Below are 1,153,433 nucleotides of genomic sequence, written 5' to 3'. Positions count from 1 at the left end.
ACTGATGGAACTGGACCCGCCCATGCCGCAGCAGTTGTCACCTATGACATCACTGTATGGGTGTCCAGAGGTGGACGCATACCCTTCTGGGCATTTTCCGGGGGATGTTTCCACCAGAGCGCAGGCCGGATGGCAGGGTATGATCAGAAGTCTGATGTCCCCATCAGCCACAGCTTCCGGTCCATCACAGCATCCATGCTCCTGCCTCCCCTCCCACTGTCATGCACCTTATATGTTGATGGTCTGTCACTTTGGAGGAGGGAGGGATGTTATAAAAGTTATAAAAGTCAAGTGCCAGCATGCCAGTCCGGAATGATGAAGAAGTGATGGCTGTGGAAAGATGTCAGCCAATCACACACTGACCGAGCCCTCTCCAGGATGACAGTGCAACAGCAGCGGCCCTTATGTGGAGCCCCACGATGGTGAAGCCCAATTCAATAGCAGCTGTGAGACTAGCAACTTGGAGAGAAGCATCAACACAGGTTACTTCGCTTGAAATCTCTAATATAATTTCATATGTTGCCCTTTGCTTGCGACACATCTGTGTACTTGCGAAAGTTAAGTATTGTAACTGTTCATTTTGTAATAAAATTCATTAAAATGATTTGTTTGAATGTTTGTCTAGCAAACCTAGTAAGCAGGCCTCCTTCACACTACATATTTGATGATGAGCATGGAGACCACACACACACACACACACACACACACACACACACACACAAACACACACACACACACACACACACACACACACACCAGTGCACCTCCTCCAGTATTCTGATGACGCTGCTTTCCTCACCTTCTACCCTACGCTCTAGAAGTCCCAATGACCCCTCCAAATATGCTTTGATCAGTTTACCTCCTGGTATAGCCACTGGCTCCTCAAAATCAATCTCTTCGAAACCAAAGCAGTAATTATATGATGAACCGCCCAAACCTTTTACCTCCATGACTTCCACCTTACCATTTACAATTGTCCTATCTTGTTAACTAACACACTAAAATATCTTTGACTAACTGCGATTGGCAACTAAAATGGAAACCCCACATAAAAACCATCCAACAGAAAGCCCATAATAGACTAAAACTACTAACAGGCCAAACTTGGGAATTACAACAACCCACTGTTCTCCACATCTACAAAACCCTGACCTGACCCACCCTCTTCTATGCAAATGTTGCATGAATCTCCACCCCACGAAAGGTCTTTAAGTTCCTCCAAGTCCTTGTACCATGTACATCATCTCACCTTCCATATCTGTCTACCTTCCCCCATATGGATCCTCTACCATCTAATCAAATTCTCACCCCTTCTCACACACATCGAATGACTGTATTTCTTACATTATCCACAAACTAGATTCCAATAAACCTATTACCTCCCCTCTGATCACTAAGTCCTGCAAGTCCTCACAAACACGTTCCTCTGTCCTTACCCCTACATACATTCCATATCCCATCCCAGTGCAACTTCAACCAACTCCCCCTCCCAGATCATGAGATCTGCCCTGGTATTTATCCCTCCTACCAACTTCAATTCTTCCCATCTATCCCATCCCACATCAGGGCTCATCTCTCCTTTTCCCTCTCTATACATCCATCCCTACTCCTTTCCTCTTAAAATCAGTACCCTATCCATACATAACACTATCCCGCACTGACTGTCTTTCCTACTACATGTTTTTAATGTTCACATCAACTCCTACCCATCATCTCTATAGTTTTCCTAAATAACAGACCCCTATTTATCTTTTTACCCACACCTCTCAACCCTATGTAACATATTCTCTCCTCCCACAGTAATTCTCACTGAGTGCAGATCCTTCCAATTTTAAGTGGAAGTGCAGTGCTCCACTGTTTTTTGCAGAAGAATATCTCACAATGCAACTATTTTTTAATCTGTGTGTATTTTTTATCTTTTTTGCTGTCCTCCTTTAATCTTTTTAATTTAAAAATGAGAAATAGTCTCATATATGTTCTCATCTTTGTTATATTTTTAAGAATGCTCTTGGCTGAAGAGCAGAGTTTAATACCTCTGACAGCCCAACGCCCACACATATGGGCAGAGGAGGATGAAATAACAATAAAGAAAAAAAATTAGAAAAAGGCTACAGGAAGGTTTTCTGCACTAGAAACATATGGATATCAAATCAGGGAAGGTAAAACCAGTACTCCTATTGGGGAAGATTGAAAAGAAAAATACAAGAATGAGTGTTTTAAGATTGAAGAAATAAAGAAGATCGTTCCCAAAAGACAGACTCCCATACAACTCCCCACTCAAGATTCACTTCCTCATGAGTACTTGACTATGATACAGGAGGACAAAGAGTGGTCAAAATGCCCTACAGAAAAGACTCATCATGGTTTCACTCATAGAGGCCCTGAAAATGGATAGCCACTAGAGATTGGGCAACCACATGTCACTCATCAGTGTTAATCAGTCTTGGAATCATGAGTCTGTAAGTCAATGGTCACTCACACATCTCATCACTGTGAAACATATGTATTGGATTACAAGTAAGACTGTACTTAATGTGTTATGGTATATATTAAATACCTTATATGACCAAATCTCCCCTATAAAAAGAGATATGAAACCCAACCATTGTTCATAAAAGGAATGGAAAAGGTACAAAATCCCTCCTATAGGACATGGAACACTACTTTTTCATACATTGAAATTGAGCTCAGAATTATCCATACATATCAAAATGGGTGTACAGTGAGGGGGTGTGCACACATGCACTACTGTCTGTATTCAAAAAAATTTCACAGACAGTATCCACATACTAAATGCACCTACAAAATTATATCATTGTAAGACACACAGATAAGGATTTGTTTTTAAATTTTTCTTGTATATTGTCCCAACATGTGAATTCTGAAAGGGCTGTTCCCCAGTCTGCAGAATTTCCTACTGGATAACTGAGTGCAACATCTATTTTCTTAGACTCCTCCCACTTCTTTGACAGAGATCAAGAGAATGCCCTTAAAAATATGTAAGATCAATGTCACCATCTGGCTAAATTTTGGAAATTGTTTTGACCAATCCATTCCACTACTGATTTGCAATTCGTTTATTATCAAAATAGATAACCCAACGTTAGATACAGTCATCTTGTTTCTAAGTTCCTGCTTTGTATTTTCGAATTGCTCCTTAATTTTTGAATTTCATTATGGTGGTCAACAGCATCATCAATGGTAGCACTAGTAGTGTCTACTTTCCCTCGCACTCTTTGTTCTATTAATGCCTGCTGGATTTTCAGCAATGTCAACAAGTTTTTTGTTTAGTTCTAGTATTTCTACCCTGCTTTGTGTATCTGAAATAAGATTATTAATAGTTTCAAAACTATTAATTGATGATTCATTTAGTTGCTTCATCTTATCATTTATGCCTTTAAATTGTTCCTCCATTTCTTCCTGAATCTAATCACAGTGCTTAATTATATTTGTTTCAAACGCCTTTGGTAAGTTGGTTAAGGATTCCTCTATTTTAGAAATTTTATTGACTTTAGCTGCTATATCATCTAATTGCAGCACTTACTCCTCTTGAGATTGGAGCGTAATACTGTTGTGTGTCACATCTAATTTATCTACTTTGGTCTTACTTGTTGTCATATTGTTAGACATTTTGTCTATTTTTTTAATTTCTCTAATATTTCTGCTAAAATATTGTTATTCGTACTTCAAGTAGTGACTGGCATACAGATAACTAAACATCATGACACTCAATAGTACTTCCCTATTGTAATAAACATGATCACACCATTACACAGTCTTAGGAAAATGTTTTGCATGTGTGTCATGATGTCACAGTGCAGCACAGTGCAGTGTTTGACTGCTGCCAATGCTGTCGGAAATAACAGCTGCATTTGTAGGCTCCCAAACAGCATGCCAAAATCTTCCATTTTGTCACCATAATGATTCTTTGACATTTTATATTTTTCAATTACTTCATAAAATTTCTTCTTATTTTCTGTTGATGCTCTCAAATTTTAGCCTCTCATCCACGTTTTTCACTTTGGGTGCCAAATGAAGTGAGACAATGTGGGATTCACTTGTTATGTGTTATTACTAAGTTCTTACTCCTTAACTGGTCTATCATCCCAATGCTGTTCATAATAGATGTTACCTTATTCAATCTTGATGGTCACCTTGTTTATTTTCATGAAGCTGTAGACCTGATACTCAGTTCCATTAATTATATCATGGACTTCTTCACCACATGCAGAGGATCAGATGCTGTAAGAGGGCTTGCAATTGTGTCAACTTACTACAAAATGATGTAAATGTGTTTGAAAGAAGTCTTCTGTATTTTGTTGCTCAAATAAACCATTGTGCAGCTGGGTGAACAGATCTCACATTAACTCGAGCAACATATATGGAGTGAATCTTATGACATCACCTCGAAGAGCACATCAAGTCAAGTTGCAGATCAGACTTAAAACATTTCAGTTTTCTTGGGCACTGACGTTGTAGAAAATGCCCCTTTCTCTCCAACTCACACTACCAAAGCATAAGTGACCCCTCACAGCAGGCAGAGGTGCTCAAACGTCATCGATCTTTGCCAATGTCCTGTGACCAGACTTCATTCATCATTTCTGCATGTATCAACATACATCATGCACAGTTCCGTATTCGCTATCTATAAATTATCTAAAATATGTTTTCTACTTCCGCAAGGATCTTTTATTGGCCTAAGACAATGGTAGTGGAACATGTTATTCTGGAGAATCTCATGTTAAACTTCAGAACCTTATTTAGACTTTATTTCACTTGAATTTATTGTCCAGATTATGATTTTGGTTGTTCTGTTTACACTGATGTAATTAGTTTTCATTAGAGCACTCATAATTTGAAAATATAATTAGTAGAATTTACTCATTTTCAAATATTTTACATGTTACTGGAGTAAACATTTAAATATAAAGCTAAGAGTCAGGTCATGGTATTTACACCAGGGACACATTGTTACTTATAACATGAAAATTAAATATGCAGGAACATTTTAACCAATGATTTGTGACAACTTAGTATGACACTAATGAGTGAGAACTTTGTCACTTAAGTATGATTCCTACACATTTTTATGGAGCAGTATGCTTTCTTCTTAAACCTCTCTGGTAAAACAGTTTTGAATGTACTGTGGAGAACAGAATGGGCAGCTTTTGTAAGTCTGTTGAAAAGTCTTATACTTAGATACCTGTAGCTGTTGTTCACCTTAGGGAGCCTGCTATAGGTTATATCACTTGACAGTCCAGTTCTTGTGCTGTGTTCACGTACAGACATCCTCAAGTTAAAATTATTTAAATTTTCTTTAACAGTGAGAAGGCAACTAGACATATAGAGGCTCGGGACTGTCATAATACTGAGTTCTTTGAAGTTATCTTTACAAGATTCTCTTGGAGTAAGTGCTACTATATACCTAATAGCCTTTTTCCCCACAAACAAACTTTTTTTGAGCTGAGAAAGTCACCGCATAGAAGAGTTTCACAGATAAAGTGTGAGTGGAAAAATGTAAACTATGCACACACTAAGAGGGTTTTGCTTATGTTATTCCTCAGTTTGTACAACAGATAAATCACTCAAGACAGTTTGGAGCATAAGACTTCAAAGTTGTGCAGAGACTGGCAACTTGCCTTAAGTGTTCATAAATGTAAAATTGTGCACTTCGCAGAATGAAAAAAAATGTAGTATCCTTTGACCATAATATCAATGAGTCACTTGGAATCAGCCAACTCATACAAATACCTTGTTGTTACACTTTGTAGGGATATGAAATGGAATGATCACGTAGGTTCAGTCATAGGTAAGTCAGGTGGCAGACTTCAGTTTATTGGTAGAATACTTGGAAAGTGCAAGGAGATCGGTTACAAATCAGACGGGTGACCACTTCCAGAATATTGCTCAAGTTTGTGGGACCCATACGAAATAGGACTAATTTCAGATATTGAAAGTATATAGAGAAGGGGCAGCATAAATGGTTACAGGTTTGTTTAACCCTTGGGAGAGTGTCACATAGATAATGAAGTTACTGAACTAGAAGACTCTTGAGAAGCTAAATGTAAACTATCCCAAGGAAGTCTATTAACAAGTTTCAAGAACTAGCTATAAATAATTACTTTACTAATACACTACAACTCTCTACATATCACTCACACAGGGATTGTGAGGATAAGATTAGAATAATCACTGTATGCATAGCGGCATTCAATAAACATTCCTCCCCTGCTCCTTACACAAATGGTACAGGAAGAAACCCTAATAACTGGTACAACAGGACATAACATCTGCCATGCACCGCATGGTGGTTTGCAAAGTATAGATGTAGATGTAATGAATTTGATCTTTGGTTTTTTTATGGTTATCATGAGCTCTCTGTTGCTTAGGTATGCTCAGTAAGGTGAAAATCAATCTCTCCAACTCCTCAGTACTGGAGCTTTTTTGGTAAGTATACTGTGGGAGACAGTATCAAATGCTTTTCGCAGATCCCAAGGAGTTGCACGTGTTGTTTTCTTACTCTCAAAAGAATAATATATTTTTGTGATCATGGTCTCAACTGCTTTTACAGTGGAATGATGAGACATCTGAAACCTAATTCTTTGTTCTTACAAGGGGAGTGGTGTACTGATACAGGTATTAGTTCTGGCTTAGAAGGGAACCTCCCCATCGCAGCCCCTTCAGATTCGGTTATAAGTTGGCACAGTGGATAGGCCTCGAAAAACTAAACACAGATCAATCGAGAAAACAGGAAGAAGTTGTGTGGAACTATGAAAAAAAAATAAGCAAAATATACAAACTGAGTAGCCCATGTGCAACATAGGAGACATTAAGGATAATATGATCACCAGAGGTCCTTGGTTCAAGTCTTCCCTCTAGTGAAAAATTTAATTTTTTATTTTCAGACAATTATTTTGCGAAGTTGCACAGGTAGACAGAGCAGTATTGTTTATGTGATCGTGTGTTAGTTATCAAGGTTCAGGTACTCACGCATATTCAACTTCGCTCCAAAGTTCCAGGACATGTTATTTGCTTGGACATATGCAGGATTTGATGGTCTACACATGGAAAAAATTGAAAATGTTAAAAACATATGTTTTGACAGAGCACAGGGAAAACTGTCTGACTGTGAAACTGTTACATTCATTTGTTGCAGTTTATGTGACAAACTCTTATGTTTTCATCACTTTTTTGGGAGGGATTATCACATCCACAAGAAAACCTAAATCGGGCAAGGTAGAAGAATCGTTTTACCCATTCGCCAAGTGTACAGTTTAGGTGGACCGACAACATATTCCTGTAATGTGATGCACATTCAATCTCCAGTGTCATATAGAATATATCAGATGTGTTTACCTGTAGAGGAATTGGTTGACCTATGATCTTGCGATCAAATGTTTTCGGTTCCCATTAGATAGGCGCGTCCTTTCGTGTACTAATCACACGGTTTTGCGGTGCGGTCGCAAATCACAGACACTAAACTTATTACAGTGAACAGAGACGTCAATGAGCGAATGGGCAGATCATAACTTTGCGAAAATAAAGAAAGTAAACTTTTCACTCGAGGGAGGACTTGAACCAAAGACCTCTAGTTCCGCAGCTGCTCACGCTAACATACTTGCTTGGTCTGGTCAACTTTTTCCGTATTTTTCTTATTCGGTGGTCTTTCTTTGGTATTTAACGTTACCAACACAATTTCTTTCTTTCTCGCCCTTCCTTCCGTGTTTTATTCCTTCTTATGATTACTATTCTAACTTTAGTTATTTAATTTCCCTACCCACCAGTTACCCACTATGTACCCTAATCCTATACCATATTATTTACATTCATTCCGGAAACATGCATTTACCGTAGCCAAACTGCAATCCCACATACTTTTCCTCCGTTCCTGCTTAACCTTTGGAATTACCCCTAAAGGACTTACCTTAAAAGTTCCCATCTCTGGGTGCAATTCCTCCTTCCACCAATCTCTCCTGGACTTCCAGAACCTTCAATCCTTAGCCCTTACCCAACTTGTCCTGAACCTCTACACTACTTCATGTAACCACCACCCCCAACAGCTCCTATCTCTCTTCAAAGTCCTCCACCTCTCAAACCCTTGCTTGGAGAACACACTCAGGAACATCATCCTAGAAGCCAGCCGCAAACTTGAGTCCCATGCCACACACCACCTGAAAAAACTATCCACAGTGCTAGTGCAACACCTAAGAAGTGGGGTCCCTCTCCCTATCCCTCACAAACACCAACCACAACAGAACCGTCAACAAACCCCCCTCATAGCCAACAAACCTAGCCTAGCCACCCTACTCAATCTCCCCATCCCAGCACATACCCCACACAGACCAAATCTCAACTATAACCACAGTCAAATGCCACATATCACCAACTCCAATTCAGTTCTAAACCTCTCATCCAGATCCCTCTCTCCTCAAGAGACATCTGTTCTATCAAAAGGCTTAACCTTTAGCCCCACACCTAAATTCAACCACACTGCCCTGGTTAAAGATCTCCTCTTTTTCACCCGGAACCTCAACTGGAAATATCACTTCACCATCCAAACACAGCCCCCAAATACTAGACCCAGTGTTGAACCGTGTTTAGAACAGTTCCGACCACCTTCTCAAAGGGATCCTCCTCCCCTCCCCCAAAACCATCCCTTGCAGCGTTTCAGGAATTCCTCACATCCAGTGTTGCCTCCCAGTCCTTCTTGAAGAACATTCCGACAACCCCCAACATCACCCCAGCTGAATCCCGTGCCATTAAGCAGCTGAAAACAGACCGCTCTATTGTAATCCTTCCGGCGGATAAAGGCTCCACAACTGTGGTACTTGACCGTGTGGAGTATGTGGCAGAAGGACTGCGTCAACTCTCCGACACCTCAACCTACAAAGCTGTTACCCAGGATCCCATTCCCTCCATTCAGACTGAGCTGCAGAAAATCCTAAAAATCCAAGGTCCCTCACAAGGCCTCACAATGGCTTCCATAGACTTACTCACTCCACCTGAGCCACGTACCCCTACCTTCTACCTATTACCCAAAATCCACAAAGAGAACCATCCTGGCCGTCCCATTGTAGCAGGCTTCAAAGCCCCAACAGAACGTATCTCAGCTCTGGTAGACCAACACCTCCAACCTATCACCTGCAGACTCCCATCCTACATCAAGGACACAAACCACTTCCTAGAACGCCTCAAATCCATTCCCACTCCTCTCCCACCTGAAACCTTTCTTGTCACCATAGATGCTACATCCCTTTACACAAACATCCCACACACCCATGGTCTCTCTGCCCTTGAGCACTACCTCTCCCAACGCCCACCTGAAGATCTTCCAAAAACCTCGTTCCTTATCACACTTATCAACTTCATCCTCACCCATAATTACTTCACTTTTGAAGGCCAGACCTACAAACAAATCAGGGGAACTGCCATGGGAACCAGGATGGCTCCATCCTATGCCAACCTCTTCATGGGCCACATGGAGGAGGCTTTCCTGAAGACCCAACAGCTGCTTCCCCTGGCCTGGTATAGGTTTATAGATGACATCTTTGTGGTCTGGACTCATGGTGAAGAAACACTCCTTAATTTTCTCCATAACCTCAACTCCTTTTCGAATCTGAATTTCACCTGGTCCTTCTCCAAAACCAAAGCCACCTTCCTGGATGTTGACCTTCATCTTGTTGAAGCTCACATCCACACCTCTGTCCATATCAAACCCACCAACAAACAACAGTACCTTCACTTTGATAGCTGCCATCCATTCCACATCAAACGCTCCCTTTCCTACAGCCTAGGTATTCGTGGCAAACGTATCTGCTCCAGTGACGAATCCCTTAACAATTACACCAATAACCTGACCAGTGCTTTCCTCTCCCGCAACTATCCTGCAGACCTTGTCCACAAACAGATCTCCCGAGCAATACATTCCTCCCCGTCCAACAACAATATTCCTACCCTCAGACCACACAGAAGCATCCCCCTTGTCACCCAATATTATCCTGGCCTCGAATACATCAATAAATTACTCCGCCAGGGATATGACTTTCTCAAGTCAACCCCTGAAATGAGATCATCCCTTGACAAAATTCTCCCCACACCACCCAGAGTTGCCTTTCGTCGTCCCCCTAACCTCCGTAACATCCTTGTTAAACCCTGCAATATTCCCAGACTACCTTCTCTACCCAGCGGTTCCTACCCCTGTAACCGACCCCGCTGCAAAACCTGCCCCATGCATCCCCCCACAACCACCTACTCCAGCCCCGCTACTAGGAAAACATACACAATTCAAGGCAGGGCCACGTGTGAGACTACACGTCATTTATCAGCTGACATGCCTGCACTGCACAGCCTTTTACATCGGTATGACAACAACTAAACTGGCTGAGCGCATTAACGGACACAGACGAACTGTCCGCCTAGGAGATGTCCAATACCCAGTAGCGGAGCATGCCCTCCAGCATAATTCTAGGGACCTAGGAACCTGCTACACTGTATGTGCCATTTGGCTTCTCCCACCCAACACCAGTCCCTCTGAACTGCGGAGATGGGAACTTGCACTCCAGCACATCCTTTCATCCCGCCATCCCCCTGGACTAAACCCACGTTAAACAACCTCACTCCCACTTACTTTTCAGTCTTCTCCTCTTTCCCTTTCCTCTTTAGCCATTCATGCATCTTTCCATCCTACATCTTTATACTATACACCTCTTTACTTCTGTATGCATCCTCTTTGGTTTGAAGCTGGCACAGTACCTGCAGTAGAATATCTTTGGCTTCCCTCTGACAACCATGCCTCCATCCTTGCTACCTTCCCTGTTTTCCTTTCCCTGTTGCTTCATAACCTGGGTTGTGAGTAACTAAATCCACTTTCCCTTCTTCCCTTTCTTTCCCCTCTCTCCTCCCTGATGAAGGAACATTTATTCCGAAAGCTAGGAGCTTAAATTTTCGGTTGTTTTTTTGTGTTTCTATCGGCTGTACTGAGCTAAGTACTGGCCAGCCCCTCTATCTCTTTGTTAGTAATTGTTTCACATCTTTATATGAGATTTTCCATTAATTAGTCTAATATAAGATTAAACAGCCAATTGGTTGCACAAAAACATAAGGTACATTGACCTAGGTTTCAGCACCTACTAGGGGTGTCATCATCACACTGAACAGTTGCTAAATCATAAAAATACACTGCTAAGAAGCAGTAGTCAGGGTTTGCAGCACCTCCAAATTCTGACTATTGCTTTTCAGAAATGTAATTTCACAATTTAGCAAACTGTTCATTCTGATGAAGACACCTGTAGCAGGTGTCGAAACCTAGGTCAACGTGTACATAACAAGATTTATGTGCAATCGGTTGGCTGTTTAATCTTATGTTGAAACAAATATACAGTTGCTGAATTACAGCCATGTTCAAAACAGTAATAATAAGTGTATCTTTTAGAGCAGTTCTGCAGTTCAAAATGTAGTGACATGCACTTTCTTCAGCAAATACTATCTTACACTCATTTAAACGTTCAGCTTCAAGGAGAGCAGACCACTTAAAAAAAAGAGACCATTGAGAGACTACAAGAATCATATCAGGAATGCTACATTTGGTGCCTTATAGGAACTGACTCCACCTGGCACAATGACAACTCGCGTGCGTGAGGACTGATAAGACACTGGAACAATTAAAAAGAATTGCACTGGTGGGGACAGTGTACTACTTATTTACAGTGGTGAAGTGACTCTTGAACAATGAAGTATATTTTATGTGGGACAAAGAGACTAAAATTATGTGCAGACTTCAAACAAGAAAATGTATGGACAAATTTTGGGATAGTGCAAATTATATTGAATGAAATAAGGCAAGAAGTGGAGACCATTACAGAGAGGACTTCGACAAATGGTAGGACAAGACTTTCTGACAACACCATCATCTTGAGCAGCAGCCAATCAGCACAAAGTCCAGCAGTAGACAAACCAGTCTGCCACAGAACTACAACCTAGCTGGCATGGGATTTGTGGGCAGAAGCAGTAAGCAGATGGCAGCTACAAGCTGCAACAGTAACAGATTTCAACAGTATTAGTGACTGGCACTGCAACAATTTGAAGGTAAAGTGTTTTGTCAGTGAATGTGAGTAACTGTTTGCCAAAATGAGTGACAAGGAAAGAAAAATCAGTGTATTTGACAGTGAGACACAGGTAGTAAACGGTGGGAGTGAGCCTGGTGGTATTATGCTTAAAGATACAAATGAGAAACTAAAATTTGTAAGTTAATATAAAGTAGCTGCTAAAAGTGAACTTGACAGTGGGGTAAAATTGGAGGAATTTTTATGGACAAAATGTCAAGGGCTTCACCCATTGCTCTCTGTAATGTGAATGGGGAAGCAGAGAGTTTGGAGTTGTTGAAACAAATTAACATTAAACAGGAGTTGTGTGAGGAGAGTACCAACATTCGGGGCAGAAAAATGACAATTTTCAGTCGATAATGACGTAGTTTGTGAAAGACTTGCATTCAAAAGTAGGCAAAAGGTGGACTGACATTAATGGTTTAAGAGAAGAAATGAACAAAAACAGCAGTGACATTACAAAAGACACAGGTAGTTTTAAACCAGAACTGAAACATAAATATTATACTAATTTAACATTAGATTTGGGCAAACAAATAGAAAACAAATTATGAAAGGCAACTAAATGATAGATATAAAAATAAAGACTTCTAGCAAAGGCTGTGAAGCTCATAGAATTATAAAATGAAGATGGGAGCTGTTGCTGGTTACTGTCAGAAATCTCTGGTAGCATCCAAAAAATCTTGTTCTAAAAGTAAGGACAATGTGGAAGCTCAAATTGTACAAACCAAGACATATCTAGACAATAAAATAGGAACAGTAGAAAGAAAAATTGAAAAGAAGTGATTACTAGTGGAAAGAAAAGGGATGAGGACAATGAAAGTGTAGATTCTAAGTTAAATTAAAAAGAATGTTAGTGAAGTTCAAAATGTAAAATAAAGTGTTTGTACTGAATCTAAATAAGATTCTTTTATTAGTTGTGAAAAGTTTAGCAATTTTGAACCAACTTCTTTTCATTGTTGGGCAGTTGAAGTTGCAGGCTCATGTAATTGATGGGAAGAGTTAACACAATTATTTTTCGAGGAGTATTGGTCTAACGATGGGCAGCAACGGATTTTGTGAATTTTGGGATGGTGATAGGTATGATCCAACAAGAATTTGTAGATGGGACAAACTTATCCCATCACTCAGTGACGATTTTTTTTTTCCGACTTTGGCCAATCATGATTTCAGGAGGAAATGCAAATGAAAGGAATCCTGAAAATTAAAGGTACCAAGAGAGTTTTAACAATATCAACTAGCTGCCTTAACAGCTTTGTATACAATTATGCCAACTGTTAATCTGGATGGTAAATTGGCTGGAAAGCTATTTATTGTGCTGCAAGAAGTTGGAACTGCTCTGACCCCTACAATTCTTTCTCATGTGCATGATCTTGCAAGGGCAATAAGGAATATTTACGTCACAGAATGAAAGAGTGGGAAAATGGGCATAAGAGAACTATGACTACGATAGGAGCACTGCATTGGGCCAATAGCTCGTCAAAATAATTTTCTTTTGTACCATTCCTGATCTAAATATAAAAATCACATTTATGTAGAGCAAACTACCCCTCCTGAAAAGTGTGTGACATTGCAATTCATACCACCTGGAACCTCCAGAAAAGTTCAGCCTCTGGATGTTGGTTTTTTTCCATGCCTATAAATCATTATCACACTATCTACAGCTATGCCTTAAAGGATAGGCAGTTTCACATTAATCTCCAAGACGAACTATTTCATATTCCATCAATTCTCATCACCCAGTTACACAAATATGACTATATGCATTCTTTAAGAATGGACACTTAGCTTAATGTCCTGCACAGTAACTCCAAAGGAGTTCACCTTTAAACATCGAAGACGACCATTTTGTGAAGTATAATACAACTATCCCTCAGAAGACAGATCTTTGCACCTCCCAGACATTTTCTTTCGCCCTCCTGATGCACGACAGCTAATATTTCCTCGGTCATAATTGTTTACACAACACTTCCAAATGAGTCTTACTAAAGCCTCAACTTGCGATCTCACACTCAAGGGGTTCCTTGTGATGTTTTCAACCAATCACTGCAATTTATTGCATATTTTTACATTAATTTGTTTATCAGTATTTCCAATACTGTCAGCTCCCAATCTAATCATTTGTAACAACTACTGTACTAAACCAATTCACTACCGAAAATATTCATCACTGCACAGGTGCTCCCTTGGTATATGGCAAACACCAGTTTAAATGAAAACTTTTCAATTCAGAAGTTTCCACTGTGTACTAACATATTAGTTTGTAAGCATAAGTTGGTATCGTTTTAAATTTGTTGAGAAATATCCTTAAATTATTATCAGGGGCCTTCTATATCACTTTCACCAAAACTACATTTCAGTAAAAGCAAGCAGTGGCACATGGCTCTCCATTTCCTTGATGAAATATTTAGGCATAGAAGGCAAATTCATCCTACAAAAGTTTCAGAAGAAATAGGCTACAGTGTTTTCCTTGAAACATTCTCTACTCACTCTTCACTTCAAATGGATTTCAGAAAGCAATACGTAATGGCAAAGTTATAACCTATTCTTAATTTACTGTCTCCCTTGGAATATAAGCTTTCATGGCTATTACTGACATCACTTAAAACTTCTGGGCTGGTAGGCTGTGGTTGATGTGTAAAACTTGCTTAACGTTCTCTCTCTGACCGCGGGAGACACCTTCAGAAGTAAGGTGGCAAACAGCAAGCATAACTCAAGGGAGCACCGAATATTTGGGCACTGTAGAGGGCACCACAGTCAACATGTCAGCTACAAGATCTCTGGTAATGCCAAATTTCTCAATTGCAAGTAATTGATTATTTTCATGCTGCACTGCTGACATCCAAATTTTATCTGATTAAACAACACCTTCCTGTTTCAATTATTACAGCGTTACTGGGAAAAGATCTTGCAAGAACAGGACCAGTGATAACTGAAGAGAATCTTTCAACATGACAGAAGTGCAACTCTTCCACAAATTGCTGCATATTTCAATGCCGGGTGATCAAGTGTGACATCAAGTGAAACATCATCGATATGAGCTTTCAGAGCCATAGGCCCATTCGTGTAGCCTTGATGACTGCAAGACACAAAACTTTACACCTCACCTAGGCCCATCAACAGCGACAAAGGACTGCTGACTGGAAACGTGTTGCCCTTGCCTGGTCAGACAAATCTCAAACTGTATCGAGATACAGAGACAACCTAAAAATCCAGACCTTGCATGTCAGCAAGGGGCTGCTCAAGCTGGTGGAGGCTCTGAAATGGTGTGGGGCATGTACATTTGGAGTGATGTGAGACCCTTGACACATCTAGCTACAACTGACAGGTGACACGTAAGCATCCTGTCTGATCACTTGCATCCATTCATGTCCATTGCGCATTCCTAAAGACTTGGGCAATTCCTGCAGGACAATGCGGCACCACACTCATCCAGAATTGCTACAGAGTGGCTCCAGGGACACTCTTCCGAGTTTAAACACATCCACTGGCCACAAAACTCAAGACATTAACATTATTGAGCATATATAGGATGCCTCGCAACGTGCTGTTCAGAAGAGAGCTCCATCCCCTTGTACTCTTATGGATTTATGGTGTCAACTCCCTCCAGCACTACTTCAGACATTAGTCAAGTCCGTACCCTGTTGTGTTGTGGCACTTCATGCTTGCGGGCACCCTACACGGTATTAGGTAGGTGTACCAGTTTCATTGGCTCTTCAGTATATAAACTTACAGCGCAGTCACATTTCTCACTGCTAGTGAAGTCAATAAACAAAAGAAATCAAGATGGCTACTTTATAAGGTACAAATCATTCATACTAGCTATGGGAAGAAATTTTAGATTTGCAAAGCACTGGGTCCTAAATTAAGGTAGCAGAAGAAGAATTAGTTCACTACATAAACACTAATAATAGCAAACTCAACAACTTCAGATCAGCCTCATTTTGTACATAATTTGCTGTGTAAACAATCCATCACAAATACTCTGAAAAATGTGGATGTATAACTGAGAAATAATTTATAGTACTCATCCCTTCACCTGGGTGTATTATATCGCAAAAAATTCAGGACAGAGCTTAATGGCACAGCAAACACTTTGCATTCTATACCAAACTGATTTTTCCACTTTCACTACTATTCACAAAAGGTTGGCCCAACAGTGCATAAAATGATCAGCAACCTGTGTACTGATTTCATATAATCACATTGAAATAGTAAATTAATAGATACTATTGGTTTGCAACCTTACTCTGAACACCATCAACTTTAGTTTCTGAGCCTTCCAATGGCAAAACTGGTGTCACTGGATTTCTTCACTATGTCTGAAGTGGAAACAAATTTTAACATTTATTTTAGTATGAAATTTCTAACAAACATCTTCTAGTCAGTTTCTTGTAACTTCTGTTTACATATCATGACCATAATTGGTTTAAGAAAATATGACAAAATGCAGGAAATTTATCCTGCTGAACTGAGGAAATCAAAGTATGCCTATACTGAAACAGCCCAAGTAAAATCTTTCTGTACACAGTAAGAGCCCCAGAACATTAGTGACAATCTGTTGCTTTTTTAAAAAACTGGACAATGATATAATCAAATTCTTGTGTCCCAACAAGCACTCAGTCTTCTTCAAACTGCTCAGACAGCAGAAACATTTGTGATCAACTTACCTCTCATTTATACAGAAGTAAGTTGCAAAGCTATGAATGTCCACAAAATGTCAAAGTCAATATTCTGCAGACTATGTAACTATCAAACTGAGTGAGAAAAAAGAATTAAAGTGGAGGGACACCTTAAATCAGAGAAGCACTGGTCAGAAAAAACTGCTACTCCTCTATAGAAACAATCTGTTTGTAGCTTTGAACCAAAACGAGAAAACATCATTTTGAAAAACTGTTGAATTTACTGCAAACGCCAACAGTCCAGTCAAAATGCTTGCTAATCACCACTTTCTTTTAGTCAATTTCTGGCACATAGTACAAGGTATTAAATATGTACATCTAATTACCTACAAAAAAATTAGATGTGTACATCACCAAAAATTGATGCTAAATTTTCCAGTTCCAACAATTGCAGGTAAAGGCAAAGTATGTTTCAAACAATGAGGTACAAAGAAATCTACAAAGAACAACTTATTACTGTATAAGGCACATTACAGCAACGCAACCCATCTTACTGACAGTAACTTAACAATTTGGTATCAGACAGCTTTTTTTGCAATTACGCAGCTGATCAGGCTACAAAGAGGGTCCTAGAATGCTTCATATTATTTGGAGCAGGTATGAAGTTATATTTGTGTCAAATCTTGAAGAAATACGACTTGTTTCAGAAATAAGGAGAAAAATACAAAAACTTGAACACTATTTGTCTGTCAATACATCAGTGTTTAACTGACACAAAGCATAGTTAAATGCAGTATTGGCCCTACCTTCCATCATATATATACATACACAGCATATTGTAATGATTTTATTGGACAACACACCCTAGCTTTCCTGAAATGTTAGTCTTTTCACAAAATCTATCAACATTGTTAAAACCACAGTGTATGTAGTATCCAAATTGCAATGGAACTAATTATTTCTCTGAATAAATCAATTACAAAACGTGTTAGAACTGAATGAGATTTTTCATTCTGCAACAGAGTGTGCACTCATATGAAACTTCCTGGCAGATTGAAACTGTGCCGGACCAAGACTCAGGACCTTTGCCTTTCACAGGCAAGTGCTCTACCAACTCAGTTACCCAAGCTCGAATCAAGACCTGTCCTAAACTTCAAGTTTGGAAGGTAGGAGATGGGGTACTGGCAGAACTGAAGATATGAGGACAGGTCGTGAGTCATGCTTGGGTAGCTCAGATGTACAGTACTTGCCCGCAAAAGTCAAACGTCCTGAGTTCGAGTCTCGGTCCGGCACACAGTTTTAATCTGCCAGGAAGTTTTGTACTGCGTTAGAACTGAACTAATGTTCCACTGTACCACCAAGAGATACAAATTAAAGTTTTTTTTTTCTCAAAGGGGGAGATTCAGTGCCTAAACCAGAATTTGAGAAAACTTCTGTCAACAGCTAAAATTTGTAATATGTCTGCGTCTTGCTGCAGATTCAAGTATCAGTGTATAAAAGGCACCTAATAACCAGACATGTGCTCCCCTCTATATGTGGACAGGTATTTCTAAAACAAAACAGCTGAAATGGAGGGAAAGATAGGACATAACTACATTAATGTTCTGGATGAAACCATAAACGTTTTAGAAATTCATTTTATTGGATAACATTACAATCTATGATCTAGGTCTTTCTTTCTTTTCTTTATACAAGGCCAGAAGTGACACATTGGCAACTTTCACAACCTTGAATCGAACACCTGTAATAAAAGAAAACAATACATCATTTTTAAATTTATGACATAATTAAGTACATACAGAAATACACTAAAAGTGTACCACCTTGCCAACTTTATTTTTATCAGCAGAGCCAAGTGGTCTATTCAAAGCTACGCAGTATTTTTTGAATAAAAATGAAGGAAATCAATATCAGAATTTGCACCTAAGAAATTTCCTGTAGATTCAGTTTTCATTTAAACCCAAAAGTGAGACGATTCTTGTGGGTGGGGAACATGTCAAAAAGTATATTATAAAACATCTTAATAGAAAATTCACTACCATGATCATTTGTCATGATATTGTCAAAATAGGTGAATGGAAGTTATGTACTTTTAATAAATTTACGAAACACAAAATACCTAATCCAGACTTGACTTTTTAAACTGTTCATACTTTCAAAAGTGATCACCTTAACTGTTAACACATTTATCCCACTGAGACAAGATGATCGCCGACTTCATAGAACATGTTTGCAGTTGCCCAAGGACTCATGACTGCACTCTGTGTGCACCTTTTAGTCCAATGCAAATCAAAGGGCACATATCTTCCAAAACAGCTCCAAAAATATGAATATCGCAAGGGCAGAGATCAGATTTGTATGGAGGACGTGCAAGGGTTTACCAGCAAACTTATGTAGGGAACTCTAAACAACCTTGGCAAAATATGTGTGGGCCCACAGAGTGGGAAAAATTAACAGTTAATGTAATTATTTTTAATTAAACAGTTTATTCTTTCCCATCTGGCTTATCTAATGGCCCCTTGCAGTTAAGTGGAAACTTTCAGACTTTTCAGACAAGAATTTAAGACCAACAAATGGTTAACTCCAACTTACCAGGAATGTCACCAACAGCATGACCTTTACGGCCAAAACCAGCTACCAACACTTCATCGTTCTCCTCAATGTAGTTCAAGCAACCATCTCGAGGAACAAATGCTGTTATCTTCTTTCCATTCTTAATAAGTTGTACTCTTACACACTTTCGAATGGCAGAGTTGGGCTGCTTAGCTTCCACACCACTATAAAAAAAATAATTCCATAAAAATTTGCAAAAACAGAAAAATTTTAAGGATAGCAAGTTTGCAATTCCCACAAGGCAAGATGCAACATCTCGAGTTCCAACATATTGGTGGAAGAGCTAACATACATTTATTGAAGTCTCTGGTGCACAGTACTCTGTGATATTCCACTAAGTTAAAAAATGAGTCGTGCTTCACAAGTGGTACATGTGGAAGACAGACGACATTTGGCTGAGTATGGTAAATTGAACATTTAAGTGAAGCCAGCTTATGTGTTGTCTATTGGTTATGTTTCTGTGTCAGTAATAATTAGACCTGTCATTTTATTGTCTTGTTAACTTGAATTATAGCCAACAGTCTATTAGTGAGGATAATGAGAGCAATCATTAAAAAGTTTTAAAGCCTTACTGGGATATCAAGCACCTAATATTAGTAAATCACCAGTATGGTAAACAGGTAAAGCATATGCCTGATTTAATTGGCATACAAATTAATGTACACACATTAGTAAATGCCATTTGCATAAGAAACAACCAAAGTTACAAAATCAAAGGAAGTTGAATGACTTCGACCACTAGTCACTGCCAAAATTGTTTAATGCAATTGTACTAGTGTGAGACGTTCATTGTTAAAATGTGTGTGATTAACTGAAATCTTTATGACAATTTAGCCCAAGAACATATGAGGTGTACCTCAACTTGTCTTGTGTTCTGCTCCAGGCAGTTTGTTATTGTTTTCAGGTGATATGATATAGTAACTAATGAGAATCACTCCATCTTATAATCTTGATTACCACAAATACCTGATTTTTCCCTCCCAAGTCAAGTCACAATTCGAAAGGCTGTAGTTTGGTTAAGACTCAATAGTTCTGCTTAAATCGCCGTGAATGAGAAACTACTGACTTGCTAATCACAGTAAATTACGAATAAGCAATATGATCAGCTAACCACATCCAATTGATTCATGATTAATGTTCATTTACCTTCATTCGACAAGACAAGTGTTACCAATAACACCACACAACAGAAAACTCTGTACACTCCATGAGTGCAGTTTTCTAACAAATTAAATGCAGAAATACTTTTACTTGCTGAGATTGGTGCAATCTGAAATCAGCCAATAATGCCCTGTGTGATTAATGTACTCCCACTGTCTTAATATACCAACAGGTTGTCAGTCGAAATGGTTCACGCCAGAGGAAATAATTTCAAGATCCTTCAATACTCTGTATTTGGGATCTTGCCCCATGTAGCATGAAGACGTTTGTGGGCTGGAAAACTTTACTGCCATATGAAAGTTCACTGACATATCAAATCAATAAGAAACTAATTCAAGACAAAAATTACAAATATTTCTAAACACAAAGTGCGAAAAGATTTTTGAACTAGAGAGTGATGCTGGACAATCCCTGAAGTCATGGGTTTTGGTGGAGATGGTCAGCTTGTTTCCAATAATGGATCCTGTACTTAAAATTAAATAACTGACATTTAAAAGTAGAATGGTAGGCAGTTTGGCATCATGCGGCCACACTACCATCCTCACTGTGCTTACTTTTGCCAGTATTGCAAGGAAAGCACTATGCATAGGGAAGAGGAAAGTAGCCAGCAATGCAAAGATCTGCTGCTCAAGTCAATCAAAATGCTAGTTTGAGCTGCAAACATTTACTGGTTGTTGTCACTTAACTAGACAAACTTTCCTCTTATCTCACAATCACCCTGTCCGTGTTAAATACACTTAACATACATGCAATCCTTGAGATTCCACATCAGGGCACTGTGGGCAGAATTTAAGTATACATTGTGGCATGCCAACATAATCCCTCTGTGCGGCAAATGTTTTACACAGTGCTCAACGTTCTCTCACAAGACTATCAACTTCAAATGCCGAGCTGATGGGGCCATCCAGCACCTACAACATATGCTCACATGGATTTTAAGATTACAATCAACAAAAATAAATCGCACAAAAATCATGAATGGCAGTTTTCGCATATCATACCGAAAATAAGCTACAGATCACCATGTTCATATATATCGGACACTTCTCGTGCATTCAGCAGTTTCTCCAATCCACGGTAGCTATTTCTCAAAGTGAGAACAAGCCATCATTTACGGGAACAAGAAGAGATAAATACGGTAAACTATTTTACTGAAATAAACATCACTTGTACTTACACTTTTTCCAACACAATTCCTTTCGCGTGGGACGCACCACCAAATGGGTTGGCCTTCCATCTAGTACCAAGATGAGCTTTCTTATAATCGTTATCTGCCCACCTCTGTTCTCGCCTGTGATTTACATGCTTGCGAGCAGTACGAAGACCCCGAGGTTTACCTGCACAATAAATGTTAAATTATATACACGAAATCAGAAACAAACAACTCCGACGAATACAGCCACGTGGTTGAATCAGTGCAACAATTACATCTGTTTTCCTATAATCAAGCAAGAAAATATTTTCCACGTCGATCACAACTGAAATAAAATACGTTTTCGCTGTAAAACAATATAAAAATAAAACATATACAATACATACCCATTCTCTCAACTAGAACAGACCCACAACTCCGGAGGCAAGGAACTGAAAGATAGAAAATCAAAGAGAGTGCAAAACGCTACTTGGACCTCCTAAGATCTTTGGTAGAGTACTGCTACACCAAAGAGTTAACAACATTCCATGCACAAAGTCAGTGCACATCGCACACAAATACGTTGAGTACAAACGTGAAATTAGGAAAGTTGAGCAAAATTCTCCATAAGTGCACAGACAAATCGTGGAGTGTGGACAAAAGACTGCCGCAAGAATGGTGCACAAAACGCGTTTGAGTCAATTATGGTATAGTATAGTTTTCCTTATTCTTGCGTACACAGTGAAATCTAAAATGGTTGATTCGCGCCAGTGCTTCAAGGTGCCCATTACTGAGTTTGTTGAAATAATGGGAGTCAAGCATCATTGTGGAAAGTTAGGACCAAGGATGACAGCAATCGAGATAAGAAAGTGGTTGCTTATTATTCTTTAATAAAGAATATAAGAGACATTGATACTACGACCAACAAAGAAACTTAAATTTTTAAAAAAATCATTGCAGACTTCACTAAAATCATTACTGACTCGATGCTGTCTTTTGCCATAATCTTTCATGGCACTGTAGATAAAATAAAAGTATCTGCACTGGGGGAAAGTCCACTCAAATTACTATGTTGAGTTTACAAAGTTAAAAAATGTTGTCATCTCATTGCTGCACCATTATCTCATCCTTTTAACGGTTCTTTTCAAACTGGACAAATCAAGAAAACTAAAAAGAACAAAGTGGCTAATTTCAGGCCCAGTGCTCTACTATCTATATTCTGAAATATCGTAGAAAAGATTTTTGGAGATATCCTCGTAAAGTTCAGATTACTATCTATAGTACAACATGGTTTCAGGAAGGGCTGATCAACTGATACAGCAATGTTTAAACTTTTAAGTAAAATGATTCAAAAACTACATGGAACATCAACGGAATATGTTTACATCTGTCTAACGTTTTTGATATTATAGATATGCTAAACTATTGCTTAAGCCTGACAACATCAAGAAATCTATCATGAGAATTAAAGGAACATTCAACAACAGAATGAAATCAGGAGTAAGCAGATGAAACCAATTGATGAAGTATGTAACCACAGTTTCAACAATTTTATATTATTCATCCCACGAAGCCTTTAAATATGGAGTGGCATAAGGCTCAGCAGAATGACCTCTTCTATTTCTATTGTATATTGATCACTACAACAAATTCTGTAAGAGCATGATTCAGTTTGGTGACAATGCTAGTGTGCTAGTTAATGGGAAAGAAGTGGAAGGACTACAATCAAGTTATCTCATGGTTATTTCAAACTGTAAAGCAATTAACAAGTTTCTCTGCAAAGGCAATAAACTGCAACTGACTATTCATATTCTACTCTAGCAATGAATGTAGCCATGTGGACCGTTACAAATGACACTTAAGAAGAACATCGAATGTCACTCAATAACACTAAGAATGTAGATAGTGTCATATTTAACCTAAAGAAACATGTGAAGCATTGAATGACTGTCACTGCAACACACTACCCAAATTGGTACAGCAAGCCCCCCCCCCTCCCCCCTCGATCAGACCTCGCCTTGTTACAAGGTATATTTGCTTGATCCAGTCTCACTAGGTGAGATCTGCAGTATTATAAAACAAAAACCAAATTCTCATGTGGTTTTGATAGCATATCTGATAATCTGTCCACAGAGGTCTATCAAAACACTAAAATGTGCATACTTTGCACATTAACACTCATATTAGATTTCATATTGGGTCATCTCAGATCAAAAAATGTTCTGTATGTAAAGAACAGAACAGTGTAAGGCACGTGGGAGCTTTACATGCCCAAATGACGAAAAACAAAGGGACACAAAGATACAGAGAAAGTAAAAAACTTCAAGAATTTCTATGTAGCAAAATAATTAATTGATGAGTAAAATAAAATGAGTGTTCTTTAACTGTTTTTACAGGAGTTCATTACTTATGAAGATAAAATCAAAGAAGAAATATAGGTTCCAATAACTGTGGTACAATAGCTGTTCACTATGTTTTATTTCAAGAAATAATAGCAATGGTAGTTTAGTGAAGCATTTCTTTTGAGGTGCTGATAATTTATGAATCACTAAGTTTCATCTGAATGCAAACGCTCCCAAATTTACGAGCATTCAGTTATGTAAGCAACAAGCCATTCTCTAGAGATTGCATCACAATGATATAGGATTTTTCATCATAATACAATGAATTGCTCAACATATAAAGTCAGAATACATGAAGTCTAGTTGCATAAAGACATATACAGTTGCATAAAGACATTATACAGTGAAATATGTGGATTAATCTGTCAATGATTGATTCTATACACAGTGATAAGGATTTATCATCATAATAAAATGAAGGACAGCTCAAAATATACAGACAGAATATATAAAGTTTATTTGCATAAAACATTACAATCATACAGCGGATTATGAATTAATCTGTCAGACAGGGAATTCTATAAAATAATAGACTTATTTATACTTGTACTCTTTAAATGTTCGTCACAACAGCAGTGCATTTAATGATACGAAATTATCTGAATAACGAGTAATTATCCAAGCTTATGAATAACATGACATCTGTAAAACTGGCAGCAATGTTTTAGTTACTTTAATACGAGCATTTAGAAACAATCCTTTACACCACTTACACAGGCAGTACCTAAAGTGCTATAACAAGTGCTTTACAACATTTTTAGGACCTTTTCTTATCTTGCTGTAAAGGCAGATTGCTTGTGATTCTTGAGTTTCTCCCAGCGTATTTGATAATCAAAATATCCACGGGTGTACTGCCGGTCTATAGTGTCCAATGGGCCGGCACGGAGATCCGTATGCTATGGCTGCTCAGGGGGAACTGGGTTCGGTCGCGGCGGCGGCCATAGCGTACGGATCTCCGTGCCGGTACGTTCACAGGAGCTCAGTCCGTCAGTTCACCTGATGATGGCGACATGTTTCATCGCCGAAATATTGTGCCAGTTGGACACTATAGACCGGTAGTACACCCGTGGATATTTTGACTATCAAATACGCCGGGAGAAACTCAAGAATAACATCATACACCTTTACGGGGAGGAGATGTATCGCAGCATGAAGAAATATGAAAAGTTGCGCCACCGTAGATGTCGTTTGCTAAGTACTCTTGCCTTTCTAAAGAGATGTCGTTCCGAGAATGTTGTTCCAAATTTTGCTAAGATTATGCATCACATCGATTCTGCAGCAGCTAAGACAATCAAGAAATGAGCCAGCCTCGCATTGGTACGTGAGAGAGTGCAATTCACCCGCCGGAGCCTTGAGTTTATCTCACAGGAATTACTCAAATTACATTTGCAACTGGCTACTAAGTTCACTTCTTTTTCCTGTGATTGGATTGATGGTGTCACCTGGGTGTCATCTGATTCCGCCCATAAGAAGGCTACGGGACGTCAAACAGCTAAGTTCTCACGTCTCTCTGCAAGTTCCGTGCAAGACTGTCACCAATTTGAGTGGCATGGTGTTGAGTGATGATGCGCTCTCTGTTTTGCAGAAAGGTCTCAACTTCGCTCCCACCCCCAAGTTCACTCCAGTCGCAGAAATTGTTAGTGCTGTTGAACAGGTTGCAGCTCGACTTCCGCCAAAATCAGCCGAGGAAATACATCGTGAAACTTGTCGTGCGTTGACGAAATCCAAGCCGATGAAGTCAAATATCAGCAGTAAAGAGAGGGTGGCCATTCGTGATCTGAGGGAACGCTCTGAAATTGTTGTCTTACCGGCTGGCAAAGGCAATGCTACAGTTGTTGTCTCCCATAAGGACTACACAGATAAGATGCAGAGCCTGCTAAATGACGATTCCTACCGGAAGATCAGCGTTGACCCTACAAAGAAGGTGGAGAACAAGACGAGGGTTCTTCTCAAGGACGCAGATTTACCGGAGGGTGACGCTAAGAAATTGTTACCCCAAGGTCCGGTACCGCCTAGACTATATGGACACCCGACGGTTCACAAAGAGGGGATACCATTACGCCCCATTGTCAGCAACATCAGGGTACCTACATATTTGTTGGCCAAATACCTGACGGGAATATTAAGTCCTTATGTGGGTAAATGCCCTCATCACATCCGTAATTCAGTGGATTTTGTTAAACGCCTTGATAGCTTCAGGTTGAATGAGTCAGATATCATGGTGAGTTTTGACGTCGTTTCCTTGTTTACGAGGGTACCCCTGCGAGAGTTGCTAGAATTGATTAGTCAGAAGTTTGACAAGAATACCACTAAACTTTTTAGGCCTGTCTTGACTTCCACGTATTTTCTTTTTAATGGAGAATACTACGAACAAACGGAGGGAGTCGCCATGGGTAGCCCACTCTCACCAGTGGTAGCGAATTTGTACATGGAGAACTTCGAGGAGTAAGCCCTGTCGTCATCCGAATGGAAACCTACTTGCTTTTTCCGTTACGTGGACGACACGTTCGTCATCTGGCCACATGGTATGGATAAACTCCTTGACTTCCTTACACATCTAAACTCCATACACCCCAACATCAAATTCACTTTGGAGACTGAAACGGAGGGTAAATTACCTTTCCTTGACGTCTTGGTCAGGAGAAGGGCTGTCGGCACCCTAGGTCATGGGGTGTATCGGAAGACAACACACACTGATCTGTATTTGCACGCAGACAGCTGCCACCACCCTTCATAGAGGAATGGGGTACTTAAAACTTTAGTACATAGGGCGCGCACTATCTCTGATGCAGAGAGGGCTGTCGGCACCCTAGGTCATGGGGTGTATCGGAAGACAACACACACTGATCTGTATTTGCACGCAGACAGCTGCCACCACCCTTCACAGAGGAATGGGGTACTTAAAACTTTAGTACATAGGGCGCGCACTATCTCTGATGCAGAGAGTCTACCCCAGGAATTGGTACATCTGAGAACTGTATTTCGAAAAATGGGTACTCAGAGTGGCAGATCCAACGTGATCTCCGCCCATCCACTGCAGCACAACCTGTTGAGATGGATGAAGTCACGAGGGACGAGGTAGGCACTGCATTTATTCCATACACAGGCGCACTCTCGGGGAAAATCGCCCGCATTCTGAAGAAACACCGGGTCGGAACTGTGTTTTGTCCTCCGAATAAAACTCGTGCACTGGTGGGAAGCGCCAAAGATGACCGCGGTTTGAGGAAGGCCGGCTTGTACCAGATTCCGTGTCAATGTGGCAAGTCGTATATTGGTCAGACGATGCGTACCGTCGAGGATCGATGCCGTGAACACCAGAGGCACACTCGACTGATGAATCCGAGCAAGTCGGCGGTCGCTGAACATTGTTTGTCGGAAAATCACGCTATGGAGTATGACCGCACGAGGATTTCTGGTACAGACGTCGAGATACTGGGACAGCGTTGTTAGAGAGGCCATCGAAGTTCGCACCAATGACGACCTCATAAACCGTGACTGTGGCTATAATCTTAGCAAGGCTTGGGAACCAGCGATTGGGTTAATCAAGAGTAAATCGAGCAAACGCATAGTTGTGACGACCACGGCGGACAGAGCCATCACACCGACGTCATCTCAGACGCCGTCGCAATCTGTTCCACCGCGCTACCGTGGCGCGGGGCGCGGACGGCGGAGGGAGCGCGCCGCGGGCGGAGGGTATTTAAATCGGCCGCCGCCGCGACCGAACCCAGTTCCCCCTGAGCAGCCATAGCGTACGGATCTCCGTGCAGGCACGTTCACAGGAGCTCAGTCCGTCAGTTCACCTGATGATGGCGACATGTTTCATCGCCGAAATATTGTGCCAGTTGGACACTATGGACCGGCAGTACACCCGTGGATATTTTGATTAGCACATTGTATATTTACTGTAAGTGAATCATTAGCCAAGACTCACTGCCAGAGGTTGGATTAAACAAACTTTGCCCACATTACTTGCCCCACATACGAAAATGCTCTTTGTGAAATCCAAGAAAAACCACAGACAGGGCCTTCAAACCTCTGATATCAATAAATATTGCAGGAAAGTCTGGTACTTCTGCACAGTCAGCGCATTTTTTAAAGTTTTAGTATGAATGGTTCAAATGGCTCTGAGGACTATTGGACTTAGCATCTGTGGTCATCAGTCCCCTAGAACTTAGAACTACTTAAACCTAACTAACCTAAGGACATCACACACATCCAAGCCCGAGGCAGGATTCGAACCTGCGAGCATAGCGGTCGCGCGGTTCCAGGCTGGAGCACCTAGAACCGCACGGCCACAACGGCCGGCCTCAGCGTTTTGTGCCAACGTTCAAGCATGCCATTGCTGGCTAGATGATAACTGGTCGTTTTGTGATGAACATAGCCACATAACTTTGCCAACTGTGTGAACAAATCTGACTTGAACTGTCAGCTCCTATCGATGGTGGTACGGAGTGGACAGCCGTATCTCTGCATCCAGGTTGATATGAAGGCGGTGGCTAGTCCTTCCCTGGAGATGTCCATAGGTATGGTTTGAGGCGATCGCGTGTATCTGTCAATCATTATGAATATGTACTGCTGGCGATCCTATGGAGGAAGTGGTCCTACCACATCAAGATGAAGGTGGGCAAAGCATGAAGAAGTGTCTGGGGGATGAATGTGGCGAGTGATTTTGCAAATTTGGCAACGCTGTCAAGTTCTCGTCCATTTGCGGAAGTCTCTTTCTATCCCTGGCCACATGAACCTTTGAGACACTAGCTTGAATGTCAACCGGACTCCTGGGTGGCAACGATTATGTAAGCACTCGAATACTGGCCTGCAAAATGCAACAGGCACAAATGGGAGTGATCTGCCATGTGACACTTCACAGTGCAATTCGCCAGGAGTGTCGACTTGCTGAAACTTGAGTGCTGCAGTGTCGTCATGAAATATGATGTGCATTCGGAATGTTCTTGTTGCTCCCTGGCAAGCGCCATGATGTCCACAGGCTGTGAGACACTGGCCACTCTAGAGAGGCAGTCAGCAACCACATTAGTGGTGCCTGATATGTGGTGGATGTCTGTACTAAACTGGCTAATAAATTCCTATTGGCTGTACTGTCGTGGAGAGCAGGTGTTGCTGTTTTTCGTGAAGCCATATGTTAAAGGCTTGTGGTCAGTGTATATCACAAACTCTCGTGCCTCAACCTGTGGTCGAAAGTACTTGATTGCTTGATATATGACTAAAAGTTCCTGATCATATGTGCTCCATCTTTGTTGTGCAGGTGACAACTTCTACGAGAAATAAGCCAGCGGCTGCCAGGTATTGCCCACCCATTGTTGGAGAGCTGCACCAATGGCTAACTGACTGGCACCCACCACTAATGCCAGTGGAGCTTCAACTTGAGATGCGCCAGCAGTGCTGCTTGTTCTAGGCTCTTTTTGATTACTTCGAAAGCTGCATTCATCTTTTCAGTCCACTGCACAGGAGAACTGCTCTTAACCTTGGGACAAGCCAGTGCTCCATTCAATGGCGCCTGTTGTTTAGCAGTGCGAGGTAAATGATGGCAGTAAAAACTGAGCATTCCTATGTATCTGCGTAGCTCTTTTATTGTAAATGGCTTGGGTAATTGCAATATGGCTTCAACCTTCTCAGTGAGTGGTAATGAGTCTGATGAAGATATTCAATGACCCAGGAAATCGACTTGATGTTGGCCAAACACACATTTAGCTGTGTTTAACTCCATGCCATACTTCTCTAAAAGCTCAAAAATTTCTCTCAGGTGCTAGCGATGTTGCACCTTGGATGATGAATACACTAACACATCGTCCAGATAGGCAAAACAAAAGTTCAACCCATGCAAGATAGAATCGATGAACCTCTGCCAGGTTTGAGCAGCATTACGCAGACCAAAGGTCATAAACGTGCTTTCATACAACCCAAATGGCGCAATAATAGAGGTCTTTGGAATGTCCTCTGTCCCCACAGGAATCTGGGTATACGCTTTTGCGCAGTCAACAACACTGAATACAGTGGTTCCATGCAGAGCTTGGCTATAGTCTTTTAGTAGTGACAGTGAGTAGCGATCAGGCACGGTCTGTGAGTTGAGTGCTCTGTAATCGCCACACGGGCGCCAGACTCTTCCCTTTTTGGGTACTAAATGTAGTGCAGATGACCGTGGACTACTTGAGGGTCGGATGACACTTTCTCGTAACATCATGTCGAGTTTTGTTTTAGCAATGGCGGGGCATCCTGGAGCCAGTCGTCTCGGCCATCAAAACACAGGCAGTTTTTATGTGGTGGACCATATCGCGCAAAACTTGCTGTGGCGCGCCTGGAGGCCTCGTTAAGGTCGGGAACTCATGCAGCAGCGAGTGATACTCCTCGTCTGCAACATGTATAACCTTGATGTTGTATGTTCTGGCATCACGATGGTACCCAGTGGGTTGGAAGTCTGGTAACATTGTCTATTAGGCAGGAACTCGCTACATCTGGTAGGAGCTGATAGTGAGCTAATAAATCAGCACCGATTATTGTTTTGGTCATGTATCCTACAGTGAAGTCCATTGTGAATTGACAGTGGATCTCCAAATCCAATTCTTCATGCCGTGTGCCATACATCGCAATTGCTGAATTATTTGCGGCAGACAATCTAAATGTAGTGGGTGGCCTGCAACAGTGCAGTGACGCTCTGGGCAGGATACTAAGGTCGGACCCTGTGTGTATTAAATACTTCTGACCTGACACCCTTTCAGTAATGAATAGGCGACAGGATGAAGTTGAGCAGTCAGTGGCGCCTACGTCCAACTGCCATATGCATTTGGGTAGGCACTTGGGCTAGTGCACTTTTTAGCCTGCTCACCAAATCGTCTGTGGTACCAACAAGTGGTCGGACCAGCATCTGATACAGACTGAGTCGAGGAACGGCTCCTAGATCGTTTGTGGCTACGTATTCTATAGCGACTAGGACCTTCTTGTGACAACAGTGTGCCAATCTGTACGTTCAGTGCATCAATTTGGCGGGCAAAGCATCGTAATCTGCGCGTGAAAACGGAAGGGCCACGGACGCGACACTACCAGACATTGTCGCAGCATTAACCTGTTAGTCCGGAACAAAGGCATGTTGGATCAGTCAGCCAGTTCCGCAACAACGTCCAGGGACATCTCTGCCTTTACGTGTGGCGGCAGATAGCTGCTCCATGGTGTATGCAGAAGATTGTCGGGCACTATTCCGATGTCCACCTTGCTGCGGAGGTGACGCAGGTACTGAGACGCTTTTCTGTCACCTATATCTTCCTGAGTCAGCACTTGTCTGATATGGTATTCCTGCGATGCTGCAAATCTACAAGTAAGCTCAGTCTTTAATCTTTCGTATGCATTCTCGGTTGGTGGTGCCTTGATTATATCTTGAACTTTGGAAGCGTAGTGTTGCTCAATCTGACTCACTATTAATGCAAACTTAGTCGCATCTTCTGTAATTCCGGAGTAGCAAAAGCTGGCCTCAACCTGCGCGAACCGTAGAACTGGATTATGTGGTCAAAATGGCGGGAGGCCAACAGCTAGTCTCGATAGTGCAGGCAATTCCATTCTGTAATCAATCTTGGCGCGGGACCTGTTTTCTCCGAGCGAATCACGTCGGGGTCACAACTGACAGGTATATTTTAGTCGTGTAGAACTACTCGTACTTAATAAATATTCAAACACGCACTGGGAATATACTTGAACGGTTTATCATTTGGTATTACAGAAAAAGAAGCACAGTTGCTTTAGGTAACTTGTAAAGTAACAAAACCAGTAACCAAGGGACTGAATAAACATAGAAACAAAAGTTATAACCCCAAGGAGTAGGCAACAACATATTAAGCGCTCCACGCGGCGGATTCAAACTTGGTGGTTTACGCCATTCATTTGTTGTCGTGCACTAAATTCGCGACACAACTGTATCTGTGAATGGCGCGAACGGAACTAACGTGTGGGGACACAGCAGTCGACGTGAGGAGCGGTCGCGACAAACACATCTTGGAAATATGTAGATGAATAACAAAATTCTTGCCGATGGCAGTACGTGATCATAGTGCTACTATACAATGTGGAACTTAGCCCTCTATCATTTGCCTTCCGAAAACTTTATACGACGATAATTCACTATCTGATATTTAATATCAATAAATTGTATCTTTTATAGAAATTGGCACTGTGCTAGTGTGTTGGAAACACATTTATTTATAGAACATAAATTATAACGTGGTTATAATATAAAAAAATGGTTGAAATGGCTCTGAGCACTATGGGACTTAAAATCTGTGGTCATCAGTCCCCTAGAACTTAGAACTACTTAAACCTAACTAACCTAAGGACATCACACACATCCATGCCCGAGGCAGGATTCGAATCTGCGACCGTAGCAGTCGCGCGGTACCGGACTCAGCGCCTAGAACCGCTAGACCACCGCGGCCGGCGGTTATAATATAAAACACTCCAAATACGAGCTTGACTAAATCCAATATGGACTCTGCGAGATGCTTCAGTCAATATATATCTTTGAAAGGAGCACAGCCACTGTACCTCTCGTAACATATACGCAAATAAAGGAACTTTCACTACTGTCATACTGTGTCAGCTGACACTAAAGCCAGGTTCATACGCGTGGCGAAAGTATCACCACAGCTATGGTATACTGCAGTTGCATGTGTGAATTCACAGTTTGGTGGCGCAGCTTAAGAAACGCAACTTTTGTCACGCCACAAAAGTTCAACTAGATTGTATTGCCTGGTGGAAGTACACTCCTGGAAATGGAAAAAAGAACACATTGACACCGGTGTGTCAGACCCACCATACTTGCTCCGGACACTACGAGAGGGCTGTACAAGCAATGATCACACGCACGGCACAGCGGACACACCAGGAACCGCGGTGTTGGCCGTCGAATGGCGCTAGCTGCGCAGCATTTATGCATCGCCGCCGTCAGTGTCAGCCAGTTTGCCGTGGCATACGGAGCTCCATCGCAGTCTTTAACACTGGTAGCATGCCGCGACAGCGTGGACGTGAACCGTATGTGCAGTTGAGGGACTTTGAGCGAGGGCGTATGGTGGGCATGCGGGAGGCCGGGTGGACGTACCGCCGAATTGCTCAACACGTGGGGCGTGAGGTCTCCACAGTACATCGATGTTGTCGCCAGTGGTCGGCGGAAGGTGCACGTGCCCGTCGACCTGGGACCGGACCGCAGCGACGCACGGATGCACGCCAAGACCGTAGGATCCTACGCAGTGCCATAGGGGACCGCACCGCCACTTCCCAGCAAATTAGGGACACTGTTGCTCCTGGGGTATCGGCGAGGACCATTCGCAACCGTCTCCATGAAGCTGGGCTACGGTCCCGCACACCGTTAGGCCGTCTTCCGTTCACGCCCCAACATCGTGCAGCCCACCTCCAGTGGTGTCGCGACAGGCGTGAATGGAGTGATGAATGGAGACGTGTCGTCTTCAGCGATGAGAGTCGCTTCTGCCTTGGTGCCAATGATGGTCGTATGCGTGTTTGGCGCCGTGCAGGTGAGCGCCACAATCAGGACTGCATACGACCAAGGCACACAGGGCCAACACCTGGCATCATGGTGTGGGGAGCGATCTCCTACACTGGCCGTACACCTCTGGTGATCGTCGAGGGGACACTGAATAGTGCACGGTACATCCAAACCGTCATCGAACCCATCGTTCTACCATTCCTAGACCGGCAAGGGAACTTGCTGTTCCAACAGGACAATGCACATCTGCATGTATCCCGTGCCACCCAACGTGCTCTAGAAGGTGTAAGTCAACTACCCTGGCCAGCAAGATCTCCAGATCTGTCCCCCATTGAGCATGTTTGGGACTGGATGAAGCGTCGTCTCACGCTGTCTGCACGTCCAGCACGGACGCTGGTCCAACTGAGGCGCCAGGTGGAAATGGCATGGCAAGCCGTTCCACAGGACTATATCCAGCATCTCTACGATCGTCTCCATGGGAGAATAGCAGCCTGCATTGCTGTGAAAGGTGGATATACACTGTACTAGTGCCGACATTGTGCATGCTCTGTTGCCTGTGTCTATGTGCCTGTGGTTCTGTCAGTGTGATCATGTGATGTATCTGACCCCAGGAATGTGTCAATAAAGTTTCCCCTTCCTGGGACAATGATTTCACAGTGTTCTTATTTCAATTTCCAGGAGTGTATTTCGAAACATGAGCATTTGTCACAGTTATTGTGGTGTAATTGCGACTGTACGTCGATTTAAGACTGAAAATCACTATATTACAAGAGTGTTGTGAAGAGCCCAATAGTTGTAAGTGTAAAATGTCCAGAAATTCAAATATCCATGTGTCCTAGGTTTAAATCCACACCAGTTGGAGCCCACTTGCTAACGTAAATTTAGAACCTAAGACATGTACAGGGGTTGGTCCAAAAGTAAGGTTCCCAAAGATCTCCAGCCACACGGGGAGGTGCTAGGCTAAATCCATTGACACCAATGTGCGTGGCAGTTCCCCAGTCTCGATTCCGTCTGGATGCTCTTCGCTGCGCCGTTCAGTATAGTCTCAGCAGCTGCACGCGATGGAGGTGCCCATTTTTGATCCTGCCAAGTACGAAATTTGATGTGCAATTCGGTTTTTGCGCGTGAAATGGACTCCATCTGTGTATATTCATCGTCAGTTCACACAAGTGTATGGCGACAAGTATATGTTCATTCAACACGTCCGAAAATGGCGGGGGAGGCTAGTGCTTCGCAGAAGGATGCCCATGATGAAGAATGGAGTGGAAGACCTCCAGTTTTAGAGGCAGTTATCAAGATGTACCAATGCAAAATGCTTCAAAACAGGAGGGTACCATCCGGGAACTTGTTTCTTGGATTCCTGGGAGGTCTTATGGTACAGTTAAAAGAGCTTTGACGGAAAATTTGGGGTATCGCAAGTGTTGCTCTCAATGAGTACCATTGCCAATTTCTCCAAAAGTGACAAGAAGATAAAGAAGGAGTTTTGGGCTTCATTGTTACGGAAAACGAAATGTGGGTGTTTCATTTCACTCTCGAAACGAAAGAAAAATCCAGACAATGGCGTCACTCATGATCACCACTCACAAAGATGTTCCGACAAACTCCTTCTGCTGTAAAAGTCATGACCACTGTGTTTTGGTATCATAAGGGGATACTGGTGATTGATTTCATGGGACCTGGGATAACAATCAACTCAGATACTTATTGTGAAACACTACGAAAACTAAGGCAAGCTATCCAAAACCAACAGAGAGGACGACTGACAGAAGGTGTAACGTTAGTTCATGGTAAGGCCTGACCTCACGTCTGCTTCCCAACCCAGGAACTCCTGACAAACTTTGGTTGGACTGTCATGCCCCAACCACCTTACAGTCCGGACCTCACGCCTAATGATTATCACTTGTTCCATGCCAACGCTTCCAGAGCGATGATGAAGTCAAATAAGAGGTGAAACGCTCCCTCAGTGGGTTAGCAGCGGAGTTCTAGGACATGGGGTTACAGAAGCTGGAACACCATCTAAAAAAATGCATAGAAAACGGTGACAATTATGTAGAAAAATAGAGCTAAGTAAAACTTTATATGAGAATAAACAATGTTTTCATATTTTTTAAAAATGAAGGGAACCTTACTCGTGGATCAAGCCTCATATTAAGTTTCAAATGTTGAGATGTTCAAAAAATCGACTTTTGTTAGTTTAAAATGGGGGGGGGGGAAATTAAAAAATTTACAAGTGCTAAGATTGAAATGATAGAATATTTAAAAAATTCACCTGTGTATGTTTAAAATGGGATGAAACTCAAAAACCTCACAAGTCCAAATTTTAAAATGGCGAGAAATTAAAAAATCCACCTACCCAGAATTGAAATTGGCTGGAAGCCCACTAGTGCAACCTTCATGTTTGACAGAACTAGATCACTATGTTTAAAACTGTATGGCGCACTGGTGGTTTGTCAAATGATTATTATTGCCATGCATGTGTGTAGTAGGACAGAATAGGAATATGCGGAGATATACACGTGTGTTTTATTTGTTTAAACATTTGCCATTCACACCACCCAGCTCGCAGAATTCAGAAGGACTCTGCATATGCCGCTGTCGTCAGGCTCAGAAAGATTACAGTGCACGGTGTTATGTCCTACCATTACAACACCATATTCGTAACTACATATGAGTAGTGGTATGGTGAGGTCCCACTCACTATCCCCTCCAACACACCCAGGTCATGTGGTCCAGCATACCCAGCTGCTTTTTCCTGCATGGTACATATTGGAGTTGAGGGTGTTTGTCTTGCTATGCCACAGCACGCAGGTTAGAATTTGGGCAGATGCCTATCGCTATGGGCAGAGGTGATGCTTTGAAACACACTTCTAAGGCTACACGAATTTACACTTAACCTCGCTCTAATTTTAGAAATGGATAGCATCCTACTGTGCTAGAGGAATGCAGTGTTATGGTATTACATAGCTGACTCAGACTGCTTGGTTGTTTGCAGGCATTAATTCAGTTTCAGCCAGTTGCTACAAGCTAAATAAAATACATTTATTTGACGATTCGATACCACAAGTAATGCAAAATACGTTTTTCTCAACCAATTTCATTTTAGAAAATCCGACATTTGTTGTGGGACATCGAGGATAACTTCCGCTGCAGCCCTTATTGTTTTGTAAAGTTCCAATGGTGGCACCACTATACAGAGCCTTCAAAATGGCGTCTGTAACGGAGGAGCATTCTAAGCAAATAGCTGCCATTGAGTTTTGTAAATATTCATAGGTATTAGCAGAATCTCTGTGGAGACCTGGCAGTGTACAAAAGCACGCTAAGTTGTTGGGCGAGGTGTCTGTCGTCGTTGCAACGATGTCATACCAACCTGCCCGATCTCTGGCATGCCGATTGCCCACCCAAAGCTGTGACTCTCGTAATGTTGGAACATGCAGACACTGTCATTTGAGGTAACTGGCAGATCACAATCGAACACCTCACTGCTCAACTGGACGTTTTTGTTGGTAGTGCCAACCAGTGTCGTAGCGTGAGGGGAGACTTTGAGACTTAGTCTCCCCTGTAATCGTGCTTAAAAAAGATGCAATAGTAATTCATAACAAAAATATAAACAGCTTTGTACTAAGAGCACTAAATGTGCAAAGACATCAGTTCTGTAGCCCGCGCTGCCGCACCCTGAGTATTGGTGTATATGCTTGCTTGACACTCGACTGCTCTCAGTCTCTGCCTCCCTTACCTTACCTTGCAGTGTGCACCTGAGCGTTCTCGGCTCCCCTCTACTTCCCCTCTTCCACGAAGGCCGGTGCGCTGCACTTGCTAGCAGGTATCGAGACTAGTCTCTGCAGCTTCTATCCTGGCTTTTAACACGGAAGTGAACAGTCACACAGTTTGTGTTCACAGTCATTCTTGGGTGATTTTAGTGCATATTTTCGTTGTCTCGCCAACATGAGTGAGCCAGCAACTGTACACATTATAGAATTTTTTATTATAAATACCTTTTTCTACATTAACGTACGAAAAATAGTGTGAATTGGAGGACAAACGACCTACTCCTATACTCAGTTTAGTTTTAAGTGAAGCCAAACAAAAACGCTCTTTTCAGGCACCCTGGTATGTAAAGTATGCTTGGCTGACTGCGAATCCAGTTAATAACAGATTATATTGTTATATAAGTCTGCTGTCCTACCCCCATGAACCATGGACCTTGCCGTTGGTGGGGAGGCTTGCGTGCCTCAGTGATACATATAGCCATACCGTAGGTGCAACCACAATGGAGGGGTATGTGTTGAGAGGCCAGACAAATGTGTGGTTCCTGAAGAGGGGCAGCAGTCTTTTCAGTAGTTGCAGGGGCAACAGTCTAGATGATTGACTGATCTGGCCTTGTAACAATAACCAAAACGGCCTTGCTGTGCAGGTACTGCGAACAGCTGAAAGTAAGGGGAAACTGCGTCCGTAACTTTTCCCGAGGGCATGCAGCTTTACTGTATGGTTAAATGATGATGGCGTCCTCTTGGGTATAACATTCTGGAGGTGAAATAGTCCCCCATTTGCATTTCCGAGCAGGGACTACTCAAGAGGACGTCGTTATCAGGAGAAAGAAAACTGGCGTTCTACGGATCGGAGCGTGAAATGTCATATCCCCTAATCGGGCATGTAGGTTAGAAAATTTAAAAAGGGAAATGGATAGGTTAAATTTAGATACAGTGGAAATTAGTGAAGTTCGGTGGCAGGAGGAACAAGACTTCTGGTCAGGTGAATACAGGGTTATAAATACAAAATCAAATAGGGATAATGCAGGGGTAAGTTGAATAATGAATAAAAAATTGGAGTGAGGGTAAGCTACTACAAACAGCATAGTGATCGTATTATAGTGGCCAAGATGGACATGAAGCCCATGCCTACTACAGTAGCACAAGTTTATATGCCAACTAGTTCTGCAGATAACGAAGAAATTGAAGAAATGTAAGATGAGACAAAAGAAATTATCCAGGTAGTGAAGGGAGACGAAAATTTAATAGTCATGGGTGACCGGAATTCGACAGTAGGAAAAGGGAGAGAAGGGAACGTAGTAGGTGAATATGGATCGGGGGGAAGAAATGAAAGAGGAAGCCGTCTGGTAGAATTTTGCACAGAGCATAACTTAATCATAGCTAATACTTGGTTCAAGAATGATAAAAGAAGGCTGTATACATGGAAGAATCCTGGAGATACTAAAAGGTATCAGATTATATAATGGTAAGACAGAGATTTAGGAATCAGGTTTTAAATTGTAAGACATTTACAGGGGCAGATGTGGACTCTGACCACAATCTATTGGTTATGAACTGTAGATTAAAACTGAAGAAACTGCAAAAAGGTGGGAATTTAAGGAGATGGGACCTGGATAAACTGATTAAACCAGAGGTTGTGCAGAGTTTCAGGGAGAGCATAAGGGAACAATTGACAGGAATGGGGGAAAGAAATACAGTAGAAGAAGAATGGGTAGCTCTGAGGGATGAAGTAGTGAAGGGAGCAGAGGATCACGTAGGTAAAAAGACGAGGGCTAGTAGAAATCCTTGGGCAACAGAAGAAATATTTAATTTAATTGATGAAAGGAGAAAATGTAAAAATGAAGTAAATGAAGCAGGCAAAAAGGAATACAAACGTCTCAAAAATGAGATCGACAGGAAGTGCAAAATGGCTAAGCAGGGATGGCTAGAGGACAAATGTAAGGATGTAGAAGCTTATCTTACAGGAAAATTAAAGTGACCTTTGGAGAAAAGAGAACCACTTGCATGAATATCAAGAGCTCAGATGGAAACCCAGTTCTAAGCAAGGAAGGGAAAGCAGAAAGGTGGAAGGGGTATATAGAGGGTCTATACAAGGATGATTTACTTGAAGACAATATTATGGAAATGGAAGAGTATGTAGATGATGATGAAATGGGAGATATGATACTGCGTGAAGAGTTTGACAATGCACTGAAAGACCTGAGTCGAAAGAAAGCTCTGGGAGTAGACAACATTCCATTAGAACTAGACTACTGACAGCCTTGGGAGAGCCAGTCCTGACAAAACTCTACCATCTGGTGAGCAAATACTAACGCGAATTCTTTACAGACGAATGGAAAAACTGGTAGAAGCCGACCTCGGGGAAGATCAATTTGGATTTCATAGAAATATCGGAGCACGTGAGGCAATACTGACCCTACGAATTATCTTAGAAGTTAGATTGAGCAAAGGCAAACCTACTTTTATAGCATTTGTAGATTTAGAGTAAGCTTTTGACAATATTGACTGGAATACTCTCTTTCAAACTCTGAAGGTGGCAGGGGTAAAATACAGGTAGCGAAAGGCTGTTTACAATTTGTGCAGAAACCAAATGGCAGTTATGAGGGTCGAGGAGCAGGAAAGGGAAGCAGTGGTAGGGAATGGAGTGAGACAGGGTTGTAGCCTGTCCCTGATGTTATTCATTCTCTATATTGAGCAAGCAGCGAAGGAAACAAAAGAAAAATTCGGAGTAGGTAGTAAAATCCATGGAGAAGAAATAAAAACGTTGTGGTTCGCCGATGACATCGTAATTCTGTCAGAGGCAGCAAAGGACTTGAAAGAGCAGTTGAATGGAATGGATAGTGTCTTCAAAGGAGGATATAAGATGAACATTAACAAAAGCAAAACGAGGATAATGGAATGTAGTCGAATTAACTTGGGTGATGCTAAGGGAATTAGATTAGGAAATGAGACACTTGAATTAGTAAAGGAGTTTTGCTATTTGGGGAGCAAAATAACTGATGATGGTCAAAGTAGAGAGGATATAAAATGTAGACTGGCAATGGCAAGGAAAGCGTTTCTGAAGGATAGAAATTTGTTAACATCGAGTATCGATTTAAGTGCCAGGAAGTCGTTTCTGAAAGTATTTGTATGGAGTGTAGCCCTGTATGAAAGTGAATCATGGACGATAAATAGTTTGGACAAGAAGAGAATAGAAGCTTTCGAAATGTGGTGCTACAGAAGAATCTTGGAGATTAGATGGGTAGATCACATAATTAATGTGGAAGTATTGAATAGGATTGGGGAGAAGAGAAGTTTGTAGCACAACTTGACCAGAAGAAGGGACCGGTTGGTAGGACGTGTTCTGAGGAATCAAGGGATCACCAATTTAGTATTGGAGGGCAGCATAGAGGGTAAAAATCGTAGAGGGAGACCAAGAGATGACTACACTAAGCAGATTCAGAAGGATGTAGGTTGCAGTAGGTACTGGGAGATGAAGAAACTTGCACAGAGTAGAGTAGTACGGAGAGCAGCATCAAACCAGTCTCAGGACTGAAGACCACAATAACAACATGTCTTCTGTTTGGTGGTGAAAAGGAATGATGCAATGAGGGCAGTTTTACAATAAAGAACTTTGTCAGGAAACCACAAAAACATCAGACATCAAAAAGTCACCTGCAGAACAAAGAATCATTTCAGTTATTGGGCAAAAGTAGAATTGAGCACGGCCTTTCTGAAGCCGCAGGTCTGACAGCAATAAAATAAAATGAACAAGTTGCATCCAGCAGGAGAGTATTGGCTCGTCTTATTCAGGCAATTGTATTTCTTTGTAAAGAAGAACTAGCCTTTCGCGGCCATCGAGAAGACGAATCCTCCAGCAACAAAGGTAACTATCTGGAACTGTTAGCTCAAGGAGAGCAGTTAATCTGAGACCATCTCGTATCATCCTCTACCTTTAAAGGAACGTCACCAGATATACAGAATGATGTAATAGAAATAATAACTCTGGCAATTAATGAGAAAATAAAATCTGAAATTCAGACCTGCAATTTCATTTCGATTCAGGCTGATGAAACATTAGACGTATCATGTAAGAGTCAAATGAGTATAATATTCAGGTACTGAATTGAGGAAAGATTCGTTGGGTTTTACAATGTTTCTGGAGATAAAACTGTTGAAGGTTTGTCAAACATTGTTCATGCAGTATTGAAAGAGTGGAAAGTTGAAGTAAAAGTGGTTAGTCAAACATATGATGGCGTTTCAGTAATGGCGGGCAGAGAAAGAGGACTACAACAAATGGTGTAGCAGTTCTGTCCCTATGCGCTGTTTCTTCATTGTTACGCACACCAACTAAATGTGGTACTGTTACATGCCTCCAAAATCATAAGACAAGTACGCATGTTTGTAAGTGATCTTACTGCATTCCATTCGTTTTTCAGCAAATCATCAAAACGAACTGTATTACTAACAGACAGGATTTAAACTGCCACATGCAAGCAACACTCGCTAGAACTTTCGTTCCAGGACAGTTTCAACATCTAGTCATTTCCCAGGACTATATAGTGTTTTTAATTATATATTTGATGATACAGACTCTCAGTGGGACCCAGAATCTTTGAGCTGTGATTTGGTAATGAAACGACGGATGGATGATCCGACGTTTGTCTACTTGCTTTGTTTCTACAGAGGGTGCTTTGTTTATGTTGATCATCTCTTTAATGTTATACAGTCAATATCTGTCAGTACAACTGCTTGCCACGACGAAATAAGAACTGTTTTGAGAAACTTACGACAATTAAGAACGGGAACATTTGTTGATGAACGCATTAAATGCAGCTTGTGTTTGATTGGCAACTTATCGTTCTGTGACATTCAAAAGACATCTCTCAGGTCACTAACTGAACGAGATACTGGATTTGCAAAATTGTTCAGACATCAAGAAGGTTTCAAGACTTTCCCCAAATTCAGTTTGTTGAACTTTCGTACGATAAGTGTTTCCCAAACTACAAAAAAAAAAAAAAAATCCCAAAGTTGAAACTGCTTCAGTTATTAGAACGGTACCCTTTTTTCAAACAATAACAAGTTGAAAATGAACTGTGTAGCATATACGCTGATGAGAAAAAACAATTATCTCCAAGAATCCTCTTAAAGTACATTGTCAACAATGATTCAGATTCCGTTTATGAAGAAACAACGAAGTTCCTGCACTTGTTTTTGACACTACCCACAACTACAGCAAGTAGTGAACGAAGCATGAGTACTTTTAAACGAGTGAAGAATTATTTAAGGAATTCAATGTCCAACATCTAGTTGTCGTGTTTGAGCACGTTAGCAATAGAAAAGTCACTAAATGGGGAGCTATCCAGTGATCAGATTTTTGTAGACCGAGTTATAGACTTATTTGTGGAAAGAAAAGACAGGCGCATTGCACTTGTGTACAAGAAAATGTAAGTGCTTCTTCTACAAATTTGTCATCGTTTCTTTAACAAGTTAGTTATTATTATTATTTGTGGCGGTGGTAGTTGTAGTGGTAGTAGTAGTAGTAGTTGTTGTTTTATTTGATGCGTTTTGTGTCATTTGTTTAAATTTAAATTATTGTTTATTGTACTATTTTGTCTCCCTATAATAGCTGCAGTCTCCCCAACCTTTCCAACCACGCTACGCCACTGGTGCCAACACACTCATCCACCAATTGGGGTACTCAGAGGTGTGCGCCCGCTGAGTTCCTCGCCGCTTAACTGTACACCAGTTGGGGTACTCAAAGGTGTGCGCCCGCTGAGTTCCTCGCCGCTTAACTGTACACCATAACAAAGGACCATCTGTGTGGAATTACTTGGGCATTACAAAGCTGATTGTGACAATTCTCTGCCGAACATCATCATAGGCCATGAAACTTGGGGTAATCGCAACAAACTGCGAACAAAACGGCAATACATGGAGTAGCACTACACCATCTCACTCCCAAAGAAAAAATTCAAGGCCACACCCTTCGCTGATAAAGGCGTGGTGACAGTCTTCCGGATCTCTGAAGGGATTATTCTGTTTGATGTCCTCCCCTATATTGCAATGATCAAGTCTGAAGTGTCTCTTGCCACCGATATGAAACTGAAGGAACGACTTCAGCTTGTCCACCACCACAAAAATGCAGATTAACGTCTCCTTCTCTATGGCAATACAAGCCTCACACAAGTCTGTGCACACAAGAGGAACCCACAAAACTTCATTGGCCCATTCTTCTTTATCGACCCTATAGCCTGGATCTTGCACTTTCCGATTTCCATCTGTTTGGCCCAATGAAGAATGCACTCCAAGGGAAGCTGTAAGTGGACGGTAAGAGGCTATTGTAGCAGCAAGACGGCTCCAACGTCGACTGCTAGTGTGGTACCATGCAGGCAGCCAGGTCCTGTAAAGTCGTCGCATTGGTGGAGATTATGTTGAAAAATAGGTTTTTGTAGCCAAAAGAATAGGGAATAATATGGCGTATTGGAATCCTGAATAAAACCGACCTTCTTTCAGAAAAAAGTGTTGAATTGCGTATTGAGTGCCCAATGTATATTAGAGAGCTGTTAAATGCAGTATAGTTTTGCTTCTTTAACATAGTTTCGGCCACTTTTCAATGTCCTCATTCAAAAAATCTACTAAAATTTAAGAACATAAAAGATTCTATTGGGATTTGTGATGGAGACAGAAAGAATTTTAATTACATGCTTCTTATTTCCTGCATTGCTAAGACAATCAGCATCCCCATTCTGTGGCATCCAGTTTGGCAATATGTGATTCTGTAGCCTAGCACTTCGCACTCAGCTATTTCATACATCTCATGTGACCAGCAGCATCTCATGTTGGCTGCAGGAGAACAGACTCTAACCACTCTTCCAGAAGATACTCAGCAATTTTTGATGATACGTCTACAGCACTCACTGAAGCAGTTTGGAATGTGGGCACAAAGTAGCCATCATCTGCACCAGCTATTAATAAATGCAGCATCACAGTTTTCACAAATGTCAGTCACACGATTGATGTTATAGGTGCCATTGTTCTAGGGACCGAATCGACCAGACTCCAGTCTGATCCATGAACAATGATGGTTTGTGCAGCTTGAGACACAGGCAAGGATTGCATTTTTGACGGTTCCAAGCAATGGTTGCACTAAGTGCATACATGTGTACTGTGCTTGAAGAAACCCTGTATACTGCAAAATACGTCTCACTTATTTTTGCAGAATTTAGCACTTACCACCACCATCAGTCATGACAGTTCGCAACAAATGGAATAAAAATCCACTAAATAACATGCTACAATCACATTTAATGTCCACATTGGCTACTACATTCACAGCAGAGAGCTGAGAACACTATGGAATGCTCATTGGCTGTCAGAGAATGTGTGCCGTAAATGTACAGAACAAGCTGAAACTCGACCGCCAGTTTTTGAGATTCCAACTGTAGTGTCAGTGCGGTCATGGCACGCCACATATTTAACTAACACAAATTTTGCTGCAGGTTGGCTTTGATGGGACAGAAAATTGACAGTACTCATGGAGAGCAACATAGCATTTGTTGACAGGACACACTTCCGTGGTGAATAAATGGCTTGTAAAGTCCACTCTTGAAACTACAAACGTTTTTCATAATCAAATTGATCGACTCCATGTGGGACTTCTGTTTGATGGCCAAGTGTGTTCTTAAGAAGCTTACATGGGAGAGTCAGATGTTAAACTTCCAGGACTGTTTCACGAACACACAAGATCTAATTTTCATCTATCTATTTGGACATGATAATGAAAGAATGTTGCACATAAGTCCTTGTTAGGTCATTGTTGATGATATTGCTACATCTCAAATTTGTCACAAATCGTAGAATCTACCTTGTAATGAGTAGTATTTTCCAATAAGAGCTGTACGTTGTAAAGTCGAAGACCATTTCCATAGAGCTTATGACAAGCACTTGATGATGTACCTTTTGCATCTCTGAAAGTCTCAAGAATGGTGCTGTCTTCTGAGGTTGAACATCATGAGAACCTTTGAGCCATGAAGATACCTCTCACTGTAAGGAATAAGAACAAAGGTACTTTACAGATAGTCATGTGGGTAGATCAGTGAGATTGTCTTGCTTGGGACAGTGGAAGCAATGAGATAGAAAGGTGCTGTTTGTGACTTCAGTCAGTGAACTACTTTTTACTTATCTTCATTTTCTCTTTTTGTTGTTGGCTGCAGTTATTGCATCTAGGGGTACATTCTTGTGACTGAAATTTTGATTTATAACATTGTGGGTTCCTGATGACTAAATAACTGATGAAGATTTGCCTGTACTATTCTTGAATTTTATTCTTTGTCACATTTTTCAATACCACACCGTCTTTACAATTTCCAGTTCTATCACACCACAAATTACATTATTAGTGACACAATGAAAAACACGTCTGATTCCATCAGAGGCATGCCCACCACCACTTACATTCTGTGGTACTTCCACTATTCCAAAGAGTTTAAAAAGCAAAAGAGTTTACAAACTTTCTTGGCAAAAGAAGAATGATCACCAAGATATAACATTATTTTATAAATGAATCCAGAAATAAATTTAATAATTATAGTTAGATTGTGCAATTAATAATAGAAATTTTAAGTGCGACAGAAATTTTGTAATTTCAAGTATTTCTGAAAGAAGAATAATTTTAACCATACACACAGAGTGTAACAAATTTATTTCTTTTTATAAATTTTAGTCTGAAATTTAATAAATCGTATACCAAATCAAATGAAATTCTTTCAGTCAAACATCTGGAATGTTCACCTATACAAAAATCGATAGTATAACTGGTATTGATTATTACTATTAAAAAAAGGCAATGTTATAAAAGGGTGTCTCATTACAATATCTGCCTCATAAAATTTGGAAACAGTGAGTTTACAATATTTTGTGCCTGGCTATAAGGTTTGCCAAACATTGCAAAATATGATGCCCAAGATTGCATAGGTGTATAGAAGTTTTGACACATAACATATTACAGAAAGTATAAGAAAAATATCTACTATACAAATCATAATCTATAGATATAGATATTGAGATACATTCAGATTTTCAGATCGGTGGAACGTAATGTCACAAGGCAAATAATACAAGGTCAGAACTACAACATTACACCACTAAACTACAGAAATAAATACAGAGACAATGTAAATTACTATAATTATAAATTGTAAGTTAACATCCATACTATCAAGCCTTCAGAAGAGAAGAGAAAAACTTCAGAGCTTAAGTCTACGATGAGTGGGCCCAGTTGAAAAACTCACAACTATGGGTACAGACCAGAAGAATATACTCAATCATGAGCAGGAATATAATACAAAATCAATTAGTCACATAAACCAGAGTATTCAAGGATATGTTTACTCATAAAAAAAATAATGGAAAAATATTAGGAACTGAGTTTATAATGTGGGGACCGACCCATGAATCCAAACCACACCAGGTGTAAACCAGCAAAAAATTTTGACGCAACAAAATGAATAAAGCTCATAATCATATCAATAAGCATGAGTCTGTTCACAAATCAAGTTCCAATCAGATACAGTATTGCAATATACAGCATTAACACATGTAAAGAGTCATAGTTAGCTTTGAATGAAGACACAATCCAGTAGCTTGAGAACCAAAATCAGAGCATGAAAGCAGACAAGCTTGCATCTTGTTATATTGTCCATACTAGTGAATGTTTTCCACACTATTTGCCAGTTGTCCATACCAACTAACCTACATACTCAAAGATTCATTTACTAATGATTAAAAAAAATACATACTATTTAAAGTTAAATAATGTATTGGAAAGTCAGTCCCCCTACTTGAAAAAAGTGCACTTATGCTGAATTACTGTGTCTTTAGCAGTCTTGGCTAACAATTCTCAAATATCAGTCACAACACAGATCCAGTCAACAGATACTCGAGTACGTTATCCGGCACCCAAGATCTCTTGCAAGTTGATAGGTGAAGCAGGGTACAGCCATACAGCAGTGTGAGGAGTGCACCCGCCAACATTTTTCAGCTTCCTCCTCAGGGTTCTCATCACACTCTCCGACAGATAGGTAACTTCCTGTCTAGCAATCACATAAAATCCTGGAACATTTTTTTATGTACTAAATATGCATTTCAATACCTTCTTCACATCATACAAGATATGCTCTCCTTAGTCGTTTATCAAAGGCGATTATTTGGGATTTATGTCAGGTGCAATTAAAAAGTGTTCACGTATGAAACATTAGGAAACAGAGTTAAATGCAATAAAAAAATGGACTTTGAAGGTATTACACACGGATATGCTGAGATACTATTTTTAATTTTTTTCTTTTCAGTACAAATTGTGAATATTGTCCAATTTGAAAATGTAAAAAGATCTACTCATTTAGTCTCATCTCATACATGTATCAAATTCTAAAGCACAACTCTATCACAGAACACAACTATATAGTGTATCATAGATTTTTAACATCACATCATCTCACATACTAAATTAATGACAAACAAAACACAATTATATGGTCTTAAAAATCTACAGATAGATTTAAACTCAGTCAATAGATAAGATAAAACTCTAGAAATCACATCATCTTACATACTAAATTCATGACAATGAAAAAAGAACAAACAAACGAAAATTGGATATTTATGGATTGTGTCTATATGCTCTCAGTTCAGTGATATTGTATAATCCAAACAATGTCTTACATTTTGGATACTCAAGTCTGTATGCATTAGGATGTGGATTTTCAAGAATTTTGAATAGCCCAATATAAATATCAAAAAATTTCTTTATCTCAGATATCAACACTTAGATTTCTCTTTGGCTTTCACCATCATAAGATCTCCTACTTCAGATTTAGAAAATCTACCTTTACCATCATATCTCTGCTTTCTGCTATCCCCCTGTTTTATCATCCTCCTCCTAACAAAGTCTTCCCTCTCTTGTGGTGACAGAATTTTACATAGTGGAAACTCAACTTTTTCAGAAATAAACTTAGCTGGTCTGTGATTAAACATGATCTCAAATGGTGAAAAACATGTTGAAGAATGTTGTAAGCTCCTCATATGATCCTCAAAATCACTGACATAATCTATCCAACTGCGATGACTCTTATAACAGTACATTCTAAACAGTCTTCCAATCTCTCTCATATATATTTCTGTAGGAATACCCACCCGAGGAAAATATGTGTTTTCAAACTTGGAGATGATTTGCTTACTGGTAGTTTTCTTTAGGGAAAACAACTTTATGAACTTCGAAAAAGCATCAACCACCATTCTTAGTGTTAGGTAAGGGTCCATAAACAAACACAGATACAAGATCTAGGTTACTATTAGGCAGTATGTTTTGCATTTAGCCTCTACTTTTTTTTTTTTTTTTTGTCACAGTTGGCAATCTTCTTCTTGATTCTTCTTCTTATGTTATAAAAATAGATGTTTTCCTGGATCTTTTGTGTGCATTTGCTTGACCCACAATGACTAAGACTTTCATGTGTGTAAGTAATTAAAGTATCAATACACTGTTCCGGCAAACATAATTTCCATTCCTCTGAGTCAGTCTTATGTCTCCTGAATAAAATACCTTATAATACTGTTCTGTCTTTTCTGCTCCTTTCTTCCCCTACATGCTTTTAAGCAATTTCCAGTTTTGATCATGATTTTGATACCTATGGATGTCTTTGCAAATATTCATGATCACTTTTTCCTCTTTCACACCTCTCTAGTACATAAGTTTAAACTCTTTTGTCCCTTCTTCAAAGTTGTTGGATGATTCACTTCCTAAAGGTAGCCTAGAAAAAGCATCAGCAACTACATTGTCTGTGCCCTTAATGCATCTGATTCCATAATTGAACTGCTGTAAAAACAAGGCCTATCAGTAATTCTGTTATGGTATAGCTTATACACCTGAAAAACTTCTCAATTACAGTGTATGTCTTTTCATGTTTCTGCAATACCCTACTAGCAAATGCAAGAGATCTATGTTCAATAACACCATCAACTTCAACCTCCACCCAAACCAACATCACCACTGTTTGTCATAATACAAAAAGGAAGAGACAAATCTTGTCTGAACAATATCTGACTTTGACACAACTGTGCTTTCATCTCATTGAAAGCATCCTGACACTCCTGATTCCAGTCCAGTCGTCTTCAAAAGTTCACGCAACCATGGAGCATTCAAAGTTTGGCTGCTACAAAATTTTCTATAAAATCCAATTAACCCCAAAAATGATTTAAGCTGTTTTTTGTTGTGAGGAGTAGGAAAATTAGCAATAGCATCAGGTTTCTCTTTATTGGGTACAATTCGTTTTTCCGATATAACATGTCCCAAAAATTTAACTTCTTCTGCACCAGATTTACAGTTACCTATTCTCAAAGTCATACCTCCTAATTCTAATTTTGGAAACCCATCTCTTAACAGATCCAAATGTTGTTCCTAAGTCTTTTCAGTGGGCAGAATGTCATCAACATATGCAATTAATTTTGATCTCACTTGACTTCCTACGACAGAACCCAGAGCTCGTATACAAAAATGTTACATACTTTTTAGAATTAATTTCAAGTGGGATCTGGTGAAATCCAGAAGTAAAATCGAAACTACTCATGTGTTTTACATTATCAAATTTGTATAACAGCTCTCCATGCTCTCAGGATGGTCATTCTCTCTGATAAGAAATTTATTAAGCTGTCTAGAGTCCAAAACAATTCTCATTCCATCATTTCTCTTACTTACCACAACTAAAGGATTATTGTAATCACTCCTACTTCTCTCAATTACACCCCATGTTTCCATTTTCTGAATTTCTTTCTCTACATCTTTCCTTTTTGAAAATTGTATATTATATGGCTTGAGAAAGAAAGATTGATGATCTTTAAGGTAAGGTAAGCACTGATAGTCTTTCACTTTCCCTGGATTTTCACTAAACACATCTCTAAACTCCAATAACAAATTCATAAGTTGTTCCTTTTGTATGCCATTAAGAGTCGTAACTTCCCGTACTTTAGAATCTACTACACTTTCAAAACCCTGATCCTCAGTCTCATAAAAATCTATATCTTCATCAAACACCTGGTACTCACCTTGCGTCACAATGTTTTGCAAGTAGTTACAATTTTTCCCACAGTTTAAAATACAGAAATTAGTTTTGTGTATTACTTTTAGATTCGTTCCCCTCAGGGGCTCAGCAATCATTTGCTGAGTACGGGCCTGGTGACCCCGGGGTCCCTCAGCTGGGGACTGGTAAGTGCCACCAGTCCTCTGTCACCGTAAGCGCTGAGCATGCTTCAGCGACCACCGTGAGGTGCAGCGGTGGAATGTTGTATGTTTCAAAGAATGGCATTCTTGGCTTCACCTCCTGGACTGTACACACCTCTATAAAAAAATAGCCAATCTCGGATGTGCTGTGTGCTGATTTGGTGGATGGCTGTTGAGGTATAACAGTCTCTAGTGGGCAACCTCTTGGGCACCTCTGCCCACAGTTGTATAAAGCTTGCTCAGGCATGCAGGCCTCTGCCTGGGTCGATGGTTGTTTCCATTGTGTCTCATGTGATTCCAATGGAACAGTCTCATCAAACTACCCCTCCTATCGGGATGGGTGTACTGTCAGGCAGTACCTACACCGACTCCTCAAAGAGAGCTCGGTTGGTCAGTCCTCCCGAAAAGAAGTCTAAGAATCATAGTAACAGGGCATTCATGTGCCCCAACACTTTAATTGTAATCAAGTGAACAGGGGTAACCTTTGCGAAGATCTCCCCTTTCTATATTCGCAAGGCATTAGAAGATATTGCTGGGTCTCTGAAAACTGTCAAACAACAGTTTTAGTTTGAACTGCTAATTACAGCCAAATATCTAAGCTTCTGGGATGTAAGGCCTTAGGTGAATACCCAGTTGAGACGGAGTTGCATAACACTCTTAACTTTAGTAAGGGTGTGGTTACATGCACCTATATAATGGAAGTGGACCCTGCAGAGCTACACGAAGAATGGAAAAATATGGGTGTCATGGAAGTGCAGAATTATATGAAGAGAGTCAATGGCAAAATGGAAAAATTGGCAACATTTATTCTAACGTGTTGTACTCCAGAATTACTTGAACATATCCTTGCAGTCTATATTCGTCTTAGGGTTTGCTCGTTTCTTCCTAACCCAATGCGGTGCTACAAATGTCAGAGATTTGGCCATACCACTATGGGATGTAATGGTAAAGCTAAGTGTGGCAATTGTGGAGGCTCAGCTTACAAGTCAGGCAATTCTTGTACACTTCTTCCGAAATGTGTAAACTGCTCTGGAGATCACCCAGTGTGGAGCAGAAAGTGTGAGGTTTACAACGAGGAAAGGAAAATTCAGGAGTTGAAAGTAGAGAGACGTATACCCTATGGTGAAGCTAAAAAAGCTTTCAAAGCTATGCAACCACCAGTTTTTGCTACTTCTTTTGTATCAGCCCTTAAGACACCAATCGTTATGTGTGATGCCTCCACACAAACTTCGACCACAGAATCAAGTTTGAGCGCATGCAGTTGTCGATGTACCTGTGGGGGAAACGCTCCACTTGAAACTGATGTTGATCAGAAGCTGTCAGCAATAGACTTACTACCTAAGCCACAAACCACTACCCAACATCAGAAGCCAACTAAGCCACCCCAGCAACCCAGGCAACCACCTCCTCCCGTCAGTAAAGAAAAACGTCCTTCGAAAAATAGTTCCAAATCCAAGAAAGTCATAGTTACACCTTCAGATCAGCGAGCTCTCTCCATTTCAGATGGGGACTATGCTCTTGAGGATATGGACTTCCAATTGCAGGAACTGGAGATCAAAGAATTGGCTAATGTCCCCCTGACCTCCCCAGTAAATCACCATCTCCGACAGAGAAAGAAAAGAAGATTCATTGCTAACAAATGGCTTCCGCAGGGAATTCTGTGTTGCAGTGGAATTTGAATGGATGTCACCCACATTTGGAAGAATTGCAGCTACTGGTCTGGGAGAAACCTTTCTGCATCTGCTTACAAGAAACATATCTTAAAGTCCCCAAAACCGCTGCATTACAGGGTTACCTCACTTACAGGAAGAGTGATACTACTGGAGACAGGATGAAAGGTGGAGTGGTTATTTTCCTTGATGATGGATGCTAATCCTCTTCTATCCCTCTTACCATGACCATTGCTGTGAAAGTTCTCACACCCTTCATTATCACAGTGTGTTCTTTGTACTTGCCACTTAATGATGCTTTGGATGCACATGCACTGGCAGAACTCTTCTGGACACTCCCACACCCATTCCTCCTTGTGAGGGACTTCAATGCACGCAATGTGCTGTGGGGCTCAGCTACCACTTGTTCCAGGGTTGGATGATCAAACGACTCGACCACTCTGAGAATATCTGCCTTTTGAACGTGGGCCAGATGGCTCACTTTTCCACAGCTAAAGGGTATTTTCAGCCATTGAGCTTTACTTTTGTTCTCCAGCTATTGCTGACTCAGTTCAGTGGGAAGTGGCCCCAGATTTACATTCTAGTACCCACTTCCCAATGTGGATCCATGTGCCAACTAGGACTGTCGCCAACAGGAGACCACGTAGATGGATGATACAAAGGCGAATTGGTTACAGTACAGTCAACAGGCTATTTTTGAACAAAAGGATAGTGCACAGGAGGTGGTGACTCATATCACTTGTGAGATCCAATGGGCTGCTGCAGAGTCCATCCCCAGGTCTAGTAACCACCTCAGATGAGAGCCTGTACTTTGGTGGAATGACAAATGTTGAATGACAATCAGGGCCAGATGAACAGCTTTGTGGAACTTCAAACACTGTCCAACTACAGACAACCTTCATGCCTTCAGGTCTGCGAGAGCACATGCGAGGTGAGTGATAAAAGAACAGAAGAGGACTTCCTGGAGGGAATTCGCAACTTCCTTTAATCGTCCCACGTCCACTGCGCAAGTTTGGGAATCAATAAGACAGATTTTAGGCAAGGGTAGTACACATTCCCTTATGGCCTTGTCAAATAATGGGGTCTTGGTGGACACACCAGGAGACATGGCTCAGGTTTTAGCTGAACACTTCTTTACTGTTACTACATCATGCAGACAAGCTCCCACTGCAGAGATGAGGAAGCTCAATTTCTTCTCACATAATGAGAAGTCTATAACCTTCTGTTCTCCATGTGGGATCTGGAATCAGCTTTGCTGCAGCCAGAGGCACTGCTCCAGAACCTGATGAGATCCATTATGCCATGCGTCATCATCTTTGCCCTGAAGCGAAAGGACATCTCCTCTCTTGTTTCAATCAGATGTGGTTTGATGGACAGTACCCCATGACTTGAAAGGAAGCAATATTAACTCCATTCTGAAAACCAGTCAAGGACCATAGCACCCTAACAGTCATTGGAGTGTCGCCCTTACCAGTTGTATGAGTAATACTCTTGAACGCTTGGTAAACCGCCACCTCGTCTGGCAGCTCGAATCCTGAGGTCGCCTGAGTCGCTGCCATTGCAGCTTCAGGTGGTACTATTCCATCCTTGACAACAATTCTACTGGAGATGGTGATACGGGAGTCCTTACACCGAAACCATTTGTTTTGTATGTTTTTTGACCTCAAAAATGCATGTGACACTACTTGGAGATATAACATCCTTCGCCAACTTCATGAATGGGGACTACGTGGATGCCTGCTGCTTTTGATCCAATCCTTTCTCAAGGACCAGCACTTTCATTATCGCATTGGCGAAACCATGTCTGATTCCTATGTTCAGGAGAATGGTGTGCCCCAGGGCAGTGTCCTCAGCATCACATTGTTTGGCATCGCTGTCAATGGCATTTCGTCTGCAATCAGGAGACCTGTCAAATGCTCTTTGTTTGTGGATGACTTTGCAATCTGCTACTCTTCCTCTGATCTTAAAACGACAATGAGGGAGCCTCAGCTGACCATTAAGAGACTGGAAACCTGGTCCTGGACAACTGGTTTTCGGTTCTCACCAGAGAAGACTACATGTGTCAATTTTAACCAAGCTAGTTGGAGTTTTAACCAAGTGCTCACAGTGGGGGAGAATATTTTACATTTTCAAGACACTCTGCGCTTTTTGGGTTTATTATTTGACTCAAAATTAACTTGGCTCCAACACCTGAAAGACCTATAAAAAAAGGGCTTCTACTCACTGGATATTTTGAAATGCCTTAGCGGAAAAACATGGTGAGCTGATAGGTCCCACCTCCTTTAGTTTTGTAGGGCATTTGTTTGATCACACTTAGATTATGGCAGCATGGTGTAGGATCAGCCCATCCTTCCTACTTCAGGATGTTAGATGCTATCCACCATGGGGCCATTCAGATATCAACTGGAGCCTTTTGGACCAGCCCAGTTCCGAGTCTGTGTGCATAGGCTGGTGAACCAACATTCTGGATTTGGCAATGTATCCTTTTGGCTTGACAGGCGCTGAAAGCCTCGGCATCACTTCAGTCATTGGCATTTAGTTTAGTGGTCCAACCCACCTCTGAACGACTGTTCAGAAATCGGCCCCTAGTGAGCAAGCCATTTGGTATACGTGTTCAAGGATCTGGATCTCTCAGGCATCAAAATACACACCCAGGGATGGAATGCATTGCTGCCTTGGTGTTGTCTTAGGCCCACAGTGATTTTCAGCTTGACAATATACAAGTAAACTTTTACTCCAGATTTTGTTTCTACAACTTTGTTTTCTTCTATTTTAAGTATGCACCACAGTTATCATTATTGATACAGAGGAGAATGTTCTCAATTGTTCTGGTGTTTTCGCTGATAGGGTTCTTAAAGTGCATCTTCCAAAACAATTTACAAATTATGGCACTCTGATGGCAATGGAGAGGGTTCACAGACATCACCCTACAAGGTTTCTTGTCTGTTCCAACACTCTTAGTGCATTGCAAGCACTTCACCAAATCTATCCAGTAGACCCACTGATTGAGCTCGCCCATGATTCCTTACAGTGGCTCCAACATCATGGCAAGGAGGTGATCTTCTGCTGGGTAACTGGCCGCAGTGGGATACAGGGCCGACAATGCCGCCAAGGAAGCATGTTGGGATAGTGCTGTCCATCAATGTCCCATCCCGCTGCATGCTATCATCTCATTTTTGACAGATGTATCAGGCGTCAGTCAAAGACTGAATGGTTGCAGGTGACAGACAACAAAGTGCGGTCACTCAAATCGACTACAAAGGTTTGGCAGACTTCATGTCAGCCTCGCCACTGGAAGGAGGTTCTGCTAACCAGGCTGCGCTTCGGGCATGACCCTTTAACTCATGGCTTCCTCCTCCAGCAGGAGGATCCACCACTCTCTGATGTTTGCGGCATGCCACTTTCAGTTCATCATGTTGTGGCTATGTGTGTCCTCTATACTGATATTAGAGCAACCCTCAGTCTCGCTGGAGATCTACCCACTATCCTTGCAGATACTAATACCAGTGTGACACAGGTGGTGAAATTATTTTGTGAACTGTAAGGCCTCATCTCTAAATTGGTGGGAAAGGGTGGCAGACTTTAATCTCTGCAGGGGGGGGGGGGAGGGGGGGGGAGGGGGGGCGGCGGGAGCCTTCGCCCCCACCTACGAGATTTGCATGCTGACTTTTCGTCAGGGCACTGATGACCATGATGTCGAGCACCCCCTCAACCCAAATAATCACATCATATCACAAACAATTCTTTAGAATTCCATCCAAAACAAGCCTCAACTTTCACTACCCAATCTATACTGAGAATTATATTTTCTTCCAGACTAGGGATCAGAAAGCATCTGTGTTCAAAGGTTTTGCCTTCTATTTGAATGTTGAAAGTACCTGAGGTTTTACCAATTTCCTTTGCTTACCTGTAGCTCCTCTTATCTTTACATCTAAAATGGACATTTCCACAAAATTCTCACTATATTTAATCTTGTCCCTAAATTGTTCAGATATACCACAAACTGGGCTGCCTCTACCCATCAAACAGTTCCCTCCCACTGATCAATTGTAATCTTAATCTTAATGTATGGACATCCAAAATCTGAATCATCATCTTGTAAGTAGGCTGTTTAGGTTTTCTTATTGGTAACGCCACGTAGCGCTCTGTATGAAAATCGCTGGCTGTGCTGTGTGCAGTCTGTGGCTGGTTTGCATTGTTGTCTGCCATTGTAGTGTTGGGCAGCGGCAGCTGGATGCTAACAGCGCGTAGCGTTGCGCAGTTGGAGGTGAGCTGCCAGCAGTGGTGGACGTGGGGAGAGAGATGGCGGAGTTTTGAAATGTGTAAGAATGGATGTCATGAGCTTCTATATATATTATGACTACTAAGGTAAATACATTGTTTGTTCTCTATTAAAATCTTTCATTCGCTAACTATGCCTATCAGTAGTTAGTGCCTTCTCTAGTTTGAATCTTTTATTTATCTGGCAGTAGTGGCGCTCGCTGTATTGCAGTAGTTTGAGTAACGAAGATTTTTGCGAGGTAAGTGATTTGTGAAACATATAGGTTAATGTTAGTCAGGGCCATTCTCTTGTAGTGATTACTGAAAGTCAGATTGCATTGCGCTAAAAAAATATTGTATGTCAGTCTAAGCACAGTCTTGTATAATTTTTCCAAGGGGACGTTTCAATCTCTGTTATTAGACACTTCATGCAAAAGATCACTTTCAATTTCATCAAATGCTACCTCCACACTGTTTTTACAGGGTTTAACAACTTTACTAGTGCCATAGGATTACTTTGATTACTCATGTCGTCAGGTAAAGATTGAATACACTGAATGGGTTCCATAGCACAACTAACATCATTTATTACAGAAGGAACACAAAATCTATTACTGTCAAGATTACATTTCCTACTTAGATCTTCTTTCACTTCATTCCACTAATTTTGATACAAATTTTGACTAACCACAGCTAACTTATTCCAGAATGCATGTTTATCTATTTTGTCATCAATTTGGTCCGAAACAAATTTCAAAAAAGTTTTCACCTTTATTCTCTAGGCTTACAGATAACTCACTTTTACTGTTTGGATCATTACGCTGCATGACATTAATGAAAAACTGCTTTGACTGGACTGGCATTCCATGACTCTCACTTACATCATCTTAAACATCAATTACCTTATCTGTATTCACAAGTAACTCTGAAATTTCATTATTTTTAAATTCCACAAATACCTGATACTCATCATCATCAACAACAACATATTCTTCCAAAATTACTTTATCAACAACATGATTAACAACACAAGTCTCATCATCATCAAAGTCACACACCTCACCTACCTACATTCATTTGGAATAATCTACCAGTGTCAGACTTAACAACCTCAGTCATTTCATTGCTCTTATTCACATCTACATAAAAAATAACATCTGATGTAGGCCAAATACAGTCATCACCGGTTTTACATACATCAATAACACTGTTTTCTGATCAAGAGAAGAATCCTTAGTTCACACTATATCAAAATTCTCATTACTCTCATATTCTGGTTTGCGACAGTATCTACATTATTGTAATTAAACACAGTATTCCAAAACTTTTGATCAAAACACAAACAAGAAATCTGATGTTCCTTCTTTCCAACTTCAGATACCTGTGCCACATTATTAATATTGTTGTTCTTATATAAATACAACTGTAAATTGCTGGTCCGGTACTTGCTCTGTTTCCTTGCCACAAAACTGTGGACCTCCATTGAGGCAGACCACCATTTCCCGAATAGTTGCCTCTATGATTATTTTTCCTACTAAGTTGCCCATAGTTATCCCTGTTATTCCTGTTCTGCTGATGTTCAAAGTTTCTGTCTCTATTACCATTTTGACCCTGATAGAAGCTACCACTATCTCTGTTTCAGTAGTTATTACCACTGTAATCTCTGTCATTATGATTGTTATGATAATGCTTCTTCTACTGCCCTGTCTAGCCTGTCAACATATCATAAAAATTGTTCAAGGCAATCGTCAGGTCCGTGTACTAAATCCCACTGCTACCTCTCTGGTAATCTCCTTTTTAGAGCATCAGTCAATGTCATTTCGTCAAATGGTTTGTCAAGATGTGTTAATTTCCTAAGTTGATTCTTACAAAACTCTTTCAGGGTATCATCCCTATTCCTATAATTTGGACCATTCAGAAATTCACTTTTAATTCTTCCTTGTTCAGCATCTGACCAAAATTTATTTAAAAAACTTTTTTTGAATCTTTGATATGTTTCCCATTGACTTAAATTTAGATTTATCCAAAACAGAGATTCACCTTCAAGACATCTTTTAACAAATTTAATCTTTTGATCATCACTCATGCCTGACACAAAACTATCTCTACAGTGGCGTAGAAAATCCACTGGATGTAAATTGTCTGATGGAAAACTTTTGATTGGAATGTTGGACCACGCAGTACCGTTGTTTGAATACAGATTGTTGTGAAAGCAATTTTCCTGAGCTACTGAAATTTTTTGAGCAAAAACGTTTAAATTAGTTATCACACTGTTCCCAACATTTAAAATTTTTTGATCTAAACTACTAAAGTTCTGTTCCATTTTTTCCTCTATCGCCTTCAGTTGTGACTCTGACATCATTAACATTCTTCTACTGATTTTCAGATTGTACAACTAACTTCTTCCAAAACAATAAATTTATTTTCTAATACATTGACTTTTTCATTCACACATCCATCTGACAACCCATTTTTTAGCTCCAAAACCTGGTCTCTAAGTTGGTCTATTTGGTATTGTACTCTGTCCATTTTATCATTGTTTTTGGTTTGTATTTCCATTAACTGACCTTTGACTGCTCTAAATTTGCTATTATTATCTATTTTTATTTCTGTTAATTGATCATTAACTGCACTCAATTTTGCTAAAATCAACTGCATAGCATAAGTTTTAAATGTTTATTTGCTGACTACACTTTCACTTGATTCAAACATGTCTAGGCTATGTCCCACAGTTTTCACTTTATGGGAACGGGATTGGTAATCGTGATATAGTAAACTTAATTCAAATATATGTCATAGCTCATATATATTTACACTTGACACTACCTCCATACAGAATGAAGTATAACAAAGAACTGACTAAAGTAAAGTTAAGGGGCAAAGATAAGGAGGTTGAAGAGGCTGCCTAACTGCATCATCACGCAGCATGACGTGGGAGCAGACGGAGAGTGCGGTGGGAATGTAAGTCTTGGGCAGTGAGTGACTGATGGGCGGGTGTAAACACGTTTGTTGAAAATGCGTGCACATCCAGCTAATGAAGTCTGGTGAGGGGGAAGATCCTCACTAACGTGAGGAAGAATAAGTTCCCCCAGTAGGACTGGATTATCACTGAAAACAAATTGGGATATAGTCCCCTGTAGATCAGGTTTATAGGTCTAGCATAGATCAAGTAGCACCCATGGAGGAGCTTCCAACCAGAGACAATCATGGCATCAAAGGGCCGTCTCGAGGGTGCGGTACCATCTCTCCACCAACCCACTGCTTTGTGGGTGATAGGCACTAGTGTGTATTTTTTTAATACTGCAGATATTGCAGGGGTGGTGGTAAAGGAGGATTCAAACTGTCGATCCTGATCAGTGGCGATAGTGGTTAGGCACCTGAAACGAGTGATCCACAAGCCAATGACAGTCTTGGCTACCGTCTTGGCAGAAATGTTAGGGAGAGGGACCCAGTGAGACAAACGATCGATAGTTGATAAGATATATCTGTGGCCCTCTGAAGGAGGAAGAGGTCCGATTAGATCAATATGCTAGTCGAAGAATCACACCACACCTCATCAGAAATGCCAGGAAATTTAGCCTTTGTGAAAACAAGTGATGTTTGTGGGTCTCATAGGAGAACTTGAGTATCTTCATCAGAAGATTGGAGGGGGGCCAGATCAGAAAGATCAACAATGCGGGAAACAGCACTGATCTACAAGAAGAAATCTGCAGTGACGTTATCTGCACCCTTGATGTAACGGACGTCTGTTGTGAATTGAGAAACCAGGTCAAAGTGGTGATAACGTCGAGGGGGTGGGTCCTAAGGTGGGTTGCAGAATGCTTCTGCCAGTGGTTTGTGATTGGAGAGGACGAAAAACGAACGTCCCTTGACGTCGGGGTGGAAATGTTTCATTGCCTTGTGAACAGCAAGGAGTTCTTGAATGCAGAATATTTTCTCTGAGCCGTAGATAATTTCTTGGAGAAGAAATGAAGGGGAGAAAACATGTCACCCTTACAGTGTTGCAACACTGCCCCCACCGTGATATCACTGGCATCTGCAGTGATAAATAACTCAGCTGAGGGGTTGGGTTGGGCGAGTGTCACAGCGTGAGCTAAAGAAGTCTTCAGAGCCGTGAAGGCCTCTAGCATTGGAGCAGTCCAAGAGATGGGTTTGATACCGGAAGTTTGTTTGCCTGATAGCGCGTCCATCAAGGGTGCATGCACAGTGACGGTGGATTGCAGATGGTGACGATAGTAATTGATCGTGCTGAGGAAATGGTGTAGCTCTTTGTAAGTAGCTGGGGGCAGCAGAGACGTCTTATATATGTATATGTATGGATGGATATGTGTGTGTGTGTGTGAGTACATACCTATCCTTTTTTCCCCCTAAGGTAAGTCTTTCCGCTCCCGGGATTGGGATGGCTCCTTACCCTCTCCCTTAAAACCCACATCCTTTCATCTTTCCTTCTCTTTCCCTCTTTCCTGACGAAGCAACCGCTGGTTACGAAAGCTCGTAATTTTGTGTGTGTGTTTGTGTGTTATTTTATTGTGCTTGTCTACCGGCGCTTTCCTGCTTGGTAAGTCTTGGAATCTTTGTTTTTAATATATTTTTCCCATGTGGAAGTTTCTTTCTATTTTATGTAGCTCATATATATTTACACTTGACACTGCGCCCGTAGAGAATTAAGTATATCGAAGAACTTAATACAGTAAAGTTAAGATGGAGGCTCGACAGAGCACTTAGAGTTCACAGATATTAAGTTTCATGGTCGATACAAACTATCGATGCCACAACTTTATCACTACAACCCTCGTCCCTATTCATTTTCCTAACAGCTACACAAGTCTGTCAAAAAAAAGAGGTATGTACTTATCTCTTTTCTTATTGATGTCCATCGTTGTAGATGTAAAATCCTCTTTCAATTCATCCAGTCCATCATTGTTGATATTATCTTGTCACTGTTGATCCAACTTTGTTGGGCATATCTCAGGTCTACTTTTGTCGAGTGAATGAAGTTCATGTACATAATAACTGCAGATACACAAGTAATAGTCCTCTCTTCTTCTGTAACAGACAAAACCTAGTTATCAGTTAACAGATCATGGCTGACGCCCACACTTGTAATCTTACCCTCCCACACATCACTATTAAAATTTTCTGTTTTTGTACAAGTTTTGAAAGCTTTGTGAGGCATAAGGTATACAAAAGAAAAACTTTTTACTAATCTTCATTTTCTCTTGTTGTTGTTGGCCGCAGTTATTGTGTCTAGGGGTACATTCTTGTGGCTGAAATTTTGATTTATAACATTGTGTGTTCCTGATAACTAAATAACTGATGAAGATTTGCTTGTATTATTCTTGAATTTTATTGTTTGTCACATTTTTGAATATCACACAGTCTTTACAATTTCCACTTCAATCGTATCACAAATTACATTAATAGTGACACAATCAAAAAAAACATCTGATTCCATCAGAGGCATGCCCACCACTACTTACATTTTGTGATTCTCACACTATTCCAAAGAGCTTACAAAGCAAAAGAGTTTACAAACTTTCTTGAAAAAATAAGAATGATCACCAAGATATAACATTAGTTTATAAATGAATGAAGAAATTAGTTTAATAAGTAGGGTTAGATTTTGCAGTTAACAATAGGAATTGTAAGCGTTCCAGAAGGGCAAGTTCCCATCTCCGGAGTTCTGACAGGTTGGTGTTAGTGGGAAGTATCCAGATAACCTGGACGGTGTAACACTGTGCCAAGATGTGCTGGCCGTGCACCAAGGCATGTGTAGCCACAATGTGATCCTCATTACCAACAAACACTGTCTGCCTGTGTCCATTCATGCGAATGGACAGTTTGTTGCTGGTCATTCCCACATAGATAGCTTCACAGTGTAGGCAGGTCAGTTGGTAAATCATGTGGGTGCTTTCACATGTGGCTCTGCCTTTGATCGTGTACACCTTCCAGGTTACAGGACTGGAGTAGGTTGTGGTGGAAGGGTGCATGGGACAGGTTTTACACCGGGAGCGATTACAAGGGTAGGAGCCAGAGGGTAGGGAAGGTGGTTTGGGATTTCATAGGGATGAACTAAGAGGTTACATCTACATCTACATCTACATGACTACTCTGCAATTCACATTTAAGTGCTTGGCAGAGGGTTCATCGAACCACAATCATACTATCTCTCTACTATTCCACTCCCGAACAGCGAGCGGGAAAAACGAACACCTAAACCTTTCTGTTCGAGCTCTGATTTCTCTTATTTTATTTTGATGATTATTCCTACCTATGTAGGTTGGGCTCAACAAAATATTTTCGCATTCGGAAGAGAAAGTTGGTGACTGAAATTTCGTAAAAAGGTCTCGCCGCGACGAAAAACGTCTATGCTGTAATGACTTCCATCCCAACTCATGTATCATATCTGCCACACTCTCTCCCCTATAACGTGATAATACAAAACGAGCTGCCCTTTTTTGCACCCTTTCGATGTCCTCCGTCAATCCCACCTGGTAAGGATCCCACACTGCGCAGCAATATTCTAACAGAGGACGAACGAGTGTAGTGTAAGCTGTCTCTTTAGTGGACTTGTTGCATCTTCTAAGTGTCCTGCCAATGAAACGCAACCTTTGGCTTGCCTTCCCGACAATATTATCTATGTGGTCCTTCCAACTGAAGTTGTTCGTATTTTTAACACCCAGGTACTTAGTTGAATTGACAGCCTTGAGAATTGTACTATTTATCGAGTAATCGAATTCCAAGGGATTTCTTTTGGAACTCATGTGGAAGGTTAGGTGGACGGCGGAAAGACACTCTTGGTGGAGTGGGGAGGATTTCATGAAGGATGGATCTCATTTCAGGCCAGGATCTGAGGAAGTCGTATCCCTGCTGGAGAGCCACATTCAGAGTCTGATCCAGTCCCGGAAAGTATCCTGTCACAAGTGGGGCACTTTTGGGGTTGACCATGGTACTTGATCATCGGGAGTAAGTGGCTGAGGGACTGTGTGAGCTTTCAGACAACACTACATACAAAGTTTGCCAAGGTAATCCCATTCCTGATGTCCAGGTGGAGCTTCAAGGAATCCTCACAACCTTAGGCCCCCTACAAAACCTTTCACCTGACTCAGTCAACCTGATGACCCCACACACACCCTGCACCCCTACCTTCTTCCTAAAATTCACAAACCCAATCATCCCGGCCGCTCCATTGTAGCTGGTTACCAAGCCCCCACAGAACATATCTCTGCCTACGTAGATCAACACTTTCAACCCATTACATGCAGTCTCCCATCCTTCATCAAAGACACCAACCACTTTCTCGGACGCTTGGAATCCTTATCGAGTCTGTTACCCCCGGAAACCATCCTTGTAACCATTGATGCCACTTCCTTATACACAAATATTCCACACATCCTGGGCCTCGCTGCAATGGAGCACTTCCTTTCACGCCGATCACCTGCCACCCTACCTAAAACCTCTTTCCTCATTACCTTAGCCAGCTTCATCCTGGCCCACAACTTCTTCACTTTCAAAGGCCAGACATACCAACAATTAAAGGGAACAGCCATGGGTACCAGGATGGCCCCCTCATACACCAACCTATTCATGGGTCGCTTAGAGGAAGCCTTCCTGGTTACCCAGGCCTGCCAACCAAAAGCTTGGTACAGATTTATTGATGACATCTTCATGATCTGGACTCACAGTGACGAAGAACTCCAGAATTTCCTCTCCAACCTCAACTCCTTTGGTTCCATCAGATTCACCTGGTCCTACTCCAAATCCCATGCCACTTTCCTAGACGTTGACCTCCAACTGTCCAATGGCCAGCTTCACACGTACCTCCACATCAAACCCACCAACAAGCAACAGTACCTCCATTATGACAGCTGCCATCCATTCCACATCAAACGGTCCTTTCCCTACAGCCTAGGTTTTCGTGGCAAACGAAGCTGCTCCAGTCTGGAATCCCTGAACCATTACACCAACAACCTGAAAACAGCTTTCGCATCCCGCAACTACCCTCCCAACCTGGTACAGAAGCAAATAACCAGAGCCACTTTCTCATCTCCTCAAACACAGAACCTCCCATAGAAGAACCCCAAAAGTGCCCCACTTGTGACAGGATACTTTCCGGGACTGGGTCAGACTCTGAATGTGACTCTCCAGCAGGGATACGACTTCCTCAAATCCTGCCCTGAAATGAGATCCATCCTTCATGAAATCCTCCCCACTCCACCAAGAGTGTCTTTCCGCTATCCACCTAACCTTCATAACCTCTTAGTTCATCCCTATGAAATCCCCAAACCACCTTCCCTACCCTCTGGCTCCTACCCTTGTAATCGCCCCCGGTATAAAACCTGTCCCATGCACCCTTGCACCACCACCTACTCCTGTCCTGTAACCTGGAAGATGTACACGATCAAAGGCAGAGCCACATGTGAAAGCACCCACATGATTTACCAACTGACCTGCCTACACTGTGAAGCTTTCTATGTGGGAATGACCAGCAACAAACTGTCCATTCGCATGAATGGACACAGGCAGACAGTGTTTGTTGGTAATGAGGATCACCCTGTGGCTACACATGCCTTGGTGCATAGCCAGCACATCTTGGCACAGTGTTACACCGTCCGGATTATCTGAATACTTCCCACTAACACCAACCTGTCAGAACTCCGGAGATGGGAACTTGCCCTTCCGTACATCCTCTCTTCTCGTGAACCGCCAGGCCCCAATCTCCGCTAATTTCAATTTGCCGCTGCTCATACCTCACCTGTCTTTCAACAACATCTTTGCCTCTGTACTTCCGCCTTGACTGGCATCTCTGCCCAAACTCTTTGCCTTTACAAATGTCTGTTTTTGTCTGTGTATGTGCAGATGGATATGTGTGTGTGTGTGAGTGTATACCTGTCCTTTTTTCCCCATAAGGTAAGTCTCTGCTCCCGGGATTGGAATGACTCCTCACCCTCTCCCTTAAAACCCACACCCTTTTGTGTTTCCCTCTCCTTCCCTCTTTCCTGATGAAGCAATCTTAGGTTGTGAAAGCTCCAATTTTGTGTGTATGTTTGTGTTTGTTTGTGTGTCTATCAACCTGCCAGCACTTTCGTTTGATAAGTCACATCATCTTTGTTTTTAGATATGTAAATAGTTTTAGTCATGGCAGAGTAGCCTTTGTATGGTGAAGTCTTGTCCTGCTACATACTACATAGTTCAGTCACATTAATTTGATCACCGCCTGTGTTCAATGTCAACGTGCAATAACCACACACATATGGCATGTGACAGCGCTAGTAGTGGAGGATATACAAAGTATGTCGGGGACATGGAAAACAGTGTAGTCATTGTCATAATGTAGAAATGGAGGAATTTATGTGATGTTCATATGGACATGATCATTGGCTTTTGGGTGAAGGATGGAAGCACTTTTGTAACAGTTAAGTTTGTAAACTATTCGCATGACACTAAGCATGGCAAAATGGTCCTATCTGAAACCAGCACTGAGGTAGCTGTGGTACACCACAGGCCATAGATGATAGGGGTTAATGATGGCTGTGGACATGTTTCCAGCTGATAGATGTGCAACTGATGAGTAACTGATGACCCAGATGAACCAAGGGCTACTAACAGGGCCTCCTCAACGACCGTTCAACAAATGTTGGTGCATGAGTGCCTCCACAGCAGGTGCCTGATTTTTGCACCCATACTAACTGATGGAAAATGGCAACAAAGGCTGGAATTTGCACACCAATACCGCAAGTGGATGCCCACTGAGTGGTGACAGATGGTCTTTGCAGATGAATCACATGTTATATGGTCCATTAGGCAGATGCCCTTTGACTTGTATGGCCCTGCAAGAATCGTGAAAGGGTCCAGGCCAGAGGACAGTGCATTATGGTCTGGAGAATGTTTTCATGGCATCACCTGGATGATCTTGTCATTCTTGAAGGCACACTGGATCAACACAAGTGTGCATCTATCCTTTGGTACCATGTCCAACCCTACAAGAAGTTTCTTTTTGCCTCAGCATGATGGCATATACCAACAGGACAATGGAACACATCACACAATTTGTGCATGGTTTTAAGAGCACCAGGATGAGTTTACCATATTCCCCTGGTCACCAAACTCCCCAGATTTAAACCAGATCAGAAATCTGCGGGACCACTTCGATGAGACTGTTCACACCATGGATCCTCAGCCAAGAAACCTAGTTCAGCTGGCCCTGGTGCTAGAGTCAGCATGGCTTTACATCCCTCTCCATACTCTCTAGAATCTCACTGGCAGTCTTTCTACCTGTCTGTGCTGCAAAATGTGATTATTCAGGCTGCTGACAGTTGGTCACATTAATGTGACTAGACCATGTGGATGAACAGAAATAAGAGTCATGGTTTTGTGACTGAAAGTAATTGATGGTGCATATGTCTATTTGGAAGCGCCACCGAAGACATGTAGATCAGTGGTACAAATCCATGGAGAGATGTTTTTCTCACAGAAAACCTTGACGTCTGAACACAGAGCCACAAGTGATGCATGTTCTTGAAACACAAAGTCTCTTTCCACATGACCCAAAACTATTTCTGGAAATTTCATCCATCTCTGGAAACATAACCACCCATTAGCAGCTAACTGTCATCATATCCAAACATTATAGATATGAGAGTAATTGTCATACATGTTGTTGAATGGAACCTTGGACATGTAAGCCTTACATAAGGCTGAAAAAATTTTATAGTGATGTCTGTGAAAAATAAATGGATGCTGTTTTTTTGTGGAAAAATCAGACTCAGCGTGTAGAGCTACTGCCTTCATGACTTAAATGTGCCCAACATGATGGCATAGGATTATCAGTACATGAAGCATACTAGCTGACTGATGCTATAGTGGATTCTTCTTCTATGTTTCCAAAGGTAAGTGGTGTAACATGTTTGCACAATTCCTGTAAATTGCAGACATCCAGTAGCATCCCAGACATAGTCTGATAAGACAAATTTGGTGATGTTGTCAGCGTGGATCCATTAACAAGACTGCTACGGATTAATACACTCATCAGTGTGAGTTAGCATTTTGTCTTCAATGATTTTGATGTAGATGGTACACTAAACTCAAATTGCCCTTCCTTCGAAGAGAAAACACTCTAGCATTTAGTCAAAATTTGCAGTTGTTTATTACTTTAAGTGATTCTTCACATAAATTGCAATGAAAGGCCAAGTGTTTGTATGAGTTGCTTGAAGCATGCCAGATGGGACAGAAAAATGGTGTAGTTCAGTTCTTTGTTTAACAGACTGTTGAAATTAGTGAATTTTGTCACAGTCATTGAATTTAGTGTCACAATCAGAGAATGAATTGACTGAATTGTGTGTCAAAGTCAGTGAATCTTTGTGTCAAATCTGCTCTCCCTATCATTGAACTCATACATTGAAGAACCAAATATAGTTATTCGCCTGGTTTTAAAATCCGCACACAACATTTACAGCAACGTGTCACAGACCACTTACATAAAAGGATTCCTGCATCACTATGTGTTTTGTGTTGTGCGTATGACATCAGACATTTCCACAAGGTTGCTAAATCATTTCTAACATAAGCAGCTCAGAGTGACAAGGAATAGTTGCATCAGTCTGCTAGAGATGCATCTGTAAGCATGGTATAGCCATAGGATGTTTCCACAGTATTTCTAAATCATTTCCTTCAACAAAGGCACTTCTGTGGGAAGTCCTTGCTGGCCAAGCTTGTGGCAGTATGATGGTGTGTGATGGGAGATGAGCAGTGAAATGGCTGCACATGTGGTCTTGGAGAAACTCTACAAGTCTGCTAGTTTGTGAGATTTCGAAATATTCCAAGTGCAGCTGGACTTTAAATAATTATTTTCAACAAGTTAGAAATTATGTGAGATCAGAGGGACTTTATTTTATGAAGGCTACTCATAAATATTTTGGATGACATTCAGAATTTAAATATTTTATGTGAAGCACATCATATTACATTTCAGAAGCTTCTGTTCTCTTCTTGTCTGGACTGTTTATTGTCTACATTCCACTTCCTTACAGGGTTGCACTCCAGACAAATATCTTCAGAAAATACTTCCTAATACTTAAGTCTATATTTCATGTTAACAAATTTCTCTTCTTAAGAAAGACTTTTCTTGCCATTGTTTTGATTTTGTTGTTGTTTATCTTATATACTACTTTCAAGGCACTGTTCGTTACATCCAGTTGCTCTTCCAAGTCCTTTGCTGTCTCTGACAGAACTACAATATCATTGGCAAACTTCAAAGTTTTTATTTCTTCTCCCTGAACTTAAATTCCTTCGCCAGTTTATTCTTTACTTTCCTTCACTGCTTGCTCAGCATACATTGGCGATAGGCTACAAACCTGTCTCACAACCTTCTCAACCACTGTATCTCTTTAATGCCCCTTTATTTTTATAACTTGTGTAGTTTCTATACAAGTTATATACAACTTTTCTCCATCTGCTCTCCCATCCATTGTCAGCTTTCATGACTGGAGCTGCTAGATCTCAATCAAGTAGCTCCTCAATTGGCCTCAAAGGGCTGAGTGCACCCTCACTAACAATGCTTAGCAGATCCAAACAGTCACCTATCCAAGCATTAGCCAAGCCCACCAGTACTTAACTTCAGTGATATGATGGAAACTGGTGTTACCACTGTAGCAAGGCCATTGGCATATAACCTCTCACATATTTTGCTCCTGCTACCTTCAGAATTTCAAACAGTGCATTCCAGTCAACATTGTTTAAAGCTTTCTCCAAATCTACAAAATTTGTTAATGGAGACTTGCCTTTCCTTAACCTACATTCTAAAATAAGTCAAAGGGTCAGTATTGTCTTGTGTGTTTCTACATATCTCTGGGATCCAATCTGATCACTCCTGAGGCCAGCTTCTACCAGGTTTTCCATTCTTCTTTAAATAATTCATGTTAGTATTTAGCATCAATGACTCATTAAACTTAAGGCCGCGTGGGGTAGCCATGTGGTCTAAGGCGCCTTGTCACAGTCTGTGTGGCTGCCCCCCTCGTAGGTTCGAGTCCTCCCTCGGGCATGGGTGTGTGTATTGCCCTTAGCATAAGTTAGATTAAGTAGTGTGTAAGCTTAGGCACTGATGACCTCAGCAGTTTGGTCCTGTAAGACCTTACCACAAATTTCCAAATTTGCTAAACTTTAGTTCAGTGATATTCACACCTGTCAGCACTTGCTTTCTTTGGAATTGGGATTATTACATTCTTCTTTGTCTGTTTCATGCGTCTTGCATACCTGGTGTAATAGTTTTGTTTTGACTGGCTCTCCAAATGATATCAGTAGTTCTGAAGAATGCAGCCTATTCCAGGGGCCTTGTTTTGAGTTAGGTCTTTCAGTGCCCTCTCAAATTCCTCTCTCACTTTCATGTCTCCTGTCTTAACTTCGTCTATGTCTTATTTCTCTTTCTATAATATTGCCTTCAAGTACATTTCTCTTGTATATCCCTTCTATATACGCCTTTCACCTTTCAGCTTTCCCTTCTTTTCTTAGTACTGGTTTTCCATATAAGCTCTTGATATTCATACAACTGCTTTTCCTTTCTCCAAATGTGTCTTCAGCTTTCCTATAGGTGGTATCTATTTTCACCCTATGTATAGGGGTCGTTCGTTTAGTCATTCCTGCTTAGCCATTCTGCATTTCTGTCAATCTCATTTTCTAGATATGTGAGTACTGCTGCACCTGCTTCAGCTGCTGGATTATACTATTTTCTCCTTTCATCAGACAGATTCAGTATATTCTGTGATATCTAAGGATTTCAACTACACCTTCTCTTTTTACCTATTTAATACTCTGCTGAATTCACTATTTCATCTCTCAAAGCTATCCATTCATCTTCTACTGTATTCCTTTCCCCTATTTCAGTCAGCTGTTGCCTGATGCTCCCTCCCTCTCAACAGCCTCTGGTTCTTTCAACATATTCAAATCCCATCTCCTTAATGTCATACCTTTTTGCAATTTCATCAGTTTCGATCTACTGTTCATAACCAATAACTTATGGCTGGAGTCCACATCAGTCTCTGGAAATGCCTTCTGACTTAAAATCTGGCTCCAAAACCGCTGTGTTACCATTACATATTCAATCTGAAACATCCAGTGTACAACTTTCTTTGCTGATTCTCTGGCCAAGTGTTAGCAATGATTTAATTATGGTCTGTGCAAATACTATTTCATTCCCATTCCCCAGACCATATTCAGCTTCTATTTTCCCTTTTCTTTTCATATAGTTGAATTCCAGACACTCATCACAATTAAATTTTCCTGTAACTTAACTAACTGAATAATATCTTTTATCTTATCACAAATTTCTTCAGTCTCTTCATCATCTGTGTAGCCAATTGGCATACAAACTTGTTCAGCTGTGGTGGGTGTTGGCTTTGTGTCTATATAATCCATTCACTATGCTGTTCCTATTTTGTTATTCATTATTAGATCTAATCCTGCACTACCCCTATTTGATTTTGTATTGATAATCCTGTACTCAACTGACCAGTAGTCCTGTTTGTCCTCCCACCACACTTCACTTCTCACTTAAAGTCTCTGGCCTACTTTCTGAATAAAGGGAACTAACCTTCCATGCTCCAACCCATAGACTGCCAGTTTTGTTCTTCCTAATGATGATACACTCCTGAATAGTCCCCACCCAGAGACCCCAGTGGGGGACTGGAATATTTTACCCAACATGATACCATCACATTTAACCTTACAGTAGAGCTGCAGGCCCTTAGGAAAAATAACAGTTGTAGTTTTCCCTTTCTTCCAGCTGTTTGCAGTACCAGCACAGCAAGATCAGTTAGTTGATGTTTCATGGACAGATCAGTCAATCATCTGGCCTGCCTGCCCCTCCAGCTACTGGTACCCCTCTTCTTAACATTAGGCTGCAGATATTTTTCTAATGTCACAAACAAGAACAGAACAATTGTGCATCATGATTTTTTGCCCTTGAACCATGGACCTTGCCGTTGGTGGGGAGGCTTGCGTTCCTCAGCGCTACACATAGCTGTACCGTAGGTACAACCACAATGGAGGGGTATCTGTTGAGAGGCCAGACAAATGTGTGGTTCCTGAAGAGGGGGCAGCAGCCTTTTCAGTAGTTGCAAGGGCAACAGTGTGGATGATTGACTGATCTGGCCTCGTAACAATAACCAAAACCGCCTTGCTGTGCTGGTACTGCGAAGGGCTGAAAGCAAGGGGAAACTACGGATGTAAATTTTCCTGAGGGCATGCAGCTTTACTATATGATTAAATGATGATGGCGTCCTCTTGGGTAAAAAATTCCGGAGTAAAATAGTCCCACTTTCGGATCTCCGGGCGGGGACTACTCAAGAGGATGTCGTTATCAGGAGGAAAAAAACTGGCGTTCTACGGATGGAGCGTGGAATGTCAGATCCCTTAATCGGGCAGGTAGGTTAGAAAATTTAAAAAGGGAAATGGATAGGTTAAAGTTAGATATAGTGGGAATTAGTAAAGTTCGGTGGCAGGAAGAACAAGACTTCTGGTCAGGTGACTACAGGGCTATAAACACAAAATCATATAGGGGTAATGCAGGAGAAGGTTTAATAATGAATAGGAAAATAGGAATGCGTGTAAGCTACTACAAACAGTATAGTGAACGCATTATTGTGGCCAAGATAGATACGAAGCCCACACCTACTACAGTAGTACAAGTTTATATGCTGACTAGCTCTGCAGATGACGAAGAAATTGAAGAAATGTATGATGAAATAAAAGAAATTATTCAGATAGTGAAGGGAAATGAAAATTTAATAGTCATGGGTGACTGGAATTCGAGGGAAGGAAATGGGAGAGAAGGAAACGTAGTAGGTGATTATGGATTGGGGCTAAGAAATGAAAGAGGAAGCCGCATGGTAGAATTTTGCACAGAGCACAACGTAATCATAGCTAACACTTGGTTTAAGAATCATGAAAGAAGGTTGTATACATGGAAGAACCCTGGAGATACTAAAAGGTATCAGATAGATTATATAATGGTAAGACAGAGATTTAGGAACCAGGTTTTAAATTGTAAGACATTTACAGGGGCAGATGTGGACTCTGACCACAATCTATTGGTTATGAACTGTAGATTAAAACTGAAGAAACTGCAAAAAGGTGGGAATTTAAGGAGATGGGACCTGGATAAACTGAAAGAACCAGAGGTTGTACAGAGTTTCAGGGAGAGCATAAGGGAACAATTGACAGGAATGGGGGAAAGAAATACAGTAGAAGAAGAATGGGTAGCTTTGAGGGATGAAGTAGTGAAGGCAGCAGAGGATCAAGTAGGTAAAAAGATGAGGGCTAGTAGAAATCCTTGTGTGACAGAAGATATATTGAATTTAATTGATGAAAGGAGAAAATATAAAAATGCAATAAATGAAGCAGGCAAAAAGGAATACAAACGTCTCAAAAATTATATCGACAGGAAGTGCAAAATGGCTAAGCAGAGATGGCTAGACGACAAATGTAGGGATGTAGAGGCTTATCTCACTAGGGGTAAGATAGATACTGCCTACAGGAAAATTAAGGAGACCCTTGGAGATAAGAGAACCACTTGTATGAACATCAAGACCTCAGATGGAAACCCAGTTCTAAGCAAAGAAGGGAAAGCAGAAAGGTGGAAGGAGTATACAGAGGGTCTATGCAAGGGCAATGTGCTTGAGGACAATGTTATGGAAATGGAAGAGGATGTAGATGAAGATGAAATGGGAGATACGATACTGCGTGAACAGTTTGACAGAGCACTGAAAGACCTGAGTCGAAACATGGCCCCCGGAGTAGACAACATTCCATTAGAACTACTGGCGGCCTTGGGAGAGCCATTCCTGACAAAACTCTACCATCTGGTGAGCAAGATGTATAAAACAGGTGAAATACCCTCAGACTTCAAGAAGAATATAATAATTCCAATCCCAAAGAAAGCAGGTGTTGACAGATGTGAAAATTACCGAACAATCAGTTTAATAAGCCACAGCTGCAAAATACTAACACGAATTCTTTAAAGATGAATGGAAAAACTAGTAGAAGCCGACCTCGGGGACGACCAGTTTGGATTTCGTAGAAATACTGGAACACGTGAGGGAATACTGACCTTACGACTTGTCTGAGAAGAAAGATTAAGGAAAGACAAACCTACGTTTCTAGCATTTGTAGACTTAGAGAAAGCTTTTGACAATGTTGACTGGAGTACTCTCTTTCAAATTCTAAAGGAGGCAGGGGTAAAATACAGAGAGCAAAAGGCTATTTACAATTTGTACAGAAACCAGATGGCAGTTATAAGAGTCGAGGGACATGAAAGGGAAGCAGTGGTTGGAAAGGGAGTAAGACAGGGTTGTAGCCTGTCCCCGATGTTATTCAATCTGTATATTGAGCAACCAGTAAAGGAAACAAAAGAAAAATTTGGAGTAGGTATTAAAATCCATGGAGAAGAAATAAAAACTTTGAGGTTCGCCGATGACATTGTAATTCTGTCAGAGACAGCAAAGGACTTGGAAGAGCAGTTGAATGGAATGGACAGTGTCTTGAGAGGAGTATATAAGATGAACATAAACAAAAGCAAAACAAGGATAATGGAATGTAGTCGAATTAACTTGGGTGATGCTGAGGGAATTAGATTAGGAAATGAGACACTTAAAGTAGTAAAGGAGTTTTGCTATTTGGGGAGCAAAATAACTGATGATGGTTGAAGTAGAGAGGATATAAAATGTAGACTGGCAACGGCAAGGAAAGCGTTTCTGAAGAAGAGAAATTTGTTAACATCGAGTATAGATTTAAGTGTCAGGAAGCCTTTTCTGAAAGTATTGTATGGAATCTAGCCATGTATGGAAGTGAAACATGGACGATAAATAGTTTGGACAAGAAGAGAATAGAAGCTTTCGAAATGTGGTGCTACAGAAGAATGCTGAAGATTAGATGAGTAGATCACATAACTAATGAGGAAGTATTGAATAGGATTGGGGAGAAGAGAAGTCTGTGGCACAACTTGACCAGAAGAAGGGATCGGTTGGTAGGACATGTTCTGAGGCATCAAGGGATCACCAATTTAGTATTGGAGGGCAGCGTGGAGGGTAAAAATCGTAGAGGGAGACCAAGAGAAGAATACACTAAGCAGATTCAGAAGGATGTAGTTTGCAGTAGGTACTGGCAGATGAAGAACCTTGCACAGGATAGAGTAGCATGGAGAGCTGCATCAAACCAGTCTCAGGACTGAAGACCACAACAATGATTTTTTGCTATAACTTTCGAGTAAGTAGCTAGAGATATATTCACATAAGGCTGATACAGTCTCATCACTTCCTTCACAGACTCAAGAAACAGATTTGGTTCTTTGTCTTTTAGTGTGTCTACTAACATTATATTAGAATTCGAACAAAGCAAATAGGGGACAGTTGCTGCAAATGTACTACAAGTATATACTGATGACATTGCATCAAGTCTTAGGACAGTATGCATTATTCAGGGAAAAACTTCATCAGCTAAATGCAACAAAAAGAGTGGGCAGGTACTCCATAATGCATACAGCAGTGTGTGGGTCATTCTGATATAATTTCACTTTAATAGGGGGGCAGTGTGTTACAATCTTGCTTTGACATGCAGCATTTTATTAAAGTTTTTGCTTTAACATGGGGTAATTTGTTACAGTTTCACTGCAACAGGGGCATTTTTTTTACAGTTTTGCTGGAGCACATTGATGTATGGGCCAAGTGTCATGAAGTTGCCACTGTGTGACTAATTAAGCTGGCACTGTCAGCAGAATATGACAAACATTTTATACTGAAAAATGAAGTTATTACTCTAGCACAGAGACAGTATAATGTTTATGTGACTTTGAAAGATAGTTCAATGTGAGTAGTTGAAGGCATGGCAACATTCTTTTCCTGCCTACACAAATGAGTATTACTAGTGTACAGTGTGCTATTACATTGAAGTTTTATGCAGTTATCATTGCATGACAGCATAAGTCAGTCATCAACAAATGCACTTTAATTTGGAAGTTAGGTAAGTAGTAGTGCCATGTGGGGTCTTATAATGCTGTACAACAAACAATAGAAAATCCAGGATGGAATACAGCAATATTGTGAAAAGAATAGTTGTTACTCACCATGCAAGGTCTACTCAAAAAATTCCGGAAAATTCATAATTTCGCACCAATGGTATGTTAGAGTGAAATGCAGATGGCCTCCCTGCACACACACCTGTGTTTAATGTGTAACTCATGGAAGTTTCGTTGTTGTAGTTATGGTTCAATGGTGTCTTGAGTAGAACGCGATGTTACACAGTTTGCAAATTTTATGATGGCAGAGCTAGAGGTGCAACATATGCATTAAATTTTACATGAAACTCAAGAAAACATTTACAGAGACACACGAAATGATGCAGAGAGCCTATGGTGATGAGTGCTTAAGCCAGTGTTGTGAATGGTTCACATGGTTTAAAAATGGCTGGACAGCAGTTTAAGTTGGTTGTTCAGAATGCCCATCGATGGCTACCGATGATGCTTGTGTCAGGAATGACAATGAAATTGTGACTGTCTGAGAGATTTCAGTTGGATCAGGTCATGAACTGCTGACATCTTGGAATGCACCGAGTTGCCATCAAGTTCATCCCATGGTTCATGAGTCAAGACCAGAAAGATGTTTGCTTTGCAATCTGTGACGAGATTTTGGGTCGCATGAGTGAGAGACCTGGCCCCTGTGTACCTTTCTTTACTTCCAAAGTTGAAAACCCTGTTGAAAGGACAAAGATTTGCAATAATAGACGAGCTAAAAGAAAATTTGCAGATGGTGCTTCACGCAATCCAACAAGACTGATTCTGGAAGTGGAAATGGCGTAGGGGGTGGTGTACAATTGTCGAGAAGAGTATTTGCACAATAAGTAAAAGGTAAGTGTAGAAAAATTTTGTGGTCAAAGTTCAGAATTTTTTCAACAGACCTCATACAGTGGAGATGCTGAATCACAGATAGGCACAACAAAAAGGTTTTCAGAAAATGCATTTTTGGCCAACATGGCCTTCATCAAAAATAGACAATGTTCACACACACTCATGCAAATGGAACTCACACATACATGACCATAGTATCTAGCTGCTGAGGCCAGACTGTGGACAGCAGCACATGTTAGGAGAGGTAACTGGATGATGGGGCTAAAGGGGTCACTGGGATGGGGACGGAGAGGGACAGAAGGGTAGGGGTGGGGGATGTTAAAGTACTGCTTTTGGGAGTGTACAGGAGTGAGGTTGAGAGAAGGTAGGGCAGCTACGTGCAGCCAGGAGGTTATACAGAGGGCTGGGGAGGGGGAGGGGGGCAGGTAGTGGAAAAGGAGAGATGTAAGAAGACTGAGGGTGTGTTGGTGAAGTAGAGGGCACTGTAGTACTGGAATGGGAATAGGGAAGATGTTTGATGTGTAAGGACAATGACTAATGAAGGTTGAGGCCAGAAGGTGTTAGTGGGAAGGATCCAGATGGCACAAGTTGTAAGGCAGTCATTGAAATGAAGAACATCGTGTTAGGTGGCATGCTCAGCAGCGAGGTGGTCTAGCTGTTTCTTGGCCACAGTATGATGGTGGCCATTCATGCAATCAGACAGCTTGTTGGTTCTCATGCCCACATACAATACAGCACAGTGGTTGCAGCTCCTTCCCTGTTTCCATTCCAACACTAAGCAGCCCTCTACCCCCCCAATGCATCCACTGTCTTTTTAATTCTCTCCTTTTCCACTACCTCCTCCCCCCCTACCACACTTCATCTAACCTCCCACCTGATGCCTGTATGCTACCACATGCAGTACTTTACCATTCCCCACCACTACCCTGCTACCCCTCCACTTCCCGCCACAGCCTCCTCTTTTCTCCCCACCACCTGGCTGCATCTCCCATCATGTGCTTCTGCTGGCAGTCTCGCCCATGTAGCCAGAAAGTGTGGTCTTGTGTGTGTGAGTTACATTTGCATGAATGTGTGTTTGTGTATGTTGTCTATTTTTGATGAAAGCACACTTTCTGACAGTCTTTTTGTCATGCCTTTCTGTGGCCCAGCATTTCTGCTATATAATGAGTAGAAACTATCCTTTTCATAATGTTACACAACTATATCCTGCAGACACTTATTTAAATAGCTAGATATCTTCACTATAGCCTCACAATATATATGATGATGTAAATAAAGTAGAAAGAAACTTCCACATGGGAAAAATATATTAAAAACAAAGATTCCAAGACTTACCAAGCGGGAAAGCGCCGGCAGACCGGCACAATGAACAAAACACACAAACACACACACAGAATTACTAGCTTTCGCAACGGATGGTTGCTTCTTCAGGAAGGAGAGGGAAAGACGAAAGGATGTGGGTTTTAAGGGAGAGGGTAAGGAGTCATTCCAATCCCGGGAGCGGAAAGACTTCCCTTAGGGGAAAAAAAAGGACAGGTGTACACTCGCACACACACACACACACACACACACACACACACACACACACACACACACACACACACACATATCCATCTGCACATACACAGGCACAAGCAGACATATATGACTCTTTGCCTTTAAATATGTCTGCTTGTGTCTGTGTATGTGCGGATGGATATGTGTGTGTGTGTGTGTGTGTGTGTGTGTGTGTGTGTGTGTGTGTGTGTGTGCGCGAGTGTACACCTGTCCTTTTTTTTCCCCTAAGGGAAGTCTTTCCGCTCCCGGGATTGGAATGACTCCTTACCCTCTCCCTTAAAACCCACATCCTTTCGTCTTTCCCTCTCCTTCCTGAAGAAGCAACCATCGGTTGCAAAAGCTAGTAATTCTGTGTGTGTGTTTATGTATTTTGTTCATGTGTCTGTCTGCCGGCGCTTTCCCGCTTGGTAAGTCTTGGAATCTTTGTTTTTAATATATTTTTCCCATGTGGAAGTTTCTTTCTATTTTATATATATATATATATATATATATATATATATATATATATATATATATATATATATATATATATATATCTGTGTGTGTGTGTGTGTGTGCGTGTTTGTGTGTGTGTGTGCGAGTGTACACCAGTCCTTTTTTTCCCCTAAGGGAAGTCTTTCCGCTCCCGGGATTGGAATGACTCCTTACCCTCTCCCTTAAAACCCACATCCTTTCGTCTTTCCCTCTCCTTCCTGAAGAAGCAACCATCCGTTGCGAAAACTAGTAATTCTGTGTGTGTGTTTGTGTGTTTTGTTAATGTGCCTGTCTGCCGGCGCTTTCCCGCTTGGTAAGTCTTGGAATCTTTGTTTTTGATATATTTTTCCCATGTGGAAGTTTCTTTCTATTTTATATATATATATATATATATATATATATATATTTCTGCAGACATATGTCTGCTTGTGTCTGTGTATGTGCGGATGGATATGTGAGTGTGTGTGTGTGCGCGAGTGTACACCTGTCCTTTTTTTCCCCTAAGGGAAGTCTTTCCGCTCCCGGGATTGGAATGACTCCTTACCCTCTCCCTTAAAACCCACATCCTTTCGTCTTTCCCTCTCCTTCGTGAAGAAGCAACCATCGGTTGCGAAAGCTAGTAATTCAGTGTGTGTGTGTGTGTGTGTGTGTGTGTGTGTGTGTTTTGTTCATGTGCCTGTCTGCCGGCGCTTTCCCGCTTGGTAAGTCTTGGAAACTTTGTTTTTGATATATAAAATAGAAAGAAACTTCCACATGGAAAAAATATATTAAAAACAAAGATTCCAAGACTTACCAAGCGGGAAAGCGCCGGCAGACAGGCACATGAACAAAACACACAAACACACACACAGAATTACGAGCTTTCGCAACTGGCAGTTGCTTCGTCAGGAAAGAGTGAAGGAGAGGGAAAAATGAAAGGATGTGGGTTTTAAGGGAGAGGGTAAGGAGTCATTCCAATCCCGGGAGCGGAAAGACTTCCCTTAGGGGAAAAAAAGGACAGGTGTACACTCGCACACACACACACACACACATATCCATCCGCACATCCACAGACACAAGCAGACGTATTTAAAGGCAAAGAGTAAGGGCAGAGATGTCAGTCGAGGTGGAAGTACAGAGGCAAAGAAGTTGTTGAAAGACAGGTGAGGTATGAGCGGCGGCAACTTGAAATTAGCGGAGGTTGAGGCCTGGCGGATATCGAGAAGAGAGGATATACTGAAGGGCGAGTTCCCATCTCCGGAGTTCGGATAGGTTGGTGTTGGTGGGAAGTATCCAGATAACTCGGACGGTGTAACACTGTGCCAAGATGTGCTGGCCATGCATCAAGGCATGTTTAGCCACAGGGTGATCCTCATTACCAACAAACACTGTCTGCCTGTGTCCATTCATGCGAATGGACAGTTTGTTGCTGGTCATTCCCACATAGAAAGCGTCACAGTGCAGGCAGGTCAGGTGGTAAATCACGTGGGTGCTTTCACATGTGGCTCTCCCTTTGATCGTGTACACCTTCCGGGTTACAGGACTGGAGTAGGTGGTGGTGGGAGGGTGCATAGGACAGGTTTTACACCGGGGGCGGTTGCAAGGGTAGGAGCCAGAGGGTAGGGAAGGTGGTTTGGGGATTTCATAGGGATGAACCAAGAGGTTACGAAGGTTAGGTGGACGGCGGAAAGACACTCTTGGTGGAGTGGGGAGGATTTCATGAAGGATGGATCTCATTTCGGGGCTGGATTTTAGGAAGTCGTATCCCTGCTGGAGAGCCACATTCAAGGTCTGATCCAGTCCCGGGAAGTATTCTGTCACAAGTGGGGCACTTTTGGGGTTCTTCTGTGAGAGGTTCTGGGTTTGAGGGGATGAGGAAGTGGCTCTGGTTATCTGCTTCTGTACCAGGTTGGGAGGGTAGTTGCGGGATGCGAAAGCTGTTTTCAGGTTGTTGGTGTAATGGTCGAGGGATTCAAGACTGGAGCAGATTCGTTTGCCACGAAGGCCTAGGCTGTAGGGAAGGGACCGTTTGATATGGAATGGGTGGCAGCTGTCATAATGGAGGTACTGTTGCTTGTTGGTGGGTTTGATGTGGACGGATGTGTGCAGCTGGCCATTGGACAGATGGAGGTCAACGTCTAGGAAAGTGGCATGGGATTTGGAGTAGGACCAGGTGAATCTGATGGAACCAAAGGAGTTGAGGTTGGAGAGGAAATTCTGGAGTTGTTCTTCACTGTGAGTCCAGATCATGAAGATGTCATCAATAAATCTGTACCAAACTTTGGGTTGGCAGGCTTGGGTAACCAAGAAGGCTTCCTCTAAGCGACCCATAAATAGGTTGGCATACGAGGGGGCCATCCTGGTACCCATGGCTGTTCCCTTTAATTGTTGGTATGTCTGGCCTTCAAAAGTGAAGAAGTTGTGGGTCAGGATGAAGCTGGCTAAGGTGACGAGGAAAGAGGTTTTAGGTAGGGTGGCAGGTGATCGGCGTGAAAGGAAGTGCTCCATTGCAGCGAGGCCCTGGACGTGCGGGATATTCGTGTATAGGGAAGTGGCATCAATGGTTACAAGGATGGTTTCCGGGGGTAACAGACTGGGTACGGATTCCAGGCGTTCGAGAAAGTGGTTGGTGTCTTTGATGAAGGATGGGAGACTGCATGTAATGGGTTGAAGGTGTTGATCTACGTAGGCAGAGATACGTTCTGTGGGGGCTTGGTAACCAGCTACAATGGGGCGGCCAGGATGTTTGGGTTTGTGAATTTTAGGAAGTAGGTAGAAGGTAGGAGTGGGAGGTGTCGGTGGGGTGAGGAGTTTGATGGAGTCAGGTGAAAGGTTTTGTAGGGGGCCTAAGGTTGTGAGGATTCCTTGAAGCTCCGCCTGGACATCAGGAATGGGATTACCTCGGCAAACTTTGTATGTAGAGTTGTCTGAAAGCTGACGCAGTCCCTCAGCCACATACTCCCGACGATCAAGTACCACGGTCGTGGAACCCTTGTCAGCCGGAAGAATGATGATGGATCGGTCAGCTTTCAGATCACAGATAGCCTGGGATTCGGCTGTGGTGATGTTGGGAGTAGGATTAAGGTTTTTCAAGAAAGATTGAGAGGCAAGGCTGGAAGTGAGAAATTCCTGGAAGGTTTGGAGAGGGGATTTTGAGGAAGAGGAGGTGGGTCCCGCTGTGATGGAGGACGGAACTGTTGCAGGCAGGGTTCAATTTGGATAGAGTCTTGGGGAATTGGATCATTAGGAGTGGGATATCCATATCAAACGGTCCCTTCCCTACAGCCTAGGCCTTCATGGCAAACGAATCTGCTCCAGTCCTGAATCCCTCGACCATTACACCAACAACCTGAAAACAGCTTTCGCATCCCGCAACTACCCTCCCAACCTGGTACAGAAGCAGATAACCAGAGCCACTTCCTCATCCCCTCAAACCCAGAACCTCTCACAGAAGAACCCCAAAAGTGCCCCACTTGTGACAGAATACTTCCCGGGACTGGATCAGAGCTTGAATGTGGCTCTCCAGCAGGGATACGACTTCCTAAAATCCTGCCCCGAAATGAGATCCATCCTTCATGAAATCCTCCCCACTCCACCAAGAGTGTCTTTCTGCCGTCCACCTAACCTTCGTAACCTCTTGGTTCATCCCTATGAAATCCCCAAACCACCTTCCCTACCCTCTGGCTCCTACCCTTGCAACCGCCCCCGGTGTAAAACCTGTCCTATGCACCCTCCCACCACCACCTACTCCAGTCCTGTAACCTGGAAGGTGTACACGATCAAAGGGAGAGCCACATGTGAAAGCACCCACGTGATTTACCAACTGACCTGCCTGCACTGTGACGCTTTCTATGTGGGAATGACCAGCAACAAACTGTCCATTCGCATGAATGGACACAGGCAGACAGTGTTTGTTGGTAATGAGGATCACCCTGTGGCTAAACATGCCTTGATGCATGGCCAGCACATCTTGGCACAGTGTTACACCGTCCGAGTTATCTGGATACTTCCCACCAACACCAACCTATCCGAACTCCGGAGATGGGAACTCGCCCTTCAGTATATCCTCTCTTCTCGATATCCGCCAGGCCTCAACCTCCGCTAATTTCAAGTTGCCGCCGCTCATACCTCACCTGTCTTTCAACAACTTCTTTGCCTCTGTACTTCCGCCTCGACTGACATCTCTGCCCTTACTCTTTGCCTTTAAATATGTCTGCTTGTGTCTGTGGATGTGCGGATGGATATGTGTGTGTGTGTGTGTGCGAGTGTACACCTGTCCTTTTTTTCCCCTAAGGGAAGTCTTTCCGCTCCCGGGATTGGAATGACTCCTTACCCTCTCCCTTAAAACCCACATCCTTTCATTTTTCCCTCTCCTTCCCTCTTTCCTGATGAAGCAACTGCCAGTTGCGAAAGCTCGTAATTCTGTGTGTGTGTTTGTGTGTTTTGTTCATGTGCCTGTCTGCCGGCGCTTTCCCGCTTGGTAAGTCTTGGAATCTTTGTTTTTAATATATATATATATATATATATATATATATATATTCACTTATGAACTTTGTTATTAACAGTCCGAACGAATTCAAAAGTAATAGCAGTGTACATGGCTACAACACTAGGAGAAAGGATGATCTTCACTACTCAAGGTTAAATCTAACTTTGGCTCAGAAGGGGGCAAATTATGCTGCCACAAAAGTCTTTGGTCACTTACCTAATAGCATCAAAAGTCTGACAGATAGCCATATAGCATTTAAAAGGAAGTTAAAAGATTTTCTTAATGGCAACTCCTTCTACTCATTAGATGAATTTTGGATATAGTAAGTGGGTAATTTCCCAGCCTCCAAAAAAAAAAAAAATTGTGTGTTATGTAACATTTTGTCTAATGTAATATCTTGTATAGACACCTTTTATTAACCTGACACTTTCCACATCATTACGAAGTGTCGTATTTATGACCTATGGAACAAGTACTAATCTAATCTCTAATCTATTTATTAAGTATTTTGATGAGTACTATATGAAACTGTAACTGTATACATATATGGTCATGAAATGAAAGATCTTGGAGATAGATATTCCAGTATAAATTCTTGCAGTTGGTCATGAAATGAAAGATCTTGGAGATAGATTTTCCAGTATAGATTCTTGCAGTTGTATCCAATAGTTGGCCATTATTGGACATAATGCTATCACATTCACGCAGTGGTGGGACGAGTCTACAACATATCTGGTTGTCAAGAGAATATGATTCCCAGTGAATTAGTTAGTTGAAATTCTAAGAAAAATAAGCATAGGCTATAGGGAAATATTGGTAATAAACAACATGTAGAAGAATCTGTACAATATCATAAGAAGGTAAGTCCAAGGGAGATGTGCTCAAACTGTGATATTCCAGGCAGTTGTTTCATCAGAACACTCATTTTATCGGCAGCCAGTTCTGCTTCGCATGGTATGGTCACAATGGTTTTAGATGCATTCCTTTTGGTATAACACTGTAATCCCTGTGTAGTAGAGATAGTATCTCTGCCTTGACACCATCTCTCACAGACATGAACTTGGAGAACACATAGATAGCTGTTTAATGCACCTCACATATTTCCTTCTCTAACATGATAGACCCTTCACTAATTTTTCATAACAATTGTAATGGGACAAACAAGGTACATCAACTGAATATTACAGTACCACATATTAGTATACAACCTGATACCAAATGTCTCACATCTCTACATATTTTAATACACATATTGCCACAATCTATCTTCATTTACATCAACATCTATACTCTGCAGACCACCGTGAGTCTGCAGAGGGTACACCTTACTGTACCAGTTACTATGGTTTCTTGCCATTCCTCTCATGTATGAACCACAGGAAGAAAGATTGTTTGAATGCCTCTGCGTGTGCAGTAATTATTCTAGTCCTATCCTCATGATACCTATGTAAACGATACATAGGGAACTGTAGTTTATTCCTAGTGCTGTCATTTAAAACTGATTCTTGAAACTTTGTTAGTAGACTTTCTTTGGATAGTTTACATCCATCTTCAAGAGTCTTCTAGTTCAGTTACTTGAGTATCTCTGTGACACTCACCCACAGATCAAACAAACCTGTGACCATTAATGCTGCCATTCAATATCCCTGTTAATCCTCTTTGGTGTGGGTCCCATACACTTGAACAATAGACTAGAACTGGTCACAGAAGTGATTTGTAAGCAGTCTCTTTGAACTTTCCCGGTATTCTACCAATAAGCCAATGTCTGCCACCTGCTTTATCCATGACTGAACCTATGTGATCATTTCATTTTGTATCCCTACAAAGTGTTACACCCAGGTATTTGTATGAGTTGGCTGATTCCTACAGTGAGTTGTTGATGCTATAGTCATAGGATATTACATTTTTTCATTTTGTGAAGAGCACAAATTTTACATTTCTGAACGTTTAAAGCGACTTTAGCAGTTTGCCTACTTTGTTTCTTTGTATGTTGTCCTCAGTGTCAACGTACTGGCTGAAAAAATAGATTGTGGACATGCAGTACTGTCTTCTGTAAGTGCTGCACAGTTGTGTTTCGGTCTTTTACTTTCACTTTTCACCTCCCCCCCCCCCCCCTGCCCAATAATACACAGTTATGCAGGGTGCGTCAAAAAAATGTATACACACTTTGAACTGTCATAGACAAAATATCTGTGAGAAAGTAATGATATGTTTCTTCAACAGGTGGCAGCAGTGGCAAGGAAGTAACTGCAACATGGCGGATATGCATTAGAGCTTTGAAGCAAGGAAGCAGAAAATTAAGTGGTACTGGAAGTTTCAGAATGTAGCTGCGGTTTGAAGACAGTGGAGAAGTGAGTATGGTACAGAACCACCTTCAAATTTAACAATTACACATCTACGAGACAAATTCAAAATTCATGGATCAGTGTGTGATGTGCATAAAGGTCGATCAGGGTGACCTCGTACAGCTACAAGTGATGATTCCACAAATGCGGTCTGGGAACTGTTTGAGCGTTCGCCTAAAAAAATCTTCAAGGCAAGCGGCACATGAGAGTAATGTAAGTGATAGTAGTGTGCTATGCATTCTGAAGAAAGGCAAGTTTTGTGTGTACGTTCCAAGGCTGGTGCAACAGCTAAGTGATGACGGTCCAGATCGAAGGTTAGAATTTTGTGAATGGGTTCAGGAGATGGTTAGACTTGAACCGGGATTTATAGTTAGCATAATTTGGTCGGATGAAGCCCAATTCAAACTCAATGGAACTGTCAATAGGCACAATTGTGTGTACTGGGCTGAAGGTAATCCTCACATTACAGTTGAAAAGGCTGTGAATTTGCCTGGTGTAAATGTGTGGTGTGGTTTGTCTGCAAGGGGACTCATTGGGCCTTTCCGCTTTGAAGGTACTGTTACTGGAGAAACGTACCTAACAATGCTTGCTGACTCTATATTCCCTGCCATTCGTGCATTGTATGGTAATTATGAGTTTTATTTCCAACAAGATGGCACACCGCCGCACTATCATAGGGACGTATGAGCATACCTGGATCACAATGTGCCAGGCCAGTGGATAGGACGCAGGGGTCCAATCGAGTTTCCTGCATGCTCTCCAGACCTTACGCCGCTGGATTTCTTCTTATGGGGCACAGTAAAAGATGAGGTGTACAAACGTAAACCATGCAAACTGTATACACTTTGGAGTGAGATTCAGGTGGTGTGCGCAGAAATCTCATTGGACACTTTGGTACAATGTACAGGATCAGTGGTGACTCATACTCAGAAATGTATTGATGCTGAAGGCCACCAGTTTGAACATCAATCACATTTGCAATGTGCGTTTATTTTTCCAATTGGACTTAAAGCTTTCCATTTCCAGAAATTACCATTGTAGAACGGGAAATAAATTTTTTATGACGCTTCAAAGTGCGTATACATTTTTTTGACACACTCTGTATACGGCCGGTGCACTATTGTTCTAACTTCCTATAAGCCTCATTAATAGTTAGGCGGTGAATCATCCACCTACTGCTACAATAGTTTACTGTTGAACATCTATGAGAAGTAAAAGCCTAACCACAAAGTTCACAGTTATTGAAGAATAGAAAAGTACGTTTCAAGCAGACACTGTCACTGTCTTAACACATGGCCTATTTGTGTGACACTTATTACACTGTTAAGTTGATGCATTGTTGTCATTCTAACCAACACATGTTCATCATCTGAAACTCGGCCATGGACTGACTTACTCATGACGAAAAATCACCTCCTTATATAATATCAAAATAATAGGTGTTGAAACCTCATATTGTTTGAAGTTTAATTTACAGAAATTGCAATTAAAACTTAACTCATTAAATTAAGTGCATACATTGAGAAATTCCATCTTTTTAACAGTTTCTTCTACTACAAGATTTAGGCCAAATTATTTGTTTAAATAGTGAAATTAACAAATATAGTTATGCAAATAATACTTTTGACAAAACTGTTAATTACTTTGGAATTAATTAAGAGCTGGCTTTGCTAACATGTTTTCAAATAGAGCCAAACCGATAGTTAAAGATTACTAGCATTTTGTCTTCCAGATGTTTCAATTAGTTCAGAATTTATATTTGTTTATACGCCAACAACAGAATTTAAGTTACGAAACAGTTACTGATTTTGCTCTATAATAAATGATACTAACTAAGAATAGTCAAAATAAATTGGAAAATCAATTACGTACATGAAACTAAGCACAAAATTAGATCTGGTGTTATATTCTTTGAAACTGAGGGCCAACATTTCTCTTTTCTGAAAATGCAGGTTATATTCTCGTATGTTAATGATAATCAGTTAAAAGTGAAAAAATGAATTTTAAGGAGGCACATGGCAAAACTAGAAGGGAAGTAAAAAATATCCAAGCTTGTTTTGTCACACAATCTTTGCACCACTTTAAAATCTTATCAAGATCTGACTGAATATTTATGCAGCTTCTTTCAGGCAGTGCTTCATTTCACATAACTCCTTCATCTGTAAAAAACTGAAGGTTACTACACTACTAGAAATTGAAATAAGAACACCATGAATTCATTGTCCCAGGAAGGGGAAATTTTATTGACACATTCCTGGGGTCAGATACATCACATGATCACACTGACAGAACCACAGGCACATAGACACAGGCAACAGAGCATGCACAATGTGGGCACTAGTACAGTGTATATCCACCTTTCGCAGCAATGCAGGCTGCTATTCTCCCATGGAGACGATCGTAGAGATGCTGGATGTAGTCCTGTGGAACGGCTTGCCATGCCATTTCCACCTGGCGCCTCAGTTGGACCAGCGTTCGTGCTGGATGTGCAGACCGCGTGAGACGACGCTTTATCCAGTCCCAAACATGCTCAATGGGGGACAGATCTGGAGATCTTGCTGGCCAGGGTAGTTGACTTACACCTTCTAGAGCACGTTGGATGGCACGGGATACATGCGGACGTGCATTGTCCTGTTGGAACAGCAAGTTCCCTTGCCGGTCTAGGAATGGTAGAACGATGGGTTCGATGACGGTTTGGATGTACCGTGCACTATTCAGTGTCCCCTCGATGATCACCAGAGGTGTACGGCCAGTGTAGGAGATCGCCCCCCACACCATGATGCCGGGTGTTGGCCCTGTGTGCCTCGGTCGTATGCAGTCCTGATTGTGGCGCTCACCTGCACGGCACCAAACACGCATACGACCATCATTGGCACCAAGGCAGAAGCGACTCTCATCGCTGAAGACGACACGTCTCCATTCGTCCCTCCATTCTTGCCTGTTGCGACACCACTGGAGGCGGGCTGCACGATGTTGGGGCATGAGCGGAAGACGGCCTAACGGTGTGCGGGACCGTAGCCCAGCTTCATGCAGACGGTTGCGAATGGTCCTTGCTGATACCCCAGGAGCAACAGTGTCCCTAATTTGCTGGGAAGTGGCGGTGCGGTCCCCTACAGCACTGCGTAGGATCCTACGGTCTTGGCGTAGCTAGCGCCATTCGACGGCCAACACCATGGTTCCTGGTGTGTCCGCTGTGTCGTGCGTGTGATCATTGCTTGTACAGCCCTCTCGCAGTGTCCGGAGCAAGTCCATTTCCAGGAGTGTATTAATATTGTCTGCAAAGTCATTGATATACAACATAAGTAGCAAGTGTCTCGAATGAAAAACAGCCCACAGTTGCATTAAATACGTTTATTTTAAACCTTGCCCATGGCTTTTGCTATAATAATATAGCCTTCCTAAGAAGCCCTAAAAGGTGATCAAAATAATGTCTAGACCAGGAATACAATCTATACATTAACTTCAAAAATTACATATGTGATAACATATTACTTACATAAGGTTTTAAGAATGAAAAACATCTTAGACCAGCGACTGCATCAAGATCAATAAAATAAAATATCTTCAACACATGTAAGCCTGTATCGATCATAAGTAAAATTACATATGGCATTGTATGTCCTCCACCACTACATCTTTTATACTATGCTCACAGTCAACAATGTTCTATACCCTGCAGCGCCATGTGTGGTGCTCACCACAGTGAGCTACATTGCACAATTGTTCAGGAAACTAGTTGATATCTATGATAAAATGTTAATAACAAGCCTACAAGTGAAACTGAAGGACCATATACGTATTAATATGACTGTACAACAGTTAAAATACTGTTGCATACAATCATTAAAGTGGTCAGACATTAACAAATTCATATAACAAAGTTTGCATCACTATTTAAAGCATCATTCAGAAATGGGGCTATTATATGCAAATATAACTCCAGCTTACATTATATGCTCTAACAGCTTATAGGGCTAATTCTCCCAGCTGACCTGGGTCATTGAACATAGCCACACTACTAAATGATTGACGATAGTTCTACGAATAGCAGTCTAGTGCATAAGTGCGGTAGCATGGCACAAGACAGTGAAAGGCACATTCACATAACTGTCTCAACACAAACTACTGTTAACATAATAACAGCTCATGGCTCTTTATGATAATTTCCTACTGGACTATTGTCCTGAAACAGTAGTTTTTCTCAAATAATCATATAATAATATGGTTCAATCGAGACACCACTAGTGCCCATCTCCTATGTCCAATAGGGGCTGAAAACTTTCAAGGAAGCTGGAACTTTTCAAATAATATTGATCATTCAGTAAATTCCTATTGTCACACATTTCGTGCTTATATATCTGCACCTCCTCCAGTGAATCTAATTTCGTACCCTTGGCTTCTTTACACAATAGCTGAATGTCATTAACAGGTTGGGGCATATGTCCTTCCTCAATGTTGTTTGGCAAACATTGACCCATTCTTATTTGCACCCAACCTCAACAGCATATGTTCTTTATATCTTATGGATATAGATCGACCTGTCTGCACTATGTATTACGCTGAGCAATCAATACATTTCATTTTATAAACTCCTGATTGCAATAGCTTATTATAATTGTTGTTGCTAAAACATACAAAATTCCATTTTATGCTATTGTTTATGGAACACACATTGCATTTTATACAATATGTTACCTAGAAATGGAATAGCTATTAATCTCTTATGTTCATCCCTGTTGCTCATGGACTGTGTCAACATGGAAACTCTTTTTCTCGTTTTGTGCTCAATTATATCATCAAATATGTTGGGGTTATAACCATTATTACTGGCAATCTCTTTTCAGGTACACAATTCTTTTTGAAAGTTAGCCTGGGTAAGAGGTAAATTTACTGCCCAGTGTACTCAAATTGAAAAAAGCCATTTGTAGCACCCACGGATGTGATGACCCATTGGGAATGATGCAATCTGTAAACGTAGACTTTCAATAAATATTAAACTCCATCCCATCATTGACAACCGATAAAGTCAAATCCAAATAATTAATCTCTCTAGTTCCATTGCGAATTTCATTTTTTCATGTATCGAAATGAAATGAGTATGTAACTGCTCCAGCTTCTTATGGGACCCATCTACCACAAACAACAAATTGTGAACATATCGTGCATAGAATGTAATGATATCTTTAACATTCGTAATGATGTTGAAAAAACTGATTTCATTTGAATTGATAAAAATGTTGGCCATGAGACCAGCAAGCGGGCAACCCGTGGCTAGGCCATACGGTTGCTCATAAATCTTCCCACTAAATTTAGAATGATTGTACTTGAGCATTACACGTAGAAGCATCATCATCTCAGTGGTTTCCTGCAGTGTTATTTTTTTATGATACCATAGTAGATTAAAAGTGATGAAATTGCAAAAAGGTGGGAATTTAAGGAGATGGGACCTGGATAAACTGATTATACCAGAGGTTGTATAGAGTTTCAGGGAGTGCATAAGGCAACAATTGACAAGAATGGGGGAAAGAAATACAGTAGAAGAAGAATGGGTAGCTTTGAGGGATGAAGTAGTGAAGGCAGCAGAAGATAAAGTAGGTAAAAATACGAGGGCTAGAAGAAATCCTTGGTTAACAGAAGAGATATTGAATGTAATTGATGAAAGGAGAAAACGTAAAAATGCAGTAAATGAAGCAGGCAAAAAGGAATGCAAACATCTCAAAAATGAGATCAACAGGAAGTGCAAAATGGCTAAGCAGGGATGGCTAGAGGACAAATGTAAGGATGTAGAGGCTTATCTTACAGGAAAATTAAAGTGACCTTTGGAGAAAAGAGAACCACTTGTATGAATATCAAGAGCTCAGTTGGAAACCCAGTTCTAAGCAAGGAAGAGAAAGCGGAAAGGTGGAAGGAGTATATAGAGGGTCTATACAAGGGTGATGTACTTGAAGACAGTATTATGGAAATGGAAGAGGATGTAGATGAAGATGAAATGGGAGATATGATACTGCGTGAAGAGCTTGACAATGCACTGAAAGACCTGAGTCGAAAGAAAGCTCCGGGAGTAGACAACATTCCATTAGAACTAGACTACTGACAGCCTTGGGAGAGCCAGTCCTGACAAAACTGTAACATCTGGTGAGCAAGATGTATGAGTCAGGCGAAATACCCTCAGACTTCAAGAAGAATCTAATAATTCCAATCCCAAAGAAAGCAGGTGTTGACAGATGTGAAAATTACTGAACTATCAGTTTAATAAGTCATGACCGCAAAATACTTACGTGAATTGTTTACAGCTGAATGGAAAAACTGGTAGAAGCCGACCACGGGGAAGATCAGTTTGGATTCCGTAGAAATATCGGAACACGTGAGGCAATACTGACCCTACGACTTATCTTAGAAGTTAGATTGAGGAAAGTTAAACCTTCTTTTCTAGCATTTGTAGACTTAAAGACAGCTTTTGACAATATTAACTGGAATACTCTCTTTCAAATTCTGAAGGTGGCAGGGGTAAAATACAGGGAGCGAAAGGCTATTTACAATTTGTACAGAAACCAGATGGCAGTTATGAGGGTCGAGGAGCAGGAAAGGGACGCAGTGGTACGGAAGGGAGTGAGATAGGGTTGTAGTCTGTCCCTGATGTTATTCAATCTCTATATTGAGCAAGCAGCGAAGGAAACAAAAGAAAAATTCGGAGTAGGTATTAAAATCCATGGAGAAGAAATAAAAACGTTGAGGTTCGCCAATGACATTGTAATTCTGTCACAGACAGCAAAGGACTTGGAAGAGCAGTTGAATGGAATGCAAAAGCAAAACAAGGATAATGGGATGTAGTCGAATTAAGTCGGGTGATGCCGTGGGTATTAGGTTAGGAAACGAGACACTTAAAGTAGTAAAGGAGTCTTGCTATTTAGGGAGCAAAATAACTGATGATGGTTGGAGTAGAGAGAATATAAAATGTAGACTGGCAATGGCAATGAAAGCGTTTCTGAAGAAGAAAAATTTGTCAACATTGAGTAATGATTTAAGTGTCACGAAGTCTTATTTGTATGGAGTGTAGCCATGTATGGAAGTGAAACATCGATGATAAATTGTTTAGACAAGAAGAGAATAGAAGCTTTTGAAGTATGGTGCTACAGAAGAATGCTGAAGATTAGATGGGTAGATCACATAACTAATGAGGAGGTATTGAATAGAATTGGGGAGAAGAGGAGTTTGTGGCACAACTTGACTAGAAGAAGAGATCGGTTGGTAAGACATGTCCTGAGGCATCAAGGGATCACCAATTTAGTACGGAAGGGCAGGATGGAGGGTAAAAATCGCAGATGGAGACCAAGAGATGAATACACTAAGCAGACTCAGAAGGATGTAGGCTGCAGTAGGTACTGGGAGATGAAGAGGCTCGCACAGGATAGAGTAGCATGAAGAGCTACGTCAAATCAGTCTCAGGACTGAAGACCACAACAACAATAACAACAACAACAACAACTATAGGTTTCATTCCATTATATTGAGTGTGATGTCAACTGGGACATTGGAATATATATTAACTATGTTGAACAACACTAACTTTGTCATAGACGAGCATGAGATAATTTTAAGCCTCTCAATTAACACACAGGAGTTTTTTTTATCGTGTAATCATGTTCAAACACATACATTTCCTTTAAATTATTTTGCAAAAAACCAGCTAATTTGTGATGAGCACTATGGGATCTGTTGACAATCGGATGAATCAGATGGTCCTTTTTATGAACTTTAAATTGTCTACGTAACTTAGGTGGCTTCAGATTCATGTTAATTAATGTCTTCTTTTTGTATTCGCCTATAAAGCATTTTGTGTTACTAAGAGCATCCCTGATGCCTTTTTGCAAACTATTCTTGGGGTATACCTCAAATTGTACAATGTTATTCGCATTGAATAATTGCTTGGTCTTGTCGATGTACTCGTTAACATATGCTGCAATAACTGAGTTTCCCTTCCTTGGTGATAATGACCTCATGTTGCTTCAACTTCATATTAATGCACCTTATAATCCTATATTCTTCATTATTTTTGCTAACCTTCTTATGTTCTTTTTCTATTAATTTTGAACATTCACGTGCAATACACACAGTTCCTATAGTGCTCATCATAAATTCGCTGGTTTCCTGCAAAATAAGTTAAAGGAAGTATATGCGTTTGAACATGTTTACTCAATAAAAAACTCCTTTTAGTTAGTTGAGAGGCTTAAAACTATCAAAGTTAGTGTTGTTCAACATAATTAATTTATATTCCAATATCCCAGTTGACATCATGCTCGATATCATAGAATGAAACCTATGGTATCATAAAAATTAACACTGCAGGAAACCACTGAGATGATGATCCTTCTACGTACAATGCTCAAGTACAATTATTTTGAATTTAATGGGAAAATTTATGAGCAACCGTATGGCCTGGCCATGGGTTGCCCGCTTGCTGGGCTTATGGCCAACATTTTTATCAATGCAAAAGAAATCAGTTTTTTCAACATCATTACGAATGTTAAGGATATCATTACATTCTATGCACGATATGTTCACAATTTGTTGTTTGTGGTAGATGGGTCCCATAAGAAGCTGGAGCAGTTACATACTCATTTCATTTCGATACATGAAAAAATGAAATTCGCAATGGAACTAGAGAGATTAATTATTTGGATTTGACTTTATCGGTTGTCAATGATGGGATGGAGTTTAATATTTATTGAAAGTCTACGTTTACAGATTGCATCATTCCCAATGGGTCATCACATCCGTGGGTGCTACAAATGGCTTTTTTCAATTTGAGTACACTGGGCAGTAAATTTACCTCTTACCCAGGCTAACTTTCAAAAAGAATTGTGTACCCGAAAAGAGATTGCCAGTAATAATGGTTATAACCCCAACATATTTGATGATATAATTGAGCACAAAACGAGAAAAAGAGTTTCCATGTTGACACAGTCCATGAGCAACAGGGATGAACATAAGAGATTAATAGCTATTCCATTTCTAGGTAACATATTGTATAAAATGCAATGTGTGTTCCATAAACAATAGCATAAAATGGAATTTTGTATGTTTTAGCAACAACAATTATAATAAGCTATTGCAATCAGGAGTTTATAAAATGAAATGTATTGATTGCTCAGCGTATTACATAGTGCAGACAGGTCGATCTATATCCATAAGATATAAAGAACATATGCTGTTGAGGTTGGGTGAAAATAAGAATGGGTCAATGTTTGCCAAACAACATTGAGGAAGGACATATGCCCCAACCTGTTAATGACATTCAGCTATTGTGTAAAGAAGCCAAGGGTACGAAATTAGATTCACTGGAGGAGGTGCAGATATATAAGCACGGAATGTGTGACAATAGGAATTTACTGAATGATCAATATTATTTGAAAAGTTCCAGCTTCCTTGAAAGTTTTCAGCCCCTATTGGACATAGGAGATGGGCACTTGTGGTGACTCGATTGTACCGTATTATTATATGATTATTCAAGATAAACTACTGTTTTAGGACAATAGTCCAGTAGGAAATTGTCATTAAGAGCCATGAGCTGTTATTATGTTAACTGTAGCTTGTGTTTAGATAGTTATGTTAATGTGCCTTTCATTGTCTTGTGCCATGTTACCACACTTATAGTTCAAATGGCTCTGAGCACTATGGGACTCAACTGCTGTGGTTATTAGTCACTTAGAACTACTTAAACCTAACTAACCTAAGGACATCACACACATCCATGCTCGAGGTAGGATTCGAAACTGCGACCGTAGCAGTAGCACGGTTCCGGACTGCGCGCCTAGAACCGCGAGACCACCACAGCCTACCACACTTATGCACTAGACTGTTATTTGTAGAACTATCATCAATCATTTAGTGATGTGGCTACAACAACTAAGGTCAGCTGGTAAAATTAGCTCTACAAGCTGTTAGAGCGTATAATGTAAGTTGGAGTTATATTTGCATATAATAGCTCAGTTTCTGAATGACGCTTTAAGTAGTGATGCAAATTTTGTTATATGAATTTGTTAATGTCTGGCCACGTTAATGATTGTATACAATAGCATTTCAACTGTTGGACAGTTCTATTAATAAGTATATGGTCCTTCAGTTTCACTTGTAGGCTTGTTATTAACATGTTTCCTGAACAATGGTGCAATGTAGCTCACTGTGGTGAGTGCCCCCCCATGGCGAGCAGGGTATAGCACATTGTTGACTGTGCACATAGTATAACAGATTTAGTGGTGGAGGACAAACGATGCCATATGTAATTTTACTTATGATCGAAACAGGCTTATGTCTGTTGAAGTTATTTTATTTTATTGATCTTGACGCAGCTGTTGGTCTAAGACATTTTTCATTTTTAAAAGCTTATTTAAGTAATATGTTATCACATATGCAATTTTTGAAGATTATGTATTGATTGTATTACTGGTCTATATGTTATTTTGATCACTTCTTTGGACTTCTTAGGAAGGCTATATTATTATAACAAAAGCCATGGTCAAGGTGTAAAATAAATATAATTAGTGCAACTGTGGGCTGTTTTTCATTCGAGACAATTGCGTAATGGTTGCTGGTGTTGCTGCCATGATGAAAATAGTAAACAGCAAGGGTCCCAACACACTTCCCTGGGGCACACATGAAGTTACTTCTACATCTGATGATGGCTCTCCATCCAAGATAAGATGCTGTGCCCTCCCTACCAAAAAGTTCTCAATCCAGATACAAATTTCACTTGATACCCCCATATGATTGTACTTTTGACAAAAAGTGTAGGTGTGGTACTGAGTCAATTGCTTTTCGGAAATCAAGGAATACTGCATATATCTGGTTGCCTCGATCCAAAGCTTTCAGCATGTTATGTGAGAAAAGCACAAGTTGGGTTTCACATGGTTGAAGTTTCCATAATCCATGGTGGCTGGCAAACTGAAGAGGTCTTTCTGTTCAAGATATCTTATGTTTGTTTGAGTTCAGAATGTTTTGAGATTATACAACAGATCAGTTTCAAGGATATTGGATGGAAGTTTTGTGGATCACTTCTACTACCCTTCTAGTAGATGGGTGACCTGCGCTTTTTTTAAAGAACTGGGCACGGTTTTTTGTTACAGAGATCTATGAGAGATTATAGTTAGAAGAGGTTCTGATTCAGCCATAGATTCATTATATGATCTGATAGGGATTCCATTGGGTCCTGGAGCTTTGTTTAGTTTTAATGATTTTAGCTGTTTCTGACACCAATACTTGTTTTGTTCATCTTTTCGGTATGAGAATTAAATTGTGGCAATTCTCGTGGGCTTTTCTTTGTAAAGGAACATTTGAAAATGGAGTTCAGTATCTCAGCTTTTGCTTTCCTTCCATCAGTTCAGTTTGTCTCATTTATTAAGGACTGAACACTAACTTTGGTGCCACTAACAGGTTTTATATATGACCATGATTTCTTCGGGTTTTGTAAAATATCATTTGACAATAACCTCCTATGGTAGTCACTAAAGGCATGACGCATTGCTCTCTTGACAGCCAAACATGTTTCATTCAGCATCTCTTTATCTATAACCCTACACTTTGTTCTACACCTTTTATGCAGCCACCTCTGTTTCTTTAGAAATTTCTTTACAGGACTGTATATCATGGAGGTTCCCTCCCGTTACGAACTGTTCTACTGGGTGTATAATTATTCGTGCATGGTCAGCTATTCTTTTAAGCTTAAGCCATCATTCCTCTACATGCTCCTGCCCTGTGTTGAAAATTTTAAGTTCCTCATTGAGATATGATGTTATTGATGTTTTATCTAGTTTACTGAACATATGTATCTTTCTGCTTGTTTTAGTTGTCCTTTGTACTTTGGTAATCATTGTTGGCACAACTTTGTCATGGTCAGTGACACCACTTTTAATGTGAACATCCTCAAAGAGGTCACATTGTTTGTTGCCATTAGAGCCAATATTTCCAACATAAGGGAATTCCTATGTATCTGTTCTAGGTAGTTTCCAAAGAAAGTGTTTAGTAATGTTTCACAGGGTCTTACCACCAAAAGAACTGTAATTTTCCCAGTTAATTGTTGGATGATTAAAGTCTCCACTGATTGTTACATTATGATTGGGGAACTTGCATGCAAGTGAACTAAGGAATTCTCTAAAGTTTTTGGTTACATCAGAAGGTGAGTCTGGTGGGTGACAGAAGAATCCAATTATTATTTTATCGCCACCCCTGATACCAAGACTTGCCCAAACAATCTCACATGTAGCTTCAATTTCTATCTCATTGGATCTGCATTTCTTGTCTGCTGTGCCAAATATACCATCTTCATTTCCCATTAGCCTATCCTTTTGATATACACTTAAATTTTCCCCAAAAATCTTACTGCTATCAATTCCGGGTTTCAACCAGCTTTCTGTATTTAGCAAGTTTCACTGCCATGAGTGCTTCAAACTCTGGCACTTTGTTGAGAATGCTTCAGTAATTTACCATTAGGATTTTAATATTCTCACCTGTGGGAGGCATTTCTATCGATCTTACACTGATCCTTCTAGGTTTCCTACAGCTATTGTTACCTGGATAGGATGAAGAGTAGCCTGATCTAAAAAACCTCTGTGTGCACCTCACACAAAGTCAGCTACCTGAGTAGCAGCCTCTGATGTGTAGTACACACCTGACCCATTTAGGGCGACCCTAAAATTCTCATCCCTATGGCACAAGTCCAGGAAGTCACAGCCTAGCTTGTCACAGAACCCTCAAAGTCTCTGGTTCAGTACTTCCACTTGACTCAGAAACTAAGTGCTAAGGTCAGTTCTGAGGACAGTGCTGCAAATTGTGAGCTTTGATGAAACTCCATGTGCAAGGCCATTCTTCTCAACTTACTCTGCCAGTCACTGGAATGACCCAAATATGGCCTCGGAGCTCAGATGACATGTATCACTTATTCCAAGGTGCACCACAAGCTGCAGTTGGTTCCACTCTGTTCGCTCAATGACAGCTGGAATAACCTCTTCAGCATGTTGAATGAGACACCCCAGGCATACACACTAAGTGCACCTGGTGTTTTTCTCTCCCTTGCTGCACCATCATTCCATGTATGTTTGAACTGCCTATGATTAATAAACCACTACCCTTTTGCATTTGCCTCCTCATGATACCAAACAAAACAGCATTCCCCAAAACAGATGAAGTGTGTCCCACTGGCTCAGTTTCAGTTTCAGTGACAGACTGCACTTCAAATGGGTCCGTTAGGAGGATCAGTACAATGCCCTGAGTCCTCCTGGGTCCCCATCCACACTGTACAGGAAGCCTAGATCTACCGCTGACATGTCACTTGCAGTCAAGTGTATGAGTAATGACAGATCCTGTACTTTCTGTAGAAGAGACAGAATCCATAGGAGAGGACAGTACTTGAGGTATCTCTGGTACTGGTACTGGTACAGGTACATGATTATCAGGAGCTTTTCCAACACACCAATTTTCAACAGCTGCCAATTGTTTGACAGTAGTCAGGACGAATTCCATCTTCTTACGAACATCAACAAACTCATCCCATGTTGAAGAACAGCATTCACAGGGGAGCTGCATTTTGGCTGTCACAGTGTATTAAGGGGACATTGTATGTCCTATGCTGCCAATGTTAAATTATCGACTTTTGTGACCCATCATCTTGGAAACTTTTTAAGGCATCAACTTACAATTTTCCATATTTATTGAATGCACTTTTATAGATACACTGAACTAGAATTATTACTAAAATTGTATTGTTGGGCATGTTATCTCTCTTCTCTCTTCTCTCTCTGTCTCTGTCTCTCTCTCTCTCTCTCTCTCTCTCTCTCTCTCTCTCTCTCTATTTTTTTTCGCAAACTCTCAATTTTTTGACAGAGTTCTGTAAATAAGTGAACATAATAATTATTCTAGTTCCGTATGTGTTGAATCTCACACTTGGCATGCTGTGAAAATTTAATGTCTCTACCAGGTACTTTTTTTTTTTAGAAAATAGATCATTTATTGCAAACTAATGTAGTTCAGAGATATTGAGTTTTACAACTTTTTTATTATAAATTCTTATACAGACTTACATTTCTCTGTCTTTTATGTACTAGAGTTGCCCTGGCTCATAGTCTGTCTCTTCTTCAGTGTCACAACAGCCCATTGCTTGCCCCCTCCGTTTCTTGTTTCTTTCTTGCTTCTTTTGTCATTTGCTGAGCAGCTAACTCTGCTTCACGTATACGAAGCTCATCCAGTCCCGACAGTCCTTTAGCTGTGTTCTGTCCAAATCTTTCCCCATAACTTCTCCAGAACCTTAAGTTCCCACCATTCAAAGTTATTACAACATCAGACACTGCTAACTTTAGACCCATAAGGCCAACAAATACATTTTTAGGCACACAACACTGTACAACATTATTGAAGAACTCATTCACATTCTGGGTCTTCCCATGTAAACACTTCTTTAGTAGCTCAGGATTTGGCAAATCTCTGTAAATACATTTGATTGCGTCCATTACTGCCAAAGGAAGAGAATGTTTATGTGTAAATTCATGCAAGGTGCCAGAAAATTCAGCTTGACTATATTTACACCATGTGTTTGGTGGAGGTGGAAACAAAGCATGACACGGCTTTTCATCAGTTGACATTCGATGAAAGAAAGTGCTCCACACAGTTCTTTTCATCTTCTCTAAATTGTCACAGTTGTCTCTAATGGCCTTCCCATAATATTCTTGTAATTCATCAATTACTTTGTCCATTATTCTTCCAGCACATTTTATTGTCTTGCCATCAGACAGACAGGACTGACTTGTTTATTTGTAATGCCAACTTCTGAGACATAGCAGTAGGCATAAGACAAAGAAATTCACAGCATTCTAGACTGTGTGGTTCCCAACATATGACTGCTCAAGTGTGGCAGTATATGTGTAGCCGTGAAAATTGACAGTCACATGTCATCATTCAAAATATTACTTGAAGGTCTCACAGTTGTCTGATTTTAATGTATTATATACCAAAATGTTCATGAAATTCCAAAGTACATTATGGAGTAGAAAACAGAAAATGTCAAATTTCAACGAATTTCACGTACATTGTCCACTTTAAAAGCAGTGAACAAACAACTTTACATTAAGCCCACTGATTATCTTTTAATCTATTGAGATAAAAAGTTGCTAATCCCCCATAAAAATTGAAGCTAATACACAAATGTGATTTCTATTGAGGCAACACAGATACCTATGGTAAAAATTACTTGTTTCCTAAAACATTTTGAGATTAATTATAGTTGTTGCCAAACTCAAAAACAGGTTAAGATAAATGCAGATAATATATAGAGCTGTTCCTCTGTAATGGAAAACTATATGTAACACAATATGTTAGTTAGAATCTCTGCTACAGTAATCAAATCTCAAATGTCGATTTACTACAAATTGCTCACTGATTATGCAAAGGACAATGGTAGCCTCCAAAAATCCTCAAAAATGCACATTTATTTGCATTAATATACAATGAAATTTGGGGGTGTTGTATTCTTTGGTGGAAATGTGAACCACAAATATTGATTTGCTACGAAACAGGTTATGTATCTAAACACTCATACCAATAGCTTCACAAAAATATAGTTTTGTAAGCATCTTAACATTCTCAGAAATAACCATTTTGCACTGTATGGTAGAATGCAATGTTATTAACACCTGTGAAGCCTCGAGTAGCCAATCAAGTAACAGAGAACTATTCAAAAAGTAATTTCTTGAAACAAATTGTAAACAAACAGCAAAGATAATACCAAGCAATATATTTGGAACAAAATCTGAAATAAGAAGGAAACCATTTTTATACATTTTGTATTATTGGATCTGACTTAAATTTCTTTTTTGTATGAAATCCAAGACAATCATTATTATGAGTTAGTTTGGTATTTACTCCATGTAAAACCACAATAATAGAAACTTTTAATTACAAGGTTACGAAATATATTGCAAATAGATTTCATAATTTCATATTTTACCAAAATCTGTTCACTTCATAAAAAACCAACTGAATGAGGACATCTAGAATTCACAAAACGTTACCCAAAAAAATCAATTTGTAATTAAAAATAAAATCTGTATTTTATATTTTGCATTATTGTATCAGATATAAAAGATTATTTTGCACAGTAAATTATGAAATCAACAATTACAACCACTATGTATCAATTTTGGAGTTTATTTAATGTAAAACTACTGCTGCAATAAGTTTTGTAATTAACTTTTTTAATTGTGAGTCATGTATTAGGCAATTTCAATAACTACTGTTTAGGTTACTTGACTGTTAAAAGGATGTATACAGGATGGGGGAAATAAAATTTACCCCTGAAGTACACAAACATAAACTGCCTGCTCTCACTGCAAGAATGGAATTCCACTCAAAAATTGGAGTATATATGAGTGATGCGTACAAGGTGTCTGGAGGTGGAAGGTTACATCCATGAGTGTCACAGAACAAACAGCTGGTCTTTAATGGCTCTGAGCACAATGGGACTCAACTGCTGTGGTCATTAGTCCCCTAGAACTTAGAACTACTTAAACCTAACTAACCTAAGGACATCACACACATCCATGCCCGAGGCAGGATTCGAACCTGCGACCGTACAGTCTCACGGCTCCGGACTGCGTGCCTAGAACCGCGAGACCACCGCGGCCGGCAGATGATGTTTAAGGGGGCAAGGGACTGGACTTGTGAAAAATGCAGACATTTTGTACATTAATAGTGGAGAAGACTCCAAAAATATGGACACTCTTGAAGTTGCAGTTGGTAGCTGTCAACAAATACTACATTGCTCCCTTTATTCATGCTACTGCCCATACTGTTCAGCTAGAATGGTTCTCAGATGCAATTACAATAAATTTCTGTCACATCAAAGAATGCTTATGGTGGAAATCAGAGTTAGCTAAAGAATAGTCCTGTCATCTAACAACAATGTGTGTGGCCAAAATAGTCCTCATGCAATAACTGTTCCAGAATTTGCACTGCTCTCCAAGAAACACACTTCACTGATAATCATTCCCTAACTCTTTGAGTATGTTCTTGCATTTAATTTGTCAGTTAAAGTGCCCTTACGTGGCACTACAACTTTTCCTTTGAGTACTGTAACATTATTAAATGCCTTCATTGACAAGTACCTATAACAAATAGTTCAGAAGCTCATTCACAGAAATATTAGGTTGGTGCATAAGTTCATAGTGTTTTTGTTTTGAATGTTGGTATTCCGGTTGCTACGGGTTTAGTTATTGGTTTTCATTTTCTGTTTGTTTGTAGTTCACTGTTGCTATTTAGGTTTACTAATTGCCATTTTGTGCTGCTGTAAATGCTAGAAAATGGTGTGACAAGTGGAGAATTTGAAACAGTCTTCTGTCTGAGTTCAGCAGAGGGGCAACAGAAACATTTGTGCCATGTATGGGGTTAATGCTGTTGGACAAAGCATAGAAGAAACTGGTTTTCTCATTTTAAGGACTGTTTTGTCTTAAGTCATAAGTACCAATGACCTTTCTCTAGTGGTAACACCGGTTCCCGTCAGATCACTGAAGTTAAGCACTCTTGGCTTGGCTAGCACTCAGCTGACAGGTTGTCTGGATCTGTTGAGCACTGTTGGCAAGTGGGTGCACTCAGCCCTTGTGAGGCTCACAGCTACTTGATTGAGAAGTAGCAGCTCCGGTCACGAAAACTGACAACAGAGTGCTGACCACATACCTCTCCATATTGGCATCCAGTGATGCCTGTCAGCTGAGGAGGCATGGTGGTTGGTCAGTACCAATGGTCCTTCTGAGTCATGTTCAGATGGATAGTTTAGATTTTGACATCCGTGATTTTCCATGTTCAGGAAGACCTTCGTGGTTCAATGAAGATTGTTTGGATGCATTAGTCCAGTATGTTCCATATCATTGTAGTTGAGAACTGGCAAATGTGTTGAACTGTGATAATTCCACCATAATGTGACATTTGCCTGCAATGGGGAAGGTTCAAAAATGGGATGTATGGATACCGCAAGCTCCAAGGCAAAATTATAAAAGTTAGTGGGTGGCCATATGTGCACATCTGCTTGCTTGTCATCAATTGGCTCATGAACAACAGTGAGCATTGCTATCTTGCATCATTACTGGTGATGAGAACTGGTGTTTTTATCCCAACAACTCCCAGTACAAATGCCTGTGCACATTTACAAAAGATAATGTTGTGCATGTGGTGGAACAGCAACAATGTGGTGTACTATGAATTGCTTCTGGGATTTGTAACCATCACTGCTAACATTTATTGTCAACAACTGAGACATCTTGCAGACGTAGTCCAAGACTAAGGACTAGGAAGCTTACACTTAGTGTTGCCACTACTCGATAATGCTTGCCTATGTTCTGCTAGACTGACAAGAAACACTATACAGAAGTTGAGTTGGGAAGTCATTCCTTACCCACCTTATTCACCTCATCTTGTGCCCTCAGATTTTCACCTTTTCTGCTCTCTATCAAACAATATTCAAGAAGCTTCCATTCCAGATGAAAATGCACTCTGAACATGTCTCAACAGGTTCTTGGGCTCATAACCACAAATAACCCTCATACATGGGAGTTGTCCTTCATTTCCTTAATGCTCCTGGTCTCAGTTTCCACTAGCCCTCTCTTCTAGGAACCCAACCACATAATCACACCCTCTTTCCTGCAATCTGTCTTTTCTCTCTTATGCTCCCACCCCACAACCCCCTCCCAATCCACTTCTCCAGACCACTGCACCTCTACGGGTGCTGTGTTGCATTCCTATCCTATGGACCTATTACCTCTCCCTGCTGCTTTCCTATCCCTTGCACCCTCTTGGCCCTCACAGCTCTCAGCCATCATTCCCCATACATTCCTCCTGCTCCCACCTCTTTTCTCCCCTTATCCACACCATCCGACATTAACCCTCAACCCAATCAAGCTGCAGAACTGCAGTCCTGGCAGTATATTCATCTGACACAATGTAGCTATACAGGTGAGTGTTTATGTGCATATGTGTGTATGAGTAAATATATTCTAGCTTTAGGAACTATTTGTCCAAAATATAGCAAGGTTTCCAATCTTGTTTATGTGCCTGATGAGAACTCATCGCCTCTATTGTTTGGTGAGGTGCTACCTTTATTCCTAAATTATTTAGGAAGACACCAATAAATGAAGTACATACAAGAATCACTAAACAGAACACAGTGTACCATAGACACTGCAGACAGAAACTTTAAACATTGTTAAATTTCTGTAATGTATTATTGTGCTGTGACTCCTCTACACAAAAAGTGTTTGCTTGACATATACAGAAAATGTAATCATGTGTAACATTCATAAATGTAGATATTGCAAGAGTATATTTCAACAAGTAAATACAGTGTACAAGGTGACTCCAGGTCACAAATGCAAGAAATTTTGATTATTTAAATTTTACAAAGAGGCTGCATTTTTCATCCATCATCTTTCAGGTGATGTGACAACAATCAAGTGGTTCATGCCATAATGTTGTTGTTGCGGTCTTTAGTCCCGAGACTGGTTTGATGAAGATCTCCATACCACTCTGTCCTGTGCAAGCTTCTTCATCGCCCAGTACTTACTGCAACCTACAGTCTTCTGAATCTGCTTAGTGTATTCATCTCTTGGTTTCCCTCTACAATTTTTACCCTCCACGCTGCCCTCCAGTGCTAAATTTGTGATCCCTTGATGCCTCAGAACATGTCCTATCAACCAGTCCCTTCTTCTTGTCAAGTTGTGCCACATACTCCTCTTCTCCCCAATCCTATTCAATACTTCCTCATTAGTTATGTGATCTACCCATCTAATCTTCAGCATTCTTCTGTAGCATCACATTTTGAAAGCTTCTATTCTCTTCTTGTCCAAACTATTTATCGTCCATGTTTCACTTCCATACGTGGCTGCACTCCATACAAATATTTTCAGAAACGACTTCCTGACACTTAAATCTATACTCGATGTTAACAAATTTCTCTTCTTCAGAAACGCTTTCCTTGCCATTGCCAGTATACATTTTATATCCTCTCTACTTCAACCTTCATCAGCTATTTTTCTCCCCAAATAGCAAAACTCCTTTACTACTTTAAGTGTCTCATTTCCTAATCTAATTCCCTAAGCATCACCCAAGTTAATTCGACTACATTCCATTATCCTTGTTTTGCTTTTGTTGATGTTCATCTTATATCCCCCTTTCAAGACACTGTCCATTCCGTTCAACTGCTCTTCCAAGTCCTTTGCTGTCTCTGACAGAATTACAATGTCATCGGCAAACTGCCAGCAAAGATACTTGCCAATCAAATCACATTTGGGGATCATCTGCCTCGTGGGACAGAAATCACTTAGAGCTGCAACTGATAAATGCCTCTCTCCTCTTTTCTGATCTGCCAACTATAGATATGCTGAATGGCTTAGTTCCTTTAATTTAGTAACCTTCCCTTCTCCTCCAAGATGAGGTTGAGGTACTGAAGTTATCTTTTGACATCCTCCTTCCAATCCCCACCAGGTAATCCCCATGAGCAAATAAACTGATACTGTTTACTTTTCTAAATATGAGTACAACATATTAATTACATGTCTATATAGCTTTCCAATCCTAATTACATCATTGAGGGGTTGTACAAATTATGTCAGAAGTGGAACGCTTAATTCACCCCATTTTTGGCTATGAGGTGCCACATACAAATTAATAAGCTACGAGCAGGTGCTTGAAACCATTGTGAGGTGCTGTCCGGCTCTATGGCTCTATGCTGTGATCTGATGGATGTGTGCATAGTGCAGTCAGTCTCAGCTGCCTTTTGCACTCTACTCAGAGCCACTGCCGCCGCCACCACTGCAGATGTGCAAGTCCATCTGACATCGCCCATCATCTCTGCCACCTTCATACAAGGCCACATCATGGATACAATGACAGAGCACCATCCCCATACCAGGCACCAGTGCTGTGTCACTGACTGACACTGCCATGCCATTTGTCAATCAACACACGTAATTTTTGAAAATAATTATCACAGTATAGATTGCAAGGCATATTCATTCAGAGGTGGCCACTTTTGATCATCACATGATCATCTTCAGACCTACATCTATTATGATCGATAATGGCTGTATATGGAGCATGAACTACTTAATGACGATGGTCAACAAGTAACTATGGCGAGCAGTTGACTATCGTCATTCAGGAGTTCCTGCTCCATACACAGCCATTGTCTGTCAAAATCGATGTAAGTCGAAGATGATCATGTGATGATTGAAACTGGTCATCTTTGAAGAAATTTACCTTGCAATCTAGACTGTTGTAACTATATTCAGATTATATAATCAGATCACTGATATCTCCAACAATGTTTTCAAAAATAATTAACATTTGATGTTGAAGACTTTTTGTTTGTTTTGATGTGTGTGGTTTAAAGGGATGCCCACCACCAGGTTACAGGGACTGCTGAAGATGGATCAAGAAATGCAAGCAAGGTTAGATCAGATCTGGATAGTGAAGGAAGACCTGAAAAGGTACCTTAATGGGGCACTAATGAATTCATTGCTGCAAAGCAGCACTGTGTCCACAGCTACTCTCGCTTTCCCATTTTCGAAGTTGCCACAGCTGGTTTCATCCCAGCCTGTAACTGATGTTGCAGTATGTTCACTGGTTACCACCTTCATGGGTAAACCAGGCAAAAATGGCTACACTTTCATGAAAAAGTTAACAGATGCAAGGAAACTGCCCACATGGGATGATGAAGTGTTGAAAGGGGATGGTAATCTGAAGATGCAAAGACAGACTCATTCTTATGTAAATTCTGTGGAAGGGCTGAGAAATACCAAGGCATCTGACAGCCTTGCAAAAGGGCTGTTGGACAGATATGGGAATAAGCAAAACATAAGCTACTGTAGGGACAAACTTTGCATGCTACACCAAAGGAGAAGATTTAGAGCACTCTGTTGACTTTCAACACTGTTACTGCAAGTTTGCGTCAAATATAATGCTCTATTGCAATCTAGCATTACCCTCTGGAAGGATTTTTTGAAGTTCGACCATGTGTTAACCTAATGGGCAAAGGGTATCAAACATTCCTATGGTAAGTAATAGAAAGACGAAGTTTTGGAGATAATGAAAGTAATAAAATGCTTACAAATGAAATAATCGATGGTAATTAGGCATAACACTTTGAAACATTAAATTTAAAGAAAAATGAACATGGACTGCTAAAGTGACTCGTTAATGCTCCTTTTAAATAGCACAATGGATACAAACAACTAATGAACGAACTAATTAGTGTTTAGCAGTAGATAGCTTTTACATAAACCAGGAAACATAGAGAACTAAATAATACTTCACTCACAGTAATAAAAGTTACTATTGCAATCATTAATTGATTCAGTACTAATTCACTATTAAGATTTTACTAAAGATACACTGGACCAAAACTGGGCATGGAAAGAGTTCTGATTTCAGTTAACACATACATACCACAAATGAAATTAAATAATCCTGCACCTATACTTATTATGTCTTCATTTTTAGCAATGTCACAGATTTCTTTTAATAGCAACAAAAAAAAAATTTCTTTCAATTTGAGAATAGATTCCTGTGGGGATCCATTAACTGTTACTTTGTCTATGTGCAAACTCTGTAATTATTTCGGACACCAACTGCATTTTAATAACATTAAATTTTTAGCCCCACTTGCAGCAATTTCTGCTTTAATGCTTTAACACAAGTTAGTCAAATATTAAGCTCAACCAATTTCAGAAAATAGTTCATAATACTAATCAATGCACGTTACTTTTCACCATTTCCAATATATGTGCCTTCCTTACCACCTGTGAAGCAGGTAGCTTTGATAACGACGTTCAGATATTTTAGCACTGAACTTTAGCACCTTCTACATCTACATCTACATCTACAGCCATACTCCGCAAGCCTGTCGATGTGTGGCGGAGGGTACCCTGAGTACCTCTATCAGTTCTCCCTTCTATTCCAGTCTCATATTGTACGTGGAAAGAAGGATTATCAGTATGCTTCTGTGTGGGCTCTAATCTCTCTGATTTTATCCTCATGGTCTCTTCGCGAGATATACGTAGGAGGGAGCAATATACTGCTTGAGTCTTCGGTGAAGGTATGTTCTCGAAACTTTAACAAAAGCCCGTACCGAGCTACTGAGCGTCTCTCCTGCAGAGTCTTCCACTGGAGTTTATCTATCATCTCCGTAACGCTTTCGCGATTACTAATTGATCCTGTAATGAAGCGCGCAGCTCTCTGTTGGATCTTCTCTATCTCTTCTATCAACACTATCTGGTGGGGATCCCACACTGCTGAGCAGTATTCAAGCAGTGGGCGAACAAGCGTATTGTAACCTACTTCCTTTGTTGTCGGATTGCATTTCCTTAGGATTCTTCCAATGAATCTCAGTCTGGCATCTGCTTTACCGACGATCAACTTTATATGATCATTCCATTTTAAATCACTCCTAATGCGTACTCCCAGATAATTTATGGAATGAACTGCTTCCAGTTGCTGACCTGCTATTTTGTAGCTAAATGATAAGGGACCTATCTTTCTATGTATTCGCATTACATTACACTTGTCTACATTGAGATTCAATTGCCATTCCGTGCACCATGCGTCAATTCGCTGCAGATCCTCCTGCATTTCAGTACAATTTTCCATTGTTGCAACCTCTCGATACACCACAGCATCATCTGCAAAAAGCCTCAGTGAACTTCCGATGTCATCCACCAGGTCATTTATGTATATTGTGAATAGCAACGGTCCTATGACACTTCCCTGCGGCACACCTGAAATCACTCTTACTTCGGAAGACTTCTCTCCATTGAAAATGACATGCTGCGTTCTGTTATCTAGGAACTCCTCAATCCAATCACACAATTGATCTGATAGTCCGTATGCTCTTACTTTGTTCATTAAACGACTGTGGGGAACTGTGTCAAACGCCTTGCGGAAGTCAAGAAACACGGCATCTACCTGTGAACCCGTGTCTAAGGCCCTCTGAGTCTCGTGGACGAATAGCGCGAGCTGGGTTTCACACGACCGTCTTTTTCGAAACCCATGCTGATTCCTACAGAGTAGATTTCTAGTCTCCAGAAAAGACATTATACTCGAACATAATATGTGTTCCAAAATTCTACAACTGATCGACGTTAGAGATGTAGGTCTATAGTTCTGCACGTCTGTTCGACGTCCCTTCTTGAAAACGAGGATGACCTGTGCCCTTTTCCAATCCTTTGGAACGCTTCGCTCTTCTAGCGACCTACGGTACACCACTGCAAGAAGGGGGGCAAGTTCCTTCACGTACTCTGTGTAAAATCGAACTGGTATCCCATCAGGACCAGCGGCCTTTCCTCTTTTGAGCGATTTTAATTGTTTCTCTATCCCTCTGTCGTCTATTTCGATATCAACCATTTTGTCAACTGTGCGACAATCTAGAGAAGGAAGCACAGTGCAGTCTTCCTCTGTGAAACAGCTTTGGAAGAAGACATTTAGTATTTTGGCCTTTAGTCTGTCATCTTCTGTTTCAGTACCATTTTGGTCACAGAGTGTCTGGACATTTTGTTTTGATCCACCTACCGCTTTGACATAGGACCAAAATTTCTTAGTATTTTCTGCCAAGTCAGTACATAGAACTTTACTTTCAAATTCATTGAAAGCCTCTCGCATAGCCCTCCTCACACTACATTTCGCTTCGCGTAACTTTTGTTTGTCTGCAAGGCTTTGGCTATGTTTATGTTTGCTGTGAAGTTCCCTTTGCTTCCGCAGCAGTTTTCTAACTCGGTTGTTGTACCACGGTGGCTCTTTCCCATCTTTTACGATCTTGCTTGGCACATACTCATCTAACGCATATTGTACGATGGTTTTGAACTTCGTCCACTGATGCTCAACACTATCTGTACTTGAGACAAAACTTTTGCGTTGTTCGGGTCTGTTTGTCACCAGAAGGTCTAATATGTTATCGCCATGAGTCGGTTCTCTGTTTAACTGCTCAAGGTAGTTTTCAGATAAAGCACTTAAAAATATTTCACTGGATTCTTTGTCCCTGCCACCCGTTATGAACATTTGAGTCTCCCAGTCTATATCCGGCAAATTAAAATCTCCACCCGGAACTATAACATGGTGGGGAAATCTACTCGAAATATTTTCCAAATTATTCCTCAGGTGCTGAGCCACAACAGTTGCTAAGCCCGGGGGCCTATAGAGACATCCAATTACCATGTCTGAGCCTGCTTTAACCGTGACCTTCACCCAAATCATTTCACAATTCGAATCTCCGTCAATTTTCTTCGATACTATTGCACTTCTTATCGCTATAAACAAGCCTCCCCCTTCACTGTCCAGCCTGTCTCTGCGGTATACATTCCAATATGAGTTTAGGATTTCATTACTGTTTACATGTGGTTTCAGCCAACTTTCTGTCCCTAGTACTATATGGGCATTGTGACCGTTTATTAATGAGAGCAGTTCTGGGACCTTTCTATAGACGCTCCTGCAGTTTACTATTAGCACATTAATATTGTTATTCCCTGTTGGATTTTGCCTACTCCTGCCTTGCCACGTCTCAGGAGGCGTCTTGTCGGGCCTAGGGAGGGAATTCTCCAACCTAAAAAAAACCATGTGTACTCCACACGTACTCCACTACCCTCGTAGCCACTTCCGGCGTGTAGTGCACGTCTGACCTATTCATGGGGATCCTACATTTCTCCAACCGATAGCGGAGGTCGAGAAATTTGCACCCCAGCTCTCCGCAGAATTGTCTGAGCCTCTGGTTTAAGCCTTCCACTCGGCTCCAAACCGGAGGACCGCGATCGGTTCTGGGAACGATATTACAAATACCTCTGATTGCACCCCGCGAGCGAGGCTTTCCGCCTTCACTAACTCCGCCAACCACCTGTACGAACTGAGGATGACCTCTGAACCCAGACGGCAGGAGTCATTGGTGCCGACATGAGCAACAATTTGCAGTCGGGTGCACCCAGTGCTCTCTATCGCCGGAGGCAGGGCCTTCTCCACATCTCGGATGAGACCCCCTGGTAAGCAGACAGAGTGAACACTGGCCTTCTTCTCCGACCTTTCCGCTATTTCCCTAAGGGGCTCCATCACCCGCCTAACATTGGAGCTCCCAATAACTAATAAACCCCTCCCCCCGTGTGCCTGCTCACACCTTGTTGAAGGAGCAGGCACATGTCCACTCACAGGCAGAGTGGGCGATGCCACACGGCCAGCCTCCACATTGGCCCTCCGCCTCGTGTGCCGCGAATGCCGCTGAACCCGCCACACCCCTTGGGGAGAGGGTGGCCTAACTGCGCCCGGTACCCGCAAAGATGTCTCGACAGCAGGGACAGTGGGTGAAGCATGTAACACCTGGGGTGTACCTTGAGACGCACCAGACTCCCCACTGCCGCTACACTCCGAGGCAGCAGCCTGAAGACGGCTGACCGCGGCCATCAACACGCTCAGCTGTTCGCAAAGAGTGGCCAGCTCCTCCTGCGTCCGTACACAGCAGTCACACATCCTATCCATCCTAAGGAATCAATTTACTGAAGAGACTTAATCAACTTTTAACGAGACTGCTAATTCACTAAAGGCGGCAGATTATTGACTAAACTGTGATTGCTAACCACTTCTTGTAGAAAACAATGAAAATAGCACTACCTGTCTCTGGACTGTATTGAAAACAAACACTAGCACTACTGGCACTATGACTGACTAAACGGACTCTCTCTGACTGTATTCAAAACAAACACGAAATCTATGGAACACTATTACTAGCACTCGACAATTAAAGCTTCCTAAAAGTAAAAACACACGGAAGAAGAAGTGACAAGTAAGAAAAATACTGTTAATACTTAAATTAAGGTAGCTCGCTGCACAGCAGACATGAAGCAGACGGCGGTTAGGGCGACAAACAAACCATTATTTTTTTCAGAAACAGGATGCTTGGTTATATGTACATTAAGAACAGGACCCTGCATTTGTTAGCGATTAGGCCCAATTTTAAGGTGCAAACACAGTTTTATGTCATTGGCATTATTATTCAAAAAAAAAACACTCACATCAATATACTGGTCCAAACTGTTACACATATCTGAATTCCTGCAGTCGGTGGAGCAGAGGCGCAATAATGGTGGCAAGCATGTGGTCCCATGCTCTTTGAGTTGAATGCTCTTTCTAAATTCTTCTTTGCAATGTGTTTCCTTCATTTCAGACATATTCCATGATAACAAGAGCACCACGTTGTTGTTGTTGTGGTCTTCAGTCCTGAGACTGGTTTGATGCAGCTCTCCATGATACTCTATCCTGTGCAAGCTTCTTCATCTCCCAGTACTGGCTGCAACCTACATCCTTCTGAATCTGCTTAGTGTATTCACCTCTTGGTCTCTCTCTCTGATTTTTACCCTCCACGCTGCGCTCCAATGCTAAATTAGTGATCCCTTGATGCTTCAAATCATGTCCTACCAACCGGTCCCTTCTTTTTGTCAAGTTGTGCCACAAACTCCTCTTCTCACCAATTCTATTCAATACCTTCTCATAAGTTATGTGATCTACCCGTCTAATCTTCAGTTATTGTCCATGTTTCACTTCCATACATGGCTACACTCCATACAAATACTTTCAGAAACGAATTCCTGACACTTAAATCTATACACAATGTTAACAAATTTCTCTTCTTCAGAAACACTTTCCTTGCCATTGCCAGTCTACATTTTATATCCTCTCTACTTCGACCATCATCATTTATTTTACTCCCTAAATAGCAAAACTTCTTTACTACTTTAAGTGTCTCATTTCCTAATCTAATTCCCTCAGCATCACCCAATTTAATTTGACTACATTCCATTATCCTCATTTTGCTTTTGTTGATGTTCATCTTATCTCCTCCTTTTAAGACACTGTCCATTCCGTTCAACTGCTCTTCCAAGTCCTTTGCTGTCTCTGGCAGAATTACAATGTCATCGGCGAACCTCAAAGTTTTTATTTCTTCTCCGTGAATTTTAATACCTACTCCAAATTTTTCTTTCGTTTCCTTTACTGCTTGCTCAATATACAGAATGAATAACATCGGGGAGAGGCTACAAACCTGTCTCACTCCCTTCCCAACCACTGCTTCCCTTTCATGTCCCTCGACTCTTATAACTGCCATCTGGTTTCTGTACAAATTGTAAATAGCCTTACGCTCCCTGTATTTTACCCCTGCCACCTTTAGAATTTGAAAGAGAGTATTCCAGTCAACACTGTCAAAAGATTTCTCTAAGTCTACAAATGCTAGAAACGTAGGTTTGCCTTTTCTTAATCTTTCTTCTAAGATAAGTCGTAAGGTCAGTATTGCCTCACGTGTTCCAGTATTTCTACGGAATCCAAACTGATCTTCCGCAAGGTCCGCTTCTACCAGTTTTTCCATTCGTCTGTAAAGAATTCATGTTAGTATTTTGCAGCTGTGACTTATTAAACTGATAGTTCGGTAATTTTCACATCTGTCAACACCTGCTTTCTTTGGGATTGGAATTATTATATTCTTCTTGAAGTCTGAGGGTATTTCGCATGTCTCATAAATCTTGCTCACCAGATGGTAGAGTTTTGTCATGACTGGCTCTCCCAAGGCTGTCAGTAGTTCTAATCGAATGTTGTCTACTCCCGGGGCCTTGTTTAGACTCAGGTCTTTCAGTGCTCTGTCAAACTCTTTCCGCAGTATTGTATCTCCTATTTCATCTTCATCTGCATCCTCTTCCATTTCCAGTACATCGCCCTTGTATAAACCTTCTACATACTCCTTCCACCTTTCCGCCTTCCCTTCTTTGCTTAGAATTGGGTTTCCATCTGAGCTCTTGATATTCATACAAGTGGCTCTCTTTTCTCCAAAGGTCTCTTTAATTTTCCTGTAGGCAGTATCTATCTTACCCCTAGTGAGATGAGCCTCTACATCCTTACATTTGTCCTCTAGCCATCCCTGCTTAGCCATTTTGCACTTCCTGTCGATCTAATTTTTGAGACGTTTGTATTCATTTTTGCCTGTTTCATTTACTACATTTTTATATTTTCTCCTTTCATCAATTACTTTAAATATTTCTTCTGTTACCCACGGATTTCTATTAGCCCTCGTCTTTTTACCTACTTTATCTTCTGCTGTCTTCACTACTTCATCCCTCAGAGATACCCATTCTTCTTCTACTGTATTTCTTTCCTCCATTCCTGTCAATTGTTCCCTTATGATCTCCCTGAAACTCTCTACAACCTCTGGTTCTTTCAGTTTATCCAGGTCCCATCTCCTTAAATTAGCACCTTTTTGTAGTTTCTTCAGTTTTAATCTACAGTTCATAACCAATAGATTGTGGTAAGATTCCACATCTGCCCCTGGAAATGTCTTACAATTTAAAACCTGATTCCTAAATCTCTGTCTTACCATTATATAATCTGATACCTTTTAGTATCTCCAGGATTCTTCCATGTATACAGCCTTCTTTTATCATTCTTGAACCAAGTATTAGCTATGATTAAGTTATGCTCTGTGCAAAATTCTACCAGACGGCTTCCTCTTTCATTTCTTCCCCCCAATCCACATTCACCTACTATGTTTCCTTCTCTCCTTTTTCCTACTGACAAATTCCAGTCACCTATGACTATTAAATTTTCATCTCCCTTCACTACCTGAATAATTTCTTTTATCTCATCATAGATTTCCTCAATTTCTACATCATCTGCAGAGCTAGTTGGCATATAAACTTGTACTACTGTAGTAGGCATGGGCTTTGTGTCTATCTTGGCCACAATAATGCGTTCACTATGCTGTTTGTAGTAGCTTACCCGCACTCCTATTTTTTTATTCATTATTAAACCTACTCCTGCATTACCCCTGTTTGATTTTGTATTTATAACCCTGTATTCACCTGACCAAAAGTCTTGTTCCTCCTGCCACCGAACTTCACTAATTCCTACTATACCTAACTTTAACTTATCCATTTCCCTTTTTAAATTTTCTAACCTACCTGCCCGATTAAGGGATCTGACATTCCACGCTCCGATCCGTAGAACGCCAGTTTTCTTTCTCCTGATAACGACGTCCTCTTGGGTAGTCCCCGCCCGGAGATCCGAGTGGGGGACTATTTTACCTCCGGAATATTTTACCCAAGAGGACGACATCATCATTTAATCATACAGTAAAGCTGCATGCCCTCGGGAAAGATTACGGCTGTAGTTTCCCCTTGCTTTCAGCCGTTTGCAGTACCAGCACAGCAAGGCCGTTTTGGTTAATGTTACAAGGCCAGATCAGTCAATCATCCAGACTGTTGCCCCTGCAACTACTGAAAAGGCTGCTGCCCCTCTTCAGGAACCACACGTTTGTCTGGCCTCTCAACAGATACCCCTCTGTTGTGGTTGCACCTACGGTACGGCCATCTGTATCGCTGAGGCATGCAAGCTTCCCCACCAACGGCAAGGTCCATGGTTCATGGGAGGGGGGAAGAGCACCATACGCCAGTCAAAACCACATCCGAGGCAATTTCAACATAAATTGGCTTCCAAATGACTCACTTGGTACCAGTGTTGTTAACAGTACAATGTCAAGCCGCTGAGAGCATAGTGTGCTCTCTCTCTCTTGCTGCCTAGATTGACCTTTTCCCACGCGTCAAGCCCCGTCCATAGTGGAAGGGGTTCCCTATGTCTTTTAAGTTAAATCATACAATTTCCGTAAGTATGAACCAGTATTCAGATTACAAATTTTCTTTCATAAACATGAATAATTTACAAAATTTCATTAATTTTAAATATCTTTTAAGATTTTTTATTACCTATATTACACATATCAAATTTCCTTTCACAACTCCATGAACTTAATCAGTAAAGAACAACTACTTCGTACTTACACACACATAATTACATTGTATAAACTACTTACAATCAATACTGGTATTATAGACTGATTAAGGGCCATGTCATGTCGTACATATGTACTAGGTGAAATTAATGAAAGAAATGAGGTACTACTGAGTGAATCAGAAGCCCATTGTGTAGATATATTCATTTGTAGGATTGACCCTCAGGTAGGTGCTGAGGTGAAGTGTGCTCCACAGAGCACACTAAAAGAGGTTGTACAACTTGTGTTTCTATGCAAGGAGTCCCAACATTTCATCCACTTTTCCACAAGGGTATAAAGTCCACTAAATGCACATTCATTGGGGATGTTCACTGCCATGTTGCAAACACCCAGGTTACAAGGCAGCTGAGCATTTAGCACTAGCATGTGCGTGTTGCGGAAATAGTGGACATGAGAAAGCAAATTATCAGTCTTTACTGAATCAATTGGTTGACCACACAGGTTACAGCCATGATCAAAGAAATGTGAAAGGGACTGGTTCTGCCACTGCCCCTAGTTCCCCTTCTGCAAAGCAAATCCAGTAAGAGAGGTAGGACCTGCTCAGGTGACAAACTTAACTATCCAAGATAAAATCAGCAGTAGCCAATCTACCTTTACCTATGATCAGGTGCACAAATAAGTGTTTTGTCCTTTAAATCTGCTCACAGGCAAGAATTAAAACTACCACTTTGTAGACTCGATGGATTGGGAAAAAGGTAATTTACCTAATAGGTTTTCAAAATGTGGAACTGCAAATAGAAGGAAGTAAGAACTAGTTCGCAGTTGAAGTGGTATGGAAGCATGACCACAATTCTGATGACATTTTAGCCAACAATTCCCTGCTCCATTTCCAAGACATAATTAACTTCTGAACATAAGAAATCTAAATTGGGGGACATGTCCACCATTTTGACTGTTTTTCCACTACAAAGACCCAACGAGTCCAGAATGAATGGTTAAGTTATGACAACCCACTAAACCATGTACCATAATGTTGAAGATAAACAAAACTCAGAAAATGTTGGTTGGTACTTGGAAAATCATTTAGATAGAGATACATTAAAAGAAGTTTTATACAATAAACAGACACATGTGAAGAGCAGTTTATGTTGAATCAGTGTGACAGAAGAGGGTACATTTTTACCACTGACAATAGATAATTTTGGAAGCAGAGATATTAAGATTCCCTGCAGTACAATACACACCACAGTGTATGAGTAAATAGTGATGAGATACCAAGAAAATGAACAGGCTGAAAGAACTGTTTACATACACTTCACCTCATTAATGTCACATGTAAAAGCAGAAACTGAAAAGAAACATCAAGACCTGTGGAAGGCAGATCAGGAAGTACTGTATCCTGATGTAGCTGAATTTGTGTTTGAAGAAAAGAAAAAGCTTCTGGCAACCTCCTTAACCTACCATGAGATCTCTACAGGTGATGCTACACCTATAGTCAAGAAACAATATCACTTACTGTATCACTTGCAGCCTACAGTAGAGACAACTATTTCAGATTTGCTAGGAGCAGGATTACTAAAATTTTTTTTTAGTCCCATAGTGATAGTCCCAAAGAAAACCAATTATGGGGAAAATGCTTTCTGCATTTGTGTGGGCATGAGAGCAATCAATGTCATGGAATCAGATACTTATTCCCTACCGAGGACTGATAACACTTAGCATCTCCCTGGCAAATGCAAATTCTTCACAGCCTTAGATACTCACTCTGGATACTATCGAAGTCCTATAGCTCAAAAAGATCAGAAAATTCAGCTTTTGTTGTCCCTCCCCCCCCCCCCCCCCCCCAAGACATTATGATTATCCAAGCATGCCTTTTTGCCTTTGAAACACCACTGCTACAATTCAACATTTTGATGGCGTACTTTTACGAGTTTTAAAGCTGACCATGTGTTTAGTATACTTGGATGACATAACTATATTTTAAATTATGATGAGATAATGTGCGGAATGACTGAGAAATATGCTAACTTGTTTTAGTGACACTAATCTAAATTTGAAGTTAGAATAGTACAGTTTTGCACAATCACAAGTGCACCATCTGAGCCAGATAATTTCGGCAAATGGTGTAAGACCAGTTACACAGTTAGGGTGCAATGGACAATATTCCAGTGCTGAGGAATGTTAAGGAATTGCAATAATTTCCCAGATTAACAACTTATTATTGTTGCTTTGGGGAGAACTGTGCAACCACCACAAAACTCTCACAAAATTATTGGAGAAAGGAATTCCTTTTGTCTGGACAGTGGATTGCCAGAATGTTTGTTAAAATACAAAAAAAGTCTTACAAGGTCATCTGTCTTGGCTTATCCAGTTTGTGCACTACCTTTCATCTTTTTGTGTGATGCTAGCAATGTAGCCATTGGCTGCATTTTTTATCAAACTCTCAAGACGGTGAAAAAATGCCAAATGGTTATGCATAACATCAGCTGAATTAAGCTGAGAAAAGCTATAACACCACAGATAAGGAACTTCTGACACTTGCTTTTGGCACTTATTACTTTCAGTATTACCTATACAGAGGATAGTTCACAAAAATTATGGATCATGCAGCTTTACAATGGCTTTTGGATTTAAAAGGTTCCAGCAGGAGACTTGTTAGATGGGCTTTAAACCACAGTGAATATGACTACATAGTCAGACTCAAGCCTGGCAAGGTGAATCAGAATACAGGTATCTTAGGTAGGAACCCCCATGAACCATGGACTTTGCCGTTGGTGGGGAGGCTTGCATGCCTCAACGAGACAGATGGCCATACCGCAGGTGCAACCACAATGGAGGGGTATGTGTTGAGAGGTCAGACAAACGTGTGGTTCCTGAAGAGGGGCAGCAGCCTTTTCAGTAGTTGCAGGGGTAACAGTCTGGATGATTGTCTGATCTGGCCTTGCAACACTAACCAAAACAGCCTTGCTGTGCAGGTACTGCGAACAGCTGAAAGCAAGGGGAAACTACAGCCATAATTTTTCCCGAGGGCATGCAGCTTTACTGTATGGTTAAATGACGATGGCGTCCTCTTGGGTAAAATATTCCGGAGGTAAAATAGTCCCCCATTCAGATCTCCAGGCGGGAACTACTCAAGAAGACTTCGTTATCAGGAGAAAGAAAATGCGTTCTATGGATTGGAGCGTGGAATGTCAGATCCCTTAATTGGGCAGATAGGTTAGAAAATTTAAAAAGGGAAATGGATAGGTTGAAGTTAGATATAGTGGGAATTTGTGAAGTTCAGTGGCAGGAGGAACAACACGTTTGGTCAGGTGAATACAGGGTTATAAATACAAAATCAAATAGGGGTAATGCAGGAGTAGGTTTAATAATGAATAAAAAAATAGGAGTGCGGGTAAGCTACTACCAACATCATAGTGAACGTATTATTGTGGCCAAGGTAGATACGAAGCCCATGCCTACTACAGTAGTACAAGTTTATATGACAACTAGCTCTGCAGATGATGAAGAAATTGATAAAATGAATGATGAGATAAAAGAAATTATTCACATAGTGAAGGGAGACGAAAATTTAATAGTCATGGGTGACTGGAATTCGAGAGTAGGAAAAGGGAGAGAAGGAAACATAGTGGGTGAATATGGATTGGGGGAGAGAAGTGAAAGAGGAAGCCACTTGGCAGAATTTTGCACAAAGCATAACTTAATTATAGCTAACACTTGGTTTAAGAATCATAAAAGAAGGTTGTATACATGCAAGACTGCTGGAAATTCTAGAAGGTATCAGATTATATAATGGTAAGACAGAGATTTAGGAATCAGGTTTTAAATTGTAAGACATTTCCAGGGGCAGATGTGGACTCTGACCACAATCTATTGGTTATGAACTGTAGATTAAAACTGAAGAAACTACAAAAAGGTGCTAATTTAAGGAGATGGGAACTGGATAAACTGAAAGAATCAGAGGTTGTACAGAGTTTTAGGGAGATCATAAGGGAACAATTGACAGGAATGGGGGAAAGAAATACAGTAGAAGAAGAATGGGTAGCTGTGAGGGATGAAGTAGTGAAGGCATCAGAGGATCAAGTAGGTAAAAAACCAGGGCTAGTAGAAATCCTTGGGTAACAGAAGAAATATTGAATTTAATTGATGAAAGGAGAAAATATAAAAATGCAATAAATGAAGCGGACAAAAGGGAACACAAACGACTCAAAAATGAGATCGACAGGAAGTGCAAAATGGCTAAGCAGGGATGGCTAGAGGACAAATTTAAGAATGTAGTGGCTTATCTCACTAGGGGTAAGATAGATATTGCCTACAGGAAATTTAAAGAGACCTTTGGAGAAAAGAGAGCCATTTGTATGAATATCAAGAGCTCAGATGGAAACCCAGTTCTATGCAAAGAAGGGAAAGCAGAATGGTTGAAGGAGTATACAGAGGGTCTATACGAGGGCAATGTACTTGAGGACAATATTATGGAAATGGAAGGGGATGTAGATGAAGATGAAATGGGAGATACGATATTGCGTGAAGAGTTTGACAGAGCACTGAAAGACCTGAGTCAAAACAAGGCTCCGGGAGTAGACAACATTCCATTGGAACTACTGGTGGCCTTGGGAGAGCCAGTCCTGACAAAACTCTACCATCTGGTGAGCAAGATGTATGAGACAGGCGAAATGCCCTCAGACTACAAGAAGAGTATAGTAATTCCAATCCCAAAGAAAGCAGGTGTTGACAGATGTGAAAATTACCGAACTATCAGTTTAATAAGTCACAGTTGCAAAATACTAACGCGAATTCTTTACAGACAAATGGAAAAACTGGTAGAAGCTGACCTCAGCGAAGATCACTTTGGATTCTGCAGAAATGTTGGAACACGTGAGGCAATACTGTCCCTACGACTTACCTTAGAAAATAGATTAAGGAAAGGCAAACCTACATTTCTGGCATTTGAAGACTTTGAGAAGGCTTTTGACAATGTTGACTAGAATACTCTCTTTCAAATTCTAAAGGTGGCAGGGTAAAATACAGGGAGCAAAAGGCTATTTACAATTTGTACAGAAACCAGATGGCAGTTATGAGAGTCGCGGGACATGAAAGGGAAGCAGTGGTAGGGAAGGGAGTGAGACAGGTTTGTAGCCTGTCCCCGATGTTATTCAATCTCTATATTGAGCAAGCAGCGAAGGAAACAAAAGATAAATTTGGAGTAGGTATTAAAATCCATGGAGAAGAAATAAAAACTTTGAGGTTCGCCGATGACATTGTAATTCTGTCACAGACAGCAAAGGACTTGGAAGAGCAGTTGAACAAAGTGGACAGTGTCTTGAAAGGAGGGTATAAGATGAACATCAACAAAAGCAAAATGAGGATAAAGGAATGTAGTCAAATTAAGTCAGGTGATGCTGATGGAATTAGATTAGGAAATGAGACATTAAAGTAGTAAAGGACTTTCGCTATTTGGGGAGCAAAATAACTGACGATGTTCGAAGTAGAGAGGATATAAAATGTAGACTGGCAATGGCAAGGAAAGCGTTTCTGAAGAAGAGAAATTTGTTAACATCGAGTATAGATTAAAGTGTCAGGAAGTCGTTTCTGAAAGAATTTGTATGGAGTGTAGCCATGTATGGAAGTGAAATATGGATGATAAATAGTTTGGACAAGAAGAGAATAGAAGCTTTCGAAATGTGGTGCTACAGAAGAATGCTGAAGATTAGATGGGTAGATCACATAACTAATGAGGATGTAGTGAATAGAATTGGGGAGAAGAGGAGTATGTGGCACAACTTGACAAGAAGAAGGGACTGGTTGGTAGGACATGTTCTGAGGCATCAAGGGATCATAAATTTAGCATTGGAGGGCAGCGTGGAGGGTAAATATTGTAGAAGGAATCCAAGAGATGAATACACTAAGCAGATTCAGAAGGATGTATGTTTCAGTAAGTACTGGGAGATGAAGAGATTAGATTAGATTAGATTAGATTAGATTAATACTTGTTCCATAGATCATGAATACGACACTTCGTAATGATGTGGAACGTGTCAGGTTAATAAAAGATGTCTGTACAAGAAATTACATTACACAAAATATTGCATGACACTAATGATTAAGTTTTTTTTTTTTTTTTTTTTTTTTTTTTTACTTACTTACTTTATATCTAAAAATTCAGCCAATGAGTAGAAGGAGTTGTCATCTAGAAATTCTTTTAATTTATTTTTAAATGTTAGTTGGCTATCTGTCAGGCTTTTGATGCTGTTTGGTAGGTGCCCAAAGACTTTTGTGGCAGCATAATTTACCCCTTTCTGTGCCAAAGTCAGATTTAACCCTGCATAGTGAAGATCATCCTTTCTCCTGGTGTTATAGGTATGCACACTGCTATTACTTTTGAATTGGGTTGGATTATTATCAACAAATTTCATAAGGGAATATATATACTGTGAGGTTACTGTGAGGATCCCTAGATCCTTAAATAGATGTCTGCAGGATGACCGTGGGTGGGCTCCAGCAATTATTCTGATTACACGTTTTTGTGCAATGAATACTTTTCTACTCAACGATGAATTACCCCAGAATATGATGCCATACGAAAGCAGTGAATGAAAGTAGGCATAGTAAGCTAATTTACTGAGATTCTTATCACCAAAATTTGCAATAACCCTAATAGCATACGTAGCTGAACTCAGACGTTTCAGCAGACCATCAATGTGTTGCTTCCAGTTTAACCTCTCATCAATGGACACACCTAAAAATTTTGAAAATTCTACCTTAGCTACAGACTTCTGTTCAAATTCTATATTTATTACTGGAGTTTTGCCATTTACTGTACGGAACTGTATATACTGTGTTTTATCAAAATTTAAAGAGAGTCCGTTTGCTGAGAACCACTTAATAATTTTGTGAAAAACATCATTTACAATTACATCACTTAGTTCTTGGTTTTTGGATGTTATTACTATACTTGTATCATCAGCAAAAAGAACTAACTTTGCATCTTCATCAATGTGGAATGGTAAGTCATTAATGTATATCAAGAACAGTAAAGGACCTAAGACCGAACCCTGTGGGACCCCGTGCTTGATAGCACCCCAGTTTGAGGAATCAGCTGTTTTAACATTACACGAACCACTTATTTCAACTTTCTGCATTCTTCCAGTTAAGTATGAATTAAACCATTTGTGCACTGCCCCACTCAAACCATAATGATTTAGCTTATCTAAAAGAATTCCATGATTTACACAATCAAAGGCCTTTGAGAGATCACAAAAAATACCAATGGGTGATGTCCGGTTATTCAGAGCATTTAATATTTGATCAGTGAAAGCATATATAGCATTTTCTGTTGAAAAGCCTTTCTGAAAACCAAACTGACATTTTGTTAGTACTTTATTTTTACAAATATGGGAGGCTACTCTTGAATACATTACTTTCTCAAAAATTTTTGATAGAGCTGTCAGAAGAGAGATTGGGCGGTAGTTGTTGACATCCGACATATCCCCCTTTTTATGCAATGGTTTTACAATGGCATATTTCAGTCTATCAGGGAAAACACCCTGCTCCAAAGAGCTATTACATACGTGGCTGAGAATTCTACTTATCTGTGGGGAACAAGCTTTAAGTACTTTGCTGGAAATGCCATCAATTCCGTAAGAGCTTTTACTTTTCAGTGAGTTTATTATTTTACTGATTTCAGAGGGAGAGGTTGGTGGAATTACAGCTGTTTCAAACTGTGCAGGTATGGCCTCTTCTATTAATAGCCTTGCCTCTTCTAGTGAAGATCTAGATCCTATTTTCTCCACAACATTTAAAAAATGATTATTCAAAATATTTTCAATTTCTGATTGTTTGTTAGTGCACTTGTCATTCAATTTTATTGCACTAAAGTCTTCCTGTGCTCTTGGTTGCCCTGTTTCCCTTTCAATAATATTCCAAATTGCTTTAATTTTATTATCAGAGTTACTGATCTCAGACATGATACACATGCTTCTGGACTTTTTAATAACTTTTCTTAGTACCGCACAATAGTTTTTATAATATTGAACAATTTCGGGGTCAGTACTCCATCTTGCTGTTAGATACAGTTCTCTTTTGCGGTTGCAAGATATTCTTATTCCTTTAGTTAGCCAAGGTTTTTTATATGTTTTCTTGGAATTATGTTTAACTATTTTCTTGGGAAAACAATTTTCAAATACCCTTAAAAATGTATTGTGAAATAAGTTATATTTCAAGTTTGCATCGGGTTCCTTATACACTTCATCCCAGTCTAGCTGCTGTAGGCTTTCCCTAAAGTTTGCAATATTTATATTGTTAATTGAACGCACTGCTTTGAAAGTCTGATTTATTATACTGCATGGAGCTATGTCATGTACTGTAACAAGCTGTGCACTATGATCTGAAAGACCATTCTCAACAGGATACGCATTTATGTCCTTAAACTTATCTTGGTCTATAAAAAAGTTATCTATCAATGTACTGCTGTTCTTTGTTATCCGAGTAGGAAAATCAATGACGGAGCTCAAATTGAAAGAACTGAGTAATACTAAAAGGTCATTCTTCCTATTACACTCTTTCAGGGAATAGAGTAGGATAGAGTAGGATAGAGTAGCATGAAGAACTGCATCAAACCAGTTGCAGGACTGAACACAACAACATTAGCAACAACAGGTAGGAAAATTAAGATCCTGTAAGTAGGCAATATGCTTAAAAAAAAAAGACATAAGAATTCGATGCTGGGTGTAAGAAATAGGCTATCGCCCCAGATTTTATTAAAAGAGACTGTTTTATGTAAGAAAACACCTCTTGAAAAATATTGACAGTAGTGCACCACTGTCACTATAGCATACAGTGTGTGTCATAATGGAAAAAAATGCTGTGCAAGGGTGCATGACAGGCCATTATAGGTTGATGTAACGAAAGAAACATGTAGAAGAATACATTCAAAATTGTCTCATGTGCATTAAGAGAGCACAAGGATGAAGACCAAATACAGCTCTACAGACTTTGCCTGGGCAGTAGGACTTTTTGAAATTGTAGCACTTGATATTATCAGATTGTTCCCCATAATGGCCCAAATTATGCCAAGGTCTTTCATCTATCGTTGACCATTTATCTCACTATCTTATTATGACACAATTGAAGACATAACCACTGAGACAGTTGTGAAAGCATTCATCACTCACTTTATACTGTCATTTGGAAGTCTAGAGGCTTTTATAAAAGACCAAGGGACAAACCCTATGTTCAGTCTTGTAATACAGGTAGCCATTTGCTTAAAATAATGAAGTAGAGAACTATGCCGTTTCACCCAAGGGTAATGGCAGGGTTGGACACATTCAAAAATAGTTGTTAAAATAATGTCTTACTTCTTCCTTTGAGGCTGTTTATGGCTGCAAAACGCACTCCCCAATCAAGATCAAGAAGTTGCCACCTGCAATAAATTACAGAAATGTGAAGCACATGGCTAAAAGATCAAAGCAGAACAATGTAGCTGTGACATGGGAGCAACAGATCCACAATCACAAGAATGCTAGGATGCTGCTTTATCAACTAGAAGTTTACATGATGTTACAACAAACTGCCTTGAAACTGGGCAGAACTAAGAAATTTACTTGCATCTGTGCTGCACCATTTCAGATATTGCATTTCATGTCACCTTTCAATGCCGAATTACAGTTCCCAGATCGGAAGATTATAGTTCATTTTAATCACATCACCATTTAAAGATAGCCTGTCGAGTATCCAGTGGAACTTGGAAAGAATCATTTGCCACAAAAGCCAATAAGCACTAAAACTGTTAAACAGTGACCAGCAAGTTCCCATCACTATCTTCATGTTCTGCCTCTCCATACAATTTAAATCTTACACGAGAGGTGTTAGTCTTTTCTATGTCAAAATATTGTTTAGCCACATTGATGGTTCTGCTGTGTGTTTTCGCCCCATCATACCCCTGATTAAGTAGAATATTTTCCTTAAGTGTTGCACTTTTGCCATGTTTGTAAAGTTGTGTCTGTGCCTTATAGGTTTTCAAGCATGTTAGTTTGATATTACTGCTGCCTGGGCAGAACTACTTCCACAACGGATTGTTGCTATGAGCAATAGGCTCCAGTTGTGGACATCTGGTCTCTGCTATATGATGCCAGCCATACAGCTGTTGTCTTTTCTCTGCTGAGCACCATTCTGTGCTGTAATGTGGTTGTTATACATCAGTTTCATATGACTAGCAGGTGCCTGTCCTACTAATGGATCACTACTTTTGCATTTGTATGTTACACACCCCCGTTATTCCAAAATTAATCAATATACCCTTTTCAGCCTAGTTTTGCTCTTATTTATTCCTATATATTTTATTGTCTGCTCCTAGTATTGAATGGTTTTGTCATATGCTTGCATTATTTTGTTATTTTGAGGCACTGTCAGTTCATAGATTTGATCGTTGTCTGGTGTAGCTAAGTTACATTCAAAGTTTAAGAAATTTGAAAACTTGCATTATGAAAGTGCAGATCACAAGCCATTACTGTGGACAAGGCTGCTGTGTTGTTTTCAAGGAATATGCAGAAGTAAGACCCATTCTCCACTGAACTGAACCACCTATTGTTCAACTGCCATTGAATAAGTGCTACCCAGCACCACTGCAATCACCTAGTCTCCATGTAGGCATGGGCGACAATTCAGCATCTTCTGTAGACTCCATTTCTCCTTTGAATATCCTGAATACAATTTGTCTCATGTATAACAAATTTGACTGATGCCCAACTGATACTTGTATTAACACACCATTCATTCCATCATATAAGAATCAGCTAGTTATACACTACCCTGTACCATTCAGGTTTCACTTTTTGGTTCCATTCAGAATTTCACTCAACACACATACCAAATAATGGTACATAATAGCAGACTACTATTCAAAACATTCCGTTGCGATATCCTGAGACCTCACTTTGGTTCTCTGCACAATTGGAACAAACTTCGAATGCCGCTATCAAATCATTCCCGATATTCATTCTGAATTGTGTTCTCTCTCAATATGCATCCTGTCTCAACGGTTCTAGATGATACAGAGAATGCTGATTTGTTCACGTCCTTGTATTAACTGATGGCACATCAGTAGCAACAACCACTATATAGAGAATTGCCCCTATTATGGCATTCAGCCAATGCAATATTTTACTTAAAGTAACTGTTCCTGCAATTACTTGAGTCTGCTCACTATTCTGATATGGAGCATGACTATATATTGCTGTTTCATGGGCAAGTTATGTAGTAGAATACATATGGTCACTCCAATGGTGAAGTCTTTTGGCCAAGTTTCAGTGCAAAAGGTGATGACAGTTATTTTTCTACTGTCACGAAATGTAAACCCACCAAGTATTGTTTTCTTTAATTATAACTGCTTACTTCTACGATTGTTTCAGACAACAGTCTTTCATTATTACACTTATTTGTTCATTTGATGTTTTATTGTCATGAATTATGTTTATAACATTTCTATTCAATTTAATTAAACCTAATTACCCATGTTTTGAGATCACAAAAATTTGGGTTGAACCATCACCTTTCAGTAAACTATTTATTATTTGTTTATAAGGCACATCAACTTAGTGTGAAGTGTCATGTTTTGTAGTTGTTTTGTACTTGTGTTAGGTAAATGTATTTAATTTCATTTGTCATCCTAATTGCTTAGAAAGATTTAATTAAGTATATGACTAGGTGCTTTCCACACATTAAGGTATTTTCCATATAAAACTTTTCTGTGGTCAATTTAATGTTTACATCACTTAGAGGATGTAATTAGTGGTGCTAGCAAACTTGAAATAAATTTTACTTTCATTGCATCAGTCTTCCCTGATTACAGTTAGATTAACTGCTGCACTTCAAAATTCTTTTCCATGACTTCAGTCAGTCTTATTGTCAGGTTGGCAACCAATTGGTACCAGCCTGGTGGTTACCCCGACACCGTAAGGACAAGAGACACAGTTAACATGCCTCATTAATAAATAAATAAATAAACAAACAAACTCTGTCTGATAAGGAGGCTTTTCAGTGTCATGTGGCCCCTATGCTATTATGAATTACACTGCACCCATTAACTCCTCTTATAAGAGAAGTCAATCATTCAGTTCCTTTATTCATCATTGAAATCGACCTGTAAACCTGTATTTATTGTTTTTATTGTATGTTCTAATCCACATCATATGAGTTATTTTCGTTGTTTGAAGCCCTTAAAGCTTTCTTTGAAACCCACGTCAGTTATCTCGGTAACAGAGCCACCATCACAGTCCTGTGTTGCCAACTTCAGTCACTGCATGATGATGTACTAACTCTACACACATTTCAAGATCTGAATTGTAAATGAAATTATAATACTGAATTGTTAAATGAAAATCAAATAGTTACCACTAGATTTAAGGCCCTACCATGATTTATAAATTCACACATGGTGAATTCTTTCAGGGAGAGGAGAGGTATACATGGTGCCTCCAGGCCCAAATGTAATTTTTATTATTTAAATTTTACAAAGAGGCTGACTTTTTCATCTGTTGGTCACATTTCAGCAACAACAATACACCACTTCATGCCAGTGTAGGCTGAATCATCATCAGCAAAGTTGGTTTGCCAATCAAATCATGTCACAGAACCATCTGCTTGGGTAATCAATTGCTCTCGAAGCCGCAACTGAAAAACTCTCTCTCTCTCTCTCTCTCTCTCTCTTTCTCTTTCTTTCTGCCCCCCCCCCCCCCCCCCCCCCTTTCCTGGGCTGGCACCTTGAGCAGATAGTACAAGCTGTAATTCCTTTACTTTGACGTTTTCCCTTCTCTTCTGATGTGGGTCTGGGACTACTGAAGTTATCTTCTCTAATTCCCCTGGAAATCCTCTCCATTTAACCCCCATGAGGAAAGAAACATATGGTTTATTTTTTTTAAAATATGAATGCCATACATTAATTGTAAGCCCACAATGTTTTCCTATCATGACTACAACCCCAAGGAGGTGCACAATGGTGACAGAAAATTCAGGTACCTATACAAGGATAAAATACTATTTGCTGAAGAGATGAGTACTTGCCAGTTTTTTATTCCTCTTTTTTTTTCAATAAGTAGTTTTCAAAAGGAAACTGTACACCATCTTCTGCTTCTGCTATATTTCCCACTGCCTTTAGAAACATTGACGACATGATTGTAAAATGATTACCTACATATACAGTTGAAGCAAATATTCGACAGTCAACAAAACTATATTTAAATGTACCCTTGATAAATTATTGTAGTGTAGTGTAAATTCCAGAGCCACTTGGCCTTCCACTGTCTCAAACACACAATATTTTAGATGTGAGTGGGAAAAGGGAGCCCTATCTACTGCGCGTCACCTGTCGGTGTGTGCAGGCTCGAAATTTATCTTGAGAAGACTGTAGACACAGCAGTCGAACAGCACCGACAAGTACTTATCGGTTGGTCCGTGGAAGTCGTAATGAAAGCGCACAGCAGAACCAAGGAACTTCTGTGTTATTCCATGCTGTTTTGTAACTGTGACTATTATTAGTGATGAAACAACAGTTGAGTGGAAGAAGATTTTTAGTGACTTTTAACGTGAACTTGCTAGAGGCAAGACAGGTGTATGATTTCTGCATAACAGAGTCGTGGTTAGCAAGCCAATGCTGTTGTATATGTAACTGTGTTTCTAACATTTGGACACAAGAGGAGACTTACTTAACACTATTTATTCATGTGGAGAGTGAGATTTGTAAAAGTTTGTTGTTTAAATATATGTCATTAAGTGAAGCAAAAGAAACTGTGTATGTCTACTTATTTCTATAAGCAGAAAGAGTCTTGAGAAATTCCTGTTCCCAGAATATACTGCAGAGAAGTCGTCCAAAGCATTAGGACATGGTGACCAGTGAAAAAGGACTCGAAAAACAGGAATTCTAAGACCAAAAATGAGAAAAGTGGATGTTGGATGTTGTATGTTGCCATAGCAACTAAATCAAACATGATAAAGAATTTGATCTGAGACTTCGGGATATGTCTGAGTCTTAAAAAGAGAAAAAAAATGAACTGAGAAATAGTGAAGAAGATGCCAGTGTGTTTCTCTAGGAATACGCCGAGATCACTTTGACTAAGAAGATCTGGTGCGTGGAGTGGATAGCTCTCCCACACATCGAGGGGACGCAGATGCAGAAACCAACATCTGACGTCGCTGGCACCAGTTGCTGTTCACTGGTGCTGATTACAGATCCGCACATTGACACAGCCAAAATTCTAAGCCAGATGAGTGTAAAACAGAACTTTATTGTTTGAATACAATGTGGTATAAACTGATGCATGAACTATATTAGTGTAGTTATTATACTTAATTTTTAAATGCTCACAAGGTCCAGAGCAGGTAAAAATATGAATAACGAACAGCAAGTTGGGGAAATTTAAGAACCAGTCACAGCTATGAGAGTTACAAAAGAAGGACCTGACTGGCCTGAGTTAGTAAATGTAATTAAAACTCAATTAAAAGTGACTAAGTGAAGAATTAGGGATGATGAGTTCTCGATTAGATGATCAAAGTAAAACTTTAAATACTAAGTTAGATGACCCAAGTCAGCAGTCAAATGCTCAGAACGAAACTCTAGGGAAAGAAATTCTAGTTTAAATGCTCAGAGTGAAGTTCTAAATAACCAGAATGAAACCTTGAATAGTCAAGCAACAAATCTAGGTTTGTTAAATGCCAAAGTTGACACACAGAGCAAATAAATCAATTTACGTGAAGGCATGGATGTTTTAAAGACTGTATTTGACACCTTAAATAGTAAAGTAGAAAATTTGAAATTAGATTTAAAGAAGGAATTGACTGATTCTTTAAACGTTCATGTAAATTAAATGTTTACTGACTTCAATCAATAAAAGAAGGATATTTTTCAGAAGCTGACAAAAAGATTAGAACTGAATATTGAGGAGAAATGTAATAGTGTATAATTAGAGATTAATGAAAAGTTAGGATCATTGGAGGATGTAGGTAACGCTAAGTTTAATGCTGTAAAGAAGGGATGGTATACTTTAAAAAGAGAGTTGATAAGCATAACGAATTAATGCCTGTGATTCAATAGCAAATTAGAGGTGTAAGTACATGAGTAGACAGTGTAGAAAGAAGCTTCAAAGAGAAGATAGCAAGCTCTGATATTATAAATGTATGTAGTTTGGAGGAACCATTTGAACAAATTATATATCAAGAAGTTACCGAGGGAATAAACTCCGGAAACATTTCGACTATTGCTTCTTCCAAAATTAATGATACCAGCAAGGTTATAGATGACTTTGGGGAAGAATTCAAACTTATCCAGGATAGAGTAGGATATAGAATAAATTCACCTAATGTGGTGTTGACTAGTGAAGTGGTGATTGTTTTGCAGCGGGGAGACTTTCAAAAAAGATTTAAAGAGAATTACTGGTTTGCCAGTGCACAAGATCCATGGGACCCGGGCAGCGTCATATTCCCCAGGGATGTTAACATTCTGAGTTAATGTGCGGAGTGGCGACCATCTGATCCTGAGTTGTTTTCAGTGTATCTTCCAAAATAGTTTTTCTGCACCAAACTCCTTGCAAATCAAACTACACTCCTGGAAATTGAAATAAGAACACCATGAATTCATTGTCCCAGGAAAGGGAAACTTTATTGACACATTCCTGGGGTCAGATACATCACATGATCACACTGACAGAACCACGGGCACATAGCCACAGGCAACAGAGCATGCACAATGTCGGCACTAGTACATTGTATATCCACCTTTCGCAGCAATGCAGGCTGCTATTCTCCCATGGAGATGATCGTAGAGATGCTGGATGTAGTCCTGTGGAACAGCTTGCCATGCCATTTCCACCTGGCGCCTCAGTTGGACCAGCGTTCGTGCTGGACGTGCAGACCGCGTGAGACGACGCTTCATCCAGTCCCAAACATGCTCAATGGGGGACAGATCCGGAGATCTTGCTGGCCAGGGTAGTTGACTTACACCTTCTAGAGCACGTTGGGTGGCACGGGATACATGCGGATGTGCATTGTCCTGTTGGAACAGCAAGTTCCCTTGCCGGTCTAGGAATGGTATAACGATGAGTTCGATGACGGTTTGGATGTACCGTGCACTATTCAGTGTCCCCTTGACGATCACCAGAGGTGTACGGCCAGTGTAGGAGATCGCTCCCCACACCATGATGCCGGGTGTTGGCCCTGTGTGCCTCGGTCGTATGCAGTCCTGATTGTGGCGCTCACCTGCACGGCGCCAAACACGCATACGACCATCATTGGCACCAAGGCAGAAGCGACTCTCATCGCTGAAGACGACATCTCCATTCGTCCCTCCATTCACGCCTGTCGCGACACCACTGGAGGCGGGCTGCACGATGTTGGGGCGTGAGCGGAAGACGGCCTAACGGTGTGGGGACCGTAGCCCAGCTTCATGGAGACGGTTGCGAATGGTCCTCGCCGATACCCCAGGAGCAACAGTGTCCCTAATTTGCTGGGAAGTGGCGGTGCGGTCCCCTATGGCACTGCGTAGGATCCTACGGTCTTGGCATGCATCCGTGCATCGCTGCGGCCCGGTCCCAGGTTGATGGGCACGTGCACCTTCCGCCGACCACTGGCGACAACATCGATGTACTGTGGAGACCTCACGCCCCACGTGTTGAGCAATTCGGCGATACGTCCACCCGGCCTCCCGCATGCCCACTATACGCCCTCGCTCAAAGTCCGTCAACTCCACATACGGTTCACGTCCACGCTGTCGCGGCATGCTACCAGTGTTAAAGACTGTGATGGAGCTCCGTATGCCATGGCAAACTGGCTGACACTGACGGCGGCGGTGCACAAATGCTGCGCAGCTAGGCCATTCGACGGCCAATACTGCGGTTCCTGGTGTGTCCGCTGTGCCGTGCGTGTGATCATTGCTTGTACAGCCCTCTCGCAGTGTCCGGAGCAAGTATGGTGGGTCTGACACACCGGTATCAATGTGTTCTTTTTTCCATTTCCAGGAGTGTATTTTGTCATCATTTTGAAAATCTTAAATTATCCTGTAATCTTTACTTGGAAAACTGGGTATGACTATAAAACAAATACCGATTTAGACGAAATAAACGGAATAAGAATATTATGTTTGCAAAAAATATAATGTGAGGAACTGAACGACTATTATACCAATATAATTTTCTAATTTGTATAGGATATTTTACACCTTTGTGATGTAAATGAGAGGGTTTGTATCAATTTTGAAAGGGATGGGTATTGTAAAGCATGATTTACACCAACCAATACGTCTTGGCTAACGCAAGACACACATAACACCTTTCAGACAACCTCGCAAACAAGTGCGACTGATTCTTCACCATTTGCCATTCCAATAAGGTTTAAGATTTCCTTTGGGGACTCTCACTTAAACACCTGCGAGGTAGGGATCCTGGGGAACAGAGGATGGGAAGGGTCTTTGGGACTATCTTCTTTCTCTTCTTCTGTCTTAACAATCATTTCTATTTATTTCCTTTCTTACTTCTTATAAGAGGACCTATCTATTTTTTCCCTCTTTCCATATTCACATACTTCTATTGCGTAAGTCCTGCCTCCTTTCCGTAGTTTCCAATAACCTACATCTAATCTTCCAACAAGAAGGCCAAAGAATCTCACTACATGAACACACATCTGCATACACACAACATTACATTTATACACAAACATTAAAATTACAGACTAGAAACTGTGGTGATGTGAGAACTGCCAGATATTGTAGGGGAAAGAGTGTATGTACTTGGGGAAACATACTTCTGTCACGATACTGTCCCCTTCTCCTAGGATCAGTACCTATACCTTGCATGTGGGTTGACCTTTGAGAGCACTTCCACTTTCTGTTCTGGTAGGTACACCCCTTCATAAAACATTCCTATTTTTCAGGCCCACAGGTCATCCTATCTCCATGTAGGTACGCCTGCCCTATTTACTTAGCAAATGCCGGGTACACCCCCCTAATCCTTTCTGAGTAGGCCTCATGGTTCATGACCCTAGTATACATTTCTATGTATACTATAATTAAGTATTTTCTGGTAAAGCTATGAATCTATTTTACACTTCACATTCACTTTTATAATACATCATTTAATCCCTGGAGTCCTCTACTTCTCAACTCCTGTACCCTTAGTACATGATAGGTCTACCTATAAGTAAAGTCTCACTATCCTCTTGTTCATCAATTTATTAGAATATTTGCTACACTTACTTTTCTTAAATAAGCATCATGATTAACTCCAATCTTGCTTGCATTCTCTTTCATTACTTATGCCTCCTCCTTATGTACACTCAATGGAGAATCATCATAGTTCTTATACATACCAGAACGGAAAGGCGAAGTGTTCTCAAAGGTCAACCCACATGCAAGGATAGGTACTGGTCCTGGGAAAAGGGGACAGTATTGTGACAGAAGCCACACATTTTATAGGGATTATTCTGATAAGTTTGAATTCTATGCACAACTAGCACTATTACATTTTATGGAAGTTTACAAGAGTCAAAAAACACTTTCATTTTGCCCAGAGTTCCTCCAAACTACACAAAAATACTACAATTAGTACACATTTAGGAAACATAGCAGAAAGGTGAGAACAGAAAGGAAATTACTCATGCGTCAAACTACTGAAATTTATGACTGAAAAGAAATGTATACTGTTGAAATGTGGATTTTTATTATGTGTGATATTAATGTACCTAATGATTGTATAAAATATCGCGTGTTCAATCTGAGGGGGGGAGGGGGGGGTTATGTAGTACTGGGAGAATTTCGGCACAAATTCTAGAACCACTCGACCTTTCACTGTCTCGAACACACGATATTTTAGATGTGAGTGGGAGAAAGGAACCCTATCTACTGTGTGTCACCTCTCTCTCTCTCTCTCTCTCTCTCTCTCTCTCTCTCTCTCTCTCTCTCTCTCTCTCTCTCTCTGTGTGTGTGTGTGTGTGTGTGTGTGTGTGTGTGTGTGTCTGTGTAGGTTTAAAGTTTATCGTGAGAAGACTGTAGCCATGGCGGTCTAACGGCACCAACAAGTACTTGTCGGTCGGTCCATGGAACTCGTAATGAAAGCGCACGGCAGAGCTCTCTTGTAACTGTGACTATTGTTAGTGATGAAAGAACAATTGACTGGAAAAAGATTTTTGGTAATTTTTCACTTTAACTTGCTAGAGGCAAGACAGGTGTATGATTTCTGTATAATAGAGTCGGGGTTAGCAGGCCAACTCTGTTTTATATGTAACTGTATTTGTAACGTTTGGGCATGCAAGGAGACTTTCATGTGAAGAGTGAGATTTGTAAAAGTCTGATCTTTAAATATGTCATTTAGTAAAGCAAAAGAAACTGTGTGCATCTATTTATTTCTATAAGTAGAAAGAGTTCTGTTCCCAGTAATATACTACAGAGAAGAACAGAAAGGGAGTTTGCAGCAGCAGGCTAACCAGCTAGGAAAGTCGGCCGACCATCTAAAGTAAGTCATATTGTTAAAGAAGTTGAAGTTTGCACACATACTACACCACTCCAAGTCGTCCAAAACGTTAAATTATTAAAGAGAAATACATAGCTTTATCCATGCCGGTTCTTGTTTAACTATTTAATTCATAACACAGGTTTAGGGAGTTGCTACACATTTTATGTTGTTTTATTAATTATAGTTGTTTCTTAGATCATTTATATGTAATGGTTAACAAGTACTAGCTTCCAGCTAAAACTTTGATTACCTTTTCCCCTTGGTATATTCTGCACACTATTTGGAACAATATGTGAGATACCAAAAGTTTCAATTTCATTAATATTTTTTTTCAGTTTCATAGTTTTTCAGTAACATGAAGACATGACCATCATTACGTATCTTATATTGACTTGGATTTTTTTCAACTGGCCAATTTTGAAATGTAGAAATAAATTAACAAAGATTATATTTTGTAAACCGAAATATTTATTATGAAAGAATATAATATGGTACAGACTCTACATATAAAACAACTTCTAAAATTTTACTGATATGTACAATTGTTTTTGTGTGTTAATTGTTAAGTACAAAATTGCAAACTATGTACCAGTAATCAGTCTGTTACCGTTTCAAAATGCACATTAATTTTGTTTCTGCACCCATCATAATCACAGTTAAAGACTCAATATCCATTCATCATATAGCTTTACTCAATATATGGCACAGTCAAATCATTTATTTTTGCTGAAAATATGATATGTATTATTTTTAAAAAGGACACTCTTATTAAAAATTACAAGAATATATCCAAATACGAGCTGTAAACAGAATATGAATGGCATATATTACATTTTAAGTTCTTTGGGATTTCCATAGTTAAATAATGTATGAATAAAATACAGTTTGAAATTGCCTTTGCCAGTAAAATTATACCAAACATACTTTTCGTTAATATAAATGCAAGAGAAATGATCACACATTTTAACATTTATAAATGCGTAATACTTCTAGACAGCAATACAACCAAATGAGATAATGCCACCATATCTGAACTGTAACCCTTTGGCTCAACACAAAATTGATTGAAATGGAAGACAAAATTTGTAGCAATCAAACAATTGGTTCTGTTTCACGACAAAGCCATTCCCATGCTTCGTGGTGACCCATCTTCTTCAACAGGGGACCAACTTTTTCACGACACTGCTTATGGTAGTCATTTAGGTAGGCCACCTAGGACAAATTTAAAAATAAATATTCCTTATAAAATTAGACATATTCCATATACATTTCCATTGTCTATAAATTCCTGTGCGTTTAAATAATTTTTCACAGGAAGTGTAAACTAATCTTGTAAAAAATTATTTTCTTATGTGGCTACTGCTTAGAAAAACTTCTATTACTTCTCTTCAAATTTCATGCAAATTTATTGCCCAATGGCATAACTTAGAAATACAATCTAAGACAAAGAAAATGACACCATGTAGGAATTATCCTAATGGGGTGGAAATCGGTTGACAACATGTACATGCTCAAAGAAACAAATGATTACAATTTCAGAAAAATTTGACGATTCATTCAAGAGAAAGAGCTACAGAAACTGAGCAAATCAATAACACTTTGGTCCATCTCTGGTCCTTATGCAAGCAGCTATTCAGCTGGGCATTGATTAACACAGTTGTTGGATAAACTACTGACATATCGTGCCTAATTCTGTCCAAAAGTTTGCGCTGGTTGGATGGCCCTGGCCATAAAGCTCCAAACGTTCTCAACTGGGGAGAGATCTAGTGACCTTACTGGCCAAGATAGTGTTTGTCAAACACGAAGACAAGCAGTAGAAACTCTCACCTTGTGTGGGAGGGCATTATCTTGCTGAAATGTGAGCCCACGATGACTGGCAATGAAGGCATACCACTGTGCTGTAAGGGCCCTGTGGATGACAACCAAAGATGACCTGCTACGAAATGAACGGCAGCCCAGACCATCACACATGGTTGTCACGCCATATGGCAGACTTCTCACGACTGTCTGGGACATCTCCAGAAACAACTTTGCTGGTGATCGAGGCTCAATTCGAAGTGGAACTCATCACTTAAGACAATTCTACTCAAGTAAACGAGATTCCAGGCTGAAGACCTGTCTGGAGACAACCCAGACAGCAACTTGACTGTCACCTGCCATACAGCTTGACTACTACGAGTCATGGCCCATGTTGCAGTATCTTTTCATAGGAGGACCCCTTTGGTTGTCATCTGCAGCACCCATACAGCACAGCATTACGTTGACAATATTCTATGCCCTGTTTTGTTGCCCTCCATGGCTAGCTTACATTTCAGCAAGATAATGCTCACCCACACATGGTGAGAGTTTCTACTGTTTGTTTTCATGCTTGCCAAACCTTACCTTGGCCCACAAAGGTCACCAGATCTCTCTCCATCTGAGAACATTTGGAGCATTATTGGCACCCCTTACCAACCAGCTTGCAATTTTGATGCAACAACTGGACAGAATTTTGCACAGTATCCATCAGGACAACATTCAACAACTATCAACCAACGCCACTTCAAATAACTGCTTGCATAGGAGCCAGATGTTGACCAATGCATTATAGAGTTGCTCAATTTGTGAAGTTCTGGGTTGAATAAACCATAAAAATTTGCTCAAATTGTAATCCTTTGTTTGTCTGTTCATGTACATCATGTCTACCATTTTCCATCCCATTCAGTTTCCTTTGTGGTGCACCATTGTTTTTTTTTTTTTTTTTTTTTTTTGGTCCTAGAGTGTACTGTAGAGAACAGTTCAGGAATGCGAAATGTGAAATTTAATCGATGTGCCGTGACAACTGAAAATTTGTGCCAGACCAAGACTTGAACCCATATTTCATCACAACATATTCATATTCATTACATATGTGCTCCCAAAGTTGCTATTAGCATATATTCTGTGGAATATAGTAGTAGTGTCGGAAAATCTACATCTACATCTACATCCATACTCCACAAGCCACCTGACGGTGTGTGGCGGAGGGTACCCTGAGTACCTCTATCGGTTCTCCCTTCTATTCCAGTCTCATATTGTACGTGGAAAGAAGGATTGTCGGTATGCTTCTGTGTGGGCTCTAATCTCTCTGATTTTATCCTCATGGTCTCTTCGCGAGATATACGTAGGAGGGAGCAATATACTGCTTGACTCTTCGGTGAAGGTATGTTCTCGAAACTTTAACAAAAGCCCGTACCGAGATACTGAGCGTCTCTCCTGCAGAGTCTTCCACTGGAGTTTATCTATCATCTCCGTAACGCTTTCGCAATTACTAAATGATCCTGTAACGAAGCGCGCTGCTCTCCGTTGGATCCTCTCTATCTCTTCTATCAACCCTACCTGGTGCAGATCCCACACTGCTGAGCAATATTCAAGCATTGGGCGAACAAGCGTACTGTAACCTACTTCCTTTGTTGTCAGATTGCATTTCCTTAGGATTCTTCCAATGAATCTTAGTCTGGCATCTGCTTTACCGATGATCAACTTTATATGATCATTCCATTTTAAATCACTCCTAATGAGTACTCCCAGATAATTTATGGAATTAACTGCTTCCAGTTGCTGACCTGCTATTTTGTAGCTAAATGATAAGGGACCTATCTTTCTATGTATTCGCATCACATTACACTTGTCTATATTGAGATTCAATTGGCATTCCGTGCACCATGCGTCAATTCGCTGCAGATCCTCCTGCATTTCAGTACAATTTTCCATTGTTGGAAACTCTTGATACACCACAGCATCATCTGCAAAAAGCCTCAGTGAACTTCCGATGTCATCCACCAGGTCATTTATGTATATTGTGAATAGCAACGGTCCTATGACACTCCCCTGCGGCACACCTGAAATCACTCTTACTTCGGAAGACTTCTCTCCATTGAGAATGACATGCTGCGTTCTGTTATCTAGGAACTCCTCAATCCAATCACACAATTGATCTGATAGTCCGTATGCTCTTACTTTGTTCATTAAATGACTGTGGGGAACTGTGTCAAACGCCTTGCGGAAGTCAAGAAACACGGCATCTACCTGTGAACCCGTGTCTAAGGCCCTCTGAGTCTCGTGGACGAATAGCGCGAGCTGGGTTTCACACGACCGTCTTTTTCGAAACCCATGCTGATTCCTACAGAGTAGATTTTTAGTCTCTAGAAAAGACATTATACTCGAACATAATACATGTTCCAAAATTCTACAACTGATCGACGTCAGAGATATAGGTCTATAGTTCTGCACATCTGTTCGACGTCCCTTCTTGAAAACAGGGATGACCTGTGCCCTTTTCCAATCCTTTGGAACACTTCGCTCTTCTAGAGACCTACGGTACACCGCTGCAAGAAGGGGGGCAAGTTCCTTCGCGTACTCTGTGTAAAATTGAACTGGTATTCCATCAGGACCAGCGGTAGGAACATAGGTAGGAACATTAATTATCATTAAAGTTTGAGGCTAGCCTGGAATCACGCTAATGAAAGTTTGAGGCTAGCCTGGAATCACGTTCAGATAGCCTAACAGTTAAAGCAACTGCTTGCAGAAATCAGGAAATCTGGTTTCAAGTCCCAAAATGGCATAAATTTTCAATTGTCAGAACATTTTCATACTCTACATTATCAAAATATATGAAAGTTTTCTTCGAGCAATTTCAGATGCAGGCACACATAATAAAGAAACTTGCTGAACACAAGAAATGTAAAAATGCTTTAATAAAAAATGCAGAAGCAGAGCATAAATCACTTGCTTCAGCAAAATACCTAAAACTTCTCTCGATTTCAAACTCATTAGATCATATCTTTACTGTAAGAAGTGTTGGTCTTCTGCAATTTATGCGCAGGTTCTTGCTGGGTATGGATCTCATTTTAAATCACCATCCATTCATTCGTTCACTGTTTTCTGTAGACTCTATCAAGAAGATTAACCTTCCAGGATGTGGACGGAGTCACAGTACATTAACATTAGGGGTAGACATTGTAGAAGCTTTATATATAAACAGTATTAATAATAAACTATCACTAAACTGCTTAATGCTATTCACACTTATCCCACATAAATTTAATTGAGTAAATTAGTAAGAAATCTATTTTGAAAAAAGCTTCTGCTTCCTCAGTTTTACTTTACAGCTTCTGTTTTCCTGCTACTAATAGCTTAATATTTACTTGATTAAAGTGGTATTTTCCGAAGAAAATATTTTACCTCTATACGTACTGACAATTCTACTTATAATATTGCCATGTAGCTAACACAACTTTTCAATCCGTGATTCTAGATACTCAGAAAATTTGTCGAAAAAGTGGCTAATAAGATTTTTTGTTTTATATTACATGGGAGCTAGTTGAATATCTTAACACAAGAGTATGCAAATCCATTCTCAACTCTGGATAAGAAGGGGAAGTTAACGTGAAAATTTGTCTCTCTTGTAATGTGATTGTGTACATCACAGTAGAATTGATATTCATCTTTATTTATTAACAGCAACAAAAATCATTAAGGAGGAAATCCATTAGGAAGTGAGTGTAAGATTCCTGAGGTCATTAAAATGTTTCACCAAGGTTTAAGGTTATTTATCTGACAAAATAGTTTTGCTGCACACTTCTGCTGAACAGCACTTCAGTTACCTGAAAGGGCGAACACGCAAGCCGAATAAAATGTACTTATTAACATACTAAACCTTTCGTCTTAAAGTTTTAATAATAGTGACCTACCTCCTTATCAGCCAGCATTTCACGTACCAGCATTTTCGTCTGTATTGGGACTAAAGTTACTGTTTCAAATGTGAGGAATTTGTGATCTTTAAATTTATATGGCACATTTGCTGGAACTATTCTGCAAATATTCTCCAAGCGAATTCCAAATTTTCCATCTTCATAGAAACCTGGTTCTAGTGGAAGAAACAATACAAAGAGGTACAATTAACAACCACAAATGTAACACTGAATAAAACAGAATATAAACTAACATACTAATTGAAACGTAGAACTTGATACTTTATTTTCAAGCTACAAGAATCATTTTAACACAGTTATTGTACTGGTGCTAACAGCTATTTATTCCAGGCAACAAAGAATTCATTAAACAACTGGACTGTTCTTGGATTACAATCAGTATTATATATTTAGAAGTAACTTCCCTTCAAACCCGAAACATTTTTTATTCTAGAATTAATAGGCAACTGTACATCATACAGAAACATAGGTTTTACAGATGTAAGAGTAAAAATATGACACAGGACAGAACGCACTATGCATTCCTAATGTCCTAAAAGTGAATACACCCAACAATGGAGAAAGATAGAAAGATCCCAAATCCAAGTACAGACCAGATAAACTGAAGATCTGATGTGTAAAGCTAAATCACACAATAGCAAATCCAAGATGGAATAAAGACAATATTATGGAAAGGAGATATTGCTACTCACAATGTAGTAGAAATGCCGAGTCTCAGACAGGAACAACAGTCATTTTGTTGTGCCTGTATGTGACCGGACATTTCCACTATATGGTGAGTAGCAAGTTCTAACATCTAAAGCTAATTTTTTGCTTTCTATTGTATGTCTGTCACTTTTTCACATTTCACATTGCTGACGAAGAAGACTATATGACTAATTCAACTCTGTTTGCTGGCACCATTTGCAATCAGTTACATCAAAATTATGTTTCAATTACATTCATGTACCCCTTTGAGACTAAATTGTTAGTATCTACCCCAGTACTTCACAGGGCACTTCAGATTTCAGGCTGTTAAGCATTAAATCTGAAACATGTTCATGATGAACTCACAACTCTTAAAAGCCTCTCCTAACATATGTTTTAGCAAAATTGAAATGGAAAGAAAATTGGCAGCATACATCTCATTAAAAAGGGGTTACAATATTAGGAAAGCCTGTCTGCAAACTCTAAGGGACATATCTACTGTAAGTAGGAATCTATAATTTTCCTAATGTTGCTGATATTCCAACTTAGAGTTTACATTGATTCGAAAAGTAGTAAAATTACTTGCTTAGAATCTGAGGTTTCATCAAGCAAAGTGAGAGGTAATGTCAGGCAAAAATGAAAATATTTGAGGGCGCACACGTACCTATATGACTAAGAATCTTTGCACAAGGAAGAGAGAGCATCACAGACTGGGACTGAAAATCATTTTATAGAAATAAATTCTCCCTACCCGTAAGCATTCTCATCCTGTATGGGTGTATAATATTTTAAGTGACTTTCCTACTTAATCTCCATATAATGTAATGCAGATGCCAGGATTGGATCTTGGAAAAGGAAATTAACAATATCCAACCACATTATCCTCAGTGATACATTAGAGTATTATACCTTATCAGCTTCCCCCTACTAGGAGTGTGGTATTTATGGGAGGTACATGGCAAATTCTAGCACCCGATTCAAGCACGACACCATAGCATGCAGCAGTGACAGAAATTCTGACCACACAGTAATTAACTCTTGAATTACAGGTTTTACCAATGGCAGCACTATGTGTGAAGGACAGAATGTCAGTGCCCCTATCAGCCACAGAGGTTTGTAGCAATGACAGCCATATCCACTTTGTCCTAAGTAGTATACATTGGTACTTCATCTTGTGAGGTACCTTGCTAATGCACCTTCTCAGTGATTACGTAGTCAGCATAGTTGTCTTCACGAGCTCATCATGCCCTAAGTTGTCACTAATGCCGTAAGTTGTCACTATCTACAATACCCAGACAGAGATTCACTCTATTAGTGGAGCAACCTTTCATGAGCCCTTTCCAATACCATACATCAAACTTTTGTGCAACACGCCCCAGAACACGTCCACCTCATCACCACCATTCCTTCTATCACCCAAGTGCCAACCAGGAATGTGATGCCATCTTTCGGAGTAGAACATGCAGACAAGGAATGGATGCAACATTCAGCTGCCATTTTCCCTTGTACAGCGACACAAGCCATATGCACCCCTATATTGTATCTGTGAACCTTTGTTTCTCTCACAGTTAACTATTACAGTCAATATCAGCAAGTCCACTTAGGAGCAGGCTATTTTTAAGTCATTTCAAAATTTATTTTTGTATAATATTTATTAAACTTTGTATTTGAACAAAACCTATTAAATTAATGTTGCAAGACATGGCAACTAGAAAAAGGTAGAAATGAACTCCTGTGAACTTGTAACCCCAACATTTAGGCATAAAATCTTTTAATGGTCCCCTGTGTTACAGTTGTTAATAGGACATTAACTATCACCATGGTGCCACAAGGCACTTCACAGAACCAGTGCATTGATGACAAACATATACACCACAATATAGGCAATACAAACTGTGATTTTATCATGTTTCAGGACAACGGTAGATGCAAAATTGTGGAACAGTTATTGACACATTCCATCATCTTGCTGATTCAGCAGACGCTGCAGCTGCAGCAGTCTTAACACTTATGGTGAGAGATGGAGAGCTTCAAATAATTGCTGGCCCAGAAGATCACCACAGCTCACTCTCAGCCCAAACTCATTGACTGAATTATTTCCATCAGTTTTTATGGAATTCAAGCAAACATCTTAGTGGGAAACCATTTTTTTTATCTGATCAGTATTTGAAGTATCCTACTGAAAAGGTCATTTTTCCCTTCACGATATTACTTAACTGGATTATACTCAAAGGGAAAGCTGCCTCAGTGTTTTGAGCAATAATGCCATGTAATAGCTGTGTGCTACATTTTTCTGAAAACTAAGAAAGGCAATCAATCCTACATTTAGCTGGCTACTGAGTTCAAGGCTTATAACATTTCAGACTGTGTAATAGATACTTCTATACTGAATCAGGTAGTACAACACTGTGTGTCAAATTTTGCACTAGATGTTTGTGTGCTCAAATGTGGCCATGTAAAACCCATACATTAAGTAATAATCAGTGGGCTACTATCTTTGATGCCTTTACAAACTAACTGCAACAATGTTTGTTTTTATTTTATAGTGCAAAAACAACTGGGGTCATATGCGCCCAAGTCAAAACTAGAGAACACGAAGACAGGGAGGAGTTAAAAAAAATCCCAATTGACATAAGATAAACACAGGGATGTGGAGAAAGGGCTACAAAAGACACAGTACAGAAACACAGGTCCAAAACTAAAAGTTAAATGGTCTTCACCATATTGCGTTGATGGATAAAAAGTAAAATGCGGTCAACAGCCTGTGCATCATTTGCTAAAACGACCAGTAACTCAGACGGCAAGCCCAAGTGCGAACGTAAGCTGTTAAAAAATGGGCATTCTGACAGGAATGTGGCGGACAGTTAAAACTTGGGTGCAATGTGTACAAAGTGGTGGGGCAGTGCCACTTATCAAATGACGATGGCTAAAAAGGCAGTGCCCAATACGCAACCAAGTTAAAATGATTTCCTCCTGGTGGGAGGGCTGAGAGGAAATCGTCCAAGCCGCTGGGAGAGGCTTAATAATCTGGAGCTTATTCCCATGAAGGGAAGACCAATGGCGATGCCAAAGGGACACCACCTTCTGACATACGGCAACACAGAGATCACGGGTGGGAATATAGGAACTAGTGGGCTGAGGTACAAGGGCTCCAGTCTTGGCAACAGCATCAGCAGCCTCATTTCCTGGTAGACCGACATGACCAGGAACTACATAAACATCACAGTTGCTCCACCAAGAGTGAGCAAGAGACAGTTATCCTGGGCCTGTTGCACTAATGGATGGGCGGTGTACAGCACACAGACTTTGAAGGGCACAGAGAGAGTCAGGGCAGAGGACACAACTGAAATGTCCGTGTTGCCGGATATGCTCCGTGGCCTGATACAGGGCGAATAGCTCAGCTGTAAATACTGAACAGTGTGCTGGAAGCCGAAACTAAAAGACATGGATTCCAATGACAAAGGCATACCCGACACCACGGGTCAGTTCGAGTGCCATCAGTGTACACAAATGTACTACTGCGAAGTTCCATGCGAAGGTTGTGAAACTGAGGGTGATAGAGCGAGGCTGGAGTAGTGTCCTTAGGAATGGAATGAAGACCAAGGTTAACACAGGCCACCGCACGAAGCAAAGGTGGTGAAGGGTTCACACCCACTGGGAAAGTTGCAGGTAGTGTGAAGTTAAGCTGCTGGAGCAAGTGATGAAAGTGGACTCCAGGAGGGATGCGACCCATACTGGCGATCAAAGGCATCCTCGAAGGAGACGGCATAGGATGGGTTGCCACAGCGGTAGGACAGGGGTAGTTCAGCAGCTTCAGCACACAGACTCTGAACTGAACTGGGCTAGTGTAAAAGGCACCAGTGGCCAAACGGATGCCACGATGGTGGGTAGTGTTGAGATGGCATATGAGAGAGGGATGTGCAGACACACAAACAAATCGTCAATAGTCTAGTTTTGAACAGACAAGGGGCCAGTACAGACAGAGGAGTGTGGCTCGATCTGCACCCCAGGAAGTACCATTGAGGACACACAGGACATTGAGGGACCACATACAAGAGGCTGCCAGGTACAACACATGGGATGACCAAGAGATTTTCCTATTTAGCATGAGCTCCAGGAATTTCATAGTTTCAACGAACGGAAGAGCAACAGGCCCAACATGCAAAGACGATGGGAGAAACCAATTGCGCTGCCAAAAATTGATACACACAGTTTTGTCAGTGGAAAAATGAAAGCCACTGTCGATGCTCCAGGAGTAAAGACAATCAAGACATCACTGAAGATGCTGCTCTGTGAGACAGGTTCATAAAGAACTGCAATAGATGACAAAATTGTCAATGATAAGGGAGCCAGAGATGCCCGGCATGAGACAGGACATTATAGGGTTAATGGCGACAGAAAAGAGGATGACACTCAGGATGGAACTCTGAGGCGCAATGGTTTCCTGGATAAAGGAGTCCAAAAAGGCAGAACTCACACCCAGCTCAAAAACTCAGTCTTTTAAAAATTCCTGAAGGAAACTGGGCAGGTGGCTATGAAAGTGCCACGTGTATAGAGTACGGAGGATACCAGTTCTCCAGCAGGTGTTGTAGGCCTTCTCCAAATTGAAAAACAAGGCCCCAGTCTGGGATTTCCACAGAAAGCCATTCATGACAAGGGCGGACAAAGTAACAAGATGGTCAGCTGCAGAGTGCCACACTCAAAATCCACATTGTGCAGTCGTTAGTAAATTGTGAGACTCGAGCCACCGTACCAGCCAAGCATGAATCATCTGTCCCATCACCTTGAAAACACAGCTGGTGAGAGAGGGGGGGCAGTAGCTAGAAGAAAGGTTTTTGTCCTTACCGGGCTTAGGAATTGGTACGACGGTGGCTTCACGCCAACATCCAGCAAATGTGTCCTCTGCCCAGATGTGGTTGTATGTATTAAGCAGAGAGTTCTTCCTGGAAGAAAAAGGTGTTGCAACATCTGAATGTGGACAGCATCTGGCCCTGGGGTGGAGGATCGGGATGAACTGAGAGCATGATCTAGCTCCCTCATAGTAAAGGCGGCACTGTAGCACTCATGATTCTGAGAAGAGAAAGGTATCACCTGAGCCTCCTCCACTCATTTCCAATGGAGGGAGGCAGGATGATAGTGGGAAGAGCTCGAAATTTCTGCAAAATGGTGGCCCAATGTGTTGGAGATAGCAACAGGGTCGACGATGACATTGTCTGCTACTGTCAGACCAGAAATTGGCAAATGGATCTTCATCCCAGAGAGCCATCGGAAGTTGGCCCACACGACAGAGGATGGGGTGGAACTGTTAAAAGAAGTAGTGAATGAAATCCAGCTAGCGTTTTTGCTATCCCGAAGAATGTGATGACATTTTGCACACATCTGTTTATAATGAATGCATGAATGCAGTTTACCACTGTAGGATGACAGTTAAAAATGGGGAGAGCATGTCTCCGTGCGAATTGCATCACAGCATGCCTTAGTTCACCAAGGGACTGGGACACAATGCGATAAACAGGAAGTGCGAGGAATGGAAAGTTCTGCAGCTGTAAGGACAGCGTTTGTGAGATATTCCACGTGGTAATCACAACTGGGGAATCTTGTTCTTCAAAGGTCACCACGGAGGAGTACAGCTACCAGTCAGCCTTAGTAAGATGCCATTTGGGTGTGCACACAGGTACTTGAGAATTACAAGTAGTCTCCAAAAGCAAAGTGCCATTCCATAAATGAGAGCAGGATTTCACAAGGCTGACAATGGAATCAACACCTTTCTGAATAATAAACGGATTTACCATTACAAAGGACTGATCGTCTTCAGTACGTGAAACCATGAGGAACCTACACACCCACCTTAGGTGATTGTTCACACCTCAGGTCACATCTCCCAAATACCTGAGAGAGGGGGCAATTGGCAATTTGGAAATGTAGCAGCTCCCTGGGCCTGGCCTGTATCAGGGAGTATGTGTGGACTCTACCCGTCAACCCAGAGAATTGTGCTTTACCCAGACATTTGTAACACGTTAGACGTGTGGGCCGGCTGTCAGGAGCACACAGAGGGAGAAGAAGAAAAAGAACAACTTTTTTTTGGCACAAAACTGCTATGGTCATAAGCATCCATTCTGTGGAAGGATAAAAAGCCGAATGGGAAATCAGCAGCAATGGGAGCAAAACTCAAAAAGGAGAGAAACTAAAAACAGGAGGACATCTTTAAAAAACTACCACTGAAGGGGGGGGGGGGGTTGTTTTCCTCAAAAAAGAGCTTCAAATGAGCGATGTCATCTCACTGACACTGATAAGCACGTGTCATCTGCTAAAATGGAAGATATAACTAATTAATGGAAAATCTCATATAAAGATGTGAAACAATTACTAACAAAGAGATAGAGGGGCTGGCCAGTACTTACCTCAGCTCAGTACAGCCGATAGAAACACAAAAAACAACCGAAAATTTAAGTTCCTAGCTTTCGGAATAAATGTTCCTTCATCGGGGAGGAGAGAGGGGAAAGAAAGGGAAGAAGGGAAAGTGGATTTAGTTACTCACAACCCAGGTTATGAAGCAACAGGGAAAGGAAAACAGGGAAGGTAGCAAGGATGGAGGCATGGTGATGGAAGATATATCAGGCGACAGCTGTAAACGGGCGCGTGGCAGATTAAAATAGGGGCACTAAGTAAGAGGTGTCTCACTGTCCATGGTTGAGAGCAGTGGAGACAAAGCGGGGGAGGATCATCACTTAAAAGAAGTCAATGGCTTAAAAGACAGTGCCCTATCCTGAGTCTAGTTAAAATTACCTCCTCCCGACGAGGTGGTCAAGAGGAAGAGGTCAAAGCACAGGGAAGGGGATTCATGTCCCATAATTAGAAGTATAGACCAATGTGCGTGCCATAAAAGAGTAACATGACAACATAAAACATTCTGCAGATCGGCTAAGGGAACCATCCAAACAGTGGGCCGAGGAAGAGAGACTGCAGCCTTGGCCGCTATATCGGCTACCTGGTTTCCGTGGATACTAACGTGCCTTGCAATCCAGAGGAATGCTAGAGAGACACGCCCCCCCCCCCCCCCCCCAAGTGGAGGAAGTGGAGGCAATTAGAATTATATACTAATACCTTCAGCTGCTGATGGGCGTTGATATATATTAACGGGGACAGGTGAAAATGTGTGCTCCAATTGGGACTCGAACCCGGGATTTCTGGCTTATATGGCAGATCCACCGAGGGCACAGAGGAGAGTTTATGGCAGATCCACCGAGGGCACAGAGGAGAGTTCGACTGCAGAGACTATCTCGCACACGCTTCCCACAAATGGAGGCAGTCCTGAATCCAGTAGACCAGAGGGTAGACAGGATAAAGAGCTTGTAGGATAAGGCGAGAGCTGAGAGAATCCGAGCATATAATATACTGTAGCCGCTTATGGTGACAGATGTATTGGACAGCCTGGGAAGACCAGCACAGCTTTCTGCCAAACGTAAGTTCCAAGAATTTATTGAGACATCAGTGAACAGAAGGTCGACAGGGCCTAAATGTAGGAAAGGCAGAGGAAACTCCGTATGATGCCAAAAATTTACACAGGCTGTCTTACTGGGAGAAAATCTGAAGCTAGTTTCGATGCTCCATGAGTGGAGGCAATTAAGACATCCTTGAAGACATCATTCAAGAAGGCTGGTCCATTGAGAGCCTTAGTAGATCGCAAAATCATCGACAAAGAGGGAGCCCAAGACATTGGGAAGGAGACAATCCATAATTGGATTTATAGCGATGGCAAGGAGTACAAGGAGGCACCGGGGCAAAGGGGAGGTATGAGGTATTTAACATTCCGCAGCTGTAAGAATAACTTCCATAACATAAGTGACCTGACTGTCGATGCAGTGAAAGTGACATCAACTGTTGCTAGACAGGAGTAAAGTGTCCAATCAGCTTGGGGAAAACTTCCAGTGTCTTGGGTGCACAGATGGCAGTTGTGGCTGTAATCAAAGGACACATGGAAAATGGACACTTGAGTGGGTATCAGCAACAGCGAACCATTCAAAGCGTTGAGCTAGCTGAACAGTACCAACAAAGGTCCAAATGAAATTTGATGTGGAGGCAGACAAAAATGTATGTTCCCCAGTGTTGATGCAAGCAAGATCTGCTTGGTGGAAGAGGTCAATAATAGAGCGCCTCGTGGACAAGGACTTGGAGATCTCCAAAATGAATGGTGGGCACTGAAGTCCCCAACCAGCAAATAGGCGGGGTGGGAGCTGACCAAGGAGATGAAGGAGATTGGCTCTTTCCATGTGTGTGGATGATGGAATGTATACGGTACAAAGAGAGATGGTGTATCCAGAAAGGGAAAGACGGACAGTGACAGCTTGGAAGGAAATGTTTAAGGGGATTGAGTGATAATAGACAGTATTAAGGAGAAGAATCATAAGTCCCATGTGTGCCGGAGTGCCAGCAACAGAAGGGAGATCAAACTGGACTGATTGGAAATGGGGGGAAAAGCGATCATGGGGTCGTAGCTTTGTTTCCTGAAGACAGAAAATGACCGGGGTGTAGGATCATACGAGGATTGACAATTCATCCCGACTGGCCTGAATTCTATGGATATTCCAATGGATAAGTCACATAGGGTGGACACAAAAGGGAAGAATCTCAACATGGTTGCTGTCAACAACTGCTGAGAGCCAGCAGCCGACAGCATGGTATGGCATTCAGCCAAAGGCAGAAGATCCTGATCCATAGGTTGTTCAGGGGCAGGTCTTGCTGCCAGCGATCGGCCGGTTCATCGGCTGCCAGCAGTGCATCTTGGTGACATGGAAGACGGCCGAGGGCAGTTACCGCTGGGTGGTGCTGTAGATGAGACACGCAATGGAAGGAGAGGAACTGTTTCTTAAGAGCCTTCTTGGAAGCAGGATGTTGAGATAGAGGATTCGATGGTTGTAAAGTCAGAGTATGTAAACAATTTTCATGATTCGGCTCTTTTTTGAAAGTCTGGGGCCCTTGATTTAGCAGGAGCCGATAAAGAGTGAGCCTTAGAGTGAGCTGGTGATAGTGGGGAGGGTGAACGGGTGATCCAATTACTGTGGCACTAAAGGTGAGATTGCAAGTCTGCGTGGCTACCTCCTCAGTAGGCTGAGGAGGTGCAAGGACAGTGCTACATTTACCTGCTGGTGGCACAGTGGGCTATCGACTGGTGAATAACTTACAAGCAGCAAATGTAGACACCTTTTCCTTCACTCAGATTTCCTGAATAATTCGTTCATCTTTGAAAATAGGGCACTCTCAGGAAGCAGTGTGGTTGCCCATACAGTTTATGCAATGAGGGAATGGAGGTGGAGACACACCCTCATGGGCATCCCTGCCACATGCAACGTATTTGGCTGGATTGGAACACGACTGGTTGGTGGTATTAAACTGTTGACACTGATAGCAACGTATAGGGTTGGGGATGTAAGGGCAAACTGAAATTATCTCATATTCCACTTTAATGTGTCATGGAAGTTGAACTCTGCCAAACGTCAGGAAGAGAGTATGGGTCGGTAACAAGTCCTTGTCAACCCTTTCTACGACTATGTAAAACCTTTATGCCCTGGTCAGTTAGGTAGTTTTGAAAGTCCTTGCTGGCCAATCTGTCGATTGACCGTGTATAAACCACCCCGTGTGATGAATTTAAAGAGTGGTGTGCTTCCACCCGGACAAGGAAGGTGTGTAGCATCATAGTTTCCAGCTATTTTTGTGCCTGGAGGGCACTGACTGTTTCTAACAACAAGGTGCCAATTCATAATCAGGAACAAGACTTTACAGGACCTGCAATTGTGTCAACACCTTTCTGAATAATGAAAGGGTTGACTGTGTAGAAGTTTTGACTTATGTCAGACCGAGAAACAACTAGGAACCTTGGCACTGAAGGAAGAATTGTCTGTGGCTGAGACTCATCTAGCTTTCTCTTGTGGGCAGAAGTTGTAGACGTAGAGGAAACCATTGCGAAAGTATCCCCCATGATTATTGGCGTCTCCGATGATGTGCTCCTCATGGGGGCCCCTCGCTGAGGGCACTACTGCCTTAGGTGATTGTCCACACCTAAGGTAACACCACCTGAGAAACGGACAGAGGGACCAATCGGCACGTTTGGAAGGTACCAGATCGGGTAATCACCCAACTCTGGGAATGACCTTTACCAGGGGATACATGTGTGTCCTACCTGTCTACCCAGGGCAAGGAATTACGCATTACCCCATCACCGGCTATGTGTGGGAATGCATGGGTCGGCCTTCAGACACACACAAAGGGAGGAAAGGAAGGAACAAAGAAAAGGAAAGAAGAGAGGTCTCAAACGCCGCAGTGGAGACGAGGGTAAAGAGAAGAAGGAAGGAAATGAGAAGGACAAAGGGAGGACAGAGACTTTCTAGCATAGAGAGCAAAGAAGAGAAGTGTAATGTGCTGCAAATACATAGAAAGATCCTTTATCATTTAGCTAAAATTTAGCAGGTCAGCAACTGGAAGCAATTAATTCCATAAATTATCTGGGAGTAGGCATTAGGAGTGATTTAAAATGGAATGACCATATAAAATAAATTGTCTGTAAAGCAGATGCACAGACAGATTCATTGGAAAAATCTGAAGGAAATGCAGTCCGAAAACAAAGGAAGTAGGTTACAATATGCTTGTTCGCCCACTGCTTGAATACTGCTAACCAGTGTGGGATCTGTACCAGATAGTGTTGACAGAAGAGATAGAGAAGATGCAACGGACAGCAGTGCGCTTCGTTACAGGATCATTTAGTAATCACGACAGTGTTACGGAGATGATAGATAAACTCCAATGGAAGACTCTGCAAGAGAGATGCTCAGTAGCTCGGTATGGGCTTTTGTTGAAGGTTTGAGAACATACTTTCACCGAGAAATCAAGCAGTATATTGCTCCCTCCGACGTATGTCTCGCGAAGAGACCATGAAGATAAAATCAGAGATTAGAGCCGACACAGAGGCGTACCGACAATCTTTCTTTCCACGAACAATACGAGCCTGAAATAGAAGGGAGAACCGATAGAGGTACTTAAGGTACCCCGCACCACACACTTTCAGGTGGCTTCTGGAGTATGGATGTAGATGTAGATGTAGAACTATGTCTTACAGTTACAAGCGACTGTCTCCGGATGTAGGCACCAAACATCCTCGCAAAGAGTGGGAGAAGAGGAAGGGAAGAGGTGTGGGGAGGGGAGGGGAGGGGATGGGATGGGATGGGAGGGGACGGGAGGGGGGAAGGATGGAGGATGGGGAAGGATAAGGAAAAGGAAGGTATGCAGCCTGGAAAGGAAAAAAAGCTGCACTAGCTCAGGGTCCCGTGCTCGCCATGCATCCACAGAAGAGTTGTGAACCCCCTGGATGTGGAATCTCAAATACTGTAGTGGAGGAAAGAGAGGAGAAGGGAAACAAAGAAAGGAAAAGGGAATGAGAAACCGTGGTGAGACTGTTCTTATGTCTGCTAGAGACAATGTGGAACATTCCCACTAACACGCCAGACATGCTCCCCAAGAGGGGGAAAAAGAATAGCAAGAGGATAGAAATGCAGCACGGAAGGGAAAAAATGCTGCAAAGACTGGGGCCCCATGGTAGCCAAGCATGAACCCGCCAAAGAGTGGGAAGTCCCCCGCGTGAAGGAGAGGCAACAATGTTTGTGGTATGTAAAGATAATACTTCATTTACTTCGACAATGACCACACTTGTGTAAACGCCGAAAAGCCATCTAAACTATTCATGATTATGAACTGATCCATAACCTGATGAAACACTTTTCTTGGAAATTTACATATTTATAAAAGGTCCTTACCTTTTGAAAATTTATAGCTCAGTGTTGGTAGATAAATTTAAAATTCAAGTTTATTATGTAAACTCTAGTGATGTTATGGTGTGCACAATATTATGGCTTACACTGCAGTGTGCATGAAGTTGATAATTATGGAGCAAGAACCTTAAGTAAATCCAGGGTACTGTTGAAATGGACGGCCAACTTTTTCATTTATTACACCTGAACACCTGATCCCATTTTCTCCTTAACTGCAAAGCTGAGACTACAGGCCTGCAGAAGATAACTGCACAGTATTTACATCTATGAAACCTTCAAGAACAAAGCTAAGTGCAAAAAAAAAATTGGAATTGGCACAGCTGAACTTAAGTCAGGCTTGAGGGCTCATGCCAATTCCAGCCAAGATTTCAAGTAAAGACCACAGGCCACAGCAAAAAATGCAAAATTTGTTTGATAAAAACCAGGATGTGTCATATCATGTGAAGATATGATTAGACATCGTTCTATGTTGTGTACTTCCAAATAAATAAGTTTGCTGAGAAGCACTAACACTTCTTAGTCTTCAGCTAAATGACATTCTGGAACAAGTTCACATGCATTAAGTTATTTAAAAAGCATATTGTGAAATGAATAACTCCTGATATGTAGCCCAAATTAAAACTGTGTGTCGACGTAACTGCATGGCAGGTTCTCTTCAAAAGGCTTCCTCAATATCGATGGGACAGTAAACCCAATCTTCCTTCTTTCAAAAAGTTTCACACTTCAAATCAAGGGCAGAATTCTGTACACATCACTTGTCACACACAGAATAAGTGAATATTGGACTCATAATGTAGTGTGAAGTGTGGCAGGCTGGGCCATCTCACGTAAGTATGTCCTAACAAGAGCAGAAAACACATAAACGAGGCTGTACAAAGTAATCAACATTAGGGAAGATACTGTGACAAGACAAACCATCTGTTTATCACCTTGTGTATTCAAAGCCATTAAATTAAGTTCTTAGTAATTACAAGCACATCAGTGACTCATCAATTCAGAAAATTATACTTTCTCACAGTACCACTCCACTGATGGGTTTTGGGGCAGATGACCTTCAGGTTAACAGTTTGTTCACAACTGAAGCACAATATAAACTGGCCATGTATCCAATCACATTAATAATTGTGGATCAGCAAAGAGCTCTGGTCAGCCTCTCTGAGGCAAACATAGTTGGGTGCTCCAAACTGTGCCTCCTTACTGGACTGCACTACCCCACTATCAAGTTATAAAACGGCCATAGGGACTACTGATGGCGTTTTTGGTACAATATGGAAGAGATAAGATGATTGCAACATTTGTCACTTTAATCCCTTCATTTCTGGAACCATGAAAATGGCATCTCTTTTCAATACAATCTGTTTACAGGTGTGGTTACTGTTACTGCATTCTTAAGTAACTTTACATAATGGTATATGAGTCTACACTTGCAGTTCTTTCTGATTGTAACACAATGAAAAATTTCATCATATAGAGATGGGTGTCCATGGGTAATATCTCACTTTTCTTTCAGAAAGAGGTTTTCAAACTTCTTGAGCTAACAGCTCCCTTGACCTAACTATAAACACCTGTGGCTCCTTTTGCACTTGACATCATACTCCCGAATGTGGGGTAAATAAACTTAGGTTAAAAAAACGAAAAGACAAGTTATTTCTTGTTTAACTATTGACATAACACATTTTAATCAACTTTTAATGTTATTACATCTTATTCTTGCTACAAAATCAGTGGTAACGATGAGCTTGGTTCTTCCCCATCAGTTATTCTAATATCTGAACAAGTTTGGAAACTGCAATTAACATCTGTTTCTCCTCATCCATTCATGATCTCTATTTTGTGTTGTTGACTGCCAGTGCTGAAAAATCTCTCTCAAATAACTAGGATGTTACAAACTATCAAATGGATATTCCTGTTTCAAGCTCCAAAACTCCAGTAGTGATACAAACTTACTTCAATTTCAATGTGGAGTCTGAAAAAATATTGATAAATTGTTCTTATCCTTCAGCGGCAAGTCTTGATAAAAGTTCTGTACTGAAACAATCCTTTGGTATAGTTGTGTTGATCAACTACTTCTGGAAAGTACTTCGGGAAGGAATCACTGGGTTTACTAAAATGATTCATGAGCACAGACTTAACTTCTTCACCCAACTGAAAGTCAGTGTTTTCTAAAACTGTGTGAAGGGCATGGTAAATGTAATGTGTACCCTTATCATCCAGCTTTTTCTTTCACAATATTAGTTTCTTTCTGAAGGCTGAAATCTTGCCAGACAGTAGTAGACTGTTGGTCTCATTACATTGAATGAATGCATTCAATGAATTACGTTTTTCAACGTCACAAAGGTATGGCATCTCCACAAACAATCACTGTCTATGAACTTCTTAGAACTTTGAATGTTTCTCATTAACAAAGTACTACTAAAGTTCTTTTCCTGAGTTCATACACACTTTTTGAGACACTATCATGTGAAAGTCAGTGAGAGTTATTGTCATACATTAGGGAAATATGTTTAACCTGCTTATCAACATACATTCATTGCAAACCTCTCAACTCAAGTGGCAGAATCTTAATGATGTTTACAGCTTTGATAACTGGTAATCTGATGTAACGGCCAGCTATACTATGACCCACCTGTTCACATGTACACACAATTTTCCAATTCATGTTTTTCCTTTCATAAAAGAGTGTAGTACTTCAAAGTTTTTGCTTTTGTTCCAAGAGTTAGTTCCCTGCAGCAAAGGTCTTCATGAAATCTGTAGTTATGTATGAACAGCATTTAACAAATTAGTTGTGAATCGTTCTAGTTGTCTGCAGTTTCAACCATATGATCCATTAATGACATCAGCCATATTGAGTATTTGATGACTAACAGTGTTGTCTGATAAAGGCACATTTGCTAGTTGTTCAGCATTTGACTCTGTTATCTAGTAAATACCATTTCCATAGAAGCTGGTAAAATAAGGTTTTTTGGTATGGTGTGTGGTTTCTGGTGTTTTGTTACATGGTAAACGATTTTATAAGATGAAAACACAGCCTTTGTGGGAATTGTAGGTTGTTTACTGAAAGTTGTTTTAAGTTGTGGGGAAATCAGGTTCACAATCTGTTTGTCAAACTATCATGATTTGATTCCAAATTTAGTTTCATGTTATCAGAAAGCAGACTTTGATACAAATGACACACTGCGGTCATTTCTCATTTCAAACAGTAGTACATCTAAAAGTCAAATTCAAGTAGCTGTCATCATACTTCCAGCATATTTATCTATTCCTGTCGTTAGAACTGCACAATACATTTGAAAAACATATTTTGTGCTTAAATAGAAAAATTTGTTCATGCTGACAGAGAAACACAAATCCCAGAAGACAAGTGACAATTATTAAAAACTATCTGCATACAATGAAACCAATCTTCAAACTGATTGTTACAGAATAAAAACAAATGGCTCATATAGTACAACTGGACTGCCATGTACCACACTATCACAGTAACAACACTTGCTTGCCAGCCAATTAGATATCACTACTGGTGCACATATGGTTCTGAAAGCAAATAAATTAAATTATTATTTTTACGAAACTACTGAAACTACTGCAAAGCTGCAACACCCCTGGGAGGTGCGATCAAGTTTGAAAATGCCTGGTCTAGGATGTTACTAGCAGCTGAAGTAAAATGCACTTTTCAATTTCAGTTGTAACCTGTTTGTCTGTAATGTTTCAAATGAAACAAAATGTTTCTCCTTTTAATATAACGTGAAAATTAATTGTCTAGGTAGTCTGGAATTTCCCTGTAATCTGTTTGAGATAATGCTGAATTACTGCCAGAGCGCTAGCTACCCCAAACAGGAACCGGAGCTGTTGACATAAGTCACAGGAGACTAAGTGTTGCTTTAACTATTTGTTAAAATGGCAGCTGCAAATATCCCCCTGACAAGTTTGTCTTCAAATACCTTCAGCCTGCTGATTTTCAAAGGTTCGTTAACTCTACACTACCCTGGTGGACACTAAAAGCCCAAGTTAATCCATAATAGATAGTCTTGGATACTGTGACCACCCTTTCAAAATGAGACAAGATTCGGAGTCCCCAATACCAATTACCGCTGATTCTGATTCTATACAGAACACTTGTGATATTTAAAAGTAACAAAGATGATGAGCAGTATATCAAGCAACTAAGAGAGATGGAAATTTTTACCAAACAGTAATGGACTCACCAAATTACAGCCCTCACAAACAATAGTACTATGAGTGAGGACTGAGTAACAGCATCAGCATCCTCAACAGCCCAACACCACATAACAATTCTGGCCTTGTCCACTTTATGCCAAGAAGTCCTCACAGTTACTTTATCTACAGGCTACTTTGCCAATGCTGTTTTCTGACTAAGTGCTGAGTTTGGCAGGCTGTCTGATCCCACTGTGCCCAGAGTCATCACCGAAGATGACATCCAGTTGGACATCCACTCTGCTAGTCATGCAGCTATTGTGAAAATTTTGCTTCAATGAGCCAATGAGCCCTCAGCACTACTGGACATTGGACTTCCCCGTACTATATCATCGACGAGGTCTGCAAGTCCCTCTAGTCGTCACTGTCTCTTCTGCCACCCCCTCACCCTTTCTCCCACAAGGGCCAACCAGGAAGGTAACATCTTTTTACAGGGGACCGTGCTGACAATGGACATGGCATATGCTATTACCATTTTTCCTTTCACAGGAACACCATCCATATATATTGTGTTTACATTGTCTTTGAACTTTTGTTATCCTTATGGATTAAGAAATGCTTTAGTTTGTTGCAGCAGTACTCTTCAACGCCAAAATACCTTTTACTTCACTTGTAATTTTTATCTGTGATGCGACACAATAAGGCCCTGGAAATTATTTCGACAACATCTTTTCATTTCAAACTTTTCCCTCATTACTTAAAACTAACGTAACATGACACAGCATAGTTTTTTATTGCAGGAGAGGCAGCAAAATATACATCAATAAGTAAGAGGCAAGAGGTACCCAAGCTACTTACCATTCGATAGAAACATTCCCTCTTGCAAGCCTGGATCTTCAGGATAAATTCGCCAAGAGATGCCCATAGGTCCCTCATGAACATTGAGAAATGACCCAATACCATGACCTGTTCCATGTAAATAGTCTAATCCAACATCCCACAGATATTTTCTCGCTAATGTATCCAAGCAGTTCCCCTAAAAGAGTGAAATAAATATTGCTATTAGCACAAATCAACTTCATCAGTATCAAACTGGTTTAGATTCACCAAAAGTTTGCTTATATTGTATGGCCATGTAATGATCTAGTATGAAAAACACAGGTTACAGCCACTTTTGCATGCACTTCCTTGGGTGTGATCTGTGGTATGCTAACACTTCAATATAATTCTTACAGTTGTCACATTATGAGTGGAAGCATGTGACACAATTACTTGCTTGTGTCATGACTGGACAGGAAGGATGAGGTTCATGTACAGGTTCACATACTTAATTGACATAAATATTTCTTTGACTGACTTTATTACTGCAATGTAACACTGTCATGCCACACTCAAAGTGTTCCCAGAGTTGGTTGGGATCCTTTATCTGGAGCTGAGTGGAGGGCCTCAACCAAAGACATTGTTGATTGACAGTCTTGGATGCAGATTTATGGACCTGCGTTATTGGTTGGGGATTTGTTGGACTCCTTAGACAGGTCAGGGATGTGCTACGCAAACAAAGCAACTACACAGGGAGTAGACTACTTATGGTGTGCAAATGGGCTGCTTCTTGGTTAGGCAGTAGTTTGAGTTGTTCTAATGAACACACGCTAGCTGATAAGCAGGTAGTGAAGTGAGACTGCACTCAGAGTAAAGAGCCTGAATGTCAAAATTTTGTCAGTAAATTGCTGAAGTATTTGTAACAAAGTTCCTGAGTTTACTGCACTCCAGGAAAGTTCTCAAGCTTAAATTACTCTTGGGACCAGGAGCTGGCTGAAACTGAAGTAGAAAAGCTCTGAAATATCTAGGGAGTCATGGAATGTATATATATTGGAAAGGAAGACTGATTCCACAGAAGGGGGAAGTATTCAGTGCTATCAACAAAAATATTGTCGCTATTGAGGTCAAATTTGAGTGTGACAGTGATGTTGTTGGGTCGTGTATAACATGCCTAGGCAAAACTATGTTGATTGTTGGATGTTTTTACTGGCAGCCCAATTCCACTGTGACAGTTACAGAGTCACTCAATAAAAGTCTACAGTCAGTATTACATAAATACTGAGATCATGTAATACTAGTTGGGGACTACTTTAACCTACCAAATGTAGACTGGGACATCTGTGGATTCATTGGAGGGTGTAAAAGTCTTGCAAAGTACTTCTGAACTCTTTTCCGAAAACAGTCTTAAGAAGCTAATTCAGTAACTCCCATGCAATGATCTTGTAGCTACAAACAGGCCATACCTTATCGACAGTGTCAGTATACAGGTGGGGATTAGTGATCATGACATAGTGCATATGGTGGCAAAAGTTAATAAATCAGTCAAGAAGGCTAGGAGGGAGTTTCTGCAAGAAAGAGCAGGTAATCAGTTGCGAGCACTCACTCAGACAATGAACTGACATTACTTAGTTGCAGTAAGATAGGCAGAGATGAATCACGGGAAAAGTTTACACAGACTGTAAAACACAGTCCAAAAGAGAACACACAACTGACTACATGCAAAGTTTAGTGCATTTGTGAAAAGATCTATGCAAGAAGCATAGAATTACTACCACCTCATACCTTAACACAAGATCTAGCTGAGAACCCGAGAAAATTCTGGTCCTATGTAAGATCACTAAGAGAATCCAAGGCTTCCATCCAGTCATTCGTTGACCAGTCTGTTGGGGCAGTTGAATGTAGAAATACAATGGACAAAGTTTTAAACTTTGTGTTTAAGAAATCACTCATGCAGGAGACCCTCACAAACATACTTGTCATTTGACCATCAAGTAGACTCCCATACAGATGACATAATAATAAGCATCCCGGCCTTAGTCAAACAACTGAAAGAGTTGAAAATAAATCACCAGGTCCAGCTGAAATCCCAATTCAGTTTCACAAAGAGTACTCTCCAGTATTGGCCCTTACTTAGCTTCCTTTTATAGTGAATCTCTTGCCCAATATCAAGTCCCAAATGTCTGGAAAAAGACAAGTCATTTAAATTGGTTTGCTGTAGAATTCTTGAACATGTTCAGAGTTCCAATTTAATACATTTCCTTACAACTGAGAAGTTTATGTCCAAGAATCATCACAGTTTCAGAAAGTATCACTCAAGTGAAACTCAGCTTGCCTTTTTCTTACGATATACAGTGAATTATGGCTGAATAGCAACAAGCAGATTCCATATCCTGTATTTCTGAAAAGCATTTGTCACTGTGCCCCACTGCAGACTTGATGAGGGTACGGGCATATGGAATAGGTTCCCAGATATATGAGCGCCTCAACCAGAACCCAGTATGTCATGTGCTTTTCTGGGCAGTAATTGTCCATCAGAGACAAGGGTATCATCAGGCACTGCCACAGGCAAATGTGAAAGAACCACCAGAGAGGGTGATCAGCAATCTGCGATTGTTCGGTTATTTGCTAATAATGTTGTGATGTATGGGAAGGTGCCATCATTGTGTGACTGTAAGAGGATAAGAGATGACTAAGACAAAAGTTTGTCTGGTGAATGGCAGCTAGCTCTAAATGCAGAAAATATAAGTTAATGTGAATGAGTAGGATACAAACCCTTTTGGCACAGCATTAGTAGTGTCCTGCTTGACACAATCTCATTGTATAAATACTTGAGCATAACATTGCACAGAGTTATGAAATGTAATTTGTATGTGATGATCCTGGTAGGGAACGTGAGTGGCTGACTTCAGTTTATTGGGAGAATTTTGGGAGAGTGTGGTTCATCTGTAAAGGAGACTGCATACAGGACACTAGTGAGACATATTCTTGAGTACTGCTTGAATGTTTGGGATCTGCACCAGACTGGATTAAAAGAAGACAATGAAGCAATTCAGAGGTGGGCTGCTAGCTCTGTTACCAATCGGTTCAAACATCTTCTGGAGATGCTTCAGGAATTGAAATGGGATTGCCTGGACAAAAAGGTTATGTTCTTTTCAAGGAACAGTAATGAGAAAATTTAGAGAACCTGCATTTGAAGCTGACTGCAGAATGATTCTACCGCTTCCAATATATATTTCGTGTAAGACCACAAAGATATAAGAAATTAGGACTCATACAGAGGCATAAGGACAGTCATTTTTCCCTTGCACTGTGTGTGACTGTAACAGGAAAGGAAATTGACTAGTAACGGTATGGAGTACCTTCTGTTATGCACTGTATGATGGCTTGCGGAATAGGTATGTACATGTAGAAAATTAAAGATTTACAAAAATGCAGCAGTTTCAAAAACTCCACTAAAAGTAAAAATGTAGAAAAGTGCAGCACAGCATAATAACCTCTACTAAAAGTGTTAATGTACATTTTATCAGGAGACTCGCAGCAGTATTACGAGTTTCAGCAGTCATCCCAATTATCACATCTCTTCACAGTAACATATGAAGAGAAGCCATTGACATGCTTCAACAGAATCCCAACATACAATTTCTGACAAAAATCGAGAAGAATCGTGTGGTTCCTTTGTGCTTACTGAACAGTATAGATCATGAGATGGGACAACTGAGCACACTGTGTTAATAAATCTCACCAACACAGACAGGTACCTGAATTCCACATTCCACCATTTCCAATCCAGAATCTACTGTGTATCAAACATTGACCAGAGTACTCTTTGGATCTGCAATACAAATGACAGCTGACCTACACAAGCAATATCCCATACCTACTGCTGTGTCCAAAAGCACAGGCACCACACATTAATATAATTGATTCACCTCGATGGGCAATGAATCAACTAGCTTCAGAGCAGATGCATAATTATGTCTACCTCCTGCACAAATCTCAAATTAATGAAGATTAAGGTCATTGATAGGGGCTGTGGATAGGTGACGCTAGGTGAAAATGTGGGTCGGATGAGACGTGTGCCAAGACAGTCTGTGCTATTGTGATAAACACTGCATTTAGCTGCATCCATGTGGCGCATTGGTTAACACAACTGCCTAGTAGCGGGAGGTCCCTGGCTCGAGTCCTGGTCTGGCATTCGTTTTCACTCGTCAATGCTGATTCTGCATGCATACAGTCTTGATGCAGTTGATATCAACAGCCCTTCCTTCCCTCCCCTCCCCTCCCTCTTTTCCCTTTTCCCTTCCATTCCCTCCTACTATCGACATAACACTGTACTTACTACTCCTCAGTCCCCTTCAATTTCACTTGGTCATGACCTCCACTTCTCTGATGGCTCCACAGTATGCATCAAGCCTACCAACGCCAACAATTCCTTCACTCTGACAGTGTCTAAAAAACCCTTCACCGCCACTCTTGTATATTCCACTAACAGTTCTCTGGTGTTGTACACTTCACTTAACCTAACCTAACCCCCATGTTGTCAATACCCATGCCACACATGCAAGTCAGATCCATGGGATAAATCCCTCCTCACCCACAACCAACCCAGGATAGACCATCTGAACCACACTGTATACTACAGTTTAACTGCTTATACTATGGTTAAACTGCTTATCATCATTCAGTGAAATAAGGGAATATTCTCTCCAAAATACTGAAATATTCTTATGCAGCCCCTACATCATATCTCTTGTCTCTTGGATCATATGCATGTAAAGACAAGTGCAACACCTGTTTTGTCGTCCACTCAGCATGTCCCACTCCAGTAATCACCGATATAAGCCCACCACACAAAATATGAGTCACCCCCTTAAAAGAACACAAGTCACTTTGGAGTGCTGCAGATGGTGTAAAATTGATACCAGGCAGTCATGTCACCCTCCACTGCTGACTAAATGCATGCGTGTATCAGCCAGCTGTATGGTTAAGGCAGAAAGATGCTTCAACATGGAGACATGACAGAATGGCAAAATTAGAGCCTTAGTGTTTGAGCATGACCATGAAAACACAACACAAATGAAGTTGTTCAATTTATTGGCATATTAATGTGGACTGTCCAATGTGCCTACAACGAATGGTTACCACTCACAGTCACACATGGTGTAAGAAAAGTGAGCATAAAGGAACTCTTACAACAGGGACCTGTTTCATGTCTTTTCCATGACAACTGATTTGCAATCTGCCAGGAACTGCTGGCCATCAGTAAATACAGCCACATGTCCACCAGTTTCTGAGTAACATTTCAAAGGGCACTGCATGCAACGGACATTTGGAGTTAGGTACTTTGCAAAAGGCCATTGCTCACAGTGGCACATAAAGCAAAACATCTTCAAAGGGCCAAACAGCACAGGAGAAGGATGTAGCTGACTGGGGGCATGTAGTGTGGTCTGATGAGTTGTAATTTTGTCTTGTTTCAAATGATGCAATGTAATGAATGCACTATTGTATGTTGTGGCACTTTACCTGCACTGTGTGGAGGGTCCAGTTCAGGATGGCAATGGTTCTATGATTTTTTTTATTTTTTTATCATACCATGAAATGGATATACTCATTCAGGTTACTGTGCACATGAATCATTATCTTTATTTTGAAATTCTCAGCAAATCAAGAGTATACATCATTACAAAAGTACACTGTGGACTATGCACGGTGGAAAGATCACTGAATTTTCTCCTGAACATTATATTATTTTAACTGATATTTTACTGAAGTTTTAATTACCTTTATTTTAGTTGGGAACACACTTGTCCCCATGAAAAACTGTCCCTTGAAAACACGAGTAAAACATTCCTTTTCAAACTGAGTAGGGGTTCCAAAATGAATTGTTCTAGTAACATCAGTAGTACCGTCCCTGAAAAAAGAAATGCAAAAAAATAGATAAAAATGTATCTTTATGTTGCTGACTCTTATTATGTAATCCAAAGCTAGTTTCAGTTAATTGCATTACACCATAACCACCCAAACTGAGTTCTTTGAAAGCAGCAGTTCAATATTTTCTCACAGAGAAGGAATAATCTGTCATATAATCAAAATTTGTGACAATGGCAATCCGGCAACAGCAAAATTTCTGATCACAAGTTATGGGACTTACTTTATAGACACAGGGCTTAAGGCTATCCATTAAGGGTAGCATCTTTGACAACCAATCCAAAGGTCCTAGGTTCAACCTTAGCCACTGCCTAGATTTTGAATTAAAATTCAAACTGCCTCTAATGGTGGAAGAATGAACAAAAAATTCTGAAGAATTCTACTAGCTTCTCACTTGGATCTCTGGGTGAGGACAGCCTATGAAGTTATCAGGAAGAGATGCATAAGGTATGAATCAGTGTGGAATGTTAGGAGACAATGACGTAAGGGAAAACCAAGAATCAGAAGAGAGAATGAACAGGACAAAGTTAGATTCAGAAGGGATAAGTGAAGTGAAATGGGAAGAAGACAGAATTCTGGTCAAATGACTAACATGATGATAACGGCAGTATCGGTATGTGGTGTAAAGCTTTGGTTTGATCGCCATGGAAACATTTCCAACAAGGATAGGAGACCATGCTACAACAGCAATTGATAATTTATTTCTAAATCCAACTTTTTTTCATGAAATAGATGTGGGCCTCATATGAATCACAATGGTCAAATTGCAGCAATAATGCCATCAACCAGATTGAATTAAGAATGGGAAGGTAACATTTTACTTAATCGTAAATCATAAAAAGAATATGATGAAGGGCACACAATAGATTAAACAATTAATTCTTTCCTAAAAATATTCTTACAGCATTATGAATCCTTTACTATGGGACAGGGAAAATTACAGTAGAAGCCAAGAAAAAGGGGGTTCAAAGTATCTTTTGGCAAGAAGAGAGAGCTTTATTTAATGCCAGTGACTAAATATTCAAGGCTTAAAAATGTCCTACAGGCAGTACTGCAAAATTCTTCACTGTGTCATCAAAAAGACAAAATTTCATGACAAAAATGAGGCCAGTTTGGTATTTTATTAGGAATAAAAAAATAAACCTGGAAAGGCAAATTATATGCAGTTTCCTTAAATCATTGCCCACTACACTCAACGAATTCTTGCTGACAGCAGCAATTCAAAACACAGGGGGACAAAATGAAAGCAAATCCATTTCATTCACTTAGACAAACAATGCATGCTCTACCAGCAACATCAGTTTTCCAATCAACTGTCAAAGAGATCATAAAAAATCATTAAGTCACTAAAATGCCATCTCTCTTCTGGTGATACCTAAGTATCAGTCTTGTTCCGATTTTATAATGCATTCTTTGAGTTACCTTCGTAATCTGTCAAGGTGTATATTCTAAAAGATTTATGTATACAATAGTAGGATTCATTTATAAGAATGATGTTCAGTAAGTAATTTCTGTTTACATTTCTGCATTCTTTTTTCTTATTTATTTTGTTTCAGGCTAACTAAGAACCACATCAAGATAACTATTACTTTCTTCCTTCATCCTTCTACAAAACTTTCATTTTCTCAGAATGAGGTGTTTTCACCTCATCTGACCACTTTGCTCCAGTTTTTCTTTGTCTCCTGTGCAATCTGCATTTTTTCTAAGTCCTTTTTTTGTCTTGCCTTCCCATCCATTCCCTTTGTTTACATCATGTAGATGAATGTGTGGATCTCCTTTGTTAATCTTTCTTCATTCCCTCTAGATGTCCATGGAGTGTAACATGTGTTGCACCAATCTCATCTGTTATTTTAGGGAAGAACAAGTGTATTTCCATACTTGGCCTCAAACTGCCATTTTTGTTCTCAACTGGAGTTAATATTTTTTGCAAGGTTCTTCTTTCTTGTCTAACTCTTCGATGCCATTCTGCATCCAGATAAAAGCAACCTCTCTGACTCAGGGGACTTCTGGTTTTACAACTGTATTATGCCTTAATTTAACATCTTCAGGAAGACATTTTTAATATACAGATTTCTCATTTTCATGTACACTCTCATTTTCTCAATGCAGATTTTAATTGCTTTTTTTCACTTTTTATGTTTATATTTTTACCCAGATATTTAAAGCTGAATGTTTTGTTTTTGTTGCCATACTTTGTTTTTAAAATTCTTGCTGAATTACTTTCACTGACCACATATTCAGTCTTTTCAAAAGAAATTTGCAGACCTGCCTCTTCAGCTGCCTTTTTCTTCAGTAGTTCTAGTACTTGCTTTGCATTCTCTAGGTTCCATCTATTATTACAGATTGTCTGTAAAAGCCAAGCAATTTATTGGATCTTTCAATCTGCCGCACTTTATTTAGTTATTCACATTCTGTTTTTCTTCCCCTATTTTCCATTCTTTTATAACCTTTCCAGAACACAATTTAATAATAAAGGTGACAAAAAGTCTCCTTGCTTGACTCCTGATGCAATCTGAAATGGACTGGATGTTGTCAAAAGAAATTTAATTTTAAATACTGTGTGTGTAAAATAGTGTTTAGTTATTTCCAGAGTTTTCCCATCTACTGCAAAGTCCTTCACGGTTTCGAGGAGAGAGTCTGTCTTTCAAAACTAGACATGATTGTCTTATTTGGGAGTTCTGCGATAATTCATTAAATAAAATATGGCGTTTCAGTCTTCGGTCGCTATTCTTTATGTTCTGTACGGACAAGTTACTCTGTAACTACAACATATGATCTGAAGATGGGCAGCTAGCCCGAAACCGGTAATTGATTGAAAATAAAGAATAGCAATCAAAGACTGAAACACCATATTTTATTTTAGAGAATCTGTCTATTGAATCATATGCCTTTAAAACCAATCTTTGATATTTTTGTACATCTAATTTTTTGCTAATTGTAAATCATGCTTAATATTTTCCAGTTTGTTTAGTTAACAAAGGATTTAATTAGTTCAGAGTGGCTTTCAATAAGATTTTGTATTCTAAGGGTGTAAATAAAATTACTCTGTAATTGTTGATAAGCATCTACTCCCCATTTTTATGAAGTGGGCGAATTAAGGCAATCTTCCAGTTTTCTGGGATTGTTTTCGTGTCCCAGATCTTAAAAAGTTTTCCCTCTTCTAATTTTTACATCTACACTTTTAAGTGATAAAATGATGTTCAATAAAAGGTACACGTTGGTAACACTAAATAAAAAGATTAAGGTAATCAAGCCGAATGAGAATGACAAACTCTCTGAGCGCGAAATAATGGTGCACTTCAAATGCGATGAAAAAAAAATTTGTGATACTTTTGGAAAAACGATAAGATACAGGATGAATGGATTAAAGAAAACAGGCAAATCAAAAGAATGGCAAAGAAGATAAAGCAAAAAGGTTAACTTTGTCTGGACGCATATTGCAGTGTGAGGCTCCAAAAGTCGCTAAAGAGCTTGGAACTGTGGAGTTTAAGGTATCCACAGGATAGCACCTCCTCATGTGGGATGCAGTGTGTGGGGAAGCTAAGGATGTTGGTTGGTTTGTTGGTTTAAAAGAGGGGGGAAGGGACCAAACTACTAGGTCACTGGTCCCTTGTTCCTAATAAAACAATGTCACAAGAGTGAGAATATAACAGACAAGACATACAACACAAAACAGAAAGAAAGGAGATACCACAAGAACAAAGGAAAGGCATCTAGCACTAAAAGGAACAAAAGGGCAAGAAACAGTTAGAAGAGAGTAAAACAAGGAAGCAGATTACAGTGGCTGGCCGACCACGAAAATAAAAAAGAAAAGCCAGCCAGCCACCCTGCAACACATTAAAACCTCCACCCTAAAAGCAATAGGGTGGAGGACATCGAGGGACAAAAGATGTGCGCTACAACTCAGATTGAATGATAAAACCCACCCTCGCGGATGAAACGTAAAACCAAATCAGCGATGAGGTGTTGTCTGCTAAAATCAATGATAAAGAGTCCGACAACCGAAGATAAAGTCACAGGGCAGCCAAAGAAGGACAGAGAAGAATAATATGAGCCACTGTCAACAGGGCACTGCACCGACACTCACGCAGGTCGTCACGGTGCAGGAGGTACCTGTGGGTCACCCAGACACAAGCAAAGCAGAGCCTGAAGAGAACCACGGAGCCCCTGCATAAGGCCCTCATCGAGGACTTCCACACATTCATGGTCCCCTTAATGGCTCACAGTTTGTTGTGTGTACTGAGATTTTGCCATTCCGTCTCCCAGAGCTGAAAAACCTTGCAGTGTAAAAACGAACGCAGGTCAGTTGCGGGAATGCCCATCTCCAGTAGTGGTTTCCATGTAGCCTGTTTGAGCAGCCTGTCAGCAAGTTAATTTCCTGAGATTCCGACATGGCCAGGGGTCCAGACAAGCACCACTTAATGACTAGACCGTTCCAGGGTATTGATGGATTCCTGGATGGACACTACCAAAGGATGATGAGGGTAGCACTGGTCGATAGTTTTCAGGCTGCTCAAAGAGTCAGTACATAAAAAGAGAAGACTGACCAGGGCATGAACAGAGACACTGAAGTGCACCAGAAATAGCCACCAGCTCTGCAGTGAATACACTGCATCCATTGGGTAAGGAATGCTGTTCAATATGGCCGCCGCGAACACAGACAAAGCCAACGGGACCATCAGCCATCGAGCCATCGGTGTAAATCACTTCAGAGCTCCGGAACAAGTGAAGAATTGAGAGGAAGTGACAGTGGAGAGCCACAGGGTTAACGGAGTCCTTAGTACCATGTGAAAGGTCCAGACAAAACTGCGGCTGAGGTGTACATGAATGGACCACAAGTCGAGGTGGTGAAGAGAAGGACTCCAGCTCGCACAGAAGGGACCGCACGCGAACCGCAGTCATTAGTTGGTTGGTTGGGTGTGGGATTGAAGGGACCAGACTGCTAAGGTCATCGGTCCCTTGTTCCACGATAAAATCACACGAAATAAAAACTGTCAGTCGTTAAAAACGGAGAACTGAGACAAGGGACGACACAATACAAGAAAGACAGACAAAGACCAGACAAACGGAACTAAAATCACACCGAGTGTGAAGGTGGTTGGCTGACCATGAAAATAAGGAAAAGCCAACCACCAAATGACATTAAAACCCACAGTTTAAAACCACAGGCCAAAGGCCCAAGTCAATACAGGAAATAAAAGGACAAACACTCAAATCATACGATAAAAACCCCCTGCCCGAATAAAACTCAACACGAGGTCCGCCATAGCAACGTCATCACATAAAAGGGCAGGGAGGGTATCAGGCAGCGCAAACGTCTGCCTGAGTCCTGTTAAAAGTGGGCAGTCCACCAAAATGTGGACCACCGTCAGAGCTGCCCCGCAGCGACATAGCGGTGGGTCCTCCCGGCGCAACAAATGGCCGTGCGTCAGCCACGTGTGGCCAACGCGCAGCCGGCAGAGGACGACAGGGTCCTTCCGAGAGGCCCGCATGGAGGAGCGCCACACACCGGTCGTCTCCTTCACCGCCCGAAGTTTGTTGGGTGTGGGCAGGGTGCGCCACTCGTCACCCCAGGCACCAAGCACTTTCTGGCGCAAAAGCGACAGGAGATCACACTCCATAAGGCCGAGTTCCAGAGCCGGTGAACTGACTGCCTGTTTAGCCAGCGTGTCAACCCGCTCATTGCCCAGGATGCCGACATGACCTGGGGTCCAAACAAAGACCACGGAGCGGCCGCAACGGGCAAGAGCATGGAGCGACTCGTGGATGGCCATCACCAGACGGGAACGAGGAAAGCACTGGTCAAGAGCTCGTAAACCACTCAGGGAGTCACTACAGATAACAAAGGACTCACCTGAGCGGGAGCGGATATACTCTAGGGCGCGATAGATGGCAACCAACTCGGCAGTGTATACACCGTTCCCGGGTGCCAGCGACCGTTGCTCACAATGATCCTCTAGAGTAAGAGCGTAACCAGTGCGACCAGAGACCATCGAACCGTCGGTATAGGCCACGGCAGATCCGGGAAACTCGGCAAGGAGAGAAACAAAGCGGCGGCGGAGGGCCGGAGGAGGGACCGAGTCTTTCGGACCCCGTGCCAAATCCAGCCGAATGCATGGTCGGTGCACACACCAAGGGGGCAGACGGAGATTGGCCCGAAAAACAGGCGGGAGAGGAAAAAACTCAATCCCACACAGTAGAGCCCAGATTCGAACCGCGATCGTACACCCTGACCGGGGCCGCCTGTCTAGAAGATGGACGATCGAGTGCGGGAACAGGAGACGGTAGTTGGGATGCCCTGGCAAGCTACAAACGTGGGCAGCATAAGCGGCCAGAAGTCGGTCGCGCCGGATCCACAATGGAGAACACCAGCCTCCACAAGTAAGCTGTCAACAGGGCTTGTCCGAAATGCTCCTGTGGCGAGTCGGATCCCGCAGTGATGGATGGGATCCAGCAATTGCAATGCTGATGGTGATGCCGAACCATAAGCCACACACCCATAATCAAGGCGGGACTGGATCAGCGCTTGATACAGCCGGAGAAGGGTGGACCGATCGGCACCCCATCCGGTGTGGCTAAGGCAACGGAGAGCGTTTAAATGCCGCCAGCATGTTTGTTTAAGCTGCCTAATATGAGGCAGCCAAGTCAACCGGGCATCAAATACCAGTCCCAAGAACCGATGCGTCTCTACCACAGCAAGAGGTTCACCGTCAAGGTAAAGGCGTGGCTCAGGGTGAACCGTGCGACGCCGGCAGAAATGCATAACGCAGGTCTTAGCGGCCGAAAACTGGAAGCCGTGCGCTACAGCCCACGACTGCGCCTTGCGGATAGCGCCCTGCAGCTGGCGCTCAGCAACTGCAATGCCAGCGGAGCTGTAGTAGAGGCAGAAGTCGTCTGCATACAACGAAGCTGCGGACGGACAGATCCCACCGCCTCAGCGAGCCCATTGATCGCAATTAAAAACAGGGAGACACTGAGGACAGACCCCTGTGGGACCCCGTTCTCCTGGACCCGGGAGGAACTATGGGACGCAGCAACTTGCACGCGGAAGGAATGAGATGTCAGAAAATTCTGAATAAAAATCGGGACCGGGCCCCTAAGACCCCACCCATGAAGTGTGGCCAGGATGTGATATCGCCAAGTCGTATCGTACACCTTCCGCATGTCGAAGAAGACAGCAACCAGATGTTGGCGGCGTGCAAAGGCTGTACGGACGGCAGACTCTAGGGAGACCAGATTATCGACGGCAGAGCGGCCTTTACGGAACCCACCCTGAGACGGAGCCAGAAGGCCTCGAGACTCGAGGAGCCAACTCAACCTCCGGCTCACCATACGTTCTAGCAACTTGCAAAGAACGTTGGTGAGGCTTATGGGGCGGTAGCTGTCCACCTCCAGCGGGTTCTTGCCAGGTTTCAACACGGGGAGGACGATGCTTTCTCGCCATTGAGACGGGAACACACCCTCAACCCAGATGCGGTTGAAAACATCTAGGAGGCGTCGCTGGCAATTCACAGAGAGGTGTTTCAGCATCTGGCTGTGGATGCGGTCTGGCCCAGGAGCCGTATCAGGGCAAGCAGATAGTGCACTCTGGAATTCCCAGTCGCTGAAAGGAGCATTGAACGACTCCGCGTGGCGCGTGTGAAAGGAAAGCCTCCAACTTTCCAACCGCTCTTTCCGGGAGCAGAAGGCCAGTGGGTAATTCGTAGATGCAGAACACTGAGCAAAATGCGCTGCTAACTGGTCCGCAATCGTGTCGGAGTCAGGACACACCACTCCATTCAGCGAAAGCCCAGGGATAGAGACAGGCAGCCGATAGCCATGGAGTCGCCTAATCTTAGCCCAAACCTGCGATGCAGAGGTACGGACGCCAATGGTGGAAACATACCGTTCCCAGCACTCCTGCTTCCGTTGGCGAATAAGGCGTCGGGCACGGGCACGGGCACGGAGCTGTTTAAAAACGATGAGGTTCTCCAAGGACGGGTGCCGCTTATGGCGTTGAAGAGCCCGCCGGCGATCTCTAATCGCCTCTGCGATCTCGGGCGCCCACTAAGGCACAGTCCTCCGCCGAGGGGACCCGGATGAACAGGGAATCGCAGATGCCGCCACAGAAACGATGCCGGTGGTGACCGACTGAACCACCGCATCAATGGTGTCATGGGAAGGAGGTGCGATAGTGGCAAGAGAGGAGAACAAGCCCCAATCAGCCTTATTCAGAGCCCATCTGGAGGGGCGTTCAGAAGAGTGACGCTGTGGTAGTGACAGAAAGATGGGGAAATGGTCACTATCACATAAGTCGTCATGGACACTCCAGTGGATGGATGGTGAAAGTCCGGGGCTGCAGATAGAAAGGTCGATGGCCGAAAATGTGCCATGGACTACGCTGAAATGTGTCGGCTCTCCCGTGTTTAAGAGGCAGAGGTCAAGCTGCGAGAGAAGAGTCTCGACATCTCTACCCCCACAGGGGGTTATGGGCGTTAAGGTCGCCCAGTAACACAAAAGGAGGAGGCAGTTGTGCTATCAATGCAACCAACACATGACGCGAGACATCACCATCTGGCGGAAGATACAAACTGCAGACAGTAATAGGCTGAGGCGTCCACATCCTTACAGCGACAGCCTCTAAAGGTGTGTGAAGAGGTACACATTCGCTGTAGACAGAGTTAAGGATGTAGACGCAGACTCCACCAGATACCCTCTCATAAGCTGCCCGGTTCTTGTAATAACCCCGATACCCACGTAGGGCAGGGGTCCGCATTGCCGGAAACCAAGTTTCCTGTAGGGCAATGCAGAGGAAATGGTGACTGCTGATGAGTTGGCGAAGCTCAGCAAGGTGGTGGAAAAAAGCGCTGCAGTTCCACTGGAGTATCGCTTTGTCCATGTCCGAAAAAGGCGTGAAGGGGCCGAGGAGGCAGATCACGCCACTGGGTCACCTGCTGCCACCGATGGAGGACCAGTACAATCTGCTTCCATGGTGTCTGAGGGTCCGGCGAGATCCAGGTCCTCAGCGGACACCCGGATCTCCACCTTATCCTCTGACGCAGAGCCTTTAGGGAGCAGTGGGGTGGATGCCACCGCGTGTTCCTTGGCCTTAGAGGTCTTCTTCTTCGTCTTGTCTCTCTGGTCCTTGGGTTTCATTGGCTGGGAGGGCTCCAGCGAGTCAGTCTCCGGGACGGAGGATGAGCGGGAAGCCCTGCGACCAGCCGCTGGTCTGCTTTTCTTCCATTGGCTGACGACACCCTTCCCAGAGGCGGAAACCTGGGAAGGAAGGGACCCTTTCCGTGCTATTCGAGCCGGGGAAGTTTGAGGCTACCCCAGCTTAGAAGTGGGGACAGATGTCCCCGATGGTTGGGGGGTTGCTGCTCCTGAGGCAGGCAGTGCAGGAGCAGCAGGGAGTGAAGTGCCCCCCACCACCAAGGGGGCAGGTGTAGCATTCCGGCTCTGAGAGGTGGCAGTCTGAGGGAGAGCTAATGGGGCCATAACAGTAGTAGCCGCGGCGTAAGAGGCAGTCATTCGAACAGGATGGAGGCGTTCGAACTTCTGCCTGGCCTCAGTGTATGTCAGGCGGTCCAGGGTCTTATACTCCATGATTTTGCGCTCTTTCTGGAAGATCCTGCAGTCCGGCGAGCAAGGCGAGTGGTGCTCTCCGCAGTTTACACAGATGGGAGGCGGAGCACATGGAGTATTGGGATGTGATGGGCGTCCACAATCTCGACATGTGAGGCTGGAAGTACAGCGGGAAGACATATGCCCGAACTTCCAGCACTTAAAGCACCGCATCGGGGGAGGGATATATGGCTTGACGTCACAACGATAGACCATCACCTTGAACTTCTCAGGTAAAGTATCACCCTCGAAGGCCAAGATGAAGGCACCGGTGGCAACCTGCTTATCCCTTGAACCACGATGTACACGCCGGATGAAGTGAACACCTCGCCGCTCTAAATTGGCGCGAAGCTCGTCATCGGACTGCAATAGAAGGTCCCGATGGAATATTATGCCCTGGACCATATTAAGACTCTTATGGGGCGTGATTGTAACCGGAACATCCCCCAGCTTGTTACAATCGAGTAACCGGCGGGACTGGGCGGAGGACGCCGATTTGATCAAAACCGAGCCCGAGCGCATTTTGGACAAGCCCTCCACCTCCCCAAACTTATCCTCTAAGTGCTCGACGAAGAACTGAGGCTTCATGGATGTAAAGGATTCACCATCAGCTCTCGTACACACCAGGTAGCGGGGCGAGTATGGTTCGTTGGCATCCTTAGTCTTTCGTTCCTCCCATGGTGTAGCCAGGGAGGGGAACGATTTGGGGTCATATGTAGTTGCGTTGTATTGAGCTCTGGAACGCTTAGAGACTGCTGGTGGCTGGCCGCCAGCAAGAGATGATGTACCACGCTTCATTGCGGGTCATCCGCCCTGATGCGACCTACTCCGACCAAGGGCCCTCCCCACGGGCGCCACCCAGCCTCAGCAACGACCACCTGGCAGGATGGCCATTGCCGGGAGTCCCAATGCCCCAAGGAGATAGGCATCTACTCCTTGGCATACGTGGGGAGTTAACGGCGCTGGCATCAGCAGAGCGATCCCTGTGTAGTCAGGGAGCTACAACCAACAGGGTACATGGCGGCCCCACCACAACGGACTGGCTACCGTGCTGGATTTCAGGTGATGTAGTCCAATATCGTCATTGGCGCATAAAGCGACACAGCATAGCAGACTGCAATAAACTGCACCCAAGAACAAATCCACGCCCAAGAGATGGTAGGTGAGTGGGACTGCTAAGCGATGACGACAAACCTGGCTAGAGATGGTAATGCATGATGGACACATCGCTCCTTGTAAGGCGCCCTTCCCCAATCGGCTCGCTCTTTGGAAAATTTAGAAGGATGGAGGTCAAACCCGTTAGGGGACCATCTCACAAGGCCAAAACGTTTGAGACTCCTTTTAGTCGCCTCTTACGACAGGCAGGAATACCGTGGGCCTATTCTTACCCCCGAACCCACAGGGGGGCCGCAGTCATTAGCCCTGACCTGGGCCGTCGATGCGGGAGATGGACAGCTCCGGGCAGGAAAAGGAGATGGTAATTAGGATGCTCAGGAGAACTACGAATGTGTGCTACGTAACTGGCGAGCAGTTGTGCGCATCTGATTTGCAATGGAGGGACCCCAGCCTCCAGAAGTACACTGGTCACCGGACTCTTCCTAAAAGCTCCTGTCACTAGTCGAACCCCGCAGTGGTGCACAGGGTACAGTAAATGCAATGCTGAGGGCACTGCCGAACCACAAACCACACTCCCATAGTCAATTTGGGATTGGACAAGGGCTCTGTAGATCTGCAGCAGCATAGAGCTATCTGCACCCCAATTTGTGTTGCTTGCTCAGGCAACAGAGGGCATTGACGTGCTACCAGCACTGCCAAATGAGGAAGCCAAGTCAATCAAAAACCAGTCCTAAGAATCGATATGTCTCCACTAAGTGAGTGGATCATGAAGAAGATAAAGTTCTGGGTCCGGGTGAACGGTATGAGGCTGACAGAAATGCATGATGCACAACTTTGTGACTGAAAACTGGTAACCACTATGAAGCCACTGTGTAATGTTGTTATTAAAAGTTACTTGGTGGAAACAGAAGTTGCGCGAAAAAGTAAAATGCAAACCATAATTTCCATAGTGAGGCAGACAACAACAACGTACTTGCTAGAGCCAACTTTCACTTCTGATCAAGCTACGGATGTTCCAGAAAGTGTAGCAAGAGGATGGAGGACAATACTGTACAAACTAAATGCGAATTATGACCCAAAAGATGAGTTCAGTGCCAATGAAACAAGACTGTTTTATTGCACACTGCCTTCAAAATCTCTAGCTATTCAAGGTAGAAATTGCACCTGCAGAAGAATGCAAGGAAAGACTCACTGTAGAGCTGTGTGGAAACATGTTATGGGAAATGGAGAAGCCACTGGTGATCAGAAAGGAGGCAAAACCATGTTTTTAAAAACATGACAGTTAGCTTCTAGTCACATGGTGGAGCAATAAACAGACATGGTTGGTGAGTGGTCTTATGGAAGAATGGCTGAGCTCTTCCAATGTCAAAACAAAAATACGAAATTACCAAGTTTTCCTAGACAATGCGACCTACAATCCGAAAGTCAAGTTATCAAATGTGAAACCAACTGGATTCCTGCCCAGTTCAACCAACCTGCCATGGACCAAGGGGTTATTTACACAGCCAAGTCACATTAGAAGCACATATTGAAGCAATCTCTCATTCTCAGTGCTGAAGAAGCTAAAAGTGCACTTGCATAGTCAGTTTCCATCTTGGATGCAGTAAAGTGGATTGGCTTGTCAGTATGGGAAATAAAGCCCAAAACTGTTACCAAGTGCTTCAACAAAGTGGGGTTTGGAGGTCAAGAACAAGACATTTCTGATGGCAATCAAAACTCAAGAAAATGCAGCAGCAATTGCTGAATTATTAAAATACAAAACATTTCATATAGCGCAAATGACTGTATTCGAAGTGATGACTTTCTTTCAACTCAGTCCACTTTTACTTCAGCTACAGGTTTAATCCAAATCTCCAACACAGAAGATGATCAGGAAGAAACAAAGGAAGAAAAAAAGGAGCAACATGATACCCTTAGAAAAATTAATAGACCTGAAGAAGCTATGCATAAACAATGTTGTGCAATTTGCAGCACACACAAATTTTCCCAAGTTGTTGGAACTTAAAATAGTGCGCAGAAAAAATAATTTTGAACAGGAAATTCAAACAGGTTTCCTTCCTTGACATGTTGCAAAAATGTGAAATTCAAAGCAAACAAATGCAGTAATAATATGTATATATGTACGACAAACAAATTTAGAGTAAAAATTCTGTATTATCTATCAGTTAGTGTAATAGTTTAGTGTTTTACTGTACAATGTACAGTAAATGAACATCTACTGCGCAAGAGTGTGAATACATACATAATTATAAGTTTATAATTTTGTGCATGATATCTGAAAATTTTATGTAGCCTAGTAAGTTGTATGTAATCCCGTAACCTGTCCAATCTGGAAAGATATTTTAGCCCCATGTGATTTGATTTTGAACAAGTTTTACTATATTTGATAATTTGTTGTAGGAAAGATCTTGTAAAGCGTAAATGATATAGGATTAAAGGAGACCACTCACTGAAGAGTGGAAGCATTGATTTGTCAATAGGCACATAGATGAGCTCATCAAAAGGATAACACTGAAAGTTAGAAAGTTTGCTTTCTTTTATGTGTGGGTGCCTATCGACAACTCAACACTTTCGCTTAATGGTGAGTGGTCCTCTTTAATCTTAAGTTTCAACTCAGAAAGCTGTTACAAGCTCAGCATGCCGAACTGTTTGCAAGTACCCAAGCAAATGTCAGTTCGTGAGACATTATCAAATCACTGCCTCAGATCGCAGTCACTCTGATGTTTTGTGGAGCTTGTAGTGCAGAAGAGTTGTGCCACTGTTTTCTTCATTTAACAGTAAGGCCCATAGCCTTTTTAATTTCAATATTACTATTTTTTGTTGAAGTTAATTCTGTTCTTTTGAACTTCTATGGCTCCTCTTTGCATCTTAGCATTGTAATGATTGGATCTTGATAAAACCATAGCATCTGAGAAATGACTTTTTGGTCGTTCCCGATCCTATTGCATGATCTGCTACAGCTGATTTGTGTGTGTTGCCTGGATGACAACTGCTCATTTTCCTTAAGGTGGATGTTAATGCTTCTTTTGGTGGTTTTTATGTACATTTGATTGCATGCAATCTTATATACTCCTGCTGTGGCAAGTGACAGGTATAAGTTCTTTGCAAAATTCAAATATTTGTACACTTTCTTGTTGGTTCAACCACTGTGACAATACCATGTCATCCGAGTGCTCTGCTGATGCTATCTATTTTTGAAAGATCAAGTTCATCCCCCAAGGAATGTGGCTCACAGATTCTTTTAAGCTAGTCCATCAATTTTTTGGTCACTTTCCTTTTCTACCTGGGATGGTGATTGGAATTTCTGTGAAAACATCTGTCTCTGTGAGTGGGCTTTCTGTAGACTTTGTGCCCCAAAGTTCCACCGTGTTTTGGAAGCACCTGTACAATCCAAAAATGAAATTGGGCCTCCTTTCTCTTATCCATAGCTACTATCTGGCTGCTATGAAGATAACATACAATAGTCAATTTACTGAATATCAGAATTTTACATTGCTATGCTTACCATGAAAATTGTGGTAAGAACAAACTGAGAGGTAGATATGGCATATCTTTACAACACACAGCACCCTGTTAATTGATATGCTCTGGAATTTCCAAGTATGTCCCTGAAGAGGTTTATTTCACAATAGCGAGAAAATTCCATAGCTGGAATCTTGTTCTGCAGAACCTACATCTCTTCAAATTTTCAAACTGTCCTTATCTTTTCCCCATATGATTGACTAGTTTAAAAACCTACTTTGATTTTGTTTCATTTATTTCTTCTTTCTGTCAGTAATATATCTCATTTTTATATTAAAAATTCTCTCTCTTTCTTTTCTTACTACTGCCTCATTATTGTGCTTTGTTTGAGACAAACTACAACATTTCAAGCTAACAGTGTTAATTGCTTTCTTATGGAAAACTGTTCATATATCTACACATGTAACATATTTTCTGTACACAAATATCACCAAAAAAACTATTACAGCATCTACCACTTGTTAAATTACACACATGATAAAGCCAAAATATAGTTTTATCAAATAAAACCAACATTAGCAAGGAAAATAAAAATTTAATGATAGTTAAGTGGCTATACTGTGACTTAATTCTGTAGTAATACTTGAATTTGATCACTCAAAAGAGAAGGAAGAACAGAACGAGAATGATAAGAATTTTAAGTATACAGTTTTCAAAGACAAAGAGCCAGAAAACAATTATTTTTGTCACATGAAACTTCCTGGCAAGTAAAACAATTCTATAAAAAGTTGATCTATAATGAAGCTGAAGATTAACCTCACTTGTACTGTCCACCAGAATCACACAGGTACAGTTCATCAACAGTTAAGAGTCTGTCACTTTCTGGTGAAGGTGTGTAGTGAATAATGGCTCCATTTGGACCAGACGATGAAATTGTTTCAAAACTTGGGCCAACAAAATTCTCTTGTTCCCTGAAAAATAGATATCTAGTAATTATATTCACATATTATCAAAACAAAAAAGAAACAAAAACTCTTTTGCTAGTGTAACATACCTTCTAAATTCTTCAAGTCTGCTAGCTCCAGACACTTCAGATACCGTGCCCTTCACTACCTCTTTCTCCAGCCATGCAAAATAGCAACAAAGTGCTGCAGCATCTCTTATGTGAGCATTAATCATACCTGCACAAGCAGCATCTCAAAATCAGAATCAAACAGGCTCATCAAACATACAAACTTAAAGCGCTATGACAATAGATTTAGCTAACATTATTTTCAATACATTTTTTCAGGTGATGTTTAGACAGTTCTCTCTTCACTAATTGGGCACATTTAACGGAGAATATGGATAATGTTAATTCACAAAGCTTTTTCTCCTCATGGAACATCCAAAGTTCTACAAAAAAACACTACCTTTGGTACAATTAATCAATTTCATCCATGGAGCACAGTAACACACAACAGAAAACAGCATTCACACTAGCTTTCTAGCGCTACCTCTTTTTCCAGCAATAGTACACGCACACGCACACACACACACAACCACCCAAATGCACACTCCCATAGCCACAGCAAGACTAATTGTTAGTTCTGCCTTGGCCACTGGTGTGAGTATCATAAATTCTCAGAAAAGTCTGAGACAGTCTTCTTTTCCATAACAAAAATTTCAAAGTTTGGCTCCTCAAATTGATCCCATATGTTTTATTTGTTAAGCAGTCATATTGCATTGAATATATATTTTTCTTGGTCCACATTGGTAAGTGGTTTTGTAGTATATGCAATAACTTGCCAGTTTCTTGCTCTGCTTATCTCCCAGGATTCCATAGCTGCCACTTTCAGATTGACTCATTATGACACTGCCCCTTCTACCACATCAGCTTGAAACTAATGGTAAATTAATTAATTTAACATCTTTAGTCTTTTACTTTTGTTCTTATGAGAAAAACACAACAGGTGTCATAACCATATTTCCCAGGAACTTTGTTCAGTGTGAAGGGGAGTCGAAATAAACAAAAACATGTTTTGCTCATCTGTAGATACACGATGATTTCTGAGAAAAAGATCATCCAAGTTTTTGACATAATTTAAAGGTCTTTTAACGGTCGATAAACTCAAGCACAGCTGGAGATACAGTGGCTAGCATCATGGCCTCTCACTTTTGCACCCCATGTTCGAAACCTGATAAATGCTTATATTTAATTTTTTTCATTTATCTACTCATGTCCGTAGATGATTACTATATGAATGTTTCTTATCAAGTTAGGGGATACAAGGGTGTTATATTAATTGCAAAATTACAACTGCGTTTCACAATAAGTGTCATACATTTATTATATAATGTATGTGTGCATCGTATTTTCATGAGTTACTATCTATTTAAATTCTCATATCAGTGTATTTCATCATCATCATCATCATTATCATCATCATCATCATCATCATCATCATCTTCGATTATTCCCATTTAAAGAGAGTGTTTGAACTTTAATTCCTTTATGATGATTGTTTATGTTTTTTCTGAGCCCAAATTTTCTTCATGTGTTCACTGTGTTGTTTCGCTCCGCTGTGCATTTGCATCTGGTCTCTTCTGTGTTGTGTCAAATTCATGTTTTTTTTTGATGATGTTCCTGAATTCAGTTCTATTTTCTGCATTGTTTACTGTTATGTGTGCTTATCTGAGGTCGTCTTCAACTTCTTTTATCTATTCATATATCACTTCTTAATTCTTATATTGTATTTTCATGTTTATTCCTCAGGAAAATTTTGATACTGATGATTGTCAGGATGGCCAAATATGGGATTTAGAGGGGGGATTGAAAGGTTTTCCTGCTGACAAAACTAGTGACACTTTAGATAAGCTGTATATCAATAAAGTAATTTTTGTATGTTCTTGGAGATGGCAAGAATTACATTGGATTGTTCTACTGTTTTGTACTTTGTTAGAATTTGGCTCTTTGGTTGTAACAGAGTTTGTGGAAATCAGAACTGTTTTCCCTACATTAATTTGTGGATGGTTTGCAATTTGCTGTTCCTTTTCCACATTAATGGATTTAAAAACTAGGTCCCACAAGCCACAAAGCAACTTGAATTGGCTTAGTCACTGTTCTTGAGGAGCAGATCGAACATACATAATCCAGTTTTATAAAGCTATTGTGTGACCCAGGTTAGATGTTGAGTGTACAATGTGAAGCTCTACGAGTTTATGTATGTGAAGATATTGATCCTACTCACTATTAGAGAATTAAATTAACCACATGTAACTATAAGACTAGATCCATACCCAGTATCTGAGTTGTGGATTGCAGGTGCCTCTTTCCATTTACATGGAGCTCTTAATGGTGCATTAGTCATATATATTCTTAGCTGTTCCTGAACCACTGACATTCCAGACCACTGTTCACTCTGCTATAAATGAGTGAGCAGTGAAGCCATTTGTGATATATGAGGGGGGATCCAAAAGACACCGGATTGTTGTCATAAAAAATTTATTGATGAACCTTTTTACAAAATTACTTCAGTCACATTCAAAATACTCTCCATTACATGCGATGAACTTGTCAAGTCTCTTTTCCCACTGTTGGAAGCATGTTTGGAACTCTTAAAGTTTGATATTGTCCAGTGTCCTTTGCAAAGCTGTTTTTGCCGCCTCCACAGTCATAACGCTCACCTTTTAGCGTTTTTTTGATTTGTGGAAATAGGAAAAAGTCGCACGGGGCTAGGTCCGGTGAATACTGAGCATGGGGAACAACAGACCACCTTTTAGATACCAAATAGTGGGTCACTCATAAGGCCGTGTGTGCTGGAGCGTTGTCATGATGCAGAAACCAGTCACCTGATTGCCAATGTTCTGGACATTTCCTCCTCATATCCTCTTGCAGATGCCTTAAAACATCCAAGTAAAAGTGCTGGTTAACAGTCTGGCCAGGGGGTACGAATTCCCGATGCACAATTACACGAACATCAAAAAAGCCAATGATCATTGTCTTCACATTTGACCTCAATTGCCTTGCCTTTTTTTGGTCTGGGAGAGTTGGGAGTCCTCCACTGGCTTGACGCTTGCTCGGTTTCTGGGTCATACCTGTAACACCAACTCTCATCCCCTGTAATGGCTTTGTTCAAGAACTTTGGATCACGTGCAATCTCCGTTTTCAAGTCCCGACACACGTTCATGTGGATGGTTTTTTGCTCCTGTGTGAGAAGGCGCGGAACAAATTTAGCAGTGTCTCATGTGCAAATCCTCACTCAAAATCCGCTGGTACGAGCTCCAACCGATTCCTGTCTCTGCTGAAATTTGGTCGATCGTTTGTAGACGATCCTCGTTGATCTTTTGGCTGACCTTTACAATGTTCTCCTCATTTTGCGATGTTGAAGGGCGTCCAGAATGAGCTTGGTCTTCAACACACATCTCACCACGTTTAAAACGCCCAAACCACTCTAAAACCTGTGTGCGGCTCATAGCGCCCTCCTGGAAAGCTTCCTGAAGCATTTTGTGTCTCTGTTGCAGTTTTTTAAAGCAGGAAACAAAATTTCACACACACTGTTCTTTTAAAGTTGCCATAACAACTTCGCAGAGGTAACCCGCCAACAGTCAGAGAAACACAATACCACACTTACACCTTCAGCTCTACACTGACACCGTCTGCACAGCTGTTTCATGAAGGTCTCTACTAACACCAGCTAGTGTGAGAACCCTGCACTGCGTCAACGAGTGGCAATGCCCTCGGAGTCTGGTTTCTTTTGAGTCCCCCCCTCATATACATAGACTGATGTGGAACAAATCTCAGTCCTAACACAAGGCTGGAGATGATTCCCACCCTGTTCATTGAAGAGGTTCACGGTTGTTCTAGATGTTGTGCAAAATGAACAGTATTCCTTAACTCATTTTTAACATAATATTTCGCAAAAATTTTAAATGAGTGCCACACTATTTATTTAAAAATATAATGTAATTCAACAATGGAAAATCCAGGATGGAAGGTAGCAACATTATGAAATGGATAGCTGCAACTCACCATATGCCGAGTCACAGATAGGCATAGTCTTTCTGATGTGCTTATCTGCAACTCAGCATCTCTGCTGTATAATGTAATTGAATAGATGAAAACATCTCCTCACCCAGTGGTGGCAAGAAAACACACATATAAAATGTGTTACAGTGTGCAAGGTTTCCAGTGGCTCCTCCTCCTGGCAGAAAAGTTGAAGGGGAAGAAAGAGGTGTGAAGAAAAGTGCTAGTGAGGTTTACGGAAAGTGGTAGCATTTGGAAAAGTCACTGAGAAGCCTAGATCAGAGGAGAACTACTATGAGGGATAAGAAGGAAAGACTGATTGTTTATGCCCTTATTTGTCATTCACAAGCAAACAGAATAAAACACAAACATGCTTAGCTTAACCAATGAGGAGAACACAGCAGGTGCCATAACCCAATTTCCCGAAACTTTGCTCAGTGGAACAGGAGACAAAATAAGCAGACACGTCTCAGCTTATATGTAGATACTCGACTGTTTCTGAGAATACAATGGTCACAGTTTTCGTGGCATTTTACATCCTCTGAGTGAGTAACTGCTTCATACAAAGTGGCCGCGTTGTGGCTAGCATCAGTGCCGCGCTGTGGCTAGCATCAGTGCTTTACATTTTCGTGCCCTGTGTTCGAAACCTGATTATTGTTTTTTTGTTTATCTACCCATGTCCACAGAATGTTTTCCTGTGTATATAGAAATAATGTTGTCCTTGTTAATCCACTAATAGTATGTCTGGTGAATGAATTGGCTAGAGTTGTGTAAATTCTGGCACATTTTCATAGCCCTAGTACCCTTATGGTTATCAGTTCGTCAGTTAATAAGGTATGCAACAATTTTGTTTCATTTCCTCTTCAGTTCACTTAACAGTGTGATGTTCTCCCTCATGCAAAAGACTGATGAGTTCACATCGAAAAAAATGTGTGCTGGGACACTGCAGATGAAACTGATAATCCAATTGCAACTTTTTTGTAGTGTAACTGCCCTGAATGTGTCATATATGAAATATACTTTTGGCTTTCGTCTCCCAAATAAACATGAAAAAGTCAATTCCTGATGTTAAAATGTTTCCTGGGTATCTCACTCCTTGTTTCTTCTTTTGTTGACAGTTTCTGGATGTCTGCAGCACTTGTCTTCATACTGTTTTCTTCTTGCAAAACTTTCTTAAGTGCAGCCCTCTATGTAAGATCCTTATTACCCCGAATGAAAAGCTTAGCCTAAAATGCTTTTGTAAAAACAATCATGAAATATTCCTTGTATCCATTCTTTGGAATTTCCATAGCATTGCACAAAATCACACATATGATCACAACCAGAGCCACACTCTCTTGGTGATATTTGATGTGCGAGACAAACTAACTGATGTAATGCTCTGTCAATTTAACTGGAAACATTAGTGGACCCAAATTAATTCTTTGCACTACCACAACTTTAAAAGTGGTCAATATGAGGGTCACAAACCTTGCTTTGACCTGCGAAACACACTCCAAATTCAGTAATTAAAAGCCCTGTAGCAATCCAACTACTTTCTGAAAGATTCTAACAGCTGATCACTGGACTGGGATATGTACACTGCTTCAAGTTCCTGCACTGCCTCCAACTGGCTTCTAACCATTTCTGCCAATAATCTTCATATCACAACATTGCAAGTGTTGCGGATTAGCTAGCACGGACTTGTTCCGTAAAACGAGCAACCTCAGAGCAGAGCATGGAGTCGTTAGCTAGCTTTTCTTTCTAAGTACCAAATAACGTCAAACACAACATTATTTTACTCCTTTGAAAGGGCTGATTTTTTGCTATTAATTTTTTTTAATGTTTCATCAGTTCATGTTCATAAATATGCACAGTATGGATTTTTCCTTGTAGATGTATTCTGAATAATCATCATCATCAATATGGTCATCGCATCTCCCAATTTAAATGTCTGAATCATTCTTACACTCTGAGTGCAGAAGGAAGAAAACTACGAATATTTCAGACATAAAAATAAGCTAAAATAACACATGTTAATCAAAAGGTATCATGATTATAAACTAATGCTAAGTTTATTCTGCATGCACTAAATTAGTATGAGAGTATTCTACAAATAAAAGAATGTTAATTATTGTTCTTCAACCAGTATCAGAGGTGAAAGCAATTACTCAATGCTAATGTTTGTAATACTAAAACCTTTTTCTATTGTGATCAGCCATTATACTTCTGTAATGAGAACTCTATATCTTCTTAGCAAGTATAATTACTCTATTTCACATTAACCTCTGAATGTGTGTGCTTATTTGCACACTGAAATGTGTGGTACAGCAATAAAACATGAACTACATATGCAAACATTAATTTTGAGATGATTTTATTTAGCAAAATCTCACAAATCCATTCATATTTGCTTGAAAAATCAAAATATTTTGAGGATTTTACTGTGAGCAGTACACAGTTTCTTGTTTCTACTCTCTTTACACACATGTTTGTTGGACCAGAAGAGTTTATCGTAAACGGTGGAACAGTTCATGTTAGAAAATGTGGATATCATCATCACCACCACCACCACCACCACCACCACCACCACCACCACCATCAAGAACAACAACAACATTGCAGAAGACAACTCATGTTTAAGTATCAGCTGTACTGCAGAACCTAGCCAGACAGCACATGAACAACAAAATATTCAGTTAAGTACACAAAAAGCAGCACCACACCAGAGGGGAGGGGGGGGGGGGGGGAGGGGGGGAGGGAGAGGGGGGGGGGGGGGAGAGAGAGAGAGAGAGAGAGAGAGAGAGAGAGAGAGAGAGAGAGAGAGAGAGAGAGAGAGAGAGAGAGAGAGAGAGAGAATTATCTAAATGGGATGGAAATCTGTAGATAAAATGTACATATATGAGCAAACAAATGATCACAATTGCAGACAAATAGGAAGATACATTCAAGAGAAAGAGCTTCCCATTTTGGGAAGTCAATAACATACTTGTCAATCTCTGGTCCTTATACAAGCAGTTATTTGGCTTGGCACTGGTAAGTGTTGTCGGATGTTTTCTTGGTGGATATCAAGCCAGATTCTATCTAGTTAGCAAGTTAGATCATCAAAATCCTGAGCTTGTTGGAGGGCCCTGCCTATAATGCTCCACACATTCTCAACTGGGGGGAGATAGGGTGACCTTGCTGACCATTGTAGTGTTTGGCAAGCATGAAGACAAGCATCAGAAACTCACTCTGTTAGTGGGCGGGTGTTAGCTTTCTGAAACACAAGCCCAGGATGGTTTGCCATGAAGGGCAACAAAAAGGGGTGTAAAATATCAAAGTACTGTTGTATTGTAAGGGTGCCACTGATGACAACCAAAGGGGTCCTGCTATGAAATTAATAACACCTCAGATCATCACTCCTGATTGTCAGGTCACATGGCAGGTGACAGGTTGGTACCCTACCATTATCCAGGGCATCTCCAGAAATGTCTTCGTTGATCACCAGGACTCAGTTTGAAGTGGATTGTACTCCTGTCAATGGGACTCCTGGCTGAATATGCCCCACACCAAAAACAGGTTTGTTGGTGTACAGGGATCAATGTAGTCAGTGCAAGGGGCACTGTGAGCTCAGACCCCCTTTCTGTGAGCTGCCTATTGATGGTCCTTGTGGTCAATGAAGCATCAGTTGTATGTCAGATTGATGAAGGGCTGCGAGTGCTTCTCTGAATATTGCTCGGTCCTAATGTTGTCATCTCACCAGGTTGACCATTTCCTTCTTGAGGCTGTGTTCAGATATGGTTCACCCATTCCGGTGAACATAATTGAATAGTGGCATCACTGCTATTCAAATCTACTGATTCACCAATTACTCCAACTGGTTTCTTTGATCCCAACTACACATCCTCTACTACAAATGCTGACATCTGCTTATATTGTCAACACACCCTATCTGTAAGCCACACGTAAGTGCAACTGAACACACAGAATGAAATTCGCAAACACTCTGTGCCCTGGTATTGACATATTTACTATACTTGCCAGCTGTGTGGTGAGACTGCACTGTGGCATCACACTTTTATCCACTGGCCATCAAAACTTACAGTTTTGCATTTTCCGTCAATACCTGTACAAATATCAATTTGTGTAACTCCTTCATGGTGCATCTTTTTTCTTCCCTGTCAGAGTGTACAACGATGAACTACCACCACCAAATAAATAAATAAATAAATAAATAAATAAATAAATAAATAAAGTGTGAGTATGACTCAGCTGACCATACCATAAATCCCTTGTCAGCACTCTAATAGAACTCTGACTTCAGCAGAAAATATGTAAGCTCATTAAACTGACACACTAACACAATCTCTAAAGTAAAATTCATGGGGGAAATCTCAGAATGCTTTGAGATCCAAACTGGTGTAAGACAAGGAGACGGACTATCTCCAATTCTGTTCAATATAATTTTGGACAAGGTCATAAGGGAATGGGAAAGTGAGCTTAGAAACAAACCGTGGCCTATGGAAACCAGTGAAGATTTGAAGGAAAACTGAAGTCACCTGCCTAACCTTCGCTGATGACCTTGCAGTTTTGAGAGACAATGAACAACATGCACTATATCAAATAGAAATACTAAAAGAAGGTCGGCTTGCAAATTTATTTGGAGAAAACGGAATTTATGTGCACACTCTTAAACATACAGAATTTCACCGCAAAATATGGACAGATAAACAGAGTTCCAAATTTTAAATACCTGGGGGAAATTTTGGAACCCATTGGACAAGTTAAAAAAAAAATAAAAAATTATCTCACGAAACTCGAGCACAGAAACTGAAGAGAGCCTATGGTCCAACACACCAACTTTACAACAAAAAGTGCATGTCCATGCATGCAAAAATCAGGCACTACAGCTCTGTCATTAAATCCGAGGTGCTATACACAGCAGAAACCTTGTCCCTCCATAACAAGATGCTACTATAAAATCTACAAAAAGAAGAACGAGAAGATCATTAGGAAAATCTTTGTACCAAGAAAAACTGAAGCTGGATATAGACTGCAAACCAACAAAACTACAGAGAACATTTCAAATATTGCTGCTGACATTAGAAAAAGATGCCTTAAATTCTATGGACACATACACAGACTCCTTCAGTATAGACTCACACACCATATATTCACAGGCACTGAAAATCTTAAAAGGTACATTATGGGCCGAACAAGTACAAAGAGACCTTACTGATGCTCAACTCGCCATTCTGGACACTGCAGACTATAACATCTACAGAAGCAAAATAGACAAGTGGGAAGTCCAGCCAGAGACAAAAGCCAAAAAGACTGGTACAAAGTGGACAGATGAAAGAAAGCCATGAGCAAGAAAATGAAGGTCTAATGGAAAAACTGCAGGAAGAACTGTAGAAGCTTCACATTATCCACAAAGGGTCTATTATGTGTATAGTAATAATAATAACGTAGTTGTGCAACATCACTGAATTGTTTCCTTTATTGTTACCTGAAGTCTCAGAAACCAAACCAGCCTGTTGATAGTTAAGTGGCCAAACCAAAACTGCTATGCATACATTATGTTTGGTGTGTAAACAAAAGTTTTGTATACAAATGTTTCCAAAGTAATACATACAACTTTGTCAAATGGCATGAATAAATGGTGAAGAGATTCACACCACGTTATGTGTTGTGATTGGAGGAGTGCATGGCATAGATTTCAGCCATGTCATAAGTGTGTGTGTGTGTGTGTGTGTGTGTGTGTGTGTGTGTGTGTGTGTGTGTCAACTCCAACCATAACTGCAATTGCTCCACAGGACAAGTTTGAGGCAGTTTGCATAAATATTTATCATCTCATTATTTCTATATACTTTCTCTTTGTCCGAGTAGACAACTAGACAATAATTCCTCAAGCTATACTATTTCAAACACAATATTATAAAACTGCAAGCACAATGGTAATGTGCAGAGTAAATAAAGTATGGAAGTACCTTGTATTTCAACATTATTCTTGATAGCTTTCATGAGTGCAATAGGTGTTGCTTCTGATATACGTTTCTTATCAGGAATAAGAGATGTGAGAGCATAACTTGCACCAGCACTTATCCAGACCTTTCCCTCCTGCTCTGAAATCTGAAAAAGAACCACTTAATGATCACTAAATATTTTAAGAAAAAACCTCATTACTGATAACTGAATCATTAATAATTAATATCTTAAACACACTATAAAATTAATTTTAATGAGTACATTTATTTTTATCAAAATTTTTTGCTGCCCCCTGCCCCTCCCACCTCTAACCCCCCACAACCACCCACCACACTTAAATGATTGTATGTCCTCCTTGGATGAACCATACTGCATCATTTATTTCCCAGTTTATCAATCTCATCTTCATCACTGTCATTGTACCACCCATTTGTCATTTACTGTTAAATAATGGCCTCCATCAGACTTGCTGAATCACTGTATTAAGTCATATACATTCACCACATGTTTTCTAAAATCAGTCAGTCATTTTCCAGTATGTTGGCTCCTCTATCGTTTCTTATCTCTTACAATCCTATGGAGTACTTCATTGGCAGATTGTCCACCTGCCTGCCTCGCTATAAATCCCGTCCACCTCACTTTCATTACATTTTGTTGTTTGTTGTGGTCTTCAGTCCAAAGACTGGTATGATGCAACTCTCCATGCTACTCTATCCTGCGCAAGCCTCTTAATCTCCGAGTAAGTACCGCAACCTACATCCTTCTGAAACAGCTTAGTATATTCATCTCTTGGTCTTCCTCTAGGATTTTTACCCTGCATGCTTCCCTCCAATACTAAATTGGTGACCCCTTGATGCTTCACAACGTGTCCTACCAATCGATCCCTTCTTCTAGTAACTGTGCCACAAATTCCTCTTCTCCCCAATTCTATTCAGTACCTCATCATTAGTTACGTGATCTACCCACCTAATCTTCAGCATTCTTCTGTAGCAACCACATTTCAATTCTCTTCTTGTCTTAATTATTTATCGTCCATGTTTCACTTCAATACATGGCTACACTCCAAACAAGTACTTACAGGAAAGCCTTTCTGACACTTTCCTTGCCTTCACCAGTCTACATTTTACATCCTCTCTACTTCAATCATCATCAGTTTTTTTATTGGCCAAATAGCAAAACACATCTACTACTTTAATTGTCTCATTTCCTAAACCGATTCCCTCAGCATCACCTGATTTAATTCAACTACATCCCATTATCCTCATTTTGCTTTTGTTGCTGTTCATCTTATATCCTCCTTTCAGGGCACTGTACATTCCGTTCAACTGCTCATCCAAGTCCTTCACTGTCTGACAGAATTACAGTGTCATCAGCAAAACTCAACATTTTTATTTCTTCTCCCTGGATTTTAATTCCTACTCCAAATTTTTGTTTGTTTCCTTTACTACTTGTTCAATATACAGATCTAATAACATCAGGGATAGGCTACAACCCTGTCTCACTCTTTTCTCAACCACTGCTTCCCTTCTGTGCCCCTCAACTCTTATAATTGCAATCCGATTCCTGTACAAATTGTAAATCGCCTTTCACTCCCTATATTTTACCCTGCCCCTTCAGAAGTTGAAAGAGTATTCCAGCCAAAATTGTCAAAAGCTTTCTCTAAGTCTATAAATGCTATAAACATAGGTTTGTCTTTCCTTAATATCTCTTCTAAGACAAGTTGTAGGGTCAGTATTGCCTCCTGTGTTCCTACTTTTCTACGGAATCGAAACTGATCTTCCCCTCAGGTTAGCTTCTAACAGCTTTTCCACTCGTCTGTATAGAATTCGTGTTCATATTTTGCAACCATGACTTATTAAACTGATAGTTCAGTAATTCACACACCTGTCTGCACATGCTTCTTTGGAATTTGAATTGTTATATTCTTCTTGAAGTCTAAGGGTATTTCCCCTGTCTCATACATCTTGCACACCAGGTGGAAGAGTTATAGTCATAACTATTGAGTCTTCCATTTCAGCTCATTCTCTTATCAATATATTTCGTTTCCTGTTTCTCCTTTTAATTCTAAACATCTATCTCTCCATTTCTCACTGAGAGATTCTCAGTTTTTTGCACTGCAAGACCATGTAACACTGCCATTTGTCCATTTCAGACATAACGGAAGTTTGTTTTTGAGAACTATTTAGTTTACCACGAACACTCCAAGGCCACATTTAGTCTTCTGCTAATTTCTTCTGCTGTATGTCCAGTTATCTTCAAATGTCCTATCAAAAAACCTCATCAACTTGCTTAATGACTGTTGTTAATTTTTACAATTCTGTTTTCAATGTACATTTTCTTAGCCTTATGAACATCAATTTTCAAGCCTAATTCACATCCTTTAAATCACTTTTTAATTTTACCAACAACAATAACAAACAGTTCTATGATGTCAGCAAAATGAAGGTGGTTCAGGTACATTCATTTAACATATATTTCTTTTTCACAGTTTTAAGGACCAGAAACCATCCTATATGGCTGCTGAAGAAAGTTTTGGACACATGGAATCGTCTTGACTGACTGCTTTCATCTGTCAGGTACTCACTACACTGATGATGTTTAAAGTAGACTGTGCATATTTTTTGGTGAACCAAAACAGGATGAAGCAATGCCTTGTTTCTAAAGAGCTCTTTGTATAGATTTTATGAAAACTGAGTCAAAAGTTCTCAAAATCTGTGAATCCCAGAGGATTCCTGTGCTCTGTTATGTAACTATTACAAAATACTCTGACACACAACTTATCATACATTTCTTAATGTGTTCTCTGTTGAAGTTTCTAAGTATAAGTTTCTAAGTATGAGTCCATCCTCTCAGCTTCAAGCCCCCTGTTATTAGTTACTGCATCACAAGACCTTGTTTTGATTTTCAGTCTTTAGACTAGTTTGATGCCAGTTCCTATTTCTCCCTACCATGTTTACACACATAACCTACATAGTACCCAATTAACCATTTGTGAATTTCCTGGATTTTTATAACAAATTTTCAATTAACTTGTTTTGATATGGGCTTCACATAGACCACTTTTTTCCCTACTCTTCCAAATCTCTTCAAGCAGCTCACTTTTTTTAAACATTTTTCTATAGCATTAAATTTCACACAACTTGATACCCTATTTTGATTTACAATCATGCCTAAAATGGCTTGCTGCAGACATACATTTTATGGAAGATTCAACTATTTTAAAGGAAGCACAATATACCTGGTGCAAGTAATACCACAAAATATCATGCCTGTCATCCATAAAATGTTATTATAATCTATTTAATATTGGTAATACTATTCCATCAATTATGAAACTTTAACTGTGGGAATCCATCAACTATCTTACTTACTGTTGAATATCTTACACATGTTCCTGACTCAGCACACAATTTCTTTTGTACCTACTCATGAAACATATGTGGATGAAGTATTTGTACAGCTTTACCTGTCACTGTAAGGAACAATTATATAATCACTGGCATACACCAATGTGTTACAAATGTTACTGTAGTACAAAAACCTATCTTTATAGAAGCATAAACACATGGTGCATACTGAATAAATGAAGGGATGATTTAGGTTGTTGATTTATGTACAGGTTATACACTATTCTATGGGGGAGAACTAATTTTCGATACTCAAGCACAGAGTCAACTGTGTATACACACTACCTTGACATATGATAAATAATCGTGCAAAAAAACACAAAGCATCCATAAAATGCATATAGAATCTATAATCCCTGTGATATAAACATGCTGTGTCTCAGTCAAGTACACACACACACACACACACACACACACACACACACACACACACACACACACAGAGTGTCTACTGTCTCTTGCCACCGATGGAGTGGTTGGGTTAAGGAGACCGGGGGGGGGGGGGGGGGGGGGGAAGGTTATGGGAACACAGACGTTACTGCAGGTTAAGTTTCCTCCTGTGCAATTATAAAAAAAGGTGGTGTTGGTAGGAAGGATCTAGATGGTGCAGGCTGTGGCTGGTGAGAGGATAGTTTGTGCGATATTCCTAAATTCAAGGCACGACGAGAGGTAGCAAAAGCCTATTGGAGAATGTGATATCCAACATTCTCGTACCCTCTGGTCTCAACCTTCATTAATACAAGTCCTTCAATTTCCTATCCCCTTCCATTGCTCCCACTCCAGCACTACACAACATTCTATTCCACCATCACATCCACAGAATGTTTTTCCCTATTCTACTTCTCTCCTTTTTCAGCCCCCCCCCCCCCAACTCCCCCCACCCCTCCCCCACCTCTCGGGCTCCAGCTTTTTAAGCTCTTGCCTGCACCTACTCTGACTCCACCACGTCCCCAGAATGCTACCACAAGCAGCAGTATACCATCCTCCACTCATACCCTGCTAACCCTCCCCCTTCCTACCACAGCCTCCTCCTCACCACCACCACCACCACCACCACCACCACCACCACCACCACCACCCAGATAGCTTCTCCCATCATATGCAGCTGCTGGCAATGTGGCCTCAAGTGGTCAGAAACAGTGTTCTGTGGTCTGTGTGTGTAAGCTATACTATCATGACTGTGTGTGTTGTCTACTTTAGAAGGAGGCCTTTTGGCCAAAATGTCACATGTTTAGCAGTCTTTTTGTTGTGTGTCTGGAACTCAACATCTCTTCTATATGGTGAGTAGCAATATGTTGTTGTTGTGGTCTTCAGTCCTGAGACTGGTTTGATGCAGCTGTCCATGCTACTCTATCCTGTGCAAGCTTCTTCATTTCCCAGTACCTACTGCAACCTACATCCTTCTGAATCTGCTTAGTGCATTCATCTCTTGGTCTCCCTCTACGATTTTTACCCTCCACACTGCCCTCCAATGCTAATTGGTGATCCCTTGATGCCTCAGAACATGTCCTACCAACCAGTCCCTCCTTCTTGTCAAGTTGTGCCATATACTCCTCTTCTCCCCAGTTCTATTCAATACCTCCTCATTAGTTATGTGATCTACCCATCTAATCTTCAGCATTCTTCTGTAGCACCACATTTCGAAAGCTTCTATTCTCTTCGTGTCCAAACTATTTATCGTCCATGTTCACTTCCATACATGGCTACACTCCATACAAATACTTTCATAAATGACTTCCTGACACTTACATCTATACTCGATGTTAACAAATTTCTCTTCTTCAGAAACACTTTCCTTGCCATTGCCAGTCTACATTTTATATCCTTTCTACTTTGACCATCATCAGTTATTTTGTTCCCCAAATAGCAAAACTCCTTTACTACTTTAAGTGTCTCATTTCCTAATCTAATTCCCTCTGCGTCACCCGATTTAATTCGACTACATTCCATTATCCTCGTTTTGCTTTTGTTTATGTTCATCTTATATCCTCCTTTTCAGACACTGTCCATTCCATTCAACTGCTCTTCCAAGTCCTTTGCTGTCTCTGACAGAATTACAATGTCATCGGCGAACCTCAAAGTTTTTATTTCTTCTCCATGGATTTTAATACCTACTCCGAATTTTTCTTTTGTTTCCTTTACTGCTTGCTCAATATACAGGTATCCAAGTAAAGCTTTACTAGACACATTTTGATTTCAACTTCCCCGTAAAACCCCTAAAATTACAACACATCCTATAAAAATATACCAACAGAAATAATTACTCATATTCCATGAGCTAATATCAGATTTTGATAATTATAATTATCACTGCTAAGGTTTTGTAACTGACTAATTATAGTACACTACAAAAAAATATGGGAAAGGCAGCAACTCACCTACAGCAATTCAATGCATGGAGAACAGAAACACATAACAGAAAACAACATTCTTACTACTCTTTGAACATTAGCTCTTTTTCTAGCAATAGTAGTACTGCCGTCAGTGGGGAGGCTCGCACGTCTTAGCAATACAGATAGCCATACCGTAGGTGCAACCACAATGGAGAGGTATCTGCTGAGAAGCCAGACAAATGTGTGGGTCCTGGGAGGAGCAGCAGCCTTTTCAGTAGCTGCGGAGCAACAGTCTGGATGATTGACTGATCTGGCCTTGTAACATCACCCAAAACGGTCTTGCTGTGCTGGTACTGTGAACAGCTGAAAGGAATGGGAAACTACAGCCGTATTTTTTTTTTTTTTTTTCCAAGGCATGCAGGTCTATTGTATGGTTAAAATGATGATGGAATTCTCTTCGGTAAAATATTCAGGAGACAAAATAGTCTCCCATTTGGATCTTCAAGTGGGGACTACTCAAGAGGATGTCATCATCAGGGGAAACAAAACTGGCATTCTACGGATTGGAGTGTAGAATGTTAGATTCCTTAATCGGTCAGGTAGGTCAGAAAATTTAAAAACAGTAATGGAGAGGTTGCGGTTGTATGTAGTAGGGATTAGTGAAGTTCAGTGACAGGAGAACAGGACTTCTGATCAGGTGAATACAGGGTTATAAATACACACACAGTCAAATAGGCGTATCACAGGACTGGGTTTAGTAATGGATAACAAAACAGAAATGCGGGTAAGCAACTATGAACAGCATAGTGAATGTTTTATTGTAGTCAAAACAGACAAGAAGACCATGCCTACCACTGTAGTACAAGTTCATATGCAAACTAGCTCCACTGAAGATAAAGAGACAGAAGAAATGTATGACAAAATAAAAGAAATTATTCAGATAGTTAAAGGAGATGAAAATGTAATTGAGATGGTGGGACTGGAATTCATAGTAGGAAAAGGAAGGAAAAATAGAAGATGCATATGGACTCGGGGAGAGGAATGAAAGAGGAATCCGACTGGTAGAGTTCTGCATAGAACATAAATTAATCATAGCTAACACATGGTTTAAGAATCATGAAAGAAGGTTGTATACTTGGAAGAGGCCTGGAGACACTGGAAGGTTTCAGATTTATATAATGGTAAGACAGATATTTAGGAACTCTGACCACAATTTGTTATTTTTGAACTGTAGATTAAAACTGAAGAAATTGCAACAAGATAGGAAATTAAGGAGATAGTACCTGGATAAGCTGAAAGAAGTGCAGGTTGCCAAAAGTTTCAAAGTGATCATTAAACAATGATTGACTACTACAGGGGAAAGGATTACAGAAGAAGATAAATGGGTAGTTTTACGAGATGAAATAGTAAAGGCAGCAGAGGATCAAATAGGTAAAAAGACAAGGCCTAGTGGAAATTCTTGGTTAACACAAAAGATATTGAATTTAATTGATGAAAGGAGAAAATATAAAAATACAGCAAATGAAACAAGTGAATACAAATGTTTAAAAAGTGAGATTGACAGCAAGAGAAAAACAGTGAAGCAGGAATTGTTAGAGGACAATGTAATGATTTAGAAACATATTTCACTAGGGAAAAAGTAGATACTGCCTACAGGAAAATTAAAGAGGCCTTTGTAAAAAAGAGAAGCAGCTGAATGAACATCGAGAGCTCAGATGGAAAACCAGTCCTAAGCAAAGAAGGGAAAGCTGAAAGGTGGAAGGAGTACACAGAGGGTCCATACAAGGGAGATACACTTGCAGACAATATTATAGAAAGGTAAGTGGATGTAGATGGAGATGAAATGGGAGATATGATCCTGTGAGAAGAATTTGATGGGGCTCTCTAAGATCTAAGTCAAAACAAGGCTCCATTCCATCAGAACTACTGATGCTCTTGGGAGAGCCAGTCATGACAAAACTCTTCCACCTGGTGGGCAAGATGTACGAGACAAGCAAAATACCATCCTACATCCAGAATAATGTTATAAGTTCAAAAAAAGCAGTTGCTGACAAGTGTCAAACTTCTTGAACTATCACTTTAATAAGTCATGGCTGCATGATACTAATACAAATACTTTACAGATGAATGGAAAATCTGGTAGAATCTGACCTCTGAGAAGATCGGTTTGGATTCCCAGAGAAATTTAGGAACATGCGAGGCAACATCGACCCTATGACATATCTTAGAAGACTGGTTGACTTAGAGAAAGCTTTTGAAATTGTTGACTGGAATACTTGCTTTTAAATTATGAAGGTAGCAGAGATAAAATACAGGAAGCGAAAGGTTATTTACAACTTGTACAGAAACAAGATGGCAGTTATAAGAGTCAAGGGGCAGGAAAGGGACACTGTGGTTGAGAAGGGAGTGTGAAACAGGAACAGGATTGTAGTCTATCCCTAATGACATTCATCTTGTACATTGAACAAACAGTAAAGGAAATCAAAGAAACATTTTGAGTAAGAATTAAAGTTCAGGGAAAAAGAAATAAAAACGTTGAGGTTTTCTGATGACAGTGTGATTCTGTCAGAGACAGCAAAGGACTTAGGAGGGCAGATGAATGGAATGGACATAATGTTTATCTTTATCCAAGATGAACATCAACAAAAGCAAAACAAGGTTATCGAATTAAATCAGGTGACACTAAGGGAATTAGATTAGGAAATGAGGCACGTAAAGTAGTATGTGAGTTTTGCTATTTGGGCAGCAAGAAAACAACTGATGATGGCTGAAGTAGAGAGGATATAAAATGTAGACTGGCAATGGCAAGAAAAGCATTTCAAAGAACAGAAATTTGATAACATCGAATACAGATTTAAGTGTTAGGAAGTCTTTTCTGAAAGTATATGTATGGAGCGTAGCCACATACGGAAGTGAAACATGGATGATGAACAGACAGAAACACAATAGAAGCTTTTGAAATATGGTGCTACGGAAGAATGTTGAAGATTAGAAGGGTAGATGAGGAGGTACTGAACAGAATTGGAATGACAAGAAATTTGTGGCACATCTTGACCAAAAGAAGGGATCGGTTGAATAGGACACGTGCTGAGACGTCAAGGGAAGACCTGTTTTGTATTGGAGGCAAGTGAATGAGGGGTAAAAAAAAAATGTAGAGGGAGCTCAAGAGATGAATACAGTAAGCAGATTCAGAAGGATGTAGGTTGCAGTACTTATTTGGAAATGAAGTGGCTTGCACAGGATAGAGCAGCATGGAGAGCTGCATCAAACCAGTCATTGGACTAAAGACCACAACAACAACAGTACACACATAACCACACAGACACCCAAACACATGCTCCTGTGGCCATAGCAAGACTAACTGGGTGTCTGTGTCAATGTGCACTACTGCTAGAAAAAGATCTAGTGTGAATACTTTTCCATTATGTGTTTCTGTGCTTTATGGATCAACCCATTATACGTGAGAGGCTGCCTTTCCTTATTTTACATGTTGCACCATCCAAGAATTTCCTTTACTGTTATATAATATTTTATAATGACATCTTTGGTAAGTAGATGGCAATTTGTGTAGTATGCACAGCACACACTGCATGTACAGAATCAGGTAGTCTCATGCATTTCTCCATTGTTATATAAATTGGCAGTTGATGACCACATTGACTGAAATTGGAAACAAAGTGTTAATAATTCAGCAGCTTCTGATGGTTTATTGTAACATCCACTTGATATTTACAAGTTGTTGTGCACTACCTGTGTCAGCTATTATGAACTTATGGTCTTCAGCACTGCAGAAGCCAGATGTGGGTACGGTGCAGTAGTCCTCCCATGCCAATGAAAATCTCTGTACATATTAAAACCACCGACAATGCCTCACTCACCTTCATATGGGCAAGAACTTGTCGATTTAGGCTCAACAGTTAAAGGCCCTTTCCAAATGGCTAAGAAAAGATGATAGCTAGCTACTTCGCAACACAGTGCGAGGCTTAAAGATTATACAGCCTGCACACAATGCAACCTATGTGCATTCCACACGAGTTTTGTGTGACTATGCAAGCTGTGTAGCATGTTTATCATTAGGCCAGATAGGGTCAGTCATCTTCAACTTCCACCAAGCTCTGCCTCAACTCTTAAGCGACACCAGGCAAATTGGGTACAGGCCTGCAGTCCTCTAGAACACACTACCCTCCCCATCTCTGCCATATGTTCATAATGCAACTGAAGCACCCACTGATCATACCAAAAGAGCACTTGCCACATTCCTATCAACAAGATCCACAGCTGGAACAACCAAACCACAACCTAAAATTAAAAATATTTTATCCCTGCTTTAGAGGCTTCAGGTGGATAACCTCTACAATGGCATGATTGAGTTGACGTGGTGGGTTGTTGTCAGAATGACTGGTGGAATCGCTGTCTTGGGAGTGTGCTGATGATGGCGGGTGTGACAGAGCTGATGCAACAGGTGGCCAGTGGCCTGTTTGACACGAACAGCTCAGCAGGACAGCTGATGTGTGGAGTCCGCAGCAGTACATCTACCATCTGGGAACGGGTCTGCAGCTCAAGCATGGTCTGCCAAAGGTGTGATAACTTGACACGATTCTTGAAATGGAAAGACAGTCCTCAGCAGTGATGTCTGCTCTTGCAAGTGGGGCTGTACAGCATCAGTATTCCCACCCAGAGATAGGTGGTTAAGCGGTTGCACTGGCTTTGTCTGGAGTGAGCCCGACGGTCGCCTACCAGTTAGAATGTGCCAGGTCCATCGTGGTGGACTTAGAACCAGCAGTAGGCCCATAGTTGGAGGAGGCCAAGTCTCATAGTAGCTGCTCAAAAAATTGTGTCACCTTGTTGCCCATAGAAGACCTCCCCTCATAGATGGTATTGCCAGAATGACATCCCTTTGCAGACTGATATCTCTTTGGCTAAAAATGATGGGTACCCATTTTGCTGAAATGCTGCTTCTGACCATGTACACCAAAACAAGCCCTTAGCTTGGATGTGTAGTAACAAGCCTGTTCACACTGTAGTCGCTCTGTCTTTCTGCTGTATTGACATTATCAAGTTGTTGGTCCCTTGCTCAGCCACTACGTGGTCATCAACTGCTGGCATTGGTGCATCTGATGTAGTGCTGTTTTGGTTGGCTCTGCACTTTCCGGCTTCCATGGCCTTCTGCAACAGCTGTGGCATTGTCACTATTTTACTCAGTAGAGCCAAAAAATACTGACGGCACAACACTGCAGAGTATGATCCTTATACCACTATTCCTACAAAAACCCATAGCTCCAAGGGTCATATCCCTTTGAAAAATCTAGGTAGAATACCTGTTGCCTGCAGCTGCTTTCTTCTCTTATTAAAGAACTGTTTCTACTGCGTGCTGTGTCCCATTAGAAGCAGAGCTGTTTTTAAAAGAAGCCGTGTGGTTTGTTAATTCTGCTGCATATGCTGGGCTGTTTTCTATGTTGGTACTCTAAGGCACCAACAGTCCACACAAATGAACAGTCACCACAAACTATACACTGACAAGTATGGAGCATGTACCTCAGTACAAAACTGTCAGTAACAACTGCTTCAAAGGCTATTTCATCTTCATTCTTATCACAACAACATTTATAATTGCATATGTGGGGGCTGTCCCTCAAAGACATTATACACGCATGCAATCATCCTAGGCTCTGTCTCCAATAGTTCCTGCCCTCTACGTATCACTATTCCTTCCCATTCTCCTCAAACTAGCTTTGTTCTATACAGTGCATCTTCCTCCTCATTTCTCGCTACTCCATCACTTTCTTTCTTTGATTATATCTCTGTCACTGTTATTACCACTCTTTTTACTCCCCTCCCCTGAAACCGTTATTCCCCACTGCCACACCATGACTCCACAGATAGATAGATAGATAGATAGAAAGTGTGATAGATATCTGATGTACAATCGTGCATTATTTTTAGTGGTATATATGTTAGTCAAGTTTTCCTCTGTAAAGTAACAGTTTGTCCCCACATCTAACACAACTATTTAGTAAAATAAAGCTACTAATTATAACATTAATAATATTACAAAAAGGATTGACTGCTACTCATTGTAAAGTTGACTATGAGTTGCAGACAGACACAACGACAAGACTGTTACACAAAGAACAGCGCGTGGGCACACACAGATTCACACAAGCAAGGACACCTTGTGCACACATGTCTACTACCACTGGCAGCTCTGATTGCAATGCTACTGTTGTGGAAATAGTTTGGGGGAGGGGGGAATATCTGGTGGGGCATGCAGGGCTAAATGGCGGCCTGACAAAACTGCCAGAAGTGGTGCAGGAAAAACAAGAAGTGGTGCAGGAAAAACAAGAAGTGGTGCAGGAAAAACAAGAAGTGGTGCAGGAAAAACAAGAAGTGGTGCAGGAAAAACAAGAAGTGGTGCAGGAAAAACAAGAAGTGGTGCAGGAAAAACAAGAAGGGGCGAGAGGGGGGAGAGGGGGGAGAGGGGGGAGAGGGGGGAGAGGGGGGAGAGGGGGGAGAGGGGGGAGATGGGGGAGAGGGGGGAGAGGGGGGAGAGGGGGGAGAGGGGGGAGAGGGGGGGGAGGGGGGGAGGGGGGAGAGGGGGGAGAGGGGGGAGAGGGGGGGAGAGGGGGGAGAGGGGGGGAGAGGGGGGGAGAGGGGGGGAGAGAGGGGGAGAGAGGGGGAGAGAGGGGGAGAGAGGGGGAGAGAGGGGGAGAGAGGGGGAGAGAGGGGGAGAGAGGGGGAGAGAGGGGGAGAGAGGGGGAGAGAGGGGAGTAAAGGGCTACTGGCGGTAGCAGTCATTTGCATAAGGTACACTGTTTGTGTGTGTGTGTGTGTGTGTGTGTGTGTGTGTGTGTGTGTGTGTGTGTGTGTGTGTGTGTTTGTGTGTGTTTTCTTTTCTGAAGAGGGCTTTAGCTGAAAGCTATAGTGTGTAACAGTTTTTTCATTGTGCCTGTCTGCAACTCAATGGGTCATCTTTACAGTGATTAACAGTCTATCATATTGTTTATAGCTACTAAATAAACCTTTTTCCTAAAAATAATGCAAATAATAATGACAGAACAAATTAACTATATCACAGTTTTAGAATTACTCTTTCAGTTGTACAAAAATGTGCTGTAAATACTTTGTTTGTAATTATTCATTTAACAAAGGAGACCATACAAAATTAATGCTAAGTCATTCAACAAGGAAATGGGTTACCTGTCCTGCAGGGAAAACAAGTTGTAAATATTCTTTACTTTAAAACTGTTTGCCTGACTAGACATAAATCCCAATATTTGCCTTTCTGAAATATTTGATCCAGTTTCACTAAAGAATAAATCTAATGCTTTGTATTTATTCAGCTAAAATTACCAATTTACAAGGTTAAGCACAGTGGGGAGAGTGAATTAGAATTCCTTTCCTAAGGAAAGATAGGGCAATAACAGTTTCTCCTTTGCTTCTAATACACACCATTCTGAGATAACTGACCAACTATCTTTCACTCCACAGCAATAGTTAAATTAAAATGTTTGTTTTCATAAATGCTGCTATCTGGGCAACAAATATTTGATTGGCTGCACCACAGCTGTCAAAACTACAGTATTTCACTGTTCCTTTACATACAACCAGTTTCAGGCTTTACACTCGTTCTCATGTACAATACCAGAACAGGAGATGTGTTCAGTATTTCGCAACTACGCACTTATCAGAACAGCACACAAATATTACAAATTCATACAGGTGATGGAATGTGGCATTACACATATGACTTGGAAGCCAAGCAAAAGTGAAGTTGTCGAAAAAAGCTTCACCGTCATTACAGAGGAAAACAAAACAAGTGAGGATCAACATGAAAATAATGTTGGTTTGTATTTCGACATGAAGGGAATAGTCTAAAAATTATGGCATGCACTGTGATGATCAAAAGCTATGCCAGCCCATCTGGAACTACTTTAGGTCAGGAAATTCACATTTAGGCCACTCACATGATACATGCCCATATGACCTTCCTGTTCTCTAGAATGAAAAGCAGCATAAAAGGGAATTTCCGGAACACACAACAGGTGAAACATTTTGTTAGACAAAAAACACAGTATTTATGAAAGCAAGCACTCCAACTTAACTTATTGTTCCATATAGAGGATAGTTGGTCAGTTGTCATGAGGCAATGTGTAGGAACGACACTCAGCAAGAGGAGAACCTGTCAGTACCACTCCTCTGCCCACAGGAAAGCAATTATCAATCTGTTGCACTTAATGATACACTCTAACAAAGCACAATAAATGATAAGTACCTGCTCAGTAAGTACATCCTGTATTTTTTCATATGGGTGGATCGTGATGCACAGATCTTCCTGGTTAAAATGTTGCCGCACAGATGGTGTCAGCTTACATTCATCCATGAAGAGGTGCACACTGTGCATCGTGACAAGAGCATACGAGAAGAACACTGGATTATACGCAATATCTGAGCCACGAAGATTTAACAGCCCTGTCAAAAAGAACAGAAACATGGATGTGAATGTTGATGACTTACTCAATGTTGTAAAATGTTACTAGGCACTAACATTACATAATGATGGAAACCTAAAAAAAGTGAAACCTAAAAATGGAAATTAATATTTAGGCACTCATCTTTTCCCAAAAATAATTATTTTTCACAATTTCCTATACTTCCATTTACTATGAAGCAAGAACTTAAAAAATTGGAAAAGTGAGAGAACAGTATTTTGAAAGCAATATGCCTGTCAGCCCTGCACAGTCTGTACTGAAATACAATTTAATCATACTGAATACTTGGAAAGCTGATGAAAGAAATCACAAGACTGAAGATAAATTGTGTTAAAGTAGGTAGCATCTCACATTTGATGAGATGGGAGCATTGTCAAAGCTAAATGAAAATAGGAAAGGGAAATTCCATAGAAGAAAGGAGGAGATGACAGGGGAGTAGAGCGAAGGGAAGATTATGAAGTTGTTTTTGTACCTTCGGATCACTCTCAGTTGACTTCAAGGCTATGAATCTGACAACACAGACTATTGGGAGATCATGATCTCCTCCTAAGAATATGCTGCTTATATACTTCTTGAGAATGCAGTCTCTCCCTCTCCCTCATTCTCATTCTCCCCCCCCCCCCCACCCCCCTTCCCCTCCTTTCTCATTCTTTTTTCAAAAATGCCCTCCTCTGAGGGGCTGTGAGACAGTTAAAAGGTTGCTGGGCTTGACTCCATACAATATGGCATATTGCAAGCATTGTAAGGTCAGATTGCACATTATTTGACAATCCCTTAAACAAATGCTTACTGCAATAGAGAATCCCAAAAGCCATGGGAACTAGTACAGTGTGTCATACTAAACCGAGGTAGTGATTAAGACTTCACACTGGCAATGCCCTACAGGAGAGATTGCTTCCCAAAAAAACTAAGAGTTAACAGAACTGAAAGTATTCTACATTATAACAGTTATAGAGTGCACTGACAAAAATATTTTGATGTACTGCTTCCTCTCTCACTGCAAGCTAGATTGCTGTACCTTTTAGGAACTGCATTAATGTTTATAACAAAAGCTCACACATCTTTAGTTACACTATACATAATTCTTCACTTGACCAAGCAGAAAATTTCATCATTCAGGATTTTCAAAGAAGGAATAAAATGAGTGGCTTTTGTAGCACAAAGATGAGGGAAAACTAAATAAATATGCTGGAAAGTGATGGCAACATTGTGTAACATGCACACAGCTGGGCATGTTGTTTAGCATTTGTGCTAAATGATATTACTTAAGATTATGATTTTGAAGTCCACATACATTATAACAAGAATCAGTAATTATGCTCCGAGTGGATTCCACACTACAATCTGAGAGTCCAGGATTTGGTCTTGGTGGTTCTATGTATATTTTTCCCCTCTCTGGCACTTGACCGAATTGAAATCCCACACTGCATTGTGTACATTAAAAATCTACCATTATAAATGCTAGGTGCCTGCAAAGCTGGGCAGGTGTGCCACTTTTTGTGTCATGAGCCATGGTGTACAGAGACTACTTTTCAGGACAGTTGCAACATTTTGGTAGCACAAAACTCATTGGTTGTACATCCAAAGATTTACAGCATTAACAAGACACGGGGGGAAGAATAGATAAAGAGATCACCAAGGTCTTTTGTTGTTTATCTTAATATCTATGATTTGATCTTTATCATTGCAAAGATCTATAATAAAAAACACATGTAAAAGCAATTGGAGTCATCTGCCAAGATCTTTTCGATAAGAAAGGAAAGAAGCACACACAGTTTCAAGGTATACTTTTGTCCCTTAAGATTGAAAACTCCCCTACAGGTGGATACCTGTACAACAATCTATGAGCTAGGCATCAGAATGTAATGAAATAATTGTATTAAATAGAACACTATGGCATTTAATTTTGTATCCAATGCAAAAATACATTCACATAAACTATCGCACAATTGAGAATTTTGGATGTGAACTGCTTAAGAATGAGTCTTCAAGAGAACAGTGAATAGAAACTACATTCAACAAAATAAAGTGGAATTTTAAAAGTGTTTACATCATGTAAAAACTGAATACTGTGTTCAATAGTCACAAGAGGAGGAATATTCGGAAAAGGTCAGGAGATATCAGTATGAAAAAATTCCAGTTAGGTTACATCATGGCCACACAGATTTCAAAATCAGAAATGAGAACAGCGAGAAATTTATCAGAATTGGAACTCACGAAGTAAATGAAGCTGAGAAATTCTGCTACGCAGGCAACAAAATAACCCAAGATGAATGAAGCAATGACAAAGCAATCTAGCACTGTCAAAAAGAGCATTCCTGGTGAAAAAAGTGTACTAGTACCAAACATAGGCCTTAATTTGAGGAAGAAATTCCTGAGAATGTATGTATGGAGCACAGAATTGTGTAGTAGTGAAACATGGACTGTGGGAAAACAAACGGAAGAGAATTGAAGCATTGAAATATGGTTCTACAGAGGAATGTTGAAAATAAAGTGGACGGGTAATGTAAGGAATGAAGAGGTTCTTCGCAGAAAACGCTGAGGAAAGGAACACATGGAAAACACTGACAAGAAGAAGGGACCGGATGATGGGACGTTTGTAAAGACATCAAGAAATAACTTCCAAGGTACCAGCAGGAGCTGCAGAAGGTAAAAAATGTAGGGGAAGACAGATATCAAAAAAATGTGGAGGAGGATTTTCACAGGCTGAAGTAAAGCTTAGTATATATTAATGAGGTGAAAAGAAAGAAATAACCACTTCTTTTAGGAAATACAATAACTACCACAACAAAATACAAGGTGCCAAGTAAGTAGACACAGTGGTTATAGGACTTTAATCATTTTTTTGAGGAACAGAATTCAAGTCTCCACCCAGCCTTCCAAACTCAGCCATTTCTGGGATTTCCTAAATCTATCAAGGCAAATGCCAGGATGGTTCCTCTTAATTTCCTCACCAATCCCTGTCCCACCACACTTGAGCTCTGCCTTTGGTAACCACATGATCGACAGGATGTTCACCTAATCTTCCTTTCCTCATGGCATAGTGTACTAGTTGTTGGCATGGTTTTTGGAAATACAATGAGCTCCTTTGAGCAACACGCAAAAAAATTCTTGATATAAAAAATATAGTGGTGAACACCAATCTACATATTTCCAACTGACATTGCAAGCTGATTAATTATAGGCTCTATGTGAGGAAATTTAGAAAGCAATAAAATTTGAAGATCATATTTATGAGCCAATGGGGAAACAACAGGAAAAGGAGGGAAATACAGCAATCTTATTGGAGAAACTGGGAAAGAGGAAATGAATGAGAAAAAGAAAGGATTGTCACTTTCCAAGATCTTTCAGTTAAGTTATTGCAAACATGCTCCAAAAAAAGGAAGATATACCTGAAAAAATCATTGTGCCAACAAAACTTAAGAAACCACACATTGCCAAAGAAAGCATATCAGGAAACAAACTATTAGTGATGAAAATAAATTTTAAAAAGGGAACAAATAAGAAGCTACAATTTCCCTAGATACTTACAACTAATTTTGAATTTTTATTGTAATTTTGAGATGCTATTTACAATTTTTTTGTATCAGTTGCCAGAAACATTTTTTTCTACTCTGGAGTAAAGGAGATCAGCCAGCAAAAAGAAAAAACATTGAGTCATTGACGGGCACGCATAAATAGCCTCCACTGTTCCTACATTATTTACATTCCAGCAGAACTTCCCTACAAAATTATTTTAAGTTAATCATTTTATTGTTTCATAAAACTGCATTAATATATCTGACCATTATTACTTACATGCTACTTCATCTAGGGCTGTCACAACTAATAATGTAGCACCTTTCTCTGCTAGCATTGTTCGCACTTCCTCCACCTTTGTTTTTGATGTCTTCCCTGAAAAAATTAGAGGCTGGTTTATTAATTATAATGGAAACACAGGATGAGGCATTAAGAAAATATTACAATCAGTAACATCATTACATTGTTGAGGTGAATGGGAAATCAACTTGTGACATTCAAAAATTGCTATCTATAAAAATAATGGAAAGAGTCCAGATAATATCTCAGTATATACTTGAGGAATTGAGTGGTCAACAGATGAATAAATAAGATTGAAAATAATGCTGCAGAAGATCCCTCGATTCCAAAACTTAGAGATGGCGACTTCATTTACTTTTATGTGTGTATATCAGCAGTAACTGTGCCTCCCGAAAATAAGAACTGACAAGCCTATCTGCCTTTTAGTGATGTTAATAGATTTATACATGTAACTGTACTTTTTAAACAGTTCAAAAAGTAAAAAATATGGAAAAATAAGGAAGGGCGACAGTTCACTTATAGTTGATGAATGTGTGATGGATAGACACACAGCTCACATTCCTAACTAGACTTACGGCTATGGTTCTTTTTTAGGGTAAGTACTCACTCACTCTCTCTCTCTCTCTCTCCCCCCCCCCCCCCCTGCCCCTCTTGCACACAAGCACACTCCCCCCCCCCACACACAAGAGCACTCATGGAACTGCACTTGCCTGTTGCTGCAACAACAATGGCTGTTTATGTGTATTTCTTCAGTCTGACAATAGAGGAAGGGAGGGCGGAAGGGGGAAGGGAGTTAGGATGAGTATGCAGAAACTCGACAGCAGCCAGATGTATGGGCTGGGTAGGTAATTGGAGATATGAGACAGGTGGAAAAAGTGGCTCTGAATGCAAGATGATGCTGTTTATTGTCTAGTAGAGTAATCAAAACCAATTGCAAAAAAAAAAAAATTAAGACAAGATATCCATGTAGTGTGAAAATTGGTAATTGACCCTAAATAATGAAAGTGAGCGGTCAGCCACATGAGTGCTAAAAAGAATCTGTTAAACTTCAGTTACATGATAAAATCAATCAAATTTAAAGGCCATAAATTCAACTAAATACCTAGAAATTACAATTATGAACAACTTAAACTTGAAAGAAACAGAAAATGTGAGGAAGGCAAATCAAAGATTGCAGTTTTTGGAGGAACTCTTAGAAGACTGAAGAGATCTTTTACAGAGACTGCATGCACTGTGCTTGTCTGTCCTCTTTCGCAGTACTGCTGCATGTGTGCATCCTTGCCGGATAGGGGTAACAGAGTCCATAAAGAAAGTTCAAGAAGAGCAGCATGTTTAGTATTATTGAGAAATAGGTGGGAGAGTGTCACACACACAATACAGTACAGGGTGTTTCAAAATGAATATATGGGTTTTAGGGTTTTGTAGCACATATTACATTCACCTTACAATTATAAATAATACATCAAATGAAAGAGACACATAAACAGTTTTTCTTACAATTATTCAGTGTGAACACCGATCACACATTGAGTCGATATGCGAGTTGTTCTGAAACCTTGAGCAATGTGTCAGGAGTAGCTCTCGCAATAACACTGTTTCTAAAGTCGGGTAGATCAGCTGGTATCAGACACACATACATATGATCGCATCAGATCATGTGTGAATGTGGTCATGCATAAAATGCTGTATCAACTGGCCCCTTGCACCCAATCCACCAGTCGGTTACAACAACATTTAACCAGTCGCGTATTGAGTTATGCCAATGAGGCGGCACGCCATCTTGCTCCCAAATAAAGATGTGTTGTTCAGCTTCTTCCCATTGAGGCATGGGCCATAGATGTAGCACATCAAGATAAGAAACATCAGTTACAGTTGATTCACCGAAAAAGAAAGGTCCATTAACTCCCCGCGGGGATATTTCTTGGGGCTAAGTGTGAAAGACTGGCACTTGTTCAACATGTTTTTCAGTCACTCTTTGTCACTTCATACTCTTCCCATTGCACACAAGTATACAAACAAAATTCTGAATTGCTCTTTCATTTGGTGAATTATTCACAATTGTAAGTTGTACGTAATAAACGCTACAATGCTTTTAAACCTGCTTTTGCATTTTGAAACACCCTGTATTTGCAGTAGACATCATTAAAACAACGTACTTTCTCACTGCGGGGAGGGGGGGGGGGGGAAGGGGGGGGGGGGCGGCACCGAGCCTCTTCCCACGAAAACTTCAATCACCAACTTTCTCCTCCGAATCCAAAAGTATTTTGTTGACACTGGCCTACACAGGGAGAAATGATCATCATAATAAAATAAGGGAAATCAGAGCTCACAAAGAAAGTTATAAGTGTTCTTTTCCTTGCTAGAGTGAAATAACAGAATGGGGTGAAGGTGGTTCAATGAACTGTCTGCTAGGTACTTAAGTGTGATTTGCAGAGTAGCCATGTAGAGTTAGATGAAGTAACAAAATGAAGACTGCAAAGTTAACATTCATGAGAGAGAGAGAGAGAGAGAGAGAGAGAGAGAGAGAGAGAGAGAGAGAGAGAGAGAGAGAGAGAGAGAGAGAGAGAGAGAGAGAGAGAGAGAGGGGGGGGGGGGGGGGGGGGTGGAGCGAGGCAGGCAGGGTATGGGAGTGCAGGATAGGGGACAGGAGCAGGGGGGGGGGAGGGGGGGGGGGAGTAAAAGCAAGCACATGGTTTCAGTATAATAGTAAAAGTATAATAAAATTTACTAATGCTTAGCACTCTGTATCTAGTTCTTTTTACTGAAATCAGTCCAGCAATAAATTTTGTTGGTGTCTGTACTGCCCATGTGATATTTAATCTGTAATTGATTTACTGTAATTTTCAAATTTAATGGAACGCCAAGAGATTTGGTTCTGTTCATTCTGATACAGTGCCTCCATTTATTCATTCTCTTAGCGGCCCAATATGATCAAGCAGGTCAAGTCACTCAAAAATTGGCGACTTTTACAGAAACTCAAAAGTTAATGCCAGCTTCAATGTGACATGCTTTTAATAACCTCCACAATGAAACTGTGTATCTAAACCTGGCAGAAAATCTAAAGACATTCTGGTTGTAAGTGGTAAGACAATACCTTCACTGTGCAATTGCAATGGCAACATTCCCGACTACAGTGCCACTGAAGCGGCATTACTAAACACCGTTTTCCAAAATTCCTTCACCAAAGAAGACAAAATAAATTGTCCAGAATTCAGATCAAGAATAGCTCCCAATATGAACAAGTAGATACCCTCAGTGCAGCAAAGCAACTTATATAATTTAATCAAGGCAAGTCTTCTGGACCAGGCTGTATACCACTTGGTTCCTTTCAGAATACGCTGATGTAATATCTCCATATTCAGGAACCATACACAACCACTTGCTCAGAGAAAGATCTGTACTTAAGGACTGAAAAATTGCACAGATCATACAAATATACAACAACAAATGAAATAAAAGTAATCCACTGAATTAAGGATCCATATCACTGATGTCTATTTGCTGACAGATTTTATAACATATAGTGTGTTCAAACATTACGAATTTGCTCTAAGAAAATGATATACTGATACACAGTCAGCACAGATTCAGAAAATATTGTTCCAGAATGCTTTTGACACTATTCCTCACAAGCGGCTCCTAATCCCATAACATGCTTATGGAGTACTGTCACAGCTGTGCAGTTGGATTTGTGATTTCCTGTCACAAAGATCAAAGTTCATAGTAACAGAAAGTCAATGAGTAAAAAAAGGTGGTGTCTGGAGTTCGCTGGGGAAGTGTTATAGGCCTAGGATGTTCAAAATCTACATACATTAATTTTTGCTTCTCATCCCATCCGGTAAGTCTCCCCTGACCCGGTATTCTCTGTGACTTTTCTGAACTATACTCCGTTTCCTCAACCCCTTTACTGCTTTTCCTTCACCCCACTACTTTCTCTCCCAACTCTTCTGCCGGACAGAGGAGCCACTAGATCCGAAAGCATGCGTAATTTAAACCTTTTTATGTGCCAGTTCTCCTGTCGCCGCTTTGTGAGTAGATTTTATTATCTATCCAATTACAAATGTCTGCTTGTGTCTGTGTATGTGCGGATGGATGTGTATGTGTGCGCGCGCAAGTGTATACCTGTCCTTTTTTCCCCCTAAGGTAAGTCTTTCCGTTCCCGGGATTTGAATGACTCCTTACCCTCTCCCTTAAAACCCACATCCTTTCGTCTTTCCTTCTCCTTTCCTCTTTCCTGAAGAAGCAACCGTTGGTTGCGAAAGCTTGAATTTTGTGTGTATGTCTATTGACCTGCCAGCACTTTTGTTTGGTAAGTCACATCATCTTTGTTTTTAGTTATATTTTTCCCATGTGGAATGTTTCCCTCAATTATATTATATAATCTACATAAATGATTTTGGAGACAATTTGAGCAATTCTCTCAGATTGTTTGCCAATAATGCTGTCATTTACTGTCTAGTAAAGTCATCCGATGATCAAAACCAATTGAAGGGCCACACGGGAAGAACAGTTATAGCCTCACTCACCTTAATTTTCAGTATTAAGTTTTTGAAGCTTAAAGTTGAACAAATAACTTAAAAAGAGAGATAAATATAAATTTCTTAAGCTTTGTACATTGTAATACATCATTTATTACATATTCAAAAATAAAAAATAAAACGCTTAACAGATGAAACATGAAAAGGTAATTGCAAAACAAAATCACACCAGGACCTTTATCAGTTTTTGTCAGTAGTGGAGCGTAATCAGTTGGTGGGTCGTCTACATACTTGGTATCATGATCCTTTCCTTCTTCCACATCAAAGGCAGGGCTCACTGAATTGTAGAATACTTGAGAATCAGTACTGGTAATGAACTGTTTTAAGTGTAGAAGATCTTTCAAATTTATGGGTTTAAGGGGCGGTTTTCCATTGTAAAGTCCTCTCAGTAGGTTTGGGTAAATTTGTTTGTTAAGACATTCTTGATTTCTTATTTACTGTGCCTCAATTCACAACAAAAACAGCTTTCAAATAGCTTCTAAAGTTGTTTTCCTTGTGAAGTGCGAATTTTGCCTCCTTTTGGCCAAACTTTGAGGTTCTAACTAGCCATGCAAGCATAGGGCATTTAACATAAAGCCCAAATAAAAAGTCTGTCCAAGATTCAAATTCGATGTCTGTAGCATAACTGATGACAGTGAAAGGTGGTGGTTTGAGTCTGCTATTTCTGGTGACTTCCCTCTAGGCGTCGGGTGAAAATTAGTAGATAATGTAAGAAAATTATCCAAAGAATCTGTAGCCGTATCGTTAAAAATTTTCTTTTGTGCATGAATTACATTGTTTCATACCAACCTATGCATATTCAGTTTTCCTGATAGTTTCTGAATGAAGTGGTTTCAAAGTATTTGGGACAGTTTTTATTTCTTCAGTGAAAGTGTGGTTCAACCTGTCTGGGAATGTGAACTTCAGTAACACAAAACATTGTGCATCAGAAAATAATCATCATTATGCCAAATAACCATAGTATAAGTTATTAAAAGAAAGAAAGCAACAAACAATGAGGGATGTAATCCTCCATGCTTAAAAATCAGAGTGATAGAAATAGTTTACAACCAATAGCCCCCATCACTGCAGAAGTATTATTTATTGTTTAGACTAATAACCTTCTTCAGCCTGAAGTAGTGATGGAAGTTATACAGAAATTCTGATAAGCACATTTGGCAAGGTTATGTTGTCACTCAAGTACAGCAGCCCCACCATGTGACTATTCAGTCAAGAGGTTCATGGCATCTGACTGAGTGAGTGAGTGAGTGAGTGAGAGAAGAGAAGAGAAGAGAAGAGAAGAGAAGAGAAGAGAAGAGAAGAGAAGAGAAGAGAAGAGAAGAGAAGAGAAGAGAAGAGAAGAGAAGAGAAGAGAAGAGAAGAGAAAAGAGAAAAGAGAGAAGAGAGAGAGAGAGAGAGAGAGAAGAGAGAAGAGAGAAGAGAGACTTCCTAGATCCTAGAAATTGTCATTGCCATCAGCAATATTTTTAGTTAGGAAATTGTCAGTTTTCTGTAATTAACAACCCAGACTCACCTACATCTACATGATTGATTACTATGCAACCCACATTTAATTGCTTGGCAGAGGGTTTTCCGAATCTCTTCCGACTATTTATGTAATGCCCCACTCAAATAGCACACTGGAGAAATGAACACTTAAGCTTTCCATGCAAGCCCCCGATTTCTCTTATTTCATTATGCTGGTCATTTTTCCCAATAAAGGTGTAAGATTTTGTACTGATAAGATTCACATCCTTGTCTCCCTCCATATGTCTTGTATAGGGAAAACTACTTTTACAGTTGCAAATCATTTCAGTGAATGAACTGTGTAGTGAAGAGAACACATCACCACGAGTTTCCTGTTCTGGCATACATACATGAGTCGCAGAAAAGAATGATGTTTACTGTTGGGCTGACATTCTCAAAGAAGTGTCTAAGCATAGTGCAAATATCACCTGCCCTTTCCGGGTGACACTTTCATCACACTGGTAAAATACTGAGGTTGAGTCTGACAATACGTGTGGTTTAAAAGAAGGTTTTATCAAACGAAAATCAAAATAAGGTTTTATCTATGCAACGCTTTTGGAACTAGTGGCTCCTCCTCCTCCTCCTCCTCCTGGCAGTAGGGTTGAAGAGGAAGGAAAAGCGGTGAAGGAAAATGACTGGAGAGGTTTAGGGAAAGGCATAAAGTTCAGAAAAATCACCCAGAACCCCAGGCCAGGGGAGACTTACCGAATGTGATGGGAAGACAAGACTTTCCTTCTCATCGCATGTGGCAACTTTCCCCTGACCCTGGGTTCTAGGTGACTTTTCCGAACTCTTCCACTTTTCCTAAACCTTTTCAGTCCTTCTCCTTCACTCTTCTTCTCCATGTGCCCGAAGAAGAAGCTACTGTCTTCAAAAGCTTGCACAAGTAAAACCTGTTTTTAATATGTGTGCTCTCTTGCCACTGCTTGGAGAGTAAAGTTTTTATCTAGTCAATTACACTATATTGTCAAAAATTGATTATTTTTGTTGTTAAATATGCGTGTATTGAAAGATATGAAACAGCTGACAACAATATTACAAGTAAAATGTGGTTATGTAATGAGTAGGCAGATTTTTTGAAATAGTAATTGCCTCAATTTCTTCATGTTTTTGGGATTCTTTATGACTATTTCTTTTGACTGAATAAAACTTTGTACACGTCTTTTCAAGGATATTCAAAAGAAGTAGCTATTTTTCTATGTTACAAGTATGGTTGGGATTGATGTTAGTCTGACTGATTATAACATTTAAATAGCATTTATGGTCAATATTCTCACTTTTTTTGTAATTAAAGCTTAAAAAATCACTAAATATCAAGATCTGGTCACATGATCGAAAACGCTCTGTTATTGGCTCATGCTGATGCTCTGGTGACATCACAGAGTAGGAGTTATACGAAGCTGTACATGCCTTATAGGAGCATTAACCAAAGTTATGAGGTATTTACATGCTTTTAATGCGAACACCTTAGCTATTTAGTGAAGGAAAATGCAATTAAAACTTCTAAGTTAACAACAGGAAGGAATTTTGTGAATGCTGATAGTGGAAGCGCTGCGAAAGTTGATGTGTTTATGCTCCACCCATTTAGGGCGGTGATATGTGCTATGTCGGACATTCTTTTCCCTGTTCCCTGAAACATCATTAAACTCGCTTAAAATGAACTAATTTTAAAACTTTTGAAAATGGGTCTGTATTTTATAACTAGATTCTTGACTATCAGTCACGAGCTACAACTCAAAGCACAAAAAAATTAGTCTCGGTAAAACATAGTGCTGATTTTCTGTGGGGTGTAGAAGGCACTCAGCAGTGACACAGAATATATCAGGCGTTCCACACCACAAAGGACAGTGCATTTGACTTTAGTAAAAGAGGGCATATGTTCGAATTCTGGAAGAGTCAAATATTTTTTAAAGTTCTACATGAAATACGGAAATAGCATTAGCAAGAACTGATTGTAGCAGTTGTTCCGGTTGCGGGATATATTATATACAGCTATCATTAGTTTTAGTCTGAGAAATGGACAACAGAGGATAAATGCATTTATTTTGCGAACATACAAGTCAGTTTTTTTGGAAAGCATTGCTAGTGGTGAAGATATAACCATACGTCCACAGTACAACAAAACATAGGATGACGAAGTTATACAAAAAGATATAAAGTGTGTACAAAATGCGGGTGACACAAATGTAACCGCTCTGATGTTTGTGAGCGTAAACTAAAGTTAGCGTCTGAAGCAGACTTACTTCACCTTTATGTCAGATGATGACAGCAAGGAGATAACACAGTTTCTAATATAGTAAAAAGTGTGTGGTCACATTAACTAGAAAATATCTTTTTGAATGTGACGTGTGTAAACAGCAGTTGCAAATTTAAGTGCATGTAAACAGCAAGGAAAGCACAGTAATATTCTGTTTCTGATCGGTGTGGCAAAGTTTTATAATTGTTACTTGGTTTTCATATGAGAGGACTGTTGAGTTGTTCTACAAATAAGTTAAACTGTTCTTTCGAGTTAGATTCGAACCAGTGATCTAGGAACATCGTCTTATGAAATTCAACGCTTTACCGCTCTAACAACAGAGCAACCAAATAATTGAGGTGCAGTTATGTAAAACAACACTTATCACTAGGAGTTTTAATTTTGTTAAATGACACTATCCTTCATTGTAACAGTGAAAGAACATATCTCGAAGATAAGTTAATGTTAACGACACAGTGAAACACATTTTTAATTAAGTTAGTGAACTTGTGTGTTGATGTGGTGGTAATTTGCTGGTACAGTGCAACCACATTTCATGTATCTTCTCATGTTCTGGAACACCCAAAAACAACTTTTCAGGAGTTTTTGCAGATGTATTTTTACAGTGTGGTACTGCACATGACATGCAACCCATTTTCTGGACAAAACAAGACATAACTCTGAATTAGCATTATCAAAGAAGGAGCAGCAAGCTAGCAAGCCAGTGACATCACATGACTAATGGAGTGCTTTAGCAAGCGTTCAAATTATTAGAATTTCATTTCCATTTTTATAAAGAAATTCAAGATGAAAAAAAGCATGTTAGGAACATAAAATGACTTACTCATTTAAGACAAATGCCCTATTGAAGTTTCCATCAAAAGTGTCCTGGAAAGTTGTCAAAACAACAGTGTGCTCCTTGTGAGAATCATTGTACATTGTAGTTTGGCTTGAACAAGCCCTTCAGATAAGTACCCTGTTGACGCATCCTTTAAAGAAGAGAACGATCTGCATGGAGGGGAGCAAATGGACCTTGATCTTCCTTGCCTTCTGGCACACAGACTGATAGTTCTTCATGGTTAGCCCCCATTGTTTCCCTGTTACAACTCGGGGATTATGATCTTCCATGCCTCAATCGTATCACATTTGCCTACTGTCTGTCATTAGCTACAGTTACCATGGCGGAAAAATGGACTTTCATTGTTCTTCCCCATGGCGCTTGAATTGCAAAATGATTGGGACAAGATATATGTACGATGCAAAAAGTAGCATTTGACTCTAAGCAGTAAAAAGTGAGAGGTCATCCACATGAGTATTAAAAGGAATCTGGATATTTTCTGTTACAAGGAAAAAACAAATTTAAAGACTGTCATTTCAGCTAATCAGGTAGGGACAACAATTACTAACAAGTTAAACTGGAACAATCACATGTTGTGAAGAAAGTAAACAAATGATTGCATTTCATTAACAGAACACTTAAGATGTTCAGATCTACTAAAAGGACTACCCACCTTGCACATGTCTGTTGTCTTCTGAAGTTCTGCTGTGCACTATTGGATCCTTACTGTATAGGAATGATGGACAACATCAAAACAATATTATGAGAAGGAAAGCTGCCACTCACCACACAGCAAAGGTGCTGAGTTGCAGACAGGCTCAACAAAAAGAGACTCACTATCATAGCTTTTGGCCATTTTGGCCATTAAGGCCTTCATCACCAAATGCAAACGCAACTCACACACACAATTGTGTCTCAGTCAACTGAAACCACACTGCCAGTTTGTGTGTGTGTGTGTGTGTGGGGGGGGGGGGGGGGGGGGGGGCACTTCTCATAATATTGTTACATTCCATCTGCGATTTTCCATTGTTGGAAACATAAGAAAGTTCATAGAACAGCTCATTTTATTTTACTCGAAAAAAGGAAGTGTGTAATGAATATGATATGCAGTTGGGGCAGTAATCACTAAAACAAAAGCATTTCTTGTTGCAATGAGATCTTTTCATGAAATTTCAATCACCACTTTTCCCTCCAAATGAGAAAATATTTTGTTAACTCCCACCTTCACAGGGAGAAATGACCACCATAATAAACTACGAGAAATCAGAGCTTGCATGAAAAGATTTAAGCGTGTATTTTTTCAGTGTGGTATCAGAGTGGAGCATTACTGAAAAAGTCTTAAGTGATTTGGACAACCCTCTGTCAAGTACTGAAGTGTGAGTAACAGAGTGATCGTGTAGATGTAAATGATAAATGAAACTGGGTTGTTAATTACAAAAAACTGATAATTTTCTAACTGAAAATATTAATGATAACAACAAAGATTTCGAGTTTAGCCCCCCCCCCCCCTTCTCTCTCTCTCTCTCTCTCTCTCTCTCTCTCTCTCTCTCTCTCTCTCTCTCTCTCTCTCCCTCCCCCCCCCCCCCTCTCTCTCCCTCCCCTCCCGTAATAGGGAACCAACCTCTTGACTGAACAGTCACATGGTGGGGTTGCTGTACATGAGTGACAAATGTGCGTATCAGAATTTCTGTATAATTTTCAACACTGAAAGTGGCAAACTGAAGAAAGGTATTAGTCTAAACAATAAATAACACTTCTGCAGTGACAGGGCTGTCACTTGTAAATTATTTCGATCACTCTGCTTTTTAAGCACAGACGATTACATTCCTTGTCATTGTTTGTTTCTTCGTTTCTTTCAATAATGATTATTTTCTGATGCATAATGATTGGTGTTACCCAAGTTCACACACCCAGATAGATTGAACTACACTTTCACTGAAGAAATAAAAACTGGCTCAAATACTCTGAAATCAATTCTTTCATAAACTATCAAGCAGAACTGAACATGCACATTTTGGTATGAAAGTTGTAATTCATGCACAACTGAGAATGTGTAAGGATACAGCTGCAGATCCTTTGGATAATGTTGTGATATGATGATCTAATTTCCACTTGCACATCTAAACAGTATTGTGATTTTTGTTAGACATTCACTTGAGCAATGCTATCGGGTATTAGGAGTCATTTTGGATAGTTTTTAAGGATCTTTTCGTTGTTAACATTACTTTGTCATTAAATACCAAAAACATTTTTGGGACAGTCGCATTCCAGAAGAAGCAGTACTCCACAGCGAAATTTGTCATGCATGTGTAATTACGAGGTTTGTACCAAAAGTAAGGTACCCAATAAGCTACAGCCTCGAGGGAAGGCGCTAGGCTAAATCCGACGGCAGTGACGTGAGCAGTGGTTCCCCCACTCTCGAGCCCGCCCATTCGCGATTCGCTATGTCACTCAATGTTGGCTTGGCAGCCATCAAGATGGAAGCATTGATCACTGCTCCTGCCAAGTGAAGTTACCGCTCGGGAGATTCATTGGCAACTGACTAAGGTTTGAAGTGGAGAGAGCATGCCAGCTCAGCACACCCGCAAATGGTGCAGGGCTTTTGCTGAGGGTCACATGGAAGTTCATGATGATAATGAATGGAGTGGAAGACTACTGGTTTCGGATGTGATTGTCCAGAGGATCAACAGTGAGCTACTCAAAGATCAGAGGGTCACTGTCCGTAAACTTGTTGAACACATTCCTGAAGCTTCCCATGGCACAGTTCTGAAAGAACTTTTTAACAGAAATGTTGGGTTATCACAAGGTGTTGATCGCTGGGTCCTCCGGATGCTCACTGGCGGACACAAGGAGCAACGTCTCGACTGTGCTCGCAAGTTTTTTCAACAATGTGATGAGGGAGGTAACAAGGAAAAGTCATTGACCCTACTGTCACGGGAGATGACAAGTGGGTGTTCCATTACACCCCTGACACAAAACAACAAACTCAGTGGTGTCACTCCGGTTCACTCCCACCAAAGAAATTCAGACAAATGCAGTCAGCAGGAAAGGTTATAGAGACTGTGTTTTGGGATCGATTTCATGTGACCTGGGATGAATAAACTCAACAGATATTGCAAAACATTGACCAAACTCTGGCAAGCCATCCAGAATCACCAGATAGGATGACTGACGGGAGGGAGTAGTGCTTTTTCGCAACAACGCTCGACCCCACACTGCTCGTCAAACACAGGAGCTTTTAAAGAAATTTGGGTGGACTGTTATGCCCCATCCCCCGTACAGCCCAGACTTAGCCCCCAGAGATTATCACCTCTTCCCGAAGCTAAAGGAACACTTAGGTGGAAAACGCTTCAAGAGCGATGATGAAGTCCAAGCAGAGGTCACACACTTCCTCAACAGGTTGGCAGGAGACTACTTCGACTTAGGAATACAAAAGCTGGAGCACCGTCTTCAAACGTGTGTGTAAAAAAAAAAAGCTGTGTTGAAAAATAGGCAAAAGTGTAAGCTTTTCAAGGACGTATAAATTAATAACAATAAAGAATGTTTCTATTTGTAAAAAATACGGGAAACTTACTTTTGGTACAACCCTCTTATTAAACCTGTACGGAACAACATTCATAATTAATGGTGGCACAAAGGAAGATACAGTGAGCTGAAGACAAGTGAAAATAATATAACTCCTACATTCGTATTTCACATATTTCATAGATCTCTTCTTCCAAATAAATAAACCATTAATTTTAAGATTTTCGTTTCTTAATTAAGTCTACAAGTATTTAAAGTTGCAATATTATTGCTCATTATTAAAAAGTAAGAAGTATCAGATAAGTTTCACATTCCGTACATGTAAAATTTCATATTGGGAAAATATGACCTGTCTCAGAAACAAGATGGCAGGTCATTTGTAAAGGACACATATAAAAATAAAATTTAAAAAAAGTTTGAAAATGTTACACCTACATCCGCAAGGCACATGACAGTGTGTGGTGGAGGATACTTCTGGTACCACTAACTGATCCCACCTTCCTGTACCACTGGAGAATGGTGCATGGGAAGAATGATTATTGGTAAGCTTCTGTATTAGCTCTAATTTCTCGAATTTTCTCATTATGGTCATTTTGCAAGATACACCTCTGAAAAAGTAATATGTCGTCCGATTCTTCCTGGAAAGTATTCTCTTGAATTTTCAATAATAAACCTCTCCTTGATGCACAACGCCTCTCTCGTAGCGTCTGCCTCTGGAGTTTGTTGAGCATCTCCATAATTCTCTCGCGTCCACTAAATGATCCTGTGACAAAAAGTGTCAAGTCTTCATTGGATCTTCTCTCTCTCTTCTATCAGTTCTTCCTGGTAAAAGTCCCAGACTGATGAACAATAATCAAGAACTGACCAAATAAGCACCTTGTAAGCCACTTTTTTAATGGATGAGTTCCATTTCCTTAAGATTCTTCTTCTGAATCTCAGTCTGGAATCTGCATTCTTAGTATTTGTTTAATGTGGTCGTTCCACGTAAGGCTGCTCTGGATAGTTACTCCTAGATATTACATGGCAGATATTGTTTCCAGCAGTTTGTTGTCAAAAGTGTAGTTGTAAGTTGTATAATAGTGGATTTCTTTTCCTATGTATGCACAATATTTTACATTTATTTACATTCATGGTCAACTGCCAGAGCCTGCATCATTCATCAATCTTCTGTAGGTTATTCTAAAAATTGATACTGTCTTCTGGCATTGTTACTCTTTTATAGACAACTGTATCATCTGTGAACAGTTTTATGGTGCTTCTGATGCTTTCTGTACATTGTAAAAAGTAACGGTCCTATCAAACTTCCTTGGGGTATTGCATTAGTACCTTTACATCTGACAATTTTGCTCATTTAGAGCAATGTGTTTAGTTCTGTCTGCAATGAAGCCTCTAATCCTGTCACAAATCTGGTCCAATAATTGGTAAGCTTACATTTTTTCACTTAACAGTAGGAGAGTGATAGTGTCACAGGCCTTCCTGAAGTCAAGGAATATGGCATCAGAGTGAGTGTCATCTACAGTGCAACGCATCTCATGGAGCAACAAAGTGTGCTGAATTCGGCAAGATCTCTATTTGAGAAATCCACAATGACTTTTATAGAGAAGATATGTTATGCTGTTCCCTTGTTATTTAACATTGAAGTTCACCAATCAATTCATCACATGAGCAAATTTAAGCAGCCTGCCAGGAACACTGTCACCAAATGCGTTCTTCGTTTAGCTTCCTCAAATCAAACAAACATAGCTTCCGCTCACTTAGCTTAAATTTATCACTTCCGAAAAAGGCACATTTTAACTGGGAATGATCATTTGAACAATTGCACAAACCTACAAATGTCTGTTCGTTACTGCATTTTAGCATGTGCTTGTGCTTGAATTTGTAGACAATTACCCAATTGGCTAACTTCAGTGATAAATAACTTGGAAACAGCACAATGTACGATATTTTTTCTTAATTATTTCTCAGAACAACCTCCCCTGCAACAACCTAACAAGATTTTCAGGCTGCTTCTGGCCACCCTGCATAAATATACATACTAGTAAACACATAGTTGATATGGATCTTTAGATGATGTTCTCAAACAACCCCCTCCCCTTTCCCCTCAAATTTTTCTTCTTTTCTCCGATCCTGGCCACCTCTTCTTCCAACGCATAAAAAAAATAATAAAAATCATTCTGTCATTCAGTTATTAATGCTTTTTGCTGTAAGTATTTCCCATGGTGACTTATTTGTCATTTGTAACTGTTGCAAATATCTGAATTCCTACAAACAATAATATCTGTTAATCATTAGAAAACAAACCTGCATCTCACAAGTACTGTTGGTTATTTACTGTGTCTGCAGAGTGCTGTTACCTGTGTACACAAGTGGTAAAGGTTCCACAATGCCTTTAGGTGGAGCAGGTCGGTCGTCCCAGATGAGATCAATCAAGTTGGTGGCAACAGGCACAAGACTGTGACCTGCTGCCTCTAGCTGCGTCTGAAGTGGTTTCCATGCACTGTAGGATATAAGTTTGGGATCAACTCCCACACGAGATCCTGCTGGCAGTGCCTTTGACAGCCATGCCCCTTGTGTTGGTGTTGTTGGTATTCCTAGAACAGATAAACTTAGTTTTCATTTTAATTTGTAAATACTAATAGAATTAACTTGATTCGAGCAAAGTTACACATACACACTGTATTTAATGCTTGAAGGAAAAGAAAGAAAAAACTGCATAATGTGTCGTATATGCAGTGCTGGGCACCTGCATACTCAACCATGCCTGTTCTGGCATGACTCCTGCGATCTGTGGGTTACCGATCCTGGGCCCACATGTGCTCCTCCTCCATAGAGATTTTGTGTGTCTCACTAGTATATCGTACATTTGGAAGTGGTGCTGTCATTACAAATATGTTTAAAGGCTGAATGCTAGCAGGCGGCACCAGAGACCACCACGATCATTCACACACATCACACATAGCAACTACAATGGCACTGTTATCATGGACTAGCTTGCATCTACGGGTCCTTCTGAAGCAGAAGGAAGATTACCATTCCTGGACATCATGGTCAAAAGAAGAGCGGATGGCACCCTGGGGCACAGGGTATACAGGAAGAAAACGCACACCGACCTGTATCTGCAAGCGGATAGCTGCCACCACCCTGTGCAGAGGAATGGGGAGCTAAAAACACTGGTGAACAGGACGTGCACCACCTCTTACGCAGAGTGTCTGCCCCAAGAGCTGGAACAACTCAAAACTGTAGTCTTGAAAAATGAGTAGGTGGAATGGCAGTTCACCCTTGCTCTCCATCCCACCTCTACAGTACAGCATGTGGAGACGGAAGAAGTCACGGAGAAAGAGACAGCAACTGCCTATACACCGTATACTGGTGCACTATCGGGGAACATAGGAAGAATACTGAGGAAACACTGAGTAGGAACTGTCTTTTGCCCACCAAATAAAACAGCGAGCATTAATGGGAAGTGTCAACGATGATCTCGGTTTGCGGAAGGTCGGAATTTACCAGATACTGTGTCAATGTGCGAAGACTTATATCGGACAGACAGTGCGCACCATCGAAGATTGCTGCTGAGAACATCCGAAGCACACTCGACTTGGGTACCCCAACAAGTCAGCGATTGCAGAGCACTGTTTGTCCGAAAATAACGAAATGGACTACCAACATACCAGGGTCCTGGCACAGACGCATTAGAACCTGCATTGAGTCTAATTAAAAAGACGCTCAGCAAAGGAAACAAATGGGCAACTAGGGCATATCAGGCAATTACACCGACTCCACCACAGACGCTGATGCCAGCGTCTCACCGACCGCTGATGCACAGGTGCGGACTGTGGAGAGAACACCTTGCGAGGGGAGGGGATTTAAGACAGGTGCCCACCATCAGGAGCTCAGTTCATCAGTGCACTTGACGATGGCCACATGTCTGAATGCCGAAATATTGTGCCCGTTGGACACTATGGACCGGCAGTACACTCGTGGACTGTTCAAGCAAGAACATAATTATTGAATTTGTAGACTTCACCACATGCAACAGCTGACATGTGAAGACAGACTGTACAATGGAGTATAGGTAGGCAATGCTGGATTAGCACGAAGACTGGACTCAAATTATTTAATAACATCTTCTGGATTGAGAAGGCCATATTCCATGCGGGAGATTTTGTCATTCAACACAACTGCCATCATTGAGCAGAACAGTATTGTGGTAGTACAGTGGAGAAGATGCGGTCTCACCCAAAAGTGACCCATCTGTACATATACTACACTCCTCTCCCTGTAAAAAATTAGGGCCCCACCAAGAATGAGTTTGGCAGCACCAGGGTGGCTGACACAGACACAAAGTGCAATGGGTCATCATTCATAGAGGACAGTCAGGCCGTCATGGTGGGAGTTTGGAATAAAACTTCCAAAAGAGCTTCTCTGAAAGTACCGAACAAAACAGTTGGTGACCAGCTGTGGGTGGCCAGAGCCAGCAGCTGTCCAGAGCAGTGCAGGGTGATGACCTTTGGGACACTAGGGAAACAGTGGAATCACTGGTGGTGTGAGCAGGAAGGTATGACTGCAACAAATGTTATTGTGTCGTTTATCCCGCTTGATGCAATGAACGCAGAACACTACCAGCAGATGCTTAAAAATTATGTTTGGACCTGAGTATCTGTGTGGGATAACAATGAACACATGTTTGTACAAGACAGTGCACCACACCACTTAGCAAATATTGTGTGTGCATTGTTGGATGAAATATTTCGAGGGCATTGCCTGGGAAGCAAGGACCTCATAAGTGGCCTGAAGAAAACTAGACCTGACACCATGCAACTTCTTTTGATGGCTAGGCAAAATGATGTACCAGACGAAACCTCACACACTGGAAGAACTGGAAGCATGGATTTGGGACATTATCCACAATATGCCATGCAACTTCATACAAAGGACTGTTTGAGGTGATTGGTTGACATCACACACACCTACATTGAAGTTTAAAGTATGCATCCACATTCTTATACAACAATGTATGCATGATATTAATTTCAATAAATCAGCATTCTAAATGTAGAATTTATTTGCCTTTTTCAATACCTAGTTACTTTTCAGACATCCAGAATGTGAAGGGTGTCTAGAGTCAAGCACATTTTCTCTATTATTTCAGCAGACATTTGCAATTTTATTTTTACCATTTGTAGATGGTGTCACTCTATGCAAATACAGCTCCTCATATGATTTTACTAATGTACATGCAAGAAATATAATGTCAATAAAAAATGATAAATGAAATGTGAAATATACATATGACCTAATAAAATCTGCTATACAGTTTGTTAGAGGGCAGACACCATCATCCCAGGTAAACCGTTTTTATTCATACATTCTTACTATCAAGGATATTTATTGTGCTTCTCCTTATCAACTCCGTTCCCACTTAATGCAAGCATATGGTCCCAGTTGGACCATTGAGTGCGCCAACAATTCCTACAAATTATATTTCTTTTCCTTCAGAATTTGTGCTATGGATCTCTTGAACCCCAAAAGCAATAATGATACCAATATTCTTTTATCAGCAATATTACATTCTCTTCAGACCACTCCTTCACTCATGTGACCATATCGACGCAAAATTACAAAAGATAGCAAATGAAAGCTTTCTGTACTGCTACTGCCAAGATGGAGAGGATGCAAACTTTCATCGATAATTCACCATAAGTGTGACAGCCAACTGCTTTATCAAATAAGTACATGAAATTCCAGTTTAGACAAGATTTTGTTTGTACTGAGAAACAAATCAACATTATCAGTTAACAGAAGGTGTTTTGGGAAATATGTGATAGGCAGTATTTGTCTGCAGCAACTATATTTACAAATTGCAAAAACAAAATTGTAGATACTTGTCTCACCACAAGAGAAAATGTGCTTGGTGGCTTAGAAGACACACCTGCCATTCACATTTGAAAGAAGTAACAAACTGGAAATATGATCACTGCAAGCGTAGTACACGAACTGGATGTATGGATTGAAACAATGTAGATTTTTCTTTTCTCTTTTTTTTCTTCTGAATTGTCCCACAATTATTTGATCTACTTATACTGCATAGAAAACACACACACCTCCAATGCCCACACTGGACTCAGTCAGTGAAGCGTGTTGGGATCAGCAAGTGGCCTGTCATTACAGCCAGCAGGAGACATCACCCTGGGCAGAGTGTGGTGGTCATGTGAGGCAATGTCGTCAGCACTTCAGCAATATAAAGCTGACACAGGTCGCACTTGAGCAGTATCATGCTGACTCAGGTCCCAATGCGGGGCAGTATGCAACACCTGAGTAACCATCCATGCCGATTGATATAAATGTGCAGTTCAGTGTGGGGTACATCATGACAAGAAGAATACAACTGTGGACGCCAAGACAGATTACAGCAGCTCACAGTGGCAAAGTATGCCTGCAAAGGTGATGAAAGACAGCAACAATTTTCCCACATAGGTAATGATGGCTGCGCGGGTAGCTGGTCCAGGTACAAACTATGGACCCCCAGTACAGGTGGCCAGCAGTGGATGAAAGTAGTCAGAAGGTGGCCCACCAATTGGCAGACACACAGTCAGCAGCATTCAGACTTAGTGCAAACAGCAAAACCCGCAGCTCAAGCAGACTGTCTGGTGGTGACAGCAGCTTGTTGACCCCATTTCTAGTCAGACTGGCACAGACCTTGCTAACCTTCAGTTTGCAGCTAAATCAGCGCATATTCAAGTTTTACCTGTGCTGAGTGGAAAAATAACCTACACTTCAGCCACCTGTTCATTCTCTTTCTGTCCTATATCTCTATATCTAATGCAAAACATTGAAAATTTTGTAATAAAAATTAATCACCCAGTTGCTTAGGAACTCAGAAAAATCAATAATGAGTCACAATTGTCTGTAAATTACAATATTATTATTATTATTATTATTATTTCTTTCCTTTCTCAGACGTTGTCTAGTTAAAAATGGAAAGTGACGTGTACCTTGATCAAGCGTGACTTCCTTTTAACTGTACGGAATATGTTACATTGCATTTAGGAACTTTCGGGTAATCGCACATGTATCAATAATTACAGATTTCTTTAGTTATATATACTGCATAGTCTATATACTGATATATGTCTGCTTGTGTCTGTGTATGTGCGGATGGATATGTGTGTGTGTGCGCGAGTGTACACCTGTCTTTTTTTTCCCCTAAGGGAAGTCTTTCCGCTCCCGGGATTGGAATGACTCCTTACCCTCTCCCTTAAAACCCACATCCTTTCGTCTTTCCCTCTCCTTCCTGAAGAAGCAACCATCGGTTGCGAAAGCTAGTAATTCTGTGTGTGTGTTTGTGTGTTTTGTTCATGTGCCTGTCTGCCGGCGCTTTCCCGCTTGGTAAGTCTTGGAATCTTTGTTTTTAATATATTTTTCCCATGTGGAAGTTTCTTTCTATTTTTATTTATAGTTTGGATGTAGCTGTATTGCGTTGATGTACTGGTGGATATTGTGTGGCATGACTCCTGTAGTTGATAATATAATTGTTATAATATCAACTTTATCCTGATGCCACATGTCCTTGACTTCCCCAGCCAGTTGGATGTATTTTTCAATTTTTTCTCCTGTTTTCTTCTGCATATTTGTTGTATTTGGTATGGATATTTTGATTAGTTGTGTTGATTTCTTCTTTTTATTGGTGAGAATGATGTCAGTTTTGTTATGTGGTGGTGTTTTATCTGTTATAATGGTTCTGTTCCACTATAATTGGTATTCATCATTCTCCAGTACATTTTGTGGTGCATACTTGTATGTGGGAACATGTTCTTTTATTAGTTTATGGCAAGTAGTTGATGTGTTATTTTGCTACATTGTCATGTCTTCTGGGGTCTTCCGTATTTGCTAGTATGGTACATGCGCTTGTAATGTGATCTATTGTTTCTATTTGTTGTTTGCAAAGTCTGCATTTATCTGTTGTGGTAGTGGGATCTTTAGTAATATGCTTGCTGTAATATCTGGTGTTTATTTTTTGATACTGTATTGCAAATCATGAATCCTTCCATCTCACTGTATATATTGCCTTTTCTTAGCCATGTGTTGGATGCATCTTGATCGATGTGTGGCTGTGTTAGATGATACGGGTGTTTCCCATGTAGTGTTTTCTTTTTCCAATTTACTTTCTTCGTATCTGTTGATGTTATGTGATCTAAAGAGTTGTAGAAGTGGTTATGAAATTGCAGTGGTGTAGCCAATGTATTTATATGAGTGATTGCTTTGTGTATTTTGCTAGTTTCTGCTAGTTGTTAAAGAATTTTCTTAAATTGTCTACCTGTCCATAATGTAGGTTTTTTATGCCGACAAATCCCCTTCCTCCTTCCTTTCTGCTTAATGTGAATCTTTATGTTGCTGAATGTATGTGATGTCTTTTATATTTGTGGCATTGTGGTTGTGTAAGTGTATTGAGTGCTTCTAGGTCTGTGTTGCTCCATTTCACTACTCCAAATGAGTAGGTCAATATTGGTATTGTCTTGTTTCTTGCTGTCAGTTATGTTTTCAGTATTTTTGTTAGTCTTTGTCTATATTTTCTTTTAGTTCTTCTTTAATATTTGTATTATCTATTCCTATTTTTTGTCTGTATCCTAGCTATGTATAGGCGTCTGTTTTTTCCATCGCTTCTATGCAGTCGCTGTGGTTATCCAATATGTAATCATCTTGTTTAGTGTGTTTTCCCTTGACTATGCTATTTGTCTTACATTTGTCTGTTCCAAAAGGCATATTTATATCATTGCTGAATACTTCTGTTATCTTTAGTAATTGGTTGAGTTGTTGATTTGTTGCAGCCAGTAGTTTTAGATCATCCATGTATAGCAAATGTGTGATTTTGCGTTGGTATGTTCCAGTAATATAGTATCCATAATTTGTATTATTTAGCATGTTGGATAGTGGGTTCAGAGCAAGGCAAAACCAGAAAGGACTGAATGAGTCTCCTTGGTATATTCCACGCATAATCTGTTTTGGCTGTGATGTGATATTATTTAAATTTGTTTGGATATTAAGTGTGGTTTTCCAATTTTTCATTACTAGGTTTTATTAACTGTATCAATTTAGGATCTACTTTGTATATTTCCAATATTTGTAGTAACCATGAGTGTGGTACACTATCAAAGGCTTTTTGGTAATCAATGTATGCGAAGTGTAGCGACCTTTGTTTAGTTTTAGCTTGATATGTCACCTCTGCATCTATTATCAGTTGCTCTTTACATCCTCGTGCTCCTTTGCAACAGCCTTTTTGTTCTTCATTTATAATTATATATACATACTGTGTCGTATGTGTCATTAATTTCTGTGTAGTGACTGAAGCTAATATTTTGTATTTTGTTGGTAGGCATGTTATGGGGCGATATTTAGCTAGGTTTGCTGTGTCTGCTTGATCTTTAGGTTTCAGATAAGTTATTCCATGTGTAAGTAGATCAGGGAATGTGTATGGGTCTGCAATGTAACTGTTAAATAATTTATATTAAAAACAAAGAATCCAAGACTTACCTAGCGGGAAAGCACCGGTAGACAGGCATAATAAAATAACACACACACACACACACACACACACACACACACAAAATTACGAGCTTTCGCAACCGGCGGTTGCTTCATCAGGAAAGAGGGAAGGAAAAGGAAAGATGAAAGGATGTGGGTTTTAAGGGAGAGGGTAAGAAGTCATTCCAATCCCGGGAGCAGAAAGACTTACCTTAGGGGGGAAAAAAAAGGATAGGTGTATACTTGCGCGCGCACGCGCACACAATACAGACACAAGCAGACGTATTTAAAGGCATAGAGTTTGGGCAGAGATGTCAGTTGAGGGGGAAGTGCAGAGGCAAAGATAATGTTGAATGACAGGTGAGGTATGAGTGGCGACAACTTGAAATTAGCAGATATTGAGGTCTGGTGGATAACGAGAAGGGAGGATATATTGAAAGGCAAGTTCCCATCTCCGGAGTTCGGATAGGTTGGTGTTGGTGGGAAGTATCCAGATAACCCAGACAGTGTAACACTGTGCCAAGATGTGCTGGCCGTGCACCAAGGCATGTTTAGCCACAGGGTGATCCTCATTATCAACAAACACTGTCTGCCTGTGTCCATTCATGCGAATGAATGGAGTCAGGATGAAGCTGGCTAAGGTGATGAGGAAAGAGGTTTTAGGTAGGGTGGCAGGTGATCGGCGTGAAAGGAAGTGCTCCATTGCAGCGAGGCCCTGGACGTGCGGGATATTTGTGTATAGGGAAGTGGCATCAATGGTTACAAGGATGGTTTTTGGGGGTAACAGACTGGGTAAGGATTCCAGGCGTTCGAGAAAGTGGTTGGTGTCTTTGACGAAGGATGGGAGACTGCATGTAATGGGTTGAAGGTGTTGATCTACGTAGGCAGAGATACATTCTGTGGGGGCTTGGTAACCAGCTACAATGGGGCGGCCGGGATGTTTGGGTTTGTGAATTTTAGAAAGTTCATAGAAGGTAGGAGTGCGAGGTGTCAGTGGGGTCAGGAGTTTGATGGAGTCAGGTGAAAGGTTTTGTAGGGAGCCTAACGTTCTGAGGAGTCCTTGAAGCTCCGCCTGGACATCAGGAATGGGATTACCTTGGCAAACTTTGTATGTAGAGTTGTCTGAAAGGTGACACAGTCCCTCAGCCACATACTCCCGACGATCAAGTACCACGGTCGTGGAACCCTTGTCAGCCGGAAGAATGATGATGGATCGGTCAGCTTTCAGATCACGGATAGCCTGAGCTTCGGCTGTGGTGATGGGAGTAGGATTAAGGTGTTTCAAGAAAGATTGGGAAGCACGGCTGGAAGTGACCTGCCTACACTGTGACACTTTCTATGTGGGAAAGATCCGGAAACAAACTGTCCATTCGCATGAATGGACACAGGCAGACAGTGTTTGTTGGTAATGAGGATCACCCTGTGGCTAAACATGCCTTGGTGCACGGCCAGCACATCTTGGCACAGTGTTACACCGTCCGGGTTATCTGGATACTTCCCACCAACACCGACCTATCCGAACTCCGGAGATGGGAACTTGCCCTTCAATATATCCTGTCTTCTCGTTATCCACCAGGCCTCAATCTCCGCTAATTTCAAGTTGCCGCCACTCATACCTCACCTGTCATTCAACATCATCTTTGCCTCTGCACTTCCGCCTCGACTGACATCTCTGCTTGTATATATATATATATCTGTGTGTGTGTGTGTGTGTGTGTGTGTGTGTGTGGGCGCGCACGCGCTCGCTTGCATATACCTATCCTTTTTTCCCCCTAAGGTAAGTCTTCCCGCTCCTGGGATTGGAATGACTCCTTACCCTCTCCCTTAAAACCCACATCCTTTCATCTTTCCTTTACCTTCCCTCTTTCCTGACGAAGCAACTGCCAGTTGCGAAAGCTCGTAATTTGTGTGTGTGTGTGTGTGTGTGTGTGTGTGTGTGTGTGTGTGTGTGTGTGTGTGTGTGTGTTATTTTATTGTGCCTGTCTACGGGCCCTTTCTCACTTGCTAAGTCTTGGATTCTTTGTTTTTAATATATTTTTTCCCATGTTGAAGTTTCTTTCTATTTTATTTACATCATTAATTTGAACCAAACAATTACGTTTGTTATTGTCTCTGTTTCATTTCGAAACCTTTTCTATCATCTTACTTTCTCTTTTTGTTTGAATAAGTAGTTTCACATTGTATTCATCTTCCCTTTTTCCATAATCTACCATACATTTTATCCTGCCTAATTATACTCAATTATACGTAATTTACTTCCAAACCATAACCTAAAAACTTTGAACGCTTTCAACATTACCGCTGCTATAAAATTCACTGTTCCAAGTTTACAAACATTTCGTGTAAACTCTTGAATACTATTTGACAGCTTCAGTTCCCTTCACCCATTAAACAACCATCTCATTTATTTCCAACAACTTTCGTTTTATTTCCATTCCCGTTTTTCCCACTTAACCGATCATTTTTTAGCAGCTTCTCACAGGTTTAAACATTATTATTTTTTCGTCAAACAATTGCTAGCCTCATTTTCATAATCTGCCAGTACATAACCAGTCCTTTGAATACATTTACACGCAGTTTTTTCGAAATTTTTCCTGAATTTACCCACTCCTTAACGTGTTTTGGAGACAACACAACTACCTAACCTTTGCACCCATTGTTTGTTCAACAACCTAAGTTCAGCACAGGATCAACATAGCTCATCTCAAACCAACACTTTTTCGACTTTTTTCACACCTTTATCTCTCCATATACCCTTTCCACCTTCTAATATCATGTCAACCTCACAACATCCCTACAATGACCCCATTAAATTTTATTTACATTCCCTCCGCAAACATGCCTTCACCCTAGCCAGATTACACTCCCATATTTTACACTCCTGGAAATGGAAAAAAGAACACATTGACACCCGTGTGTCAGACCCACCATACTTGCTCCGGACACTGCGAGAGGGCTGTACAAGCAATGATCAGATGCACGGCACAGCGGACACACCTGGAAGCGCGGTGTAGGCCGTCGAATGGCGCTAGCTGCGCAGCATTTGTGCACCGCCACCGTCAGTGTCAGCCAGTTTGCCGTGGCATATGGAGCTCCAGCGCAGTCTTTAACACTGGTAGCATGCCACGACAGCGTGGACGTGAACCGTATGTGCAGTTGACGGACTTTGAGCGAGGGCGTATAGTGGGCATGTGGGAGGCCGGGTGGACGTGCCGCCGAATTGCTCAACACGTGGGGCGCGAGGTCTCCACAGTACATCGATGTTATCGCCAGTGGTCGGCGGAAGGTGCACGTGCCCGTCGACCTGGGACCGGACCGCAGCGACGCACGGATGCACACCAAGACCGTAGGATCGTAAACAGTACCGTAGGGGACCGCACCGCCACTTCCCAGCAAATTAGGAACACTGTTGTTCCCGGGGTATCAGCGAGGACCATTCGCAACCGTCTCCATGAAGCTGGGCTACGGTCCCGCACACCGTTAGGCCGTCTTCCGCTCACGCCCCAACATCGTGCAGCCCGCCTCCAGTGGTGTCGCGACAGGCGTGAATGGAGGGACGAATGGAGACGTGTCGTCTTCAGCAATGAGAGTCGCTTCTGCCTTGGTGCCAATGATGGTCGTATGCGTGTTTGGCGCCGTGCAGGTGAGCGCCACAATCAGGACTGCATACGACCGAGGCACACAGGGCCAACACCCGGCATCATGGTGTGGGGAGCGATCTCCTACACTGGCCGTACACTTCTGGTGATCGTCGAGGGGACACTGAATAGTGCACGTTACATCCAAACCGTCATCGAACCCATCGTTCTACCATTCCTAGACCGGCAAGGGAACTTGCTGTTCCAACAGGACAATGCACGTCCGCATGTATCCCGTGTCACCCAATGTGCTCTAGAAGGTGTAAGTCAACTACCCTGGCCAGCAAGATCTCCGGATCTGTCCCCCATTGAGCATGTTTGGGACTGGATGAAGCGTCGTCTCACGCGGTCTGCACGTCCAGCACGAACGCTGGTCCAACTGAGGCGCCAGGTGGAAATGGCATGGCAAGCCGTTCCACAGGAATACATCCAGCATCTCTACAATCGTCTCCATGGGAGAATAGCAGCCTGCATTGCTGCGAAAGGTGGATATACACTGTACTAGTGCCGACATTGTGCATGCTCTGTTGCCTATGTCTATGTGCCTGTGGTTCGGTTAGTGTGATCATGTGATGTATCTGACCCCAGGAATGTGTCAATAAAGTTTCCCCTTCCTGGGACAATGAATTCATGGTGTTCTTATTTCAATTTCCAGGAGTGTATTTACTCAGGCTCGTCTGACATTTGGCATTACCCCCAAAGGCCTCACATTTAAAGTTCCCATCTCTGGCTGTAGCCCTTCCTTCCATCAGTCCTTATACCAGTTCCAAACTGCACAATCCATAGCCCTCACCCGCCTAATCCTTCACCTATACATCGACTCGGCCAATGAACACACCCGTCAACTCCTATCCCAAATCGAAGTCCTCAATCTCTCCTCTCCCACATCCACACCGGCTGTTCATAGCATCCTCCTACAAGACAACCGCAAATTAGAACAGCATGCCACCCTCTACCTAAAAAAAAAAATAAAAAAACAAACTATCCAATCTCCTGGTTTCCCACATCCGGAAAGGCAACTCACTCACCCTCAACAACCTTTCCAACAAACCTCAACCTCCTCTCATTGCACACAAACCCAGTCTCTACCATCTACTCAATCTCCCACTTCCAGCTCCACTCCCCCCAACACCTCAAAATTCTAGTCAACACAATCTGGAACCACAACACCCCAATTAAGTAGTTAACCTTTCCTCCAAACCTCTCTCCCAATCCGAAACCTCTGTCCTATCCAAAGGCCTCACCTTCATCCCCACTCCCAGATTCAACCAAACTGCCCTTGTCAAAGATTTACTGTCCTACACTCGTAGTCTCTGCTGGAAATATCACTTTGCCACGAAGAAAAATAATCCTGATCACACTCCTAATGATCCAACTCCCCAAGACACTATCCAAATTGAGCCCTGCCTGGAACAGTTACGTCCTCCATCACAGCAGGACCCACCTCCTCTTCCTCAAAATCACCCTCTCCAAACCTTCCAGGAATTTCTCACTTCCAGCCTTGCCTCTCAATCTTTCTTGAAAAACCTTAATCCTACTCCCAACATCACCACAGCAGAAGCCAAGGCTATCCGTGATCTGAAAGCTGACAGATCCATCATCATTCTTCCGGCTGACAAGGGTTCCACGACCGTGGTACTTGATCGTTGGGAGTATGTGGCTGAGGGACTGCGTCACCTTTCAGACAACTCTACATACAAAGTTTGCCAAGGTAATCCCATTCCTGATGTCCAGGCGGAGCTTCAAGGAATCCTCAGAACCTTAGGCCCCCTACAAAACCTTTCACCTGACTCCATCAAACTCCTGACCCCACCGACACCTCGCACTCCTACCTTCTACCAACTTCCTAAAATTCACAAACCCAAACATCCCGGCCGCCCCATTGTAGCTGGTTACCAAGCCCCCACAGAACATATCTCTGCCTACGTAGATCAACACCTTCAACCCTTACATGCAGTCTCCCATCCTTTATCAAAGACACCAACCACTTTCTCGAACGCCTGGAATCCTTACCCAGTCTGTTACCCCCGAAAACCATCCTTGAAACCATTGATGCCACTTCCCTATACACAAATATCCCGCACGTCCAGGGCCTAGCAGCAATGTAGCACTTCCTTTCACGCCGATCACCTGCCACCCTACCTACAACCTCTTTCCTCATCACCTTAGCCAGCTTCATCCTGACCCACAACTACTTCACTTTTGAAGGCCAGACATACCAACAATTAAAGGGAACAGCCATGGGTACCAGGATGGCCCCCTCGTATGCCAACCTATTAATGGGTCGCTTAGAGGAAGCCTTCTTGGTTACCCAAGCCTGCCAACCCAAAGTTTGGTACAGATTTATTGAGGACATCTTCATGACAGATTTATTGAGGACATCTTCATGATCTGGACTCACAGTGAAGAACAACTCCAGAATTTCCTCTCCAACCTCAACTCCTTTGGTTCCATCAGATTCACCTGGTCCTACTCCAAATCCCATGCCACTTTCCTTGACGTTGACCTCCATCTGTCCAATGGCCAGCTTCACTCATCCGTCCACATCAAACCCACCAACAAGCAACAGTACCTCCATTATGACAGCTGCCACCCATTTCATATCAAACAGTCCCTTCCCTACAGCCTAGGCCTTCGTGGCAAACGAATCTGCTCCAGTCCTGAATCCCTGAACCATTACACCAACCACTTCCCGGGATTGGATCAGACTCTGAATGTGGCTCTCCAGCAGGGATACGACTTCCTACAATCCTGCCCCGAAATGAGATCCATCCTTCATGAAATCCTCCCCACTCCACTAAGAGTGTCTTTCCGCCGTCCACCTAACTTTCGGAACCTCTTGGTTCATCCCTATGAAATCCCCAAACCACCTTCCCTACCCTCTGGCTCCTACCCTTGTAACCGCCCCCGGTGTAAAACCTGTCCTATGCACCCTCCCACCACCACCTACTCCAGTCCTGTAACCCAGAAGGTGTACACGATCAAAGGCAGAGCCACGTGTGAAAGCACACACGTGATTTACCAACTGACCTGCCTACACTGTGATGCTTTCTATGTGGGAATGACCAGCAACAAACTGTCCATTCGCATGAATGGACACAGGCAGACAGTGTTTGTTGGTAATGAGGATCACCCTGTGGCTAAACATGCCTTGGTGCACGGCCAGCACATCTTGGCACAGTGTTACACCGTCCGGGTTATCTGGATACTTCCCACCAACACCAACCCATCCGAACTCCGGAGATGGGAACTTGCCCTTCAATATATCCTGTCTTCTCATTATCCACCAGGCCTCAATCTCCGCTAATTTCAAGTTGCCGCCACTCATACCTCACCTGTCATTCAACATCATCTTTGCCTCTGCACTTCCCCCTCAACTGACATCTCTGCCCAAAGTCTTTGCCTTTAAATATGTCTGCTTGTATATATATATATATATATATATATATATATATATATATATATATATATATATATATATATATCTGTGTGTGTGTGCGCTCGAGTGTATACCTATTCTTTTTTCCCCCTAAGGTAAGTCTTTCCGCTCCCGGGATTGGAATGACTCCTTACCCTCTCCCTTAAAACCCACATCCTTTCATCTTTCCTTTTCCTTCCCTCTTTCCTGACAAAGCAACCGCTGGTTGCGAAAGCTCGTAATTTTTTGTGTGTGTTTGTGTGTTATTTTATTGTGCCTGTCTACCGGCGCTTTCCCGCTTGGTAAGTCTTGGATTCTTTGTTTTTAATATATTTTTACCAATGTGGAAGTTTCTTTCTATTTTATTTACATCATTAATTTGAACCAAATCATTACGTTTGTTAAATAATTTAGTTAGATGTGAACTTCTTTAGCCAGAAATTTGCTATTTTATCTTTTCCAGGGGCTTTCCAATTGTGCAGAGAATTAATTGCTCGGGTGACTTCATGTTGCAAAATTATCACTTCAGGCATTTGTGGTATCATCTTGTATGCGTCTGTTTCTGCTTGTATCCACCATGCATGCCTGTTATGCTGTACCGGGTTTGACCACATGTTGCTCCAGAAGTATTCCATGTCTGTTATGTTTGGTGGATTGTCTATTTTAATGTGGGTGTTATCTATTGTCTGATAAAATTTCTTTTGGTTTGTGTTGAATGTCTCGTTTTGTTGCCATCTATTTTCACTTTTTTTTGTAGCTTCTAAGTTGTTTGGCCAATGCTTGTAATTTCTGCTTCTTTTCGTCTAATTGCTCTATCGCTTCTTGTTGTTTACCTAACCCTTTTCGTTTTTTGTCTGATATTTCATTTCTTATAAATTGTGTTAGCTGTCCGATGTCTTTTCTCAGTTTTTCTATTCTGATCTGTAGCCTGTGTTGCCATGCTGGTTTTGTGGGTTTCTTCTGTGTGTTGGTTGGTTCTGATCTCTGCCTAGTGTGAATATTTAGTGTAGTGAGTGCATTATTATTATTATTATTATTATTATTATTATTATTATTATTATTATTAACTAATGCAACAATGGAAACTCCAGGTAGGAATATCAACAATGCAGAAAAGGTGGATTGCTACTTACTGTAAAGCTGACACATTAAGTTGCAGACAGGCACAATTAAGAAACTTACACTTAAGCTTTCGGCCTCAGTCTGTGTCAGAAAAAGGTGTCGTCGTGTGAATGAATGGTATGCATTTCTCTTTTTCTGATGAATGCTCTGACCAAAATCTTATGTGCAAATGTCTTAATTGTGCTTGTCTACAACTTAACATGTCATCTTCATGGTAAGTAGTAATCTCTCTTTTCCTACATTGTTAATAACTATTGTATTTATATTAAAACCAAATTAAATCAAACGTGCTTTTGTTAACGGGCACCACCCAACACTTTACTGATCTTATAGTGTTTTTCTCTTCCTCGTCATCAGCACTACTGCTACCCTTTCATACCTCATCGTCATTCACATACTCTCCTGTCTCGCCTCCTCTCCTCCATCGATTTTTGTCATACGCATATTTAGGTTTTTAATAGTTATTCTGAACTTGTTTAGCTCATTTCTGGATATATTGTTTGTAACTATATTCAGTAACTGGAATGTGTCAGCATTCCCAATTAGATGCATCATTTCACCTTGAGGGGTTCAGGTCTCCTAGCTTCCACTTCGAGTGTGCATGTGAACATCATAGGCTCAGCGGTTCGCGAAACATCACAGACACAAAATGCTGACAGTCCCTTTCCTACTCTAATGTACATATTGGGAGTGAGGGCTGTGTCCTGTCAAAGTGAACCATACCTCTGTTTGGAACAATATAGTTCATTTGTAGTCCCTCTCTGATGTTTGGGAGGAGACTATACCCAGTGTCCTGTATTTCCACTGTACCAATCCCACAGCAATTCATGAACTTCCAGTTTTGGAGAGCTAACTTGTTAGATATCCTGGAACCTGTAATTACTCATACTCCATCTACAAGGGTGGTTTGAAAAGTTATTGGAATGGAATAGAAAAAAGTACATCACTGAAACTTCTTTCATTTTTCAATGTAGTCTCCTTGTAGATTAATGCACTTGGCCCAACGATGTTCCAGGGCCTTGATCCAATTTCGAAAATGAGTTTTCTCCATGCCTGCAAAATAGTTCTCAACTCTGGCTATCAATTTTTCATTTGAAGTGAATCTCCATCCATCAAGAAAAATTTTCAGTTCTGGGAAGAGGTGGAAGTCTGACAGAGACATATCAAGTGAATAAGGTCAGTGTGGCAACAATATTCATACCTTAGTTTGTGTAGTTTTGCCATGCCGATGGCACATATGTACAGGCGGGCGTCAAGAGTCGCAACGCCCATCCTGCAGGTAATTTTTTTCATTTCTAATTCTTCAGTTAAAATGTGATATACTCTTTCAGATGTAATCTGGGAAGCATCAGGAATTTCACGCACTTTCAATTGGTGATCCTCCATGACCATTCTGTGCACTTCTGCAATGATTTCTGGATTAGTGACACATCTGGCCGACCTTTGCACGGATCATCATATAAGCTCTCCTGACCAAATTTAAATTAATTTGTACACTTGGCAACAGCTGAATATTAAGGAGCAGAGTCCCCCAGTATATTATGGAAATCTGGAATGAATGTCCTTTGCTTTCATGCCTTTCTTTATGAAGTACTTAATCACTGCTCAAATCTTGATTTTTTCCCCTCTTGGCAAATCACTACACGGGAACAACAACAGAGCCACGCCACCGCCACAACTCTCTTCCAAGAGCACTGACATGGCATGTGTTTAGAGGCAACAGTCCAATGAATATCACGTGAACAACTTGTTGCGCTAGTACTGACCTCTTGTGGTGATTTCGAGAACTTTTAAAACCACCCTCGTAGGTTATCTCACCACAACCAATATGCTGCAGCAAGATATTGTAGTGGGATATCAGCAGGACATATTCCCAGAATGATGAGAAGAGCTTCTGTCAGTGTAGTACTATGTTCTTCCATCATCATTAGGAGGACTCCTCACTGTGTATGTCTTTGGGTGGCTGTGTCATACAAGGTGGAGCCAATGAGCCCAAGACTAAGTTCACAATGACAATCAGTATTGCACTGTGTTACAATTTTACAGCCTCCAGGGCTTTATTGGCAGTTCCAGCACTGGCAATTCTGTGCACAATTTCAGTAGCCTTTAGGCATACTGTATCTACATGAATGCAGGAGTTTCTTCTGCCATCAAGGAAAAGTTCTGAATATCTGCATGCAGTGCATCTAGTAATTGGCTGTTATTTAACCTAAAGACTGGATTCCTCTTTAGCGACAATTTGCCCTTAAATAGCATGTGTGTAATTTTATTTTCAGCTATTGTTAATCTGTTGTTCATGCATCTTCCAAATGGTTTGCATTTTCTTTGAGCTTACACCTGTATTCTCCAGAGATCACCACCAAGATGTCATCCGCACACATCACAACTCTATTTGTTTCATTAGTCCAATCCAGCAGTTCCAGCAGTGGCTTGATTATTAGGTACCAAACATCTGCCCACATATCAAGCCTTGTGGACAGCCCTTTGCAATCTTCTTTATTAGCTTCTGCTGCCATGCAGGTCGTTCAACTGTGCAACCCTTACAGCAGTCCACAATTTTAGGACCTGAAAACAACTTAGGCACTATAACATCACAGGCCACCATAAACTGTCGAATGCACCTGCAATGCCCCAATGAATCAGCATGGTTTTAGGAAGCATCGCTTGTGTGAATCTCAGCTTGCCCTTTTCTCACATGACACACTGCAAACTGTGGATGAAGAGGATAGACATATTGCATATTTCTAGATTTCCAGAAAGCATCTGGCATGGTGCCCCATTGCAGGCTGTCAAAGGTATGGCATATGGAATAAGCTCACAGATGTGTGAACAGCTCAAAGACTCCTTAAGTAACAGAACCCAGTATGTTGTCCTTGATGGTGAGATCAGAGAGAACGGTATCATTAGGAGTGCCCCACGACAGTGTGATAGTACGCTTTTGTTCTATACATAAATAATCTGGTGGGCACGGTGGGCAGCAGTCTTCTGCTGTTTCTACATCTACATCTACATCCATACTCCGCAAGCCACTTGAGGGTGTGTGGAGGAGGGTACTATTCCAGTCTCGTATTGTTCGTGGAAAGAAGGATTGCCGGTATGCTTCTGTGTGGGCTATAATCTCTCTGATTTTATCCTCATGGTCTCTTTGCGAGATATACGTAGGAGGGAGCAATATACTGCTTGACCCTTCGGTGAAGGTATGTTCTCGAAACTTTAACAAAAGCCCGTACAGAGCTACTGAGCATCTCTCCTGCAGAGTCTTCCACCGGAGTTTATCTATCATCTCCATAACGCTTTCATGATTACTAAATGATCCTGTAACGTAGCGCACTGCTCTCCTTTGGATATTCTCTCTCTATCTCTTATATCAACCCTATCTGGTACGGATCCCACACTGCTGAGCAGTATACAAGCAGTGGGCGAACAAGCGTACTGTAACCTACTTCCTTTGTTTTCGGATTGCATTTCCTTAGGATTCTTCCAATGAATCTCAGTCTGGCATCTGCTTTACCAAAGATTAACTTTACATGACCATTCCATTTTAAATCACTCCTAATGCGTACTCCCGGATAATTTATGGAATTAACTGCTTCCTGTTGCTGACCTGCTATTTTGTAGCTAAATGATAAGGGATCTATCTTTCTATGTACTCGCAGCACATTACACTTTTCTACATTAAGATTCAATTGCCATTCCCTGCACCATGCGTCAATTCGCTGCAGATCATCCTGCATTTCAGTACAATTTTCCATTGTTACAACCTCTCGATATACCACAGCATCATCCACATAAAGCCTCAGTGAACTTCCGATGTCATCCACAAGGTCATTTATGTATATTGTGGTTAGCAACAGGGAAATCACTCTTACTTCGGAAGACTTCTCTCCATTGAAAATGACATGCTGAGTTCTGTTATCTAGGAACTCCTCAATCCAATCACACAATTGATCTGATAGTCCGTATGCTCTTACTTTGTTCATTAAACGACTGTGGGGAACTGTGTCATACGCCTTGTGGGGAACTGTGTCATACGCCTTGCGGAAGTGAAGAAACACGGCATCTACCTGGGAACCTGTGTGTATGGCCCTCCGAGTCTTGTGGACGAATAATGCGAGATGGGTTTCACACGACCATCTTTTTTAAAACCCATGCTGATTCCTACAGAGTAGATTTCTAGTCTCCAGAAAAGACATTATACTCGAACATAATACGTGTTCCAAAATTCTACAACTGATCGACGTTAGCGATATGTTTGCTGACAATGCCATAGTGCATGACAAGGTGTTGACATTGAGTGACGGTAGAAAGATACAAGATGACAGACAAAAATTTCCAGTTGGTGCGATGAATGTGGAAAAATGTAAGTTAGTGCGTACGAATAGGAAGATAAAATCTGTCAGATACTGTATTGCTAGCATCCAGCTTGACACAGTCAAGTTGTTTAAATATCTGGGCGTAACACTGCAAAGCGATATGAGATGGAACAAACACGTAAGAAATGTTGGTCGACTTTGCTTTATTTATAGAAGTTTAGGGAAGAGTAGTTCACCTGTAAAGGAAACCACGTATAGGACACTGGAGTAACCTCTTCCTGAGTACTGCTAGAGTTTGGGAATCGTACAAGTCACATTGAAGGACGGGCTGCTAGATTCATTACTGGTAGGTTCGAAAAACACATAAGTGTTATGAAGATGCCTCTGGGAATCCCTGGAGGCAATGCAATGTTCTTTTTGAGAAACACAGATGAGAAAGTTAAGAGAACCAGCATTTGAAGCAGATTGCACAACAATTCTACTGCCACACACTACTGTGTGTAAGAACCAGAAAGATAAGATACAAGAAATTAGGGCTCATATGGAGGCATATAGACAGTCATTTTTCCCTCGCTCTATTTGTACGTGGAAAATGAAAGGAAATGATTAGTAGTGGTACAGGGTTCCCTCCATACGGTAGCTTGTGGAGTATCTATGTAGATCTAGATAATTGCAGCACAGTATTTACTGTTTGCCTGCCTATGATATGAAAACATTGGTTAAGGGTGTCATCTGTCGATCTATCTCTATGGAAACCTAACTGAAATGTGCTGAAAACCTGAAGTGCTCTGTGTTTTTGAAGACATTTGCAGAGTAGCTGCTCCTTACCTTTTGCTAACGTACTTACTGGACATATAGATGTACAGCTCTTCGTTTCTGAGGGATCTTTATTGAGGCCTCCTTTACGATAACTACACAAGCAGATTTATAAGTCTTCAGTACCCTACCCTATCTCAATGCCTTGTTCAACAGATGTGTTAAGAATGGCACTATGACTGGGGCTACTTTTTGTATCTCTTAACAGATACCACCTCAACCTGGTGCCTTACCACATTTAAGATTTGCTACCACTATTGCTACTTCTTCCTGAGCAAACGGGAAGAGGACATCATTGTTAGTATATTTATAGTTCATCTGGTCATGGTGCATTGATTGATGGGTCTTGTCTGTATTTGGAGTCATCTGGAAAAAGGGCATTCAGTTAATATTTGCCAGAGTTCTTCCAGACATTTGTCACTGTTCCGTCATTCTTGAGAAGGGAGGACTGAATGGTGGAGGCTTTTAATTTGTCAGTTAGAAGCTTGTTTGGCAGATCCCACAAGTCTTACTACACTTGTTCATTCGAAAACTGCTTCCAGTTCTCCTTCCTAGTGTCTTGAATCTTGTCTCTATATGTTTATTCCAGATGTCGATTATTATTTAGCCTTCTACCTCTTTCGCCACTCCCTACTGAGTGCTGATAATTCCTCCTCGCATTATGAACTTTTCTGCACAACTCTGTCAGTTCCCTACTCGCAGGTGTCTTAGGACTAGTTGTATATCGTCATTTGTCTGGAGCTCAGTAAAAGCACACACATGGAGATCTATACTTGCAGGTAAATGGTCTAGACTGAAAGAAGCTATTTCAGCAATAAGTGTATTCCAATTGGTACTCTTCAAATCCCAGCCTTCTGGTTTCATTATTTCTAAAGTTTTCAGTTACTCTTCTGATTTTACAATGAAAAGGATACACTGCTACTCATCATATAGTGAAGATGTTAAAGTCACAGACGAGTAGAACAAAAAGACTGCTAAAGAAGCAAGTTTTGCCAAAAAGACATTCTGAACTAAACACACACACACACACACACACACACACACACACACACACACACACACACACACACACACACACAGAGAGAGAGAGAGAGAGAGAGAGAGAGAGAGAGAAGGCCAGATTGTGAGGAACAGTACATCATGGGAGAAGCAATCTGGGTTCTTGGTGGTGTGGGTAAGTAGTAGGCTGGGGTGGGGAGGCATAGTAGGGTAGGGGTGGAGGATGGTAAAGAACTGCTTGTGGGAGCATACAGGGATGAAGAGGGCAGACATCTCAAGGTACAGTTGGGAGATTAGAAGGATGGTGGAGGGGGTGATGGGGGTGGGGGGGGTGATGGGGGTGGAGGGGGGGTGATTGGGGTGGAGGGGGGGGTGATTGGGGTGGAGGGGGGGTGATTGGGGTGGAGGGGGGGGTGATTGGGGTGGAGGGGGGGGGTGATTGGGGTGGAGGGGGGGGGTGATTGGGGCAGAAAAGGAAAGAAGTGAAAAGACTAAGTGCATTGGTGGAACAGAAGGCAGTGTAGTGCTTAAGTGGGAACATGGAAGGTGATAGGTGGGTGAAGGAGAGTGCCTAACAAAGGTTGAGGCCAGGAGGGTTTCGGGAATGTACGATATTGCAAGGAGAGTTCCCACGTCTGCAATTCGGAAACGCCGGTGTTGGCAGGAAGGATTCAGATGACACAGGCTGTGAAGCAGTCACTGAAATAAAGAAAGCAATGTGTTGTGCAGCGTGCTCAGCAACTGGGTGATCCAGCTGTTTCTTGGTCATTGTTTGTTAGTGAGCATTAATGCAGAGAGACAGCTTGTTGGTTGTCATGCCACACAGAATACAGCACAGTGGTTGCAGCTTAGCTTGTAAATCACATGACTGCTTTTACAGATAGCACTCCCTTTGATGGGATAGGTGATGCTTGTGCCCATACTGGAATAGATAGCGCTGGAGGATATATGATACATGGAGTTGGAAGAAGGTGTTGTGTAGATATGGATGACGATATTGTGTAGATTTGGTGGGTGGTGGTATACAACTGTGGGAGAGGTAGGAAGGCTAGGGAGTAGGACATTCCTAATTTCAGGGCACGACGAGAGGTAATCAAAACCCTGACACAGAATGTGATTCAGTTGCTCCGCTCCACAGTAATACTGAGTCATGAGGGACATACCTCACTGTGGCTGGATGGTTGGATTTTAAGGGGTGGTGGGTGAGTAGAGAGATAAGGCATGGGAGATCAGATGGCCGTGGGTGGTTAGGCTGTATGATGGAGACTTTTTGGTATGGAATGGGTGACCAGAAGGGAAATTGCAGGTGTGGAATCCATCGGGCATTGGAAAGGTAGTGTTCAACCTCCTTCCTGGTCACCACAACTGACTACATCTTCACCCGCAATTACATCTCCTTTGAAGACATCACCTACAAACAAATCCAGGTGTGGCAATGGACACCTGCATGGCACCATCCTATGCCAACCTTTTCATGGGTCATCTAGAGGAGTCATTCCTAGCCACCCAGAATCCCAAACTGCTTAGCTGGTTCAGATTCACTAATATCTTCATGATCTGGACTGAGGGTGAGGACACCCAATCCACATTTCTGCAGAACCTCAACACATTCTCCCCCATTCACTTCAGCTGATCCTCCTCAACCCAAAAGGCCACCTTTATTGGTGTTGGCCACCTTAATGACAGCTACATCAGTACCTCTGTCCAGATCAAAACTATGAACATCCAGCAGTATTTTCACTTTGACAGCTGCCAACCATTCCGTACCAAGGAGCCCTTCCACAAAGCCTAACCACCCACAGCTATAGCGTATGTAGTGACAAGCAGACCCTCTCTAAAATATACAAAGGGAATCACGAGGCCTTCACAGACTGAAATTATCTTCCTAAATGTCTACAGAAACAGATCTCCTGTGCCTTATCTCTCCACTCGCCAACCACCTGCCAAAGCCCTACCGTCCCGGCACAGAGGAGCATTCCCTTCATGACTCAATACCACCCAGGTCTGGAGCAACTGAATCATATTGTCAGTCAGGGTTTCAGCTACCTCTTGTCACCCCCTAAAATTTGGAATACCCTACTCACTATCCTTCCCTGCCCCCCTCCCCCAGTGGTATTCTGCCACCGACCAAACCCACACAATACATACCCTCATCCATCCCTGCTCAGCTCCTGCTCCCAACCCCTTGCCTCATGGCCCATATCCCTGTAGTAAACCCATATGCAAGATCTGTCCATGCATCTTCCCATCACCACCACCAAGGCCAGTCCAGTCACAAGAATCACCTACCCCGTTAATGGCAGGGATACCTGTGAAAGCAGTCACATGATCTATCAGGTAAGCTGCAACCAATGTGCTATGCTGAATGTGGGCATGACAATCAACAAGACTTCTGGTTGCAAGTACCGTCACTGACAAGCTACGGCCAAGAAACACCTGGACCACCTAATTGCTGAACATGCTGCCCAACATGGTATTCACTTCAAATACTGTTTCACAGCCTCTGCCATGTGAATCCTTCCTACCAACACTAGCTTTTCTGAATTGTGCAGCTGGGAACTCTTCCTGCAATAAACCCCACATTTCCATAACCTTCCTTGCCTCAGCCTTCCTTAATCACTGTCCTTCACTCAACTATCTCCTTCCCTGTTCACACTCTAGCACTACACAGCCAATGCATCCACATCTTTTTACATCACCCCTTTCAACCCCCACCCCATCTCACCTCCTGATTGCATCTAACTGCCCCAACCTCTCCTCACCTAATCCCTGTATGTTCCCACAAGCAGCACTTTACCATCCCTCATTTGCTATACCCCCCTCCCCACCCCAGCCTCCTCCCTATCCCCACCACCCAGACTGCTTCTCCCATCCTGCTAAGCTGTTGCTCACAATCTGGCCTTGGCAGTCAGAGACAGTGATTTTATTTGTTTGTTTGTGTGTGTGTGTGTGTGTGTGTGTGTGTGTGTGTGTGTGTGTGAACAGCTCCACTATCTAGTGAATAGAAATCTATGATTTCATAATATTATCATTATTCAATCCTTGATTTTCCATGGTTTGATTTTGCTATGACAGTACAGTCACTAGTGGTTATATGTTGTTTAAACTCCCAAGATAAAATGTTATTAGCCAATGCCCGATTTTGCAGGGCAGTGTATATTGGTCTCTGCACCAGTACTATTTGCAAAATTTGCTAGTCTACCCTTCTTTATTGACCACTACAGGTCTAGGTCTTGGACCAACTCTTGCAGCATTACTCCCCATTAATTTTTCTTTCCCCTAGGCCAAAGAACTGACTGTTTTCGCCTCAGCCCCTATTACGTGATATTCATCAGACTGTACAGTATTGCAACTCTTGATTTGTCAAGTTATGGATCATTTACATGGGTATGCTGCAGTTTTAGGCAGGTAATAAACACTTGCACTGAGGAATATACATCTCTACTGTCATAGCACACTCATCACATAACTGTGTGACTTAAGTAAAGATGACTGCTGCCTTGGCATTGTGATGCCTAACTGTTGTGGTCATGAGTGTCAGTAAGTGGAGAAGTCTCCCATTCCTCACATATGGTTCACGAACTAGCATGACACTGACAACCAATTCCACTAGGATCTTGGTAGGTAAGGTTCTAGGCCAGGTGCACTTTCGTTTATTTATCTGACCCAGACACCAAATGTTTTGTCACAATCACATGGTAGTCCCAGTTACAGTAACCATGAAGTGAAAATGTGGTCCTTAGATGTCAAAAGTTGTACCTTCCATTATCACACCACTGCTTTGCAGCTACAGTTGTACCGCACTCCTTGGTCAACCTTTCTGGCAACAACTACGTCAGCACAGCACAGCACAGCACAGGAGCTACTGTTTCCTTGCTGAATTGCCAAAAGTATGCTCATCTGCAATCCCCTGCATTGGCCCCAACCTCCCGTGCATTGCTCACATAAGATGACTTTGTTCCACTTTGGGGTCAATTCAAAATCACGGCTGTCTACAAAAAGGTCACATGACAACTCTGTTGTCGATAGTTACTCAAGCAACAACATTTTCGGTCTGCCACGGTTCCTTTCCAGGAGCTCAATCTCCTGGTGTTTGGACACAGGCCCCATCTCTGCTGGGTAACATCCAATCCAGTCTCCTTAAGGATGTCCGTTAAACTGTAACTATTACCTCCATGAAGTTGTGGTGGCTAAACCTGTAAAACTAACACTTTGACCACACCCTTGGTAGAGTCCAAGAAACCCAATGGCTTCTTTCAGCTATGCTGAGACCTGAAATCAACAATCAATGGCCAGGCACATGGGGAACCTTACCCCATATCATATCCAGAGGACCTACTTGTCGTTTATTGCAGGAAGAGTTCCCGGCTACACAATTCAAAAAAGCTAGTATCGGTAGGAAGGATCCAGATGGCATAGGCTGTGAAACACTCATTGAAGTGAATACCATGTTGGGCAGCATGTTCAGCAATTAAGCGGTCCAGGTGTTTCTTGGTCATAGCTTGTCAGTGAGGGTACTATCTAGCAGAAGACTTGTTGATTGTCATGCCCACGTTCAACATAGCACATTGGTTGTAGCTTAGCTGATAGATCACATGACTGCTGTCACAGGTATCCCTGTCATTAATGGGGTAGGTGATGCTGGTGACTACGCATCATCTTCGGCTTATACAAGTATAAGCGCTTGCTTTTTGGGATCTAGTATGCTCTGGCAATCTTCCAGAGATATCTGGAACAGGCAATCATTTCATTATTGCTTTCACAAACAATCTTGATGACTTAGCTGTCATTAGAGCTACATGTCAGGACTACCTGCACAACCTTTGCACCTGCCTTGCTACATTGCATGACACAGGGCTGAAGTGCTGGTTACACAAAGACCAGTCTTTTCAGAAGCAAGCTGAGCACCTGGGACACTTGTTCAGCACAGAAGGGGTCCAGACCTCTGATCACAATATTGCAGCTATTGATATGTCTCTGCCTCAAAAACTTTAAGCTGCATGATTTTTTGAGAAGGTGGGTTATGATTCTAAGCTCCTCACACAAGTGGCCCATTTTATACATCTGTTTAACCATTTGTGAAAGAACAGTGTTCAGTATAGTTGGACAGTTGCCTGTGAGCATGCTTTCACACAGCTGAAGCCCTTGCACTCATCACCTTGCCTTATACCCTTTTCCCCATCAGACCCTCGGTTTTGGCTGCAGGTGCTTCTCTGTGTGATATTGGTACATTTCTGGTGTGTAGGAACAATGACAAAACTGAGCAACCAATTGCCTAGGTGTTGAAAATGCTGACACTCACTCAAAAGAATTATTTACAGATAGGAAAAGAAGTCTTAGTGATTATTTTTGTGATTAAAAAATTCCATATTTACCTATTGGGAACTAAGTTTACACTCATTACAGACCACAAACCGCTGGTGGCACTATTAGGGCCACGTTCCCGCCTTCCACAATGGACAGCACAATGGCTCCATCATTGGGCACTTTCCCCTCAGCTTCTATACTGGTACCATTAAATACAGGCTCACAGCACAACACAACACACAAGTGCTGACACACTTTCTCCCATTCCCAGCATTGTCACATTCTGGCCACAATAGTAAGTATATGAAACTCTTCACAAAAAACTCATTTAATTACCCTCTCCCCTTCCCTCCAAGTGCATCATCCACATCCCACACCCTCAACTATACTCCTGAATATACACAAGACTCTAGTAATATATCTAAAAACAAAGTTGATGTGACTTACCAAACAAAAGCGCTGGCAGGTCGATAGATACACATACATACATACACACAAAATTCAAGCTTTCGCAACCAACGGTTGCTTCTTCAGGAAAGAGGGAAGGAGAGGGAAAGACGAAAGGATGTGGGTTTTAAGGGAGAGGGTAAAGAGTCATTCCAATCCCGGGAGCGGAAAGACTTACCTTAAGGGGAAAAAAGGACAGGCGCGCACGCGCACACGCACACGCACATCCATCCGCACATCAGATGGATGTGTGTGTGTGTGTGTTTGTGTGTGTGTGTGTGTGTGTGTGTGTGTGTGTGTGTGTGTGTGTGTCCTTTTTTCCCCTTAAGGTAAGTCTTTCCGCACCTGGGATTAGAATGATTCCTTACCCTCTCCCTTAAAACCCACATCCTTTCGTCTTTCCCTCTCCTTCCCTCTTTCCTGCACAAGCAACCGTTGGTTGCGAGAGCTTGAATTTTGTGTGTATGTTTGTGTTTGTTTGTGTATCTATCGACCTACCAGCGCTTTTGTTTGGTAAGTCACATCAACTTTGTTTTTAGATATATTTTTCCCACGTGGAATGTTTCCCTCTATTGTATTCAAGACTCTAGTAACATCATCTGATATCATTTATCATCTTAACAACACAAATACAGTTAAAAATAGAACATCTTAGTATAGTCCCCTATTTCCATGGCCTCAATGAATACGGATTTTCACTTGAGATTTTTGTGAGTGCTTTTGATTTTCTATTCTTCTTCTTACCCCTCCCTCCTCCTTAAGGAGGCAATGAACTCAGCGCACATTAAATTTGATGAAGGCTCCTCCTGGCAGAAACTGATACTGCCTGTCTAAAGTGGGTAGTATTTATATGAACTCAGTACATCATCGTTTCTGAAACAGTTGCACTTCTCTCCTAAGTCACAACAGAACTGAGACACAAGGCATGGCCATTGGACAACTGTGACATCACTGCCCCAGCCTTTTCGTTCTGTCAGCAACTTCACAGACCCGACTGTGGCATGGAAATGTAGCAATTTCACCTTACAGATATGATTTCTGCGATATCAGCATAATCCACTTACAGCAGGGCCGACCAAACACCCCACAGTGTGCAGACGTGCGGAAGTGCTGCAGATGTGCGCACGTGTGTGACAGTGAGCGATAGCGACATCTGTTATTAGACATGTGTCCTAAATAAACGGTGGTGACTCCACTTCCCTTTTTATATGGTACAAGCAAGAGTGCAACATACCCAGTCTCGTTTACTCTTGGTGACCGTAACCTAAACAGAGGTACTGAGAAATGGCAGGTACTGTAGCAAAGAACAGGAGGTCTATGTCCTCAGTCATTTAAAAACGACTTGGAACTGCAATTCTCATTTGTAGCCGTTGGCGAAAACTCAGTGTTTGCTGTGCCGCCGAATAATAGGCAGCCAGTGTAAGTTTTCAATTGAAAGACACTACAATACGTATCACAATGACGAGTGTAGTGTACTCAACAGTGAAGAATGGCAAGCAAAATTAAATGTCCTTAAGAAAATGGATGACACACAACTTTATTTTACTGTACGTCAAAGTAACTGATATTTCTTGAACTCTTAGTTTCTTGTGTTACATTTATGTCTATTTTACTGTATGCTGTACAATGTACTGTTTTCAGTTTTTCACAATGACAACCACACTAAACCTTCACTGCGATCAAGTTTTAAAATCGCATTAAGAATTGCACAATCTGGGAAACCCTTTTTCAAAGGGGAGTTTGTGAAAGGGTGTCCGATTGATGCTGCAGAACTTGTGTGTCCCATGAACATTAGCAGTTTTCAAGAAATCAGTCTATCCAAACAAACAGTGAAAAGACGTATCAGTGCTATGGCCGGCAATGTGCACATTCAGCTAATAAATAAGGCTCAAGACTTTGTTGCTTTCTCTGTTGCGCTCGATGAAGCAACAGATCTTACAGATACAGCCCAGGTTGTGATATACATACGAGGTGTCGATAACGCACTTTGTGTAACAGAGGACATTTTGGACTTAGTACGTTTGAAAGAGACTACTACAGGTGCGGACTTACTCCAAGTTGTCGAGCAAGCGATTGATGGTGTTGGTATGGACTGGAATCGGTTAGTCTCATTGACCACAGATGGAGCACCATCAATGCAAGGCCATCAGAGAGGACTCTTAGCATGGACACGCAAGAAGCTAGGACACACAAACAAAACGTTGTATGGAATTCACTGCATTCTGCATCGAGAGGCGCTTTGTGTACAATCAGTAATGTCAACAAACATCGTGCACATTATTGTGCATACTGTAAACTATAAACTATCTGAAGACACGTGGGCTTACACATCGCCAGTTTCAGCAGTTCTTTGAGGAATTAGGAACGGAGTACAGCGACATACCTTACTATACCTAAGTACGCTGGCTCAGTCAAGGTAAAATGCTGAAAATATTTTTTGATTTACGTTTGGTCACAGTAACATTCTTACATGAGAGGGGAAAAGTGAACCTATGTTGGAAGACCCTTGTTGGATATCAGACCTTGCATTTCTCGTGGACATTACGTCTCACATGAACAGCCTGAACGTCAGTTTGCAAGGTGAAAATAATTTAATTTCTGACATGTTGGAAAAAGTAAATGACTTTCAAAGGAAGCTTGCACTTTGGGAGAGTCAGCTATTGACACAAAACACTGCACAATTCCTGACTTTTGGACTGGTCCATCAAAGTGCTAGATTTCAAGAATAAGTGTCAATAATTGTAAAAATTAAGGAACAATTTCGAGCACGATTTGCAGATGTTACGAGTTTGTCTCCTGTCATTCACCTCTTTGCTCGACTGTTCTTGTTGTCAGTTGAAGATGCTCCGAATGATCTACAGATGGAACTGATCGACCTACAGTGCAATACAAGACTGAAGGACAAGTTCTTTGCAGCGCAAAGTACAAAAGAGTTCTACGAAAATTATTCACAACAAGAATTTCCACGCCTGCACCGAGAAGCCGCAAGCGTTATGTCCATGTTCAGGATGACATATGTTTGAGAGAGATTTTTCTCGGGGATGAAAATGAATAAATCAAGGTTTAGATCAAGCATAAGTGATGAAAATCTTCGAAACTGCTTGCGTTTGTCAATGAGCCGTGCTTTTGTGCCCGATATTAACTATATCATTTCTCATGACCAGCGATAAACATGTTTGGATTTATTCCTTTCATAATTAAAAATTATTGTTTTACTAACTGTGCATTATTGCCTCATTCTGCTCCATGTTACATTATTATCAGGAAAATTGGTCATTAAACCAATAGTTCCATTGTATGCTTACATTTAGGATTTTTTTTTTTATGTGTGAAGGGCTACGCTCAGCTGAAGTCGATGAAACATAACATTCATCTAATTGTCGGTTATTATGCAGATTTCAGATGGAACTGATGAAAGATATAGTAATAATGGTATTGAAATAACAGGTGATCATTGAGAGATCTGTGGTTATCATTCCATTCAAAGGTCAGTGAGACAGAAATTGTGTGGGTGTAACTGAGGGCACCGAGGATTAGTTATAGGAAACCTTGCATTAGTTTAATGTTATTGGAAATCATGAATAAGGTTAGTTGGAATTGATAAGTGCTCTCTTTCTTAAATACTAGATCAAAAACATTACACGTATTTTCATGCAGTCAGTCAAGCTGCCTTAATAAAAACCCAAGGTTGTTAACTGTATTACTTGTCTTACTGGGTTAAACTGCTAACACAAAAATAAATGTCTCAATGAGTAGACTGTGACCGTATTTTAAATGTTTAATATGTGAAATACCTTCCTATGGTTGGCCTGCAAGCTGTGGAAAGAGAACTAGAATGCGCTGGTACAGAGTATCCCAGCAAGTGGATAAAACAACATCTGTAGAAACATGCACTACATGAACGTTGACGGCTGCGGCGTGCACACTGTGACCCGGAAGTTGCACAAGTGCACGAGCACCGCACGCGTGCAGAATTTCTGGCCAGCCGTGGCTTACAGTGTCTTACGCAAAAACACCTAACTGGCCTCTGTACTGCAGTTTCTTGTATCATTCTGCTGTAACGTTTTCCACTAAGTCAATCAAGGCATTGTTCTGCTGGAACAGGTAAAGCTTTCTAATTACTGCCAATTATTAATAATCCCATCACAATGTGTATCTCTTACACTAAACTTCTTATCTGAACAATGAATATTTGAAAGATTCTGAACAAAATGCCAGCACAAGTTGCAATTTTTGTTTTAAAAACCCTGACTGGTTGTAGCCCCCCTCCCCCAAAGGACAATTTCACATCCTGGCACATACCACTGGATAATGGCCTTTGAGAGCAAAACTGGTTGTGGTATCTAAGTCAAACAGGAAAGTGCTTGCATTTTATTCAAAATCAATAAAACAGTTGAAGAATCCATATGCCAAACAAGCAATTTTTTAATGTGTTCATATCGTCCAGTTATCCAGTAAACATTGCGTATAAACAAATTACTCTCAGGATATCTTGGCTAATTCAATAATCTTAACATCCCACCTAAGCCTCAAGTAAAGCGTAGTAGTTCACCTGTAATATACCACCTAATTGTGTACATAGTGGTTGCGATTATTTAATGTTAAATCATCAAATGGTAGTCACCACTCAAATTGTTAGCATCATGCTTATGCTATTTTCAGAAATGTGACATGTCACTGTAGCATACCTTCCTTCATAAGTGTCCAGTTATCATCCATTTGCTTTGTTGCTTGGAGAAAATAACGTCCATCTGTCCACAAACAAGCCTGTGTTTCTGTAATAACAGCAGTCCCAGCCGATCCAGTAAACCCTGATATAAATGCTCTTCTTTTATCACATTCTGCAAGGTATTCACTCTGTAATAAAGAGTTAAACATGTATCAGCCTTAAAATCAAGGACAAAAAAATTCATTGTATATACTACACTAATTGCTTATATGAATCAAAGCTAAGATCAACACCACACTTTCAGGACAATTCATTCATTTCTGAAGTTGGGTTACGAAGGTGGAAGGGTACCACATGCTCCTGAATAACAAATGACAAGCTATTCAGAATCAAAAGCTCAAAGAATGCAAATACTCATTGTAGAAGTATGAATTGTGTACTACAGAACAAATGTACTTATCCACAATCGTCATTTACCAATGAAAAAACACAAAAGCGAAAAATGTCATTTTAACAGTTGTGCATGTGTCATACTTTCTCATCTGTATGTAAAAAGTTTTTAAATAAAAAAACTTTATACAGATTAGAATCTCGCAAGAAGGAAAAATCCTTGTTTTATATTTACAAGAAACTTTGTTAAAAGTCAGGCATTTTACATCAGCTACACAATCGAAACCTTTAGATGCACTCTTAATTTAATACTTTCAGAGCTGTAGTCAATTTCCAATTTGTAAAGAACAATAAAGGCCATTACGTCAAGAAGAGGCTTAATTATGAGTTACTATGGAAGTGGGAGAGCTGAAGAATGGTATAAATATGGCTGTCATCTCTAACTCGGCAATCACTCTTTTGTTAAATCATCTAACACATTGTTTTCCCACTCTTCCAGCAGTTCCTTTATGCCTGTGAGTATCAAGCTTCTGTATGAGAAATAACATTGCTACAACTGAGAACATTCTGCAATTCCATGTCTACTATGTAGCTGGAATGCACGTCCAGTTTTTGAATGTATCAAGCTTGATGTCATGTACCTACCTCCACCAAATGTGTGCAATTTCTGAAGAAATTAATAAACTTCAGCATATCTACCATTAATAGCATTCCTGTACATACATAACACTACAATCATCCATTTTCATAAGCAGCTATGGAAATGAAAGTTTATTCTAGGAAAGTGATGTAGCACAGTTCTGACATGGCAAATGGCACAGAGAATATAACTTAACAACTGGTTAGCATCACATCATAAATGCCACCAATATTCCTTGTATGCTGCAGTTGCAGATTTTTGTACAGGTTTCCCCTATCCTTGCTTCTTCTTCTTCTTCTTCTTTAGTGTTCAACCCTGAGGTTGGTTTGCAGCAGAGCGCCATTCCTCTCTTCTGTCTGCTTTCCTCTTCATTTCCACATGTGTGTTACATCCAACGTCATTCATGATCTGTTGCATGTATGATATCCTTGGTCGCCCCCGCCGATTCCTTCCCTCAATAACTCCTTCTGCTATTGTTCCAATGATATTGTTGTGTCGTAGGATGTGCCCCACAAGTTTGTCTCTTCTTGTTTGGATGTGCCTCCACAGAGATCTGGTTTCCTGTACTCTTCTAAGCACCTCTTCATTTGTTACTTTGTCTGTCCAGCTGATCTTCATCATCCTTCTATAGCACCACATCTCCAGGGCCTCTAGCCATCTTCTCTCTGCTCTTCCAACTGTCCAAGTTTCACATCCATATAGGGCCACACTCCAAACGAAACCTTTCATGATGCGTTTCCTTATTTTCAGACTGATGTTGTTGCTGGTGAGTAAGTTCCTTCTCCGATTAAATGCAATTTTGGCCTTTTGTATTCTGGTCGCAATTTCTTTCCGGCTTCTACCATTCCTTGTGATTTTGCTTCCCAGGTAAGTAAATTCCTGTATCACTTCCAGCTCCTCTCTTCCAATTCTAATTCTCAGAGGTTCATATTCTGCTCCTGTACTGCATACCATCACTTTAGTCTTTTTCTTGTTTATTCTCATTCCATACTGATTGTATAGAATTTTTTCCGTTGTTCTGAGGACTTCCTCTAGATCTTCTTCTGTCTCCGTGACTATAGCAATATCATCTGCATAACGTACCATGTCTATCTTCTGCCCATTAATTTTGATCCCCACCTCAGTAGTTTCTCGAACTTGGTCTATAGCTTCCTGGATGTAAGCATTGAATATAAGAGGAGAGAGAGCACATCCTTGTCTTACCCCTTTTCTAATATTTGCTTGTTGTTCCTGGTGACAGTTCCTAATCACTGCCACCTCATTCTTATAGAAACTGAGTATCACGCGGATGTCTTTGTACTTTATTCCAATTTTCCTCAGCACTCTGAACATCTCTTGCCAGATAACGTTATCAAATGCCTTTTCCATGTCTATAAAACAAGAGGAAATGGATTACAGCAGATATTATTGAGCTTATAGAAAACAGAAGATTATACAAAAATGCAACTGAGGAACAAGGAAAAGCTGAATACAGAAGACTAAGGAATTTAGTTAATAGAGAAGCTAGGAAAGCAAAAGAAAATTTTCTTGGAGAAATGTGCAGGAAAGTAGAAGAAAATATGCAATATCAGCAGTAAACCATGTCAGTATCCTTGCTATCTGGTATATAAAACTAAAATCCTCGATTCCTAAGACACACATCACTCAACTGCTACACAGAAGATTGCTTGTTGATGCACACTCAGAATTTGCAGGAACACAGGACCGGCAATGCTGGTCATCACCCAGCTCATTTACTGAAGTGCTCACAATTTGCACCACCAGGAGTTGCATGTAGCTTAGGGTACGATAACTACAGATGTACTAACCCTTTCCTTTCTATGGCACAAAGTAATAAACTTGGAATAACTGCATAAAAATTATGACACCTTCCTTTCTAATGCAAGATGCCACAAAATGGAGGACTGTTAAGCAATGCCCTAGTTTGGGGCACTGAACCATCTGGCACCAATGCACCAAAACAACACCCTAAGCAGTGAGGTTCTGTCACTGTGGTGACCACACACTAAGAAGTAAAAAGACTTATTAAGAAGGCAACACTGCTTGTTCAGGAACCTGATGGAGCAGGAGCAACTAGCCACTGAAGAGTGAAGTTGCGTAATATTACACCTCTGCCTAGACTTTTGAAGCTCAAGGTGCTAAACACCATGACCATGTAGAACACAGACAGCATTAATATTTTTTGTTAGTACACACAGGACAACCCCTCTAAATGAGAAATGCCCACTGACAATGTCCACACACACGCCTTTATCTGCTGCAACCATCCTCTGCACTTTGATGAGAGGGAACATTTTAACTTTGCAGATCCAGACACCAATAGCCCAGGCACAGCCTTAACAACCATCATATGGTCCTTGCTAAGACAGTAATATCTTCCTTGAATCACATGTAGCTGCCTACATAGTGCCCTTGCGCACTCAATGCTGCTAAACAGTAGCCAATTCAGTCCTTTGCTTCAAAATAGTAATTCAAACATCCATACCAACATATTAAAGATTTTCCAACGGAAGAGTGGAGATGCAGTATAAGTACCTGATCCACCATGGTATGAATGGAACAACCACCCAAGTTAAACAGTACATACGCAACAGTGATAAAATTCAGAGAGATTAGAGTACATTTAGAAGAGAATTTCCTATCTCGGAAGCAAATTTAGCCAGGATAAATGAAGCATAGATGCTATCAGAAATAGATATATATGGAGAATGCTTTCCTCAGCAAAAGAGCCCTATCTGTATCAGCTAATGATAAGAAAATAAGGAAGGAATTCTTGAAAGTGTGTGTCTGGAGCTTAGCAGTATATGGAAGTGAAGCATGAACCATCATAAACACAGAAAAGAAACTAGAAAAATAAAATGTGACATTACTGGAGAATAGTAAGAATTAAGTGGCAGGTAGGTCAATGGCCTTGCCACAGTGATAACACCAGTTCCCGTCAGACCACTGAAGCTGAGTGCTGTCAGGCTGGGCTAGCACTTGGATATGTGACCATCTGGTCTGCAGAGTGCTGTTGGCAAGCAGGGTGCATTCAGCCCTTGTGAGGCCACTTGAGGAGCTACTTAACTGGAAAGTAGCAGCTCCAGTCATGAAAACTGACAATGACCGGAAGACCAGTGTGATGCCCACATGTCTCTCAACATCCACATCCAGTGATGCCTGTGGGCTGAGGATGACACGCCAGTCTGTTGGTAACATTGGGCCTTCATAACCTGTTCGAATGGAGTTTAGTTAAAGTGGCCTGATTGGCTATGAAATGAAGAGGTGAGAGAACGGCCAAAGTAACTTATCTGATCATGTGATTGGATTCATTTTGTTTGTGTGCGCAAATAAAGTCATTTTAATTAGTAATAAGTGAAATATTTAAGGAGATTTTTGGTCTTTATATATGCAATACCATTCTATTTAGCTGATTAACTAAAGACTTTGTATATATATTAAAAACAGAGATTCCAAGAGTTACCAAACGGGAAAGCGCTGGTAGACAGACACAATAAAATAACACACAAACACACACACAAAATTTCTAGCTTTCGCAACCAACGATTGCTTCTTCAGGAAAGAGGGAAGGAGAGGGAAAGACGAAAGGATGTGGGTTTTAAGGGAGAGGGTAAGGAGTCATTCCAATCCCGGGAGCGGAAAGACTTACATAAGGGGGAAAAAAGGATAGGTGTATTCGCGCACGCACGCACTCACATCCCGGCCACCCCATTGTAGCTGGTTACCAAGCACCCATAGAACGTATCTCTGCCTATGTAGATCAACACCTTCAACCCATTACATGCAGTCTCCCATCCTTCGTCAAAGACACCAACCACTTTCTCGAACTCCTGGAATCCTTACCCAGTCTGTTACCCCCGGAAACCATCCTTGTAACCATTGATGCCACTTCCCTATACACAAATATCCCGCACGTCCAGGGCCTCGCTGAGATGGAGCACTTCCTTTCACGCTGATCACCTGCCACCCTACCTAAAACCTCTTTCCTCATCACCTTAGCCAGCTTCATCCTGACCCACAACTACTTCACTTTTGAAGGCCAGACATACCAACAATTAAAGGGAACAGCCATGGGTACCAGGATGGCCCCCTCGTATGCCAACCTATTTATGGGTCGCTTAGAGGAAGCCTTCTTGGTTACCCAAGCCTGCCAACCCAAAGTTTGGTACAGATTTATTGAGGACATCTTCATGATCTGGACTCACAGTGAAGAACAACTCCAGAATTTCCTCACCAACCTCAACTCCTTTGGTTCCATCAGATTCACCTGGTCCTACTCGAAATACCATGCCACATTCCTTGACGTTGACCTCCATCTGTCCAATGGCCAGCTTCACTCATCCGTCCACATCAAACCCACCAACAAGCAACAGTACCTCCATTATGACAGCTGCCACCCATTCCATATCAAACAGTCCCTTCCCTACAGCCTAGGCCTTCGTGGCAAACGAATCTGCTCCAGTCCTGAATCCCTGAACCATTACGCCAACAACCTGAAAACAGCTTTCGCATCCCGCAACTACCCTCCCGACCTGGTACAGAAGCAAATAACCAGAGCCACTTCCTCATCCCCTCAAACACAGAACCTCTCACAGAAGAACCACAAACGTGCCCCACTTGTGACAGGATATTTCCAGGACTGAATCAGACTCTGAATGTGGCTCTCCAGCAGGGATACGACTTCCTCAAATCCTGCCCTAAAATGAGATCCATCCTTCATGAAATCCTCCCAACTCCACCAGGAGTGTCTTTCCGCCGCCCACCTAACCTTCGTAACCTCTTGGTTCATCCCTATTAAATCCCCAAACCACCTTCCCTACCCTCTGGCTCCTACCCTTGTAACCGCCCCCGGTGTAAAACCTGTCCTACGCACCCTCCCACCACCACCTACTCCAGTCCTGCAACCCGGAAGGTGTACACGATCAAAGGCAAGGCCACGTGTGAAAGCACCCACATGATTTACCAACTGACCTGCCTACACTGTGATGCTTTCTATGTGGGAATGACCAGCAACAAACTGTCCATTCACATGAATGGACACGGGCAGACAGTGTTTGTTGGTAATGAGGATCACCCTGTGGCTAAACATGCCTTGGTGCACTGCCAGCACATCTTGGCACAGTGTTACACCATCCAGGTTATCAGGATACTTCCCACTAACACCAACCTGTCAGAACTCCGGAGATGGGAACTTGCCGTACAGTATATCCTCTCTTCTCATTATCTGCCAGGCCTCAATCTCCGCTAATTTCAAGTTGCCGCCGCTCAAACCTTACCTGTCATTCAACAACATCTTTGCCTCTGTACTTCCGCCTCGACTGACATCTCTGCCCAAACTCTTTGCCTTTACAAATGTCTGCTTGTGTCTGTGTATATGCGGATGGATGTGTGTGTGTGTGTGTGTGTGTGTGTGTGTGTGTGTGTGTACCTGTCCTTTTTTTCCCTTAAGGTAAGTCTTTCCACTCCCGGGATTGGAATGACTCCTTACCATCTCCCTTAAAACCCACATCCTTTCGTCTTTCCCTCTCCTTACCTCTTTCCTGAAGAAGCAACCGTTGGTTGTGAAAGCTTGAATTTTGTGTGTATGTTTGTGTATCTATCGACCTGCCTGCGCTTTTGTTTGGTAAGTCACAACTTTGTTTTTAGATATATTTTTCCCACATGGAATGTTTCCCTGTATTATATATAAATGGATTGAATTTCACATTCCAAATACGTGCAAGTAGGCATAAATTTCACTGTCCAGAGATCAATAAATTTCCATACAATTGTGTTTTATTTGCTTTATTTGTCTTGTGACATAATTTTCCACTTAATATGCTATATAACTTAAAAGTTGACTGTAATGTAAAGGGCATTAGTTTTATTAGTTGGCCCAGGTTTCCGTATTGTTTATAAACTAACATGGGCATGAAGTGTGTTAAGCTACTGAAATATATATATATATTAAAAACAAAGATTCCAAGACTTACCAAGCGGGAAAGCGCCAGCAGACAGGCACATGAACAAAACACACACACAGAATTACGAGCTTTCGCAACTGGCAGTTGCTTCGTCAGGAAAGAGGGAAGGAGAGGGAAAAATGAAAGGATGTGGGTTTTAAGGGAGAGGGTAAGGAGTCATTCCAATCCCGGGAGCGGAAAGACTTCCCTTAGGGGAAAAAAAGGACAGGTGTACACTCGCACACACCTGTCCTTTTTTTCCCCTAAGGGAAGTCTTTCCGCTCCCGGGATTGGAATGACTCCTTACCCTCTCCCTTAAAACCCACATCCTTTCATTTTTCCCTCTCCTTCCCTCTTTCCTGACGAAGCAACTGCCAGTTGCGAAAGCTCGTAATTCTGTGTGTGTGTTTGTGTGTTTTGTTCATGTGCCTGTCTGCCGGCGCTTTCCCGCTTGGTAAGTCTTGGAATCTTTGTTTTTAATATATTTTTCCCATGTGGAAGTTTCTTTCTATATATATATATATATATATATATATATATATATGAGGCAGCAATGTAAATGATAAATTTGAATTTCAAAATGCTGTTTTCAAATTTTATTTGCTAATTTCTCTTGTGTGTGTGTGTGTGTGTGTGTGTTTGAGGTTTACGGGCGCTAAACAGCGTGGTCATCAGCGCCCAAGCGCATAGAAACAGGAACACAGGCGGTGAAGGGACGAAGACGGACGCCGAACAAGGAGAACGGCTAAAAGACACAGGCCTGACGCAGTTCCAAATGCGCACATACAGAGGCAAAACAAGAGGAGAAGCAACACACTAAAAAAGGAAAGGAAACACAAGGAAAAGAGAACAGATACCGAAGTGAAACAAGGAGGTAATCGTGACTGGCGGACCTCTTACCTAAAAACTGGGTGAGCCAGTCACCCAGCAGCACATTAAAACCTTCTCCCTAAAATCCGAGGCAACAGATTGGACAGGACACAAAACCGTAAAACCTTAACCACAGTCGCTGCGTCGTCTTGCAAAATAGAGGGCAAATCCGGTGGCAAGGAAACCACCGCCCTCTGGTCAGAGAATAAAAGACAGTCAAGTAAAATGTGGCGGACAGTAATCTGGACGCCACAAGCACTGCAGATTGGGGGGTCCTCCCGCCGGAGTAAAAAACCATGCGTGAAGGGACTATGTCCAATGCGGAGGCGAGTGAGGAGAACCTCATCCCGCCTGTATGACTGGTAGGACGTACGCCATGGTCGCGTAGTGGCCTTTACCAGACGCAGCTTATTGTCAGAAACTGCCAACCACTCCTCTTCCCATTGATGCATAACACGAAAACGCAAAAGGGAGGTTACAGCATGGAGGGGGACGGCACATTCAACAACGTGAGGGAGGGAACATGCATCTTTGGCAGCCACATCCGCCAGTTCGTTTCCCCTAATACCCACGTGCCCCGGCACCCAGCAGAAAGAAACCTCCTTCCCCTGCCGTTGCAGGTGGAATAGGGCATCATGGATGTTCTGGACTACCGTATCCGCTGGGTACAAGTGTTGAATGGTCTTAAGGGCACTCAGGGAGTCAGAACAGATGAGGAACTTAATACTGGGAACACATCTCATCTGCTCCAATGCCCGCAATATTGCAAACAATTCGGCATCGAGGATGGTAAACACCGCAGGAAGCCGTAACTTGACGACTCGATCAGGGAAAACAACAGCACAACCAACAGTGTCCCCCTGTTTAGAGCCATCTGTGAATACAGGTACATGGTCCGGATGCTGGTTTAAAATATCGTAAAATAAGGAGGTAAAAACAAACGCCGGAGTGCAGTTCCTCCGGTTCTCCGACAAGTCTAAAAGGATGCTGGGCCTCTGGAGCAACCAAGGAGGCAGGCGAGTAAAACCTTGTCGTTGGGGGGCCACACGCTCCACACCAAGGGACTCAAGCAAATGCTTGGCACGAATCCCAAATGGTTTTGTTGCCCTGGGACGACTGGAAAAGAGACGTTCCATAGGCGGTCGGGCAACGGTAGGGTACGCAGGAGAGGTAGGACAGGCAAGGAAATGACACACCTGTCGCACCATGAGGAGTTTCCGCCGGATGGCGAGCGGCGGTTCCCCTGCCTCAGCACACAGGCTGGGGATGGGACTGGTACGGAAGGCACCAGTGGCCAGCCTGATACCCTCATGGTGTACTGCGTCAAGGATCTTCAGATACGAAGGCCTTGCTGACCCATACACGGTGCAAGCATAGTCAAGACGCGATCGGACGAAAGCCCTATAAAACTGCAGCAGACGCGCCCGATCTGCTCCCCAGGACCGATGGCTCAGACACTTCAAAATATTCAGTGCCTTCAGGGCCCGCACCTTGAGGTCTTTAAGGTGAGGCAACCACGACAACTTGGAATCAAAAGTGAGGCCCAGGAACCTCACAGTGTCTCTAAAAGGAAGAACGGTGTCCCTCAGACGCAATTCAGGGGAGGGAAAAAGACGCCGAGAACGATTAAAATGAACACACACAGATTTGTCTGCAGAAAAGGTAAAACCCGTCTTTGCAGTCCATGCCTCTAAGCGCTTTATCGTAAGCTGTAACTGCCGACTAGCACTGACAAGACTGGAGGAAGAACAGAAAACAGCAAAATCGTCCACAAACAAGGAGCATTGGGCAGGACTCCGGATAGTGGACGTGATACTGTTAATAGCAACGGCAAAGAGGGTGACACTTAAAACGCTGCCCTGAGGAACACCATTCTCCTGCACGTACAAATCCGATAGCACATTACCAACCCGATACCGAAAGAGGCGGTGAGAAAGAAAGGACCGAATGAAGATGGGGAGACGGCCACAAAAGCCCCACTCATGGAGTTGATTGAGGATAAAGCGGCGCCAAGTAGTGTCATACGCCTTATTAATGTCAAAGAAGACCCCTAGACAATGCTGGTTACGTAGAAAGGCCTGCTGGATGGCGGCCTCAAGCAGGGTCAAGTTGTCTATAGTGGAACGACATCTCCGAAAGCCACACTGAGAGGGGCTAAGGAGCTGCCTGGTCTCGAGCAGCCAAACCAGGCGGCGGTTGACCATGCGTTCCAACGTCTTCCCAACACAGCTCGTCAAGGCAATACTCCGATAACTACTGGGATGCGTTCGGTCCTTCCCTGGTTTGAGGAGGGGAATCAAAATTGCCTCCCTCCAGGAGTCAGGGTACGTGCCAGATAACCATATCATATTGAAACAGTTCAGGAGAACTTCCTTGGATGGCAGCGACAGGTGCCGCAGCATGCTGTACCGGATTTGATCATGACCAGGCGCAGTATCATGAGCCACAGACAGCGCAGAATCCAGTTCCCACATTGTGAAGGGGCAGTTATAGGGTTCAGAATTTAGAGACCGGAAGTCCAAGTGACCCCTTTCGACGGCAGTGCGGTAGCGGCAGAAATCTGGATCACAGTTAATAGTGGCGGTAGATTCCGCAAAATGCATGGCCAATGTCTGGGCAATGTCTCTCGGCGCCGTGAGGAGACATCCCTGATGCAGCAATGCCGTGACAGGTAGCTGGCTGAGTTTCCCGGAAATCCTCCTGATGGCTTCCCATACTTTCGTAGAACTAGTGGAGCGAGAGATGGAATTCAAGAACGATTGCCAGGACCGTCGTTTGCTCTCTTTAATCACTCGCCGCGCTCTGGCCCTTGCCACCCGAAAGGCCGCAAGATTGTCAGCTGAGGGACGGCACTTGAAGCGGCGCAGTGCTGCACGGCGGGCGCGGATGGCTGAGTGGCACTCAGTGGTCCACCAAGGGACAGGACGCCTCTTGGGATGACCGTGGGATGGACAATTCAGCAGCATGAGAGATCACGGCTGCAACATGGTCTACCCATTCGTGGACGCTGGCACGGTGTTCCAAAACAGCCAGTTGGCTGAAAAGTGTCCAGTCAGCTCTGCAAAGGTGCCACCGGGGCGGCACTGGTAATGCCACAGCCTCATCCAGGAGGCGAATCCAGAGGGGGAAGTGGTCACTAGAATGGAAGTCAGCTGCAGCCTCCCACAGAGCAGAATCCGCGAGTGCTGGAGAGCAAAAGGAAAGGTCAATAGCCGATGACGATCCGGAAGCAGTAGAGAAATGAGTGGGAGCACCAGAGTTGAGGAGGCACAGTTCTTCAGACATCATGACGCTTTCCAGAATGCGACCCCTGGGGCAAGTAGTCGGAGAGCCCCATAAGACATTATGAGCGTTGAAGTCCCCCAGAAGAAGAAATGGGCGAGGGAGTTGGCTAATAAGGTCCGTGAGAGCCTCAGAGTCTATCGCATCCGGAGGTGGTAAATAAACAGAACAGACTGTGAGCCTCCGACCCACAAGAATGTCAACTGCAACTGCTTGCAAGTCGGTGACGAGAGGGAGCTCAGATGAGGGGTGCACATCACGGACAAAAACCGCAACACCACCCTTTGCCCTTTGCCCCGTCAGATCATCTTTTCGATATGCGGTATAGCCGCGTAAAGAAGGAGAATCAGTGGCCCGAAAATGTGTCTCTTGGATACATAAGCACAAGGGGCACTCTCGTATAAGGAGTTGTAATTCGGCCACATGCGTCCTGAAACCATTCAGGTTCCACTGTAATATGGGAGCCAGTGATCAGGGTGGCTGAACTTTCACCCTGCCTCTGTGCTTTGGAAGAGAGACCGTACTGGCCGGAGATTTATTCCTGGGGCGAGAAGATCGCCCCCGGTCGACATCAATGTCCATAAGATCCGATGACGACCCACGGGAGATGTCAGACAGTACAATGGCATCATCATCGGACCGACGCTGACTAGTCTCCTCAGGTGGCAGAACCTTCATCTTCTGAGGCTTTGTCTTGGGGGGCTTGGAATGCAGAGCCTTGTCAACAGTTGGAGGTTGACTCGCCTGGGCAGAAGGCGCCATATGGGGGGAGGCTGGAAGTACCTCAATGTCAGCAACCACGGCCTTGTCCGATGTAGCGGGGAGAGCCGCAGATTGCAAAACAACCGCAGCAGCACAAGTGCACTGGCAAGCGCAGGTTTTAGTGCTAACACTAGCAACCTCCGTTTGTGTAGCAACAGTGGCCAGTTGTACCGGTTTTTTGAGAGCGGAAGCGAAAGATGTGGAAAACACAGGAGGTTGCATGGCCTTAAAGATCTTCTTGGCCTCACCATAGGGGATGCGCTTAGATGTTTTAATCTCCTGTACCTTCCGCTCTTCGAGATAGATGGGGCAGATCCGGCTCCAGACAGGGTGACTCCCAGAGCAATTCACGCACTTCACAGGCGATGAACAATCGGCTCCGTCATGGGCAGGCTGACCACATTTACCACACGTGGCTATCCCATTGCACCCCAACGTAGTATGCCCAAAGCGCTGACATTTAAAACAGCGCATTGGATTGGGGAAATATGGCCGTACGGACAAACGTAAGAACCCCGCTTTAACATGCTCCGGGAGTCTCGGGCAACTGAATGTGAGAATAAACGAGTCAGATTTGACGAGGTCCCCATTGACTCGTTTCATAATGTGCTGCACGTCAACAATTCCTTCGTCAGCCCACTCAGATTTTAGCACGTCTATGGGGATATCCACCAAGTCCCTACACGTCACAACACCCTTACTATAGTTCAAAGTGGAGTGGAGCTCGGTCTCGACAGCGTACTCTCCTAGACAATTTGCTTTCCGAAGGGCAGCGACTTGACGGGAACTAGAAGTTTCAACTAACAGAGTCCCATTGCGCAGTCGCTTTACAGATTTCAGTGTTCCTGCAATTCCCTCAAGACCCTTGTGGATGTAAAAGGGAGAAACCCTCTCAAAGCTACCCTCCTTCCTTTTAATAATCAAAAACACATTCTGATTATCAGCATGTGCTCCGTTACTACATTCTGTTAAACCTCTAGCAACACCAGGCGCTGGAGGGCTCGCAGCGCGTAGCCGCTTTTTCGATTGGGTGTGTTTTCCTACCAGCGGCCCACCCAAGCCACTGGTAGGGGGAAATGTAGAGGTCGAAGGGTCCATTGTGGTCCCACGAGCAGCTAGGGAACTAAAAGTCCGCTCAGACAGAGCCCCGCGTGCCTGAGTAAGCCTTATACAACTGGGGTGCGGCAGGTGCCCCAGAGGTTGCCCGCTTGCGACTGTTCCACCCCAACAGCCATGCATCTTCTAGGCGCGGAGCACACCGAAAGATTGAGGGGTTTTTATAGAGGTTGGCCTTCCTCACAATCCAGGCGGTCAAGCCAAGATTACCATTCCCCGCAGCACACAACATTTCACCGCCGCGCCGTACGGTGGTCGCTGAAGCATGTCCGGGGGTTACGGTGACAGGACACTGGCGGCGCAGACCAGTCCCCAGCTCAGGACCCCGGGGTCGCCAAGCCCGTACTCAGCAAGTGAATGCTGAGCCCCTGGGGGCGCTAATTTCTCTTAATTCTAGTAGTAGTTAAAGACAAAAAGATTAGCATGTAATTAGAAAACATGGAAGCCAGCCTCAAACCAGTCAAAAAACTGATGACATTAAAAAAGTGGCTCTTAATTTCTCTTCTGAACATAATAAAGAATAGGAATGGCAAATAATACTGTCAGTGGTTAACTTTTACAATAGGCCATATAGTGGCTTGTGCCATACAAATCTAGCTGCCCACAGCTTCTCAAGAAATAGTCATCACTTGCTTTCTTTCTTGTTCGAAGGATTATATGCAATTCTATATAAATAACCCCAAAATTTCTTCCTTGAAGCCTACAAATTGTACAAAACATTAACATCAATGGAAACATTTAAATCAAAGAAATAAATTCAGTAACATAGTTAAAGACTCTCCGTACCTTTTATATAACATGAATTATTTAAATTATGAAAGAAGAAAAGGTAACAACTTGTTATATATTTGAGGCTTTGCCTTAGTGTTGGGCACATAAAGAAGACCAAGAATCTTACCAGCTTATGAACAAATACTTTATCAGAACTAACAGAATACACACACACACACACACACACACACACACACACACACACACACACACACACCTGTATCGTCTCAGTTGACTGCAAAGTGCTGGCACTGCATCTCGACTATGGTGGGAGATTGAGTCAGGTGGAGCAGGAATTGAGAAAGGAGGTGAGTAGTGGGGAGGGGAGAATTGGGGAAGGGTGGCTAGTGCCCAGGAGGGAGAGACAGCAAAGTATAGGAATGTGGCACTGGTGAACTAGTTCTGGTGCAAAGACAAGGAAGTTATGCATGCACAGCACACAGTAATGAAGAGGATGGTTTGGAAGGGGAAGACAGAATACAGGAAGAGGGAGACTGTATAGGAGGTGTGAATTTAAGATGAGAGAGGTTAAAGCCATGGGATGATGGCAGAGGTGGGTGTGAGCCAGGGGCTAGCAGTAGTCTTCTAAAGAAGGACTTGTCTAAAAGCTAGTAACATTCTGCTTTATTTATGAGCTTATCAGTGACGCCATGTGTCAACTTTATGATGAATTGTTATCTTTACTTCTTCCACTATTACTGCTTATCATCATCACATGGGTTATTAAAGTTATTTATGAAAAATAATCTCTCCAGCAGTTAAGCTTCTTCAATTTACAGTCTCCTCTTTCTCCCTAATTTACAGTCTCCTCTTTCTCCTTATTTCTTTCTGCTCCACATTTTCCTTTATAGGATGTATTTATCAATCCATTTACTCACCAAAGTGTTGTTTACTCTGTCAATATTCCTTCGAGACATTCCTAAAAACGTAACTTTTGTATGTTTTTGTATTTTCATTTTACTTTTCAACAATAATAGCATTTCCCCTATCATCTTTAGATACTCTGGTAAACCATTCACCATTCCATACATTACCATGAAGTAAACTCAATGGAGTTAGTTATCATAAAAATGAAATTTCTATTTGTTCATTATTAAAGAGCCTTTAGAAGGGTTGTCGTGGCTGCATTTCTTTCATAAATTGAAATGTTGCTCAGTTAAGATTTTAATGTTCCTTTTTGCATTCCCTGGCTTGCTAAGTAAACATTTCTTTATTATCAGTAAGATCCAATCAACAAACTGTACTCTTAGTACCCAACTTTCAGTTTCATTACTTATCAGCATTAAAACTACAGCTTCCTTTCAGCCACTAAATCTCTCTAACTTTGCCCCTATGTCTATTTTTCACAGATGTATCTAATAGTACAATGTCATTAGTAAGCCCTTACAAGATACACACCTGATGGGCATCATCAGATGGGACGACATATCCCTGAATAGGCTCAGGAACATATTTCAGATTTTTAAAGAGACTCCTTAACTTCACTAGGTTGTTCACATGTTTCATATGAGCCATGTTCTGATCCCCACTGTAAATGGACAAAAAAAAATTATTAATGTTTGGAAACAAGGAATTTAAAAAAAAACATTATTCAATTATGTGAATCTTTATTTTAAAACATTTCACTCTTAGTACAGGTACTGTTTCATCATTAAAATAGCGACATCAACATATTAATTTTCCTATAAACAACAGTTATTCTCAAAGAATGAAACTAAAAAAGAAATGAGATTTAATGTTTACTGCCCCATTGAAGTCAAGGCCAATACAGATAGTATGGGTGTGGAGTTGAGAAGGGAAGCTATAGATACAGCTTTTTTGAAGCAACCATTCTACACTCCTGGAAATGGAAAAAAGAACACATTGACACCGGTGTCAGACCCACCATACTTGCTCCGGACACTGCGAGAGGGCTGTACAAGCAATGATCAGACGCACGACACAGCGGACACACCAGGAACCGCGGTGTTGGCCGTTGAATGGCGCTAGCTGCGCAGCATTTGTGCACCGCCCCCGTCAGTGTCAGCCAGTTTGCCGTGGCATACGGAGCTCCATCGCAGTCTTTAACACTGGTTGCATGCCGTGACAGCGTGGACGTGAACCGTATGTGCAGTTGACGGACTTTGAGGGAGGGCGTATAGTGGGCATGCGGGAGGCCAGGTGGACGTACCGCCGAATTGCTCAACACGTGGGGCGTGAGGTCTCCACAGTACATCGATGTTGTCGCCAGTGGTCGGCGGAAGGTGCAAGTGCCCGTCGACCTGGGACCAGACCGCAGCGACGCACGGATGCACGCCAAGACCGTAGGATCCTAAACAGTGCCGTAGGGGACCGCACCGCCACTTCCCAGCAAATTAGGGACACTGTTGCTCCTGGGGTATCGGCAAGGACCATTTGCAACCGTCTCCATGAAGCTGGGCTACGGTCCTGCACACCGTTAGGCCGTCTTCCGCTCACGCCCCAACATCGTGCAGCCCACCTCCAGTGGTGTCGCGACAGGCGTGAATGGAGGGACGAATGGAGACGTGTCGTCTTCAGCAATGAGAGTCGCTTCTGCCTTGGTGCCAATGATGGTCATATGCGTGTTTGGCGCCGTGCATGTGAGCGCCACAATCAGGACTGCATATGACCGAGGCACACAGGGCCAACACCCGGCATCATGGTGTGGGGAGCGATCTCTTACACTGGCCATACACCTCTGGTGATCGTTGAGGGGACACTGAATAGTGCATGGTACATCCAAACCATCATCGAACCCATCGTTCTACCATTCCTAGACCGACAAGGGAAGTTGCTGTTCCAACAGGACAATGCACGTCCGCATGTATCCCGTGCCACCCAACGTGCTCTAGAAGGTGTAAGTCAACTACCCTGGCCAGCAAGATCTCCGGATCTGTCCCCCATTGAGCATGTTTGGGACTGGATGAAGTGTCGTCTCACACGGTCTGCACGTCCAGCACGAACGCTGGTCCTACTGAGGTGCCAAGTGGAAATGGCATGGCAGGCCGTTCCACAGGACTAAATCCAGCATCTCTACGATCGTCTCCATGGGAGAATAGCAGCCTGCATTGCTGCATAAGGTGGATATACACTGTACTAGTGCCGACATTCTGCATGCTCTGTTGCCTGTGTCTATGTGCCTGTGGTTCTGTCAGTGTGATCATGTGATGTATCTGACCCCAGAAATGTGTCAATAAAGTTTCCCCTTCCTGGGACAATGAATTCACGGTGTTCTTATTTCAATTTCCAGGAGTGTATATTAGATGTGGAATGATTTATGGAAGCCATGAAGAACTTGAAGCAGAACAGCTATATGGAGAATATGAATTCACTATGCAATTCTACTTTTGATGAGCCCCACACATTTTTGGGTATTATAACACACACCTATCGTAGAAAAAGCACACATATCATATTTGTAAGACAGACATTATAAAAGTTTATTTACTGAATCTGATGTCAGCATGCATGGACTGTGATACCCTATGGCAAATATATTCCGCTCTGATTCATCTGCATCTTCAGCACGGTACTGATATAGTTGGGCCACCAGCAGTCTACATAGCTTTGACAGGCTTTTTAGACTAAAAAGGGGGGAGGGGGCGGCAGCAATAAGTGTGGTATTTTAGGCAAACAAGAGAGCCTTGTAGAGAAATTTTCAGAAAATTTAAAATACTTATACCACTTACTCTGTGTACATCCGATAGGCAGTCATGTTAGTGAAACTAAATCCAGAACATAACCTGATGAACAGTAATGTACATAACTACAACAGACAGGCAACTGCAAACTTTCACAGAATTAAAAGTAATAAAAAGACTGCAGACTGTAGACCACGCGCAATAGCAACAATTTTTTTCACGAGTCTACCATCTGGTCTCAAGGTAGCTAAATTAAATACCTTAAAAATGTAAAACCTCCTGGTAAAACTGTTAATGTATACAGACATAAGTTTGTTTTTGTAACAAAAAACTGATAATTTTGGATCGCCACTTTTTATGCCAATGTATGCATTTATATTTCAGTGGTAAGAGAAGTACAGTTAGTGCAACCTTGTCTCTCAGTGTATATGTGAACTACATCCATGACAATGTCTGAAAACTGATTTTTATATGGACAGCAATTCAATAAATACCAGTAAATAAGTTCAATATGCAAGGATCAGCCAAATGAAAACGAGACTTGCAGAAAAAGTAGGTAAACTTTTTATTATTTCAAAAATAATCATTATAACTTAATATACACTGAAGAGCCAAACAAACTAGTACACACGCCTAATATCGTGTAGGGACCCTGCGAGCATGCAGAAGTGCCGCAACATGACGTTGCATGGACTCTACTAATGTCTGAAGTAGTGCTGGAGGGAACTGACACCATGAATCCTGCAGGTTTGTCCATAAATCCATAAGAATAGAAGGGGAAGGAGATTACATTCGAGTTCATAGACATATCATGGCACTGCACTGAACAGATATTTGAATGTTGTGCAGGAGAATTATTGTTGTTTATAGGTCCCCTAACTCTGGCTTCAGAGCATTTCTGTTCAAGCTAGAGAGTGTTCTTGATTCACTTTGTAGGAAGTACCAGAAATTAGTTATATGTGGTGACTTCAATATAAATTTTGTATATGATGGTGCAAGAAAAAGGATGTTGGTAGATCTCACAAATTCATATGATCTGATGCAGACAGTGCTTTTTCCCAACTAGGGTACAGAGAAACAGTAGCACAGCCATAGGCAATATTTTTATTCATTCTTCATTACTAGATGGGCATTCTGTTAGTAAAACGTTGAATGGCCTTTCAGACCATGATGCACAAGTTTTAACACAAACGCTTTAGTACTCAAACAAATGTCACATTTGATTACAAACTATGTAGGAAAGTTAATCCAACAGCAATAGAGTTTTTTAAACCTTGTCAAGGAACAAGCGTGGCAGGATGTTTATATTGCCAATAACATAGATGATAAATAGAAGGCTTTCCTTAACACATTTCTCATGCTCTTTGAGAGTTGCTTTCAATTAGAACGTTCTAAGCATGGTACTAGCAGTAATAGGCGGCCCGGGTGGCTGACTAGTGGGATAAGGATACCATGTAGAACACAGTGGGAATTATATCAAAATGTTACAAGTAGTCACAATCAATCTACAGTAGCCCATTAGAAACAGTATTGTAAGGTGCTTAAAAAATGTTATCAGGAAGGCAAATAGAATAGCTAATTCACAGGATAAAATTAAAACCATATGGTCAGTTGTGAAGAAAGTGTATGGTCAGCAGCACAAGCTCGACAATATAACGTCAGTTCGTAGTAAAAATATTTCTGTTACTGATAAATCAGCTATATGGAATATTTAACAATCATTTTCTGAGCATTGCTGGTGAATTAAATAAAAATTTAGTTTCTATAGGGGATCATAACTCTCTTGACAAATGCCTTTCCAAGATGATGTCTGAAACACTCCTCTGATACAGACAAGAGGGAGATTGAGTCAATAATTAAATCACTGAAGACTAAGGACACTCATGGTTAAGATGGGGTGCCTACCAGAATATTAAAGTACTGTACTGCAGATGTTAGCACTGTATTTAGCCAATTTGTAATTTTTTCGTTTAGGAATGGTCATTTTCCTGCACGATTAAAGTGCTCAGTAGTAACGCCGCTTTATAAAAATGGAGAAAGGGATAAAGTAGATCATTTTAGACCTATTTCCAGGCCATCAGTGTTTACTAAAGATAATGAAAAACCAGAGTATGTAAGGATAATTGATCATTTTATATCACAAGATTTACTATCAAATGTACAGTTCGGCTTTAGAAGTCATTTAACAACTGAAAATGCTATATTATCTTTTCTCTCTGATGTACTGGATGGGTTAAACAAAAGGTTTTGAATGCTAGGCATATTTTTTTATTTAACTAAGGCATCTGATTGTGTTGATCACAAAGTAATGTTCCAGAAGTTGGACCATTACGGAATACAGGAAGTAGCTCACAATTGGTTCACCTCTTACTTTAGCAACAGACAGCAAAAGGTCATTATTCACAATGTTGATAACGGCTGTGATGTGAGGTCTGAGTGGGGTACGTCAAGTGGGGGGTGCCAAAGGGATCAGTGTTGGGGGTCACTCCTGTTCCTTATTCATATAAATGATATTCCCTCTAGTATTACGGGTAATGCTAAAAGAATTATGCTTGCTGATGACACTAGCTCGGTTTCAAATAGTGCCACATGACCTAAGTTCATGGCTTGTAGAAAATTAACGCTAAATCACAGTAAGACTCAGTTTTTCGTTTCTAACACACAATTCAACAAAACCTGACATTTTAATTTCACAGAATAGGCATATGATAAGTTAAAAAAAAAGGGTTCAAATGGCTGAGCACTATGGGACTTAACTTCTGAGGTCAACAGTTCCCTAGAACTTAGAACTACTTAAACCTAACTAATCTAAGAACATCACACACATCCATGCCCGAGGCAGAATTCGAACCTGTGACCATAGCGGTCACGCGGTTCCAGACTGTAGCGCCGAGACAGTTCGGCCACCCCAATTAGTGAAACTGAGCAGTTCAAATTTCTACGTGTTCAGGTATATAGTAAGCTGTTGTGGAAAGCCCACATTCAGGATCTTGTTCAAAGACTTAATGCTGCCATTTTTACTATTCGAACAGTATCTGGTGCGAGTGATCGTTCGACATGAAAATTAGTTTACTTTGCTTATTTTCATTCGCTTATGTCATATCGTATTACATTTTGGGGTAACCCTTCCCATTCTAAAAGGATATTTTTCGGCTCAGAAATGGTTGGTTCAGGCAATAAGTTGTGTGAGTTAAGCTTCCTGTCGGCCCCTGTTCATGAGTCTGGGTATTTTGACACTGGACTCTAAATATATATGATGTAAATAAAACAAAAAGAAACTTCCACATGGGAAAAATATATAAAAAACAAAGATTCCAAGACTTACCAAGCGGGAAAGCGCTGGTAGACAGGCACAATAAATAAAACACACACACAGAATTTCTACTGAGGATTCCTTGAAGCTCCGCCTGGACATCAGGAATGGTGGTGGTGGTGGTTAGTGTTTAACGTCCCGTCGACAACGAGATCATTAGAGACGGAGCGCAAGCTCAGGTTATGGAAGGATTGGGAAGGAAATCGGTCGTGCCCTTTCAAAAGAACCATCCCGGCATTTGCCTGAAACGATTTAGGGAAATCACGGAAAACCTAAATCAGGATGGCCGGAGACGGGATTGAACCGTTGTCCTCCCGAATGCGAGTCCAGTGTGCTAACCACTGTGCTACCTCGCTCGGTCATCAGGAATGGGATTACCTTGGCAAACTTTGTATGTAGAGTTGTCTGAAAGCTGACGCAGTCCCTCAGCCACATACTCCCGACGATCAAGTACCACGGTCGTGGAACCCTTGTCAGCCGGATGAATGATGGATCTGTCAGCTTTCAGATCACGGATAGCCTGGGCTTCGGCTGTGTTGGTGTTGGGAGTAGGATTAAGGTTTTTCAAGAAAGATTGAGAGGCAAGGCTGGAAGTGAGAGATTCCTGGAAGGTTTGGAGAGGGTGATTTTGAGGAAGAGGAGGTGGGTCCCGCTGTGATGGAGGACGGAACTGTTCCACGCAGGGTTCAATTTGGATAGTGTCTTGGGGAGTTGAATCATTAGGAGTGGGATCAGGATTATTTTTCTTCGTGGCAAAGTGATATTTCCAGCAGAGACTACGAGTGTAGGACAGTAAATCTTTGACAAGGGCAGTTTGATTGAACCTGGGAGTGGGGCTGAAGGTGAGGCCTTTTGAATAGGACAGAGGTTTCAGATTGGGAGAGAGGTTTGGAGGAAAGGTTAACTACTTAATTGGGGTGTTGTGGTTCCAGATTGTGTTGACTAGAATTTTGAGGTGTTGGGGGGAGTGGAGCTGGAAGTGGGAGATTGAGTAGATGGTAGAGACTGGGTTTGTGTGCAATGAGAGGAGGTTGAGGTTTGTTGGAAAGGTTGTTGAGGGTGAGTGAGTTGCCTTTCCGGATGTGGGAAACCAGGAGATTGGATAGTTTGTTTTTTTATTTTTTTTTTTAGGTAGAGGGTGGCATGCTGTTCTAATTTGCGGTTGTCTTGTAGGAGGATGCTATGAACAGCCGGTGTGGATGTGGGAGAGGAGAGATTGAGGACTTCGATTTGGGATAGGAGTTGACGGGTGTGTTCATTGGCCGAGTCGATGTATAGGTGAAGGATTAGGCGGGTGAGGGCTATGGATTGTGCAGTTTGGAACTGGTATAAGGACTGATGAAAGGAAGGGTTACAGCCAGAGATGGGAACTTTAAATGTGAGGCCTTTGGGGGTAATGCCAAATGTCAGACGAGCCTGAGTAAATAAAATATGGGAGCATAATCTGGCTAGGGTGAAGGCATGTTTGCGGAGGGAATGTAAATAAAATTTAATGGGGTCGTTGTAGGGATGTTGTGAGATTGACATGGTATTGGAAGGTGGAAAGGGTAATATGAGGTTAAAGTGAAAATAAATAGAAATATAATAGGGAGAGATAAAGGTGTGAAAAAAGTCGAAATTCTGTGTGTGTGTTTTATTTATTGTGCCTGTCTACCGGCGCTTTCCCACTTGGTAAGTCTTGGAATCTTTGTTTTTAATATATATTAATTCCTTACTGTAAATTCTTGTTAACAATACTAGCTTATTACCAAGAATAAGCAGCTTTCACTCAGTTAACTCTTGGCAGAAATCAAACATGCATCGTGCAGAAAGATGTGCACTATATTGCTGCATCCATTTTCAATAATCTACCACTCTAATTCAAAAATCTTAGCAGTAATTCACACGCTTTCAAATCTAAACTGATGAGTTTCCTCGTGGGTCACTCCTCCCATTCTGTCGAGGATTTCCCTGAAAAATTAAGGTGATTCTTGTTGTATAGTTGATTGTATTTACTTAAACTTATGGACTGACTTTTTTTGGGTTTATAAACATTTATTTTTATCTGTTATTACTTTTATGTTGTAATTTCATGTATTGTCGAGTTCCATGACCTTGGAGCTTTGCTCCTCAATTTGGTCCTATGGAACTTGACGTGTAAATAAAATAAAATCTCTTCTGAACAGCATGTCATCCCAGAGACACTCAATAATGTTCATGTTTGGGGAGTTTGTTGGCCAGCAGAAGTGTTTAAACACAGAAGATTGTTCCTGGAGCCACTCTGCAGCAATTCTGGATGTGTGGGGTATCATACTGTCCTGTTGGAATTGCACGTTGAACTGCATAATGGACATGGAGGCAGGTGATCAGACAGGATGTTTACATAATGTGTCGCCTGTCAGTCGTATCTAGACATATCAGTGGTCCCATATCACTCCAACTGCACATGCCCCACACTGTTACAAAGTTTATGATTAGATATTTTACGAGATTCCTGATATTCACCCTATTTGCTTGACCAAAAGTCTTGTTCCTCCTACCACCAAACTTCACTAATTCCCACTATATCTAACTTTAACCTATCCATTTCCCTTTTTAAATTTTCTAACCTACCTGCCCGATTAAGGGATCTGACATTCCACGCTCCGATCCGTAAAACGCCAGTTTTCTTTCGCCTGATAATGGCGTCCTCTTAAGTAGTCCCTGCCCGGAGATCCGAATGGGGGACTATTTTACCCCAGAGGATGCCAACATCATTTAATCGTACAGTAAAGCTGCATGCCCTCAGGAAAAATTACGGCTGTAGTTTCCCCTCACTTTCAGCCGTTCGCAGTACCAGAACAGCAAGGTCATTTTGGTTAGTGTTACAAGGCCAGATGAGTCAATCATCCAGACTGTTGCCCCTACAACTACTGAAAAGGCTGCTGCCCCTCTTCAGGAACCACACATTTGTCTGGCCTCTCAACAGATACTCCTCCATTGTGGTTGAACCTACAGTACGACTATCTGTATCGTTGAGGCACGCAACCCTCCACACCAACGGCAAGGTCCATGGTTCATGGGGGGAGGCTAAGCAGGGATGGCTAGAGGACAAATGTAAGGATGTAGAGGCTTATCTCACTATGGGGTAAAATAGATACTGCTTACAGGAAAATTAAAGAGACCTTTGGAGAAAGGAGAACCACTTGCATGAATATCAACAGCTTTGATGAAAACCCAGTCCTAAGCAAAGAAGGGAAAGCAGAAAGGTGGTAGGAGTATATAGAGAGTCTATACAAGGTTGACATTCTTGAGGACAATATTATGGAAATGGAAGAGGGTGAAAATGAAATGGGATTTATGATACTGCGTAAAAAGTTTGACAGAGCACAGAAAAACATGAGTCGAAACAAGGCCCCCGGAGTAGATAACATTCCATTAGAACTACTGACGGCCTTGGGAGAGCCAGTCCTGACAAAACTCTACCATCTGGTGAGCAAGATGTATGATACATGCGAAATACCCTCAGACTTCAAGAAGAATATCATAATTCCAATCCCAAAGAAAGCAGGCATTGACAGATGTGAAAATTACAGAACTATCAGTTTAATAAGTCACAGATGCAATATACTAACGCGAATTCTTTACAGACGAATGGAAAAACTAATAGAAGCCGACCTCGGGGAAGATCAGTTTGGATTCCGTAGAAATGTTGGAACACGTGAGGCAATACTGACCCTACGACTTATCTTAGAAGAAAGATTAAGGAAAGGCAAACCTACGTTTCTATCATTTGTAGACTTAGAGAAAGCTCTTGACAATGTTTATTGGAATACTCTCTTTCAAATTCTGAAGGTGGCAGGGGTAAAATACAGGGAGCGAAAGGCTATTTACAATGTGTACAGAAACCAGATGGCAGTTATAAGAGTCGAGGGGTTTGAATGGGAAGCAGTGGTTGGGGAGGGAGTGAGACAGGGTTGTAGCCTATCCTCGATGTTATTCAATGTGTATATTGGGCAAGCAATAAAGGAAACAAAAGAAAATCTCGGAGTAGGTATCGAAATCCATGGAGAAGAAACAAAAACTTTTGAGGTTTGCTGATAATATTGTAATTCTGTCGGAGACAGCAAAGGACTTGGAACAGCAGCTGAAAGGAATGGACAGTGTCTTGAAAGGAGGGTATAAGATGAACATCAACAAAAGCAAAACGAGCATAATGGAATGTAGTCGAATTAAGTTGGGTGATGCTGAGGCAATTAGATTAGGAAATGAGACACTTAAAGTAGTAAAGGAGTTTTGCTATTTGGGGGGGGGGGGGGGGGGGGTTGGAGGGAAGTTTGGGTGGTAAAAATCATAGAGGGAGACCAAAATATGTATACAATAAGATGATCCAGAAAGATGTAGGTTGCAGTAGTTATTCAGAGATGAACCAGCTCGCAAAAGATAGAGTAAGCTAATATGGACACCTGCATCAAACTAAACTAGCCTTCAGACTCAAGACTAGAACGTCTTTGGAATGTACAGCAAAAGGTACCTCGGGACATTTGACCACATAACGTATCACATTCCCAAGAGGTTAGTGTGAGCAAGACTCGGGCGCTGATGCAGCAATAGTGAATAGGCTCTGACACTCATGTTGAACATTTGTAATAGTTTTCTATGTTTATGCTTGACAGAACATGAAGTTTTAATCTTACTCAAAAGACAGCAGGGGTGGGGGAGGGAAGGAGGCAGGAAAGGGAACACTAATCATGTTTTCATTCATAGCTAAATCAACTGTATTGCACTAGCAATCACAAGCATTTGATAGTGAAACATTTTTTCTCTATATGTCCTGTTTTAGGAAGAAATTGGGCTGCCATAACAGAGCTTATTTCATTTTCCAGAGAAGTCACATTCTGGGACACCATAGACAGGCATATTTTCTCTCATGGTTCACTATCCGATTCACTACTTCAATTTGTTACTACCCTGTGCAGAATTCCTTCAGTAATAGTCAGCTAGCATGGCTTTAATACCATAGTACAAGATTAAAATTTAGAATCCTGTCAACATTAAAAAAAGTTCTTATAAATGCAGTACTAATTTCGATAATACACAGAGAGGAATCAGGTCAAATCCTTTTCATGGGATGCCTCCTAGGATTTGCCTTGAGGAAATTCAGAAAAGCTACGGTAAACCCAAATATTTATGTATGGAGGAAAATTTGAACTCCATTTCAACTGAATACAAGTCTAGCAACAATCTTAAACTATGCATCGCATTGTTCAGTGTCCTCTATACTAGTTGCTTTTGAACAGAGATATACAGGGATACACATACAAAAAGGGAAGAGACATCTTTGCTACCTATCATTTGTTAATCATATTTTCATTCTAAATGATTAGGTAATGGCTATCACAGGTGATTATCTCTTATATTATGCCAATTTGTATAGTAGTATTAATCACCGAAGGAATTTGTTGACATTAATGTTACAATTTCCAAATTCTAATTTTTTAAGCTTCCAATAATTCAACTATGAGTACAGCTAGTGATGTTTAATACATAAAATTTGTGGCAAAGAAAATCACAAATAATGAATAAAAAACAAAGTTTTTAAGGACAATGGATATGATTATTCTGTGTCTTGAACTAGAGTTCTAGAATACAGATACCAAACAAATCTGTTTATAAAGCAAACAATTGAAGACTTATCTGGTAACCACTTGATCATCAAATCTGTACATAAATGTTGTACTTAATTCACAGGGTAGGACTGTTTCCTCTGAAAAGTTCATCAATTAAAGGCTATCATACATTTGGTTTCTGTTTTGAGAGAAGTGAAAACAATAGAAGAGCCCCACAAAATGTTTTAGAATGCACAGAAAAGTAAGGTTAGCTCATTTCATCAAAGTATTACAGGACTGAGTAATACAGCAGAAGAGCTTCTTATCTGTCTGGAAAATTTTATTGCTCTGAAAAGACAGCCATCCTTTGCCCATCCGAGCACCACACAACCACAGGATTACATAAGTTAAACATAAAGTAAGGCGTTTGATTGTGTTGCTCACAAAATACTGCTTCAGAAGTTGGACCAGGAGTAGCTCACAATTGGTTCACCTCTTACCTTAGCATACAGACAACAAAAGGTCATTATTCACAATGTTGAGAATGGCTGTGATGTGGGGGTCTGAGTGGGGTACAGTCAAGTGGAGGGTACCCCAGGGATCACTGTTGGGGCCTATCCTGTTCCTTTTTTATATAAGTGATACGCCCTCTAGTATTATGGATAACGGTAAAATATTTCTGTTTGCCGATGACACCAGCTTGGTAGTAAAGGATGTGTGCAACATCGGCTCGGTTTCAAATAGTGCAATACATGACCTAAGTTCATGGCTTGTAGAAAATATACTAACATTAAATCACAATAAGACTCAGTTTTTACAGTTTCTAACACAAAATTCAACAAAACCTGACATTTTAATTTCACAGAATGGGCATATGATTAGTGAAACTGAACAGTTCAAATTTCTAGGTGTTCAGATAGAAAGTAAACTGTCATGGAAAGCCCACATTCAGGATCTTGCTCAAAGACTTAATGCTGCCATTTTTACTATTTGAATGGTATCTGAAGTAAGCGATAGTTCGACACATAAATTAATCTACTTTGCTTATTTTCATTCGCTTATGCCGCATGATATGTGTTGGGGTAACTCTTCCCATTCTAAATGGATATTTTTGGCTCAGAAATGAGTGGTTCAGGCAATAAGTGCTGTAAGTTCATGAACCTCTTGACAACCCCTGTTCACAAGTCTGGGTATTTTGACATTGGCCTCTCAAAATATATATATATACACACACCTTACTGTCATTTCTTGTTAATAATATAAGCAGCTTTCACTCAGCAAAAATAAAAATAAAATAGTTCACTTTTAATTGTAATTGTATATAGATCCCCACTGGGAAATTTTGAAGTATTTATGAGAAATCTGGATTCCTTACTGTACTGTGTCAGACAGCATCAAGCAGTTAATAGTCTTTAATGACTTAAATTTTCTAAATGATTTTGATAGGAAAAATAATCTGGAACCTGCAATTTGCTCTCAGTAATTAATAACTATTTACCCAGTAACAAATGCTCTCTCTGATCATGATGCACAGTTAGTTAGGATAACTAACACAGTGCCTCACAGTATGGATACACCTCAGTGGAAGTCAGAATAATTAATGATTCCAGGACAAATATGTTTAAGAATAGTTTACAGAGACAGCTTGGGATGAAATTGATAATGAACCAAATGCTAATAAAATTTAATATATTCCATGATAAATTCATATCATTATCTGAAAATATCAATCTGCATAAGGTAATAATAAAGGACACTTATCAGCCTTGTATGAAACCATGGATCACTAGAAGGATTAAAGTATTTTGTGAAAGGAAAGGGAAGTTTATCTTTTGGCAAGAACAAGCAGGGATCCTGCAGCAGCTGCATGGTATAAAATTACTCAAAGTTATTAAGAAAGAGTATAAAAAAGAATATACACATATCAGGAACCTGTAATTTCAGTGACAGACTTAAGGCTATATGAAATGTAGGAAAATGACCAGCCACAGAACAGGATAACGCCGCTACTGAACTGAAGAGTTATAAGTGATGAGTCACAGGTAGCAAATGTACTTTATAATCATTTCTTAAATATAGCAGAAAGCATAGGGACAAATAGTTTAAGAAAATAATCACAGCACTATATTGAAAAAGTAACTCTCATAAATCATAAATCATATAGATATATCAGCAACTTCTTCGCAAATTAAAAAAATTATACACACTTTCAAAAATAAAAGCTCATCTTGTTTCGATGGTTTTTCCAATGGAGTACTAAATGTTTGTTCCCATATAAGCAGCCTAGTCTTATCTGAAATGAGTCATACACCACTAAATCAAGGAATTTTTCCAGAGACAAATATACCATTGTTAAACCACTCTTCGAGAAAGGTAAAAGAGATGTCAATAACTACTGACCTCTTCCACTGCTGTCATTTTCCAAAATTTTTGAGATGATGTATTCTAGACTAGTATATCATGTTAGTAACAATAACATCCTCAGCAAATCACAGTTTGGGCTTCAGAAGCATTGCTCTACTGACACCATTTAAATGTTCACTCAATAGATTTTACAATCATTAAATACTAAGACAGCACCAGACTATTTTCTGTGAGCTGCTTAAAGCATTTGACTGTGTGAACAACAGTATTCTCCTAAATAAATTGAAGTTTTATGGGACATATGGTATAGTCAACAAATGGATAATGTCTTATCTAACCAGAATAATGGAGAAAGTTGTACATAGTAATTCAACCAATACAGTCTGGGGACATAATTCTAACTGGGGAAAAATCACACATGGAGTTCTCAAAGACTCATTCTTAGGTCTATTATTGTTCCTTATGTATGTAAATAATCTTACATCTAATTAGTTCTTTTTGCAGATGACACCAGTATTGTAATCAGGCCAATCATACACACTGAAACAGAAGAATGGCAAACAAAGTTCTTAAACATATCATTGACTGGTTTTCTGTGTATGGTCTCACCCTCAATTTTAAAGAGAGAGATCACATTCAGTTTGCACATCTTGTGGTACAACACCAGTAATAAGTGTAGCACATGGGAAGGAAATAATAAATAGGGTGGAAACTTCAAATCTCTTTATCAGAATTTAAACTGGAAAATAGCACATTCTGGAACTGCTAACACAATGTAGCTCAGCCATATTTACACTTAGAAGCATTGCAAATCTTGGGGAGAGAGAAATCAGTGAGATGACATATGCATTTTTACATATTTTCATTCAATAGTGTCATATGGAATAACATTATGGGCTAACTCATCTTTAAGAAAGAAAGCTTTCATTGCACAAAAACATGCTCATCCATGATCATATTGCAGACACCTGTTTAAGGAGTTGGGCATTCTGACTACTGCTTCACAGTATATTTAGTCCCTCACGAAGTTAGTTGTAAATAATCCACTACAGTTCAAAAGGAAAAATGAGATACATAATTACAATATCTGAAGGGAAAATGACATTCAATACTCCGCATTAAGGTTGTCTTTAGCACAAAAGGGGTGAACATTGCTGTAACAAAAATTTTTGATCACTTACCCAGCAAAGTAAAAATTGAAAACAAACTGAGAAATTTCTCCTTGACTACCATCTCATAGAAAAATTTCTACTACTGTAATTTGTAAAATGTACTGTTCCGGTCTTACTAACTCATATCATCTGTCTATCTTTCTGGGGAAAAGAAAATGAGGAAAAATGTTAGATATCTTCAGAATGTAACCATATGTACCAATTAGTTTGTGGGGTGAATGTAAAACAATTTATTCCAAGTCATTACAACCGATGGTGGTAAATGAGCCAAGTAACATGAAACAACTAGCCTAACTAATCTACAACAGTTAGACACGCTCTGCTCTAGAGTTATCAGTCTAGCAGTCAATGTAATCTAAGATGTCAAAGCGTCGCCGCACTTGATTGTGCCGTTATTTTTTATCTGGAAAATTAAAGGGTACGCTTTTCCCGAATTTGATTCTATATGACAATGACAAGTCATTGCTTTTGAAATTCATGTTCCAAAAATTTTCTTAGACTACATGATGAAGTTTTATGTTAGTACTGATCGAATTTGACATTTCAGGCCTGTCAGCGTTAAGTCTCTGTTTTTACCTTCCCATTTTTCTTGAGCTGATTTCAGTTGTGAGAAACAGTTTAAATAATAAACCTTCTGCTACGCATGCACATGCACTGTACTTTGTAATCAGGTGACGATAACTCCAAGATCAAAGACCATATTACATGGTAGTGTTCTTATCGGCCTCGTTTGTTATCCTAAGCTGTTCCAGATTACCCTTCAGTCGTATACATTACCATACACACGGCAAATTACCGGCAGCACTTCACGTGTTTCAACAATTCCAATCGATTACTATTAGATATCGATCTTTACCTGCAGCTATCGATAGACGTATATAGCAAACTTAACGTTATCGGAATGCAAAGCAACACGGTGTTGGAATGTAGTAATTAGTAAACGTCTGTATGAGAAAGTTCTAAGCTAGAATTTGTTTGTCTCTGTGGTTGCGCCTGATGGTGGCAGTTATACCAATTTATGTATCAGTAAAAATTGACTGAAGCAGTAGAAATTATTTTATAAAAATAACGCTGTAAGATGTTAATTGTAGGGCTGGTGTAACAAACTTGCCTCAAAAAAATTACAGTCGAAGCACCAAGAGAGCAATTACCTTACGCAACCGACCCCAGGCTGACAGTAAATATACGAAAATCCTAATTCCACTAGTTGTCCTTAGAGAGTGTTGCCGTTGTGGTCTTCAGTACGAAGACTAATTTCAGGCAGCGCTCCATGCCAATCTAATCCGTGCAAACTTCATCTGAACATGTTTCGGTATTCATTCCTTGCCCCCCCCCCCCCCCACTCCTCCTCCTCTTAGCCCCCACAGTTCCTTCCAATACTTAAATGATAATTCTTCTTTGCCTTAAAAAGTGCCCAGTCAATTGGTCCTGTCCTTAGGCCAAGTTTATTTTTGCCACAATTTGGTTCTGAACAACCCATTAGGTAAGCAGTCTTCCAATCCAATCTTCAGCGTGCATCTGTAACACCACATTTCAAAAGTTTCTATTATCTTGTCTGAACAAATTAGCATCTATGCGTCATATCTGTACAAGGCTACACTCCAGAAAAATACTTTCATAAAATCTTTCCTAACACTTAAATTTATATTTGAAGTTATATTCTCTCTAATCCAGCCATCATCAATTGTTTTGCAGTCTAAATGGCAAAACTCATCAACTACTTTTATTTTCTCTCTCCCCAACAAAATTCCCTCAGCAGAGCACAACCTCAAAGTTTTTATTTCTTCTCCCTGAACTTTTAACTCTTTCTCCAATTTTTTTTTTTCCTTTATTGCTCAGTAAATGTGCATATTAAATAACATGGGGAACACACTACCACTGTGTCTCATTCCCTTTTTAACTATTGCTTCCCTTTCATGTTCTTCAACTCTTATAACAGCAGTCTGGTTTTTATACAAGCTGTACATACCTTCTGCACCCTGAATTTTATCCCTGCTGCCTTTAGAATTTCAAAGAGTGTATTCCAGTCAAAACTGCCAAAATCTTTCTCTTAAGTCTACAGATGCTGTAAACATAGGTATGTCTTTCTTGAACCTATCTGTAAGATTAGCTGTAGGGTCAGTATTGACTTGTGTGTTCCTACATTTCTGTGGAATATAAACAGGTCTTTGCAAATGTCATCTTCCCTACCAGTTTTTCCATTCTTCTATAAAAAATTCATGTCAGTATTTTGCAACCACGACTTATTAAATTGATATTTATGTAGTAAATAAAATAGAAAGAAACTTCCACATGGGAAAAATATATTAAAAACAAAGATTCCAAGACTTACCAAGCGGGAAAGCGCCGGCAGACAGGCACATGAACAAAACACACAAACACACACACAGAATTACGAGCTTTCGCAACTGGCAGTTGCTTCGTCAGGAAAGAGGGAAGGAGAGGGAAAAATGAAAGGATGTGGGTTTTAAGGGAGAGGGTAAGGAGTCATTCCAATCCTGGGAGCGGAAAGACTTCCCTTAGGGGAAAAAAAGGACAGGTGTACACTCGCACACACACACACACACACACACACACACATATCCATCCGCACATACACAGACACAAGCAGACATATTTAAAGGCAAAGAGTTAGGGCAGAGATGTCAGTCGAGGCGGAAGTACAGAGGCAAAGAAGTTGTTGAAAGACAGGTGAGGTATGAGCGGCGGCAACTTGAAATTAGCGGAGGTTGAGGCCTGGCGGATATCGAGAAGAGAGGATATACGGAAGGGCGAGTTCCCATCTCCGGAGTTCGGATAGGTTGGTGTTGGTGGGAAGTATCCAGATAACTCGGACGGTGTAACACTGTGCCAAGATGTGCTGGCCGTGCATCAAGGCATGTTTAGCCACAGGGTGATCCTCATTACCAACAAACACTGTCTGCCTGTGTCCATTCATGCGAATGGACAGTTTGTTGCTGGTCATTCCCACATAGAAAGCGTCACAGTGCAGGCAGGTCAGTTGGTAAATCATGTGGGTGCTTTCACATGTGGCTCTCCCTTTGATCGTGTACACCTTCCGGGTTACAGGACTGGAGTAGGTGGTGGTGGGAGGGTGCATAGGACAGGTTTATGTAGTATTCACACCTGTTAGCACCAGCTTTTTTTATAAGTGGGGTTAGTACATTCTTCTTGAAGCCTGAGAGTATTTCACGTCTCATACATCTTGGCCCCCAGACGGAATAGTTACACAGGATCTTGGACTGTTAGCAAGACAGCCTCCACCATCTCTCCCCTCCCCTCCTCCCCCCACCAAGTGAAGAAGGAATGTAGTATCTGTAACTACTCTCTGACCGGACAGCACCTTCACGCACACATGCATCCCATAGCTGGACTAGTCTTGGGCATTGTCCACATCCTGCCCTGGCATCTGTGTATCAGCTATGACCACAACAATTTTCTGGGTAGTAAGCTAGTACAACAACAATAATAACAATGTAGCATGCTATCGCTGAGATCTCAGGACACCACCACTGCAGGCACTACTCTCCTTGACAGGCGGTGTTCCAATTGACGTGAGGAGGCACAGCCAGTGAGGGACTATTCCCTTCTGCTAGTCACATGCATGAAAAGAGTAAGTTACCATTGAGAGTTACACCGGGCAATTGCAGTGAGCACTCCATGGCTCCTCATTTGGAGCAACTGTTGACTGGTGACGACCTCCAATGATCTAATGATATCCTTCTTTTGGCTGACACTGACTTGCAAATCTAGGCCTCAGACTAAGCGTCACTATCAGGGCTCCATCACACACCTTCAGCTCATTTACCAGCCTGGAGATATCTCCTCTTGTAATTCCTTAAATGGTTACTTGCTAAGTGCTATGTTTTCTTGTGATCTACCTAGCCTGTACAGTTACTTGACAGTTTTATTTCTTCCTCTAACTGTATCCAGAATAGGTGTGTTACTACTTCAAGTCTACTTGATTGCTGTTTTATTTGTATGTACCAAATCTTGGCACATAACTGGTTATGTCATTACTGGCTCTCTAAAGTGTATCAGTAATTCTCAGGGAATGTAGTCTAATCCAGTGGCCTTGTTTCGACTTAGGTCTTTCAGTGCTCTGTCAAACTCTCCTCATAGTGTCATGTCTCCCATCTCATCTTTATCTACTTCCTTTTCCATTCCTGTAATATTGCATTCAAGTTCGTTTCCCACGTAGAACCCCTCTATATATTCCTTCTACCTTTCACCTTACCCTTCTTTGCTTAGTATCAGCTTGCTGTCTGAGATCTGGATATTCATGCAGTTGCTTCTCTTTCATCCAAAGGTCTCTTTAATCTTCCTGTAGGTGCAATCTAGCCTTCCCCTAGTTCACATACTTCTATAGCTTCTGCTTAGTCATTTTGCAGTTTTTGCCTATCTCATTTTTTAGACACTGTTGTGAAAGGGAAAGTCGCTACTCACCATATAGCAGAGATGCTGAGTCACTTATAGGCACAACAAAAAAGACTGTCACAAATATAGCTTTCGGCCAGTAAGGCCTTTGTCAAAACTAGATGAAAAAAACACACATACACACTTACACAAATGCAACTTATTCACACATGACTGCAGTCTCAGGCAACTGAGACCACACTACGAGCAGCAGCACCAGAGCATGATGGAAGTGGCGACTGGATGGGGGGTAAGGAAGAGGCTGGGGTGGGGAGGGGGAGGGATAGTAGGATAGGGGTGGCAGACAGTGACATGGTGTTGGGGAGTGCACAGTGACGAGGTGGAAAGAGGGTAGGGCAGATACGTGCAGCCGGGCAGTTAGACGGTTGGGCAGTGGAGAGGAGGGGGGGACAGTGGAAAAGGAGAGTAGTAAAAAGAGTGGCTGCAATGGAGGAATATTGCCTGTGTAATACTGAAATGGGAACAGAAAGGCTGGATGGGTGAGGACAATGACTAAAAAAGTTGAGCCAGGAGGGTTACAGGGGTGTAGGGATATATTGCAGGGAGAGTTCCCACCTGCACAATTCAGAAAAGCTGATGTTGGTAAGAAGGATCCATGTGGCACAGGCTATGAATCAATCATTGAAATGATTGATGACATGTCTGGCAGCAGGCTCAGCAACAGGGTGGTCCACTTGCTTCTTGGTGACAGTTTGTCTGTGGCCATTCATAGGGACAGACAGTTTGTTGGTTGTCATGCCTACATATAATGCAGCACAGTGATTGCAGTTTAGCTTGTAGATCACATGACTGGTTTCACAGGTAGTCCTGCTTTTGATGGGATAGGTGATGTTTGTGACTGGACTGGTGTAGGTGGTGGTGGGAGGATGTATAGGACAGGTCTTGCATCTAGGTCTGTTACAAGGGTATAAGCCATGAGGTAAGGGTTTGGGAGCAGGGTTTGTGTAGAGATGAATGAGTATATCGCCTGTACCCATTGGCCAGATGAAGACGAGGCAATGGGCTGTGCGTTCTTGCCATACGCGGGTCCTCCGACATCCTAGATCGCGAGAAGTCTCAAGAAACATAAAGTGAAGACCGTTTTCCATGTAGCAAGAAAAATCAAAGACCATCTTGGTTCAACCAAGGATTCACTGGGTCTGACGGCACCAGGTGTGTACAAGATTGGATGCGAATGTGGGATGCAATATATAGGACAGATGCAGCGTTGCCTCTCACAGCGCCGCAGTGAACACATTAGACATGTACACTTGGGTCAGACCAACAAATCTGCTGTGGCAGAACATATTATTGATGAGAAGCATACCTTCGATTTTGAGGAAGCAAAGGAAATATACAGTACAAACTGATTTTGGGACTCAGTAATCAAAGACTCCATATAAATACGGTTACATGACAACCTAATCAACTGCAACAGTGGCTAACATCTCAGCACCGCCTGGGAGGCTGCAATCAGGAAAATCAGAGAAGAATGTTCCATTCCACCAAGGGCCGCGGACAGAGCAGACAGAGACGGACGCCGGGACTCGAACCCCGTGCGCGGGTCCCCCCCCCCACCACCTGCTGATCTAGGTGCATCGGGAAATTCCGCAGGCCCATGATTGGCTGACCACAGGAAGTGGAGAGTGGTCTAGCAGAGATATAGGCCAGCGACTGATGATATTCCGACACTTCGCCTGAAGATGATAGTGACGCATTCCATCAAAACATTGCTACGAGATGACGATGCTACTTGGCTGACAACCTGTGAAGACTTCATAAATGTCTGGGGTGCTTCCTACTCATGAGAAAAGCTGCATAGGTTTTTGGGGGTCATAAATTTCTACAGAAACCAATGGTCACGTGCCACTGAGGCTTTGCTACAACTCACCCAGGCATTGCACAGCAAGAATACATCTAGTAAACAATGTCTCAACTGGACACCACAAATATAGGCAGTCTTTGACAAAATAAAAGATGATCTGTTACATTGCATGACTTTCACCCATCGATTGCCCGATGCCAGCCCCGGATCTACGATATTTCTGAACTGAGGCAAAAACTTCTATTGTTTAATATAGGACATCAAAAAATTAAAAAAATAGATTTTTCAAAATAAGTTCATTTTGTAGGGCACTTCTTTCTAAATAGTTTGATATATATAAAACATATATGTTCTAGAAAATGTAAGACATGTTTTTTGGTCTTAAGTGTGCCAAAGTGCAGTGTCTCTTCATACAGTGTTCTATTGCACATCACTGTATTTTGCTCTGGGGAATTCAAACACATATACTTTTAATGGAAGCCATCAAACCTGTATTCAGGACAGTGGAAATTAAAATGTTCTGTGGTGCCTCTCCTGCTCTCAGTTGGCTGGTTTGACATCCTAACCTCCACAAAAAAAACTTACAATTAATAGTGGGTGAGACTGTTTGTAAGCAGGAAAATAAGAACGTTTTAGAAAATTTGTGCTCTTTGTTGCCTATTAGCTAATAACTCTCTTTTGTGTGATATAAAATTAAATATAGGAAATATAAAACCATTAAAGACAAGAGACAAGCAAGACAGTACACATTTCTTCAGTCCTTAGGTTCCAACATTTGTTCTTTCTAATCTTGTTACATCTTTATATGACGTGCTTTCTTTTCTGTGAAGGAATCTATTACCTCATCACACTTCTTCAAACCTTTGCTTCATGAAAAATCAAGATGTCATTGTTTAATATTGAAAAAGCTGTTAATACAAATAGTACCCAATACTGGTGTGGTTTCTTGGTTTGATTACATTTATTTTGTCACTGTCTGTTAGATAAAACAAAATAGGCCTTTCTAAAATTGCAGCAATTGTAACACACGCCAAATAAGCAAGACTGTTTTGGCACAAATGGTCATTTTTATCTGTCTCATTTACATAAATAACACAACAGAACATAAGTCATGAGCAACACTGCCAAATGCCTATTAGGCCTACTACAAGCAAAAATTTACATGTTAGGAAATCATTTCACATTTCATCCCTACTCTTCAGTTTCTCAAAAATGATATACACTCCTGGAAATGGAAAAAAGAACACATTGACACCGGTGTGTCAGACCCACCATACTTGCTCCGGACACTGTGAGAGGGCTGTACAAGCAATGATCACACGCACGGCACAGCCGACACACCAGGAACCGCGGTGTTGGCCGTCGAATGGCGCTAGCTGCGCAGCATTTGTGCACCGCCACTGTCAGTGTCAGCCAGTTTGCCGTGGCATACGGAACTCCATCGCAGTCTTTAACACTGGTAGCATGCCGCGACAGCGTGGATGTGAACCGTATGTGCAGTTGACGGACTTTGAGGGAGGGCGTATAGTGGGCATGCGGGAGGCCGGGTGGACGTACCGCCGAATTGCTCAACACGTGGGGCGCGAGGTCTCCACAGTACATCGATGTTATCGCCAGTGGTCGGCGGAAGGTGCACGTGCCCGTCGACCTGGGACCGGACCGCAGCGACGCACGGATGCACGCCAAGACCATAGGATCCTACGCAGTGCCACAGGGGACTGCACCGCCACTTCCCAGCAAATTAGGGACACTGTTGCTCCTGGGGTATCGGCGAGGACCATTCGCAACCGTCTCCATGAAGCTGGGCTACGGTCCCGCACACCGTTAGGCCGTCTTCCGCTCACGCCCCAACATCGTGATGCCCGCCTCCAGTGGTGTCGCGACAGGCGTGAATGGAGTGATGAATGGAGACGTGTCGTCTTCAGCGATGAGAGTCGCTTCTGCCTTGGTGCCAATGATGGTCGTATGCGTGTTTGGCGCCGTGCAGGTGAGCGCCACAATCAGGACTGCATACAACCAAGGCACACAGGGCCAACACCTGGCATCATGGTGTGGGGAGCGATCTCCTACACTGGCCGTACACCTCTGGTGATCGTCGAGGGGACACTGAATAGTGCACGGTACATCCAAACCGTCATCGAACCCATCGTTCTAGCATTCCTAGACCGGCAAGGGAACTTGCTGTTCCAACAGGACAGTGCACGTCCGCATGTATCCCGTGCCACCCAACGTGCTCTAAAAGATGTAAGTCAACTACCCTGGCCAGCAAGATCTTCAGATCTGTCCCCCATTGAGCATGTTTGGGACTGGATGAAGCGTCATCTCACGCGGTCTGCACGTCCAGCATGAACACTGGTCCAACTGAGGCGCCAGGTGGAAATGGCATGGCAAGCCGTTCCACAGGACTATATCCAGCATCTCTACGATCGTCTCCATGGGAGAATAGCAGCCTGCATTGCTGCGAAAGGTGGATATACACTGTACTAGTGCCGACATTGTGCATGCTCTGTTGCCTGTGTCTATGTGCCTGTGGTTCTGTCAGTGTGATCATGTGATGTATGTGACCCCAGGAATGTGTCAATAAAGTTTCACCTTCCTGGGACAATGAATTCACGGTGTTCTTATTTCAATTTCCTGGAGTGTAGAAAAGTAGTAGTATGAAATTTTTGTGTAAGTTTGGAATTGTCTTATTCTTCCATATAATTTGGGTGATGTCCCTGTTTCTTCTCCTGCCTCATTCTAACAAACAATCTTGTCATAACTAATTCTGTAACTATTCCTGCCATTGCCAAAGCTTATTCTGCAAGAATCACCATTTTAGCTATCTTGCAATTATTCTCCAGTTAGGCATTATTATGTGTTTGTACAATGCATTTTCCATGCTGTTTGGAGAATTGAACTTGAGCGGTTGCTAACCAGAGACTGTACAACTTGTCCTTTGTAGTGTAGCAGGCTGGCAAAAATTTTCTGTCAAAATTTCATTTTCTTGGATACACTGAGAAGATAATAAGTAATCTTTCTTATCTGTTATTCCTGTTCGCCATTTATTTCGATTCTGGTAGTTTGACTCTATGGACTTTGCTAATAATTATAACACTGATCATTTGCTCACCCAATCAACGACATAAACAAACAGCAACTGGCATTCACCCGTTTGGGTTCATTCAGCTCAGGTCATATAGCCCAACCCCCTTTTGTCTGCAGGAAGAAGTTTTTTATTTCGAGATGTGATGGGGATTTCCCTAGCACAGATATCACATACAATATGCATGTATTCAAAAACCAACTTATCATTTGTTAAGAAATCAACTTAGAATGTGTTCAAAAATGTTCAGAAACCAACAGGGATATGTTTCAAAATCATACGAATAATTGACAGACCAACATATGCTGGATGCTAGGCACTTTGTAAAACAATGTTGATTTCTTCAAGAATATGAACTTGGCGTCCCCTGAAATTTCCACCTAGGCCTGGGGCAGAAATCCTGGTTTGCCCCAGGCCTGCCTGATGCACATCTAATTCTCTCGTCTGATGCTAGCAGTCATGCGATCAGGGCTACTTAACAGCAAGATATCGGTGGAATCACTGAACCGCTCATTTTTTCTCATGCTAATGTACTTACTCCCAGAAAAAATCATCTACATTTGACCATGAACAACTAGCCATAAATAAAGCAGCTCGTCATTTTCAAGATACAGTTGAGGTGAGACCCCTTACCATACATACAGACCATTGCCCTTTGGCAGATACATTCCACAACCTGTCAGCAGTTACTGCACCCAGGAGATTTTGTAGCACAGTTGACTACTGATGTGCAATACATTAAAGGTGCTGATAATTTTGTGGTGGACTATCTTTCCCATATTGCAGCTACCTCCTCCCAGCTGGACTTCTATAGAATTGCAGATGCATGAGTGACAGATCTCCACAATTTGTTTAACAAAACAGACACTGTACTCCAATTGCAAACAATGCATGCTACCTGTAACAACCAAACGAGTTTGGTGTGACATTTCAAATGGATGGGTCCAACCAGTTGTCCCAGAGCCACATTGCTGGTCAATTTTTGACCTTCACCACAACCTTGCACATCCAGGTGTGTGCCCTACTGTATGCCTTATCCTGTAATGGTTTGTCTGGCCTAACATTAAAAGAGATTGTGCCATGTGGGACAGGACTTGCATTCCATGCCAGCAGGCAAAAACTGGCTCCTTCGAATAGCCCCCTTTTGTAAATTTCTGATTCCAAAGGGGTGGTTCCAGCATGTACACATTGACATTGTAGGTTCACCATTACATTCTGGTTACCATTACATTCTGTCAATGTTAGATCGTGTGACATGATGGGTGGAGGCGACACCCATTTCTGAAATATCAGCACAGACAGTAGCAAAAACTTTTATCAACAGTTGGATTGCCAGATTTGACTACCCAGCCTCCTTAACGTCAGACCAGGGTTGGTGGTTTGAATTCCAACTGTTCAGTGACTTATGCCTGCTATGTGGATGCCACCAGTTCCACACAACAGCTCGTCAGCCCCAATCCAATGGCCTTATGGAACAGTGGCATTGGTGATGGAACTATGAAAGCTGCTCTGATGTGCCACTCAGAATTGTGGATGAAGGTCCTTCCAAGGGCTCTGCTGAGCATTTACGCTGCACATTAAGGTGACCTCACTCTACCCACTGAATTTGTAGCAAATGAAATAGTCCCAACAGACCAGAACTTACCCCCATCCCATCACATGATACAAAGAATTTTTTTTTTCATGAAGATAAAGCCACATATTCTCATGTGATGTTACATACAAATGCAGTGAAACATACTCTACAACTGCCATTTACAGGACCACACCAACTGTTGAAACATGATACAGACACTTTTGTTATCAAAATTGCTGGAAAACAAACAACAGTGTCGGTGAAGTGGCTGAAACTGCCGTGGGCTTCAGCAGACCTGTCACAATAGACACTCCCTAGCCCACTGCCTCCTATGTAACCTTTAGTTAATTTCCAAGTGCATGTGTGTCTCCTCGATTTTCTGCCTGATGACATATCCATCACATTGTGCAATACTGTCCTCATGATTACTGCTACCTACATAGACAAGCAGTCAGGTGCAAGCACTGTCACACACAGTTTTGTGGACACCACTCATGTCTCACCAGAAGTTGACGTGGCAGCACTCACATCCCGTTTTTCAGCAGACGGGACACTCACTGTCCCCGCCCCGTCTTACACTGCCACAGGCTCTGCAATGCCTCCTGTGGATGCAACAATGCAAGGCAACACTGCCAACATGCCTCCCTCTTCACATACGACCACTGAGCCAGCAACAGTTAAAGATGCCACTGAGACTACAGTGTTATCTGCTAACAATGCCAGCACTGCCGACTTTGCACTTTGGATGTGCCCTGCACCCCCCCCCCCCCCCCCCCCCCCTCCTCTGCACACCTTGCTGATTATAATGTGTATTCCACTGCATCTCCGCCATCACACAGCTACGTACATCACTTCTGACAGACAATGCCCCATCGCAGCCTCTCCTCGTGTGCTCTGTGCTACGGAGGGGGTCAGGGGGGGGGGGGGGGGTGAGACGGGAGGTGGAGGGTTTCTGTGGTGGTGTGACATTACTGATTCAGTAAAAGAAGGATTGTGCCCCATGAGGCAGTGAAGAGATAGTATGCCCTGTATGCTCAATAAACTGTATGGAAATCATATCTCTATGCTGTACCATAGCTACTTTATTTAAGATTCATTCAACATCAACAATTCAACAAGTTTGTTGTTACCAGATAATGTAATCAGTAACAGTGGCTGGTAACAGTAAACTTGTCATTTCATTCGATATCAATAACAGTCACAGCAAAGTGCACCTTCAAAAAAATCAACAATTCAATTTTTATTATCTTATTGATGACAGAATGTACTCCTGAGTAACAGCCTTAGCCTGTGCCTGTATGGTAAAATACATTTCCTGACTTCAGCTTAAAGTGATTCTCTTTCTATCTTCACAGCTCTGATAACCTGCTGAAATCCCATTTGCTATTATTCAGCTTACTTTCCCATTCCAGTAGACTAGCTTCAGTCCTAAGAATCCTGCAGTTTATACACTCCTGGAAATGGAAAAAAGAACACATTGACACCGGTGTGTCAGACCCACCATACTTGCTCCGGACACTGCGAGAGGGCTGTACAAGCAATGATCACACCCACGGCACAGCGGACACACCAGGAACCGCGGTGTTGGCCGTCGAATGGCGCTAGCTGCGCAGCATTTGTGCACCGCCGCTGTCAGTGTCAGCCAGTTTGCCGTGGCATACGGAGCTCCATCGCAGTCTTTAACACTGGTAGCATGCCGCGACAGCGTGGACGTAAACTGTATGTGCAGTTGACGGACTTTGAGCGAGGGCGTATAGTGGGCATGCGGGAGGCCGGGTGGACGTACCGCCGAATTGCTCAACACGTGGGGCGTGAGGTCTCCACAGTACATCGATGTTGTCGCCAGTGGTCGGCGGAAGGTGCACGTGCCCGTCGACCTGGGACCGGACCGCAGCGACGCACGGATGCACGCCAAGACCGTAGGATCCTAAACAGTGCCGTAGGGGACCGCACCGCCACTTCCCAGCAAATTAGGGACACTGTTGCTCCTGGGGTATCGGCGAGGACCATTCGCAACCGTCTCCATGAAGCTGGGCTACGGTCCCGCACACCGTTAGGCCGTCTTCCGCTCACGCCCCAACATCGTTTAGCCCGCCTCCAGTGGTGTTGCGACAGGCATGAATGGAGGAACGAATGGAGACATGTCGTCTTCAGCGATGAGAGTCGCTTCTGCCTTGGTGCCAATGATGGTCGTATGCGTGTTTGGCGCCGTGCAGGTGAGCGCCACAATCAGGACTGCATACAACCGAGGCACACAGGGCCAACACCCGGCATCATGTTGTGGGGAGCGATCTCCTACACTGGCCGTACACCTCTGGTGATCGTCGAGGGGACACTGAATAGTGCACGGTACATCCAAACCGTCATAGAACACATCGTTCTACCATTCCTAGACCGGCAAGGGAACTTGCTGTTCCAACAGGACAATGCCTGTCCGCATGTATCCCGTGCCACCCAACTTGCTCTCGTAGGTGTAAGTCAACTACCCTGGCCAGCAAGATCTCCGAATCTGTCCCCCATTGAGCATGTTTGGGACTGGATGAAGCGTCGTCTCATGCGATCTGCACGTCCAGCATGAACGCTGGTCCAACTGAGGCGCCAGGTGGAAATGGCATGGCAAGCCGTTCCACAGGACTATATCCAGCATCTCTACGATCGTCTCCATGGGAGAATAGCAGCCTGCATTGCTGCGAAAGGTGGATATACACTGTACTAGTGCCGACATTGTGTATGCTCTGTTGCCTGTGTCTATGTGCCTGTGGTTCTGTCAGTGTGATCATGTGATGTATCTGACCCCAGGAATGTGTCAATAAAGTTTCCCCTTCCTGGGACAATGAATTCACGGTGTTCTTAATTCAATTTCCAGGAGTGTAGTTCCTATACAGAGTGTGATAGAAGTTGTCAAGTATTTGTGAATTATGATATTTTGTTTCATCCACATTTTGTGTAGTGGGATGTAGATCTAGAATTACTTGAATGTGCCAAATGTTATGAATACACCGCCTGAGTCTGCTTGATCCACTTCTTTCAATATGCTTTAACCCTAGCTGAGATACCTACCTCCCAGGAACTTTAAAATAGCAATTGGCCTCCAACAGTTCTGCCAACTGTCCATTAGGCTGCCAGGTCTGAAAAAATTTGGTGTGACACATGTCCAGTGACAAATCTCAACAGTACAGCTTATAGGTGTTTCTGTTGAGGATGGACATCTATGTGACAGTTCATATGCTGAACATGTGGCGATGAAAGGCTACCCATTAATAGTTAGTATCAGTCAGATAGTTGGTTTTAAACTGCAGAAAGTAATGCGATCTCTGTGGAAGATTGCTGGTTGCAGGCATCTGTTCTCCACAGTGTCTGCAGTGAAAGTCAGATATGTGTTTATGTCTGCTTGTGTTGCTGTCATACAGGGCTATGTTGTGAATGGTTAAGAGAGCCCAAAATGTGTGTGTGTGTGGGGGGGGGGGGGGGGGCATTGTGAGTCATGCTTTGTCTGTGCTGGGACCTGTCTAGATTGGGAAGTCAAACCAGTGATTATCAGATGCTAATGTAGCTCTCAGCTTGAAATTTCTTTTTACTTTTTTTTCTGTCATTAAAACATGTGCCACTATCCTGTTCCTTTCTTCTGTCAGTATTTATCATATGTTCTTTGCTTTGCCAGCTCTATGGTCATCATCATCAGTGTTCTACCTAAAGGCAGGTTTTCACATGGTAGTTCTCCAGGCTGCCTGGTCTTCTGCCATCCTCTTCAGGTCTGCATTATTTCCTCTTCCCTTTATGTTGTCTATCATCTTGTATCTCCTTCTTCCTCTCAGTCTTCTCCCACAAACCAATCCTTCCAAAGCATCTACTAGCAAGCACTCACTTCTCAATGAATATCCCATCCAGTTCTTTTTCCTTTCTCTTACAATCTTCAGCAGACATCTTCTCTCACCAACCCTTTCCAATACTATTTCATCAATCACTCTTTCCATCCAGCTTATTCTCCAGCTTATTCTTTCCATTCTCCTCCATATCCACATCTCAAATGCTTCTAACCTTTTTTCATCCTCTCATCTCAGTGTCCATGTTTCTGCCCCATATAGTGCCACACTCCAGACAAAACATTTGCCAAGCCTTTTCCTTAGTCCTTTATCTAATTTGCCACATAAGAGTCTCCTCTTTCTGTTGAATGCCTCCTTCGCTATGGCAATTCAAGTTTTCACCTCCTGGTGACATCTCAAGTCTTTAGTTATTGTGCTTCCAAGATATTCAAATTCACTTACTTGGCTAATGGTAGATTGTCCTATTATAATATTGGACAGTCTGCATCTTGTACTGATGACCATACTCTTTGCTTTTGCTATGTTTATTTGCATCCCATATTCCACACAAGCTTCATTCAGATCTTTGAGCATGTTATTCACTGTCCACTCACTTTCTGCCACTAATACCCTGTCATCAGCAAATCTTATACGTTCTATTCTCTTTCCACCAATACATATTCCTCTTTTCCCATCTAAACTTTTTGCAACAATCTCTTCAAGGTATACGTTAAACAACAGTGGAGAAAGGCAACAACCTTGTCTAACACCTCGTCCAATGCTGCTTCCTTCTGACATTTCATTTCCAATCCTTATCCTTACTTTCTGGTGTAAATATAGATTTTGTGTCAGTCATCTCTCTTTCCAATCTACTCCTTTCCTCTTCAAGATATCCATCAGCTTGCTCCATTGAACTCTGTCAAAAACCTTTTCTAAATCTATAAAAACAGCAAAGGTTTCTCTACTCTTTTCCATACATCTCTCCCCTATATTTCTTAGCAGGCCAATAGCATCTCTTGTTCCTTTTCCTCTTCTAAATCCGAACTGCTCCTGTGCAATCCCTCTATCCAGCTTGCCATATAACCTTCTATTCAACACTCTCAGCAAGTCTTTAGCTGCATGAGAAATTAGACTGATGGTCCGGTGCTCTTCACATTTTTTGGTGTTTCTCTTTTTCTCTGTTGGTATCATAACTGTTGCAGCGAAGTCTTCAGGCCATTCCCCTTTGTCATAATCCCGTTGCAGAGGTAAACTATTTCTTTTCTTGCCTTGTTTCCCAGATTCTTCAACAGTTCTGCTGGCAAATTATCTATTCCACATGCCTTCCTATTCTTCATCTCCTTCAGCACCTTTTCTACTTCTGCTTCCAAGATGGTAAATTCCTTTCCATCTTCCAGCACATATTGCTCCTTTTCAACCTTAATTTCGCTTTGCGTTTCATCCCCCTTATACAGATATTCAATATATTCTTGCCATCTGTTGAAAAACTCCTGTGGTTCTTCTACTGGAGTACCATCCACTCTTTCTGTTTCCATGTTATTCCTCTTTCTTTTATGTTCAAAAACTATCTCTATTCATCATTTCATACTTTCCTTCTCTCTCCATTTTCTCTATTTCATCGCATTTCTGTTTCATCCATTTTTCTCTTGCTTCTTCAGTTTCTCTTAATTCATTATTCAGTTTCCTGTACCTCTTTTTGCCTTCTTCAGTTTCTACACTTTTCCACTTTCTGCACTCTTCCATCTTTTTCAACATGTTTTCTGTTATCCATTCTTTCCTGGTGCTTTGGGATACTCTAATTCCTACTACTTCTTTGGCAGAGTCCATGAGTCCTTCCCTCATTTTTATCCACTTGTCATTAACACTTGCATCAACACTACCTCCTTGCCATTTTTCCATAAATCTGTTCTCCAAATCTGATGCCTTTCCTACCTCTTTGAGTCTCTCTATGTTTAGTCTTTCCTTTGCTTTACTTCTCCAGACTTTTTTCAACTTCACTTGTATTTCTCCCATCACTAGGTTGTGGTCTGAATTTATATCTGCTCCTGGATAAGCTTTAGCATTTTTCAAACAGTTCCTAAACCTTTTTTGTATCAGGATGTAGTTCAGCTGATATCTTTCCCTATTCAAATTTGATATCCATATGTAATGTCTCCCTTTGTGGTGTTCAAATAATGTGTTACCCACTGCTAATGAATTTTCTTCACATAAACTAATTAGTCATTCACCTCTCTCATTTCTTATTCCTAATCCAAATTTTCCTACTGTATCTTCAGCTCTTCCTTCACCCACCACTGCATTCCAGTCCCCATGATGATAATGCAGGCATTTCTATTTTCTTTCTCGGTGAGTTCTTGTATTTTCTCATACTATTCTTCTACTTACTCATTTCTGTTCTGATTGGTTGGCATATATACCTGTACTAATACCAAATCTTTTGAACTACCCTTCAGTTGTATCATCGTCAGTCTTCCATCAATATATTGTACCTTCATTACCTTATTTTTCAACTTTCTCCCTATCAATATTCCTACTCCGTTTTCACCACTCTTGATTTCCCCTGAGTAAAAGAGTTTATAATATCCACTTTCTATCTCCCCATTCTCTCCCCATCTCATTTCACACAGACTGAGGGCATCTAATCTGTTCCTTTTCATCTCCTGTTTTGCATTCTCTAGCTTTCCTGCTTGCAGAAGTGTACTCACATTCCATGTTCCAATCCATATCTTTCCTCCTTTCACTGTCCCTTTCTTTCTTGCAAATATGTCTACTCTCAATGTGTTCCCCTCATGGAGATCTGAATGAGGGGAAGTTTTAACTCCGGAATCTTTCACATGGAGAGACATACCATGTACTGCTTGGGAATGTAATGTGGTAGTTTCCCATTACTTTCCACATAGGAAGTAGGATGCCCAGCCTAAAGTCAGCTGCTCACCATGAGTCAGACGCTGTCTGTAGCTGCCCCTCTGGGTGATCTTCCTCATTCCTTACCTTACCAGGTGCCTCTTCCGCCAGCTCCACCATACCAAAGCCCATCTTCTCCGCCTTCGCTGCCGTTGAGCTCTATGGTGATCTTCCTCATTCCTTACCTTACCAGCCCTCTTAATTTTCATCATCTCAGACCCTTCAATTCTCTTCTTTTCTGCTTTTCCTGCAGTCCATGATTCACTACCGTACAATGCCAAGCTCCAAACATACATCATTAGAAATTTCTTCCACAAATTGAGACTTATGTTAGATACTAGCAGACTTCTTCTGGCAGAATGCCCTCTTTGCTTGTGCTGATCTGGTTTTTATATCCTCCTTGCTTCATCTGTCATGTGTTGTTAGGCTTCCTAGGTAGCAGAATTCCTTAACTTCATCTGTTTCATGGTTACCAATTTTGATCATAGGTACAAGACAGGTAAATGTGAAGAAACCTTGTGTAACAGTAGAAGTCTTCAAATGGAAGAAGGAAGTACAAAAAAGTTCAGGGAAATTTAGGAATACAATACTTAGGATTGAAATAAATGGGAAATGCAAAGAAGACAACCAAAAAGCCTATAGGAAAAATGTGAAAAAATCAAAAAAGAACTGGTCATTTGAAGGATTGATTCAGCAAGTAGAAAAGTCAAAGTAGTCTGAAATTAAAAGCAAGGGCATCAACGTGAAGAGTGCAATGGGAATTCTACTGTTAAGAGTGGAAGAGACAGTGGATAGCTGAAAAGAGTACAATGAAGACCTCTATGAGGGGGAAGACATGATTGAGGAAGAACCAGGAGTTGATATAGAAGAAATTGGGAATCCAGTGTTAATAGAGCTCTGGAAGACTCGTGTTCAAATGAAGTACAAGGGATAGATAACATTCCTTCGAAATTTCTGAAATTATTGGGGGGTAGTGGCAAACAAGTGGCTATTTAGGTTGATGGTAGAATCAATCAGTCAGGAGACATGCTGTCAGATTTTCAGAAAAATATCATCCACAAAATCCCACAGATACCTATGGTATACACATGTGAGAAGGATCGTGCACTCAGTGTAACAGCTCATGCAACCTAGTTGCTGACAAGGATGATTTACAGAAGAAAGGAAAAGAAAATTGAGGATCTGTTAGGTGATGATCAGGTTGGCTTTTGGAAAGATAAGAGAATCAGAGAGGAGTTTCTGATGTTGTGTGTTAATGGAAGTAAGACTAATGAAAAATCAAGAGAGTTTCATAGGATTTGTCAACCTGAAAAAAGCATTTGACAATGTAAAATGGTGGAAGATGTACAAAATTCGGAGAAAATTAGGAGTAAGATGGATGATATACAATATGTAGAAGAACCAAGAATGAAGTGCTTGGATTAAAAAGGGTATAAACAATACCTAACAGAGAAAATATATAATTTTGTAAACCATTACACTAGAAAACTTACCAGTACGTTGGATAATTGGCTCATAACAGGCAATGAACGCTCAAAAAAACAAAGCAGAACATGTTAAAGGGGTCCAAATTAACTCACAAGGAAGGATGAAACCCAAGGAAAGAATGAATAACACAAAAATGGGCCAAAACAAATTAGATAAATGGCTGGGGAGAAACACACACCAAGGGACAGGTAGACATTTTTTAGAGTAGCTGAGGGTGCCACAGGGGAATGTGTTACAGAAGAAACTTATACATACACTTTAAAAGTCGTTCACCAAAATGTACAGTCCCTACCAAACAAACTTGATGAAATAAATGTACTTCTTAGGAATGAGTGGAAGGAGGTATCAGTTTTATGTTTTTGTGAGCACTGGCTAGAGAAGGAACATTTACAGTATTCAAACATAACCGGTTTCACTCTGGCAAACTACTTTTGCAGATCAATATCAAAGCTTGGAGGAAGCTGCATTTATGTAAAAGAAAACATAGACTATAAGTCTTTCACTTAGGAAGTGAAAAACACTTTGAAGCCTCAGCTATTGAAATAACATCAGGAAAAACTATAATAATGTGTGTTTACAGATCACCAACAGCAATGTAAACATTTTCTTTAAAAAACTTGACCTTGCACTAGGGAAACTTAAAAATACTTGCAAAACTATAGTTCTGTGTGGCGATTTTAATATTGACCTCTTAACACACAGCCACCAAAGAGAAAAATTCCTTAATATTATTCAAGAATATAACCTGTACACTAAAATAAACTCCCCTACACACATAACAAAAACTAGTGCTACACTTATTGATCTGATCTTTGTAAACACTGACATGCACACCTCAGAAAACTTTAATACCGGCTACAGTGACCACAATGCACAGCTACTTGCCGTATGCAGAAGTGTTGATTTGTCTAGGAATTGAAGTGTTATCTACAAGAGAAAATTCAGCATGCAAAATATTGAGCACTTCAAACATATGCTAATTACCCACTCATGGAATAAAATCTACAACAGTTACAACACAGATGAAAAGCTGGATAATTTCATGGAAATGTACAGACATTGTTTCGAAATTGCATTTCCAATAAAAGAAAATAATTTGTAAAGGCTCCAGCAAACCCAAAACTTGGATTACATCAGGGATCAAAGTATCATGTAGAAGAAAAGGAGAACTTTTTGCACTATCAAAAACAGATAGCAACCCTGAATTTCCTCATTACTTCAAAAAATACAAGTTAACTCTTAGTCATGTAATAAGGGAAGCAAAATTAAGGGGAAATGACAAACTTATTATGGAATCATCAAACAAAGCTAAGACAATGTGGAATATGGTACAGAGACTTACTGGAAAGGTGGAAACACACAAAAATATGGTATTGTCACAGGCGGGCAGCAAGATCACTGATCCAAAATTAATTGCTAACCACTTCAATTCTTACTGCACCAATATTGCTCGTGAGTTAGCGAAGGAACAAATGGGAAAAACATCAAACAAAATATTACAGGAAATTTCTGGAAATAGTGTAACAAATACATCCATGTTCCTCCGACCAATAAGTAGGGAAGAACTGTTAAACAGCATAAAGTCATTAAAAAATAAATATTCAGCGACAGTCGACGATGTGCCAGACTATATTATAAAAGTATCAGCTGAACAGATAGTTGCACCACTGCTAGATATATGCAATTCTTCACTATCAAGTGGTATTTTCGCACAACAGTTAAAAACTGCAAAAGTTGTACCCCTTTACAAAAAGGGCGATCAGCAGCAGATGGTCAACTATAGGCCTGTGTCACTCCTATCAGTTTTTCCAAAATCATTGAAAAACTAGTTCTGCTACAACTAACTGATTTCTTTAACAACAACAAAATATGATTTCAGGATGTCAGCATGGCTTCAGGCCTCAGTGCAGTACTGAAACAGCCACTTTTAGCCTCATAAATCGTATTTTAAATTCAGTGGATAATCACAAAGATGTTTCAGGGATTTTCCTGGATTTAACAAAAGCATTTGATCTAATAGGCCATGAAATTCTCCTAAGAAAGTTAGAGTGGTATGGTGTAAGAGACCTGCCACACGAGAGGCTGAAATACTTCCTAGAAAACCGCTCTCAGATAACAGAGGTAAAACACATGGGGAAAAATGAACTCCAAGCTTATCAATCGAAATCTTGCACATTAACCCATGGTGTACCATAAGGCTCAATTTTAGGTCCCTTTCTCTTCCTAATTTTAATAAACGACTTCCCCCTACACGTTCAACACTCCGAACCAGTGCTATTTGCAGATGACACAAGCATATTAATTGGAGGTGAAAATGAAATGGCTCTAAGTTTAAATGCTAAAGTCACAAGTGAAAATGTCACAGAGTGGTTTATGAGGAATAAATTACTGATAAACCCTCAAAAAACAGTTGTCTTACACTACCATACACAACAAAATAAAAACCCATTAAAACCAAACATGTCCATGGAAAACCAAAGAATTAACAGTGTCACTGAAACAAAATTTCTTGGCATCTACTTACAAGACAATCGTAAATGGAATTCCCACATCACTTCATTAAATTCTAAACTATCCAAAATGACTTATGCGATGAGGAATATATGGAACAACACAAGTCCTGAAACAGTTAGAGCAGTGTATTATGCTTGCATACATTCCCTATTGAGATATGGCATCATATTCTGGGGAAATTCTCCTCATAGCATAACCACATTCCGGAAACAAAAAAAGATTGTGAGGATAATGAAAAATGCTAACAGCCGAAAATCATGCAAACCATTCTTTAAAAACTGGGGATTCTACCCCTACCATGTATCTATATACTAAAAGTTGTAATGGTCCTAAAAAAAGCATGCTAAAAATGGAAATATATTTATTCAAAATAAATCTGTACATGAACACCATACAAGGGCAAATAGTGACATACACAGACATCATTGTTATACCACACTGTGCAAGAAAGGTGTATATCACTCAGGTTCACATTTGTTTAACAAGCTGCCAAGTAACCTAAAGGCCATAAACAAAATCCATAGCTTTAAAAAATCTGTAACGTCATATCTCTTGGAAAACTGTTTTTACTCAGTAACACAGTATCTGGAAAAATAATTTAATTTTGGTTGTAACAATATAGAAATGTAATGAAACAATATAGCAATATAAAAATGTAACAATTTATAAATTTAATGTATACAACCAATGTAACAGTGTATTAATGTAATGTCATTTTGTCCAACATCTAAGGTATGGTATATGTACCACAAAGATTCAGGACGTAAATAAATAAAATAAATAAATAAAAAAGGCAGGTATATAATCTTTTTTCCCCTACTGTTCAATACATACACTGCAGAAGCAATGATGGAAATAAATGAAAGGTTCAGGAGTGGGTTAAAATTCAGGCTAAAAAGATAGCAAGGATGAGATCTGAGATTTGCTGATGACATTTCTATCCTTACTGAATGAGGAAAAAAATTACAGGACATGTTGAGTGGAATTAATAAAATTCAGAATATGGATTGAGATTAAACTAAAGAAAGACAAAAGCAATGAAGGAGAGCAGAAATGAGACTAGTGATAAAATTAACATCAGAACTCGGGACAACAAATTAGGCAAAGTTAAGGATTCTGCTAGCTTGAAAGCAAAATAAAACATGATGGAAAATACAAAGAGTACATAAGAAGCAGATTAGTGCATGCAAAGATGGAATTCTTGGCCAACAGAACTCCATTTGTATCTAATGCTGGCCTCAACCTGAGGAAGAGATTTCTGAGAATAAACATTTGAAGAAAAGCTTTTTTGAGGAAGTGAATCACTCACTGTGGGAAAACCAGTTGTTTTGCCTTTTCCATATGCTGCACCAGTCCTTTCAAGGACCATTTCTTTCCAAATTTGTTCACATTGTTCCTGTGGCCATTTTGTCTTACCTAACCTACACTTCCTATTTATTTCATTCATAGGTGACTTACATTGCTGTATTCCTGTCATTACTTGAACATTTTTGTGCTTCCTTCTTCCATTGACCAATTGATATATTTTTTATGTTATCCAAGGTTTCTTCACAGTTACCTTCCTTGTACCTAAATTTATCTGTCAAACTTCTGTGACTGTGCTGTTTAAAGATTTTTAGTCCTCCTCAACTTTAATGCAAATTTTGGTTATTCAGTATCACAGAACCATCATCCTTAGATGACTTCAAACATATTTTATTTCTTCTTGATACTTCAGTATCACATTTCCTTCCACCTAGATTCTTCCAAATGATTCTCCTCAGTTTCCAACTTTTTTTCATGTAGATATTTCAGATGATACTCTTAAACTTCACACTACTCTTCGTCATTACAAAATTGTGATCTGAGTTTGTCTGTCTCTGGGTGTGTCTTACAGTCCAATATCTGATTTTGGGATCTCTGTCTGACCATAATGTGATCAATGTCCCATGTCTACTGGCCTGTTCCAAGTATACCTTCTCCTCTCGTGGTTTTTGAATAGTGCATTAACTGTCAACAGATGTAATTTATTGCAGAACTCAATTAGTCTTTCTCCTCTTTCATTTCTACCATGAGCAAATATTCTCTTATAACTGCATCCTTTATTCCTTTGCTACTACAGTGTTCAGTTACCCATAATTATTAGATTTTCATATCCCTTCACATACTGAATAGATACAATACTCTCACATACTTTCTTTATCTCTTCATCTTCTGCTTGTGATGTTGGCATCTCTGAAATATTGTTTTTGGTGTTGGTTTGCTGTTAATTCTAATGAGAATGATCCTATCACAGTAATTCACTCCCTGCTCTACCTTCCTGTCCCTGTTACACCATTCCCTGCTGCTGCTGCTGCTGCTGTTATCTTTTATTCATCTGACCACCAGAAAGCCTTATTTTCTTTCCATTTCACTATAGCTAGACGGAGCTTTTGCATTTCCCTTTTCAGATTTTCTAACTTCCCTACCATATCCAGACTTCTGACATTCCATGTTCTCACTTGTAGAATGTTAACCTTTTGTTGCAATTATTATTATTATTATTATTATTATTATTATTATTATTATTATTATTATTTAAAGTCTCCTGACTGGTTTCATGCAGGCCACCACAAATTCCTCTCCTGTGCCAGCCTCTTCATCTCAGAGTAGCACCACTTGCAACCTATGTCCTTAATTGTTTGCTGGATGTATTCCAGGCTTTGTCTTCCTCTACAGCTTTTACCCTCTGTAGCTCTCTCTAGTACCATGGAAGTTATTCCAAGATGTCTTAATAGATGTCCTACCAATCTTGTATCTTCTTCTTGTCCGTGTTTCTGATATATACCTTTCCTCGCCAATTCTCTAGAGAGCCTTATCAGGTCATCTAATTTTCAACATACTACTGTAACACCATATCTCAAATGCTTGTATTCTCTTCTGTTCCAGTTTGAGTCCATGTTTCACTACCATACATCGCTATGCTCGAAACATACATTCTCAGAAATTTCTTCCTCAAATTAAGACCTATGTTTGATACTGGCAGACTTCTCTTGGGCAGGAGTGCCCTTTTTGCCAGTGCTAGTGTGCTTTTGATGTTCTCCTTGCTCTGTCCATCACTGGTTGTTTTGCTGCCTTGATAGCAGAATTCCTTAACTTCTTCTCCTTCTTGACCATTAATCCTGATGTTATGTTTCTTGCTGTTCTCATTTCTGCTACTTGTCGTTGCGTTTGTCTTTCTTCAGATTTACTCTCAATCCATATTCTGTACTCACTAGGCTGTTCATTCAATTCAGCACATACTTTAATTATACCTCACTTTCTCTGAGGATAGCAGCGTCATCATTGAATCTTATCATTGATATCCTTCCATTTCTAATTTTAATTCTGGTCTTGAACCTTTCTTTTATTTCTGCCATTGCTTCTTTGATCTATAGATTGAACAGTAGGGATAAAAGGCGACATCCCTGTCTTACATCCTTCTTATCCAAGCACTTTGTTCTTGGTCTTCCAGTCTTATTATTCCTTCTTGGTTCTTGCACATACTGTGTATTACCTGTCTTTCCCTATATCTTACCCCTATATCTTACCCCTATTTTTCTCAGAATTTCAAACATCTGAATGGGTCTTAGTTTTTCTTTAATCTTGCTTCAGTTATCAACTACAATATCAGGATTGCCTCTCTGGTGCCTTTACCTTTCCTACAGCCAAACTAACTGTTATCTAACACCACCTCAATTTTCTTCTCATGGTTATGTACCTCCAAAGCAGATTCGAATGGTGGACTAACCTGCAATATTTTGCCAATGGAGACACCATTATGACACTTTTTTTATTACAGGTCACGTGTCCTATAGATACACATTATACATTTCTAATGCAGTGGTTTCCATTGCCTTCTGCATCCTCAAGCCACTGATCATTGCTGATTCTTCTGCCTTTTGCATACAGTTTCCTACTCTAAGAGCTAAAGGTTGCTCTTAAGCTCTGTTGACTTCTCCACTCACTTTCACAATGCCAATTACATAATAAGGGCGACTCCATATACCAGAAGTCTTTGGCAGCATGCTCATGAGTTTTATTCATAATTTAAGCAGTGGTTGGGATTGAACCTGGAAACCAGGATTTCTTTACCTGGAAATCATTCGATAGTGTCACCTGGTGGTGTAAGCGTCTTACAAAAAGTTATTTTGTTATATGAAATTCTTTGTACTTGCAAATCCAGTATAGCTTTTTTTGGTGTCCTGTAAGTGTCACCTACAAATGTTGAGCACTTTTATGTAAAGTAGTGTAAAGTGTACTTGTGTTGGATGGGAGACAATTTTGAGTGTTGTTTATAAGTCACAAAGTATAAAAATGTGTCAAAGTGTATAAATAAAGTGTCACAATTTTATTGATCTACAGAATTGACTTTATATAACCAGCACAACCTGCTGTAACAAGGAAAAGAAGGGAACCAGCTGAAAAATGCTTCTGTCAGAGCACAAAAACACAAGACTCTGACAGAAAAGCGGGGAACCAGTTGCCTCAATCCTCATTACACTTTCTTCACCAAAAATTTTGGCATGTGAACATGTTTGTGAGTGAGAGAAAGATATGAAGACAGAAAGAGAGAGAGAGAGAGAGAGAGAGGGAGAGAGAGAGAGAGAGAGAGAGAGAGAGAGAGAGAGAGAGAGAGAGAGAGAGAGAGAGAGAGAGAGAGAGAGAGGGGGGGGGGGGGGGGGGAGGAGGAGGAGGAGGAAATGTCAGTGGGAGAAAGACATCTGTAGACAGTGGCAGTGAGCCACAGAACAGTGCTCTATGAAAAGGATCCACATTATACAGGTTTAAAATTAGCCAATGCACTGCCTATTGCAGTTATGACCCTTCCTGAAATGAAGTTTAATTTTCAGCTAAAAAAATTCCTGTTACAAAATTCCTTTTACACAGTATCATATTTACACGCAGAATAAGAATTGCTTTGAAAAAATAGATAAATAGTGTTAAGCAAACCATTTTACTTGTAATCTCATCATTTTGTTAACCACTGATGTATTCAGAAGAATGTATTTTGTGTTATGTATCAAGAACTGTAACCTGTTTTTGTACATTTGCAATGAGTTCATTCAATGCCAAATAAAGTGTTATTATTATTCTTTCCTTTCTCAGACGTTATGTCTGGTCAAAAAATGGAAAGTGACGCAGACCTTGACCGAGCGTGACTTCCTTTTAACTGTATGGTATATGTTACATTGCATTTAGGAACTTTCGGGTAATTGAACATTATCAATAATTACAGATTTCTGTAGTTGTATATATACGTTTGGATGTATCTGTATTGCATTGATGTACTGGTGGATATTGTGTGGTATGACTCCTGTAGTTGATAGTATAATTGGTGTAATGTCAACTTTATCTCGATGCCACATGTCCTTGACTTCCTCAGCCAGTTGGTTGTATTTTTCTATATATTTGTTGTTTTGGGTATGGATATTTCGATTAGTTATGTTAATTTCTTCTTTTTATTGGTGAGTATTATGTCAGGTTTGTTATGTGGTGTTGTTTTATCTGTTATAATGGTTCTGTTCCAGTATAATTTATATTCATCATTCTCCAGTACATTTTGTGGTGCATACTTGTATGTGGGAACGTGTAGTTTTATAAGTTTATGTAGTAAGGCAAGCTGTTGATGTATTATTTTTGCTACATTGTCATGTCTTCTGGGGTATTCTGTATTTGCTGGTATTGTACATCCGCTTGTGATGTGATCTACCATTTCTTTATGTCGTTTGCAAAGTCTGCATTTATCTGTTGTGGTATTGGGATCTTTAATAATATGCTTGCTGCAATATCTGGTGTTGATTGTTTGATCCTGTATTGCAATCATGAATCCTTCCGTCTCACTGTATATATTGCCTTTTCTTAGCCATGCGTTGGATGTGTCTTGATCGATGTGTGGCTGTGTTAGATGATATGAGTGCTTGCCATGTAGTGTTTTCTTATTCCAATTTACTTTCTTCATATCTGTTGATGTTATGTGATCTAAAGGGCTGTAGAACTGGTTATGAAATTGCAGTGGTGTAGCCGATGTATTTATATGAGTGATTGCTTTGTGTATTTTGCTAGTTTCTGCTCGTTCTATAAAGAATTTTCTTAAATTGTCTATCTGTCCATAATGTAGTTTTTTTTATGTCGATAAATCCCCTTCCTCCTTCCTTTCTGCTTAATGTGAATCTTTCTGTTGCTGAATGTATGTGATGTCTTCTATATTTGTGGAATTGTGGTCGTGTAAGTGTATTGAGTGCTTCTAGGTCTGTGTTGCTCCATTTCACTACTCCAAATGAGTAGGTCAATATTGGTATTGTCTTATTTCTTGCTGTCAGTTATGTTTTCAATATTTTTGTTAGTCTTTGTCTATATTTTCTTTTAGTTCTTCTTTAATATTTGTATTATCTATTCCTATTTTTTGCCTGTATCCTAGCTATGTATAGGCGTCTGTTTTTTCCATCGCTTCTATGCAGTCGCTGTGGTTATCCAATATGTAATCATCTTGTTTAGTGTGTTTCCCCTTGACTATGCCATTTTTCTTACATTTGTCTGTTCCAAAAGCCATATTTATATCATTGCTGAATACTTCTGTTATCTTTAGTAATTGGTTGAGTTGTTGATTTGTTGCTGCCAGTAGTTTTAGATCATCCATGTATAGTAAATGTGATTTTGTGTGGGTATGTTCCAGTAATATTGTATCCATAATTTGTATTATTTAGCATGTTGGACAGTGGGTTCAGAGCAAGACAGAACCAGAAAGGATTTAATGAGTCTCCTTGGTATATTCCATGCTTAATCTGTTTTGGCTGTGATGTGATATTATTTGAATTTGTTTGGATATTAAGTGTGGTTTCCCAATTTTTCATTACTATGTTTAGGAACTGTATCAATGTAGGATCTACTTTGTATATTTCCAATATTTGTAGTAACCATGAGTGTGGTACACTATCAAAAGCTTTTTGGTAATCAATGTATGCGTAGTGTAGCAACCTTTGTTTAGTTTTAGCTTGATATGTCACCTCTGCATCTATTATCAGTTGCTCTTTACATCCTCGGGCTCCTTTGCAACAGCCTTTTTGTTCTTCATTTATAATTTTGTTCTGTGTTGTATATGTCATTAATTTCTGTGTAGTGCCTGAAGTTAATATTTTGTATATTGTTGGTAGGCATGTTATGGGGTGATATTTAGCTGGGTTTGCTGTGTCTGCTTGATATTTAGGCTTCAGATAAGTTATTCCATGTGTAAGTGTATCAAGGAATGTGTATGGATCTGCAATGTAACTGTTAAATAATTTAGTTAAATGTGAATGTGTTGAGGTGAACTTCTTTAGCCAGAAATTTGCTATTTTATCTTTTCCAGAGGCTTTCCAATTGTGTGTAGAATTAATTGCTCGGGTGATTTCATGTTGCAAAATTATCACTTCAGGCATTTGTGGTCTCATCTTGTATGCATCTGTTTCTGCTTGTATCCACCATGCATGCCTGTTATGCTGTACTGGGTTCGACCATATGTTGCTCCAGAAGTGTTCCATGTCTGTTATGTTTGGTGGCTTGTCTATTTTAATGTGTGTGTTATCTATTGTCTGGTAAAATTTCTTTTGGTTTGTGTTGAGTGTCTGGTTTTGTTGCCTTCTATTTTCACCTTTTTTTTGTATCTTCTAAGTCGTTTGGCCAATGCTTGTAATTTCTGCTTCATTTCATCTAATAGCTCTATCGCTTCTTGTTGTGAGATTTTACCTAACCTTTTTTGTTTTTTGTCTGACATTTCATTTCTTATAAATTGTGTTAGCTGCCCGATGTCTTTTCTCAGTTTTCTATTCTGATCTGTAGCCTGTGTTGCCATGCTGGTTTTGTGCTTGTTCTGGTGGCTGTCAGAAGATTTTGTTTTCCTCTGATTGTTTAATTGTTGCATGTTGTTCTTTGTTTGTTTGCTCTGGGATGTTTGAGTACATTACTGTATTTTCTTCTTCTTTTGACTGCACATTATTTTGTTCTAGTATTTTTTGTACTTGTTGTTTGATGTTTTCTAATTCTGACTGTGATATCCTGTTATTTTTTATTATTACACGGATCTGATCAGCCAGTCATTGTTCTCTTAAAAATTTTAATTCTGGGTATGTGGTAATAAATGTCGTGTATACTTGTATCTGTATCCAGTTGTGTTGGTTCCTAAGTTTGTTGCTTGGTAATAACAGAACTTGAGGTGTCGGTTAACTTCATCTGACCATCTCATCCTACATCTACATCTACATCTACATGACTACTCTGCAATTCACATTTAAGTGCTTGGCAGAGGGTTCATCGAACCACAATCATACTATCTCTCTACTATTAAACTCCCGAACAGCGAGCGGGAAAAACGAACACCTAAACCTTTCTGTTCGAGCTCTGATTTCTCTTATTTTATTTTGATGATCATTCCTACCTATGTAGGTTGGGCTCAACAAAATATTTTCGCATTCGGAAGAGAAAGTTGGTGACTGAAATTTCGTAAAAAGGTCTCGCCGCGACGAAAAACGTCTATGCTGTAATGACTTCCATCCCAACTCGTGTATCATATCTGCCACACTCTCTCCCCTATAACGCGATAATACAAAACGAGCTGCCCTTCTTTGCACCCTCTCGATGTCCTCCGTCAATCCCACCTGGTAAGGATCCCACACCGCGCAGCAATATTCTAACAGAGGACGAACGAGTGTAGTGTAAGCTGTCTCTTTAGTGGACTTGTTGCATCTTCTAAGTGTCCTGCCAATGAAACGCAACCTTTGGCTCGCCTTCCCGACAATATTATCTATGTGGTCCTTCCAACTGAAGTTGTTTGTAATTTTAACACCCAAGTACTTAGTTGAATTGACAGCCTTGAGAATTGTACTATTTATCGAGTAATCGAATTCCAACGGATTTCTTTTGGAACTCATGTGGATCATCTCACACTTTTCGTTATTTAGCGTCAACTGCCACCTGACACACCATACAGCAATCTTTTCTAAATCGCTTTGCAGCTGATACTGGTCTTCGGATGACCTTACTAGACGGTAAATTACAGCATCATCTGCGAACAGTCTAAGAGAACTGCTCAGATTGTCACCCAGGTCATTTATATAGATCAGGAACAGTAGAGGTCCCAGGACGCTTCCCTGGGGAACACCTGATATCACTTCAGTTTTACTCGATGATTTGCCGTCTATTACTACGAACTGCGACCTTCCTGACAGGAAATCACGAATCCAGTCGCACAACTGAGACGATACCCCATAGCTCCGCAGCTTGATTAGAAGTCGCTTGTGAGGAACGGTGTCAAAAGCTTTCCGGAAATCTAGAAATACGGAATCAACTTGAGATCCCCTGTCGATAGCGGCCATTACTTCGTGCGAATAAAGAGCTAGCTGCGTTGCACAAGAGCGATGTTTTCTGAAGCCATGCTGATTACGTGTCAATAGATCGTTCCCTTCGAGGTGATTCATAATGTTTGAATACAGTATATGCTCCAAAACCCTACTGCAAACCGACGTCAATGATATAGGTCTGTAGTTAAATGGATTACTCCTACTACCCTTCTTGAACACTGGTGCGACCTGCGCAATTTTCCAATCTGTAGGTACAGATCTATCGGTGAGCGAGCGGTTGTATATGAGTGCTAAGTAGGGAGCTATAGTATCAGCGTAATCTGAAAGGAACCTAATCGGTATACAATCTGGACCTGAAGACTTGCCCGTATCAAGCGATTTGAGTTGCTTCGCAACCCCTAAGGTATCTACTTCTAAGAAACTCATGCTAGCAGATGTTCGTGTTTCAAATTCTGGAATATTCCATTCGTCTTCCCTGGTGAAGGAATTTCGGAAAACTGCGTTCAATAACTCCGCTTTAGCGGCGCAGTCGTCGATAACAGTACCATCGGCACTGCGCAGCGAAGGTATTGACTGCGTCTTGCCGCTTGTGTACTTTACATACGACCAGAATTTCTTCGGATTTTCTACCTCTGTCTTTGTTTTCCTTCTAGAGTGGTTGCAGGAAGCATATCCTGCAAAACACCTCTATTTGGATTTAAATCATTTTCCGTGTGGCTAGCAATGTTGTTACCATTGTGGATGGGCATAGGGTTCAAGCGTCATCCCCGAACATGACAGCGCTTGTCCAAGGCATCATCAGTTCTGTCCTGAACCAACTAATCACACTAAAATGGGGGCTAGCCCTATTAGTGGTTTGTTCTTTTCGTCGCCCTTTACGACTGGCAGAACATACCGGAGGCCTATTCTTTTCCTGGGCCTCCACAGTTTTTTTTTATTATTATTTTTTTCCTTTCTCAGATGTTATTATTATTATCAGACATTATTATTATTATTATTATTATTATTATTATTATAAGCAGTCCACTACTGGGAATAATTGGCAATTGTATTTAAACGTTTTTTCTACACCTGGAATATGATCATTCCATGGATTTAGAGTAAGTATAACAATTAAAACATTTTGCCATTCAAGTGCAAAAACTGTAAGTAGCTCCTTAATACACTGTGGGAGAGGGGTATTGGCAGTGTGGCAGCAGAATAGAGATACAGCATAGAGAGAAATTTTCCACACTATTTATGAGGAAGCACATATACATAAAAAATGTGGGTTTTGCGAGTGCAGAGTGTACTAATTCCCATTGCCTCGCTGGGCACAGATCCTCATTTGCAGCGGCCCTCCCCCCTATTGCAGAGCAAGTGAGGAGAGGCTGCAGCAGGGCATCATATGTCTGAAGTGATGTAGGCACCTGTGTGATGGTGGATGGGATGGAAGACACTCCATACTCAGCGAGGTGTGCTGGGGGCACAGGACATGCCCAAAGTGGCTGCATTAGCAGATACAGAAGTAGTCTTGATGGTTTCTTTAATTGTTGCTGGCTTGACAGTGCTGTTTTAAGAGGGAGACATGTTGGCAGCATTCCCTTGCATTGTTGCATCCACAGGAGATGCTGTGGGGCCAGCAGCCATGTAAATCAGGGAGGCATGTGTATCGTCTGCCGATAAACGGGAGGTGAGTCCTGCGATGTCAAGCTGTGGTGGGACAGGAGTGGTGTGCATAAAAGCTGTGTGTGACAGTTCTTGCACCTGACCACCTGTCCATGTAAGTCATAATAATGAGGTCAGTATCACACAACATGAGGATATGTCATCATCTAGAAAATCAGGGAGATTCACAAGCACTTGGAAATTGACTAACAAACTGTTTTCTTTTCTTATCAAAGGTGTTTTTATCGCATTTCACCACCCGGTATGAACCTGTAAATGGTGGCTGTAGGTAGGGTTTCACTGTGTCTGTAGGTAGCATCAAATGAGAACACGTGGCCATATCTTTATGAATAAAAATTCAGTGTGTCATGTGATGGGAGGTGTTGCCACACACAAGTTTTGTATATGTGTTTGTGCACATGCACAACTAAGTCTGGTGAGTCCTGGTCTGTGAGGACTGTTTTGTGTGCTACGAATTCAGTGGATAGAGTGAGAGGCTCACTGTATAGTACTCTCGTGAGCAGTGCATCCAGGTCAGCTCTATGTACAGTGCGAATACCTGGGGGAAACCCATGGAAGGGCCTTCACCCAATATTCCAAGTGGCACATGAGAGCAGCTTTCATCGTCTGATGCCACCACTACAGGAGGTCATTGGCCTGGGTGTGGTAGGCGGTTGTGTGGAATCAGTGGCATCCACATATATGGTATAAGTCATTGAAGAGTTTGGATTCAAACTGCCAAACTCTGGTCTGACGTTAATGAGACCGGGCAGCCAAATCTGGTAATCCAGATGTTGATGAAAGTTTTTCAAAAATGGTTCAAATGGCTCTAAGCACCATGGGACTTAACATCTGAAGTATCAGTCCCCTAAACTTAGAACTACTTAAACCTAACTAACCTAAGGACATCATACACATCCATGCTAGAGGCAGGATTCGAACCTGCATCTGTAGCAGCCGCGTGTGGTTCCAGACTGAAGTGCCTGGAACTGCTCAACCACAGCAGCTGGCTGAAAGTTTTTGCAACTGGCTCTGCTGATACATCAAAAATGGGTGTGGTCTCCACCCATTGTATCACGTGACCTTTCATTGACAGAATGTAACAGTAACCATGTGATTCAGGGAGTGAACCTACGATCTCAGTGTGGACATGCTGGGCATGGGATGCAAGTCCTGGTCTACATCACACAATCCTTCTTATTGTTAGGCCAGACAAACTGTTCCGTGATGAGGTGTACAGTAGGGTGCATGCCCAAATGTGCCAGTTTACAACAAAAGTCAAAAATTGTCATGCAATACAGCTCTGGCATCATTGGTCAGACCTGTCCATTTGCAACAAGACATCAAACTTGTTTGGTCATGTTGGTTAGTGGGTGTTTTTAGGAACTAATTTAATTTGGTAGGCCCAAACACTGTCTGATACCTTACTATCACAGCTCACAAAGGTTCGTCCATCGCAGCTTTAGCCACTTTAAGTTTGTCGAGAGCTAGACGACAGGGATGGTGATGGACAGGGGGACTTCATGTGGTTGTAATGTGGCGGACCGTACCACCCCGCATATCGCAGATTGTATGTGGTCTAATGGGGGAACATGGAGTGAGTCCACGAAGTAGGTTGCGATGTGATTAACTGTCACTGTTAATGTCATATGACATTGTCTCAGGAATGCACTCAAGTGGGGGTTGTGATGCTTCACTAAACTGAGAAGTGTCCATTGTAGTGACATAATGGTAGTGATGTGTTGAGATGATGAAGGTAATCAAGATGCAGTTGAGCTGCATGTAGTGATGTGCATGCATCCATGATTTGTCTCCATAGTTGTCCATTGGTGAGGCATGTGACCTCATTGTCATGATGCATTGATGAGTACTCAGCTGCCTTTAAGTGTTGCTGGTTGTTAAGTGCTTTACTTTGTAGCTTCTGGTCAAGTGGTATATAGAGTAGTGGCAGCATGACTGAAGGCATGGCAGCATTGGCAGGTAGCATATTGCTGAACACAACATGGATTGACTGATGGTCATCCCATCATAACAGGAAGGCTTGATTTAAATCCAGCAGTAGTTGGTAGTGCCAGAAGAAGTTGGCACCCACGACTGGTTCAACTGTCTCTGCATCTAGGAATTTCCAAGGTATTTGCGTATCTGTGCCAAGGTTAAGTGTGATGAGTACATTTCCTTCAACTGTGATTATAGTGTAATTGGCCACGCACACTTGCAGCAGTGAAGGTAACAAGAAAGCAGATGGTAGAATGATCACATTGGTCCCAATGTCAATAAGGAAATATGTGTGCAGACACCTGTAATGGACTCTTACTCAGGGACCATCTGTCCATTGAAATGCTGCATTGGAGCTGTTTTGCTACAGTGTCTTGTTAATGAAGAGCGGCCTGGTGCACCTACATCACGCCACCATACTAGTTTGGTAGGTGCAGGGTTGTCTCCAGCACTGTGTGTCCTGCCCAAATCTGGTGTGAAACGAGCAATAACATTGGGTGTTGGGCACGGTATCAGGTGATGTTCTTGGTGGGCACGGCTTTTATTTATACACAGAGTTGGGATGGTGGCCATATGGAATGGTGACAGTCTTGGCTGTTACAGTAGGCATCTGTAATCCGACAGAGCCATGAAAGGTGTTTGCTGTGGTAGAAGCAGGGGCACAGCCCAGTCTGGATTGGTGCAGCCATCATCAGGTGGTCTGGAGCTGAATGGAGTGCCAGGGCAGCTCAGCCAATATAATGCAAAATTGATTTCAGTGCATCCTACCAGACATTGACTGCAGTGTAGTGTTGTTTGTTTGTTGTTGATTAGAATGTGGCATTATGATAAGGCCTACATTCTGTCAGCAAGTCGATGTTTAAACTCCAGCGGTGTCTTCTAAAGTGCTAGCATCATTGTTTAGATAGTCTGTGGCAGTTTTAGGTGCCAAAGTGTCCATAGCATGGGTTCATGCAGGAGTGTTGGATCAATTAGAGCTCGCAGATGGTGCCAGAGTGAAGATGGCATGCTATGTATCAAAGTAGTCTCATTGATGATGACATGTAGCTGCTGATCAGGCATAGATGTTAGTCACTGTAGCAGTAGTGTCTTGGCAGTTTCGTATTTTTGAGAAGCCAGAACAGGCAAAAGCTAGTCACTAAGAAGGTCTGTACTGTCTCTGAGGTGGTTAAGAAGAGTAACAAAATTCTTGCCATCCCCAATGGTGCCACTGGCTGACATCAAACACTCACCAAGGGCAAACCACAGTACAGGAGAATCTGTGTGGAACAGCAATATTTTGGACAGTGGTGAATGGTATGATGGCCATCAGTGGTTTGATTGTAAGGCTCCAACATGAGAAGGGCATGGCACAGCATGGGAGACACAGGGCCAGCCAGGGTGGCCGAGCAGTTCTAGGAGCTACATTCTGGAATTTCACATCAAACGGTCCCTTCCCTACAGCCTAGGTCTTCGTGGCAAACGAATCTGCTCCAGGCCGGAATCCCTGAACCATTACACCAACAACCTGAAAACAGCTTTTGCATCCCGCAACTACCTTCCTGCCCTGAGCCACTTCCTCATCCCCTCGAACCCAGAACCTCCCACAGAAGAACCCCAAAAATTTGTTTAGGCACTGAATCCATATCGGACCTCAGTTTTACATATGTAATGAAGTAATTTTATTTTTCAGTGTAACAAAAGGTTTATTGGACTATAGTCTTTATCACAAAAAATTGTGTCCAGTAGCTTATAATTTCATTCCTCTCTTCTCTATCTCATTAGTGGTTGATATGGATTCAGTGCCTAAACAACCATGAACAAAAAGTAATAACAAATATTTTTCAGTGGCCTATATAATAACAGGAATTGCTTTTAATATATATATATATATATATATATATATATATATATATATATATATATATATTGTGTTTTATTCATTGTGCCTATCTACCGGCGCTTTCCCGCTTGGTAAGTCATGGAATCTTTGTTTTTAATATATTTTTCCCATGTGGAAGTTTCTTTCTAAGAGGGAAAGCGCCGGTAGACAGGCACAATTAAATAACACATAAACACACACACACAAAATTTCGAGCTTTCGCAACTGGCGAATGCTTTGTCAGAAAAGAGGGAAGGAAAAGGAAAGATGAAAGGATGTGGGTTTTAAGGGAGAGGGTAAGGAGTCATTCCAATCCCGGGAGCGGAAAGACTTACCTTCCTTACCCTCTCCTTTAAAAGCCACATCCTTTCATCTTTCCTTTTCCTTCCCTCTTTCCTGACGAAGCAGCTGCCCGTTGCTAATGCTCGAAATTTTGTGTGTGTGTGTTTGTGTGTTATTTTATTGTGCCTGTCTACTGGCGCTTTCCAGACTTACCAAGCGGGAAAGCGCCAGTAGACAGGCAAAATGTCTACTTGTGTCTGTGTGTGCAGATGGATATGTGTGTGTGTGTGTGTGTGTGTGTGTGTGTGTGTGTGTGTGTGTGTGTGTGTGTGTGCGAGTGTACACCTGTCCTTTTTTCCCCCTAAGGTAAGTCTTTCCGCTTCCGGGATTGGAATGACTCCTTACCCTCTCCCTTAAAACCCACATCCTTTCGTCTTTCCCTCTACACACACACACACACACACACACACACACACACACACACACACACACACACACATCCATGTCTGCTTGTGTCTGTGTATATATGGATGGGTATGTGTGTATGTGTGTGTGTGTGTGTGTGTGTGTGTGTGTTGTGTATTATTTTATTGTGCCTGCCTACCGGCGCTTTCCCGCTTGGTAAGTCTTGGAATCTTTGTTTTTAATATATTTTTCCCATGTGGAAGTTTCTTTCTATATATATATAATCTGTTACCGCCGGAAACCATCCTTGTAACCATTGATGCCACTTTCTTATACACAAATATTCCGCACGTCCAGGGCCTCGCTGAGATGGAGCACTTCCTTTCACGCCGATCACCTGCCACCCTACCTAAAACCTCTTTCCTCATTACCTTAGCCAGCTTCATCCTGACCCACAACTTCTTCACTTTTGAAGACCACATACTAACAATTAAAGGGAACAGCCATGGTTACTAGGATGGCCCCCTCGTACGCCAACCTATTCATGGGTCACTCAGAGGAAGCCTTCTTGGTTACCCAGGCCTGCCAACCCAAACTTTGGTACAGATTTATTGATGACATTTTCATGATCTGGACTCACAGTGAAGATGAACTCCAGAATTTCCTCTCCAACCTCAACTGGACTGTACACATGCAGCACATTGTACACAAGTGCATGTTTGGACACTGTGGTCATCTCAGTTGTAAGCCATCATTTGAGCTAGTCCTGTGTGTTAAATAAAACTATTTCTTTGTAACATTTTTCCTTACCCCAGATGTTAGCAACCATTTCTCTCAGCTTTCACTGAAACTGTCCATGACGCACTGCAAAGGAAAACTGGATTCATAGTGTTGCAAGAATATTTTTAGGAAAGAATTAAATTTTTCAACTTCTATGTGCCTTTCGTGAACTACTTCCCATTTTCCACCATTAATTTCCTTCCGGATATCACCACTAAGTCAGGTTTTAGAGTTCTGTAAAAATGCACTTTTCCCTTCTTAGCTAAACCTGGCTGATGCTTCACATATGGCCTAGACTGAAGCTCTCAACAAACATGGATGTCCTTCCCAAGTTTTATAGGTAAGCATATATAATGTACAGGCTTTTGCTGAAGGGTTAAAGGGGAATGAAGTGGGGTGAAGAAAAGGGACTTGAGACATCTAGGAAAAGGGGTAGATTTTGAAAAAGTCACCCAGAACCGCAGGTCAGGGGAGACTTAATGGACGGGATGAGAAGTATCCCCTGACCCGTCCCCTGACCCATGTTTCTGGGTGACTACCAAAATCTACCCTTTTTCTAGACCTCTCCAGTCCTTTTCCTTCCTTCCCCATCAACCCTTCTGCCTGAAGAAGGAGCCTCTAGCTCCGAAAGCTTACCTGATTATAACCTTCTTTTATGTGTGTTCTGCCACTGTTTGGTGAGAAGATTTGTTACCTATTCAGTTACATTATATTGTCAAAAATTGATTGTTCTCATTGTTATATTAGGCTTTTGCTGTAGTATGTCTGCAGTGGGATTTGAAACACAAAATGCATCCCAGGTCACTTGAAGTATTTGAATATTGGAGACAATTTGCAATTTTTCACCCCGATTTTGGCAGAGCTAAAGAGAACAGGAGATAGCAGGAAAGAAAATGAGTGAACAATAACAGAAATAAAACTCACCATTTTTATTTAAATGAAATCACTAATTTTCAGTTATTAACACCATCATATATTTTTCTGGCAAGATATCAATTTTAAGGTCCTTGAAACCAGACCGACTTCGTAACTACATACAATTTAAAAATAATTCATTACATATTACAGAAGAAATATATTAGAAATGTAGGAATCAGCATTTGTTACATTTTAGTATAAAAGTACAGCTACACCAGCAGAAACAACTGATAACCTCTTACCAGACTTTTTACAATGAAATTACAAAGAATGTATACAATTGCATTGTCAGAGTCATAAAATAGATACAATTTATGATACTGTGGCAGAACAGCAAATGATTTAACTGCCAGCTCAGTCTTAACATCTCGAGATACTCGATCATCATGCAGCACGATTGTGCAGTATATATCCACCAAGCTCCCTGCTTGATGAGGTGCAACTGGGTGCCATAAAGAGAGAAAATTACACTCTCACTTAAACCCTTGTCTCTGGTTCATGAAGAGTATCAACAGATGTTGCAGTTCCTAATGTCAAGGAAGACAAGGGAGCTCCAGGGCATGCCCCAGTTGCTGCCATCTCCGTACGCAATTCCTCTCGTACTTTGCAAAGGATACGTCGAACATCACGATTCTGAGCTGGTGCCACACGTAGAGCATCCTGTACATCCTCTAATGCCTCATCGAGAAGCCTGAAACGTAAATCCAAATTACTGTAGCAGCATGCATATTCATTGAATCAGCTACAATACATATTATGAATTATTTATAAAATTGAAAATCGGAACACCACAACAATAATTGAAGGGCAATGTTCAGATAAGATACATGAAAAAAAGAGGTTACCATTACTAGAGATAGAAATTTAGCTTTTAGTGATAATTAGCAATGTGCTGCTATAGTCTCTACCCCATGTTATGTTCAATAAGGCTGATTTGAAAGTTAAGTGCCTCAGATCTTCCATTGCAATACAGTCATAATTCACTACTTTTTGTGTAAGAAAAGTAATAGCTTGTCTTACCACATACAGTGCAATAATTAAGTGAACTGGAGAAACCAAATTTGATCTAGAACGTGGCTGTTAGCAGCAGCTGTGAGTGAGTTTCCAATAACAAAATTGTATAGCCAATCAGTTACCAATTTTTATTCACTTTTTGATATGACCAAGTTTTGGTGCCACTAAGGGGATTTTCTTCATTTTGTAAAACATTCTGTAAAAGATGTTATTTCCATCACAAGCTGAGGTACTCAAGTCTGTAAGTGACTTGACTGCATCAGCTCATGATGGATGTAACATGTTTCGTGTGATATAATCCAAGTAACTTTTTGTTCTTTTGAACAAGATACCTTTCATGGCATTAAAGCCTGGGCCAAGTCTAAAAATAAATTAAAAAACTGGCAACTGTTGGCTACATACTTTATTAATTGAAAAAGTCATAGTATGGTCAAAAAAGATTCTTTGAAATTCAAAAGGGATTCTGCAGTGAAAATGAGAGAAGGCAAAAACAGAAGATTGACAATGTTGAAATGGGGGGGAGGGGGGGGAGGGAATGAGTCCCCAAGGAGCTCATTTCAAGGAACACACACCCTCCATCAGACATAAGCAAATGAGCTTAAGTGAATCCTCAATTTAGAAATGTTGTCCATGAATGTGTTTGTTTGCCACAGCTGAACTGCGCTCTGCCGTCCGACAATGGCTTCATATTTATTGTTAATATTACAGTAAAACTTGCTCAAAACTGAATCAAATGGGACTAAAATAATTTTCCAAATTGAACAAGTTTCCATATTACACAAAATTCACTAGGCTACATAAAATTTGTCAAGTATCATGCATGAAATTATAAATTTATAATTATGCAGGTATTTATGTGCTTTCACTCCTGCACAATAGATGTTCATTAACTGTATATTGTACAATAGAACATCAGACTACTACACTAACTGATAAATCATATGGCATGTCTATATTTTTACACTAACTTTAAAATTTTTAATGGTTATACATACACAAATTTTATTCCTGTGTTTATTTGCTTTAATTTTCACTTTTTTCGCCACGTCATGGAAGAGAGTGTAAGCTTAGGGACTGATGACCATAGCAGCTAAGTCCCATAAGATTTCACACACATTTGAACATTTTCTTCTGTTAGATTACTCAACATCCACACCTTTTTATTGCTTTGCCATGTGAATTGAAGCTTACTGACATCTATGTTTCAGAAACAATGCAGTTTTCCCACCTTACCAGTCACCAGTGGCTTCCCTGTTTCACTTAACATGATTCCACACAGAGTACAGTCTTTCCTTACACATTTTTTCTGCCAGTGCACTGTTCACTTCGAATTCCTAGATTTTGAAGGCATCACGCAATAAAACAGTCCTGCTTTATTGACACTGAACACACATTTCAGGTCATCATTCACAAGTAGGTTGTACGATATTGTCTTCCATTCTGTTGCTACACTTTCCTACACACCCTTAGCTTCCCCACACATTTCATTCCGCTTGATGCCGCAGCCAGCTTTGAAAATATCCAGCCATCATGTGGATGCCTCTCAAACTCCATATTTCCAAGCTCTTCAGTGACTTCCAGAGCCTCAGTCTGTAACATGGATCCAGACAAAAGTAAGTTTTTTGCCCACACACTTACGAACCATTCCCACACTATCTCATTAATTTCTTTATTTCCCGTCTTCTTTGACTTCCTTTTATTTTCTCATTCCCTTTCATCCATTCATCTTGTATCTTATAGTTGCTTATTAAAGTATTGTAAATTTGTGTTTTAATGTATTTGAAACAAAGCATTATTTCACACAGAGAGTTTGTTCTTCTCGCTCACCTGAATTACCTTAATCTTTTCATTTAGTGTTAGTGAGTTGTACTTTTTATTTGACATCATTTTCTCACTTAATGTTCTACTAGTCAATTGAAACTGGCAGAAAATAATGCAGGTAGTGCATTTCTTTGGAATTCTTGACCTTGCTGTGTAAACCACTGCTTAACGGAACAACATCCAAATCTTTCACTGAGCACAGCAGTGTGTTCATAGGTGTGCAAAAATGTTTCAGGACAAACCTGCTAACATCAATAATAATGGAAAATGAGAAATGCTGACTAACAGAGTGCCCACGAATGAACTATTTCCTTTGAAGTACTGACACTGAGCATAACTGTTCATTGTTGCACAGAGCAACATAGTTTGACATCCAGTCCTACATCACTGTGTTGCGCCAAACCTCTTTTCTTGTTTTAGTGCTGCTTAATAGCATTGTCATAGCTGTACAATCTTTGTGTTAAAAGTAGTATCATCATAGGGTCATGAATAACTAATGTATACTGTAGCACTGTATAAACTGTATTCTGCATTATACAATGAATTATTAATCTGCATTCTGTTTCTGCATTAGGCACGTTCCGCTTTACACAAAAAATAGCAGATAAAAGTGTATTGAATGTTTTAGCACTGAAATACTCATGCAGTTTGGATAGTTCTATGAATTATACATGGTCTGCTTTGATCAAGTTGTACCACACTAAATAATTTTTCATTACAGTATTTTCACTGGACGTTGCAACTAAAGCTGACACAAAAAAGCAAATGCATCAATTTGCAGAACTGGCCATAGAGTGTACTGCTATTTAATCATAACTTTTACAAGGTGTACAACTTTGCTTCCGCCGTTTGCCGATAGATGGCGACAACAGTAAGTAGCGGTTAAAAGAAACAGATCACAGACGTCAGGCAGTTAGGTTGGACCTCAGTCAGCACAACCTCATTCAAACATTAGTCGATTTGTGTCTGCATCATAAAATTGTTATTGATTGAAAATATCAGTTTACAAGCCAAACCCTTGTCATTTGCGGGAGGTATTACTGTTTTGTTTCAATATGAAGAAGACAGCGGCCGAGTCTCATCGAATGCTCTCAAGTACATATGGTAAGGATGCTGTTAGTGAAAGAACATGTCACGAGTGGTTTCAATGCTTCAAAAATGGTGATTTTAACGTTGTAGACTGGCATAGTGGTGGAAGAGAGAATGTTTTGCAAGATGCAGAATTGGAGACATTGCTGTGTGGAGCCTTGCGTCAAACTCAAGAAGAATTGGCACAATTAGTGGGAGTGACACAGCAAGCCATTTAAAAATGCGTCAAGGCTATGGGCATGATTCAGAAAGAAGTAACTTGGGGTCCTGTGTGAGCTGAAAGCCAAGAGACATTGAACGGGGTTTGTGTGTTTGTGAACAGTTACTTCAGAGGCAAAAACGGAAGGAATTTCTGCAATGCATTGTGACTGGGGACAAAAAATGGGTTCGTTACGATAACCCTAAATGCAAAAAGTCTTGGGAATATCCCGGTCATGCCTCCACGTCGAATATTCACGGATCCAAGATCATGCTCTGCATTTGGTAGGACCAGCTAGCTGTCTTGTACTATGAGGTGTTAAAACCAAGTGAAACAATCACAGGTACTTGTTATCGAATGCAATACATGCATTTGAACAGAGCATTAATAGACAAACGGCCATAGTACAGTGAGAGGCATGATAAAGTGATTTTGCAACATGACAACACTCGACCCCACATTGGAAAAGAGGTTAAAATGTACTTGGAAACGTTAAAATGGGAAGTCCTATTCCACACGCTCTATTTTCCAGACATTGCTCCTTCTGACTATCACCTGGTTAGATCAATGGCGCATGGCCTGGCTGACCAACACTTCTGATCTCATGAAGAAGTCACAAATTGGATTGATTCATGGATTCCTTCAAAAGATGAACAATTTTTTCGATATGGGATTTGTACACTGCCTGAAATATGGGAGAAAGTAGTGGCCAGCGATGGAAAATACTTTGAATGACACATGTGTAACCAATTTGTTTCATTAAAGCCTCAAATGTTGGGGGAAAAAACGGTGGAAGCAAAGTTGTACACCTTGTATATTCATTTACATATTTACAAAATGTAGTTTCCTGTTTACCTCAGTTCTATTCTGGCTTTGGCTCTGGCATAAAATGCTTCAAATGAGTCAGGTTTCATCTTCAAAACTTGGTTGGCTAGTTCTACTGCTTCAGTATTTTCCTAAAAATAAAATAAAAGTGACATTACATTACAAAAACAAATGCTTAAAGCAGAAATGAAAATAGTTTGTATTCACAAGTTACAGTAAAATGTTTAGGGACAGAGAAAGGTAAATTTTTTTATTGATTGCAGTACACAAACTATGAAAAAAATGTGTATGCTGTAAAGTGTTTAACTTACATTCATTTTTCTTTTGCATCGTGACAGGTTGAGTAGAAAGTTTATCCGTAACTGTTCAAATGTGGCAATATGTTCTCCTAAATCCTCTGTGGGGAATTTCTTCAGTGCGTAATGATACCTATGAGCAGCTTCTTTCAGACGGTTCTTTCTATAAAGAACATTGCCATCTTCCAGCAATTTGTTCAACAAGATCAGCCTGAAAAAGAATAATACTTATTATGGAACAGAAGAAATCTACTCAAGTTTTATATCCATATCATTTACCAGATACATTACTTATTTACAAACACATAAAGAAGTGCATATGCTAAACATCATACATTAAACTTTTGTAAATTGTGCTTTTAATGCTACATTAATAAAATTTTCATGTGACTACCAGATTCTTCAAAATTCATCCTGTTTAATGCAATGTTTAACTTACAGGAGATGCAAGATAGATACAAAGCTAATAAACATATTTTGCTTTGCCTTATCCAGAAGAGACAGGTGATGGTTAATAACTTCATCAGTGTGTGCCCGTTACTGTGAGTTCACATGTGGTTCACAATTCAGAATAACTTGTATTGCACAGCAACAAAACTATTCATTCAGCAGGTAATGAGCATTTCAAATGGATGATTGATAAGGAAAAGGATAAATAAAAAAGCATGAGGTACAAGTGTTGGTGGCAAGTAACATTTGTTCCAAACCAGGAATCACAAGTGGCACAAAGTATAGTAAAAGAAATGAAATAACAATAGGCTAAAGATCAAGATTAAAATTTCATTGTCTTTTCTGAAAGACTTTTCTTCCAACACATACATTTTACCTGTTATTTTTTCTAACCCTTCATTGTGAAACAGGTATTGATTAAAAGTTTTGAAAGCTAAAAATTCTCACATTTGTATCAATATATTTTGTACGCTTATGCCACTCTAGGTAATTCTGTTAACTGTTGGTAAGCAGGCATTTCTCTTGTCTGTCTACATCTACATCCATACCCTACAACTACTTTAAAGAACATGACAGATTAGAGTTTCTTCCTGTATTACTTGCACATAAAGCATGGGAAGTATGTCTGTTTAAATTCCTCTTTGTCTGTCTTATTAGTCTAATTTTGTCTTTGCTATACTACAGAAGTAACAGGGCCACAGAATTTTCCCAGATTCTTCTCTTAATACTGATTCTTGAAATTTGATAAGTAGGCTTTCACTGGGTAGCTGACATCTATTTTCAAGTCCGTGCTATATCAGTTTACTTCTAAATTTGCTGATGGCTCTCCATCCAAGAGAAAATGTTGCAGCTTCCCTATAAAGAAATCCTGAATGCAGTCACTAATTTCATTTGGTACCAAATATGAACATAGTTTTATTAATAACCACTGTTGTGCTACTGAGTCAAATGCTTTTCAGAAGTCAAAAAATGCTGCATCCATCTGAGTGTCATGATCCATGACTTCCAAGATGTCATGCAAGAAAAGTGTGAGTTGGGTTTCACATGACTTATGTTTCTAGAATCCATACTAGTGGGCATGGAGGAGGGTATTATGTTGGAAATATCTCATTACATTTGCTCAGAATACATTTTAAGATTTTGCACCAGATGAATGCCAATGACATTGCACGGTAGTTTTCTGGATCTCTTATTTTTTTTTTTTTCTAAAACTCTTGAAGACAGGTGTAGTTTTTTTGTTTGAGGAATCTGTCATGGTTAATATGATGGAGGGCTAACTCATCCCCTTTTTAAGGGGTGAAGGACTAAATCCTCTCAAAATTATATACAGAAAGTGAAGAGGTTCCATCAGCCTCTGCAGCTTTGTTCAGTTTTTTACAATACAAGCACTTTCTCAATGTCACTAGTTCTAATATCTACACTGGAGTGCTGAAGAAACTGGTATAGGCATGCGTATTCAAATACAGGGATATGTAAACACGTAGAAACCGGCACTGTGGTCAGTAATGCTTGTATAAGACAAGTGTCTGATGCACTTGTTAGATCGGTTACTGCTGCTAAATGGCAGGTTATCGAGTTTTAAGTGAGTTTTAACATGGATTTATAGTCAGCACATGAGTGATGGGACACAGCATCTCTGAGGTAGCAATGAAGTGAGGATTTTCCTGTACGACCATTTCATGAGTGTACCACGAATATCAGGAATCCCGGTAAAACATCAAATCTACGACATCACATTGGCCAGAAAAAGATCCTGCAAGAATGGGACCAACGATGACTGAAGAGAATCATTCAATGGGACAGAAGTGTAACCCTTCTGCGAACTGCTGCAGATTTCAATGCTGAGCCATCAACAAGCATTGGCGTGTGAACAATTCAATGAAACATCATCAATATGGGCTTTTGGAGCCAAATGCACACTTGTGTACCCTCGATGGCTGCAGGGCACAAAGCTTTACGCCTTGCCTGGGCCCATCAACACCAACTTTGGACTGTTGATGACTGGAAATATGTTGCCTGGTCAGACGAGTCTCTTTTCAAATTGTATCGAGCGGATGGACGTGTACAGGTATGGAGACAACCTCATGAATCCTTGGACCCTCTACATCAGCAGACAACTGTTTAAGCTGGTGGAGGCTCTGTAATGGTGTGGGGTGTGTGCAGTTGGAGTTATATGGGATCCCTGATACATCTAGATACGACTCTGACAGGTGACAAGTACGTAAGCATCCTGTCTGATCACTTGTATCCATTCATGTCCATGATGACAGACTTTGGAAATTCCAGCAGGACAATGCAACACTCCACACATCCAGAATTTCTAGGGAGTGGCTCCAGGAACACTCTTCTGAGTTTAAATACTTCCACTGGCCACCAAACTCCCCAGACATGAACATTATTGAGCATATCTGGGACTGCCTAGCAACATGCTGTTCTGAAGAGATCTCGACCCCCACATACTCTTACAGATTTATGGACAGTCCTGCAGGATTCATGGTGTCAGTTCCCTCTAGCAATACTTCAGACATTAGTTGAGTCCATGCCATATTGTGTTGCGGCACTTGTCTGTGCTTGTAGGAGCCCTACACACGATGTTAGGCAGTTGTACCAGTCTCCTGGGCTCTTCAATGTATATCACTCATCCTTGCAGTACTCCAAGAATTAACTAGAGCATTATTCCTTTATCTTACTTTGTAAAGGAAATTTTTTAAATGAAATTAAACATTTCTGGTTTTGCTCTGATACCTTCAATTTTGTTTCTTTATCATTCATGAGTGTCTGGGCACTGTCCTATCCCCTGTTTAACTTATATATTGGAGCACACACTGTTTCTTTAGCAGGTTTTTTATAGAGACTGTTCACCATGGAGAGCCGTCATGAAATGTTCTACTACATACATATGGTTCCTTACTGTGATATCTGTAACCCAAGAGGGACTTTGTAGTATCACACTTTTTATCATGTAGCACAAATGTTTATGCATTACCAAGCAAGTGATTTATATGGACCAAAGACTCATTATGACTGCAAGAGACAGCTTATCTCTGACTTGCAATATAAAGACTCTGTGGATATAGTGTGGAACATTAAACATACAATGGAACTGTAATTAGCAGCATTGTTGTAAGCTGCCATCTTGAATATGGAATGAAATTTGATTAATAGTGGTAACATTTCATCTCATACAGGAGGATGATGTATACTGGAATATAGCTAGGAAAATCATTTATGGAAAATTAGAATTTCATGTACATTCAGTTCTTTGATTATTTCAACTTCTGCCTTAGCTGTGGCTCGGAAAAATATTTGGCATTTCATAACTCATAGGGAGCTTTGTATTCTGGGAAATCGTTAGAGCCTGCATCACTGCCGTTTATGCTCTATTTTCAAACATTAAATTCTGGACTTTATCAAAAGTGATACACAACTTGGACACTGATTCCCATGCTGCAGAGTGAGTACATCATACACCTAAGACAGCTTCCCCATGGTGTACAACTGTGCCTCTGGTTAGTTTAAGAATTTTCAGAGTCAATGATTGCCAGAATTCTGCAAAGTGACAGATTTTATTCCAGGTTCTAACTTTGATGACAAGAGTCAGAGAGAGCACGATTATTAACTGTACCTTCTAATCATTTTGTTTTATAGACTTAAGGTTTCAAAATAATAACAAAATTTCTATCTGGAAGAGTGGGAGATAGTTGTGTAAAACTTTAGGGGAAGAAACTTCTCTCGCCCAAAAGTTTCCATTCAAGTAACGACATATTAGTCTGCCATAATAATTTAATTTCATTTTCAAGAGGGGAGGGAAGTTGAAACTTCTCATTTCCATCTTCTCAAGATGTCAATGTATACATTAAACAAGAAGCTTTTACTCATGTCTATGTTCACATATAGTTAATTTTGTTATGATGAATGATCGTACATAAGTAAGCTATTGTACATGCAGTAACATCAGCTGCTCTCACATGTCTGCCTGTTCAGGTAAGCATAGCGCAATGCATAAGATGCACCCTCCTACCCCACCAACTATCCCAGAATACAATGACATGGCACACATACAGTGTTACTGCTGAGCAGTGCATGCAGACAGGCATGGACAGGTGAATGGATCTATGCATTGTGCTACGTAAGTAGTTATACATTATAGTTTGTATGTTATGCAACAAATGTAATACAACCTCTGACAATAAAGTTTGGTGAATAGTCCTGTAACACTAACATAGATGAAATATGATCTACAGTTTCCTTACTGTCCTTTGAAATAGTCACCTCCCATAACTATGCACCACTGAGCTCTGCGATACATGTCCCTGAAAACTTTGCACAAAGGCTTCCTTTGGGATGATGTTCAAAAGCCATGTCACATTTTGTTGGATATCAGGAATATTGTCAAATCTCTTTCCTTTCAAAGCGAGTTTGGGTCAAGGGGACACGAAGAAGTCTGGAGGATTGAGATCTGGCGAGTATGTTGGATGTTCAAGTTGCACCATCTCCTTTTTTGCCAGGAACTGTTTGATGATATTGGTTGTGCGTAGGCAAGAGTTGTCATGTACAAAAAACCAGGAACCTTGTTGTATGTACTGGGGTCGTACCGTATATAGACATTGCATGAAACAGGTCAAAATTTCAATGTACTGTGCAGCGTTCAACATCGTTCCCTCAGGTAGAAATACCTTGTGGATAATGCCTTGACTATCAAAAAAGGTGATGAGCATTGTTTTGATTTTTCAGCTCTGACCTTTTTCTGATGACCTTTTTCTGATGACATGATGTCAGAGAACGCCATTCCACGCTTTGCCGTTCCATTTCATGGTTGTACTGGAGAAACCAGGTTTCATCCTCAATGGCAATACAGTTCAGGAAATTGGGTGTTGCATCCACTATTTTTACAAAATCCTGTGAATCCTCTAAACATGCCTGCTTCTGATTGTCAGTCAAGTGCTGTGGCACAAGACAACAACACATTTTCCTCTTCCCTAACTCCTGGGTAAGGATCTGTCACACGACTTCAATGTTCATCTGCAGCTCATCCGCTATCATGCATAAAGTTAATCAATGATCATTCGTGATTAATGTCCTCACTTTCTCAATGTTTTTGTCACTGACGGTGGTCATCGGTCATCTGCTATGAGAACTGTCAGAAACACTTTCCTGTCATGGCTTTGTTCATTTATGGAAAAAAAATGTGTTCAGTCCCCGACTTCACACTTTTAACTGTCTTTTTTTATCCACTTAATAAAGTAGCCTGTGTTCCTTCTCAGGGTTCAAGCTATCTCTGTACCAAATTTCATCAAAATCAGTTCAGCAGTAGTTGTGAAAATGTAACAGAGATACTTCCACATGTATTGTATTACAGAACTAGCTGTCACCCACTGGTTCACTTGCATATCATTTGTTTTTTTATAATGAATGATGAAGCGTAAGCAAGCTTGTAATTTAATGATACGTCTGCGTGTATAGTGGTGCAGACATGTATGTGTAACAAAAGGTATGCAGTGCTGGTATGTAGGCGCATAATGAACGTATTTCTATTATTTTGTTGCTTGGAAAACCTGAAAGCCTGCATTATATTTTCTAATTACATTTATGTTATCCCTCGATTCATTACATTCATGCAGAAGTAGAGTTTTTAAGAGTTTGTCTGGCTCATCTGGTAATAGATGTGAGGTTTTGCCAGCTGAGCAACACATACCAATCATTTCTCCCTTCCGTTTTAATGCATTATGGTGCCTACATTTTTTATCCACTCCCTATCATGACTAATTCATGGTAAACATAGTCAGTTAATAGATCATAATCAAATGCAGCCTCACCAATAGCCTCCAAGTTCCACATGTAATGGTACGATTCTCTGTTTTTCATACAGTCGTTATTTAAATAACTCTGCAATTGTGAATCTTCAAGTGTCTTGGTAGTTGTAAGAGACATGTGACACTCAGCATCTAAAATGACAGGCTTGTGACTGCTCGAATGTCTCTATAGCTGTTAAAGCCACCTGATATTCTGTATCCAAGTTCCAGCAGACATGAGATTGTGCTGAGGTCTGTTGGATTCAAGTAACATTCACAACTTGAGCTCTCTTAGAACTATGCACTAAATCAGACATGTTTGCATGGCTTATAGTAACAGTTTTAAATATAGTTCTCAAGCTTACTGTCCAGTTTTAATGTTACATCTCCACCAAAACTCTCCATCTGTGCTAGGTGGTGTAGGAACTCAATACCATAAAGCACATGCACAGTCATGGAATAATCTATAGACACTAAGAGTCACCATTCGTTGTCCCAGTGTTGTCTGCTTACCACCCATGTATACCATATTTACAGATGTAAATAATACTCAGAAAGATACAGTTTTCTAAAGTAGGTATGACATGTACGTAAGCATCCTGTCTGACTTCATGCATCCATTCATGTCCATTGTGCATTCTGACAGACTTGGGCAATTCCAGCAGGGCAATGTGACACCACAAATGTCCAGAATTGCTAGAGAGCGGCTCCAGGAATACTCTTCTAAGTTTGAACACTTCTGCTGACTACCAAACTCCCCAGACACAAACATTATTGAGCCTATCTGAGATGCCTTGCAGCGTGCTGTTCACAGGAGACCTCCACCCCCTTGTACTGTTACAGGTTTAGAGACAGCCCAGCAGGATTCGTGGTGTCAAATTTCTCTAGTACTACTTCAGACATTAGTCAATTTGTGGGTGCTCACTGGGGCCCTATACGTTATTAGGCAAGGTTCAAGCTAACTACATACCAAATACCATCGGAATTGGTTCAGTGATAGAATCATAAAAATGTAACAGAATGGGTAACTTTCACAATCAATAATACTGGTATTAGAATGGTATGGATTAAACACATTGAAGATTGAATAAGCAGTGTGCTGATTACACTGAATCATATTACATAGAACATATATTTCAACAAATATGATTAAGTTCGAAAGTGAAAGAGTAAATAGCTTTTTCAAATAGTAAATATTTTTCCTTAATTTGCATAATGTTCTTCAAATCAATTAAAATCTTGTATATGCACTCTGTAAAGTAGCCTGTCTTCTTCATCAGGGTTCAAGCTATCTCATGCCAAATTTAATCGATGTCAAATTAGTGAAAGCGTAACAGACAGAGTTACTTTTGCATTTACAATGTTAACATGGAATTATGGATTAAACACATTGAGGATTGTATAAGCATTGTATTCTGACTTTTACACATGGCTGCACTCACGTATCAGTAAAATGAAATGAAATATGTATGGCCTTAGTGCCCAGGAAACCCTGGTTGGGATGTTTGGGAGCTTGGTGCAAATCCTTTTATTTGACTCCATTTTGATGACATGCACATCAGTTATGATAAAATGATGATGAGGAAAACACACATCCACAAGTGAGCAGGAAAAAAAAAGCTGACCTCAGCAGGAACTGAATGGGGCAATCTATCATCATTAAGTCTACTATGTAACCACATGACCATAGCTATTTGCGCAAATGAATGTGCTGCAAAGAAATTCTAAGTGACACCTGACACTCAGTGGCTTAAACTGATGGGTTTGTGACTGACATTAGTAAGGAAGTATTGATTAATCATGAAGAGGATTATATAAGCATCATATTCATTGTGTTGAATTGTATTGTGTACAATAAACCAAATAATAAAATCATTTTCACAGATGTGATAAAGTGCAGAAGTCAAAGAGTAAATAGCTTTTTCAAAGAGTAATTATAGTTCCATATTTGGTGTTATATTCTTAAAATCAGTACATATGTTGTATTACATACTTTCTAAAGTAGTCTATGTTTTTCCTCAATGTTCAAGCTATTTCCATACAAAATTTTATCAAAATTTTTTCAGACAGAGTTACTTTCATATTAATAATATTAGTATGGACAGAAAGATAGATTGAACATATTGAAGATTGTATAAGCATTGTATTCATTATGTTAAATTGTATTGTGTAAAACATAACAATCAATAAAAGCACTATCACAAGTATGATAAAATTCAAAAGTCAAAGAATGAATAGCTTTTTCAAAGAGTAAATAATTTCTGTAATTCGTGTAATATTCACAAATGAATATATCTTTTACTATGCACTTTCTTAAGTTGCCTATTTCCATAGTAAATTTCATCCACATCAGTTCAACAGTTTAGTGATGACAAGATAACAGACAAACACACTTTCATATTTATAAAACTTTAAATTGTGATCTCCTTTTTTCCATGAACCAGTTTTGATGAAATAGTCTATGCATTGTCCCAACCTACGCTCAAGTCACCCATGAAAACCTCATGAAATTTATCTAATGGTTTTGGAAATTAGTGTTTTCAGACAGACAGACAAAATGGTTTTACAGTTTCATCATTACTATAGATCACTTTCTTAAAGTGGGGCCCACGGACCACGGGGGGTTTGTGGTAACTAGCCAGGGGGGTCTGCGATGCCTAAAACTTGAAATGTGCGGTAAGAAGATGTAATTCACAGCTGTTATGCAAGAAGTATTTTTGCAGCTACTAAAAAGAAAGCAATTAGAAACTACACCTAAGTTTGTACATTTAAATGTTTCCCTACTTTACTAAATTTCTGCCCTGGAGCTGGTCAACCATTATATAGGACTACTTCAAGCAAGAGAAATTCTTTCTTTGTTAGGGCATTTTTTACAGGTTCGAAGACAGGCCTAAAGGCTTGAGTGAAACCTTTAGTATCAGGAATAATGTACTCATTGCTTCATACATAGAGAAGCTTTAGCAGTGAGAAAAATGCCTTTGGATTTGAAATGTGTACTGAATGAAGTTACAAAACTTGTTAATTTCCTCACACCATGGTCCCTAAACGCCTGTCTTTTCACAGTTTTATGTGAAGAAATTGGCAGTGAACACACTCAACTTTCTCACATACTGAACTGCACTGTTAGTCAGCCTACAACCTGGTAATTGTTAGATTGAAGACCCTTTCACTAATGGTGAAATCTCTCTGAAACAGGACAAGAACAGCTATTTGAACAATCCTGCAATACTTAATGTAAAAATGTTTTCAAGGAAAATGAACTTTGAAGCTAATGGTTGCATGTGTGTTGTGAGTATTAAGATTTGTGTAAAGAGGCATTGCAACATTTGATGCCTTCCTCTACCACTTAGTTACTTGACCAGCCCTTTCCCACTCTTTGCAGTACTAAAACCTTAAAGCAAAATTGTCTTAATGTGGAATCAGACCTAATATTGACGGTGACAGAATTTATTCCAGATTTTACTGGAATTGTGGAAAAACACAAAGAACTTCATTCTTCACATTAATGACTCCCACATTGTACAGCATTGTTTATCAAGTGGATTTCTTAAAAAAAGTAAGACACTGATTTCCAGTTACTGTAATTATTGTATGGTGTATTACTGTATTTTCTGTATTACTATATTGTCACCCCATTAATTTACTGTATTTTCTATTGAAATTTTGTTCACTCGACAACAATCACATATCTTCAGAATAAATTAGTTATCACATTATTTTTCTTTATATATTTGTCAGTAGCAATTCTAATTAACAATTTTTTTAAATACCATGCAAACTTTCAGACTGCTTTGCAAGGGGGTCTGCAGATCACTTTCTGAATAAGTAGGGGGTCAGTGTTATTGGAAAGTATGAGAACCACTGTTACAGATGTCAGTGAGAAACTGCCCTCTTGTCTGACTGCCTGATTCACAGCTATCATATCTGAAATTCTTGCATCTGTTCCAATCATCATTTTAGTGTCTGTGTACACATCTTTCAGGATGTTTATGATGTGTTTAAGATAACCTAGTTTCTCTAGTATGCTCCACTGTATTGGCCTATTTACACAACTGAGGCATTTACAAAATCTATAAAGGCTTTATGCATTTTTATATTAAATTCATATCTTTTTCTGTGAATTGTTTTATAATGAATACACGAATTGTGCATTATCTTCCCTTCCTCAAACCACTCTGTTCTTCTAAAAGGAGTGTTTCACCTATAGCCTTTAGTCTCTTGCCAATCATTCTAGCATATATCTTACATGCTGTCTCTATCAAATTTATCCCTCTCTATTTATGACAGTTATTCAGTTTCCATTTTTTTAATATTTTTTTTTTTAAGGAGGGATGACTGTACTTCACAATGTGCTTGGTATATGCTCATTCTTCCAGCACACATTAAACAGACAAAGCATTTTTAATTTTAGTGAAGTACCACCATGTTTTATGAGCTCAGCATTTAGCCCATTCTTCCTGGTCACCTTCCTATTTTTCATTCTTGCCACAACTTCATGAACTTCTTTATATGTCAAAAGATCACATTCACATTTGTGACATCCTCTACTGATGCTCCTGTTTTTCAATGTACCATAATCTCTTATAATATCTTTCCCTATATTTTTCTGTTATTGACTTCATATTGGCTGTATCCTTGTCTGTCTTATTAAGACGTTTCATTATTTTATATGCTAGTGTTTGTCTGCTGCGTACCCATCCTGAACATTACTAACAAACCTAGAGCTTAATCTTTAGCTTAACTTACAACTCTTTTTGCTATGTTTCACTTTGTATTACATTTATCTTCATTGCTATCCACTTTTGTTTGTAAATATAATACACATCATGAGCTTTCTTTTTCTTCTCTGGCTGATGCTATTTTGTTATTCAATATTCTCAGACCTCTCTTCTTTCTCAGCTTACACTTTTTACCAAGTGCTTCAAGTGCAGTAATGTGAATGAAACAGCTAATCCTTGCTCATGCTTTTTTAATATTTTCATTGGTTATTTGACTTTGGAAATAAGTGCTTAGCCTAATGCAATAAATACCCTAATTTCTTGATCTTGTAGTGAGTATGCAACAAATACCCTAATTTCTTGATCTTGTTGTGAGTATACTTTATACAGTTCTACATTTCCTCTCTTAATTTTATGAATCAGCTTGGCACCAGCGGGAAATGATTAGGATTTATGTAGCTGTCATGAAACACCAACGTCCTGTATCAGTTTACTGAGTCTGCTATTGGTAATGCCATAATATTTTACTGGCCTTCACCACAAGCACTCCAAGTGAACTTACAAATCTCTTTCTTTTTCAAAATTATGTTAGCAACTGTTAGATTGTTGCTGGTCGCAAAATGTATTAGGTTTTCTTCATTGTTATTGATACGCCATTCTCCTTTACGACCCATAACGTTCAGTGCTGGGTTATTTCCTATTCTTGTATTAAGGTCTCCCATTATGGTAATATGATCTGTGTTGTTAAACTTGTACAGCTCTCTCTGAAAGATTTCAAAAAGCCCTTCTGTTTCATCATCTTTTCCTTCCTGAGGCCATATACTCTTATAATTGTTAGATGACTTCTGTCTCCAGTAAATCCATCTATAATCATTTTTTGACTTAGATAAATATAACTTTATATTACTTAGCTTTATATATCTGCCACCACTGCCACTGCTTCACCAGCTTGTTTATTTGTTTCAAGACTGCTATATGTCACTGTGCATCCTTCAAACTTTCTTGTACCCTTTAGGTTCTTCTTGGCTTGTTAGTATGCACTTTCCTATCCTTAAACATCTTAAACAGTTCTGTTTCCTTCATACCCAGACCTGTTACATCCCAAATTGCTAGCTTAAGACATCCCTTTATTCAAAAACTCTCATCCTTGTTATAGCTTGGTGGTTTGTGTCGAGCTCCAACAGCGATTGTAATCCTTTCTAGATTGCCAGTGATTTAGTGTCCCCTGGCCATGTTACATACATACTCTTCTTTCTGTTATTTCATTATCTCATCCCCTTTCTTTTCATTTGTTTTCTCTCTCTTTTTTACCTTTTCACTTCATTTCAACTCCCATGCTCACAACAGGCCCACTTGTTTGTTAATACTGTTACTTCCCTTCTTTGCCTTTCAAGACTATCATCTATATAGTTTGTCTTCATGTCCTTTGGCATACCTCATATTCTGCTCGCCATTTAACTTGCTTATCTCTACACAACATTAGGAGAATAACATCAATAGTTCATCAATTTAATAGATCTAGAAAGGGACACCGTCTAGTTAGTGAGTTCCAATGAAGCCATGCCCCTCTACTTTCAACTAAAATGTAAATGGTTAACATATTATCTTACAGTTACCATAACATCTATTCTTAACTATTTGAATAACTTATGAATCATATCTATTTTATTTACTCTGTTTTTAACACACTTTGACATTTATTTGTAGGATTTCTTAAAGCCTCATCAAGTATTAAATTATCACCAATACTTTTAGAGAGAGAGAGAGAGAGAGAGAGAGAGAGAGAGAGAGAGAGAGAGAGAGAGTGTGTGTGTTTGTGTGAACAAAAGAAGCACAAAGTTACTTACAATATCTCTGGCTTGCCAGCTGCCATTGCCCATGTTGCTGGTCCCAGTTTTGCCCCCTTCCTCAGAAAACAGTGAACCACTTGTGTATTTCGACATCCAACTGCTCTATCCAATGGGCGCATTCCATTGATGTCAACATGTTCTATTATTGCTCCTTTTTCCATCAACAGCTGCAACAGAGAATAGTTTACAATATAAACAAATTTATCAAGTACAAAAGATAGAATCTCATAAATAGCATGGAGAGGGGCCATCCAAAAAAGAGGATTCAGTAACAACTGTAGAAAGCTGCCAGACTTTGTGATTTACAGTTCACTAAACATTCCTTGCAAATGACATTTACTCTCTGTCTTTCCACTCATTTCCAATGAATGATTTTTATAATTTATAAAAACTGATTCCTTCTTTCAAGTGCTGCTTCTGGTAGAAAGATAGAAAATTAGCTTATAGAAACTGAAAATTTGACAATCATTTTCTTACCATCAGAATCATTTATATGACTACCTACCTGTTTCAAATAATGACAATATTAACCTACTTACATTCATTTCAGTTTTTAATAAAAAAATTCAATAGACAGTGAGTGAGGAAGTAAGTGGCACTGGTTAAGACCAAAAGTGATAAAGGAAGACACACGGACAGAAAAGACATGATTAAGGTTGCTAAGGGAATAGAGAAATGTGGAAAATGGAGTACACAGACAAGGTATAAGTTTTTACGGTGAGAGAGTAAATTGTAAACCGTCTTTTGCACACCGGGACTCTTCTTGCATATTTCTTCGTTCAGTTGGTTCAGATCTGCATAGTATTCCCCAGTTATAGTTCTACCCTTTGCAAAAAGAATCCCTTTTACATATAACTTTCATGTTATATGAAATCAAGTCGCCTTTTATTGGTGTATGTGTGCAGCTCCCACTCATTGTTCGATTGCTGTTTTTATTTCTTGTGTGATATGAAAGACCCACATTACAGAACACTAAATCAGTTGGTTTCTTTTTTTAAACGGTCAAGAAAACAAATGAAGAATCTCTTTTTCACATAAAACATTCAGCAAATGTAGCTCTCATCTTGTACAAATCTGTCTCATAGCTCATCAGATGTGGAAAATTTCTTGTTATACGCCTATGGCATTATCTGTTTCATCCACCTTCAATTATTAATTCTTGCAATAACACATTTAGTGCTTTTTAACAGCAGTTTCATGAAGTGCTTCATTTCAATCACCTTTAAGAGCACAAAGTATTTTAGCGATCCCTTTCTCAATTTTGAGCATTGTTGCAGAACATATGTCAACATTTCTTTGATTTCAATGCAACATCTGTACCAGGAAGAGAAATTTTCATCTTTTCCTCATAAATGTACCAATAGCATACAGTGTAAATTATTTCATGGTGGGTTTTATGTAGCACACATTATCTGATGCAAGGATATCAAGCAGATGTCTCACAGTAAATATCAGGTATGACAAGAGCAGTTTTAGAGCCTGATAGATATTTGCAAAGGTTTTAAGATCTTGATGGGTTCTGGGGAATATGGAGGAAAACAAATAATCTGGATTAAAAGAAAGATGTTTACTTAGCAACCCTCCTTTCATGTAATACTCTGCTAATGGCTTATTAAATTATAAATCTGGCTGTTGATCAAACCCTTCTTCAATTCTTCATAAGATACTTTCACTTGGGTTCACTTTCAAAATCAAGAACCTAAACTGGTAACATTAAATGGACTTTGAGTCAAATACAATATGATGTATTAGTGGTAATAAGGAGAGATACTCAGAAACAATAATACATATTAACATACCTGAACAAGACCTGCACTTCCCTGGAAGGCAGCCAGATCAAGTGGTGTGCGTCCTGTCTTATCAGCATGGTTGACAGCAGCTCCTCGGTCTAGTAAGCATTGTGCTGCCTGTATTCTACCACGTAAGCATGCCCAACTTAGTGCAGTTAGGCCCTCACGGTCCTGCTTCAGGAGACAGGCACCTAGAAGACCAACATAAACAAAACACTCATTGCTACACTACTTACATACTCATTCATTTAGATTATGTTCTGTATATTCTATCATGAAGGAGAATCTTCAGGAATGTGGAACTATTAAAATATAGACTGAAAAGGAAATGAGATATCAGAAAATGATTATCCAATGAACTGTGGATGAAGCCCAACCAACAGGCATTAAATGCATTGATCAAAAGTGATAGTACATTGAGAATGGATAGTTTCTAGCTGAAATCTAGATCTGCCAATAAAAAACTTAAAAAGGATGACTGATAGCTCAAATCCATTATTTGCAAGTAAATATAACAGTGGCTGAGTGCTACAGCCTTCTGAATGGAAGGCAACCTGATGAGAAACTGATTATGTACACTGTATTAATAACTGGTAACAAACTGCTGTAGTACCCTGACATTAGAACAGACATTAATTCTGATTGTTTCTTTTTTGTCCTGTTTTGCATTCCATATATGAAAATATAAATTAAGGAACTATGTTACCGAACTCAAAACCCAATCATCATATTCATCTATTATTAACCATATCACGCGTTCCCAAAACATAAAGGTTGCCCAAAACCTAACTTCAGATGAAAAAATTCCAGGTACTGTTCGTAGACAAACATAAACACTATCAAATCTTTTGGTATTGATGAGATTGATAAAATGTATGATGAAATAAAAGAAATTATTCAGATAGTGAAGGGAGACGAAAATTTAATAGTCATGGGTGACTGGCATTCGACAGTAGGAAAAGGAAGAGAAGGAAACATAGGAGGTCAATATGGATTGGGAGTAAGAAATGAAAGAGGAAGCCACCTGGTAGAATTTTGCACAGAGCATAACTTAATCATAGCTAACACTTGGTTCAAGAATCATAAAAGAAGGTTGTATACATGGAAGAAACCTGGAGGTACTAGAATTTGTCAGATAAATTATATAAGACAGAGATTTAGGAACCAGGTTTTAAATTGTAAGAGATTTCCAGGGGCAGATGTGGACTTGGAACACAATCTATTGGTTATGAACTGTAGATTAAAACTGAAGAAACTGCAAAAAGAGAATTTAAGGAGATGGGACCTGGATAAACTGACTAAACCAGAGGTTATACAGTGTTTCAGGGAGAGCATAAGGGAACAATTGACAGGAATGGGGGAAAGAAATAAAGTAGAAGAAGAATGGGTAGCTTTGAGGGATGAAGTAGTAAAGGCAGCAGAGGATCAAGTAGGTAAAAGGATCAGGGCTAATAGAAATCCTTGGGTAACAGTAGAAATATTGAATTTAATTGATGAAAGGAGAAAATATAAAAATGCAGTAAATGAAGCAGGCAAAAAGGAATACAAACATCTCAAAAATGAGATTGACAGGAAGTGTAAAATAGGCTAAGCAGGGATGGCTAGAGGACAAATGTAAGGATGCAGAGGCATGTATCACTAGGGGTAAGATAGATACTGCCTACAGGAAAATTAAAGAGACCTTTCTCTTTCTCAAAAGAGAACCACTTGTATGAATATCAAGAGCTCAGATGGAAACCCATTTCTAAGCAAAGAGGGGAAAGCAGAAAGGTGGAAGGAGTATATAGAGGGTCTATACAGGGGCAATGTACTTGAGGACAATATTATGGAAGTGGAAGAGGATGTAGATGAAGATGAAATGGGAGATATGATACTGCGTGAAGAGTTTGACAGAGCACTGAAAGACCTAAGTCGAAACAAGGCCCTGGGAGTAGACAACATTCCATTAGAACTACTGACAGCCTTGGGAAAGCCAGATCTAAAAAAACTTTACCATCTAGTGAGCAAGATGTATGAGGCAGGCGAAATACCCTCAGACATCAAGAAGAATATAATAATTCCAATCCCAAAGAAAGCAGGTGTTAAAAGATGTGAAAATTACCAAACTATCAGTTTAATAAGTTACGGCTGCAAAATACTAACACGAATTCTTTACAGACAAATGGAAAAACTGGTAGAAGCCGACCTCAGGGAATATCAGTTTGGATTCCATAAAAATATTGGAACATGTGAGGCAATACTGACCCTACGACTTATCTTAGAAGATAGATTAAGGAAAGGCAAACCTATATTTCTAGCATTTGTAGAATTAGAGAAAGCTTTTGACAACACTGACTAGAATACTCTCTTTCAAATTCTGAAGGTAGAAGGGGTAAAATACAGGGAGCAAAAGGCTATTTACAACTTGCGCAGAAGCCAGATGGCAGTTATAAGAGTCGAGGGGCATGAAAGGGAAGCAGTGGTTGGGAAGGGAGTGAGACAGGGTTGTAGCCTATCCCCAATGTTATTCAATCTGTATATGGAGCAGGCAGTGAAGGAAACAAAAGAAAATTTCGGAGTAGGTATTAAAATCCATGGAGAAGAAATAAAAACTTTGACGTTCGGCGATGACATTGTTATTCTGTCAGAGACAGCAAAGGACTTGGAAGAGCAGCTGAACGGAATGGACAGTGTCTTGAAAGGAGGCTATAAGATGAACATCAACAAAAGCAAAACGAGGATAATGGAATGTAGTTGAATTAAATCGGGTGATGCTGAGGGAATTAGATTCGGAAGACGCTTAAAGTACTGAATGAGTTTTGCTATTTGGGGAGCAAAATAACTGATGATGGTCGAAGTAGAGAAGACATAAAATGTAGACTGGCAATGGCATGGAAAGCGTTTCTGAAGAAGAGAAATTTGTTAACATCGAGTATAGATTTAAGTGTCAGGAAGTCGTTTCTGAAAGTATTTGTATGGAGTGTAGCAATGTATGGAAGTGAAACATGGACGATAAATAGTTTAGACAAGAAGAGAATAGAAGCTTTCGAAATGTGATGCTACAGAAGAATGCTGAAGATTAGATGGGTAGGTTACATAACTAATAAGGAGGTATTGACTAGAATTGGGAAGAAGAGAAATTCGTGGCACAACTTGACTAGAAGAAGTAATTGGTTGGTTGGACATATTCTGAGGACTCAAGGTATCACCAATTTAGTACTGGAGGGCAGCGTGGAGGGTAAAAATCATAGAGGGAGACCAAGAGGTGAATACACTAAGCAGATTCAGAAGGATGTAGGTTGCAGTAGGTACTGGGAGATGAAGAAGCTTGCACAGGATAGAGTAGCATGGAGCAACAAAAACAACAACATATTTTGGTTCTGTTTATGTCATACGTCACGGAGGAAAGAGGGATAAGCTGGGGGAAGACTGCAGAGGAAGGGCAGATCACTCAGAGTACCAGGTTAAGATGGCCTGATCTGTTGTTAAGAGACAAAAGGGAGGGGGTCAGAGTGGGGGGGGGGGGGGGGGGGAGCATCAGAGTAGGAGATCAAGGATAGTACATTGATAGTGGGACTGGTACAATTCTTACTAACTAATTAATCCAAAATTGAGGAATTTTTTCTATTTTTATGTATGTCTATCATTAGTACTTTGAATCTTACCACCTTTAGAAGATATCTAATGGCACACCATTATGTTTCCTCGTAATTTTACAATTATCTGAAATTAGCTTTCTGTTTGGCACAATTTTCAGAATGTATTACTATCAAGACTTCAGATTAAATTGTTCTCGCAACACAGGGTTATTTTTTAAGATGACTCGTGGGAAAAACCATTGTTCCTAATCAGAGAACTGAAGTTTGGTAACTTTTGGATTCATACCTCTGTCAAGAAGCAGTTCAATCAGACAAACATGACCCTCAGCAGCAGCAACCAGTAATGGTGTCCGGCCAGCAGGATCACACTGCTCCAGTGGTGCATGGTGCTGCAGCAAACGCTCAGCAACTGCCCAATGGCCCTCCTTCACTGCCACCAACAGTGGGCTAAGCTCCTGTTGAAAGCATCAATCAGAAAATGTCAACAAATGCTTCGTATGCAGTTCTCCTAAATGAAATGTGGAAATGATAAAGAATCACATAAAATAATAAAAACTTCACACAATATGTATGAACGAAAAGAGGTAAAACTTGCATTGGTAATTTTCATGTCTGGTCCATCTTTGCACAACAGCTAGATACAGAAGAATTTGTTCAGAAATTTTAATACAAGATGAATGATGAAAACTATGATAGTGGAATGGGAAGAAAAATTGAGCTCTCCTATTCTTGAAATTGTATTCTTTACTTTAGCTTCCATAGAAGATAATAACTTTGCAAATATTAAATTAGATCAGCAATCATGCACCGTTACTTTTCTTACATTTCATATGATGCATTTCAGCTGCAAGATAAGCACCAAAAATTCACCAAGGAGTAACAGTAATTTACGTTTTAACTTGGTCGTGTTAGTTAACACCTTGATGCTTAAGGGTCAAGTTTGTTCAGTAGCCTGACTGCCACAGTGCATTGCAAATTGAGAGCTTGCAGTCATGAATTACTTAGCGTGTCACTGGCACTTGGCTCCAGGTGATGAAACTACAAGTACATTAACATACCTATCTTTTATGAATCTTCATTGGTTTATATTATTTTATGGTAATGGAAATTCTAGCAGAATGTAAATAATTTAAGAGCAAAAGTATCAACTCACTGAATAAGAGAGGCATTTGTATTATTATATCGTTTTTATCAAAAGAAAAACATGTTCCCCGCAGTTTCCTTTTCTTTATCAATCTATCTCATTAATCATTAATAAGTCTTTTTTAACTTGTAATCAATCTGCGGCTTGATTCCCCTTGCTGCACATTTTCATCAACTGATCTCAATGCAATTACAGTCATTAATGTCTGCCCGAATGCTGGAGTTTGGATGGGTAGATTACATAACTAATAAGGAGGTATTGGGGAAAAGAGGAGTTTGTGGCACAACTTGACTAGAAGAAGGGATCGGTTCGTAGGACATGTTCTGAGGATCAAGGGATCATCAATTTAGTATTGGAGGGCAGCATGGAGGGTAAAAATCGTAGAGGGAGACCAAGAGATGAATACACTAAGCAGATTCAGAAGGATGTAGGTTGCAGTAGGTACTGGGAGATGAAGCAGCTTGCACAGGATAGAGTGGCATGGAGAGCTGCATCAAACCAGTCTCTGGCCTGAAGACCACCACAACAACAACAACAACAACAACAAATGTCTGCTCTGCTCTGACAATCCCAGGCAATCTCAGAAAAGGATCAGTGATTTCTCTTTTCAGTTGAATGAGCTGCTCAATCCAATTATTAACCTCAATTATTTACAATATCAACTTATTAAACATAATATACTACAGTTATACATTGCCACAGGGACCACTGACTCATAGCCTCAATGAACTGAATACTCCTTGCTCACCTCACTCTCACTACCTATAACTACTGGGTAAAACTTAAAACAGTAAGAAAAGAGCACTTCTGAAAGCATCTACAATTTACTAATTTGTGTATAAACATTGTTTAGTTGAGTCCTTCTTATTCTGGGGTCTGAGGCCAGCCTGTGCCACCATGTTTTGCAAACCTACCCTTCTTTTCTCCATGAGAAAGGAACTAATAGTTCTGTAAACTAGAAACACTCTTTTAATTTTTAAATGTGTTCAATCAGCAGTACTGGAATTTTGTCTCCTGGCCAATGGTTCTGCCAGTGTGTATCTCATAGTTTTCCCAAATAAATATTCCTTTTGATATAATTTATTAATATTAGATTTATTAAGTTAGAGGAAGAATTGTGATAAAAGTACGATCACCACAAAACTAACCAAAAAACGAAAGCACAAGGTGAATGTCTATCTAAAACACTTGCAGAAGGTACCCTACTGTATGAAATACTTAACTCTTCAGCACTCTGCTATTTTTCTGCACAGTTTCTTTCACACACAACTGTTAGTTGTGAAATCTCACTTTTAAGGCCTAAGATTTAATGTTTTGTATCAAAAACGAAAGATATAAAACTGAAAATAAGCTTCCTTCAGGAGGCATAACTCCACCCTGTCTAATCTCTCCCATCCTATCCCCATTTTTCCTTGAAGCATGAACTAATACTCCTCCAACCTAAGATTCGACGTATATTTTTAAGTGACACATTGTCATTATTGCTCTTTCTATAAGTAGCACTTGTTACAAGATTTGAACTGTTATTGAAGAAGACGATGTGGAAATAAACTTCACAAAAAGTGAGGTAATGAAAATCAGTAGGGAAAATTGAAAAAAAGAAGTAAGTTGTAATGGAAAAGCCATTAAAGAAGTAGTTGCATTCAGATATCTAGGAAGTAAGCAAACCAAGGAAGGAAATATTGCGGAAGAAATTTCGGAGAGGATACAAAGTTGCCCAAGATTTTATTATTGTATATCAGACGTGTTTTGGAGTTGTAAAATACTTGCCAAAGCAAAGATCATGATATACAAATCATGTTATCTACCAGTTTTGATCTATGGATCAGAATGTTGTAACTGGACAAAGGCAGATATGAGAAGAATACAAGCAACAGAGATGCACTTTTTATGAGGGATCCTGGGTAAGATGAGAAAGGCCAGGACAAGAAACATGCTTCAGATAAATCCCCTAAAAGAACTATGGAGAGAAATAGGCTGAAATAGTTTGGCCATGTTAAAATAATGGGAAAAGAAAGACTAGCAAGAAGAGCTTTGGAACTGCCAGAGTCTAGAGGAAAACCAATAGGAAGACTAGGAACGAGATGGAGAAACTCGTTGAAGGGTGATGTGAATTGAAGAGGATTGTAGTGGAATGAAATGCTGAATGATAGGAGGGGAAAAAAAGAGGTGACTGAAAGATGCTCTGCGAATGACCTGCATCAGAAGAAATGTTTCAGGAAAAGAAAGAAGATCCCAATGTCCAATCCATATCTTGAAGCCATGACATAATGCATGTAAACAAAGTTTTCAGTTTTTTTTTTTTTATTTTGACAACACAATAAAGCACATATATTGTCCCAAATGACTCCCATTATTGATGATCTTAAAAAATTATGTATATTTAGTGAACTTTGCTACAGTCAAGGGGGATAAAAATTTACATTAAAAAAGTCAACTTTTTTTTTACCTTGTTGTTAACTGCAGATATACTGGCACCTCTTGCTATAAGAACAGTGCACACAGAATGGCAGCCATTAGCTGCTGCTACTGTGAGAGCTGTCTCCCCAGTCAGTGAATCTGGAGTATCTGCATTTACTTCTGGCATGTCCAACAGGTTCTCTACAATCTGATAAAATACATAATGTTACATGACAAGAAACAAAATTAACCATGCACAGTAACTGATATCTTAATGTTTAGATGGCAGTGTATTAAAATATGCAGATTATGCAGTCATTCTTCATATACTTTCCAATTTATTAAAATAGTTACAACAAATACTTCAGTGGAATCTACAGCAAAGAATAGTATTGCACAAAACTGACATCTCTGACTATCATTGCTTAATCCTTAATGCGAAAACATCGGTCTCTCAGTTCCATCATTCATTTTAAACATCGAGTGTGGTAGCACTGCAAACCACTGTGGTCTTTCTTTTTTAGTATCTTTTACTGAAACATGCTGCATATAAAGCAACATTCAACAATCAGCATGACTTTGTCAATCTAGTAATAAAGTATATTATTAGAAGTGACTACGAAACTGGGTGCCTGATCACATGTTTCGCATTACATGTCATAATTGGCAAAGTCCAATACATCACATGTTTCTAATTACTACATATTTGCTTTCAACTGCTGTTTCAGATTTCCTTATTTTAAATCACTTTATTACATGTATGAATTTATGTTACTTATTAGCTACAGCATGCAGTGACTTTGTAAGAGGAGTGAGATGTCTGCAGTTGCACCAAATTTTGAAGCTTGAATACAACAGCAGTTATATGATATAGGTGAAGGGGAAAGTGGGAATGATGACAACATTTTTTATGATTCTGATGCTGATTCTGTGGTAGCTGATGGTCACCATAGAGCATAGGGTGCTACTTTTGAAGAAAATCCATTTTTTTTAAGGAAAGCCTGTTGAGACCAGTACCACAGGTAATTACTCACAGAAAACACAGTACTTTTGTGGCAAGGATAATTTCAAGTAGGAACATTCAGACACTGTTAGAGCAAGAACTATGTCTCTGCATGACATTTTGAAAGGAGGAATACTTGGATTCAGTGCAATTGGATTTTGGCACAAATGCTTACCAAATATCAAATATTGGAGAATTTAATGTATGACATGTTAGAGGCATACCAACTGACAGGAAGGAAAAGAGGAAAACATGTACGAAGTACTCATCCTAAACGACTGCACATATGCATGTGGCATTGACCGGTACTAACTACATATCTCCGCCATTGCAAGTTCTTTGACTATGTATCCTAATGGCCCATGCCATCTTGCTTGTTCAGCTGGCTGTACGATTTGTTGTAATGTGGACATCTGTATGAAATATACCAGTTCTTACAGAAATGAATGTGTTTCTTTGGGCTACAACCCAACAGAAATCCCACAGTGATGACGCTGACATTCCTCGAGTTCTCCCCCTCGCTATCTCCTCCCCCTACCCCTTCCAGTGGTACTGCAAACTGATGTCCCATGCAAATTTGTGGAGGATGTCACCATCCTCATCGATGACAACCACATCTCATCCTGCTGCAAAAAAACTCGCCCCAACCAACTTGGGACCTGGTTCATCAGTCGATCGCCGCCTCCTACCCATTCTCACACGGGGAAAACCACACGCTCCTCTGAGCTATGGAAACCCGCACATGGAGGGTTACAGTTCGAATGCTGCCAGCTGATCACATGGGGGACACACTCCCTCCCCACACCACTCCATCCTCATGCACAGGCCGACACCTCCTCTGCCCACACCATCTACAGGAGTTCCACGTCAACCTCCAAGTGTGATCCCTGACACAACATCTTCCAGAGGTGTACATTCCCATCACATTACTGGGATCTCCTTCAATGCCAGACATGTCCCCCTTCCTCTACATTCAAACCATGCTCCATATTGCAGAGCAACACTTACTAAATTTGTAAGTGTTCTAAACTTAATATAATTAATTTTATTTTGAATAATATCATTGGCATGTCACAATTATTTATTGGTACTCCTGTATTTCCTTTGGAATAGTTAGTTTCTCTTGAGTCCTGTATATATTACACATTCTTAATATGTGAAACAAAAATGTTCTGTTAACTGAATGTGCTGTTGTTTAGCAGATATTTTATTTATATTGTATCTTTTATTTATGAAAGATATTTTTCAACCGTGTACAATCTGACACATTCCATATCATAAATATATTACTTATCCTTAACATGTGAAACACAATTTTCTCTTAATTGATTGTGCTGTTGTTTAGTTGATTTTTATTTACATTGTATCTTTTTATACAAGTTATATTTGAACTATGTAGAATTTGACATGTTCCATATCCTTGCAACTCACTTGCTACCAGGATCTATGGAACATAAAATGAAATAAAAATAAATAAATAAAAAAATCTGCTTGGGAAATCCCATTAGCTCTTGTAATTTCAATCTAAATTCAAAAGATTGTCTGACCACACTGGGCCATGGTTTTCCTTGCTACTGTCTACCAATGGCCCTTGAAATATTTCAGTATGTGGCCCTACATAGTCACCATTTCTAATTTCCATGTGGAGAGTTAATCTGTATTTCAGTATGTGGCCTTACATAGTCATCATTTCTAATTTTCATGAGGAGGGTTAATCTGATTTGGTAAAACATGCCAGAACTGAGTAATCATGCCATCTCGGGTGGACAAAATGATATTACTCTTATAGTAAGAGTACTCACCTCAACATGCCCCTGAGCAGCAGCAGCTACAAGGGCTTGCTGTGCTGCTTCCCCTAGCGGGACTTCATCCCCACGACTGTGTAGAACCCAGTCACAAGACAGAAGATGTGAAACAATATCATGACAACCATGACGTGCAGCATGCACCAAAGGGCATCGTCCTGCAGTGTCAGCACGCCCTGGTCCTGCTCCTGCCGCAGTTAACAGCTGTACAACCTCCAGATGACCTCTTGTAGAAGCCAGAGAGAGTGCTGTTCTTCCCTAAGAGATAACAAATTATGTGTAAGTTCACAACAACTGCATGGTAATACAAACTAGCACAACATATGTTAGTCTTCTGACCAAAATGCCCTGTGGTATGTTTCAGAGTTCTTTTGAGAAAAGCTCTGCTGCTTTAAACCTGTTTTCCCCCAAATGCAAATAATACAAAGTCTTGTATTCCCTAATGAGCTTCACATATAAATATTAATTTGTCTCTATAGTATGTTAAGTCCCATAGGGTGTTTGGTGTTCCTTTTTGACTACCAGAAACCAACAATAAGTAACACTATACATTAAAACACATATTCTTTCTCTTTGGTGGTGACTGGAAGAGTGGAGTAAGGCATAGGTGGAGAATGGCAAGTAATGGAAGTGAAATGAAACACAGATATTGAGGCAGTAATCTGCAGGTAGATGGTGAAGGAGACTGGGGGGGGGGGGGGGGGGGGGGTCGAGGCTACAAAAATGCTGCATTATTATATCAAAATTGTATGCCATTTCCCATTGAAATATTACCTGACTGTTTGTGAGATCAGGATCTGCACCAAATTCAAGAAGAAGACTGACCATTGAGATTGCACCCTCATGAGCATATAGACACAGAGCTGGTGCATTACCAAGGAATTCTGTCACATAGTTAGGGTCTGCACCCGCAAGAAGCAGCAGTCGTGATACCTGAAATGAACACAGTTAAATATTTCATTTGGATTACATAGCCTCCGTTTAGTTGAAAATTTCATTAGTATGCTGTTCCTTAATACTTTTTCTGAATGAAACTATAACTCTATACATCTGTGTGAGTAGCCTATAATGATGCCACAGGAAGGCATAAGATGTTCTTGCCATAACAAAATAATTTGGATTTTCAGTTCTTACCTTTACATTTGGACTGTAGATATTGCGCATACAGCACAGAGCAGCTGAAACATCAGACGAGCTTACAGCCACCCAGTGTGCCTGGAGATCTCTTGATGAATAACGGTGCAATGTCATATTTTTATACAAGTGTGCCTTCAGCACATGATGGCCCAGTTCGAGTGTTTTTTCTGGATCTAACGGTGCCTGAACTCTTGACAGACGGAATGCAATTCCTGCATGCCCCATTCTAAGGTCAACCACAAACTTGGAGCTCTCACACTCATCACGGCGAACCAACCATTCCCGGAAAGAAGGATGGAAAAACATGTACGTGTTGTCCAGACGTTTCACCAGGAATCCTGATAACAACTGTGGAAATAATAAATAAGCATTATGCACTGTGATTGAATGTTTTGACTACTTATCAGGTTTTCACAAATTATTTAAGAAACATAACTAATTCTATTTAATTTGAGTGGAAATATGTAATTAAAATATATCAGACAAACAAAGTGGGAAAGAAAACATTAAGGTTTCCAGAATAGCCTAAAAGTCCAAAAAAGGACAATTTTCATAGCTGTGATTCTTATTTTAGCTGGCGACAACTTAACTGGAATTTAAATGTATAAAGGCTTTCAATAATTTTGCATTATAAGAGTTTTATAGATGGACAACCATACATGAGTCATCACATCCACAAATCTAAATCTTACACACAATTTATGTTCCAAAAAGTTCATATCCAATGTTAATTATGTACATGAATCACCTCTACAGTATTATTTTGACAATGAAAATGACACTATTGTAAATAACTTAAACTAACAGCTATACAACATAATATGATGTAAATATGGAACATGACATTTTTGGCTAATTTATTGTAAACTGAATTACCTTGAACCTCTGGTGGAACTCATCCCATGGCAGGAACTCTTCAGTGTAAAGTGCGTTAACAGAATAGTAAATCTCTAAAAGAGTCAGAGGATAAAGGGCAGCGAGGCATACACTAAGTATTGGAGCAACTTTCTCAAAAGACCGAAGTGTTGGGAAGCGAAGATTAAAATGCAACAAGAATATTTGTGCCAGGGATACCGGCAGCACCTGCAACAATAATTATGACATTTCATAAAATTAGCATGCTGATTTTTATTTTCGAAAGCAACTCAAGTTAGTTAAATAACACAATAGAAGGATAAAGTTAAAATTCAAGTGACTAATAAGATTTTCAACAAGTAAACATCATTCAGTGTAGAGATAGCCCTAACCTCAAATTTTATAGTTTGCAAATTTTCTATTATTTTCCATTATCATATTATACAAAAGTATACAAAAACTACCTAGTACTAGAGATGTCAAAAATATATAGCAGTGTTTATTTTTCTTGCTTTCTCTCCCCACTCCTTAAATTTATAAATTTACACCTAGCATCCTTCAGGATTCAAGATGAAACATGTTTTTGCTTCCCTCCAGTGGCTGCACCCATATTTTCATTTTCTTCCTCCTATTTTCAACTTTCTCCTAACAAAGCAGAAGTAAGGGGCTGAAAGCTAAACAATGAATCAAAATTCCATTTTTTCTAATACACATAACAGTGCTCATTTTAACAACTGTGAATAACAATAATATGATACAGTAAATTAATGTTTAAACATATGGGATTCCCTCAAAGGACTAATTTCAACCAAAACATAATATGATGCTGCTGGCAACTTTCACAATTAACTCATTCTGAAACTATTGGCCAAGACACCATAATATAATAATAAAAAGAAATCCATTAAGCAAGTATCTGGAGAGCTATGGTTTGTTTATATATTTAATTGTGATTTTACATTCACATTAAAGAACTGTATATTGACACTATAGAAAGACTATAGTCAAGACCAGACATTACCTTATAGCCTGATGACTTCACAACCAAGTGGCCCCTCTCAAGCAGATCAAGTGTAAGTTTAGCAAAAAGAAAGGAACCACGACTCAAAGAGAGGAGGTGCTGAGCAAATCGGAACTGAGAGCCTCCTACACTACCACCATCAAGCTTTCCAGAAGTTGAAGCTACATTGCTCTGGATACTTGGACTGTTACTAAGTCGAAAGTTTATGTAATCCAGGAGATCTTTCTGCAAATTCTCATTCCTGTCAACTTTATCCAGGCTGAAATATAGAATAGTGATATAATTTTTTAACAAAGTTCGCAAGATCACACCTTAACCAATATCATTTCAAAATTTACTTTATATATGAAAGAAGTTAAGCATTTCCTTTTATTAAAATTTGTTTAATCACAGTAGATTTCATGGATCATAGTAAAATAGAGATACAACAAACTACTTAACAAGCAACACAACAATATTGACATAATAATAATACATACCTAATAACACGAAATGGCAATTGTGCTACAGCTTCTTGAAGCTGAGTGCGAACAGTCACAACCAGCTTCAGCCACGGTGGGAAGTCAGCGCAACGACGTGCAAGAAAAGAAGCTAGTGTGTCGCCATGGTCTGGCCTGTGGTACTCAGCCTCACACAGTGCATCAACTAATACTAGGCAGCTCTCACCAGTGAGCTTTCCTGCACGACGTAAGCACCCAAGTGGTTCGAGTACACCACGGCACAGGGCCACGTCTGGGTTTGCTATACATTCTTTCAGCGAAACTGCACCCTGTTTCACAAAATAAAAGCTTTTACATACTTGTGCAATGTGTCTAGTTTTCTCAGAAGTTCAGTTAAACAGAAAAAAAACTTTAATGTTAGAATTAAAAAAGTACATCCTATGTTACTTGGCACGAATAAACTTATATATGAACAATTAATAATTTTTATTTGTGTATTGACTCTTCATCTAGTCTGACACTACAGTTATTCTTGTAACATCCTCCTAAATGCTGCAGTTTGCTCACAACAAAACAACAGTAATAACATTAAGTGATAAAGTCACCTTGTAGGCTATTTAAGATAGATCATATTAAAAATTTCTGCATGCTAATCATATACAGATGAGCAGATCATAATAATAAGACATCTAGTTTAATAACCATAATGCATATATAATCCTTTTAGACCACATGAACTGTCATTATCAACATAAAACATTTTCTTAGAACAGGAATAGTTACCCAGAATAAATATTTTTATCAATTTTTCAAATTCATTCTAGCTATCTGTTAGGAATTTTATATCAGTAGGTCAGGGACAAAATATTTCAATATGTGTTATTCACCTCTTTTTGACCTACATCTACATTTAAACTCTGCAAACCACCATGAGCTGCATGGCAGATGGTACGTCTCATTGTATCAGCTATCAGCTTTTCTTCATGTTCGATTTACATATGGAGTGTGGGAAGAATGATTGCTTGAAGGCTTCTATATGTGTGTAGTAATTACCCTAATTTTATACCCATGATCCCTATGTGAGTTCAAGAGTCTTTCAGTTCAGTTCCTTCAGTGTCTCTGTGATGCTCTGCCATGGATCAAACAAACATGTGACCATTCGTGCTGACCTTCTCTGTACACATTCGACACCTCCTGTTAGTCCTATTTGGTACATTAGAGCAATATTCTAGAACTGGTTACACAAGTAATTTGTAAGCAATCTTCTTTGCAGATCAATTGCACTTCCCAAGTATTCTACTAATAAACCAAAGTCTGCCACGTGCTTTACCCACAAATGAGCCTATATGATCATTTCATTTAATATCCCTACAAAATGTTAAACCCAGTTATTTGTACGAGTTGGCTGATTCCAATGGTGACTCATTGATGTTATAGTCATAGGATGCTAGATTTTTCATTTTGTAAAGTGCACAATTTTATATTTCCAAACATTTAAGGTAAGTTTCAATCTTTGCACCACTTTGAAATCTTATCAAGATCTGACTGAATATTTATGCAGCTTCTTTCAGACAGTACTTCATCATAGATAACTGCTTCATCTGCAAAAAGTCTGAGGTTGCTACTAATATTGTGCATCTTCATATTTTTGTGGAGCGAAGACTGATCCATAACATTTCAGGTGTGTAGCAGCCACACAAATTCGACTTCTTTTTTTAATATTTCAGCTGAATACCATCCACCCAACTTCTGAAGATGGCTGGGCAGTATTTAGCCAAAATATTAGAAGAAGAAGTCAAATTTATGTGGCTGCATGCCTGAAATGTTATGGAGCACTATTAATATTATCTGCAAAGTCATTGATATATGACGTGAATAGCAAGGGTCCCAACACACTTCCCTGGGGCATGCCTGAAGTTACTTCTACATCTGAAGATGACTGTCCATCCAAGACAATATGCTGCGTCCTCCCTATCTAAAAGTGCTCAGTCCAGTCATGAATTTTACTTGACACTCCATATGATCGTACTTTTGACAATAAGCGTACATTTGCTACTGAGTCAAATTCTTTTTGGAAATAAAGAAATACTCCATCTACTTGACTACCTTGATCCAAAGCTTTTAGTATGTCAAGTGAGAAAAGTGCGAGTTGGGTTTCACATGATCAATGTTTTCAGAATCTGTGCTGATTGGCATTGGGGAGGATGATCTAAGTTTCTGCAACAAATTGCTGGACAGTAGTCTTGTGGATCACCTCTATTACACTTCTTGTAGATGGGTGTGACTTGTGCTTTGTTCCGAAGAACTAGACACGGCTTTTTGTTTGAAGGATCTATGATAGATTATAGTTAGAAGAGGTTATAGGATCTGATAGGGTTTCCATCACGCCGTGGAGCATTGTTCAATTTCAGTGATTTCAGCTGTTTCTCAACACCACTTACTTATTTCATTCTTCTTTTCAGTGGTATGAGGATAAAATTGGGGTCATTCCTGGATTTTCCTTTGTAAGGGAATATTTGAAAATGGAGTTTGTTGCAGTCCGGTTCCTTTTGTTTTTTACCTGCATCTACCTGTGAACTCATTGCTGCATATTGGCAGTAGGAAAGCCGAGCAGAAACCCACCATACTGCAACTCTCACCAGAGTGCATACAATGTAACTGTTCTAAGAAACATAATAAAGGTCTTAATTTTGAATCAAAGGTGTACATACCGGCAAAACTTCAGTATATTCTGAACCTTGATAATATACACATTCACTGCCAAGCCCGTGCTAATCTTAACACAGTCATGTATAAATCCTTTTGTTCATGTTACCAAGTTAACGCTAACATATTTCCTGAAATCTGAACAGCTACAAAGCATGGATTGTTCTTAAATGAAAGTGTTTGCCATACTATTAAGTTTATCGGTGTCTAAAGCACTCAAGTTTTTAGTCATCTATCTGCCCAGTATGCGATGCAGAATTACTGCCTTTTTTCATACACAAAATTACTTAAAAAAATCCATACTTTCTAAAAAAAAAAAAAAAACGCTGGAATAAACATGCCTTCAAATTAAAACACTATTGAAGCATGTAGCATAACTAAAACTGACAAATTATAACTTCCTTCAAAGCTCATACTACAGACGACCGTACCATTGAAAGGCTGGACTCCGACTACTTAGACTGCTGTAAGCATTCTCTGTCTCCAAGGGAAAAGATGCATGAAGAGTACTCTATTCTGATTGGTCAGTTTTCTTTAAGGCCAATAGAAAAACGTTATTCTCCCGCATTAGTCCTCACTTTTCATATTTAACCAGTCAACAAATAACAGACTTTCGAACTGTACTTTTTCCCAAAATAAATATTTAACATTCTGATATTTTGTTTATACTTTATGTTATCAACTATTTTCATTTGCTCTCAAATTAGCTTTCCTTTTACCATAAACTTATTTAGCATATCATGATACAAAATTTCCTGTCATACAATGTTCATTAGTAGAACAATGACCTACATATCTACTTTAGACCACATTCAAGCATCATTCAAGCTACTAAAAGCATATACAAAACTTACACAAACATAAATAAACAAAAAATCCTTCAAGAAATAAACAGAACAATTCACAAAAACATTCTCTAGACCTGTTTCTTCAATGTCTCTGTGCACTACCGTCCTCTAGCAGATGAAAATTAGAACTACATACTCGACTGAACCCACTTCAGATCATCTGCCACTGTGCATGCATGAGTCATTCTCCTGATACACAGGCCCTATACAGGAGCTATATAAGGTGCCATGCCTCAGAGTTTCAACTTTTGCTTTGGTACCCTCAGTTTCATTTCCTGTCTTATTTGCTAGGGATTGGACACTACCTTTGGTGCCACTAAAAGGCTTCACATATAACGAGAATTTCTTTGAGTTTTGTGAAATGATATTTGACAATACTCTGCTAGGTAGTCACTACAGGCCTCCAGTGTTGCTCTCTTGACAGCCAAATGCGTCTCGTTCAGCATCTCTTTATCTATAGTCCTACCGTTTGTTTTACACCTATTATGCAGTAATCTCTATTTCTTTAGAAGTTTCTTTGCAGTGACTGTATACCATGGAGGTTCCTCCCTTTATGAACTGTTATAATGGGTATGTATCTATCAATTATTCTTTTAAACTTGAGCCTTAGATCCTCTACATGCTCCTGTCTTGTGCTCAAAGTTTCAAGTTCGTCACTGAGGTGTAAAACTACTTTTTTTTTTTAATCTAGTTTACTGAACAGATACATATTTATGCTTGTTTTAGTTGTCCTCTGTACTTTGGTTATCATTGTTGTCACAACACCATCATGGTCACTGATACCAGTTTCAATGTGCATACCCTCAAAGAGGTCAAGTCTGCTTGTAGCCATTAGATCCAATATATTTTCATCATGAGTGCAATTCTTAACTATCTGTTCCTAGGCAGTTTTCAGAGAAGGCATTCAGTAATGTTCCACAGGATGTCTTATCATGCCCACCACTAACAAAACTATAATTTTTCCAATTAATTGTCAGATGATTAAAGTCTCCACCAATGATTACAGTATTGTTGGGGAACTTACATACAAGTGAACTGAGGTGTTCTCTAAAGTTTTTGGTTACCTCAGGAGATAAGAATGGAGGATGACAAGGATCCAGTTATTATTTTATGCCCAACCCTGATACTGAGTCTTGCTCAAACAATCTCGCATGCAGCTTCAATTTCTATCTCTATGGATTTGAGTTTCATATCCACTGTGACAAATACACCACCTCCATTTTCCACTTGCCTATCCTTTCAATGTACAATCAAATTTACCCCAAAAATCTCACTGCCAGAAATTTCAGGTTTCAACCATCTTTCTGTACCTAGTTTTACATAAGCTTCACTGCTTTTCAGGAGCACTTCAAACTCTGATACTTTATTGTGTATGCTTTGGCAGTTAACTATTAGGATTTTAATATTCTCAACTGTGGGAGGAATTTCTTTCGTTCTTAGACTGATACTTCTGGGTTTCCTACAGCTAGCATTATCTGGATTGAATTGAGAGTTGTCTAATCTAAAAATGCCTTGTGTGCACCCCACACACAGTCAGCTATCTGAGTAGCAGCCTCTGAGTAGTAGCGCACAATTTACTCACTTGGGGGTACCGTACAGTTCTCAACCCTGTGGCACAAGTCCAGTAAGTTGCAGCACAGCTTGTTAGAGAATCTTCAAAGTCTCTGGTTCAATACTTCCACTCTACACAGAACCAAAGGGCCACTATCAGTTCTGGGAACAACACTGCAAATTGTGAGCTTTGTTGAAACTCCATGTATAAGGCTGATCTTCTCAATCTTCTCTGCCAGTCACTAGAATGACCCAAGCATGATCTCGGAGCCCAGCCAACAGCCATCATTTGCTACAATGTGTACCACAATCTGCAGTTGGTTGCACCACTCCAAGGCACATACACTGAGTGCATCTGGTATTCTTTCCTATCCCTTGCTGCTGATTTTTATTGACATGTATACTGAATGAAGTCATCATGTAATGACTTGCAAACATCATATTATATACAAGGTTAATACATACCATATTTGTGTACAAAGGTTTTGTACATCTCATATTTATCTATGTAGGTCAGCTAATATCATAATTTAAATAAAAATAAGTTTTTGACAAGGCATGGACTGTAAATTTCTTCTGTGCTTATTTGCAAATTATATACCTGCTTATAACTTACAATTTTTACTGCCAACCATGGGTTAATTAATATCTGACAGCTAATTTTAGTGCTTTTTTTACTGTTTGTAAAAAATGTATGTCCTATAATAGCTTGTAGATTTTGCTATCATGTATAATTTGGTTTCATACTCTGGTGCAGATAATTCAAAAATTAGAATTCTTTCAGTGAATATAGACATTTAGTTACAAGAAAAGATACCAATTTTGTTTTAAATGCATCCCCAGTATGTTCACTTGTGGATTCTGGCAATTTGGTGGATCACCTTCCTAACCTAATTAATTAAGAATGATAAAGGTTCATTTTTCTCTTCTAATATTGCAGTTAGGGACACATTAATACTTTAAAAGTTTGATGGATTATTTATGAGAGATTTTGTGAGAGAATGTACATATTGTGAATGTGTTGGTAAATAGCGTAACTGATTTCATAGATATCAACAGGATTTTGTGGATAAGCATGCTTCACTGTACTGAAAACTTTATTTCTTAAAGATGAGTTACTTCTGGTCACAATTCCCTAGCACAGGACTGAAAGAAAATACACAAAATATATTAGTTCATTCTTTTGTTTCTCTTGGAGATTATGAAGTGTATGAAGTATAACTGCAACTGAAGTGAGTTGTTTAAAATACTCTAGAATGTGTCTTTTTCAATTTAAATTTTTGTCTTTGGAAATTCTGTCTCAGTTATTACATCTTGACACGTACTAAGTGTATCACTGGTATTGTATCCTTTGATATATGGAACTCAAAATACTGCCAGTGGACCATTCACAAATTTCTTTGAAAATATTACTTCCAAGTTGTTCTGCTGCTGTACTGGGATTGATTAAAGTCATCCGCAAAAAGAACTAATCCTGTTGAGTCTCTTAGGCTTCGTATGTGTGTATCAGTTTGCTGTTGCCTGCCATTTAGACCTTACTCCTGTGTTTATAATGGTGTTTTATCATCAAGATGGATATTTAATCTATAAAAAGTGAATTAAAAGTCATTGATACTCTGCAGAAGTAACAATTCCCATGTGGAAGTTTCTTTCTATTTTATTTATAACAATGTAATTTGTAAGACAAGACACTAGTAAAACCCTGACTTGTGTTATAAGTCATTGATAACTGCAAGAAGAGATAAAATAATAAAATTCACCTGTAGATGTGGTTCACTGAGAAGGTACTCTCTGTAAGCAGACAGTTGTGGGGCCTGACACAGCTGTGCAGCAAGAGAGTGGATAAAGTCTGGCACAAGGCAGGTGTTGTTATTATCCGCCTTAAAGAGAAAGGCATTCAAAAATTAGTTGATCCATTAATGTTTACAAATTTGCAAAGACTAGCAGATAAATTATATACAAATCATAAAAACTTACTATCGATCTATAGTAGATGAAGCTGTATATAATAACTAACCTTAGAGGAAACACAAGTGTCAATAGTTCCTATTATGGACAACAGACCAGAGTTTTCTGATGAAAATGTATATAAACTGAATTTTGCATTTATTTGAACTTCACATTAATTATACTGAAGCAAATGATACAGTTGTGGCATAAAATATGAATATAAATAAATAATATGTTAATAAATACTGTATAAATAAACAAGACATATATGAGAACATACATAAATATTTATTATACCTGGCAAAAGTGATATGCAACAACATGGGATGCCAAGTGGCTAATCCTCTCTGAGACTAGATTTATTTGACAGTAAATGCTCTGAGAGCCCTGTGGCCTGTCTTTTCCATTGCAGACATATGGATCTGAAAACAAAGGAGGTTAATTATATTATACAGATTATAACATACAGATACTACCCAACTGCAAGTTCTCTCTCTCTCTCTCTCTCTCTCTCTCTCTCTCTCTCTCACACACACACACACACACAAACACACACACACACACACACAGACAGAACCACTATAATATTTAGCACTAAATTAATCGTTTTTGCTCCACCTTGAGTTTCTCTGTGTCAAGAGTGACATAAAGAATGGTTCACACTTTTTTGCCTCTTTGCCAGGATTATCTATACACTCCTTCTTTTCACAGGTGACAATCAATTTTTATCTTCTCTCTTCCTTCTTGTTCCACACTAGTCTCATCATAATCATTGATTTTTCTCATGTTAACTTTATACAGCATTCCCTCCATTCAAAACAGTGAAAAAAGACTGGCAGTAACGTCAAATGAATGTGCTCAATTTTCTTTGTTTACTACTCATTATCTCACTTACAAGGGCAAAAAAGCATCACCAATACAATGATGTTATATGAGTTATGTACCAGATATTTAATTCTGAATATAACAACAGAAATGTATAAAGAAACTGAGAATATCATAGATACAATGATAAAGTGGAAGATTACATTTTATAAGCACTTGAAAAGAATGGATAACAAAAAGCTGACAAACAAAATAAATTTCTTTGGCAAAAACCCAAATTTCATGTTTAAAAAAATCTAGATAGAAAACAGACTTTAGAGAAAAGGTACAAAATGTCATGGGTTTCCAGAAAAAGATGCACAGGAAGAGAGAAGAGACTTGTACAGAAAAAAGAAGAGAACAGCAATGGCAAGAGTGAAGAAGTATTGGGGGAAAAAAGGAAAAGTTATGATGTCATAAGCCAGTTGTCCTACATCCTGGAGGATCTATTGGAATGAAAAGTACATCTTGTTTAATCTAATATTGTTTCACTTGGTCCTGAGCTGGTCAAATTTGAAGATAATAATGATGATGATGATAATAGTAACAATAATGACGGCAATGATAACAATAATAAGGAAGGAAGGAAGGAAGAAAGATTAGCGTCTCACATTCCACGACAATGAGGTCATTAGAGACACATAAGAAAATAGAAATGAGTAAACACTAAACAATAAACCACAAGAATTCTACATTGCATACTTATTTTACATATCGATTAAATTCTTAGAAAAATCGAGAAGATTTTATTATTTATTAATGCAAATAAATAAGTTTTCTCCATTTTGCAGACAAATACAAAACACAATAACTACTTCTGTATGGCATTAAGTTAGACAACACATGAATCAAGAACCATCATTTTATAAGAGAACACAGAAAATTAATATATTACCTTGTTGGTAAGCTGGATCCCTTCGACGGCCAAAGCAGCTGTACTCTACAAGCTGCAAAATTAATGCTGTTTTACCAGTACCTGGATTACCAGAAACTATGACACCAGGACTGCTAGAAGCCAAAGCATCTTCCATCTCACGGATCAACCAATGGCGACCAAGGAACAACGGATCAGGTTCTTGTAATGGAACTTCGAAGAACAAAGGTTTCAGAGTTAACTGTGGTGTGCGATACTGTGCAAACCGAACTGAAATAAGAGAATAAATTGAAAATAACACTGCCATTTTTATAAGTTGTATTTATCCTTATAGCAAGACAAATTTGAGTTTGCCATTTTTCTATATTAGTCTCCCCATCTACAAAGTTACTACGATTGAAAAATACTTCCCACATTTCGAGTTAATCTACTACAGTGTGGAAGCTCCTTCTTGTATTACAAATATGTTATAGTAACAATAGAGCAAAAACTTAATTTTACAGCCTTGCTTACCTTTAGGATCTATTGGACCTTTGACAGATCCTGTTCTGGCTGACCTACGTATGGAGGCTCGCCTGTTTTTGAACACATTCAGTTCTTCAACCTGGCCTGGCTGAGAGGCTGTAACAGATCAGTGTTGTACATAACCAACAATATTCAATATTGTAATATTTAGATCAATAGACTAAAACTTGGATCTCTGTTTCAACATACTTGTCACAGAATGCCTCCTACTGACAGGACTTGAGGAACAATTGCTCTGGCCAGAGACAGACATAAGTGAAGTAATACTGTCTGATGATGGGTCCTTCAGTGTCCTCGAATGGCTGTGGACATCTGCTTCTGAAGAACCTGAAATTATTTATGTTGTTCATAAAGTAGCTGCTTGCTTTGATACACACAATAATACTTGCTGATCAGATGATGCAGAAGAATGTCTGAAATTATGCCATTACAAAGTGTTTGTGTGTGTGTGTGTGTGTGTAAAGTCATTATGTCATGTGACTGTGATGGCCTCAGGGCTTGAAGTAACTGTGTGCATGATTGGTAACACATGCAATATTGTTGCTTTTTATCACAGACAGCTTGTGGCAACCCAATGCAGGTGAGTCATTCATAAGTAAAATGAAACAGTACTATATTAACGGATACATGGCGCATGGAATGGGATGAAACCCTAATAACTGGTACAATAGTATGTACCCTCTGCCATGCACCTCAGGTGGTTTGCAGAGTATAGATGTAGATGTAGACATAACTTCACTTCCAGCTAATTTTATCCATGTAACAATGCTTCACTTGCGGTGAGGTAGCAGAAAGTTATTTTTTACTGTAATTGGTTACATGAACTAACTTACTTTATGTTGCAGTCTGTTTACCTTTTAATCTATGTGAGTTAATGGAAAGGGTATTCATGTCTGTTATATAAGTCCACTCAAGTTTTTGTATGTGGTCCTTAACAGTATTATGATTGGCCTTTTATTTTAATAAACAACAATAAATACACCAGTGAAAATGATTTTTATGTTCTGATTTAAGAAACAAATGGTATAAAATTAGCTTATTAACTTCAAGAAGTTGCAATGACTAGGACAGACTACACAACTCAGGAACATTTATCACAACTCATCCAAGGGTCATCCAATAGCTAGACAGGTGGGAGAAAAAAGAACTAGTATGTGTTTACTTCAAAGAATATCCATTCTCATACTGGATCAGGAAACACTAAAAGAGACTGTAAAAAATCAGTTACAAATTCTACAACAACCTGTAGGTTATTTGTACACCTAGCTAATTATTATTAAAAGAATTTCATTGGTATTTTCTGTCACATGTCCATGCAACACGAGGGGAAGATAGCTTACCTAGCAAGGCTACAAGTTTTACTTGAAATATCCATCCGCTGCTCACAACTCTGGCTTTAATACTCATTATGGGACAAATTTCCTACAGTTGTGTAGTTTGTACTTTGACTTTGTACTGTCATTTCGAAATGATTCCTCCATTTCAAATATTATTTTAGAGTTTTCAGATCAATATAAGTGCAAAGTGAACCATTATTTCATACGACTAAGTAACAAATAACTGAGGCAGAATCCAACTTTTTAAGAAATGATAAAATACAGTTCTCTTGTAACACAGTAAAAGGCTTATTGCAAAGTTCTCATATCCACAAAACAAATAATTTTATTTTCTTGACCTACCTGTCAAAGTTGACACTGGACTTGTGTTACTAGAGGCAAGGGTGTTGGCCTCTAGTGACGCAAGTGATGAGAAGGATGTGCTGGCACGGCCAGCTGAACTTGGACGGGACTGTGGCTGCGTGTGGCCGCTGGACTGTTGCGCACGTCGACGTGCACTTTCTCCCAGCAACAGGCCCAGTCGCACATACAGATCATTCTGTGATGAGGATGAAGCAGGGGGCTTCTTGCAGCTGGATACAGGACGCACAGTTCCACCCTCATCATCTGTGCAATAATTCAGCACAGTCAAACTCAGGAGCATTAAAAAAGTAAAACTTCAATCATCCAATATCTGTCAGAGACAATGTTCTTGGAAATTGTACACTAATACAAAAAAAATGACACACCATGAATAAATTATCAGAATGTGATGTACTTGTACAGACAAACAAATGATTACAATTCCAGAAAAATTGGATGATTTGTTTAAGAGAAAGAGCTTCACAAATTGAGCAAGTCAATGTTGTGTTAGACCACATTATCACCCTCATGCAAGCATTTATGCAACTTTGCATTGATTGATAGAGTTGTTGGATGTCCTCCTGAGGGATATCATGCCATATTCTGTCCAACTGTTGATTTCTTTCTTTTTTTTTTTTTTTTTTTTTTTTTTTTTTTTTTTTTTTTTTTTTTTTTTTTTGTCATCAGTCTACTGACTGACTTGATGCGGCCCACCACGAATTCCTTTCCTGTGATAACCTCTTCATCTCAGAGTAGCACTTGCAACCTACGTCCTCAATTATTTGCTTGACGTATTCCAATCTCTGTCTTCCTCTACAGTTTTTGCTCTCTAGAGCTCCCTCTAGTACCATGGAAGTCATTCCCTCATGTCTTAGCAGATGTCCTATCATCCTGTCCCTTCTCCTTATCAGTGTTTTCCACATATTCCTGTTGATTTAGATTGTCAAAAACCTGAGCTGGTTGGCGGCCCTGCCCGTGTCGTTCCCATAGTTCTTAATTGGGTAATGATTCAGTGATCTTGTTGGCCAATGTAGGGTTTGGCAAGTGTGAAGAAAAGCAGTAGAAACTTTCACTGTGTATGAGCAGACATTATCTTGCTGAAATGTAAGCCCAGAATGGCTTGTCATGAAGGGCAATGAAATAGGGTGTAGTATATCATTGACATACTGCTGTACAGTAAGGGTGCTGTGGAGGAGTCCTGCTATGGAAAGAAGTGGCACCCCAGACCATTACTTCAAACTGTCAAACTGTATGGTGGGTGACAGTCCAGGGTGTCTCCAGTCAAGTCTTCACTGGTCATTGGGATTCAGTTCATGTGAGACTCAGCACTGAAGACAATTCCATACCAGTTGATGAGATTCCAGGCTGAAGTCAAGTCTGAAGACACTCCAGACAGCAGTGGGATAACATCCTGACTGTCGCCATTTGCAGCACTCTTACAGCACAGCAGTACAGGGACGATATTCTATGCCCCTTTTTGTTGCATCCAGAGTTTACATTTCAGCAAGATAATGCGCACCCTCATATGGTGAGAGTTTCTAGTCTTCGTGCTTGCCAAACACTACCGTGACCAGCAAAGTCACTGGATTTCTCCCCAACTTAGAATGTTTGGAGCACTGTGGGCACGGCCGTCCAACCATGACAGGATTTAGATGATCAAAGGCACCAATTCGACAGAATTTGGCATGATATCCCTCAGAAGAACATCCAACAACAATATAAATTAATGCCAAGCTGAATAAATGCTTGCAAAAGAACTAGAGGCAGATCAACACGTTACTGACTTGCTCGATTTGTGAAGCTCTTTCTCTTCAATAAATCATCCAGTTTTTCTGGAACTGTACTCATTTGTTTGTCTGTACATGGACATCACGTCTACCAATTTCAGTCCTATTCAGATGATTTCTTTGCGATGCATCTTTTTTTCCCCTTAGAGAGTCTATGTGATAATTGGTCAGTTTTTTTTATACAAGTGAGTTACAATCCAAAGAGTTTTATTACAGAAGAATTTGTCTAGTAGGACCTTCACAGAACTTAATCCAAAATATTTTATGATCATACACTCCTGGAAATGGAAAAAAGAACACATTGACACCGGTGTGTCAGACCCACCATACTTGCTCCGGACACTGCGAAAGGGCTGTACAAGCAATGATCACACGCACGGCACAGCGGACACACCAGGAACCGCGGTGTTGGCCGTCGAATGGCGCTAGCTGCGCAGCATTTGTGCACCGCCGCTGTCAGTGTCAGCCAGTTTGACGTGACATACGGAGCTCCATCGCAGTCTTTAACACTGGTAGCATGCTGCGACAGCGTGGACGTGAACCGTATGTGCAGTTGACGGACTTTAAGCGAGGGCGTATCGTGGGCATGTGGGAGGCCGGGTGGACGTATCGCTGAATTGCTCAACACGTGGGGCGTGAGGTCTCCACAGTACATCGATGTTGTCGCCAGTGGTCGGCGGAAGGTGCACGTGCCCATCAACCTGGGACTGGACCGCAGCGACGCACGGATGCACGCCAAGACTGTAGGATCCTACACAGTGCCGTAGGGGACCGCACCGACACTTCCCAGCAAATTAGGGACACTGTTGCTCCTGGGGTATCGGCGAGGACCATTCGCAACCGTCTCCATGAAGCTGGGCTACGGTCCAGCACCCCGTTAGGCCGTCTTTCGCTCACGCCCCAACATCGTGCAGCCTGCCTCCAGTGGTGTCGCGACAGGCGTGAATGGAGGGACGAATGGAGACGTGTCGTCTTCAGCGATGAGAGTCGCTTCTGCCTTGGTGCCAATGATGGTCGTATGCGTGTTTGGCGCCGTGCAGGTGAGCGCCACAATCAGGACTGCATACGACCGAGGCACACAGGGCCAACACCCGGCATCATGGTGTGGGGAGCGATCTCCTACACTGGCCATACACCTCTGGTGATCGTCGAGGGGACACTGAATAGTGCACGGTACATCCAAAACGTCATCGAACCCATCGTTCTACCATTCCTACCAAGGGAACTTGCTGTTCCAACAGGACAATGCACATCCACATGTATCCCGTGCCACCCAATGTGCTCTAGAAGGTGTAAGTCAACTACCCTGGCCAGCAATATCTCCGGATCTGTCCCCCATTGAGCATGTTTGGGACTGGATGAAGCGTCGTCTCACGCGGTCTGCTCGTCCAGCACGAACGCTGGTCCAACTGAGGTGCCAGGTGAGAATGGCATGGCAAGCCGTTCCACAGGACTACATCCAGCATCTCTACGATCATCTCCATGGGAGAATAGCAGCCTGCATTGCTGCGAAAGGTGGATATACACTGTACTAGTGCCGACATTGTGCATGCTCTGTTGCCTGTGTCTATGTGCCTGTGGTTCTGTCAGTGTGATCATGTGATGTATCTGACCCCAGGAATGTGTCAATAAAGTTTCCCCTTCCTGGGACAATGAATTCACTGTGTTCTTATTTCAATTTCCAGGAGTGTATTTAATGATGGCTTGATTCTACCATATTAGCAATGGTAAATTTTCATTTAAATACATCTATTTGCAGAAAGAACACTCCTTTATACGAATATGAGCCCAAGGAGACCACTTAAAATCAACTGATGAAGTAGTGCTGGATCTTTCATTTGCACGACATACTTGCCCTCACTTCTGATATTAAAGGTATGGGTGTGTGGCACAAGTGGGGCAGGGTCATGCAGAAAGATACAGTATCATCTTATTTTGGTATGTTAATTTTTCCCATAAGTAGTCATGGTACTGCTGTGATTACATCTTCCAGGATTAAAAAAATCATCCTATTCAATAAAATTAGCAAACTAATCCTGTAATATAGAAACATTTACGGTCCTGTTATGGCCAAAATTTAGTGTTAAACTGAGTAAAATGAGTAGGTATAAGATCACAACAGGAGAATAGTTTATCATCTGTAACTGAATACAGATATGACTGTAACTACAGAAATAAATAATGGCCTCGCTACAGTCCTCACTAAAAGCCTTAATCTCTTCCATCAACTTCAGATTACATTTCATCAGTCTGCTTGAGATGCATGTTACTAACACTAGTGCAATTTTTTAAATTAAAAAATTCTACTCAATTCATGAATAAACATACTAGCAAGCTTATTTTATAAAATTTCCTCTTGCCATACAAATAAATTACTTTTTACATCAAGATATGTTACAAAGTTATACAAGTATATTTGCATTTTTTATACACACCACATGTAGTCCAACTACAAAAAACTATGCTAATAGTTGCAAGCCTGGTGAATTTGATTATTAAAGTAGCAACTGGGTTAGTATAAGCAATTCTATTATTTTCTTGCACATCAAGAGGAATAGTTAGATTTATTAAATATGAAACCAGTGTAGTAGAAAATACCTCTTCAAATGTTAAATATCAGTCTGTCACATGCTTGTGCCACAATCCACAATTTATGTACAATAATGCAATTGTGACGTTAATTATGTGCAACCAAAGTGAAATTTCATTTGTAACCAAACATTTGTTCTGAACACATAAAGTGGGGTGGGGAGGGGGCGTTGTGAATTTTACAAAACTCCACATGGCTGGTAGTCTTTAAAAGACTACTGTGGAAAGAAATTATCGCATGACCTAAGAAGTACTGAAGGGGAAAATAATTGAAAATAATTGCTGCTATAAGTAATAGTCTCATTTATTTTGCAGAGAAAATAGATATGTGAAAAACAACACTTGATTTTCCATGTAGTACAAACACAACAATCTCACTGTCATAAATGTCATGAGACAACATTTTTATCGACGTAGAAACTAGGTTCAATTTTGAGAATAAACACATGCTAATACGAAACACACAATTTCTTTCTTTTTGTGTCATGATGCATACCACCCTGTTAAGAATGATTCAAAGATACAAGTAGCTCTCTTAATTTTGATAATAATAGAGGGAGGAAATTCCCACAGCCATTGAAAACAAAGAGGATAGGAAAACAATACTGTATTTTAAAAAATCCCAGTGATAAAGCAGAGTGAAAGAGGTAACGCAAATACGTAAACCAAAAGAGGGAAATGCAAATACATAAACAAAAAGAATGGGAAACATGGACACACCATCACCAACAGATTAATGGCAGGGGAATGAGGCTGAACATAGAAACTATAATAAACAGTCAGTCACTGTAAGCAAAAGGATGGGAAGAGACAAACAGAAGAGAAAAAAGCCAAGAGATATTGATTGTTACTGTATGCTGCAGTGTAAGAGATGTATTTACATTTATTTTATTTGTTCAATGTATTAATTTATTACAATAAACAGTTTCTTCTTTTCTTGATGACCCACTGGCTATGAAGTAAACACAACTGAATAGTGCATCCAACCCCTCATCAATGACATTAGTAACACAATACACTAACAGAGTACTAGATGGAACAAATAAATCTAACAACACAGCACACAAAAAACAACAAACTATTCAATTCCATTCAAAACTTAGATATACAGATTAGCAGAGTACAAACAGATATATGCACAAATAACTGCAAGCAGGTTTGATTAAACAGACATGCAGTTCACAAGGACCTTGGACAGACTCAGCCAGCATATTGAGTCCAGCACTGCTCCCTCCAACAGACCACAGAGACTTAATCTTGTTGAAGACGTAGCTTGGCCAATACCGGCCTTCTGTTGACGCTGTCATACTTGCTAGAAGTGAAAATGGAACTTAGCTAATTTCTGAACTTCATAATAATTTTCTTAAGTGAGGCTGTGTAATGCTCCTTACAGTCATCAATAAAATTTAGTGATTTCTGTGACAGTAATCAAAATGTCCCATATAAAATTAAAAGAATGTAGTAAGCATAAAACTTCTTAAGGTATTGCCATACGTAAGCTATTTGTTTGATGTTTCACTCTCTCTTTGTGTGTCTTTCTTTCTCCTCTCTTCTGGTTGGCATGAGGTACCTCATGAGGTAATGTTATGAATTTCAACTAACCTGAAAGTGCTGCACTATCTGGAGGATGGGGTGATCCACCAGGAGTTGTGCCACCTGTCCGCTGCCCCCAAGCACTACGCAAAGACTTTGGACTCAGAAAAAATCGTCTCCGGCTCTGTGGTGGTGTAGGACAGCCTAAAAAGTGTTGAGTTCTTCTTGAGTACTTAATAAAAAGTATGCACATCATCCAACATAAATATTTCCCTGTGTCATAAGTAACTGAATAAGATTGCACATATGGTTTACTGTTAGGAACACTAGTCATTTCTCCCAAAGACAACAGGCTTTAAGGAGCATTATAGGGGAGGCAAAAAATTAAGGCCTGACATGATATGCCAGGCTCATTCATTCAACATGTTAGATTGATTTTTTTACACAAAAATGCTAAACATTTTTGTTGAGTTCTTTACAAGGCAAATTTGGATTGCACTACTGATACTGCCAGGTTTCGGAAGAACTGAAATAAGCTGTATGATGCAAGCATCTTGGGCTACCCTCAAATGGTGTCATTATACTAAACCACCACATGTAGCCCACATGGTCGCAAATAACACTGGCCATAGTTGCATGACTAGAGTGGCAGTGACCACTCATTTCACTTTACAGCCCTGACTTGGCATACACTGAATTTTGTCATTCCCCATATATGAATTACTTGTTGGTAGGTTTACATTTTCAAACTGATACTGATGCTCAGACCAACAGGAGACGAGTGTTGGAAGAGGGCATGATTCCAGAAATTTCTATAGAATTTTCTAATAAAATAATAAGGTTGAAAGCCTCAGGGTATGTAGAAAAGTTATACAGATAATATGACATGCAAAGTTTTCATGAACATATTACAAAATAAAAGTAGTACAAAGTGGGAAACATATATTGCATGACAGTCACACCAGTTAAGTTTATGAATCTGTCACAACTAAAGTCTTTTAAAAACATGATCTCTAGAATAAAACTACAGTAAAACAATAAGACATAACAGGTGTAGCAGGGATATGTACATAGTAGGATAGACAGATAGCCAGTAGCAGACATGATAGCCAATAGCAGACATCTATGTAGACAAAATATAATGAAATAAAACCTATGGCTTCTGGCCATGTAGACTTGCTATGCATCCACTGTCTGATTGAAAACAATATAGCCTGATTAAAACTACTCATTAGTTGACTCTCTGTGTCTTGAAACTGATGTCTTATAACAGAGCTCTCAATGTCAGATGCAAACTCCCCATTACTGCCAAGTATTTCCACAAAGTGTCAGTCCACCTGCAAAGTTCAAGGAAAGCATAACAGCTAGTGCTTGGTACCCTGCAACCTATTTGGCTACCACTGTTTGCAACAGACAACAGCACAGTCTACCCAACAAGTAATGTTAACTAACTATGCCTTAGAACTAGATGTGTTCTCATTTGTCAAACAGAGAGTCGGGTTGCAAGTATTGATTTTAAAATTAGATATTTGTGGAGGCTGCTGAAAGACAAAGGGTACCAAGTACAATTAAGTGTCTTATGCTTTGAAAGGGGAGAACTAAAAGATTCAGAGGCTAAACTGTAAATGAGATGATTAAGTCATGACCTCAAGAGCTTAAAGAATCATAACAGTAGTTACCAGTAATAGTATGGAAAATAATGGGAAGAAATGGATAAATGATGGGGAAATGAATACTCAATAGAAGGGTGGGCTGAAAAGAGTAGAATACTGAATGAAAAGAGAGGAATAACATAGTGAAAGCGGCAAAAGACCAGATTTAAAAAATGCTAGGAATGCATGAAAGAACAACATAAATAGCACTGTGATATAAGGAACTAAACTAGTAGAGAAAGTTCAGTGGAAATCAAATGAAAGTGAAAGAGATTAGAATTAAACAGCAACAATGATGAGAAAACATTATGACATAAAGAAATAGAAAATTGGATTGTCAAATAGTAGAAACCAATTAACTGAAAAAAGTACCATGAAACTGCAACACATAAAAACTCATAGAGGATAGCAAAGAGTGACAATATGGAAGATCCCTGAACCAGAAGTTCATTCATCAAGAAAGGAAGAGGACATATTCAGAGTGAACATAACTATTCAAGGCATAAATATGAAAATCATCCAGAAAGTAAGTGATATAAGAGGGAAAACATTACAGAAATGCCTGAAAGAAACTATTATCCATGGTAATCCTGGACATAAATTTGACTTTTGCCCAAAAGACAGCAATCGTGAATCACAAACAAACACAGAAAAATGTATTCATCCTCATTTCTCATAATTTTGACAAAGAGGGCTTAAGAAATCTTTATTTAATCTGATATTTTCTATTTAGTACATTGGTGAAAGAGAGGGAAAAAATGAAATGTGATAAGATGAGCAGCAGGCAGTACATTCATCATGCTTTCATTAAATAATGCCATTATATGGGCTAGTGTAGGTATAAGCAGGATCCACTAGACACAGATACATTCCTGCCCAACACAATTAAAGGCCTTAATTCCTTTTGTTTCTGAAATTGTATGTCATGTGACAATGATAAATGGATTCCCTGAGAACAGAGTCAGAGATTACTAATTTACTATTTTAAGTTTATATATTACAGACATTCTGATCATGAGGCGATCTGCAGACTGTAAAATTTGAAGAAATACTTAAGTGTCAAGACTGCATTTAAATATTTATTTTTAATTGATGACTAGTTTCAATAGTAATTTTCTGTCATCATGGATCTCACCTTTTTCAAATTTACGTTGCGTATTTCGACAATGTTGAAAATTTAACTAGTTTGGAAATGGAATTTTTACCAGCAGGTAGATCACCGCAAATCAGCATGTCATTAATAAAAATACTACTTACATTCATGTTGCCATGCAACTTTTGCTTATTACTAGTGTCCACACACATGCTCGACTGGATCTGTACTCTCCAGCACCAGATGAGCATGTGTGTGGTGCATGTAATCAGTGAAAGTTGCATTATCCACAGGAAATGAATGTGGTTTGGATGTTGTCCAAATGTACATATAAATTTATGGGAAACCATTTCAAGAAAAGGGAACATACAAATACAAAGTACTACAACTTTATACACATCTATGCTTACAGTATTATAAATGCAAAGTCTGTTTTCCACAGGGCTTTACTTTTGTCCTCACTAAGCAGCAAGTCCTCATACACACTACAAAAATTCAGTAAAGATTTTACATTGCACAAGAGTTCTCTGTTAGATATGCAAATATAAAAGAAGCTTAGGGGCGAAAGACAGTATTTTAAGTTTTGACTTAATATAAACATAATCAAAAATATTTATATGTTCTGCATTGACATTCACTGATTAGAAACACTGTTCAAGCCAATTTTTTTTAAAAGTGTGCTACAAATTTGTTCTCATCTTCTAATTTTCTGATGTTGACTGGTAGTCTGTTGTAAAGTTTTGACCACCTTGTTCTTTTTGGTTGCCAAGTATGGAGTGTTCTGTTATTTCAGGTACTATAATTATCGAAGGAGGGGTTTGCCTAAAAACTTGGAAGGTAGGCCTTGACATATTTGTGTGTACAATATTTTAAGCGATTTGAACATGGAATTGCAGTGTTTCTGTGGATGCCTCTGTGTTATTCAGATAGACCTCCTCTATGACAAGAAAATTTGTTTTTGGTAGCAAGTGCAGGAACTCCAATATATTATTCCCTATATTGCAACAAACTGAAAATAGCCAAGATATGCCATCCTGGCACCCACTGAGGAACAAATAGTTGCAATAATTTTAAGAGCAAAACAGACTGAATTGGGTTTCTGCACAAGTTTAATTACATGGTCATTAAACTTCAACATAAGTCCCAAGTAATTTTGTAGATGTTAATCTGTCTATGGATTTGTAGCCCCACATCAGATCATGATTTACATTTTGACTTGTTGTCCCAAACTGCATATACACTATGTGATCAAAAGTATCTGGTCACCCCCAAAGACAAACGAAATTCATATTAGGTGCATTGTGATGACACCTACTGCCAGGTACTCCATATCAGTGACCTCAGTAGTCATTAGGTATCTTGAGAGAGCAGACTGGGGTGCTCCGTGGAGCTCAAGGACTTCGAATATAGTCAGTTGATTGGGTGTCACTTGTGTCATACTTCTGAACACAAGATTTCCACATTCCTAAACATCCCTAGGTCCACTGTTTATGATGTGATAGTGAAGTGGAAATGTGAAGGGACACATACGGCACAAAAGCGTACAGGCTGACCTCGTCTGTTGACTGACAGAGACCACCGGCAGTTGAAGACGGTTGTAATGTGTAATAGACAGATATCTATCCAGACCATTCCACAGGAACTCCAGACTGCATCAGGATCCACTACAAGTAATATGACAGTTATGTGGGAGGTGAGAAAACTTGGATTTGATGGTCGTATGACTGCTCATAAGCCACATATCACGCCGGTAAATGCAAAATGATGTCTTGCTTGGTGTAAGGAATGTTAACATTGGACGACTGAACAGTGGAAAAACATTGTGTGCAGTGACGAATCACGGTACACAATGTGGCGATCCGATGGCAGGACGCGAATGCCTGGGGAACGTCATCTGCCAGCCTGTGTAGGGCCAAGAGTAAAATTTGGAGGTGGTGGTGTTACGGTGTGGTCACGCTTTTCATGGAGGGGGCTTGCATCCCTTGTTGTTTTGCACGGCACTATCACAGCATAGGCCTACATTGATGTTTTAAGCACCTTCTTGCTTCCCACTGTTGAAGAGGTATTCGAGGGTGGCGAGTGCATCTTCCAACACGATTGAGCAACTGTTCATAATGCACGACCTGTGGTGGAGTGATTACATGACAATAAGATCCCTGAAATGGACTGGCCTGCACAGAGTCCTGACCTGAATCCTATAGAACATCTTTGGAATGTTTTGAAACACTGACTTTTTGCTAGGCCTCACCGAGTGAAATCGATATCTTTCCTCAGTACAACACTCCGTGAAGAATGGGCTGCCACTCCCCGAGAAACCTTCCAGCACCTGACTGAACGTATGCCTGAGAGAATGGAAGCTGTCATCAAGGCTAAGGGTGGGCCAACACCATATTGAATTCCAGCATTACCGATGCAGGGTGCCATGAACTTGTAAGTCATTTTCAGCCAGGTGTCCGGATACTATTGATCATATGGTGTAATTTGTTTTATTTGCATTGAACCAAGAGTGAACATACTTTAGGACTTGATCAGTAGCTATTTGCAATATTTGCTTTGGTGTACTTATTATCACACTAGTAACATCTGCGAGTAGTATAGCATTGGCTGCACTATGTGAAGTGTGAATGTCATTTATGTAGACAAACTAACAGTTGACTCATTTACTCAAAAGAAGCAGCAAACTATGATACATACTTTGAGTCATGATGCCAGCACCATCTGCTGGTGTTGCTCCAGCCCGCCTTTGTGTAGGTCTGGATTTCGGAAGCCTACTAGGAGACGGCCAGTCCTGTGCTTGCTGCTGTTGTTGATGCTGCCGAGTCTGAAACAAGCCATATAATTCAAAACTATAAATTTAAGGAAAAACTTCCAGAAGTAAAAATGATGACTTCAGTTGTGTTTAACAGACTTACAGTATGTATCATGGAGTATAGTTCATATTTTTAGCAGGATAGGTTACCTTTTAAAGCTACAACACACTGACATTTCTTTTAAAAATGTTTTTTTTTTACTTACCTGGGAAACATTGAGCATATGTTCAACATGGAGTCATATTACCCAAATGAAAATGGAAAAATTTGTCATGAATGTTCACGCTGTCATTGAACTCTACCACATAGGGCAATCACACACTAAAAGGGGGTAATGACAAATACAAATGTGTCTGTAGACTAGTGCACATAAAACTACAGAAGGTTCAAATGGCTCTGAGCACTATGGGACTTAACATCTGTGGTCATCAGTCCCCTAGAACTTAGAACTACTTGAACCTAACTAACCTAAGTACATCACACAAATCCATGCAGGCCCAAGGCAGGATTCGAACCTGCAACTGTAGCAGTCACACAGTTATAGACTGAAGCACCTAGAACCGCACGGCCACATCGGCCGGCAACTACAGAAGGAATGAAGAGCATGATTGAGAGTTGCATGTAATATAATTGAAACTGAGTAAACAGGATAACCAATACATGAGATGATTGAATCTATAAGAAAGTGTATTAAGACTGCTCTGAGGATAACTAGAAATCTTAGCCATAATTGACTTGTCATCGTGGCTAAACCAGAAGTAACTGGTTTAAAATATTAACTGCTAATCTTCAGAACTCAGCCAGCTCAGAGAAGAAAGATGGCAACATATGCCTCCAGATTTATTTATGTCAATGCCGTGGGTTCAATACCATACCTCCGCAGAGTGACTGTTAGTACTTAAGGCACTATTGTTGTCTAGTTTAATGAATAATGAGATTAAACTCAATTAACCCTCCCACCCAATGATGCTATTGAAGATAAGCAGGCTACATGCCTGCACAACATTTCACACTTATTCTTCCTCTCAACAATACAATGCACTTGAATTGACGACAGTTATCCACAATACACTTCATCAGTTGGTAAGAGAAATTGAATGGCAAGCCATTTCTAGAAGGACTTCTTACATGACAGTAATGTGTCAAACTTAAGAATGAATGTGGCACTTTAAATGACATAGTGTAATTGTTAGGTATTTTGAGCTTACATAATAAATGTTCAGAGGAGGTTGTGAGATAATTGTGATTGCCTCTACAGCAATATGAGCATATTATACACAGAAAAGTGAATTCAGTTCTAATAAAAAAGTGTGATAACTGTAGATGTGATAACCATACAAGAATGTGTGATAACCATACATTTCATCTGAGTTAAACTATGAGGTGTAAAAACAAAATGTAACTAAAAGCAACATGAATAAATAAATTGGAAGTGCTAGAGGATGAGGAAGAAGCACATTTATGGCCAAGACTTGATGATAATGTCTAGGGATGTCGACAACGTCAGTAGCCACATGGGGGGGGATTATACTTCAACCGGAAAGTATCCAGGGAGGTAGAAGTAAAAACACTACAATCGTATGAAAAGACAGAAAATGAGATGATATCATTCCAGATTAGTAATGGTGGTGATCAAAGAAGTTGACTCATTAAGTGGAGTAAGGAAGCCAGAAAATTTGAAACACAGCTCAACACCAAACCCAAGTGAATCTCTATTTTGTATAAAAAAAAAAAAAAAAAAAAAAAAGTAAATCAAGAGGCCTAAGTCAGATACCTATGCATCTGTTAAAGAGAAGAGAAGACAGTCCTACACAAGAAAATAATTTAACATATCTGTGAATGACATTATTTGGAAAAGTGAGGTACAACAAATGCGAATGACAAACTGTCTTCTACAGGATGAATTCCACAGATGCCAAGTCACTACTATCATTTAACAATTACTACATCACTGAGCTAAACACCACAGAAGAATCACAATGGAAAGTGAGATGATAACTTTGTGAAGGCATTAGGTTGGTGCCTTAAAAACTGTGTGTTCAGCTGTCACCCAAGTACAAATGGAAAAATAGAGTCATTATGACAAATAAGAAACAAGGTTTAAAAAGAATGATGCTATTTAGTACTTGTACTCTGTTGCAGGGTTAAAATGTAGTCTACTGCAATAAGTCTGAGAAAAAAGGTTCAGAAGTGGGATTGACATTCTGGGTGAAAGGATATCAGCAGTGATAAGATGTGTTGATAACATTATATTCCAAGTAAAAATGAGGAAAAATGCAAGAACAGTTGAGCAAGAACATATTAAGGTTGGCGAGTGAGCTGAAGTAAGGCGAAAATCTTGAGGAATCACAGAAATGAGTTTATCAATAAATTTAACATTAAAATTTGGGACTACATGGTCAACAACAATACTACAAGAAGAAAACTACATATTAGGAAAAAACAAGGACATAAGAAGCACACTATCACAGACAAAGACAGCATTCCACTATCACAGACAAAGACAGCATTCCTCACAAAAAAAAAAAAAACTTTGCTATAGTCTAAATGGCTAGAGAAGATCCCTGACAGTTAAAGTGGGTATGGCATGGCTGCTTTGTTTGTCTCCCACAACCAGTCACTTAACACAACTTCTCTATGGCATTCCTGCAAGGCTGTCAGGGATCTTCTGCCACATAATGTACAATCTCAAATGTGGACCTTAACTTTAGGGGACTGCTGACCTAGTAGTTTGGCCTCTTTAATCATCCAACCAGCCAACCTTAACTATAGAAAGAAATTTCTAAGAGTGCACATCTGGAACATAGCATTCCATGGCCATGGATCATGGGCTGTGAGAAAATTGGGAAAGAAGAGAATGAAAGCATTTCAGACATAGAGTTATGGAAGGACTCTGAAAATTAAGTATGCTGATAAAGTAAGAAATGAGGAGGTACTCTGCAGAATCAGCCAGGAATGCAATATGTATAAAATATGTGTAAAACAGGATGAGAGAATATGCATTAAGACAGCAAGAAATAACTTCAGTTTTACTACACGGAGTAATGGCAGCAAAAACTGTAGAAGATAGAGATTGGAATATACCCAACAAATATTTGAGGATTTTCTGTGTAATTGCTACTTAAAGATGAAGAGGTTGGCAGGCTGCATCAAATCAGTCAGAAGAATGACTAGAAAAAAGTCTTAGTAAGTAGAAGGAATGCCAGCTGAAATGTTGTTATTGTGCTTACCTGCATATAGGTAGTAAAGTGTCCATTGGTCTTGACCTGAGGCCTTGAGTGGGGAGTGGCATAAATACTGGACGGACTGGCATCTGTATCCACTCCCTGCTCCTCAGATAATGCCTTCTTGTTGCTTGGCTGCATTACTGGAAAATTACAGAATGGGGATATACCTCTCTTTCAAAGAACTAAACTTGAGTTCACGGATACAGCTCAACACAAGTGATAATCAGAACTAAAGAGTGACTTCATATAAAGATTACAATTAACTTACACCACTCATTCTTTGTTTGGTAAATCAAAAGAACAAAAGAATAAAATGCCAGAACATTCAAGTCATGTTCATACGTACTTCATCTGAACTTTAATTCTCCATACACAACAAAACTAGTTTTCTTTTTACAGACTTTTAGGTAGAAGCACGGTTCTAACAACTGCATTGCAAAATATAATGGAACAATGTGATTACATATGGAAGAACATCACTTGATTATACACACTTTTTGGTTACTGGATGACTCAAAAACATAAATTGTTATTTTACAGCAAATTAAAGGTAAGAAATATATCCCATTAGAGTGACATCTGGGTCAATTTGAATGTAAGTGACATGTGAATAATTATAAGTAAAGTATTTTGACTGTTAAAATTTGCTGTAATTTTAACATCAAAAGTTCTGCATAAACTTTCTACACTTTTGCCACAGGGTTGAGAACTGTAGTGTGCCCTTAAATGCTCTACATATCAGAGGTTGACTTAATTCTTGTGCTACTGGAAATATGATATAGGTTTTAGTGTAAGTGGCATTTAGAAATAATTGAAATCAGTAAAAGTGAATAAAACTCTGGACCCAATGGAACTCATAATTATATGAGTAGAATTTGCATCTCAATTAGCCCCACTTTCAATCATAATAAACCATACATCCATGGAACAACCTCCAAAGTGTGTCTGACCCCACATCATACCACTTGCTAACAGATGTACCATGATATGAAAAATCAAATGAAATTTTTGAGACTGGATTGATGATTTCTTGGCATGGGGGATACACAATGTTATCTAGGATGGAGAGTCACTGACAGATGTAGAACTAATTTCAGACATAGTTCGCCCGGCAAGCCGCGCGGTCTAACGCACTGCTTCCCAAGCAGGAGGGCGTGCCAGGAACCTTCACAAATCCACCTAGTGAATTAGTGTCGAGGTTCAGTGTGCCGGCCAGCATGTGGATGGTTTTTAGGTGGTTTTCCATCTGACACAGCAAATGAGGGCTGGTTCCCCTTATTCCGACTCAGTTACACTATGTCGGTGATTGCTCTGCGAACACATTCTCCACATAAGCGTACACCATAATTACTCTACCACACAAACATTTGGGGTACTCTCATCTGGTATGAGACGTTCCCGGAGGGGAGTGCGAGGGAGGGGGTTCCACTGCGGGCCAAACCGCACAATAACCCTGGGTTTGGTGTGGGGTGGCGGTGGGGTGGGTGGACTGCTGTGGCCTGTTGTGAGGTTGTGAAGCACTGAGCGCTATGGCAGGACGAAGCCTCTCCATCGTTTCTAGGTCCCCAGTTCAACACACAATACACAACTTTAAACACATCCCTGGAAATTTTTTTGGGATCCTTGCTCTTCAGGGTGTATATTAACAACCTGAAAGACACCATTAACAGTAACCTCAGAGTTTTTGCTTAATCTATAATGCTTTATCTATAATGAGGTCTTTTCTCCTCTCTTTTCCCTAGTGCAAATCTCATTCAATATGGAGTCCACTTTTTCAGGATTTGGCAAATTTAATTTCATTATTTAGCTTTCTGGCTGCATGCTCTTCCTGATACCCCAGTCACCAAGCTAATCTATAGGTAGTGAAGTTGTATACCATCTGTCTGTGAATCATGGAAACTTTGTTCTGTGTGTTATCATGTTTTATTGTTTGTGTATTGCATTCTCCATGGTGGAATTTGGAGACTAGACTACCCTTTGTCTTAACAAGCTTGGGAACCTACCTAAAAACCACATCGCTATTGTAGCAGTCCATGCTCTTTAATCTACTGCCTGGACTCATTCCAGGTCTAGCTCACCTTCCTGTCTCACAGGCTAACATGATGTGCATTACACTATACAAGCATATATTTATCTATAATGAAATACTACTTTCCAAAAAAGAAAAAAAGCCGAATGTGTGTGTCCTATCAGATCTCACAAGGATTTCAAAGTGGTGCAGGGTTGCGAACTTGCATTAAATGACCAGAAATGTAAAACTCTGCTCTTCACAAAATACAGAGAAATAGTGTCCTTCAACTACAATCTCAATGAACCATAACTGAAATCAGTCAATTTAAAAAATACATGAGTGTAGCATTTTCTGGTGATACTGATTCATTCATCATGTTCCATAAATCCAATCAAGAAGGAGAAACTTCAGGAATGTGGAATGAGTCAGTGTATACATTAACAAAATGGGATGATCACATACATATAATTGCAGGTGCGACAAGTGGCAGATTTCTGTTCATTGGTAGGTTAATGGAGACAAAACATTTGTGCATCCCATCCTAAATATGACTGATAATTAAATCGAAACCCTTAGCTACCGACAGGTGGATTTGATATACATGAATGGGGACAGCTGAAAGCATGTGCCCAGCACACATTGCGGGGCACATATTTTCATTATGGTGACTCTGCACCTTCGATTAGAACAATTTATACATGGTTTCAAAATTTTAGGAGTGGCCATAGGGGCACAAGTGATGCTGATCGTTCTGACGGTCTGTGGGGGTTAGGACTCGAGAAATCATTGATAAAAACCATGATATGGTGATGGATGACAAAAGAATTAAGGTGCATGAGATTGCTAGTGCTCTGGGGATCTCGAATGAATGGGTACATAATATTTTGCATAACTATTTGGGCATGAGAAAGATACCCACACGATGGGTTCCGCGATTGCTCACGCTTGAACAAAAATTGAATGGTCTGAAGTGTTGCAAGGATGGTGTGCAGCTGTTCAGGCAGAATCCGTAGGACTTTAAGCGTCGTTTCGTCACTGTGGATGAAACATGGATACATTACTATACTCCTGAGACCAAAACACAACTTTGTTCTGTGTGTTATCGTGTTTTACTGTTTGTGTATTGCATTCTCCATAGTGGAAGTTGGAGGCTAGACTACCCTTTGCCTTAACAAGAATAGAACAATAGGTTACCAAGGGAGAATCAGCACCAAAAAAGGCAAAGACCATTCCTTCGGACGGAAAGGGTATGGTGGCTGTCTACTGGGATTCGCAAAGGATAATCGTCATCGAATATCTGGAAAAGGGTAAAACTATTAGAGGTGCATATTATTCATCGATATTGGACCGTTTGAAAACCGAGCTGCAAGAAAAACTCCGGCTATTGGACCACAAAAAAGTCCTTTCCATCACGACAATGCACCAGCACACACCTCAGCTGTAGTGGTGGCAAAATTAATGGAAATAGGATTCCAACTAGTTTCACATCCCCCCTATTCTCCAGACTTGGCTCCACCGGACTACTATTTGTTCCCCAATTTGAAAAAAATGTCTGGCGGGACAAATATTTTATTCGCAAGAGGAGGTGATTGCAGCAACAAATAGCTAATTTGCAGACTTGGACAATTCCTATTATTCGGAAAGGATCAATAAATTAGAACAGCGTTGCACGAAGTGTATATGTCTAAAAGGAGACTATGTCGAAAAATTAGAACGGTTTACCCCAAACACGTAAGTAATTTTATTTTTGCACGGATTTTTCAAACGCCCCTCGCATTTCCGGCAGTATTTCATCTCCTACCTTCCAAACGCCGATAGATCTTGAACGTAAACGGTGACGTGTCTAATTGGTCAGATGAGGAATATCGTTGCTGTAGTACAAATGCGAGCTTCCTCGCACAGATTCGCTCCCGCTGGAAAGACAATGGCAGCCATTCGTGACGGGAGAAGCGGTCGGCGCGGCCTCTAGAGAACGCGCTAGATTGCAGGTGGAGGAGCACTGGCGGCAATGACACTGACCTTCCTGGGCGGCGGCGCACAGCGGGCACGCCTCGTTCCGGAACATGCAGGAGTAGCAGCGCTCATGGCCGCAGTTGTCGATCAGCTTCCTCTTCTTGCCCTTGTCGAACGGCATGTTGCAGCTGGGGCACGTGCCTCCCGACGACTCGCTCTCTAGGAGCTTGCGGATCGCCGCGAGATCTGCAAAACCAAAACGGAACACCTGTTACCACCGTGATCCCAGACGGTCGAGTTATCATGCACTGTCTCCGCTACAAACACAAAGTGTAAAAATAGATATCAAGCTGAATTCTCACTGTAGATGAGGCCTTCACTTCCGTCTACAGATTTCAAAAATGCAGATTTTGTTTATTCCGGAATGCAGACATTAGGTAATATATAAGTTCCACTTACTGAACTGTATACCGTGGTCAAGACCTGCGTGCCGTGACTGAAGTCGCACTGGGTATCTTTAAGGGTAGATAGCTACATGAGTGTCGGAACACAGCCCTGAACATGATCAGGTCAGATCCAAGCAAAACGTCAGCGAACGGGCTGCAAACCCTTTAGTACTCGGTCTACCAGCCCGGTAAGTATATTTACAATTTATACCGGGTGATCAAAAAGTCAGTATAAATTTGAAAACTTAATAAACCACGGAATAATGTAGATAGACAGGTAAAAATTGACACACATGCTTGGAATGACATGGGGTTTCATTAGAACAAAAAAAAGTATTACTAGACGCGTGAAAGATCTCTTGCGCGCGTCGTTTGGTGATGACCGTGTGCTCAGCCGCCACTTTCGTCATACTTGGCCTCCCAGGTCCCCAGACCTCAGTGCGATTATTGGCTTTGGAGTTACGTAAGTCGCAAGTGTATCGCGATCGACCGACATCTCTATAGGGATGCTGAAAGACAACATCCGACGCCAATGCCTCACCATAAATCCGGACATGCTTTACAGTGCTGTTCACAACATTATTCCTCGACTACAGCTATTATTGGGGAATGGTGGTGGATATATTGAGCATTTCCTGTAAAGAACATCATCTTTGCTTTGTCTTAGTCTGTTATGCTAATTATTGCTATTCTGACCAGATGAAGCGCCATCTGTCGGACATTTTTTCAATCTTTGTATTTATTGGTTGTAATAAAGCCCCATGTCATTCCAAGCATGTGTGTCAATTTGTACCTCTCTGTCTACATTATTCCGTGATTTATTCAGTTTTCAAATTTATACTGACTTTTTGATCTCCCGTTACTATATAAAACTCAAGCGACCTGGTACGGAAATTACACAGAGCTTTCAATATTTCTCAAATTAGTAGGAAGAGAACAGACAAAAATCTCGTAGTTGTTGACCGATGTTTCGTTACGTAATGAGAGAAAGGCTCGCTCTTAGATTCTAATCGGCTTAGATGGCGGATTAACGATCCAGTGGTCTGGTAAACCTGCCACTCTTGAGTGTGGTTTTTTGGCGATTTTCCAAGCTCATTTAGGCGAAATGTTCGGGTGTTCCCCATCTTCTCCTCACAAAATATGACAAACAAACAGTTAAATTACAGCAGGACATGAAACAAAGTTCACAAGACTTACAGACAATTGGAGCAGGCGCTTCCCCTACCGTACGTTAACTATGCCGATAGGAACGGCATCTGGGCCACAGATCTAAATAAAAACAAATTTGCAAAATCATGAAAAATAGCGGACCCCGAGCGGGATAAGTGCTTGGAATGAGAGGGACGAAGAAAGACTCGTTCTTCTTCCTGAAACCTAAGAATTCCAAACTCTTTATGGATATGCATAATGCTTTAAAAAAGTTTTGCTTTGTCCGAAACAACACGTTTTTTCTTGTTCCTTTGGTTAGTCATACATGTCTTGTCATCTTCTGCTGATCTCATTTATATTTCTAGAAACTATAACTTTTCCGTCGGCACAACACGTTTATTTTTACATATTTTCATATATCCTTTCCGTACAAGTACTACAAAATTTGGCTGGATTTCTTTTTTAAGGCTTAAATATTAACATGTGTGTCTATTCTGTTGTCAGTGGCCACCTGAAGGTGCATCATTACAAGAGGAGTGATATTTTACGTACCATATTTGACCCAAAGAAAGAGGCAAAAGCTTCACACTCTAGTAAGACAGATTCCACTCTAGTAAAACAGGTTCTTTCACTGAGGCAGTGCAATGGGACAGTAAAAACAAGAACCGCGACTGGCCAAGTTGACCAGCGTCGGAGGAATTTTCGCCTAGTATGTGTTGCGATCAATGTCACTACTTACTTATACAAGAAACTTCTCATTGATTTCACGAGACTGGATGGAACCCATTACACCTCTCCCATTACAGAAAGTCCGGGATGTTCCTGGTAAAATCGAACCCAGGATCAGCACAGTGTAACACAAGCTATACTGGCATGCTTTATATTTTTCTATACTTAGTTCCTAAGTGGTGACTGTGCAAAAAATAATCATCCTTACCACCTTGTCTCACTCGTGATAGCTACAGTAGCACTTCTCAGCCTTGGACCTAGCATATTTTAAGCCGCTGGCGATTTTATTCCAAACAATCGCTGTTTCCTGTTTCGATTGTTAACAAGAGAGCGGGAAACTTCTAAAAGACTCAAAGGTAAAATCACATTACGTTTTCAAACAGTTGCTTGTAGTTGTTACTGTACTCGTATTTCGTACATATTAATCTACATATTCAAATATTGGCTAGAAAACGCCTGTTGATCCTCCCGAACAAAAAACTAATTCTTTGTCGCGAAATAAATACTATAAAATAGAACGTCCTTTAAGTGAATATGCACACAAATGGTAAGTAACTGATGTTATCATATATAATTATTTTTCTCATTATTCATTGGTAAGAATATTTAACACTCCATATCGCACGATGGCAAAAAAAAAAAAAAAATAAAAATAAAAACATAAACTGAGGAGGTTTATTCAGTGCTTTTCCCAAAGAGAACATGTATTTCATTGTTATGCTGAAAAAAAGCTTTTATCACTTTAAGAGTGAAGGAAACCAAAGAAAAAGTAAAAATAAGTTATATTTTATTTTTATGAGCAAAAGTCTGTTGTGGAAGTGTCCTTCAGTCTCTCCAAGATTGATGTAATGAAGCATAAACCAAATCACTATAGTTGTACGTCGGTTCCCAAAGATGTATGATGTCGGGTCACTTATCTTGATTGCAAAATATTTGAACTTAGTGCGAAAAATTAAGCATTAGCGTGGTCGCTGATTTCCTTTAAGATTGTTGTAGTTTGTGAGCACATACAGGCAAATTACAGTGTAGATAACTTTTTCCTCAAGAAGTGTTATGCTTCGGTATATGAAAAGCTTGTGCTCGACAATGCTTTGAATGCCTTCCTCCCCGTCGTCGTACACCACTGTACATAACAAATCTATACACAAACGTTCAACTCTACGGCGATAATCATGCGGCACTAGAATAACAAAACCTGTAGCTCCTATATATTGTCGTACAGGTGCCTACCTTTCTAGACCCTCATGTTGGTCAAACACTCGTCGAAGCTGCCAGTCATGAAGGCAGGTGTATTTAGAAGCAGCTTGTACACTGGTAATAGAGTAATTTGCAAGTCCTGTGTTCATTACGCTCGTGCTGCTTGCGTTGACAACACCGACCACTTGTTTACTTATGCCAGTCGCGAACAAGTCACGGTGGTTAATTATCTGCCGACCGCGATGCTGTTTTCCAGAGAGTCATTCCAATAATTACTAATCTTCATTGCGCTATACACGCTCACTGCAAATAATAACTGTGATTTACTGTTTACAAATGCAACCTAAAGCTTAAACGTGTTGGTTTCATGCGATATTGGCACCTTGCCCTCGTTTGGTTGGAAAGATTGTTCTCGGTACATCGAACTATATAGAAAATCACCGGAATTCTCGTATTGAATCTAATATTTTGAAACTCTGCTCAAAAATCATGTTGTAAACGGGGATCATGTTAGTATTTGGGCATTACGAATAGTCAGTGCTAAAGGGTGAAACCGTGGTTGAATAACTCTGTTTTTCGTGTTAAGTTGCCCGTTTTCAAGGGCTACAAGCAGATAGAGGCATATTATGCAGACACCGGCAACAAGTCAGCTACTTTCTGTTTTTATTGTGCATTACGAATGAACAGTTGTTAAGTTTTTTAATTTGTTACTGTTACTATAAGCTGCTTCCTCTTTTATTATTTCAAAGAAATTGTAGACGAAGCTTTTCTTTTACAGTAAATGAAGCATTGTACTTCACTGTTACGTCACTTCGGAAAAATATCTCCTGACAAGGGTCGGTTGCATTCTACAGCCGGTCGTGGTGGCCGAGCGGTTCTAGGCGCTTCAGTCCGGAACCATGCGGATGCTACGGTCGCAGGTTCGAATCCTAATATATCGGATGCCTGGCAACGAGAGCGGGAAATTCCCGTACATACCAGGTGGGTGCAATTCTTAACACATTGCACGTACACGCGTACCTTAAGCCATGACGCATGCCAACAGTAACATCATTGTCTGAGCAGTGCTCTACCAATGTAATGTGTCTGATGTTCGATTCTGTCGGCATTGTTATTAAAATAGAACCGAATACTCTCCCCATTTTCTGAAATTGCACAACATTTCAAAATAACGCAAATTGTACATATAAAAGTTACTTCTTTTTTTAAGAAAGATTTATTTAAAAGCGAACAATTTTAGCACTGTTGCTACGGCTAACTGATACTTCGGTGTTTTTGCTCGGTTATTAACGAAAAATAAAAAAAACTCCTGTTACACTACTGGCCATTAAATTTGCTACACCATGAAGATGACGTGATACAGACGCGAAATTTAACCGACAGGAAGAAGATGCAGTAATATGCAAATAATTAGCTTTTCGGAGCATTCACACAAGGTTAGCGTCGTTGGCGACGTCTACAACGTGCTGACATCAGGAAAGTTTCCAACCGATTTCTCATACACAAACAGCAGTTGACCAGCATTGCCTGGTAAAACGTTGTTGTGATGCCTCGTGTAAGGAGGAGAAATGCGTACCATCAGGTTTCCGACGTTGATAAAGGTCGGATTGTAGCCTATCGCGATTGCGGTTTATCGTATCGCGACAGTGCTGCTCGCGTTGGCCGAGATCCAATAACTGTTAGCAGAATAAGGTATCCGTGGGTTCAGGAGGGTAATACGGAACGCCGTGCTGCATCCCAACGGCCTCGTATCACTCGCAGTAGAGATGACAGGCATCTTATTCGCATCACTGTAAAGGATCGTGCAGCCACGTCTCGACCCCTGAGTCAACAGATGGGGACGTTTGCAAGATAACAACCATTTGCACGAACAGTTCAACGACGTTTGCAGCAGCATGGACTATGAGCTCGGAGACCATGACTGCGGTTACCCTTGACGCTGCATCACAGACAGGAGCGCCTGCGATGGTGTACTCAACGACGAACCTGGGTGCACGAATGGCAAGACGTCACTTTATCGGATGAATCCAGGTTCTGTTTACAGAATCATGATGGTCGCATCCGTGTTTGGCGACATCGCGGTGAACGCACGTTGGAAGCGTGTATTTGTCATCGCCATACTGGCGTACCACCCGGCGTGATGGTATGGGGTGCTATTGGTTACACGTCTTTGTCACCTCTTGTTCGCACTAACGGCACTTTGGACAGTAGACGTTACATTTCATATGTGTTACGAACCGTGGCTCTACCTTTCATTCGATCCCTGTGAAACCCTACATTTCAGCAGGATAATGCACGATCGCATGTTGCAGGTCCTGTACGGGACTTTCTGGATACAGGAAATGTTCGACTGCTGCCCTGGCCAGCACATTCTCCAGATCTCTCACCAATTGAAAACGTCTGGTCAATGGTGGCCGAGCAACTGGCTCGTCACGATACGCCAGTCACTACTCTTGATGAACTGTGGTATAGTGTTGAAGCTCCATGGGCAGCTGTATCTGTACACGCCATCCAAGCTCTGTTTGACACAATGGCCAGGCGTATCAAGGCCGTTATTACGGCCAGAGGTGGTTGTTCTGGGTACTGATTTCTCAGGATCTTTGCACCCAAATTGCATGAAAATGCAATCACATGTCGGTTCTAGTATAATATATTTGTCCAATGACTACCCGTTTATGACCTGTATTTCTTCTTGGTGTAGCAATTTTAATGGCCAATAGTGTATAACCGAGATCACATAAATACCGGAAAATACGGGTTAATTGGAACTAAAATACAGGTATCGGTTTTAACCGGCCGGTTTTTCCCATCCCCAGGCTGCAGCGCAGTGGAGGCAGTACAGGGAGCTACGAGGAGACTGTCAGGTAGCGGTCGGGCGTCCGGCGCGCCAGTCCGGTCCATTACCATTGTAAAACACGGGCCAGACCGGGTGTCGTTTAACATGTAGATGAGTGAGGAGAGCGCTGCGCGGCTACAACTCTTTACAGTCGCAGAGGCGCCGTGAAACTACCGGCCAGTCGCTGGCCGCGTGTTATTCACACACGGCGGCCGCGGCGAGCTGCGAGACGCCGGTGGCTTTGTCGTGTCGTCGCGGTTGTCACCGAGGCACGGAATGCCGGTTGCGGGCGCTCTCGCCGCCTGATTTACAAGCGTTTTGTGGCCTGCGACCGGCCCCGTTCGAGGGGCATTTCCGTTCGAGGGGCATTTCTAGCCGCACGGTAGCACAAACAGTTGGCTTGAGATCAGCGGCCTACGCGACTGGCATTGCGCATGTTTTCACAGGAAAGGTGTCTTCATTATGACCCCTTCCTATTTCTATTTCACTTTGGCTCTGTCTCTCCGTCTGTCTTGTCGCTTTCTCTTCTTACTACTTTGATACGGCCCCCTTTACTGTATTAAACTCTTCATCTTCTTACTACTTTGATACGGTCCCCTTTACTGTATTAAACTCTTCATCTCAAAACCCAAGGTTTTGAGATGAAGAATGTGCCTTCCAAGCAGAGCTGAGTTTCTTTTGGCGGAAAACTAGAGTATCGCAGATATTCAAAGCCGCTTGCAGAATGTCTACAGAGACTTGGCAGTGAACAAAAGCACAGTGAGTCATTGCGAGAGGCGTCTGTCATCATCACAGAAAGGCCGCACAAACCTATCCGATCTCCCGCGTGCCTGCCGGTCGCGCACATGTGCGACTTTTGCATTGCTGGAACGTGCGGACACTCATTCGAGGCGATCGACGGATCACAGACACCTCACTGCTCAACTGGACGTCTTTGTTGGCAGTGCTGACACACTCGTCCACCAGCTGGGGTACTCCATGTTGTAATCCCGGCTAGGTTACTCGCAGCCTAACAGAACAGCAACGAAGGACCATTTAAACGGAATTGCTTGCACATTATGAGGCTGATATCGAGACAATTTTCACTCGAACGTCGCACAGGGGATAAAACATGGGTTCAATTACTTCGAACCGGAAACAAAACGGCAGTTGATGGAGTGGCGCCACGCCATCTCTTCTTCTTATGACTTCCATCTGTTTGGTCCAATCACCATCAGAGTAGTAACATGCGGGCACATAGGACCTCCCTGTAAGGCAGCGTAAGAACGTCGGACTGAGTGGAGACTACGTTGAAAAAAAAAATTGTAACCAAAAGAGTGGGGAATAATATGATGTAATTGAATCTTCAATAAAGCCAACCTGCTTTCGGAAAAAAATATATTGCGTTACTTACTGAACGTCCCCCATAGTTTTTAGTGGTTTCCCACATACGCTTAGATGAACAGCGGGCTGGTACCTATGTCTCGTCTCATTTGCACGAATCGCGAACGTTTAGAATACGTTCTCACGCGTTTACGTGGTAGAATATTAGACAGTTGAAGCACACAATTTCGGCCTCGCAGTGGGACCACCTTCAAGTTGGTGTACCCACATTGGAAAGCATTTCCGGCCGTATGACGTCGTTTGCCCCCTAGCCTGTCACGGAAGATTATGGTCCGGCACAAGGTAAGATCACTAGGGAATGGAGGATCCGGTGTAATTCTGAGTTGGTGAGATGTACAAAAGTCCAAATATTGCAGGCCTGGTGAGAACCGAACGGCTCGTAAGGTGACCGCATGTCTCTCGGATGGATAAACGCCGTTGGCCTTTGAAATCCATGAATTTTACTCCCTGCGGAAGACCACTACGCAGACAAAAAAAAAAAAAAAAAAAAAAAAAAAAAAAAAAAAAAAAAAAAAAAAAAAAAATAAAAAAAAGGTAGAGTGATTGAAGATCAGAAGAACTTGCTGCAGATTGGCATAGAGAATGATTGGCGGCAGGAAGCAAGAAATCGAATCCAGTGGAAGAGGAGCCTTGTAGACGCGGTCCTCTGGGCCTGACAACGTAAAGAAAATATCTTCTCAGGGACCGTTTCTTGCGTCCTGTCCCCATGTAGTAAAATCACCCTACACAGCTATTTCGCGTAATTTTATAAGTAATTTAGGTGATAGGTAATATGGCCGAGCGGTTCTAAGAGCTACAGCCTGGAACCGCGCGACCGCTACGGTCACAGGTTTGAATCCTGCCTCGGGCATGAATGTGTGTGATGTCCTTAGGTTTAAGTAGTTCTAAGTTCTAGGGGACTGATGACCTCAGACGTTAAGTCCCATAGTGCTCAGAGCCATTTGAGCCATTTGTAGGTAATAATTAATGGTTTTGTTTTTCTCCATTCTAGTTCCAGGAAATAAAAAACATGATCTAGGTGGTTCTGATCGTAAATTTCCACTTTATTTATCCAGAATTGAATTTATATATCTTCAGTTCACATACCTTCTTGTCGGTGCTTTGAAGTATAATCCAGATGAAGCCGATTACAGTAAGAGAGATGTTTATTGGTCTAATTCCACTACACCACACTTCGGCGCTTACTTAACGGCCGGTACTCTGGTAGGTGACATCATGTTTCCAGCAAGCGGTAAATGCTGCCGGGAAAGCAACTCAGAGTAAAACTTTACAACTACTTTCTTTTGCCCCCGAGATTCCTGGCGGTTAAAACTGTGAGGCTATCTCGTACCGAGGTAGTGGTAAATCTCAGTGTCCTGGTATCCACTATCAGAGCGCCGGCGTGTTGGAACGATAATAAATAACCACGGTTATCGTGGAAAGAAGCTAAAGACGCACTTACGTCTTAATGAACGGTTAACGGCTGGGCACTGCATGCAACCCGTCATTATAGTTCCGCTTACGGTCTGCTTCCATACCGTATGGAGGCGGCTCGGCTATAGATCACGATAAAGACCACCCACCGACTGGCTGCCACATCCAGGCGCTAATGTAATCTGGCCCAGCGACCACGCACGCGCCCACCATCAATTTGGCGTCTCCACTACCGGCAATCTTCCGCCGATCTTGACCGGACGTGGCAGAATTTTCCAGTTTTTCATGTAATTGTCCGCTAATTTCGCGCGCATGTGCACTCGCCAACCAACAGTCCGCGGAATTACCTTCGGGCACAAGGGCTGGCGAGAAGTAAGTCTACTACAGCTTATTTTCCAATATTGGCGATTTTCATAGACTCAAATGTAATGCATTTGCATGCGCGCTTATTATTAATAAAAATTACGAAAGCCCTGTGCTGAAAAACATGACCTCTCTGTCACAAATTGTACACACCTTCACTGAAGTTCCCAATAATTCGAATGACATTTGACTAGGAAGCATCTCGTAGCAAATCAGGTAAGGAAAGACATTTTCTGCTTCAGAAATTACCGAGTAAGGCTTGGAGAGATAGTCACAAAATATTCTGTAGGCATGTCGTCGTTTAAATTACAGAACTCTAAGTCTTACTGTTAAAAAGACATCCATTGCATAGCACTGTTTCCGGTCGGAGTGGCCGAGCGGTTCTAGGCGCTACAGTCTGGAACCGCGCGACCGCTACGCTCGCAGGTTCGAATCCTGCCTCGGGCATGGATGTGTGTGATGTCCTTAGGTTAGTTAAGTTTAAGTAGTTCTAAGTTCTAGGGGACTGATGACCTCGGATGTTGAGTCCCATAGTGCTCAGAGCCATTTGAACCATTCACCGTCTACAGGGAATTTCAAACCTTCTGGGTCAAGTTGAAACAGTTGATAGCGGGTCCACGACCGATTGCGTGGAAAGGGAACTTAACGGAAAACAGTGACAAGAAGAATGGACAGGATGACGCGGCATGTGTTTAGACAGGGGTCTCCAAATTACGGCCCGCGTTAGCTGGCCAAATATTGTGGTGGTACCTATATTGCCAGCAATTGAGTTTCGACTCCTATCGCGACTAATACACCGCGACATTGGCTCTGCTACTCGCTACAAGACTACATAACTAAACCGCTTGAAATAACAATGCGTTGACACACTCTACCTCTATTACGTCTTGCAGTAATAGTGTTGCTAACAATGACCTTGAGATTTCGTTAACTTTGCAGGACGCTTTCGTGAAGAATGTGCAGTGACGTACTTTTTTGTCGGTGAAATTCGCCAGAATAAAATACGCCAGAATTTCGGTCAGGTACGCCCACCAATCAAAATTATGTAATTATATAAAAACCGTAGTTCGTTTCAGTGCTAGCTATTCCCACAACCTTTGATTTTTGCGATTTCATCTTTCCTTTAGCCTTACATTACGGTGATCGTAGAATGCTAGGTTGCTTTAATCCCACTAGGTAGATCTTGGCCCTTATGACTTCCTGGAGGAGTCAATGTGGCCCGCGGACTAAAAAGTTTGGAGACCCCTGTGTTAAGAGATCAAGGAGTAACTTCCACGGTTCTAGAAAGAGCTATAGAGGTTAAAAAATGTAAGGGAAGACTGTGACTGAAAGTTGAGAACATAAGGCGTACGTGATGACCTGAGGTGAAGGGGCTCGCATAGGAGAGGAATTCAGGCGGTCCACCATGGTTTCAATTTAGTCAGAAGACTGATGAGCACAAAAAATGTAAAGCAGCTGTCCCTTTTGATCCAGGAGATGTTGGTATTGACCTTAGCTCGGCTGTGATCGCTCGTGTGTGGGGACGCTACGCTGACAGTAAGAAATCTGGGATGGTGAACACAGGAGAGCGCGGTGAGAACAAGTGGCCGTGAGGCTGCTCAGTTCGCCGGTGATTGACGGCAGGGCTGGTGGTGGCGACGCGTGACAGCGGGGGTACAGGAAAGCAGGCGGGAGCGTGGCCCTGATCCTCCGGTCGCAAACTGCCGACCGTCCATCAGCGGCGGACGCCTCTACTGTGCGGCTGAACCGCGCGACCCGAGCAGCGCTGATGAAAGTCGGCGCCTGCGCCTGCGCCGGCGCTTGCGTCGTCCCACTTAGCAGCCAGGGCCGTCACGTAGCCGGCCTGGCGCCCCTTTCACCGCCACACCGGGACCATCTCAGTCACGCGCCTCCCTGCCGCGCTGCAGCCTCCGGAAGCTGCGGGACACGCCGAGCAGCAGCTTTGCCCCCTCTAGGAGACCTGCTCCACTACTCATACAATGAAGGCTTTCACGACCGGATGGTATTGTTGTTGATAATTCTTCCGGGTTATATGGCCGTGGTCCATGGAATTCTTCTATTCCTAACGTTTCGTCCAATACTACGTTGGACAACCTCAGAGGTATGGCCGAGCGGTTCTAGGCGCTACAGTCTGCAACCGCGGGACCGCTACGGTCGCAGGTTCGAATCCTGTCTCTGGCATGGATGTGTGTGATGTCCTTACGTTAGTTAGGTTTAAGTAGTTCTAAGTACTAGGGGACTGATGACCTCATAAGTTAAGTCTCGTAGTGCTGCGAGCCATTTGAACCATTTAAATTAATCGCTGTTTACCTTATACAACTATGTTGTCTAAAAATCTTTGATTTTTAAAGTGCACTGTCCTTCAGCACGACTTTTGGTTCCAGAAGTAGGTACTGCAATGTTTTGGTAGAAGACTGAAAGATTTCATTAAAGGAAATTTGAAATAATAATATAGTTTTTATTTTTTTTTCCTTCATCAGCATAGACCTGTTTACGCCATCAATTCCTGCTTCAGGTATGTCTCGAGATAGTACGAAACTCATGGCAAGAATGGAGGACCACTTCCGCTTCCATTCTTCTTAAGGAAATTTTTTGCCTCGAATTTGGTTGAGTTTCAAAGACTTGGGAATCTTTTGTACGCTTCATCAAGCATGATTCCGAACTCATATGCAACAGCTTCCCAACTATCCTTTTTCATACTGCGATCTTTGTAGACATTATTGTCGACGTCCGGTAGCACTGGTCGTAGATGAGTCACATTTATAAAAATTATAGTTTTCTAGTTTGTCCACTGCTTCATTGCTATACACAAGAAGCTCACGATAACGAACCACGAAACAAACACTACGTACGCGCAGACTTTAACAAAATCGGAACGATATTGTTTTCGCTCAGACACGTGACTGCAGCGTTGCCGATGAGAGAAGCAGGAAATACGTGTGAGAGCACCCTTGGTGGACTGCACACAATCCCTTGGCAATATGTCGACAACTACCTGCAACATCAGCAATACTGCCGATCCACACCGCAACTGCCGTCTATTGCAGTCCCGTCGACAACGAGGTCATTAGAGACGGAGCGCAAGCTCGGGTTAGGGACGGATTGGGAAGGAAATCGGCCGTGCCCTTTCAAAGGAACCATCCCGGCATTTGCCTGAAACGATGTAGGGAAATCACGGAAAACCTAAATCAGGATGGCCGGAGACGGGATTGAACCGTCGTCCTCCCGAATGCGAGTCCAGTGTGCTAACCACTGCGCCACCTCGCTCGGTGTGTGTGTGTGTGTGTGTGTGTGTGTGTGTGTGTGTGTGTGTGTGTGTGTGCGCGTGCGTGTGTGTGTGTGTGAGTGTGAGAGAGAGAGAGAGAGAGAGGGAGAGAGAGAGAGAGAGAGAGAGTGAATGAGTTATTGTTGGTCATACTTTCCCTTCCCCCAATTTCTGAGCCATGAACTACACAAAGCTACTCTTTCAGCTTAATAAAGCGGATTGACAATCGTTTTTACGGCGCGCCAGCAGCACTGTGTGTTGTTTTAAGACGCTGTGCCACAAGCATCACTGCCTCACAAACACAAAATCAGGAACTGCAAGCAACAGAAAATGTACACGACTCTCAAACAAATGACATGGCAAATTTTCCCACCACGTCACAAAATTCATTGCATGGCTTTCGATCAGGTACTCTTCTCTTCCTTGCGTACACTGTCAGTATCCGCCATGTGCGGATGGATTCCAAAAAGTGAAACAGCACCAAGAAAGGGCGAGATTTTACATATCCTTGATTTCTGAATACATGCTTACAGTCTATTAAGTAAGATCGTGGTCGGATTAATCAATAGAGAAACTTATTTGACAGCAAACTAAAGCATATACATACGTATGAACAAAGGAAAAATGAAATTAGTATTAATAATAAGTTGAGTCACCCACAGCGTTGATAATTGCTTGGCACCTCCGAAGCATGTTTGGCACCTCCGAAGCATGTTTGAAACCAAGTGCCGGCCTCTGTGGCCGAGCGGTTCTAGGCGCTTCAGTCCAGACCCGCGCTGTTGCTACAGTCGCAGGTTCGAATCCTACCTCAGGCACGGATGTGTGTGATGTCCTTAGGTTAGTTAGGTTTAAGTAGTTCTAAGTCTAGGGGACTGATGACCTCAGATGTTAAATCCCAAAGTGCTTAGAGCCTTTTGAACCATTTGAAACCAAGTTTTCCGCGTATTCACTTGGAAGAGACCTCCAAATGCGTCGAATTTGCGTTGACAGCTGTTTCAAAGTGAATATCTTTTGATATACCAGGTAAGACGATACATTTTCAGTAGGATTAGCGTCAGGCGTCTGTGAGGGGCCAATCCAGTAAGTGCACACCTTTCTTCTTTTTTCCAATCGCTGCAAAATCTGCTGCGGCGCTTCGGATCATTGGCCTCCTGCAGCATCCTACCTTTATTTTTGTCGATGAACCAACGTTTGGCAGTCGGCATCAAATATCTTTGATAAACGCGACGCGTAAGCGGCACTTATGTCTGTTCTTGTGTATCTGTCACGAATTCACAATAAACTAATGCATTATGGACAAGGTTCCCTTTGTCGGGTTATGAAAGAACTAAGGTGATATCTAACTGCGTGTAATGCCGATCACACTCTTACTAAAGAGACAGTACGCTCGCAACACGCAGAGGATTTATTAAGAAATGGTTTGCGACGTTAAAAGAATTAGAAGCTTACGGTTGTATCCTCGTCGCTCATCTGGCGAAGAAAAACCATTTAAGCGGGCTGTTTTCTTAAGGCGCGCCGCTTGCATACGGATAGCCCCCTTTGTGACACCTGGTTTAACAACTTTTTAACGAATGTAAATCATCCATTCAGCGTCGCGTACCGACGAGATCAAAAACGACGAGTGGGCTACAAATTAGGAAGCTATCAGGGACAGTAATCCTGTGGCGGGTGGCGCGGACGGCCGGTAGTCGCGGGCAAATCAAATGAAGATGAAGTGCCCGGCGGGGCGTGGGTAGCAACCGGGGTAGCCAGCCGGGTTCTAATTTGATGTAATGTGTGGCGCCGGCAACCTGCCTTCGTGGGCGTCTTTACGCGCCCAACGCGGGACCTGTTGCCCGCGCCGGCCAGCTGTTCGCTAACAAGCGCGCCGCCAGCTATTTCGCACTAACGCCCGGCTCACACTCCGGGGACAGCGACGGAGCGCAGCCGTGTAGGAATGAAAGTGGATCAACAAGTCCCAGTACTACACTACTGCCCATTAAAACTGGTACACCAAGAAGAAATGCATATGATAAACCGGTATTCATTGGACAAATATATTATACTAGAACTGACATGTGATTGCATTCTCACGCAATTTCGGTGCATAGATCCTTAGACATCAGTACCCAGAACAACCACCTCTGGCCGTAATAACGGCCTTGATACGCCTGGTCAATTGAGTCAAACAGAGCTTGGATGACGTGTACAGGTACAGCTGCCCATGGAGCTTCAACACGATACCACAGTTCATCAAGAGTAGTGACTGGCGTATTGTGATGAGCCGACTTGCCCGGCCACCATTGACCAGACGTTTTCAATTGGTGAGATATCCGGAGAATGTGCTGGCCAGAGCAGCAGTCGAACATTTTCTGTATCCACAAAGGACCGTACAGAACCTGCAACATGCGATCGTGCATTATCCTGCTAAAATGTAGGGTTTCGCAGGGATCGAATGAAGGGTAGCGCCACGGGTCGTAACACATCTGAAATGTAACGTCCACTGTCCAAAGTGCCGTCAATGCGAACAAGAGGTGACCGAGACGTCTAACCAATGGCACGCCATACCATCACGCCGGGTAATACGCGAGTATCGCGATGACGAATACATGCTTCCAATGTGCGTTCACTGCGATGTCGCCAAACACGGATGCGACCATCATGATGCTGTAAACAGAACCTGGATTCGTCTGAAAAGATGACGTTTTGCCATTCGTGCACCCAGGTTCGTCGTTGAGTACACCATTGCAGGCGCTCCCGTCTATGATGCAGCGTCAAGGGTAACCGCAGCCATGGTCTCCGAACTGATAGCCCAAGCTGCTGCAAACGTCGTCGAACTGTTCGTGCAGATGGTTGTTGTCTTGCAAACGTCCCCATCTGTTGACTCAGGGGTCGAGACGTGGCTGCACGATCCTTTACAGTGATGCGGATAAGATGCCTGTCATCTCGACTGCTAGTGATACGAGGCCGTTAGGATGCAGCACGGCGTACCGTATTACCCTCCTGAACCCACCGATTCCATATTCTGCTAACAGTCATTGGATCTCGACCAACGCGAACAGCAATGTCGCCATACGATAAACCGCAATCGCGATAGGCTTCAATCCGACCTTTATCAAAGTCGGAAACGTGATGGTACGCATTTCTCCACCTTACACGAGGCATCACAACAACGTTTCACCAAACAACGCCGGTCAACTGCTGTTTGTGCATGAGAAATCGGTTGGAAACTTTCCTCATGTCAGCACGTTGTAGGTGTCGCCACCGGCGCCAACCTTGTGTGAATGCTCTGAAAAGCTAATTATTTGCATATCACAGCATCTTCTTCCTGTCGGTTAAATTTCGCGTCTGTAGCAAGCCATCTTTGTAGAGTATCAATTTTAATAGCAAGTAGTTTACAAAAAATTCAACAGCGCTGTCGCGTCCTATATCACTAAAATCTTCTTTTTCGAGCTACCGAATACCGTGAAAAAAATATCGTTCCATTTATTTACATAAGTACCTCTTGCATACCTCAGGACATAATGAAATTACGAGTGTTAAATAAACAGGAAGTTCTCGCCCATTTGAGGCTCGTCACGTATCAGACACTGGTTTGGATACTTCGAACCGTTTAAGAAGGATTTGGTGTGTGTCTGTTATATAGGATACTGCGCAGCCAACCGGAATTTCAGTTCTCGTGATAATCTACGCTTTATATCGACAAGAACAAAAAATAAATAAAATCTACACATACTTTGTGGCCGCCGCTACACAGCTCGACAGCAGTACAGCTAGCGAATTAGCGCATGACTCGTTTGACTTGGCACCTGTGTCGCTGTTGGAACGTGACATAAATTGGCAGGGCGAACAAGGGTACAAATACAGGACAAACGCGCCTGCTATGCCAACCATGTTTGTTTGAGACTCTTGGCAGACCTCGTTTATTATATGGCAAGACTACATCAAAATATATGTGCTTGCTGTCTGGCAACGGGCGTGCTCCCGAGCATTCCGATGCCCGCTCCATACTCTGGCAAAGGCTGAAACAGCTCGTTAAGGTAGTCCAAGGCTGGTTTCCTTTCTGCTGCGAGGTGCTCTGGACAGCCGTATTTCGTGTAATGGCCCCAGTCGCGTGAGCCGGCGTCACAGCCGTCCTACGCACGCCCGACTCTATTAACAGCATTCCTTTCTGGCCGGTCTCACGACACATTACCTGCACACGCTTGTCAGGATCGGAAAGTAGTGTCAATTGAAGGCAACAGTGATAAATTTAGCAAAGGCCGAAGTGCACTGCAAGAGCCTTATTGTAGTTCATTGTCATTTCAGAAACGTGGCTATGGTCAGTTTTATTACAAGTCTGTGTTTGCAGTAAGGTTATGGAGTGAATATAACGGAGAACTAGAACTATGTTCTCAATGACGCATAACTTATTCTAACTGGAATAACGACAGATTATCGTAACGAGGGTTGTAGCTAATATAAGTCTGTATGCTTTCGCGAACAGTGTCAGTTTGAATATAATCACTTTGTACAACAGGAAGCGTCATTGTACGACATTAAAACGACAAAAATGCAGACGTTCCGACTGACATTGCAGCGGCTCTCTTCAGGGCGATTAACTGCTGTTCGAGAATAGTAATACAGAGAGTAGGTGCAGCATATTGTACATAATGTCTATTAGGTTACCCAGGAAAACCCACGTTTATATGGGTTGCTAATGATCCAGCTGTCATTATCACATGTAATTGTACTTGAGAGCCGGCCGCCGTGGCCAAGCGGTTCTAGGCGCTTCAGTCTGGAACCGCGTGACCACTACGGTCGCAGGTTCGAATCCTTCCTCGGGCATGGATGTGTGTGATGTCATTAGGTTAGTTAGGTTTAATTAGTTCTAACCTGTCATTAGGTTAGTTAGTTTTAATTAGTTCTAAGTTGTAGGAGACTGATGACCTCAGATGTTAAGTTTCATAGTGCTCAGAGCCATTTGAACCATTTCCTACTTGAGGCTGGCTCAGTAAGTAAGGTAACACGAGCTCTCACGAGTGTATAAATTCCATGTTTAGAATCCAGATAGAAGAAACGAGCAAATACCGCCGGTTGGTGGAGTTATGTACCGTAGTTTCAAGACTGCAGTATTGACGGATACATGGCTGGCGATTGTTGTGTCTCCAGTTGTAATTCATCGCCATCCAGTGCAAGTTTACAAATCGAGTGTGATGTCACGAAAACAAGGTGTGGTTTTGGTGGCAGGAACCTGATAAAGACAGGATGTATGTGTTGAGCAAAAGTCTAAGGCGACTTTTTCTGAAAACTATCATATAATTTTATACACAATATGTTATATTGCAAGCTAAAATTCACTCCATACTCATATTTTCGATGTTACAATCAACAAGTACTATCTCTGAATGTACAGTAAAAATTATTTTTTTAAGAAACATTTGAAATTAGGAATTATTTGGCACCTTTATTCATGAAATGATAATCGAAACTAATGGAAATTCATTGGTCAAGGAAAAATGGTATACCCTTTGGAATATTGTTATTTTCGCGTGCCTGTGATGTGATCGGACGTATTTTTGTATTTTGGGCAAACTATGTAATTTCGGCTTTGTTAATGTGAAAAATCAGAAGACTGTATTGTATACTAAGATGTGACAAAATATGTTAACGTAACAACAAAAATTCTGCAACAACAATCTTCAAATTTATTTAGACCAATACAACCATGAGGACCTAAAATCTGAGAATTTCATCTTCAAGAATCAGACCCCTAAACAAGAAGAACTGGATCCAGCTCTACCGAAAAGTCAAGTAAATTAGAAAGTATATTGTAATCTTCAGTCCTCTCAAATTTTTAATAAAAGACTTCCACTGCACCAACGTCCAGCGCCGATAGTTAGATGCCCATTTCAGCCGTAGTTACCGACGTCGTGGTGTTAACACTGGCTCATGCATGGGTCCGGCAGTGTGTGTTCAGACACATCTGTAACTTGTCCAGCTTTAAAGTCTGATGCCAGTCCCGCCGCAGTTCGCCGCCTGTCGTGTTTTACCAGTCTGCCCAGCCTACGACGTCCGACATCTGTAATGAGGAATGGCCGTCCATCGCCACGAAGTCTGGACATGATTTCACATTGGTTTCGCCACGTGTTGAAAACACGCACCACAGCACTCCTGGAACACCCGACAAATGCGCGGTTTCCGAAATGCTCTTGCCGAGCCGAGCGTCAGAGCCATCACAATCTGCCCTCGGTCAAACTCAGATAGATCGCGCATCTTCCCCATTCTACAGACGAACAGCACACTAACCGATACCACATGCACCGAACGTGTGTCTGATAGCGGTCATTCCTCGCCAGGTGACGCTGCTATCGCCTGGACGGTTTTATGTCGATAGTAGGTCGGTGGCTTTGACCATAAATATAATAGACTGGCCCTGACGTCACTTTCGTGGCTCCAACATCTCTGGGCTAAAGTCACGTGAATGTTGGCAAAACATGGTTGCTTCGTGTTGCGCTTATGGCTGTACTCATCGTTTTGTCGGGGGAAATGGCATTACATTTCACGCGTTAGTGTTTCTATGATAGTGCAGATGCGTTTATTGAAATCTACTGAAGTGGCTTTTATGTGTTTTTTACACTTGAAATAGAGTATCACGTAAATTGAAGTATTGAAAGTGATGCCTGTAAAGTCAGACTCATATTACATTTTCGAAGGTATTTGTGATAATTCGGTTACATAAGTAAGTATAATTGTTTCTCGTTCCTACTCATAGGTTCCCTGAGGATGAAAACCGAAGGCAGCTTTGGATACAGGCCCTTAAACGGAAAAACTTTAAGCCATCTGCACATACGCTCCTTTACTCGAAGCACTTCGCGGAGAAGTGTTTTGATAGGTTAGTTATTATTTACAATGTATATTTATAATTTATATTTACAGTGTCTGTCATTTTTAAACCTAGGCTCCGAAGTTATTTTCTGAAACTTCGAAGTCTCACCTTTCATCTAGAATATCATTTTTTAAAACGGATAGTTTAAACTTTTGTAAAAGTAGTGGGAACTGAACCTTTGAAGTGTACCTAAAATTGATACTTTAATATGGACCTGCTCCTAAAGTCGACAATTTTGGCACATAATTCCCATATCCCATTTTCTTTTGTGACTAGAGCTCAAAACGCGGCTAATCCAATGTTTAAAGTTTTGACACGAGCCCACTCTTACTGTTTAAAAGAATTTTAACGACATTTTACTTCAATTGATAGTTTATAGTAATTTCGTCCCGCTGCCCACCAGAGTGGCGTTCGATGTATTTGTTAGATTCTTTAAATGGTACTGTGAACAAATCCAGTTCAAATGTAGTTCTGGCATAATTTTTCGCAAATAAAAATGTAATTTTTGTTGGAAGCGTTTGGCAGTCAATTGAGAAATGTGGGTAAAATACGATACAAACATAGGATGGCAGTCTGCTGATTTGAAATCCCGCCACGTTTTGCCAACAGTCACGTGGTTTATGTTGGAGCCACACCAGCCCTATAGCTTCTGCACATCAATGCCAGTCTACTGGTATCAACGGTCGAAGATCGGTGGTCATAATGTTCTGGCTGGTCGGTGTGGGTTAGTGTTGCACGCTCCAGGGGAAATAGCATCAAACGCTGGCCGTACAACTCTACATAGGCCACAGCGCGAGGTTGCTAGCGACGACGGAGGTGGCGCTTGCTTACCCTACTCCTTCTAGCTTCTCCTTCCTGCACCCATCTCTGAAACGGTTAAGGAAAATGTGAACATATAATAACAGTGGAGCGAGAAGTATTTCTGTATTACCTAGAACAACGTGCGGATGGTGTTCGCATAAATTAACAGTGAGCTGTGAGGCGTGGTGATGTCCTTCACTGGATTTGTGAGAATGAGAGGATTCATATGTTGGCAGACGAGTCGGTTGCCGCGAACTGAGCGTAAGCCTGGGTTACCCAACGTATGGCAATATTTGCGCTCAGAAACCCAGCTCGAGCCGGAACGTGGACACGTCGCCTGATGGCACAGTAGAGCGACGTGTTCACATTAGTCACTGGCGCGAGTACAAGCAGAGGGGCGCGTCGCAAAAAAAAGGTGAGTGAGCAAGAGGCCGCGCGAGGCGGATCGTAAAAGCCGACGGCGCTCGTTAAAAGTCTTATCGCCAGGCACCCTCGTCCTTCAGCGTGCAGACAGCTGCGGGCTCGGCACACCTACATGGCGACCTGAATGGCACGAGTCGGCTTCTAGTGTCAGAACTAACATAGCCGGCCCGCACGACTCATTCATCATACATCCAATAGTACTATCAGAGGAAGAACTACAATTAATGATGGAGATAATTATGAAAGTGGGAAAAGAGTATGGAATGTGTTTTGTTGTCGAAAGATCGCGGATCCACGCCAAAGTCGGCTACGCGCTTCGATACCACAGACATTACCGACGCTGCAATCCGCAACGATGAATAGGAGAAACGCTCCTGAAGAGCGTACATGGATATTTAGCTGCCTTTTGCCAAAATTGCGAGAACATTCAGAAAATTTTATATTTCAACGGGATGGAGCAACATCGCATTCGCACTTGCATTTAAAAGCATTTCATAACAATGAGATGCCTCACCGATGGATCAGCTATACGGACCTCCCATCGCACCACTGGCATACAAGATTGCCTGAACTCACGCCGTGTGATTTGTTTTTGTGGGGCTTTGTGAAAGAGCCCATCAATGTGTCCCACCCACCACAACAGTACTACGTCACTGGTTAAAGCCGAGGAGTGGTATCGAAAGATCAAGTTGACTTAATCTGTCGTTCCACCTACCTAATTGCTACACCGCATAGCAACCGTTTTATTATTTGCACTGAGACATTACGTGCATTAGAGCTATATTACTAGAGAGCACAAAATGATGGTGACACGATTTAAAATTAATTAACGATGAAAATATGAACAAAATGGGGTCCATAGCCTTGGTTACGTTTGATACAACACAAAGCTCTGCAATAATTCCTTCGCGAATAGCTATAAACATCATAATGTAGCAAAAGTCAGTTTTGATTATTTGACGGAGAAAACCGTCGAATTAAGTTCTCATTGCTCGTATTCACCTAATTTATTGTTTACCGACTTTTTTCGTTGCTAATTGTCAAATAAAAACTTCGTGGACAGCGAATTTCATCCATTTCCTTCCATAATCAATGTTCAAATCGAGCTATGATTCCGTCGACGGAACGTTCAATGACGAAACTGTCTACTTTCGTTGAATTGTGAATAACTGTGTGTTTTTCTAAGTGGTAACTTGGTATTTATAGAGAACCAATCAACAAGTTTAGCGAAAAAAAGATTACGTTTATATCTGGTGATGTATATCTGGTGTAGTTCATTATAGTGCCTGCATCGTCAGCAAAAATATTTCTGCAGCATATAAAAAAAGTGGCTATAAAATAGCGGGGCTATTGCAGTAAAACATTTTATTTAAAAAGAACATATTTAGTTATTGTTACCCTCAATAGATGCCCTTTCTCTAACCCCACAACCGTTCCATGAGAATTTTCCACTGATGGAAACAGTGCTGAAAGTCTTCCTCCGTGAGCTCCTTGATGACGCGGGTCGCTTTTTCTTTCACTCCTTCAGCAGACTGAAATCTTGTTATTTTTAATGGAAACCTGACCACGGGAAATAGATAAGCACAAGGTGCTATGTCAGGCGAGTAAGACCACAGGGTTGCTGTACTTCGTTAGAAACCTCGTAACGGACAAAGCAGTATGAATCTGTGCATTCTCTTGGTGCAGAACCCATGACTTGGTCTTCTACAATTAGGTTCTTTAGGTTCTTTCCTTATTTTCTCACGGAGTTGAGATGGAGCCTCAAGGTAGTGATGTTAATTTTAGCAGTTTGACCTTCAAGAACTCAGTGAAGATACACAGTTCCATGAATATCGAAAAGAACAATCACCGTCACTCTGAATCTTGATTTACACATTCGAGCTTTTTTCACTCTCGGTGAAGCTGGATCTTTCCACTACATGAGCTAGCGTTTAGTTTCTGCATCATAAGTTTAAAACCATGATTCGTTACATGTTGTCACTCTTTCCAAGAAATCATGAACATTTTCAACGGTATTCAAAGCGTCAGTGCAAACAGTTTCGGGAGCTTCTTCTTGTTCGATCGTGAAAATTTTCGGCTACTTGTCGCACACACTTTTCCCATGTTAAATTCGTTATGAGAAATTTACTTATGAGAAATTTACCTTGCGCTTTCTTTGTCAGTTGCTACAGTTCAGAAATCGATCGAATATTCAATCAGCGGTCAGATCGAAGTAGATTACCTACTTTTCGATATTTTAATTCTTTTTTTATGTTGAGGTGCGCCGGACGCGGTGGCCGAGCTGTTCTAGGCGCTTCAGTCCGGAACCGCGCGACTGCTATGTCGCAGGTTCGAATCCTGCCTCGGGCATGGAGGTGTGTGATGTCCTTAGGTTAGTTAGATTTAAGTAGCTCTACGTTCTAGGGGACTGATGACCTCAGATGTTAAGTGCCATAGTGCTCAGAGCCATTTGAACCATTTTTTTTAAGTGTGCTCTGGGCGTGAGTCGTTTTCAGCGTCTGTCATTCTTCTAGGAAACGCCTAAGACCACTCAAAAACTCGCTTATGTGATAATAGTCTTCGCGACACTGTTTTTTTTAAACAAAAGATAGGCTTCAGTTGCAATTTTTCCAAGTTTCATGTAGAACTTGACGACAATTCGTTGCTGTATTAATACTCTAAGACAAACGCAAGTCACGGCCACAATGATTTGTGTACAGATACCAGATATGCCGCAGTCGACTGACATGGCTTCACGATTCACAGCTATTTGTCGTTCATCTTTGGCGCACGAGTACTTACTCTGCGATAGCATCAGTTCCGCCACTTTATAGCCACACCTCGAATAATTGCGAGTGCTGTTCGTAAAGTAATGTCCGATCGGTCGCGAAATCAAAACCGCATTGACAATCAAAAAGTTTTTATTCGCAACAGTTACGTTCCAGCTACCTCTATAATTAGTCGCCCCTCCGACTTAGACATTTCTCGTGGCGTTGTACAAACGTTCCAGCGCCCTCGTCGCAGAGAGCAGCCGCCTGTGCTTTCCGCCAATTCTCTACGCTGGTCTGCCTTTGGTTGTTTGTGCCGAAATGTTGTCTTCGTAGCCAGCGAGTCATGTGAGCAGAAATGAACGACGGAGGGAGCCAATTAAGGGCTGTATTGTGGGTGAACAATCTGGTGCTATCGAAAACGCTGCAGAAGCGTCTTCATTGCCCCTGCAGAATGCGGCTGAAAATTGTCTTGAAGAAATAAATGCATTACATTTATGTTATGTGGACTGCATAGCTTCAGGTGAAATCTGTCACCAGATCCACATACTTGGCGGGAGACACTGTTGTTTTAGGACAGTGGTTTCCATTTCGCGCCTCTCCGAATACACCTCGTATTTTACAAGAATAGGACCGGCTCCCAATACTGAGTTCTAGGACACATCATTTGTCTGACCCATACGCAAAGAAAATGATAATGGCATTGAAACAGAGGATGACATGCGTAAAGCTGAAATACTAAACACCTTTTTCCAAAGCTGTTTCATAGAGGAAGACCGCACTGCAGTTCCTTCTCTAAATCCTCGCACGAACGAAAAAATGACTGACATCAAAATAAGTGTCCAAGGGGAAAAAAGAAACAGAGGAAAGTCCACTGGAACTGACGGGATACCAATTCGATTCTACTCAGAGTACTCGAAAGAACTTGCCCCCCTTCTAACAGCCGTGTGCCGCAAGTCTCTTGAGGAACGGAAGGTTCCAAATGATCGGAAAAGAGCACAGGTAGTTCCAGTTTTCAAGAAGGGTCTGCGAGCAGATGCACAAAATTATAGGCCTATATCTGACATCCGTCTGTTGTAGAATTTTAGAACTTGTTTTTTATTCGCGCATCATGTCATTTCTGGAAACCCAGAATTTACTCTGTAGGAATCAACATGGATTCCGGGTAAAGCGATCGTGTGAGACCCAACTCGCTTTATTTGTTCATGTGACCCAGAAAATATTAGATACAGGCTCCCAGGTAGATGCCATTTTCCTTGACTTCCGGAGAGCGTTTGATACAGTTCCGCACTGTCGCCTGATAAGCAAAGTAAGAGCGTACGGAATATCAGACCAGCTCTGTGGCTGGATTGAAGAGTTTTTAGCAAACAGAACACATCATGTTGTTCTCAATGGAGAGACGTCTACAGACGTTAAAGTAACCTTTGGCGTGCCACAGAGGAGTGTTATGGGACCATTACTTTTCACAAAATATACACTTCTGGAAATTGAAATAAGAACACCGTGAATTCATTGTCCCAGGAAGGGGAAACTTTATTGACACATTCCTGGGGTCAGATACATCACATGATCACACTGACAGAACCACAGGCACATAGACACAGGCAACAGAGCATGCACAATGTCGGCACTAATACAGTGTATATCCACCTTTCGCAGCAATGCAGGGTGCTATTCTCCCATGGAGACGATCGTAGAGATGCTGGATATAGTCCTGTGGAACGTCTTGCCATGCCATTTCCACCTGGCGCCTCAGTTGGACCAGTGTTCATGCTGGACGTGCAGACCGCGTGAGATGACGCTTCATCCAGTCCCAAACATGCTCAATGGGGGACAGATCCGAAGATCTTGCTGGCCAGGATAGTTGACTTACACCTTTTAGAGCACGTTGGGTGGCACGGGATACATGCGGACGTGCACTGTCCTGTTGGAACAGCAAGTTCCCTTGCCGGTCTAGGAATGGTAGAACGATGGGTTCGATGACGGTTTGGATGTACCGTGCACTATTCAGTGTCCCCTCAACGATCACCAGAGGTGTACGGCCAGTGTAGGAGATCGCTCCCCACACCATGATGCCGGGTGTTGGCCCTGTGTGCCTCGGTCGTATGCAGTCCTGATTGTGGCGCTCACCTGCACGGCGCCAAACACGCATACGACCATCATTGGCACCAAGGCAGAAGCGACTCTCATCGCTGAAGACGACACGTCTCCATTCGTCCCTCCATTCACGCCTGTCGCGACACCACTGGAGGCGGGCTGCACGATGTTGGGACATGAGCGGAAGACGGCCTAACGGTGTGCGGGACCGTAGCCCAGCTTCATGGAGACGGTTGCGAATGGTCCTCGCCGATACCCCAGGAGCAACAGTGTCCCTAATTTGCTGGGAAGTGGCGGTGCGGTCCCCTACGGCACTGCGTAGGATCCTACGGTCTTGGCGTGCATCCGTGCGTCGCTGCGGTCCGGTCCCAGGTCGACGGGCACGTGCACCTTCCGCCGACCACTGGCGACAACATCGATGTACTGTGGAGACCTCACGCCCCACGTGTTGAGCAATTCGGCGGTACGTCCACCCGGCCTCCCGCATGCCCACTATACGCTCTGGCTCAAAGTCCGTCAACTGCACATACGGTTCACGTCCACGCTGTCGCGGCATGCTACCAGTGTTGAAGACTGCGATGGAGCTCCGTATACCACGGCAAACTGGCTGACACTGACGGTGGCGGTGCACAAATGCTGCGCAGCTAGCGCCATTCGACGGCCAACACCGCGGTTCCTGGTGTGTCCGCTGTGCCGTGCGTGTGATCATTGCTTGTACAGCCCTTTCGCAGTGTCCGGAGCAAGTATGGTGGGTCTGACACACCGGTGTCAATGTGTTCTTTTTTCCATTTCCAGGAGTGTAGAAATGATCTAGTAGATAGTGTCGGAAGTTCCATGCGGCTTTTCGCGGATGATGTTGTAGTATACAGAGAAGTTGCAGCATTAGGAAATTGCAGCAAATGCAGGAAGATCTGCAGCGGATAGGCACTTGGTGCAGTGAGTGGTAACCGACCCTTCACATAGATAAATGTAATATATTGCGAATACATATAGGTTGGTTGGTTTTGGGGAAAGAGACCAAACTACGAGGTCATCGGTCTCATCGGATTGGGGAAGAACGGGGAAGTAATTCGGCCGTGCCCGGCATTTGCCTGGAGCGATTTAGGGAAATCACGGAAAACCGAAATTAGGATGGCCGGAGGCGGGATTGAACCGTCGTCCTCCCGAATGCGAGTCCAGTGTGCTAACCACGGCGCCATCTCGCTCGGTCGAATACATATAAAGAAGGATCTTTTATTGTATGATTATATGATAGCAGAACAAACACTGGTAGCAGTTACTTCTGTAAAATATCTGGGCGTATGCGTACGGAACGATTTGAAGTGGAATGATCATATAAAATTAATTGTTGGTAAGGCGGGTGCCAGGTTGAGATTCATTGAGAGAGTACTTAGAAAATGTAGTCCAGCAACAAAGGAGGTGGCTTACAAAACACTTGTTCGACCTATATTTGAGTATTGCTCATCAGTGTGGGATCCGTACCAGGTCGGGTTGACGGAGGAGATAGAGAAGATCCAAAGAAGAGCGGCGCGTTTCGTCAGAGGGTTATTTGGTAAGCGTTACGGAGATGTTTAGCAAACGCAAGTGGCAGACTGCAAGAGAGGCGCTCTGCATCGCGGTGTAGCTTGCTGTCCAGGTTTCGAGAGGGTGAGTTTCTGGATGAGGTATCGAATATATTGCTTCCCCCTACTTACACCTCCCGAGGAGATCACGAATGTAAAATTAGAGAGATTCGAGTGCGCACGGAGTCTTTCCGGCAGTCGTTCTTCCCGCGAACTATATGCGACTGGAACATGAAAGGGAGATAATGACAGTGGCACGTAAAGTGCCCTCCGTCACACACCGTTGGGTGGCTTGCGGAGTATAAATGTAGATGTAGATGTAAAACAGATAGACCACGCCGTGGTTCTTCATACGTGAGGGATAAGAGTCGTCCATAAAGAAATTAACAGTGCGTGTTAGAAGGTTCTTCATTAGTAATTTTTCTGACGGCCCGTGACTGTCATTTACGAGAGAGACCGAGCAAGCAAGTCGTAGAGTCACGAGACAGGCAGGGAGAGAATGGCGCTGAAATGCGAGCGTGGTCGACGAAAGAGGCAAGTGAGCGACTCGCCGGACTTCGCCCACGTGCTGTTTAACCGGCGTCGGCCTCCGCAGCAACAGGCCCGGTTCCCATTCACATTTCTGTGGGAAACTAAAAACGAAAAAGTAGGAGCTGCAGCACTCGCCGAGTGCGCGTGCGGCGCGAGCTGTTGCTTTTTCAGGCGACGGGCGCTGCAGGGCTAGGGCGCCACGCGCGGAATGTGACACCATCATGCGTTGAGCGGGGCAGATTAGCCGCGTATCGCGACGGGGCCGGTTGCACTTCGCAATTGCCCGCTTTAATAGATCCGGCTGGCTGGCGGACAGCAGGTTATCTGGAGCACAGCCGAGGAATCCACTTAGCCAGTCCGGTCGGCCGATAGCCGTGCACCCATTACGACGCCCGGGATCGCCGGTCGCTGTCCCCCTGCCGCAATTACACGTCGCGCGGCGCCAAGCACCCTCCGCCCATCACCGCCCCTTCTCCCTGCGCGCCAGTGCAAGCGCGACCGGTTCCTTCACCGCCGCAGAGAGAAGCTTGCAGTGCGCTCACTCAGCTTCCATTACCCGCGCTCGAGCATTAGGGGAAGCGCGGCGAAAAAATTACAAAAATACAGAAGAGAGCGAGGTAGAGGGGCGAGAAGGCTGACGCCTGTTTTACGAGATTCCGGCTGGGCGCGGAATCCAGAAAAGCTATTTATATCTCGTCCACCGGTCGGGCGGCCGGTTACGAAATTGGGCGCTGCAGGTAGCTGCGAGCAGGTTCGTGACACTGCTGTCCGCTGTCAGAAGTGCCAGGTGGTCAGCTGGCGGTCCGGTCTCGACAGATGGGAAGATCCGGCGTGACAGGAGGTCGCCGGTGCAACGCAACGGGCAACTGCTCGCCGGACACAACACCGTTGTTTATCACCCTACACTTGCGGGACCTTAGCACGACAGTTAGTCTACACGTTCGCAGACATTAGAATCTAGACCAACGAACGAATATCAACTGCTTCGTTGGCCGAAATTTGCTTAGTACCGGGTGATCAGAAAGTCAGTATAAATTTGAAAACGCAATAAACCACGGAATAATGTAGATAGAGAGGTAAAAATTGACACACATGCTTGGAATGACATGGGGTTTTATTAGAACAAAAAAAAGTTCATAAAATGTCCGACAGATGCGCGTCGTTTGGTGATGATCGTGTGCTCAGCCACCACTTTCGTCATGCTTGGCCTCCCAGGTCTCCAGACCTCAGTCTGTGCGATTATTGGCCTTGGGGTTATCTGAAGTTGCAAGTGTATCGTGATCGACCGACATCTCTAGGGATGCTGAAAGACAGCATCCGTCGCCAATGCCTCCGCATAACTCCGGACATGCTTTACAGTGCTGTTCACTATATTATTCCTCGACTACAACTGTTGTTGAGGAATGATGGTGGACCTATTGAGCATTTCCTTTAAAGAACATCATCTTTTCTTTGTCTTACATTGTTATGCTAATTATTGCTATTCTGATCAGATGAAGCGTCATCTGTCGGACGTTTTTGAACTTTGGTATTTTTTTGGTTCTATTAAAAGCCCATATCATTCCAAGCATGTGTGTCAATTTGTACCTCTCTATCTACATTATTCCATGATTTATTCAGTTTTCAAATTTATACCGACTTTTTGATCACCCGGCATGTACGGGAGGCCAATCGGAGTCAACGAAGCGATTGGCCTTGGTTGAACGAAGCGATTGGCTTTGGTTGCTGTTCGGTTCAAAAATGGTTCAAATGTCTCTCAGCACTGTGGGACTTTACTTCTTTGGTCATCAGTCCCCTAGAACTTAGAACTAATTAAACCCAACTAACCTAAGGACATCATACACATCCATGCCCGAGACAGGATTCGAACCTGGGGCCGTAGCGGTCTCGCGGTTCCAGACTGTAGCGCCTAGAACCGCATGGCCACTGCGGCCGGCGGCTGTTCGGACTGCCGGCGTTAATATCAAAGTGTTCGCGACCAACTGGGCTTGGAACTCACCTCCTGGTGTGGACGCCGGGTATAATATTCGTTGGTTCATTAGCGATTTGCTGTGTCTGTTTTACGGGTAGAGCCGGCATAGGTGGCCGAGCGGTTCTAGGCGCTACAGTATAGAACCGTGCGACCGCTACGGTCGCAGGTTCGAATCCTGCCTCGGGCATGGATGTGTGTGATGTCCTCAGGTTGGTTAGGTTTAAGTAGAACGCCTGTGCCTCAGGACGTCCGCTAGCAGCGCATGTCGGGTGTTTCAGGCGTCAACTTCACGTCTCAATATCTCGGGATGTAATGGGAATATTGAAATGCAATCAACGCCATTGTGTATGTGCTTTGTCATGTTATGGATTTCTGAAGAAAAAGTATAGGAGGTCCATTTAAAAAAAACTTAAGTTTGTGTTAAAAAACACATATGCTTTCGTTTTAGAATGTTTCCAAATATGTACATTCATGGGCCCCGGCCCCACATTGATACCGGTGAAAGTCGTTTTTCAATAGCTGTTATTGTTCCAGAGATATTGTGGGTGGACAAGATAGCTGGGACATCCTGTATACTGAATTACTTTTTTGGCCATACGAATACAGGGAGCTTTCCGTAGGACGCACCACACTCCATTAATTCAACGGGACGCGTCAAGATACAGCGACCTCTCTGTAGATGTGGCATTAACTCCTAAGTGCCAATGTTCCGAGAATGGTTGCAAGACCAGAAACGAAATTGAACGTCTGATATGTAGGACGGTAGAATGAGGCCGTCATTTTACAGCTCAGTTTACGAGGTGCTACGTGCTTGCAACGCAAACAGCTCAACGCAAACAAGTTTCTCGTTCACAGTATCCTACTACGCCCACTGCCGACTGCGTGCGGATGTGGCAATGATAATAATGTTATGTAGCAATACTGCTCTCTGTAGTCTCTTTTCAGTAGCTGGGGCTGTCTGACAGCTACAGGGTAATAAATCACAGACCAGTTCGCTGCGGAACGTCATTTGCGAAGAGCGCTGTCTGGAGCCTGCAGCCTCGAGAACACCAAGGATAAATAGAATGAAGAAGACTAGCGGCGGCCATAATGTATGCATGCATGAGGCTCGCGAAGAGACTCTCTGGATCCAATACAGCAGGTGACAGAGTAGTCTGGTCGCAGTCTGCCTTGTATGATGTAGGGCAGCCGGCCGAGTGAGTTTAAGCGGAGATTTAACTGCGCAGTAGACTTCGAAAATTCAACGATGTCGAACAAGATCTTTGCGTCAACTCTTGGGTGGCAACTTGCCCACTTCCTGTGCTACAGTGAACAAAAAGTATATGGTCTGACCAGATTACCTCTCCATGTGGCTGGGATGTAGTTCAGCCTACACACAAAATGTACATGATAAATAGAGATGCTAATCTAAATAATGTTAACACTCTGCAACCGAAGGCACTAACCGTTACTTGTTCGGTGGCGCTCGGCTCAAAGGTAGCTGGTTCGAATCCCGGCAATGGAAAAAATCATCGCTTGCATTTGGCCGACATCAATAGAAAACTTGTGGCAAGGTGCCGGCCGAGGTGTCCGAGCGGTTCTAGGGGCTTCAGTCTGGAACTGCGCGACTGCTGCAGTCACAGGTTCGAATCCTGCCTCTGGTATGGATGTGTGTGATGTCCTTAGGTTAGTTAGGTTTAAGTAGTTCTAAATTCTAGGGGACTGATGACCTCAGATGTTAAGTCCAATAGTGCTCAGAGCCATTTGAACCATTTTTTTTGTGGCAAGGTCTCTTCCTAAGGACTTGAAAGTAGTACACGTCACACCAATATTCAAGAAAGGAAATAGGAGTAACCCATTAAATTAAAGACCCATATCAAAAAAAATGTTCAAATGTGTGTGAAATCTTATGGGACTTAACGTCTAAGGTCATCAGTCCCTAAGCTTACACACTACTTAACCTAAATTATCCTAAGGACAAACACACACACCCATGCCCGAGGGAAGACTCGAACCTCCGCCGGGACCAGCCGCACAGTCCATGACTGCAGCGCCCTAGACCGCTCGGCTAATCCCTCGCGGCTAGGCCCATATCGCTGACCTCAATTTGCAGTAGGAGTTTGGAGCATATACTGAAGTCGAACATTATGAATCACGTTGAAGAAAATGACTTATTGATACATAACCAACATGGATTCAGAAAATATCGTTCTTGTGTAACACAGCTAGCTCTTTATTTCCATGAAGTAATGAGTGCTGTCGACAAGGGATCTCAGATCAATTCCATATCCCTAGATTTCCAGAAGACTTTTGATACCGTTCCTCACAAGCGACTATTAATCAAATTGCTTGCTTACAGAGTATCGCCTCAGTTGTGTGACTGGATTCGTGATTTCCTCTCAGAGACGTCACAGTTCGTAGTGATCGATGGTAAATCATCGAGTAGAACAGAAGTGATATCTGGCGTTCTGCAAGGTAGCGTTATAGGCCCTCTGCTGTTCCTGATTAACATAAATGATCTAGGTGATAATCTGAGCAGCCCCCTTAGATTGTTTGCAGATGACGCTGTAATTTACCGTCAGTAAAATCATCAGACGATCAATTCCAATTACAAAATGATCTAGAGAGAATTCCTGTATGGCGAGAAAAGTGGCAATTGACACTAAACAAGAAAAAGTGCGACGTCATCCACATGGGTACTAAAAGAAATTCTTTAAACTTTGGGTATACGATAAATCGCACAAATCTAGAGGTTGTCAATTCGACTAAATACCTAGGAATTATAATAACGAGCAACTTAAATTGGAAAAGCCACATAGATAATATTGTGGGGACGGCGAAACAAAGACTGCGCTTTGTTGGCAGAACACTTAGAAGATGCGACCAACCCGCTAAAGACACAGCCTACATTACACTTGTCCGTCCTCTGCTGGAATATTGCTTACCAGGTAGGGTTGACGGAGGGCATCGAAAAAGTGCAAAGAAGGGCAGCTCGTTTCGTGTTATCGCCCAATAGGGATGAGAGTGTCACTGATATATGATACGCGAGTTGGGGTGGCAGTCACTGAAACAAAGCCGGTTTTCTTTGCGGCGATATCTATTTAAGAAATTTCAATGATCAACATTCTCTTCCAAATGCGAAAATATTTTGTTTACACCCACCAATGTAGGGAGAAATGATCATCATAATAAAATAAGAGAAATCAGAGCTCGAACGGAAAGATTTAGGTGTTCCTTTTTCCCACGCGCCATTCGAGAGTGGAATGGTAGAGTAGTATGAAAATGGTTCGATGAACCGTCTACCATCCACTTAAGTGTGTTTTGCAGAGTAACCATGTAGATGTAGATATTTTTGATTTATTTTCAAGGTACAAGTACGCAGTCCTGGCTCACATTGGAATTCCCTCTCCAAATTACCGTAGCTCGCAACCGGTCCTTTCTTCTCGTCAAGTTGTGCCACAAACTCCTCTTCTCCCCAATTCTATTCAATACCTCCTCATTGGTTATCGTGCGGTAATTCGTTTTCTGCTTTTCAAGGGAAATAACGCTGCAACGAGCCACACTGAGTTAAAGGAACTGTATGGAAACAATCCACCATCATATTACACAGAGGTTAGTCGTCGCAGACATTTCCAGTGTGTTCACTTGGGGCGTTCAATAACTTATGCAACACTTTTTTTTCGGGGCCAATTTCGATTGAAAAAATGCGGAATTTGATGTGGGACATCGTGGAATATTCCCGCTTCAGTTCCTATAGTTTCATCAAGTTCCGATAGGTGGCAGCGTGGGGAACTCAGCCTTCAAAATGTCTGTAACGGATATGCGTTCCAGGCAGGAAGCTATCACTGAGTTTCTTTAGGCGGAAAACCAGAGAGCACCGCAGATATTCATAGGCGCCTGCAGAATATCTACGGAGACCTGGCAGTGAACAAAAGCACGGTGAGTCGTTCGGAGAGGCGTCTGCCATCTTCGCAACAAAGTCGCGTAAACCTGTCCGATCTCCCGCGTGTCGCCTGGCTGCGCACAGTAGTCACTCCTTCTGTGCTGGAACGTGTGGACACTCTCATTTGAGGTGATCGATGGATCACAATCAAGCATCTCGCTGCACACCTGGACACCTCTGTAGATAGTGCTGACACTGTCTTCCACCTGTTGCGGTACTCAAAGGCGTGTGCCAGCTGGGAGTGTTGCCACCCTACAGAAGACCATAAAGAGCAACGAATGAATTGCTTGCGCGTTACGGAGCTGACCGTGAAAATTTTTTGTCGAACAGTACGTGGATGATAGAGCAGTTATTAAGACAGCAAGACATTGGCTCAACGTCGACCGGCAGAGAGGTACCATACGGGCATACACACCCTCGCAGTAAGATGGCGCAAGCCAGCCGCACTGAACGGAGTTGATTTTGAAAAATAGGATTTTGTAGCCAAAAGAGTGGGGAATAGTGTGGTGTACTGGAATCCTGAATAGGACTAACCTGGTTCAAAAATGGTTCGGAGCACTATGGGACTTAACATCTGAGGTCATCAGTCCCCAAGGTCTTAGAACTACTTAAACCTAACTAACCTAAGGACATGACACACATCCATGCTCGAGGTAGGATTCGAACCTGCGTCCGTAGCAGTCACACGGTTCCGGACTGAAGCGCCTAGAACCGCTCAGCCACGACTAACCTCGGTTCAGAAAAAAAAAGTGTTGCTTTACTCTTGGATGCATCTTATACGAGCAGAAAATTAAACAAAAAATATGAACAGTTCTAAAAATGTCGTACATATAGGAGGCACGCTACGATTTTCAATAGCTGTTGAGCTTATGCAGGCGTACTTGATAAATGATTTCCAAGGACCAAGGGATGCACTCAGTGTAACGGACATTAGAACCGAACAGGAAATAAATGATACTTTGTTGCAAATTTGTAGTGTTATTCTCTGTTCGGCGTTCATAAGATTTTATTATTTTGAGAGTAGCAGCAAGTCTGAAAGAACTGACGCAGCACGGACAAAAGGGCAACCGATGCAAGCTCATCCTCTAGATCCCCTTTTCAACACCCATACTAGGAGGCACAAGAGACAGTAAAACCAACGCTACTCGTAAATGAACGCCCCGGAAACGTGCCGATTGTGTCCTTGGCTTTCCGCTCCAGCGGTGGCCTGCGCAGCTCGTTTGCATGGCGTCCGTTTCGTCATCAGCTTCGCTCTCCTCTCACCACACGCTCGCATCTGTTTACTGCCAACATCCTGCTGCACCGTTACGGTTAGATGAATGGATGTCGGCGAAAGTGGCTGTGCATTCACGCTCATTCCTCGTATAGCTGCTATCGCACTGATGCGAAGATCAAGGTTTCTGCTTGTAGCTAGTTTATTTCAACCTTGCGATTGTCTTTGGGGAGCGTACTAACGCGATCGAGTGAGATGAAGTTTAATGTTAGCGGTTTGAATATATGAGGAGAAAAATATCGCGAAATAATGTTAGCTCTGATAACTACTAAGCCCGTATTCGGGATTAATGTAAAATAAGATGCGGTGGTAACATGTCAGTTGTATCGAATGCCATTCCGATATCAACTCTGATATTGCTTTCATGTCATCATTTATCAGTTTCTTAATATACAATCAGTACACAGGGAGATTCAGCTATTCCTGCCGCTGTCGTTTCCTACAACCTGTAAGATTATGGCTGACCGTCAATAACCACGCACGAGAATTTTGTATTCTCTCGCTTCCTACGCGCTAACTATATGTGCTACAGAAAAATAAGAACTGGACCTATTCTGTAGGAAATTTAATGTAATAAAATTTTGTACTGGAGGCCACAGTTTCCGAGTTATTCGAGAAAAACATACAAAACTTACTTTCAAACGCACTTCCAGCCCCACATTCATCCCTCACCAGTCAAGATTTCTAGTATTTTTTTTTTTTTTTTTTTTTTTTTTTTTGTGGCGCACCATTCTACCACTGTACAAAAATTCCTGACTATGCGAACTGTTTCCAATATTCGACCTTTTTTATCTCCATTGGCTAGGCTCCTACGCCACCAGCATAGTCTGCTATCGCGTCAACAATATTGATTTAAGTGCTCCTGGGGATAATGGAAGAAAAACAACTCCCGTAAACATTACGCTATAACTAATTACGTTGACAACTGAATCCAAACTTCATCCTTACAAGCGCAGCAGTTTCGTAGTCAGAAGGTCTGACGGATACAATGATGTTCCTATTTATTTTATGCTGTTAAAATTCACACAATTTGTAGGTAAAATTAATAGAAACGATGTTACAATTTGTAGGTGCTCGAGAATAACATTGCGGGTTGCATAAATCGGCAGCGGTAGGGGCACCTGAATCACCGTTTATTATAGCGATCATTTTTGAAGATCATGTCACAATCGCCGTGCTTTTCTGTAAAACAGAAATAACAATAATGTCAGTCAGTAAACCTAAAGTTGTGGTAAACGAAATGGTTTGAAACTGAGTTCAATGACTTCTCCGTTGCTTCTCGGTAGAATGTTGTATTAATTACGGATAAAAACGTACGACACATATGTAATTTTCTAAAATATTTATTATTTATCTAATCAGTTTTCAGCTGTTACGTCATCATAATGTGTATCTAAAATATTTATTACTTATCTAATCAGTTTTCGGGAGTTATGTCACCATAATGTATAAAGATAAATATCTATGGCTGTAAATTTTGTTAGACTGAAGATTTTAATCTTGGTGAATCCAAAGAGTCTCTCAGTTGGCTATCAAAGATGAGAATTATTAAATATCGCTTTACGAATAAAGGGAGAAAAATTATTTCGATAAAATGTGAAGTAGAACTATTTAGCCTGTATAAAGTATAAGACACATCGAGTAGATGAACCACATAATAAAAGTTTTATGGTGTAGAACATTAGGCACTTGCAGTCACTACATAAAATTGCTTGGAATTATCTATCCCTTTCAATATAAATCTCTTTACTTATTTACTTATTTACTTTATCAGTTCTATATGTGATGGTTCAAATTTTCGTACTGATTCGTCTTTTAGAAATCATCTCTAGCTTTACTTACGTATATTGGAAGTCAGCATCTTTTCGACGTGACATGAAAGATTTTGTGACTGTTGCTTCCATCGACTAATTCTACAAAGCCTTACCACTGCTCGTCTTAACTTTAACAGTTTTTAGGAAAGACTTTTGAAGCAACGTCAAAATACTTATTTTTTGACAACTAGTTTCATTTAAAAGACGATATTTCAATTACTGCTAATTAATTAAAATATCGATAAAGACAAATTGATAACTTTTATAATACTTTGTCAACACAAAATCCAATTTCAGTTTTATAATTCTCTGATCAAACGAAACCGTTTGATACAAATCACGACAAACTTCTATTTGATACTTATTTCGGCATGTTTCTAGCCCTTTCCACCAAGTTTTAGCCCAATTCAAATAGTGCATTATAAATACGATTTGGAAGCGACCAGAACCGATAATATGTGAGGACTCACATATCGATACACTGAATTAGTATAATTAACCATCAATATAACTTTAATTTACATCAGACTCAATCTGAATCGTAAGACAGGTCGTAATTCTGACGTAGGGTTTGTTTGACATCATTGGAATGACGTCACACGCCACAAGAACAAAAGCGGCAGCTTCAGGTAGAGGGGAGCACTTGGCACTTGGGCCGTTGTGACAGTATCGACACTAAATCGACGAGACGTCCTGACTGCTACAAATGTGCACATGTTTCCAACATGGCGCCATATCGTTTTTGCCTAGGGTGAAAGAGACGACAATGAGGTAGCGAGATATTTCTTTGCAACTATCTCGTATTATTGTTTATGTACAGAAAAATAATAAACAACTATATTCGAAGTTTTTGTTAGTTATTTAGAATGTTCATAACATCACACGTGAAGCTGTGATCCACAAACCATGGGCAAGATCATTATGTATGTTCGTTTGGGAGTCTATGTTATTAGTAGGGGCTCGAATGAATGCCATTAAAAATAAACAATCATAGGTAGATTTTTTTTTTTTTGAGTCATCAGTCTTCTTCTGACTGGTTTGATTCGGCCAGCCACAAATTGCTCTCTTGTGCCAACCTCTTCATCTCAGAGTAGCACTTGCAACACACGTCCTCAGTTATTTGCTGGATGTATTCCAATATCTGTCTTCCTCTAAAGTTTTTACCCTGTGCTGCTCCCTCTAGTAGCATGGCGGTTATTCCGTCATGTCTTAAGAGACGTCCTATCATACTGCCCATTCTTCTTGTCAGTGTTTTCCATATATTTCTTTACTCGCCGATTCTGCGGAGAATCTCCACATTGATTACCTTACCAGTCCAACTAATTCTCAACATTCTTCTGTTGCACCACATCTCAAATGCTTCGATTCTCTTCTGTTCCGGTTTTCTCACAATCCATGTTTCACCATCACACACTACTGTGCTCCAAACATACATTTGCAGAAATTTCTTCCTCAAATTAAGGCTAATGTTTGGTACTAGTATGCTTCTCTTGGCTAGGAATGCTCTTTTTACCATGTCCTTACTGCTACGACCGTCATTGGTTATTTTGCTACCTAGGTAGCAGAATTCCTTAACTTTATCTACTTCGTGATCACCAGTTCTGACGTTAAGTTTCTCGCTATTCTCATTTTCGCTACTTCTCATTACTTTTGTCTTTCTTCTATTTACTACAACGTTCTGTACTCATTAGACTGTTCATTCGATTCAGCAAATCCTGTAATTCTTCGTCACCTTCACCGAGGATAACTATGTCAACAGTGAATCTATCGCTGATATCCTTTTACCTTGACTTTTAATTCCAGCCTTGAACTTTCCTTTTATTTCCGACATTATTTGTTCAGTTTATAGGTTGAAGAGGAGGGACGAAAGACTACACCCTGTCTTACTCCCTTTTTAATCTGAACACTTCCTTCTTGGTACTCCACTCTTATTATTCGCTCTTGGCTGTTGTACCCTTTGTACATTGCCCGTCTTTCCGTGTAGCTTACCTCTGATTCGAACATCTTGAACCATTGTCGACATATCTTATGAAAGTGTCTCGATTTTTCTTTAGTCTTTCTTCCGTTATTAACAGCGACGTCAGAATTACCTCTCCTTTGCTAAAGCCTCAGTAGGCGTGTACAAAACGAGCGACAGCCCTGAATGTTTCTAAAAACACCATGCAGCGCGTTCCAAAATACTGGAATGTGTGCTGTTAACCCGACCGGCGAATTCTAAACGGGCCTATCGCACCAGCTCGTTCTCGGCGTCAAATGCAGCTGTCGGCCCTCTTGCAGGCACTCACGCACAATCCTCATGCCCAGCAGGCGTTAACGCGGCGTGGGTGGAGAGTACATCCATCAGACGCGCATGCGTCCCGGGCACATGCGGGCAGCGCCTGGGTCGGGCGCCGTAAATCCCAGTCCCCACAGCGCTCGTGACTCAAACGCCCACGCAGCACGCACTCCATCACACGCACGCACGCGTGTCGTTACTCTCACGCGGCCGGTATAGGCGGCCCCGTAATCCGGTAGCCGGCACACTCGGGGCCGTCCTATTCGTTATTAATGACGCGCTGCAGGCCAGTAACAGATGTGTCGAAAGTCTCTTTCTTTCTTGCCCGGTGCTTGTCACAAGCGAAATCGTTAATCCACGAGGCACGTGTTTTGATCTGAGGACGAGCTTCGTGATAGTATTGTACCTGGTTCTTAAAAGTGGCTTTCACTTTTGCCCAAAACAGGTGACTGCGAAAAACCGTAGCTTCCACGTAATACATGCTCCATTCGCCGTAATTCCAGTGCGACTCTCTCCTGCAGCCATCCGCCCCCTCCTCCCCCAAAGAATACTCCCACCTCTACTCTCTCACACTCTCCGATAATTCGTCAAGTAAGAGAAACGAGGCCCTCAAAGCAGTAGGCGAGTTTTACTAACCGAGTAGCAAAATAACTGACCGTAGCCGAAGAAGAGGGTGTGTAGAATGCTGGATGGGAACGCCAAGGAAAAAAAAAAAAAAAAAAAAAAAAAAAAAAAAAAAAAAAAAACTGAAGAAGAGGAACCTGTCAACATAGAATATAAATTTCATTATCAGGAAGTCTTTTCTGAAAGTATTTGTCTTCCGTGTATGGAAGTGAAACATGGACGATCAGTTCAGAAAACTGAGGTCATATGTCCCCTAGAACTTAGGACTACTTAAACCTAACTAACCTAAGGACATCTCACACATCGATGCCCGAGGCAGGATTCGAAGCTGCGACGGTAGCAGTGGCGCGGTTCCAGACTGCAGCGCCTAGAACCGCTCGGCCACTGTGGCCGCCGCATAAAACAGAATGAAATTTTCATTCCGCAGCGGAGAGTGCGCTGATATGAAACTTCCTGGCACATTAAAACTGTGTGTCGGACCGGTCCGGCACACAGTTTTAATCTGCCAGGAAGTTTGCATCAAACAGGTTTTCGGATTGAAGCCTGCAATGACAAGAGAGCTTAACTGCCCAACTACTGTTATTTAGGCTGGACAAGGCCGTTTTGCTTATGATCGAAAAAGAAAAAAAAAGAAAAAAAAATCAGCCTACTGCTGTTTCATCACGGCGCTACACTGCGCTCGTTGATGTGTATACGGAAATAAAGCTATCGTCAACTCTGTTTGACCTAAACACTTTAGTGATTTACGAAGCCTGATTCTGAATGAAATTTTCACTCTGCAGCGGAGTGTGCGCTGGTATGAAATTTCCTGAACGGTTAAAAATGTGCCGGACAGAGACTAGAACTCGGCCTGGGTGAAATATTGCTTTGGCTTAACTTGCAAGAAATTGGAATTCAGAAAAATATAGTATCATTTTAAAAGTATTATTTCTTTCTCTCATTTCCACTTTCTTTCGAAAAGTCAGTCTCACTGGGTTATTTTATTGAACAGTTTTTCCTTTCTTGTTTTGCTTCACTCAGTTTCCTGTGTTTTGCCAGTTCTTGTGCCAGATGTGTCGTTGGCAGGAGGTATACTCAGTCTGTGCATGGGCAACTTTTCGTGGCTGCAGTGTTCTCTGCAGCCGGTGGTCCTCCACTACACTACAAAAGCGCTCTCTGATTCATGTCTTCATCCTCCACTGTCGTAATATTTCATATGTCAATTTCAAGAACAACACACTAGACAAATACTGTATTTACTGAAACAATCGTCTGTCAATAACTGTTATATCAGAAATGAATTATTGTTAAAACATGCAGTAATCTGGCTGATGGTTACTGAAATTTCATTAAGCACCAGACGCCGATGTGTTAAATACTCCTCCACACTATATACGCCCAACTGAATTAGGTTTCTGCTAGGGATTTATAGGAAGAGTCTGATAAATATCACTCTAGGTTGTGTGCACTGGGTGTACAGTCGTCTTAGACTATGTTTGTCATCGAAATATTGTGCAAAATAGAAACAACAGCTCGGCAGCGCACACGTTAACCACGCCGACAAAACATGATAGATGACGCATTACTCTTAACAGGCAATACTAGGAGAACACGACACCGTTCAGAGTGGACCACACCTGACTGCTCGGCCAGCGACCCTATCTAAGGCATATCTCTGCGTCATCGCCAGGGCGAGTTCTTATGAAAGCCCCTACCGACGACTTCTCAGAAGTAATTCTGGCGTCGGACCGCCTTCTTATAAAGTCTCGGGCTGACTCCGTGAAACATACCAAACGAGATCCATCACGCACTTTGAGGAATGCTGATAGGATTTTTTTGCCGTGCCACAGTGATATCGTCGTCCGAAAACGCAGTGACGTATAATACGTCTCTTGAATCTTTAATTAGCAGCAATATCCCTTCGATGCCACTGGAATCAGGTCAGGAATGAGACGGGCATCTCGTCCAGTCACGTAGCATAAGAATGTCAGAGAAACTGATTGACTACAAAAACTTACGCAAAAAAGTCACATATTTTGAAAAAATCGGCCATATGCGAGTAGAACTTGAGGACTGAGGGTTCTGTACAAACTTAATTATGTGTACAGACATGTCAACCACGCCGGGAACCTATAATCTCGACGAATTTTACCTGTTATCGGAATTGATACTGACAAGAGGCCGGCAGTGGAAATTCGAAGACTTTCGAGAATGTTTGATTTTAAATTTAACCCTAGACAACAAATGACAAAAGAAAAAAAATTCGTTTAATTTAACTATGAATTAATATTTTTCTGATGTTTTTCCTTTACTTGTACTGTGAAATCTTGCTTCTTGCCAAATTTCATCATTTTAGGCCAACGGGAAGTTCAAATGGTTCAAATGGTTCAAATGTCTCAGAGCACTGTGGGACTTAACTTCTGATGTCATCAGTGCCCTAGAACTTAGAACTACTTAAACCTAACCAACCTAAGGACATCACACACATCCATGCCCGTGGCAGGATTCGAACCTGCGACCGTAACTGTGGCGCGGTTCCAGACTGTAGTGCCTAGAACCGCTCGGCCACTTCGGCCGGCCCAACAAAAAGTACTCTACAGGTTATAATGAGTGAGTTTGCGAATAATAAAATATCTGACATTAATGGCCGTATCTTCTGATTGTATTGACTTAGAAGCTTCAGATATTTATACCGCCAAGGGCCATAAATCTTTGTACGTGACATAAGTTGCAACTTGATACATCTACTCGTTCCTACGAAAATGGATTTTAACAAACAGACAAAAAGACAGACGGATAACAAAGTTATCTTATAAGATGTGTGTGTGTGTGTGTGTGTGTGTGTGTGTGTGTGTGTGTGTGTGTGTGTGTGTGTGGGTCGTGGGAGTATCGACAAATCGTCAGATTTCATGTTCGAGACACGTCAGACCGTTAGACATGGTACACTGGCGAATGTAGGGAGAGCTTATCGTGCAGCACCAGTTGATATTTGCCAAACTTTGTGGAGATATTCATCAGATAACAAGTAAATGAACTTTTATTCCATTCCGAACTAATTTCCGTCATCAACCCTTAAAGAATCATACGAAGTGACTGGTGCCATAAATCTACAATTAATCTTGTAATTCGTCCACACGCTTTATCATCATCTCATTCCAGGGATTAGGTGTTGTAGCCACCTGTTCCGATGTCTGTCATCCAATCATTCATCCATATCTTACGAGATCAACGTAGTTCTCTCTTTCCAGTCGGCCGATAATTTATTATCTTTTCTGGCAATCTGTTTTCTGTCATTCTATCAACATGATCCTTCCATTTCATTATATTATATTCTATGCTGTTATTAACTGAAAAGATTCTTAAATCTTATCTTATTTTTTCGTTCTTTATTTTATCTATTTTATTACGGCCTCTTACATATTGAAACTGTCGTTCCACTATTGTTATTTTGTAATAAAACCTGGCATAGTTCAAATAAAGTAGTCACTTTTTTGTGTATATATAATAGTTAAATTCCTTCAGGTGGCTTCAGTTGTCTAACATAAGTATGATTCCAATAATGCCGTTTGTTGGATGCAGAAGTTCCGCTGTTCACCGTGTCTGTCTCAATTTGGGTGTTTCTAATACCATTTTTCTTTCTGGATGTGCTTGCTTGCTGCTACTTGATATAAAAAGTAATACGAAAAACTCATAAGTTCATCATTCACTTTCGATTTATTTCACAGGGAAGTACAACTTTGTTCCACGACTGCGTCTCAACCGACCACAGCCGACTCTACCAGTGACAAAAGAATGACTCCAGCTTCAAAGATATTCCAAACGACACCCAAACTTCCGCTTGTAATAAGTCTCTTTGATATTGTTCGTCATATCCACCAATATCAATCAATATATTGCAGTTTTTAAACATAATAGTAAATTAACATAAAAAATAAGTAGATTATAATTTATAAAAATTCCGACAAAAATATAAGAGGAAAACATTCACCACTTCGCCCACTAAATTCGGTATCGATAACTTCAGTTGAAAATAATACATCTCCCAGATCCATTACAATATCTTATTTTCATATCTGCTGCTGTTTACGTGAGGTTTTTTTTTTTTTTTTTTTTTTTTTTTTTTTTTTTTTTTTTTTACTGTCCATGATTCTAAACCACATACAAGAGTAGGTACAGCCATAACTTTGTAGAATTTGTGTTTATTTTCTTGATTTTCTTCCCAGTGTTCTTCCAGTTTTTCCGCAGATAGCGTGATATGTACACTCCTGGAAATTGAAATAAGAACACCGTGAATTCATTGTCCCAGGAAGGGGAAACTTTATTGACACATTCCTGGGGTCAGATACATCACATGATCACACTGACAGAACCACAGGCACATAGACACAGGCAACAGAGCATGCACAATGTCGGCACTAGTACAGTGTATATCCACCTTTCGCAGCAATGCAGGCTGCTATTCTCCCATGGAGACGATCGTAGAGATGCTGGATGTAGTCCTGTGGAACGGCTTGCCATGCCATTTCCACCTGGCGCCTCAGTTGGACCAGCGTTCGTGCTGGACGTGCAGACCGCGTGAGACGACGCTTCACCCAGTCCCAAAAATGCTCAATGGGGACAGATCCGGAGATCTTGCTGGCCAGGGTAGTTGACTTACACCTTCTAGAGCACGTTGGGTGGCACGGGATACATGCGGACGTGCATTGTCCTGTTGGAACAGCAAGTTCCCTTGCCGGTCTAGGAATGGTAGAACGATGGGTTCGATGACGGTTTGGATGTACCGTGCACTATTCAGTGTCCCCTCGACGGTCACCAGAGGTGTACGGCCAGTGTAGGAGATCGCTCCCCACACCATGATGCCGGGTGTTGGCCCTGTGTGCCTCGGTCGTATGCAGTCCTGATTGTGGCGCTCACCTGCACGGCGCCAAACACGCATACGACCATCATTGGCACCAAGGCAGAAGCGACTCTCATCGCTGAAGACGACACGTCTCCATTCGTCCCTCCATTCACGGCTGTCGCGACACCACTGGAGGCGGGCTGCACGATGTTGGGGCGTGAGCGGAAGACGGCCTAACGGTGTGCGGGACCGTGGCCCAGCTTCATGGAGACGGCTGCGAATGGTCCTCGCCGTTACCCCAGGAGCAACAGTGTCCCTAATTTGCTGGGAAGTGGCGGTGCGGTCCCCTACGGCACTGCGTAGGATCCTACGGTCTTGGCGTGCATCCGTGCGTCGCTGCGGTCCGGTCCCAGGTCGACTGGCACGTGCACCTTCCGCCGACCACTGGCGACAACATCGATGTACTGTGGAGACCTCACGCCCCACGTGTTGAGCAATTCGGCGGTACGTTCACCCGGCCTCCCGCATGCCCACTATACGCCCTCGCTCAAAGTCCGTCAACTGCACATACGGTTCACGTCCACGCTGTCGCGGCATGCTACCAGTGTTAAAGACTGCCATGGAGCTCCGTATGCCACGGCAAACTGGCTGACACTGACGGCGGCGGTGCACAAATGCTGCGCAGCTAGCGCCATTCGACGGCCAACACCGCGGTTCCTGGTGTGTCCGCTGTGCCGTGCGTGTGATCATTGCTTGTACAACCCTCTCGCAGTGTGCGGAGCAAGTATGGTGGGTCTGACACACCGGTGTCAATGTGTTCTTTTTTCCATTTCCAGGAGTGTATTAACCTTATTCTCATAGTCTTTGTCATGGTTAAAACTAATATCATATCCTAGATAATCTAAGTGCGATATTTGTCCTAGAATTTTCTTAGTTTTTATTATTTTTTATCTCTGTGGGTTTTTTCCTTTGATAGTCATTATCACCGTCCTATTTGCAGATCTAGGTAATTGAAGTGGGTATTTTCCTTGGAAAACCATTATCATCGTCTTCTTTGCAGATGTAGGTAAGTTGTAATATATCGCGTTTCGCTCAGTCTATATATCGTTTCCTGTAAAATTATCTGGTCATGTCCACCCTCGGTAGCTGAGTGGTCAGCGCGACAACATGTCAATCCTAAGGGCCCGGGTTTGATTCCCGGCTCGGTCGGAGATTTTCTCCGCTCTGGGACTGGACGTTGTGTTGTCCTGACCATCATCATTTCATCCCCATCGACGCGCAAATCGCCGAAGTGACGTCAAATCGAAAGACTTGCACCCCACGAACGGTCTACCCGACGGGAGGCCGTAGTCACACGACATCGTCGTCATCTGGTCATAAGCTTATAACAGAGTATTTAATGGTACGCTGGTTCCTATTTTAATTCTTAAGTGTATTTCATCTTTCCACTTCATAACTAGGTCGTCAGTATATAAATTAAATAAAGTGGGAGACAAACTGCAGTTTAGTCAAACGCCTTGATTTATTAAAATTTCATTTGACATTTTCGAAGCTGAACTTATAATTATTTTTGTATTTACGTGTAAACTCTTTGTGGTAGTCTACTAATAAGTTGTTTAGGAAACCTATTTCCAATATTTTTCACCAAATGGGTCCGTTTACCTTGTCAAAGGCTTCCTCATAATCAATAAATGGTAAATGCTTTTCTAAGTGAAATTCCCAGCGTTTTTCAATAATTTGTCTTCCTGTAGATATACTACCATTACGCCAACGTCCCTTTCCAAAACCCAATTGTTGTTCTGAAACTATGGTTCAAATGGCTCTGAGCACTATGGGAATTAACATCTGAGGTCATCAGTCTCGTAGAACTTAGAACTACTTAAACCTAACTAACCTAAGGACATCACACACATCCATGCCCGCACGGTCGCACGGTTCCAGACTGAAATTATGGCATCAGCGATATTTTTAATGTTTGATTCAGAATTTTTCCATAATGTTTATATCCTGAATTTAGTCAACTTTTTCCTCTATAATTTCCTATGTCTTTACCATTACTTTTTTTTAAAATATAGAAATACAAATAACTTCAGCTGTTTTCCATTCTTCAAGTGCTAAACAGTTCTTCCAACACATAAAAAAATGAAGGAAGCAAAAACTCTAAAATGGTTCCTCCGTATTTGATTACTTCAGCAGTAATGTGATCTAGGCGAGTATCTTTTCTATTTTTTGTTACATTTACGGCTTTTAATGGTTTTATACCTATTTAATGAACAGAGTTATTATCAGTTTTTGTAGAATAACTTTTTCAAACATACAGTAATAATGTGGTTCCTGAGGAAGAAAGCTGGCAGCTGTCTTTTGTACCGCATCGTAACTTAAACTCGAATTTTTGCCACATTCTTACATTTGCCACCGGAACAATCTTCAAGGTGCACATAAGTTTCACGCTGCCAGCACCTCTCTCCATCCATTCTTTCTCAGCCACTAAGATGGGGAACTGTTTGAATTTTTTGTTGCAAATACAGTGGCAGAGCATGGACCACCGAAACAACGATTCTTCTGCATAGCAAAAGGTTCATTCTGGGGAATACGGAGTACCTGCAGAGGTATTGGAACAACTGTCTTGTCGAAAACGAGGCCGGCATTTTACCGCTTCACCAACGCAGCGTGGTCCCCGGAAATCCACTTAGAGACCGACTTTTTTTTTGTATGGATAGTGGGGGAGCAGAGTAAATTAAACCGCAGGTGGACTGGTCTGCGCTGCCCACGGTGTCTGTGCCTTTCGCAATGCTGACATATCTTTACGACTCGGGCTTCGCGCAGTATTTCCGCGTCCCGGAGCCGTTGCACAGGGGAAAGTGATCCCGCGCCGCACGTGGGAGAGGCCGGTCCACGCACGTGTGGGAGCCGGCGAGCGAGCGCCCGCATGAATGGCCGCCCCTCCCCTCACCCCCTCCAGAGCGGCGGCCACCTCCCCTTCCCCCGCGGCGGCGTCGGCGTCACACCCAGCAGATGGAGGCCTGGTATTTCACGCCCGGCTTCCCCCGACACCTATCTATCGCTCCCGGTGTTTCTCCGACCCGCGCCTTATGTGGATATGTCAGGGGCACTGCTCTGACTCGGTCGCTCCCCGCCACGGCTCTTGCGCCAGTACTGCGTACTTGGCCCGAGCACGATAACGTGTACCGTCTCGCAGTGCGACCTTGCGCACGAAGAACTTTTTCATCCATTTTTTTTCAATTTTTTTTCGGATCATCCGAACCAAAGCTACTTGGTAATCAATGAGTCAGTAACATTTAGAGAATGCCGACTAGGAAATGTATTAAAAAAGAAGCTAATGATTTACTAAAACGCCGGCCGAGGTGGCCGAGTTGTTTTAGGCTCTACAGTCTGGAACTGCGCGGCCGCTACGGTCGCAGGTTCGAATCCTGCCTCGGGCATGGATGTGTGTGATGTCCTTAGGTTAGTTAGATTTAAGTAGTTGTAATTTCTAGGGGACTGATGACCTTAGAAGTTAAGTCCCGTAGTGCTCAGAGCCATTTGAGCCATTTAATAAAACATGGAAACGGACTATAAGAGAGTATGCGAATGCTTCTACATCTACATCCATATTTAGCAAGCCACCTGACGGTGTGTGGCGGAGGGTGCTTTGAGTACCTCTGTCGGTTCTCCCTTCTTTTGCAGTCTCGTATTTTTCATGTAAAGAAAGATTGTCGGTATGCCTCTGCGTGGGCTCTAATCTCTCTGATTTTATCCTCATGGTCTCTTCGCGAGATATACGTAGGAGGGAGCAATATACCGCTTGACTCCTCGGTGAAGGTATGTTCTCGAAACTTCAACAAAAGCCCGTACCGAGCTACTGAGCGTCTCTCCTGCAGTCTTCCACTGGAGTTTCGCGATTACTAAACGATCCTGTAACGAAGCGCGCTGGTCTCCGTTGGATCTTCTCTATCTCTTCTATCAACCCTATCTGGTACGGATCCCACACTGGTAAGCAATATTCAAGCAGTGGTAGAACAAGTGTACTGTAATCTACTTCCTTTGTTTTCGGATTGCATTTCCTTAGGGTTCTTCCAATGAATCTCAGTATGGCATCTGCTTTACATCACAGAGAAAAGTTCTGAACTACTGCGAGGAACTCCTGTACACAATAAAAGGAGTGCGCCACAAGAAAACCTTTCAACTTAAAGAGTTCAGTATTTTACATTTATCACTCTTTTTAGAGTTCCTGTAAAAACGGAATCGTTACAGCATCGCTTTGTCGTCCATCTGTCAGCCTGTCTATTCAGCCCTTGTTTTCTCAGGAACTGGGAAATATGTCAAGTTCAAATTTATACTGGCGGTATAAAAAGTTTTAGCTTCTAAGACAGTGCAGTCAGAATTACGGCCACTTATGCCACATATTTTGATATCGCAGACTCACTCAATAAAACCTATAGGGCACTTACCACTGACATATAATTATGAAATTTGACAAGAAGCGAGATTCCACAGTAAAAGTAAATTAAAAAGGTATGACAATTGATAAATTGTAATTCTATCACATACAAAATATCTTCTTACCATTACAACATTCATCACCGTCAAAAGCATATTAGACGAACATAATTGCATGATAACATAAAATGTAAGATGTAGTCATGTTTCAGTACGTAAACAAAAAATTTTTTATTATGTCTTTTATATGTACATATATTAAGTCCCCTGCTCACTTCTTTTTGTATGTCCAGGCTAGTCTGAGAAACTACTGTACAGATTTTGATACGGTTTTGGAATCCCGGGACCGATATCTTGCCAGAATCCATATCGAAAACAGGCAAAAATCTAAATTTGCACGGAACACTCAGCGCATGAATCCTACACAAATTTGGCCAACTTTAAAAAAAAAAAAAGAAAAAAAAATTGCTGCAGGTTTATGGAAATGAAACCAGCTAAACAGTGCACTCGTTTCTGTACAAAGCTTGGGGAAAAGTTATCCAAATGTACATCGTTTTCCCCTCTAGCGTTCATTGAATTAATGTTGCAGTTTCTCCTTAATGAACTTATATTCTTATTCTTCCTATTCCGGCACTATAGCCCTTGAAGGGCCCAGGGCTTGAACACCTGTCTCCTCCATTCATCTCTCGGCATCGCCAGCTTTCTCCAGTTCTCTACTCAGATCTGTCTCAACATCATCCAGCCATCGTAATACTGATCTCCCCACTGAGTGGCTATCCTTTGGCTATGCAGTTATCGCCTTCTTTGGTAATCGTTGTCCTTCCATTCTTCGCATATGCCACAACACTGTAACAAATGGCTCTGAGCACTATGGGACTTAACATCTGAGGTCATCAGTCTCCTAGAACTTAGAACTACTTAAACCTAACTAACCCTAAGGACATCACACACATCCATGCCCGAGACAGGATTCGACTCTGCGACCGTAGTGGTCACGCGGTTCCAGACTGCAGCGCCTAGAACCGCTTGGCGACACCGGCCGGCAACATTGTAACCTTCGTGCGTTTACACCTACGGTGATTGGTGTATTCTTGTACAGTTGATACACTATTGCATTCGTCTCAATGCTCCAAGCAACACTATCGCATACTGCCCCAGATATCTTCCGCAATACTTAACGCTCGCATGCATCAATGTCTCAGACCTTCACATACCAACAGGTTTTGTAATTGTTTTGTAAACCACCATCTTCAACTACCTTGATATGTGAAGTCTATATTGTCAACAACAAATCCGATGATGGAATATATGTACAGGGACGGTAGAGTTAGAATTTCGACACACCTGAACAACGACCTGTACGAAGTTCGCGAATTGAAACCGCAGAGATGTCTGAGCGGTTTTTTCTGGGCTATAAATATTCTTGGCGAGTCCGGAGAAGTGCCCCAGAATATGAAACCGTAAGAGATAACAGAATGGAAGTCAGCAAAGTAAACAAGCCATCGTGTTGCAGTGTCAGAGACAGAGGAGATTATTCTTACAGTGAGAACAGGAGCGTTTAGTATTTGTGCAAGATCTTGAACGCTATGCCTTCTAGAAAGCTTATCATATATCCGCAGTCCTAAGTCTTTAAAATTTACGATTATCTTGGCTCAATACGATATCACTTTTACTTTGCGGGTTAGAAAGTTTGATGATACCGACTAGCTGAATCATATGCATTACGTTTCTCGTCGTTAACTGTAACACTTTTCTCACCTAGGAAGAGAAAGTTTTGCTTATTTTGATGCCTTTTTTAGAAACGATTTTCGGGTGAGAGTCGGATGTCGTTGTGAAATTCCTGCAATGTTTCATGGGTCCGACTGACTGATATCTTCATATGCGACGAACGCACTGCTGAGCTACAGAAAAGGTTTGAGTCATCTGTCATGTTGAGTGGAAAATCATTTATATGGATCAAGAAGAGCAACTGAACCAGACTGGAACAGCGTACGATTACGAGGAAGATGCCGGAACGTTCTCATCTGCCATGTAATGTAAATTTTTCGGAGCATCTAATATTGTGCAGAGGGCCGATCGAGGTTTGTTTACGTTCTCTCCTCAATACGGAGAAAGTAAAGGTCGAATGGCGTTGTCGATTGTGAGAACTACTCTGACTCACCAGAGATCAAGGACGATGCAGAGCAGGCACCAACCCTACTAACACCTTTGATCTTGCCTTCTCCTGTTGCTCTCCAGTTGTGCCTCAGTCTGAAGAAGCAGAAACGAAGAACCCCAAGGGATTAACCGAAATGTCATTTTTATTTAGTTATTCCACCCTTCTCCCACAGTATTCGGAGGTTAAAATCAATTTCTGGTCTTTTTCTTATTCAATCTGACTTTGTGCTCGGTCTCCAATGATTTCAATGTTGATGGAATCCCAAACTTCCGTTCCTTTTTTTTCTTTCTTTGCGCGCAATTGGACCTTCCATTGCCGAAGTATGCGTCAGCACCATCATCAAGCATTCAACACACATCGCTGGATGATGACCTCTTCAACAATTTTACATGCATTATCGGAACAAAAGCATCCGGACACCTGTTTGCAAAGAGAAATTCTCCACTAGATGTCACGAGAGGCGGAACCGTCAGTATGAAAGGAAGCGGGGAGTTTTGTCAACGGAGTAACAGCAGAATGGGTTGGTCAGGAGAGCTCAATGACTCCGAAACAGGTGAAGTCACTGGATGAGTGTCAATTTCTGTTCTTTTTTTTTATTCAGTCTGGCCTTGTGCTCGGTCTCTAATGATTTCGATGCTGACGGAATCCCAACCTTCCGTGGAACAGGAAATTACCCATCCTCTGTAAGGGCATGAACCGCATCCACAACTACTTAAGTCAAGGAAGAGTTTCCTTAGGACATCAAAGAAACTTAGAACCACTGCTGAAAAAGCTAGGTTGAGCTACGACCTACCTTCCCCCTGGTTGGAAAAGAGTTGTTGAAGCTTTACCTCCAGGCCATGACGGGATGTGGACAACTTGGAAATGCCTGAATAGACTGAGATCCGGAGTTGGAAGATTAAAAGGTAACTTGACAAAATGAGAATACACTGATCCAAATGATATTCGGTGTGACTGTGGAGAAGAACAGGCAGTGCGGCACATGCTTCAGTGGCGATTGTGCCCAGTCTCCTGTACAGAAGATAACCTTTAACAAGCAACAGAAAATGCACTGGAAGTGGCCAAGTTTTGGTCAGTAATTTAGTCATAACTGTGTAAAATTTATGTACGTGTACCTGTGTGCTTGTGACACGAGAATAATAATAACTGGATGTCACCTAAGTAAAATGTCCATTACGTACATTTCAATCCTACGTATCCCCAAATAGACTGTTGGTGATGTAACTGTGAAGTGAAAACGTGAAGGAACAAGTACAGCTAAACAATGACCAGGTAGATATCATGTGCTGTCTAGCATTGCACAGGGTGGTCGTAAGAAAATCGCGTGAAATCGACCGAGTGAATCACTCGTAAGTTCCAAAACGCTACCAGCAGTCCAGCTAATACAACGACTGCACTTAGGGAGTTAAAAACACTGGGGTACAATGATCGAGGAGCTCCTTATAAGCCACACATTTCTATAGGCAAAGTTAAGCAACGCTTGAGATGATGTAAAGGGCGATACCACTTCACAGTGGATAACTGGAAGCGAGTGATTTGAAGTGACGAATCACGCTATAGCCCCTGGCAATCCGGTGGAAGCGATTGGGTTTGGCGAATGCCTCGAGAACGTCACCTACCATCATGTGTAGTGCCTACAGTGATGCACGGAGTAGGTGGTGTTACGATATGTGGGTGTTTTTCGTGGTTGGGGTGTGGTATCCTTATCGTGCTTATGAAAACACTAAATGCGGGATGATAGGAACATTTTTCAGCACTGAGTACGTTATAGGAACAGTTGTATCAGCATGACAACATAATGGTTTGTGGGCAATAACTCTCCTGAAATGGACTGACTTGCCCAGAGTTCCGAGCTGAACCCAGTGGAATACCATTGGTATAAACTAGAACGTCGACTTCGCTTTCTCTAGACGCAGGCAGACGGGGTACGCAAATTCCGTCCAAGGTGTCAGGAAGGGCACGTGATCAGCAACTGTCACTAACATTGCCAAAACACATCGAATTTCGCGGATCCCGTAGGGGAAAGTGAAAAGACAAGGAAGAAGAAGAAGAAGAACAAGAACAAGAAGAGGAGGAAGAAGGAGGAGGAGGAGCGTATCTTACGAAGAAGTTTAGGAAAACTGATTCATGAATTTTACGAAGCAAATCGATAAACAATGTTTTTCTGTCCAGACAAGAATATTACACCTAAACTTTGACCAAGGAACTACCAAAGAAAGTGGCGCGATGAGGAGGAAACAGGAAGTACCAGGTTTTAAATATTCACCCATCCGTCTTCATTTCGATTTTTGGTGTTTGTCTAAATATCGAATGTGAGCTCTATTAATTCACAAGGCCACAGCTGATTCACCAGCCATTTCTTAGCTACCGTCGCTACTGACCTCATCGACTGGACATTCAGTATGAGCTGTTCTTCGGAACCTTCTCGGACACTTACTAGAATGGTAGACGGAAATGGTATCGCGACTTGTCGGAGTACCGGTTAAGGAGACGCTCAGCTGTCGCGGAGAGTTTTGGGGAGCTAAACAAACAAGGCCCCAGGCCGTAACGTCACAGCTGAGGCGGTGGGCGGCGCGGGCCTGAGAAAGGTCTCCCCAGGAGCCGCCGGTGGGCTGACTCACCCAGACATGTCCAATAAACGTCACGGCGCGATTATACATTACACGCTCGCCTGCTTAGCATTCACTTCCTCCTGCAAAGTGCGGTGCATTATGCTAATAATTTGCCTTCACTCACGGCGTGCGCAGCACTCTATTCACGACCTTTCGGTTCGGGCCAGCATGCTAGAACCTCTGAACTCTTTCGATAACAGATCTACTGCCTTTAAATGTCTGCAGATACTGCCTCCCATTTCGACTTGGTAGACCAAGTGCATTTACTTTTCATCTGATCGACATGATCTCATCTTTTCCTGGGAGAACTTCTACCCTGCAAACCTTTCTAAAGTCCAACTGGTTTTTGCGCTTTACTTCCAGTTTATGTCTTTTTTTCGTTTTACATGAATATCGCAGTATTGCACTACAGTGTCGAGGCAAATTTTTTCATCTTCAACATGAATAAATCCCACTTCCTGCCACACGACTTGTCGGGGTTCTGATCTACAATTGCTGTGAAATGAGTTCGGCCACGTAATTTATTCGGACATGCTCCAACGATCGTTGCGAGACTCTGATCTCGCCGATGGCTACTTCGAGCCTTCTAAACGCACGACAGGGAGAGTGTAGAACTATAGATACTGTAGGTACTAGTAAGCAGCGTCGTTTCTATTGCTGTGATTATATGCTTACACTGTAAGGAACAGATAGCGCATAGTAGCTATCAGGTCCTGTCCAAATCTTAAAAAAATGATTTAATATTTGGAAAACTTATTTCGACTGTTGGGGCGAAAAGTTGACAGTTTCGGTTGCTGGGAGAGCTGACAGTGATTGATGTCGGAAACGTCGACTGTCGCGAAACTTGACACTGTCAGGTCTTGAGAAATTTGGCAGTATTTGGCAGTGTTTGGCGTCGCGAAATTCGACAGTATCAGATACCAGGAAAATCGACAAGGTCTAGTGTGGGGGCCGGCCGGGGTGACCGAGCGGGTCTAGGCGCTTCTGGGAAAGCTAGTCCATTTGAGGGATATTATCGTCCACAAACCATTGCGTCACAGTTGCTGCTTTATGACAGGGTTCTTTGTCATGCTGATAAAATCGTCGTCTCCGAATTGTTCCTCTTCTGTACACAGTACACAGTGCTGCAGTAAGTGCTCGAATCCTGTCTCGGGCATGGATGTGTGCGATGTCCATAGGTTAGTTCTAGGGGATTGACGACCTCAGATGTTAAGTCCCATAGTGCTCAGAGCCATTTGAACCATCTAGTGTTGGGAAAGTCGACAGTATCTGGTGTTGGGAAGGTTGGCAGTGTCTGCTTTCGGGAAACTCGACACTGTCTGATGTTGGGAAATTTGACAGCGTCTGGAGTCGCGAAATTCTACAGTACCACGTATCACGGTCTAGTATTGGGGAAGTCGACAGTATCTGGTGTTGGGAAACTTGGCAGTGTTTGGTACTGGAAAAGTCGACAGTGTCGGTGGTTGGACAGTCGACAGTGTCCATGGTTGGATATGTCGATAGTGTCTGGAGTCGGGAAAGTCCACAGTATTACGTGTAGGTTAAGTCGGCAATGTCTAATATTGAGAACGCCAACAGTGGTTGGTGTTGTGAAAGCCGACAGTGTTGGGAAGGTCGAATTGTTTGGTGTTGGCCCGAATCGTCAGTCTGGGCCGAAGAGCCAACCTTAGCTTGGGTTCCCCACCAGCAGGTACATCACAATTTATGGCTTTTTCTATTTGTCAGACATACTAAAGCATCTAATCAGAGTGCGGGATTTTCTTGTACAACTACAGCAGACTCTCTAACTTTCGTCTAACCGTGTAGTCGGCCTTAGCAGCTAGTCAGTCGTGACTGTCAGGAAGAAGGCCCGGCGGCCCCTCGAGAGCGATGACGTGCGGCGCAGCGGGGCGCACGTCTCGTCTCGTCGGCGGCCACCTGCGCCCGTCGCGGCTGGCCGGGCCCGGCGGGGCGGCGGTGGCAGCGGCGGCCGTGTGGGCAGCGCGTGGGCCGCGGCGGCGGGTGGGCGGCGCAGGCGTGGGCTCCCGCGCAAGGACGCGGGGTCGCCCGTGCTCTGCCCGGCGCAGCGCGGCCCGGAGCAGGCGGCGGCGTTTCCGTTCCGCGCGTCTGCCGGCCGCCAGCCCGGGCTCCGCGTATGCAAATGCTGCCTTCCTTTGTTTCACTGGCCGCCTCCGCGCTCCTCCGACCGCTCTGCCAGCGCTTTCTTCGAACACTCCCCTCTGCCAACTGGCACGGTAGGGTCTCGAAGGAGGTGCCCCACCATTTGAACCTTATTGCCGGGCCAGTTTTTAAATATTTTTGGCAGATTTCTCGTTGTTCGAGACCCAGGTGCGTCGAACCTAGACACTTCATTCGTATTAAAAGGATCATACGTGTTTCACTGAAAAAGAAAGGCCATACTGTAGTTCCTCCTCATTCCACTCGATAGGATGGAGGTGGGCTGTGGTCACAATGGACTCGCATTTGTGAGGACTGGGGCTCTCATCCTCGTCTGCCCATATATATTTACACTACTGGCCATTAAAATTGCTACACCACGAAGATGGCTTGCTACAGACGCGAAATTTAACCGACAGGAAGAAGATGCAGTGATATGCAAATGATTAGCTTTTCAGAACATTCACACAAGGTTGGCGCCTGTGGCGACACCTACAACGTGCTGACATGAGGAAAGCTTCCAACCGATTTCTCATACACAAACAGCAGTTGACCGGCGTTGCCTGGTGAAACGTTGTTGTGATGCCTGCTGTAAGGTGGAGAAATGCGTACCATCACGTTTCCGACTTTGATAAAGGTCGCATTGCGGTTTATCGCATCGCGACGTTCGTCGAGATCCAGTGGAATCGGTGGGTTCAGGAGGGTAATACGGAACGCCGTGCTAGATCCCAACGGCCTCGTATCACTAGCAGTCGAAATGACAGGTATCTTATCTGCACGGCTGTAACGGATCGTGCAACCACGTCTCGATCCCTGAGTCGACAGATGGGGACGTCTGCAATACAAAAACCATCTGCACGAACAGTTCGACGACGTTTGCACCAGCATGGACTATCAGATCGGAGACTATGGCTGCGGTTACCCTTGACTCTGCATCACAGACAGGAGCGTCTGCAATGGTGTACTCAACGACGAACCTGGGTGCACGAATGGCAAATCGTCATTTTTTCGGATGAATGCAGGTTTTGTTTACAGCATCATGATGGTCGCATCCGTGTTTGGCGACATCGCGGTGAACGCACATTGGAAGCGTGTATTTTGTCTTCGCCATACTGGCGTATAACCCAGCGTGATGATATGGGGTGCCATTGTGCCAACTGTCGCACGTCTCGATCACCTCTTGTTCGCATTGACGACAGTTCGAACAGTGGACGTTACATTACAGATGTGTTACGACCTGTGGCTCTATCCTTCATTCGATCCCTGCAAAACCCTACATTTCAGCAGGATAATGCACGACCGCATGTTGCAGATCCTGTACGGGTCTTTCTTTCTTGATACAGGAAATGTTCGACTGCTGCCTGGCCAGCACATTCTCCAGATCTCTCACCAATTGAAAACGTCTGATAAATGGTGCCCGAGCAGCTGGCTCGTCACAATACGCCGGTCACTCTCTTGATGAACTGTGGAATCGTGTTGAAGCTGCATGGGCAGCTGTACCTGTACACGCCATCCAAGCTCTGTTTGACTCAATGCCCAGGCGTATACAGGCCGTTATTACGGCCAGAGGTGGTTGTTCTGGGTACTGATTTCTCAGGATCTATGCACCGAAATTGCGTGCAAATATAATAACATGTCAGTTCTAGTATAATATATTTGTCCAATGAATACCCGTTTATTACCGGCATTTCTTCTTGGTGTAACAATTTTAATGGCCAGTAGTATAGATTCCCTTAGAGTTCTCTGAATCTGTTAACTTAGTGAAAATTATGGGATTGGGTTCTGAATGTGTTTCTGTACATCTGTGACAACAACAGAAGGTTATTATTTTACTGACATCTTTATTATTATGTCTTATTTAGATTTCTAAGAACCTTCAAGTTGTTGAAGACGAAGTGAAAGAGCATTGTGGAAACATAAGCTGCAAGAGATTTGGGTATAATGTTCAAGTAGCTCCTCTTAATCCAAACATTTCTACGCAAAGCCACGCTTGAGATGATGTAAAGTGCGACGCCACAGGGCAGTGGAAGAAGGGAAACGAGTTGGCGTGATGAATCACGCTGTACCCTGTAGCAATCAAAATGGCTCTAAGCACTATGAGACTTATCTGAGGTTGTCAGTCCCCTAGAACTTAGAAATACTTAAACCTAACTAACCTAAGGAGATCACACACATCCATGCCCGAGGCAGGGTTCGGACATGCGATCGTAGCAACTGCGCGTTTCCGGACTGAAGGGCTTAGAACTGCTAGGTCGATCAGAAAAGAAATTATAATTGGTTTATCACAAACCTACCGATCTGTTTCTCGTAACGGAAGCGCACGGGTGGCCGTAAGTACTTGACACGTGAGCGAACCATTATTCGTCATATTTAACCAAAATTATCTCCTGTTGGAAACAGTGATAGTTTTGGAGTGGATGAAAATGTGATGTATTCTTACGATTGAACTCGCGTAATGTATTCACCTAATTCCAGTAAAGATAAAATAGTCTCCCGAATGTCGAAATTTCAGTAACATCGTCAGAAAATGCGTTTTCGTAAATTGTCGGTAATCGTCTTAATAATTTGCCTCTTAGAAAAGTAAAATCGAAACGTAGTGCAACTCTTCCAGATCACACTTATGCCAGTTCCATATTTGTGCATTGAACAGTTTGTCCGTTTGAAGTGTTGGAAATTTGTGGTAATTTGACGATTTGTCGATACTCCCACGACCCACAAATAACACACACACACACACACACACACACACATGCCCATGGGAAGATTCGTAGTTCCGACGGGGGGAGCCGCGGGATGAAATGTAAAATCATGTGTGTGTTCTGTGCCGGACACAGCAGACGACGCACAAGAGAACCTCACCAAGGAGTGGGGGTAGTGCGAAAGAACTCTCTCGTCAGAGAACGTGCTTCGAGTTTTTTATTCATACGAAATCTAGGACTTTATCAGAAAATGTTCTTTTGCTCGGAGAATGCTCTCTTTTTTAGTCATATGACCCATTGATGGTAGAGGCTGGCTCACATTGACTCAGCCGCCACAATATACCATATCACGCTGTCTGAAGTTACAAAAAAATGAATAAATAAATAAAATAAAAAGTAAAAAATTAAAAAACCAGAGCCAAAGTCTCGAACTCGAATATTCTAACGCTAAATTCTATTCACTCCACCACTACCTAAGATTGAACGAAGAAAATTGTAGAACATGTGATTGCAGCCTTTTCACATTAAGTTTCTTTGATGCTTATTTTCCACCAAAAATATGAACCGAACGAAATTTGTTACAGATATTTTTTACTGTTTACACGCAAGAAATCGTGCTGTGGCGTTCTCCCGCTAATTTTGGTTCACTCTGTAAAGCTCATAAATGGAAACAACATATATTACCATCTCGAATTGGGTAGTATGAAAAATCAGTCACCACTTATTAAGCTTCCCCGAGGTGCGGTTAACAAAGCTCACTTGAGTGTTCAGAGACATAGAAACTCCCAATGTTTTGTAGTAGCCATCAGTAGCGAAGGAGAGCTGTTGTCGTCGTTTTCCGTTGGGAGACAGCATCGAGTTGGTGGGAGATTCTCGCCAAATCTGGTCAGCTATTGCGTCTGCCTCTAGGCCCTACGGGGATATCGTGTGAGGTCCGGAATGCATTACTTAGGCGTCTACCTCCGCAATCTGACTCACTCGCTGTGGCACTTCAGTTTGCTTCACGGGAGGCTGTACTCTGCCGGGAGAGAATACGCTCTTAATGTGCGCCCCTAGTCACATCGGTCATCACACAGCTCACTCGACATAGGTATAAGATATTCATGAAGAGAAGTTTCTGACACTCGTGAAAATATCTCACCCTATAAGGGTCTGTAATCTAAAGTCAGCCGCGCGGGATTAGCCGAGCGGTCTTGGCGCTGCAGTCACGGACTGTGCGGCTGGTCCCGGCGGAGGTTCGAGTCCTCCCTCGGGCATGGGTGAGTGTGTTTGTCCTATGTTACCATGGAAGTGTGTAAGCTTAGGGACTGATGACCTTAGCACTTAAGTCCCACATTTGAGGATTTTTTGAATCTAAAGTCAACTGCTCGGTCTGCTTCATTATTTGACAGATCTGCTGTTGCTTTCCGGGTTTGTTGTTGCTGTAAAAGCTGGTATTTTTATTGTATGTTACAAAGGTAGGGGCCACTTCCGTGAGGCTTTTTTTAAGATCATTCTTGTGACTGATTTGATGCAACCCGCCAGAATTCCTCTCCAGTGCCAACCTCTTCATCTCACAGTAGCACTTGCAACCTACGTTCTGAGTTACAGTATATGCCGGATGTTGAATGTATTCCAATCTCTGTCTTTCTCTTCAATTTTTACCCTCTACAGTTTCCTCTGGTACCATGGAAGTTATTCGTGACGTCTTAACAGATGTCTTACCATCCTGTCCCATCTACTTGTCAGCGTTTTCCGTATATTCCTTTCCTCGTCAATTCTGCGGAGAACTCTCACATTCCTTACTTTATCAATCCACCTAATTTTCAACTCTCGTCTTTAGCACCATATTTCAAATGCCTCAATTCTCTTCCGTTCCGTTTTCCCCACAGTGGTTGGCCAGGTAAGCCCCTTTCTGCTAATACTAATTTACTTTTTATATCTTCCTCATTCGGTCCATCATGAGTTACCTAGCTAGCAGAGTCCCTTAACTCCGTCTACCGCGTGATCCCCAAGTCTGTTGTTAAGTTTCTCGCTGTTCTCATTACTATCGTTTCTCTTCGATTTACTCTCAATTCATATTCTGAACTCATTGGACTGTTCATTTCACTCAACACACGCAACACTTCTTCTTCGCTTTCACAGAGGACAGCAATGCCATCAGCGAATATTATCATCGATATCCTTTCACCTTCAATTTAACTCCCACTCTTGAACCTGTAATATCTCTTTATATTCGATGAATTATTCTGATACAATTCTACCATTGAATGACGTTTACTAATTTTCTATCTTCATAGTCGAAGAATCCATGCGCAAAGTAGTTTCATACAATAGCTACGTCATGAGCGCATAATTATTCTTGGTTGTACTCTCTTTCTGGTGATTGTTAGAAAAAAACTTCCGAGATTGTCTTCGTGCCGATTAGCCTGAGCTTGGTTTGAAGAATTGTAATCTGAATATTGAGATTTATGACAAAAGATAACTGAGACGAAATTGCACGATTAAAAGGGAAATATACATATATATTGCTCCTTCATACAAAAGATGTGTATTTGACATTTAAGAATTAATGATATTCATCGATATATTGCGTAGTTGTTAATAAGAAAGGAACTTCCGAAAGACTGGATATGAACCTGCATTTAATAATCCAAGACCTCCATCACTTCTTCGGAAGGTTAAACTTCATCAAAGCCAAATATCCGCTTGATCTGAGGTTTCCCGACTGATTACATAACGCTCCCAAAATTACGAGGCATTTTATTTGTGTAGTTTAGCAGACTGCCGCAAAGCACGAGCCTGATTTCATTCTAACAAGTAAAATTTCTGAATCATTTTGAGTGACTGAGCTATGACTGTGTTTCATATTATGAATGACTGATTGCTCCAACGAATTGAGAACTACATAATTACATAGATAGGAGGAAAAATTACAGACCTTTCTCTTATTTCTGTCATTGCTTCTTCGATGTATAGACTGAACCGTAGGGGTGAAAGACTACTTTCCTGTCTTAAACCCTTCTCAAAATACAGAAGTCGTATTTAGGAGATCTGTGACTCAATTCCCCTTCTGGCTATCCAAGTTTCCCCGACTTTCCTGAATCGCTTAAAGTAAATGCAAGCTTTCTAGCTTCGAAAAGGATACGGACGTTTTCTTCTCTATTCGTCCCCATTTCGTGCTTCTGCTCCAACGACACTGTCGTCGACGCACGGTTAGTCTCAGTCTTTCTTCCTACTAATGATCTACTCGTCGTTAAACAGTAATCTCCCTTCTACTTGTACTGTGCGCGCGTCATTGAGTGAGATTGTATTCACATTTAGTGTATCCATTGTTCGCAGCTTTTTGTTTTCCTTAACGTTTCTCGGTAGGGAAGCCGCCACGTCAGCTGCTAAGTTTGCGTTCGCAGAATCCAGGACAGCAAACACGAAGGCGCCGGCTCGAGGGACATTTGTCAATACACGGGAAAGCACGTCAAGGTGTGTGGGAAGTGGCACGGCGGACGAGCCCAGTGCTGTACGGGAAGTGCTTCACGGGGTAAGCGGCTGTCGTCGCGTCGACGCACTGTGGAGAAAGGCGGCGCCGTGGGATGGCCCGTTTCCCGGTTGACGGCTGAAATGGAAGGGAACCGCAAACACTTGCAACCCGTTTGACATGTGGACATACAATAACTTGTGTAGGTTTGTGAGCGTGACGGGAGACGCCAGGTTTAGGCAATGGATTCCTGTTCGAATGGATCGGGGATCAAAGACCCGTTTTGCTACACCTGGTGTCTGGGGTTCCCCAAGGGAATGTTACACGGTTTAGGAAACGACCAGAGCAAAATGTTTCAAATGGCTCTGAGCACTTGTGGTTTAACTTCTAAGGTCATCGGTTGCCTAGAACTTAGAACTAATTAAACCTAACTAACCTAAGGACATCACACACATTCATGCCCGAGGCAAGATTCGAACCTGCGACCGTAGCGGTCGCCCGGTTCCAGACTGTAGCGCCTAGAACCGCACGGCCACTCCGGCCGGCCGACCTGAGCAGCCCTCTTAAATTTTTGCATATCATGCTGTCGTTTACCGTCAAGTAAACTCGTCAGATGACCAAAACGAATTATAAAATGATTTACACATGTCATCCACAGCCGGCCGGTGTGGTCGTGCGGTTCTAAGCGCTTCAGTCGGGAACCGCGTGACCGCTAAGCTCGCAGGTTACAATCCTGCCTGGGACATGGATGTGTGTGATGTCCTTAGGTTAGTTAGGTTTAAGTAGTTCTAAGTTCTAGGGGACTGCTGACCTCAGATGTTAAGTGCCATAGTGCTCAGTGCCATTTGAACCATTTTGTCATCGACATAGTGCGAGAAGTAGCAACAGACCATGATGAACAAAAAGTGTCAGGTTCTCCACGTGAGTACTAAAAAAAATCCATTAAATTTCAGTTACAGTATAAATTATACAAATTTAAAATCTGTCGATTCAACTAAATACATAAAGATTACAAAAAAATGGTTCAAATGGCTCTGAGCACTATGGGACTTAACTTCTAAGGTCATCAGTCGCCTAGAACTTAGAACTACTTAAACGTAACTAACCTAAGGACATCACACACAACTATGCCCGAGGCAGCGGTCGCGCGGTTCCAGACTGTACGCCTAGAACCGCTCGGACTCCCCGGCCGGCCATAAGGATTACAATTACGAACAATTGAGACTAGAACCATCATACAGAAAATGTTGCGGGGAAGGCGATCAAAAGACTGCGTTTCACTGGTGGAACACTTAGAAAATGCAACAAATCTATTAAATGGACCGCCTACACAACGCTTATGGGTCCTCTTCTGGAATATTTCTGCGCAGTATGCGATGCTTACCAAATAGAATTGACAGAAGATACTCTTAAAGTTCGAAGAAGGGCTGCTCGTTTTATCTCCACCACCACCACCACCACCTCCTCCTCCTCCTCCTAATCCTCCTCCTTCTTCTTCTTTAATCTAGGTATTAAGCGAAGTAATCTGTTAGGGTAACCAATACTGCCGGGGCTTCCAACTCTTATTCCTTTAGGAGTAGATTGTCACACTCCATTCTTTCTAAGTGTTCACTCCGTGTTTTTCTATAATCTAGGATTTTATCATTTAGACCAAAAAAATTTAGTTCTTCTCTAATACCTCGATTCCTTAGTGCAACCTTTAACTCGTCTCAGGAATTTCATTTCTTGTGTCTGAATACGGCTTTCCTGCTCTTTGATAATCCCCGAGGTGTCGCTTCCACAGAGTAGTGTGTGGACTGCAACTGTTTCGTAGAATCTGAGTATCTTTCCTAGGCCGGCCGGAGTGGCCGTGCGGTTCTAGGCGCTACAGTCTGGAGCCGATCGACCGCTACGGTCGCAGGATCGAATCCTGCCTCGGGCATGGATGTGTGTGATGTCCTTAAGGTAGTTAGGTTTAATTAGTTTCAAGTTCTAGGCGACTGCTGACCTTAGAAGTTAAGTTGCATAGTGCTCAGAGCCATTTGAACCATTTCTTTCCTTGTTTTGTTCTCAAGGTTTCTGCTAGTTGTTCCACATACCCGGTTAAATGCCGCTGAGCAATCCCTTTACTCACATGGAATTTCCGGTGCTGCGTCGGATACGATGGGTTTCTTCGGCAAACTGCATAAGAAGTAGTACAATGCGAAGGTAGTTCATTTGTGAAGCTAAACACCGAGAAACAGCGAGAGGACTATCATTGGATACTATGAACAAGTACGGAGAGCAGCACAGGACACATTAATAAAATGATCTGCGCAGGAGAGAAAAGTGGATGGGCAAACACCACGAGAACGGCTAATGAAACAGTAGCCAGACACACTGAATAAAGATACGCGTATTGTAGACCTAGAGCCACAGAACTCAATGGATCAAAACAAGGGTCAAGTGATGATTCACAAAGTTCATGTTAAGAAGATGAGGAACCCATCAACTATTTCGTGATTATATATATATAGTACAAGTCGAATTATCTTTTTCTAGGTCCGATGGCCGCAGTGTTCGAGCGGTTCTAGGGTCTTCAGTGCGGAACCGCGCGACTGCTACGGTCGCAGGTTCGAATCCTGCCTCGGGCATGGATGTGTGTGATGTCCTTAGGTTAGTTAGGTTTAAGTAGTTCCAAGTTCTAGGGGACTGATGACCTCAGATGTTAAGTCCCATAGTGCTCAGAGCCATTTGAACCATTTTTTTTTCTAGGTCCACCGTCACGTGATAAATGAGGACTGCTTTATTGAGTTTTAGGAGCTTATTTTCTGTTTGTAGACGAAAGGAATATTTTGCAACACTGATAAAGTGCTAAACGATAATATCCTCATTTATGTAGATCTTTAATATAGTACAGAGTGTCGTGGAAAATGAACAGTTCATTGGGAAACTTATGGTTTTGGTGCCACTGCTTGTGATAAACTACGCTGTTGGCAACGACTGGTATTCTGTTTTGAGCGTGACTGATCAGCCTGCGAGGTCGCAGAATGTATGACGCATGCGTCATCCAGGCGGGCCCACGTCTCTGGACCAGAGTTGGAGCACGGCCTTGGAAGGCACGCGGGCGCACAGGCGCGATGGAACCTGCCTGCCTGTCTGCTGGCCACAAAACACACACACACACACACTGGCAGAGAGGCGGGATTCAAACTAGAATTCAACGGGGACACAGGTTCTGGGCTGGCGGTTTATATTTTCAAACAGGCAATGTTCGCTACATGCCACGTCACCGGCAGTTACTCTGGTTGGCCCTTAAGTTGACATTCAGTGCTTCCCACTGAGGAATGTGTGTACGGTTTCGTAATCCTTGGCGCCCCACTTCACAAAGTATGATTTCATAATCTGAGATTACATAAGAATTTTAATAATCACAAGGATATTTTTTTTTTTTTTTTGCTGGCGCCTGTATAGGGATACTACAACCAGAGCTACTATAGTGATGGCTAAAACCAAACTGCAATGAAAAAGACATTTAACAATTCTTTTTTCCAATTTCATTCAACATTTCCAAATCAACTAAAAACGTCTTTCAGATTCTATACTTCTCTGATGATAACTACATTATTACAACTGGGAGGGGCAGTTTTGTTTCATCAGACCTTGCAATGGTGAGCTTATCGCGATTAATGCAAACGAAGATGTTATAGTTTGTGTCTTGCGCTTCGCCACATGCTCGTGTGTAAGCTGTCCCAGATTTTTTGAAGGACCGATGTTATTGTTTGTTACCCACTTCCCTGACTGTGGCTCTACTTCTTCGTAAGGACAGGCGCAGCTGCAACTGCGCAAATGTCTACTTTCTCAGCAGCCGTTTCCCTTAACGTCGCAATGTATCTTTACGCAGCAAAGGCTTTTGGTGGTGATTACTGCTTCCGCTGTGAAAATGCTTCGGAGAGTACACGCTGATTTGATGCCTGCTAATACGATAATGATTTTTTTCATTACTGAGTAAGCATAGTGAAGATATGGAGCGATGATTGTCAGCTATGCTGTAAGAGTTGTGATATCGGGTGCAAGCATCAGATTAAAATTCTTTAGCTTCGGACGATGGTTTTGGGTCATATTCGTATCACATCTTTCGATATCAATGAGTCGCTGAAATCGGCAATGAAAAGATTTCTGTGTAAGCAGCGGTAAATTTGTTTTTACTAAAATCTTTATCGTAGACTGTGGTGGCTACTATAGTGTCATGGTAAAAGTCTCTAGGTCGGGAATTCGTTCTTCGATTTTTTTTTTTTTTTCCTGCTGGCAGTTAACGTGTCTTTCACCTGTCTTAGTCCCTCGAGTAGGTCGAAAAGTTGTTGCACTGCAACGCGAATTCCACGTTCAACGAATGCCAGAACGGTCCTTTAAAAAACAATAATTTACTGCGCCTTCCCCGTCCGTCGAGCTTGTGCTCCATTTTTGTTGATCTCGTCGCAGGTAAAACACTACTCTTTCTGTGTTCAAATTAAACAGTGGGATCCTCTCATAGTACCTAAGTGAGCCGACTCTCGTGTTAGTGGTATTCAACTGCTCCGACATATTAAAGCCTGGAAATCCGATCAACATTTCGAACTGACCAGAATCATTTACAAAAACCGCAGGAATCCCAAAATCACGATAATCGGACGAGGATTTCTGCCATGTTCACTTCGAAAGCCCCATTTCGCTGTTTCGTCGAACTGCAGATTTCGTGTGCTGTGAAAAATTATTTAAGCGTTTTTAATTATTACTGTTTCCTTCATTGCGTCGATATGAACTTAGAAAAATCAAGAGAGACATGTAATGATTGGACTAAGCTCAGAGAAAAGGTTGTAATGAAATTTATACTGTGTGTGTTACTCAAAGAGGTGGGCAGTATTTCTTTAAATTAACTCTATGAAGTTATTGGTGTGTGCACGAGTATGTGGGTAGGGGGGGGGGGGGGCGAGGGAGGTAAATGCTGACAGCCCCGTGTCATCCGCTTTGAGTCCGTTAGGGCCAGAGGTGAGTCGTGACATCCTTGGTTTTTTTATTCGTCTATCTTTCCAGCTGCTGTCACAAAGATGAATGGAAAAAAAAACCGGGAAGGTAGTGGGACTCCCGCGCAAATATGTCTGGCTGCGAGGGCGTTTTTATGTCTAATTGAAATTTCTCTAGCGGCGATCGTGATTAATGCGGGCTGACGACAGGTAGCTTAGCTTTCTAGCACTGCGACAACAAAAAGAGGTAACCTCATTCTCCAACGAGCGAAATGGTACACAAGGACCCGCATATGGGACGATTTCAATTGCTGTCTGGCCCTCGCGATTTCAGCTTTCTTTCGTGTCGGAGTAATTACAGACGTATGCCGCAACGATATCTTCAGTTAGTACAAAGTCGATTTTTTTTTCGACAAACAAACTGAAGACGGGGTTAAACCCTTATGGACCACAAGGACCCGCATATGGGACGATTTCAAATGCTGTCTTGCCCTTCACGATTTCAGTTTTCTTTCCTGTCGGAGTAATTGCAGACGTATGCCGGAATGATATCTTCAGTTAGTACAAAGACGATTTATTTCGACAAACAAACTGAAGACGGGGTTAAACCCATATGGATAAAAGCAAAGGGAAACTAGAGTTTATGAACAATGGCAAATATTATGATTAAAGATATTCCTTAAGTTGTAAGTAGGACATTTTATATCCTACGTGGAATTTGAAAGCTGCATCGGGGTTTCAATAAGAAATGGGATTTCTAGCAAGAATGGTGTTCTGTATCAAAACCTAACACCAGTAAATAAAACTTACTTTCTGTCTCTCGTCCTTTAAACCAAAAATCTCCATTAGCCAGTCTAAAGGCGATATCGGGTTTCTACGCATACGATTACAGCTTTAAAGTTCATGATAGACGGTACTACATGCGTCAAGTATTGCAATTTTTCTTTTCCATTAATGGATGGAGCTCATGAAAAATGAATGCTTACATGCTTCTCCGTACGCTGTTACTAGTCTAACTTAAAAAAAAACAGTGTTTTAGCGAGGTTTTTAGAGTCATTTCTGTTTTCCCAGCAACTGTTGCGTTCTCGTTTTGTGTTTATCAGCCTATGCCCTTATTTGTATACGCTTTATGTATCCAACTATGTTCATAATAAGAATAAACCTTAAGTAAACATTACACAATGTGTTCTTCCGCGTTTGCTTGAATCTCATTGGATTTCGTTTCACGTGGAGCGGAAGCCACGCTGTGTCCAGTAAAGTCAAGTACGATCATAAGGATAAGTTTTATGCTGTGTTACACACACGCATACTGAGCGATAATGCGGGACAACAGCTTTACCAGCGCATTAAAGTTGGACAGCACTGGCCAGCCAGCTGGTCCAACTAACCTGCGATGATATGAGCAGTTACAGTTCACACATAAAAAGAGATGAGCAAAGAAACAATATAGCTTCGAATGTCATTTAATTTTAAAGAGAATGAAATAATATTCGGCAAGACTGCAGCACTTCCTTACGCTTCTTAGTTGACCAGACGAAAAGCACAAAAAGCTCTCGTTCTCACCTAACGTAGTATTCTACTTACAAACAAGGATGATGAAAATTGTAGGCTAAACTCAGGATAATTTTAATTTCACCGTACTGTTAAGTACTGAAGCCACTGAAGATACTAATTACAATCAGTCATCTGGTGATCTCTAAGCTCCTTCCTTGTCCGACTCCGAGATATACATTTCAATTCTGGAACTGTCGTACGTTGATAACAAATCGACCAACTACAGAATCCACGAAGACACCCAGGCGCCGCATTTTCCCCTCTTCTTTCATGACAGGCCGTTCTATATCCCGCCAGCGTTCGACAGTGACTTGCGAAAAAGCTTTTGCGTTAGTTACAGTACGTCTGGCAGCTTGGCAATCTTGTTATTTCTCTGGCCAAAGCCCTTAAATTAGCTTCAGATCAGTTCGCTTGGGTTCATATTCTATGGTACAGTGGCAAATGTAAAAATGCAGCATTTGTATGATATGCTTGATTCTGTGAAAATGATAGTTTTTCCTGCTTCTACGACACTTATCACACGGGTTCCTGTGAGACTACATCTGTGGTATAAAACAATGGACATAGTCCAAATAAAGAGTATTTGGTTTTTGACTTTTGCACAAAAAAAATTAACATGTTATGTTTCCCTAATATAAGCAACCTTTATTAACAATGTTTCATAAAATATCGATAGTTAAAAATTTATATCTGTACTGAAAACAGGAATTTCGCGTGAAATATGTAATTATAAAGAAGAAGACGTGCATTATTTCTAAAAAATGCTGATGAATTTTACAATTACGAGATTTAAGTATTTCAAATTGAACGAATAAACAAATCACTATGGCGAGACTTGAACCACCGATCTACAAACTACACAAGATTATCATTCTACTATGCTACCGATTCCTCTATAAGCTTTTCCTTTCTTTTTTCTTTTTTATATCAGAGTTTGTTTTTCAGCTGCATCAAATACAGTCCATCGGAAAACTTCAAAGACGATTTTTTTCTGTAAATTTATGAAAATCATTGAGAACAACATATTTTTCGGCACTTTTAACCGCGTTCCAAACGCTTGTTTCACTACGAAACAGGAAGCAGCGCCAGCCATTTTCATACTGCGTATTAACGACGCGACAATCAGAGCACAACAGTACAGAGACTGTGACTGTACACGATTTTTGATATAAAAACTACATAGCTACAGCGTGATCAAGAAAAACGTTGATGGCTGTTAATACATGAGAATATCTTAAAGTTTCATTTAACGTAACTTAGTAATCATATATCTAACACATAAGTAGGACCTACTTCCCCGGGCGTAACAACACCAGTGTACGTGTGCTACGGCTTCTGACTAATCATGGCGTTTGTGTCTCTTTACATCAGGTTTATTCTTATGATGATAAGAGTAAGTCCGACCTCACATGAACCTCACACATCTTTTCTGTGCTGGTAAAGCAGGTGTTGAAGGGAACGCGATTACGTGTGTCGTTCCTTCGACTATAAGTAACATTTCAGAGAAAGGCAATATAAAAATGGCGCCAGTTCCTTGTATCCCTAAACAAGAGCTATTACTTCAGACATACTCAAACTAACCCTCGGAACTGAAATATACTTAGCACAGTCCTAGTGATTGTGTAGAATTTGGGAAAAAAGAGCGATGCATGCATGATGAGATAGACTGTTGACACAATATATTTCTTTAAAGTTTTCTTCTTTACAAAAGAAACAAGTTGAAAGCAAGGCTGCTGAATATACTACGCTCTGTAATATTATTTAATCGAATTGCGTTCCCACGGCGATGTAGATCGATGTCTCGAAATGAGGAAGCACGAACTAGCTGCGCCACGTCGTTCACATATATTCTAGCCCACAAGTTTTTATAGTTGGTAATCTTGCGTCTGTGACAAACAATAAAAAATCAGTCTTTTTCTTCGGCAGCTCCCTACAGCTCTCAAACGATTCATAAGTGACATTTACAAAGTGCTGAAAGCGCTTTTTTAATTTATGAGTAGTTTAAAACATACATTATTATCAGGTTGACATCTGGGCATATTATAAAAAAATGTGTGTGTGTGTGTGTGTGTGTGTGTGTGTGTGTGTGTGTGTGTGTGTGTGTGTGTGTGTGTGTTTGTGTTTTTTTTCCACATCTCCTCCTAAACCACTGGAACGATTTCAACCAAACTTTGTACACATATCCCTTAGTCTCAGGCGACAGTCGCTGTCGAGTTAAGAAACACCTACCTATCATAGTTCAGAATATATGTCATAATTAGAGAGATAAGTGGAAAAACTGTCGCACCATGAATGGCGTATAAATTTATTACACCTGTGGTACTAACTCTACTGACAATCAATTTCGTAGACAGTATCCATACATGCTGCTAAATGCACGTACAAAATTAAACCATGGTACCACATACAGTTCACGAGATGTGACGTCATCAACAACTGAGATGGTTGCAAAATTGCCGCATTGTGCGTGACACTTCAATTTATTACTTCTTTACTACTAATTCTACTCGCAACACATTTTGCAGTCAGTATCCTCATATGCCTCTGAATGTGCCTACAAAATTATATCACTGTATGACACATAGTTCTGGAGATATGAAGTCATAAACTCTGAGAAGCATGAAAAACTGCTGCATTTTGTATACACTTCTAGTACATTTATTCTTTACTACTAAGACACTCCTACAGTCGCGTAAAGGAAATCCCAGAGACCTGGAGCTTTTAGCTGCGAAGCACAAACGGCTGTAGGTGAAAATAATAGTCTTCTGCAAAACTATGATGAGGTGTAGCCGCAAAGATGTTTGCAAAATCACGTTGCAGACACGCGAAGCAGCTGTACTTATACATTTGTACATTATGCACATTTCTTTGTACGACTGTTTCATAATTTCAAAGGTGTTTCCACAAATACATTAAACCGAAACTTTTTAGGTATTACACTACAAACGTAGTCCTTTTTTTCGCATCTAATAGAAAATTGGAAATATTAACATCCGGGGAATGCCGGGTTTGTCAGCTAGTAATAATATAAATATGGCATAGAAACGCAGTTCTTTGACATCAGAAATTCAAGAAGACATAAGACGTTCCTGTCTGGAGCATCATGGCTCTACAAATACTTGACAAGATCGATATCAAATGTGAAACTGAAGTATTAGTAGAGTATTGAAACTCAGTCCAATGCTGTCATGTATCGCTTGCATAGCTTATGTCAAAAAATGTCCATTACAGGTTATATTTCTAATTCGAAGAATAATCATGATGATTTAACTATCGCGTCGAAAAGACACAGTTAACGTAGGTATTTTATTTTGTTTGTTTGTTTTAAGGTAAATGGTTTCAGTCGTGGTACACACTGAAATCGCCACTGCACACTACCATAGCATGCCCATAGATGAGCTAGAACAAAAAGTCGCAGCTCATTGATGAAGTGGAGTATCGTTCGGTACTATGTTTCCGGAAGTAGGGGAAATGTTGGAGCTTTGTCAGTACAATTCAGACGGCTCAAGATGTTCTGTACAACAAATAGTGGTACCAGCAAGTGATGTATCATACGCGCAGGAGGCAGTAAGAAGGACAGAATGCTCCAAACGCTTGGGTGTCCGTGTTGATGGAAACATTAACTGGGAGAAGCGTGTTATTGAACTTCTCAAACATTTAAGTACAGCTATTTTTGTTCTTAATATAACGGGTAATCTTGGAAACAAACGTATAAAACTCTGATACATTTTGAAAATTTCCATTCAACAATGTCGTAAATGATAATTTCTGGGGTAGCTCACCACTTAGAAAGAAATGACGGATTGCAAAAAAGCGTGCAGTAAGAATAATATGTGGTGTTCGCCCACGGGCGTCAATTAGATACATCTTCAAGGTGTTGGGCATTTTAACTGCGCTACTTGTGATATTAAATTTCGTCATAAGCAATCCATCACAATTTGAGAACAACAGAGATGTACCTACATTCCCACGAGACTGCAGGGAAAAATGTATTTTATTATCCACTGTTAAAGCTGACAGTTGCTCGGAGAGGAGTTCAATAGGAAGCAATGAAAACTTCTAATCATTTGCCCAGTGACATAAAATGTCTGACAGGCAGCGCAGCAAGATCCATATACGATTTAAAACAACTTCTCCTAGTTTTCAAGTGTGGTTGCATGAATAGGAAGAAAATGATGTGTTCATTAATGTTAACACTAATCATGTATACATATACTGTAAACTGACTCGTTCCACGTCGTTACGTTAAAATAATCTTTCAAATGATCTATGGAACATGTAACTACACTACTGGCCACTAAAATTGCTACACCGAGAAGAAACGCAGATGATAAACGGGTATTCATTGGACAAATATATTATACTAGAAGTGACATGTGATCACATTTTCACGCATTTTGGGTGCATAGATCCTGAGAAATCAGTACCCAGAACAAACACCTCTGGCCGTAATAACGGCCTTGATACGCCTGGTCAATTGAGTCAAACAGAGCTTGGATGGCGTGCACAGGTACAGCTGCCCATGCAGCTTCAACACGATACCACAGTTCATCAAGAGTAGTGACTGGCGTATTGTGATGAGCCGACTTGCCCGGCCACCATTGACCAGACGTTTTCAGTTGGTGAGATATCCGGAGAATGTGCTGGCCAGAGCAGCAGTCGAACATTTTCTGTATCCACAAAGGACCGTACAGAATCTGCAATATGCGATCGTGCATTATCCTGCTGAAATGTCGGGTTTCTCAGGGATCGAATGAAGGGTAGCGCCACGGGTCGTAACACATCTGAAATGTAACGTCCACTGTCCAAAGTGTCGTCAATGCGAACAAGAGGTGACCGAGACGCGTAACCAAAGGCACCCCATACCATGGCGCCGGGTAATACGCGAGTATCGCGATGACGAATACATGCTTCCAACGTGCGTTCACTGCGGTGTCGCCAAACACGGATGCGACCATCATGATGCTGTAAACAGAACCTGGATTCATCTGAAAAGATGACGTTTTGCCATTCGTGCACCAAGGTTCGTCGTTCAGTACACCATTGCAGGCGCTCCAGTCTATGATGCAGCGTCAAGGGTAACCGCAGCCATGGTCTCCGAGCTGATAGCCCAAGCTGCTGCAAACGTCGTCGAACTGTTCGTGCAGATGGTTGTTGTCTAGCAAACGTCCCCATCTGTTGACTCAGGGAGCGAGACGTGGCTGCATGATTCGTTACAGCGATGCTGATAAGATGCCTGTCATCTCGACTGCTAGTGATACGAGGCCGTTGGGATCCAGCACGGCGTTCCGTATTACTCTCCTGAACCCACCGATTCCTTATTCTGCTAACAGGTATTGGATCTCGACCAACGCGAGCAGAAATGTCGCTATACGATAAACCGCAATCGCGATAGGCTACAATCCGACCTTTATCAACGCCGGAAGCGTGATGGTACGCATTTCTTCTCCTTACACGAGGCATCTCAACAACGTTTCACCGGGCAATGCTGGTCAACTGCTGTTTGTGTATGAGAAATAGGTTGGAAACTTCCCTCATTTCAGCACGTTGTCGATGTCGCCAACGGCGCCAACCTTGTGTGAATGCTCTGAAAAGCTAATCATTTGCATATCACAACATCTTCTTCCTGTCGGTTAAATTTCGCGTCTGTAGCACGTCATCTTCATGGTGTAGCAATTTTAATGGCCAGTAGTGTAACTAATTAAGAAGCTAAAGAATTCATATTATCCGCATTACCGAACGATGCTCCACTTCATCAATGCGGTGCAACTTTTTGTTCGTGCTTGCCTATCGTTATACTACGTTACCGTGAAGCAGCGAGTTCAGTGTGTACCACGACTCAAGACAGATACTTCCAAACAAAAAAATTAACTACCTAACTGTGATGTTCATACTTGATAATTCGTATTTCACGAGTGTCCGTGTACTATGTGGATGGTTATATATAATTGAGAACAGTTGAAAATAATCGATTATTGATGCAGCGGCTTTTTACGGTTGGGAGCTGCCACGGACAGAGTGCGTAACGTACTGTTGGCCGGCTGTTTTCTCCGCGAATGTCGCGGAGATGGCTCGAAGTACCTCGGCAAACATCCCATAACCGCCGGCGGACACGAAGCGTGTGACATCACCGCCGAGATTGCGTTGCACTCAACGGCCGCTGCGACCAACTGGCGAATCTCGGCCTGAGGACAAAAAGCACGCGTCTTCTTGTGTCGCCCGAGTCGGCGCCTCCCACGCATCCTGCTGGCCTGACACGCCACGTGGCGGGGCGAGGAACGATGCGGCCTCGTCAACACTGAGTCCAGTAATGTCCCAGTAATACAGAAAGTATGTAACTCAGTAATACGGAAATTGTGCCACAAATGAAGTAGAAAGGATCATAAAAAAGACATTGTTCTACACTGTAGCGCAATGTACATCACTACGGACATCTGGAGCATGCTAACATAATGTGCCGAACCGGGAATCAAAATCAGTCCAGCGCCTTTCTCAGTGAGTGCGCTGAACATTGTGCGCTCTCAGTGGGCATCAAGGGCAGACTGAATGTCACTATTTCCTCTCCTGTCGAGGAAACGGGACGGCATCTGTGGTTACGAAGTATCGTGATCAACGGCAAGTTGAAGCTCTGAGATGGTTAAACATCTACGGAGTGTGCTTTCGGAGCGATTTGAAGCCATGTAAAACTGTATGTCGAAAAAGCAGTTGCACCACTCAAAGGCTCCTTTCTTCTTCTTCTTCTTCTTCTTCTTCTTCTTCTTCTTCCACCCCGTATCTTCGCGGGGTCGACATGATAATTTATTGATTTGACAATGTTAGTGGTAGAGGGCGGATGCCTTTCCTGTCGCGAGGGAATCTGTGCACCCCATCTCTCTGCGTCTAGTGTTATCCCACGTGAAAGTGCACTAACGTTTTATTAATAGTGATTAAAATTCTTCTGGGTATTGTACCACGTCACTGCTAAAAACTAACAACAATAGTAAACTAAAACCGAAGTTTCGGTCGAATTGCAGCGGCCTTCGTCAGGGCACGACTGGTTTTTGCATGGGGATAGGTGCTACTATTTATTACAGACTATCCATGTCTGACGTCACTGTTGTAAAACTTTTAATTGGCCTACTAATATGATTGGCTAGTCATGACGTTAGGGAAGATGGAAGGAAAGAGGCTATTCGTGGATGTCCATTTCGTCGACGATTTGGAACCACTAGGACATACAGTTTTCAGCCACTCATCATTTCATGTGACATATTTGAAGGCAAATTCGCATTTTTCCTAGGCACAATTCCACATCTCGAAACTCCCATGAATTCATAAAGCCTGAAAGCAACGGCCTTGCCGCAGTGGTAACACCGGTTCTCGTCAGATCACCGAAGTTAAGCGATGTCGGGCTGGGGTAGCACTTAGATGGGTGACCATCCGGTCTGCCGCGCGCTCGTGGCAAGCGGGGTGCACTCAGCCCTTGTGAGGCAAACTGAGGAGCTACTTGATTGAGAAGTAGCGGCTTCGGTCTCGGAAACTGACGTACGGCCGGGAGAGCGATGTGCTGACCACATACCCCTCCATATCCGCATCCAGTGACGCCTATGGTCTGAGGATGACACGGCGGCCGGTCGGTACCCATGGACCTTCGGGAGGAGTTCAGTTTTAGTTTAGTTCATGATGTCTGAAACTAATGATAGCTGTAAACAACAAGGGAAAGCTCTAGTAATATCTCAAATTTAGGTAGCATTACACTTACTGTCAGTCTTAATGATTCCCTTAATTCGTAGAAGTAACTCAGTGCACCATTAGATGTCTCTGTCTTGCAACACCATCGGTAGTTCCATACAAAAGGCACTGGCACTTTAAAAAAATCGTGGTAAACCGATGGTTTCAGGCATGCTACACATAGAATTCATCCGCCATCCGGGCTCAGTCCGGGTTGGTCGAACCTCCCCGAATCCAGGGAGCAGCATTCTAAGGCGCACGGCTACCCGCGTTCGTTCACTGAAATATTTCTAAGGAAACTTAATCTAACTTCGTAAGATCCAGCTTACAACAATCTCGTTCGACCGATTCTTGAGTACTGCCCGTGCGTCTGAGACCCTCAACAGACAAGTCTAGTAGAGGAGATAGGGAAGATACAAAGAAGACAGACATGGTTCGTTACTGGTCCGTTTAGTAAATGCTGCAAGGGTAGCATTGTGCATAAGACTGTGTTATTTCTGCAAACATACTTCTAAGGAGAATCAGACAGTATAATACTTCCTCCTACTCTCATCCCATAAAATGCCCACGACGGTAAAATCAGAAAAACTCTCGAATTCATACGCAGGCTTACCCACAGCCGTCGTAACCGCGCTTTATTCGCCGCTAATGGAACAGGGCCAATACACATCCTAAGGAGCATACATGTGTGCGAGAAGAGTTTAGTAAGTAGCACACTCTCTGAGAAAGGCAGGGATTTGGATCTGAGAACCGATTTCACATTCAGTTTTAACCTGTCAAAATGTTGTGAGTGAAATATGTTATGCGTTGAGAGTCAAGAGTTTTCAGTGTGGTTGATGAATGTCAAGCCGGGTTAATGATTCCAGTTTATGCGCAAAAAGATACAGTATTCAGATACAGGGCGCTAGACAGCAGCGAATCCTTCGTACTAATGTCATATTTTCAACAGACCCAACACAAAAAACATCGCATTATGGGAAGGTGAGATTCTCTAAACCGGCACTTTCCGTTGGCGCCGTGTGTCTCTGCTGTCAGGTCCGCGAAAAGCGATGACCACAGCTGCGTACGTTTACATTACGTAAATACCGCTGCAGCGTCGAGCGCTCAGGGACAATGGCTTCTTCTGCGGATATCAGGAACGGCACACACACACACACACACACACACACACACACACACACACACACACACACGGGGGGGGGGGGGGGCAGGGGGGAATGAAGGAGGAGGGAGAGGAAGAAGAAGTGACAGTGTGTGTGTGTGAGAGAGAGAGAGAGAGAGAGAGAGAGAGAGAGAGAGAGAGAGTATTCAGTTAGTCAGGTCATTGCTTTTTAGGTTTATAGCCCAGAGTACTCAGACTGTTATTAGACAGGTTTCGAAAAAGCAAAGGTAAACCCTGACACAGTATCAGCTACGGACAGTAACTTATTTGAGAACAATTTTGTTGAGCTCAACGATAGCAACACTACTTCATTCTACGAGAAGTAGCTTGAAATTTAAACTACATTGAAGTGCTAAAGAAACTGGAACAGGCATGCGTATTCAAATACATAGATATGTAAACAGGCAGAATACGGCACTGCGCTTGTCAACACCTACATAAGACAACAAGTGTCAGGCACAGTTGTTAAATCGGTTACTGCTGCTACAGTGGTAGGTTATCAAAATTTAAATGAGTCTGGACGTGGTGTTATAATCGGCACACGGGCGATGGGGATACAGCATCTCGGAGGTAGCGATGAAGTGGGATTTTTTTCGTACGACCATTTCACGAATGTGCCACGAATATCAGGAATCCAGTAAAACATTAAATCTCGGATATCGCTCCGGCCGGAAAAAGATCCTGCAAGAACGTGACCAACGACGATTGAAGAGACTCCGCAGATAGCTGCAGATTTCATTGCTGGACCACCAACAAGCGTCATCGTGCAAACCACTGACGAAACATCATCGATATGGGTTTTCGGAGGCGAAGGCCCACTCGTATACCCTTGATGACTGCACGAGACAAAGTTCTACGCCTTGCCTGGGCCCGTCAACACCGACATTGAACTGTTGATAGCTGCAAACATGTTGCCTGGTCGGAGGAGTCTCGTTTCAAATTGTATCGAGCGGATGGACGTGTACGGATATGGAGATAACCTCATGAATCCATGAACCCTGAAAGTCAGCAGGGGACTGTTCAAGCTGGTTTGGGGCGTGTTGTAGCGATATGGGACTCCTGACGCGTGTAGATAAGATTCTGACAGGTGTAACGTACGTAAGCATCCTGTCTGATCACATGCATCCATACATGTCCATTGTGCATTATGACGAACTCGGGCCATTCCAGATGGACAACCCAACACCTCACACGTCCAGAATTGCTTGGGAGTGACTCCAGACTCCCAAAATAACATCCTTTGAAGACATTTTTCAGTTTCGGAAAAGAAAAAAGTCGCAAGGACTGAGAGCAGGTGAACAGAGTGTTGTGGAAAAACAGGAATGCCTTTTAAGGTCCAAAATTCTGTAATGTAAGTGTCAGTGTGACAGGGGTTGTCATGACGCAGCATCGACTTGTCTGCAATGTCCGGTCTCATTCGATTCACCCTTTTCCTGAGCCTTTCAAGGACATCTTCGTGAAACGTTTGTTTGACAGTTTATTCAGGAGGAAGGATGTCACAAGAACAGACACACGTTCGACGTTTATGTCGGTTTTTGACGTTGAAGGTCTCCCTGAGCAAGGTTCATCTTCAATGTGTTCTCGTCCATCCAAACATTATTTGTATAAAGATGTGCTCGTGGTAAGGAATGTTCCCCATAGGCATGTTTCAACTTGTCAAAGGTAACACTCGCGGATTCATCTATTTTAACACAAAACCTGATGGCATAACGTTGCTCTAAATTCCGCTGTTCCATTTTCGTTAACACACACACACACACACACACACACACACACACACACAAAACACAACTTCACTGATGGTGCTCTAAAAAATCACGTGACTGCTGTACGGAGCTGAAACTCGGAATCAGCATCTGTAAGAGATGCTAGTCTACACAAGTAGGAAAACACAGCGTTGCCAAATCGCTCGCAGTGTTGTTAATCTTATCACTGTTCTCACAAGACTCGTACGTCTGCTCAGCTGTCACTGTATATGATTTCCACTCGAAGACCCCAGGTTCGGTATCCCGACACTGTGAAGCACTCTTCTCCTGTTAGAGAACTGGGACGGGGTCCATTAAGAAATATGAGGACAAATAGGGACTTTTATTTACAATTCCAATGCAAGACTGATTACGCGTGCAAGATGACGTCTCCAAGCGGATTATGGGATAAGGCTATCTGAAGACGACTGAGACGCCGAATCAGGTAATAGCTTCATAAATCATACGTGATCGTGACTGATAATGAAGTCAGAACTGGAAAGCTGCTCAGAGAAGTATCCTTCCCCAGTTGCCAAACAGCCATTGATGGCCAGGAGTGTCGTATTATATCGAAAAGTTCCTTCAGTACTGACATACAGTAACGCCTACAGCCAAAGAAGGAAGCAGCACCGTAGAGAGACTGGATTGTCCCGGGCTACTGATCGTGGCGTAAATAAGTTTAGGCAATAAACAGCATAACAGGAACTGGAGTGGTCCATCACACATCCCACATCACACCAGTATATAGTGATATCGTTCATCCATGGCGCTCTTCCCTTGCTATGAATCTCAATTTGAGTCACGAAACCGAAAATAAAAAGTAGTTTCTCATTTCAGGCTCATCAGGGCAGTGCGGCTTTACGAGCACTCAACGGGACGCTGATGCAGAAAATGTTTCTGTTAGCCGTTCCCTAACAATACGGCCGACTTTATTAGCAGCACTGATGCAGTAATTATCTGCGATATGTTCTTCAACCTTGGTTCCAAAAGAAAACATCAACAAAAGATTGCCGTCAGAGTTTATGAAACGGAACGGGAAGCTGTGAGGCTAAAATTAGATTACTGAACAAGTTGATTCGACAGTACGTTTTAAAAGTTCGGGTTCTTTTGCTACGCTGCAGAGTAGAATTTTATCGTCTGCCGTCTCGTACTTTACATAGAAAATGAACAGCGCCCTCGTTTACCGTCGAAGGGATACTAACGAACTTGCAGACTTTTTCAACAGCGCAACAAAAAGCCGCCACCACCGTTGCACCTCTTACTCTCTTAATTACTTTCGAGGAAACTTGAGCAGTTGCCGAGGTCTTGACTTCTCTGCCCCGCAGGCTGAATTCTTTCGTGAGACACTTCTTGCGTCTAAGACGACTGCCGTTTATTCAATGTTCCCTATCTTTCTTTGTGTCGCAGGGAACTTGTGCAACGCGAGTAAACTTCTGTTTTGCACGGCAAGTCAGATTCTACGAAGCGGTGGGAAGGTGGACAGTACGTGTCAAGCAAGTTGTCGAGTTTACTAAGTTTTGAGTCATAAACATATACTGAAAAAAGTACTAGGCTTCCATATTTTTTGTTCATATTTGTCATGATATAGACTGAGAGCATCAGCGAGCATATAACGTTACACTAGAACGTTTATTTCAGTCAGTGGCCACATAAAATGTTTACTAGCTACACCGGTTTCGACTGCCCAGTCGTTATCAGAAACTCATAAATACCGGGTGATCAATAAGTCAGTATAAATTTGAAAACCGAATAAATCACGGAATAATGTAGACAGAGAGGTACAAATTGATACACTTGCTTGGAATGACACGGGGTTTTATTAGAACCAAAAAAATACGAAGCTCAAAAAATGTCCGACAGATGGCGCTTCATCTGATCAGAATAGCAATAATTAGCATAACAAAGTAAGACAAACCAAAGATGATGTTCTTTACAGTAAATGCTCAACAGTTCCATCATCATTCCTTAACAATAGCTGTAGTCGAGGAATAATGTTGTGAACATCACTGTAAACCATGTACAGGATTATGGTGAGGCATTGGCGTCGGATGTTGTCTTTCAGCATACCTAGAGATGTCGGTCGATCACGATACACTTGCGACTTCAGGTAACCCCAAAGCCAACACTCGCACAGACTGAGGTCTGGAGACCATGGAGGCCAAGCATGACGAAAGTGGCGGCTGAGCCCACGATCATCACCATACGACTCGCGCAAGAGATCTTCACGGGTTTAGCAATACTTTTTTTTGTTCTAATAAAAACCCATGTCATTCCAAGCATGTGTGTCAATTTTTACCTCTCTATCTACATTATTCTGGGGTTTATTAAGTTTTCAAATTTATACTGACTTTTTGATCACCCAGTATTTAATATTTCTTGACAGATGAATGGGTGAAACCATGCTAGGAGTAAACATTTCATTGATGCTCCTACTTTCGAACCTCAATGAAATGTTTTGTCACAGCCATCAGTCATGAGGTACGAGGGCCATTTGGAAAGTAAGGTCCCATGGGTAGCGAAGTGGAAACCACAGTGAAAATCAAAAATACTTTATTTGCAACAGTTTGCTACTCCTTCCAGCTTTCTCTATATATACAGTCGCTGCTCCAACGCAGTCATTTGACGTAGTTTTGTATCAACTTTCCAATACACTCGTCATACAAGGCAGCCACCTGTGCTTTCCGCCACTTCTCTGTTCATAGCCAGCAGTTCATGTGAGCAGAGATGAACTTCAGAGAGAGACAAGTCCTGGCTGCACGGTGGGTGATCAAACACTTCCCGTAGAAAACGCTGCAAGGTCGTCCTCATCGTCCCTGCTGTGCGTGACCGAGAATTGTCATGAAGAAGGAAATTCATGACAGGTACGTTATGTTGGGTTGCGCGACTTGATGCGATCGACAGCCGTACTAGAGACACTGACTAACTCATCTGTGCAAAGCGTCATCGGAATTTCTGTCGTTTCCATTTCGCTACATATCGGACCTTACTTACCAAATAGCCCTCGTGAGGATTATTGTTAATAATTACTCAGTCGAAACTTTGTAAGTGGGCCACTACATATAATTCTCTTGTGCCAGTCTCTTCCGTGTTGATTACTACTCAAAGACAATACCCCTAGACCACACCTACACAGGAATGGTGTAGCCACTAAACGACTTACAGGGGATGGACAAAATATAGAGACACCAATAATACAACGGGTTACTGATGCCTAACAAGGTGGAAAGAAAACCGCTGTGATTCTAAACTGCTTCCAGTCGCCTTGGAAAGAATAACCACCGCTGCTTTATTGTTTTGAAGGGAATCCTACACCATTCCTCTCGCAAAATAATGGCATGTTCAGGCCACTATGATGGAGTTGGATAGCAATGACGCACTCTTCTTTCCAAAATAGATGTCGAAGGCTCAATAATACTGCGATCTGGTAACTGTGGTGGCCACAAATCAATCCTGAACGATGAAAACTGTGTGAATAGGCCGGCCGCTGTGGTCGAGCGGTTCTAAGCGCTTCAGTACGGAACCCCCTGCTGCTAAGGTTGCAGGTTCGAATCCTGCCTCGGGCATGGATGTGTGTGATGTCTTTAGGTTAGTTAGGATTAAGTAGTTCTAAGTCTAGGGGACTGATGACCTTAGATGTTAAGTCCCTTAGTGCTTGGAGCCATTTGGATTTTTTTGTGTGAATAGGGTCCATGCCGTCTTGGAGCACGCATGGGGAACAAACACTGAAGCATAGTATGGACCTGATCAGCCACAAGGGTCACATACTCCTTGGCAGTAAAGCGCCCTCGCAGAATACCCATGGGATCCACGGAATACCACGGTATGGCTGCCCAAATCATCACCAACTCGTTCAGAAGTTGGAAACAAATGACATTCTTGCACTGCTCCTTGTCCGCCGCTGACGTGACTGCTAATCAACTCGCCAGCACAAAGTCTGGCGACATTACATCCGGCGCTGAACTTCAGCGTTCTCCGACGCGGCAACAGCGCTTTCTCCCCGCATGGCAGCTGTCTCTAATTGAATTGCTCATTAGTGGGCGTCTCTGCGCAATTCAATTATGTCTAATTATGCGACTGGATTGATGGTCCTTAACCGTAGCACTCGGTGTGCAGATGGGAATGCAGGTATCAGGGAGGTTACCCAGCGGTAATGCAGTAGCACAGCTGTTCTGTTATTCACATTGTGCGTTAATAACTTCGCCCGTAATGCCGGCGCCAGGAAATAATTGTTCGCAGGAGACGCTGTAATTTATCTGCAATGCAAGGTTGCGAAGCGCACAGCGTGTAGAAAACAACACGTAGTCGGCGGATGGTCTTCATCTGTTTCCAAAAATAACCAGTGAGACACAATGATGTTACATTCATTGCTTACTACATCAAAGCTCACTCTTTTCCGTCATTTCCACCAAGCGGCCGGTAACGACCGTTTGGAGAGGGAGTAGAGTGAGTGGCAGCGCCAAGTATGCGGCGGTGAGGACAAGCGAATGACACTGATGGACGAAAGAAACTTAAATTTATCTACAAAAGACGACACTGCCAAACGTCCTATGACAAGGACGTTGACAGCTGCTATGAGGTAACATTATTCCAATAAGGTGTAACTACTTATGTCAACAAAAAACGAAGTAGCAAATTGTGACCATTAGATTTGATCTCAAAATACTCAGTTCAGGGTAATCTGCCATTTTTATAATTCTGACTCTGTAAAAGCGGAAATGTGAAGAGTTGTCATCGAAATAGGGAGAAAGGCAAAAAAAAAAAGGAAAAAAAGAATGAAACGTTCCCGCCATCCTGTGGATAAAAACACTACCAGGCTCAGCTAGAAAGCTCATTGCTGGTTGTTAATACGAATGTTAACAGTAAAAATAACTGAAACACTGAATTCATATAACCATTAAAATGCTTAATGTCTATTTAACAGCTATAGTAATGTGTCCTAAGAACCCATCACCTAATCCCTTCAAACTAAATATCGATTTTTTGTAACTTTCAGGAGATACGCTGTTTTACAAAGGCCCTGTGACCTGGTATTCCTGTAGCTACTGATGTCCCGGTGCTCAGAGTCTTTGTTGAACTATTCAAAGATGACGAATATGACTGCTCTCTGCAGCTACCGACCACAGAGAGTCTGCTACATCATCCACGCCGGCCGAAGTGGCCGTGCGGTTATAGGCGCTACAGTCTGGAGCCTCGTGACCGCTACGGTCGCAGGTTCGAATCCTGCCTCGGGCATGGATGTGTGTGAAGTCCTCAGGTTAGTTAGGTTTAAGTAGTTCTAAGTTCTAGGGGACTGATGTCCACAGCAGTTCAGTCCCATAGTGCTCAGAGCCATTTGAACCATTTGAACATCATCCACGCTACTGAAAGTTTTTCAGGCGCAATGCCGGTTTCATTCTCTGACTATAACCACCGAGTCATCAAGAATTTTTTTGTGTCGTATCTGTGGCCCCATTGTTTCAGAATGCCTCAGAAGTCTCACAGTGGCGCGATGCCCGCATCCGACACAGCATAGTCACCAGAGTCATTAGGAGACACTTCTTCTGAAATATCCGTCAAGAACTCGGTACCTGACGACTGACTCTGTCCCTTCAATAAGATAAAAACAGTTATTTGTCTGTTCTTTCGCACGCTTTTGGCTACTGAGATCATCTGCAATGCCCCTACTTGGTCACGACTCATAAGATAGGCTACTTCTCACAGCAGGTTCGTGCCTGTAACAGAAGAGGAATCACTTATACACACATGACGAGCAACCAAAAATAGTCACACTACGCGTTGCTAAGGAATGCTAGACTATTCGCGTTGTTCCAATTTCTTCGGTCCAGATTTTTTTTAAAGAAGCTTCAGCATTCAACAATGTTGGGTGTTATGTCAGGCTGTAGCAAACACCAAAGAGTGGTATGCAAGGCTCTACTAATAGATACTGTGACGTATCGTTCCCAGCCGTGTCCTTGGGCTCATCCTGTGGCTACTGTGAACGCCAGAGCGGGTTTCCGATAGACCTGGGAAGGTAGCCTTGTCCAACCTGTCCTGGGTCAGGCTCTCCGTAATCCTTCTAAATGGGTTTGATCGGACCATACTTGACTGGCTTAAGGGATTGTGGCTTTCATGACGGCGGGTGTTTTCCAGCAGCTTCTGGAAAGAATTTAGGAGTCCCAGCAGGACGAGGCACCTTCCAGAAACGAGCTTCTAGCGCTAGCAGGAAATGGCCATTGGGACATCTTCGTTATGCTTCTGAGACAGACTCACTGAAAGGCGTGGATGTTAAAACAATTTGGTGCAGTGGTTTTGGAGCTCTAAGAAAGTCAGGAATGGGCCGGTAGCTATCGTGGAGCGTGGGAGCCAGTTATGTGCCCACTGAGGCGTGAGTGGCGCTTCACTAATTCAGAGAGATAGCCAACAGTGCTAATGGGATGTAGGACGCACGTATTGTGCCCTCCGGGACGGAGTTGGTACTTCTAAATTTATTTCTGATGTACGAGGGGTGTGTAATAAGTAATGAAACACAGTTTTTCTGAAAGCAGGTTGGTTTTATTCAGGATACCGATACATCATATTAATCCCCATTCTCTTGGCTACCCACAGTCTTACGCCACCGTCCTAGGAGGGCCTGTATACCAGTATGGTACTATTTGACTGGTCGACGTTGGAGCCAATGTCTTGCTGCATCAGTAACATCCCTGCTTCCGTGGAGTGCATCCTTCGTTGGGTAAAACAGATGGAACTCGGAAGGTGCGAGATCCGGGCTGTAGGACGGATGAGGAAGAACAGTCCAAAGAAGTTTTGTAAGCTCCTCTCGGGTGGGCAGAATTTTGTGACGTCTTGCGTTATCATCAAGAAGGAGAAATTCGTTTGCATTTTTGTGGCGACGAACACGTTGAAATAGTTTCTTCAATTTCCTGAGGGTAGCACAAAACCTTCGAAGTTGATCGTAGTACCATGAGGGAGGACATCACACAGACAAACGCTTCGGCCAATGGTTCACCGTGATTTTACTTGTTGGCAGGTGTCCGTACACACTCTGCAAGCGCCTATAAACATCTGTGATGCTCTGGTTTTCCACAAAAAGAAACCCAGAGACAGCTCTTTGCTTGGGACACACCTTCGTTACAGACGACGTTTTGAAAATTATGTATAGCACTGCCACCTATAGGTACTTCAAGAAACTATAGGGGCTGAAGTGGAAATATTCCACGATGTCCTACAATAAATGGCCTAACCGGCCGAGAAACAACTATGTTTTTTTACTTATTTAACGCTCTCTGTAACTAAGCAGACATCTTTAGTGATCAACAAAGCTATTTTCCCAATACAGGAAGCCTCCAAACACTCAAAGTATATTCCCGCGGGTGTGCGCAGAAATTTGATTGATCAATTCTGTTACTCCGGGCGATTGGTGCAATATAGTGAGCGAACGTGAGGGTAGCACAAAACCTTCGAAGTTGATCTAGGTGCTTCAGTCTGGAACGGCGCGACAGCTAAGGTCGCAGGTTCGAATCCTGCTTCGGACATGGATGTGTGTGATGTCCTTAGGTCAGTTAGGTTTAAGTAGTTCTAAGTTCTAGGGGACTGATGACCTTAGAAGTTAAGTCACATAGAGCTCAGAGTCATTTGAACCATTTTTTGGGACTAGCACACCTGGAATAAAACACATTATATCCCGGGGACATGACTAACAAGACAACGCGGCAGTGGGAGTTTTGTATTTTACATTTATGGGTGTGAAGTTCATAATTCAAATTTCAACTGGCGAAAGCAGTTCGATGGACGTAGCAAAAAAAATTCGAGAAAATCGACATCGAAGATTCCTGAAGGTTATTGATACTCTGCATTAAGAACAATTTTTTGACACGTGGCTTGACACTGTGGAAGTGCTTGACAGCTAAGTGGGCGGTCCGGATTCGATTCTTGGACTACGCAAATTTTTGAACAGAGCGTCTACGAGATTTTTTCTGAAATTTACAGTACATAAAAATTAAACAAAATTAATTTGTAATATTCTTGTTAAAGTTAAACGGTCTACATCAACAGAAAGTGGATTCGGCATTGTTAGAGGAGGGACTGTCTATTGAAGAAAGGAATAGAAGGAATGGTGGAGGGAAAAAGGGGAAGAGGAACTAGAAGACATCAAATGCTGGACAATATCAGAGAAGGCAAATATTCAGAAATGAAAAGACTGGCAATGGACAGACAAAAGTGGAAGAGGCTTAACCCATGACACGACCTGCCGTAAGGCAGAATACCATACATACATATACATATCAACAATATTTTATAAAAGATCGGTAATTAAGAATTTACATTCGCAATGGAAACTTTTTTTAATGGTCTGTAATTAGAAATAAGAAAACGAACACTTTTCATAAAAATAACAATTAGACGTGTTAATTAGCATATATTTGCTGAATTTTATATTTAAATGACATAAGTATTTTAATTAAATGAAAAAAACGGAAAAGTAATGACCAAAATGACTCGAGCCAGCGATTACCTGTCTCGAGCGCTATATTGTTTTCATCTGATGTATTTTACGCGTCACTGAAAAGCTCTTAGAATAAGCACCTTTTTTAAAAAAAATTGCATTACCTGAGAATCGAACCCAGCCCACCAACATGGTAGGTAAGCATTTCACCCCAAAGTCACATCACTTATCGAAAAATCGGGCTTACCTTACGGTAGTAAGGGAGGTAGGAAAATTTCAAAATGGACTAACTCGAGAACTTTTGAGAGATGCGTCGAATCGCTTTAGAAAACTGATATTTGAATTCTGAACTGCACGTACTACACACATAAAAAAATAGCAAAATCCGTTTGATTTGTGGTCGCCTTGAAAGCCACGGCCTGAACAGTTGCTCCCAGAATGATTTTTTTTTCTGCAGCGGAGTGTGGGCTGATTTGAAACTTCCTGGGAGATTAAAACTGTGTGTCGAACTGGTACGCGGAGGTCCCAGGTTCGAGTCTCGGCAGTCTGTGAGTGGTACAGGAGTACTGACAATTTAAACCTGTCACGCGGGTGACAGCGAGACTGGAGACCCTTCTTTAGACTAATTTAATACCGGAGAAATACAAGCGATGAATCCGGGTCCATCGATAAACGTTACCGAGTGTAAATCTACAAACAGTAGGTCGGGTACTTTGTCTTGCATGCCGTACATCGCTGCAAGGGATGTCATCCACCCAACGGTTTTCCGAATTTGCTCAACATGTGTACTATCGTACTACATACTAGATGTGACCACTCTTCTTACTACGCTGAATTTCTCAACCGTTTTTTTAACTCGCGCATTTCGTTTCACAAGGAAACATCGCCAACTTCAACTCACAATTTAAGGAGAAGGAAGCACACTTGCAAGATATCAGCCCCAGCAATCGACCCCGCTCAAGAAACTTGGGCCATAATTCTGATTATGCAGTTATGACCTTTTCAGAGTATAGCTTTGAAACTTTCGCGCGCACCGGTTGTTTGTCACTCGCTCCGCCCCACTGGAGCCGCTTAATGCCGGGGCGCGAAGTACTGTACAGTGAAGTGGATAACAGGTTTGTGAAACACTGCTGTGACATTAGTAACATACTTTGTTTATTATCTCTAAGTGCGCGGTTTATAACATGTTGCGTTTTTCACAAATGCAATGTAAATGGATGAATGACTGAGTGTGTCATTAAAGAAGTAGCGTAGCGCTATTTAATCATTAACATCGTTTTTGTGCGTTATTTTGTTTCGGTTTTAAAACTGGAACTGTTGAAGTGAAGTGCGTCTCGAGGGGACGCGCTATCGACAAGACATGCACTGTGTTTGAAACCAGCCCCAGGAGATCGATCAGACGAGCTGCACAACAGATGGGAATCAACCGGGAGAGACTGCGACAAGTTGTTGTTGAAGACTTGCATCTCTTCCCATACAAAACTCAAACCCTTCAGCCATTAAGCCCCAGGGCCAAGGAACAGCGGCTGTATGTCGCCAACACTATTGTCCACAGAACTGACGAACACGACTGTTATATGATTATGGTTTGGTTTAGTGGCGAAGCCCACTTTCATTTGGTTGGGCTTTCGTCAATAAGCGAAATTGGCGCATTTCGCTATCGAGAAGTCTCTTCACCCTCAACGAGTGAATGTGTGACGTGCCGCGTCCAGTCACTGAATAATCGGTGCGATATTCCTCAATGGCACGGTGACTACCGAACGGTACGTGAAGATTTTGGTAAATGATTTCATCCCCAATATCCTAAGTGACCCTGATTTCGACAAGACGTGGTTCTTGCAAGACGGAGCTCGACCCCATCGAAGCAGAAAAGTGTTTTATGTGCTGGAGAAGCACTCTAGGGACAGCATTCTGGCTCTGGGGTACTCAGAGGCCACTGGCATGGGCTTCGATTGGCCGCCATGTTCTCTGGATCTGAACACATACGACTCCTTTTTGTGGAGCTATGTTAAGGTGTACAGCAATAACCCCAAAACCATTGCTGAGCTGGAAACAGCCATTCAGAAGGTTATCGACATCATCGATGTTCCGACAGTTCAGCGTGTCAAGCAGAATTTCGCTGTTCGCATGCCCCATATTATTGCCAATGATTAATGACGGCAAGCATATCAAACATGTCATAATCTAAATCCGAATATCTGTAGTGTGTGCAATATTTCTGGCTTAGTCAGCCATCATATTAGGCTGCAACAAGCTGTTCCCACAGCAGTGGAGATGCAAGAAGTACACTCCTGGAAATGGAAAAAAGAACACATTGACACCGGTGTGTCAGACCCACCATACTTGCTCCGGACACTGCGATAGGGCTGTACAAGCAATGATCACACGCACGGCACAGCGGACACACCAGGAACCGCGGTGTTGGCCGTCGAATGGCGCTAGCTGCGCAGCATTTGTGCACCGCCGCCGTCAGTGTAAGCCAGTTTGCCGTGGTACACGGAGCTCCATCGCAGTCTTTAACACTGGTAGCATGCCGCGACAGCGTGGACGTGAACCGTATGTGCAGCTGACGGACTTTGAGCGAGGGCGTATAGTGGGCATGCGGGAGGCCGGGTGGACGTACCGCCGAATTGCTCAACACGTGGGGCGTGAGGTCTCCACAGTACATCGATGTTGTCGCCAGTGGTCGGCGGAAGGTGCACGTGCCCTTCGACCTGGGACCGGACCGCAGCGACGCACGGATGCACGCCAAGACCGTAGGATCCTACGCAGTGCCGTAGGGGACCGCACAGCCACTTCCCAGCAAATTAGGGACACTGTTGCTCCTGGGGTATCGGCGAGGACCATTCGCAACAGTCTCCATGAAGCTGGGCTACGGTCCCGCACACCGTTAGGCCGTCTGCATACGACCGAGGCACACAGGGCCAACACCCGGCATCACGGTGTGGGGAGCGATCTCCTACACTGGCCGTACACCTCTGGTGATCGTCGAGGGGACACTGAATAGTGCACGGTACATCCAAACCGTCATCGAACCCATCGTTCTACCATTCCTAGACCGGCAAGGGAACTTGCTGTTCCAACAGGACAATGCACGTCCGCATGTATCCCGTGCCACCCAACGTGCTCTAGAAAGTGTAAGTCAACTACCCTGGCCAGCAAGATCTCCGGATCTGTCCCGCATTGAGCATGTTTGGGACTGGATGAAGCGTCGTCTCACGCGGTCTGCACGTCCAACACGAACGCTGGTCTAACTGAGGCGCCAGGTGGAAATGGCATGGCAAGCCGTTCCACAGGACTACATCCAGCATCTCTACGATCGTCTCCATGGGAGAATAGCAGCCTGCATTGTTGCGAAAGGTGGATATACACTGTACTAGTACCGACATTGTGCATGCTCTGTTGCCTGTGTCTATGTGCCTGTGGTTCTGTCAGTGTGATCATGTGATGTATCTGACCCAGGAATGTGTCAATAAAGTTTCCCCTTCCTGGGACAATGAATTCACGGTGTTCTTATTTCAATTTCCAGGAGTGTATATAGATGAGGAAATGTGGTGTGCGGTACCTGTGACAGATGTTAGATTCGGTACCATTCCCGTGAGAAAGACCGCCTGCATAATGCTACTGCTCTGTGATTGGCTGCTGAGTTCGGAACAAGGGCGCCAAAACGTTATAGTTATTATTATTATTAGTTAATTTACTCATTGGAATGACTTCACCTTTTAATATAAATATCTTTCAACAGCTGACTATCAGTCAGTCATTTTAGAATTATTAAAAACAATTTAAATCAAAAACAAAAGACTGACGAAATTGCAGACGAAGCACTTCGGAAGCGCTCGGGTCACGCCTTTTCTGGTATGGCCCGCGAAGTCTTTTCGGGCTGATCGTCACTCTGGATTAGGCAGTCGAGAAGGACAGACATGTTGTATGTCGTAGTAAGCGTTTCCAATTTTTAATTAAGTTTCTGTTCGTCACTCTGGATTAGGCAGTCGATATGTACAGTCATGTTGTCTGTGGCAGGATGTGTTTGCCAGTATTCAGTATTAAAAGATTCACTCCGGTAGTCATGAGGCACAGACACGTGCCACAAATAGTATAAAAACACATTTTCGTAAACATTGTGTTTGATCATGTACTTTGCTGTATCAGAAGGTGTTGTGTTGAGATCATGTAGTCTTCTCGTGTGGCATCTCATAGAAGTGATACATTATTTCAGAACAGAACCTCGCTAAAAGTCAGTTTCAGCCTCAAGATACAGAACCTATGACCTGCGTGTAGTTTTCTGCGCTGACGATATCAACAGGTTAGTGAAATGTAACAGGACCTTCGTATTCCACACAGTGCAGTGGAAACAACCAGGCGCCTCACGTGTACTGCATGCACAGAACAAATGTGCTCAGTGACACGCCATCTGCAGAAATGAAGAGGAGGTAAAGGAGGATGATGGTTATTAACACCAACAGTCAATTCATTCTTACTTTCTTGCTGTATGACGTTTATATGTTGAATAAATTCAAAGGTAAATTCTATAGGTGGCAAGGGTACAATACAGGGAGCAAAAGGCTGTATACAATTTGTACAGAAACCAGATGGCAGTTATAAGAGTCGAGCGACATGAAAGGGAAGCAGTTGTTGGGAAGGGAGTAAGACAGGGTTGTAGCCTCTCCCCGATGTTATTCAATCTGTATATTGAGCAAGCAGTAAAGGAAACAAAAGAAAAATTCGGAGTAGGTATTAAAATCCATGGTGAAGAAATAAAAATGTTGAGGTTCGCCGATGACATTGTAATTCTGTCAGAGACAGCAAAGGACTTGGAAGACCAGTTGAACGGAATGGACAGTGTGTTGAAAGGAGGATATAAGATGAACATCTACAAAAGCAAAACGAGGATAATGGAATGTAGTCGAATTAAGACGGGTGATGCTGAGGGAATTACATTAGGAAATGAGACACTTAAAGTAGTAAAGGAGTTTTGCTATTTGGGGAGCAAAATATCTGATGATGGTCGAAGTAGAGAGGATATAAAATGTAGACTGACAATGGCAAGGAAAGCGTTTCTGAAGAAGAGGAATTTGTTAATGTCGAGTATAAATTTAAGTGTCAGGAAGTCATTTCTGAAAGTATTTGTATGGAGTGCAGCCATGTATGGAAGAGAAACATGGACGATAAATAGTTTAGACAAGAATGGAAGCTTTCGAAATGTGGTGCTACAGAAGAATGCTGAAGATTAGATGGGTAGATCACATAACTAATAAGGAAGTATTGAATAGGATTGGGGAGAAGAGGAGTTTGTGGCAAAACTTGACCAGAAGAAGGGATGGTTGGTAGGACATGTTCTGAGGCATCAAGGGATCACCAATTTAGTATTGGAGGGCAGCGTGGAGGGTAAAAATCGTAGAGGGAGACCAAGAGATGAATAAACTAAGCAGATTCAGAAGGATGTAGGTTGCAGTAGGTACTGGGAGATGAAGAAGCTTGCACAGGATAGAGTAGCATGGAGAGCTGCATCAAACCAGTCTCTGGACTGAAGACCACAACAACAACAACAAAGTGTGTGCACACTTTGCAACCTAATTTACATTTTTTTCATATAGTTAAATAATTGTCACCCTGTGCCTGTTAGAAAGAAACCAATAAAGCTCTAGCGGCTGAAGGTAGGCAAGGGATGTCGTAGCGGTTGCCTAACCCTCGGGTACTACAGCATCCGCCGCGCGAGGCTGATTGGGTGTCGATATTTCTAAAGGCACATTTAAAACGTGCTCAACAAACGTGCGTGGAATGCACCGAGAGTGTTACCGAACTTCGTAATATCGAAATTGTGGCCCAAGTTTTCGAGCGGAGACGATTGCTGGGACTGATATCATGCCTGAAAAATGAGGTGAAGTTAGTGATGTTCCCTTGTCAGTGCGTAACACAATCGTGAGAAAGATGTGCAGAATCGGGAACCTGCAGGTGTTATGCTTGCCTTACCAGCGTGGGGTCTTGTGCGGTACAGCGAAAGCTCCGAGGGCGGAAGAAAGATACGGTTCAATACTTGACGCTATGAACTCGCAGAATGTGAAGCAACACTGGAAGCTGATACCGCAGTTCCAGACGGTGTTCTCCATTAGCGTGCCTTGCGCGCCGCCCTCACTTGCTGGGAGCGGGCCCCGGAGCACGCGAGCGCTGCAGCGGCAGGGGCGTGGCCCGCCAGACAGCACCTGCTGCTCGCCAGCGCCGCCCACGCCTTCCGCCGCCCCAGACGGCCGGGCGCCCGCCGCCCACGGCCGCGCGTCTGCACGCACCGCGCCTGATTTACGTCACCACCTGTCGTTTTGGTCCACTTTTACTGCGCCGTCGGCTGCTCTCCGCAGATTACAAATGTTCACAAACCCGCTCCATATATCCAGGCTGAAGACGCAGCAGGAAATCGTTTACCAGTCTTGGGTAGCAAAACGCACTCAGCGAGGTCTTAATTGACTGCCGTATAACTGAAGTCTATCGTGTAATAACGTATTATATCGTTCTTTAGTCACATATATACAAATTTCACGAACGTTAGATAAGATCCCCTCTCAAGACCTACATCAGCATATTTGCATACCGCGTAACGTAGACAACCCTGTAGAACATAAACGGCTCAAGAAGTCAAAAAAAAAGGTCTTCCACACTGAGAGTACACACAGAATCAGATACGCTATCTGATCTTTAGTATCCCCTTTATAATACCGAGTAGACCATTAGAGAAGGTTGCAGTAGAGCTTTGGTCAGGAGATCTCAGCCACTTAGAACGTGGACTAGTCAACGGATGTCATCTCAGTAACAAATCCATCATGTCATTTCAGCCTTTATAAATCCGCCCAAGTCGACTGTTGGTTGTTTTGACAACATTCCGACAGTATGAAGACGGATGGAAAACAAACACAAATCTGACAGCAGCGGATGTGCTCCGCCTGATGTATTTGACGCCACTGGGCCATGGTGATTAAGTTATGGCTTTTGTTTTAGCGTATTTAGTGTTTCGGGGGAGTTTCTTTTCTGTGACTTGATCCCCATGTTTTCTATGGCCACATGGCAATGTGCATACGTAGGGACTTCTCTTGAAATATAATTTTGCCGAAACTAGTAATCAGGATATGTGTTAACTGCGATGTAGGCAATAAAATGTCTATTTTGGAAGCTTTTTTACTTGGCAGAAGTACAGTTAGGCATTCCATTTGCCCATGAGACGAATCGCCGCCCTGTTGGAAAATTTACAAGGGATGGAGATATGGTTCAAATGGCTCTGAGTACTATGGGACTCAACATTTGAGGTCATCGGTCCCCTATAACTTAGAACAACTTAAATCTAACTAACCTAAGGACATCACACACAGCCATGTCCGAGGCAGGATTCGAACCTGCGACCGTAGCGGTTGCGCGGCTCCAGACTGTGGCGCCTAGAATCTCTCGACCATCCCAGCCGGTGGATGGAGATAATCCTTGTAATTATCAACAATGAAGAAATGAAATACTAACAGATTTTCTCTCTGTAGTTGAATATCTGCGAAATCTAGAAGTCATTCACAACAAATATAATTTCATTCCAGTGTGGCAAAGTCTACATTGGTCATCTCACACGCACAATACATGAAAGGTATGGAGGTCTGCGGAACATGAACGCCATACTCGCCTCTCGCAGCCCAGTCAGTCAATTATAGCCTACTGCGGATTATTCTCCCACGAAAATCTTGGCCTCGACGAGATCCTTCGGGGATTAAATTATTAATAAATCTGTGGAAATGTGTTTCGCGGAAGATCTCATTAACTTGGAAGCGGTTTTCAACTTGATATGATGTCAGACTAGGTGATCTCTGTAATATATACAGAAAGCCAAAATTTTACGCCAAATAAGGCATCTAACGACGGTTAATTTTATTATTCTGACCACTCAATTTTAACTCAACAAGCTCGCAAGTGGAGAGAGTGCGGGCATTCTGCACGCCTCATGTAGCCAATATTCGACAGACTAAAACTGATTGTCGGACGCAGACTCGAACTCGGTATCTGGTAGACCACTTGCCCGCGAATGGAAAAAGATCCGAGTTCGAATCTCAGTCCAGCACGCAGTTTTAATTTGCCAGTAGGTTTTATACCACAGTACACTCCACTGCAGAGTCAAAATTTCATTCTGGAAATATTCGACAAATGGCAGTAAACTTGGTAGAGGGCGGTGATGCAGCCGTAACCGAAGCGCTTGCACCATCGCACCAATTTTGGGAATATGGTTCAAAAGGCTCTGAGCACTATGGGACATAACTGCTGAGGTCATCAGTCTCCTAGAACTTAGAACTACTTAAACCTAACTAACCTAAGGACATCACACACATCCATGCCCTAGGCAGGATTCGAACCTGCGACCGTAGCGGTCGCGCCGTTCCAGACTGTAGCGCCTAGAACCGCTCGGCTATTATCGTAGCGATGTGCACCAGCAGTGTTCAGAGTAACATACACCAGGATGAACGGTTATCAGTCGCAACGTCGCAGCAAAATAACGTCTTCCGGCTGCAACTCCGGAACCTCATGAAATATTCATTGCGCCAGGAAAACCTCAATAATCATGTACCGATCTAGTTTTTATCGTCTATTCTTAGAAATCCTTATATCCCAAGAACATTGAGGGCCCCAATGAGAGAGCGGTTCTAGGCGCTACAGTCTGGAACCGCGCGACCGCTGCGGTCGCAGGTTCGAATCCTGCCTCGGGCATGGATGTGTGTGATGTCCTTAGGTTAGTTAGGTTTAAGTACTTCTGGGTTCTAGGGGACTGATGACCTCAGAAGTTAAGCCCCATAGTGCTCAGAGTCATTTGAACCATTTTTAGAGAGTGGGCTTGTCTGATGGCGTCATGGAAGAAGGAACAGGAGACGACAGGGAGGCGATAGGGCATCCGGCGTTAGAATCAGAATTTAAAACAGCTCTTGACGACTTAAGATAAAAAAAAGGCAGAAAATAGATAACATTCCATTGGAACTTCTGAAATCATTGGGAGAAATGGCAACAAAATGACTGTTCATGTTAGTGTGTAGATTGCGAGAGACTGGCGGTATACCACCAGACTTTCGGACAAACGTCATTCACACAATTCCGAAGGCTGCAAGAACCGACAAGTGCGTGAATTACCGCACAATCACCTTAACAGTGCATGCATCCACGTAGCTGACAAGAATGATATACAGCATAGACAGCGGAAAAACCGGAACAGGAATGAATCGAAGCATTTAAGAAGTGGTACTACAGATGAACACTAAAAATTAGGTGGGCTGATAAGTTAAGGCATGAGAATATCCTCCGCGGAATCGGCGAGGTGAGGAATATATGGGAAACACTGACAAGAAGAAGGGACATAATGATAGGGCGTCTGTTAAGACATCAGGGAACAACTTCCATGGTATTAGAGAGAGCTGTAGAACGTAGAAAATTTAGAGGAAGGCAAAGACTGGGATACATCCAGCAAATACACTAGTGGCCATTAAAATTGCTACACCAAGAAGAAATGCAGATGATAAACGGGTATTCACTGGACAAATATTTTCACGTAATTTGTGTGCATAGATTCTGAGAAATCAGTACCCAGAACAACCACCTGTGGCCGTAATATCGGCCTTGATACGCCTGTCCATTGGGTCGCACAGACCTTGGATGGCGTGTACAGGTACAGCTGCCCATGCAGCTTCAACACGATACCACAGTTCATCAAGAGTAGAGACTGGCGTATTGTGACGAGGCATTTGCTCTGCCACAATCGACCAGAAGTGTTCAATTGGTGAGAGATCTGGAGAATGTGCTGGCCAAGATCTCAGACGAACATTTTCTGTATCCAGAAAGGCCCGTACAGGACCTGCAACATGCGGTCGTGCATTATCCTGCTGAAATGTAGGGTTTCGCAGGGACTGAGTTAGGGGTAGAGCCACGGATCGTAACACATCTGAAATGTAACGTCCACTGTAGAAAAATGCCGTCAATGCGAACAAGAGGTGACCGGGACGTGTAACCAATGGCACCCCATACCATCACGTCGGGTGATACGCCACTATGGCGATGACGAATACACGCTTTCAAAGTGCGTTCACCGCGATGTCGCCAAACACGGATGCGACCATCATCATGCTGTAAGCAGAAACTGGATTCATCCGAAAAAATGACGTTTTGCCATTCGTGCACCCAGATTCGTCGTTGAGTACACCATCGCAAGCGCTCCTGTCTGTGATGCAGCGTCAAGGGTAACCGTAGCCACGGCCTCCGAGCTGATAGTCCATGCAGCTGCAAACGTCGTGGAACTGTTCGTGCAGATGGTTGGTGTCTTGCAAAAGGCCCCATCTGTTGACTCAGGGGTCGAGACGTGGCTGCACGATCCGTTACAGCCAAGCAGATGCCTGTCATCTCGACTGCTAGTGATACGAGGCCGTTGGGATCTAGCACGGCGTTCCGTATTACCCTCCTGAACCCACCGATTCCATATTCTGCTATCAGTCATTGGATCTCGACCAACGCGAGTAACAATTCGCGATACGATAAACCACAATCGCGATAGGCTACAATCCGACCTTTATCAAAGACGGAAACGTGATGGTACGCATTTCTCCTCCTTACAGAAGTCACCACAACAACGTGATGCCAGGTAACGCAGGTTAACTGCTGTTTGTGTACGAGAAATCGGCTGGAAACTTTCCTCATGTGAGCACGTTGTAGATGTCCCCACCGGCGCCAACCTTGTGTGTAAGCTCTGAAAAACTAATCATTTGCATATCACAGCGTCTGTAGCACCTCATCTTCTTGGTGTACCAATTTTAATGGCCAGTAGTGTAATTGAGGACGTAGCTTGCAAATGCTACTCGAAGGTGAAAAGTTTGGCACAGGAGTGGAATTCGCGGTGGGCCGCATCCAGCCAGTCACCACACACACACACACACACACACACACACATACACACACACAAAAACTACAATTTCTGTATCGATTGTCTCTGTTTAGAGGACACGCTATGTTCTAGACACACAGAGAACGTAACACTGCCTGCTGTCCAGTGTACTTATTTCCGTCAGCTGCTTCCCACTTGTCTGCGCTTCTCCCTCAAGGCCCGTGAACTGTGCAGTATATTCTTGTGCCCCCACAGCGCAGGGCGTGCCATCATATATATAGTCCTTTATACTTATTACCGCCTGCTGTAAAAGGTATGTGCGAGACAGGTGAGGAGATCGTCGCGGCCCCGCAGACGGACGCCTTGTGGAAGACGCGGCGGCCTCCGGTAAAAAGCGGCAGGAAACGCGTGTGCGTGGCTGCCGGGCTGCCCTGGGCGGCGACCAAACATGGCAGCGCCACGGCCACCCGGCCGGCCGCTCTGCGCCAGTGACCTCCAAGCGGCGACAGCCTCCGGACGGCTCCCACGGCTGCCCGAGAACTCGTCTTGCGATTCGCAACTACTCCCAAGCGCGCAAGTCTCTGCCGTAGCGAGACGTGGACGCCTGTTAGCGAACTGCGGACAACGGCAGCGAGGTGAAAAGATCCCCGCCCTCTTCTGAAAGCGTTTGTCCCCACCATTTATCTAGTGGGTGACAATTATTGAAAAAAATTGTTCAAATGGCTCTGAGCACTATTGGAATTAACATCTGAGGTAATCAGTCCCCTAGAAATTAGGACTGCTTAAACCTAATTAACCTAAGGACATCACACACATCCATGCCCGAGGCAGGATTCGAACTTGCGACCGTAGCAGTCGCGCGGTTCCGACTGCAGCGCCTAGAACCGCTCGGCCACTGTGGCCGGTAACTGTCTTTCATTTTTGATGTTTCTGTAGGGTCACCAACCAGCGCTCGGTACGTGCCGAATGTAGTTACACCCGTCCTTTGGCCGTTATTGCAACAGGGAGATAATGTGTTGTTCCAACAGGATAATGCTTGTCCACGCATTACCCGTGAAACTTAAAGTGATGTGCAAGACGTGCAGCAACTTCCCTGGCCAGTACTTTTCTCCAGTCGACCACGTGTGGGATACGATGGGACGAGAAGTGACTCATGCTACTCGTGAACCAACAACTCTTGCAGAAGTAAATGCAAAGATAAAGCAGGTGTGGAAGGACAGTATTGGCTATCTGCAGCATCGAGTGGATGAGAGTCAACGCCTGCATTGCATCACGCATTAATATGGGTATTTTAGCATGGGTCCATAACTGATATCTCAGAACCCCTTGTGCTATTTTTCTATAAACGCAATTATTACATGTACTCCATAACTACTGTTGCAACAATCTTAAGTAAACTCGAAACCTCTAAAAGGGTGTATTAATGTTTTTCTGACACTGTATCTCAAGTCTTACTTATAGGCAAATCATTCCATAAAACATCTGACCTTTTCTTCTCTCAAAACATTTTATTTAGAGTCAGCTGTGACCCTCCACACTAAAGTCATGCTACTCCCAGTCTACAGGTGGCAGATTTAAATCTATCACTAAGGCATGGTGGGGCATTTCCAAGCTTTCTATGAAGCGTTCCAATACTTCGATACTTAATGTGACTGAATAACTAAAACTTACGTGTAGGCGCAGGCCTCCTATTAAAATACAGGAACTTTGTTACATCACATTTTGTTCATGGATAAAAGGCTAGGAAATAGTGAAGAATTAGATTATCTGAACTGATAGCGATACCCTCGAGTCAATGTGTTCGGCTGTCCAAACGACTCACAGAAATGATCAACCCGATAGTTTGTTTATATAGTACGTTAGCAGTCGTAGTACTATTATAGGTGGCAGGGTTTTGGCTATGTTTGACTTTTGACACGAGAACATGCCTCATCCAATCACTTATAAGGTCTACAGTTTATAACAGAGTACAAAACACTGAATTTTCACATACATAATCTCAGTTGGATGTTAACTACCAGCCGGCCGCTATGGTCGAACGGTTCTAGGCTCTTGAGTCCGGAACCGTCCGACTGCTACGATCGCTGGTTCGAATCCTGCTTCGAGCATGGATATGTGTGATGTCCCTAGCTTAGTTAGGTTCCAGTAGTTCTAAGTTCTAGGGGATTGATGACCTCAGATGTTAAGTCCCATAGTGCTCAAAGTCATTTGAATTTTTTTGTTAACTACCAGAAAAATTCATGGACTGTCCAAGAACCAACTTTGGACCACTTATATCTACACAGACAACAATTAAAGTCCTTTTGCATTACGAAACGATGGACAAGTTGATTACATGGTAACTGTGTTCATATCTTGTTACCATTCGGTCCGGTCACTTTCCACGTACGGAACTAAGAGTCCTGATTGCTCAAAGTCCTCCATCTCGCCCACTAGTGCGAAACTAGAGCGCGGAACAGGACTCTCTGGCGACCTTGCGCCGTCCGTGCCTCGGCGGCTGCAGCAGGCTAGGGGAGGAGAGAACAGCGACGTGTGTGTGTGCAGGGAGTCGCGAGGTCACGGCGACAGTGAAGGCGGTGTCGCTTGGCACGCTGCCCTGCCCGCTGCAGCGGCGCGACTTCCGCGACGCCGACACCACCGACGCTGACGTCAGCGCCGCATTCCCGCTGACGGCGGGGTCGCGCGACGCCTCGGAACGTTCCGCGCACCGCCCGCCAGCGGATCGACTCGCTCCGATCTGCCTCCAGGCGACGGGCTGTGGCCGTGTTTCTTCACTTCGGGAAGACTGTTGTACACCGTTGCACAGGAAACAGAATACAGTGCTAGCTAAAAGTCCTTGGACACCTTCTTATATTGGAAGATTAAAGGGCAAATAGAAATGTGATGATGGGAGCATAGGTTTGACGTGAGGCCGCAACTTTTGGAGTGAATGTCATTCATGGCCGCCATCTTGAATCCGCCCTTTTGGATTCAAGTCATTTTTTTTTAATTGGGAAAGAGGGGGGGGTGTATGACACATCAAATAACACTCGCTTGAGCTATGGAATTGAGTGGTGTAATTTGTTTTTGTCTATCCTGTACAGTTTTAGAGGTTATTAATGTTCAAAGTTGGGAAATTACCTTCATACCGACTGCTACAACACATGTTCTACTTGTTGTCCATGTCGTGCTATGGGGACATCTTAAGCAGATAGTGTATGCTGATCTGAGACACCTGGAGGAACGTATACAACACGCCTATGACCTAATTGCAGGATACACCCTCCTCTGTCTGCAGTGAGAGTGGTTACGGCGACTACAGTTGTGCATTGCACGGGATGGACAACAAGTAGAACATGTGTTGTGGCAGTCGGTACGAAGGTAATTTCCCAACTTTGAACATTAATAACCTCTAAACTGCACAAGATAGACAAAAACAAATTACACCACTAAATTCCAGAGCTCAAGCGAGTGTTATTTGAAGTGTCATACACCCCCTTTCCCATTAAAAAAAAAGACTTGAATTCCAAATGGCGGATTTCAAGATGGTGACATGAATGACATTCACCCCAAAAGTTGCGGCCCCACATCAAACCTACGTTCCCATCACATTTCAATTTTCCCTTCAATCTTCCAAATTATGGTGTCCAAGGACTTTTGTCTTGCCCTGTATTTGCATTCGGAATATCCGAAAAGATGTGCAATCAGGCGAAAGACTTCCTAACATTGGGTGGCGTTGTCCACCACAAGGTAATGCGACAGGTTGGTTCAAATGGCTCTGAGCACTATGGGACTTAACATCTATGGTCATCAGTCCCCTAGAACTTAGAACTACTTAAACCTAACTAACCGAAGGATAGTACACAACACCCAGTCATCACGAGGCAGAGAAAATCCCTGACCCCGCCGGGAATCGAACCCGGGAACCCGGGCGTGGGTAGCGAGAACGCTACCGCACGACCACGAGCTGCGGACAATGCGACAGGGCTACTACTTTTCATGATATGTATAAATGGCCGGCAGATTGACATTCCTGGATACTTGGAATGGTTCGGGGGTAATGGAGTGACTATTTGACATCCCTAGTACACAACAGATAGGCATAGTCAAATAATGTAACATGTAGAGGGTTTCATCTGCACCTTCCACTTTATTAATGCTTTGTTATCGAAAAAAGAGACAACGGAATCAGAAGATCACTCTTTTTCTCTCTTACAATTACTGTTGACCAACAGGCCGACTTAGGTTAATTGGAAGAATTTTAGGTTCAAATGGTTAAAAATGGCTCTAAGCACTATGGGACTTAACATCTGAGGTCATCAGTCCCCTAGACTTAGAACTAATTAAACCTAACTAACCTAAGGACATCACGCACAGCCATGCCCGAGGCAGGATTCGAACCTGCGACCGTAGCAGCAGCGCGGTTCCGGACTGAAGCGCCTAGAACCGCTCGGCCACCACGGCCGGCGAAGAATTTTAGGAAAGAGTGGTTCACCTGTAATGGAGACCGCGTATAGGACGCTTGTGTGATCTATTCTTGATTTCTGCTCGAGTGTCTGGTATCCGTACCAGGTCGGATTGAAGGAAGACATCAAAGCAGTTTAGAGGAGAGCTGCTAGATTTGTTAACAGTAGGCTCGAACAAAGCGTAAGTGTTACGGAGATGCTTCGGGAACTCAAATGGGAATCCTTGGAGGGAAGGCGGCGTTCTTTTCGAGAAACACTATTAAGAAAATTTAGAGAACCGGCACTCGAAGAAGCCCGCTTCTCGTGGTCGTGTGGTAGCGTTCTCGCTCCCCGCTCCCGGGTTCGATTCCCGGCGGGGTCAGGGATTTTCTCTGCCTCGTGATGGCTGGGTGTTGTGTGTTGTCCTTAGGTTAGTTAGGTTTAAGTAGTTCTAAGTTCTAGGGGACTAATGACCATTGATGTTAAGTCCCATAGTGATCAGAGCCACTTGAACCTTTTTTTTTTTTTTGTACTCGAAGCTGACTGCTGAACGATTCTTCTCCCGCCAACATACATCGCGAGTAATGATCACGAAGATACGAGAATTTAGGGCTTGCCCTATTTGCAAGTGGAACAGGAGGGGAAATGACAAGTAATGGTGCCTTGCGGAATATCTATGTAGACGTATCAAGTAACAACTTCAATGTTTTTTTTCTTTGTCGTTTCCTATTTTCTCTTCCTTTTTTCTATCCATGTTGTCCTTAATTTCTTAATTTTTCTGTCTTGAAAGAGTTCTAAATTTAGTGTTTTATTCTTAAAAACATTTTTTTTTGCTTTTTATTTCTTGATATTGCCTCTTATTTATGCAGTCGAGGCTATTTGTGACTTCGACTTGCAAAAATACAGGAAACAGTTGTGTCTCTAGTCTCCGATATATTCGGTTCACGTGCCTAAAGAAAATTAAGCTTCACTTTGCCATTACCTCCGTTATTTTCTGTGAATTTTGGTGTATCTCTTTGTCATTTTTCAACTATATACTCGTATTCTTTGTATTGAACCCACTGTTTTCCAAATAATCAGTCTTTCTTTATTTTATTAATGTATACAGTGCTTTTAAGTGGAAGTATTTAACAGTGTTTGCAGAAAGTGTTTACGACATTGACTACTACTTAGGACACTAACTATGTTGCTGTTTCCTAGATGGTAGTGCCCGTCTGCCTAACATTGGCCAGCGACGGTAACTCACCTCTTCAGGAAGCGATAAGTGGCGGAATAACACAGATGTTCTGTGTACGTAACGTTGAGTAGGACGGATCCCACATTTGTAAAGTAAAAGTAGCTACTGTTTAGTGATCAGCACAGTCTCTTGAGAAGGGCCTTCCATGTAGCAATTAATGGAATAAAAAATGTTCGCAAACGGCGCAACTGTCAACAGGGAGATGACGTTGTTTTGGGAATTGTTAAGAAATGCAGAGAGAATAACAGAAATCACTATGTGTTGTAGGCAGAGATGATATTCGAACACACTGTCCATCACACCTCCCTTGTTATCTACAAGGCGTGTAGCACGTCACTACCTATTTTTAATGTGATAACAGATCATAAATGAACTGCGTACCAGTTTCATAAGTGAAATGGACTGACGGCTTATCGTTCGCTACTTTTTGTTGCAATTGAACAAAAGGACAGTACAATTGTACTGAAGGGGGATCAATAATAAGTACTACCAGGTACGAAGCGTTGCAATCCATTAAACAACTGCCACTGTCCATTGATGAAGACTGCTTCGGACACCTCGGCTGAATCAGCGGATTGCACGAGATCTTTCGACTGTTTTTGTTTTACGTTTATATGCTATTCAGTGGGACCCACTGATTTATTTTTTCTGGAACACTTTAAAAATGAAGCGCTAGGGAGACAACTGGCTATATCAAGGAAAATAAATTTTCATGCATTCCTTTGGTGAGGATGTAAGCTACTAAAACGTGTCTTGAGAGAAAAATGGCCGAAACAAATTGTTCTAAATTCTAGGGTTGCTCACCAGCCTCACATGGAGAGTCTAGGGGAATATTTTGTTGTTCGTCAGTCCGACTGTAAAAACTATTTTCCTCACAGGAATGGGTAGAGGTATCAAGCTGAATTTATGCCACATACTAAGGTCCATGTTGGCGTTGCAGTGTAAGAAACTGAAGCTTCTATGTTTAAAAAAATGGTTCTAATGGCTCTGATCACTACAGGACTTTACGTCTGAGGTCCTCAGTCCCCTAGAACTTAGAACTACTTAAACCTAACTAACCTAAGGACATCACACACATCCATGCCCGGTGTAGGATTCGAACCTGCGACCGTAGCGTTCTATGTTAAAGCAATCAAAAGATACGGCCATTTACTCGTATGTCACATACACTCCTGGAAATTGAAATAAGAACACCGTGAATTCATTGTCCCAGGAAGGGGAAACTTTATTGACACATTCCTGGAGTCAGATACATCACATGATCACACTGACAGAACCACAGGCACATAGACACAGGCAACAGAGCATGCACAATGTCGGCACTAGTACAGTGTATATCCACCTTTCGCAGCAATGCAGGCTGCTATTCTCCCATGGAGACGATCGTAGAGATGCTGGATGTAGTCCTGTGGAACGGCTTGCCATGCCATTTCCACCTGGCGCCTCAGTTGGACCAGCGTTCGTGCTGGACGTGCAGACCGCGTGAGACGACGCTTCATCCAGTCCCAAACATGCTCAATGGGGGACAGATCCGGAGATCTTGCTGGCCACGGTAGTTGACTTACACCTTCTAGAGCACGTTGGGTGGCACGGGATAGATGCGGACGTGCATTGTCCTGTTGGAACAGCAAGTTCCCTTGCCGGTATAGGAATGGAAGAACGATGGGTTCGAGGACGGTTTGGATGTACCGTGCACTATTCAGTGTCCCCTCGACGATCACCAGATGTGTACGGCCAGTGTAGGAGATCGCTCCCCACACCATGATGCCGGGTGTTGGCCCTGTGTGCCTCGGTCGTATGCAGTCCTGATTGTGGCGCTCACCTGGACGGCGCCAAACACGCATACGACCATCATTGGCACCAAGGCAGAAGCGACTCTCATCGCTGAAGACGACACGTCTCCATTCGTCCCTCCATTCACGCCTGTCGCGACACCACTGGAGGCGGGCAGCACGATGTTGGGGCGTGAGCGGAAGACGGCCTAACGGTGTGCGGGACCGTAGCCCAGCTTCATGGAGACGGTTGCGAATGGTCCTCGCCGATACCCCAGGAGCAACAGTGTCCCTAATTTGCTGGGAAGTGGCGGTGCGGTCCCCTACGGCACTGCGTAGGATCCTATGGTCTTGGCGTGCATCCGTGCGTCGCTTCGGTCCGGTCCCAGGTCGACGGGCACGTGCACCTTCCGCCGACCACTGGCGACAACATTGATGTACAGTGGAGACCTCACGCCCCACGTGTTGAGCAATTCGGTGGTACGTCCACCCGGCCTCCCGCATGCCCACTATACGCCCTCGCTCAAAATCCGTCAACTGCACATACGGTTCACGTCCACGCTGTCGCGGCATGCTACCAGTGTTAAAGACTGCGATGGAGCTCCGTATGCCGCGGCAAACTGGCTGACACTGACGGCGGCGGTGCAGAAATGCTCCGCAGCTAGCGCCATTCGACGGCCAACGCCGCGATTCCTGGTGTGTCCGCTGTGCCGTGCGTGTGATCATTGCTTGTACAGCCGTCTCGCAGTGTCCGGAGCAAGTATGGTGGGTCTGACACACCGGTGTCAATGTGTTCTTTTTTCCATTTCCAGTAGTGTATTTTGATAGTCGAAAACTCATCCATCAACACGTATATAGCCAGCCGATGTGGCCGAGCGGTTCTAGGCGCTTCGGTTTGGAACCACGCGACCGCTACGGTCGCAGGCTCGAATCCTAACTCGGGCATGGATGTGTGTGATGTCCTTAGGTTAGTTCGGTTTAAGTAGTTCTAGGTTCTAGGGGACTGATGACCTCAGATTTTAAGTCCCATAGTGCTCAGAACCATTGGAACCATTTTTTTCAACACGTATAGACTATTTCACGTTGACCTAGAATCACGAAATTTGGTGGGATGGTTGGTTTCGCAGTATTAGTAAATGAAAGAATCCGGAAATTGTTAATTAGTAATTATATCACATACCAAAATATTTTTTATCATACGTTATCCGATTTCGAACTTAAAATTACAACAGTCTCGTAAGTCTAGGAAATTCCAGGAGCGATATGTTGCCAGTCTCAATGTTGACAACAGGCAAAAAATCATATAGGTTTTCGATTCCCGGCATAGTTGAACTGTCTATATACATACGTAAGTTTATACGAAACCCTCAGTATGTGAGTCCTGTTCGCACCTCGCCATTTCTTTCTTTTATTGGACATACAGGCATTTCGAGAGGAGATCGTTTAGAGAGCTGCAGCTTCGGTACAATTCATTTCAACGACTGTATTGCACAAACAGAGACTCTCGTAACAAACGTGCATATCGAAAGCTAAGGGCTATAAAACCATTTCGTATTGCCTCTTCCCATTTGCCGTGGATATTTTTACTAGCGGCAGAGGTACCGGCAGTACACGCAGTCACGTCCCGAGCTGTGCACACGGAGCTGACGCGGCTGCGAAACAGCGCCGGATAACGCTTCGTCACGTATCAGCCAGTCATCCTCGGGCCGGTGCTATTAATTCTTCGGAGTAGTGAACAGCTGGACCACACGCCTCGCAACCGATGTCTAATATTAACCTCTCTCGTCTGACTCCAGGAAGACGCAAACCGGCGCGCCCGTTATTTGCACGTGGCTCTGTGATGGCCGTGGGAAGTTTAAGACCTTATAGCGCGGTCGCAATCACCAATCCCCTCATCCGCGGAGCAAACAGACTCGAGAAGAGGTGTAAGCAGCACTCCACTCAAGGCAGCAAGTGGATACTCGCTGTGAGACCGTCTTCCTTTCTCAACAGCGAACGGCTGGATGATTACATTTGCAACTGCTGTCCAGCTGGGTGAGAAGACTTCTGGCTCACATTTGATCCACTGGCCTGTTTACTAAGCTGGTCAGACACAGTGGTACAATAATCCACGCTATAGGGTATTTGTGTTTATCGATTACACACAAAAAAGGTTGTGGTAAGACCTAAAATAGTCAGTTAGGGACACACGCGATCCGTAATATTTCACTATAAAATAATTTGCCTTGACTGCCATATAAAGAAACAGTTGCAAGCCGGTTTTAGTTACTTAACAACGATCTACAGATCTATGAAATGTGCCGAGTGAAGTTGTGCAGTGGTCAGCACATTGGACTCGCATTCGGAAGGACGGCTGTTCAAACTCGCGTCTGGCCATCCTGATTTAGGTTTTCCATGATTCCTTAAATCGCTTCAGGCAAATGCCGGGATGGTTTCTTTGAAAGGGCACGGCCAATTTCCTTCCCATTCTTCACTAATTCGATGGGACCGAAGACCTCGCTATTTGGTTCCCTCCCCCAAATCAACCAACCAACCAACCAATCTATGAAACGTAACGGAAAATGGTTATCAGTAAAGTAAATCACTTTAGTCAGAGCTCAAAAATAATAACAAAAATAAGACAGGATAATATATCGTAGCTGGTAATTCAACTCGTATCATAAAGCACGTTGTGAGTTGTACACAAGAAGAGTGCGTTGCAAACAGCAAATTGTCAAGGTGCTCAAAAGATGCCCATTGCACTACCAGCATTAAAGGCAGCCACCACAACACTGGACGCTATGCTTCCCTATGCGCCACCAGCAATGGATAGAGCTGTTTTTAATTTCGATAATATCTATACGAGGAGTGTTTTAAAAAGTAAGTACCGTTTTGTAAAATGTCCGTTGAAGCTCTGCTCTCGTCCTATTGCCCATGCTCGGAAAGCATCTTCAAATATGCTTTCGCTCGCATGACCGTGGAGGAGGAGATAAGTATTTAACGTCCCGTCAACAACGTGGTCAATCGAGACGGAGCACAAGCTGCGATTTGGGAAGGATGTGGAAGGAAATCGACCATGCCCTTTCAAAGGAACTGTTCCGGCATTCGCCGGAAGCGATTTCGGAAAATACGGGAAACCTTGATGGCCGGACAAGGGGCTGTATTGTCGTCCTTCCAAATGCGAGTCCAGGGCACTAAACAGTGCGCTACCCTGCTCGGTCTTCTACTTCAAGCTCTTTGCCTTCCATATTTTGCTGGGTGGTACTAGCGACCAAAATAAGAAAAGTATGTCCAGTAAACTTTGGCTCTAAAGTGCATACCTTATGAGCTATTAGCAATTGTTCATCTTAGCTACTGTGAAACTAATCTCTTCTACTGAACAAAACCGCATAACTCTTAAGGCATCTATTTTAGAGCCCATACTGACTTGACAGTTTCTCAGCCGGCCGGTGTAGACGAGCGGTTCTAGGCGCTTCAGTCTGGGACCGCGCGACCGCTACGGTCGCAGGTTCCAATCCTGCCTCGGGCATGGATGTATGTGACGTCTTTAGGTTAGTTAGATTTAAATAGTTCTAAGTTCTAGGGGACTGATGACTTCAGATGTTAAGTCCCATAGTGCTCAGAGGCATTTGAATCTTTTTTTTCAGTTTCTCCTTTTTTGAACCATACTATCACCTCCCAAAATATGGAAAGCAAAGAGCATGCAGTAAAAGAGATTTGTTTCACAGTATCGAAGATGAAGAAGCGCTCATAGCTATTAAGGTGAGCACTTGAGAGCCCCTGTTTACTAGACATTTTTGCTTCGAATGATCGAAAAAAATGGCTCTGAGCACTATGGGACTTAACATCTATGGTCATCAGTCCCCTAGAACTTAGAACTACTTCAACCTAACTAACCTAAGGACATCACACAACACCCAGTCATCACGAGGCAGAGAAAATCCCTGACCCCGCCTGGAATCGAATCCAGGAACCCGGGCGCGGGAAGCCAGAACGCTACCGCACGACCACGAGCTGCGGACAAACCAGTATAGACTTGCGTATTCGAACAGAGAGATTTGTAAACAGCAGAATACGGCGGTACGGTCTGCAACACCTATATAAGTCAACAAGTCTCTGGCGCAGTTGTTAGGTCGGTTACTTTTGCTACAATGGCAGGTTATCACTATATAAGTAAGTCTGAACGTGGTGTTATAGTTGGCGCACGAGCGACGGGACACAGCATTTCCGAGGCAGCGGTGAAGTGTTGTTTTTCCGTACGACTATTTCAAGAGTACCGTGAATATCAGGAATCAGGTAAAACATCAAATCTCTGACATCGCTACGGACGGAATAAAGATCTTGCAAGAAGAGAATCGTTCAACGTGACAGAAGTGCAACCTTTCCGCAAATTGCTGCAGATTTCAGTGGTGGGCCATGAACAGGTGTCAGGGTGCCAACTAATTCAACAAAACAACATCGTTGTTTTCGGAGCCGAAGGCACGCTCGTGCACTCGTGACACAAAGCTTTATGCCTCGCCTGGGACTGTCAACACCGACACTGGACTGTTGATGACTGGAAACATGTTGCCTCATCAGACGAGTCTCGTTTCGAATGGTATCTATCGGATGGACGTGTACGGGTCTAGAGACAACCTCATAAAACCATTGACCCTAGATGTTCAAAATGGCTCTGAGCACTATGGGACTTAACTTCTGAGGTCATCAGTCCCCTGGAACTGAGAACCACTTAAATCTAACTAATCTAAGGACATCACACACATCCATGCCCGGGGCAGGATTCGAACCTGCGACCGTAGCGGTCACTCGGTTCCAGATTGTAGCTCCTAGAACCGCTCGGCCCCTCCGGCCAGCCTGGCGCCAGTGTTTTCATTCTTAGTTCAAAGTTACAGCTTTTTGTAAAATTAATTCGACTAGGCCGAGGGTGTACGATATTTCGGCAGAAGGCCCGTTTCTGCTGAACGCCTCCTGTGATGCGCGAGAGACGTCGCAACCCGCGCGCCAGCTCCCGGCGTGGGGCAATCAGCGCTTTATTTTCATGCAGCCAGCGCCTCAGGTCCATTCGTGGGTTTTAATGTGAGCAAGGGAGAGTGGGCGGCGAGCGGAACCCGGACAGGACAGCGGAGCTGCGGCGGGTGGGTGGCTCGCACTTTACGACCCGTCCCCGCGGCGGCGGAACAAATCTCGCCTCCAGGCGACGACCAACGCGTCGCGCAACTCACACAGAGTCCGGCGGAAGGGCGTCGAACGGTAACTAATGGAAATGCTGCTCTGCCGTTCACATCCATTCAGTAATACTTTTTTTTTTCTTTGGAGTGGAATATACGAGCATCTGAGAATAGTAGGGTAAGATATTAGTCATCCCCAGAAGAAGCACACATATCGCTCTGAAGCGCTTCAAATGGTGTAGAATTGGTAGCAGACGGTCGTGTAAGTAGCGGTAGTGCAGCGGTGTATATATGCCAGATAGTGTTATGGAATTAGTGCAGTAAGATGGTCCGACTAGCAGATCAGAAGAAGTGGCAGGAAGGAGCTATCGTGTTTGGACATGCCCATGGCCACATCGTGAATGGCATTGCCCGATTTGTTGGCGGATAAACACCGACTGTCCAACGTGTCTACGAGGGGCGTTCAGTAAGTAACGCAACACGTTTTTTTTCTTTACCAGTTCCAGCAGATGTGGCCGAGCGGTTCTAGACACTTCAGTCCGGTTCGAATCCTACCTCGGGCACGGATGTGTGTGACGTCCTTAGGTTACTTAGGTAAGTAGATCTAGGGGACTGATGACCTCAGATGTTAAGTCCCATAGTGCTCAGAGCCATTTGAACCATCTCGGACAATTCTGGTTGAAAAAATGAAGACAAGGCGGAGTATTCCTGCTTCAACGCCTACAGTTCCAGCAAGTTCCGATAGGTGGTGGCGGTGTACGTAGCTACAAAATATCGTTTATAACGGAGGCGCGCTCGAAGCAGAACAGTCACTGAGTTTCATTTGCCGGAAAACCAGAACATCACAGGTATCATAGGTGATTGCAGAATGTCAGACATGGTGGTGAACAAGAGCACGGGGAGTCGTTGGCCGAGGCGTCTGTCATCATTGCAGCAAAGTCACGCAAACGTGTCCGATTTCCCGCGTGCCGCCGGCCACTGTGGCTCTGAGCACTAGGGGACTTAACTTTTGAGGTCATCAGTACCCTAGAATTTAGAACTACGTAAACCTAACTAACCTAAGGACATCACAAATATCCATGCCCGAGGCAGGATTCAAACCTGCGACCGTAGCGATCGCGCGGCTCCAGACTGTAGCGCCTAGAACCGCTCGGCTAACCCGGCCGGCTGCCGGCCACTGTGACCGAGCGGTTCTAGGCCCTTCAGTCCGGAACCGCGCTGCTGTTACGGTCGCAGATTCGAATCCTGCCTCGGACATGGATGTGTGTGACGTCCTTAGGTTTAAGTAGTTCTAAGTCTAGGAGACTGATGACCTCAGATGTTAAGTCTCATAGTGCTTAGAGCCATTTGAACTATTTATCCCGCGTGCCGGCCCCTTGCACACGGCTGTGACTCCTACAGTATTAGAACGTGCGGACACTCTCATTCGAGGTGATCGATGGATTACAATCAAACACCTCGCTGCTCAACTGGACGTCTCTGTTGGCAATGCTGACAAATTAGTCCACAATTTAGGGTACTCAAAGGTGTGTGTGGCCGCTGGTTCCTCGCCGCCTAACAGAAGACCATAAAGTGCAACCAAGGACCATCTATGCAGAATTGCTTGCACGCTACGAGTCTGATGCGACTATTTTTGTCAGACATCGTCACACGAGATGAAACAGGGTTTCATCTCTTCGAACAGGAAACAAAATGGCAATCCATGAAGTGGCGCCACACTACCTCTCCGAAGGAAATGTTCAAAGCCACACCCTCAGCCAGTGAAATCATGGCGACCGTCTTCTGCGACACTGAAAGGGGGGGAGGGGGGGAGGAACGTACCTTGGTGAAGCCGTGGGTTTTACGATGACACGATAAAAGCATTCAAGAAAACTTGTTACGTGAGCTTATAGTGAAGGACGTCAAGTCGTACATCAATTACTTAAGAATGGGAGAGCATACATTTCTGTATGTGCTCAGTGAAGTGTATCCTCATATCACAAAGCACAAATTTCACTTTAGAACTGCTATATCTGCAGAAGACAGGCTCACTGTAACACTCCGATTCCTTGCTACAGGAGACAGTTAGGTTAGGTTAGGACAGGTCTCCAAACTTCTTAATCTATTTTTGTATTCATGGAGCCTCACGTTGTGAAGCGCCTCATCAGCTTCACACATCTTTTTTCATTTTGTAGTTGTCGGTACACACGAATTGTATTTACCAGCAATGTTTATAAAAACACTACAGGTGACAAAACGCTGCAACGATGCTAGCACTCCACGTGGTAACATGTCACATTGCAGTGAACAGAAGACAAGTGACTTCTTTGATCAAATCTTCAGCTAGGCCCTAAATCTGATCAAATATTTGACGACATTTGACAAAGTTCCCTATTACACCATCAAGTTTCTTTGACAAAGATATTGGACAAGTGATAGTGTAATACCGGTCTAAGTGCAGTCAACTGTTCTCCATAAATTCCATCTTAGTCTGGTGGCTACACCTAAAGAAAATTCAGTACTTGGGCCTTACATAAGTTGCTTTTCTATTTGTTTCTATCTAACGCACTGGATGACCTCACGGTTCTAAGCTTTAGGAAACAGCGTGGTAGCATCCAGAATGTTAACTTCAGACAGCCAGAATGTTAACTTCAGACAGCCAGAACGTTAACTTCAGAGAGTCCTGTATGGCAAGTACGATGTAGTCAGGGTGATAAATAAATGCTGGTGGGTTCTGTGTGACATCCATGAACTTCCTCATCACAGCGGGGGACATGGGGCCCTGGGAGTAGCATCCGCCGGCAAAGTAGCGGCGTGCACTTGCCAGGATGGCGATCGCATCGTCTGCTGTGCAAATACGGGAGGGTGATGAAGAGAGCCGGTATGGTGAGCGTGAGAACGCAGCGGACACCCGGCTGCAGGCTCCGTGGGAAACGCACGTGGGCAGCGGTCAGCGCTGGAAGCCTCCAGCATCTCGCGCTAGGCCCGCCCGGTCCGGCCTCCGCGGATGGACACGGAGGAAATCCGGGCGACATCCATCAACGTGGAAACAGATCTCATTCTGACCGCAATTTAGGGTTAGAATGTACGTGTCAAAAACAAACAAAGTACAATATATGGTCGAACTTTCCTGACATTACCACCGAACGCGTTTTGCGTGATGTCCGTTTGGGCACCCGAGGACGTATGAGCTTAGCCACTGGCGTGAACATGATAGACGTTTTCTCTGTCAAAATATGAGGAGGTCTGGGCCTGAGCACGAGAATGTCAAGATGTCTGGGGCTACACGTATGGTCAGTCCTGCAGACATATTGTGCGACAAATGTGTTAAGAATGGCTGCGTCCACTGTCTGAGATGCTACAGTAAAGCCGAGACGTCAGAGAAGACCTAAACCAAATTTTCGCTCTAGTAGGCCTGAGAAATTTGCTGATACAGATGACGAATTATGAAATGTACAACATTGAACTATTGTTATCCGTATATTATGAAAAATCATTTGGTTGCGAGAGTAGAAGTAAACTATGGGAAACAACGTAAATTTAGAGTGTGTTCCAAATATTTTATTAAAATGATTTAAATCCCGTATATGAATAAGCCAGTAAAAATTGAGAATCGGCAAACCAATTGCAAGGACAAAGTGGTCGTAAATCTGGGACTAAAATAAAGTTCCCCAGTATGGTCATTACCTTGGTACTTTGTCTTTTATAAAATGGTCATTACCATTTAAGACACACTTAGTCGTGGTCACGTAGGAGTATAAAAGTCACTGTCAAATAACCATAAAATTGTGAATGTAATTTTAAATTCCATTTTATTTGTAGATGACCAGTGTTTGTGCAGCTATCCATAAGATGACCTGCGATTGGCTACCGATAAGCTGGAAAATACAGTCAAAATTTTAGTCTGAAAGATATCTGTAGGAAAACCAAGGCTATATGTTTCCAAGGCAAAATCATATTTCAGGTCTAACATAGCTATAAATGGTTAAACTGTATACGGACTAGTTTTTTCATAAACTTAGGATATAATTTGTCTTACTACGAGTGAACGGAGATTAACAATCAAACAAAAAAATAAAAAGATGTATGGTACAATTAACAGGACATTAAAGGGGAAAACCACAAATTAACACCATTAAGTAATATAAGGTGGTGCCAGCCAGAGTGTTAAGATTAGCGGCGAAACCTCAGCGATGACCAAGTGGCTCCGACGTGCGATTTTTCAGATGTGTCACAGTCAACAAACTCGTGGACAAAGAAAGAAATGATTATATGCGAAAGGAACTGAACATTTTCAAATGGAATAAACAATAAAAAATGGAAAGAAAACATTTGAAATAACGGATAATACCAGAATTTCAAAGGCCTTGTTGGAGTAAAACCAACTGTATGGAATAAAGAAGGAACAGGCAGCAGCTCTAATCCTTGGCTACGAACGAGTCTCACCCACTGCAGAGAATTTTGTTGCAGCTGAGAAACATGAGTGGCGTAGCGGTCCCTTGTGAAGCGATTACATTCGGTTTTCTTGATGAAGATGCTGCCAAAAAGGCACTGAGCACAAGAATAAATGCGCGGTATCGCATAGCGGCCATTCGTCTATGCGGCAGAGGTGGAAGGGTTTGCGATGAGTCAGAGCACATGAAGTGGCACTCAGAAAAGTATGTGACGACGCGGCATGTGTCTGGTGAAAGGCAATTACTCGAGATGTTGCGCTGATAGTGAAATTCGGTGAAGATCTGATGTAACTTACCCCGGTTTGGACTCAGGCCGTTAGTATTGGTAAACAGGAGACGTCATTATTCAAATACTCTCGCCACAATAGCCTGCACAGTACAGCAAGGCGCCTTCTCTCAAGTTCGAGAAGTTGTTTGCCAATTGACAGTAGGATCTTAGTCACCAATGATGATTCCATAACAATGAATACAGGCGCCCATTCACAGCTGCTTTGTGATACGTCTAAACAATATACGTGACAGTGGAATGCGGCACTGTACTGACGCCGTCTGCTGCAGAAAGGCTGCTCATTTATTGACGTCTCTGTTTTATTTGCATGCACATCTAGATAAGAGTGTGAAATTAGTGTCTCATTCACATTTATGGTTCCTTGGACCACCGTGACTTAATTTTGTGCCCCCGGTTGGTCTGTATCTTTTCAATCCAATACGTCCTTAATTACAGAACTGACTTTTTTCTGCGTTTCTTTTCGAGTTTCATCTTAACCAGACGTTAATTTGAAAATTTACCAACGCAAAATCAAAGTGATCGAATTATCGAGGATACAAGCTAGGCTTACAAAAGTTTACAGAAAACAAAGGAACACACACACACACACACACACACACACACACACACACACACACACACATACACACACACTCGGACGCGCGCAAAAGAACACTGTGTCTCATGATCACTACACGATTCCTGCTGAACAGAAAGTGTCGCACTGCGTAGTACTGTACCATTAGTGGAGCTGACGGATAAATGATTCATATGGTTTGATGGCACGACGAACCGCCACGACTTCCTTTCCTGCGCCAACCCAAAATGGCTCTGAGCACTATGGGACTTCACTTCTGAGGTCATCAGTCCCCTAGAACTTAGAACTATTTAAACCTAACTAACCTGTTCCAGACTGTAGCGCCTAGAACCGCTCGGCCACTTCGGCCGGCGTGCCAACCTCGCCTCAGAGCATACCCAACATCGTCAATTACTTGTTCGATGTATCCAATGCTCTGTCTTCCCGTACAGTTTTTACCATCTACCACTCTCTCAAGTACCATGAAAGTTATTCCCTGACGTCCTATCCTACTGCCTTTTTTCTTGTCAATGTTTTCCACTTCTTCATAGTCACTAGCAATGTCATCAGCGATTCTTCTCACTGATATCCTTTCACCTTGAATGTTAATCCCACTCTTGAATTTTTCTTTCAATTCCGTCATTGCTTCTTCGAAATATAAATTGAACGGCTGGGGTGAAAGACTGCATCCCTTTCTTACATCCTTTATAATTCGAATACTTCGTTCTTGGTTTTCCATTCTTATTTGTATCTCTTGCTTCCCGTATATACTGTATATTATCCCCCTTACTCTATAACGTACACCTGTTTTCCTGAGAAAACCCTGGCATACGTGGACAATATATAAAAATGTTTTCGAAAGAGATACAGTAACATGAAAAATGTGTGGATCTGTTAGAAGCGTCAAATTACATAAGATAGACAAACGAAGAATTACGAGTGCAATTGCTAAGGACAGTTATATAAACGGGAGTTGCAGTAGCCGGTTATGGAAAAATCTTGTAGCCACACAAACAGCAAATCCCTCTTGTCGTATATGGAACGAAATGGAAAAATAGGTTACATTGCAAAGATGGTGCTTTACAAAACGGTGTCCATGTTGCGCTGAGAAAAAGTAGTAAGTTTAGTTTTTCTAGTTATCATTCGTTCCACTGATTTGATGATTCCTTTAATCTCTCGCTGTTTTGTGTCGCTCTTTTCATCTCTACGCATTTGCTACACCTGGAGTCCTCACTAATCTGTTTTTATACATTCTAATGTTGTGTATTCAACAATTTTCCTATCTCTCTTCCTTACAGTGAAAGTCGCTCTAACTTGTTCATTTTAGGCAGTTTTCCATTGACTATTCCGAACTTATTCGTCCTCGTACTTCTAAAATAAATTTTTTCATTGTCCACTCAATTTCTAACATTCTTTTCTTAATCATTCCAAATGTTTCTTTTTGATTTTTCTCTGGTTTCCCATAATTCACATTAGACTGCCATATTATTTTGTGATAGAAACATAAAATTTTCGAAACTTTCTTCCCACATGTCCCGCCAATGCTTGAGAGCTGAAGACGTATTTTCTTGAACAAGGCTGTTTTCGTCCATCGTAATCCGCTTTTGGTGTCTATCTTGTGTGACCTTTTTTGTATAATCTAGCGTCTCAGTACAATTCTTATAGTTTCTTGCCCAGCTTTGTTAAATATGCTGTCATTCTTCTGTCTCTGTTCATCGCTGGCGCTTATGCTTTGTTTGTCGATAATTGTCAGTCCTAAGTATTCCATCCATTATATACCATATTTGCTCGGGGAACAGTGACAAAGCTGTCGAGAGTAAATATATTTAACTCTGAATGGCGTTGTAACTCCCTCGAATCTTTCTCTCAGGCGCGTGGCACGCCATTCACCACTCTTCCTTGCCAAGGTCTCATCGGCTAGTCAGAACGCTTAAATTACCAGCCATAAATGCCAGGAGGGTATGGAAAACAGCGGGAGCTTGCCAGGTGCCCCGAGAGGAATGTTCGAAGCAAGGCTGACGAGTTGACTATGACGATAAGCGCTAAGGAAAGACGCACCAAGGCCGCCTACTGCGGAAGGAGTCCAGAAACATAGAGATTGGGACTGATAGCTATTTTATCACCGTGTCCTTAAATGAGGCCGACAAGCACACGCCGATCAATGACCGTCTCTGTTCTGTACGAGTTGCATTCCGTAACTCACTGGCTTTTTCAGGCGACAGAGTGTGACCTTTTATTGTGAAACTGACTTTCTCTGCCTTTCATCAGCTACGTGGAGCCGTCGTCAAAAAGGGGTGTGGCTGCCATTTCGTATTAGGATGTTATCTAAAACAAATCTATTTGAACGTTGTAGTCCTTGAATTGAGTTATGGCTCAATAAAGCATTGGACATACGAGGTAAATAAACATTATAGTAGTCGGAGATCTCTTATCATTCAGTGCAGTAACCTTGTAGGTACAAGTTACTGCACTGCTCGAGATATGAGAATGTTTGTTAATAATACAGTGGCGAAAGAAAGAGCTGTAGTATGCAGGTGCGCGTTGTAAATGCTATTAAATAAGTAGCGGCGTATGAACTTTTTGAAGAATATTGGGGCAATTATTTAACACCTAATTTAGTTTAAGAATGAAGCAAAAGCAAAACCTGCGTGGATAGCCGAGAGTTTTAAAACGGCGGGGTGTGTCGGCCGCGGATCGAATCCGCCTGGTGGTATAACAAGGTGTGTCGGTATAAAATTAGTAAAAAACGAGTCACGATCGCACAGCTATTACGAATATATAACTGATTACTTAATAACAGTTGCTATGGAAACAGCATCCTCGTAATGCCATTTGTTCCCTCCAGAGATCCTCCAGAGATCGTTCTGGTTAAGCTATCACGGTGGCTCATTATCTAATGTCCATAAAACTAGTTTTAACGGTTACGGCGTCCATAGGATGCAAAAATTCCTGTTTTTTTTTTTTTAGCTATTTACAGTTAATTTTATGTACATTTTTTTAAAAAACTGGCGTTCCAATCTTAACATATGACATGTACATCACTTCCCATTGGCTGACGTTGACGTTATGCGCCTCATCCGCGTCATCTTCCACTCTGTTTAACCCGTGGCTGCTCAGCAATCAGCAGCAGAGTTTTGCGACTGGGGTGTGCATAGCTTCTCCAACCGTCATCATCTTCAGCTGGGTGAGTGACGATACATCATTTTAACGTATATCTCTTTCAATGTTTTCCGATTTCCCTATGTAAATCAGCACTTTTTTAACTTTACAGTACGTTATCTGAAGATGGCCTACAACTAGAGGCTGAAGCCGGTAAAATTGTGCGATCAAGACTGTTTTTAACTAATTTCACTTTAATAACAGAGCCTGTTCCCAATAATATTATCTTATGAAGGTCGTTGTGCCGGCTAACAAGGACGTGATTTTTAGGCGGCTTCCCAAATCCTGTACGCAGATCGTGGTCTCGCGGTAGCTTTCTCGCTTCCCGGGCACGGGGTCCCGGGTTCGATTCCCGGCGGTGTCAGGGATTCACCTGCCTCGAGATGAGCGGGTATTGTTGTGTCATCTGCATCATCATCATCATCCATCCCCATTACGGTCGGAGGAAGCCAATGGCAAAACACCGCCGCTAGGACCTTGCCTAGTACAGCGGTGCGGGTCTCCCGCATCGTCTACTACGCTCTGTCAAGAAGTATGGGACTTCATCATCATCATCCCAAATCCTACTGGATGAATATCGGAATAATATCCAAATCCCGCCTGTTACACGATTCGCAAACATTTAGAAAACTTCCGCTCATTTTCACATGGATAACACTACACGCAGAGTGTTTGGGGGTGCACGTACACTCCTGGAAATGGAAAAAAGAACACATTGACACCGGTGTGTCAGACCCACCATACTTGCTCCGGACACTGCGAGAGGGCTGTACAAGGAATGATCACACGCACGGCACAGCGGACACACCAGGAACCGCGGTGTTGGCCGTCGAATGGCGCTAGCTGCGCAGCATTTGTGCACCGCCGCTGTCAGTGTCAACCAGTTTGCCGTGGCATACGGAGCTCCATCGCAGTCTTTAACACTGGTAGCATGCCGCGACAGCGTGGACGTGAACCGTATGTGCAGTTGACGGACTTTGAGCGAGGGCGTATAGTGGGCATGCGGGAGGATGCGGGAGGCCGGGTGGAAGTACCGCCGAATTGCTCAACACGTGGGGCGTGAGGTCTCCACAGTACATCGATGTTGTCGCCAGTGGTCGGCGGAAGGTGCACGTGCCCGTCGACCTGGGACCGGACTGCAGTGACGCACGGATGCACGCCAAGACCGTAGGATCCTACGCAGTGCCGTAGGGGACCGCACCGCCACTTCCCAGCAAATTAGAGACACTGTTGCTCCTGGGGTATCGGCGAGGACCATTCGCAACCGACTCCATGAAGCTGGGCTACGGTCCCACACACCGTTAGGCCGTCTTCCGCTCACGCCCCAACATCGTGCAGCCCGCCTATAGCAGTGTCGCGACAGGCGTGAATGGAGGGACGAATGGAGACGTGTCGTCTTCAGCGATGAGAGTCGCTTCTGCCTTGGTGCCAATGATGGTCGAATGCGTGTTTGGCGCCGTGCAGGTGAGCGCCACAGTCAGGACTGCATACGACCGAGGCACACAGGGCCAACACCCGGCATCATGGTGTGGGGAGCGATCTCCTACACTGGCCGTACACCTCTGGTGATCGTCGAGGGGACACTGAATAGTGCACGGTACATCCAAACCGTCATCGAACCCATCGTTCTACCATTCCTAGACCGGCAAGGGAACTTGCTGTTCCAACAGAACAATGCATGTCCGCATGTATCCCGTGCCACCCAACGTGCTCTAGAAGGTGTAAGTCAACTACCCTGGCCAGCAAGATCTCCGGATCTGTCCCCCATTGAGCATGTTTTTGGACTGGATGAAGCGTCGTCTCACGCGGTCTGTACGTCCAGCACGAACGCTGGTCCAACTGAGGCGCCAGGTGGAAATGGCATGGCAAGCCGTTCCACAGGACTGCATCCAGCATCTCTACGATCGTCTCCATGGGAGAATAGCAGCCTGCATTGCTGCGAAAGGTGGATATACACTGTACTAGTGCCGACATTGTGCATGCTCTGTTGCCTGTGTCTATGTGCCTGTGGTTCTGTCAGTGTGATCATGTGATGTATCTGACCCCAGGAATGTGTCAATCAAGTTTCCCCTTCCTGGAACAATGAATTCACTGTGTTCTTATTTCAATTTCCAGGAGTGTATTCCGTCCCTGGGTTATCGGGATGACGACTGGGTGGACTTTCGGCCACTCCTTGAATTTCTGTTGGTCCGTCATTGACAGGGGACATCGGTTGGTAAAGAAAATGTCAATGAAAGCCACCAAAAGTCGTGTATCTTAAGATGTTATTTTATATTATTTTGAGGCCACCAGTTTCAGGCCCCATACACCTGTCTCCAAATAAACGAAAATATGTATAGCCATAAATCACTGGATGTCGTTAACTCAATAGTTATACTAGTGCCTCATTCGAACTGCTAAAGTTGCTATCAAGTCTTCGAATGAAGCACTAGCGTAACGATTCAATTCATAGCTCTATTCAATTTATAGCTCTATATGACATTTTCGTTTATTTGGAGGGATGCATATGGGGACTGAACACGGCGCAGTGCAATGCTAAAACTGGTTAAAATAACATCTTAAGTTACACGGCTGTTGGTGAATGTCACTGACATTGACAATTACTCCTTAAATTAGCCATGCCATATCCGTCAATAAACATGCCGATCCTGCGCAAATGCGGTATAAATGGACAAGAAAAATAAGAAGAATGAAGTCAAAGATAGCCATTTGTACTACGTTACATAACCGGAATACAATGATGCTACAAATTGGAAACTGAGACGCCGTACAGGAAGATTAACGCGGCCTATGGAAACGTCATTGGATTTAGATGACAAAGCAGCTTGTGTAAAATACGCTTCACTTCTTCGGTGACTCGTTGGATCTAAAGATTTAATGTGAGATATTTATAAAATTTGTGACACGTAGTTTTTGAGTACTGCTGGCGTCTGTGGAGTGCCTTGAATAAGAACTTAATGAAACGCAGACGTTACTCATTCGAATTTACATACCTTATTTGACCACGTCGTTCTCAAGTTTTCTTTAAACTTGTAAAGGAACAGATAAAATAAGATAAGTGTTTTACGGAATATAAGAGGTAGCGAAGGGCATCTCACATGGAATTCAAACCCCCATACGACAACACAGATTTAAGATTCCTCGTTTTACCTAAAACACTTCGAACGAACACCTGCACGATATTTTCGAAAAAGGCAGCAGCCGATTCCTACTCCATTTTCTCCACTGAAGCGGCAGAGAAACTGGTATAGGCAGTCGTATTCAAATACAGAGATCTGTGAACGTGCAGAATACGGCGCTGCCGTCGCCAACGCCTATATAAGACGACAAGTGTCTGGTGCAACTGTTAGTTCGGTTACTCCTACTACAATGGCAGGTTAACAAGATCTATTTGAGTTTCGATGTGGTGTTACAGTCGGCGCACAAGAGATGGGACACAGGATCTCCGAGGTAGAGATGAAGTGAGGATCTTTCCGTACGACCATTTCATGAGTATATCGTGAATATCAGGAAGCCAGTAAAACTTAAAATCTGCGACATCGCTGCGGCCGGAAAAAGATGCTACAAGAAAGGGACCAACGACGACTGAAGAGCATCGTTCAACGTAATAGAAGGGCAACATTTCCGCAAACTGCTGCAGATTTCAATGCTGGACCATCAACAAGTGTCAGCGTGCGAATCATTCATCGAAACATCATCGATATTGGCTTTCGGAGCCGAATGCGCACGCATGTATCCTCGATGACTGCACGACACAAAGCTTTACGCCTCACCTGGACCCGTCAACACCGACATTACACTGTCGATGACTAGAAACATGTTACCTGGTCGGACGAGTCTTGTTTCAAATTGTATCGAGCGGATGGACTTGTACGGGTATGGAGACGTCAGGAATCCATGGATCCTACATATCAGCATGGGAATGTTCAAGTTGAGCCGGCCGAAGTGGCCGAGCAGTTCTAGGCGCTACAGTCTGGAACCGCGCGACCGCTACGGTCGCAGGTTCGAATCTTGTCTCGGGCATGGATGTGTGTGATGTCCTTAGGTTAGTTAGGTTTAAGTAGTTCTAAGTTCTATGGGACTGATGACCTCGGAAGTTTAGTCCCATAGTGCTCAGAGCCATTTGAACCATTTGTTCAAGTTGGTGGAGTCTCTGTAATGGTGTGGGACATATGCAGTCGATACGTCGAGATACGTCTCTGACAGGTGACACGTACGTAAGCATCCTGTCGGATCACCTGCATCCATTCATGCCCATTGTGCATTCCGACGGACTTGGGCAATGTGACACCTCACATGTACATAATTGCTACAGAGTGGCTACAGGAACACTCTTCTCAGTTTACACTTCCTCTGGCCACCAAACTCCCCAGACATGAACATTGTTGACCATATCTGCAATGCCTTGCAACATGCTGTTCAGAAGGGATCTCCACCCCGTCGTACTCTTACTGATGTATGGGCAACCCTGCAGGATTCATGGTGTCAGTTCTCTCCAGCACTACTTCAGACATTAGTCGAGTCCATGCCACGTCATGTTCTCGGCACTTCTACGAGGTCGCGGGGCCCTACACGATATTAGGCGGGTGTACCAGTTTCTTTGTCTCTTTAGTGTATTTGTCCTTGCTGGAGATCCGCTCCCAATGACCTCGACTTTGACTCGACGCTACGTTCTGTACTTGGTGCCCTACTGAATGGGAAACACAGACTTCTCTTTATTTTTAATTTCATTGTGGAGTAACTTTGGGCGGCACATACAGCGTGAGGGTGAGCTGTTGACGCCGCAGCCTCGCTAGGACTGCCGGTCCCGCCAAGTGCGGGCCGCGTCGCTGAGCAACGCGTGAAGACGAAGACGACTCGCCGTGACGCAACGGGCGCGAGGATCCGCCCGACACGCGACACCGCCTCTTGCGTCGGCTGCAAAGCGATACTTCCGCCGTCGCCACACACGGCCTGTTTACAAAACCCTTTTTTCTGCCCCTACTCCTCTCCTTGTCCTCTCCTGCTGAAACGTGCTCAAATATTCGTGCCATATAATCATTTTTGGAGTAGTGATTAGAAGATTAGGAGGCCAATCCAGTATGACTCTTTTAAGTAAACGCCACGACTCGTAGGTAACATTTTTTTAAAGACGGCATGTTTATTACCTTTGACGTGCATCTTATATTTCACTGATCACACACTCGACATGTTTCATAACAATTGTCAGATACCCTCGATTTACAAACACTCAGTTCTCGGTTATCGGTAACTTACAGGAACAAAAAAACAGTATCCAGAATGAGATTTTCACTCTGCAGCGGAGTGTGCGCTGATATGAAACTTCCTGGCAGATTAAAACTGTGTGCCCTACCGAGACTCGAACTAGGGACCTTTGCTTTTCGCTGGCAAGAGCACTTGCCCGCGAAACGCAAAGGTCCCGAGTTCGAGTCTCGGGCGGACACACAGTTTTAATCTGCCAGGAAGTTTCAAAAAAACAGTAGTTGTGTAATCACATTTAAGAATGTGTGTATTTAAAAAATATGTGTTATTGGAACAGAACTATCAACATTGAAACTCTACAATATGTACGAGTAGGCACTTCTGTGCCATTTGGCTCTGGTCTTGATGCTTTCATGTTTCATGAATCGTAACATTATTATTATCAATATCTAGCGACATAAATGGTATAATACTATAACAATGTTTATCCTAATTTTAGTTACTGTCGACAGCTACGGTACGCATTTTCCTTAGAAAAAACTGTATATTTTGTTACAACATACATGCTAGACAGTGTAATGTTTAGTTTGAGACTTCCAAAAGGTCTGTGATCATTTGATTTCGGCAATTATTGTCAACTAGCAGTTGGCATTATGATGTTCAACGAGTATGTGGTTGATCTATAGCTTATCAATGGCTCTGAGCACTATGGGACTTAACATCTCAGGTCATCAGTCCCCTAGAACTACTTAAACCTAAGGACATCACACACATCCATGCCCGAGGCAGGATTCGAACCGGCGACCGTAGCAGTCGCGCGGTTCCGGACTGAGCGCCTAGAACCGCGAGATATAGCTTATCACTGTTGATATGTTGCATATGAGTAATAAATGCGCATAGTATTAACGAATACATTTCAGCCTTTATAATTACTGTAATTATTTTACGTAAAATTTCCAGAGATTTAATGTTGGCGGTTCCAGTAATGATGCATATTATCAGTAAGTGTGTTCTGAGATTTGCGGTTCCCAAGATGTCCGCACTCATCAGCAAACATAAATATATTACATGCGATTTCAGGTTTTCTAGGCGAATTTCATTGACGAAATCTTTTGGTTTTATCAGTTGAGGTGCTGTTACATCGTTTCGACGAGTTCCCTACTCCTCATCTTCAGGCGAAGTCACGCTTGAGTTGGAAACTCGTCGAAACATTGAGACTTGACGCTAGGGCTCGACTCATAACCCGAGAAGATTTTACCAACAGATAAGTTTTTTCTTCCACGCAAGTTTGCAGTCAGAGAAGAGTATCTGTATCTCATTTTTATTTTTTGTTTTGGAAAGGATGTCTGTTGGTAATAAAATGTTCCTGCGTGTTAACAACAAACCATACGTTGCAGCTTCAAGACAATAAAGATGTCGTCTTTTAAAAAAAAAATTCTAGTAAGTCATCTAGAAAAAGATATCTTTCGCTTAAGTAAAGTGGAATAAAACCTTCGAAATACAGAGAACACAAAGAACGAAGTACAGGGGCAGACTAAAAATTTACAATATCTACAAAACTCACGTGGGAGAACGACGCGAGCATCTCGCAGTGTAAGGTTTTAGGACAGCGTGTTTCTTGTTACAGTACACTTCAGAGGAACTTATGACAAACTACTGCACACAGTTCGCGTATAGGAAAACGAGGCAAAGACGAAATCAGAGAACTGTCATTGAGAAGAGTCTTGGGTCTTGATTAACATAAAGTAGGATGGGGATCGTAAAATAAGTTAAAGTATTTCGTCGTTTCGGAACAACATTACACACTTCGCGAATGTACGGAAGACATCAGAAACGTACAAAGAAAGGGTCTTTTTCTTTCAACAGAAGAGCTTTGCTCGTCTGAAATACTGACAATGAATTGTGACAAATGATCCCGAATGTGGTTGTCTTCAAGTCAGTATTCTGAAAGTTTCTGATCTGTCTCTTTCCTGTGAAATGATTAATCATGGAAAGGAATTGCGTACGTTTCACTGATTTCGCTGATATGTTACTTTTCTAAGTGAACTTGTGTCTTCTGCATTTGTTGAAATGCCATGTACATCAATCCACTAAGGCTCCAATCATTCATCAAAAAATTAAATGTATTTGAGCATCACCAGTGTCTAGTTTCAGCATTGGTAGCCCTTGTCAAGTGATAAAAGGTAGCAAACACGTCAGTCGTTTATGTACCGAGCAAGGTGGCACAGTGACTAACACACTGGACTCGTCGTATTCTGGAGGACTACGGTTGAAACCCACGTCCGGCCATGCAGATTCAGGTTTTCCGTGATTTCCCTAAATCAGTCCAGGCAAATGCCGGGATGGTTCTTTTAAAAGGGGGACGGCCGATTTCCTCCTCCAATTTTGACACCATCCTAGCTTGTGCTCTGTCTCTAATGACCTCGATGTCGACGGGACTCTAAACCCAATATTCCTTCCTTCCTTCTGTCAATTGTTTATAATAGCAAGCAGGACACGATATATTGTACGGTTATGTGAGCCTCACTGCCCCCATTTTTAACTGATTTGTGCCTGATGTTCTTCTGAGAAGCTCAGTAATGTATGTAAATACCGTAAATGTAAACGTAATTCAAAAAGTACTTGAAGTGAAGTGAAGTTCAGCTGGACAGCAGCAAACTCTTTAGCGCACAATCTCCGTAACGATAGCAGTTGTGCATCTTTGAGTATGGACTCTTAAAAAAAAAAGACAATTGATTTAAAAAATAAAATAAAAGAGGACTGTTAATCTGTATCTTGTGGAAAGAGGGCGTGTTGCTAGGGCGTTGCTCAGAACGTATTGTTGCATTTAATGAAAATTGCTGTTTCAGTGATAAAACCGAGTAAAGTATGTGTAATAGTTGCCAAAAATTTATGTACACAAATTTTCTGGAAGTGAAGAATAGGAATATCTTGCTTTTGGAAAAGGAGGTGAACTTTATTGTCGTCGCCGGCTATCAATCGACAGATGGTGAAAGTGTACAAAGTTCACTAAAATACAGGAAAGGAAATGCATTCTCTACAGTTTTCATTCAATACGTAACAACCTACCATAATTTCTTAACTGAAGTAATTGGGTTCTGTTCTTGTATAATAGTATGGTGCTGAACTCCACTGATCTTCTTTTCTCACGAAAAGCAGACTGCTGTTTGATCTTATTTACTTACGACAGTGGTCCCTTAGGTATGAAAAGGTACGAAAACTTGGGCTCAAAGCTATCCGCAATACGGCCAAGTAACTAACAGACTCGTATTTTAAACCTTAAAGAACAATAACTTCGAAACTTCCTGGCAGATTAAAGCTGTGTGCCCGACCGAGACTCGAACTCGGGACCTTTACCTTTCGCGGGCAAGTGCTCTGCCATCTGAGCTACCGAAGCACGACTCGCGCCCGGTACTCACAGCTTTACTTCTGCCAGTATCCGTCTCCTACCTTCCTTCTGGGAACAATAACTTCCTCCAAATTATAATACGTCACCAACTGGTGCAGAAGCTGATCATTCAAGGAGGCAGCAACCAAAATTCAGGTACCAGTTTCGACTTGAAGTAAGAATCACAATCAAAAATCTCTCTCTCTCTCTCTCTCTCTCTCTCTCTCTCTCTCCAAACACATATATAAATATTCATATTATTAAGATAAAAGTTATTTGATAATATGTTCAAGCTCGCATCGATGCAGGCAAATATCGCAGAAGTGACAGCTTTCATTTTCCTATTAATGTGCAACGTTCGTGTACATGAATACGTAAGCGTCGTAGGAAGACGTGATGCCAGCTGCCCTGTCAAGCAGCTGCAATGGATTACCTTATGCATTGGGAATGAGTGTTCTGGAGAATGTCGCAACGCATATGACAAAGAGTCTGAGTGTGTACTGACTGTTATGGCTGTGCCTCGCCTTGAGGCATTGCACAGTTGCATTTCGTTCGGTAGTCTCGCTGGAAGTCTGTGGTTAGCAAGAAGAAGAACGTTGATTCCGCAGTCGACCCGGCTGTTAGGGAAACAACGCAACACGGTACGGCGGGGAGTGGCCTTCAAAAGCGGCGCAGAGTGGAGAACAAAGGTTAGAGGATAATTGTGGTAGCAGTGCAGTTGCGGAAATCAAAGGCTAGATCTGCGGAATGTGGGCCGTGCCGCACGGCTGCAGTATCGTAAGCGTTCGCAGCCGCGGCTAGCGGACGAGTGTCCAAGGACGCGGGCTGGAGAGCCTGGAGGAGACGCGCTGGAGCAACAGGTAGCGCCGGCTGCAGCAGACCGCTCACTGCGCGGTGCATCGAGGCGACGCGTCCCTGGCTGCATCAGACGCGCTGGAGCAACAGGTAGCGCCGGCTGCAGCAGACCGCTCAGTGCGCGGTGCATCGAGGCGACGCGTCCCTGGCTGCATCAGCCGCGTCGTTGTTTACTTTGTAACGTTCTCGAGACCCTCCATTCCCATGATACAACGCAAACTGAGTAGCGAGTCAGCGTCACCTTAGCGTCACCTCGACATCTTTACGATGTGTGGATCTGCACAATACACATGGAAGACCAACAAAGACTGTATTAATGTATGACTTTTACTGCTTGGAGTTCAACCTTTACGTCAAAGTAGGAATAATAGAAACAAAAGGAAGGTTCTGAAGTGCATTAAAATTCGGCGTGAAAGGTTATCAGTGATAGGATTCGCTGGTGACATTCCTATCGTCAGTGAATGTGACGAAGCTTTTGGGTGGAATAGGCAGTCTAGTAGCGTAGGACATGGAATGAGAGAAAACCAAAGAAAGACGATAATAACAAGCAGCGAAAATGGGATTAGTGATAAACTTCACACACGAAAACCACCTCACGTAGTACACGAAATGGAGGAAGATGGACATGTAAGCCGAAAATCGGTTAACACAATTAAAGTAATACTGTAGAACAAAAGCAAACTAGGGCTTTTCATTTATTATGATGTTGGTCTACCAGGAACCGACGGAAGATTCAGTTATGAAGGAATTCTGATATTTTGGAAGCTTAATCACCAATGACGGACGAAGCATCCCATATTTGGAGGGTTCTGATTTGAACCGTCGCCCTCGGAAAATACTGACTACAGTGTAACAGATACAGATCGCAAAACAGTGCAGCTACAATAGACCAATTAAAATTTAGGGCTAAAGACTTGATGTGTTATGTACCTTGGTAGGAAGACATGTTGTGTACAGGTGGTGCCCACCGTGCGTATTTGTATGAGGCACGATTCAATACACCCAAGAGCCGCTGATAAGTAAATCTTTCCGGAATGAATTTTCACTCTGCAGCGGAGTGTGCGCTGATCTGCCGCGAAGTTTAAAATAAATATGACCATCTGATCTTTTCGCGTATCATAACAACCATCCTGCGTCATTGCCATCAGCAGCAACTGCGTTGTACAGTCACAAGCATAAGGCAATGACATAATTTATTAATCTTGGTACACTATCGAAATAAACTTAGAGCCTTCTCTGTGTGGAGTGCATTCTGCATGACATAGGCGTTGACGTGAGTGATGCGGGATAGGTTTTGTTTTCTTTGATGCTACACTGAGAACGTTGCTATACAGGCCGTTGTAAATAGTTTTATAATTTTTATAATTCCTGAAGATGATCAGATGATCGAAACCGAAAATAAATAAACATTTATTTTTCAGCAGTTCTTGGTGGTTCTAAAGATGAGTTTTTTCCAAGGAGTAAGACGTGCTTGAGCCGGCCGTTGTGGCCGAGCGGTTCTAGGCGCTTCAGTCGGGAACCGCGCTGCTGCTGCGGCCACAGGTTCGAATCCTGCCTCGGGCATGGATGTGTGTGATGTCCTTAGGTCAGTTAGAATTAAGTAGTTCTAAGTCTAGGGGACTGATGACCTCAGATGTCAAGTCCCATAGTGCTCAGAGGCTCTTCCCCCCCCCCCCCCCCCCCGTCCTCCCCCTTTGAAGACCTGCTTGGCTGCCAGAAAGCAGAAGTAGCGATGTATCGACACTGACCACCAGATCTTTCATCTACGTTCTATGCTCTCCACAACAATTTATGGTTGCAGGACACAACATACTGCTGACAATGAAATTTGGATCACGAAAATGTCTTCTACCAACGGGACTCGAAGCAGGTTGCCTGCAGTCCAGCGACACAACGCAGGCGTGCTTCAGCGGTCGCAGTCACACTGAAGCGACAACACAAGGTGGAGTTATAGGCAATGTCGAGGCACTTCGCCAGAGACAGCACACCTAGCAGAACCAGCCACTGTGGGACACCGGTACCAAGCTATCTGGGTGCCACCTCACTCGTCTGGTCCCTATGCAAAGTGCCGGACACGCCCGCTACTGCGCTCTCCCCCCATTTTACAGCCACTTACGAAATTCCTGCGTCGTAATTACTTGCAGTGGCCGCTGTGGTAACATGGGAACAAAAAAGGAGCCTCAGAGTCTCCCGCTTACAACCGCGTCTGCTACGAGCAGCTAGCTGCGCCCTCCATCACCAGGCAGGAACGTAGATTAGTCACTGGATGTCGCCTGAGTAGCAAATCAGTTACGGACACGAAAGACAGAAGTAACAACTTCAACAGTCAAGATCGCTAATGATAATTTTAGTTACGATGACCAGTTTCGGCAAATCTAAGGATCCATCATAGGATATTATATCAGCACATAAGATCTGATGATGGCTACTCAGAGTTGCGGAAGCCGGTCATCATAACTGTAGTTATAATTTCAGTATCTAATGTTACTCTAGATCGACTCCTAATGATGTCAAGCATATTCAAATTTATCCGGCACATTTCAACCCTTCTAAAGCTGCCAAGTCGACCTTTGGTGAGGTGATTGTTAATTGGAAACGCGAAGGAACGACCACGTCTGAACCAAGACCAGACAGAACTCATATACTGAAGGACACAGACCATCCAGCACTGTGGAGGGAGATTATTAAAAAAAAAAAAAATCAGCGGAAGGTTTCCTCTTGAGTTCGAAAGCGTTATAAGCAGTCCAACTGTCATAAAGACTGTGGCGTGATAAATCACGCTATACGCCACGGTAACCCAATGGAAGGGTGTGGTTTTGGTGAATTCCTGGAGAACGTTACTTGCCATCATATATACGAAGATTGGGTTGGGTTATTTGGAGGAAGAGACCAAACAGCGAGGTCATCGGTCTCATCGGATTAAGGACTAAGGGGGAAGGAAGTCGGCCGTGCCCTTTCAGAGGAACCATCCCGACATTTGCCTGGAGCGATTTAGGGAAATGACGGAAAACCTAAATCAGGATGGCTGGACGCGGGATTGAACCGTCGTCCTCCCGAATGCGAGTCCATTGTGCTAACCACTGCTCCACCTCGCTCGATATACGAGGGCTCCCAGAACGTAATGCACCGCGTTTTATTTCTCAGCCGAAAACAACGCTACGAATGCGAAATGTTACATATATATTATTTGAAGTCTCCTGGGTAAGCGCGTCAAATTTCCGTCACTCCCGACAGGTAGCGAGCTGCAGGACACTTTCAAAACGGCGTCTGTAGGTGATGTACGTTACAAGCAACATACCGTCATTGAATTTCTCATTACAGAGAAAGAAACTATGGGGAATATTCACAAATGCTTGTGCAAAGTCTATGGAGCATCTGATGTCGACAGGAGTGCAGTTAATCGATGGGCACGGAGGGTGAGGTCATCAGAAGGCGGTTCGGCGGAGATCCACGATTTGCAGCGGTCGGGAAGACCATCCACGGCTGTCACACTTGACATGTTGTAGCGAGCTGCTGATGTCATTCTGTAGGACAGAAGCATTACGACTCGGCAGTCGGCGCTGCATCAGTCAACCAGCAAAGGAAGTGTGCATGCAATTATACGCAAGTTGGTTCCCGCGGTGTCTGACGGTGGATCACAAGAATGAGGTTTTCACTCTGCAGCGGAGTGTGCGCCGATATGAAACTTTCTGGCAGATTAAAACTGCTTGCCGGACCGAGACTCGAACTCGGGACCTTTGCATTTCGCGGGCAAGTGCTCTACCATCTGAGCTCCCAAGCAGACTCACGACCCGCCGTCACAGCTTCAATTCTGCCAGTACTTCGTCTCCTACCTTCCAAACTTCACAGAAGCTCTTCTGTGAAGTTTCCATAGAATTTGCGAAGACAAGATTAGACTAATTAGGGCGCGCAATCACCTTTTGCGCGTTTCATGTGCTGACCGAACGGAAAGAAGTCTTAACATATGACACAATAAGAAATACCCTCGTATGAACTTCATAGTGATCTATAAAGTGGATGTCAATTGAAGCGTACGGGTCAGGAGTCTGGGCTCACAGGCTCAAGAGGGTTATGCCTGCCATGTCCGCAAGAAGAGCGCGGCGAAATATGCTCCTGCGACCAGTAGGGGCATATAGAACAACTCCAGGGGGAGCACTAACAGTATTAATGGGGCTTTGTCCTCTCGACATAAAGGTCGGGGAACAGGCGGCATGGTATTGGGTTAAAAAGAAAAACAGGGACAAAATAATTGAATTAATGGGGATTCATGTGGGAAACAAACTAGAAATCAGACCTAGGGGGGAGGAGCTTTGGCAGGAACAGTAGGATAATGAAGATACAGGTCGCAGAATATACGAATTACTGCCCAACATCAGGGAGCGACTACAGTTAAAACACTTCAAGCCTTCAAGAGAAGTGCTGTACTTTTTTACGGGACATACCTATGCCGGTTCGGGAAACGGGCTACACCAACGTGTGACTCACCAGGCACCCCCGACCATGTGGTGCATGAGTGCCACCTCTTCGACGATGTAGCGGCACAATTACAACAACAGTTACCAAACCATGACGCGTATCACCTGCTCAGACAAGAGGACCACTTCCAAATCCTGAACAAGCAACCTAATGAAATATCACACAAAGTTATAAAGGAATTTTTACGGAACAATCACCAATAGATCATATCTGATCACCGACTCCGTGCACCTGCCCTGTTCCGCCGAGGCGTTGACTTCGCCAGCCGCTTCAAGGCTGGGATTCGCTACGTCTGGAATTAGGGGAAGGGTGCACCTTTTTACCCGATTCTGACACTCATCGGACTTGACATAGGATTTAGTATTAGGTTAGATGTAGGATAAGCTAGGGTAGCAACAATAGAGTAGTACTGCAGCGATCAACTATTCTGGGCCAGCCCGGTGCCAGGGCGTGCTCACCGGGATTAGAAAAAGAGTAGACATAGCAAATATTGGTAACCTTAGGACATTGCAGTAGTGCCCATAGTGGAAAGCTGCAGTAGTAATAATTGTATTAGTATCAAGTAGAGCCTACTAATGTGTTAGGTGGTGGGTTGCATATGTACCATGTATTGAAGAATACAGAATTGTGACCTTGCCAGTGACTGTGACCTTGTTGCTGGCCGGAGTGGCCAAGCGGTTCTAGGCGCTGCAGTCTGGAACCGCGCGACCGCTACGTTCGCAGTTTCGAATCCTGCCGCGGGCATGGATGTGTGTGATGTCCTTAGGTTAGTTAGGTTTAACTAGTTCTAAGTTCTAGGGGACTGATGACCTCAGAAGTTAAGTCCCATAGTGCTCCAGACATTTGTGACCTTGTGCTGAAGTGCCATTGCACTGCTGTAACCGATGCGAATAAAGTCTTTCTTACTTACCGCAAAGCTCTGGTGGAGTAAATCGAAAAAAAAAAGAGTGCAAAATTCGGCAATATTATGTCAAAGTACGAGTACACATGAGATATATGTTTCAGCGTGTGAGTCGGTTGTAATAGCCGTCTGCTCTGCGCGACCCCTTTAGCTACACCGCGTATTACGCAGGTGCGGACCAGCTGGCTGCACCCCGCGTTGCATCGGCTGCACTGCTGCAGCTGCAACGGCGGCTGCAACTGATAGAAACGCGCCGAGTCACGGCACTGCCGGCCGCCGCTGCCGCTGCAACGATAGCCGCCTGGCTTTTTCCCGCGCGGCCCCCTGCGGCCGGTGGCAAAGTCAATTAGCCGCTACACGAACAATTCCCAGAGCTATTTGACGTCCTGCCGGCGCGAATATGCGCTCGCTTTGTTCGACCTAACCATTCGTCTCTGTCGTAATTCCGTCGCTTCAGTACGGCCGTAACCAATCTCGTCGTGGTCCGACGCGCTGGCGTGTCTCTCGATGTTGCTATTCTGTGCCCTGTCAGCCAATTTCCTTTTGCTGCCTGGCGCCTGGAGAACTTTGTGGTCATGCATCCGACGTTATGTTTTGCGAAAGCACAGTCATCAGTTTTTGCATGTCAAACTATAAACAGAATTCGGTGACATGTTCCATCGTAGTCTGACAAGTAATAGCAACTACTCGTATTTCATCTATTAGAAACACCGTTGCAAGTACTGCAACTGCTAGTCTGGATTTAAAAAAAATATTGTAGCAAGATTTTTAGTGCCCATGGCGCTTTTATATTGGGGGTGGTCACGGAATTATGTTGCGTCTTGAATGTGCCTGACATGCTGGCTATGTGCTACGTTCTGATGTGGAAAATTGATATACCTTTCACTGTATATTACTTGACACATCAATTAGAAAAACTTGACTTGATCACGTCACGCAAAATACAACTCTGTGAATATTTTCTACACAGAACCGTCTAGATCGCTTATTAAAATTTCTTAATTTTTTTAGGTTTTGGGCGACTGCTATCATCAATATCAAAAAGCAAGACCCTATACATCATCAATATCAAAAAGCTAGACCTTATACAAGAAGGCCAGTACTAAAATCGATATCTAGTTCTCAAAGGCATTAGGTATAGTTTTCAGTACTGACACAGAACTTACTTTTGGTTCAAATGGCTCTGAGCACTATGGGAGTTAACATCTGAGGTCATCAGTCTCCTAGAACTTAGAACCACTTAAACCTAACTAAACTAAGGACATCACATACATCCATGCCCGCAGCAGGATTCGAACCTGCGACCGTAGCGGTCGCGCGGTGCCAGACTGAAACACCTAGAACCGCTCGACCATACCAGTCGGCGTACTTTTTTTAGGTCTAAGCTTTTTCATACCTGACGATGGAACAACCGAAACCTCGAATTAAATAAATAAATTTCAACAAGCGATCCAGACGGTTTAATTCAGATAATATTCTCCAGGATCGCGGACTCGTGCTGGAAATTCGTTTCCTATATTAAGAAGTATGTGAAAATCGGAATAAAATAATTTCACTTACAGACACTATAAGACAGACACTGTCAGTTTCTTACATAAACAAAGTCATTAGAAAAAAACTCTCGAAGTCAGTCAATAGACATTACTTTCACTCTGTCTCTTACGGAAGCCCATTTCCTCGTAGCAACCAACGGCAGTAAGAGAGTTAGTGGCGTCAAGGAGAAACGCACCTGCATCGAGTGGGAAAGTTACGAACTCATATATCATGCCTCTGAAAGTTTTCTTTATGCGGACGCGGTTGGTGGAGCATGTATCATTGGATTATGTCTTGTTTTAGTTACTTCGACTGCAGGAGAACTTTAGAGAGGAGTGAATTTACCAAGAGAGTTGGAAAACGAAGTAATGCAAAAGTCAACTCATGTAATATGTCGAATAGATGACCCTGAACATTAAAATGTTATTGAACAAGTGATTGAATTCTTGTAGGCCTAGATACACAAGCGGATTGCGATGATCGGGTGTACACCTATAAATTCACCGAGGAAATGTATTCAATCATAAGGCCCCAATGCACAGGTCTGTAATGTAAAATCTTCTAGGTCGTTGCGCAGCATCATAAACTCTACATTTCAGCCACAGAGTTCGTCTTCAGGAATACTTAAGTTGAGGGAGAGTTCCCATTGTGCCTCAAATAACCGACACCATTGCAATTTCGAAAGTCTGCCAGAGACGTGAATCTTAAAGGCATCCGAAATCTGAGGGAGTAGTTGTACAGACATTTTGAGAAAAGGCAAACGAAATCCAAGGGAGTAATTGTACAGACATTTTGAGAATGGCGAGGAAATGAATATGAGGGACTAGGTAAGAATGATGACATCATAGAGGCGTTTTTTAAGGCAACCGTCTTTCAACTGGTTTGGTGCCGTGTTCCATCTTTTCCTCTGCTATGCTAATCTATTCGTATGTACAAAACTACTACACGCGACATCCCGGATAACCTTTTCTGCGTATTCCAGTCTTTGTCTGCCATTACTGTTTTTCTCCTTTAATGCTTCTTCTAGCGCCATGTTTATTTCTGGATGTCCCACTAACCTGTCCCTTTTCCTGAAAAAGGTTTCCCTTGGGCTCCATTATTCTTCTTCTCAGTGCTCCTTCATTTCGTATCAGTGTGCATACGACACCCTGTGGAGACACTGCTGATCTTAATAAAGCAGTGCTGTGGAAGCAGAGATAAGTAAATTATTGGCAGAGATTGCGAGCCTTAGCAGCCGGTTATAGATACCTTCTCGCGGCCATCAGAGAATTGGCTGCTGATTTGCTAACGTTTGTGACGTCATAAGGAAAGCAGAAAGTCTGTAACAGCGCTGCCTCGTGACTAGGCCTGAAAGCAGCTCTTAAGCTGTTCTCTTAGATTCCTATTCAACCACATATTCGGAAACCGCAACATATTCAGAAATAACCATCCAAACATTTGGGTCTTGCAGCACTTCAAGTGGTACTCTTTTCTGTTCCTGCCTAAACACACCCTCGGAAAGAAACATCCAAATACGAGGATGTGCTGAAAAGTAATTTCTCCTAATTTTTAATGTGAAAACTCTTGCAGCTTTTTGAAATAAAGCGAACTTTGTTACCATTCTTCATCTTTACTGTTCATGTCTGCATAATTATATCTCAACACAGTCACCCTGGAGACGAACGCATTTCTCCCAACGAGAGACCAGTTTGTTGATACTGTCACTGCAGAATGTTTGACTTTGTGGATGGAACCACACCCCTACCTCTGCTTGCAACGCTTCATCACCATCAAAGCGAAGCCCTCGAAGAAATTCTTTATGTTTTGAAAATAAGATGAAAATAGGATTAGGCCAAGTAGAGACCGTATGGAGGTGATAGTGAACTCAAGGCTTCCGATTGTTGGTGGTTTAGTTTGTTTTGTTTTGGGGGAAGAGACCAGACAGCGATGTCATCGATCTCATAGGATTAGTGAACGAAGTCAGCCGTGCTCTTTCAAAGGAACCATCCCGGCATTTGCCTGGAGCGATGTAGGGAAATCACGGAAAACCTAAATCAGGATGGCCGGACGCGGGATTGCACCGTCGTCTTCATGAATGCAAGTCCAGTGTGCTAACCACTGCGCCGCCTCGCTCGGTTTTCCGATTGTTGCAGATGTCGCAGCGCTCGTGTGTGGACTGGTATTGTCATGCTGAAGCAGAGGGTGCTCCATGTGTGGACGAACTCTTCGCATTCGAAATTCGATTGCAGCACACTGGTTCTGAGGCAACCGACATAGCTACATTAAACACCGCGATGTTACACGCTACAACTCGGAGTCCTCTAGAGGCACAGGATTGCAACATGCGTCAGTGAAGATGGGAAGGCGACCGAGTAATACGCAAGTAATAACACCTCAACCGATACTGAGAACAGAATAAATAATTCGGAGGCATTACCTTTTAGCACACCCTGGTACTTGTCACAAGCCACACTACGGCTGTCGTTGTTGCTCGTTACCTCGCAGTAAATTCATCTCTTTTAATCAGATTGAAGTTATAAAATCGAGAAGACTCATTCCTGAGAGATTGCGACCTTATATGTATATAGCATCGAAAATTGCAGATCATATTTGCAGTACATCAATAAAAAAGTCTCAGAATATATTACAAATGCGACTATGTCAGCATAAAGTAGGATGCGAACATACATCCATCGGCTCTTTGAATCAATGCCTCTTTTCATTACGTCAAGGTGAATTTACGCAACTTCAAGCAACACCTTTCTAACGATGTCCTGATGGCTTTTTTTACTGTCGGTATGTCATTAACTGGCGTAATTATAATAAATTATACCAGGAGTGACATGTTTGTGATAAATCTTCAGTGGGCTATTGCCTTGTAACGGTACACTGTCGTAACACAAAGACTTGTAAAACTAACGTAGGCTACGGCAGGCTATCAATAGTAAGCGGGGATTACGGTAGTTTTCCTTGTAAATTTGGTCAGTTAAGACCGTGCCTGCGCTACCTGAACGTTTGATGCGTTGCATACCTATCGGGCTGTACCTCATAAAGATCGCTTTCTTTACATAAGTAATAGCGTGGTATGTGACAGTATACTCTTGATAGAGTGCCCTAGAAACTGGAAGAGGTGTACCGTATAGAAGCTGAGTGAGGATATATAATGGGCCGTGTTAACCTACGGAACATTTTCGTTCTACGTAGTTAACTTCCTGTTTGTCAATTAAAACATTCTGAAAAAGGTATTATTAGGTAAATGTTGATTTATAATGTGAAACAGAGTTATGTTGTAGCAAAAATAAAAAAAAATACAATTTATGATACAGCGCGAGAAAACACAGTATCTAAAAAAACAAAATAAAAAATATATCCCTAAGCACAAATATACCAAACATCGCTTCAAAACTTAATGGAGCTTACCTAAATCATGTTTTTGTTATACATACACAACTTTCACATTTATCCACAATAACAGGAAACGCTTGCCTTTGATCATGATGAAAAACTTTCTATTGAGCACAAAATAACAACAATAATAAAAGAGATTTTTTTATGTGTATACATGTAAAGTGTACTTATATCAAAAGTAATTGCATTGCTTACACATAAAAGTGCAGAAATTACGAGATCAATTAATTTTATTAGTTATAAAATGCAGTCAGCCGGGGTGGCCGAGCGGTTCTAGGCGCTACAGTCTGTAACCGCGCAACCGCTACGGTCGCAGGTTCGAATCCTGCCTCGGGCATGGATGTGTGTGATGTCCTTAGGTTAGTTAGATTGAAGTAGTTCTAAGTTCTAGGGGATTGATGACCTCAGTAGTTAAGTCCCATAGTGCTCGGAGCCATTTGAACCATATAAAATGCAATTTATTTCCTGTAAGGATATTAAACACACAAGGGACTAACACTGAACGATGTGCAAAACAAACAAGAAAGAAACACAGAGAACTCGTCGTTCCCCAGTTCTCTCTTACACAGACCGGCCAAAACATTATGACCACCGACCTACTATCGTCCAGGTGACAGTATCGTCATCTGGCGAGGAATGACTGCTCGTCAGACACACGCTCGGTGCATGAAGTATCAGTGAATGTGCTGTCCGTGTGTGGAACGGGGAAGGCGCACGCTCTGTCTGAGTTGGACCGAGGGCATACTGTGATGGCTCGGAAGGTCGGCACGAGCATTTTGTAAACTGCACTACTTGTCGGGTGTTCGAGGAGTGCTGTTGTGTGTGTCTTCAACATGTAGCGATACCAAGGTGAAACCACATACAGAGGTCGCAAGGCTGGGCGGCCACCCCCAATTACAGATGTCGGATGTCGTAGACTGGTGAGAGTGGTAAAACAGGACAGGTGGCGAACTGTCGAAGAACCAGCATCAGACTATAATGCTGGGCAGAGTAAACGTATGTGTCTCAACACAGTGCACCGAACACTCCTAACAATGGGCCTCCACTGACGACGACCCATGCGTGTGCCTATGTTAACAACACGACATCGATAACTACGGCTGAAGTGGCCACGTGACCTTCGGCACTGGTCGTTGGCGCAGTGGCAGAGTGCTGCTTGGTCTGGTGAAATCCGATACATTCTTCATCATGCCGATGGGAGGGCGCGAATCCGTCTTCTTGCAGGGGAACAGCTCCTTGACACCTGTACTGCAGGACGGGGACTACCTGGCAGCGGTTTCTTTATGCCCTGGGGAACCATTCATATGGGCAATCATGGGTCCCGTGGAGCTCGAGCAAGGCACCATGGTGGCCAGAGAGTATCGTGCACCAGATGCACACCATGTACACTCCTTCACGACGATCATGTTTTCCGACGGCAGTAGCATTTTTCAACAAAATAATGCGCCACGTCACAAGTCCAGCAGTATGACGGAGTGGTGCGAGGAAGACAGTGGCGAGTTCCAGTTGATGTGCTGGCCGCCAATGCCCCAGATGTGAACCCGATAGAACACATCTGGGATGTGACTGAATGTGGCGCAGAGTTCATCGCCCCCTTCCCGGAACTTCCGAGAATTAAGGTGACCTGTGTGTGCAGATGTGCCAATGGTCTTTCCGCAGTGGTAACAATGGTTCCCGTCAGATCACCGAAGTTAAGCGCTGTCGGGCTGGGCTAGCACTTGGATGGGTGACCATCCGGTCTGCCGAGCGCGGGGTGCACTCAGCTCTTGTGAGGCAAACTGAGGAGCTACTTGATTGAGAAATAGCGGCTCCGGTCTCGGAAACTGACATACGGCAGGGAGAGCGGTGTGCTGACCACATGCCTATCCATATACGCATCCAGTGACGCCTGTGGGCTGAGGATGACACGGCTGCCAGTCAGTACCTTTGGGTCTTCATGACCTGTGTGGGAGGAGTTTAGTTTAGTGTGTGCAGATGTGGTGTCAGCGCCCTCGCGGCGACCTTCTAAGGCATCGTTGCTTCTATGCCACGAAGCGTCGCCACTGATGGTGCTAAAGGTGTACATACCGTCTGTTAGGTATGTGGTCATAATGTATTGGCTGAATGTATTTTTGTTTCTATCCCTACCAATGCTACCTGTAATCCTACCATATACTACGTCATTTATGTACTGTACCAAAACTACCGAACCGCAGTTTTGGCAGGGCGCAGAACACTACATAACACACAGAACATGTTTTTTGCTCGCGTATCATGACATTTCTGGAAGCCCAGAACCTACTCTGTAGGAATCAACATGGATTCCGCAAACAGCGATCTTGTGAGCCCCAACTCGCTTTATTTGTTCTTGAGACCCAGAAAATATTAGATACAGACTCCCAGGTAGATGCCATTTTCCTTGACATCCGGAAGGCGTTCGATACAGTTCCGCACTGTCGCCTGATAAACGAAGTAAGAGCCTACGGAATATCAGACTAGATGTGTGGCTGGATTGAAGAGTTTTTAGCAAACAGAACACAGCATGTTGTTCTCAATGGAGAGACGTCTACAGACGTTAAAGTAAGCTCTGGCGTGCCACAGGGGAGTGTTATGGGACCATTGCTTTTCACAATATTTATAAATGACCTAGTAGATAGTGTCGGAAGTTCCATGCAGCTCTTCGCGGATGGTGCTGTAGTATACAGAGAAGTTGCAGCATTAGAAAATTGCAGCGAAATGCAGGAAGATCTGCAGCGGATAGGCACTTGGTGCAGGGAGTGGCAACTGGCCCTTCACATAGATAAATGTAATATATTGCGAATACATATAGGTTGGTTGGTTTTGGGGGAAGAGACCAAACTACGAGGTCATCGGTCTCATCGGATTGGGGAAGGACGGGGAAGGAATTCGGCCGTGCCCTTTGAAAGGAACCATCCCGTCATTTGCCTGGAGCGATTTAGGGAAATCACGAAAAACCGAAATCAGGATGGCCGGACGCGGAATTGAACCGTCGTCCTCCCGAATGCGAATTCAGTGTGCTAACCACGGTGCCATCTCGCTCGGTCGAATACATATAAAGAAGGATCTTTTATTGTATGATTATTTACTTCTGTAAAATATCTGGGAGTAAGCGTACGGAACGATTTGAAGTGGAATGATCATACAAAATTAATTGTTGGTAAGGCGGGTACCAGGTTGAGATTCATTGGGAGAGTACTTAGAAAATGTAGTCCAGCAACAAAGGAGGTGGCTTACAAAACACTCATTCGACCTATATTTGAGTATTTCTCATCAGTGTGGGATCCGTACCAGGTCGGGTTGACGGAGAAGATAGAGAAGATCCAAAGAAGAGCGGCGCGTTTCGTCACAGGGTTATTTGGTAAGCATGTTAGCGTTACGGAGATGTTTAGCAAACTCAAGTGGCAGACTCTGCAAGAGAGGCGCTCTGCATCGCGGTGTAGCTTGCTGTTCAGGTTTCGAGAGGGTGCGTTTCTGGATGAGGTATCGAATATATTGCTTCCCCCTTCTTATACCTCCCGAGTAGACCACAAATGTAAAATTAGAGAGATTCGAACGCCACGGAGGCTTTGCGGCAGTCGTTCTACCCGCGAACCCTACGCGACTGGAACAGGAAAGGGAGGTAACGGCAGTGGCACGTAAAGTGCCCTCCGCCACACACCACTGGGTGGCTTGCGGAGTATAATGTAGATGTATATGTAATACAAATACACTGAAATACGATGGAATTCAATACGGCGCCCGAATGCTATCCAGTTTCGCGGTCGCATCGGGTTGCAATACGGCGTCATGAACGTTAGCCGATCAGAAAACCCAGTTACCTGGTACCCTGGAGATTTAGTAGTTGCAGACAGCCCTTTTCCGTTTGGTCGCAGTTCCGTGCACTTGAGAGCGCTCTCGATACGCCCAGTAGCTGCCTTGCGTTCCCATCGGCGACTATAACGGCACAGCGGCGCCGCAGCTGCCGTTCCGACGCGGATCTGCGCTCGGCTAGCTCAGCGCCGCGTGTTGCGGTGCCGATCAGCCCGCCAGAACAATGGACCGTAAACAGACGTCGGCTGGTACTGCGCGCGGGTCAGCGTCTCGTAAACAAAGCGTCTGATCGCCACGTCCCGTGACCTCACCCCCGTCTGCACCCGGGTCGTTTCTTCAGTTCATTTCGTACTTGCCGTCGAGGTCTGTCACGCGAGACGACGTCGCCCGTGTCAGGGAGGTCCTACATTCACCTTTACATCTACGTTTACACTCCTTCGTTCGGAGGTAGACGAGGGACGTGTTTACGGCTCGTACGTGACTTTGTAGCTGGCTAAATAACACCGCTGCAGGACGAGCGCGGTTGCTGCATTCAAACTGAAACATGTGTAGTATTTTACGACATCCTGGACACACATGTATACGCAGCTCAGCAGACAGATTCCGTCTTCCTGCTTTTCCGAGAAGCGTTTGACACTGTCTCAAAGCGTCAACTGTTAACCGACCGTATCGAGTGTCTTCACAAGTACATGATTGGCTTGAGAAATAAATGGTGATTATAGCTAAAGCTAAACTTTCAAAACGGTGTCGAAATAACACCACTCGTCAGAATGACGTTAAATTGCAGTCGAATATTATGGGAGAAGGGGGAACACGTATGGCGGAAGAAAAAGAAATAGTTACAAAATGTAGCAAAAGATGGCGCGACGAGCCCACTACTGTGTCGATGCCGACTGGCAGCCTTTCCGAGTACACAGCGTGTAACAAAAATATGCCGAGAAGTTGTAGAGGATGTCTAGAGGAATAAATAGAGGATAGGAAAACGCGTACCAATAGGCCATTCCTTCAGCAGCGAGCATCAGCTGTAGGAAAATACAGAGACGGCAAAGGAGTCAGCCACGCAGCTCCTGTTTGCTGCCAGAGGGGTTGCCTAGCGGCAGGCGTTCCTTTCTCCAACTTTGACATACTGTAGCGTCACTGGACGTTTTCAGATCTGAGCTCTTCTGCAAACTGTTTGCGAGCCCTCTAAGTTTGTCAGTTTATTACTTGTTTTCTTTTCTTTTCTTTCTCTTTTTTTTTTTTTAGTGTGACACATTCCTCTTCGATGTAGTTTTAGTGCTAACTCTGGCCTGAAACTAGAGTTGCGCTCTATAAAAACTACGATTCAGTTGTTATGGTACACTACATAAATGACGTAGTAAATGGTAGAATTACCAGTAATGTTGGCAGCAAAGAAAAATAAATGGGCCGGCCGCGGTGGCCGAGCGGTTCTAGGCGTTTCAGTCCGGAACCGCGCTATTGCTACGGTCGCAGGTTCGAAACGTGCCTTGGGCATGGATGTGTGTGATGTCCTTAGGTTAGTTAGGTTTAAGTAGTTCTAAGTTCTAGGGGACTGATAACCTCAGATGTTAAGTCCCATAGTGCTCAGAGCCAAAAATAAATGAATGTATAACAGTGAAACTGGGAGCCGATGACTTCTTTGCATTTTTGTTTGGCTGTTTGTTTTGCACAGAATTAGAACTGCACATCACTTAACGTTAGTTCATTACGTATTTTATATCCATACAAAGCTTAAATTGTTATTTACAAGTAATAATAATGAGCTGATAGCGTATCTTCAGTGGTTTTAAGTAACCAAAGCAATCGAAGCGCAGTTAACATGCACGAACGTAAGCATCTACATATAATTATTACTGTTATTTTCTACCCAACAGAACGTTCTTCGTCGTAATCAAGCTGATATTACTGATAAAAGCGAACATTGCTTCTAAGTAACAGACACATGTTTTATATAAGTTCGACGAAGTACTAAAGCAATGTTTGATATATTTTTCTTTTGCGTTTTACTTTTTATTTAGTTTTACGTTTTTGCTGAGGAAACAGCGCTTTCTAGCACTATATGATAAATCTGTATTGTTTTCTTTATTTTTACTACAACAGCCCTCTCTTTCACGTCACAAATCAACAATTTTAGAATAAAACCTGGATTAAACATTGACAATTCCAATTTTCCTATAAATATTGCTTATTCTTAAACAACAGGCAGAAATGTAACATGTAGAACAAAAATACTCAGTAGGTTACCCAGCCCTTTACCGTATAAACTATGTGATCACAAGTATCCAGACACCTGACTGAAAATGACTTAAAAGTTCGTGGCGCCCTCCATCTGTAATATTGGAATTCAACATGGCGTTGGTCCGCCCTTAGTCGTGATGACAGCTTCCACTCTCGCAGGCATACGTTCAGTCAGGTGCTGGAAGGTTTCTGGGGAGTGGCAGCCCATTCTTCACGGAGTGCTGCCCTGAGGAGAGGAGTCGATGTCGGTCGGGGAGGCCTGGCACGAACTCGGCGTTCCACAACATCCCAAAGGTGTTCTATAGGATTCCGGTCAGGACTCCGTGCAGGCCACTTCATTACAGGGATGATATTGTCGTGTAACCATTCCGCCACAGTCCGTGCACTATGAACAGATGCTCGATCGTGTTGAAAGATGCAGTCGCCATCCTCGAATTGCTGGTCAACAGTGGGAAGCAAGAAGTTGTTTAAAACATCAGTGTAGGCCTGTGCTGTGATAGTGCCACACAAACCAACAAGGGGTGCAAGTTCCCTCCATTAAAAACACGACCACACCATAACACCACCGCCTCCGAATTTTACTGCTGGCACCACACACGCTGGCAGATGACGTGCACCGTGTATTCGAAATCGGATCGCTACATTGTGTACCTTGATTCGTTACTGCAAACAGCGTTTTCCCACTGTTCAATCGTTTAATGTTTACGCTCCTTACACCAAGCAAGGCATGGTTTGGCATTTACCGGCGCGATATGTGGCTTACGAACAGTCGCTCGACAATGAAATCCAAGTTTTCTCACTTCCCGCCTAAATGACGTAGTACATGCAGTGGATCCTGATGCAGTTTGAAATTCCTGTGTGATGGTCTGGATAGATATCTGCCTATTATACATTAAGAATCTCTTCAACTGTCGGCGGTCTCTGTCAGTCAACAGACGAGGTCGGTCTGTACGCTTTTGTGCTGTATGTGTCCCTTCACGTTTCCACTTCAGTATGACACCGGAAACTGTGGACCTAGGGATGTTTAGGAGTGTGGAAATCTAGCGTACAGGCGTATGACACAAGTGACATCCAATCACCTGACCACGTTCGAAGTCTGTGAGCTCCGTGGAACACCCCATTCTGCTCCCTCACGATGTCTAATGACTACTGAGGTCCCTGACATGGAGTACCTGACAGTATGTGGCTGCACATTGCACCTAACATGAAAAACTATGTTTTTGGGGGTGTCCGGATACTTTTGATCACAGAGTGTATACCAAGGTCCATTTTATAGACAGTTCACCGCTCCTGTCTTTTCCTACTAGCTCTGGTCAGTTAAGGTCATACGTGCATTACCTGTACATTCCGAGTGTTACATACCTATCAGGCATTACTTCATAATAATCGCAAGCGTGTCTTACTTGGGTCCCCTAAAAGCTACTTAGCCTACGCTTACTTACGGGCATCTACAGTAGTTTTACAACCCTACCTGGAACCAGTATATGTTGAGATATGGACCATTTTACTTCTGAGGAATGATGTTTAGTATCTGTTGATGTAGGCATTTGAGACAGAATTTACAAGACATTGTGTAGTAAATTACAACAATATGTCTGTGTGGGCAGATGCAGATCCACGAGCAAACATGGACGTGAAGCATTAGCATAGCTTCAGTATCAGTGTACTGGCAGGAACTGCCAATGTTACACTCATGAGTCCATCCATTTCTCGAAACATTAAAAAGTGCTCTGTGTGTGAACTGCTCTATTTAAGAGTTTTGTAAGTATACTGCTCGAATTCTGCCTTATTTTTGTTTTCATCCGTTTTTCGTACTTTCTCGCATTTAATGGAAAATTCCATGTTAGCACTTTTTGACAGTGCTGCTTTTCAACTCCATTACATTTTGTCACGGAATAAGTATCTAATTCTGCTTTCAATGGTGTTGTTAATTGCCACGCATTTCACAGTGGCTTGCAGAGTATGGATGTAGATGCAGATGAGTCTGCTTTGTAAAACTGGCGACTAGTGCATTCTTCCTTCTAAATTATAAAATGTGACAGGAGTTACGGAAATGTTATCACACGCTATTAGCAGATGCTTCAAACACTACATTTTAGTAGAAATCAATGAAAATTTCGGCAGTCTCCATTAAGTGCGTGAATATGGAAAACGGATGGGAACAAAAATACCGCAGAATACGAGCAGTATACTTCAGTGCATTTAAATAGAGGAATTCACACACGGATTCGTAGGCAGTTGCAAATAGACATGAGTCACAGGATACCAAGGGATGAAACCAGTTTCGCTTTTCTATGAAACAAAAACAAATATGGAATCATTTCCCTATCCAATATTACGAATGAGAGCAAAAATTATGCAGAATTCGAGCAAAATATTTACATTGCAATTCAAAGAGTGGAGTACACAGAAGGAGGTCGTCATCAGGAACATAGTTTCCACTTGATAATAGCCACACGGTCGAAATTGCAATTGTTAGGATTTTCAGGTAACTATACTTTAGGCAGGTATTACACTATAGAATTTCTTTGTCAAAGATTTCATCAAAGATGTGATCAAATATTCCGTCAAATATGTTTGGCAAAGATCTTTGACGTAGCGTCAAAGTTCAATATGGCTGACAACAACAACTTTTTATTAACCGCAGCAGTTGCATGTACCACTATTGCACTGTGTGCACATGCGGAAGAGAAGCGGGGGAAAAAAAGGAAACACTCCTGGGTGAAGCCGTGGGTTTTACGACGACACGATAAAAGCATTCAACAAAACTTATTACGTAAGCTTATAGTGGTGAACGTCAAGTCGTACATCAATAACTTAAGAATTAATGAGCATACAGTTCTGTATGTGCTCAATGAAGTGTATCGTCATATCACAGAGCACAATGTTCACTTAAGAACTGCTACATCTGCAGAAGACAGGCTCACTGTAACACTCTGATTCCTTGCTACAGGAGAGGGTAAGATTAGGTTAGGCTAGGTCTACAATCTTCATAATTTATTTTTGTATCAGCGTGCCTCACGTTGTAAAGCGCCTCATCAGCTTCATACATCTCTATTAATTTTGTATTGTCAGCACACACCAATTGTATTTACAGGCAATGTTTATAAAAACACTACAGACGACAGAATGCAGCGATGCTAGCGCTCCATGTGGTAACATGTCACATTGCAGTGAACAGAAGACAAGCGACTTCTTTCATCAAATCTACAGCGAGGCCCTAGATTACACCATCAAATATCTTTCAAAAAGATATTGGACAAAGATATTTGACAAAGAAATTTGATAGTGTAATACCGGCCTTACCACTAGGCGACCAGATACTCTCATAAAGTACAAATGAAAAATAACATCTAGTGCTCGTATTTCGCATAGCAAGAATACAAAGTATCGCTCCATATTTTCCCGAATTCGAAGTTCACTGCCAGGCCACACGGAGCGCTGCTGCCGGTCTGTTGTTTCCGTATCGTAACAAGGGCCTTGCACTCTGATATTTTCGCGTTCTGTGCAGTTACTGTCCTAGCGAGCAGCAGTACGACTGCGCGTGCGCCGAGTTGGGATCAGCGTTCGGCAGTATTCGGCGCCGCTCGGTCGCCCTCGGGTGATTACACGGCCGACCGGTGGTAACGAGGAAGCGTCCCGCGTCCGCAATTATCCGTGCTGCAGGCAGCGGCGCCTCCAGACAGCCGTCTTCGTGTCTGGTCGCCGACTGCCAGCGCGCCCCGCTTCGCTCGTCTGTTGGAGGCGCCAAACGGGACTCGCGGGCAATCATGCAAATGGCGAACGCCGCGGGGACGATTAAAAAACGCGCGTCCGAAAACAAGACGCCGGGCAAGTCAAAAAAAAAAAAAAAAAAAGAAAACGAGGGAGAGAGAGATACATACAGGTCTTGCCGTGACGGCTGGAGCCGTATCACAAATTTTACAGCTCGCGCGCACTCTCGCAAGAGCTGGCCGTCTTTCGTTTTTTTCTTCAGTGTGTACATATACCGTCCCGTATCGAGCTACTAAAAGCAAACGCTGTAAGCAACAGTCGATACAACATGCTTTACTTTTATGGCGCACTTAGTATTTCTTAATTACTTTTAACTTCTTGTTTTGTTTTTTTTATTTATTTTGCGCTCCCTTTCGTTACAAGGAATGGATATGGCAGCCGATGAAGCCTACCTTGCGCGTTCCTTTGCGTCTGCAGTGCTGCTTTACGTGGGACGGCTGTTCCACTTACCTGAAACAGAAAGAAAAAAATATTAAGAACATGTACTAGGAGGCACCACGTATCTCAACGTCATACAAAACTGATAAATGTGATACGGAATCGAGAAGCTGCTCCCATCCAAGCAGCAGATACAAAAGAAATCCCACGTCGCAATCCGCCTTGAGCTGTGCAGTTAACGCAGAATGTACTAGCGACCCGAAAAAACTTCGGTCTGATATGAACGACGCGCAACGGAGTTAAACGTTCGTGACGTGGAAGAAGTTCAGAACACTGACCGTTCTATGTTTTTATTTATTCTCTTGTAAGATCGTAATTATCCACGTTATATATTAGTGATTTAGCAGATAAAAATAAATGAGCAAACTCATTCTTTTGCGGATGACATGCTTCATGGCACTAAAGAAATATTTCGTAAGTGACTGATTGCAGAGAGCCCCATTTACATTCAGTTAATATACAGTCCCGTTGTTCAACAGCATCCATAATGCGTAAGCTTAACGAATACCTCTCAATGCGCTTTTACTGCTCTTCGTGTACTGTCGAAACGTAGAATAATAACGGACCACACATGGAATCGATAGGATATGATACTGCAGTGCCTCCGTTGTTTGGACACGCATCCATGTGCGAAGGAATATTGCATCGCTTTTCTTAATGACACAGGCACTGCAGTATTGTATTTACCCGCTATACCAGGCAGCGACTTCCATTTAAAATGTCCTGCCCTGTACGGGAATTACACAACGTGTGTACGGGTACATGTCGTGCGCAGGAATGATGACGTATGGAAGATTTGGTCTGGCCAAGTATCGTGCACGGATAGCCTAAGCGACTAGAGAGACCTCTCGCGTAAAGCGGTTAATCTGGGTTCGTGTCCTGGCCCGGTACAAATTTTCATTGTCCTCATTCCCCGATGGTTGTTGTATTCGGAACAACAAATACATTTCATGTACAGATGGTACCAGTCATTCATGGATGTACCTGCTGGTGTATGGAGACATGGCATACACTTCGTTGTAGGAAAGCACTACTGCAGCCTATACTATCCAAATGTGTAGGGCTCCTACGAGGAAGGACTATGGATCATATTCAAAGACGGGCTGCGCGAATGCCTACAGCAACGTTTGTCTCGTAGCGTTATAGAACTTCAGCTCCTAGACTCCATAGAGAAAGTAATATCTCGAAAATAGCTACTTAGAGAATACTCGTTTCAAGTTTTCGGCAAGAAAGTCCTGAATACTCTTCGGCTCCGTAAGTACGTACTACTATTGCACAGAACGGGAGATGTTTGTGCAACAGCACTGGCGGAGACATTCAAGCAATTGATCTTATCGTGTTAAACTTGTAAATGGAAAAGAAGTGTACCTTAACAACTTGTTCCATAGAAAGAGCTCCTAACAATGCACATTGCTAGGGTATGTATGCAGCTGGAAAGTCACAACGGTGAAATGTGGCTGCTGGTATTTATGCTGACGACAGAACAAAATTACTTCAGGCCGCAGCTAAATTGTGTCAGCCGCAGACTGCGTTGCGAAAAGTGTGTAGTCGTTGATGCAGAATTATGGTGCTCTTGGCACTGTTCATTAGTGGTGGTGTAAGTGGGAAGTAAGATTAGTGTTCAAAATCACGTAAATCTCGAAACCACTACAGACGGAATGCTACTTCAGATGGCAAGGATGTTAGACCTAATCAGCCTGAACATGCTGAACGTGGTACGCCACCATTCAAATAAAATGGCTTTCGGAGAGTGCAGGTAACCTGTGCTATTTTGAAAGGAAGGGGAGTTTAACTGCTCTTGTTCTGATAGCAGCTCCAGAGCTGTGACGGAAGCAAACTGCAAAATTACATCCCGCTTTTGCAGACAGTCTAAATGTAAGAGCGCACATGTACGCCATGTATTGCCCCAAATGTCAGCGTTGGACCACCGTGTGGATTAAATACTTAGGTACAGATGGTTTAATGTGATCAGTATGTAACTCAGCTGTTTAGTGATATAATCCTTATGGCACAGCCGCTCTCAGCCTGAAACCGATCGTCACCAGGTTATGCACAAATCTGGAAATTGAACGCTACAGTCTACTCTTAATAAGAGGCGAAAAATCCAAATAACATAATACGTATTTAAGTAGCAATAATAACCCATTAACACTGTGTAAGATACATTGTGTTTTAAAACGCATGAAAAGCGTACTTACAATCCTAAGGTTATTAAATATTTTACATACTGTGATCGATGGCTTGATACTTCAATTCTTTGGGCGAAGCTGACCCACATGAATGATACAAGTGTGCCAGAATGGAAATCAAACGCTGCTCTCTACCTTATCACGACCAGCAAGGAACCTTTTGAAGTATGTAGCAAGGAATGCTCGGATTGCTCCACTACCCGCGAAGGGCACAAAACCGGTTTCGATTCTCAGCTCCGCTCCAAATTTTAACCTCAGGACACAGGCTCCCACGTCTTTTATTAGTCTCCATAAAAGACTCAATTGTATATAATACCTCGTCACCCTGATGTGGCATTGGCAAAACTGTCTGAAATGTTGGAATATTTCACACCTAGTCACACACCAAAAAGATTTTTCCTCAAAATATTTTAATGTAATGGGTGGATAAATCAGAGGGTAATGCGCAGAAACTTCCACAAGGGTGTGGTAATTTCAGGTGTATCGAAGACCGCGGGATCCACAGAGCTATCCAAATTACGTTAGTATTATAAATTACTGACGATGTTAACTACAACTGCAGTGTAGTTTGACCTTGCTAAAGAAAATTCTAACCACGTCTACGTAACAACCTCAATAATAAATTTCAAGTGGACAAAACGCTGTAAATAGGAGTCAGAATTATGAATACGGTGAAGAGAGCGAAGACATAGAGTGCTAAAGTATGTCCCGAATATTACGCTTAATGTAGCTTCATTGAGAATAATTCGCAGACCTCTGACTTGTTCGACTTTAAAACACATGGGGAGGGTATCCATCACACAGGAATGTCTTTTACAGCTCTGGAATTTCACCCTTTTTTAAACAAATAGATGTTCGAGTACTAGAGATCTATATAATTTATAGGAACCCTTTAATAGTTGTCAAAAAAGTGCAATGTTAGACAAAGATACTTCAATCATTCAGTTACCGTAGGTTTCTGTATTTGACAGTACGACAAACCTTCAAAAACCTGTATTGTTGCTTGGGAACAAAATTATAGTGTTTACTGCAAGAGATGAAAGGCTGTGAAATGTGACACATTCTACAGGCTGGTGCACAACTACTGTAGAAGCCAAAATAGAAGAATCGGTGCGTTCATACCAGGAAAATTTATAACAGAGATTCCCTTTCTCTCCATTGTGGCTTGTGTCCGTTGGAGAAGCCGTCAAAAGCTGCCACGAATGAGTGTGTACACACGTGACACTGCTTTCTCAGTACACGGTACAGCCTGTGTGCAGAAAGCTGCGGCTACTGCTAACATAAACTGTGCTTCCCCTCCACCACAATGTCGTGATGCTACCCCGTTCAACCTACTCCTCAAGATGCACCCACGGTGAATTGTTGGTTTCATCATTAAGAATCGTGTTTTCTATGGCTCTTCCCAGTCAGTACAATCGAACGCCGGAATACATCTACATCTACATGGATATCCTGAAAATCACATTTAAGTGCCTGGCAGAGGGTTCATCGAACCACCTTCACAATTCTCTATTATTCCAATCCCGTATAGCGCGCGGAAAGAATGAACACCTACATCTTTCCGTACGAGCTCTGCTTTCCCTTATTTTATCGTGGTGATCGTTTCTCCGTATGTAGGTCGGTGACAACAAAATACTTTCGCATTCGGAGGAGAAAGTTGGTGATTGGGATTTCCTGAGAAGCTTCCGTCGCAACGAAAAACGCCTTCCTTTTAATGATCTCCAGTCCAAATCCTGCATCATTTCAGTGACACTTTCTCCCATATTTCGTGATAATACAAAACGTGCTGCCCTTCTTTGAACTTTTTTCGATGTACTCGGTCCGTCCTATTTGGCAAGGATCCCACACCGCTCACCAGTATTCTAAAAGAGGAGGGCCAACAGTAGTGTAGGCAGTCTGCTTAATAGCTCTGTTACATTTTCTAAGTGTCCTGCCAATAAAACGCAGTCTTTGGTTAGCCTTCCCCACAAAATTTTCTGTGTGTTTCTTCCAATTTAAGTTCTTCGTAATTGTAATACCTAGGTATTTAGCTGAATTTACGGCCTTTATTGTAACCGAAGTTCAACGGTATCCTTTTAGCACTTATGTGAATGACCTCACACTTTTCGTTATTTAGGGTCAACGGCCAATTTTCGCACCATTCAGAATACTTCTCGACACAAATGTATGTCTGATTCTTACGCGTATTATTGTAAGCCTAGGGAGCTTCTCTTGTTTCTGTCTGCGGGATTCTGAACCGAAGCAATAAAATTTTCACAGCTTCCTCTCCTACCTACTCCTCTTCCTCCAAGACACACACACACACACACACACACACAGACACACACACACACACACACACACACACACAAACACACACACGTGCATGCAGTGTTATCGAGTCTGCTAAAAGAAACCAGAAGTACACTCTCAACGAAATCTCAGCATGGCGCTGATGCAAGATAAAAGTAGAAAAAAAAAAAAATTGTACCTTCGGATTGCTTGCCGCCTGTCTCTTCAGAATGCGGGATAGGTGCCTCAGCGGGAGGCCTTAGGGTATTAAAGAGCCTCTTCGGCTGTCCACACATAGCCTGAGTATTATGCGGCTTTCACGTTATTACTTTGTACGTACTGTACGTCCGAGGTTAATGCGCAATACACCAACTACAACGAAACGACTGGTCTTCGACGAGAATTCTTTCTGTGAAAGGTCAACAGAATACTACGGTTGACGTTGAACATCTGCTGTACAATGAAGCGTTAAACGTTGCTGTTGTTTGGTATTCTTAGGAAAGCATCAGAAACTCTTAATACTACTGGATTATGTTGTAATGTAAGGGTAGCGTGCAGCGTGCCCAACGTAGTGTTACAGGAGTATTACTGTTCGTGATTACCTGGGTGATAACTTTTGTGGGTATGCCACACTCTGGAAAGAGTGGGGTCGAATTAAGGAATATGCCTACGGTCATAGATTCACAGGGGCCAACTGGACTGAACTCAAGAAAACTTGAAAACGCATTTTCTGTCAAGTCATTTTCAGCAAAGCTTCCAGCACATCTGCGGAGGTTTTCATACAGACGTTAACGTTCCAGTTCTAATGTCACCACCAGCCTGAACTCACATCTACTTGATTTTTGTCTGGACTAATGGTCAACATTGTCCAAGAAACAAATTAAAAATAGTTCCATTACACTGATTCTGGCCAAGGTTTTCGTAAGATTTCCCTTGATGTCCTAGAACTGGTAAACCTTTCCCATTTTTTTCCAAATTGTGATCCCATCAGCCCCACTACCATCTCCTTTCGTATTTGACTGAAAAGGACCGCAAGGCAGCACTGGGCCGTATCTAGAAGAGCGCGCCCTGCTACTTGGAGGAAGAAAAAAGTTTGAGTAGAACTCTCTTGGAAGAGTATTTTAGACGATGCCTCAATATGTCTTTGGCTGCAAACCGTATTTTATGGTCCAAGACACTTGCTATCTCCAAAGACTATGTTGCTGTGCTCATGCTAAGCCCTGATAGCAAGCCACGTTCTGTTTTATCTGCTTTGGCACAAGGAGTTACAGGTGCGTACCACGAGAACATATGCTTGTTCTTGATGGTATGGGTACTAATATATGTTATCCGGCAGTGACGCACTGAATCAACAACTCGGCTTTTGCGGTGAGGTCTTTCTATAATGATGCTGCAGCTGGAGGGACATTGTCAACGTCAGTGTCCAAATCGTCGTAGTCTTGGCACATCCTTGAGTCAGTGATATGTAAAAAGTCTAATGATTGCAAGACTTTGGACGAATGGTACACACGCCTGGTTCCGATGATACTGCAGCGATCAAAGGCACTGACAGATAGTGCTTTGCCCATCTTGTGCTCGTCTGTCGCGCAGACGATGGGTACAATACTGAATTATCCCGTGGTCGTGAGTCGTACAGAACTGTTTCCTTCACCGAGAGACCGAGTCAGTTATCTCCTGATATCCACTGGAAAACTCAGTGAGCCGGGTTAGGGGAGCGATAAAAAATCTTGCTTACTAGGAACAGTGTACTGCAATACCGAATGCAGCACAACATGGACTGACTCGAGAGTTAAACAGTAGGATTGTTATGAGAAATAAACCCACACACCAAACAACACTGCACAATTGTGATTGTTAATATAACAACGATACCGGCGCCCATCGCTGAGTTCGGTGGTGCACACAAGTACTACGTCAATCAATGTGGGTCAGTGGTTCGAATCCTGCCTTCAACATTACTTCGGCGTAGAAAGTATGATGTCATGCAGTTTCTGATCACAAGCTTTTGAACCGATGTCCGGGCCCAGATCTTAAATCTCTCCGCATTCTCTAACAGAATGATCTCATCTGAGACCATTCGTTGTGATCCGTCCATGGAATGGGAAAATTATAAAATGCAGCGGCCACCGCCCCCTTTTGAGCTATCCACAGAAATAGCATCAGGCTGCGTCCTCTTCCTTCCCTTCCGTCGTCACAACGCGAAACGTCCCTACGTGTAACACTTAAGCGTGACAAGCTAGTACCATTAAACAGTTACACGTAAGACATGACAGGGTTGCCAACAGGACGAAGCGATTCGAATTCTACTCTTTGTTATAATCAATATTCGATAAAGCAGTGCTCGTTTACTACCTATCCTATGCTTGTACTGTGCCTTTGCCAAGGTCGCGATCGAATACACGGAACTCTGTATTCAAACTGAGTTTATGCTGCATGTGGAGTAGCTTTGCTGTTGTCGGGGCTTTAAACACAAAATATCCTCGAAAGCTAGGTGGCTGTAGAGCTTATAATCAATCGAGTACAATCTGTCAGTGAGATACTGATATCAAACCGCGCGTTTTACCAAGAAGCTGTAAAATTTTGCGGCATCATTTCCACTTCACTGTCGAGTTGCACAGGAAAGGTAGGTACCCTTTCTCGCTGACAGGCAGTTCCCATTGCGCAACTCTAATGAAGCTGCGCGACAGAGCTCGTCTTAGATAATCCTATCGATAATCTAGAGTAGCGCCAGCCACAATGATGACTCATGCTTGTCAGTTCATCTTACATAACGTGTAACGAAAATACACCACAGATAGCGGGTTATCCAGTTTGGGGAATCGGACTGCTAGCCAGAAAAATCATGCAGTATGGACTGCTTACGTCATGTAATGTCTTTACTGCAAAGTTTTTACGGCATGGAAAAAGCTGAGGGTTCTTTGTAGCTATTTATCAACACGAAGAGAAGATTTCGACAGGTCACAAACAAGAACACCGCCTTTGAAAGTTGACGTCACACCGGGAGATGATATTCATGAAGCGTAACCTACGTTTACAAGAGTCGATTTGCGAGCTGTCACTTTTGGGTGACAGCCTCTTCGCCAAGATTCGTCACAGGAGACTGTTATTGCCACTGCTTGCTCCTCGTTCTAATTACATAATCCAAATGGACAACTGAGGTAATAGAATCCTCTTATAATAGAAATATATAAGGAACTACTGGTCTCATTGTTAGTCGTGTAACCACTACAATCAGACAGCCTTCTTTGTTTAATGTGGAAGTTTGCTTTGTCGTGATTAGAATCAGCGCTCGCAGGGTCTAATCTAGCGATTCATGAGGAATAAACTACTGCTGACTGCGTAATTTATTATTAATTACTTGGTCACTGGAAGGACCAGCAGAAAAGAGGGGTGGGGGGGGGGGATGTATGAGATTATTGCTACAGCATTATCGACGGTGTTTACTGAAGGAAGCAAGTATAGGTTACGAGACTGTCAAAAGACATGAAAAAAAGAAACCTTTGTTCCTTCAGTTCTGTTGAGTTCTTCATCGTTTGGTTTTCGTGAAACAAAATTACGTTTACCTGTAAAGTGATTTGGTAATTCACCAGTCTCACAATAACCTCATTTTTTTAGAAATGGAAAGTTTTATAACGATGTAAAGAAGGTGCTATAGAACCCGACATTCTAGAGAATAAGATAATCATCATAACAGACGTAAGAAGCTTTTCGTACAGATTAAAAGTACTCACACAAAGATCTGCAACGTGTTTGGGCATTAAAAAGATTAATACTTTGGACAACTAAACTTCCATAATATCTATTGATATATAAAAATGTTTTTGACAACGGTACAACGGTTCATGTACAATACTTTCGAAAAAAGGAAAACATTGTGCTGGGTGTAACCATACTAGCAGATGAACGATTAAATTCGACATTGCTTCAATCTATCATGGTGTAATTTCGATTTAGTCTTTATTTAGCAGTACTACCTAATTTACATAGTCTACTCTGTATCAAGCGCACAGTAGATGGGATACACGTCGGTGCTAAATAGTATAAAACAGAACTAACGCGTTACACGTAGTTAGGCACAGTACGGTAGTAATTGTGGTTTCCATAAACCAAACATTGTGATGAGTAACTACATCTCACAGTTTCCTAATTCTCGTATATAACACTAAAAATAAACACAAATTAAATGCTGTGGCTAGAGAATTTGTGAATAACCACTCACTCTTTATGCATTTTAAGTCTAGTAATAGAAGGGATACACGTTAGAATAGTTATACAGGCCATATATGTGACAAAATGAACAATCAGCAAGAGAAGCCGCCAAAGAGGAGATAAATACTTCGACTGTATGCAGCGATTTTTTGTTCGACATCACATGTCTACGTCGACATCCACAATTCTCAGCCCATCAATTAGGGTGTGTTTGATGGAGGGACCTCCATCCACTCTTCATGCTTTATTTAGGGGCATTGACTTTCACACTACTTTCCATAAACGCTTGATAACTGAGATCAACCAAGTAGACCACACCGGACATTGCAAATATTACCACATCTATGGTCAACGGAACGATAACGAATCAATGTGCTTGTTCCAAAATACGAATCTTTCGAAGAGATACATACCGTGCAATGCAGCTGAGTAAGGAGTTAGTCCTAGGGATAGGAAATAAATAAGACTTTTCTTACCTTCACTTCTCATCAGACAAGTTAACTCCGGCAAAGAATTTGTGCATACAGTGCCTAGACACTGATTATCATTCACATTCCTGAAAGACCTTACGCAACCATAAATCGTAAGACGAGATGGATAGCGCAGCACATCCAAGGATACCTGCGTCAGCGGTGGGCGTGAACTTTAGACTTCTGGGCATAGTATGTGTGTTCTCTTCTAGGAGCAGCGAAGCGTCATTGTCGGCTGTATTACAGATACGCATCGCAATGCACTGTACGGACTTCCGCAACTGTGTACATTACGGTCTCGTAACAGAGGCTGAGCACTGCCAGGAAGCTTTGCAGTGTGCTAACAATTAATTTCCGCTGCACTTCTTTTGTCTGCACGGCGCCGGCAGCCAGTGGAAACGAGCAAGCGCGTATCTCCGGGAATCCCTTCCTGGTCTCTACAATAGTTATACGATACATACGTTAGTTTCTACCAGCTGTATCGCAAGAGTTGAAATAGTGGTTCGCCAGGCAAAAAGCGCCATGGCAAGCATTGTCAGTAACTGAAATCCTAGAAGTGCACGTAGATAAGTATTGCGACAGGCATCGTCCTATTCTTAACTTATCAGGACAGTTGTCTAGAATGCGAGTACAAGATGTTATTGACATATATCAGAGTGTACGAACTGCCAGACAGGGAAGCTTTGTATAACTGAGTGGGCGAACGCATGCATCGTCTGCACGGGACGCGGCGACCGTTAACAGTTAACTTCAAGACAAACTGCTGCTGCTGGCGTGTTATTTCCTTTTTTATTACTTATACACACAGCCAATGGATTGCAGTAAACACAGCATATTCAGCTTAGCGTCTGACAGTGGCGATGAGCATTAAACATGTTGTCATCAGCGCGATTAATATCTGAAGATGCTCTCGTTGGCAAAGTGTAATTAGTAATAGAAAAGAGCAAATAACACGCGATCTTTGGCGTTTTGTCATTACATTATTTTTTTATATAAATGGATCCGGCAATGGAAGTGAGATGATACCACTCCCTGGACGATACGGTAAATGAATGAAATGAATTTTTGACTTAAGAAAAAAGAGAATGTAAGCTCATGTAGTGATCACTAAGTATGCTGATACAGACGGAGAGAGTTGGTGCAGTATTAGGAAAGAACTAGGATCCTAATCCTTAGCGCGTTACCCTGCTATCGCTTTCTCATAATTTTCGAGATACACTCGAGGCGAATTTCAGAATGGTTTGATAACACCACGTCCTTTTATTTCTCTTTTTCCCTTTCGAGTAAGCTTGTCATCTGGCTCTAGTAATGCCGACGTCGACTAGACGCTATGTTCTTCACGGTCAGTTCTTTGTAGTACTACCACAGAACTATCAATAGCTCTCATATTCAATTACACATCACTTCACATGGGTTACAGGAAAATCGGAACAGTAGCTTACCATATCAAGAATTCGCCGATGAAGATGCCTGTACAGTAACAGAAGATAAACAACAGACTGAGGCGGTAGGTAAGGGAATCCCTGCGCTTAGACCTAAGAGAGTCATGACTTATGGTAGCCTCGTAACTTGCACGAAAATAGCATTAAAGAAATCTTCATCTGAAACACTGTAGTAGTATGTTGGTCTGTCGTTACACAGCTTTCGCCGATGCACAAAACAATAACAAGGTGCCATTCTGGTTTTAGCTCTCCCACCTGCTTCCTTAACCATCCCTCCCTCTCTCCCCCCCCCCCCCCTCAGTCTCTCTACCTCCGTCTAAAACAAACAAACACGCACACAAACACACACACACACACACACACACACACACACACATACGCACGCACGCGCGCACACACACACACACACACACACACACACACACACACACACAGAGAGAGAGAGAGAGAGAGAGCCGACCGCTGTGACCGAGCGGTACTAGGCGCTTCAGTTAGGAACCATCGGGCTACTACGGTCGCAGGTTCGATTCCTGCCTCGAGCATGGATGTGTGTGGTGTCCTTAGGCTAGCTAGGTTTAATTAGTTCTAAGTCTAGAGGACTGATGACCTCAGATGTTAAGTCGCATAGTGCTTAGAGCCATGTGAACCATGTGAATCCCCCCTCCCCCCCCCCCCCCCCCACACACACACACCAAAAAGTCTAGATAAATGAGAACACACAGTACGGAAGACAGGTAAGATATGAGATGAGATGGGCAGTAAAATAAAGCTTAACGCATGGCAGCCGTAATGGAGTCTAAACCCACGCCAGAGTGTTAATCATTCTGCTATCTCAATCTATTATTCACACACGCACTAGAAACGCACGGCGGTCTCTGGAGAAGGCGAAATAAAAACACAAACAAACGCCTTGAATAAAGAGACACACGTGGAATTTTGAATAGCTGACTGATAAATTTGGAGTACTGGTACAAAACATTGTGCGGGTGTCAGTCCTAACTGATTCCACGAAACCGTGGGGCTACTGTGTTGAACGTATCCTTGCCCCTGCGCATTTGGCATTCCCGCCAGACAAGCCGTTCACCGTTAAGTCTCCCTTTCGATACCCGACAAGCCTAGTCGTATACGTGAGGAATATTCAATAATGGATGCACATGCACATAACGCGATCATAGTGGAGCGTCGTTAATGTTTGCTCCGTATCCAGGTCTAGGTTTTGCAGTTGAGTATATGAGTAACAACGGCACTTCACAGTTAACGCCAGAATGTGGTGAGAGAGAGGTTCCGTACCGAGGACGCTGATGCTGAGCCCGGAGGCGGGCCGCCGCAGGGACGACGTGTTGCTCATGTCTCGGCGCACATATCCCGCCGCACACGCGGCACCGCGCTCACGTACTCCACAAACACACGCCACACACGAGATGACGCTCGCCCGCGCGTCGCCGCAGCACTGAGAGCGACCGCGTCACTGCCTCCCTACCTGTCATACCGGCTCCGCCCACCTGCCGCCTGGGGTGCGCTCTCGCGGCACCGACCGCAACTAGCGCACGCGGGACCGAACAGGTAGCCGACGCGGCGGTGGCAGCTCAGCTAGCCGCCGGCTAAACTAAACACTCGCACCGCCATCTCCACGACTGCCGTCTCCGTGTCGACCGCTGTCTCCTCCGCCCGGAGGCCCCGAGGTTTATATGCGCCGCTGGTCCAAACGAACGACGAGGGAGAGCCGTTTAACAGTTTCTTGTGTAATAAGCTTTCCCAGCACTGATACACAGTCTAGCAGTCTTACTATACCCGAGTGAAATACCGATGCAAAAAGTGGTTGGGAAGGCTGGAGATGAAACATTGATCTTTTTGCAACCAAAGCACTGGAAGAGATGATTGGCGGTAAAATCTTCTGACAAACTTCTCCAGTACTCGATGTTTCGACCACTCTTGATGGGGTCTTCTTCAAGGGTCTTAAGGGTCTTATGATGGCTCTTCTAACAAAACCACCACTTGCAAAGTAGATTAGAAATCAGATTAATAATGTTGCTCACGGAGCATATGTTCGCTTTATCGGGCAACAACAAAGTTATTGACTGTGGATGCTATCGTCAGAATGGAAATAATGAAGTCGCTGTACAAAAGTCAATAATTTTGGCACTTGTCTTGGATTCCCACGTAGGTTTCGTCGAAGTTGTTATGGCTCATCTTGTTGATTCTAGCGTGATTCCACTTTGACTGCTAGAAGGTCCAGATCTGTATATTTGAAGACCTAACAAATGCGTTTTTCAGGAAATTCTTAATAATGTTCAGATGTTCAGATGTGTGTGAAATCTTATGGGACTCAACTGCTAAAGTCATCAGTCCCTAAGCTTACACACTACTTAACCTAAATTGTCCTAAGGACAAACACACACATCCATGCCTGAGGGAGGACTGGAACCTCCGCCGTGTCTTAATAATCAAACTATCCCAGATAAGGAACAATGGTATGGTAGAAATAATTCTTGACATGGTATTCACGATCCACATTTTTATTAAACTTCTTGTAAATTCACATATACTTCTTCTTAACTGTCACATAATCAAGAAAACAGTTTTGTATCAATCTTCATATATTTAATTTCCACTTTAACCAAACACAAGACTTGACTGTTCTTTTACAAAGCGAAATAACAACTTAACTTCTGCAAAGTGAAACAAAGACTGCCCTGTGCGCATTCGCTCCAAAACGGTTACAAGCAAGTCAAATATTATGACAGTCTCACAGCAATGAATACACACAAGAACCATATCACTGTAATACATCGATACATTGGAGTACCTATACATTAATAAAACAAAATGTGAATATTGTCACAAAAATATGTCTGTTACTTCGCAGAAAAGTAATACGATATTACTTGTATCGAGAACTGGGGTTGGAGTGCCGTAATGGTCACGTAAATACAGACCCATTACACCCCGAATGGCTGAACACCGGGGAACACCATTATAGTCCTGAAGAAAATCCCAAGAGGCCACCAAACGACTAGTATTGGTGCATTTTGAAAAGGAATATTAACTGCTACGACTACAGACTTATCAATATCATAATGACACACTGATAAGTCAAGGCACTGTGACCAACACACACCGCAAAATGAAGTGCTCGTGGCGTTACGGGCAGGTACTTGGGAAGGAAAATCTGTAAGTGAAGCAGAGATGAATGGGGAATTATTGTTTGCTACTGTTTTGAGAATATACGGTGAAACAATGAGTAGGCGACAAGGTGTTGGATGTCCACCCCTCATCAGAGAATGTGAATTTCGGAAGCAGGATAGTCGACGATTCGTGACAGAAATGACGACAATCACCGATACAACAACAAATGTTACGGAGCACGCCGGTCACCGCACATTGCTCGACATGAGAAGCTCAACAGGGGACCTCTGCCTCATATCAACGACATCACCAATTGCAATTGTGTCGGACATGTCATAATTGAGTTGGACCGTAGATCAATGGAAACGTATCGCCTGGTAGGACACACCGTCAAGCTGGCAAAGCGATGCTCGAAACACGCACCACACCACGGACGGGCACCGGCAGGAGCAAGTACACAGCTGGCCATTAAAATTGCTACACGAAGAAGAAATGCAGATGTTAAACGGGTATTCATTGGACAAATATATTATACTAGAACTGACATGTGTTTACGTTTTCACGCAATTTACATGCATAGATCCTGAGAAATCAGTACCCAGAACAACCACCTCTGGTCGTAATTACGGCCTTGCTACGCGTGGGAATTGAGTCAAACAGAGCTTGGATGGCGTGTACAGGTACAGCTGCCTATGCAGCTTCAACACGATACCACAGTTCATCAAGAGTAGTGACTGGCGTATTGTGACGAGCCAGTTGCTCGGCCACCCTTGACCAGACGTTTTCAATTAATGAGAGATCTGGAGAATGTGCCGGCCAGGGCAGCAGTCGAACATTCTCTGTATCCAGAAAGGCCCGTACAGGACCTGCAACATGCGGTAGTGCATTATCCTGCTGAAATGTAGGGTTTCGCAGGGATCGAATGAAAGGTAGAGCCTCGGGTCGTAACACATCTGTAATGCAACGTCCACTGTTCAAATTGCCGTCAGTGCGAACAAGAGGTGACCGAGACGTGTAACCAATGGCACCCCATACCATCACGCCGGGTGAAACGTCAGTATGGCGATGACGAATACACGCTTCCAATGTGCGTTCACCGCGATGTCGCCAAACACGGATGCGACCATCATGATGCTGTAAACAGAACCTGGATTCATCCGAAAAAATGACGTTTTGCCATTCGTGCACTCAGAATCGTCGATGAGTAAACCATCTCAGGCGCTCCTGTCTGTGATGCAGCGTCAAGGGTAACCGCTGGAACTGATAGTCCATGCTGCTGCAAGCGTCGTCGAACTGTTTGTGCAGATGGTTGTTGTCTTGTAAACGTCCCGATCTGTTTACTCAGGGATGGAGAGGTAGCTGCGCGATCCGTTACAGCCATGCGGATAAGATGCCTGTCATCTCGACTGCTAGTGATACGAGGCCGTTGGGATCCAGCACGGCGTTCCGTATTACCCTCGTGAACCCACCGATTCCATACTCTGCTAACAGTCATTGGATCTCGACCAACGCGAGCAGCAATCTCGCGATACGATAAACGGCAATCACGATAAGCTACAATCCGACCTTTATCAAAATCGGAAACGTGATGGTACGTATTTCTCCTACTTACACGAGACATCAAAACAGCGTTTCACAAGGCAACGTCGGTCAACTACTGTTTGTGTATGAGAAATCGGTTGGAAACTTTCCTGATGTCAGCACGCTGTAGGTGTCGCCACCGGCGCCAACCTTGTGTTAATGCTCTGAAAAGCTAATGATTTGCATATCACAGCATCTTCTTCCTGTCGGTTAAATTTCGCGTCTGTAGCACGTCATTTGCGTGGTGAAGCAATTTTAATGGCCGGTAGTGTATTACGCTATGCGGTACATTCACCTGGGCTTCCATTGGATTTGTCATGTTTCACGGCTATGGTTCTCCCAGCAGAATAACGGCCAACATCACAAGGCCATAAGCGCACTATAGTGATTTGGAAAATATCATAGTGAAGTCACGTTGGTGTATTTACCACCAAATTCACCTGATATGAACCTTATGGAAAGCATCCTGGATACTAGCGGGTGGCAGCTCCACGCACACAAACCATCGTGAATTGCTAAGGCCTTGTCTAATCCATACCACCCACTTCGTTCCAAAGGTGATCATAATGCTTTGGCTTCTCAGTGAAGATGTCTGGAGCCAGGCTGCATCCACTGTATTTCCCGTGCTTTTACGGCAGGAAATACCGCAAGACCCCATAAAGAGCAAGTGAACAGTTACTGTCTGCACACGTCAACACCCGTCCTAATTTCTCCTATTCTTATGATCGCTAAAGGAGATACAGAGGTTCGACAAAATTATGGAAACACTGCGACAAATGCATGCTTGAACACAAATTGATTTCTAGTCAAGCCTGCATGTTGTGCTGTTGTATTTGACCATGAATAGCACCTGTACAATGTCCTCAGTACGTTGTAAGTGTCGGTCGTGGACACAGCAGTGTTCTGTGAAGCTGTGAGTGTATTAAATCTGGACTACGGAGCAATGAAAGAAAGTAATCTGGTCGGATGAGTCTTGTTTCGCTGGTTGTAACTTCTAGGCGAGTTTACGTCCCAAGAGAGCAACATGGCGGTTGGTTGATTGTTGATTTGGGCAACCACATCGTGGTATTCCATGGGCATCCACGGTGGCTGTGCAAGGTCTCATTACTGCCACGGATTACGTGACCATTCTGGCCGATGAGGTTTATCCCACGATGCAATGTTTGTCACAAACAGTGATTCTGTATTCCACGACGACAGAGCCCTTTTCACGAAACTCGCTTCGTCCAGGACTGGCTCTATGAGTAGGAGGATGATTTGTCGCACCTCCCCTGTCCACCAAAATCGCCAGATCTCAAAACTATTAAATATTTGTGGTGTACCTTGGACAGATGGGTACGTGGTCGCTATTCACCTGTATCGTCGTTACCTCAACCTGCCACTCTTTTGCAGGAAGAATGGTGGAAGATTCTCTTGAAAACCGTACAAAATCTGTATTTACCCATTCCGAGGCGGCTAGAAGCTGTTTTGAGAGCTGACAGGTTTCCTACACTATTAAAAAAAAGCACCCCGTCTTGAGGCCAGGAGGGGCCTACCGGGACCATCCGACCGCCGTGTCATCCTCAGTGGAGGATGCAGATAGGAGGAGCGTGGGGTCAGCATACCGCTCTCCCGGCCGATAAGACGGTATACTCGGCCGAAGCCGCTACTATTCGGTCGAGTACCTGCTCAATTCGCATCACGAGGCTGAGCGCACACCGAAAAATGGCAACAGCGCATGGCGGCCTGGATGGTCACCCATCCAAGTGCCGACTACGCCCGACAAAGCTTAACTGCGGTGATCTCACGGCAACCGGTGTATCCACTGCGGCAAGGCCGTTGCCTTCCTACACTATTAGGCATCGTAAAATGTTTTTGGTGTTTCCATATTTTTGTCCAATCCCTATATACGATACAGGCAGCAGAATATAAGTATTCGTCAAACAACGCTTTCCTAAATTTGGCTAACAAGGTTTCCCGAGGACAAAGTCGCCTGACTAATATTCTCCGTTACACTTTCATACGACCTATACCGAAGCGTTACAACCTCAGCAGCGCCATGCCTGCGATCTTGCCTGCTTGATCAATGCTTCAAACGTCGCAATAGTCTTTTTGAACAGGTCGCACTTTCCCAGAGCCCTTTCACAATTCTAAGTCTTCCGTTCGTTTCTCTTAATACTGATTTCGCCATTTTCTACCACTCCACATCGCTTAAAACGAGGAGATAGTCACAAAGATTTAGTTATCATGTCGATAAAATAAAATGCGAATTTGGTGAAAGTTGAAGAAAATCCTTGTAGACGCAAAAAAAAAAAAAAAAAAATGTTCAGATGTATGTGAAATCTTATGGGACTTAACTGCCAAGGTCATCAGACCCTAAGCTTACACACTACCCAACCTAAATTATCCTAAGGACAAACACACACACACGCATACCCGAGGTAGGACTCGAACCTCCGCCGGGACCAACCGCACAGTCCGTGACTGCAGCGCCTTAGACCTGATGCAAAAGGCTCCGATTTTGTGCACAACTTGATAGAAGATGATCGGCGTTCGAGTTCCGGTGACACGCATTCATGGGTGGTACGCTCAATTTCGCAAGAATATCTAGCAATGAAAAAAATGTTTTGTCAATGGATTCCGCACAGTTTGACCGCAGCACAAAAATAGGCTGGTGTCAGCTAGTGGTAGGAAATGGTCAAAAAATTAGACCGAGGAAATGCAAAATCCGAATACAACATCACAGCAGGAGTCGAAACGAGCCTAAAAACAAGCAGCAATGAATCTGATGAAAAGAAACGGAATAGTTCGTTCGCGAAGCGCTTACAAGAAAATCATGTTTTTTTTCCTTTTGTAGCAGTTGTTCTTCTCGCGACCACTGCATTAGAGGATCGTAGAACAGTTAATTCCGAATGGTATTCAAAAAAAAAAATTGTTTGTCGCAAGTCATCGATGAGGTAACCACATATTTCGTCACCATGACCATGCCACTTGTAAGGCAACGTGTCAGACAACAGAATTCATATCTGTTTTGTAGTTTCAAAACGTGTTCTTCTTGCTGAAATATAATATTTATTTACGTCCCAGAAGCGTTACGCCCTTTATTCTTTATCCTGACGATGCAAATCACAAATCGCTCCAAACAACTATGACGAAGAAAACATCGACTTAACCTCTCATACTATTGACTCGATTTATTGTGTAAAAAAGCTCTATTTAATCCCTTATGACAAACAAAAAAATGCAAGGACAGTGATTTTCATCATCTCAAGAAGTTAGTAAAAATGTAAATGTCGTGTGACTAGGGCCTCCCGTCGGGTAGACCGTTCACCGGGTACAGGTCTTTCAATTTGACGCCACTTCGGCGACTTGCGCGTCGATGGGAATGAAATGATGATGATTAGGATAACACAACTCCCAGTCCTTGAGCGGAGAAAATCTCCGACCAAGCCGGGAATTGCACCCAGGCCCATAGGATTGACGTTGCGTCGCGCTGACTCCTCAGCTACCAGTGGTGGACAAGATGTTAGTCAAAACTCTCAAAACCATTTTTTGAAGATAAGGACATCAGAGCGGAAAAAAATTTCCAGATTTGGTTAGAATGTCAGAAAAAATGGGCAAATTTTAAAGACGAATATTTCGAGAAAAAGATATAACGTGATTGTTCAGGTTCTCCCGGCGTGTTGTATGTCGAAATATCTTACAGGTGAACTGCCGGTTGCAAGTTTCCAACTCAGCATTTCAGTTCAGGTCGCCAGCGCACCTGATGACGGCGACGTGCTCGCCTGCCGAAATATTATGCTCGTTGGACACTGTCATCCGGCCGTTCATATGTGAACTACTTCGTCAAAAATAAAAACAATTTGTACGAAAAATTGTTTTTCTTTCAACATTTTTGTAAAAAATTATCTAATACCAATCACCAAAGCTATTTAATCTTTTTATAATCAGAGGAGAAATGAAAGTGTTAGGAAGATAACTCGTGATGAAATCTTACGAGAAAAATTTGAAGAAAAAAATATTGAAATGGAACGGATGCCTGAAACGAAAAATCATAGGCCAAGGTGGTGGCTAATGGACAACAGGCTAGAAGTAGCGGAAGAAAGCACTGAGAACAGAGAAGACTGGGCCAGAATAGAGCCCAGAGACCTTGCCGTTGAAGGTAGACGTTAGAAACGTATCAATATCGATACTATACAACAAAATACCATCTCTTCGGGTGTTAGCAGTGATTATTGAGTAACACATGTTGTTATGCCACGTGTTGACGATCCACTTCCGTTAATGAGGTCTCCCGGTAACGTATGAGTATTTGCTGTTCTCGCGAGCGCAGATAAAGGGTGCGGCAGTAAAAACGTCACGCCCACCAACGGAGCGCGGGACATCAATTTCCCATGGTTATCTCTGAAATACGAGCAGCACATTACGCATGACGCCGAGTCCCGTAATAACGTTGCTCCAGCGAGCAGTAACACAGTGCGTCGTGGTCGCGACTGCCGGCGCGATCTCACTCATTCCTGAATAGCCTCAACCCGCCATACGTGCGTGTCATGCTGGCTGCGTTCTGCGATTACCAGGGGCCTGTTGGCGAATTCGCACTGATACGGTTCTTACATTACGTTAGGTCAGTTCAGCCAATGGAGAGACGTTTTAGGGATGCGGATAAAAGTCAAGAATCAATTTCTTTATTACATTTTAGAACCTCGTGGCACACACTTAATTTTATTACTATTATTTTTCTTAAAGGGCTCAGTTAATTTTGAGTACGTTGCGCAGTTAATCGTCAATTTAAGTTGACCAGAGAATAACACACACATTTTTAAAAAATTCTTTACTGTACGCAGTATGCCTAGTCTGTGTAATGTCAATTTCATTACGTGGAATGCAACGACATGGCTTAACACAGTGGAATATTTAAATGCGAACATTTTAGATTAGCGTTGATATTGTCTGTTATGACTATCAGTTTGAAAATACAAATTACTGCAAGGAGTTACAATTATGGTTTTTCCACAAGAAGTTCCTGAGGAATACATTTGCATCGTTGAACAGACTTATTTCAATTAATGAGGGATACATGATTTGTATGTGGGACTTTTTATGGGCAGCTTGTGAAACTGTCTGGCAACAGAAGACAAGAAACTGAAATAATTTTCTTTGTCGGTTCTCTCTAGGCCCTCAAAAGGTCATGCTATTCTGACCCTTTGCATTTGCACTTACACCTTCCGAAGGCGACTGTCAGCCGTACTTTTTTGCAATGATAGGAGGTGTTCTTGCCATGTTTGCACACACACAAATGAAACTGCAGTACCGTCTTCAGTCACCTCGTCGTCGCTGGATTTAAAACTCAAGCTTTCGTCTTTCAACCATTGGAATCGCTGAGAGCAATGCTAAGAGCAGAAGGAGGTGTTAAGAGCCCTATGTCCCACAAGAAAATGTAGTAATTTGAGACAAAACAGGTCATATGATTAGGACATGGGACGCGTAGACGGATATGTGGCAATATATTGGCCGTGGCAGTCTTTGAAGGAATCTGCCAGGTGAGATGGCGAAGCTACGAAACACGTGAATAACAGGGAACGGACGGGGCTTTGAACGCAATTCCTCTACGTAATGACCACCTCAGTCGGTGAATACACTGGTAGACACAGAAACACGTTCTTTCTGTCACGTCATTGGAGCTTCCGTGGCGAAGTCCCGCCTCGGCTCTTAGCGGTTTGCTGCGCGCGAGATAAAGTAGGCGGCTATTTTTATTGGTGGACACGAATTACCCCTCCGCGCTGTTACACCATTAAATAAGTCTAAAAATGGGCACCTGCCTCGCTTCTAAGCACGGCACAGAGTTAAAAATGTCACTACTGCTACATTTCTAATAAATGCCTTGTACCAATGTAACTACTTTCAGAGAGGTTTCGAGATCCGATCACTAGTCTGGGAGATATAGCGTGATATAACAGTACATACATCTTCTACAGCTGACTCCTATCAACTGCCACTGCTGACTTCCACATAAACAAAAACGGGAAAGAAGATAATAATTCAAAGTCAACGTGTAAAAGACACACAGAAGCACCACGCTTCACGTTTCTACAGAAACAAATGCAATGTACTGTTGGTGGTGTCATGAGAGATACCGCAGCTGTAAACATTTTTAAAAATATTTATTGTAACAGCCTCAACTGCAATTAGTCGCACATGATAACTAGTTTCGATCACTTAATAATCATCCTCAAATCTGATCAATCACGAGTAGTGAAAAGTCAAATTTCTTATGACTGTTCTTTTTGAAGAAATCTGATTTCTCACAAGTGGCGAATAATAAGATCTGAAGTTGATAATTAACGGGTTGAACTAGTTATCTTGTTTCACTAATCGTCACTGAGACTGTTCCAATACATATTTAAAGCAATAAAAAAAGTAACGTATTGCCCTCAAGTAAATCTATCGAGTCAGTCACTTTTATAAAGCACCACAGCCAGCTTGTTAATGTCTCCACGCAGTACTACGAGGCATCTTCCTAAAGAGCACACGAGTACTCGCCAAATCGCCGAGAAAACCGGAAGAATTAGCGGAGTTCTTTGCCCGCACAAATGCACTTGCTGAAGAACTCATGAGTCACCGATGAAGTTTCTCTCCCGAAAATATACTCATCGACCACCCCCATTTGTACTCCCGGGCGTGTTACAGCCTCCACTCCCTCATAGTCTACAATGACCTTCTTACACTCCCGACTGCTGCCCATGGACCTGATTTCATTCATCTGTCAAATCGCCCCACGAAATTGTTTCAGTATCCATGCCCCTGACAGGGGTCAGCAGGGGTGATTTGTATGTTCTGAGACATCTCGCGGTCTTATCATAAATGTAACCTACGTTCACCTTTTGGCAATTGTCCTACCACACAAACAGCTCCAATATCCTAGGACAGTACAAGGTGAAACGTCCCCTTAGAACAATTGTACATGACTGTGCTTAAACTGACACATAATAACTTTTAGCGCAACGTAATCTGACTTTTAAAAATCCCTACGAAAGAATGGCCCTGACTAACACTAACCTATACCTTTCACAAATCGCTTACCTCACCAAAAATCTTCGTTACTCGAACTACTGCAATACAGCGAGCGCCACTACCGCCAGCTAAATAAAAGATGCAAACTACGGAAGGCACTAATTACTGATAGGCATAGTTAGCGAATGAAAGATTTTAATAGAGAACAAACTATTTATTTACATTAATAGTCATAATACACTCCTGGAAATGGAAAAAAGAACACATTGACACCGGTGTGTCAGACCCACCATACTTGCTCCGGACACTGCGAGAGGGCTGTACAAGCAATGATCACATGCACGGCACAGCGGACACACCAGGAACCGCGGTGTTGGCCGTCGAATGGCGCTAGCTGCGCAGCATTTGTGCACCGCCGCCGTCAGTGTCAGCCAGTTTGCCGTGGCATACGGAGCTCCAGCGCAGTCTTTTACACTGGTAGCATGCCGCGACAGCGTGGACGTGAACCGTATGTGCAGTTGACGGACTTTGAGCGAGGGCGTATAGTGGGCATGCGGGAGGTCGGGTGGACGTACCGCCGAATTGCTCAACACGTGGGGCGTGAGGTCTCCACAGTACATCGATGTTGCCGCCAGTGGTCGGCGGAAGGTGCACGTGCCCGTCGACCTGGGACCGGACCGCAGCGACGCACGGATGCACGCCAAGACCGTAGGATCCTACGCAGTGCCGTAGGGGACCGCACCGCCACTTCCCAGCAAATTAGGGACACTGTTGCTCCTGGGGTATCGGCGAGGACCATTCGCAACCGTCTCCATGAAGCTGGGCTACGGTCCCGCACACCGTTAGGCCGTCTTCCGCTCACGCCCCAACATCGTGCAGCCCGCCTCCAGTGGTGTCGCGACAGGCGTGAATGGAGGGACGAATGGAGACGTGTCGTCTTCAGCGATGAGAGTCGCTTCTGCCTTGGTGCCAATGATGGTCGTATGCGTGTTTGGCGCCGTGCAGGTGAGCGCCACAATTAGGACTGCATACGACCGAGACACACAGGGCCAACACCCGGCATCATGGTGTGGGGAGCGATCTCCTACACTGGCTGTACACCTCTGGTGATCGTCGAGGGGACACTGAATAGTGCACGGTACATCCAGACCGTCATCGAACCCATCGTTCTACCATTCCTAGACCGGCAAGGGAACTTGCTGTTCCAACAGGACAATGCACGTCCGCATGTATCCCGTGCCACCCAACGTGCTCTAGAAGGTGTAAGTCAACTACCCTGGCCAGCAAGATCTCCGGATCTGTCCCGCATTGAGCATGTTTGGGACTGGATGAAGCGTCGTCTCACGCGGTCTGCACGTCCAGCACGAACGCTGGTCCAACTGAGGCGCCAGGTGGAATTGGCATGGCAAGCCGTTCCACAGGACTACATCCAGCATCTCTACGATCGTCTACATGGGAGAACAGCAGCCTGCATTGCTGCGAAAGGTGGATATACACTGTACTAGTGCCGACATTGTGCATGCTCTGTTGCCTGTGTCTATGTGCCTGTGGTTCTGTCAGTGTGATCATGTGATGTATCTGACCCCAGGAATGTGTCAATAAAGTTTCCCCTTCCTGGGACAATGAATTCACGGTGTTCTTATTTCAATTTCCAGGAGTGTATATATATAGGTGGATATACACTGTACTAGTGCCGACATTGTGCATGCTCTGTTGCCTGTGTCTATGTGCCTGTGGTTCTGTCAGTGTGATCATGTGATGTATCTGACCCCAGGAATGTGTCAATAAAGTTTCCCCTTCCTGGGACAATGAATTCACGGTGTTCTTATTTCAATTTCCAGGAGTGTATATATATATATCAGTTCATGACATCCATTCTTAAAAATTTCAAAACTCCGCCATCTCTCTTCCCACATCCACCACTGCTGGCGGCTCACCTCCAACTGCGCAACGCTACGCGCCGCTAACAGCCAACTGCCCAACGCTACAATGGCGAGCATTATAACATTGCCAACCAGCCACAGACTGCACACAGCACAGCCAGTGATTTTCATACAGAGCGCTATGTGGCGTTACCAATAAGAAAACCTAAACAGTCTACTTACAAAGGTAATGTGACATCGCAACATTACCCAACTGCCAAGCCTTTTTCTTTGTCATAAGGTCCTTGGTTAGGCCCGTGGCACGTGTAATTTTCATACGTGTCAACTGATTGAAGTAAAGCGATATGTTTAAAAAAAAAAAAACAGTTTTTTTTAACTTACCGCATTCTGTTCTGCTTACATCATAAACAATGTTGGATAGGGATGTAGGGATGTAAATAAATCCTCTAGCCAAAAGCATTTCTATTTAATCATAAGGAGGGGTAATATCTCAAATTCTGCTCGCAGTTGTGTCTTGGAGGATGTGCAGGTATAAGCAGGTATTGCGAAACTTCACGTCAACCGGTAGAGAGTTGTGAAAATTACACATTCCGGGGATCAAACCAACAAGCCGAAAAGTAAAAATATGTTTGGCAATTCGGTAATCTTGTGACGTCAGATATTCTTGGACTATCTTATAATATTTTAGCTGATTGCAACCTGGGACAACTGATGAAAGGTGAAAGTAGGTTAGGCTGTGTCAGAACATGAAATGCAGATATTTTCAACTCTCCTGTTAATAGTATTTCTCAGCAAAGTTCCCCTTCCTGCCTACGCTTTTCTAAAGTTTACTTTCAACAGAAAAAGGAAAACATCCAGGAATTCGTTTGCTTTTAAGCATAGGAGATCCTGCCCTCCAACCCATTTAGGATTACAATAAATGGTCTAAGGGGCCTCTGGCTAAGGAGTACGGACGCACCCACAAAACTGCAGCGCTCACCTAGATAACCAAAAAATGATTGATTAGAATTCTGTACCCGCTCATGAACACAACAGCGAACTCTTTTAAGCTTCTCGCATTACTAACCTTATAAATGCGAAGGTGTTTGTCAAATTTTCGAGACTGAACAGCTGAACTGATTTCGATGTAATTTGGCATTGAGGTAGCTTGAAACATGAAGAAGAACATAGGCTACTTTAGAAAGGAAAGTGCGAAATAGAGAGTGGGACGTCTTTTTTGCACCAGTAAACATAAACCATGTTTGTTGTTGTTGTGGTTTTCAATCCAGAGACTGGTTTGTGCAGCTCTCCGTGCTACTCCTCCATGCTGCTCTATCCTGTGCAAGCCTCTTCATCTCCGAATAATTACTGCAACCCACATCCTTCTGAATTTGCTTAGTGTATTCATCTCTCGGTATCTCTCTACGGTTTGTACCCTCCGCACTTCCCTTCAATACTAAACTGGTGATCCCTTGATGCCTCGGAACGTGTCCTACCAACCGATCCCTCCTCCTAGTCAAGTTGCGCCACAGATTCCTCTTCTCTCCAGTTCTGTTCAGTACCTCCTCGTTAGTACCTCCACCCATCTTATCTTCAGCATTCTTCCGTAGCACACTTTCAAAAGCTTCTATTCTCTTGTTACCTAAACAGTGCCGTCTATGTTTCACTTCCATATATGGCTACACTCCATACAAATACTTCCATAAAAGAGTTCCTGACATTTAAATCTATACTCGATGTTAACAAATTTCTCTTCTTCAGAAACGCTTTTCTTGCCATAGCCAGTCTACATTTTATATCCTTTCTACTTCGACCATCATCAGTCATTTTGCCCCTCAAATAGCAAAACTAATTTACTACTTTCAGTGTCTCATTTCCTGATCTAATTCCTTCAGCATCACCTGATTGATTTCGACTACATTCCATTATCCTCGTTTTGCTTTTGTTGATGTTCATCTTACATCCTCCTTTCAAGACACTGTCCATTCCGTTCAGCTGCTCTTTCAGTCCTTTGTTGTCTCTGACAGAATTACAACATTATTAAATTTGTTGTGTGATACACGAGTTGTATAATGTATAGCTACTTCAACAGCACGAGGCACATAGATGCGCACTACACCCACGCGACTCTACGTGCACCGCTCGGTAACGACAATGTGGCTGCTGCGTTTTCATGCTATGAAACGATTGGGGTCGGAGGGGGGGGGGGGGGGGCTTCACGAGGTATGCTTACCCGAACGGCCAGACACTGAGGGCAGCTAAATGTATGTCACGGAGCATCATTCACTCCTGACGACATAAGCCAAATTCTTAAGAAGTCACCTCTGTAACAAAAGCCCATTAACTGCCTTCCACCCCTGCTACAGTCGCAAGCAGATTCCTCGTTTTCGTGAACTCCAAGCCGCTGCACGAAGATTGTTTCATCAACCAGACTAAGAAGCAGAAATGCAGGAATTTCCTGCACCCGCTTGTAGGTGCTCCAATCTGCCAGGACTTCTTAAAAGTTCCTTTCGTACGGGTGCTGGGGAATACGTGCGGCTGTGGGGAAGCCGCTAGCTCATAAGCCAGCTTAGCAGGTGCCGACTGCAACCCACACAAGGATTACAGAAAGTCTGCCGCATCATCTCCGGACTGGAAAAAGGCACATTCCCCGAGTTACTGGAAACTGGCTTTGGCGTTCACAATAGACAAAGGTAGAGCACATGGCAGCGGCCAGGAATGATACGTTACAATTGAGCTGCAAGGCTCAGCGAACTGGTGATTTTGAGTACAAAGGCAGACGGGTGAAGGTAGCGCCACGCTCCAGCAGCTGCTGTAGGCGTGGAACAAAAGACGCGGCGCACAGCAGAGGACACAGAAAATGAGGCTGTTGCCGAGTGCAATTTGCGCAGTAGCTGCGCCCATCTCGCCGCTAGAACCCGCGGGAAAAAAGCTCGTGGCATTTGTCTGGCGGTGGAATGCTCCGAGCGCGCGCTGCGGCGGCTAGGAGAATTAGCGTTGTGACGGCGTGTCAGCGCCTAATGGCTCAGCCGCACAGCGCTCTCGTGGGAAGATATGAGCAGCGCCTTAGGGGCCGACAGAAGCCACTGACGTCTTCTGTGAACCACGCGCGTATATTTCGCTCGCATAGTTTGCAAAGGAATTCCTGTTGTCACGGTCGCCGTACCTGCTGCTGAAATGCCGGCCAGCATCGCACACATACCCCGCGCTCGATAAATAACTAAAGTAGACAGATTAAACAGCAGGTGTGCAGAAGAGGCGGACTGTAGGAGAGAGGTATTGGTGAACTTGGTGAACATACAGCTGTGAGTCGTGACTGGAAGCTCTGTCGGTAACAGAAAGGTGTCAGGTTCGGGTCTCGGTTCAGCACACAGTTTTAACCTCCTGGAAATTACCGCATACTCCCCCCTCTTCATTTCGCGTATTAGGCGAATTGTCTATTCGGTACTTCGTCTTTTGTACGCTGTTCCTACATTTCTTCTTCCCGTGCTTTTGTAAATTACTGAGAGACTTTGCCAGGAGTCCTTCTGCACTCATGAAGTTAGAATATATGAAAACAGCGGACCCATAAGACGGAATAACAGCTAGGAAAGATAGAGATACCCGGTTCCAATCTACATACGTATATACTCCGCTAGCCACCAAGCGGTGTGTGGAGGAGGGTACAATTCGCGCCCAAGTCGTATCGCCCCCCCCCCCCCCCCCCCCTCTGTTCCAATAGCGGATCGCGCGAGGGAAAAACGACTGTCTAAACGCCTCAGTACGAGCTCTTATTTCCCGTATCTTTGAATGATATCATTACGCGATTTGAAAGTTAGTGGTAATAATATATGCTCTACATCCTCAGTGAAGATTGGATTTCCGAATTTAGTGAGCAGCCCCTTCTATTTAGCGCGTCGCCTATCTGCAAGTGTGTCCCACTTCAAACTTTCTATGAGATTTGTAACGCTCTCGCGATGGCTAAATTTACCAGTCACGAATCTTTCCGCTCTTTTTTGGACCTTCTCAATCTCTTGAATCAGACCCAACCGGTAAGGGTCCCACACAGACGAACAATACTCCCAGACTGGACGAACTAACGTATTGTAAGCTATTTCCCTTGTTGAAGGACTGCATCGCTTCTGGATTTTACCAATAAACCGCAATCTAGAGTTCGTCTTAGCTGTTACTTGTGTAATCTGATCATTCCATTTGAGATCATTTGGAATAGTCACACCCAGATACTTGACTGATGTTATCGCTTCCAAAGACTGATCATTTATTTTGTACTCATACATTAACGGAGATTTTCGCCTTGTTATACGCAGTAGATTACACTTACTAATATTGAGAGATAACTGCCAGTCATGACACCACGCATTTATTTTCTGCAAATCCTCATCGATTTGTTCACAACTTTCGTGTGATACTACTTTCCTGTAGACAACAGCATCATCGGCAAACAGTCTAAGGCCGCTGTCAATACCATCAATCAGATCGTTTATGTAAATCGTAAAAAGCAGAGGACCTATTACACTGCACTGGGGCACACCTGAAGTTACTCTTGTTTCTGTGGAAGTTACCCCGTTTACGACGACACACTGCTCCATGTCTGTTAGAAAGCTTTCTATTCAACAGCATATATCATTGGATAGACCGTAAGCGTGCACTTTTTGTAGCAAGCGACATTGTGGAACTGAGTCGAACGCCTTTCGAAAGTCGAGAAATATGGCATCAACCTAAGAGCCGGTATCTAGAGCCTGTTGTATATCAAGAGGGCCTGCTGTGTCTCGCATGACCGCTGTTTCCTAAAACCGTGCTGGTTTCTGCAGATGAGCTTCTCAGAATCTAGAAAGGTCATTATGTCTGAACACTAAATATGTTCCATGATTCTACAAGAAATCGATGTCAGTGAAATTGTCCGGTAATTATTTTCTACCGTTTTTATAGATTGCTATGACCTGGGCCTTCTTCCAGTCTTGTGGAACTTTCCGCCGCTCCAATGATCTCTGATAGATGACGGATAAGAACGGTGCTATATTTGTTGCATAGTCAACATAAAATCTGTGTTGCACAGATCGTTTTCACATCTAGAATTAGTGCTACGAAGCGCAACTCGTCCACTCGGGTGAGAATTCAACAGAAAAAAACTGAGATCTCGAAATTCGATGTGTCAGGAAATTTTTCTCAATGGGAAAGAAAGACACGCTGTTCCATTTTAAAAATATCTCGTCCACGTAGTTTGCGCAGTATTGCTCTTAACTCTTTCATCAGTGATGTACACAAAAAAGAGATCGTCATTCTCTTATAAACTCATGCCTAACAGGATACCCACACTATAGGCATAATCCGAATCCGTGCTGCATTTTGCTGTCGTCATCAGGGCGTAATAGAGAGCTACACTGTACTAGACAGTTATAGGTGTGTGTGCTACTGCATCGCCTTCCATGTCATCATCGAATGATGAGACGGGATTCTGCCGTCTGTCAGTATACGTAGCGCTGTAGCAACACAGGATCACGTAAGTCTGCAGGTTTTCACAGTCGTTGACATTGGAGGGTAAGTCTACGTTGTTAGGCCGCGTCGTGTTCAGTTTGTTCTTACACAGTCGACATTTCGGCCCATCTGCTCGAATCTTCTGGTCGGTAGTGCAGATGAACAGCTAACCAGCAAAGGCAAAGGCATCGAAAAGTCGGTTGAGTAAGAAGGAATTGAACATGGCGCGGCCTAACAACCTAGATTTTACCTTCAAGACTGAATCGGTTAATACATCAGTACATCGTTAGTCTTATACAGATTACCTGCGAAAACGGTCGAACTGTTCGAAAATTTTACTCGTTGCGTAAGTCCCCCATTTGAAAGACTTTCACTGAGTGCAGCATTGATCACGGAATTATTTGAAGAATGGAACGTAAATTGCCATATTTACAGAAACGCGTTTTCAGTGCTATTGTGTTCTCGGCGCTCCCTGGCATGTCCCTAGACGTGTTCCACGCCTCAAATCATGGAGAAAATGTTTAAAATATTCATTTGTAGAGAGTTGTATGGTCTTTGTGTCAAGCATTGCTTCGCTCTGGATTTGCAAGTGCCATTCCAATGCGTACAACTGACTTCTTTCATTTTAAGCTGTTGGAACAATGTTGTCAATGTAGGTGTGTAAGATCGTCAAATGCAGTGTGATCAAAGTGTCTCGCATTCATCCACCTCAAATCTCTATTAAAAATTCTTACTCTGAAACAGAAGAATGGAAAAATGTCACTGTATTCAAAAGAGGACAGACGCAGATGTGTGCCACGGCATACTTCATCTAAAAGATCCTGCACGTTTATCATATACAAACGGCACTCGAAGTTTTATAGTCAACTTTGGAACATTTGATTCCAAGACTGGGCTTCTGTAAGATACAGAACTCAGTAGTGCCTCTCTATTAAAGGCAGCTGGAACAAAAAGTTTCTTATTGGAGCTTAGCACGAGTTGTTAGTTCTCAATAAATTATTCGTTTTGTAATTTGTCTCCTTGTTTTCTGCAGTGGTGAGGTTCGTCGGATAGCAATTGACTACTGAAATTACGCTGCCGTCAATTTTCTCTAGTAAGCGTCGACGGAAGAGCATAGCGTGCGCTCATTTTTCGCTTGTTGTGCATCCACCTACAGTACCTTGTATCGGTGTACTGACTCTGAACGCAACAGAGAAAGTTTCATTTAATCAAGCTGTATTATAACACGTTACAAAGGCGCCTATAATTTTAAAAACCCTGCTCCCCGCTGCGGTCGAAAGGCCAGCGTCCATTGCGTCATTTATTAGCGAATGAACCACTTTCGCTGGCTGCAACATTGCGTGCCGTGTCGCGTCACAAGGCGAGCCCGCCTTTCGCCTTTCGATTTCTGTAAGACGTTGTCTCCTCTCGCAGACCGCAAGCGCTTTACGCTCGGCTAACCGCAGACCGCCCGCGGCCAAATCTTCCGTGCGCGCCCGTGAGCCTGCCGTGTTGCAACGCGCAAAAAATTAACAAGTTGCCTGAAAGCAGGGGGATGATTCATAGCCATCTGATCGGAAAAGGCGCTCTCGAGGAAAGTCAGAGAATACAATCAGACACACTGCAAGACAGATAGGAAGGCGGAGCAAAATAGAACGTCGTTCCCTCACTGGTGCATTGAAAGCTGGAGGCAGCTATTTTCGTCTCTTTTTCCAAGTTTTACTTATGGTCGAGAGAAAGGTTGAAGACTGAAAAGGCAGCTCACCGGCTGACGAAAAGAAAAAGGAAGATTAATTTGGCCCGTCGCCGACTTGGTCGTTACAAATGGACCACATACCAAGTTGACTGGGATACGTACGGGAATGTCCGCGAGTTCTTTGAAGGATAAAGGAAGGCAGCGTTGATTGTGATCTAACGACCCGTCGACGACGGATCATTGTAGGCGAAGTACAATCTCTAATTGAGTCGGAGACGGGAAAGAACTGGTCCTTTTCGTAGGAGCCATTTCGGCATTTGCGTTAAATTACTGCGGAAAACCACAGAAATCCTAAATATGAAATGGCCGGATGTGGATATGAACCACCTACCTCCCGAATGCGGATATAGTGTTCCGACCACTGTCCCACCACGTCTCTGAAACAACTATTTCTAGTGTTCCTCTAAATTAATTAAAGACAGCAAAGGGAAACATCACTCAGGATGGCCAGATGGAGGAAAGAATCTCGTTGACCCCAAACTAGTTCCTTAGAAACTGCGAAACTCCGTTTAGTATAACGTCAACAACTGAATGAGTGACAGCGGATGTATCTACGTCTGGGTAGAAGATAACGTTTCTTATTGTGACGTAATGTCAACAGTGCCCTTGTGAATTATATCGTACAAAAATAGGTAACTTCCTTTAAAGACTGTGCCTAACGTATTTAAATCATGTAACAGGCAGCAGTTTGTGAAACAGTGAAGCAGTCTTTTCCACTATTATTTTAAAGATCGGATAACAGCAGCCAGAATTCCACACGGTGAATTAAAACTTCTGCACCGGATGTTAGAGTAATTTTACTAAACCCCCACTGCTGCTTTCGCATCAATATAGACGCATCTTCAGGTGACAGGCTTTTTAAACACTTATGCGACATCAAAGTGATTTAATCATGGACTATCGTTTTTAGAGTACTATCTGTTTCTATTTTGACTATGAACGATGGAACTTGGCCCCAAGTAATCACTTTACCGCGCCATGGCTGTTTAAATAACTGATCACCTCTAGATGCATCTCTATTGATGTGAAACAGGCAGTGACTTTTTAACAAATTTACTTTAACAGCCAGCGTGGAACATTTTATTTATCTTCTCCCCTATTATTCAACCTATATCGCGAGGTAGCAACGAAGGAAATGAAAGACAGGTTATGAGATGTACAATTTCAAAGTGAAAAGAAATCAATACAATTCGCTAATGAACAAACAATGTGAATCAAAATTATACCAAAGAAAAGACGAAAATATTGAGAATAAGTATAAATGAGATTAGTGACAAAATTAGCATCAAATTGGAGGACCAAGTGGTAGATGAAGTGAAGGCATGCTGTTGCCTTGGTAGCAAAATTACGCCTAACGGAAGAAGTGAGGACGACAGAAGAAGAAGATTAGCACAGAAAAATAGGGCATTCCTCGCTAAAGGACATCTACATGTATCAAACATATGCCTTAATTTAAGTAAGAAATTTCTGAGACTGTCGATCTTGGGAGTACATCACTTGCATGTAAATGATTCATGCACTAGGAAAAACACGGAAGGGAAACCAATTGTGTGGGGTGTGGCGCTAGAGAAGGCTTCTGAAAAGTGGACTGATAAGAACTGATGAGTTTCTCAAAGAATCTACGAGGAGATGAATAAGTGGTAAACATTTACTGGAATGGCAGCACGTGTTAAGAGATCAGGGGGTAACTCCCATAGTATTAGAGAGAACTGAAGAGAGTAAAAAACTGTAGTGGAAGGCAGAGATTGGAATACATTCGGCAAAAAACTGGAGACGTTGGGTGCTAGTGATACTCTGAAATGAAGAGGTTAACTGTGATGTATCGATCAAGCTGTTCAGAACGATGATGACGAAAAAAAGACTTTCTACCGAATTTCGAAGCTAGCACGTATTGTCTGTTTTTTGCATCTTACTAACTGACAACTCTCTTTCTCCTCAGCTTGCATCGCTGGTGCTCATTTTTCCCTCTTTTCCTTGGCGGTGCTGAACACCTACATGGCTGGTTCAGGTTTTCAAAATGTATTTCGTCCATTTTGGTCTTCGGCCCTGGTACGCTTATACTTCGTATTTGTACCTCCGTCATTATTTCTGTGTTCCTTTTCCTGTCTCTTCCTGTATAATCTCTCTAAAAGTCTGAAGGAGCCTTCGATAAGGCGACGTCCCTGAGTTGTCGATGCGAGATAATTAAACGTGTGCGACTGAACAAGTAAGATTATGAGAAGGAAACGATCAAGGTGTTATTGAAGAAACATTTCCGCTATGAGCTGTTCGGAACAACGACACTAAGAAAACAAAGAACGAACACATAGGCGATACAACAAAAAGCACATCTCGTTTTGTACGTTCATCTGAGAAGAATGACAGAAGAAAAGCAGATTTCAGTATCGTGAAGTTGGGGCCCCTAGACTGAAAGACGAACTGGAAGAGCAGTAACAACTAGCACAGGGAGCGTCAAACACAGTCCCCCACTCGAAAGAGAATTTTGACTTGATAGATTATGGAAATTGTGAACGCTAATGTAACCAGCTAAATGAAACAGAAACGCAGTCAATATTAACAGTCGGATCCCCATGGATCGATTACCTTGTCTTACCGCTCAGTTACTACGTTCGACAGAGGATTTTTTCCCTTTATTGTTATTTTAATGCCTTGTACAAAAGGTAGGCCGGCAGGGGCCTATCGACGCCGCTCTTCGGTTCAGAAAACGATAAAACAGGTAACACGTAGACAGATATACAGAAAATATGAATATGAAACAAAGGGTGAAACACATAATGATAAAAACGAAGACGTTCGAACTGAAGACACTGAATTGCATAAGAAAGTGCAAACGTACACGAAGGCACACTGAGTACACTGTCGAACGGCGGAGGACACTGAAGAGACACAATTGCACTGTAACGGAGAAACACTGCACAGAAAACACTGACGATGATCTTCGACGGACTGCACACACTATTACACGAAGAAAAGGGGGGGAGCTGCCACAGGGCTGCGACAGAGGAAGCACGATTAGAATTTTAACGTCCCGTCGACTTCAAGGTCATCAGAGACGGCGCTCTCTCTTAGCTACAGGAGGATGAGAGGAGAAATCAACGTTGGCCTTACTACGAGGGGCATTCGATACTTAATGCAACACATTTTTCTCTCTCGGGCAATTTCGGCTGAAAAAATACGGAATTTTTTGTGGGACTTCGTGGAATAGTTTCATGAAGTTCCGACAGGTGGCGGCGCTATACACAGGCTCCAAAATGGCGTCTGTAACGGAGGAACCAGAGAGCTGGCATTGAGTTTGTTCGATGGGAAACCAGAGTATCGCAGATATTTATAGGCCCTTGCAGAATGTCTACGGAGACCTGACAGTGAACAAAAGCACCGGTAGGCGAGGCGCCTTTCATCATCGCGACACAGTCGCACAAACCTGAAGTGTATTGTGCTATTCTCAAGAAATAGATGAAACGACTTCATCGTATTCGTCGTCCTTCATGACAACGCAAAGCCTCACACAGTTGTGCGCACAGAGAGAAGTTCACAAAAACTCATTGGACTTCTCTTCCTCATTCAACCTAGAGCCAAGATCTCGTACCTTCCGATTGCTATCTGTTTCGCCCAAAGAAGGATGCACTCTGCAGTAAGCAGTGCGTGGATGACGGGACGATTACTGATGCAGTAAGACGTTGGTTACGACATCGACCAGTAGAGTGGTACCATACGTGCACACAGGTGTCCCCCCCCCCCCACCCCCCCCCCCACCCCCCCCCCCCACCCTCTTCCCCATCCCAGTAAGAAGGCATAAAGTCGTCGCGTTGAACGAAGATTATGTTGAAAAATAAGATTTTTTAGGCAAAAGAGTGGAAAATAATTCGTGTACTGGAATCCGAAATGAAACCAACGGCCGACGTTCGGGGAGGCAGGATTTAGGGAAATCATAGAGTACCTAAATCTGGATGGCTGGACGAAAATCTAACGAATCTCTCCCAACACGAGTCCAAGATCTTAACACCAATTTGTGTGGTCTGACTTAGTGATTGACAGTATAGATGGCAGTACTTACGAGGAATAACATATGTCTAGCATTGTTTGTGTCGTGTTTGTTTAGGCACGAGGCGATGAGTGCTGCGTCATTACAGAGCCTCAACCAAGAAGAAGGAGAAGAAGAAAAACATTGATTTTGAAGCCTATGTGATAAATGTGGCGCAGCTCCAAAAGAGAATATTTCTTTCGTTAGCTGTCCACTGGGCGCTCAGTTTATAACAGCGAGCGAAGACATACCTGTTGCGGCATATAAAGGGTGATTCCCAACATGCGCCTCCGTGAACGGGAAGTGGCATCAAAAAGCTGAGCGATAGACGCAGCGGCGGGTCGGCCTTCACCTCGTGAATGAATCAGATCCACTTTAAATTCCATTCGGGAGCCCGCATACACAGAAAAAAACACAGAGGGTCTGTGTGCTGTGGCAGTCGTGTTTGCGGCGGTTCAGCGTCTCGCTGATAGCGCTATCAGAATACACAAAACGTCCCACTCGCTGATAGCCAGTAACTGCGGGGTGAGGAAAGCCAGCACGATGCTCTTGCCACAGCAAGGAAGTCAAGGAAGCATCTTCTCCTTCTATTTAAAGAATTAATTGCATTCCTGCCAGTTCAAGGATTGTTTTGTGCTGTTTCACAGATCGAACCTCATTCACTCTTCTTTCTCCGCTACATCCACCTCCTCGTTCTTGGAGATCACTGATCAAACTACTTTCTTAGAAGGACAAGTTCTCGGATATCACGCTGAATAAGTGTCAAATTGGTACGATATTTCGATGTCAATCTAAGACTCGATCATCAGATGCTCTCGTGCAGACCAGTACACCGGAATGGACTCCCGTCTCGCTTTCATAAGTAAGTCTCTTACGTCAAGTATATTCACCGTTCCACACGGAATTCAGCAACTTGCCCTACAGGTAGCAGAGCGCGAATATGCGTAGACAGACAAATCCTCTGCGCTTTGGCAAATGCAGGTGACAGTTTCTACTCTCCTTTCAAGTCTTTGTGTGAATCGGCTCATCTTTATACTTACATTTTAATAACTACCTTGAAAAGAGTGCAAGCAGACTCTTGACATGCAGCTTAACAGAGTCGGTCCTGATTCCATACCAAAAACTGACTCAAACAATCAGAGAAAGGCAAGCTTTCGCCCAGAACAAAATTGCACAATGACGAAATGATGAAGAGAACAGATTTTACTTATTGAAATGGGTTTCATACAAAGCTTAAATTTTATCGTTAGCTTAAAAACATCTTTTGAATAGCAATTCTTGCAATGAAAGCTTGCCATTATATACTTTCTTTTCTTTAAATAATTTTTGGTCGTTCGTCTATCAGTTAGGATATTTGAGACACTAAGTTACCTTTTTTTTCAAATTTTGTAATAGCAGCGTAACAGCATTCTTCAGCCCCGCATGGCTAAACTCCTTCACTACGGCTTACTGATGTGTGGCGCGAAGTGGCCAAGAGAAAATCACAGCTCTATTGCTAGTTGAAAAGTTTGTGTAAAGGCGAGTTTCCGAGTTCGGATGTTGTGCAAGTAGAAGTTTCACAGCTCGTATGACCTGCAGCTGTCCTCTCACTTGAATACATGTTTGTGGAAGAGAACCAAAGGCACAACGGTGGCATCAGTGCTGTATGGAGGATAGAGAAGCAGTTAAAAACCTCAGGGTGAATTTCCACTGTGTATCAGAGCGTGCGCTGATATATTTCCCGTCAGATTAAACCCGTGTACCGGACTGGGACTCGAACCCAGGGCTTTTGCCTTTCGCAGGCAAGTGCTCCCAACTGAGATGCCCGAGCTCGACTCACGACCCGAGAGATGAGGTACTGGCGTGTACGTGGGTGGCTCAGCAGGCAGAGCATTTGTATTCGAAAGGCGAAAGTCCCAAGTTTGAGTCCTGGTACAGCAAATAGTTTTAATCTGCGAGGAAGTTTCAAGTTAAAAGCTACTAAACATCGAAAATGTATTGAGGACTGCTATGTGAAAGAACCAAGTAAATCAAATTTAAAAAATACTGTTCTTATAATGCGGACTCATGTTAGGGGGCTAGTGGGTGTCAACCCGAAGATTTGGGACCAATCGTTAGTTGGTGCTATGAGTTGAACTCCTACATAAAACCCAGATCGCGAGGATGTAAAATCACAGCTCACAGGACGCTATGAAAATGTGTATGCTAGGGTGCTGATATTAAATCATTATAATTTCGATAACAACCTTTGAAACAATGTTAGAAAAAAAAAGATTGCTTCGGTACAGTCAAAATTATTAGGAGGGAAGGAAGATTAGAATCTAACGTCCCGTCAAAGTGTAGGTCTTTAGAGGAAGAGGAAAAAATTAGCGTTTACGTCCCGTCGACAACGAGGTCGTTAGAGACGGAGCACAAGCTCGGATTAGGGAAAGATGGAATTTCAAACACTATACAGGGAGTTCAAAGAAGAAGAATTTGCTTTTTACGAACATTTTAGAAACTCAAAGCACCAAGTTTTTTTCATTTGTTGCGTCAAATTGCATCCAGAATTCCTAAAACGAAAACGGTATTACGAGCTGTCATCACATCCAATGAAAAATTGGTTTGTTTAAGTTTAGTTGCCGTCCAGGCGCAGATTTTTATGCAATAGTCACATCTCCCTCAATACCTTTCCCTTCAAGATTTATAGACTTCCTTTACATCTATATTTGGCTTTTAATGGTTCAAGTTCCTTATTTGTACTGGAGTTATCTGTGAAACCACATAAATATTGACCACTGATGCTTGAAAAACGGTTTCACACATAATTCAGAGAGCTACTAAACAATAAATAAGCCTGCCACAGACAAATATTTAAACAAACAACTCTAATATATTACTTGATGTATGTTTGACAAAAAACGCGTTTTGTCACTTTTGCAGTGTCTGAAGGTTTCAGACCATTTATTTATGAAACATTACAAATTCCTGACAACGTACAATTAAATTCCACTGACTAATCAATCTGATTCTAGCCACTGTACATTTTGGCTCCAAGTTGCAGCAATATTTCAGGGCATTTCAATGTAAAATATTAAATATCATACGCATAGGAATAAAAATCCACCTTATAAATGAAGTACAGGGTAAGTAATTTAGTACGATGTCGTACAGTTGAGACTGGTGCCTCACTGCTTCCATTAATCTTTCGTCAATCATCACAAATTTATAAATTTTAGCAAATGGAATAATGAAACGAAACAATTTACAACAAATAACATAAAAAACGGACAAGTAACTGACGTCAATCACGAAAACCACGATGAAATGAAATTTGGGGATGGTCTCATGGACGTGTATCATGGATCTTCGGGGGTCACGTGGTTAACAACGGACGGATGATGTCAGCCCTCAAAACTTTCTTCCCGAGAAATCTTGACGGTGCAGTGACGTGACGTGGCATGATTGGACAGCCAGCGTGGATGCCGATATATGAAACGCATTGCAGAATGTTTTGACGTGACATGACGTGATGTCACGGTCAGTGTGAACTGACTTTTTATCTCCAAGAGTTTCCAGATTCGATGTTTTTCCAGCTTCCTTTTATTTCTCGAACGTTTCCTTGTCAGTCTTCACAACAGTGCGTTTGTTTACGTTCAGAGCTGCAGTATTTCAGTCGATCACATTGTTGACAGAGAACAACGGGTCACCATTAAGCTCTTCAGTCTCAAACTAGGCACGTAATGCGCGAACCTTTTCCCCCGACTGGCCTCGTACAGCTATCCCCTAGCCAAGAGAACGACGTGGAGCTTTTCCACTCATATAACTTTCGACGAACTTTTTCCTGAAATGTTTCAGTAACACGCAACAAATAATAGTAGCATCAAATAAAATAAAAACTTCTGCAACAGCAAAAAGAAACAGTATGCAAAACAATAGGGTTCAACGATCGTACAGGATAGCAAGATGCCTGAAAGTGAAACAGTGCAAGCGGTAAGTCTTCTGGTGCTGGGGTGAAAGTTTGGCAAATCTGGGTGTTCGCTGTAGCTACTGGTATCGTGTTGTTGGCGGAATGCGGTCTGCTACTTTCGTCGTAGCTGTTAATCCTGAAGTAATTTAGAACAGACTATAGGTTACAATTCCGCGCCCGGTCACCTATGTTCAAGTATGCGTCAGTTCCCCTTAATCGCTTAAGGCAAGTGCCACAAACGGCCGATTTCATTACCCAGTGCGAGCACGTGCTCTGTACTAATGACCTCGTCGTCGACAACATTCTGAACCCGAGGCATCACAGCTTATTTTTGTGTAGGAAGGAAGGGAAACGACACCCATGGCCGGCGCCGGACCGGGCCGTCTCGCGGCGGCCACGTCGCCTGACGGCTTCCCCGCGGGGAGAGTCGTGTCACTGAGGTAGCGGTTTGTTCCCGGCGACCATTACCCCGCCTCCATAAAACGGCCGGCACTTGTTTATAGCGCACAACTGGGTCACTCGTGCATGAACGCGGCACCGCGCCGCACCGCGGTTTCTTGCGCCTATGCGGTCGCCCGATTACCGCACCACAGCAGTGTACGGTATACTATAGTACACGAGCCGGCCTGGCACGCGTGGTCCGGAGAAAACCACCGAGACCGTCGCGAAAGAACACTTCGTGCAGGGGACCTCCCACCTGCGTGCGTCAAGGAATTACGGAGATACTGTGAAGAGATGTAAACTTTATAGCGACTTTGTCAGAAGGAAGGGAAGTTGCACTTAGCGTCCCTTGGACGTGGAAGTAATTAGATGCAGAATTCTAGCTTCAATTAAGAAAGGCCAAATTCGTTTAGACTGAAGGGATTTGAAGAAAAAATGAAAAAAAAAACAGTGAAATTTTTTGTGAATTTTTTGCCCAAAAAATAATAAATAAAACATTAGACAACCATTTGTCACGTCCCTGAATGATACCTGAAGTCATGTACAGCAAATGAGGTGTAGTTGTATACATCGAAATGATCAGCAACCAGTTACATGAAAGATATTTTATTTCCTTATCCGGTTTCAGGCACTTAGTGCCCTTCTTCAGAAGGTTATAACTATCGCGTCATTTGCAAGCGTCAAAAGCAAGAATCATGCAGCTTATTACGGTGGCCATGTGGTTCATAGTGCCCGCACAAAATTTGTACAACGAAGCCCAACAACGAGTGCAAACACCAATGCCAGAACTGGAAATCATCAACTAATGACAGGAGTAGCTTGAGGTTAGTTATAACCTTCTAAAGAAGGGCACTAAGTGCCTGGAACAGGTTAAAGAAATAAAATTTATTTTACGCAACTGGTTGCTGATTATTTCGACATATCCGCTGTTTTATTTTTTCCTTTTAAACAAATCATTTCACAAAAAAATTTGACAGTATTGCATTCTTTTATTTTCTTGTTTTGTTCAGAAAGCATGAAATGCAATATATTTAAATATGGAAGAGCAACTGACCGCCAAGCTGAACCAAGAGGTTACCAACAGTATATTCTCAACGACTGTTCAGCAAACGCTGCTGGTCCATGCACCCACGTGACTGCTCTCCATAGGCGACGAAGGCTGGAATTTGCGCGCCAGGCTCCCAGGTAGATGCCAGTTTCCTTGACTTCCGGAAGGCGTTCGATACAGTTCCTCACTGTCGCCTGATAAACAAAGTAAGAGCCTACGGAATATCAGACCAGCTGTGTGGCTGGATTGAAGAGTTTTTAGCAAACAGAACACAGCATGTTGTTCTCAACGGAGAGACGCCTACAGACGTTAGAGTGACCTCTGGCGTGCCACAGGTGAGTGTAATGGGACCATTGCTTTTCACAGTACATATAAATGACCTAGTAGATAGTGTCGGAAGTTCCATGCGGCTTTTCGCGGACGATGCTGTAGTATACAGAGAAGTTGCAGCATTAGAAAATTGCAGCGAAATGCAAGAAGATCTGCAGCGGATAGGCACTTGGTGCAGGGAGTGGCAACTGACCCTTAACATAGACAAATGTAATGTACTGCGAATACATAGAAAGCAGGATCCTTTATTGTATGATTATATGATAGTGAAACAAACACTGGTAGCAGCTACTTCTGTAAAATATCTGGGAGTATGCCTACGGAACGTTTTGAAGTGGAACGATCATATAAATTAATTGTTGGTTATGCGGGTTCCAGGTTGAGATTCATTGGGAGAGAATTCAGAAAATGTAGTCCAGCAACAAAGGAGGTGGCTTACAAAACACTCGTTCGGCCAATACTTGACTATTGCTCATCAGTGTGGGATCCATACCAGGTCCAGTTGACAGAGGAGATAGAGGAGAACCAAAGAAGAGTGGCCCGTTTCGTCACAGGGTTATTTGGTAAGCGTGATAGAGTTACGGAGATGTTTAACAAACTCAAGTGGCAGGCTCTGCAAGAGAGGAACTCTGCATCGCGGTGTAGCTTACTGTCCAGGTTTCGAGAGGGTGCGTTTCTGGATGAGGTATCGAATATATAACTTCACCCTACTTATACCTCCCGAGTAGGTCACGAATGTAAAATTAGAGAGATTCGAGCGCGCACGGAGGCTTTCCGGCAGTCGTTCTCCCCGCGAACCATACGCGACTGGACCAGGAAAGGGAGTAAATGACAGTGGCACGTAAAGTGCCGTCGGCTACACACCGTTGGGTGACTTGCGGAGTATAAATGCAGATGTAGATGTAGATGCACGGCAACTGGACCTCCACTGAGTGACGGCATGTGGCCTTTTCAGATGAGTGAAGTTTTATAGGCCTACTCCAACGGAGAGATGGCCTTTGGCGTGTACGGCGTGAAACATCTGAAAGCACACAACTGCAACCGAGAGTGAGCGTCATGGTCTGGAGAATGTTTCTGCGGCATTTTCTGTATGAACTCGTCATTCTGGCAGACGCAATGGATTGACACAACTATTCAGCTATCCTTGGGGACCACGTCTACCCCTACAAGCAATTTCTTTTTCACGATGGAATCTATCAACAGGACTATGCAACGTGTCATACTGATCGCAGTAAACGTGCGTGGTTCGCGGAGCAGCAGGGAACGTATACCATACTCCCCTGCCTATAAAGCTCACCGGACGTACACCGAGCGAGGTGGCGCAGTGGCTAGCACACTGGACTCGTATTCAGGAGGATGACTGTTCCGTGATTTCCCTAAATCACTCCAGACAAATGCCGGGATGGTTCCTTTGAAAGGGCACGGCCGGCTACCTTCCCCGTCCATTCCTAATGCAATGAGACCGATGACCTCTCTGTCTGGTCTCCTTCCCCAAACAATCCTCCCCCCCCCCCCCCCCAACCCTGGATATAAACCCAATCGAGAATCTGTGGCACCATCTCGATCGGGCTGTTCGCGCCATAGAGCCTAAACCGATAAACATAGCGGAGTTGCCCACGGGAGCTGAGTCTGCATTGGTGCAGATCCCTGCAGGTACCTTCCAGAACCTGCAAGTCTCGCAGAGGCCCGCGCTCTAGGAAGTGGTTATCCAGCTGTTTAATATTAATAATATTAATATGACTGGACAGCGTAGCTTTCCTGCAAATAATTTATCCGCATCTGGAGTCAAATTTGTAGTCAGCTACCTTTTTCCGTAGGTACTGCTGATTTTCTGATTTATGAACAGGAGGGTGTGATGGTGAGTGGAAAGACATCACGAATCGCTGCATTCTCACAGGGATGGGTCGGGAACAGCTTTGCAAACCACGGACAGCAGTGCCGGGGCGCCTCTGTGCCGTGTTAGCGTGAGCACCACTCTGTTGTGCGTGCAGAGGCCGGCAGCAACGTAGGAAGAGAAGAAGAAGAAGAAGAAGAAGAAGAAGCAGAGAGGCTCGGCGGACACGAACTAGGCAGCCGGGCTCTGGTACCGCAGACGCTATCGCGACCAGATCCAGAGCGAGCCTCGGGTCACCACACACGCGATGCCGTGTCGAGAGGGGCGGCGTCTTTCCGGGTACATCGGGTCGTCGTACCCCACAGAGGCTGCGACGGCCGACCGCGTCGTCCTACGCTCCACCTGCCGCGTCCTTTTGTTTCCCTGTACTGTTCACTGCATTCCTCCCCGTACAGTACGAGACTGAATCTCGGCTCACTGCTGCTTTTTGTCATCACCACCGTCCACTACAACCAACGCCTTGTTGCTTCGCCTCTCACCGTCTCCGTCAATTCGGTTGTAACTGCCGCAGTTCATTTTACTGATCACATGATGCGGTGTGGATGTCTTGCGCCTAATTATTTATTTTCTTCCAAGTATTTTCTTTTGATATATGTTATTTATGAAGTCGTTAAACCGAACTGGCTGGCTAATTAACGCAGTTTTCCTTTTCTGTTCGCCAGTACTCAACCACTTTTATCGTTCAACTCTTTTACTACTTGACTTTTTTTTCAGCCCGTGCTGTTTTTATGTCTCTCCGTCAAATCAACATCATTCCTTTCTAAGTTCGTCCTTTGCTCTGTCTCCAGTGAACACTCTTCACAGACGTTCTAAATAAATTTATTGATAAATTTCTTTTTTGCTTCTATAGTAAGGTGCTCTTCATCAGTAAAAAAAACCTTTATCGCCGGCCGGAGTGGCCGAGCGGTTCTAGGCGCTGCAGTCTGGAACCGCCCGACCGCTGCGGCCGCAGGTTCGAATCCTGCCTCGGGCATGGATGTGTGTGATGTCCTTAGGTTAGTTAGGTTTAAGTAGTTCTAAGTTCGAGGGGACTGATGACCTCAGAAATTAAGTCCCATAGTGCTCAGAGCCATCTGAACCATTCTGAACCAAACCTTTATCAGTCAACAAGAATTTCATCATCAGCAGTACTTCTCTCTTTACATCCATCAGACTTCTAATATCTATTATTGTCAAGCTATGCAACCTAAGAGATGGAATTCTTTTACTCGCTTTAGAACTACATTCGTTACCTTAATTTTTGTTCTCAACTGATTCGCCAATTCATCATAGTTTTGTTTTTGTTTCTCACTGTCTTTAGCTTATTGTTAACTAGGGCATCTGTCTAAATCCTCTCATCACATATATTTCAGTTTCTTTCCTAAATCCGGTAATATTGCAATATCATTAACAAATCTAATGCAGTGTTCTTGTTTATCAAAATTATTTTTTTTTCTTTTGATTTGTTGGTATTGCACTTAACCAGGCGGGAAGGCGTAGCGCTGCCCGCCCTCTTTTATTTCTAGCTTCTTTCTTAAAGCCCTTAACGACTATTCCTTTTTTTGTGTGTGTGCTGAGAAGAAGTTATCTTACCAGAGGTTACCAGTTTTGTTCAGGTCTGTAAACAGTTCTCTTCTAGTCCCCTAGAGTAATTTAAAATATAATGATACCTGCAATTAAAAAATGACAACGCTATATTTAAAATACAAAGACATTCGCAAATATGCTTCCGGTGGAGGTTCGAGTCCTCTCTTGGGCATGCGTGTGTGTGTTTGTCCTTAGGATAATTTAGGTTAAGTAGTGTGTAAGCGTAGGGGCTGATGACCTTAGCAGTTAAGCCCCATAAGATTTCACACTCACATTCGCAATTAAGTGCCCTTCATCGCTGTGGCAACCTATATCAGTAACCCAAAGCTCAATATGTGTGGATGCACATATTCTTGTCCTTGGCACCACTATCCAGACACAGTGAAACGTCCCCTTTGAAAAATTATACAAGATTGTGCTTAAACTGACACACAATATTTTTGGCGCAACGCAATCTGACTTCCAAAAATCCCTACTGCTATTTTACTGTGATGAATGATCAGGACTGTCTATATGGACTGTGAGAAAATTTTAGCTTTTGAACAACATTGTATCAATAAGTGTGTGCATTTGATTTCTTTGAAATTGTAATCATAATTATGAAAAAAAATTTTCAAATTGGACACTGCCCAAAACAATTTGTAAATTTTTTTGTGGGGAGCATGGGGGGCTATGTAAGTAGGCTGTTTAGGTTTTTTTTATTGGTAACGCCGCCGCCACGTAGCGCTCTGTATGAAAAATCACTAGCTGTGCCGTGTGCAGTCTGTGGCTGGTTTGCATTGTTGTCTGCCATTGTAGTGTTGGGCAGCGGCAGCTGGATGCTAACAGCGCGTAGCGCTGCGCAGTTGGAGGTGAGCCGCCAGCAGTGGTGGACGTGGGGAGAGAGATGGCGGAGTTTTGAAATTTGTAAGACTGGATGTCATGAACTGCTATGTATATTATGACTACTAAGGTAAATACATTGTTTGTTCTCTATTAAAATCTTTCATTTGCTAACTGTGCCTATCAGTAGTTAGTGACTTCCGTAGTTTGAATCTTTTAGTTAGCTGGCAGTAGTGGCGCTCGCTGTATTGCAGTGGTTCGAGTATCGAAGATTTTTGTGAGGTAAGTGATTTGTGAAAGGTATAGGTTAATGTTAGTCAGGGCCATTCTCTTGTAGGGATTACTGAAAGTCAGACTGCGTTGCGCTAAAAAAATACTGTGTGTCAGTTTAAGCACAGTCTTGTACAATTTTTTAAAGGGACGTTTCAACCGGTCTAGGACGGGCGGGTCATGTGCTAATAGGGGCAGAAAGATAGAGCTTCCAAGCCCGAGTTTTTTTATGGAGGCGCTGGATAAGTTCTACTCATTGCCATCCTTCAAATTATGGTAGCATTTCGACTACAGACCTAAGGAGAAAATTGACCAGAGATTTTACATTTTGTAAAATAATAAAGAAAAAAATTTCTTGAAGGAACCACTTTTTTATTATAGAATTTGTCTATTTTACACCGCTAAAACTATGGCAGAATCTTCTTCTCCTTATCTTCCCAGAACTTCTTTATGCGTTCGTTGACGGCGTGCCTCCAAGATTTGGAAATACACACCATACAAGCAGAGGAAGCAGCAGAAAGAGATATATTCAGAAGTAAATTATTAAAATTAGGATTCAAAGGCAGAAGGTTTAGGAGAACAGGTGGGAAATGATGTGCAGAAATAAAAATGAGGTACGGCGAAAATAAAGAATATTAGAAGAAAAGAGCTAATGACTAGGAACTGAAATTGCACGTGTCCCGTACTTGTCCATAACAGTAGGGAAATAACGTACATTCCTCAGCGCAGCTTAACAATGGAGGTTGCTTCATATGGACGAGCCTTTCGACGGCAAAATCGAAAAATACGAGTCGTAACCTCAGAGGTGCTCTCGTAAGAAGGCCGCGAGCGTCGAACAAAACGCAGAAGTGTGAACGGCGCCCATGAATGGTAAGAAGTTAACTGGTCGGGTGCGGGGCGAAGGTAATGTACGACCCCGTGTGTTTCCGTTTCAATTAACCCGTCGGCGGCGCGAGAGCTTTACGAGGGGCACATATCAGACGAACGGGCGCGCACGGCACGTTGCACAGCGGAGGGCGTCCAAAAAGGAACACACGCCGGTGCCGGCCGTGAGACAATGCGCGTGCAGTCCGCCACCTGCAGGGACACACACCTCAAGGTCCAAAGCTGAGGGCCCGGTGCGTGCTGAGGGGTGGAATGGGGGACATTATGTCTGCCGAGGACGGCCGAGCGATGGAGAAGTGCGATTACCGCGATTCTATTACCCGCTCTGGCGGGCGAGCGGAAGCCGCATTATGAGGAGCGTAAATCACTCCGCAGCCGTTCACCTGTTCGTTAGCCTTTACTGGAGCGTGCGCGCTGGAAGACGCAGCCGCGTCTCGCACTGGGCGTCTGTTCCGCTCCCTGTCCCCTTATGCCGTTCTCACGCGGTACGATTTCCTCAAAAGCACACCAAACGTATACTACTGGCCATTAAAATTGCTACACCAAGACTAAATGCAGATGATAAACCGGTATTCAATGGACAAATATATTATACTAGAACTGACATATGATTACATTTTTCCGCAATTTGGGTGCATAGATCCTGAGAAATCAGTACCCAGAACAAACACCTCTGGCCGTAATAACGGCCTTGATACGCCTGGGCGTTAAGTCAAACAGAGCTTGGATGGCGTGTACAGGTACAGCTGCCCATGCAGCTTCAACACGATACCACAGTTCATCAAGAGTAGTGACTGGGGTATTGTGACGAGCCAGTTGCTCGGCCACCACTGATCAGACGTTTTCAATTGGGTGAGATCTAGAGAATGTGCTGGCCAGGGCAGCAGTCTAACTTTTAACATTATACAAACAATACTACTCCTTCACCGCATCTAAATGGCTCAAATGGCTCTGAGCACTATGGGGCTTAACATCTGAGGTCATCAATCCCCTAGAACTACTTAAACCTAACTAACCTAAGGACATCACACACATCCATGCCCGAGGCAGGATTCGAACCTGCGACCGTAGCTGTCGCGCTGTTCCAGACTGCAGTGCCTAGAACCGCTCGGCCACAACGGCCGGCTCACCGCATCTACTGAAGCACTCATTTGCTCCATTGTCCATATAATAGTTTTGTCGTTCTGTCTATGGTATACGGTGATCTGAACTACGAGGAAATCAAGCAGTGATACAGACAACCATCTTGCAGTAAATGGGGCTTCGTTCTCTGGCACATTCACAACATCGAGGAAACTCATTCCTGAATGGAGACTACCATTATTTACACATATAATACGATATTCCGGACTATATTTCTATTAAATTAATAATTTATAATCTTTTAGAATATATGACGCTGAATTTGAAACAAATGTAAAAAAGCTGAATGCGAATGAGCAACTTCCCGTTTCAGAGTGAAAAAATCTCTATTCGCTACACACCAGCGTTTGCACTAAAAAAAATTTATTGTGTTCAGTGGATTACAACGTTGTACAAATGCTGATGTATAACTTAACCATTATCAACAAATCCTTCAGACTAAATTAAGCAAACAATTAATTGACACATGTTATTTGAGTCTATGTCCTTGAGCTTAGGATATTATAAAGGCTTTAGACTCCGATGTATCGATGTGTAATTATCTGACACTTCATTATAACAAAAGCGATGCGTTTGTGATATAACTTCAACGCCCTGGTGCCTTCGAACGTTATACTTTCACAAAAGGTGCATGTGGAAAGCGCCAAGCAGGCAGCCGTGGCCGAGCGGTTTAGGCGCTTCAGTCCGGAAACGCGCTGCTGCTACGGTCGCAGGTTTGAATCCTGCCTCGGGGATGGATGTGTGTGGTGTCCTTAGGTTAGTTAGGTTTAAGTCGTTCTAACTCTAGGGGACTGATGACCTGAAATGTTAAGTCCCATAGTGCTTACAACTATTTGAAACATTTGAAAGCGCCAAATGCGGAAAGCTTTTATCCAACGACATGTTCTTTTCCGTCTTAGAAAAAGAATCGTAGATTTTCGATTCTGAATGTGCCGGCGCTTTGAAATAGTATATATTATTAGTAGGCAAGTTATAATACAAAAATCGCTAAATACTGGTTTCATCTACTATCGATGTAATCCAGAATAGTGTTTCTTAATTTCTGCTTGCGATGTAGAGAACGGTCTTGTCTCGTGGGACATTTTCACCTCCACGCAGTAAAAATCTAACGCCTCTGCTTCTGCCATTCTGGCTTTGAATGGTCTGTAACATGATAATCCACACTGCAAAGTCACAAACCTCGTGCAGTTACACGTTCGTTCTCACGGCCCGAGTGCAGGCAGCGTCTTTAGCGACGGACAGAGGTGCGCGCCAGTGTTTCCACTACCAGGACTACTGGTGATGGCAGCTCTCCGAGACGTAAATCAACGGAGGATGGGAGGAGCAGCCGCACACCCACCGACACAAAAACAAAATAAATGAAATTCAAAAAAAAAACAACAATGAAATTTCCTCGACGCCTGAGCAGCGAAAGGTAATGGGGGAGGAATCTCTCTTGCCTTCTGGTAAGAGGGCTCGAGATATTTTCTTCTTGCTAGCGACGCATTCGGAATGCAGTTGCAGAAAACGATTAGAGCTAACTGCGGCTGTGCCTCACTGTAATTGTTCTCCGCGGAGTATACGTACGTCGAAATGGCTGCGTTTTTCCGTAACAAAGGAGAAGGCCGAGCAAGGAAAACAACTAAGCTGAATGCTTGGCACTATCACAACGTAACATTAAACTCTAATTAGAGAGCAAAATTAATGAACAGCAGTTTGAAGACAGCATTAACAGCAGTTCAGAACTGTGCGAAGGAGCAAACGGGGAGCAAAGTGTCTGCAAAATAAAACAATTCATTAAGGTTAACGGAGCCTAAAATTTTTCTAGTGAAAACATAAGTCAAATTAAAATAGGTATGAGCGGTAACTTGACGTAAAACAAGTCTGAAGTCTAAAGGATGGCTACTGGAAATAGGCCTAGTTAACTTGATTTAGGATAAAGGAATTTCTGGGAATTAGCTTAATAGAAATCCATATCTTGTGGCACATTTGCAACAAAAACACTTGTCTTTCGCGGACAGATCCTTAACGACTGTACGGCTCCCTGGATATGTCACGGAAATCGAACGCTCCGCACTGGACTACCATGTAACGGTCAACATTCCGTTGAAGACTATAACTTTCATCGCGAAAAGAGCTCCTGCGCTGTAGTTAAGCTATTTTTCTGTCTACGTCGTTCATTTCAGGAGTGTTAGTCCAGCTAAGAAAGGCTTTTGTGCAAATTTTGGAAAGCAGGAGAGCGGGTGTTAAACCGTATCAGTGTAGGTCAGCTGGTAATATTAATGATGATTCTCTTCAAGCTTAATGATTCCATCGCAATTACATATTCACCTATTATCGCAAAGGCAACGTGTGGCCATGGCAGGAGTATTTCATGTACCACCTTCATTTACTCACTGGCCTGTCCAGTTACAGTTGCTGTGTAGGAAGGACGAACGTTGTTAAGTGTCCGTGTGAGATCAAATTTCTAATTTTACCTCCAGACTCACTTCATAAGATACAGAGAGTTAGAGGTTGATAAGTGATACCTTAATATATACCTACTTCAGTTTGTTATTTGTTTTTTCTCTGCATCTAACAGTCTTCCTGCAAACACATCACATAATTACGAAGTGCACTATGCCTGTCAGTATAGAATTCACGTTTTGCGTCCACGTGTCCGTACTCCAACACCTAACCTGCTGCCTAGAGAAACATAATCCGCGATGTTGTTCAGTCCGTACAGTGAGAAATCAATAAGGGAAAACAAAGAAAAATTCGGAGTAGGGGTTGGGTTGTTTGGGGAAGATACCAAACAGAGAGGGCATCGGTCCCATTAGATTAGGGTAGGATGGGGAAGGAAGTCGGCCGTGCCCTTTCAAAGGTACAATACCGGCATTTGCCTGAAGCGATTTAGGGAAATCACGGAAAACCTAAATCAGAATGACAGGACACGAAAAATAATCATTAAGGCTCACTTGTACCTGGAGGAATTAACCAACCTAAAAACATACTATTTGTAATAACTGTAATTATTACTCTACAGATGAAGTAAATACTGACGTAGGGCTGTTCAGCATACTGTCCTCAGTCATCAATAGAAATGTCTGCATTTATATCCCTAACAACCTGTATGGGTAGAAGGAAGCAATATGTTTATTGACTGTTGTCTGTCTGCTTGTTTGAACACACTTCTCCGGAACTACTGGACGAATTTTCAAGGGGTTTTCGCAGGTAACTTGAGCATAGCTTGGACACCGTATAGGCTTTATTTCATCAAAATCGAACTACGGGGAAGAAAGATATCATGATTTAAAGTTTTAACTAAAACCGTCGTATTTGCTTCTCTGTTTGAACATGCTAATCTCCAAAGCTACGAGATGAATTTTCATGGGATTTTCACAGGTAACATGAACACAGCTTGCGGCGCAGTACAGAATTTATTTCATCAGTATCGGATCACGAAAAAAAAAAAAGATACAGTAACTGAAAGTACTATCCACACTAATATTATTGTAGGAATTGCGTAACGCACACGATGTTCATGATGCGTAATGACCGTCAACGCTACCGATTCACAATATTTATTTATACACGTTATACGGTTAGATACAATTTACACCTGGCGTCTCGGAACACACTGCCCAAGGTCCAGAGATCCCGTTTTTGCAGCCATATTCTTGGGGACGGAAGTCCATAGATGTTGTGTCCCCACATTATATATGCGAAAGTAACTGTGTCCCCTAAAGTTTTCCCGACCAACCTGCTGAACCAATTTCGATGAAACCTGGTATGGAAATACCCTGAACCTAGGGGAAAACATAAGAAACTTTAGAAACTGCGTAGCACAATATAATGACTGATTTGAAGAATATTACGCGAGCTATGGAAAAATATTTACTCTTTGAAAAAGCTATTTACTCTTTGACTTTTCATCTTTATCCAATTGGCTGAAAATTTCTTTTAATAATTCTTTTCATTTGATTTGAATTTTGAACTGGCTTGGTTGCGAGAAGCAACATGAATTTGGTTCTGTTTCATAATCGTTCTAAAAAAGTGGAAACTGATTAAATCTTGAACTTTACTATTAATCTCTTTAATTAAACAAAGTGGTGCCTGTGTGTTAACGATCTGCCTAATAATGCTGTTCGTGAAATGGTCCCGGTGCGTTGATAATTTTCGTAGCAAACTAATCCTGAAGTGAAAATATCTTAACTTGTAATGTAATTGCTTGTAAAAGGTTGCTTGCCGCTCTATGTACGCCAGCTGCAAATTTTTGCTAGCTAAAGTTGCTGAGAGCTTTGTTCATTGCTCCAGATAACAAGTATACATCATTGAGTGAGACACTCCTTTAAATAAAAATGACATGAATCGATGTTGTGGACTATGCTCTTAGGAGAAATATTTCTTTAACAAACCGTTTCTTAAATTATCCGATATATTATTACTTGTACGCAATTCATGTTAAAACACTCATTAATACTGAGAAAGGGCAACGTAGATACCAGACTTTTACTCTCACAAATGTTAGACAAATCATTAATAAACATGAAAAGTAATACCTTACAGCGAAAATTACTCAGTCTTTAATAAAGAATTTGCAGTTCCCTGATGTGGATGTCTCATTCAACGATGGATCCTAACTATTTGTGATTGCAGAGCCAATAAAAAAAAGAGATATGTAGTGCCTTCATTCCTCTTCATACTTTTTTCATTCTAAATCACTTCTCTGTTTCACAACATTCAAACACAAGTGATTTTACTTAAACACAGATGTACTTAACTTTACTTCTGCATTGCTACGAGTCCTCTGCTCGGCGTCTATCTCACTGCTGATGTAACGATAGAACTCACGAGCTCCTCGCTGTCAAGCAGCGACGACAGAAACAAGCACATCTTCGAGCGACACAGCTGCTCTGACCAAAGACTACGCGCGAATAATAAGCGATGCAAAATTATCGCTTAGCGTCTGAGACATCGAAAGTATGTACAAATTCTATAAATGTAACTAACAGACTCCCAATAGACCTGTTTCATGAGGGAAATGCTTTTATTGGTTAACGTGGGCCATGTGATTCGATTCAAAGCAATGAATAAAATGCTTATACACTCTTCATGGAGTTCAATCCATATTTCGAAACTGCTTGTTGCATAATGTACACATTGTATAACATATAGCTACTTCAATAGCACGAACCATAGCTGCGCTGCCCGTGCACACACTGCTCGGTAGCGACACTGCGCATGTGGACGCATTGTGCGATGGCAGAGCTTGGGAAAGGAGAGATTGGGGCGCCAATTACGAGCTATGCTTACCAGAACAGGCAGACAGGTGAGGTCAGCTGTTTTTCTTACACCCACTGTGGCTTACTCACTCATTACCACTCCCAATAATAAAGCTTCAGATGTGATAGCGCGGTTAACAGCTCTCCTCCCGAATAGGCCACGAAGGCCCAAAGGTGCTCACCGGCCGCCGTGTCATCCTCAGATCATAGGCGTCACTGGATGCGGATACGGAGGGGCATGTGGTCAGCACACCGTATGTCAGTTTCCGAGACAGGAGCCACTACTTCTCAATTAAGTAGCTCCTCAGTTTGCCTCACAAGTGCTGAGTGTACCCCGCTTGCCAACAGCGCTCGGCAGACCGGGTGGTCACCCCTCCAAGTGCTAGCCCAGCCCGATAGCTCTTAACTTCGGTGATCTGACGGGAACGGGTGTTACCACTGCGGCCATTGGAGGCTAACAGCTAGTCTTGGAATATTTTTAAAAAATTGATGTGGTGAAGCACATAATTTTCGCTGGTTCGTCTTGAAAATAGCTAAATGGCCTAAATTGCTATACCATATTTTATCAATACAGTAAAAACTGGATTAACCGTCGTTCTTTAAACCGTCAGTTTCTGTTAACCGTCACTGCTGTAAGAGCATAATAATACTGTAATAACAGAATGCTCTAAGGTGCAGTGACGCGTTCGCTTTGTTTATTTACTCTATTTTTATGACCTTCAGTTCATGTGCTAACACCTCCCCCTTTTCTTGTCTTTGTCTCACTTGTGAGTCAACAATCACCACTGGATCGATTTCCAGTTGTGGAGAGAAGACTGTAATTGTCGCAGTGTATCTAGCGGGCTGCGCCGTGTTACGTGTTTTTCACTTGAATAAGCTTTATTGACTAATATTTTACACTACCCTATTTAGTGCAGGTGTATGTGATACAGTGACTTGATAAAATGTCTGAAAAACGTAAACGTGTTGTTTTAGGACTGAATCAAAAACTTGAAATTATAAAACGCGTAAGAAAGGGCGAAACTGCGACAAGTGTAGCGCTGATTTATGGTATTGGAAGAACAACAGTTAACGATATAAAACGTGATGCTGATAAAATAGAACAACATGTGTCAACAATGCAGAGCATGGATGGAGATGTGCGAACAAGAAAGACAATGAAACCTGCAAAATATGATGAACTGGACACTGCAATGTACCGATGGTTTATACAAGCAAGAAGTCAGGGGATTCCACTTTCAGGGCCTATAATAATGGCCAAGGCTGTTGAAATGAACAACAAACGTATTTTACAACTTTTGTAGCTACTGTACGGATGTTTTTATCATGTAATAAATAGTTTTATTTGCTATTTCAATCGTGTTTAATTTTTTTTCGCTCCGAAATATTATTATATTACTGTGAGAGTGATGTGTGTCTATACATAAAATAATTGATTGAGGTTATGTTTTGGAGGTATTCAGGGTTTTTGTTATCCGTCTGTTCGCTCAACCGTCACGACCACGGTACCGAAGATGACGGTTAATCGAGTTTCCGCTGTAATTTCAACCCCAAAGTCTTTCAGATAAAAAGGTCTGTTCTTCAATTAGTTCGAGCTGTAAGGAGGATGGGAGACCGGGCAGCGCGGCGTGGGAGGGGTGGGGAGGGAGGGAGGGAGGGAGGGAGAGAGGGAGGGAGAAAGAGAGAGAGAGAGAGAGAGAGAGAGAGAGAGAGAGAGAGAGTTAGTGTGAGGGGGAGAGGGGACAATATGTGCTACCTGTTACGGAACCAGACCACCAATTTATGTGTATAACACTAGTAGGAAATTTAGAGGCGAGAGGTTCCCATCTTAACGGCAACAGACGTAGCATCAGCAGCTGGCGAGGCGACGATTGGTGTCGCGTCGGACACGCTGGAGGAATCCGGACGGGCGTGGCGCAGTAGTCGTTCTCGTGAATGGCGTTTCCGTGTAAGCGAACGGCTCCATCCGCGCCGCGCTTAACGACGTCCGGATGGGACGCACAGTAGCAGTGCCGGGACGACGCCGTCTGGAGGCCGCGCCCCGAAAACTACGGGCGGACACGCCCTGCGCGTCGTTTCCATCGCCTCACAAAATAAACTGCGCCACGGGGGCCGGCGAGATAAAAAAAAAGCGACGAGGAAAAAACGTGACATGATATATCGGTTTTCATTTCCATATCGTGGACGTTACAGGTTGCTCACTCAATCTCAGATGCGACAAAAAAATAATAATAACCATAGGGAGGAGGGGGAGGGGTGCGACTCCATCAGAAACAATAACGAAGGTGTGTCTGGGGGAGAGGACGGGAGAGGGACGGAGGTGCGTGAGGAGTTGTAGGTGGCTGTAATTGGCGCCATGTGGGGCGCCTCCGGACCCTAGCAGGTAGTGGGTGGTGGTTGGGAGGGGGCGGGGGGAGAAGGAGGGGGAGGTTGGGTAGGATACGGAGCACGCCGCGGGGAGTCTCCGAATCGTGACGCCTCCCTAGGCGCAGAGCTGCGTGGGTGGACGCGGATGACGTGCCGAGGAGCGTGTAAAGATCGAGGGCGCATTTACACCCTCTTGTCGGCTACCATACAAGTCGGCAGCTGCGTCACGCTTGCCTAATTCAACAGGCAGGACGTTCTCCACAACACCCCGGAGAATACCCGTATCTGCATCTACACTGAGGTGCCAAAAGTCGTGGGATAGCAAGATAGCGATATCCATATACACAGATGGCGGTAGCAACGCCTGTGTAAAACGGCAATGCATAGCCTGAGCTGTCATTTGTACTCAGGTTCGTGTGGAAATCTTTCCGAGACACGACAGGAATTAAGAGACTTCCAACTCGGAATGGTACACTACTGTCCATTAAAATTGCTACACCAATAAGAAATGCAGATGATAAACGGGTATTCATTGGACAAATATATTATACTAGAACTGACATGTGATTGCATTTTCATGCAATTTGGGTGCAAAGATGCTGAGAAATCAGTACCCAGAACAACCACCTCCGACCGTAATAACGGCCTTGATAAGTCTGGTCATTGAGTCAAACGATGGATGGCTTGTGCAGGTACAGCTGCTAATGCAGCATCAACACGATACCACAGTTCATCAAGAGTAGTGACTGGCGTATTGTGACGAGCCAGTTGCTCGGCCACCATTGACCAGACGTTTTCAATTGGTGAGAGATCTGGAGAATGTGCTCGCCAGGGCAGCAGTCTGTATCCAGAAAGGCCCGTACAGGACCTGCAACATGCGGTCGTGCGTTATCCTGCTGAAATGTAGGGTTTCGCAGGGATCGAATGAAGGGTAGAGCCACGGGTCGTAACACATGAAACGTCCAATGTTCAAAGTGCAGTCAATGCGAACAAGAGGTGACCGAGACGTGTAACCAATGACACGCCATACCATCACGCCGGGCGATACCCAGTATGGCGCTGACGAATACACGCTTCCAACGTGCGTTCACCGCGATGTCGCCAAACACGGACGCGACCATCATGATGCTGTAAACAGACATTGGATTAATCCGAAAAAATGACGTTTTGCCATTCGACCACCCAGGTTCGTGGTTGAGTACACCATCGCAGGCGCTCCTGTCTGTGATGCAGTGTCAAGAGTAACCGCAGCCATGTTCTCCAAGCTGATAGTCCATGCTGCTGCAAACGTCGTCGAACTGTTCGTACACATGGTTGTCGTCTTGCAAACGTCCCCATCTGTTGACTCAGGGGTCGAGACGTGTCTGCACGATCCATTACAGACATGCGGATAAGATGCCTGTTATCTCGACTGTTAGTGATACGAGGCCGTTGGGACCCAGCACGGCGTTCCGTATAACCCTCCTGAACCCACCGATTCCATGTTCTGCTAACAGTCATTGGATCTCGACCACCGCGAGCAGCAATGTTGCGATGCGATAAACCGCAATCGCGATATACTACAATCCGACCTTTATCAAAGTCGGAAACGTGATGGTACGCATTTCTCCTCCTTACACGAGGCATCACAACAACGTTTCACAGGCAACGCCGCCCAACTGCTGTTTGTGTATGAGAAATCGGTTGGAAACTTTCCTCATGTCAGCACGTTGTAGGTGTCGCCACCAGCGCCACCATTGTGTGAATGCACTGAAAAACTAATCATTTGCATATCACAGCATCTTCTTCCTGTCGGTTAAATTTCGCGTCTGTAGGACTTCATCTTCGTGTTGTAGCAATTTTAATGGCCAGTAGTGTAGTTCGAGCTAGAGGTATGGGATATTCCATTTTCGAAATCGTTAGGTAATTCAATATTCCGAGATCCACAGTGTCAACAGTATGCCGAGAATACCAAATTAAAAGCATAATCTCTCACCAGGGACAACGTGGTGGCCGACTACCTTCGCTTGACGACCGACAGCAGCCGCATTTGCACAGAGTTGTCAGTACTGACAGACAAGCAACATGGTGCGGAATAACCGCAGAAATCGATGTGGGACTTACGATGAAAGTATCTTTCAGGACAGTGCGTCGAAATTTGGGGTTAATGGGCTATGGCAACAGACGACCGCAGCGAGTCCCTTTGCGAAGACCACATCACTTGCTGCGCCTTTCCTGCCACATTGGTTGGACCTTAGGCGACTGGAATACCGTGGTCTGGTCAGACGAGACCTGATTTCAGTTGGCGAGAGCTGATGGTACGCTCTGAGTGTGGCGCAGATCCCACCAAGCCGTGCACCCAAGTCAACAATCACTCCGCAAGCTGGTGATGGCTCCATAACGTTGTAGGCTGTGTTTCTATGGAATGGACTGGGTCCTCTGGTCCAACTGAACTGATAATTGGCTGGAAATGGTTATGTTCTCCTAGATGGAGACCATTTGCAAACATTCATTTACTTTATGTTCCCAAACAACGACGGATTTTTTATGAATGGCAATGCTAAATGGTACCAGGTCACAGTTGTTCGTGAAAGGTTTGTAGAAGATTCTGGACAATGCGAGCGAGTGATTTGGCCACCCAGATTGTTCGACGTGAGCTCCATCGCACATTTATAGAACATACTAGAGGCGTCAGCTGGTGCACAAAATTCTGCACTGGTAACACTTTCCCAATAGTGGAAGACTATAGAGACGGCATGGCGACTGGTTGAGTCCATGGCATGACTAGCTGTTGCACCACAACGGGCAAAAGGAGGTCCGACACGAGATTAGAAGGAATCGCATAAGATCTGTCACCTCAGTGTGCAACGGAAACCACTGTGAAGTGCACGACAGACGGTACTGAATACTATAACCATATGTTGGGGTTTGTCCTGTCACGATGGCATGCGGAGCGCGAGGTAAATTACTGACTAAATGACTCTGCACGTGATCTAATAGTCCTGCCGTGCCTTCGCGGTCGCTAATGACCAATTCGTAGGGGACAGAAGTATATATATTTAGATCCTTCACTTAAACTGGTTCTTGAAACTTTGTAAGCAGGTTTTCGTGGTATAATTGGGGTCTACCTTCTAGCATCTGCCTTATCTGGTTTCTCGGCATTCCGCGACACGCCCCAAGCAAACCCGTTACAAACAGTGCTACGTATCTCCGAATGCGTTTAATATCCCCTGTTATCTGCGTCCAAACAGAGGGAATCCCTGCGAAATAGTGCAAGATGGTATCTTTTATTGTAGCAGATGTTAATTTTTCTTCCCTTTACAGTCAGTAATGGTATGTGCGGAGTATAACTGCTTGTACGCCTACGTGACAGCTGTTATTTGCACGATTTCTTCTGGACGGATACATAGGAATGCATACGAAAGATAAGTAAATCAGATGTAGTCTTTCGCCCCTACTGGTCAATCGAAAGAATAATTAGGGAGATAAAAGGAAGATTCAAATGCGGGATTACAATTCAGAGTGAAAAGATCTCAGTAGTAAGATTCGCTAATGACACTGCTATCCCCATTGAAAGAGAACAAGAATTACAGGATCTGTTGAATGGAATGTGCAGTCTAATTGGTACAGAACATGGGTCGAGAGTAAATCGAAGAAAGACCAAAGTAATGAGAAGTAGCAGAAATGAGAACATCGGGAAACTTAACATCAGAATTGGCGATCACGAAGTAGACGAAGTTAAGGAATTCTGCTTCCCAGGCAGCAAAATAACCCATGATGGACGGAGCGAGGACGACATAAAAAGTTGACCAGCACTGGCAGAAAGGGCATTCAAGGCTAAGAGAAGTCTACCAGTATCAAACATACGCCTGTACTTGGAGAATAAATTTCCCGGAATGCACCTTTGGAGTACAGCATCGTATGGTAGTGAAAAGTGGATTGCGGGAAAATCATCTGAGAATGAGTGCTACAGAAGAATATTGCAAAATTAGGCGGACTGATAAAGTAAGGAAAGAGGAGGTCCTCCGGACACTCGGTGAGTAAAGAAATGTATGGGAAACACTGACAAGAAGGAGGGGCAAGATGATACGACAATTGTTAAGACATAAGGCAATAACTTCCATGGTACCAGAGGGAGCTGTAGAGAGTAAAAACTGTAGAGGAAAAGGGAGACTGGAAACATCCCGCAAATAATTGAAGAGGTAGGTTACGAGTGTTACTCTGAGATGAAGAGATTGATACAGGAGAAGAATTCATGGTGGGCCGTGTCAAACAAGTCAGAAAATTGATAACGCAAAAAAATCATATACAAATACCTGGGAATATCAATAACAAGTAACGGAGAAAAGGATTGGTTCGGCTTGGGGCAGCAACGAAACATCTTAATAGTATACTGTGAAGTTGTAGCTAAGAGTATTAATACATAAAACAACAGAAATTACGCCAACACCTGTCCGTAACTGGCTTACACGTTAGAAACATTTATGTTAGTAGACACCGTCTTAGCCGGCAGTTGTGCCCGAGCGGTTCTAGGCGCTTCAGTCCAGGACCGCGCTGCTGCTGCGGCCGCAGGTTCGAATCCCACCTCGGGCATGGATGTGTGTGATGTCCTTAGGTTAGTTAGGTTTAAGTAGTTCTGAGTCTGGGGCTGATGACCACTGATGTTAAGTCCCATAGTGCTAAGAGTCACTTGAAACATTTTTTTAAAAAAAAACTTCATTTTCTGTATTATTCGAACGCGTTTCAGTGCGCCATTTTCAAGGACTAAATTGATGTTTTCTGGGCGTACATTTGTAACAGTGATTAACATTCTCACATTTCAAATTATTTCAGACGCGTGTAACAGTTTTATCGATCGCCTTATTGAAAGAAATAAGGTTGAGATGCCCTTATATATCTTCGCCTCTCTCCTTATGTTTAGTGGACAGCATTATTTCTTTGTAAAGATCAGGGCCTAAGGCTTTCTTTCATAGTGAAGCGTTATGATGTAATTCTAATTATTAAATTCAGCTTTGCGAGACTGCAAGTACTGACTGCAAAGCATTCTAAGAATCTCTGAGTGTTATATCGGTTTCACATGTTATGCACCACAATTTTATTTTATTTTATATTATGCCACGTGCTTTCGTAGCCGTAAATGGTTGAGTGTTTCATGATTAATACCAACTGCCGGAATAGTACAAATTTTTGATACACCCTTCTCGTTATGCTTCGCGCCTAGCGTGATCTCATTATCTGAAAATTTTGTTGCAACTCCACTATTTTATTACATCTTCATCATCGCTACTTTCGGGAGTTAGGCGTGAAGCTTCGTGTTCCTTGGTCAACCAATCATGGCAGCTCGCCTTGTATCTTCCCAGACTTCTTTTTCGGTGTGGTACATATTTCATAGCTTGGAGTGCCAATCGCAATTCTGACATTTTTTTCCTCGTCGTCCCTCCATTTAATTCAATTTCATCTGTTATATTGTTTCTTGGTTCAGCCGCTTTCTTAATTTTTATATTTTTTATATTTTATGAAATTTTATCCACCCTTAATTTCTGCATTTTTTTCAAATTTTATGTAATTTTTTACATTCTTTAATAACCCTTAGCACTCTTATTTGAGGTGCAGGCGTATCTCCTATCCTACCTAGGAGAGCATATATAGGAAGTTTATACTACTTTGTCGATCTCAGCACTATGCCGGCCGTTGGAGACGTGCGGTTCTAGGCGCTCCAGTCTGGAACCGCGCTGCTGCTACGGTCGCAGGTTCGAATCCTGCCTCGGGCATGGCTGTGTGTGATGTCCTTAGGTTAGTTAGGTTTAAGTAGTTCTAAGTCTAGGGAACTGATGAACTTAGATGTTAAGCGCCATAGTGCTTAGAGCCATTTAGTACTTTGCATCTAGATTTGCTTATTCAGCTATTTGGCAGCGATGGACACGTTGAACGTTTAGTCTGTCCACGGACGCTTCAGAAAGAGAATATGCCAGGCAGTATTCGTGCGCAACTATTGAGATAACTTTTTTCCAAAGTCTGGCTGAGAGTAGTGATGGGAAAAACTGAGGAAGAAAGGGCCATCGAAAGCAGAACCGCGTCGGAATTCAAGAACGCAGGGAGCCGGCAGGAGCGCACCAGTTTGCCCTTGGGAAGCTGGTTAAGGTCGGCGGCATCGCGTGCGTGTTGTGTTACCCGCGAAGCTCGCCGCGTCTGGCCCACAGAGAGAAGCCATTCATCTCGGCTCGTGACGCAGAACCTGAGGAAACACGAGTACAGGCCTCCTCCTGAAAGACTTCTAGAGTTACTGCGGCGCCAGCGGCTCGAGCCCTTTCGCTGGCCGCGAGAACAACCGACCACGCCGCCAGGGGTACAGCGTCAGGTGCGCGTCGCGTGCTGCACGTACCGAGTATCTGGCTTTGCGTCTCATGTACAAAACGTGGAAACCCTGGCCACATTAGATGTAATGCAGGGTTTAATGCCTCGTAGGCTACAACGTCAGTTAGAGACGGAAGAGTAATTTAGTTATAGCGAGGCCGTGAACAAAGCACTACAGTATTGACATCGAGTCAATATAGGGAAATAACACAGTGGTTAGCTGGCAGAGACTCTTCGGAGGCGGTCAAACAAGTCTGAAAGATGAAGAAAAAAGTTGGAGACCATTTTTCAGTGTTCTTTTTCAATCCCTGGCTGCAAATTTATATATAAAAGAAACTTCCTCGTTTTGGGCTTCCACGTCAAGTTGTTGTTCTTTGATGTCACCAGCCATGTGGTGGACTAAAACTGAAACTGGGCATAAATTGGGAAAAATGAAATCAGGTTGTCAACATTTCAGGCGATCGTCGACTGTCGTGGCATGGCGACTTGAGCTTCAGCTTCGCTCCTCTAGGGTAGCGTACCGCGCTTCGAGTCGACAGTAGTGGTGGCGTCTACATTGATATTAGATGTAAGTGTAGAGAATGTTTCGAATATGCCTAAACTGTAAATGCAAATGTGGGGAAAATTGCCTGAATGACTTTCCATTTTTACAAGGAGGGAGAACTGTATGTGAGAAGTATGCTTGACGTGCAAGCAAGTGTGTGTGTGAAATCTTATAGGACTTAACTGCTAGGATCATCAGTCCCTAAGCTAACACACTACTTAACCTAAATTATCCTAAGGACAAACACACACCCACGCCCGAGGGAGGACTCGAACCTCCGCCGGGACCAGCCGCTCAGTCCATGCCTGCAACGCCTTAGCTCGCTCGGTTAATCCCGCGCGGCTGCAAGTCTCAGATATAAATAAAATGTGGGAGAAAGCAATGTGTGCAGAGCCTGCAACTTTGCGTCCTGCTCCCACGCACGACTGCTGTCTTCTATACAGCTCATTATTAGTCTCATTTTAAGTTAATTTACTTAAAAGTGTTCCCTCTCTATATCACAAGGTGGGAGATCAGATATTATGGATCATGTCAATAGCAAAACACACAAAAAATAAAACAAAAGAAACACGAGGCACATCACGAAGAATCGCTAGTTCTTCCCGCAAACCTGAAGTGAATGTGACCTGAAGAAAGCAGCAGTTGATGCAGCGTATGCATTTTATACCGTGAACTATCATCAGAGTTTTAGGTCGATGGATTGTGCGAAAAAATTGGTTGCAAAGGCTTTCGATGACTGCAAGGAAAAAATGGTTCAAATGGCTCTAAGCACTATGGGAATTAACGTCAGAGGTCATCAGTCCCCTAGAACTTAGAACTACTTAAACCTAACTAACCTAAGGACATCACACACATCCATGCCCGAGGCAGCATTCGAACCTGCGACCGTAACATTCGCGCGGCTCCATCGGCTGGCATGACTGCAACACTACAAGGAATTTTTCTTGCGCTAGCACAAAAAGTAAAGCCAATACTCAGCAATGTCTTAACCCCTGAGTGCCCAGATCAGTTAAAAGTTCATTTGGACGGGGTTACTTTTCTTAGTATTACTACTGATGCAAGCAACCATGAAAATAAACTTTTTCTTGTAGTTATACACTTTAGGGTGGAGGGGGGGGGGGGGGAGGGAGGGAGCTAGCGAGGAAGGTAGGCATGCAGACTAAACGTACTGGGATGCAAAATTCTCCGAATGAAATGTCGGACAGTGTAGTCAAGTATAACCGGAATTACTTCAGAAACACAAAAGGGGTTGCATTTGGGGGGATAATGTCAATGCCGTTTATGGCGCTCTAGAACGATCTGGCTCCAACAACGTGTTCAGTAAAATGAAGAAACGCTTAGGGGACAACATTTTAGGAAGAAGCTGTTCATGCCATGTTATACACAATTCTCGCAGAAAAGCTTCAGACATTATGAAGATGAACGCAGAGGTTTTTGTGCAGTAACTATTCCCTCGTTTTTCAATTTATACTGTGAGACCACAGCTTGAGAACGGCTAATAGGTTGTCAGGCGAATTAACGGCACGCGAGTTAGTAATATCCCTGGTGTACTCCCAAAACATGATGGGCTATTCTATTTGTTGAGAAAACTTCGAAAAACACGTCATTGTCTTGTCTGTTTAAATAAATCTACCTGATGATGGAAAGATAATCCTGTGAAACGTACTGTGAGAAGGTCGGTAAAAGTTGTTAGTTACAGTTATTTTGCTGACCGGAGTGGCCGAGCGGTTCTAGGCGCTACAGTCTGGAACCACGCTGCCGCTACGGTCGCAGGTTCGAATCCTACCTCGAGCATGGATGTTTGTGATGTCCTTAGGTTAGTTAGGTTTAAGTAATTCTAAGTTCTATGGGACTGATGACCTCAGAAGTTAAGTCCCATAGTGCTCAGAGCCATTTGAACCATTTGGGTAGTTATTTGTACGTTTAACTGGCACATCATAATGTTATGTCATGTTCCCAAGTACTAGCAAAGCAAATGATCATGGAGTGAGTACACAATCATTACGAACTTTTGGGAATCATTCTCTCTCGATCACTCAGTAACTTTTATTTGTTACATTATTTGGTCCTGTAATTCTGAAACGACGACGTCATGTGAAGAATGCGAGAACCATTTCCTAAGATGTAGCGTTTTTTTAAAGATTTTGCAGCAACTACACTCCTTGAACGCAAATTAAATGTTCTTTCGGCCCACGCGTGCAACATCCGCGCAGAATGAAACCTAGATTGTTCAGTGTCAATATGCGGTTAAACCCGTGCCGAATTCAACTCTGCTCGAAATCTTACACAAATACAATGGCTAGACGAGACGTCACCCTACTGGGTAATATATTGCTTTCGTAATTTTACTTATAGTACGTCCAGTCTTCAACTCTCTGTCTATCATCTCTTCAACTCTCTTTCTCTATCTTGCGTACCACAAAAAAAAGTTTACCTGCAACGTGGATAGAGTACGTGGCTGGCCCAGCTCTCCGAAGCAGTCGGGCTTTTCCCGTTAGCCGCAGGTGTGTAGGCGGTGGCAGGGCAACAAAACGGCGGTTGGGCCTTCTGTGGTCTGTTGTCCGTGTCAGGGGGAGCTCTCCTCTCCCTGCCAGCTGCTAATCCAGCACATTCACCCTATCAGCACGTCTTCGCCGTGGCAACAACAGCGGACGGCCGTTGTCAAGGTGACAATAACAGGGCAAGCCATAAAGTTTTAATTATCATCTCGAAAAAAAATCAAGCTGTGACCATGAACCTTGGGGACGGCATTGGTCCTTCTCCACATATTCACCCCTCGGCGCGACACGTCTTTTGCATCGGTGTATGTCATGGCGGAGATCTTGGTTAGATAAGTCTGCATTTTGGCTGCTCGAAAATCACTTCGTCTTGTGGAAATCCTTGCCACTGACAGATGTTTGTTAATCGCAAGAAAGGTGAAGGAATCACTGGATGTCATGTCACGAGAATACGGGAGGGGAGACAAAACTTTATATCCCAAAGACGCAATACTCGTATCTGAGACTGTGTTCTGCGCACAATGTGATAAGGCGTTGTGAAAACATCCTCACGGACAATTCCCAGTGACTTCGTCAGAAGATTTCGATCTTTTGTTTCTGTGATCGTTTGTCCCTGACGCACATAATCTGTTGGCATTACACCACGGCAGTCTCAAAAGAAACAGCATTGCCTTGCCCGATGAAGATTGGGTCTTCGCGTAACAAGGAGATGGTGAATCCGAATGTTTCTCCGAATGTTTCCATTTCACGCCCTGCTCCTTTTTCTTGGGATCATAATGAGGCTCTCAGTTATCGTCCATGGAGTTAGGAAGTTTAAGAAGTCATCTGGATTGGACCGACACAGCTGCAACGTTTCCTTTGTTGCCATGGTTCGGCGGTCTAATGGGCGTAGGTTTACAATATTTCCAAAGGAAGAAAAAACGGGGATGAATTACAAACAGTATTTATGTGAACCACTATGCCTTACTTGTTTACGAAAGCATATTTCTCGCTTCCTCGAACCTTCTTAAGCAACTGTTTCTTGGATTTGGTGGTATCATAGCACTGACAACAAGTGAGATCTTTGTAGTTCTGACAGTCAACGAATTCTTTAGACACTCAACAAAAAATCGATTTACGTTACCAGTGTAATGTATATTCAACAAGCAAAATGCCCTTTGCACAGCTGTGTTATGCACAGGGACTGAAAAAAAATATTGCACGATTTTCGAATGTTCTGAATATTCTTGTCCAGAACAAATGTTCATGAAGCCACATCAGATTCAGTTTCCTTTAAACAGGTTTATCTGGTTTCCGATGTGAGCTGTTCACTTACAAATATTTTAGACAATTTACTTCATCAATCAGTTCACTGTCATCCACAAGATCATTTCCAGTTAATTCATCGTATTAGCTCATCAATTCGCTAATGTAATCACTTTAAACAGAACGCAAAGCATCCATACCTTTTCTGAACACATGAACAAGCTGATCATTATCTCATTAAGAGATGCCACCTCTTACGTTTAAGGGAACGAAGTTATTTTTAGCTCTGGCTTGCAGACTTGACACGGAATCATCCAGGAAACTTCCATCACAGCCTTTCCCCTTCGATTCGCGATATTTGCTTGTGCAGGTAACAGGAGACACGATAAAGAAATCACAGGTATCCTTGAGATAGGGAATTTTCCAGGAAATGCCTAATTGTAAAGGGCATATTATTTTCAGGCATGAAGTAAGATTTAAGAGCCTCGTACATTTGCAAAATTCCTTCCTATTATGAGAAAGTATTCTCTTATTTACAGTTCCTACAAAATTCCATCAACGTCAAATCCGGTCTGAGGTGCAAGATTAATTTTGCATTATTTCAGTTCCACATGAGAAAACTATCAAAATTTTACTGACCCATAAATTTATTTTGATATGAGTAACATTTTCTGCTGTGGCAGGGAAGAGAAGGGAACCAGCGGAAAAATGCTCCTATCAAATATATTCTCGTTTTTTTTTTCTTTTGCTGAGAGAGAAGGAAACAGTGGCAGTGGGGAAGAGACGGAAAAGTACATACTGGAAAATAATAGACTGTGGTTGTGTTGTAGAAAGACCAAAGGAGACAGCGGAAGTGTGTGAGAGAGAGGGACACAGTGGCAATGGAACATACTGTAGTTGACAACGACATAACAATGTTAGGAAAAGAGTGAAGGAGACTTTGCCAGTGGGAGAGGAATAAAGAGAAGGAGAAAGCGGAAATGGGTCAGAGAGATCTCCGTGATCTTCAGCCTTCAACTCTTGTGTAAGCTGAATCTTGTACGAATGCATTTTCAGATCTTTTGAAAGGATTTCGTGCAGTGAACTTGGCGATAAACTCAATTGTTGAGCTCGTCGGCTAATCTTTTCCTGTGGCTTACGGTCACACTGTGACGCACGACAGCAGTTTTTTTCTTGTGTTCGAACAGAAAGAGGTCGTCCTGTTTCCTTATCGTATGAAACAGAACCCGTGGTCTCAAACTTCCGGGTCAGCTTCCGAACTGATGATTCAGTGGAGCAGCATTACGTCCGAGTGCCACACGCAGTCAACGAACTGTTGACGCGGGACTTTCACTGCTTTGTAATAACATTTTATCGCTTGGATACTTTGCTCAGCTGCCACCTGCTCCATGACGAAAATACGAGGGTGAGTCAAATGAAAACCTTAAATATTTTTTAAAATATTGTGTGTTGTCCAGAAGCGTTACAAAGCCGTACACTTTTCAACATAATCTCTCCCACGCTCAATGCAATTCTTCCAGCGCTTGCAAAGTGCATAATTTCCTTTAGAAAAAAATTCTTTTGGTAGTCCGCGCAAACACTCATGCAGCGCGTGGAGTAACTCTTCATAAGAACGGAACTTCTTTCCTCCCATTGCGTCTTTGAGTGGTCCAAACATATGGAAATCACTTGGGTTAAGGTATAGTGAGTATGGTGGATGAGGAAGACACTCAAAATGCAGATGTGTGATAGTTGCAACTGTTGTACGGGCAGTGTGGGTCATTGCAAACGGACACCTGCTGACAGCAATCCACGTAGCTTTGATTTGATTGCAAGCCGCAGATGGTTTTTTAGGAGATGTGTGTATGATGCACTGGTGACATGGTCCCTCTAGGCATGTAATGCTCCAAAATGATGCCTTTTTCGTCCCAAAAGAGAGTCAGCATAACCTTCCCTGTAGATGGTTCTGTTCGAAACTTCTTTGGTTTTGGTGATGAGGAATGGCGCCATTCCTTGTTCGCTCTCTTCGTTTCCGGTTGGTGGAAGTGAACCCAGGTTTCGTCCCCAGCAACGATTCTTGCAAGGAAGCCATCACCTTCTCGTTCAAAGCACCGAAGAAGTTCTTCACGAGCATCAACTCGTCGTTCTCTCATTTCAGGAGTCAGCTGCCGTGGCACCCATTTTGCAGACACTTTGTGAAACCGGAGAACATCATGCACAATGTGGTGTACTGACCCATGACTAATGTGCAAACATGCTGTAGTGTCATTCAGTGTCACCTGGCGGTTTTCCTTCAGTATGGCTTCAACTACTGCAATGTTCTGTGGAGACAAACTCGTTATGCCTGACCTGGAGGGGGAGCATCTTATACTGAAGTCACACCATTTGCGAACTTCCTAATCCATTGCTGCTGTGACAAATATGCATCATCGTACTGAACCTTCATTCGTCGATTAATGTCAAAAGGTTTCACACCTTCACTACGCAAAAACGGAATAACAGAACGCTGTTCTTCCCTGGTGGAAGTTGCAAGTGGGGCGGCAATCTTTATACTGACACCGCGAAGGTATGTGTGCATCTGCACTATGCTGCCTCCTACAGGCCATTCTGCACACTGTTTGTAGCACGCTTATCAACTTACAGGATAACGGCGCGAAATTTCGATTTGTTATTACAAATTTGAGGTTGTCATTTGACTCACCCTCGTAAATATCAAACAACAATGCTCACCACACGAAAACTATCAGGCAACTAATGGGAAAGATCGTAGAAAACAAACACGAAAAAACGACGGCTGACGACCGTAATATGGGGAAATGGCGTAAAATTCAAACTCGCCCTTATTTCCCAGACACACTTGCAGTTGTTGTCGTATCACGAATACAATGCAACTGTCAACCCAACAAAAATGGAGAGATTTTTGAAGAGGAGCGCGATGCAGTCACAACCGTATTCGGTAACATCACTGACGGATCGACGCATATGGAAAGTGCGTTGCTCGGACGAGAGCATAAAGGCGCCACCAGACAGGACAATGAGGCAAACGCGTCTGACCCCCTCGCTCCGCGCTAAGATTCGGCCGGGTCTAGAGCGAGCCGTGCGCCATGCAGGGGCTGGTCCTCGCCGTATTTGGCGGTACTTTATGGGCAGGCTGCGGGGGCCACGGCGGCGCGGAGGTGTGTCGCGAGGCGCCGACCAGCAAGAAGCTCAAGTGGACTTGCCGAGGTGCACGTGCGTTGCTCAGAGGACGAGAGAGGCGGGGGCGGGGGGAATCAACCGACCCGCGGGCGGAGGAGGTTTTGTGCGCGGGCGCCAAACCGGAACGCGACGCCCCGACAAAGAGACGCCGCCGCAGAAGAAAGCGCCGGCCCGTAGCGCCGCGCAGGCAGCGCCCGTGACTCAGCTTACGGGACCGCGTGTCTCTCTATTCTCCTGTGACCTACCGAAGGGAGTAGTGCTGCCGATACGTGAGCCTGGTCTCAAGAAGACTGGAGCTTATCAGTGGTATTACAAGGCACTGCGCAGCACTTCAAGACAAGATCCTGTCGCAACTGTAGCGCCACGGAACAGACTACAGCAGAAGAAGCATCTCCAGCTCAATTACCAAGAGGCCGACCTCTGTGGCCGAGAGGTTCTAGGCGCTTCAGTTCGGCATCACGCGGCTGCTACGGTCGCAGGTTCGAATCCTGCCTCGGGCATGGACGTGTGTGATGTCCTTAAGTTAGTTAGGTTTACGTAGTTCTAAGTCTAGGGGACTGATGACCTCAGATGTTAAGTCCCATAGTGCTTAGAGCCATTTTTTTCACTTACGATGAGGCTAAACCATAACAATTGTCCAAGTCATCGGTTACCACCCTGGTCTTTGTGATTGTGTGTATACAGGGTGTAGCGGATGTAAATGTAGATATATAGGACCATGTACGAACATCAGTATATACGCCATTTGAAGCCATTTACACTGAAAAGCCAAAGGAACTGTCACACCTGCCTAATATCGTGTAGGAAACCCGCGAGGACGCAGAAGTGCCGCAACACGATATATCATGGACTTCACTAATGTGTGACGTAGTGCTGGGATGATCTCACATCATGAATCCTGCAGGGCTGTCCATAAATCCGTACGACGGGGTGGAGCTCTCTTCTGAACAGCATTTTGCAAGGCATTCCAGACACGCTCAATAGTGTTCATGTCTGGTAAGTTTCGTGGCCAGTGAATGTGTTTAAACTCTGGAGCAATTCTGGACGTGTGAAGTCTCGCATTGTACTGATGGAATTGCCCGAGTCCGTCGGAATGCACAACGAATATTAATGGACGCAGTCATCAGACAGGATGCTTACGTACGTGACACCTGCCAGAGTCGTATCTAGACGTATCTGAGGACCCATATCATTCCAACTGCACACGCCCTAAACCATTACAGAACCTCCACCGGCTTGAACAGTCCCCTGCTGACATGCAGAGTCCATGGATTCATGAGGTTGTTTCAAAACCCGTACACGTCCATCCTCTTGATACAATTTCAAATAAGACTCATCCGACCAGGCAACGTGTTTCCAGTTATCAACAGTCCAATGTCGGTGTTTACGGACCAAGACGGAGCCTAAAGCTTTGTTTCTTGCAGTCGTAAATGATACACGAGTGGGCTTTTGGCTCCCAAAACCCATATCGATGACGTTTCGTCGAATGGTTCGCACGCTGAAACTTGTTGATGACCCAGCATTGAAATCTGCAGCAATTTTCAGCAATTTGAGGAAATGTTGCACATCTGTCACGTTGAACGATTCTCCTCAGTCGTCGCTGGTCTCGTTCTTGCAGGATCTTTTTCCGGCCGCAGCGATGTCGGAGATTTGATGTTTTACCGGATCCATGATATTTACGGTACACTCGTGAAATGATCGTACGGTAAAATCCCCACTTCATCGCCATCTCGGAGATGCTGTGTGCCATCGCTCGTGCGCCGGCTATAACATCACGTTCAAACTCACTTAAATCTTGATAAACTGCCATTGCAGCAGCAGTAACCGAGCTAACAACTGCGCCAGACACTTGTTGTCTTATATAGGTGTTGCACACCGCAGCGCTGTATTCTGTCTGTTTATATATCATTGCATTTGAATACGCATGGCTATACCAGTTTCTTTGGCGTTTCAATGTAGTTTGTCAGAGTCTGAACAGACTCTTGTTTGACAGTGAACCTCCAATCTTTAAATAACCAGTTAATTTTTCATGACGGCCATTTCTCAGAATCAGCATGGAATGGTCTGTATTGTGAAGATTCCTGCGAAGTACTGCAGTTTTTCTGCAAGTGACACTAGATTTCATCTGAATGACAGGCCTCTACTGTTATATGTTCATCATTTATATAGCTTCCACTGGGAGATGTAAAGACAAATGCCGCACAGATTAAATTACACTCCGTCTACTGCGTGACTCGAATCAGGAACTCTTCGGTCACCGTCATTTCGCGTTAGCCAGCTCCAAAAACCGGACCGGAGACAGCACGTCTGGGAAGCTGCGTTTCAGGGATCGCCACAGGAGCAAAGGGAGAAGAAAAATGCTCGTAAAACGGACGGCTGTACCAGCAACAGAAAGAAAAGAAATTACTGGATAAAAAAGGAAGAGAGCGGACGGTGAAGAGCTGTGAGAAACGAGAGACACAAAGGACTGCGCCACCGCACATGTAATTACGTTTAGCCGCCCATAATAACAATAATAATAATAACAAAACAACAACAACAAAAGTGAGGAATACAGCGCAACGCCCGAAATTAGTCTTCTGACCAGTGCGTTTCAGCTGGGTTTTTTTCCGACGTTTCTGCGAAGCGGAGAAAGGATAGAGAGAGAAGAAGGCGACGATAATGGCGTTACCATTTCCAAATTAATGTCACCATAAAAGCATCAGAAACAAAAAAAAAATGTTTTCTGTAATACATGTTATAACCTTCCCGTTATCAGCAGGAGAGTTTAGCCCGTGAGGAGTGCCAAAGTTTTTCATCAAACTGGTAGTCTGCGGTGAAGTCAGTCAGCGTTCATTTTTCACGTGATTTCCGTTGGACGTTTTATGTGAATGACAAGTTAACTTTTACTTCAGCGTCGGAGGCGAAAATATGTAGATGATTATTAACATCATCGCAAATTGTCAGAGCCGATAAATGATGAACACGTGCGGTTGACGGCCTGGCGCAAGCCATTCTGTAATTGGCGCTATTTGGGATTCTTGCGTGACTGGCGTCTTAATTGTAATTACTTCGTGTAGGTGACTATAATTAGTGCATATATAGTGCAGTTTAATGTTTGTGTTGTTAATGCTGTAGATGGTGATGATGGTGACGACGACGACGACGATGATGATGATGATGATGATGATGATGATGATGATGATGACAAAAATGGAAAGGAGAGGGTAAAGTCCTGTGCGGGGTCAAAGCCAACTTTTTCGCAGTAGCACCAAAGGGTTAGACGAGCCTAACATCTCTACCCAATGGATGAACTCGTACTGCTTGGGCAACGTTGGAGTGACTGTGAAAGTCCTGTTGGTCACTTCAACCTGCTGTAATGGATGTAATGTATGTTAACTTTTATATATATAGCAGAGAGTACATATGTACATATGCTACATTAACAAGTATCAACACTGTGGGGTTTAACCCCATACCACCAATAGGACTGAGGAGATGTGTGCAAAAACGTGTTTTTTCAGCCCCTGGCATTGTGGCTGGACTGAACAACGCTCAGGTCATGTAAGTAAACTACAAGCATGCCAAAACAACCTGCTCTGCATGGTAGCCTAAGTGGCAGGGGCAACAAAATGTTTTCTGTAGGCTGCCTAGCATGATAGATGTATTGTGTTGGAGTTGTATCGGCCTGCTTTATGGACCTGCTTTGCGTTGTAGGCCTATACGTCACGGGCAAACGAATGATTTTCATACCCCTGATGTGTCGCGTGCCCTGCATGACAGGTGTGTTGTGTGAATAGTATCGGCTTGCGTTATTGAACTGTATTGCAAGGGCTACATATGCTGATGTGTATGCTGGGGACAGGTTGAGATGGATAGAGGAAGAGATGGTAAGAGTGAGGGGGAGAAGAAAATGGACAGATAGAGGGGGACAGGGGAAACTGTATGGGTCACTGTAAGATAAATCTTCGCCACATTTTACATCTGCTGAGTGTAGTACCCGAGATCACCAAAGTGCAAGTCTAAACCTGTAGTTCCTTTCATGATAATCATGGCGACACTGTGATTCATCTTTGTGATCGTTCCTGAAATCAGATGAAACGGTAAATGCTGAGTTTTAAAATCTTTCATGGCAAATTATGATTTAAACATCTAAATCAGCCAACAGAAAGTCATGTTGCTTAACTATCATACAAGAACAATAACACTCAGTGTACCATATTCATCTAATCGCCCGACAAGCGACTACCAGGAGTCTCTATTTTCACCACTTCTTTAGACACAAAAATGTGTTAAAAGTGATTCACATTGCATAACATCTTTAAAAACATCTTGTTGTATTTATCTACTAGTGTATTGTAAGGACGACTTCAGTATTGATTTGTGACATATCCGTCAATAATATTTCCTTATAAAGTGATATTGCAGTCAGTAATTTCGCTATGAAATTCAACATGTTAAGGTAAAATCTAAGATATATAACATAATTTGTTACCTAGTAAACCTAATGAAGAACGAAAAATACATTTATTAAACGAAATAAAAATGTAAAATTAAAAACAATTTTTTAAAGTCTTCTGGCTGGTTTAATGTGAGCCGCCACGAATTGAAAAATGGCTCTGAGCACTATGGGACTTAACGTCTGAGGTCATCAGTCCCCTAGAACTTCCTACGTAAGCCTAACTAACCTAAGGACATCACATACATCCATGCCCGAGGCAGGATTCGAACCTGCGACCGTAGCAGTCGCGCAGTTCCAGACTGAAGCGCCTAGAACCGCTCGGCCACCACGGCCGGCCACGAATTCCTCCATGTGCCAACCTCTTCATCTCAGAGTAGAACTTTCAACACACATTGTCAATTATCTGCTGGATGTATTCCGATTTCTGTCTTCCTCTACCGTATTTACCCTCTACGGCTCCCTCTAATACCATGAAAATTATTCCCTGATGTGGCCGATTCTCTAGAGACCCTCCTGATTCCTTAGTTTTTCAGTCCATCTAATCTTCAACGTTTGTCTCTAGCATCACATTTCAAATGCTACGATTCTCTTCTGTTCCGGTTTTGTCACCATCCATGTTTCACTAGCATACAATGCTGTGCTCCAAACGTACATTCTCAGAAATTTCCTCCTCAAATCAAGGTTCATGTTTGGTACTAATAGACTTCTCTTGCCCAAGAATACCCTTTTTCTTAGTGCTAGACTGCCTTTTATGTCCTCCATACTCCGTCCGTCATGGGTTATTTTGCTGCCTAGGTAGCAAAATTCCTTAACTTCATCTACTTCGTGACCATCAATCCTAATGTTAAGTTTATCACTGTTCACATTTCTGCTACTTCCCCTTACTTTCGTCTTTCTTCGATTTACTCTCTATTCACATTCTGCTCTTTGTTCACTTTCACTAAGGACAGCAATGTCAGCAGAGAATCTTATGATTGATATCATTTCATTTTTAATTTTAACTCGACATTTTAACTTTTCTTTTATTTCCGTCGTTTCGTCTTCGATGTATAGAGTGAACAGTAGGGTGAAGGACAACATCCCTGTCTTACAGCCTTTTTAATCCGAGCGCTTCGTTCTTGATCTTCTACTCTTAGTACAGCCTCTTGTACACCTTGTATATTACCCGTCTTTCTCTTTAGATTACCCCTACTTTCCTCAGAATTTCGAATATCTTGCGCTATTTCACACTGTCGAACGCTTTTCCCACATCGACAAATCCTATGAACGTGTCTTGATTTTTCTTTAGTCTTGCTTCCATTATCAACCGAAACGTCAGGATTGCCTCTGTGGTGCCTTTACCTTTGCTAAAGCTAAACTGATTGATCGTCATCTAACGGATCCTTAATTTTGTTTTCCTTCATTCTGTATGGTGGTCTTGTCAGCAGCTTGTACGCATGAGCTGTTAAGCGATAATTCTCGCACGTGTAAGCTCATGCTGTCTTTGGAATTATGAGGGTGATATTTTTCTGAAAGTCAAAAGGTATATTTCCAGACTCATACATTCTATGCACCAATGAGAATATTCGTTTTGTTCCCACTTACCTCAATAATTTTAGAAATTCTGATGGAATGTTATCTATTACTTCTGCCTTATTTTATCTTACGTCTCCCAAAGCTCTTTCAAATTTTGATTCTAATGCCGGATCCACTATCTCTTTTATATCGACTCCTGTTTCTTTTTCTAACATACCAGACAAATCTTCCCCTTATAGAGGCCTTCAGTGTACTCTTTCATTTATCCACCTTCTCTTCTGCATTTAATGTTATGCACTCTTAATGTTACTACTCGTGCTTTTAATTTCACCAAAGGTTTTTTTCTTTTTTTTAATTTTCCTATATGCTGAGTCAATCCTTCCGATTGTCATTTTTTTCGGTTTCTTCACATTCTTCATTCAGCCATTTCGTCTTAGCTTCCGTGCACTTCCTATATATTCCATTCTTCAGCGACTTGTATTTCTGTATGCCTGAGTTTCCCTGAACATTTCTGCACTTCCCTCTTTCATAGACCAGCTTAAGCACATCTTCTGATACCCGTGGTTTCTTCGCAGTTGCATTCTTTGTACCGATGTATTTCTTTCCAATTTATGTGATTACCGTTTGAGAGATGGCCATTCTTCTTCAATTTAACTGCCTACTGAGCTATTCGTTATCACATTATCCATAGCCTCCGAGAACTTCAACGGTATCTCTTCATTCCTTAGTACCTCCATATCCCACTTCTTTGCGTTTTGATTCTTCTCGACTAGTCTCTTAAGCTTCACCCTATTCTTCATCACTACTAAATTATATCTCCTCCTGGGTACTCTTTACAATACAGTATCTGATTTCGGAACCTCTGCCTGACCATGCTGTAATCTAACTGAAATTTTCCCTTATCTCCCGGCCTTTCCCAAGTATACGTCCTTCTCTTGTGATTCTTGAACAGAGTATTCGCTATCGCTAACTGAAGTTTATTGTAGAACTCAGTCTCTCTCCTCTCTCATTCCTAGTACCAAGACCATATTCTCCAGTTCTCGCTATTGCTTTTCACAACACGAGAGGCGTATCTCGAAATGCTCAGAATCACTTCGCAGAAGGCGTGCATTCTAAAATCAGTCAGTTCGTGCCGTCTGTTGGCAGCTCCGCCTTGCGGTTGGTAGCATTGTTGTGTGGGAAGCCCACTGTCTGCAGTTGATCTCCTTTAGCGGTTAACATCAGGACGTCGTGCGGCTTCTGACTAATGCTGAGGTAACACTGTGTTGCGCAATCTGTGCCGTTTGCACTCTGTTGTCACCGTACACAGTATTTTCGCACAAAGTCGTGCGACAAACGTCGGAAATCTTCAGCTGTGGAGAAACCCAACTGTCAGGCGGCATCACGAACATTTTACGACGTGAAAGTACGACATATTTATGTTGAAAAGCTAAACTTCTGCACGGCTGTTTAATTTACCCTTCTCTCTACCTGACACACTAGGTATTTATCTTCTTACTTTAATTTGCATGTTATACGCGTTGAGCCAGGTGTCCGATTGTGTAAGTATCATATCTGATACTTCCGGTGTTGATAGTGCTATTTCTATGAGAAAATACGAAGCTGTGCTTGGGAATCCGACTTAATCACATATGTGACAGGATGAGCACATTTCACCTGAGAAACGGGCAAATCGGATCCACTAACAGCAAACCTCATAAGAGTAGGTGTTATTCAAAGGAACATTTGGGTTGATCACGGATCTGCTTAATCCTGGTATACCATTGGGAGGTCCTTTCATTTCACATTAAAAAAAACCTAAAAGTGCAAGTAGGACTCGCGCAACAAGGATTCCATACAAATTTGATTATGTGTACTTGTATCAACTGTGCTCGAAATTCGTCCAGTTGCGTCAGTGGACTTCAGCTGTGATAGCATATGTCATGTGTCTTAAAAGTGTTTGAAATTTTAGCAGCAGAACTGATCCGTCACAAATACTGCATTGCAGCTTTCGAAATGTGGTGCTACAGAAGAATGCTGAGGATTAAATAGGTAGATCACGTAGCTAAGGGGGAGATACTGAATAGAATTGGGAGAAGAGGAATATGTGGCACAACTGAATAGAAGAAGGAATCAAAAATGCCTCGGAGCACTATGAGACTTGACTGCTGTGTTCATCAGTCCCCTAGAACTTAGAATTACGTAAATCTAACTAACCTAAGGACATCACACACACCCATGCCCGAGGCAGAATTCGAACCTGCGACCGTAGCGGTCGCGCGGTTCCAGACTGAAGCGCCTAGAACCGCTCGGCCACTCCGGCCGGCGAAGAAGAAGGAATTGATTGATAGGACAAGTTCTGAGGCATCAAAGAATTACCAACTTTGTACTGGAGTGAAGCGTGGAGGGTAAAAATCGTACAGGGAGACCAAGCGATGAATACGCTAAGAAGATTCAGAAGGATGTATGATGCAATAGTTACTCGGAGATGATGAAGCTCTCGCAGGATAGAGTAGCATGGAGAGCTGCATCAAACCAGTCTCTGGGCTGAATACCACAACAACAACAGCTACGTGTATTCTTGAAATAATTATTTGATTTGTTTTTAATCGTACGATCATTTGAAGAGAGTCTTTGATACATTGCGCTGAAAAATAAATTTTGTGTTATTGGTTGCAAATTAACTTTCCGCTTATGACGATACAATGCCAACGCCGTTGTGTAGCGTAAAGTCACTTCAGTCGCGAAATGATTTGTATAAAAAAATCTTCACAGTAAATTCATCAAACCAAAATAACAGTTATCAAAATTATTTGGATTTATGTTCAGCGCACATTTAATTGTATCTTTCAGAACGACAGTAGAATTATCGTTATCAACATCTCCATTATTCCTGTTTCTTTCTCTACGCAACAACTGTGTGTCTATAGCTCTTCGTCTTTCAGTCCGACAAGTTAATATTCTTCTGCGAGGCATAGCCTAAAACAAACATAGTTCCCTCTTAATAAGAGAAGTTGTGACTACTCCAAAAGAAGATACTGAAAATTAGAAACACTCTGAATTTTGCGGTGACGGCCACATTAAGTGAAAGATGGCCCTAATAAACAACGTTTGTTGTCCCCGACGGCTTCGTTACGACTTTGCGTTTTCTACTGTTGACAATACCAACGACGTAGCAGGTGCGGCACTGCAGCTGTCCGGTATACGTGTGTTACTGCAAATGAACTGTCTGCAACATTTAAACATCAACGTCCTAGAATGCAACTTCACGAAACGTTGTTACTTTCGTGCGTCCTTTCTACCGTAGTCCCTGATCGTTACGGGTGGTAGAAGTTGGAGCAATGTCAGAGACAATGGAAAACTTTTCTCATATGTGTGTGTGTCTACTTCCTCTCCTAACGCTATGTATACACACGATTTTTTTTTCTTTTGTGCACATCTGCTGCAAAGTTCCTTTCGAACTGCATAAGTTTCATTAGTCTCCTTAAATAGTTAATTTTAAAAATTGGAACTTCAATTTTCGATGCTCACGTGTTAATGTTATGATCGCTAAATAAAGCAAATGCATTATCATTATGAACGTCGTCATTCCTATTACTTATCCTAGACAAAAAATTGTGTCTGTCTAGCTGTGCGTCTTTCACTCTGGCCCATTAGCATTCTCCTCCTAGGCATACCTAAAACAAATATAGCTCCCGCATAATAAGGTCGTAGTTATTTAAAATGGAGCAATTAAAAATTAGGACCTTGCTTCTAATTTTCTGGTAAAGGCAGGAAATGACCACACAGTTACTCTTACAGAAAAGTAATTGAAGTAAGGACGCCAATACACAACGTTATTTACAGACTTCGTTACTACGATAAGTTGATTTTCACTATTGACAACATTATCGACGTAGCAGTAGTCGCATTTTAGTTTCCCGTTAGACATGTTTTACTGCAAATGAACCATGTAAACATGAAAGCCCCTAGAATGCGATTTCACGAAATGATGTTACTTTCATGTGTCAGTTCTATCACAGCACATGATCGATGTACAGCGCAGAAGTTGGTAGCTCTTAAATTTTCGATGTTCAGGCATTGGAGATTTTAATGCGTGATAGAGAATGTGACATCAGTGTTGTGAATGTCAAAGCTTCTACTTCCTTTTACCACTCTTAGTCGCTACACACACACACACACACACACACACACACACACACACACAAAATGGCTCAAATGGCTCCGAGCACTATGGGACTTAACTTCTGAGGTCATCAGTCCCCTAGAACTTAGAACTACTTAAACCTAAGTAACCTAAGGACATAACACACAACAATGCTCGAGGCAGGATTCGAACCTGCGACCGTAGCGGTCGCGCGGTTCCAGACTGCAGCGCCTAGAACCGCTTGGCCACACACACACACACACACACGTTATTTTTTCTTTGCGTACATGCATGGAAAGTACCTTTCAAATTTTATATATCATTGGCCTCCTTGTACAATTAATATTAAAAATCGGTACTTCAGTTAACGTGTTCAGGTATTAAGATTACGACAGGACAGATAATCGATCCCGGGAATCCAGAATTTCGACGATTATTGCCTGTTATCGATAATGGCAAGGTATGAAAGAATGGGAGGTAAATAGCCATATCATTTGACTGCATTTATGTGGAAGCTTAAATTTTTTACACCACCAAGGCACAGTGAACTTAAGTATCTGTTGTTAATTTCAACTTGATGCGATGCCCCTGCAAAAATAGGGTCTCAGCAGTCGGACAGACAGATGGACGGACAAGAAAGAGATGCTATAATTGTTCCGTTCTTACCGACTGAGTGTTAGTATGACGAGAACCTTTCTTTGGCTTGCGTAAATGACCATCCCATTGCTGCCCTGAAATGGTTTATCTCAGTAAGCATGGGAATTTGACCCAAAGATCCTCTAGCTACCATCAAACCTTTTGTTTAGAATACAAAAAGTTATGAGAGTTCGTCATTTCAAGTGTCACGAAGACCATTTCTTGGGAAACCATTACACTGGACGGCTATAAATTGGAGATGAGCTCTCGGAACTAATTGAGTCGTAAATAAATGGGTTTAACGGTGGCTGGGTAAGTTAGTTGAAAAGCAAGGGGAAGGCAAGGGCATACCAATAGGTGCTTGCCTATTAGGGCACAGCAGGGTTTAACACAATCTTCTTCAACTAACATGACTATGAAAAATAAAATGTACTTCTATTTCAGAAAGTAATAACCGTCATTTCCTGCCCACAAAATGTAGTGTTGTTTCGAGGTGTGACAATATTGTCAGGGTTCAACGATATTTTTTCTCAGTGATATTGAAGGTGTGCTCTTGTTTGCAATTACGACATCGTTCTGGAAGAAATAGTTGCTTTCACTGATTTTGTAAAATTGTTTACATCAGCTCTTGCATTTGAGTTGGGTTCTAGCACACCTGCCTCACACTACGCTATAAGGAACTTCCAAAGGAAGACATAAAATATTTTCGATTTTGTATGAGCTTCAGGAAGTCTGTAAGACGTCGTGGTCTCCTGACCTTCATTGCTTACGTATTTCGCCCTCACAATCACATTCCGCACATCAAGATGCTTAATTCGAACACAAACTCGATAAGATAAAGCCAATGTTGTATCAATTCATGTAAACGATATGCAAATAACAAGTAAATCGCAAGTGCGCACCGTGGTTGAAATACTCGAGGCTGGCGTACACACACACATTCAAGACACGACGGTCACAAAAGCTTTTAGTTCGGGAGAGGCAAATCGCACGTCAGGAGGCCGGTCCCTTCAGAGGACGAGTCAACCTATCTGCGTCGGCCGGCGACCGCCCATAGAGTAGACAGCGTTTGCCTGAGTGAAAGGGAGAACGACCCCATGTTCGGCTTAAACTCAAATTCCGCTACATTGTGTGTGAGCGCCCAGCCTATGCATTCTTCACAAACATAGCACGCAGTTTCAGAGGTTTTCACAGGGAGACAGCAAAAGCCAAACGCAGATGCTACAGACTTAGGGATTGGGCGCCTTAAACGAAATGTCATCTTCCCGTTTTAGAAGAGCAATGCTGATTGGCAGACGATATTCCTGACGCCTTGAGCTGAAGGAATAATGGAAGAGACCGAACGATATACCCCTTCACGTCTGGCATGGAGAGGAACCGTTCCATTGTCGCTCTTGGAGCGAGAACACGTAACGAGAGCGTGTGCGCTCGTACGTGTACTCAAAGAGCGAAGAACAAGTCTCTCCTCAGTACTTCACTGGGAGAGCACCTCTGCCGAGAGCGAATCAGAGTGCGACTCTATATTGAGTCCTTGCGATTAAGCGTTGTTTACTGTGTTGGCCGCCACACTTATTGTGCGGTATCAACGGACAGAGTTATAGTTAAACGCCTGCGAGCGAATTTTTGAGTGGCATCGTGGTGGACTGGTTATCTGACCGGTGTACCACGCCAATAGTTAGAGTAGGGGCGAATAGGAATCCTTGACATCATCAAGGCATAGGGAGAGTTTGATTGGCCAAGGTCAATCCAGATAGAACGAGAGTTATCTTATTTGTCAGCAGCGAGCGGCGCAGACAGCAGTCATCGCAGCTTACGGTATTGTGCGCTACAGCTCTTGCGAGCCCCATATTTCCTCCACAACAGTACACTTCACTGCATTTCATACGCAGCAATATTGTAACGGATAATTATTCAAGTTGAGTAGGCGCGGCTCTCAGCCATTCTGCCAAGTCGATAACAATCTTAAATTTGTATAGAAATTTCATTAGAGAATCCTATCCTTAAGAGGTAACTTCACATTCCGAAAAGAAACCGGAAATAACTTTTTCAGTTCATAACTAAAGGTGCCATTGTGATTCCTCAGAATTTTTGCAAAAAAAAAAAAAATAATAATTTTCGTTAGTTTCATGTTTTTCTTACACTAACTAGCACTACTCCAGTACCCAAGTATCCCACTAGTTACGTAGGAAATTTTGTGAATTTTTGTGTCATTTCCTTACAGCGGACGACTCCAGAAGATATTTAGAGCTGAAAGTTTTTCAGGCATTTTTCTTTAGAACGTTAGGGGCGTCTGTCTGACTTCTGTAGCAGCGTGGGGGTGGAAATCGCATCTTGCAGGAGACACAGGGTAAAGGGTACATCTCAGATTAATCCGTTGCGCAGAATGACAGAATAGCATTCGTTCACCTCAGAAGACGAATGGCAAAACAGTGTCACGCAGGACAATTGGCGGGCGAAATTGTGTTCCGCACCCTGTTATGATGAATCACGTGATGCAAAGTGCTCTTACTCGGTGGCTGGCTGTCCCGTCCCGCTATATACGGCAGGTTGGCGGGTACCTGAGTCAGTTGGCCGGTGGGCTGCAACGGCGGCTGGCGGTGACGGAAGAGGAACTGCCAGTCAGCGGTTACACTGGGGGGCAGGCCGTTGGGCGCTGACTCACGCCGCCTACAGGCTGAGTGCCGCGCGGGAAACTCGCAGCCGGACTTTTGTTACAGCAACGGCTGAGCCAGAAACCGCTCTCTCTGTAGAAGATCGTCACGCGGAGACCATTAACTGTCGCCTACGTTCTCTGACGATCGTGGTAACGTAGCTCAGTGTGTAAACTGGAAAGGCATTCTGTGAACACGGGCAAACAAAAAATTCAGGAATTTACTAAAGTGTCAAACATGCTGTTGTTAGACCAATTGATTAATAACAACGTTCGCAACGCTGTTGAGGTCATGGAGGCACATGGCCCAGTTCCCGATAACGCTCCAAGGCGCATTCTTTGTTCAATGACATACGTCAACTCATTGAACGTATGATGCAACCGAAATGTGGTTGGTTACCGTTCATTCTAATGGCAATCGCGTGTGTACAGAGCAGCTGTCCCCAACAGACGACAGTTAATCTATCGCGCAACACCCTACAGGATGAAGTGGAATGATCATATAAAATTAATTGTTGGTACGGCGGGTGCCAGGCTGAGATTTATTGGGAGAGTCCTTAGAAAATGTAGACCATCAACAAAGGAGGTGGCTTACAATACACTCGTTAGACCTATACTTGAGTGTGACATCCGTACCACGTCGGGTTGACTGAGGAGATAGAGAAGATCCAAAGAAGAGCGGCGCGTTTCGTCACAGGGTTATTTGGTAAGCGGAGATGTTAAGCAAACTCAAGTGCAGACTCTGGAAGAAAGGCGCTCTGCATCGCGGTGTAGCTTGCTGTCCAGGTTTCGAGAGGGTGTGTTTTCTGGATGAGGTATCGAATATATTGCTTCCCCCTACTTATACCTCTCGAGGATATCACGAGTGTAAAATTAGAGAAATTTGAGCGCGCGCGGAGGCTTTCCGGCAGTCGTTCTTCCCGCGATCCATACGCGACTGGAACAGGAAAGGGATGTAATGACAGTGGCACGTAAAGTACCCTCCTCCACACACCGATGGGTGGCTTGCGGAGTGTAAATGTAGATGTAGATGTAGATGTTTGGGCTGCAGTCGAGAACGAGACAGAGGAAGGGGAGGAGAAGGTCACTCTGGTAGCTTGTTTCTTGCATTTGCGAATGCATCCACGACGTGGTGGGAGACAAGCTTTAGGTTGCTGGTTCACGCCGCCAACCATTGGGAAATGCACATCAGTAGCGGATAAAAAGGACACTTAAGCGGTTTCAGCTGTGTTGGCAACAGTTCGTATTTAATGCGTAACGCCCTCGTTTGTGATGTCTATTTGCCAACCATCACTTACGCTTATCAAAGAACGTGATGACTCATTGAACATTTCCAAACAAACGGCGAGGAACTGGGGTGCACTCAATGACGTAATGTATTATGGATATTTTTCTGTATTCTGGGTCGTTACAATGTGACGAGCTTAACAACTATTAAAAAAAAACAAAACGAAACTTTTTGGATACTTATTTAGGCGCAACTTCTTATTAACAGTTATATTACACTACGGTCGCAGGTTCAATTCCTGCCTCCGGCATGGATGTGTGTGATGTCCTTAGGTTAGTTAGGTTTAAGTAGTTCTAAGTTCTAGGGGACTGATGACCTTAGAAGTTAAGTCCCATAGTGCTCACAGCTATTTGAACCATTTTTTTTTTAGAAGAGTCTACTATCAAAATACCGTGTTCCCAGTGCTTGATTTGTGACGATACGCACCAGAACGCCGTACCAATACCTCTGACGATCGGGCGGTTCCAGACTGTAGCGCCTAGAACCGCTCGGCCACCCCGGTCGGTAGACTCTTCTCATGTTCATGAACTAACATAGGGTATGATTTACAAGTGGCAACATATTCCTCAAGATGACATTCGCAGGATGTTTGGTTCGGTGCTACAACGAATTCAAGTGAGCATTCGTGCCCTCGTGGGTCTCACTCTGGAGCGATGTTGTAGTACATGTTCTTAATGGATTGAAAGGTGGTAGTGGTAATTACTGTGGGCCCCAACTACTGATGTCAGCAAACCGAGGTGGCCGAGCGGTTCTAGGCTCTACAGTCTGGAACCGCGCGACCGCTACGGTCGCAGGTTCGAATCCTGCCTCGGGCATGGATGTGTGTGATGTCCTTAGGTAAGTTAGGCTTAAGTAGACTAGGGGACTAATGATCTTAGAAGTTAAGTCCCATAGTGCTCAGAGCCATTTGAACCATTCTGCTGAGTTCATAGCTCCTTAGGCTTACACAGTACTTAATCTAACTTAAACTAACTTACGCTAAGAACAGCACACACATATGCCCGAGGGAGGTCACAAACCTCCGACGGGCGGAGCAGCGCGAACCGTGACAAGGCGCCCCAGTCCGCGCGGCTACCCCACGTGGAAATGGAGTGAAAGGTTAGTTGTTTAATATTCGTAACGTGTTGAACACGCCCACTACATTAGATACGTGTCGGGCAGATGCTGCATGGTGTACGCTTGACTTGCTCTCTGGACATCGCTGCAGCTGCAGATCTAGCGCTCAAACAAAGCGTCAGCAGAGTACCCGCTGGGAAAACACTTCGTGCCACGGAGGACTCGCCGCCTGGCGATTGTTATTGGCGGCGCAAAGTACACCTGTCCGCTGCGTGGTGCGTGGGAGCAGCGCTAAGACAGGTGTAGCGGCCGTGTAAACAACGGAGTGAGCGCCCCTCCGCGCCGGCAGCCGGCGCTACGCGGGGCCGGCAGCCCGGCTGCGCCGCCGCCTGCCTTATAAGGCCGTGACGCCGTCTGGCGGCCGCGCCGTAATTAATACAGGTCCTCACGCTCGGGGCCGCTTTTTCTGGCGGCAGAAGCCGCAGCGGCTCCTCAGGAAGTTATTATTCAGGTACCGTCCGGCCGAGTTCTGGCCGCCTCCACAAATGGAAGCGCTCCCGAGGCAATATGGAGGTAATACCTACTCGAGGAGCTAAGGAAACACGGGGGTCACTCGGTGCCCGGTGCGATTACATGTAAACGAGGATTTCGTAATACGTCTTATTGAATTACTATAAGTGGAAAATGCCCCCTCAATATCCAATAACGCTCGTTACTATCTTAGAAGTGTTGATATTCTCACCGCATTCGTTCGCCACAACGTCCTCGGAACAAAAAAGTAAATGACAGGGATAATCGTTCAGAAACACGAGATTCAAAACTGTGACACAAGGTCACTTCATATCTGTGGTGTGCGTACTGCAAGACCTTCAGTACACACACCATCAGATTATTTGACTTGTCACTCTAACGAAGTAGGCGAGTGTCAGCAATACGTCTCGTGGTCTTATCGTGGCGTGTTTATCTTCTGCCGTTAGGTCAGACGATAGAAATGCCACATGCACGCTTAGAGTAGCAGATTGACAGTGACCAACTTTAAACAGAACTTGATTAATTTTCACACACATTTATTAAAATAATAACAAGCATAAAAATTACTTAACTTGGTTCTGGATGCTATTTACAATTAATAATCTGAAGTTCCTTTGGTATTGGTACGTTAATCTTATTCTCACATATATCGCTGATGCTTGACAAAAGTGTCTATACATTTATCTTCATGGCTATGTATGGTAGTCTCATTAGGCGCAGACAGAAACTTGACTATATACTGGTACAGACAAATGTAGAACTCCTACAGACTGGTACAAACTAATGCAGACTTGTACAGACTAGTGCAGACAAATGCAGATGACTAATCGGAGGTCTGTACACTCGTTATAATACCTCGCGTGTTCATGTATCACTGCGCGAGTGTGATCCGAGAGGGGAAAAGGTTCTACGTTAGCAGCAATCTCATTGGCTGCGTTACATATTAATACGCGGATCGGCGGAAGCAGAATTTGGTCCGTCTCTATGGTAGCACCATCTCGTAGTGCGGAGACGGACGAGCGCTGCGCCTGTGCTGTTGTGCTTAGCGGGGCGCGCTCTAGTGGGAAAGTTGTCTACTCACTGACTACGCGTAACTATGTACACAAAAATATCCACAGAAACAAACGAGTTAAAAAAAATCGTGTTCCGAGGGCCTCCCGTCGGGTAGACCGCTCGCCTGCTGCAAGTCTTTCGATTTGACACCACTTCGGCGACTTGCGCGTCGATGGGGACAACACAACACCCAGTTCCTGAGCGGATAAAATCTCCGACCCAGCCAGGAATCGAACGCGGGCCCTTAGGATTGACGGTCTGTCGTGCTGACCACTTTTTTTTTCTTTTTTCCCCCCGTTGTTGATCGTTGTGTTTGGTCGTTGCGGAAGTGACTTGACACCCGTTCAAGTTCGTTTGTTGATCCTTCCACTCAGTTTTTTTTATTACAGAGGCCAACCGGCTCTCTGACCGAACACGCTGAGCTACCCTGCCGGCACCACTCAGCTACCGGGGATCGACAACAAACGACTTGATTACACACTACCGAAACTCGCCGAGTATCTTTCAACGAGCGACATCTCCTGCGCCTTCTTGCTTGTTACGTATAGACTGATTTAAATTAATTAGTTGGCACCTGACGTTTAAGATCCAAAGCGCTCGTCTCTCTGTGGTGACAGAATATCACTTTTAAGTCCCTACCTCCTAAAATAGTCACATGAACATATGAAATCTGCGTACGGTATAGGCCTGTGTGATGCCTCTAAGCTTGCCAAAAACGTTTTTATTTTTTAAAAATTAGCGCCAGAGTCACATACATCTTTTTGAATTGGCTGAATTTTTATTGCCCGTGAAACAGTTCTAAGGATATCATGTCATATATCCAAGTTCACTTTTCTTCTTTACTGATTTTCGAACTACTCATCTCGGCGAAGGATCTTTCTGAAGTTGCGTGTCGCATTGCATTTGATATATGTAAACTTCGAAAGAATGCGATTTCTTTGTAATTTAACTCGTAACATGAATGAAATTTAAAGTCTACGTCTTCTACAAAAACCAAGTAAACATTCTGTTTGTTTGGTACATATCGATATATATCGTTCTAGTACCTCCCCGCTACGGCTCTCTTTTAACTACTTTCATCATACGTTATAACCCACGCGAAACTACACGTTACAAGAATCTCATACTGCAACGGTTCACTAACAGCCGATAGTTACAATTCTTTGCTCAGTGGAAATGACAACACACTGGAAGCGGGGAAACCCAGACTCTAATTGGTGTGGTGAGAACAGCCCAGCCCCCTCGCTGTCCATGCCAACTATTTCCAACAGGAGTGTATTCCTACGCAAAATTGTTGGCGGGGCGGCATTGTACAACTGGAACCACGGAAAAAGTCCGCTTCCGGCACTAATGATCACCATATCGCGCGTGCTTAGCGCTATAAACGATTGACAATCTCCTCTCTCGTCAAAGAAAACGTAACTTCTATTGAACGATAGTCCTAAATACTTAAAACATACCCCAAAACAACTTCTGTTTTAGGACTACCGATGCTGAAAATGATCTAGTTCCTTCGGACGCTAAGAACCCATTTTTTACTCTCCTCGAAGGTGCACCCGCCACTCCTTTATTCCTCAACTTTCAAGCAAATCCAGTAATTCACAGATATATTATCGATGTACTTACTACCTGTAATCTCTTACGCTTCTCGGCTTGCACCGAGTCATAGTCAGAGTTTGGTTGGAGTCCAAACAGCGAGCAACACCTGAGGAAGTTACTCCAATACCGTGTAAAGAAAATAGTACCCCGGCCGCAGAACCAAAAGCTAGTAAACAAATACAGCATATCTGCCACAAATGAAAGGTTTTTATTAATACGTTTTAGAATGTGTCTATTTGATCTTCAGGCCTATACACATAACACAATATACACACAAGTATATATGAGAGCTCCCTCTTCAAGTAATATTTCACCAGTGGTACATGTGCTGCATTGATAGTATATTAACAGTGATAAACTGCTGGCGCGACGCGTTACACCTTAGATTACCCTTTTAGTATCAACACTCTAACTACCAGCCGATTTACACTTGTTACTGCCTCACCTGTTACGAAATGCCACCCACTGTATGGCGATGTGTTCTTACAGAACCCCCTCCTACTACAAATTACCACTGAGTATTCTCAAAAATTCGCCGAGGTCATAAGAAAACTTCATACGATCTACAAGACCGAAAAAGCTGTCGAACGAATACTTAGTGCATATTGGAAACCACTCCCCAGAAATAAATGTAATTGACTTAAGGTAATTCATCTCAAGTGCCAATCGATACACCGATTGCTTCATGTAGTACAGATAAACCACCGAAAAGTCTCCTACTCGTCGCAAGTCCATTGTCCAAGTAAAAAATCCGGTCACGTAGTTTAGTGCCATGAAAACACATCCTAAAGATGCGAAAACAATATTTTACAACTGAAGCATTACATGGAACACGGATTTAAAACCTGAAATATGTCTTCCTGTGAACTGACTGGCTAAACACAGAGACTGAAGGTAATTGAAGTTACCAACGCAAAATGCAATGCGCAGAGTTAATGTGTTATAGAATAACAGACGTGCTGCCGGGGAACCACTGAGCTTAGCAATTTTACGTGTGCGCTACTTTTCATGTTATTACGAGGTTGCCTTTAAAACCGCAGCTCGGAAAGATCGTGTACTGATGTGATAGGTAGGCGTAATAGGTTTGCCGTGCGGTTTTTCCTGCTAGTCTAGGCGAATGAAGGAGCGGCTCTCAAGACTATGTACAATCGAAAGCACTACGCGCCATATGTCGATTGAATCTCTATCGCGGAGATACCGAGGACACTGATGTAATTAGATAGCCTCACGTTAGTAGCAGCCGATGAAACATAACGGTACTAAGATCTGTGAAATTCTTCTTTGGTGTCGAACATCCTTTCCAAACAATAAAAATTCACATCAGACTTCATTGACACGAAAACGAAAACTAAAATGATTTCAGATTTCGGAAACTAATGAAATAGAAAGGGGAAGTGATTCATACAGGAATCTCTATTCATATAACGCAAAACATAATATGCTTCCGTGTGTGTTTATCGTGATTTCACTACATTACACAGATGCACAATGCCTGTTGTTAACTGCGGAGCATCTAGCAATCAAATTAAAACGTCTTCGCCACTAATTGTGTGCCTACTACTGCAAAAAAACTACAGAAAGATACGATGTTTTAAGAGGGAAAAAAAGGAACCAGTTTCTGTGAACAGTTAAAATGAAGCTTTAGTGGACCAATGAAAGCGGCAGTCAACAGCCTGGACTGACTGCTCATGACCTGTGTTGAGGCACTACTTATTACCGGAAGACACTGACTTTATTGCTTCCTGATTCCTGAAGGATCCTCTATCGCAGGCTGTATGTTTTCCTAGATGACACTCATACGTGAGATAGGAACTTCCACAAACGAAGTACAATGAAAAGCTGCTAATTCTATTTCTACGTTCTGCACACAAGAAGAAGGTAATGCAAGCCATATTAATACTTGGTTTCTTTCGTCTGTCATTCAGTGATCGTAGGTACAGAAAAGAAATTGAAGCGCTCACGATAACACTCCTATTCTCTTTTCCAAACTTAATCGAGTCAGGAAATTTGAATACTTTGCAAGTAAGGTATCTAAACATACATTCTAGGAAGTTTTTCTTTGCAACCCTCTTTTGACTGGTTTGCTACAGCCCTCCATGACTTCCTCTGCTGTGCCAACTTCTTCATCTCATAGTAGCACCTTCACCCAACTTCCTCAATTATTTCTTGAATTTTCTGAAATCTCAGTCTTCCCCTAAATGTTTCTTCTGTTTCACACTTTAGTGCCATTCCCAGATGTCTTAAGAAATGTCTTATCGTCCTGCGCCTTATGTAGTCAGTGTTTTCCACATATTCCTAACATTGCTAACTTTTCTGCAGACAAACTCCTGACTTTTACCATCCTACCTAATTACTAACGTCTTTGTCTATCACCATGCTTCAAACGCTTCGATCCTCTACATTTCCGTTTTCCCACACTCCTTGATTCACTTCATTACAATGCTGTTTTCCAAACACACTTTCTCAGAAATTTCTTCCTCAAATTAAAAGATATGTTTTATACATACTAACGGCACTTTTCTGAAATCAGTTACGGGGTACTAAGTGAGGTAGTGCAGTGTAAAAGGACACTAGACGAATATTTGGCAAGATGGTGGTTCAAGTCTCCGTCCGGCCATCCAGATTTAGGTTTTCCGTGACTTCCCTAAATCGCTTAAAGCGAATGCTGAGATATGATAAATCAATCAAATCTAAAAGCGTTAAGTTCAACTAAATATCTAGGAATTATAATTACGAAAGACTTAAATTGGAAAGAACACATAGAAAATGTTGGGGGAAGGCATATCAAAGACTGTGTTTTATTGGCAGAACACTTAGAAAATGTAAGAGATCTACTAAAGAGACTGCCTACACTACGCTTGTCCGTCCTTTTTTCGCAGTACTAGTGCGCGATGTGGGACCCTCACCAGATGGAATTATCGGAGTACATAGAGAAAATTGAAAAAAAAAAAAAGAGCAGATCTTCTTGTATTACCGCGAAATAGGGGAGAGCGTGTCACTGTTATGATACGGGATTTGGGGTCAACATCATTGAAAGAAAGGCATTTTTCGTTGCGGTGGTAGCTTTTCACGAAATTTCAGTCACCAACTTGCTCCTCCGAATGCAAAAATATGTCGTTGACGTCGACATACATAGACAGAAATGATCATCATCAACGACATACATAGACAGAAATGATCATCATAATAAAATAAGGGAAACCAGATCTCGAACGGAAAGATACAGGTGTTCGTTTTCTCCGCGCGCTGTTCGAGATTGGATTAATGGAGAATTATTGTGAAGGTGGTTCGATGAACCCTCTGCCAGACACTGATTTGCAGAGTATCCATGTAGATGTAGATGTACAGGACGCGGCCCTTTCATTCCACGCACTCTCCCAATATGAACGTGTGATCACTCTGTGATGACCTAAACTTCAACGAGCTGTTAAACACTAATCTTCCTTCGTCTTTGTTCTGGCTGCATGATACACAGAGCACCAAACAAGAGTTGAAGTCTAGCCACAGCGACTCCGGATATGGACCGTTATCGCTGAGCTATATAGGTTAGGGTGAGTACACGGCTCACCATTTCAGGAGCGCGTAAAAGTTAATGCTCCCATTGTGAGAGCCACATAGTATCGCCCACAGCGCGAGCTGCATCGGCAGGTGCTGCACCGCCTCCGTCTGGCACCTCCGCTGCAACAGGCGCACACTGAAATGCAGCACACACTGTCAGCTGCACCAGCTGTTAACGCTGTATTTATTTGCTTACTCGTAAGAGTCTTGAAAAATGTATTATTTTGAGGCGAAAGGTATGGTACAGTTATTGCTGAAAGAACAATAGGAAAAAGGGGGAAACTGAAAGAAAAAAATTAGAATTATATATTAATACCTTCAGCTGCTGACGAGCGTTGATATATATATCAACGGTGACAGGTGAAAATGTGTGCCCCGGCTGGGACTCGAACCCGGGATCTCCTGCTTACATGGCAGATGCTCTATCCATGTTTTAATTTTGGTATTGTTCGTTGCGTTTGGTCTGGGCTGGCGTCACAGGACATCCGTTCAAGGAGATCGTTGATTTCTTTACTGTGTTTTTTTTATTACAGAGGGCGAGCAGTCAGTTCTCTGACAGAATACGCTGAGCTACCCTGCCGGCATCTGAGCCACCGAGGGCACATAGGATAGTTCGAGTGCAGGGACTATCTCGCGCACAACTCCCGCGAGACCCACATTCTCACCTTATATGTCCACACGCTACATTGGTAGAGTCCCTACCCAACACACTCATTACTCGTGGAAGACGTTCTTACCAAGTCCCGTAAGAGTTCGGGGAATATATATATATACATCCGCACAGAAGAAGGAGGTCATGGCCGGTATTCCCAGAAAACATGTGAGCAATTGCTGTAAACAACCGTTAAGATTTCCCCACAAAGCTGAAGTACCTGTACGGGAAAGGAAAACTCTATGCTCACAATACACAAGAAATGACGAAAACAATGTATCACACCACACAATGTCTCGGTCATGCTTGCACTTGTCGTGAGTAGTTTGTGCTCTTGATGGTGCAAAACTGAAGCCACAAAGACGCTATTTGGTCCTTGCTTTGGAGGGTAGAAAACTCGGTCGCTTTGACACACATCATACACGTACACACTGCAGTCTCGAGGATTTTGAATGTACAAAAGTATATTGTATAAATGCTCCGTCAATGATTTCAAGGTAGAAGCATCGTACGTCCTAAACCAGAATAGGATTGAATAAGAGTAACTACACTGCTATCTTAATTCATCATGAAATTAAACCATGGCGGAGGTTCGAGTCCTCCCTCGGGCATGGGTGTGTGTGTTTGTACTTACGATAATTTAGGTTAAGTAGTGTATAAGCTTAGGGACTGATGACCCTGGCAGTTAAAGTCCCATAAGATTTCACACACATTTGAACTTGTTTTTTTAAACAATGGCAGTATTTACAGATGCCCCGAAGGCGCAGGCTTCTTGTTATTGTTGAAAAACCATCAATATTATTCTATTACGAGCCGATTTCCAGCTGATTAGGTCATCATGTGATAATAACTGACTAGCATCCACAAGAAACAATATGCTACTAAACCAAACCTTGGAAACTACGAATTACAAACACACATAACCTTTGATCGTAAAATTAGGTAGCAAATTTTAAATCTTGTGCTAATTATTCGTGTATCAAACATGTTACGGTAGTTAGTGGCTTAGCGCGGTACAAATACATGGAATATGCGTTGGGAAAAGTTGTCAGGGTTCGAGAGACAAAGTTTAGTACAAGTATCACTTTGGGTCAAATGCATGCAAATTGACACAGATTTTTTTTTTATGAAGACACAACTTGCTACATGTTATGCATAAAGGTGGTAAACTAACGGCGGTGTCACGTTATATCGAAGTATGCAGGTAGCGTGAATGTAGAACCAGGGAAGTGGTGACAGTATAATATAGTACAGAAAAAGAGAGACACAAAATGGCTGTAAGCACTATGGGACTTAACATCTGAAGTCATCAGTCCCCTAGACTTAGAACTACTTAAACTTAACCAACCTAAGGACATTACACACATCCATGCCCGAAGGCCGCCCGCCGTGCCCGAGTGATTATAGGTGCTTCAGTCCGGAACAACGCGGCTGCTACGGTAGCAGGTTCCAATTCTGCCTCGGGCATGGCTGTGTGCGATGTCCTTAGGTTAGTTATGTTTAAGTAGTTCTAAGTCTAGGGGACTGATGACCTCAGGTATTAAGTCCCATGGTACTTAGAGCCATTTGAATCTTGCCCGAGACAGGATTCGAACTTACGATCGCGTCGGCAGCGAGGATCCCAGCTGAAGTGCCTAGAACCTCACGGCTACAGCGGCCGGCACAAGAGACACAGATTATGTCAGCAAAAATAAATGAAGCCCCAAACGAAGACAGTAAATAACGTTTTCTAGCTAATGCAATGACTAAAGGTTTTGGGTGTTGGTAATATATTTAGTTTCCATATTTTAGTTTCTCGCATACTAGTATCTCCTTTGGATGCCAGTGAGTTGTTGCCAGATGAAGGCCTAATATGGCAAAATTCGATTCGTAACATGCAATTAGTAGTGAAATAAAATACAATTTATATCCTATTTAAACGTGATATTTTTTCCACAAAGATGTGGCTGAAGAATCCGTTAGTAACTTACAGCTTCTCCACAAACTGTAAGCGGGTCAGACCAATTATGATCCAATTATCTGCTAAGTTAAACGCATAAAAGATGGACTGCATGGACAAAGTCAGAATCTGATTGATTCCTGCAGATTACAATATCTTCGGCCTCGAAAGATTCGCGAGGTGTCGTGTTGAATTAAAAGAAAATCGTAAGTGGAGAAAGATACAAGGAAGAGAATGCTGTCAGACTATCTACTTCTTATGACAGTGTTAACCTTCACTTTACGACCTCTCTTATGGCAAGTGACATACGTTTTAAGCGTTATATTTCTACTGGGATTCTGCATTGCAGGTAAGGAGGCAAACCAAGAAGAGAATACAGCTCTGATCTGTGGTTTTACCTATGACTACGATTAAACGTAGGCTAGGTTTCAACTCGTTGCTCCTTCAATGCCACGAAGTGGAGCTTACTGATCATTACAATAGGATGTTCTCCGAGCCACAGTGCAAGCGCTTCCCACGATGAAGGATCTGCTGCATCGTGGACCGTTGTCACGTCTGTCCCACATGAGTTCATCGTCGCGTTTGGTAATATAATGCTAAACCGAAGAAACGCGTTTTCGGCGAACTACTTTCGTATTTCTGTAGCGCGCACTTAATAAAAGTTAATTTTTATTTTCGTGGTACCCCATCATAAGTCTGAAATTCTGCGACAAACTTTCAGTGTGTGATTCCTTGGCGTAGCGATCTCTGTGACCGCTGTTCTGAAGCACGCGGAAGAAATGAGTGAGAGGCCTCGGGCTGGCGTGACCGGAAAACAGCCATCATTAGGCGACCCTTCTGCGAGCAAATTCTCTGGATTCTGTAGCGGAGTCCGGAAGGTAAGACGATTTTTAAAAGACTTCGCTAAATGACTAATGACAGCCTTTCTCCTTCATGGTGTAGTTTTCGCGCGACCGATGTAACTTCGTGTTAGGATCTCGTGATTATTTTGTTTCTAAAGCTACGAGACTGTCAAAACGGCGCTGGTACTTAACTTTTCCTCATCCAATTGACTTCGGTTCACGGTTAAAAAAAATGCAACTGAGTATGAACTATCGCAGCTTTGAACCGCGGTCCTCAAGAATATGAACGCAGTCTTAACCAACGTCATGAAAGAAGAGGAAAGGAGAGGAGAAGAGAGGACAGGGGAAGATACATGTCGAATCGAGACGTCGCGAGACAGAAGGGCGTACTCAACGCCATGCAGGCTCTGAACGGCCCCACGTGACTAGCGCTTGAGAGGATAAACATGTTGTTGGTGATCGCAATGCTATTTAGCTTCTACCAGAAAATGGGCTTGTTTGTACCAAGGCAAGCAAGTGTCTAAAACACTACAAACTGTCAGTACAGCGATCATTGTTATAATATCCTTTGATGCAGTAGCAAAGGGAGGCGCACTCGAAAGGTCATGATCATTGGCTTTTGGACCAAGGATGGAAGCATTTTCGAAATGGGTAAGTTTATAAAATGTTCGCGTGCCGCTATGGTTAAAGGATACCGAGCATGGCAAAATGGCGCTATCCAAAATCGGCCCCAAGGCAACTGTGGTTCACCACAGGGGTGAACGACAGCTGCGGGAATGTGTAGAGGGGAACAGACGAGCAATTGTTGCGCAACTGACCGCCCAGACGAACGGAGGGACTGTCAACACTGTTTAGCTATGGACCTCATCAGCAGGCGAATGGTTCATGCACCCATATTGCCATCCATCGACAACGAAGGCTGGAATCTGCAACTCAGTGCCTCAACTGGACGTCTACTGAATGGCGACAGTTGGCTTTTTCAGTGTAGTTTCATCCGTCATCATATAGACGGTCGTTGGCGTATACTGTGTGAATCTTCTGAAAGCAAATACAGAGGTAGGGTTTTGGTCTGGCGAATGCTTTCGCGGCACTTCATGGGGTGATCTCATCAGTCTGGGAGGCACGACGGCTGAACACAAGTATACAACTCTCCTTGAGAACCATTTCTACCCCTACAGGCAGTTTCTTTTGCCTCGACACAATGGCATCTACCAGCAAGACAAGCAACGTGTCACACAGCTCGCAGTGTACGTGAGTGGTTCGAAGAGCTCCAGTGTGAGTTTACTGTACGAATCTGGCCTCCAGACTCCCAGGATTTAACCGAATCGAGAATCTGTGGGGCCACCTCGACCGGGTTATTCCTGGACCCTCGACCGAGAAACCTACGGCAGCTGGCCACTGCACTGGAATCGGCATGGCTGTAAATCCCTAATGGTACCTTCCAGAACCTCGTTGACCTCTTTCCGCACGTCTAACAGCGGTATGCACTGCAAAATGTGGCTATTCAGGCTTCTGTCAGGTTGTCACATTAATATGACTGGACAGTGTAATACACCTATGTGCAGATCCTACGAGGTGAACGCACGTTGAAGATTCCTTTTTTCATCGTCGTACAGGTCCAGATAATGACGTGATGGTATGAGGTGCCGCTCAATATAGGTACACGACATGATCATCTCTTTCCCACAAAGGCGGCAAGTTGACAGTAGGCCGTGCATTTATGATGCGATGTTCTATGACAGTGCACACATCTTGGAGATCTGTGTGACTTTATTAGTTAACACGGTAACTCAAAACATATTGCCCGTCGTGTTCTGACCTGTCTCCGACTGCTGACCTAGCCATCACATTCTCCAGATCTGTCACCCACTGAAAAAACCTAGTCGTGAGTTGCCACGAGACAGACACGGCAACACTCGCTTGCAACTACGATTGATGAACTTTGGCACAGAATTGTGGCAGAAGAAATGACGTACCTGCATCTGTCATCCGAGCTCAGTTCGGCCCGGTGTGCAGCTAGCTGAGAGCCGCAGTTGGTGCTACAGGTGACAACTATTCTATCGCTTGCGCCTTTGTCCCCCATTTTGCGCGGGGTCGGCGTGGTTAAACCGGATTTGGCATGTTAATGTGAAGGGGAGGCTCGATGCCCTTCCTGCCGCCACCCCATACCCACCGGGACGGAGTCAGAGTACGAGATCTGTCTGCGTCCAGTGTAAATCATGGAAAAGTGTGGATGTGGTGCAAATGTCTGTGAGTCGTGTAACTGGGACGGGACGTGGGGAACAGCCCGGTATTCACCTAGAGAGATGTGGAAAACCGCCGAAAAACCACATCCAGGCTGGCCGGCACACCTGTCCTCGTCGTTAATCCGGCGGGCGGATTCGATCCGGGACCGGCGCGCCTGTCCGAATCCAGGAAGCACCGCATTAGCACTCTCGGCCAGGGTGCGATTTGTGTTTTTACAATGGGGGTTGGGGGGATGTCTTAGGGGGTTGGTATAATTTCATATGTTACTAGCTGGACCGTGGCGTTACCCATGGTTAAACAGTTATTTATAAATAGATGTTAATGCCGAAACTCACTATTCACTATCAGAAAAGCCATACCTTGTTATATCTTTAAAAGTGCGTTATAGGTAAAGCACTATCAGAAAAGCCATCCCTTGTTATATCTTTAAAAGTGCGTTATAGGTAAAGCTTATTTACAAAATCATCTACGTACAGGTATACGACGGGAATTCAAAAAGGAAAGGCACATTTCTGAAAAGCTGTATTTCTGATGATAGAAAACTGAAACGTACGTTATTTTTCTACGTAACCTCCCTGGACTTCAATGCAGTTTTCCCGACGTTTTACGAGGTGTTTTTTTTATTTCATCAGAAAATACGTTTTTCGGTTGAATCTGTAACCAATTTTGCACCGCAACAATGACGTCTTCATCACATTCAAATCTTCTTCCCTATAGTGCTTCCGTTAAGGGTCCAAACATGTGAAAAACGCTTGGAGCCAGCACCTCGAGTCTCAACTCCTTTATTGCGTCGGCTGTCCGTTTGGCAGAATGTGGGCGAGCATTATCTTGTTGCAGGATGACACCTCTTCACAGTTTTCCACGACGTTTGGATCTGATGGCTGGTTTTAATTTCGGTCGCAACACATCACACCCACCATACAATACAGACCTGGCTCTAAAGCCACGTTAACGCTGGGGCGACGCCTTGCAACATTGTGGCATGCTACGGAAATGTGGTGTAGCATGCTGCAACAGGCAACATCTTGCGCCGTATGTTGCATGCGGCAGGTTAATTTATACCAAAGCAACAGAATTTGTGCCAAACGTGTGTCGGTCTTGCAGTATAAAGGATGGTAAAGTATCGCAGCGGCGGCCTACTTGTTACTTGCACATGCAGCTAACAACGGAAATGAAAACCAAAGGAAAAGAAAACGATGGTAGAAGAGAAGAGTATTTGAAGAAGATCCTCGAAGTAGTATCCTAGGAACTAGAAGCAGACGAAGGTGTGTTATTTAGTAGTGCGTGCTTTCGTCCCAGGCGCGTTACTCCGCGCCATACCGTTGCCAAAAGGTGGCCTAACGGTAAATGTTCGCACCGGTACCGGGCCGGTCTCCACCCTGTGTCAGGGCCCGGGGTGGGAATTTCAGCCCCCAGCTCACCCAACTCTGCGGTACGACTGCTGCGGTATGACTGCTAAACTACTTCCCTCACAAGCTCGCAAGTAAACGGACGACGCACCTTAGACGAAAGCAACAATGACAAAATGAGAATGATGATTTAGTTCTAAATGTTTTGAAATGCTTAACTACTACATAACAATTTTTCAAAATTAATAAGCAAACTCATGAATAGTATTAATAGTAAGATTGTATTAAAAACTTTCAGAGTTCGGCTCCACAAATTTAAATTATATGTAAAGTTTTACTCCAGTGCGTGGGAAATAAACATCCCAGGTTGGGATGCATGAACTAAAACCAGAGGAAGGGATGGTCTGATGCAGAGGGGGGGGGGGGGGAATCCACCCCCATGCCCCCCTGCAAATCGCACACTGCTCTCGGCTAACGACAGGTGACAACTCTGTGAGCTAAATTTCGCACTCAGTATACCCCACACCACCTACAAGTTTAACCTTGTTTTGTTTCTGCTATACCGTATACGCACAATAAGAAAACTTCCGTTATTTGCTGTCCTTCCTGGTGTTGTAATTTTATTGGCCTGTAGTGTACCTCGCTGGAGGTCATCAAGGAGACCAAGTTTCGCGGAGTCCCTCACAGTAAGAGGCGGCGGCACGTCACACCCGCTGTCCTTGTCCGCGACCGCAAGCGCATCTCTGTCCTGGCCGCTGCGCTGCGCTGCCCCCTGTTGTTCCCGCGGACCGCCCCAGACTCGCTCCGGTCCGCCCACACGCCGTAGCAGCTCGCCGCGTGTGACGTCACCGGCCGCTGCCTGCCTTATACAAACACGGCGGGCCTCTGGCCCCGGGCGGCTGAATCCAGCGACCAATTATTCCGCCTACACCGCCGGTTCCGTGTGCCCAGGAACGCCCAGCGAATAACGAGAATCAATACGTGCGCCCGTCCGCGCCGCGCTGCAACGCAAATAAGTCGAAGGCAAAAATAAAAGAAAGGAGGAGAGAAAAAAAAATGACGAGCTGCACGTCAGTCACTGGGCTTAACGGTAACGCAGCTGGAGGAGGGGTCAGGCGGAGAGATGATAAATGTGCAGAGCGCTCAGGCGATAGAAATTATGCCAGCCTCTAAATCAAGGCGCGCGGCAAATAGAGGGAGATTATTTCCACGGAAATTTGCAACGCTAGTTTCTCAGCCTAATTATGACACTGTATATTGGCGCCGCGGATGAGAAATGTGCTGGATTTTGCGAACTGATTTTGCAGGTAAGAGAAACATCGGAGAGGTTATTTGTGAAAGATCTAAGTTTAGCGAGAGTTCTCTAACGAGCAACAATACATCTCTCAGTACGTATGCTGTTTCCTTTCATTTCGCAGTAATGGTGTCGGGTAAATTCGACTTGAAAAAAAAATGGTTCAAATGGCTCTGAGCACCATGGGACTTAACATCCAAGGTCATCAGTTCCCTAGAACTTAGAACTTCCTAAATCTAACTAACCTAAGGACATCAAACACATCCATGCCGGAGGCAGGATTCGAACCTGCGACTGCAGCGGTCGCGCGGTTAACGACTGAAGCACCTAAAACCGCTCGGCCACAATGGCCGGCTTCGACACGAATGCGTGAGATCTGGAGAGTGTACCTCATTACCATCTTCATGGGATTCCTGCAAGATTTACTTTTATTAACCGCTCGGGGGAGAAATACACCCGCTAATATTCGCAGGGAGATGCGTCTTCTGATCTATTTAATACTAATTAACGACCCTACCTACAGCATAGTCGTCACAGGTGGAACACAATTCGACGAATGCCACAGAAGTAATCTGCTGTGACCTCGTTGACAGAAAAAGGTAAACAGGACGAGCCGTGAACATTCAATGTTCTATCTAATAATGCGACGTAATCTCTGTCTCCAACAGACCACGAAACTGATGGTTGCCCGAGCTCAGTTTGGTAAGAATGAGAAAAGAACACAGCCGTGTAATTAAAGGAACAATCCCAGTATTCAAGTCATTTAGGATGAAGTACAAAGGCTGAATGAAGCTGTATCCACTCAGCCCAACTAAGAGGAACGCTAGACGGTATCAATTACTGAAACCGCGTTTTCTTCATTGCAGTTCAAACACGATGACAGCTCCTATACTACACCGTAATCTCATTTAAGTTCAAATGGCTCTGAGCACTATGGGACTTAACTTCTGAGGTCATCAGTCCCCTAGATCTTAGAACTACTTAAACCTAACTAACCTGAGGACACCACACACATCCATGCCCGAGGCAAGATTCAAACCTGCGACCGAAGCCGTGGCGCGGTTTCAGACTGCAGCGCCTAGAACCGCTCGGCCACTCCGGCCGGCCTCATTTAAGTCTGCTAAATAATTATCACGAGAGCTTTCACTGTTCAGCTGTGTTCTGTTATTCACTAGACATCATTTGTATGTTCCTGTTGACTCTTAGGCTGCCTTTAAGAATTTTTACCCTTCTGGAAATCTCCCGCACGCATCTGAAACGACGGTGGCATAATAAATGAAACTGTAATTATAAATCATTTAAACTATGCCTTAGACTGGCTTTTTCTGACGGGACGGTATACGGCTCTGACAGTTGACCGCTAGAAGAAATTCCGAGTTTGGCTTGGCATCGTAATGTACACGTCAACGAATGGCCTACTGGTGGAAACAGCCGAATAGCCATTTCATGTCCGATGTCTTAATTTCAGTTCGAAACTGTTATTAAAACGAAAACAGAATGAGATTTTCACTCTGCAGCGGAGTGTGCGCTGATATGAAACTTCCTGGCAGATTAAAACTGTGTGCCCGACCGAGACTCGAACTCGGGACCTTTGCCTTTCGCGGGCAAGTGCTCTACCAACTGAGCTACCGAAGCACGACTCACGCCCGGTACTCACAGCTTTTACTTCTGCCAGTATCCGTCTCCTACCTTCCAAACTTTACAGAAGCTCTTCTGCGAACCAGAAGGTTCGCAGAAGAGCTTCTGTAAAGTTTGGAAGGTAGGAGACGGATACTGGCAGAAGTAAAAGCTGTGAGTACCGGGCGTGAGTCGTGCTTCGGTAGCTCAGTTGGTAGAGCACTTGCCCGCGAAAGGCAAAGGTCCCGAGTTCGAGTCTCGGTCGGGCACACAGTTTTAATCTGCCAGGAAGTTTCAAAACGAAAACAGTTTACAAATGGCTCTGAGCACTATGGGACTCAACATCTTAGGTCATAAGTCCCCTAGAACTTAGAACTACTTAAACCTAACTAACCTAAGGACATCACACACACCCATGCCCGAGGCAGGATTCGAACCTGCGACCGTAACAGCCCCGCGGTTCCGGACTGTAGCGCCAGAACCGCACGGCCACCGTGGCCGGCAAAACAGTTTACAGAAGATAAATTCTTAGCCGCATGATTTACCTCGGAACAATGTCTGAACTGGCACCCCATTTCACCCCTAGCGTGGCTTGCGACTGCAGTTCCTAAACTCACCAGAAGTAGATCTTCCCAGAAATTATAACGTCTTCAAGCTGCCAGTGCATCGTCTTTCGTCTGAAAGTATCAATTGATCACCCTTTTTTACCTCGGATAAACTTGCAATCTGGATTTCTTACTATATGACCAAAGCGTTTCTGCGATGACTCTCTAAGCGAAGAAGGATGAAGAAGCACTGAGATAGTAATGACGAAAGAAGAAGTTGTATTTGCACCGGTTATCGCTATTCTAATAGCAGTTAAGATAGCCTCCAGCATTTCCAACGAACTTAATGACAAATGGAAGAGCCGACTATCAGACAATCGGATTCCTGATCAACGCTTACTCTGCTGGAGCAGAAGTAGTAATCACCCCTTTGTCAACATCAACAGCTCTTGAAATTACTCTACAACCATCAACAGGAGGTCCAGTCTCTACCGCATGAAGGCACATTGCGGAACAAATGAAAACGAAATAGCAGGTAGAAAAACTATTAGTATGCATGACTGTGGAGCTCATAAATTTTTGGTAATACAGGTTACTGTGTAACTAACAATGTGACGTGAAGGTTGGAGACACTACCCGAAACCTATAATCCTACAATAAAAACGACCCAGAGACTGAAAAAATGTTTGTTTGTTTGTTTACATTGCATCTACATCTATACCCCGCAAGTCATTTTGCAGTGTGCTTCGGAGGGTATTTCTGATATCATTATCATTTCACACCTTTGCTGTTCATTCACGAATGGTGCATCTGGAGAACGACTGTCCGTAAGCTTCCGTATTAACTTGAATTTTCCTGGTTTGCTAGTCGTGGACCTCAGCGAGATATACGTCGGATAAAGAAATGCCGGCCGTTGTGGCCGAGCGGTTCTAGGCGCTGCAGCCCTAGGTAATAGAGGTAGCAGGTAACTTCAATCAATACATGCCACGTTTAGGGGTAGACGGAAGGCAATTTTTATCCCTATTCAGCCAATACTATTTTACCCTTTGAATAGGTACACTTTTCAAAAGAACTATAAGTGATGCAACAATCAAATTTTTACTGCAGAATATAACATATATGCCTCAATTTACAAGTAAAATGAACATAATTCCTCTTTCACTAGTAAAATTTAACTTTTTTGTGTCTTAATTATTATAAAACAGTTTCTGACTGTCTGGTGGTTCTCCGATTATTTGTAATAACTTATTACCATTTGCAGTAGAAATTGGCCAAATTTCATATTTCTAACCCCATTAGTTTATCAAATAATGGTACCTCAAAGTAAAAAAATGGAGTTTGAGAAAAATCCATTTAAAATTTAATATTACAATTCTAGTGTAGTTATTGATGAGAATTAGTTACCACTAATATTTTCCTGGACCATACTGAGCATCATATAAATCATACTGATCTTCTTTACTTCTCTTGGTCCCTCTTCTTTTCTGTCTGGCTTCTTTTGTGTGTTTTAAATTAGCAGTATCTGCATTGCGGATTCTCTCTTTGTCCATTTGCACCATGAATTTTGCAGCATTTACACTAGATTTTATGCCCAATAACTCCAAAACATCCAGTTTTCTAACTACACCATCATAAAATAGCATCATAAACACCAAATTTGAGGGTTGTAAGCTGAACAGCTGGCCGGAGTGGCCGAGCGGTTCTAGGCGCTACAGTCTTGAACCGCGTGACCGCTACGGTCGCAGGTTCGATCCTTCCTCGGGCATGGATGTGTGTGATGTCCTTAGGTTAGTTAGGTTTAATTAGTTAAGTCGCATAGTGCTCAGAGCCATTTGAACCATTTTTTTTAAGCTGAACAAATACAGTTTTCGGTAACCGGATTCAAATGACAGAATTCACACATTCATTTAAATTTTGGGTTTTCCCATGAAGACATTTCTTCAACAAGGTATCTTGACAAAAGTCTCTAACTATGGGTTTAATTTAATTTCATTTAATTAAAAGCTGTGCTTTATCTCTGCATGGCGCAAAAGGGAAGGCGTAGCATTTAAATACCAGACTGCACAGAGCGTCAGGAAAACCATCATATCTCACGAAAAAATTTTTATATTTATATAAAACAAAAACTGTTTCACGCAGGAAAGACCAGGCATTTCAAATATGCTATAATCTAAAAATCGAATTTCTGAAGCCCACATGCCTCCCCTTTCCCCTTAGGGGAAAAAATAACGCGTTCGTAACCCAGCGTATATTTCTCTGCAGAATTTCGACACCTAACCCCACTGGCACGAACAACACCAAAAGTGTCGTAGCAGTAGCGCATGCAATAAAATTCAGAGTTTTAGTTCAAATGGCACTGAGCACTATGGGACTTAACATCTGGGGTCATCAGTCCCCTAGAACTTAGAACTACTTAAACCTAACTAACCTAAGGACATCACACACATCCATGCCCGAGGCAGGATTCGAATCTGCGACCGTAGCGGTCGCGCGCTTCCAGACTGTAGCGCCTAGAACCGCTCGACCACCCCCTGGCGGCTCAGAGTTTTATTTACAGATGTAACACGCTAAAGCAGAAGTATACATTGCTATGAATCGTGACTAAAGCAGCAAATTTTTTGTAGAAAAATTACTATGAACTGCATTCACGGAAAATAGTCGTAAGATGGAGACACCATCTGCACGACCGGTGCCCCGTGACTCAGCCGGGCCTCGCACGGCGGCCCCCGGCGTGTGGGTCCGCCGCCATGGCGCCGCTGTGCCCTTACATGGCAGCTGCGACGGCCGGGCGCTTTTTCACGTGCACTTCAGGCGGACCGTCCCGACTCTTCTTGTAAACGTAGCTGCTGCTCCATTTCTTCTGGCCACTGCCCCACGAGATTCTGCTTCTTTTTTTTTTTTTTTAAAAAAAAACGCTTCGTCTGCTGCGCTATGTAGACTTGCATTCCGCGTCCGCTGAACTGTGTCACTGCGGCGCTCTTCTTGTCCTGCCCTACCACTTTGTGATCTATCTGTCCAGCGGAGGTTCGTGGAATCTGGCATTTAACAGCGCAGACACACGGCAAAAATGTAAAGTATTATAGGTCATTGTTCTTGAGGAGTAGCGTTCGTTTCTTTAACCTGGCAAGAGACACTCGATCAGCATGGCAAAAACAGACGGACATTCCCGTAGTGGAGAGGCAGAAACCTTCCGTCTTTCCTTTTTGTTTTAGCAATTAGGGAGGAAGATCTATTTCTGACAGTGCTGGCTCAGACAGTCACTCTTGGCGGCACTAAACAAACCACGGAAACAGGTACAGCACACAGCATTACTCTGCAGGGAAGTTTGTACAGATAGTGACTTAAGTAATAATGTTCTGGACCAGGGACTTTTTTCATGTAAGAAAAATCTTAAATTGCATAGTAACCTTATTATCATCGAAATCATAATGTAGCAGGCTATACTGGACTAAAAATCATCCACTACAAAGGGCTGGTTTCGGTTGAGTTCCAGACAAGTACGACAGAACCATCAACATGTGTTTATTTGCACCTGTTCAGTGATGATCATGAAGACCATAATTTTAAGGTGTAATTGTTTATTAAACATTTAATAGCTGTGAAGAACGAAGCCGTGGACGTACTTGGTAAATAAATGGACATTTTAAGAATTTCAGTGACAGAATATGTGTGTGTTACTCAGCATCTTCTCGAAGTTTATCAGAAGTAAAAATGAAAAGAACACGATTTTGGCCATACACATCCCGCAGCTCGCTACAAATCACCAGATAATTTAAACGTATTAATCTCGCTGGAAACAATTCGCGGAATGCAACCATTGAGCTGTCTCACAGTCGAATGAAAGTTGTAAGTAGGCTGTTTAGGTTTTTTTATTGGTAACGCCGCCGCCACGTAGCGCTCTGTATGAAAATCACTGGCTGTGCCGTGTGCCGTCTGTGGCTGGTTTGCATTGTTGTCTGCCATTGTAGTGTTGGGCAGCGGTAGCTGGATGCTAACAGCGCGTAGCGTTGCGCAGTTGGAGGTGAGCCGCCAGCAGTGGTGGACGTGGGGAGAGAGATGGCGGAGTTTTGAAATTTGTAAGACTGGATGTCATGAACTGCTATATATATTAAGGTAAATACATTGTTCTCTATTAAAATCTTTCATTCGCTAACTATGCCTATCAGTAGTTAGCGCCTTCCGTAGTTTGAATCTTTTATTTAGCTGGCAGTAGTGACGCTCGCTGTGTTGCAGTAGCTTGAGTAACGAAGATTTTTGTGAGGTAAATGATTTGTGAAACGTATAGGTTAATGTTAGTCGGGGCCATTCTCTTGTAGGGATTACTGAAAGTCAGATTGCGTTGCGATAAAAAAATATTATGTCTCAATTTAAGTACAGTTCTTGTATAATTGTTCAAAGGGGACGTTTCAAAGTCACGAAATAACGCGATTAAACGGTTAATAGAAATTACTCTCTTCAAAATGGAATTTGCATCACTGCCGCTGTCGGTTATCTTTCGTATCTGTCCTTTAATAGAGCGGTTCTTGTCGCTTCAGTCCGGAACCGGGCTGCTGCTACGGTCGCAGGTTCGAAGCCTGCCTCGGGCATGGATGTGTGTGACATCCTTAGGTCAGTTAGGTTTAAGTAGTTCTAAGTCTAGGGGACTGATGACACCAGCTGCTAAGTTCGATAGTGCTTAGAGCCGTGTGAACCATTTTTGTCCTTTAATAATTTCATTTTTTTCCCAATAAGCTAACATCTTAGCTTAACGCAAGTCCTTCATTTGTCTAGTCATGGTGTCCGTTGTTGCTGTATAATCACCTAATACATGCTAAATCCCTCTATGCAACTGCAAAAAATACATACTTATTTTACCATAAGCGTTTCGTTTTATTTGATTAAACTCACAAGTGCTTGTACTGCCGTCTGTTTTCAGCTTGCATCCGCAAGTGTCCTGCGACATTTGTCATCACATTTTTGGCACTGGTCTTTTTGGCCTCTTTACGTTTTCACTGCCAGCACTGCACATTTCCTGATGTAACGCAAGACTAAATATTGTCCCTTTATTGCACATAAATATTTTTTTTACTCTTCTTTGACTAAGCACGCTGATTCAAAAAAAACTTGGGCAGCTGTTTACACAGTAGAAAATGGCTCTGAACACTATGGGACTCAACATCTGAGGTCATCAGTCCCCTAGAACTTAGAACTACTTAAACCTAACTAACCTAAGGACATCACAAACATCCATGCCCGAGGCAGGATTCGAACCTGCGACCGTAGCAGTCGCGCGGTTCCAAACTGAAGCGCCTAGAACCGCTCGACCACACTGGCCGGCGTTTATACAGCACAAAAATCCAGTCTTTAAGAGTAGTGCAATAAAACTGCTCAGTTTTTCTTTATTCTCTAAACCTGTATAGAGTTCCGGAGGATTTTCTTCGTGTAGGCTGAGGATATTTGCGTATTACACTGAATGGCTGAAAGTAGTGGAAGACACTGTGACACGAGGAGGTCGCCGGCCGCCGAACTCGATGCAATCGTATACAGACAGGTTTCTGAAACCGCGTCCCAAATCCAAATCGGAGGCGATGTCTCACAGTAAAAATGTTCAAAATGTGTGTGAAATCTTATGGGACTTAACTGCTAACGTCATCAGTCCCTAAGCTTACACAGTACTTAACCTAAATTATCCTAAGGACAAACACACACACCAATGCCCGAGGGAGAACTCGAACCTCCGTCGCCGGCCGTTGGTGGCCAAGCGGTTCTAGGCGCTTCAGTCTGGAACCTCGTGACCGCTACGGTCGCAGGTTCGAATCCTGCCTCGGGCATGGATGTGTGTGATGTCCTTAGGTTAGTTAGGTTTAAGTAGTTCTAAGTTCTAGGCGACTGATGACCTCAGATGTTAAGTGCTCAGAGCCATTTTAGGCAATTTTTGAACCTCCGTCGGGAACAGCCGCACTGTCCATGACTGCAGCGCCTCATGGGAGGACGATGGCGCTAATAGCTTCGACGCTCTGTGGCATCGTTGGACGACGTTTCTGGACACGAGTTCCTATCCTCGATTTGTTCCTCAGGATACCCTCTACAGCCCCTCGGTGTTTGTCGCACCATTTCTGGGACGCCCTTTACACTGTGCCAAGTCACGGATTAATTTTTGAGATGTCGTACTTAATTACTGCAAAAACTGATAATGCAAATCTTACCATCATAAACTGAAGGAATTCAGAGCTTTTAAATTTGTCTTTTTGAGAGGTTTCACAGCAATGTTTCGTCAACTCCCCTAAAAGTAAGCAATTTAGTGTCGACCCATGTTAATTTCACTTAGTTTGCAAGTAAACAGTGTTAAGTACCCTTTGAAGTACTTTTAAGAATAAAATTTTGGATATAATTTACGATTTTTAAAATATGCTGTTCCTCTAGAAATACTTTGAAAAGAGTGATTTATCTGAACGAAAAACTCACAATGGATGTACTGGCGATTGCTTTTTTACGCGATTCTATCGAAGCCTTACTGCAAAGTTTCTCAAAACAATCAACCTCTCCCTGAGGACTGTTTATAGCTGAGGTTTTCATACCGCTGATCTATCCTAGCCCTCTGCCCAGCGACTGGATGTTTGTGTTGTCCTGTCATTCCATCATCACTCATGAAAGTGGCTAGATGGGACTGTGTACGGATTGGGAATGTGTACGGGCGCTGATGACCGCGCAGTTGAGCGCCACACGAAACAAACATCGTCATCATCTATCCTAGTCATTCCTTACGTGGAAAACTGGAATCCTTGTGTTTCCTGTGACGCATCGGCATTCCACCCATTATCAACCCACGTTGAGAGTTTGTTATTTGCAACCTGCCACCCATGTTCATTACACAACTGCCTGCAGCAGACTGCTCAGCTATAGTGTTTGGCCTCATGTCGCATGTGCGTTCCACGTCTAGCTGCAACATTCGGGCGTCACACGTAGCACATCTTCTAATGGGACAACTTTTCCTGCAATATTTGACCTTGAGTTTATATGGACGTCATCAAGTACTTTGCTGACAGTTAATGTAATACGGCTATAGGCACAGATAAAGCTGCTGACGTTTCATACATCTAAAGCTGTGCAAGAAATTCCATTCCATTCTCAATGTATTCTTCTCGCGAACTGACAGCACTTCATTATCATCTAAGGAAATTGTCCGAAGCAGGTTCCAAAGGAGAACTAAATGCTATAAGGACTTTACTGAAGCGCGACCCTGAGTTAGATTAGAAACGTGCTGTACACGGACAGGTACATCGGTAGAACAAAAGCCTATTGTCCCAAAAGAGAAAAAAGTGCGACGTATTATTAAAGCCAGCAAACGGTGACTTAGTCTTTGGCTGGAATCCACTTGGTTTGAGGGGACACGCTTTCGCAGTCTCATCCGCCTCGGTACATCACGTCGCTGTAGTTTCGCATATAAAGCACCCACTGTTCTTAGCACTTTTGAGGTCTTGTTCCTGCACTGGCGGAGCTGTTCATTACTATTCATTACTGAGGAAGATGGTGTCTCATAAAGGCGTCGCGGACAGCCTTTAAATTGTTCTTATGAATGTAACAGGTTCCTCGAAAAGCACTCTGTCGTATCTCGCTTCGCGACGCGGCGCAGCACAGCTGTGCATCCTGGTACCGTGCGTTCCGCTCTCTTCGCTGGTTGACAGAGGCTGACGACCTCGTGTTTAGGATGCACGAAGCGCGACCGCAACTCTGTTGCCAAGCAACGTTGCGACCCACGATCCACAAAGATGATCTAACACAGGGTCAAGACTCGTAAAGTAGTGCACTGCCACTCTACATCTACATCTACATTCATACTCCGTAAGCCACCTGACAGCGCGTGGCGGAGGGCACCTTGAGTACCTCTATCGGTTCTCCCTTCTACACCAGTTTCGTATTGTTCGTGGAAAGAAATATTGTCGATATGCCTCTGTGTGGGCTCTAATCTCTCTGATTTTATTCTCATAGTCTCTTCGCGAGATACACGTAGGAGGGAGCAATATACTGCTTGACTCCTCGGTGAAGGTATGTTCTCGAAACTTCAACAAAAGCCCCTACCGAGCTACTGAGCGTCTCTCTTGCAGAGTCTTCTACTGGAGTTTATCTATCATCTCCGTATTTCGCGATTACTAAATGATCCTGTAATGAAGCGCGCTGCTCTCCGTTGGATCTTCTCTATCTCTTCTATCAACCCTATCTGGTACGGATTCCACACCGGTGAGCAGTTTTCAAGCAGTGGGCGGACAGAGTACTGTAACCTACTTCCTTTGTTTTCGGATTGCATTTCCTTAGAATTCTTCCAACGAATCTCAGTCTGGCATCTGCTTTACCGACCGTTAATTTTATATGGTCATTCCATTTTAAATCACTCCTAATGCCTACTCCCAGATAATTAATGGAATTAACTCCTTCCAGTTGCTGACCTGCATTATTGTAGCTAAATGATAAAGGATCTTTCTTTCTTTGTATTCGCAACACATTACACTTGCCTACATTGAGATTCAATTGCCATTCCGTGCACCATGCGTCAATTCGTTGCAGATCCCCCTGCATTTCAGTACAATTTTTCATTGTTACAACCTCTCGATATACTACAGCATCATCCGCAAAAAGCCTCAGTGAACTTCCGATGTTATCCACAAGGTCATTTATGTATATTGTGAATAGCAACGGTCCTACGACACTCCCTTGAGGCACACCTGAAATCACTCTTACTTCGGAAGACTTCTCTCCATTGAGAATGACATGCTGCGTTCTGTTATGTAGGAACTCTTTAATACAATCACACAATTGGTCTGATAGTCCATATGCTCTTATAATTTTACTTAAAAACCGTCTTGATTGCAAATATTTTTATTCATATGACCGGTTTCGGTTCATTCAGAACCATCTTCAGATCTGATATTTCAGTTACAGAAGTAACCCGTCCAAATCCAGCAGTTTTCACATGCTACGTTTTTATGTGAGTAAATTAACAGCGGATTCAGTTGTGAGGCGTAGCAGCAAAACTTCAAATATTTCCATGTGAGCTCTGATTTCTCTTATTTATTACGACGGTCACTGTCCCTATACAGATAGGAGTTAACAAAATATTTTCGCATTAGGAGGATAAAGTTGGTAATTGAAGTATCCTGAAAATATCTCACCGCATGGAGAAGCACCTTAATTTTAATTACTTAACCCCTCCCCAACTAGTCTATCACACTTGTGGCACTATCTCCCCTGTTTCGCGATAACACAAAACGAGCTTCCCTTTCTTGAACTTTTTCAATGTGCTCCGTCGATCCTATGTGGTAGAGACCCCTTACCACTCAATAGTACTCCGAAAGAGGAAGTACAAGCAGTCTCTTCAGTGCATTTATTACATCTTTTTTAGTGTCCCAAATATAAAACTCAGTCTTTGGTTCGCGTTCCCCAGGAAAATTTCCGTGTGATTGTTCCAAATGGTTCAAATGGCTCTGAGCACTATGGGACTTAACATCTGAGGTTATCAGTCCCCTAGAACTTAGAACTACCTAAACTTAACTAACCTAAGGACATCACACACACCCATGCCAGAGGTAGGATTCGAACCTGCGACCGTAGCAGTCGCGCGGTTCCGGACTAAAGCCCCTAGAACCTCTCGGCCACCGCGGCCGGCTGATTGTTCGAGTCTAAGTTGTTCGTAATTGCAATAACTACATATTTAGTTATATCAACAACCTTTAAATTTGCGTGATCTACCGTCTAATCGAAATTTAACGGATTCCTTTTTGTACTCATCTGGAGGACTTCACACTTTTTATTATGTAAGGCCAATTTCCGGTTTTTGAACTATATAGACATCTTGTCTAAATCGTTTTAAAACTTATATTGATCTTCTGATGACTTTACTAGACGTTAAACGATAACATCATCTGCAATTAATGTAAGAGGGCTGCTGATATTGCATCCAACATCATTTATAAACGAGTGCATGCTGAAAACCAAAGTCTCCAATTTTTTTGTGAAAGCTCTTAAGTTTTTTGAATAAAACAAATATTATTAACATCATTAACATTCTTCATCTTTATTTTCCATATCTACAGACTTATTTCTCAACATAATCCTCCGATGACGAACACATTTCTCCCAACGAGAGACCAGTTTGTTGATACCGTCACTGTAGAATGTTTGACTTCACTGACGGAGCCACAACCTCATGTCTGCTGGCACCACTTCATCACTATCAAAGTGAAGATATCAACGGTGTACTTTAAGTTTTGGAAACAGATGAAAATCTGATTGGTCCAAGTCGCTACCGTGTGGAGAGTGTTCGATGATAGTGACCACAAGGCGCCGGCCTGCTGCAGATGTCGCCACACTCGTGTGTTGTCTAGCATTGCCATGCCGAAGGAGGGAGTATCCCATGTGTGGACGAACTCAACGAATAGCAGACTCGATTAGAGCGCGCGGTTTCTGACGTAGCGACATAGTTACGTTACACACTGCCGTGTTAGATGCTACAGTTCAGAGCCCTCTAGAGGTAGAAAGCTGAAAATGTGTAAACATGAAGAATATTGATTCAGAATGTTAAAAACGTTTGTTTTATTTAAAAAGCTGGAAGATTTTCCACATAAAAAATTCGGAGGCATTACTTTTCAGCCGGCCGCTGTGGCCGAGCGGTTCTAGACGCTTCAGTCCACAACCGCGCTGCTGCTACGGTCGCATGTTCGAATCCTTCCTCAGTCATGGATGTGTGTGATGTTCTTAGGTTAGTTAGGTTTAACTGGTTCTACGTCTAGAGGACTGGGGACCTCAGATGTTAAGTTCCATAGTGCTTAGAGCCATTTGAACTGCTTTTGAGCGCGGCCCTGTGGATTAGGAACAGCAGAGTGCCTGTTAGACTTCCTTAGGGAATTCCTGGTATCACTTATGTTTCACTGGACTGGACGACTTTTTGGTAGTTACTGCGAACTGACAGGAAAGCACGAATCCCGTCGCACAACTGCGACGATATTCTATAGGCAGGGAGTTTGATGAGTAGCACTTGTATTAAGAAACCATCGGAGTTATTAACTGGTATTTTAACACACACTCTAAGATAATAAAATCATTTCACGAAGGAATCATCGAGATGTGAAGGACCTCGCCCCCATTGTCCGTCCCATCTCCGGACACGTTTTCACTGTTCATCGGGGCTCAGTTCGAAGCGGGACTCATAATCGAAAACAACTCTACGCCGGTCAATGAGATTTCAGGCCAAAGATGTTCCTGGAGAGCCCCGGATAGCGGTGGTATTCCAGCTTAACTGCCGCCCACCATACTGCCCGACTACCAGGAGTGATGGTCAGGGGTGCTGTTTCTTTTCACAGCAGGTCTCCTGTCGTTGTCATCCACGGCACCCTTACAGTATAGCGGTACGTCGACAATATTCGACGTTCCGTTTTGTTGCCTTCATTGTAGGACATTCTAGGGTTACTTTTCAGCAAGATATTGCCCGCCCGCACAAGACGGGAGTGTCTACTGCTTCTCTTCATGCTTGGCAAATCCTAAATTGGCCAGCAAGGTTGTCAGACCTCTCCCCAGTCGAGAACGTTAGGAGCATTACGTGCAGGGTCATCCAACCAGCTCGAGCTTTTGGCGGTCTGACATGCCAATTGGACAGAACTTGGCACGATATCCGTCAGGACGTCATCCAAAACACCAATCAGTACCAACCCGAATAACAGATTGCATAAGGGCCAGAGGTGGAGCAACGCACTATTGACTTGCCCACTTTTTGAAGCTCTCTTTCTTGAATAAATCATCCAAGTTTTCTGAAATTCTAATCATTTGTTTGTCTGTACGTGTACATCATATTTACCGATTTTTGTCTAGTTCGGATAATTGTTTTGTTGTGCGTCTTTTTTGTGTTAGAGTGTTTTCCGATTATTCTCTTCAAGGAATATCCCCCACAGTAGTAGATGGACTTCTAGAGAGCTACAGGATGGGGCAGAGACTGAGACAAAACCAGATGAAGACTGATGAAAATCGAGAAGAGGTTCCAAAGTACTGTTAAATCTTACGAATCTAAATATACGGACTAACTACGCTACTACAGCAACGCAGCGTTCAATTTTACTTTGAGAAACGCTGACAGTGTGCGAACACGGAGCTTGGCCGTTACGAAGCCGAGACGGACGCGTCTGGTGCTGTCGGCAGGAGGGCAGAGCGATAGAGGAGCAGAGAGGCAGACAGACGGGAGTCGCGCGGCAAGAAGCGGATGCTGCCCGTCCTCGTCGCGTCGCGTCCCGCCTGGGCCACTTTGCCCTTATAAGGGCGCGGCCGGCCGCATTGTGTGGCGCTGGGCAGCCGCCCGCCTTATAAGACCGCCACGGCCACCGACGCCGCCGGGGGGATGGGCCTGCGTCCGGCCTACCGTGTCTGTGCTGCAAGTGGTCAGCGGGTATTCTGTTACACCTCCGTAAATACTCCCAGAGAGGCTCATTCCGTCGTCCAGTGACATAATTACGGCTGTTGTTGTTGTTGTCTTCAATCCAGAGAATGGTCTGATGCAGCTCTCCATGCTGCTCTATCCTGTGCAACCTTCTTCATCTCCCAGTACCTACTGAAACATACATCCTTCTGAATCTGTTCAGTGTATTCATCTCTTGGTCTCCCTCTACGATTTTTACCCTCCACGCTGCCCTCCAATACTAAACTGGTGATCCATGCCTCACAACAAGTCCTACCAACCGATCCCTTCTTCTAGTCAAGTTGTGCCACAAATTTCTTTTCTCTCCATTTCTGTTCAGTACCTTCTCATTAGTTAAGTGATCTGCCCATCTAATCTTCAGCATTCTTCTGTATCACCACATTTCAAAAGCTTCTACTCTCTTGTTGTCTAAACTATTTATCGTCCACGTTTCATTTCTATACATAACGACACTCCATACAAATACATTGAGAAACGAGTTCCTGACACTTAAATCTATACTCGATGTTAACAAATGTCTCTCCTTCAGAAACGCTTTCCTTGTCATTGCCAGTCTACATTTTATATCCTCTCTGCTTCGACCATCATCAGTTTTTTGCTCCCCAAATAGCAAAACTCATTTACCACTTCAAGCGTCTCATTCCCTGATCTAATTCCCGCAGCACCACCCGATTTAATTCGACTACATTCCATTATTATCGTTTTGCTTTTGTTGATGTTCATCTTATATCCTCCTGTCCATTCCGTTCAGCTGCTCTTCCAGGTCCTTTGCTGTCTCTGACAGAATTACAATGTCAACGGCGAACCTCGAACTTTTTTTTTCTTCTCCATGGATTTTAATTCCTGCTCTGACTTTTTCTTTTGTTTCCTTTGCTGCTTGCTCAATATGCAGATTGAATAACATCGGGGATAGGCTACAACCCTGTCTCACTCCCTTCCCAAACAACTGCTTCCCTTCCATGCCCCTCGACTCTTATAACTTCCATCTGGTTTCTGTACAAATTGTAAACTAGCCTTTCACTCCCTGTATTCCACCCCTGCCAGCTTCAGAATTTGAAAGAGAGTATTCCAGTCAACATTGTCAAAGGTTATGACTACTCGGTTGTATCCAAAGCACCCCTCATTTATAGTGCTCTTAACTACTCTGTCTGAATTTTCTCGTGTCGAGAAATCAGAAGGAAGCTGAGGTTTACTTGGTGGTAGGTCCAACTCAAAATGAACTCATTTTATAACTAAAACGTTTGAATACCTGAAGATGACGGAAAAGTCTGTCAAACTGGTTGTTTGTAAAGAAAAAAAATGGTTCAAATGGATCTGAGCACTATGGGACTTAACAGCTGTGGTCATCAGTCCCCTAGAACTTAGAACTACTTAAACCTAACTAACCTGAGGACATCACACACATCCATGACCGAGGCAGGATTCGAGTCTGCGACCGTAGCGGTCGCGCGGTTCCAGACTGAAGCGCCTAGAACCGCTTAGCCACTGCGGCCGGCGAACGACTTGTTATAGGTATAATTAATAGCCCGTAAATCACGTAAATTTTAATGTAATATTGTTCAGTACACAGTCCTCAGTCACGTATGGAAATATCTGCTGTTATATCAGTTACATCATGCATATCTGAAACGAAAGAAGTACACACTAACAAAGACACAGAAATAGGAACATCGTAAGACTGTCTTCGCCGCTACACGCGTCACCTGTCGTTATGAAACAACCTACACGTCCTCTAAGCTTACAGAATAGTGAACTACAGGCGAACATAATCTCTCAGCACAACTTGCTACCAATTCGGTCAAGAGCATGTCCTACCCGTATCAAAATATCATTGTAAACACGTGCTGCAGCTCCGACGGTTTCTCGTTCCTCCGTCAGTGATTGAAGAATGCCTTGCCTTTCCAGGTTTCTCGTCGATCCTTTGAATGTAGACGACGATGGTATCAAAACAAGACATTACGAAAGGGTAAAAATAATTTACTCGAAATACCAATAAGGACAATTTTTATGAAGCTAGAGTCAAAAACAGTAAAACTGTTGTTAATGTGCCTGCGTATCAAGACATAAAATAAAAAATTTAACATTTCTGGTAGTATTGCAAATATTCGTCACTGTTGAGTGATGCCAAGAAAGCTGCATACTTAGCCAGTGGATAGGGGTCGTGTGATGTTGGCAGGTATACATGTCCGGCCTTTTTTAAATTCTGTCGTGCACTAAACCATGAAACTGTCGTTGTATCCCACTTGAAAACGGCTGAAGGCCAAAGTTGCAACCGTATATTTCACAAATAGATAATTTAAGTGAAATGGAGAGAATGATGCATTAAAATATTTTTTTAGGAATGTGGACTCCACTCATGGGGAAAAAATTTAAGAAGACCGAGCTTAATGGTCATCAGAGGCATACAACTTGAGTATTGCCCTTGTATCATATGGAAGGGGGTGGAAGGTGGGAGTCAGGAATAGTACCTAATATATGGCTGAAGAAATATAAAGAACCACAAAATATTCAGAAGAGCGCGGCAGGACGGGAGTTTCGACTTAGCGCTGTCAGAGTACGATTGCACAATATGGTATATTGCACCATCACGTAGGGAGAGGTAATGACTAACAAATCAGAAACTTCCAGCCTCACAGACGAATTTAGTAACTTCGCAAAAGAGATTTAAAAAAATCCGATTGAAGCATTCATGAGGACGAAGGTCGTGTAATCACAATAGCTACTGGAATATTTAATTCTCTGGCGATCGCCGTGTTTTGGGCTGGTCCGATGTACGTGCAGAACACATCAAAGTTTCACTGGAATATTTCTAAAGTAACCGAATACTGGTGTTGGAACGTGTTGCTTTGTTGCAGTATGTTTGCCCGAGCAATTGCCAGAGATGGACGGCAATGCTAATGTTAGTCGGTGAGGCGAAAACCTGTTTGGTGTGCTCTTATCCTCATCACAGCATAAATCAGTTCGGTTTCACTTGGTAAGCGATGATGCAGCGGCATTGCTCTTGCCTTCAGAATAAGTTTTCGGATGGACCAGTGGCAACGTTTTACATTTTAAGAAGTCTTACGTTCATACAGGTGCAGTGTTAGCTTGCCACCATAGAAATGGTTTAGATATAATCTTAGTCCTCTAAACCCATAGTCACAAGATCGTAGATGAGTAGCACTTTCCATTTCTCATAAATACGACTGCGGCAAGGAACAATTATTCCCACCCAGTGGAACTTACTCGAACGGTCATTTTCATACAACGCGGACTAGAGTTATTAAAAGAAACCTCCGCAAAGCGAGGAAGCGTCACAATGGAAACACATTTTAATTAATGCGTGAAAACCCGACACATTATCATTGCACACGAAATGGTATAACTTTCGTTTTGAATCGCTTCCACATCCATTGTATTTGCAGTGTTTGGTTGACAGCAATTATTTTTTGTTCAGATCACAAAAGTTGGCAGTTTCGACGTTAATTCACATCATTGACGAGATGCATGAATCTTATTTTGAAAACTTGGGTAGAACTGTATGACATATATAGGATCACAAGACAACTGTTCAAAAATAGTTTCGCATGTTGGCGGAATATTAGCTTTCCATTATTGACGAAAGCACTACCCCGTCGGAGGTTCGAGTCCTCCCTCGGGCACGGGTGTATGTTTTGTCCTTAGCGTACGTTCGTTTAACGTAAGATTAAGTAGTGCGTAAGCTTAGGGACCGATCACCTAAGTAGTTTGGCCCCTTAAGACCTTACCACAAATTTCCAATTTCCAATTAATCTTTTCACATTCACTATACTTATTTGTGCTAATTTAAGAAAGATAGCTTCAACTTCAGCTGGATGGATAAAATTCGTGCATCATTTGAGATCGGAAAAACAGTGCAATCTTATGCAAGCCCGGGTATACAATTCCGATCTGCGTGTATCAACTTTAAATGAAAGCCATGTAACTGTAAAATTGGAGAACAATCATGAGACAAACGGTCTGTATCTAGATTATCGACAGAATGACTAAACAAACTTAAGGTAACCAGCTTCGAAAATTATAGTGATACATAATTTATGAGACATGACCAGCAGGATTGTAAAATTGCTCCCTGACGATGACGTTGTGGGAAATGTTATCATTATAAATAAACATTTGTGAGACGGGATCGGCAGCACTGTAAGATTGTTTACTGACGACGTTGATGCGTACATGGAAGTAATGTCAGAAACACTTGCTGTAATGAATGACAGGTCTCTTTAAATGTGTATAGATGTAAGATAATGACTTCAACTAACAGGAAGAAGCCTACAGCTTCCGATTACAACATTAGTGGTGAACATCTTGAGCACGTCAAACCGTGTGAGTATTTTGGGCTGAAAGGCAACGATCACATAAAATCAGTAATTGAAGAGGAGGGGCTTCTGCGAAAATGCAATGCACCTGTAAAGGTAATCGACACAAGACTGTACTGGGGCTATTTCTAGAGTATTGTTACGGTGTATGAGTCCATATAAAGTAGGCTTGAAAAAACAAAACGTAGAACAAATCGAGGGACGCGTTATAACCAACACGAAAGTGTAACAGAAATGCTTGGGAGCTTCAACGGAAATCCTTGGAAGGAAGAAGTCATAGTTCTCGCGAAACCTTTTTCGGTGAATTTAGACAGTCTGTATTCGGAAAAGATTGTATGACGTTTCTGTTGCCACCTTCGTATACCTCACGTAGGGATTATGAGAATAAGATAAAGGAAGTTAAGGTGCGTACAAAGGCATACATATATTCTTTTTTTTTTCACGATGGAAATGGGAACTGGAACGGACAGAGAACAGGTAATATTGGTCCGATGTGCCCTCACCATGCAGTACAAAGTGACTTGCAGATAATGTATGCAGCCTAACGCAGATGTAGTACGGAAAAAAAGATACGTTTCGTAATAAATGGTATCTGATCATTAGCCTTCGGTCTTCTTGTAAGGCCGTAACATTTTCAATGTCGCACTTGTTCTCTAAAGGGAAGAGAGACGAAGAGAGAGATACACACACACACACACACACACACACACACACACTCACACACACACACACAGAGAGAGAGAGAGAGAGAGAGAGAGAGAGAGAGAGAGAGAGACTTGAATACCGAATGGCGGGCTGTGTGGGTGCGTGCGGCGCCCTTGAACGGCGGACCCCAACCGGCACCGTGTGACGTCACGGCCGCGTCACGACCTCTCGGTGATGTCCATTCATAGCGCACGGCCGGGCGACTCGACCCGACTCGACTCGACTCGGCTGCGTGGGCGTGCGGCGAGGCCCGGCGCGGCGCAGCGCGCGGACGCCATTCATGGCCCACGCACTGCCGCGGCCGACACCCATTGAGCATTGAGCACAGCCATTGAGCCGCCACTGCGGTCCCATTTCCCCGCCATCACTCGCAGCTCCCGCTTGTCGCCCCCTCTCTCTCATGCAGAGTGTTCAGGTATTCAGGCCGAGCGAAGGTGGCTGCGGCGGCTGCGAGCGTGGGAGTGCAGGCGTGGTGCGTAGACCAGATGCATCAGGCGGCGCGACCACCACTCCGCCTGCGGGCTGGATAGCAGCGGTTGACAAATCGGCACGGTGACACAGCGTTCCAGTTTGTAAATAGGCGCCCCGCGATGGTTCTCCGCAGGTACACATTTCATTCTCTGCCTCAAAGCTGTTTTCTTCTATTTCTGACTGGCTCGAGAATAGATCAATTCTCACCCCCCTCCCCCGTATCTCACCCAAACAAATACCCTGAAGCGCCAAAGAAACTGGCGCAGGCATGCGCAATGAAATACGGAGATATGTAAACAGGCAGAATACGGCGCTGTGGTCGGCAACGCCTATACAAGACAAGTGTCTGGCGCATTTGTTAGATAGGTTACTGCTACTACAATGACAGGTTAACAAGATTTAAGTGAGTTTGAACGTGGTGTTATACTCGGCGCTCGAGGGATGGAACACAGCATCTCCGAGGTAGAGATGAAGTGGGGATTTTCCCGTATGACCATTTCACGATTATACCGTGCATATCAGGACTCCGGTAAAACATCAAATTTCCGACATCGCTGCGGCCCGAAAAAGATCCTGCAAGAAAGGGACCAACGACGACTGAAGAGAATCGTTCAACGTTCCGCAAATTGATGCAGATTTCAATGATGGGCCATCAACAAGTGTCAGCGTGCCAACCATTCGACGAAACAGCATCGACATCTACTTTCGGAACCGAAGGCCCACTCGTGTACAGTTGACGGCTGCACGACACAAAGCTTTACGCCTCGCCTGGGCCTGTGAACACCGACATTGGACTGTTGATGACTGGAAACAAGTTGCCTGCTCGGACGAGTCTCGTTTCAAATAGTATCGAGCGGATGGGCGTGTACGGGTACGGAGACAACTTCATGAATTCATGGACCCAGCATGTCAGCAAGGGACTCTTGAAGCTGGTGGAGGCTCTGTAATGGTGTCGGGTGCCTGCAGTTGGAGTGATATTGGACACCTGATACGTCTAGATGTGACTCTGACAGGTGACACGTACGTAAGCATCCTGTCTGATCACCTGCATCTATTCATATCCATTGTGCATTCCGACGGACTTGGGCAATTCCAGCAGGACAATGCGACACCCCACACGACCAGAATTGCTACAGAGTGGCTCCAGAACACTCTTCTGAGTTTAAACATTTCCGCTGGCCATCAGGTATGACCATTGTTGAGCATATCTGGGATGCCTTGCAACGTGCTGTTCAGAAAAGATCTCCACCCCCTAGTATTCTTACCAATTTATGGACAGCCCTGCACGATTCATGGTGTAAGTTCCCTCCAGCACTACTTCAGGCATTAGTCGAGTCCATGCTACGTCGTGTTGCGACACTTCTGCTTGCTTGCGCGGGCCCTACACGATATTAGGCAGGTGTATCAGTATCTTTGACTATGCAGTGTCAATTGACGGGTCTTTCCGTCAGATGGGGTAAAGTTTGTAGATGCGGAATATTAGTCCACGAAATGTAATTCGCAGTCTTTAGCATGTACTTAGGGTATTCAGTGAACTGCCCCATTTACACTAGTTGCCAGTTTAATTTCAGCAGATGTGCAGATACACGTAAATCTAATCTCGCCTTTACTGTAGACCAGTGATCGTCAAACTTTTTTGTTCAAGAGCCAATACTGATATTGTGTGGTGGCAGCTCGGGCCGCATATGTACCAATGTAATTATTAGTTAGTAACATACGTAAATTAGAATCTTATATGAACCACCAATAGAGTAGCTCTAGTAAAGTAGTGATACATTGCCCGCCGGCTCCCGAGGACTAATCGTTGAAAGTCAGCACCATTCAGGAAACTCGTCCTCGACTGATCTGTTTCAGAAGTAGTGACACTGTAATTGCCTGATGAAGTCTTGTTCTGCCGTCTGAGTGAGCGGATAATTAATTGATTAATAACAGCAATTATATTTCTAAGCGCTATGCAACATGAGACACGATCACAGATGTTTACTAAATGTTTTGAGTGTCATTTTTGTTGTGCTTATCGCGTTGTATTACAACAGCCTTAATTTATTTATAAATTACAGAGTGCAGCAATCAGTCGTCCTTTTTTAGATTTCATTGCGCAAATCCAGATTTCGGCTAGTGATTACCCATTCTCAATGCACTGTTTTCTATTCTCGATGCATGTTCCAATCGTATGCATGATCCCATCAGTGGCCAAGATAGATCTATGAACTGGCTTCCGTAGAATACTGTAACAGCGATTTTGTGTTCTGTTGGTTGCTGACACAACGCCGCAGTTGCAGTATTCTACATCTACAGAAGCCAGTTCATAGATGTTGGTCGCTGATGGGATCATGTATACGAGTGGATTGCCCTGCCTCCTCAGCATCAGTTAGGGCCTTAAGACGGTGTACTGAATCACCAAAACTGGCTGCTATATAATAAATACCGACGAAAGGACGGGTGCAGATGTTTCATGTTATTACGTAACTGAACGGCCGAAGTCCCACAAATCTTCAGACGTATGGAGAGACAAAAAGTTGATGAAACTATTTTAGGCCTAACCTAACAGCTAAGGAGTCATCTTGATTGACGTGATAGAGCTGCCACAGTACTGTTAATTTTAAAAATAAACAGTCTCGACCGCAAGAAGCCATTATTTTTGTGGTTATCGGTTTTGGCCACTTACCGACCATCTTCAAACCTCATACCATGTTGGTAGGCGCTGGCGGTGAACGGAGCGGACGGAAGCAGACGTAACGAATTCCACGATCGTCGACTGTGGAGTTTGTAGCGCCTGCTCCGTTCATCGCAACCGCCTACCAACATAGTATGAGGCCTGAAGATGGTCAGAAACTGACCGAAGTCGATAACCACAAAAATAAATGTTTCGCGGACGAGACTGATTATGTTCATTTTAAAATGCTAAGAAAAGCCGCTGTTTTCCACTAGAAATGTTCTGAAAATTACTAGTACTGCTAATGCCGACAAAAAATTTAACGCAGGATTCTCATCTTCATCGTAGAACACTCTAGGGCCGTGCTACGGTACTGTGGCGTGGGGATTTCAATGTATATGGTTGTAGTAGTGTACCTGTAAGTGAGCACTAAATCAATTACACAACTTTATTTTTTTGGAAGTGATAGTTAAAACTTTATTACTTTCCCGTGCAATTTACAGTCGGACACTAACACTTGTCATGATTATATGAAAGGTATATCGCTATAAATAGCCATCTCGAGTATCTCTTATGATGTGGTAGGTAATCACGGAGTGAGCATAGGTATGATAAAAACCAGTATAGTTGTGTTAAAAACCTTATCGAAATTGTTATTCCAGCTCTTGTATTGTATTGTATGGAACTGGGGACCTAGAAACGATGGAGAGGCTTCGTCCCCGCCGTAGCCTTCAGTGGTTAACAACTCCACAAGAGGATACAGCAGTCCACTCAACCCACCGCCGCCCCACACCGAATCCAGGGTTAATGCTGACAAAGCAGCACAAGAAACTATCGGGTCTCAGTAGCGCTCGCGAATTTCTTGAGCGATTTGAACTGGAAGGTGAGGATGTTTTGAGCTCTACTGAGTCCGGAGATGAAACGTGCGTGGCCCATTTATCGCCTGAGACAAAAAAGACAGTCGTCATAGTTTCATCACGCCCATCCTCTATCTATCAACAATTCAAAACTACAATATCGGGCAAAAAAATCATAGCTTCAGTTTTTTCTCACACAGCCTTAACCACCAAGATGTTCTCGATTTCATTTGGCGCCTTCAGGTTATCATCTTTTCACCTTCCTTGAAGGCACTCATGAGTGGAATTAAATTTTCAACCAATTAGCAGGCGCAGAAAGGGGTGCTGGAGTGGGGGAAAGAGCTGGCGGGGGAGTTCTTCGAGGTGTGCATAAAGAAGTTTGTGCCATGCCTCACAATATGCATTAAATTGCGTCGAGATTACATGCAAAAATATTCAAGGAGGATGACGGGCGGTCAATAAGTAAAGCAGGTTGGTTTTATTCAGGATTGCAATACACTGTGTTATTACCACCGTTTTGCCTACAAAACTTTATTTTTCAACACTATCTTCGTCCAGTGCGGCGGTCATATGTCAGCTCACTGGGAGGGCCTGTGTGCCTACAAGGTACCAGTCTACTATTCGATGTCTGAGCCAATATTTTGCTGCATCAGTACCTCCCCAACATCCACATACTGCTTCCAACGGAGCGCATCCTTCATTGGGCCATACAGATGGAAGTCGGAAGATACGAGATCCGTGCTGTAGGATGGTTGAGGAAGAACAATCCAATCAACTTTTGTGAGCTCGTCACGTGTCTTCGGGCTAGCGTTCTCATAGAGAAGGTGAAGTTCAGCTCGAATCAGAGTGTCCGGACGTTTCTACATCGCAGGGTCAGCTGCTTGCGGCCACACAGTGCGCGGTAGATCGGACATGTTTCCGCGACCTTGTAGCGATGATGACAGACACCTCGCCCAACGGCTCACCGTGCTTTTGTGCACTGCCAAGTCTTCATAGATATTCTGCAAGCATCTACGAATATCTGCGATGCTCTGGTTTTCTGTTACAAGAGACTCAGTGGCAGCTCTCTGCTTGGAACGCACATCCGTTACAGACACCATTTTGAAGGTTGCGTATAGCACTGACACCTATCGGAACTTCTTGAAACTACAGCGATGTGGCGGCAATATTCGACATTCATTCTTTTCAACGAAAATTTTTTCCAGAAAAACGATGTGTTGCATTACTTTTTGAATGTCCCTCGTATATCAACAATATCATGTAATTTTTTTCAGAAAAACTTTTCCTATAAAATATAAAAGTTTATTTTACTTTTTTGGACAAGCCTTGCAAAAGCGATACGACGCATCACTGAAGCCATACGAAGGTAGGGCGTTGTGCAAAGAGGAGGCGAAGAGTAAGAGATGGAGTGGTATATAGAGTGCTGCAGACTCTCGACCAAGGTGGATCGCCGCCGCCGCTGCCCGAGACGGTGAGCAGGAGAGACTGTTGCCCCTGCACTTGCGCCGCCCGTGTCTGTAATGGGCAGCGTAGCCGTGAGTCAGGACCGCTCCTGGTACGGACTGCAGCCGCGGCGAAACCCGACCGATCGTCGCGGCCGATTGTAAGAGAACAGAACAGGTTCCCGCCGTGGGGAGCATTTCCTTTCTCCGCCGGCTGCGCAGACATCGCTGCCCGCGGCGCTACGGGTGGCCGCAGTCACACACACACACTTGGCCACCCCCCGGCGGCGATGTCTGCGCCGCCAGTCCAACGTCCGAGCGGCGACCGCGATCGCTCGTATTTTCCGGCATTTCACTACGAAAGTGGCGAATTCGGTTAATATGTTTGTGCGGAAGTTTTTCGCAGCAAGAAAAAACAATCGTTTTATAACTTTAAAACCAGTTGCAACACAATGGTAATGGAATATACTCCGGGCAGTACTGAGGGAGGTATGTTATGAAATGACACAGTAGCAGTAGTAGTAGATAAGTTTTGTTGTTTGAGCCGCAACGTAACTGACGATGGAGAGGGTAATAAAATGTAGAATGGTAATAGAAAGAAGAGCAGGGCATTTCTGAAAAACAGGAATCTGTTAACATCTAATATAATTTTAAATGACGAATGAGAAATTCCGATATCAGCTGTTGTCAGGCATTGGAAATAATGATACATTCAATGCGAATGTTCTTTTCGACCTCTTGTGGGAATCAGGTGAGACTGCGAGCGAGGAGGATAGTGAATGGACAGGAGACACTACATACGTAGTGTGCGACACATGGAAATTTGAGTTGGACGGGAAGTGTGTTCGGGTAACCGAAGTGGTTAAGGCTACCGCTCGCGATAAGCGAAAATTAGGTTCCAGATCAAATTTTCACTTGTCGGCATTGGATTTACTTCACTGTCCGATTGCAGCCGATGGCGGAAGTTTTCTTTGGTCATGTGTACACGAATGCAATTTAACTGTTACGAAACCTTTTCTGAGTGTAACCTTGTACTGATGTGAAATGTGGGCTATGAACAGATTAAATAACAATAAAATAGAACCGTTTGAAATGTGGCGAATAGAAGAATGCTGAACATTAGATGGGTAAATCAAATAACTAATGAAGAGGTACTGAGTCGAATTGGGGAAATACGAAATTTGTGGCACAGTTTTACTAAAAGAAGGAATTAGTTGATATGACACATCCTGAAGCATCAAGATTTTATAAACTTGGTAAGGGAGAGAAGTGAGGGAGATGAAGTTTCTTTGAATACAGTAAGCTGCTTCAAATGGATTTAAATTTTAGCAGCTATACAGAGATGAACATTAGTGCGCTGGACTGACTAATGTGGAGTCTTAGGAATGAAAACAACAATAACAATTTCAAACTCCCATCACTTTAAACGAGAACATGGTAGAACAAGTGCCACGTAGCACCGTTTTCACCTTACACTTCCCTGATTCCCTTTAAATAACCTCTAAACAAAAATCCAATCCTCTGAACACCTAGAATCCGAAGCCCTTAACCACGCCCTGATATATGAGGTTAAGAATAGAAAGAAAAAGGTGATTCGCACTTCATCAACAGTGTAATATTCCACATCATATATTCTTACGCAAAACAAAAGTCCGAAAAGTGTAAAACTAGAACATTTATTTAAACATTATTATACGAACAATTACAAAGCAATAAAATGGTTAAAATGTCTCTGAGCACTATGGGACTTAACTGCTGTGGTCATCATTCTCCTAGAACTTAGAACTACTGAAACCTAACTAACCTAAGGACATCACACGCATCCATGCCCGAGGCAGGATTCGAACCTACGACCGTAGCGATTACGCGGTTCCAGACTGTAGCCCTAGAACCGCACGGCCACTCCGACCGGCGAAGCAATAAATATCACATTTAAAAAACAAAACTGTTTTTAGCTGCTAGTTCATGCGAATACATCTAATTTTCGTCTCACATTGCGACTTTCTCTAAGGACTTTTCATTTTTTTGGACGAATTTTTTGTGCATTTCCTTATATTACTTGACGTGAGTGTTTCTGAGCCTCGGTATCAATCTGGAGCAATCTTCATAGCTAAATGTTTATACACAGTCGAATTTACTAGTGTCTTCCATATTCCTCAGAGTGCTTTCATTTTACTTGTCGATTCTCTTAAACCTTATTAAGCATAGCTTCCATGTTTTTAACATTTTTTTCATTTTTGGAACAATAACCGATTTCCTTCGGTCTTTAACGTATTCATCACTGACGGAAGCGTGACCGCAACGAAATTCTGTAAAACCATCTGTAAATGTGAGCGTTTACCAAAATTTCAACGAAGCAATTCGGTGTGGACTTCTACGAAATTCGCAAAGAGCCATCCAACGGAAGTCTGCATCATGCAGTGAACGCTTTTCCTTTCGGTTGTCCTAACGATGCGGTGACATTTTTTAAATAATAACTCGTTTGTAACGTTTTATTCAGCTTAATGATGCTTGTGGTGGACTGCGGCAGAAATAGCCCAGTAAGATAAGGAATAATACTTCCAAAACATGGAATTAGGTGTTCACATCCTGTAGAAAATTTGAGGTAAAGTGTAGAGACAGACGACTAATTCTGCAAAACCAAGAGGGAGTAATCAGTGTGAAAGATCAAAATATACAAGTTTCTGTTAAGAGAAGCGTAAGGCAGAGCCCCACCTTCTTATCACTGATGTGCATCTTGTACTTTGAAGAATCGATGAACGAAGCGAAAGAAAATGTTTATCTTCTAAGACAGCGTAGCCCATCTGGCTGGAAGAAAGAAGACTTAGAATATCTGTCGAAACGAATGGACAGCATACTTAGCACATATTATGACTAAACGATAAACAAAGCTAAGAGAATGGAGAGTAGTAGAAAGGAGTATGAACAGTGCCGTTCCAAAACTGGGAACGACACAGAAGCGGAAGACGTGAAAGAAATCTCCCATCTGGGAAGTAAGCTTACATGGGATGGCCGACGCAAGCAGAGAAGTCGGTAAGAGATTGGGGTAGGCGAAGAAAATTTTCTCCAATAAAAGAACTATACTGATATACAAATTAAATTTCTGAATGTGGGCGTGTGGAGCACTGCACAGTATGAAAGTGAAATATGGACCACTGGAAATCTGGAGAAGAAGAAAATGGAATAATTTAAAATATGATGCTACTGAAAATGAAAAAAAGTGGAAAGATTTGGTACCATAAAGTATAGCCGGGGAACAGTGACCGGGTTGCCCTTATCAGAAGAACGGGAGCTAAGATAGCTATAAATAGTTAACCTGGGTTTGGAAGGTTCATTGGAAGTGGAAAATAGTAGCGGCAGGCAATCATTCGAATATGCAAAACAGACCGTAGAGGATTTTGAGTGTATCACTTAAGCAGAGATGAAAGAAATTGGCGTAAGAATTGAAAAGATGGACACCAGTCTCTTTTCTTTCTTTTTTTTTAAGAAAGAAGAAGTAATAATTACAAAATGAATTTTCGCTTTGCAGCGGAGTGTGAACTGATTTGAACCTTCCTGCAGATTAAAACTGTGTGCCAGACAAGGACTCGAACGTAGGACCCCTGCTCTACGCAAGTACGTGCTTCACCGACTGAGCTACCCGAGCACGGCTCACGACCCTCCCTCACGGCTTTCCTCTCCCAGTATCTTCTACCTTCCATAATTCTCTGTTCTACCACATACTTTACCGGACACTTTTTTAGCCTGCTAGCAAGTTTCTAAGTGGTAATTGGCTCCTATCCGCCTTCATAAAAATAACACTGCAGTGATTCAGTACCATGGAAAGGGGTACACATCCTCCCCTACTTGTTCAATCGTTTAATTTCTAATGGCTGAGGTCCGCAGTAATGCAGAGCTTTCTGAAAAACATCATATTCGCCATCGATTGTAAAAACTACTTTTTTCACTAGTGCAGTTTCGGTGTTAAAGTCATTATCAAGTGGTATAATGCGAAAGGCTGTGTTTCAGCACATTTCAAACTTTAAAAATCGACCGACATGTACATAATTCGTATCTGAACTTTCTAATAATGTTAACATTCTTAACGTAAGTCAAAATAAACCACTATGCTCGTACACTGTTTACATGTGAACATTGACATAAGTCTACTTGTCGATGAAGTCGAGAAAAAGCTTATAACTGATTGCTCAGATATTTATAATCATTTTCCTCCTATTCAGACATGTAACCGTCAGTGAAGCCGCAAGTAATGTCTCAACCTGTCCGACAAGTAAAAAACTTGTAATTATAGCCTCAGAATTAAAATCCTACGGTTCTAGTCGCTTCAGTCTGGAACCGCGCTGCCATTACGGTCGCAGCCTCGGGCATGGATGTGTGTGATGTCCTTACGTTAGTTAGGTTTAAGTAGTTCTAAGTTCTAGGGGACTGATGACCTCAGATGTTAAGTCCCATAGTGCTCAGAGCCATTTGAACCATTTTTAAAATCCTAAACAACATAACTCAGTCGCCATGTAGGAAAATTTAAGTCGTTACAAAAGTTTGGTGCCCGTACTACACGACAATGAAACAACTGAGCTCAGGTTACATGACACAGAACAATTATCATCCGTCATTTGCAGCTACCTTATACAGCTTTTGATACATCTCCTATAGGGTGTTTAGGCCACAAAGTTCAAATTTTTTAGTGTCGTAGCTGCATTACCTTCAAGCATGCAACTAGAAACACATTTGCTCATTCATCCTTTCACACAGAAGGGAAGGGGGATGACAGTATCTTATCACATACAGTATATAAAAGAAAGCGGATGTAGGTTTCGTATGAGACTGTGTGATATGAATTACATATGAACTGTGTTTTAAAGTGTAGTAGTATGACAGATCGTTCTTGTTTATGTTTGAAAGTAACGCGTTCCACTGCTCAGTCTCCTCCCAGATAGAGTCAGAAACACCACAGTAAATTTAGAAGAGGAATTTATACCGTAAATGACAACAGATTTAAGAAATTAACATGAAAGGAATCCAACAGAGACCTTTCAACCTGCTCTGACTGAACAGCAAGCTGCTTGCCATTGCAGTACAGTGTCGTTGTTTTATCATGAAGGGTCTAAACTGAATTAAAAGAAAGTCATTCTCGACGTATTTACCGACGTTAAAGCAGATTAGCTGGCCTAGAAGGGCGGTTAGCATATTACGCCACACGCAAAGTATCCTATTGATTAGTCGTCATTCGCTTTAAGATGCAAGAACGCGATGTGATGACGAGCTACGTCCGGTAAGTACACAAAAAAGTATAATAGGGACCGTGTATTCTTAGCTCGACGTTAACGGTGCGGAAAATGCCACAATATTAGCGTTAACGGCCACAGTTAGGTCACTGAAGTGTTGTGAAGGAAAGCTTACTTTGCCAGTAATCTGAAAATATAACGTTCTTCACTAGGCGTATGACAGTAAACGCTCAACTGAACGCAGAAAAAAGGAGGGGCGAAAGGAGGGAATGGGTTCGCAGGAGACAAATACGCCGTACAAGAATTATGTAGATGTGGAGGGGCCGAAACAGGTTTCTGAAGCCTAGCATGGGGGTATTTCTCTCGATGCTGGCTGTTCTGATTCGATACTGAATGGTTTGGCATGTGTAGTCAGCGAGCATGCTCCTTAATGAGGAACGGCTGAAGCGACAAGCCGAATCTCTCTCCGAGACGTGTACTGTGGCTTAATTACTGGCAAGTGCCGGGCGAAAAAAAAAGAGGCACAAGCCGCCGAGCTGATTTGCAGCCGCAGGTGAACGGTACGAAATTGTGTCCTGATTTGCTTAATCCCGCAGCCGGTTCGACAACTTCGGTTCGGCGCGGCGGCACAGTTAAAGACCCGACCGGACCGATCGGCTGGGCCTGAATGAGCCCGCTTCCCCCTCCACAGCGCATGCACACCCAGCACGAGCGCAGAACGCGACCGTCTCTCTATACCTCCCCCTCCCCCCTCCAGCCACCACCCCTCACCATGCCATTATTCCTTTTTCATCCTGCACGCTGTCTCATACATCTCAGGGTTTCCAAGCTGGAAGTAGGGCGGAAATTAGCCCGCCATCTTCGGCTGCAGCGGTGCCCGCTTCCTCAACTCGTGTCGAGATGTTCCACGGGTTGCCACAAGATCTCCTGTGGAAGTTGGGCAGGTGTTTTTGGAGCTGCTAACAACACGCCGCCAAGGTGCGAAGGATTTCCCTTTCACCGATGGTGACGACAGCAGTATTTGGGGACACTAAATAGCATTAAGAATTTATCAAAGTGGGAATTACAGGATGACAGTTACATTTGTGTCGAGATGTTCCACGGGTTGCCACAAGATCTCCTGTGGAAGTTGGGCAGGTGTTGTTGGAGCTGCTAACAACACGCCGCCAAGGTGCGAAGGATTTCCCTTTCACCGATGGTGACGACAGCAGTATTTGGGGACACTAAATAGCATTAAGAATTTATCAAAGTGGGAATTACAGGATGACAGTTACATTTGTGTCGAGATGTTCCACGGGTTGCCACAAGATCTCCTGTGGAAGTTGGGCAGGTGTTGTTGGAGCTGCTAACAACACGCCGCCAAGGTGCGAAGGATTTCCCTTTCACCGATGGTGACGACAGCAGTATTTGGGGACACTAAATAGCATTAAGAATTTATCAAAGTGGGAATTACAGGATGACAGTAAAATTTGTGTCGAGATGTTCCACGGGTTGCCACAAGATCTCCTGTGGAAGTTGGGCAGGTGTTGTTGGAGCTGCTAACAACACGCCGCCAAGGTGCGAAGGATTTCCCTTTCACCGATGGTGACGACAGCAGTATTTGGGGACACTAAATAGCATTAAGAATTTATCAAAGTGGGAATTACAGGATGACAGTTACATTTGTGTCGAGATGTTCCACGGGTTGCCACAAGATCTCCTGTGGAAGTTGGGCAGGTGTTGTTGGAGCTGCTAACAACACGCCGCCAAGGTGCGAAGGATTTCCCTTTCACCGATGGTGACGACAGCAGTATTTGGGGACACTAAATAGCATTAAGAATTTATCAAAGTGGGAATTACAGGATGACAGTTACATTTGTGTCGAGATGTTCCACGGGTTGCCACAAGATCTCCTGTGGAAGTTGGGCAGGTGTTGTTGGAGCTGCTAACAACACGCCGCCAAGGTGCGAAGGATTTCCCTTTCACCGATGGTGACGACAGCAGTATTTGGGGACACTAAATAGCATTAAGAATTTATCAAAGTGGGAATTACAGGATGACAGTTACATTTGTGTCGAGATGTTCCACGGGTTGCCACAAGATCTCCTGTGGAAGTTGGGCAGGTGTTGTTGGAGCTGCTAACAACACGCCGCCAAGGTGCGAAGGATTTCCCTTTCACCGATGGTGACGACAGCAGTATTTGGGGACACTAAATAGCATTAAGAATTTATCAAAGTGGGAATTACAGGATGACAGTTACATTTTATGTGGTTGTGTTGAGGTGAAGGATATGGCACGCACGTGAGATAGAGAGTCCTATCAGTCATAATAGGTGCACTCTTGAAGATCAGTGAATGGGAAATATCGCAGTTTTGACGTCGCCCAATACTGGGCAGAAAATTTTAGAAGAGATGAGAAAGGACAGCGACCGTGGCAGGAAGCTCTCCCAGACAGGAAAATGTAAAGTAAGTATTAAAAAGAGAATAGATGTTTCCGAAACGCGGAGCTAATGAAAAATTCAAAATATTTGTAGAATGCATGGTACTTGATCGGAGAAATAGTGCAAAATGTACTGCATCGAAGAGGGGAGATTTTTGCCTCAACTTGACTGAAGGAAGGGATAGGACACGTCGTGGGATATAAGGAATAAGCTAAACTCAACTGTTTGCTTCTTCCAGCTGCAGATTTCATCAGTGTATATACCCAAACATTTAGAGTATTGTGCTCTATTTACTGACTATCCTCTCCTCGAGTGCTACATCAATTGGTGGTATGACATTATTTGCTGTACAGAACTAAATGTAGAGTGCTTTTTGAAAATTTAGAGAGAGTCAGATGGTTCAAATGGCTCTGAGCACTATAGGACTCAACATCTGAGGTCATCAGTCCCCTAGAACTTGGAATTACTTAAACCAAACTAACATAAGGACATCACAAACATCCATGCCCGAGGCAGGTTTCGAATCTGCGACCGTAGCGGTCGTGCGATTCCAGACTGAAGGGCCTAGAACCGCTCGGCATAGAAAGACTCCATTTTCAGACAACCACTTAATAATTCTTTGGAAAATATCATACACCAACTCTTATGTTGCTTTCTCTCTAATGGGATTTATTTTAACACTAATACAGTCTGCAATAAGTACCAATTTCGCTTGTTGAATGTTAAGTGGAAGGACAGTCACATATATCAGGAATGGAGTGGACGCAAAACTGAGTGCTGCGAAACTCCTTTTGTGATTTTCCCCAGTCACTAAAATTCTCTGCCTTTCTGACATCATCTGAATTATTCAGCACAACCTTTTCCATTCTGTTAAGTATGATTCAAATCAGCTGTGTGGTTTCACAGTTCAAATTAGCCTTACATCTCTGTTCAGTGTTTTTATTATTATTATTGTCTTTATTCTTGTGATATGTCTTCGTCATCTGCAATATATATAGAAACAAAATTGCCTCAGAACAGTAAAAAAAGTCAGGAAAGTCAGTAACTGAGAAGATACTGAGACACGGTTGCAACCTGTGCTCTACATTATTCAGTCCCTACTTTGAGTAAGCAGTAAACGAAGACAAGGAAAGGGAATTAAAGTTCAGCGACAAGAAATAAAAACTGGGCTGTTTCCCGATGATATTGTAGTTCCGTGATTGGCCGCAAAGGATTTAGGATAGAGCTCTAAAACAGAAATAACAACAAATGCCAAAAAGCGTAATTGAGTGCAGTGGGATTAAATCAGGTGATGCTGACAAAATTATAAGAAATGAGATACTGAAAGTAGTAGATGTATTTCAGCAAAATAAATGAAGAGTTCCGAAGTAGAGAGGATATTAACTGCAAACTGGCACTAGCAAGAATATTTTTTCCTAAAAGGAGAAATTTGCTAACATCTAATATAAATTTAAGCACTAGAAATTTTCTGTAAGTATTAGTCTGGATCGTATCCTTGTACGGAAGTGAAACTTGAATGATGAACGGTTCAGACAACGAGAGAATAAAAGTGAAATGTGGTGCTGCAGAAGAATGTTGAAGATTAGACAGGGGTATTACATAAGTACTGAAGTACTGAATCAAAGCAGAGAGAAAATAAATTTATGGAGCAAATCGAGTAAAAGCAGAGATCGACGCATCGAGGAATTGTGCAGTTTGGTAAGTGAGAGAAGTGTGGTGGAACGGGGTGTGGAATAAAAATTGTAGGAGGAGACGAAGACGATGGTAAGTAGGTTCAAGAGGATCTAGTTAAGCAGCGGTGAAGAGGCTTGCTCAGGACAGACTAGCATAGAGAGCTGCGTTTAACCAGTCTTCAGACTGGGGACCATCACAAGCATAGCAACAACATTCATGCTATTGTTTTGATTCGGCTGGTCGAGAAGGAGGTTCGAGTTCTCCCTCGGGCATGGGTGTGTGTGTTTGTCCTTAGGATAATTTAGGTTAAGTAGTGTGTAAGCTCAGGGACCGATGACCTTAGCAGTTAAGTCCCATAAGATTTCACACACATTTGAATATTTTTATTGTTTTGATTAAACTGAAATAAATGTAAATGTAAATGTAAAATATAAATATATTCTGTTTTGATAGACAGAGTGAACATGTAGTACAGAGTGTTTACATTCAGACGCTTTATTGCGTTCGAGAATCGTTTACGGTAAGACTACATGAGAACGGATTTCTCGCAGCACGACTCCCTCTATCAGTGTAGTGTGTGTGTGTGTGTGTGTGTGTGTGTGTGTGTGTGTGTGTGTGTGCGGTGCAGAATGAAAGCAGGCGCCAGCTGCTATCTTATCGTCGCCGACAGCGTTCAGATCAAGACAAAACAATGCACTCGCCGCTTCCCAGCGTGCATCGTGTTTTGCAAGCACAGAGTGACACAGTGTTCCTTGACATTCGAAAAATACGTGACGTGACGCGTCACCGACTGAATATTAATTGAAACCCGGTAGCACAATGCCAGTGTCCCCGTGTCTGGAACGTCTTCCGGTTGTCGGCGGTGCGACGAACCGGTTAGGGAGATTCGTTCCGACGACGGCGGGCCGCCAGCGACAGGTGACGCATTTCAGATTTTTGGCCAGCGGGGACCACCGCGGCTCGTTGTCAGTGCGGAGGTGGGGGCGGGGGCGTTATCTGTGGAGGGGGCGGCGGCCCTTCCAGGAGACACGGTCTGCTGGCGGCCGGAAGCCGCCGCTGCCAGAAACACGGCGGTTCACGCGAACATCCGACAGCCCCTTATCTGCCGTCACTCCGTATCTGACTCCCCCCTGATGGGAGCGTCTGCCGCTCAGTTTGGAAACGGCGCTACGGAACCGCTCTGTCGGATCCACTGACGTTTCGACAGTCCGTAACCGCTTAGTTCTTCCGCCTGTTCTGATAATATTCACGGCCCTGTGCGAATATGAATTGCTCCCTCCCGTTGCCAATCCCCTCCTGCTTTTTAAGGGTGAAAAATAGCAATTTTCCTTACTTTTTTTCTGATAAGTTTCTTGGCGTGTCATCGCAGGAATACAAATGTCCAGATAATATTAATTGTTTATGTGCGAACATGGAGTATCTCTTCCTGTCCCCCACCTTCTTTCATGTATCGCCAGAACTACAGTGTTCATCCAGTGTTCCTACACCTTCAGGGTACCAGAATGAGATTTTCATTCTGCTGCGGAGTGTGCGCTGATATGAAACTTCCAGGAGTGCTAGTTCTGCAAGTTTCGTAGGAGAGACTTTAAAAAAAATGCCTCTGAACACTATGGGATTCAACATCTGAGGCCATCAATCCCCTAGAACTTAGAACTACTTAAACCTAACCAGTCTAAGGACACTACACACATCCATGCCCGAGGCAGGACTCGAACCTGCGACCGTAGCGGTTGGGCGGTTCCAGACTGAAGCGCCCTGAACCGGTCTGTCAAGTTGAAAACGTCGTTTTGATAGTGATAAAGTGGTGCAAGCGTAGGGGAGGTCAAACATTGTACAGTGTTGGAATCAACAAGCAGGTCTCTCTTTGGGAGAAACGTGTTTGTCGCCAGGGTGACTACGTTTAGAAATAAGTATGAAGCATGAAGAATAAAGATGTAGAACGTTAATAACGTTTTTTTAAAGACTTTCATATAGAAGATTCGGAAGCATTACTTTTCAGCAAGCCCTCGAAGTCTGTTACACCGCGGGAGATACACATTAAGGTGAGCGTTAACAACGAAAGCTGTGACACACATATTAACGTAGGTCTGTTGTTAGAAGCCTTTGAAGTATTTTTTTCTTTTAACGAGAGTGCCATGGTTCTGTGACTCATCGGCAAAATGTTCAAATGTGTGTGAAATCTTATGGGACGTAACGTCTAAGGTCATCAGTCCCTAAGCTTACACACTACCCAACCTAAATCATCCTAAGGACAAACACACACACACCCATGCCCGAGGGAGGACTCGAACCTCCGCCGGGACCAGCCGCACAGTCCATGACTGCAGCGCCTCAGACCGCTCGGCTAATCCTGCGCGGCGACTCATCGGCAAAGTGCCAGACTACAGACTAAAATATTCGGGGTTCGTAGTCCGGTTGTCCCTAGAATTTGTTCTGTCACTTGTCGCTTTTTCACCGCTGCCAGCGATTTGCAAATGCGAAAACATCCAAGCTGTACGTCCTCACTGAAACGTAGTTCACCCTTTAACTGAAGGGATTATCAGTTCCAGATGGGAGGCGCGTAAGTGGTTTCATACCACATACAGTAGAATCAAGCCTAGTAAGAGCACTGTAGTGTTCATACCACCCTTCGGCTTAATGACAGTTTTAACTTTCATTATTTATTAGAAACAGATAACGCAACTTTCCTGTAATTACTTCCATCAAATTAATTTGTCACCTTATCATATTAGGACCACACTAAAATCGTATTCCCCCTCCTCCTCCCCTCCCCACTCTCTCACCGCGCACATTCATCCCTCTGTTTATTGCACTCAGATCAGATACGAGAGTTATCATGCGCACAAGAATACGGTGTTGGTATCTCGAAGCATGGAGAAGGATTGTCTGGGATAATTTACGGTATAAGGTGGTACACGCCGATGGTAGGGTGCAAGTATGTAGAATACTACTTCTGGTGATGCATTCCATTGACCAACAGCACACGGCTCAGGCAGATATTATCGTGTGTGTGTGTGTGTGTGTGTGTGTGTGTGTGTGTGTGTGTGTGTGTCAGGGTGCAGGAGGACAAAGGATTACATAAGGTCTCTACTTCATCTCACCGGCGATAAACATATGAAGCCTCTGTCCGATTATATGCGTCTATTTATCCTCCAGCAGCAAACTGTATCTTCTGCAAAGCAATACACCACACAATCGTTCAAGAACTGAGCAAGGCCAAATATTTCAATAAAAGCCTAGTTAATAAACCAAGAACGGTGCGAAAATATGTCGGCATCAAATACTGGACACCACTGTGGTATTTAAAATTTTCTTTAGACTTTCGTTTCGTAGAACGGGACGAAGGAAATCGTCTACGTGCAAATATTTTGCCTAATACTTCGAAATACACCCTGCACTGAACACATACCGCCACAAGCGGATTTACTGTCACAGTTTCTTCGGAGTACTGGTCTGCTGGGTTTTCGAACAGCCTGTCACGTAGAGCAGGATAATGCTGGACGGGAAAAAGGCTCAGGGACAGAACTGGAACGAAAAGAAACGGCAGGTGAGGGAAGAACGGAAAAGACATACTGCCAAGGCGGCAGGCTGTTCGAAATGCGCGTTACGACGTCGCTGCCAAATCCAGTAGCGCACGCTCGTTTAGTATGCCCCGCAGAGTCGCCGCCAAATGGCCCACGCGTTAAACGGAAGACCGCCCTGCCCGTATAAGGCCGCATCTCGTTACCACGGCAAAACCACGCGGCACACGGAGGGCAGCCAATCTTTTCTCCAGGTCCCCCCAGGGAGGCCTTGCGAGGTTAGCCATCATTTTCAAAACTCTGCGGGTTCTGTCACGTGCACAAATCACAGCCCGTTCAGCTAGTACGGGAGAAGAATTCTGAACCGCTAACGCCAGTCTCATACTTCACGAGACTCGCGGGAGGAGAACACTGCATTCGTGTTCGCAAAGATCCGGGCTCAAATCTCGCCCCTGACATTCCTTGACATCGGTAGCACTACAGGGGCACAACAAGTATTTTCATCAGTTCTTATGTTATCTTCCCTGGAGCAGTAGAGGATCCGAATTTGTAAGGTAAGGAAAAAATTACCAGGTCAGAGGATTTCGTTTTTTAGGGTTCCGAATCTCAGTACGTAAAAACGGATCCGTTTTAAGGATCAGTTATTCAAAAAACAGTCTTAATTGCATTTATTATTATTATACCGCCAACCGGTTTCAACCCGACGTAGGGGTCATCTTCTGGGCGTTTACACCATTGGTCGGCTGCTGGTGGTGTCATTACTGTCTACATACGTAACGGAAGGAACCTAAAGAATTACATTTGCTTGTATTTTTCTTAATTCAGTATCCATGTAGACAGGAGTGACACCACCAGCAGTCGACCAATGGCGTAAACGCCCAGAAGATGCCGCCTACGTCGGGTTGAAACCGGTTGGCGGTATTACAATAATAATAATAATAAATGAGATTAAGACTATTTTTTGAATAATTGATTAATCATACTAATCGCTGTTTCATCTCCACAGCCATGTTGTCCAAAGAACCTTTTAAGGATCACTGTGTTTGTCCGTTTGTCTGTTAGTTTCACTATTAAAAACCTATTTTCGTCAGGAATCAGGTCGTCGTATCAAGTTAAAAATTGTGTCACATACTAAGTAAGGTCTATGGGCTCTTGGCAGTGCAAAACACAGGCTTCTAAGTGAATGCAATCAAACGAGACTCCTATTTATGTCAAATATTTTGACTTTCACAAACTCTAAATGGTTCAAATGGCTCTGAGCACTACGGGACTTAACATCCGAGGTCATCAGGCCCCTTCACTAAGAACTACTAAAACCTAACTAACCTAAGGACATCACACACATCCATGCCCGGTTTCAGACTGAAGCGCCTAGAACCGCTCGGCCACACCGGCCGGCTTACAATCTCTCTCATCAAAACTAACAGCCTACTTTGCCTTTTCCTAGAATTATGAAATTTGGCAAGAAGCAAAGTTTCACAGTACAAGTAAAGGAAAAAAATCCTGCAACTGTGAATTTGTAATTATATCACACGAAAAAAATATTTTTGCTTTTGTAATTTGTTATCCGACTGCCTGTATATTCGTGTGTTAACGCCCTTTTTTTCTCAGGAACGCGTGGACATATCAAGTTTAAATTTATGTCCCATACTAAGGCCTACGGCCCTTGGCGGTGTAAAAAGTTCAAGCTTCCAAGCTAATGTACTGAAAAGATACGGCCAATTAATTCACATGTTCTATACTCGCAGACGCACTCATCAAAACCTCTAGGGTACTTCTAGTTGGCCTAGAATCGTGATATATGGCAAGAAGCAAGGTTTCACAGTGCAAGAGAAGGAAAAAATTTTAAAATGTTAATTTGTAATTATATCACCGAAAAAAATATATTTTTGTCATTTGTTATCCGACTGCCTGTCTCATCTTCTGTTAATACCGCTTTTTTTCAGGAATAGCTAAATGTATCATGCCTGTCTCGATACATATAACAGGCAAAAAAAGTCGATATTCTTGATTTTCGCGATGGGTAAACTATCGATGTACATAATTAAATTTGTACGGTATCCTCGGTGCGTGAGACATACTCCGAATTTTTTAAATTGTGTTAAGTCTGAATATGCATTTAGCGGGGCACATATCTTGCAGCGTTCTCTCAAATATCCGTGTTGCCTGACAGGTGTTCATGATAGGAACGTATCCCCTGTCACACCAGCAGTCTCCGCTATATACACTTCGGAAAAGTACAATTCACTGCCACGTCGGCGGTGCGTATTAATGGAAGATCTCACTCAATGCCCAACGCTATCTCCTCAAGTTGTCGAGAACCTTATCTAGTTCTCTGTGGTTTGAATGTCCCACTCTGCAGTGTATTTTTACCCACGGCAATAAAGTCCTGCCAGTTTGGATGCTTCCTGTTGCTGAGCTCTTTCCTACATATTCGTGTGGTCCTCCGATCACTACAACTTGCTGTCGCTTACATTAAATACAAGCCTGCACGTTCCTGTAAGGAGTAATGCTCCAAGTTCGATAATCAATTATGACCTGTAATCATTGGGAAACTTACGGCCTTGCCGCAGTGGATACACCGGTTCCCGTGAGATCAGCGAAGTTATGCGCTGTCGGGCGTGGCCGGCACTTGGATGGGTTACCATCCAGGCCACCATGTGCTGTTGCCAATTTTCGGGGTGCACTCAGCCTCGTGATGCCAATTGAGGAGCTACTCGACCGAATAGTAGCGGCTTCAGTCAAGAATACCATCATAAAGACCGAGAGACCGGTGTGCTGACCCCATGCCCTTCCTATCCACAACCTCCTCTAAGGATGACACGGCGGTCGGATGGCCCGGTAGGCCACTCGTGGCCTGAAGACGGAGTGCTTTGAATCATTGGTAAACTTCAGTATGGGCACTACGCAAATCATTGTGTGCTATCGTCGCGTAGCAGTAGGTCCGCTGTCAGAGGGGTGAAGTGCAGTGGGACGGGAAAGTGGATCGAGCGCATTCGCGACACGAATAGTGGACTCCTGGAGGAAAACATCAGCCGACTAATTGTTAGACTACATAGTGGACCAATGTCCGTAGTTCAGGATGTAGCATCGGCACCAGCTGACGCGCCCCCAGCTTTTCTGTGACTTAAGGATAACACTGTTTTTCCAGGCAGCGCCCTCAACATCGATGCGTTAGGAAGATGGTTCCAGAATGAAATTTTCACTCTGCAGTGGAGTGTTCGCTGATATGAAACTTCCTGGCAGATTAAAACTGTGTGCCGGACCGAGACTCGAACTCGGGACCTTTGCCTTTCGCGGGCAAGTGCTCTGCCAACTGAGCTACCCAAACACAACTCACGACCCATCCTCACAGCTTCAATTCCGCCAGTACCTCGGCTCCTACCTTCCAAACTTCGCAGAAGCTCTCCTGCATACCTTGAAGAACTAGCACTCTTGGAAGAAAGGATATTGCGGAGACATGTCTCAGCCACAGCCTGAGGGATATTTCCAGAATGAAATTTTCACTCTGCAGCGGAGTGTGCGCTAATATGAAACTTCCTGGCAGATTAAAACTGTGTGCTGGACCGTTCTGTAAGGTATGCAGGAGAGCTTCTGCGAAGTTTGGAAGGTAGGAGACGAAGTACTGGCAGAAGTGTAAAGCTGTGAGGAGGGGGCGTGAGTCTTGCTTGGGTAGCTCAGTTGGTAGAGCACTTGCCCACGAAAGGCAAAGGTCCCGAGTTCGAGTCTCGGTTCGGCACACTGTTTCAATGTGCCAGGAAGTTTCAAGAAGATGGTTGTCATGAAATTTACAGCAATTTACAACAATGGGCTCACACAGTTTGCTCACTCCGAACTTCGTACCACACTAAATATTCTTTTCCGACCATTGGGTTCTTATTTCTAAATGCTCACTTTAGGGTCGCCTGCCACCAATTATCGGTGCAATTTTGACGTCAAAAGTGTGGACATGCAGCAGTCAACGACAGCCCAGAGACGGGCGTTGCTAGGTTTACTACTTATTCATCGGTTGGTATTAAAGTGAGGCTGTAATTAAGCCGAAGTTGATCTTAACGCTACAGTACTACAGTATGGTCCTAAAATGGGGTACACACCTGCTGTACTCCATCCTGAAAGCCATTTATTGAGGAGCCTACAATTTGTTGTGGAATTTGAGCCACAGTACAAGCTCAAGTTTCTTTTAATTTTGAGGTACGTTAAGTGCTGCCAGAGCTGAAAGTCACAGTAATAAAATAAAACTACCTGGAGGCCTCTGGAAATCAAACCCAAGCCTTCAGCTTTCTGGGCTAACATTTGCAGTTCCTAAATATAAGGAACTCTGAAATCTTTTAATCTGCCATGTATTATTTCCAAATGTAAGCAGTGATAGGGCGCATAAAAAGAGGAGCACAGCTGTGCAGATAGAGCTTGAGATTTTGTGGTTCTCAAGGACCAAGAGAATGGCAATAGTTCAGTTCACGAAGCGAAACGTGCACTTGAGTATTCTGCATTCATGCCGGTGAGACCAAACGTAATTCTTAGATAGAAAGCGAGAAACTAGTCACGTTCCCGACTAAAAGTCGTGACGGCAACACACCCGGCGTAACGTTTAGATATATTTCGTCTGGCCGAAGATTCTCATTTAAATTCAATGCTGATTGCTGTGTGCGCCAGTTCTAGCAACTCAACTCCGCATTGTATTCAGTCGGTTAGCTAGTTCGCCCGTTCTCTGTTGTTCGGAATAGCTTAGGTCGTTTTCTTCTCACATTAGTGTGTCCAATGGAATATAGGTAAGTGGAGATAAATTGTTCTCTACACCAAGTCCGTATTTCTAACACGTACTATCTAAAAAGGTGATACATTGCGAATACAATCTTCACTTCACGTAGAGGAGGAGTTCTGCGTGGACTGTAAAATGCTGAGCGATGTGGCTCTGTGGTAGGACACTGTATTCGCATTTGGGACGAGGTTGGTTCAAATCTGCGTCCGGCCATCCAGATTTAGCTTTTTGGTGGCTCCCTCAAAACGCTTGAGGTTAATGCCCGCTCGTCACCGATGACCATTGTATTCCATTCTTCATCCCTTCCTAAAAAAAAAAGAGAGAAAAATAAACAGCAGAACCTCTTACGTTATAGTCTGTGGCACACCAGTTGTTGACTGCTTCCAGCTTATAGCTCAAAGCATGTAGTCAGTTTTCAAATTAATCGAAAGAAACAGCAACAAAATTTAAAAGCTAAGATCTGTCATGGTGTGACACGAGAATGTTACTACATGATAAAGTCTCTTCCCTAATGTCTACACTATTAACATGAATATTAGCAGACTAAGTGCAGCTGTTGAGAAATAATCTCATTTGTTCACAACCTACTTTGCAAGTAGGAAACAATTAGTGCTGCTAACTGCACTGGAACACGAGCCTGTGCTCTCAGGTAAATAAAGGCATGAAGCTAAGTAGCATGCCTTCTTTAATGGTTTCTTTAATCTTTACTTTCTTTTCAATTTGTTATTGTTCTCGGAAATAATGTGGTGCAAATATTTATCTTCCAGGCAATACACAGGGGAACCAAAATAGGATGGCAATGTAGAACAGTCGGGAAACTTTTGGGAAAGATTTGCATTTTAAAAGTGAAAGTTTCTTACTTCTTTTTAATAATTATTTGTTTTGTGAAGCTGTTATTTTGAAGTATTCAGCAGTTTGTGCAATGCGATATTCGTTAAAATTAAATATTTCGGGACTAATATTCTGCCTATCTTCTACGTATGTTTTAGTAAAAACACAAATCCTATTCGTGGGAACGTGGTAGCAGAAGGGGAGAATGAAAACGCAGACCTGTTCTTGTTTTTCCCAAACCGTTTTTTTTTTCAGAAAAACGGTAGGTAAATTATGGCTTCTGTGGAAAATCACTATTCATTTCCTTTGAACTTCTATTTTCATCGTCCCACATTCTGAAAACTGCTGCTTACTGAGTGAAAACTGTGGTCCGCTGCTCGCTCATAACGTAGCAAGAGGCCGACAACGTAAGACTGTTTAATGACGAAACTCCTTTTTTCTTGCATGATATCGAGAAATCAGTGTGTTCCTCCGACCTTGTGCGTGATTTCTACTGTGAATGCCTTTTCAGCCACAACAGTCGTTTTTACTTTCAGAGAGACGACACCGTGTCCTGTAGAATACTGTACTACAACGAACGTCGGCGATTCTATACTTTTTTGCTGAACACAGAAAATGCCTTTACTTTAGGTATTTATCCATCTCTTTAAAAGCAGATGTGGAGTAAACCACAAACGATTTCAGAGATTTGTTTACTCATACTCGTTTAACTACTTATTCAAAAATTATCGACAGATTTTTATTGTTACAGGAAAAGAAAAACAGCTTGCGCAACCAAGCGGAGCTGATTTCTACGGGCTTTCCAGCACGCCAACATTCTTTACCAACTGTGGCAGCAGATAAGTTATTTGCGAGGTCTTTCAGTTGGTTGCTATTTAAGTACACGTTTAACGTGCCTAGATGTCCAATCATTTCTGACAAAGCCCGCTCCGAACGTGGAGTTCTAGGAACTGGTGTTATGAATGCAGTGAAAGTTGCGGCATGAAATATTTCTCTTCGCAACAGTCCAAGCGTAAACGGTGTTGCGGAACACAGTGACGCAAATCACTTGATTGGCTAGCGAAACGATATATATATATATATATATATATATATATATATATATATATATATATATATATATATAGGATGTCCTTAGGTTAGTTAGGTTTAAGTAGTTCTAAGTTTTAGGGGACTGATGACCATAGATGTTAAGTCCCATAGTGCTCAGGGCCATTTGAACCATCTGCCAATCATCTCTGTTGATCGGCCTCCCTTTTCTTTATGCTTTGTTATGTCTTTTCAGATGCTGTTGTGGTTGCCTAACGCCACTTCTACGAGCTTTCCTATTCTGATTACGATTCTTGATTCTTCGACTTCACCATTTTTGATAACGGATTTGTTACTCTTGAGAAACTAACCATATGTTAACTACTAAACAACGATTCGGAATTCTTCTCGGGTGGTATCGTCCAGATGGTGCGATATTTCGAAAAGCTGGCTAGTGTGCTGGCGTTAGGACTGGCTGAATATGACAAATGTCGCACCATACGTACGACACCAAGGTGAATACCCTAGAAGATTTCGAAAACAACATATGCTGGGATAATCAAAGAAACTAAACAACATGTTAAAAACCCACGCATTTTTAAAATGAGTTAGACATTTACGACAGGCATTAGCGACCGACAGGTACGCACGTGAAAACACTGTGTTCAGACGTAAGTGGACAGAATCTAGCCATCTGAATATGAAGGCGCGTGGTTTCGAAATGTGCCAAGACAATAGATTGTTATAAACCTACAAGTAGTTTTGTCGTTGTTTTACATTATGAAGAGTGTGAAGTAATTGTACACGCGAATAAACAGATATTGGTTTTATTTTTGTTGATGGCGTGATGTTCTAACCGAGAAAAGAGAGAATACGAGCGTACTCATGAAGTTTTTATCACCTCAAAAAATTAAGTTACGTTATTATGTCTTTATTTATTTGTAGGTACAGTTCTTAAGTGCTCGCACACATTGAAATTTCCACGCCGGATTAGCGAAGAACGATGCTGCCGGAGTCAAAATAGTACTGCCCTACTGATAAAGAACAATATTGTGTGGCAACAGGAGGCATATTGCAGTTGCGTCAGGCCTATCCAGACGGTTAAAGTCATTTAGATCGGCCAGACACAGATGAAACATTCCTGCTGAGGTTTTACCGCACGATCCACAACTTGATAATGGGCCTGCTCAACTAACAGCTTTCTACGGTACTGCGATGAGCGGCTTTCAGTGTGTACCAGGACTGCAAACATGTACCTGCCAACACAAACTTAAATAGGTAGCTTTATTTTTTTTCAAGCTACCTCTAATAATTTTATTGATACAAATGTACAGGGCGTTACAGCTGTCCGTTCCGCTGCATTTTATGCATGCCACAACGCCTTCAAAAAGCACGCGCGGTATTTTCATACTCTCTCTCGTTCACCACGCGCAAACTATTAGGTTCACAGAAAAAATGAACAGGACCTTTTGTGGAAAATTTGATATCGTTGAATTTTGTATGGGATACGTTTTCGCTGAAGCCCACAGTTTTAGAACTGTTCAAGAAAAACGCGTTTGGAGATTAGTCTGGTATGCTCTTCTCGAACAATTCGAAAACTATGGCCTCTAGCGAAAACGCATTCCAGCACAAAATTTAACTGCATTAAATTTCCTAAAGATAAACTCTTTCTGTTATTTGGTCTGCATTTTAGAAATCGAGGGAAAATCAGAGTCAGAAATCAATAAAAGAATTAGTAGCGGACGGAAGGTCATTGGGATGCTTAACTCAGTGTTATGGAGCAGGAATTTAATGGCTCAAATGGTTCAAATGGCTCTGAGCACTATGGGACTTAACATCTTAGGTCATCAGTCCCCTAGAACTTAGAACTACTTAAACCTAACTAACCTAAGGACATCACACACATCCAAGCCCGAGGCAGGATTCGAACCTACGTCCGTAGCAGTCCCGCGGTTCCGGACTGAGCGCCTAGAACCGCGAGACCACCGCGGCCGGCGGAATGTAATGAGCAGAACCAAAAAAGTTAATACAAAAATCCATATTAGAGAGTGTGGTTCTGTATGTAACGGAGACCTGGACAATTAACACGAAGCACATTAAAAAATTACAAGCTCTAGAGATGGACTTCTGGAGAAGATAGGCAAGAATCTCCAGGAAAGAAAAGATAAGGAACGCCGAAATAATAAGGAGAATGGAAATTAAAGAAAGAGTGTATGACGTAATGGATGGGAAGAAATTACTGTGGTACGGGCATGTACGACGAATGGAGTAAACCAGAATACCAAAATTGATACTAGAGTGGAAACCGGAGGGGAGAAGAAGAAGAGGACGACCTATGACCACCTGGCTCCAAAATGTACAGCACACAATGAGGAGAATGGGCGCAGAGGGAGAGGACACACAAGATCGAAACACCTGGAGGAATATTTTGAAAATATAGTTTAAGAACATTTATTGCTTGTATTGTAATTTCCGAGTAAATTATCATGTTGCAGATAAGCCTCTGTAATGAGGAAAGTCTCAAAATAATAATAAAAAATTTCCTACAAAAAGTCTCTATTCATTTTTTCTGTAGGACTAATAATTTGGGTATTGCGAGCGAGAAAATACGAAAATTTTGCGCGTGGTATTAGAAGGAGTTACGGGTTGCATAGAACCCAGCGGTAGGGGCAGCTGAATCACCAAGCACGTTTCGGGTTTTCACCCATCTTCAGGTGTATTACGTCAACTGAAGACGGATGGAAAATCGAAACACGTGTTGACGTAAATAAGCATAGCGGCTGGATGCTGCAATTTTTCGATTAAAATGTAATGGTGGGACTGTACGTATGAATATATTTCTTAGAGAGTGTTTTTAACGATTGTCAGGAGGTTCTAGGGGAGAGATGGTCGCTCAGCCAAAGTATCTGTCGTGATTGTAACAATGAGCCGCAGTCACTGTGTTTGGCTTCCCTCTGGAAGACGTCATGCAGCGCAGCCGGGCGGGAACTGGCAGCGGCTTGCGCAAAGCGGCGTCGCTGCGGCGGGCGGCTTTAGGCGGTCCGACTGACGCCTCGAATGTGGGTCAGCGATTCGCAGGCGAGGCGCGGAGCACCTGCGGCGTAGGCCACCCAGCCGACAGCGCAGGCGCCGGCGAGGCGGCGGCGGGCCCGCTGAGCTGCAGGCGACCCTGGCCGGCGCTGCTCCCTAGCAATCTAATCTCGAGTCGCGCGGACCTCGCGACGCCGCTGTGCAGTTATTTGTGCACCGCACTGGATCCGTTTACTTGCTTCATCTGCAGCTGCAGGGAGACGAACTTGCAACGAAGTGCAAAAAGTGACTGGAACAATGCGCGGGTCTTTCTCGTCTTCAAGGAGGCCGAACAGAAGAACACAACTACAGCCCTATATCGCTGACGTTAGCGAGTCGCAGAAGTGTGGCACATATTCTACACTCCCGTACTGTGATCTTGTTGGAGACCGAAATCTGTAGCAGTCAACTCGCACTTCGTAAACAACGGTAGTGTGAAACCTATTTCGCTTCGTTCGTCCAGGAAATTCAGAAGGCGTCTGACATCCAGTTCATCTGATACAGATTCGAACTCTCATCTAACGACAAAATTTGGAATTAAAAAAAAAAGGTTCAATGACTCTGAGCACTATGGGACTTAACATCTGACGCCAGCAGTCCCCTATAACTTAGAACTACTTAAACGTAACTGACGGAAGGACATCACACACATCCATGCCCGAGGCAGGATTCGAACCTGCGACCGTAGCGGTCACGCGGTTCCAGACTGTAGCACCTAGAACCGCTCGGCCACTCCGGCCGGTCTGGAATTTTAAAACCAGCTTTATGATTGTATGGAAGATTTCCTAGTAAATAGAACACACCACGTCATTTTTAACGAACTGTCGTAGAAGTAACTTCTAGTGTACCCCAAGTGAGTGTTGTAGGACCATTATTGCTGACAATATGCAGGTTGGTCCATTGATCGTGACCGGGCCAAATATCTCTCGAAATAAGCGTCAAACGAAAAAACTACAAAGAACGAAACTTGTCTAGCTTGAAGGGGGAAACCAGATGGCGCTATGGTTGGTCCGCTACATGGCGCTGCCATAGGTCAAACAGATATCAACTGCGTTTTTTAAAACAGGAACCACCATTTTTTATTACATTTCGTGTAGTACGTGAAGAAGTGTGAATAAAGTTGGACCACTTTCTTCGCTTCGTGATAGATCGCGCTGTAATAGTCACAAACATATGGCTCACAATTTTAGACGAACAGTTGGTAACAGGTAGGTTTTTTAAATTAAAATACAGAACGTAGGTACGTTTGAACATTTTATTCCGGTTGTTCCAATGTGATATATGTACCTTTGTGAACTCATCATTTCTAGAACGCATGCTGTTACAGCGCGATTACCTGTAAATACCACATTAATTCAATAAATGCTCTAAATGATGTCCGTCAACCTCAATGCATTTGGCAATACGTGTAACGACATTCCTCTCAACAGCGAGTAATTCGCCTTCCGTAATGTTCGCGCATGCAATGACAATGCGCTGACGCATGTTGTCAGGCGTTGTCGGTGGATCACAATAGCAAATACCCTTCAGCTTTGCCCACAGAAAGAAATCCGGGGACGTCAGAAGCGGTGAACGTGCGGGCCCTGGTATGGTTCTTCGACGACCAATCCACCTGTGCCGGCCGCGGTAGCCGAGCGATTAAGGCGCTTCAGTCCGGAACCGCGCGGCTGCTGCGGTCGCAGGTTCGAATCCTGCCTCGGGCATGGATGTGTGTGTCGTCCTTAGGTTAGTTAGGTTTAAGTAGTTCTAAGTTCTAGGGGACTGATGACCTCAGATGTTAAGTCCCATAGTGCTCAGAGCCATTTGAACCATTTTTTGAACCAATCCACCTGTCATGAAATATGCTAGTCAATACAGCTTCAACCGCACGCGAGCTATGTGCCGGACATCCATCATGTTGTAAGAATATCGCCATTCTGTCTTTCAGTGGAACATCTAGTAGTAACATCGGTAGAACATTTTGTAGGAAATCAGCATAAATTGCACCATTTAGATTGCCATCGATAAAATCGGGGCCAATTATCCTTCCTCCCATAATGCCGCACCATACATTAACCCGCCAAGGTCATTGATGTTCCACTTGTGGCAGCCATCGTGTATTTTCCGCTGCCCAATAGTGCATATTATGCCGGTTTACATTGCCTCTGTTGGTGAATGACGCTTCGTCGCTAAATAGAACGCGTGCAAAAAATCTGTCATCGTCCCGTAATTTCTCTTCTGCCCAGTGGCAGAAATACACGACGTTCAAAGTCTTCGCCATGCAATTCCTGCCGCACAGAAACATGGTACGGTTGCAATTGATGTTGATGTAGCGTTCTCAACACCGACGTTTTCGAGATTCCCGATTCTCGCGCAATTTGTCTGCTACTGGTGTGGGGGTTAGCCGCGATAGCAGTTAAAACACCTACTTGGGCATTATTATTTGTTGCAGATCGTGGTTGACGTTTCACATGTGGCTGAACCCTTCCTGTTTCCTGAAATAACGTAAGTATCCGGCGAACGGTCCGGACACTTGGATGATGTCGTCCAGGATACATAGCACACACCCGTTGGGTATTTCGATCGCAATAGGCATACACTAACACGATATCGACCTCTTCCACAATTGGTAAAGGGTCCATTTTAACACGGGTAATGTATCACGAAGCAAATACCGTCCGCACTGGCGGAATGTTACGTGATACCACGTACTTAATACGTTAGTGATTATTACAGCGTCATCTATCACAAAGCGAAAAAAGTGGTCCAACTGAAACATTCATATTTCTTTACGTACTACACGAATATGTAATAAAAATGGGGGTTCCTATTTAAAAGAACGCACCTGATATCCGTTTGAGCTATGGCAGTGCCATCTAGCGGGCCAACCATAACGCCATCTGGTTTCCCCCTTCAAGATAGACAAGTTTCGTTTATTTTAGTTTTTTCGTTTGACACTTATTTCGTGAGATATTTGGCCCTGTCACGATCAATGGATCACCCTGTATTCGAAGTGTGAACATTGAGGTACAATATAAAAAAATATTTGCGCTTATACCTCCTACACCCTGTATAAACAGGCGGAAACATCTGTACTTGTGTGACAATACGATATCCGAATAATCACCACATGATGTCACATCCACCAAATATCGGGGAGTATGTGTACAGAGCATAACGATCACACAAAATAAAGCACAAGAAAAGCGGACGCCAGACAGTTTATTTTCGATGGTAGGCCCTGTAAGAGTGGTTTTGTGCATCACGGCCCTGTTTAAGTTAAACTTCCAAGAATGTAAGTTCCTAGAAGAGTCAACCGATCTACCTACATGTATCTCGTGAAGAGACCGTGAGCTAAAATTGGATAGATTCGAGCCCACTCAGAGCTTTACCAAGAATCGTTCTTCCTGCGCACCATTCGCGACTGCAGCAGGGAAGGGGGGAAATAACGGTGGCCCACAGAGTACAGATATAGATGTACATGTACATGTAGAAAAAGCTTAAGATTATAAGCGCATGTGCTGCAACAGGAAGCGAGGACAATATTTATCAATCACTGAATTGAAGAACATCCACTTGTAATGATAAAATCTTCGCGTTCCATATCTCTGATCATAAATAAGGTAACTGAGCGCTTATGAACCTCAGCAGGTAGATATCACACTATATATAAGTGCTGAAGGAGTCATTAGCCGCCATCGTACGATCTATGGCGCCAGTCGACTCTCAAGGAAGATATAAAATCGTATCTCCCAACGTGTGTTCATAGCGCACTATGCCACAGATCTAAACTCCTCTAAACTACAAACTTGTCTCTTTAAAGTCATATTGAAACCAGCAAAATATGTTCATATGAAACACTTGTTGTCTTGTCTTTGCAAGAAAATTTGACTGCAGACATAAATTTACCGGAAAAAAGCTCTCTCGTTGATTCCGAAAGGCCTTTCACTAAATGCACATAACGGCCCACAACCATCACCCAACTAAAACAGAATCAGGTTTAAAAATACTAAAATCCGGCCGCAGATTAAACCATAAATTTGCAACAGAAGAAGAGTTCTGCATACAGAAGATAAAAGCGGAAGGAACACAGATTATAAACGAACATAACCCAGTAATGTGGACAAAAATATTAAGTTAATGACAACAACAATCAAAAACTTTTTAGGCCTAATTTTCGTGAGAACTAATATCACTTACGCCACTTTCACATTTCACGCATTTGCATAAATAACACTTACTGAAGATGGCACAAAGGCGCTGAAATATGTTTGGGTATAAATGAAAAAAAAGCAGTTGTTTGCATATCAAGTAGACTTTACACGCGAGGGTGAGTCAAATGAAAACCTTAAATTTGAAATAACAATTAGAAATTTCGCGCCGTTATCCTGTACGTTGGTAAGCGTGCTACAAACAGCGTGCTGAGTGGCCTGTAGGTGGCAGCATAGTGCAGGTGCACACATACCGTCGCAGTATCAGTATGAAGATGGCCGCCCCATTTCCAACTTGCACCATGTAAGAACAGCGTTCTGTTATTCGGTTTTTGTGTAGTGACTGTGTGAAACCTATTGAAATTTATTTACGAATGAAGGTCCAGTACGGTGATACATGTTTGTCACAGCAGCAAGTCTACGAATGGAGTAGGAACTTCGCAAATGGTGTGACTCCAGTGGAAGATGCTCCTCGTCCACGTCAGGCACAACGAGTTGTGACTCCACAGAACATTGCAGCAGTTGAAGCCGCCGAGTGACACGGAATGACATTGCAGCATGTTTACAGATTAGTAATGGGCCAGCACACAACATTGTGCATGGTGTGTTCCAGTTTGACAAAGTGTCTGCAAGATGGGTGCCACGGCAGCTGACTCCTGAAATGAGAGAACGACGTGTTGATGCTTGTGAAGAACTTCTTCGGTGTTTTGAACGAGAAGGTGATGGCTTCCTTGCAAGAATAGTTACTGGGGACGAAACCTGGGTTCACTTCCACTAACCGGAAACGAAGAGAGCGAGAAAGGAATGTCGCCATTCCTCATCATCAAAACCTTGCCCCAAGTGATTACCATTTGTTTGGACCACATAAAGACGCAGTGGGAGGAAAGAAGTTCCGTTCTGCTGAAGAGGTACGCCACTCGGTACACATGAGTGGTTGCGCGGACTACATAAGAATTTATTTATTTATTTATTTATTTATTTATTTGCAAAATAATTTATGCACTTTGTAAGCGCTGGAGGACTTGCATTGAGGGTGGGGGAGATTATGATGAAAACTGATACAGCTTTGTACCACTTCTGCACAACAAATAATATTTAAGGTTTTCATTAACTATAAATCGCATTTGTAGTCCGTCTCTGTTGGCGTTTCTGCAACTCGCACCATCATTTTCAGGTGGAATATTTGTAAATAAGTTTTATACTGCTAAAACAAAATGAAGAAAGCACTTTCTAAGGGGAAAGGGCACGCTGGTGTTTCTGTGAAACCGGACGCCAGCTGAGAAAGTACGAAATGTGTGGACTGACTCGTTGGAGCGGTTAGGCTGGCGTTCCAGTCGGTGACAGGCAAATGCCACGAGTGCGCGCTTGCGCAGTGCGACCTCAGGCCTGAGATGTGCGTGTGTGTCAGCCGTGGCGGGACCGCGGGGGCGCTGGTAACGTCCGAAGGCCGTGGCTTCGCGGAGGTCGTGCTGTCCTCTCACGCGAGCGGCCACAGCACGCACACGCGCGCTTTTATGCCAGCCTTTGTACGAACTTCCGTCCAGCGCGCTCACTTTCAATGTTTCGAATAATGAGTTAACTGATAAACTTGTCTAGTTAACGAGTAGCCGCAGTGGTTGAGGCAATAGAGCCGTTGCCAAATCATCGTGCGGCTATGCTGATTTAAGTTTTCCGTGCTTTCCTTAAACCAATTTCTTCCACTATTCCACAATTCTTGCACTACTCAGCTAGAGCTGCATCTCTGTGGCAGAAAATTAAATCCTCGCCGGCCGGAGTGGCCGTGCTGTTCTGGGCGATACAGTCTGGAGCCGAGCGACCGCTACGGTCGCAGGTTCGAATCCTGCCTCGGGCATGGATGTGTGTGATGTCCTTAGATTAATTAGGTTTAATTAGTTCTAAGTTCTAGGCGACTGATGACCTCAGCAGTTAAGTCGCATAGTGCTCAGAGCCATTAAATCCTCGTCTTACTAGTATGTGAAACTGGTTCACTCTAACTCTATAGCTTTTTCCCGCTCAATACCTTGCCTCCGCTACTTGCTCAAAACACCGCAAACGGTAACAGACGTGTGATTTACTCTTGGCTACTCACTGCAAAACGTCAGTAAGCGATATTGTAGGAGAGCGGCACTCTTAAACTAAAGAGTACTATTACATTTTTATGACAAAAATTCAGAAAGAAAGTAATTATTTTTTAAACTTATGGGACTTAACTGCTAAGGTCATCAGTCCCTAAGTAAATTATGAGTAATCTTGTATTCACTAAATGGTAGAAAAATAACAGAGAAGTCTTCAAAGGTATAATAACGAGATTCAATCTCTTTAGAGAATGTTATTAAGCCAACGATAATATTTAACCTTTCTACAAAACACACTTCAATAAGCCCGCATCTCGTGGTCGTGCGGTAGCGTTCTCGCTTCCCACGCGCGGGATCCCGGGTTCGATTCCCGGCGGGGTCAGGGATTTTCTCTGCCTCGTTATGGCTGGGTGTTGTGTGATGTCCTTAGATTAGTTAGGTTTAAGTAGTTCCAAGTTCTAGGGGACTGATGACCATAGATGTTAAGTCCCATAGTGCTCAGAGCCATTTTTTGAACACTTCAATAAGGGCAATCTGTCCATTTAATCTGTCAGTCCACAAGGCGCTTACGTGACTCCTGCCCAAGCGCTCTTCTACCTGAAGGGCAAGCTACGGAAATCGAGGAGGGGGATTAGTATACTCTTCCTCGATCTTTTCTGAATTATAGAGTTCGCGTCCGCCCATTTGCGACAAATGTTCAAATGTACGTGAAATCTTATGGAACTTAGACTGCTAAGGTCATCAGCCCCTAAACTTACACACTACTTAATCTAAATTATCCTAAGGACAAACACACACATCCATGCCCGAGGGAGGACTCGAACCTCCGCCGGGAACAGCCGATCAGTCCATGACTGCAGCGCCTCCGACTGCTCGGCTAATCCCGCGCGGCGTTTGTGACATTTCATGCGTATTTTGATAAGCAAGTTCTCGTCTGGATTTGCCAAATTTCTACAGAGAGAACAACGAATCCTTAATGAAGTTAACCAAAGCCAGCAACCACCGTTCCTTTGAGGCAGAAAAGCAGCTTTTAACGTTTTAACTGTGCCTTGCTGCCAACAGAGACCTTAGGTTGCGCTCTGTACTTTTCTTATTTCTATTATTGCTGTAAACTTTTATCATCACAAGTGCTGAAAATGAACTTTAGTTCGGAACGTGTTCGGTGTGAGTACCGTGGTATAGAAACAAGTGTCTGATTATGATTGCATTAAACTGGTTGCTTTTAGAAAAGCCGTTCGCTTTCCAAAACTAATTAAAATATGCGTTTTATATGCAAAAATGTTGATATATGTTACGTACACTTGCGTTGAGACAAAATTTTTCGTCTGACAGTTTCGGTCTGTCGTAAATTTTGTGAAAACTGCTACTGGATGGTTTTTCATGCCGGGAGTGTTTTTCGTGTTATTGAAGTCTACAGAATTTCCAGTTTTAAAAGCACTGTGTAATCTGTGCCAGCTTTGGACACAACGTTCTGCTTCCATACAGGGACATAGTGGCGTATCCTCGCAAAACTATGTCGACATTGGGTTGGCCCACAAACTGTTGAATAAGCTCGAGGAACCCATTAGGACAAAGTGTTAGATGACTGTTAAGGCGTTTCAGAATCCAACAACAGCGGTAAGCAAGCCGGAGTTGACGCGACTGTTGAGTCATCCTCTGTACTGACAGAAGTCACAAATCTACCTTATATCTCAGGTGGTCTGTGTTCGTAGACAGGCTGTAAGTGTTCGGCCACATAAGCAGTGCTAATGATGCAATACTGGACGAAATAGCGACGATTTTCTCTTCAAGTAGTAGCATCGTTTTGTTGGCATGATGTGCTGGTTTATAAATGTGTTAAACTTGATTTTCTCCCGGCGCTTAAAATGTTCAGACAACTTACAGGAATGCAGCCGCGTGACGTCTTTGACAACCGCCGATATTTCGATATGTGAACAACCCTGTCATTTACAAGGCACCAATTCTATGAAGGAACTTGCTATGGAGTCGGCGGCATTGAAACTTGCATGATTTTTTAGATACGTAGACTACACTTTAGTTGTTGGTCTCGTGATAGTGAGAATATGACCAGTTATATAGAACATATGATTCCAATCCACCCGAATAATCGGTTCAGTCTGGAGTTCGACCAGGATGGCTGTCTTTCTTTCCTAGATGTTGTTTGTAGGAGACCAGCTCACACTGATTTGTATTTTCATGCTGAAACTTACCACCATTCGCTATAGTACAAACACCTTCATTGATAGGGCTCACTTCATCTCAGGCCCTGATAGTTTCCCACCTCATAGTTACCTTTCACCAAAATGGTTACCAGTAGTGAATGATAGATCATGCCAGTACTGCGCCAGCGATCAGTCGTAAATCGAGTGCCACCTGAGTCCACGACTGTTTCCACTTAGGCAGATAGCATTTTCGACGGCATTGTTTTCTGCGGAAACACTGTGAGAAGCGTATTTTTCTACTGCCATCCAAAATTAGGGCCCTTTTAGGGTCTGTAGAGGATGATCTTGGTTTGAGTTAGTTGTGTGTCTGCAGTACTCCATGTGGTTGTGGCGTGTGTCACACATTGGTCAGACCATCAGCAGCGTGGAGGAGAAGTGTATAGAACATTAGCGTCACCCACATTTACAAGAGCTGAACAAATCTGCTAACGCAGGACACTGGCTTGGTACCGATGATCCTACGCAGTATAACAACACAGATTTTCTGGCGTCCACTTGCAGCTATTGGAAAAGTGTAAAGGAGCAATTGGAATTAAATTTAGCTAGTGACACTATAAACAGAGCCGGAGGTTTCTGCTTAAATTCTGCCCGGAATCCTGCTCTCTCCCTGGTAAAATAACAGAGGGATAGAGTTAATGCTACTCTCTCAGCTCTTGGTAATTAACATTCACTAACTTCTGACTTTGGCGTTAGTTGTGTGAAGGCGTTACTTTTCTACTCTGCGTCTGTGTTGTCTTTCTGCATATGCCGTATGCTGGTTCCCACCTACCGAGGGTTTTAATTTCCTTGCACAGCGATCTCTCGACGAAGCTGTGTCTTGAAAATGACGGCGTGTTCAGATTAGATTACATTAGTACTTGTTCCATAGATCATGAATACGACACTTCGTAATGATGTGGAACGTGTCAGGTTAATAAAAGGGATCTATACAAGATATTACATTAGACAAAATATTACATGACACTCAATATTTTTAATTTTTTGGGTGGGTTGGGAAATTACCCACTTACTATATCCAAAAATTCATCTAATGAGTAGAAGGAGTTGCCATCAAGAATTTTTTTTTAAAATTTCCATTTAAATGCTATATGGCTATCTGTCAGACTTTTGATGCTATTAGGTAAGTGACCAAAGACTTTTGTGGCAGCATAATTTACCCCCTTCTGAACCAAAGTTAGATTTAACCTTGAGTAGTGAAGATCATCCTTTCTCTAAGTGTTGTAGCCATGTACACTGCTATTACTTTTGAATTCGTCCGGATTGTAAATAACAAATTTCATAAGTGAATATATATATATATTGTGAGGCTACAGTGAAGATCTCTAGTTCTTTAAATAAGTGTCTGCAGGATGATCTTGGATGAGCTCCAGCAATTATTCTGATTACACCCTTTTGTGCAATGAACACTCATTTACTCAATGATGAGATACCCCAGAATATGACGCCATACGAAAACAGAGAATGAAAATAGGTGTGGTAAGCTAATTTACTCAGATGTATATCGCCAAAATTTGCAATGCCCCTAATAGCGTAAGTAGCTGAACTCAAACGTTTCAGCAGATCCTCAGTGTGTTTTTTTCCAGTTCAACCCCTCATCAATGCATACACCTAGAAATTTTGAATATTCTACCTTAGCTACCGATTTCTGATCGAAGTCTATATTTATTAATGGGGTAATTCCGTTTACTGTGTGGAATGGTATATACTGTGTTTTGTCAAACACTTAATGATTTTCGGAAAAAACATCTTTTACAATTTCACCAGTTAATTCTTGTCTGTCGGGTGTGATAGCTATACTTCTATCGTCGGCAAAAAGTACCAGCTTTGCATCTTCGTGAATATAGAATGGCAAGTCATTAATATATATTAAGAACAGCAGAGGACCCAAGACCGAACCTTGCGGCACCCCATTCTTGATTGCTCCCCAGTTTGAGAAATCACCAGTTTTTTTTGCATATAATGTGAACTGTTTATTTCAACTTTCTGCACTCTTCCAGTCAGGTATGATTTAAACCATTTGAGCACTGTCCTATTCATACCACAGTATTTGAGGTTATCTAGAAGTATTCCATGATTTACAGAATCAAAAGCCTTTGATAGATCACAAAAAATCCCAACGGGTGACTTCCAGTTATTTCATTAGTGAAAATATATATAGCATTTTCCGTTGAAAAACCCTTCTGGAAACCAAATTGACATTTTATTAAAACTTTATTTTTACAAAGGTGCGAAGCTACTCTACAATACATTACTTTTTCAAGAATTTTGGATAAGGCAGCCAGAAGAGAGAGTGGGTGGTAGTTGTTGACATCAGACGTATCCCATTTTTTATGCAGTGGTTTAACAATGGGATACTTCAGCCTATCTGGGAAAATACCCTGCTTCGAAGAGCTATTACACATGTGGCTAAGAATCCCACTTATTTCTTGGGAACAAGCTTTTATTATCCTGCTGGAAATGCCATCAATTCCATGTGAGCTTTTATTCTTGAGAGAGTTTATTGTCTTCCTAATTTCAATTGTATCAAATGGTTTGGGTAAGAACTCTTCCATTAACTGCCTTGCTTCTTCTAATGAAAATTTAGATCCTATTTCCCTACAACATTTAAAAAATGATTCTTCAAAATGTTTTCGACTTCCGGCTTGTTGTTTATCAAGTTTCCATTCGCTTTGATGGTGATGCCGTCATCCTGTACTCTTGGTTGTCCTGTCTCCCCTGCAATAATATTCCAAATTGTTTTGATTTTGTTATCAGAGGTATTAATCTCAGAAATGATGCACGTGCTTCTGGACTTTGTAATAACCTTTCTTAATGTAGCACAGTAGTTTTTATAATATTTGGCTGTTTCTGGGTCATTACTATTTCTTGTTGTTAGATACAGTTCCCCTTTGAAGTTACAATATATTTCTATTGCTTTAGTAAGCCAAGGTTTTTTGCATGGTTCCTTATAATTAGATTTAACTACTTTCTTGGGGAAACAGTTTTCAAATTCTCTACAAGTGTATCATGAAATTATCCGTCGAGGCATTGGCGGCTGCTTTTCCCAGTTGTTTGACCCGCAAATACTCAACAAGAGCCACGTGTAAAGTGACTGCGGTGTCACAAATCAGGGGGCTATCTGAATCTTATTCTGGAGAGCAGAGGCTTCCGGCGTGACGGATATACAGCAGAGCAGAGCGGTCGGTTTTTGTGTCGGACGCGGCACGTAAGCAGAGCAGGGCAGTTGGGGGGAGAAAGGGGGGGGGGGGGAGGCGTGTCCCGGGACAGGTGCCTGTGGAATGCCGGAGCGGACAATAGGCTCGCAGCCAGGTAGCTGCAGCCGGGGTGTGCGGGGTGTGGGAGCCGGCCCTCTTGTTCAGACACGCCGGCCAGATAGCCATCTCCACAAATCCTCACTCCGGCCGCTACCGCTTCATTTGGCTGACGCCACGGTCCACCTAGGAGAGAGGAGAGAGCACAGCCTGTGCAGATTTATGTGGCACTCCCTGTGGGCCTTGTTAGCCGTCCCTGGCGCTTGTGCAAGGCAGTGTATTTCTGCATACTGCTGCGCCCTGCCCAGAAAGGCGTGCCGGAGGACAGCGGAGTCACGAACAAGTTGAAATCTCCATTTTCCTAATAGGCGTAGACGTGAGGTCAAGCGATCTATTCAGGAAGCTCTCCATTCCGCCATTTGTGGACAACATCGGAGATGTATGTTCACATTTCTTATTCATCTATGAAGCCAGCGCGTGACTTAATGATTCTGGAGGATCTCTTCTTTAAATACAATTCCTCTGGGCGTTAACAGAACATGACCGTCAAATGGTGGAATATTCACACTGAACGAAGCATCAACACAGTTCACTTAGCACAGGCCGATGAAAGTGAGGTTATTATAAGTGGCAATATAGTATCAGCAATAGCCGGCCGGTGTGGCCGAGCGGTTCTAGGCGAGTCAGTCTGGAACCGCGAGAACGCTACGGCCGCAGGTTCGAATCCTGCCTCGGGCATGGATGTGTGTGATGTCTTTAGGTTAGTTACGTTTAAGTAGTTCTAAGTTCTAGAGGACTGATGACCTCAGATGTTAAGTCCCATAGTGCTCAGAGCCATTTCAACCAAGTATCAGTAATAAGAAACTAGCAGTGGTTCATTATAGTCAACGTAGAATTCATAGCTGATGTCCCTGAAAAAGTTTTTTCGACAAACTGCTGATGTGTGAAACGGAGGCAAAGTGTCGTCCAAATACCTTATCAAATACCTCGATATTTTTTTGCAAGGCAAAATATAGACACACAAACGCTTCAGACAATATTTAAAGAATACATGGAACCTTTTCTCATTATTTATTCCGATTATTTTCTCTTTCTGAGTACCAGATAACTTCAAAAGCAACATCTACATCTACATCCATACTCCGGCATCCACCTGACGGGGTGTGGCGGAGGGTACCCTGAGTACCTCTATCGGTTCTCCCTTCTATTCCAGTCTCGTCTTGTTCGTGGAAAGAAGGATTGTCGGTATGATTCTGTGTGGGCTCTAATCTCTCTGATTTTATCCTCATAGTCTCTTCGCGAGATATACGTAGGAGGGAGCAATATACTGCTTGACTCTTCGGTGAAGGTATGTTCTCGAAACTTTAACAAAAGCCCGTACCGAGTTACTGAGTGTCTCTCCTGCAGAGTCTTCCACTGGAGTTTATCTATCATCTCCGTAACGCTTTCGCGATTACTAAATGATCCTGTAACGAAGCGCGCTGCTCTCCGTTGGTTCTTCTCTATCTCTTCTATCAACCCTATCTGGTACGGATCCCACACTGCTGAGCAGTATTCAAGCAGTGGGCGAACAAGCGTACTGTAACCTACTTCCTTTGTTTTCGGATTGCATTTCCTTAGGATTCTTCCAATGAATCTCAGTCTGGCATCTGCTTTACCGACCATTAATTTTATATGGTCATTCTATTTTAAATCACTCCTAATGCCTACTCCCAGATAATTTATGGAATTAACTGCTTCCAGTTGCTGACCAGCAATTTTGTAGCTAAATGATAAGGGATCTATCTTTCTATGTATTCGCAGCACATTACACTTGTCTACATTGACATTCAATTGCCATTCCCTGCACCATGCGTCAATTCGCTGCAGATCCTCCTGCATTTCAGTACAATTTGCTATTGTTACAACCTCTCGATGCACCACAGCGTCATCCGCAAAAAGCCTCAGTGAACTTCCAGTGTCATCCACCAGGTCATTTATGTATATTGTGAATAGCAACGGTCCTATGACACTCCCCTGGGGCACACCTGAAATCACTCTTACTTCGAAAGACTTCTCTCCATTGAGAATGACATGCTGCGTTCTGTTGTCTAGGAACTCCTCAATCCAATCACACAATTGGTCTGATAGTCCATATGCTCTTACTTTGTTCATTAAACGACTGTGGGGAACTTTATCGAACGCCTTGCGGAAGTCGAGAAACACGCCATCTACCTGTAAACCCGCGTTTATGGCCCTCTGAGTCTCGTGGACGAAAAGCGCGAGCTGGGTTTCACAGGACCGTCTTTTTCGAAACCCATGCTGATTCCGACAGACTAGATTTCTACATCTACATCTACATCTACATGACTACTCTGCAATTCACATTTAAGTGCTTGGCAGAGGGTTCATCGAACCACAATCATACTATCTCTCTACTATTCCACTCCCGAACAGCGAGCGGGAAAAACGAACACCTAAACCTTTCTGTTCGAGCTCTGATTTCTCTTATTTTATTTTGATGATCATTCCTACCTATGTAGGTTGGGCTCAACAAAATATTTTCGCATTCGGAAGAGAAAGTTGGCGACTGAAATTTCGTAAAAAGGTCTCGCCGCGACGAAAAACGTCTATGCTGTAATGACTTCCATCCCAACTCGTGTATCATATCTGCCACACTCTCTCCCCTATAACGTGATAGTACAAATCGAGCTGCCCTTTTTTGCACCCTTTCGATGTCCTCCGTCAATCCCACCTGGTAAGGATCCCACACCGCGCAGCAATATTCTAACAGAGGACGAACGAGTGTAGTGTAAGCTGTCTCTTTAGTGGACTTGTTGCGTCTTCTAAGTGTCCTGCCAATGAAACGCAACCTTTGGCTCGCCTTCCCGACAATATTATCTATGTGGTCCTTCCAACTGAAGTTGTTCCTAATTTTAACACCCAGGTACTTGTTGAATTGACAGCCTTGAGAATTGTACTATATATCGAGTAATCGAATTCCAACGGATTTCTTTTTGAACTCATGTGGATCATCTCACACTTTTCGTTATTTAGCGTCAACTGCCACCTGACACACCATACAGCAATCTTTTCTAAATCGCTTTGCAACTGATAGTGGTCTTCGGATGACCTTACTAGACGGTAAATTACAGCATCATCTGCGAACAATCTAAGAGAACTGCTCAGATTCTCACCCAGGTCATTTATATAGATCAGGAACAGCAGAGGTCCCAGGACGCTTCCCTGGGGAACACCTGATATCACTTCAGTTTTACTCGATGATTTGCCGTCTATTACTACGAACTGCGACCTTCCTGACAGGAAATCACGAATCCAGTCGCACAACTGAGACGATAACCCATAGCTCCGCAGCTTGATTAGAAGTCGCTTGTGAGGAACGGTGTCAAAAGCTTTCCGGAAATCTAGAAATACGGAATCAACTTGAGATCCCCTGTCGATAGCGGCCATTACTTCGTGCGAATAAAGAGCTAGCTGCGTTGCACAAGAGCGATGTTTTCTGAAGCCAAGCTGATTACGTGTCAATAGATCGTTCCCTTCGAGGTGATTCATAATGTTTGAATACAGTATATGCGCCAAAACCCTACTGCAAACCGACGTCAATGATATAGGTCTGTAGTTAAATGGATTACTCCTACTACCCTTCTTGAACACTGATGCGACCTGCGCAATTTTCCAATCTGTAGGTACAGATCTATCGGTGAGCGAGCGGTTGTATATGAGTGCTAAGTAGGGAGCTATAGTATCAGCGTAATCTGAAAGGAACCTAATCGGTATACAATCTGGACCTGAAGACTTGCCCGTATCAATCGATTTGAGTTGCTTCGCAACCCCTAAGGTATCTACTTCTAAGAAACTCATGCTAGCAGATGTTCGTATTTCAAATTCTGGAATATTCCATTCGTATTCCCTGGTGAAGGAATTTCGGAAAACTGCGTTCAATAACTCCGCTTTAGCGGCACAGTCGTCGATAACAGTACCATCGGCACTGCGCAGCGAAGGTATTGACTGCGTCTTGCCGCTTGTGTACTTTACATACGACCAGAATTTCTTCGGATTTTCTACCAAATTTCGAGACAATGTTTCGTTGTGGAACCTATTAAAGGCATCTCGCATCGAAGTACGTGCGAAATTTCGCGCGTCTGTAAAATTTAGCCCATCTTCGGGATTTCGCGTTCTTCTGAACTTCGCAGGCTCCAGAAAAGTACTCGAATATAATACATGTTTCAAAATTCTACAACTGATCGACGTTAGAGATATATGTCTATAGTTCTGCACATCTGTTCGACATCCCTTCTTGAAAACGGGGATGACCTGTGCCCTTTTCCAATCCTTTGGAACGCTACGCTCTTCTAGAGACCTACGGTACACCGCTGCAAGAAGGGGGGCAAGTTCCTTCGCGTACGCTGTGTAAAATCGAACTGGTATCCCATCAGGTCCAGCGGCCTTTCCTCTTTTGAGCGATTTTAATGGTTTCTCTATCCCCCTGTCGTCTATTTCGATATCTATCATTTTGTCATCTGTGCGACAGTCTAGAGAAGGAACTACAGTGCAGTCTTCCGCTGTGAAACAGCTTTCGAAGAAGACATTAAGTATTTCGGCCTTTAGTCTGTCATCCTCTGTTTCAGTACCATTTTGGTCACAGAGTGTCTGGACATTTTGTTTTGATCCACCTACCGCTTTGACATAAGACCAAAATTTCTTAGGATTTTCAGCCAAGTCAGTACACAGAACTTTACTTTCGAATTCATTGAACGCCTCTCGCATAGCCCTCCTCACACTACATTTCGCTTCGCGTAATTTTTGTTTGTCTGCAGGGCTTTGGCTATATTTATTTTTGCTGTGAAGTTCCCTTTGCTTCCGCAGCAGTTTTCTAACTCGGTTGTTGTACCACGGTGGCTCTTTTCCATTTCTTACGATCTTGCTTGGCACATACTCATCTAACGCATATTGTACGATGGTTTTGATCTTTGTCCACTGATCCTCAACACTATTTGTCCTTGAGACAAAACTTTTGTGTTGAGCCGTCAGGTACTCTGTAATCCGGCTATTGTCACTTTTGCTAAACAGAAAAATCTTCCTACCTTTTTTAATATTTCTATTTACGGCTGAAATCATCGATGCAGTAACCGCTTTATGATCGCTGATTTCCTGTTCTGCATTAACTGTTTCAAATAGTTCGGGTCTGTTTGCCACCAGAAGGTCTAATATATTATCGCCACGAGTCGGTTCTCTGTTTAACTGCTCAAGGTAGTTTTCAGATAAAGCACTTACAAAAAATTCACTGGGTTCTTTGTCCCTGCCACCCGTTATGAACGTTTGAGTCTCCCAGTCTATATCCGGCAAATTGAAATCTCCACCCAGAACTATAACATGGTGGGGAAATCTACTCGAAATATTTTCCAAATTATTCTTCAGGTGCTCAGCCACAACAGCTGCTAAGCCCGGGGGCCTATAGAGACATCCAATTACCATGTCTGAGCCTGCTTTAACCGTGACCTTCACCCAAATCATTTCACATTTCGGATCTCCGTCAATTTCCTTAGATGCTATTGCACTTCTTATCGCTATAAACACGCCTCCCCCTTCACTGTCCAGCCTGTCTCTGCGGTATACATTCCAATCTGAGTTTAGGATTTCATTACTGTTTACGTCTGGTTTCAGCCAACTTTCTGTCCCTAGTACTATATGGGCTTTGTGACCGTTTATTAATGAGAGCAGTTCTGGGACCTTTCTATAGACGCTCCTGCAGTTTACTATTAGCACAATAATATTGTTATTCCCTGTTGCATTTTGCCTACTCCTACCTTGCCGCGTCTCAGGAGGCGTCTTGTCGGGCCTAGGGAGGGAATTGTCTAACCTAAAAAACCCCCATGTGCACTCCACACGTACTCCGCTACCCTTGTAGCGGCTTCCGGCGTGTAGTGCACGCCTGACCTATTCAGGGGGACCCTACATTTCTCCACCCGATAGCGGAGGTCGAGAAATTTGCACCCCAGCTCTCCGCAGAATCGTCTGAGCCTCTGGTTTAAGCCTTCCACTCGGCTCCAAACCAGAGGACCGCGATCGGTTCTGGGAACGATATTACAAATAGTTAGCTCTGATTCCACCCCGCGAGCGAGGCTTTTCGCCTTCACCAATTTCGCCAACCGCCTGTACGAACTGAGGATGACCTCTGAACCCAGACGGCAGGAGTCATTGGTGACGACATGAGCAACAATTTGCAGTCGGGTGCACCCAGTGCTCTCTATCGCCGCCGGTAGGGCCTCCTCCACATCTCGGATGAGACCCCCCGGCAAGCAGACAGAGTGAACACTGGACTTCTTCCCCGACCTTTCCGCTATTTCCCTATGGGGCTCCATCACCCGCCTAACGTTGGAGCTCCCAATAACTAATAAACCCCTCCCCCCGTGTGCCTGCTCGGACCTTGCTGAAGGAGCAGCCACAAGTCCACTCACAGGCAGAGCGGGCGATGGCACACGGCCAGCCTCCACATTTACCCTCCGCCTCGTGCGCCGCGAACGCCGCTGAACCCGCCACTCCCCTTGGGGAGAGGGTGGCCCAACCGCGCCCGGTACCCGCGAAGATGTCTCGACAGCAGGGACAGTGGGTGAAGCATGTAACACCTGGGGTGTACCTTGCGACGCACCAGACTCCCCACTGCCGCTACACTCCGAGGCAACAGCCTGAAGACGGCTGAATGCGGCCATCAAAACGCTCAGCTGTTCGCGAAGTGTGGCCAGCTCCTCCTGCGTCCATACACAGCAGTCACACATCCTATCCATCCTAAGGAATCAATTTACTGAAGAGACTTAATCAACTTTTAACAGAGGTTACTCCTTTAAAAGGGCTGACCTTTTCATTGTTAAAAAACTTTATTTAATGTTTCATCAGTTTATGTTCATATTTATACACATTAGAGGCTTTTTTCTTTATACATTAACAGTTACCGTAGATGACCATGCAGCTTTGCTAGAAATGAAATGATAATTAAATGGACACCCTAGCTGCAAACAGGCCTTGATGTACTTCATTAGGTATATGTTGAAAATGTGTGCCCCGAGCGGGACTCGAACCCGGGATCTCCTGCTTACATGGTAGACGCTCTATCCATATGAGCCACCGAGGGCACAGAGGATAGCGCGAATGCATCGACTTATCCCTTGCACGCTCCCCGTGAGACCCACATTCCCAACATGTCCACACCACTACATTCGTAGTGCGCCTAAGAGATGTTTGCCCATCACACTCATTACTCGTGGCAGATTAATCTACCAAGTCCCGTACGAGTTCGGGCATAGTGTGTGCGTTCGCAAAAGAAGGTCAATGGCCGGGAAGCCATATTTTAACTATACATGACGATAGTATCTGTTTCCGAAAGAACAGTTACCGTAGATGGCCATGCAGCTTTGCTAGAAATGAAATGATAATTAAATGGACGCCCTAGCTGCAAACAGGCGTTGATCACGGGTTCGAGTCCCGGTCGGGGCGCACATTTTCAACATGTCCCTAATGAAGTACATCAACGCCTGTTTGCAGCTAGCGCTTTTTCTTTGTTCATGTGAAACCTAAAGCATTCTTCGCCTTCACATAATGGTTTCTTTTGTGAAAGAACGCTAAGATCGAAAATATCCGACTCCTCATGGAAGCTTTCCTCGGTAGAACAGAAACACATCAAACAAACGTTTTCGTATGTTTGTGTCTGCTTAGTCTTTATTAAGACCAAGTAGAAACAAATTATCTGTTAAACAGTAATGAGATTTAAAGAATACATGGAGCCTTTTCTCATTATCGATTCCGATTATTTTTTCTTTCTGAGTACCAGATAACTTCAAAAGCAACAGAGGTTTGTCCCTTCAAAAGGGCTGACTTTTTCTCTGTTAAAAAACGTTATTTAATGTTTCATCAGTTTATGTTCATATTTACACACATTGAAGGCTTTTTCTTTGTTCATGTATTGTGAAACCTAAAGCATTTTTCGCTTTCAGGTAATGGTTTCTTTTGTGAAAGAACCCTAAAGATGAAAAATATCCGACTCGTTATGGAAGCTTTGCAAGGTAGAACAGAAACAAAGGTTTTCGTATGTTTTTGTCTGCTTAGTCTTTATTAAGAACAAGTAGAAACAAATTATCTGTTATAACAGGAGTGAGTGCTGAGAGATTAGGTTAAATTCCAATCTTAGCAGATGCCCCCCACCCCTTTCCGCCACCACAGCGCCCACCACCAAGATACAAATCAAAACCTTTTCCCGAGATGCCTCTTGACGTTGAATTCCCATTTGTTGAAGCCCTGTGAAAAAGCGACCTTTTGCAATGCATTATGTCTTCACATTTAATTCTAAGCCTGAGTCGACTTTAAGCCTTCGAAAAGAAATCAGATACACCCGAGTTTGCTAAGGCCGCTACATTCATTCTGAAATAGCAGAGCAAATGTGAAAAACATCAACTCGTGCCTTTGTTTTGATCCAAGTTTAAAATTCAGTTCCATCCATTAGTTGCAATAGCCACAAGCTCAAAGATGACACCGTGGTATCCGAATGCAGCATTCAAAAGTCAGCATCATATTAGAGGTAATATCTGGCAGACACAGCAACCATTTGCAATATATTCTTCATAAATAACCGTTTCCCCATCAGCTGTCTTATTCTCAGTAGGTTCATCGTCAGTTCGAAGTATTTATTACGATTTCATCAGCACTATAACTTCAATTTTGTATCGTCTAATACACTACCTGCAACTATTTGCTAAACAGTCTACTCGGGACTAATATATAGCAAATAGAAAATAGAATATTTTAACAAAACCAGGGCACCCGTGCGAAACTTTTGCTCTTTCATTAAAATCATGACAGCATTTGGAGTAAGTGTACTCATTCGGAAGGGGGTAGTAATAGGAGTGAAGAGAAAACTTCTTTAAAAATGAGTGAGCGACGTGAAATAATAATCATGAATTTATGAAACGTCCTTGTATATACATTTCCATGTGGCTTGAAACGTGTTTTGCATTGTGATTGATTTTCCAGGCTTGATCACGGACTGTCAGTAAGGCCAAATGACCTGTAACTTTAGCTCGACGATCATTTTCAGTTACAATACGCACACTAGGCCGTAGGAGCAATAGTTAAATCACCATTCCAGGTGACAATAACAAGGGTATCTGTCGTTTCGCAAAGTATACTCGTTTAGGAAAGTCAGCTTGCACGGCGGGCAGAGAGAATGCACTACCGCAGTGGTCACGGTTGTTGTCTACGATAATGCTGTAAGCAAATTGTGCAGTTAATAAGCACTTTAAAACAAATAAAATGGTATTTGTAATAAGATAATATGAAAAGTGAGTTTCTTATTCCTGATTGATAAGTTAGCTTCTTGAAACAAAGGTGTTTAGCTGGGCAACCATGATGTCTTTTGCCTGTGGTAGTTAAAAGTCTCTTTTGTGGTAGTACGTTTTAGCGCAAAATCGGTTTTGCAGTATCAGAAACGGGTTAAAAACCTTTCTAAGATACCTAATTTATCCCTGTGCGATTAGGATGTGTTAGAGAAAGGGATGTTGTCTTGAGAAATAATGTGTGTGGTACGTCGCGGATGGTTGCTGTTTCTACCAGAATCGTCGTATAATTTACACCACAGTTACAGGATTCGGCAACAGTCACAAAGGAAAATGTAAGGTAGTGTTTGAGAAACACGCAGAACACCACTATTTGATAAAATGTCAAAGACAACGAAATTAGGTCTTCTAGTTGTTACAAAATAACATTTCGCACATTAGGTAGAAACATCTTTAAACAAGCCAGCATGGTCTGGTTTTGGGTGGGAGATACTGCAAACTCTTTCTAGTACATATATAAATCATCGATTTCACCTAGCTGAATGTGTATTTAGCGCATCTTAAAATGGAACTACTTCTAATCAAACAAGAAAGCTCTTATTCGCTTTTCACACTTAGAAACAAGGGTCTATTGCAGTAAGTAACTGGTTCTCAAGAAAAGCTTCAATGTCACAGACTGTTCTACTTCCGCGTGTTTTCATTCTGGTGTGGCATGGAAGAACGACAGGCGAAATTGCGTCATGTTAATAGGGGAATCCATTCGGAACTTTATATTGTTACTTCTTTCGGCTGTATGACGCTCGATATCCTCTTTTAAAAATGACGTGAGCTAAATGATTACGTTCCTTCCGCTGCACGTAAGCTCACGGAAAGCTTGCGTAATGCAGGAAGTTGAGCATTACACTTGTTTGGCCGCCACAAGTCCCGCCCCCTACGTTCCCTGCATTCCAAAGCACGCATCGGCTATCATCTTACTTTAATTTTCATCACGTAAGAGGCGAATTCTCCTCAAAACTGCATGTTAAAATGCTTTTTTCCTTGCTGAGTATGTCCTCTGTGTTATGACTGTGTAGCATCGCTTTACTTTAGTAGCTGTGTTACCCAACTGTGTTACTTAAAGAGATAATTACGAGATATACGAGCTAGAATAGCGCTAAGCTTGGGTACCGTGTATTTCACAGTGGAATCATATACGAACGCATAGTGTTTCTTTCCATAGCATATTTTTGAAATGTAGATCAGATCTTACTGTAAACTGATGCTTCAAAGTTTCAGCCACTATCAAAATCCTTCCATTAGGATGTATAGTACGTGCTGTATTAAAGGCCGCTTGCAAAGTGGCCAAAGCGTTGGTAAGTAGTTTCACAACATGACGCAGTCTACAGCTCAAATAAATTTACGGTAACTTACTTCGCCTGCGAAAGTCTTACGAACTTACACTACATTTGTTAATAATTTAGGCGCCTCGTAAAATGCCAACTCGATATCGAGTTATCGAACGACAAAACGAGCGATATTGTTGAATCGTCATGACAGTGATGTGTGGGAGAGAAGATGGCACCGATACATGTACCATTTGTCCACGTTTCGATTTTTCATGCTTTCTCCTTGTTGATATAATTAACTAACACATGTTATTGGGGCGATCTCTCTCTCTCTCTCTCTCTCTCTCTCTCTCTCTCTCTATTGTGAAAGCCAAGCTGGCTCTGTTTTAAGTCGGTTATTCCAATTACTAGTTTCGACAGAATCGTGCTGTCTTCTTCAGACTGACATTACGCTTTGCGTATATATTCATATACACCTGGAGTTTTTAAATGTATTTTGGCTTTGTTCTCAATATGTCGAGGACACAAGTATGTGAAAATAGACGCAAAGTTTAGTGCTAATCTGAAGATACAGCACAATTCTGTCGAAACTAGTAATTGGAATAAAGGTCTTAAAATCAAGCGATCTTGACTTTCAAAAAAATAACTGATATAATTGACTTCGTCAGAGTAGAATGGAGATTCTAAAGAAAAGGAAGACTAAGGTTTAACGTCCCGTCGACGACCACGTAATTAGAAAAGGAACACAAGTTTCGATATGGGAATGAAACCACCCTGCTGTTTTCAAAGGAGTCACTGCGGTATTTGCCTTTAATCCATTTAGAACAGCCACAGAAAGAAAGCTGGATATCGATGGACCGAGAGAGAATTGAATTCCGATCTTACCGAATGGAGTCCAGTGTTTTAACCACTGCGCCATTTCCCTAGACTTATAGTTGTGTTCATCTGTACGACGACTCTTTTTGAAAAGAGGAACCATCCGCGTATTATTTTCCAAACACTAGAAACCCTTTACTCCTTCGGCACCCTAAGGCATATTGCTGTCAGAAGAGGAGCAAGTTCTTTTACATACTCTTTGTGGAATCTTGTAGGTAGCCCACCAAGTCCAGTCGCGTTTCCCCAAGTGAGCGCCTTTAGCAACTTTCTATCGCGCACTTATTCCCACATCATGCTCAACCACGTGCGACGTTCTTTCAGGAATCCGCCTGGAACAGCTCTGAACATGCTACTGTGCAGGTAAAACGGCTCAGGCGCGGATCCAAGGCGGGAGAGTAATGAAGGTCATGACTACCTCAGCAAAAAATGCATAAGTACTGTAATATCCACCGATGTAAAGAAATTATTGCGACTGTGTTAATATGTTGCACTTAATTTTATCATTATTACTATTAATAATCTCAGACATCTGTGACACGTTAACTGTGGATGACCGTAAGTTGTAGCTGCGAGAGGGCGTGGGGGCTGGTAGAGGTAATGACAATCTGTGACACCCTCCCCCTTTCCACATAACAGAACCTTGGATGCCCGCCCGCTCCGGCATAGGGTCGCGTCTTAGGAAGTGGAAACGGACGGGGTAGCCCGCTGTAGTTTAAGGGCTTCCCCTTATAAAGACTGCAGTTCGTGAGAATCCGCTTACATCGGCCGTATTTTTAAGTAAATAGCCCAAAACTCCCACGGGGTAAGCGTGTCAGAATGGGAAATAACATAGACAGCTGAGAGGGGGAATCACTGTTCGGAAAAGGGGGCTTTTTTCAGGTTGTTACTGTGAAATGAAAATTGTTGTAGAGCGGCTAGAGTAATATATAAGGTGCTGCTACTGGTGGACGATGAGTGAACGAAGTATCTGGTACCAAACAGCGGGGCAGCCAACAGGCGCCAAGGAATCCACCAGCGCAGCAGAAAGATTTCATGTAAGTTCTGTTCGGTTCGTATCTGTATGAGCACTAGTAAAGATCTGTATTGCGGCAAGCGTGGTAGATTAAATGTAATTGTTGATTGTAAATAATAGTTTACTGTTCTGAGTGGCGCAACTGTACGCATTGTGGAAAAATACATCATCATCATCATCATTTAAGACTGATTATGCCTTTCAGCGTTCAGTCTGGAGCATAGTCCCCCTTTATAAAATTCCTCCATGATCCCCTGTTCCGTGATAACATTGGTGCCTCTTCTGACGTTAATCCTATTACTTCAAAATCATTCTTAACCGAATCCAGGTACCTTCTCCTTGGTGTGCCCCGACTCCTCCTACCCTCTACTGCTAAACCAATAAGTCTCTTGGGGAATCTTGCTTCTCCCACGCATGTAACATGACCCCACCATCTAAGCCTATTCGCCCTGACTGCTACATCTATAGAATTCATTCCCAGTTTTTCTTTGATTTCCTCATTGTGGACACCCTCCTGTTATTGTTCCCATCTACTAGTACTTGCAATCATCCTAGCTACTTTCATATCCGTAACCTCAACCTTATTGATAAGGTACCCTGAATCCATCCAGCTTTCGCTCCCATACAACAAAGTTGGTCGAAAGAGAGAACGGTGCACAGATAACTTAGTCTTGGTACTGATTTCCTTCTTGCAGAAGAGAGTAGATCGTAGCTGAGCACTCACTGCATTAGCTTGCATGGTGGCCAAGTAAGTGGTCCCGACAGTCGGGATACCAGTTACTTTGGAATAAGGCTGGGCATCTCGGACATATTCCGAGTCGTGGTCACCTTTGTGCTCATACGGCAAAGACTACCAAATCCACCGGTTAGTCCCTCAACCGTTAGGGGTAAAACTCAATGGGACTCGGGGCAAGTAAGGCTAGCAACCTGCTTCCCTGGTACTTTAAATATGATGCTGGCGACAATCGGAAAAATACAGTGACGCGAAATTTAATTTCTGTTGGAAGTGATTATTGTAGCTTTGGTCTGGAACGTTTACTGTGCTGAACGACAGTGTTACTATACTGAAGCGTCATACAAACTGGTATAGGCGTGCGTATTCAAGTACAGAGATATGCAAATAGGCAGAATACGGCGCTGCGGTCGGCAACGTCCTTGTAAGACAACAAGCGTCTGGCGCAGACGTTAAATCGGTTGCTGTTGCTATAATGGCAGGTTATAAACTTTTAAATGAGTTTGAACGTGGTATTATAGTTGGTTCACGAGCCATGGGACACAACATACCCGAGATAGCGATGAAGTGGGGAATTTCCCGTTCGACCATTTCACGAGTGTACCATGAATATTAGGAATCCTTTAAAAGCCACGCGGGATTAGCCGAGCGGTTTAAGGCGCTGCAGTCATGGACTGTGCGGCTGGTCCCGGCGGAGGTTCGAGTCCTCCCTCGGGCATGGGTGTGTGTGTTTGTCCTCAGGATAATTTCTGTTAAGTAGTGTGTAAGCTTAGGGACTGATGACCTTAGCAGTTAAGTCCCATAAGATTTCACACGCATTGGAACATTTTGAATCCTTTAAAACATGAAATCTCTGACATCGCTGCGGCCGGAAAAAGATACTCCAAGAACGGGACCAACAACGACAGAAGAGAATCGTTCAACATGACAGAAGTGCAACTCTTCCGCATATTGCTGCAGATTTCAATGCTCGGCCATCAGCAAGTGTCAGCGTGAAAACCATTCGACGAAACATCATCGATATGGGTTTTCGGAACCTAAGGTCAACTCGTGTGTCATTGATGCCTGCACGACACAAAGCCTTAGGCCTCGTCTTGGCCCGTCAACACCGACATTAGACTGTTGATGACTGGAAAGATGTTGCCTGGTTAGACGAGTCTCGTTTCAAATTGTATTGAGCGGATGGACGTGTACTGGTATGGAGACAACCTCATGAATCCGTGGACTCTGCATGTCAGCAGGGGACTGTACAATCTGGTGGAGGTTCTGTAAGGTATGGAGCGTGTGCAGTTGTTGTGATACGACTCTGACAGGTAAAAAATGTATAAGTATCCTGTCTGATCACCTACATCCTTTCATGTCCATTGCGCTTTCCGACGGACTTGGGGAATTCCAGCAGGACAATGCGACACCCCACACGTCCAGATTTGCTACAGAGTGGCTCCAGGAACACTCTTCCGAGCTTAAACACTTCCGCTGGCCACCAAACTCTCCAGATATGAACATTATTAAACATATCTGGGATGCCTTACAACTTGCTGTTCAGAAGAGATCTCCACCCCGTCGTACTGTTACGGATTTCTGGAGAGCCCTGCAGGATTCATGGTGTCGATTCCCTCCAGCACTAATTCAGACATTAGTCGAGTCCATGCAAAGTCGGGTTGCGGCACTTCTGCGTGCTCAAGGGGGCCCTACACTAGATGCACCAGTTTCCTTGGCTCTTGAGTGTATGTGACTGATTTGACGATTGTATTGTTTAGAGACGGTTTTGAATAGAGGATTGACTATATATGTTTGGAAATGACGATTCATTTCTTCTGTGAAAGAGACTTGTTCTTAGATAGTTTTGGTTTTACTCAACATTAGTAGTATTCAAGTCCGCCCTCGGCTATTTCTGAGCAGTCAGACAAATTATTAATTCAGGACTGGATTACTTTCGTGAGGTAGTAAAATATACAGGGCCTCATATTCGTGTGGTGTCTTCCTAGGCCGATAACGTGTACTCGGCGGGCCCCTGCTGCTACTGCCCAGTTGGCTGACAAAACAGTTTACTCCAGGATAGTATGCGCTCGAAGAAAATAAGAAAACCGCTACAAGTTTTGTGATGCACGGACGGCGGTCAAGTTTGCCGCAGCAGCGACTGCGGATGTGGGACACGTTGGCAATGGCGTGTCGCAACGACTGCAAACGCGGACCCCACGCGCCGGCCTCAACTGCGATATTTGTGTGCGAGGCCGGGATCGCGCTGGACCTGCGGCGACCTGCAAGTCCCTTGTGAGTCAGCCGCCGTGAACACTCCGGACACGTCCCTCACATGGGCACAGAGGGCGCGCACTGTCCTACAGGTAGAAACAGGCACGCCGAAACGACAAGGGGGCTTTGCAGAAAAGGAGGCGTGCTAATACTGTTTCCAACACGTCTCAAACTAAATTCCCAGAATACTCGTGCGTTCCTCAGTAGGTAATTCAAATAAGAATTTGCTTGTTACTGTTGTCATAGTACCGGAAACAGAAAGTGTAATTGGATTTCCAGACACGAATCATCAAGAAATATGTACGAAGCCTATTCGGAAAGGTAGGTCGCGGAATGGAAACGACTGTGAAAATCTGATGAAGCTTTGCACAGATGCGTTGGCCAGTGTCTCTCGTATGCCGGCTGATTGCGTCACGTCGCTGTTTTCAGTTGTGAGCACACAGTGAGCACGTAAGATGTCTGGAACAGTAGTATCTCCCGCCAAGTATGGGTGGCCGCTGTAAGGCTCGGCTCTGAGCACTTTGGGACTTAACATCTGTGGTCATCAGTCCCCTAGAACTTAGAACTACTTAAACCTAACTAACCTAAGGACAACACACACATCCATGCCCGAGGCAGGATTCGAACCTGCGACCGTAGCAGTCGCGCGGTTCCGGACTGAGCGTCTAGAACCGCTAGACCACCACGGCCGGCGGCTGTAAGGTTGCGCCTGATTTCATGCAACCCCACATAATGTACTTGTCATGCATTTCCTTCTTCATGACAGTTCTCCGCCGCACACTGCAGGGACAATGACGCTCCTGCAGTGTTTCCGTTGTGAAGTGTTTGATGACCCACCATACAACACGGACGTTGCTCCCTCGTTCTTCTCGGCTTACACGAACCGCTGACTATGAAGAGAACAGTCTGACACAGACAACGAACTACATACCGGCGTAGAGATATGACGGAAAACACAGGCGGCTGCCTTGTATGACGAGACTATTGGAAAGTTGGTACAACGCTACGACAAATGTCAAACTCGGAGCGGTGACTATATAAAGAAATAGCTGGATGGTGTAGCGAGCTGTTGCAAATCAATCATTTTTGATTTTCACTGTGGTTTCCTTTCTGTGAGCGATTGTGCCTTACATTCCGTATAGACATCGTATTCTGAAATCCATTCTAAGTTCTGTGAATAATCCACGTCAACCAGGTGGAGCTAGAGGATGTCTATAATTTTTCACAGAAATAAAAAGGGAACTGAGTCCTTTATTTGGTCCTGCATTAGGCCATTTAGAACTCTTTTCAATCTTTCACGACTATTTACGGGCTAAGGTAGTGTGGCTGGAGAATCTACTTCTGTTATTTTTTCATATGATCTTGGTGCCTGATTTTTTGCTGGTGTGGTAAAGGTTTCCTGCGTTAGGTATGGTCTATGTATAGACTGTGAACACTAACTTTTCAGTGCTACTTTGTATTCGTTTCGGGAGTGACATCTTTTTCTGCTTAAAGGTGGATACACACTTGACGGAACGTAACTGCACAGAACGTCGAACCATTCCGCAACGCATTTCAAATGGCGTCTTTCTCACAGGCCATCAACGCAATGGAACCAGATGGGGCACGATGGAAAGGGATGTCAAGGACAAGGTTTCTCGTGAAGAAACTTTGACGTTCATGTTGGTGGGGGAGGGGAGCAGGGAAGAAAATTTCGTCGTCCGCTAACACAGGAAGTTTATCTATTTTCACTTGCCTCACTCGTGTTATAATAACGAATTTCTGAGAAAAAGTTACAGTCTTCTTCGTCTTTATTGTATTACTAGCGGCCCGCCCCAGCTTAGCATGACCGTCTGATTTGTTTATTAATATGTAGCGAGAAGCGAGAGAATGTATGACGCTCTCGACGAGAGTTACTTCGCACCTCGCTTTCAGGAGTTTCCAAACAATAAGTTGAAGCCTAACGTTCTTGGGTTGCACCAAGTCTCGCGTCATGGTCTTCATTGGATTCTTGAGACCGTGTAGTTCAAATGGCTCTGAGCACTATGGGACTTAACATCTGAGGTCATCAGTCCCCTAGACTTAGAACTACTTAAACCTAACTAACCTAAGGACATCACACACGTCCATGCCCGAGGGAGGATTCGAACCTGCGACCGTAGCAGCTGCGCGGTTCAGGGCTGAAGCGGCTAGAACCGCTCGGCCACAGCGGCCGGCAGACCGTGTAGTCTTCAGTTTTGTAGCCGCTCTAGGGTATTTAGATAGACTCGACAGTTTTATAGGAATTTTTTTCTGTAAACTAAATAAAATCAAAATGTAAGAAGTGTGCACACAAGTCACAAAGCAAACTACATAAATTCACTTTTCCTAATCAAGAAGTCAAATATAAATAATAGCTGTCGAAGTTGATAATACACAAAGCGAAATCGGTAGGCCCTTGTATCATAGTCAAGTAAATGAAATGTTAGTTTGTATTCATGAAGATAAAATTGTGGCAGTTAATTCTGTCACTAAAGTAAACTTCCGAAAATACTTCTTCCACAGTGCCATCCATTGGTTCTTTGGTGTACTATGCCATGATGACTGTATCACTGAGGTAGGCATCCGAACTAAAGATCTGGACAGTCTCCTAAAACTATAAATTAAGGTAGCTTTTTTCTCATGATCTGATTTTGATTAAATACGGCCCATATGTTGCCCCTAGCCACGCTCAAGTTACCTGCTGAAATCCCATGAAAATTAGCCTAGTAGTTTTGGAGATTCGTGTGTTCAAAGATACAAAATTTTTAAAAACAGAATTATTGTATCTTGTTACACTCCCCGTATTACCCAAAATCATTTTTTCGCAAATACTTTCAATGTACAGACACGAGGGTATTACAGTTTTATTGTTAGTATAGATATTGCTTTCTATTCGTGATACGTCACAAATATATCGTGATGATGGTTCAAATGGCTCTGAGGACTATGGGACTCAACTGCTGTGGTCATTAGTCCCCTAGAACTTAGAACTACTTGAACCTAACTAACCTAAGGACATCACACACATCCATGCCCGAGGCAAGATTCGAACCTGCGACCGTAGCAGTCGCACGGTTCCGGACTGCGCGCCTAGAACCAAGAGACCACCGCGGCCGGCTATATCGTGATGACCTGCATATTTTTTCCATCAAGTGTTTTTCTGCTAGGGAGGCCAGATAGCCGAGAGCAAGAAAATGATTTAGATTTTGTAATAACTCGGAAGAGAAAAAGTCTACACCGTATATAAATAAGAATATTTGTTGATGAAACGATTCACATTAAATAAAATCTTTTTAAGAGCGAAAGATTAATTTTAATGAAGGAGAAAAATACGCTCTTGGTATTAAGGAAAACACAATGAACAATGTAAGAAACGTTTATTTAATGGCTCATTATTATTGTTTGATTTGTTTGTAGAGTAGCAAATAAATGTGAATGTTTTGAAATGTTAGTTCTACACTTTTTCTGTTGTTTCACTACTCAGCATTTTACCATACAAATTGTATGAAGAATATCCATTATGAAGTTCACATTTGTCATTAATGAATTTTATCTTTGCTAGTCCCTTACTTCTAGTGCTACATTCTGACTTTTTCTATCACGGTTCATATCTAACAGTCTAAATTTCACCGTTGGGTCCGTTCGGTGCTGGGCTACCTAAAGTGATCGTAAATTGAACTTGAATAAAACCGGCTGTTAGATGATTATTTTTTTCACAACCGGTTTCCCTGTATTCTACATAGAAACGAAAGCATCCTTGTGATCTATATACCTTTGAGGGCACTGAGATTGTTCGCCGCAAGAACACATTCCCATTTTATACGTTAAATAACCATATGGAGCTAAGACACTGCGGTATTCTAAGTAATTTTGATTGTTTAAAGTGGAATGTAATTCCTTGGATCCCATGACTTTTTGTTACTACTTCTGGTATCTTACTCGTTCACTATTCATGTTTCTTGCATTCTTACTAATACAATGAGTGGCCCTTTTGATGGCCACTGTTCCTTTATTCACAGATAAATTGCTCAGCTTTTAAGACGCTCCTCAGCCTTCATAGTTCAAAAATCCCGCCGCGCCAATAACATGTTACCTCTCCCATCGCTTCCGGTCGTATGGCGAGCCCCGCCAGTTCTGTATGCATCTGACCGCCTCCAGTGTTCTACGCTCATGGCATACATCTAAATTTCGTGTACTGGTGCGTCTGGACATTCAGGTTATGTTAGGCTGTTCATTAAACTGCTCTGCTGGTTTCTTAGGTTTGAAATTATAAATGGGTCTCCTATTGTCTGATGTTCGCTCTCGGTTCTGACTAGTCCTGAGACGCGGCAAGGCAGGAGTAGGCAAAATGCAACAAGGAATAACAATATTAATGTGCTAATAGTAAACTGCAGAAGCGTCTATAGAAAGGTCCCAGAACTGCTCTCATTAATAAACGGTCACAACGCCCATATAGTACTAGGAACAGAAAGTTGGCTGAAACCAGACGTAAACAGTAATGAAATCCTAAACTCTGATTGGAATGTATACCGCAGAGATAGGCTGGACAGTGAAGGGGGAGGCGTGTTTATAGCGATAAGAAGTGCAATAGTATCGAAGGAAATTGACGGAGATTCGAATTGTGAAATGATTTGGGTGAAGGTCACGGTTAAAGCAGGCTCAGACATGGTAATTGGATGTCTCTATAGGCCCCCGGGCTCAGCAGCTGTTGTGGCTCAGCACCTGAAGAATAATTTGGAAAATATTTCGAGTAGATTTCCCCACCATGTTGTAGTTCTGGGTGGAGATTTTAATTTGCCGGATATAGACTGGGAGACTCAAACGTTCATAACGGGTGGCAGGGACAAAGAATCCAGTGAAATATTTTTAAGTGCTTTATCTGAAAACTACCTTGAGCAGTTAAACAGAAAACCGACTCGTGGCGATAATATATTAGACCTTCTGGTGACAAACAGACCCGAACTATTTGAATCAGTTAATGCAGAACAGGGAATCAGCGATCATAAAGCGGTTACTGCGTCGATGATTTCAGCCGTAAATAGAAATATTAAAAAAGGTAGGAAGATTTTTCTGTTTAGCAAAAGTGACAAAAAGCAGATTACAGAGTACCTGACGGCTCAACACAAAAGTTTTGTCTCAAGTGCAGATAGTGTTGAGGATCAGTGGACAAAGTTCAAAACCATGGTACAATATGCGTTAGATGAGTATGTGCCAAGCAAGATCGTAAGAGATGGAAAAGAGCCACAGTGGTACAACAACAGAGTTAGAAAACTGCTGCGGAAGCAAAGGGAACTTCACAGCAAACATAAACATAGCCAAAGCCTTGCAGACAAACAAAAATTACGCGAAGCGAAATGTAGTGTGAGGAGGGCTATGCGAGAGGCTTTCAATGAATTCGAAAGTAACGTTCTATGTACTGACTTGGCTGAAAATCCTAAGAAATTTTGGTCCTATGTCAAAGCGGTAGGTGGATCAAAACAAAATGTCCAGACACTCTGTGACCAAAATGGTACTGAAACAGAGGATGACAGACTAAAGGCCGAATTACTAAATGTCTTCTTCCAAAGCTGTTTCACAGAGGAAGACTGCACTGTGCTTCCTTCTCTAGATTGTCGCACAGTTGACAAAATGGTAGATATCGAAGTAGACGACAGAGGGATAGAGAAACAATTAAAATCGCTCAAAAGAGGGAAGGCCGCTGGTCCTGATGGGATACCAGTTCGATTTTACACAGAGTACGCGAAGGAACTTGCCCCCCTTCTTGCAGCGGTGTACCGTAGGTCTCTAGAAGAGCGAAGCGTTCCAAAGGATTGGAAAAGGACACAGGTCATCCCCGTTCTCAAGAAGGGACGTCGAACAGATGTGCAGAACTATAGACCTATATCTCTAACGTCGATCAGTTGTAGAATTTTGGAACACGTATTATGTTCGAGTATAATGTCTTTTCTGGAGACTAGAAATCTACTCTGTAGGAATCAGCATGGGTTTCGAAAAAGACGATCGTGTGAAACCCAGCTCGCGCTATTCGTCCACGAGACTCAGAGGGCCTTAGACACGGGTTCACAGGTAGATGCCGTGTTTCTTGACTTCCGCAAGGCGTTTGACACAGTTCCCCATAGTCGTTTAATGAACAAAGTAAGAGCATACGGACTATCAGATCAATTGTGTGATTGGATTGAGGAGTTCCTAGATAACAGAACGCAGCACGTCATTCTCAATGGAGAGAAGTCTTCCGAAGTAAGAGTGATTTCAGGTGTGCCGCAGGGGAGTGTCATAGGACCGTTGCTATTCACAATATACATAAATGACCTGGTGGATGACATCGGAAGTTCACTGAGGCTTTTTGCAGATGATGCTGTGGTGTATCGAGAGGTTGCAACAATGGAAAATTGTACTGAAATGCAGGAGGATCTGCAGCGAATTGACGCATGGTGCACGGAATGGCAATTGAATCTCAATGTAGCGAAGTGTAATGTGATGCGAATACATAGAAAGATAGGTCCCTTATCATTTAGCTACAAAATAGCAGGTCAGCAACTGGAAGCAGTTAATTCCATAAATTATCTGGGAGTACGCATTAGGAGTGATTTAAAATGGAATGATCATATAAAGTTGATCGTCGGTAAAGCAGATGCCAGACTGAGATTCATTGGAAGAATCCTAAGGAAATGCAATCCGACAACAAAGGAAGTAGGTTACAGTACGCTTGTTCGCCCAATGCTTGAATACTGCTCAGCAGTGTGGGATCCGCACCAGGTAGGGTTGATAGAAGAGATAGAGAAGATCCAACGGAGAGCAGCGCGCTTCGTTACAGGATCATTTAGTAATTGCGAAAGCGTTACGGAGATGATAGATAAACTCCAGTGGAAGACTCTGCAGGAGAGACGCTCAGTAGCTCGGTACGGGCTTTTGTTAAAGTTTCGAGAACATACCTTCACCGAAGAGTCAAGCAGTATATTGCTCCCTCCTACGTATATCTCGCGAAGAGACCATGAGGATAAAATCAGAGAGATTAGAGCCCACACAGAAGCATACCGACAATCCTTCTTTCCACGTACAATACGAGACTGGAATAGAAGGGAGAACCGATAGAGGTACTCAGGGTACCCTCCGCCACACACCGTCAGGTGGCTTGCGGAGTACGGATGTAGATGTAGATGTAGATGTAGTCTGTTATTGATAAAATGTCTTAAATAAGCCTGATAATCTTTTAAGATTTTTTAGCACTTTTCCTCCTTCATCTGCATTCAATTTGCACATGGATGCACATGTAGGCCCAACAGCTAAATGAAGTTCTTGTTTCCTGATTTTTAATCTTCCGTATAGTTTTCCTTCTGTTTAAAATCATTGTAGTATCGGAGCTGGCTAGTTGGTTCCGTTTCTCAGACAGACGTTGTACTGATAGTATCTATTTTTCCGCTACTTGTATTACATGTTAATAATATCTATTATAGTAACTACGGTGTGGTTCTTTTTACCTTAGTACCTCAGAGTCCGCCCTTTTCGCCCCAATGCTCTACCGGTTATTATTTGTTGACCACTCTCTGTCTTCATGTGGTAGGATTCTCTGACTACGAACGTTGGGGGTGTCTCCAAGTGCTGACCTATGTGGCAGTACTATAAGTGCTTTTTATTTGTGTTATTTTTATTGGTTGTGTTCGATTAACTTTTTAAATATACGACGCGTTTAAGAAGTGATGATCAATATTCAGGAACATGAGAGGAATGATCATCCGAAACAAAAAAGACAAGTAAACATGGGCTGCAAAATGCATACCTTAAGAGCTATGAACAATTCTTGATCTTGGATACTATGAAACAACTCTGTTCTACTGCAAGCTTGCTTTCCATATTTTAGGACGTGGTAGTATGGACCAAAACAATAAAAGTATGTCCAGTAAACATGTGCACTAAAATGCGTACCTTAAAAGTTATAAGCACTTGTCTATTAGAAGAGTTGTGCTTCAAAGTAGTGAAGACGAACAAGCGCTCATACCTCTTGAAATTGTAAAAATTCTAAATTCGTCTTAATATCTGATGGGACCAACCTGCTTAGGTCATCAGTCCCTAAGCTTACACTCTAATTAATCTAACTTGGACTAAGCTACGCTATTGACAACATACACACCGATGCCCGAGGACTCCTCGAAACTGCGACGGGGGAAGCCACGCGCACCGTGGCCAGGCGCCTAAGACCGAGCTGCTATCCCGCGCCGCCATAGTTCTTAGGCACGCATTTTAGAGTTCGTGTTTACTGGAGATTTTTTTCTTGTTTTGATCCATACTACCACTTCCCAAAATATGGAAAGCAAAGAGCTTGCAGTAGAAGAGATTTGTTTCACCGTATCGAAGATAAAGAATTGCTCATAGCTCTTAAAGTATGCGTTTTAGAGCCCATGTTTACTTGACTTATTTGTTTCGAATGATCATTCTGTCATATCCTTGACTATTGAACATCACTTCTGAAACACCCTGAATAGATTCAAGAGCGATTTCCTTTCTACAGCCGGCCACTGTGTCTGAGCGGTTCTAGGCACTTCAGTCTGGAAGGGCGCGACCACTTCGATCGCAGGTTCGCATACTGCCTCGGGCATGGATGTGTGTGATGTCCTTAGGTTATTTAGGTTGAAGTGATTCTAAGTTCTAGGGGACTGATGACCTCAGATGTTAAGTCCCATAGCGCTCAGAGCCATTTGAACCATTTTTCCTTTCTACATACAACCGCCTGAAGATACTGCTTTAATAGGTTTATTTAATAATAAACAAATGTTCTGCTACCTGTCCGATTTTTCTTTATTTCACTTTTCGCACGACGCGTTTCGAGAAATAATTCGCATTTTCAAGTGCGTTTTTTGTGTGTATTAAGCATTTTCTTTTAGCGTTGTCAGTGTGTGAGTGTCTGCTTTATTTCCTCGACTTTTACTGCATTATATAAGAAACACGCGAATTTTTAGTTGGGTATCAATTCTTTTTGTAAGTTAGTGGTGAAATTTAGAAGAATTTGTACTTACATTTTTCTAATGGTCCATTTGTGCAGAGTCTCACACACACTAAACAACACACTAATAGAGCAAAATGTCAAAGTACTCCACCGACTAAATAAAGAACACAAAATGGATTTACTTGAATAACTGGAGATATATTCACAGTCACAGAAAATGTGAAGATAAAATATTAAATGAAAAACTTGAATCAGAGAATTTTTCAGATGTTTCGATAAGATACTTAAATAAAAATAGTAAAACATAGAAACAAGCACAATTGTAAAATAAATATAAGTAATTTATGAGCCAAATTGTTAAGATAAATAACCTCTGGACAAAAACAGATAATCTGTGGAAGACGTATAATGTTATCTCTGTGGACTACCTGTAAGAAAATCTTTGTAACTGATTTGTTTACATAAGATATTTTGTATTTGTAAAGTGTACAAAAAAATGGTTCAAATGGCTCTGAGCACTATGGGACTTAACATCTCAGGTCATAAGTCCCCTAGAACTTAGAACTACTTAAACATAACTTACCTAAGGACATCCATGCCCAAGGCAGGATTCGAACCTGCGGCCGTAGCGGTCGCGCGGTTCCAGACTGAAGCGCCTAGAACCGCTCGGTCACCAGAGGCCGACCGTAAAGTGTACAACAAGTTGTGTGTGATGTTTAGTGTGTGAGAGACTGCCCAAATGGACCATTAGAAAACTAAGCACAAATTCTGCTAAATTTCGCCGCTAACTTCGCAAAAAGAACTGATACCCAACTAAAAATTCGCGGTTTTCTTATATATTGCAGTAAAAGTCGAGGAAATGAAGCAGACTCTCACACACTTACAACATCAAAAGAAATGGCTCAATACACACAAAAAACGCAGTTGAAAATGCGAATTATTTCTCGAATCGCGTCTTGCGAAAAGTAAAATAAAGAAAAATGTTGACTGGTTGTAGAAGATTTATTTATTAATAAACAAACCTATTGTTTCTAGAGTGGCAGGCTTTCAAAAACCATTTATAATGGATCAAATTATACTGCTTTAACGCAGCGAAACCGGTCGTGAATAAATCATCGTCTGACAGTTGTTGGCTGTTTTATTCTAGTTCAGTTTACCAAGACTGTCCATATTATAAATTTGTATCTAATTGAAGTGACGCTGAACTGATTTTCGTCTCGTGTGAACACACGGTGACGTCGTCTGTCGTTCCGTCCGGCTGACTTCTAATGTGACTCGGCCTCAAGCAGTACGAACCCAAACAGAGCGCGGACTGGGAAGCGCGCAGTCTCCGTAGCAAAGCCGGCGGGCAGGCAGGTAGGAGGAGGGAGCAAGAGGAATGCCTGCAGCGGCAGCAGCAGGCGGCTCCACGGCTGAGTCATCGGCTGCGTCTCTGGGGCTGGCCGGTGCTCTTTGTTGGAGGCTGCCCCGCCGCCAAGGTCACGCGGCCATCACCTCGGCAGCAGCGGCCGCAGCACGTGCACCGGCGCTCCGCACAGAGCGCCCGCTTCCGGCCCGCAACCTGTCGCTCACTGCACGCCAGCACAGGTGCTTCGCCCTTCTGTCGGCGCCACAAGTTCACCATAAAAGTGCTGCAGGCCCAGGGTTCAGCACGGGATCTCATACCCAACCAGTACCTAAACATTGTGACGTTTTTGGAGAACGACAATCTCCTCTACAAAGATAAACACCGATCAGAGGGCAGTGATCTCGCATCTACGAAATCCAGAACATCACAGATAAAGGCACCCGAATTGATAGCAGGTTTCTTGACTTAGCGGGGGAATCCGATACAGTACAGCACCGTCATTCGGTGAACAAAGTACGAGCTTACTTTTTACAATGCATATAAATGAAGTACTGTTTAATCTCCGAAGCTCTGTGGGGCGGTTCTCAGACGACGATGTTGTCTATTGGATGGCTGCTGTGGCCGAAGGTTAGTGAAATGCAGGAAGATTGGAGAAGGATCTGATTAACTGGAAGAATAGCAGATTCCAGTCACCACCCGCCAGGGTAGCCGAGAGCGTTCATAACCCCCCGTAGCGGTGGGGAGTCCCAGGTTTACGTTGTTTCGAGATATAGGATTTATTCCCAGTGAAGTGACGAGCATGTCACTTCGGCCCTATATTTCTTTCCCTTCTTTTTCATATATGATTTTTATTTTGGGACATTAAAATTAAATTAATAAACACAATATTATTGTTACTAATAAAAAAACATTATATAAATGTACAATGTTTCCTACCCACTGCCTCTCCCTTATCATGTCACGAGATGGGGACACCGTGACCAGGCCTCCAAGTACGACCCCTGCCCACTCTGGCCCCGGACCTCCACCCCCCCCTAAAAAGCGGTCTAAGGCGCTAAAAAATAAATAACGAAAAAAGATGGGTAGAGCGTTTGCCAAAAAAAAAAAAAAAAACAAAGAAAAAGAGCGCTAACGCGCTGCTTGCTGGACTCCGGTAGGCGCGCTGGCCCCGGATCGAGTCGCGGATCGCCTGGCGGATTAACGACGAGGGCCGGTGTGCCGGCCAGCCTGCATGTGGTTTTTAGGCGGTTTTCCACAACCCGCTAGGTGAATACCGGGCTGGTCCCCACGTTCCGTCTTAGTTACACGCGTCACAGACATTTGTAACATGATCGCATTATTTCACGATTTACACTAGATGCAGTCAGCTACGGTACACTGATTCCATCCCTGGGGGTACGGGGTGGCGACAGGAAGGGAATCCGGCCACCCCTAAATCCGTTCTTACCACGCCGACTCTGGAATCGCTGCATGACTATGGCGTAACCGAAAGAATGAACAGATTCCAGTCACCAGTCATAAAATTAATTTGATTTGCAATTATTTCCTCAATATTCATCAGAAGATTAGAGTTTTTTATACTGGGTGGTTTAGCTGCCCCTACCGATGGGTTTTATGCATCCCACAGCACCTTCAAATATGGTACAAAGTGGAAGATTTTCTTACTCTCTTGTTAGCTACACACAAACTATTGGTTCTACAGAAAAAGTGAACGGGACGTTTTTGTAAGAAATTTAATATAGTTAAATTTTGTACTTGGATATGTTTTCGCTAGAGGCTGTGGTTTTCGAATGACTTGGAAATGGGTTTTTCTTGAATTACATTAAATTTGCTACAAAAGAAGTCCTGTTCATTTTTTTCTTCATGACAATAGTTTGCTTGTAGCATATGACAGATTATGGCATTCTCGGACACCGTTTTTGAAGCTGTTGTGGGCTGCATAAAACCCATAGACAGTGATAGCTCACTCACCTAGGATGAAAGTACATTTTGCTTGATTTGTCTGTCACTGCCAAGTAACACAGCTTGATGAACCTTGGCTCAAGTTTCATCGAACTATGTTACTTGGCAGTGGCGCATCATGAAAGTAACTTTAGTTCTCAAGTTTTGCACACTAGTGTAAACACAATAGCAAATTCAGCCCATTATCCTGCCTGTCGAGCAAAGTAGCGTGGAGAAAATTACTCCCAAACCTCACAAAAAATACATTCATACGTGGATTAAATAATGCCATTTATTTTTTATAGCCACGAAGAAATGTTTTTCCTGTCAAAATGAATATGAACCGTTGTGCATATTTGTTAAGTCTAATATAGATGGCACACAGGAAGAAGATTCCACAACTTGTAGCATTATGTATATCCGTCAGGAACTTCAGTTTGACAAATAAAGCAAACAATATATTTGAAAGTTATTTTCCGAACGTATTATGTGGAAGGGACCTTGCGTATGGAATAACCAGTGAGTACCCTGTTGAGCAACAGATAATGGGAAAATTCAGGCGCCGATTAGCACAGTCACATCACATTAGTCTTTAACTAGCAGTTGAGTATTAAATGCCAAACTTTGGGTCCATTGTTGATTATATACATAAATATTTAGAGCTCTTAACCGGCCTGACCCTGTTGGGAATGGTATGCCTTAGCTCCGCTTCAATTTCGAAACTGATCTGCATAGCTACTTTTTACTTTAACGCTGGATACGAAACCACACCGCATTTTTGTACATCGTTGCCAGAGGTGAAAAAAGCGCTGCGGTAGAAAAACAAACTCTAGTATCGACTGAAGATTAGAATTTAGTTTTTTTTCGTTGATGTTTCGAATATAGGTAGTAGTACCGCAAAATACCATCGAACAATTATCTGGCCAGGGATGTTGTAAAACTTTGGTAGGAGTCCAAATCAGACTTACGATATGGTCTAGATTTTTTGACTTCAACAAACAATGTAACTGTCCTTTCCTGAATGACTTCATGCTTTCATTCCTTGGCGCTAGCACAAATTCTCTGTCACACATTCAGTTTACTCTCACAGTTACTATACGTATTTCAATAAATTCCTTGGGGACGGAATGGATGACGCTACATGAGACCGCTGACAAAAAAAGTGAAGGCATCATGTCAACATACTAGATGACCACAAAACAGTAATTTAAATAACGTGTTCCTAAGTGCATTACTCGAGATGTAGTTTTCCAGGAATATGTACAAAGGTTTCTAGATATTCTAAAGAAAAACACAAGTATAGCCAAAATTGCTATATTTTTCTAATACATGCGTCGCTTCAATTCACTTATTACTTCGTAAAGGCAGCAAATATGTACATTTGTACACCCATTAAGGGGCAAGATGAGTCGTCTGAGCAGAGGACGTCTAAAATTCAATTATTTTTCATTTCTAAATTTCTAAATTAAAAAATTGCGTGCAGCAGATCTGGAGCCATTACAGTGCCACCTGTTGGTGAGATGGTGAATACTTTCTTTCATCTGTTGAAGGGTTCGTTTTTGTCGGTAAGTGCGTTGCACTCCTCGGAATTATTCGAATTACAGATTTTTCACGTTTCCGCTCACGATTACATCGCCTGGTACTTCAAAACTCTGTAGAGAATAGAAGAATAAAATAATAAAAAAAACATCTCTCTGCATGCTTATTTGCAGACAATGTATACATAATCCCAGCGCCTCCGTCGCAACTGCACTCCGTATTGATTTCCTTAAAATAACGGAGCCCGTGGCCGTACCTCTGTAATATATCATTCCGCCGTGTAAGTGCTACCCCAACATCCTTTCCTGGTCAACAACATGTTTGCCCGTTCTATTCCATAGTTCATAAAGCGCCTTCCCGGCGTTTCTCGACTATCGGTAACTTCAAAAAGAACAAAATTGGCGAGGAACATTGTACATGCACTTATGCCGCCCAACGGGACGTTGCATGCAAATTTCTTTGTCCTGTGACACAGCTCTCTGAGATGCGACGTGATGACCGTAATTCTCAGCTTAACAATACCTCTCGAGCAATCCAGTGGAACGTTTAAGCTCTATACCTACGTCCGAAACAATTTTGATTGATACGCACAGCGCATCCTTTGCAGTTCAGGTAGTAAAAAGCCCGGATGACATCAGAGCCATTCGTAACCTGACTCAGACCTTCTTCAAGCAGAGCTGTTTCCTGGAGTAGCACTTTTATTCCGCGAAACAGCTGAGTTTTCGTCTGTACGCATCTGTGCTTTTGTACACCGAACGTAGGTCTGCTACCCGTTTACAATTTAGTGATTTTTTTTCTTCATATTTATGACATCCATTACGTTGAGTTTATAAAAAACAGTCATAGAATTTCGTTCAATATCCTCTGAATTCATTTAATGTACAAGTTTTGTTTCATTCCGTTAGAACATGTACGTCGCATTCTGTTTATCCTTGATGATAAGTTGAACCAACACGATAGCTTTGACTTATCTTATGTACAACGCTTTGCAAGTCGTAGATGTTTTCGATCGTGTAGCTCTACATGTATTAGGATCGTTTGGATGCAGGTAATCTATCTCTGGAAAATGTATTTTTGGTGGTAAGTTGATGGTCCGGAGACTGAAGTCGTCATTATATTTTCAAGAGAACCATAATACCCTTTTCTGGTTCCTCATATGATGGTAACCGCGAACGTTAGTTGCAATAGCGGCCAAAGGCTGGAGTATTTTACGACATACAAGGTAGCGCAATTAAAAGTAGCCCGCCTCCCCTTTCAGTGCCAATGCAGTATTTTAACTTCTGAAGTAGAGTAAACAGCTACAAAAATGGCCAGTTTTATGCAATAATCACTTGTTAGCACTCTTCTGTCAACATTCCAGTTTATTTTACAAGGGAAGTTAGACATTTCTCTTTGTGACCTGCAAAATGACTTCTCGACAGAAGAATGGATTGAAATTGTGGAAGCATATGGGAAAACAGGTTCGATTAAGGAAACTCGCAAAATTTTCTGGGTCAAGTATCCGAATAGAGGACTACCAGTAAAGAGAGTAATAATGCGTATAAGAGCTGGCTCACGGATCTGTACAAAATGTAAAACGACAAACAATTCCTTCACTTCGCACACCAGAAGTTAATGCAGACAATCGCCGAAGAAACTTCCTGGCAGATTAAAACTGTGTGCTTGACCGAGACTCGAATTCGGGACCTTTGCCTTTCGCGGGCAAGTGCTCTACCTACTGAGCTACCCAAGCACGTCTCACGCCCCGTCCTCACAGATTTACTTCTGCCAGTACCCCGTCTCCTACCTTCCAAACTTTACAGAAGAGTGAAAATTTCATTCTAGAATCGCCGAAGAATTATTGAGAGCCCAAAGAAGTCCACACATAAATTGGCCCAACAGGCGCATGTAACTAGGAGGAGTTTCCAGCGGATATTGTTGCGGTTGTGTAGCAATAACCGGAGGCTGACAGTCAGAAACGTGTAGTTTACTGCACGTAGCTCTTGAATAGCATCGACGCTGGTTTGTTAGACCCTTTCCATTACATCATGAGTGTTGAACAATGGTTTCATTTTTCGGGTCTTGTGAATTCGCAACACACGAGGTACTAAGCAACCCTAGTATTGTGTGTCGTTAACTACTCCATGATGAGGAAATCGGCGTTGGGTGCTGTGTAATAGGAACGCGCAAAATTGGACCGATATTTTTGACATTACCATCAACACGATTGTATATATGGAAATTTTCGATACATTTTGTGCTCGAACCACTGAATATGAAAGGCAATAGGTCTACTGTTTTTTCCAGCAAGGTTGGACAACACACGATGTCTAAGGTATCCCTGGAACGAGTTCATGGTGTCTTCACTGAGAAACGACCTGTCAGAAAACATTTATGGCCATCACGTTTGCCGAATCTGGGAACATGTGATTTTTCCTGCGCGGACACTGGAAAAGCGAGGTCTATGAAAGAAAACCACACGCACTACAAGAACGGAAAGACAAAATCAGCCCGGAAGTTGCCACCATCGATAAACAAATTATGACGGCCGTGTCTGAACATGCTTGGACCTGCACAGCTGTCCATATGTCGCAGAGGGTCTCTTTCAACATCTTCTATGAACGTATTTTTCACTGTATTTTTTATTATAAATTTACTTTGTTTCTGTAATTTCACTGCATTTGCTTTACACTTACACGCCGTACTTTTATCTGCGCCACCCTGTATATGAACAGTGTTGTTGTGAGTTCGTGCTTGCCATTTTGAATACTTGTTTTGGTCCCTTTTCGGGACTTGGGATGACGTCACTGTTCAAAGTCGCCGTATATTATCGAAGGCTTTCTTTCATCCAATATACCGTGTGTATGATAGTATCGAGGTTGTCAGTCGACTTTCCGGTGGTCTTCACTTTGTGAGACCGGGAGCGTGTCCTCGGAGCAAGCTACCGTGTTGGCCGGCTGCTTGCTCAACAAACAGGCGACACGAGACGCCGGCCGAGGACACGCGCTGCGCTTCCTCGCCACGCACTCACGCAACCGCGGCCAGGCGGGTCGGCTTTCCAGTTCCAGCTCCAGCAGGTGGCAGACGCCCGCCAGCGCCTTATCTCGCCGCAGCTGACGGCCGCGACCAGCGCCGGTCTCCTGCCTCCAGACCCCGGGGACGGCGCGGCTCTGATTAGGCCGGGGAACAGCCCACACTCGTTAAGCGGCCGCTACCTGTCTTACCGATCCAGATAAGCGCACAGCTTCCGCCCGGAGAAAGCAGTCTCACAAGATCACCGCTACTCGTTAGTCCGTACATTTCTCTTTCTTTTTATCTTCGTTACGGCCAGTTACAAGTTTCATAAGGACCTGTGTCTTCGCCTTGCACTAACGGTCACGTACTGTTGAGACCTGTTTGCTTGTGACGTAACACGGACTAGTCTTTCACTGGGTGAAAACTAATTATTAGTGACTGATTTGAATACGAATATCAATTACTTAATTAACTGTGCAGCCAACCAGTGACACTTATGATAACATTACCTTGTAATTACATTAATAAGTGGATAGTTTTGAGCAATTTTCAATCAACATTACGTGTATTAAGTACAGCACATGTTAGTGATATCAACTGAAACTACAAGTTTTCTCTTACCGGTCGCAATTTATTTTATTTTGACACGGCATTTCAGATGTTTACACTTTCAGGATTAGAGGCATCTATGGGAACTAATGAGACATGTACACTGACGTGACAAATGTCGTGCGGTACCCCCTAAAACCATGTGGGTCCTTCTTTTTCCCGATACAGTGCAGCAGTTCGATGAGTCATTCACTCCACATCCAGAAATATTCAGTCTTCCTGTACCTTAGCCGTCTGTAATTGTAAAAGTGTTGCCGGTGTAGGATTTTGCGCACAAAATGATCTTTCGATTACGGCCCATGACAGGCGATCTGGGTGGCCATATCATTCTCTCGACTTCTTCAGAATGTTCTGCAAACCAATCGCGAACAATTATGGCTCTGTGACATGACACATTGTCATCCATAAAAATTCCATCGTTGTTTGGGAACATGAAGAGCAAGTGGTCACCAAGTAGCCGAACATAACCCTTTCCAGTCAATGATCGGTTCAGTTGGTCCAGAGGAGCCAGTCCATTCCATGTAAACACAGACCACACCACCATGGAGACACCATCATCTCGCACATTTCTTGGTGACATCTTTGTTCCACAGCTTCGTGGTTTCTGCGCCACGCTCAAACCCTACCATCAGCTCTTACCAACTGAAATCGAGACTCATCTCACCAAGCAACCGTTTTCCAGGTGTATAGGGTCCAACCGATAAGATCTCGAGCCCAGGGGAAGCGCTGCAGGCGATGTCGTACTGTTCGCAAAGGTACTCGCGTCGGTCGTCTGGTGCTAAAGCCGTACTGTCCTAACGGATACGTTTCTCGTACGTTCCACATTGATTTATGCGGTTATATCATGCATTGTTGCTTGTCTGTTGGCACTGGCAACTCTACGCAAACGCCGGTGCTCTCGGTCGTTAAGTGAAGTCCGTCGGTCATTGCGTTGTCCGTGGTGAGAGGTAATGCCTGAAATGTTTTATTTTCAGCACACTCTTGACACGGTGGATCTCGGCATATTGAATTCTTTAACGATTTCCAAACTGAATTGTCCCGTGCGTCTAGCTCCAAGTACTATTCCGCATTCTAAGTCTGTTAATTCCCGTCGTGCGGCCATAATCACGTCGAAAACATTTCGAAATAAATCACCTGAGTACAAATGACAGCTCCGCCACCGCATTGCCCATTTATATTTTTTACAAGCGATACTACCGCCGTCTGTATATGTGGCTATCGCTGTCTCTCTATCCTATGACTTTTGTCACCTCAGTATATATGTTGAGTTTACGACTTTGGGGCAACTTGTGGCACTGGCGCCAGTGATCATAGGTTACGCCAAACTCATCATAAATGTCTCATTTTTTTCACATAAATCTAGAGGGTTTAATGAAAATTAAGTACAGTCCGGAACCGCGCGACCGCTACGGTCGCAGGTTCGAATCCTGCCTCGGGCATGGATGTGTGCGATGTCGTTGGTTAGTTACGTTTAAGTAGTTCTAAGTTCTAGGAGACTGATGACCTCAGATGTTATGTCCCATAGTGCTCAGAGCCATTTGAACCATTTGAACCCTTCACCATAATCGCCTCGATTGCGATACACTGGTCTTCGAGCACTGGGGATTCCACTTTTCTCGTGATCTCCGGTTCTTGAAAAGAGACGGTCCGCCACTTTGCTCTTCGCCATTCATCCTCTTTGGAAGTGACCGCGCCACCTACCAACCATGTGACTATGCTCATGAATTGTTTCCACACACTTCCACGAACTCAGCTTGCATTATTGAAATGTTGTTTACTTTCAGCTACAAAGAACAAATTACCGTCCGATAGTCCCAGGTCTTAATTACGGCTGGAACTGCGTTCAGGCACCTCGTAGAGAACTTTTTTGAACTCTCTGGATCAGGTCGACACCGGAGGTTTAAAACAGCACACGTATTTTAAACCGGAACATAATTATAAAAGTTGAGCTTCTTTCCTTAGTTATGATCTGCACGTATCGGTGACCTTCGTGTCGACTGTCTTTTGTTTCGGACTGTCTGCAACCTCAGAGACCTACGGTATAACCAAGATGAGTTAATTTCCGTCCGTGTTATAGACACACTGCTGTTTAAATTTGTTGCATATCTTTAATAATGAACGTGAACTTAAATCAATCCACTTGTAATATACTCAAGTGTAAAACACAAGCACATTAAAAGTAGGCACTACCGAAGTAACTCCATATTTTATGTCACATCGTGATTTGTTTTTCGTAACTCTTCGGGAAGTCGGGATTGACTATGAGCCCGATGGGCCACGAATATCTTCACCGTCATTCTTCGCTAAATGCCTTATTAATTAATACTGGACACACGTTCACCGAGCAGCTACTGTTCAAGTTTAGATTTATGATGAGGTGGGGCTTTGCAGCTGTCAAATAACTGTGAAACTTCATTGCACATGACCATCAGCTGTTTACTTTTAAGTTCAGTGTTACTGGTTTCGATCGGAGACTACTATCAAGCCGAAGCAATGCGTAACCAGCTTGTCACCGCAACATTTGAAGTGAACAACTTTGATGTAGGTAGAAAAACATACCTTCTTGGAGATTATTTACTGCAAAAGACTCTATATTTTCCTACCTACATCGAAGTTATTCACTGCAAATGTTGTGGAGACAAGCTGGTTACGCTTTGCTTCGGCTTGATAATGGTCTACTGATCGAAACCGGCAGCACTTAAAAATGACTCTGAGCACTATGGGACTTAACATCTGTGATCATCAGTCCCCTAGAACTTAGGACTACTTTACCCTATCTAACCTAAGGACATCACACACATCCATGCCCGAGGCAGGATTCGTACCTGTGGCCGTAGCAGTAGCGCGGTTCCGGACTGAGCGCCTAGAACCGCTCGGTCACATGGGCGGCCCGGCAGCACTGAACTTAAAAGTAAACGGTTGATGGTCATCTACAATGAAGTTCTGCAACCGTTTGAACTTTGCGGCTGAGAACAGTTGAAAACATGGTGTAATCGTAACCAAAGCTGCCGAGCAGAACAAGGAAGCATAAGTGACTCTTACACAGTGACAGGCGGTAGCACCTGTTGTTTATGTTAAATTTTGGCATTTTATTGCTTTGATTATGAGAAATTATGTTTTAAAATCCTGAATTTCAGAACAGTATTTTATAAAAAAAGAGTTCTCGACTGGAAATCCCGCGGGATCGAATCCCGGTCAGACGTTGGATTTTTTAAATCTGCGTTGAACCTAGTCTTCACTTCTCAACTATTTGAGGAGCTACTAGAAACGACATGTGTTTCGGATTCCACGTTAAACAGTAGGCCCTCTTTCTCCAGTTGGATAAGCAGGGTAGGACAGTGACACTCAAGTCGCCAAAGTAGCGTCCAATAGAAAGACTTGCACCAGGTGAGTGAGACACACGAAATTATTACTACTGTAAGTTTTATCACAAGCATTTATGGCCTGTGGGGAATGGTGAGCGACTTTTGTGGTTGAAGAAGTGCGTTCCGAAATCTAAAATTTTCTAAATTAAGCACTGAATACTCTGCTTTATCAATGTGTTGCGAAATTGTGTTTTAGCTCTTCCAACGGCGTGCTGCAGTACTATGGTACCGGGATTCCAATGCATACCAGGACAGGTACTTGCAACAAAATGGTTCAAATGGCTCTGAGCACTATGGGAATTAACATCTGAGGTCATCAGTCACCTAGACTTAGAACTACCTAAACCTAACTAACCTAAGGACATCACACACATCCATGCCAGCATTCAAACCTGCGACCGTAGCGGTTGCTCGGTTCCAGACTTAAGCGCTTAGAACCGCTCGGCCAGGTGTTTGCAACCAAACGAAAACATTTTTTTCAACATTGGTAACTATAATAGATTATGAAGCTACCTGGCAGATTAAAACTGTGTGACGGACCGAGACTCAAACTCGGGACCTTTTCTTTTCGCGGGTAAATGCTCTATCGACTGAGCTACCTAAGCACGACTCACGTCCCGTCCTCACAAGTTTTAATTCCGCCAGTACCTCGTCTCCTACCTTCCAAACTTCACAGAAGCTCTTCTGCGAACCTTGCAGAACTAGCACTCCTGGAAGAAAGAAATGGTTTATTATTGTTTCTCGTATTGTCTGATCCTGTGAGAAGAACAACGACAGCAGCCGCACAGTGAAACGGCTCACAACAGAGGGGGCAGAATGCAATCTCGAACAAAGCCCCCTGCAGCTTTCGTGGCAAAGGCATTGCTCAATTGTCCGCGCGGCAATCCATACGAGATTAGGGCACGACTGCAGTACAGCATCCTACATCGAAGAGGCGTGATTCAGCAACAAAGTAGGTCGTAGTTTTCATATCCCTCAGCCGGGGAGGCGGGCTGAGTAACGGAATGGAAAGCACGGAGCCGCGCCGGGCCGCGCCGCAGGCAATAAACAGAGTGAGAGGAGCCACGCGGGGAGGAGGAAGGAGTTGTGAAAGGCGAGGCGGCGGCTAAATGCTCGACTTGTACGCCTGCGAGCGATGTGATTGCAGCGGGCAAACAGGCCTTCTCACGACTGCTGCCACCTGCCGGCGCCGGGGGCAACTAAAGGTCAGACGGCTTTCGCGGCCAGCCAGCCGGCCGACCGGCCAACGCCTCGCACAGCCGGCGCTTTTAATTGATCCAGCATCTCCGGTGAACTTTCCGCCGTTGGCCAACGAGGCGCTGTGGGTCAGGGCCAGGACGGGCTCCCCGCTCTCGTGTGTCAGTCTGCCAGCTGCATTGTTCCCCTCGCCGATAATCCGAGCAGAACCTGCAGACGGTATCGAACAGGTCATCAGGCGTCCGTGCAAGTGCATCGCTGCTCTGCTCTAATCGACACACTGACACTTGCTAAACAAGCCTCAGCCTCCTATCAGTTTTAACCCTCTTCCGACCTTCGCGAGGTGAAAATGCAATGTGCGGCCTCTCACACTGTCCTGCCACGGGTGAAGGTTGTTGGAATTCGAGGTGCCAGATTTTCATAGAAGCTGTCCGACACAACTGTGGGTGCCGTGGCGGTTGCCAGCATGGCAAAATTTACGAGCAATGGCGCTCTAGGTCAGAGACTTTTCAAAGTCCCATCACCTCTGGTTTTGACTTGGCAGAATCTACACTGAAGAGTTCAAAGAAACTGTTACACCTCCCCAATATCGTGTAGGGCCATCGCGAGCATGCAGAAGTGCCGCAAAACGACATGGCATGGACTCGACTAATGTCTGAAGTAGTTCTGGGGGGGGGGGGGGGGGGGTGTCTGACACCATAATCCTGCAGGGCTGTCCATAAATCCGTAAGAGTAGGAGGGGGTGAAGATCTCTTCTGAACAGCGCGTTGCAAGGCATCCCACATATGCTCATTTTTGGTGACCAGCGGAAATGTTTGAAGTAAGAAGAGTGGTTCTGGAGCCACTCTATAGCACTCTGTCGGTTGTCGCACTGTCCTGCTGGAATTGCTGAAGTCCGTCGGAGGGCACAATGGACACGAATGGATGCAGGTGATCAACAGGATGCTTACGTACGTGTCGCCTGTCAGAGTTGTGTCTAGACGTATCAGGAGTCCCATGTCACTTGCCGTCCGAGGTGGCCGAGCGGTTCTAGGCACTGCAGTCTGGAACCGCGCGACCGCTACCGTAGCAGGTTCGAATCCTGTGTCGGGCATGGATGTGTGTGATGTCCTTAGATTACTTAGGTTTAAGTAGTTCTAAGTTCTAGGGGACTGATGACCTCAGATGTTAAGTCCCATAGTGCTCAGAGCCATCTGAACCATTTTGGCGTTTACTCAGTCTTTTGGAATCTTCTTATCTCAATATTCCCTTTATAAAGGTGTCATTAGAGACGGGGCAAAAATCGACAGTACCCTCTTCATACGTTCTTACCGTACACGACTGACTGATACCACCTAAAATCTAGTGCTACGTTGGTGCAGTTAACGCTGCCGCTTAGCATGGTAATGAAAAAACAGAGTTGGATCAGTCACTATATTTGTTTATTTTGATAATCGCTTCCGACCAAGAACAGCTTGTACGGCTTTATGCTCAATGCGCTGCCTTGTGTCACGGAAATGTCAGCCAGACCCGGATCAAACTTTTGCAGTGTATTAACGACCACTGATCTGCTACAGCGAGCAGCTTTAATGTGATTTTTAGGTTATTTTCCACGCTAGAATAGGCAAACGCTGGGCTGATCTCCAACCTCCTCCCCCGAACGTTAAGATAGAATTTCGTTTATTGTTCACAAACATTAGTGGTTTCCTACCATATTTTTCAAAGAAAAATGGAGGAGAAATGCTGAGAGAGGCTGCGAAGTTTATTATACGATGGATCTTATATTTGGACTTAACAGTAGCTATGTAAAAATTCATGTAAACACAGGGTGTCCCAGGAGGAATGACCAATATTCAACGATCTGAGAGGAACGAAGATTCGAAGCAAAAAATGTCGGAGTAAACATGGTCCCTAAAATGCTTACCTCAAGAACTACGAGCAATTCTTCATTATCCATACCATGAAACAAATCTCTTCTTCTGCAACCTCTTTGCTTTCCATAATGGTTATTGTTTATATTTCGATTTTCCAGACTTTTGTTAATTTCATAATGTTTATTATCTTTCCTTCTTAAACGCAAAAAAACTCGTGTATATTAGAAAAATCATTCCGAATTTATAATACTTCTTAACGTTATAATATCTCATAACCTCTTCTCTATCTTTCTACATACCTATCTTCGAGTTATAAATCGCTAATTTTAAGATTTTCGTTTGTTAATTATTTTTAAGTGCAGTTATTTAAAGCTGTAATAATATTCATCTTAAAAAATATTCTTATAAAAAATAGGAAATAACAAATAAGTTTCACATTCTATGCATGTACAATCTCGTATTGTGAAAGTACGACGTATCTTGGTAACGAGGTGGCAGGTCATTTGTAAACAGAGGCAAATAAAATAAAAAATTTCCGTGTTTTGGGAGGAGATAGTATGGACAAGAATTTTTGCCTAGTAAACATGGCCTCTAAAATGCATAACTTAAGAACTACGAGCACTTGTTCAGTAGAAGAGATGTGTTTCATAGCAGCGAAGATGAACAAGTGCTCGTAAGTCGTAAGACCTGCTTATTAGAGCCCATGTTTACTGGACTTACTGTTTTTCTTTTGGCCATATTGATACCTCTAAAAATGTGGAAAGCAACGAGCTAGTAGTAGAAGAGATTTGTTTCACCGTATAAAAGATAGAGAAGTGCTCATAGCTCCTATGGGATGACCTTTAGGGTCCACGTGTGCTATACTACTTTTTGTTTCGAATTATCATTCCTGTATTACTCCTGAATATGGACCATTCTTCCTGGGACACCCTGAATGCAGCTGTAAAATAAAATTATTTCTGGAACATAATTATTTTGTTCTCCTCCGCATAAATTTGGATAAAGTCGCAACCTTTTAAACATTGCTTCCATATTTGTCAGCAGCACGTAGTCGGTCGCTTGTTTCTCTCAGGAAAATGCTGGAGACGTACTTTATTTTATAAAAATAACAAAACGGAGGTGGTTTCATCCAATAATGCAGCCACGAAAGACGTCTTACTCGAAATAGCTTCACGTAAAACTGTTTCTTGGTTGTGTTTTCAAATTTAAAACGGGCGTTACTGGTCGGGCACTGCTCGAAGCTAGTAGGTTCCGATAATGTTCTGTTCCGGAGGCGGTTGCTGGTGATCTCGGGTACTTACTCCACGAAGCAAGGGAGAGGTGTGAACTTTACGCGAACAATGCTCCCTGCGTCCGCTGGCCGGCGGACTAACCTCGATTGTTCGCGAGTTCCGGACGCGCCCTGCCCAGCTATTAGCACGCTCGTTACGAAAGGAGCGTGCGAACGCGGGGCGCTGCGTGATTTATCAGCGGTTATCAGGGGCGCCCACGCCGAGCGTTTGTCTGCGGAGGCCGCTGCGTAAAATCTCTCGCTATTATCTGGAGCGATCGAGCGAGGGGCAATTGCCGGTTGCCGGCTCGGAGCTATTGGGAGCGAACTGTTCGCCGATCGGTAATTCCCACCAAGAACTCGGTCTCGATTTGATTTCGGCGTTCCCATCGTTCCAGTGCGATGTTAAAGCGGTGAGTTGGCCATTTGGTAATTTGAAGGCGGTACTTTTTTTGGAATTATACTGAGTGAGGAACGGAAAGGAGAATTCGTTTTAGAGTTCTGTACACGACAGTAATTAATGACAAATTACTGTCATGGTGGTCAGCAAGCAACAGTATGAAAACTAAGTCTCAATACTAATTTGTTTTTAAAATCCGTAAACTGTATAAAGAAAGTTAAAATCCGCGAACTGTATAAACAAAGTTACTCATGGCCGGTATCATTATTACGAGGTGATGACCCGCGAATTACCGTTGTGATTTTTAAGAGCTGCACAACGGACTTCTGGGAACAGCATCAGACGCAGGGAAGGTTTTGGTTTCACACCTCATCAGATCCTGTGTCATTAGCTGGACGCTGCCGCACCTGCATCCGGAAGTATACTGACTGTAGTATTCCTAAAGGAATGAAATGACTTAAGAAGGCCGTGGGGAACCGAAATCAGGTTGACTTGGCGGCAATTTCAATTCTACTACTCGATAATATGAGCAAAATGCTTTAACCATTGTGTCACATCTCCCCGTCAAACTACTCCGATAGCAAGCGCGCCATCTTCATACTACTTCAATATTTACGATGCAATGTCGCAAACATTAATGAGTTATGTTTGGATTACTGAACAGAGGAGCGCTAGTTTCGATAAATGGCAATCCAAAATTCTCTGAGTTCAGTCACCTCTCATTCAAATTAATAAATTACAACTTCAAATACGATAACATCGATGAACGATATGTCTGGAAAATTCGAACTGCGTCCACGACAAAAATATGTTACGATATGTGAGTCGGACTTCATCCATACGAAAAAAAAAGCAAATACAGTTTAATGTCCTTTTCTACTACCTAATGGAAATTCATCACTAGTTAAAATGAAGAACGGTCTTCTGGCATTATTGGATGGGAGGTCGTTTGACATTGTAGAGCGATCTTCTCTTTGCGAGGTATCAGTACAGTCTGTTAGGTGAATCTGTTTCTTGTAGCTGACGATGCTCGGTGTTTGTTTAGTATCCTGTGGTGTTTGTGATTTGATGTCGCAGAAATGAACACAGAGGTTGATTACCAGTGCCCTTACAAAAATGTTCAAATGTGTGTTAATTCCTAAGGGACCAAACTCCTTAGGGCAGTGGCCCCTAAACTTAAACTTACTTATGCTAAGAATAACACACACACCCATGCCCGAGGGAGGACTCGAACCTCCGGCGGGAGGGGCCGCGCGGTCCGCGACATGATGCCTCAAACAGCGCGGTCACTCAGCGCGGCTATGCCCTTACATAGTCTACGTCTGTCGAATGGAACCAAGAAGCCCGCCGAGCTCAAACTTCCCCATCCGACGGGCGTGTGATCACCGAAAGTCGAACAGGCTAATGCTTCATGAGAAACAGCAAGCAGAGGCCAGTTGTTAAACCAAAGACGATGGCACATAGGCTAGTAATCAAAATTTATGTGCCACAACGTGCGCTTGTCAAATTCCGGTAGTTGAAATTTCCTCCACCGCAAGGATTCAAAGAGGAATCTCACACAACAAAGCAGCGGTGCTATCACTTAAAAGCGGTGTCGAGCACTAAACTAACTACCAAACTGCCTCGACAAGACCACAACAAGTTTTCTTCCTGGACCTGTCACTCTTTCTAATCTACACTGCACGCTTTCACGGTCGGTATTTACGTCCTTCGTATCAATGATTTTATGACCAACAGGCTGTGGTACGGAAGATAGGCCTACAGCATGTTACCTTGGCTCGAGAGTCATGGGCGGAAGTAACTTCAGGCGCGCCCCCGAAAAGTGTGTTGGGATCCTTGCGTTTCATTTTGCGTATTAATGAGACATACAGACAATGTTCATAGCAAAGTCAAACTTTTGCAGATGATGTGGCTGTCTGTAATAAAGTACTGCCTGAAAAAAAAACGGTGTAAACATTCAGTCGGATCTTGATAAGCTAGGAAAATAGTGCAAAGGCACTTCACAAAAAAACCTATATTATCAATGAGTCACAATTGTAATTCGCCAACTCATACCAATACTTGGCTATTACAATTAGTGCCTATATGTCCTTAGCTTAGTGAGGTTTAAGTAGTTCTAAGTTCCAGCGGACTGATGACTTCCGCAGTTAAGTCCCATATTGCTCAGAGCCATTTGAACCATGTTTTTTTAGAATGCTGATAAACTGTGGGGGTTCAAATGGCTCTGAGCACTATGGGACGCAACTTCTGAGGTCATTAGTCCCCTAGAACTTAGAACTAGTTAAACCTAACTAACCTAAGGACATCACACGCATCCATGCCCGAGGCAGGATTGGAACCTGCGACCGTAGCGGTCTCGCGGTTCCAGACTGCAGCGCGTAGAACCGCACGGCCACTTCGGCCGGCAACTGTGTGGGATGCGACCAATTAGGCTGACAGGGGACACTGAAAGTGTACAAATGAGAGCAACGCAAATGGTCACAGGTTTGCTTGATCCATGGAATGAAATGAAATGTTCGTATGGCATTATTGGTCTGGGGTTGTTCAGCCGCAAGGAGCTAGTCTTTCTATTTGACCTGACTTCGGCGTCTTGCGCGTCGATGAAGATGAGATGAAATGATTAGGATAACACAAGCACACGGGCCCCGACCAGAGAAAATATGCAACCCATTCGGGAATCGAACCCAGGACCTCGAGATCTAGAGGCACGTGAATGGAACGGCAGGAAGTCCTAGCAACTTGTACAATGGGAAGCATCCTCTGCCATTCACTTCACAGTGGTTTGCAGAGTGTAGATGTAAATGTAGGATTTTCCGTACCTAACGTTTCGCCAACTACTGCGGGACCTGTTCTCAGTGGCTACAAAGACGCAGTTAGTTAATTTTCAAAGGTAAATTTGTATATTTAGCCGAAACTGCACTTTGAAAATTAATTACGTCTGTATGGCATCCAAAGAAGTCTCCCGCCGTAGGGTACGCTAGGCGCAGGAAAATGCCTTAGGCTACGGCACAATGTACGTAAAAGCAATGTCAACAGAATAGTATTTCCAGTGTTAGGTAATTAGACCGTGCACGGCAAATGAGTTTTTCAGTTCTTTGACACCAGGGACTCATTTTTCTTCCCCTCTGTCTGGAGCCGAGCAACTGGCAGGTTTGCTTGTACGAATAAGCACGATAATACAATGGCGAAAGTGCGCTGGCCTACCGCTAATGATCGTTACGTACGTGTGTGCTCTCTTTGTCCGATAGCGGCGAACCGTGTCGCCCATTTGCATGGCGCAATTAGCACCGCTGCAGGGCAGCGCACAACAGCACACCACTGCCGCAACGGTTCGCATTTGCATTGCACTGCTCTCCGCTTAAGCTACTAGTCACCGTCCGTCTCTCCGCAAGTCGTGCAGTTAGTTTCCAGCTTCACGAGACGGAATGTGCTTCCTGGCGCTACAGTGATGAGTGGTAAGTGCACGATTCCTGACCCAGGGTATCGCAGGTTTCAGTACTGCTGGAGATGTCCTCAGACGTAGTTAGCAGATTTCCAAAGTCAGTTTCGGCTAGGTACAAAAGTTTATCTTCGGAAATTAACTGCATCTTTATAGTAACGAAGAGTGTGTCCCGCAGTAAGAGACCTATCATTATTGAATGGATGCAGATTTTCGACAGATACGTCAATTATTTCCGAAAGAAACTTTCACTCTGTAGCTAAGTATACTCTGCAATCGAATGCTGTCAGACTGAAATTATGTGCCGGCCGCTGTGACCGAGCGTTTCTAGGCGCTTCAGTCCTGCTACGGTCGCAGGTTCGAATTCTTCCTCTGGCGTGGTTGTGTGTGATGTTCTTAGGTTAGTTAGGTTTACGTAGTTCTAAGTCTAGGGGACTGATGACCTCAGATGTTCAAGTCCCATAGTGCTTAGAGCCATTTGAATTTTGAAATTGTGTAAAGAGCGTTTTTACTTCTATCTTTTGCAAAGCTTTGACCATCTGAGGAATTAGAGCAAGCATCGTGCCATGCAAAGTTATCAGGATCGGCTGGTCTACAAGTTTTAATTTGTCGGAAAATTGCTAACTGTTTACTGTTTACGTACAGCTATGAAAATTTAAAGAGAACTACACCATCGGAAACCGAACCATGAACCTCTACGTCTTACTATGGCTTACGGAGTCAGGCAGAGACAGGTGATGTGTAATTATTGTTGCCATTTTTAACAGAAAAATTATGTAATCTGTTTACAATTTGCAATAAATAAATTACACATCTGTCTACATCAATGAATTAGAACCTTGAGAACATAAAGGTACAATTCACATAGAAAGCATCTTCAGTAGGCGTGTGTAATGTGACAAAGTTTTTATTTTTATAAGATTAATAGTTACAGATTTCAAATAGTTAGCACCTACAGGACAACCTGAGAAGGTACTTAAAATTAACCGTCTTACACAAAACCTCAGTACCGATATTGTTTTTGCTTCATTTAATCACTGTACGGTGGTTCGATGAACCCTCTGCCAGGCACTTGAATGTGATTTGCAGCGTGTCCATTTAGATGTAGAATGAAGAATGTGCGTGGGGCAGCATGTCTGTCGAAAAGCACCGCTGTGCCACCGTGCGCCAAAGGACGCTGCTCCGTGATGACAACGCACGTAGCCATATTGCAAATGTCGTAAATCAGAAGTCACACCAACTCAAGAGAGACACACTCGAGCACTCGCCCTAGTGTTGTTCTTATCTGTCGCGATGCTTTTACCGCGCCATGGGTCCCTTACAAAAGGCCTTCTGGGACCGACGATTCTTGTCGGACGAGGATGTGCAGCAGACAGTTGTGGACTTCTTCACGCAACAGGACGTCGTGTTTCACCAGACGCGTACCTTCAGTTTTGCTGCGTCGATGGGATGATTGCCTCAGTGCTCATGGCGCTGGACTGTACGGCCTTCAAAACGGAAATTTTTTGTTCGCCGCTTATGCCAGTATAGAAGAGTGAATATCCCGGAATACAGCAGGATGGATGGACCGCAGCTTGGTTTGCCGGTGAAAGGGTCTGATTTTGAGGAAGCATTCTAGTATTCACTTAAAGTGATATACATAAACTATGGACGATATGAATTAGCATTCCCGGGATTAGTTTTTTTTCATCCGGCTTCTCTCCTGGCTACGTGACGGGAAAGCGAGAACAAGTACGTTGTGCGTAAAAGCTGATAGCAGCTGGTCAACGAGACCCATTAAAAATAACATGGCATCGCTTCACGAAGCAGATAATTAATGACACAGGGTAGAACGTCTGAATGCTACAGGAAGAGCCGTCTGTTGGCAGGGTGGTGTAAGGGGTACAGGCGTAGGCCCGGGGGGGAGGGGGGGGGGGAAGCGGAGGTACGGGGGAGAGAGAGAGAGAGAGATAGGCACAGGTGTCGTTCACGGATTAAGAAGATTGCCAATTATGCTGTCTCGGATGGCTGTCGAAATGCAAAAAATAATATCCAGCAGATGACCAGCAAAAAGAAAGTGACGAGCCCCTAGCGGGGCAGCAGAAGACTCCGGATGACATGGCTCCGTCACTTATGAATAATTCACTGGCTGAGCAGGAGTTAGGCTAATGGAGAGCTCTGTGCGTCGGCTTCAGAAAGCATTCAGCTCAGAACAGAATTTTTGTAGCAAAACTGCGACTGATAGTCATGAAGTTCTAATTGTGACCTCGAAAAAAGTAAGGCAGTTAATTAATTTTTTGTTGGTTTGTTGGTATCCTCTGCAGCCGTGGTACATATTGAAATTTCTAGCCGGCCGCTATGCCCAGCGGTTCTAGGCGCTTCAGTCCGGAACCCCGCTGCTGCTACGGTCGCAGGTTCGAATCCTGCCTCGGGCATGGATGTGTGTCATGTCCTTAGCTTAGTTAGGTTTAAGTGGTTCTACGTCTAGGAGACTGGTGACTTCAGATGTTAAAGTCCCATAGTGCTTAGAGTCATTTGAACCATTTGAAATTTCTAGGTCAGTACGGCACTAGAGAAGCCAAAATGTGGATGGAGGGGAAGTCTCTAGAACGCCACCTGCGAGCTAGGAATCCACAAGAATTTTTCCTTGGTCCATTGCTACACAGACTGTACTCAGCAGACACGCCGACGAAGTCCCGAGTATAGCTGGTCCCATACGCGGAACCTAGAAGCTGCCAGCACGAGAGGAGGAGAAGACATCACGTTTGAACACTACTAAGGGCAATAAAACTATAAGGACAAATCTATCCATTAGCCAGTTAGGTTTCAGAGTACTACAGCCACATAATTAATTCGCAGTTCACAGTTTTTGGCAAAGAGTGTATAGAACCACTTTCCGACTATTTCTCTACACTTCTACTTTCGGTTAGTACGTGGGGAAAAAGTTTATCGCTGAAGCTCTGATTTCTCTACCTTTATCAAGATAATTATTTTTTCTCCTGTACGTGGGAGTGAAAAAGTATGTTGGCATTCAGAGAAGAGATTGATAGTTGAAATTCCTTGAAAAAATCTCGCTTCTAGAAAAACATTTTTATTTTAATGATGAACACATCAAGTCACTTATCACTTCCATGACACACTCGATTCTACTTCGAGGCAGTACAATGCGCCCTGCACTTCTTTTAACTTCTTCGATATCAGCCGTCAATCCTGTCTGGTAAGGATCTCAAACCGCGCAGCAGTAAACCTAAAGACGGACATGCGTAATGTTTGCAGTCTCATCGCTCATCAGCATTTTCGTTGCACCTTCTACGTGTTCTTATGAAACGCAGTCTTTGGTCCACCTTCCAGACATTTTCTATGCCACGGTTCCAAGTGGTTCAAACGGCTCCAAGTACTATGCACTTAACATCTGAGGTCATCAGTCTCCTAGATTTAGAATTACTTAGACCTAACTAACATAATTACATCACACATACATCTCCCAGCCAGGATTCGAACCTGTAACCGTAGCAGCGGCACGGTTCCGGACTAAAGCCCCTAGAAGCGCTCGGACACAGAGGCCGGCGCCATGGTAGCAGTTTAGCTTTGTCGGAACAGTAATCTCAAGACATTTAGTTTAATGGCAATCTCTAAGTTTCTGTGATTTATCGCGTAACCGAAATTTAAAGGTATCTGTAGCGCTCACGACAAGAACTTCTCACTTTTAATGGTTCAGGGTCAATTGCTATGTTTCACACCATTCACATACATTGTCTAAATCTCTTTGTGATTCGTGTTGCCGGCCGGAGTGGTAAAGCAACATCTGCAAACACTCTCAAGACGGGTGCTGAGGTTGTCTCATGAATGCTTGTGTTGACTGAAAACAGCACAGAATACTACTTGCGCACAGGGATGGCACATGATCGCGCTCGAGAAACGCGCGACGCGAAGGCAATTTCTCGAGAATTTCTCGGGTACGCTCGAGAAGTTGACAGTGCTGCGCTCTCTGAGAAATTGCGCAAACCTTCAGTACACGAAGGTCGTACTCGTCGTACGTACGTGCTCGGAAAACTTTGAAATTCTGTGATTGATATCAACTGTACAACCGTTATTAATGTGTACTGAAGTATTAGTATATGTCTCATAAGACAAAAATCATAGAATTGTTGTTTAAAACAAAGCACAGAATTAGCATAAAACAGAAGCTTTATTCTTACAAAATAAATTACCTTGTAAATTCTGCTTGTATGCATGCAAGCTTAACCGTAAAACAGAAGTGCTATAGCCTTTTTTTTTTATATACAGAAACTGCGTACATGCGTTTACTTACTGAAGAAACAAAGGAAACAAAAGTTGTTCAGCAGAAGGCATTTTTATACTCCATCGCTACACTGCCGTCGATTTTTATTTATAAATGTGATTTTATTAACCAACTGGCCTTTTACTCTGCTTCTTTGTTTGGTTATAAGTAGTCCTGTTTTCGAAACTACTCTTTCACTGGGAACAGAAGTTGCAGGTATTGCAAGATATTTTTTTTGCCACGACAGCTAGACCTGGGTAACTGTTTTCATTTTTTTCCCAGTAGTGTAAAGGATTATCCGTGCGTTGTAGGTACGGTTCTTCCAAATATGTTGTACCTCCAGGTCTATGCTATCACAACCGCTTTTCATCAGATTTTTATTGGAAACCTCTTCCTCGAAAGAAGCCCATAAGGAGCTTCTGGCGTTTTGTACGAAATGGTATTCGTGGGTAGTGTCGTTAGTAGCCGAATGAGTAGATCTATAGTCTCTACCACGTTTGTGCACTCTGCAATTAGGCCTGCAGCGGCATGTTTTGAATGAATGGGATTCGTAAATGGTAACGTTTTGATTCTTCGGTCGAGAACTGTGGCAACGGCACGTACTTTGTTTCTATTAATCCTAGCCGGGCTGTAAGTGTTGTGCAGATGTTGCTGGTAGCTCTTGCGCTGTCGTGGTAGCCCACTTCCCATTGCATACGGTTAGGATTAGCTGTTCAAAGAAGTTTTCACAAGTAAATTGATGGTGTGTGCTAAACAAGGCACATGTTGCATATCTATGTTGCAACTGTGAATAACTTGTACGGCTGCCATAATGTTGCTGGCGTTGTCAGTCGTGATGCTTACAACTTTGTTTTCGATGATCCATTTTCAAATCACGTTATCTAACGCCGTACTGTTATTTAGCGCTTTTTGCTTTTCTGGGAAACGGAATGTCTCGAGAGCTGAAGCTTTCAGGCCCCAATTAGTGTTAATGAAATGACCAGTTACAGCAATATATGCCTCATATCCAAATATCGGTCATCAAAGAAACACAAGTTGAGTCTTGCACGGACAAGTTTGCAGCCTCTTTCTGTTTATGGTAATCGTCCTCAATCACTAGGCGCAACTTTTTTCGATTTGGTATCGAGTATTGAGGGTCCAACAGTGAAACAAAACGTCGAAAATCAGTGTCCTCGACGATTGAAAGTTGTTGAAAATCGTCCTTTATCATGGCCACCAGTGCTTCATCTAGCTGATGTTGCCGTTTACTTCCCTCTATGAAGAGAAACGTAAGATTTAGATCAGTGCTCCTGCGAGGGGATACGTTATGCTCGACAACTAGTCCAATAAAATTACATATCGTATCGTGCAAAAGCTAGGATAGTATAGGTTTGATTTTGAGGTACGTTGTATGTTGTCGCAGTACGATTAAAACACCAATGTTTTTCAAGCGTGGCGGACCGCTTCCGACACTATTCGCAGTTTTGCACAGAATTCACCTTTTGTTCTATACGTACCTGGATATTTTGTCTGCCTCGCACTATTGGAAGAATGAGCCTCTGTATCCACGGACGTCGCTGTTTTATTGCTCGATAAATTGTGCAGTTTTAAGATGTCTAATCATGCCCGTCGTATTTTTTGATACATTACGGAGATTTTTACGACAAATGTTGCAAGTAACCTTATCTCCATCCTCTGTAAGGTATTGCCAGCACCATGACGTTCGTTTTCGAGTGTCCATATTCATTTGAATAACAGCTTTACTCGAATGAAACCTGAGACATACTAGTTTCGAGCACAGCGAGCGTGATTGTATAGCGACGGCATTCAATTCATAAAACAACAGCGACGCGGCGTATGTTGTCGCAGCCAACTGGAGCGCAGCGCCACACGCCACCGAGCCATTTCTCGTGAGCTTCTCGAGAATTGCTCGAGAACTAGAGGCTCGAGAAATTCTCGGTGCGCTCCAGTCGCCGCGCCTCGCCATCCCATCACTGCTTGCGCATCCGCAGATACAACTTCGGTTTGCCGCGCGGGATTAGCCGAGCGGTCGGGGGCGCTGCAGTCATGGACTGTGCGGCTGCTCCCGGCGGAGGTTCGAATCCTCCCTCGGGCATGTGTGTGTGTGTGTGTGTGTGTGTGTGTGTGTGTGTGTGTGTGTGTTTGTCCTTAGGATAATTTAGGCTAAGTAGTGCGTAAGCTTAGGGACTGATGACCTTACCAGTTAAGTCCCATAAGATTTCTCACACATTTAAAAATTTGAACAACTTCGGTTTTACTAGGTGACTTACAACCAGTTACTACGAACCGTGACTTTCTGACAGAATGTCACGAATTCAGTCACACTGCATAAGCGCGCTGGTTGATTAGAAGCGGCTTGTGAGAAACAGTGTTAAAAGCTAATATGTAAACAAACACCGTTATACGAATGTCAAGTAACAGTCACGACTTGATGTTGGGTACGACCCGCTAAAATGAGTGCAGAGCAACTGTACAACCGTTATTCTCCTGTAATCGACAGACTGATACAGCGCGAACGTAAACATTAGGGTACGCTACAGGTCAGTCTGTTACCGTAATCCTTATCCTTATCTGGCATTTACATTCGTTGGCTTCGCCAACTCACAACCGGATTAACACCTTTCAACTTAACATAGACCTCGGGCTACGGTACAGGTCCGTGTGTCACCACAGTCAAATGGTATAATTTCAGCCGAGAGCCAGTCTGTAACGTATACATTTTAGTGCCTCGTGATGTTGGCGACATGCCTAGTACGCTATGCTTACTCCAGAGATATTGCTACTCTGAGATGGACTTGGGAGGTCCGTCTCGGTCACTGCGTGTGCTCGGTGCAGTCTGCGGTCGGTCGGCTGCCACGCGCCGCGCCTCGCGACAACGTTGTCCGCAGGTTCCCGGGGTGGGCTCTGTTTGCCAGCCTGACGCTAACTCTGTTCCCGCGAGTGTGTGCGAGGTGGAAAAGCAAAAAATAAACACCGGGCGACTTCCGTGGGAGTGTGCTCAAACACACCCACAAAAGACGGCACACACACCTAGACACACACACATACACACACACACACACACACGCACACACACACACACACACACACAGAGAGAGAGAGAGAGAGAGAGAGAGAGAGAGAGAGAGAGAAACGCATAGGGCGCGCAGTGTGGCTCGAGAAGCGGCCGAGGGCGAGTCGGGAAACAAATACACGGAAGGAGCAGCCCAGAGCGGTGCGATACACGCTAAGAACCCAGAGAAAAACAAACGGCCACTCTGCGCTGTGTATCGACGATTGAGACAGAGGCGAGAGACCTGACAAGGGAGACGTATCGTGTCAAATCCCACACAACTTATTCTTCCCCTCACCCCTTCCCCTGCTGTCTGGTGTGTTGACAAGGATTTCTATTCTTTCACGATGGACACTTATTTCTTCTTTGTAGCAGTCGTTCCGACGAGTAAAGCGTACAGCAATTTAGTGAATCTAATTCAATGAAACGAAGAAAAAGAATAGTAAATGAGTTCCGTTTCACTGTTTTATGCCAAAGGTAACTAAATGGTGAGCCTTGCTTTGCTATTCGGGCTTTAGACCGTAATAATTCTCCTTGCTGAGCAGATTCATAAACACTAACTGCGTCTTTAGGGACATTGGCAGAAGAAACATTAGGCACAGGAACATGCCTTAGACCGTTCTCTAGTCCTAATGTAACGAAATCATCAATTGCTGGCCGTGGTGGCCAAGCGGTTCTAGACGCTTCAGCTCGGAACCACGCGGCTGCTACGGTCGCAGTTCGAATCCTGCCTCGGCCATTGATGTGTGTGATATCCTTAAGTTAGTTAGGTTTAAGTAGTTTCTAAGTCTAGGGAACTGAAGACCTCAGATGTTAAGCCCCATTGTGCTTAGAGCAATTTGAACCATTTTTGAAATCATCAATTACTTTAACAGTAGCCTTGAAGGCCTGCAGTATGATCGTAAATGAGTTGAAGATAAAGGCGAAACCATTCATATACAAATTATTGAAGCTTGTTTACTACTTTACTTGATCCAGCCATATTGATTGCGGTTTTAGAGTCTTCTATCGTCCGTGAATTTGGCAAGGTGTTTGTTACTGACGCCTTATCTATTATCAACCTTTTCTTAAAGGCGTACACTGTTACGGCATTTATTTATTATTAATATTATTTTTATCGTGAGTTTCGTTTTGACATGTGATACTTCAATTTTCATTGTTCTGATTTTTTTCTTTAAACAAGTTCTGGATGTGCTAAGATATGTTTTATCAGTTTCGCTTTGACAACAAGTACGAATAAGATTCGCGCTCTGACCGGTCCGTACAGACTTAGTTATGTATACAGACATTTTATGTATAGGTTTCGATGAGTGAGTTCGTGTTTATCAAAACGTTTGATATAAATGGCCCTATCTTTTCATTACATTGACTGAGAAGCTTACATTTTTTACTGTGTCAAGGCAGCATAGACCTTATTATTTGACATAATTTTCAATGTGGCAGCTCTACCGGCGCCTGAGAAAAACGCACAAACGGACACATGGACAACAAATGACAAAAAATATTTTTTAAGTGATATAATTATCAATTACAAATTTTTGGATTTATTTTTGTTTATGAATTGTAGAAGATTGCTAATTATAATTTTATTTATGATGACAGCGTTTGGAGAAGCTAAGTTGTCACCATCGGATCTTAAGCAACTTTACCGAGCGAGGTGGCGCAGTGGTTAGCACACTGGACTCGCATTAGGGAGGACGGCGGTTCAATCCCGTCTCCGGCCATCCTGATTTAGGTTTTCCGTGATTTCCCTACATCGTTTCAAGCAAATGCCGGGATGGTTCCTTTGAAAGGGCACGGCGGATTTCCTTCCCAATCCTTCGTAACCCGAGCTTACGCTCCGTCTCTAATGACCTCGTTGTCGACGGGACGTTAAACACTAACCCCCCCCCCCCTTAAGCAACTTAGATTTGTCGAAACTGATCATCATAAATAAACAATAAGAATGCAGTGGTAACGTATTCACATCTGTTGGGCGAATGTTATGAAAACAAACACTCCAAACGGACATTTCACTTAAGTCACATGCAACGAAAATCTGTAACGCAACCATCTGTGTATGGCATGTTTATAATTATGTATTATTTATATATTAGGACAATCAATCTGTAAAAAAAAAAAAAACACCACATGTCATAAAGAAAGCGTGTAAACCGTCTGAGGATGAATCACAACGATTCGAAACCGGTAACGGTACCCTTTGCATAAAGGAACTGAAAGTAAATTTGTGGCTGGTTACTGTCCCAACACCTTAAACAAATAAAATTATAATTGGCGATCTTGGCTGCAGAAATTTTTAATTTGGTATTTCATATTACACTAGATCGCACCCATACTTGCTTGACGTCAAGTATATCCAATTTTTACTTTTACTTCTACTGTTAAACTTTGATTCAATTTCATGATTCCAGGTCAACAGGAAGTACCCTATAGATTCTGATGAATGAGTTTGTGAATATCAAAACGCCGTATCTTTTGGTCCCGTTGACTTAGAAGCGGTCCCTCCAAGGGACTGCAGACGTTAATATTTGTCATAAATTTGAAATTATTATTTCTACCCGTTCTGACAAAAAGGGCTCTTACCCGTCGGACAGATAGATGGTGAAAAAATGATCCTAAAAATCATAAATTAATCAATACCACTCCACGCTTTTTTTTTCTACCTACAGTTACGCTGGCTGTTTTTAAACTGCGTCTTGGTTGAAATTAGTAAAATGGCGTAGCGTAGGCAATACAGCTTACAATTTGTTGGTGTCTGCTTCAATGTTTACTTTAGCAGTGTGGTTAGAGGTTAAACATCTTCAGGCAATTATAACAATACAATAACCTCCAGCCTAATTATACTAGTTATATTAACCAGATTAGCTTTAAATCATTACAACGCCATCAGTTTAATAAAAACTGAACAGGACACCGAAAATTTGTGACTAGGATCTGTAGGCCGCTCGGGGTAGCGGCGCGCTCTAGGCCGTCTTGTCACGGCCCTTGCAGCTCCCCCGTCGGAGATTCGATTCCTCCCTCTGGCATGGATGTGTGTGTTGTCCTTGGCGTAAGTTAGTTTAAGTTAGGTTAAGTAGTGTGTAAACTTAGGGACCGATGACCTTCGCAGTTTGGTCCCATAAGACCTTACCGCAAATTTCCAAATTTAGGATCTGTAATTGAGAAATCTTATTTATGAATTTTACTTGGCTTAGTGATGAAAGTGATTCGCACATCTATGAAAGAGAGAACAGCGACTTGCTGAACCTATTCTGGATATCTCCTGAATATGAGCTGTCTCTAACGATCTCCATGTCGACATAGCATCAAATGTAACATCCCTCCCTCCCATCCTTCCTGCCTTGGTACGGAAATATGCAGGTACACTCAGAGTTCCTAACCTAAAATTAGATGGAAAATCTCTGACGGGGTGTAGGTAAAACACTAGTTCACAACTGCGGCATCAGTAATAGCTTGTTTTTGCAGCGTAATACACGATTTCGATTGCTACCTGCCTTATGAAGAAGGGATATTAAGACTTCACGTCTCGTAGCCCACGCGATGTCAGCAACGCCGTAGCTTGCTCAACGTGTGTGAGTGAAGTAACTGGAGTCAGCCCTAGTGCGGCTAGAAGGATTCAGAGAATTGTGAAGTGGGCCACTCTCGACTTCAGACAGAAGCTGTCTGCACATACATTCCCTCACGCTTTGTACTACGGTAGCCCCTCTACCTGCAGGGAAACTCGTTAGTGGTACATATCTGGAGATGGAACTGGTTTTCGAAAAGCATTAATTCGTAATCGGTACCAACAGGAACTGGTTTTCGAACCTAGATAACGGCACTGGATTCATAATCCGCAAGAGAAAGTTTCAAATCCGCAAATGGCCATTATGACAACAGATTTTCTGGGATTTCGCTAAATCACTTTAGATAAACATTGGCACTGTTCCCTCAGGGGGGGGGGGGGGGGGGGGGCTGGTCTACTTCGCAATCTCCCCTGGCTGTTGCGTCTCTAATGATCTTTCTATCTCCTTTTTTTTTTTTTTACGTGACGTTTAAACTCTAACCTTCTCTTCTTTTCAGATATTGCTCTGGAACAGAAAGGCTGTTTGCGGGAACACCGACAAAATTCAATTAATCATCCACTTAGATTAGGCTTTGTCTGTGTCAAATTTATCTGTCATCTGTTGAAAGGTTTTACTGCTACCTGATAAGCCAGTTATATGGCCGCATTTACAGCTATTTGACAAGTCCTATTAACTGTTCTTCTGAGAAGAGGACATAAGTGAGTACCGATTCTCATCGACACTTCTCAAAAGCAGTTAACGCGTCCTCAATTTGACAGCGATATTGCCACACGAAGATCCGTAATTTATTTTAGCAGAGTGGTATGAGAGTTTTGAAATGGTAGCAGAACTTTCTGGTCCATCGGTCAGGTAGTGAAAACTTCAATGGTTCAAAATAAAGACATCTTTCAATAACGCAGACTACTGATGTCAGCATAATTTTGATGTCCGATGTACTTTTAAAGAAAATAGTGCGTGCTTCTGCCACAGCATACGTAGGGCCTAATTAAACACGAATATGTGAAGCATTCTAGTTTTCCACAGAACAATTACATTGCTGGTTCAGGCTAGGCAAGTCATAGACAGTAGGAGAAATTTCTGCCTGGTTGGGATGACATTCTATTTCATGTCGTAAATTTAAGCGTCTGCTATCAGGAATAACTTCTACTGCCATTTTCTAGTACAGTTGTCTTCTGCGAAGAAAACATACCGCAAGTTTTATGACGCTATAGCAAATAGCGATTTTATAGCTTTACTTTGGGTCCATACGAACGGGGTGAGGCAGTAACTTTCCCAGCCATAACTGATCATAAACTTATTTACTGCATATTTTAGAATGCTATCTGCAACGTGCTTTAGAACTATTGCTGACATACTTCTTGCGGTCGGTGAAATCTAAATTAAATGTCTGTGCTACTCTTGGTGTTATGACAGGCGGAATTTTGTAAACTATGTAGTATTTGTGCAACATTGCGTTCTGTCACTGTCAACTGATCTAACATATTTGCGATACGACACGTTTATGCGGCCTTATAAATGCACATCTGAGTTGCTGAAGTTCACAAATTAATGGTGTTATGTATCCCGCTTGTTCATAGGCTGTGTTTAATGGTGTAACTGAACGCCTAGTAAATGTCCATCGTTATTTAAATCTGCATTTTTCTGGGTCCTGAATGAGCTAAGGACATGTCGTATTAAACCGCAGCCTACTGAACCCCACGAGGGCGTTCTGTCAACGAACGAGCGTACAACCCGAAGAGGATTAGGGCAGTGGCAATGCTTACACACATGCGAAGCCCCGTTCCTGCATTAGAACGCACATCATAAAACCCTTTTTTTGTGCTTTGCGTTCCTACCGCGAAGCGGAAACAGGCATCACATTCCACAAACATCGTGTCCGCTGTTTATTTCTCACACCCAGCTGCATCTGTCACTGCCATCCGCTGTTGCGACGACGTGGCTCAGAAAGCCTCTGCTACAGCGTCGTAGCTTGACCGGAAGCAATTAGAAACGTATGTTTCTTTGTTGAAACCTATACGACACAGGGAAGCGAACAAGTCTAGAGCACAAAGACTACCATTTGACTGACCATCTTTCCTCAAGCAAACTGTAGCTGTGGTGAATCGGGTCAGCGTGAGAAATGTTGTGGCAAGGATGGAAAATATAGCAATGTTAACTACAGCTTTAAAAGGAATACTTTTATTAAGTCTTTACTTTCTCTTTTTGTATCTCATATAGCCTGTTTGCTCCTCAGAGTGGAAGTCGTGAGACATGAAAAAGTTTTCTGTTCATTTATGCTCTAAGGAATAGCAACGTAGGTCTTAGATGGAGGTACATTCCTTTAGTTATGTTATATCTTACGTAATCCCAGATAAGTTGTGACAGAATTTAAAATGGACTAGAACATTAAGGATCTGGTACTGACAGAGCCTAGTTTGTGATGAGCATCTGAAGACTGTGTAGACTATGAAAACGAAGTGATTCATTAAGGGCAGATACAGACCAAAATACCGAAAAAATAGAATTTTTGCAATTTTTGCAATTGCGCTCTTTATTAGAGTGATTCTTTAAGAATAACATCGCGAAGTTTCATAACCGAATTCTGGCTAGAATATGTTTTAAAGAATTTTACTTGGACGTCTGCGCTTTGTTTCGCCCACTCTTTCTATGCAGTGACCTACATATTCTCTATGTTAGAAATTTTATGTGCGTTAATTTTTCGTTCACACAGTTTTGAAACGAACTGCAGATGAGTCTAGAAGGCTGCGAGAAAGATTATCTTTGTTTGTTCCTTTGCTTGCAACATGGATTTTAGAAGATGGGAAACCACTGGGAGGTGTCTATAGACTGAGAGACGAGGAAATTCAGACATTAAAAATATATTAGGAAATAGCTATCAGGGATGCTTACATAGTGTGAAAACAATGAAGCAAACCGTGTGGGCAATATTCTTTCACAAATTTTCCGGAGATAATACTCAACATTCCCATTGTGACATATCGTGGTGCAAATATCTTCAGGCAGAAGGCGGTGGAAAACGATACACACAAAAACATTTGACACTTGCTGTTTTAGACGTCGTAAACCAACTTTCATATACCTAGCCAATCCTGAACTTGTAAAAAAATGTGTACACGGGAAAACACATGATGTAAATGAGAGCTACAATCACCTTACATGGATGCGCTGTCCAAAAGCAATATTTGTGTCCTCAGTTGTTGTGAAAACAGCTGCATGTGATTCCTGTCTAGTGTTCAGTAGTGGAAAAGTAGGTAGGATTAAGTGCCTGCAGCGACCAGGGTTCCATCCAGGTGCAGTCACACTGAAGGTACTCAGAAGCGTCGATGATGTGCGACTCGACAGAGTTTAGGCAGCAGAAATAAAAATGCAGAAGTTGTCTAGGCAAAGGACGCAGGGGAAGATATTACTCCAGGAAGACGAGGAAGAGAATAAAGATTGTGGATATGGACAGCTTTAGTCATTATTGTGAAAAATTGAAATGAAAACATTGAATGCGAACTGCCTTTTTGAAGTAGAATGTACCTTTTCTCAGGAACTATTAAAGCTAACATCCTGAAAGTTAGCATAGTTTTTAAGAATTACTTACAGAATTATCCTGTGCAACACTTTTTCGTTACCTTTTCTCTGAGAAAAGTTGTCCTTTAAAATCTGAAAAAAAATTAGAGCGGTCCTGGATAACACGAAACTGAAAAAAGAATCTCACAGCAGCTATGACCTTAAACGAAGATCTGTTCCACGGTTTTATTGGCCTCTTGTGCAGATGTAAAATGTCAAATTCCAGTTTAATTGCTTGATTAGTTTACAAGAAAAGGTACATTATAGAAACAATGGTAACTAAAAATTCAAATCCTTATAAAATGTATGTCGATGCCCATTTTCGAACAAAAATTGTACAATATATCAAGCATTATGCTGTACACGATAATCTCAACTTTCATTATTTTAGCGGCGATACTTTTTGGGTTACATATGTTTAAGTACAAGAATATATTTTGCTCTACGTCTGCTCTTAAGCCTTTCACATTTGGAGCTTGCAGTTTTACTGCTAATTCTTGAATGGAAGAAGTTTTCAGCACTTCCGATTCCCACACCGGGCAGGCTTCAGTTTTTACTGTTTTTGATATCCGAGCAACACGTAGATCAAACAGAGGTTGGACAAAATATGGAAAATACCGTGACAAATGCATGCTTGGACTTAAAATACGCAGATGCTACTCCAGCATTCGGGTTGCGCTGTTGTATTTGACCAAGAACGTAGCCTGTGCAGTGCCCCCAATAATTTGCAGGGGCCAATCTCGGCCAAAACAGTGTTCTGTGTAGTTGTAAACGCATTACACCGGAGCTTAGTGAAATTCGAACACGAGCCAATTCTTGGCACTCTTATGGTGGGTACTTCCGTAACCAAGATAGCTGAAGTGTTTGGTGTTTGAAGAGACACTATATCGAAGATTATTACCGCATATAAATCGGGAAAACATCATCCGTAGAGTCACACGGCACACGAAACCGTGGGTTGGGTGATAGTGACAGACGCCCATTCAAGGGGATCATGGCGGAAAAGAAGCGAACAACGGCGGTCATTGCAGAGCTGAGTGTCGCGCCTGCGATCCCTGTCAGAACCAAAAGCTGAAAACTGCGGAGCGAACTGGCTTTTCAAAACCACACATCAGTGATGCAGATGCCCGTAACAGGAAAAAGAGGTGCCATTGCCATAAAACGTGGACTTTGGAGCAATGGACGGAGTAATTATGTGGGATGTGCCTTTTTTTCACACTGTTTCCAATGTATCTGATTTTACACCCTAAGACTGGAACATGGCGATGGTTCGGTGATGACCTGGGCAGCCACAGTGACGGGCCCCTTGGTTATGCTTCAAGGTCGCATCACTCTCAAGCACTATGTGACCATTTTGACTGATTTTGACTGATTAGGTTCCCCGACGGTGACTCTGCGTTCCAAGATGACAGGGCCCCTAGTCGCACAGCTCGCGTAGTTCAGGACTGGTTTGGTCAGCACGAGGACGAACTGTCGCATGTCCCCTCGACACCACAGAGACCAGTTCTCAACATTGTCGAGTCTTCGTGGTATACATTGGACAGAAGGGTGCTTGATCGTTATCAAAATGGTTCAAATGGCTCTAAGTACTATGACATCTGAGGCCATCAGTTCCCTAGACTTAAACCTAACTAACCTAAAGACATCACACACTTCCATGCCCGAGGCAGGATTCCAACCTGCTACCGTATCAGCAGCGCAGTTCCGGACTGAAGCGCCTTGAACCTCTCGGCCACAGCGGCCGGCTGATCGTTATCCTCCTCCATCAGCGCTACCTGTACTTGCCTCCATTTTGTTGGAATTAATGACGTAAGAATCCTTGAAAACCATGCAGGACCTGCACTTATTCATTCAGAGACGACTGGAACCGGTTTTGAACCGCATTGGATAGGGTAATGTGTTGTGTTTCTGTTGTTTCCATATTTTTGTGCGCCCTTATTATGCCCTACAGAGCTGCGCGAGCAATAGGTTATTATTACAATCTATGGTGACTCCACCAGGAAAACTACAGCTGTGAGTTGGCGCAGTGACAAGACGTGGAGCTCGTATCGTTGTTCAGTTCCCCGTCGGACGACCCAAATAAATTTTCCGTGTTCCATGATTTTCCTAAAATCGCTAAAAGCAAATACGGTAATGGCTCCTTACCTATCATCCAATGACCAGTTAGTCCTAAAGCGGTAGAGCATCTTCCTAATGACATCGTTCTTTGCGTATCGTCTATCAGACTTTAGCTCGACACAAGCTATATTTATGAGTTACCAACTGTATCAGAACAAGTTTTTAGGTGGTATCTAATTCTTTCGGTAGTTAGAAAGATGTCGCTTGATTCCCAACGAATATTTTAGGGACAATTGTGTACAAATATGTCGAAATATCAGGATAAGAAGTATTACCAACCTCAGATGTTAAGTCCGATAGTGCTCAGAGCCAATTGAACCATCCCGGCCACACACACGAAAGGTGATGGAATATTCTACCCTCCGCAAAAAAATCAAGAAACACATTTACAAAATAGCCCCGGGACCACAGTTCTGAAATTTTTAAGACTATAATGTAGATAGTTTCCTTAAATTATTTTCTGCGTCTGTACAGAATATTTTTCAGCCAGGAAAGATGAAAAACTTGTTCAGATGATGAATCTCTCGTCATGGTGTCCCTGCTCATTCTGGACACTGCAACTGCGTCCAGTATAAATGGTTCAAACGGCTCTGAGCACTATGGGACTTAACTTCTGAGGTCATCAGCCCCCTAGAACTTGTTGTTGTTGTTGTTGTTGTTGTCTTCAGTTCTGAGACTGGTTTGATGCAGCTCTCCATGCTACTCTATCATGTGCAAGCTTCTTCATCTCCCAGTACCTACTGCAACCTACATCCTTCCGAATCTGCTTAGTGTATTCATCTCTTGGTCTCCCTCTACGATTTTTACCCTCCACGCTGCCCTCTAATGCTAAATTTGTGATCCCTTGATGCCTCAAAACATGTCCTACTAACCGATCCCTTCTTCTAGTCAAGTTGTGCCACAAACTTCTCTTCTCCCCAATCCTATTCAATACCTCCTCATTAGTTACGTGATCTATCCACCTTATTTTCAGCATTCTTCTGTAGCACCACATTTCGAAAGCTTCTATTCTCTTCTTGTCCAAACTAGTTATCGTCCATGTTTCAGTTCCATACACTGCTACACTCCAAACAAATACTTTCAGAAACGACTTCCTGATACATAAATCTATATTCGATGTTAACAAATTTCTCTTCTTCAGAAACGCTTTCCTGGCCATTGCCAGTCTACATTTTATATCCTCTCTACTTCGACCATCATCAGTTATTTTGCTCCCCAAATAGCAAAACTCCTTTACTACTTTAAGTGTCTCATGTCCTAATCTAATTCCCTCAGCATCACCCGATTTAATTTGACTACATTCAATTATCCTCGTTGTGCTTTTGTTGATGTTCATCTTATATCCTCCTTTCAAGACACTGTCCATTCCGTTCAACTGCTCTTCCAAGTCCTTTGCTGTCTCTGACAGAATTACAATGTCATCGGCGAACCTCAAAGTTTTTACTTCTTCTCCATGAATTTTAATACCTACTAAAATTTTTTCTTTTGTTTCCTTTACTGCTTGCTCCGTACACAGATTGAATAACATCGGGGAGAGGCTACAACCCTGTCTCACTCCTTTCCCATCCACTGCTTCCATTTCACGCCCCTCGACTCTAATAACTGCCATCTGGTTTCTGTACAAATTGTAAATAGCCTTTCGCTCCCTGTATTTTACCCCTGCCACTTTCAGAATTTGAAAGAGAGTATTCCAGTCAACATTGTCAAAAGCTTTCTCTAAGTCTACAAATGCTTTGCCTTTCCTTAGAACTACTTAAACCTAACTAACCTAAGGACATCACACACATCCATACCCGAGACAGGATTCGAACCTGCGACCATAGCGGTCGCGCGGTTCCAGACTATAGCTCCTAGAACCGCTCGGCGTCCAGTATAGATCGACTTATTGGTCAGTAATGTTGTAGGATACAGTGTCTAATTGGGTAAACTCGAAAGTTGATTTGAATTTTGCTAATTCAAAACTCGAGTTGAGAAATCCCGACCCGACGCGATGCGAGTGTGGCAGAAGGTAGTGTAATTGTGCCCAAATGTTAATGCGAAAGGGCCAAATATGGAATCCCGACGGACTACAAACCTTTTTTTTTTTCTTTTGGAGAGGGCGAAATGAGACGAAGAGCTTGACGAGCGGAATTCCGAGAGACGTCATAAAACGAGTCAGAACCGCTCTGTTTTGAGACAATCCAATTAAGCTCCACGGCCGAGCGACTTCCAAATTAGCATGCGGACGGCGGCCCGCGGCCCAGCCGCCGGATAGTTCCGGAAGGGCGACCGCGGAGTCAGAGACGAGGTCCCAGATAAGCCGCCGGGGGCCACGCATGCGTGCACGCACGCACGCACGCAGCCAGGCAGCCGGGCGAGCGCTCGCTCATCGCGAGGGCCCACGCGGCCTCACGCCCGCGCTCGTGCCGGGAATGCGAGCGCAGTCCGTTGCGTTAGGCCCGCTGCCGACGAGATCTCCGTCGAGACGAGACGGGCTTAATGCGCGACGCGGCTGCTCTGGCCGGCCAGCCGTTGCGTTGTGGCTGCCGTGCCGCCGGGGGCGCCCGCCGCCGGCTCACAAGCTGCACTGTTGCCAACTTCACGGGGCCAGCGCCCCGGCTCTGATGTACGGGGGTCTCGTGAGCTGGCCGCGTACGAGTCGTTGAGGGGAATCTCAACCAGGTAACGGTTACCACCAGTGCCGACGCGTGCAAAATGTTACCAGTGTGCTAGAATGTAACGGCCTACGGTCACTTCACTTACAGTGGTAGTAATCGTAACTAAATTAAATACAGTATATTAATTTTACTTTTATAAATTGAACTGTTTAAAAATTGTGGTGTCACCGCCGGACACCACACTTGCTAGGTGGTAGCCTTTAAATCGGGCGCGGTCCGTTAGTATACGTCGGACCCGCGTGTCTCCACTATCAGCGATTGCAGACCGAGCGCCGCCACACGGCAGGTCTAGAGAGACTTCCTAGCACTCGCCGCCTTTGCTAGCGATGGTTCACTGTCTACATACGCTCTCATTTGCAGAGAGGACAGTTTAGCATAGCCTTCAGCTACGTCATTTGCTACGACCTAGCAAGGCGCCATATTCTGTTACTATAATTACTTCAAGAATATATTCTGAACAAATAATATTGTGAATCATGCACTGTCAAGAGCGACGTTCATCATTAATGGATTAAAGTTAAGTATGAAACTAATTACGTCCGCTTTCTGAATTCTCATTCCTTGTTATCTTCCAGACCTCACGTCAGTATAGTTCTTCCCTCCTGACGCCAGCCTGCGTGAGCTAACACACGTGCATTTCGGCCTCCACTCGTAACACGGTGTTGGCTCTTCAGCTAACACAAAAAAATACTTAAATTTTATAATTGATCGTTCAACACGGCGAGAAATAAAATAAAATAAAAGAACAATGGTATCTGTGGGAATCGAACCCGAGCCAATCAGCTGGCAGTCAGTGCACGTGACCACCTTTTCTCGAGGTGTTCAAATTGTAGGTATTGGTATCTTTTTTGTTTTATTTTTTTCAGCAGGCAAGTGCTCTACCAAGTTTTTTTTTTCTTTTTCTGTCAGATATTTCTCTGAATTCTTTTTTTAAATAAAGGACGTTCTTCAAAAAATAAAAATATTTCTTGAAAATGTTAACAAGCGAACTTCTATAACACCACTTTTTAAAATTCTCTTTATGGTTTTTGTCTTCTCTTGTTATTATTTTTTTGGGTTTGTCTCATCCCTTTACGAATCTCCCAAGCTAGGGCTGCGTCTCGACAGATCGTGGCAACTGCTCCACCGAGCACAACACCCCGCCCGGTACCTAAGAAGTCTATAGACGATTCCGAGACCCGACGTCGAAATACAGACACCTATGGTCGACCGGTAGAGGCAGGGCGGCACGGAAAATGGCAGACAAGCGCCTCCCGAGTGACTCGTTCGGCAAACGAATTAGGCCCTTAGGGCGCGGCGCCACGTGGGTCGACCGCGGTGGTGGTATGTTGGAGTGTTGGGGCTTATGGGCGCTCAACATCGAGGTCATCAGCGCCCTGACACACATTAAAAGGAACGAACGTGGACAGACCTAAGAAAACTAAAGCACACACTCGGCGCCGACCGCGCCTAGTAAAGTCACGTATTTTGGAGGCCTTCGACCATCAGGACTTCTTAGCGATGTCGTTGTTGCCACAATGGCTAGAAGGATCTCAGAGACTGTCAGATTTAATTCCACGGATTCGCATCACCGGCTGCTCGGCCGAGTGCGTGAAGCAAATGCTCGTACCAAGCAGGATTACTGGTGCAACGAGACAGTAGTGATCAGTAGGGGAAACTAAACTGTCTCACTACGGTCTAATTCCAGCTCACCCCTGGGCTTTGGGAATCAGCTCTTACTGAATGCGTTCTGTCCCGTCGACCCTCTCACTGCTCTATACGAGTTGCTTCCACGCCTCGGTGAATAAAAAAGTTTCGAGTGTTTGCCGTATAAAGTACGTGCTTCTTTGCATGCTATGAAAGACTCGTTCCGATATCTTGAACTGCTTATGAAACGTGTTGATTGGTATGAGCCGGCCGCGGTGGCCGAGCGGCTTTAGGCGCTTCAGTCCGGAACCGCGCGACTGCTATGGTCGCAGGTTCGAATCCTGTCTCGGGCATAGATGTGTGTGATGTCCTTAGGTTATTTACGTTTAAGTCGTTCTAAGTTACAGGGGACTGATGACCTCAGATGTTAAGTCCCATAGTGCTCAGAGCCATTTGAACCATTTGATTGTTATGACCACACGAATAGCGATATGCAAAGAGGAAACGGACGTGTCGCGGATTGACTATCTACTGTACATAAGAATGAGTAATTTGAGAGCGAAATGAGCTATCGTTCTGCTCTTAATTTTAAATAAAATTTCGTTGGTTTATCTACATTTCATACACAGTAATGTATGGGCGAAAATCAGCCATATGCAAAGTTAATGCAACACATTTTTACCTCTGCAAGCTCTGTAAAGCTTAGTGCAATGCTTTACTTAAACTGATGCAACACAGTAATTATGACGAATAACGAAAAGAAATTAAGTTCTTTATCGATCGAAGATATTTTCTGAAAATCAGACGATAAGTATTTCATAGTGGCTGGAATACCCTTCTCTCAGCACAGGTAGCAGCAGTAGCCGAGTACTACAGCAACAACAAAGTCGCGCTATGCACAGAATGCAGAAATTATAATGAATAAAATAAAATGAAAAATAAAATCAAAAAAATATTACAGTAGCTGCAGGGCGGCCAACTGACAGTCAGTATGCATGACCACTTGGCCACGGCTCCATTACATCCATAGCTCCTCAAGAATCTCTCTCATACTCTACGCTTGTGCAACATGTTTCACACAATTCCAGTCCTGGTGCTGCGAGCAACGTAGCACTCATAGTACAGAAGGCATGACGTCACACCAGAGCATGAACAGTAGGAAGCAGACAGCTGTATCCCTTCTCTGAATTGATCATGGTGCGACTAACTGTCATTTCACCACTCGACACTGGTTCTAGTTACCACGAACAGCGCTCTTCAAAACACGTTTTTGTCCATTTTATTTGCACACTAGCACACACTCAAGAAGAAATGGCGTAATTTTAATGTGATTTCCGGCTCGCATTCGAAGAGATGGTTCAAATGGGTCTGAGCACTGTAGGACTTAACATCTGAGGTCATCAGCCCCTTAGAACTTAGAACTACTTAAACCTAACTAACCTAAGGACACCACACACATCCATGCCCGAGGCAGGATTCGAACCTGCGACGGTAGCGGTCGCGCGGTTCCAGACTCAAGCGCCTAGAACCGCTCGGCCACACCGGCCGGACACATTCGAAGAAAAATGTAATTTTAGTGCGATTTCCGGCTTGCATTCGAAGAGAAATGGCATGATTTCAGCGGGATATTAACAGTGTGCTGTAGCACATTAGTTGCCACTGATAACCACCACAGTATCTCCCCATTGCAAAACATGTAAGCGTAGGCTTCCCCGGTCAGTGTCAGTTTGGTGTTGGGAGTTAGGCTGCATCATTACAAAATACTAAACTAACCTTTCAACTGTCTTTGCAGTGGTCCTTTTTAGGCAATTAAACTGCTGACCTCAGATTCTGGTATGTCACTGGACAATTTAGTCACTGGAACACTGCAAGGAAGGTCTAAATGTCATCGCTTTGATTGTTTACGTGTTTTGTACTAACGTGGTATAAAAGTCGAAAAAAATTCAAACAGGGAACACCTGAAGTTGTTTTTACATAGATTGTGCCTTGAGCAAACAGAGTTTACTTCTTCTTTTTTACCCAGATATGTTTCCCTGAACGTAACAGCATTATCAGCGGAGTTTATATTCTCTTTCTACCAAATAACTGGAAACTCGCTTTTTCTTATCCGTGCACTGAGAAATTTCAATTTCCATAAGCTCCCGGCCAATTCACGACTTATACCAGACTACATACGAAAATAGCTCCTTTTAAGGTCGACTGCCACACCTTTATCTGATTCCCCCCCCCCCCCCCCCCCCCCTCCCGTTCCATCTTTAATCTTCAGCCATCTTTCCTCCACTGACGCAAATGTGGACGGAACGTTGAACTGTTGATGTTCCTTAGTCAGTGTGAACTTACAGCAGCGAAACCAGCTATCACAACCACTTGCAATACCTAATCCTCAGACGAGGGCGTTCTCCACTATGTGTACGCAAATATTAGCAGCTCTAGAACGAGATGCAAATTATGCGTAAGAAAATAAATGTTCTACGTCCGAGTCCTCAGAAAAATATACTCGTCCTTGTTCCCAGCTGGATGCATCAGAGACGCCTCTAGATCCTAAAACAATGCACCGGGCTGACACAATGAGAAATACGTCTGCACGCAGACAATGCGCCATCTCATATTTCAGAGCCCGCATCATCCACGGCGCCGGTATTACGGCGACGTGTAGCTAACAACGGGCAACATACTGACTGAAAACTCAGTACGTGAATATTCACTTGCATTTAAAGGAACGGACAGTGCGTACACCTGCTGGAGGTAGTAACTTAGAATATCGAATAGAGCATTGTTGCGCTAGGCTGTTAAACATCGTCATTGCCACCACGACATCCCTGACCGCACGGTCGCAGGTTCGAATCCTGCCTCGGGCATGAATATGTGTTACGTCCTTAGGTTTCTAAGTTAAGTCCCATAGCGCTCAGAGCCATTTGTACCATTTAAAGTCCAGGCAGTCTATGAACTCGACAGCAGCGGCTTAGGACCTTGTATTATTTCACTTTTATTAGGAACTGTATGTGTGGTGTCACCACCAGACACCAAACTTACTAGGTGGTAGCCTTTAAATCGGCCGCGGTCCGTTAGTATACGTCGGACCCGCGTGTCGCCACTATCAGTGATTGCAGACCGAGCGCCGCCACACGGCAGGTGTAGTCTAGAGAGACTCCCTAGCACTCGCCCAAGTTGTACAGCCGACTTTGCTAGCGATGGTTCACTGTCGACAGACGCTCTCAATCGATGAGAGGACAGTTTTGCATAGCCTTCAGCTACGTCATTTGCTACGACCTAGCAAGGCGCCATTTTCAGTTACTATAATTACTTGAAGAATGTATTCTGAACAGATAATATTGTGAATCATGTACCGTCAAGAGCGACGTTCATCATTAATGGATTAAAGTTAAGTATGAAACTAATTACGTCCGCTTTCTGAATTCTCATTCCTTGCCATGTTCCAGACCTCACATCAGTATAGTCCTTCCCACCTCACGCCAGCCTGCGTGAGCTAAAACGCGTGCATTTCGCCCTCCACTCGTAACACGATTTTGGCCCTTCTGCTAACACAAAAGTATATACTGAAGAGATTGCTTATGTTTCACGTCGCCCTTTGCTTGCGACATCTCACTGTACATTTCAAAGCTAAGTATTGGGATTTCTCTTGCTGTAATAAAAAATAAATTAATACGAATTGCTTGAATGGTTGTCTAGCAATCCGAGAAGCAGCTTTCCTAAGCACCCTACATTGTACGAGTGGGCAGTACACAACGGTCACAGCACCCTGCGAACTGTTGTGTACTGCCCACTCGTACAATGTAGGGTGCTTAGGAAAGCTGCTTCTCGGGGTGCTGTGACCGAGCGGTTCTAGGCGCTTCAGTCTGGAACCGCGTGACCGCTACGATCGCAGGTTCGAATCCTGCCTCGGGCATGGATGTGTGTGATGTCCTTAGGTTAGTTAGGTTTAAGTAGTTCTAAGTCTAGGGGACTGATGACCTTAGATGTTAAGTCCCATAGTGCTCAGAGCCATTTTTTGAATTACTGAATTTTATCCTTCGTTAGAATTAATCTTTCGCTGTTAGAAAGAGTTTACTTAATGAAAATCGCTTCATCAACTTATGATCTTATTTACACACAGTGTCCACTTTTTCTCTTTCGGGTTATTGCAAAATCTAAGTCATTTTCTTGCTCTCAGACATCTGGTCTCTCTAGCAGGACAATACTCGATGGAAAAAATATGCAGGTCATCACGGAATATTTGTGACGCATCACGAATAGAAAGCAATATCTATATTAATAATAAAACTGTAAAACTGTCGTGCCTGTACATTGAAAGCATTTGCGAAAAACTGGTTTTGGGTAACACGGGGAGTGTAACAGAATACAATAATACTATTTTTTAAAACTTTGTCTGTTGGAACACACGAATCTCCAAAACTACTAGACGGGATCATGGGATTTCCGCAGGTAACTTGAGCGTGGCTTGGGGCAACATATGGGCTATATTTAATCAAAATCATGAGAAAAAAGCTACCTTAATTTATAGTTTTAGGAGACTGCTCAGATACTCAGTTGGGATGCCTGCCTCAGTGATACAGTCATCATGGCGCAGTACACCCAAGAATCAACGGATGGCACTGTTTGACATCTGTGAAAGAAGTATTTTCGGAAGTTTGCTTTAGTGACAGAATTAACTGCCACAATTTTATCTTTATGAATACAAACTAACATTTCATTTACTTGGCTGTGATATAAGGGCTTACAGATTTCGCTTTGTGTATTATCAACTTCGACAACTATTATTTACATTTAACTTCTTGATTAGGTTCAAATGGCTCTGAGCACTATGGGACTCAACTGCTGTGGTCATCAGTCCCCTAGAACTTAGAACTACTTAAACCTAACTAACCTAAGGACATCACACACATCCATGCCCGAGGCAGGATTCGAACCTGCGACCGTAGCAGTCGCACGGTTCCGGACTGCACGCCTAGAACCGCGAGACCACCGCGGCCGGCTCTTGATTAGGAAAAGCGAATTTATGGAGTTTGCTTTGTGTCTTGGGTGCATACTTATTACATTTTGATTTTGTTTAGTTTACAGAAAAAATTCCCAGAAAACTGTCGAGTCTATCTAAATACCCTAGAGCGGCTACAAAACTGAGGACTACACGGTCTGCCGGCCGTTGTGGCCGAGCGGTTCTAGCCGCTTCAGGCCTGAACCGCGCTGCTGCTACGGTCGCAGGTTCGAATCCTGCCTCGGGCATGGATGTGTGTAGCGTCCTAAGTTTGGTTAGGTTTACGTAGTTCTAAGTCTAAGGGACTGATGACCTCAGATGTTAAGTCCCATAGTGCTCAGAGTCATTTGAACAACAGTTCGGCTATAAACAGCGGCGCGACATCAACAGTAGTTCACAGTATGAAGTTCGCATGGCAACAAATGTCGCAGCACCTGAAGAAAACTACTGCCTCTGTCTTCGATTGGGCATAATATATGTGGAGGTTGGATGTGTTTGGGTCGCCGTGCGCCTACCGGCTGGCCGCCTGCGCGGGAGAAGAGATTTCCATCGCGAGCTGTGCGGTTGCGCAAGCAGGCGCGCTCGGCGTTAACTACTTTGCATTGCAGCGCGCGCGGCGGGATGCTTTACGAGCGCGCGCGCCGGCATTGTCTCAGCGGTTACCATTCCGCACGCGGACGTCCGCGCCGTGGCTCACTCGGCAGCCTCGGACGGCAGCAGCCGGCAGGCTTCACGCCATTGTGCGCCTGGCCCCGCCCTCGCAGAGGCCACGGCTAACGAGCCGCCGAGCCCCACGACAATAGGCTTTGAATTATCACCGCGTGATAGACGCCAGCACCGCATTCCTCGGCCGGCAGACTGCACGAGGGTGCCCCCGGGCCGTTACCCTCCGTCGCGAGACACACTGATGCTCGCGTATCAAGTCGGCCCATCTTACCAGTAGAGGCAACGCTACATCGTCTGGGTATTGCACGTCACACAGCTGGGATGGGATACCGAGACGATCTGTGCCGTTCGACACCTGATGATGGCAGACATATTCATTATTTTTATTTGCCTGGATTCGGGAAGGTGCGCTGGCCCTGGATCGAAACTGGCCGACTAATTGACGACGGCGACCGGTACCGCTCTGGATGTGCTTTTAAGTCAATTTGCCATATCCGACTAGGGCAAGCCGCTTAACCTTGTAAGGCTTGAGACCTACTTCATGCCGTTTAAACCACTTAGAGATCTACGGACTTAAAAATTCACGAAACAGTAATGTAGCCAAAATGAACCATTTTCATTACACAAAATACATAAAAGGTAACTCTGTTTCCATCAAAAATTGCAAGCCTACTACACAATTTTTAAGGTATTTCACAAGTGAGAAAATTAAAATGCACACAGTCATAAACGTTGAAAAATATTTTGTGAGACACTTGGCTTTGCATATCACTGGCAACTTTATTATTATATGCTGAATAATTTGTCAGAGTCAACTTTACATAGTCTGAAAAATGTGTATCAGTCAGTTTATTTTTCCACTTATATATTTCCCTATGTTCATCGCTGAAAACGCTGCCTCACTTAGACAAGTTGACACAAAAACGACAAAACGTACGATGGCACATTCACACTCTTAGGGAAGGTTTTTACACTCACTAATTTCCAAAAGTTCTCTTCATTGTATTCTGACTTGAAGGAAATGTCATTTTAAAGTCGAATTATTTCCTCTCAAGTTCAGTCTCACAACAAGGGAAAAGAGTACTTATTGTTACATATCTTCCACATCCCCTTTTAGGAGAGGTTGTGCTGTGGAAGCTAGATCAGGTCCTATTGCCATTAAATCTGAGAATCGTTTCTGATCGCCTCACTCACCATACAAGTTCTTTGTTTCGCTCCACTCATTTTTCACAAACACGTAATCTCACCATGCAGGAGGACACACTATTGCTTGGCGTCAGCGTTAAGGGCGGTAAAATGCAAATGGAGACGAAACATGCAGAGATTTACAAATACTGTGCGAAACAATTGTTGCCAACAAATACGTATTTTACAAAAACAATTCATTTAAAAGGTTTTGAAAGATCGATTCATAAAACCATGGATGTCGACTGGTCGATCGCGATCAACAGGTTGAGCACTCCTGGACTAGACGAACAACGGGCTGCTACCTACACAATTCGCAAAAATTTAGGAAACATTCCCAAATGATTTTCAACATTCTTCTGAAGCACCACGTCTCAAATCCTTCGTTTCTCGTTGTCCTGGTTATCCCGCGGTCATTGCTTCACTAGCATACAGTGTTGTGCTCCAAACGTACATCCTCAAATTAATTCTTCTGTTTGATACTAATAGCCTCCTATTAGTATCTAAGAACGATATGAAATGGGAAAAACGAGTAAAATCAACTTTAGGGAAGATGGACGAAAGGTTTGTTTTGGAAGGATACTGGTAAAACGCAATACATCTGTAAAGGAATTCGCACAAAAGAGGCTAATGCGACCAGTTCTACAGCATTGTTTCAGTGGTTGAAGTCTTTGTTAAGTAGACATAGCACCAGACAGCGAACGGATTGAGAGAGACGTTGTTGAGATCGCAACAGGTTGCTATAGCCCGTACTAAAGTCTAACCGAAATACACGAGGAGCTTGAATGAAAATCCTAGGAATAATGACGATATAGTGACCTCGAAACGCTACTGATATAATTTATAGAACCTGTATTTGATGAAGACTGTTCGACCACTATGCTGGCGCCAAAGTAATTACATCTCACGTAGGGATGATGAGAATGAGGTGAGAGAGATTAGGGCGAATACAGGGTCGTAAAGACGGTCAGGTTTCCTTTGCTGTATACACAGTTGAGTCCTCAGAAAGGTGAGAACTTAGTTGCCCGGTAGATTACCTATATCATGAACTGCCTTGGGCTTCGCCTGACTTTACTTCTGACGAGGTGTTTCTATTAAAAACTACTTAATGGCTTCTGTTAATCGTGGACCTGTCACTTCAGTCTCATAGATGTTCTGATATCCCGTAAACAACGATCGCCTTGTGTGCTAGAAAGGAATGAGAATTAGGGTTTAATAATGAACGACATTTCGTCGTGAGATATACGTCAGCAGTGTATTTTAAGAAAATTTATTTTTAAAGTCGCTGTGGTAAGAGCGTACCCAGAATCTGAGCTGGAGGTGGCCGGAAGAGGGGATGGGAGGTTTGGGAGGGAGGAGGAGACTCATATTGGTTTCTAGTGTCGCGGTGAATGGTGAAATAGTTTTGAGATTTGACGAGAAACGGCTCTAGGTCCAGTTGTCACTTATCAGTAAATGCAGTATATTTTCACATCAGATGAATTCCTAACTGCTAGTAATGACTACTATCAGGTGTAGAATAGAATGACGACATTGAAAATTTGTGCCGAACCGGGACTCGAACCCAGTCATCGCGAGCGGTTGCCTTAAGCGTTTGGCTATCCGTGCACGACCCACGGCCAGACCCAAACTCCCGTATGTCGTCAACCATACGTCTACGAATCTGTACTCGCACATCCATTGTACGGATAGTCATTATTCGCAATTGCGAATTCATCTGATGAGTTTCATAACGGCTGTGGTCGCTGCAGTGCATTGTCGTGAGAATAACACATGCACTACAATATAGTGAGATGCGTTTCAGCTTTCGTCAAACTAACTGTGGATTGATACGTCGCAGGGTAGGATGTGAGTTCGGATGGTGAAGCTCGTTTTTTTTTTTTTTTCTGGGTTGCGCCAATCCTCGGTTGTATGACATAAATAACTGATCATTAATTCCGATTATATGTTGTGAACACCTTCCGAAATAAGTGTTTTCAGTTGGTGATCTATCAATATCTTTTACTGTTAACTGTGTTTCAAAATGGCTTCGTCCAGAACCAGAAACCAGTGTCTTAACGACTGGGCGTCCTTGTCCAGTTGGCTTACTGGATGACGGAAGGAAGCAGCGTCTCTGGCTATCCGGAAGTCAAGAAACACTTAGATCTGGGCCCTACTATCCAAAATCTTGCGGATTTCGTGAACTTATTGAGGAATCGCGGTTTCATACAGTTGGTTGCTTGCGGAAACCTTGTTAATTCGTGCTCATGAGCAACAAAAGTAATAACGCGGAAAGTAATATCGTCGTTCTAAATGTTCTTTCTCTCACCTGGTTTTTACAGGTACAAAGGAATTACTTTAAAGATTAATCCTACCTCCTACACATTATTAAATACATATAGAGAAAGTGGCCGAGAATGAAGGAAAAAAGTGTAAGTACATGGAAATTCCAATAAATGACAACACTGTACAGGGGTTGGAGAGAAGTATTGAAACACAGCAATCACAGCACATTACCATGCCACATCCAGTCGTCTCGGAATGGATAAATACAGGCCCTGTATGTTTTTCAAGGGAAATCTTATGCCATTCTCCCTGCAGTATAAAGTAGCCCTCAAAGGCTGAATGGTGTTGAGAACTGCTGACTCTAGTGGTGAGGGGAAATGTCAGGGTTCATCCTCGTGCAGAGAATCGTGAACTAGGAGATGAACAGACAGCGAGGGGAACCAGGTACAGATAGTAGGAGGAGAATATGGGCAGAGATAGTTGCGGGGTAAATGGGCAAAAAGAGGGGAGACGAGGAGATGGACAGTGAATGGAAAGAGGAGGAGATGGAAAGAGACAGGGAGAGGAAGAGGTAAGCAGAGGGATGGGGAACAAGGAGATGAACAATGGACAGAAAGGAAGGGGGAGAAGATGAACAACAAGAGTGGAGGAGGAGACGGAATTAGAGGGAAGGGAGATGCAGAGGGACTGGGGGAAAGAAGCAGATTGACAGAAGGGGGAGGAGGAGATGGACAGAGAGAGGGGAGCAATGAACAGGAAATGTGGGTGGAAGGGGTCGACACAGAGAGAGGGGGAGGATCAGATAGACGCCAGGTACTTAGCTTGTGGTAATAACAAAATGGAAGCGGAATGTAGCGGCAGAGGATGGAAAGCGATTCACACGCAGCGCCTCGCACGCCGGCGCCGCAGCAGACGGCGGCTGCGGCAGTTTTTGCCGTTCCCGCTCGCGCACGTGCACGCGCGTGCTGTCCGGCCGGCTACTGCGGCTGCTCCACGACCAGACGCCGAAGCGTGCACGGCAGGGACGGGCCGGCGGGGCTTTCACCGCCGTGCACTCCCCGGTTGTAGCGAGGGGGCGGAGCACATTTAAATGTGACGGCCTCTGCCTCAACTCGGCTCCTCTTGTCAGCCCGCAGCCGGCGCACCAGATAAATCGCGACTGGCGCGGCGGCCAGTTACATCGCAGCCGAGTGAAAGTTAATGGTGGCGTCTTCGGCGCCGAGTTTATTCCCAGCGGCCTTTGGCAATTCGGCATGACCCCTCTCCTAAGTGCTACACCAACTAACGTCTAGCAGGCGTCTCGCGTTATTAGTCATGACCTCAGTCTTCATATATTTCCGCAGCTTATGTTGTGTCACGCGCGGTGCCGCGAAGCTGGCCGCTTAAGTACTATCTTCACAGCACGTTTCTTCGCGGTGGAAGCAGCAACCGGCTTTCCTGCCGCGTTTAAAGAAACCAATCTAAAGCTCCGCATTTATTTTCTCACTTTTCTCAGATGCGAGATCGAAAATCAACTAAGTAGGAATAAACGTGGATTCTGCAAATAACTGTCCTGTGAACTATCGCCCTCTTCGTCAACCCACAAGACCTAGCAGTGGATACTGGCACCTAGATTGAGGCTGGGTTACTTGTCAGAGGAGCATTATTACACACAATATGAATAATTTTAGCGAAAGCAAGCAGGTGATGGATGGTGTGAGGAGCTTGGGGAGGGGGAGGGGGGTTGTTGACAAACACACGAACTGTCTGTAGCTTTGTTGCAACTGGTTCTGCACCTTTAAAATGGTTCAAATGGTTCTGGGCACTTTCGGAGTTAACATCGGAGGTCATCAGTCCCCTAGAACTTAGAACTACTTAAACCTAACCGACCTAAGGACATCACACTCATCCATGCCCGAGGGGATTCGAACCCGCGACCGTAGTGGTCGCGCGGTTCCAGACTGAAACGCCTAGAACCGCTCGGCCACAGCGGTCGGCGGGACTTCACAATGTGTATAGTTAGTTTGGACACGCTTCGCTCCTCTCCGAAGCTCCGACGGCTCTCTAGTTTAACGCTTTTCCCGTCAGTTCGTACCTCCTCTGTCGTTGGAGATACGCGACAATTGTCTCGTATATGTATTTAAATTTGTTAATATCGAGTATAGATTTAAGTGTCAGGAAGTCTTTCTGCAAGTATTTGTGTGGAGTGTAGCTACGTATGGAAGAGAAACGTGGACGATAAATAGTTTAGACAAAAAGAGAATAGAAGCTTTCGAAATGTGGTGCTACAGAAGAATGCTGAAGGTTAGATGGGTAGATCATATGGCTCTGAGCACTATGGGACTTAACTGCTGTGGTCATCAGTCCCCCAGAACTTAGAAATACTTAAGCCTAACTAACCTAAGGACACCACACACATCCATGCCCGAGGCAGGATTCGAGCCTGCGACCGTAGCGGTCGCGCGGTTCCAGACTGTAGCGCCCAGAACCGCTCGGCTACTGAGGCCGGCCCCGGTAGATCACATAACTTATGAGGAGGTATTGAATAGAATTGGAGAGAAGAGAAATTTGTGGCACAACTTGACTAGAAGAAGGGATCGGTTGGTAGGACATGTTCTGAGGCATCAAGGGATCACCAGTTTCGTATTGGAGGGCAGCGTAGAAGGTAGAGGAAGACCAAGAGATGAATATATTGAACAGATTCAGAAGGATGTAGGTTGCAGTAGGTACTGGGAGATGAAGAAGCTTGCACAGGATAGCTGCATCAAACCAGTCTCTGGACTGAAGACCACAACATGCATTTGTGAAATTTAGGCTAGTGTAATGGATGCCTGAACAGTGTAGCGTTATTTTTGTGTTGTATCACGATAATGAGAGGAGGGAGAGGGTGTAACCCAGTGCTGGTATATAGCCTACTCCTCTCGAATAGGATCATCGCTGTCGCCGAGCTAAACGCCCCCTTCCGTCGAACGGATCACCACCAACAGCGTCACTTGTCCTCAGAGACTGTGGAGAGGTCTGCAACTCAATCCAGGGCACTGGCACCTCTCCTCCCCTCTTTGGCCAAACACTGACAGTGAAAATTTCACCCACCACCAGGATTCGAACCTGTTTACCTCCGAGTCGAGCACCACCACACAGGCGTGCGTTAGCGACCTCGGTTACAGAGACGAGTCCACTTCGATAATTCTTTCTCAGAGTCATTAGTGTTTCGACTAGTCTGATACAGTTTTCTATCTTTTCCTTCCTTGGCCATCTCTACTGGGCTGCACAAGTCATCTGCTGTAATCTGTTTTGCACACCCTGGTCATAGTCTGTCGCTGCTGTTTCTCTGTCTACTGCTCCTTCCTGTACCAACTTGCTAGTTGCAGCAGCAGGTGTCAGGCTAACTGAGGCGTGTTTCTAGTAAGGGCGTTCGATACACAGTAGAGCGTAATTGGGGGACATGGGTGTTCGGAAAACTGGTTTGTTCGGATAGTGGAACTGTACATGTTTATTTGCCAAAAAGAAGTACTTTACAGTAAATTTATTCATAGAAACAGGCATCTCTTTCAGTATTACAGAGTAACATACAAAGGCAACTTCAGTAGGAATATATAGTATGTGGCACAGTTTATTAAACGAAACTATATACATATTACATACGCATTTTGCATGAACAATACACACAGTATACAAAATTAACGTTTAAAAAAATCTTTTATTTTGGTCTGGCTAAGCAAGCCTACGCGTTTAAGAGCAGCTAAGTCAAGTTCACTTCTTCACGCAGCGGCACACAAGTGGTCGTAACAGAGAACAGAAGGTGACTCTTTGCACCGTAAGAACCTCTTCTTGGGAGGGGGGGGGGGGGGGCGCAATCCTTCAAACTGCGCGGAGCGGCAAGCCTCAACTCTAAGCTGGCGCAGCTATTGCTGTGAACAGCTTTGATACTGCCACTACTTCTACTGCCAGTGCCAAGCCGACAGAAGTTTACTGATTGTTGAAACACAGCGACCGGTGGCTTGGCCGATCAGCACCGCCTTGTGAAGGCCTCGTTAGAAGCAGTGTTCAGCCAGCGGTGGCCCAATGCGGCGACTACTGTGGGAAACTTGGTTTGGGAGAGTAACAGGTGCGAGCGAGTACACAGTTCGGTTAAGCGGTCGTTCGGTTGACCGACGTTCGGATAATCGACGCTGTACTGTACTTCTTTCTTCTCCTATTTCTTTCGCACTTTTGTCAAGGTCGTGTATCGACATGATAAGAACACCATTTCGGTATCCAGCTGCAGCTGTCAGCCGTCCTCCGTCGCCGCATCTCGCCCCGGGCAGTCCGCTGCTGACGGCGGGCGCACTGGCAACAGGGCGCCTCGCCTCCTCCATGTAAGGTAGCGACGGACCCACCCGCCGCCGCGCTGACCTCTAAACCGGGACTCCCGCCGGTCGGCCGGCGCGGCTACTAAAATTACCCGGCCCGGATTAATTCCGGCAATAAGCGGGCGCCCGCGAGAAGAAGAGGCGGCCGCCGCAGGACAAATAACAACCGCGCCGCAGTCATCTGGCCGCCGCTCTCTCCGGGACTGGGGCAGCCGGCGACTCTGGGATAAAACAAATTACGTAAGAGCGACAATTTGTGTCGGGTGACGGACGGGCGGCTAAATCACGTCGCCGCACACGCGGGTAATGGCCGGCGCCCTCGCCCTCACTGTGCAGCCGGGTCAGGGAGACGCGGTCCCTCCTAATGGCCACACGCGCCGGGAACCGCTGCCCTCGCCGGTAATGGGCGTCGCAACAGACTGTCCGACGTGTGAAGACCAGCACCACAACGCTCCTACGTCGAGCTACACGACGCAGCTTGTGAATGCCCTGTACAGAAAACACAGATGCCTCAAGTGCGCAGCCGGCCAGAGTGGCCGTGCGGTTCTAGGCGCTACAGTCTCGAACCGAGCGACCGCTACGGTCGCAGGTTCGAATCCTGCCTCGGGCATGGGTGTGTGTGATGTCCTTAGGTTACTTAGGTTTAATTAGTTCTAAGTTCTAGGCGACTGATGACCTCAGAAGTTAAGTCGCATAGTGGTCAGAGCCATTTCAAGTATAAAGTACTGTTTACGTTTCTCACTGCAGCTACACAACGCTCCTCCGTTGTACAAAGTAATCTGTGGGTGCCCCTTGCAGGAATCAGGAACGGCTCATATGTACTGTTCATAGACGGTCCAGTCAGATTAATGTGGCTGCCGCTGTGGCCGAGCGGTTCTAGGCGCTTCAGTCTGGAACCGTGCGACCGCTACGGTCGCAGGTTCGAATCCTGGCTCGGATGTGTGTGATGTCCTTAGGTTAGTTAGCTTTAAATAGTCCTACGAGGGTGAGTCAAACGAAAATCTTATTTATTGTGCAGAAGTGGTACAGAGCTGTATCACTTTTCAACATAATCTCCCAGAGGCTCAATGCAAGTCCTCCGGCGCTTAAAAAGTGCATAAATTACTTTAGAAAAAAATTATTTTGGTAGTCCGCGCAACCATTCAAGTACCGCGTGGCGTACCTCTTTTGAGTGGTCCAAACATATGTAAATCAGCTGGGGCAAGGTCTGGTGAGTATGGTGCATGAGAAAGACACCCAAAATGCAGGTCTGTGATTGTTGCAACTGTTGTACGGGCAGTGTGGGGCCTTACATTGCCATGTTGCAAAAGGACACCCGCTGACAGCAATCCATGTATCTTTGATTTGATTGCAGGCCGCAGATGATTTTTTAGGAGATCTGTGTATGATGGACTGGTGACAGTGGTTCATCTAGGCATGTAATGCTCCAAAATGACGCCTTTTTCGTCCCAATAGAGACTCAGCATAACCTTCCCTCCTGATGGTTCTGTTCGAAACTTCTTTGGTTTTGGTGATGAGGAACGGCGCCATTCCTTGCTCGCTCTCTTCTTTTCCGGTTGGTGGAACTGAATCCAGGTTTCGTCCCCAGTAACGATTCTTACAAGGAAGCCTTCCCCTTCTCGTTCAAAGCGCCGGAGAAGTTCTTCACAAGCATCAACACGTCGTTTTCTCACTTCAAGAGTCAGCTGCCGTGGCACCCATCTTGCAGTCATTTCGTTAAACTGGAGCACATCATGCACAATCGACTCCGAACATGTGTGGTGGTCACATCAATCTCACTGGACCGTGTATTTCCCGCTGCAGCTTCACAGTGGTCCTACTTTATGGTACACAGCGCTCCCTGGCAAAGCTTCATACAGTATAGAGACGAGGCTCAAATGCCCTGTTCATATTTCTCCCTGCGACAATGAAGCACGATTCCTGTCCCGAGGTTGAGCTATAATGAATGAAATCTCTCGTTTAACACGGACAGATACAATGTAATTTCCATAACAAAGAACCCGACAGAATCCGATTACAAGATGGTGATGGACATCTAGAGCAGGTGATGAACACTTAGGAGTAATATTCTGAACTCATGCGAAAAGGAACGAATGCCTAAGATCAGTAATGGGGAAGACGAAAGGGAAACTTAAATCTGTTGGCAGGGTTGCATCTGTGGTGCATCTGCGCAGGATATTGCACACACGACGTTAGTGCGATCGGTCGTAGATTGGCCTACTGCTCCAGCGTTTCCAGACAATGTCAAGTTGGCATGATAGCAGACACTAGTTCAGAGACGCTATGATAACTGGTCGGTACGGCCCATACAGAGGTGTAGGAAAGGTGCGCGGGGAATTCAGGTGACGATCTTCGCAATAAAGCTGACGTTCCACTCAAGAAAGCCATTTTGTATATTTAATGAGGCTGTATCTGATGAGGAATGTGCGGCAGTTCTGCTGCCAACCACTGAACAGTGAGAGGCCCAGTGTATGTGTACATATAGTGCAGCTGGAAAAGGATGCTACATGAGAGTTACATCTCTCTGTGTGATATACAACGGGATAAATATAATGATATCACATTTCTGATGATCACATTCTACTCCACTTGCGCACGATAATAAGTCTCAAAAATTTGATTAAACATTTTCCACAATTATTGGAGTTCAACAAATATTAATTATTGTCTATTATACGTAATAAAAGAAGAGTGACATCTTTTACAGATTTTTTTTTTTGGTCCGTTACAAAGAGATTTACTGTTGACGTATCGGCTCCAACGTTTCTCGTAAAACGATGGAAGTGGCTTGAAAGTTACGGACTAGTCTTGCATTCAAAAGAAGGTGGATTCAAATAACCAAATGATTTCTAGGATGTCGGTCATTTTGTCTCACAGATAGCTATAGATCACTCTGCAACTTTTTTTCTTTTTTTTAATTACCAGAATGATAGTTTTGATCAGACGCGGAATTGAAATTTTTATATTCGAAAACAGTTTAAAAGAAAACCCCAATTTATCAGAGTATTTTGAGTCTGAAATATATGAGCATAACATTTTTCTTACGTTAAACAGATGATAACTATCCAGGTATGTAGACAGCTAGTAGTGATGTGTTTACAGTTACATAAATGCTTTGTTTGAAGTATTAGGTAAAATCACCATATGTGTAGTAGAAGCGTACTTTTTTTCGTACTACACATAAACACACTCGTGTAAAGTACTTTGGAATTAGTTCCGCATTTATCAGTGTGAACAGATTAGCAATAATAATAATTTCTTGTTCGTATACTTTTCTGCAACAACGTAGCTGTAACAGATTACGGTCCATCTGCAGAAATAATAATTAGAGTGCCATTTTATCGTCTTGTGAGATGAAAGCATTGGAATAAGAAAATTCTCTTAACTTGAAAACAGATACTCCACAGCAATTTCTTTTTATTATCACATACAATTTGAAAGAAAGGTCTAAATAAAAAATTAAGAATACCACTTATCGAGATATGTGTTGAAGCCAGTTTCAGATGGTTTGGTCATCGTCATCTCAAAAGAATGGATCCACAACGAACAGCTAGAGTGTATACCCGGAAAAAAATTCCGCCGGTAGATACCAACAGGACTGCCAAGGAAGAACTAGATCGATGAGATTGGAAATGATCTAGCCGAGCAAGGTCTCAATTTTCATTGCATGGTGGATGTAGACACGTACTTGAACAATGGTAAGTGCTCATTCTTCGCACCCAGAAAACTGGAAGTGATCAAGAAAACGATGGTGATTATTATTATTATTTTCATGACTGACATAAAGGAAGCGGTTTCTGCAGTTCAGTTTTTGAGAAAAACGTTAATCTTTTGTTGAGAAAAACCAGACTGCGGATAGAGGCCGACCTTCAAAACAATTCCACTTTGGCGCAGCCTTTTTGATGTCGCGTGAACTGGAAAATTGTGCGATGAAACCTCTGAGGCGCGCGAAAATTGTTCAGAGAGCTAGCCGCGTAGCGTTCCTTTTTTCTTATGACCAAAGGAATTCCTGGCTCTTTACGCGTAGACTGTTACTCGTTTTACAACTGCAACTCTCTTTGAAACAGAATAAGGAAATGCTGTTTCCACAAAATCAACAGTCAGTTCCATACGTAGATGTCCTAGTATTTCTACATGCTTCTTAATTCATTCTTTGAATAATTCAGCACTAATGAATGTTGATATAAGTAACCTGTGTGTATAGACATTGATAGCAATATTCCACCGCTGCATCAAGACAGAAGAGTGAAAACAGTTTGGCGTCAATTTTTTAAATAAGTTATGAAAACCTCTCCTTTTTGGAGGGGAAACTGCTTGAGAGGAAGACTCTAAGTCGTGAACGACTACCTTCATTTATCGCCAGGCCATCATAGCTAATGACTAAGAAATAGTAGATTATGCGGTCATAGAGTTGAGGAAATATGAGAAACAGAACGTAGAGTGAATATGCATAAAACACTTCATAATAATTGGTAAAAGAGGATCTGCAAGCCAGATTAAAGGCACTACAAAACGAAACAAATACAGCTCCTCAGAACATGCAAAAAAGGTAGAGGAATATACTGAAAGGGAGAATAGTGTGTTAAAGACATGCCGTCCCCATTCTCTCAACAAATTCTATCGTCGCTAGATGATGCAGAAGCAAATGGTAGTGTATGTTTTTAAAGATGTCCGATTATCATTATCATCTTTATGCAAAACTGACTTTTTAGCATTAACGATAACAGTTACACGGCCAGCCGTCACCAACCCTACTATTTTCCAGCTACGACCTGTGGCTATAAAAACCTCAACATTCGGGTGAGACAGGGTCTGATGGCACCACAAATAAGCTTGTGCCATATTTTTAAATTTATTGTTCTTTTCTTGTCGGTTATGCAACGCTACCTCCTGCTTCACATCTCTTTGGCCAAATTTGTAGCCTTACACAGGATTTTAAAAAAAAAGGCGTGACTTCACAAACCGACGTGAGAGTACGCAGTGGGATTGAAGAATGTCTAGTAGATTCTGCAGTTTATACTCGTTCTTGAAATTCTGGAAATAGGCTTTCTCGGGATGGTTTGCGTCTATCTTAAGAGTCTGTCAGTTCAGTTTTTCTGCATTTCGTGACACTCTCCCGTGTGTAAAACAAACTTGTGACCAATCATGTCGTCCTTTCTTGTACACGTTCAATATCCTCTGTTACTCCAATATGGAATGGGTTCCGTGCATTGGAACAATATTCTGAGATGGTGCGCGCAAGTGATTTGTAAGCAGTATTCTTTGTAGTGATTACTTAGGTTTTGACAGCGCATTAACTTAAAATGTTCTCGTCGGGTCTGCAATCGGATCAATCCTGTTGGCACAGTATTTGGGCTGCCCATCCTGGCAGGCATCTTTACGCCAGAACGCTGTTTGCTAAATATCGCCGGAACATCGTGAATGACTGCTAATGCTGTCACAGGATACAGCGTGTTTTCATTTTGTGAAGTGCATGATTTACATTTCTGTACGATTAACCCTCTGAGTGCCAGTGGTTTCTGACCGAAACCACTATTTTATTTATTTTAAAGTATCAGTACCTTTTGTATGAATCTGCCAATACTGTTGCAAGACAACAGATATACAATGGTCCACTGAGATACTCATACACTGTAGCAATCACTTACAGCGTTCAAAGCAACAGTTGGCGTAACGTCTTTTTTATTTTTTATTTATTTATTTATTTTGAATCGTGGATCGTACTGAGGAGGTCATGGACAGAGAAAGTCCCCTGTGGTAGTAGGTACCTTTAGTATAAATTTAATAAATTTTAGGCTAATTTTTGCTTGTTATTTAGGACTGTAATTTGTTTCAGGAATCATGAGTTCATGGAAGTTTTGATGTGTAGGATTATGTCTAGCAACAAAGCGAAATCACTTTCAAATATCTCTCATGAAATGATTGCTGTTTGAAAACTGTCTGTCCCTGTTATTCGAAAGTGAAACAGTTTCGTTAAACCAATTTATTGTAAAAACATACATAATGTCTGATGGGATATCGCACCGCAATCACTGGTTGTGCACAGTCCGCAGCTCTTGCTCGTGCGGAAGCGTTTTTGCTTCCCACGCCCGGGTTCCCGGGTTCGATTCCCGGCGGGGTCAGGGATTTTCTCTGCCTCGTGATCACTGGGTGTTGTGTAATGTCCTTAGGTTAGTTAGGTTTAAGTAGTTCTAAGTTCTAGGAGACTGATGACCATAGATGTTAAGTCCCATAGTGCTCAGAGCCATTTGACCCATTTTTGAACTGGTTGTACAATGGTAGTTATAATCCGTCTTGATTGCAAGAATGTTTATTCACATGACAGGTTTCAGTTCGTCTAGAACCATCTTCAGATCTGTAGTTTCGGTTACAGGAGTAACCCGTCCACAGACAGCAACCTTCACATGTGAAGATCTGAAGATGGTTCTAGAGGAACAAAACCGGTCATGTGAATAAACATTTTTGCAATCAAGACGGACGATAAGTAACACCAATTTCTTGTTACCTTTTCCCAATTTATTCTTTCATTCGTTGCTTGCGACAACAATAAAGAGCATTTTTTTGAAATTTTTAATGATAATATTACAAAGTGAATCCAGCACCTTAAAACAACTGATTGTTTATTTTTGCCAATTTTTTCTCCTATTTGTTGCTTTCTGTGATGAAAAAGGTCAATTTTGTGAAAACATTTTGAACTGAAACTTTTTTTACATTACTGAGGCTCGTGTGATTGAAGTAAGTTGAATGGAATGGCTCTGAGCACTATGGGACCTAACAGCTACGGTCATCAGTCCCCTAGAACTTAGAACTACTTAAACCTAACTAACCTAAGGACATCACACAACACCCAGCCATCACGAGGCAGAGAAAATCACTAACCCCGCCGGGAATCGAACCCGGGAACCCGTGCGTGGGAGGCGAGAACGCTACCGCACGACCACGAGAGGCGGGCGATTAAAGTAAGTCGCCAATATTCTAACCAATTCGAAATCATGATCAGTTTTTTTTGTTTTCAGCAGTACTTCGTTACAGGTAACGGCATCGTCTTCACACGTAACTGCTGCATTACAAGCGGAACACCGAGCAGCGCTGGTTGCGGAGGAGCCGTCGCCTTTTTGCAGGTCCAGTCCACGCGTCGCCGGCGCCGGCAACCTGTTGAGCAAGGCGTGCACGAGCGAGATGGCTATCACGCGGCGCCCTCTGTTGCAACGGCGGCTGCCGCGCTGGCCGTGGCGCCGGCGCTCAGTGCGGGTGTCGCAGCGGTGACGTCATCCGTCAGCTGCCGCCGCCGCCGCCGCGAGTCGCTGGCTGACCCGCGCGGAACCGGGTCGTCGCCCATATGCGGAGGCCGGCCGCTGATTGCCTTCGACTGGCAGGCGCCGTCGACTTGTTTTGTGATTTGCATCTGGGATCTCGTCTGACACTTACTTATGGCTCTATACCGGTTGCTTCTCGTGACGGGTTGTAAATGTTTCGTATGCAATTTCGTTGGAAGGCACTGACTAGCGTACGGGGCTTCCCCTCACCGATTTGATTCACATTGACAGGATGTGCAGGGCACGACTACGATTTCAACATACGTTAAACATACAACTCCCAATCATTTTCGAGAAAATCAAATTTGAAGATTTTACGCGTGCTTATACACTGAAGCGGCAAAGAAACTGCGTATTCAGATATAGAGATTCGTAAACAGGCAGAATAGGGCGCTGCGGGCGGCAACGCCTACATAAGACAACAAGTGCCTGGCGCGGTTGTTAGATCAGTTACTGCTCCTACAATGACATGTTACCAAGATTTAAGGGAGTATAGTCGGCGCACGAGCGATGGGGCACAGCATCTCCGAGTTGGCATTTTCTCTTACGATCATTTCACGAGTGTATCGCGATTATCAGGAATCCGGTAAAACATGAAATCTCCGACATCGCTCTGTCCGGAAAAAGATCCTGCAAGAACGGGACCAACGACGACCGAAGAGAATCGTTCAAGGTGATGTAAGTGCAATCCTTCCGGAAATTGCTGCAGATTTCAACGATGGGCCATCAGCAGGTGCCACCGTGCGAACCACTCAACGAAAGATCATCGATATGGGCTTCCGGAGTCGAAGGCCCACTCGTGTACCCTTGATGAATGCGCGCACAAGCCTTACGCCTCGCCTGGGCCCGTCAACACCGACATTGGACTGTTGACTGGAAACATGCTGCTCGGTGAGACTAATCTCTTTTCAAATTGTATCTAGCGGACGGTAGTATACGGGTATGGTGACAATCTCATGAGTCCACGGACCCTGCAAAGCAGCAGTGGTGTCCAAGCTGATGGAGGCTGTGTAATGTTGTAGGCGTGTGTAGTTGTGTGTAAACGAATGGAAATGAATAATAATCTTGGTGTATTTAAATCGAGCAGGGCATGGGATGGGATCGCACATGCTCTCAGGTTTTAACCTTTCTGTGCCTACCTGCTTGTGAGTCTCTCTCTCTCTCTCTCTCTCTCTCTCTCTCTCTCTCTCTCTCTCTCTCTCTCTCTCTCTCTACCTACCTACCTATCTATCTATCTCTCATTTAAATAGATAGATACATTCAGATTGCCTTTATTAAACTGGCGAACGCTATTATCTAATGAAATATAGACAGGAGTTGGAGTGCGACATGCTGTTGCGCTTTCCGAATTTCAGCAAAGAACAGCGTATCCGTTCCTAACGCACAGCTATCTATCTACAGCTTGAGCCTTGTCCCTCAGCGTCAGCCATGGTTAATCGGATTTGTCATGTTAATATGTAAGGGGTGGCGGATGCCCTTCGTGCTGCCACCCCGTACCCCGCACTACAGAATCAGTGTACCCCAACTGTCTGCGTCGTCGAGTGTAATCCGTGGAATAGTGCGAAAGTGTGCAGATGTCTGCGAGCCGTGTAACTGAGGCGGAACATGGGTACCAGCCCGGTATTCACCCAGCGGGATGTGGAAAACCGCCTAAAAACCATATCCAGGCTGGCCGGCACATCGGCCCTCGTTGTTAATCCGCCGGACGGATTCATCCGGGGCCGGCGCGCCTATCCAAGTCCTGGAAGACGCGCGTTAGCGCTCTCGGCTACCCTGGCAGGTCCACTTCTAACGCACAACATAAGAATAAATTTTGTTCTTCACGTCCCGCCGATACTAAAGTCATTAGAGACGGAAAGGCTGATAATATAAAATATTTACTACATAGACAGAAGTGCTCCCATTAAAAAGCACGTAAGACAGGGATGTAGTCCTTACCTGGCGCTGTTCAGTAGCGTTTACTGACTTCCGAAAGAATCTGATTCAGTATCATACGTACGCTTATGGTGGAAACTACGATTACATGACGTATGGAGCGAGATTTGTGACTCGGTGAAGGGTTTTTTGGTAGGGATAACACAACATGTCAACCTGGATGGAACATCATCAACAGAGGTAGAAGTAACTTCAGACGCGCTTCGAGAAAGTGTACATGGCATTCTTGCTCCCGTCTTGTACATTAATGACCCTGCAGACAATATTAATGGTAACCTCTAACTTATCCCAAAAGTTATTTATAGTTACGAGTTTTCAGAAAAGGTGCGTAAATATTCAACCAGAATTTCATAATATTTCAAAGTAGTGCAAAGATTTGTAAGACGTTTTCACAAATATTAGATGGTTTACATGCAACTCTGTGATGTGTACCTTCGTAAGATTTTTCGTCATAGTAAGTCTTCAAAGTATACTCGGGTTTACTGCCGGCCCCTAAAATCAGTTCCCTACATTTTAACTTACATATTATGTTACATTAAATACAATCTTCTGCGTTAAAAATAATTACTGTACAGCAACATATTTTGATAAATTTACCATCGTACACTGGAATGAAAGCCTGTAAAGGGCACGTATAGCATATACCAACTCATTTCGGCGACTGCAGTAATGGAGTATAATGGGTAATCAAATCTTACCATATCAATACGATATTACGATATCATTTGTTCACGAATCTACTCTGCTTTATTTCACTTGGCTTGGCTTCTATCACTACAACGATTATAAATAAGCACAATGTTACACGGTTAGCGATGCATTTGCAATTATTCAGCACATAGTATTTCATATGAACCTTTCTAGCTTTTTTTAAGACATTTAATGAAATTTCCCACGGGAGTTGAGGAAACTTTAATAAATAATTTAGAAATATTTACTAAAGAATGCGCCGAGTAGACTGGTGCGACGTTTCATGTTCTTAAGACGACCAATAACAATGTGAAATAACTTGGGGATTGTGTCGGCGAATAAAAATTCTGAAAACTTGACGGTACTCTCCATTACGACACTATTACTTTGGAGAAATATCTTCAATGACATTGCTAATTGACATTTAAGAAATTATGCCAGGAAAGAAAATTTGAGATTTGTCGGGCATCACGCTATTCCATAAACACAAAAAAAGACATTACCATTTCGAGAAAAAAAAAGAATATGAAGTCAGTAAAGAGCACAAGAAGTACCTGTCAATTACACCACAGAATGAGGGCGGCAGCATATTGCCTGCAGCACTATATTCTCAAGAACACTCCGACACACGAACGGGACTCACCTGAAAGAAAGAGAAAGAAAGATTATTACGAGTGGGGAATGACGTGTAACGTACAAGTCTAGTGCTTATCAAGGCGGCACACGCTTATCTTCAAAGAGTACTGTAAAAGAGAAGGAAGAGCTAATCTCCTGAGAAAAAGAAATAAAATGTGTTTATAGCGGTTAATTGGGTAATGGATAAACAGGCGTTGCAGCTAATTGGGGCAAACAAGGGGGGAAAAAAAGGGTCTGTCATGAGCAGTATCTGCCATGCACATTGCTATCGCTTGCCATCGTCTTCATCGGTGACCGCTAATAGTTGCGGTGGAGATAGTTTTCGCCGCAGACCAGACCACCCATTAAAACAACAAAGATACTGTGTCTACATATTTCTGTTTATTTTGGAACTACAGTAACTTTGATTTTTTAAAATGATATCGTGTTCGCCATTGAAAACCACTTGAAAACGACTTAAAAGTCGAAAGTGCAATTGTGGCAGTTGTAATAAATAGTGTCTCAACATGATGTAATTTAAAAATGGGAACTCGATGTATACATACGATGGTTTCTTGTTTGACAAAGAAGGGGTTTAGGATGCAGTCCATTAAAACTAAATACACTGCTGGAAATTGAAATAAGAACACCGTGAATTCATTGTCCCAGGAAGGGGAAACTTTATTGACACATTCCTGGGGTCAGATACATCACATGATCACACTGACAGAACCACAGGCACATAGACACAGGCAACAGAGCATGCACAATGTCGGCACTAGTACAGTGTATATCCACCTTTCGCAGCAATGCAGGCTGCTATTCTCCCAAGGAGACGATCGTAGAGATGCTGGATGTAGTCCTGTGGAACGGCTTGCCATGCCATTTCCACCTGGCGCCTCAGTTGGACCAGCGTTCGTGCTGGACGTGCAGACCGCGTGAGACGACACTTCATCCAGTCCCAAACATGCTCAATGGGGGACAGATCCGGAGATCTTGCTGGCCAGGGTAGTTGACTTACACCTTCTAGAGCACGCTGGGTGGCACGGGATACATGCGGTCGTGCATTGTCCTGTTGGAACAGCAAGTTCCCTTGCCGGTCTAGGAATGGTAGAACGATGGGTTCGATGACGGTTTGGATGTACCGTGCACTATTCAGTGTCCCCTCGACGATCACCAGAGGTGTACGGCCAGTGTAGGAGATCGCTCCCCACACCATGATGCCGGGTGCTGTGTGCCTCGGTCGTATGCCGTCCTGATTGTGGCGCTCACCTGCACGGCGCCAAACACGCATACGACCATCATTGGCACCAAGGCAGAAGCGACTCTCATCGCTGAAGACACGTCTCCATTCGTCCCTCCATTCACGCCTGTCGCGACACCACTGGAGGCGGGCTGCACGATATTGGGGCGTGAGCGGAAGACAGCCTCACGGTGTGCGGGACCGTAGCCCAGCTTCGTGGAGACGGTTGCGAATGGTCCTCGCCGATACCCCAGGAGCAACAGTGTCCCTAATTTGCTGGGAAGTGGCGGTGCGGTCCCCTACGGCATTGCGTAGGATCCTACGGTCTTGGCGTGCATCCGTGCGTCGCTGCGGTCCGGACCCAGGTCGACGGGCACGTGCACCTTCCGCCGACCACTGGCGACAACATCGATGTACTGTGGAGACCCTACGCCCCACGTGTTGAGCAATTCGGCGGTACGTCCACCCGGCCTCCCGCATGCTCACTATACGCCCTCGCTCAAAGTCCGTCAAATGCACATACGGTTCACGTCCACGCTGTCGCGGCATGCTACCAGTGTTAAAGACTGTGATGGAGCTCCGTATGCCACGGCAAACTGGCTGACACTGACGGCGGCGGTGCACAAGTGCTGCGCAGCTAGCGCCATTCGACGGCCAACACCGCGGTTCCTGGTGTGTCCGCTGTGCCGTGCGTGTGGTCATTGCTTGTACAGCCCTCTCGCAGTGTCCGGAGCAAGTATGGTGGGTCTGACACACCGGTGTCAATGTGTTCTTTTTTCCATTTCCAGGAGTGTATAAGAATGAAATTGAAGCATTTCTTTATTGCTTTTGCTCAAATTTTAGCAAAAGAATGTAGCCACGACGTTGAAATAGCAATGTAATCAGATTGACATCTCAGCAATATATACAAATCGCTATACCTGACAAGTCTACATTTGTTTCTGTACTTAGCAAGGTACAGTACGAACTGGGGAGGAGGCTAAATAGAATACTTATCATTCTGCCTCAGAAAACCTCTAGTTTAAAACACAAGTGTTCCACACGTTTTTGTTTTTGTCGTGACGTCTCCCTTATAGATCTTTTTTAGGCATGCTTTCTCATACCTGCTTACGTACATCAATCAACATTCTCAATGATCTGTTCCCAGCAATGTTTTAAATTTGATAGTGTCTCACTTCAAGGAAATGAATGTCAGAAAAGTTTGGGTTTCGATAATTCCCTTGTCTGGCCTGTTTCTGACAAGTTTTAATTGACAGATACAGCATTAAGTATTGGATGTTTTAACTACTTAATATACGGTAGACCCTTCGAACAAAACACTTGCAGAGGAGTTGAAAGAAAGCACAAGTCACACGCGTCTACTGAAAGGGTAGCAAAAGCTTTTCAAAAAGTATGGTCCAGTCTCATCTTACAGCATTTTCAGAGATGAGACGTAGTGAGGTATCTCAAAAAGAATTTTCTTCTCCATGACAACCAGCAAGTATTGGGAATCATGAGGGTGCACTTCCCTCCCCTAATTCATGTTGCATGTGTCCTAATCCCATGCCATATTTGTTTTGAGACAAAAGTCCAGGCTTGGTTGCACTCCCTCAGGTGTTTCACAGCTATGGGGAAAGACACATAAATTTCAACATAATTGTTAGCACAACATTTCAGATGTTTAGGGCTTTTTCGTTTTACCTACTATCCATATTTCGAATCTGAACATAGCTGCTCTTGAGAAGATTTCATGATAATTCCCGGTATCACCGGAATTTTTCTCCTTGGTTGCGAACTTCTGAAGTCTCCTTTGATAGTACCTTGCATAGTCCCGCTTCCCAAGAAATATGACTCCTTAAGTGCTTTTACTGATTTAAGTTCACGAGCCTGTGTCAGTTTGAATAAACTCCTTTGGGATGTTAGGCAGAGTCTTTATAAAACACTAAAACAACCACCGCTCGGGATTAGCCGAGCGGTCTAGGGCGCTGCTGTCATGGACTGTGCGGCTGGTCCCGGCGGAGGTTCGAGACCTCCATCGGCCATGGGTGTGTGTTTGTCCTTAGTATATTGTAGGTTAAGTAGTATGTAAGCTTAGGGACTCATGACCTCAGCAGTTAAGTCCCATTAGATTTCACACACATCTGAACATTTTTTAACTATACAACCAACGTTTCGACAGTCCTCGCAGCGGTCATCCTCGGTTGTACAGCTGTTTTAGTGTTTTATGAAGACGCTGCCTAACACACTCGACGATATGATTCAAATACGTATTCGTACTGAGTTTCCGCCAGTCTCGACGGTCAGTATATCGTTGTGATGCCAGCGGTAGAAGGCTGCATGTCGGATGCTGGACTGGGTGAAACTCTTGAGGCACATGATGCAAGAGCAGTGGAGTATCTAGTGAGTCACGTGTGAGGTGTCCGGCTCACGTACGTATTCTGATGAGCGATTGGGAAACTCTGACTGAACGGCGAAGGCACGCCGCTGATTCACTTGTTAGTCTAGTGGCGTGCCAGCTTGTCTTCGTGAGCCAAAGCATAAACCAGGCGCGTCCAGCGCTGTGTGCTGCTGCCACTTCGCACACCGCGACAGGCTCTGCGAGCTGGTAGCAGCTTTCTTTGGATGCAAAAGTGGAAGAGCGGTTCCAAGACACTGTTAGTTGGGGAGGTCGTTAACGCTGGGCTTCATAAAATACACACTACTGGCCATTAAAATTGCTACACCACGAAGATGACGTGCTACAGACGCGAAATTTAACCACAGAAAGAAGATGCTGTGATACGCAAATGATGAGCTTTCCACAGCATTCACACAAGGTTGGCGCCGGTGGCGACACCTACAACGTGCTGACATGAGGAAAGTTTTCAACCGATTTCTCATACACAAACAGCACTTGACCTACGTTGCCTCGTGTAAGGAGGAGAAATGCGTACCGCCACGTTTCCGACTTTGATAAAGGTCGGATTGTAGCCTATCGCGATTGCGGTTTATCGTATAGCGACATTGCTGCTCGCGTTGGACGAGATTCAATGACTGCTAGCAGAATATGGAATCGGTGGGTTCAGGAGGGTAATACGGAACGCCGTGCTGGATCCCAACGACTTCGTATCACTAGCAGTCGAGATGACAGGCATCTTATCCGCATGGCTGTAACGGATCGTGCAGCCACCTGTCGATCCCTGAGTCAACAGATGGGGACGTTTGCAAGACAACAACCATCTGCACGAAAAGTTCGACGACGTTTGCAGCAGCATGGACTATCAGCTCGGAGACCATGGCTGCGGTTGCCCTTGACGCTGCATCACAGACAGGAGCGCCTGTGATGGTGTACTCAACGACGAACCTGGGTGCACGAATGGCAAAACGTCACTTTTTCGGATGAATCCAGGTTCTATTTACAGCATCATGATGGTCGAATGCGTGTTTGGCGACATCGCGGTGAACGCATATTGGAAGTGTGTTTTCGTCATCGCCATGCTGGCGTATCACCCGGCGTGAGGGTATGGGGTGCCAATGGTTACACGTCTCGATCACCTCTTGTTCGCATTGACGGCACTTTGAACAGTGGACGTTACATTTCAGATGTGTTACGACCCGTGGCTCTACCCTTCATTCGATCCCTGCGAAACCCTACATTTCAGCAGGATAATGCACGACCGCATATTGCAGGTCCTGTACAGGCCTTTCTGGATACAGAAAATGTTCGACTGTGCTGCCCTGGCCAGCACATTCTCCCGATCTCTCACCAACTGAAAACGTCTGGTCAATGGTGGCCAAGCAATTGGCTCGTCACAATACGCCAGTCACTATTCGTGATGAACTGCGGTATCGTGTTGAAGCTGCATGGGCAGCTGAACCTGTACACACCATCCAAGCTCTGTTTGACTCGATGCCCAGGCTTATCAAGGCCGTTATTACGGCCAGAGGTGGTTGTGCTGGCTAGTGATTTCCCAGGATCTATGCACCCAAATTGCGTGAGAATGTAATCACATGTCAGTTCTAGTATAATATTTGTCCAATGAATACCCCTTTATAACCAGCATTCCTTATTGGTGTAGCAGTTTAAATGGCCAGTATTGTATGTACAGGGGACAAGCAAAATAATGTGAACACCTGTGCTTACTTGGGAATGGTTTATTAATAAGGGGTTGGACGTCCTTTTGCCCGTAATAGAGCTGTGATTCTTCTTGGAATACTGGCATATAATGATTGTACATTCTTCAGTGGAATGTTATGCCACTCCTCGATCAGCACCTGTCCTTATTCCTGTAGTGACGAGGGAGGCGGAAATCTACTCCGGAGTCTGCGCTCCAATAACGCCCACTAGGGTTTGATAATGTTCAAGTTCGGGGACTGTGCTGGCCAGGGAAGACACCGCAGTTTAGTTACATGCTCCTCATACCACGATTGTACTGTCCTGTCTGTGTGAATGGGTGCATTATCGTCCTGAAATATAACATCGTTGCTGAGAACAACATTTCAATCATGGGGTGCACCTGATCACCTAAAATGTTCGCATAATCTTTGGCTGTAAGACGGTCTTTGAGAGTAATGGTGGGACCAGCGGAATACCATTATATGGCTGCCCACGCCATCACACTTCCCTCCACGCTTAATCGCTGGAATCAAGCCATCCTGATTATACTTTGGTGTTCTGCAGACGTAAACCCGACCCGATGTTGGAAATGAAAACGTTTACTCGTCGGACCATACGACGTGTTTCCACTGATCAGCCGTCCAGGATTTATGCTCCTGACAGTTGCTTACGTTTCTTTGCGATGGTTGTCGTCACTGATGGTTTCAGTATAGCAGCTTGTCCTTTAATATTCGCTTTATGGAATTCTCGGCGGACTGTGTCGACAGATACGGGTCTCGAAGATGGCTATTGAGCTATGCAGTCACTTTAGCTGTCGTAGTTTGTGTTGTATTAGCGTACGACGATCTCTGTCATTTAGTCATTTAGTTTTGATTTGCGCTCACTATTACGTTTACACGATGATGTCTTTCCACGTTTTGAGTAGGCTGTTATGACTGTTGAAACAGTTGCTCTCCAAACATTCTTAGTCACTGATGCTCCAGCTAATTTGGCGCTGACAATCTATTTGGAGCTCTGGCAGGTATCTCACTGCACGTGGATCTCGGCCTCTGGATGCAAATACGAAGTGAGCACTACTCGTAAACAACCTGCACTGATGCCTACTCCATATTGAAGACGCACAGTCCAGTGCGACTCGTGCCTTACCTGCGTTGTTGACCGTCAAACACAACCACCCCGTTACTACCACTGATCACATTATTTTGCCTATCCCCTGTATTTGCGCCACGACTGCTTCCCCTGTGCGAACCTCTTCATCTCAGAGTCCTCAGTTATTTGTTGGATATATACCAATCTCCGTCTTCCCATACTGGTTTTAGCCTCTACAGCTCCGTCCAGTACGACGGAAGTTATTACGTGATGTGTTAACACATACAACCTGCTCTATCTGTAGGAACTCTTTTCAGCATATTCCTGTCCTCGCCCATTCTGTGGAGAGCCTCCTCGTTTCTCATTAGTCCACCTACGTTTCAACATCCTTCTGCAACGTCACATCTCAAACGCTTAGATTTTTTTTCTGGAAACGCTTCCATTTTTATTTTTTCCTGGAAAATCAAAAACCGACTTCACGATAAGTAATAAAATTTGAATTGCACCGATCTCCCTAATGCTTCAGTACACGCTGCTAGACTTGTATTCGAGACATCTCCACTGTACTGATCGTATTTTCTGTTGTGGAAAAATAAGCAAACTCTTGCACGATTTTTTTCCTTGCTGTGCATGAGGCAGAAATTAGACTAGAACAGATAGTCTCATAGGCATATGCTCAACTGACCTTTCTGTGAATCAGTTATTTGGCAACAGCAGAAAACCATTGGTTGTTACTTCAAAGCCGCTTCCTGTGAGAAGCTCTGGCAGTGTTGCGATTGAGCTACTCTAATTTTCTATTGTATTTTATGCACCTTGGGACGGATCGGCAAACCTTTGTCGTGTTAACTTCGGAATGTACAGTGTGCAAAATCTGTAGAGTTAAAATTGTAGGTTACAGATGGTTGACTGTGGTAATGCGAGTACTTTTACTTACAGAATTAATAGTCGGAAATAATAGTTTAGTTATTTATTTATACAAATGAGAGTAGAATTGGCCGACCATTGCGACCGAGCGGTTCTAGGCGCTTCAGTCCGGAACCTCGCTGCTGCTACAGTTGCAGGTTCGAATCCTGCCTCGGGTATGGATGTGTGTGATGTCCTTAGGTCAGTTAGGTTTAAGTTGTTCTAAGTCTAGGGGACTGGTGACCTCAGATTAAGTCCCATAGTGCTTAGAGCCATTTGAACCATTTGGAGCAGAATTTGTCATGAGTTGGAAGGTAGGGCAGAGAGTGAGCTACTGTGAACAGTTCGGTGACAGGATAACTCTCGTCATAGTCGACGGCAAACCAATGCTAACAGCAATAGTCGACGTATACATACCGAAGTCACAAGCAGAAGAAGAAGAAGAAATAGAGAATGGTTCAAATGCCTGCGAGCACTATGGGATTCAACTTCTGAGGTCATCAGCCCGCTAGAACTTAGAACTATTTAAACCTAACTATACTAAGAACCTCACACACATCCATGCTCGAGGCAGGATTCGAACCTGCGACCGTTGGGGTCGCGCGGTTCCAGACTGTTGCACCTAGGACCGCTCGGCCACTTCGGCCGGCAAATAGAGAATCTGAGGGCGTTGATCAGGTAACGAAAGGACACGGGTTCGGTAGCAGGAATGAGGGAGTAGAAGAGACCTTGTGTTCCAGGATAGATTTCTGCTAGTAACAGCAAACAAACAGTCCAAGAACCACAGGGGAAAATGCCTGGAGACACTGGTTCGTAGTGAGATCGAAACTGGATATCGGATTGTAAGGCGTAACCGGGAGCAGACATTCTATGAGATTACAATTTAGGTACTGCTATAAGAAATTCCTGGCAGTTGTGCGCTAGCATACGAGCAACAGGAGGAGTTGTCGGGCGCCTTTCTGCGGTAGCTGGCGCCAGCAGACACTGCACAGCACGCTCTCGGCGGCCGCGCCAGCGGCGCCACAAAAAAAAAACGGACGCGGTGGCGCTGACGAGCGCAACAGGTGGTCCCCGCTAGGCGCGCTGCGTTGCGCTGAGCTGGCTTTTAAAACCGAGCTGGCCGCATCTGGCATTTGCCGGCCCGCGGAGCCATCTCGCGTGGGGATCGGCTTATGTTGTGGCTTCTGTAGCGTTATTCAGGACTAGAGGCCTGTGTTGCTACTTCATTAAAATCCTGCTGGGCTTACGACCACGTTCTCACATAAAGAACTCAGATTACTAACGTACTAAAATAACCGAATTTTTTGGCTTTCCTCTGGTCGCAGACTGATTTAATTCTTGGTGGATACTCTCCCTTCCTCTCCTGCGGTGTTGTAAGACCACTGACATCAAATTGTAAGATTTTCTAGAGCCTAAAATATCATGGTTGCATGACAGAGAGAGAATATGCGGAAGCGAGTTAGAGAATTTCAAAATTTTGTCATAACTGGGACGCACTGTGAATTAACGACAAGAAGTAACCTGAACGCAGAAGTTACTTGTCTCTCAAAGTAGGAAGGCAGGTTTGAGAAACGTTCCATCTTCCTAACATAGTAACTTCCACGGCGACACATGATGATAGGGACGTCAGACGGGTAAAGACTGAGGAGGAATACAAATAATTTTTGTATTCTCCTTTTTAGAGCTACGTACCTCAATCGGTAAAAACGGAACCCTTGTAGGATCACTTCGTTGTCCGTCTGTCTGACTGTCTGTCTGTCCAAGTTTGTTTGTGTGGCCATCTTCCGCAGCAAGCACAGAAATACTTGTTTTGTAAACACAAACACGAGCACGAACAAAGATATAAACATCATGAATAGAAGTTGGTTTTGAACAAATGCTCGGTCAGGTTGGGAATATGTAGGTAAACAAACCAAAGAGGAGAAAACACAGAATGAAGTTACAATATTTATATTGTTAAAAGCACAGTGTTCGAACAATTAGCTGTATCTAGTGGCAAAAGAATAATAGTACACCGCACAAATAAGAAGGAGAAACATGGTAAGCAGTGTGAAAAAGTTCGGAACAGAAAATTGTGCTTATGTTTCGGAAATAAAGCAGCAGTGCGACCTCCGCACCAGATGAGAGGAAACGCAGATCACAGCAAACTGTAAGTAATTACTTGGTGACATAAAAAAACGCGACGTGAACTGTTTGATACCCTAAAAATAACAAAACTGTGTCGTTATAGATCCCACTGAAGATGTCTTCGAGCAAGAAAAAGGCAAAGAAAAATAAATTAAGTTCAGCAAGAAAAGGCGGTTTTATTCTCAAAACAAGTATCTCCTTTCCCTCGCGAACGGGAGTTGAAATGTACGTCACACACGAGGGTCTACGGACGCGCGGGATTAGCCGAGCGGTCTTGGACGCTGCAGTCATGGACTCTGCGGCTGGTCCCGGTGGAGGTTCGAGTCCTCCCTCGGGCATGGATGCGTGTGTTTGCCCTTAGGATAATTTAGGTTAAGTAGTGTGTAAGTTTCGGGACTGATGACATTAGCAGTTAAGTCCCATAAGATTTCACACACATTTGAACATTTGAAGGCCTACGATCCCTGAACGGTGTAAGAAATTTAAGCTTCTGAGTCAATGCAATCAAAAGATACGGCCATGGTGGGTCTGACACACCGGTGTCAATGTGTTCTTTTTTTCAGGAGTGTAGTTGAATCGACAACCTTTAATGTGTGTTATTTATCGTGTAATCGAGGTTTAACGAAAACTATTAATATTCGTGTGCACGACCTCACATTTTTTATCTTTAGATCAGCTGCCAATTTTCGCACCATCAGATATCTTGTGTAATCATTTTACAACTCGTTTTGATCTTCTGACGAGTTTAGTAGTAAAGATGAGAGTTGTATAAGAATCAGGCCTAAGAAACAGACGACATGACGAGAAAATACACAGAATCGTGTAAGATCTTGTTAGATGGAGAAGCCTACTAATAAATCCGGATACGTGCGAATAGGACTCGAGCGCCGAGGGTTCCGTACGAACTTACTCAAGTATAAAGATACTTCATCCATTTCGAGAATTGATCATTTTGACGATTCTTGCCAGTTTCGTTATTAACACTGGGAAGATGTTAAAATAATGTTACATAAATAGCTGTATTTTTTGAACGCATTTACGTGGTAAGTTAAATCTTTTACGCCGTCACGGGAAATACATGACAACTTGATGCGTCCACCCGTTTCTGAGTGAAAGGTATCTTAACAGACATATTGTCAGAGTACATATGACAAACATTTTTTCGTGTGCTACAATTATAAAAAAAAAATCTGTTTTTTTTTCTTTACTTGTAGTGTATAACTTTGTTTCCTGGCAAATTCAATGATTCTAGGTAAACGAGAAGTACCCTAGAGGTTTTGAAGAGTGAGTTTGTGTATATCAAAATGTATAAAAAAAACTTAGCGTATCTTTTGACTGCATTGACTTGAAAACTTAATGTTTTTACACGCCAAGTGACATATATTGAAACTTCATACGTTCACCTTTTCATGGGAAAAACTGGGTTTCAAGAGAAATCGGATAACAAAAGACACAAAGAGCATTTTTTCACGTGATGTAATTACAGATTAACAATATTCGGATTTTTTCCCGTACTTGTACCATGAAACATTGCTTGTTGCCAAATTTCATGATTATAGGCCAACGGAATGTACCCTGTAGGTTTTGATGAGAGACTCAGCGAGTATCAAAAAATGTGACATGATGGGCGTATCTTTTGACTGCATTGATTTAGAAGCTTAAGTATGTTACACCACAAAAGGACCGTAGACCTCCGTATGTGACACAAATTTCAACTTAATACGTCTATCTTTTCCAGAGAGAAAGGCCTGTCAATAGTCAGACAGACAAATAGACGGACAACTAAATGATACTACAAGGGTTCCGCTTTTATCGACTGAGGTACGGAATCGTAAAAGCGAACTTCACCCTTTGGGGGTGAAATTACTGCAACTTTCTTATGGCAGAAATTGCTAATGATTACGATATCCAGTGGGTTTGCGCTCGTTAGATTTCGCCACGACTAAAAGATCAAACGCGATACATCAGAGGAATGGAAATGCAGTTTGGATTCGTCTTTCGGCAAGGAGCATGCACCGGCGTATATGGTTGAGATATTTTAATCAATTACACGCAATTGCACCCGGTCTTGAATTGGCTGGTTCGATTATTGCTGATAAAATACACTCCTGGAAATGGAAAAAAGAACACATTGACACCGGTGTGTCAGACCCACCATACTTGCTCCGGACACTGCGAGAGGGCTGTACAAGCAATGATCACACGCACGGCACAGCGGACATACCAGGAACCGCGGTGTTGGCCGTCGAATGGCGCTAGCTGTGCAGCATTTGTGCACCGCCGCCGTCAGTGTCAGCCAGTTTGCCGTGGCATACGGAGCTCCATCGCAGTCTTTAACACTGGTAGCATGCAGCGACAGCGTGGACGTGAACCGTATGTGCAGTTGACGGACTTTGAGCGAGGGCGTATAGTGGGCATGCGGGAGGCCGGGTGGACGTACCGCCGAATTGCTCAACACGTGGGGCGTGAGGTCTCCACAGTACATCGATGTTGTCGCCAGTGGTCGGCGGAAGGTGCACGTGCCCGTCGACCTCGGACCGGACCGCAGCGACGCACGGATGCACGCCAAGACCGTAGGACCCTACACAGTGCCGTAGGGGACCGCACCGCCACTTCCCAGCAAATTAGGGACACTGTTGCTCCTGGGGTATCGGCGAGGACCATTCGCAACCGTCTCCATGAAGCTGGGCTACGGTCCCGCACACCGTTAGGCCGTCTTCCGCTCACGCCCCAACATCGTGCAGCCCGCCTCCAGTGGTGTCGCGACAGGCGTGAATGGAGGGACGAATGGAGACGTGTCGTCTTCAGCGATGACAGTCGCTTCTGCCTTGGTGCCAATGATGGTCGTATGCGTGTTTGGCGCTGTGCAGGTGAGCGCCACAATCAGGACTGCATACGACCGAGGCACACAGGGTCAACACCCGGCATCATGGTGTGGGGAGCGATCTCCTACACTGGCCGTACACCTCTGGTGATCGTCGAGAGGACACTGAATAGTGCACGGTACATCCAAACCGTCATCGAACCCATCGTTCTACCATTCCTAGACCGGCAAGGGAACTTGCTGTTCCAACAGGACAATGCACGTCCGCATGTATCCCGTGCCACCCAAAGTGCTCTAGAAGGTGTAAGTCAACTACCGTGGCCAGCAAGATCTCCGGATCTGTCCCCCATTGAGCATGTTTGGGACTGGATGAAGCGTCGTCTCACGCGGTCTGCACGTCCAGCACGTACGCTGGTCCAACTGAGGCGCCAGATGGAAATAGCATGGCAAGGCGTTCCACAGGACTACATCCAGCATCTCTACGATCGTCTCCATGGGAGAATAGCTGCCTGCATTGCTGCGTAAGGTGGATATACACTGTACTAGTGCCGACATTCTGAATGCGCTGTTGCCTGTGTCTATGTGCCTGTGGTTCTGTCAGTGTGATCATGTGATGTATCTGACCCCAGGAATGTGTCAATAAAGTTTCCCCTTCCTGGGACAATGAATTCTTATTTCAATTTCCAGGAGTGTAATTTTAGCGACTGCAGTGTGTTCGGGACAGGTAGAGAGGTGGTGGCGAACAGGTCCTGATCGTTGTTGTTGGGACAGACAGTTAACACAAATAGTCGGAAAACGTGTAGCAGGCGTCCGGCGCGCCGTTTTTAGCGGTGACTTTGGACGTTTGGCTCGCGCGTTAGCGTCCTTCGGGTTGGCGAGCGGACGACGGACCGTCCATCAGTTCCAGCGAAAGCCGGTAATTGGTTGGGAGGGTGCGGGCCCGCGCTGCGCTAACGAGGCGCTAACGGGGGGCGACGCCGCCCCTGGCGCCTGTGAGGTGGGCGGCGGCGTAGGAGGCGGAAGCGGCAGGCGGTGGCGGCGGCGGCGGCGGCGGCGGTTGTCTCTCGTCGTAGGGGCACCTGCAGCTGAACGGTACTGTGCGCTTGACGTAGGGATGGCGGTTACAGCTGAAACGACCGGTCTTCCATTACATCGTTATTTCAACACAACTTTAACCAGAGTGTTGTTATCGCTCACAATAACTGGTTTCTGTAATAGATTTTCGTTTTTTTTATTCCGATTATTTCCTGCAATAAACGCAGAAATCGAACAAAGACTTAAAAATTTTGACTTTCTCAGTTTCAAGAAACATAGAATCAAAATATTAAATCAAGTAGGCAAATAAAAGGATTAAAACTGTGTGCCGGATCGAGACTCGAACTCGGGACCTTTGCCTTTCGCGGGCAATTGCTCTACCAACTGAGAGACCCAAGTGACCCCGTCCTCACAGCTCTACTTCTGCTAGTACCTCGTCTTCTACCTTCCAAATTTCACAGAAGCTCTCCTGCGAACCTTGCAGAACCAGCACTCCTGAAAGAAAGGATATTGCGGAGACATCGCTTAGCCACAAAGGTCCCGAGTTCGAGTTTCGGTCCGGCACACAATTTTAACCTGCCAGGAAGTTTCACATCAGCGCACACCCCACTGCAGATAAAAATCTTATTCTGGAAATAAAAAAGAAATTGGCCATCAACCGTTCGCTGCTTTCTCCGAAAAGTGGCTGAATATTACAAAAAAATCACTGGTATTCGCCTACTGATTATTACTGTTTAAAAACTCTGCTTACGAATCACGTTGTAATCGAGGATCATACCACTGTTTGGACATTACGAACAGTCAGTGCTGTGTTGTTGTTGTTGTCTTCAGTCCTGAGACTGGTTTGATGCAGCTCTCCATGCTACTCTATCCTGTGCAAGCATCTTCATCTCCCAGTACCTACTGCAACCTACATCCTTCTGAATCTGCTTAGTGTATTCATCTCTCGGTCTCCCTATACGATTTTTACCCTCCACGCTGCCCTCTAACGCTAAATTTGTGATCCCTTGATGCCTCAAAACATGTCCTACCAACCGATCCCTTCTTCTAGTCAAGTTGTGCCACAAACTTCTCTTCTCCCCAATCCTATTCAATACCTCCTCATTAGTTACGTGATCTATCCACCTTATCTTCAGTATTCTTCTGTAGCAGCACATTTCGAAAGCTTCTATTCTCTTCTTGTCCAAACTAGTTATTGTCCATGTTTCACTTCCATACATGGCTACACTCCAAACAAATACTTTCAGAAACGACTTCCTGATACATGAATCTATATTCGATGTTAACAAATTTCTCTTCTTCAGATACGCTTTCCTTGCCATTGCCAGTCTACATTTTATATCCTCTCTACTTCGACCATCATCAGTTATTTTACTTCCTAAATAGCAAAACTCCTTTACTACTTGAAGTGTCTCATTTCCTAATCTAATTCCCTCAGCATCACCCGATTTAATTTGACTACATTCCATTATCCTCGTTTTGCTTTTGTTGATGTTCATCTTATATCCTCCTTTCAAGACACTCTCCATTCCGTTCAACTGCTCTTCCAAGTCCTTTGCCGTCTCTGACAGAATTACAATGTCATCGGCGAACCTCAAAGTTTTTACTTCGTCTCCATGAATTTTAATATCTACTCCAAATTTTTCTTTTGTTTCCTTTACTGCTTGCTCAATATTCAGATTGAATAACATCGGGGAGAGGCTACAACCCTGTCTCACTCCTTTCCCAACCACTGCTTCCCTTTCATGCCCCTCGACTTTTATGACTGCCGTCTGGTTTCTGTACAAATTGTAAATAGCCTTTCGCTCCCTGTATTTTACCCCTGCCACCTTTAGAATTTGAAAAAGAGTATTCCAGTCAACATTGTCAAAAGCTTTCTCTAAGTCTACAAATGCTATAAACGTAGGTTTGCCTTTTCTTAATCTTTCTTCTAAGGTAAGTCGTAAGGTCAGTATTGCCTCACGTGTTCCAACATTTCGACGGAATCCAAACTGATCCTCCCCGAGGTCCGCATCTACCAGTTTTTCCATTCGTCTGTAAAGAATTCGCGTTAGTATTTTGCAGCTGTGACTTATTAAACTGATAGTTCGGTAATTTTCACATCTGTCAGCACCTGCTTTCTTTGGGATTGGAATTATTATATTCTTCTTGAAGTCTGAGGGTATTTCGCCTGTCTCGTACATCTTGCTCACCAGCTGGTAGAGTTTTGTCATGACTGGCTCTCCCAAGGCCGTCAGTAGTTCTAATGGAATGTTGTCTACTCCGGGGGCCTTGTTTCGACTCAGGTCTTTCAGTGCTCTGTCAAACTCTTCACGCAGTATCGTATCTCCCATTTCGTCTTCATCTACATCCTCTTCCATTTCCATAATATTGTCCTCAAGTACATCACCCTTGTATAAACCTTCTATATACTCCTTCCACCTTTCTGCCTTCCTTCTTTGCTTAGAACTGGGTTGCCATCTGAGCTCTTGATATTCATACACGTGGTTCTCTTCTCTCCAAAGGTCTCTTTAATTTTCCTGTAGGCAGTATCTATCTTACCCCTAGTGAGATAAGCTTCTACATCCTTACATTTGTCCTCTAGCCATCCCTGTTTAGCCATTTTGCACTTCCTGTCGATCTCATTTTTGAGACGATTGTATTCCTTTTTGCCTGCTTCATTTACTGCATTTTTATATTTTCTCCTTTCATCAATTAAATTCAATATTTCTTCTGTTACCCAAGGATTTCTAGCAGCCCTCGTCTTTTTACCTACTTTATCCTCTGCTGCCTTCACTACTTCATCCCTCAGAGCTACCCATTCTTCTTCTACTCTATTTCTTTCTCCTATTCCTGTCAATTGTCCCCTTATGCTCTCCCTGAAACTCTGTACAACCTCTGGTTCTTTCAGTTTATCCAGGTCCCATCTCCTTAAAAAGTGTGAAAATTGCAGTCGAAAAACTCTGTTTTTCATGTTAATTTGTTCCGTTTTCAAAACCTACATGCAGATGAAAGCGTATTACGGAGACACAGGTAACAGATAGGCTACTATTTTTCTGAAACTTCCTGGCAGATTAAAACTGTGTGCCGGACCGAGACTCGAACTCGGGACCTTTGCCTTTCGCCCTGCAGAGTGAAAATCTCATTCTGGATACATCCCCCTAGGCTGTGCCTAAGCCATGCCTCCACAATATCCTTTCTTTCAGGTGTGCTAGTTCTGCAAGGTTCGCAGGAGAGCTTCTGTAAAGTCTGGAAGGTAAGAGACGAGGTACTGCAGAAGTAAAGCTGTGAGGACGTGGCGTGAGTCGTGCTTGGGTAGCTTGCCCGCGAAAGGCAGAGGTTCCGAGTTCGAGTTGTAAGTAGGCTGTTTAGGTTTTTTATATTGGTAACGCCACGTAGCGCTCTGTATGAAAATCACTGGCTGTGCTGTGTGCAGTCTGTGGCTGGTTGGCATTGTTGTCTGTCATTGTAGTGTTGGGCAGCTGGGTGTTAATAGCGCGTAGCGCTGCGCAGTTGGAGATGAGTCACCAGCAGTGCTGGATGTGGGGAGAGAGATGGCGGAGCTTTGAAATTTGTAAGGCTGGATGTCATGAACTGCTATATATATTACGACTTTTGAACACTATTAAGGTAAATACATTGTTTGTTCTCTATCAAAATCTTTCATTTGCTAACTATGCCTTTCAGTAGTTAGTGCCTTCAGTAGTTCGAATGTTTTATTTAGCTGGCAGTAGTGGCGCTCGCTGTATTGCAGTAGCTTGAGTAACGAAGATTTTTGTGAGGTAAGTGATTTGTGAAACGTATAGGTTAATGTTAGTCAGGGCCATTCTTTTGTAGGGATTTTTGAAAGTCAGATTGCGTTGCGCTAAAAATATTGTGTGTCAGTTTAAGCACAGTCATGTTCAAAGGGGACGTTTCAGAGTTGCGGTGCGGCACTCAGGTTTAATCTTCCAGGAAGTTTCATACAAGCACACACTCCGCTGCAGAGTGAAAATCTCATTCTGGATTCTATTTTTATCATTACATGATGGTCTGGAGCCGCAAGACCGCTACGGTCGCAGGTTCGAATCCTGCCTCAGGCATGGATGTGTGTGATGTCCTTAGGGTAGTTAGGTTTAAGTAGTTCTGAGTTCTAGGGGCGTGATGACCTCAGAAGTTGAGTCCCATAATGCTCAGAGCCTTACATGTTGCCAGAAGTTTGTTATTTCTCTTCCTATTCTAAATCTCTTAAAGCAAATGGGGCATTGTACTTCACTAATACCACACTTCGCAAAACACGAGTGTTTCCAGAATAGGGATGACGCCGTTCCGTAATGCATCAAATGTTTGACGACAACAGCGAGAAACTATCGTCGCGCGGGATTAGCCGAGCGGTCTGGGCGCTGCAGTTATGGAGTGTGCGGCTGGTCCCGGCGGAAGTTGGAGTCCTACCTCAGGCATGGGTGTGTGTGTTTGTCCTTAGGAAGCTTTAGGTTAATTAGCTTGTAAGCTTAGGGACTGACGACCTTAGCAGTTAAGTCCCATAAGATTTCACACGCATTTGAACATTTTTATTTCATAAACAACTTTGAGATTTGCAAGAATTGAGAATTTACGATTCGCAACTTCATATCAATTAATACATGACAATTCACATTCATAATCATCATTATTGGTTGGCAAGGGTTGGAGACCAGTAGGGATACCACTCAAGGCATGAAGTGATTCTATCACACTTAGGGATGCGCACAGTTGTGCGTTAGGTAAGCTGTGATTGCACGGAAAGTAATTTATAGCAAATCAAAATGACTCTCCTACCGGGGCTCAACCACCATTCTGAAGGCTACTACTTCTGTTCGGACGAATCAATCGTGAATCGTTATGCCTATGGCTATCTGCCCTCGGCTTGCTGCTGCAGCAGTTATTCTTACGATGCGTTTACACATGCGCACCTTGCGGTTCGTTACCGTGCGGCTGTAGCTTGCCCCATATGGAAGTAGAGACGACCAGTGTGAATGCAGGTATACTCGTACGCAAATGTTGAGAAAGAGGCATGCAGCTACACACATGCCTCTGCTTGCACGGCAACGAGCCCCAAGGCACACCGGTGTAAACGCATCTAAATTGTGAGCTTTGCTGGCCCCCCGTCACTGCTGCTTGTGTGTGCCGCCCGCAATTGTCTTCCGCCGCCGTTGTTGAGACGTTGCACGCCCGCCCTCTTCCATGTACCCAGGCATACTAGTCAGCTCTTCTCCGTGTCCCGGTTCCAATCTTACTACTGTCCTTTCTGTCCTGAGTCCCCTGCCCGAATTTTAATCTAAAAGGCACACTCCTACGCGTCGGTTCCCGTTCTAGTGCCTCCTGTAGATTCTTGTCAGAAAGGTCACAGTTCTCAGTAATCGACGAAAGGTCACCTAGCAAAGCAGAAGTAACATCTGGCGGAGCCCAAGGCAGTGCTACGGGCCTCCTGCTTTCCTAATCGACACAAAAACTTAGGAGATAATCTGAGCAACCCTTCTTCAATTGTTTGCAAACGATGCAGTCATTTGGAGTGTAGTAAAGTCATCAAAAAATCAAAACCAATTGCAAAATAATTCGCATAAGATATATGTATGGTGCGAAAAACATCAGTTGACTCTAAATAATGAAAAGTGTGAAGTCATCCATATGAGTACTAAACGAAATGTGTATAATTTCGGTTATACGATATATCACACAAACCTAAAGATTGTAAGTTCAGGTTAGGTATTACAATTACGAAAAACTTAAAGTCTAACGATCACTTAGAAAATCTTGTGGGCAAGGCATCTCAGAAGATGTAACAGGTCTACTGTAGAGACTGCCTACATTATCTTTGTTCGGCCGCTTCTTGAGTGTTGCTGCGCGGTTTGGAACCTGTATTAGGTAGGATTAACGAGAGACATCGAAAAAGTTAAAATCAGCTCGTTTTCTATTGTAGCGAAATAGGGAAGAGAGTCTCACAGATATGAAAAGCAAGTTGGGGTGGCAACCAGGAAGACAAAGGCGTTTTTCTCTTTTCACGTTATTTCAAACACCAGCTTTCTCCTCTGAATGCGAAAATATTTTATTGATGCCAGCCTACATGGGGAGTAATAATCATTGTAATTAAGTAAGAGGAATTAGAACTTGTGAGGAAAGATTTGAATGTTCGTTTTTACTGCGTGCTATTTGAGAGTGGAGAGGTAGGGAAATAGTCTGACAGCAGTTCGATGAACACACTGTCAGGCACTTGAGTATGACTTACAGGATAGTCACGTAAATGTAGATGTAGATGTAGATGTAGACAGCTCTTTAAACTGTTGGGCGTTCTGACAGTCTCAGAGCGCATTTACACACTTCAGCAGTTTGCTGTCAACAATTAATCACTGTTGAAAACATCAGCAGTAGTCATAATTCTATTATTAGAAAGAAGAGGTAAGTACGATATTGTAGATGCTTAACAGTCAGTTGCTGAAAGCCAAAATAAGGAATAAAAACAAAATGTGTGATAGTTCGATGGTGGCAGACCAAGAAGTAGCTGGTTCTAAACTTGAATCTACCTTTATCATCTGCAAATGTCTGTAAAGCAGAGGGCGGGTGGTGACGTATGTCTCCTGATCAACGCACTGTTCAGTAATGTCCCAGCACAAATCCTAAACCGCTCTGCAGTGTATCGTGAGCTGAGGGTGCGTTGATGATTATCAGTTCGTGGAATGGAGACGGTAAAGTCGTCAGCGCCGTTATTGATATTCAAGACGAGTAGGATACCTGCCGGAAACGGATTTCATGCTGTCCCTTCTTTCTCTCTTATTCATCAACAGCACAGGCACAACTTCAGAGTATTCACGCAGTCACCACGGTCGCTTACACAAAACTTGTTACGCATGAAGCACAACGCTCATGGTTCGCAAAGGACAGGTGCCTGATGAGTAACGAATTAATCCAATTTCAGGAATTTGTGGTGTCGGGCCTCCTCCCAGCCAACGACGTCGTACGATGTTATGATACTTTAATTAATCAACAAAGAATTAAGAAATTGACGCCATGAAGGCTATTATACTTTAGTGGTTTGATCCCTGTCGTATTCTCTTTCGCGAGGATATTAATCCGTCTTGGTGTGCCTGCATATAAATATTGCGCATCAGTCGCTGTCCGGTACAGTGGTCAGTACACACTTATTGTACTATAATTATTGACTTGTTTTCCCGTTAAATTTGTGAATGGAACATGGAAAAATGATTAACACTATGCCACCTAACGAGCTATAATCTTAATAAGTTCATTATTAACGTCGCTATGCGTGATATACGATGTGGTGTTAACTGCACGGTGTTACAGGTACAGAGATTGTACAGGATCAAACAGTGACACGTCCGTGTGTCTCAGGATTCACCCTCGAATGTGTACTCACGCATTTCTGACGTGCTACAAAACGCTATCATCTCATTCCCCGTCCTTGGATTAACATGCTACTCAAAAGCAAACGTTATTCCTTCCTACCAACAGAACAGAATACGGTATCGATACAGCTACATCTACGTGGATACTCTGGCAGAGGGTTCATCGAACCAACTTCACAGTAATTCTCTATTATTCCATCCTCGAACAGCGCGCGAAGAAACGAACGCCTGTATCTTTTCGCGCCTGCTCTGATTTCCCTTATTTTATTATGATTATCGTTTCACTCTTAAGTAGGTCGGCGTCAACAAAAGATTTTCGCATTCGGAGGAGGAAGTTATAGACTGAAATTTCGTGAGAAGACCCTGCCGCAACGAGAAACGGCTATTTAAAAAAAATGTCCACCTCAAATCCTGTATCACGTCCGTGACACTCTCTCCTCTATTTCTCACTTTACGATGCATGGCGGAGGGTACTTCATACCATTTACTATTCCAATCGCTTACAGAGCGAGGCAAAAGTGACGCCCCTGCACAAGCCCTTAGCTCTCTTATTCCCATGTCTGATAGGCGAGATGAAGGATGGAGACAGCAGATTTGTTGCAGTCTTTCTCGACTACTGGTCTAAATTTACCAAACAGCCTTCCGGTAGAACAACGTCGACTTTTTTACAGTGGTTCCCACTGAAGTTCCCTGAGCATCTCTGTCATACTTTCATTGCATGTCTGCTGCCACGGCTACCACAGGAAGTTCTAACGCTGGAGCAGCAGCGTAGAAGTGGTCGCGTTAGCGTCTCGTATGCAAATTTGCGGGTGCACAGCACTTCCCCGAATTACCCACCAAATCTATGTGTTTTATTTGTCTTTCCTGCTAATCACTTTACTTATTCGTCCCATTTCATGTCGCTTGTTTGCATTACCTCCAAATATGCAAATATTATGAGGAGCTCCGAAGATTTACAACTAACCTTACAGTGTGATTCGATACGTCCTTACTCTTGGTTGTGACTACAGTTTTTCATTTGACCAAATTTAAATAAACCTGCCGTTCGCTACATCAACTATCAGTTCTGCCCACCTCGTTCTTTGTTTTCTTACGATCCTTCAGTGAGGGGAGATACTTTATGCAAAAATACAGCTTCTCTTCAGAACAACAGTGGAACAAAGTGTGGAGATCCACGCACGTGACAAGAAGAATTACCACAGCATCAACATCGTAGCACCTTCCCTGTTTGAACAAGACGAAGAAGATCTAAATCATATTTTCTTTGACTGCATACGAAGAACACGTCAAAAAATCATCATTTACGGAGATTAGTCATTGAAATATATAAGACATTTGATACTGTTAATACAGACAGCCTACAGTTTTTTGATTACACAATGGCAGACACTTTTTTGTCAACACTCTTTACGATTTCCTATCCCGCGTCTATCTCTTTGCTTCAGGATAACACAAACGCTCAGTGCCATCAAATATTTGTTATACAGGGTGGTCCAGCTGAAGTTTCGGATGAGATTATATCGAAAACTATACATAGGGTAAAAATGGTGGTTAAGACAAGTCCGTAAGCTCAAAGGGGGACATAAAATGGTACTACACGTGACCGCCAGCCCCCGCCCTCTTGGGCGGGGTAACTTTTAAATCTTAATTGAAAACACCCATTTCTTTATTGCAGATTCGGATTCTCCATAAAAAAGTAATCAAGTATCGTCTGAACCATTTTTTTAAAATTATTCACAGATGGCGCTGAAATCGAGAAAAAGTAAAATTGGGGAAGAACTCTGATTTATTTAGAATTATCCGAGAAAGACGCATCAAATCGATAAAAAAAATGTGCACCAGTTCTTTCGTTACGCCAAATTAAGCTATTTTTTGTACAAAATGTACTGTCTCCTACTTTTAGCGTTACCCAGGAACAACGACATGGACGTAGTAGAGTGATGTTTCCAAGGGGTGCTTCATTAACGTGAGTCCCCTTGCCTCACACATGTTGGAGTGCTTCATTAGTGTGAATCCCCTTGCAGCTCACATATTCGGGTGCCATCTATCAATGGTTTAAAAAAATGTTTTAGACAAAACTTGATTACTTTTTTTACGGAGAATCCGAATCTGCAATAAAAAATGGGAGTTTCCATTTTTAAAAGTTGCCCCCTGCCCCACCCAAGGGGACAGGGGCTGGGAGTCACGTGTAGTATCATTTGATACTTTGAGCTTAAGAACTTGTCTTGCCCACTATTTTTACCCAATGTATAGTTTTCGAGATAAGCTCATCCGAAACTTCAGATGGACCACCCTGTATATATTAGAATCATTGTCTTTCCCAACAAGTTTTGCCCTCAGTGGCTCCCTCTACTATTATGAAAGTTACGTGTTATCGCCCTTTCCCAGCTTAACTGGAAGCATTCCTTTCCTCGTGGATTCTGTGGAGAACATTGTCTTCCTTACCAGTCCTCTTCATTTTCAGGAAGCTCCAGTTGTTGAGAGGTAATACGTCGTGTTTGAAAGGGTGATAGGAAAGGTGGCCGGCGCTCCGTAAACGCGATCCGCGGGGTGGTGTCTCCTCGGTGATCCACACCACGGCATACGGCGACCGCCACCTGCCGCTTACGAGGGGAGGAAACCCTATCCCTCCACCTTGGCACATGGCCAGGGGGCGTCAGCTGCCACCGCGCAAGTTGCGTGTCATTAAGCAAAACGTACGGTGCGCTTCTCAAGACCCGTGAACTCTTGCGCGTATCGTTGTCTTTCTACTGACGGGTATTGTTCGTGGTTAAAAGCTGCTAATGCGCTGCTAGAGTAGTATAAGCAAAAGACCCCCTCACATTTTTATCATACACACGCATCTTGGCTCTCCAGACCACAGGAGACGACTTCAGAACACAGTCGGTTCCTCGTCCTGAAGAGGATCTCCCAAACTCGGTGGAAAGGTTTTATAGTACTTCGTTGTATAAACGGACTTTATTCAAATAGGTACTGTCTGCAGAAACTTGCGCACTTTTATAAGAAGTGGGTTTGCGTGAACAAAAGAGGCTTTCTTCAACGAAAAGAGCTCTACTGATGTCAAATATTTACATTCAGTCGAGAAAGAATTTTGTGCATAAGTAGACTGATCCAAAACAATGCACAAAGAGAAGTTGCAGAACATTAAAATGGAAGTTTTTAAATAAACTGCTCCAAAAAGGTCTTGCAACACCCTCATGACTCACATCGTTTACGTCTTGCTCAACGGAAACTTCCAGTCGTGAACGAGACAATGTTGATTTGAGTAAGCTGTTCTGTTTTCCAAGAGGATCATCCGAAGCTTAGACGGATTTCACGTTGTCGCTTCACTAAAGGAGGAATTATCAGCAATGGAAGTTGCTTGCCGGATCGGCGTACACCACAGCGATGTTATTGAAACTTTCAACAGCTATCGTAAGACAGACATTAAAGATCTGCTTCGTAATGGTCGAGTTCAGTGTCTCAACACAGCGCCAAGTCGCTACGTAAGACGTTGAAATTAGCTTTATGGTCTGGGTCATGTTTTGGTACCTTTCTCTAGAAACCTTAATTCGTTTCGAAGGGGTTGTTTACCGATTAGTTTGCAAATGTGCATGATGGTCGGTGAGAAGCATGAAATCTTTCATCAAGATCGCGTTTCCATATGAACTCTCTTAAAATGACTGGAACACAACGATGAGATCTTGCTGGTAGGTAATACACCACGCCATATAGTACCGAGTGTCCGCATGCGAATGGAAGAGAGTGATCCGCTCTTGAAAATTGCTTTCGTCCGCATGGGACGATATCGTTTCAAAACAGGTTGGAAATTTTCAACTAGGTATGCTTCTTTACAAGTGCCCGAAAATGACTGGAAGGCTACGATGCGATATTTGCGCTAGGTAATAATTATTTTCACACGGATAGAAAGTTCCGAAAACGGCTGGAAAACCACGGTCAATTCTTTAGTTCACGTTGACCCATACGTAACGATTTCTTCGCTGGAAAGCTTTCAGCTAGAAACTGTTAAAGACCTCCGCAAATGACTTGAAGCGCACAGTATACTATGGTAGTTCATGCACACCCGAATATGGCGATGTCTTCTCCGGTAAGGATAGGATCTTGCAAATGGTTAGAAGTGTCAGCAAATGGCGTGAAATTCTCGTATACCAGCATATAGCTATGCCTTCGCTGAAAGGACAGGCTCTTTCATCTAGGTAATGCTCCTTTCCACACATATAGTCGTTCTTAAAACTGTCGGGAGAGCACATTGAACAGTTCGAAGTACAGGGTCCGGTAAAAAGACCTCCCGTACTTGGAGAGGCAGCTGTGTGAGTTGTGATGGGGATACAGATGTGGACGGGGTATCGATCGACAGCGGTATACCTGCCGTTTTCAGTAACCGCAATGTCTTGGCTATATGTGAATTGCGCTTTTGTTGTGGAGGAGTATATTCATAATGGTGCTTCTGGGATGAGCACTCAGCGGGCACTTCGCATTCGGTCAGAACTTGGCCGACCTGATTCTGTTCGTGTTGGAGAAACTGTTCTAGTTTGGGTATTGAACATTATAACAACAGGTTCTGCACTGAAAAAAAAAAAAAAATACTGGCCGACCTCGGACTGTAACACCGGCAGAATACGGCGCGTGTGAGTGCGTGCGTCCAACAGTCTCCAAATCGTTCATCAGTTAAACACTCAGCTGCCCGGAAATTGTCTGACAGGAGTGTACGAAGCATGCTGCATATAGAGATCTTCACAAACACTCATACAAAAGATGGTTAGTAAGAATTAAGTGAGGGAGATTTTGAAACCCGCAGAGCTATGTGGGAAAGAAATTCTTCAAAACATTCCCCCTGGCGCTGTTTTCATTTCTTCTGACGAGGCCCAATTTCACTTCTCAGGTACTATAAATAAACGAAGTTTCCGCTATTGAGTAGAGAAAACCATCAGGAACATCATCAGCTACCACTTCAAAACCATCGTACGACAGTTCATTGCGACGATGACGAATTTGGTGACGGGATCTGTATTTTTTCAAAGAGGAAGGCGAACAGTCACGGTTAATTCAAATCGCTACTGTCACATGATAGAGACCTTCCTCCGACCTTTATTAAACCATTTTTTGGCGACCGTGAAGAGGGAGGAGTCTAGTTTCAACAAGACGGAGCCGCAGCTCACACTTCCTAGCATTCTCTAGAAATTTTAAGAGAGTTGTGTCCTAGATACGATCTCCCTTCACGAGAAGACATCGCCGTGCCAAGTCAAACGATTTACCAGTAATTTATTCCTCTGGGGGCATTTAAGGGCTAGAGTGTACAAGCATCGCCCCACAAAGCTGTCTGTAAGCACTTATGGAGGCAATCACTCAGGAAGTGGCTGCCATTCCGCTGGAAATGCCACGAAGAATTATGCACAATTCCCAGGAAAGGCTTCGTCAGTAAGTAAACAATGGTGTACGCCATATACTGGAAATAATTTTTAAAACAGCTAATGTAAAATGGTGTAATATTTGTTGTTCACAAACAAACGTATTTTCTTTGTATCTTTGTAACTACTTCATGAAAAATGGGGCGCCTGTACTTTCCTAATCGCAAAACTGCAAGTGTAATATCCCAATCGCTCGCACTTGATGTTCTTTTCAGGAAACAAAAATTCCACAGCCATAATTTTTACTTCTTTCTCCCTCTGCTACTAGTTTGAAGGTCACAGAACCACTTTAAATAGCACGTTCTTCCTCTATTAGCCAGGCTGTGATGCTACAACCTGGGATCTTTTCTGCATAAAGTTCGACTGAAGTATCGAAGTACTGTAGGCAGGGATGATACCAGGTTTCAGCATAGCATCTTGGCTAATTTGAACAAGAATGAGCGCCTCAGAATGAGGTTTTGATGCCGAAAGTAGTTTAAAAAATGTTCAAATGTGTGTAAAATCTTATGGGACTTAACCGCTAAGGTCATCAGTCCCTAAGCTTACACACTACTTAACTGAAATTATCCTAAGGACAAACACACACACACCCATGCCAGAGGGAGGACTCGAACCTCCGCCGGGACCGGCCGCACAGTCCATGACTGTAGCGCCTGAGACCGCTCGGCTAATCCCGCGCGGCCCGAAAGTAGTAGGGGAAAAAGAAAGCTTCAGACTTGTTATTTTCAGAAAGTTACTAAACATAAAATTGTGCTTACAAAATGATTGGGAAGTTCACGAAAAAGAAAAAACCGCGATCATCGTGTTCCCTCTGTGAGGATTTCACTGTGACATGTTAAGAATAGAGGGTAAATGTGCTAAAAACGTAGCTCTAGATACATTCCAAGTCTAAAAAAATGATTCAAATGGTTGTGAGCACTTTGGGACTTAACATCTGAGGTCATCAGTCCCCTAGAACTTGAAACTACTTAAACCTAACTAACCTAAGGAGATGACACACATCCATGCCCGAGGCAGGATTCGAACCTGCGAGCGTAGTGGTCGCGCGGTTCCAGACTGAAGCGCCTAGAACCACTCGGCCACGTCAGCCGGCATGCCAAATCTAATTGCAATTCGTATAACTGGTGTATATACTGCAAACGGCGATTAGTAGTGGGCTGTATAGGAAGACCGAGGAGACTGTTCATCTCATCCATGAAGCGTATGATTGTGGCGAAGGCCAGAACCGGACAAATCCAGTCATTGAATTCAGGAGAGACTGGTTAGCCGCGAGGAAGACCAGTTCTCGGGGGACGCGCTGTTTGTATCTTCAGAAAGCGACGCGAGCGGAAGGAGGGCGAGGGAACGGGGCCAGTCGCAGATCCGGCGGAAGGCAGCCATGCAAATGACCTGAAGACGGCGGCGCAGGTGGAGGAGGCAGGTAGGAAGTGCGCTCCGCCGGTCGCCGCGACAAGACGACTCCGCGGGCAATTAGCTGCTCTTCTCTGCTGTCGAGAGGGCCGTATACCTGCCCGGTTGTTTACACGGCCCTCTCGACTACCTGCTTCGGCGGATTCGCTCGAGTTGGCGGCCTTTCGCTTTGTCGGCAAAGTAAACGGGAATAACGGCGAGGATTTACGGCGCTGGCGTGGAAGAAATTTAGCCCCCCCCCTCCCCCTCCCGGCTGTAGTCACCTGGCGAGCACAGTAAGCGCGTGTCATGTGCGTTGACTATTGCCGGCCGCGGTGGTCTCGCGGTTCTAGGCGCGCAGTCCGGAACCGTGCGACTGCTGCGGTCGCAGGTTCGAATCCTGCCTCGGGCATGGATGTGTGTGATGTCCTTAGGTTAGTTAGGTTTAAGTAGTTCTAAGTTTTAGGGGACTAATGACCACAGCGGTTGAGTCCCATAGTGCTCAGAGCCATTTGAACCATTTTTTTCGTTGACTGTTCATTGCTCTCTCTGTGGCTTTTTTCCAGCTATGTCAGCCCGGTATGCCGTAAACTGCGCCCAATGAAATTTGGACCCAGAAAAATGCAGGAAGTTCGGAAGATTGGGGATGAAGTTCTGGCGGAAGGAAAGCTGTGAAGACGGGTCGTGAGTCGACCTCGTGTAGCTCACTTTCCCGTGAAAGTCAAAGGTCCCGGATTCGAGTCCCGGTCTGGCTGCGAGGAAGTTTCATATCTGAACACACTCAGCTGTAGAGCGAAAAATTAACTCTAGAAAAAACTTAATGTCAACATTTTTACAATCGTCCTCTAAAAGGCATATAAAGTGAAATATGGTACCCAAAGATCAGAATTATGCACTTATATACGTTACATTAGCTGTACACAGCCTATCCTCCATTTGTAGCGCTGCATGAGTGCGTCGTCTACATTAGACTCGATCTTCTTTATAATTGTGAGTGCATACCATCGTCACTTCTGTCGTTATAAAACTGTAAGAAATACTTTAGAAGGACTCAGTTCGCATCATAAAATTTACCTATTAAAACAATCAACTTTTTAAGGTGATAATGCGTAGCATGAGTTTTCGCTTTAGGACAGAGCGTGTACCGTAAAGCGGGGTGACTTTGAACGGCGAGGTGACTCTGAGCACCAATTTAGCGTCTTTTTAAAATAAATGCTGTACTCAAGTGTGTAAGTATGTAACTAAGGACAGGGTCGTTAAATATCGCCAATAATCGATACTTTCAGATGATATGACAGTCAATATGAAATATTGAACTTTCTTCCAGGAGTGCTAGTTCTTCAAGGTTCGCAGAAGAGCTTCTGTGAAATTTTGGAAGGTAGGAGACGAGGTACTGGCGGAATTGCAGCTGTGAGGACGGGGCGTGAGTCGTGTTTGGGTAGCTCAGTTGACAGAGCACTTGCCCGCGAAAGGCAAAGGTCCCTAGTTCGGTTCTTCAAGGTTCGCAGAAGAGCTTCTGTGAAATTTTGGAAGGTAGGAGACGAGGTACTGGCGGAATTGCAGCTGTGAGGACGGGGCGTGAGTCGTGTTTGGGTAGCTCAGTTGACAGAGCACTTGCCCGCGAAAGGCAAAGGTCCCTAGTTCGAGTCTCGGTCCGGCACACAGTTTTAATCCGCCAGGAAGTTTAATATGAAATAATATTGTATACCAACGCCAGAAAATAAAGTAATTTTCTGGAAATGCAAGTTCCTTCACAACCCCATAACATTTGCCTATTATTAGAAGCATTTTTGAGTTTCGAATTTGAAACGAGTTTTTATGGGCAAGGTTAACACTTGACTGAACATTTACAGAAAGCAAAAAATGTTAAATTTTTTCTTTGGTGACGTAAAAAAAATAGAATATGAAGGCTTGCCTTTCAAGAGGTGACTTTGAACAGCGCCTTCCCTATTCCTTGACGCATCAGTTCCATGGAAAACGTGCTTCAGTGAAGTTTCCTTCAAAGAAAAGTGTAAAATAGTACTGGACATGTTATCACTGGTGATGAAATTACACTTCTGAGGAAATGGAATTACAAGGTGGAATGAGATGAAGTTTTCCTGTGTGGCCTAATGTTCCCAATGTGTCAGATTTTGAGAAAGATGACATTTGTAGGATTCTACCTGATTCAAAGGTAGAGAGGAGGGGAAGGCTTCATTTTGAGTTTAAATTTGATGTCTATGACATCTGGTGGAGTGGACACTCTTTCGTGGCCACTTCCTTTCCTGTAGAGTGCTTACAGATGTGATTCTTTAAAACGCGATAACTTTTTTTTCCTTTCTTTTATTAAAGTTCTGTTCTGAAAAGATCTGTTTTAAATAATTTTATTATTTCATATCTAGCTCAGCACCCATTTCCATTGTCAGTAAAATTAAGCCGTAATCATTAAAACAGTTGCAGGTGATTAAAGAAAACACAAAAATATTCAAATTTTTCTAAATAAGTTACTTTGAAAACTATTTATATACAAAATATCATGCTGTTTCAAATGATAGGGGTATTATTTAACAGTAATTGACGTTACTACCACATACTAGTCAAATGTTTCCATGTTCAAAGTAACCCCGACCCATGGGGTGAAACAGAACAGTGAAAAACTAAAAAAAAAAAGAAAACACCTAAGCTTGGGGGATGAAAATGTATAATTTGCTTTATCATATTCAGCAACACCTCTTGCAACTTCCCAAAAAGTTTCATGTAAATATCTTCAGAAGTTTCTGTTTAATTTACAAAAATGAATTTAAAATGTTCAAAGTCACCCCGCTTTACGGTATCATAAAAAAAGGGAAAGCATGATTTCAACGCTAAAACAGCTAGCAATATGCCTATGTAAGAGGGCATATCACGGAACTTTATATCCACAACTGATGCCGCTCTTCTTCCGACAGCAGAATGTTTACGCTGCTGGTCATTTGCATGACTCCTGGGTCATAGCGACATAGCATCTCACTACGGAATGTAAGCGTTTCCGATGGGTGACGACTCTCGGCTTTGTAGGTAGGCTGTGATTCAGTGAATCGTAGTTCCCAGGAGTAACAGGCGCAGATTTCACAGAATTATGAATAGGCGCAAATTTCACTAGAGACAGTTTTCATATATCCACACTATGTACCCTCCGTCATCCGTTTACGTGGTACATAAGTAGATGTAGATGTAATAATTTGGTACAATAATGTTTGTGCTCGTGCAGCGTAACTGGCAAGCCTCTAGGCCCTTCTGAGCATCCGCGAGTAGTTAGTGTATCTTATCCAGGAGACGCAACCAGGCGCCAGTCAGCAGTTGCAGCACGGCGGGATTAACAGAAAACGACCACCCACAACGCCAGCACAGATTGAGCTGCAGCCGACTGCCGCGGAAACGGCGTCACCTGCCTCAGTAATGTCTGGCGCCTGAGAGCTTTCATCAGAGGCCCGAAAGAGGTAGCAAGCACAGTACGGCATTATGAGACACTTTGTGCTATACGGAAGACAATATGAAATGATACGTCACAACAGGTAGTGACATCACTACGTGTTCCTTCGCACGAACTTGCTTAGCAATTTATATAATGAATCGCGGTGTTCGATTGGCAGAGATGCACGAGTTGATTAAGGCATCGGATTCATATTCGTAAGGAAAAGGAATTAAAATCTTCATTTGTCCATCTAAATTTCTGGCCGTCGGAAACCTAAAGCACTTCAGACGAATACCAAGAAGATTTCTTTGAAAATGTGGTGCCTGCCTTCCTTCTCCATTCACAGGAGGAATGGACAATGTTCAGGGATATGAGGGGAAAGACCATTCGATGGGCCGGCCGCGGTGGTCTCGCGGTTCTAGGCGCGCAGTCCGGAACCGTGCGACTGCTACGGTCGCAGGTTCGAATCCTGCCTCGGGCATGGATGTGTGTGATGTCCCTAGGGAAGTTAGATTTAAGTAGTTCTAAGTTCTAGGGGACTAATGACCACTGCAGTTGAGTCCCATAGTGCTCAGAGCCATTTCAACCATTCGATGGAAAATAGCACAGTAAACATGGGTTCTAATATGCATTCTTTAAGAGCTATGAACACTTCTCCATCTTAAATAATGTGAAACAATCTCTTTTGCAGCAATCGCATTGCATCCATATTTGGGAGATAGTATTACAGACCAAAACAAGGAAAAAAATTCCAGTAAACACGGGTTCTAGGGCGCATATCTTACGAGCTGTGAGCACTTGTTCACCTTCGCCACTTTGAAGCACATTTCCTCCACCAAAAAAAGTGCTGTACAATTTTTCTTCTTTTGGTCCATATTACCATCTCTCAAAAAAAGGAAAGCAAAGAATTTGCCATAGAAGAGATTTTTTCACGTGTCGGAAATGAAGTGTTTATAGCTTGAAGGTATGCACTTTAGGGCCCATGCTTAATAGACTTTCTTGCTTCGAATGCTCTTTCCTGTCATATCCCTGAATATTGATAATTCCTCCTGAGACATCCTGCATGTGCTAATTTGACCTTTCTGTTCACCCTCTAATGACCGAGCAGTTGACGAAGCGGTAAAACAAAACGTTTCTTCAACTATAAACGTAGATTTCATTGCACTGTAGTACGTTTATGGCGATACATACTATGTAGTTCGTATGCTTAAGGAAATTATACAACAATGATATTATTAATAATTATGTATATATGACAAATTGTTTTTAAGATTGTGCATGGTACATAAACACAGAATTTTCGATATTATTTGTACGTTGAACACGTACATCGTTGATGTTGTACGGAAGGAAAAAAGTCATATGGCCCTCTTGGCTGACTGACCCCTAAGGATAGCCTAACTGGAAAGGTCTCCATTGTTTGCACACTATGCCAACTTCTTCCGCGAACTGTGGAAGTTGTAAATTAAGTACAGTATGTCTGGTACGTCTAAGCGGCCATGATGATTGCGAGTGGTGTGTAGTAGAGCTGTGTTTGCGTCGTGAATGGCATTTTGTATGGGAGAAGGGAAATATTGGAACTCGATATTGGTTCACAGCTTACTCTTGCTGACTACCATGAGAACCGCCGATCTCAGCGTCCTCGTCTGACGGACGAAACAACACGGACAGATCAGCTGTTTTGACATGCTCTAACTCCACGTGACACTGGCACGAAACCCCAAGCCCAAGAACTTAAAGAACTGACTGCAGCTCGTCTTGTCTCTTTGCTAACGAAATATTGGTGTTGAAAATTTCTTCTACGTTCATAATTTGAACCACCAACCACAGAGTCAAGGACCACTGTACAAGTGTGCTTTAGGCGCATAATTTGATGACTCATTCAACAACGAGTAAGAGAATGTAAACTTTCTTTGATCTATACGCAAGTGTCCCATTTCGATACTAAGATATTCTACTCATCAGACCCTCAGAAGTAACTGCTGCCGTTTGAGATATCAGCCAATTTCGGAACGTAGTTCTTTTTAACTCCACGTATCCTTCAAAGTACAACAATATCCTTGATGATGAGCGTTCTTTGTCCAGAACAATGTGATGTATCTGAGAAGACAATCTACATGCTCTTATTTTCGTTGTCAGTCGACAATTTGGTTCGATGGTTAATGTCCTCCTGAAATCTAGCAACACAGCATGTATGATTTTCAAGCTAGCGTGCGTAAAAAACGCGGGCTTTTACATTCCAGCAAAGAAGCAGATTTCATGAGAATAAAACTGTAGTCCTTCCTAACGGTGCTCGTCATTATTTAATGGCAACGGTTTCAGGAAACGCTTGAAATGGTTTTTAGTACGAGTAAAACTGGAATTGAACGCAAGTAATGGTTGTTGCATCTTTTAACAGTGTACTGCCTCGGTTGGCATGTCTACGACGGCATTATTAGTGAGAACTTGAGGAGATAATCGGGTTCTGGCGCTGTACTTGGTTGAGACAGGTAATAACGTGTCATCTCTGACACCATTGATTACAGTGATCAGCGAGCAGAGCCTTCTTCCCTCACGGTGTCCCGCCGTTAATCGCCACTTGGAGTGCAAATTGTACGTTTAACCCCGTGTCATTATGCAGATACTCTTCCTAGAAACAAGTCTAGGTTACTACTAGACGTCTTGACCTTTTCAGCTTTCTCTGCTGACTTTTTCAAGGCAGTATGTGCGGCATCAGGTATTCGTTTGATGGCAGAGGACTGCGTTTGTCGCTAGAAATGTCTAGGAGGCCCTAATAATTGGTGCAAAGTAGATGGCTTTTGAATGCCAGGTGTGCAGATTGGTGCTTTACGCACATTATAATCTCGAGACCCATATTAGGGCTTGAATACTTGTGTCGTCTGGCTATAAATTTGGCTCAGACCTGACTTGAAGTCATTTTGGCGACCGGCGTTCAGTGTCTATTTTCATTATTTGTTTTTTCTTCAGCTGCGGAGTCTACTGGTCAGAATCGGAAGAAGTGAGAAGTCTTAGAGTAAATTCTGCACATGCCAAGCTTCGTGAACAGACAGTGCGGCGCGACGTTGCAACATTGTCGTAGCAGTTGAATTTTGCATAGCGGTTCCTAACGTCGTATTTGAGCATTCTAAAAATGGATGATATCGCAGGCATTGCCGACAACCTTGGCTTGGAGGAAACAAAGATCACGACTTACGACCAGGAACAACAAAACACAATAACTATTTCACAATCTGCAAGAATTTTATAATGGAGGACACTTCTTGTCTTAGTGACAATATGCTGCATCACTCTCCATTATGTCCGATAAGGAAAAGGAAAATGTGAACAAATTACTCTTTCCCCAAGGTTCTCCTTAGTTCATCTCGCAACGTTATGTGGAAATATTTTCAAATTATTGAGCTCTCCGGACGAAGTGTTAGGAAATGAAACTGTGACCTCTGTTACTACAGTCAACAATACTAAAAGATAGGCAAGAAATAAAAGATCTATCAGAAAGTTTCATCAACACGGTCACATTGTTCGCTGTACTGTTGCCTACATGAATATATTGTCGCTACGTATAGGCTCAGTAACACACTGTGAAGAGCAACGTAAAGGGCATACAACCATCAAAACACGGAGAATAATTTGGGTTTATCACTTAATTTACTGAATTTCTGCTCTCTTTTTTCAATGCAGGTAAATGTAAGGTAAAGCCCACAACAAAGAAAACCTCATAGTACCCAAGTACAAGGTCAAACATAAACGTTTCGAGCCAAATATATGGTGAGAAATACTGCGAAGCGATACGAAATGAGGCGAACACTTAAAATTGGAAATAGGCAATTGTTTAAAGGACACCATATTCGCCTTTGACTGCAGAGATCATTTATTTAACAATTGCAGTTTCGGCCTTTGGGTCATTTTTCAAGTGATACTGCAAAAGATTTTGCTTCAGCACGTGCCCGACTTTAAAATCTTGCGTCAGCAAAACATTTTGCACTTCCATTTGAAAGTGGCCCAAAGGCCGAAATTGCATTTGTGAAATAAATAATTTCTACAGTCAAAGGCGAATATGGTGTCCTTTAAGAAATTCTACACAACAAAAACCCCGACCATGAGAAGTTAGTCGGAATTAGGAGATGCGAAAGCAAGACTTGGGAGGGTCCTGAGGATGTTTGGTTTATCTTTAAAGGGAACAGTATACAAGGAACTAGTGTGTGTAGTATTGGAATGCTGCTTCAGTGTGTGTGTCTGCTTGATAAGGATTCCATACGCTGCTAGAACCGTAGCAGGTTTCACGAAAGTACAACACAGATTCCTTGCGAACTTAATTGGCGATTTTGGACAAAAATTCAATTAAGAGAACCGGTGTTCCGAAAAGACTGTTTGGTAATTTGACACCTCTTCATCTTGTATCACGTGTATGGATCATGAGAATAAGATAAAGTTTTTCAATGTGAGAATCGAAGAACGTATCACCGAGAGAGGTGTCGCAATGGTTAGCACACACGCCTCGCATTCGGGAGGACGATGGTTCAAACCCGCGTTCGGCCATCCTGATTTAGTTTTGCCCTTATTTGTCTAAATCGCTCTAGGCTAATGCCAGGACGGTTCCTTTGAAAGGGCACAGCCGGTTTCCTTCTCTCTTCTTGCCACGAACCGAGCTTGTGTTCCGTCTCTAATGACGTCGATGCCGACGGGGCGTTATACACAATCTTCCTTCCTTCCTTCCTTCCGAAGAACATATCCTTTTTTCATCACTCTGTACTTGAATGTAGTAAGACATGTAGTCTCTAATACCAGTGGGAACGGTCGTCCGACAGTCACTGCGGAGCATGTGTATGCAGGTGCAGACATAGAAGCAGTCTGTATTGGTGGTCCGAACAAGTAGCGTAGGAACTTAGCGTCCGCTTGCGCAGTCGGCTGGATCCATTAATCACCAACGCTTTCTGAAGGAAAGTATAGTAATGAGGAACGGAAATGATTTGTCGAGATATAATGTTCTCTACGCTATGAGCAATCAACGGGCAAAAAAATGTGCTCTGGAGCAGCAAGAGGCGGTGATCGTTTGGAGAAAGGTTCTTGTTTACGCTAGCCGGACGCTTGTGGCCTTTCAGGAGAAAGCGTGAACGGCTCTGCACCGGCAACGAACACGAAAGTGGTCGGCGATAACAGGGAAGAAAAACAAATGACACGGGAAAAGAAAGCAACAAAAATGAAATATGACGGAAGCCCGGAGCTGGAAGCCACAAATGGACGGCAATCTGGGCTGTAAATTTTCCTCGTTTCTCAGGCGCTGGACGTGCGCACCGCTTAGAGGTTTCTCGCTCCCAGCAAAAACTGAACGGCTGACAATATTCACGCTCAATCTATGGCGGTAGCACTTTACAGTTCTACGCGCGTCTTGTATCAGTGGATGCAATTAGCTTTTTCTTTTTGTCACTGTGCATCGTTCACCTTGTAAGTGCCTCCTCACTTAATTCCCCTCTTAACTCGAAGTGAGTGTGAAGCTCAAATGAGATACAAAAATAACTGTTACAATGCAGTTTTGTTCATCTGTCATTGTGGGTTTGGCAAAATCATACTTCTCATACTTCATCAGGCAGATTTATTTAAAACTATCTTTTTGTCCGCGGCTTCGCCTGCTTACATATATATATATATATCTCTCTCTCTCTCTCTCAGCCGCGCAGGATTAGCAAAGCGGTCTTAGGCGCTGCAGTCATGGACTGTGCGGCTGATCCCGGCGGAGGTTCGAGTCCTCCCTCGGGCATGAGTGTGTGTTTGTCCTTAGGATAATTTAGGTTAAGTAGTGTGTAAGCTTAGGAACTGATGACCTTACCAATTAAGTCCCATAAGATTTCACACACATTTCTCTCTCTCTCTCTCTCTCTCTCTCTCTCTCTCTCATACACACACACCGGCACAGACACACACCTAAGAGTCGTCTGGAGCATTCCCGCTGATGTTTCGGCGGATATTTCGTTCTTGCACTGTGCAGATCGAGTGAGCCGAGGCTAGCACTGCTCATCACGTGTTTCATGCGAAGCCCCGTGTCGACGGAAAGCATCGGTTTGTTATCTCATTACAAATGAAATGATTTTTAAAGCAGAAGCATACATGTCCTCTCGATAGAACGGTCCAAAATTAGTCTAGTGTGATATTCGTTTTTTCTTCATCTACATCTACATCCATACTCCGCAAGCCACCTGAAGGTCTGTGGCGGAGGGTACTTTGAGTACCTCTATCAGTTCTCCCTCCTATTCCAGTCTCGTATTGTTCGAGGAATGAAAGATTGTCGGCATGCCTCTGTTTGGGCTCTAATCTCTCTGATTTTATCCTCATGGTCTCTTCGCAAGATATACTTAGGAGGGAGCAATATACTGCTTGACTCCTCGGTGAAGGTATGTTCTCGAAATTTCAACAAAAGCCCGTACCGAGCTACTGAGCGCCTGTCTTGCAGAGTCTTCCACTGGAATTTATCTATCATCTCCGTAACGCTTTCGCGGTTACTAAATGATCCTGTAAAGCTTTTCTGAAGAAGAGAAATTTCTTCACATCGAGTATAGATTTAAGTGTCAGGAATCCGTTTCTGAAAGTATTTGCATGGAAGTGAAACATGGACGATAAATAGTTTGGACAAGAAGAGAATAGAAGCTTTCGAAATGTGGTGCTACAGAAGAATGCTGAAGATTAGATGGGCAGATCACATAACTACTTATGAAGTATTGAATAGAACTGGGGAGAAGAGGAGACAAGAACGGACCGGTTGGTAGGACATGCTCTGAGGCATCAAGGGAGCACACATTTAGCATTGGAGGGCAGCGTGGAGGGTAAAAATCGTAGAGGGAGACCAAGAGATGAATACACTAAGCAGATTCAGAAGAATGTGGGTTGCAGTAAGTACTGGGAGATTAAGAAGCTTGCACAGGATAGGGTAGCATGGAGAGCTGCATCAAACCAGTCTCAGGACTGAAGACCACAACAACAACAAGTGATCCTCTAACGATGCGCACTGCTCTCCGTTGGATCTTCTCTATCTCTTCTATCAACCCTATCTGGTACGGATTCCACACCGGTGAGCAGTATTCAAGCAGTGAGCGAACAAGTGTACTGTAACCTACTTCCTTTGTTTTCGGACTGCATTTCCTTAGGATTCTTCCAATGAATCTCAGTCTGGCATCTGCTTTACCGACGATTAATTTTATATGGTCATTCCATTTTAAATCACTCCTAATGCCTACTCCCAGATAATTTATGGAATTAGCTACTTCCAGTTGCTGACCTGCTATATTGTAGCTAAATGATAAAGGATCTTTCTTTCTTTATATTCGCAGCACATTACACTTGTCTACATTGAGATTCAATTGCCATTCCCTGGACCATGCGTCAATTCGTTGCAGATCCTCCTGCATTTCAGTACAATTTTCCATTGTTACAACCTCTTGATATACCACAGCATCATCCGCAAGAAGCCTCAGTGAACTTCCGATGTTATCCACAAGGTCAATTATACATATTGTGAATAGCAACGGTCCTATGACACTCCCCTGCGGCACAGCTGAAATCACTCTTACTTCGGAAGACTTCTCTCCATTGAGAACGACATTTCGATATGGGTTACCAGAGACAGTAAAACGTGAATGATAACCAGTACTCCACCAGCGACTGATCAGCGCTGCTGCATGGCGGTGAGGAGTCAGTGTGTACCAGCGTGGTGCTGTTGCTGCTTCAGTATTTGTTATCCTCCGTGTATTACTGCCGTTGTTGATACATACCGATACACCGAATATCGCGCTAGACTAATTTGGGACGGCTCTATCGAATGGACACATGAATTGCCGCCTTAAAAATAATTCTGTTTGTAATGGGGAAACAAACCGATGACTTCCGTCGACCATGGGCTTCGTATGAAAGACGTAAAGAGCAGCACTATTTTGGTCTGACTCGAGCTGCGCGGTGCAAGAGCGAAATTGCAAATATCTGTCGAAAAACCGGAGAAAATGCGCCTGGCGACTGAAAACTGTCTGGAGCTCCGTTGTTTTACACCGTGCGACTCCAGAGAGAAAGTCAAATGTAATTCTGATACTCAGCCGTATGGCGTAATCTCTGGCTCGCATTATTGGGTCGCAAGGTTAACGTAACATACATGGTTCATATGCGTGATTATTGGACACGCGCAGCATTATCTACCAGTCAGATACAAAGAAATTACAAACTATCGCTGCGTGTGGGCACCGATTGAAATCAATGGGGAAAGCCGTCTGGGATTAGAGCTAGGTCTCCCACTTACTAGGCATATACTCTAATCACTAAGCCATCCAGACACAATGGTCATCGCCAACTGCATGGACTCCCCTAGCATACTTCCCGCCAGTCCCAAACTATCATCTTATCCCTACACTACGAATGTAGTGCCCATTGCCCATTACGCACATTATTCGCAACATTTTGCCGATTCCTGTAAGAGTTACAGCCTGTTGTGCATCTCCTCGCCTTAATTATATGTGTGTGGTGTCATTTCTTTTGAACATGTCCGAAAGAAAAGACACGATTTTGATGCAGCAGCCACTGTAAATTAAGCCACAAAGGAATTAGAAACATTGTCATCGATTGAAACCAATGGGGAAAGTTTAAAATTTGTTCCGGGCCAGGATTCGAACCCAGCTTCCTAGGCAGATGCTCTGACCACTAAGCCATCCGGACACATTGGTCACTACAGGCGCACGTACTACCCTAGCTCACATCCTGTTAAACCCAAATTCTCAACTTATTCACACATTACTAACGTTGTGCCCATTGCCCATTGTCCCTATGTTTCCTTTGTGTCTTAATTCATTGTAGCGGCTGGATCAAAATCGTGTCGTTCTTTCGGACGTGTTCAACTCATATATTTATCTACCAGTGTTCACAGAATGGTTCAAATGGCTCTGCGCACTATGGGACTTAACTGCTGAGGTCATCAGTCCCCTAGAACTCAGAACTAATTAAACCTAACTAACCTAAGGACATCACAGACATCCATGACCGAGGCAGGATTCGAACCTGCGACCGTAGCGGTCGCGCGGTTCCAGACTGTAGCGTTTAGAACCGCTCGGCCACTCCGGCCGGCAGTGTTTACAAGTTGCATCATATTAAATCAAACATGTAACAGATTTAGCGAGTCGGAAATACATACTGCGACTTCTGACAGTCCCAGAGGTTTCAGAAAACGGCACATAGGAACGTAAACACCTGAATGGTTACAGGTATTTGCGTTTGTCTATGGATACTCACAACTGTGGCGACTGGGTGAAATCCAAAATGACTAAAACGTCAGATTCGGCTGTGTAAACGTCTCATCCTGTACACCACGTAGGAACAACTTAACAAAGCCATTTCTTCGTCAAAGGACCACATTTAATGAGCTTGTTTTGTGGGGTCGAGTAGCTACCGGTCCAGTAGCAGAATATTTTTCCTTACTTTTCTAATTAGTAGTTGCACTGCCATTTCATAGATATAACTATTTAATGTGGTTCAAATGGCTCTGAGCACTGTGGGACTTAACATCTATTGTCATCAGTCCCCTAGAACATAGAACTACTTAAACCTAACTAACCTAAGGACATCAGACAACACCCAGTCATCACGAGGCGGAGAAAATCCCTGACCCCGCCGGGAATCGAACCCGGGAACCCGGGCGTGGGAAGCGAGAACGCTACCGCACGACCACGAGCTGCGGACAGAGAGATATAACTATGTGTATTTTGTTTCTGTAGGAAACTCGCGGATATATTCCTGGGATATTAAAAATGCATTTTAAGTCATGATTTCCGTAATCGAATTTCCTTCCTGTACATAAAACTAAAGTTTAAGTAGTCATCGTCTCTTAGTCTGTTTTGAACAACACGGTGGACTACTACTCCACACGCTGTATCATGACCAAAAATACGATGTTGAATAAAATTAATTACTGCCTAACCTACTTTACTCTGACGTAGTATACAGTAAGTATCATACAATACTTTGATGCTTCAAATACCTGCAAGGTTAAAATGTTGCAGAAAAGAGCGCTATGAGAACTTATAAGCACAGTGACGATGCTGGAACAGGGGAAGTGGTACAGCAGAGAAGTTCGATGGGATTACTGATAAGAGCGAGAGTTGCTGAATCGACCTCTATACACCGAGATAACGAGCTGCGTTCTCGGCCTGCTGTTTTGTACACACACGCTGCAGACGCACATTTCGAACTGATTTGGCCCTCTGGGAAACATTCGTACTTTTTTAAATCTCTGTGAGGATCTACACTGTTCAAAAGAATTGGGCACACGTGTATGAACGTCTGGTATGTGAAATCTACTGTCATACCGGCTACAATTGTGGAATCTACTGTCATACAGGCTACAATTGTGAAATCTACTGTCATACAGGCTACAATTGTGGTCTTATCATGTGATTTGAGATCTTCTCTTTCAGTGCAGGCAACAATTAAAATCGTTCTCCATCTATTGGCTGTGTCATGCATGACAATGTCAGTAGGACCACAGATAACAGTTGTAAGTTGTGGACGTTGTATTCAACCAAGCACATGAAATGCGAAATCTTAATATAGCGGAAGCTGCAAGGGTGGTCTGTTTGACCGGAAACGGATGGACTTTCGGTTGTGGTGTTGTACATGCCAATACCTCTCCAGGTGTCATCCGTAGGTCGTGGATACACTGCAGGGAGACGGTTCATTACATAAGGCGAGCTCTACAAGGTCGGCGACGCATTACAACACCACGTGAAGACCGATATCCGGCCACCTCAGCGATGCGGCGTCGTACGGATACTGCCAGGGCACTGCCACTGTAGCCGCTGTGTCCGATCAGACTATAAGGAACGAGTTACGAGCAAGGATCTTACGAAACCTGTCTGACAACCCCGCGTGCGGTTCTAGGCGCTACAGTCTGGGACCGAGCGACCGCTACGGTCGCAGGGTCCAATCCTGCCTCGGGCGTGGATGTGTGTGATGTCCTTAGGTTAGTTAGGTTTAATTAGTTCTAAGTTCTAGGCGACTGATGACCTCAGAAGTTAAGTCGCATAGTGCTCAGAGCCATTTTGACAACCCCGTTTGACACGACAACATCTTGCAGCTCGTGTTCAGTTCTGCCATTCCCATGTCAACTGGCAACTTCGTCACTGGCGATTCGTGTTATTCACGGATGATTCCAGATATCCTCTGATGAAAGGTGATGGCCGCGTTCGTGTGCAGAGACCCTTGGCGAGTGGTATCTGCCAAATGTTGTCCACGAAATCGACAGATTTCCAAGATTCTATGAAGTTGTGGAGACACTTTCGTGTTGACAGCCACAAGGACGTTATCGTGCATGTCGTCTTACAACCAGGCATTAGAAGGAATAGATACGTTGGATCATGTGGTGGCTGCTGCAAAAGGTGGTGACCCTGAATTCCTTCTAACGCCGGGGACCATGGGGCAGTCGGTCGGAGTGGCCGTGCGGTTCTAGGCGCTACAGTCTGGAGCTGAGCGACCGCTGCGGTCGCAGGTTCGAATCCTGCCTCGGGTATGGATGTGTGTGATGTCCTTAGGTTAGTTAGGTTTAATAAGTTCTAAGTACTAGGCGACTGATGACCTCTGAAGTTAAGTCGCATAGTGCCCAGAGCCAAGCACTTGAGCCAAGTGACCATGGGGCGGGCGTCAGTAGGGATTTCTTGCGACGCATGGACACTGAAATACGGGAATGGCCGGCGGTAAGTCCCGACCTAAACTCCACTGCGTGTATGTGGGACATGTCTGACAGGGGTGTTCGTGATCACCCTGTTCTGCCACAGATTCTCCTAGAACTCTCATGGAGTTTCACTGAACAATGGGAACGTATACCGCAGGGTGACCTCCACAGACATGTCGGATCTTTCAGTTCTTTTTATGTATGCGATGGAGGATGTAATGATTTTCTGTTATATACGCAATTCGTGAAAGATAACGGTATAATTTGGTAACATACCCGATCTTCAATTATTGCTCAGTGGAGTATGGCAGAGGCCCAAGGTCACGTTCCTCTAATTCTTTTGAGCAATGTTTTGCTATGCTATTAGTGCCAAATTGTCTATTATTCCTGTCTAACAGCCAAGTACCGTTTTGGTTCAAATGGCTCTGAGCACTATGGGACTTAACTTCTGAGGTCATCAATCCCCTAGATTTAGAACTACTTAAACCTAACTAACCTAAGGATATCACACACATCCATGCCCGAGGCAGGATTCCAACCTGCGACCGTAGCGGTAGCGCGGTTCCAGACTGAAGCGCCTAGAACCGCTTGGCCACTCCGGCCGGCATATTGCTATCCAACGACTTTTGTCGACTAAGTGTGTGGTGTTCATTAGTCACGTGACGGACCCTTTGGAGCCGCGTCCGATCAGGCACACAGTTTTGATTTGAGGCAAGTGTTCAATACTCGTACCAGACATGCAGGACTCGTGACCAGGCACGAAACGTCACTCACTTCACTTCACTTCTGTTGCCTGCTGCATACGTTCCTTGCTGTGGTGGTAATCCTAGAAGAATGGCTTAGCCACAGCCTGTGCACTGTTTTCGGAATGAATCAGAAGCGAAGTGCCCACTTTTAATGAAACTTACTGACAGATTAATAGTGTCCGTCAACCCCGCCCACCCGAACACAATGTTAAGCTTACATTACAGCGTCCACGACGCTGCTAACTTATACATTCAAGATTCACCCAAAAGTGTTAGTGTTGTTAACTGACGCATTCTAATTCTTCCTGTGTAACTCTCCATGGGCCCTGTCAGGAGTTATAACAGCCCCATCAGCGCTATCACTTGGGCTATCGAGTCTCAGCTGTCATCTCGACCGACTGGTACAGGAAATGTATTGAGCTGCCGGAACGGCCCGTAATACGTGGAGGAGGTGCTTGAAGATGCAAGTGGGCGCTCTGAATGGGGCCGGGGCGTAAAGTGAATGAGGCGGGCGCGATGAGCGACGCGCCGTAGCTGGCGCAGCAGTAGCCGCCGGCGGGCGGAGTCCGTCCGTGGCCGCAGAGTCAACGTCCGCTGCCCGCTACACCACAGGCCGGCCGGCTCTCGCTGGCGCACGCTGCACAGCGCGCAGTGGCGCCTGGCTGCGCTACGACGGGCAGTTGCAGTCGCGAGACTCTTATTACGGTGCCCGTACGTGCAGGGGAGACTATCAGTACCACCTAGGGTTACCCTTTACAAAGACTACGATTCTGTAGTTTTGGTTGGTTATTTCGAGGGAGGGGGGCCAAAGAACGAGATCGTCGATTCCATCGGATTAGGGAAGGATGGGGAAGGATGTCGGCCGTGCCCTTTGAAACGAAGCATCCCGGTATTTGCCTGATTAGAGGAATCACGGAAAAGCTAGATCAGGACGGCCGGACGGCGGTCTGAACCGTCGCCTTCCCGAATGCGAGTCCAGTGTGCAAACCAATGCGCCACCTCGATAGGTACAGTACATAAATGGCCTAGTAAATGCGAGCATTACCGGTAGCATTGGTAGGGAAAGAAACATGAATGAGTATTTTAGAGAGATACTGTGAGCCGACGACTTATCTTTGTTTGTTTTGCACGCAAATTAGAGCTGCAATCTTACAAAATATAAATTGCGTTTTATAAGTAACAAGAATTGTTTTAAATGCGAACATTTTAGGTTAGGCTTTGTTGTTGTTGCTGTGGTCTTCAGTCCTGAGACTAGTTTGAAGCAGCTCTCCATACTACTCTATCCCGTGCAAGCTTCTTCATCTCGCAGTACCTACTGCAACCTACATCCTTCTGAATTAGCTTAGTGTATTTATCTCTTGGTCTCCCTCTACGATTTTTATCCACCACGCTGCCCTCCAGTACTAAATTGGTGATCCATTGATGCCTCAGAATGTGCCCTACCAACCTATCCCTTCTTCTAGTCAAGTTGTGCCACAAGCTCCTCTTCTCCCCAATTCTATTCTATAGCTCCTCATTAGTTATGTGATCTACCCATCTAATCTTCAGCATTCTTCTGTAGCACCACATTTCGAAAGCTTCTATTCGCATCTTTACCAAACTATTTATCGTCCATGTTTCACTTCCATACATGGCTACACTCCATACAAATACTTTCAGAAACGTCTTCCTGTCACTAAAATTTATACTCGATGTTAACAAATTTCTCTTCTTCAGAAACGCTTTCCTTGCCATTGCCAGTCTACATTTTATATCTTCCCTACTTTGACCATCATCAGTTATTTTGCTCCCCAAATAGCAAAACTCCTTTACTACTTTAAGTGTCTCATTTCCTAATCTAATACCCTCAGCATCACCCGACTTAATTCGACTACATTCCATTATCCTTGTTTTGCTTTTGTTGATGTTCATGTTGTACCCTCCTTTCAAGACACTGTCAATTCCGTTCAGCTGCTCATCCAAGTCCTTTGCTGTCTCTGACAGAATTACAATGTCATCGGCGAACCTCAACGTTTTTATTTCTTCTCCATGGATTTTAATACCGACTCCGAATTTTTCTTTTGTTTCCTTTATTCCTTGCTCAATATACAGATTGAATAACATCGGGAATAGGCTACAACCCTATCTCACTCCCTTCCCAACCACTGCTTCCCTTTCATACCACTCGACGCTTATAACTGCCATCTACTTTCTGTACAAATTGTAAACAGCCTTTCGCTCCCTGTATTTTACCCCTGCCACCTTCAGAATTTGAAAGAGAGTATTCCAATCAACATTGTCAAAAGCTTTCTCTAGGTCTACAAATGCTAGAAACGTAGGTTTGCCTTTCCTTAAGCTAGCTTCCAAGATAAGTCGTTGGGTCAGTATTGCCTCCAACATTTCTACAGAATCCAAACTGATCTTCCCCAAGGTCGGCTTCTATTAGTTTTCCCATTCGTCCGTGAAGAATTCGCTTTAGTATTTTGCAGCTGTGACTTATTAAACTGATAGTTCGGTAATTTTCACATCTGTGAACACCTGCTTTACCATGATTGTTATTGACATTAAATGAGACAACAAGTTTACTGTTACCAGTCACCGTTTTATTTATCTCCACGACGCGTTTCAAAGGTTTAAACCTCCATCATCAGGTGGATTTACATTAGTTAGTATGACATTTGTGTGTGTGTGTGTGTGTGTGTTGTGTTACGATTTTTTGGAGGAACTTGTAGAACTGTCTAATGGAGAAACAAGACACTATTTCAGAACATGTTTTTGCGTTTCTTCAGGCAAAAAATTAACTTATACCTAACGGTGAACATAAAATATGTAAGATAGAGTACCTCCAGTGGCCACAGGTTCCTTTCGCTGTGATAACGCAACACATGTATACTGTCATATTTTTAAACAAATATGTCGTCTGGAAACTGCTGGGTGCAAGGTTGGTATAGCAGCAGAGAAGACATTATCGCGAAGTACAAAGAATTAGCTGGTCACGATACCTCAACGCTTTTATGTAACCAAAGCAATGACTTTTGATGCAAATGTAGTTTACATACACAATCACATCAAAATCTACATAATTATTGTTTTGTACACAATAGAACGTTCTTCATCATGATCAAAGGCAAGGGTTTCCTGTTGTTGTAGGTAAGTGCGAAAGTTGTTGAAAATAACGGAAACACGTTTTATATAAGTTCGACGAGGTACTGAAGCGATGTTTGACACGTTTTTTGCGATTGTTTGACGCTTAAAAGTTTTTCTTTGTTTTTGAGTAAATCGCGTTTCCTAACACTATATGATAATTTTTTTTTAATTTTTACCACAACACTTTCTTTCACGTCAGAAATCAACAATCTTCGAATAAAAGCTCGATTAAACATTGACAGTTTCAGTTTGCTGCAAATAGTCTCAAAGTTTAAGTAACAGACAGTTGGATAACTATGTTTAACAAAAATGTTCCGTAGGTTACGTGGCCCTTCACATATCCTCACTCAGTTTGTAGACGGTTCACCGCTTCCGATTTCTAGGTAATCTAGTAAGAGTCTGATCGCATACGCAACCAAAGTGATCGAAATGAGGTAAGCCCAATAAATATGCAACACATCTAACGTTCAGGTAACGTGTTTCAATCTTAAATGACCAAGGCTACTAGGGAAAATATCGCAGTCTCCACTTACTAATGGTAGGGATCGGAAGCTGGGTTCTCGACGTACATCTCTGCCAATGTGCTACCTCATTGATCGGTGGCAGATTGGAAGAAGGAAGGAAGATAGGGTTTAGTCGACAATGAGATCATTAGAGACAGAGAAGAAGCCCGCAATGTTTTAAGGATAGAGAAATAAATCGGCCGTATCATTTCAAAGTAACCATCCAGTCTTTTGCCTGGAACGACCTGGCGAAATCACGGAAAACTTAAGAAGGATGGTAGGATAGGGATCTGAACCGTCGTCCTTTCCAGTGCAGTGTGCTAATCACTGTGCCACCACGTCCGGTGACAGACTGCGTTGAGGAGGTGATGCCCTTCAGAAACGTAAACAATAGCTTTCTCATCCTACTCGACAAACACAATGTGAGCGAAATAGTTCGTATCATTCTTTCCCTGACACGGTACAAATGCTTGCGCGGAAATGGGCGGTAAGCTGTGGAGCTAGCAGAAACTTCCCGAGGGGAAGGTCGCAACCCCTTCCTCGCTCGACCAGTTGTTTCGCCTGTTACGGAACGCTTTCTCCAAAAGCGGGTACAATGGAGAAAGCAGTCGGGGAACCGGTGGCCGCCCAAAGCCGGCACTTGTACCGATTATGATTGATACCGGCCGTGGGCTGGCGTAACCAGAGCGTAAACAGCGGGAGGGCCCGAGAGAGCTGCGAAGATGCGAAGCTGCCGCAGCCTCCAGGGAGGCAAAGTAGTTTCTAAACCACAAACCCTAACCTCAGTCAAAATGCCTCGGCTTCAAATTAGTTGCAAGCAAATAATAAATGTTACTTAATTGAAACTCTCAGCTGCCAACAGGTGTTGTTGATATACCACGATGGGGACAGCTGAAAATGTGTGCCCCACCCGGGACTCGAACCCGGGATGTCCTGCTTACATGGCAGACGCGTTATCCTTTTGTGCCACCGAGGACAGAGATGAACAGCGCGACTGCAAGGACTAATCCCTTGCGCGCTTCCCAACTGTCCACAATCTACATACGTGATGTTCCTAATAGAGGCATTCGCACAGACGAAGGTCAATGGGGCACACATTATCAGCTCTCCCCATCGAGGTATATCAACAACACTTGTCGGCAGCTGAGGGTTTTAATTAATTATCATTTATTCTAGAGAAGCTGCACGGTCATCAGTAGTATCTCTTCATTCGAGAACAGTTACTATCTTCATAAATAATAAATGTGTTTCTCACTAGATGCTTCAGATCAAGAAGTCTTTGTTTCAAAGCTGAGAAATACCGTCTAAGTTGGGCAATAACTACATCAATAGTCCGCAAGACATCTGTGGGTAAGTGACGCAGAGTATTTCCGGTACCACTATGTGATTCACTCTTCCCTGTTCAATTCGGGAATGGGCGTGGGAAGAATGAGAGTCGGTCAGCCTCCGTATTGGCTCTGATCTTTCGAATTATCCCGTCGAGGTCATTTCGTGAGACGTATGTAGGAGGAAGTAATATGTTGTCAGACTCTTCCCCGAAAGAAAGCTCTCGAAATTTCAATAGTAAGCCTCTCCGTGATGCACAACACCTCTCATGTAGCGTCTGCCATTGGAGTTTGTTGTGCATCTCTGTTACGCTCCCGCGCCGACAAAACGGTCCAGAGACGAAACACGCCGCTCTTCTTGGGATCTTCTCTATCTCTTTATTAGTCGTATCTGGTTATTTTCATAGACTGATGAACAGCAGTCAAGAGTCGATCGAGCAAGCGCCTTGCAAGCCACCTCTTTATTGGGTGAATTATATTTACTTAAAATCTTTCTATGAATCTCAGTCTGGCATCTACTTTTCCTACTATTCGTTTTATGCGGTCATTTCACTTAATTGCCACTTTTAAAGGTTAACCATCCACTGCTGGATACGTCAGTCCACCACCAGTTACGAAGGGTGAATCTTTGACAATGCCATTCAACTGTGTTGACGAAACATCAAGAAAGTCACAAACATGCATCGGCCAAAGCTGCCGTGACCAAAGTGCGATAAATTCGAAAAATAAGAAGTAGAAAATGCATGTATGGTTAAGACTCATTAGTTCCTTTATTGTAACGTATGCCTTAATAATTGCGACTTGAACTGATGTGACGACTCAGATTCTGAAAATTGTCACTAAGCAAAGAAACGGTAACAAGTTTCTACTGATGTCGCAAGCGGCAAAGTGGACCACCCACAGAAGGAGTGAAATTTGAAGCAAAAACTCTCGACACTGTGAACGACTTGAGAACCAACATCACCCGTATTGAATTTGTCACAGAGTGAAATGTCACTAGTGAACACCGATGCGTATGTGGGCGTGGCTACGCCGATGTTTACGTTCCGGGGTATTCTGTGTCAAATGAGTAGCGTTGGACGACACAACAACCGCGTTTCCTCAAGGCTGTAGCGTTTTAGCACTCTAGCGGCTGTCCTCGCTACAAAAAGCGAAGCCGTCAAGTTTTTCAGAAGACAGCTACTCTTATGGTATTAGGTTAGCATACTTTCGAAATTACCTGTCGACCTCGAGATACGTCAGATGTATGTTGCTCTGAAGTCACGAACGTACTTGTGGAAGACTAACTGTCGTTTGTCTCCTGTTTCGTTTGGTGTACCGTCTCTTACCACAGCACTCTTGCCAAAGGCATAATTGGGAAATGAATTGGAAATTTAGATGACTATTCTATCCTTTGCCTCGAGTGATTTAGGAAGAACACAGTTATTCTGTCATAGCAGCTGTGAGGGAATTCAAAGAACACGCGATGTCTCAGTCCATGTTTTGAAGGCTAGTTTTTAGGAGCTATTCTGGTACTTAACATGACTTAAACTTCTAACAGCGTTTTGTATATGCTAAACTGAACGCTTTTTAATTAGCTTGGTTCGGAGACAGTAAACAAAATTATGAGTAATACACCTCTCCACTGCAAAACTAATCTTCGGTTTGTTGAGTGTTACATTTCATTTCTGTGTTCCACATACAAGTAGAGAGATTCGTCTCTCTGTCGGTTTTACCCAAACAAACTACTGTTCCCGATTTTATTTGTAATATAAAGGTATTTAACAGCCATTACGTTTCTTACGGTACAAGTAGGTGCACTCTTATTTGTGACAAAAGGATGCCAGTAAGTTGCCCACGTGCCGAAGCATTGATTGATTACTGAGCGACTATTTCAATGAAACATTCTCCAGAGCTTCGATGTTACATCTGAGTGGGTTTGTAATACGAATGTGTGTGTGAGTTAAACTAGTCTGTTTCCGGCGCTGCCACGAAAATTCCTCCCCTTCAACTTTGAAACTGCATCACGCAGGCCACTGCTCGACGAGTTGTATTGCTGCGAGGAACAAACAGGAAGCATGTCACGGCAAGGGGATCTTGTTTTATGTACCCCGACTTTTCTGTCATATCGACCGAGGAACTAGACAGCACTTTAGAAAGTCATTCTGATTGTAATTTTGTTCACGACAGAGTAAAAGACTTCGTGACAGTCAACCTCACGCTATTACGATTAAAGGAGGTGTACCGTGTTGGGGATGAGACACAACATCTGCTGGTTCCAGCCAAAAACCAAGCTATAGACCACAATTTAAAGTACTGAGAGAATAGTCTTTATTGTCCATAACAAAATAATTTTGTTCTTTGTAGGAACGAAAAGGTGCACTGACTCACTTCTAGAATTATGTTCTGCATACATCTTTACATCCATCTTGAGCAGATATGAAGACACAGTGAAGCTTTTCAAAATTAATAAATGCTGAAAATCACCGTATCAGGCAAGGAGAAACCGTAATGATTCACTTGCGAAAATATACCTTGCAAGAAACTCATCGAAGTGGGCGGTGCCACATACTAAGAGCGACACAATAGGACCATAAGAAAGTAAACTGTTTCCACAACGAAATTTTCACTCTGCAGCGGAGTGTGCGCTGGTATGAAACTTCCTGGCAGATTAAAACTGTGTGCCGGACCGAGACTCGAGATCGGAACCTTTGCCTTTCGCGGGCAAGTAGAGCCCTTGCCTGCGAAAGGCAAAGGTCCTGAGTTCGAGTCTCGGTCCGGTACAAAGCAAAGTGTTTTGGCAATTGTTGAGGAAAGTACATATGAAAACAACTATCACAACAGTATTCAGTAAATGCTGCTCTTGTAAACCAGAGAAATGGACACAAGATATCGCCAGCAGAATAACTGTGGTCGGAGCTCGACCATTTTCCGCCAGGGTTCAAATGGCTCTGAGCACTATGGGACTTAACATCTGACTTCATCAGTCCCCTAGAACTTAGAACTACTTAAACCTAACTAACCTAAGGACATCACACACATCCATGCCAGAGGCAGGATTCGAACCTGCGAACGAAGCGGTCGCGCGGTTCCAGACTGTAGCGCCTGGATCAGCTCGACCACACCGGCCGGCTTTCCGCCAGGGGATGTCCTCATTTGTCAATTGTCAACCGCCAGACACTAATATCTGTTCCAGCAAGTTTCCCAAAATCAGTTGGATGAATGTTAGTTTGGTTCGTAAAACCGCCATAGGGTTCACTTCTCTCACCATCCGCCAGAATGAGACGATGCTCATTCTCCTATCATCATCGTCTGTTGCCTCTGACACTAAACACATGACAAGCGTATTCCTGTTTTAGTCTGCTCGGCTAATTCTTTACCTGACACTGTACACAAATTGACCACCTCCCTCACAGGTTAGCGGTTAGCCACATCGTTTAATGTAGGCTGATGAAGCTGTAAATCACCCACAAGCGATGCTGAGCACATTTTTAACATGTTTGTCTGAAATCTCCGATGACGGTAACGTTTAAAATACAGTACACTATGAGATATGTTTGTATTTGACGTCGCTACAACGCAGGGATCCTGGGCTTCAACAGACAACGGGACGAACATCCGTTACTCAGAAGCATGCTGTTGTGTTAAAACTGTATGTTGACTATGGTCGTCAACTTGGGCGGCAAACGTATATACACGCACAGTGGTGGCAGCTCCATGAGACTTCTGGACGCCGGCCGGCAGTGCACGGTAACGAGCAGTGCGGCAGCGCCCCCGCGGCTCCGCCTCCAGCTGCCCGCTTCCCGCCGCTGGTTGCTCGGGGCTCTGCGCCGTGCGTTGTTTGTGTACTCACCGGCTTCAGTGGACGCCCAGAAGGCGGCTTCGGCGTCCTCCTCTTCGGCGGTGGGCCCGCCGGGCAGCGCTTGCCTCTCAGACGGCATGACACCTGCCGGGGCTCTCACTGGCGCGCGATCACTAGGCCGTGCCACATGGCCGGCAAGCAGACGCCTCGCACTCGCGACCACACACTACGACACCCACGCCACGACTGCGCCGCTCCAGTCGGCCGCCCTGCCTGTAGACGACGCCGCCGGGCCGAGCTCTGCCGAGGGGGACCGACGCGAGCCGAGTTGTAGGCCCCGGTGCCCGGAGCCGAGGAGACCTACTTCGGCGTCTTGGGAGTAGGGAGGAGGCATCACCGCGCCACCATTCACTAAAACAGTTATCCGCGGCGTTCCCGCTGCCGACCGCTTTGCCCGCCTGCTCTTGCGTGGGAGCCACCACCATTCATGACCGCCCGCTCTCACGACTTCATATCTCGGTGATGCGTGAAGTCGAACCCCTGCACTATCAAGCAACTGCGGTTGCTCCTCCAATAGTTGTGCACGATCCACTGTAGCCGGCCGGAGTGGCCGAGCGGTTTTAGGCGTTAGTGTCTGGAACCGCGCGACCGCTACGGTCGCAGGTTCGAATCCTGCCTAGGGCATGGATGTGTGTGATGTCCTTAGGTTAGTTAGGTTTAAGTAGCTCTAAGTTCTAGGGGACTGATGACCTCAGATGTAAGTCCTATAGTGTTCAGAGCCATTTGAACCATTTTTGACCCACTGTAACCGGTATTCAGTGCGGTGTGTAATATGGTTACCGTGGTGCCTGAGGCCTGAATGACAATATGACGAAGAAGAGAGAGCTACTGCATCTACAGAAATTGTACAAATTAGTACGAATACCGACACAGCATGATGACTTTCTTTGGCCCTTGGTCGACAGCTCCTGAGAATTTTCTAAATGATTCGATTCCCGCTGCACTATCGTGCAGTATGGGCCATAGAGCATTTTCAAGTACCTAAATACATTCCACAAGCTGCGACATTGTCGCGAATGAAACAGTGACCCGTATATACAATAAGTTCCATTTAATTTACATCTATGGTCACAAACGTTTTGTTAACAGATTACCGGTTTCGGTCTATAATGACCATTATCAGGCCTGTTTTATAAAAACAAAGCCCTAATGCACTGCAGCCATAGTGGCATCGTCAAATGTTAAATGCAAAATCAGCACCAGCATCGTCAAATATTTATGAATAACATCATATGCACGAGGCATGTTGTCAGTAGCACTGATTTTGCATTTAACATTTGACGATGCCACTATGGCTGCAGTACATTAGGACTTTGTTTTTATAAAACAGGCCTGATAATGGTCATTATAGATCGAAACCGATACTTTGTTACCAAAATGTTTGTGACCATAGACGTAAATTAAAGGAACTAAATACATTTTTCGGCTGTGTGGTCATCAAAATGTAGGATGGCGAATGTTGCCTCTTTCACGTGTTATATACAAAGTTACAGGCATGGTATACAGACAGCACGAGAAGAGAGAAGCATGACAAAATTTATCATCGCACAGTTCATTATCATGCAGTTAAAAGAAATGAGCAGGTACATTCAAACGAGCTAAGGTTGAAACAAAATAATGACAAGACGGAAACATTTAAAAAACAAGGTAATATGGTGATAATCTAGAACCGTCCGTGGCAGCTCAAATAGCCTGAAGTTTCTTGGAAAGATTTTCCAGTACATTCTATTGGAATGTATACTCGATACACTTAGCCGGCCGTTGTGATCGAGCGGTTCTAGGCGCTTCAGTCTGGAACCGCGAGACTGCTACGGTCGCAGGTTCGAATCCTGCATCGGGCAGGGATGTGTGTGATGTCCTTAGGTTAGTTAGGTTTAAGTAGTTCTAAGTTCTAGGGGACTGATGACCTCAGATGTTAATTTCCATAGTGCTCGGAGCCATTTGAACAGATACACTTACAATGTCCCTTACTAAAGTGACAAGAGTCATGGGATAGCTCGCAATATCGTGAGGGGCCTACTCTCCGTGGCATGGATTCAAGAAGCCGTTGGAAGTACCCTGCAGAAATACTAAGCCGTGCTGCCTCTGTAGTTATCCATAATTGCGAAAGTGTTGGTAGTGTAGGATTTTGTACACGAGCTGACCTCTCGATTGCTTCCCATAAATGTTCAATGGAACTCGTGTCGGGCGATCTGAATGGCCAAATCATTCGTTCGAATTGTGCAGAATGTTCTTCAAACAAGTGAACAACTGTGGCTCGGTAATAAGATATCGTTGTTTGGAAACATGAGTTCCTGACTGATTGCAAATGGTCTCCAAGCAAACGAACAAAACCATTTCCGGTCAATGATCGGTTCAGTTGGAACAGAGAACCGAGTTGTGACTTCGTAGGCTTTCCCGGCGTAATAAGTCTTGAAAATCTCTTCGGGTTTGCTGCCGGATCCTAAAATCAACTTGACTCGATATTTCGGCGATCCAACTGGTCGCCATCTTCAGGAGAATGCTGCTTGCTGATGAGTCCCGCTGGGGGACTCATCAGCAAGCAGCATTCTCCTGAAGATGGCGACCAGTTGGATCGCCGAAATATCGAGTCAAGTTGATTTTAGGATCCGGCAGCAAACCCGAAGAGATTTTCAAGAGAACCGAGTTAATTCCACGTAAACACAGCCTACACCATTACGGAGCCACCACCTGCTTGCAAACAGCCTTGTTGACAACTTGGGTCCGTGTATTCGCGGGGTCTGGCGACTCATCCGACCAGGCCCCGGTTTTCCAGTCGTCCAGGGACCAAACGGTATGGCCGCGAGCCCAGGAGAGGCTGCTGTCATAACCCATTGACGCCACATTTCTCCGCATTGTTGTACGGCCCGCATTGAGTTCTGCGGTTATTTCACGCAGTGTTACTTATGTTAGTATTGGGAATTCTAACCAAATACACTGCTCTCAGACGTTAAGCTAAGGCACTGCGTTGTCCGCGGTGAGAGGTAATACCTGAGGTTTGATATTCTCGCATTCTTTTGGCACTGTGGATTTAGGAAAATTGAATTCCCTAAACGATTTCTTGAAATGGAATGTCCCATGCGCCTATCTCCAACTACCATACCACGTTTAAAGTCTGTCAATTCCCGCCGTGCGTCCATAATCACGTCGGAAATTTTTTCACATGAATCACCTGAGTAAAATAGTTCAAATGGCTCTGAGCACTATGAGACTTAACATCTCAGGTCATCAGTCCCCTAGAACTTAGAACTACTTAAACTTAACTAAATTAAGGACATCACACACGTGCATGCCCGAGGCAGGATTCGAACCTGCGACCGTAGAAGTGGGGCGGTTCCGTGAAGCACCTAGATACACTCGGGTCACCTGAGTACAAATGAAAGCTCTGCCAATGCACCGTCCTTTTATACCCACCTTGTGTACTAACGCCTTCCGTACATGTGCGTACCACTATCCCACTTTCACCATTTGCTTCAGCATGGACGTCATGACCACCAAATGGCTGGACAAGACGTCACAGAGCATCACTTATGTTTCACAATTGAGGAAGATAATCTAGATTACACCTATCTCCAGGAGTACCACCCTGCGTAAGAGGCTATTATGAAAGTATTCTTAGGACCATATTACATGTCTGTTTGGTGCAAGTATTGTAGTCCTTCCACCTATTCTGTGTACCGGTTTACAGTTAGGACAGGATACCAGCTGTATAACGTACATTTTGTTTGTACGGTTATAGTCGCAAAGTTTTCGTTGACATTATGTCTAGATGCATTGTAGCTCCATAATGACTTTCGTGCTAGTATTCTTATTGCTGGTGAGAATCATATGTGTAGCCACATTGTCGCTATCAAGTTCGGGTTTTCGTCGAATGTACTGCTTAGTAGAAGAAGTTTCGTCATGAGCATTTTGTGCAAATCATGGTATTGTATGAAGTTTATCTAGATGTTCCTAACCTATTAGCGACTGTTGATGCGAATGTGCGAACTGAGCAGCCACTGATACCTTGCACTTGTCTGGAAGTCCGAAAGAGGTGATGTGATGATACATCAGTGCTACAAAACTGGTGCCATAGACGTACTGACGGCTCAGAACACTTCCAAACATAAAAATTGCAAGCCGGCCGGTGTGGCCGAGCGGTTCTAGGCGCTACAGTCTGGAACCACGCGACCGCTACGGTCGCAGGCTCGAATCCTGCCTCGGGCATGGATGTGTGTGATGTCCTTAGGTTAGGTTTAAGTAGTTCTAAGTTCTAGGGGACTGATGACCTCAGAAGTTAAGTCCCATAGTGCTCAGAGCCATTTGAGCCATAAAAAGTGCAAGCAGAAAATGAGAGAGAACGGCCGTGCTTTAAGGATGTTAGGAAGCAGGTTCCTAAAACGAGGTGTTTCAGTCAGTGTGTCCCTACTACTTAGACCAATGCCTGCTCTTCGACGCCCGTCCCCTTCGAGCTACAGTAACAAGTAAGGATGAGGGTGTTTCGCTCTGTGTTGATCAGTCTCTAATTTACGCAAGAAAGCGATCTGTATTTTTCTATATGCCAACAACAAAACCCCTTAAATTTCTTTATGTCAGAAGGCAACCTTATCATAGTATAATGTTTTTCTCAACTACAAATAAATTTAAACTAATGGATCCACTTAAGACAGCAAATTTAACTGCCCGCCTGATAATAACAGTAAGATTAATGTGTAATGAAGATACCGAATAAAAGTTACTGAGTAATAGAAGCAAATGATGAGTTTTGAAATTTAGGGCAGCTGACTGGGTGAAGAGAAAAAAAAAATAAACTGTGATTAAAGGTAGCCAGAAACGATTTTGGTAAATTAAGCAGAGTTTTCGAATTTATTCTTCCGATGTAACTGAAATGATCTATTTGCATCGATAGAAATTCCCCCTTTTTTTGGATGACATGATCTTTTACTTGCAAAACAGAAAAAACTGAGTGATGTTTAGCGAGAACTGGAGAGATGCATGTTCGGAAATCCTACATTTCTGGTCATACAAAATTATAGCAGTACTAAGACGGAACGCAACAAGTTTCAAATTGGCATGACGACTACTACTTGCTCTGGTATGAAAGTGATCAGCATTTGAGTGCAACTGCACAAACAAAGTAGCAGTAGCGCCATTACTTTCCTTATATACAGGTGTCTCTCCTAAGAGTTGTCAGGCGTATTTTCTCTGGCGTTTCGACAGACATTTGCAATTTCGTCAACGCAGACACTGTCCATCACATGTTTCACGCGACGCCCAATGTCGACGGAATGCATCGGTCCGCTTTCCGTTTCAAACAAAATGGTTTTTAAATCAGAATTTTACGTGACCATTCGTTAGAGCACAACCTCTTTAGTCTAGAGCGATATTGATTTTACCGATATGTATCAACAGGAACAGTAAAACACGAGGAATAATCAGTACTCCAGCAGCAACTGAGCGACGCTTCTTCTTTGCGATAGCAGTCAGAGAGCGCCAGGGCGGTGCTGTCGGTTTTGTAGTACCAGTTATTTTTGGTGTTTTACTGTCACGGTTAATACACTACTAGCCATTAAAATTGCTACGCCACTAAGATAACGTGCTACAGACGCGAAAATTAGCCGACAGGAAGAAGATGCTGTGATATGCAAATGATTAGATTTTCAGAGCATTCACACAAGGCTGGCGCCGGTGGCGATACCTACAACGTGCTGACATGAGGAAAGTTTCCAGCCGATTTCTCACACACAAACACCAGTTGACGGGCGTTGCCTGATGAAACGTCGTTGGGATGCCACGCATAAGGAGGAGAAATGCGTACCATCACGTTTCCGACTTTGATAAAGGTCGGATTGTAGCCTATCGCGATTGCGGTTTATCGTATCGCGACATTACTGCTCGCGTTGGTCGTTGCTGCAGAATATGGAATCGGTGGGTTCAGGAGGGTAAAACGAAACGCCGTGCTGGATCCCAACGGCCTCGTATCACTAGCAGTCGAGATGACAGGCATCTTATCCGCATTGCTGTTACGGATCGTGCAGCCACGTCTCTATCCCTGAGTCAACAGGTGGGAACGTTTTCTGGACAACAACCATCTGCACGAACAGTTCGACGATGTTAGCAGCAGTATGGACTATCAGCTCGGAGATCATTGCTGCGGTTACCCCTGATGCTGCATCACAGACAGGAGCGCCTACGATGGTGAACTCAACGACGAACCTGGGTGCACGAATGGCAAAACGACATCTTTTCGGATGAATCAAAGTTCTGTTTACAGCATCATGATGGTCGCATCTGTGTTTGGCGACATCGCGCATTGGAAGCGTGTATTCGTAATCGCCATACTGGCGTATCACCCGGCGTGATGGTATCGGGTGCCATTGGTTACACGTCTCGGTCACCTCTTGTTCGCACTGACGGCACTTTGAACAGTGGACGTTACATTTCAGATGTGTTACGACCCGTGGCTCTGCCCTTCATTCGAACCCTGCGAAACCCTACATTCCAGCAGGATAATGCACGACCGCATGTTGTAGGTGCTGTACGGGCCTTTCTCGATACAGAAAATGTTCGACGACTGCACTAGCCAGCAGATTCTCCAGATCTCTCACCAATTGAAAACGTCTGGTCAATGGTGGCAGAGCAACTGGCTCGTCACAATACGCCAGTCGCTAGTCTTGATGAGCTGTGGTATCGTGTTGAAGCTGCATGGGCAGCTGTACCTGTACACGCCATCCAAGCCCTGTTTAACTTAATGTCCACGCGTATGAAGGCCCTTATTACGGCCAGAGGTTGTTGTTCTTGGTACTGATTTCTCAGGATCTATGCACCCAAACTGTGTGAAAGTGTAATCCTATTTCAGTTCTAGTATATCTGTCCAATGAATACCCGTTTATCATCTGCATTTCTTCTTGGTGTAGCAAATTTAATGGCCAGTAGTTTACATATCATTAAAACGAAAATCGCATTGGCCGGCCGGAGTGGCCGTGCAGTTCTAGGCGCTACAGTCTGGAACCGCGGGTACCGCGGCAGTCGCAGGTTCGAATCCTGTCTCGGGCATGGATGTGTGTGATGTCCTTAGGCTAGTTAGGTTTAAGTAGTTCTAAGTTCTAGGGGACTCAGAAGTTCAGTCCCATGGTGCTCAGAGCCATTTTTTTCGAATATCGCATTAGACTAAATTGCGACCGCTCTATCGAACGAGCATGTGAAATTCCGCTTTAAAAATAGTTTTGTTTGTGACGGGAAACAAACCGAAGCTTTCCATCGACGCTGGGCGTAGCTTGAAAGATATGATGAATAGCGCTTGCTTGGGCGGAAACCAGCACCATGACGCAAAAAAGAAGCGATAAATATCATTCAGAAATCGCATTTGAATGCGTCATCTGTCTGCAGGAAGCATTTTCGATAGATCCTTAAGAGCTTTCGTCGCGTATAACTCTTTTAATTTTGGAAACTAACTGCATGTATTTTGTGGCACAGTCCTTCGCCTCCATATTCTTCCTCCAAAGAATGCGAGTGCAGAAATTTTGGAGAGCTGTTGTAGTATTTGGAAAGTAGGAAAAAGCCGATAGAGCATCTCGTGTAGAGTTCGCGTGTCAGGATAGCTCAGTTGGCAAGAGTAGTTTCTATGAGAGGCAGGAAAGATTCAAGTTTTGGTTCGCCCCCAATTTTAATTTTTATCGAAGTTTTATTAAAGAGTGTCTTCCGCTGTAAAGTCAAGATTTTATTCTGCGATATAAAAATGCGCGCATATGTCATCTCATCAGGAGAGAAAATATCATTCGTTTTAGATTATATATCTACATCTACATCCATACTCTAATCTCTCTGATTTTATCCTCATGGTCTCTTCGCGAGATATACGTAGGAGGGAGCAATATACTGCTTGACTCTTTGGTGAAGGTACGTTCTCGAAACTTTAACGAAAGCCCGTACCGAGCTACTAAGCGTCTCTCCTGCAGAGTCTTCCACTGGAGTTTATGTATCATCTCCGTAACGCTTTCGCGATTACTAAATGATCATGTAACGATGCGCGCTGCTCTCCGTTGGATCTTCTCTGTCTCTTCTATCAAGCGTATCTGGTACGGACCCCACACTGCTGAGCAGTATTCAAGCAGTGGGCGAACAAGCGTACTGTAACCTACTTCCTTTGTTTTCGGATTGCATTTCCTATAGAAGTTTACAGTGGTAGCTGAAGCCCTCTTGTGGTTACGATCGAGGGTCGGAGTTTAGAAAGTGAAAAGAAGTGTCGTGAGAGGAGGGGGAGTCGAACCCGCGTCGCCTGGACTGCAGAGAAAGGCGCGAGGTCGCCGGCAGCCGGCAGCCGCGTCACCCCGAGCAGTTTGGGCCTCTCTCCTCGCATGCCTACACGCCTCTTCAGCTGTTGCGTCACTTTGCGCGCCTGATTCACAACGATAGCGAGAGCGCGCGCGCCAACAGGTAACAGCTCGCTGTCGCCTACACACTGTTCCAACTTAGGGCGCGTCTGATATTTGGCGCGCAAACTCTGCTGAGGTCGTATACTGACAAGGACAGGGGTAGAATGCGGTGCGTGCTCCCCGGTTGTGCACAGGAAGGAAGGAATGCAACAGCCCTCACACCTTCAACAATGTCGTCAAACCGTCAATAAATTTAACGTCTGAGGGTGCCTATTAACGTATTGTCAATACTAGAAATCTTGGCGAGCATTCTCCATTCAGATGTTCAGTGTTTTATGAACCACCCACATGACTTTAGTGTGCACTGTTTATGTTTTCAGTTTCTCTTTGTGCATATTATGGTATGAAGAAAAATGGTTCAAATGACTCTGAGCACTATGGGACTTAACTTCTGAGGTCATCAATCTCCTAGAACTTAGAACTACTTAAACCTAACTAACCTAAGGAAATCACACACATCCATGCCCGAGGCAGGATTCGAACTGTAAGTAGGCTGTTTAAGTTTTTTTATTGGTAACGCCGCCGCCACGTAGCGCTCTGTATGAAAATAACTGGCTGTACCGTGTGCAGTCGGTGGCTGGTTGGCATTGTTGTAATACTCGCCATTGTAGTGTTGGGCAGCGGCAGCTGGGTGCTAACAGCGCGTAGCGGTGTGCAGTTGGAGGTGAGCCGCCAGCAGTGGTGGACGTGGGGAGAGAGATGGCGGAGTTTTGTAATTTGTAAGACTGGATGTCATGAACTACCATATATATTTTGACTATTAAGGTAAATACACTGTTTGTTCTCTATTAAAATCTTTCATTTGCTAACTATACCTATCAGTAGTTAGTGCCTTCCGTAGTTTGAATCTTTTATTTAGCTGGCAGTAGTGGCGCTTGCTGTATTGCAGTAGCTTGAGTAACGAAGATTTTTGTGAGGTAAGTGATTTGTGAAACGTATAGGTTAATGTTAGTCAGGGCCATTCTTTCGTAGGGATTTTTGGAAGTCAGATTGTGTTGCGCTAAAAAAATATTGTGTGCCAGTTTAAGCACAGTCGTGTATAATTTTTCTAAGGGGACGTTTCAGAACCTGCGACCGTAGAGGTCGCGCGGTTCCATACTGTAGCGCCTAGAACCGCTCGTGGCATGAACAATTTTAGGATGGTCCACGGAGGATTTCCTATCACACTGCTTATGTTCGTTAGTTTGAAAATATAGTACAAACTGGAGAATTACATAGCAGTTCGGGAAAAGTGCTTCCACTTCTAAAAATGTCATATATCTGCAAAGCCAATAAGAGGCCAGGAAAATGCTTGTCAGTTTGGCCAAATCCAAATTATTGCCGTACAAAACTAAAAAAAAAAAAAGTTTTTCGTTAATGGCCTGAACATATAATAGCCAGGCAGATGCCGCCACTCTCATCAACGTGTTTTGTTTCCCTATTTCATCTCCTATCAACATAAATACTTTGCTGTTCGATGCAGGAATCATCGAAAAATAGTTCGAGACATTCGGGTCCGTGACATTGATTTGTCAGTGAATTAACATGTGACCAGTCGCTCCAATTTTTTTCAATCATTCTCGGAACCATTTTCTCTTTTTACTGCTTTCTGTTGCTTGTAAGCCATTTCTTTTTCTCAGTCTTCTGACTGGTCTGATGCTGCCCGCCACGAATTTCTCTCCTGTGCCAACCTCTTCATCTCATAGTAGCGCTTTCGACCTACGTCCTCGATTATTAGCTGAATATATTCCAGTCTCTGCATTTCTCTACAGTTTCTACCCTTTGCAGCTCCCTCTAGTACTATGGAAGTCATTCCCTGATGTCTTAACAGATGCCTTATCATTTTGTCTCCTCTGTTTGTCAGTGTTTTCCACAGTTTCTTTTCTCTCCGATTCTTCGCAGAACCTCTTCATTCCTTACCTTATCAGTCCACCTAATTTTCGACATACCACTGTAGCACCACATCTCAAATGATTCGATTCTCTTCTGTTCCGGGTTTTCTCACAGTCAATATTTCACTACCATACAATACTGTGCTCCAAACATACATTCTCAGAAATTTCTTCCCCAAATTAAGGCTTTTGTTTGATTCTACCAATTTTCTGTTGGCCAGGAATGCCCTTTTTGCAAGTGAAAGTCCTACTTATTCCTTCCCACATTGGTTTTTTTACTGCCTAGGTAGTAGCATTGCTTAGCTTCGCCTACGTTGTGACCATTAATCTTGATGTTACGCTTCTCGCTGTTCTTATTTCCGCTACTTCTCTTTACTTTCGTCTTTCTTCGATTTTCTCTCAATCCATATTCTGCATCCATTAGGCTGTTCATTCCATTCAGCGGATCATGTAATTCTTATTCACTTTTACTCAGGATACCAATGTCATAAGCGAATTCTATAACTGATATCCTTTCAGCTTGACTTTTAATTCCACTCCTGAACCTTCCTATTATTTCCATCATTGCTTCTTCGATGTACAGATTGCACATTAGGGGCGAAAGACTACATCCCTGTCTTACACCCTTCTTAATCTGAGCAATTCGTTTTTGGTCGTCCTCTCTTCTTATTCTCTCTTGGCTCTTGTACATATTCCATATTACCCGTCCCTCCCTATGGCTTACGCCTACTTTTCTGAGAATTCGGAGGATCTTGCACCATTTGACATTGTCAAACGCTATTTCCAGGTCAACAAATTCTATGAAAGTGTCTTGATTTTTCTTTAGTCTTGCTTCCATTATCAACAGCAACATCACAATTGCCTCACTGGACCTTCACCTTTCCTAAAACCAAACTGATCATCATCTAACACATTCTCAGTTTTCTTTTCCATTTTTCTGTAGATCATTCTTGTCATCAGCTTGGATGCATCAGCTGTGAAGCTGAATGTGCGGCAACTCTGGCAGTTGTCAGCTCTTGCAATCTTTTGAATTATGTGGATTGTATCATTCTAGAAGCCAGATGGTATATCTCCAAATTCATACATTCTACACACCAACAAGAATAGTGTTGTGTTCTTTCCACTTTTAGGAGTTCTGGTGGATGGTACCTGTCCTTACTGTCTTATTTCTTAAGTCTTCCAAATATCTTTTAAATTCTGATTCTAATATTGGATCCCCTATCACTTCTAAATCTATTCATGTCTCTTCTTCTGTTACATCAGACAAATCTTCCCCCTCATAGGGAGTTTCAGAGTACTCTTTTCACCTATCCAATGTCTCCTCTGCATTTAACAGAGGAATTCCCGTTGCACTTTTAGTGTTACCACCCTTACTTTTTATTTCACCGAAAGTTGTTTTGATTTTCCTATATACTGAGTCAGTCCTTCCGACAATCATTTCTTTTTCGAGTTATTCACATTTTCCGTGTAGCCATTTCGTCTTAGCTTCCCTGCACTTCCTATTTATTTTATTACTCAGGACTTTTATTTCTGTACTCCTGAATTTCTCTTAACATTTTTGTACTTACTTGTTTCATCAATCATCTTCGCAGTTATTTTCTTTTTATCTATGTTTTTCTTTTCAGTTTCCCTGATTGCCCTTTTTAGAGACGATCATACCTCTTCAACTGTATTGCCTACTGAGCTATTGCTTATTGCAGTATGTCTAGTCTTGGAGAACTTCAAGTGTGTACTTCTCTATCCCACTTCTTTGCGTATTGGTTCTTCCTTACTTTTCTCTTAAAGATCAGCCTACTCTTCATGACTACTCCATTGTGATATTAGTCTATATCTACTCCTGGGTACGCCTTACAATCCAGTATATGATTTCGGAATCTCTGTCTGACCATGATACAATCTAACTGAAATCTTCCTATATCGACCGGCCTTTTCCAAGAATACGTCCTCCTTTTGTGATTCTTGAACAGAGTATTCGCTATTACCAACTGAAATTTATCACAGATTAGTGCGAGCCACAGCTAATATAATTGCAAAAAATGGTTCAGATGATTCTGAGCACTCTGAGGTCATCAGTCCCTTAGACTTAGAACTACTTAAACCTAATTAACCTAAGGACATTACACACATCCTGCCCGAGGCATGATTAGAACCTACGACCGTAGCAGCAGCGCGGTTCCGGACTGAAGCGCCTAGAACCTCTCGGTCACAACGGCCGTCAATATAATTGCAGCACTCGCATTCTTTTGGATATTCGACATCTTAACCTTGTAAATCCGTGGTGTTAACTGATAATTTTTGTCAATATTATTGAATAGGTGAAGTCGCTTTAGTATAGTGAAGGTTCAACAAACTAATGTAGCCAATAAATATTGAACGTGTGCTGGCCCGTTAAGAAGCTCTCCAGCATTAGATTTAGCAAAACCACATATAACATTTCTGCAGGCTGGACGACAGAGATTTGTGCTTCCCTGTTTCATTCGGTTTTTTGAAGAACAGCACCACCTCAATCGTTATGTGCCTCGTGAGCCAACCGATCAGTCTAAAGCGTGCGTTTGGCAAGCCTTTGCATCGCATTATGAATGGAGGCTCTTGTAGTAGGGAAAAAGGAAAGGAAGTTGCACTGTAATTCGCGAGCAGCTTTAGGATTACTAAAACAAGTACGGCTTACGTACGATTCCGCATGTTGAGCGCAAGCGCCCCGCCCGTTTCGCGCAGCCTGCCTTCGGCACGGCACTTCGCGTGCAGAAATGAGGTGCTTGCCCGTATTTACGAGCTGGTTTCCGCCCCGCGGTACTCGCGTGGCTGGCTATCTTGCAATATATTGGATGTACACAATGCAGCGTTTGCGCACTCCTGCCAGAAGAGGCAATTCTCAGGTAACTTCCAAACACCATTTCTATGCTAATACAGAGGGTATCTCAAACTTCGACGCTATTTGTACAGTATCTCGTTAGAGAAGTGCGAGTATAACTCGTGTCAATCGCTTCTCTTCCGCGTTCACGTGAACGGCCCATTCTTTTTTTATGTGGTGCTTAGTGGTCTATCGTGCCAGTGTGCTTACGTGCTTTGCTGTCCCAACAAGTGGAAACCGCCCCACATTCAGATCTGCTCGTAGCGGTGTTATGCGTGTTGTGTTGGGATTTCTAGCGATCAGCCCGAATGTGCTCTCGAATGTAGCAATTCGGTGCTACAAATGTCAGTGCGGCACCGTAATCTAGTCCGTCGGGGTCGTTTCGGCGTGAAGCCAACAGCCGAGGAAGCAGGTAACCGTCTGGGGCTTACGTTGCGACACGAGCGCGCGATTCACCGAGATGCCAAGGACTCGACGCGCGGGAAAAATTTCTTCACACTTGAGCAGATAAGCTAAGAGGCAATTTATGTCGCTCTACATGACTGGCCACAAGCAAACCAGGAATGCACCCCTTTTAGCATTCCTTGTTTTCTTCCTTCCTATTAGGATTCTGACAATTTCACTCGCCATGCCTTTACTGTACGAGGAACGTTTGAAAATTCCGTGCAAAAATAAAAACTACTTACGTGTTGGGGGTAAACCTTTTTTATTTTTCGACGTAGTCTCCTTTTAGACTTATACACTTCGACCAACGCTGTGCTAATTGGTTGATGCCTTCCGAGTAATAGCAATTGTCCAAGTCTGCAAAATAGCTATTGGCTGCTTCAATCACCTCCTCGTTTGAATAAAAACGTTGTTCCGCCAGCCATTTATTCAAATTGGGAAACAAATAGTAGTCCGGTGCAGCCAAGTTTGGAGAATAGGGGGGATGTGAAAGGAGTTGGAATCTTATTTCCATTAATTTTGCGACCACGACTGCTGAGCTGTATGCTGGTGCATTGTCGTGATAGAAAAGAACTTTTTTGAGTTCCAATCGCAGGCGTTTTCCTTGCAGCTCGGTTTTCAAACTGTACAATAACTAAGAACAATATGCACCTGCAGTAGTTTTACCCTTTTCCAGATAGTCGATGAGTATTATCCCTTGCGAGTCCCAAAAGACAGTCGCCATAACTTTTCTGGCCGAAGGAATGGTCTTCGCCTTTTTTGGTGCTGACTCTCCCTTGGTAACCCATTGTTTAGATTGTTGTTTGGTCTCATGAGTATAGTAACGTATCCATGTTTCATCCACAATGACGAAACGACGCTTAAAGTCCTGCGGATTCTTCCTGAACAGTTGCAAACCATCCTTGCAACACTTTACACGATTCCGTTTTTGGTCAAGCGTGGGCAATCGCAGAGCCCATCTTGCGGATAGCTTTCTCATGTCCAAATGTTTATGTAAAATATTACGTACCCGTTCATTCGAGATGCCCACAGCACTAGCAATATCACGCACCTTAACGCCTCTGTTATCCATCACCATATAGTTGATTTTATCAATTATTTCTGGTGTCGTAACCTCCACAGGGCGTCCAGAACGTTCAGCATCACTTGTGCCCATATGGCCACTCCAAAAATTTTGAAACCACTTATAAACTCTTCTAATCGAAGGTGCACAGTCACCATAATGTTTATCAAGGTTCTATATAGTCTCCTGAGGCGTTTTGCCTTTCATATAGTAATGTTTACTCACTACACGAAATTCTTTTTCGTCCATTTTTTGACAATAACTCGACTTTCTTGATTCACACGAATGCCAAACACAAAGAAATTGACCAATATGGCTGAAACGTGGTGTGCGTTCTTTCCAGAGATGCTACTAACTGAACATACGCGACGGTGGTGCCATCTCTCGGACTTTGCACGGACTTTTCAAACGCCCCTCGTACACGCTCTTTGACTATAATGTACTCTGTCTCGGTTTTTCCTTCCTTTTTAATTTAAGAGAAGACTTCATTCTTGGTTCTGAGCAACTGGTTCTACTGATCCATCCACCATTCCCATGTAGTCATTACGTATTTTGTTCTACTGATGTTGGTCAACTTATCTTACCTTGAGCGACATACCAAAATTAGACGTCACCTCAGTTCTAAAAATCTCATCTTGACTACCTTTATAAATAATTTGCAACCATTTTTTATAGCAAATATCGCGTTCAGAAACGTTTTTTACTGGCCGGTTCCGACACATAAAACTGCCATATTCGTTCTTGAAAAACTATTTTGGTTGTAGGTCATGTTTTATTGTGCGTTCATTACTCATGTCATATTAACATTTTAGTGGAGACTGTATTGCACATTTCAGAAAGGTTTGTTGAAAATAAAATTACAAACAGGTTTGTCACAAGTAAAAATATACAGATCTAAAACGAACTTTGTTGAACTCGTCACGTCTACTTAAGCAGCGCTCCTCTGATGCTTGTCAGCTGTTAAAACCAACAATGCGTAGTAAAAATGCACATTTATGCCAATTTTTACATTCTCGTGATGAGTGAAGCTCATCTTGGAACCTTCTCACTCGAAATCACGATATGTATTTTCAGTGAGAAGGTTCTAAGATATACTTCTCTCGTCACATAAATGTAAACATTAGCATATATGTGCACTTCTACTATACGTTGTGGATTTCAACAACTGCCAAACGTCAAAGGAATGCTACATGTGTGGACATGCCGAGTTCGACGAAACTCATTTTAGTTGTGTACATTTTTACTTATGACAACCTGACTGTAATTTTATTTTCGGCAAACACTGTATTGAATATGCACTATTTGGCAACTGGAAATTTGTGGTAAGTTCCTATGGGACCAAACTGCTGAGGTTATCGGTCCCTAGACTTACACACGACTTAATCTAACTTACGCAAAGGACAAGACACACACCCATGCCCGAGGGAGGACTCGAACCTCCGACGGGGGAAACCGCGCAAACCATGGCAAGGCGCCTCAGACCACGAGGTTATGCACTATTTCCTCTGCTGAAATATTAAGATGGCATGAGTAATGAACTCACAATGGAACATGACGTACAACCAAAAGAAACCTCCAAAGATCTGAGGATGACCATCTTACTTGTCGGAACCGATCAATAAAAAACATTTTTGAACGATGTCTTGGCTATAAAAGTACTCTTTAAAGTACGTACAGGTCGCTCCTTCTCGTTTCTGTTATGAAAAACTTCAATCAAATAACTTTCAATTCAATTTTGGGTTGGATAATCCGAGATTATGAACGATTTAAAAAATCTCACAATGATCGTCATCAGCCATCAGTACATGAGGCAACATTTTTTACAGCATTAGTGATCATTTGTCGCTCCCTGAGCACCACAATATGCTATTTTCTCAATCGTATATCTTGGACCCACCCACATGACACCTAGGTTGTTTTTACTACGCTGCATACGTTTCGCTGGGAACCCCTGACACATCCACCATAAAGTTCCGATCTCTCCCTAAACGATTTCCACGTTTCTGGAGCCTTGAAGAAAGACATTGGTCCCTGTGGATTTGCTTCGAACGAAGAGGTGAATTCTTGGGAAGCACCATGGTTCTATAGGCAACCGAACTGTCTTGTCTCACAGTGAGATAACTGTATTACCAGTAATGGTGGCTATTTTTGAAATAATAGTCAGTTTACTTACTTTTTTTCGTCTGTCTCGTGCAGACTTGACCGCCTCTTATAATTATGTTACATCCTTGGCAGATAGTAATTATCACTGTCGCTAATCAGCAACTTATTTCACTTCTCGGCTACTTGTTTCATTTGCATCGTTTCGACAGAGTGAATAAGCCCAAGCTGGTTGACCGACTCCAAGGATCTAGTTGACCTTTTGTATCACTTAGCACCTTAATTCTTCTTTTATACTGACCTTACGACTTATCTTAGAAGAAAGATTAAGGAAAGGCAAACCTACGTTTCTAGCATTTCTAGACTTAGAGAAAGCTTTTGACAATGTTGACTGGAATACTCTCTTTCAAATTCTAAAGGTGGCAGGTGTAAAATACAGGGAGCGAAAGACTATTTACAATTTGTACAGAAACCAGATGGCAGTTATAAGAGTCGTGGGGCATGAAATGGAAGCAGTGGTTGGGAAGGGAGTGAGACAGGGTTGTAGCCTTTCCCCGATGTTATTCAATCTGTATATTGAGCAAGCAGTAAAGGAAACAAAAGAAAAAATCGGAGTCGGTACTAAAATCCATGGAGAATAAATAAAAACTTTGAGGTTCGCCGATGACATTGTAATTCTGTCAGAGACAGCAAAGGACTTGGAAGAGCAGTTGAATGGAATGGACAGTGTCTTGAAAGGAGGATATAAGATGAACATCAACAAAAGCAAAACAAGGATAATGGAATGTATTAGAATTAAGTCGGGTGATGCTGAGGGTATTAGATTAGGAAATGACACACTTGAAGTAGTAAAGGAGTTTTGCTATTTGGGGAGCAAAATAACTGATGATGGTCAAAGTAGGGAAGATATAAAATGTAGACTGGCAATGGCAAGGAAAGCATTTCTGAAGAAGAGAAATTTGTTAACATCGAGTATAAATTTTAGTGACAGGAAGTCGTTTCTGAAAGTATTTGTATGCAGTGTAGCCATGTATGGAAGTGAAACATGGACAATAAATAGATTGGACAAGAAGAGAATAGGAGCTTTCGAAATGTGGTGCTACAGAAGAATATTGAACATTAGGTGGGTAGATCACGTAACTAATGAGGAGGTATTGAATAGGATTGGGGAGAAGAGAAGTTTGTGGCACAACTTGACTAGAAGAAGCGATCGGCTGGTAGGACATGTCCTGAGGCATCAAGGGATCACAAATTTAGCATTGGAGGGCAGCGTGGAGGGTAAAAATCGTAGAGGGAGACCAAGAGATGAATACACTAAGCAGATTCAGTAGGATGTACGTTGCAGTAGGTACTGCGAGATGAAGGAGCTTGCACAGGATAGATTAGCATGGAGAGCTGCATCAGACCAGTCTCAGGACTGAAGACCACAACAACAACAACAACAAGTTTCAGTGTGGAACGTATATATCTTTTATTTTACAATAGTTTGCGAGTAACGTAAATAATCCACGTCCGCTACCTCGATGGAAATTCTTACAGAGACGAAAAGGTACGGTTGTCCATTTACGTCTTACAGGGGAGTTGCTAGTTAATTTTCAGACTTCCGTTGCTGTTATTTATCCTGGTGGGTCTTACGTCCACCTGTTGTGCTACGCTAGCAATTAGCAAGAAACAAGTTTGCCGTGCGGAGCTATAAGTTCAGTTGGAGTACTGACCATACTGACTGTGTCGTAAAAGAGAAGACCTCAGTTTCCTGCTTCCCACTCCAAGTCCCTATTATGTACTCAGCTTTAAGAATGGGATTTTCTGAGTTTATGTCTTTTAAAGACTACTGATGACGTTTCAAAAATTATAAGCTAGACGCTCCGGCTTCTAGAGTAAAGCGTAGTGTTGGCGTTCGCTAATTGACTGAACGTTTCCATTAAGTTGACTGCAAACGGAAGCTACCGTAATAGCAGTAACTACATAAATGTTTCAGATGAAAGCCGTTCCAGTCAATAGAGTTAAGCAATCTATTTACTAATGGCAATGGCCGTCTCATGAACGGTGGCAGTGTCTCAGCGCCGATTAAAAGGCGTGAAAGGACATGTGGGCAGTCGCGAGGGCGATGGTGAACCTACAGTTGTCTCTACACTAAACTGTAATGACTAAACGTACGTTTTATATCAACTACATCCGATCAAGACGCCACTTTCTTACACTACCTGCCATTAAAATAGCTACACCAAGAAGAAATGCAGATGATAAACGGGTATTCAATGGACAAATATATTATACTAGAACTGACATGTGATTACATTTTCACTCAGTTTGGGCGCATAGATTCTGAGAAATCAGTACCCAGAACAACCACCTCTTGCCGTAAGAACGGCCTTGATACGCCTGGGCATTGAGTCAAATAGAGCTTGGATGGCGTGTACAGGTACAGCTGCTCTTGCAACTTCAACACGATACCACAGTCCATCAAGAGTAGTGACTGCCGTATTGTGACGAGCCAGTTGCTCGGCCACCATTGACCAGACATTTCCAATTGGTGAGAGATCTGGAGAATGTGCTAGCCAGGACAGAAGTCGACCATTTTCTGTATCCAGAAAGGCCCGTACACGACCTGCAACATGCGGTCGTGCATTATCCTGCTGAAATATAGGGTTTCATAGGGATCGAATGAAGGGTAGAGCCACGGGTCGTAACACATCTGAAATGTACGTCCAATGTTCAAAGTGCTGTCAATGCGAACAAGAGGTGATCGAGACGTGTAACCAATACCACGCCATAGCATCACGCCGGGTGATACGACAGTATGGCGATGACGAATACACGCTTCCAATGTGTGTTCACCACGATGTCGCCAAAGACAGATGTGCCCATCATGATGCTGTAAACAGAATCTGGATTCATCCGAAAAAATGACGTTTTGCTATTCGTGCATCCAGGTTCGTCGTTGAGTACACCACCGCAGGCTCTCATGCTTGTGATTCAGCGTCAGGGGTCACCGCAGACATGGTCTCCGAGCTGATAGTCCATGCTGCTGCAAACGTCGTCGAACTTTTCGTGCAGATGGTTGTTGTCTTGCACACGTCCCCATCTGTTGACTCAAGGATCGGGACGTGGCTGCACGATCCGTTACAGCCATGCGGATAAGATGCTTGTCATCTCGACTGCTAGTGATACGAGGCCGTTGGGACCCAACACGGCGCTCCGTATTACCCTCCTGAACCCACCGATTCCATATTCTGCTAACAGTCATTGGATCTCGACCAACGCGAGTAGCTATGTCGCGATATGATAACCCGCTGTCGCGATAGGCTACAAACCGTCCTTTATCGAAGTCGGAAACGTGATGGTACGCATTTCTCCTCCTTACAAGAGGCATCACAACAACGTTTCACCAGGCAACGCCGGTCAACTGCTGTTTGTGTATGAGAAATCGGTTGGAAACTTTCCTCATGTCAGCACGTTGTAGGTGTCGCCACCGGCGCCAACCTTGTGTGAATGGTCTGAAAAGCTAATCATTTGCATATTACAGCATCTTCTTCCTGTCGGTTAAATTTCGCGTCTGTAGCACGTCATCTTCGTGGTGTACAATTTTAATGGCCAGTAGTGTACTTTCACTAATGAAACATCGCCATTCCTGTTATAAAGTCTGCTGCTCAAATATAATCACGTATATGTAGGTCAGCGACTCCAGGGGATTTGGCTGAAATTACATCTACACAGTAATATAACGATGTTCTGTCTGAAATTCTGCCGAGTTGTTGATTAAGTTTTTATACGTGATATTTCAACACTCAACCCAGTCTTATTCTTCAGATACTGCAAATCATGTTGTTATTACATATTCTCGAACAATGTCACTTGGAACAACGACAAACGCAATTTAAAAATTTATTTTCAGCGTCAAGTACCATTGTCAGTTCTTTTCCTGGTGCAGAGTCGTCAAGCTCGACTGCCCAAGCAAATGTGTCATGTAGTAGGGGCGTTCAACAAGTAATACAACACATTTTACTTGGACAATTTCGGTTGAAAAAATGCGGAAGTTGTTGTGGGACATCGTAGAATATTCCCTCTTCAGCCGCTATAGATTTAGGAAGTGCTGACAGTTGGCGGCGGTATTAACAGCCTTCAAAACAGTGCCTGTAATGGAGGCGCGTTCCAAGCATTGAGTCTATTTTGGCGGAAAACGAGAGCATCGCAGATATTCATAGGCGTTTATGGAGACCTGGCAATGAACAAAAACACAGCGAGTCGTTGGGCTAGGTGTCTGTCATCATAGCGACATGTTCGCGCAAACCTGTCCGATCTATCGCGTGCCGGCCAACCGAGCACAGCAGTCACTCCCACAATGTTGGAACGTGCGGACACTCTCATTCGAGATACTCGATAGATCACACTCAAACACCTTGCTGCAGAGCGGGACGTGAGGCTGACCGTGACAGTATTTTGTCGAATATTGACACAAGGGATGAAACATGGGTTCTTACTTCGAAGCAGAAACAAAACGGCAATCAATGGAGCTACACTGCACCACCTCTCCTCCGAAGAAAAAGTTCAAAGCCGCGCCCTATCCTGGCAAAGAAATGGTAACGGTCTTCGCGGACCCTGGAAGGTTCTTCTGTTTGACGTCCTCCCACATGGTGCAACGATCAACCCTGCAATGTATAGAGGTTGTAGAGAGATTCAGAGAGAGGATTAGGGACCGATTGACAGGAACAGGGGAAACAAATACAGTAGAAGAAGAATGGGTAGTTTTGAGGGATGAAACAGTGAAAGCAGCAGAGGGTCAAGTAGGTAAAAAGACAAGGGCTAGTAGAAATCCTTGGGCAACAGAAGAGATATTGAATTTAATTGATGAAAGGAGAAAATATAAACATGCAATAAATGAAGCAGCCAAAAAGGAGATCTGCAGGAAGTGCAAAATGGCTAAGCAGGGATGGCTAGAGGACAACGGTAGGATGTAGAGGCATATATCATTAGGGGTAAAATAGATACTGCCTAGAGGAAATTTAAAGAGAACTTTGAGAAAAGAGAACCACTTGTATGAATATCAAGAGCTGAAATGGAAAACCAGTTCTAAGCAAAGAGGGGAAAGCAGAAAGGGAGAAGGAGTATATGGAGGATCTATACAAGGCCGATGTACATGAGGGCAATATTAAGGAAATGGAAGAGGACGAAGTGAAGATGAAATGAGAGATATGACACTGCGTGAAGAATTTGACAGACCGCTGAAAGACCTAAGTCGGAACAAGGCCCCCGGAGTAGACAACATTCCATTGGAGCTACTGACACCCTTGGGAGATCCAGCCCTGACAAAACACTACAAATAACTGATGACGGTCGAAGTAAAGACTTGCAATGGCAAGGAAAGCGTTTCTGAAGAAGTGAAATTTGTTAACATCTAGTTTTGATTTGTCAGGAAATCTTTTCTGAAAGTATTTGTATAGAGTGTACTCCTGCATGAACGTTAAACATGGACGATAAATAGTTTAGACAAGAAGAGAATAGGAGCTTTCGAAACATGGACGATAAATAGTTTAGACAAGAAGAGAATAGAAGCTATCGAAATATGGTGCTACAGATAAGATGGGTAGATCATGTAACTAATGAGGAGGTACTGAACAGAATTGGGATGAAGAGAAATTTGTGACACAAATTGACTAGAAGAAGGGATCGGATGATAGGACATGTTTCGAGGCATCAAGGGATCGCCAATGTAGCATTGGAAGGCACCGTGGAGGGTAAAAATCGTAGAGGAAGACCAAGAGATAAAAAGCACTATGCAGATTCAGAAGGATGTAGGTTGCAGTAGGTATTTGGAGATGATAAAGCTTGAACAGGATAAAGTAACATGGGCAGATGCATCAAACCAGTCTCTGAACTGAAGACCACAACAACAACAACAACAACAAAAAATAACAGAAGTGCATGGTCAGCAATCTTGAGCAGTTGATAGATTTGTAACCATCTTTGCAACAGAATACTGTGGTGATGGTTCTTTTTTCAACTCTGCTCCACTCTTCTTGCCTACTTTAATTTCAGTATTTTTTCTGTTAATATACAGGATGATTATGTGATGATGTTAGAAAATTTCAGGGATGGTGGATAAGGGCCAATGTGTGAACTTAAGATAAGGGAAATGACGGAGTCGAAAGTTGCGCTCTAAGCGAAAATCGTTGTGATTTCTCTGACAGTGCAGCTCATGTACCGGTGGTGGGGTCGTTAAGATTACAGGGTTGGTAATTTTCAGAGGTTGTAATATGAATGCAAACAAGAAAAAAATTCCGTTAAACATGGTTCCTAAAATGCGTACTTTAAGAGCAATGGGCACTTGCTCAATAGAGGAGTTGTGTTCACAGTAGAGAAGATGAGCAGGTACTCATAATTCCTAAGGCATGAATTTTAGAGCCCATGCTTAGCAGGCATTTTTTTCTTGTTATGGTCCATTTTAGCACCCCTGAAAATTGCTTATCCTACAATTTTAGCAATAGCCGTACTGGTACATGTATTCCACTGTCAGAGGAATCACAACGATTTTCGCTTACAACTTTCTGCTAGGTCGTTTGTAGAGTGAGGTTCTTTACCTCAGTTTAATATATTGAGCCTTCTCCATCATCTCTGGAAGTTTGTACCATCTTCAAGGAATCACCCTGCAGCTTTGAAATATAGCTGCAGATGTTTAATGTTGTACAGGGCGAGTCAGAAGATGAGGTACATGCTTTGAGGTTGATGTTATTAGCGATTCTGAACAAAGGCCGTCATATGAGCATATGTACTGCTCTTAACTAATTAAAACAATGGGGAACAGGACATATGTAGATGATAGTAAATGAAACATTGTAACTCATGTTTTGTTTCATTGTGTATATTTACCCACAAATTATGTTCAAAAAGCGCATGGTCAACTGCAGTGCGTTTTGCAGCTCTCGTAGACAGTTTCTGTGTTGCTGACAAAAGTTTGTTCGCAGGGTGCTTCACTTGAGCAGATGCATGTAAAATACGAGGGAGAAATGCTTCTTTGTGTCCACAGTGCGTTCGTTGATTTCGCTCTTAAGCCAACCCTTCAAACGGTAGTCTAATGGAGTAGGACTGAGTGACGTCGGTGGCCAAGAAATGACTCCAAGGCGAACGATCCAAACCCCAGGATACGTTTCGGTGAGGTACTGTGTCGCTGTCATCCGATCTCTCTTCATTAGATTACTGTTTGTTGTGTTGACTTAAGAGCGAACTCAACAAGCGCAGCGTGGGCAAGAAGAAGAGTCTCGCTTGTGTTTTACATGCGTATGTTCAAGTAAAGGACTGTAAGAATGAGCTTATATCAGCAACACAGCAGCTGCCTACAAGAGCTGCAAAATGCATTGCAGTTGACGCTGGGGTTTTTGACCGTCTTCTCTGAGGAAATGTACACAATTAACAAAACATTAGATCACAATGTTTCATTTAGTATCAACCATTAGTCCTGTTGCCCATTGTTTTCATTAATTTCCTCGGAAACTTAAGAACGGGACATATGTTCAAACGACATTTTTTGTTCACAGTCACATACTATCACCCCTCAAAGCGCGTACCTTTCCTGCTGACTAACCCTGTGTATTTCATGTGATACTGAGAGAAAATATAGAAAGTAGAGAATGTAACAAGCGACCTTATAATCGCGGAGTCATTTGTTAGGGTAATGAATAAATACATAAAAATAAACTCGCCATCCACATCGGACTGCCATACCATATTAATACTAACTGCTAGCGCTCCCCATATGCTCCTGTATCCCTGACACACTTTTGCCTTTCAATCTTCTGATTAGTTGTTTTATAAACATTAATTAAAGCAAGACCACACTAGTCACTCGAATCCACCATCTTCCCGCTAAGTGAATTCCCAATGTAACTATCTTGCAGAAACCAAAGATTTTTGGAGGTATGTCCCATCTTTGCAAACATATGAAAGGTACATTTTTTTCAGTGCGGATTTCGCTTCTTTGATTTACGAACCTTTGTCATTGGTGATTTTCAACGCTAGTCCATATTTGTGGTCCTGGTTCCAATACTCACCCTTTTTTCACTCACATTATTAACGTGCATTACTTGCACACTTCATTGTGTGTTGAACGAGTGTGTGTTTACAGTATGCAGTGATGTCAACTGATTTGACTTTTCATTGTGTGCTGAACGTATATGTGAGTTTATCGTATGTAGTGTTGCCAACTGGACAGCTGGCAAGTGAAGTGTTGCAATAAATGTGGGTGAAAAAACGCCGGAAGACCATCAAGAGTATGGGGGCGACACATATGGATTGGCAACATTGGGAATCGCCACCGAAGCTGCTTCATAGATAAAAAAGCGAAATGCTTTTGACAAAAAAATAAAATGCCTTTTATTTAAACTGAAGAGCAAAAGAAACTGGTGCACCTACCTAATATCACGTAGGGCCCCCGAGAACACGCAGAAGTGCCGCCACACGACGTGGCATTGACTCCACTACTGTCTGAATAGTGCTGGAGGAAACTGACGCCACGAATCCTGCAGGGCTGTCCATGAATCCGTAAGAGTATGTGGGGAGGGGTGGAGATCTCTTCTGAACAGCACGTTGCAAGGCATCCCAGATACGTTCAATACTGTTCATGTCTGGGAATTTGGTGGCCAGTGGAAGTGTTTAAACTCAGAAGAGTATTCCTGGAGCCACTCTGTAGCAATTCTGGACGTGGAGGGTGTTGCATTGTCCTTCTGGAACTGTCCCAGTCCGTCGGAATGCACAAGGGACATGAATGGATGCAGATAACCAGACAGGATACTTATGTACACGTAGCCTGTCAGAGTCGTATGTAGACGTATCAGGGGTCTCATGTGACTCCAAGTGCACACGCGTCGTATCATTATGGAGCCTCCACCAGCTTGAACAGTTCCCTGCTGTCAGGAAGGTTCCATGGATTCATGAGGTTATTTCATATGCGTACACGTCACTCCGTTCGATACAATTTGAAAGACTCGTCTGAGCAGGCAACATGTGAACAGTCTGTTGTTGGTGCTGACGGGCTCAAGCGAGGCGTAAAGCTTTGAGTTGTGCAGTTATCAAGGGTACACGAGTGGGCCCATGTCGATGATGTTTCGTTGAATGGCTCTCGTTCTGACACTTGTTGATGTCGCAGCACTGAAATCTGCAGCAATTTGCGGGAGGGTTGCACTTCTGTCACGCTGAACGATTCTCTTCAGTCGTCGTTGGTCCCGATCTTGTAGGATCTTTTACCGGCCACAGCGCTGTCGGAGATTTGATGTTTTACCGGATTCATGATACTCACGGTACACTCGTAAAATGGTCTCACGGGAAAATCCCCACTTCATCGCTACCTCGGAAATGTTGTGACCCCCAGCTCGTCCGCCGACTATAACACCATCAGGTTCAAATTTAATAACCAGCCATTGTGGCAGCAGTAACCGATCTGGCCGGCCGCGGTGGTCTCGCGGTTCTAGGCGCTCAGTCCGGAACCGCGCGACTGCTACGGTCGCAGGTTCGAATCCTGCCGCGGACATGGATGTGTGAGATGTCCTTAGGTTAGTTAGGTTTAAGTAGTTCTAAGTTCTAGGGGACTGATGACCTCAGAAGTTAAGTCCCATAGTGCTCAGAGCCATTTGAACAATTTTTTTTAGTAACCGATCTAACAACTGCGCCAGACACTTGTTGTCTTAAATAGGCGTTGCCGACCGTAGCGCCGTATTCTGCCTGTTTACATGTCTCTGTATTTGAATACGCATTCCTATACCAGTTTCTTTGGCGCTTCAGTGAAGATGGAAAGACGGAATACAAGGCGATACTTTTTAAAGCAACTAGTGAACGACGGAAAACAGAAAAAAATGACGACATAAATATTACTTTTCAAATGAACAGCAACGCTTTACAGCTAGCGACCAACAGCGTTTTGGTTTGTGGTAATAGCCTCGAAGTTCCCGGAACGAGGTTGCATACCTACTCCTCGTACCGCAGAATTTTCGCTTTTTGCATTCGCTAGGATCTTGTACTTTAGAACGTATGTAACGCCACCTTCTGGCTCCGCCAGGTCGTTGTGCAGTGCACGAAGGTTGTAACGACACTAAATAAAAATCTCTCCCAGATGCTAATCTCCAGTCGTCGGTGCCGGCGCACGTGCAAAGGGCCAGTCTCCGGGAGCCCCGGACAAGTGGTGAATGGCGAGCAGCGGCACCTGCGCGGGAGCGGCGGGTTAAGCTGCGACCCAGATCCGGCGCGGCCGCCACGCCCCCACACAACGCGGGCTCCAGACTTTCTCCAGCTGCCGCCGCCTGCGTACGGCACGCCCTGCCGAGGTGTGGCGCCCGACAACAAGTGCGCTCTCCCGGCAAGTTCAGAGGGCGGGACCTCACCCGAGGCTACTAGCGCGCTCACCAGCCACTGGAACCGCACGCTCTTCTCGCCTACCTCGACGAACTCAAGCGTGCCTCGATGGCCCGGTCCACAATAGGTACAAACTCGGCATCAATAACGTTCGCTTCTCAGTAGCTACACTACTGGCCATTAAAACTGCTACATCAAGAAGAAATGTAGATAATAAACGAGTATTCATTAGACAAATATATTATACTAGAACTGACATGTGAATACATTTTCACGCAATTTGGGTGCAGAGATCCTGAGAAATCAGTACCCAGAACAACCACCTCTGGTCGTAATAACTCCCTTGATACGCCTGGGAATGGAGTCAGACAGAGCTTGGATGGCGTGTACAGGTACAGCTGCCCATGCAGCTTCATCACGGTACCACAGTTCATCAAGAGTAGTGACTGGCGTACTGTGACGCGCTAGTTGCTCGGCCACCGTTGACCAGTCGTTTTCATTTGGTGAGAGATCTGGAGAATGTGCTGGACAGGGCAGCAGCCGAACATTTTCTGTATCCAGAAAGACCCGCACCGGACCTGCAACATGCGGTCGTGCATTATACTGCTGAAATGCAGGGTTTCGCAGGGATCGAATGAAGGGTAGAGCCACGGGTCGTAACACATCTGAAATGTAGCGTCCACTGTTCAATGTGCCGTCAGTGCGAACAAGAGGTGACCGAGACGTGTAACCAATGGCACCCCATACCATCACGCCAGTTGATACGCCAGTATGGCGGTGACGAATACACGCTCTGAATGTGCGTTCACCGTGATGTCGCCAAACACAGATGCGACCATCATGATGCTGTACCCAGAACCTGGATTCATGCGAAAAAATGACGTTTAGCCATTCGTGCCGTTCGTCGTTGAGCACACCATCGCAGGCGCTCCTGTCTGTGATGCAGCATCAGGGGTCGCCGCAGCAATGATCTCAGAGCTGATAGTCCATACTGCTGCTAACGTCGTCGAAATGTTCGTGCAGATTGTTTTTGTCTAGAAAACGTCCCCATTTGTTGACTCAGGGATTGAGACGTGGCCGCACGATCCGTTACAGCCTTGCGGATAAGATGCCTGCCATCTCGACTGCTAGTGATACGTAGCCGTTGGGATCCAGCACGGCGTTCCGTTTTACCCTCCTGAACCCACCGATTCCATATTCTGCTAACAGTCATTGGATCTTGACGAACGCGGTCAGCAATGTCGCGATACGATAAACCGCAATCGCGATAGGCTACAATCCGACCTTTATCAAAGTCGGAAACGTGATGGTACGAGTTTCTACTCCTTACACGAGGCATACCAACAACGTTTCCCAGGCAACGCCGGTCAACTGCTGTTTGTGTATGAGAAATTGGTGTTAAACTTTCCTCGTGTCAGCACGTTGTAGGTGTCGCCACCGGCGCTAACCTTGTGTGAATGCTCTGAAAAGCTAATCATTTGCATATCACAGCATCTTCTTCCTGTTGGTTAAATTTCGCGTCTGTAGCACGTCATCCTCGTGGTGTAGCAATTTTAATGGCCAGTAGTGAACCTTTTCGCTGGCGTCCCAATCCACATTCGCATTACCAGTAAAGGCATAACTGAATTTTACTTTTTTTTCGTAAACAGTATAGTTGTACGAATAAACCAATAAATTTTTAAGTCATTTCGTGGTTTGTAGGGTACAAAATTCAGTACACAGAACTGCAGTATAATGGGTCTATGCTAGACCTAGTGTCGGACTGAGACTGGACTACAGGAATAGTTGCATAATCTTATGCTGCTATATCTCTGTGCCAGTGTTTATCAGTTTTAGTGGCTGGAGTGTTGTGGCCTGCGAGTCTCTAGGAGACCCATGGCCGGCCGGTGTGGCCGTGCGGTTCTAGGCGCTTCAGTCAGGAACCACGTGACCGCTACGGTCGCAGGTTCGAATCCTGCCTCGGGCATGGATGTGTGTGATGTCCTTAGGTTAGTTAGGTTTAAGTAGTTCTAAGTTCTAGGGGACTGATGACCTCAGATGTTAAGTCCCATAGTGCTCAGAGCCATTTTTGGAGACCCATGACCAGATGTTTTCCATTGGTCAGAGATCAGGAAAACATGCTGGCTAGCGCAACAGTAGTACACGCTCTGCATCGTAGTGGGTAAGGACAGCACGGGTAATACGACATCTTCCGTTACCTTGTTGGAAGCCTGCATCACGGAAGCCTCGAAGGTAGATTGTAGCCATCGGCCTTAACACATAAGAAACCTACTGCTACTGTCCAAAATGTAAAATTTAAACTTTCCCGGCCGGAAATGTCTCAGTTAATAAAACGTTTCGGACTATTATGCCGTGGTCGCATGGACTTTACATTTAAACTCAACGTTTCGTTTCCACCTGCGGAGTACATTTTAGAGGTGCATCGTAGATTCTTTGAGTGTCCGATTCACTCCCTGGAAAAAAAACGGAACATCGGCGTAATTTACAGACCCACTAGGGAGATAAAAGATCATCTTACAACTGGTCAATGACGCTCGCAAAAAGTGGAAATGTATAGTATTCTTTGCAGTTGTAGAGAGGTGTACATGAGTACTACAAAAAGTAAGGTGAAAGACCGACGGGTAGAGCACACAGGCAATGGCAGAAAGGGGGTGAGTGACAGACCAGCTGTTGTGGAACAAGCTTTGCAGCCAGGAGACCGCCACATTCATTTTGAAAAGACTCGAGTACTGGCAGCCACAAGCGGATACCACGAAAGAGTATGCAGAGAGACCGTAGAGATTGTGAAACATTCCAGGAATTTCAGTGCGAAGGAGGAGGGTGTGAAATTGAATTAAATTTGGATCCTGTTGCTGAAGAAGATGTGTACCTACCTTCCACGACAGGGTGGTAGCAACATCCGATGAGGGCAGCCGACAAGGGCAGTTGCGCTCGGGTATTCAAAGCGTATGATGTCACGCCTTTGCGCTGGAGCACGGGTAAACGGAACTTTGTTGCAGTCAATAGCGACCCACGGTGTGAATAGGACACTCAAAGAAGCTACGACCCGTCTTGAAAATGTCTCCTACAGATGAGGACGACACATTGAGTATAAATGTGAATTCCATTCGACCACCTTATAATAGCCCGGAACATTTTATTAATTGTGCTGTTCAATTTACCGTCTACCAAAAGCAGAGGTGATCCTGTTGTGTACAGAATGACACTCTATAGAGGAAGGTTCTGGACCTGTACTACTGACGATTACAATATGGGGCGTTCTTTCTCCTCAGAGCTTCGAGTCACGACTACGTCCATCGTGATGTGCACGTAGCACTGGTAGTCCCTTGAAAAGAGACGTGGTGCCTCTACTTTACCCAATGTTATCGCTGGCCGCATCCTGCCGGCGTACCTCTCCTTGTTGCTGTAGCAAGAAAAGTCGCAACCAGATTCGACCTGCTGACAGACCGTGGTGCTCGACGTGTCGTCGCACTGTCCATGAGTGCAAAACCTGTATCATTTGCATCAAGCCCGTTTACTAATTTTATTTTAGAAACAAATTTTCTGCATTGTGTGTGACATCAGTTCGCTGCACGAAGTTCTATGTACAATAACTCACAGGCCGATCAAACAGGAATCGCATCAATGAGTCACGGAGGAGCAAAGACTGTACCGACTATTGCGCACGATAGTGTCAGCGAAGGCTGCTGCACATTTAAATTGTCTCCTGGTCTGGGTCTGGAACCCAAAACCTTGCCATTCAGCGACTATGCTTTTAACGAAGTAGGGCTTTTTTTTTTACTAAAATTGTTTATTGTGTTGAAATACCCCGACTCTTACTGATACTTCTCTTCTGCCTTGCGACCATCGCAGAAACTCTCATACATAACTTGATCCTTTATTGTACGATTACAAAATTGCAGAACGATCTCCGGAACCAGTTACTTCTATAAAATATCTGGGCGTATGAGCAAGGAGCGATTTGAAGTGGAACGACCACATAAAGGTTAATCACGAATAAGATAGACCCCATACTGAGATTCATTGGAAAAACTGTCAGGAAAAGTAGTCCATCAACAATGGAAGAAGCTTACAAAACATTCCTCCGACCAGTGCTTGAATATGGGACCCGTACCAGAGAGAACTGATAGAGGAAGTAAAGAAGATCCAAAGAAGAGCAGCACGTTTCGCTAGAGGTTCATTTACTAAGCACGAAAGTGTCACGGAACGCTCAGCCATCTCCAGTGGCAGGAGCTGAAAGACAGGCGTTCTACATCACGGCAGGGTCTAAAGTTCTGAGAGCGTATATGCCTATATGAATCAAACAATACGAATATATCGTGAAAAGGAGATGAAGAGAAAATCAGAGACATTCGAGGCTTACCTGCAATTGTTCTTCTCACGAACTATGCGTGGGGAAGTGACACTGGTACACAAAATACCCTCGCCAATCACCGTAAGGCGACTTACGGAGTATAGATGTAGATGTAGATGCATACTTTGCGGAACTGAACGAAAGAAATACTTTTCGTTCAACCATAGTTGAAATGGAGGACCTTGGGACGTCAGCTGGTATAAATTTATATCAAAAACGAAGAGATTTCTTCAGCTGTATTTAAGGTGTCGATTTTATTTTGGCAACTAGTTACAACGTTGTAACGTCATCTTCAGGCCCATACACTTGTTGACGTCCGTATCTCACCACTGACTTCTAGTATCAGCCGCACGCAGTTGACGTCAACAAGTGTATCGTCCTGAAGATGACGTTGTTACAACGTTGTAACTAGTTGCCAAAATAAAATCGACGCCTTATATAAAGCTGAAGAAATTTCTTCATTTTTAATATGGAAAGAAATATTGGTTCGCAAGACATATAGGAACACGTCTGTGAAGTCTGGAAGGTAGCAGAGAAGTACTAGGAGAATTCGTGTTGTGAGAGTAGATCATTAGTCGTGCCTGGATAGCTCAATCGGTAAGTATAACGGCCACGAAAAGTGCGGTTTCGGGGTCGTCTCCCAGTCCATATGCATTTTAAATTGTTAGGAAGTTTAAAAGACACACGGAGTGGCCGCGTGGTTTGAGGCGCAATGTCACGGATTGGGCGTCCCCTCCCGCCGAAGGTTCGAGTCCTCCCTCGGGCAAGGGCGTGTATCTTGTTCTTAGAGTAAGTTGGCTTAAGTTAGTTTAGGTAGTGTGTAAGTGTAGCGACCGATGCCCTTTGCAGTTTGGTCCCTTAGGAATTCACACCCGCACCCACAAACACATTAAGAAATTTGAAAACAGTGCACATTCCACTATAGAGTTCAAAATAATTCCGGAGTGCGAGTAAAGTTCTCAAGAGTGTTAAGGTAGTGAAAATTTCCGCAGTTCACTAGCCGGTGACGCGCTGCGTAAGCGACACGCGCTCCAATTCTGGGCTCCAGTCGCACCTCCTACCAACATTTCCCGACCTTGAGGACTGCGACAACCTACGCGGAAGCAACGCCAACGGCAGAGGTTGCGAGCCACCTGTCACGCGACAACAGCGGGTGACTCCCAAACTCTGTTGTCCAACCACACCAAGCGAACCACAGTGTGACTTAGTAACTTTCCTGAAGTGTACAAACGCAACAGGCACACTCGATTAAAATAGTAGGAACACTTGCAAAGAGAACATAATAAAATTGGATTACAAGTGGACCAGAAAGTAAACTGTAATAAAGCGAACGTGTGTGTATGTAAGAAGCAAATGTCCTTACTGACTGACTCATCACCGACCAACCCAAAGCGTTAATGATAGACACCTAAAATTTAGAGAATTTTATACTGTAAGCGTTGTTTAGGAAGGCATTTTACGAAATTCCACACAAGAGAGGTGAATTAGGGATCAAAAGTTTTTTTAAAAATATTCCGCTATTAGAGGTATTCTGAAGATAGACTTACAAATTGGTATTTGATTACTTATTAGGGAACTCGACCTCGTATTTTCTTGAGAAGAAAAAGCATGAGATAGATACCAACCCCAGCAACCGATTTCACGCGAAAATTCAGGCCACTATGCAGATACTACGCAGGTATGGCCCTTTCAACGTACTACTTTTAAACATTCGGGGTGGTTGAGCGGTTCTAGGCGTTACAGTCAGAAACCGCGCGACCACTATGGCCGCAGGTTCGAATCCTGCCTCGGGCTTGGGTGCGTGTGATGTCCTTAGTTAGGTTTAGGTAGTTCTAAGTTCTAGGGGACTGATGACCTCAGAAGTTACTGCTCAGAACCATTTGAACCATTTTTTAAACATTCGCGCGCGCGGGTTTTATGTTACGCTCCCTGCTTCATTGCGGCCGCGTAGTGCCCGAAAGCGAAGTACTGTGCAACGACGTAACAACAGCGAGTCTTCCAAAACGTGAAATGTGAAGAGCTAGGGAATTGGATGAGGGGGTAATAGCATGAAACGCAACCCATGTAGTGCAACTCATACAAGTGTATTGTGCTTTAATAGTGTCAGCTTTACATGCCAAAGGAAATAAGGTGCATCGGTGACATTCAAAATTAAATTACTCTACACTACGTGTTGAAAAACAGTCCCATTCGTTTCCACTGAAATTATGAATTGCAATATAAAACTATTCAAAGCAAAGGGATCTCTGACACCAAGTACACGCTAGAAATCGCGCACTCTGACATAATGAACATAGCACTTGACCAACGTCAAAACAGTGTTCTGGCCGGTCACTGTTGAAGCCGCTTCGGTACCACGCGTACTGGAAGACTAACCTACACACTGACGCGCATAACTGCCTGTGAAGAAATGACTGCATTTGCAGGATGGTGTTCCGATGACGGAAGTGTACATCGACACCCAGAAATGGTAACGAGCTGGTAAACCTCCTGACAAGCCTCTTGAACATGCGGAAGCCCAATACGTCTAGCGGTTGGTGGTACTGTCAATACGGAAACGGTGGTGTATTCTACCCCCTGTCCTTCATGCACTGACAAACTTTTGTGATCACAAAACGAGTCTACTACTAAAACTGATTCGGATGATTTCATGAAACACCTCTTCTCACCACTTCTGTAAATGTTCCTTGTTCATTTTGCCAGAAGATGAGGCGACAGCTACAATATTGTCCGGGTGAAACAAATTTTGTCTGATGCTCGGCCCAAACGATCTGGTCGACTCTTTTAAAGAAACATAGGTGATTGCAAGTGTCCATCTGCAACTATCGTCGTGATTATGGTGTAGCTATGAGTCGTGTTACTGATTGACTGCACGATTGAGATGACATCTTTTATCTCTTTTTTCGCAAGAATTCGACCTGACTTCATTTCTAAATTAAGTCCACTCCGAATGATATTGTAAATACTTGGTTTACCGAACGCCTACATAGCAACCCTGGTGTCACGGACGAATTTTTCACAGGCAATAACTATGTCTGTTTCGTTACGTAGCTTTTATGTTGAGTCGGTCGGAGTGGCCGAGCGGTTCTTGGCGCTTCAGTCTGGAACCGCGCGACCGCTACCGTCGCAGGTTCGAATCCTGTCTCCGACATGGATGCGTGTGATGTCCTTAGGTTAGTTAGGTTTAAGTAGTTCTAAGTTCTAGGGGACTGATGACCGCAGATGTTAAGTCCCATAGTGGTCAGAGCCATTTGAACCATTCTTACGTCGATGTAATATGGGTTATCTCTCGTAATACAATACCATATTTCTTCCTGAATGGGTAAACCCCAGTAGATGCCTTGAAATTATTTAGGCCCACTGCTGTAACCCTTAGGATCGTGATCTTATCACTGTATGCAATGCTAAATTTATCTAAACAGGCTGCACTTGCTCCTGAAAGCTTTTGGCGATGCGCACCACGGTTTCTAACCTATTTATTCCAAGCATATAACAACTTTTTTAGTTTTAATAATTTAAAACTGCTTTTGATGGTCTTGATAGAGAGATTCCCTTCCTTTCCACTTCTCCAGAAGGCAATGGCCCGTTATATGTGTTTCGCTGTTACGGACGCGGGAAAGGTGATGTTCGACGATTTTACATCGTCAAAGCAGCCTTCACCATCACTGACATCCTAGGTTTTACACCCCAGCCTCCTTTAAGCAATGGAAGTGTTCGATGAATGTGAAGGTGATGAAATGGGAGCTTCATTATCGCCGTCGTCATCCTCTTGTACACATACATCGAACGTCAACCCACTGATTTCTTCTATATCTAGCACGTCTTCATCCGTGCAATTGTATACGATATTGGCAGAGAAGTTGAGAGATAAGCATAAGGAAAGCGTCACGTGCTTTCGTTAAGATGTAAATGCCGTGTGGCTAGGGCCTCCGTCGCGTAGACCGTACGCCTGATGAAAGTGTTTTGGGTTGACGCCACTTCGGCGACTTGCTTGTCGATGAGGATGAGATGATGATGATAAGGACAACACAACAACCAGTCCCTGAGCGGAGAGAAAATCCCCAACCCAGCTGGGAGTCGAACCCGGGCCGTTAGGTACGACTTTCCGTCGCGCTTTTTCACTCAGCTACCAGGGGCGGACACGTGCTTTCGTTCACCGTGTTTAACCGTCATTCCCTATCGCTCCCAGACGCGCCGCACGACAGCTTGTGGGTTCACCGACATCACGAACGCTAACCTCTTACCGAACGCCGCGCACAGTACTCCGTAATCGGGTATTATGCGGCCGCTGTGAAGCGGGCCGCGCGGCAAACAACCCGAGCGCGTGAAGGCCATACCTGCGTAGTACGTACATAATGGCCTGAATTTTCGCTTCAGATCGATTGCTAGAGTTGTTATCTAGCTCATGTGTTTTTCTCAAGAATACACGAGATCGAGTTGATAAAGTTTCCAAGTCAGTGGGAAATAAAGAAATACGTGTTTCAGCATATTTGGAAATTTATCCCCTATTGAGACGTAACAGTGGGTGCAAGCTTTTTTGGAAAAAATATCATTACTAAAGAATTGTTAAAGTATTTTTAAAGCCACATCTATGAAAACTGGAAATTGGCTTCTCGGCTTCAAGTAAAAGCGTACGCGTTTCATTGTTTTTGGATATTCAGCCCCCTATGGGGCTGAAATAACGAATGAAATGTTTTATGAAACTATTTTATTACGAAAGCATTTTTAATGTTAAGCGTAAATCTATGAAAATTTGAATTTGGCTTCTCGGCTAGAAATAAAAAAAAATACATATTTCTTTGTTTTTCAGCCCATAAGGGGGTGAATACAGCATGAAAACTGTTAAGAAAATATTTCGTTATATTAAAAAAAAATTAATGCTATATGTATGAAAATTGGCATTGCTCTTCTAGGCATGGAAATATCTACACCAGAGTAACAAAAACCTTGTACTCGCTTGTTTGTCAGAAGTATATCTGGAAAATATCATGTCTCTAATGCCTTGATTTGCGTGAAAAGTTAGCATTTGTAAACAACACAAAAATGGATTAAAGAAAAAAAGTGCAAACCATGCAGTCCACGCAACCTAAGCAGCAGGGGCTAAGCTAGTAATGTATAACCATGGCACTGAAAAGATAGTAACACAAAGTAACAGTGAAGACCTACAGGGTGATTATAAAGTGGTTCCCTGACAACAGAAATTTATTTCTAAGGATCTGTGCAAGATACTGCTATGGGGTTTATTGCATGCGATAGTTTAAGTTATCAGGTTTTTTACGAATACACTTCTACATCTGCCTTGACAGTCTCTCTGTTTTGTTGCATTAGAAACCGCAATGTGTTACTCGGTTTCATGGACCATGGTCGCCTGCTGCAGTTCAGCAACATCACAGAAATGCGTAATGTCGGGATCCGCCCGGTATGAAGTGTCAAAGGAGAGTACGGCTATTAGCGTTTGCTGACAAGACAAGAAGCGCTGGACATGGAGTGAGCGAAGACGCTGTTGATACCGTGTGTACAGCATTTCAATGCAGGCCGCAGAAATCGAAGCGCCTTATTTCCAGCACATATGGAAGTGTGCCTATGCAAAAACTTTATGAGTTATCATTTGCAACAAACCGCATAGCTGTATCTAGCATCGTTCTTTTGAAGTAAACTTTTGTCAGAAGTGGAAGACTTAATGCTCACCGTGTAGTTACATTTGATAAGTTTTTATACTTATGATAGCTGAAGACAACGGCAGGGTGGACAGGAAAAGAAATAAATAGAAAAGCAAATTAGACGAGTGGTTCTCGTAAATTAAAGAGAGTTTCCAAAGCGAAGCTTCTAATTTGTCTTTAACGGGAAAGCTATAATCTTTGTATATTACCAGTTTTGACTTGCGGCAGTTCAGTGCGAGATCCGCCCAAAAGGTGAAAGTTGCTTTGCGAGCAACGGAGAGAAGTACATTGAGAGTTACTAGGACAGATAGGATAGCAACTGTGTGAATCAGGAAACAGACTGGGCCTGAACATATTATTTTTGATCTAATAAGAAAGGAAATGGCCACTGGCGGAACACGTTACCAGACGAATGGCGTAGTAGTTGGACTCAGGAAGTTGTCTGACGGATTACAAGAGAAGAGGGAAGGGTATAGTAGGTGAGTAACTGGCATCAGAAAATATGCAGGAGAAGCATGGCTGACTGCCACAAAGAACGTAATGCATGAATATTTTAAAGGAGGCTTTTCAGAGATGTGGATGCCAAATGGGTGCTGCAGTTAAGGATGATGGTGAACAGATAACACATCCTTGTCCTGAAGTCGACGTTGCCTTTCTTCAGCACTGTGCTGTACTTCGCATGGCACTATTGGAGATATGCCTTTCTCCGATCATCGCGATGACGTGCCCAGCGTGTTGTAAAGAGGACCTACAGATTTACAGCTTAACATGGAACCGCAAGGGGAAAGAAGCGAGAAATGAAAAGAAGATCCTAGGTGCGACTGTGCTTGGGCCTTTGGATTTGTAGCTTGACACTTAGATACTTGTGGAGGTAGAAATAACAGACATGGAGGTGGATCCATCCGGATAGCCTCATCCGTGTTCTCCGATACACTGGTGGCAAAATACCTCAGATTTTAGATTACACAAGCAGAGAACGCGATCACTTAGCAAGTCTGACACTTCATATTTATTCCCAGACTGACAGACGTGCCCAGCGTGTTGTAAAGAGGACCTACAGATTTACAGCTTAACATGGAACCGCAAGGGGAAAGAAGCGAGAAATGAAAAGAAGATCCTATGTGCGACTGTGCTTGGGCCTTTGGATTTGTAGCTTGACACTTAGATACTTGTGGAGGTAGAAATAACAGACATGGAGGTGGATCCATCCGGATAGCCTCATCCGTGTTCTCCGATACACTGGTGGCAAAATACCTCAGATTTTAGATTACACAAGCAGAGAACGCGTTCACTTAGCAAGTCTGACACTTCATATTTATTCCCAGACTGACAACCAACGGCTAAAATAGGCTTAACCTTCTTTTTCCTTCTACTAAAGTTTATTTTAAATTGATCGGTACGATCCCTACGTTTATCCTTAAAATCTCAGTTCAATAAATGATTTTTTTAAATTAACTCCTTGGGAGCCTATATAGGCCTAGAAGCTTTTTTTTTGGGGGGGGGGGGGGGAGCTTGCTATCATTTGTAACGCAGCCAGTAATTGTTCCTGAAAGGGCAAGCAAGTAACCACTATGTCGAGAGTAACAATGAAAAACGTCTCGTACTCAACAGAGATACTCAAGAGGGAAAGCATATTTAATGACCGTCGTGTCGTGTGGTGGATTGGAGAGCATTTGCTGTACGTATATGCTGTAGCGTGAGTGCTACATCCGCAGTGACAGTCAGTTACGACTGTTTGCAGAATGAGATTATCACTCTGCAGCGGAGTGTGCGCTGATATGAAACTTACCTGGAAGATTAAAACTGTGTGCCGGACCGAGACTCCAACTCAGGACATTTGCCTTCTGCAAGGTTCGTAAAAGAGCGTCTGTGAAGTTTGGAAGGTAGGAGACGAGGTATTGGCAGAATTGAAGCTGTGAGGACGGGTCGTGAGTCGTGCTAGGGTAGCTCAGTTGCCCGCGAAAGGCGAAGGTCCCGAGTTCGAGTCTCGGTCCGGCACACAGTTTTCATCTGCCAGGAAGTTTCAGCTACGACTGTACCTGTACCATATCACGCAACGTTGTTAGTAACAGTGTAATTCTTTCGATAGCAATTTTCGCCCGACAGTTCTATGACAACTGAAAAATATTAAAAGAACATTAGACATGAATTGTGAAAACGAATAGAAAGATGTACTTATTGTTTTACTGATTATCTCCAAGGAGGAAGCTTTACTTAATATAGCAGCCAGGCAATGTAACACTCATTTACTTACATACAATAGTCGTCTGCTGTGTATAATAAAGCAAAACTATTTACCTATATCCCAAGTCTCTACTGCTCAATAATAAAAGGCATCTACGACGGGTATTCAATAAGTAAATCTATTTCTCGGCTAGTTTTCGTTGAAAAAATACGCAATTCTACATCTACATCTAGACATCTACATATATACTCCGCTAGCCACCAAGCGGTGTGTGGGGGAGGGCACAATTCGCGCCAAAGTCATATTTCCCCCCCTCTGTTCCACTCGCGGATCGCGCAAGGGAAAACCGAATGTCTGAACGCCTCAGTACGAGCTCTTATTTCCCTTATCTTTGAATGATGATCATTACGCGATTTGAAAGTTGGTAGTAATAATATATGCTCTACATCCTCGGTGAAGATTGGATTTCGGAATTTAGAGAGCAGCCCCTTCTGTTTAGCGCGTCGTCTATCTGCAAGTGTGTCCCACTTCAAACATTCTATGAGATTTGTAACGCTCTCGCGATGGCTAAATGTACCGCTCGTCTTTGGACCTTCTCAATCTCTTGAATCAGATCCAACTAGTAAGGGTCCCATACAGACAACAATACTCTAAGACTGGACGAACTAACGTATAGTAAGCTATTTCCTTTGTTGAGGGACTGCATCGCTTCAGGATTCTACCAATAAACCTCAATCTAGAGTTCGCCTTACCGTTTACTTGTGTAATCTGATCATTCCATTTGAGATCATTTCGAATAGTCACACCCAGATACTAGACTGATGTTACCGCTTCAAAAGACTGATCATTTCTTTTGTACTCATACATTAATGGGAATTTTCGCCTTGTTATACGCAGTAGATTACACTTACTAATATTGAGAGATAACTGCCAATCATTACGCCACGCATTTATTTTCTGTAAATCCTCACTGATTTGTTCACAACTTTCGTGTGACACTACTTTCCTGTACCCTACAGCATCACCGGCAAACAGTCTAAGGCCGCTGTCAATACCATCAACCAGATCGTTTATGTAAATCGTAAAAAGCAGAGGATCTATTACGCTGCCCTGGGACACACCTGAAGTTACTCTTGTTTCTGTTGAAATTAGTCTGTTCAGGACGACATACTGCTCCCTGTCTGTTAGAAAACTAACTATCCAACATCATATGTCATTGGATACACCGTAAGCGCGCACTTTTTGTAGCAAGCGACAGTGCGGAACTGAGTCGAACGCCTTTCGAAAGTCGAGAAGTATGGCATCAACGTGGGAGCCGGTATCTAGAGACTGTTGTATATCATGCACAAAGAGGGCCAGCTGTGTCTCGCATGACCGCTGTTTCCTAAAACCGTGCTGGTTTCTGCAGATGAGCTTCTCAGAGTCTAGAAAGGTCTGAACACAAAATATGTTCCATGATTCTACAACAAATCAATGTCAGTGAAATTGGCCGGTAATTATGTGCATCCGGTTTTCTACCCTTTTTGTAGATTGCTATGACCTGGGCCTTCTTCCAGTCCCGTGGAACTTTCCGCCGTTCCGATGATCTCTGATAGATGACGGATAAGAATGGTGCTATATTTGTAGCATAGTCAACATAAAATCTTACGGGGATACCGTCTGGGCCAGATACGTTTCTGGCGTCTAAGGATCTTAACTGTTTTACAAACACTGAACACTGTCAGCCATCCTTTCGTTTGTTCGATAACTGAAAGGGGGAATGGTGCTGCAGTCCTTTATCGTAAACGAGTTTTTGAAAGCTAGGTTTAGAATTTCGGCGTTCTGTTTATCATCATCAATTACATTACCCGTGGGATATCGTGCAATATTCCTACTTCTGCCCCTACAGTTCCATGAAGTTACGAAAAGTGGAGGCGCTGTACGTAGCCTTCAAAATGGTGTCTATAACGGATGTGCGTTACCAGCAGAGTGCTGTCAATAAGTTTCTTTTGGCGGGAAACGAGAGCGTCACAGATATTCAACCGCACTTGCAGAATGTCTGCGGAGATCTGGCGGTGAACAAAAACACGGTGAGTTGCTGCGCGAGGCGTCTATCATCATCGCAACCAGGTAGCACAAACCTGTCCGATCTCCCGCATGCTGGCCGGCTGCACTCCTACAATGTTGGAACGTGCGGACACTCTCATTTGAGGTGATCAACGGTCAACATCTCGCTGCTCAATTGGACGTCTCTGTTGGTAGTACTGACACACTCGTCCGCCAGTAGAGATACTCGAAGGTGTGTGCCCGGTGGGTTCCATGCCGCCTAGCAAAAGGCCATAATTAGCAACGAAGGGCCGTCCTAATGAAGGATGCACTCTGCGGGAAGTAGTGCGTGGATGATGGGGAGGTCATCGATGCAGCAAGACGTTGGCTATGACGTTCACCATTAATATCACGTGGACATACATACAGGCCCTCCCAGTAAGTTGATAAATGCCGCCGTATTGAAGGAGATTATGTTGACAAATAGGGTTCTGTAGACAGGCGAGTGGGGAACAATATGGTGTGTTGGAATTATGAATAAAACCAACCAGCTTTCAGAAAAAAAAGTTTTGCTTTACCTACTGAATTCCCCTCGTACTATTTCTGAGATATTACGTGAAGCAGGACGTAATATCACTGACGTCGTATATGCCCCCTGTTTTAGCAACAGAAATTTTCAATGTTGGTCAGAAGTTTTGCTTTGCTACAGTTAGCAGATGATTATCTCTGCGTCGAGCATTAGAAATATGCTGATAGGAATGTGAATTCATTTGTATATACGGAGGGTCCTTAAACCTCGTTCTTAAGCTAAGCTGTGGGCCTCGCCCCGTATGCTTATACAGATCACTTTATGTGCTACCCACATAGTGGTGCGTAAGAGCCAACCCAGATATCGCAACGGCGCGCCCCGGGGAGGCGTTGGCAGGTTTCCGGTGCGACAGAGGTGCAGGCGACAGGTGCTGTGACGTCACATTAACGGCTGCTCTGTATTAGGAGCGGGCGGGTAGCAGACGGCCCACATCCTGCCGCGAGACCTACGCTTCGACGCTCGGCAGCTCAACGGAAAATACTTTCGCTACATTTTCAGGCAGATGCTGGTGTTAGGTAGCCAGGCATTTCACTCGTTAGCCCTTCCTCATTTGGCTACGTCTTACCGTACCGCATTTACACTGAATAACATACTCCGCACCCCACTATACAGTACATGGCGGCGTGTATGTCGTACCAGTACCTATTATTGATTTAGTTTTACATCCTCGTATTGACTGAGGTAAAATGACTGTCTCTGTACATGCCTTAATCTCTGTTGTATTATTGAACCGGGCGATCAAAAAGCCAGTATAAATTTGAAAACTTAATAAACCACGGAATAATATGGATAGAGAGGTAAAAATTGACACACATGCTTGGAATGACATGGGGTTTTATTAGACCCACCCTACATTGCTAGATGCCTCACCATAACTCCGGACATGCTTTACAGTGCTGTTCACAACATTATTCTTCGACTACAGCTATTGTTGAGGAATGATGGTGGACATATTGAGCATTTCCTGTAAAGAACATCATATTTGCTTTGTCTTCATTTGTTATGCTAATTATTGCTATTCTGATCAGATGTAGCGCCATCTGTCGGACGTTTTTTGAACTTTTGTAATTTTTTGGTTCTAATAAAACCCCATGTCATTCCAAGCATGTGTGTCAATTTGTACCTCTCTAGCTCCATTATTCCGTGATTTATTCAGCTTTCAAATTTATACTGACTTTTTGATCACCCGTTATTTTCATGAGCCCTACGTGCTATGTACGAGAGTGATAACATAATGGTCGCGCCATCATCTTCGTATAAAGTTTCTCTAAACTTATAAAGCACGGTTTCGGGAGTGCTGCGTCGTCTTACCTCCACGGATTCCCATTTAAGTTCCCCGAGCATTCCTGTTAGTTTTTTGTACCGACTAAACCGATCGGAAACAAATCTTGCAGCGTGTGTCTGATTTCGTTTGATGTCTGTAATAATGCGTACTTCATAAGGACGCCAAACACTGCTACATTACCCTACATTGAACGCACTAGCCCTTTGTGTGTGATTTCGTTTACGATTTATTGTGTTTTGCCTGAACCCTTCCAAGAAATTTTTTTCCTCCCCATTTGCTAATACTTATCTTATGTGATCGTCCTATTTGTTTATCGCTTATTGGTATTGCGCCTAAATACTTACATGAGTTCATGGTGTCCCTTCTTTCGGACATGTGAGGAAGAATAGATACTACGCAGGTTCCACAGCTGTGATAGATATTATGGATACTGAAGGGAGAAAGAGAAAAGGAAAGGGACATGCCCGAAAGAACAGACGCCTCGCGGGATCCACAGCTGCGATACGTGCTATTTAAATTGTGGGAGAGGGAGGGGGCAAAGAAAGGAAAGGGACATGTCTGAAAGATCTGACACCACGCATCCGTATAATTGATTAGCCTGTATGGACAGCGAATCACAATTTTCAGTGCTGATGAACGTTTACGTTCGACCTCCAGCGGAAATTAAAATTTAGCGAGCGCGGAGGACATGGAGGGGAGCGAAGATAGGTGGCGTCAGCTGGAACTGTGTCTTGGCCGGGGAGAGTGCCGAGATATTCCGCGCGTGTGCGATAAACACTGTGTCCGGAAGGCGCAATGTTTAACGCAACTGCAGGACATCCTGGGTTCGACTTCCAGTCCTGATCACTTTTATGACTCGTCGCTGATTCCGCAAGAAATCCCGATGCAGCTGACATCATTAGAACCTTTCCTTTCCTTTCTCCTCTCCCCTTTCAGTTTACATGATAATATAAATGCCTATAAGATGTGACGTACTCAAGAAGTTCATCATTGCACTTGTAATCGGATATTTTTTGCTTCCTTTGTTTGTCTTAAACGTCATCTTACATTTAAAAGAGAGCTGTCATTCGTTACACCGAATGGAAATTTAGTCCAACTTTCTGCAATTCCTTATGGTAGTCCAACAACGACATTTTATTGTATTGTCAGTGAACAGTCTTATAATCACGTTTGTTCAATCGTTTACGTATAGGAAGCTATTAGGGGTCCTACTGCTCATCGCTGGGATACATCCCAAGTTGTGGCCGTCCATTATCAAGTCCTGGGTACAATTGTTGTTGTGGTCTTCAGCCCGAAGTCTGGTAAGATGCAGCTCATCCTGTGGAAATCTCTTCAACTCCGAATTACTACTGCATTCTGCATCCACTTAAACTTGTCTACTGTATTCTATAATTTTAGCCCCCACCCCCCTCTCACCCGCAGATGCGCTCACACATCCACCCACCCACCCACCCACCCTTACAGAACTGATGTTTTCTCCGTGTCTTAGAATGTGTTCCTGTCAAGCGACCCTTTCATTTAGTCAAGTAATGCCATAAATTTCTTTCATCCACACTTTTATTCAGTACCTCATCTAATCTTCAACATTCTTCTGTAGCACGACATTTCAAACGCTTGTTCTCTTTTCGTTTGACTGCTCATTGTCCACATTTCACTTCTTCACAAGGCTAAAGCAATAATGTCTACGAATCATTAAAATTTTTAGATTACAACTCCATGGAAGCATCCATTCATAAAGTAATAGCAACTGTTATACTTTAACAGTTATCAGTAAATTCATTCATTTGTGAACTACATGATAACACATGATCAGCAGCAAATTACACTCCAGGAAATGGAAAAAAGAACACATTGACACCGGTGTGTCAGACCCACCATACTTGCTCCGGACACTGCGTGAGGGCTGTACAAGCAATGATCACACGCACGGCTCAGCGGACACACCAGGAACCGCGGTGTTGGCCGTCGAATGGCGCTAGCTGCGCAGCATTTGTGCACCGCCGCCGTCAGTGTCAGCCAGTTTGCCGTGGCATACGGAGCTCCATCGCAGTCTTTAACACTGGTAGCATGCCGCGACAGCGTGGACGTGAACCGTATGTGCAGTTGACGGACTTTGAGCGAGGGCGTATAGTGGGCATGCGGGAGGCCGGGTGGACGTAAAGCCGAATTGCTCAACACGTGGGGCGTGAGGTATCCACAGTACATCGATGTTGTCGCCAGTGGTCGGCGGAAGGTGCACGTGCCCGTCGACCTGGGACCAGACCGCAGCGACGCACGGATGCACGCCAAGACCGTAGGATCCTACGCAGTGCCATAGGGGACCGCACCGCCACTTCCCAGCAAATTAGGGACACTGTTGCTCCTGGGGTATCGGCGAGGACCATTCGCAAAAGTCTCCATGAAGCTGGGCTACGGTCCCGCACACCGTTAGGCCGTCTTCCGCTCACGCCCCAACATCGTGCAGCCCGCCTCCAGTGGTGTCGCGACAGGCGTGAATTTAGGGACGAATGGAGACGTGTCGTCTTCAGCGATGAGAGTCGCTTCTGCCTTGGTGCCAATGATGGTCGTATGCGTGTTTGGCGCCGTGCAGGTGAGCGCCACAATCAGGACTGCATACGACCGAGGCACACAGGGCCAACACCCGGCATCATGGTGTGGGGAGCGATCTCCTACACTGGCCGTACACCTCTGGTGATCGTCGAGAGGACACTGAATAGTGCACGGTACATCCAAACCGTCATGGAACCCATCGTTCTACCATTCCTAGACCGGCAAGGGAACTTGCTGTTCCAACAGGACAATGCACGTCCGCATGTATCCCGTGCCACCCAACGTGCTCTAGAAGGTGTAAGTCAACTACCCTGGCCAGCAAGATCTCCGGATCTGTCCCCCATTGAGCATGTTTGGGACTGGATGAAGCGTCGTCTCACGCGGTCTGCACGTCCAGCACGAACGCTGGTCCAACTGAGGCGCCAGGTGGAAATGGCATGGCAAGCCGTTCCACAGGACTACATCCAGCATCTCTACGATCGTCTCCATGGGAGAATAGCAGCCTGCATTGCTGCGAAAGGTGGATATACACTGTACTAGTGCCGACATTGTGCATGCTCTGTTGCCTGTGTCTATGTGCCTGTGGTTCTGTCAGTGTGATCATGTGATGTATCTGACCCCAGGAATGTGTCAATAAAGTTTCCCCTTCCTGGGACAATGAATTCACGGTGTTCTTATTTCAATTTCCAGGAGTGTAATATAACGGGGGAAGCAACAGTACTTACTATAGTTGCGACTTTCCTGCCGATTATGTAATTCATCATTTTATATCCGATCATCACTAAGTACGCCGGCCGTTGTGGCTGAGCGGTTCTAGGCGCTTCAGTCCGGAACCGCGCTGCTGTTACGGTCGCAGGTTCGAATCCTGCGTCGGGCATGGATGTGTGTGATGTCATTAGGTTAATTAGGTTTGAGTAGTTCTAAGTACAGCATGCCTGATTTCCTTGACATACTTAACAAGCTGCCCATTATTACTTGTAGTGTTCGTCGTCGATATAAACAGTTCTTCACAGTTCAGTCTGCGCGCATATGCGGCCCTCAATTTGTTCCACATCCCAGCTAGTTATCTCTTATGATTGAAACTCCGAAACATGGTGTGATTATAATTGGAAGAAAAACTGTGGGATGCTTGAATGAAACTGAGTTTTATGGTTTTAAATATAAAGGAAATTATTGTCTATGAGAATTTAGAACAACATTATAACGACAAAGTCATCAAACAAACGAGAAACACAGTACTTGCTGCAAATGACTGTTGTATTGGGACTTTGTGGGCATTGTGTCCTTCTGACTGGCTGTAATTTATGTAATAATCTTTCGTGTTATGCTTTTTCACAACTGTTGGGATGGGGTTTTCAGGTAAGGGTACACTAGGAAAATGGTCAGAGACAATCTAGTGTCAGTGGCACAACGAGTGTGATTACGTCAGAGCGTAACGAAGGCCGTAGTGTTAAAACTTTACGAGCCTGGAAAAGAAGAAAATCTCTATATTCGCTGTAGAAACAAAAAGAAAAAGACCTGCTACGGAACGTGAAGTGAATGAAAAAGCAAGAAAATGCACATTTTGTACAGCTCTTCATTCCTTTCAGTTGAAAGAGACATAAGATAAAAACTAATATTACAAAATAATAAGACAAAAACAAAATCTGTGTAGGGAGACGCAGAAGATTGAAATGTGTCGTGCACTGAGCAAACAAGAGAACGGCGAACGTCATATTGTAAAATGATGCGATAAATACACAACATAAGGTGAAGTTTGGAAAATGTACTCAATGTGGAGAACAAGAGAGATTTTTCTTTTTGTTACGTAAATAATGGGAACTTTACCCAGATATCGGTTATTTTCCATTATGTAAGAAGTCTCTATGGCAGTTATCGAAGAATAACCTTCGTGCCGAAATATCTGCTACAACGTAAGTAATACAACGTTGCATAATGCAGCCACGTCAGGTATTCACGTGGTGGGTCAGTGTTAGGCACGGATCTACCGGCGGCGACCATCAAAGAGACGTTGTGCAACCGCAAGCTGATTATTGTGATGTTATCATGAGAAAATATCGACGGCTCTTAACTCAATAATCTTTCTGCGTACGGGCGCCGCTGCAAAAATTATCAGCGAGATGCCGTCTCTCCCTTGTTTAGAAAGTCTAGTGTCAGAAGCATAACAAGGAAGCAGATTACGTGTTTCGTCAGTACACACGAGTGTGCTCTAATCCGCTGTGTGTTGGCAACCATCACAAGTTTTGTCTGTTTAGGTAACAGCACGTTACGGAACTGGCAGTTGAACTAATCTTCCAGATTCCGGATCTCTTCACAAAGACAACTTACATTGGAAGGTCCTACGTTCGGAAATTTACAGCTTTAGCTTAAAATGTGTGCACAACTGACACGTCAACAAAGGTACAACTATATTTATGTCGGAGTGGGCAACTAGTTTTATGATAAGGTCTGGCTCTAAGCACTATGGGACTTCACATCTGAGGTCATCAGTCACCTAGACTTCGAACTACTTAAACCTAACTAACCTAAGGACATCACACACAGCCATGCCCGAGGCAGGATTCGAACCTGCGACCGTAGCAGCAGCGCGGTTCCGGACTGAAGCGCCTAGAACCTCTCGGGCACAGCGACCGGGTTCCAGTTATGGATCAGAGTCGAGAACCGTAAGTGTACTGCTTCTTATACAACAAACCTTTTCATCTACAAGATGATCGAGTGCAGTGCTTGCTTGTTCTTTTCGCTGAGTACTTGATGTAACCGATCGCCTAGTTTGGTCACAGTGCACGATAATAACGCCGTCACAGTGAGAACAATAGGTGTATGTGTGCAACTGATTATATTTATTATTAGCGACTCGAATAATCGTCGAAAAGCTGTAGGAAAATGTAAAGGACCTACGAATCTAAGTCATGCCTGAGACTACAGGTGTGAATTTGCTCTAATGACTGGCAAAAATCACAATAAAAATTAAGAGAGAACGAAGTTGTCTAAAACCCAGATCAAACTAGAAAATGATGCTCACGCACTGGGGAGGCACACACACACAAAAAAAAAAAAAAAAAAAAAAAAAAAAAAAAAAAAAAGAAACGTGGAAGACAGAGTGGATAAATCCTAATAAGATCTGTTCATCTGGGAAGCTCGTGAAACCAAAGTTAATGGTACAACAAGATACTACAAATAATAACCAAACTAAACAACACAAGTTGTCTGGTAAAGTAAGTGAGTAACGACTTGCTCAGAATGTGGCTCGCACTACCGCCACCCATTCCCACAAAATTAGAAAACCATGCACCTATCAGCACCAAATGGTGGCTGGGTGTCGAGGGACTTTCACAGGGAATGGCATTCGAATGACCAAGAAACATCGACTCCCTCCACAGCCCTCAGATTTTTTTTTAAGATGCTATGTGTGGATAGGGTGACTCAGTGCTGTTGCCAGTGTGACAAATGAGAATACTGTTTATTAAAAAAACGGGAGAATCCGCAGTAACTTCCCATTCCTGGCATACAAAACGCCCCTTAACAAATAGGAGGTTGGTACTGGGATGTAGCAGTGTCGTACTGACTGGTCGCCTAATTCGCGCCAAACGCAGTTCGAATGGGTACACCAAATTTTGGAGAGAAACTAATGGACCTTCTCAAGCTGGGCTCCCTTGCTGGGCTCTCGGTACCTTATCCTTTGACACCCGAAGAGAATAGCCGAAAACGTCATGCTCCATTATTTTATGGGGGTGGTAATGGCAGTATGTCACCTCCCGCTCAAGGCTAGGAGAGGCGCCAGATCTACTGACAGAAGCACAACGCAGGCCGCAGTTGTAGTTCAACGCTTCGTAATGAGATTCGCTGACGGCCTCCTGCTAACAAAGAGGACCCAGACACTACAGCAGATACAACACGTGCAAACCTTCTCAGTGAGAAAAAACAACAAAGCTTTCCTCGCAGAAAATGTGCCCAGTACACTACAAAGAAGAATTAACCACGAAATTGTGCCAGATTAATCAGTATCACGCAGCGATATGCCACAGTAACGTCACAATGTCTCAACCTTCTCGTGCAATGCAAGGCGAAGAGCGGTAACTTGCTAACGTAGATGAACAAGACGTGGTAAAAATCCACGAAATGAATTAACGGTCATTTGTTTGATACAATAGCCACTAACCACCATGGACTTAACACTGCATGCATTTTCTACTCCCATTTAAATTAATTGTACACTGCTATCTAATGCCTTTCTCAAATACATAGTAAGAAAACAAATAAAAAACAAATATATATATAGAACAGGGATTGAACGACTCACAGACAATTCATGTTCGATTCCATGGGAATGATGGTGCCCCACGGCCGTGATGCAGTCCGGGACAGAAAGGTTAACACCGGTCGTAATGTTGTCTATCTTTTTTTCAGCATTGCAGATCTAAATTTCAACTGACAGTGCAGTTAATGATAGCTGCACTATCAGTTGAAATTTAGATCTACAATGCTATAAAAAAGACATATGACCTTACGATGGATGGTGACTTTCTTTCTGCCTTGAATCACAGATAAATGTTGTCAGAAATTAGAGCTGAAACCGTGGTTGAAGCTTTTCTGTACGACGATTTGATGAAGTTACTGATTTAACTATTACTTTTATATCATTTGCGGGCAATGGTGCGTTAAACACTAAGCTATTGAAAGTGTTGAAATAGTGGCAGAGCAACAGTGAAAGGTACAGAGTGGCTAGAGCCAAAGTTCTGACAGCTTGTTGTCTCAGATGTCATCAGGGTTTCACGTTCCCAGTCAAAAAAAGTGTTTTTGGTGTGTTTTGGTGTAAATGTCCGGCATCAAGGTAACTCATGGGCCCCACATCTATTGTGTTCAAGTCGCGAGGAACGCCACGTGCTTCCTATGAAAATGGAACAGTCGTGCAAAAGACAAGAAGTAGTCTCAAACAATCTGGCCAATTAGAACGCCAATAGTTGCAGGGAAAAACTATTTGATTCGAAGGCGGATGAAACAAAAAAAAAAAAAAGAAAAGATTTCTGTCTGTACTTCACATAAAACTTGGCATTGTAAAACAATTTATTAAAGCCTTATCAAAAGATGGTGATAATTTCAAGTATGTGTCAAACAAGTTACTGTGGCTATCAGAAGCTAAGATGAAAGAAGAGGGTTTTCGTCAATCCTGACTTTCGGGAACTTATGACAAACGAAACATTTCAAGAAAAATGAATCATTTTGAATATCACCTTGAATATCCTTTAGTTGTCAGCAAGTTTCTTGCAAACTATAAAGACCTTGATTACGAGAATTAATGAGAAACATGCTGGATAAAAATACTGGATCCTCTGTGAGCTTTAAGTTACACTTTCTGGACTCCTGCGTCAGCTATTTTTTAGAATACGAGTGTCTTGCTGCTATGAGTGAGGAGCAGAGAGGAAGGTTCCAGCTAAACAATAAACGAATGGAATTGGAGTACCAGGAGCGACAGTCTGTCAGCATGATTGCTAACTATTGTTGGATACTGCACAGGAAGTGTCCTCAGTCAGCGCACAGAAGAAAGCGCAACGGAGACTTGAGGGGAAAAAGAAGAGATTAAGTTTTAGGTCTTTGTTTTATACCTGAATAACGTAACACTTCCTCATAATATTGAAAGTGCCTTATTTTATGGTCTTTTAATATTTTTTTGAATGTATGTGTTTCGTATGAATTTTTAGGATTTTTATCATTACTTTGTAAAAAACCTGATGTGTTAGACGAAAACCCTTGCCACTTATGAACTTAGCATACCAAAAACATTAGAATTGCCTAAATTGATTTAGAAAAAAGTGCAAAGTATAACTTTGTAGACCTCTGTTACCTGTAGATAAATCGCTTTAAATGTGGACGTGTATCTGCCTGCAACGAAGAGCGATCGGTTAGGTCATCCACTTAAAAAACGGACAGGAGTATCGAGACTCCGAGAAAACAATTCGCGATGATCGGCGTGTCAAAGCTGATGATACTGTGCATGAGTTAAACATTAAGTATGGTATAGTATTTGCATCGTTCGTGCATATCTGAACTACTGCAAAGCTTCTACAGATTAGGTGCCACGTCAACTAACGGACAAACAAAGATTTTTACATATGTCTACATCACATTTAAGGCGTTTGAAGAGGAAGGAGAAGTCTTCGCATTCTTATAGTATCCGATGACGAGACTTGGATCCAACACATGAAACCACATGGTAATGGGGATAACATGATATGGAAACATCCGTGTTTGCCCTTATCAAATAAATTCAAATGTAATACTTCTTCAGAGAACTTGATAATGATAGTGATCTGGAATATGAAAGGTCCACTCCTAACTCATTATACTCCTAAAGGTCAGAAATTGGATATTTAAGTTAGGTAGATATTTCAATGACCATCTGAATGACATTTTTAGCGAAGTGCTGAGGGACGAGTCAGTTTAAAAGATGTATGTACATGATCAGTTTCAAAATAAGTGAATGTAATATTTTTAAGTTCTACTCCAACTACTAAAATTAAGAACTAGGTATTTTGTCGTGGCTATCAGTTTTTAAATAAAAATTCGTTTATAGAATAGAAGGAATTGTTCAGAACAAAAGATTATAAGTTAGAGTTAAAACTTGATTTGTATCTGTCAGATATTATGTGTTACTGGGTAAGTGATCAAAATTTTTTGTTGATATTGAACTTCTTGGTGAGCCACTGACAACTATAATAATGGGTAATAAATTTCAATTTCACTTGTAATGTTACAGATATGGTCATCACTATTCTTCTCAAACACTGATGGACTTCATTAGCGTATATATAGAGTGAAGATATAGTTAAAACATCCAACTCCGAAGATGACGGCGGATGAACGCCACACATTATTCTTCATGATCGTTAGTCTATGACTGTAGCGCCCAAGACCGCTCGGCTAGTCCCACGCCGCTTTTGCGCAGATAATACTTTATTTATAAGTGATTTGTTACCCCAGAAAATTATTTCATAAAACGTAATAATAATAAATCCCATTACAGAAATATAGAAAGTATGTTAGGAGACTGATTCGTTTGTCTTCAAAACAAAAAATTATTCGAAGAGCAGAGGTCATTAAAGTTCTTCTTCCAGTGCAAGTTTTCAGTGCAACCCAAAAATTTGAAGAATTTTACCGTACTCACTGACACCTGTGAATGCGCTACATATGGTGTAGGTATAACTCTCCTCTGTTGTAAAGAACTGAATACAGTGTGTTTCCTCAAAATTTAGGGAGAGTGCATTTTCAGGGAATCGCTTAATAATTCCTTTCAAAATTCGTAACAGTTTCTTCTGATGCTTATTCTCTAAGGTGATTTATTATAACGTATCATCTGCGAAAAGTATCAGTTCTGCCTGACGACTGTTAGGTGGAAGGTCCTTCACAAATGTAAGGAATGTGAGTGGACAAAAATTGAACCCTGTCAAAATGGTTCAAATGGCTCTGAACACTATGGGACTTAACATCTATGGTCATCAGTCCCCTAGAACTTAGAACTACTTAAACCTAAGTAACCTAAGGACATCACACAACACCCAGTCATCATGGAACCCTGTCAAATTTCCTTTGTGATTTCTCCCCAGTCGCTAAAATTGTTTGAATTATTCACCACAAGTACATTCTGTTTCTTAAGTATGATTCAAACCAGTTGGTTGTAAAATCACAACTTCCGTAAAACTTAGTTTTTCTAGAGATTAACGTCATTTACGTAATTAGACGTCTTCGACAGATTACGAAAATACCAGCTGACGATATCTTATTGTTTAAGGCTTGTAATATTTGGTGAGTGAATGTATAAATAGCATTTTCAGTCGCGAAAACTTTCTGAAATATAAACTGTGATGTGATTATTGTTTCTACGTAAATGTGAAACTGTTCTTGAGTTTATTACTTTCTCGAATATTTACAAAAATTCATCAGCAAGGAAATTCAACGGCAATTACGTCTTCCTTGCCACCCTTCATATAAAGATGTTTAAGAAATGTGTCTATTAATCTATCTGGCAAAACTCCCTATGCGAGTGACGCACCGCATACCTCACTAAGGACATTACTATTAAGTTAGAAGAAGTTTTCGGAATTCTGTTTTTTAGAATTTTCATATTTCTATTAATTCCAGTGAAGGATTTTGTGCTACTTCGATATTCCCAAAATTTGTACGGAATCACTTTTCAAATATATCCTCAGCCTTGTTGAACTGAGCCATTTAGTCCTATTTTTGCTGTTACATTTGGTAAGTGTTTACTAAGAATACTCGCAACTTTGGAACTATCAGTTACAACGCTGCAGTTAAGTTTAACTGTCACAGTATCTCCTGCACTGATTGTTCCGTCTCTAAATTCACGGTATCCCATTTAGTTTTAATCTTATAATCTGCACTATTAATCTCAGTCATGATGGGAGTATTTCTGAAGATTTCAGTTACTTTCCTTAAAATATTACAGTATTTTTTGTAGAATACAAATTACTTCGGATCTTGACTTGTTCTGGAGTTTATATAAAATTTCCCTTTTCCTCTTACATCATGTTTTAATCTCTTTAATCATCCATGATTTTCTTGTCCTTTTTTTATTAGTATTTATGGGTACCTTTTTAGAACAGCTAGTTTCAAATATTTATACAAATTTACTATGAATTGCATTGAAGGTCACACTGAGATTATTTTCTTATACACCTCATCCCATAAAATCTCTTTTAACATATTCTTAAAATACTATGTACTCACAGCATTAGGTGGCATCACCAATTTTTATGAACGTGCCTCACAGCTTTAAGGTGATGTACTGTTTATTTCCATTAGTGATACTTCATGATTCGATAATTCGTTAACCGTGGGGGGTACACGTAAGTTGTTTGAGCCTCAGTATTGTCTGCAAAAATGTTACCAATCCAGTTCCTGCACCCTTGCTGCACACGTATTGGAAAAGACACCCTTTGAAACCAGACTGAAACAGCCAAATAATGATTCCAGTTCATTCATCCTGTCAGAGTAATTTAACACATATGCACCGTACTCCCACAAACTATTGTTTCTTCTTGCCAGAAGGGTAGCGCAATAACGAGTCTAGTTCTCTAATAAACAGCCACTGCAAGGTACTGTGAGATCTAAAAAGCAAAATCAAAACGAAGAGGATAGGGAAGCTTTGAAGAGAGATTTTGATTCCTGATAATCCCCGCGATCATACAGAAGGGAAAACAATCCAGTGCATTGAAAATATTGTTTGAGAGCTGCAGTACTGGGCCCACATTGTTTTCGCCTGCCTTTTTCATCCGATGAATCTGCTTGAATCATCGTTTTCGCCTAATGAGAATGTTCTGGAGGTGGTGCGAGAGTATATGAGCACGATGCCTAAAAGCATCTTCCAAGATGGAGTTAGGAAGAGTGTCAAGAGATGATCTCCAAGTACTTTGAGGCTGAAGATGCACAAAAATTACGCCACTTCCAATATTGTTTTCCCAGTAAAACGTTTCATTGTTTAAAAACTGCCTTTACTTTTTGATTTTCCCTCGTATATTACACTGGTGTGCGAAACTTTCGCGAGATATCTCTCTGACCTCCAGATCTTTCATCACAGTACATTCACCATTCAGAGTTGTCGTGACACGATACTCCTCCCCGAAGTGCGTCTTTTGGAGGTGCATTCGGCGCAGAACACATTTTTCTAGATGACAATGCACGACCGCATCGAACGGCTCTTGGGACGGGAGCATATTCGGCGAAAGTACTGGCCTGCAGGTTCCCCCGACTTCAATCCCATTGTTGAAGGGATGTTTTGCGACACGTCCACAAGCACTAACGACCAGTTGTTAACCGCACTGGTGGAAGAATGGAACGCCTTACCGCAGGAACTAATTACCAACATTGTGGCATGCGTGGGAGGATGTTACAGAGCAGGCATTGCTGTCTGTGGTGATTACACAGCCTATTAAGAACCATGCCCAACTTTTGTAATGTCCAGCGGACCACTACGAATGGGGGTGATTTCAGTGTAATTACTGTTTTTCAATAAAGTTTGCTTCTGTTCGTCTCATCTCGTATTTCTTTCAGTTACCTTCTGTACTATACTGTAGCAGTTTTCTCATACATGGTTCAAGTGTCAGCGAACTATACTGCCTGACAATGATGCAGCATGGGAAAGTCACTTTCGTCCTTAACTTTTGCATACCAGTGTAGTGTTGGTAATACATGTACATCTGTTGCCATTAATTACCGCGTACGTCCCACCGCCGTATGTTATCCACGCCACGCCGTGACGAACTGCAGCGCAGGACGATGTTCGAGAGGTCCAGATAAGAATCCGGACGTTGCGCCAGTGAACGCGTTGACTCACACGTCGCCTTCTGTCGCCGGGACTGCCGCCGCATGTTATGGCGGGGCACGCTGGCGGAAATGCCTCCGTGCTCGTGCAGTCGTTGCTGTACTTTGTCTACCGCTGAGCACAGTCTATTTACGGCAGAATACTCAGAAGTACAACTTCCAGCTATACTCGTTCTGTTCTCTCTCGACGGCGGCCCCTTTTGCAGAGAGTAATTCTTCTACTACCGAGATAATACTCGAGCACAAAGGATGGAGAGAAATCAATTACATCGAGCCACGTGGCGCAGCGGACTCGTAATGCTCCTGGAGGTGTGGGATCAAAATCTTCGTTCGTACAATTCTTCGTATATATATATATATATATAGTGATAATTTTCTCATTGAGTTGCCCGTGCCAGCCTCTTCATCTCAGAGAAGCATTTGCAACCTGTGTATCTTTGTCTTATACGAAATTCTATGTTTTTGACAACCTGGACATCCTTTGTCTCATTTTCACAATTTACTAGCTGTTTTTTTCTATGTTATAGGGTCTGAATTAGGTTGTGAAATACAGCTTAAATCACCTATCTTTTAGGTACCTCAATTATCATATTCTTTTAAATTTCCTTGAGAATGTGCCATTAAATCGTCTTTATAAGGCCCATGTTTGTAAGTATCTAAACTTTTAGATACTCGGATAGATTTTGGTCATTTTCACAATAATTTTTTTATTGGTAATATTTCCTGATATATAGTTCCGTCCAGTTATACCAAATGGATCATCATTTCAAATATACTCAACAATTTTATTTCTAGATGTATCAATTGTTGTCGAACACATTTTATATAATTTTTAAAAATATAAATTTTCAAAATCATAATTAATCAACACATTTAGTTTTTGAAACTTCCTGGCAGATTCGAGTCTCGGACCGGCACACAGTTTTAATCTGCCAGGAAGTTTCATATCAGCGCCAACTCCGCTGGAGAGTTTTTCTTTTTCCATTTTACAATTTACTTTAATTCCCGGTTGTTTTGCTTTAACTTTTAATTTTTTATAGTATCATTTTTCCTTTCACTGCTGATGTTGTTATTCATTGGAAAAATGAAATGAGCTTAGGCATCGTTGGCCGGGGGGGGGGGGGGGGGGGGACGATGACATCCGGGGAACTTCGGCAGTTAGTGCAAGTCTTACTTCAGTCGACGCCGCATTGGGCAACTTGCGCGCTGGTGATGAGGATGAAATGATGATGAGGACAGCACCCAGTCCCCAATCGGAGAAATTATCCAACCCGGCCGGGAATCGAACCAGGGCCCGCTTGCATGGGAGGCGAGCACGGTACCGCCCAGCTAAGCAGGCGGACTGTTATTCATTTATTAATTACTAATATGCTGCACCCGTGGTCTAGGGGTAGCGTCTTTGATTCATAATAAAACGTCTTCGGTCCCGGGTTCAATCCCCGCCACTGCCTAATTTTGATAAATAACCAGCATTGGGACCGAAGACTTCCGGCTTAAGAAGTCAGCCTCATTCTGCCAACGGCCTTGTCAAAGAGGGCGGAGGAGCGGATAGAGGTTCAGGGCACTCTCTTATCCTAGGGGTGGGAAATTGCCCCTAAAGGCGGAAGAATCAGCAATGATCAACGACATGAGGATGCAGAAGGCAATGGAAACCACTGCATTAAAGACACGTAACGTGTATCCACAGGACATGTGGCCTGTAGTTGAAGAAGTGTCATGATGATCTCTCCATTGGCAAAAGATTCCGGAATAGTCCCCCATTCGGATCTCCGGGAGGGGACTGCCAAGGGGGAGGTTACCATGAGAAAAAGATTGAATAATCAACGAAAGGATAATGTTCTACGAGTCGGGGCGTGGAATGTCAGAAGCTTGGGAAACTAGAAAATCTGAAAAGGGAAATGCAAAGGCTCAATCTAGATATAGTAGGGGTCAGTGAAGTGAAGTGGAAGGAAGACAAGGATTTCTGGTCAGATGAGTATCGGGTAATATCAACAGCAGCAGAAGATGGTATAACAGGTGTAGGATTCGTTATGAATAGGAAGGTATGGCAGAGGGTGTGTTACTGTGAACAGTTCAGTGACCGGGTTGTTCTAATCAGAATCGAAAGCAGACCAACACCGACAACGATAGTTCAGGTATACATGCCGACGTCGCAAGCAGAAGATGAACAAATAGAGAAAGTGTATGAGGATATTGAAAAGGTAATGTAATGGGGGACGAAAATCTAATAGTCATGGGCGACTGGAATGCAGTTGTAGGGGAAGGAGTAGAAGAAAAGGTTACAGGAGAATATGGGCTTGGGACAAGGAATGAAAGAGGAGAAAGACTGATTGAGTTCTGTAACAAGTTTCAGCTAGTAATACCCTGTTCAAGAATCACAAGAGGAGGAGGTATACTTGGAAAAGGCCAGGAGATATGGGAAGATTTCAATTAGATTACATCATGGTCAGACAGAGATTCCGAAATCAGATACTGGATTGTAAGGCGTTCCCAGGAGGAGATATAGACTCAGATCACAATATAGTAGTGATGAAGAGTAGCCTGAAGTTCAAGACATTAGTCAGGAAGAATCAATACGCAAAGAAGTGGGATAGGGAAGTACTAAGGAATGACGAGATACGTTTGAAGTTCTCTAACGCTATAGATACAGCAATAAGGAATAGCGCAGTAGGCATTACAGTTGAAGAGGAATGGACATCTCTAAAAAGGGTCATCACAGAAGTTGGGAAGGAAAACATCGGTACAAAGAAGGTAGCTGCGAAGAAACCATGGATAACACAAGAAATACTTCAGTTGATTGATGAAAGGAGGAAGTACAAACATGTTCCGGGAAAATCAGGAATACAGAAAAACAAGTCGCTAAAGGAATGAAATAAATAGGAATTGCAGGGAAGCTAAGACGAAATGGCTGCAGGAAAAATGTGAAGACATCGAAAAAGATATGATTGTCGGAAGGACAGACTCAGCATACAGGAAAGTAAAAAAAAACTTTTCGTGACATTACAAGCAACGCTGGTAACAATAAGAGTGCAACGGGAATTCCCCTGTTAAATGCAGAGGAGAGAGCACATAGGTGGAAAGAATACATTTAAAGCCTCTATGAGGGTGAAGATTTGTCTGATGTGATAGAACAAGAAACAGGAGTCGATTTAGAAGAGATAGGGGATCCAGTATTAGAATCGGAATTTAAAAGAGCTTTGGAGGACTTACGGTCAAATAAGTCAGAAGGGATAGATAACATTCCATCAGAATTTCTAAAATCATTAGGGGAAGTGGCAACAAAACGACTATTCACGTTGGTGTGTAGAGTATATGAGTCTGGCGACATACCATCTGACTTTCGGAAAAGCGTCATCCACCCAATTCCGAAGACGGCAAGAGCTGACAAGTGCGAGAATTATCGCACAATCAGCTTGACAGCTCATGCATCGAAGCTGCTTACAAGAATAATATACAGAAGAATTGAAAAGAAAATTGAGAATGCGCTAGGTGACTATCAGTTTGGCTTTAGGAAAAGTAAAGTCACAAGAGAGGCGATTCTGACGTTACGGCTAATAATGGAAGCAAGGCTAAAGAAAAATCAAGACACGTTCATAGGATTTGTCGACCTGGAAAAAGCGTTTGACAATATAAAATGGTGCAAGCTGTTCAAGATTCTGAAAAAAGTAGGGGTACGCTATAGGGAGAGACGGGTCATATACAATATGTACAACAACCAAGAGGGAATAGTAAGAGTGGACGATCAAGAACGAAGTGCTTGTATTAAGAAGGGAGTAAGACAAGGCTGTAGCCTTTCGCCCCTACTCTTCAATCTGTACATCGAGGAAGCAATGATGGAAATAAAAGAAAGGTTCAGGAGTGAAAGGATACAAGGTGAAAGGATATCAATGATACGATTCTCTGATGACATTGCTATCCTTAGTGAAAGTGAAGAAGAATTAAATGATCTGCTGAACGGAATGAACAGTCTAATGAGTACACAGTATGGTTTGAGAGTAAATCGGAGAAAGACGAAGGTAATGAGAAGTAGTAGAAATGAGAACAGCGAGAAACTTAACATCAGGATTGATGGTCACGAAGTCAGTGAAGTTAAGGAGTTCTGCTACCTAGGCAGTAAAATAACCAGTGACGGACGGAGCAAGGAGGACATCAAAAGCAGACTGGCTATGGCAAAAAAGGCATTTCTGGCCAAGAGAAATCTACTAATATCAAATACCGCCCTTAATTTGAGGAAGAAATTTCTGAGGATGTACGTCTGGAGTACAGCATTGTATGGTAGTGAAACATGGACTGTGGGAAAACCGGAACAGAAGAGAATCGAAGCATTTGAGATGTGGTGCTATAGACGAATGTTGAAAATTAGGTGGACTGATAAGGTAAAGAATGAGGAGCTTCTACGCAGAATCGGAGAGGAAAGGAATATGTGGAAAACACTGATAAGGAGAAGGGACAGAATGATAGGACATCTGCTAAGACATGAGGGAATGACTTCCATGGTACTAGAGGGAGCTGTAGAGGGCAAAAACTGTAGAGGAAGACAGAGATTGGCATATGTGAAGCAAATAATTGAGGTCGTAGGTTGCAAGTGCTACTCCGAGATGAAGAGGTTAGCACAGGAAAGGAATTCGTGGCGGGCCGCATGAAACCAGTCAGTAGACTGACGAAAAAAAAAAAAAAAACTTACACCGATGGTGAACTAGTCTCTGACTTTCTCTACAGTTCTTACCCTCTAGAGCTCCCTCTAGTGCCATGGAAGTTAGTCCCTGATGCCTTAAGAGATGTCCTGCCATGCTGTCCCTTCTTCTTGTCAGTGTTATTGGTGGACATAAAAATTATGAAACGTCCTCTTTGAAAAATTTATACACGACTGTGCTTAAACTGCAACACAATATTTTTGGCGCAACGCAATCTGACTTCCAAAAATCTCTACGAAAGAATGGCCCTGACTAACATTAACCTATACGTTTCACAAATCACTTACCTCACAATAATTTTAGTTACTCGAACTACTGTAATACATCGAGCGCCACTACTGCCAGCTAAATAAAAGATTCAAACTACGGAAGGCACTAACTACTGATAGGGATATTTAGCAAATGAAAGATTTTAATAGAGAACAAACAATGTATTTACCTTAATAGTCATAATATATATATAGCAGTTCATGACACCAATTCTTACAAATTTCAAAACTCCGCCATCTCTCTCCCCACATCCACCACTGCTGGCGGCTCAGCTCCAACTGCGCAACGCTACGCGCTGTTAGCATCCAGCTGCCGCTGCCCAACACTACAATGGCAGACAACAATGCAAACCAGCCACAGACTGCACACGGCACAGCCAGTGGTTTTCATACAGAGCACTACGTGGTGGCGGCGGTACCAATAAAAAAAACCTAAACAGCCTACTTACAAAATATGGGATTGTCCACCCTTGCACTTTATGCAATCTAGAACTCTGCTGGGGATAATTTCAACAAGAGGTCGAAATATCTGTGGAGGAATTGCAGCCCATTCTTCCTGAAGAACCAAAACCAGAGGTAACAGTGATGTTGGACGCTGGAGTCCGGAGTGAAGTCCACGTTCTAACTCATCCGACATGTATTCCACTGGGCTCAGGTCAGGGATCTGGGCAGGGCAGTCCATTACAGGAATGTTATTGCCCACAGTCCTTTGCCTCACATATGCTGCTTCATACAACATGGTGCATTGTCATGCTGATGCAGTCATCGTCAGCGAACTGCTCCTCTGCTATACGTTGTACAGAAAGCTGAAAAACGTGTTCATATTCTTCAGCATTTAGTGTTTTCTGTTTTCTTAGGCGCAATACACGGGATCACGTCATAGCCACGAAAAACATCCCCATACCTAAACACAACCTGCTCCGTTCTTCACTGCTGAAGCTGCACATCACGACAGGTAATGCTCTCCACTCACTCGCCAAACGCAAACTCTTCCATGGACTGCCACAGCGTACAGTGCGCTTCGCCACTGTAAATCACTCGTTTCCAGTTATCCACTGCCATGTCGCGTGGCTTAGCACTGACAACAGAAATGTGTTAGCTGCTGCTCGAACATTGTACCCCGTTCTTTTTAATTTTCTTCGCAAATTGTGCCAGCTGGGCTTTTGTAACTCGCGAGTGATTCCTTCTGTTGGTTTCAGGCAATTGTTTACAAACACCCTCCATACTGCTCGATAGCCCGTGTCCGTCAGTGCCTGAGGTCCGCCTGTTCTTGGTTTGGGTGTTGTTGTTCCTTCACGTCTCCATTTCACAGTTATATCACCAACAGTTGACGTGACCAGCTTCGGAAGCGTTGAAATACCCCTGACAGATATGCTTCTCAGGTGACTTCCATCGAACAGTCTACGCTCGAAGTGACTGAGCTCTCCTGACAGACCCATTCTGCAGTTACTGACAGCAAAATGCTCCTCGCCTCCTATCATACGGTCGGGGTGCACCTCTTGCGACATTTAGTGGTCAGTTGCGCATTACACAGACATGTCCGAATAATGAACTTCAGTGGAAAATGAGATTATAGCCGAAATTGTCCAATGGTGGTATAACCAAAATTATTGTTAGCAATCCCGTCGGAAACGGAAATTTTAACTCTGCGTTGCAGTGCACCCTGATATGAAACTTCCTGGGACATTAAAACTGTCTGTCGGTCCCAGACTCGTGCCTTTCGCCAGCAGGTGCTCTACCAGCTGAGCTATCCAAGCACGACTCACGAGTCCTCGTCACAGCTCTACTTGCGCCAGTACCTCGTCTCCAAACTTCGCAGACGTTCACCCGCGAAATTTGCCGAACGAGCACTCCTGTTTGTCATTTTCTCTGCATCTCTCTTATTACAAGAAAATACACTCCTGGAAATGGAAAAAAGAACACATTGACACCGGTGTGTCAGACCCACCATACTTGCTCCGGACACTGCGAGAGGGCTGTACAAGCAATGATCACACGCACGGCACAGCGGACACACCAGAAACCGCGGTGTTGGCCGTCGAATGGCGCTAGCTGCGCAGCATTTGTGCACCGCCGCCGTCAGTGTCAGCCAGTTTGCCGTGGCATACGGAGCTCCATCGCAGTCTTTAACACTGGTAGCATGCCGCGACAGCGTGGACGTGAACCGTATGTGCAGTTGACGGACTTTGAGCGAGGGCGTATAGTGGGCATGCGGGAGGCCGGGTGGACGTACCGCCGAATTGCTCAACACGTGGGGCGTGAGGTCTCCACAGTACATCGATGTTGTCGCCAGTGGTCGGCGGAAGGTGCACGTGCCCGTCGACCTGGGACCCGACCGCAGCGACGCACGGATGCACGCCAAGACCGTGAGATCCTACGCAGTGCCATAGGGGACCGCACCGCCACTTCCCAGCAAATTAGGGACACTGTTGCTCCTGGGGTATGGGCGAGGACCATTCGCAACCGTCTCCATGAAGCTGGGCTACGGTCCCGCACACCGTTAGGCCGTCTTCCGCTCACGCCCCAACATCGTGCAGCCCACCTCCAGTGGTGTCGCGACAGGCGTGAATGGAGGGACGAATGGAGACGTGTCGTCTTCAGCGATGAGAGTCGCTTCTGCCTTGGTACCAATGATGGTCGTATGCGTGTTTGGCGCCGTGCAGGTGAGCGCCACAATCAGGACTGCATACGACCGAGGCACACAGGGCCAACACCCGGCATCATGGTGTGGGGAGCGATCTCCTACACTGGCCGAACACATCTGGTGATCGTCGAGGGGACACTGAATAGTGCACGGTACATTCAAACCGTCATCGAACCCATCGTTCTACCATTCCTAGACCGGCAAGGGAACTTGCTGTTCCAACAGGACAATGCACGTCCGCATGTATCCCGTGCCACCCAACGTGCTCTAGAAAGTGTAAGTCAACTACTCTGGCCAGCAAGATCTCCGGATCTGTCCCCCATTGAGCATGTTTGGGACTGGATGAAGCGTCGTCTCACGCGGTCTGTACGTCCAGCACGAACGCTGGTCCAACTGAGGCGCCAGGTGGAAATGGCATGGCAAGCCGTTCCACAGGACTACATCCAGCATCTCTACGATCGTCTCCATGGGAGAATAGCAGCCTGCATTGCTGCGAAAGGTGGATATACACTGTACTAGTGCCCACATTGTGCATGCTCCCTTGCCTGTGTCTATGTGCCTGTGTTTCTGCCAGTGTGATCATGTGATGTATCTGACCCAGGAATGTGTCAATAAAATTTCCCCTTCCTGGGACAATGAATTCACGGTGTTCTTATTTCAATTGCCAGGAGTGTACGTTAGGTTTTTCGATGTCGTTTGACTACTGGAAACGTGTTAGACGTATATTGCTTTGTCTCAATGTACTGTACTCGCTTGTAAATCGTCAAAGGAAAGGAACTTTGGCGAACAGAATGGAAATGAGCGTTTGCCGTCATTGGCCGGGAAGCCCCTTGCGGGGCAGGTCCGGCCGCCTTGGTGCAGGTCTTATTACATTCGACGCCACACTGGGCGACCTGTGCGCCGGATGGGGATTACATGATGATGAAGACAGCACTACACCCAATCCCTGAGCGGACAAAATCCCCGACGCACCCAGGAATCGAACCCGTGCCCGTAGGAGGACAATCCGTCACGCTGAGCACTTTTCTTTTTAAATCTCATTTTGTTCGCTTTCGTTCGTTGCATCTGCTCGGGGCGGACGTGTGACATCCGTTTTAAGTTCGTTGTTGATCTATTAACTCTGTTTTTTTATTACAGAGGGCGACTAACCCTCTGACCGAACACGCTCAGCTACCGTGCCGGCTGCTGATCTCATTTTGTTCTATTTTGTTCGTTGTATATGTTCGGGGCGGACGTCTCATGGCACCCGTTCAGGTTGATCCGTTCACTCAGTTTTTTTATTACAGAGGGTAGCTAACCCTCTGACAGAACACGCTGAGCTACCATGCCGGCAAACCACTCAGCTATCGGAGCGGACGGCGAACAGAATAACCCCTAAAGGAAGCGAAGGAGCAAAACTGACTGCATGGTGACATAAAGGACATGTAACTGTCGGAGTCATAAGAAATATCAGCTATTACAATTAAGAAATGTACATAGGTTATTGTTTTCATTAATTAGATGTGATGCATACAAAAAAGAAGGTTTTAAAACAAACGGAGTTTGTGAAGAAAAAAACGCCGGAGAGAAGTGAATTTGAGAAAGGGAGAGAGTGATCACATCAAGAACATGGAACTCTTGAAATGAAAAGAATTATCAGACACAGAAATTAAGAATTTTATACATGTTGTATCTTTCCCTAATTTAACCTGGTATATGCAAGGAGAAATGATTCTAAAAATTAAATTTTGAAGAACAGAACAATGCAGAGAGAAGCGAATTTGCAAAACGAATGGGGTGACAGCGTTAAGAAGTTGAAACTGTTGAAATCATCAGTACAGTCAGATACTGTAATTGATAATTTTCTTAATTTAATACGAAGCATAGAAAGAAAAAGGAGTCACAAATCGACTTGTACTATGTAAAGGTGGTGTTTCCCAAAGATCGAAAAAAGAAGACAGCGACACCCCAGGAAATGTTGAAAGGAAGTCACTGAAAAACAAAAAAGAGAAAAAAGAGTCCCGACGGTTCATCAGCATCACAGATGGACCAACAAACGAATAAACAAGCAAGCGTCGTCAAAATAGGCCCGGTGTAAACTATCTGAAGAGGCAGGAAGAAAAATAAAGTCAGTAGAATCGAAAGGAGTCGCTCGGGACAAAAGAACAGGCAAAGGTCAACAGAGAAGGAATGCGGCCTTGAAATACCATTTGTGTGTCAGACGTGGGACGAATCTACTGACGAAAGCGGGAGGCAGCCGACTGTCCGAACAGGACTGCCGCGTTTGGCCAAACGAGCTGCAAGCCGGTACGTGCCTAGAGAGCCGCAGTGGACAGAGGCCATTCGTGGCGACTAATCTAGCCCGCCCGATCGCTTAGTGGGCACGGCAGCCGTCTGATCCACGGGCCCAACGCAGTTGGTAACGAGAACACGATGTGGTCTTCCATTGTCTTGGCAGCTCTGTGCAGGGAGTACACAACTTAGATCTCGTGGGGTATTTAGGGATTCAAGTAGTACACCCGCCGCTGCATAGCAATTAACTGATCTAAGCGTTTCACGCAATGCACTGTAGAAAAGAAAGGAAGATTAGGCTTCAACATCCAGTCATTAGGTCATTATGTCACTGGCGTGGGCTGGCTAACGAAATCGTCCATATGCTTTTCACGGGAACCATGGCGGCATTTGCCTTGAATGAGTTAGGGTTGGGTTGTTTGAGGGAGGAGACCAGACAGCGAGGTCATCGGTGGGAAGGGTGGGGAAGGAATGTTAAAAAATATATTGGCTCAACCACTTGTTTATAGTGGAAAACACTAAGGTTGACCGAGCGAGGTGGCGCAGTGGTTAGCACAGTGGACTCGCATTCGGGAGGACGACGGTTCAATCCCGTCTCCAGCCATCCTGAGTTAGGTTTTCCGTGATTTCCATAAATTGTTTCAGGCGAATGCCTGAAAGGGCACGGCCGATTTCCTTCCCAATCCTTCCCTAATGACCTCGTTGTCGACGGGACGTTAAACACTAACCACCACCACCACTAAGGTTGACGCGTTTCGGAAGTCAAGCTTCCATTATCAGAATAATAAAAACCCGACATAATTTTTGACATTCACAACCACGACCTCTCATCCAGCATGTATGAAATCGAAGTGGGGAAGAAAGTCGGCCGTGCCCTCTCAAAGGAACCATCCCGGTATTTGCCTGAAGCTATTTAGGGAAATCACGGAAAACCTAAATCAGAATGGCCGGACGCGGGACTGAACCGTCGTCCTCCCGTGAATGAGTTAGGAAAAGCACACAAAACCCAGGGACGCTGCACGGAGATTTGAGCCGTCGTCCTCCGACTGCGAGTCCATTTTCAGCGTCTCGCTACAGCAGCGCCTTGCTCTGTGCAACACAACAAGCGCTGTTCCGGAAAACTTATAAAGATGACGACAAATCTAGAAACCTTATCCAAAATACGTACAATTTCGCGAATAACACATGTTATCTGAGGCACTTTTTTGTTTTTTTACTATTTTTCCCAAAAAACTAATGAAAAAATGACATTAAAACTGTGTTGCCACTATAGCTGCTATGACGTGCGAAGCTGAAAGCAGTTCTGCATTGTGGCTACTGCTTGTGCCTTCTCTGATGTGTTCCATTCTCCTAGGTTTAATGGGTTACGCCTATACGACACAGAGTCCGATGTACCAAGATATAAATTTGTATATAATAGATTCCAGCTATCAGTCGTCCCTTGGAATTTTTATTGCCCGATCTACATTTCGGCTAGCAACTAGCCATTCTCAATGCACCATCCTTTTTTGGACAATGCATGTAATGCCTGTTGGTCTGGCTTTGTACACAGTTCATGCAAGCCAGACCAATAGGCCATGAGAATGGCTAGTTGCTAGCCGAAATCTAGACCTGTCAATAAAAATTCCAAAGGCCAACTGATAGCTGCAATCTATTATTTACAAATCAAAATAACGGTCACTACGTGCAAACAGCCTCTGAATGGAAGGTAACCTGACGAAGATATAAATTATTGCAAATACTGAAACTTGAAAGGAATTGTGCGCGTGGCTACGGCCTGCCGTCTGGTAGACTTGTCGCCTGATGCAAGTCTTTTAGTTGACGCCACTTCGGCTACTTGCGTGTCGATGAGAATGAAATAACGATGAGGACAAAGCAACGCAGTCCCCGAGCGGAGAAAATCTCTGACCTGGCCGGGAATCGAACCCGGGCCCCTCGCATGGCGTTCTGCCACGCTGGCCACTTTTTTCTTTTATTTATCTTTTGCTATCGTGGACCTGTCTCTTCATCTAGCTGACTGTAATCGTCGAAAATAAACGATATGAAGATGGCATCTGTTCTTTCGGACATGTCTGAAAGAACAGATGCCATCTTCATATCGTTTAAGGCTAATCGCCCGATGACCTTCTTCTGTGCAGATGCACCCGATTTGTCTGAACTCCTACGGGACTCGGTGGATTGTCTGCCGCGATTAATTGGTATAATGGCAGGGGAACTACGAATGTAGTGTGTGGACTATAAGGTGAGAATGTGGACCTCACGGGGGGCGTGCCGGCGATAAATCCCTGCAGTCGCACTATCGTCTGTGCCCTCGGTGGCTCAGGTGGGTGCCGTCATGGTAGCTCAGCGTGTTCGGTCAGAGAGCCGGTCGGCCTCTGTAATTAAAAAAAATAAAATAAAAAAACTGAGTGGAAGGATCAACAAACGAAATTGAACATACGGCATTGTGACGTCCGCAACGACCAAACACAACGATCAACAACGAACAAAATGAAAAAAAAGGTGGATAGAGTGTCTGCCATGTAAGCAGGAGATCCCGGGTTCGAGTCCCGGTCGGGGCACACATTTTCAGCTGTCCCCATTGAAGTATATCAACGCCCGTCAGCAGCTAATGGTATTGATTTAATTGTAAAAGTAAAAGAAGCGAAAATGAAATCTGCCCCTACTTGGCACCCAACCTAAAAAAATAAATGAACACTCCCTCTTCAGGCGTTGCCCCTATTTTCAAAAATTCTCCCAAGGAAATAGGCTTCACTGGTCTATAATTGTTCTTTCTTTCTTTCTTTTTTTCTTTATCTTTAATTAGATGCTTATAATTTGTAATGAGTACAAATGAAAATGTTGTAGAACAGAATGTTATAATAAAAATGCGATTCAAAGCTTAAATTATAATAGCTTTGTATATTGTATACCACTCGTATATAGAGGTGGACAACTGAAAGATGAAATGAATGATACCGAAACAACAAAAACTACACTTTCCTCTTACTGTGCATCAGCATCTCAATGAGTAACTGCGTGTATCTAATAATCCAACGTTTACATCTACATCCACAACAACGGACATACACCGCAAGGTACCAACGGTGTATCGCGGTAGGTACCGTGTACCACTACTAGATATTTCCTTTCCTGTTCCACTCGCAAACAGAGCGAGGCAAAAGCGGCAGTCTACATGCTTCCGCACGAATCCTAATTTCTCATATCTTCGGGGTACTTACGTGAAATGTATGTTCGCGGCAGTAGTATCGTTCTGCAGTCAGCCTCAAATGCTGGTCCTCCAAATTTTGTCAGCTGTGTTTCTGGAAAAGAAAGTGCCTTCCCTCCAGAAATTCCCAGCCGGCCTGAGTGGCCAAGCGGTTCTAGGCGCTTCAGTCTGGAACCGCGTGACCGCTACGGTCGCAGGTTCGAATCCTGCCTCGCCCATGTATGTGTGTGATGTCCTTAGGTTAGTTAGGTTTAAGTAGTTCTACGTTCTAGGGGACTGATGACCTCAGAAGTTAAGTCCCGTAGTGCTCAGAGCCATTTGAACCATTTGAATAGGAATTCCCATTTGAGTTCACGAAGTATGTCCGAAATACTTGGGTGTTGATCTAACCTACCGGTAACAAATCTAGCAGCCCGCCTCTAAATTACTTCGATGTCGTCCAATAATCCGACCAGGTGGGGATCCTAAACATTCGAGCACTACTCAAGTACGTGTCGCACTAGAGGTTCAACACGCGGTCTCCTTTACAAATGAACCATAATTTCCAAAAATCTTCCAATAAGCCAAAGCCAACCATTTCCTAATGCTGTTCTTACGTGCTCGTTACATTTCTTATTTAATTGCAACGTTACCCTACCTATTTAGTCGACATGGGTATGTAATGCACAACACGATTAATTCTGTATTCGAACATTATGGCTTTGTTTTTCCTAATCATCCCCATTAACTTATTTTTTTCCACATCCAGAAAAAGCTGCCACCCATCACACCAACTAAAAATTTTGTCTAAGTCATCTTGTATTCTCCTACCTCAACGATGACACCTTGCCGTAGACAATAATAGCATCATCCGCAAGCAGCCTCAGTTTGCTGCTCACCCTGTCCGTTAAATCATTTATGTGTACAGAAAATAAGAGCGGTCCTATCACACTTCCCTGGGACTCTCTTGACGATACTCGTGTGTCTGATGAACACTCTACAACAACGACAATATACTGCATTCTGTTACTTAAGAAGTCTTCCAGCCACTCACATATCTGTGAATCTAGCGCGTATGCTCGTAAATTCGTTAACAGTCTAGATTTGGACATTATGTCAAACGATTTCCTAAACGAATTTTAGACATGTACATTCCAATGTTGGATGACGATCAGTTTGACTTTAGGAAAGGTAAATGCACCAGAGAGCCAGTTCTGACGTTGCAGTTGATGATGGAAGCAAGACGGAAGAAAATTCAAAACACATTCTTAGGATTTGTCGACGTGGAAAAAGGCGCTCGACAGTGTAAAAAGGTGCAGGAGGTTCGATATTCTTAGGAAAATAGGGGTAAGCTATAGAGAAAGACAAGTGATGTACAATATGTACAAGATCCAAGAGGGTACAATAAGACTGGATGACAAAGAACGAAGTAAATTTGGAAATTTGTAGTAAGATCTTATGGGACCAAACTGCTAACGTCATCGGTCCTTAAGCTTACGCACTATTTCATCTAACTTAAACTAACTTACGCTAAAGATAAGACACGCTCCCATGCCCTAGGGAGGATTCGAACCTCCGATAGGGCGAGCCGCGCGGACCGTGACAAGGCGCCTTGGACCACGCTGCTATTCCGCGCGGCAGAAGAACGAAGTGGTAGGTTTAAGAAGGATGTACGGATGTACTGGTAGCCTTTCGCCCGTACTGTTCAATCTGTACGTCGAAGAAGCAATGACGGAAATAAAAGAAAGGTTCGCGGGTGGGATTACAATTCAGGTTGAAAGGATATCAAGAATAAGATTTGCTGATGACTTTGCTATCCTCAGTGAAAGCGAAGAAGAATTTCAGGATCTGTTGAATGGAGTGAACTGTATAACGATTACAGAATATGCATTGAGAGTAAATCAAAGAAAAACGGAAGTAATGACACGTAGGAGAAATGAGAACAGCGAGAAACTTAATATCAGAATTGGGGATAACGATGGATATGAAGTTAAGGAATTCTGCTACCTTGGAAGTAAAAAAGCCATGACGAATGAAGCAAGGAGGGCGTAAGAAGCAGATAGACTACCACAGGCAAAGAGGACAGTCCTGGCGAAGAGAAAACTATTGGTGTCAAAAGGAGGCGTTAATTTCTGAGAATGTGCATTTGGTTCAAAAAGGTTCAAATGGCTCTGAGCACTATGGGACTTAACATCTGAGGTCATCAGTCCCCTAGAACTTAGAACTACCTAATCCTAACCAACCTAAGGACATCACACACATCCATGCCACAGGCAGGATTCGAAGCTGCGACCGAAGCATTCGCGAGGTTCCAGACTGAAGCGCCTGGAAGCGCTCGGCCACAGTGGCCGGCGTCAAAAGACAGCCAGTCCCTGTGATGCAAAGTGTATTCAGAGCGACCGCCATTGGGCTTCGCCTTCTTGGGTACTAATATCATGATGTATTGTTCACTTCCTTCCTGGAAATGGGAATGTGAGAAACCGTGTCCAACCTCTGGCATTCACACTGTAGTGTCTCTTCAGCTGAGCGTTTTCTTTTATTGTATTTTGTCTTTTGCCTATACTGTGAACTCTCTCGGACCCCCACAAGACGTTATATTCGTTTACACTGGTGTGAGTATCCAGTTGTTCACCATAATGTGTATGTCTTTCACTTACCTCGTCCATGGTTTGATTGTAATTTTCAGCCCAGACTAGGACACAGAAGCAGTAATGGACGAACACTTCGATAGTAAACTGATACTGTCGTTGGGTCAACATGAACAAACAGAGCACCATGTTCAACAATTTGTACTGACCGGACTGCTCCAAAGCATTTGAGCCAGTACCAGCATGGTCCTCTGTTGTCCTGTCACAGGTCTCCGCCTATATTTTGTATTTTTATTTTCTTTCTCAGAACGGGCAAGTCTCTGACCTCCACGTTCTGTGGTGAACCCCGTGCATCCAATACCTTCTCGCATAGCCCTAGTTTCATCGTTCTTCCGCTCTTTTCCATGGATGTTAACTATAGCAGCACGAGATCGATTCTCCAGCTTCGCCGTTTCCGAGATTTTCGTTCGCGAGTATCAGGTCAAACAATAAGCCCTTTGTCAAAGTCGCTTAGGGAATGTCCGTTATTTACGTGAGCTCAAAACGAGGGGTGGGGGAGGGGGAGTTTAGCAAAATCTCACCAAATCTCATTTAAAAATGGGGGGGGGGGCACTAAAATATCACGTTAACTTATTAATTCAGAGCATATACATTATTACAGCGGGTAACGTTTCCTGTGCTATTAATTCCGATCATAGACAATATTAAAATGCCCGCCAGTCTTTATGGCCTATTTGAAGTGAAATGAATGCTTTAAACGTGTCCATGCTCGGGACTCCCCAGTCTTTAACAAGTGCAGCGCAAGTGTCAGACCACATTCGGGGAGTCCAGTGACGCGCCGGTGGAAATCACTGCGTGTTAGTCGTGATATTTTGCAACGTATATAAGGCCGAAGTTACTGTGTTCACCGTTAATTCGTATCTAAGCTGTGTGTCTGGGGAATGTGATGGGAAATCGTTCGCACCATTCCTGCCTCGGCAATCTACTGTATATCCCAAACATGCCGGCTATTCCCAAATGCCATACGATTACTACTGCCCCTAGCTTTTGATGAATGATCAAACTATCCATAAAATATGCTATGAGACTTGTGACATCCACTTCGAGTGTGAAGTTGCAAAATACAGGTCACCACCCAGCGAGCATCTGTGGTCAGGGTTCAATCACCGCGTCTGGTCAACAGCCGGGCTGAGGGGGTGTTGTGAGCCTTGGAAGACAGGCTGGAGTGGCTGCACGAGTAGGCTGTAGATACGTCTAAAGACTGTCTTCCTGTACTGCGAAAACACGTGGATGATATGTGTCCAATCACTCCGCTAGAGGATGGCCCTTGAATGCCCAAGCAGTGAGTGAACAATTAGGGAAGGTACGTGTCGTAGACCATTCTGTATTTGCTTATTAGAGAAAGTTACATACAAAAACCGCGATATGTAGATAGCCACTGAGCAGTTTTCAAGGCCATTAACTTAATTAAACTGGTTATGTGCGCCTTCAACGTAATTATTATTTTCACCCCTAAGTACACAGAAAAAAATGTGGTACATAAAAGATATTATTTAGGTATTTTTAGTGGTATAAAATGAATTCAATGCAATTATTTAAAACGTTTGATGCAAACCTCACGTTAGCGGTAAGGGTACAACCAAATCTCACCAAGGGGGAAGGGGGTTCCAAATTAAAAAAAAAAAAAAAAAGGAATCTCACGTGATTAATGGACTTCCCGGTACGTTTGTGGGTTTCCCCATTTGCGGACCATTCGTCGATAAATTAATTGCTCGTTCGTCTCTGCTCCAGTTATAAAACTCCCTCTCCGCGTCACTTGCGTGTAATGCAACCAGGCGCCATCCAATTTTTGGTGGGTAGTGGTCACGCTTTGGCTCATCACTTATTTCAATAATAAAAACTGTCCTATCATCGTTAGGTGACTCTTGTTTATGGTCATCAGAAAGTTCACAGGTACTGGGCTACCACTGATAATACATCGCACGATTTGTGTAATTTTTTCGACAGAGTCATCTGGACTCCTTCACACAAATAATGAGGGATCACGTGCGCGAAGAATCTCGAAATTATTGGAATTAGCAGTCTCGAGCCTCTTGTCCGCAGTAAATACTTTATAATCGATATGAATCCACTAAAACAACATACCGATTGGAGCAGTCGTATTCGGGAAAAAAACGGACTAGCGCAACGGTGGGAGCTTGAGAAAATCGATCGGTGGACTCGTGGCGCAGCGCAGTGAAAAAGCAGCCCCGCCAGCCAAGGGACCGGTCCGTCGCTGCCTTCTTTCCCGCTTTCCGCCTCCTTTGAAACGCGCCACAATGGGCCGAGCGTGGCCCTCACAAAGAGCTCGCGGCATTAGTATGATCGCTGCGCGGCTATGCAGGCAAAAACCACCGCTGCCCAACGCGCATGCGCAGCAGAGCCTCCGCCGGCAGCAATTAAAGCGCAGGCGCGGGTTCCCACGGCGAGCTGGGCTGCCGAGCTGGTCCGCCGCAGGCGCTGCCCGCCGTACAACACCGGCACCACCTGTTGTTCGCCTCGGGAGGGCGAGATTGTAAGACAGCAGCCGATGAGTGGGGAGCTTTTGTCGACGCGAGCAGTGTGTCATATGGGTGCTGATTGCAGACCACGTCATGAGCGCGCTTTTAACTGTCACGGATGTTCCAAAGAGCGACCGAAGTAACGGATTTCTTGTCTAAAAACGTACCCAGGACATCACGACTTTCAATTTTATTGGGATTGGGGTGAGGGGGTGGGAGCTTGTAATATTTTTGGCTTAGTCAGCCATCATATTAGGCTCCAAAAAGCTGTTCCCAGAGCAGTGGAGGTGCAAGAAGTATATAGATGACGAAATGTGGTGTGAGGTACCTGTGACGGATGTTAGATTTGGTACCATTCCCGTGAGAAAGACCGCTTGCAAGATACTACTGCTCTGTGATTGGCTGCTGTGTTCGGAGCAAGGGCGCCAAAACGTTATAGTCATTATTACAAGTTAAACTACTCGTTGGCATGACTTCACTTTTTAATATAAATATCTCTCAAGGGCTGACTATCAATCAGTCATTTTAGAATTACTAAAAAACAATTTAAATCAAAAACAAAAGATTGACGAAATTGCAGACGAAACACTTCGTATGCGTTCGGGTCACGCCTTTTCTGGTACTGCGTGCGAAGTGTTTCGGGCTGTTCGTCACTCTGGATTAGGCAGTCGAGATATACAGTCATGTTGTCTTTGGCAGGATGTGTTTGCCAGTATTCAGTATTAAAAGATTCACTCCGGTAGTCATGAGGCACAGACACGTGCCACAAATAGTGTAAAGATACATTTTCGTAAACATTGTGTTTGATCATGTACTTTGCTGTATCAGAAGGTGTTGTATTAAGATCATGTAGTCTTCTCGTGTGGCTATATTAAAATGCGCGAGTGGTTCCCAAAGAAGTGATACATTATTTCAGAATAGAACCTCACTAAAAGTCAGTTTCAGCCTCAAGATACAGAACCTACGACCTGCGTGCTGTTTTCTGCACTGGGGACATCAACTTGAAGACAGCAGGTTAGTGAACTATAACAGAACCTTCGTATTCCACACAGTGCAGTGGAAACAACTAGGCGCCTCACGTGTACTGCATGCACAGAACAAATGTGCTCTGTGACACGTCATCTCCAGTAATGCAGAGGAGGTAAAGGAGGGTGATCGTTATTAACACCAACAATCAATTCATTCTTCCTTTCTTGCCGTAAGCTACATGTTGCTTTAGAGGTGAAGGACGAAGTAATTTCGAGATTTCACGTTAACTGCTCTACGTTCATTTCCTGCTATACTCCGTTTGTCGTTAACATGGAAGTAAACATTGGAGTACGCTTTCCTCCGCGTTTGTTGCTACCACGTTGAAATCTCCTTTCCCCGGAGTATAAATCATAACATGAGGAGTACAGTGACATATGATTATTATGGTAGGTTTGTGATGCATCCTCGCAGCGCTTTTCACGAAATCGCCTCGGCGTAACACAACTGCCTTCTTGTACGTTTGCCGGAATTACTGGAAGTACAGTTTACTGATGGAGTTTTTTCCTCTTGTTTACATGTTCAGAAGTCCAGGCTTTAGTCCCCATTCTTAGTGGAAACTGAAATCGAAAAAAATGTGGTTGACATTCATCTTCCGTGATTTCTCTCCTAAAGATCTGACACATCTTCTCTAATTTATACTTATACACACATATATCGAGAAAGGTGAATGTGGAGCCAGATTTTTTTGAACTTCAGTTTCCGCTAACAAAGCGGGAAAAAAGAGACTTTCAGAACATATAAACAAGAAGGAAAAACACTGTAAGAAAACTGTACATCAAACTTACAAGGAAAAACAGTTTTTAATCTATAAACAACAAAATGTAGAAACATATGGATACGATATTTCAGAATGGCCACAGAGGATGCTTTGTATACAACACCGAAGTGCGTCTGTTGAAAAACACTCTTAAACTGCGGTAAGCCTAAGAAGAAGAAAAATATTGATGTATGTTTTACGTGTGTGGTGTTGTCTGTCTTCATATGCGAGCTTGCTGTTTGGCGAAGCTACAGTTTCGCGCTCACCACTAGGGAATCCTGTCTGTACAGCACACAAATTGCAAGCTCACACCTTTTCACAGAGTTGTTACGTTTGCTTTATTTTCTATTTCCAACTGCAGAATGTATGCGTGTGACACATATTCAACGGTCAACTGCTTAGTACCTCCACTCTGACGTCGTAGAGGAGGCGATGGGAACTTTAAGGGGCCATCACACGCTCAATATTTATTGGGCATTACTGATTACTGCGCAAAATACTGAACATCTGAAAAGCGGTGTTAGCGGTTTGCGCAATATATTGAAGTACGCAGAGCATTAAAAATATTGGCGCTTGCTCAATATGCTGTGCAATATATTGTACCGTGTGAGGGCAGCATTGCGCAACGCACGGCAGTTCCTGCCGAGACCAGAGAAATTCAATTCGCTCCGAGCGAATTTCCGCAAAGAACTAAAAGAAGGAAGTGAGAAAATGTCAGGGAGTGTGCTGGAGGATGTGTATTAAAGTATTACGTGGGACATCGAGAAATGAAATTCCTGGCTTCTTAGAAAACTCCAGATATTTTGTTGTCCACAGGAAACTAAAAATCCTAGTGTTATGAAATTAAGCAGAAATGTTTATTTCCGTTGTAGCAGTTTGCAGAATTGACAAATTCTGTTCATTGAGCGTATATGTTCTTTTTTTTCTTTTTTCTTGTAATAATTGTCATATCACAGACATAAGATCATGTAAGCTTTCAATCAGTAAATAGTAAATGAGTGTTTTATTTCTTTTGCGACAGTTGTTACAGTTGAGAAATATATCGAGAATAGCACATGAACGCGATAAATTACACACTTCATTTGCTTAGTTTGTAATTAGTTATTGTTTTAGTTTACGAGTCTGTGCTGCAATGAATGAGCTCCTGCTCAACTGAAATATTCACTGGAAGCTTTTAAGACTTATTTCGCCCGTTCTGGATAGTTTATGCTTTTGTTTTACAAGGAAGCAACTTAATTGGACTATACTGTATGTTAGTTCCACATTGGCGAGCGCCGGTATTTTCGATACTAATACATAATTGTAACTGAGGAGCCCCAGGCATAAATACTGTTCAATAATACCGTGCCGTTATTGGCCTCGCACCTTCGCATAATACATTGACAGAATATTACTGTGCAATAAATACTGAAGTGGGGGGAGGGGGCGGGGGGAGGGCATTACAGACCATACGCAGCAATTGGGACGCACATGCCAGTACAGTGTAATGGCAAAACCTCTAGTGTGAACAGTGGCTGACTGTAGAAGACAGCCAGTTTTGTTTTCCTCATCAGACCCACGGAGAATCACTGTGCTTCGTTTCGTTCTCCGCGTGATTGCCAAAGTTGTCTCAGCTGTTTAGCTTACCGCTGAAGTGCAAGACCGTCAGTCTCCTTATGGTTTGTACTGTGTAGTGTGTCCATGTTCAACAGTAGTGTCTTACATCAAGTTGTTGAAGTTCGTGGAGGAACGTATCAAGAATTACATACAGGATTTATGTATTAGATTATTGTTTATTAGATTATTGTGTAAAAATATGAGGTATGTCGGTCACGAACTTCTAACAATATTTCCTCTTTTTATATTTTATCTATCATCACATAAAACATACACTCCTGGAAATGGAAAAAAGAACACATTGACACCGGTGTGTCAGACCCACCATACTTGCTCCGGACACTGCGAGAGGGCTGTACAAGCAATGATCACACGCACGGCACAGCGGACACACCAGGAACCGCGGTGTTGGCCGTCGAATGGCGCTAGCTGCGCAGCATTTGTGCACCGCAGCCGTCAGTGTCAGCCAGTTTGCCGTGGCATACGGAGCTCCATCGCAGTCTTTAACACTGGTAGCATGCCGCGACACCGTGGACGTGAACCGTATGTGCAGTTGACGGACTTTGAGCGAGGGCGTATAGTGGGCATGCGGGAGGCCTGGTGGACGTACCGCCGAATTGCTCAACACGTGGGGCGTGAGGTCTCCACAGTACATCGATGTTGTCGCCAGTGGTCGGCGGAAGGTGCACGTGCCCGTCGACCTGGGACCGGACCGCAGCGACGCTCGGATGCACGCCAAGACCGTAGGATCCTACGCAGTGCCGTAGGGGACCGCACCGCCACTTCCCAGCAAATTAGGGACACTGTTGCTCCTGGGGTATCGGCGAGGACCATTCGCAACCGTCTCCATGAAGCTGGGCTACGGTACCGCACACACGCTCACGCCCCAACATCGTGCAGCCCGCCTCCAGTGATGTCGCGACAGGCGCGAATGGAGGGACGAATGGAGACGTGTCGTCTTCAGTGATGAGAGTCGCTTCTGCCTTGGTGCCAATGATGGTCGTATGCGTGTTTGGTGCCGTGCAGGTGAGCGCTACAATCAGGACTGCATACGACCGAGGCACACAGGGCCAACATCCGGCATCATGGTGTGGGGAGCGATCTCCTACACTGGCCGTACACCTCTGGTGATCGTCGAGGGGACACTGAATAGTGCACGGTACATCCAAACCGTCATCGAACCCATCGTTCTACCATTCCTAGACCGGCAAGGGAACTTGCTGTTCCAACAGGACAATGCACGTCCGCATGTATCCCGTGCAAGCCAACGTGCTCTAGAAGGTGTAAGTCAACTACCCTGGCCAGCAAGACCTCCGGATCTGTCCCCCATTGAGCATGTTTGGGACTGGATGAAGCGTCGTCTCACGCGGTCTGCACGTCCAGCACGAACGCTGGTCCAACTGAGGCGCCAGGTGGAAATGGCATGGCAAGCCGTTCCACAGGACTACATCCAGCATCTCTACGATCGTCTCCATGGGAGAATAGCAGCCTGCATTGTTGCGAAAGGTGGATATACACTGTACTAGTGCCGACATTGTGCATGCTCTGTTGCCTGTGTCTATGTGCCTGTGGTTCTGTCAGTGTGATCATGTGATGTATCTGACCCCAGGAATGTGTCAATAAAGTTTCCCCTTCCTGGGACAATGAATTCACGGTGTTCTTATTTCAATTTCCAGGAGTGTATATACTAGAAGAGAGTGACCTATGTCCGTCAAAACGGTTATTAGAGTATCGTTTAAAAATATGAAGTGAAGCCACGAAATTTTGGAGATTTTTGCTACAAATGTTAGAATAAAGTGTCAAAATCTGATGTAAACCTATCAGGAACTTTCCGAGATTTTTTATAACAACTTTATTCATATTTAGTAATATAGATATAGAGAAAAGGCAAACAGTTCAATAGCGCTTTTGTTACGATACAATTCCAAACCTGTGACAACACACACTGAGTCCAACTGCTTGCAACAGTGACGCGAATCCTTCTTTCGCTGTGACAGTTGCGATCAATGTAAAGCCGTTACAAACAGAAAGAACAAACACGAATACTCTTTGCACTTTAATTGTGTTGGCACAACCAGAGTGGCAACATTCAGTAGTCGAATACAAGAAACGTGTCCGTACCAGGGCGAGATAGATCCCAAGGATTTTTACTGAACAATCCGAATCCGATTTCGTTTCTCGTACTTCGGTTCCATTTTAATATTAATGCACTCCAGTCCGTTCCCTCCTTCTTCTTGTTCTTGTCCAGTCTCCCTCTGCCCGTTTTATTGTACCCCTCTTAATTTTTTTCGCTTCTCGCAAATCTGCTTTCGCATGGAAACTGCACCGCGAGCACACGGACAGGCTACCAATGTCCTGCTGCTATTAGATGCTGTTGTGAGCTTACGCGTCAACTTTTCGTAATGCCTGAGAATTGCGTGACCTATGCGCGAACAGCTGGCGCTGTTTACCTCCGAACAAGCCCAGCGGACTTGCACTACAGCGAGTTACAGCTTTTTTGCACGCCAGAGGTGGTCCAACACGCTAGAAAGTGCGCGGTTGTGTGTATCTGAACATTGTATATCGCACACGAGATGACGCTAATTCTTATAAATGTCATGCATATTAATTTTGCACGGCTATAGTATATGCTGCATTGGTTCGTTATTTGTGGCCGCCTTCCTCGAAAAGAAATGTAATGTATGATCAATAAGAAAGGAGCTACATGTAGTAGCTTTCTTTTTGTTTTCTAATATAAGGATCATTATGTTCTGGCGTGAGCCTTTTCTCTTCAATAGTGACGGCATAAAATTAGGTGTCACATTTAAGTCAGTGTAAATGCGCATACTACACTGTGCAGTCACATTAATGTGACCACCTGTCAAAAGGCAAAATACACTCCTGGAAATGGAAAAAAGAACACATTGACACCGGTGTGTCAGACCCACCATACTTGCTGCGGACACTGCGAGAGGGCTGTACAAGCAATGATCACACGCACGGCACAGCGGACACATCAAGAACCGCGGTGTTGGCCGTCGAATGGCGCTAGCTGCGCAGCATTTGTGCACCGCCGCCGTCAGTGTCAGCCAGTTTGCCGTGGCATACGGAGCTCCATCGCAGTCTTTAACACTGGTAGCATGCCGCGACAGCGTGGATGTGAACCGTATGTGCAGTTGACGGACTTTGAGAGAGGGTGTATAGTGGGCATGCGGGAGGCCGGGTGGACGTACCGACGAATTGCTCAACACGTGGGGCGTGAGGTCTCCACAGTACATCGATGTTGTCGCCAGTGGTCGGCGGAAGGTGCACGTGCCCGTCGACCTGGGACCGGACCGCAGCGACGCACGGATGCACGTCAAGACCGCAGGATCCTACGCAGTGCCGTAGGGGACCGCACCGCCACTTCCCAGCAAATTAGGGACACTGTTGCTCCTGGGGTATCGGCGAGGACCATTCGCAACCGTCTCCATGAAGCTGGGCTATAGTCCCGCACACCGTTAGGCCGTCTTCCGCTCACGCCCCAACATCGTGCAGCCCGCCTCCAGTGGTGTCGCGACAGGCGTGAATGGAGGGACGAATGGAGACGTGTCGTCTTCAGTGATGAGAGTCGCTTCTGCCTTGGTGCCAATGATGGTCGTATGCGTGTTTGGCGCTGTGCAGGTGAGCGCCACAATCAGGACTGCATACGACCGAGGCACACAGGGCCAACATCCGGCATCATGGTGTGGGGAGCGACCTCCTACACTGGCCGTACACCTCTGGTGATCGTCGAGGGGACACTGAATAGTGCACGGTACATCCAAACCGTCATCGAACCCATCGTTCTACCATTCCTAGACAGGCAAGGGAACTTGCTGTTCCAACAGGACAATGCACGTCCGCATGTATCCCGTGCCACCCAACGTGCTCTAGAAGGTGTAAGTCAACTACCCTGTCCAGCAAGATCTCCGGATCTGTCCCCCATTGAGCATGTTTGGGACTGGATGAAGCGTCGTCTCACGCGGTCTGCACGTCCAGCACGAACGCTGGTCCAACTGAGGCGCCAGGTGGAAATGGCATGGCAAGCCGTTCCACAGGACTACATCCAGCATCTCTAGGATCGTCTCCATGGGAGAATAGCAGCCTGCATTGCTGCGAAAGGTGGATATACACTGTACTAGTGCCGACATTGTGCATGCTCTGTTGCCTGTGTCTATGTGCATGTGGTTCTGTCAGTGTGATCATGTGATGTATCTGACCCCAGGAATGTGTCAATAAAGTTTCCCCTTCCTGGGACAATGAATTCACGGTGTTCTTATTTCAATTTCCAGAAGTGTCACTACCTTTTGCAGTGCGACCTGTTGCGAAAGGCGCAGGAAGAGAGTCATAGCGGCATGCGAACATTTTACAAACTTAGCCGACAGTGATGTGGAGCCATTTCGACTCCAACGCCTTGGCCACTCGCGTAGGTTTTTCGGCTGAGAATCCATAACGCGAACAGTACGATCGAGGTGGTCACATAAATTATCGACTGCATTTAAATCCTGAGATTTTGGCGAGCGGGAGAGTATGGTAAAAGCAACCTGGTGCTTTTCGAACCACGCACGTATGCTGCCAGCTGTGTGATGCGTTGCATTGTCCTGGTGATAGATGCCATCGAAGGAGGAGAAACGAACTGCATGTAGTGGTGTCAATGGTTCCCAAGGGTAGATGGATACCTTTATTGATCCATTGTGCCTTCTAGAATGACGAGATAACCCATAGAATGCAAAAAAAAGAAAAAAAAAACATTTCCCACACCATATCTCTGCGCGATAGCAGTGGAGATACTATCGAAGACAGTGCTGCCAAAGCAGAGTTATTAAACACAGCCTTTCGAAATACCTTCACAAAAGAAGACGAAGTAAATATTCCAGAATTGGAATCGAGAACAGTTGCCAACATGAGTAAAGTAGAAGTAAATAGTGAAGCAATTTAAAGCACTTAATAAAAGCAAGTATTCTGGTCCAGACTGTATAACATTTAGGTTCCTTTTGGAGTATTCTGATGCACTAGCTCCATACTTAACAATCATATACAACCGTTCGCTCGACGAAAGATCCGTTCTCAAAGCCTGGAAAGTTGCACACGTCACACCAATATTCAAGAAAGGTAGTAAGAGTAATCCAGTAAATTACAGGCCCATAGCGTTAACGTCGATATGCAGCAGGATTTTGGAACATATATTGTGTTCAAATATTATGAATTACCTCGAAGGAAACTGCCTATTGCTACACAGTCAACATGGGTTTAGAAAAGATCGTTCCTGTGGTACACAACTAGCTCTTTATTCACATCAAGTCTTGAGTGCTGTTGACAACGGATTTCAGATCGATTCCGTATATCTTGGTTTCCTGAAGGCTTTTGACACTGTACCACACAAGCGGCTCGTAGTGAAATTGCTTGCTTATGGAATATCGTCTCAGTTATGTGACTGGATTTGTGATTTCCTGTCAGAGAGGTAACTGACGTAAAGTCGTCGAGTAAAACAGGAGTGATTTCTGGCGTTCCCCAAGGTAGTGTTATGGGCCCTTTGCTGTTCCTTATCTATATAAACGATTTGAGGGAGAATATGAGCAGCCGTCTTAGGTTGTTTGCAGATGACACTGTCGTTTATCGACTTATAAAGTCATCAGAAGATCAAAACAAACTGTAAAACTATTTAGAAGAAATATCAGAATGGTGTGAAAAGTGGCAGTTGACCTTAAATAACGAAAAGTGTGAGGTCACGCACATGAGTGCTAAAAGGAACTCGTTAAACTTCGGTTACACGATAAATCAGTCTAATCTAAAAGCCGTAAATTCTACTAAATACTTAGATACTACAATTACGAACAACTTAAATTGGAAGGAACACATAGAAAAAGTTGTGGGGATGGCAGATCAAAGACTGCGTTTTATTGGCAGGACACTTAGAAAATGTGACAGATCTACTTAGGAGACTGCCTGCACTAAGCTTGTCCGTCCTCTTTTAGAATACTGCTGCGCGGTGTGGGATCCTTGTCAGATACGGCGGACGGAGTAGATCGAAAAAGTTCAAAGAAGGGCAGAACGTTTTGTATTATAGCGAAATATGGGAGAGAGTGTCACAGAAATGATACAGGATTTGGGCTGGACATCATTAAAAGAAAGGCGTTTTTCGTTGCGACGGAATCTTCTCACGAAATTCCAATCGCCAACATTCTCCTCCGAATGCGAAAATATTTTGTTGACACCGACTTGCATAGAGAGAAACGATCACCACGATAAAGTAAAGGAAATCAGAGCTCGTACAAAAAGATATAGGTGTTCGTTCTTCCCGAGCGCTATAAGAGATTGGAATAATAGAGCATTGTGAAGGTGGTTCGATGAGCCCTCTGCCAGGCACTTAAAAGTGATTTGCAGAGTATCCATGTAAGTGTAGATAACACTCCCTCTTCCGGCCTGGGTACTTCCGGCGATTGTTGTAGCGTTTGATTTCAGGCGCTTCATGCCGTACACACCGACAGCCTTGTCATTTTAAAAGGACACCTGTCGCCACTCAGTGGACGTTTGTTTGCGATCATGACGTGCAAAGTCCAACCTTCAGTCAGTCAGCGTGGGTGCTTACTGCAGACGTCTGCTGCGGGTGCCATATGTAGTTCGCTGAACAGCCGTGAGCAGGCACTGTTGGAAGCCCCATGGTTGGTGATCCGGATGGTCAGTTGCTCAACAGTCGTATGTCTATTTGTCCGTGCACATCTCCATGGTTCGCTGAACAGTCGTTGAGGAGACACTGTTGGTAGCCCCCTGTTTCATTTGGACGGTCAGTTGTTTAACAGTTGCATGTATGTTCGCCCATGCACATCTCCTCGGTTTGCTGAACAGTCGTTTAGGAGACACTGTTGGTAGCTCCTTGGTTTATCCGGACAGTCAGTTGCTCAACAGTTGCATGTCTATTCGCCCATGCACATCTCCGCGGTTCGCTGAACGGTCGTTGAGGAGACACTGTAGGTAGCGCCCTGGTTCATACGCACGGTCAGTTGCTCAACAGCAACATGTCTATTCGCCCATGCACATCTCCTCGGTTTGCTGAACAGTCGTTTAGGAGACTCTGTTGGTAGGTCCTTGGTTCATCTGGATGGTCAGTTGCTCAACAGCTGCATGTCTATTCGCCCATGCACGTCTCCACAGTTCGCTGAACAGTCGTTGAGGAGACACTGTTGGTAGCTCCCTGGTTCATCCGGACAGTCAGTTGCTCAACAGCTGCATGTCTGTTCGCCCGTGCACATCTCCACGGTTCGCTGAACAGTCATTGAGGAGACACTGTAGGTAGCGCCCTGGTTCATCCGGATGGTCAGTTGCTCAACAGCTGCATGTCTATTCGCCCATGCACATCTCCACAGTTCGCTGAACGGTCGTTGAGGAGACACTGTTGGTAGCTCCTTGGTTCATCCGGATGGTCAGTTGCTCAACAGCTGCATGTCTATTCGCCCATGCACATCTCCACAGTTCGCTGAACGGTCGTTGAGGAGACACTGTTGGCAGCCACCTGGTTCATCCGGATGGTCAGTTGCTCAACAGCTGCTTGTCTGTTCGCCCGTGCACATCTCTACAGCCGTCGTTCACTCCTGCCATCTATGGCCCGTGGTACACCATACTTGTTTTGGTGCTTGTTCTGGACAGTGCCATTTCGTTATAAACGCGATGCTTTAACCATAGCGACATGTGAACACTTTTTTCAAACTCACTCGTTTCGGAAATGTTTACACCCTCAGCCCAAAAGGCAATGATCGTGCCCTTTTGGACGGCAGATATACGGCTCAGTTATCGCGTCAGGACAACGACAGCGCTGTTTTCTGCGTCCCCCATGACACGCCGTATACGCCGTCCACTTTTAGTGCTGCCACCTGCGTCTGTAGGTGGCTACGCTGACACCAGATACAGGTGATGGTCACATTAATCTGACCCGACCGTGAAGAAGGAGTGTGAGGGAACGACGCTGCGGACAAAGGCGTGCTCTTACCTGCGAAATCAGATTTACATAAGACGGCCAGGCAGAGGTTTCGCGCCGCCTGTTAGTGTGAGCGGACTGCAGGCTGTCCCCGAATATCCCATATGTGGAGGCGCCAGCGCCGTACCCGGCGAACTTCCTGGCCCTTAATAAGGCGCCGGAGCGCGGCGCAAATCCTTCACACGATCGAGGCCGCTGCTCGCGGTCCTTTGATCTCACGTACTGCGTAATCGGGTCGGCATCCCGGCCATCGCTTGTTTAGACTACGGCTCGTTTGCGTCCAATCTGACGCTGTCGAGAAGCGGAAAAATTACACTGTTCGTTTGTGTTAGGCTTCCTCTGCCTCTCTCTGCGCACCGCTTTGGCGTGAAGCTCTGGCCCACCCATGTGCTCCCATATAAAGAGCTCCTTTACCGTCAAGACGGAGTCCGCACAAAGCATCATAAGGTCGTCTGATAGGTCTGGGTATCTTTGGCACGTACTCTGCGCTGGTTATTTTTATTAGTGTATGGAATGAACAGAGAAGTGTGCATGTACATAAGTAGGAACCTAGCATCCCAAAGAATGAAACTTCCTGGCAGATTAAAACTGTGTGCCGGACCGAGACTCGAACTCGGGACCTTCGCCTTTCGCCGGCAAGTGCTCTACCAACTGAGCTACCCAAACACGACTCACGCCCCGTCCTCACAGCTTTACTTCTGCCAGTTCCTCGCCTCCTACCTTCCAAGCTTTACAAAAGCTCTCCTGAACTGGCAGAAGTAAAGCTGTGAGGACGGGGCGTGAGTCGTGCTTGGGTAGCTCAGTTGGTAGAGCGATTGCCGGCGAAAGGCAAAGGTCATTAGTTCGAGTTTCGGTCCGGCACAAAGTTTTAACCTGCCAAGAAGGTTCATATCAGCGCACACTCCGCTGCAGAGTGAAAATCTCATTCTGGATCCCACTGACTGGTTTATCAAAATTACAGAGCTATACTACTCTTCTATCATGGTCGCCAGGAGTAGGGCTTTCATGAGTAAAAAAATGAGCTGTTTACTATTTGATTCTTGGTCAGCTTTCATCACTAAAACCTAATACAGATTTTATTATACAGGATAGTCAGAAACAGTCTGAAAAGCTTGTAGGGATGTTGTGCTGAGAAATAATCGTCTATACAAAAAACAAGTAAAGACAGAGATAGTATGAAATTGAGTTCCATAACTATAAACCGTCGCAGGAAAGTTGGCCGCTCTCGTTACACAGTGGCAAAAAGTATTGCACTTAACATGGATAACGAAACGCATATATACAGGGTGTTACAAAAAGGTACGGCCAAACTTTCAGGAAACATTCCTTACACACAAAGAAAGAAAATATGTTATGTGGTCATGTGTTCGGAAACGCTTACTTTCCATGTTAGAGCTCATTTTATTACTTCTCTTCAAATCACATTAATCATGGAATGGAAACACACAGCAACAGAATGTACCAGCGTGACTTCAAACACTTTGTTACAGGAAATGTTTAAAATGTCCTCCGTTAGCGAGGATACATGCATCCACCCTCCGTCGCATGGAATCCCTGATGCGCTGATGCAGCCCTGGAGAATGGCGTATTGTATCACAGCCGTCCACAATACGAGCACGAAGAGTCTCTACACTTGGTACCGGGGTTGCGTAGACAAGAGCTTTCAAATGTCCCCATAAATGAAAGTCAAGAGGGTTGAGGCCCGGAGAGCGTGGAGGCCATGGAATTGCTCCGCCTCTACCATTCCATCGGTCACCGAATCTGTTGCTGAGAAGCGTACGAACACTTCGACTGAAATGTGCAGGAGCTCCATCATGCATGAAGCACATGTTGTGTCGTACTTGTAAAGGCACATGTTCTAGCAGCACAGGTAGAGTATCCCGTATGAAATCATGATAACGTGCCCCATTGAGCGTAGGTGGAAGAACTTAGGGCCCAATCAAGATATCACCAACAATGAATGCACAAACGTTCACAGAAAATCTGTGTTTATGACGTGATTGCACAATTGCGTGCGGATTCTCGTCAGCCCACACATGTTGATTGTGAAAATTTACAATTTGATCACGTTGGATTGAAGCCTCATCCGTAAAGAGAACATTTGCACTGAAATGAGGATTGACACATTGTTGGATGAACCATTCGCAGAAGTGTACCCGTGGAGGCCGATCAGCTGCTGACAGTGCCTGCAAACGCTGTACATGGTATGGAAACAACTGGTTCTCCCGTAGCACTCTCCATACAGTGGCATGGTCAACGTTACCTTGTACAGCAGCAACTTCTCTGACGCTGACATTAGGGTTATCGTCAACTGCACGAAGAATTGCCTCATCCATTGCAGGTGTCCTCGTCGTTCTAGGTCTTCCCCAGTCGCGAGTCTAGGCTGGAATGTTCCGTGCTCCCTAAGACGCCGATCAATTGCTTCGAACGTCTTCCTGTCGGGACACCTTCGTTCTGGAAATCTGTCTCGATACAAACGTACCGCGCCACGGCTATTGCCCCGTGCTAATCCATACATCAAATGGGCATCTGCCAACTCCGCATTTGTAAACATTGCACTGACTGCAAAATCACGTTCGTGATGAACACAAACCTGTTGATGTTACGTACTGATGTGCTTTATGCTAGAACTGTGGAACAATGAATCGCATGTCAACACAAGCACCGAAGTCAACATTACCTTCCTTCAATTGGGCCAACTGGCGGTGAATCGAGGAAGTACAGTACATACTGCCGAAATTAAAATGAGGTCTGACAAGGAAATTAAGCGTTTCCGGACACATGTACACATAACATCTTTTCTTTATTTGTGTGTGAGGATGTTTCCTGAAAGTTTGGCCGTACCTTTTTGTAACACCCTGTATTTATTTAAATCGACAGGCATGTATATACACACATTAATTCCAAAAATACTCCCCAGATTATAAATACCATACATCACTATAAAGGCAGAGGAAACAATATAAGGATGTTTCTAGTAGATTTTAAAAATCTTGCGCTGCTATAGTATGATAGATTAATCCTTAATGTATTTTTGTAAATCGTCACTAATAACGCAACGCAGACTGTCCAGTAAAAAATTTTTGTGAAAAAGGGTGCTTTAGCGGCCTCGGCTGGAGCTGAGGGTACGTCGCGGTGCTAAAGTCCCTCTGTTAGTGACTGAATACTGCCGTACCTCACAGGGCTGCCGTATTTGTCTACACCAATAAGGTTGCGCGTGTTCTCAGCTCCCCATTCCGACTAATGCGAAAAAAGAGTCAAGGAAAACTAACTTTCTCGCTCCTACCGAGTATGACACTTAATCTCACCGAGTAATGAAAGTTTCACATCATTATTATGGACAAGAAAGAGCGCGCTATTGTCCTGCTAGGCGATCTGTTCCTGTTATAGCAATAAAGCAACGTACCTTACAAAACAATCTGAATCGGTTATTAAGTGTAAATAATTACAGGTAATCATGTGGTAACGCGTCACTGATGAATAAATCTCGCGAAACACACTGGCAGAAAGTCCATTTAGAAGAACTAATTCACACTATGGAACACGTCATTTAAGAACCGTTCCTTGTTCTGTCGCCAGGAAGTGCATAGAAAAACAATGAAAACTTAAAGTGCGTAGTGAAAGGCGTGAACGTAAATTGGACAAAGAGTACTGTGGAGTACAGGCCTTGTAGCACATTCTTAGTTTAAAAACAAGCGTACGCAAGAAAATTCATAATAATTCTCCCAACACACACACACACACACACACACACACACACAGACACACACACACACACACACACACACACACACTCTAACACACATATATATGTACATATATGGATTCGTACGAGTGGGTGCTGTAAACAGCGGCGGTAGCGAAAACATTGGTGCGCAGGGTACGAAACGTGGAGATGTAATTTGAACCAGTTTTTCTTCGGCTGCCGTCCACTTCAAAGCAACAACTGCCGAAGGTCTTGCAAAACTTTTTAGAGATCCAGACGGCTTGAAAGTTGCTGGCAAACCGGCTTTACCGATCACGTCATCACCGGCTGCTCTTAGTTCCCTGTACGTGGCTCACGGTGGTTTCGTGAAACGCCAAAATCTTGGAGACGCAGACTACATCCATTAGTTTTGCTGTTGAGTGTCGTATGCTTATGCTTGAGACAACAATGCATAAGGCTGACTGCTGAATATCCAACTGCTCCACTTGCATCTATCCTATAAAAACTATTTGAACGTTACATTTATTTTATCAATCGGCTTTGAGATTTTTCTGTAGAAAGCTAAGCTGTAGCGAAGTCATTTGGGTTCATCCTAGCGGCTGGAAAAAAAGCGCATGGGGTTCCTGTTTCCAAGTGGAGTTGTACAACAGATGCTGTATACTCGAGAATAATGGCCTTACTCGAGAACGAAAATCTCCTCTATAAAAATCAACGTGGATTTCGCAAACATAGATCTTTGGAAACTCAGCTCGATCTGTTCCTGCATGAGATCCAGACAACAATGTAAGGTAGTTTCCAGTAGAGTTTAAAAATCTTGTGCTGATATAGTATGATAGATTCATCCTTAATTTATTTGTTTAAACATAGAGACAGAAGGGATATTTCCCGATGGCGACTGGGAAATCGTAGACAACGGCTCTCAAGTTGATGTCGTGTTCCTTCACTTCAGGAAGCCATTTGACACTGTTCGGTAATGCTGTTTACTGGGGAAAAAACGAGCTTATCGAGTATCAGAAAATATTTGCGACTGATTTCAAGACTTCCTGAAGACAGAACTCAATACTTGCCCTTAACGGAACAAAATCGACAAATGTAAGGGTAATTTCCGGAGTACCCCAAGGAAGTGTGATAGGTTCAAAATGGTTCAAATGGCTCTGAGCACTATGGGACTTAACATCTGACGTCATCAGTCCCCTAGAACTTACAACTAATTAAACCTAACTAATCTAAGGACGTCACACACATCCTTGCCCGAGGCAGGATTCGAATCTGCTACCGTAGCAGTCCGCTGTTCCGAACTGAAGCGCCTAGAACCGCCGGCCACACCGGCCGGCAAACGTGATAGGATCGTTACTGTCACAATATATATAAATGATCTAGCGGAAAGTGTCGGATGCTCTTTAAGACTATTCGCAGATGATGCGATTGTCTGTAACAAAATAGGAACTCCAGAAGACAAAGTAGCATTGCAGAAAGGATTCATGAATGGTGTAGGCTTTGATAACTGACCCAGTACGTAAATAAATGTACCATGTTGCGCATACATAGAAAAGAAAGCTAGTGCTGTACAACTGCACTATTGATAACAAACTGCTGGAAACAGTATTGCCGAACGTGGTGGCCGAGCTACAGTCTGGAACCGTGCGAACGCTACGATCGCAGATTCGAATGGTTCAAATGGCTCTGATCACCATGGGACTCAACTGCTGTGGTCATAAGTCCCCTAGAACGTAGAACTACTTAAACCTAACTAACCTAAGGACACCACACACATCCATGCCCGAGGCAGGATTCGAACCTGCGACCGTAGCATTCGCACGGTTCCGGACTGAGCGCCTAGAACCGCTAGACCACCGCGGCCGGCCTCGCAGATTCGAATTCTGCCTCGGGCATGGATGTGTGTGATGTCCTTAGGTTAGTTAGGTTTAAGTAGTTCTAAGTTCTAGGGGACTGATGACCTCAGAAGTTAAGTCCCATAGTGATCAGAGCCATTTGAATCATTTTTTTTTTTTTTTTTGGAAAGAGTGTCTACCGTAAAATATCTAGGTGAAACTATCCTGAGCGACGTTAAATGGAATGACCATATAAAACCAATAGCAGAAAAAGGAGATGCCAGATTCTGATACATAGGAAAAATCTTAAGGAAATGTAATCCATGCAGGAGAAAGTGGCTTATAAGGCGCTTTTTTTGAACCATTCTTTTGTTCATCAGTATGGGATACTTACTACGTAGGACTGGTAGAAGACACAGAGAAGATCCAACGAGGTCGACATGTTCCGTCGCGGGATAGTTTAGTCGACGCGAATGCGTTACCGAGATGCTGCCGGTCGGAGTGGCCGTGCGGTTCTGGGCGCTACAGTCTGGAGCCGAGCGACCGCTACGGTCGCAGGTTCGAATCCTGCCTCAGGCATGGATGTGTCTGATGTCCTTAGGTTAGTTAGGTTTAATTAGTTCTAAGCTCTAGAGGACTGATGACCTCAGAAGTTAAGTCCCATAATGCTCAGAGCCATTTGAACCATTTTGAGCCGAGATGCTCAACAAACTCCACTGGCAGACATTACGAGAGAGGCGCTCTGCACCACGGAGAGGCTTACTAGTGATATTTCGAGGGAGTACTTTCCGGGAAGAGTCGGCCAACATATTAATTTCTTCCAAATACACTCCTGGAAATTGAAATAAGAACACCGTGAATTCATTGTCCCAGGAAGGGGAAACTTTATTGACACATTCCTGGGGTCAGATACATCACATGATCACACTGACAGAACCACAGGCACATAGACACAGGCAACAGAGCATGCACAAATTCGGCTCTAGTACAGTGTATATCCACCTTTCGCAGCAATGCAGGCTGCTATTCTCCCATGGAGACGATCGTAGAGATGCTGGATGTAGTCCTGTGGAACGGCTTGCCATGCCATTTCCACCTGGCGCCTCAGTTGGACCAGCGTTCGTGCTGGACGTGCAGACCGCGTGAGACGACGCTTCATCCAGTCCCAAACATGCTCAATGGGGGACAGATCCGGAGATCTTGCTGGCCAGGGTAGTTGACTTACACCTTCTAGAGCACGTTGGGTGGCACGGGATACATGCGGACGTGCATTGTCCTGTTGGAACAGCAAGTTCCCTTGCCGGTCTAGGAATGGTAGAACGATGGGTTCGATGACGGTTTGGATGTACCGTGCACTATTCAGTGTCCCCTCGACGATCACCAGAGGTGTACGGCCAGTGTAGGAGATCGCTCCCCACACCATGATGCCGGGTGTTGGCCCTGTGTGCCTCGGTCGTATGCAGTCCTGATTGTGGCGCTCACCTGCACGGCGCCAAACACGCATACGACCATCATTGGCACCGAGGCAGAAGCGACTCTCATCGCTGAAGACGACACGTCTCCGTTCGTCTCTCCATTCACGCCTGTCGCGACACCACTGGAGGCGGGCTGCACGATGTTGGGGCGTGAGCGGAAGACGGCCTAACGGTGTGCGGGACCGTAGCCCAGCTTCATGGAGACGGTCCTCGCCGATACCCCAGGAGCAACAGTGTCCCTAATTTGCTGGGAAGTGGCGGTGCGGTCCCCTACGGCACTGCGTAGGATCCTACGGTCTCGGCGTGCATCCGTGCGTCGCTGCGGTCCGGTCCCAGGTCGACGGGCACGTGCACCTTCCGCCGACCACTGGCGACAACATCGATGTACTGTGGAGACCTCACGCCCCACGTGTTGAGCAATTCGGCGGTACGTCCACCCGGCCTCCCGCATGCCCACTATACGCCCTCGCCCAAAGTCCGTCAGCTGCACATACGGTTCACGTCCACGGTGTCGCGGCATGCTACCAGTGTTAAAGACTGCGATGGAGCTCCGTATGCCACGGCAAACTGGCTGACACTGACGGTGGCGGTGCACAAATGCTGCGCAGCTAGCGCCATTCGACGGCCAACACCGCGGTTCCTGGTGTGTCCGCTGTGCCGTGCGTGTGATCATTGCTTGTACAGCCCTCTCGCAGTGTCCGGAGCAAGTATGGTGGGTCTGACACACCGGTGTCAATGTGTTCTTTTTTCCATTTCCAGGAGTGTACATCTCGAGAGTAAATTTGGAAAAACGAAGGGGGAATCATTTATTTGTACTAGAAGTACCCTCCGCCCCACATCATTAGGTGGCTTGCGGAGTATGATGTAGAGGTAGATATCGAATTTCTTCCTAGAGAGAGGGTATATGAAACCAGGAGGTAGTAGTCCACTTCACCGACACGTCTCTCAACAATAATGCCATAGAGGAGAACAACAAGAATAGCTGTACCTTATATTTAGGCACATACACAATCTATGACATAGTCATCAACACTTTCGGCCTAAAATGGCTGTATTCAGGTGCTATTCGTCATTGGCGACATTTGGCGAACAAAAAAATCATTCCACTCGTTGTCAAACTTGACTTTGTTCAGCAAATGCTGCGCATGACCAATACTATCTGAAGATGATCATTGTAAGCCAAACACGGTTATGATTGTGTCACAGAACCTGACTGCGTTTGAAATACAAGTAACTTCACCATACGTCGGTCACTGATCTCCTTGGACGTAATGTTGTGTTGCAAGAACTGCCGTTTCCTGATCACATGCTGACAAACGTGAAGAAAAGGCCTTGCTGTCATGTTCAATATGGAACCACGTCTGGTGGTTTATTTGTAGAAAAGAACGATGCCTGTGAGATAGACTGCGGTCATCACCGATTCCTTGAAGCACTAGGAATACACATTATTAGCTTTGTCCGTTACTCGCGCCACCCACTTACCCTCCTATCCGTTGAAACTACTCTCAAGAACATTTTCTCTGAGTTGATGGTATTGCACTGAAGCGCGAAAGAGACCGGTATAGACACGCGTATTCAAATACAGGCCGCGCGGGATTAGCCGAGCGGTCTGAGGCGCTGCAGTCAAGGACTGTGCGGCTGGTCCCGGCGGAGGTTCGATTCCTCCCTCGGGCGTGTGTGTGTGTGTGTGTGTGTGTGTGTGTGTGTTTGTCCTTAGGTTAATTTAGTTTAAGTAGTGTGTAAGCTTAGGGACTGATGACCTTAGCAGTTAAGTCCCATAGGATTTCGCACACATTTGAACATTTATTCAGAGATATATAAACAGGCAGAATACGTCGCTGCGGTTGGCAATGCCTTTATAAGAAAACATGTGTTTGGCGCAGTTGTTACATCGGTTCCTACAATGGCAGGTTATCGAGATTTAAGTGAGTTTGAAGGTGGTATTACGGTCGGCACACGAGCGATGGGACACAGCATCTCCTATGTGGCGATGAAGTGGGGATTATCCCGTACGACCATTTCACGACTTTACCGTGAATATCAGGAATCTGGTAAAGCATCAAATCTCCGACATCCGCGCGGCCGGAAAAAGATCCTGCAAGAGCGGAACCAACGACGACAGAACAGAATCATTCAGCGCGACAGAAGCGCAACCCTTCCGCAAATTGCTGCAGATATCAATGCTTGACCATCAATAAGTGCCAGTGTGCGAACCAAAATCAGTATTGGCTCTTGGAGACGAGGGCCCACTCGTGTATCCTCGATGACTGCACGACACAAAGCTTTACGCCCGCCTGGACCCGTCAACACCGACACTCGACTGTTGATGACTGAATACATGTTGCCTGGTCGGACGAGTCTAGTTTCGAATTGTATCGAGCGGATGAATGTGTGCCGGTATGGGGACAACCTCACGAATTCATGGACCCTGGAACTGTTGAAGCTGGTGGAGGCTCTGTAATGGTGTGGGGCGTGTGCAGTTGGAGTGATATGGGACCCCTGATGTGTCTAGATACGACTCTGACTGGCGACACGTACGTAAGCAACGTGCCTGATCATCTGAATCCATTCATGTCCATTGTGAATTCCGACGGACTTGAGCAATTCCAGCAGGACAATGCGACACTCCACACGTCCAGAATTGCTACAGAGTGGCTTCAGGAAAGCAGACATGAACATTATTGAGCATACCTGGGAGCGTTGCAACCTGTTGTTCAGAAGAGATCCTCCACCCTCCGCCGAACTCTTACGGATTTATGGACAGTCCTGCAGTATTCACGGTGTCAGTTCCCTCCAGCACTACTTCAGACATTAATCGAGTCCACGCTTGTCGTGTTGTGGTAGTTTTGCGTGCTCGCGGTGGCTCTGCATGATATTAGGCAGGCGTACCAGTTTCTTTGGCTCTTCAGTGTAAGTTGGTACGGTCTTTACCGGTAGTTGCCTGAAATTTTCTAATAAGCGCGAGATAGATGCATGACAACAGTGTCTCTGTTGCTCTATTGTAGGTGGTATATCGTTCTCTTACGATCATAACAGTACGATTTCGTCCAAATCTATTGTAATCCTATTTCGTGCCTCTTTACAGTATTAACCGTAAATATTTCACCAATTTAACGTACTCCAGATGTTCGCTTCCAATCTTGTTCAAATGTGTGTGAATTCCTAAGGAACCAAACTGCTGAGGTCATCGGTCCCTAGACTTACACACTACTTAAACCTACTTATGCTAAGAACAACAAACACACACCCATGCCCGAGGGAGGACTCGAACCTTCGGCGGGAGGGGCCGCGCAATTCGTGACATGCCGCCTCAAACCATGCGCCTACCAATCTTGTAATCAGATACTACAGGGCTCTTTGTTATAGACATTATCTGCCATTTATTACACATAGTGGAAATTGTACTCAAGTCTTTCTTCATTTCCTTACGTTTGTCCAACGACGATTCTTTTCTTCAGACAGCCAGCAGACTAACTGATGGTGCTGCCAAACCTACCTGATAAATCGTTTATGTACAATGGTACCATTAGGGATACCACTACGTGTTCTTGGGACACACCGTTATTTCCGTTACTGTTGTACACTCACCACCCACTGTAACGTACAGGGCGCTGTTACATAGGTGACACTGTCTCATGTTATTCCGAACCTCCCGAGATGACATGCTTTAAGGGAGCATACATTGAGGTGGACATCTGCGAGCGGAAACATAGTGCTCCGGACCAGTACTCGAACCAGAATCCATGTCTTTCGCAGGCAGAGTGCTACCAGTTGCTCCATCCGAACAGGACTCATGGACTGAGAACTTCGAGACATGCTGAAGCTCTGAGGCTGTCGGTGAGGTTTGCACTAACGAACGCCGTATTTGGCAGCACTTTACCCACGGAAGACAGGAATCCGGGTTTGAGTCAAGTTCCGAACAAAGTGTAAACTAGCCACAAACGTTCTTCATACGTTTTGTCGGAGAATTTTTAGAGAAGAATCTCTTTTGTTCTTACCAGCCCACCGTACCTTACAGTATCGTAGTGGTATTGGTGCTTAAACCGTTTCCGCGACATTGTTCCACTCTCTATACCATTGTCCGAGAACTGTTGCTGGAGAAAAATCATTACGTAACTTTCCTAATTTTGGTTTACGTTCAGTGTCATTTCAGTTCTATCCATTTTAGACTGTTCGAACTTTTAGCCATAGAACGTTGAACAAATATGTGCTGTTCCATGCTAGATTGGAAAAGGATTTGTATAATGTGCCCTGCTTTAAGACGTGCCTTGTATGAAGCCCGAATACTGCGGCTAAATGTGGTTATGACGCCAGTATAAACAAACTTTCTGACCTGTTGTTAGAGAGAAGTGTGTAGTGGCGGCAGTGCGTTACGAATTAACCGACATTAAACGTGGTTCGAAAATTGACCGACATTGAACGTGGGTCGAAAATTTCTGAAAGACGCACAGGTCAGAGCATTTCACAGGTTACCTAAGGATTCCGGTTACCGAGATCGCTATGTGATCAAAAGTATCCGGACACCCCCAAAAAGATATGTTTTGCATATTATGTGCATTGTGCTACCGCCTAATGCCAGGTAATCCATGTCAGCAACCTCAGCAGTCATTAGACATTGATAGAGAACAGAAAGGGCGCTCCGCGGAACTCACGGACGTCGAACGTGGTCGGATGATTGGGTCTCACTTGAGTCATACGTCTGTGTCCGATGTCATAGTGAAGTGGAAAGTGAAGGGACATGTACAGCACAAAAGCGTACAGGCCGACCTCGCCTGTTGACTGACTGATACCGCCGACAGTTGAAGGGGGTTGTAATGTATAATAGGCAGACGTCTATCCAGACCATCACGCAGGAATTCCAAACTGCGTCAGGAACCACTGCAAGTACTATGACGGTCAGTCAGGAGGTGAGAAAACTTGGATTTCATGGTCGAGCGGGTGCGCTAAGCCACACATCACGCCGGTAAACGCCAAATGACGCCTCGCTTGGTGTAAGGAGGTTAACGATTGAACAGTGGAAAAACGTTGAGTGGAGTGACGAATCACGGTACATAATGTGATGATCCGATGGCAGGGCGAGGGTATGGCAAACGCCCGCTGAACGTCACCTGCCAGCCTGTGTACTGCCAACAGTAAAATTCGGAGACGGTGATGTTATGGCGTGGTCCTGTATTCCATGGCAGGTGCTTGCGCCCCTTGTTGGTTTGCGTGGCACTTTCACAGCACAGGCCTACATTGATGTTTTAAGCACCTTCTTGCTTCCCACTGTTGAAGAACAATTCGGGGATAGCGATTGCATCTTTCAACACGATCGAGTACCTGTGCATAATGCACGGCCTGTGCCGGAGTGGTAGGACAATAACATACCTGTAATGGACTCACCTGCACAGAGTCCTGACCTAAATCCTATAGAACACTTCTAGGATGTTTTGGAACGCCGACTCTCCTCAGTGCAGCACTCCATGAAGAATGGACTGCCATTCCCCAAGAAACCTTCCAGCACCTGATTGAACGTATGCCTGCGAGAGTGGAAGCTGTCATCAAGGCTAAGGGTGGGCCAACACCATACTGAATTCCAGCATTAGCGTTGGAGGACGCCACGAACTTGTAAGTCATTTTCTGTGAGGTGTCCGGATACTTTTGATCACATAGTGTATATCCTCAGTACCTTAGTGACAATGTTTCAACACTCATAAACCGCTCCGCAGTGCGACCAAAAATGTTTAGTGTATGGATATCACGTAAAGAATTACGGAGCGATCGACGGCGTGGTATGAGAATGTCTGTTTGAATGTAGGCTCGTAGGAATGCACTTCTAAAATGACTGTACGGGGACAAATCCACCACATAGGCTTCTTCAGCCGACGGCGGACATTACATCCAGTGCCGTCTCCTGAAATTTGGCCACTGGGTGTATTGTTCGCATGCTAAGGCTGTATAACTTACGACTGCCAAAACAGGGATACATTATTTTAAATTTCTTGCCATTTCTTCTTCTCTCAAAGTAAGTCAGTTAATTATTAAAAACTGTCCGTTTTTGTCGATTTTTAACGCTCTGCTGTTTCCATCGTGGTACTCCTAACGAGCAGCAGTGATTGCGAAGTGACGGCTCCGGTCTCGCAAACTGACATACGGCCGGGAGAGCGGTGTGCTGATCACATGCCCCTCCATATCCTCATCCAGTAATGCCTGTCGGCTGAAGATGACACGGCGGCCGGTCGGTACCTTTGGGCGGAATTTAGTTTAGTTTTTTAACGAGCAGCACTAGGTGATGGTGATATGTAGTTCTAATTACTGTGCAACAGAGGGAACGAGACGGATATCTTAATGGAATGTTGAGAAAGCAACGTAGTGACTCTCTTCACGAGCAGTCTTCCTTTAATGGTGTGTGTGTGTGTGTGTGTGTGTGTGTGTGTGTGTGTGTGTGTGTGTGTGTGTCTGCTTGACATGTTCTTCGCATAGGGATATTTCCAATGTCGTATCACTTTACAGGTATTTATTATTTTGCGTAAAATTCAAAGAACCCATGCCCACATTACTAAATTATGAAGTCCAGTCTGTCGTTCTTAAAGCCCTCCAGCTGCATAATATTCTTGGTTTGTGTGTACCTCATTTTCTCTCTTCCTTTTCTTGCTCCTCTGTGCTATTCTGGCCTCTTTAGTTGGCGCAAGAACCCATTTTACTTGGGCGGTTTTGTACTGGCTTCGTTTACGTCTTCGGAGAGTGACTGTTGGCACAGGCTTTGTGGATCGAAGAGCCACCACTCGTGAATAATAAGAGATCCCATCAGTTCTTGTCTTATGTCATGTTTCCTGATAAAGTAGCAAACTGTATCACAACGATTAACCAACTTTGTACGACTGCACAGGCGCTTCTCTCTCTTAAAACCGACTCCACGTGATTCCCTAATAGCACATATCTTCCCGCCAGGCGCGAGATAGCAGAAGAGAGATACTATAGTTATAAGCGAAAAATCCTGTTGGGAGAACATCTTCAAGTGCTATAAGCAAAGAGCTTACACGTTTGCATAGTCGGCGACGAAAGTGTTCAAACTTACTTTACAAAAGTTTTTACCTAACCATTACTAAAGTTGCTGAAATATTGTTGTAAATAGCATTATGAAATTAATATATGTATGTTTTTTGATTAACTGCAAATTGTTCAATTCGTACCAAACGAGAGCGGTAGTTGATAAAGTATATCGCCTACGTAAGTTATTATTTTTTATAAATGAAGATATCGATACCCACTGGTGTTAAAAGCTTCATTGAATGTAAAAATGGACATTTCACGCGACATGTGGTAACCAACTCCTGTGATTCCTCGAACACTTTCGTAAAAATGACAAAAATGAGCCTGAGTGTGCCAAAATTTAAATACCTCCGAGAGTCACTGCATCCCAAGATGCCAGACACATAGTAGCAGTCCGCATTAACGTTTTATTGTTTCATCTCGAACGGTGAATACGGAGTGAGGGTGCGTTGCTATAGTACACCGGATCCGTCATCAAGAAGAGTGGAATTTCAATAGCCTTCGGGCCATTCATAAGCTGATATCCCTTGAATTCCCCAGATCACGTCAAAAGAACGCAACGATCGTTTTTCTGTCCATCCTTTGTCCAGTCGTCTTGTACTCTTTCCAATTATCACGATGTCGATGGAAACTTGTGCTATTTTTCTTTTAAAACGATGATTTGTTCTCATTTGACGGTCATATTACTGTGCGTGCGAGGACTAGAACGTCCGCCATTTGTTAGAGAAAATTTTCTGGCAGTGGTTTACAACACAGTTATTGCAGCAGGTGCCATTACGCATGCAGTCGTACAGCAAACCGTGATTGTGGTGAAAGAACAGCACTCCTTGCTCATTTCAGTTGTAAACGTATTATCCCCGATGAGACAGCTCCCAGGCAAAAGAACGTCAGCGCGTAACAACAGTCCTAATTCCGAAGAGAAAGGTAGAGCCCCACCGAACAAAACTCGGTAAACCGCTTAAATCTGCATGGCGCTATGTAGCGTGCCTTGCATTTATTGGACCTGTTGCACTGGTAGGCGTAATCCTTACAGTAACGAGTGAATTGTCGCTTAAGTGCATACTTCCTTGTCTGTCTGCATCTTCGGACATAGCTTTTATATCTACGCGCATGCTCATAAATTAAGGATAATGCTAATACATGGTGAAACAACGCTCTGGTGGGCGGTTTGCCGGTTTAAAACACCTCGGGGTACGATCATGCGGTGCAACTGACGTGCGGTCGTCGCATGGTGGCGCTGGCAGCAGTCCACATACGCAGAGGCGTGTTGGTGCACGTCAGAGTACGGTGCAGCGAGTAAGTATGCAGACGTTTTCAGACGTGACTGTGTGTTGAAAAAGGCTCAAAGAACAAATGATGAGGTTATAAGGGTAGAATACTTGGGCGACTGGAAGCTGGTCAAACACACCAGGTCGTAGCACGGGCCCTACGTGTGCCACAAAGTCTGATCTCAAGATTATGGCAACGATTCCGGCACACAAGAAACGTGTCCAGGCGCTGCAGAATGGGACGTCCACAGTGTACAATACCACAAGAAGACCGATATATCGCCATCAGTGCCCGCAGACGGCCACGGAGTACTGCAGGTAGCCTTCCTCGGGACCTTACCGCAGCCACTGGAACAGTTGTCTTCAGACTCACAGTCTCTAGACGACTGAACAGACATGGTCTATTCGCCCGAAGACCTGCAAGGTGCATTCCACTGACCCCTGGTCACAGGAGAGCCCGTAAAGCCAAGAACACAATACATGAGCATTGGAACAGTGGTCCCAGGTTATGTTCACGGACGAGTCCAGGTATAGTCTGAACAGTGATTCTCGCCGGGTTTTCATCTGGCGAGAACCAGGAAACAGATATCAACCCTTAATGTTCTTGAAAGGGACCTGTATGGTTTAACGACGGTGTGGGGTGGGATTATGATTGGTGCACATACACTCCTGCATGTCTTTGACAGGACAGAGGAAGTGTAACAAATCAGGTGTGTCGGGTCGTCATTTTGCACCAGTATGTCCGCCTTTCCAGTGGTGGAGTGGGTCCCACCTTCATCCTGATAGATGATAACGCACGGCCCCACAGTGCTGCCAGCGTGGAGGAGTACCTTGAAACATAAGATATCAGGCGAATGGAGCGGCCTGCGTGTTCTCCAGACCTAAATCGCAACGAGCACATCTGGGATGCTCTCAGTCGACGTATCGGTGCACGTCTTCAAACCCCTACGACGCTTCAGGAGCTCCGACAGGCACTGGTGCAAGAATGGGAGGTTATACCCCACCATCTGCTCGACGACCTAATCCAGAGTATGCCAATCCGCTGCGCGGCCTGCACGTGTGCATGGCGATCATATCCCATATTGATGTCGGGGCACATGCGCAGGAAACAGTGGCGTTTTGTAGCACATGTGTTTCAGGACGGTTTTCTCAACTTATCACCAACAGCTTGGACTTACAGACCTGTGTCGTGTGTGTGCCCTATGTCCCTGTGCTATTAGCGCCAGTTTTGTGTAGTGCCACGATGCGTGGCACCACATTCTGTAGTTATGAGCATGAGTGTATATCAGCTTCCTCATCTTTATATCTATATCAACGTACTCATCTTTCATACTTCGGCAAACATATGGTGTTTCGGAGGATGGAATGTGTTTTAGAAATACTGAAGCTACTGAAACCGCCTTTGTTACAAAGGCGCAGAGTACTTAAGTGAAATTTTTACAAAGTGTTGAACTGAAGCCGTCTCACAAGGAAACATCACCAACTTGACCTCTTATTTTAAGGACAAAAAGCACACAGGCAAAATGTCAGCCTCGCAATCTATCCTGCGCGAAAATTTGGGACATATTTCTGATACTGCGCAATTACGACCTTCTGAAGGTACAGCTTTTAAACTTTCAGCTCACCGTTTATTTGTCACACGCTCCACTCCACTTCAGCCGCCTAATGATTCAAATGGCTCTGAGCACTATGCGACTTAACTTCTGAGGTCATCAGTCGCCTAGAACCTAGAACTAATTAAACCTAACTAACCTAAGGATATCACACACATCCATGCCCGAGACAGGATTCGTACCTGCGACCGTAGCAGCAGCGCGGTTCCGGACTGAAGCGCCTAGAACCGGTCAGCCACAGCTGCCGAGTCTAAACTACTAAGTAATTTGAGTACGTAATATCTCAAACTCACGCACATATGCGTTCAATATTGTTTTAACAATATTCTTGCATTGACATTTTGCATCTAAATATATGCCTCAAATTCAGAATGAATAAAGCTTAGCAATCGGAGAATTATTAAGAAATGAAGTAAATTATTTTCCTTTTACAATCCAGTCTTGGCCCTTACGTTGAAGAATGGCGCATCTCCTTCAAATGAACAACACTTTAACAGTGCCAGCTCAATGGACGAGGCATATTACCAATATGAAAGTAGTATTTCTCAAACCTCTTACTCGCCCCACTGCGATCTCGGGCATTGGGCGGCTGAGTGCGGCGGAGCGAGTGACAAACACACGTGCGTGCGAAAGTTAAAAAGCTGTACTATCGGAAGGTCGTAACTGCGCACTAACAGAATTACGGGCCACATTTCCACGCGGGTCGACTGCGGACGCTGATATCTTGCTAGTGTGCTTTTCTCTCCTTAAGATGTAAGGTCAAGCTGGTGATGTTTCCTTGTCAGTTCTCCCAGTTATGTTACGTCAGAGGGAAACGTAAGCGATTTCGTTAAATTTTTCAGCCTCAAGTATGTTTACAACCTCATTATATAGACAAATTTCGTCTTAAATTTAGGAACTTGAAGCTTCTGTATGAAAATAAGTTCTCACGAAAGAAGAAGAAGAAGGTTGTTTGCACATGATCGTTGATCGACCAATAAAGTCATCAGAAGATCAAAACAAAGTGCAAAACGATTTAGAAAAGATATCTGTATGGTGCAAAGCTAGCAATTGACCCTAAGTAACGAATAGAGAATTATTGTGTAGGTGGTTCGATGAACCCTCAGCCAGGCACTTAATGTGGTTTGCAGAGTATCCTGGAGGTGTAGAAGTGGAAGAAAAAAAGACTTCATATTCAAACACAAGCAACAAACGGAATATTGCTGCCTGAAGTCTTAGAATCTCACCATGACGATAAAATATTTTAACTACGATAGGTAGTTGTTTTATTGCGGTACAAAACCTACTGCGAACTGTGTTAAATGTCTCAAACTTTACAGTCCATTGCCAATCGTTGCACCACATCGATATCTTGTCGGGATTTGATTCTACATTCTTGTCGTTTCGACATGGTCAGATCATCAGGAAAACATTCATTATTAGAACCGTTATTGTTCTCTAACACCTTAACACTCGAATGTGGAACTAATCACGCAGAACGGGAAACATACATAGGCTAAGTTCCGTGGCTAGGATTTTATTACGCATCAGGATAATTTATTTTTTATTCCTTTCAGTCAACGGTCTTCTTACTAGTTTGATGCTGCCCGCCATGAATTTCGCTCTTGTGCCAATCTTTTCAATCCAGAGTAGCAATTGCAACAATTAATTGCTGGAGGTATTGCAGTCTCAATCTGTCTTCCTCGACAGTATCTACGCTCTATAGTGCCGTGGAAGATATTCCCTGATGTCTTAACAGCTGTCCTATCACCCTGTCCCTCCTTTTTCAGTGTTTACCACATACCCTTTCCTCGCCGATTCTACAGAGAACCTCCTCATTCCTTACCTTATCAGTCTGCAGCACCACAACTCAAGTGCTTCGAATCTCTTCCATTCCGGTTTCCCCATAGTGCATATTTCACCACCATACAGTGATGTGCTCCAAACAAACATTTCTTTCTCAATTAAGGCCTTTGTTTGATACCAGTACACTTCTCTTGGCAAGGAATGACCTTTTTTCCAGCGGTAGTCTTCTTTGTACGTCATTTCTCAATCCATCAGGGGTTATTTTGTTGCCTAGAAGCAGTATTCTTTGACTACATCTTCTTCCTGATCCCCATTTCTGATGTTAAATTTCTCGCTGCTCTAACTGCTGCACTTCTCATTACTCGATTTACTCTCGATTCTTATTCGGTACTCATTAGACTGTCCATTCCATTCAACATATCCTGTAATTCTTCTTCACTGAGTTGTTTCAAACTAAATGTTAGCACATTGCCCACGTACGTAACGCTGGTCTTGTTAAAAGAACACGTCTTGGGTTTCCTGGAGTAAATAAACTCACGAAAATTGTAGCTTCTAAGCTTTAATGGTATGATAAGGAGTTGGATCGGTTCGTACGTATATTCCTTATAGAATTTCATCCCTAAATCACATTTTTTAGCTACTTACAGTATAAATAATGGCGTCTGCTTGCAGATACGACATTACATGATCAGTCATGGTACTATTTCGTGTAAAAGTAGGCCTACACTTATTTGGAATAGCTCAGCACAAAGGAATGTGTGGCATAAAGACGTCGCGTCCCTCCAATGACGTATGATTCGCTTGACATTACTTCACTGACTACTGCGAAAACTCAGGGACAGGGCGTAGCACAGGAAGATCGAGTACCGTGTGCCTGCTTATCGCGGCGACGACAACCGATAACCGGATTCTGAGCGCTGTGGCTTCTTCGAACTGTATAAACGTAGGGACTACTTGACTAGCGTCGCATACCTTTTCCTAGAGGCTATTTTCTGGCAACTGTTCAGTTAATGTCGTTCTCGTACTTCCTGTATTTGAAACTATGCAACGTTCTAATCTTCTGTTACTGAGGGAAACTGAGGTGATAGAGATAAGTTTTAACTTTTTAATTTTCAAATTTACTTTTCCTGGAAAGATTAAAACCTTCAGTCTCACTTTTCCAGCTAAGTGGGCATTGTTCACGAAGTTTTTGTGAGTAATATTACACTGGACATAAAGTGTACACGTAATGAGAGTAGCAGCAGGTTTCATTTGCAAAATTTACTGCTGTTACTACTGTGTTTGCCACATGGCGAAGCCAAACGGTTATCCAGACGATCACAGTGCTTTGCAGCGCGAGCTCCTTAATTCCTGCATTTCTTGGAAATCCGAAACGTATCACTCTTCAAGCTTGCTGGATTAAAATATTGGTTTAAGAAGCTAATGGTCTCCGATGGCTCGTTACAGAATAATAATAGAGTTATGATTTATTCGTTTTGTTACCCAAATTATTTTTGTTTCTATGGAACTTGCAATGCGCGGTCGCAGTCTTCTTTTCTAAGATGGAAGGTGTTAATTACTCTTAGGCTCCGAGAGAGGATGTCCCAGAATGAATTTTCAGTAATCATTGTATGTAAGGGACGATAATCTGAAGCAAAAAATTTCATGTGGACATATGCCCTATCTCGAATGCATTCCGAGACAGAACACATTTAATGTATACTGTCATTTATTTTCAGTGTTCTTCAATACATTTTCAGGTTCGAAAAAATTGTAATATGCGTTTTACAAACTATCACTTGAAAACAAGGTTGCTTGCGTGACCATCATCCATAGCAAGCACAGAAATAATCGTTTCGTAAATAAAAAACGCCTTTTTTCTTGTTAAAGTGTGTTTTATTTGTTCCAGATTGGTTTTACCTTTTACTTTTAGACATCTTCAGTGAAATCTAGAATGATACAGCTTTGTTTTGAATTTTAAATTTTTAACGAAAATAAGTAATCACTTAGTTATATAAAAATAAAACGTGAATTGTTTTATAGTCTACAAGTAACGCATATCAAAAGATAACTGTATCAGTCAAGATTCCACTGAAGATGCCTCAGAGTATAAGGCGAAATGCGTCTGGAACAAATAAAGTACATTGCAGCTAGAAAAAGGCGTTTTTTATTTACAAAAAGAATATTAACTGAAAAATAGGTATTTTTAAGGAAGACGCCTCGTAGCATCATTGTATACTTCACATTATAGTTGTTCCTACACAGATTGTTGAACTATATGTTCAGAAGAATACCTGTTCGACGCAATGTGCTGAAAACTCTGGTCAACATCTGCTATGAAGAATTCGACGTATCAGGAAGCACCGACAGCATTCTTCGAAAGAATCAGGAGCACAGCCGTTGCAGAAGTCGCAAACATTCATCATATATGTGTATTCTTCATTAGAGCACATATACGGCAATTCAGTCAGCGGGTGTACAAAGTTAACCGATGCTTCTCTCTGATACTCTGTCAGTAATTGGAAATTTGTGGTACGGTCTTATGGGACCAAACTGCTGAGTTCATAGGTCCCTAAGCTTACACACTACTTAATCTAACTTAAAGCAACTTATGCTGAGGACGACACACACACCCATGCCCGAGGGAGAACCCGAACCTGCGACGGGGGCAGCAGCACGGACCGTGACAAGGCTACCCGCGCGACACTGTCAGTACCTTGCACAAGTTCACTCACAACACACCGTGGACGACTGTACGTTCAACGGACTAGTTTAATGTCAAAGAAATATTTCGATCAAAGAGGTAGTTTGGGCTCGAATGATAAATCAAAGAGATTGGGTCGGTAAGAGACATACGTGAGCCCCCACTAGCCCCAAAACAAATATACATTACATCTGTACTAACTCGGAAACCCTTCAACACAGGGCAGACGCTCATATGAAGTTTTTTGATTCAAATGAGAGCTCCTGTTATATCGTTGAATGTTGACTATTCCTTCAGGGAGACCCTACATACAGATGTAAAAGTACTGTGTTGTGACTGCCTTCATTGTGGGAACAGCTGTGCAGAACGTAGTTGCGGCGCTCTTCCATACTCTTCAGTGAACCCATACACGATGTGCATTTCGCCCATCTCTTCTTAAGTAAACCTAAACGTATCGCGGTTAACGCTCAACTACCACTTATCAGAAAAACTAACCTGAGACAGAGCCGATCTGTACAGAAGGCAACCTCAAGCAGAGCGATCATTAGTGTTGTCAACAGCCGGTGCTGTGACTGAACAGGACAAGTTTATTTCCGAAAAAGACACAAAGCGCGAGCCATCGACATTTGCATTGTCGTGCAGATATTTTCCGTGCAATACAGACACAAAGATAAATGGGAGAAAGCAATCAAACGAAATGCGATTATTACGTAAGCACCCACCGAAGAACAGGCCGCTTGATACCAAAATACCCTGAACCGCCTGCAAAATTTTGTCGGTAGTTCGGTTTCAATTATTTAGTGATATGTAGTGGTCCAATCACATTACCTTGCGGTGTGTCACACTCTAACTTTGCTTCTGACGTCGCCTCCGCTTTAAAATCGACATACTGAGTTCTGTTCGCTAGAACGTCTGTCCAGTAGTGTACCTTGATAATAAACGACATGCCATGAAAGATTATGCAACTATAAATTTTTAAAAATATTTATTTCAACAGTCTCGGCTGAAAATTGTCAGGGATGATAACTTTTCTCCATCACGTACTGGTCGTCTTCGAATCGATATTTAAAAAAAAAGATTAAACTTTTACCTATCAAAGTTTTATTGTCATTTATAGGTCTGAAGCCGATTATTAACAGATCTGATGTATATATTATTTGTAACAATTTGGAACTAAGTCTGTTAAAATAAATACATTGTCCAATCACATTAATGAGACCACCTGTCAAAAGCCTGAGCAACCGTCTTCTGCGTCGCGCGACTCAGTGAGGTTCTGGAGAGTGATGTGAAGCCACGCCGACTCCAGTGCTGTAGCCAGCTGAACTAGGTTTCTCGGTTGAGGGTCCATGCCGCGACAAGCCCAATCGAGATGTTACCACAGATTCTCCATTGTGTTTCAATCCGTGTGGGTTTGGTGGCCAGGGGAGTACGGTATACTCACACTGGTGCTCTTAGAACCACGCAAGTACACTGCGAGCTGTCTGACACGTTGCGTTGTCCTGCTGGTAGGTGCCATCGTGCCGATGGACATGGTACCAAGCACAGACGCACAGATGCACTGTGTCTACCAGAATAACGAGATCACCCAGGGAATGCCACAGAAACATTTCCCAGTCCATAACGCTCCCTCCTCCGTCCTGGACTCTCCCAGCGGTTTTTGCACGGTGTTTGATTCCAAACGTTTCACACGGTACACGCGAAAGGCCATCTGTCTGATGGAGCATAAAAAGTCACACTCAGTCACACTCCGGTGAACATCAGCATGGCTGTTACAACCAGGCGCCTGCTGCCAATGGCCATAGGCAACGCCGTTTGCCGAATGGTCATTGAGGAAACGTTTGTCGTCAACCCCTTGGTTCATCTGGGCGATCAGTTGATCAACAGATGCATATCTATTCGTTCGTACACATCTCCGCAGCCGCCGTTGACTTGTTTAACCTATGGCCCGCGGTGCACTACTTCGGCACCGGTTCTGGATACTGCCAGTTTGCTACGCACGATACACTTTAACCTCCGCGGCACGCGAACGGTTTACAGATTTAGCCGTTTCGGAAATGGTTCCACCTTTGACCGAAAACCAATCATCATGTTCTTTTGGAAGTCAGATAAATCGCTCCATTTCTGCAATACGGTAACGACTGCACTGTTATCTTCATCCCCCCGACACGTCATATGTACCCTCCGCTGCTAGTGCTGCCACCTACCGTCTGTAAGTGGTTGTTGACGGTGAAGTCAAACACAGGTTGTGGTCACAATAATATGGCTGGACCGTGTAGTTCTAATAGTACATCTGTTCGTATATTCGGTACGCTTCTGGTTGTTTACTAGGCGAAGGTGCGGTTTTGTATCGAATGCTTTGTAGAACAAACATGGAATCTACGTGCGCCCTGCTATGTACTGCCTTCTGGATCTCACATAAGGACAAAAGAAGCTGTATCTCACTTGATCGATGCTTGCGTAAACCATGTTAACTCTTACACAGGAGCCCACAAAAAGTCATCATATGTGAACACAGTCCACACTGATCAGCCAGAACATTATTACCACCTACCTAACAGCCGGTATGTCCACTTCTGGCAGGGATAATAGTGGCGACGCGTTTTAGCATGAAAGCAGTGAGGCCGTGGTAGGTCGCTGGAGGGAGTTGGCATCACACCTGGACACACAAGTCACCTAATTCCCGTAAATTCCGGAGACGGGCGATGAGCTCTGACGCCACAGTGAATCGCATCCCAGATATGTCAGATCAGATTCATATCTGGCGAGTTGGGGGGCCAACACATCAACTGGAACTCACCACTGTGTTCCTCGAACCACTCCATCATGCTCCTGGCTTTCGGACTTGGCGCATTATCTTGCTGAAACATGCCACCTGTTGGGAAACATCGCCACTGTGAAGGGGTGTAAGTGGTTTGCATCCTGTACACGACACTCCTTGGCTGCCATAGTGTCTTGCATGAGATCCATTGGACCCATGCATGCCCATGTGAATGTTCCTCCGAGGAAGTGGAGCCCCCTTCCGCTTGTCCCCGTTCTGTAGTACAAGTGCCAAGGAGCTGTTCCCCTTGAAGACGACGGATTCGCGCCCTCCCATCGGCATAATGAAGAAGGTATCAGGATTCATCAGACGATGCAACGCCCTGCCACTGCGCCAACGTCCAGTGCTGATGGTCACGTGCACATTTCAGTCGCAGCTGTCCATGTCGTAGTGTTAAAGTTGGCACATGCATGGGTCGTCGGATATGGAGGTCCGGTGTTAGGAGTGTTCGGACACAGCCCAGCATAAAAAACTGATCTTAGTTCCGCCACAGTTCGCCGCCTGTCCTGTTTTACCAGTCTACCCAGCCAACGATGTCTGTAAGTGAGGGGTGGTTGCTCAACCCACGACGTCTGGAAGTGGTTTTACACTGGTTTCGCCACATGTTGAAGACACTCACTCCTCGAACACCCGATAAGTCGTGCAGTTTCCGAAATGCTCGCGCCGAGCGTCCAGGCCATCACAGTCTGCCCTCGGTCAAACTCAGACACATCGCGCGCCGTCGTATCGGACAGCCCTGTCACTGATACTACATGCACCGTGCGTGTCTCTGACTTGCAGTCTTCCCTCTCCGAGTGACCCTGCTATCGCCTGGACGGGTTATATCGATAGTAGTTCAGTGGTCACTACGTTCTGTGTGATCAGTGTATGTTCCATCATTCTACAAGAATTTGACGTCAGTGACGTAGATATTTCCACTCTTTTTGTAGATTAAACTACGTGCTCCTATTTCCCGCCACGTGGCACGTACCGTTGTTCCAGAGAGCAGGGCGACACTAATCTCGAGTGATTTATGTACCATAAACAACGGAAGAAGAAACAGATTGCAGATTGCAATCTCACTCCTCCTGAAGGCATGCCCAGCGACTAAGGCACTGTGTCACTCGCCTAATGCTAAGAGACATATTAAGTCGCGCTGAACCACCAACTGCTGATGTCGAGTAATGCATTATACTCGTATATGTAACCACTTTCAGTCGTAACAGAACATGTACGAAAATACTAAAGCTCAGCGTTTGTGTTTAGAAATAATTGAAACCCTGACGTCCGAAATTAAAAAAAAGAAAGTTGATTTGTTACGATTGAAACTGATTGCACAACAGCCGTTGGTCGTTCAGTATGTCCTTGAATATGTACAAAACTACGAAGCATGTTGTGCTGAAACTACACTCCTGGAAATGGAAAAAAGAACACATTGACACCGGTGTGTCAGACCCACCATACTTGCTCCGGACACTGCGAGAGGGCTGAACAAGCAATGATCACACGCACGGCACAGCAGACACACCAGGAACCGCGGTGTTGACCGTCGAATGGCGCTAGCTGCGCAGCATTTGTGCACCGCCGCCGTCAGTGTCAGCCAGTTTGCCGTGGCATACGGAGCTCCATCGCAGTCTTTAACACTGGTAGCATGCCGCGACAGCGTGGACGTGAACCGTATGTGCAGATGACGGACTTGGAGCGAGGGCGTATAGTGGGCATGCGGGAGGCCGGGTGGACGTACCGCCGAATTGCTCAACACGTGGGGCGTGAGGTCTCCACAGTACATCGATGTTGTCGCCAGTGGTCGGCGGAAGGTGCACGTGCCCGTCGACCTGGGACCGGACCGCAGCGACGCACGGATGCACGCCAAGACCGTAGGATCCTACGCAGTGCCGTAGGGGACCGCACCGCCACTTCCCAGCTAATTAGGGACACTGTTGCTCCTGGGGTATCGGCGAGGACCATTCGCAACCGTCTCCATGAAGCTGGGCTACGGTCCCGCACACCGTTAGGCCGTCTTCCACTCTCGCCCCAACATCGTGCAGCCCGCCTCCAGTGGTGTCGCGACAGGCGTGAATGGAGGGACGAATGGAGACGTGTCGTCTTCAGCGATGAGAGTCGCTTCTGCCTTGGTGCCAATGATGGTCGTATGCGTGTTTGGCGCCGTGCAGGTGAGCGCCACAATCAGGACTGCATACGACCGAGGCACACAGGGCCAACACCCGGCATCATGGTGTGGGGAGCGATCTCCTACACTGGCCGTACACCTCTGGTGATCGTCGAGGGGACACTGAATAGTGCACGGTACATCCAAACCGTCATCGAACCCATCGTTCTACCATTCCTAGACCGGCAAGGGAACTAGCTGTTCCAACAGGACAATGCACGTCCGCATGTATCCCGTGCCACCCAACGTGCTCTAGAAGGTGTAAGTCAACTACCCTGGCCAGCAAGATCTCCGGATCTGTCCCCCATTGAGCATGTTTGGGACTGGATGAAGCGTTGTCTCACGCGGTCTGCACGTCCAGCACGAACGCTGGTCCAACTGAGGCGCCAGGTGGAAATGGCATGGCAAGCCGTTCCACAGGACTACATCCAGCATCTCTACGATCGTCTCCATGGGAGAATAGCAGCCTGCATTGCTGCGAAAGGTGGATATACACTGTACTAGTGCCGACATTGTGCATGCTCTGTTGCCTGTGTCTATGTGCCTGTGGTTCTGTCAGTGTGATCATGTGATGTATCTGGCCCCAGGAATGTGTCAATAAAGTTTCCCCTTCCTGGGACAATGAATTCACGGTGTTCTTATTTCAATTTCCAGGAGTGTATGTGCATGAAGGTGCTGAAAAGATGTGCATGGAAGTGGTGTTATTGTTATTACTATTGTTATTATTATTACTGCACTCCACCGAAATGTAATTTCTTCTGTCTACTGACGGATGCTGTAGGGAAGATGAGATATGGAACGATGATAAAGGAAACGGGTTAAATACGCACAGTGTAACTCACAAAGTAAATGAATATAGAAGCTTGAAGTGACCCATCTAACCTGTACGTCGCCGAATCGCCTCTCCGTGAAAGCCTAATGGCTAGAGATACCCTGGGTGACGAAGACCCTTGCGTCATGGAGCAGGTTATTTAGCATAACCCGTAAATGATAAGTCGGCAGGAATGAAAACCTTGGTGATAAATGCAGCAGGACGACTCACGTAGGACACGCGAGTACGGAATATTCCCGCGTTCTGACTATCGTAAGGACTCGGCTTTGTCGACCTAAACTCAAGTGTGTACAGGATAACGAGCTTGTGCTGTGCCGTTGGTTTGGAAGCATATATAAACACAGTTACCTGGTATTAAGCAATGGACGCCTCTATCCGTTGTTAATTGTTTCCAAAAGGTCAGTGGTTGCTGAATTTGGGCCTAAATACATTTCAGGCTCGATTCCTACTCATCTAAAGATTTCTCCCTTGTTCCTTACTTATGTGACATGCGCAAAAGATTGCGCTATGCAAGGACATTGTCGTATATGAACAGAGTGTACTGAATTACCTCACTAAAAATGGCTTTAATTTATTACGTATACGTCATACAAGAGAAATTGATGCAGAATGCAAACTAAGCAAAAAGAGGAAGAAAAGACGGGGGCATAGGGGTAACATGGTGGATGGAGGCTGGAGGAAGTTGAGCCTGTTGTTTCTAGGAACGTTCGAATAGTTGCAGATAACCTCTGGAGAAGAAAATGTCGCGTTGTCTCCACTATGACGTCATACTAGAATAAGTGATGACAGAATGTTAATGTGAACCGCGCTGTACGGATACTGGAAGTAGCGGCGTCCTTTTCGTATCCAACAGAATGCGCACAAATGCAACGAATTGTATTTCAAATTTTCATCAAAACTGAAAGTAATACACATAAAAATGAGGCACTCTAGAAATCGTGAATATGAAATAGCTTCCACGGATGGACGCGTCTTATGCCGCCTGTACACGAAATTTTCTGACCTTTTTCTGGAAATTTGCTCAGCCGTTTTGTTCAGTAACGCTATGAAGATGGTGTCTCAATGTAATATACTAGTACAAAGAAAAATGAAAATTATTACCAATTTTTTTGTGGCCAAAAAGCCACGCCTTACAGTATTCCGTTGTATCGCAAGGAGTTTGCTTCCTGTTTGGACTTGTGAACGCTTGTACAGCAAGTGTGCTCGCGCCGTTGGATCATTCAACGGAGAGCTCGTGTTTGTAAACAGCGACGCTCTGATTAGCCATGATGAGTGCCACGTGTTCCTCTTCTGTGTTATGCGTGCTGCAGTGACAGACTGCAAGCGGGCCCTTCACAAATGTCAGCAGCTGCGAATTGGTTTGTGTTACTTGTTTGCATTGTATCCCACACTAGAAGGAGTGGGGTTTTTTCCCACTTCGTACAGGACTTTGTGAATGACGTACAAATGTTATCGAGCGTTCTAGAAGCGAGAACAGTGTTTTAAAGTTTGTTTGAAATGTTGTAACTGTAGTTGCAGCATCAAAACTTGTACTCTATTAAGATACATGTGCAATTACAGGAACACACGTAAAATATTAATTATTTATTAGTTTATGCTGGATATGTGAACTTACTGAAGTTGTTGAAGACCTGCCATTTTCATCTTCTGTGTTATGCCTGCTACAGTGACAGTACAGTGACGTTAAAAATAAGGGATGTCTGTGCTGAAACGTTTTGTTATCGAATTTGTTATGAGGAACAAAGGCTATTCTTTTACCACTTCTGGTTTATTCAGCAGTATTTATTGTTTTAATTTATCGATTTCGAACCAACCACCGCTTCATATATATATGATGTGGTATATCTTACCGATCACAGTGCTGTAATTCCTGAAGATGAAGCCGGAGTTGCTTCGAAATAGATAGCAAATAAAAAAATAAATAAAAAATATACACAGCTAACTGGAGGAAAAGTGATGAGAGAATAGGCCTTATTCTTAACAACAAAGGTAGTTTCTTTATCAAGACATTGTGAAAAGTAAATACAGCCATTTTTTAATTAAAAATCTCTTGTATTGCTCTCGTGTACTATCTTGCAAGGGTATTTTTCCAACACGAGCTACAAGGTGTAGTTTTTTAGTTGAGACATGCTTGTTATCAATTTGGAACTCCTGCCACTGAAGCGTATAAAATGTGTGAAATTTCTTACAGGAAGTAAACTATTTATTTGATTTGTATTATTAGTTATGAGCGTAATAAGGCAGGCTGTACTGGATCTTATATGGTAGTGAAGAAAGTTGGTGATTGACCCTTTGAGAACCAGTGATTTCTGCCTTTAACCACCGTTTTATTATTATTATTATTGTTATTATTATTGCTTTGAAGTACCAGTGCCTTTCGCATGAAGCCATCGATGCTATTGCAAGGCAGATACATCTAGTGATACACTCGAGTGCTTCTACAAATGCACTGCATTGTGGCAGTCACAGCGTTGAAAGCAACAGTCGGCGAGGAGATGGTGCTATGTGATTGTAGGACATTCTGATATGCGGTTTGTTTTATAGCGATCATATTGAAGATATCGTTGGGGTTCTTGTAAAATAAATTTAAGTTTGTAATACTTGTATTTATTAGTGCTCTGGAAACGAAACCACTGGAACAGTATGTACTATGAAATATTTTATTTATTAAATTTTACGCCCATTTTTGTTTGTTACGTAGGACTATATTTTAGTTATTATAAGTTAATGGAAATTTCGAGATGTAGGATTGTGTCTAGGGAAAATGAGAAATTACAACTAAATGTATCACATGAAATGATGGGTGGTTGAGTACTGCATGTCCCAGTGGTTCCAAAGTGAAACTACCTCCTTAAAACAACTGAACGTTTACTTTTGCCAATTTCTTCTTGTTTGTGTTACTTAATATACTGCAATCGAGGTAACTTTTTAATACATTTTGAAATCATATTTCAAAGTTAAACCACTTCCTTAAGACAACTGATACTTTATCTTTTACCAAATTCTTCTTGTATTCATTGCATACTATGATAATACAGGTTAGTTCCTGAAAAATTTTTAAATTGTGTTCAAAAGTGAGACCACCTCATCAGAATAACTGATTCTTTACTTTAGGCAAATTTCTTCTTATTCGTATATTATTATGATGATGATTAAGCTCAATTTTGGGAACAATTTTAAAATTACCTTTCTTTTTTAGTATTTTTGGAACTCAAAGGGTTATGAGGCGTTTGTAATACAACAGAATAACATCAACCTCTGATCATTATTGATGTCTTCACGTCAGTTAATAGTTTCACTTTGTATTAAATTATTTTGAAAAATAATTATGACTTTGTCGTTGATAAGATTTTCTTCAACGATATCGTTTCTAATTAAATAAGCGGAGAGTTTCATTTCCGAGGAATCATGAGAGTCACAGTTTCTGCTACGATTTTTATTGTGTTTTTTGTTAAACAATTGTCATTGTCCAATTCCAATGATTGAATTAGTGTTTTCATTTCCGAAAAGAAACTTATAAACTCTGTCTTCACATTGCAATGGTTGAACTATCTGCTTTTATGATGGTGCGACTGTGAAAAATGTCGAATTTTGTTACTGAGGAATGATTGACTGTTTTCTAACGTACCAGGCCTGTTATAATTCCACAAACAATATTTGCTTTACAAGGTCAGCCACTGAAGAAACCGACGCTTATAACGAAGAAATGCTTACGGAAATTCGTTATGAAACGAATCGAGGATATTATTTTTGATTAATTTTAGTTGATGTAATTCTTCATGCTTTCCCGGCGATCTGTTGACATCTTGGATATTCGGGAATTCAGCCGGATGTTCGCGTCGTTCTCGCACGATATTTCAACAGCGTGCCTCGCTGTCTTCTTCAGGTGCTACCTGAGACTGGTCCTTGGGTAGATCGAGTCCAGTATTTATGCCTGGGAGGAGCTGGGCGTTCCCTAATCGGTCCGCGCCGAGTCGAGTGTTTCATCTGTGGTCCGCGCCCGCCAGACTCGGCTTCAACGGACCCCTCCAGTCGCGGATGTTCCGACTGCCGTCGGCGCTGGTTTTGGCCGTCCTCAACGGTTGTGGTTGTCATTTGAGGTGTGTCAGACCCGATCTGAGATGTTAGGTACTCTATCTCATGACTGTTACTACGGTTTCCACTTCTGTTACGTGCTGGGCGCTCCCTAATAGGTCCGCGCCGCGTCGTGTGAACCATCTGAGGTCCGCGCCCGCCAGACGCGGCTACATTGTCCCTCTCTGGTCGCCGGTGTTCCCTCCGCCGTCCGCGCCCGGCCTGGCCGTCTTCTGAAGTCGAGTTCATGACCTGGGATGTGTCAGATCTGGTCTCTAATGTCCAACACCTTGTCTCACGGCTGTTCCCTCGGTCTCCACTTATATTTCTGGCTGAATCCTGGAGTGTCCTGCGTTGAGTTTTCACAAGCTCAAGCGCAGGATTCCAGGCAGTGCTGATTTGGTATGCCGAGTCACGGTTGATTAGATTGTCTGTGACCTTAATCTCAATTGCTTCTTTAATGACACTGTCCCAAAATCTTGAGGTCTGTGTCACAATCTTGGTGTCATTGTAATCCATTGAATGACCAAGTTCCAGACAGTGCTCTGCTATGGCTGATTTAGTTGCCTGCCTGAGTCTGGTATGTCTCTGGTGTTCTTTACACCTAATGTCCACAGTTCTGTTGGTCTGGCCAAAGTATGACATCCCACACTGGCATGGCATGTTGTAAATACCTGGCTTGCGTAGCCCCAGGTCATCTTTTACAGTCCCCAGCATAACCCCAATTTTTGTGGGTGGGCAAAATATGCTCTTGATGTTTGGAAAGGTGAGTTTCTGTTTCGCCTGCGTTAATTCTAGTATCCGCCAATTTGAGCTCCTCACTGACATGATGCTAAACACTGTGACATTTGAAGAAGTTATTGAATTAGGAAATTAAAGATGTAGTCAGCAGCTGGCTAAATAGAAACATTTTTGACAAACCAGTTGTGCGTTTTTAATATATTTCTGCGGTACATAATACGGCCTATGAAAACTACGCGTGATATAATTGCGTAATATCGATGTGAACAAATGTCGCACATGGTCAACCGATAGACTGAAACCAGAAACAGGTGTTCGGCGTCGCTCTGCAATTACATACATATGCACAACGATCTTTGCACTTGTTAATTGTGGAGAGAAGAGAACGCGACTAATTTATTACATAAGGAGTCCCTTCTTACATGGAGACCGATAATATTTCATAAACAGCTCGAAACATGAAAAAAAAGAAACAGATTTTCGGTAAACCATTGTACGCGTAATGAATGAGAGGGGAAGGGGTATTTTGATGTATGATTAAAATTCTATATCCGCCTACTTATTGGAGAAACTGCAGCTTAAATTAAATTTTAGCTCGTGATAAGCGAAGCACGGGGAGATAACACAGATATATACGTAGTAAAACATTTCACAAAGGTAGTGAAGAAATATTTTAAATTTGATGTGACAATGCTTCAGCTTCATCAATAAGCAAACATTGTGCAAATGTGTGTGCCGGCAAACATTGATCATAGATTCAGCATATTTTCTTGTCTTGTTCGTAAGACTGTCAACGTCATACGAACTGTCGAGTGCTATTCAAGAAAGTACGTAATTTTATACACAAAAGCAAGTAATTTCCAAGAAGCTTTGCTTATCGAACGTGAGGGCTCCGAGCGATATATATCAAACTATGAAATACATCGAACGCACGGCTGTTACGGCGGGAGATATGGAAAGTTCTTAGTGCGCTGCCACGGAACATCGTGTAACGTTCAGCGTTCTGAATAGGAATGAGCGAAGTCGTTGAAGTCTCCATTCCCTATAATCTTACGTAGCGAAACTTAATTCCTCGATTATGTAGTGTGCAATCTTGTATGGCTTTCTGTTGGGACTATGGATCGCTGCCAAAAGACAGTTTCAGGAATTGTGCGAACTGTCATGGAGATAGATGTGTGATACTTCGTAAGGAAGGCGCCGATGTTGATTTCCCATTTCAGTATTACTGCACGCATTGTCAGAAAAGGACACCAATAAGGAAAGACGTGTGGTTGGACAACTATAAGTTGACCGTTGAAAAGAACGTTATTTTAGTCTCATGTTGGGTAAGGGATTATACCCCATAAGCGAGCGCTACAGAAACTGAGCTATCGATAACTACAGTTTGTGACTTCTACGGGTTCTTTCGAGAAGTCGGGAACACAAGAATGGACGAACACTAAAAAAGAAATTTAACACATACAGATCTTCGGAGATACAGAAAGGGAATCCAGGAAGTGCTTCATAGTTCGAGTATACTCAAGGGGCAAGAAAACTTTAGTGTCTGTTAGAAAGTAATTCATCTTACCAGGGACCAAAGTTATAACAGACGGCTCTGAATCCTGCAATTCCTTGAGGAAAGGAGAATTTCAACATGAATTTGTAAACCCTTCTCTTAAATTTGTCTTTTATGGTTATCCATCAGCTCGCACACAGAATACAGAGTGCTTGTGGAAGTCTGTCAAATCGTCGATTGAAATAAAGGGCCGACCGGGAGACATGGGTGAACTGTACCAATTTCATACCTGTACGTCCACAATTTGGGAAAATTCAGCCTTCTGAAATCCTCCCATTATTCTTCAGAGAAATATCTAGAATGTACCAGGGTTTCGGGAAACGAGGATAGCTTCCGGCGGCATACACAACTCGTAGAATAGTTCTTGAAGAAGACCCGGCTGTCGAGTAAAGTAAGTGAAATTACTACTCATCTTTGTAATTAATGTTTGTAAACGTTCCTCTTTTGTCGTCGGTATAGTCACCACAGTAAACAGTATCCATATTTGCCGCCACGAGAATAGCTCGTTCGATACATATCATCTGCATACCTCGCGTTCGATAGGCAATGCCTCTTGGAAATTACCCAAAAGCAAATGGAATTTTTCATTTTGTGATTCTTCATAAACTTTGTTTCTTTGTTTTAAACTGTTTGAAATTTCACGTTATGTGGACTCACTACATTCTGAGGTTTCTTAATGAGTCAGTATACAGGGTGTTACAAAAAGGTACGGCCATACTTTCAGGAAACATTCCTCACCCACAAAGAAAGAAAATTTGTTATGTGGACATGTGTCTGGAAACGCTTACTTTCCATGTTAGAGCTCATTTCATTACTTCTCTTCAAATTTAATTAATCATGGAATGGAAACACACAGCAACAGAACGTACCAGCGTGACTTCAAACACTTTGTTACAGGAAATGTTCAAAATGTCCTCCGTTGGCGAGGATACATGCATCCACCCTCTGTCACATGGAATCGCTGATGCGCTGATGCAGCCCTGGAGAATGGCGTATTGTATCACAGCCGTCCACAATACGAGCACGAAGAGTCTCTACATTTGGTACCGGGATTGCGTAGACAAGAGCTTTCAAATGCCCCCATAAATGAAAGTCAAGAGGGTTGAGGTGGGAGGCCATGGAATTGGTCCGCCTCTACCAATCCATCGGTCACCGAATCTGTTGTTGAGAAGCGTACGAACACTTCGACTGAAATGTGCAGGTGCTCCATCGTGCATGAACCACATGTTGTGTCGTACTTCTAAAGGCACATTTTCTAGCAGCACAGGTAGAGTATCCCGTATGAAATCATGGCTCTGAGCACTATGGGACTTTACATCTATGGTTATCAGTCCCCTAGAACTACTTAAACCTAACTAACCGAAGGACAGCACACAACACCCAGTCATCACGAGGCAGAGAAAATCCCTGACCCCGCCGGGAATCGAACACGAGAACCCGGGCGTGGGAAACGAGAACGCTACCGCACGACCACGAGCTGCGGACATGAAATCATGATAACGTGTTCCACTGAGCGCAGGTGGAAGAACATGGGGCCCAATCAAGACATCACCAACCATGCCTGCCCAAACGTTCACAGAAAATCTGTGTTGATGACGTGATTGCACAATTGCGTGCGGATTCTCGTCAGCCCTCTCATGTTGATTGTGAAAATTTACAACTTGATCACGTTGAAAAGAAGCCTCATCCGTAAAGAGAACATTTGCACTGAAATGAGGGTTGACACATTGTTGGATGAACGATTCTCAGAAGTGTACCCGTGGATGCCAATCAGCTGCCGACAGTGCCTGCACACGCTGTACATGGTACAGAAACAACTGGTTCTCCCGTAGCACTCTCCATACAGTGACGTGGCCAACGTTACCTTGTATAGCAGCAACTTCTCTGACGCTGACATTAGGGTTATCGTCAACTGCACGAAGAACTGCCTCGTCCATTGGATGTGTCCTCGTCGTTCTAGGTCTTCCGCAGTCGCGAGTCATAGGCTGGAATATTCCGTGCTCCTTAAGACGCCGATCAATTGCTTCGAACGTCTTCCTGTCGGGACACCTTCGTTCTGGAAATCTGTCTCGATACAAACGTACCGCGCCACGGCTATTGCCCCGTGCTAATCCATACATCAAATGGGCATCTGCCAACTCCGCATTTGTAAACATTGCACTGACTGCAAAACCACGTTCGTGATGAACACTAACCTGTTGATGCTACGTACTGATGTGCTTGATTCTAGTACTGTAGAACAATGAGTCGCATGTCAACACAAGCACCGAAGTCAACATTACCTTCCTTCAATTGGGCCAACTGGCGGTAAATCGAGGAAGTACAGTACATACTGACGAAACTAAAATGAGCTCTAACATGGAAATTAAGCGTTTCCGGACACATGTCCATATAACATGTTTGCTTTATTTGTGTGTGAGGAGTGTTTCCTGAAAGTTTGGCCGTAGTTTTTTTGTAAACCCTGTATATGATTTGGCCATTTAGACCGAATTTCGACTGTGATGGTCGGGCAAAACACGAGGTATGATGGAAGGCTTTGGTAACAATCGCCGGTTTTAATGTTGATTTTATTACGTACAGTATATTGAAATTTGTTTCAGAGGTTGCATGAAGCCCTATTTTGTCTACCAAGACAGACGTTAGCTACGTTAATGAAGAGGGACTTGTACAGACCTGACAGTCGGCCCTCTGCGATATCCAGCTCACTGACCAGAGCAGAGAGTAGAAGTGCTGCCCTCTCAGTACTCCGCGTGTCTTCGGCCGACATGTATGCTTAAAACGATAAAACACACGCCACTGCGAACTGAGCCGACACCGCGAGCGCGCTCACCATTCACACCGGTCGCAACAGCGTGTTCGCTTCTACTGCAGGTCAGAGCGATAGCGTCTGCGATCGCAAGCGCATGCGCGCGCCTGGCTGCGAAGAGTGCGCGTGGGCCGGGCGGCAAGTTGCCCACTGGCGTCTCGAGTCTTGTTGATAAGACCGCCGGCGTCATCCCGGCCATGCCCCGCAGGGTCAGATGCAGCGCCGTTGTTGGACGTCGCGAATATCTCCGAGGCGTGTCGTAGCGCTGTTTGATGACAGCTCTGGCGACAGCCGGAACAAGCCGTCGCGTCGGCTTGTATCAAAGGGAATACGACGCCATCCAAGGCCTCTCTGGCGCCAAACACCTATCTCACCTCGCCTCTTATCTAGACGTCGCCGGTGACTTCATCGATAACCAGGGAAAAAAATTATGTCAGCTTGTGACGTCTTCGTTTGTATTTCGATTTAACTCACTATCACTCTCGCGTTGCAAGGGTCACTCCAAACGAAATGCACACTATTTTTTTAAAAAATCATCTTTTGTTTTACATGTTTTAAAGTTTTACAGTGTGTAGATACATTTCTCTACATAATTTCCATCCCTCTGAACTGCCTCACGCCATCTTCGAACCAGCGCCTGTATACCCACACGGTAAAATTCTGGACCAACCTGTTGGAGCCTGTTTGGCAGCGTGAATAAGGGAGTCAAACCTTGTTCCACGAAGAGAGTCTTTCAGTTTCCCAAAGAGATGATAGTCACATGGAGCCAGGTCAGGACTGTAAGGCAAGTGTTTCAGTGTTGTCCATCCGAGTTTTGTGATCACTTCCATGGTTTTTGACTGACAAGTGACCGTGCATTGTCGTGAAACAGCAAAACATCCTGCTTTTGCCGATGTGGTCGAACAAGACTCAGTCGAGCTTGAAGTTTCTTCAGTGTCGTCACATATGCATCAGAATTTATGGTGGTTCCACTTGGCATGATGTTCACAAGCAAGAGTCCTTTGGAATCGAAAAACACCGTAGCCGTAACGTTTCCAGCACAAGGTGTGGTTTTGAATTTTTTTTATTGGGTGAATTTGCATGATGCCACTCCATTGATTGCCTCTTCGTCTCTGGTGAAACATGGGGAGCCATGTTTCATTACCTGTCACATTTCTTCCAAGAAATTCATCTCAACCATTCTCGTACTGTTCCAAATGTTCGCTGCGTACCGTTTTTCTTGTTTCTTTGTGAGCCACTGTCAACAATCTGGGAACCCATCTGGCACAAACTTTTTTTAACGCCCACATTTTCAGTATTCTGCAAACACTTCCTTCCCCTATCCCAACGTAGCGTGACAGTTCGTTCAGTGTGATGCGTCTGTCAGCAGTCACTAATTCGTAAACTTTCTGCACGTTGTCTGGAGTGTGTGCTGTACGAGACCTAGCGCTGCGAGGACAATCCTCAATATTGCTGTGCCCACTTTCATCACGTAACCTGCTTGCCCACTGACTAACTGAACTGCGATCGACAGCAGCATCTCCATACACCTTTTCCAATCTCTTATGGATGTTTCCCACTGTCTCGTTTTCACAGCACACGAATTCTATGACAGCACGTTGCTTCTGACGAACGTCAAGTGTAGCAGTCTTCTTGAAGACATGCTGTGACAGCGCCACTCACGGGAACAGGTTGAATTAAGTTTGAAAAACAAGCGGGAATGATGTATCTACACACTGTAGAATGAAAACTGAATTTTTACAAAACTAGTGTGCATTTTTTTTAGTGACCCTCGTATAAAGACTGAGGCTATACTGAGGCTACATTGTTGTGGTACGCAGCCGCACACTTCACTGCAGACTCCTCATCTTTGTTATTGTTTTACGTTACGGTTTTCCACCTATAAGTGTCGTATTCACTGCACTTACTCTGAGGTGAGAAAAGGTGGAAATTTGTTCAAAAAAATGTTCAAATGTCTGTGAAATCTTATGAGACTTAACTGCTAAGGGCATCAGTCCCTAAGCTAACACACTACTTAACCTAAATTATCCTAAGGACAAACACACCCACCCATGCCCGAGGGAGGACTCGAACCTCCGCCGGGATCAGCCGCGTGGAAATTTCTGGTGAAGTCTTATGGGACCAAATTGCTGAGGCCATCGGTCCCTAAGCTTACCCGCTACTTAATATAACTTAAACTAACTTCCGCTAAGGACAACACACACACCCATGCCCGAAGGAGGACTCGGACCTCCGACGGGGGAAGCCGTGCGGCAGAAAAATTATAGGATGGCGATACCCACATATACAGATTGCGGTAGTATCGTATGCACAAGGTATAAAAGGGCTGTGCAGTGCAGGAGCTGCTATTTGTTCTCAGGCGATTCATACGAACAGGTGTCCGAAGTGACTATGGCCGCACGACGGAGAATTAACAAATTTTGAACACTGAATGATAGTTGGAGCTAGACGCATGGGGCATTCCAGTTCCGAAAACGTTAGTGAATTTAATATTCCGAGACCCATAGCCAAGAATACAAAATTTCAGGCATTATCTCTCACCACGCACAACGCAGTAACCAACAGTCTTCATGTAACGACCGAGAGCAGCGGCGTTTGCGTAGAGTTGCCAGTGCCAACAGACAAGCAACAGCCGGCCGCTTTGGCCGAGCGGTTCTAGGCGCTTCAGTTCGGAACCACGCTAGCTCGTATCCTGCCTCGGGCATGGATGTGTGTGATATCGTTAGGTTTAAGTAGCTCTACGTCCAGGGGACTGATGACTTCAGATGTTAACTCCCATAATGCTCAGAGCCATTTGAACCATTTTTGAGACAAGCAACACTGAGTGAAACAGCAGCAGAAATCAACGGGGGAGGTACGTTGAACGTGTCCGTTAGAGCAGTGTGGCCAGGTTTTATTGGGCTATGGCAGCAGACGAACGACGCGAATGCCTTTGCTAACAACACCAACTCAACTGTAGCACCTCTCCTGGGCTCGTGACGTAATCGGTTGAACCCTAGACGACTGGGAAACTGTGGCCCAGTCCTCTGATTCCCGATTTCAGCTGGTAAGAGCCGATGGCAGCGTTCGAATGTTGGCGTAGACCCCACGAATCTACGAACCCACCTTGTCAACACGGCACTGTGCAAGCTGGTGGTGGCTCCAGAACGGTTTGTGGCTGTGTTTACATGGAAAGGACTGGGTCCTCTGGTCCAACTGGACTGATAATTCACTGGAAATGGTCGTCTTCGGCTCCTTGGAGAGCATTTGCAACCATTCACGAACTTCATGTTCCCAAACAAAGATGCGCCATGTCACTGGGACACAATTACTCGTGACTGGTTTGAAGGCCACCCAGATCACCCGACGCGAATCCCACCGAACATTTATGGGGCATAATCAAGAGCTCAATTCGCGCTCAAAATTCTGCACCAGCAACACTTTCGCAATTGTGGACGGCTCTGGAGGTACCATGGCTCAATATTTCTGCAGCGGACTTTGTAATATTTCTGGCTTATTCAGCCACCATCTTAGGCTACAGGAAGCTATTCCCAGGGCAGTGGAGGTGCAAGAAGCATAGAGGTGACGCAATGTGGGATGAGGTACCGGTGACAGATGTTAGATTTGGTACCATTCCCGTGAGAAAGACAGCCTGCATGATGCTGCTGCTCTGTGATTGGCTGCAGTGTTCGGCGGTAGGGCGCCAAAACGTTAAAATTTAGTTGCTATTATTAATTAAACACGTCATCCAAATTACTTCATTTTTTTAATAAACATCTCTCAACATCCAGCTATCAATCAGTCATTTCAAAATTATTAAAATCAAAGTACTACTAAAACAAAAGACTGACGATATTACTGCCGATGCACTTCGGTGCCGTTCGGGTCACGCCTTGCTGGCTTGGCGCGCGAAGTGTCTCGGGCAGTCCGGCTCTCCAGTTCTGACCGTTCCAGTAGACAGACATGTTGTCTGTTGTAGCAGTATTTGTTTCATGCAATTTTATTTACTACAGTTCCGACCGTCGCTAGGTACAGACATAGTAATAGTAATATTTGATTCACGTAATTTTATTCTCCAGTTCTGACGGTTCCAGTAGACAGACATGTTGTCTGTGGCAGGATGTATTTCATGTTATTTTAGCCAGATATAATGAATGTGGAAAGATATGTTTAATACGTTGTGATCAAGAATAGTTTCTCGTGTCTATATCAATAAAAACGCGAGTGGCATCCCAAATGAGTTATAGTTTATTCGTAGCAGCAGTTTCTTGCGAAGTTAATTTCAGCCTCAAGAAAAAGAATCCACGACCTGCGTGCGGTTTTCTGCGCTGGGGACATCATCATCATGAAGACAGCAAGTTAGTGAAGTGTACAAGAACTTATGTATCCCACACAGGGCAGTTGAAACAACTAGGCACCTCACGTGTACTGCATGCACAGTACGAATGTGCTCAGTGACACGTCATCTGCAGTAATGCAGCGGAGGTAAAGTAGGATGAAAGTATTAACACTATCTCACTTTTATTCCTTTTTTCTTGTCATAACTTCCAGCGACTTGTTGAGTTCATGTCACGTCGTGACAAAGGGAGGTCGGACACGATGTTGGAGGTATCCTATGACTTTTATCACCCGAGTGTATAAACTGGCTCTTCAGATGGCAGTCACCGGCTGATGGTATCTAGGATGCCATTGACAGCCAGATATATAATAACAGCCACTGAAAACAGCATACACTATTAAATAAAATATTGAATTCAGAATGAGATTTTCACTCTGCAGCGGAGTGTGCGTTGATATGAATCTTCCTGGCAGATTAAAACTGTGTGCCGGACTGAGACTCGAACTCGGGACCTATGCCTTTCGCGGGCAAGTACTCTGAGCTACCCAAGCACGACTCACGCCCCGTCCTTACAGCTCCACTGAAGTTTCAAAATAATGTATTTATAGACGAAACAAATCGGGCGACCTGCTCATGTTGGCGGAAACAGGCGAGTTTCGAGTTTCTGCAGAACCATTTCCGCGCTATAGGAAAAGAAAACCGTATAAATAATATATATCATTGTCCTATATATTTTGAGTGAAAGAACAGTAGTATTTTACTATAAGTCAGTAACCGGCTAACGACATAACAATTTCCTAGAGAGCTAAAGACACGCAACAAGATGTCTATGTTCCGCAATAAACTTCTTTTTACTTACTTTCCTACCTCTTATTCCGTGTCTACACAGGGTCAGCTGGTTAACGTCAGAATTTGGCAATATTAGTAATCGATAGTCGCTAGATCCCCTTCCTGTCGCCACGTTCCCCCCACCCTGGACGGAATTTGTTTACCCCACCTGTGTGCGTCTAGCATTGTTCCATACGAAAATGTGCGAATGATTTCTAAATGTTTGCGCATCACGTAACTGAGGTGGTAGGTGAGTACCACGCCGGTATTCACCTAGTCGGATGTGGGAAGCCGTCTAAAAACCACATCCATATTGGGCGACACACGTACCCTCGTCTCGAAGCTGCCGGGAGGATTCGATCTGGGGCCGACGCATCTCCCAGTATGCCGGGAGTGGCGCGGCTAGAAAGAGTGTGGCCAGCAGAAGAGAGTGCATCTCTGTTCAAGGCTGATGAGAAATGTTGCCAGTGCTGTCCTGAACCCACTGAGGCTCATCATGAGTGACGAGGCGTGATTCCACCTGTCTGAGTACATAAATTCCCCCCCCCCCCCCCCAAAACCGGTATTGGTAAACAGAAAATCCTCACGCTTTCCACCAAGTACCCTTGCCTGACGAGTAGAAGGGTGTTCAGTGTGCCATATCCACCAACGCATTATGGGATCCGTGATATTTGAGACGACGGTGAACAGTGACGTGTATTTGGGAATCCTAGATAAGTTTTATTCAAACTTCAGAGAAGAGGAGTGTCACTTATGTTACTTTCAGCAAGACGGTATAACATGGCATACATCAGCTGTGTCACCAGTCTTGTCCACTTGTGACTTTTACTTGAGGAGGTTGTTAAAAGGAAGAGTATACGAAACAAATACAGTACATACACAAATGAAGACCACGTGACGAGGATCCGGGATGTCATCGGTAGCATCACAACACAAGAACTGACAAGGGTATATGTGTATCTCCTCTAGCGAGCCCACTAGTGTGCTAAAGTGGGCGGACGACATTTTCAGCACCTATTGTATATTCAGTACATTAAATTTCATATTATGTTCAGGGCGGACGACATTTTCAGCACCTATTGTATATTCAGTACATTAAATTTAATATTATGTTCAGGTGTTGATTTTACGGGCCGATTTTACGTGCCGTGCCCAGTACCACCTTTGAAAGTTTGTCGATGGAGTTCTGGTTCACCCTGCATGTGAAATGATGTATTAAACTGTGCCACTGAAAAGCAATGATCAATAAACTCGCAACAGGAAGTTCACTAATATAGGCGAATGGCACCTCCCTAAGATTTTTCTAATGAGTGGGGAAAATTTAATGGTAAACTTTATGTGATGTTTTAAAAATGGATTAAAAATAGTCTTGACCGCAATAAAATTTCTGTTTGCAATGGTAATCTGCTTCGGTCAGAATATGACAATCTTCAGACCATTTACACTGAAATACAAATAAAATGGCTCTGAGGACTATGGGACTTAACATCTATGGCCATCAGTCCCCTAGAACTTAGAACTACTTAAACCTAACTAACCTAAGGACATCACACAACACCCAGTCATCACGAGGCAGAGAAAATCCCTGACCCCGCCGGAAAATACAAATACAGAGTGGATTTAGAGGGAAGTCTGATATTAATAGTAACATATAAAATACATGATATACCACCAAAATTAAAAGAAGAAGTTATACCCATGAAGATAGGCTGTGGCAGAGAACGGAGCAGGTATCGTGGTTCCACGAATGTCAGTTGCTGTGGAGAGCAACGTAGCTGCTGCTTAAATACACGACTGATGTTAAAAACATGCAGACTTGCGGGCAGCCATGTAGAAACGCATGTGATGGCCTACGGCATTTTTGCAGCATCTATCGCTGGAGCTGGATAAAAATCTCGATAATGCGTTTGCGCTTACTAAACGATCCCGTGATGGAAGGGGCTGCTCTTCATTAGGTCTCTGTCTTCTGTATTACTTCTATCTGGTAAAATTATCAGACTGACAAGCAAATATCAAGAATACGTCCAAAAAAAGGTTTACTAACGTTGATGAATTACATTTCTGTAGGATCGTTCTAGTAAGTCCTAGTTTGATACCTACCTTTCCTAAAACTAGTTTTTCAATTTTAAGCCCCCCTTTACACCTATACCTAAACGTGTTACGATCGTGACTCTTTACAGTAACATCGCAAATTACGTAACCTAACAATAACGTGTCTTTCCGCCTACTTAAGCGCAATCCAGTACATTTTTATACACTTACATCAAACGCCGACCCTCTGCTGATCTTCCAGTTTTCCTACCCACATGATCCAGCCTCAAAGAACCTCCAACGATGTACGAGTTTTCGTGCAACTGATCGTTTAAACAGTAACAGCCCTATAACATTCCTTTAGGAGAAATCCAACATTTACATCGGTACTCTGCGAATCATTATCCGTTTGTCTATGTAATAGATTCCCAGGCGGCTAAAGAAGATTCGAGTTTCTTTCATGAAATACGATGCTTGAAGTTTTTCGAGTTAAGATCGAATTGAGAATGATACCTGCTAAAAGTCATGAATCCATTCACACTACTGGTCCGATATTTCGTAAGCTCAAATGTTATTCACTAGGTGACAGTGCGGCAATGTATCGAATTCCTTCTGGATTAAATGAACGAACATAGCGCCCATGAGATTAGAGAAAAACTTGTCATTAAAATTTGGGAACATGTAGTAGAGGGCCAAACTGCAGGCAAATATAGAGATTGGGATGTATACAACAAATAACTGATGGTACTGTGTGTAACTGTCACTCTCAGATGAATGGCACATGAGAGAAAAATCTTGGCAGCCGCATCAAACTACTCAGAGACTGAATGTAAGGGTATCACGTCGTTTCTTATTCACTCCTTTATTCTGAGCATCGCCACCGGCGTTCGTCGGATCATTGTAGGAATTAGGCATTAATTAACACTGTGGAATCATATGGTAGAAAACACGACCGTAAGCACGTTTATAATAAGAAGTTCGCAGTAACAGGAAGAATATGCCACCGAGGACAAGTGTGATGTAAATTAAAAGACGATATTATAATATAAACACTGTAATCGAATGGCAACGCAGTCGTTTACAGTGCCGAATGTGCCGTGTTACAGTGTAACTAACGAATCAAGATCTGAAGTAGATCGCATCTGCCGAAATCGTATGACCGCTTCCATCTCCTCACAGTAGTCATCGAAGTCTTGAACGTATTAGCTGAAAGAAGTTGCGTCTGGACATTCTTCGGTGCAAGTGCAGAGTCTTTGTAGACACGCCATCTGTCGTACTGCAATGTAACCAGTTCTGTCTTCAGTATCAGGCAACGGAGTTAACGGCTTTAGATTAGATTAGCTAGCGTCTAACAAAAAGACTGCTCTCTCTCTCTTTCCATGACCAGACTAAATGGAGGTGCGTTAATGTTTCTGACTGTCAAAGTTACCACCAATCCTTTGTGCCTTTTTTGACCTCCCACAGTCCGATTTCATATTAATGTGAATATCAGTATTTCCGTATGTACATTCATGCTCATAAATTAAGGATAATTGCAGAATGTGGTGCAATACAACACAAAACTGGCGCTAATAGCATAGGCACATAGGGAACACATACGACACAGATCTGTAAGTCTACGGTATTGCTGATAAGTTGAAAAAACCGTCCCGAAACACATGTGCTGCAAAACGCCACTGTTTCCTGCGCATGTGCCCCGACATCAATATGGGATATGGTCACCATGCACACGTACACAGGGCACACAACGGGTTGGCATACTCTGGATCACGTGGTCGAGAAGCTGCTGGGGTAAAGCCTCCCATTCTTGCACCTGTGCCTGTCGGAGCTCCTGAAGTGTCCTAGGGGTTTGAAGACGTGCACCGATACGTCGACCGAGAGCATCCCAGACGTGCTCGATGGTATTTAGGTCTGTAAAACAGGCAGGCCAGTCCATTCGCCTGATATCTTCTGTTTCAAGGTACTCCTCCACGATGGCAGCTCGGTGGGGCCGTGAGCTACTATTCATCAGGAGGAAGGTGGGACCCACTGCACCCCTGAATAGGCAGATATACTAGTGCAAAATGACGTCCCGATACACCTGACCTGTTACAGTTTATCTGTCAAAGATATGCAGGGGTGTACGTGCACCAGTCATAATTCCACCCCTTACGATCAAACCACGACCTCTATACAGGTCTGTTTCAAGGACATTAAGGGGTTGGTATCTGGTTCCTGGTTCATGCCAGATGAAAACCCGGCGAGAATCACTGTTCAGACTACACCTGGACTCGTCCGTGAACATAACCTGGGACCACTGTTCCAATGCTCATGTATTGTGTACTTGGCTTTACGGGCTCTCCTGTGACCAGGGGTCAGTGGAATGCACCTTGCAGGTCTTCGGGCAAATAGACCATGTCTGTTCAGTCGTCTAGAGAATGTGAGTCTGAAGACAACTGTTCCAGTGGCTGCGGTAAGGTCCCGAGCAAGGCTACCTGCAGTACTCCGTGACCGTCTGCGGGCACTGATGGCGAGATATCGGTCTTCTTGTGGTATTGTACACTGTAGACGTCCCATTCTGCAGCGCCTGGACACGTTTCTTGTGTGCGGGAATCGTTGCCATAACCTTGAGATCAGACTTTGTGGCACACGTAGGGCCCGTGCTACGACCTGGTGTGTTTTACCAGGTTCCAGTCGCCCTAGTATTCTACCCCTCATGCCGTTATCAATATGTGTTGTTTGATCCATTTTCAACCCACAGTCACCATTAGCACGTCTGAAAACGTCTGCCCAGTTACTCGCTGCACGCTACTCTCCATGCAGCAACACTCCTCCGTGTAAGTGGACTGCTGCCAGCGCTACCGTGCGACGACCGCAGTTCAAATGCTACGTATGGTCATACACTGAGGTGATTTTAACCCACAAACCGCCCACCGAAGCATTGTTTCACCATGTATCAGCATTATACTTAATTTATGAGCTCGAGTGTGTGTGCAAGCCACTGTGCAGCGTATGGTGGAAAGCACTTTGTGCCAGCAGTAAGCCTCATCCTGAAGCGTTGTGATATTGTGATATATGATGGAAGGGAGATCAGCATTTAACATGAAGCCGACGACGAGATGACCAGAGACAGAGCTCAACCTTTGACTAGGGAGGAAGGGGTTGGAAATCGGCAGGGTTCTCTCTGAAAGAACCATCCAGGCATTCACATTAATCGATTTAGGAGAACCATGGATAACCTAAATATAGATGGCTCGACACAGGATTTTAAACTCACTTGTCCACTACACTAACCAGTGTGCCATCTCGTTCGGTACAGTGTGTGATACCGTTGCATTGTCTACCTCTAATAAATGTCCTATAGTTCTACTCAGCCAATTATTACGATAAAAACGTTTTCTTACTTCCAAACATTCGCACTTATTCCCCGAGCACTTTCGTATTGACTACAGCGATCCGCTCCAACAACAGCAGCACACCTCTGAATTCTGCCAACGTCTGCTGCAAGACCTATTTGGTATGAACTCCGAACACTTTAGAAGTAAAGTAGGTCGTAGTGGGCTCTTGTATGGTGTTTGTTTAACACATGTACCACACTTTCATGGCAGTTCACCAACAAATCTAAATATTCAGTTTACTTTCTCTATTAAGGATGTCACGCGTATTTCATATCACCTAGTGATATTTAAACAGAGAGACTCCAGACGATTACCACTAAAACTGCAGTAGGAAACTTCGGGGTACTGAATTAATTGTTCGCAGTGTTCCTCCTCGCAGTATTCTTGTACGTTTGCCGCTAATAGAAAGCAGTTGTTATACAGTTTGTCGGACTCGTCATATTACATTCGCTCTTCTTGGAAACTGTTTATACACGTCACACACATCCGCATTGTCATCAGTTCTTTCATCGTTATTTCGACGTCTTCCTTGAATCCGACTTATACGGTCTCCTTTACAGATGAATCACATTTTCCTAAAATTCTCCCAATAAACTGAACTCGATCATTACCCTTCCCTACTGCAGTCCTTACAAGCTCGTTCTATTTCATACAGCTTTACGCTAACGCCCAGATATGTAATAGCATGACTTTGTCAGTCAGTACGCTACTACTGCAGTGTTCGAAAATTACTGGTTTGATTTTCCTACTCATCTGCATTAACTTAGATATTTCTGCAAGTAGAGCTAGCTCCCATTTACCAAAGCAACTAGAAATTTTATCTAAGTCATCCTGTATCCTCCTATGGCGACTCAAAGACGACACCTACCCCGTAACCCACAGTATCACCACTGTATACACAGAAGACAACTGCGCTTTTTCGCAGTCACTTGGGAAGTTTGCACTTGGCGAGAGATTCGCGATAAATGCAAGGGGCCTGTGCCCTTAAGTACTCTTTGTAAAACCAAATTAGCATTCCACAACGACGTGCCGGCTTATTAGCATCAAACATATCGGTTGTTTGTCTACGCCAGGGATGCTTATTACTGAGTCCTCCGTACAGGAGTCTGTGTGAGACATTAAAACGATGGTACGGCCTGTACAATTCCCCTGCGTGAACGATTTCTTAAATGCGAAATTTAAAACTTCGGCTGTGCTTTTACTGTCTTCTACTGCCATACCAGACTGGTCAACGGATTACTGGATAGAAGCCTTAGACACGATTAGCGATTTTACGTATCACTAGAATTTTCGCGGGTTCTCTGCAAGGACTTTTCTAAGGCATGACGGTGGTAGTTGTTGTAAGATTCGCGAATCAGTCTTTTGACAGACACACGAATTTCTATGAACGTTTGCCTGTTATCATCTGCGCCTTCTCTTTTGAACGGCGAGTGTAGCTTTCTCTGCTTCCTCGGCACTTTCCGAATTTCATTGTTAAATCACGGTGGGTCTTTTCCGTCCTTAATCCACTTACACGGCACATACATCTCCGGACCACTACTTATAGTCCGTTTAAACATTGCGCGTAATTCCTCTACGTCCACCACACTGGAACGAAATGATGTCAATTCAGCATCTAAGTGGAATGCCAACAACTGTTTATCTGCTCTTTCTTATTTCCTTTGTATTTGTTTATTTTTTGGTTTCCACTCAGTATCTCTGTAGGTTTAGCGGGCTGCCAGTGTTCTGACGCACTACGGAGTTCGGGCCTCTGCAGACAAATACTGGTTAAGCTAATAGTTAAGCAAAGGAAGTCTCATTGGGAAAATTTGGACTGTGAATTCAAGATCGGGTATGTGCCATGTAGGCAACATCTCGAATACTGAGGCATGGGAACTATTTTTAATTTAATTCTGGGGCAATATTTTCCAGTGAAAAACAATGAAATCTTGATGTACTTGTAAGCATACTTGTATGTATCTCACGGAAACCATTTTATTCTAATTACAAGCGGTAAGATTCTACGTTGGCATTTTCTTAAGATGTTCCAGAAGAGAATACTGAAGATCTGTTAAGTAACGATCACTTTGGCTTTAGGGAAGATGAAAGCACCGAACAGGCAGTTCTGACTTTACGTTTGATAATGAAAGCTAGACTGAAGAAAAGTCAAAACACGAACATAGGATTTGTCGATCTAGAAAAAGCTTCGACATTGTGAAGTGGTGCAAGACCTTCGAAATTCTGAGAAAAGTGGGTTGGTTCGCTGGGAGGGGGCCAAACAGTACGGTCATCAGCCCCATCGGATTAGGGAAGGATGCGAAAGGGAAGTCGGCCATGGCCTTTTAAAGGAACTATCCTGGTATTGGCCTGAATCGATTTCAGAAAATCACAGAAAACCTAAATCAGGATGGTCATTCGCGAGAGTCTGAACCGTCGTCCTCCCGAATGCGAGTCCAGTGTGCTAACCACTGCGCCACCTCGTTCGGTGAGAAAAATATAAATAAGCTACAGGGACAGATGGATGATGCATAATATGTACAAGAAACAAGAGGGATACTAAAATTTAGACTTTCACGGCGGGAAATGTCATGTCCATTATAATTATCCGGGCTGTTAAGCCGTGGTCGGTTGGTGAATTCTGTGTCAATTCCCACAGTTTCGTCCCCTTCTGCGGAGGACATATTCAAATAGGTCTGTAGCTTGATGGAAGGTCCAACACACCCACTAGCTCGCTACTGACCTCTCCTTCGAGTCGGGTTGCTTGACAGTGCAGCTCCAAATGGGTGGTAAACTCCATCTGAGACTAAGTATGGCCACGAGACCGATAGCGAACAAGTAGCGTGAGGGAAAGTTGAAAAGAACTTTGAAGTCAGTATCGAGCCAGTGGGTGTGTTGGACCTTCCATCGAGCTACAATCCCCCTTGAAGATGTCATCCACAGACGGTGACGAAACGTTGGGATTTGACACAGAATTCATCAACCGACCACGGCATAACAGCCCGGATAATTATAATGGAAAAACAAGAGGGAATAATAACAGTGGAAGACCCAGAATGAAGTGACCGGATTAAAAAAGATGTAAGATAGGGATGCAACTTTTCGGCTCTACTGTTCAACCTACACATAGAAGAAACAATGAAGGAGATGATTCAAGAGTGGGATCAAAATTGAAGGTGAAAGTATATCAGTGATAATATTTGCTGATGACATTGGTATCCTTAGTGAAAGCGAAGTATTGCAGGATGTGTTGAATGGAATGAACTTCTAATGAGTACAGGTTACAGACTGAGAGTAAACCGGGAAAACACAAACGTAATGAGAAGTAGGAGAAAGGAGAATAGCAAAAAGCTCAACATGAAAATCAGTGGTCACGAAGTAGATGAAATTAAGGAATTCTGCTACCTTGGAAGTAAAATAGCCCTTGATGAACAAAGCAAGGAAGGCATAAAAAGCAGACTCGCACAGGAAAAGGGGACATTTCTAGTCAAGAGAAGTCTACTGTTGTCAAACGTAGGCCTTAATTTGAGGAAGAAGTTTCTGAGAATGTACCTTTGGAGCGCAGCGTTGTACGGTAGTGAATCATGGACACTGGGAAAATCGGATCAGGAGAGAATCGAAGCATTTGAGATGCCATGCTGCACAAAAATATTGAAAATTAGGTGCACTGGTAAGTTAATAAATGAACAGGATCTCCGCAAGATAGGCGAGGAGAGGAATATATGGAAAATACTAACAAGAAGAAGAGACGGGATGGTAGGACATAAGCTAAGACCTCAGAGAATTACTTGCATGGTACTAGGGGCGGCTGTAGAGTGTAAAGACTGCAAAGAGAGACAGAGATTGGAATAAATTCAGCAAATAATTGAGGATGTAAGGTGAAAGTATTCATACTATGTCTGTAAGTGGAGGACGTCATCGCTGAATGAAGTTGACGCTTAGTGCACTATGACTTCCGACGCTAACGAAACTGAAGCACATCAGTCTTCTCGGCGACAGTGTCTCTCGCTACACTAACTACTAACTGCTACACTCTGAGGAAGAAATTTGAAACTGCTGCAAGAAAACAAAACCTTTTTACATTTCTTGGTATTACTGCGAAGTACCATAATATTATTTCAGAAAAATGTGACTGTGGCATCCCTGTTATACAGCTTCCGTGATTTGTAATAAGCTTGTTCCTCCCAGTAGTCCACTCGGTGCAGCGAGTTTATTTTTAGCTGGCTGCCTCTGCATTATTTGTACACGGTGAAACGGAATGAGGGAGAAGGCTTCCTGTACCTCTAATTTCTCTTGGAGATTTATATTACCCCCAGCAACAGAAAAGCTCTTCATGCCGCCTGTAGTGTTCTAGTCACGCCCGAAGAGGAATGCGGACCTGAGCGCGGCGGTTTCCATTAACCTGCCAGGTGAGGGAGGTGGGGGGGGGGGGGGGGGAGGGAAGGGGGAGAGGGGTGAAGAGTGACGATGTACGTTGAATACATACGAGGAGAGCGCGACCGTAGCATTAGGACAATATGGTTACGCTTGCTGCATTAACAAGTCGGTGGGTGTATTCTAAACGCAACTTGAAATACCTTCGACTATTATATTCAGTAACTTCCGCAAACTAATGCTTTTGTAAGTTTTAACGAATGAAACGCTTTACTCGAGCATTTGAGTTAGTATCCGAAGTTGTTCTAAGAACTTTACGGATATCTCTTGACGAACATTTCTTTTTCGAGAGGCGCAGTATTCAATTGTAGAAAGCCAATAGTCAAGACAGAGTAAAACAATATTTATTACTCTGTTGTGTGTTTCAGGTACCATAAAAACACCTTCTACGAGACTGAGGCGCTTAGGAACGAACAGATGCAGTTATGTATTTATTTCTCCTGTGCTCCACTGTACCAGTACGAGGAAACGGAAGTGAAACAAGGGTACGCATTATTCCCAGCCACATATTTTATAACGACTTGCAAAATATTTGCTTGGTTCCAAATCAGTGATGTACGCTATCAGAAAACCTAGAATAATATTTGTTGATAGTTGATCTCAGAACAGCCAAAAAATGTTGACACATAAACTGTTTGATCAAAAGTATCCGGACACCAATTAACGGACATTAATAAGGGGTGTGTCCACCATTAGTTTTTATGACAGCTTGAACCCTGATAGGCACACTTTCAGCTAGGTGTCTGAGTGTAAAAAATGACAGGCCATGTGGTCCGGAGCGAAGTCTACATTCTAAGTCATTCCAAAGGTGTTCCATAGGGTTCAGGTTGGGACACTGGGCAGTTTGCTCCACTTCGGGAATGTTATGTACACAAACTATTGCCTCACATACACTATGTGATCAAAAGTATCCGGACACCCACAAAAAACATACATTTTTCATATTAGGTGCGTTGTGCTGCCGCCTACTGCCAGGTACTCCATATCAGCGACCTCAGTAGTCATTAGACATCGTGAGAGAGCAAAATTGGGGGGGGGGGGGGAGGGGGGGCTCCGCGGAACTCACGGACTTCGAACGTGCTCAGGTGATTGGGTGTTACTTGTGTCATACGTCTGTACGCGAGATTTACACACTCCTAAACATCCCTAGGTCCACTGTTTCCGATGTGATATTGAAGTAGAAACGTGAAGGGGCACATACAGCACAAATGCGTACAGGCCGACCTCGTCTGTTGAGTGACAGACACCGCCGACAGTTGAAGAGGGTCGTAATGTGTAATAGGCAGATATCTAGCCAGACCATCACACAGTAATTCCAAACTGCATCAGGATCCACTGCAAGTACTATGACACTTAGGCGGGAGGTGAGAAAACTTGGATTTCAAGGTCGAGCGGGTGCTCTAAGCCACACATCACGCTGGTAAATGCCAAACGACGCCTAGCTGGGTGTAAGAGAGTAAACATTGGACAATTGAACAGTGGAAAAACGTTGTGCGGAGTAACGAATCACGGTACACAATGTGGCGATTCGGTGGCAGGGTGTAGGTATGGCGAATGCCTGATGAAAGTCATCTGCCTGCGCGTGTGGTGCCAACAGTAAAATTCGGAGGCGGCGGTGCTATGGTGTGGTCGTATTTTTCATGGAGGGGGGCTTGCACCACTTGCTTTGCGTGGCACTATCACAGCACAGGCCTACACTGATGTTTTAAGCACATTTTTGCTTCCCGCTGTTGAAGAGCAGTTCGGGGATGGCAATTGCACCTTTCAACACGAACGAGCACCTGTTCATAATGCACGGCCTGTGGCGGAGTGGTTACACGACAAAAACATCGCTGTAATGGAGTGGCCTGCACAGAGTCCTGACCTGAATCCTATAGAACACGTTTGGGATGTTTTGGAACGCCGACTTCGTGCCAGGTCTCACCTACCGACATCGATACTTCTCCCCAATGCAGTATTCCGTGAAGAATGGGCTGCCATTCCCCAAGAAACCTTCCAGCAACTGATTGAACGTATGCCTGCGAGAGTGGAAGCTTTCATCAAGGCTAAGAGCGATTGTGTGCGCCACGGACTTGTAAGTCATTTTCAGCCAGGTGTCCGGATACTTGTCAACACATAGTGTATCTTGCTTTATGACAGGGTGCTGATACAAACAGCCATTGTATTCCCACTGTTCCATTACTTTACGCAAAACACAATGCTGTAAAATGTGATCATACCTTTCCGCATTTAGATTTTCCTTAATCGCATTAAAGTGACCAATCCCAACCACGAAAAACCCTACCTTATTGTAACGCCACCTCCTCTGTACTTCACTGGTAGCGCTACGCATCGCGGAAGACACCGTTCTCCAGGAATTCGGTAAAAAAACATTTCCATCAGACAGTCATCGGGTATAAGAGACTCTTCACTGAATGTCACTCGCTTCCAGTCATCCACTGTCCAGTGGCGTCGCTGTATATACCACAATGGCTATGGATTGATTGCAGAGCTGTTCGGCCATAGTAAGCCATTCTTTCTATATCCCTAAGAACAGCCATTGAGCTGGATGAACTGCTGGTGGCACTTTGGAACTCAGGAGTGATTTATCCCGCAATGTTCGACAGACCCTGTCCTTCAATATGTGAGGTCTGCCTGGTACTGATTAGCGGTGGCTGATCCTTCGAGTTGCGACTTCACAATGACATCACAAACAGGTGACTTGGGCTGCTTCAGAGGGATGAAAGTCCCTGATGGATTTGTTACTCTTGTGATTCGTAATCTCTAGTCCTCGTTCGAAGTCACTGAATTCCTCTGGACGACCCATTCTGCTATTACTGATTTTCTACTGTCAACAATACGCTCCCCGCCTCCTTTTATACTGACGTGTGAGCATCTCATGACATCTAGTGGCCAATTCCGCATTACTTATTGGTGTCCCGACACTTTTGATCAGATAGTGGATTTTTGTTAAAGCGGGAACGATTCATCACTTCACATTTAATTCTTGAAAACTGCATTTTTCTAGCAAACATACCCTTTGAGCCGGTACAGCTCGCTATTTCAATTGTTTTGTTTTGTTTTTGTTTTTGAAATCACCCCCCTTCTCGCCGCGATGTCTATATCGAGATTGGACTGGAGCCTCTAGTCGCCGTATATCTTTGGCGAGTTGGCATACCGCGCGCCGCGAGGAGACAGAACGAGGTAGAAGCGGGTTGCTGTGAGTTAGCTCTGCACAGTGCGTGAGGAGCGACGTCGGTGTCGGAGGGCAAGGCCGCTTGGTCGCTGGGCCCCGCGGAAGCAGTCGGTTGGGGACGGAACGCCATGGGCTCGGCAAGTTTGGTGTATGTGGTGAACATAAGAATTCTAAAAAGGTGCAGGTTGGTGGCGCGTATATCAGACTTGTGAGTGGTGTAAGCCTTGCTTCGTTACTGCAGTCTCCAGTTAGAGCGCTGCTTGGGAGGAGAGCGTTGATATCGGCATTGTCATCTATTTAGCTGCTTTAAAGTAAATGACTGTTTTGATCGAAGGTGGAGCCAAGCGAGGGATCGAATCATTGCTTGTCTTATTAAGAAACCTAAGTCGGCCCCCAGCTGTTAAACTCTGTTATCTACTGTTATAACTAGTAATTTGACACTCTGGTAGTGTCCATGAGTGAACTTTGGAGGTACTGTTAAGTGTTTGTAGTAATGCAAAGATGGCCCGCCCGGTTGGCAGTGCGGTTAACGCAAGGCTTTCCGGGCGGGAAGGAGCGCCTGGTCTCCGGCACGAATCCGCCCGGCGGATTTGTGTCGAGGTCCGGTGAACCGGCCAGTCTGTGGATGGTTTTTGGGCAGTTTTCCATCTGCCTCGGCGAATGCGGGCTGGTTCCCCTCATTCCGCCTCAGTCACACTATGTCGGCGATTGCTGCGGAAACGAGTTCTCCACGTACGCGTACATCACCATTACTCTACCACGCAAACGTAGGGGTTATACTCGTCTGGTGTGAGACGTTCCCTGGAGGGTCCACAGGGGGACGAACACAATAACCCTGGGTTCGGTGTGGGGTGGCGGAGGGGTGAAGTGGACTGCGGTAGTCGTCGTGGGGTTGTGGACCACTGCGGCTGCGGTGGGGATGGAGCCTCTCCGTCGTTTCTAGGTCCCCGGTTAACAAACAATACAATACAATACAATGGAAAGTGACTGTGGAGCTTTTCAGTTGGACACTTATGACTCGTATTAATTGCAGTTCACTTCTTATGGTATTTTACGGTTCTACTTGTCGTGACGGAATCGCCGATAGTATTTTCATAATTTAGCTTGGGACATCATTCTGCGGCTTGGTTTGGCCCTCCCAAGAGTTTAAAGCAGAGCGCTTTAATCGAAGAACTCGAATCTACATGGGGAAATATATTCGAATATTCTACCAAAAACTTTCTTCCGATATCGCCTTATTCAGGTGTAGAAAAGCGATAGTCAAAACTGAGTGAACCATGCTCCACTCTCTGGTGTCTGCTGAAAGGGTCATAAAACAACAGCATGGAGATTAATGCGGATTAATGCGCTTATATTGACGCTGAGCTGGCTGTATCTACGATGCTTCATTGCACATGGATCAGAAAGAAGGAAGGAAAAAATAAATGTAAAAAATGATTTTGCATCACGGACTCTGTAGTGACTTGTAGATTGTTTGTTCAGTTGCAAAGTAATTAACCGGCTTTGTCTGCGTTTCCTGCTGATATTTCACCCTTTTCCTAATCCTAAATACGTTCAGAATAAACAAAGGAAGCGCTCCCTCTCAGCTAACTGTGATGTATATTAAATTTCAATATATCACATTGACTTTCGACGTAGAAGAGATTTTTAACTTTCCTTTGCAAATAGCAATTACATGAAAGAGAATCTCACAGTGCATTTTGAGATAATGATATACGACACTCTTTTTAGGATTGAAAATTTTAATAAATTACTTAGTTTCCTTTTCGGTTACCTAATAGCAGATATTCCTTTTAATTTCAGATTGTGATTCATTCCCTACCCCATTTCACGTCTACCTTGTTAGCTGAAACAACATCCCATTCTTGTTTGTTTACTAACGTAAGTTTGGTTGATGTATAGTTTCTCCAGCCTTCGATAAGGCGAGACATAGGAACGCAAGAAGGCTGTACCACACGTGCCTTATCCCTCGATTGATCTGGAAAAGAAATCTTGGACCATTCCTTGTCAATTACTTTCCCTGCATACACTTTCTCTAATAAAAAGCTCTGATTAAACGACGGCCAGTACTTTACTTTCTTGAGTATTATACATATCTAGTGGGTCATCTTAAACCCGTTCCATGGTCGAAGAGGTATATGCATCACATTTTAATAAGTCTTGCGAAGGAACTATAATACATAAAATGGGTGACATGGCCCCGCAGGTGTTAGCTGGGGTAGATACCGGGAAAAACATCAGACAACGCCCGAAGGCCAATAACTTAAGTACGTGGAAGTTGTGGGGAGTGCGGGTAAGCATCGGCGTGGACTCTGTAGTGACTTGTAGATTGTTTGTTCAGTTACAAAGTAATTAACCGGCCTTTTCTGTGTTTCCTGCTGTTATTTCACCCTTTCCCTAATCCTAAATCCGTTCCTTTTACCTTTAAAATTTTACAACTTTATTAACTTCATTTTAAAATAGTAAGTGAACACTCGTTGTCATGAGCAGAGGGATCCTCAATATAGTTTCTTCATGAAAGTTCCTGAAACATTATTTAACGAACAGTCTCTTGAATAATAACAGATCAAAGGACAGACCTCAGTATCAATTTACAAAGCTTAAAAATCAAAATCGCTTTTTAAGTAAAGAAAAAAATACAAATTGCATAATGCAAGGTTAAATAAAAGATTCAAACGCCACGTGGCAATACCAAAATTTTTCTAGATATCACCTGTGACATCTAAAGGCAATAAGATACTGATAACAAAACTTTAATTAAAACAACAACTTAAATGCCCCCGTAGGCTCTATGATGCGCACAGTATCACAAAATATTTTCGTCCCTTTTAAACTCTTTGCACCATAAACCTCGCTACATGAGACGCATACGACATACAACGAATTATGACAAATAATTAATCGTAGCTGCTATAATTAACAAGGTATGCAAATCTTTTCCTTTAAAAAAATGGTTCAAATGGCTCTGAGCACTATGGCACTTAACATCTAAGGTCATCAGTCCCCTAGAACTTAGAACTACTTAAACCTAACTAACCTGAGGACGTCACATATATCCAAGATGGATTCGAACCTGCAACCGTAGCTATCGCACGGTCCCAGACTGTAGCGCTTAGAACTGTTCGGCCACTCCGGCAGGCTTCCTTTAAAAATCAACACAGAAATCAACTCTTAAGCTCAGTGGTTACATCCTTTGATTTCGTCGTGGTCTTGCGCTTTGTGCACCGTGCAATCCTTCAGCATCAAATGCGGCACGGGAAGGAGGTTTTAAGATATACAAAACGTTAATAGGGCGTAACCAACTTACACAAATTGCATACTGGGATTATCTGTCGATATGGAGGCGGCTCGCAAATCTTAAAACGGGCGAGGGAGTAGATGCGCTACTACTGAACCCTTAGACTATACCACACCGCACTAAACAGCAGTATTGAAACGTCCCCTTTGAAAAATTATATAAGACTGTGCTTAAACTGACACACAATAGTTTTTAGCGCAACGCAATCTGACTTTCAAAAATCCCTACGAAAGAATGGCCCTGACTAACATTAACCTATACGTTTCACAAAACACTTACCTCACAAAAATCTTCGTTACTCGAACTACTGCAATACAGCGAGCGCCACTACTGCCAGCTAACTAAAAGATTCAAACTACAGAAGTCACTAACTACTGATAGGCATAGTTAGCAAATGAAAGATTTTAATACAGAACAAACAATGTATTTACCTCACTAGTCATAATATATATAGCAGTTCATGACACCAATTCTTACAAATTTCAAAACTCCGCCATCTCTCTCCCCACGTCCACCACTGCTGGCGGCTCACCTCCAACTGCGCAACGCTACGCGCTGTAAGCATCCAGCTGCCTCTGCTCAACACTACAATGGCAGACAACAATGCAAACTAAACACACACTGCGCACAGCACAGCCAGTGATTTTCATACAGAGCGCTACGTGGCGGCGGCGTTACCAATAAAAAAAAACTAAACAGCCTACTTACAGTATGGCGGGGTAGACAAGACACAAATCAACAACTGTTGCAAGGCAATCTCAGAAAAGGCTGTAATAACGTTTCAGGCAAACGAAATGGTTGTGGCAGACGTAGATGAATATTTCGCAGATTTTCCAGAAAACACTCCACTGGAAACTCGTTGCACCAAGTATGAAAATGAGTGTATTTTGGACCTAAAAAGAATTGTCTTTCACTAACAGGCGTAACACTTTCCATCTAGCCTTTGAGATAACGCTGGTAATAGGGAGAAAGGAACGTCCCGCCCGATTAACCGCACGCATTACCGACCCACTTCCGGGATTCAGAGATCGAACCCGTACGGCGGATTAGCGACGAGTGCTGGTGTGCTGGCCAGCCTGGAAGTGGCTTTTAGGCGGTTTCCCATATCAGATAAGATGAATAGCGGTGTGATATCCCTGAGACATTTAAATGACATGCAAACATTACAAAAACGTTCACATTCTTTAAAATGGGATAACGCTAGACGCAGGCAGATGGGTTATACACACTCGTCGCTGCAAGTGGGGAGGAGTGACAAGGATGGCATCCGGCTACCCTCTGCAACTAATATTGCCACCTCCATTGAAAGGTGGCTACTGTTCCCAGTTAGCCACATATCACCCACAAGTAGAGGTGGAAAGAAGTAGATGCTAATGACATTTAAAACGGGACAACTGAGTCGTAAGGTCAGATGTCTATATCTTGAACAATAACTGCATGGCTGATCTTGCAAATGATGTATTTAACGAACGGTTTCGTAGCCTAAAAGGCACATCGTAAAGTTAAATCTGTTTAAGTAAAAAAAAGCGTTAGCTGCAATTATGGGTCGGCCGCTGTGGCCGAGCGGTTCTAGGTGCTTCAGCCCGGAACCGCGCTGCTGCTACTGTCGCAGGTTCGAATCCTGCACCGGGCATGGCTGTGTGGGATGTCCTTAGATCAGTTAGGTTTAAGTAGTTTCTAAGTCTAGGGGACAGATGACCTCAGATGTTAAGCCCCATAGTGCTTAGAGCCATCTGAACTACTTTGCAATTATGGTCGAATTGTAGCTACAATCAGTAGTCAGAAACAGAGAAAATTACTTACACGGTGGATCATGACGTTAAAGTTGCATCATGGTCGGGACCAAATTTCCTTATCTATGAATAAATGACGCAGTTAGAAGATCATCAGGTGAGTGGAAAGTATGGATCCACAGATCCTCAAGCGTGCCTAAATTCTGTTTAAACTATAAGAACCTATAAGAAATATCTCCCCATCTTAAAGCTATAAAAGATCAATAATTGGGTAGAGCACCTAGTCACAAATTAGAAAGCAAACATTAAAAACACCCAACATGAATCCAAACGGACCACTGTAGTTCGAACATAACCAGTTAACAATTGGATACCGGGGCACCATCCACTCAGAGTGTCTAAAAGATAATGACAATGTGGGAAGTATCAATAACCCACTTAGTAATAACAACTGTATGATGGGGAAGTTTGTGTGAAAAGACATATCATGAATACAGCAGACTGCGTTGCATGGAGATACAGTTGGCAACGTGGCTAGCTAGGGCAGTATCTCCATGCATTGCAGTTTGCCGATTTACAGTATATCTTTTCACACAAATTTCCCACCAGCTTATCGTCTACTGTTTTTGTTACTAAGTTGTTTCTTGTTGATACTTCCCATAGTTCCATTAATTTTTAGTTATGATTCGAATGGCTCTAAGCACTATGGGACTTAACATCTGAGGTCATCAGTCCCCTTGAATTAGAACTACTTCAACCTAACGAACTGAAGGACGTCAGACACATCCATGCCCGAGGCAGGATTCGAACCTGCGACCGTAGCAGCAGCACGGTTCCTGACTGAAGCGCCTAGAGCCACTCGGCCGCTGCGCCCAGCTACCCGGTTTTGTTCGGTCTACTGACGTCCATTTGGATTCATGAAAGATATTTTTAATTTTTGACTGGCCCGCTATTGGCCTTGTATCACATTATAATGGGAAGCTATTTCTTGCTGGTTCTTGCAGAAAAAAAAATTGGCGAACCTGAGGAACCGTGAGCCTATACTTTCCTGTTACCTAAAAAAAAAAAAAAAATGGTTCAAATGGCTCTGAGCACTATGGGACTCAACTGCTGAGTTCATTAGTCCCCTAGAAGTTAGAACTACTTAAACCTAACTAACCTAAGGACATCACACACATCCATGCCCGAGGCAGGATTCGAACCTGCGACCGTAGCAGTCGCACGGTTCCGGACTGCGCGCCTTTTCTTTTTTTTTTTTTTTCTAAAATTAAATGCACCTCTTCAGGCGTTGGCACCTATCTACACCTATTCCAAAGAACTAACCTATTACTGCAAAGGTGTAGGAAAGGAAGAAAGTAGGGGGGAAGAAACATAGAGAGTAGCGATAAAAAAATGAAATTTGTTGTGAACAGGAACTTTTTTTTTAGTTTATTGTATTGCATTTTTGTTTTCTTTATTTTTCTTTGTTTTTTTTTGTATGTATGTTTTTATTTATTCATTTTTTTTGTATTATGGCAGTCGTTGCACCAGAATTCTAGGAGTCGCTTGCGCCGTCTGATTGGCGGAACATCCAAACGTGTCTTCTCGAAATTTTAGTGGGGATTCCGTGTGTAGTACGTTCAGAACATCATATCGGCAAAAAAGCATCAGCATCTCATGGCTTGGACGTTCCAGCTGGAAGGCGGGTCATGAAAGGCGCTCCGTAGAAAATTGGAAAAGAACTGCTTGTATCTGGGGTTGCGAACAAGTGCACAATGTCGATCGTTAAGGTACGTCCAATAACCTAGTTCTGATTTCTCATCGGGCCCAAAAAGGTAGCGGACTGTATGACCGCGTATCCAATTCACGGCATTAGTTTTTGTTGTGGGGTAATGAATCACATCCGGGAATAGAAGCGTCAGGAAAATAATCTGAGCAGGCGGTTGTCGGGTGAGGAAAGCCAGGATACGCTGCGCGAGCCTCCAGACGTCAGCAGACGGACCACATGAGAACCGATGAGCGTCCGTGTCCTCTACACCACAGTGAACACAGAGTGGTGTGTCGGCAAGGCGGATGCGGTGCAAACGAGACTGGTTGACCTGTTTGCCATTGACGGTGATATACCAGGTGGACTGAACGCTTGTGTCGAGGTAACCAGCATGCACTGCTTTCCACACACGGCGCCATATGATCTGGGGAAACTTGTGTTCAATGGGGTTGGGGGTTTGACACATTTGTAAGGTGTCGTATACAGTCTTTGTCTGGAGTATACGGAGAAGGGGTAAGGAGTGCAGAATGTAACTGATTTCAAAGAAGAAGTACCGAAAGTGATAAAAGGGGGGTGGAATGTCGGATAACATGACCGGGGCTGACATGGAGACTGGTGCGTATTCACGCAAAAGCAGTCCGGTCAGGCTCGTCGGGCAGCGACGCCAGACTTTCAGTTGGGAGCTAACAAAAAGTGCGGTAACTCTGTCTGGCACATGGAATAAGCCCACTCCACCACGCTCCCGCGGGAGGGCAAGGGAGGAATATTGAACTTTAAATAACATCCCGGCACAGACAAAGGATCCCATCGCCATCAACATACGACGTGCGAGGGTAATCGGAACCGGGAACACTTGTGCCACATGGGGGATGCGTGAGGCGTGATAAACATTCACGTATTGCGCGCGCTGTATAATGTCGAGGGATCGAAGCCGGTGGTCCACAAGGCCAGCCCTGATCGTTTGTAGGAGACGTCGACCGTTGGTTGCCGCTGAGCGACGGAGGTCATTCATAAAATCAATGCCCAAACAGCGGACGCTGGTGGCCACACTTAGAGGAGCGACAGATCTTTCTGGTAGACCCTCACCAATGAGCAGAACCTTCGATTTGGAAATGTTAAGAGAACTGCCCGATGCCTCCCCATAAGTCGTCACCCAAGTCAGAGCAGCGCGAACATCGTCTTCATTGCGGAGGTAGAGGACTAGATCGTCAGCATAGGCTGTACAACAGAAGCGGTGCCCATGCAATGTCAGGCCCACCAGGCGTTGGCGAAGCCCCTGTAGGAGGGGCTCTAATGCCAAAGCATACAGTATCGTGGAAAGTGGGCATCCCTGTCGGACAGAGCGCTCGATCGCTAGAGGCGCGGTGAGGCGACCATTACAGAGTATTCTTGAAGTTGCGCCGCTCAAGAGCCGCATTACCACGGTGATTGTACGAACCGGAAAACCCATGTGTTGGAGGACCGATTTCAGAAAAGTATGGTCGACACGGTCGAAAGCTTGACGGAAGTCAAGCGATGCCAATGCGCCAGGTAAATGTCGCGAGCGCGCGAGCGTAATCATGTCCCTATAACGGCAAAGGGCCGTATGGATGTTGTTGTCACCGCCCAACGAAGTCTGATCAAGGGAGGTTACGGATCTTGCTGCCTTCTTGAGGCGTGAGGCCAACAAACGGGTGAAAATTTTCATGTCACTGTTGAGTAGAGTGATAGGCCGGTAATCACAGATCCGTGATCGCCCATGTGGCTTAGGGACCAGGATGATGACCCCATCAAGGAAGGTGGCTGGGATCATCGTTGTGGGTGACATCAATTCACGACAGATGGACGTCCAAGCAGGTAACAAAAGGTAGCTAAAATACTTGTAAAAGTCGAGGGGGAGGCCGTCAGGTCCAGGGGACTTGTTGGCAGCCCCCACCTTGATTGCATCTAGGACTTCATCAGATGTCACTTGTTCCTGAAGTTCTTGAGCCACATCCTCTGGCATGGTGTTGACAGTCATTGCTGCCACCTCCTCAATTAAGGTCGGGGGATGAGGGACGGCAGCGAACAGTTGACGGAAATGAGAATAGAAAGCGTGACCAATGTCGCATTGCGTAGTGTGTCGTCGTCCTTCCGCATCTGTGAGATCGTGGATGAGGGTTCGACGACGACGTCGGCGTTCCCTGAGAAGGTGGTACATCGATGGCGTTTCATGAGGCATATGGTCACGGGTGCAGGATCTGACAAGAGTCCCTTCTAAGCGCCGTCGCGTGAGGGAAGTGATCTGCGCTTTAGCACGATGCACTATCATCTGACGATCAGGAGAGAAGGCCATCGAAGTGCAGTCACGAAGGACTGCATAATAAAAGTCCATGGTGCTCGCTTGCCAGGCTTTGAAGTCTTTGCCATATCCTATCAGCGCCCTGCGCAGAGCTGGTTTCGCGCATGATACCCACCACGATAAGGTGGATGCGTAGGCTGGGCGACGACGATGACAGAGGGCCCACGCATCCTCAACGATTCGTCGGCAGTCAGGGACAGTCAGGTGGGAAACGTTGAATTTCCACAAGCCGCGGCTGTGCCACACTTGTTGGCGGGTGAGGACGACATCGCAGATGTAGGCGTCATGGTCAGAGAAAGCCAGAGGCCATACTTCGGCATGTCGAGTGTCGGCAGCAAGGGAACGTGTGAGGTATATATGATCGAGACGACTAGATGAATGCGCCGTATAATATGTGAAACCTGCACGGGTGCCATGCACCTTTGTCCATGTGTCAACAAGCTGGAGTCTGTCGATGATGACGGAGAGGGCCGCACAAGGGGAATGATGCGGTAATTGATCTTCAGGCCTTTGCGTGGAGTTGAAATCGCCACCGAGGACCATATCATCTAGGGGACCCTCAAACAGCGGCGTTACCTCGTCAGCAAAGAAAGTGTGTCGATCACGACGTCGACTGGAGCCGGACGGCGCATATACATTGAGGATACGGACGCCGAACAGCGTGAGAGCCATACCCCTAGCATTAGCAAGGTACACTACATCTTCAGCAGGGAGTCCAGAACGGAGGAGGATGGCAACTCCACTACCGTTGTCAGAAGCATGGGAGATGTGTGCCACGTAGCCAGTGGGGGCATGGAAATCGGCGACAAACACTTCTTGGAGGAGGGCAATGTCGACATCAGCAGCATAAATGGTCTCACGGAACATTGCCAGTTTATGGGGGGCCCGAATGGTGGCCAGATTCATCGTCGCTATGCGGTAATGTTGGGGGCGTGCTCCCACCATTGGCACAGATGTTCCGGCAGAGATGTCTGGCTGGCGTGTAACATCTGACGTAGTCACCGTTGTCGTAATCACTGGCTGGATGGTGGGTCAGGCACCTCCATGGGGCACTGCCTGATGGGAGGACCACCATCTCGAACTGCTCCTTCGTCGATATCATCAGCCCAGGAGACTGGAACAGACGGTGAGCGACTGTCACACTCCTCGAGGGCGAGTTGTAGCGACGCTGCTGTAGTGGGGTCCAGGGAGGCACCCTCCTTGGAATCCGTCATATTCGTGTGAGATCGTTCTTCAGATGGGACATCAGGAGCAGCCTCTCCTGTCGTCAGAACGCTCGAAGGGAGATCACTGTCGTGTATCAGCTCCACTGCCTGTGATGCCACATGAAGAAGTGTGTCGTCAGATGGCGTTTGACTCCTCTTCTTCCGTTTTCTGGGCGACCGTTGCTTTCGGAGGTGCTGTTCTGAATCAGAATGTGGATGTTCGATGTCCGAGGTCGCGCCAGTCTGAAGAAAGGCAGAGGTAGGCACCGCATTCGCGTCGATGTCCATCGAGCTCTGGAGAGTTGGTGGTGTCGTAGCCGTCAGAGGAGATGGTGCCGGTGAGGCCATGGCAGCACCGTCATTTCCAGTGGGGAGTGCCGGGTGGAGAAGAGGTGCTTCCTGAAGTGACGCATCGGGGCTGCGTACGGCTGTGGCGTAGCTATCTGGTAAAAAAGCGGCCGTCACTTTGGGAGCTGAGTCACTGGTCGGGACCTGGAGCAAACGTCGGCGGAGACATTCTGACCGAACATGGCCCTCCTGTCCGCAACCGGCACACGTCCGCGGCTGGCCATCATACATAACGATGGCTCGCACGCCACCTATCAGCAGATAGGATGGTACATGTTTGGAGAGTTCGATTTTGATTTGGCGGACACCATTCAACACGTTGTATGTCGTGAATGTCTGCCATTTCTCCGCGATGTGCCCCACAACATTGCCATAGGGTCGGAAAGCTTCGACGACCACATCTTGCGGCACTTCGAAAGGGAGCTCAAAAACCCGGATTGTTCGAAGTCCGAAACCAGCGTGATCGACCGTCACCTCTCCAATATGCCCGTCAGAATGTTTGAACTTGAGTCCGCGTGCGTGTTGTCGAACTACGTTAGCACACGCTTCCTCCGTCGTCATCTTAATATAGACGATGCTGCTAGTGATAGAGAAATGAATACCTATCACTTCCTGAGGGTCCAGACGTAGCTCTTCGCGAATGAATTGCTCAATTTCAAAAGCGCGTGGTCTAGCATGTTCGGCTTGGAATGTTACTTTAACTGTCGCTCGGCGGTAACAGTGCGCCATGAGGTGCAATAGAAATGGACGCTACACAACACGAAATACCGCGACGCGGAAGTAAACAAACTACGGTGCGCTGTCCGGCGCGCGGAGCCGGTCCGCACGCGACCACGGCCAAAAGCCGACTTTGTCCTAGAACCGCGAGACCACCGCGGCCGGCTGTTACCTAACAATCCGCTAATTGCGTCATTTGTTCATAGATAAGGATGGTTCGGTCCCGTCCACGTTTCAACTTTAATGTCACGATTCACTAATGGTTGTAGCTACTGTATAATTCGACCGCAATTATAGCGAACTCTTTCTGTAATTTAACAGATTTATGCTTATGACGTGGCTTCTAGGCTATGAAATCAGTCGTTAAATAGATTTTTTGCAACAGTACCCAAGCTACTATTATTCAAGATGTCTACATGTGACTGCGGTTGTCCTCGTACAGGACAGTGCGTAACTGTCTAATCTTGCTCCTTCTCTATTGGGCTTGTCTGAAGGTATAAAGGCGGATACTGTGCTGTCCGGGGAGGAGACGGTGAGGCAGCGACGGGCCGCCGGGAGAATCATTCCCTTGGGACACAGCCGTGGTGTCTTTTAATAACTGTGTAGTCAACTCGTGGCAAGGAGAAAGTGGCGGTAATTGCCTTTGCGAAAGAAGATGGGCAGGTATCGGGCCTTGGACTGTCCAGTCCTGGGACAATACAACAAAACGCAGTTGTGGGTGTAGAAATGCAATCCCCAACTCCCTCTGCTCCCTCCAGCCCGGCCTGCGAACTGCACAGGTCGCCTGCAGGTGAACGAGAAAATCTCGATAGTGAATTGAGGGAATTCAGCGAAGGCTGCAGAAGCGCACCTTTAGAAAGTGGATCAAGAAAGCAGCACCAATTATGCTGTTGGGTTAGACAGAGCAGCAATCAGTCGTAGAATTGAGTTGCTTTAATATGACATTCATAGCCACAACTCAGATCAGATTTCGAACTGTGTCAGGTCATTATCAATGCAGTGCGGAATTGTAACAGTTGTTCGTGCTCAAGTGAGTGCTTATACAGTTCAACAATGAGTGAATGCTTACACAGTTCAACCATGAGTAATGGTTGAACTGTGTAAGCACTCACTTGAGCACGAACAACTGCTACAATTCCGCACTGCATTGATAATGACCTGACACAGGTCGAAATCTGATCTGAGTTGTGGCTATAAATGTCATATTAAAGCAACTCAATTCTACGACTGATTGGTGCTCTATCTAACCCAATATAACCACAGTCGTTGCGTGGAACCACCCCATGGAGGGCAACGTGAATTATGCTGTTATTGCAGGACTGGTGATTCTCGCTGCCGAAGCTAAGAGGGTACAACCCATTCCTTTCTTTTTGTTTTCCCGCGATGGGAAAATCGCTTCTGCGGGAAAAACACGCTCTGTCATTGGGAAGCGACATGTGACGTGCGTCCTGGGTTACACTTTTTGGGCAAAGACGGGCGATAAAGAAGTTGACTTTGAGAGGAGATTTTACAAAGCTTTGGAGGGAATGTGAGAGACTTCATAAAATTTTACTATTGGCCCTTGTTGGAGGCAAGGCCTGAGATCAGGAAACTTCAGGCGTGTAAAAAGCGGTATCCAGGCTTGGAGGATTATGTGGTTTTAAACTCATTCGGTGAAGTCGGACGTTCAGAATTGGACGGCCAAGTAAGAGAATTGAATATTCGGAATCTAACTGTCAAGAACTTTGGCGGGATCAGACTCCGGATCTGGAGACAGGAGTGCACACGCGATCGGCCATGATGGAGTGACCGCTCGAGTTGCTGCACTTCGATGTCAACAAGTGAAGCGCACTATCCATCTACATCGACATGACTACTCTGCAATTCACATTTAAGTGCTTGGCAGAGGGTTCATCGAACCACAATCATACTATCTCTCTACTATTCCACTCCCGAACAGCGCGCGGGAAAAACGAACACCTAAACCTTTCTGTTCGAGCTCTGATTTCTCTTATTTTATTTTGATGATCATTCCTACCTATGTAGGTTGGGCTCAACAAAATATTTTCGCATTCGGAAGAGAAAGTTGGTGACTGAAATTTCGTAAAAAGGTCTCGCCGTGACGAAAAACGTATATGCTGTAATGACTTCCATCCCAACTCGTGTATCATATCTGCCACACTCTCTCCCCTATAACGAGATAATACAAAACGAGCTGCCCTTTTTTGCACCCTTTCGATGTCCTCCGTCAATCCCACCTGGTAAGGATCCCACACCGCGCAGCAATATTCTAACAGAGGACGAACGAGTGTAGTGTAAGCTGTCTCTTTAGTGGACTTGTTGCATCTTCTAAGTGTCCTGCCAATGAAACGCAACCTTTGGCTCGCCTTCCCGACAATATTATCTGTGTGGTCCTTCCAACTGAAGTTGTTCGTAATTTTAACACCCAGGTACTTAGTTGAATTGACAGTCTTGAGAATTGTACTATTTATCGAGTAATAGAATTCCAACGGATTTCTTTTGGAACTCATGTGGATCATCTCACGCTTTTCGTTATTTAGCGTCAACTGCCACCTGACACACCATACAGCAATCTTTTCTAAATCGCTTTGCAACTGATACTGGTCTTCGGATGACCTTACTAGACGGTAAATTACAGCATCATCTACGAACAGTCTAAGAGAACTGCTCAGATTGTCACCCAGGTCATTTATATAGATCAGGAACAGTAGAGGTCCCAGGACGCTTCCCTGGGGAACATCTGATATCACTTCAATTTTACTCGATGATTTGCCGTCTATTACTACGAACTGCGACATTTCTGACAGGAAATCACGAATCCAGTCGCACAACTGAGACGATACCCCATAGCTCCGCAGCTTGATTAGAAGTCGCTTATGAGGAACGGTGTCAAAAGCTTTCCGGAAATCTAGAAATACGGAATCAACTTGAGATCCCCTGTCGATAGCGGCCAGGGATAGAAAGACACAATTATTTGTTCGTTTGGATGGAAACGGTGGCCTGCGGTATGAGCGCTCTGCCCAGTTAGTAGAATTGTTTTCATTTGCTATTCTCGCGCTGTAGTCACTGCGTACTTGCCATAAGTTTTCACAATTCTGTAATCTTGATAGGGAATCATCATAAACAAACTGATACCCTCGCTCGTCTCTGGGCCTTACCAGCGTGACAATTATTAATGTGACCTTCCATATACTGCCAGAAACGTGATTGTGAATAATGCATGTTCAATCCTTACAATTTTTAATGTTGCTTCTGAAATAAATTCTGAATCTATTATATCCTGAGACTTTGCTTTCATAGCCAGTAAACCCCAAGCCATAAAAAAATGATAATAGAAGATTCCGTGAGACCGCACTCAGGATACAGTTCCTAGGGCTCCTTAGATCAGATCACGTTATCAAAATTCTGTTGCGTAACTTTATTAACAACATTCTGTTGCGTAACTTTATTAATTAGCACTGGCTCCTGAGGGTCGATCTGTTACCGTAATTAGATCGGTCAAATCAGGTAGGTGGCAAAATGGGGGGAGGGGGAGGGAGGGGGGGGGAGGGGGGGGTGTCTCGCACATCGTGTGAAGACAGGCGACAAGGCGAGGAAAAAGAAGAAGAATATTACGTTAAAGGCAGGTTATTTTGCATACCTCTGATATAAAAGCGGCCTCAAAGGGAGGGTCTTATATCCTGTTAACTTTGTTACGAGCATATGGCTCAGTTCAGAGTTATTGACCTCTGCAAAACACTTTTCCATTGCTGTGCAAAGTCATTCACATTCAGTGCTTAATTTCTGCCCGAGCGCGCTGACGCCGGAGATTTAAAATAGTACCCGATTATTAAATAGCAACTTGACTGTATTTGCCGCTGCTCCGGCACCACTATTGGTGATAAACGTGAGGGGATGGGTAGGGGCGTTGGGTAAGGTGCTGTGTAACTAGACTAACAAATCAGTTAATGAAACACACTTAGGAAATTTTAAGCTCACAGGAGATCCATGGTGAGCTTTTCTAAAACCTAGGAATACAAGTGTACACTCGAAACTTCCTCTTCAACAAGTAGCTAGATTGGGTCTGTTTGAACGTTGCGACTGGCAGCAGTTGAAAACATGACGTCATAGACACGAAGACTATAGTAATGTTCCCCAAGTGTTGGCGGATTTAGTGACTGCGTGTTTTCGTGCAGTAGCGCTGAGACGATTTTATCGCTGATTAATAGACACTGCGATGACAATAAAACCTCTCTGTAATAACATTATCGCCGGCCGGTGTGGCCGTGCGGTTCTAGGCGCTTCAGTCTGGAACCCGCGACCGCTACGGTCGCAGGTTCGAATCCTGCCTCGGGCATGGATGTTTGTGATGTCCTTAGGTTAGTTAGGTTTAAGTAGTTCTAAGTTCTAGGGGACTGATGACCTCAGATGTTGAGTCCCATAGTACTCAGAGCCATTTGAACCATTTAATAAAATTATCTATCTTAATTTAAATGAACGGGACCGGCAACGTTTTGTTCTCTCTCTTCGTGTTCAGCCATTGTCCGGTACGTTCGCAATGATCTGTGTTACGCAAAGATTCTGTTTTTTGTACTCATTTTGCCTAATAATAATTATTTAATTTCGTTGTGTTTATCATTACGACTAATCATACCTTTTTTCCTCTGCTTTTTTCATGAATTAGATAAGTAAATGTGGCTTACTTTGTGTTGGTATGTCTGTTGGTGAATGACTGCATATTAACGTCACCAATCAGTGTAATAAGTTTGGTTTGTTTTCAAAGTAGATCCTGCATCTAAAAATGGTTCAAGTGGCTCTGAGCACTATGGGACTTAACATCTGAGGTCATCAGTCCCCTAGAACTTAGAACTACTTAAACCTAACTAACCTAAGGACATCACACACATCCATGCCCGAGGCAGGATTCGAACCTGCGACCGTAGCAGCAGCGCGGTTCCGGACTGAAGCGCCTAGAACCACCCGGCCACACCGGCCGGCACCTGCATCTAAAATCTCACTTTTTCCAAGTCCGATAGCTTTTATGCGTAAATCACATCCCAAAATTATACTCGCCTACAGACAATCCCGGTAGAGAAGCCTAGCTAAAAAAAAAACTATCAGTCATTACCTATGATGGTGGTAATTGCATTACAGTTTCAATATTTAAAAATGTTTACATGGTTTTTCAAGTACGTAATTTTCTTGATTTAACTGACGACTCATTTAGTCAACGATAATTTTATTTTGATTCAGATATGCATTCGAGTTCAAACATTTTAAAAGCCAGAATACTATGAAAAATGAATTAAAATAATAATAATAATAATTAAACCAGCACCATACTACCGATATGTATCGAGCAGACGTAGGGAGCAACGTGACACTGCTAAGAGGAAAGACAGTGCAACTGATGTTTATATTAAATTCGGTGGTTTTATTGTTTTCAGTATAAGGAATTATATTTTAAAAACCTGAATTTCAGATCAGTATTTTATAAAAAAGTGATTGCTCGTTGTATGTTACGTCACTAGTTTTCAAACTGCTTAGTTTAAGTCAACAATTTTTAACAATGAAGTTGATGTAAATGCAGAGTTGTTGTTACTTAACTGTCTCCTTAAGACTAGGGCTAAGAGAGTTTGAGGCATTGTGGAATTATGATATCTTTAATGTGGTTAGTGCTTCTTATATTATTATGTTAATATGGCGTATATAAAACGACATACATATCAGAACATAAGTGCGAAAGCACTAGCCAGGTGGAAAGTATGTGGATATTCAGACAGAAAAAGTAAAACTACAAGCGTCCGTTGCGCGCGAGTACGAGGAGAGACGCGCAAAATAAAATATTAGGAGAACGTCAGCTTGAATCAGCAGCTACGCCATAGAACACGTTAAGCTTCATTAATAACCTGTCATTAGCAAGACATCACAGCGTCAGGGACGGTAATGGAATACCATCTGCGCCTATAAATGCCATTAAGCATCAAACGCCACGCTCGAGGCCATCGGGTTGGTGGAAGCGGGGGTGGGGGGAAGGGGAATCCCTCCTCGAGGCGCAGAACGAAAACCGACAGTAAACACCGCCGTTTATTTATGAAATTTCCGCACGTATTTCATTTCGGCTACTGTGCACATGCTAGCCAGCAGCTCTCAATTACTCCCGCGCACAGACAGGGAAGAGAGAGAGAGAGAGAGAGAGAGTGGGAGAGAGGGCGGAGGGGGAAGGAGGGGACGTGGAGGAAGGAAAGCTAGTAATGGTCGACGTCGAGAGCGAGCGCGATTAATCGCAGCGAGCAGCGTCGACCCGCGGGGTAATCGACCGCGAGCAGGCGGCCAGTCCAGTCGCTCGTCCTGGCCGGCCGGCTAATTACGCAAGTTAAAGACGCGATTATTCTTGCCGCCGAGGAGCAGGCGGCGGCGGCGTCGCTCGCAGACGAGTAGCGGCGCCCGGCCCGATGAATTATCTCGTTCGCGCAGAGCCGCTCCGCCCGCGTCGCGCCGCCGTAGAGACACATTTAGCATTACAAATGGCGGCCGTGAGGGTGCCCTCCTCCGCCCCCCCCCCCCCTCACTCCCCACCCCACCCCCGGTCACTGCCCACTGTGCGAGGCTCGCTGATCGATTCCCAGATTAGATTATGCGGGGCGGATTCTCCGAGCTCCGCCCGCTCACCTCAATCGAAACCTGCTGCGGTTTCGGTCCGAATAAAATCGATTGCCTCTTTTGTAACTGTTCTCGGTATCGTTCCTCCGAGTGGCCCTTGCATCTTATTCCTGCATCTAGACCACTCGTATCTTTTGTAACGCAAATGACTTTTTTGCGCAAATACATAACTGCCGGCCTTTTGAATAGTTGGTCTTCTGCAGCTTGCTGCTCCACCGTCTCCACAAGTTTCTAGGTATGTTCTCTGACGCTGTTCACACACGATGTAGTTGTACACAGGAAAGCTAGATCGTCAGAAAAATATTCTAAATTCAAGTCATGGGGTACTTCCTAATACCGTGTCGGACCTACTTTTCTCCAGTTGGTCTTCCGCAGCTTGCTGCTCTACCGTCTCCACAAGTTCCTAGGTATGTTCTCTGACATTGTTCACACACGATGTAGTTGTATACAGGAAAGCTAGATCGTGAGAAAAATATTCTAAATTCAAGTCATGGGGTACCTCCTAATACCGTGTCGGACCTACTTTTCTCCAGTTGGTCTTCCGCAGCTTGCTGCTCTACCGTCTCCACAAGTTCTTAGGTATGTTCTCTGACGCTGTTCACACACGATGTAGTTGTATACAGGAAAGCTAGATCGTGAGAAAAATATTCTAAATTCAAGTCATGGGGTACCTCCTAATACCGTGTCGGACCTACTTTTCTCCAGTTGGTCTTCCGCAGCTTGCTGCTCTACCGTCTCCACAAGTTCTTAGGTATGTTCTCTGACGCTGTTCACACACGATGTAGTTCTATACAGGAAAGCTAGATCGAGAGAAAAATATTCTAAATTCATGTCATGGGGTACCTCCTAATACCGTGTCGGACCTACTTTTCTCCAGTTGGTCTTCCGCAGCTTGCTGCTCTACCGTCTCCACAAGTTTCTAGGTATGTTCTCTGACGCTGTTCACACACGATGTAGTTGTATACAGGAAAGCTAGATCGTGAGAAAAATATTCTAAATTCAAGTCATGGGGTACCTCCTAATACCGTGTCGGACCTACTTTTCTCCAGTTGGTCTTCCTCAGCTTGCTGCTCTACCGTCTCCACAAGTTCCTAGGTATGTTCTCTGACATTGTTAACACACGATGTAGTTGTATACAGGAAAGCTAGATCGTGAGAAAAATATTCTAAATTCAAGTCATGGGGTACCTCCTAATACCGTGTCGGACCTACTTTTCTCCAGTTGGTCTTCCGCAGCTTGCTGCTCTACCGTCTCCACAAGTTCTTAGGTATGTTCTCTGACGCTGTTCACACACGATGTAGTTGTATACAGGAAAGCTAGATCGTGAGAAAAATATTCTAAATTCAAGTCATGGGGTACCTCCTAATACCGTGTCGGACCTACTTTTCTCCAGTTGGTCTTCCGCAGCTTGCTGCTCTACCGTCTCCACAATTTCCTAGGTATGTTCTCTGACACTGTTCACACACGATGTAGCTGTATACAGGAAAGCTAGATCGTGAGAAAAATATTCTAAATTCAAGTCATGGGGTACCTCCTAATACCGTGTCGGACCTACTTTTCTCCAGTTGGTCTTCCGCAGCTTGCTGCTCTACCGTCTCCACAAGTTCCTAGGTATGTTCTCTGACGCTGTTCACACACGATGTAGTTCTATACAGGAAAGCTAGATCGTGAGAAAAATATTCTAAGTTCATGTCATGGGGTACCTCCTAATAACGTGTCGGACCTACTTTTCTCCAGTTGGTCTTCCGCAGCTTGCTGCTCTACCGTCTCCACAAGTTTCTAGGTATGTTCTTTGACGCTGTTCACACACGATGTAGTTGTATACAGGAAAGCTAGATCGTGAGAAAAATATTCTAAATTCAAGTCATGGGGTACCTCCTAATACCATGTCGGACCTACTTTTCTCCAGTTGGTCTTCCGCAGCTTGCTGCTCTACCGCCTCCACAAGTTCCTAGGTATGTTGTCTGACGCTGTTCACACACGATGTAGTTGTATACAGGAAAGCTAGATCGTGAGAAAAATATTCTAAATTCAAGTCATGGGGTATCTCCTAATACCATGTCGGACCTACTTTTCTCCCACGTAGTGCAGTGGCATAGACTCAACAAGTTGTTGCAAGACTCCTGCAGAAATATTGAGCCAAGGCGCCTCTATAGCCGCCCATAATTGCGAAAGTGTTCTCGGTGGAGAATGTTGTGCACGAACTGACCTCTCGATTATGTCCTACAAATTTTCGGGCGATCCGGTTGGCCACATGTTCTTCGAACCATTCGCGAACATTTGTGGCTCAGTGACATAGCGCATTGTCATCCATAAAAATTCCATCCTTGTTTGGCTATTGGCTCTGAGCACTATGGGACTTAACATCTATGGTCATCAGTCCCCTAGAACTTAGAACTATTTAAAGCTAACTAACCTAAGGACATCACACAACACCCAGAGAAAATCCCTGACCCCGCCGGGAATCAAACCCGGGAACCCGGGCGTGGGAAGCGAGACGCTACCGCACGACCACGACCATCCTTGTTTGGGAACATGAAGTTCATGAACGGCTGTAAAATTAGACGAACATAACCACTTCCAGTCAATGATCGGTACAGTCGGACAAAACGACCCGGTACATTCCATGTAAGCACAGCCCACCCCATTACAGAGCCACCACCACCTTCCAAAGTGCCTTATTGGTTTCGTGGGGTCTGCGCCGCAGCTGAACCCTACCAGCAGCTCTCGGGACTCGTCTGACCAAGCCGCGCTTTTCCAATCGGGGATACAGGAGAGGCGCTGCAGGCGATGTCGCGCTGTTAGCAAAGGCACACGCTTCGGTCGTTTGCTGCCGTAGCCCATCAACGCAAAATTTCGCCTCATTGTTTTAACGGATATGTTTACAGTATGTCACACATTGATTTCTGCGGTGATATCACACAATGTTGATTGTCTGTTAGCACTGACAACTCTACCCAAGCGCCGCTGCTCTCGGTCGTTAAGTGAAGGCCGTCGGCCACTGCGTTGCCCTTGGTGAAGAGTAGGCCCAAACTTTGGCATTCTCGGCACACTCTTGACACAATGGATCTCGGACTATTGAATTACCTAACGATTTCCGAAATGGAATGTCCCATGCATCTAGATCCAACTACATTTCCGCGTTTAAAGTCTGTTAATTGCCTTCGCGCGGCCATAATCACGTTGGGAACGTTTTCACATTAATCACCTGAGTACAATGACAGCACCGCCTTTTTATACGTTGTATACACTATACACATCTGTTAATGTGTTCGCTTTCCCATGACTCGCTATACTTTCGTACATATTACTGACATTGATTCAGGTTTGCCACGTTGTTCAAGAATGCATTTCACTATGTCTAATTCATAAAGAATGTCTCTGCAGCTGCCTCTTTGTTTTGATAGTCGACATTAGGTGGTTAGTAATCGGACACCGCAAAAGCTGAGGATGGACAATAATATACGTGTGCAAAGTGCAAAGTGTAGTGGTGTCAATGTTGTTTTGATATACGACTCTAGAAGGATGGATCATTCTTATGAATATAAGATTTTGATTACATATCTGGATTGTATTGTATTGTATGTGGTCCACAACCCCACGACGACTACCGAACCACTCTTGCAGGGATATTGTCCTGTTCGGCTCCTGGTGCAACAAACCCTCCCTCGCCCCCCCCCCCCCCCCCCCAGGGAACGTCTCACACCAGACATGTTTGCGTGGTAGAGTAATGGTGGTGTACGCGTACGCGGAGAATTTGTTTGCACAGCAATCGCAGACATAGTGTAGCTGACGCGGAATAAGGGGAACCAGCACGCATTCGCGGAGGCAGATGGAAAACCGCCTAAAAACCGTCCACAGACTGGCCGGCACACCGGACCTCGACACAAGTCCGGGGACCAGGCGCTCCTTACCAGTATGGAAAGGCGTGCGTTAGACTGCACGGCTAACAGGGCGGGCCATATCTAAATAATCAAGACAAACTTATTTCCATGTTGCTTTATCTACATTTATCACACCTGTTTTTAAATGGCTCATCGATATCATTGTACAAACTGATCGAAGAGCGAATAAATATTATTATTATGACCGTAGACATGGGAATTGAGTTCACTATGCTTGATTTCGTATTTTATCACTAGCGAACAATCCACAAGCGTCTAGGACTGCTTGATGTATCGGCAGATAATTCGTGCAGATCTCAGTAAAGCGGCTTTTTGCAATCGGCACATGGATATTTTATCAGTGCCAATAGTTTTCAAGTGCCCAGTAAAATCCTTTGACACTGCTTCCACTATGCTGAGAACCACGGGACTATTTTAATTAATTACATAAAAGCGTTGTAGCACGATTTCAAACTCCTCGTATCTGACAGGTTTTTTCAAGTTATTTCTCTTCATTCTGCAGTCAACTCGAATTGCAATGTTAACTATCCACACTTCTTTTTCCTCCACAGTGGTGATGTGTTCTGTATAGTATTCCGGCATTCGACGTGTCGGAAGTCGTACAATAAGTTGGCATGTTGTTTCCGACAGTTTTTTCCGGTCTGTGGTGCAATTAGTTCCTTGCCACCAGCAATCGGAAATTTTGGTATAATTTCCAGTGGATGATTCGTCTCACCTCATACTACCTCTTGTTATACTCAGTCTTAATGAACTCTTTTTGCCACACGTCAAAGATGGTCAACTGATTTCTCAGCTTCCTTGCGTAATCTACATTTTCAGTTTCCTGCTTTCTCCATTCTGCCTTTGACGGCTTTATTTCTGATGGCTTGTTCCTTTGTAATAAATTTTGTACTGCTCTATCGCCTGCATTTCTGGGTAAATATAGCACGTCGACATCACTTTTTTGAAGATAGATTACATGGTGGATTGTCATGAGTTCTCTTGTTTCCCTGTCCATATTATGGATTTCTATGAAACTGATTGTTATTATGATTATTACTAAGTGCAGCAACACGTGGATGTTATTAGCGTTTGGAGCAAATAATGACAGTTAGTTCGTCAACATAAATAAACTCAAAAAGAGGCTAGAAAGATCGGATATCATTTGACTAGACGATAGCCGATCAGCCACTGGGATGCGTCTGAAAAATCCAGTGTCTACGAGTACTGTAGGGTGTACGTTTTAACTGGAGACAACTTAATATCTCCAAAATGATGCATGGTACGAAGAAAATGTTGAATGTGAAAAATTAATTGAAAAGTTAATATCAGTAAAGGAGCTCATTCGTTGCAGGTGGTGCTGTAATTACCAAATATCAAGTGTGCCTGTTTTTGCGGTTAAGAACCGATGTATTTGATTCTACATTTCATTTACGATGTAATTGTAAACCTATGTGTTCTAACGGTTGATACTGATATTCGCACGTTACTTGGGTGTTGCAAATGTGATTGTAGAGCACAAATACACTCCTGGAAATAGAAAAAAGAACACATTGACACCGGTGTGTCAGACCCACCATACTTGCTCCGGACACTGCGAGAGGGCTGTACAAGCAATGATCACACGCACGGCGCAGCGGACACACCAGGAACCGCGGTGTTGGCCGTCGAATGGCGCTAGCTGCGCAGCATTTGTGCACCGCCGCCGTCAGTGTCAGCCAGTTTGCCGTGACATACGGAGCTCCGTCGCAGTCTTTAACACTGGTAGCATGCCGCGACAGCGTGGACGTGAACCGTATGTGCAGTTGACGGACTTTGAGCGAGGGCATATAGTGGGCATGCGGGAGGCCGGGTGGACGTACCGCAGAATTGCTCAACACCTGGGGCGTGAGGTCTCCACAGTACATCGATGTTGTCGCCAGTGGTCGGCGGAAGGTGCACGTGCCCATCGACCTGGGACCGGACCGCAGCGACGCACGGATGCACGCCAAGACCGTAGGATCCTAGGCAGTGCCGTAGGGGACCGTACCGCCACTTCCCAGCAAATTAGGGACACTGTTGCTCCTGGGGTATCGGCGAGGACCATTCGCAACCGTCTCCATGAAGCTGGGCTACGGTCCCGCACACCGTTAGGCCGTCTTCCGCTCACGCCCCAACATCGTGCAGCCCACCTCCAGTGGTGTCGCGACAGGCGTGAATGGAGGGACGAATGGAGACGTGTCGTCTTCAGCGATGAGAGTCGCTTCTGCCTTGGTGCCAATGATGGTCGTATGCGTGTTTGGCGCCGTGCAGGTGAGCGCCACAATCAGGACTGCATACGACCGAGGCACACAGTGCCAACACCCGGCATCATGGTGTGGGGAGCGATCTCCTACACTGGCCGTACACCTCTGGTGATCGTCGAGGGGACACTGAATAGTGCACGGTACATCCAAACCGTCATCGAAAACATCGTTCTACCATTCCTAGACCGGCAAGGAAACTTGCTGTTCCAACAGGACAATGCACGTCCGCATGTATCCCGTGGCACCCAACGTGCTCTAGAAGGTGTAAGTCAACTACCCTGGCCAGCAAGATCTCCGGATCTGTCCCCCATTGAGCATGTTTGGGACTGGATGAAGCGTCGTCTCACGCTGTCTGCACGTCCAGCACGAACGCTGGTCCAACTGAGGCGCCAGGTGGAAATGGCATGGCAAGCCGTTCCACAGGACTACTTCCAGCACATCTACGATCGTCTCCATGGGAGAATAGCAGCCTGCATTGCTGCGAAAGGTGGATATACACTGTACTAGTGCCGACATTGTGCATGCTCTGTTGCCTGTGTATATGTGCCTGTGGTTCTGTCAGTGTGATCATGTGATGTATCTGACCCCAGGAATGTGTCAATAAAGTTTCCCCTTCCTGGGACAATGAATTCACGGTGTTCTTATTTCAATTTCCAGGAGTGTAATATGGCTAGACACTGACATTTCTGGCAAATAAGCTACTTGTCCGGTAGTGTGGTTTTCTCTTCCCTACGGGGTTGATATCCCCAAACCGTCGTAAGGCTTCATTTCGGTGGCTGCCCTCGAACCCCTCCATCAAGGTGACTGATTATGGTGTTTCCCCTCAACTGGCGTAGCTTTCGCGGTGGCCGCTATGGGGCTACCGGTGGTAGGCGGAATACAAGCCACAACTGTCATAACCGGGTAAAATGTCCATGAAGTGATCGTGAGAGGCACGCCTGCCGCGGATACTCACCAAACTCAAGCACTCCTGTGGTGAGAGGCAAGGAGACTCACCGAAATGAAACACCCCAACGGTAAGACCGGACTCATCGAAATCAAGCATCGCGACGGCAACAAAAAACTAATACAACCACGTTGTTCTTTCTGGACCACGCTGAACGTAGTTTCTAACCAGATACCTAAACAACTCACCATATTGTACTATAAATCAAATTTGCAACACTAAAACAAATTTCACACATAAATGTCAACCATCAGAACACAAAGGTTTACATTTATATCCTAAATGAAATGTAGACTCAACTGCGTCGGTTAGTAATTGTAAGATCATGTATACTTGATATTTGTCGAGTACACCAGGAATGTAATAGAGCGACTTGAGTAAACCGTATATATTTTTTGACGCAATAAATAAACCATTTTCTCTGAAATTGTAATCATTTGTTCGCTCATCTGTACATGTACATCTCAATTACCGATATCTGTCCCATGTGGCCTTTTTTTTAGTAGGACAGCTGCCGCTGTCAATTAAAAGTTTTCCGAGTACGTCACTGCGAGGTCATGCTTCATCACTAGCATTTCAGTCGCTGTTCCTAGAGGCCTTCACCATACAGAATTCTGCACAGAAACGGAGAGTGACTAAGATAAGGCCGAAAACCTGTATTTAGTCTCCTGAAACTGTTTTACAGGGAGAGGCTATACTATGGTGCCTCATTCCAGTCGTAATAAAAATGCCGAAATGAGGAGTTTAGATTAGTGGCCGTGGAATAGATATTCAACTACATCGCTTAATTTGAAGTTGATGACGTAACTATACAATTCTATATAATTATGTGAAAGATTTTGCTATGTTTCTAGCAGTGCTTCAGATATGGTGGAAAACACTGCTAAGACATCAGAGGGCAATTTCCATTGTATTGGACAAAGCTGCATAAGCCAAGAAATACGCGCCAAGACAGAAATTAAGAAACTGGAGTAAATGAAATAAACTGGGTGAAGATGCAGCTCTGAACAGGCACTGGAGAGAAAATCGGGGTGGAACGGATAAAACTCCCCAGCGCCTCACCCCCGCCGCCCACGAAAAAAAGTGATACTGAATGGGCTTCTAACGTCTCATTTGCTTCTTTTTTTCTGAAAACTCGACGTTTCGACTTGAGTACTGGAATCTTCTTCGGAAATCGTCTGTAGTCACTAAGTGTGTATTTTTCGTTTCTAATACGTGTGGATCATTTAGTACAGCACGTATAGATCATTTAATATAAATGTTCGTAATGCATTCGATCGGGAATCATTATACTATGACAAAGGAAAACGTGAGTCACATGTACAGACATGTGAGTATACACATGGTCTTAATGGTCTTAATTAGGACAGAGCAAGTGGTCAGCTGTGGTCTTGTTGAAGGAACCATCCCAGAACCTACCTGCAATGATTTAGGAATATCTTGGAGAACCTAAATAAGCATAGCCAAAGAGAGCATGAACATTCGTTGGTATGGGGATGAGGCCGGCGCGAGCGCATTTTGTTAGTGCAGGTATGGACTCAAGGGGCAAACCTATTGTTCTTCTTTGATTGACAGGTACTTAGCCTATTGTTCTGCTAAAAGGCCCCTTCCAGTTTCGTTGATGTGCACTTCACCCATTGTTCTCCCACCCCCTCCCACTCCTCATTCCCTGACGAAACCTCCCCCACTCCCCACACTGCTGCAGGTACACTTTCAGGTCTGAGTTATAGGAATAGCCCCTCTCACTCTTATCAGTTTGATTCACTACATAATTAAATTGAAAAATTAATTAACCTCTGCCCCCCTGGTGAACCTCTGCCCCCCACACTGCTATAGGTACACTTTCTGGTCTGAGTTATAGGAGTAGCCCCTCTCACTCTTACCAGTTTGCTTGACTACATAATTAAATTGAATAATTAATTAATCTCTGCCTCTCCCCTGGTGAACCTCATTCTCTACCACCTATGTCTCAAAAATTGGTGGGAAAAAGACTCAACTGATAGGTCATTTGAGGGAATTCGATTGCAGTGTGTCGAATATTGTTTAAACAATTTATACAATGTATGGAATATTGTTTAATTATTTATAGTAGTGTATGGAATACAGTTTATTTATTTAGTTAAAGAATTTGTCTGTGAATTGATTTCAGCATATGGAAAAAATGGCTCCGAGCACTATGGGACTTAGCATCTGTGGTCATCAGTCCCCTAGAACTTAGAACTACTGAAACCTAACTAACCTAAGGACATCACACAACACCCAGTCATCACGAGGCAGAGAAAATCCCTAACCCCCCCGGGAATCGAACCCGGGTGTGGTAAGCGAGAACGCTACCGCACGACCACGAGCTCAGCATATGGAATATTGTTTAAACAATTTATGCAGTCTGTGGTATATTGTTTACTTAAACAATTTAGGGGATTCAAAGCAGTGTATGGAATATGGTTTATTTGTTTATTTTAAGAATTTTTCAGGAAATCGATCACCATCCCTGTCACCCTACCCCTCCCCCCTCGCCCCCCTCCCCTTCTCTACCTGGAAATTGTCGGCTCTGCGGTGGAGAGGAAGGATCCCACGAAGGTAAATTCAGGGGTATATTGTTTTTTATAAAAAAAATCAGTTTGTGGGCTTGGATTTTTCTTGCTCAACATTATCTGCACTCCAGAAACATGCAGGATTTGTGAGAAGTAATGACATCCATCGTATTTCTTTTTTTATTCCGATTGTGCAATGAATACCTCCATGAAACACACACCACACATAATTACACAGTTAAAAATCTTTCGATCGCGAAGCACGCACCGCCCGCCGTTCCCTCTCCACAGGTCCACAGAGGACGCCAGCGCACACGCTCCCTGGAGTTGGGATGCACCGGCGGCCCCAAGAAGGGGCCGTCAGCTGCCAAACCACGAGCAGGTGTCGGTTCAGGTCCCGCAAGTATGAAGTGGTGGCATCCCTTTCATACTTGACACACGAGAAATTTCTGTCGAAATACGTGTTCACCTAGCCACCGTTGCTGGCGCGATGACGCAAAGCTGTGGCTCTAGCGCTTTAAAAATCTGTTCCAATACTTCCCAGAATAGGTCAGGGTGCATTGTTCCTGGTGATCCTAACGGGACGTGCGAGATGCGTCAGCCGCACGCATGTGTTTACCTGCCCAGCGAGACTGATGTATCTCTACGAGATGTGTGTGTAGCTTGAACCACGTCTTGTGGAAATCAGGGTCACTTTGGATATTGGGGATGAAATCATCTTTCAAAACGTTCACATAATGTTCGGTAGTTACCGTGCCATCAAGTAATATCGCACCAATTATTGGATGACTGGACATTACACACCATACAGGCACTCGTTGAGGATGAAGAGACTTCTCGATCGCGAAATACAGATTTTCAGTTCACCAAAGGCGCAGTTTTGCTTATTGACGAACCCATCGAAATGAAAGTGGGCTTCGTTGCTAGACTAAACCACATTCACATCAAAGTACCGTTCGGCAATCCTGTGGCCAATAATGTTGGCGTAACATAACCGCTCTTCCTTGGCCCTGGCATTTAATGGCTGATGCATTTGAATTTTGTATGGGAAGTGTCACAGGTCTTCAACAACAATTTGTCACACTGTCTCCTGGTTGATTCCCACCAATTGTGCAAATCGTCTGATCGATTTCATGGGTCTGGTTTGAAACACAGCTCGTGTCTTCTCGATGTTTTCAGGCGTTTTCTCTCTTTTTCGACGACAGACATTGGCAACACTACAGTCACGAACACTACCCGTTCTCTCAAACTTGCGAATCAAATTCTTGATTGCTAGCACACTTGGGCGGCTATCTTCAGCTTAAACTCGGTCACAAACTTCTTTTGAACCGCAGGTGGGCTGTTATTGCTCGCGTAGTAGGCCTTCACAAACGCTATACGCTGCACCGTAACATTTTCACGTGCAAATGGCCGACAAAAACAAGTGGCTTGCGCGTGTACATACTAATACCCATCATGCACCGCGGCCACCCGTGCAGTTTGAAGTTCTAACGCAAACCGTTCAGAAGTTATGAGGATTTTATTTCACATACTTCAATAATTGTCACTCTGTACGTCTGTAAATACTTGAGAAGTTAGCTTAAAAATTAAAAATTCCTCTTGAGCCTGCGGGCCTTACGTAACGCGAGAGAACTATAGAAATGCCGAAGAGAAAGTAATAGTTTACTAACCAATTACCAAACAACAGTTCCTTCACATTACGGGACACCTCACACTACGTTCTGGAGTAGTAGTCATGAGTACTTCCGTACTAACAAATGTTGAGGGCCAGCGATTAAATAAACCAAACTATCTGTTACTGAATTGGCTGCGAACAAATGGAACTGCGTAATGCAGTGTGGCAGTTATTCAACACCATAAATAAATTACTCGTACTCTCAGATCAAATGAAACGCTCTCTCTAGACACTCTGCGTTAGTTAGCCAGTTCATAGAACTTCTTCCAGTGATTTAAATGGAAACATCCAAACATTTGTCAGTATCAGTCTATGTAAGATGATACCCATTGCTAGTGGAGTCGGCCGGACTTTTACGGGGCTGATCTAAACCAATGAGAAAATACAACTGTTCTAAATTGTTCTCGAATGTAGCTTGTAAATTTTCGAGTTCTGAGTAGAACCGGATATGCGACATGACTATGGATATCGTTACTGAATCCAGTATTTGCTGCCGCTTGTTTCTTTACGGTAAGGGAAGGATAAAAATGTTGTTAGCAACACCTCTGAAAATAAATACCTTATCCTAAAAGCACATTTTTCTGTAAAATTCCTTAAACGTTTTCTAAATAAAACAAACAAACAACATCCGAACACGTCTTGGATGCCCAACAGTACCGATCGGCTGCCGTGTCATCCTCAGCCCACAGGCGTTATCCGATGCGGATTCAGAGGGTCATGTGGACAGCACATCCTTCTCCCGACCGTTGTCTGTATTTCTCAGTCAAGCAGCGCCTCAATTGGCCTCACAAGGTCTGAGTGCATCCGCCTAGCAAACAACACTCGGCAGATCTAGATGGTGACCCGTCGAAGTACTAGCCAAGTCTTAACTGCGGTGATCTGACGGGGAGCGGCGTCACCTCTGCGGCAACGCCGTTGGCCGTTAGAAAAGTAACAAACGTTCTGACCATCCCCGGTGTGGTACCACCGACTTCACAACTTCGTTTTCTTGCATCCATAGTAGGATTACAATAAATAATTTAAAGTGGTGCCAGGGATGGAATCTGGTAGTATACTTTACTGTTGCAAATATAGAATTTAGGAGACATGCAAAGTTATCCAAGATGACGTCACAAAGTGGACAGAAGCTACTATTGTTATTCTGATGAAGAGGTGTAAACGAAAACTGCTTGTGGAATTATGATCGTGTGTCCTTTTTTGGTAAGCAAACATTTTGCAAAATACACTACTGGCCAATAAAAATGGCTCCATCACGAAGATGACGTGCTACAGACACGAAATTTAACCGACAGGAAGAAGATGCTGTGATATGCAAATGATTAGCTTTCCAGAGCGTCCACACAAGATTGGCGCCGGTGTCGACACCTACAACTTGCTAACATGAGGAACGTTTCCAACCAACTTCTCATACACAAGCAGCAGTTGACCGGCGTTGCCTGGTGAAACGTTGTTGTGATACCTCGTGTAAGGAGAAGAAATGCGTACCATCACGTTTCCGACTCTGATAAAGGTCGGATTCTAGCCTATCGCGATTGCGGTTTATCGTATCGCGACATTGCTGCTCGCGTTGGTCGAGATCCAATGACTCTTAGCAGAATATAGAATCGGTGGGTTCAGGAGGGTAATACGGAACGCCGTGCTGGACCCCAACGGCCTCGTATCACTAGCAGTCAGGATGACAGGCATCCTATCCGCATGGCTGTAACGTACCGTCTCGATCCCTGAGTCAATAGATGGGGACGTTTGCAAGACAACAACTATCTGCACGAACAGTTCGACGACGTTTGCAGCACCATGGACTATCCGCTCGAGACCATGGCTGCGGTTACCCTTGACGCTGCATCACAGTGAGGAGCACCTGCGATGGTGTACTGAACGACGAACCTGGGTACACAAATGTCAAAACGTCATTTTTTCGGATGAATCGAGGTTCTGTTTACAGCATCATGATGGTTACATCCGTGTTCGGCGACATCGCGGTGAACGCACATTCGAGGCGTGTATTCGTCATCGCCATACTGGCGTATCTCCCGGCGTGATGGTATGGGGTGCCATTGGTTACACGTCTCGGTCACCTCTTGTTCGTATTGACGGCACTTTGAACAGTGGATGTGTTACGACCCGTGGCTCTACCCTTCATTCGATCCCTGATAAACCCTACATTTCAACAGGATGTTGCAGGCCCTGTACGGGCCTTTCTGGATACAGAAAATGTTCGACTGCTGCCCTGGCCAGCACATTCTCCAGACTTCTCACCAATTGAGAACGTCTGGTCAATGGTGGCCGAGCAACTGGCTCGTCACAATACGCCAGTCACTACTCTTGATGAACTGTGGTATCGTGTTGAAGTTGCATGGGCAACTGTACCTGTACACGCCATCCAAGCTCTGTTTGAGTCAATGCCAGGCGTATCAGGGCCGTTCTTTCGGCCAGAGGTGGTTCATCTGGGTACTGATTTCTCAGGATCTATGCACCGAATTTGCGTGAAAATGTAATCACATGTCAGTTCTAGTATAATATATTTGTCCAATGAATACCCGTTTATCATCTGCATTTCTTCTTGCCGTAGCAAATTTAATGGCCATTAGTGTAACTCTTTGAAGTTGACCGCTACAAAAAGCGTGCCTACGACAGAAAGACGTACGAAACAATGTATCACATGTTTTTTGGTATTGCAATTTTCGAAATATTCACCTTTTAAAATTCAAGGACTATTTTGATGCAGCAAGAAAAACTCATCTGAATTTACACAACGAATGCAAACAGGAAATGTTGAGATAATTAGTGATATGTTTTGTGTTCTGCAAAGGCGAGTGGGTGAAAGGAGTTACACGAATGATTGATTTATCGAGGCAGTATATCTTTCTCATGTAAGGTAATCGGACACTAGCATTTGAACACGCCGCTGATACGCACGTGAAAAGGTCGTCGAGGAACAAGATTGTTGCGATATGCTAATGGTGGCAGAAAGCTTTGACACCCAGTCACTGACGTTCTCGTATCTTTGCTCGTCTAGAGTGTACTCAATCTGACATGAAGAATGAGAAACAAACAACTGTCTGCTACCTGTTCTACACAGCACTTCTTGGTAATGTGTTGCGAGAGTAATTCTAGTTAATTATCTGCCGCGTCTGTCGGGGGAGGACATACAGAAATAACTAGCTGACTCTAACGCAGAAAAAAAAATGTGGTTATAAAGTACATATATACACACGCGCGGAATGATTTTCGTTTATTTTCTCTGTGGTCTCGTTTGATTTTGAAACTGATGTCCGTTTAAAATCTCGAGACTATTCGGCCAATGTCTTTTAACGTCTTTGGACTGGTTTTGTGCAGTCCTCCATCTTCTCCCACGTTCGTTAAATTTTGCTCCAACTGGAACCTTGTGCTAATATTTTCGTTTCCACCCACCTGCGACAAGTTCGCAGGTCATGCTGATGTGCTGTCCCTTTCTGCACACATTTCCTCACCTATTCTATTTTCTACTTCTTTCCTTAGCCGGCCGCTGTGGCCAAGCGGTTCTAGGCGCTTCAGTTCGGAGCCACTTTGCTGCTACGGTCTCAGGTTCGAATCCTACCTCAGGCGTTGATGTGTGTGATGTCCTTAGGTTAGTTAGGTTTAAGTAGTTATCAGTCTAGGGGACTGATGACCTCAGATGTTAAGTCCCATAGTGCTTAGGGGACTTATGACTTCACATGTTAAGTCCCATCGTGCTTACAGCCAGTTTGAACTTCTTCCCTACGTGCTTCATCCGTCCACTAAATTTTTAACGTTCTTCGCTGGAAAAAAATTTCAAACTCTTCCATTTTTTTATTCTCGAGATTATCAGTGGTCCAGATTTTTCTTACAATTCTGTGTTTCAGACATACACTTTCGAAAATGTTTTCCTTATTTCCATAGCAATATTAGTTACCAGTTGGACACCTTTATAGATGGAAACTTTCTTCACGAAACTTTCTTCATCTGTGACAATCTATTTCTAATGTATTCTTGACTTCAGTCTTGCTTCCTAGACAGGGATTTCTTCTTCTTATTACACTTCCTTCTATTTTTTTACGTGTTGCATGTTATTATTCTTCTTTCTACTTCTCATATGACTTATGCCTTTGTCATATTTGTTCTTATGGCACGTTCTGTGCTAATTACACTGTCCATTACTTTCAACAGCTCTTCCAAGGCTTCCTTCCATCCAGCCAGAAAGTGTATGTCGTTCGCAAACCTTGGGAATATGGATACATTCACGTACTGCAAATGTGGGCGACTGTGCAGTGCTGCCGATTTCATGTTAATTCATATCACGGTACCGTTCTCACAGCCGTTGTTACTTGTCTCTTAACGGATAGGTTACTTGAGTCTTAGCGTAAGGGTAGCATTATCGATACGCCTACTAATAATCGATAAGAGCCACCAACTTCCAGTGACTGCTGTATCCGTCGCCTTCTAGAAGGTTCCAGACAGTAGTTTCGCATCAACGGTCGGGTTGTCCCCTACTAGGCTATTCGCGGCAGGATGATGCAGAGGCATCAGTGGACTACAAGTGACTGAAGGCGTTGGTCCTGTGACGGCCCAGCATACAGGTCATACACTTAACTCCAAATAGTTCGCCGCGCGGGATTAGTCGATCGGTCTAAGGCGCTGCAGTCATGGACTGTAAGGCTGGTCCCGGCGGAGGTTCGAGTCCTCCCTCGGGCATGGGTGTGTGTGTTTGTCCTTAGGATGATTTAGATTAAATAGTGTGTAAGCTTAGGGATTGATGACCTTAGCAGTTAAGTCCCATAAGATTTCACACACATTTTTTTCGCAAATAGTTCTTTGGCTTTGGAGTAAAACGGTGTTTGTGATTGCTTTATTTAAGAGCTCAGCGAGTCCTGCATTTTTTTTTAACAAAACCATGCTACTGGACGGTTGGATCCTTCTAAGGACTCTACGTTCAAACATGATTGTAATGATTTTTGTCTACTGGGAATTTTCCTACCATTTCTTATAGAAATTTAATGGTGTTTTATCACTGACGTGCCAAGGTCTTGCCGCAGTGGGCAGCAAAGGTTCCCACCAGATCATCGAAGTCAAGCGCTATCGGGGTCGGCTAGCATTTGGATGGCTGATCGTCCGTGTCTGTCGAACGCTGTTGGTGAGCTGGCTGCTTGGCCTGTGAGGCCAATTGCCGAGCTACTTGGTTGAGAAGTAGCGGCTCTGGTCAGGAAGACTGATACAGGCCAAGAGAGCGGTGTGCTTACTACATGCCCCTCCATGTCCGTATCCAGTGACGAGTATGGACTGTGGATGACATCGTCGTCGGTTCGGAGTTATCACTGCCGTGAATCCAATAGATTCCACAGGCCCAGGGTCCCATTTACCTAGTCTCACAGTTGTACCCAAAGTCAGCCTACTATGTTCACGATATGAGGGCGTTCTGGAAAGTGGTGCCTCCGATCTTTTTATGTGAAAACTCTTTCAACATAGACATCCTGGCTACGAACACATTTCTCCCAGCGAGAGATCACTTTGCCGGCCGTTGTGGCGGAGTGTGCGCTGATATGAAACTTATGTAGAGCACTTGCCCGCGAAAGGCAAAGGTCCAGAGTTCGTCTCGGTCCGGCACACATTTTTAATCTGCCAGGAAGTTTCATATCAGCGCACACTCCGCTACATAGTGAAAATCTCATTCAGGAGTGCTAGTTCTGCAAGGTTCGCAGGAGATTGGAAGGTAGGAGATGAGGTACTGCCAGAAGTAAAGCTATGAGGACGGGGCGTGAGTGGTGCTTGGGTAGCTCAGTTGATAGAGCAATTGCCCGCGAACGGCAAAGGTCCCGAGTTCGAGTCTCGGTCCGGCACACAGTTTTAATCTGCCAGGAAGTTTCGTAATAAACATTGTTTAACACAAGCTGTGTATGTTTGGTAACGATGGCCCTGCTGCTTACTGTCGTATTACTGGACGCAAATAGCACTTTCCAAGATGGTTATGTGTGATAATGAATTTTTTTCTCCTTAATGGTTTCAGAAGAGGTCTTCAGTTGTAAGTGTGAGATGAAATCTCAAATTTTATAAACACTTAAATAAATGGTATAACGATGGCTGTTTGGGGATAATGCGCATAAAATATCCAAAATTAACCAGCTACATGATCCAGTTCATCACCATAATGGATACCATCTGTAAAAAACGTGTTTCAGCAGACAAGGAAGAGACAGTAGACGTCGCCCGCCTAGGTCTCTTCAGCGTGCTCAGAGGCACAGAGAGCCTGTGCCTACTTACAGGCACCCTTGAACCGAGAAGGCCAGCCAGCATCATGAGCGTCAGGATCCAGCGGCGGCAACCTGCAGATGGATGACTCATCGGGCAACGGTAAACAAGCCATTAGTGCGGCGAATCGATTAGGGAGAGCGATGGGATGCGAAGCGGGCGACCCCTGCAGGCCGGGCCCGGCTGACGTCTCTATCTGGCGGCGCCCTGATGTATCGCTCTCATTACGTCGCCGCATGACCGACGGCCGGCGCTCGTAAAGATGGCCGCCGCCTCCGACAGCAGGCATCCCGCGGACGCGGCCGCGACACCGGCGCAGATGCCAGATTACACGGCCACCGCTCTGCGCTCTCCGCCGCCCGCTGCACTCGCTTAACGGCGCTCCACCAGTCCACTGGTCGCTTCGCAAGCCGGCCGCCTGTAGCGGCGGGGAGCGAGGCCGCTGGTTCGCCGCTCGTCTGGCCAGGAGGGTTCTGAGGTGCTGTGCGTGACTTCCTCTGTACCAGTGTCGAACTTGGACTACCGTTAGGGTCACCAGGTCCAAAAACAGAAAAGCATGACTCGGCGTTGTCTTTAGTCTGACATTCTGCCCTAAGAGCTGGACGACCTATTTTAAATAAACCGCCGGAAAACAAGGCAACACAAAAAAATTGGAGAGTAATGAAATTCCATGAATACCTTTGTCTAGGTAACATATTTAAGTGATTAACCCATAAAGCCATTGCAAGTGCGAATTGTTACGACATTAATAACAGTTGTAACAGCCAAGATGCTGAATGCAAGCATGTAGACGTGCCAGGTGTCAGTTTGTGGGATTGAGTTGCATGCCTCTTGCGCTTGATCGGTCAACACAAGAATGGTTAACGCTGTTTGTGGATGACACTGGAGTTGTCGTCCGATGGTGTCCCATACGTGCTACACTACTGGCCATTAAAATTGCTACACCACGAAGATGACGTGCTACAAACGTGCAATTTAACCGACAGGAAGAAGATGCTGTGATATGCAAATGATTAGCTTTTCAGAGCATTCACACAAGGTGGGCGCCGATGGTGACACCTACAACGTACTGACGTGAGGAAAGTTTCCTACCGATTTATCATGCACGAACAGCAGTTGACCGGCGTTGCCTGGTGAAACGTTGTTATGATACCTCGTGTAAGGAGGAGAAATGCGTACCAACACGTTTCCGACTTTGATAAAGGTCGGATTGTAGCCTATCGCGATTGCGGTTTATCGTTCCGTGACATTGCTGCTCGCGTTGGTCGAGATCCAGTGACTGTTATCAGAATATGGAGTCGATGGGATCAGGAAGGTAATACGGAACGCCGTGCTGGATCCCAACGGCCTCGTATCACTAGCAGTCGATATGACAGGCATCTTATCTGCATGGCTGTAACGGATCGTGCAGGCACGTCTCGGTCCCTGAGTCAACAGATGTTCACATTTGCAAGACAACAACCATCTGCACGAACAGTTGGACGACGTTTGCAGCAGCATGGACTATCAGCTCGGAGACCATGGCTGGAGTTACCCTTGGCGCTGCATCACAGACAGTAGCACATGCGATGGTGTACTCAACGACGAACCTGGGTGCACGAATGGCATTTTTTCGGATGAATCGAGGTTCTGTTTACAGCATCATGATGGTCGCATCCGTGTTTGACGCATCGCGGTGAACGCACATTGGGAGCGTGTATTCGTCATCGCCATACTGGCGTGTCACCCGGCATGATGGTATGCGGTGCCATTGGTTACACGTCTCGGTCACCTCTTGTTCGCACTGGCGGCACTTTGAATAGAGGACGTTACATTTCAGATGTGTTACGAGCTGTGGCTCTACCCTTCATTCAATCCCTGCGAAACCCTACATTTCAGCAGGATAACGCACGACCGCATGTTGCAGGTCCTGTACGGGCCTTTCTAGATACAGAAAATGTTCGACTGCTGCCCTGGCCAGCACATTCTCCAGATCGCTCACCAATTGATAACGTCTGGTCAATGGTGGCCGAGCAGCTGGCTCATCACAATACGCCAGTCACTACTCTTGATGAACTGTGGTATCGTGTTGAAGCTACATGGGCAGCTGTAATTGTACACGCCTTCCAAGCTCTGTTTGACTCAATGTCCAGGAGTATCAAGGCCGTTATTACGGCCAGAGGTGGTTGTTCTGGGTAGTGATTTCTCAGGATCTATGCACCCAAATTGCGTGTGAATGTAATCACATGTCAGTTCTAGTATAATATATTTGTCCAATGAATAACCGTTTATCTTTTGCATTTCTTCTTGGTGTAGCAATTTTAATGGCCAGTAGTGTAGGTTGGAGACTGACCTGGTGATCGAGCTGGCCAAGGCAACATGTCGACACTCTGCAGAGCATATTGGGTTGCAACGGGGGTAACTGAGCAGCACGGCAAACACCCCCCGAGAATGCTGTTAATGAATGGCAGCTCAACAAGTTGAATCACCAGATTGATGTACGAACTTGTAGTCATAGTGCGTGGGATAATCACTCAAGTGCACCTGCTTTCATATGAAATGTCACCCCACAACAAAGCTCTAGGCGTAGTCCCAGTGTGTCTAGCACACAGACAGGAAACTCAAATGACCCCCTTCTAACCAACACACGGCCATCACTGGCACTGAGGTAGACCCAACTTCATCTGAAAGCACAACAACAAAAAATGGTTCAAATGGCTCTGAGCACTATGGGACTTAACATCTATGGTCATCAGTCCCCTAGAACTTAGAACTACTTGAACCTAACTAACCTAAGGACAACACGCAACACCCAGCCATCACGAGGCAGAGAAAATCCCTGACCCCGCCGGGAATCGAACCCGAGAACCAGGGCGCGGGAAGCCAGAATGATACCGCACGACCACGAGATGCGGGCGAAAAAAAAAAAAAAAAGCACACAACATGTTTCCTCCGTGTCCTCAAGTGAGCTTTCGCTTGACATCCTGAAGCTGTAGATGGATCTCAGTGGAGTGCACACTAAAGGGCGTCTTGCTCGGGCTGTCCTTGAAGTAACCGATTTGTAACAGTTCGTTGTGTCGCTGTGGGACCAACCGCTGCTCAGATTATTGTTGCAGACGCAGTACAGCGCGCGCCTCATAGGCCGAACACGATAGTCTCCCCTCTCGGCAATGCCACGTGGCCATCTGCAACTCGGTCTTCTTGAGACCTCATATTCTCGTGACCACCGATGCCATAGTGGCTACATTCCTGTCAAGTCCTTCTGCAATATCGCAGGAGAAACATCCAGTATGCCGTATTACACGACCCCATTCAAATTCAGTGGAATTTTGATATCAGAGTCTTTGTAGCCTTAAAGGTATTCTTGGCTAACATAAACTCACCGTAAACATAGTTCCCATTAGATACTGTACGTTTACGCAAGCGTCTTTTCCAATAACGGTAACACATTAGGAACTTAGTCTTTGGGATAGTTTTTAGCTGCCTAAGTGATGCGATTTTAACCTCATCTGTACCTGTAAAATATCAGCTCTTCATGGTTTACTTTACTTTTAGGAAAAGAGTAAGGTCACATTCGGCCAAGTCTGGCGAATAAGGATGCTGGGATATCTTTGCAGTATTGTTTTCAAATACACGAACAGTCAGCGAATTGTGAATAGGTGCATTATCGTGGTGCAAAAGCTTTGAACTGCTTCGTCACATATCTGGGCGCTTTTCCGGACTGATTCACGCAACGCGCTTAAACTCCTTATTGATAGAACTAGTGGCAAGACATTAAAAATCGAAGGATTTGACCGCACTTGTTGAGAGTGTTCGGCCTTGGCAATCCATAATGCTTCCGCTGTGACGACTGAGCCTTAGTTTCATCGTACCCGCAAATCCACGCTTATTCACATTTCATGACACGTTTTAGTACTTCAGTTTCGTTGTTGACTTCATCTAACGAGACCTGAGCAACATGTATTCACCGCTGTGTTTGTTCGGAATTCAGCAGTTTGGGAATAAGCTTTGTTATCACACATTTCATACCCGAAATAACCGAACAAAACATCTTAGCGAACAAGTCGACTTGCCAGCATCGTCAGTGACTTATGCTTGATCCGCCGATGGTTCATAGTGATTTATTTCACGTTCTTCAAGATTTCCTGAACGCATGCAATGGCGTCCAAGGCACTCGTTGGGTTCAGCGTCTTCGCAGTCTTCTTCGAAACGCTTATACCGCTTGTGAACAGTAGGTTTACTCATTACACAGTCACCAAAAGCAATATTTAACTTTTATATGACTTTGCTGCACTTGATTCTGTTTTTGGAAAAAAATTACAACAAATTCTCTGATCCATCTTTTTTTACAGAATTAAATTATCGACGATATTACCGAAACACATGTTACTATTATGACACCTTGCAAGATCCCCTCTCTTCTAAACTGATACTGTTATACTCAGCTTAGCCCCGAGTCCGTAGAGGGTGGTATATGTGACGTACAGTATGACTGATCAGCATTTCCACCCGGAATTTGCGAGTGTAAGTCGGACCTTCCTTGATCCGCCTTTGTGGGTCGTGTCGTCGGCTTTCCTCCTACCTGTGCGCGGTGCAGCTCTCGTAAATGTCGTCCAGTGCAGATTCTTCACTGACGCATTGGATGTCTCTGTCGGTGGAACCTAATTATCTGAAATTGCTGTCGGTCAACTTTGGGGTATCTATTTACTCGAAATTAACATTCAGAATGCCGTAATATCATTTTTATTCCTATTAAATCAATAATGAAACACTCATGTCACAAACTACTCGTAACCGAGAGCATGGCTACCATGGAACAAGACAGGAAGAGCTCTTAACGCCGACTGCCGACTTTGGCTCGCAGTCCGTATCTCTTACTAGTTTCGTCATAGTTCGCAGATTTCCGATCAAGTTCGTACTTACTAAGATATGCATTTGTTAATGAAAGGGTGTGAATTTTAACGAGGCAAAATTATGATAAATACTTTTAAACATCCAGAGGCTCCTCCTAGTATTCATTTTGTCACAAATGACTTTAATTATTAAATATAAATAAACAAAATCGGCGACTTTGGCGCCAAGGTGGCGGTACTTCCCGTCATGTATATTTCCCAGGCTGACGCTCGTTGCTACGGTCCAGCGTCGAGCCCCACCCCACTACGCGCGACATATGGTCGCTTCGTCACCTAGCCAACCAGCCGATTCATGGTTGGCTACGGACTACAGCACTATCGTGAGTACATCAATAAGAGACAATAATTTATTAAAACTGGTAAAGATTTCTGCCTCACGTAAGGGGCACCTTACAAGCTGACAGAAGACCAAAATAAATCTGATATGTGTAATACTAAACAGTTACTTTTCAGACATGCCGCGCGACCGCTACGGTCACAGGTTCGAATCCTGCCTCGGGCATGGATGCGTGTGATGTCCTTAAGTTAGTTAGGTTTAAGAAGTTCTAAGTTATAGGGGACTGATGACCTCAGAAGTTAAGTCCCATAGTGCTCTGAGCCATTTTTCAGACATGTTTATCAACACAACAACGAAAACAACGCGAGAAACGGATTAACACAACACGCTAAATTACAAAGTTCCCGTTACTATTTGAACACATCTCGTACGAACATAAGCTGATATTTTGTACTTTGACTACTTGAAGGAAAAATGATAAGATTTCTCTTAATTTTATAGACCTGATGAGGACATAGCTATTACTTGTAACGATTTAGGTTCACGTGCACGGCTGTAGCTTGTAACATGATCCGAGACGTCCACGAGTTGTTTATGTCACGGAGTACGGACAAATGGACGTAGAGCACTGTAATCAATTTGCTGAAAGCACCGTACAGCGGAAGACGAATGTTACGTGATCGTGAACGAGACATCGCCACGGCTAACGCCGACGTGAGCCGCATTCCGCAAGCTCGCTCGTTTATTGACAACTCCGACAGGAAGTACCGAGGGACTGGTTTTTCTTCAATGACAGAAGCAGGCTGCGGGAAGAACGAAGAGTCTGTGGCACTCAGGTACACTAACAAGCCATTAACACTAATACGTTATTTTTTTAATGAAGATGCATTCCGCTAATATCCTCAGACAAATATCTCACACCGGGCCACATCCAGGTTTTCTTTGCGGAAGTTAGGCTCCAGTATGGTCTTTAGCAATAAAGTGTACAACGGTTCCTCAGGATGTAGAACATGGCAGTAACTCTATGACTGTAATCTCACTAGAGATGCCGAGCTATTCTCATTTTCTGAGATCTGTTATGACTCGGAAAAGGTTTGAAAGCTCTCGCTTATTATGAGACACAATTCCAAAAAGCTTACCTCCATCCGGATATTGCGTGATACTGGGGGAAAACCACACAAGCTTGGAGAATTACTACATTACTATGCAACATAACAAATACAGAAATATCAGAAATCAAATACAAAATTTCGCAAGATTGTTGATAATAATTATGCTGCACTAAGTTCAAATTGTAAACAAATACGAGGGTGAGTCAAATGAAAACATTAAATAATTTTTAAATGTTATTTATTGTGCAGAAGTGGTACAATGCTGTATCACTTTTCAACACAATCTCCCCCACGCTCAGACCTTCAGCGCCTACAAAGTGCATAAATTCCTTTAGAAAAAAATTCTTTTGGTAGTCCGCGCAACCACTCATGCACCGCGTGGTGTACCTCTTCATCAGAACGGAACTTCTTTCCTCCTATTGCGTCTTTGACTGGTCCAAACATATGGAAATCACTTGGGGCAAGATCTGGTGAGTATCGTGCATGAGGACGACACTCAAAATGCAGGTCTGTGATTGTTGCAACTGTTGTACGGGCAGCGTGGGGCCTTGCATTGTCATGTTGCAAAAGGACACCTGATGACAGCAATCCACGTCGCTTCGATTTGATTGCAGGCCGCAGATGATTTTTTAGAAGATCTGTGTATGCTGCACTGGTGACGGTGGTCCCTCTAGGCATGCAATGCTCCAATGCTCCAAAATCACGCCTTTTTCGTTCCAAAAGAGAGTCAGCATAACCTTCCCTGCTGATGGTTCTGTTCGAAACTTCTTTGGTTTTGGTGATGAGGAATGGCGCCATTCCTTGCTCGCTCACTTCGTTTCCGGTTGGTGGAATTGAACCCAGGTTTCGTCCCCAGTAACGATTCTTGCAAGGAAGCCATCGCCGAAGAAGTTCTTCACAAGCATCAACACGTCTTTCTCTCCTTTCAGGAGTCAGCTGCCGTGGCACCCATCTTGCAGCCACTTTGTGAATCTGGAGCACCTCATGCACAATGTGGTGTGCTGACCCATGACTAATCTGTAAACCTGCTGCAATGTCATTCAGTGTCATTCGGCGGTTTTCCTTCACTATGGCTTCAACTGCTGCATTGTTCTGTGGAGTCACAACTCGTTGTGTCTGACCTGGACGAGGAGCATCTTCCATTGAAGTCACATCATTTGTGAACTTCCTACTCTATTCGTAGACTTGCTGCTGCGACAAACATGCATCACTGTACTGAATCTTCATTCGTCGATGAATTTCAATAGGTTTCACACCTCCACTACGCAAAAACCGAATAACAGAACGCTGCTCTTCCCTGGTGCAAGTCGCAAGTGTGGCGGCCATCTTTATACTGATACTGCGACGGTGTGTGTGCATCTGCACTATGCTGCCACATACAGGCCATTCTGCACGCTGTTTGTAGCACGCTTACCGACTTACAGCACAACGGCGCGAAATTTCGAATTGTTATTAAAAGGTTACGGTTTTTATTTGACTCACCCTCGTACAAGCACAAAAGAAAAAACACAGCCGCAGCCGAAAGGAGACGGTTCGGACAAAGAGATAGACGCTACAAATGAATCATGTTTTAGCCTCCGACCCCAAGCAGACAAAAAAGCTGCAAAACAAGTGGAAAGCTTACTCTTACAATTCTCCGATGACGACTGATATGTGAATGTAAACAATTACTAAAAATTTTATCTGTTATTGTGGCGCAATTGTGTAAAATAAAAGTTTGTAAGAAAAAGTGGATAGGAGTCAGTCGACGACTCCAAAGGTCCGCAGTCTCTAATGACCACGATGTCGACGGGGCGTCTCAGCAAGCCATCATACGGTGTGTGGCGGAGGGTGCCCTGCACCAGCATTAGCCATTGCCTTTCCTGTTCTACTCGTAAATAGAGCGAGGCAAATCCACTATCTATATGACTCCCCATGAATCCTAATTTTTCCCGGCTTGTCTCCGTGATCCTTACACGAATCGTATGTCGGAAGCTACAGAATCGTTGTACAGGCAGCTTCAAATGCCGCTTCCCTAAATTTTCTTGGTAGTGTTCCTCGATGAGAACGTAGTCTTCCCTCCAGGGAAGTACCGCCGTAATACTTACTTGTTGGAGCCGGCCGCGGTGGTCTCGCGGTTCTAGGCGCGCAGTCCGGAACCGTGCGACTGCTACGGTCGCAGGTTCGAATCCTGCTTCGGGCATGGATGTGTGTGATGTCCTTAGGTTAGTTAGGTTTAAATAGTTCTAAGTTCTAGGGGACTAATGACCACAGCAGTTGAGTCCCATAGTGCTCAGAGCCATTTGAACCATTTGAACTTACTTGTTGTTCGAACCTACCCGTAATAAACCTAGCAGCCCACCTTTAAACAGATTCAATGTCTTCCTGTAATCCGACCTGGTGCGGATCCCAAACACTCAACCAGTACTCGTGAACAGGTCGCACCAGCGTCCTACATGCCATCTCTTTTACAGATGAACAGCAGTTTCCCATAATTCTACCAAGTCGAACATTCGCCTTCCCTATCACAATCCAAACATTACCTTTACTGTGACGTGACTGTGTCTGGCATGACACAGCTAATGCTGTATCCTAATACACTCCTGGAAATGGAAAAAAAGAACACATTGACACCGGTGTGTCAGACCCACCATACTTGCTCCGGACACTGCGAGAGGGCTGTACAAGCAATGATCACACGCAAGGCACAGCGGACACACCAGGGACCGCGGTGTTGGCCGTCGAATGGCGCTAGCTGCGCACCATTTGTGCACCGCCGCCGTCAGTGTCAGCCAGTTTGCCGTGGCATACGGAGCTCCATCGCAGTCTTTAACATTAGTAGTATGCCGCGACAGCGTGGACGTGAACCGTATGTGCAGTTGACGGACTTTGAGCGAGGGCGTATAGTGGGCATGCGGGAGGCCGGGTGGACGTACCGCAGAATTGCTCAACACCTGGGGCGTGAGGTCTCCACAGTACATCGATGTTGTCGCCAGTGGTCGGCGGAAGGTGCACGTGCCCGTCGACCTGGGACCGGACCGCAGCGACGCACGGATTCACGCCAAGACCGTAGGATCCTACGCAGTGCCGTAGGGGACCGCACCGCCACCGCCACTTCCCAGCAAATTAGGGACACTGTTGCTCCAGGGGTATCGGCGGTCTTATCACACAGAAAATAATAGCGGTCTTATCACTCTTCCCTGGGGCATTGCTAACGATACCCTTGTCTCTGAGCCGGACGGGGTGGCCGAGTGGTTCTAGGCGCTACAATCTGGAACCGCGCGACCGCTACGACCGCAGGTTTGAATCCTGCCTCGGGCATGGATGTGTGTGATGTCCTTAAGTTAGTTAGGTTTAAGTAGTTCTAAGTTCTAGGGGACTGATGACCTCAGATGTTAAGTTCTATAGTGCTCAGAGGCATCTGAACCAACCTTGTCTCTGATGAATACGCACCGTGTAGGACAAGGTACTGAGTTGTGTTACATAAGAAATGTTCGAACCACTATCATATATACGAACCTATTCCATATTCTCGTACCTTGTTAGAGTGAAAGGTGCCACAGTTTGGGGTCCCCGTCAGCTGATTGGTTAAGTCAGTTTAAAAATGGTTGTAAAGTAAAGGCATACCACTTCCGGCAATGCTCTGCGAGCAGCTTCACTTATCATAACAGCACAAATACCAATTCGAATTAAGACGAACTAGCAAATCTCACATTGTTGACGCCCAAAAGTTTACCAAAACATAGAAAGGACGTAGCAATCGCTTTCGCATACTGACAGACAAAGGTCTAACTTACTGAATGTCGTGAACGAGCAGAATGTTTTTAAATGCAATGGAATCTTTACAGCGTATTCGGTACTCCCTGTACCCGTCTTGACTGCGGGAGACTGGGAAAATAAATAGTTGTTTTATTGCTACCCCTGCTTTGAAATTGACGGAAAACATTACTGTCAGTGTTGTACGAAAGGACGTTGGCCGACACTTGCCAATGAATTATCAGACGACGTCTTGGAGTAGCGAGTTGCACCCTGCAGTGCTTTGTTGGCACAATCACCTACGTCACCTACAACCGTGTCTTGCTCAATACTATCATATTCTGATGATTGTGAGATAAATCGCAGTCCGCAGCTCGCGGTCGTGCGGTAGCGTTCTCGCTTCCCGCGCCCGGGTTCCCGGGTTCGATTCCCGGCGGGTGTTGTGTGACGTCCTTAGGTTAGTTAGGTTTAAGTAGTTCTAAGTTCTAGGGGACTGATGACCATAGCTGTTGAGTGCCATAGTGCTCAGAGCCAATTGAACCATTTTTTTTAGACAAATCGCAGATCACGCAGGAGGAATGTCGTTTTCTCTCCAAAGCAACTGCAGGCTTTATTAATGATACGTTCGTTCCGATGCGACGATGCCTCGACTTCAATAAACAGGAGGCGTTCAATAAGTAATGTAACACTTTTTTACTCCGCCAGTTTTGGTTGAAGAATGCGCAATTTGGTGTGGGACATCGTGGAAGGTACCCGCTTCAGCCCCTGTTGTTTCATGAAGCTCGAATAGGTAGCCGTGCTATACGCAGCGTTTAAAATGGCGTCTGTAACGTAGGTGCGTTCCAATCAGAAAGCTGTCACTGAGTTTCTTTTGGCGGGAAACCAGAGCATCGCAGATTTTCATAGGCGCCTGCAGAATGTATACGGAGACCTGGCAGGTGTGACGGGGCGGTTAAATAATTATGAAGAGCGGTTGCAGAGAGTTCACACGAGAATGTGCATATAAAAATCTTGGTTAAAATGTTATTGCAAATTTTGACTCTCACGTGAGTCTAAGGGGATGATTTTCACACTTGATGTATTAGTGCACTTCCACACAAGCGCATTTGGTATAGTTTTATGAATTGATTATTCACTCAGAGATAAGTACAGTTTATGCTAGGGAACAAGAATTAGGCGATTATTATATTAAAATCAGTTTTCCACGACACAGTTCAATCACTATTTATTGGCCTTGTCCTTTTCTTTCACACAATAAAATTATCACTGGTGAGACGGTTTACAATTTTACTTTAATAATAATTTGACTCCGAGCCCCCTATAGCAGTAATGTAGGCTGCTATAATCGAAAGCTATTCAATCAGTTCGAACAGATCCACAAGTACCGATGTCCTCTTTGTTCTAACAGTTTTGGCAAGAAATCACAGTTGGCCACATGTTCACTTACGACGATGTATACCTCGTGAATTGCACTCACACAAATAATCGTAGCACTTCCAGTTCAGCAAATATATGCTTACACACTTGTACTATTGAACAATACTCTTCGTCGAAAGAAATCGGCGCGAAAAAGAATTCTCAAACGACCCTCAAGTGGGCTTGCTCGCCACCCACCCTCCAAAACGACTGACCAACGACTCACCCCTGGCCAAGATGGGACGTCAACCCCCTGGTTATGCAAGTACTAATCTCACCAGTTAAGGTTATAAATGTTGATACAAGTACACCATCGGAACCGCGCTAAAAAGTACATTTTATTTACTATGTTACATTAATTTCTAGGATTATTCTATCGACCGTAAATCAAGTTTTAGTTTTTGCAAAATTTCGCCACTTAGCACATATTTGTTTGTTGACATCTGTGCTGCAAAGTTTTAACATAGAACTGCATATAGCCCCGTTTTTAGACGTAACCTATAGCTCAAATGGCTCTGAGCACTATGGGACTTAACTACTGTGGTCATCAGTCCCCTAGAACTTAGAACTACTTAAATCTAACTAACCTAAGGACATCACACACATACATGCCCGAGGCAGGATTCGAACCTGCGACCGCAGCAGTCCCGCGGTTCCGGACTGCGCGCCTAGAACCGCTAGACCACCGCGGGCGGCCTAACCTATAGTGATCTATGCATTGCGCTGCTCAAAATCTTCATATCTATAATAATGAATTAATTATGGGCGGTAAATGTTAATAATAATTTGCAAACAATGATAGCTATTGCAAGTTAAGTGTGTAGTATAACTTAACTAGTTTAAAATACGTGTGATGCCACTCAAAATAATATCTAGTGCCCCGTCATGAATTTTCTATTGAATTTTATATTTTCCCTCAAACTATTTTTATTGCTCTTTACGGGCTCAATTATTTATGAATCTTAACATATGACTACGGCACTCGATCCACTATGACGAAACGTTTTTAATGAGTGCTCGCTCAACCCGGGAAGTTGTTATTTACTATTTTTATTGATCTTTCAGTATCCATGATATTAACCGATTTTGAGGTTACTGTAACTTTTGCGCCTCGTGACTTGAAATAAAGATCGATGTTTCAGAAGGTGCATATTGCTGACGACAATCCACTGCCACATTGCTCTTCACCGTAAGTTACATAGTTTTTGCGTAATCCGCGAACAACCAAACAATGCCCCAAGCTAGGGGCCATGTGGCCGCCCCCCCCCTCCTCCCCCCTCTCGGGCAGAGACATCCCACCGACCGTTGCAAATCTCGCGCGGGCGCGACACGCGCTCCCGCGAATCACGCACCATGCAGCGCGCTCGCTCTCCACAAAGCAATCCTTGCATACTAGACTTATTCATCTAGTAATGGGGGTTTGTACCGTCACACAGGGAACAATGAGTCGCTGAGCGAGGCGTCTGTCATCATCGCATCAAGGCCTCGCCGACCTGTCCAATCTCAGCGTTCTAGCCGGCTGCACACATCTGTGACTCCTCCAGTGTTGGAACGTGCGGACACTCTCATTCTAGGTGCTAGACGGATTCGTTGCTCAGCTGTACGTCTCCGTTGGCACTGCTGACACACTCGCCTACCAGCTAGGATACTCTTAAGCTGTGAGCCCATTGGGTTAATCGCCGCCTAATAAAAGACTACAAACAGCATCTGTTTGGCCCAATGGAGGATGCACTCCGTGGGAAGCTGTGTGTGGATGACGGGGAATTATTGACACACCAAGACGTTGGCTCCAACGTCGACTAGCTGAGTGGGACCATGCGGGCATATAGGCCTCCCAGCAAGGTGCAGTAAGGCCGTCACATTCAACCAGGTTATGTTGGACTGTTGTGTTTTGTAACCAAAAGAGTGGGGAATAGTATGGTGTTCTAAAATCCTGAATAAAACCAATCTTACGAATGAACCACACACAAAACAGGTGTTATATTCTACAACACTGTTTGTTTCACGAAACGGTTTTCGGCTGTCACGCCATCATTAGGTACAAAGGTAAGTATGTGGCGCAATGAAGTTTTGCTAGATGCAACATTTTTAACTAGTGCATCTACACAGTAACTCCATTTCCAGAGATGAAAAATGTTAATGTTAGAATTTGGAATAAACATGAGAGATTATTTCAGTGTAAATGCAACTTAAGATTATTTAACTAAGCTAAAATATATGACACATTAACTAATATACTACAGACAAATTACAAGAATTGCACAAAAAGACAATAACTGAACAATAAACTTCTGTGACACATTCCAAAAATGTGGGTGAACAAAATAATCTTGTCTTTAATAGGGCCTAAACTGCAAACAGATGTGATAGCGATATTAACCAGGTGAATGAAGCACCTTTGATTGGACGAAGTAACTTTGTTTTATGTATTTTTTTTAAACAACGAGTGAAGTTGTAGTAAATGAAATTTCTCTCGGCATATATTAATCTTTTTGATTTGCAGCTCCTGTATTTTTTTCTGTATTTGCAGCCATAATCATAGGACATAGGTTCCTACCTTTAGGCAATAACACTGTTTTTTCTGTTGTTATCCAAACATGTTTCGGCACTTTTGTGCCATCATCAGTGTGTTTTGTTGATTGAAAACGTGATTTTACATTATAGGGTTTTGCACCACCATTTGTATGGAGTCTTGTACTGGTACCTTTGTCACGTTTTGTTATGACTCATCCTTCTTTTTGCGCGTTGAGGGAACTGCACACACATATTAATGTACTTTGTGTAATTTCGGATTTTACAAAAACATTTTCATTTCGCAAAAGGCGGTGAGCACTCCTGTAAAACCATATAATGTAAAATCACTTCTCAATTAACAAATCCACTGATGATGGCACAGAGGCGCCGAAACACGTTTCGGTAACAAGAGGAAAAGCAGTGTTAATGTATAAAAGACGGAACCTATATTCATAATTAATTCTCTTGTCACGTTAAAAAAAGAAATTTTATTGTGTAAAATTACAACTGCTTCGCTTACCTGCTTAATACAGTATCACTATTACATCTTATCTGTTTGTAATTTAGGACCTATTAAAGACAGGATTATTTTGTTCCGCCACATATTTGGTATATGTCATCAAATAATTTATCTACAACTCATTAGTTAATGCGCCACATATTTTATCTTAGTTAAACAATCTAATATCTCACTTACTCTGAAATAATCACTCTTGTTTTATTCCTAATTTTAACATTGAAATTTTTTATCCCTGGAAATTTAGATACCATGTAGACGCACTACTTTCAGATTTTTGATTTGACAAAATTTCACTGCACCACACACTCACCTATGTACCTGATGATGGCGTAAACCAGTTCGTTAACAAATAATATATACTGTAGAATATTACACCAGTGTTGTGTTTGTTTCATTCATAATGTATCAGATATTCTGCCAAAAACCGACAGAACAGTCAATCAATGCAAACCCAACCTTCTTTCAAAAAACAATGTCTAGCGTTACTTACTGAAAGCCTCTCGTGAAAAATGTTTTGACCTGGGGGTAGGAAGACTTGTGGGAAACATCTTGCTATTCAGCTAAACAAATTATCAGCAACGAAGGTCTGTCTTGGTACTCAGTTACCAGGCCGAGCGGCAGCGATAATTATCAAGTTGGCGAGGAGTAGGTGGACACTGACGCGAAGAAGCTAACCGCCTTCCGAGATCGTTAAGTGCTTCCTGGCGCCTCCCACAGATTTCCGCGGTACCGTTACGCACAGGGCTTCTGTAATAATTACAGCGAGCTACGTCTGCAAAACGGGCCACTTAAAGAGTGCAGCAAGAGGCCTGCTCGTAAACAGCGCGTGGGAACCCGGCCTCACGTAATGAGTGAGAACCAACTCCCAGTGAGAGAGAGAGAGAGAGAGAGAGAGAGAGAGAGAGAGAGAGAGAGAGAGAGAGAGAGAAAGAGCTGTTAACGGCCACCACGTTCTCCGATCTTCGCTGATAGCTACTAGACCATTGTTCCAGAGTACAGTGGCCTAACTGCTCGTCGCCTGCTCCTGCAAAGCACTTGTCTTTTGACTCACGCAAATACTGAGCGCGCTTGTCTTCATGGCTACGTTCTAAAACTGCGTTGTATTAATAAGGTGAGGCGTTAGTTAACTATTTCAAATCTGTCTTTGCAACTGCCGTTGAAATTATAAAATGTAATAACCACTGTAAAGCAAAAATCTTTTAAAGATCAAGAAACAATCCGGAGAGGAAAGCAGCCAGACAAACTGCTTAGAATGTTTGGCTGAGACACTGTGGCATTTACGCCCCACGTCAGCTCACATTTTATTACATGTCGTGAAACAGTATAATAACGCCACGCTGCTGTAAGCCAGCACGAAGCCTGAGAACGAAGATGCAAGTAGGAGCAGTGTGGTTCTGGAGAGTGTAGAAAAGTCTGGTTATTAATATTAACTGTTAAAATGTTTACACATGTCTGCAACTAGACTGCTACATAACTATAATTTCAGTAACTCCAAATTCAAGCTCACTTTCATATAATGTTGATAATGTTGTCAGCCATTGCCCGAATAAACCGACCGATAAGACCTGTGCAGGCACAGGTGAAATACCGAAGTTAGCTCCTCAGCCAGTCTACAGGATGTGTCAGAAAAACATTTACAAACTGACGTGGCACATCGGGCACCCAACAAGGATAAGTAATCACACAGCAAGGGGAGGCGATGGTGGTGGTGGGTGGTCGCAAACGCTACGAGAGGGCGCTACGGTCACGAGAGGACGTTGCTACACAAACATGGGCGGAGTGCACGGAGAACGTCGCCATTCACGCCGTGGAAGCGTTGGGATTGACAAGGCTAGCTACACGTACCGCGAAAGGGCTGAGATGCATCTGATTTATGGCGCGGCCAGCTGCAGTGGAAGAGAAGCCGTGCGATTGTATCGTGCGCAATATTCCGATAGAAAGGTGCCGTGCCGCACAGTATTCGCCACCCAACATCGCCGATTGTGCGAAACCGGCTCGTTCCATGTGCACAAGATCCGGCCACCAACGAACAACACGGACGGTTGCGGCGGAAGAAAGCGTTCTCGAAGGGGTGCAGCGTACGGCGTCAACAAGTACACTAGATGTGCCCCGTGCCATTGGTATCCCCAACCTTCCGTCTGGCGCATTATACACGACGCATTTCCAATGCCTCCAGGCATTGCAACCGGGAGACTACAACAAGCGCATGGGATTTGCGCAGTGGTTTCTGCAGGAACCCGCTGCAAACCTTACAAGTAGAGCCCTCTTCACTGATGAGGCTGCCTTCTCGCTCATGGGTGGGATGAACGTTCACAACCTGCATACGTGGGCGAATGTGAGCCCACATGTTACACGTACGCTTGCGCCACGACGCAAATTTACCCTTAACATGTAGGCTGGCATTGTCAGAAACTGTTTAATTGGGCCGTATATTCTACCGGACCGTCTTGAAGGTCATACGTCTCTGGGATTCTTTCGGAAGATTTTGCCGCACATGCTGAATGATGTTCCCATGCCACCCACATATCTGGGATTCCTGCGGAAGATTTTGCCAGACATGCTGAATGATGCTGCCCTGCCACATCTGTGAGCAACATTTCCCGGCCTCTGGATTGGTCACAGTGGGCCAGTCGCATGGACATCACAATCACCCGAACTGTCCCCAATCGATTTTTCCTGTGAGGGATATCTGAATGGCCTTTCGTACGAAACACTTGTTACAGCGGCTGAGGACCTATTGGGCAGGATTGTTGCGGCAGCAGGATGTCTTCGAGATACACCAGGTATCTCTGAGAGGGTGCGCCGTTCAAAGGAAAGTCGATTCCAAGGGGGTCGCGATACATCTGGACAAAACTTTGAGCATTTCATGTAGTGGACGTCCATTTGCAGCACGTGAATAAACAACTGAAACGCCACTTAGTAGCCCCTGATGGCCTCTGCGACCAGCGGTTCCTATGTGATTACTGATCTTTGTTGTATGCCCGATGTGCCATGTCAGTTTCTAAACGTTGTTTTGAATCACTATGTAGAGCTAACTTACATGTCGACGCAAGTAGATATTTTAGGTTGTTCAGATTGAATTAAAGTTAGCCTTGCCAAACGTTTATGACTATGTCTCAGACTAGATTTTGGAGAGGCAACACATACACGTGTGTGCTTCGACGGATTGTATTTTCACGTAAAACCGATTTACTGATTAAAAGTGCCTCGGAGAAAGCTTATATGCGGTCTCATGCGTGTGCGGCCAAGGGCCTTGCCGCAGTGGTAACACCGGTTCCCGTCAGATCACCGAAATTAAGCGCTGTCGGGCTAGGCTAGCACTTGGATGGGTGACCATTCGGTATGCCTAGCTCTGTTGGCAGGCGGGGTGCACTCAGCCCTTGTGAGGAAAACTGAGGAACTACTTTATTGAGTAGTTGCGGCTCCGGTCTCGGAAATTGACATAAGGCCGGGAGAGCGGTGTGCTGCCCACACGTCCCTCCATATTCGCGTCCAGTAACGCCTATGAACGGTCGGTACCGCTGTGCCTTGATGGCCTGTTCGGGAGGGGTTTTTCCGTGTGTTCGACTTCGTATGATTATTAAAGTCGAAAAGTGTAGATTAGGATTGGTGTCAGACTGGCTCAAAAAGACTACGTTTTCCTCATTTTTATTAAAGTAAGATGGCATCCTTCTATTTAGACTTTCATTGAAGTATTATTCTTTCCTGCTTGCCATTCCATCAGTTACAGTCGATTGTATGCATGTTAGATTCTGCGGTCTTATAAACATTTGCTAAAAATAACACAGAGTAAGCACACCACTTGCAGTTACAACACGCTGCACGATAACTCCAGTTTTGTATGCATTCGCACTTCAGACATTCATTTAAGTACTTCAATAATTTTTAAAGAGCGTAACAAAGGAAACGGTCATTGGAAGAACGATTTCAGATTGCAGAAAAGTAAAGAAAACTATTGGTGAAATCAAAAGCAAAGACATCAACGTTAAGAATGGAAAAGAGTTCTACAGAAGCTCGCACTGAGCCCCTCTTCTGCGCACTGCACGTGGAAAAGACGAGGATGGAAGTCAACACATACCACCCACTACATGGACCGCAGCTAACTGCGAAGCGAAGGCAGCCCGGCAAAACACTCATGTTCTAATTACTGCCCACCTTAATCAGTGACCGGGGCACGGTGGACGGAACTAGAAAGCTCCGACATCCTTCTAAAAGAAGCTCTCCCTTACCCTATGAGGCGGACCACGACCAGGCCCGACATGTAGAATTCTGGGTCTCCTCCCGGCTGAGGCAGTTGTTCTCTGCCACAGCAGTGAAATGGTTCAAATGGCTCTGAGCACTATGGGACTTAACATCTATGGTCATCAGTCCCCTAGAACTTAGAACTACTTAAACCTAACTAACCTAAGGACAGCACACACCACCCCGTCATCACGAGCCAGAGAAAATCCGTGACACCGCCGGGAATCGAACCCAGAAACCCGGGCGCTGGAGCTGCGGTCAGTGCAGTGAAGTGCTGGACCCGTACACATGTTAAGGTCTCGACTACTGAACGCTTCTTGCAGACGACAGTATTTACAGTTGCTCCAGCTTTTTGCACGCGGTTTCGTCCGTTTAAAGATATCACGTACACACTACTGGCCATTAAAATTGCTACACCAAGAAATGCACATGATAAACGGGTATTCATTGGACAAATATACTAGAACTGACATGTGATTACATTTTCACGCAAATTGGGTGCATAGATCCTGAGAAATCAGTACCCAGAACAACCACCTCTGTCCGTAATAACGGCCTTGATACGCTTGGGCATTGAGTCAAACAGAGCCTAGATGGCATGCACAGATACCGCTGACCATGCAGTTTCAATACGATACCACAGTTCATCAAGAGTAGTGACTGGCGTATTGTGACGAGCCAGTTGCTCAACCACCATTGACCAGACGTTTTCAATTGGTGAGAGATCTGGAGAATGTGCTGGTCAGGGCAGCAGTCGAAGATGTTCTGTATCCAGAAACAGGACCTGCAACATGCGGTCGTGCATTAACCTGCTGAAATGTAGGGTTTCGCAGGGATCGAATGAAGGGTAGAGCCACGGGTCGTAACACATCTGAAATGTAACGTCCACTGTTCAAAGTGCCGTCAGTGCGAACAAGAGGTGACCGAGACGTGTAACCAATGGCACCCGATACCATCACGCTGGATGATACGCCAGAATGGCGATGACGAATACACGCTTCCAATGTGCGTTCACCGCGATGTCGCCAAACACGGATGCGATCATCATGATGCTGTAATCAGAACCTGGATTCATCCGAAAAAATGACGTTTTGCCATTCGTGCACCCAGGTTCGTAGTTGAGTTCACTATCGCAGGTGCACCTGTCTGTGTTGCAGCGTCAAGGGTAACCGCAGCCATGGTCTCCGAGCTGATAGTCCATGCTCCTGCAAACTTCGTCGAACTGTTCGTGCAGATGGTTGTTGTCTTGCAAACGACCCCATCTGTTGACTCAGGGATCGAGACGTGGCTACACGACCCGTAACAGCCATGCGGATAAGATGCCTGTCATCTCGACTGCTAGTGATACGAGGCCGTTGGGATTCAGCACTGCGTTCCGTATTACCCTCCTAAACCCACCGATTCCATATTCTGCTAAGAGTCATTGGATCTCGACCAACGCGAGCAGCAATGTCGCGATACGATTAACTGCAATCCGACCTTTATCAAAGTCGGAAACGTGATGGTACGTATTTCTCCTCCTTACACGAGGCATCAAAACAACGTTTCACCAGCCAACGCCGGTCAACTGCTGTTTGCGTATGAGAAATCGGTTGAAAACTTTCCTCATGTCAGCACGCCACCGGCGCCAACATTGTGTGAATGCTCTGACAAGCTTATCATTTGCATGTCACAGCGTCTTCTTCCTATCGGTCAAATTTCATCTTCGTGGTCTAGCAATTTTAATGGCCAGTAGTGTATTTCATATACATACTGTTTATGTTTCACGTAAATTTAACATATTTGACATATATTTCTGTATCTCTAGCGAATTTCGCCCTGCAGTTTCATATGAGTTCTGGAGAAACTGTTTGCGTCTCCGGTATTTTAGGCCATACGACTCAGGACGTTGAATGCATCTGCAGTGACATGAACTTAAGCCAGGAAAAGCGCTGGTAAAATTATTTTCAGGCTGCAGTGCTTATTGTCACGAGATGATTAACACCCTGCATGACAGATATAAGGAACAGTGGCGGTTAACACACATTTCTTGTTTTTTTATTTTTTTGAATCGTCCGTCTTCTGGCGCGGCTCACCACAGCCACGAATTTCTCTCCTGTGCGAACTTCTTCATCTCAGAGTGACACTTGCGCCGTACTTCCTCAATTATTTGCTGGATGCATTCCAATCTCTGAAATTTATCAACCGGTTCCTGAGTTATGCTTCTATGTTATGCTTTTTCACCCCAACGCTCAGCCATAGAGATGCTAGCGCTGACTTACTGACGCAGCACATTTTTCCAGACAGCAAGTGATTCGCGTGCCAGCTTTGGTAGATATTCCTTCAGGCGTTACAGAAGCATGCTGATATGTCACTAGTCACTGTCTCCGCAACCCCTCCCCCCCTTTCTCTCCCCGGCCCCACTCTCCTACCGCCAATTAAACAGCTGAAACGTAACCGTGATTGTTACATGTCTAGCGACCCCTAAAACTATGGAGTTGACACTTCTCTTCGGTCATAACATACGTTCTTACACGTGACTTATTTTCTTGACTACCCTTCCCCCCTGGTGTGTTTGGTGTATATTAATTCCACAATATTTTATTTAAAAATTAGTTATGTATCTAAAAATTTCGATAGAAATTGCTCCGGATGTTACTGAGGTAAATTTCTGTGTCACCTCTTCACACTCACACCTATGGGTGGAAGGTGGTTGTTGATTCTACAGAAACCTTCACGGGCTCAACAACTTACCAAAATTTCATCGTAATCGGGCGAATGGTATAGAAATGCATAGAACACTAACAAACAAACATTCACTTTTATGTATTATATCACATAACAAGGCTTTATCAGGCGTAAATGTTTGCAAGAAACGTCATCAACGAACGCTAAAAATATAGAATCCATTGCTATAAGTTAATACTATAAGTTAATATCGTAGTATAGATAAATACAAAATCCGAAATCTGTATAACAGTTGTGAATAATTCGAGCTGCGCGGTGTAGCCATACGGTCTAAGGCGCCTTGTCACAGTTCGCACGGCTCCCCTTCGTCCGAGGTTCGAGTCCTCCCTCGGTCATGGGTGTGTGTGTTGTCCTTAATGTAAGTTAGTTTAAGTTAGTTTAAGTAGTGTGTAAGCTTAGGGATCGATGGCCTCAGCAGTTTGGTCACATAGGACCTTACCGCAAATTTCCAAATTAAAAAAAAAATTAATAATTCTAAGTAACTTCCATCGTTGCGATATTGTCGACATTCCACGCCTACGACTTCACAACGTACATGTCGTTCTTGTTCCGAAATTCAAGTAATTCAGGTTCTGCCGGCAGGTGCGGTGATTAGGTCTTCTTCTGGAATGATGTCCGAGGTTTCCAGCTCTGTCCACCATTCTCCAGCCGGTATTTCTTATTGCCAGCAATTGAAATCTCAGTTCTTTGCAACGTCTCGCGGCAGTTGCGATCCACGTAATTCTAAAACGAAAACCTACCTGATATTTCAAGAAGACTTCCCTGGCACCACAATACTGAACATTATGCTTAATTGAATGTAATCGTAATACGAATGACGTCGCAGGATCTCTTTACATTGCATTGTTAATATACTAGTTTCTGCAATGTGAGGACGTGCAGAACCATAATCTATTGTTATTCTTTATCTAAGTGATAATTAAAATTAAATTTTAAATGATGTGCTCGCTATAGGCTATACTCGCTATATTGTTTATCATAACTGCTACGAAAAATTTTGGAAATTTGTGGTAAGTTCCTATGGGACCAAACTGCAGAGGTTATCGGTCCCTAGGCTTACACACTGTTTAATCTAACTTAAACTAAGTTACGCTAAGGACAACACATAAGTTCATGCCCGAGGGAGGACTCGAACGTCCGTCTGGAGGGGCAGTGCATAACTGCTGCGATTACAGTGTCGACTCTGAAAGTAATTTTCAAGTGATTAACGTGCTCAAAACGGCGCACGGTTGACGTAAATAATTAGGTTTTCAGAAAGTTAGCCTGTATGACACAAGCCAGCATTCGTTTCATACAGCACATATATGAAACAGAGAGAAATAAATCTTATATAACTGGATTCATGGTTTCTATACATGTTAAGACAGTTTGACGAGACTAATTTTCTTCTATTATACACCGATGGAGTATCTGACGAATGCTGACATGAGACATATAAGCTTCTATCCTCTTTACTTACTTTATTAATGTTGACAGCTGCGGTGTTTTCAGTACCTTAATCACTAGAAAATGGCATAAAGTCGAAACTGCAGTCGCAGAAATTATAATAAATAAAACCGTCGATGGCGAGCATGATGTCATTAAAAAAAAAAAACACTCAACCCTGACCGTTACATCAAAACAAATACAACTGAGATAAAAATGAGTGTTTTGCTCGAGCTGGTTTTCGTGTGCGTGCCTGTGAGTGCGTGCGTGTGTGTGTGTGTGTGTGTGTGTGTGTGTGTGTGTGTGTGTGTGTACGCGCGCGTATACGCTCGCTTCCTCTGCCTGATGTTAAAGTATGATCATCAAACTGGCCGGAAAGTCTTTTCAGACGTTGCTTAAACATGTGTTTGAAACTCATAAAATATTTAGAAATTTGTCTTGTCGAAATGTTACGGTTCGAGAAATCGAAACATCTCATTCGGCAAGTGTTAGCAATGAAAAGTGGCAAGTATTTCCGTGTGGATAGCAATCGTAAGTTATTTCTCTATCGTGTTGGGTATCCTGTGGTATTTTTACTGGAAAATGTGTTTTTTGTTCGATAGCTTTTGGAGGGAAGAGTAGATTAACACAGTGTTCATTAACACCTATGACGCAGCTTTTCGCTTAAAGAGGTGACAAAAATCCAAATCTGGCGAATAACGCTGCTGGCCCAACCAGGACTAAACCACGATATCTGAAGTTCCGTACTGTGGTGTTTGGGACATTTGAGAGTCACGATTAGCGTACCCTGCTGTAACGTGAAAAGTTGATATGTCTCACTTCTTTTGCAACAGCTCTCGAATGAGGTTAAGATAAATGTCGCAACAGTAAAACCAACATGTTGTTGTTGTTGTTGTTGTCTTCAGTCCTGAGACTGGTTTGATGCAGCTCTCCATGCTACTCTATCCTGTGCAAGCTTCTTCATCTCCCAGTACCTACTGCAACCTACATCCTTCTGAATCTGCTTAGTGTATTCATCTCTTGGTCTCCCTCTACGATTTTTACCCTCCACGCTGCCCCCCAATACTAAATTGGTGATCCCATGATGCCTCAGAACATGTCCTACCAACCGATCCCTTCTTCTGGTCAAGTTGTGCCACAAACTTCTCTTCTCCCCAATCCTATTCAATATTTCCTCATTAGTTATGTGATCTACCCATCTAATCTTCAGCATTCTTCTGTAGCACCACATTTCGAAAGCTTCTATTCTCTTCTTGTCCAAACTATTTATCGTCCATGTTTCACTTCCATACGTGGCTACACTCCATACAAATACTTTCAGAAATGACTTCCTGACACTTAAATCTGTACTCGATGTTAACAAATTTCTGTTCCTCATATACGCTTTCCTTGCCATTGCCAGTCTACATTTTATATCCTCTCTACTTCGACCATCATCAGTTATTTTGTTCCCCAAATAGCAAAACTCCTTTACTATTTTAAGTGTCTCATTTCCTAATCTAATTCCCTCAGCATCACCCGATTTAATTCGACTAGATTCTATTACCCTCGTATTGCTTTTGTTGATGTTCATCTTATATCCTCCTTTCAAGATACTGTCCATTCCGTTCAACTGCTCTTCCAAGTCCTTTTCTGTCCCTGACAGAATTACAATGTCATCGGCGAACCTCAAAGTTTTTATTTCTTCTCCATGGATTTTAATACCTACTCCGAATTTTTCTTTTGTTTCCTTTACTGCTTGCTCAATATACAGATTGAATAACATCCGGGAGAGGCTGCAACCCTGTCTTACTCCCTTTCCAACCACTGCTTCCCTTTCGTGCCCCTCGACTCTCATAACTGCCATCTGGTTTCTGTCCAATTTGTAAATAGCCTTTCGCTCCCTGTATATTACCCCTGCCACCTTTAGAATCTGAGAGTATTCCAGTCAACATTGTCAAAAGCTTTCTCTAAGTCTACAAATGCTAAAAACGTAGGTTTGCCTTTCCTTAATCTTTCTTCTAATATATGTCGTAAAGTCAGTATTGCCTCACGTGTTCCAGTATTTCTACGGAATCCAAACTGATCTTCCCCGAGGTCGGCTTCTACAAGTGTTTCCATTCGTCTGTAAATAATTCGAGTTAGTATTTTGCAGCTGTGGCTTATTAAACTGATTGGTCGGTAATTTTCACATCTGTCAACACCTGCTTTCTTTGGGATTGGAATTATTATAGTCTTCTTGAAGTCTGAGGATATTTCGCTTGTTTCATACATCTTGCTCACCAGATGGTAGAGTTTTGTCAGGACTGGCTCTCCCAAGGCCGTCAGTAGTTCCAATGGAATGTTGTCTACTCCGGGGGCCTTGTTTCGACTCAGGTCTTTCAGTGCTTTGTTAAACTCTTCACGCAGTATCGTATCTCCCATTTCATCTTCATCTACATCCTCTTCCATTTCCATAATATTGTCCTGAAGCACATCGCCCTTGTATAGACCCTCTATATACTCCTTCCACCTTTCTGCTTTCCTTTCTTTGCTTAGTGGCTTCAAAATCTCATGGCCAGAAGAGTTACAAGTATTACCGTTACAGGAAAGTATTTGCCCTTTCGTGCTTCATCAATTACCGAAAGGCTTGTTCCTATATCTTGAACAATTTATGAAAATACAGAGGTGCTCACGTTATGTCGAACTGCTCATATGATAGAAAGTCGTTTTCTATACGACAGGCCATGTTGTTACTTTTTCATAGCTTCGACGAATCAATAAACATTTATGAATGCTGCATTAAACGTTTTGTAGTTTGTTTATTAAATATTTTCCTGTCATTATTCTGAGCTATAAATACTCGAAGGGTACTAGAAGAACTGTAGCAAAACACAGCGTGGTAGTCTCATTGCAATTGCTGGTAATGTGAAGCAGGTGAATGCAAATTTCTGTTAGTTCAATGGACGTAATTACGGTCTCTGAGCTGAAATATCTCTGTATAATTAGGACAACTCCTACATTAGCGCAGAACACATTTACTTTTTGCCAGACACCGTGTTTCAGGGTACTTCATCTTTATCTTTAGACTGCACGTCAGTTTCCATTACGCGTATCGCTTTGTCTTTTTGTCCCTGCCAATTATAACACCACGGGAGCTTATTTGCATTTTGGATTAAAGCTCTCGGTAGCAGGGCACCGCAGGCGCACTCAGCCTTAATCTGCAGTCTCATGTGAGCACAGGTCCTTTGAAGTAGCATCACAGTCGCCACGAGATGCAAAAATGAGTCAAAGTGATCTCATTATGGCTGGTCGGGCCCGCGCCTCGGGCTAGTGGGTCGTTAAACCGGCGCGCGGCAGCGCCGGGAGGAGCTGCCGGGGGCTTTTACCCCAGTCTGTGTCGGGACGGAAGCTATGGGTGGTGGAGTGGTACAGTTACAGGCCGCCTCAATAATCTGCAACACCCTGAACAAAAGCATTCTTACAGAGTTAAAAGTACTGAGCGAGGTGGCGCAGTGGTTAGCACACTGGACTCGCATTCGGGAGGACGGACGGTTCAATCCCGTCTCCGGCCATCCTGGTTTAGGTTTTCCGTGATTTCCCTAAATCGCTTCAGGCAAATGCCGGGATGGTTCCTTTGAAAGGGCACGGCCGATTTCCTTCCCCATCCTTCCCTCACCCGAGCTTGCGCTCCGTCTCTAATGACCTCGTTGTCGACGGGACGTTAAACACTAACCTCCTCCTCCTCCAGAGTTAAAAGTGGAAGAACGAGATTTAACGTCTCGGTTTACAGCAAAGTCGTTAGTAAAGGGTCTAGTGCAGAGCTAGTCAGTCTGGTCTCTACTGAGCACTATTGAGCGCTCCAGCTTTCAAGATGGGCGGAGGCGGTGTGAGCGTGTGTGTGTGCTATTCTGTCATTCTGCGCAACGGATTAATCTGAGATGTACCCTTTACCCTGTGGCTCCCGCACTACTACAGAAGTCAGACAGACGCTCCTAACGTTCTAAAGAGAAATGACTGAAAAATTTTCAGCAATAAATATCTTCTGGAGTCGTCCGCTGTAAGGAAATGACACAAAAATTTCACAAAATTTCTTACGTAACTAGTGGGATACTTGGGTACTGGAGTAGTGTTAGTTAGTGTAAGAAAAACATGAAACTAACGAAAATTATTATTTATTTTGCTAAAATTCTGAGAAATCTCAATGGCACCTTTAGTTATGAACTGAACAAGTTATTTTCGGGTTCTTTTCAGAATGTGAAGTTACCTCTCAAGGATAGGATTTGCAAATGAAATTTCTATACAAAGTTTAAGATTGTTATTGGCAGAATGGCTGAGGGCTGCGCCTACTCAACTTGAATAATTATCCGTTAGATTGTTGCTAGGTACGGTCAAGGCTGGCGCGTGGGAAATGCAATGAAGTGTACTGTTGTGGAGGAAATATGGGGCTCGCGAGAGCTGTAGCGCACAATACCGTAAGCTGCGATGACTGCTGTCTGTGCAGTTTGCTGCTGACAAATAAGATAACTCTCGTTCTATCTGGATTGACCTTGGCCAATCAAACTCTCCCTACGCCTTGATGAAGTCAAGGAGTCCTATTCGCTTATAGTCTAACTATTGGCGTGGTACACCGGTCAGATAACCATTCCACCGCGATGCCACTCAAAAATTAGCTCACTGGCGATTAACTATAACTCTGTCCATTTACACTGCACAATAAGTGTGGTGGCCAACCCAGTAAACAACACTTAATTGCAAGGACTCAATATGGAGTAGCACTTCGATTCGCTGTCAGCAGAGGTGCTCTCCCAGTGAAGTACTGAGGAGAGACTTGTTCCTCGCTCTTTGAGTACACATACGAGCGCGCACGTTATCATTACATGTTCTTGCTCCAAGAGTGACAACGGAACAGCCCCTCTCCACGCCAGACGTGAAGGAGTATATCTTTCAGTCTCTTCCATTACTCCTTCAGCTCAAGGCGTCAGAAATATCGTCTGCCAATCAGCATTGCTCTTCTAAAAAGGGAGAATGACGTTTCGTTTAAGGCGACCAATCCGGAAATATGTAGCATCAGCGTTTGGCGTTTGCTGGCTCCCTGTGAAAATCTCTGAAACTGTGTGCTATACTTGTAAAGAATGCGTAGGCTGGGTGCTCCCATACAATGTAGCGGAATTTGCTTTTAAGCTGAACACGGGGTCGTTCTTCCTTTCACTCGGGCAAACGCTGTCCGCTCCACAGGCGGTCGAGGTTGACTCGTCCTCTGAAGGGCGTTGTGCTGTTTGCATCTTCCGAACTAAAAGCCCCTGCGACCGTCTTGTTTGGGATGTATGTGTGTATGCCAGCCTCAAGTATTTCAACCACGGTGCGTTTACTTGTTATTTGTATACCTTTTACATGAATTCAAACAACATTGACTTTATCTTACCGAGTTTGGGTTCGAATGAAGCGCCTTCATGTGTGAAATATGATTGTGCGGGCGGAATATGTAAGCAATGAAGGTCAGCAACCACGGCGTCTTTGAGTGCTTGGGGTTTCATAAAAATTATCATTACTGTTTCATACAATTTTGACATGAAGTACGCTACGCAACAGAATTAAAGCTGTATGAATGCATGGTTTCGCGTCCATATGAATTAATAAAATTTTCTCGGGCTGTGGAGCAACGCCGGACGGAACACGAGAGGTACTTACGCCTACGCTATCCGGAAAAATCAGCCATAGCAGAACTCGCTGTAGAAAATGGACACCAAATTCTATTCGACGAAACATCTGTCGTTATGAGGACGAAGGGATTTTGGGATAGCGTCATAAAAGAAGCCATTGAAATAAAAACCTCTGAAAACACCATCAACAAGGACGGCGGTTTGCAGCTCAGCACAGCCTGGGACCCGGCCATCGCGAGTTTAACACGGGCGGGACGGACGAGGGATGAAAACATTACCATATTTGTCGAGGAAGAGAGCACCAGTGACGTCACAGCCAGCAGTGCGGCTGTATAACGACGCGGCCTCGGCGACACAGCAGTCGGTCTTACCACTTGACAATGACTGAGGAGAGCTCGGTCGAAAGCTCGTGGGATTTTAACCTCCTGACGCGGCTGGAAGCCCAAGAAAGTTTTATTAAAAGTATTAAAGCTCTTTCGAAATCCCACAACTCCCACCCACAGCTACGCTTAAGCTGTAAATTTGGCCCAAAGCTACCTACAACATTCCTCGGTAGTGGTACAACAGCATGGCACCCTGGGACATCCACCTCGATCTCGAGGACGCTTCAAACAGCAAGGTGGCGAAACGGCCACAGCTCAGAAGTTCATGCGAGATGCAAGGTGAGTTGATGACGTCACATTAGCACCAAATTTCACCACAATTCTGCCCAACGCCACAGTTTCACGCGATCGAAAGGTCTTCACACCTCCTCTTATCCACGTTTCACCTCTTCTTTTGATGCCTCTGCCGTGAAAGTCAAAACCGCGACGCTCAACCTGGAAAGACCGTGGTTTTCCTATGAGAGGCCAAGAAAAACATTACGGCATACCGCCGCTCACAGTTGGCACGAAAAGGCCGCAGTATTTCGCATAAACGGCGTCAATAAAACCACGCCTTTCCATGGGGCGTTTATTCCGCGGTCGAGAACGACAGTTCGCTGTACCATGAGCAACAAAGCGGCGTTCTTCACAACCTTTGACGCTGCTTACATCCTCGAGTGTTTCAGCCTTTCTATAAGGACATTCTGGGGCTGCATACACATCGAATGTGATCGTACCCGTTTGGAGCACAACGTGACAACAAATTTTGCTCTTGTGTAAAGTTGAAACCGTTACGCACCGTCCAAAAACCATTTGACGAAATTTGAATGTGATCCGAAGCAGCTAAGGGTGTTTATGCTTTTTCAGCGCTCCTGTGTTGTGTCCCCCTGTCATGATCGTGGGGGTTGCGACATTGACACATATGCGAATAAAACGGCAAAGTGTCCCTCTAAGACCCCCAGTACGCCAAAATCCTCAGTGACACCCGCCCAACTTTATCAAAAAATTTAAAAATGTACCTCTACAGACAGGACCTTTGACGAAGTCCTAGGCGCTTGCAGACCGGCAACCTATTCGGCACTCACCGATTCCAGATAGCCTACTGTCAGGCGCAAAAGCAGCAGTGTAGGGAAGAAAGAGAAGCAGTGTAGCCTGCCTGCAGGTGCCTGCCATTATCGTCACAGGTTATGTCTCCAGAGGTACATTTTTAAGATGCTTAGTACAGGTGGGTGGGTGGTAGCGAGGGTTTTGTCGGACCGGGCAGCTGGGGGAGAGGAGAGAGAGAGAGAGAGAGAGAGAGAGAGGGGGGGGGGGGGAGAGAGAGGAGGGGGTGTGGAGAGAGAGCTCTTAGAAGGACACTTTGCCGTTTTATCCACGCATGTGTCAGTGTTGCACCCCACTGTGGGTTTTGTCGGACCGGGCAGGTGGGGGAGAGGAGAGAGAGAGAGAGAGAGAGAGAGAGAGAGAGAGAGAGAGGGGGGAGAGGAGGGGGTGTGGAGAGAGAGCTCTTAGAAGGACACTTTGCCGTTTTATCCACGCATGTGTCAGTGTTGCACCCCACTGTGGGTTTTGTCGGACCGGGTAGGTGGGGGAGAGGAGCGAGAGAGAGAGAGAGAGAGAGAGAGAGAGAGGGAGAGAGAGGAGGGGGTGTGGACATAGAGCTCTTAGGACACTTTGCCGTTTTATCCACGCATGTGTCAGTGTTGCACCCCCCTGTGATCACAGAAAGAAGCGAAATATGAGGGACGGAAAACAATAAGCACCGTTTGCTGCTTTGGATCATGTTGAGATTTCTTTGAATGGTGTTGAGCGATTCCTAGTTGTTCCAGTCACAGCATGAGAGTAAAAACTATGGTCACACTGAGACCCAAATGGGTAAGATCATGTTTGATGTAGATGGAACCTCACAGTGACCTTTGAGGAACGCCCGAGGGTGTCAGCAGTGTCAAAGGTTGTCAAGAATGTCATCCTAATGCTCATCACACTGCGGAATGTCGTTTACGACGGCGAAATGTATGGGAATTAACGACCCAGGGAAAGGGTTTCGTTGAGGCGCTTTATGTCACCTCCTGTGGCTTTTTCGTGCCGTTATTCAAGCTGGTGCCGAGCGGTTTGAGACATTATGTCACGGACTGCGCGGCCTCTCCCGTTCGAGTCTTTCCTCGGGAACGGGAGTGTGTGTTGTTGTTAGAATAAGTTAGTATAAGTTAGTTCAATTAGTATGTAAGTCTAGGGCCCGATGACGTTAGCAGTTTGGTCCCTTATTCACACACATTTGAACATTGTTTTCAACCTGGTGCTTCCGTTGCATGATTGTCTCAATGCCTGACTGGCATACCGATTCCACGGTCTTCGAACGGAAATCTTTTGATCGCCCCTTATATTATTAATTGCTTTAACCTACTGAATCTCTGCTTTATCTATACTACTATATGAAGACATGAAGACAAGATTTTGTTTAAGGCTGTTATCGAAAATCTCGAAACGTATGTGTCCAGTTTCGTTCAGATCTTTATGGGATACTCTAATTAATATTCAGACGGACATAGGCCATATATTTCTATAATATATACAGGGTGAGTCACTAAGATATGCAAATATTTTAATATGTTGTTGTTGTTGTGGTCTTCAGTCCTGAGACTGGTTTGATGCAGCTCTCCATGTTAATCTATCCTGTGCAAGCTCCTTCATCTACCAGTACCTACTGCAGCCTACATCCTTATGAATCTGCTTAGTTTATCCATCTCTTGGTCTCCCTCTACGATTTTTACCCTCCACGCTGCCCTCCAGTGCTAAATTTGTGATCCCTTGATACCTCAGAACATGTCCTACCAACCGATCCCTCCTTCTAGTGAAGTTGTGCCACAAACTTCTCCCCAATCCTATTCAATATCTCCTCATTAGTTACGTGATCTACCCACCTAATCTTCAACATTCTTCTGTAGCACCACATTTCGAAAGCTTCTATTCTCTTCTTGTCCAAACCATTTATCGTCCATGTTTCACTTCCATACAAGGCTACACTCCATACAAATACTTTCAGAAGTGACTTCCTGACACTTAAATCTATATTCGATGTCAACAAATTTCTCTTCCTCAGATACGCTTTCCTTGCCATTGCCAGTCTACATTTTATATCCTCTCTACTTCGACCATCATCCGTAATTTTGCTCCCCAAATAGCAAAACTCCTTTACTACTTTAAGTGTCTTATTTCTTAATCTAATTCCCTCAGCATCACCCGACATAATTTGACTACATTCCATTATCCTCGTTTTGCTTTTGTTGATGTTCATCTTATATCCTCCTTTCAAGACACTGTCCATTCCGTTCAACTGCTCTTCCAAGTCCTTTGCCGTCTCTGACAGAATTACAATGTCATCGTCGAACCTTAAAGCTTTTATTTCTTCTCCATGGATTTTAATACCTACTCCAAATTTTTCTTTTGTTTCCTTTACTGCTTGCTCAATATACAGATTGAATAACATCGGGGAGAGGCTACAACCCTGTCTCACTCCCTTCCCAACCACTGCTTCCATTTCATGCCCCCGACTCTTATAACTGCCATCTGGTTTCTGTACAAATTGTAAATAGCCTTTCGCTCCCTGTATTTTACCCCTGCCACCTTTAAAGTTTGAAAGAGAGTATTCCAGTCAACATTGTCAAAAGCTTTCTCTAAGTCTACAAATGCTAGAAATGTAGGCTTGCCTTTCCTTAAGCTTTCTTCTAAGATAAGTCGTAGGGTCAGTATTGCCTCACGTGTTCCAACATTTCTACGGAATCCAAACTGATCTTCCCCGAGGTCGGCTTCTACAAGTATTTCCATTCGTCTGTAAAGAATTCGCGTCAGTATTTTTCAGCTGTGACTTATTAAACTGATTGTTCGATAATTTTCACATCTGTCAACACCTGCTTTCTTTGTGATTGGAATTAGTATATTCTTCTTGAAGTCTGAAGGTATTTCGCCTGTCTCATTCATCTTGCTCACCAGATAGTAGAGTTTTGTCAGGACTGGCTCTCCCAAGGCCGTCAATAGTTCTAATGGAACGTTGTCTACTCCCGGGGCCTTGTTTCGACTCAGGTCTTTCAGTGCTTTGTCAAACTCTTCAAGCAGTATCGTAGCTCCCATTTCATCTTCATCTACATCCTCTTCTGTTTCCATAATATTGTCCTCAAGTTCATCGCCCTTGTATAGACGCTCTATATACTCCTTCCACCTTTCTGTTTTCCCTTCTTTGCTTAGAACTGGGATTCCATATGAGCTCTTGATATTCATACAAGTGGCTCTCTTTTCTCCAAAGGTATCTCTAATTTTCCTGTAGGCGGTATCTATCTTACCCCTAGTGAGATAAGCGTCTACATCCATACATTTGTCCTCTAGCCATGCCTGTTTAGCCATTTTGCACTTCCTGTCGATCTCATTTTTGAGACGTTTGTATTCCTTTATGCCTCCTTCATTTACTGCATTTTTAAATTTTCTCCTTTCATCAGTTAAATTCAATATTTCTTCTGTTACCCAAGGATTCCTAGCAACCCTAGTCTTTTTACCTACTTTATTTTCTGCTGCCTTTACTATTTCATCCCTCAAAGCTACCCATTCTTCTTCTACTGTATTTCTTTCCCCCATTCCTGTCAATTGTTCCCTTATGCTTTCCCTGAAACTCTGTACAACCTCTGGTTCTTACAGTTTATCCAGGTCGCATCTCCTTAAGTTCCCACCTTTTTGCAGTTTCTTCAGTTTTAATCTACAGTTCATAACCAATAGATTGTGGTCAGAGTCCACATCTGCTCGTGGAAATGTCTTACAATTTAAAACCTGGTTCCTAAATCTCTGTCTTACCATTATATAATCTATCTGATACCTTTTAGTATCTCCAGGATTCTTCCATGTATACAACCATCTTTTATGATTCTTGAACCGAGTGTTAGCTATGATTAAGTTGTGCTCTGTGCAAAATTCTACCAGACGGCTTCCTATTTCATTTCTTACCCCGAATCCATATTCACCTACTATGTTTCCATCTCTCCCTTTTCCTACAATCGAATTCCAGTCACCCATGACTATTACTACCTGAATAATTTCTTTTATCTCGTCATATATTTCTTCAATTTCTTTGTCATCTGCAGAGCTAGTTAGCATATAAACTTGTACTACTGTAGTAGGCGTGGGCTTCGTGTCTATCTTGGCCACAATAATGCGTTCACTATGCTGTTTGTTGTAGCTTACCCGTACTCCGATTTTCTTATTCATTATTAAACCTACTCCAGCATTACCCCTATTTGATTTTGTATTTATAACCCTGTATTTACCTGACCAAAAGTGTTGTTCCTCCTGCCACCAAACTTCACTAATTCCCACTATGTCTAACTTTAACCTATCCATTTCCCTTTTTAAATTTTCTAATCTACCTGCCTAATTAAGGGATCTGACATTCCACGCTCCGATCCGTAGAACGCCAGTTTTCTTTCTCCTGATAACGACGTCCTCTTGAGTAGTCCCCGCCCGGAGATCCAAATGGGGGACTATTTTACCTCCGGAATATTTTACCCAACAGGACGCCATCATCATTTAACCATAAGGTAAGGCTGCATGCCCTCGGGAAAAATTATGGATGTAGTTTCCCCTTGCTTTCAGCCGTTCGCAGTACCAGCACAGCAAGGCCGTTTTGGTTAGTGTTACAAGGCCAGATCAGTCAATCATCCAGACTGTTGCCCCTGCAACTACTGAAAAGGGTGCTGCCCCTCTTCAGGAACCATACGTTTGTCTGGCCTCTCAACAGATACCCCTCCGTTGTGGTTGCACCTACGGTACGGCTATCGGTATCGTTGAGGCACGCAAGCCTCCCCACCAGCGGCGAGGTTCATGGTTCATGGGGGGGTTTAATATGTTATTCTAAAAGCAAAATTATTAAATCAAACAACAGGTTTACTGTTACCAGTCAGTGTTTATTTATCTCCACGAAGCGTCCATCATCAGAGGGATTTACATTTGTTAATATGACATTTGCTTGTGTGTTGCATTACGATTTTTGGAGGAACTTTTGGCACTGGCTAGTGGAGAGACAAAACACTATTTTAGAACATGGTTTTGGGTTTCTTTTGACAAAATATTAATTAAACATGTATCTAACGGTAAACATAAAACAAGTAAAATAAAGTACCTCCAGTGGTCACAGGTTCCTTTCACTGTTGTAACACATCACATGTATACCGTCAATTTTGTAAACAAATATGGCGTCGGAAACTATTGGGTGCATGGATCGTATAGCAGAAGAGAAAACATTGTCACAAAGAACAACGAATATACGTCCTAACAATCACGGTAAAGCCTCATCTAAAATGTTCGCATTTAAAGCTATAAGTAAAACTAAAGAAAAGAGTTCATATAAACATAGGTCTGGAAATGTTTAGTTAAATAAAAGATTTTGCCTGAAATTTAGCAACTTCGCTATTATGAAGCCATCGAAAAACTGTACGGGTTAAAGTAAAGCACGATTTCCATTTACTTTGTTGTTATTAGTCTGGTGAGACTAATAAAACATGTCTCAGACGTGTATCTGCAGTAGTTCCCCAGAACATCCAGAGAAGCAAAGATTAGTGCACATGTAAATTTGTTTACTTTCCATTAAGAGTGTAGAAAAGTTAATGTCATTGTTGACAACCGTTAGTCAATTGTTTCAGTCGTTTCCTAGCCTTGAAACGAGTTAGTTTTCTGTATTGCTCAGTGAAAGAACGGAATAACAACAGTGTATTTAAGTGAAACCACATATTACTGTTGTAGTTTGCGGATTGCTTATGAAATAGGGATGTCTTTCAAATATACGACAGAGGAATACGCCGAAATGGTGTTTATTTATGGCAAATATGATAGTAATGCTACGGCTACAGTTAAGGAATATGGCGAACATCATCCATCTCGGAGGATTCCGAATGCACGAACCTTTAGTGGAGTATTTCGAATGCTACGGGAGACAGGTTGTCTACTTAGCGTTCATAATCAGTGCGAGCGCTCGATACGTGAAGACGATGATGAGGATATTATGGATGCTGTTAAACGTAGCCCGGGTACCAGTACACGAGTAGGCATTTCACATCCTAAGGTATGGCGTACACTGAAGTACAATAATCAGTACCCTTACCACAAACAAAAAGTGAATCACTTACTTCCGGGAGATCCTGCCCTTCGCTTGGAGTTGTGCAACTGGTTAAATATTAATCTGCAGTTACACAAATACATTTTATTTACTGATGAGGCACAGCTTATTCGAGGTGGTATACACAATTTACATAACGAGCACGTATGGTCTGAAGCAAATCCGCTTGCAACAGTGCAACGCAATTTCCAGCAGCGATTTAGCACAAATGTGTGGTGCGGTATAATCAACACACACTTTATTATACCATTCATTTTCCCAGGACGTCTATTTGGCGAGACGTACTTACAATTCGTTCAAGAAGAAATGCACCGCTTGCTCGAAGATGTTCTACTTGCTACGCGATTGCAAATGTATTTTCAACATGACGGCCCGCCTTCACATTTCACCAATGCCGTTACTACACATTTAAATTAACATTTCCCCCAAAAATGGATTGGTCGTGGTGCTACACGTCTGTGGCCACCAAAGTCGCCTGATTTAATACCAATGGATTTTTGTGTGTGGGGATGCATTGAAGACATAGTTTATGAGGAGAAAGTGAATACACATGAGGCAGTACTTGCTCGCATTTGGAATGCGATAGACGAAATTAAGAACAACCCTGTGAAACTGAAACGAGCAACAAAATTTATTCATACACGTGCAGCTGAACGCACTGAATTCGGTGGAGACATTTTTGAACATTTATTGTGAATGTATAGTGAAATTGTATGTACATTGTACAACTTCCTTTAACACTGAGCTTTGTTTTTTCGGGTTTAGCATAAATTCACATGTGCTGTGGTATTAATAAAAGCAGAATATCTGACACATTCATGCAGTTTCAGTTAACGTTATTACCGTCTTATTCCAAAATTAAATTACTGCAACTTCTGCTGAAAACTTCGTGCAATTGCCTGGAATTAAAAAAAAATAGGCCAAGCAGTAAATAAATTAAAAATTTTAAGAAATAACTTCTTTGCTTCTCTGGATGTTTTCGAAAACTACTGCAGATACACGGCTGGGACATGTTTTATTAGATTACTTTAACCTCGTACAGTTTTGCGATGCCTTGATATTAGCGAAGTTGCTAAATTTCAGGCAAAATCTTTTATTAACCGTAACTCCGTAACTAAAAATTTGCGGACCCATGTTTATATGAACTTTTTCTTTAGTTTTACTTGCAGAATAACACATCAAAATATTTGCATATCTTCGTGACTCAGCCTGTATATTGGGGATAGTTGTTAGGGAAAAACATCGAAACGTTCTTGACCAATTTACTTCAAATTTTTACACCATATTCCCATAAACATTCAGATGGATATAGGCTATTTTTTAAAGAACAATGCACAGGTTTTTTTGTTAAAAGCGACTGTGAGAAAGAAAATACTGTCCTTTGTTGTGTTGTAAAAATGTGGGTTTCGTTTCCTTTCTCGCTGTCAGTTTTAAATATCATTGTAGGGCATTTAAAGCATTAAACAGATTGCTTCTCGTGCCCTTTTAAACAAAACTACTATATACAACAATGTGCTGTCACGGTTTCTGCTCGTAGCCTTTTTAACAGAAATAGGGAAAGTTGTAGGCATGACTTGTCGGCTTGTGATTAGAATACTACTACGGAATGATAGTCGTGCGGAATTTATTAATCCTAACCTTTTGGAGATTGAAATTACACTGTATAGCGTCACTGAAGCTACTATCTTCACAGATCTAACATTCGGAATGGTTTGTCGAACCCCGTATTTTAGGCGACGTCAACTCCAAATCAAGGTATCGTTGGCTGAAACAATAAATAATGCCCAAGGCCAGTGAGAGGGGGAATGAAATGTAAGGGTGGGGAGGGGGGCATAGACATAGAGAGGGTGAAGGAGCAGACGAACAGAGAGAAGAGGAGATGGTGGTGGAGAGACGGAGGGGGAAGAGGAAATGGACAGAGAGGGGGGGGGGGGGGGGGTGAGAGAAGGACACGGACAGAAAGAGGAAGGGGGAGGAGAAAGTCAGGGCGTATATCCAGTACACACAAATATTTAGTAATTGCGAAGTATTCTCGGGTTCAATAATAAATTTTATAACGTAAAGTTACTTGCCTACTTCGTAAATCACAGTTACTGTGCTAGAAAATTTTACTAATAACAGCGATACAAAAGTGAGCAGTAGGTAAAAAGGATTGACTACCCTTGGACTAGTGACTTCGAGATCTAACGAGTCGTTTACAGTAGCATCAGAACAAAAGCGTCTAGAAAAAAAACTGTGTGAAACAAAATCGATCGCAGCGTTACGGAAAGAAGCATCCCGGCATTTGCCTGCAATGGTTTTATCTAAACCAAAGGAAAATCACACTGCTGGCCGTGAAAGCTGCATTATGAAAGCGGCATGCAACAAATGTCTGGCTGGCGTCAAACATACCAAATGCTAGGACGTGCAAATGATTAACGTTTAAGTGCAACTATACAAAGCAAGTAGGCTATAAATACAACTTACATAGCGAGTTTCCCACTCAGAAACCGCAATTGAATGTTATATGGTTGTTAGAAGATGCATCACTTAATTAGCTCAAACGTGTACCAACACGTATCGGAATTCTACAGTAGCAGGCTCGTCGCTTATTGAGACTACGGTTTAGCGATCGACTATATAGCTGCTCACGTTGGTGGGAATCCTATGACTGTGTTGCAAATGTGGAATCTACTCAATGCCATGTAGGATCACAACGGTCTTACGTGACCAGTGCCCGAGAGGGCAGACTTGTTGCTCGCTCGGCCATGCAGCATCGCACAGTCGCGTTAGGCACCATGAGTCACGAAATACCGGGTTACCCGTAAGGCCGTTAAGATTTGAAAATGCTCAAATTCACAGAATAATGTAAGAAGTGAAGTGAAACGACACACATGGCTGAAATGAAACTAGGGGTTTCTTGAAACAACCAACGAGTTCAAAAACCTGTCAAAGGATGGCGCTGGACAGCAACACGTCAGTGAAGCCGCATGAGAATCGTGTATAAAATCTGTAGTGGGACAGAGAACTATATACGTCGGCAATCGTGGCATGTTGACATTAACAGAAAAGGCACTGTGAGTGAAGATTTGCTACCAGAATGGAAAATCTGTTGCTGCAGCTTTACGAACCTAACGACATAAGAACCTATCGACATAAGAAAGGTAATCGAACGGGTAAAGTTCCTTTCAGCACTGTCACTGTGAAGAAAATGATCACGAAGTTCGAAGTCACGAGTTCTTTAGACGATCGGTTCCTTGGTGGGCAACGAGATAACTGCTACTGCTAAACGAACAGTGCAGGAAGAAATGGAGACTTTAGCGGATTCATCTCCCCACGCTGAAATCGGCGCTCGTGATGTCGCACGGCGCACCGGCTCTCCAACCCACTACTGTTTGGAGAGCACTAAGGCATACCCTCCAATGCCATCCGTACAAAATCGAGCGTTACCATGAACTGTTAGCCAACGATTTTGTGATCGGGGAGCATTTGCAGTGTGGGCACTTCATAAAAAAAAGGGAGAGATGACGATTGGTTGTCTAACATTCTGTGGATCGACAAAGCTCTTTTCACACTCCGAGGGTCTGTCAGCACCCGCATCTGCACCCACAGCTACTGAAAATCCTGTAACTGTCTTGGAAACCCGATTGCATGACAAGAGAGACAGGATTACAGGATGTGGTGTGACATTACCACATCAGTCGTGATCTGAACCTTCTTCTTCGAGGAAACGCAGGGTGCTACTTTTCAAACAGGCAGTGCGACGGGTGCGATGTTTTGCGGAATCGCATTATCTCTAGTGTGGCTGATAAACACCTGCTGGTAGGTAAGACGACTATGCGGGATGGCGCTCCACCCTACAAGTGTGAAACATCTCTTGCAGACATCGTTTGGTGAGGATGGCATACTGAATCACCACTTCCGATAGCCTGGCCTCCCAGGTACCCAGAACTCATTAGGGAAGCTACAAGACAACATCCGACGACAATTTCTCACCATATTAACTGATATGCTATATAGTGCTGCTCTCCAAATTGCCCCTCGACCAAAGGTATTGCTGATGAATGACGGCCGACATGTTGAGAATTTATTATAAAGAACATTGTCTTCGCTAAAAGTCCATTTTTATGGTAATTATTGCCTTTCTATCACATGAAGCGCTATTTGTTGCTCAAATTGTGCACCTTTCTTGGCTTCAGAAAAACCACACGTCATTCGTAGCATGTGTGTCAATTTTTATCTCTCTGCCGACATCATTCCGTAAAGTACTATATTTTCAAATGTTTTGTGTCACCCTGTAGACTTATTTGCAGCAAGAGAAACATCCACACAGAGAGTGCGACAACGTGTGTAGCACCATCGGCTGTCACGACGGGGACCATTGCTGCGGCTTCCCTCGACGCGGCAGAAGAGAGATGAGCGCAATAGTGCACCCAGTGACAACAATGGACACAAGAGTGGCATCGCAACCGCGCGGGATTAGCCGAGCGGTCTTAGGCGCTGCAGTCATGGACTGTGTGGCTGGTCCCGGCGGAGGTTCGAGTCCTCCCTCGGGCATGGGTGTGTGTGTGTGTTTGTCCTTAGGATAATTTAGGTTAATTAGTGTGTAAGCTCAGGGACTGATGACCTTAGCAGTTAAGTACCATAAGATTTCACACACATTTGAACATTTTTGAAGTGGCACCGCGTCGTCTTTCCAGACGAATACCAGTTCCGCGTACATCACGATGGACGTATCGTGTATGGACATCTGAAGAGAACGAACGTTGCCAGTTTTCATTTCTCATCATCATAGGGCCCAGCACTTGGTGTGATTGCATGGTGTGCCACTGGGTAAACAACACGATCACCTCTGATTAGTGTATCTAGTACTTCGAATAGCAGGGCACTGGGTAAACAACACAATCACCTCTGATTCGTGTAGCTGGTAATTCGAATAGCACGCGTTGTATTCCTGACCTTTCAAGGCTGGTAGCTGACTTCTGTCTTCGAAGGTTTTCGTGACGTTGTCTTTCAAGGAGATAGCGCAAGACCATATGTTGTCCTAGGTGTCCTGATCTACCTCGACGCAGAGCGAATTCGACTCTTACCCTAGCCAGACGTTCTGCAGATCTCTCGCCCAATGAAAACATCTGGTGATGCGCCGCCGAGAGTCTGTCACGCCACCACTCACTAGCCACTACTACTGATAACCTCTGACACAAAGTTGAAGCAGCGTGGAACGACGTTCATCTGTCATCCAAGCTCAGCTCAACTCGATGCCCAGCTGACAAGGAGCCGTTGTTGCTGTCACTGGTGACAGAATTGTGTACCAACCTTCTCCACCAGTGTACCTCAAAATCACCTACAAATCTGTGGCTTGAATTCCCGCTCGTGCCTTTCGCTGGAGCGCGGCGCTGGAAGCAACGCGACTTTGGAGCCGCCTAGTTGCAGCTGCGGCCACAGTCTAACATAAATAGTCTCTCTTTTTTGTTAACCACTACGATTGCAGAGCGCCTAGCAGCCAGGAAGTTACACCGTTGAGTTCAGCGAAGTCTTACGAAACCGAAAGCGATACGTAGTTTTTAATATTACTTGAAAATACAGCTCTTCGGTTGCACAGATATAAAATTTTCAGCTTTACCTAGGTTTCAACTGCTCTAAGGCAGCCTTCATCATAAGTAAAAAAAAAAAAAATACATTACCTATAGGTATATTTCGGTGATTTGCACGTTGATGACGAAAAAATTATCATAAGGACAATACAAAATCCCAGTCTCGGGCGGAGAAAATCCTCACCCAACCCGGGAATCGAATCTGGGGCCTCGTGATCGAGAGTTAGCAAAGCTGGCTACAAGACCACTAGCTGCTGACTGCAGTGACTGTCTACTATGGCTGGCTGTGTGGTCGAAGAGTTCGGGACACTTAATACACAATGATCCTAGTACCCTGCTTCACACACTACAAAGACGTAGATGACTGGAATGCAAAGACTCTGTTTATCCCAGTGTGGAAAAATAAATAGTGTGCAACGTTAGTTAACCAATTGTTAGTCTAGTGCGGTTATTTTGCGACTAATGTGTGCGTACTGCCGATCCCGACCTTTATTGCACGATGATTGAGACATGGTCTGCCGGTCCGCTGGAAGAACATGTCGCGCACCGACCGAAGCCGGTATAATCCAACTCAAGTTGTGTGTGAATGCAGTCGCTTCACGCAGTATGTTGGCACTCAGCCAGTCGAGAAAGCATCTGCTTTGTTTCACTTTCGACAGAAATAAAACTGGAGTTGTGCCCAGAAGTGCATGACTCCTACTCGAAACTGCTTCAGTCCTTCGGGTTTAGAGGCATCTTTAGAAAAGAATTTACAATTAAATAAAAAACGAAAGAAAAGAGGAACGATGTTTCTCCAGGAAAGCTGTCTCGCATGCCTGTGTAATGGCTACAGCAACTGCAGCTGTAAGTGCAAAGTTACTGCTAGTCGGGTAAGAAACAGATCTGACACTCGACAGGACAAGGGTTCAGCTCACCGTCCTATTCCCCGGTGTAGGTTTTCCTTGGTTTGGTTTCCATAACTGATTAAAATGAGTGCCAGGATAGTTCCTTTGTCCAATGCAAGCTTGCTCTCCGTCCCTAATGATAGTGTCGTCGACGGACAAACTTAGTAGAGCATACCGTTACATTTCTTTTAGAACCAAGTAATTATTTTCTAAACAGTATTCCAGGGGGGAGCGTAATTGTGATCACCTTACCGTTATTGAGCAGCAACACACTCACGTAACCAGGTGGGGCAGTAGTAAAATCAGAATGAGTGTGACTCACACCACATAAAGCAATCCAGATTTTGACTTACCATGATTTCTCTATCCATTTTGTATGGTTGCCTTACTATCCCTTAATCAAAACACAGGATTTTTGTCTATATCCATGCCACCTTAACTATTGTTCCATCGCTGTTTATCCTCGTATTGAAGACGTATTCGACAATCTACACAGCAGGAAAAGTAAGATTATAGATTTGATAGAAATAGAGCGATTGTAACATGCTAATAAGTGAAATGTATGTGTTGTACTTGAGTTTTACTGTGATTAATCTACAATAACTTACGGCTTATTTCACGTCTGGCAATGACTTGTTTATGTGTAAAATACGAAGCTGCACTGTGGCTTGGACAGTGTATTAAACTCTAGTTCGCCGAAAACAGGGCGGGAGGAGGGAGGGGAGGGGGGGGGGAGGGGAGAAAATTCAAACAAAAGAAAGAGTGCGTCACACCGCCTCTAATAAGGCCATTCAGTAAAGTGCGTAGGTGTTCAAACCAGCCTTCGAAGACAGGACAGCCTTATCTTACCTTACTATTAATCGATAAAGGAAAACTTATATATGACGATAATGTTGGCAAAACAGTATGTGTTATTTGCTTAAGCTCATCTTGTACACATTGAAATAAGCCTAATCACATTTATTAGGCTTTGCCTTCACAGAATTCGCCTTTCTACTATGTATCTGGATAGCTCAGAAGGTAAGAGAATTGTTCGAGATAGCAACGGAGGCCGGGTCGAGAATTCTACATCTACATCTACATCCATACTCCCCCCAAGCCACCTGACGGTGTGTGGCGGAGGGTACCCTGAGTACCTCTATCGGTTCTCCCTTCTATTCCAGTCTCGTATTGTACGTGGAAAGAAGGATTGTCGGTATGCTTCTGTGTGGGCTCTAATCTCTCTGATTTTATCCTCATGGTCTCTTCGCGAGATATACGTAGGAAGGAGCAATATACTGCTTGACTCTTCGGTGAAGGTATGTTCTCGGAGCTTTAACAAAAACCCGTACCGAGCTACTGAGCGTCTCTCCTGCAAAGTCTTCCACTGGAGTTTATGTATCATCTCCGTAACGCTTTCGCGATTACTAAATGATCCTGTAACGAAGCGCGCTGCTCTCCGTTGGATCTTCTCTATCTCTTCTATCAACCCTATCTGGTGCGGATCCCACACTGCTGAGCAGTATTCAAACAGTGGGCGAACAAGCGTACTGTAACCTACTTCCTTTGTTGTCGGATTGCATTTCCTTAGGATTCTTCCAATGAATCTCAGTCTGGCATCTGCTTTACCGACGATCAACTTTATATGATCATTCCATTTTAAATCACTCCTAATGCGTACTCCCAGATAATTTATGGAATTAACTGCTTCCAGTTGCTGACCTGCTATTTTGTAGCTAAATGATAAGGGACCTATCTTTCTATGTATTCGCATCACATTACACTTGTCTACATTGAGATTCAATTGCCATTCCGTGCACCATGCGTCAATTCGCTGCAGATCCTCCTGCATTTCAGTACAATTTTCCATTGTTGCAACCTCTCGATACACCACAGCATCATCTGCAAAAAGCCTCAGTGAACTTCCGATGTCATCCACCAGGTCATTTATGTATATTGTGAATAGCAACGGTCCTATGACACTCCCCTGCGGCACACCTGAAATCACTCTTACTTCGGAAGACTTCTCTCCATTGAGAATAACATGCTGCGTTCTGTTATCTAGGAACTCCTCAATCCAATCACACAATTGATCTGATAGTCCGTATGCTCTTACTTTGTTCATTAAACGACTGTGGGGAACTGTGTCAAACGCCTTGCAGAAGTCAAGAAACACGGCATCTACCTGTGAACCCGTGTCTAAGGCCCTCTGAGTCACGTGGACGAATAGCGCGAGCTGGGTTTCCAACGACAGTCTTTTTCTAAACCCATGCTGATTCCTACAGAGTAGATTTCTAGTCTCCAGAAAAGACATTATACTCGAACATAATACGTGTTCCAAAATTCTACAACTGATCGACGTTAGAGATATAGGTCTATAGTTGTGCACATCTGTTCGACGTCCCTTCTTGAAAACGGGGATGACCTGTGCCCTTTTCCAATCCTTTGGAACGCTTCGCTCTTCTAGAGACCTACGGTACACCGCTGCAAGAAGGGGGGCAAGTTCCTTCGCGTACTCTGTGTAAAATCGAACTGGTATCCCATCAGGAGCAGCGGCCTTTCCTCTTTTGAGCGATTTTAATTGTTTCGCTATCCCTCTGTCGTCTATTTCGATATCTACCATTTTGTCAACTGTGCGACACTCTAGAGAAGGAAGCACAGTGCAGTCTTCCTCTGTGAAACAGCTTTGGAAGAAGACATTTAGATTAACATTCCACGGAACAGCAGAAAATTCGTTCTGTAAAGCTTTCTTTTATCTTGATGTACTGGTAAGATCTCTCTTGCCTTGCTCCATGGAAAGGAAAATTGTTTCATTTTACTGACTCGTGTACTGCTTTGACGTTCAGTACCTAGATAGTCACTTATGCTATTCCTTATCGCTTTCGTCTTTGCCTTATTCTTCACTAAAGTACGATGTTGTAAGCAGTTATTCTACATCTTTCTTGATTTCGACAAGATTAGTTGCATCGTATGCAAACCGCAACATCAGTACTTTTTTTTTTTTTTTTTTTTTTTTTTTTTTTTTTTTAATTAAGGCACTGCCCAACTCTTCAACTTCTTCAAACTACAACAGAAATAACAGTAGCGAGAGTGAAACACTAGCTTACAGTGTTCTTAAAATAAACTTGTTTCATCAGCCTGCCCACCTCGTGATTTTTAATTAGCACACGGAGTAAATCACAATCAGTTATGTTACGGTAGCTACGCACCTCCGTTGCCACAAACTTACACTAAAATGTAGACTCGGACCCGTAACGAATGTCGTTAATGTTCTCTTGTTGGATGGTTGATTGGTTTATTTGAGGTAGGGGACTAAACAGCGAGGTGATCGGTCCCATCGGATTAGGGAAACTTGAGGAAGGAAGTCGGCTATGCCCTTTCAAAGGAACCAACCCGGCATTCGCCCGAAGCGATTTACGAAAAACCTAAATTAGGAATGCCGGACGCGGGTTTGAACCGTCGCCCTTCCGAATGCGAGTCCACTGTGTCAACACTGCGCCACCTCGCTTGATAATGTGCTCTTGTGTGGCTCGACTCTGACCTTTTTCTTGTCAGCAGTCTCATGGGACCCGCCAGTAATTTCGTCTACTGTGCCAATCGCATCATCTTACAGTAGCACTTGCGTCCTGAATTATTTGTTGGATGTTTTGGATTCTCTGTCTTCCCCTACAGATTTTACCCGCTAGGGCGCCCTGTAACACCACGAAAGCTATTCCTTAATGACTTAACATATGTGCTATGATCCTGTCCCTTCCTCTTGTCATACTTTCCACATGTTCTTCTCCTCTACGATTCTGCGGGGAAACACTTCGTTTCTTATCAGTCCATATAATTTTCATTGTCCGCCTACAACACCACATCTCAAATGCTTCGATTTTATTCTTTTCCGATTTTCCCATAATCCATGATTCACTTCAATACCAATTTTAATTCCAGAGGAACGTTCTCAGAAATTTCTTCCTCAAATTAAGGCCAATATTCGATAACAGTAGACTTCTCTCTGCCAGGAATGACCTCTTTGTCTGTGCAAGCCACTTTTTATGTTAATCTTGCTTTTTACATCATGTGTTATTTTCTTTCCAAGGTAGTAGAATTCCACTATGTGATCCCCAATTTTCATTTATCTCTAACCTCATTTCTGCATCTCCTCATTATCTTGTCTTTCTTCTTTTTCCTCTCACCCGATAATCTATGTTCAGAGGCAAGTTAGTTCAATTTAATAGGTCCTGCAGTTCCTTCTCACTTTCACTAAAGATCATCATTGATATCTTCCACATTCGGTTTTCACGCTCTCCAAAAATCTTTCTTTTAACTCCGTCACTGCATCTTCAATGTATGGATTTACAGTAGGGGCGAAATACAACACCCCTGTCTATGTTCTTGGTCTTCTATTCTTATTTTTCTATATTGATTCTTGTACATTTTCTATATTACCGGCCTTTTCCTACAGCTTGCACCTATTTTCCTTAGAGTTTTTAATTTACCTTGTAGAGTTTATTTTCTAGATATACAAACATTATGAACGTGTCTTGGTTACTCCCAAGTCTTGCTTCCAGTATCAAGCGTTGAGTCAAAATTATTCCTCTGGTGCAATTACTATTACTAAAGCTAAACTGATTGTCTATCAGATCCTTAATTTTCATTTCCATTTTTCCATACATCATTCTTATCAGTAACTTCCTTTCATTAGCTGTTAACTTGATAGGGCGATATATGTAACCGGTTCAAAATCTGTTAGTGAAAAAATTTCATTTCTTAGCAAGATGAGGAAAGGTGACCCGTCCGTTGGACGGAAACATTTAATTCGGGCCCCCCTCTGTGTCTGCACTACCATGTAAAATAATAATAATAATAATAATATTGGTGGTGAACGTCTTGAGCGCATCGCAGTGTGTAAGTATTTAGGCAAGAAGCAACGTGAAATGCGGCGATCACGTATAATCGGTATTGGGGAAAGCGAATGTAAGTCTCAAATTGTCTGGAAGAGTTGCGGGAAAGCCTCGGTATTTGTAAAGGAAGTCGTGTAGAAGACGTTAGTACGACTTCATCTGGAATATTGTTCCAGTGTTTGGAGTCCTTGTCAAGTGGGGTTAAAACAGACTTCGAATCAATTCAGGGGCGTGCTGCTAGTGTAGTAACAGTTCGGTACAGCCTGTACGAAAGTCTAATGGAAATGCTCAGAGAACTAACAAGGGAATTTTTGAAGAAAAATAGTTCTCCCGACACAATGTTAGATAAAATTTGGAGAATATGAAATCAAAGAAAACTGTGCTCTCACAGTCATGTATCTAGCGTAGGGACACTGACACTTCGTAAGACCAGGGTACGTACAAAGACTTATAAACTGCCACATTACCTCGCTCAACATGTGAATGGAGTAGATTAGAAAATAGAAAATGTTTGTACGAAGCACCCTCTGCCTTACACTGTGCAGTGACCTGCGAGTTATGCATCTAACCGTAGTTGCTGCTGTTGGTCGACTAGAGTCGACTGCATGCCGACTATGGACTTCATTCTCTCCTTACTCTCACTAATCATCATCATCATCATCATCATCATCATCATCATCATAATCCTTATCATCACCGTCTTCTTCTTCTTCTTCTTCAGTTAGAGAAAACGTGACACTAAAACTTTCACATGCATTCAACAGATGTATTTTAGACACGACTGTCACACTCCTCTAAGGAAAGGTGCCGTTTTACTCGTCGAAAGAAAGCGTTTCTGGCTAGGCGACTGAATCATCATCTCTTCGGGGTCTACTTGCCAACAATGACACATGACATTGTTTCTGCTAAAGTATACATATCGCTGCAAAACAAAAAGATTGGTAGCTAAACAAACTTTAGATTGGACCAGCACATTTTCAGCTATGTCGTTTCACCGAGGAGTGACGTGCGAACAAGGAACGCAGGGAACCTTTTGTGAGAGCAACAGAGTGATATTAGCTATGAGTTGGATCCTGACACGCGTTCGGACGGCTCAGTTGATAGAAAAATGCCCACGAACAGTTGAGGTTCATGCCGAATCCCAGTTCAGAGTAATTAATTAGTCAGGAAGTTTCATACACACATCAACAAAGTTTTGCATCAACTCGGTTCCGAGAGTTTCGGAAACTGTACAGAAAACTGGAATAGAGACCAACATAAACATTATTTTTGACCTTTTTATTGCTCATTAAAACCACACATTGCATGTTGTACCACCATACAGCGAGATATTCAGGAGTGGTTGTCCAGATTGCTATACACACCGGTACCTCTTATAACCGGTAGTACACCCTCTTGCATTGACTCATGCCTATATTCGTCGTGGCATACTATCCAGAAGTTCATCAAGGAACTATTGGTCCAGATTGTCCCACTCCTCAATGGCGATTCGGCATTGATCCCTCAGAGTGGTTGGTGGGTCACGTCGCCCATAATAAGCCCTTTCAATCTGTCTCAAGCATGTTCGATAGGGTTCATGTCTGCAGAACATGCTGGCTACTGTAGTCGAGCCCTTGTCGGTGTCCTGAAGGAAGTCAATCAGAAGATGTGCACGATGGGGGCGCGAATTGTCGTCCATGAAGACAAATGCCTCGCCAATATGCTGCCGATATGGTTGCACTGTCGGTCAGAGATTGACATTCACGTATCGTACAGCCGTTACGGCGCCTTCCATGACCACCAGCGGTGTACGTCGGCCCCACATAATGCCACCCCAAAACAGCAGGGAACCTCCACCTTGCTGCACTCTCTGGACAGTGTGCCTAAGGCTTTCAGCCTGCCCGGGTTGCCTCCAAGCGCGTCTCCGACGATTGTCTGGTAGAAAGCATATGCGACACTCATCGTGCTTGCAAAGATGGACCTCGCCATGGACGTCTGGAGTTAAGTTGCGCATCTTGCAGCCTATTGCGCACTATTTGAGTCGTAACACGGCGTCCTGTGGCTGCATGAAAAGCATTATTCAACATGGTGGCGTTGCTGTCAGGGTTCCTCCGAGCCATAATCCGTAGGTGGCGGTAATCCACTACAGTAGTATCCCTAGGGCGGCCTGAGCGAGGCATGTCATCGACAGTTCCTGTCTGTCTGTATCTCGTCCATGTCCGAACAACATCGCTTTGGTTCACTCCGCAGTCAACATCTGTCTTCAGGAGTTCTGGGAACCGAGGTGATACAAAACACATAGGTGTATGACATCTTATTAATTATGAACCTGTGAATACACATTCATATGTATTTCCAAATCAGAATGGTGTATTCACTCAAGTTCTCCGAACAAACCATGTATTAGTCTCTCTTCGACTGCTTGGTATTAACCTAGAAGGAAACCCCTTTCTATCTGCTTGGCTGATAAAGAGCTACTCCACGAACAAATCGTGATTTCATCTTCCGACCGCGGTATGCTATTATTTTATAAATGAAGATATATTAACGTATGAGAACACTTATTTCCCTATATTCAGCACTACACCGAAATTTTTATTAGATTGTTTCAGAATGTCATTCACAATTTTTAATTTTTGCTGTTCTATTTATATCCTCTCTGCACAAATGCTACAGTCAGTTTCTTCAGTAAGCTATTCGTAGGACATTTGTCATCTGCCACAGTTTCCTTTTCCTCGACTGCTAATTTTGATTGGTGTGAGTCATGTTTCATTCCAATGTTGCAAGACGTTGACAGATTTATTTCTTCGCCAATTTTACTATCTCTTCGTTTTGTACTCGACAATTTTCCTTTGCGAAGCACAAATGTTGAACGTTAAGAGTAACTTCTTCGTAATGTTCGTTCTCCACATCATAGCTTTTACATACACCTGATAGTAGCTTTATATGAATGTGGAAACTAGTCGTGTGCACTTAATAAAAGTTTAATTATGCAAATGGAGCGGCTTTTCGTTACCAGTTACAGAACTAGAACCGTGTGTCCTCGAGGCATTAGCCATCATACAAGCGTACCTTAGTAAGTGGTGAAAAAATTTTCACTTCAGACCATGAACACATACATTCATTTGGATTCTATTAACAGCAGTCATTAATTAAAATGCGTCTCCACTTTAGCAAGAGAAGTAAAATCGATTCATACCGAATATGAAAAAAATGGTTCAAATGGCTCGGATCACTATGGGACTTAACATCTGAGGTCATCAGTCCCCTAGACTTAGAACTACTTAAACCTGACTAACCTAACGACATCACACATCAATGCCCGAGACAGGATTTGAACTTGCGACTGTAGCAGCAGCGCGGTTCCGGACTGAAGAGCTTAGAGCCGCTCGGTCACAGTGGCCGGGTGAACATGAAAAAAAAACGTCAAAATATTCCACAATGCGCTCCAAAAGCCTGTACGCACGCAGGCCGGCAATGGAACGGAAAGAATCGAAAGAATCGTCAGGAAGAAAGTTTTGACGGTAACGCTTATGTAACAGTGCCGTCGCCGTAAATAGTTATTATATCCACAACCGCTGATGTTACAATAGTTCACTTTGCACTTTTACGACTGATTAAGCCTTATTTTATTGATTCATATTTTCGTGACACTGAGAACTTCGATACTTTATCTACGAGAATTCTTCCACGCAGAGAGATCATTCGTCCGGAAGCAAAAGGTGATCATGTTTTACGGTAACTGGACAGAGAAAAATCATGAACAGGAACATATATAGGTGAGACAATTTTCATTACAAAAAGGCAGGAGTAAAGTATTGTTTTTACAGTGTTTGGTAGTAATAAAACAAGAGTAGAATTCTGGAGTAAAATACAATCTTTACAGTATTGGGTACTAATAATATAACATGCAGTGGATAAAGAAAGAGTTGCTACTTATTGTTGCCTGAATATTGTCTGATGTATTCTATGTATATATTTTATAGAATAGATAATTGTTGATTTCTTTGATATGTTTGTAAGACACTTTTCACCTCTTTTACTTCACAACATCGTTGAAAATTTGCCCTACGAGCTTTGTCTAGATCAAGAACACCTGCTATGAATTTTGCTTTGACCCCCAATGAAATCTACTAAAGTGATCGTACTTTAATTCCGAAATTATAAATCGACTTTTTGTTTCATTTATCGTTTCTCATAGCCACTACGTACTGGAATGTGTGAAGTGACACTGTTTTGACGTTCCGCCTTGTGTGAACACACATTCATTTGGCCTCTACGTTCCTTCGCGTTCCATTTACGTCCACTGTCAATCAGTCTTTACAGGAATAACACGGTATAGATAATACTCGTGCAGCTACACTGTCATTCAGTTAATTAGAGAAGCACGTTAATAGTAGCACAGTAACAATTCTGACGGGAAAATCATAGTGGTACTTCCGTGGCGCAGATATAGACATTCGTTACAACGCATCAGACAGAGGATCGTTGTGAAATGATACAATACTTCTGAGCAATTTTCGTCCGCAAGTGTTGCACGCCATCCCGCAGATGACTCTCCGTACCATTAAAAGACGCCTGTTTGGCCCCGACGGACAGCGTACGGCAAGACGCGTTTCGACACCGTGTGTGCTCCGCCGCGACCGCGCACTCGCGGCGCGTTTCTTCCGCTCGCCTGTGATTCATTCCGCTTTCTGGCGCCGCCGACGCCACAGTTTCACCCGGAGAACGGAACGTTTCGCGATTGGACACGCAGTCCACGCAGGAAAGCACGGCATTCTTGGGAGGCAGTGCCCCCTTCCCTCTCTCTCTCTCTCTCTCTCTCTCTCTCTCTCTCTCTCTCCCTCCCTCTAGCAGCAGGAAACGTACGCACCGGTCACAATGCTGGCACGCCAGCCAGCCACACACTGCACTACACGGTGGGCGTCGACTCGCCGCACGCCTCCAGTGTATCCGTTCCGCTCTGCTTAGCGCCGCTTTTACGAACCATTGTTACGCCGTGACACGTCGGCATTTCATAGCCGACTCAATAATAATGAAAAAAACGTCGCCCTAATGGAGGCGTTATTATTTGGATGCCCAGGGCAGCCGTTGCATTACAAAGGCGCCGGCCAGGTGGCCGGGTTCTCGCCTTAAAAGTTTTGCAATGAGACACAGTAGGGACGGCGTCTCGCGTTGTATCTGTTGTGTGGAGTGCAGGGCCGTGCCGAAGGGGTGGCGCCAAAACCGGCAGAAAAAGAAAGCAAGAAAGAAAGACAGTTTAAGAAATTGAACATGGATCCAGGAAAAACAGGGTTCTACGCTGAAGAGCCAAAGAAACTGGTACATCTGCCTAATATCGTGTAGGGTCCCTGCGTGCACGAGGAGTACCGCAACAGGACGTGGCATGGACTCGACTTATGTCTAAAGTAGTGCTGGAGGGTATTGACAACAAGAATCCTACATGGGGGTCCATAAATCCGTAAGAATACGAGGGGTTGGAGGTCTCTTCTGGACAGCACCTTGCAAGGAATTCCAGATATTCTCAATAATGCTCATGACTGAAGAGTTTGGTGGACATTGGAAGTGTTTAAAATCAGAAGAGTGTTCCTGGAGGCACCCTATAGCAATTCTGGACGTGCAGAATATCGCCTTGTACTGCTCGATTTGCCAAAGTACGTCGGAATGCACAATGGACATAAACGGATGCAGGTGACCAGACACGATGCTTACGTACGTGTCACCTGTCAAAGTTGTATCCATTCCAGCGGAGGTACGAGTCCTCCCTTGGGCATGGATGTGTGTACGCTTAGGGACTGATGACCTTAGCAGTTAAGTCCCATAAGATTTCACGCACACTTGAACGTTTTTGAGAGTCGCATCTTGACGAATCAGGGGCACCATATCACTCCAATTGCACATGCCCCACACCATTACAGAGCCTCCACCGGCTTAAACAGACGACTGCTGACATGCAGGGTCCATGGATTCATGAGGTAGTTTCCATACCCGTACACGTCCATGCACTCGACACAATTTGAAACGAGAATCGACCGACCAGGCAACATCTTTCCAGCTATCAACAGTCCAATGTCGGTGGTGAGGGACCCAGGTGAGGCGTAAAGCTTTGTATCGCAGTCAGCAAGGGTGCACGGTTGGGCCTCCGGCTCCGAAAGCACATATCAATGATGTTTCGTTGAATGATTCGCACGCTGACCCTTGTTGATGGTCCAACACTGAAATCTGCAGCAATTCGCGGAAGGGTTGCGCATCTGTCACGTTGAACGATTCGCTTCCATCTTCGTTGGTCCCGTCCTTGCAGGATCTTTTTCCGGCCGCAGCGATGTCGGTGGTTTCATGTTTTACCGGATTCCTCATATTCACGGTACACTCGTGAAATGGTCGTACGGGTAAATCCCCATTTCATCGCTACCTCGGAGATGGTGTATCCCATCGCTCGTGCGTCGACTATAAAACCATGTTCAAACTCACTTACATCTTGATAACCTGCCATTGTACCAGCAGTAACCGATCTAACAATTGCGCCAGACACTTGTCGTCTTGTATAGGCGTTGCTGACCGAAGCGCCGTGTTCCTCCTGTTCACGTATATATGTGTTTGAATACCCATGCCTATAGCAGTTTCTTTGGCGCTTCAGTCTATTTATATTATAACTTATTTAACAAGCACAGTAGTGATCGCATTTAAGTTATTTTTATTTTTAGATGACCTGTTTCGACCTTCTAAGAGACCGTCCTCAATCCTTACATTCCTTATTGACACTGAGCTACGCTAACCGAAACAAGCAAAAGTCTATACGATACGAGTGTCGATACAAGCGTCGGTAACAACGGCGGTACTGTACTCTACACTGTTACTAAAATAAGAGGTTGTGCCTAATAAGCACTTAACCACGCAAGAAACAACAAAAATAAACTAGTAACTACACAAATAACTGAAAATAAGTCGCTCTTGTTTGAAGCTCGTAAAAATATATAACAATTTAACGGTGTAACTGGGTGTGTGAAATCTTATGGGACTTAACTGCTTAGGTCATCAGTCCCCAAGCTTCCGCACTAGTTAACCTAAATTATCCTAAGGACAAACACACACACCTATGCCCGAGGGACGACTCGAACCTCGAACCTCCGCCGGGACCAATTAACGGTGTACTCACCTTATTAGCAGCAGGAACTCTGTCACTGACGGTCTAACCCACACTCTAGCTGCCACAGCTACATTTCCTTAATATTGTTTATAGGAATCTTAGTCTGGTATCTGCTATTCCCACTAGTTTTTTAATGTGGTCATTCCACTTAAGCTGGGACTGGATAGTTACTTGGAGAGATTTTACGGCAGATACTGTATCCAGCGGTTTGTCATCAACAGTGTAGCTATACAGTAGTGGATCTCTTTTCCTACGAACGAGCAATATTTTACATTTATTTACGTACAGGGCCAACCGCAAGAGATTTCACCATTCATCAGTTCTCTGGAGGTCATTCTGCAAATATATACTATCTTCTGGCGTTGCAACTTTGTTACAGACAACAGCGCCATCTGCTAACAACCTTAGAGAGCATCTGACGCTTTCTACTAGATCATTTATACATATTTTACATTCACAGCGGTATGACAGTCTTCTTGAGATATTACTGTATATTACCGTTTTCGGCTATATGCATCCACGGTGTTCCTGAATATTTTGTCATATCCTGTTCCCAACTTTCATCAATAAGTAATATTGATATTTTCTTATCAGTGGGAACCCAGCAGAGAAGTTTCTTGACTCATCTAACAACATTTCATCTGAATACACGTCCCTTGCACGTTACTTTTAACTACTTCTTACATTGTAGTTTGTTGGTTGTTCCATTTGTTTGTTTTCCTAATTCGCCTAGTAATTCCCAACAGGCATCATTCCATTACTTGCGGAGCAACGTTTAGTTCTGAATGGACGCTGGCGTCGGTCTCGTCGGCAGTCTGACATCTACGAAAGGTACACATTATCCTGATTAATAGCTTTTGAAGAGATCTAAGGCGGGTTACAAACGAAGCTCTTTTTTCTTGTATAGAGCCATTCTAATGATGCCTGCAAAATAAGTAACTCATACTCTAGACATCCACAAAAATACCAAAAGGAATCCACAAAATTTCTGTTACATGATAAACCACACAAATCTAAAAGCTGTAAATTCAGCTAAATATTTAGGGACTGCAATTACGACTAACATAAATTGAATGGATCACGTAGATGATATTATGAGCAATCTAGAGATTGTGATTTATTGGCTGAACACTCAGAAAATTCAACGGATCTGCTAAGGAGACTGCTTACATTATGCTTGTCCGCCCCCTTACATAGTGTTGTTGTGTAGTGTGGGATCCGCATCAGTCAGGTCTGACAGAGGACATTGTAAATATTCAAAGAAAGGCAGCCCGTTTTGTGTTATCGCGAAATGGGAGGCGAGCACGTTACCAACCAGTTAAGCAAGCGGACGTTATCGCGACAATGAGGCGAGACTGCCAATGATATGATGCGTGAATTGAGGCGGAAATCATTAAAACAAATGCATCTATCGTTGCGGCAGGATCGTCTCATGAAACTTCAATCACAAACTTTCTCCTCAGGGTGTGAAAGTATTTTGTTGGCTCCCACCTACATAGGAAGAAATGATCATCACAATAAAACAAGAGATATCAGAGCTCTACTGGGAAGATTTATTTTTCCCCGTGGGCGTTTCGAGGGAGGAACGGTAGAGAAATAGCTTGAAGGTGGTTTGATTAACCCTCTGGCTCAAACGGCTCTGAGCACTATGGGGCTTAACACCTGAGATTATCAGTCCCCCAGAACTTAGAACTACTTAAACCTAACTAACCTAGGGACATCACATACATCCATGTCTGAGGCAGGATTCTAACCTGCCACTGTAGCGGTCATGCAGTTCCAGACTGAAGCGCCTAGAACCGCTCGGCCACACCGGCCGGCGATGAACCCTTTGATTTGCGCGTAATCGTGAATTGCAGAGTAATCATACAGATGTAAAAATGCATGTAAGATACAGAGCCTACACTACATTCCACTGTACGTTCGCTGTTGTGCAGGGTGTAGCTCCTAAAAATCGTTATGTGCATTTTCCCTGGTATTTTGCAAGATATCTGCAATTCCGTTTTCGCATTGTGTCGCTGGAGTCATTCTAAACAAATGATGGTCGTCACGCCTTCACGCGAGGCCCAGTGTTGACGGAAAGCGTCGGTTTGTTTCCCGTTATGTGCCCATTCCATAGAGCGGTGTTCTTTTTATCGATACGTACCGGAAGGCTATAATTAAAGTGCAGCTACTCTTGGAAGTCCAGTGTGGGCTGTAATTATCGTATCCCAGCGAAACCTGGTAGATATGTTAATGCGATAATGTGGAAGCTATTTACGCTGGAAAAAAATACCTCCAATTTTGGCCACCAGCTGCCAGTCTGCCACTGTACAGCAACTCGTCAACGTCTCCGGTGTTGCTATTCAACAAACTGTGTAGGCGGTGGTTAATAATAAAGTCAACATTATGCCGTTCTCACTTGTTTGACCTTTTCTTCCATGTCCAGTTCCTAATCGATTACACACGGAAACGTTTGTACACGTCTTTCTTGCATTCACAGCGGCAGAGGGGCACCAGGTGACCAAACTCGGTATTAATTTTTTCCAGCGTTGATCGGTTTCGCATAAACATATTAGAGTATCTACAAAGTTTCGCTGCCATGAGATAATTACAGCCCCCACTGGACCTCTATGAGTAGCTGCACCTTAATTTTAACTACCTGGTACTATACGAAAAATGATGTTACGTTGTATTTGCAATGATGCAACGTAATGTTTGGAAAATTTTGCTATGCGCAAAGGTACATCTGAAGATGGGGTTGGCAGTCCCGGAATCGATTATTAGAGAAATTATAAATCATCCTTGCAACTTGAGACTACTCTTTTTACAATTGCTAACCAGATACGGTTCCGTTTCCACCACCCACTATAATAGGTAGTTAAGATATACACCCATGTAATGTGTGCTGATTTTCGGTACGATTGTGTTCCGGCTGCGAGTACTAAGGTCGATATTCGCCTCGCCAGAGATACTATGAAAACATATCCAAAACTCACAGTTAGCATATTTGTCAAATTCCAGTATTTATAACCCGCTGAAGTACAGCGCAGAACTGACAATTTCAAATCTGTCCAATGAGTAATCCTGATGACAGAAAATTATATTCACAAATAAGAAATATAATAACTTTATGACAACGACCATCCAGGATTGGCCAAACTTTTACACAATCGTAAATTTCATTGAAAAGTGACAGTCACTGCTCAATCTCCACACAATTAAGCAAACTAACACCGCAGAAGTCACTTAAGGTTAATACACGTACCGTATTCCACTGCTTTCTTCTCCAATATCATGACATCCCTATTGTGGGCGAACATGCTACAGCACAGCGTGTTCAGGTTGGGCCCCCGCTGTCTTGTTTATCTGCCGTGGCAAAACACCCACTAACGACATCGGCCACAGCTCGCCGTAAATTGCGTACACACAATCACAGAGCCCACGGCTTATCGTTCCACAGCAGCGTTGAATTCCCAAGCGTTTCGGTTTCACCATCAGTTCATTTACCACAGAGTGACAAAATTACTAATGCAAATTCGGACCATACGGGCCCCATCACTCTGCCGTTCTGTCCTTCTCGCTTGGTACCCTCCAACCCTCCTCTCCTCGTCGCCAGAAGGCCACACGACGCCGACTCGGGCTCCAGTAACTCTGACGAGGCCAATATCGACCTTAACACTAGCGGCCGGAACACAATCGTGCCGAAAATTGGCACGAATGTTGCACGTACATTCAGTATTAGATGTGGATACTGTCGGCAAAATGTGTTCCGAATACATTTAATTGTAAATAATCAATAAATGAAATTGTCATGCCTGAGGCTGTAGTTTTGCTGCACGAACAACAAAAATGTAGAAAGCGATAAACATTATTCCTTTAATTATCTTGTAGGAGATGTTAGTGTGGATAATTTTCGAAAATGTTTGTTACAAGTTGCCAAGTCTCTCAATCTCATTTACTAGATGCATATAGCCTGGATACTTTGCACGCCGTGAATTAGGCTACCTCGACACCTATACTTAGTTTCTAACGTTAATACTAAATTTCCGGTGTTAGACCTGTAACGTAACGTCATTCCTCTTAACGAATAGGTAATGAGTAAATTATGACAGCATTTCAGATTTTTAAATCGTTACCCCTGGAAGCCGTTAGATAGTAAACTTACAGCTGGAATCGGATGACCGTTCTAGCCTTTTGATAACGCACATTGCCAGAAGTCGCAATGATGGTGACACCGTGGTCGCCATGTGCCTCCAACAGCACAGCATTCCGGAGAGCCCGCCTGATGGAGATGCAGCGGCGGCAGCGGACGCGGTCATCTGCGGCAAGTGGCGTAGCGTGGCTGCCCACAGTTTCGGACAATGGGGCCAACGCAAGTCGCTGAGCTGCGACGCCGGACGTTGTGATTGCTGCTACTGCTCTGCACAGGACACGGTCGCACTTGAGCCACTTAACTCGCGGCGGTCGGGGTCAAAGCACGGCGTTTCCTCGTTGATTCATTCCGGCGACACCCACAAGCTATGTTTACGTTGAAAGTGGCACGCGTTGTCGGAGGGCACGGTGGGGCGTTATGACAGCAAGATGAAGAGATTTCGTTGTGTCAATGAAACACTGTCTTTTATGTAAAATTATCATTTTTCGACTTACTTCCGTTTTGGTCTACAACACTACATGCAAGTTTTTTCCAACGAGTAGATTCCGCCCCTAAAGCGCGATCCTGGAAGGTCTGAAAATGACCCATCTGCGGCTGCTAATATTTTTTCAGTACACTCAAGACGTTTCCCAATCAACAACCGGCTGCTGTGTCCGAGCGGTTCTAGGGGCTTCAGTCCGGAACTGCGCTGCTGCTACGGTCGCAGATTCGATTCCTGCCTCGAGCATGAATGTGTGTGATATCCTTAGATTAGTTAGGTTTAAGCAGTTCTAAGTCTTGCGGACTGATGACCTCAGATGTAAAGTCCCATAGTGATCAGAGCCATTTGAACCCAATCAACAAATTTGTGCAGGCGTGAGAGCAGGTAGGAGCTGGAGGGAGCTAAAACAGAATCAGTGGGCCTCGCAGGAAATACTGCGTGTGAAAAATGCTTTACATTTAGGGGGATAACACGGCAAGTGCCATGACCCGATTTCCCAGAAACTTCGCTCGGTGGAAGAGGGGACGCAATATGTGAACACGCGTCTCTGCTTATCCGAAGATATTCAACCGTTTCATACGAAATTCAACCGCAGCGGTGGCAGCGTGACAAGCGCTGCGACTTCACACTTTTACTCCCCATGTTCCAAATCGGATCATTATTTTTATTTCTGTTTCTCATTTATCTACATATATCCGTAGGAGAGTACTGCACGAATGTTTTCCAATGTAGATTGAAATAACGTCCTTTTTCGTCAACTAATAGTACATCTGGTGAATAATAAGACGAAAAATCAGTAAATGAATGACAAAATTATTTGAAATTGTTTTCCATGAAGTTTCTGTGCTGTATCTTGATTCATACTCAATGCAAGCACCAGTTTTCGGAAAAGTGGTCCACTCTGTGTGGCTTGCCGCGGAATTTATGCCAACGCGTGAAATCTTGTGCAATATTAACAATGTTTCTTTCCGAGTGAGATTCACACGAAGAAATATCGCTTTCGCAAAGCTGCCTCAATGCATTTGGCAATACGACGATACTCGTCGTGTAAGAACTACTTAAACCTAACTAACCTCAGGACACCGCACACATCCATACCCGAGGCAGGATTCGAACCTGCGACCGTAGCAGCAGTGCGGTTCCGGACTGAAGCGCCTACAACCGCTCGGTCACAGCGGCCGGCTATACGCACATTATTTTCAAAGATTGTAACCCCTGAAAATACCATACACTCATATATTATTTAATAAATGTGTGCCACTTGTTGTGAAAACTAGTTGTGTTGTTGGGTTGTTTTTGGAGGAGGAGACCAGACAGCGACGTCATCGGTGTCCTAGGATTAGGGAAGGACGGGGAAGGAAGTCGGCCATGCCCTTTCAGAGGAACCATCCCGGCATTTGTCTGGAGTGATTTAGGGAAATCACGGAAAACCTAAATCAGGATGGCCGGACGCGGGATTGAACCGTCGTCCTCCCGAATGCGAGAAAACTAGTTTTAATTTTTCAATTAATATAACGCTCTTGTACCCTCTAACTCCTCCCCCCATGAACCATGGACCTTGCCGTTGGTGGGGAGGCTTGCGTGCCTCAGCGATACAGATGGCCGTACCGTAGGTGCAACCACAACGGAGGGGTATCTGTTGAGAGGCCAGACAAACGTGTGGTTCCTGAAGAGGGGCAGCAGCCTTTTCAGTAGTTGCAGGGGCAACAGTCTGGATGATTGACTGATCTGGCCTTGCAACATTAACCAAAACGGCCTTGCTGTGCTGGTACTGCGAATGGCTGAAAGCAAGGGGAAACTACAGCCGTAATTTTTCCCGAGGACATGCAGCTTTACTGTATGATTAAATGATGATGGCATCCTCTTGGGTAAAATATTCCGGAGGTAAAATAGTCCCCCATTCGGATCTCCGGGCGGGGACTACTCAGGAGGATGTCGTTATCAGGAGAAAGAAAACTGGCGTTCTACGGATCGGAGCGTGGAATGTCAGATCACTTAATCGGGCAGGTAGGTTAGAAAATTTAAAAAGGGAAATGGATAGGTTAAAGTTAGATATAGTGGGAATTAGTGAAGTTCGGTGGCAGGAGGAACAAGACTTCTGGTCAGGTGACTACAGGGTTATAAACACAAAATCAAATAGGGGTAATGCAGGAGTAGGTTTAATAATGAATAGGAAAATAGGAATGCGGGTAAGCTACTACAAACAGCATAGTGAACGCATTATTGTGGCCAAGATAGATACGAAGCCCACACCTACTACAGTAGTACAAGTTTATATGCCAACTAGCTCTGCAGATGATGAAGAAATTGAAGAAATGTACGATGAAATAAAAGAAATTTTTCAGATAGTGAAGGGAGACGAAAATTTAATAGTAATGGGTGACTGGAATTCGAGTGTAGGAAAAGGGAGAGAAGGAAACATAGTAGGTGAATATGGATTGGGGCTAAGAAATGAAAGAGGAAGCCGCCTGGTAGAATTTTGCACAGAGCACAACTTAATCATAGCTAACACTTGGTTTAAGAATCATGAAAGAAGGTTGTATACGTGGAAGAACCCTGGAGATACTAAAAGGTATCAGATAGATTATATAATGGTAAGACAGAGATTTAGGAACCAGGTTTTAAGTTGTAAGACATTTCCAGGGGCAGATGTGAACTCTGACCACAATCTATTGGTTATGACCTGTAGATTAAAACTGAAGAAACTGCAAAAATGTGGGAAATTAAGGAGATGGGACCTGGATAAACTGAAAGAACCAGAGGTTGTACAGAGTTTCAGAGAGAGCATAAGGGAACAATTGACAGGAATAGGGGAAAGAAATACAGTAGAAGAAGAATGGGTAGCTCTGAGGGATGTAGTAGTGAAGGCAGCAGAGGATAAAGTAGGTACAAAGACGAGGGCTGCTAGAAATCCTTGGGTAACAGAAGAAATATTGAATTTAATTGATGAAAGGAGAAAATATAAAAATGCAGTAAATGAAGCAGGCAAAAGGAATACAAACGTCTCAAAAATGAGATCGACAGGAAGTGCAAAATGGCTAAGCAGGGATGGCTAGAGGACAAATGTAAGGATGTAGAAGCTTATCTCACTAGGGGTAAGATAGATACTGCCTACAGGAAAATTAAAGAGACCTTTGGAGAGAAGAGAACCACGTGTATGAATATCAAGAGCTCAGATGGCAGCCCAGTTCTAAGCAAAGAAGGGAAGGCAGAAAGGTGGAAGGAGTATATAGAAGGTTTATACAAGGGCGATGTACTTGAGGACAATATTATGGAAATGGAAGAGGATGTAGAAGAAGACGAAATGGGAGGTAAGATACTGCGTGAAGAGTTTGACAGAGCACTGAAAGACCTGAGTCGAAACAAGGCCCCCGGAGTAGACAACATTCCATTAGAACTACTGACGGCCTTGGGGCAACCAGTCCTGACAAAACTCTACCAGCTGGTGAGCAAGATGTATGAGACAGGCGAAATACCCTCAGACTTCAAGAAGAATATAATAATTCCAATCCCAAAGAAAGCAGGTGCTGACAGATGTGAAAATTACCGAACTATCAGTTTAATAAGCCACGGCTGCAAAATACTAACGCGAATTCTTTACAGACGAATGGAGAAACTGGTAGATGCAGACCTCGGGGAGGATCAGTTTGGATTCCGTCGAAATGTTGGAACACGTGAGGCAATACTGACCTTACGACTTATCTTAGAAGAAAGATTAAGAAAAGGCAAACCTACGTTTCTAGCATTTGTAGACTTAGAGAAAGCTTTTGACAATGTTGACTGGAATACCCTTTTTCAAATTCTAAAGGTGGCAGGGATAAAATACAGGGACCGAAAGGCTATTTATAATTTGCACAGAAACCAGATGGCAGTCATAAGAGTCGAGGGGCATGAAAGGGAAGCAGTGGTTGGGAAAGGAGTGAGACAGGGTTGTTGCCTCTCCCCGATGTTATTCAATCTGTATATTGAGCAAGCAGTAAAGGAAACAAAAGAAAAATTTGGAGTAGGTATTAAAATTCATGGAGACGAAGTAAAAACTTTGAGGTTCGCCGATGACATTGTAATTCTGTCAGAGACAGCAAAGGACTTGGAAGAGCAGTTGAACGGAATGGACAGTGTCTTGAAAGGAGGATATAAGATGAACATTAACAAAAGCAAAACGAGGATAATGGAATGTAGTCAAATTAAATCGGGTGATGCTGAGGGAATTAGATTAGGAAATGAGACACTTAAAGTAGTAAAGGAGTTTTGCTATTTAGGAAGTAAAATAACTGATGATGGTCGAAGTAGAGAGGATATAAAATGTAGACTGGCAATGGCAAGGAAAGCGTTTCTGAAGAAGAGAAATTTGTTAACATCGAATATAGATTTATGTATCAGGAAGTCGTTTATGAAAGTATTTGTTTGGAGTGTAGCCATGTATGGAAGTGAAACATGGACGATAACTAGTTTGGACAAGAAGAGAATAGAAGCTTTCGAAATGTGGTGCTACAGAAGAACACTGAAGATAAGGTGGATAGATCACGTAACTAATGAGGAGGTATTGAATAGGATTGGGGAGAAGAGAAGTTTGTGGCACAACTTGACTAGAAGAAGGGATCGGTTGGTAGGACATGTTTTGAGGCATCAAGGGATCACAAATTTAGCATTGGAGGGCAGCGTGGAGGGTAAAAATCGTAGAGGGAGACCGAGAGATGAGTACACTAAGCAGATTCAGAAGGATGTAGGTTGCAGTAGGTACTGGGAGATGAAGCAGCTTGCACAGGATAGAGTAGCATGGAGAGCTGCATCAAACCAGTCTCAGGACTGAAGACAACAACAACAACAACAACAACCCTCTAACTTGATTAGCGACATTCATGTATAACCAAAAATAAAAACAAAATAAATAAAGACAATTATCGGGTTTAGAATACGGGATACAGAAGCGAGAGGCCGAGACCATCAGTTGGTCTAAGAATATCGCGCCCTAAAAGACATCTAAGTTACATCGGAGACTTTGACGGTCGTTTTCTCAGAGACAGTCGAGTGTCTAAGGATGAGCCCAAACCCGTATTCTTTTATTTTGGCTCCTCTTTCACTGCACCAAGTTTCTGGGAAATCGGTTTATGGCACTTGCCATGTTCTACTCGTTAGTGGCCAAATGTGATGGGAAAGGCTGACACAATTGAATATGTGTCTTGTTTGACACACGAATACTGTGGCTAGCTGCTGCGTATGGTGCGAGCGTTAACTCGATATCTGAGCAGCCTACTGCCCGAAGGTGTGTAGTGGATACGGCAGCAGGTCGCGATGTAAGAGACTTTGAAAATGGGACAGTAATCGTTTCCAGATGCATGAGTCATAGCATATAGGAGATTATACCAGAATTCGGGATTCCGACATCAGCAAAGTCTAGAGTGTATCTTCAGTGTCACAGACAATGCTTCCACGTGCGTTAAGCCACCACACAGGAGGAACAACCAAGTAAACAACTTACAAGTGGCGCCAAAGTAAACGTCTAGTTTCGATGGGTAATTTAAAATTAACCTCAAGCTTCTACAGGGTGGACCATTGATAGTGACCGGACCAAATATCTCACGAAATAAGCATCAAACGAAAAAACTACAAAGAAGGAAACTCGTCTAGCCTGAAGGGGGAAACCAGATGGCGCTATGGTTAGCCCACTAGATAGCGCTGCCATAGGTCAAACGGATATCAACTGAGATTTAAAAAAATAGGAAACCCCATTTTTATTACATATTCGTGTAGTACGAAAAGAAATGTGAATGTTTTAGTTGGACCAATTTTTTCGCTTTGTGATAGATGGCGCTGTAATAGTCACAAACGTATATGTACGTGGTATCACGTAATAATCCGCCAGTGCGGACGGTATTTGCTTCGTGATACATTACCCATGTTAAAATGTACCGTTTACCAATTGCGGAAAAGGTCGATAACGTGTTGATGTATGGCTATTTTGATCAAAGTATCCAACGGGCGTGTGCTATGTATGCTACTCGCTATCCTGGACGACATCATCCAAGTGTCCGGACCGTTTGCCGGATAGTTACATTATTTAAGGAAACAGGAAATGTTCAGCCACATGTGAAACGTCAACCACGACCTGCAACAAATGATGTTGCCCAAGCAGATGTTTTAACTGCTGTCGCGGCTAATTGGGACATCAGTAGCAGACAAATTGTGCGAGAATCGGAAATCTCATAAACGTGTTGAGAATGCCACATCAGCCACATCAACATCGACTGCAACCGTACCATATTTCTATGCACCAGGAATTGCATGGAGACGACTTTGAACGTCGTGTACAGTTCTGCCACTGTGCACAAGAGAAATAACGGGACGATGACAGATTTTTTGCAGTCGTTCTATATAGCGACGAAGCGTCATTCACCAACAGCGGTAATGTAAACAGGCATAATATACACTATTGGGCAACGGAAAATCCACGATGGCTGCGACAAAAGGATCAGCGACTTTGGCGGATTAATGTATGGTGCGGCATTATGGGAGGAAGGATAATTTTATCGATGGCAATCTACACTCCTGGAAATGGAAAAGAAGAACACATTGACACCGGTGTGTCAGACCCACCATACTTGCTCCGGACACTGCGAGAGGGCTGTACAAGCAATGATCACACGCACGGCACAGCGGACACACCAGGAACCGCGGTGTTGGCCGTCGAATGGCGCTAGCTGCGCAGCATTTGTGCACCGCCGCCGTCAGTGTCAGCCAGTTTGCCGTGGCATACGGAGCTCCATCGGAGACTTTAACACTGGTAGCACGCCGCGACAGCGTGGACGTGAACCGTATGTGCAATTGACAGACTTTGAGCGAGGGCGTATAGTGGACATGCGGGAGGCCGGGTGGACGTACCGCCGAATTGCTCAACACGTGGGGCGTGAGGTCTCCACAGTACATCGATGTTGTCGCCAGTGGTCGGCGGAAGGTGCACGTGCCCGTCGACCTGGGACCGGACCGCAGCACGCACGGTGCACGCCAAGACCGTAGGATCCTACGCAGTGCCGTAGGGGACCGCACCGCCACTTCCCAGCAAATTAGGGACACTGTTGCTCCTGGGGTATCGGCGAGGACCATTCGCAACCGTCTCCATGAAGCTGGGCTACGGTCCCGCACACCGTTAGGCCGTCTTCCGCTCACGACCCAACATCGTGCAGCCCGCCTCCAGTGGTGTCGCGACAGGCGTGAATGGAGGAACGAATGGAGACGTGTCGTCTTCAGCGATGAGAGTCGCTTCTGCCTTGGTGCCAATGATGGTCGTATGCGTGTTTGGCGCCGTGCAGGTGAGCGCCACAATCAGGACTGCATACGACCGAGGCACACAGGGCCAACACCCGGCATCATGGTGTGGGGAGCGATCTCCTACACTGGCCGTACACCTCTGGTGATCGTCGAGGGGACACTGAATAGTGCACGGTACATCCAAACCGTCATCGAACCCATCGTTCTACCATTCCTAGACCGGCAAGGGAACTTGCTGTTACAACAGGACAATGCACGTTCGTATGTATCCCGTGCCACCCAACGTGCTCTAGAAGGTGTAAGTCAACTACTCTGGCCAGCAAGATCTCCGTATCTGTCCCCCATTGAGCATGTTTGGGACGGATGAAGCGTCGTCTCACGCGGTCTGCACGTCCAGCACGAACGCTGGTCCAACTGAGGCGCCAGGTGGAAATGGCATGGCAAGCCGTTCCACAGGACTACATCCAGCATCTCTACGATCGTCTCCATGGGAGAATAGCAGCCTGCATTGCTGCGAAAGGTGGATATACACTGTACTAGTGCCGACATTGTGCATGCTCTGTTGCCTGTGTCTATGTGCCTGTGGTTCTGTCAGTGTGATCATGTGATGTATCTGACCCCAGGAATGTGTCAATAAAGTTTCCCCTTCCTGGGACAATGAATTCACGGTGTTCTTATTTCAATTTCCAGGAGTGTAAATGGTGCAATGTATGCTGATTTCTTACGTAATGTTCTACCGATGTTACTACAAGATGTTTCACTGCATGACAGAATGGTGATGTACTTCCAACATGATGGATGTCCGGCACATAGGTCGCGTGCGGTTGAAGCGATATTGAATACCATATTTCATGACAGGTGGACTGGTCGTCGAAGCACCATACCATGGCCCGCACGCTCACCGGATCTGACGTCACCGGATTTCTTTCCGTGGGGAAAGTTGAAGGATATTTGCTATCGTGGTCCACCGACAACGCCTGACAACATGCGGCAGCGCATTGTCAATGCATGTGCGAACATTACGGAGGGCGAATCAATCGCTGTTGAAAGGAAAGTCGTTACACGTATTGCCAAATGCATTGAGGTTGACGAACATCATTTTAAGCATTTATTGCATTAATGTGGCAGTTACAGGTAATCACGCTGTAACAGCATGCGTTCCGAGAAATGATAAGTTCTCAAAGGTACACGTATCGCATTGGAGCAACCGAAGTAAAATGTTCAATCTTAGATACGTTCTGTATTGTAATTTAAAGTAATTTAAAAAAACCTACCTGTTACAAACTGTTCGTCAAAAATTGTGAGCCATATGTTTGTGACGATTACAGTACCATCTGTCACAAAGCGAAAACAGTGGTCCAACTGAAAAAACATTCATATTTTATTACGTACTACACGAATATGTAATAAAAATGGGGTTTCCTATTTTAAGAAACGCAGTTGGTATCCGTTTGACCTACGGCAGCACCATCTAGCGAGCCAACCATAGCGCCATCTGGTTTCCCCCTTCAAGCTAGACGAGTTTCGTTCTTTGTAGTTTTTTCGTTTGACACTTATTTCGTGAGATATTTGGCCCGGTCAGTTAATTGATGTGGCGGGTATCGCCTTGTGTAGTCTGAAGAATCGTTTTGGAATACACTGTAGCTTAATATTACGTAGCCACGGATTTGGCGACAGTGTTGAGTTCATCCCGCGCCTGCTGAGTAAACCTGCTGTGGTCAGCAACGGGCCAGCGGCTGTGCGAGGCGAGAGGCGCCCGCAGCCGGCGGGCGTCGACCCGCGTGCGCTACGGCTACGCGCCGTACGTTCCGCGTGACTGCGCCGCCGGCGCCGCGCCGCGCCGCGCCCCGCCTTATAGCGGGGCGAGGCCCTGGGCAGGTGCCCCGCCAACCAAAACACGACACGCCCCGCTCGATTCTCGCAGGCCGCGCAGGTGGAAGACCAATTCGCGTCTCGGGCCGGGCCTACACAGTTGTTCATTCACATCCACGGCAGCGAACGATTTGTGGGAGCAGAGCAGAGGGCGAAGGGGATTAAGAACCAGGAATGTGGTACGAATTTTCACTCCGCAACTGAGTGTGCGATGGACTGGAATTACGTAGCAGTTCAAATCTGCGAACGCGTACGTCTTTCGCGTCGGTAGTCTATGGGATCCACACCCTGCGTTCAAGTCTATTTTGCTCCATCCACTGTTACCTTTGGGAGCTCCAAAGACTGAGCACGAGTTCTTTGTGGAGCAGAGTGTCATCTTGGTGAGGGCAACCGATTTGGCCTCTCCCACGAGGCTAAGCCCCAAAGAGGTCGATGCTTGAAGATAAATGTATAGTTGGACTTCACCTGCACTGTGCGTGGATCTGGAGTAGTGGCGATAGTCGTCGAGCTATTGGACGGCAAACCGGCTGTGGCGGTAACGTGAGGCTGGGTATGCGCACCTGTTAACTTGGTAGTGGGTTCGAGTCCTTTTCTTGTGGATGCATTCCACTCTTGTGAGTCAAACACCTCCGATGATACAGTGCGGCTGTTAAGCAAGTAAAGGACTGCCTGCGAAGTCTGATTTCGAGGGTTTCGCGACAGCTGAGTGCTTATATGACTGCAATGCTCTGGGCAAAAAATGGTTCAAATGGCTATGAGCACTATGGGACTTAACATCTGAGGTCATCAGTCCCATAGAACTTAGAACTACTTAAACATAATTAAGGACATCACACACATCCACCCCCGAGGCAGGATTCGAACGTGCGAGCGTAGCGGTCGCGCGGTTCCAGACTGAAGCGCCTGGAACCGCTCGGCCACACCGGCCGGCGTTCTGGGCAAGTAGGTGGTCTAAACAAGAGCACGTCACACTAGTGTGGGGCTGGCTCTGGTACATAATCACAGCTTTGCAACCATTTTCTATCAAGTAAAAGTGTACATACTTTTTCAAATCAATCTGCACAACTCTTGCACTACTATACTGGGTGATTCAGCTGCCCTTACTGTTGGGTTTTATGCAACCCGCAAAGTCTTCCAATATTACTAGCAAGATTTTCATACCATCACGTTCCCTTCGTGCAAACTATCACTCATAAAAAAAACAAGTAACTGGACAGTTTTGTAAGAAATTTAATGTAGTTAAACTACGTTTTCTAAAGTTTTACTGAGATAGAAGTGATGACACTTTCTGCAGGACCTGACCATCATTATGCCTGACAATGCTCAAGCACGTACAGTGCAAGCTGTTACTGATTTGTTTGACTGATGAGGCTGCTAAGTGCTATACCATCTACTGAACTCCCCTGACTTAAGCCCTCCTGAGTTCAACTCGATTTCTAAACTGAAGGAAACACTTCACGCCATTCACTTCAGAACTGCTACAGATTTGTCGGGCAATAGACCGCGCCGCTCGCACTGTCAACACAACTAGCACGGCGAAGAGTATCCTACGACTTTCACATCGCTGGCAGCGGCTTATACACAATGCTGGTGACTACTTTGAACGTCAGTAAATCTTTGAAACACGTATCTATTTTGCACGAGTTGTAAAAAAATAGTTGTTACTATTAAAGTTCAGAAATGGCTCTAAGCACTATGGGACTTAACATCTGAGGTCATCAGTACCCTAGAACTTAGAACTACTTAAACTTAAGTAACCTAAGAACATTACACACATCCACGCCCAAGGCAGGATTCGAACCTGCGACCGTATCGGTCGCGCGGCCAGACTGAAGCGCTTGGAACCGCTCTTCCACTCCGGCCGGCTGTTAAAGTTCCAACCCTCATATAAGAGAGCTATATACTAGATGGATGTAACCGTTTATTGAGTGCTGGTAAAAATCAAATATTAAAATGAATTATTCAGCAAATTTTTCGTAAGCTCATATACTACCGTAGGTGGTGTCATTTCACGCCAGAAGCCAGACAATAATGAAAGGACTGACTGAAAGTGCTATGCTCCTGGAAGAGGGAGATAAAGGAAACGATTTCATTTACCAGAATGGATGTTCAATGCCTTCCAACCAGTGTGCGATTTGCAGGGGGGGGGGGGGGGAGGAGGGTAATTCCCCCACCCCCCTCTGCATCAGACCAACCCTTCCTCTGGTTTTAGTTTATGCATCCCAACCTGGGATGTTTATTTCCCATGCACTGGAGTACAACTTTGCATATAATTTAAATTTGTGGAACCGAACACTGAAAGTTTTTAATAAGTCTTACTATTAATACTATTAATATGTTTCAGTTTTCTATCACCAGAATAAGTACAACTTTTCACAAATGTGCCTCTACTTTTTGAATTCCCCTCGTATATCTGTACCCGTATGTAGATGATTTTGTAAATAAGCTTTACCTATAATGTACTTTTAAAGATATAACAAGGGATAGCTTTTCTGATAGTACATACGCGTCAATAGTGAGTTTCGGCATTAACATATATTTATAAATAGCTGTTTAACCATGCGTAACGCCACGGTCCAAGCTAGTAACATGTATAATTCTACTAACCCCCTAAGATATTCACCCCCCCCCCCCCCCCCCACTGGTAAAAGCACAAATCGCACCCTGCTTCCAACACGCGAAAAGTCTTTATTCAGTACGTTCCGAAGTTGATTGATAAATGCTACATAAACAATCTAGACCAAAGCGATGAAAACAAATCATATTACTCCTATCGAAAAAGCCATTTTGTCGACTCAAAAAAATCAACGATGTAATTTTTGGAACGTGAGCTTGTCTCCCGTCTCTGATGACTTTGTCGTCTCGACAGGCGTTCAAACTCTAATCTTCATTCCTTCTTCCTTTCCCAACGTGTAGATTCCACAAGTGCCCAGCTACGGCATAAAATCTGCATGGAATGCGTTTTGCCACAAGTCGGACCGCTGCTCATAATGCAACGACCAACACTGCAAACTCTCCCTTGCTCCAGACATACGAGCAGGGATTGTGGAAACGGAGTCCTTCCTCTATTCGTTAGCAGAAGTTACCGACCAGCGCTGCAAAGAGACAAGGATACTATTCATTAAATAACTCGCGTCGGCAGAAGTTGCTTTGATTCTCGATAAAGCCCTGTGAGCAGCGGACGACCCTTGTCGGCAGGCTGCTCTACAAATAACTAACCGGCCCCGCTACGCACCTGCGAGCGCCCGCGAGGGTAGTCCGTGGCGCTAAGTCTGGGGGCGTCGGCGGCGCAGAGCGGACAGATTCACGGGCAGCGGCGCGCCGGAGCGGCTATCTGCGCTCGCCGCCATTGGCACGTCAGCGACGCGAGTTTACTGCCGGCGTAAAGCGCCGAGTAGCCGCTGACGGCGCGCGGCTCCCGCTGCCCGGGACTGCGTAAAGAACCGATCGGGGTCGCAGCCTTCCCCCACATAATAAATTTCGCCTGTGGCTCGTCTCTGCGGGCTAGGCCGGACTTGCGAACAATCTCCTGGCAGGCAACTGACGCCGTACCGCGGAGTATAGCGAGGGCCACTGAAGATTAAATGCAGTGGCGAGGTCCACAGATATGAATCCAATAATGTATTAGGCCTACAACTTTGCTTTCGCCGTTTTTCTCGGAGTTCCTAAAAATTTACGATTCAACGTATTGGCCATCGCTGGCCGCTGCTTTCCCCCATCTTTCGGGCAGAATGCGAACCCAGCGGCGGGAGAGATGGAGATGGACAGAGAGAGGGGAAATGAGGAGATGGACAGAGGAAGGAAAGAAGAGATGAACAGAGAGAGGAGCTGGGAGGAATCAGCGATAGGGGAAGGGAGAAGATGGAGAGGGGGATGAGGAGATGGACTGAGAGAGGTTGTGTAAGTAGGCTGTTTAGGTTTTTATGTTGGTAACGTCACGTAGCGCTCTGTATGAAAATCACTGGCTGTGCTGTGTGCAGTCTGTGGCTGGTTGGCATTGTTGGAATATTCGCTATTGCAGTGTTGGCCAGTTGGATGTGAACAGCACATAGCGTTGCGCAGTTGGAGGTGAGCCGCGAGCAGTGGTGGATGTGGAGAGAGAGATGGCAGAATTTTGAGAGCGGACGATCATATATATAATGACTTTTGAAATTTAAGGCGAATACATTGTTTGTTCTCTATCAAAATCTTTCTTTTGCTAACTATGCCTATCAGTAGTTAGCGCCTTCAGTAGTTTGAATCTTTTATTTAGCTGGCACTTTTGGCGCTCGCTGTACTGCAGTAGTTCGAGTAATTAAGATTTTTGTGAGGTAAGTGATTCATGAAAGGTATAGGTTATTGTTAGTGAGGGCCATTCTTTTGTAGGATTATTGAAAGTCAGATTGCGTATCGCTAAACATATTGTGTGTCAGTTTAGTGTTGATCAGAATAAGTAAAGAGAGAAATATCTGAGTACGTTCAGTTCTGATCAGCTGTTTGAAAATCAAATAAAGTACAGGTTTTACAGCACTGTCACTTATAAAACTTTTCTAAAGGGATGTTTCAGTTGGAGGAGGAATGGACAGAGATAGAGGAAGGAGGAAGTGGACAGAGAGAAGGGAGAGGAGTAGATGGATAGAGAAAGGAAAGAGAATGAAATGGACAGAGGCAGGGACGAGGAAGAGATGGGCAGAGAGAGGAAGGAGGAGTAAGTGGACAGAGAGAGGTGGAAGGATGAGAAGCACTAGCAGAACATTAAATATGTACCCGGGCAACACCAGACACTCAGGTAGTATTATATAAATGTTCTAGACCAAAAAATCATCTTATTCCTGTTTTGTTGACGAAAAACTCAGGGATATATCGAATTATTGGAACGTGAGCTTGTCCTCCGTCTCTAAAGACTTCGTCGGCCTTCAAGCCCTAACCTTCATTCCTTCTTCCTCTGTAGATTTAATAGATGCTTTTTTGACCTAAAAAACATTACACAGAATGTTCAAATGTGTGTGAAATCTTATGGGACTTAACTGATAAGGTCATCAGTCCATAAGCTTACACACTACTTAACCTAAATTATCCTAAGGACAAACACACAAACCCATGCCCGAGGGAGGACTCGAACCTCCGCCGGGACCAGCCGCACAGCCCATGACTGCAGCGCCTAACACCGCTCGGCTAATATCGCGCGGCGTCGGTTTTTACAAATGGTACTACGTACCTGTAAGTTACTTGTCAATATCGTGAATTCTTCCTTACAGAAAGATTCAAAATTTTAGCTGTTGTTTACCTTATTACATTAAGTGGCCAAAGTCATTGGAGCCCTCAAAATTGCAAAAGCATGTCGAACGGTGGACTCTGCCCTGTTCGTTCGCGATAGATATTTATGCACCATCTTGCAGTGCTACCAACAAATGTTCTTTTGCCGTTGGTGCTGCGTATGTTGAGCTTATACCGGTATTAGCAACAAACCATGTATTATGCTCGACTGGGTAGGGTCGGGTATCTGGGCGAGCCAAGCCATGTTATGAATTCAATAAAATGTTCATCACCTGCTTACGACCAAAGGACTGCGACTTGTTATGCTGTCCTGTTGGTTCAGGGCACATCGATCAGGGTGTTCTGTTGCCAGAAAGGTACACAGGTGGTAAGCAAGAATACGCACGTAACGTCCATCTGTCTTTGGTCTCTGCGGTCGGACAATGGGGCTTATTTGTGACCATGTGAGCACAGCACACATCATAATGAACCTTCTCCTGCCTGTATTTAGCCTTGCTAACATGCTGCATCCATAAATCTATGAGACATATGCCACATTCTCAAGCATTTATCAGCTCGATGCAACTAAACCAGGGTTTCACCGCAACATTTCTCACGGCGCCACTATTCCATGGTCCACAGATAGTGTTCGCAAGCCTTTCTTCAGTGTTTGGTCTCTGTGTCAAGTCATCGACTGCTGAAGCCTATGCGACGCATTTGCTCAAGTACGGTTCTGGTAGAAAAAAATAATGAGTTCCTGACGCTCCACGCTCAAATCGGCGGAGACCTGACTTCCTTCCAGCTTTCCTGTCCCTATCTCCGCCGCAGCCGTTAAAGCAGACACAAGAGTCCATGTATATTGAAGCACAGTGGTTAAAGCAGGCCAACTTGGTTTTCCGCAAACCTGGCGAGTTTCACGGCCCGCGTTCGGCCTGCTACAACTAACAGTCTACGCTACCAATCCAACAGTTGTATGATGACGTAGTTTCACTGCAGCTCATTTATCATAACGGTGGGAGCGGCAAAATCAACAAACCAACTTTAAAGAGAGTGAGGAGAAATTAAGAATTGAGGAATATTTACCAGTCACTAAACTCAGTCAAAGTGAAGCAGGGGAGAAGCTGTCGTGTGTTTATGAGGCTGTAAAAAGTTACTAAACATTCATTATTGGACCTAGAGTATATTACATGTTTGTAAATCTGACCAGCAGTTTCCTCACTCCACAAAAGTGTTGAAAGAGAACAAAGACTTACTGCCTGACACACATGTGGAGATGTGTACTACGGATTTGAGGCAATATAGCAGTATAGGGCAAATATTGATTGAAATAGGAAAAAAATAAATCTCAGTGGATATTAAAAACCACATTATGGTGGTAGACAATGTAGAGCGACGTAAGCTAAGTGTGAAAGAAAAGCTTCTTTCAGATACGTACGTTTAGCTTAACATTATGTGTAAAACGAAGTTAATGTTTGCTAAAATGCATTTGGGGTATTTAGAATGAACCATTTTGGCCATTCAGAATGAATTCAGCGAACCTGAAATATACATCATGGAAGTAGTAATTAAAATTGGTTTACCTGAGGTCATATTTGGCTGGAACATACTACGATTACAGAAGCTAGACTTCTAAAACCTTATTTTAGTTAGCATTGCAGCAGAACAGACATCTTCAGTTTCTTAGGTGCAACGGATCTTGACTTTCAGAGATGGTTCTGCTCACTACAGAAAGTATGTGTTAGAGGTGAGCGGAAGAAGTTTCGAATTGAGAATAGCCGGCACTACTTGAAAGAGGGTGAAGCTGCAGAGAAATAAATAAATAAGACTAAAATGTGGTGAAAAGGAAGAAAGAACAAAATCTATCATCTTCTAGAATAGAATGACTCAAAATGAATATGTATTTCACCGAAACTCGTCTTGTGCTACTCGGGAAAAAAGAGATTTTTTTTCAACTTGCAAATCCTACTCATAACGTAACAATGAAAGCGTACAAAATAAACTGCTATGTAATGTAGCACAGTGGGAAGACGGGTAGGCAAGCACGATCCCAAAGGCCTGCTTGGGTTGGGCACAGCTTGGCTTGGATGGGAGTAAAGCACACCTTATTTGTGACTAACAGTATATTGTCGTTTGTATTGTGTGACGGCAAGATCAAACACTTGTGGTGGTCCTTTGCGGCGGTTTTCTAGTGTGGAAACATTGTCTGTACGATCATGAAGATCCTTCCCAGTAACTATTGACCTCAGAAGCCAGAGTTACTGTGTAGTCTCCAGTACTGTATGACCCAAGCGTATTGCATCGATTTTCATCGCATACCTCAATGTCGGCTGCACATTCACAACGCATCTGACTGTAACGGTCTACTCACATGATGAACCTACACTCGCACGAGATGCCACAGTCGGGGCATAGAAAATTGGTACAACCCTTCCCGTGGCTTTCTTCTACTCAGTTTATGTAGACCCTTATACCTGAGTGATGAAATATTTCCTCATTTTTTTGACTTACTTTACGTGTGGATACGAGTGTATGTAACAACAAGTATGGCTGGCCATCCATTAATACAGGGTGTTTCAAAAATGACCGGAGATTTGAAACGGCAATAAAAACTAAACGAGCAGCGATAGAAATACACCGTTTGTTGCAATATACTTGGGACAACAGTACATTTTCAGGCGGACCAACTTTCGAAATTACAGTAGTTACAATTTTCAACAACAGATGGCGCTGCAAGTGATGTGAAAGATATAAAAGACAACGCAGTCTGTGGGTGCGCCATTCTGTACGTCGTATTTCTGCTGTAAGCGTGTGCTTTTCACAACGTGCAAGTGTGATGTGGACAACATGGTTTATTCCATAGAACAGCGGATTTTTCTGGTGTTGGAATTCCACCGCCTAGAACACAGTGTTGTTGCAACAAGACGAAGTTTTGGACGGAGGTTTAATATAACCAAAGGACCGAAAAGCGATACAATAAATGATATGTTTGAAAAATTTCAACGGACTGGGAACGTGACGGATGAACGTGCTGGAAAGGTAGGGCAACCGCGTACGGCAACCACAGAGGGCAACGCGCAGCTAGTGCAGCAGGTGATCCAACAGCGACCTCGGGTTTCCGTTCGCCGTGTTGCAGCTGCGGTCCAAATGACTCCAACGTCCACGTATCGTCTCATGCGCCAGAGCTTACACCTCTATCCACAAAATTCATACGCGGCAACCCCTCAGCGCCGCTACCATTGCTGCACGAGAGACATTCGCTAACGATATAGTGCACAGGATTGATGACGGCGATATGCATGTGGGCAGCATTTGGTTTACTGACGAAGCTTATTTTTACCTGGACGGCTTCATCAATAAACAGAACTGGCGCATATGGGGAACCGAAAAGCCCCATGTTGCAGTCCCTTCGTCCCTGCATCCTCAAAAAGTACTGGTCTGGGCCGCCATTTCTTCCAAAGGAATCATTGCCCCTTTTTTCAGATACGAAACGATTACTGCATCACGCTATCTGGACATTCTTCGTGAATTTGTGGCGGTACAAACTGCCTTAGACGACACTGCGAACACCTCGTGGTTTATGCAAGATGGTGCCCGGCCACATCGCACGGCCGACGTCTTTAATTTCCTGAATGAATATTTCGATGACCGTGTGATTGCTTTGGGCTATCCGAAACATACAGGAGGCGGCGTGGATTGGCCTCCCTATTCGCCAGACATGAACCCCTGTGACTTCTTTCTGTGGGGACTCTTGAAAGGCCAGGTGTACCGCCAGAATCCTGAAACAATTGAACAGCTGAAGCAGTACATCTCATCTGCATGTGAAGCCATTCCGCCAGATATGCTGTCAAAGGTTTCGGGTAATTTCATTCAGAGACTACGCCATATGATTGCTACCCATGGTGGATATGTGGAAAATATCGTACTATAGAGTTTCCCAGACCGCAGCGCCATCTGTTGTTGACAATTGTAACTACTGTAATTTCGAAAGTTTGTCTGCCTGAAAATGTACTGTTGTACCAAGCATTTTGCAACAAACGGTGTATTTCTATCGCTGCTCGTTTTGTTTGTATTGCCGTTTCAAATATACCGGTCATTTTTGAAACACCCTGTACATTGCTGCTGCTAGGGAGTGATGTAAGATTAAAATAGCAGGGCAGGCGTGGATATTAGTATGCAAGGTAAAGCAGGGTGCAGCAGTTATAATGAATGCAGTAATACATAATACCAACATTACGGTTGTAGACCGAAACAACAGCCTCATGACCCTCGTTAATTATTTGACCTTAGTTCAACAGAAGCAATTCTGGCACATTTCTTAGTGAGGTAGTTTCCCGACAATTAGAAATTCATGTTTTGCCGCTCTCCCTGCAGGCCAGCTAAGCCTTACCAGGCGGAGGTAGCAGCTGCGGCCAGCTGTTAATCGCATAATCTTACTCCTGCCCAATCGGTGTAGTGCTCGTTACTATGACCGTACGTTTCCATCTGATGGTCAACGCCCGCATTCTTACCAGCCAGATAGCCCGACGGAAATGAAACACGGTCGCTGCGTTAATTAATTCCTGACGGATAACACGTCTCCGCTGCACAAACATTACCTACACCACGCCTCTGACAGCTAACATGTGGCATTAATCTCAGAAGACGTTGAAATTAGTATCGTTACTTTTCACACAACGCTAATAACAAACGCTGATTTTCCTGCTGGTGATGAATTAGAAAGCACCAGACAGTTACAGTTTTCATCTGAATGATATATGGATGCAACTTGCTTTGATGCCACAGTGACGAGTGCTGCTGTTCACGAATAGTGGGCTAGAGCTTCATCGATCGTCGTGTAAATTAACTGTGCTTCAGGCTGAAAAACACCTGAATTTTTCTCGCCTAATCTACGGTACATGTGCTATTCTTCTCAAATGAGTAACAGTATTCCTTGCTTACTTGATCTCTCGTCAGTTCAGACGACTCCAAAATGGGTACTTCAAGGTGGACCTAAATTTAGATCAACTAGCGTTGAAATCCAGCTTTGGCCATAGGATTCCGGTTGTTTCCCTCGATCTCTCTAGGCGATTGTCGGAATGTATCCCTCGAATAGACGACTATACGTTTCCTGGCCAATTCGTAAGCAACGAAACTTGAGTTATAAAGAAAATATACAGTAAAATACGTGTTACGGAAGATCGTACGTTGATGCGATGGACAGCTGCACAGCATTGCCCAAATCCTAATAGATAAAAAACAAAGTAAATGAAAGTAGGAAATCAAATATCAGAAACTTCCAGGTGAACCTCAACTCTGTCGGGATGAAGAACGAACTGCAAAATAAAAGTACTACTTCATACTTCATGACAAATGTCTGCTTGATAAAACAATAAATGAATAGAGAGAATTCTACAAGCAATCAGCATCTAAATTGGGAGACAGTTCTTAATAGACTGATAAATCAAAATGTCCAGGGTAGCTACTAGAGGACCAACTGATCAACTGTAAAGAAGAAGGTCTCAGATCGTTATCAAGAATTGCCTACTATTGCTCATTATTTTACTCAGAATTAACTAGCAGTGAATGATAAAACAGAAATAAAGATGAATTTTGTCCAATTATAACACAGGGAGCAATATATGCACAGCATTTTTCAGCTTTCATATTTCATAAAAATCTCCAAATAATCGCTTGCGACGGTGCTGTGTACCAAGATACAGGGCACATGTCGTTTCTGACGCTGAGACTTTGCCAGCTGAGCTGTCCCATCTTCAAGTTACATTTCGTCAAAACGGTTATAGTGACAGAGAGACTGAACGTGCGTTGCGTTATCGACCAACTGTACATCGGGTGATTGATGATAATTCTGAGTCAACATCTAAGTCTACTGCCTTTTTGACTTAAGTAGGAAATACATCCAACAAGATCGGTCGTATTTTACGGAAATACGATGTGAAATGTGTTTCCCGACCTCCATCTAAAATTAGAGCACTTTTGAGTTCCGTTAACGATGATCTTGGACTGCATAAGGCGGGTGTATATCGTATTCCTTGTAGCTGCGGCATGGCATATATAGGTCAAACTATCGGAACCGTGGAGGACCGATGTACTGAGCATAAACGGCAAACACGATTATAGCAGCCAAATAGATCTGCTATTGCGGAGCATTGCTTGGATGCTGGTCACCCCATGTTATATAATAACACCGAGATATTGGCATGCACGTCCAGCTATTGGGACAGTGTTATTAGGGAGGCAGTTGAGATTAAATTAGCGAGCAACCTCGTCAACAGGGATGGAGGTTTCCGTTTAAACTCTGTTTGGAATCCGGCTCTCTCCCATGTCAAAAAACAGAGGGACAGAGTCAATGCTACCTCACCTGCGAATTCATAGTCTCACTATCGATAGCTCTGACTTTGATCATCTTTGGTGGCACTAGTGTTCAGTGTGTGTGTTATCTTTCCTGCTTCAGTCCGAGAACCGAGGTTTTAAATTTGCATGTACGCCGCCTGTCCGTTGCAGTTTGCCTTGAAAATGGCGGGGTGTTCTCCCGCCGAAATATTGGCGGTCGCTGAAAGTGTTACCTGGCTGAATTCCCGGAAGTTATTTGAAAGTGATCGCGACTATTTGCTGTTATCGCAGGTGGAGAAGATGGAGGTAGGTGCTGCGTAGACAGGTCTTGTCTCCTACGATTGCGATGCTCTGTTACCTTGGTGGATGATAGCTTTAGATCCAGGTTTCCATGTGCAATTAATTTTTTCCTGTACACCGAAAGCTGCAAATCCTAGAGGGTAATACAAATTGATATATATTAAAAAATGCTGTTTCAAATTGATTCCACACACTTTCTTCTTCTTGTTCCTAGTCTCCCTACAATGTCACTTGTTTTCTCCACATCACACATGCGCCCGCTTATCTCGGTAGGTAACTTTATACTTTAGCTCTTATATATATGACGGTGGCAGAGCATCTAATCCTGCCACCTACGATTTCTGCACATTTATGATAAAATTTTGCTCTTGGAATAAATGGTTGGAATTCCATCGAAAGTCGCTTTAGGAAGTATCCTTTATTTATTAGTGTTGACTAGTTTCGAACGTTTTGTCAATTATCAAATTATCCCTCCTCATAATCAATTTGAATAGAATCAAACACGCATGCTCGGAAATCATCACGGCTGACAGCCCTGGGGGGCAATTAAGGTACTTCATCTCTGAATAAACATACTATGTTGAACATTTCTCTTTCTACTTTTAAGCATAGTTTGTTTATTGAGAGCTTAACTACCTTATTGTCACTCCGGACTGTCTGCTGTGGCTATTTCCGAGGTTACATGTTTGACTGTATTCTAATTATTTATGAAGACGTATGGTTCGATAATAGCCAAAATGCCCGAAATTAGACATGTCCAAGAAACAAAGAATACTCCTTAATGCGACTTTCAATGGAATTCCAACCAATTATTTCAATAATGGAAATGCTGGAGTACCGTAAAAATTGTTTCCATCTATTGTTTAGCCTTAACTTTTTATGTCGTCAATAACGGGTGAAAACCAAAATACAATTAGCAGAAAAGCAACATTATTCGTACTCCAGAATCAGATTTTCACTCTGCAGCGGAGTGTGCACTGATATGAAACTTCCTGGCAGATTAAAACTGTGTGCCCGACCGAGACTCGAACTTGGGACCTTTGCCTTTCGCGGGCGTGAGTCGTGCTTCGGTAGCTCAGATGGTAGAGCACTTGACCGCGAAAGGCAAAGGTCCCGAATTCGAGTCTCGGTCGAGCACACAGTTTTAATCTGTCAGGAAGTTTCATTATTCGTACTATTTGCTTTAATTAAAAGTGGGGAAACGGTACGTTGGTGGTTAAATGTGCCACCCTTCCTCAAAGTGCGAAGGTATGGGTGACAATGTAAACTTTTACGAATGTTTTACTTGATCTGTGCCTGTGTTCCTTTCCACTGTTTATCGACAAGTAAAAACTTAATTAAGAATATAGGAAAAGACTGATTGCTACTTAATTAGATGAACGTGGCAGGCACGAAGGCCAACAACTCAGAAATCGAAACATTGAGGCATTAAATGAGGTATACGCAAATCGCATATTAGGTAGCATACTGATCTCTATATGCTTACACCTGATTTTGGTTCATGCACGGGGATGCAATTTTGAGTCCTCTCAGAAATTCAAAACTGGATTGCTTGTCCAGATGTGATGTCAGCGATATGTTGTCTAGGGAGAACTTATTGTCTATTTATCGAAAGCAACGCTGAATGCTGAATATCGTTTGATGCAGAAGTGACCAACCTGCGGTTTGTTTGCGCTTGCAGTACCATCAAGAATTCGGTTGTTTAGGAACTACCCTTTCCCTTGTCTTTACACCCTTCGAGTAAATGAGCATGCAAATGATGTACGGCATTTCAGCAACAGTCATGAAGTATAATGCGCTAAGTTTTTCGGTTCTGGACAATTATCTCTCTGAATCTTTACACATTGTTTATTCAGATTTTTTTCCCTCTTGTTTCTCATTAGTAGCTGCGTTGAAAAGCTTGGTCCATCTCCAGGTCCATCTTCTCAAAAATTCTTCGCTCATAATTTAATACAATTAGCCACAAGGTCTGTAATGAACGTCGCCAGCGTCGTAAAACATTCTTAATTCACGGAGTGACAGCGCAGTGCATCAAACTGGACAGTTACTCTGCGGAAAACGCAGTTTGTCAATGGTTTTAAGGCATGGGCGTATTGCATTAAGTTAGTAGAAAACTTTGTACTTACAGGGTGGACGATGCTCAAGCCAATGCAGGCGCAGCGGTATTTACCTGAAAAGAAAGAAATTAGTTATTACTTTTACGCTTCGGGGAAAGAAACTTGTGGTTATTACTAAGCGCGCTTCGTTTTAAACAACGCAAGAGTTTCTTGAGGTGCATAATACTCTGTACTTGAATGCCCTCCACAAAGGAGGAAGCAAAAACCGATATCCCCTAATGTGCGTAAAGAAACTGAGGGAAGCGAAATTGGAAAACTGTTGGGATGCGTAATCGCGAACTCTCGATTTAATTTATGGCGGCTGGGTATTTCACCTGCAATAAAAGGCGATTTCGTAAGAGGGTTAGACGAGTTTTTCGCCGAACGAGAGTCGGCGGCAAATAAAGGAGGCCGGCAGACAGACGAGGAAGTGGGAGGAGCACTCGCGCATGCGCACCCGCTCGTTGGGCCCTGGTTTAATCACGAGGTGCTGCGCAAGACCAAACTGTTGAGACGGCCCCTCCCGGCTGCACTTGGCAACCATAAAACTGTTGCCGGCGGACCACCTAACGAGCTGGTGGCTCGTTAATTCCGTTGTAATTCGCGGCCATTAGTCGTGGCCGCGCGGCGCCGACCCGCGCCGGCTGGATCACTCGGACGAGCGGCCTGATCACAGCGAGCGAGAAAGATGGCCGCGGCGTGTGCCCACTCGGCTGGACGCGCGACAGGTAGCCGCAACCGTTCTTCAGGAACCGGTGTCAGTTTCTTCAAGCTGAAGCCAGTGTTGTAACAATGACGTGGATTGCATCATCACATGCGCGGATTGCCTATGTATAGGGGCTGGGCATCGATGTTACAGTACAAGGTGGAAACTAAGATGGCGGTAGTAGGAAATTAAAAAAAAAAAAAATGCAAGCTGACAGAACTAGCCCAGTTCTGCTAGCGAGAAATTATAAAGTATCCAAGATGGCGGAACTAGCACCCATGAAAACTAAATAGCGGATCAGTATGTAGCCCAGGTCACCATCTTCCCACATTCAAATGTATCCAGATGACTTGCATTGAGTAACTTGGCACCCTGTTCAAAAGTATACAAATAATCTGAATTGCGTAAATTGGCACCATGTTCGCAACTATCCATACGGCCTGCATTGCATAAAGTGAGTCCGCGCTCAGTAGTACCTGAACAACCTCACTGTTTGGTGCGGCACACTCTGAAACGCCTCTTGTTTGTGTCTTGGCTTCACTCTTCTGAACTTTTTTCACTTGTAGCATTTCATTTTCGCGACGACTAATGATGTGCACACATGTCATGGCTCGGATTTCAGTTAGGAGATTAAAGGGGCTGTGGGAAACAAACATATTTGTTCATGTAATGATGTCATTAGTTCCATACAGGTTGAAAAGTTCTTTTGTCTCATTCTTGGAACCTTGGAACATTGTGCTAACTGTCACTCTAGTTGCAGCAAGAACCCATATACTCTCAGCTATGTGCACCGCGAGAGACAAACTTTCCGACGGATCATTTCTCTGAAAAACTGGGAAATCTTTGATGACGGGTCTAGTCTAATTCTGAGGACTGTTATACTCCGTAAATATGTTTTTTTTTTTTAATCGTCAGGGGCGTCTCACTTTGTCTCGCGAGAAGGAGTTAAAATTATCACTATAAGGGCGAAAAAGTAACAAGAGCTCTCACTATTGTATAAGCACCACGTACAAATTATATCAATATCTAGATACAAGAGACGATCATAGCTTTCAAATGATCCCGTTAACTACATTGTAGCAGTTCTAAATTCAGTTTTAAGATGGAGGCATTGACGAATTATTTTTTTCTTAAAGAAAATCGTCACATTGCTATCCAGTTAAATTATGATTTTTCAGATGTATAGAATATTTCGAAGTGCCTCCCCCCCCCCCCCTCCCCCCCTCCCCCCCCCCCCCCCCCAACGGACATTGTCTTCAAGCGGGTGCAGAATAAGTCTAAAAGTCATTTTATTTTATTTTATTTCCCCAAAATACATAAATTACAAAAATGAAGCATTTGCGTAACGATTGGAATTTACGATTTCCAGTGTTTTATGGCGCTATACGATAAGTTCGTTTATTTAGATAAAAGAGTATGGGGCCTGAAGATGGCAAAATGAATTGCCAAAACTGGTTGCTTCCTGAATAAAATAAAATATCTTAAAGTATACGGCTATTGGTGAAGTTTATTGACATTTAAAAATTCATTTTATGTCGATTTTGAGGTGGGCAGACGGCCGTATAGATTTTTTCAGCACCTACATGATGGAATGTTTTCAGGTTGCAAAACCGGTTACAAACCGTCGAAAATAGCTGTCGCAAATCGTATTCGGTCTCAAAAGTAGCTAACTGCATGTTGTCTTGGGGTGTAAAGCCCGCTAAATGCCCAGTAGGTGTGGCTGTCGCCCTGCCATGTCTGGATGCAATCAGACATCAGAGTTACCAATCTGGACTCTCAAAGCTATCTTTCAGTCTGTTACTATTAGAATAGATATTTTTATTATTGAGCGTTAGGTTGGCTGCGCTGTAACAAATTTGACCCAACACTAACATTCTCGCTGCCAATGCATTGTCGTTTCGATCGGACGAGTGTTTCGTGATTAGCTCAGTGTTACTTATCATGCAGTTAACGGGTTTTGTGTCTAGGCTAACCAGCTTTTAATAAACCGTATGATATAAAACGCCTATCATTACCTCCATCATTATCCTCTTGTTCAAAATCATCGCCAGGATCATCGGATAGATCGTCAAAGTCAGATGAATTACGGAGCTCTACAACCTCTTCTGTAAGTGGTCTTTGTCTATCTTGGATTGGGGGCAATGTGAAATCACCGTAAGATGACTAAACAGACAGGGAAATAATGTTCTAAATTTCTACGTTATTACAACCATTCAATCACAATGTCCCCAATTGGAGACACGTATAAAGTTATAAATACGTCACTTACCTTTTGTTCTGAAAGACACCTTTAGCTTTCACGTTCTAGAACGATCCTTTCTACGCACAAATAAGTTTTTTTTTACCTAAACTCAGATGATTTTAACCGGCTGATGAGAGGTACAAAGATTATTGGGAAACGTACGTCTGATTGTGCGCTTAGAGTTTTGTTTTGTGCTACCACAGACTGACAGGCGATGCCGACATTGTTCTCAAGTAAACTCTCTGCTTGTGACAATATGAGGACAAAAAGCACAAATGGTAAGATTTAAGGAATTATAATATACTAAGCGTTTATTTAGTGTGTCCTTATATGAGGACACATTGACCGAAAGGGTTAAATGCTTATTCCTGCCACATGTACTTGGAGATATTATTGTTGTTGTGGTCTTCAGTCCTGAGAAGGGTTTGATGGTACTCTCCATGCTACTCTATCCTGTGCAAGCTTCTTCATATCCCAGTACCTACTGCAACCTACATCCTTCTGAATCTGCTTGGTATATTCATCTCTTGGTCTCCCTCTACGATTTTTACCCTCCACGCTGCCCTCCAATACTAAATGGGCGATCCCTTGATGCCTCAGAACATGTCCTACCAATCGATCCCTCCTTCTAGTCACGTTGTGCCACAAACTTCTCTTCTTCCCAATCCTATTCAATACCTCCTCATTAGTTATGTGATCTACCCATCTAATCTTCAGCACTCTTCTGTAGCACCACATTTCGAAAGCTTCTATTCTCTTCTATTTAATACCTCCTCATTAGTTATGTGATCTACCCATCTAATCTTCAGCATTCTTCTGTAGCACCACATTTCGAAAGCTTCTATTCTCTTCTTGTCTAAACTATTTATCGTCCATGTTTCACTTCCATACATGGTTACTCCATACAAATACTTTCAGAAACGACTTCCTGACGCTTAAATCTATACTCGATTTAACAAATTGCTCTTCTTTAGAGACGCTTTCCTTGCCATTGTCAGTCTACATTTTATATCCCCTCTACGTCGACCATCATAGGTTACTTTGCTCCCCAAATAGCAAAACTCCTTTACTGCTTTAAGTGTCTCATTTCCTAATCTAATACCCTCAGCATCCCCCGACTAAATTCCACTACATATCATTATCCTCGTATTGCTTTTGTTGATTTTCATCTTATATCCTCCTTTTAAGACACTATCAATTCCGTTCAACTGCTCTTCAAAGTCCTTTGCTGTATCTAACAGAATTACAGTGTCATCGGCGAACCTCAAAGTTTTTATTTCTTCTCCATGGATTTTAATACCTACTCCGAATTTTTCTTTTGTTTCCTTTACTGCTTGTTCAATATACAGATTAAATAACATCGGGGAGAGGCTACAACCCTGTCTCACTCACTTCCAAACCACTGCTTCCCTTTCATGCCCCTCAACACTTATAACTGCCATTTGGTTTCTATACAAATTGTAAATAGCCTTTTGCTCCCTGTATTTTACTCCTGCTACCATCAGAATTTGGAAGAGAGTATTCTAGTCAACATTGTTAAAAGCTTTCTGAAAGTCTACAAATGCTAGAAACGTAGGTTTTCCTTTCCTTAATCTTTTTTCTAAGATAAGTCGTAGGGTCAGTATTGCCAACATTTCTACGGAATCCAAACTGATCTTCCCCGAGGTCGGCTTCTACTAGTTTTTGCATTCGTCTGTAAAGAATTCGCGTCAGTATTTTGCAGCTGTGACTTATTAAACTGATAGTTCGGTAATTTTCACATTTGTGAACACCTGCTTTCTTTGGGATTGGAATTATTATATTCTTCTTGAAGTCTGAGGGTATTTCGCCTGTCTCATACATCTTGCTCGCCAGAGGGTAAAGTTTTGTCAGGACTGGCTCTCCCAAGGCTGTCAGTAGTTCTAATGGAATGTTATCTACTCCCGGTGCCTTGTTTCGACTCAGATCTTTCAGTGCTCTGGCAGACTCTTCACGCAGTATCGTATCTCCCATTTCATCTTCATCTACATTCTCTTCCATTTCCATAATATTATCCTCAAGTACATCGCCGTTGTATAGACACTCTATATACTCCTTCAACCTTTCTGCTTTCCCTTCTTTGCTTAGAACCGGGTTTCCATCTGAGCTTTTGACATTCATACAAGTAGTTCTCTTTTCTCCAAAGGTCTCTTTAATGTTCCTGTAGGCAGTATTTATCTTACCCCTAGTGAGATGAGCCTCTACATCCTTACATTTGTCCTCTAGCCATCCCTGCTTAGCCATTTTGCACTTCCTGACGCTTTCATTTTGGAGACGTTTGTATTCCTTTTTGCCTACTTCATTTACTGCGTTTTTATATTTTCTCCTTTCATCGATTAAATTCAACATTTCTTCTGTTACCCAAGGATTTCTACTAGCCCTCGTCTTTTTACCTATTTGATCCTGTGCTGCCTTCACTACTTCATCTCTCAAAGCTACCCATTCTTCTTCTACTGTATATCTTTCCCCCATTCCTGCCAGTTGTTCCCTTATGCTCTCCCTGAAACTCTGTACAACCTCTGGTTTAGTCAGTTTATCCAGGTCGCATCTCTTTAAATTCCCACCTTTTTGCAGTTTCTTCTGTTTTAATCTACAGTTCATAACCAATAGATTGTGGTCAGAGTCCACATCTGCCCCTGGAAATCTCTTACAATTTAAAACCTGGTTCCTAAATCTCTGGAGATATTAACCAACCTAAAAACATACTACACCTAATAGCTGTAACTATTAGTCTGCAAATGAAGTAAATACTGATGTAATGTTTTTCCAACGAAAATTCCGCATTGGCTGTATCAATGATTTTCATTAAATGTGCGACCGTTTCGCACTACTTATCGGTGCATCGACAGGCAATCTGAACAAAAAATAATATAATAACAGCTAGTATAAACTATTCGATCCCCCAGTTCTGAGGTATAAACTGAACTTTTAAACAACCAGTTTTTTTGAATGAGACAAGAAAGTACTCACATACGCTATTTACAGCATGGTAACGTTGAACATTGCCCTGTAGCCACTGCCCACCATTCACGTGGGATGTTACAAATAGCGTATGTGAGTGGTGGGGAGTGGCTATAGGGCAATGTTCAACGTTACCATGCTGTAAATAGAGTATGTGAGTACTTTCCTGTCTCATTAAAAAAACTGGTTGTTTCAAAGTTCAGTTTATACCTCAGAACTGGGGGATCGAATAGTTGTTGTAGAGATTGCCTGAGGATGCACCTATAAGTGGTGCGAAACCGGTCGCAGATTTAATAAAAATCATTGATACAGCCAATGCGGAATTTTCTTTGGAAAAATGATGTAATGTTGTTCAGTATGCTGTCCTCAATCACCAATAAACGTATTTGCACTTACATCCCCACACCGTGTGTGTTACGTTCTTTTTCCACACGCGAAATGAACTAATCTACAGCTTTTACAGACATTAAATTTACTATCTACTTTAAAAACATGTACTTTCAACTGCTTGTAATTGACATTAATTATTATTTTACTGTATTTTGTAAGCGCCGATCATCGTAAACTCTACTTAATCTATAAATTTGCAATACCTGCTCTCGTTTTTCTATGTTTTGACTACGCACTGCTGCAAGTTTTAGACAACTTGGTCTTTTTTTCGTACATTTAGTAAGTCCATTTTCTTGTTCTATGAATTAATTGATGATATGTTTTTTTGTTTACAGTTTCTCGCTTTTAGATCTGATAATAGTTGTCAACATTAATGAAGTAGCATGTGATGAAGAGAACGGCTTTTGTAATGTACAATTCGTTTTAGTGTTGGTAAAGTACAGTCTTGAGAACCTATCCGTCCTCTCATACGTATTTGTAAATTTCCGTTCCCTGCGTTACAGATAGACGTCTACTCAATTATAAACAGCATCTCATTACTGGGTATCGCAGAGCTGAGCGTCTTGAGCCTTATGGTGACGACATGCCACAGCCTTCCGGTCGGAACAGCGTATGCGGACCATATGCAGACTCCCGTCTCCATAAACAAATCATGTAACTTCAACTTGCGGATGGGCAACAAAGGCAAACGCAGGGACGACAGCGCGGAATGCAACGTGGAGAAATGCTTGACCAATTTTCAAAACTGGGAGGCAACACCATCTACTCGACAATCACAGCGTCGATAAGCTGGTGGAGGTCTATGAAACCTCGAACAGGCAAGTCAGAAATTTGATGTGAATAAGCGAGACGCAAGGAAGAAAAGTGTGACCACACGAAGAAACAACTATCACCAGGCTGTGGTTGATACAGATGTCTGTCAGTAGTGTCAGAGAGCTTGCAGCTTCAAAGCTGGTCTATAATGACGTCAGAACTTACAACAAATGAGCTACTGAGGTCCCGAAGGGTCACACCACACTCTTTAGCTACCGCAACCATCATGATGATAATTTTCTTTGCCCAAACCTCCAAAAACAGATATTCTTGGACTTCGGTACGTTACGTCACGGTAATTGTTTCCTGATACTAAACCATTGGCATGTCAGCCATTACAACCTTTACATATATTTAGCTAAATTAAGCGCACTTCTCATGTTTAATTTGGCATTTGTAGGAGGAAACGTTCACTTGCTAGTGGAATACCTTGGCCATGCTCTTGCTTCATAGCGAACTACGTTTGCCAAAGACTCAAGCATCCTTGTTGACAGCTATTTAATTCTAAAAATCATAGTATAAGACTGACAGAATACTTCTATTTTCCGAGTTTTCTGTTAGATGAGAAATACTCAGTTCGTTTGTAACTCATTGTCAGTTCATAGTCTAAAAGTCTTTTCAAATAACAGCGGATTACACAGAAATATTGCAGTCCACAATATTCTACTGTTACTGTATTATTACTAAGAACATTACAACAGCTCTCATATTTTAGCAGACCATTATGCCACTTACACAAGTGAGGAATTCAAACTCAGTGCAGTATCTCTACAAACTGTGATTAATTTAGCATATGCTTATTATAGAATAATTATTTTCATAGAGGCAGTGATCAACATTTATTCATTGGTGTCATATTTTCTGAAACCGAATTTCTGAACACTCTTGAAGGAAAAATTACTAACTTTATGAAGAAAGTGAAGAACACGATATTATTTTTAGGACACTCTCTAAACGAACATAAACATGCCATCAACGTCTGTTAAACGATTTCAAAGAAAAGAAGTTGCAGACCGGCTGTATCTGGAGAGAAAAAAACCAACTAGATATGGGAAGCTAATGAAGCCTGGACAGGGGCGTCTGGAGGACGTCTTCTGTGAAAGTAAATAAATGTTAACCAATTAAATGTGACGCTATAATTGCTACTCCAGTTTACAAAAAAATATTTCATAAGATTACTTCTTCTGCTTGTCTTAGTCACTTGAAAAGAGCACGCCCCAAGCAATCATATGGTTGAGAGAAACCTGATAAATCCATCATGCCTTTAAGATCTGGACAGGATGTCATGAAACTGATTTATAATCAGTTTATAAAGGCATCTGCGTGACGGAAATAGCAGGAACTGCCTAATAAATTAAACGTTACGAAATCCTTCAATTAACTCTTAAACTGATACACATTGTGCAACAAAATTGGCGACTCTGAAATTAACAGAAAAGAGGAAATTGATTGCTACGCTTCTGTTATACACAAAAAGAGACATTTAAACATATGCTACGGGTCATATAAATCATCTCTCTAAAGGAGTCATGTGCGCCTCAGCCCACCATCAAGTTCTTACATGTGTCCGTGCACAATCCGCGTACTAACTAATAGAGAGGGAAGCTGCCTGGTGGAATGAACTGATGACTTTACTTCTAACGTTGTTTCTCTTTCCAAGAAGCCAACAAAGGTAGCATAACCAAATTTGAAGACTAGCACAAGAGAGATGTCCAAGAAACGTCTAAAATCCACACTCTCATTACTCTACAGGAGAATTTTTTAATTTTGCTTTCGCCATCAGGGAATTATGCTCTCGGGCAAACAAAAGATTTTGTGTACGAATTTGTTTAAGTAATTCTTTGTTATATCAGTCATCAAAGTATAATGTATGCATTTATAGTGACGGGTATATGATCAAGCAAAAGAAGCCACACTTTAGAATAAAATTTATTTAATGAAAAGCTAATGCGCACAACGAAAATAGTCAGGAGCGTAAAATGGAAACGTGAGAGAGAACTGAAGGATTCAAATAAATTCTTATCACACGTAACTATCTGAAGAATTTCTTCTGTCGCATGATACATATTTTGAAACTGTTCATCACTGCGGAGCTAGTTGGCATAGAAATTTTTACTACTATTGTGGTGTTGGCTTCGTGCCTGACTACGATAACGCTTTAACCACGCTGTTCATAATTCCTTAACCGCATTTGAGTTTTCTTATTCATTATTAGACCTTCTCGTGAATTATCCCTATGTGAATTGCTATTTACAATTCCATACTCACCTGACCAGAATTCCCGTTATTCCTGCCATCACACTTCGCTAATTAGACGATTTAATTCTGGTAACTTGTGCAGAATATGAAGAGGAGACGTCTACTATTTCTCAAAGGAGGCGCATACCCTTGGCTGAGAATGTTCATACGTTTTGAACTCTCACCCCACAGTAAGAATATACAAGAAAGATTTAGAAGAATCCCTATTCTCAGAGCAGAGAATGACCCATAGATAGAGTAAAGCAACTACAAAACTGCAAAACACAGGGGAAGAGTTGTGAAACTATTTCAGTATAATAACGGAATTTTGGCATTATATGAAATCCAAAATAGGTGTAAGAAACGGAATATTCTCGCTTCAGACAATAAAGCCGATAGAAAATACGTCAATATTTCCATCCGCTTGATTAATTTCTTACAGCATATTGTAAAAAACTTTTTAGTGTAGAGTATTAGAAAGGAGTGTCAAACGGAAACAGAAATTCATCTTTAAATCAGTGAATTGGATTTCAGGATCAAGACTTTACTTTCTGATTTTCACCATCGTACATGTAAATAAGTCTCCTGATTCTGTGACTCCAGAAACGATTAACGCCAATGTTATAGTGATAGAAGGCAATAGCTATGAAACGAGAGATTGTCACCATTCTAAATCAAGTTTTGAGGAGCTAACTGAAATATTGTGGACAATAACGAGTTATGGAAATCATGCTAATAGCTCCCGTTCGTTGTTCTTTAGAGTTACGAGCAGATCATGAGAGAAAGATGAAAAGAAATGAACGGAAGCAACAAGTGAAGTGAGTGTTAGTGGCCAAAATTTTATAGCTCTTTTAGGTGTTTAGATTTCGCCTTTAATGCAGTACGTTCAGCAGACGTCCCCCTCCATGTCCTCCATGCTCGCTACTTTGAGATACACGAACGAGGTCCATCGTAACTGTGTATCGTCACTGAAGGTTGTGGATTCATTGCCCATCGAGCCGAATCAATTATACGAATGCGTGGTGCCTGTTCTTTCGGACATGACGAACGTAATTGTGGATCCACCTTGAATGCAGGTTCACGATTACGTTCGACCTCTTGCGGGGATCTCAAAGTAGCGAGCATTTTAGGACATGAGGGAACTGCACATAGGTAAAATAAATGTCGTGTGACTATGGCCCCCCGTCGGGTAGACCGTTCGCCGTGTGCAAGTCTTTCGATTTGACGCCACTTCGGCGACTTGCGCGTCGATGATGGATGAAATGAGGATGATTAGGACAACACAACTCCCAGACCCTGAGCGGAGAAAATCTCCGATCCAGCCGGGAATCGAACCGGCGCCCTTAGGATTGACATTCTGTCGTGCTGAACACTCGGCTACCGGAGGCGGAAGCTGAGAGGTGTAGCGGGATGGGAGGGGCGTACCGTGACTTCGTAGCTGTGATAAACACTGTGTCTGGGTGACGCAGTGGCTAACGCAACTTTCCTAATGAGCAAAAGATCTCAGGTTCGAATCCCAGTCTGGCACGCAGTTTTATTCATCGCCGCTGATTCTGCATAAAGTCGCAATGCAGCTGACATCAATAGTTCCTCCCCCCCCTCCTCCCCCTCCAGTTTACAAACAAATATTGCATGTCTTTCATGTGACACCCGGTTTCGACGGAAAGCGTCGGTTTGTTACTTGTTACAAACAAAATAATTTTTAGTGCAGAGCTTTTTGTGCTCATTCGGCAGAGAGTCCCAGAATAGTCTAGTGTGTATATTCGTATTAATGGTTGCGCTAAAACACGATGAATAACCAGTACTCTAGTAGTGACTGAGCAGCACTGCTGCATGGCGTCAGCAGTAGGCGCGAACCAGATTGGTGCTGTCGCTGCTGGTGATTCCTCCTACGCTACTGACCCTGTTAATACATATCGATAAATCAACTATAGTACTAGGCTAATCTGAGACCGCTCTATAGAATACGCGGCTATAGTTCCGCTTTAAAAATAATTTAGTTTGTAATGGGAAACAAACCAACGCTTTCCGTTAACATTGGGCGGACGGCCGCCGTGGCCGAGCGGTTCTCAGCCGGCACGGTAGCTCAGCAGACTCAACGAACAAATGCGAACAAAATAAGATAAAAAAAGCGGTTCTGACCGCTTCAGTCCGGAACCGCACTTCTGCTGCGGTCGTAGGTTCGAATCCTGCCTTGGGCATGGATGTGTGTGATGTCCGTAGGTTAGTTAGGTTTAAGTAGTTCTAAGTCTAGAGGACTGATGACGTCATATGATAAGTCCCATAGAGCTTAGAGCCATTTGAACCATTTTTTTGACATTGGGAGTTGCATGAAAGTCGCGATAAGTAACATTGTTTGGGATCGATACAGCTACATACCGAAAAAAATAGCAAATATTTGCTAGAGCGACAGAGGAAACTTTTCTGACGACATTTAGGAGAGACACCCACTGTAAATACATGAGTTAGAACCTCACCCTATGTCACTGAAAAGAGCAATCCTCCATCTCCTTCGATCCGGTCACTCGGTGAGTTGCCGATAGTGGGTGAATCATGGCCCTCCGATTTCTCTGTATCCTGGAACCCCTGACATCAATTTAGTAGCCTTCCTCAGGGCAGATATCGCTACTACACACATGTGTAGTACTAAAAACAATGAGGCGACAAAAGTCATGGGATACCGGGTAATATCATGTTGGAACTTCTTTTGCTCGGCGTAGTGCAGCAACTCGACATGCCATAAACTCCACCCATAATTACGAAAGTGTGTCGTTGTAGAATTTGTGCACGAACTGACCTCTCGATTACGTCAGATAAATGTTCGATGGGTTTCATGTCAAATCATTCACTCGAATTGCCGAGAAGGTTCTTCAAACCAGTTGCGAGCAGTTGTGGCCCGGTCAGATCGACATCCATACTCCGCAAGCCACCTGACTGTGTGTGGCGGAGGGTACCTTGAGCACCTCTATCGGTTCTCCCTTCTATTACAGTCTCGTATTGTTCGTGGAAAGAAAGCTTGTCGGTATGCCTCTGTGTGGGCTCTAATCTCTCTGATTTTATCCTTATGGTCTCTTCGCGAGATATACTGGGTGATCAAAAAGTCAGTATAAATTTGAAAATTCAATAAACCACGGAATAATGTGTGACAATTTGTACCTCTCTATCTACGTTATTTCGTGATTTATTCAGTTTTCAAATTTATACTGAGTTTTTGATCACCTGGTACATAGGAGGGCAGTATATACTGCTTCACTCCTCGGTGAAGGTATGTACTCGAATCTTCAAGAAAAGCCTCACCGAGCTACTGAGCGCCTGTCTTGCAGAGTCTTCCACTGGAGTTTATCTATCATCTCCGTAACGCTTTAGCGATTGCTAAATGATCCTGTAACGAATCGCGCTGCTCTCCGTTGGATCTTCTCTCTCTCTTCTATCAACCCTATCTGGTACAGATCCCACATCGGTGAGCAGTATTCAAGCTGTGGGCGTACAAGTGTACTGTAACCTACTTTCTTTGTTTTTGGACTGCATTTCCTGATGCATAGCGCATTGCCACCCATAAAAATTCCAAGTAATCGAAAGTAACCACTTGCAGTCAATGTTCGATTCAGTTGGACTAGAGGACCCGCTCCATTCATGCAAAAACAGCGCACACCATTTTGGAGGCACTACTAGCTTGCACAGAGCCTCATTGACAATTTGGATCCATGGTATAGTGGGATCTGCGCCACACTCGATTCCTACCGTAATCTCTCACCGACCGATATCGGGACTCAACTGACCAGGCGATGGTTTCCAGTCGTCTAAGGTCCAGTTGATTCGGACACAAGCTGAGGAGAGGCGCTGAAGAAGATGTCGTGCCGTCAACAAAAACACTCGCGTCGGTCGTCCGCAGCAACACTCCATTAACGCCAAATTTCACCGTACTGTCCTAATGGGTACGTTCATCGTACGCCCCACATTGATTTCTGCCGTTGTTTCACTAATGTTGCTTGTCTTTTAATACTGACAACCCAACGCAGACGCCACTGCTCTCGGTCATTAAGCGAAGGCCTTTGGCCACTGCGTTGCCCGTGGCGAGCAGTACTGTCTGAAATTTGGGGTTCTCAGCACAATCTTGAGACTGTGAATCTCAGGATATTGAATTCCCTAATGATTTCCTAAGTGGAATGTTCCATGTGCCTAGCTCCAACTAACATTCAGCGTTCGAAATCTGTTAATTTCTGTCGTGCGGTCACAATTATTTCGGAAACCTTTCCACATGAATCACCTGAGTACAAATGACAACTCCGTCAGTGCGACTTATATGTCGTGTTGTGACCGTAGAAAATTTTAATTTTTGTTCTTGCTTTCGTGACCATAATAAGAGTCCAGGCTCCATAGCCAAACAGCCAGCCGACATTAAGAAATAGTCCACCTGGACAAGATAAGCGGTGGAGGCTGCCAAGTATGCCTTGTTGATCAAATAACTTACTGTTTGACTTCCTGCCAGAGGAAGCAGCGTGAATCAAACTTGCGCAATGGAAGAGGCAAACACCAGGTCGATAATACAGTAAGAGAGAGTTTCAGTCACGTATGGAAAAGACTCGTGTGGAACCAAATTAAGTTGTGTGCAGCGAGAAACGAAAGTGTCGTGTGGAACCGAAGGCATTCTTGCGCAAGCCAACCAATTAGAAACGAAAGGGTCCTGTGAAAAAAATTAACTCGTGTGCACCAGCCAGTGCCGGCAGTTTGGAGACTCCGGAGCGAGACATCAGTGGGGCCGAGTAGGCCTGTAGCAGCCGATACAGGGGATAAAGGCTTCAGTTACGAGAAGACGGTGATAGACTCTGGTGGACACTCATGAACTGCAGGTCAAGTAGGATTTTTAGAGTTTCACTGGAATAGTGTTGAACAGAGGCTGTCAGTCTTTGTCTCAATTACTTAGAGAGATTTCAGTGCTAACCAAGAATAAGTGATTACTTTGTACTTGTTTCTTGTATGTACCAGCAATTAGCTTTGAAGTAACAAGTCCGAATAAATAGACTGAATCTTATTAAGGGGTTTATGGTCCAACACCTCACATAAGTACACTCCTGGAAATGGAAAAAAGAACACATTGACACCGGTGTGTCAGACCCACCATACTTGCTCCGGACACTGCGAGAGGGCTGTACAAGCAATGATCACACGCACGGCACAGCGGACACACCAGGAACCGCGGTGTTGGCCGTCGAATGGCGCTAGCTGCGCAGCATTTGTGCACCGCCGCCGTCAGTGTCAGCCAGTTTGCCGTGGCATACGGAGCTCCATCGCAGTCTTTAACACTGGTAGCATGCCGCGACAGCGTGGACGTGAACCGTATGTGCAGTTGACGGACTTTGAGCGAGGGCGTATAGTGGGCATGCGGGACGCCGGGTGGACGTACCGCCGAATTGCTCAACACGTGGGGCGTGAGGTCTCCACAGTACATCGATGTTGTCGCCAGTGGTCGGCGGAAGGTGCACGTGCCCGTCGACCTGGGAGCGGACCGCAGCGACGCACGGATGCACGCCAAGACCGTAGGATCCTACGCAGTGCCATAGGGGACCGCACCGCCACTTCCCAGCAAATTAGGGACACTGTTGCTCTTGGGGTATCGGCGAGGACCATTCGCAACCGTCTCCATGAAGCTGGGCTACGATCCCGCACACCGTTAGGCCGTCTTCCGCTCACGCCCCAACATCGTGCAGCCCGCCTCCAGTGGTGTCGCGACAGGCGTGAATGGAGGGACGAATGGAGACGTGTCGTCTTCAGCGATGAGAGTCGCTTCTGCCTTGGTGCCAATGATGGTCGTATGCGTGTTTGGCGCCGTGCAGGTGAGCGCCACAATCAGGACTGCATACGACCGAGGCACACAGGGCCAACACCCGGCATCATGGTGTGGGGAGCGATCTCGTACACTGGCCGTACACCTCTGGTGATCGTCGAGGGGACACTGAATAGTGCACGGTACATCCAAACCAGCATCGAACCCATCGTTCTACCATTCCTAGACCGGCAAGGGAACTTGCTGTTCCAACAGGACAATGCACGTCCGCATGTGTCCCGTGCCACCCAACGTGCTCTAGAAGGTGCAAGTCAACTACCCTGGCCAGCAAGATCTCCGGATCTGTCCCCCATTGAGCATGTTTGGGAGTTTTTCTCCCTCTCATCTCCGATATAAAGGCTGACAGCAATTTATAACTAACACGTTGTCGTTAACGTCCAGATTGCGCTACGCAGATCGCACTTACTTCACTATGGTATAGCGAGGCTGTGCTGCGACGCGACAGTCGTGTACGCGGTCCTACTGCCATGTGCACATCGCCACCGCACGACTTTTGCCACCTCAGTCTATAGGGAAGTACTCAGGTCTGAGTTACCTCTCTCTGGCACATTACGTGGAGAGAGAGTGAAGATTTCCCGCGCACCGGCGAACATGGCTATCGTGGTGCGCTGCGAAGGCGGGGGCGGAGAGCCCAGTGGTGTGGCGAGCGGTGGGCGGATGCGTGGGCGGCGCCGAGTGACCCACATCGTGCGCGGGGTGGCTCCTCCCCCGAGCGTGACCTTGCGACCCCATAACTCACTGCGTCGGCACCTGCAGGCGAGGGTTGAGTGCGGCTGGGCGCCCGGCGCTCGAGACGCGGTACAGTCGCGTCTCAGCGCTCACCGGACCCTGGCTGGTTGTCCAGTTGCGAATCTCGGCCAGGGGGGTCCACTCTAACCGACCTGCGCTACACTGCACTGGTGGGCAGCTGCAGACGGGCCGTAAATAACAGTGCAGATACCAAGTGAACTCACCGTCAAATGGTCAGTTCCGCCAGGCAGTTTTGAAGAGGCTTGAAAGTGTTTTCTAATAAGACTGTAGATTGCGATAATCCGGAAGAGGTGAAGAAGCGTTGTGGGAATAGCCATCAACGTGCAGCTTTCATCCAGGCGTCGGTGTGCGCCACTTTCTTTGGGCTGTACTGAGAGAGAGGATTCACAGGTAAAGCGGGCGAATGTTATTGAAGTTACACTACTGGCCATTAAAATTGCTACACCAAGAAGAATTGCAGATGATAAATGCGTATTCATTGGACAAATATATTATACTGGAACTGACATGTGATTACATTTTCACGCAATTTGGGTACACAGATCCTGAGAAATCAGTATCCAGAACAACCACCACTGGCCGTAATACGGCGTTGATACGCCTGGGAATTGAGTCAAACAGAGCTTGGATGGCGTGTACAGGTACAACTGCCCATGCAGCTTCAACACGATATCACAGTTCGTCCAGAGTAGTGACCGGCGTATTGTGACGAGCCAGTTGCTCGGCCACCATTGACCAGACGTTTTCAATTGATGAGAGATCTGAAGAATGTGCTGACCAGGGCAGCAGTCGAACATTTTCTGAATCCAGAAAGGCCAGTACAGGACCTGCAACATGCGGTCGTGCATTATCGTGCTGAAATGTAGGGTTTCGCAGGGATCGAATGAAGGGTAGAGCCACAGCTCGTAACGCATCTGAAATGAAACGTCCACTGTTCAAAGTGCCGTTAATGCGAACAAGAGGTGACCGAGACGTGTAACCAATGGCACCCCATATCATCACGCCAGGTGATACGCAAGTATGGCGATGACGGATACTCGCTTCCAATGTACGTTCACCACGATGTCGCCAAACACGGATGCGACCATCACGATGCTGTAAACAGAATCTGGATTCATCCGAAAAAAAGACGTTTTGCCATTCGTGTACCCAGGTTCGTCGTTGAGTACACCATCGCAGGCGCTCCTGCCTGTGATGCAGCGTCAAGGGTAACCGCAGCTATGGTCTCCGACCAGATAGTCCATGCTGCTGCAAGCGTCGTCTAACTGTTCGTTCAGATAGTTGTTGTCTTGCAAACGTCCCAATCTGTTGACTCAGGGATCGAGACGTGGCTGCACGATCCGTTACAGTCATGCGGATCAGATGCCTGTCTTCTCGACTGCTAGTGATACGAGGCCCTTGGGATCCAACACGGCGTTCCATATTAACCCCCTGAACCCACCGATTCCGTATTCTGCTAATAGTCATTGGACCTCGACCAACGCGAGCAGCAATGTCGCGATACGATAAACCGCCATAGCGATAGGCTACAATCCGACCTTTATCAAAGTCTGGAACGTGATGTTACGCATTTCTCTTGTTTACACGAGGCATCAAAACAACGTTTCCCAAAGGAAATGCCGGTCAACTGCTGATTGTGTATGAGAAATCGGTTGGAAACTTTCCTCGTGTCAACAAGTTGTAGGTGTCGCCACCGGCGCCAACGTTGTGTGAATGCTGTGAAAAGCTAATCATTTGCATATCACAGCATCTTCGTCCTGTCGGTTAAATTCGCGTCTGTAGCACGTCATCTTCGTGGTGTAACAATTTTAATGGCCAATAGTGTACACTGGTTAGAGAGTATAACGAGGCAGCCACGAAGAAGATTCAGCCGCCGGAACCTCTAGCTACAATGAAAATGAATGAGATGGTCGCCCCAAGCTCTATGGATGGGGAGCAATCAGACGTGGAACCAGTGGATGTTGTTTCCTCAGTAACGAAGAGCATTTGGCAAACACCTCTGACAAATCAGCGACAAAGCTGAACAATGAGCATGTACACACTGAAGAGACTAAATGTAACTCTGCCAAAACTATGTAGCGCTTCCGGAAAGAAACATTCTATACCTTGGTCGGAGGCTGTTTTGATTACTTCCACTAATCAGAAAAATTCACCTGATCATTTTATGAGAGCTGCGCTAATGTAGTTGGATAGTGGGGCTACCTGAACCATAGACAAATGAGTTGGACAAGTGTACAGTATTTTACACCATACGTAATGCAGTCCGAAAATGTAAGAAGAATGTTAGTGGAACTTGTATATCTATAGGGTCTCCAGCCCACTTAGTTTACTTTGGCCACTTGGGTGCACTTCGTTTATATCCCTCAGAATTCACGAAGGTGGATATAACGTCTGCCTGATCACATGACAAGCCACACCCCTCTTATGTGTCACGTGACAACCCACGGCACCATCCCTATCACATGGCAATTTATGCTTTCTCCTCCTCCCCTTCCTCTCCTTTCCCATCCAACTTTTTCCAGCTAATCAGAGCATAGTATTAAAAAAGAAAGAGCTAATAAAATAACCCAACTTGGCGGAAATAAGTCACTTTCTTTACTGGGGAATTAAAAATCCCCTCCCTCTGTGTCCAGCCAATAACAGCGAAGTACTGAAATTATTTATGAAACTGAAAGTAAATCTACAATAAGGACGGAACGCTTTCAGATAGGAATATTCTATATCTTGATCGGAGACGTCTTGAGTATTAGTACTGTAAGTAGGCTGTTTAGGTTTTTATGTTGGTATCGCCACGTAGTGCTCTATATGAAAATCGCTGGCTGTGCTGTGTGCAGTCTGTGGCTGGTTGGCATTGTTGGAATATTCGCTATTGTAGTGTTGGGCAGTTGGATGTGAGCAGCGCGTATCGTTGTGCATTTAAAGGTGAGCCGCCAGCAGTGGTGGATGTGGGGAGAGAGATGGCAGAATTTAGAGAGCGAAGGATCTGCAATTGTGCCCACCAGAAAGAGTAAATTTGTAATACTGGATATCTTTCAGTAGTTAGAATGTTTTATTTGGCTGGCATTATTGGCACTTGCTGTATAGCAGTAGTTCGAGTAACGAAGATTTTTGTGAGGTAAGTGATTCTTGAAAGGTATAGGTTATTGTTAGTGAGGGCCATTCTTTTGTAGGGATTATTGAAAGTCAGATTGCGTTGCGCTAAAAAATTTGTGTGTCAGTTTAGTGTTGATCAGAATAAGTAAAGAGAGAAATGTCTGAGTACGTTCAGTTCTGCTCAGCTGTTTGAAAATCAAATAACGTAAGAGGTTTAGCAGCACAGTAATTCATTAAATTTTCCACAGGGAGGTTTCAGTACTAATTAGGAAAATTCACCTGGCCACCTTATGAGAACCGCACTATTATAATTGAATAGTGGGACTGTCCGTAACCAAAAATGTAAAACTACATAAAAACAGACGCAATGCATAATGTACCACCTCACTCCCTTATCTACAAATCAAAGTCTAGTATTTCAGCCGCCATTAATATAAAAGAGCCCGTTACAGTGCGAAACCATCTTGACTGTGCTCAGAAATATCCGAATAATTTATTATAAAAATTACGTGTCCAGTACTTCCACATCTAAAATAAATAACCCCACCTGAGTTGTTTAAAAATATTTTCAATTTGTTTTCGTTGCTGACTGCAAAAAATTGTTTTTGGTCTGAATCGCCAGTCGCAGCTGTGGATTCCATTAGAAGTTATATGTCATTTGTTGTGGAATAATAGAACGAGTATGAAACAAGCTCTCCAAATATAACATTTTTTTGGAAACAAAGCTACATTCCATTCATTAACGTCTTCGCTGTCTTATAAGTGTAAGGACGAACAACAACAGAAAAAGAAAAAAAATGGGAAAGAAACGAAACGAGTCGTGCAGTTTTGGCTGAAAACAAATAGAAGTAAAGGTAATTTTCACACAACCATTTATATACCTCAACTGACTTATATAAAATATTTCTTCCTTTTTGCGATGGAGTTCGGTTGACATGTTTGCTGACAATCAGCCTCACATGCCTCTGTGTAACTTTATTATTTTATGTTACGTTTGTGAGGCAAAATTTACTAGCTTGTAGTGTACTTAAATTCGAGTGTAGCTCATGGATACCTCATGTGCCAGATTATAGATTGGGCAATGGGCACAATTGCAAATTCAGTTAACCAAATGTCTTCCTTAACGTAAAACAAACGTCAATTACATATTAGACTGTTTTGGAACGTATAAAAGTGGAACTTAAGTAAAAACGCGGAAAGGTTGATTAATTTTTGATTAGATTATAGAGGTCTACTCAAACTAACAAACATGATCTTTAAAACTGAATAGCATTAAGTGTACAGAACGATTAAAAGCGTAACGACCGCACAAAACTAGTTGTAGTCGAAGAATTGTAATCCATCCTCGAAGGGGGCCACTTAAAAAACTGTACTTCAACCAATCCTTGTCTGGAGCGTTTATCGGGTTATCTGACTGGACTGACAGAGATGGAGAAGTTCAAAGAACTGTCCGTCACGCAAAAACGTCACGGAGATGCTAATCCGACTCCAGTGGCAAACGAAAATGCACGTTCCAAGAAGAGCCAAGTAACATACTCGAATTGCTTCCGTTCGACTTTCGAGTCGGTAGCCACATTAGCCGACGCATCTATACGTTCGTACCTCCAACGACCGCACGTCGTCTACTGTGACGCTACCGAGGGGGTCCGTAGTGTTTGCTCCTAAGAGAGCCAACGAACAAATAAGTAGGAAATTGCTTTTAGGGGAAGAATACAGTTTATGGCCGAAAAACTGTTGCGCAGTAATGCGCCACGATTTTAGTAATTTTAACAGTCTTGCTTCATATCTCTCAGACCTAGGGTTGTTAAACTACGGTAGGCTACGGTACACTGTCATAAGTAAGCGTAGAGTGTGCTAGTTTTCCTAGTAGTCTTAGTCAGTTAAGATCATGACACTACTACGTGTACGTTATGTGTGTTGCATACCTATCGGGGGTTACCTCATTTCGATCCCTTCGTTTGCATGTTCGATTAGTGTCTTAGTACGTAGATTCTACTAGAAACCAGAAGCGGTGAATCGTCTAGAAACTGAGTGAGGATGTATAAAGCGTCATGTAACCTATAGAACATTTTTGTTCTGCATAGTTATCCTCATCTCTGTTACTTAAGAATAAACTGCTTTTATAACAAAATAATAATTTAGGTTTTATTCGAAAACTGTTGATCTGTAATGTGAAACAGAAGGACGTTGTAGTGAAAAAAAGGCAATATAGATTTATCTTACAGCGCTAGGAAACGCAATTTTCTCAATAAAAGGTAAAATTTAAAAAACTACAAAATAAAAACGTATCAAACATCGCTGCAATACTTCTCGGGCTTATATAAAGCATCTCTCTATTATTCATAAACAGCTTTCACATTTATCAATAATTACAAGAAACTCTTGCATTTGATGAAGAATATTCTATTGAATACAAAATAAAACAGCAATTAAATGGATATTTTATGTTTGAGCATATAAACTGTACTAGCATCAAAAGTAATTGCTTTGGTTACATAGGAGCACAGAAGTTAAGCAATCAACTAATTTTTATTGCTTTGCAATTTGTAATTTGTAAGGATATAAAATTCGCAACGGACTGACATTGGTCGATGTGTGGTTCCAATTATGTATAAAATAAACAAACCAAAAACAAAGAGAAGTCGTCGGTTCCCAGTTTCTTCCCATACATTCCCCCTCTTGATGTTTCTTTTTCTACCTATGCTACCGATACTATCGACAATCCTACCATTTACTATGGCTTTTATGTACTGTACCAAAACTACTGTACTGTAGATTTGGTAGAGCGGAACTCTAGTAAATCTAACAAACTGCTTAAAAAGGCCATTGACAGTAGACACGAAGAGGCTTAAACATAGTAATTCTTTCTGCACATCATTCATCTGTGTAACGATGGGTAACAGGGGGTTATTTGGTACTGGGAGGGGGGGGGGGGGGGGGGAAGGGGCTGGGCAGGGGACAGGGAATTGGGGGGTTGGAGGACTCAGCGGAAGGAGATGAAACTGGTCCATAGTGTTGCCTGCTTCTCACTTCTTATTCACTCCATAAAGTGGCGTGCCGAATACAGATCTACAATTCACGCATTCATACGCCACAGTCCTCCCATACTAACAGTACAAAAATGTCCCTAACAACATTTCGTCACGTGCATGTTGTCATTATAAAATAAACTTCAAATTTGGCAACGTTGTAATCACAAGTACCTTGATTCAATGCCCAATAATTGTGCCCTGTTAGTGCAGTGGGTACAGTTTTGCGTTAGAATACTCGATTTCGTGAGTTCTTTTCCAGACCTAGGTAATAATTTTTTATCACATAGTTTTCTCAGTAATGCAGTAGAATACTCATGTTCGTAAACGATACGTAATAATTGCTGATTAGATACGTCATAAATAATCATGAAGAGTAATTATCAGTCAAAAATTAATTTAATGTCATGTGATAGAAATAGCTACAAAACTTGTCAATGTGGAGGAGGCTGTCGAATACCTTCCGTTAGCGGGTGTTGCTGCAGAGTATATGCAACCCAGCGTGATTCCGATGCGGGAATATAAGCGGCGTCACGTAGGAAAAGGGGTTACTGAGACTATCGTGAAAAAACTTTTCGAACGCCCCTTATAATACTACATTCGCTAAGAGTTCACTGAACCCTTCGTCGCATAGGTGCAGCCACAGCATCAAAAGCATTATGGAAGTAACAGATTTTCAGACTTGGCTGACAATTGCGTTGCTGGCTCTACTGGTGATGATGATGATGACGTTTGGTTTGTGGGGCGCTCAACTGAGGCGCCATCAGCGCCCGTACAAAGTCCCAATTTTTACACAGTCCAATTCTTTTTACCCAGTCCAATCTAGCCACTGATACGAATGATGAAGAAGATGATGAAATGACGAGGACAACACACACACCCAGTCCCCTGGCAGAGAAAATCTCCCACCCGACAGCTCTACTGGTGACGTAATGCCTTAAGGAAAGCAGTAAGCGTGATAGTTGGTAATAGTCGACATATCGTATGGCAGGAGCGTATACTAAAAGCTAGGTTCGAAAATGGTTTACGAAGTAGTGTGACACAGTAAACGTAGGCGATGTGATTTACTTGGCTGCAGGAGAACCATTTAGGTTAAAAGAAGCAGGGGTAGGCTGAGAAGGAGAGGAATGGTTTTTCTACTTTAGGGGAAGGGGTATAACTCAAGAAAAGGGAAAATGTAGGAGGGGTGTAGTGCATGGAACACAAAAGAGTAAATGTTTCGAGCTACTTCTTTATAAATGGACTAATAACAATTCGTGTTGGTATCAAATAATCGCACATCTTTTGCATAGGCTGTATAACGATTAAGAAGCCGGATACAATATCACGAAAGATAGATTTTAAAATTTAAAGAAAATGCTGTTAGACCAGAATCTAACAGACGAACTCGAGTACTGTGACGCAAAACTGTTCGCAGTGTACAAACTGTGCAGCGCAGTTAAACAGCAATGAATGAATATACTAGTGGTACTTGTGACTTGTGAGTGCAGTGTTGCCACATTACCTTTCTCTGACGTCCATTTTCTACTGAAAATGTGCAAGGAACGGAACTTAGTTGCAGAAATTGTTGAACAATCAGTGTGAACTGAATGACGCTGTGACGTCTGAGTGAACGAAACTAGGTTCAAACTTTATATATGTGTGTCTTGTGACCTCTGCCCACATGGAGTTCTAACGACCGTTTCATTCTATTTTTTTAAAATCATTCATTCTACTAGTATGTTGCTGTGTTCTATCTTTTCCGATCTTGTGGTAAACTTTTCAGTCTTACACAGTAACCACACTTAACATCTTCAGTGCTTTCAGTTTTGCCTTCACCATATTTCAGATGGCCCGCATCACTTTCATACAATGTTGTGTTGCAGAGGTCCCTCTTCAAGAATGTATCCCTGTGTTTCAAACCAATATATGATATCATTAGAACTCTTTTCTTGAAGAAAGCTTTTATCCACTGTTCCAAACTACTTCTGATACCTTCCTTGCTTGCGACGTCCTGGGTAAGCTTGGTTTCTTGATAGCAGAATTCTTTCATTTCTTCCATTACTATGTCTTTACCAAGTAGTTATTCTCTTTTCTACTACTGGTATGGCAGTATTAGCAGCAACATAATTTGAGGAGTGGAAGTGACTGGCGTTTGTGGAGACGAATGCTTTTCTATCAACATACATTGCCAATGTATGTTGATAGAAAAGCATAAATACCATAAATAACTGTAAACAAGCAAGGAAACTAATATGTTGAGCCACGGAACAGTATCTCAGGTGAACACTAAAAATTCGTTGAAGTTCTTCACTGATGACGCCGGAAGCCAAGCCGCCTGAGGCAATGACCGGCAGACCGCCAGCGGGGGAGGGGGGAATTTGAGCAGGTTGAGGGGAATGCGGAAATGATTGTGACATGCGGGACTAGACAAATGCCCAAGTTCGTGAACAAAGCACAGTGACACGGTATCAGAATGCACTGATACTGGTGGCCGACCAGAGTGTCACAAGAAGGCACAGAAATAATGCAACAGTAAGTATTCAGCCAGTGACGCAGCGGAAAAGAGTTACGAAAGTCTGAAGCCACCAGGAAATGGCAAAACTACTACACAAGATGCAGAACGAAACTTCCACTCTGCAGCGGAGTGTGCGCGGATATGAAAATTCCTGGAAGATCTAAATCTTCCTGGTAAATCTACATCTACATGGATACTCTGCAAATTACATTTAAGTGCCTGGCAGACGGTTCATCGAACCACCTTCACAATTCTCTATTATTCCAATTTCGTACAGCGCGCGGGAAGAATGAACGCCTATATCTTTCCGTACGACCTCTGATTTCCCTTATTTTATCTTTGTGATCGTTTCTCCCTATGTATTCGGTGTCAACAATATATTTTCGCATTTGCTACTCCCAACATGGCAGAGTGCGTGGGAAACACCAACATAAATACGATTCCTTTCTTAATCAATGATCTCATTTGCAGCAGTCCTATAGAAGGGGGGAGGCTGTGCCAGTCAACCCTCTGCACACCTAACCACATACGATTATCTATGGAGAGACTCTGCCACCGCACACAGCAGCCCCACCAGCTGCATCATCACTCATGGGGTGGACAGATCGCCATCAATCTTCTGGCCTACTGGTGGCTTGAGCAGCAGGGCTATGAGGTTTTTCGCCGTCCGTCATCGTGAGTGTAAGCCAGTGTTGCTACCGGCCCTGTACCTGCTGCCGACACTGATGATGCTGGCAGCCTCTGTCTCTGGGCTGGAGGGTCAGTGTCCTGCGATATGTCTTCTACATCAACGACGGCACTTCAGAGATCAGCTCGTAGACCTGCTGTCCATCGTTGCCCAGCGCAGACTGCGCCCGATACGACGCCGTGACGTAATGGCAGTCACACGAGCCGTCCACTATGGAGCAATACTGACAGACAATGTGTACCTGCTACTACTGTTGGGGATCACATACCACTGAGCAGTCAGAGCGCTGGGAAGACAAGTCTGTCACTGTGATAATCTTTTCTTGGCGCTCTCGAGCGTAAACAAATCATCCTCACCGTTCACTGCTTGGCATAATGCTGATGACCGCAGGCGTCTTGGACTGGACCCCTCTGAACGACGGATCCTTACGGCCAGCCGGCCGGGTGGCCGAGCGGTTCTATGCGCTACAGTCTGGAACCGCGCGACCGCTACAGTCACAGATACGAATACTGCCTCGGGCATGGATGTGTGTGGTGTCCTTAGGTTAGTTAGGTTGAAGTAGTTCTAAGTTCTAGGGGACTGATGACCTCAGAAGTTAAGTCCCATAGTGCTCAGAGCCATTTGAACCATTTTTAACGTTACGGCCAACCTGTTAAGTGATATCACGAGTTTCTGAAATAAATGCACAGCGAATAACAGTAATTAAAACATTCTGAATGAATAGGCAATGAATAGTACATAACTTCTGAATGATAGTGAATGTATATAATTCCCATACAGTGGTTTTCTTAATGAATACACAATGAACAAAACCAAACCTTATGAGGCAAAATTCAGTAGTAATGGCACCGCAAAACAGCGGAATAAATCCCACTGAGAATCTAGTTTGTCATGCTCAAAACTCCACAAATGAACAATTTTAATGAAAATCTGAATTAATAACGTACCCACCACTACTGGCTGAACTGACCCTAAACAGTTTTGTCTTCCAAATGCAACTGCATCATAAAATGACAGTAGAAGTTTTATTCGCCCTATATTATTTCAAGGACTGCATGAACCAACGACACCCAAAATCAGTTACAAGTTGTGTAAGCATATCGACAACTTTCTATTGAAACATAGTCCATGTATTCTATGTGACTGTTCAGTTTACTGTAAGTATAGCAGGCACACTTAAGAACAACTCGCATTGGCCCTTCTGAAACACTGTATGCAAGACAAAAAAATGGCTCTGAGCACTGTGGGACTTAGCATCTGAGGTCATCAGTTCCCTAGAACTTAGAACTACTTAAACCTAACTAACCTAAGGACATCACACACATCCATGCCCGAGGCAGGATTCGAACCTGCGACCGTAACAGTCGCGCGGTTCCGGACTGAAGCGCCTAGAACCGCTCGGCCACCACGGCCGGCTTGTTTGCAAGAGACAGACACACTGCTCAAATCACAGTCCCTGCAGGCGCTCACCAGGAACGCCAATAACAGACCAGCCGATACCAAGACAACACTGGCTGGCCAATACTCGTAGCCTTTGGGACCGCTCACCAAAGCCAACCACCACTCGGCTCCTCAGCTGCATGTTCAACTCCGTGCTGTTCCGTCCTGCACAACTGGCTCCGGATACCAAGATAACAGCAGGTGTCCCGTCCTTAACACACATGGGACCACAACCATATGTTACCCGAAATCAACCGCATACCAGGCAGTTCCGCTGCTTGGAGACCAACTGCGCTCCATTCACTTCAGCGAGTTGCTCGTTAGGTTCGTGTGGTCTTGGTGCAGGTTCTATACTTGATACCGCTATACTAACTCAAGGTACACAATCTTACACCGTATTCTGTATCATGTATGCACCCAATTCTACCAGTAGTCTTCCAGAGGGTTCTTCTGTCTATGAACCATACTATAACAGGGCGAAAGGGCCGTAAATAAGCATACGAAAATTGTATTTATTTGTGAATGAAGTCATCAGGGTGGCTTAATGACTGTCTTTTTTCTTACGACTTTTCGGCTTTTGGCGCCAAGAGGTCAAAATCCAGACCTAGTAAACCAAAGTATGATTTGCAGTAAACGCCTATGCATAACCTCATGACTGGTATCATCCACCAAGCTCTTTTACCTCTGTCCCGAAATATTCTTTGATTTCTTTCATTGCTTTTTCCATTTGCAAACACTGAAGAGCCAAAGAAACTGATACACCTGCCTAATATCGCGTAGGGCCCCCTCGAGCACGCAGAACTGCCGCAGCATGACGTGGCATCGACTCGACTAATGTCTGAAGTAGTGCTGTAGGAAACTGACACCATGAATCCTGCAGGGCTGCCCGTTGATCCGTAAGAGTAAGAGGGGGTTGAGATCTCTTTTGAACATACGTTGCAAGACGTCCCAGATACACTCAATAATGTTCATGTCTGGAGAGTTTGGTGGCCAGCGGAAGTGTTCCTGGAGCCTCTCTGTAGCAATTCTGGACGTGTGGAATGTGGCATTTCCCTGCTGGAAATGCCCGCGTCCGTCGGAATGCACAGTGGACCCGAATGGATGCACGTGATCAGACAGGATGCTTACGTACTGTCACCTGTCTGAGTCATATCTAGACATCCATATCACTCCAACTGCACACGACCCTCACCATTACAGAGCCTCCGCCAGCTTCATCAGTCCCCTGCTGACATGAATGGTTCGAGGGTTCATGAGGTCGTTTTCATACCGTACACGTCCGTCCGCTCGATTCCATTTGAAACGAGATTAGTCCGACCAGGCAACATGTTTCCAGTCATCAACACTCCAATATCGCTATTGATGGGCCCAGGCGAGCTTTGTGTCGTGCAGTCATCAAGGGTACACGAGTGGGCCTTCGGGTACCAAAGCGCACATCGGCGATGTTTCGATGAACAGTCCTGAACGATTCTCTCCAGTCGTCGTTGGTTCCGTTCTTGCAGGATCTTTTCCGGCCGCAGCGATGTCGGAGATTTGATGTTTTGCCAGATCCCTGATATTCACGGTACTCTCGTGAAATGGTCGTACGGGAAAATCCCCACTTCATCGCTATCTCGGAGATGCTGTGTCGTATCGCTCGTACGCTGACTGTAACACCACGTTCAAAGTAGCTTGAATCTGTAGTTTACTTGCCATTGTAGCAGCAGTAACCGATCTAACAGCTGCGCCAGACGCGCTTTCTTTTACACTACTACGAAGATGACATGCTACAAATGCGAATTTTAAGATGCTGTGATATGCAAATCATTAGCGTTTCAGAGCATTCACTCAAGGTTGTCGCCAGCGGCGACACCTACAAAGTGGTGACATGAGGAAAGTTTCCAACCGATTTCTCATACACAAACAGCAGTTGACCGGTGTGTATAAAGGGGTTGCCAACCGCAGCGCCGTATTCTGCCCGTTTACATATCTCGGTATTTGAATACGCAGGCCCATACTAGATTCTTTGTCGCTTCAGTGTAGAACAGGAGGAGCAATAAGCTGCAGCCCTTCGTAACACGCACTTCAGTTTTTAATTTTTCGCTATTATTACTCCTATATGGAGTAGGTCGGCTCAGAAACTGCACTGGAATACCACCACACGACGTCAGTGGTTCGAAACGCCAGCACGGTGGAGTTTTGCTAACCAGTGTGTCAGGAAGGGGGTCGTAACTCAGTAGCGTAGGTCGCAGTCATTAGCCTCGCAGCGGCGGAACGCGTGGGATACGCGGCGCGGTGGGCGCACTGAGGCGATAAGCAGAGGAGTTAATGACGGGAAGGGGAGGGGAGGGGAGGGGAGGGGAGGGGAGGGCCCAGGCCCTGTGCCGTGCTGCACCTATTCTCGGCGCCAGCGGCCGCGCTGAACCTGTTCCTGCCGACGGCGCCGCCGCCGCCGCCGCGCTCCCTTTTATTTTTCGTTATGGCGGGTGTTAGTAGCTGCGCAGCTGGTTCAAGGCCCCCATTACAAATAATAGATGGCGAGGCGCGGCCGGCAGGCGGCGTCGTGCTCCGGCAGCGGCGGCAGGTGCCCCGCGGCGGTCGGCTAACCCGCAGCGCGCGCCGGGTCACGTGCCGGACAATGGCTCCACAACGAGTGTCGTACCGCGGCCGTCCTGGCTTATATCGCCAGTCCAGGGACCTCACGGCACAGGGCGTCTTCTACCAAAGTGGTCGAGGAGGACGAGCTTGTGGGAGCACAAGCTGGGAAGGAGGAGGCACAGGGAAAGAAATCGGCTGTGCCTTTGAAATCGGCTGCGTCCTTTCGGCGGGACAGTCCCAGCATTCCAGAATGATATTTTCACTCTGCAGCTCAGTGTGCGCTGATATGAAACTTCCTGGCAGATTAAAACTGTGTCGGACCGAGACTGGAACTCGGAACCTTTGCCTTCTGCGGGCAAGTGCTCTACCAACTGGGCTACCCAAGCACGACTCACACCCCGTCCTCACAGCTTTACTTCTGCGAGTACCTCGTCTCCTACCTTCCAAACTTTACAGAAGCTCTCCTGAGAACCTTGCAGAACCAGCAGTCCTGAAATAGAGGATATTGCGGAGACATGGCTTAGCCACAGCCTGGGGGATGTTTCCAGAATGAGATTTTCACTCTGCAGCGGAGTCTGCACTGATATCAAACTCTCTGGCAGATTAAATCTGTGTGCCGGACCGAGACTGGAACTCGGGACCTTTGCCTTTCACGGGTAAGTGCTCTACCAACTGAGCTACTCAAGCACGACTCAAGCCCCGTACTTACAGCTTTACCTCTGCGAGTACATCGTCGCCTACTTCCAAACTTTACAGAAGCTCTCCTGCGAACCTTGCAGAACTAGCACTCCTGAAAGAAAGGATATTGCGGAGACATGGCTTAGCCACAGCCTGGGGGAAGTTTCCAGAAGGAGATTTTCACTCTGCAGCGGTGTGTGCGCTGATATGAAACTTCCTGGCAGATTAAAACTGTGTGCCGGACCGAGACTCGAACTCGGGACCTTTGCCTTTCGCGGGCAAGTGCTATACCAACTGAGCACTGACAGAAGTAAAGCTGTGAGGACGGGCCGTGAGTCGTTCTTGGGTAGCTCAGTTGGTAGAGCACTTGCCTTCGAAAGGCAAAGGTCCCGAGATCGAGTCTCGGTGCGGCACACAGTTTTAATCTGCCAGGTAGTTTCAGTCCCAGCATTCATCTTGTAGCTTAACCGCTTGTCTGCTCCTCTCTGCCCGAGTGAAACTTCTCAAGAATGATTACCAAACGAACTACATCCTAACTTACACTGTTGGACTCCGTAAAACTGTTGACTATAATGAATTATACAGTACGAAGACTTCATATTATTTTCTCGACACTGTCTGCAGACGTGAACCTAACTGTTTCTATAAAAATGCAGTGTTACCCTGAAAGTAACCTGACTTCTGAAATAAATGCTCAACTTCACTTACAAAGAAATCCACTGCCCTAAACTGTATTTTCACTTCCCTTGTGTCTTGACTAACACTTTTGCAGATTTCTCGACATTAAAAATAAAACAGCGATTGAAAATTCCGTATCACAAACTGCAATATGCGTACGAATATAGTAAACTATGTGAAAGGTGGGAACTTGAACTGATAAGAAACAACTTGTTACAAAATTAAAAATGATATTCTATATTCAGAAATAATGCTTTAAAAATCAACTGAATGTTCACAGCACTATCTACGTAACATGACTTTAAGAAATAACTTTAAAGAAAGGGGGATCTCATCTTCTTATCAGCGCAATCCATACGACAGTTTGAGGCGTAGCGTCTTCTGTCTCGGGCCTGTGTGTCAGAAGAATGACTCAAGCGTGCACAGTGACAGTCGGCCGCGGTGGCCGAGCGGTTCTAGACGCTCCAGTCCGGAACCGCGCTGCTGCTACAGTCGCAGGTTCGAATCCTGCCTCGGCCATGGATGTGTGTGATGTCCTTAGGTTAGTTAGGTTTAAGTAGTTCTAAATCTAGGGGACTGATGACCTCAGATGTTGAGTCCCATAGTGCTCAGAGCCATTTGAACCATTTGCACAGGGACAGATGGTCTGAAGCGGGTTCAGTCGAATACGTAGTTCTAATTTTCATCCACCAGAGTACAGTAGTGCACAGAGACATTCCAGAAACAGGTCAAGAGAACGTTTTCGTGATTTGTTCTGTTTATTTCTTGATGGCTTTCTTGTTTATTTGTGTTTGTACAGTTTTGCATATGCTTTTAGTAGTGTGAATGATGCGTGAATGTGGTCTAAAGGAAATATGTAGATCATTGTTCTACTGATAAACGTTGTACGAACTAGCACGAGAAATTTTTGAGACAGTGTGAATGCAGACGACGGGGAATTTTGTATCATAATATGTTAGCTAAGTAAAAGGAAAGCTAATTCAACAGCAAATGAAAATAGTTAATAACGTTAAGTATAAACAAAATATTAGAATGTTAAATACTTGTTTCGAGAAAAAGTACACTTCGAAAATGTGTTATTTGTTGCTTGGTTAGTCATGAAAAGCGCGGATTAATGCGGGAGAAAAATGCTTTTCTATTGGCCTTAATGAAAACTGGACAATCAGAACGGAGATAGAGAATGCTTACAGCAGTCTAAGATAGTCGGAGCCCAGCCTTTCAATGGTACGGTCGTGTGTTGTTTGAGCCCAGAAGGAAGTTATAGTTTGCCGGTTTTAGTTGTGCTACATGCCTTAAAAGTGCTTTAAAGTGAAGGCACACTTATTCCAGTGGGTTTTTTTTCAGAAAGTATAGATTTTTAAGTAATTTTGTGTACGAGAAAAGACTGTAATTCCGCGTGGTATATTGAGCTGATCGGTGACTAAAAACTTGAATACATTAGACAATGATGAGCTTAATAGTGTGGCTAGCATTTTCGTTTAAGGACAATCCGTGCTTAGTAGCTGTTCAGATTTCGGGAAATACGTTACCATCAGCCTGCTAACATGAGTGAAAGGGTTTGTGCATGACTGTGTTAGGATTATCGCAGGCTTGGCAGTGAGCGTGTAATTCTTGACTTCAGAATATGCCGACGTTTTGCCAGAATTTCCACCTTTCATTCAAAGTTAAGACCTTTTCCCTATTCTTAGAATAGTTTAGTTGTATGCAGTAGTTGTTTCAGTAGGGTAGGTATCGGCTCGGCTTTCCTGCCTGCGATCTGCTGCAACGAGTTCACAGGTAGGTGCAGGTAAAGGTAGAAAAACGAATCGCGTCACCGCATGTCGTACTATCTGAGCTTCATTACTACATACTACATACTGTCTGTCAGTATACCACAAAAACTCTCAAATAATCTCCTTAACTTATATCTCCATAACTGTATCAATAATATTGATACTCCAATTCCATCAATCTCATACTACACTTATAAAGAAAATTTCCTGACCTTTCTTCAAAATAGGTCTGGTACTCAACACTGTTCGACTTAGAATGCGTGTAACTTTGCTAGCGCTCTCAGGCAGAGCGGTGCAGCAACACAAAGATATTGTTGCAATAGTCAAAGATTACTCAACTACATGGTTTTGCTCTGTGTGAGCTAGGCATATAGATATTTACGTAAGAAACAGAATTTAAAGTGTGACCAAAATAACATGGATACCTCACAACCTTAGGCTGCGTCCGCAGCGTTACCATATGTCAGCGGTCGCCCGATAAATTCGTCCGACAGCTTAGTCACAGCGCGTCCGATCCCTTTCGTCAGCTTTTGGCGGGGTCAAGAGATTAGGTTGGGTTAGAATCTATTCTATGTATGAAGTAGATTAGATTTTAACCTGGGTTGGGATGGATACCATGACGCCTCTGTGCTTGCAGACGAGTGATGCATTGTGGCTTTTGCTATTAAATCGATACCAGATGCATCTGAAGAAGTTGGGGTCTATATCTGTATCGAAAAGAACGTACCAAGTACTGTACAGTATGTCCTCAGTTAACGAAATAACCGGACAAGTTTTACGAATATATAATATAATATTACGAACACTCTGGTTTGCTGTATTTATTTGAAGCTGTGCAGACATGTGTCAATTAACATTCAGTGAATGTCATTCAGCACACGTGTGAAAGAAAGATTTAAATTTTAAAATAACTATGAAAAATAGGAACACAAAATGGTTCAAATCGCTCTGAGCACTATGGAACTTAACATCTGAGGTCATCAGTCGCCTAGAACTTAGAACTCCTTAAACCTAACTAACCTAAGGACACCACACACATCCGTGTCTGAAGCAGGATTCGAACCTGCGACCGTAGCAGTCGCGTGGTTCCGGACGGAAGAGCCTAGAACCGCTCTGCCACAACGGCCGGCAATAGAAACGCATACAGTACATCTGCAAACCGCTACATGTAGCAGAATCACCACCCTACTGGCATAAAGGTGCCGTAAGTAGTGTAACTAATTTTTAGACATCTATTACCCTCCTTCTAGACATAAAAAAATATCCACTACAATACTGTATAAGCGTAAGTACGCCACCCTTCTCACTTCCACAAATTCTTTTTTGAGGTTATAATTCACTACTAAAGTTACGGATAAAGGTTTTGCCTACTTATGTTTCCAAAAAACCTGTGATTTAATGCCATGGATTTTTCATCATCAAGTTGCCACAAATTCACTCATTCTTGGAATAAAGTTCTCAGCTTCTCACAGTCCATATTCCCTGTACGTCAGAACGTCTGTCGATTTGACCGAAGCAAACAAGCTTATTTGAATTTCAGTGATTGAAGTCCGTACATTCGGACGATGAGATCGGCTACAGTGTGAGGGCGAACCTAGTGGCGTATTGATTTGAAAAGAATGGCCGTCTCCGGCCAATGTTGGCTATCGGCGGCATTCACCATATCGGTGCCACTGTGAGCACAACCTTAACCGATTTAGTGGGAACACGATGAACCAAACACTGGTTGGTCTGTCTGGGATTTGAATCCCTGCCCTCCGGAATACGGGTCCAATGCCTTAACACTGCGTCACCTCACCCAGATACATAAATGTAGTTCACGCTTGGGACACACTGGTGTTTGCTCTGTCGATAATATGGCGAAGATAATCTGCTACCAGCAGTTTCTAAGGAAGTATAGGCATTTCATCGGCTATAAAATGTCTTTTTTCTTTTTTATGTTATTTGCTAATTTATTTTTTTATCAGTCTTCCTACTGCAGAATGAAATTTTCGCTTTGCAGCATAGTGTCTGCTGTTATGAAACTCCCTGTGGATCAAAACTGTGTGCCAGAGCGGGATTCGAATCCAGGACTTTTTCCATTCAGAGGCATGTGCTCTACCGACTGAGCTACCTCAGCACAACTTACGATTCCTCCTCGCAGCTCTACTTCCCCCACTGCCTCATCTCCTGCCTTCCAAACTCCGCAGAAGAACCCCTGCGTAACTTGCGGGAATAGCACTTCTGGAAGAAAGGATACTACGGAGACATTGGGTAGTCACAGCCTGAGGGATGTTTCCGGGGTGTGCACTGATATAAAACTTCCTGGAGAAATTAAAACTGTGTGCCGGGATTTTGTCTTAGCAAGTAAGTACTCTACCGACTAGGGGTCTTCTGATTCGTTTCAAACAGCCAGCCACGATTCTTCTCCTCCGCCAACCTCTTCATATATACTCAACGTCCCCAATTATTTGTTGGGTATATTCCAATTCCGTGCTACCTTAGCAATGCACTCTAGTACCATGGAAGTTAGTGCATTATGTCTGACCGCTTGTCCTGTCATCCGGTGTGAGACAACAGTTGCTATACTTCATTAGCAATGAATGGTAGCATTGAATCAGTATAGCCATACTCTCCACAATATAGTAACGCATTTAGAAAGCAAATGCTTGCATCATCAGATTGTCAACACTCAGTTCACATCGCACACCACAAGAAGGGTCAACTGGATACCCTCGGTGTCCACATCTGACGAAGACGACATGATCTCACTTGCTGGCGCGTAATACGACTGACGACAGGAGTGAAAGATTTAATATGAGATGAAGAACTATATATGGTCCAGGGTCTTATTATGCTATTTTGTAAACACTGAAACTGAGTTGTTAAGTTATTGGCGGGTTGAAATATCCTCCGTGAGTGTTGAAAACCTGATGAGAATCTTGTTGTATTTTGTTCAGTACGATTAAAGTGGTTCGATTCTACCAGTTATCTTACTTTATCAGTCCACCTTATTTTCAGATTCTCAGATGATTCCATTCCCTTCCACTTCGGGTCTCCCCTAGTTCATAAAGCACTCGCATACAATCCTGTGACATTCATTTTTTTGTGAAATTAAGGCCTATTTTTAATACAAGTAGACTTCTTTTGGTGAGGAATGCTTTGTTTTCCTGTGCTCATCTTTTACTTACGCCATCCTCATTTCATCCGTCATGCGTTATGTTACTTCTAAAGTAGCAGAATACATTTGCTTTATCTACTATACATTCTTCAATGTTTGTTTGTAATCTTATTTTTGTGTCTTTAATAATTTCCACCTTGTCTGATTTTTCTCTCAGTACATATCTGCGGTCAGTAGACTTTTCAGAGTAATGTCATCAGTGAATATTTGAACCCATTTCTGGATCTTCTTCTATTTTATTTAGCTGATGTTGAGACTGAAAAGCAGGACAGAAAGACTGCGTCTCTACTTTACGTACTTTTCATTCTGAGGACTTCTCTCTTGGTACACCATTCTCATAATTCTTTCTCGGCTCTTACATATTGTAAACTACCCGTCTTTTAGCGAAGTCCAAACTTATAACGCTGAGGAATTCAAAATTTTACGTCGCCTTATATTGACAACAGCTTTTTCTCGGTAAATAAATCATAGAAAAGTGTTTTGCTTTTCCATAAGGCGCTTCCATTACCAAATTTAATGTCAGATGATCTCTTACCTAAAGCCAAACTAATCGCCATCCAACGTATCTTCAGCTTTCCTTGTCTATTCTCATTTATCAGCTTGGACGTGTGAGCTGCGAAATCGAATATTGCGACAGTTTTGGAATTTATCTGCCCTGTGTATCTATACGATTATGTGAATGATTTTCTTGCGAAATTCCAAGGTATGTACTAACTAACTTATATAATCACTGGTTGCTACTTCCCCCAATGATTTTAAAAATTCTGTAGGAAGGTTATCTAACCCTTCTGATTGTCTGATCACAAGTCTACGAAAGATCTCTGGAACTGTGATTCTAACTATGCATTCCTTACATCCTCAGAATATAGTGCCATTTCGTCTCACACGTCATCAGACAGCTTTTCTGTTATACAGTCACTGTCATTTACGTTATACGACCAGATGATTTCGGCGATGGGCAAGAACGACATTACATATTCGTCAACAATTTAAGTTGACATTGATACCTATTCGTAAGCTTGAGATTATCTTTTCTTGGGTTGTGTCTACGTTCGTGCAGGACATTTTGTTTCTTTAAAAGTAAAATGATAAATGATGTAAATTAGTGGAGAAACAAATACATTAAAACTGATTCTCAGAGCGGTATGCTATATCTTACCTGTAACGGTCAATAGGAAGACCAGACTGATTAAAAAAATATTAAAGATTTCACGTAAAACCTTTCAAAAATAATCGTCATCTTTGGCTTCTAAAATTACTTCATTTGCAAACTCCGCGACAGCAAATTTCAGTCCTTCGTCTTTTTTCGTGCTTTAGAACATGCGAAAATTCAAAATATATCATACAATGACACGCAATACATAATCGCATATATTTTGATTTTTAACATGTACTAAAGTAAGAAATTTTACATCTTGGGTATGGCCGAATTCAGAAATTGCAAAGAAACTATTTTTTGAGAATTGAAAGTCACAATAAAGCAATTTAAAAATGTAATTATCTGTGTCAGCTTTGTTCTACGTTCAGTATGCACTTCATGATTTCTGTTCTGTTCTGTTGAATTTCACCCATTTTTCTCTTGGGATTCGATTTATTTGGTGAACTGCGTTCAGTAGCACGCCTTTATTTCTATCAGTTGTGACATTACCCCTGATGAGGTGAATTCGCCCGAAATACGTAATATTTTAATTCTGTTATAACCAAATGATATTATAATTAGTAGTAACTATGGTATAATTGAAAAAAACTATCTATTAAACTGAATACGGTCTTCAGAGAACATGGCAAACCGTAATTTGAACGTTGGCTGGTGGTGGTTGTGGTGGTGGTTGCGGGGATTAGCACGCTGAGGGACCTGGTTGTTAAAACCTACGATTAAATGCGAGTGTGCACGTACCATTTTCAAGAATCTCGGACTGAATGAGATGATCTTTATTCGTACGCAGACTGATTGTGGACGCTGAAAATACCTGCCTGAAGAGGACACCACCTAACTTATGATAAGTATGTGAACTTTACGAGACCGAAACAGTATTAAGTACCTTTTTTCTTTCTGGGTGAGCTAGAATCTCTTGCACAGCAGCTTACCGCAGCTGATGTCGTAGGACGCTGACGCTCGACCCATTAGGTAGCCCATTTGGTCCAGGCGAGCGTCCAAGGGGGAGAGAGGCCATGGTATATTTTAGTAAATGCGTTTAAATTTTTACGTGTATTGATTTCGAAATTTTCCAGCTAACTTTCGGCGGATAAAGTAATGTGAAAATGAGCGTCACGAAAATAGCAAAGAATTCTAAAAAATTGCCAACCGTGTTTATCAAATTACACATCAGATTCCAGCCCTTATGAATGAGCTTGCAACTTGACCAGGTGCATGAAACATTCCAGCCAGGTAAATGCACACATTCACAGGCCGTTGGTACCTACTGCTAACAACAAACCTAACATGGCCCTTCGGTCGACAGTTTGAAGCGGCAGACCACACGAAATTGTGCAAAGCGATGGGGAAAGGGAAAAACTGTGGGATCAGAAAAAATAACCGAGGCTAAATTTCCAAAATATAGGCTGAAATTAAAAGTATTTCCCAATTTTCATGCTTACAGACAGTCTTAAAGCTAGTGTAACTGCTACTAATGAATGCATATTTCATTTTTATATCGTGCAAGTGAAAACGTTGCCGAGGTTGTTCTAAAATTAATAACATGACACATGCACCTCTGAAATTACAGCACAAATAATTTTCAGATAACGCGTTTCTCCAGATTTGTTCGAAGTGATGCTAAGTCGATAAATTAATTACTGATGCACACCACTGATTCGTTGAGTGGTGCCTTTTGGTACGTACAGCATCTGAATGTATCTGCTCCAGGCGTCCCAAGGAGTTAGTGACTTGGAGACGGTTACCAGAAATCATAAATATTTGTTGCGATGTGGACTGTTTTTGTTAAAAATCATGAAGCCTTGAGCAGACATGCAAGGATGAATCCAGAACCTTTTCGCAGGACATATGATGAGTGCTATATGAGACTGTTCATGACCTATAGGTCGGATGTAGAGTGCGACGACGGTAGTGGTTCCGTGGACATTAACTGCCAGTCTGGCGGCGTGGGAAGGCTAGCAGCAGGTAAGCAGAGTGGCCGGTGGGTGCGGGATATTTCCCGCCTTGTTCACGCAGGCATGGATGAGGCGGTTGTAAAAGTCACAATGGAGACAACAGTGACGAAATATAAAATGGTTCAAACGGCTCTGAGCACTATGGGACTTAACATCTGAGGTCATCAGTCTCGTAGAACTTAGAACTACTTAAACCTAACTAACCTAAGGACATCACACACATCCATGACCGAGGCAGGGTTCGAACTTGCGACCGCAGCAGTCGAGCGGTTCCGGACTGAAGCGCCTAGAACAGCTCGGTCACTACAGCCGGCGAACGAAATATAAAATGATATTGTATTTTCAGGGAAACTGTGGCACAGACCTTACAAACATGACGCAATAAAACCAAACGCAACACAAAAATCGCGACGGTGAGAAGAGATCATAGCAACTCTGACAGAAATATTAAAAAATTTTAACCTTTTTTCATTATCAAAAGAAATTGGATAATAATTAACTGATGGAATAATAACATCATATGAATTAACAAATGAAAACTGAGACATCAGCAAACACCTTAACATGCTACATTTTAAATTCAGCTACTACATCTAAAATTACAGAATATTTTATAACATTTAAATATGTTAATATAGCACAGCGTATATACTGCAAAAGCTACATGCAGTAGGAGGGCAGCTTGATTTTCCAGGTCGTCAGTTGATCATCCCAGGTAATGACTATTCGCAGTTAAGGTGGCGTTATTTTACAAACCTCGTTTATATCAAATACGACACAAGTAAGCCCCTTCAATGATAGACAAGACAGATTTGTGCTCGTTCATTAAAAACATGTATGTGACTGACATCGTCCAGTACACTTAATTTATTGTAAAATATTTGCATGTTGGGTGACTGGGGAACAAGCAGAGCTGTGAAACTCGTGGTAGATCGGAAGGCCTCAGGGACCTCACACATTCCTTGGTACAATAGGACTGCGCAGCCGCTTCCGGTGCTCATCTCGGGATGGCCGGGAGCTGGACCAGCTGCAACACAGGAACACGTGTCCAGTGGGCAGGCATGAGAAGGCAGCGGGTCCGCCAAAATGACGTGGCAGCAAGTATTCGCGGACTTTCCTACGGACGTAGAAAGAACTTCCAGAAACTTCGGTCTTGATTCTAAACTGAGATTGGTAGGCGTTCGGAAACGAGCGCCTTCCAGAAAGATGATTCGCCACCCAAATTTAGGGTGGGAAAAAAGACTTTGACCTGGGAAAAATTGGAGGAAAGTGAGAGGTCTGTCGTTTCTGAGGCGTGGAGCTGAGAGGTCGTTCCTTGGACGTGGAGCTAGAGAGTCGTTGCTGGATCGTGGAGCTGAGAGGTCGTTACTTGGACGTGGAGCTAGAGAGTCGTTGCCGGATTGTGGGGCTAGAGGGTCGTCTTGGGTCCACAGTAGTCGACGGACGTCTTCCACTGTAATTTTGGTGAAGTACAACTTTATTATTATCTTGCTGAGGCGAGAAGTTCTGCAGCTATAGCGTCTGATCACTACAGTGATCTTGCTTATGCACCGGCGCGTAGGAAAGTAAATTTGCATTGCTGAATCACGTGTTCTACTTCGTTCTGCATTGAGATTTCACACTGCTCATTGAGTGAGTAGTTCGTCCTCGCTAGTTAGCACAATGGGGGATGTCAGTTACTCCACGCTTTATCACAGATCGTGAGTGCATTATAGGGCAGAGCCAGACAGTTTAAGGCCCAATATTAATTCAGGAAGAACCTGAGAGTTGTAATTATTGTTTAGTCTCTTTGAATTGTGTTTATGATGAATAAATATGTTAAAATCACGGCATTAATCCTTTAGTACATGGTATTTTCCTGTGCTAATTAATCTTGTGTACATTTTAGACTTGTTTTAATTTATTCGTTAAAAGTGAACTGGATTTTGTCAGCTTATCCTGACATTCAATCGCATCCACAGGATAGGATTAGGAAACAGTGCTATCTCACGACAATTTACTTAATCAAAGGGAATAGTGTACTCCTGCTGGGGAACGTATAAGTTTCAGGGCGACTCCAGTCGCGTTACAATATCCGTTGCGCAAATTATCACTTGTACATTCTCGTGGCAAGTCTCCGCCACCAGTAGGCAGCAGTGGAAAAGTAGAGGTACGTTAGAAGGAGTTGGACAAAAATATGGAAACATCAAAAAACGTCCATATTACCATTCGTGAAAAGGTGGCAGGAAACCCGTTGGCTTTCAAAACACATTCTAGTCGTCACGGAATGGATAGATATAGCTCATATACGATATTTGAGGGATTCTTATACGATTTTTCGTGCAAAACAGTAGCAAGTTAAGGTAAAGATGACGGAGATGGATAAAGATTATGCACCTTTCTTTCCAAAGTAGACCACAAAGTTTGTGGTGGCCAAGGCAGATGCAACAGTTCACCGAGGTGCTCACAAAACCACTCTTGGATGAAGCGAGCTGTGTGAATACAGGACCTGCCGCCTTGACACATAGCACCACCACTGGGTAAAAACCACTTTACGAGGTGTGTTTTTTAAGTAAGTTCCGTTTTTAAACTTAAAAAAAAGTGCTACGATATCTTAATAAATTTTGTTTCATGAACGCCTGTAACTTAATCTACGCAATGGCGCCATTACAGTCTGATTCTTCCTCGTTTACATTGTGTATTGAGTGTTTAAGATGCCTCCGACAATCGTGAGTCCCACCGACTGTGAAGTACGGGCTGTTATAAGATTTCTTAGTGCTAAAGGCCTAAAAGCGATCTGTGCAGTTTAAGGAGAAAACGTTATGAGTGATGGAATGCTAAGAAAGTGGGTGAGAGCATTTAAAGATGGGCGCACAAATGTGCATTATGAACAACGGAGTGGGCATCCTACGGTCGTTAATGAAAGTATAGTGCAGGAAGTGGACAATAAGGTGAGATAAAACAGACGCTTTACGATTTCCTCCTTGCGGGATGACTTTCCTAATGTTTCTCGTAGTGTTTTGTCTGGCATTGTGACCGATCACTTGATTTACCGAAAATTGTGCGCAAGTTGGGTACCGAAAATGTTGACGGATGTGCACGAAACAAAACGTTTAGACAGTGCATTGACTTTCCTTGAGCGGTACCACAACAACGGTGATGATTTCTTAAGCCAAATTGCTACGGGCGATGAAACATTGGTGGCCTACGTCACACCAGAATCAAAGCAACAGTCCATGGGAGTTGAGCAAGGGCATCGTATTGCTGCAAGACAATGCCCGTCCGCATGTGGCGAATCAGACCGAAGATCTCATCACATATTTTCGATTGGAAACTCTAGATCACGGCCTCCCAACATGCGGTCCGCGGACCCCCTTAGGGGTCCGCCGGCTCTTTCTAGGGGGTCCGCGGCCACCCATCACCAAATCGTGTAAAATAATGAGTAAAATTATTGAATAAAAATGTGAAAATCAAATACATCACCATTTTTTTCGCGTGAAAAACGTGTACTTTTACTTCAGGTCGTTTTCCCAAACAGCCTTTGCGGTTCCCAAGTGAGAACGCATACACAGTTTACTGGCCGGAGAATGCGGTTTCTCTGATCGACTGTTTGGCAACAATATGGGGGTCGTTTGTGCGCCGGCTCACGGCGGTAGATGCGCTGAAACCTTTTACGCATGCGCAGAGCGAGTTTTGGCGACCAATCACAGCGCTCGTCTGGCAAGTATGCGGCTCCAGGCATCATTAAAGGTTAAACTTGCTTTGTCAGTACACTACCAATTTCATAAGTCGATTTTTGACCTTCAAGTTGTTTTCATTCATCTTTAAACCAAAGACTATTGATACTTCGGGGGGGGGGGGGGGGGAGTCATTGGGAAAATTGCTGTTCCTGCACTTGAAGAAACACCTGGGCGGTCGCCGTCTTCAAGACGACGACGAAGACAAAACAGTGGTGATGCAGTGGTTAACAAGTCACGCGGCAGACTTCGATGAGGAGGATATTCAGAAACTGGTACAACGTTATGACAAGTGTCTCAATATTGATGGAAATTATATAGAAGAATAGATTAAGGTACAGACTCTCATGTAAAAATAAAATTGTTGAGATATCTTAGCACGTCTTTTTTTTAATGTCAAAACAGTACTTACTTAATAAACACGCCTCGTATGGATCTGGCTAGCCAAACTGGTGTCACAGTACTTAGCAGTGATGGTACCTCGCAGAGTAACCACAGGACCCATGGAATGTCACGATACGGCTCCCAAAATCATCACCGAATTCCCGCTACGTTTCACTCTTGGGACCTAAAGTCGGCCTGAAGTTCGAAACAGAGCGAAATTAGACTCATCCGAACAAATGACTTTCTTTTATTGCTCCACACTCCAGGTTTTATGGCTTCCGCACGACGTTTTCCTGTTGCGGTCATCTACAACACTAATGAGTGGGTTTGGAATTCCAGGTCGTTCTGAAATTCCCTTCGTGTTATGCTGGTGCTGACAGCGTTCACGAGGGCAGTATTGAGTTCCGAAGTGCCTTTTACAGCTGTCGCCTGCTTATTCTTCTTCACAGTGCACTTCAGTGACCGCCTGTCACAATCACCCAACACACATTTTCGTCCGCTTTGTGATTAGCGTGTGAGGTGTTTCCCCTTTTCCTGTGTGTGACATAAATCTTCGGGACGTTGCCTCTTGAAACACCAAGCACTTCGGCTCCTTTGGTTGCGGAAGTACCTAGCGTACGAACATCAACAATTGGCCCACCTTTGAATTCACTTAGTTTCGTAATATGCAGTCACAGCTACACAGAACACTTTTCTGACAACGAGAGATGCTTTCAACTTATTGAGGCCATTGCACAGTTGCCGTGCACAGTTGCCGTTCGTGGTAAAATACAACGGTGCAATCTCCATCCTTGGCTAACGTCTGCATTTATGTACAAACATGTGAATCTCTTGGTGTTTCCCTGTTTTATCCAATCCCTGAACACTCGATCATTATGTACACTACTGGCCATTAAAATAGCTACACCAAGAAGAAATACAGATAATAAACGGGTATTCATTGGACAAATATATTATACTAGAGTTGACATGTGATTACATTTTCACGCAGTTTGGGTGCATAGATCCTGAGAAATCAGTACCCGGAATAACCACCTTTGGCCGTAATAATTGCCTCGATACACCTGGGCATTGAGTCAAACAGAGATTGGATGGCGTGTGCAGGTACAGCTGCCCATGCAGCTTCAACACGATACCAGAGTTCATCAAGAGTAGTGACTGGCGTATTGTGCTAGCCAGTTGCTCGGTCACCATTGACCAGACGTTTTCAATTGGTGAGAGATCTGGAGAATGTGCTGGCCAGGGCAGCAGTGGAACATTTTCTGTATCCAGAAAGACCCGTACAGGACATACAACATGCGGTCGTGCATTATCCTGCTGAAATGTAGGGCGTCGCAGGGATCGAATGAAAGGTAGAGCCACGGGTCGTAACACATCTGAAATGTAACGTCCACAGTTCAAAGTGCCGTCAATGCGAACAAGAGGTGACTGAGACGTGTAACCAATGGCACCCCATACCATCAAGCTGGGTGATACGCCAGTAGGGCGATGACGAATACACGCTTCCAGTGTGCGTTCGCCGCCATGTCGCCAAACACGGATGCGACCATCATGATGCTGTAAGCAGAAATTGGATTCATCCGAAAAAATGACCTTTTGCCATTCGGGCACCCAGGTTCGTCGTTGAGTACACCATCGCAGGCGCTCCTGCCTGTGATGCAGCGTCAAGGGTAACCGCAGCCATGGTCTCCAAGCTGATAGTCCATCCTGCTGCAAACGTCGTCGAACTGTTCGTGCAGGTGGTTGTTGTCTTCCAAACGTCCCCATCTGTTGACTCAGGGATCGAGACGTGGCTGCACGATCCGTTACAGCCATGCGGATAAGATGTCTGTCATCTCGACTGACAGTGATACGACGCCGTAATTTTGTTAGTAAGCTAGGTATACTTACTTATTTTTATAAAGAAAGGTCGCAAAATGATGATAATAATCATGGGTTTATTCTAATTATATGCGAATATGTGCAAATACTCTTAGTTTTTAATGGTGGTTATTGTTTCGTTATTTGCTATTGTGTTGGCAGATGTGCTTGGTGGTAGCTGAGACTGATCGGCGAAGCAGCCGCGCTAGTTAAATACTATGTTTTGAGCTTCAAATATTTTTGGTGAATACAGTTGATATTGAGACGCGCTTGTGATGTTCTTGTTTTCGCAGTCTCGTCACCGTTACTAGTGAGAAATGGTTCTGTCGGAATTTGAGTACTTGCTTATGAATTTCTTGTTAACTGTATTATTAATCAAATTTTGCACGCACATGTTGCACTTACGTTGCTATACTGCTTATTTATTTTTGTTCTCATTTGAATCCTCAATTGGGTGAGGCCACCATTTTCAAATGTGTGAATTATTTGCAATAAACATTTATTGGATATAAGTGATAGATGTTCTACTTCGACAACGTTATTACTCCAAGGCATTTGGTCACACAGTTTATTTATTTACATTTTGCTAACCTGCCTACCATATTATGACGATGTAAGGGTCAAGTCTTTAAAAAAAATGTGTGGGCCTAAGCGTTGGTGTAAGGCCGCCCTACGACATTAAACGACATTAAAGGGAGCCAAGTTAATTGTGTAGGTGGGGCATTGACCATACGAAAACTAGATTTTAAAACCACAATTGCAGTTGTAGGCTAGCTCGGCGACGGGCTTCGGACATCGGTGTAGGCTCTGCGCCTTTCACTTCGCCATGAAAACACATCAACATATTCAACGACTTTCATTGTAGTCTATTCTAAAGAGGTACACTTCAGACAGAGCACTTAAATATTGGGAAAGAGCTGTGCCTATCTGAACGTAGACAGGTAGTCTACAGAAATAGGTAGTTGATCCACGCCTTAATATTAATATTAATTTTTTTCTAGAAACTCTGGAAAAATAATTATCACCTCTGTAGTGTGTTCGTTACCCTGTCCTACTGCTTTGAATATTCGAACTGTTGGAGAACGTAAAAAGTTTACTCGTCCTAATGTAGTGTTTGACATATATTTTTTTCTTCTTCCTTCTGCCTTTCCGCTCAGCTTTTCGAGCCCTTCTACGGTTACTGTGGCTTCATTAATATGAAAAGTTCATTAACTCCCATCCTCACAAGAACTTTCTTATTTCTATTGACCCATCGCCTTCAGTTTTTTAGTACGGTCTAATCCTCTTATACTGTAAAATACGACCCCAGGTCTCATTATGTACGTGATGATCAATCCCAGATGGAACTGCATTATCGACACTTGACCCTATGACTTCATATGTGAGAGAGAGAATTCGAAAGAGCAACCAGTACAGCATCTTCGTTACATGCTGTCGCTGATTTCTCTTTTGGAATAAGCGGCAACACGGTATTTGACGAGACCAGCAGCGTAACTGCAAATGCGGAGAGGCGTGATTATCTGGTGAATGTCCTCCCAGTGGGACCTGTCTGCTGCCTCGCGTATCTGCGCTGAGTTAGCGTTTTCTTCACTTCTTTTGTTTATTTATTTTATTTTCCTGCCGCGCTAAGAGAGGATGTGTCCGTAGGTACTGTTGCGCAAGATCATTCACAACTCGTCTTCCCAAATGAGGTCTCCAGCAAGTGGTAGTATTTCTACCGCCAAGGCTGGCAAGAAGACGGCTACGTTTACAGCAGGGTAGTATTAGTCGCTTCGTTTAAGCTCTACTTCTTATTTCTCTTACTTTTGTTAGTGGTAGACACTTTTCAAGTATCAGCAAAGTGTTGAAAACCTCCTGTTATATTCAGACTGATATTTAACACCTCATTTGCATTCCATATGGTTGAATAGTGGTATCATCATCTAAACACACACGAAACATGTTTACGATACATATCAATAAGTGAATGAGTAATGAAGATGTTGTGGTTGGCAGGAGAGCCAACCGTATGGTTAAAGGAGGCCGAAATGCACGCGTTTTAGCTCACGCAGGCTGGCGTTTGTTCTGGGACATGACAAGGGAATTAGAATTGAGAAAAACGGACGCAACTGGTGGAATACCTAACTTTAATCCATTAACGGAGAACGTCGCTCTTTATGGTACATGAATCACAATATCAATAGTACGGATACTGGCGCCTTGCTAGGTCGTAGCACATAACGTAGCTGAAGGCTATGCTAAATATCGTCTCGGCAAATGAGAGCGTAGAAGTCAGTGAACCATCGCTAGCAAAGTCGGCTGTACAACTGGGGCGAGTGCTAGGAAGTCTCTCTAGACCTGCCGTGTGGCGGCGCTCGGTCTGCAATCACTGATAGTGGCGACACGCGAGTCCGACGTATACTACCGGACCGCGGCCGATTTAAAGGCTACCACCTAGCAAGTGTGGTGTTTGGCGGTGACACCACAGAAGATATTCTTTACTAATTTCGATTGCACAAGAACATGGAAAAGAGGAGGATGCGAGAATAAGCTTCAAAAACATGTAGAGAATAGATGAGTGTAGTGACTGGTTGTAATCCAACAGAATATTATTCAGATGTACCAAAAATGACTTAGACACTTTTCATGAAGAACAATAAAGGGGATTATTTGAAATGCACTCACAATTCATGTCAAACGCTTGTTAAATTGCACAGTGTCGGAAAGTCAAACTTTACTTGTTGAAGCTTGTGAGATAGTCTTTTTCTTTTTCTTTTAGAATCCTCACGGTAGGACAGTCACATTGTGTAACTATCTTCCTTTTTTTCTTTTTCTTCTTCTTCTTCTTCTTCTTCTTCTTCTTCTTCTCTTGCCTTTGTCCCGCATCGACGCACAGTCGGCATCGTTAGCAACGGATTTGGCACAGTTTATTCAAGGGTGAACGGGTGCTCTTACCGTCGCTCTCCGTTACACACTGGACGGGATATGTGTACCACAACCGCTTGCATGTAATGTCATTTATGTGAAAATGAGCGGAAGTGTATTGTCGAAATATCATGTTGAAAAATGTACTCTACGTGAAGAGTAGTAAAAGTGCCAGTGGTAAACAGTCAATTATGCTATCGGATGCCGTTTCCACACGCGTAATATCACTTTTCTAACTCAGAGTTTAAACTTTCTTCTTGTACATTTGTCTGTTCCAGCGCCATTTATTTTCATGAAAACAAATCAACATCCGCTGACGAGATCATTGTGCAGCATACATTGACTATATCTGACACAATCACTGGGTGTTTACAGTTCATAACCACTAAATTTTTCTTCAGTTCCTTCCAAAAATGGCGTCACATACATACACATAAAAAAAAATCAAGGGAATTTCTGGACAAGTCGTATAAAAGGTTTGAAACTTTGCCACAAGAGAAAAATTCATTTTCGATTCTGTCGCAGCTGATTGACCTCACATTTATAGGTGGTCATGTTGTGTAGCGCGGATTGAATGTAATAGGTTTACATCCTAATCCGTCCTTTTTGTTCGATTCAGTCGGTGGCGTCACTATCATTTTGTTCACGCAGGGTACGGATAAGTAAGTCCACTTCGGCTGTATTATCCTTCTTTATTGCTCTGCCATGCGCAACTCATTTAGGGGTTAACATTCTTCTTCAGATACACTGCCGGATGAGAGGTGTGTACAACGCAATGGATCAGCTACTATTTTCCCGTTGATTAAGAATATGTGGACTAACTGACAACTATTATACCGTTCCGGCAGTTTGCAAAAGGCCCTATGCACTTTCCGTGTAGTGGAACGATACAGTAGGACAATGCTGCCGGGATGGGACTACTGCCTTGTTTAATATACATTCAGCTCCGCCTGAGCTGATTAGAGAACATAAAGAAAAATAATTGCTTTGTAGTAAAACTCGCTGATATCTCCAAATTGAGGTGAACTACAACGACATCAAAATGCTTAGTTTCTAATATCTGTTCGTTGCTTACCCTAGTTAATACTTCCGGCACCATTTTTGGCAGAGGTTTCTACAGTTTGCTGTAACTGCGCAAGTGTTGACAACGTTGTCTTTCAAACGTCTCTAAATAAAGCGCTGTTGTACTGCCACTTTGTCACAGCACTATTTTCTGTCCGACTCCTGAGGTTTCAATTCCTCTCCTAATCCTAATCATTTGAAAACTTTGAAAAAAATTGTGGATAAAATCTGTGCAGTTTTTATTTCGCTTGTTGCATATTTTCAGTGCAGCCAACGGATTTTACATAATGAAATCCTGAGCTGAGGAACACAATTACGGATGACTGCAATGTCTGTTTATTTGCCTGGTGCGGCAGTTGTAGGAACTGAAGACATATGTCCTTGTCAGAATGCCCTTCACATTGTCCCTCACAAGGTAACTGACAATAAATTGTATATCTCTGGTCGCCACATCTTCGAATAATTTGGTGCTGCAGTCTTTAGGCCAGTAGAAACCGTGCAAAGATGGCGTAGAAGTTAGCACAGTGGACTCGTATTCCAGAGGACGACGGTTTAAATCCGTTTTCCGTGGCTTCCCTAAAGGGCTCCAGGCAAATGTCTTGATAGTTCATTTGAAAGGGCACAGCCGATTTCTTTCTCCATCCTGGAAATGTTCTCAGCTCGTTCTCGCCCTCTAATCACCTCGACAGTAAAGCGTGACTATGCTCTTTTCTTATGATTTTATTTTACTGAGAGTGTAGAAAAAATATATTTCTCATCTGAAAATTATTAGCCTCGGCATAAGCAATAGATTTTATGCCTCCTGTGAAGATACCGATTATGATTTAGGTCTTAGTTTCAAAAACCAGAAGCACCGCACTCTTTCTGTGCTGATGAAGGATCTGCCGTAATTAATTTGATTTTACTTTTTATGATTACAGCTTTATCGTTAAACGTCAGCTATGAATGTCCCGATTTATTGCTCTGTAAACTCGTTTCTAAATTCACGGCGACTATCTGCAAACAATCAAGAATTTAACTCGTACAGCATTCTCTATCACTTTTCAGTGAATTTTCTATACCAGAAACGGCAAATGTGTCAGCACTGCCGATATTCGATATTTATTATTAACACACTTCGTTGAGATTCTCTAAATGCTAAAGCTTTCGCCATTTGCCTGTTATTTGTTTCATTCTGGGTACTCCCTTGCAGTCTCGCGTATGTAGTCATTGTCAAATTATTCAATGTTGACCTTTCGAAATTAACTACTTTGTCTGTCGTGCACATTTCAAGAACATGATATTCCATTATTTGAGTATATAGGTGTCGTTATGTTAATGCCACTTGTGTGGTAAGCTAGAGCACGAAGCACGAAGAGTCCGGACGGCAGTCATGCAAAGGGCTTTTAAAAATCAATAAGGCAGACCCACATGATTACCTCCACCCAGGGTCTTTATTAAGTCATTCGCGTAAGGGCGTGAGCTGGATTCTACAAAGCTGATTTATAATACACCGTTGGATCTTGTTTAAGAAATGGGCATGGAATATTATTAAGCAAATAATTAAGAGTAGATCTAGCAATTTCTGCTACAGAAAATGAAGTTATTAATGGAGCCCACAGCCACTGGCCTCGTATTTTTTTCGTAGCAATCGTTTATATAATTTCCTTTCATTTTACATAAATTAACATGTTGAAAAAGGCGTATACAGATGTATACGCAGAAGTAACTGCATACGAAACGCTTTCTCTTACCAAAAACATTTAGTAAACAAAGTGTCTATGGCAATTGGGATGATTTCAATGCTATCTGTTTACTAATTTATCACAACTGAGTCGCTACATGATTATATAGCAAAAGCAATGGAATTTAACAGGCTGGCCGGCCGGTGTGACCGAGCGGCTCTAGGCGCTACAGTCTGGAACTGCGCAATCACTACTGTCGCAGGTTCGAATCCTGCCTCGGGCATGGATGTGTGTGATGTCCTTAGGTTAGTTAGGTTTAAGTAGTTCTATGTTCTGTGGGGCTGATGACCACAGAAGGTAAGTCCCATAGTGCTTTGAGCCATTTGAGCCATTTTGCACCAGGAAGAAAGTCATGTGTAAAAAACACACAAAACTATCAATTTCACAAATCCATGAGCAACAGCATTAAAATAAAGCCTTAAAAATGGAAATATTTACGATCTTCAACATACTAACTTACTTCAGTTCCTTAAGTATTTAGTGTAATTTTCGGCGTTTAGGAATTATCTGTGATCCCTAGAATTTTATAAGCCTGCTGGTAATAAAGTACTAAAATTTCTAAAAGGTAATAACTTTCTTGAACAGAACAGCGAAAGAAAGTACACTGCGTGGCTGTCAATATAGAGTATCAGTTACCTTTTTTCTGTTTGGACTGAATTTGGAATTTGGAAGTCTTTGTTGTCTTTGCGGTTTTACATACTTCGCTGTTACTGATGTTTTTCTTGTTGTTTTCGTGTCTTGGTAACACTAGAAGATTGTTATACGGGGTGGTCCGGCTGGGATATGTTTTGGCTGGGGATCACGTTGTTCGACTTATTCAATAAAAACATACAGAAGTGACCTTCAAACGTACCTTCACCCCACACCCATCCTTCAACTGTCAGGATGTGTAGTACGTTGTTCGTGGCGCTTCCTTCTACAGCTGTAGAAAAAAATCTATTTCCTATATCAAACCTTTTTTGATTTCTATTTAATGGGCTACCACATCACCAGCATAATCGGCTACTTCGTTGACATCGTTAATTTAAACGTGACCTTGATGGTAGTAAAAGGAAAACGACTTTCGTAAACGTGACGCTAGAACTAATAACGTTGACAATTCGATCCAAACTTAAACTTTACAAGCTCAGTAGTTTCTTAGTCACATAGGCAAAATTCACACAAACATCAGTCTTGCAATTTGTAAGTGCTCAACAAGCCGGTAGCGCAATAGAGCCAGTCAATGAAGACCACAGCTAGGTCGAACACGGGAAATAATTCTTGCAGCCGCAAATATTTGTACAGCGGTAAGACGGATTGCCACGAAAAACGTACTAGAAATCCTGAGAGGTAGGGTCTGAGCGTGGGAGTGGGTCTGCATTTAGAGATCACTTTTTTTACCATTTTCTTGAATAACTCGGAAACCTTTGTCTCCATGAAAACGTATCCCAGTATTATACTGACTATATAAATTTTCCTCAAAAAGGTCCCGCTCATTTTAGCTGTGGGGCTAATAGTTTGCACTTAGCCAGCGAGACAATATGAAAATCTCGCTCGTGGTTTCTGAAGGCCAGTTGTAGCATTGCGGGTTGCATAAAACGACAGCAGTAGGTGCAGCTGAATCAACTTGTGTAAGGGGTGATGGATCAGATGGTTCAAATGGCTCTGAGCAGTATGGGACTTAACATCGGAGGACATCTGTCCCCTAGAACTTAGAACTACTTAAACCTAACTAACCTAAGGACATCACGCACACCTGTGCCCGAAGCAGAATTCGAACCTGCGACCTTAGCGGTCACCAGCATTGGGTATAACCAGTTGCCAGCGAAGTGGAAGTCCAGGATAGCTTAGTAGTGCCAATTGTGTTGACAATTAGAGCGGCGCGGTCTATTGTCCGACGACAAGCTGCTCGTAGGTTGTGTTCCAGAAATGAACAGATTAGAGACAGAAGTGATGACACTTACTGCAGGACCTGACCATCATTTTTCAGGACAATGCTCAAGAACGTACAGTGCAAGCTGTTACTGATTTGTTTGACTGATGGGGCTGCTAAGTGCTATACCACTTACTGCACTCCCCTGACTTAAGCCCTCGTAAGTAAAACTCGATTTTTAAACTGAAGGATACACTTCACGCCAGGACTGCTTCAGGACTGCTACAAATTCGTCGGACGATAGACCGCGTCGCTCGAACTGTCAACACAGCTGGCACTGCTGTTCCATATCGCTGGCAACGGGTTATACACAATGCTCGTAACTACTTTGAAGGTCAGTAAAACTTTGAAACACGTATCTATTTTGTACGGGCTGCAAATAAATAGTCGCCACTATTAAAGTTCCAACCCTCGTATGTAGGACAACGCCTTCAAACAAAAACATTATGATTGCGCCTCTATAAGGATCAAAAAGTTTCTGTTTCATCTAAGAATGAGGTACAATGTAGGGGCAAGTAACAACACAAATGTCGTCACGTAATTTCTACCTTGGTATAGAACAAGCAGCTTCATATTATGTTTGACATTTTTTACAACAATTTTGAACTTGTTCCATCTGTACAAAAACGTACGCTATTAATAAAAATCCAAACTGATAACGTTTCTTATAAGAAATGGCATTATATCAGAAACGAGTACAATCCGGGATTATGAGTTATAACAAAACGTTTATTAACTTCATGATTACAAGCATATAGTTCAGGGTCTTCATATCTTAAGGAGCTACTTCCACAGGTAAAGCATCAAGGTTTCACTCACTTACACGCTAAGTCAAAATTACATCGCAGCTCCTTGTTTGGAACTGTGATTCAGTACATGTGCACCGGTTATAGTAACAGTCATTAATTCTAAACATATGATCAATTGTCAGGAAATGCATTCTTGGATCAGATTACTGGACTGTTCCTTGTTAGAAACGGAGTTAATTAGTTGTTACAAACGTTGTATTATAGAGATTAACGGTAGAATAGTGGAAATGTGAAACTATCCTGCTTTCGGTAACTTAGAATTCAGAGTACGTACACTGCGCAGTGAGTTCCACATGGTGAGTCAATGGAATTGGTTACTAGCGGCATGTAGGAATTTTGCCAAAGGAACGTTAATATGCTTAGATAATTACAGCCCTCTGCGGCTGGAGGGCTCCGGATTGTGGGATGTAACATGACGGTGTGTAATGTAATTATATCGACGTGTGAGAAGCAGCATCCGACAATCGAGTTTCGAACCGACACTTGGAGCACTCTCTCATTCCGTATGACAATATCAGACAACACACGAGCGCTGTGACATTTGCAACAATCCGACGCGTTGGGTTCACTGTCAACGATCTTCCTCCATACAGTCCCGACTCGACCCCATACGATTTTAAACTGTCACCAGAGTTTAAAGAACACTTTCGAAGACATCATTTTGATAGTGATCAAGCGGTGTAAGCAGATGTGACGTTGTGGCTCCGTCAACAAAGTCATACATTCAACAGTGCAAGTATCAACAAACTGGTCGCTCATCGGGAGAAGTGTGTTCGCCGCCAACCTGACTATGTTGAGAAATAATAATGTAGACACGAAAAATAAGGATGTAGAAAGTTAATAAATCTTGTTTTACTGAAATAGCTTGAAGAGTTTTCACATAAATAATTCTGTGGTATTAATTTACAGTACGCCTCCGTACACTATGCACAAATGCAGAGTTTTACCAGTTTGTGACACTTGTACGTAGTATCTTGCATGGAGATGGAATGTGTTGATATTTCCACCGAACCCTGCTACAGGGTGTTCCAGAAATAGGACACACAAACCCGTGCATCGCTACCTGCGACGTACTACTGAGAAAGGGCTTTTTTCTGCCCTTAGAACCCTGTGCTTTTCAGTTTCTTAACAGACAGTAACATGACTGTGGTACGTGGCCTCATTCCAGACTTCATAACTGCAGTTGATCTCTGACCAGCTGGTAGTATTAACCCAGACCACCAAAGCGAAGACTTTCTCAATTTACAAGGGACATCAGTAGCTGGTGAATTATACCACTAAAGAAGATGTAACTTACCGGTGTTTTGTAAACGTTGTAAATAACAAATGCAAAGGAATACGATCCAACAAACAATAACACAGTTTTACTAGAAGCTAGTCATGTTTTTATTCCAGATGAAACACCAAATGAAGTGCAAAAACGTTTTGTAAGCGAAATAAAGCGTGCAAAAGAAACAGTTACTACAACTTCATGAGTTTACATTGAAGAAATAGGGCATTCCAACAAGGGCTACGACTCACGAACATCGTTATCACTACACAGAAATGTGAAGCAGTAACTGCGTCGCTTTAGGATAAAATACATCGGCCTGGGTATGATTCGGCCGATTAGGAGTAATTTTCTTTCAAGAGAACAGGTTATTGATAAATGATGGCAGCAAATTTCTATTTACGAATGACAACAGGGGACCGGATGAGACAATATTGATGCCTGTCAGTGAAAAGAGAATATCATGTTTATGAAGCTGTGAATCCGTCTTTGTGTATGCACCTTTACGATTTTGAACAAACAGTTTGGACAATTGTTTATATCCCACGCCTATCTTAGAACTTCTTGGCACGAAACAAATACTATTCTAACTGTCAACGTTTTGTTACCGAACAAAAAGCGAGAAACACCTAATCTTCCTTTTTACATATTAAAACCAACGTGTTTGGATAGAACCCCGCTTCTCTCATGACAGACTTTAACGTTGCTGTCATGTAGTTAGCTATAAGTTTGTCTCCTGTAACAGAAATTATGGGTAGCAATTATTTGGTTGGTTCAAATGGCTCTGAGCACTATGGGGCTTAACATCTATGGCCATCAGTCCCCTAGAACTTAGAACTACTGAAACCTAACTAACCTAGGGACATAACACAACACCCAGTCATCACGAGGCAGAGAAAATCTCTGACCCCGCCGGGAATCAAACCCAGGAACCCGGGCGTGGGAAGCGAGAACGCTACCGCACGATCACGAGCACAAATTGTTTCATTGACGTTTGTGGAGGCAAGTTCAGCGTTGCAGCCTACTTTCCTACAATAACGAAAACGAAGAAAGACACAGTTACGTAAGAATGTGTCCAGTTCTAGCACATCCTTCCCCTGGAAACGGTGAAAGGTTGTTGTCTGTCTATTGAAGAAAGCACGTCTGAAAACCAAAAGCTTCAGAACTTCTGCGACTATTTTTGGAGCATTGGCTCGATAGCAAGCATATGCCAAGAGCTATGCTTAATTTCAGTGGAAGATGCCACCGCACTGACAAAAAGGATGAGAGCGAACGATAAATACATTAATATGAAAAGTTTATTCAAATGTTTACTCATTAGTAAAAAATTTTCGAGATTGATAGATTAATTTTAAATTTAGGTGGGACCAGAAGAAAGAATTCAGCAATTTAGGACTGACGGGACTTGTGCAATGACTTTACGGCAATTCAGCAACATTTATGATTTGTGTAGCCTACGCAAAGATGTTACAGTGAAGTAGAAACGTCACAACCATTGTGTAAATATTGAAAAGTTGTTTAATTTACGTCATACCCATTGGCAGTCCTGTATATGTTGTAAATACGTTGGATGGGGTGCGAAATGAGACTGCTTCCTCATGCTTTTCCTTGGAAACGACCAAAAGTCGTTTAAGCGTCTTTTCCAATTTATAAAATAATCGATAATGTAGGTCGACTGTCTCAACGACCTTGTCTCTTCTAGAGAATCGTCGCGGCATTCTCCTTGTTATACTCTCGGAATCGAAATCTGCTTGAGTGGGGTACCGAATACAAAATTTTTGCAGCGGAAAAGCGGTCAAATGATATGCAACTGCATCCATTCATTCTCCCTCCGTCTGAAGACATTTCGTAGATCGCAAAGCGCTGTGCTATGCTGCTAGACATCTCAATACGCCAGTACCTCTGAGAAGCCGCTTATCCTAGCAAGAGCCCCAGGCCTCGCGACAGTCTCACTCCGTACAAGTGTCACTCTGTCCAGCTGTTCCAGTCCCGACTTTTACAGGTAGATGAGCGAGCTGGAATGCTTTCCTAAGTATGTAGTAAATTAGCGACTACTTATGGCACATTTTGTAGATTTTGATTCTATAACTCGTGCTGCTTTTTTGGGTCATCAGTCTTCCGGTTTGACGCGATCCACCACTAATTCCTCTTCTGGGCGAACCTTTTCACCTCAGAACACCACGTACATCCAACGTCTACATTCATTTCTTCTGTCTTCTCCTATTTTTGTCTTCCAGAGCTCCCTTAATTAACACTGGCGTTGTTCTTTGATATCTCAGCACATGTCCTATCATCTTGTCCTTTCTACTTGTTAAGGTTTTCCAGATGTTCCTGTCATCGCCAATTCTACGGAGAACCTCCTCATCTCTTACCTTACTAATCCACCTAATTTTCAACGTCCTTATATAGCGGATCATCTCAAATGTTTCGATTCTCTTCTTTCTCGATATTTCAGCAACGGTTCATGATTGATTACTGTTGGTTACAATGTCTGTGTTTATACAGCGTCTGTATTTTCACATTACAATATTCTTCAGTTGTGTATGCATGACTGAAGGAACCAACACTATTCTCTCAACTACAGCTGTGGTAAATATTACGAGTACGAAATGGATTCGACTTTCACGAATCTGGTTTATCGTCAGCTGTTTGCGAGAAATGAAAGTTTGTGCAGGACCGAGACTCGAACGCAGATGTCGCGCTTATCGCTAGCGGTCGCCTTAACCACTTCGGCTATCCAATGACGCCTCTAGGATCGACCCAAACCTCCAAATGTCAAGGAGTCCACAACGCTTATGCTCGCGCATTTTGTGATTTCTGCACAGGGCGGGACAAATTTTCTATCGTCATTTTAGGCCGTGAAGGCATGGATACATCACTGATGGTTACAATGTCTGTGTTTATCTGGTGTCTGTATCATGTATGCATGTCAAAAGGACATTCTACAGTGAATATACAGACACTGCACGCTTCTCCCTAACAATACGGGCATTGCAATATCGTATTTATCCGCCACTCTCAAATAAAATGTCCTCCCCAGTGCCCAGTACCGGAATTACATAATGTTTGTACGAGTACGGGTTGTGACGCGGGAACGATAGCATAGGAAGTTGGATAACCAAAGCGGTTAAGGCGACTGCTGGTGTAAAGTGGAAAATCTGCGTTCGAATCCTAGTCCGGCACAAATTTCGTGTCATAATTCAATTACAGAGCTGATTGTTGCCCGTATTTGCAACTGCGAGTACATTTCACGCACCCAAAATGTGTCCATGCGTCGAAGCTAAAATGGCGATAAAATGTTTGTCTCTTCATGTGCGTTAATCACGAAATGTGCGTGCGTAAAGGTTGTGGACTGCGAGACGTCAGTAAGTCTGGTTCTGTCCTGAAAGCGTGCTCGGATAGCCGAAGTGGTTAAGGCGACCGCTCGCGATAATCTGGATAATCGGGTTCTCGCCATGTACAAATGTTCGTGAGCAGCAAAGAGCTAACGTCAATCCAGGTCCTCATAAGGCATATCTATTTCTTAATAATCCATGATTCATTTTCAAATGCTACTCCAAAGGTATGTTTTAACAGGTTTCTTCCTCAAATGGTTCAAATGGCTCTGAACACTATGGGAATTAATATGGAGGTCATCAGTCCCCTAGATTTAGAACTACGTAAACCGAACTAACCTAAGGACATCACACACATCCATGACCGAGGCAACAGCGCGGTTCCGGACGGAAGCGCCTAGAACCGCTCGGCCACAACAACCGGCCTTTCTTTCTCAGATTAAGGCCGATATTTGATACAAGTAGACTTCGGTAGCCAGTAATACTCGTTTTGCCCATGCCAGTCTCTTTCTTTTTTAAATTTTTTTATTGCCTTTCTTGCTGCGCCCACCTTGTGTTATTTACTTCGGCTACTTTGTGGTTCTTAATTTTTATGACAAGGTTATCCATAATTCATCTCTGCTGTTCTTCAGTTCTTCGTCTTTCTTCTGTTTACTTCCAATACATATTCTGCGCCTGGTAATTCCAGATTCTGCAGCTCTTCCTCATTTTCAGTAGGGACTGCGTCCGTTTTGGACGTACAATTCAGTGGACTTTCTGGAATTTTTTCAGCAGACCGTTTTGCCGGAAACTGGGTGATACTGCAGGCACGCTACGGCGGATACTATTCGTGGCACGTGGGGCACAAAGAAAGCCCGCGTTGCCGCATCCCGGCATGCCGATCGCGTTCCACACAGGCCAGCGGTCGTAGGGTACCGCCGCAGCCCAAATACCTGGCACTGCGCTCTCCGGCTGTTGAGTCACACGCAAGTGGGTCTGTCCGCGTGGGAAAGCCAGCCAGCTCCCAGGACTCCCGGTCTGCGGGAGGAAGCGCCGCAGGCATCGGAGAGGTGTGAATCCGGATGGCACACCACTCTGGCGTGAGCTTATGCGGAAGCCGAGACCGGCTGCTGCATCCTCGTTACCACCTGACCGTGCAGCGAGTGACCCAGAATGGGTTCAGAAAGAGAGAGGAGGTTGCTCAATCATACAAGTTCCTTCTGAGTCGCCGTTGTAAGCTGCCTAAAGCTGCCGCCACATCGGATACGCCTCGTCTGGCACCTAGGAAGCTCGCTACTCGTCAGGTGACTCGTCTTGCCAAACAAACTGCTATGAACTTTGGAGGCCAGCCTCAGTGAGCGATAACTGACTAAGCGAGTCGCTTTATGTGTCGCTAGATGGTTGTGTTGGTTCTTCCTGTTGCGTCACCCAGCGTGTTCGAAGAGTATATTGCCTGATAAACACAATGACCCCTCTCTGAGAAGCTCATATGCAGAAACCAGCACGGTTTTAGGAAACATCGGTGATGCGAGACACAGCTGGCCCTCTTTGTGCATGATATACAACAGCTTCTAGATACCGGCTCCCAGGTTGATGCCATATTTCTCTACTTTCGAAA

At 43.2% G+C, this 1,153,433-nt stretch overlaps 3 protein-coding genes, 2 non-coding genes and 1 pseudogene across 12 annotated transcripts; 2 read left to right on the top strand and 4 right to left on the bottom strand.

Annotated features, from left to right (window-relative positions):
* Positions 1-18,342: 18,342 nt before the first annotated feature.
* Positions 18,343-22,144, bottom strand: LOC126365836 (40S ribosomal protein S23). The gene is made up of 4 exons (XM_050008469.1): positions 22,037-22,144; positions 21,675-21,834; positions 19,316-19,500; positions 18,343-18,464 (listed from the first exon to the last, which is right to left on the bottom strand). Exons 1-4 carry the CDS (start codon positions 22,038-22,040, stop codon positions 18,382-18,384), a joined length of 432 nt encoding a protein of 143 aa, XP_049864426.1. The 5' UTR covers positions 22,041-22,144; the 3' UTR covers positions 18,343-18,381.
* Positions 22,145-135,972: 113,828 nt separating this feature from the next.
* On the bottom strand, positions 135,973-285,419 carry LOC126365835 (xaa-Pro aminopeptidase ApepP). Of its 3 annotated transcripts, none has more exons than XM_050008467.1 (13): positions 285,349-285,419; positions 269,913-270,042; positions 254,761-254,929; positions 222,848-223,084; positions 207,830-207,925; positions 203,815-204,011; positions 189,805-189,946; positions 179,903-180,029; positions 179,670-179,819; positions 164,521-164,650; positions 158,779-158,956; positions 141,239-141,414; positions 135,973-136,739 (listed from the first exon to the last, which is right to left on the bottom strand). In XM_050008467.1, the coding sequence occupies exons 2-13, from the start codon at positions 270,027-270,029 to the stop codon at positions 136,620-136,622; spliced, it is 1,839 nt and encodes a 612-aa protein (XP_049864424.1). In that variant the 5' UTR covers positions 270,030-270,042; positions 285,349-285,419; the 3' UTR covers positions 135,973-136,619. The 3 variants fall into 3 exon arrangements, with proteins under 3 accessions (XP_049864424.1, XP_049864423.1, XP_049864425.1); XM_050008466.1 differs by having other exon boundaries at positions 285,148-285,413; XM_050008468.1 differs by lacking the exon at positions 285,349-285,419 and adding an exon at positions 283,882-283,938.
* A 37,979-nt stretch (positions 285,420-323,398) lies between these two features.
* On the bottom strand, positions 323,399-958,377 carry LOC126365982 (protein TANC2). 6 transcript variants are annotated; one of them, XM_050008791.1, is made up of 25 exons: positions 958,164-958,377; positions 386,348-386,527; positions 382,321-382,457; positions 378,975-379,101; positions 373,605-373,739; positions 373,192-373,314; positions 367,627-367,890; positions 366,137-366,274; positions 365,936-366,043; positions 365,444-365,692; positions 363,982-364,106; positions 363,495-363,614; positions 356,669-356,958; positions 356,190-356,448; positions 355,190-355,396; positions 354,311-354,661; positions 353,951-354,109; positions 353,174-353,434; positions 350,418-350,576; positions 347,111-347,279; positions 343,256-343,437; positions 341,454-341,623; positions 328,662-328,857; positions 328,381-328,481; positions 323,399-324,093 (listed from the first exon to the last, which is right to left on the bottom strand). In XM_050008791.1, the coding sequence occupies exons 1-25, from the start codon at positions 958,255-958,257 to the stop codon at positions 323,880-323,882; spliced, it is 4,518 nt and encodes a 1,505-aa protein (XP_049864748.1). In that variant the 5' UTR covers positions 958,258-958,377; the 3' UTR covers positions 323,399-323,879. The 6 variants fall into 6 exon arrangements, with proteins under 6 accessions (XP_049864748.1, XP_049864749.1, XP_049864750.1 ...); XM_050008792.1 differs by lacking the exon at positions 958,164-958,377 and adding an exon at positions 836,308-836,506; XM_050008793.1 differs by lacking the exon at positions 958,164-958,377 and adding an exon at positions 547,613-547,768.
* Trnas-cga (transfer RNA serine (anticodon CGA)) lies at positions 637,184-637,258 on the bottom strand. Its single transcript has one exon. It is a non-coding gene; the product is annotated as a tRNA-Ser (tRNA).
* Positions 637,435-637,509, top strand: Trnas-cga (transfer RNA serine (anticodon CGA)). The gene has a single exon. It is a non-coding gene; the product is annotated as a tRNA-Ser (tRNA).
* A 71,344-nt stretch (positions 958,378-1,029,721) lies between the features above and the next one.
* LOC126268289 (5S ribosomal RNA) lies at positions 1,029,722-1,029,839 on the top strand (annotated as a pseudogene).
* The last annotated feature ends 123,594 nt before the right edge of the window (positions 1,029,840-1,153,433 follow it).

This window comes from Schistocerca gregaria, chromosome 4 (genome assembly GCF_023897955.1).
Source record: "Schistocerca gregaria isolate iqSchGreg1 chromosome 4, iqSchGreg1.2, whole genome shotgun sequence".
Lineage (NCBI taxonomy): Eukaryota > Metazoa > Arthropoda > Insecta > Orthoptera > Acrididae > Schistocerca > Schistocerca gregaria.
The sequence above is the reverse complement of the archived record's forward strand: the minus strand, read 5'-3'. Positions and strand labels throughout refer to the sequence as shown.

Coding starts and splice junctions, on each gene's coding strand:
- LOC126365982 (XM_050008791.1), bottom strand. CDS start 958,257: ATGTCGGCCGAAGACACGCGGAGTACTGAGAGGGCAGCACTTCTACTC. Junction 367,891..373,191: donor GCTGGCTGAGTCTGTCCAAG/GTCCTTGTGAAC, acceptor ATTATTGCACAG/ATGATGAGGGTGGAACTGTG. Junction 364,107..365,443: donor GGATCCAGCTTACCAACAAG/GTAATATATTAA, acceptor CTTTGTTTTCAG/ATCCATATGTCTGCAATGGA.
- LOC126365836 (XM_050008469.1), bottom strand. Junction 19,501..21,674: donor GGAATTGTGTTGGAAAAAGT/GTAAGTACAAGT, acceptor TTTTTTTTATAG/TGGTGTGGAAGCTAAGCAGC. Junction 18,465..19,315: donor TGCTGTTGGTGACATTCCTG/GTAAGTTGGAGT, acceptor CTTTTATTACAG/GTGTTCGATTCAAGGTTGTG.
- LOC126365835 (XM_050008466.1), bottom strand. Junction 189,947..203,814: donor AGGATGTACTTACTGAGCAG/GTACTTATCATT, acceptor GTTCTTTTTCAG/ATTTCAGAGCAGGAGGGAAA. Junction 141,415..158,778: donor GGGAATGTTTCTATCGAATG/GTAAGTAGCTTG, acceptor TTCTTCCACTAG/AACCAGGTTTCTATGAAGAT.